Source organism: Aquila chrysaetos, chromosome 5 (assembly GCF_900496995.4).
Source record: "Aquila chrysaetos chrysaetos chromosome 5, bAquChr1.4, whole genome shotgun sequence".
Lineage (NCBI taxonomy): Eukaryota > Metazoa > Chordata > Aves > Accipitriformes > Accipitridae > Aquila > Aquila chrysaetos.
In genome coordinates, this window is record NC_044008.1 from 30,099,896 (window position 1) to 31,253,328 (window position 1,153,433).

Below are 1,153,433 nucleotides of genomic sequence, written 5' to 3' on the forward strand. Positions count from 1 at the left end.
CTGAGGTTTAGCACCTGCTGAAGCAGAACCGAACTGGAACTGTGGCGTTTCCCAGCAGCTCCGTTTCTGTTTTTATGCACTTTGGATACCTGCTGTTACCCTTAGTTTGAACCCAATAAATGTGATGTTTGGCAAGGGGACGGAAACAGATAACGCACAAGAAAGGGGCCAAGGGCTTGGCCGTCTAACTGCACGGCATTAGTCCGCGTTGGCCCTTGCGAAGTTATCCCTCGAAACAGAGACGCTTTGAACGCCGAAGCTGCCCCAGGGTTAGCTGGAAGCCCCTGAGGAAAGTCCCATCTCCTACGCGTGACCCCAGCAGGGCGGCAGTGCTCTGCCTCGAGCTAGCTGGTAATGCCCGAAGATGTAAAGTCATACCTGGCTGTTAATTGCAGAGGATGGGGAGAGCTGTCTTGCTCTTTGCTGGCTGCGGACGAGAGGGACTTCTCAAGAGACTTTCCGGGCGCGCTGAACTTTTGCAACGGAGGCGGCACGCAGGCAGGGCAGGGTCGCGTGCGGCGGGGAGGGACGCGAAGGGGAGGGCTGCGGAAGCAAAGGGCAGCACGCTTGAGAATGGCGCTGGTTGCCCTGGGTTGGGCCCGGCAGCGACGGCTGCCGTCGCTTTCTGCACCCGCCTGCCAGGCCAGCTGGTGCCTGCTGGGTGCGGGTGGCGGGAGGAGGGTCCTGGCGCGGCCCCCGGGGTATCGGCCGGGAGGAAGATTCCGTGTTTCTGTCACTGTCGTGGTTTAACCCCAGCCAGCAACTAAGCACCACGCAGCCGCTCACTCACTCCCCCCCCACCCAGTGGGATGGGGGAGAAAATCGGGAAAAAGAAGCAAAACCCACGGGTTGAGATAAGAACGGTTTAATAGAACAGAAAAGAAGAAACTAATAATGATAACACTAATAAAATGACAACAGCAATAATGAAAGGATTGGAATGTACAAATGATGCGCAGGGCAATTGCTCACCACCCGCCGACCGACACCCAGCTAGTCCCTGAGCGGCGATTCCCCCCCTGACACTTCCCAGTTCCTATACTGGATGGGACATCACATGGTATGGAATACCCTGCTGGCCAGTTTGGGTCAGGTGCCCTGGCTGTGTCCTGTGCCAACTTCTTGTGCCCCTCCAGCTTTCTCGCTGGCTGGGCATCAAAAGCTGAAAAATCCTTGACATAGTCTGAACACTACTAGCAACAACTGAAAACGTCAGTGTGTTATCAACATTCTTCTCATACTGAACTCAGAACACAGCACCGTACCAGCTACTAGGAAGACAGTTAACTCTATCCCAGCTGAAACCAGGACAGTCACTTTGCGAGACTAGCGGTCCAACGGACCGTGCCCTTGGGCAGAAGAAGAGGCGTAGGTTTGTATCAGGCTGGTGTGAGAGCTCAGCAGCCCGCGGGGCTGCCCGGAGGCGCTGGTGCGGCGCGGCCGCCCTGCTACCCGCTCTCCTCGCACGGTACCCAGCGGCTTTTGGCCAGCGCTGTTTCGGCAGGTGGGCCGTCGAGGAGCTTTATTTCTGGGGCCGCGGCTTGTCCTGTGCCTTCCCGCTTCCCCGGGTGGCCGCAGTGCCCTCCCGGCCCGGGAGCACGAGCTAACCTCGCCGTGGGTTGCTCTACCTTGCGCTGATTTTGCTTTCCCCGCCCCGCAGATCGAGACGGGTTGATGCCGAAGGCTGCGCCGACATCTGTGGCCTTATTGCTATGGTGGCTTTCTTTGTGTATCGCTTGCGGCGTTCCCGAGTGAGTCGCTGTCAGCGGGCGCGTGGAGCCAGGGCTGGGGTGGGTGCTTGGCTCTCGCCTCCTCGCCTCTCGTCTGAGGCGGTGGCAGCTCTCTGTTGCGCTGCGTGACAAATGGCTGCTGGGTTAAAGCCGTCTCCTGCCGGGGGGCTACACGCGAGCGCCGGAGAAAATGAGAGCAAGAAAATGCTGAGGTTTCTCGCAGCAGTTACTAATTAAACATAGAGTCTTTGAGGCATGGCTCCTGCCTGTATGCACGTGCTGAGCCCTGTCAGCCCTTGGAGAATGGCAGATCGCAGCCGCTGACGCGAAACGCTCTTCCCGGCTGGCTTAAACTCTGTAAAGCTGCTGAGTCTGAGGTTCTGCTTTGCAGTCAAAGGTGCGGAGAGAAGCAGCCGGGTCTGTTACAGGAGAAGAGTTGTACCAGTGGAGCCCTACCCGAAATGCAACAGCCAAGGAAAACCCGAGCCCCGACAGAGGCAGGGACAAGCGTGCCGTGGCGGAGGAGGGAAGGACAGGCCACAGCCAGAGGAGCAGTGTGATCGCGAGAGAAAGCCATGGAAGCTGTTGCTGTGTATATCTAAGTTAAAAAGGCGGTTGGAGCTGCAAGCAAAGCAAATCTCAGGAAAAGGACTGGGTTATTATTATGGAAACAAAAAAAGGCTCCCGACTCCATCAGTTAACAACCTCCATGACACCCAAATGTGTAAACGGTTTACAATGTTAGCTGTGGGAAAAGGTGCCATGTGATACCTGAAAATCCTGCTTAGGCAACGATGGCAACGCCTTTTGAGGGGTGGATATTCCTTTATCCCATCCTACCCCATCCCACCGCATCCCTCCTTTTTTTGTAGCAGTTCATCTTTGATTTAGTCTCATGCGTGAACTAAGTCGCAGCAGATCATTGCAAATCTGCACTTATGTGAGAAGCGGGCACTTGGATGCTCAGGCATGTACAGCTTGCACTGCATCCTAGTTTAAATTCCAAGTAAGTAATGAGACAAAGAGCCACTGAACCTTCTGTCTTAAGGAGAAAAAATAACAATCCTATCTGCAAGTCCTTTCTGATATTGTTACAATGGAGAGGATTTAAAATACCACTGTCAACAACTATTAAAAGACTGTGGTTTCACCAAACGAACATCCTAAAAGCCATTCCCTTAGGGTGCTAGTCCATAAGCAACCGTAGCCAGCTGCTTGTCTTTGGCATTTATTTCTATCCTATTTAGCCTTAGGGTAAGGCATTCAGGCCAAGACTGATTAAAGCAAAGGCCAGGCAAGGCCAGGAGCTCTGATAGTTCTCTGTAGGTGGGGAGGGTGGGCTGCAGCATGGGAGCAAGCAAGGACGTAACGACCCCTGGCTGATCTCTGCAATGACTGCGAGGTCCCCACCAAGCAGGTGGTGGCACAACATGGGTAACCGGTAGGTGGATTGGGAAAGAGCTGTTAGGACCAATGACGTACGTGAAGTTACGGTCTTGCGTGATCACTGAATCAGTGGCTCAACAGGATGAGTTTACTTTTACAGGTTGCTTGGGCAAAGACTACCCGATGAGTATGCGCCGTTTCCTGGCTCAGCTATAAAACGGTGTTAATGGCACAGAGCATATGACCAAATGATCAGCGAGGTGCGCTGGCAAGGCTCCTACCGAGGATGTGCCTCTGACCCTCTCTGCCTGGCTTGTTTTGTGAGAAGTGTGATCCCTCTGATCCTGCCATCCACTTCACGATGGCACTCTGGCCCTGTATACGCACGTTCTTCTACAGCCTGCCAGCCCCTCCGCGCTTGCGTCCTTCACCTTGGCCCCCTTCCAGGAAGCCTGCTCCTTCCCCTTTGCTGGAAGGCCACGCTGATGTCGTCTTTCTGAATTAAAATGAGTGCCGTACTCAGGCAATAAGACTGAATCAGACACCTTCTTCCTCACCCTTTCTGGAATTTGAGTTTTGGCACCAAGTTCCCAAAATGTTGTTCAGGTCCTCCTGAATTCGCTCTGTTGTAGACATCTGAACCATGTGAGTCATGCTTTTGAGTCACTCTTTTCTAATGATTTTAAACATTCCTCTTGCTTCTGTGCAAGTGTCATGAAAACCTTCTTCCCTTTTCCTTGCTTGCTCATTATTTTTTCTGTTGCTTCCACCCACTAACTAGTGAGTGAGAACCCTTCAATCTCAGCTGCTTTTCTAATCCAACTTTTTCTTCTCACCTTTGTAGGTCACACTCTCTCTGCAGGGACGTGAGTTTCTTTCTCTTCCCTTTCCACCTGTGTCCATGTTGCATTTATAGACAGGCTGGCTGAAAGAAAGGTTTAATATAAAAGAAATTGCCTTGCATTATACTGAGAATGCACTTGGGCTTCGATAACGCAGCAGACCAACAGGGTGCAGTACCACACTGCACGCTGCTCCTCACAGACACAGCACATACATTGTCTCTTTATATGATCAAAAAGCAATTTTCCAGTTCCAAAACATGAAATTCAGTTGGTTCTCCCCAGCTTAACATCTATTTCTCAAGCACATGCTAGCATTCTTACCTAAATGAATTTGGATTGCGCATAAATAAGAGAGGGCAGATGGAAAAATGGCTTTTTTTGTACAGCCACTTAAACCAAACAGTTTTTACCTGTTCAGTCAAAACCCTCACAGTAACAATTACCCACAGTGTGTTTTCATGGCTATGGAGCCTCAACAAATAGCCGTGAGTCTTCAGATGAGATGTACACATGCTGGCTGCATAGGGGATTTAAAGTAATCTCTTATAAATAGTTAATATCGTGTAAATGGAGTATAAAGAAAAAGAATTGCTAAGCAGGAGAGATAGAACGGTGTCTTCCTTATGCACGGCACTTGCAGTCAGTCTGAATGCTTTTCCTCTAACACAGTACACTAATTTCACTCATGGCTTGCCATTTCGATCTCCCAGCTCTGCTAATATGGCTGCCTGAAAATTAGAGGAGCTGCAAGCCCATGTTTGTCATTGGCATTACAGGGGGCTGTGGAGCAGGGTCTTTGGCTGCTGTGAAATGGCACGGGTCCACCGAAAAGCAAAGAAAACCTGTCCTGTAAACCAAGGCACTGCTCTCTGTTTACGGTCACGCTATAACCTGCTTGGCGTGGCTGGATTCTTTAGTCTTCAGTCCGAAGGTATTTCGGTTTCCCTTGACAATGAGAACAAACAGCCCAGCGAGCCTGCGTGTGAGCTATCTACAATCTAGTTCCCATGTAATATATTTTTTTTTATTAGTCACCTTCCAAACTCTGAAGGCTAAAACCGCCTATAAATCCCCCGAAAGGATACGCAGAAATACCAGGAATCTGGGGGTTGTATTCTTAAGAGGAGCACCCATTATTCCCGGGGCAAGCGGAGAGCCCTGCGGCAGCGAGGGCAGGGAGGCTTGCACACGCTGCTGCCTGCCGGACCGGAGCTCCCGGCCGCGGCAGCCCTTGCGGGTGCCGGTCCCCGAAGGCAGCGTCTGGGGGTGACGCTCCTGTGGGTTCCCCCGGTTCTCTGCAGGGAGGGGGCTGTAGAAAAAGTCTGATAAAGCACCATTTTCTTGCCAGGCAGATGCAACGCACAAGGAGCCGTAGATAACCGCGTACCCGGGGCTTGTCTCGCAGCTGTGAGATGGGGTTTTGCTGCCTTTGGAGGAGGAGATCTTCCTCCACCGTTCCGCTGGTGCGTTTGGGTTGCGCACAGATGCTGAAGATGAGCCCTCCCCTTGCACAGCCCGCTTCTGTCTCTGCTCGCGCCCGCAGGGGACCTTGGGGAGCCCCCGGTGGGGTGCAGCCATGCAGGTACCCCCCCAGTCAAAGCAAGCTGCAGGAACCCCGTCTGGAGCAAACAGTCCTGAGCTTGTGGCTTTAGGGCTGGTTTTGACAGAAGCTGAAGTGCATCTGCTTTGTGTGAAGTCACTCCTAGGTAAATGGCTGCGCCGAGAGGAATCTCTATTGCTACTTTTAAACAAGCACAGGGAACCCAACCTTCCTCAGATATGTCCTTCATTTTTAGGTCATGCTAAGAAGATTCCGTTAAAAACCTCTTAAGAGAGAAGGAGAATGGTCATTCCTACTAGCACGCTCAGATACTTGCAAATAACATTATCTCCCCCAAATTGTTTTGTTCTGTTTCCTTCCTGACTTCTGTATGACAACGTTGGTAACAACAAGCAGAAGACAAAGGACGAGGAAGTGAGAGTTCAGTTCTTCAGACACGAGATCATCCCCAAGGAGAAACTGCCTTTATTTTTGTAATCTGGCTTCCTTTTCTCCTCTGACTTATCTTCAGCCGCCCATTGCCCAGTCACTGCGCACTGCTTGAAGCAGAAAGAAGCCGTATAGAAGAGTTACTGTTGTCTCTCCTCGTATCTCCTGGGGTCACAGACCTTTCCTACCATTTTTTGCCCTACCGTGCAACATAGACTACAGTCAGCAAAACTTGCCGTGGGACTAAAAGAGGGAAACAAAAGCATTTTAGAAAAAAACCTGTTAGGCACTTCTGTGTTGGCAGTATTAGGAAGTTTGTTTATCAAATTGATTGTGGATAGTGCAGCTGGAAGTAGCAGTGATGGTGAGAAATGCCAGTGAGCATCGGCCAAACAGATACCAAAGGGGAGAAGGAGTGGGGAGGCCAAAATCTACAGGAAAAATCACTCATGGGGTGTTCTGATGCCTGAAGAAGCTAAAACAAACAAAAGCCAAGCCTGTTGCTCACACCTCTCTCCCCCCGCTGCGCAAATCCATGGGATTCGGCGGAGAAACCCACCCAAAGATGCGGGCAAGGCTACGGTGGTTCTGGGAAGGAGAATTGCTATGGAGAGCTCCTGTCAGCACCAAGGGCATCTTTGATGCTGAGGAAGTATTTAATTGAGGAAGATTGTGAGAACACAAAAGTAGGATTAAAAGGCTCTGAAAGCCTTTTAAAAGCCTTTGTACTGTTTCTAAAAAGTGTTGTGCCTTTTATCTTCAGCGCTGTCAAACCAACCCTTCAAAAGACGTAGTTGTGGAGTAGAAGTGGATTAAAATGCTACTTAAAATCCATTCTGTTTTCTGTTAATTTGCGCTTAATTTCTGTCTTATTCGGGTGCATCCAGGTTATGTTTTCATGCTTTTGTTCCCCAACACTGAGTGTAAAGTTACCCTTACCAAAAAAAGGAGGCCGGTGGTGGCTTTTTTCATCGCAAAGAGCTACAACATGCGGAAATGAGCAGAATATTATGAAGCTTGTGTTAAAGCCGTGGAAGTTCGCGTCACCTTGTCCTTTACCGTAATGCTGAAGCATTTGTGCCTGCGCTGGTGCCGAGCTCCCTTTTTGCCAGCGGGGAGGGGGAAGGCCGGCAGCTGGGAGCTGGCACCAGGGTTGGCAGGATCGGTGCGAGCGAGTGCTTCCTCTGTCCCCACAGCTTTCAACACGGCGCACACAACCGTCCCCTCCAGAAAGACCATCTACGCCTTGCAGCTTGCTCATTTCTCCCTAACGGCGCGTTGAATTTCGAGACGAAACGCAGATGCCGGCAAACGTCGGTTTTAAGGCGCGGTTACGTTTTCTTCATTACCCGTGTTGCTTTTCAGTGCCTTGCAACGAGATACCGGCTTTTTAAAGTAGGTTCCTGCCAAGGGCGGGCTCAGGGAGCAGCAAAGGAAACCTGCCCTCGGTGTCCTTCAGGAGTGGGACCCTGCGCCGTAAGCTCCTCGGCTGCACGACGCGACTTTTCCCCGCTCCGAGCAGGGTTACGTACCCTCGCCCTGCTCCGACCGCAGGGTGTCCGGGTGCTCCCCGGTCCTTCCCCGGACCAGGCAGCGGTGAACTGGGCTGCCGGCATCTGTGCTGGGGCTCGGTCTAATCAGACGGGGAAGTGTGGAGATCAGAATAGGTGACATGGGAAATACAGGTGTTGATGAGCTGAGAGAAACAGGTGACTGACCGATACCGTCACGCTGTGCTCGCCGCTGCGGTGATACCACCGAGAGGCCGGGAAGATGCCTGCGGCCTGAAAAGGATGGGCTCTGCTTCATGTTGTTTGGCTTTCCGTTACTGCGGGCTGCCCTGCAGCGTCTGATTGCTGACGACAAACCGCTCTGATCTCCCTCCCTGTTGCCAGGATTTCGCTCAAAAACTGTAAAAACCCAAAGGGGGCTTTCAGGCCAGTAACAGCAGAGGGTGACTGCAGGAGCAACACAAATGACCAGGGCAGGCCAAAACCCAGTGAGGTACCAAGCTGAAATATTCTACCTCTTTCTTTTCTTCTTCTTTTTTTTTTTTTTTTTTTAATATATTTTTCTCTGTGATTGCGTATAAGAGATTCTTCCTTTTGCTCTGCTTAACCTTTGACTCCAGCCCAGCAGTCCTTCAGGGAGACGCTTCCTCGGCTTAAACTTGACTCCTGTGTAAACAGTGTCTGCACCTCCAGCCTGGAGGTTTGTAATGCAGAATCCCTGAATTCAGGAGACACTGTGCTGTATTTGCTAATTCTTGCCTGTGTCAAGGCATGTCACTCACACTACATCCCAAGTAACCTGGATAAAACACGGAAGGGGTGTCTTCTCTTGAAAGCTATTTGGATTGGAAATAAAACGCGTGAAACTAAAATGAGCGTGCCACAGCAGAGGGATGAATTCTGCAGTATTCTGGATTTCCTGCATGAATCATTTCGTGTCTGTGTGTTCCTCTTTTGATGACTTGGCAGAGCAGAAGGAATGAGTCGCATGTATTTAAAGCCGGTCTTAATTCTGCTCTGGGTTTCCATCAGCATTATGGTTTGTGCAGCAAAGTCGTTCAAGTGACAGTGGTTTACATGGAGGATTATATTTTTCCTTTGATTTTAAGATTTCTCAAATGGCCTGTCCAGCACAGGGTAATATTCACGTCAGCAGAGAAATGGAGAGATTATGGTCTCTCGGTTTATTCTATTTGCACTGCCTGCGGTAATAAAATGATGCTGCAGACATGAAAACGATATCAGTTGTCTGTATGACCCTGTCTATGACAAGGCTTAAAATGTCTCATTTTACTAAGAAACTGGACCACCTGGAAGGGCAGAACAGACAGGAACCAGATCGTTAAAGATACTATAGTAGATTATTAGATAATTTTTGTATTTGTTCACCAGAAGGGAAAATTATTTGAAACCACACCTGCAGACACACAGCCATGTTTTAAACCAGCTATCACTCTCCTGCCTTCAGAAGTTGGTACCAACAAACCGAGATGAGAATCGGCCTCTCCCTCGCCGCAGCCTGAGAAAAAGACCATTGGTTTAATACACCTAAAGCAGAGCCACTGTCTCTGAGTCTCGGTAGTTATGATGTGTTTATTTTAGGATTTGAGCAGTTTGATTGTCTACGTACTTGGCCGCCAGATTTCCAAAGAGATTTCTGTTGTACAGAGAAGTTAGCAGCAACCTCAGCTGCGGTGCCTCGGCCAGGTTGCCACGTGCACTGCCTCGTGTGTGCAGCCTTCAGTCTCGAGATTCAACTTCTAATTGCCGAGGCTGCAGAGCAGTGGTCTCTGCTGTGGCCACGAAGGAGCGCATTCTCCTCCGCGTCTCCACAAAGCTCTGCTGTCCCCCAGAGGGATCTCAGACTGTGTGTAAATCAGCTGGTCAACCTTCCGCCCACCTTACAGTATTAATCAGAAAACCCATGATAGGCATGCGCTCTGTTAGACTCATCCCCTTTGCTATTTTGAAAGAGCTGTTCACAAACTTTCCAGCGCTATATTTCTCTGCTGAAAAAGCAGACTAGCTTAGACCCAAAGATCCTACAGGGAAAGGTCTTATTTTGACATCATCTCAATTTTCCAGAAAATATTTTGTCTTCCTTTTTTGATGTACCTTTCTTTTTTTAAAATAGTAGTGCATTTCAGTAATTAAACCAGTTACCAGTTCTCAGCTGGAATGCAAACTGGCCCGCTAATGGCCCGCTAGTATTTTTTAAATGGGCAGCAAGCAAAGTTTTCAATAACCAATTGTCAGTTCCTGTCTTTATTGTCATTTATTCAATTCCAACTTTAAGATAAAAAGATGAAAATAAAATGTATTTGACTGACCAAAACACATTTTTAAAAAATCTTTCCTTTTCTGCCATGCAAGCAAAATAGTTTTCATAATGTCATAGTTGCCACAAACTGAAATCACCAGCTTGCACCTAGTCCTTGTGTTGTGTTGGTGAGAAGATGCATGGAGGGAATGCCATGCAAATTTACTACAAACTATTAGATAAGATATAATATGATAAAATGAACATGCTTTTATTTGCCTGCTGAATCGTCTAAGAACCTGTTCTAAGTTCTTATTTTGCTACAGTGACTCAGCTGTCTCTGGGATTAAATGGCTCCTGAAAGGTGAGTTTGAGGAGTTAAGTGATGAGTTTCAATACCTAAAAGGCAGATGCATGCTCAGCCACCCCTTGTGATCCTTTCCCTGGGTTCTCTGTGCTTTGATGCCTCTCTGAAAGTGAAAAAAGTAGCAATTCCCCATTTCACAGGGAGTTTACGCTGTACCGGAGTATTCCAGAGAAGCAGCACCAATTTGCTGGAGTCTTTCTAGCAGCAGGTATTCGTGCCATCAGTACACAGCCACGGCACGCTGAGACTGCTGACTCTGTTGGGAGATCTTGGCTTTGCACCCACCACTCGTAGCAGTTGCAGAATCTTCCACTTCCCATGCAGTTTTCAACTTCTGAAAATGTGCTGCAAAATACGTACGCATCCCAAAGAAGTACACTTCTTGTTGTGTATAGTCTACTAAAGGTGTATAGTCTTATTTAAACATCAGGTGCCCGACAACACAAGCAACTTAGCGGACAGCCACTGCTCCAGAGGAACCGATAGCAGATGGTGCATCTTCCACTGCGCTAGCTGGGAAGCACCAGACTCCCCTTCCCCAAACAAAGGGAAGACTCAAAGTTAGGCTTGGCTTTGAGACAGCCCTGGGCGAGGGTGCTTGTGCTCTCCGTGGAGATGCCCCTGGCAGAGCCTGGGATGGTGCCCAGCCTTTGGTGCTGCAAGGGGGCAAGAGCTGGCTTGGAAAGTTGCTGGTGACAGGCGGCAGCGCCGGGCGGACCTGGCTGGGCTGGCCAGTGGCACGGTGGGGGGACAGACGGCATGACGGTCGGATGCACTCCGGGGGTGAGGGGGGTTGGTTTAGGAAAGGTTTTGTTTCCCTTTTCTTTTCCCAGGGTGGATGTGCAGCCTAAGATGTGACATAGCCCTCCAAATGGAGCACATGGGTTGCAGGAAAAAAAGATTAATTATGTTCAAGAAAAAAATGCGCCTCCCTCTAACACTAATGCAGGCACTTGACTGCTCTGGTCTGTTACCTGAAGCATGCATGCGCAAGGTTAGACTGTGAAACAGGGCTATACATCACCACATTATTCCAACAGCCATGCTTCTTACCTGATCAATATTCCAGATTCAAGTTTCTGTAACTGCCTGCAGAGAATCTAATTTAGGCTTATGTATTTCAACCAGCTCAGCAAGCGTTTCAGAGGTTTCTTATGCATTATCAAGCTGGGATTCTATTTTTTAAGGAAAAAAGAAAAAAATCCTCTCCATCTTTTTAAGGAAATTAGGTTCCAACTGCTACATAGATTTCCAAGTAACTTCCTTCTCTTGCAGAAGTAGGCGATACCCTAATAATACTTCTAATGCTCAAAGAAACCGGGAACAGGCAAACCCACTGCTGCCAGCAGTGACTGGGCTTGTAAGGGGTTTGAATATGTGCGAGGAGCCCGAAGCAAATGAAGTGAGAGGCCAGAACTCTGGATGCTGGAGCTACAAATGCTTTTTTTGCTGGTGCTCCCATGGCTCTGCTTCCCTGTGAAGCAAGAACACAATGTTCAAAGGAAAAAAAACTTCAAAAGAGGCAGAGGTAGACAGTGGACCCAAACCTGAAAGGAAAACATCACAGAAAAGGAAAGGCTGGCACAGAGCCTGTTTCCAACAGAAGGGTTTCACAAGCAGTCATCCAGGCTGCCCCTTGCCTCACTTGTTTTCCTGATTTGCTTCTGGCCTTGTAGAGCCTCATTTGCAAAACAGCAGTCTGCAAAAGGCTGTGTGGTGCACCTAACTTGCATGTCTGATCGCTGGAAATGCCGGATTTTCAGGGTATTCACAGTAATCGAGCATTTAACTGAGCCCCGCTGTTGTACATGAACTTTTGAGTGCAGCCCTGGGCGGATGTCAGGGATTTTTCTCATGTCTGTGTACCATTTCATGTCTCCAACCATAGCAGGCTGCTCAATGGGATTAGTATACGATTGATTCTTAAAAAGGACTTGACGAGTTAAGGTTTAACCTCTGCCTCCCTGTCTGTCGGCAGTGAGAGCAGAGGGGTTATTTCTGGAATGGCCCTAGCACTGTGAACGAAGATTTAAAGCAAGGACGTTTAGTTGGCACAAACTTCTAGCAGACCTTACCTTGTCCTCTCGCTAAGATGCAAATCTTTTTAATGGCCAACCCAGTTATGATATGCACAATCTTTGTAGCATGCAGGCACCATGCAAAAATTGGCACAGCTTGAGGAATATCTACAAGGCATAATACCATACCCTATAGCTCTTATTTGGAGGTAGCTTGGTGTTTTTCTACAGAATTGCCTCATGCCAGAGACATGGACCCTCATGAGTTTTGAGTTGGAAAGGTTTCCAACTTAAACTCAAAGCGGACCCGGGTCAAGTCAGAAAAAATGTTTGTCTAAAAAGCCTACAAACGCAGCCTACAAATTCCTTTGCTCCTGTTGAGCAATACCTCTATTTGGAAAAGGAAGATACTGTACAGCATCCAGTTAGCATCAACAGCAGAGTATGGTCCCATGGGAATGCAAATGAATGCGTGTTGGAAATAGGAAAAGGTTTTCAGTATAATATCCTAAAAACAGTTGCTGCAAACAGACACATAGTGAGCAAAAATGGCGTGCAGGTGCCGCCTGATCCTGAAGGTACGCCTGGGATTCTTGCATGATAGTGCACAGTATCTTTACCACTTGGCAATGCTGGTGAGCTATGGTATATATTGCTTTAATGGCACCATATTTGAGTATTTTAGCATATTTAATTCAAAGATCTCAAAAAATGCAGCATAATGCTTAAAAATGCCTTTCATCATCACAACCAGCACAGTTGGCTCACCACTCAGATTCAGCCAAGCATGAGTGCTGGAAATTGTGAGGAGAACAGTGCTAGCCTCCCTGTTTGATTAATGGGCTTAACAAGTGCCTTAATGACTTCCAGGTAATTCTGGAGAACAACTTTCCTTCCAAGGGCATGGGTTTGCACTAGAATATTTACCAATTTTAAGACTTCAGCATATAACGGTTAGACTTTCACATTGCAATTACACTATCCTTCGAGTCCCTGCTCTAGGTGAATCCAACAACTTCCGTAAACATAGAATTGTAGAACTGGGCTATCCTAGAAAACATGAGCGTAATACATTAATGAAATACTTCAGGGAGAGAAAGATGAGGTTTCTGAGAATATTAAGAAAGTATCATTTATATGCCAGCTGGAAAACTGTATAGAATCCTACACTGAAGTGGCTGAGCCTAATTATAAATTGATGGTAACTGCCCATGGAGGATGAGAGAATGCACTTAACCAATGCTTGAAAAAAGGACCTGGGAGCTAATATTATCATTCATTTTTTATATTATGCCAGAACCTAAGCCAAAGCAGAAAAGGTACTCGTGATATTTTGGCACTCTGCAAATACATATGGATGTATTCCTGATGCTCAGAGCCCAGGACCAAAATAGGATTAAGATGCGACAGGGGGAAAGGAGAGGGAAGCAGTAGCAAGAATGTGATAATGTTGTTTGTATTGGCTAATGTAGCATCAAAACTTCCAAATATTTTTTAATGAGAGCCTACTGAATCATTAAACAGTCGTCCTACTTAGTCCAAGAAAATAACCTAAACCCAAGGATTTAGGAATCAAACACAAACAGAGTTTCTATCTAGTTTTTAACACCTCCATCTGACTTACATCTTTCTGTACACAAAACAGGGAATCTGGGCAGTCACTGCTCATACACGCAGGGCACTTTTGGGCTCTGGTCTCCAGAGATCCTGTCTCTTCCTTAAGGACATGGCACCCACGGCAGAACTTTTCAGCGTATGGGGGTGCTTATCAGTGTGGGATGAAGAACATTGACATGGAGTCCCAGGACACTTGCAAAAGAAAAAAAAAGTATTGGGAAGTTAATATGCAGAAATGAATAGAAAAAATAGTTTTCTTTTTTTAACGTAGTCTGTCCCCCAATACTTCTCTCTTCTAAACAAACAGTCCTATAAATAAATTCAGCTTTTTTGCTTTCAAGTGTAGGAAAAAAAGGCTATCATTAATCATCTTTTCCAACACTTGAGGTACATTCAGTGAGCTCTCTAGAAGAGAGAACACTTACTATTTTCTCTTTATGTTTGTTGGTTACTTTATCCCTTAATATAAAATACTTGCCAAGTTGTACATATGGAAAACCTGATTAGGATAGGATAAGCCTCTTTGAATTAAAAGAGATGGCTGAACACCATGTATACAACAAGGCTCTTTAGAAAGGTATCAATAGATTAGACTGATAAATAGATTTAGTACTTCTGAAACTCTCAAAATTTGCTCTGCAAGAAGACATGTTTGCCAAATTGCCTCAATGCAGGAGAGAAAGTCACATTGATAAATGAAGACACTACGCTGGACCAGGAACTCCATTTCAGCATTTTTCTGTAAATTGGCCAGCACAGACAACAGTGTTACTTTATAACATTGTGTTAGACTGCTTTTGCCCTTCTCTCAGCAGTTTATCTAACGCAACTGCATTTATACCTTCTTTTTGTCCCCCTCTCCTTTCACTACAAAACCCGAAGTGCTAACACAGAAGTTGTGGGTGGCAAGCTTCTGAGGCTGGAATAAACCGCCTTTCTAATGAAAAGGCACAAATATCATAAGAAATTTTCGATTCCCTTATCTTAAGAGGCCTTGTCAGTGTCAGGCAGAACAGCAAATGCAGCTGCTCAGCCTTGTATGCTCTTCTTAGATTGCATGACCTGCATTAAATTGCATTATGTTCAAGTGAGCTGGAGAGAGACTGTCTGACGTGTCCTCACAAAAATGAGATGAGTGCTCCAGGAGGCTGTCGAAGGAAAAAGAACTACCAGCAGATAATAACGCATGTGCTTGACTTACTAATCTGAGTAAAAATACAAATACTTGTTAAAAGCACTTTTAAGCCCCCAAACCAAATTTCTTTTAAGAAAACATTTTGCATAGGGTCAGAGAGACAAGAATTTATTCCGTGAAAATTAATTACAAAATATAGAAATACTTGACACTAAAAGGAGCTTCACTGATGGCACAAGATCTAAATGCCTCCCCCCAATATGCCTGCACTTGTGATGAGCACGTACATGCTCTCTCTGCACTCGTTGCCTGAAGAAACCACTGAGGCAGGGGGTAGTTCAGATTCCACGTCTTACCTTTCAGATGTTGGCTGATCACTGAAAACCAGTGAATGTGCACAGTGATTAAGGTTCTGAAATTAATCGCCTGGAGGCCAGGAGATGCCTCCAGACCAACTGTCAGATGGTACAAACTTTCAGCTCCTGAATGCAATTGAACTCCCTTTGAGCAAACGAGCAAAAGGTACAATCAATAATGCACAGAAAATAACGAATAAAAGATCCTCAGGTGTATCAGTGATTCAGAATCACTTGAGCTCTTCTTTAATATTACTGGACTGAACTGCTTGAGGAATTATCTGAGTTCAGTGACCCAGATTGGTATTTCTATGAACGTTTACTTCATTAAAAAAAAAAAAAAAAAAAAAAGGCCATGCAGCAGGAATGATAAGATGAAGCACCGCACAGCTGAGCACAGGGGCTTTCAGCCCCACAGCCCTTTCTGTCCTTTCAGGTCAGCCATCTACCTATTGTAGTCCATACATAACTTCTACGTGACAGAACGTATCTTTTCATAAAGCCTGCTAACTCCCACTTACCAGCAAGTGGGACACACTTAGTCCCTTCCTTTCTTCTGAACTCCTAAATCTGCGGTTTCCAACCAGGCGCTCCAGGGGCTGCTTCCAAAGTGATCAAGAAAAGCAAATTCGTATCCTGCGTGTGTGACTCTGCATGCGCCACAAGCTTCTGAGGGGTCTGTGCCTCCTGAAAAAATAGGGTCGAATATTCCTGCTCTGTGCTATTCCAGTGTAATCCCGGGAAGTTGCCACACTTCAGTTTTTCTGCGTCAGTGATGGCAGTTTTGCCTATTTCAGGAGGAACTTTTTTTCCTCCCAAAGGACACAAACTCATTTTTATTCTCTCTAAAGGTTAATGAAAGTGAATTTGTGAACTTAAATTATTCAACGTTTTGAGAAAGCAGGCAGCTATTTGTAGTTTGTCCACTGACTCCAGCATATTAAGTGGCTAATTTCAGACGCCTTGCACGCCAAGCAATGTTCTCTGTCAAAATATCACATCTGATTTTTTCACAGGGAGTTTGTAGCATGCTCTGTGGAAGCAGCAGTTGTTTCTACGTTTCTTCCAATGTGTTAAATGACAGTAATGGATGCAGAGCCTAAAGCGGTCAACTTTCTAAAGGTAAGGTAGTTTGCAATCTGTCACCAGTGACAAAACCAATTTCAAATAGAAACAGAAACACTGTGTAGAAAAGGACAGGAGAGACTTCTGCAGTTTGTTAATCGAATAATGGCAAACTTGTGGCAGTTGTTATGGGACGTGTGCTTTTTACTTGTGTAGCAATTACCTGCAAGGCTTGAGGAAGTTAAACAGTATTGACACGGGAGAGCTGCCTCGAGCCCCAGATTGTTGCTTATTATCACACATAGTAGTGTAGTGCCGTAACCACGCTAGCACTAAAGCAAGTCAGCTCTGGTCGCTGCTTGGTGCCGCAATTTCTCCGTGCTGATGTACCCTTCTTCTACTCAGGACCCAGCTCTGCGCATGTGTAGGAACCGCTGGTGCCTTTACAAGTAGCTCAGACACTGTGTAGCAACTCTTACCTACCTGCCCTTGCCATGAAATACAGAGCCCTGAGATGGTACTTGTGTTCCCTTTCTAGTCCGCAGGGGCGAGCATCCTAAAATGAAGCCCAGACCAGTCAGCATAGGAATCGGGGAGTCAGCAGAAAAAGGATGAGGAAGTTTGCATTCAAAAGCCTTTTGCTCGCTAGCATGTAATTGCCTCAATGAAGGCTGCAGAAATTTCTTCTAGGTAAAATATGCAGCCCACAGTCTCCCCTGGAGGTTGTTTTCATCTAGTTTTAAATTACTGGAAGGTGTTCACTGCTTGCTTTCACGCTGTGGGCGGAATTGCCGTGTAAGAGCCTAGTTAGTACAGCTGCGCAGGAGTGGGGATCCGGTCCTGTCTCTTCCTCCGCTTGAAACGGTTTCAAGTATCTGCTGCACAGGCAGACCCATCTTAAACGTTTTTCAGTCTCCTGGATGTTTTGCCACAGGAGAGAAAGGCCAGTGCAAGAACATGGCTCCAAAACAAGCACAGGTCTACAGCCCCGTGCTGAGGGTGGTTAGCCTGGAGGAGCAATCCCTGCTTCGGAGAACAGCGTAAAATCCACAGACAAGCAGTCACCGGGGGGAAAAACCAGTCATGGGAACTGGCAGCGTTCTACTTGACCCGATTTTTAAAGCACCCAGGCCCTTACTTGGATTTAGCTGGGAAATCAGAGATTTCACTGAAAATTAATCTGTGCACATGTCTGAACTTCCATATCAGCAGGCTACGGGCAAAGGAAATCCAGCAAGTAGTGCTCTAGTTGTGTTTTTAGCTGGCATAGTAGCTATTGCCCTCAAGGGGATGAGGGATTAAGGAAATTGGAGCCTGACAGTGAACCATCTGCCTGCAACCCCCTAAGTGACCTGCTGAGACAGGGATAAAATTCTGTGCTCTGCTGCAAAGTGGAGAAGGGTGAATATAAACAATATACTCTTGGAAGGAGGGGTCAGGAGGGTTTCTCACTCTTTTGGCTTTCCTTAGATGATGGGGAGGCCGTAACCTTCCACCACCACTGGAAAAGGAGAATTTCGCCCAGGGCAAGTTGCCACAAGATTAAAGGGCAGTTGGCTGCAGGACAGCTGGAGGACAGGAGAAGTGGTGTCACCCAGACACTGGAGAAGGGAGGGGAGAAAATGAAGACATGTCTTTCCCTTCTTCCCTGTCTTTGCAAGCACTTACATGGCTCTTTGTCATAAAAACAAGTGCTGCTCACTAGAAAAATACATTATAGTGTGACTTACTGCAGTTACTGGTTGCAGCAGTCAGTAACAGGAATGAATTCATTTGGTGACTGAATCCATGAGCTGCCTACTCCTGGCAACACCCGTTGAAATCAGGGGGAACCAAGGACCCTTGAAACCTTACAGGAGGTTTGAGACATCAGGATTCATCGGAGGGTGGGAGGGCAAGGAAAATCTCTAGGAAGGATTCATTAGGGCAGTGTTGTTCCACCTCTGCTGTTCTGTCTATTCCTCGGTATTCAAGTGTAAACAAGTTACACCTACTTTGTAAATATGCCTTCTCATACTTTCGGTGTGCTAAGTATTCTCAATGTCTCCTATTCCTGAAAAATTAAGTTTAATTTCAGAAAATAAATAAATAAAAAAATTCATATTTTTGCAAGATTTCTGATTGTTCTTGGGAAAAAAAAGCATTTCCTGGCATGCCTTTGACGTTTTTGGAAATCTTGCATCTCAAGATGTACCACCATTACATGGTTTCTGCCTTTTTTCTAATTTCAGCTTACAGACTCTAAGCCTCCTATTTTCCACATAATGTGAGACAAAAAATAATGTAAATTAAGAATCATTAATAGAACAAATTAATAGAATGAAAGGAGCTAAAGCTAAAGGTTATTTTAAGTCAATGACTGAAAATGAGATATATTGGACCACTTCTTAAACAGATGGCTGCCTTATCACCATGTGTCTAAGCTAAGACCGTTTCAGTTGCTATCTAAATTCAGAGGGGCAAGGAGTTAAACATGTTATGAAACAGAAGAGCAAGCAGTGACCACTGTAAACACGTGGAGGAAAAGACAGAATCTTTTGGATGGATATAGCCTTCTCACAGGCAGACATAAAACCTCTGAAACTAAAACGATGAAATACTAATTGTTTCTTTGAAATTAGACAAAAATCCAGATGCCCTTTACTATTTTGTAGCCACCAGAACATTAATTCACAGCCTGGACAACAGATGACACCAGTCGTCTGTTTATATTATGCTCAAATATTGTTATGTCCAATAGATTAAGACATACTTTATCATTATTGATTTATAAAAGCTCTTTTGCAATATCCTATAACTACTGATTTTTACATGGATCATCCCATGTGCATGCAGAAAACATGTTCTTGCCTTTTACCTCATGACCAGAGACCACCAGCAATATTTAAGAGGACTTACTACCATCCCCTGCCTCTGCAAAGCCCTAAGTCTGCATGGGAGATATCCTGCACATGTACTAAGTTCTATTAAACCCTTAGCTACTTGAAATAATACTTAGTCTAGCTTCCAGATGATATATTGATACCTCACTCAGTTACATGGCTTCATCTGCAACTGCCATTTCAACTTGGATGACAGTTTGATGCTTTGGTTTTCTCAGCTTTATTTTTGGCCAGTGTTGCCCTGATATTTTGAGCTTAATATTTTTATTGTAATAGAAGAAGTTTGGTAGTAGTCTTGTCATCTTTTTTAATTTTGTTCCTTCCAGCCATTGCTGTCACTCTGGAAGTCAGTGTAAATTCCCACTCAATGTTCCGAGAGTCCCCTGACCCTCCTGTGATTTCTGCACAGCTTATTATCCAATTTTCTCTTTCATTTTAAGGCAGTACTTGGGGCATCATTTTTACAGATTCCCTTCTCTTAGTCCCAAAGCCCTTTATTTCTTTTCAGGTCAGCTTTCAGCTGCTGCTAGAGTCTTATTGGACTTTGTCATCTCCTGGGAGAAGAACCAGAGTCTGCACTTATGCTGTGGATGACTCCTGTGAGCCTGCAAGGTAGACCTGACCGAGGAGTGGGAGGTGGCTGGGTGTAACGAGAGGGAGCGTGGCAGAGGCAGAGATGAGGAATAAAACAGTGGCAACAAGAGAGGCCAGAGTCTTAGACTGTACTATTTTTAATCAGCACAAAGCCCAAAAGAAATTTAGTGGATAAACACCGTCAAGCACATTAAGGAATTCTTTTTTCAGAGGGAAACAAAGCTAAATAGCAGAAAATCCTTGCTTGGCAGGATGCTGACATTCATTTTAGATATTGATTGGAATCCTCTCTAACTGGTTTCAAACCAGTCATCAGGGGCAACTAGACAATTTTCCCAGTGGCACCAGAGCCTAGTAGGAAGCAGCAGGAACTCCATCTTGTTAATCTTTAAAGGTCACTGAGGACAGTCCAGCATCAATGGGTCCATGCTGTTCCATTGCAGCACGGACCCCAGCACCCTGCTGAGAGCTGGAGGTGCTCCTTTCACCCACCCCCCGCTACGCCTAGAGGGTGAGGGGTCTGAGCGCACTCTGGGACTGCCGCAGGCCTCAGCAGTCATCTGGTGAAAACCTCCAAAAGATTTTTTCCAGCCCCAACGCAACAGGGGTCATACAGAGGATATCAGGGGTTCTTTTATTAAAGATTCTTTAATGGATCCCCATTGTTTTCTATCCAAATAAAGAGAAAGAAATTAAGGATCTAGCATTAAGATTTTTTGTCATACTTTATGTCTACAGAAACAGTATCAGCATTACTAAGTGATCAGTCCTTTCACAGATTGCTTACCTGAAATGTAGCCTGTTTGGCTGAGTGGCTCAATGCAAGTTAGAAAACTCAGGCCTCTGGTTAAGATGAGGATATGAACGAAGGTACCACTGCAGTTAACTTTGAGAAAAGAATCTCATCCAAGTATCAGCTATAATAGAGAAAAAAAGTCCTGTCTTACTCAGAAACTTTCCTATGCTGAAGCAAAGGCAAGGTACAGACAATAACACAAGCTCAAGGGAATCCTGAGAAATCTTATGTACCTCATATGTACATACTTTAGGAGGAAAATATTAAACTGCACTTGAAATGTGCATAGAGAGCTAAGATTTTAAGTGGAGACGGTTTACAAAGCAAAGGAACAATTAAATGAATTAAAGGATCCACAATATTTTGCAGTTTTTTTTTTAAATCTCAGCAGAGTCGTGGGTTTATAGCTTTTAAGGCTAGAGGAGACTAACAGGAACATCTTCTCTAACCAGTGTGAACAATGGCTACCCTATGTAATGCAGCAATTTTTTTCTTACAGAAAATTGGTCTTCCCTAGTATGCAACTGAACACTTGGAAGATCTGTAATGTGACCGAAAGCACAGGATCTTTTACGTAATATTAATTCTCTACTTAAAAACCTCAGGTGATGGCAAATCAGACATATTCTGAAAATTTGATTCAGAAGGTAACCCTTCTTTTTAAAAGATGTCATTTTCAAAGTGTTTAACTTTTGTTTCCTTATGGGAATGTACCCCCAAATAAAGTTTCCTCTTCTTGAATGAGTAACTATTTTGACTGTGATCTGGTCACCTTCTAAACCTGTCTAGTGCAGATAAGCTGCATGCATACATTGGAATCCTATCTTACATGTGCCTTTTTTTTTCCTGGTAGTTATTATCATATAATCACAATCTTGCTGTTTAGGAAACTGAGACACAGGGAAGTAACAATATTTGTCAAAGGATGTATAGTAAGTCACTGTTTGTAAAAATACAGGAGGCCAGCATTGTCACACATTCATGATCCTTCTTCACAAGTGCTAACCTCCATCCTTGCTTATTTGCTCTTTATTTCATTTAGATTCAAACAAAAATATCAGGCAGTTTATTAAAAAAAGGTCAAATATTTGTGAAGACTCACAGCAATATTTCTGTAGATGGTGTGAAGACAGATGTGCATCAGATAGTAACAAACCGACCACAATACAACTGGAAGTTTAAAGCTAAAACCACTTAAAGGTTAAAGCAGAGCTCAGCTCTGCAAAGCTGTGGCAGGCAGTTTACAAAGACAGACTCTCTAATGAGCAATCAGCAATTCCTGCATTATTTATTTCTATATTGTTCTGATATTTCCCGAGGGCATAGAAATAAAAAAATAAGTCTTGTAATGCTCAATGGAGCTGTGGCTTGAGGTGACGCCAAAAGTCTGCCTGTAATTATTCTGAGGGATTTCACTACATCCTCATGTGATGCGATACAAAAATGCACTGCACGACCCTCTCAGAGTTGAAATTTTGAAGCATTTGTTTATACGTTATACCAAAGAATCACATTTGGAGCTTACTAGTGCTCAGGTGCTTAGCATAACACTAGAGAGCTGCCAATGGCACTTCCCGGGCTCCTCGTGGTGCTAAAGGGAAGAAGAGCAGGAGTTTCTGGAATGTCTCTTATCTAAGTAATGATACCAGCGGGGATACCTGCGAAAGAAACGCTGCAGGAGTGGTAAGAGTCTGACAGCGCGTGGGCACGCTGGAGCAGTAAGTGCAGACAAAGAGCAGTATGTTTTTCCTACCTGTGATGCAATAAGGCTCCTCATACTCCTTGTACTTTCTTTGCTATATAGTCAGATATACCATTTGTATAAACAACAAGCAGCCTGTAGATTTTAAAATAATAATTAGTAATGACTAATATCTGCCTTAGGTTTCTCACCTAGCAGCAGCCCCTCTAGTTTGAATTCACACCTAAGTCCTTGTGGTGTTCTGGTTTCCTGGTTTATGCCAGTACTGAAAGGTATGAGCTGCCAGAGGAAGGGACACATTTTGTTGGGGTCTTTTCAGTCCTAGTTTTGTGCAGAGCTACAAACTCTTTCCTTTGCAAAGGTACCCTGAGGGGATACGTGCCATTTTAAGTGCTATCTAATGCTTTCTCCTGTGATGAGTTGGTACAAAGACTCTTATAATTTATGTCAAGAGCCAGGTTAAATTAATCACCATAAACCATAGCTCTTTTTTTGGGGATGTCATTACAATGTCATTATTTTGCATTGTAACAGTGCCTGCTGGTCTCAACCTGCTTAAGCCATGCATGCTAAATGCTGGAAGTAAAATTTTGAAAAAGAAAAAAGAGAGTTCTTGACCCAAAATGCTTATAAGCCAAAAAAATGTTCAGATATGAATGAAAAACCTGGGATGTGGTTAGAAAGGCAGGAGTGGGATAGTTAAGTTTCAGCCATATTCCTCAGTGAGGTCTACAGACTTCTGTTACCAGCTTTTTCATTCGTATTCAGTCTCAGGACGGACTTTCAAGACAAAAAAACAGACACAATAATAGTTCACAGGCAGGAAGAACAAAGACATCACAACCTACCTGCAGAACTTGTCCAGTTTCTCGACTACTCCTGTTTAACACGCACCTACTCAATAGCAGGTTGTAACTGAGATTCCCTGAGTCACTGAAGCACATCTAAGAAAGTTTTGTGGGGTACCTTTGTTACGTTTTAGTGGCTTCTACACTTAGGTTATAATTTATATGATTATATATGATGATATGATCAATAAATAATTATAATTTAACCTGTGACCCTATGTGCCAAAACATAACCGTCGTCCTAGCCCCAAAGCTGTTGTGAGAACAGAACAGCAGAGACTAAATGACTAGTTTTAGATATTTCCAATGTAGCTACCGAAGCTAGTTCTCCTTTCCAGAAGGCAAATCATCCGATCCATGTAGATATCTACCTTCAGATTAAATGAATTCCATAATAGTAGGGTAGAATTCAGCTCTAAATTAATATAACTAGATTTAGGAGTCCAGATGTAGGGGAACAGACGTGACGTAGGTTCCTAGGTTTCTATTACAGTTAATGCAGCCTAAAAGAGGTATTTACCTAGCAGCCAAAAGGTGCTGGATTTAGCTGCTTTGACTTAGGTATGCCTCAATGCCATCTGAGATGCTCCATGGTATCTGAAATGCTCATATGCAATTGACAAAACTGACACAAGACCTCTGATAGATCAGCATCCTTCAGGGGAAGCAGCTGGAGACCACGATATTCTCAAGCATCTCAGACAACCCTAGATATCTATGGGCAAGAAACTGAATAAAGTTTTAGGTGTTTACTTTAGGGTGAGCTGAATGACTCTAGGATCCATAGACTACATTTATTGATTATAACGGAAGCTTAGACATTTGGCTCATATGTAAATCTACACATAGGCAGCTTCTCAGTCTCAGGATGGCAAACCAGATGGAGAGAACTGTGTTCCAAGGAACATTTGTGGAAGGAAAATACTTTTATTTCTATCTAAATTTATGCAAAGACAACTGATGTATTTTTAGTTGTAAATATCCTAAATTCCCCTGCTCTTCCTATGGAAAGAGTGAATTTATCAGGGATGTAAAATACCAAATGTGAGTTCAACTAAGGGGTTATGTGGTAATTTCTAAAATAGTTACCTTATCTGTATCTTCATGAGCAAGAGATGGGGAAAAGCTGTAAAATCAAATCAAGAAGCAGCTAAAAATTTCACTGGTGGAAGAAGTCAAATTAAGCATGGCTTAGTAGCAGAAAACTTCCAATAGAAAAAAAACCCAAACCACTGGGGAGAACAGCACATTCAGTGCTCATGGAGAAAAGGAATGAATTTTGCATGAACTAGGTTCTTCATGCAACCACTGTTGCCTGTAGTATTTCTACAGCAGCTGATTCTAATGACTATTACATGGAAGCAGTAATTAATTCCAGGGTTACAAATTACCTGTTCCATGTGACAGTTGCTGTCTAATGAAGTTTGATGTACCTGGCAGAGATAGATGAGGGCACAATTTGCCCATAGACACTTCAGTTGTTCCAATGTAACTAAGGCCCAGAAAGCATCATGACTTTACAAAAACTCTTGGGGAAAACAAAGTATTTTTCATGTTGCCTCTGTGAAATACAGCTTTTCTCCAGGGACCTTTGATTCTCTTTTGCCTCTGTATATGTATAAGTAAAATGCAAATAATGCAAGATCATGTAATACAGCACCAAGTCATAAGCAAAGCTGTGAAATTTGCTGCTCTTCAATGGCAGTGGATAGTAGGTGTTGCCAAGGCCTAGTCCAATGTCCACTATGGACTTGAATCTGAGCATGGAGACTGGTAACCCTGGAAGAAAGTGACTGTACTTCTGTTCACAGTTCAGTTTCTTGTGTCAGATTTAGGTCAACCACTCTGTAAAATGGGAGAGAGAGAGAGAGATATTGTACCAAACAGCTCTCTCACTAGTAGAGATCTAACTGGAATTCAGAAGCAGCAATGGCACTGAGAGATGACCATAGAAGAGAGAGTTTTCAGAGACTTACTTTGGTGTTTCACACATCGGTTGCCATTTAGCCAGCCGAGAGCATCCACTGACAGCTCTCTCACAGCATGCCAGACAAATCAGACAAATGTAATACAGAAACTGAAAACAGTAAGCGTCTTAAATGAAAGTCAACGACCATTAACTCATTAAGTCAGATTAAGTCTGCACAGAATTGTCAGAATAAATTGCATGTGGAGGAGTATCAAAGACATAATTAAGGTATTTATAAAAAGAGCAGGAAGAATTACGGGTCATCAGGACACAAGCCTTTTTCCTCCTTTTACCCAGGTCCTTCAAAACAAGGGGACAGCTTTAGGTAAAGCAAAGTGAGTATCTATAAGGAGTCAAGATCTAGGCTAAGAGGAAATATTATGGTAAGAAATGTGCATTGGACTTAAATTAGTGTAGCTTTTTCATACCAATTAGCACCACTCATTCTCCTGATCTGACTCTCTCAAGAGCATTTGCCAACCCCAACTCTGTCCATTCTATGACTTATGGCAAGACTATTTTTGTTGTAATGCTTCCAAAAATGCTCTTTTGTTAGAAGAACATATTTGCTCATTTAATAGCTGAGCCTATACACTGTATGCAGTCATAATTGTCCCCCTACTTGTGACAAAAAGATAACTTCCGTTTCAAAACAGACACTGGTGTTAGCTTTGCTTTAGATAGAGGACAAGAATAATTATGGAAAATTGTGGCCATTATAAGAACAAATACAGTATGCTCCAGCAAAATATCAATTAGAAGCATCATTGTGCTAAATGAAGATGCTCAATTTTTACTCTAGAAACTGTAAGCAACTCTCTCTGTGAACCTACGGAGACTTTAAACCTGCTTTGTTGCCTTGTGTTCATATTTGAAGTAACAAGGTCAACCCTAATCTGACTCCTCATGTTCCTTGTATTTTCAATGAACAGTTATACGCTGCTGATAAATTTTTCCTAAGTACCTTCTTCTCTTTACTTAAAAAAAACAAGCAATCCATGTTATGTATACAATTTCTCTTAAGATCTTAATTCTACACGGATAAATTGCTATTCCAAATTTCTGTTAGAACCAGGAACAGCAGTCATTCCATATTGCTGATATTAACATTCTTGTTTTCATTTTGTAGGGATTTGAGTGACTCAGCATCACATTCCTCATGATTAGGAAACATTTTGTAATTTTACTTTACGATATATCAATACAATTTTATCTTTCCCTTAATGTGCCCTTCTGAGATGGGCTTGTCATAAAACACATTTGTGTGCTGCTGATTTAGCCATAGTTCTCTTGCTGATTTTTTCCATTGCTCAACACACTTATCATTAATGTAAACGCCATCAACTCCTTACTCCCACCTCAGCTAAGAATCTGACTGAAAAGCAAAGACTGGAATCAATTTCTACTTTAGGAAGAAAATAACTGCTTAGGAATAAAATTACTTAAGAGAAAAAAAAACCACAACAGCAACAGCCGTTGCTGTATGAGATTAAGAAATTTACAAATCCAAGAAGTACAGACTATAGCTTATTTAAGATGGTCAGACATTCTAGTTCAAAAATATTGGGGTTGTTCCTCCTAGATTTTTGTACCAGTTTAATCAAAGCCAATGCAGAAATATGACTACACCTGCCCCCTTCTTTTGTCTGTATTCTCAGCACCTACTGAACCACTTCTATCCCATTTCCTCTTGACAGAGTCAGATATTGCTTCTGTCTCTGTTTCATTGCGCAGTTAAGTGGCTGATCTGTCTTCCCCAGTGCATTTTCAGCATCCTGTTGTTCTAACTTATCTCCAGAACACCTGGGCCCAAGAGAAAATAAGAAAGGAGAAGCAAAGAGAGGTGCTACTGGGTGATAGGTAATGCCAGGAGAAAGCAAGTTCAATGCAAATTAAAAGAAACTGATGCAAATGTATTGCAGGATGAATTAGGCTGGATATGGAAGCATAGCAGAACACGGGTAAAGATTTGAACTTTGGCCCCTGCTCCCAGGGACTGCTATATAATTCTCAATCACTGTATAATGACAAACAACAGCTCTTATTGACAGCAATCTATTTCAGGTAAAGAAGGCTGTGCAAAGGCAAAGCTATGGCTTTGAATCTTCCCAGGCAGGGAAGGGCACCGAGCCAAGACTCCCATACTTTGAACAAGTGCTCGAACACCGACCTAAAGAAGAAAAAAGAACGTGCTGCCAGTTTTGAAAGCAGTTTTATGTATTATGGAAAGCCAAACCTGAACTCTGGAGCGAATTAAGATTTCAGAGGAGAAAGAGAGGATCATCCTAGCAGGACCTATGCTCTGAGCTGCTTTGCCCTATCAAGACTGAGGTGCTTTCTGGATATGCTGAAAACCTTTCATTACTTGGGGGACTTTAAAGTTCAATATTAAAGGAAATATGGTAATTTTAATGCACAGTTGAGTTGAGATTTTGAGGATTTAATTTGGATTTATGTGTCTGCAATCCCCTAAGTAATTTCTTTTGCATCTCAGTTCATGACCACACAAGAAGTCTACTCTAAATTCTTTGGATCTTTGATGCAACCAAGATTGCAATTGTTCCTATGCTGTTTTAGGCTTTGGATTGGCAGCTTTCTATGCAGTCAGATATCCATGGGCTTTACCAGTGTTTCTGAGCCAGTTTTCAGAACAGACACCATATATCTTAATATATTGACGATGAATAATAGGGATATACAGATCTGTTTTCACTTTCAAGAAGGTCTAAGGTTAAAAATAGCAAAATTTGCTTTACATAACAGACCAAGAATTAAATTCAGGCTCTTTTCTGTATGCTAACAGCAGCAACACATAGAAGATTCACTCATTGCCTCATATATCAAGACACATAGTCTCAATTGTTCGTGCCTTTCACAAGATGGCCTTAAAATAGAACTCCGATTCTAATGTATTCAGAATAAAAATAAAAAAAAAAAGATGAAAAATCCTATTTGTAAATAATACTAGAAGTATTCGGAGAGCCAAGCAGAAAATCCAGCATTTAATTTTAAAATAAAGCTAGAATTTAAAGGAAGATAAACCAAAGAAGTTTACACTTAAATTTTATTTAGCATTCCCATTCATGTAATATTTGCCCAGTGAAAACATTTATGAGTTAAACTGTATTCCAATATTAGTGAAAGAATGTATTTTTTTTTGTCTTGCAGAAGGAACACTCAAAGGTTAGCAACTGTAATTCAAGGTCAGAATTTCTCCTGACTCTTGTTCTCTTCATACAGGAGGTCGTTTAAAACACTGCTCTGTTTGAGTGCTTTGAGATTGGATATATCTTCACTTACAACAGGGATATCTTCATTCTGATCTTCGGTTATCAGATCTTCACTGTCTGACAGCGTACACAGGAGTGTATCATTTTCATACGTAGGAAAATAATACCTGAAAGCAACAAGGCATAATTACTAGAGTGTCACATATTTTGTTTGAAAGAGGCAGAGCATATTTTATGACATTAGATTTTAAAAAAGGAAAAATGAGAAAGTCTGGAATGAGTAAACAGCACACCCAAAAAATCAACTAGCATGTAGATCTTAGAAGAGTCATACAGAAGAGCTGGCAACAGACAAGTACTTCCCCCTATTTCTTCACCTGTATGTTGTCATAACTGAGGCCACAGATCCAGAGTTGTCCCACAACAAATGCTGGCTGAGGTGTTTGAGTCAGAACACTCCCTGTGCTTTACCACCTATGGCATCATCCCCCAGACCTATTCAGCCTACTTACAATCTGAATCAGTGTTATGTTGTGCTCTCTCTCTATTTGCTATGGAGAAAACTAAGGGTAAACAACCAACTTGTTTTGATGCCTAAAGTTAGGTAGACATTATGCATATATCTATATTAGACATGCAAAAGAAGGGGTTTGGTTTGGTTCCAGAACTCTATGCCCAGAGTGTATCTTTACTAGCAATGAAATATGTGGCAGATGTCCATCCCAGGCATGGTCTGCATCTGTGTAGAGAGCTAACAGCTGGAAAAATCTCATGCCTACAAGTGGGGCATTTGAGATGTCACTTTGGTGCATAGATTCAGTCTTGGTTCCACCAGGAGGGAAAGTGCTTTGAGTGCACCATCTATGCTTTTCATCGTTCACTGCACAACTGCAAATACAGGCAAAAGACAATTTTGCAACAATAAACTTCTCTAGCATACTGAGTTGACAGTGCAGACACAATTTATGGGGATAGTGCATCCTGGATGCAACTAGAAGAGCAGTATCACATTTTCATTTTAGCTTCAGACAGTATAAGGATTTATAATTCTGAGTAGTTTTGAGACCACTTATTATTTTATCTGGGCCAGTAGAGCTGGGGAGCTCAGGGCACTGTTGCACTGGCAAAAACCAGAGGTTTCAACTTCTGTTTTACAGACATTATCAAGTAACAGTATAAATGCTGGAAGAAACGTGTGCCCTTACTGTGGTTGATCCCATGTAGACCTGGCTGGCAGGAATGTAATGTGTTTCATCTCTTCCATATGACTTATCAATCCTCCTTTAGACTGAAATTTTTCCTGGCAGTTGTAACAACGACAATGATGGACTTCTCTTCTGATGAAGTTCACTAGCTTTACTTGCTGATAAAAGTTCAAACCTGGGAGAGATGGCAGCGAACAAGCACTTGAGGAACACGAGACTTAATTTACAAATGCTTTCTTGGATTAAGCATAAAGATTGATAGGGGTTTACTGAAGACCAGCACTGCCTGAATGCTGTAACTTAGCAAATTAACTGAACAAATGCTTTTTCGCAGCTGCAGGGGAACTAGCCCTTCTTTTAATGTAAAAATTGCAAATACCTTGCTTCCTTTCAGTCTATAGCAGAAAGCAAATGTTGGCCAAACACAGCTTAGAGCACAGTCTTCTAACTTGCAAGCAAGTCTTAACAACAACAACAACAATAATAATATAAATTATTATTATTATTATTATTATTATTATTATTATTATTATTATTATTTATTATTATTATCATCATCATCATCATGGTCCAGCAGCCAGACCTGGGACTCATAGAGTGGGTATTTGTAGAAGCTACTCTGCAAAAGAATCCAATGGTTTTAAAGAAAATATCATACATCCTCAGCACTAACAACAGTTCCAGAAAAATAAAGTGTTCTTGGTGTTCTTCTGTAAGCTGGCAGAAACAGTTTCCGTAATGGAAAAGTTAAATATCCGAACAAAAATCAAATTGATACAGTTGTTTTCCACTATTCTTATGATGTGGTTTTCTCCACGCTAGTGGCAAATGCTGACAATTAGAGCGTCTCTTACTCACCATGCTCTGACTTTATTTTAGGAAAGTCAAATCCATGTGATTTCTGGAGGAAAAAAAAAGGAAAGAATAAAATCTCTCATTTCCACTACTTCTACTATTCCAAGTTAAAAACAGCTCAGCTTTTCATAGACTGACAAAGACATATGCAGGTAGACATGCAGACACTAATACATGGAACAAACTCTCAAAAGTTTTGTTTCATCAGAAACTTTCATATTCTGTTAAACTGCAACACTCCTGTTAAGTAGTCTATTAAAACTGAAACACAGATGTTTGTAACCATCAAATGTATTAAATTATCAAGTCACTATAATATTCAAGATGCTATATAAAGAGCTCTGTATCGTCTGTTCCAGTCTTCACATTCACAAGTAATAGCTAGTCATACTCTCAATGTAAAACTTGACTCCTCTGCGTATTTTAAAGAACAGATGCTGGAGATGCATGCAGTACTTCAGTTCTGCGCTAAAGAGGGCATTCTAATGCAGCAGCTGATTTGATCTTAACAAAGATGCTACAATCTTACTGTTCAATTCCAAAGTGATGAAAGAACTGATATTTAAAACGTCTTACCTGCATGTGAAGATACAATTTTTCTGTGGTGTCTGCTTGTTGTTCACAGAACAGGCAAACTGCACACGCAGGATGCTCTTCCCAGTCAGACCAGTCTCTTATGATTAAGAATCAAAAAGATTCAATTAATTGTGGAAAAAAAATGAGACATTCTGTGAAAGAGCACTTTAGATTCTGCATTCACAGCACTAGAACTAAATCCAGAGAAACTGAATACTTTAAAGGGGTGGAAGAGACAGTGTGGATTTATAGCTGGATACATGATTAGAATCTGGTTTACAGTCTAAAAAAATTACAAATTCAAGAATAACTGAGCAGGTACTGTTGTGTAATTCCTGTGCAGACAGGCAGTAAGTCCTACTCGAATTTGCCTGCACTAACAAACAGGATCTTCAGTTCCTATCCAGTTTGGCAAGTCATCAAATATTGCATTCAGTGTTTAGTTTTATAAGGTCTTTTAAAATTCTTTTATACCTTTCTAATCTTTTAATACACCAGCCAAAGACATAACCATCAGAGTTCACTCTAAGTATTATTTACTTATCAAATATTATTATTCTTGAAAGACACTCTAATTTATGCTACATCTAGACATGCAGACAGAGAATACTTTACCAACACATCTATTTAGAACTCCAATACTGCTGAGAGAGAGACATATTATTGCAGCCAAGTATAATCAAGTAAAATTAGCTCAAGTCACAGACAGAACCAGGAAAGTCAGGGGCCCTGATACCCACAAGTTACTTCCTGCTTATTCAATTCTCTACGGCCAAGGAAGCCACCTCTGCAGTGATCTGAGGGCCCGGACTGCAGAAGAATGCAGAGGAGAGGTGGATGTTGCCCACAATCAGCACTGTTGAGAATTTCGTTCGAGATCCTGTTACCAGACTTTTTCATACAATTTCTTTCTCATGCTGACATTTTTGATGCTTACTCTTGATTTTTAAATTTGAGCAAAACCCGTTCAACCATTTTTTAGTACAAAAGTAAAAAAACCCCACCATTTTGCCTGCATCATTACAAATCCAAAAGACTGCTGTTTGAGCTATATGCAAACGAAAAATAGGCTTGTGGTTCAAATATGAAATTTACAGCCCTTGCTGTGGAGAAATGTCTTTGATGAGAACAATTTGGAGTTGATTTGATTGGCTTAAATGAATTTTAACTGTGTACTAACTATGCACAGCATTTTCTCTGTAACTACTTTCAACAACAACAGTCTTGCAAGTCTTTATAATGGGCACATAAGTAACTCTTACTCTTCTAGGTTATCTAGTAATTCCCGGTCATCCTCTGACTGCACTTCCTCCCAGGACTTTCCAAATTCCTGGGGAGAAAAAAAGAAAAGAAAAAGAAAAAAAACATTTCCTCATTCACATCACATTTTATGTATCAACTGAATGAACATCTAGGAAGTCACAATCAACATCTTATTTTGGATCACTTTGGTATTTCTGTGAGTTAAAGGTAGTCACACAACACTGCTTTAGTAATAATTTTTAAAATAACAATTTGTTTTGTCTTTTAATGGGGTATTCCCCACCCTGCATCTGGGAAAAAGATGATTTGGCAGAGAGCTCTCAAGAAGAGGATCCAAGCTCTGTGTAAAACTAGAGCATTGCAACACTACCAAGATGTTCCTGAGGTGGGTACGTTACCACTGTCTCAAGTTTGCCATCACACTTGCTCAATCCAATCTGCCTACCTTGCCCTTCACGCAGCATATGCTGCTTAAACAATGCAGCTATCACACCTGTGACTTTAGCTGGCATGGCTACACCAGTCAGTGCTCGCACCTTGTACAAGGTTATGTCAGTAAAAACACATGGTGTACACCTAGCTAGAGAGTACTCCAGAAAGACAGTATGAGCCAGGGCATAGATCTCTGAGCTAGACTCAAGTTTCTCTTCATCCTCTTGTCAGATGTGAATGTAAGCACATCTATTCATGGTGTTCTATTCTTCCTTTTACTTTTTGTGTTGTTTATTTATATCTTAAAGACCTTCAGCATAAAGTATATCAGAATACATTTGTGCAGCATTCAGCACAATGGCAAGCACTCTCAGCATGACTGTGATATAAATAACAGGCAATAAAAAGCTGAAGCACTTTACTGAAATACCAGCAGTGATCTTTAGCTAGTGTTTTTCTTTCCTCCGATTCTTCCTGCCTTTAAAAATAAACAAGAGCAAACTAACCAGTAAGAAAAATAGTATTTTTGAACTCATACTTTTGATGGCTGTGAAGGATTCACACAGATCATAGTTGATGATCTTGTCTCCATTAAAAAAAGGGCAGGTAATAAAAAGATCAGTCCTTCATTTATTTCATTCACATATTCCCTCTGATAAATATAGTTAATAACATCCTTAGTAGCAAGTGTTATTATTGCCTTTATGGTTGTTTGAAAAAAAGAAGGAAAAGATATCCATCATATAACAATTTAATGAGAATTTTCAAAGCTGTTAGTGTCTATCGGGTAAACGATAAACAAATGTCTCTAGACAGCTCTAAACATAATGTCATCATATATTATAGAATGAAAATTCCGTAATTAATTCAGTGATGCTACATGGTAGTGTGTAAACTCTCTGAGTTACAGGGGAGACTCGTTAATGTCACCATTACTGTGAGATAACATGAAGCCATTAACACCTCTCACCACATGTTCTCCCAGCTGCACGCTAGTTTCCTATGGCTGTTAATGTTAACACCTTAATGAGAGGATAGTGGCTCACCACCACTGCAAAATGAAGACAAATGCTCACAATTTTTCCTCTTACCAGCTTGAACTATATGTGCACAAAAGACTACGTTCAAAACCGCAGCCAATAATAAGCTTCACCTTTTAATTGAAGGTGAAAGGGGAAAACCACGCACAAGCTTTGTTATTGCTGTTGCTTCTTTACGGTGTTTCAGTTAAGAAGGCAGAGAAGGATCTTGTAAGAGGTCTCTGTTTCCCTTATCTATTTATATTCAGAGGAGAAAAAAAAAAGGAAAAAGGAAAAAGCTAATCAGTTCTTGTGTCACTGGAAAATTGCACGGTGAATGGATAACTAGGGACACTGTGATGAAAGTGCCAAGAGACTGAAGCTGAGCAATTGGGTGGGAAAGAGTTCTTCAAAAAATTCTTAAAGCTTTTTCAGTTTTTTTAATTTTTCTTTATTTAAAAACACTTTTTCAGTTCTACAGCTTCATGGGCATCTGGGACCAAGGGTGCCTTTGTTAAGTATTCAACTTCCCTTGCTCTTTCATCCAAGATGCAAAAGCTCCCAGCAATCATCTCTAGAGATTCCCAAGAAATTCTTAACAAAACCAGAGGAAAAACTAGACTTGACATTGTTAATAGTTCAAACAGTAGAAAATGCATCATTAAAAAAACTGCAGGCCTTGCTATATATCCAAGGAAAACCAACTTTTATTTTAAATACTTGCTATGTACCTCACAGAGAGGATGATCCTATAGAAAAGAGAGGAGAGCATGCAAATATGTATAGTTTGATTATTTCCTCTTCCAAAATGGAGTCTAAATGCATAGAGGTGAATTGCCTCACCGACAATTTACCTTCTCAACTTGAGCGCAGTTTTAAGGGTTCTACAGGGAGAAGGTCTGTGTTCTTCACTGAGGCAATATACCCCAACTTGATAAGTGCTGAGACGGGAGAAACTAGAAACAGCAGCTGGTATCTCAAGCAGTTTTCCCAAAAGAGCAGTTACTGAACTACATGTGAATAGAGTTCCAGGCCTGTGGAGCTCAGAAGCTCCAAACAGATGCTGCTTTCCCCTGCAAATTTCCTCTTGCCCTTCTTCTCACCTGACTTACTGCGATCATCTGAATTGTTTTATATTGCTGCAGAACTCGAGATGCTTTATCACATAGAAGAGATGGTCTTACCCCAACATAAGTTAATAGACACTGGATGAATTTCAATATGAAGCGTTTCCCCATCTGGGGGATTTTATTAAGTCTTGAACTATCACCAACTGCTGAAGGGTTTCCCTTTACTATTTTAGAAAATATACACTGCGTAAGTCAAAACAAACTAAATAAAAATAGTAACCCCCATAACAAAACATTCTTCCCCCGTCCCCCAACAGATGATAACAATGATTTAGGGGTTGGCAATAAGGAGAAAACATCTTTTTATCTTTGAGGAAAAGTAAAGGCTTTATAAAACAAGTTTTCTAGTAAGTAATAAGTACCATTTTTCAGCTGTCTAGCTTAGTCATAAGCGCATTCACTATAGTAATGTTACATTACTACAGATACATGCCATTACTCAATTTGAAAATAAACATCTGTGCTTCCTACAAAGGATACTCTATACTTAAAGTGCTGCTGATAACAATCGGGTGAACACAGAAGGGAAGGCCCTGTCAGTCTGGGTCTGCCTCACTTCCTTGGGCTGCGAGTAAGAGAGTTTTAATACTGCCTTCTGTTCTTTTATGGCCTCCAGCAGGCACCACAGCCTACAAAGTTCTTTCCTCTCCATTTTCACTTGGCTCTTTGTGCAAGGTGAGTCATGGGGCCACAGGCTAACACAGGCACAGAAACAAGAAAATTAGGTTGGAAGTTTTTTTGGAGAACAGAAAAGTAAGGTAAGCTACATATATCTTGGATGCATTGTTGCTCAGTTCTTCACCCTTTACTATCAGGTGGTCTTTTTCAATTTATACTTCAAGCCTTTCCGAATAGGATTGGTATCATCTTCCATACTTACGCAATATTGACAAAAGACCTCCAAATCCACTGGGGAAGTGACCCCACTGCCTTTCAAGTCATTTGCATAATTGCAAAACTCCCCCCTAAGTCAATGTAACTATCTAATAATAAACTTTTGATACTTGCTTATGAAAGGTATCTATCACGCACATGACAAAAAAAGCTTCCAGTCCTACTAAAGATCACATGTAATTTATCTTAACACTAACTTGTGAGCAACAGAACATGTCAATGATACCGGGACAGACAAATCAAACCAGCTTGTAGGTCATGACAGAAGTCATAGGAAGTCTCAGAATACCAAAATATTTACAAAGGAATTTGCACTTACATTATTCACTGCTATGCCAAATTGGAAATTTAGGGGAAGGAATTACCAACACACAAACATAAAATGCAAGTTATGTTATAAAAACAGATCCTCATAACTGCACTAAAAACACAAGTGAAGCCAAAAGCAGAATGGAGGGAAAGGAAGAAGGCAGGCAAGCCTACTGCTCTAAATAAAATCAGTGGGAGCTCTGCCATCAGCTTAAAAACACAAGTAAGAACTGGCCAGAAGATCATGAGGCAATTCAGCAGACATTCTCAGGACATCTGAACAAAAAGCCCTTAAAACCTCTAAGTACAAAAGCCACAAAATAAAGGAAACTGCCAGTTCCAGTTTAACAGTACTATTTTACGCAGTGCTTGGTAAAGATATTACGTAATGGAAAATTATAAAAAAGGGACAATAATGTCTGTAAGATGGTTGTAATAAAGAACTATCCATTTTAAATAGCTTAAGACCCAGCTGCTGATAGAAAAGTTTTATGGTGCACATCCTAAAAGTAAAGTGGATAAGACTGTGATAATATTGATGTTTATCATTAGAGACCTACTTGGTCTTACAGTCTCTTTATGATGAAAACAAACTTGATCAAACTGGCATATAAAAAGATCTTTGTTACATTCTCAAAATTCAAACTTTTCTGTGAAAACATACAAAACAGATAAATTGTACACCTACATCTTTAGGTCAAGATGAATTCAGTAGTAAATTTTGAAACAGTACATCTGTCGTTTCAGATAAGATATGTAATCCATGTCTGTGTCTGTGAAATTGTATAATTCTCCTGGACATTTAGAGCAATGTGAAGCACAGATCTTTAAGACTCATTGAGAAGTCAGTAAAGCTTGATAGTACACATTAGAAAAAATATCCTCTAGTAAGTTGTGAGGTCCTGGGGGAGAGGAAGCAAAATCACTACATCAAGTCATTACAGAAAGCAGACGTTGCATAACATCTAGAATTCAGTGAATATAGACTCAGCTCAAAAAAAAGCATCCTATCACATTAATATAATCCACTGTAGACTACATATGTGCAGTAGAGAATAACATTTTTTCTCCATACATGTAAAGGCCAATCTACTGAACCCCCAGCAAACAAATTAAAGTTCTTCCTTTTAATCTTTTTCTCCTTTGTGCAAAAATAAAGGGTTTATGAAAGGCTATTTTGAAAGCAAACACATTCTACTATGTAGGAACTATCCTAAAAATTTCATGTTAATGAAAAATTTAATCTCATAAAACATTAGTGTGCAAATACACATTTTATAGCAAACTATTTTATAAGTGCTTAATACAGAGTTTTTAGTCTGTTTTTAATCCTTTATTCCAAAAAAATTCCTTTCTTTAAAAGAAGAAATGTCAGCAGTTCTGATGTGGCTACAGTTTGAAGGATCAGAAAGAACATAGCGAAAGACAACTGAAAATGTGTGGGAGAAAACATGGCTGTAGCAGAGCATATAGAGCCAGACAAAGAATTGTGATCATTCAAAGTATGCCCCAGAAGAAGCACTGACGGCACACTTGTAAAAATCTTAAACATGCAGACCTCCCCCTGCCCAATTTCAAACAATTTGGTGGTTTGACATATCTTATTTGAATTATATTTACCATCCTCTGACTGTAATAGCAAGGACCTGAACAATACATCTCTAAGTGATGCTAAGTGATCAACACCTGAATTGGTTCAAGCTGGCACAAGAAGTTATTCTGCAAAGTCCTGCCCAGAATACCAGCAATAACTAAAGAGGAACAAGGCCCTGACTTAAGCACTGTCCTGTAATTGCCCATACTGTTTAATAGTTTGCATGTTCTGTGGCCACGCCAGCAGCGCTACCCAGACAATGCTTGGATGTGGTTCAGGAAGCATACAGGCCACAGATCATTCTCAGTAGACAGCATGGACAAGGCCACCAGTTTTGGAGCAACTGGAGAGAGTGGGAAAAGAGGTTAGGCATACCAATATTAGTCCTGCTATTATATTTACTTTGGCATGTTCTCCTTATTAAAATGACACGGCCACTGTGTCTGCACTGATGTTATGACCTCCCTGCATGTCTCAAATTTCTGAAGGAGTATCACATGGCTCTGTGCTTCTGGGCAGTCATCTAGCTCAATTTCCCAATCAAAGCTGGGACAGATTAAAATCTGAACAATGAATGCAAATCAGAGACAGAAGGTAATTTAAAGAGGATGCTGCGTTCTGAAAACATAAGATTACCTGCAGGACTAGCAGAGAGGAACGAAAATATTAAAATCACTTAAAACAATTACAAAGTTAAATTCAAGTCTGTTAACTTGGAAGGAAGAAGTGAATGCTCAGTTCTGTTGAGGAGCTAAGAAAATCTACCCTGCAGAACTTTACAACTTTTTCCCCACTATGCAGCAAGTATAGGTCAGTTTTTAAAGCAGTGATATTTGAATATCTAGAAAAGAAAATATAGGCCAAAGATCTTTGATCTTTGGAAGGAAAGTACACAGTATCACAGAGGAAATTCACTCCATCTTGGGTAGAAGGGACTTGGCAGAGCATTAAACATACAACTTTTTGTTTTTAGTATTAGAGTAAAACCCGTGGAGAGAAATTAAAGTGAAAGAGTAGGTAAAACAGTCAAGGATGCCTATTTATAACCTGGATATTAACATAAGTAGCAGGCACAAAGACTAGTTCAGGTGAAATATAGTTATTTCTGGGACAGAATGGAGCAACTTTTGAAGTAGGTCCTATATTCCTGGGTTGAAGATAGCAAGTGAAAATCTGTTACACGTACATGCATACACACTCTCGAAGGTCTGAGATAAAAAATATTAATACCTAGCAACATACACCTACCTGGAGGCTAAAAAAGAACACTTACTTTTTCTTTCGTCTATGTATCTTTCATTTTCCTCCTCTTTGCATTTAATTTATACTCTGAAGAGCACTTCCAGCTTAAGGTTTGTAGAAAACAAGCTCAAAGCCAATAGCATTCAAGTTAGACCGCCATTTACTTCATTACTCTATCTCATTTTCCCTTCTGGTTATTAAGCAGAGATAGAGCACTAATGACATGATGATTAGCGTCTCTTCAAGCTGCATTCTTGCATCTCTCAAAATCAATTCTCAACAACAAATGTTTACTATTCCTTAGTTTAACAATTATCCAGAATATCATACCATAAATGAGCATCTTTCTTAAGAGTCCTTCACTTGATTTTTGACCTTTGTACTAATTGCTGGTTTGGAATTACTCACTTTTAACAAGATATTGTCTGTATCTCTTTAGTCAATTTACCAATTGTTCATAGAACCACTTACCAAATAATTAATGATATAAAATTTGTCATATTCTTTGTTTTTGGCATTGATTCTGCGATGCTGCTTCTTTCTCATGTGATCTTTAAGTGTGTTTTTGTCTCTGAAGACTTTTTCACAGTATAAACACTGCAAACTGAGATAAAAAGGTAAATAGGTCAACATGTTAAAATGAAAATAGTACAAGCTAATATCCTTAAATACGCTGGAGATATATACAGTAAGATTAATCCTAAGCATGTGAGAAAGCAAGCTAAATAAAAAAGAAAGTTTATTTGGAAAAAAAGGTACAATGTAATCTTAGAACACAGTAGAATCAATCAAGCACAGAGATGACAAAAATGACACAAAATGAAAATATAGATAATAAAAAAGTTTACTGTTTGCCCCACATGCAAAGTGGGAGAAAAGTCTGATTACCCAAAATTGTCCTACCAGGGCTGCTGATTGGTCAACATGTGAACTCTTAACTCAGCATGCACTTATACTGGCATCCAATCCACCAGTAACTGTTTCTTTGTAATTTAGAGTGAAAAAACTTGAACTCTGAATGTGCTACATATCTTTAAAAACAATTTTGATTAGCTAAACAGAAAGTTTGATACTTCTAACTCAACAGGGAGGCTAAATGAAAGTTTGCCAGGGTGATCAATGGGTTTTGAAATCTTGAGAAATAAAATTTAGTAAATAAATTCATATATACACACACGTGTATATATAAAATAATTCATGTATATGTATGTACATACATAAATTATTATATATATATACACATTACTTGAGAAGGTGAAAATATTCATTAACAAATGAGAATTTTACCACAGTATGTGTGCTGTCTTAAACTCTCTATTATGAGTACTATAAAATATTTGTTCTCTCCACTGTAGTATCAACTGACACCTGAAAGTTGAGCCTATAAAGCATTAAGTCAAGTCTCTTGACTCAGACAGTGGCCTATGAGGACAGTAATCTGCATTTCAGCCTAAATGGGAGATTCTCCCTGAAATAGATGATGGTAATTTTTTTCTGGCAGAGACGTAGCAGAGCCCTGAGCTTACAAGAATATCTTTGTTTAATGGATGCAGGTCTTGAGCCTCTAGTTAGTCAAGATGCTAAAACATTTTTCTTATAAGTGATGGCTTACATATCCTACCAAGATGGAGACAGTTTCTTGGGCAGTTTGAAAAATTATCTCCACAGGGGGATGGGGAAAACCCCTAGAAAACAATTTCTCATTAAATAAAACCTTTGTATCTGTGGCATTATGTCTTTGTATCGGAGATGCTGGCTAGCAGGAAAAACAATTTGATGGGAGGGATAAGCAACAGCACTTTAAGACAAAAAACCCATGGATATCAAAAAAATGCAGTGGCTCTGAATTAAAATGGTCACCTACTTTTTTTTTTCCTTTACTCACAGATGAAAGCATGCTTGACTGTACAGTCAGAACGAATTTTAACAGTGTCTGGGTCAGGCCTTTCTGTGATTTCCCCAGGGTTTAAGATACAGATGTTAAAGAAGAAAATTATTTTCTTACTCAAGCATTTGCCCCCCCCAAAGACCATTAATATTGTGCCTAGAGGGTCTGTACCTACACCCTGGAAACTCTCATACTCCTTCAGCAAAGGTGCATCCAGATTCCCCATAGCTCTCGTGTAGAGCAGCAATTCACGATTCTTAGTATCTTTTTGCCTTCCAAGAACTGCTGTAACATTGAGGCTTACTGTTAAGGAAACTTTGAGTTCTCCTTGTGCTTGCAGCCTCAAAATCTAAATATTGCCTTGTTGGTGAATCATAGGTCCAATGGTAGAATATGTCTATGAATTTTAATATCTGCTTTGCTCCACCTGCTGACAGCAAAGTGTTTGCTCTACTTGTGAAAGGCATTCCCAGGAAGAATACGTAATGCTTTTCCTCAGCATACACAATATAGTCATGCTATTTGCCTGAAACAAGATTTTTCTCCTTTTAGTAATATTTTCAGGTACTACTCTACTAGCATAGCTATTGAGTTTATTATTAGCAGTAAGGGGAGTGGCCTTTCACTGCTTTGGAAGCCATGTCAGCATGTGTATTACCTACAGAGGACTGGCTTTGAGAAACCTCCATCTAAACGAAAGCCTCAGGTCCTACTGATAAATAGTAAAGCTGCAATTTATCAGTGAGCCCGGTAACTCAGTGCATTGGGCAACATCAATGATAACAGTGCTAAAAGCATTCTTAATACATCTTCATTTCTGGAAAAACTTAACATGTATCTATTGTGACTGCACATTCTTTGTAAGGCCAAAGACTAAATTAGAGAGCACTGTTGCCTTTTCCGTCCTTTGAATCTCTTTTTTTTTTCTTTTTTTTCCAAATGTACAAACCAATTAATCCTAAATTTACTTGTAAGGATATTTAAACTGATTTCCATATCCAATTTTCACAAATCCCAGTGTTCTGTGGCTTTTCATAACTAAGCCTAAGATTTAGGCAGATTTCTCCTACAGTCTTTGATTACAGATTGTATTAAAATCTAATAAACTTGTTAAAGATACAGTTTCACTCTTAAGGACGTACATTTTCTGTTAGAGCTCAATTTATATTTGCAGCATACTTCATATTGTGCCATTTATGAAATCCATAAAGGGCACTTAAATTCTTGCAAAGGAAACTCAAAGTGAAGAGTTTCTTGCTCTTTGCTACCCAAGTTCTTCTCCCAAATTTCCTTTTTAACTTCTTCAGCCACCTCAGGTTTACATGTTTCTGAGGCAGCACATACATTGGCTTTCCCCTTCTCCTCTGGGATGTACTCTGTAAGCAGTAGAGAAGGGAGACACCAAACACCCTATGTTATCGATATATAGAGAGGCAAATGAAGATTGGCATAAGAATGCTTCATTCAGCAATTAAAGAGATGTTTAGCAAAAAGATTGTTATGATGAGAAAGAAGAACATTAACAGTTATGAGAAAAAGGGACGTGCTATTACTGATGCCAATGGAAATTGTGCAATGCATAACAACTGAAATACTGCGTGTGACACCATTTTTCCAGGAAACATATACTATGAATTATTATGAATTAGCTTTCAATAAGTCAACAAAAAGCCTTCTAAGAGAACTCACAATAAACTTACACTCTCTCTTTGTTTCTTCTTAAGTAACCAGAAATGTTGAATTAATTTTAACTCAACTTATTTCCAAGGTTAAAAGAAATATGACCTAAGTCCTTTAAAAAAAAACAAACAAAAACCTACTTACTTGTCGAGCTTCTCCTGTAATACAGTCAAAAACTCACAGCAATTCACAATGTTATCTGGTAGCCCAATGTTAAAACCATGCTCTCTTGCCATATGATTGAGAAGGACAGATCTACAAAAAACAATCAAAAATAACATTACATATTTTTGAATACATATGAGAGTTATTCAATTAGTGACTTGAAATAAACCAATTGCTATAAAAATGCATGAAAGTCAACATTAAATAAACCATAATAGTGTTGCTGCCACTGCTAGAAAAATAGCAATGCAACTTTATTGAAATAAGTTTTCAATTTCAGCTCTGCTGTACATTCAGTAGTATTTCAACTGCTTAATCCACATGCATGAAATATAATACTTTAAACAAAAATTACAATATAGTTTATTTTGACCCTCAGTTAGCAAAGCTCATTTATTAACTTGAATAAGCAAATCTCATGTTTCAAATAACCGTCTTGAGAAACATTCTAAAAAGCCATTTGTCAGTTTTCTCTATGCTGGTTAACAAAGCAGAAATTCTTGGGTGTGATATGCTTTTACATCAGTATTGCTTCACACACAGCACTAGCAACACAAATGGCACTCAAAAATACGCATGAACAAACATAAAGGATGTTTGAGTAAGTTATTTTTCTAATAGAGGTATACTGGTTAATTCCTTAGGTGCTTCAGCTTCTGCATTTGGGGACTAAAGAAACATCCAAGTGTTAAAACTGCTGAGCCTTTCTTTTACCACAGTCCAGGCATGATTTTCAAATCACGTATTCTGTGAGACCCAAGAGTAAGCAGAGGATGAATTTTTGGGGGCTGAATGACGTGAACTTCACTGCACCAGGCAGTAAAGAGAATAGGACACTCACACAACTTTGGGACGTGACCCCAGGTTCTGCTACCCTTCCAAAGTACCAGAACTACCCATGCAAACAGACATTCAGGGATAAGACTCAGCGTCTCCAGCTGAAACAGATGCACTGTGTAAAACCAAATTTTCATGGGAGTAAGCAGTTTAATGCAACTCCTGCTTGCACTTGACTGATGCAAAGCACTCCATTCTCACTCTAATTTTCGTGCCCTTTTTTTCATTCAATCTTCAAATTCAGACTGGTTTGGTGAGGTTTAAGCAGGAAAATGTATAACTGCATAGAAATATTTTTTAACAGCCATGCTGGCTTAAACAGCTCTCTTTGCCACTAAAATAACTGCTGAAAAACTGTCTCTTTAAAATGGTTCAGCTCCCACTTCCAGCTTACTGGAGTAAATGTAGTACAAAAAGTTGTACTGGAATAATTAAAGAATTGAGAAGCCGGAGGGAGTCTATTTAAAATGGCACTGCAGTTGAAAGAAATACTTAAACTATACCTTAAAATGAATTCTATCTTCTAAGTCCTACCATTACGCAGTAACTGGTTCAATGACATTAAAACCATCAACAAAGATGCTGAGCAGATATGAAAAAATAAAAGCAAACAAGTCAATAAACAAACCTGTTTCCTGTGAATTCTTGATCACAGAACATACACATACTATGAAAACTTATGTCGTATCTCTCTCGCTGTTGCTGTTCTAGAATTTCTCTCTGTGAAAAGAAACAGATACAGTTATTCAGATAAACAATAACAATCATTCCATCACATAAGCTTATTATACCTCTTTATCCTTAGTGGAAACAATGAACATACAAAATTAAAATGTGCTGCTGACACAAACCAGATGTTAGTATTTTTTGAGGGTGGGTTCTCACAAAAATTACAAGTTTTTTAAAGGCAGTATGTGCTCCAGTCAAGTTCCACTAAAATTCTCCCAGTATTATACAAGGTGCAAGAAACAAATACAATCTACAGTGAGATTTTATGCAGCTATTTAAATGATTCCATATATAACATATCGGTTTATTGTTTCTACTTAGGTTCAGATTTACTTCTGGTATCAGAGAGCAAGTTTATGGGTAACCACATAACGCCCAGTGGAATGATAAACTCAATTTTACACGGCTAATTGCAGGCAATCTAGAGGACTTTTTCATAATATGGAACAATGACAAGAGCCCTGGCAGTTTCTGCAAGGAGCTATGGCGTGTAATAAACTCAAGGAAAAGGAGAAGCTGATTGCCTTTACCACTGGTCCTGTTTAATGTAGAGGAACAGGCTAGGCTAGACACTTTACAACACTTGACCACAATTTTCGTAACAACAACAAAATCATGCAGCAGGTGATTTTCTCTGGTGCTATAACAGCAGCAGTGTAGTTATAGCGTGGAGTTACTATACACTGCAGATAGAAAGGCCATAATCATCTGGGACATGGCAGAATTGGTGTGTGGATTAAAACTTAGCATATTTTCAGCCTGGCAGTACACTATCCGGTACTTGTGTTTTAAGTACTGATAACTGGTAAAGGATTTATTTTCCGTGCAACATAGAGGTGCTACTGCCTGCTTTCTGACATTCGGGATCCTGACTGAATTTCCTAGGGGATTTTCTCAATCTCTTTATCTCCTTAGAGCCTGCAACAGTGGAGCTTTGTGTTTCTCGCCTACCTCTTTAGTACCTTTTTTGTGTGGATTAAGGCCCAAACTTGCCCACAGTCTACATCTAAATTCACATTCAGCTATGCCTGTTGGGTAAGCTCCATAGAAGGCAGAAAAGAAAGAAAAGTAAAGGAAAAAAAGAAAGAAAAAAACCCAACCCCAAAAAGAAGTAAGAGGAAGGCTTGAGTTATTGTCATTACAGGCCCAAACACGTCCTGCAGCATGGATGGGCTGGGGTAGGCCTACCACACCACACCCCGCTGCCCACTGAGAGATGGCAGGAGGCTGATATTGGGCAAATAAATGTCCTGTTTGTTTCTTTTGCACAGGAGCAGCACGCTGTATCCAGCGAGGGGCAGTGGGATGAAAAGGATGCCTGCTGGAGAGCGCAGGAACGTGCCACACCTGAGTTACACCCGGCCGAGGGGCCAGTGGCTGCAGGGCCACTGTGCCTCAGCCCGTTTTAGGGCCCGTATTCAACGACAGAACCTGGGAGCTGTAGCTGTTGCACATCAGCTAAGAGTCTGTTACCCTGAAAATGCAGATCCTGGGGGCTTTTTTGTTTGCTTTTGTACTACGAGGTGTACGTTTTCTGTTGCAGTCATGCTCAGCAGCGCCTACTCAAATTCCAGGCCATATCCACTCACGTCCTGCTGCGTTATGCAGAACGTCAGCTAACAGAAATATAAATTACTATTTTTCAGGGCTGACTCCCGAAAGAGATAAATGGAGCATAACACATCTTGTGATAGCCCTTCAGCAGAGACGCAGTTAAGTAAGGGTATCTGTCTGCTCCATGCCGGCAGCGAACATCCCACCGCACGTCAGTAAGAACCGCGGCGCTCTCTGGTACTCGTAGCTGTCACCTCTCTCCGCTCAGCAGCACGCCTGACGCGGTTTGGCTAACCTTGAATTTGAAGGCGTCTGCGTGTAGTTTATATACTTTGTAAAACACGCTAGAGACAATCTAAAAGAAAATCAAAAGATACCACCTACAATTCAAACATTAGGATAGCAAGGTTTTAAACACCCCCACCCTCCCGTTAACGTTATTCCAACATAGTTTCCTAATTGCACTCTACTAGGAGGGGAAAAAAAATGTTATGCAATATTTGGCTGCCTAACTCCAGATTCCCATTTCATACAAATTGCTCACTGGGGCCCTGGTGTGCTGCTACTCCCACACAGACGGTGCTCCTGCGACTCTGCTCTCTCACCTTTCCCGTTTGCCCCTACACCAGCACGCTCAGCAGCTGGGAAGCTTTGACTAACCCAGCATCGTTGCTTTACCAATTTACTCAACAGCATTTAAAAAAAATATTCTCCAAGGCAGACACTCCTTTTATCAAATGTTGTCATCAGGCATTGCTAGAGGGAACTTTCTGAGCCAGCAAGCAAATCTGGTACTCGCACAGGTGAGGAATTAAAAGCACTAGTTCAAGTCAAGTACAGCGAAAGCAAGGTCTGCTCTTCTTCCCTACAGACACTCCCAAACACCCTTCTACCTCTGCGCCATTGCTGGGACTCTGAAAGGAGAATAGCAATTACAGTAACTTGCATAAAATTTTTGAGATTTTTCTGAGTGGAGACTGTCAGCTGGTAATGAAAGTCAAGCTTAAGCTGAAGTTATGAGGCAGGAACTGAGTAATTTACTTTAATACCTGCAGCAGTTTCCAACACTTTGGAATTGTTGGGGCTGTTAGTATCAACCATGAATTATTGCCAAGACAAAAAAAAACCAAACCCATTTCAGCCATGAATACTTTCCAAAACTTTTTTAGGATACTGTGTCATATCAAAGTGTCAGACAATGAGAGGGCAAAGTAAAGGAAAAAGTAAACAGATCACAAAATACATATATTAGTTTTCTTTTTTCCATAATGAATAAAAGAATTGAGCACAGACAGAAAAGGCAATCCAAAACACTACAAAAGCAAATGAATCAAATGCCATAGCTTGATATGAGGAAAATAGTTTACAATATTGATACAGTTTGTTGAATGATTCCTGACCCGCATCTCTTTTTTATCTTTTGTGGGATGTTCTGGCAGCTATTTGTCCTCCACTCTTTCTGCCATATTCTATGATTTGCTAATCCCCTCCCTCCAAAATCCATTACTTTACTGAAGACTGTCAAACTAGTTGTGAAACAACCATTGACAGAACAGCTATCCCCACTGACACAAAGTAGAACTTAAATTACAGAGACTTTTAGTCTAAACTCTTTGTCCCCACAAGCCACATGAAGCTTATGAGATCAACCAGGCATTGTCAAAAATAAGTACTGCTAGATGACAAGTTCTTGGAAGCACATTTTTAGACAGAGCCTAGCTCAAATAAGCAGTAGATATGACTGCAGCGGTTAGCAGCCTCCCGTGGAATAGCTTTAGGAAAATTCTATAGGACGTAAGTGGTTGATCACCCTCAAACATGGCAAATGGAAGCTGGATATTACTGATCATACTTATGTGCAACAAAAACGTAGTTGCTTTGCAGGAATACTTAATGTATTCAATAAAATCAGATTCAGTTTTAATCCAATTCCCCGTTTTTCTGTCTGGAAAAAAACTGCTTCTACAGCTCTTAATTGTACACTTTCTACTATATGGGTGATCTACCATTAAAAAATCCAAGCAAATTACAAAATACTATCTATTCTGTGTTTTAACTAATAAAACAAAAAAACATGGTGAGGATGTGCAAGTGTTTATAGCAGGATGACCATCTTTAAATATACCAGCACACTAAACTGGTAATACAAAAGAAATTTGATCACTTGCATGACAATTTGTAATTTGGAGTCTAGAAAAATGCCCTGTACATTCACAATGCTCAGTTTGAGGTTGTGAGGAGTTCAGACTTTCTCCTAGGAGGTGGTAATTTAAAATGTGACTGAAAAAAAATGTGCCTGTTCCTCTTCTAGGAAGCAATATTTTGGAGGAAATTACCTGTTTTTTTCCATAAGCGCTTAAGCACTATGCATCAGCAAGAATTCATACTGATAATCAGTAAAAGATGAAAAATGCATACTTGCAGCTAGTAAGCACTTTTCCCTAAACAATTACTTCGTCTCTGGTCTATAGTTCAAGAGACATTCAAGACATACAAAATGCCTTCAAAAGGTAAGACTGAAAACTAACTCCATCAAATGCCAAAAGCTATGGACTCAGGACAGCTGTGGTTTTATGGCACATTAGACTTTTCTGATATTGTAATTCCTGCTACCTTTCCCTCCAACAGACACTGTATCCCAGGTGCTAAATTGTCTGTCTTTATTCCTGTCAGACCACTGCTTTTTTTAAAATCATAAACTCCTTTACTAACAAGGCCCTCATAAATAATTTATGTAGCTATTTAAATGCATGGCTTGGATCACAGACATAGAACAACCATTCACAACCAGTACTCAGCACAAGTTTTGCTGCTTTTGATTCCAACCTGAAGAAAGAATTGGTGGTCAAAATTTTGCCTGTTTTTTCCAACAACATCAGTTGGTCCGACAAAAAAATATTACTTCTTTCTCCAAGCCCTCTCTCTTATAATCACAGCACTTCTGAGAGATAAGAAATTAAGGCAGATTGCACTATGCAGTCTGGGACAAGATCACAAAGTGAATTTGTGACTGCAGTGAGACCTGAACTTATCATTCCTCAGTCCAGGAAACTGCTTGTGCAGTGGAGAATGGATTCTGCAGTTCAGTCTGTAAAACAGAGCTAACAGTAATATGTGTCGTCTTTTTTTTTTTCAGGTGTTCAGGACCAAAAAAAAAAAAAAAAAAAAAAAAAATTACTGCCATAAGACCTGACAAGGCAAAGTCCAAAGTCTCTATTCCAAAGACTTAAGCATACAAGTAGTCTCAACTAAGTATTGTGTTTCAGTACTGGCTGGATTGGGGCAAGGACATTTTATAGTTTGGGGTTCTTGTTGGCATCTGCCTTGCCAGTTCTGGTCCTTTGTTCTCATCCTCTCTAGGCAAGAGACTAGAAAGACAGTACATTATACAAATGATCACTTAAGGGAAGTTCCAGTGAAAGCTTTTTATAAGTGGTGCTATACCCTCTGGGGGGTTAGTTTGCCTAAAGATGTTCCTTTGAAGAGGAAACTTCACAAATGTTAGAACGTGAAGGACTTGGACATCTGAGTACCCAGTCACGATGTTGTGAAGAGTGCATAATCACAGGCCACATTCCTTCTGTTATGATAACGGACTCATTAATACTACTGAAATCAGAGTGTCTGCCTGGGAAATAAGGTACTACCAGAGCTGGCAATGTGGGTGTGAATTTGGATCCAAATAATATAAGATAAAGACTTCACAATAAGAATATGTATTTTATCAAGCTCCCCTAGGTAATCTCTCAAACACACAGTGTGTATCTTTAGTTGTAGTTTCTTCCAATTTAAATAAGAGTTACATTTCCCTGCTGAGTGCTCACAGAAACTAGCTATTGCTGTAGGCAAAGGAAGCAAGTGAAACAGATTTTGGTTTAAAAACAAAACAAAACAAAAAAATCATGCTGACAGATCACAAGAAGAAGCCGCTTATATACTTTACTGGCAATAAAACAAACCAGCACAGTACACTGAGATGAAGACTAGGATTGGTGATACCTGAGATGCGCTACTGTCTCTAAAATCTTGCCAAGCACATTATTTGACAATTATACACACCATTAGGATAAACTACTTCTGGAGTAAGACAATTACATTTGGTTTTGTGTCTACAGTTTCCTCAAAGATTGACTGATGAGCTTTAGATTGTGCTTGTAGCTGCTAAATAGGAAAAATATTTATAAAAAGTCATGGTATCAGAAACTTCATGTCTCTGTAAAGACCTGCAATCTTATCTGCATATCAATAACTTGTCTCCTAAGTTCTATATTCAGTTTCTCTCCTTACTGATCACTATACTCAGCTCTCCCACTTCAAACAGTACTCTCTTGCCTCTTGAGTACAGAAAAAAAACCAACTTCAACTTCTGTAATCGTTATCATGTCCTCTCCAATGTTATCTCAAGAAGAGTGCCTTTTCTTTAATATTATCAGAGATGCCTGGTGCAGAAGCCCTTCATGAAAGAAGCTTAACTGTAAGGTGTATGGAAATACAAGGAATTTGTCAGGATAGGACATCCGATCTGGAGAACACTCAACACTTTTGAAGCCAGCTGTCACACCATCCAACATACATGTGTTTGCCGACTACTTTGCGCACTTTTCCCTCTTATCCAGTGAATAGGAAAATTCATACATAGTTGAGGAACGTCGTAAACAGAGTCCCACTGGCTAGACAGACAGACTGGCATGTCAAAGACTAGTCACTAAGGAATGAAGGATGATGGCATGAAACCCACTTTTGGGACAGAGAAGAGAGGAAAGCAATGGGGCAGTAACCTACTATCATCCAAGAAAAGTTGCCTATCTGGTGATGAAACTGAGAGTAGTCCACTTCATCTGGTACATGCTGATCACCCAAGTGGCCATTCCTTACTTTTTACTAGATACTTAGATAAGATATTACCACAAAACTCTGTGAACAAGAATGAAGTAGGAAAAGTAGCGTCTTCCTAGATCTTTTTGGTTGAGTTCAAGGCACAGGCATATATCAACATGTTCTGGAGAGGAATATATAGCTATGGAAACCATGACAAAATAGGGAGCATTTAAGAATATAATCATATGGCTGGGGAAGCAAAGGCTACCAATAAGCCCCCTGACAAAGATGAGAAAGAGCATCTTAGGACATCAGCTTGTCAGCTAAGTGGGGAGACTTTAAAGTAGGTTTGAAAGGACAGCAACAAAAAACCCAGAAAGAAATAAGAGTGGTGACTGACTGGAAAAACAGGAAGTTGGAAAGAAAATGGTGGTGGTGGTGGTGCGGAAAGGATGTAAGAAGGAAACCAAGCTGTACAATCTGCTGAACCACATATCCTACACGACTGAATGAGTAGCAAAGGCCATACTGTAACTTAATTGGCAATATAATGAATTGACAAAAGTCTCAGAATTGTAATACAAGTGTTATAAATTTATTGTGAAACCTTTGAGGTGCATTCTCCTGACTCCCTGTTTGTATGGCAAGTTGCCTCTTAGGAATAGGGAAAATGTCTTTTTTTCTGTACCTTATCCTCGATTCCAGCCTAGTCTGCAGAGCTCAGGTTCAAACTGAACAGTAGGAATGACTAACTGGGATGGCTATAAGGGATTGTTCCCCTAGCTGTCTGTCCCACTTGCTCTTAGGTTCTTCCTCTCTTCCCTATTGCTCCTCTTCTTGAGTTGACTCAGCTACTGAAGTGATGCAGGCTAGAACCTACACTTGAAAAGGCTGTAATCAGTGAAAGGACAGACGACAGAGGCTTCAAAGGGTACTGTGACACTGATGTAGAAGACATTCTTACAGCTTGTTCAGGAAGCCGAGTCAATTAAAAAAGAGAGGAAGAGTTTCATGATATGATGAAAATTAAGTAACTGTGCAAAGATGTATGAAAAGAAAAAGAGGGTTGAAATTACAGTAGACATATACCACAGGTTGCCAAGCTGAAGCAGGAGAAAGGTGAAGTTTGTCTGAACTAAGACAACCAAAAGAAGATGGAGACAGGTTAACACAGTAAAACTGAATAGCAAAACCCAACCTCTCCTTGCCCCCAAATACGTTAGAAATAAATGGCAAAGAAATGCAGAGATTCATTATTTAATGTTGGAAGAGACCAAATACAGACAAAAGAGGAATGCTTGCAATATTCAGGGCTTCAGTCTTTGCAGAAAGGTTAATTATCTCACAACCGTTAATGAAATGCTTTAAAACAAAAGAAATAAAGAACTGAGACCAGAAAAAGGTAAGAAAGCGTTAAAAGCTGAATGTTATACGTATTCAAATCTGGCAGAATTTACCCAAGAGTCTTTACAGAATTAGATAAAATGACTTCTGACCACTAGTGTGACAAGTCTTCAAAAACCCATGGAGGATGGGCAATGTTGCAGAGTGCTTGAGAAAAGCAATTAAATACCGAACACAGGCAAAGAAGGACCTCTAGAATTTCAGATGTAGGTATTAACATGCTGACATTACTAGCTATTCAGTAAGTGCTTCCGACGTTGCATTATGCTACATCAGGCTAGCATCTCGATCCCTTCCAGTGCACAGTTTCAGCTTCTTGAACCTTGTCTTGGCTTAAGCTTGTGATACGCTGGGGATCATACAAACAGCTCATCTGGGAAGCCAGTATAGCTGAGTCCTTCTCCCAGTTTTGTGGAAGACTCCTCTTCAGGGTCTGTTTACTGGGAGGAAGAGTAGCCTCTTCACCTAAAACTACCAGTCACATGACAGGAGAATAGCTGTAAACATGACAGCAAGACAAGGTCAATGCTGTGGTAGGAAGTGTGTATTTTCAAAAAATAAGTTTGGGCGTTTTACCTTTTTTAGAAAAAACTTAAAGATAAGCCGAAGTGGCTTATACTGACACTGCTCCTCCTGGTATGTTGAGTTTTGCTGCCAGGACCTCCTTGCCTGGTACTGCTTCATAACTACAAATTCTTTGTCAAGACTGTGTTTTTCCAGAAGACGGTAGCTGTTTTGCATTACATAGCCTTGCCAGCTATTTCAGCAAGCTGTGCTCTCTAACCTAGTTCAGGCTCATTCCTTGGCCTCTCTCAATACATCACAGTCACCATAATGTCTCTGCATGACATCCACCTTGGCTAGCTCCCCTGCTGCAATACAGCCTGAAATATTCCTAAACTGGAGTTTCAAAACTGCAAAATGAAATGCTTCAGCTAGCACATTTTAAAGACAACATTTGTCCTTGTTTGGGCTTGCTGTTGGAGACAGCAGTTAGGATTCAAAGGCTGCAGGAAAATCACCAAAAGTTGCATAGTTCTAGTCTTTATTCTGCGCAACTCACATGAGCCCATTTGCCAGCTCACTCTTAATTGCTGGACTTGTCTGGAGGTAAAAGACTTTGGAAAGCAAAATAACTATTTAACTTGCAAGTCAACACTCAGATTGCAGCACAAGGAAATGAAAAAATAAACGGACTTTATTGCTGTAACTAAAGTGGTGACTCCATTAGCCCCAACTACAGCTGCAGCTCAATTTCACAAAATCCTTCTGTAAAAACTGAAGATACAATTCTGATACTTAAACCAGTGTTAATAGCAAAGGCTATTTCACACGATAATAAGAATGCATACCTCTTTCTTTTCTAACTTAATTACTCTGTACACAAAACCAGCACTTGCTTTGGGCTAAATCCTCCACTCTCTTCTGAATTTGAGGAAATGTCTATTTGCAAAGGAGATGAGATGGCTCACCTGCCAACAGACTCTGCACTCCCTTGACACTGGCAGCGGAGAGAAGGCCTAGTTGGCTGCATAGCACAAAACACTACAAAACCAGAAACAAATGCCCTTTAAAAAGAGAGAAAGTACAGGCCAATCTGTAGCAGCCAGGAGTTACTATTAACAATAGACAGTTCTATGAAAACATTAGCTGCATGCTCAGTCACGACCCTCTTTCCTTCCTCAAAGCCACAAACAACATGATATAGGCCTGGGAAACGAACATCATTATGACACCGCATGCCCACATGCAATATTCAAGATATCTTTCATAACCTCAAAGGGATTATAGGAAACTGGAAAAGGTACAGAGAAGTGCAACAATGATGCACAGTGAAGAACCACCAAATAGACAGCATCCTCAACCTCAAATCACTGAATCATTGAGGTTGCAAAGGACCTCTTGAGAGCAACTAGTCCAACCCCCACACCCAAGCAGGTTCACCTACAGCTGGTTACCCAGGACTGTGTCTAGCTGTGTTTTGAGTATCTCCACCTCTCTGGGCAACTTGTTCTAGTGTTTGACCACCCTCGCAGTAAAAAAGTGTTTTCTTGTTTTCAGAGGGAATTTCCTGAGTTTTAATTCATGCCCATTGCCTCTTGTCCTGTTGGTGGGCACTACTGAAAAGAATCTGACTCCCTCTTCTTCATTCCCATCAAGTATTTATACACATTGGTAAGATCCCCCCCTGAGCCTTGTCTTGCAGGCTTAACAGTCCAAGCTCTCTCAGCCTCTCCTTGGATGAAGGGTGTTGCAGTCCCTCAATCATCTTTGTGACCCTGCGCTGGACTTGCCCAAGTAAGTCCATATCTTTCTTGTACTGGGGAGCCCAGCACTGAAGCCAGTGCTCCAGATGTGGTCTCACTAGTGCTAAGTAGAGGGAAGGATCACTTCCCTTGACCTGCCGGCAACAACCTTCCTAATACAGCCCAGGATGCTGTTGGCCTTCTTTGCCATGAGGGTGCACTTCAGCACACAACTAATGAAAGACATAATGTAAGGTACATAAATCAGGGGACAAATCATGAATGGTTTGGATAAGATTAAGTATGAATTGTTCACTACCTCTTCTAATACAAAAACCAGCCAGGTGTGAGGTGACAGGTTCAAAAGGACCAAATAGGTAGTTCTCTCCCAGTGTGTAGTTAAGCTGTGCAACTCACTGCTGCAGGAAGCTGCGGATACTGGAAGTTTGTGTGGGTTCAGGGTTGGATGTTCAAGCAAGAAAAATATATTGTGTTAATAAACCCAGATAAATGTTGCTAATTAGGAAATTCTTGAGCTGTCAATTGCTGGAGACTAAGATAATATTTTGAGAAAGAACCGCCACCACATCAGAAGAGGTCAAATACCATAAACAATTCACTGATGCCAGGGATAAGATACTGATCTAGACAAAACTTTTCTACTGAACCAGGATGGCTTCTCTTACGATGAATTGGAAGAGAAGCATGCTAGGCATGAATGCATCAGCTGCTTTTTTCCGAGTCCATGGCAATCCACTGGACCTACACAGGAATGAAGATTTCAGCTGAGGCAACTCCAACTCCATGGGAAATCCTCAGTGGCAGAACTACCACAATTCTCCTAGGGAGAGCTGTATAAGACTTGTACATACTCTACAGGTTCTGGGGATTCGCTAGTCATGCGCAGTGAGCTGCAGAACGTTATTTTAGCTAGGAAACTGAAACAGCACTCACAGGGTAGTTGAACCAAATGGATTTAGCCTGCTAATCCCAATTTTCCTGGGGACTAGAATTTGGTTTTTGTGAGGATCTCCTTCATTCTGAATGCTTCTGATTTAAGGTGTCTTAACACAGTTGCATGCTCTGTATGTACAGACTTGTAATAGAAACATACCAGAAGAAACAGCATAACAAAGGGTTAAAATGCCTGTGTTGACAATTCCCAGGACATAGCTGCCAGCAGTAAACTGAGGAACATATTTATGTAAAGACCCTAAGGCTTGCACTCTAACACCTCACAGTACAGATGACTTGCCAGCAGAAGACCCCACATCCTAACACAAGGAGACTAGCAACAAGGCTGCTATGTATCACATAACGCTCATTTTTCAATTAGCCCAACAGCAAAAACAGACTACAGATGTGTATTTCAAACAAGAAAACAACAAAAACCCCCCAGTGGTCAGCAACCTGGACTAAGACTCATTGAAGCAGAAGTCAGCAAAAGTTTACCGTGAAGGACCACCCATTCAGAACTGACAACTCCTAAGAAGTATGAGAGGTCTGTCCAAAGTACTAGGTTGCCATCACCAAGCAAGAAGAACCAGAGCGGTTCATGAGGACTTAACAGCTTGCATTTCTTGTCCTCTGCATCTCACAGAAACAATACTGGTCATACTTCCTCCACTCACACACTGTTGTGCTTGTGAGTATGCAAGTATGAATTAATGAAATCTGGGTAAGAGAGTGTGAATGCACAGAAACAACTTGCTTGAAGATTTTGTAAATAAGTATCACCTTCCCTTTTCACAGTATCGCACACTGGGTTTTATTTCGTTAATTTCCCTGCATGTGTATTATTACACAAAAGATAGCATGTCAATGCATTGCAGATCTTGCAAGAAGAAAAATGTTCAGCACACTCAGCCTTTTTCAGTGCTCTGGGCATATTTTCCACTCGTGTGGAACACTGACATAAAACCTGTAAATTTATTCCAAGCAAAAATCTATAAACAAGGAGTTTGTGTATGTTTGTGAAGCAGCTAGGGAAATGAGCTTAAAAAAACATACAAAAAATTAGAATTTTGCAGTCTAGCAAAAAATGCTTTCACTTTAAAATGCTCACTAAGTTACCACATATTACACTACGGAACTGTTTACCTCAAAAAATGAAAGAACAGTAATTTCTTACCAGTCTCTTTTGCTGAAGCTGTTCTCTAAGTAATCTGTCTTCTGGTAAAACATCACATAGAAGAAAATAATTGTCCTGTTCTTCTGTTAAGAAATTAGGAAGTATGGGTAAGAGAAGGGGAAGTTGCAGCTGCTTTGAATATTTCTGGCATACAATTTGCTAAACCTTTGGAATGTGTTAAGAATGTGAGAATATGTTTTTTAATCTATAAAAGTCAGTTATTTTAATTTCATAATTTAATGAAACATGCTTAAGTATCCGTATATACATATTTATAAGACCTTTACATCATTTATATTGCAGTACAAAGACAAAAGTCTTACATAGGTTTTCCCCACTACCAGCTTTATTCCTTTGTATGATGGTTCTTCTGGAGACATAAAGCAATTTTAATAATTTATATTGGATACAGTATAAAGTCAGCATGAAAGAAACACGAAATCACCTTTAATTTTATCTTGCATGTGGGATATTCAGTTATTTCCCTAAGTAATTGTCAGTTTTCAGTAGTTATCATCATTTCGTATACCCTCCCCTTACCCTGACCAATCACATTACCTTTTACCATCAGATCTCGTTCCATCTGATGGTATGCACAACTGTTTAGTAACACACATTGAGATTTGCCTAATTTACATTTCTACTTATATGTTTTACCTATATTTTATGTTTACTAACCTTTTTACTATTTATGTTCGTATCCAATTTAATAATAAAACAAATCTTATTCAAATGAATTACCTTAAAATTACTCAGCATGTAAGAAAATATAAAAACACAAAAATGTTTTGCATTTCAAAGTTACTGATTTATTAATCAAAGGGTTATGTGGTTGGTGAACTGAAGTGACCATTATTAAGTCTTTTACAATTTTAAACTTGCTAGATTTCAGCCCTTCCCATCATTTCATACAGAAGCCTGTGTGAAATAAGACAACCCCCGATTTCTGAGCTATCAAATCTGAAGGAGATAGCCATTAAAATTAACAAATTTGTTAAACAAATTACAAAGTATTCTTATTGTCCTCTGGAAGGGCTATTGATGGTTTATAATTCTGGCAAGCTCTGGCATTCAGGTGCTTGATTTGCAATTTTCAAACTGAGTGGTAAGTGTTAAAATTTCAGAAGCAAAACCATACTTATGTAAGAGAAACACGATTACGGTCTTTGGAGTGATTTTCATGTTTTCTAGGATTATTTTTTGTAAAATGAGTTTGAAGAATTAAAACAGTTTATTTTCATCCATTTTGTACTCAATTTTCACCTTCTACCCATCTCTGATGCTGGCTGCATGCATTTCTTCCTCTCTTTTAAGCTCTCCATGGAGAATTAAAGATGCAGGAAAGCCTACCATTCTCTTATCTACTTTTAGGTAAATTATACTTTTCTGTTAGAAAAGGGGAAGCCAAAGAAATGCATCAGCTACTTCTGAGAAAACCACTTCCTTTGCACAGTCATCACTGTCCTTATGATGGAATGTCCCACTGTCCCAAAGCGGCAGACCCATCAACGATGGTCTTTGGTCTTGTGTTGAAGCCCAGAAAATGGCAGTCTTTGTACCCCTACTGTGAAGATACTGACTCCTAATACTCTTGGGGCAGTAAGCACTGTGGCAGGGGAAAGGAAGGGCGACTGGTCCTCATGTCCAGGAAGAGTTAGTGGCATCAGTGGGGGTGGTGACAGGGTGAAGTCGGAAGAGACAGCTCACTAGGAATGTTTCTCCACATTTCTGGAAGGACCGTCACCAATTATTTATGCAGTGGGTAATGAAGCTTCCCCAGCCACGATGTAAGCAGCACTGCTTCACGGCCTTGATTTGCAACTGGCCCCAATTTGGCAGCTCATTTAGGCATGTATTGAGCTCATCCTCACTCAGCAGCACAGTGCTGAAGCACGTGTGGCAATCCTTGGAAAAGGTAAGTTTAAATATGTGGTTAAGAGGTAAATAATGCTTCTGTGGTTTTCTGACCTAGTGTCAGATTACTTCACAGTTGGCTGATCAAAGCAGCAGTATATGCCAGAAATTATCACACGGTCTGGCCAACAGAGTGAGCAAGTAACATACCTACCTAATGGAGCTTCCGAATTTGTTCTTACCACACTACAAAAGTCTGTGATGGGCTGTTCTGCAAACCTCTTCTTCCAGTACAAGATGTATCTTTGAAAATAAGGGGAAGATGATTAGTGAAAAAGGAAACGTCAAAAAAAGTTTAATAAATAGTTCATCAGCTCTCATTTTTTCCATCCTCTAAATTCTTAAGAGTGTTTTGTGGTTTTTTTAATTCCCGTCTCTGTTTTTTCTTGCTTTAATCTAGTTTTCAAATTCATTAAATTCATTCAGCTTCATTAAAACTGGGTTTAACTATTCTGTAAAAGTGAAGAACTCAATGAGACAGATTTGCATTAAGCTTTACATAAACACTGTGACCTCTTCACATCTTCAGACAGAAGTGCCATTCAGATGCATCTTTACTGAAAAGATATACTACAGAGTACTCCCAAATTCCCAAAATATTGTGCTCTGTGTTCTGCAAGATGCAGGCAGGAATCTGAAACTTGGTAAAAACACCAACTTGTCAAAAGTGAGGTTTTGTCAGGTCTCCTGTGGAGTTACAGTGAAGGCTGTAGCTTGGCAGACAACTAGAAAGACAGAAAAATGAAGTCCCCAAACACCTGGGGATGGGAGAGCAGACAGAATAACGAAAGCCCTAAACACATCTTGAAGGTTTAACCCATCAACTACAGTTGTTTAAAAACATTCTTGTATTATCATTGTTTGTATAACAGCAGCATCAACAGACCCCAACTGAGATAAGGTTCCCACTGAACTAGAAGTTACTGTCTAACCAAGAAGAAATCATCACCTTCAATTATATGATGACAGGAACCAAGCAATCCTTGTGCTAATTATTCAGAATCTTACTATAAAAAAAAAAAAAATATCTGAAAATGCTTAAGTGCGCGCTTGTACTTATAACTCACGTGCATGATATAAATCATGGGAGAGTCGGTAAGGTAAAGCCTAACTATTCAATGACAGCTTCCTACTGACATGCCATCAAATTAGGAAAAGAATCATTAAAAAATCAGGTATCATTATTATAAGGACATTTCTAAATAGCTGTAGCTTTTAATACTTGTGCAATCTAAAAGTTTACTTGCCACAGCTATCACATCCCATGGTGGTTCACATTACCTCTATTTACCATCTAACTTAATATATGAGGGTTTTAACTGCAGCAGCCAAGGAATCAGCACATATTTGTTTCTGCTAACTCTGACATGGAGAGGATTAACCTCTGGTACAGCAGACAGCTAAGCACAGTGAAGCCAGCATGCACGGCTGAAGCTCATTCAGAGGTATCATTACATGTCAGTAAGTGAAAGGTGAGCGTTTTGTTGTCCCCCTGCCTACTCCACTGTTTATAATGCACAATGAAACAGTTTTGCTGCTACATAGAACAGCAAGTCTTCTGGAATAAGTCATTCTTGAGCTTTTTGCTCATAAATGTGCAAATGAAGGGATTTCAAGATGTCATTTAGTCTGTCCCCTGCACTTAAATAAATGAACACCTTTCAGACAAACTCACCTAACCGTAACAGTCTGTACCTTGAAGTTTACTGTTAAGGGATTTTATATCATAAGACTTAACCCAAATAATCAATGATCAAATAAAGCCAATGCCTTGTGATACTTCCAGGGAGAGATAATGAGTGCTCAGTGTCCATGAGTGATCATGTCCAGTCATGCAGTGGAATTTTATTCCCCTTATCTCTTCCCGTTGCCCTAATGCCAACTCATCTTTATTCTTCCAAGTTTAAAAAAAAAAAAAAAAAAAAAAAGTTTTTCATTAGCATTGCTCTTCTCTGGATTCTCCACTTCTTGTAGCTCTGTCAAGAAATGTATTCCTAAGACTGACTGTAACTCACTGCTAAGTATAAAAAAAAAATACTATGTTTTCATAGTTGTCTCCCTGTATTTTTGACACTTCAGTATAACACTTCAGATTATACTTCCTTTTTTTTGTGCATAGTATTAGACTATTTCACTGATATTCAGTACAGCAAATAAGAGAAGGCACACTTCAGAGTAACAACTCCACCGTTTCACACCCTGGGGCCCCTTTCTCTAACATTTGGCTACCTCCCAACTGCATTAGCAGCAAAAAGAATCTAAATGGGCATTTTCTTGAAAAGGTGATTTTAAAATACATTTCTATTAACACAGAATAACCCCCCAAGCACACTTAAACTGGCGGTCCATGACTGAGCAGCTCCAATCCCTTTATTTATCTGAAGAAACTAGCATTATCTCCAAAGAACATTGCATTCTTGTTCTGCTGGCTTTCAGCATAAAACCAAACAAAAATAAGTATCAGTTTTCCATTTTAAGCGATGTTAAGCTCATACATCTGAATAAAGATTTATATGGTTTACATTTCTCTTCCTAAATGTCATCTTAATATTTCTTTTTTTTTGCATCTTGATAGACACAAGTTGCTGGTTTTGGCCGAGTAACTAATCACAGAAGGCCTACCAGAAAAGTTTTAGTTGAGAAATTATCCAGCTAACATTTAAACACTGCAACAGAACTACCTATAAACTGGCAGGTACTGTCTAGCCTACCGCCTGGCCCATAGATTGCTGTGTGCGAAAGCAAAATGCCAAGCAAGTGCCTAGTATATGAAGTTACAAGCCAGCTGGGGCCATGCCAGCTACTGGAGGAAGTTAAGAGAGAGAAAGCCAAACGTGACCCTGCTGAGATGATCAATGACACAGCTGTAGAAGGAGTCACAGTTGTATGCAGATCACAGTACTGTAAAGTATAGTTAAGGATTAAATGTGATTTCTATGGGGAAATACTGGCATCCTTAAAATAGGGCAAGTGAATTTCATCCCAGAATGTGAGAGATCCTGTACTGAGCAGCTTCTGCATACAATACACAGCTTTAGGACATTGTACAGTGGTAGAAATAGTCTTGTCCTATACGAATAAAACCCCGAAACAGGAGAGTTGATTGTCTAGAATGTGCTTTAGGAAATAAACAGCTTTTTAGTTGTACGGAACTTGTTGATTAGTGACAGGACCTGAAATATGTCAAAGGATGTCTAACACAGGAATTGCCCTGTATTCTAATATCAAGTCCTCTGGTCCCAGCAACATCTAGAGGCCAGGGAGTGGGAGGGGAACAGGAAAACAACATTACAATCCAGCAACAAAAAGCTCATCAAAAAAGTAATAAAAATCCTCCCACAATACCCCACTGCTTTTTAAAGTGTTTTAAAAAGATGATCTCTACTTTTCTGAAGTTTTCTATAATATCTGCACACATACACAGTTATTTTAAACAATATAACCTTTACCTTCTAAAATCGGCAACTAGTTTCACATCTGCTATGACGAGCTTGTGTTCAATAATCATGTGCTTCAGGAGCTGGTTTTGTTCCGCTAAGAGATAGCATTCTTTGCAGAAAATACAAGGCACATAGGGAGAACTTTCTACAGCAGCAACACCACCTGGACTTTCTGGCAAAGACAGAGGCTCCAAAATACACTCTGTATCTAAAATAAATAAAAAGAACAATTAATTTTGACTAAGTGAATAAATCTACATCACTTGGAGTGCTTTTAGGCAGTACATGTAAAACCTATTTTGTTGGGTCCCAGTTTTGTTGCACGGATCACTCCAGCAGCAAGGTGCTTGGAAGCCAGTTGACTGCATTATTTCCAGGAAGGACGGTGGGAGGTTAGCACAGGACAGTTCTCAAGTATCTGCTCCAGCTGAAACTCCCAGCTGACACCAAGTCAAACAGACACAAGTGCTCTGCTTATTACTAAAGGAAGTTTTATGACAAGAAACCTACTTTTCTTCCTCTCACTACCTGCTGATATGAATGAAGCTACTCTCTTTGCCACATTCCTCATACTGTCAGGAAGGCTTTAGACTGTATAGCACAAACTGTTTTGTATGTTGGTATCTCCTAATTACACATTTATTTATTGCACAATACTTCTATCATTTTCTGATTGACTCTTGAAGGCCTGTATGCATTTGTCTTGCCTTTTTTTTCCCAGTGGCATCTCACTGACCGTTCTGTGACAAAGGAGAAGACTATTCTTGATAAAGATTACTGCCACATGGAAGCTTATGCCTACTGAAACACTTCCTAACTCTACAGATGTTGAGGAGGGGCCAGCCATGCCTCATGTGGAAAGGTCAATGGCCTCTGTTTGCACAATACTGCACCAGACACAGGTTGCTCAAATGACAGCACACAGAGGTCAGTCACCGGCTTATGTTCTCCAGGTTCGCTGCTGTTTGTAGTTCAACGAGTGGGTGGATTGCACAGTACTGCAGCAGTATTGCGAACAAGCAGACTGACCCAGGGAACATGTGTGTCCCCTGTCCCCCTTCCCCCATATAAACAATAGCAATGTGAAGTCATAAGCTTTTCCACTGGTATAAATTACTGTAATTCATTAAGAAACACTGTGTCACCAACAGATTTCAGCAGCTGGCCCCATTAGCCTAACCAAATTCTGGTTGTCCAGAAATAAACCATGGTGTTCATTTTCCAAACAAATCATATCTCAGTCTTTGGTAAGGGTTTATCTTGGAAGCAAATGCCAATTTCAATGTATATCTTTGATTTTAGCTACATCAATTTGGGATAGCAAAAGGAGAGTAAAAGCAAACAGAAAAAGCTCCCCAATAGTTCCCACACTCTGAAGGAACTATTGGGGAGTTCTTGGGGATGAAAACTGAAAAGCAAACATCATGAGTTTCCTTGACTCTTGTGATATGAAGTTAACTTGTGCAGCAGCAGAATAAACTCTATGTCTCTGGATTCCTGCAGCGACCTGAACACCTCTGTAAAAAAAAAAGAAATTTCACAGAATCACAGAAGGGCTGAGGTTGGAAGGGACCTCTGGAGGTCATCTGGTCCAACCCCCCTGCTCAAGCAGGGCCACCTAGAGCCGGTTGCCAGGGACCGTGTCCAGACGGCTCTTGGGTATCTCCAAGGATGGAGACTCCACAGCCTCCCTGGGCGACCTGCGCCAGTGCTCGGTCACCCTCACAGCGAAAAAGCAGTTCCTGATGTTCAGAGGGAACCTCCTGGGTTTCAGTTTCTGAAGACACTTAAAGAATTAAGAAAAAGGCCTTCTCCCAGGTCTATTATTTTGTTATGCAGGAATTTTAAAACGTGTACGGTTAAATAAGTTTTTTTAACAATATTTACCAGGTAGAAGAATCAATGCATGACAACTTTCACCCTACAAAATTCACATATATGTATTACATGTTGGCAAACACACTAAATCTGATAATCTAGTAACTTGTCCACATGGAAAATTTGAAAAATAATTTTAAAAATCATAGCCATTTAGCTTTTTTTCCTAGGAAAATAAGCTAATGGAGCAGTGCTCCCACCTGCCCCGAGACTTTGAAATAACCAAAGAAGGGCTGGAGTTTCAAAGACAGACCTGGGAAGCTCTTAAAAGTTCTGTGACAAATTCTGTTCAGGTAAAGGAAGAGGTGTGGAGAGGGGAACGAGACTCTGCCATCCATTGCACACGCTGTTCAGCATGTAGTGCTCCAGAGCATGTGCCGATGGCTGCCTGATGAGGGTGCTCCAGGGGACTGAGGGTAAACTGGAACTACTGGGAGCCACAGGTGGGAAAGGGTACAAAACCATAGGAAATATGGCTTCATCAGTTCCATGCTGCTCCTGAAACAACATATCTGCCCTGTACAACTGTTGAAGCTTCTACTTATGACATCTGAAAAATAAAACTTCCTGGAAAGGCAGTGACTTGGCTGAATACTGATGGTCAGGTTACACTGAAGTCAGTTTATCCCATAAAACTAAGCAGTGTGGAGAGATGGCAGCACACTGAGCATGGCATTACCTGGAGCAACACAACTGCTTTTGACAATCTAACATTTTTCCTCCCATAATTTTACCTGCACTTCAGCCCATTCCCTTCCCCCAGACATTTTTTTATTCAACTGGCATTGTATAAATTGTTCCATTTTTTCCTATTTTAAGAACAGCAGCTGCTACACTAAGTGCTAGAGCAATCCTCATGAAAGGGTCAGCTCTCCCAAGCAAAACTGATGTTATCTGCAAGAGTCTAGGTTTGAGCATTCTTACAGTCAGTATTAGTTTGTAGCCTGAAGAATCATTAAAACATGTTTACTGAGAAAAGTCGAGCAACTTAATTTCCTTTGCAATTGCTGACTCTCACTGATGCCAAGAGAACTAAGAAGATACTCTGTCAGCCAGTTCAGCTGTGCCCAGTAAGCAGCTACACTGCTTTTTGTTCATTTTTGGTTTAGGTCTCATGCAATGACCTATTTAAACATTTAGAAGTCCAAATAAACAAGTGCCTATCTGCCTCAACAAACCAACTTTCAAAAGGTAGGTGTGTACGGCAGGAACTGCTACTCAACACAGACAGGGAGCCGATACAGTTATTTAGCATGAGTACATGGGAACAGCAATTTTTTGGTCTGGAAGAACAGAGCTGTTAATCTTTAATTGTAGCAGTGCATTGCTGAAAGGAATAAACTGGGGTGAAGATTTTTTTGCTGCCCAAAGAGAGTAGCTAATACTAAAAGAGAATAACTTAAATAAAGACTACTGGACCAGTGTGGCAACTGCAGAAGCTTATGCAATTTATTTCAAAGGCACTGAAAGGAGGAGGTGAAGGAAAAAAGAATCCATGAAAATATCTTTGTACTCATCTGATGCAAAAAACACTGAATGAGAGAATAAATGCACAGAGCTGAACAAAGATGCACAGCCTTTAGCATAGCACTTAATGGACTAACACATAACACAAACACCAAAATAGTACAAATAAAGCTAAGCATATTATTGCAGTCTCTGCAAAAGCAGCTAATTTTGATTCTATATTTGGAGCAGAGTGGCCACAGGTACTGAAGAAAAGCTGTTAACTAAAGCACAGCTAAGGGCTAACAGGGAAATAAAAACACTCAGATTGAGTTCTCGGACTCCACCAGGCCTCCCACATGCAGAGACACTTGAAAATAAGGGAAAAGTAGTGAGCTTTTCTCTTAAAATCTACTGCCACAAGAACGACTTCACAGGGTCAGATCAAACATCCCTCTAGTGCAAGGGCCCTGGCTGACAATGGCAAGAAGCAATTACCTAGAGAAGTGTATAAAAACAGGGCAAAATCACACAAATAGCATAGTCTTCCAGAAATCTGAGGGTGGAGAGTTTAAGCAACGGGCTATGTAAGTACCTCAGTTTAACAGCATTTTCTAGGCTTTTTTTTTTTCTCCATGGATTTGTTTCTGCACTGTTTTAAATTGTTGGTCTTTCAACACCTACAAAAACCTGCAGCAACATTTCACGTTCTCCGAACCATCCTTCAATCCTTGTTCAGCTCTTGGCTAGTTCTACTCTGCCCTTCTTCATGTGCTGGGGTGAGGGGTGGCTTGAAAATGCCCCAAGAGTGGAAGAAAATGGATTTCTAAATCAGCACAGTTTTTCCTCAATCTCTTCTCTATTTCTTTTTTATTCCTAGCATTTTGCTTGCTTTTAGGATCATTGAATTAACCACTGAATCATCTTCAGTGATTTCAAAGTCTCAGAGAAGCTGTGAATCAGGTGTTAATGTACAAGACAGTGGACATATTCTTCATGTTCACTCCCATGTGTGTTACCCTGCATTTGTTAACACGGAATAGCACATTTTTGTCCAGTTCACTCAAATACCATGAGATTCTTCTGCAATGCTTCAGTTAGCTCTCCTGCTTACCACTTGGGAAAAAACATGTGTATTAACAGCAAAATTTATCACCTAACCCCCTTCCTATCTGTGTCTGTGGTGAACAGCACAGGATCTAGCTCCCTGTGAGAACAGAGCCCTATAAAACCCATCCATTAAGTTTCTACCAAATCATACTGTCACCACTGAGTTTTCCTCCTCTGCCTAATGGAAAAACAGCATGACTGTTATGCAAACAGATACACCAAAGGCTTCACAGAAAGCCCACCAAACTCAGGAACTAAGAAAATCCCTCTCTCATTCACAGAATTGACAGTTGACACCATGTTGTTCAACCTTTAACAGGACAGATAAAATTGTGGTCTTTTACAGCTAATTGAGAGCTAAAAAAATGTACATTAGTAGAAAGAAGAGACTAGAGAAAGAATATATTATTTGAAAAGAAAGACTAAGAAGTATACCTAGTTCATTCAGTAAAATGAGTACTTTGAAAACATTTGACAATGAAATGGTATAGAAAACAATTTGGATTACACAAATTACTTTCAAAACTAGAATAAGCAGTATTTATTGTTATAAGCACCCATAGGATACCTAGTGCAATGGAATCCTGATCCCTGCACAGGAACTCTACACACCATTACAACAGTGATAAAAAAAAAAGCAAAAAAAAAAAAAGCTGCCTGTTATAGAAATTATATGGCTTTATTTTATTTTAAGTGTTATTATAATACAGACTAGTTAATCTTTGCAGCTAATGAAGCAACAGGCTCAAAATGGATTAATTTTCCTTACTGGAACATTTTTAGTTTCAAATGCAATTGTTCTCAACTCTAAACTAATGTTAGTTTGCACATTAAGTAAATGTTACACCCACACAGTTATAATACAGACTATAGCAGTACAGGCAATGTACTCTACCTGCACAATCACACATGCAATTATCACAAAGCACTATGCCATGTAATTTTATGGCCAATACAATAGATGTGAGTATTGGAAAGAAAAGGAAGGAAAGATTCGGCGTTTGAAGGCGAGTTGTGAAAGGCAAAGTTCTCAGAGGCGGTTTAGCCAGCATAACAGCTTGCTGCCGCCACGAAGCGAAGGGATGTCTTGTTATCCTGTCTTTCTTCACCTTATCCTACCACTCCTAACCCTCTACTATTGCTCTTCTGCTTGCGCTGGCTCCTAGGCTTGCCAAGCCCTTTGATGAGTTGATTCAAGTCTTTAACCAGACAGAACTACTCACTTCTTTCTTTTTTGCTCAATGATGTTGAAAATGCTCACAGAACAGTCCGCCATGTGCAAGGGCAAACTAAGGAGTGCAGGGCAAGAAGTAGCAAGATGAAACAGGACCTTCCTCTTCTCATCTCAGCTTCCTCCTCTCTTCTCAGCTTAACAGCCTCAGCTGTTTCATGTAATTTTACCATAAGCATGCCTTACAAAGTGTGCAAGATTCCTTCAAAAGCATTACAGACAAAGGAAAAGAAAACACTAAGATTTTATCACTGTGCTTCCTAAGAAGGACATCCAGCACTGGCTTCAGTTCGCAAAACCTACTGTTGTCAGCGTAGGCATACGTAACGCACTAAATGCGGTAAGAGCTGCTGTGCTCAATTCTTCTTGGTTGCACATCTGAACTATGTGCTCTGACTCGACTGGGCACAAGTTGAACACTGTTGCGTAAAAACATTCTCTAACTGGAAAGTGGAGGTACTGGGGTTCAGATCAACGCAATAACTTCACTGTTACAACCCCTAACTCACACGGCTTGACCCTGGGGTGCAACCCCCAGCCGTGACTCGAGCCCAGAGCTCCGGGAGAGGCAGACCTCTGCAGCAGGCAACCAGCAAGCTGAGGGAAGAGCTCCCTAAATTCATCTGCAGGGAACGCTGAGGAGAGGGGCACTCATATCCTTCTTTTTGAAGCTTTGCCACCAGGTAAAAAGGAATGAGAGTCACAAGACCAGAAGGAAAGGAGATAATGTAAGTCCAAAGACAAAGGTTTGTAACTAGGGAAGAAGAAATCTAACCCATTTTAAAAAGATTAAGCATTTTACTATCAGACGAAGAATACTCTGAAAATTCAAGACTGTACGTAGTCTGAGAAATGAAATGATGGAAAGAGGAATTCATACAAATTGGTTTAAGACACATATTTACAGGTTTCATGTCATTTCTTGCAGTTTATGGCACAACAACAAGGCTTTAGGTTGAAGAGTGTATTATGTAAATATAGACATGCAGAGTATATATTTATAAGCCCGCTGTTGGTAACACAAGGATAATGAAACAAAATAAGAACATCTGCTGGAATGTTAAGTGTCTTTCTAATTAAATCCAGTAGTTGAATGAATCAATTCATTACCAACAAGTCTGGTTTATTATCTCATTAATACAGCTGGTTAATATTATGAGGAGATTAGCACAAGAACTTGAAATGATCCTAAAACAAAAATGAACACAACAGAGATGTACAGGCAAATAAAGGAGGCCAAACAATGAGTAAAAGGCTGAGGTTTTTAGACATGTAAAGAACAAAGGGGAGAAAGAATGACAGGAAAACAAAAGACACCTAGCAAACCTGGCACTCCACACTAACAGCATAACAGATGCTGACTAGAAAACAGAAAGGCTGAGCACCCTCCCCCAAGCTCACACTGATTGCATGGCAAAACCATTTAGTTATCAAAATGACCAAAGCCCCAGATATGGTACATTAGGGAACCAAGCCAGACTCCTATAGGTAATTCTGCACAAAACAGTGCTGCATTTAAAACTTGTCGAGAAATGAGTCGTTTTAAAGCTTTGTCTACTGTTCAAGTTTTTTTGAGCTATAATGAAGAAGAGTATAGAGAAGCACCAGCTTGACACTTGAAATACACACATGACCGCTTCCCTATTTTGCAGCCTTGGCACTGCAGCATTTATTTGTTGGCACAGCAGCATTCCCTAATTTGTGGTCATATTCTTGGAAGAGATTTTATACTGATTACAGGATTTTTCCTTTGTTTTCTAAAGTATAAAAGATGGATGACTAATGACTTGCCAAATAAACAGTATTCAAAACCAAAACTCAGAATAATGGAAATAAAACACCCTGTCATCATCCTCATCAATACTACATGCAAATATGTTCCTTAGTGAAAGGAGAATCGAAGTACATAACCGTTTCCTACCTCTATATATTAAAGCGCTCAAGTACTTCTATTAAGTTGAATTGGGTCTGAGTTCATGAGGAATTATTTAGCTATTACTTCTGCTTGTTAACACACTATGAATGACACTTAGTTAAAATGTCCATGTGCTCTAGGAGACAACACACCCTGTAGCTTCCGCCAAGATCAGTCAGTCCCAGCCCTGCCCGGTTTTTCATTGAATGCAAATGAGCACTTCAAAAGAGTACTTAATCCTGCAGCTAAACCTTGTCAGTTTTACAGAAACCATACATATTCTGTAGCATCCACTGTCTGGGAATATGAGAATTTTACTCCAGTCAAATGACAGCTTTAAGAAAAGCTGTGAGTTACCAAATCCTAGTATCTTAGGACAGAATTTCTATAGAGCAGGTGTCTGCTGGGAGCTGGAACTAACAGAAATACAACTGTGCTTAATAGCCATATTTAACAGGGCTGCTCTGTCGGGGAGCTTAGGATGTTGCAGTTTCATTAGCATTAACAAGTGTTGCTATGGGTACCGGAGCACAGGCTTCAGAATACAAGTGAATAGAAGGAGTGGGAAAGTGATTAATAAAAATGTGAAGTGTTGGAATTTTAATAAAACAAAACCAATGTGCTTGCCAATAAGATCATGTTCAAATAATAGACTACACTATTCCCAGTTCACCAGCAGATATATGCCACTGCTTGTCATCTTTCTGCTTGAGCCCAGACAAACCCCTACATCAATAAAAATAAAGACCAGAGCAAACCCACTGTTCTCACACCGAGAGGGACACACATGCACACACACACAAATGAAAGTGACCCTAATAAGTATTCATAACAGTATTTAAGTGCTGATGTTAATATGCAATTTATAAATATTTAACACACTACAGACAAGTTCTGTGCAAGCTCAGAGCCACATAATACCTCATTCCTGGGTAAATGGCATGGACTTATATTGGTGTAACTAAACGCAGGGTTTGATACGTTGGTCACAAAGACAAAGCGATATTTATCTACTTCAGAATTAAATTTTGAATAATATTATTACACTCTTACAGCTACTCTGATTTCTTACGACTGTTGATAAGCAAAATTAGAACCATTTCTGTTTACAGAACACCTAAAGGGTGAGATGGTAGTATTGCAGGAACATCTGCATCATACTCAAAATACAAAGCCAATTCCTAGTCTTAGCCAAACTAGGGAAACATGTCTTACACTAATTACTAAATGAATATATGTTTATCCATTTTTTCCCCACCTTCCCTGTCCAAAAGTTGGAATTAAAAATGCACAGCAACAGTAATTTCCACAAGTGACAGCCCATGTGATGATTAATAGCAGAACTTCTGCTTTGCTGTTTCATTAAACAGTGAAGGCGGTAGTTTGGACCCTACTTACAGCAGGTATTTCCTTGATTTTAGCAACATCTTCAAAACATCTCCCAAGTCCTAACACACCCACTCTCATCCACTTTTGCCAGTCAATAAATTCTTACTGATTCCTTTGGAGGTGCCTTAGGATTTACTTGTGTTGCTTCCCGCAGCTACAGGTGCTGCTCTGGGCCCGCAGGACAGATCATGCCTATTCCGTATGAGCTGCACTGCGACCGATACGCAGTTTTTCATTACTCCCATGGCCAAAACACGTTCTCTAGTTTCAGCACACCGGTCTGACTATAGTCACACGTGTGACTATAGCTTCCTTTCTAACCCCACTCTGCCTTCTCCTCTAGGATGCCCTTACCAGAGTCTTCCTCCTCTGAACACCTTCAGCACTCAAATCTCCTCATGGGTGTGACAGGAATCAGGAAACCAAGTTCAGTTTAATTACTGTATGCAATTTTCCATAAACCTTAATTCTCATTTCCATCTACCCCTTCCTCCGTTCCCTGACCACTACCCAAAACCCCCGCAGTACAGAGGTGGCACGCACGCGAGTTACACCACCAGCCATCAGTCTCCCTTCATGCCCCAGCTCTCTCTTTCCAAGAACACTTGTTTATCTTTACCTTTGTCATACGATCTCCCCAAAGCTGTTCCTCTCCTGAATTTTGGCTTTGGATGCAGTTTTCCTTACAACCTCCATGGTTAGTTGTACAAATATTTGTTTGTGCAAACTTTTTCCTTACATGAACAATCTTATTCAGTTCAGCGGGCTATTTGAGTTGCTATTCGAGTTGCTATTCACCTCAACGTATTTGCAAGATGAAAAATGTAGATCATAAACACATGGAGGCAGTCTTAAAGAACATCTGTAAAGAACTACATCTGTCTGCACTTTTTTTTTTTTAATAGAAAAGCAATAAAGCAAATCAAGAGGACTCTGAAGTGGTACTCAATACTCAGTGGTCTTCCCTGACATTTTCTCATTACTTAAATGTTAAATTTTACAAATTGATATTTATGAATCACTTAGGCTTGTATGAGCTATTATACTGATCTCCAGAATAATAGGACACTTCAACAAAAAAGATATTTGGATATTTTTGAAGTAAACAATATTGACCTTTTCTTGTTTAGTGTGATCACAAGACATGGCAGAGATGGAGAGCTGAGATCCACATTATGTACTAAAATCAGGGATTAAGAAGCAGTGATTAAACCCTACCCTATTATCTGGAAAGATTAACAAGGTAATTATGTAGCCTGAAACTCAGAATGTTTAGTTACAAAGAAGAGGAAGAAAATATCCAACACAAGAATTTGAAATGGAAGGACAAAAGTGATGATTTAGGCTCTTCTTCTGTACTTACTACCCAAATCTAATTAATAAAAATTAGTAGCTTTTTTCTGCTTAACCTGTTATTTAATACAAAGGCATATCAAAGGCATTCATAAGCCAAGCTGATCAAGACTGTAATTTTAATACTTTTAAAAGTAAGCGCTGGAAGGTGTCACAAGCAAGGATGTGTATGCGAATTTAGTACTTGTGTATGTTACCACTGCCACTGTTCTGCTGACTCCTCTGCAAACATTAGCAAGCTGCAAATAGGCATGTCTTAGTTTCCATTTACTGTGATTGTGACCTTAGCTCTTCCACAAAGAAGGGGTCTTAACGGTGTGTTTAATAAGGATAGTAATACTTCTTCATTACTACAATTTACCTTTGCGGTGCCTTTAACAACTGCTGTAGTAAGCCTAGTATCTTTTATGCCAGCCTTGCTATGTAAAATGTGTTAATTAGTTTACTCTCTACTTCTTGTTATCATTATTTAGTAGAGATCAATAATTCTTTATTACAAGGATTTTCCTTAACTTTTCTCGTCACCTGTCCTTTTCCTCTAACATGATTAAATTCCCAAGCACGTTTATCCTCTTGATGTTAAAAGGATTGCCTAGCGATCTTTTTAAATGATTGCTTTACATTCTGTAGCTAAAGGAAAGGCTGTGTGATTTTCCTTTAAAAACCCTAAAGCCTGCTCTAGCCATTCCTGTGAGACAACCCCATGTCATTATTACAGGAATTTTTACCATGCTCCTGACTAAAATGTTTGCATCACAGGGTTTATAACTCTTTTCCACTGGTAGGCATTCCTTGAAAAAGGCAACCATTTGAGAAAAACAACTAAAAATAGTGTGAAATATTAATTTTCAATGTCACTTTATTTTTTTTCAGACTCATATAAATTAGGACTAACCTCAAAGTGCATCCTGAGAAGTCCCATTTCTGGGATCCTGATGTCTGTGTGTTTCATACCTACAGAACAGGTTGAAATCTCTCTCAGGTATTCTGACTGAGCTTCCCAATACTCAGAAAGCCTTCAAGGCTGAATTGTTTAACTGAATTTTGTACTTAATGAAAAATCAGTACAGGGAAGGGGCCCTGTGGTGTTAGAAGCTCTGTGGTCTGTTGCTGCTTTCTCAGTGAAGTGGAGCTTTTCCAAATGGAGAGTAGCAAAATAAGTTGTTTCTACTTTTAGAATCAAGCCTCCATAAATTGGTATTCAAACTGGAAAAAACAATGGCTGAAAAGGAAAGTTCATTATAGTGTGCAGTGATGTGGATCAACATATTTCAGCCTAATTGATATCTTAGCTCAGGAAAACAAAGCTTTGACTGTATTTCAAATAATCCACTATTTATATTCTTTATAAATAATTTTTTGAAAATTAATTTCAGAGGAAAGCATTTTCAAGTCAGAGCTCAAATACTCATGTCTTACAGATCAAAGGGACATCTCACAGCAGGCTATGTCGAATTTCTATGAGCATATTCTGACTTTGTACCAGTTTGAAGTAAGTATTTTTGTGATACTAGACTTATTTCTCTTGTCCTTCACACATTCATTAAACATATGACACAGATCTCGACTTCTTAAGTATGATATACAGTTACTAACTGATACTGCTAATGTAGCTTATGGACATGGATGGTAAAATAATTGAAGCTAATTTCCTCAAGAAACAGAATTAGAATGTTAGAATTAGTGATACAAGTTGTTTATGTTTTTCAGGCAACATTTTGCGAACTGTATAAATACATGCAGACTCCTGAACATTAAATTAGTAGAGTAATAACAGAGGCTGCATGTTTTCATCCCATATAAGACAAAATGAAATTAAAACCTCAAGCAGGATGTTTTCTGTTACATACCAGCCTTCAGAGAAAAAGCTCTATCTCATTTATTCATGCATTACTGAGTCATAATAAAATTCAGTGCTGGCACGCTGGTCAAGACAAATGCTAGGAAAATGCTCCAGTGACAGCACTATCACTTATTACTGCATGCATTCATTTCATAACCATTCCTGTTTTCATATTGTGAGTTTTGTGCACTCCCACCGTGGGACTGCCAGAGCCCACCTGGGGCACACGCTACGACCTTTGGCAGTGGTCCTGCACGGCGGGATGCTGCGCCGTGCTTCCCTGCGCGACCCACCAGCCCTGCCCCTCTTCTTGCATCTGACCCACGCAGGAGTCCCGCCGTCCCTGGTCATCCTCCGGCTGCTTTGCACATCGGCTGGGTTCAGAGAGCGGTTTTGGTGCCTGTGAACTGGATTCATCTGGAGCCCGGATACGTACAAAACGCACCCCAACCGCTAGCAGAGACACCTGGGTCTAAACCAAGGGGCACGGCTTCAGAGAACTTTGAAACACCTACCTGCACATTGAGGCTGTTTGGTGTGGGAAGACTGACTACATGTAATCCAAAGCAAAAATGCCAAACCATGTAATATAGTTGCAGGGACTGCAGCACTAATTGTCTTTATCTACTGTGCCTTATTATTTGTTCACGTGGACAGAGCCACACCATACCATGCCAGCTTGTGAGGTTGAAGCAGATGGCATATCCCGTTATAAAGCTTCTATACCAGAGGGATAAAGAGAAGGCTTTTAACCCGCTACTACCACACAGGGCAAGAAGCAGAAGTAGCTACTCCTCGGGGACGGAGCCACCGATGACAAATGGGAGGATGACATCTCAATGAGCAAGAATCAAACAGAAGCAGCTGGGCCATTTCACACTGGTCACTGTCTGTCAGTCATAAATATCAGAGAAAAATACATGAAAGTGGAAAAAAGACCATTCGGAAGAGATGGTCCAGTGAAAACACGAGCCAAAAAAATCAAAAGGAAAGTTCAAGAAACCCAGTTGAAATATATTACTAAGAACAGACAGGTATCTGTCCGAGAGTTTTGGACCACTGAAGCCACTGACAAAACATCTACTACAATTTCTCATTTACAGGTCTGCTACAGCAAAATATGAGGATAGAGCGGCAAACAAGCAGTGAACATGGAATTACCTGCTGGGAAACCAGACCTTGATATCAATGATCAGACATCAGACTTGCAACTATACTGTTCCCTATAGTGCCAAAACATTAAAAGTTGACAGTTACTGCTGTACACTGATGATCTAAAATCCTTTATAATCAGAGAATAAACTCAAGCAAAACAGAATGCCCTTATCATTTACTTCATAATTACAATTTCAGTGCCATAACATGTAGCATGTTTTGAAAAATCAGTAAAGATGCCAGTTGAGCACTCCTGGCTCCATACCATAATCAAAGTATCAAATACAGGTACTATTTCTGTACAAAGTAGCTTGAGCACTCCACATGTGTACAGCAAAAAAGTGTCACTGCTTATACTACAGGGCATAAATCTACTGCCCTACCAAGTAGGGCAGAGAAGCTCCCTACCATGAAACTGTATTGCAAAAATAGCCACATGCATTACATTTGTACTCTTGTTAGTATCTGACATATTCTTACTGAGGAAAACTGCTTGCACACCCCCATATTACCTAACCCTACTGTTTAGCAGTTTGGCATCTTTCAAAAATTTGTGCATTATATCGCAGCACAGTTTCAGTCTGGTTATGTGGTTTTAATGGTACTGACCAATACATTATTTAATTCAAGATTATCAGGTCATTGGACACTAGTTTTTTTTCTGCTCAAGTGACTGTAATTAATTACTGATGACTCAAGACAGTAGCTCTGCAAAGAACCCACACTTTCACAAATGCATTCCCCTGACTTCAGTGAGACACCGGTCAGGATGATGCACCCAACTCTTCACAAGCACAGACCTGCTTCAAAGTTGCACAAAACTTACCCCATTTTTTACCACTCAGTTCTTCAATGCCATGGTCTTTCCCACATTGTGTAGGGCTTTTATTTATGCAATATTTAAAGCTGTTTTGAAAGGTCCACAGAAAGACATTCAAATGCTTTCAGGCTTTTCTCCCGGCTTCAGCCTGCTGGGAGTTCATGGATGAGAATGTGAAGCAGAAGCCTCAGAGAGAGTCTGGGAGCAATTGTAGTTTTAGGATGCAGATGTTCACACGAAGATGCAGAGTTCTAGCAGGGGTTGCAAGACAAGACACGGTGGAAGGAAGCACACAGGCTAGGAAAGGTTATGAAGGCTGTTTGGACAGACAAGAATTTCACCTATACTGAAGTTAAAATACTTAATGCTTGTAATTTCATAATATTTAAGTAATTTTCTTTCTTTCCTACTGTTCACTCTTATCATAACCACATCCTAGTTTAAACCCTGCATCCCTTCATCAAGAAAGCTGGCTGAAGTGTCAGAGGGAGAACTCTATCACCTGTTATATGACAGGCACACCTTGTGGCAGGCATCATTGGCGACAAGGATTTACAACTTTGGTGCACTTCCAGAAAACCAGTACTCCCCAGTAAAAACAAAACAAAACAAAACAAAACAGTGAACAAGGTGTTTCAATAGGCGTAACAACCTATCCTGGCATCTGTGTTACACTTAGAACATTCAAAAAACTTGTAAGTTTTTAGTAGTCCCTGTAGTCCACACCTCTACATGTAAATAAAGCATGTCCACATCTATTATTTGTTCAGGTAATGAGAAAGGCTTTTCAGGTAAGAATCAGGTATTTGCTAATACTGAGAGAGTTTAAAGGTCTTCAATCCGTGGACTGATGAACCACCACTCACTGTTGCTCCACCGCAGGTAACAGAAGGCCTGAGCAGAGATTTCAAACAACTTAAAGGCTTTAACATGTAAACAAGTTATCATGTTTAAGCTGTCTACATGCTCACCAGGTAGTCTGATGCAGCTTACCTCTCAATGAGCTCCAGTTAGTACATAAAGCAGCTGATACTTGGTAGTTTGTTCATGTATCAAAGGCTTTACCTGCTACTGAGCAGGCAAGAATTAGCTTAGATTACTGGAATTAAATACAGCTGTATGTCCACTAGTAGGCAGTTAAAGAAATCATATGTAACAAAGATAAAGGGCATCCATCGTCGCTTTTAAGCTATGAAAGTTTTCTGAATTCAGAGAAAAACAAATAGCAAGCCTTTATTGGGTATGTCTGAAGAATATAAGATATCCTATGCCTTGTGCTAACAGGAGTTACCCGTTCAGGCTGAGGTGTGGGGACGTCCCTTTGTCTTCAGATAAAATACAGTGCACATTTGTAACACAATTATTTGTAAAATTACAGCAGGATCACAGGCAGTTCAGATCTGCATTACCAAGCAATAAAATCCATTTCTGATATTATTAATCCATTACTATCCATTTAATGAAATACTTTGTTTCACTTGTTTATTCTCCTATCATCAGTTTTTTAAGAAACGTGCTGTGAAGGCTAAAAACTCTAAAATCTTACTGTAACAGTTACATGAAAGGATTTTCCCTTTTTACTTTTCAAACACAGAAGCACATAAAGTGATTTTACCAATTATAAATTTGTAATTTCCAGTCCTCCACAAGATCCATTTGCTTATCAGGTAACTGTTTAAAATGACTATGAGATCGCATTTTTAATTAAAAATCACAACAAGAGCTCTTAAAACGTTTTTAAATAACACTGTTTTAGGAGATTCGTTCTTGTAATCATATTAAAAGAAATTGTGTTGCACTTACAGAATTAATAAGTGAACCTGTCCTCCAGGTATAATTGCTAGTTGTTCAGTTCACAATGATTAACCAGTGTCAAACCAAAATCCTTTACAGAGCTTATAATGCGTACCGGTAGAAGGAATCCCTTCTCCCCCTCTCCAAAATCTATGGTACAGTGGAAGCCCCAGGTCTTGAAATCCTCCACTGAACATACAGATTTAACCCAAGAAACGGATCGTTGGTGGTACTCTAGACGCCTGGAAGCGCCCTGTGGGGGAACGACTGAGGATGCAACCACGTGTATGAACATTTGGAACTGGCCAGGGTTTTAAGTAAGGGTGCCGATCATACAGTAAGGGTACCAACCTCTAAGACCATCAAAGAGCAGCGGGCAGATACGGGTGGGCTGGGGGAGGCCATCAGGCTAAGGTCTGAGGAACTCTGATGAACGAACAGACAAGAAGTGGCAGCTGTATGCTCGGGGCAATGGCTGCTCTGTCACCTTGCTGGGGTTTTCACCCACGGCAGGGAGCAGCCAGCAGCTCCCTATTCACAACCCTGCGTGCTGTGGGTATTGGAAGAGGAAGAAGGTAACCCACTCACTCGGCGCTGATCTGAATAGGAGGGGTAGTATAAGGATGTGTGGGATGGGAGGGCACCTGGTTCATTACTTTATTTGGTTAAGGACTATTCAGTACAAAAGAAAGAAGAAATAACAAGGGAAGTGGTAGATTACACACAAAAAACCATTGATGAGCAGGTGATAAGAGAGACAGTAAGTTGTCTTTGTTCACTACAGGAACTAATGCCATTAAAGGAACTACTCAAACACAGCCTTGAAAAGGTTCAGCCTGAACTTTGTCACTGGTAAGAAAAGGAAAATGTGATTATCATATGTATTATGGTATATTTGAGGGTGTTTGTGGAACTGCATGAAACTTGCTATGGGATATCAGAAGGGGCTTGTGGGATTATGTATATCTTATGGAAAATTTAGAGGAGGGGCCAAAGGTAGAGCAAGGGAAGGATGGGGAGGGGACAAACACCAGAAAATGGAGGCAGGGAGTGTGGGGGAATAAAAAGTGCCAGTTGCATTTAAACGGACTTCTTGTCTAATCAAACCCTGCACCTGATCACCACAGTCTTTCCTTTCTTCTTACTAAATCCTTTTCTTCACCATTTTTTTGTGTAATTCACCCTCTGTCCTATGTGTGATACTGCTGCAAGGTCTCAGTGCCAGCAACTGCAGAAGACGCTGCAGGTCTCAAGGTCTGCAGGTCCAGGAACCAGCAACTAGAGGGACCGTGGTGTGTCTATGCTTTTCTAGTGAACTTAACCCTGTATGCACGTGTACGTGTAATTTGCTAGCAAGGTTCAAACTGGAGTAGCCAGTGAGTAGAAGGAGACCTGTATTTGGAAAGACTCAAGGTCTGAGTCCGTGCTGGGCAAGGGGCCCAGGGTCCAGCCACGGGCAGAGTCGATGCCTGGCAAGGCAGTCCAGACAATGGACTTGGGAGACTGCTAATATTTGAGGGATCCATGACTGTGGGGTACATGTGAGACAAGTGCGAGCATGTGTATCCATTTTGATAGCCAACACCAAGTCGGATTTGCTAGCAAACAGTAGGAAACCTGCATTCTGGGTAAGAGGGCTCAGGCACAGGTATCACGTGGGTTTAGAGGCCATGGTAATGTTCAAGGGATCCATGAATGTGCGTGTGCTTCTGAATCGGACAGTGAGAGTGTCTACTCAGTGTCTACAGTGTTTTCACTAGTGCACTTCAATCCGGATCAGTCTTTGCCACCCCAAATGGGACTCAAAAGTACCACCCTCCTTAACCCTCCACACCTTAAGAACTGGCTTCAGGGCAGGGCACAGCCACATACATTGCTGCTGTTGCCACTTCCCTCCCTGCCTGGCTCTCCCAGGGAAAGGGAATAAGAGAAGTTTCCCTTTCTGGAAGAGCCGTAAGTGGCCAGGGGCCACTGCTGCGAAATCCCTTTAATTGCTCCTTCAGCAGGGCTACCCTGGATGCATGCAAGAGCTTTGTCTAAGGTGCCCTGCAGCACTGTACCCTCCAACATAGCTTGGAGTAGCAAATGTGAAGGAAGCTGTCACTACAATGCTATCCTCAGGAGTTACCAATAACCTGGGGACGTAACTTAAGAGTGGAAAAAATGGAAACACTTGTCCACTCCCCTCCTCACTTCCCAGCTTCCAAAACAAAAGTGAAGCAGCAACACGCAGGCCAAATCCCATCTGTGTTTTAGCACATGGGACCCAAGAAGTGCCTCGCTTCCCCCACTCCTGAAAGTTTTTCGGTGGACTTTTAGCTACCAAGCTCAGTAGGCAGGAGAGCTACAGAGAAACTTCATCTTTCTGACTCCTAATTTGCTCATGCCTAAGAGCAGAGATTAGGATGCTGCTGAGAGCGAGGTACCTCATGTGGCAGTCATGCTTTGATGCTTTGCCTCACAACCTTTCATGCTGTTGTGACTCCATCAGGCCTAATGAAGTTTAACCCTAAGGAAGAAGGTGCAGGGACAACGATGAGAGATCACACACATGGAGAGCCAGGAGTGGTATGGTGAAAGGGGATGATACACAGCAATTAGAGATGGAAAAGCATAAAATATTAAAAAAAAAAAAAAGCAGTATGGAGAGCAGGGCTGAAAACAGGATCCAGAAGCAGCTTGTGGACGACAGCTGGTGAGATGCACGGCAGCAGGACAGGAGCAGTGGGACCAAAGGAAGGGCTGTGGGCAGCGGCGGCTGGCGGTTCGGAAGGAAAAGGGGCAGGACAAAAGGAGTACCCAAGCTGGGTATGGGAGAAAGCAGGGGCAGGAGGGACCGAATTAATGTTGGAGAGTAACTGGCTAAGGAACTGTCATTAGAGTGTCAGAGGGGCCTTCTAGAGGCAGATGACAGCTGAGGAACAGAGGCAACAAGTGAGAAATGAAAAGCAGGTTCAAAGCAGATGAGAGGACAGCGTGAAAGGCTGGAGAGCCACGAAGGACAGAAGTGGTTGGTGCAGAAGTGAAGAGACAAGCCAGATCAAGCCCTTTTTTTGCTGATACACAAGCAGACGGGGAAAATCACGAAGAATTTTATGAAGAAAATTAACTAGAAGCTAAAACACCCACCAAAACCTCAGGCTGGCAGAGGCCGGAGCAGCAGAGGGGATACCCAGAAGGCGCGGCGATGAGACAGCAAGCCCAACTTCTGGCAGCTGAAACCAAACGCAGGGCAGAAAGGGTGATAAGACACACAGGCCCTGGCCTGAGGTTTAGCTAACATGAGAAACTACTGGGCACGACGCGAGAAACGGCTGAACATAAATAACAGAGTGAGAAGCTGGAAAAAGTTGCCGAGGTGCGATGAGGAAGGGCTGGATTTCAGGTAGTTAAGAGAGGGGTTAAGTAAGAGGCAGCTGGGCTTTGAAAGGCTTGGGGGGGAGGGTGTCGGGACTTTCTGGGGAGTGAAATCTTGCAAGGCATACAAGGCCAAGGTAACTGTATCAGTGATACCGTGTGAGGCTGAGTTGGCTCAGGTAAGAGCATCAGAAATACCAGATTCAGTTATGCATCAGGTGGCGAACATCAAGCTGGATCAGTTGGTGAGGAGGAGGAGACCCTCACCTGGAAAGACTGGGTGTCTGAGCCAGTGGCTGGGTAAGGGGCCCAAGGTCCAGGAATGGGTGTTAAACAGACTCAGAGCCCATGCTGATATGCAAGCAGCCTGCAAACATGGGGGTGCTTGTGAATCTAAAGAGGAATGTATCCATCAACCCGGACAGAGAAACCTCTCAGGTCTGACAGTGCATGGGACTGGATTTCAGCAACCAGGAAAGAGGAATCCCTGGATCCCAGAGTCCACCGGGCTGAGCGGCTCTCATAGCATCCTTAACAGAGAGAACTTAAGAGTTGGGCTAAAGAAGCGATGCTTATAGTATCAGGAACAAAACAACTTTCACTAAAGTATCCTCTAGGTAGCAATGAAGAAAGGTAGACTCGTGCAAGACCAGTCAAACTTCAGTTTTCCACAGTAAACCGAATTCCCTTACAAATGGGACACAAGAGAGAGACGTGGAAGGAATAACATGCTGTGCTCTGGCATGGTACGCTCCAGCAACATGGTATTAAAAAGCATTTGAGCACATAAAGACCCCAAGGAGGAAACCGTAACTGTCAGACTGCCGATGAAACTATGAAAGACACACTTACAGAAGAAACCTCATTTTTAAATCCATTGACAGATGCTGTAAAGAAATGCCGATATGTAGCATAATTAATGTAGACTGAACAAATTGTACTGTGGACAGCGGTATGTTCATTAAAAGCCACTTGGTGAAGGCTGCTGGAGGGAACTAACTAGAAAGCAACACAGTCCTGGATTAGACTATAAAAGCACAGGCTTTCCTGTAAATATGAAACAGCAAGACAGGAGAAAATATGGTATTTAATTTTCCTATACACTGTGTCCAAAGAAGTGACACGCCTTCTCAGATGCACATGCAAGTACAAGTACAAGATGTTGCTAGAGCGAACAGCATTGTAGAAATGAAACCTCTGAAAGAATAAGGATTTTGCTCAGAGACAAGGAAATGACAAATATTAGGGCAAGGTATTTCTTTGCCCACAGACAATGTGATTTATCGTGTAAGATCTGTTTATCCTAAGCGACTGGGTTCTAAAAGAATAATTTTAAAAAGGCTATTTCAGCTATTGGGTAGTCTTGTCTTTGTTCAGGGGAAGAAGAAAGATGGGCTCTGATCTTAATACAAACATGCTGAAGTCAGTCATGGTTAACATGACGGACAGCAGTTAAAAGGCTGTGGCAGAATTTCATGACTCCCGGACAGCATGTTGGCAGCCCTCTCTCATGGGGACAGGGATAGCTTGGATGTACGTGGAAGTCTACAGGCTGAGGTGGAAGTTAATTTAGCCTGGCACCTATTATTTTGATTTTCAATAGTGACTTTTACACATTTCGTCACCTAGAGACTCCAAAGGATCTGCCAGGGGATGCAAAGCGAGTTTGGGAGCTAAGACACAGTTCACTAATCCTTTCAATGAGTGTTTGAGCTCACTAATAGGAAAACAGCACAGGCCTCTGAATTCCAATGGAACAAACTTTTTTTCGTACTGGTGCCAGTGTCTTTACAAGAGTTACCCGGAAAAACCTCGGGGTAACCTCATCACCTCTAGTACGCCACAGACCTATACATGGTTTCACACAGAAAACTTGCACAGACAAACGCACATGTCCTTTTCAACAGTTAAAACGGCACAGCTTTGCCTCTGGGTGCAGTTACACCAGGGTGGAAGTGCTCTAGGAGGGTCTGGCTTTTCATGTAGGAGACACTCACACCAACACACTGCAACGCATAAATAAAGTGAGTCCTGCTTTAACTACTAGCATAAATAAAGTGATATTACTTTTATGAACAGAAGCAGGTACATACTAGAGAAACAACACAAAGGCCACTTAGAAGATCATTCACTACCAAAGTTTGACAACTAGAAGGATAAACATGGAATAAGTGCGCTCTAACTCTTAGGTTTGAAACCGCCTGCTTGCACATGACTTCCTTCCGCTGTGTCCTTCGCACTGTCAGTGACTTAATAATTTAACATAACTTGACAGTAGAGGCTAAAAGCCAACCTGAAGTTAAAAAAGAATTATGCCGCTTTCCTCTCTTAAATGTGAAAACATTAAACTCTGTTTTTTTGTTCAGCTCAAACTGAATCATCCCATAAAATTTCTAGTTACCAGTTCAGAGTAATGATTTGATTGGAGAACACTTTTTTAACACCAGAAGTACTCGCCCTAGAGACAACCTGTACCTGGTGAGGCCCGCAGAGCAGCGTCGTATGGCCGGAGTTGTCCCCCTTTTTCCTGTCTGTGCCTTCCCGCAGGACCAGGAGACGCAACCCAAGCTCTTGCTCCTGCCTCACAACGCCCGAGTTTCTCTGACAAGGATCAGTTCAGCCTGAGGATTTCTTGCAGTTCAGCTACGGTGAGCTCTAGCTAAGCTGCTTCTGGAAGGGCACAGACATACAGGCCTCTCAACAAGGATGGAAACCTTGCTGCTCTCGCTGCTCACCCTGCCTGCCTTATCCCCCCCGCCAGCCCACCTGTGCCCCTGGCTGTACGCCGCCTGCTCTTCCCCACCTCTGTGCCTGTGTGAGCTGACCCACGGACTCAGGCGAGAAGTCAAAGAGCCACCCAGACCACCAGCTCCGGCACACCGCCGGCACCAATTCCCTCTCCAGCACAACTCCCTCGCCGCTGAAACCTCTCCCTGTCCCCACGGCTTCCTCTGCCAAACGCGGGCCTTCGCGAAGATAAGGAATGGCCCCAGCGGGACCACTTACGTCCCCCGTCACCACCGGCAGGCGGGGACGGGGCTGCCCGGGGGCTCCCCCCGGAATCCCGCTCCGACGGGCGACCGCCGGGACCCCGACCCTGAGGGGCGACCGCCGCGGCCCCCCCACCGCGCCGAGGCCCTGCCAGCTGCCGGCTGTCCCACACCTATCCGCCGCTCCCCTCCCCCAGAGCCCCGCGGCCCCGTCCCCGTCCCACCCCGGGCCGCCGGGAGGGAGGAGAGGAGAGGAGAGGAGGGGAACCGGGGGGGTGGCGGGGGGTCCCCCCAGGCCTCCCCGCAGCGCACTCACCTCCCCGCGCCGCCGGCCCGCCGGCCCCGCGGGACGCCGCCATTCCGCCGCCGCGCCGCTCCTCCCGCCCACGGCGTGAGGCGGCCGCCGGGAGCCGAGAGCTCCGCCCCGCTCCGCCCCGGCGGGGAGCGCGGGGCCAGCCGGGGCTCGTAGTCTCTCCCCCGGCCGCGGGCGCCGAGGGGCGCGGCCGCGCTGAGGCACTACGTTCCCCGGCGTGCAGCGGGACGGGGCATATAAGTGGCTGGCGGCGAGCGCGCTTCAGTCAGTCAGTCAGTCGGTCTGCGCGCCCGCCCGGCGGAACAATGCCTTCGCCGCCGGGGCCGGGCAGCCGCGGCTGAGGCGCGGCGGGAGCAGCCGGGCAGCGGACGGGCTCGCCGGCCACCACCACCGCCGCCGCTGCCGGCGGGGGGCCGGGCGCACGCACGCCGCGAGCATGTGGATACCCACGGAGCACGAGAAGTACGGCGTGGGTGAGTGACTGAGAGAGAGAGCGGGGCGGTCGTGGGGTGGGGGGCGAGGAGCGGCGCTGCCGGCGGGGAGCGCATCCCGCGGCGGGGCCGGCGTGGGCCGCTGCCGTCTCCCGCGGGAGCGGAGGCGGCGGCCCCGCCCGGGTGAGCGGCCGCGTCGCCCTCCCCTGCGCGGCGGGGGTCGGAGGTCCCGCCGCGGCGGGTAGCGGTTCCTTCCGCAGGGGCGCAACAGAAGGGCGGCCGGTGGCCCGAGCGGCGGCTCCGGCGCTGCCCGGGGACGGGGCCGGTCCCCCCGCCTCCGAGGCGGGCGCTCGGTTTCTCCCCGCCGGCGCTGGGTGGAAGGGCTGGTGTTCCGCGGGGAACAAAGCAGCCCTCGAAGACGTCGCTGGGAGCGGCGACCCGGCGGGGAGAGGGTCTCCGGCGGCGGGGGCCCGTGGAGGAGCGGGAGCGGGGCGGCGGGCATTGTTCGCGCCTCGGGGGTTTTGTGGCGGCTTCGGGGGAAAGCAGACAAAGTGTCGCTGGTGGGAGTCGCGCTTCCTTGCCGATTTATTCAACTCTGCCCGGTGCAGGGCTCTGAAGCCCGTTGGTTTGACTTGCGAAGTGATCGGGGAGACCCGCTCTGATTCTTTTTTTTTTTTTTTTTTTTTTTTTTTTTTTTTTTTTTTTTCCCTTTTTGACACCACCTCTTAAAACCGCCCGTACCGGGCGAGCTCGGGTGGCTCGTCCCGGACAATAGCCCCCTCTGACAGAGATGCAGCTGAACTGTTACACGGACCTGCTGGCGTAGTAAAGCAGCTTTCGGTGTGTTTACGTCGCAGTTGAACGCGGAGTTGTGCGTGTGAGGGGGGGAAAAGGCGGGCGGAGCGCGGAGCCCTCCTTTGTTGTTGTGCGCCTGGCAGCGGTCCGCCGAGCTGTTAGCGCGGGAGCCGGCGCCGAGCCGAGCCGAGCCGCTCCGTCCCGCTTGGAGTTGAGCCCAGATGTTGCCGTCCTCCGAACGCTGAATTATAGAGATCGTCGGCGGGATTTATTTCCCGGACTTCTTTATTTGCCGGGTCACAGCTGGGTTGCAAGATATTGATTAGTTCTGCCACCCGCCTTTCTTTACGGGGATGGGCAGAGGCTTAAAAACCACCCTGGGACTCCCTGGAATGGCATGCTGGATATTAGCAGTCAAGTATTTCAGGCTGTGCAGCCCTCCTCTCGGTCTATTTGTTAGCGTTTTTTATTTTTATTTTGGAGCATAGCATGCTGTTTCACAACTGAAGCATTTTTCTTCCCCGATTTGAGCTAAAAATCACTACGGAGCATCTTTTCTAATGCTGAAAACAAGCAGCCAAGTACTGTTCCCCTTATTTGAGTAACTACTCCCTGGTTGCTGAACAATTAAGTGATATCCCTTAAATAAGACTTTCTGTGTTTAGTAAACCTTTTTCAGGTACTTGCACATGGATCACTGTCCAGCTCTTCCTCACTTCCCAGGGCTGGTGTCACTGAAATCTTATGCCTGCCAAAGAGATACAGTTGCTGTTTCTCAATAGTGGGCTTCCTTTGGATCAACCAGAAAATGTAGTTCGCTACAAAGATCCTCTTTATTTGTGTAAATATAAATTAGTCACAAGAAGATGCTTATTCTTATTTAAATTCATTCCATGGTTTTCTGTGATTTGGCTTCCAAAGGCTATTCAAGATAGTAACAAAAAGCCACTGTTCAGTTTGGGTCCTCTATACCCCTAGGACGGGCATGATATTGTAGTTCATATGACCCTTGCAAAATGTTGAAATACTAACCTAAAGTAATTTAGTTTTTCTCTAGGTCTGCGTTTTATGCTATGTGCTCGCTCACCTGCATGATGAGTGCTGTCTGCAAAATCTTCACACCCCATTATTGTATAAGCTATTGTGCTCTGTAGCAGCGGTAGGGGAGGCAGGAGAAAGAGTTGTATCTCGCCGTATAATTCTTTAAACTTCATGTAAAGTGAATTTCATAGATCAAACTTGCCTTTTGGACCACAGACTTGCTTATGTATTTTCTTTTCTTAGTGATGGGATTATTATGTTTCCAAACAGTTTTTTAATAGCGATATATTTATCTGCCCTGGTAAAATGGGTGTGTTATAAAACCCCTTTGAGAATCCCGATTAGTTGTACCAAGCATATGTATCCTTTGTATAAAGAGCTCAGGGCTTGAATCAACATCAGACCTCATCTGCATTTTCAATCTGAATTTTGCAGCACATGCTGTGTGCTGCACATTTCCACTGTGACATGCCAAAATGGATGAATAACCAGGCAACAGCCACCTGGTTGCACTGAAGGGTTGCTGGTAACCAGGTGGCTGTTGCTCACTTGCACAGCCTGACTGATTCCCCCTTTGAGGGGTAGTTAATACAAGTAACAATCTTCTCTTCTTCAAATTTTTAAACTTCTGCCTGCTAGCCACTGATAATATCTAATTGCTTTTTACTGAGCAGGTTGCTTTACTCCGAGTTCATTACTAGCAGGCAGACATGCTGCCAGTTCATTTCCTAGTAGATAGACACACTGTCATAATGAAGAACATTGTTATATATGTGACACCCTGTGTACTACAGTTCTGTGTTTTTATTTCTAAGGCTATGGATTTTGTCCATTACATATTATCCCTCAGGGTGCTAAAGGTGAAATAAGCATTGGAATATTTCTGTTTCTGAGAAAGTTTGCTTTGTCTGGGTTTGATACCTTTATTTTCAAAATAGAAGGTTAAACTTCTGTGTTGCGCTTTGAAATTCCATATGTTTTGAATCACACCTTCAGCTGTTGTGTCAAACTAGAGATGGCATTGCACAGAGGATCCAGTGGTCAGTTATGTGGAGTGTTTAGCGCAAACTATGCTGATGTAAGGCTGGGAGAGGTAGGATTTTTTTGCTGTTAATAGTATCTAAATCTGGTAGATGTCAAATGGAGTTGGCTTATGTAAATGCTGTGTGCTGTTCTATATGAATTCAGAACCTAAGAGAACAATATTGTTATTGTTTAGAACAATAACCAAACCCTTTGTGAAAATGAGGCATTTAAGACTGCATAGCTGTGGATGCTCTGCAGGTAGCAAACTGGTAAGTGTAGCTCTCAGAGGTGACTCTTACTGGTTGGTGCAAACTGGAAACTTTTAGCTGTAATAAATCACAGGACTACATAATTACCTTGTAGCTGCTCTTTGGAGTAAAGATACAAGTTCTGTTAGATAGCCTGAATATAGAGGATCAGTTTTTCTTTTTGTCTTGCCAGATCTGCATACTGCCTTATCTGATCTGATTTACCTGAATCTGTAAGGATGCAGTTATGCATTGTGGAATGTACGTGATTCACCTTTTTCTGAGCACAAAGCTTCTCAGCATTTCTCAGGAAGCCTTTTTTGGGGGGGGGGGATTAGGATGGAAAGATTAATTAAGGAGAATAATTAAAAACAGTTGCTGAATGCATTATCTAATTCATAAGCAGAATGGTATTCCATATCCTGAAGTCATTCCGTACAGCAAAACATACCAATTTAACTCAGACAAGTTTAAATAGTGCTTGGTATTTTTAGTGTGGTTAAGCCATAAATCTGCCTTCCCAAGGGAGTATGAAGTGTGGCCATCTCCTATTTTATAGACAGAAAACCGGAAGGATCAAATGACATTGTGCTGTAAGCTGAGGTTTATAGGGGGGAAAAAGACAGTGGTGTATTAGTTGATCACAGGAGCAGTATTGACTTGCACATAGACAAAAGCCAAATCAATTGGCTTGTGCCCTGTTCCGAGTTCCAGCCAGATGAGTCTCGCTAGCAGTCCTGTTGAAAGATAGCTAAGACAGCTTCTTCATGCTGCAATCACTTTTTTGACTGCAAGCGAATTTTACTGTAAATGAGCTTGGTTTGTTTAGCTCAACAGTATCTGTCAATAGCATGCTAGGCATCTAATATAATGTGTTTTGTTTAGCACAAACACTTCATCAGCCTCTCATGCATCCATCTCCAAGTAGTACAAATGAAGCCTTTGATCTTATTTCCTCTGCTCTCCTATGTTAGTCTTGCCTCACATTTCTATGTGGAATTCAGTTTGTATTTTTTTTTCTTAGACTAATGTGGCCACTAATGGTTAGCTATATCCAAAACTTCTGTCAAGCTGCCTAAATAGCTGTTTAAGGGTGAGGCAAGGCAAAACATACTGCACTTTTGGGCTCATTTGGCTAAGGAACATTTGGAGGATGATCCTTGTTTTCTTGTTACAGCTTGTCACTGCTTGTGGGGCTGGTCATCTGCAAGCAGGTGAAGCTGAGGTACTATGGGGCACTGAGAATGAGGTTGGCAGAATACCAGTGCCCCTTTCACTTCATGGGGGCAATGGGGGCCCATTCTCATTTTATGAAATACTCCCTGGGTTCTAGCTAGCTGAGATGGTGAAGACCCATGCATTTTCTATAGGAAGATTTTTGACATGTGACACATTGTCATGGAGGCTTTTGCGTCAGTTTAGGATGTCAGTCAGATAAAGATGATGTTTTCCTGGTCTTCTATATAAGCAATAACTTTCAGTATCTTTCAAAAATGGAATGATCTCAACTCACAGCTTTTGGACCAAAAAAAAAAAAAAAAAAAAAATCACTGACTATATCATGTTGGAGAGCAGAATATGAAGGTTGAGATTTTTAAGTCATTTTGGTCATAAGACTAGTCTTCAGTTAAACAAGTGTTGATAAAGTGGTGAAATTGCCTTAAAATAAGACTAAACCAAGATTTTTTTAAATGTTTTTTTTAACAGCTGCCTCCAAAAATCTGGAGTCTTTAGTATGGATGTGATGTTTTCAATGTCTTTATCATCTCCTAAGGACAACCCAGAGCTAGCTGGTTCAGTAACACCTTCTTACTTGGTGCCCTTCAGAGATCTTATCTTTCCTATTCACAACTTACCTGGAGCTCCTGGGGAAGATTTTTGAAGGCTGATGTTATTTTACCATTAGGTGTATACTAATGACACTATTTTTCTTCCTCTTTCACTGTATTGAGGGTTTTTTGCCACAATTCTCAGTGTTGGACTTGTGTGGCTACTCGCTGGGTCAGATTTAGCCAAAAGATGATGGAACAGTGGTGAATTAAATAACATAAGGAGTTGAGACTGTGGTCTCCCTGCTGAAAGGGAGAATGCTTTTTTTTGTTATCTAGTATAGGCTAATATAATCTGTGATTGCTTCTGGGACCTCAGACAGCATGTGGTGGAGTCACTAACTTATCTGTCAAGGAAGCTATAATTGGTTATTTTACTCCTACCATGCAGATATCAGCAACTTATTGCACTGCTGCAAGACTGTCTCTTTGACACATCTCTTTGCTTCCCTAACCTGCAGCCCAGAAATGAAACTTCAGAATAAAATACGGTTTCACGCTTACAGCCTGGTTCAAGGTGAACATGTTATCCACTGCATTCCATAGTTTCTGGTTCATTTCTGAGTGTAATTCACTGTGTAGGTTTTGGTCTATAAAGTTCTCCATAATTTGAGTCTTGGGATCAGGGAAAATCCTGAGGAGAGCATTTTGACTGCTTGGATCATTTGTGACACTTGAATGTATTCAGCAACTGAGACAAGGCACTTTCAGCAGAGAATTCACACCCCTGGGAAGCGTGTTGCTTCGTTTCTTTAGTTTTGAGAGACGTTGAGTGTTGTGTGTGGGTGGTTTTTTGGTGGGTTGTTTTTGCTACTGGATTTGTAGTTGATTCTGTGATGGTACAGGGGAACAAACTAGATAAACCCTCAAAGTCCTTTCAAGACTGTCTCTGTCGTTCTGCACAGAAAAGTTGAAATACGAAGGTTTTGCTTCGCTTTCAGTCTGGAATTTCTTTTGCTACTGTGGGTTTTCTTGCATGTAACTGTGTACATCATTGAGTAGCCTTTTGTTTTGCTGTTCCTCACTTTCTTGCTATTTGTCCTTTTGTGAGGAGCTGGGCAGAATGCCTTTGAGGTGACCACTGTTCCCTTTCCAGTGATTTGGAAGCCAGGAGAGTAACCTGGAGAGATGTCCCTTTTTATTAGTCACGTGCATTTAATTTGTCATAAAAGTCTCTAACATTATGTAATACAAAGGATTGGTTTTGTTTTGGAGATGATCAATAGAAATATAGGAAAAATATGTCTAGAAAGAGTTTTGAGAGATTTAATCTGTACTACTTTCTCAAGGCCAAGTCAACTCTGTCACTTCTGAAGGATGTTTGCCAGAATGTTCTTTAAAATGCTGATAACAGAGCATCTGCAACTTCTGTAGTCAGTGCTTAGCAATCTTACTACTAGAAAGTGTTCAGCACTGGAGTAGTTTTCCTCTTGCACGTATCATTATGTGTATACGAAGACTTGCCAAGACTGTCTCTTTTTCCTTGTATGAAGTAGCTCCAGTTATTTCATCCTTTCCTTGTAGACGATGATGTTCTTACTTTTGACCATTTGATCTATGTTCAAAACTGGACAGGAAAGCTTTATCAGGTAAAGCAGGAGAATCTTTCAGCGTGTGCTTTAGGCGATGTGTCAGCTTGTCGTTCCTGGTGTGATGTTTGTTCCTTTTGCAATAGCATTGCATTGACTCATGTTCAGTCGGGAACCGCTAATCAAGCCTTCAGATCCTTTTCCGGAATACTGTTGTCTAGACAGTCATTCTTCCATCCTGTATTTGTCAGCTGATTAGTTCTGCTTATGTGTCCTTAGTGAACTGCACCTCTCTTCCATACTATTTCTCCTGTTTGTCAGCCATGCTGGCTCCCAAATTTCCTTTCTCACATAAGCGTGTTGGAAGCACCTTGTCTGACAGCTTTGTTGTGAGAGATGCCGTTTAGGAACTGTACTCGCTAACAGAAGTGGAGCTTGTTAAGAAAAGCAATGCATGATGAACAGCTAAAGTCACTTGAATGCCACTATGATTTGCCATTAGTTTGTCTTTGCATGTTTAAACGAATGTATCTTTCAGATCTTTACAATGACAAGAGACTGAAGTGATAGCTCTTTTCTGTTTCTCTTCATAATACGTGTTTCTAGCTATTCGGAATGCATGTTCCCAGTTATATAGTTTAAAGATTATATGATAACTTGTCAACTTCACGTTCTTGGGCACCTGAAATGTTTTGTTTGAAAATAGTGCTGATCTAACTTCCAGATGCTCAAGGGTGGATAGGAGAGCTGCAAACAATGCAGCTCTGAAAGTCACCTGTGCTAGAGGGACAAAGGAAAAAGCTTGGATTTTGCAATTTGTAATGGATTGTGCTTGCTGGTTTTTTTTCTTGTTCTGAGTAAGAAAATAGGATAAAATCAAATCAGTTTTGCAGGACTAAAAAAAAAAAACCAACACCATCTTATTACGGGATGTGGCAAAAAAGTGTGCTTGTGCTCTTGAAGGAGAGCTAATATAAGGGAAAAAACCCCTGCTGATACTGATTGTACCTTTCATCTTTCTCCAGTTAAGGAACCAAGTCAACTTATTTTTTCAGATTCATGTGCAGTTATTTATCTACTTTGTTAATAGTGACAGCTGAAATTATTACAACTGAAAGTGGGTAAAGTCTGTTTACTTAGCTCTCTGGTACAGAGTTTTGTTTTCTTGGTAGTTTGTGTTTAGAAAAACAGAAATAGATCAGGTAATAAACCCCCAAATGGGTTTTTTTAGTTAGCAGAACTTGCAATAAGGCTTTAGAGGAATAACTTAAATTTATCTTAGTTTTGCTTTCTGTGTTACTGGATTTCAAGTGTGTGTGTGTCCTTTCAGGGCTCTGGAAGCAGGTGGCGGCTGGTCTTACGTCATCAGTAGCTAAATGTTGAATTTGTTCAGATCTTTCTGCAGCAGAGAAGAATGGGGTGCCCCTTCAAATGCATTGCTTGGGACGTCTTGATTTGATTTTTAGTTTGCACTGAACTTATGACTTCTGAGTTTTATTTAGAAATGCAAAATGAGTTTTTAACTATAAAGGTGTGTCCTGACACGTTTTCATGAAAAATTTACGTTGAGTGTATGGGAATCTATATATGCTGCGGTTAAGAGGTGAGCACCAACTGCACAATAGGGGCTCTTCTGTAATAGAAGACATTGAATTCTGTTTAGTTATTTTGAAAACAAAGCATTTTCTCTTACTATCATAAATCATCGACCACATATAATAGGATAATGTTTCATTTTTTGAAACTCTTTGTAGTTACAGGTTGCAGTGCAGAAGGCAAATGATTACTCCATGAAGCCTTATTTTAACTTTTCTTCAGAGCAGTGTAGTGAGCTAAGCATGTATGAGATGTTGGAGGAGGGGAGAAACCAGTATTTCTCATGCTTTGTTTTGTTACATAAGTTAAATGCAAGTTAGCTGCAGAAATTGTATTATTTCATTATTGTATTATACAAACAGCAATGGCTAACAGCTAGATCTTTAATCAAGCTGTAGATATGTCACAGACTATGTAAGTATGAAATAGTTGTATGAAGTAGCATTCATGGTTTTGTAGATTATGTTACCTGTAAAATACAGAATACTATTTTTCTGAGGAAAAGCCCTGTATAAAGATGGCTATTTGATTTTAAGTGTAATGTCTTATATTTGGGGGAAAAAAGTAGCATTGGGAAACTTAAATGTCATCAGTGGTTCATAAAGTTACCTCTGATTCCTTAGGTATAACTGTGAGGTACGGTCCCTGAAACTAAGTGGTATAGAGATGGGTCAGAGGTTGTAAATGCTAATTTTTTTTTTGTAAATGATAATGGTAGTTTTTATAAGGAATAAAGTTGGCTGATGTTTTGTACCGTGAAGGAATATGCCTCTTTCCTAGGCTGTGTGGTTCCTTTCCTAACACCTGTACTAGGTCTGTTAGTACAGTGAGGATACAGAGCTTGACTTGCAGTTTCTGCCTTTGCATGGGATTCAGAATTGCTTCTTCTGGTGTTAACATTGTCTCACCTCTTACTATGACCAAGAAAGAAGAAATCTGAGCATGTGTTTTTGAAACAATTTCATGGACAACAGCTGGCAGAGCTGCTGTGTTATTCATGGTTAATAGTGGAAATTTCTTAAACATTCTTCACTTATCTCTCTTCCCTATTCCTCTACCTTCCCTCCCTGCCCCCAGCTTCCTTCCTTTTTTGGTCTGTAAAACTTTGGACAAAAAAAGAGGAAATCTTAAGGTGGAAAACAGAAGATCCCTGTTTTTCTATTTCAGTGTAAGAGAGCACACATTGGTTCTGTACAGAGTTCATTACTGTAGCTATACTTACTTCTCTTCCTCCACCCACCCGCATCAGAAAAAAAATGGAATAGCTAATTATAACTCAAGCCAAAATGTTATTCCTTCATGTTAGCTTTTCTTCCACTTGGAATAACAAGACCTGAAAGCTAAACTTTTCTCATTGGGCCAGAGGTAGTTGTGAGTGCTCAGCTGTGTTGAACAAATGGGCTTATTCCTATTGCTTGCCAGGTTAAATAGGTAAAGTAAGGGTGGAGATATCTGCCTCCACATACTTTGCCATTATATTTGTCTTGGGGAAAATGTCAGTGATAATGGTAAGCATCTCAAGTTACAGATTCTCCAGTTGCTTACATAACTGGAAAGCTAAATTCAGTAACTTAAAAATTGTTTTTTTTTTTTTTTTTTTTTTTTTTTGCAAATCAGATTGGAAGACAAGACTTGTCTGTTGTCTCTTCTGCATACAAGTTAGGCTTTTTCTAATGATTTAATTATCCAAAGACTTTGAACAATTTCTTTCCACCAATTAATTGAAAAAGCATAGTAAAAGATGCTGAAAATAGGTAAAATATCAGAATAATATGTATTTTTCCTGGAAAGTGTGTGTTCTTGCATGTGAGGCAACTGTTGGTTTTAGAGTTTAACCTTATTTAGAGATAGTGGTTGGAGATGTTACATGGTAAACAATATTCAGAGGAATCTGATGTAATAGGCTCTTCAAATTCAGAGACAGGGTGATATGGAAATCACTCCATAGTCACCTGCAGAGTTATTTTTTTTTAAGCTACTGTTAGTGGTTGCTTCTGGAAAACACTGGTTTTGGTTTTTTTAATTTAAAAAAAAAAATAGTAGTTTTATCTCAACCTGAGCAATTATAACGTGCTTTAAGAAGCAGTATTTAAAAGTTGCTCCCCTGATGAAAAGCCTTGGCTTGCTGGCAGCATGAAGGATGAGTGGTGTCAGTCTTGCTGCTGCTACCTGTCTGCTCGGTGTTAGACCACATCCACTGCTTTTGTTTCTTCAAGCTTAACTGCAGTCATGCTTGTTTACATTCAGAAAATTCACTGGGAAGCCTTTAAGACTGAAAATTGTTGGGTTTTGATGTATTTGCATGCAAAGGAGCATGTTTCTTTGTTTCGCTTCTGCAAAGACTCTGTTCTACTGAATAGGCTGGGGCTTGAACAGCAATGCCTCAAAATGTGTATTTAATAGGTATATTAAATAACACGAGTTTTAAAGATGGCTGAGATAAAGTACAGAGGTTAGTTGTCATTAAACAGACAGAAATTATGTGGTTCCTTCCCTCTTTTCCCAACGTATTCAGAAAAACTTAACCTCGTAAACAGAAAAAAGTGCAACCGTAATGTTAGAGGAATCACATAGGTTTTCATGATGATTCTTACAAGGATCTCTTTGAATTTATATTGATAAACATTGCCTCTAGCTCTCTTGGTTAACAGCATCATAATTGAAGCATAAATGTGGTTGTACAGCTTGATAGAGATCTGCGGTCTTTATCAGCATGCTTTGCCTCTCTTTGTGGGTTCCTCAGCAAAATAATGCCCAAGTAGAAAGGGACTGGACTGATAGGGAGGTGCTCATTTTTAGAGAAGCAGAGGTCCAGGATAAACTTACTTAGCTAATAAGTGTTGAATGGACTCTTTTAAACTAGCAAGTTAGAGTCCTTTGGTTAATCTATGAAGTGGATTTATTGTTTGCAGAACTGTCATAAGTTTGGCTTTTTAATGACCTCTGTAAAATGCAATTTATGTTTTTACATACCTTATGCAAAACCTCAAAAGCACTCTGCAGACTACAAATAGCAGGTTTTATGTAAAAATACGGGGTTTGTGTAGGATAGGAATATGCACAGCTACAGTACCATATGTTAAAGTAATTCAGGAAACTCAGAATAGCATATTGTCTTGAGTATGTGTGTGTGGAAACTTTGGCGAGCCGAATGTAATTGTCTGGGGACCAGCATGACCATGTCCAGGCCAGCTCTGGTGCTCGCCCAGCTCCGGCCATGCCCTCCCCCCCCCCGCCCCGCTCCCGTGTAACAGCTTCTGCGATGAACAGTTGAGAAGAGCTGATCTGGCTGAAAACTACTCACCTTTTTTGGCAGGGAGGGATTTCTACTGGATCAGCACCTCTAGCCGGGCTCGGATTGTCTGCCAAAGTACGTGTGCCAGCGTGGGGGAGGCGAGGGAGGGTGCAGCTGGGGGTACAGAAGATGGCAGGACCCCAGGGCTGCTCTTGTGTCTTGCTCGAAGCGCCTTGCAGCCGCAGTGTGCTGGTGCGTCCTGGTGCTACGTTGGCACTGCCAAGCAGCGGGGCTTTTCTGCTTTGAACGGGACCTGGCTGTTAGTGCTAAAACTCTTTTGCAAATCTTAGGTTACTCCTACTTGCTAGCGCTGTTCAGATACAGTCTTAATGTGAGCACTTTGACTAGCATGGCAGTAAGTGCTTTCCTATTCTAGAGGCTGCTTAGTAAGCAATTGCCTGTCCTCGCCATCTCAAACTTCATCTCCACATGCAGCAAGCGGAACTGTCCAAACACATATTTTGGATGTTAAGTTGGGATTGATTCTTGTCAACTCTGAACAGGTTGCTAAAATAGAGTGCTAAAAGAGTGTCACAAAATTAGGAACGATGGCGATAGCAGACTTTTCAATGTCTCTTAAATGTGAAACAGCATCCTTAGAACTTCTCTGGTATGGTAGCTCTAAAGCTAGGGGATCACATATGTAATATTCCTCATATTTGAGGCATTTTCTTGGGTGTCTTCCCCCCCCCTTTTTAATTAGAGCAGTTGTGAACTGACTTTTGCTGTATTCAAAGCATTTTTTTATCTAAAACACCCCCTGGGAGTGTTTGGTGGGTGTGCTTGATGTACAGAAATGTATGAGAATAGGAACTGGAATGTGATACATAACCCGTGTATGTATTTTTTTCCAGGTTTCTTCAAGTTGGCAGTCACCTTGCTTGTGACACAATTATAGTTGCTGAGTGTGTTTTCGATCAGTTTTCACACAAGGTTTTGAATTTGTGTGTCCCTGCTGTTCAGCCCTACCACAATGAACTGGTAGGCGAAGGGGAGAATAAAGAGTTATCCTATGTCTGCTAATCATTGGGATGGCTCAGATCCAGGATTCTGTTTATGAAGAGTTCTGTAGCATGATCTCAAAATATGTAACTTGTCTGAAAATGTCAATATTTACTTTTTTCCCTGAAGTCTTGAATCCTTGAAATACCTTCAAAATTTAAGGGGCAGATAGTTGTTATCAGGCATTGGTATTACTGTTGCTTTTTGCGAAGATAGCTTAGATAACCCTTAGCCTTCACATCTGTATACATGCTATGTGGTTTTTGGTGTTTGTTTTTTTACAAATCTACAATATCAAATTGCAAAAGGAAGTGCTTTATGAGTGATACCTTGTACGGAAGGGTAGATATGAAGACAATTTAATGATAAAATACATAAGTGATTTGGAAAAGAATAGCTTGGTCTCCTCAAATCTATATTTAATAGGAAAGCTGTTTGGGCAGGTCTGGCTTTGCTTCTTTTTAGTTCCAAAGGTTGGATACTGGGTAATTCCATCACATGGTCATTTTTCTTCCTCTGTAGAGGACTTTAGCTACAGAAATTCACCAATGTGTAGTTCAGGCATAAAATTCTTTGACTCTTTCCTAGTATTAGTTATTACGTACTAACTAAAAAGAAATTTGTGTTCTGTATGGATGTTGACTTAATGAATGTGTGAAGGCATTCCTGCAGCCTGTGGTATGTCGTGCAGGCCCCGGAGAGGCGAGAAGAATGCTGCGGCTTCGGATGTCGCACTGAAACACTGACACTGCTAGTGTAAAATGTTGCACCACATAAACAGTAGAACATACCTGATTTAAATACCTTAAATTCTCCAAGCTTAGAGATGGAGCAGGATTTCATATAATTTGCTTTGTAATCTCATATCAAGCTCTCTTCAAGTCAGCATTATACAGTCATGCCTGTGTGGGTGAATAGCACTTGGCAGGCTTTTCTGGCACTTGGCTCTTCTAACGTCTCCTAGAATAATGACTTAGAACCAGAACTTCTACCCTTCCCCCGACTTAAATTACCCATGTGCTTCTCCCAAATAATACTATCCTTTCTGTACAACACTAGTTTCGGGCTAAATTAGTTTATTTTTCTGATAATATGAAAAAGAAATTTATCTGTACAGTTGTGTGGAGATATATACAAAGATCTTATGCCACTTGTTTTGTGGTTACTTACAAACTGTTTTTACCTAGAAACTACTTGTTTTGTTAATCTTGCAAAGGTAAATTGCTATAAATCATGACAACACTTATTTTAAGTATGTATTTTTATTTGTAACTTTTTGGAGGGGCTTTTTTTAAAGGTTGTTGCAGCAGCTTCAGTCAGTAGTGAAGGGAGACTTGGACAGATGTGCCTAGAAAGTTAAACTTGGCAAACCCAATAGAAGCTTGTCAGTACTGGTCTTGGGGAAGAAACTGGATGAGGGATTATGGAGGCTAAGTTAAGCGACAGGCAGGGGCAGAGAGGTCAGAATTGCCATGTGGTTTTATCAGGTTGTGAATTGGGACTTGCAAAAGGGTTTACTAGTGAACTGACAGAGGGAAAAGCTGCTAGTGAGGCATGGAGAGCAAGGAGGAGTTGTGACTAGTGAAAGGCACAAAAATATATGGAAGTGTGGGAAGCTTTGTGAGAAGCTTGCTTTATGCTCCACCAGCCTCTTTGTGGCATCTGCTGCCTGCCTGTCCAGTAGGGAAGCTGTAATTAAGGTTTGCTGCAAAACTTGCAGAATAAAGACGATGGGGGGAACAGATCTGGGCGGTTGTTTCTGGACAATATGCTGTCAGGGATTATGGTTTGGAAAGGACATATAACATTACTTGTGGTGCTAAATGGATCTTACTAAAGCACACTTCAGAAACAAGACCATGTCAAGATTTTGAAGTGCTTGATTCAGCTTGAGTTTTCATAGTATCTTGTTTAGCTGTGTGGTTTTAGGTAAGGACCTCAGATCTGAGCTTTCTGTTATCAGCTGTATTTATCTTAGTTTGTAGGTCATGCAGGGTTTAGTTTGCTAGATAACGACTCCGAGATTCTTGAATGTTGCTAATGAGCTTTGGGCTAATCGGAAGTCGTTGTCCTGCGGTGCTTAGTAAGGGCTTGCTGCTCTCTGAATGAGCTCTTCCTGAACATACACAATTTCTCACTTCCAGAAGGCTGCTTAGAAACTTTTGGCCCAATATTTAATTGTGACCAAAGAAGAGTGCTTGAACTGAGAGCTCATGGGGTAATGCTGTTGCCTGTATTATGTGCTCTAGCCATTGAGGTGCTAGTGCATTAGCTAGAATAGGCAGTATTTAGTTGCAACTTGAGGATTCAGTCACTAATGTGTCCTACAGATGACAGTGGTTGATGTTGAAGGATGTAGACACTACAGATGTTATCTGTATCTATAAGATGTTATTGTTAATGCTGCTTCACCAAGGTAGTGGATTCTGTCAGTGTCCTGTTGCATATGGGAATCAAGTTTGATTTTCATTTGTAAGTGAACTTTCAAGTGGCAAACCAATCTTGATTAAATGACATGTTCACTTGGCTTTAAAAGAAATGCTTTGTTCGCTGTACAATACATTAGCATTCCCTGTATTGTCTGTGCCAACTCATTTCACCTTGGCGAAATGTAAAGTGTAGAGACTAGTGGAACTTGTGTACCAAAAAATACCATTATTAAATAAAAGAAAGAGTATGTATTTGTTCAGAAGTGTAGAAAGTGATGAATGAGTGTGATTTTTATTGCACTAAGGTTGATTGCACACTGCAGGACTTTCTTTTTTGAGGCTGCTGTGTAGAGCGAGCCTTTTGGGGCTGCTGGCAAGGCACTTTTAGTTAGAAAACAGGGTGAGTGTGTGTGAGTACATGTGTACCAGTACTGCTCAAAATACCATCACAAAGGGCTGTTGCAGAGAGTGATTGGAGTTGAACCTGCGTTAGGAACTGTCTGCAGCGGAAGTATGATGAATACATACAATGTTTGTGTGGTCGCCTTTTTATTGACAAATCACAATGGATAATATTAAAATGTTTTGAATGCCTATTCTGTTCTATAGTTCACTTCTGTAATCTTAAATATGGATTTGAAAGTGCTTTCTGTTTTTATCACAAATATGATTCAAGTTTTCAAGTAATGCAGCTGTGTGGGAGACACTGGTGACCTTACTAAAGACCGAATTCAGGCCATTCGGCTACTGTCCAAACGCTCTGCCAGCTTAGCTACTTGACCACCTGCTTCTGTTTTTCCATTCACTTTGCGAATGTAGGTTTTGTTCATTTTCTGGCATCTCGACATTGCCTTTTGTAAAAAAAGAAATTAAATCATGTGGGTAAGGCCTATGCTGTAGACTGCTTGGGGGTCTTTGATTCTTGTAGTCATTTGAATTTTCATTAGTCATTCAAGCATGGGCTTGTTGGAAGAGAACAGAGGATGATGGCTTCTGCACCTCCACGCTTGCTTTCCCCAACCGGACTGGTACACTTCAGACTGTAAGACGGAACAGCAGCCGTGTAGTTCTGCTCCTTCACACTGTAGCTCTGCGCAAGCTTGGTGGTTATCCCCAGTGGGAAATGTCCAGGTAGCACTGACATGCTATTGGGGTGTGATGGTATTCCTTAAACTGTCAAAACATGCAGCTTAAGGTTTTTTGTCTCTATTTGTATCTTTTCAACATGGGAAATTGAGGAAGAAGGAAACATGGATCATAAATTTGACTTGGAGACATAATGGTAAATGCCTTTGAGTATGAATCCCTTAATAGCCTGACATTGGAGTGCTGAATGGGGCGTCTCCAGTAATGAGTTATATTCCCACATCTACTACTGATCTGCTCACTGACTATGTCCAAATTACATGACCTCAGTGCCTGGTTTGTAAAGCAGCATGCTGAAAAGCAGGCTGTCGCTGCTGACTGAAAGCTTGTGTACTTGTGTCCTCTGACATAGCTGAGATAGTTCAGGAGTTACGTCTGTGGTTGGTTGATGAAAAATAAAGGAAAAAGGGTTGGCTGTTCTGTGACTTCTCACTGTGTTAAATGCTGCTATCAGTTTCTAATGTTTCTGTCCCGTTTTTGTCAACAGATACAACCATAATGCAGTGATTTGGGTGCACATGGGTATTAAGGCACTGAATTTTAAAATTGAAAAATCTTAAATTACTTCTGGTATCAGTACAAATGCCAATGGATTGTTTTTATCTTGTACTTTTAAAAATGCATTAATCATGTGGACAAAAAAGTTGTCTTTCCTGCTTTTTTTTCCATTGCATCTGAAGACTGCCCTGGAGAAGCCATACCTAGCTGAAACACTCTGAGTCCGTGAGGCCATGGCACGCTTCCAGCCCATCCTGACTGCACCCATGTTGCAGTGAGTGCTCATAGCGTCAGCTGGGTGAAGCCGCTTTGCGTCTCAGCAAATGCCCAGTGGTACCATGCTGCTCAGCATGCGTCTGTACCTGGCACTGCCATTCGCATACACAAGTGTTGCATAGTGTAACTCACCATCGCCTCATAGTAGAAGATGGTCTCTCAGCTTTTCAGCTTTCACCATCTGTCTGTCTCTGGACACCAGTGTATGCATTTGGTGTTCTCACAGGCTTGGTCTACCTGAGTGAATAGGATGGAATAGGGAGATACTGCAGAAGCTGTGCAGATGATTGAAGAACACTCACTTTTGTTTTAGTGTTCACTTCCATTGCATTCTGTAATACCTGCAAGAAATGGCATCTTTCAAAAGGTTGCTTGACTACCTGGAGTATCTTCTGCTGGTGGTTTGGGCAGGAGGGGAAAGTAGGCTGAGCAGGCACTGGCTGTGGATTTGACCTAAATATAGTCAGCTATGTGCATACTTGCCACATTGGCTGGACGAGTGTGATGTTTTTAGCTGGTTCTGTTGCTTGTTGGACAGATTACAGTGACTTGGCAATGCTGAAGTGGGAACTTTGGCCTCTGAGGCACACTCTATTAAGAGGGTTGAATGCCTACATGTTCCAGCATTTGAATAAGTATCTGTTGTGTTGGGATGATGGGATCTGGCATGAGTAGGTGGTTGTGCAGACTTCACTGAGATGTGTAGGGGGACATGCATGAGGTCCATGTAGGTGTGGGGTTTAGAAGTTTGCTGGATTGCCCTCGTAGTGTCTGGAGGTCACAAGGTTTCCCTCTGACGTTGTCCTGGTTTCGGCTGGGGTAGAGTTAATTTTCTTCCTAGTAGCTAGTATAGTGGTGTGTTTTGGATTTAGTATGAGAATAATGTTAATACACAGATGGCTTAGTTGTTGCTAAGTAGTGTTTATATTAAGTCAAGGACTTTTCAGCTTCTCATGCCCTGCCAGTGAGTAGGCTGGGGGTACACAAGAAGTTTGGAGGGCCTGCAGCTGGGACAGCTGACCCAAACTGGCCAAAGGGATATTCCATACCATATGATGTCATGCCCAGTATATAAAGCTTGGGGGCAAGCTGGCCAGGGACCACTGCTCAGGAACTGACTGGGCATCAGTCAGCGAGTAGGGAGCAATTGCATTGTGCATCCCTTGTTTTGTATATTCTAATTCATTTTTTATTATTATCATACTTATTACTATTATTATCATTATTAATATTTCCTTCCTTTTCTGTCCTATTAAGCTGTCTTTATCTCAACCCATAAGCTTTACTCTTTTCCAATTCTCTCCCTCATCCCACTGGGTGGGGAGAGTGAGCAAGCAGCTGCATGGTCCTTAGTTGCTGGCTGGAGTTAAACCACAACAGACATCTTAGAGCATTGTCATGAGGCTCCCAGTTAAAGGTGAGACACTAAATTGTCAAGAAACTTAACTTCCTCTATCCTGTCATGCTATAGAGGCTTAAACAGAAACATTAAGAATAGCTTACTGTTTTAATAATTTATTTAACAGAAGTGGAATACTTGAGCTCCTGCTCTTAAGCTTTCTCCAGTAAATATTTATGTTCTTTTGATTTTCATCTATTGGGTACCAAAGATGTACTTCAGAGCCAGTGTTCCTTTACACATTTCTTTCTTTTCCTTTCCTGCTTTGTAAAAGAATCTACCACAGAACAAGCCCACAACACAAGATGATAAATCTTTGTTTAAAAAAAACCCAAACCCAAACCACAAAAGATCCCCGAAACGAAATACAAAACAGTCCAACTTCTACCAATTATTACCTAGTATTTTGCTTTCAGGATATTAGAAAGAAAATGAAATTAAACAATGCACATGGAAACATTTTTCTTTTTGAAGCTAGTTATTTGTGAGCATTCAGAGTTGGGGTGGGGGGAAGGTCTGGCTTGGTGTCATCTGATACAGGGGAAGATTTCTGGTGTTGTCCTGTTTATAAAGTTTCTACTTCCCAAGTGGCAAAATACTGCATATTATAAAGATCAGTTAAGGAAAACATTACCTCTTTGAACCATTTGCTATTAGTGTCTTGTGCAAATCACATGCTGTCAGCTGTCTTTTAGTGTCAAATGGAGATTATTTTTTTGTTCACAATGGTGTACAGACTGTGTCACCAAGTAGTGGATTGCTATATGCCAGCAATGTGCCACTGCAAGTTTGCAGTAGTAGTATCTTGATTAAGATCACAAATAACAGCTTTTCTTGATATACCCTAAAGAGAGAGTTGTTAGAGCATCCAAGCTCTCCAGATACTTATTTATGTTTGTTTTTTTTTTTAACTGGTTGTGTGCTCAGCATATCTGGGCTTTAGCCTTTATAGGTTGACACGTGTCTGCTAGGAAGAGTTTAAAAAGGTGATGAGGAAAAATCAGTATTTTGTTTCCAATTTGCAATTGTAAATAATCAACTTAAAGCCCAGTTATGTTTTTTGTGGCTAAAATTTAGGGCCTTATTTTGCAAAATAAATGCAGAAAACTGGAAATTCTGTAATGCAATGCATAGTTTTGTCTTACTTTCTCTTAACCTTTTTAGTCTTAGGCATTTGGACAAGAGATGCTATCAGCGTCAAAAGCAGTTAGGAGTAGTAATAGGGTTGAGAACTGACCATTTGTTTGCGCTATCTTGTTAGGTTATTGAAAGAAGAAACAGGGTTACTGTTCTCTTTGCTGTCCTCCAGACATTGCTACTGGAGAAACTTAGACTTATTCTGGCTTAAAAGTTTGACAGTTGACTTTGTTATGCCATATTAACATGATGTGAATGTGCCATATATAAGCTACTGATAATTTTTGTGTAGTCTGGAGTGTGGTCTTGGTTCTCAAGCTGTTGTGCCCAGGAGAGTCTTAAGAGCATGAATAAATCATCATTGCATTAGTTTGCTGTGACAAATTGTATTCAATGTGAATGGCCAACAATTTATTGGGGGGGGTGGGATGGGGGCTGATGAGAAGTGTTTGAAAATACTTGCTGCAAAAAAAGGAAATGGTGCTGTCAAATCATTTTTTTGGGGGTCAGTATTTAAGCTTCTTTAAGGTTTGGAACTAGAAAGGCCTTTTTCAAAAGCAGACTTCATGAAAGACAGATCTGAAATACCTAAACAAAACCAAACTCTGATTACCCATTTCTGTCAATCAGACTAGAAGCTTGTCAGCTACTGGGAGAGGAGAGAGCAGAAGGGAAGGGGAAATGGACAAGGTAAAATTGGAGTTTCTTCAAAAATGTCCAGTTATCCTAAGGTATTTGTGAAATACTCTTATTTCTTATTGATATTTCTGCTTGATATGAAGATTTTGGTAGTATCTGTAATGCAGGGTTGGGATCAACATTTTCAGCAAGACTGGAATATTTTTTTTCTGACAACAATACTTCCATTTATTTCTAGATTTGGCACAGTAAGTCTAGAAAACTTACTTTTTGGACTCTAGTGTGTACATATCTTCTGTAGAGACAGCTGCTTTTATAAGATTAATAGTTTGCCTTAAATGTATTTTTAAGTTGCTCACTTCCCTTATGTTTATTAAGGTGTCAGCACTATCCTATGTTCCAGATAGCACTGGGATTCTCTGTGTCCTTCAGGGTTTATATGGACAAGCTGTTAGCTCTCCCAGTTGACTTAAAAATTAGAGGTGTTCCCTATAGTTATAGGAAAGCAAAAGGTCTGTTGGTTTTGAGCAGCACTCAAGTTATTTTTTTTTTTATACTTAATTATTTATGATGGTGATGTATGAAATAAAAGGAGACCTTGAAGTCTACCACTATTCAAGTTCAGGTGTTTCACCTCCATTGAAACTTCTTCATTAGCTACATCCATGACTTGCTAGTTGTACTCTGCACATAGTTTGGAGATACAAAGTGGGAATAGACTAGAAGGGAAAAGTGGTAGAAAAACCTGAATTTGGTAGGATGAAGCCAGAGAGCAGACATTTAAGAGTGAGAGCTTGAAACTGTCAAGGGAAGTGTTTGAGAGGGGAGACTTGGAGGCAATAGGAGGATTTGTGAAGAAGGGCTATAGGGGAGCTCTCTGCCTCTGGCAGTTGTCAAAGTCTGCTTAAGCCCATGAATGTGGCAAGACAAATGAATTGTGAACATCACCTGTTGTCTATGGTTTAGCAGCAGCCTCTTTATTAGCTGTCTTAAAGTACTGGACAGTGGAGATGAGATGTTACTTGCCTCTGAAAAGGGGGAAGTAACATCTAGTCTGTCCAGCTGGCACGGACCGACTGGGAACTGGTCCACTGGAACTGGTGCTCTGGTTTGTTCTCTCTCTGTAGGCACTTCATGTACTGCTGATGTCCTGGGCTGCCATTGCCCTTTGCAGCCTGAGCTGAGCAGGTGTGCTCAGCCTTTTTGTAACCTCTTCCTCGGTTAATCCCCAACTGATGTCCTTGTTTCCAGCTCTTCTCTTCAAGAAGTTCTTGCATGCCTTGCAACAGGTCACTGCGGAGAGGGTTAGGGATGAGAAGTCAATGGGACTGATTTGGGGAAGTCAAAGCTTGGAGTTGTGAAAGTGGAAGCATCTTGAGAAGGCAGGAGCTGCAGGAGGGGAAGTGAAAACAGACTGATGATTAACAGGCAGATGCCTGTCCAGGACTCCTTGTGCTAACTTGTCTGGTTTTTTTTGTCTTGTTCACATGCTTTCAGCACTTTGGTGCGTGTATGAGAGCTCAGGTCTGATGCAGACGTTCTCCTGTTGCTTCTGTTCAGTTTTGGCTGGCAAGCACTGAGGTGCACGTGTGCCTGTCTTCCCTCAGGCCCCTCTCAGTACCAGCTTGGAAGGTGATGGAAAGCAGCTGCAAAGGCGGTTCTTCCTAATACCTGCTTGTACTAAGAAAAGCATTTGAAATATCTTTTGATTGATAAAGTATGGGGAAGGCTTCAAACTATTAACTCAAATATGGCATATTATTTTCATGTAATAGTTTTTAGAGTTCCTGGAGGACATCAATAGCAGTGGCTTAAAAGTTATCATTAAATTTATTTTAGTAACTAGCATGCTTGAGTCCTGAGGACTTTCAGGTTCTATTGCAGTAGAAATAATGGTCTCTAATGTGGTCTAGAGATCTCCACCCTCATCCACACCCAATGTGTATGTCTTTCGCTTAAGTTGTGTTGTTAGTTTAAGTTCCTTGTACCTGCAGTCACAAAACATTAGCAGATTGGTGTAAAGCATACTTTGGACAGAACTGGCATAGCTCTCGTAGACAAATGTCAGTGCTGATAGTCTGGCCTAAGGCTGTACCAGGTAACTGCTGAGAAAAAGTTTAGGGAAAAAAAAAAAAATAAAAATCTGAGTCATGGTGTCAGAGAACTTGATTTGAACTTGAGAAAGCTTTGAATATGCTGTCAAAGCACTTGTATAAGCTACATGTAACTAATTTTAAATTAACCTCCACTGCCTACTTGACTATACAATCTAACAAATGTGTATATAGGCTGAGATTTGTGTGTTGTGCAATGTCAATGTTGGAAGATTGCTATACTGGTGTAGGTGGGAATTTAGTAGGTTAGCGCCCTGGTCAAGCCTTGTGGGAGTCTGGCACGTGAGGAATCAAGACTTATCATGGGCTATCTCACTCTGGTAAGAAGTGGTCACCTTTCCATGTTTCACATAGTGCAAAACACTGTTACAATTTTCAGCTAGTCTGAATGAATTTGGAAGTAGACATAATGGAGTGAATTTTGTTTTTATTAATGATTTGTGAGTCTGAAGTAATACTAGTTAAGATACTTGACCTTACCTAAACCAGAGAAAGAGGGGAGAACTTGCCTTTTTACTGTAAAAACAAACAGATGTAACTTTATTTTAATGAAAAAGTTTATATTTATTTTTAATAATTCATAGAAATAAATGCATGATAAAAGTGGATCTTTGGAAAAATCTTACTAGTGTTAGTTCACGTAGAAATATTACCAAGTTATTTTGATAAAGTATTATTTATGATTGGCAGCTTCTCATAATTAGTAAACAATTTTTTCTGCATAAATTGCTTTTTTGATGTAATATTAATCAAAACCACTAAGTCAAAGCAGGCTAGTGAAAAGAAATAATTACTGAGAGCTACAAAGACTCAGGAAAAATACTAGTATTCTCAGTTAATTTTAGTGACTGCTGCTAGCTAAAACTCCTGGAAATAAATCTCAAGATTTGTTTTTAAAACTAAGCTGTGCCTGCATTTCCCTCCATGTACAGAATAAACTGCTATGTCCTAGTTTTCAAAACCAGTTGTAGTGAATTTTTTTCCAATGGGTCTAGCATTTCTTGCTGTGTCAATGTACATAGAGTACTGTCATTTCTCTTGTACTAGACTTGTTTGTGCCTATGATGAGTCAAATGATTGACAAAATGAAGTAGGGTCTTTGTATTTTAGAAAGAGTGACTCTGATAGAGATGAGCCCTGTTAGAGATCTTCCCTGTCTGGGTTTATTAATCTGTGCCAATATTTCTGTAAGATATGAGAGTGCCTTTATCTTATGGAGGAATAAATGTCAGTCTCAGTTTTCTACAAATTCTTTGCAGAGAACAATTGTTCTGTTAGAGTAGACAGTGCTCAATGTAATGATCTATAATTCTTCTTCATGAGACATGGAAGCTGTCCTAAATTTTTGAGCTACTCTAGAAGGAAAGTGATGTGTGCTTTCTTCTTTTCCCAGAACCGTAGTAAAACTTTAAAGTAACCACTTACCCCAGCAAATATATAGGATATCCTTTAAGAAACATTACTACTTCTATTGTCTTAATTTTTTTCCCCTGCCACGTTCTGCAAAGAAGTGCAAGCATAGCTTAGACTTCAATGGACTTTTAATTTTCTTTCTTTTACTACATGTCATGAAGCTTTATGCATATTTCTGGCTCATGGTCAACTTGGTGTCCACCAGGACCCCCAAGTCTCTTTCTGCCAGGCTGCATTCCAGCTGGGTAACCCCCAGCATGTACTGGTGCATGGGATTGTTCCTCCTGTAGGACTTTGCGCATCCCCTGGTTGAACCTCAGGAGGTTTCTGTCAGCCCATTTGTCCAGCCTGTTGAGATCCCTCTGGATGGCAGCCCAACCCTCTGGCGTATCAGGCACTTCTCCCAGTTTTGTGTCATCAGCAAACCTGCTGAGAGTACACTCTGCCCCATCATCCAGGTTATTAACGAAGACGTTAAACAGGACTGGACCCAGTATTGACCCCTGGGGTACACTGCTAGTTACTGGTCTCCGGCTAGACTTTGTGCCACTGACCACCACCCTCTGGGCCTGGCCAGTCAGCCAGTTTTCCACCACCTCACTATCTGCTCATCCTGCTTGTACTTCATTAGCTTCTCTGGGACAGCCTTACTGGAGACAGTGTCAAAGGACATACTGAAGTCCAGGTAGACACTACCCACTGCTCTCCCCTTGTCTACTAGGCCAGTCATTTCATTGTAGAAGGGTATCAAGTAGGTACATGTTTGTACAGATGTGTGTTTGTTTGACTTGCAACTCTTGAAGTGTTGTTCTGACCAGGTTTGCTTCAGAATCGGTACTATTGAGACCATAAATCTCTTCCTAGGCTTCCATACCTGAAGCTATAAACTCTTCTGTTTAAGATAAATGAATAATGCTATGCTAATTGAAAATAAATATTTTTTATTAATTGTGGAATGCCTTAATGATATGTTTCAAGCTGAACTTTCAAGCTTTGGAACTACTTTAGAGACATTTCATTAAAAGTAACTAAGGAATGATCTGCTGTAGCTATCCCTGCTTAGTCTGATCTTATGTGATTAAGCTTATCTGATGGTAATAAGCTTTACACTGTTCAATTCAAAGCTAAAATTACAAAAAGTTCTACCATGATCTCTGCCTTAAGGCTGAATATAACCAACTCTGAAATAAAACTTAAGCTTGGGGACAGCAAAATGATATTTTTTCCCATCTGTTAAATACAAATAAACCCCTGCAAAGTGTCCCACAACTGTCAGGTTACCATGGAAACTAACTTTCCACTGTATTGTTTCAGAAAAGGATGTGTCTTATGTGAACTGGTTCAACTGCAGCAAAAGTAATGGTAAATAAACTATGTGAAAGTAATCTTAAACCTCTTGCTTAAGCACTCTTTGTGTAAATCTTTACAATGAGAGAGTTTGTGTAATGTTTTTACACTGACTTTCTGTTGTACTTGTCAAATAGAACAAGGGTTTCTGCTCTGGTGACTCTGGCTACCTCCTTTTCCTGAAGTTATAGAAAAGAATGACAGAAGAAAAGCTCTAGTCCTTTTGGATGAGATTGTACCATGTTCAGTAGAGCATCCAGTGAATTTTCTTGGGTCACTTTGTGTTATGGGCTTTGTTTATTTGAGGGGGTTTATGTGTCTCTTAACTGAATTTGTAGGAGTAAAACTAAGGAGAACTTGCTACACTAGGAACCTTTAGTTCAAAATGTTCCAGGTCAGGTATCTTAACTTTGCCACAGTAATGAGTTACTGAATTTATAACTAAGTGGAAGGACATGTGAAGCACAACTGAAAGATTTAGGTAATTGTGGAATATTCACATTATTATGTAGAAATGTATGCCTTTCACAATTGTAGGTGAGTTTGCCAAACTGTAAATACTGGTCTGTGGCACACGGTGACATCTTCCACAGCAGTGATACAGAACCTCTCTGAAGTCACGTTTGTCTCAGCTTCATCCTAAGTGGTGGTCATCAGGCACACAGGGGTACCAAGTTTACATCCCACCACACAGTCTTGTCCTCAGGCTTTGAGCGTGTCCTTGGAAGGTGGTACATGCATCACTGAACATCTAGTATCCTTGATTACATAGAAGGAAATAAAGACCAAATTTCTTACCTCACTCACTGACAAATTTCCATGTACTTTTTTCTGATGACATGCTCAGCAAATAATATGATGTTAGTACAGTAAAGAAGTTCTCCTTTGTAGCATCAGATGCAGAAGGGAACAAGCATTTTCCATAACTATAAACAATGATTTTTCTAATTTTTCATGTTGGCGGGGAGGAGTATCTCTCTTTATTGTTACCATAATGTTTTCAGTAGATGCTGCAGCCCAGGAATCACAGTGCAGAAGATGCAATGGGGCAGATGCTTTCTTCACTTTTGCTTTAGCTGTTGCTAGTTGGCTCTCAGGAGTGCCCTGACCAACTTTTTCCTTAGAGTCCTTACATCTGTGCTGAGTGTTGGGCTAAGAAGAGCATGACTTCTCTAAATATCCATTCCCAGAGCTCCTAAAGGACAGGTCTGAGGAAAAGACTTGGGCAGGATCCTGTCAGATATCATTGTAGCTGAAACAAAGGCCCAGGAAGGAAGGGGGTTGGTGTGGATGTATCCAAGTATACATACAATATTTAACACACAGGTTTTGGAATGGTTTGAAACCTTTCCCCTTTACAAACAGAAAATGTTTGTACAGGGCTGATTTGGGGAAGACACTTATAGTTGCTCTGGTGCTCCTGATAACTGTAGACCAAGTACAGGATCAGATAATGTATGATTAATATTTAAACCTTAAAGTCCTTATTACAGGCGTCTTGTTTCAATATTTAATGGAGGCAAAAACTCTAGTTGCCTTTTTAATTTTAACAAAACCCAAATAAATTTCTTTAGGGATTAAAAAAAGTATTTTAAGGATTTCAGCTGTGGGATTTGCATTGTTCATTTATGTCCTTTAATTACTTTCTGGCTGCTGACAGCCACAAATTTCTTGCAATATGGTTTCAGCCATAGTAATTATGCAATAATATACAGGGCCTGGGCTGGGAATAAGGAAACTGTGTTCTATTTCTTCTGTTCCTCAGTTTTGTTTTATGACATGCAGCAAATCACCAAACCTCTTTGTATGCTCATTTGTTAAGCGTAGGGAGGAAATTATATTCTTAAATTTGTGAAATATTTGAAGATACTTCAGGCAATTAATTGTCATGTAGTGTATGTATTTTTTTACTCCTTCAAAATATATAAATATATTTTATTTCTATTGAAGTTCAAAGGGAAGTAATAAATTAAACTCTCCTAATTTGTATTTTTTTGTATAAAAGGGAGTTTGAGTTACAGGATGTCATGGTTGAGAGAATGTGTAAATAATGTGTAGAATGAGATTTTGAAATGTAATTGTGTGTGAAAGTAGCTGTGCTTGCTAAACAATCAAAATAATGAGCAGTGTTTGGTACCTGTCAGTTCTGTTCTTCTGCATTTTTACAATATAGAAGTAAAAAAAGTTTATCCTGGTATTAAATTTGTTTAACCGTGTATGCACTCACATCCATGGTGTGCTCTGGTTTTTGTAATAGCTGGAAACAATATGACTCCAAGAAAACATGAAATGTGATAAGTTGTTAGCATCATAATTAAAAAGCAAATTTAGATTTGGTAAAAACATGTTGTAGTCCTAAGATCAGTTGTAATTCTTTGGAGATGAGCTGTTAAGTTGAACGCTTTCTCTCTTTACTGATTTTAGTGTAAGATAAGGTACTTGGGCGTAATGGTAAGAGTAAAAAGTGAGTAACTTTAAGCACAGACCTGCTTTAAGTATACTTCAATCGCTCCAGTGTCAGGCTTTAATTTCACTTTTGCTCAGAAGAAATTGAATTATTTTGATCACAACAACAGGAGGAGATTTCTTGTGATGCCATGGAGCCTGGCTCACAGGGAGGAGCTGTCATCTGTCAAAAGTACTTACAGAGAGTGCAGATCACTGCATAAAACACACCATATTAATGTTTACCCAGGGAGTCTATAATATTGAAATGATTGCCATGAGTAGACCCCAGCTGTATGTTGATAATGAAGTCATTGTATTTACATGGTAATTGTTTTTTTTTTTTAAAGACATATTTTGAAGTAGCAGAGTTAATTGGGGTCAGCTTCTTTGCTGCTATATACAGGCACAGTTCCATTAACTTGAGCTTCTCCTGTGGTAAACTTACCCTTTTATGATAAAAATACATGGCTCTGATGCTTTCCGCTTTTAAAAAGGATTAAGCGTGGACATTGGTGCTTCTTTGCATAGAACTGGGGATTTTCTTTTGTATTTGAAGCTGTTTGATCAATGTTTGATGAATGGGGGTGGGGAGGGAATTCTTAATGTGGCCACTTAAATCATAGGTGAAACCCATTTAAATTTATTAGCTGAATACATTCTGCCTGGCCTAGTCACAAAGTCTTCAGTCCCCTGCCAATCTCCATTTTAATGTGGCACCCTTAAGTTTGAGGAAGTAGACCATTTTCTCACTGCTCAATACCTTTTTCTTTTCTGTGTCTTTCCTGAGTCATTCACAAGAAGTGGTGTTGGGACGAACATACGCCTCTGAATTTGATCTAACTAATAGTGTCCATGATTTGGCTGAGCGACAGATCTGTACCTCCTCACATGGTGGACGAAGGTTGGGCAATACTTACTTTCCTTGGCTCCATTAAGGCAAACCAGCTATTTCAGCAAAAGGGTTGAGGGTTGTTGGCCAAGTCCAACTGAACAGTGACTGAATATTTGTTCATGTTAAAACAAACAGATTTTATGCAGACTATGAAATCAGGCACTTGTGCCTGAAGAAAGCAAGGAGGGAGAGGAGAATAGTTAATTGCTGTTGTATGATGTGCTATTAATTGTTTAAAAATTTCACTAGATATGATAGAAGTCAGTATGTAGAAGTTACAAATGTACAGTTCAAAGGTCTATCTCCACTCTCTAAGCCTGCTTGTGCCAGGAAAAGCAGAATGAAATAAAGGATGGAATGAGAGATTATTTATAGATTATATAATTTCAGGTGATGATACTGAAACTGTCTAACAAACTTCCCCTGTTTTTTATTGTGCCTAGCTTTATTCTTCGAACAAAGCAATTCTTGGATCATGATTTTATAACACTTTGGAAAAAAGTTAAAGGCTTTGACTAAATTTAAATAGGCTGATACTTGGACTATTCATGTCTGAAAGAGCTGCAATAATTGTCAAGTGATAAGAACAGTAAAGGAAATCTCACAATTAAATTTACCTTTAGTTAGCTGTGTTGGGAGCCATTTCCTTATTTCTGTAAGAAATTTATGATATTCAGCAGAATTTTAGTTTTTCAAGTGAGTTACATAGGTCAGGATGTCAGTAGGTTGATATCAGTAGAATACCTAATATAGCTTCCATACTTAAATTTTTAATGGGATTAGGAAAAAGCACATTGCACTATTTTCCTGTGCTTTGTACTTCAAAGAATCTTCATGTTCTACTTGCTTACAAATAAAGGGTACCATACCCAGCCATTTAGGTTTCGTTTTCTCTTTGGAAAATGAGAAATGTCTTTTTCCTAAGAAGGATTTGGTTTCAAATGCTGAGCTTACCTTTTAGATAAACACTTGAGTTTATAACATATACTGAATTGCTGTAGAATATTAAGACTTCTTTTTGAATTGTAGAAATTGTGTGTGTTTTTCTGTGGTATGGTCTTAGACCTATTGTCTTCGTAACATCAAACAATGTCTGGTGGCGATAATGAGTTGAGCATGTATATGAAGGGAAATATTACCCCTTGGTGATTTTTGAATTGCGGTGTCAGATGTTGTCTGATTCTTGGAAGGAAGATATTTTCAGATTTTATCACTGAACAGTTTCTAGGACATTAAGTGTTGAAGAAAACATTGAGTCTTTTGCCATGTCATAATCCAAAGAAAAACTATACCAAGAATGGAAGGAAATACTAAAAGGAAAGACTTAAATACCTGATTTCATTCCAAGTATATGAATTGGGATACACTTTTTCAAAAGCTGCCAAACTTAATTAAAAACTGAAAGTGACTTAGCAGACTAGAGCTCTTTGAAAGTAACACATAATCTCATCCACTGCCTTTTTTTTTTTTTTTACTTTGTTTCTATATGACTTTACTGGGTGAAACTTCACTATTTCCTTACCATTAAGCTTATGCTGAAGCTCAACATTCCTTTCAAATGTATCCATGATTAAGTAATCACTTAGCATAGAACTACTTTAATTTAGGTTTCCTTTTGCATTCACACACTCTGCACACAAGGAAAACCCCAAGATCAAAGACTATTGACAGTAGCAGAAAGTTGAGTTGGATTACTTAAAGCTTCTTGCCATCTTGAATACTGGTTCTCAAATACACAAGTATTTCACTTTTTTCCAGCTCAGGACAAAAACACAACAAAAAATTGCACTTGCAAGTTGGAAACATTATTCCAGCAAGGGAATTGCTAAATGGTTTTAATTGCTGGTAATTCACAGAGGTTGGGCAGTTGAATGTCTTAACTCTACACAATTACTATGGCTGCTGCTTTCAGTTCCCTGGAGGAATTGAGCTTATTTCTGTCTTGTCTGAGCTGTGACCAAGCTTGGTAGGAAGTGTGTGGCCACTCAGGTCTTAATTCAATATACAGCTAAAGGAAATAATCATCTAAAGGCTTTGATGCATGAACTAATTACCTTGAGAAACACATTACTAAGGACAAGTGCAGGTAGGACATGAGGATATTTACTTGGAGATGAAGCAGATGACTTTATAGAAGGGCCTGTTTGTTTTAATTGATTAGAAAGGAAATCTGACTTACAGATGATAAGATAGACTCCATTCTATGCATTTCAGAGAAAGTATAAAATGTCAAAATCTAGTCTACAACCATACAAGTGACATCCTGCTGTGCCTTTCTTTGCATGCAGTTCTAGCAGCAGCACATCCCTGCTGCTTCTGTGTTTTGCATAGGACAAGGTGGAATAGGCCAAATGGGGAGTTGGTGGGTAGTAGTGTGTGTTCTGAAGAACTGCTTTCAGTTGTGCTTTTCATGTGATTTAGGTTTAGGGGCCCTACTATCCTGTTGAGTGAGACTTAATTCCAGTATCTCTATGCAGAGTTGTCAAAATGCTCTCAAAAAAACCCGCCAAAACCCCCCCAAAAAACCCCAAAAAACCCCACAACAAAAAACCAAAAAAAAAAACCCAAAACAAAAAAAACCCTCCCTCCTGCAAACAAGCTAGAGAAATTTCAGGTCCCCCAAACGGTAATGGTTGGTTGTTTTAGAGGCCTTATTATTCTAATTCTTTACCAACTGCATGGAGTCCCCATGGCAAACTGAGCGAATTCAAATTCTGAATTCTGCAATAATGAAAGACATTCTCAATGACAATAACCAAGATAGTAAATTTTCTGAATGATTAAGTGACCTAGGAACTGTGGGGTTATTTATACTATTTATGGGTTATTTATACTATTTATGCTGTAGAAACTACGGAGCCAGTGTCCATGAGGATGAAACTTTTGAGTGAGAGCAGAATTTCCTTTTTACTTCCTCTATAGTTTTTCCTGAGTGTCTGTTTTTGAATGCAGCTCTTCTAGTGTGCATTATTTCTCATGACATTGGGCATGTTTAATGTTTTAAAAACAAACATGCAAAAACACTTTGCAAGGTGACGAAGACCAAGCCAGGCAATAAAAACATAAGGTACGAAGTCTGTGGAAGAGATAGCTGGTATTATTCATGGTGTGTGTGGAGATAGGAAATGAGAAACTTGCTTATGAATTCTGTTGGGACAGATAACCATGACAACAGTGGCTAATACAAACTGGTCCGCAGCATAATGTATGGTAAAATGTATTGAGGAGGTAGTTTTGAGGGTTTATTTCAAATTTTGCCAGTGAACGCTTTGAGTTGTGTCACTTGAAATATGTAATTCTGGGCTTTATGAAAATGATAACTGTTTAAAACTTAGTGTAATGTATAATAAATGAATCTCAGCACATAACTCTCCCAAAGTAATTTATCTTTTTTACAACATTTCCGCTGCTCAGTTGAATTTTTCAGCTGTTGTTCAGTTTATTCTGTTCAATACAAGGACCTTCACTTGACTGGTTGCAACAATTCCTTCCTATTAACTTTCTGCAGGTAAATAATGAGTTGTCTCTGATCAGTTTTAAACTGTTGGCCGTAAGTCCTTTGTGTGCTATTCCTGGGCGAAGGGTTTGGGTATTGGAACAGCAGTAAACTGCTTTAAATCAACCAAAATGGGGAAAGATCAAGCAGGATTTAGCAGGAGTTCAGGAAACTAATCATCCATCAGTGTTTTATGGACAGACTGCTTCACTTCTAAATGTAGACATATAGAAAACACTAAATGCTTGTGTTTGTGTCCAAAACATCAAGAGTATAAGGCTGAAAGGTTAGGAGGATTGACTTGTACAACCTTGTTTATTCTGTGTTTCTTAGATTCCCTGAAAGTTCAGAAGGCTATTAAACTACATTGCAAGTCAGATTGCCATACCTACACATTTGATTAATGTACATTTTCTATTAAATGAAGATAAATAGAATGGCCAGTTACTGGTTTTGGCTGTGACATCTAACACCCCACCCCACCACCCCAATTTAATAATCTATAATTAGATTATTATTATCATTTTTTCTTTCACAGTAGCCACAGAGAAAAATAAAAATTGAACTCTCTACCTATGTGTGCTGACAAGAAATGGAAATTGAGAAGTTGAGGTAGAATATGCATGTGACAAAGGTCTGCATTACTGATAATACTATTAATGACTGTAAATAAACTGGGCTGGAATGGAACTACCAGTATTTCAGCCATGCTTAAAAACAAATGAGTTTTTTTCTTTTTTGCACACAACAAAATTGTAAAATGGAAAACCATCTTGTACAGATGGATTCTGTAGCCTTTCTTGTAAGAATACAGAAAACACATTTTTAATTGGAGGAGTGATTAATTTCGAAGAAGCTAGGGTCTGTTTCAGTAGGAGGTGTGAAAAGAGCTTCTTGGGAGCTACAGAAGCTGCCAGTGGGAAAGGGTTCCTCTTGATTACAAGGTAATGGATATCACCTAGAGCCTGGGGGTTTGTGCCCTTTCAAAATAGTTCAATTTTAAATATTGCTTCTGATAGTGTTGAGTACCCTTGCAAATATCTGTTTTTTTTTCCGGCAGTTTTACTAAGTACTTGCCTTCTGTTTCTTGTAATTAGGCACAGTAATTGCTGTATAAACAAGAATTCTATATAAAAAGTTTTTTCTGTTACTAGTTTTAATTTAGTAGCCTTTCAGTTGCACTGTCTACTCGTAATTTCATGAGAAATGTTGAATAGATGTTCCTGACCTACTTTTTCTGTGCTGTTTATTATACTGTATATCTCTACCATGTTGCCCCTTTAGGGACTTTATTTTTCAGGGGGAACAACTCCTGCTATTATCCCTTCATTAGGATGCATTTCTACTGCTCTAATCTAGAATTTGCTTTGGCAAAATTAAGCAGCTATGGTCTCCATATTGTCAGTCCTCAAAGAACATTTTTTCCCCTTTTCTGATACTTGTAAAAAAACTTTTGCAAGGAGCTATTTTCTCCAGGGAAATCTTCTCTTCTGCCTTTTTCATAATTCACTGACAAAACATGCTGCTGTTATGAGATGGAGTACCTAGCTGTAGGTGCATTCTCTTACTTCCAGATACTTTACCACTGTTTCTCTCACCCTCTGGCAAGATAAAGATTTTTCCAGGACAGAGGAATGAGCTTTCCTGTATTTAGATACTAAATTACATGTGTGCAATTGTCCTTCTGCCCTCAAGGTAAGATCAGTCATACCTAAAAATCACAGCATGCTCTGACTTGATAACTGTTTTCCTTATTTCACGAGTTTACTGCAGTAGAAGGGTTAAGGAAGCATAAACTTTTTTCTGCTTCTGTCAAAGAGCTGTTCACAACTAGGGAAAGGGGCACTTGGATTGGTCCTAGGCTATGGCTAATGTTGAATTTGGTGGTTCATCCAGAGCAACTATTTACTATGCTATTTCAACTTCTGCTTCTGTTCTCTAGACAAACTATTTTTGACAGTGGCTGGCTGAGCTGTGTTACTATAGGTTGAAAAATTGCTTTTTCTTTCCTGCAAATGGGTTAGCATATATGAATCTTATTCAGTCACTGACTCACTCAAATTTAAGGCACTGTTTCAGTGGATGTTTGTTAGATACCTCAAATTCTCATGACTTGCCTTCTGTTACTTCTTTGTGGTAGACAGTAGTTAACCCTTTGCCACATGTAACTTAGTGGGGGCTGGTTGAGGGAATAATGATTTACTAGAGAAAAGCTTTGAGGAGTGTGGGATTTCTTTTGGCTTTTATGTAAATTCACTGCTCAGGACAAAATTTACTTATGTTTGTAGGATTAGGCATGGATAGAGTTAGGAAAAGGGACTTCCCTGCATGTTTCCCCATGTATTGGGAAACCTTAAGCTAATCACATGGGTAATCTTTGCCTGATCATGGATTGGACCTGCTATTCTCTTTTCTCAAATTTTTGAGAAGGTATGTATGAGAGAGTATAGATCTTAAATTGGGTTAAAAGTTCAAAAATGGAATTTATGTACAAAAGCAAGCTTCCTGCTTTCCAAAAGGCAATCTATAAACAGTGAAGAAATGGGTATTACTTCCATACTCAGAAAATATGTAGAGAAGAGAGGGATGGAGATACCAGAGCACCTTAGTTTAACTCCTTGATTATATCCTGGCTGGCTGCATATATAAAATGAAATCAAGAGAGATGCTCAAGAAAATAGACAAATATTTCAAAAATACTGTCTTTCTAGAGTGCCTTCCAGGAAACTGTGGGTAAGCTGTTTATGGGGAAATGACCTCTAGGCAGTCATCAGGTAGTTTTATTTTCCCAAAGCCAAAGTCTGGTATCACGAATATTAAGCTGTTCAGAATTGCTTCCTGGAAGAGGTATTCTGAGATGGCAACTTGTGTCTAAGTAAAGGAACTGCAGACACTGCACTACTTGGGAGTCAGCAGAGCATGGGACAGTGCAGTACAGCAAAGGCAAGGGCTCTGCAAGATGTGTCCACCACGCAGGCACAGTCGTGCCCACTGCATGCCTGCCTGTGTTCATGTTGGCTACCTAGCTCGGGCTCCTCTACCCTATAGTTACCGCCATGGCTGTGGAGGGAGGCAGACATACCACAGGTCCCTTGTGATCCCTCCTTTCTGCTGGTGCTGCAGTAGTGTGAATGTATGCAAAATCAATCTGGAAGCAGCTGTTTGAGGTCGCTTTAGCAACACAGTAGCTGCGATCCCTGGAAGAAGACTATCTTGCAAACAGGAATTGTTAGCGGCCCCTGAGTAGCAGGCGTGATCTTTGCACACATTCATACATGGGCCTGTATGTTAATATGTTTAGTAAGTATTTTTGCTATCCGGGGCCTATGCTGAATGATGAAGGTGAGCTGCTCATCTTGAGAGGAGAGAGATGGGTATAATGGAAACCTATCATGGTACGTGAGACTGCAAGGCAGTATAAGTTATTTGCCCTGTAATCATGATGCGATGCTAAGAAATGGGATGTCATAGTGCAGAGATCTAGTTTCAAATCAGGTAAAATGTGAATTTCATGCTGTAGAGAATGCAGCTATAGGGCTGTCATTTCAATGTAGTTCCACAAAAGAGAGCAGAGGAGAAGTCAGGGATACAGCTCAACTCCCCAGCTTTAATGAGCTTCTCTAATGATTGTGAAATTTCTTCTTCTGTCTTCCTACTCTCTCACAGGGAGTGATACTGACAGTGCTGGTTCCTCTTTTCCATCATGCCATATTTTGAAACGAGAGAAATATTTTTAGAAACCACTTTTCTCTTGTATTCTTTGTGAATGTAGCCTATCCCTTTTGGAACTTGTAACTGTTTATATGCACTGGAGTCCTTTGTTTTTTAAAGAGCTGTGAAAAATAACCTTAAAAGGGGGGGAGGTAGAAAGCAAGTGGGTCGTCTTAATTTTTTTAAATTTTATTACTTTTTTCATTTTGTTTCCTGTAGAAGACAGCCTTTGAAAACTGAAAAAGCTAAAGCTGTTGGGACAGAACTTATTCTACCCCTACCAGGGTTGCTTTTTACAGTAAGGCTTCCATGAACATAAAAATTCAGAATAATTGTGCATATGAAAAAAGAAACAAGGCAAGCTATAAAGAGCATGTACATAAGCACAAAGGCACTCAACTTGCTTAGAGCCAGTCTGCAGCTTGAGTCAGTGGTTAGTCTGAAGAAAATCTCTGAAAAATGCTGTTACTTACTCCTTCCATGCAGAGTCAACCTGGAAGCACAGGAAATAACGAGGTTGTTAATGTTCATTATGCCTATGATACTTCCTCTATACCCCTCTTATGTTCATTTTCTCACTTAATATGGAGTAACTGTTATCAGAATGGTCCTAGTACTCACCAAGTGAATGATAGTGACACTTAAAATACAGAATGTCTGTGCACTTGCTGTCTGTCTATGTAGAAGTACCCGTCTTATTCATGAAACAGTCTTTTTTTCTGTGTTGACTGAGATATGTTGGTGATAAGCTGTATATTTGAGTGTCACTGGCCTTGGGTGATGTGCCAATTGCTGAGCAGTTAAAAACATGTGCAGTTCAAAGCAGCTCTGAACATTGCACAAGGGGAAACATATTGACACAATCTGATGAATCTGGTTGGATGTTCTCTGACATACTTGGTTTCAGTCTCTGAAACTGAATTTTTCTCCTTGGGTAGTAATTGCATCTCAAGTATTCTAGAAGTTACAGTCCTTTTGGACCAAACAGTTTCTGCAAATTCAGCAATGGGGGAAAGGCCAAACTAATTATTAGCAAATGTGAATCAAGTTAAAATCTCTAATGTGGCTAACTGGAGACATGAGAGTTGGAGATGACCATATTAATAAAAATTGCTCTTGAAGAATTAAGAAATTTGATTCAAAGAATTGATGAGGTATAGACAGAACTTTGGCTTGAAGTCAAGTGTTTCTTACAACAGTTCAGCTAACTCAAAATGCAAAGGAAGGATGCTTCATCCAATGTGGCAAGAGAATAGAATAAATGTTTTGGAAAGAAAAAAATCAAACTGCTGGTGTTCTTAGTTATTTACAACCACTAAAGTGCTGACTGAGAACCATGAGGAACTTCTACTTTTTTTCCAAAGAAATGTCAATAGTTATCAGGTATGCTTGAGAAATTAAGACTTCTTAAGGCTAAAAAAAAAACCAGAAAGGCTTTCCTTGGCTTAGGGTTTCATTTGAAAAAGAAAATTAGGATACAGGTCCCACACTACGGCACACTTCATGATGTAACTATAATTAAGTGGAGGATATTCTAAACACAGAAACTGTTGTGGTTAAAAAGGAGGAACAAAAAAAAGCAACAATGCAACAATTCCTATGCTGAATGCTTTTTGCAATTGACTGTTTTTCAGAGGTTTTAGCTATGCTTCTAGAATCTCGATTTGAAACAGACTGCAGGATCTCATGCTGATCTTCCCTTTGTTCTTTGCCTGCTTGGGCGGAGCGTGTGTGTATCAGTAACATACATATGCACAGCTACTTCTAAAAGGCTATTAAGGAATTGCCTTAATACATTATTGTTTGGAATCCACTTCTTCAGTATGCAATGATTTTGATCCTCACTGGAAGCTCTTATGCTTAAAATAGTTGTTTTGGAAATGCAAACAGCCATTGGTTGAAAACTCCTACTCTGTTGTAAATCTGAACTAAATGTTGTTACAAGCTTGATACATGCTGTCCAAAAGCGCTTCGTCCATTTTCTGTCACATTATTGATTTTATGAAAAAATTACATACCTCCTAGAAAATTGTTTACAATTAAATGAGTCTGTTAAATTGAAGCTTGAAAAGATCTTCCTAATCCTGCTGTCCTGCTCGATTAAGGAATAAAATATTAGGAATACATTGGAAGGAAACCTGGCTTCAGAGCAGAAATTTAATAAATGAAGGAAACATTGTGGGCACATACTTTTTTTTCCTGCAAATTCCACACATAGTGTAGACATAAGTTCATTCCCCTTCTGCAGTTTGACTTTTCTAACTACAGCAACATTCTGCAGAAGCATTTTCTGTGGCTTGATGTATGTGTGCACACAGACATACCTGGAAGCCATCTAGGATGTCCTCTCTCTCTCTTGTGTCTTTAAGTGGCAATATGGTTGTCTTGTGCATCCACAAGCACCAAGAATGCTCAGAGGAAAATGCTGGCCAGATTATGGCAGGGTAAAAGCCAGAAAGCACTTGGTGTAAAGGATTACCAAGACATTAAAAATGGTAATTATAGAGATGAAATGGGTCTCTGACTAGACTAGTGTGTGTGTGTGTGAAGTAAAGGATTTGGTCCTTATCATAAAGTTCTGTACCAGTTTGAGCTAAGAGGAGTTAAATGAATATTTAGGCATGGTTAACTTGTCTAAACTGACTGTTCAACGTAATTTTCATAATGGAGAAGGAATTCAAAAAAAGATAGATTTAAAGTAAGTGGCTCTGCCAAGTATATTAGGCATACATATAAGTTCCATAAAAGTTAAATGATGGGTGCTTTGAGCCATTTACATGAAGTAAAAATGTAGCCTGTAACCCTGAATAATGCTTTCTATCGCATTATTTAAAAATTAGATGTGCTTTACAATTCAAAATTGCTATTCTTTGTTATTCTCTGCAGTGGGAAGATACTTTAAAAAAAATCTTAGTTGTTCTAGCTATATAGCAGATGGAAGGAGCTAATAACTGGTTCAGGTAGGTCATACAGAAGGATTATGATTTCAAGAAAACTGTTACTAAGGATAAGCATATATATTGGTGTGCTGGGTTGACTGTGGCTGGCTGCCAGATGCCCACTCAGCTGCTCACTCAGTCCCCTTCCCTCAGCAGGACGGAGTGGGTGGGAGGGAAGTAAGATGCAAAAGCCTGTGGACGGAGATAAAGACAGAGATCACTCAGCAATTACTGTCACAGGCAAAACAGGCTTGTCTTGGAGAAAACTAATTTATTGCCAATTCAAAATAGAGTAGGATGGTGAGAAACAAAGACAAAAGCTGAACCGCCTCCTGCCAGCCATGCCTCTTCTTCCCAGACTCAACTTCATTCCCAACTCCTCTACCTGCCCAAGCAGCACAGGGGAATGGGGAACTGGGGGGTTGTGGCCAGTCCATGTTGTGGTTTAAGACCAGCTGGCAACAAAGCACCAGGAGGCTGCTCACTTGTTCCTCCCCGCTGCTGTGGCACGTTGAGGAGAAAATATAAGGAAAAGCTTATGGGTTGACACAAGGACAGGGAGGGATCACTCACCAATTATGGACGCAGGTGAAAAACAGGCTCAACTTAGAGAAAAAACAAAATCAATTTAATTTACTACCCATCAAATCAAAACAGGATAATGAGAAGTAAAATCAAATCCTAAAACACCTTCCCCCCACCCCTCCATTCTTCCTGGGCTTAACTTTCTTCCTGAATTCTCTACCTCCTCCCCTCTGGCAGTGCAGGGGGACGGGGAATGGGGGTTGGGGTCAGTTCATCACCCGTTGTCTCTGCCGCTCCTTCCTCCTCAGGGGCAGGACTCATCACTGCTCCCCTGCTCCAGCGTGGGGTCCCTCCCACGGGACACAGTCCTCCATGAACTTCTCCAACGTGAGCCCTTCCCACGGGCTGCAGTTCTTCACGAACTGCTCCAGCGAGGGTCCCTTCCCTGGGCTGCAGTCCTTCAGGCACAGACTGCTCCAGCCTGGGTCCCCCGCGGGGTCACAAGTCCTGCCAGAAAACCTGCTCCAGCGCGGGCTTCCCACGGGGTCCCAGCCTCCTTTGGGCATCCCCCTGCTCCGGCGTGGGGTCCTCCCCGGGCTGCAGGTGGAGATCTGCTCCCCTGTGGACCTCCCTGGGCTGCAGGGGGACAGCCTGCCTCACCATGGTCTTCCCCACGGGCTGCAGGGGAATCTCTGCTCCGGCGCCTGGAGCACCTCCTGCCCTCCTTCTGCACTGACCTGGGGGGCTGCGGGGCTGTTTCTCACTCCTTGTTGTTCTCCCCTCCTCTCTCTGCCAGGCCCTTCTGCCCTGTCTTAAACCTGTTTTCCACCACCTTGGCCGAGGGGCTCGAGCCGAGCCCTGGGGCGGGTCGGCCGGAACCGGCCGTGTCCGGCTCGGGGCAGCCCCGGCCGCTCCTCACGGAGGCCACCCTGCAGCCCCCGCCAGCGCCTCGCCACGGGTAGTCTGTGCGATTGGGTGGGTCAGCTGTCTCAAAACCTACTGTCAAATTACTTGGGGAAATAGTCATTTAGTTTGGTTTATTTTTGGTATGTTAAAACACTGACAAATCAAATCTCCTGTTGGGGCTTTTCAGGACACCTCGCTGGGTGGACTGGGCAACTCTGAGTTAAGGGATAGTGAAATCTGAGTATTGAGCCTGTTGGTACGTATATGGATTTAAAACTCGGCGTGTTTAGTGTTTTTCACCTAGCTTTTTCAAGTTTTATGAAAAAAATTGCTTAATGTGATTTAATAAGTAATAATTTTAGAGAGACCTTGAACAAGTGTGAAATATTTATGACCACATACACAATCTCATATTGATGTAAACTCTTCCCCAGCCCTTCCCAAATAGACTGCAGTTATGCAAGTGTCTGTTTCTAGTGAAATGTATATAAGGCTTCAAACACATAGATAAGGAATTCATAGAATCAGAGAATCGTTTAGGTTGGAAAAGACCTTTAAGATCATCAAGTCCAACCGTTCATCTATCCTCCGTGCCCAATTTAAAAACCTGTTAAATTGTGTACTTTTATCTTCACCCAAAATAGGATTTGGACTTTATAGCCTGTCTGGAGAGTCATTAAAGTTGGCCTCTTGCTGATCAAAAATGACATTAATTCAGGGCTGGATAATCTGTGGAAAAAGGCCTGTGAGCCCCCACTTCTGAGCGAGTGCTCCAGCTCGAGCAGCTCTGCTGAGCATGTCTTTTGCAGAGGCAGCTAAGGAAAGTCCTAGATTTTGTTCTGAATGCCAAGATTTTATGCTTTTTGTGTTAGCGATATTTGGGAATAAAACTAGAATATTCTTTCTCAAGCAGAGCCAGAAAGTTGTACGTGCTTTATGTACATTTTCTGTCAGTCTCATTAGTGAAATTATAAATTGTTAGAGTGTGCTTGCTGGAGTAAGTCCTTGGGAGAGGAGGGGAAACCTTTGCTTCTCCCTAGTCCCTGAATGCCAGTCAGGTTTAGGTCTAGAAATCTGCAGAGGTTTCAGCAGTTTGGGCAACATGCAGCTATGAACTGCAGAAATATTTTTTTGCAAAAACTGTTCAGGGCTGCTGTAGATTTCACCTGATTAAATGCATGGTGTACAGTTACCATGACATCTGAGTGAGACACCTTAAAATATATACTATAATACTAAATGGCTGATCAAAAATAGAATGAAATTTTGAAACAGCCTGTATAGGATAAGCCTGATGATCTTCCATTAAAACCTGAGGGCTTTAGCAGAAGCTTTGGTGTAAGATAGTGAGCATGTGAGCTAGTTTACTTGATGAACTGGAAGGAGGAATTTGTTTTTATCCTAAGGTAGATGCCTGGATGCAGGTGGGGAATTGTTTGCCCCCTGTTTGTTGCATGCATCCAGTGCCTCAGTTCTTATGCAGAGGTCTTTCTTATTTGATGTTAAAGAAATTGAGCTAGCATACAAAAAGAAGGTGGGGTTTTTTTGAAGTAAAATATAGATTTGTGGTAGGTACTTTAAAATGTGGTGTCCTCCAAAGAAGATCTTGTAACTGCAACTATTTAAATTTGTCTGAATTAGCTGTCCAGCAATCTGGGTACATGGTGTCCCTTCCCCTTCTTTAAAATATTAATGTGGGACTTGGCAGGTGTAGTAGTTTTAAATATTCTAGAGTGCTTTGTATAATTTGGAAAATACCTCAAAAATGCTTACTATTTATTGTTCCTCATAAATATTTGGAATTACAGAAGAAGCAGAAACTTATGGTGGAAAACCCACCTTTTTTCTCAAAGCCGATTCTCTCTATGCTTTCAGGAATCCAGACTGTTGGTTCTTTGGTTAACTGTTGAGCTGCTTATGTATGTACTGTGTTATGATCAATACAACTAAAGTTTATGGCTGCTTTGTTACATGGTAGTACATTCCTGAAGTAGACTGTTTTAATGGAAGAGCAAAAGTTATTGGAGAAATATTTCCCTCCAGTTGCCTGAATGCATATGTATTACATTCTCATTATTTGCATAATCATCATCTTGCTTTGCTGATGTGTAAATCTGGAGCAGATGTTATGGTATGCTTATATAGATATAGACTAATGGAACCTAATTCTGCCTAGGCCCTTTGGACACTAATTCCTTTATAGTATTCATGTCCACAGCTGATAGGAAAAGCTTGAAAAATAAAGTTCTTACACTTTTAATATATTGGATATGAAAAATTAAGCCATATTAAGTTTCTCTTTCTAGCTGAAACTTCTAATATGAACCTCAGACATGTTTTAATGAAGACATACATTTTTCTCAATGTCAGATGAAGTTATTGACAGAAACTGTAAATAATAATAAAAAAACCCCAAACCCAATTCATTAATATGTTAAAGTCTGCTCTTTAAACTTCTTCCTTCACTTGATTTTTCAGGCAGGTACTGTGCTGTAGCCTGTGGCCATTTGAAGATTTGTGCTCTGCAGCTGGTAAGAACAAGGAGATTGCTGAACAGCAGTAATTGTTAGACACTGAGGGCAGGCTGTGCAATGGCTTGGGCTAATTGTGACTACAGCTGAATGATGACACCTTGGGCAGACTAATCCTGTATCTTGCATTGAAACAGTATTGTTCCCCCTTAAGTAAAGACTCCAGACTTAAAAATATTTCTTTCACTGTTCATTTTAAATGGCGTGAGTAAAATGTGTATACCCCAAAGAAGAAAACCTAGGGAATGCTAAGAACTAGTACAGGAACACTTCAGTAACTCTGCAATAGTTGCCTTGTTTTTAGCAGGAGTTACTGACTTCAGCCGTGCAGGACCTGAAATGACTCTAAAAACCAAACAAGCATTGTTGCAGTGCTCAGGTTCTGGCATGAGTGCAGCAAGTGTACAGGGCCAGTAGGGACCTGGCACAGTGCCCTGGTGAATAAACCTTCCCAGAATCCACAGAACTGGGGGATGCAGCACAAAGCTGTATTGAAACTTGTGTGCCTTGGAGTTTATGAGCCTTGGCTACGCTTGGATAGAACATGAGAACTGGGGGGTTCTGCAGCATGTAGTCCACAGTGGTCACAATTCAAGGATTATGGTCTTAATACACTTGAGCTGGTTCTTCATAAAACTAGCTCAGCTTTATAGCCAAAGTGGGTAGTAACTTTTTCAGATCCATGCTGGTAGTGGAAGTGATACAGCTGTTCAGCCAGGCCTGTGATTATTCTTGTCTCTGCATCCCTTGCCATTATTGCTTTGAAACGGGAAGACTTATCATGGATGCTTGAAAGCTGACTGTGTTTTTAAGTTCTCTAGCCTTTTCATCAGCTTTTTTCCAAAATTTAAGAAGAAAAAGTTGAAATCATAAATGTCTCTGCTTGCTATTTAGTTATGCGTGATGGATCCTAAATCATTCAGCCTTATTTTTTCGGACTTGCTTACTAATGTTTTTCCTTTAAAAGAACTGTTCATGCTTGTCTTAAAATTTGAGGTCATTGGAATTGCTTTCTGCAATTTCTGTAAATGGCTGTTCTGCCACAAGAACCTGTTAAAGCTTCCCACTATGTTCATGGAATTTGAGCTGGAATTTAAAACAGGAAACTTGTCCTGTGCTGAATTCAGAGCGAAGTAAAAATTAAAACTTTAACACTTGTGTTCTGCCATTCTCCATGATTTGTATTATGGTTGGTTTTACCTGCTACCAGTAGGTGTTTTGTGATAGTTATTCAGACTAGCTCTTATAAAACATTGTCACATGCACATCTAGTAGGACTATTTACATACTGAAATGCGTGTAAATATTCATTTTTAATTAAGATCCTCTCATTTCAAGCAAAATGTTAAAACAGCTCAGTATTACGATGATGAGGATACTAGCCATGTATATCTTTCTAGAACAGAAAAATTTTAAGCATCTGGTTTGCAGGAAGAATACTAGTGTTGATGATGGAGAGGAGCAGAGTTGTTTATACTTTAAATAAGACATGTGGCCAAGAATCAGAAGACCTGCATCCTTCTGGTTCAGCTGGTGCTGGTGTGAAACTTACTGAATGATGTCTTCTCTTTTCTTTACCCTTTGTTGACATTGTAAAGTATTGTGGGTAACAGCTTTCTCTCATTACTTGTACAATACTCAGCATGCTAAGACTATCCTCTGGTGCCTTAGAATATTAGAGTGACAGAAATATTAAGGGGGAAAATACATTGGAAACACTACTGAAGTATGCAACTGAAACCTCGATTAAATAGTGATCCTAATAAACAGTTAAGGCAATAAGTTTTAAATTGTCATCTTTTTGAGAGGGAAAAAAAAAAAACAACAAATGAAAAAAAACCTCAAAAACCCAAACTTTCCTTGATGGTTTGTGTTTCAAGTAAAAACCAAAGCAACTCAAGCAAAACCAAAAGAAGACTTGTAAGAAACTGTCACTGATTCTACCTATTTTTTCATCCCTGCTGCTTCCCAATTGCTGCCATTGTAAGAGAATTCTCTTCAAGATTTTTCTAACTACTCCAGCAATTCATTGTTCGCTGTTTTTGTGGTTTGCTTGGTTTTGTTTGTTTGGTTTTTTTTTTTAATTTTCCATGCCTCTTCTCTCCACATTGTCCCATCCTACTCCTTGTTTGTTTCACAAAGTATTTCATTTCGTAGACTATCAAAAGCATTCGTATTTTGAGGCTGAATTCTACTTCCCTACAGGCTTGATTTGTATTCCATCAGATCTCAACATCTAAGGATGTCTTTTATGGTTAATTATGCAAGTTGTGGATTGTACCCCTGTCCTTTCATACCTAATTGCAGCTTTTAGAGACATAATTCAGCACAATACTTAAATAGTACTTGTACACTTAAGGGTTTTGCTGAATTTTGACATGGAACACAAACCACAAATGCAAGTGAATGGGGGAGAAAAGCATCAATTTCAACCTTTGAAACACAGGTAGATGACATGGAAAACTACTGGTCTGGGGTTCTATTTTATGTTCCCTGCAAAAAGCCTTTTTTGTGAGAGATGGCAGTTGTATGGATTCAAGTACATATGAAAGAGCTGTACTAGATGTGGTCAGTTTTTTCAACTTACCAGCTACTTCTGCTTGTTTTGGAGGTACTTCTGACACTAAAAAAGTCTCCTTTTAGACATGCAAGAAGCTTCTTGAATGCAATCAGCTTCTGTAAAGCCGCTTCTTCCATTATAGTGATGTTTTTGAAAACTATCTAGTCTTCAGCCACTGTTCTAAGTAAACAGGCTTTTTTCAGTTTCTTCTACAACAAATTATAGTCTCATCAATATGTATTTACATGTTTTCCCTTTCCCAATTATGTGAGAGCTGGAGGACTAGCTTCTGCCATCGTCAATTCTTTGTTAGAAAGGAATAAGCAGTTGATGTAGTATTTTGGGTGTAATTCCAACATTTTTATGATAACACTTATGCTGCTGTCTTGTTGGCAGTAAAATATATGACACTATTGCCATTATTTATTTATTGGGGAAAGGAGTACAAAAATACCATGTAAAGTATGTTAATTCTTTTAAGAATTGGCCTTGTTTTCCATGATCGCAGCTCTAGCTGGGGTTTTTTCCCTGTGTGTGGTGATGCAGATAAAAACAAGTCTTGCAGCATATTATAAACCACTATGAAACATTCTGAGAAAGTCATCTGGATCTCATTTGCTTGTGGAATTGTTGTTCTAGTCTGTGGTCCCTACTGTTAACTTTACTACTGTGAAGATGAATAAGAAGCAAAATAGTAAAGTGTATGTCATCTAGAAGGAACACTAAAACCATCAGATTGTGTGTTTTAACTATATTTCATGTGCTACTGATGCAGAAATCTTGTTGAACTTGGTATGTTACAGTTAGGAGACTTGCCTTTCCTCATCACAGAAATACAAGTTGCAACAGCAATATTGTCTGCATTAGATTATGTACTTAGTGTGTGCTTCATGTTCATGAAATCATGTTAAATTATTTCAGTGTTTCTCTAGGTAAATAGGAACTTAAGATTTGATTCGTTCTCTTTTTATGGCAGTTTTTTATATCTGAATTTGTACTTGATGCAGCTTGGAAATTTTTGAGGATTGAAAGGTTTCAGTAAAAACACTAGATATTAAAATCTCTAAATACTCTAACTGTGCATTCAGCACATTCAGGTTATGTTTTTTAGTCTATGGGAAGCTCTATCGAGTCTGACAGCACAAACCGAATTGAAGGATCTAATTTAAATTGGTTGTAGAAGGAAGAAATGCATTTCTTCCATTTTGCATCCATGACTAGATGACTTAGATAATTAGTGTTACAATAGCACATCAGATGTCCATATTGATTATGGGTTTTGTTAAATAGTTTTACTGCTTTAATTCAGTCTTGGGGAGCTTTAATAACATTAACAAAAATATTTGGAATAAATGCAGTTTCAAAAGCTACTGCTGTAAAGCAGTGGGTTTTTTTTTCTGGTTATGTTTCTAATGTGCTGAAGACTTTTGAGCCACCATCGCAATCTCTTATTTTGAGATCTGGCCATGGTAGTTTTAAATATAACAAATCCGCTTTTAGCTGTCTCTTTGAAAGCATATGATAGCTTAATTTTACAAATCTGAACTCCTGCGAGAGTTCATAGGAAAAAGGATTGTTGGGGTGCTGGTGCCTTGTTCCTGTTAATGCTCATGTAAGTGTCTTGATGTCGCATGTTTTTATCAGGTAAGTGGTGATTAAACAGCATGATTGGGACTAGTGTTTTTATATAACAAATGTTGATGGTCATATGTTGATATAACTTCTTTGAAGTTAAAACGATTATTGTTTACAGGATGTTGAGCTAGCAGTTGAGGACAGGTTTCTGAGTTAATTCCTCTGAAATCTTTCTTTTAATAAGTCCCTTCTTTCAGCATTTTGAATTTTACCATAGAATGCTTTCAGTACCTGCCCACACCTTTGCCTGAAATTAGAATTGCATCAGCAATTTTCAACATTGCTCTCTAGCTCTTCGGCTGTTCAAAGCCTGCTGATGTTAATGATAATTGAGGCTATTGTTTCCTCTCTAGTAATTTCAACTTCACTTATATCAGTCTGAGGAAGAATGATCAGTTCTCCTTAAATAACATCAGAGTCCACATTTTGTGATAACATTTGGTTCAAAACACTTTTTAAAAATTAAGTTGTTTATGCCTACCACTTTCTACTAATTTCTGTGCTGTCTGTGTTCCTCTTCACAGTCTTGCTCTGCCCTGGGCTTTTACTATTTTTGTCTTCAGAGTTGTCCCTTTCTGTTATACCCCCAGAAATCCTTCAAGTTCAGTTCTCATGAAGTATACAGAGTTTACTTTTTCCTCTCCATCTCCTCACCCACCTTGCCCTTTTGAATTCCATTAGTGCTTGATATAACACTTCCAGATTTGTAAACTAAATAAGGTGCTTCCAATTTTAGTACCAAATGAAGTTGGTAAAATTACAATTGAGGTGGAACCTTGGTTTTAAACTTGCTAGTGGCTGCATTGCTGTTCTAGAGATTCTGTGTGGATGGCTAGCTTCAAGTCAGCTTTGTTGGATGCAATGAGCAGCCTAAGTAAGGGCTCATTTAAGTTAAGTTTTCTTGGTTGCTAGCAATAAGTAAACTTGTTTAGCTGGGATTATAAGGGCTGAACTGTCCTGAGGATCTATCAAAACATCTTTAAATACTAGACAAAACCTTTGTTTGAAACTGGATTTCATAACTTTGATTGGGCTGCCTTAAACACAAACATTCACACATGTAACTTAAACAGCTCATGGGAGAGAGCTGAATTTATTCATGTTTGAACATCATCAAAATTGTTAAGACTTGATGATATCTGCCTGTAACTTAGTTTCTGCCCTCGCTTTGAAGACCATTCTAACTGATTCAACATGCTAAGTCTTTTTTTTGGTGTGTAGCTATAAAGGAAGAAAAATGCACATATGGGGAAAATGGTTTTTCCTGCTAAGCAAAATACAGTAGTAAAAATAATTCTATTGCATTGTTTGAATTAGTCTTTAAAAAAACCACTTTTAATTAAACTATTACCCCCTGACTTCTTTAAAGGCTTTCATATGAATTTTCTTTGCTTTTGTAGGTTACCAGTCTAATTTGAAGCCCAGCATTACTTTTTTTTCCTTTATCTGCTGTTGCAGAGGGAGATGCAACCCTGAGCTATGCCAGTGCAGTAGGTTAGCTAGCACATGACTGCTGTGCTCTATTCTCGGCTCTTAGAGCAGCACAATATTTTTCAGTCTTTGCCAGTTCTCTCAGTAAGGCTTACCAAGAAAAGGTTTTGCATCTTGCTGACTTCTGTGCTTTCTTGTCTCGTTTCTAGAGAAGAAATGTTGCTTCATTCTATGTCTCTCAGAGCCAGGCTGTATGTAGCAAGACTGATGAGCTCGGCTCCCTGTGTCCGACCAACAAGACCTCCCTTGGTGATTAGTAGTCACTGATCTCAAAGACAGTGTAGCTAAGTATAATAGTACTCTGTTGTGGTCCTGATGCAGGCTGAAGCTGGGGTCACGGTATATAAAAGATGATGCTTGCTACCATAGAAGATCTTTTCTTAGCACAAGAGAGCGTTGAAGATTGCTACAGTTCAGATTTGTAGCAGAGCCTGTACCCTTCTCAAGACTATGGTACAGTTTTTGGAGGAGACTTCTTTGTGTAATGTTTCAGTGTACCAAAATGTGTCATGGATTTTCTTGTATACTATCCTAAATTTTATTTCAAATTCTTATGTTAGAACATGCTCAGATGACTGCAAGTCATCAAATGAATAGGTCTGAGAACATGCTGCCATCTCGCCCAAGCTAAACATGGCATGTGACAGTACTTCTGCCTCTGGCCTGCTGTAATGAGAAGCGAGTCAGTTCTGGTTTACTCTGCAGCACACGGCTGCAGTCCTATTTAGACACTTGGTGCTTGTATTTTGCTGGCTTATGGGGCAATAATGGGGCCTACTGTTCCCCATTTACTATGGGTGGATCCTTTTTCTGGACAAACTTAAGGGGTTTTGTTTGTTCAGCTTTATATATTTTTTTAAACATCAATAAATACATGTATAAATCTGGTTTCATATAATTTAACTTGTTGCAAATACTTGCAAAAAACACGGGTTTATTTTTACATTTATAAAATGGGGCCTGTGTTCTGTTTTCTTAAGTTAGTTTTCCTTTTCTGCAGAAGAGAACTCCACAATTACAACTTCCAATCTCCAGCTTTCATATTTACTGTGACACTGGAGCAGACATTGCTGCTGCTGTGTTTGAGAAGCTCTCTAGTGTTTTAAAGTTTAGAATTAGAAGTTACTCTTATGTTAAATTTCTTTTGTGCATCCCAGACTAATTAAGAATCCATTAATGTGAACTGCTTTGCCACTTTTTATTGGTCATGGGCCTAGAGGTGTAGAATAAAATCCTTGAAATTTATTTCACTTTCTAACTAGAGTGTTTAGGGAATAATCACTTCTGAAGTAATATTCCAATAAAGGTAGTTTGGCACTTAGAGATTGGGTACACGCACATTTCAATATATTGTAATGTATGTAAGCTGCAAACTCTGCATTAATGTGTTTACTTTTACTTTGATCCCACTTTGTTCTTTGTGTGTATGTATACTTATATAACATCCTTCTCATACTGGGTGTGACTGTTTCACTTGTTCTGCTTGCAGTTAAGTACCTGGAAGCAAAACTTTCTTGCTGTTTTATGTCCTCACTCAGTGTTTTAAAGGGGGTGGGGGGGGAATATCTGGTAGAGCTCTGCGAGTTCCATGTGGAAAATATCCATAAATATCACATAATTACTGTACCCTGCAAGATATTTTAAAATATGCCTGTAACATAACCAGAGAAAATGGAAATATGGTAGAAAGTGTGCTTGCTGCCCTTCCTACTGTATCATTAAAGTAATGCTCAGCATCGCTGTCCTTAGCATAGCTGGTAGAGGGCCCTGAGTCTTATGAGGCTTTTCAGTCAATATGGATTTGCAGAGCAGTGTAGATAGGGGATTCCTCTAGCATAAGGCTGAAAAAAACCCCAAAAATCCTGAAAGTCAATGCAGCTACTTCCATTAATTTTTCAGTCTTTGGACACTAAGCAATTGAGAGAGATCAGTTGTAGAGGACTGCTACTTGTGTGTTATACAATCAGTGAATCATTTCAACAAGTAATTTACTTCAGTTAAGCTGAAGTCAGCTGACTTCTTACAGTTCTTCATGCTCTCTAATCAGACTTGAGGACAGGCTTCTTTCTTCCTGTTGGGTACTTCCTGCTGTGGTAGAAGACATTATATTGTTGAGTGCTAGAGTACACTTCCAGTAACATATAGCAGCTGTAAAGACTGGATACTCTTCTGTAGCTAAACTAAACTTCCCCCCTGCAAACCCAAGCAAAAAAAACCCTCAAAAAAATCCCCCCCGCCAAACCTGAAGTCATTTATTGCTTTAAAGAAACTGAAGTAATATCTGCAATACAGTAATCATCCAAGTAATGCTTAGATACTCATCATAAACTTAGTTTGTGGAAATCATCCATTGATTGTAATTGAGCATAATAGACATACTTTCCAATGGCCTTCTTGTCTCCTATTTTTAGATTACTTTCCCTAAAGTGATCTACATCTTTTCTTTGCCTGAGGTGTAGATGTTTAATAATTTGGTATTTCTCACTTGAGTTATTAAATTTAATAGTATCATTTGTGGGTAAAAGATGGATTATGGATTGAAAGGTTCCTGGAGTTGTGGGGTAATGGCAAGAAGTAATCAGGATACCTTTGCTCCCCAACCAGTCTATCACAGTCAGTGGGAAAAGAGAGGATGCTCCATTGTCCCTGGGGTACCTCAGTTCATACCTGAGGCTACAAAATTGGGTACTGCAGGGACCTTGCCCTGCGATGTACACAACCTCCTCCTCAAACGAGCCCCCTCTCTCTCCCATGACTCAGTGGTACTTTTGCATTTGCCTAATATTTGACAGTATAAAACACGAGAGATTTTTTTTTTTGTCAGCTGAGCCAGACTTCTACAAATTGAGGAGGAAACTTGAAAAGGAGGCTTGCAGTAACCACCTGGCCTGTGACTGGTCTCTAATATTAATCAGGCCTCTGGGTAGGATGTACGTTGGAAGCGTGCAGTAGCTTGCAGCATTTCTTCAGAAACTGGTGGGTGCTGTCAGGAGTACTTAGTGTCCCTTGTTATATTTGTGGGTTCTTGTTTTTCTTCAATAAAAACAACACAACAGGCTGCACCCACCAAAAATTCTTTGACTCCTCTGCCCTTATTTTCCTTCCCCTTCCATTTGTTTGCTTGTGTTTTGCTACCTCTTCTATTTTGCACTTTCTTACTATCTGGCACTTTCTTACTATCTGGCTCTGTAGACTGTGTCCCATTTTGCCTTCCCAGTAGAGCTTTTAATTTTATAAGAATAGGGTCTGGACCCATTGTTGCTGTGGAATCCTCTGGGAGACAAAAAGCAGTAAGAGCAGGATCATCAAACTCCTGTATGAAATGGGAGTGAAGGGCTTTTACCTCCCATTACCTGCCTCCTTTCTGGAAGGAGAGGAGGAAAATAAGGAGATCGCTGCAATGACGATGGCTGCTACTACTGCTGTCATGATCATTTAATTGCTGCAGCCACTCTCACTGCCAGCACATGGGAGTAATTAACACTGATGAGAGAAGATCAAAGATGTGAAGTGCATACCCTGCTTTACATATCTCCATGCAGAACAGATAAATCAAAATGAGAACTCAGCAGAATTACACAAAAGCAACTTGCTGCTCTTGGCTTAGTTCTTGGAATGGCAAACTCGGGTGCTTTTTCTTTCAAATGTGACTTAAAAGCATCATGTACTGTGATACAGTAGAAGTAAATTATTAATGTAAACAAAGCCCTCTACTGCTTGTAAAGCATCTCATATAAAACTGTACTGCTGGCTGTCAAGACCAGCGAAGGCATGCTAATCCTACAACAAATTACTTCCTAGAACTGTTGAACTATATCAAAGGTGCAATTGGAAGCCATCATTGCTCTCTAGTCCAGTGTTAATATATCAGTTTTTCCATTAATTGCATAATGACTGTTAATTTAATCTACAACAGATCAATGGTAGTGAACTATGGAGTATGTTATTTCTATTGAGTAGTAAGTGAATGGGATGTTTGAACTAGTTTAGTGTTCTGTTGAAAAGGACAGTAATTGATTGATGTGGAAAAAAAATGAATGGGAGAATAGCACTGCAAAACACGTGCAAGTCTTTTTACCCTTTCTACTCTTTCTGATACTTCATTAAAGTTATGGTCATGATGTCTATAGCATTCATGCAGACTCCTGTGAAATCATCCCTGACAATCTAGGGGATCACAAAAATTAAATGCTGTTTGATGTTTTTAAAAGTAACCATCTCCTCTGCCCGTATCTTCTGACCAACTCCTCCCTTGTCCTATGTGGAAAAAAATCTAGCATAACTATCTTCCCATGACTCAGAATTGAGCTGAAAAATCCATTTAATTGAACTGTAGCTCAGTTGTTTGTGCATCCTGTTGACAGGTTAGTTTCAGGCCCCTAGAAATCTTAGAGTTTGTTTGTTTGTTTGTTTTTGAATGAACCAGTCCAAGATGTTTAAACATGGGATGTGATGACTCCTACCAAGAGAGTTGTAGCTGATATTTCCACTTCCTCCTTGTATCAAAAAGATTACTGTTGTTTCATATTTGAAAATTCAAATTAATTTCTAATGTATTATCAGCTAGGTTGTGTGGTATTTAATATAATGGAGTCTTGAGCATGTCTTCCAACTCTTGTGTACAAGAATTTTCCTTTGATAAAATACTATCTTTTCTTTCTGCTGTGAAACAGGAGGTTAGAGGAATTTACTGAGGTTTCTGATGTAGAGTTGATGATCGGGAATTGATTATTATGAGGGAGTAGGGAGCCTCTTTCATGAAGTCTCGGTGAGCTGTCGTGAAAGGTTACTGTAATAATAATCCTAGCTGAGGGGAGCGGTTCCTATGTACCTGTCTGGCCAGAGACAGCAGACCAGAGTGCCAGCTGCCTTTTGGTATGGATGAAGAAGCAGTAAGGTGTAGGCAGTTCAAGGGATGAAAAAAAATCTCTTAAGCTGTCTCATCTTCATATGTAAACCTTATCCTCTTCAACTGTCAACAGGAATTTGGATAAAGGAAGGTAGAAGAACACAACATTGTTTTAATCAGTGTTGCAACAGAAGTTTTTTTTTCTTAAATTTTGTGTTTCTTTTTGCAGATGACTTAAAGATTGAAGGAATTCAAATGGGTACCAGTTTGAGAAGGCAGAAGGAATGTATAGTATTTAGGCCATGACTGAAATGCTTTGCTCTTGTATTTTAGAAAAGCTTATAATGAATGCGTAGAAATGTTTGTAGGAGACGGGATGCTGGTTTAATATTTGTCAAATGTGTAAAGGGAGTACAGGAGTCTTACAGTATGCTCGTTTTCAGTATGGTGGTAGTCTTTAATACTATTTGAAAGCATATATGCTTTGTTCTCAGAATTCACTGATTGTCAAATCTTATTGCTTTAAATTAGACTCTTTTATCATTAAGAGGTTGATGTAAGACAAGCAGCCTTTTACTGTTAGGAAGATCTTCAAGAATTCTGGAAGCTACATAAATGTCATCAGCTGTATAGGAAGCATCTAATGTCTTAAGTAAGAATTGCTATTGCTCATATTACTAGGCAGTGGAGGCTGATGCTAAAAAGACTTTCAAAATGCAGGTGCATCACACTACAGTAATGGATGCATTTAACGAATGGGTTTGAAGTTAACTTGAATAAAAAATTATTAATCTCTCAGCAACATCTAGTTACTTACTCAGATTACATGCTTTTGGTCTCCTTTGCCTTTCTGCCTTAATGTGGTAAGAGAGAGAAAATACAGCTTTCTATGAAAAGCTTCTCAAAACAATAGGCTGGATGCTTAAAGTGTAGTAGGTTTGGGAAAGCCTCCATGATATCCTGTCCACAGTCAGCTGGAATATTTCCTTGATATTTCTGACTTGGCTTTCTGTTGTTCTGAAGCACTTAGCAGAGGAGCAAAGCTGCTGACCAAGTGTAACTGTACGCAAGGTGTAGGGAAAGGAGAGAATATAGGTATTGGTATCATCACCAGAACCAGGAGCACTGGTTAGTGTGGCCAGTAGTGGCCATCCCCTGAAAAGCACCCTTTAAACTTAGGCTTCAGATATCATGCCTCTTCAGTACAAAAGACGAGATTTTGCAAGACTGTCTTGCTTCCTTTGCCACAGTGTAGCTGAATGCATGCTTATTCTGTGGGTTAGTTAATAATGTGCATCATTTGGTCAAGAAATTTTTCTGATAAGCAAAATTGAGACTGGGCAGCTGTTTTGTTTGTCTCAAAAGTATCCTTTATTAAAAGTTGGGTTCATTCCCATCTTGTACTTGTGATAGCTCTATGTTCTAGTGTGGTTGGTACTTAAGGTTAATAGACCTTATGTCAACAGAGAGAGATCATCTTTCCCTAGCTAGGTCTCTGATGGGATCAAAAGAATGGTATCCTTAGGAGACACTATACTGGGAATGCTGTAGCTTTGACCTGGATTCTTATTATGCCATGATTAAAAAAAATTGTGACCTGCCATTTCCTTTCAATGTGTATTCATTCCTCTCATAGCAAAGTTGCTCATATTTATCTGGTTTTGTCTGGTTTTGAATGGGCATGCAATTTGGTAAAAACAGCCCGTCTGTACAGAAATGTTGAGCTTTCTAACTTCTAGTTGTGCTTTCTTCAAAGATCACAGAATCACAGGAAAGCAGAGGCTGGAAGACACCTCTGGAGATTATGTAGTCCAATCCCTCTGCTCAAAGGAGGGTCAGCTATAGCATGTTGCTCAGGACTGTGGCCCATCGGTTTTGAGGATTTCCAAGCATGGAGACTACATAATGTCTCTGAGCAGCCTGTTCCAGTGTTTAGCCAATCTGAGTGAAGTGTTTCCATATGTATTTCAGTTTGTGCCCATTGCCTGTCACTGGGAACCACTGAGAAGAGTCTGGCTCCGTCATCTTTATGCACTACTGCAAAGCTGAGTATTTGTACATATTGATAAGATCTCCCTCCAAGCATTCTCTTCTCCAGGCTAAACAGTCCCAGCTGTCTGCCTCTCCATGTATATCAGGTCCTCCAAGCCCTTCCTCTTTATGGACCTCTGCTGGATTGACTCCAGTAGGTCCATAACTCTCTGGAGAAGCCCAGTGGCAGTTGGACTAGATGATCATTGTAGGGTCCCTTCTGACTGAAATATTCTATTCTGTCCTGTTCTATTCTACTCTATTCCTGGCCCCGGTATTCCAGATGTGTCTCGCCTCCCTTGACCTGCTGGCTGTGCGCTTTGTAATGCAGCCCAGGATGCTATTGGTCATCTTTGCGGCAAGGGCACGTTGCTGACTCACAGTCAAGTTGGTGTTCACTAGGACCCTCAGGTTCTCTTCTGGAAAGCTACTTCCTAACTGGTTAGCCCCTAGCCTTTACTGGTGCCCGTGTACTGGTGGGCTCTGAGTTTATGGTCTGGTGGCTGAAAAGAGTGCATTGTTTACAGATTAAGCACTAGGAAATCACAAAAGGAGATTTTTGTAGGGATATGTCTGTAGGAAGGAAGACGATCATTGTACAGATGCGTACCTATGCTTTTGAAAGCATCAGTAATAATTCACTCAATACTTACTGTTAAAATAAACATGTAAAAACATTAATAAATTAACTGTTTTAGCAGTTTCCACTAACTTGTTTAGTTTGCTCTATACATATTTTCATCTGCTGTTTGACTATGTAGTAATTATAAATTGTAATGGGTACATTTCAAAAAATTCTGGAGATTTTCAAGACTTATCAGGGAATTTTGAGTGCTGCTTTGAAACTTTTAAAGGAAGCCCTAACTGTTAAAGTCTGATAGATCAGCACTTAGTGAAAATCAGAACTCCCTTTAGATGTCCCAATTCTTTGTTGAAAATCTTAGCGTATAATGCAAGGAAAGGTATGGAAATAAGTGCCTAAAGGAGGTGGAACAGCCTGTAGATTAACTGTTATCAAAAGTTTTTTGACTGATAACCCATCAGTCTTCAAAACTTTTCACTGACTAATGAAAATCTTTTTTGTGACAGTTTGATTTGGGAACACCACTGTTTATGGTCTTCTGTTCCACCACTGGTATGCAGACTACAGTTTGTGAATGACAGATAAGAAGCAGAGATGCTAGTTTGTGTGTGTGTGTGTGTGCTCCATAAGGCTTGCTTATAAACTGTTGTCAGATATTTCTGTTAACTTCTTACTTGAAAAGAAACTAGTGCCTTAGTTTTACTCTTGATGTATCAAATCCTTTAAATTATTAAATATGCCATGAGTTGTGATATTATGCCCAGGCAAGCTTTATTACTTATGTAATGTCTTTCACTCTGAAAGCACTTTATGAATGCTATATGCTGCTCATAGTCAAAACTTTAGTGGTGATGTGGAATAGATAATTGCAAATAGTAAGACTCATACTATGTGCATCTGATAGCAAAAAGTGGTGTAGCAGACATTTTTTGGCTTTCTGCTTGGATCAGATAGTTTGCTAGTCTTATCTTTCCTGTGCCATGCATTGTTCAAAAGTAGATATATGCAATTGTTTAGATTATTAGAGAAGTGACTGCCTAAAGCCTGTCAAACCTACTGTAGCACTAATTAGGTTTTTTTAAGATTACATGTTTCTATGTTGAAGGACAAGATTTGAACTGAATGCTTATGCTTAACCCAGGTGATTTTTTTTTCCAGCTATTCAGGGTCTGAAACAGCACTGTGTTGGCTAAAATCTTCCATAGGGCTTTACTAAGTAGTGGGCAGTAGCAGAGACAGGCTGTCTATACTGCAGCTGTTTTCCATTTTCCTAAGATTAGTAAACTGATTTATCTTACTAGAAACACTCAAATGTTATGCAACATGAAGTTCTTCATGTCTTATTCCTGCCTTTAGAGATTGATATAAACAGATGCAGATTGGTTTGTTTGTGAGCAGAATTGTAAAGTGTATTTCAGCTGTGGTGAGATTTGAAGACTGATTGAAGACAGCACAGTAATGCTGACACAACCTTCAGGTCATGTGCTGTACCTGCTTGGTATTGCCAGTACCTTGTGGTGTGTAACTCTTCATCAGCATTCCAAGAGTCTACAACTTTCTACTGTGGTAAAAGCTTTCTGCTAATACAACCAGCTTTCTAGATTTTAAAATAAATAATTTCTCTACTTTTGTCTGAAATCTATTTATTTAAATGATGTATTAAATAGTAAATGCATTTTGTGCAACTGTGTCTTTCCCATTGGCATTACGTGTTGGTTAGGAGGATGCTTAAAAATGCTTTTCAAGTATTCCCATAAAACGGTAGTGATATTCAGCCATAGTGTTAAAAGCATTATTTTTATATAATATATTCTTTAAATTATGGAATTCTGGCTTAGCTGTTATGTGCTGAAGACAGGTGAGGACCATTTCATGTGCTAGGCAGTCTCCCTGAAAGGGCCTGGTTGTTTGGCTGGCAGCTGAGCTAACCTATTTCAGTGGGAAAGTGGGACAGAGTTCAGTTGTGCAGATCATTTCTCTCACTGAGTTGTTGACTGCATTTGCAGCCTCTTCCCTGAGAAATTTCACGTTCTGCAAAATCAAATGTGGGGGCAGTGTCCAGGGGCCATTTATCAAATCAGAAAAGTACCCAAGGTCTCAAAGATTTGCTCAATGCTTTGAGAAATGAAGTGGTAGACTTATATTTCAGTACTAGATTTCCCTTTCTCATTTTGATTTACATTCTTCAATTGCATGATACGATCTAATGTTTACTAGAAAGAATGCTATTTGTTTTTCATTATTTTCAAAATTAGAAGCATAAGCATTCAGCAATATGGGTCACAGTTTTTAAATTGTGTCCTCTGATCTTTCAGTTGAATGCTTCTACTTAATTTTTTAATATGAACTAAAGATTTTCATATTTAGATCTTACTAATCAGTGCATTTTTTTTCTAAAATGCTATGGCAATTTATCTGTTTGTTGTTTTTCTGGGTATTGTGCAAGTCTTGGTCCATTTGTATTTGCTGGAGATTCAAATAACTGAAAAATTTAATTCATTATGCACAGGGCAAGTAAATGACTTTCTCTGTAATACAGGCCTTGATGCTAGGCTTGTCTGCTATGGGAAACCTCCCTGGGAATGCAAAGAGCTTACTTGATCTGCGTATGGTTAATGGCTGAAAACACAGAATTTCTTAGCGACGCACATGCTCCTCTAAACATTGAAGAAAGCTGTGTTACTAAAGTTTTAATGTTGTGGGGATAGAAAGGGACTCTCTGTTCAGAGAAACGCTGATTTATTTTTCTTTGACTTAACTGTGTTAGGGAATTTTTTTCATAGACTTTATATTCCTTCTCAGGGAAAACTTTTTTCATCAAGTGTGTCCACATGAGGAAGTAAAGTTAGAGGTAAGAACGCTTTTTCTTTTTAGTTTGGGCAAGGTAGACTCGGTAGTCCAAAAGTAAATGTCTCTAATAGTAGAAATGTATTTTGCTTGTGGTGGTTGTTCAGAGAGGACCTAGAGGAACAGAAGTGCTTTTATGACTTTCAGTATTGGTGTTATATCAGCAGTTAAAGATGCAGGTTCAACTCAGCGAAACGCTGTAACAGCACACAGAAATATGTAACTGCAGTAAGTAACCTCTTTCCTCTCCTACACTTGCTTGTCTTTCCTTTTTTATTTCTTTTCTATGAGATAATGTCTGGGAATGTAAGACTTGCAATATTGTGAAGCAATCATAATTGAGGCATGGGGTTTACTGCACTAGAAAAAAGAAATAAAAATGATTTGCTGCATAGATATTAATGTTAGCTATGGAAACTCTTTCCACAGAAGTGTCTCTAAGGTGGGTGGCTGTTAATAATGCTGAGCTTTGTGATGATTTGGAGAGGGCCTTCTCTCTGACTGCCAGGGGAGACAGCACGAGGATTAAAGCATAAGTGCCAAATGTTTCATAGCTTTTCTCCTTCAGATTTTATGCAAATTCCATAATGGCTCAATTTGCATATTCCCAGGTAGTTTGCATATCTTGTTTAAACTGCATGGTTTCATTCTGAAGGTTAATCTTAGTAAATTATGTTTATTGTTTCAGTGTAAGATAGGGATGGGACAAGTCTCTATGACTCTGCTTATGCCTCACCTTGATCCCAAAGGCATGGGTTCTTTTTGAGCAAGTCGACAATTTGGGTTTTCATTGTCTAGTTTATTTTTCACGGTTCTGCTAAGCACTAGACACTGCAGGGAATTTGTGCTGTGGCTGTCATCTCTGAAATACATTTGCTCAGGAGGTGCCACCAAGCACCCGACTGAAGTAAACATGTTGCTCGCAACACACTGATGTGTGTGGGCCCGTACTAAATAAATGTTCAGTTGAAAGAAGTGACTTTATAGCGCTAAAAATGCAAGTTAAAATTGAGGCTCACCTTCCCCATCAAATGGGTTGAAGGCAGAGTCTGCTGCAGGTCTGGAGCTTGTAGGTTGACAGATACCTTTGGTTTATGGTAAAGAACAGTCTGGTGAAAACCCAGCACAGCCACGTAAGTTTTGATGCGAAGATATTGAAAGCCTTCTAGTTGAATGTATGGAGAAAGGTTTAAGTAGGATTTAGCTGAGCCATATTTACTCTACACGAGCCTTTTCAGGATGTCGTGAACTCTGTCTGTAAACCATATTTTATTTTGTCACCTAGTCTCTTCCTTATTGTTTCTGAGGGCTCCTGAGCTATTTGTTATTTCAGTTTCTCATTTTATTTGACTCCCCGTGATTGCTTATAACTAGTGTTACCCACTTCTCCAAGACTCCCGAGTCTTGTGAAGTGATGGCCTCTAGAATCGTCTCTTGCTTTGGATGGTCTGTATTGAATCAATATCGGATAGAGCTGCTGTAGTGGAAAGCGCTGCATGAGCTGTGCAGCTTTCATCAGCCCTCTCTCAAGATACATTGTGTTAGAGGGAAAAACTGGGGAGAGAAAACTTCACCCGAGGGATTGCGGACGTTGCTGGAAGATGGCTGGCAACATGAAGCGAGAAGAAACATCTAAGGTGCTACAAAGAACGAAACTCTCTGGTGAGAGTTTTTCCCTGCCGCTGATGGCTGGAAATTAAATACAGAATGTTTGGACTAAACAGCATGGCTCTTTCCAGTGGGATATATGCGATCAATCATCCCTGGAAAGTGCTATTGACTGCTATCTTAACTAGACTGAATAAAACACTGTTGTGTACTGTAAGATGTAATTTTGCATTGGTAGAGGAATTCACTAATGACCCAATAGATACCTTTTATTTCTAACTATTGTTCACTTAAAATGCACACCTAGAATGTTAATTTTTCATGGAGGAGTAATTTGGGTAGAAGAGAAAAGCAAGACTTGATTTTTTTTTTTTTTTTTTTTTTTTTTCACTCGACTGCTGGGCTGTGTAACAGCTCAGTCTTTGTAGAACTGTATCAGTAGGGATTTCAAAATGTACAGTTCTTTGCTAACAAAAAGGTTCAGCTCCTCAGTGACCAGCTCTGTGGGAAACATCTTGTTACCACCCTGTGATTATTTTGTTGTTGTTTCGTTGGTTTTTTTGTTCCTACCTTTTCATAGATATAACTTGCTGATTGTGTGATGGTGGGTGGGATTGCTGGGATTTGGGGTGTTTTTTTTCTGTTGTGTGTGGGGTTTTTTGTGTTTGTGGAGGTTTTTTTTTGGAAAGGAAGTTAAACTTCAATGAAACTTACTACTTAATGGGCCTATTTTTTTGTCAGTCTTCTAGTGAACGTATTTGTTGCCTTAATCTCTCAATTTCCCAGGCTCAGCCCATTGCCAAAATGGTACAAATATTGACATGTATCTGATAAAAGCAAAAGTGAAGGACCTTCTGTCTTCCAGTCATTGTATAGGTTTGATATTTTGGTTCTATTGATGGTTTTTAAGGGGTAGGCGTTCTTTCCATGTGTTTTTCTCCCATCTTCCCCTTAAGGTAATAGGTGCAGTCTCTCCTTATGCTACTTTTAATTTTTGGTCTTGCAGGAGACAGAATGCACTTTTAACTGTAACACGATGAGGTGAAAGGTCCTTTTGTTTGTTTGTCGTGCGAAGCTGAAATCTGGAGTCCAGATGTCTGGTTTTAGCTCTGTTGCATGCTGCTTGTTGGAGTTTCTTGTTCAGTCTTCTACTTCTAATACAGCAGTCCACCTCCCTGATTTTTAGGGGCTATTTTTTCCACAGTAAGGTTGTGCTTATCCATGTTTTGCACAATGCAGAGGATACCCACACTTTCTCGAAACTTACTTCTACTTATCTTTATCTTCAAATGCAACTTAAAGATTTTCTGGAGACATTTATTATTTGCTTTTTACCTGCAGTCTATGCTACTGTGTTTCAGATGACAAACGTAGTTGTCATAATTTATTCTTTTGTTGTAATTACATAATTTTGAATTATGTCTTCCTACTTTGACATCTGTAATGTGTGTCTATATTTTGTTGCAGTATGTGCAGGAATGTGCAGATACAATAGCTTGTATTTTATCTTGAACTTTTTTCTCCACAGAATACCTTTCTACCATTTATATTCTGATTTTTATGTGGGGGTTGGGGGTGTTGTGGGCATACCTTTATGATTTCCTAGGTAGCTTTCAGTAGTATAGATTGTTGTTACATCCTTGTCATTTTGGATACCAGTACTGCCACCAACAGTAGGGTCTACAACCCAGGTAGAGGTACTTGAGCAAGATGTGGGAGTGCTGTTAATTCTAGTGGTTCATTAGAAATTCCCCTTTCTCTGAGAGCAGGGCTCAGGCAAAGGACTCTGTTCAGAAGAACACAAGAGCTTCAGGCTTTATTTAGACAAGTCTGTCTTCATTTAAATAGAAGTTGTATTCACTGCAGTCTCATCTGAACTGGGTACAAAATGTACAATTACATAGCTTTTAAAGGAAACAGAATTTTGTGGGATTACTGAATAATAATTTTTCTTCCTCCTTTTGATGATCAAACAGATTACCTTAAATGTTGCTTCTGAACATGACAACAGACAGGAAGACTGTAAACATAGTAAAAGGGCTCTTCAGAATTTACTTGATAGGTTTTTTTTTTTATCCTTTCTTTTCATGTGTGGTTCAGAACTGTAGACACAAACTGAGCTTGAGAATAAATCACAGGATAATCAGGGTGGAAGGGACTTCAAAGTCTCTAGTCCAACTTTCTGCTTGAATAAGGGTTAGTTGTGAGATAAGATCAGATTATTCAGTGCTTTGTCCAGTTGGTAGGCTTGAAAACTTAGAGTTAGGGAGACTGCACAGCCTTCCTGAGCCACCTTTTGCACTGCTGGACTGCCTCATGGTGACAAAGTTTTTCCTTATATCCACTCAGAAGCCAGATATAAAAAGTGTAGGACTTCAAAAGGAGGAGGAAGAAGGAATGTCTCACATTTCCTACCTCCATTCTTCCCATTTGTAATCTTTTCCCTCTTATTCTTCTCTTTAGCCTCTATTTTAACCTCAGCTCTACTACCTCTCCTAGTGTCACTGATGTGATGTATCCATCTCCTTTGAATGTCCCAGAAGCACTTCTCTTTAAAAGTTTGTAAAGATGATGACAAAAGTAACCACAAAAGGCAACTAAGGCAAAGAATGCTTTACTGATAGCATTGTATTAAAAAACTTATTGCATCCTTGATAGTCAAAGCCTGGTACAGATGGTAAGCAAAGGAATATGCTATGGTTGTTTTGCGGCTTTCCTTTTCTGTTTAAGGATAGCGTAATATGTGTTAAAAGTGTATTTGAAAGATTACGCTACCAGAAGCTATGATGTAATGAAAGTTTTATTCAGAAATGTTAAAATATGATATTCTACAAACTGCTTCAGTAGGAAAACTGTAACAACATCCATACAGTTATTTCTGATTTTTTTTCTTTTGGCAATTTTGGTAGGTTAAAGTTTTGGTTAAAACATAATTTCTTTCTTGTAATATCCTAGAGGCGAACCTCAGTTTTGCACCTAGAGGACATTTTATGAAATTAATAACAAAGATACTGGGGTTTTTTTTGGAATAATAGTTGTAAAATTAGGAATCAGTCTAACAAAAAATACCAAAGTATACAGAAGGAGGTTTCAAAAGATGATTACATGGAATTTAGTGGGTTATTTAAATATTAAAAGGTTAAGATCTGCCTTGAAAGACTTGAAAAAAGTGACCATGGATTTTGTCTAAAGTCTAATGAATCTAAAAACCGATTGTATGGTATAAAGACAGAGGTCCTCCGGATGTAAAGTCGATAAGTTGATATCTCAAGGGAACAATGCTGCAATCAGTGTTACTACATGCTTTCATCCATGATGTAGTGGAAGGCTGTACCAAGTATGGTGATATGGCACAACATGGTGGTGGCTCACTTCTGTTCACATTAATAAAAACACAGAAAAGTACTACTACCAGAGTCTCAGACCAGAAGAGCCAAGCAGAAAACATGTAAATTAACTTGCTCTAGTCAGTGCATTAAGAAAAACCCCAATTTACTCATATACTTTTCTGACTTACAGATTCCTCATTGGGAGCCTGGGGGAATGATATTAGCAGATTTTGGCAGTTTAGTGACAGCGTAACCTTTTCAAAAGAGGAATAGTGTTCTTCAGCTGTTTTGAAAAGAGATACAAAAAATGTATAAAATATATCCATTGAAATGGTGATTTGCCTTCAGATAGAGTAGTGTTCAATTCTAATGTCACAGCTAAAACTGAAGCAGGCTAGATTAGTGATTCTGATCTGTTCTGGGTCAGAAATAAAATTAAAATGATTGTTTACAGATTTATTAGTGGAACAATATGAAATTATAGAGAAGCCAAGAACTAATTAGGAATTGAAAGGCAGTTTCATTACCCAAATGTGTAGGTGGTGCTTTAGATAAGATGCTTGCTGATCCTGTTGTCATGTTGTCTAACTTGAAAATCTGGACATTATCTAGAAATCTCAAAAAAAAAAAAAAAAGAAACCAGTTCATGCAATCTTATTCACCCCTAGGAATAACTTGAATTTCTTCTAACAAGTGGTTCGATAAATTAAAAAGATTTTAAAAGTCTTTCATAACAAATCAGCTCTCAGGTGATTTAATACAGTTTAATACACTAGGGAAATAATTGTATCTGGTTTTGTAAAAGGCAAATGTAGTAAGTAACCTGCGGTCCTCCTCATAGTGTAGTAAATTATGAATAACCTTGCTATATGAATATAAATTTTTCTTTTCTACTTTTTTTTCCTACAAATCTGTCAGCATAAAGAATAGCTACTTTCAAGCTTTTTATCCCAAGCAAAGGTCATTTCTAGGAATGAATGTGCTTTTCTTGATAAGATGTGACCTACAGAAAGTGGTGAAGAGCTCCAGGCCTTTTTTGGGGTAATAATATTTAATACAGATGAAAATCTTTCTGAGGATGTATAACTTATTAAAATTGGAGTAACCATACATTTTTCTTGTTGTCTGGAATATGCAAATGAAATGCACTGTGGCAGTTAAAATTTAGTTATGTAAGTCATCAAAGTAGGAATTGAAACTTAAATTTTCTAGCTGAGGAAAAAGGAACAAGAAAGTTACGCATCTAGAATGCTGTGCATGTACCTTTTTCAAAAACACAAACCTACCAATAATGGGTTCCTGGAAACCAATGGATGGTTGAGGAAAACTTTCTTATGAAGAACAGAACGGAAAGTTAAATTTTGCTCATTTTCTGTGTGGAGAGAAGGATACTTAATCTCATTCAATGGAACATACCATGTGATTGCCCAAATGTTTGTAAAAATGCTTGTTATCCTCAACTGGAAACTGTATAAATGCTACCATTTCTTAATAATATCTAGTTTTGGTGCATTTGGATGTCTTGCTTACTCATTAGAAGTGAAAAAAATGAAAATAAAATTTTTCCTTCATAGGAAGACAATTTCGGAAGTAACTTGGAAAATTTCAGATTTCACCAGTCACCTGAGCTGAGCAGCTTTGCAGCGGAGTATGAGGCACATATCTTCAGCTTTATTGATTCTTAGCATATGAAATACATATATTGGTCCTTTTCTCACAATTTTCACACCAAAATTTATGCTCAAAACATCTCGGGGGTAACCGTAAGGGATTAGAAGTGCATACAGAAGGGAACAAAGTTCAACAGACTTCAGAAGTAAAAAGCACTGATCTCTAGACTAGGGAAGATTTGCCATCAAAAAGCCAGAGTGGTAAGTGGAAAACATGCATGCAACCCGGTCCTTAACGCAAGAGATAATTAATAAAATAATAGATCACAGAGGTGTTGTCAAGCTGTTTAAAAAAAATCTTTTGTTCTAGGCTGTTACTTACGTGTTTAAGCTGCAGATACATGTTTGTTGCTCTGTGTTTCTAGATTTGTAACAGATTGTTCTGTGTGTGCAGTGATTTCTGAGGCTCGAGTTAATATGCTTATCCTCATTGCTGTTTTGCAGAAGACTTTAATAAATTTTAAGAAGTGAAGAAAGTCCCTTTGTACTTCCTTGTACTTTGGGTTTTTGAATAGGCAATGTCTGCTTTTGTTCCTTTGTTAACTGTTAATATTAATTGTACAGACTTGTCTTCCACTTGTTGAACTCTGCTTTGTACCTACCAGTTTTTATCTCAACTGTTGTTGAAGGTGTGTTCAATAGGTATGTTTGATAGGTGTTTGTACTAGGTGTTTGTTTAGGTCTCGCTATAATGGAGATGTATAGCACGTATTACGAAGCTTGTGGTTTACAGGATACATCATAGTTGCCTATTTTTAAGCAACTATGATGCTTCTTAGTGGCTCTTGATGGTGCCAGACCTCAAATTTCTGTTTTCTTGGGGAAGTTGGGGGATTTTGAGACCTGAGAAGAATGATACAGTGGAATAGTTGAGGTTTCTACCCATGTTTGATTTCTCATTCCTTTGTTATGCTGTGGAGGAACTTTGTGTTTCATGAATAAGGTAAAGTGAGGAATTCCCCATTTCTTTGGTCCTGAGAGCATTAAATGGATTGTTACCTCAATAGCTACACCTAAATTTACTAGTAACTACAGGGTATGTAAGGTATTTGGAGTAGGAACTTCCCATGAACACCCTGGTCAGTTTAGCGAGGAAGAATGAAAAGAAGCTTTTTGAGGTGTGTTTTATGGGAGCTTTGCTTCTGCAACAGGTGGAGCCCCCGTGGCTGCAGTGCTGAGCGCGCAGAGAGCCAGTGGGTAATGCACTTGGGCCTTTTAGAGGGAGTGGCCCGTGTACTATATTCAGGCTCCCATCTTCAAGCACAAGGGTGAAGAGATGTACATCTGCATTCTTCTATTTAATGCCTATTGTTTATATGCTGTGAAATACAGAATATGGAATCCACTCGTGTTTCTGTCAAAAGATAGAAGCAAGTAACTTTCAGACTTCTCTTTATTTGTGTGTAGGCTCGTTTTCCATCTTTCACTTAGGTCTCCAGAGTTGGAAGATTGGTCCTGGGTGTGGTATCAAAATTAAATGGAGAGACCTGCAAATATGCCACAGCTGGAAATTAGGAAGCAAAATCACTTGGGTTGCCTATGATATCCTCATGTTTATGTCTCTTACTTTAAATAGTTGGCAAACTCATAGAATGTTTGAGGTTTGTTCAAAAGTGATGCAGCTGGGTGAAAAACTGTAGCCACAGATATGATGTATATGTAAGTGATAGTTGTTATAGCAAAAAATACTGGTAAACTAATTTAAAAACATTAAATGCTTTATTCATTTGCTACTTCTAGTACTTTGATCTCACATAGGCTGCTTTGACTGTGGACGTGAATTCACTGGTAGTGACCATGCCTTTTGTTTGTTCCAGGTATAGTAACTAAGAATGATGCTTTGTTGCAGCTCTGTCAGATGAATGAAAAAAATAGTGATTTTAGACACGCATGTTTTTGGCTGTTCAAACACTGGCTTTCTGGATAAGCAAACACTTTGAGCTCCACTTAAGTGAATGAACAGCCACTCCCAAGATCCATTCAGATTCCTCTTTTTCCTTCCTGAACTTTTAAAAGCTGTTCAGCTATATTTTTATAAACAAAACCAAACACTCTTTTGACTCCTGTGCTATGCATATTTGTGCTGTTGACTAGTGTTTTCTAGACGTTAGAACCATTTCTTTGGGCTTGTCTTAACTGAAGGCTTGTTGCAGTAATAAATACCTTTGTAGCTACTAGTTGATGTTTGTCCCTTAAAATGAAGTAGTTAATTATTTTGTAATTGCTAGTTTGGATGTTGCTGGAATGTTTATTCTGGGTTGCAGATATTTGTAATTTACTCTGGCATGTCTAGCCTGATCTCTAGGGTAAATTGCAATTTGGAAAAAATTGCAAAAATAGTTTGGGGAAAAAAACAGTTTGGGATTGCCTAGCTAACTTTGACAGTTATATTTATGGCAGCATAATTGGTTCAGTCATCTTGAGTTTAAAATATAGTGTAACGTGACAAACTTATTTAAAACATGCTTAGAAAAGGGTATGGGGGAGGCAATTGAAGAAACACATTGTCATCCTTTGGGACTGAGATACTAATGCAAATCGGGGGGGTGTGTTTGTTGCTGGGGTTTTTTTTGCCAGTTTTTTTTTTTTTTTTCTCCTCTCTGTGTATCCTAAAACTATGTAACAGCCAGTTACACTACAGTTACTTTGGCTGTCTTTCTGGAATACTTGATTTGCCTTGTTTTTGCAGTTGCCTGTTCTGAAGGGTGATGGCCAAGTCCCACCACTAGTGTTAGAGTGGGACAGAGGAGCCCGACAACTGCTGAGGATGAGAGCAGGAGGTTCATCGTGGTGGGCTCAAGTGATCAAAGTGGAGCTTTGTCCCATCTCCGGGCTGTTGGCACTGATGTGCTAAAAAACCAGTACTTCACAGAAGTTAACAAGCACTTTCCTGCTTATGGGGAAGAGAACCTCAGCTACAACTTTTCTTCAAGCTGAAGAATAGAAGTCTGCGTTTATCACAGTATCTCTGTGACTATGTAAATTTTCTTCCAAAATAACACTTGTATTACAGCCATGGTTGGGAAAATGAGTCTATGGGGGAGTCTAATGCCTCGTGCTCAGCTTGAGCGAATCCCAGAAGACGGGACGGGTTGTTCTGCCACTGAGGTCAGTGTGCTGAAAGAGCTGGTTTCCCATCTCACTTCCTCTGTGGGATTTGTGCCCGTAGCAACACCCATTGGCAGCTGTGAGATTGCAGTGCCACGGCTGCCCAGCCCTCTGCAGTACTGCTTCTCTCGGCATACTGACCTAGAATACTGCCCTAGATCTGTTTCAGAGGATTTCTTTAATTTTCCCCTTCTAGCTTGTCAGAAACCCCCTCAGGATGTTAAATTGGTTGGTAGTTGCAATGTGATAAATTGCCTGCTAATTAGGTTTTTTTCTAGAATCATTAGTTCTTACCTTTTAAACTTTTTTTTTCTACCCTGCACTTGCCCTGACACTTTACTTTCTCTGACACATCAGAATGTTAATTAATCTTCTTAATTCATCTGTTTGTGTAAATAGAGATCCTGTAGGCTACTGTGTTGTTTCCTATTAAATTTTGGCTTTGTACAACTGTAAACTAGCCAGTTCATTGACTATCAGCAGTTGCAAACGCTTGTGGTGTCCCTCCGTCACCAATTTTTTGTTTATTGCAGTGCTTTTGTTGTGATAAATCACATGACTGACGCTTTCATGCACAGTGATTAGTATCAAGTCACTTCATACTGAAGTCCTTAACTGTCAAATATGAAATGCTGACTGTCTTGTTTTGGCCTGTGCCTAAATAGGAGACATAAATAATGCTCTAAAATAGGAAAGGATGCTGACGGCTAGTCAGAAAGGGCATTCGCCTTCGAAATGGTCGATGTAATCCAGCAATCATAGCAAATTGCTACGTGTCTAATGGCTTACATGGATTGACTCTTCTAGTCTTAGTCCCGTTCTCTGAGGACAAATGACCACATCATGAAAAAAAAAAAAATAAAAATTAACATTTGCTGATGTCCTTTGAAGAAAGAAGTCTGAGAAGCCAACAACTGAATGCCTTTTTCAGCATCTCCAAATTCTGCACCTCTCCTTTCTTTTAAGATTTGAATTTTTTGTAGTTTCCTTTACGCCAGCAGTTAACCTTCTCTCTGGATAAATATCAAAATCCAGCTGTGTTGTGAGAGCTGCTAGGCTTGTGTTAGCATTATTGGGTGTCACTTCAGTATGACAGTTTGTCTTAGAGCTTCTTAGGTTATGATAGGCTCATCTTGTGTTTCAGCTAGTGAGGGTTATCTGTATGCTGTCCTTTTATGAAAGCGGGGTCCTGGAGCCATCTCTGATTTGGTGGGACCAGTTGCAATCTCGGAAGAACTCTGCCCTGAAAAGATGCTGTTCTGACCTTGTTGGCACTGAGTGTTTACAGTTACCTGTCCAAGTAAATGTTAGATTAAAAGGATATTAAAAATATTTAAGAATAAGTTTCCAAAAGATTTCTCCATCTAATTGCTCCATTCCTCATGGATAAAAAGTTTCTACATTTCTTCCCTGCCTCAGTTTCCTAACTTCTCTGGTGCTGGCTTTCTTTTGCTTAGATTGGAGTCTTTGAAAGGCTCATTCTTTTATTTCCCCCTACGTCACATCACATCAACTTTGAATTGTTGACACAATCCCTTTGTCCTCCTCCTAGGAGTTCCCTGGTATGGGAATAAGCTCCCATCTTTCCCCTGCAGAGCCTTTCCATGACTTCCTGAGATTCCGCAATGCTTCCACTTCCTTTTGTTGCGTTTTCCTAATCTCTCCACCTCCACCCACCTGAGACCACGATTTACAAGAATCTGCATTAATAATTGACAAAAATTATTCTGTCTTGGAGTTTTTGACCTTTACGACAAACTTGTTCTGTTTTTCACAGATAGCAGTCATTAAAGTTTAATGATCCTTGATTCCTATTCCCCACCCAAAGGCCAGTTGGCTAACATGTCACCAACCTCTTAGCAATGGAGAAGGCACTCGTGATACAACCTGAGCATGGATAGACAGATACTCTGAACTGTTGCACTTGATTTACTGAATATTTAAAGCCTCATTAAACAGCATTAGGAAGTTCTGGTCTGGCACCTTAAGGAAGATTTGGGTTTGGAAGATTCCCTTACATACAGCTACCTTGATTATAAAGCAGACATCTGAAAACATGACTGTATATTGACAGTAAAGGTGGGTCTAGTACTATGGCAATTAAAATGTAGAGAACAAACCACAAATTTTAAGATGCATGGTTTTACCTAGTCACTCTATTATATGCAGTATAATTTTCCCTACCATAACCATTTTTGTTTTTCCTTTTTGTATCAAAGCCCTGCAAGTGTACAGTACTTAAATCTGAAAATGTTTTTTAAAAAGGGTGTAAAGAAAAAAAAGGAAAAAAAAAAAAAAGCTGCTTGGCAGGAGTTAGCTAGATTATTTCCTGGGTATAATAATCTAGAATAAGATTAACATGCAGTGTTGGTGCAGTAGCTTCTCGCTTTTATCATGTTATCATGAGTGCAGTACTGTATTCTCAGGGTGAAATCTGAAACATTGAGCTGCAAACAAAATCTCTAGATACAATAACTGTCTTTCAGAATATACCTTTCAGATTTAAGAATGTGATTTGGGAGCAGTTTACAAGAGTTTTACTTATAATAAAGAATTTTATCCTCAAGTGTTTGCTTTCCCTTGGACAAAACAAAATTGTTTTGAAGTTCTAATATCCTAAATGTCCACGTTGTCTCTTCCCTATATTCAAGGAGTTAAATTTAACTTGATTATTTAACTTACTAAGTGTTAAGTGTAAAACATAATAAGTACTGAAAGTCATGCTTATAGTTAGTAATGTAAGGAAGCCAGACACTTTGCAGGGTTTTTTCATTCTTAGGTCATTTTTTCTTTGTTTTGCCAATAAACATAACTTTCACGATGTGCTGAACATTAAGATAAATGTGGTTACATAAATTTTACTTATAAATGTAGCTCACAAAGAAATAACTGTGGTATTTTCCTCTCTACCTTGCACAAGTACATAATTTAATCAAAATTTGTTCTAAAATACTTTTGTGCAAAAGTTAGATTAAATTCCCCATTAAGCCTGAGTTCTGAGAGTATAATTTTAAAAAAAGTTTATAAATATATGTATATTTTGAACTAGAATTTCTATATAATATATTAGGTCTCTTTAATACCTTCTAATCATAGCATTTAAGATAATACTGAGCAGCTGTAAATCACTACTTAAGAAATAATAAATACTGAAAGAATTCTAGATCAATTAGAAGTGGTCTAAAAGCACATGGTTTGTTGTTAATACTTTTTTTTTTAAAGGTGTGTACATAAATATTCCTCTGTTTGCAGAGACAATGGATCCTTTTGTAGCTGAGGCTTGGTCAAAATCAAGGGGGAACAAGTATCAACTTTGCAAGGAAAGTGATTTGCATACTATTACCCCTTAGTCTTTGCTTTCTGTCAAATTTTAAGCTTGCTGTGACCTACTTTAGAGTCTTACGACGAGATTAAGAATTCCAGTGAATTCTGTGTTGCAGGCTACAGTAGTTTTAGCACTTGTGTTTACATTACCACTTTTTACTGGGAATGATACACAGTTTCTCATCGTAAGCTTTTGATTAAGTCCTTGATTAATTTTCCTGTACTGATTCTTGGTTTTCTTTGTTGGGGTTTTTTATTTGTAGGTTGTTGTTAGTTGGGGTTTTTGGTTTGTTTGGTTTGTTTTTTTATTATGTAAGAGAACATTGTCTTGTTTTCATGGTTTTAAGTTGCTAAGTTATATCAGGGAAAATATTGCAACCCCAGGGTCACACTGGCTGTTCCAGCAGTCAGCTTTATGTTATGAATTCCAGGGCAAGCCCAACTGGAAACATTTGTCCTGTGCCAAAATTTTGTAAGTCATTGCCAGAGTATTCTTTTTGTCACCACAGCTATGACAAAGTCTGGTAGCGCCTTTGCTTTTCCCATCTTAGTTATGCTAGAGACATGAGAAAAGCAAAACGCGTATACATGAACCATAGCCACTCTGGCATTTGGGTGTTTGTGGCTGTATGGCAGAATGTTGTGTCTTGCAGAGATACAAAAGTGACTCTGAAAGACTTCTCCTGGATACCAAAATTAATTAAGAATAGATACTTTTGTGTGGTCAGTAGGCATGAGTTAATTAGATTACTGAGAAATGGGTATAGTATAGTATATATGGGTATAGTGTAGTAATTTTATGGTTGGACCTGATCTTAAGGGTCCTTTCCAACCTAAGTGATTCTATGATTAAAGCAGCGGCTATTTTGCCACTTGTATTGCTACTTCAACGTACAAGAAAATCAGCATATGTAATTCTACATAGGTCCTGTGTTGTAGTTTATGAATAATCCATAGTTTTGGAAAGCATAAATTATCAGTTCCTGTGCATTAATAATTTTATAGTTGGAAAAAAAATGGAATTAAGTATGAAGTTCTAAATTGCAAAAGATATACTTCCAAAGACAGAAGTTTTTTTGATAAGGGAGGGTCAAAACTGGAAAGTGTCTTTCTCACTCAGTACTACCCTAAATTCAGGAGGCATGAGATAAAATACATATATCTGAATTGCCTCAGTTTTTGCTCTACTATACTTCGGTTAGCTTTTGTGTTGCTAAAGCCAGAGACGTTTCATTTTTTCAATGATTTTGGAATAAATTAAATATACTTTAAGAATTATTAAAGGGAAGAAAACCTACCTTAAAACAGAAAAGCCACAACACCATTGTCCTGTCACCTAATTCCACTTCCCAGTCTTAGCCGTACAAGTTTTAAATAGGGCTAACATTGATGAAACCAGGTCAACCCTGAATATTTTATGTAAATCCCTAGTCCTGATGGAGTATGTTCATAGCTGAAAAGCCTACCTGGGCAAAGCAAGTTGCAAGGTTGAATCATTAAGATGATATTTTAGTGTTGATTTGGCATGTACTTGCCCTACATTACAATAATTCCATTAATCAGTTTAGTACTTGTAATGGAGACCAATCTTCACGCTTACCATCAGGCCCTTTCTGTGTCCTGGGTACTACTGTGCTGCTTTTGCAAAGGCTCAAATTAAAGATCTCTTCAATTTAACTTTTAATTCTAATTCATCCATCACTGTTTGTTTGATCACTCCTTTTTCTCGTTGTTGCTTGCAATGTGCCAATGTTAGTGGTTGTTTTAGTCCTTAAAAAGAAAAAAGGAGGGGAAGGAGTTGAAACAGTGAAATAGAAATGGTAGGGTAGGCGAAAATAAACACATCTAATTTCATAATCAGTATGCCAACTTTTTTTCAGAAAAGGTGAAGTGTTGGTAGGGGTATTTCCAAATAAAATTCCTAGTTTGTCTCTTCTCGTGTCTAATCCAGCTGAAACATAAAGGCTGCAAATTCCAGAAGATGTACTTGAGCACGAATATTCTGTTTCAGCTCGCTTGACAATTTCCAATTCTTTTGGAGACCAAAAGCATAAAATGGTCTAATTTACGTACATTTTAGAAAACAAGTATGAAAAGTTATAACACTTCACTGATTTTTGCTCATATATGATTTCCCTTCTGTGACACTTCAGTGGCTTACATGCAAGCCTTCAAGGATTAGGTAGGATTATGTTGGTCACATAATGGTATCTCTTTCTGGCACAACAAGTAACCAAACCACCAATGAGTGTAATTATCATATCCATTAAAATTGCTGCTGGTTGGAACTAATGAATTTCAGTGTGAGCCCAGCAGTGATTGTTGGCTGACCTTTCAGATAATCCTAGTGAAGTGGTAAAGGGATTCCTTTTAATTGGGATGGTAATTTTAGAGTTAATAAACTACATATTTTTTTTATAAGTGAGTTGAATATACTATATTTAAATTGTTCAAGAAAGTTAGAAGCAATCTTGCAAGCCTTGGTGTGCCTCTTGCTTTCCTCTTCCTCCACAAGTTCAACTGTGTATTGGATTGCAAATACTTTCCTACTCCATAAAATGTCATTTTTCTTTGATTTGGTGTCTTCAATTTGCTGTTAGGAAGAATAAACCCATTACAGGCTAGGTGTGCTACTGTTATTTACACACCTGTAATCGTTTTAATTAGTGAGTGGGATTATGGTATGGATCAAAACCTGCTGCTGAATAAAATCCAAAACAGTGTTTATTCATGTGTGGTGCTCCCAGTGATTCTATATTTTAGTTGGTATCCCAGCTACTTAAATTCAGAGGTCTCAGGCAAATGATTTTTTGAGAGGGAAGGGAATAATGCAGTACTAAATCATACAGTTGTTTTAAAACCAGATATGTCTAAGGAAGGTTACTGTTGTTTTTAAAGTATGTTTGTGCTTAACCATCTTCAGATTCAGCATTTGGCTTGGCTCTCAGCAGCTGATTTTTTTCAGTGGTTTTGAAAATCTTCTGTTTAAAAAGAAATCTCTGTATAGTAGACATGCCACATGATGTTCGTCTTATCAGTCCTAAGGGCTTGTTTCGCTCAGTTTTAAAAACACCCTTGCAGTCTACTGATAGTCTAATTTATTAATTTTCAACACCTGTATATTGCTACTTAAGCTGAAGTTGATATGAGAAACTGCTTGGTGGAGTACAGGAACTGAACAATGTCAAGCTGGATCCAGCGACAGATGTCTCTTACCTGTCCATTAATCCTCTGTTGGGAAAGAGTGTAAGAAATAAGGAAAGTATAGATTTAACCATAGTTTTTAGAGACTTCTAAAGGCAAAGGGTGCATTAGGACTGTTGTACTTAAGTCCTCCTACATCTGTAACCCCTTTTTTAAAACTTCTCTTTTTTGTCCTTCACAGAGTTCTGTGACAATGTTCTAAAACTTGATTGTGCCTTTATGAAAATATTATTTGGTTCACTTCAAACCTGCTGCCAGACTGTTCGTTCCTTGAAGTTGTTATATTTTGAAGAGAAGGGGATAATAATTCCATGTTCATTTTCCTGTATCGTTTGTGATTTGCATACCTCTAATATATTGTCAGTTAGATCTCTTTTCCAAGCTCAGTTCTTTACTGCAGTGGAAGATGATGCATGCCCCTGATGAGCCTTGCTGTGTTTCTCTAACTAGAACCTGTTCTGGTTGTTCTTGTTCTGTTTATTCCAAAAATCTGGAAGAGAATTTTGTGCAAGTGGGGCTTCACCATGGGTTTTGGTAGTGGCAGAACTTCTAAGTACTGCAGCAATTGGTTTTATATGTGGTTTGGGGCTTTGAACATACTATGCATTGGTTTTCGTGTGCTACTTGCCACAAGCTGACTCTAAGCGGAGTTTTGCTTATAACTTAACTAGTTTTTTTGTTTGCTTGTTTATTGTCATGGTGGCAGCTACAGCCATTATCTGAAGCACTGACCTTTGAGGTAGAGTGTATGATAGGGTAGAGGTGGTCCTCTTGATGCAGATAAAAACTCTGACTTATCTGCTTGGTGTGTCTTGCTCGTGCTTCTGTGGGCAGTGTTACTGCCAGACTGTGAATGAAACTTTTTTCTTAGGCTGGATTGGTGGGAACCGTGGTTTCTTCACTTTTTTTTTTTTTTTTGCCTAGTTCATTCCTGAGCAGCGTCATTGCTGCTGGGCAATGCTGCTTTCTTTCTGCAGTACTGAATGTGTATGACTTAGTCTTTGAAAGAAGAAAACTGGGTATTTAATTGTGGCAAATTATTTTTATCAACATTTATTTAAGGAATAAATTGCTTTCTGAGTTGCTAGTGTTCATAGCAGAGAGGAAAACCTCATATAAGGAATTCCCAGGGTAACTTGCAACAATCTCTCTTTACTTGCTCTGTGGACAGTGCAATTTCGTGCATTAACTGCAGGACACTGACAAGATACTTTATGGTACAGTCACACATGTAATTATTGTTTTGGTTTTTATAATTGACAATAGTAAGGTCTGGGTGATTTATTCCTGTAAATTAGTTTCTGAATTAATATGTCCTTTCTAAGGGTGTTCAAACAAAAAGTCCAATAAATTGGGAACCAATTTCTGAAGGCAGATATTAAAAATAAATTTTTTAATGGCTGTGCAATGGAAAAAATCCATTCACATTCCACTACCTGACCAAATAATTTGTTTAACCAAATACATAACACCAAAGGTGTGATCACCATAGTTTATCGCTTAGTAAATGTTCATTTGCGTAAAATTTACGTACTTGTAGAATCTCTTTTTGCAAAGGGTCTTCTGGTCGAGTTTCATATCCTTGTTTCAGCAGGGCTTTTCAAGCATGGGAGGAAAATACAACTTTGTCTTCTCCGTACCTCAGATGCTGGATAAATCCCATGAGGCCTTTGTTAGTCTATCTGGATCCCCAGGAGGCTATTTATTGTAGGGGAAAAAAAAAAAACCCAGTATTGAAGAAAATGAATGATTTTTAAATTAGCGTAACAATTATATCAGCTCTGTGTGGTGTGACACGATGGCCCTTTTGATGAATTGTGGCACTGTGGCCAAGTCTAGTCCTGGAGTTGCTGTTTGTTTGCGGTCCCTCCCTGGGAGTTGTCCCTTCCAGGGCAGCAGCTTCCTGGGAGGAGGCTCCGCTCTTCTTTGCTACTGGTTTTGCCTTGACTTTCATATCCCTTCATTCCCTGCCTCATCCATGCCCCTTTCAAGTGAAGTTTGGCAGCTTCTTTTCCTTTAAGTCTGTCAGTTTTGTACCTCGGTTCAGTGCAAAACAAGTACATAATGTGGCTTAATAGCGTGGACAGTGGCCAAGTGGATAGATTGCAAATCTGCTTGCTTTGAGTTAGCTTATTTCAGCTTTGTTCCTAACCTGCTGGCAGACACCGGGCTGACTGAAGTCTTTTTACCTGCCTCTGCTCATGTTTCCTATTTATGAAATAGAGTTTTTACTACTTGTGGGTGTTTTTCGGACTTTTGGGAAAGAGTCCTGTAGGTTCTTTCTTCTGGAGAAGGCTGGGAAAACTCCTTAATACTAGAAGAAAAGAAGTACCTGTGTCTGGTTTGCCTGGGACTGCCCAGCTGCTTGACAAGTTGACCTTGACTAGTTTCATTCAGAGAGCATTTCATGGTGCAGGACGAGAACGTGTCTCCCAGTACCAGTTCCTTAGAAATACATCACTGTTTTCCATGCTTTCCTTGACCTGTGGTATCCCAAACGTATTCCTAGGCTTCTGTGCCAAATCTAGAGGAAGGGGTAAGGAGAGAACTGTGACAATGGCAGTTATTTTTAGTGACTCTCCCAAGATGTTAAGAACCAAAAGAATCATCTTGTCTCTTGAAGTACTCGTATGTAAAAAGATAAACGTTCAGATGTGGCAATGAATTGTAATATAAACATTTAAAGAGGGCTGTTTGCTCATACACTTCCTTTCCCCATCACATCAAACAGAACAATTGCTCCCTTGTCAGCAATCTTCATAATCCTGATTGGTTGCATATACTTTTCAGATACATTTTTCTCATGCTGTTGTGTGCTTTTATAAACAGCTGCCAAATGAACCTAAGCTCTCTTCACCCTTGCTTTTGGAGTAACAGGCACTTTTCTTAAGCAAGCATGAGCAGAATGTGAAGGTTCTGATTTTTCGAGGATCATATAGTTGCACTTATGAAAGTACACTTTTAATGCCACAGGGATACTGTTAAAAGTATACATCCAGGTGGTTTGGTTTGGTGGGTTTGGGTGGGGTGTTTTGGGTTTTGTTTTTTTCAGAGCTTGGATTAGGAAAAAGGTGTATGTACTTGTTACGTTTCTGTTTGGTCATACATTTTAAGATATTTGTGGGATTATGTTAAATATCCCTGAAGCTTTAACTTTATGGAGATTATGGATTAATGATGAAACTCTGCAGGGGTAAATACACTGAATTCTGCTGGCTCAACTATTGAAATCAGGCTGAAAAGTGCAGTGGTTATTTCCAACCATTAAACCTAATAAACCAGTTTAGAGCCGGAGTGGGATGTTTAAACTTGCATTCAGTGGTCTCTGAGGATTTTCACTGGAGAAAGTAGTTTTGCTTTACTAGTCCTGATAGCTGTATTCCAGTGTATTTGAAACACCTCTCAATTACACTAGATCAAGAAAGTTCTGCCTCATTTAAGATAAAAAACGTGTGCTAGGGTACTTGTAAGTGATTTGTAATCATTGCCTTCCTTGCACTTAATTCCACACCATACCAAACTGTGCTGTCTTTCAAGAGGTTTTCTGATACTGAGTTCATATCTACAGAGAATTGGCTGACCTGTAAGACAGGCTACAGAAGCTCATAATTATTTATTTTTACTGTTAGCTAAATTGCACAATTTGCTTATTGCATAAATTGGTAGGGTTTTTTGTTTCATTACTGAAGAAATGACTACTTGTGATTAAAACCATATTCCAATAATTTTTGATGTGCAGCAAAAAACTGACATTTAATAAATATGCATTTTAAGTAGCAATGTGGTTAAGGCTTATAGCTTATAAAAGCAGAATCATTTCTTAAGTTATAAAATGCTAGAGAGAACATTGCAGGTACGCTAAAGTCAAAATAAACAGAACTCTTAGTGGTAAAATGAAAATACGTAAAATAAATTCATAAAGAAATGGTTGAATGTCAGAGAAATACAGCTTACCAGGAGACTAAAACTCATCTGAAATGTAATGATACCAGACAAGCTGAAAAGTAATGGCATTGAAAAATTTTTTTTTTGTATGTGTTTTTCTGTGTGTGTGAGTTCCACTGGTTTTCCAGGGATGTTTTTTTAATGTGTTCCACTGATGGCTGGTCAAGTGAAGAGTTAAACCCTGCTCTTCCAAAGGAAATAGAAGAAAACTGGGCAGTGTTTCATCTATAAGGTCATTTGGTGAACCTGTCTGTTAGAAAAATTTTATTGTGGAAGATGGGTGCTCTGTCTCTTTTGTATTAGTGAAGAAAACTTATGCTCTGCTTTTCTTGGCTTCCTTGAATGCTATTTGTTACTTGAATGGGAGTAAACAGTGATATAAGGGGAAACCAGTCTCATTTGCCAAACTCTTTGATACCAAACACATGGAGTTTCTCAGCTACTGTACTGTTGTTTAACTGTGTTCCCCTTAGGTGGCTCTGATGGTTGGTGAAGAGTAGTGCTGCAGCTTGCACTGTAGTCTTGTTTTCTTAGCAGTTCACAAGACTATAGCTCTTCTGAGCTTGGGTTTGCATGGTGCTACTTGCAGTTTGTTAAAGGCTGTGAAATTATGCCCCCTGAGTTTGGAGCAGCATATTGTGCTGTAATACTTTTGGGGAGGAAAGAGAATGGGGAAATGTGTGGCCATTAGACTTTGGACCATACCCAGTGTTCTCGCATTAAGTCAGCGTGAAATTGTAAGGATGTACTCATCTATTCAAGGCCTACTTTAAAATAATCATCTTCGTATTATTCTGAAAAAAGTTAAGTGTTTTCTGGGAGATATCTCCTGTGTCTATAATTATGTGCGACATTTAATTTTCCTATTCAATTTCTGCTGGCTTTGTAGGGATTTGACAGGTAGCCAGCAAACCGTCTGGCATATACAAAAGCATCACTGTGCATCCAGATTTGAAATCATGTAGAACTTTGTGTCTCTTGAAATTTCAACTTTTTGGGGGTTTTGGTGACCACCATCTCGTGCGTTAATGAGGCCCAGAATGCACTCGAGTTGTCATGAGATCTGGTATCTGCAATCACAGGGTTTTGTCGGCTTTGATGGACCTTAGATGATTCACTTGTGCTATGAATATGTTAACCTCCCTTGTTTATCATACCCGACACAGGAAGTTACAAAATACCCTGGTGGTTTATTTGATTTTAATCAGAAACTTTGGTTCCCCAAAGGCTGTGAACAAAACATGAAGACTTTTTTCAAGTTAAAATTAAATAGCAATAACTCTTTTCCTTGATCATGCTATTAAAAATTAAGGGAACTACTTAACAAAGTTTGAAAATGCTTAGACCTTTGGAAATACTTAGTCTTAATAAAAGTCATAGTGAATAACATAGTTATTTTTAACTAAAAAAGGTTGTTCTCATAGATAATGTCATCTGAACATAATCTACTTTTTTCCACTTACTCCTTTCTACAAGCTGGATTTTTAAGCTGTTGCTGTTTTCACTTAATGAAGGAAAACGACACTTAATCCACGCTTACTGTTCAAGATAGCAGTCTTAGTGCATCGATACTGCATCTGTAGCTCTACATTAGAGAATTGTGAGACCAACTCGTCAAACTGCATGTAGACTAGTTCCTTTATTATAATTGATTGAATGCATTAAATCTATACTTGATTGTACTGAGTTCACCTCGCCTTCTACTGTGATGTCTCTGAAAGGTTTTACACTGACTTTCCTTCTCTGTAGAGAAGGAGACTCCTGAGCAAATTCATAGGGAGGAGTGGTATCATCTATTCATAGGCTCTGAGGTATACTAGATTTTCTACTCTTGTAAAGACCTGTTTGTTTTATTTTCTTTTACTTTTAAATTCCTGGATCCCAAACTAATGCAAATTAAGAAGTTGCACTTAACGGGGACAAGATGTAGACATAACAAGATGCAGCAGGAGTTCAAGAAATATAAAGGGCTTAACTAGTTCTTTGGTAGAAGAAAAACTATTAATGAAATCTCATACCTGTGAGGACAGGGACCCTGGTGGTGTACATACTGGCTTATTCCGGTTTTGGTGTTCTAGATTGCCAGCTGTTCTTGACAGCAAATAGGTGCCATCACTTGTTACTTTTAGTGCTCATTTCGAAGATGTAGTGCCTAATAGCTAGGGGTACCCAAAGGAAAGAGTTAGCAAAAATGTTTGCAGGTATTGGGAGAACCTATCAAGCTATTATCAAAGAGATAATTAGGTTCCTGCCTGTAGCCGAGATGCAGGATGAAGAGAGCTTGACAAACGTTCAGACCGTCATGCTAAACTGATTATCGATGTTAGAATTGTCCTATGGTTTTTGGCAGCCTTGTAATTGGGGATCTGAAACGGATTACCTTGCTGAATTCAAGCGTTGAGACCAGCACAGGAGGGAATATGGTCTGCTGCAGCTCTGTGTCCTTTGTCTATTTCAGACTTTCATTTGTCTTATCTCTATAGGTAGCTGGTGCTATTAATAGGAATTCCAGATGGTTTTGTTTTGTTTTTCAGACAAGTGAAAAACAGTTGTATATAAGCATTCTACTTTATATAGTATTTTCAAAGCTTGGACATTGATACAAACTTTTTTGATGATTTTTGATGTGCCTTGAGGTAGTTCCATGAATAGCTGTTCAATAAATGTTCTTGTTAAGAAAATTCCACGCAAGCACTCATCTCTTAAGAACAATTGACTGCTGCACGTGAGCAGCACTTGAGATGTTCAAAAGCCACACGTGGCTCAGGAGTCCTGGACTGTCATCATCTGAGATATGCGTTTGATCCTTTTAATTGTGGTGTACATATACAGGCGAGAGAAGTCACTTGTTTTTTTATTTCAGTATAAATTTGAAAGTGTTTATCCTCAGTAATCTGCAGGAGATTTAAGGATCACTTCTGTTATTGAAACTAACATTCATATGTATTGTGTTTATTGAAAGGAGATTAGATTGATCCCCTCCCTGTCCCCCTGCTTTTCTGTCACTGTCTTCATTAGCTTGTTTTTGGTTTGCAGCAAGCCTCCTAGGGTATCCGTAGGCAGCACAATGCATTACTGAACAGATGCCTGAATTAACTCGTGTATTAGAAGCATGAGCATGTAGCTATGCTATCATGCCACTCCATCCAGATCAATTCATATGTTGGCAAAGCTCAGTGCACGTGATGGCCTTTTACAGTAAGCTTTGGCCATTCTGCATTAGCAAAGTTGTATGCCTCTGTGTGTTTATGCTTCTAAAAATGCTGCCTAGTTAGAAATCTAAAAAGGTTCTTCAGCTTCTTTTGAGGAGAAAAAGCTTCATCCTGGAAAAGGTACAGCTAAGGTGCAGAGAGGGTGACAAGAGATTGCTTGTTCAAACTTTCCCACAAGAACAAGGGGACATGAAATGAAATTTTAAGTGGCACTGTAAAATAAGAGGAAGACTTTTTTTCCATGAAGCGTATTTAAACTGGAAAGCTCCCTGAGTTTGTGGACACTGATATTATGATGCATGTGAAGTCTGGTTAGGCAAATTCACAGAAGAAAAATCCCTCAATGGTTGTTGAACACAGAAATACCGTGTCTGGCTCAGGAGATCCCTGTGTCACAAAATACTGAGAGCTGTACCACTGGATGCTTGCATTGCTTGCCAGTGTTCAGTAGCTTCACACATGAGTTTACAAACAGTATTCTGGGTAAAGTTGTTGGATTTTTTTTTTTCCTTTTTTTAATGGCTGTCCTGATGATGTGCTTTCTAATGTTGCATTTTCTGCAGCTGCTTACAGTGCCAGATGTCTGGTGTATTTACTACCCATAAGTACATATCAAAGGATAGTTTTTTACATTTCTGCAATAAAGACCACTGAATCAAAGCCTTCCTCAAAGGTAATATATACACATCATTACTCATCAGCTAAAATACTGCATAAAAACAAGCTCAATCTTCCATCATACAGGAAATATGCAACAGTAAATGATTGTTTTAACTAATATAAAAACTTTATGTTAGAAGCTCCCTGATTTCATTTATTACAGCTTTTTTCGTTACTTTTTCAACTGTTGAATAGAAAAGAAACCCCTTGAAATGGTTGTACCTGAAGGTCTCAATCTGGTGAAAGAATGGCACTTTAACTCCAGAATAAAAATTTTAAAAATTGCTTTTGCTACCGAGGGGACCTAATTTCAATTATAGCAGATAATATCTGGAATCAATAATAGCTTCTGGTCATCTGTTAGGAGGGAAGGAATAACAATGTCTGCCTCATTAGTTCTTATGTGTAGATCTCCAGTTATTTCAGGCATAAAAATTTTAAGAATATAAGGCCAAGCAAAACTTTGAAGTGGGCCACCCACCCTTCTTATCAGCTAATCAATTCCTTTTCTATCAGAGCACCTTGCTCCCCATCAAAACCAGTGCCGCTGACACAGTATTCCCACCCTCCAAACCTGTTATTTTTCCAGTATGTTTTTACCATGTTTCTGTGTGGTTCATATGCTGCCTCTGATAGTTGGGGCATCATGACTTAGGGCATTGAACTGGAGTTTCTTTTTTACTCCCGCATTTAGTATGCGCAGTGTGGCCAAGTAATTATTAAAGTAATTTACATTTTTCTACCCTACATCCTTTACCCCTTCCTCTTTCTTCAGTTGAAGGATTGTTTTCTATTATGTGAAACCTGAGTCTGCTATTGTGGTATAAATGCCCATTTTTGAGGTATTAGTATTTGTTGTACATGTTGCTTCTACTGCTGTTGATTCTTTTATATGGGGAAGTGTATGTCCTGCTACTCAGCCAGGAACTGCAGTATACTGCATGTCTCCTTTCGTAGTGTTGAGCTTAATTTTAAGTTGTGATGAGGGGCATCTTGAGCACCATGTCACATTGCACCCTTCGTGGGGAGACATTTTCATCTTACAAGCAAAATGTCAAGCCAGCCATGAAACCCTGCACGCTCTTGATGAGTCTCAAGTGCGTCTTTATAATGGTAACTCATATGTAAGATTTGAATGCACTAGTTGCAAGTAGAAAAAGAATCTTGTTTATTTTTTAGAACAGTAATGCTATCTGTGTTCTAGATGAGCAGGTGAGTTCCTGCACCAAAAAACCCTTAGTTTAGGCTTTAATTAAGACCTTGGACTTGGATTGATCTTCTTATATGCAAGGCGCTTGCATATGTAAAACTGTCCAACAGTAAGCACAGGCAGGCAGTGATTTGTATGACAGCAGAAAGATAGAAGTTTCTTTTGAGAAGCTGAACATGAGAGATCCATCAGATTGTTCCTTCTCTTTCCTCCTTTTGTGAATTTCTTGTAACTTTGTGAATGTCTTGTAAGGTCTTATGTCACATTCTTGATTGAACTGACTCTGTTCCATTGAAAGGTAGGAGAAGAATATTAAGAAAATATTAGCACATTTGATTAATTTTAGCAGTTAATCACAGAGAGGTAACTTAACTGGTTAGCTCATAAATGTTCTTGTCTTTCTGATTATCTCTCCATAGTTCTCATGGAAATGGGTTGTTTCATAACTTGGGATTCACTGCACCTGCAATACCCTAAAAATTTTAAGCTTGGCTTTAAACCCAAAGCTGCTTTAATATTGCATGTTACTGTAGTTCTTGATTTCACCTTCTGTATGGATTAGGTTTTTGTATCCTGTGTTGTTGTCTTGCTTTCTTATCCTCTGAGTACCCTTTGGCAGGAAGGAAATATTTAATAATGCCAGCCGGCTGCTGTATTTCAACTCAGTTTCTAAAACACTTCTGAGAATATATCCTCCTACAAACTTTTATTGTGGAGTTCCACATTTCTCCAGTGGCTGAGAGGTGATTGAAGAGGGCATCAATCGCTATGCCTGTGCTTGAAACACAAACAGAACACTTATATGACCTTCAGGTACTACAGTGACAAAAACATGTCTCTAGATGCAAGTGCTTTTGATACTTAGCTTCCTGAGGACATGTATGTGGACAGTGCATCTGCAAAGACTGCAGATATTGGTCAGTGAGCTATATTCAGAGTGGATTTCTCTTCTGTCCATCCTCCTTTTCTAAGGTCTCTGCTATCCAGTTGCAATGAAAGTGAGAGAAGGTGATAACCACACCAGCTACTGTTGTTACAAGAATGAAAACGGTGCCTGTGTGATGCACATGGCTTGGTGAATGCTGTATGTATAAAAATTCCGGTTCTATGAGTATGATAAATGTGTACTGCTCTCAAGTTAGGCTGAGAACACCTTAAGCCACGGTCACTGCAGAGTGATTAATTATATACTTACTACTACTAGGAGAAAGGATTGAGGAGCATCTGCAAAGTGTTGCAAAACAACGTGGTCATTGGAGGAAAGGGCAAAAGGTTCAGTACATCAAACTTATATCATGGCTTGGTTAAGAACCCTGTGTCCTAGCTGAACTGCTGAATCCTGGGATCTTCTCTGCTGGGATTGTAACTACCTCCTTCCATGACTTCATCGTTATCCTCCCTGTAGTCTACTTATGTATATACCCCACAGATAAACTAAAAAGACATGAATAGCCACTTTCTGTTTCCGTCCCAATTCTGTAACATGACTTGATTAGTAGAAAGTTAGCCAAGTTAACATTTGTGTGGTAAATTTATCTGTGGATTCCTGTGCTTTGCATTGAATTCTGTGCTGCTCTGCAGTGCACTTTGTTTTGAGTGGCATTGCTAATGACCATGGGCTGCCTGTTTTGAGCCTGACCTCGCTGCAAGACCTCTGTAAGTATCCAGCCAGAGTTTTGCGAGTGGGTCAGGTGAATGTGCTGGATCAGTGGTATAGGTGATGCCCTCGTTTCTTTCTTTCTTTTTGTGGTACGCTGCAGGCTGTCCTTCTAGAAGATATTTCAAGGCATAACTTTTTATCTTCCATACATGCTCTAAAATGAATTCTAGCTATTTTGTACACTGTGTCAGATTTCAATCTTTTTTGTCCTAAAAGTTTTTTCTGAAATTTCTCTTAACGGGAAAAAAAAAAAAGAAAAGATCTTTAACAGATCTAGTAACTAAGTAACAAAAACTGAATGTCACAGCAAAGTCATATCATAACAATGTGACAGGATATATTGGCTCTTAAGGAGAAAATTACTGTCATTCTTTTTATCTCACGGAGTTTAAAAGTAAGACATCTCACAAGTATAATAACACAAGGGTTTGGTTTGGTTTTGCATGCTGCTTCTGTTAATTCCTTAATTTTATTTCAGTGGCTGTAGGTGCTATTTTGGCAGGCTTCATAATTCAGTTTTGCTTCTGGCAATCTAGAAAGGTGACCAGAATGACTCCTGTCATTCCAGTGCCACAGAGGAATTTAGATATACATTGTATTGATATTCAGGGAGTTCTGTTTTTATTTTAATCTGTCCGTAGTTAATAAGCTGTTTTAATTTTTAGATCTTTGTGTAGGAATGAATTGAAAAATTCTCATTTCTCAACTCTTAGACAAACTTTTTCAATGTACAAATGCTGTCTTGCAACTAACCCTCTTAAAAAATGGTGTACTTGATTGCGGTGGGGGAAGAAAAGTAGCTCTCTTTATTTCATAATGCGTATCTCAGGGTATTTTAGTTCTGTGTAAATATCTTAATAGTAGGAGAAGCACCAAAATGAGTAGAGATTGATTCAATACACATGCCTTGGGGGGGGCAGGGGGGTGGCAGAAAGCTTAATGCTACAAATACTGGTCACGTGTTATATCAAACTCTTAGGGACTGACCAGGCACATAATCTCATAGGTTTTTTTCAAAGGGATAAATAAAGACCATGGGTTAAGCACAGTGATGATTTAGCGATGATCGAAGTGATGATTGAATTCAGTGAGTTTTGAAGCCTTCAGATTCTGAAGAAAGATTTGGCAAAAATGTATTTTCTGTATGTTTTTATCCATGCCATCCTATAGTGTAAACCATGTCCTCTTGGTTCACTCTTAAAATCTGGAACTTTCTGGCAAAGATCCACAAATGAATTTTCAGTTTTCGTGGTTGCTGACAGCTAATCTCTCTTGCTGCCTTTGACGAACAGTGTGACAAGCACAGGCGGTGGGTGACAGGTTATATTGTGTTCGAGCATAGTCTCTGCCTGTGGCGGGGGAGACCTCCGTCGGCAGGCAAGAGCTGCCAAACTGGATTGTTGTGACTGGAAATCTTGCAGGTCCGTTGATGGAAGAGGAGTTACTTTATATGCATATCTGCACCCATGGGGTTTCCTTTTGGCTTTTAGATGTGAAGATTTGTTCTCATGCCTCTGAGTGGGTGGTTTTTATACTTTGCTGTGAGATTTGGGGTTTCCTATCTAAATGGATAGATATTTGATAGGAGCAAGACTGCTGTTAGGCCACTAAGTAATTCTGTGCGTCATGCCTTGCTGATATTAGTAGAAGGCTGTTTTCCTCTTCAACTTCCAAATTAAGCTCCAAAGGAGTATTACAATATAGGGAATCACAATCACTATTGCTTGGTCTCATGGCCTGTATTAGGCAGTATTTTAATTCAGAATTTCAAATACAGTAAACACAGGGTTGAATAGCTGAGTTGCTGTCTAGCATGTTAATGGATTCTTAGCATTTGTAGGAATGAGCGTTTTGAGTGGCTTTTGAGTATTATATTGGTTCTGAGTGAAAAAAACAGCTGGCTATTTTTTTAGCACTAACAATATAAGACTTAAAATTTGACCACTGTAAGTATTTGGGAACATCACTGCTCTGGTGGATGTTTTGTTTGAGACATGTTTTATCTCCAGCAAGGGAAGCCCATTTCTGTAGCTCTTGTCCCAGCCTGAGCTCATGACCTGGGCTTCACTGGCTCCAGGGAGAGTGTGTGTGCGCTTAATGTATTTTAGTGAACAGCACACTTCAGTGGTCTGCACCCCCTAACCATTTCCTCACATTTAGGATTATATGGAGTGTTGGGTCTATAGCATCCATTAAGCAAATCTGAAATAAGGTTTTCCTTTTGTGGTGTATGGGTGGTATAGAAGGCAACAAAAATATTGGCGCTTTCAGCTTGCTAAATTCTGCGGTCTGATATGTGTTAGTGTGAGCATTTGGAATAAAACAGTTTCTGTTCTTCAGTGTAGTTACGGTCTAGCTAACAGTGTTCTCCAGTACAAGCTTTCCATTCATGTATAGTAGGTCTGTGTTTCGGGTTTTTCCCAAGTCCTGTATTTTAAATTTTCTGCTCATAGAAGTGGCTTAACCTTTGATTCTTCTTCCAGCTTATTGAATTTCAGTAAGCCTGTTTATTCTAACACTTAACTTCCCCTGTTAATATACTATTTTTGTTAACAAGAGGAGTAATAATTTATATTTAATGTTGTAAATAATTGAAACTTACTATCTTTTTCAGTAATAGCTGGTTTTCGAGGGACAGTCCCACACGGCCTATCACTGGAGATTGGAGACACTGTTCAAATATTAGAGAAATGTGATGGTGAGTTCACAGGTTGGAATTCCAGTGATTATGAAGTTTCATACTGTTGATTTGAAACCCATTACTATTCATTTATTTTCTTAAATTAACACATTTTTAAGTCAATAATATAACACATTCTGGCCTCTTCATTTTTTTTTTTTCTCAATTCCATTGAGCTCTAATTGCTATAATAATTAATTTGCAGTTCACTCTTTTTATTTAATCTCTCTGTTTAATAAACATTCATAGACGATAACAGTTAAAACAGCAAGGAGTTCTCATTGTGATTGCTCTGTTTTCTTGGTATTTCCAAGGGAAGCCTGGCTGCCTTGAAGACCCTTTCAAATGAATTGAAAGTTATAAGTTTAAATCTTAAAGCAGTGTAAACATTCTCTTCTGCCTCTGTTCTGAGGTAGAAAATACTAACATGATTTCAGCAAATGTCCGTTACTAGTGTAAGAGAAATAAAGCTGCATTTTTTCATAATCTGCCTCCTTAATACATTACCTAAGGCTTGTCTGTCAATATGACTTTCTGATCATTTATCATTATACAGATATTTTTTTGGTTTCATATCAGGAATATATACTGTTACCTTGTAAGAAATTTTCTTATAGAAGGCGTAGGATCTGTTCTTTTGAATATCAGGTATATTATGAATTTTGTATAGTAATGTGGCTGATAGATTTAGAACATGAAGTCCAAAAATGATTTGTAAATGTTTACAGTGAATATGAAATCATTTCCCTGTTGTCTGGTGTGGTGTCTAGTGCAAAATAGACCTGCCTTACCTTGTTAGAAACATTTGGGGATACAGGGTTAAAGAGTAATTCCTGAAATTGTGTCAATTAAGTCATCTGAATATGAGCTGGTTTAAACAAAATGCCTTTAATTGTACAGAAAGTCTTTTAAATGAGTGCAGTCTGACAGCACTGTCTAATTGTCATATCTGTCCAAAAGCAAAAAATGAAATCTGTTTTACATATGGAAATAATTTGCATACGTTAAAAAGCAAAATGTTCTTTCTTCACAGGATGGTACAGAGGATTTGCCTTAAAAAACCCCAATGTTAAGGTAAAGGTGAATTGCACTTTTGCATTCTTTGTCAAAAATCTGTATTTACTTTTTAAAAGTTTATAGTCTCCATGTAAGTATATGATATTTACTCTTAAAAGAAAACTAGAGCTTAGTGTTAAGTATATTACTGATATTGCTTTAATTAGATTTGGACATGGATTATACTTCTGAAATGCTCCTATGTATTAGGATGATACACTTTACAAATCCAAGGTTCTGGTGAATTTTATTTCTGATTTTTAGATTGTGAACTCAGAGGAAGCTAATTTGAAGGGAAAAGACTACTGAGAATACAAATTGTAAATACTGTTGAAAAAGGTGGTTAGACTGTGCCTATTTTTCTTTATGTTATGAGTTAATTTAGAGCAGCCAGTGGAGACAGGTAGTTTATAGGAGCAACATGCAGAGTATCAATTGAATAAAAGGTATGTATTGTCATGTAAAATATATGGCTCATTTTATTTTTCTTTGATGTGTAGTCTTTGATTTCCATAGTAGTATAGCTGATAGTACTGCAAACCAGACTTCACTGATGTATTTTTTCTGCGTTCAGATATGAAATATTATGAAACTCATATTTCAGCATTTGTTCATGTTGAATATGTTTAAGCTTTAGCTGTCTTACTTGTCTTTCTGTTTTCTTAATCTCTCCTGTTGACTTGCCTCTGTGACTGTAAGATTTTGTTTTTCATATGGGAAACCATTTCAAGATTTCTTTTTTTTTTTTTTCTCAGCATGGTACTAGAGCTTTTATTCTTATATAAAGCCATTGAAGAAAGATCTTAAATCATCTGTTGCTCCTTTAACCTGCATTGTAAGCTTCGCTCCTTTTTTTTCCTCTCTTCATTTCCGAGCCTCTTCAGCTGCAAAATAGGGCACATATACATTAATTTCAAAAGTTTCTAGGAGCTCATATAATAAGTCATTGGCCTTTTGTGCCTAGGCCTGCAGTCTCTGCTCACATAAATTTCCTTTGCTTTATATGGAAGGTCAATGTGAACAATAAATTTAGCCACAGAGTCTAATCTGATGTTTACTACTTTGACCTCATTGATATATATTGCAATTTGATTTATAAGACGTGAGCAGTTGGGATTTGTTATTGCATCTTCTGTGTCGTTTGTTGCAATTCTCACCACATGCTTGCTGTCAGTCTTGCTTTGTGGTCTGTCAAATGTGTTGATAGAAGTTATGAATAGGTTTTCTAAACATGGCTTGATGTGTGAAGAAATGAGATATATATTTTCTGCTTTCCTAGCGTGAATGCAAACAGTTTCCTGAATTGGATTTTTGAAAGGAGTCTCTCCAAAAGTAAAATAATAAGAGCACCTTTTAATTCCAGTTGTTATTGGTATTGCTCTGTCAAGATTCTTCCCTTGTTATTTATTCTGCCAGCTTTGACACTCAAAGAAATTATTTGTGACAGCTGGTCTGCAGTAAGTGTGCATATGCAGCCGTCCTGTTTTCTGGCACGTTGTTACAAGTGCAAGGCTGTACATCTTGCTGTCCTTGGGAGATGCTCTCCTGAGCTACTTTACAGAGGAGTAGGACTATTTACAAGGGCAGTTGCCTTTACGTAGTAGATGCGTTTTTTTTTTTTTTTTGTCGAAGGTCTAACATCTGTGTTAAAAGAAAATGGGACACCATCATCGCAAAGGAAAGCTGTATGCAGCTGTGCTTATTATAAACAGAACATATATGTATTTTCCCTCACTGCATTATGTAATGAGCTGGACCGTATTACATTCCCAGCCAGCTCCTTGAAGCTGAGTTGCTTCATTTTGCTTATTGTTCTGATTTATGAACGTTAGTGTGCTGTAAGAACGGTATGACTGTTGCAGCAATGCTGTCCATTCAGAAGAACAGTGGAGAGCCCTTAAATAACTAGAAAAGGACCACTCCTGTCAGGACCCTGAGGCTCTTCGGTAGGCATCTGCCACAGCTTTCCCGTGCACTGCAGGGCATAGTAGTCACCAAATAAAAATTTATTTTTACTTTCTTTATTAACAAGGTTCAATAAAAGTGAAGTTTATCTATTCTGCTTTATTTAGAAAATCCCTATCTGAAGATACTATTTTTAAGACACTGTTGGTAAGACATTACCCCACCCAGTGGGTTGGTTTCCTGTCAATGTGGGAGTAATTAATAAAACAACTAGGATAAGTGAGCTCTCAAGCAATCTTCTACATGTTCTACACGTGTTTATCTTTTAATTTTCTGAAGTGTTAAAGGATTTAAACTACTGAATATGGCATTTTTTTGTTTCTTAGATCTATACTGAGTATATATTGCATTCTTCTTTTTGTGCATGTTTTTTGGTAATTATTTGGAGGATTTATAATTCAGCATATATTTGCATATTAAATGGTACTAAATGGTACTCAAAACTCATATAAGGAGAGGTTTGTTTTTTTTTTTACCTAAACTATTTTATTTTTCAGGGCATATTTCCATCCAACTACATTCACTTGAAAAATGCATGTGTTAAGAACAAAGGGTAGGTGAAATGTTATGGATTCAAATATTTAAACATGGTCAGTTACTTGTACCAAAGATCTTTTGCTTATAAGGTAAAGTGGTGATTTCGTTATGTTTATAGTATCTTAACTTCAGCCTACTGCCACAGGACTTGAAATAGTTGTCCTTAGCTAACCTGATGCTCCTGCATGGTCATAAAATTGGACTGATGTGCTCTATGTCTTTTCAGAATACAACTGGGAATATCAGTCTGTATTGTCTAGAGGAAAGAGAAAACGATTGCATGTTTTCACTTCCTGTTGTTAAGTTTGGCTTAAAAGAGGTATTGCCTTAATTAGAAGTTACTCTGTACAAAAGCTGGCTATTAACCTGCTGTTTAAGATTAGTTGTTTTCTTTGAGGACAGCAGCTGTACCATGGCAGACAGCTGGCATTTTACAAAAAAATGGTAAAATAATATGTCAGTTCAATGGCAAAAGTTTTCACTAAAACTGTGAATGAATAGAGATGTTGTTTCCTTTACTACTTTTCTTCAGGTGACGAAAAGCCAATATTTATTTTTAACAACAACTGATCTCTTTTCATTTTTAGAAGAGTTAATAAAAACCAGAACAAGTGCTTAAAATTAGTTTTAAAATTTTGTTTTTGAACTCAAATGTTCTGACTAAAAGAAACACTAATCTTTATTTTTTTAGATGTAATACTTACCTTGACAGTCTCACTTCTAAAATTTTTTATTTGTTAGTGATCTTAGTTCAACACATTTTTTTCCAAAATTTTACTTAATTTGGGAGCATTCATATTGTATCATTTATTTAGGTTTATTAATAGAGAGCTGATACATAACAGTTTGAAACCTTTTTAGGTAAAGACATTTCTCAGCCTAATAGATGGATGCCTAAACACCAGGTGTAGGTGACCTTTATTTTGGGAGCATGAATGAATGAGTAGAAGGTCCATGATTCATGATGGGCGAAAATAATAATGAAAATGGTAATCACATTAAAAAAAAAAAAGTCCAATTCCCTCAGGTGACAATAGCTCCATAATTACTGTTAAACTCTCTGCTGTTTGCTATGGAGTTTGCACCACGCGTGGTTTGTTATGCCTTAGGATCCTTTCTCCTTTAAAAGTGGTTGTAAGTAAAACTGAAGGTTCAGTAAAATAAAATTGTTCTAAACCATCACAATAAAACAAAGCTTAAAGATGGAATAATTTTTGTTAGCAGATACCATGACAGTACTTGTGGGGAGTTCAAACTTTGTTGCCCCTATTTTCCTTGTTAGTCTGTGTTTCCCATTCAGGCCATGGGCCCTACGGCACATCACAGCCAGGAGCTGTCACATTGTTTTGTAAACTTGATAAGAGAGAAGTGATATCATGAGAAAAGTAATCCAAGCATGAATGCAAACCCTTGAAATGTACTGTATGTGAGAATGAAGTGGTAGTGATGATGGTGTGTAAAGTGGTGGGGTAGTGCAGAGTTTGGTCTTGACCAAGCTAACCCAGCTTTTTCTTGGCCAACATCAAATAGGCAAGAACTCACTGACACTGTACTAGTTTTCAAGTTTTTATATCTTCTTTCAGTCGAAGGAATGACATTTTCTATCTTATTTCTATAAACAGATGTAAAAAAGAGTGGCAACAGTCACTGGTTTGGAGTCTAAGCTGAAGTGGCAAGATCCCTTTGGAAACTAGGAATTACTCTGCTGTGAAAGTAGTTTTTTGACATGCTTATCTCATAGTAAAAAAACTCACCTTGACTTCTCTAGGACCAAGACTTACCATAGGGATTAAATTATTTTCACCCAAGACTTGGGCATTAAATGAAATGTACAAACAAAAAGTGTCATGGGCTGAAGGAGCACCCATGTATGTTGATAGACATAACTGTTGGCAGGAGGAAGTCTTTATATTAGTAACTGTAATGGGATTTGTAATGCTTGTGTAATATCATGTGTTCTTCTGCGTATTACAGACAATTTGAAATGGTTATTCCAACAGAAGATTCTGTTATTACAGAAATGACATCAACTTTAAGAGACTGGGGAACGATGTGGAAACAACTCTATGTGGCAAGTACCCTGAATGACGTTGCTTTGATTTAATGCCAACAAAAGACACACTTGTTTGGATGCTTTAGTTTAGTTTAAGCATGTATTTCGGAAAAAAACATTCAGTTTGGTTTAACTGTTCTAATTATGGACTAAATACATCTCTCTGTTCCAATCATTCACGGCTACCACTGCTAAGCTTTAGCAGCGTGTTGATTGAGTCTTGTCCAGTTTCATCGTGTAGCTGTTGGATCTAAGGATTCCTTTGTCTGCTAAACTGAAGTGTTGGAAACAAGTGTAACAAACAATATTGGTATTTTATTGAAATATAGAAATACAGTATATTATTGAAAATCTCTTAGCCAGTTGATCTGAATTATACTTATTTTCTCATATGTTATTCTTTTCTCTCGCATCCACATGCTAAGAAGCGCTGAGATGTGGCCGTGTTATTTGCCCAGGATCTCTTGTATATGACACAGAGATCAAGGGATGCCAGCTGTTGAGTCCCCATTGCTGAGGGAGGCTGGGGAGTGGTTCTTGATTAGCAATACTGAACTGATTTTGGATTTACCTACCACACATTACAGAAGTGGATTTGGGTTTTGAACTTTTTCTTTATCTCACACTTTATAAGTTTTAAGTAAAAGTCCCAGGTTTCACAGTTCTCTTGTTTTTCTTATCTGGATATTTTGTGGTTCTGGTGTTTTTCTCCCTCTCCTTGACATCTTCAGGTCAGTTTTTCTCTCCTTGTTTGAATGAAATTGCACTTAGGGTGTTCTATGGTTATTAATGCCTACCTTTCCTTGTTCTGTCATTTCTTCTTGTACTTATGTATACATTTTCATATTTCATTCATTATCAGTCTTAGTAATTCTATTACAACTCCATACAGAATGCCCCTCTATGAAATTGTTTCACTTCAATAGATACTTACAGTCTTAGCTTTCTGTTTAACTATCTTAGTACATTTATCTTCTCAAATTTCACTTTAAATCATGTTTTTTAGTCTTAACTATTCCTGTTTTCTGAACCCATGTTGTACTTTCTGTTGCATTTCTGGACTAAGAACTGGATATAGTTTTCCAGTAGCAGTTGTGTGAGCACCAAACACAAAGTAGCAATAAGCAACTACTTTTTCAAAAAACACCCGTGGTGTGTGTTATTTCTACAATTTCAATTTCTCACTCCATCGCTCTATTGTGCTCACTCTGTAAATGTTGCCACTCCAATTCTGTAATTACCTTTCTTAAAAACTTCAGTTGAAGCAAAGATTATATCAATAAAAATGTTTGTGGGTTGGTTTTTTTTTTTAATTAGGGTAGGCAAACTTTTTTTTGCATGGAGAAAACTCTTTCAAACTCAGCCACCTGATGGTTTCCTATTTATAGTCCTGTTTTGAGTCACCAGTCATTTAAGCAGCTTTTATGTAAATCATGCAGATGTGGGATTATTCCACCTTATTTCTCTAAATGTTGTGCAGTATCAATAGGATCTTGGACATAAGCTCCCTAGACTGTTTTTCACTGCCATGTCTTCTATTAATCTGCTGCAGTCTCCCATTCTTTTGAGAGGTTTCAGACCAGTGACTTTTTCACTGTAAGAAATCCTACCATTTCCTTCTCTGAATTGGCTACCACCATAGGTAGAAATTGTTTTGTTTCGGTATATTCACAACACAGAGAGAAACCTGTTCAATATCTCTCCTTATTCTGACTGAAATTCAGCCTTTCCTGACTGTTCTGCATCTCTTAAGTTTTGGGTTTTTTTTGCACATCATAATCTAAGACACGATTGCTATAATTTCATTTTTCCATGCCTACTTCCATTTCCTCTGTTAAATGAACTCTTTTTCTTACTTTCTTTTGACTGTGGAGTTGTGTCTTTAAAGGTTTAACTAAAATATTTTAGTTTTAAATTGTGACTTGTATCATGATTGTCTTCTCTTTTTAACATTTGATATTCTAATCTACATTACAACCAAACCATGGTTTGGACTTCGCAGCATGTGCACAAATAAATGTAATCAAAACCTGTTCACTTGCCATCTACATAGTCCCCAACCCCTCATCTGAACTCATTGCTGAGTTGATAATTATGATGTAAATTGTGAGATTAGCTACTTTCTGCTGATACAGGGGCTGCTTCTGCTACGTAAGAAACAGCAATGAGTTGTGCCTATAGACCTCCTACAAGTCAGGATGGTACAGAAGTAGCCAGTCTGCTACCTTTTTGTGATGATTGCATGGATTGTGTTCAGAGAGGCTGTTCAGAACCAGGTGACCTTTCTGAAACCTGCAGTTGGAGCAGTTGCTAATTTGCTTAGTGAAAGCTTTTATACAAGAGCCTACAAAATCAAGTATTTCCTTCTGTTGGATTCTGAGTAATAGAGTATCATTTTAAACTTAACAGTGAAATTGTAATTAATCAGTATGAACTGGTTCTTGAGAAACAAGAAACTGTTTCTTCAAAGCTTGCTTGAAATTTCTCTAGATTGTAATGGGAAGTAGTTTTCTCGAATGTCTGAAGCACGTACAAGTGTGATTGCTTTGTGTGTATTAGTAAGTATGTTAGTACATTGGCTGCTTCTGTAACAAAAGGAACAAGAATATGATCCCTTAGTATAGAGACCTAAATCTATAATGCACTCACAGTTGCTTGCAGATCCACTCAGCACTCTGAGATGCAAGCAACTCATAGACAAATTCTAAAGCTTTGGGAAAGAAAGGATGCCTGAAAACGTTATTTTGAGCTTAATAGTGTTGTTAAACGTTAGCATGACTCTTGCATTCACATGAATAATTTACTGCAGTAGAGCTTATCAGCAGATACCGAAAACAAAGATGCACCTGAATTACTGTTTATTCGATTTGATTTTTTTAACTGTAGAAATGAAATCCTTATCCACTAGTGTCTGATGGAAAACTGTGAAAACATACTGTCAGCCTAGTCCTCTATATAATGTTCCTATAAAGTCTTTTTTGTCTTTTGCTCCTAATTCAAGGTCTATTTGTATGACTTTTTTTTTTGTTTGTTTTCTTTTACTTATAAACTTCGTATATTCCTATTTTGTTTGAATTCCTATTGAAGTTGTTTCTTTTTTGGCAACTTTTTTCTTCACTGCTGCTGTTATTGCGTGTTCAAAATATGCTGGCTTTCTTTTTTTTTTTCCAGACAGGAAGCCAAGACAAACAATAAATTAATGCCCATTTTAGTGAGCTTCTGAAGTGAATGAATGTGAAACGAAGAGAGCAGATTTATCAAATGGCAGTTTGTCAGAGCCCTTGGAATATAAAAGTTATTGACAGAGTCATGGTGCTTTTAAGTGAATTTTAGGTTTTCATAGCAATTATGCAGCAGAAATACCTGAACTTTGTTTTTATGCCCTGTGTTCATATGAAGAAGGAAAAGGGAAATTGGCTTCGGGTTTTTTGGCAAGAATTAGCAGAACAAATCTGAATAGGAATGTTTTTTTCAACTTTGTGTGATCCATCACTTAAATGGAGGTCGCAGAAACTTCCTCAAGCTAAAGTTTCGCCGAAAAACTATATCGGGTAAAACTACTTAGAATTGGTGAAGGAAGAGTTAAAAGAACTTCTGTTTAGGAGGAAACTGTTATGGGAAATTGTTTATGTCCTTAACTGGTATATAATTAGAGTAGGAGGATGTGGTTTAAAAAGTAATCATATTCACATCATTTCTCTTACTTTACAGTTAGATGAGGAAGAACTGTCTGGACAGGATTCTGTCTGTGATACTATTTATTTATGGTTAAACAGTAGTGTGTACAGTTATATCTATGCAAGAAAAAATTGAAAGAACATTAACGCTCTGTGGTTCAGAGTTTGAATGCTAGGAGCTATTGCCTTTTCATCCCCTTATGTGTATGAGTTCAAATAGTCTTGAATTACATCACATTCAGTTTGGATGAGACAGAAGCACAGAATGAACATGCTCTTGGAATAAGAGTGCTATGGCATGAAACAATTTTTGTTATATCTGTCACATAAATCAGACTTTGTTAACATGAGGCATAAGGAGTTGGAGTGAAATTTTGGAGTGAGTGTGGTGCAAAGACAGGGTCTGTGGTAAGCTCTGAAACTCTGATTTTTGTCTGCACACACGCATGCATGCAGGTAAAATGGGACAATGAGAAAAAAGACTAAGTAGGGGAATAAGGAAGGAGTTTTCTTTATTTCCCCACCATATCTGTATTTATTAGGCTTGTCAGCTTATACAGGTGATATAGAGGCAATTATATTTTTACCTCACAGAGGAATGAGGGGGATCTCTTTCACCGACTGTGGCACATAATGAATGAAATCCTAGATCTGCGAAGGCAGGTCCTCGTTGGCCATCTCACCCATGATCGAATGAAGGATGTCAAGCGACACATCACTGCTCGTCTGGATTGGGGCAATGAGTGAGTAAATATAATAATAAATGAAAATAATGTAATCTAATTATAATGCCACAGCTTTAGGCTCATTGTAGAATGTTGAAATAAGGGAAAAAATTTAACAAGTGTTACCTTATTTTTAAATGGACTTTTGCCTTCATTGTTTTTCTGTCCACTATGTTTTAACAGTGAAAAGTGACTTGTCATTTTATTTTGCTTTTTTATCTCACTTTATTTTACATAGCAGTGGCACTGTCTACAAGAGAATTGCACTGGAATATCTGTAGCATCCTTTTACGTCTTTTTAAAACACACCTGGCCAGATTCCAATGTGACACAGTTAACATAGCTTTGTTGTCTTAACTGAAACTATATTGGCTGGCATTGTTTCCTTTTTGACTTGTGTAACACAATTCATTTCCTACTGGGGCATCTCTAACGTACATCTTGCTACTATGCTCTGCATCTTTCTTTTATCTGAAAGCGAGAAAAATGTTAAAATACCTTTTGGCATTTGGGTGCTATTTCCAAAGTCTTGTCTTCAGCCTATATTTATTCAGTTAAACTCTGACTAAATGCAGCAATATTCAATAGTAGAATTAACTGAATTTCAGGGGTTTCTCCAACTGCTGCTGTCGGAAAGCCTAAATACCTAACATAGTGGAAGAACTGTGATTAACTGTGTATCATTAACCGTCTGCTTAGAATTTTGTGCTAACTGAATGGAATTGTGATGATTTTTGAAGTGGTCAGTTCCTACTCTTTAAAAACATATTTTTAAAAATCTTTCTAATCTTTCAAATTTTTCTGAATTCAGCATGACTGCCCCATATGTGTTCCTGATGTTTATTGCTTGCTGCTGTGCTGAAAATAAGTTTTATTTCTGTTGATTCAAATTAATTTCATTATTTTGTTCACGGGATACAGACAAGCAGCTTTGATGCCATCCAGGCCATATTAAAAATAAGCTGATATTTTGGCATGTGATGGATTTTCTTTTTATACCTTTGTTTCCGTGTTTGTCATTCAAATTGACAATACTAGCGCAATTCACATTGTACGATGTCCACAGTAGTACAAAGGACAATATCCGTTGTACATTGTCCACAATGTAAAACAGATTTAAAAACTGTGGAAAAATGTATTCTATTAATGTTACAAAGTTAAGAAAGGGGAGGAATCATCTGTGAATGGTGAATACAGCCAAAATACAGTAAAACAACCAGAACCAACTGTAGAGTACCAATTAACATGACCATTGTTTGTTGGAATGTTTCTGTTAAATGTAAATAGAAGCAATGAGTTAATTCGTTTCATCTGTATGTAGAAACTATTCACTATTATTCCATTCCTCATACAGACAACTGGGGCTTGACTTAGTTCCAAGAAAAGAGTATGCTATGGTGGATCCTGAAGAGATCAGCATTACAGAGCTCTACAGGCTGGTATGTGAATATAATACTTGGTACTTTCGCTATCAAATGACATACTGATGTTTTGATGGCAGCTTTCTTCTACTTAACCAAGAGTACTTTTTTTGATCAAATAAACTGGCATTTCATAATGTAATGAGTTTTACTATGAGGAAAGAAGTTTTCTTTTGAAGAGTTATGTCATTGCTACATCTGTACGAGATGCTTTGATATCAAATTTGTGTGTGCACACATGTTCGTTTTACATGTTATTTGTTAAAAGTTTTGTTTTCTGATATTTCATTAAAACTGTGACTGTTAACATGAATTTAATCATCAAAAAAAGCTTATGAGGCTCTTTTGGATTAGAGCTTTACGTGGCCCATGAGTCCTGTTAGATAAGATTTGTGGAAATAAAATAATATACTTATGGTACAAGTATTATCACAATTAATCATACTGGGTTATTGGTCTTTTCTAATATATTAATGTAAATAGCAGTTAAACTGAAAAGAAAAGCTCTCCTTTGGGTATAAAAGCCCATCTTGATTTACTAAAACCAGCACTGGTTTCTTATTTCTTACTCTGATTTAATCTCCAGTGAGCTCTAAGAAAACTTGCCATTCATTTATGTGGACTTTGGCTCATTTTTAAGTACTACAGCTGTTAGAGATACACAGTTCTGAGCCTTACTTGCTTAAGACTAAGCTTTTATTTAAACTAAATTTTATTTATGTTAACTTTTGTATTTAAATACAGAATAAAGCAGAAATACAATTGCTACAATTTTCTGTGGAGCTGAAATTATAATAAATTTTTGATAATTTTTAAAGTTATCAACATAAGTATCTAATGTCAAGCCTTGTAGTAATTTCTTCATGCTAGAATCAGTATACCTTTGGCAGTTTCAAAGTCATATGTAATCTTATGGAATCCTGTTGAAGCACTAGATGAAATACAGTGAGGAACCATTAATCATAAGAAGAAACATACAGAGGAACAATAACCCAGGAAACTAATAATGGAACTCGTGGAGTGCACTTTCAAAAATAGAGAGGAAAAAAAAAAAACGCCCAAAATAACCTAAGTTTGAAGGCTAAGTAGCTTAGACTGCTGTTTAAAATGATTTTTGGTACAGTGTAAGAGAGAAATAGTACAACTTAATATTGTCCTACTCTTAATGGGTGATTAAAATGTTGAAGGTATAAACTGTGAAGTCAAATCAAGAGAATTTAGTAGCTTCTATATAGCAGACTGCCAAAGATCATAAAATAGGGATGTGATTTTTTTTTTCCATCTTAAAATACTGGTGTTTAGTCTTCTACAAAAGCATTTTTGTGTGTTTGAATACCAGACTATCAGATCATTAACCATTTAAACCAGCTATGAAATACTATATTGTTACAGCAAAAGCTTTATAGTGGCTTAGAATTTTCAGAGTAGAAAAAAGGTAAACTTCTAGAGGTTACTGTTTTTTCTCCTAGAGATAATTATGATGCAGTGCAACACTGGGAAAGTCCCTTCCTCATGTGTTCCTTCTCAGATACAAAAGAACCCAACCCAAACCAAAACAAAAGAAAAACCCCCAAAAGGCTTATTACAAGTTAATGCTGAATTTAAAATATAAAAATTGGGATTAAGAAAGTAGTTCAGCATTACATTTTTTACTCTTTTTGTTTTGAGATTTTTACAATTAATTCAAACTGGCTGCTCTATCGTTCGTGGTATTTTTAGATGGAGCATCGTCATCGAAAAAAAGATACACCAGTACCAGCTAGCAGCCACCATCTTTTTGTTCAGATGAAGAGTCTAATGTGCTCCAATCTGGGAGAGGAACTTGAAGTAATCTTCTCACTCTTTGACAGTAAAGAAAATCGGCCCATCAGGTACTGCATAATTTTTCACTGGAATACTGATTTTACATAAGTTTTGTCAATATACTCTGTATGTTTTGATCCAGGTAACAAATTTCATATTTAGAAGCAAGCAGAAGTTTGTTTGCTTCCTTTTGAAATTAGATTTCTATACTTTACAGTTTGTAGTTTTGTTTTAGGTTTAAGTAATGTGTATTTCTCCATCTTTTTTACCTATTTCAGTTTTCAGTTAGTTTTGTTTGTGTAGGAACATATATACATGTATGCATACAGAATGAATGTTAGTTCTGTGACCTAAAGGTCATTTTTCAGTATCTCTATTTTCCTCTCTCCTAATCAGTGCATATTCAAAACTTAGAACTGTTGCTTGCTCTGTAATGTTTGAGATGAATTCTTCTAGGTACATGAGACTGGAGGGCTGCCCTTGGTCAGTGAATTAAGTGTCTTTTTATAAAAGCAGCCTGTACTTCAATGAGGAGGTGCCTGTTCTTCAGTAAAACAGTCAAACCCATCTCGCATCCACTGAGGGTTTGTTTGACCTCTTTTTTCAGCTGGGAGCTGATCCTGGAACCATCTTTTTTTTTTTTTTTTTCCTGTTTGTCCTAGAGCTTAAATTCTGAGAGCCCTGATAACCTGTGAATTTTTAAATATTCAGTAATTATTTCTACTCCCAGCACATTTCTAGCCAAGAGAGAGAACATGGGAGTGAATGGTAATGGAACCACTATGAACTCAATAAATATGAGCATGGGAGGAGAGCAGTGTTAGTGCAAGAGCCTTGTAAGTTCTGTTTGAGGAATATGCCAGGAAGATTGAACCATTAAATGCTTGTGCAGTGGTGGTTTGACCCTGGCTGGATGCCAGGTGCCTAACAGGGCACTCTTATCACTCTTCTCCTCAACTGGACAGCGGAGAGAAAATATGACAAAAGGCTCGTATGCCAAGATAAGGACAGGGAAAGATCACTCGGCAATTAACATCATGGGCAAAACAGACTCGACTTGGGGAAAATTAATTTAATTTATTACTAGTCAAGTTGGAAAAGGGTAATGAGAAATTAAACCAAATCTTAAAACACCTCCCCCCCACCCAGCCCTTCTGCCCAGGCTCAACTTCACTCCTGATTTTTCTCTACCTCCTCCCTGCCAGCAGTGCAGGGGGACGGGGAATGGTGGTTGGGGTCAGTTCATCACCCGTTGTCTCTGCTGCTCCTTCCTCCTCAGCGGCAGGACTCCTTACTCGTCCCCTGCTCCAGCGTGGGGTCCCTCCCACGGGACACAGTCCTCCATGAACTTCTCCAATGTGGGTCCTTCCCACATGCTGCAGTTCTTCATGAACTGCTCCAGCATGGGTCCCTTCCACGGGCTGCAGTCCTTCAGGCACAGACTGCTCCAGCCTGGGTCCCCCGCAGGGTCACAAGTCCTGCCAGAAAACCTGCTCCAGCGTGGGCTCCTCTCTCCACAGGTCCTGCCAGGAGCCTGCTCCGGCATGGGGTCCCACGGGTTCCCAGCCTCCTTTGGGCATCCCCCTGCTCCGGCGTGGGGTCCTCCCCGGGCTGCAGGTGGAGATCTGCTCCCCCGTGGACCTCCCTGGGCTGCAGGGGGACAGCCTGCCTCACCATGGTCTTCCCCACGGGCTGCAGGGGAATCTCTGCTCCGGCGCCTGGAGCACCTCCTGCCCTCCTTCTGCACTGACCTGGGGGGCTGCGGGGCTGTTGCTCTCACATGTTCTCACTCCTCTCTCTGGCTGCAGTTGCCATTGCACAGCAGTTTTTCCCCTTCTTACATCTGTTCTCCCAGAGGCACTACCACCGTTGCTGATGGGCTCAGCCTTGGCCAGCGCTGGGTCCATCTTGGAGCCGGCTGGCATTGGCTCTGTCGGACATGGGGGAAGCTTCTAGCAGCTTCTCGCAGAAGCCACCCCTGTAGCCCCCCAGCTACCAAAACCTTGCCGTGCAAACCCAATACAGTGGGAGATCACTTTCTGGTCAGAAGGCTCCCATTCATACTTTTCTGCTGGTTGTTGGCCACTCTATTCTTAGCTGTCCTCATGATAGAAGGAACATGTTCTGGAGGCAACAAACATCTGCTTTAAGACTGGCCACAAGAGAAATGAAAGACTAGACTTCAAAGCAAAAAACACTTTAGATAAGACAGCTCGCAGATACACGAAAAGAAATATAAGCTACTGCTCTAAGCCTGTTAATAGGGTAAAAAGTGTTACTCAGAATGTGTACAAAGCCATGACTGTGTACTACTTGTCATCTTACATATGGCAATAGGAATCTGGGGAACCGTGTGGAATTTGGACTGAATTTAATAAAATTATGCCTGTGCTTTGTAGTTGGGCAAGATAACTAACCAGTGCTTTGAAGGAAGATTATACTGAGTAAATTGATTTTTGTTGTTAATGAAATCATATATAAGCAACTGTTTTTACAGTGTTAGGTGCTAAATACTGACACTTCATTCTGGCTGCATTTTGGACATTAGTCACCAAAACGCAGTTTACTGTCACTTCTGAGAATTAAATGTTCATCAGGGCACGTTTCCGTGTTCACGCCAGTGAATGCCACAGCAGGTGATAGATTTAGGAGAGCTTCAGACCTTGACAGAAAACAATTTGGGTGTTATGGATTGCTGAAAACAAGTTTATGGCAGTAGTGGTAGTATGAAAGCAAATGGATTGGATTTCATGTTCACATGAAAGCACAAATTCTAGAGCTGTTTGTCACATGCTTGCTGTGATCTGACCTTTAGTTATTGATTCCTGACTCCAGTGTCTGTTTGCAGCTGCTTTATTATGTGTGAACTTCCTCATCCCATTACTGGCAAACCTTGAAGAAGTGTGTTGCCGTGAATCCAAACTGCTTTCTAGCGCATGGGGGGAATGACAAGATGAACTTTGTGAAGGTAGTTTGCAGCCATCTACAAAACAAACAGATACCCCCACGACAACAAAACCACAACAAATAACCCTCCCAAGAAACAAACAAACCTCTCAATGTGTTGGAAAAGCTGAAACCAAGAGAGTTTTTGCAAGAACAGATTAAATGCAAGGTATATCTTTAGCACAGATATGAACTCTGGAATGCAGGGGTGTCCAAGCTGGATATTTATATGGTCTTTCTGGACTAGACCTGGAAGCAATACAACCAGGTTATCACAGAGTTAAACCAAAGCTAGTTGGTCTTGATGCACAATGGTGCGGTATGATGTACAATTTTTATTCAGTACAGAAGGGTGGGATAGTTCAGAGGTCTTTAGGCCCTGGCTGACGCATGCATAAAATGAACAGCCTCCATCAGAAAGATGATGTGTGAGAGGAGAAAGTGTCTGCGCTCCCCAGCTACTGCAGTTCGCACGCTGCAATGATGCCGAAGCTTACCGGCAATAGTAGATTTGTGGAGCCTGGATACGCACACTCTTCTGCTCATGTCTGATGAAAGTGCGAGTCAAAAGCTGTGCGTAGCAGCACCTTAAGGTCTGTCACAACCTAGCTGTGTCAATTTTTTATTGTTTTCCGAAGTTGTTGTCTTGTGGTCCAGTAGAAAAATGCAGTGAAAATAATAAATGAAACTTGTTAATAGCACAGATAAACTTAAGGAACTGTACATGATAGTTTATTTCCTGAAACAAAGGTCTTTGATTAAGAATAGAAGTATAGGGATATACATGACTTTAAATTTATTTCTTCAATTCATTGCTTATGGTATTAGAATTTTTGGGTTTTGTTTCTTTGGACTTTGTTGCTTTTTACCTCAAATTTCAGTTTTGCAAGCACTTTGTGTACCAAGCTTTCCTCAGGTGGGTAATCCTGCTTGTTTTAATGAGACCGTTTGAATGTGTAATGTTAAGTACAAGCTCACAGGTACAATTGCTCCAAAAATGTGGCTTTATGTGGATTCTAATACAGTGTTCATTGTCCATCTGATGTAAATTAATATAAAGCAAGCGATCTCTATAGCCTCTTAAACAAAGAGTTCATCTGAAGAGAGTAAAAATAGCAAAATTGAGATTTAATGATAGAATTTTTGTTCCAATGTTTTTCTTAGGACTAACAGCTTCTTATCAGGTGGACCTGCAAATGTAGTATCTCTCTATATATCTATTTCTTTTTTTGTAACCTCAGGTTCATGCAATTGAAATAGCAGCTTTGAAAGATTGTTGGAGGACTAGAAGCAACGTTATCTGAGCAATTTTTTTAATTGACTGGATATCTCTTTTTCCACAGCCTTTTTTTGTTTTATGTTACCCATTTCATACATTCAGCTGTTTGAACAGAAACATTTATTCAAGTATCACGGTTAAACCGAATTGCAATTGCAGATACTGAGGTGGGGCAAGTACCTACAAAAACTAGTAGTAAGGCTTTAGGAAGCTTGAGTATAGCAGCTCCCTTCCTAGTCCAGCTCCAGACTAGTGCAAGAAGCCGCCGCCTCTGGGTAGGATGCTCTGATCCGAAACAGTTAGCAACATTCAGAAAGAAATACAGCGTATTTGAGCTCACAGCTTGCCTAGCTTCTTCATTTTACTGGCCTGCAAGGAACCACAGCATATAAATGATATTTTGTGGCATTTTTCTTAGTGAGATTATTTTTAATGTATTAGTATAAATCTAACTGTATATTGCTGCAGAGTTTATACAGAAAGTTTTCATTAAATTTTGAGTATTTATACATTACTGATGAGAGGATGTCATTTTTACTAATGCATAAAACACTTTGATTTTGTGGTAGTGACTTGGCAAATTTTCAGTTACTGATTTTTCTGATCAACTGTAGTATCGAATACTTTGAAAGGGTTTGATTTTTCTATCGGAGTTGTTAATGTGGATAGCATGTTACGATGTGGAAAAGTCTGTGCTTCGGAAAAACAAGTTAAAAAGAAGGTAAAACAGGGAAGGTATGGTTTAATAGCTGAGCTTTACGTTAAACTGCAAGAATAAGGTTGCCATTAGGCCATTGTAAAGTTGTAGTTTTCTCAGGCAATATTAAGAACTGATGAGACTTAGAATATAGTCATTGAACATTGAAAGGTAATGAAAGTTTTTGTTGTTGTTGCTATAGTTATAGATTCTCTCTGAAAAAAGCACACCATAGCAACTGAGATGAACCAAGTTATAAGCAGAAAGCACAGTGTGTTAACAGTTCTTGCATTTGACTTAGTGGAACTAGAATTGAGTGTCTAATAAGAAAATATAACACCATTACATGCTAAGAACAGATTAAAAGAATATAGGTGTATAATGCAGAAAGAAACTTAGATATCACATTGGAAACTGTGATCCTGAATGTCAGCACACAACTTTTCTCTAATTCTTGTGACCCATGTGTTTTGCCACAGGAACGAAGTTCAGTGAAGTACTCTCAGCAGGGCTGGATCATTGCGTGATGCAATGTTAGCCACTGTTTGTCTTTGTAAAGACAACCAGAGAAGGAAAAAAATAATAGTAATAATTGTAATTCCCTTTGCATGTTATACAATATCTTAATGACAATTGCTGTAGTTCAAGAGACAGTCCAGACTCCCAGGAAGATAGGGAAATTTAAGTTTGAATATTCAAAGGCAGAGCAAGAAACTGAGTATTGGTCTTTGTTTTCTTAAAGAAAAACCCAACCTATTAATATAAACCTGTTCTTCACCTACACTACACTCTTGTTCCTCTTAACTTAAAAAAAAACAACCACAAACAAAAAAACCAAACAAAAAACCCCCCCCCCCCCCCCCCCCCCCCCAAAAAAAAAAAAAAAAACAAACCCAAAACAAAAACCAAACCAAAGTGGTCATTGCATGCTTTATATTTAAATTTAGCATTTGCTTCTCTTCATCACCTTTTGTTTCTCTGATTAGTTGTGCTTCATTAGAAAAGAATTGGTCCCGAAAGAACATGCAAGTATATCTTCAGGGTAGGGGAGATGTTGTCAGGCTCTGGAGTCTGAGTAGATGGAGGTATCTTTCTGTAGTCACAAGTAAGATGCCAAGATTAAGACATATGCCAATGCTTAGCATTTCCTTTTTGTTTAATTTCAGAAGGTTTCATAATGAATAAATGGACTTTAGGATTGGAATCCAGCTCTAAAGACATCTAAACTGAAGATCTTTGTGTGAATTGCATCTCTAGGCTCCCTGTTACAGGTCTACAGAGACCTAGTTATAGTCAGTGAAACCTAGAACACGATTCAGCTGATGAAATGTCTGCATCTTCTTTAGGGCGTGTTGGATAGCTCTTCAGAATCCATAGACTGTATTGATTAAAGAGCTGCTCAGCATACCCTGAAGTAATTTTGAGCTGAATGCATCCTATTTCTTTTTTGTTTTCTGTTTCAGTACTGTAGATCTCAATAAATTTGAGTCTTCAAGTTTAGAAAGACTTGATGTTGAATTCGTAAAGGATATAGATACTCAGTATTAGTTATCTGACTTCTTGACATTAGCCCCTCAGAGTGGAATCTATAAGGAGAAGCACTCTGAATTTGCTCTTAAAATATTTGCAAAGGATTTAGAGTAGATGGATCAAAAATAAGTGATATATGTATATACAAACTTACTACTGTTGCTCCAGTATATATTGAAATTCTTTTGTTAAAAAAGAAAGCATGGTCTGTGTGTCTCTTGTTACTATGTTGTGGTAGGCAATGTACATGTTTAAGGAATATTCTTCTAATTTAACGTATAAATTGGTGCTGTCATTGTGACCTAGCAGTGCATTTCTAGGATGGCACCTTTTAAAATGAGATGGAAAATAAAACCATTAAACCATTATTGTGATTTTGATAATGTGTCTTAGTATTCCTTTAGTGCTTTGTATAAAAGGAAAATTGGGTAAATTTATAACTAGATTTTTCTCAACTAAATAATTTTTCATCTTAAAACCATGGATAAAGGCTCATAATTTCCCTAACATGTGCTAAGAATTAGATAATGTTTTTCAGGTGATCTGTTGAGAATCTGTAATGTTGAAATGAATTAGTGACTTGCCCAGACTTGATGTTAGATGGTGACAAAAAAAAAATCAGTGTGATGCTTGGGGTTCTTTCTGACCTTCAGAATTCCTAACTAAAGATTGGTAGCAGCTGTGATGCCTCACTTGCACCTAACTTAGTGTGATCAGTGTCCACTTTGGGCAACAGGGATTTTTGCTGTCAGCTTTAGTAAGCTAGAGATAAATGTTCTTTTGTGATCACTTGCCATTTGTTTGGGACAATATGGAACTATACTTTTTTCCAGGCTTTTTTCGTTGCTGGAAATTGCTATTAAAAATAACTGTTTCTAATTGTGTTGGTGTCCCCAATAACATCAGTTCTGTTCTATTAAGGTAGATGTAATAATAAAATAGAGGTTTATTTATGACTTTTATTGCTGTTAACAAACAGTAATAATAAATATTACTTTGCAGACTGTTTCTATGTTGATAGAATTGTCTAATGTGTGTCTTCACAATTTAAAAGGTTTTGTTGGGACATGAATATTCTACTTCCTGTATGGAAGCAAGAAAACTGTCAGTATTTAAGTGAAGTATTTAAGTCTGAATGGTGACTTGCTTATGCACTTGATGCATTAAGACAACAGTTGCAAGTCATTAATTTTCTACTTAATTGGTGCATACTAATTTCACTTGAGTGTGTATGCATATGTATATATCCATATTTTCTAGCTAAACTAGCTGCTAGGAATAATTTTTGCTATGACTTAAATTAACAGTAAACAGCTGAAGTCAGCCCCTGATGATTCCTACAGTTTTCCCTGGTGGGTTCTTGTATCTTGTTCCATTTGCCTTCCCCTCTTTCTGCTTTGCAGTTTTCTTTCTTAGAACAGTAGCAGCCCCTGAGTGGGTTAGAGCAAGTGTGCGAATGGCAGTGCTGTAACATGGTACAGCCATACGGCTTGTCCCAGTAAAATTCTTTGGTTTATGCCCTATTGCGTCTTCTAACCTTGCATTCCTCTTCTTCTCTTATTTCTGTTAAGGGAACAAGCCCTGTTTGTGTATTCTTCATTTTTTTTGTTCTTTAAGAAAGTTTTAAAAAGCTATCTTGATGACACTTTAATTTGTAGAAGTAATTATACTATTTGAAAATTTTTAGCATACACAGTTGTAGAGTAGTGTTGTTAGTGTATTTGGAAAATTAAAGAGGTCTGTGATCACATCTTCTCTCGAGGCTTTTTGTCTTTCAGTTCAGTCCCGTTTTCCTGGCCACTGATGAGCTTTTACTGGCTACTTGAGTTCTACAATATCTTAGTCTGTTTCTAAAGTATATTATCTCAAACATACTCTGTCTAGATCTATTGAGAGTCCAGACGGTGTTAATTAGCGTTGTTAAGAAATGCTTTTATAAAATCTGTTCCTTGAATCTGGCATGCTCAACAAATGCTTGAGAACAGCAAAATCAGAAGGACTTATCAATTTAGTATTGAGCATTGATGGTTTGTTTTTATGTCATCTAATTTTGCTGTAACTAGATGAACAGTTTGAAAGTCTAAGGCTGCTGTCTACTTCAGCAAGTAGTGCCAGCCAGTAGGAGTGGAGTTGTAGAGCCGCAGTTCATGGTAAGCCCAATGTTAATGTGTAAATGTTTCAAGGATTTGACTTTGGACTAACTCTGTGGTTTGTGAACTGAGTGGCAAGAATGTATGTTCCAGTTTAGTTTTATGCAGAAGAAATCACTAGCTTAGGCTATTCTGGGTTGTGAATCAAAAGGTGGAGACGATCAGAAGATTTTGTTCAAAAGCGAATACCTGATTCAAACTAACCCAATCATGTAGATCATAAAACAGTGTAAGAAAGATAGGCATTACAGGATCGTAGTTTGAACAGGGGAAAATCCTGTAAAACATGGAGTCACTTGGCTTTACTTATGCAATTTTTTACTTTGGGAGTTAACTGATTTTTTTTTTTTGCCAGTACAATCACATTACAAAAACAATTTCAGCATTAAAAGAGATTATAGACACCTGAATGCAGTTGATTTAATGTGAGATGCACTTACAAGAAAAAAACTAAGTGTAAACTTTAGGTAAAAGGTAGGACATTGTTAGACCTCCAAAGGAAGACTGGAAATGTGTATTTTCAACATTTCAGCAGAGTGCAAGTACCCCATGTTCCGATGCTCTTTATTAGCTGCTTTATAAATCAATTGTAATGTGTGGTCATTTATGAGATTTGTGAAGTTTTTCTATTCCTAAGAAATTATCAGTAGCTTCTGTTCTGTAAAGTTGGAATAAGATGCTTAGCTTCCCAACATTTAGAAAACTGAAGAGTGTGGCGATGATTGTTTGCTTTGGGGGTATCTTCTTCTCTTACCAGCACAAAAGTTAATGAAATCAAACTGCAGGGAGAGAGGTTCATCACACTTACAAAGCCCATAGTATGTACTTCAACAGATTATGCAGTTACCAGTTTTGTAGTGGCAGATTTTTGGAGAAATAAAAGACATCTGATCATAGTATGTGCTTTTCCTCCACATGTACTCATATCATTTACCCAACACAGCAGTTTGTTGCAGCAGTGATGACCTTAGTGTACCCAGAGGGCCCATTTACACTGGAGCTCTAAGAACACCGATCCTTTAATCAAAATTATATTGATTTTTTTTTTTTATCAGATCCTGGGAAAATCTCACTTATCAGCTTTTAATAGAATCAGTTTAACAAGTTGCAAGGGACAAAGTAACAGGTTAGCTGTTTTCCAGACAATGTGCATTATTCATGGAGACTGTTAACTTTATTTCTTCCTTTATTTATTTCTTTGCTGTTACAAAAACCAAAGCAACAACAAAAAAAGCCAAAGAAAATATTTACCATATGACTGGGTTAAAAAAACCCAAATATCCCAATGTCCTCTGAAATACTTGGCTTTCCAGTGTAGATACTGTAAGTCTGTACTTATATTTGTAGCACATTGCTATCCAGAGATCTTGCCTGTTTTTTTCAAGAGAATTTTGAAAACACCAACAACAATGGGCACTGTATTACAAAAAAGGGAATGGAGGGTATTAAGCCTGCTGCCTACATTTGTTCAATTCAGACTGTGGACCCTGTTCTTGGCATTGATGAGTATGCATAAGAATGCTGCATCATCTTCTGCCCAAAGTCCCAGTTGCTTTGCTGACCTTTACATTTATGTAGTTCGTGCCTCTGTGTTATGCCAATGTACTGCTGTAGAAATTATTTTTCTTAAATCTGCAATGTGGCACACAGTTCTTGTGTAGCAGTGTCTTTTCTAAACCATTTTCTTAATGTTATAATTTTTTCCAAATAGCAATGCTATTAATAGGACAATTTCAAGGCAGCACTTCAGAAAGATGGAGTGCGGTAAGATTTTCTTTCATTGATACACGTTTTGTGTCTGTGTCAATATGATATGAACGTCTTATCACAAATGATTGATGCCTCTGGCCCCATCTGTGTGAGGAGCAGAGATAAGTTGGCATGCTAATCCTCCTTTTCCTGTCACCTTGAACAACCTTGTTTGTAACTATCATATTGCCCTCATGAGCACAGATTCTTAAGCAGCACAAAGAGGAATAGGCTGTTTATCCAAGGCCAATGAAAGCAAACTGCATTTTCTATTTCATGAGCTTTTGATTATATACTTAATGATTGTGTAAACTTCAGACCATATCAAAGAGTAAGATTACCCTTCCGTTGTTATACTTTCAACATCACCTTTTTAGTGACATTCATACGCATCATCAATCTTCTTATGCCTTTCTTCTTTCACTTCTGCTGTTAATTTAAATCTGTTAAATCACTTGCCGAAAGCTGAAATCCACATTTTCTTTGTCAAAATATTTACTACTTTGTGTTCTAAGGGTTTTATATTTTCCTTTTTTCAGGAAAAAGCCATAATGTCAGTTTTTTTCCCTCTAAGAAACAAATACTACCCTCCCCTCTTATTTTATGAAAATCTTAAAGGATTTTGGTGTAGTAAGAGAATGTTTAAAGGCATTTTTTTGCAACCTCTGTCAGCATCTTCAAAGCTGAGATCTGCTGTGTTCTAGCGCAGCTCAAAGAACTCGACTTGTAATCATCCCTCTAATAAAGTTTACACAACTGACTATTGCTGATTGTTAAGTCAGCAGTCAGAACAACAGCAAGGAAGGGCTTGCATACCTCAGAATCAAGCTGATGATACATTTCCATTACCCAGAAGGCTCACTACTGAGAACCCAAGATGTTTTCCTTTGAAGATATCCCTGTGGCCTCTCTTGAGCAAGACCTCAAAGTTTCAATATTACTTTAAGCATGTAAGTGGGTTACACTTGAGTTTCAGTACCTAGTTTATGTAGGATCAGTGCTTCAGATATCAGCACTCTAAACGCAGGAGACTTGAATAGTAAAATTCTTTGTTGCTTCTAAACAGTGTTGAACACTAGACCATAAAGGACATGGAGAATATATTTGTGAATCTGTAGTGTATGTACTCAGTGCAAGGCTAGGGAAGTTATTAAAAAAGTACAAGAAAAGAATCCTGTATGGATGGCCCTCTGGCTAATGAAGAATGTTGCTTCTTGGTGTGTGGAACAGTTTGTTAATTATAGTCACTTGGAACTTCAGGGCAAGTAGAGAGAAGTGATAGAGTGTTGTAGCATGGAAGTTATTAACTCGCAGTGGTGGAAGATGGAGAAAAATGTGTGAAGAAGAATATTTCTGTAAAGATTCAAATGACCCAGCTGTCTGTCTATGCCGCCTTTATGTGGTACTTTCCATGATTCTGTGATTATGTGTATGGTTGAGGTTGGAAAGGAACTTCAGAAGTCATCTGATCTAACTCCCCTAGAGCTGGTTGCCCAGGACTATGTCCAGATGGCTTTTAAATGTCTCCAAGGATGGAGACTCCACAACCTCCCTGGGCAACCTGTCCCAGTGCTCGGATGCCCTCACAGTAAAGAAATTGTTTCCTGATGCTCAGAGGGAACCTCCTGTGCTTCTGTTTGTGTCCATTGACTCTGGTTCTGTCACTGGGCACCACTGAAAAGAGCCTGGCTCTGTCGTCTTTACATCCTCCCTTCAGGTATTTATATCGATACTAATAAGATCTCCTCTGAGCCTTCTATTCTCCAGGCTAAACAGTCCCAGCTCTCCCAGCCTTTTCCTCCAGTCCTTTAATCATCTTCATGGCCCTTCTTGGACTCTCTTCGGTATGTTCATGTCTCCTTTGTACTGGGGAGCCCAGAACAGGACACAGTACTCCAGGTGTGGTGTAACCAGTGCTGACTAGAGGGGAGAAGGAGCATCTCCCTCAACCTGCTGGCAATACTTTGCCTAATGCAGCCCAGGATACCCTTGGCCTCCTTTGCCTCAAGGGCATACTGCTGGCTCATGGTCAACTTCGTGTCCACCAGGACCCCCAGGTCTTTTTCTGCCAAGCTGCATTCCAGCTGGATAGCCCCCACTACGTACTGGTGCATGGGATTGTTCCTCCTGTAGGACTTTGCGCATCCCCTGGTTGAACCTCAGGAGGTTTCTGTCAGCCCATTTGTCCAGCCTGTTGAGATCCCTCTGGATGGCAGCCCAACCCTCTGGCGTATCAGGCACTTCTCCCAGTTTTGTGTCATCAGCAAACCTGAGAGTACACTCTGCCCCATCATCCAGGTTATTAACGAAGACGTTAAACAGGACTGGACCCAGTATTGACCCCTGGGGTACACTGCTAGTTACTGGTCTCCGGCTAGACTTTGTGCCGCTGACCACCACCCTCTGGGCCCGGCCAGTCAGCCAGTTTTCAAGTCACATTGCTGTCTGCTCATCCAGCCCATACATCAACAGCTTGTCTATGAGGATCATAGGGGAGACAGTGTCAAAGGACATACTGAAGTCCAGGTAGACACTACCCACTGCTCGTCTCTCATCTACCAGGCCGATCATTTCATTGTAGAATTTTATCAAGTTGGTCAAGAAGTTTCAGTTCAGAGACAGCTGCTAATTAATTTCAATTTCTTTATGGTTCTTTTCATAGCATGCTTATCGTGCAGGTGTTTCACGCTAGAGATGTTATTTTGGACTTTTTTTGTATACAACGTGTGTGTCTATTGTTCCTTTCCATGTTCTTTCCAGACACTTGATTCTTTATTTTAGTGTAACATTAAAGAAAAGAACAAATTAGGCTTGTGAAATGGTTGGGAGGGTGCTTTAAAACCAGATTTGGAAATCATTTTAGATGGTGCAATGTATTTCAAATACAAAAGCTGGCAAGAAAGTGAGAAAAGAATTTTATATATGTGCATACATCCATGCACATTAGTTGACATTCAGATTTTCTGCTCCTGTATGTGCAATATCTGATTATTCAATATATAGCTTTTGTTTCTGAATGTCACGGAAATTCAGTCTTTTTTAATAAATAACCCTGCATAAAGAGAGGGGTTTGTTTCTACCATTGTCTATGAGAATTAATATCATTCTGGGAAAAAAAGTGTGTCTGTTTTTTTCCAGTTGTTTAAGGATATGTTTTAGCTGTATCTCAGACTAAGTTACCCGATCCCAATAGCACAGATTTTCTGTGAGGAGCGAACACTGACTAGAGAGGCAAAATTCAGACTGGACTCTGTTGTAGTTTTTCAGCAACATAGAATTTTTGTAAAGAAAAAATGTATGTACATGAAAGCATGCTTAGTACAATGCCATATCATATGCTACATGCAGTCTAGGTGTTCCTTGTAATTTTTACTTTATCACTACTCTGCCTTTTCCCTTAAAATACTATTTTTTTAACACATGTAACCTTCACTTCATTAATACTTTTCCTTGGAAATTATTACTCGGTTACCTCCACATTATCCATGGATGCTTTTTGTCTTGAAATAGTCTTGGATCCTGATTTTCTTCATGAAAATGTGCCTGTTACAGAGGGTGGGGATTTGAGCTAAAGGAGCTAGCAGGGTTTCTGGTAGAGGCAAAAACCCATGGGAACCAGAAGCAATGAAGTTGCTCAGGGCTACTTTTCCTTTATAGTATTTCCACAAAAGCATAATCTGCACTTTTACTGGATCACAGCATAGGGTAGCTCGGTGTTATTTTCAATTTCCTGTGCAGTGTGCGCAAAAATATCTCATCTTGCACAGTATTAAAACTGTGCTACAGCAAATTACACAAAATCAATGCATATGTATTTATACCTCGTAGATGTAGGAGAGATGAAGCATCTTGTTTTTTCTGGCTAGCAGACTCTTAAAGTTCTCCACATCTAGTTTCTCCTCAGAAACAAGATAAAACAAAACCAGCCTGGTTTTATTTACTTTCTGCTCATTCAGGAGTTGTGCCTGATTTAGCAGGAGGGTTGAAACACCTCGAAGGAAACGTAAAGGTCACTTTGGCAAGAAAGTACTGCTCTATTAACAATCCTTTATGCATTTGGAATAAAAGTACCTCTTTAGATGGGTAACTTGGTATGCACATTTGTGAGTGTAGTTGCTGATATTTTTGAAATTTTTATAGAAGAATATAGTCAGGACATATATAGCCTGTCAGCCTTTTCTTGGCAGGAGTAGTGAAGTAGTAGAAGTCATAGGGCTTCTCCTCTGCTTGGATCCTAGACAAGGAGAAATTCTGGAGTAGGAGTCGTCAGGAGATTAGCAAAAAAGTTGTTCCTTGTTCCCAGTCAGACTGGAAATGTGAGGGAAGTGCCACAAGCGAATAATACTTTTCGCTTGAGAATACTGTCTTGAACTGCCTGCTGCGGAGTTCCTCCACATCGGAGATAAGAACATTAAAGTGCTGGTCCAGTCAGTCAGTGTGCCCTATTAATTACGTTTTCATTTGTTGTTTTGAAAAGCAAAGCGGTTCTGAAAGAGTAAAAGACACACTCACTGTAGCTAATAGGCTGATCTATAAAGTACTCAATGTACAATAATCAAACATTGGAACTTGAGCCTCTTAGGTACTCCATGAGTATTCAGGCTACTTACCTTATGGTGTGAGGTGGTGGATTTTTTTTTTTTTTTTTTTTTCCCCCCCCTGAGTCTGCTTTTGACCTGAAAACTGTTCTGGATCTAGAAACTCTTTACAGGAACATACCATAACCAATGAGAAATTTCAAAATCAGTGGGTTGGTGTCTTACAAAGATTTCTGTCCTCTTTGTCCCTTGTACCTATATATATATTAATTTTTTTTTTAAGTTTTCATATATCGATAGAAAAAAAAATACATTTTATTTATTCCTCACAAGTGAGTAATTTTTTTGGTAGCTCAGTTTTACATACTCATCAACAACAATAGTATAAGCAGATACGATTTATGCAGTGAGAAGAATGTGTATGAAAGGAATGTTTGGCACAGCTGCATCCTCCTGCCAAATGTTTTGGCCTTGTGGTAGTTTCTGTACTAAATGTCTTTTCTGCAGATTTATATTGCCCTTCATTGCCAGGTGATCGGAAGGGTTCATCATGGCTTTAAGAGGTTCTAGGTGTTTTAATAACACTTCTATTTACAAATCATTCATTTAATCTGACTTTGTGCAATGCTGTGTAATTTGCTGTTATTAATGAGACATTTTTGATAAATTGCTCTGTAAATACTGAACATTCTTGAATTGCAAGAGAATAACTTTTTACTTCAGGCTAGTGTTCCAAGTATTTTTTGAGGAGTTGCCATTTCAGCAAGCCTATTTGCATTGGCATGACTGCCCAGACTGTCCTATTCAGCAGTTGTACGGGAGCTGCCGCATGTGACTTTGCAGCAAAATAACTACATTTGTGGATAAGTAAAATGAGGTAGATATGGTAAGAATGAGTTTCTAAAAAAAGGCACGAGTGTAGTCTAGCAAGAAAATGCTTTTGAAAGGGTTTGGGTTGGTATTTTATTGGGAGACAGAGCCTTGTTTTAGTCATATCTTTTATGCCCTCAAAATAACATGTACAGATGTGATATTCCCAGGTGTGAGGGTGTGTTAGAAATTAGTTGTATTTCATGATGTAGCTCAGTTCTTCTCATGAATACCCATATTTAGTGAAACAAATGTACTTGCCTATCTAATCTTTAAAGATTCTCTCAAACATCTGCTTGCTGTGGCTGGAGTAAGGGTGCTAGCTTATATAGACCTTTGGTCTGATCTTGTGTAGATAGATGCTTTTTTAAAGCAGATAAACCAACCCAAGCAAGAGGAACCTGTGGTATCAGTCAGGTCTCTCATATGCATTAACAAATAACCCTCTTACTGTTTGTATTGTAAAAATTGAAAAGTAACAGGAGAAACAATTGTTTTTAATTGCAATGATGAAAGCACTCCAAGAGGTGACCTGTCTCCACTCTTAGCTGGTGGAGCTTAAACAATTAGTTACATTCAGAAATGAATGCAGTGTTAGAATAGGGGTATGTGTGCCAGCCATGACGTATTTGTGACAGATTTAGGTAACAATGAGATGTATTCAATACCAGTGGTATTCTGGTGGGCTTACAGATCATCTTGCTGAGAACACGTTGCAGTTGCACTGGTTACCATCAAAAGGCGTGTTAGGGTCAGCACAAAAATACAGACTTGCTGTTTGTAAACTCCCAAATGGTGATGAATACATAGGAGCCCAGGTGTTGTTGGAGGGAGGGGAATTTCCTTAAATGCTCTTGTTTCCCTTAACTTTTACCCGTTCCTCTTGCTCTCTTCAATGGGGAAAGATACAGCAAATCTGTTTGTATCCATGCTGTTACCTCAGACAGTGGCTAGGATAATAATCAAGACTGTAATTCAGCTTAAAGGATCTGTAGGTCTGTGCACTGATGATGCTGTGCTGCAAAATGTTTATCCGCGGTGGCAGACTAAGCTATTAGTGAGAGCTCCAGCTTCTGGTGTATGTTGTTTCTTTAGTTGTAAATACCTGCTGATAGATTCCAGTATGCTGTCTGTCTTTTAAAACTGTACCGTCTTCCTGTCGCTCTCAGTACCTCACAAAAAATAGTTTAAAATTACTGCTTCCTAACTCTTTTCAAGAAGTGTGTTATGCCACCTTTCAGTTAAAATACAGCTGTAAATACCTAAAATAATGTAGGTCGTGTTGAAAAAAATGAATTTCTCAAGACTGTCTTCAGTTAATAAAGAGATAGAAGGTGAGAGCAGGAGCTTGATTTAGCTACATTTGTCTGGTTTTTCCCTCCCATGTCCCTTTTTGCTTTCCCTTTTCCTTTTTTCCATGTTAACTGTACAGCTAACCAAGGGAAATTGGGCTCCACAGCATAAAGCTAGCGTTTGAAAATGTTTTTCTTCTTCCCCCATGTTGTCAGCATGGCTAGGAGACATGAAGATAAGCTTTGATATAACATCATATTATTGTTTGGTTTGATTCATTTTTGTTAGTGGTAATGCTTTGGCCTTTATCTGAAATTGGCCAAAATCTTACTTTTGTAGTACTCATTCTTCCTTTTCTCTCCCCCTTTGCTCATTGCTACTTATTTTACAGTTAGAAATTTGTATATGGTTTTCGTAAAGTGCATGACAGAGATAAAATATAGGGGCTGACTTACTGTGGAACAGCTTGTACTGCTATGTCGTGTTGGCACATTTATCATTCAGTTATTCTCTGATTAAGAATATACTTTTAAGGCTTTATTTTCAGTAACTTATGACACGTTGTACCACATTTCTTTGCATTTCACCACTGAGTATGAGGGTAACATCTTGTGTCTGATCTTGGTTTTATGAAGTCAATGAGCCTTTAGCTGTAAATTAAATCAATTCATATTCAGTTTCTTAACAAGCGTCCATTAACGGTGTTCTGGAATGTGATAAACTTGAGCTGGTGAATTACGTGGTAGTATTCTCTTACTGTCTCATTATTTGCTTTAGAAATCACTGTAACCTATATTTAAGTAGAGAGCATTTATAAAGATCTCTGAAAGTGAAGCTATATCGAGAACTATGGCTGTTTGATGACATAGCTTTACCACAAGAATATGCCATGTGGTATAAATCTGGCTGGTTCTTTTTTTGATAGTGTGTTTATAAATCATAGAACAAGCAATCTGTCTAGACTGGTAACATGTGACTCGTAACATTTTCCTGCTAATACTAAGGAAATAGGGGTCACTTGTGAAAATAGAACAGTTTGTGGCCATGTTTCTTTTAAATGCATGCGTTAAGCCTGCAGATTTGGAACACATTGTTACTTTGCTAATACATGTGAAGTTACAGTACAAAAATCCCTGTTGACCTTCTTAAATTAATCTTTCCAGCATTAGTTATTTCCTTAATTTTAGTGGGGAGACAGCAGAGTTTAAATGTGTACGGCATGTTTAAGTGGCGACATTGGTGCTCATAAAAAATTCACTGCTGTCTAAACTAGAATCATATCATCTTAATACAAAGGAAAGGTATTTCTGCTTTGGGGTACTGCTGTGTGCATTTGCTGTATATATGTATGTGTAACTGACTGCTGAGAAAACTGCTGTGCAGTAAGATACTAGCCCTAGATTTAACCCTCTGGAGTTTTTGCTGCTCTTTGAAGGCAAGCTTTCAGATCTTGGGAATTCTGTCTTTTATTTTGTTTTAGGAAGGCTGTTTACTTTCCTCAACCATTTTCTAACTTGTTTGTCTCCACAGAAATCCTTTGAAATGGTATATAAATGCACATGCTCTCTGTACTTAGATGTACACATTGCCATTTTTTTTCTCAATCTTACAAGTCTTAACTGCTTGCATTTGCTCCCTGGTAATGTTCAAAGATAACTATTCTAATTTGAGCTGTAACTGGTGCTGTGATATGTTTCAAGAAAAAAAAAAAAAAAAAAAAATTATCAAAGCACCGAACAAGGATTAAGATTTTATTTTTATTTATTTGTTGTTTTTGGTTTACTTTTTCATCGCCACTGGGTCCTATACTTCAGTCAAAATTTCAAATTCAAATGAGGAAATTAGATCTGCATAACCATTATGTGTCTGTTGCAATCAGTGCATTTCTTTGTGGCATGACAAAAGTCCTTGGCTTTTAATTGTGTTGTGAATCATAATGTCATGGTCTGTGAGTATAAGCAGAGCTTGAAAATTTCATATCGTAGTGGATAGTGAGTAGGAAGCTTTCAAAAGATGTGCCTTTGTTTCTGCAGAATGTAAGCTTCCGTAAATATAGAATACACTCCCAGTTAAATTCAGTATTTGCCAGTTCATAGGTAAACTATGAAGATAGCTTATCCACAGCAAGACAGTTTCTTGTTGAGTGGTATTTTTCTCTAAACCAACACGTCTAGTGGTTGCTTTAAAGACAAAAAATGTAGTGAAATGTGGTGTGTATGTACGTATTACTTTTAAATAGTTCTACAGAAGATAAGGTGGTGAAATTCAGAATCACCTTGTATTGGCCGAATTTGTATTGATGCATACCAATGCACTGCAGGCTTCAGTGCACAGAAGCTGTATTGTTACTGCTGGAACAGAGACTTTTTTCTTTTTATTCAGTTTTGCATGGTGCCCAACATAATACGGTCCTAAAGCTTTAGCAATTTAAATAATAATTCTTGTTCAATGTACAATAACTTTGTGTGAGACCTATAAACAAAGCTCTGCACTGTTTTTACTGTATTTTCCAATATTGCAAATGAGCTAAATCTAAATAAAAGGGCAGAATTATTTTGAAAACCATTTTTAAATCAACAGCAAAATACCAGCTTGTTTCTCTGTAAAAATATACTCACATAAACAGTCTTTAAAACTGAATTTTAAAGTTTCCATGGAGACCCAAGCTGCGGAAGTTGGCTGTACCATAAAACATGAATGTTTCTGAGAAAATAGCGTTTTCATGCACTTTGAGGTATTTGAGTTCAACTCTACTGTTCTTAGGTTCTGCCTTTTATGCTGTCTGATAAAAAAGCTGCATAGCTGAGGATTGCACAAATGTTTTCAAATAATGACAATGAAAAAGTTTAAGTGTTTGTAGGTTTGGCCTGGATAGCTGGCACATAAAAAAAAATAAAGCATTCTCCAGACTCAGCTCTTAAGAAATGTGCCCTTGAGTGTAACAGCATCCTGGGCTGTGTCAACAAGAACATAGCCAGTTGCTTAAGGGAAGCGATCATCCCTGCTCAGCATTGGTTTAGACCATGCCGGTTTTGGGTCCTCCAGTACAAGACCGATATTAAAGAACTGAAGTGAGTTCAGCAGAAGGCCTCATGTTTGTTTCTGGGCAGGACCTCCTGCCCTGGGAGGTCAGGCTGAGGCAGTGGGGCTTGTTCAGGCTGGAGAAGAAGCGGTTTCGAGGGGAGCTAAGTCACTTGCCTGTACCTACAAGATCAATAACATCAGTGGTGCATGGTGGGATAATGAGAGGCAAGGGATATAAATTGAAACAAGAGAAGGTCCACCTGGATATAAAGAAAAAATTGAGGACTGACAGACACTGGAATGGGTTTTCCAGAATGTCAGTGTGGTCTCCATAACTGAAGGTTTTCAAGACCCGACTGGCTAAAGCCCTGAGCAAGCTAATCTGACCTTATAGCTGACCCTGCTTTGAGCAGGAGGTTGGACTTAGAGGCCTTTTGAGGTCCCTTTCGATGTGAATGACTGATTCTGTGGATGATCAATGTAGGTTTTCTACAAGGCAAACGCTGGTGCAATAAAGATTTAATTAGTCTCTATTGAGTTGGATCTTATCCAACATATTCCTAGTGATTTTCCAGTTGCATTTTGAAAAGCTGTGGATGGTACAGAACAGTGGTAAACTATGTTTAGCCTCTGGGATAAGCAGAAGAGGTGGATACAGCTGAGAAAAAACCTAGCTGCACTTTGGAAATTTTTGTCTCTGATTTGAGCATTACAGGGCATCCAGACTGAAATGTCTGGCCGGCTGGGGGTGAGAGGGTGAAGAGAAACGTATATAACACTTCTGACTTCCTTGCTTTTCCCATCTTCCACATCTCTCACTGCAGAAATATGATTGTTACATTTCCTATGAGTCTGTATCTTGGAGAAAATTATCCAAAGCATGGAAAGTTGGGTGGAGTGTTGGTTTTTGGTTGTTTTTTTTTTTTCCCCCCATAAACTTCCCATGCATGAATTGCCAAGTTTGCTCAGAGATTATCCGTAACGGACCTACTGTCAAATAGGAATGTTTCAAAAAGTAATTTCTATTTCAAAATAAGAATTCTCTGCATCTCCTCACTAGTGATAGTACTTATATCAGCTGCAGCATTTAACACCCCACAGTACACTGCAAAACAGAATTCCGAAATTGAAATTTGCCCTGCTGGAACTTCTAAAACTCTTACAAAACTGCTAAAATCAGTGTATTCTAGTGAGAGATTTTGATACAGTTAAGTAGGAAAAATGCCCCCTAGGATCATCTTCCTTTCTATGAAGAAGGATATTGGTTGAGTACAAGCATGGCAATGTTGACGTTTGTTTAGCAAGAATCAATACCAACATACTACACATCTAATTTCAGTTCTAGGATAAATGGATTTTATTGCTTGTGTTTCTCTGTTTACTAGGATATACAATATCATTCTTCCAAATGACAATCAGTCTTCTATTTTGTATTGATTTTTTTGTAATTTTTTTAGATGATTAAGTAAATCACCACCTTTCACTAGTCTCTCTGTTGTTTTTACTGATACAGCTGAGACTTTTAGAAATTATTTCATTCTTTTATATCTTGAAGGAAAGTTGCATCTGGAAATAAGATGAAAATGAGATCTACTTTGTTGTAGTGTTATTCAACGTATCTGTCATATTTGTTTTCTTACAGTGAAAGATTTTTTTTAAGACTGAATAGAAATGGTTTGCCAAAATGTCCAGAAAAGCCTGAAAGACACTGTTCTCTCTTTGTGGTGAGTTCTTCCTATTCTCAGTCTTTGTTGTGCTGGGTATTGAAAATAGAAGTTGGATTAAACTGTTATTCTGTGGTTGACTCAGAACTGCTGCCTAAGCTTTTACTTTGTTATGAACATCAACTCTAAAGGCTGGTTGAAGTGTATTGCTGAACTCCCAACTTCAATATTTTCTGGCAATACATGGACACTCATCTAAACTTCCACGTGGGCATACGTACTAGTCTTTCTCCCTGCAACAAAGACCAGTTAGTTTTCTTCCTTGTGCTTTTTACAACCAAAACATTGTTTGTGCAGCACACACTGTACTTTCAGAATATTGGATGCAAAAATGCATCGCTGCTGTTCAAGGCACACAACGAGTCTCCTGTGTCCTCCCACCGATTTTGCTGCATTACAGCATATTCTAGCCCATGATATTTCAGGACATTTTGCGTGCATGACCGCCAATTTAAAGTGTTAAAGGGATAATTTGTTAATGCTGTACAAATGAACTCACTGTTCATTTATCACTTTCACTGGCAGTGAAAGCAGTGCATAAAGATCTCTTTAAATGTCACATTTTAATCAGGAGTCAGAAATAATGAGGTTCTGATCTTGTGCAGGATTTGGGTAGCAGTGAACTCAGGAAGGACATCTATATCACTGTGCACATTATCCGAATAGGTAGGTATAATCATCTGTGAGTAGAAATCTTACATTTGTTAGACATATGACAGTAAATAAAAGAAAACTGCTTGGGGTCAGCTTTGGGATTTGTTAGATTAGCTAGGTCTTTGAATAAATTTTTGGAAAAGAAAATGCCTGGTTTTTGATGGAAGAATTGCTTCGGATTTCTCAGCATTGTTTTGTGTTATTTTTCAAGTGTACTGCTAACTGAGTTTAGACGCAGGGTATTTTCTTACTATCACAAAACAAAATGAAAGTGTCAAATATGAACTGTGTTAAGATGACAGAGCTGTCATTGGGGAGTCCATTCTTGTTCCAAAGAGAGTAATTTCAAGCATCCTTTGTTCACAGAAAGACTTGCCTTGAAATTCAATGTACTTAATTAGTATATAATATCTGATGTATATCTGAAATTGTTCAGATGAATTTTGTCTTCTCCCTGACCCCTTTAAAAAGGGGGAGAGGGAAGGAAGTGGAGAAAGTCTCATAATAATTTTAATCCCTGATGCTATAGACAGATATCAAGTCTATAACAAAGCAGAAGAGAAGTGTATGTTTGTGTTGGGTATTTATTTTAAGAAGTTATCCTCTGGGCTGTACTGATGTGAAACAATAATCTTCAGGTCTGCTTCTGACCTCTTAGATATATTGTTTTCTTTGTAAACTGTCTCTGTAGTTGCATCAGTGCAGTACCAAATATAACTTCTCATCCTATTTTTGAAAGATATTTTGGTTTGAAATATAGTCGCTCTAACTTGTGCTGAGTTCAGAAACAACTTCTTACAAAGTAAACACTATTTTACAGCTTTGAGGAATAATTTTGCCTTGCATTTTCATGCTGGTTTAGTGTTTCATCAGAATATCAAAATATTGTGGTTTGGTTTTATTGGCAAGGATTTGGAAAAGGTATGGTAAACTCTGATGTAAGTATATTTGGTAAGAATAGATGCTTTAAAGAAGTATAAGGAGTAGAATTTTTCCTATTGTATAGTTTTCAAATATATTCTCAGTCAAGTTTATAAATGAACCACTGAAATATTAAAAAGTTAAAATAAGATTTATATGCTGCATGGTGTGAAAAGGAACAATTACTCTTCTAGCTGCTGTGATGCATAGGAATATTTGGAGGAGGCATTGCCCTGCAGCGACTGCAACCATAGGCTTTTCTTGTCAGAAATTAAGACTTGGTGGGAAAGATACATAGCTGCCAGTGCACAATTCAATAAAATGGCTAGAAAGAGGGCAGTTTCAAATGCCAGGAACACCGTGAGAAGATTGATCAATTGTATTTAAAAAAAATAGAAAAGGCTAGGAAAAATATTTTGCTTCAAATCTCTTTTCCTTGGCTGCCGCCTTCCTTATCACAAATTGTTCTTCTGCCCTTTGTCATCTTTCCTCCCCATGTTTCATGTCTACTTGATTTTTCTGCAGCAGGTCGATTATCCCCTTGCTAGCCAGTTGCCTATTCAGAAGCAACATTTGATTACTAAATTGTAATGGCTCAATCGCAACACCTCATAAAAATCACAGGTAGCAACAACCACAGTAAAATAATTCTTACTGGACAGCAAATGTTGAACACTGTCATGTCTAAACTCTAAATTTTAATTGGGTGGTGTCACGAGTGTGCTGTCACTGGGTATCAGAAAACATTGTTTGTTGAGTGGAGGTCATGAGAGGATGAGCAGTACCTCTGGTCTGAGACCTTTCAAGATCACCACATATTTAGTGGACTTCCCGTACCATTTGTTATCCTAATGCAGTATGAAGATGGACCGGATTCGCAATGAGGACACTTGGCATCGTCTACTCAGATCTGTCACCATACGGAGCTGGATTGCTCTCTGCCTCCCTTCTGTGGTTTTAAGAGAGACAGTTCCATGGATAATGCATCAAATATGTATTTTGTTTGGCAGGACGAATGGGAGCTGGAGAAAAGAAAAATGCCTGCAACGTACAATATAGACGGCCCTTTGGCTGTGCAGTCCTCAGTATTGCAGATTTGCTGGCAGGAGATTCAAAGGATGACCTCGTCTTAAAAGTATACATGTAAGGAATGCTTTTTTTTTTTTAATTTTTAGAAGTATCTTTGAGTCAGTTTGCATCAGAAGCAGTGGTGGTAAATGCAGTGCAAGTAAATAGCTGTAGCTCCTTTCTGTTCCAAAAAAGTGTAGTAGCTAATTTTTTTTCTTTTTTTTTTTTTTGGTCACAATTTGGAAATTTTGGCTAGTTCTACAGATGTGTTCGTAAAGTGGGATAATATTAAAGATAAAGGTTACATCCTTTTAGATTGTTGTGTATGTTTCAGCATTTTTCACATCCTTGTAAGAGCTTCTGGAGCTCTCTTTTTATGGCAACGTGAAGTGCTTTTAGGACTTGTTTAAACGCCTTGTGCTGCCTAGGCAGCTAGTGGAAGTACTTCATAACTACAAAAAAAGCAGGCAGAGTATCTTTTTGTGAAATGAAGCAATTGTATGACGGGAATAACAAAAGTGTAAATGGCAGTTAGTGCTGGAGAATGAAAAATCAAAAATAGATTTTTAAAATGAGTGGTTGATTAAATAGTGGATTTTGGCTGATAGTAATTGGAAGAAAGGTCAATTTTCTTGTTGTAGCAACACAGTGCATGTAATTTCCTGCTGATCTTGGACATGACAGTAGGAACCGTTTTGTTGAGTGGTCTATTCTAAGTACATAAATGGTCTATTCTAAGTACATAAACCTGAGACACATACTATCCTGCACATGAGGAAATTAGCACTCAAATCTTGAAGGCATGGAAGTCTTTCAGGCAGCCTTTCTCCTCACCTCTGTATCCCTCTGTGCTGAATTAGAGATGCTGGAACCAGTGCTGCAGAAAAGCAATTTAGTGTGACAGTGGACATGTGGGCTGGCTCTTATTTAGACTCCCAGGATGTTAAATAAGTGTTTGCTGTTGGTTAACAAATTGTTAGATTTGTCTGCCTATTCTGTTTTGGTTTTTTTTTAATCTTGCCTGTTTGTTTTAAAATAACAAAAGTGATGGAAGAAGAAATGTTGGTCAAAATCAGATTTGATGCTAAGACTAACTCCAGTCTAAACCTTGGAAAGTGATCATTAGAACATGGTCAGTTTTTCCTTATGGAAAAGCAGCTGTTTTCTAAATGTATACTGAAATGTAATTTGTTCTTTCACTGACTGCCTCCTGAAGATCACATCCTGTTTTAAATAACTTTGAAGCATACAGCACAGATTTTTCTGTCTTCTAAGACTGGCTCTGAGTCATGTGTCTCTTCTTGAGTGTCACAAGATAGATTTCTGTGTGGTTTAGTGCTGAAGGATAGATCTATACTGATGATGAACTTGGTCACGGATGAGTTCCTGAGCATAATTGCTTATATCTTTCTCCCACCCTTTGCCACACGAAGCAGGTATTTCCATGGTGCCTTTCTCAAATGGTAAGAGCACTCTCACCCTTTCCATTGAGATGGGCAGTTTCATGGGACTTTATTAGCTCCTATTGTATTATTAGTTTCGTGAACAAACCAGGATTTGTTTAGAGATACGTGGTGAAGCCAGTCTGAAAAACATGTGTTCCTATTTCAGAGTTAAGAAAGTTATCATTTTTCTAGGTGCAACACAGAGAGTGACTGGTATCAGATCCATGAAAATATCATTAAAAAGCTGAATGCACGTTACAACTTGACAGGCTCCAATGCGGGTGAGTAAGTTGCCACATTTCTATTTGCATTCTTAGGGTTTTCTTAGTTTGCAAATGAAGTGGTTTTGTTTTAGAAGGACTAAGGTCTATGAAAGAATTCTTTCACATAGAGAAAAATGCTCATATTAGATGAAAATGTATGATATTGCCATTCATGTGCACATTTAAGAAAAAAAAAAAGTCTGAATTTTCTTCTAGGAACCAAGTAATATAAACTTTTATTCTGTGCTGAGGAGCTACAGTTTGCCATGGAGTTCTGTTCACATGTGGGGCTGCTCAAATTATTGATCCGTGTTGCTTGACATTTCTGCTTCACATTTTCATCAGGAATATGAAATTTGCCATTGCCATTGTGTATTAAAATTCAGAAAAAAATGAACTGGGAGCTACCAGTGCAATCTGCATTCCTACTGTTAGCTCCGCATTTCAGCTGAGCCAAGATGCAGAGTTGGTACTTAAGAACTTGCCAATAGTACTTCACAGTCAGCTATATGTTACTCTGTCATCAAAATAAATGTGGGTGTGAGACTTAAAAAATGGGAGACAACTGACCTTTGTTATTGTGAGATTGTGGTTTGACCCATAGGAGATGCTGAATTTGCTTTTTGTTTGTTTGTGTTTTTTAATACCAACTTGGTAACTTTTTCTGAATGCTGTCATCCAGGGACACACACAGTCAAACTTGAAATGAAACCTGAAATGTAAGCTTATGAGTCTATTGTCCTTGTATTCAAAATATTGTTTTGTCCCTGTGAAATGTTAAATATTTGAAATATGACTATAGAAGAATCTTATACAAACTCATTTTCCAGGTTATACTGTTATTGTAATCCCTTTCAAGTGGTAGATTTCATGCTGCTTTAACTTGATTTCAAGTGTAATGATAATCTTGAAAATGTATGTTCAACAATCTTTAGTGGATAACCAAGAAGCACATAAAAGCTCATGTTATTTATCAAGACTGAAGTTACATATTTAATCATTTCTAATCCTATTATTTTCTCATATAGATTCTAGCCACATATACACATATATTTAAGGTTTAGAATATCATGCGTCTTATTGGACAATAAATAAAAAAATCATGTAGTGAAAATACAAAAGCACATTACTTAGTAAGTATAATGTTGGGCTTCTTAAATATGTTAATCATGTTCATGAAAAACAAAACTTTCTCTTGGTCATTCTGACTGTCCACGCAATACCTGCTTACTCTGTGATACATCGTTTATCCTATTTCGTTCTCATGAAATAAGAGTTCACAGTTAAATATCCAGTTGTCCTTGGAGACATTGGATAAATTTGAATACTCTTAATTACATGAATATTCAACATAAAAGACACGTGGGACATGAATTTTTTTTCCAGGTTACAGGGGGCTGGAAACTAAAGCTAGCAAACTGAAGATCAGTAACATTTTGAAAAGAGCTGTCAAGGGGAGGGAGGCAAAGAGAAGATCAGCACAGAATTCCAGTCGTGCATGTGAAGGTTGGAGAGGGAAAGAGGAAGTGAGCAGTAATGCCACTTTGAGCACTGAGCAACTGAAAGATAAACTATGAAAGGTTATTTACATCACACATGTGAAATTTGTTCCTCTGTGATTGTTTAGCAGCCTGAAAAAGCACTTGCAAGGCTTTAGCAATATGTTCAGATACTTCTGCTGACACCTCATGGAAAATATTGTTGTTACACTACTTTTTATTTCTTTGCTGTCTTTTTCTGCAATAGTATTGAATGGCAGGTTCTGAAGCGTCATTAGCCTTGTCTGCCACCTCATAGTTGTCAAAAAAGGAGAAAATCTTGCATTACAGGAAACACAGGTCTTTTCTCTCCCTTAGGAACTGTTATAGGTATAAGCCAAACGTAGAGAAACTTGAATTTTTGGTTTATATTGCACTTGCTCTTTTCAAATCATGTTAAAAAGACTTAAGAAAGGAAACACAGTAAACAAACAACAGCAAAGATGCTTCAGGCTGTTGTCTATCCTCTAGGTTTGTTCCCTCTTCAGATTCTGTCCTTATAGTTTCTTTCAGCTCAGGAGATTCTCACACAAAGTCTTTAGTTTCCACAAATTGTTTTCTCCTAGTGCTGAAATAGTTTATTGGATAGTTCATAATATTCTTCAGGAGAAAAAAAATTCTTCCAGCTTTCTGGGGAAAACTAAAAAGGAACTTAAAACGTACTTTCAGTGTCTTGCATGTAAAAACCATATTGCCAGACCATAGCATTTGTATTTAGCATTCAAACCTCTACTCCCCAAAAAAGTACTTTTTCTACTTCAACTCATGACAGTTCTTAAGTACAGAATCCTCTTGCATTTGATTCTCAGCTTGTGTCTAAAAAAGATCAAATAAAGGCAAATGACCGTCACTTAATACATCCCAGAAAGGAGCAGGGGACAGATGTTCATCCCCTTTCCTCTTCTCAGTGGATGCAGGAATGGAAGGACTCAGTCTTATGGATAATTTAGCGTCATTTGCTGGAGTGGGAACTGGAATGTGTTTTCCGCATGAATTTCCAGCCTAACAGAAACTAGAGTAGCAGGTAGTGGATCAAATTACTGTTCACCACTAGTATTTGCAGCTGGTGTCAGGTATCAGCTTACTGGAAAACACCTCATTGCCTAGTGTAGGAGACCAAACCGTTAATGCAAAGGGCAAATTGTACAGCCCTTGCTGCATTTAGTAGCATTGTTGTTTCTTATGTTGAGTTTGTAGTATTTGTAGAATAAGTACTATTAGATCTAGATGATTTTGTAATTATTAAACAAACTAGGTTTCAGTAATATCTGGAGTGGAGCTGGCTATAAAAACGATTTTTCCTATAATATTTTTTCTTAGAATTAGAAGCTAGTGTCTTTGTTTTATAATGCAAAAACCTGTGGAAAAATGAATATTCCTGCATAGACATCGCACCTAATTACATCAGTCTTACAAGGAAAATAACACATTTCTATTTCTGTATCTGTAGGACCAGAGATCAGTGAAATGCATTCTACAGATACAGAAGACAGTTACTGGATTCTCTCAAACCATATAAAATCATTGCTTATTGCCTTATGATATATTTTAGATAGTGAAGCCTAGCCAAAGTCATTGTTTTCATATCAAAGCCTGGGCTTCTGTCAAATGTCAAAATCTCTTTGAACGGTTTGCAATGTGGGTCGTAGTTGCAGATCTTATTCTTTGGGTGTGACTGTGAAACTACGCTCTGGACCTTTCTTGGGACTGCAATAAACAAATAGTATTGGATGTGGGCTGCTTTTCTCTTTAATAAAGCAGGCCCTAATGCACAAAGTGCCTTGTAAACTGTTATTGATCATATAATAGCTGCTTCATTTGCCCACAGAATTACTGTGCCATGAGTGAACCTGTTGATTTTTAAAATGGTTTGAAGTGCGTTTTAGGACAAGGGGCAAGAGAACGAGGCCAAATCTGGTTGTCACTAAATATGGTTCTATACCAAAAATAAATAAATAAAAATCAGAGAATGGTACTCCAGTTGTACATACTTATGCAGCATCACGGTTTTCTTTTTTTCTTCTGATTTTTAGTAAGAATTTATCCTGTTGTGACGTTATATTCTTGCTTATACCACTACTTCTTTTCTTTTTTCCCTAGTTCTTTAGACTTTCAAAAGTTAAAACATATTTTTTTTAATACAGCACGTGACGATGGAAGGAATGTCTAGTAATTGGAGCAGTGCTTTATGTCTGGTGATTGGAGCAGTCCTTTGGGCTCTGAAGGTAGAGGGTTCTTGTCCACAAAAATTACCCACCTAGGACTGTGAGCAAGCTACACAGTTAAACAGTGATGATTCTTACTGTAAATGCCATCAGCATCTTCAAAGTACCTCCTTAGGCAGGAGATCTTCCTGTAGGTACCTAAAGCTGAGGTAACTTTCATTTCCACCACTGTTTGAAGTTGAGAACAGGTGGGTGGTTGGATGCACACAGGACACTTGCACTGTCAGTATACGGGTGAGCTAGATTTAGCTGCTTAGGCAGTAGGCTTTAAAAAAATGCTGGAGATGATTGCTGTGACTCTCGTGCCCGTGCTATGTCAGGGAATGTATAAACACTCACTGGTTTTACAGTAGAAATTATTTACTCCAGTGTTTGAGACATTCTTCAAAGACAGAAAATGTCTTGTTTCAGAGGCGGATTTGAAAAGGATTTTCAGTCTGTCTCGCATGACCCAGAGGAGCACGCTAATCACTTGGCTTCTCAGACTTCCCTGCAGCAACTATTCAACTTTGTATACAATCAGATAATATTCATTATACCATAGGGAAAGTGAAAGTGGCTCTAAAGCCTGCAGAGTAGTGCATGGTGTTCTTAAGTGTGATCTGTATTCATGTCCTCTTAGCAAATCCTATAGAGGAGAGATTTAAACCTTGGTCTCGTGTTACATGTCAATATTCTCTGCAATGAGTTATCTTAGAAAAAGCATATTCAAAAATTGATGAAAAATGCTCTACAACTTCCTCTTTCTTCACTTTCTCTCCTTTGAGAAGAAAGACTGGATAGCTTAGTCTTATGGGGATGCAAGACATTCCTTTTTGCTCCTCTTTTTAATTCAGGTTCCTAACATTCTCATGTGTAATCTCCTGTGTAAATGCCGATTTAGATTTCCTTATAACAAGTCTTGAAAAGCTGCATGTGCCTGATGCAGTAATTCTTGAAAGCTGAGACAAGGATACACATGCTTTTCAGTTGTTACAGCAAAGGAGGTGAAAATCCTTTCAAATCCTGTAGAGATTAAATTACTGGTGTAAGAACTTATAAACATATCTAGCTGCTTTGTAGCTTTGGACTCTCATGTGGATTCCCCGAAAATAACAAATGTAGTGGGAAGGTCTTTTCCTGTGCCATTATCTTGGAATGCTCTGATGAACTAGACAAAAGTGATGTAACCTAATTGCACGTTTACTGAATGCAGTGTGGTAGCAATGCCAAACTTACATTGCAATTCCACTGGAAACACTTAATTATACATTAACATTAATTGATGGGAGGGCCTTAAGCTTTAGAGGAAACACATTCAAAATGGTGACATTTCTTTTGCCACTCTTGGCTCGAACAGGATTTCTTCCTTTTTTTTTTTTTTCTTCCCCTTTTTTTTTAATATGGTGGCAGTGTTAATTTTTTAGTAGTTGCATAGGGAATAAAAATGCAGCTCTTGAAAAGCCTACATAAATCATATCCTCTTGCATACAGTTTAGGTCATAAAAAGAATAAAATCAGAAATTACTATAGTGTATCTAGTAGTTGGCAAGAACATGAATTTTTAAACATGGTGGAGGCAAGACCTGAATTGGGAGGCTGTTTTTAAGACAAATCCAGGTTGTGGTTTGATTTGTAAAAGATTGTCTTAAGTCTGTCAGCCACAAACTGTTAATTTCTTTCTTTAAAAGAGAAAGATGCACAAGTAGGTTTTTCAAATGAATAGTTTACTGTCTGTAATAAATTCAAACTTGTTTCCACATACCTGTCCAAAAATCTGCAGGCAGAGGGTCATCCAAGCTGATGCTGCCTAAAAAAAGGAGACTGGTCAATAAATGGGCAACTGCATAATGCCGTGACTGAAGCATGGAGGACTCTAAGCCCGTATTGTTGACAGATGTTTGCCAAGAATCCCATCATGAGGAAGGATGAACTGTCATCTTAGGGGGGGGAAGTTATTAATCAAATCATACAGTAAGTTGGGTTGGAAGGGTCCTTAGGAGTTTGTGGTCCAACATCAGTTCGAAAAGGAACCAACTTTGAAGTGGGATCTAACTTTTTTGAAGTTTATTGAGGTTGCTCGTTCACAGGCCAATTTCATTACACTGCTATCGTTTTAATTCAACCAGACCAAAGTAAGTTTCATAAAGCAAACATCCTTGGCTTTAGGGAACTATTGTTACCTCATATGTGTTGTTTTTTTCCCCAGCATACATGTCAGTTGGTACTAAATTGCAGTCTAGCTTAGTCGTCATATAAGACTCAGTCAGAGAAGGCATGAGGTAGACCAGCGCAGCGCATGAACTCATCTGACAAAACGCAAATTCTGAGACATGTATGGCAATGGAGGCAGTGGGGTAGAAACACTGGTATGTGCTTTGGGGCAGTATATGTCTTCCCATGCCTATTTACCTGCATTCAACAGCCTCTTGGCACTAATAATATCTTTTTTCCATGGTTACTGTCAAACACTGAGAAATTAAAAAAAGCAGGTGGAGAACCATATACTGTGTCTGTTTCATCTCCTATTTCACAAAAAGTAAGCTTTGGGTTACTAATTCCTTGATTCGGAGGGGGAAGTCTGTTAGAGTCACTGTTTACCTTGCAGTGGAGAAACTGCAGAGGCCCCGTGAAGTGAGATAACTGAGGAGCATCATTTTTCCACGCTTTTTATGATGAAAAGCTACAAGAGATCAAATACAGCAGGGAATTGGTAGTTTAGTATAAGTTTACAGAGCGCAGCATTTCTAGGAACAGAGCTGTGGTAACTTACAGTATTTTCTAGATACAAGAAGTAGTGTGACTATGTTTGCATGACACTACCCTGGCAGTTCACAGCGTTACCCCACTCAGAGTTGTTGCAAGGAGAGCTTCTTCCTGTGAATCAGCGTGAGAAATGTCAGCTGGGAAAAAAAATGTGCATTCCTTGCTGGGAGCAGCTATAGTTATTAGCCACAAAAAGGAGGCATAGGCTCACAGTGGAGAACAGAGTAGAGCAATGGCCAGTAGAAAATGAGGAGAGATGAGAGCAGGAGTGGTAACATGTACTGGACAGAGAAGATAGAACAGAATGAAGTACCTAACTTTTAGGTAACTCCTGGGCATGTGATTAATCACAGAGAAGTTCTCTGGTGTTTGTCTTTTCTCAGCAGGGTTCACAGATGTCAGCGGTGCTCTGAAATTATTTTGTATCTACACATCACTAACATTTAAACAGCAAGTGCATTTGTTTAATTACTCTAGTTCTATGACAATTTATTAATCTGTCAGTTTTAATCTTTGTTACTTTTTGTGACAAGGAGATTATGTGTATTCCATTTTGATGAGTTTAAGAATTAGTTGTCACCGAAGGCTGCTATTTGAAATACATTTAAAATAAGAACGGTGCTCATATCTGCTTCACTAAGTACACAATGAATTAAGGCATTCCTTTTTGTTCTCAACAAATGCTAAAGCTGAAAGATTAAATAAATAGAGAATTTTGCACATAAATTGTTCAAGATCATTTGGCACTGAATGACAACTTCGATGTATAAGAAAGCCAGTTTTAGAGCAGATTTTTAGACAAGGATTTGTGGAAGTTTACTTTTTCAAGTGCTTTTTACAGGGTGGATGATATTGTTCAGCAATCTAATGTAAAACCTTTTTCCCAAATTCAGGAGTAACCAAATCTTTGAAATTTGTAGCCTAATCTAGCATGTAATATTAATTATGGTAGTTTTAGGAAAAGATGTTAGTCCTTAAAGGTGGCAGATTTATAGACGAGTCAGTTGTAATTTTGTACATTTTTACAGCAGTTCAAGCTTGTGTTGTTGTCTGTGAAAGTTCTGGTTTTACCATAAGGACTTCAAAAATCAAGTTCAAGGTAGATTTTTGGCATAGTTATCTGTAAGTGTCCTTCTTATGGCATGACTTGTAGACTGTGCTGGAGATGAGGGCTCTAATAAAGTTAAATTCATACTGTGCTCTTGGGTGTTGCTAAAAGACTTGTTTTTAGAGAAGAATGAAAAATGGGCCGTTGTGATACTGTCAGGGCCATCTTCTATCCAGTAGAAGTTATGACTTGCTGTTCATCCCAGTACTGCGATTATAGAATCACACAATCATTTAGGTTGGAAAAGACCTTTAAGATCGAGTCCAACCATAAACCTACCACTGCCAAATCCACCACTAAACTGTGTCCCTAAGCACCACATCTACATGTCTTCTAAATATCCTTCCAGGGATGGTGACTCAACCACTTCCCTGGGCAGCCTGTTCCAGTGCTTGATAACCCTTTCAGTAAAGAAATTTTTCCTAATATCCAATCTAAACCTCCGCTGGCACAACTTGGGGCCATTTCCTCTCGTCCTATCACTAGTTACTTGACAGAAGAGACCAGCACCCACCTCGCTACAACCTTCTTTCAGGTAGTTGTAGAGAGCGATAAGGTCTCCCCTCAGCCTCCTTTTCTCCAGACTAAACAACCCCAGCTCCCTCAGCCGCTCCTCATAAGACTTGTGCTCTAGACCCTTCACCAGCTTCGTTGCTCTTTTTTGGACACACTCCAGCACCTCCAGGTCTGTCTTGTAGCGAGGGGCCCAAAACCGAACACAGGACTCGAGGTGCGGCCTCACCAGTGCCCAGTACAGGGGAACAACCACCTCCCTGCTCCTGCTGGCCACACTATTGCTGCATGTGATTGAAATGGCACCCAATTTAAGCCCGGTAATTTCTAGCTAAGGCTACATAATGCGAATAGCTGGCTCATATTTCTGTCCTGGAGTTGGGTTATGTCTTAGCAGTGAGGTTTTTATAAGCCTTTTGCAAAAATCCATTCTGCTTGTTACTATTCAATAGTGTTGTTGACTTCCTTTACTTTATCTACTGAAGGAATAAAATGTCTTAAGGCTACTTCAAATGATAAATTGTAGAACATATATGCATGATTTTAGCTTCTTCAAGGGTTATATTTACAAATTCATAGCAAATGCTACCTGGGCTTTTATATTGGTGGGGATCTGTTTTTTAACACTTTCTTTAGGTCCCAGTTAAATGTTGACTGTTTGTTTATTTGAAATAAGACACATAACTGGAACGCAAGTAGCTAAATTTCTAATACAATGGTGTGAAAGCTGTTTGCATGGCAGAACTGCACTTTATGAAGGAGAAAAAAACAGGTGTTTCCCTGGAACTATTTGTCTGTTATTTGCACTAGAAGCAATGTAAAACACTTATAATTGTAAAACTGTGTATTTTTTTAGTTAACGAAACAGTATGTAAAAAGAGATTTTAAAAATTTTTGGGCAAGATGATTCACCTTTGCCACATAACAATGTAGTGTGGAAATGGATATTGACATGCTGTGCATATTGTTAGTAGAAGAGGGCATCGATGGGCTTACCAAGGTAAGAATTGGAGAAATTACTGCCGAGATCTTTACTGTCTGTATAAGCAGGTTAGACTAGATGCTTATAATAGTCGTTTAGCCTTCTGGTCCTTTAACCTTCATCCTATGGTGATTCTGGCAAGAAATAACTGAGGCTTTACCATCTTTCCGTAAAGAAATTCCAAGCCAGTTTTCTTGTGATAATACAATGCCATTTCCATTTAACTGTTTATTTTCCATGTGAGGAAGAAAAAAAAAAAAACCCTGACTTTCCACACTTGAGGGCATTTCTGACAAAAGCCTTAGGTACAAGAGCTCATTTAATTCGTGAGCTCCAAGAAAGTTGTCAAAATTTTGCAAAGGCTGTTTTTCTTGCATTCTTTTTTACTGAGTTAAACCCCAGAATTTAAAACTGAGGAAAAGAGAGTTTGGAGTTTCCTTTGATAATACAAAGTAATCACAATCAAGTCTTTAACAAGGCCGGCGAGGATTGAATCTACCTCTCCTTTATTTTGTCTTTGTTCCCAGACTGTAATTTTGAGATTTACTGCTTAGATTTCGCTGTGGCCAAATTGCACGAGATTTATATGACTTTCTTTTCCCAGATCACATTAAAACAATAAATCATTTGATTTGCCAATAACAACTGGTTTTATTTTTGCAGTGCTAATTTGGACCCTTTAAACAATACCAGAAATGGGAACACCTGTATGCCTTCAGAATACTTTTGACACCCTTAGGCATCTTTATTTGGACAGGTGCCTTATTTTATTACCTTTCTTAAAATACAAACAGTGCTGAGTAGCATTTTGTCTGAGGTTTTTTTTTCTATCAGCTTCCTTAGCACCTGCTAGGCATTTTCTTCTTAATATGATCTGGGATTCTCTGCTGCCAGTAGATAGAAGCTGAATGTAAATGTTTTCCCCTCCCCGCAGAAGCTCAAATGCAAATAAGTGGTCTGTAAGCGTAATGAACGGTTGCCTTTTGTCATAACTAAATGCAGAAATCAATAATGCAGTATAAAAGCTGTTGTAAGGTAAAATGACAGATCTAACAAAAATCTGGAATGCTTATTCAGCAACTTGTCAATTTTCTGTATTCTTTCATCTGCATTATAAAAATAATCTGTGGTGAAATATGGCACAAGTTAATTGTGAGAAATTTCATGTGCTTGCAAAAGAAATAAAAGCAGATCTGTTTGCAGTACCACACAGAGCTTAGTAGTAATATTTTCAAAACTGGAGTAAATAAAGAATAATAGCTAACACAAGAGGTTTTAATTACCACTAGGGAGGTAATTGATATTTTTTCTGAGGGGACAAAGCTACACTGTGTACCTAATTAAAGAAAATGGGCCAGTCCTTCAGAGACTGGAGAATCATTTTCGTTGTTACATTTTAGTTCCTAATGTTCTAGAAATGGAAAATTTATAGTTATGAAGTTTTGGATAGATTCTAGGTCTGATAGGTGGTGTAATAATCATATCAACCACAGTCAGATGCAGTGTGTGGTGGCATGTTGCAGTTTTCTATTTGGCTTTGTCTGTGCACAGCTGTTCCATCAGGAATGCTCTATTTTTTTCTAAAGCTGATAATTTTATTGGCTAGTGCATGAAATGAGATGAGAAAGAACTGATGTTGACATATATCATCAGACTGGAATAAATTAAAACTAAAGGATATTACCTTTGTTATATGACAGAAAAGAGTATTCATGTTTCCATAGGAGAAATGTTAATGAACTAACTTTCTATCTCCGTATACAAAAATAATATCTGTGCATTCTTTTGATTGCATTCCTTTTCCTTGAGCATCTTCTCCATCTCTCCCGGACTGGCTGCTTACGAAATTCTTTGGAAGCCTGCTCCACCTTGATCCAGTCTCATTACTGTGTGGTGATTAAGCCTTCCTTTCGAGGAGCAGTAAACTTTCCCCTCCACCCCTTCATTTCTTCTCCATAGAGATAGCTTTAATCACTTGTAAATTGAGTTCAATGACTTTCTGGCCATTATGGTATGCAAAATTCTGGTTACGTTTTGGTGAGGAAGGTGGTGTCTTTTAACTAGGCAGTTTCTCTTCATTGCACTTTGTTTTGCAATATGTCTGAGGGAGTCCCTCTTCACTTCAGTCGAACGTGCGACCTTCTGAGCATCTGAATTGCTCTGTGACGTGCCAGTATGTTTTAAATGATGTTAGTTAACTTTAACTGATAGTCAGGTAACTTGATTTATAATAAGGATAGAAACTTCAGTCCCTTGTAAAACATAAATTATTCAATCTTTTTAAAGTACCTCTTCCCCATGACTTTTATTTCAGATGCATGGTTCCTCAGTCATGATGGGTGTCTAGTTTCGTTGGCAAGTGTACTGTGTTTTTATAGACCCATAAATACGGGATTGCTGTGGGTTGTAATTGGCCACAGGCTTCGTGTTTAGCTGACAACACAGTCCTCATTAACCTGTCTGGCACTGGCTGGCCAGACTTGTCTTAGCCTGCCTGGAGATTTGTTCTGACTTGTAAAAGCATTTATCTAATCACAAAATAATAAATTATATCTACTTTATTTTAGGTCTTGCTTAGCTTTGTATAATTGTGTGGTGTAACCCACTTTGGTATATATGTTTTGTATTTAATAGATAGTTATAACACGTAATTACTCTGTGCAGAGTTAGCTATCCATAACCCTAAACTAAAATGGAACATAAGAGTAAAGACATGACCATAACTGAGGTTTTGAAAGTACTGGCATGGAATGATACTAGAGGCCCCAGACCTATGAACAGCTCACCAGTAGCCAATTACTGGTCATCAAATAGTGTGACCTTGAGAGCAGAATAAAACCAGGTTTAGCGGAAACAAAGAGAATAAAGAACAGATATGTGGAATGTATAAAACACATCATATACGATGAATGAAGATGTAATGCAGACTTGCAGACCAGTGAAGAAATAACAAGGTGTAAAGCACATTAACAAACATAAAATTACTGCAAGAGAAGCCGAGAGAGAGAGCAGGAAGAAACAGGCAACATCCCACTCCTCATGGCAAAGGGCTTGGGGTGCTGATAACTCAGTCACCATATCCCACCTTCCCAGGTTGAAACCATTGACCTTAAGACCCCAGAGGGATAGTGGAAGGGTGAGCAAGGGGTAGATACTTGAAAGATTGTGCGTATATATGTCATTTTAACAGTATTTTGTTTGGAGTGTGTTAGTATCATTGTAAATGGACTAATAATAACTCTTTGATTAGACCGTTAAAACTTTCATTAGGACTAAAAATAAGCTTCTGGCTTTTCATATACGGTGTGTTCCTCTTGCCCATCACAAGATCCTGAATGTAGCAAATCAGTGGGAATTCAAGCAACCCATCCCATAGCTTGGGTATCACACCTCAGGAACAGTATGTATCTTCTGATTTTAGGCCCTTAATGCAGGGGGGCCTAGTTACCCTGGAAAATTAGTGGAGCTTTGAGAGAGCAATCAGGACACTTAACAGGGAATCACCTTCTTTTCATTCCCTTTTCATTTGGCAGCTGGATCCTTGGTGACAAGATTGTTAACTTGAAACCTTGGTTTTCAGAAGTTCTTCAGACTTCCTTCCTGTGCACCTGTGCTCTGTTTCCATTCTCATTTAGTTTCACTCTTTCTTATTGTACTGGACTGTTTACACCATATAACATTTTAAAGTTACTTTACTGTCTTTAATCCAATGTTCTTCATTATTCTGAAGAGTTGGAGGATCCACACCATTTATATTCCAAAGATGTATTTAAACTATAGGTAAAATGAGTAAACCATGTTTTAAGTGTGTTCACTGAGAGATTTTCTTGATGCTTTTGGATATAAAAAGATGACTCTTTGTTTTCTAACAATGAATGCTGTGAAATACAGAGCTCTAATACCTTTCTCACATTGCATGAGCAAGTACTTCAAATCCAGGCAGCTTATCTCTCAAGTTAAAACTATTTTGCCATTGATGAGGTTTTTTTTGACATTTATCTTATTTTTGAGCTAAATAAAATTCTTCAAGGAAATCTGTGAAATTTGTGCACGGAGAAAACTGTAGTACTAATTAGATTTGAGGTCTACAACTTTTGTTTAGAAAACACAATAACTTTACTCAACACCAGGCAGTGTACAATATCTGGTTAACACTGTTGTGGTTGATGTGACCTGGAGCAATGGCAAATGTTTGTTTAGGTTTCCAAGGAAACAGTGCAATAGGGGCATATTGGGGTATGAATACACATATGTATGTATAACAATTTCTTAAAATATAAAAGAAACAAGATTGGAGGTGGGCTAAATATCCATATTTGTAAGTGAGCCACACCCAGCCTAACTCTTCCCATCCAGCAATGAAAAACTTTTCACCTGCTCTAACAGTCTGAATTTTGCCTCTATGACATCTTACCAACCTCCTATACCATCAGCTGGCCACAGTGTGGTTTGTTTTGTTGTCTACACCAATAATAATTGTCACTACTTCCTGAAAGTTGTCGACTGGATAACCACAGAACAAATTCCTAGTATCAAAACAATTAATGGCCATGGCATTAAATACAGTCCTTAAAATAGAATAGACTTTGCTGCATGTTTTTCCTTGTAAGTTTTGTTTATGTACTGGGTTGGTTATGTGTAGGTGAGCTGTTTTTCATAAGAGAATAGAAGTCTGGTTCAGAGTATCATGTTCTCTGGAGTTGCCAAAAAAATAAAATATAAGTGTAGGTAAGAGGAAGAAGATAAAATTTGTCATGCTAATTAGATCTCTGATTGCTTTAGTGCAGTAGCCTGGACTGGCAGTACTTCGTACAGATTTTTCAAGCTCTGATTTAAGAACCATCAAACTTCAAGTAAATTTATTCAGTTAAATAGTAACATGGTTGTAGGGGAAATTTCTTCCAAAGCCCGAAGGACCAATGACCTTGTTGTTCAGTCTGTGTGTACATGTTATTTACTTAAGCTTAATCTAAACTTAGTTATGACTCTTCTGAGTTGTCTGTTTATCTCCAGTTGTTCAGTGTATATGAAGAGTTTGCTCTTATCTCGTCCTTGATCTGTATGTTGACAAGTGATGTGCTGTAGTAATGTTAGAGGTCAGGGAAGATTAATCTTTACAAGCTGTATCACCCTGACACTTGCCTCAGTGATTATATTTGAAATAACCAAAAGGCATGCCTGTTGTTGTTGTTAATCTCAGCTGTAATGAAGTATACTGTTTGCAGTTTATTTGTACACTGCAGATGTAGTAGATGAAGTTATTCTTCCTTGTTTCTAGAGGAATAAATACTGGAAAATGATTATATGGCCACTCTTGCATTTTGCATGTCTTGTAGCAAACATAAGAAACAGCATGATTGATTAAATCCAATGAATATTGAAAAAAGTTGTAATTTCAGTCATTATGAAATTACTGTGCCTAAGTAAAAAAATTGATTATGCTATGTTGGTTTATTAGAATTCATTTCTTCAGATTTTGGATTAATATATTGCATAACTTTGTATCAGGTTAAGTGATGTGTTGTAATGAGACTTCCACATTTCTCCTATAGATAGGGACCATTATGTTTGCACCTTTTCTTGCATACCAATGAAGGCAGCATTGTGTTGAAGGAAGTGAAAAATTGAAATGGTAGCAAATATTACTGATTGACATTTCCCTAAATTGAGATCTTTTAAAAATTCTTTTTCCAGTTAAGTTGTCAGTCCATCCCTATTTGAGATAGTTTTGATCCAATGCGTCATTGTAATTACAGATCAGTAATAATTTGCTAATGCTTTTTCATGGGTAGTTGTTTTCAAGTCTTTATTGATTTCTGGATGTTGGTAGCCTTCCCAAATACATAAAAATTTGAGGTGGGTTAGTTTGGTATTATTGATCTTCCTCTAAATTTTGTGAGTTCTCAGGAATACATATATCCTTGCAATTATATATAATTTTTAAGAAGTAGTGATCACCATAATATGTTTGAATGTCTTATTTTTCATTATTTTTCTCTTCATTTTCAGGTCTGGCAGTTTCTCTTCAGTTGCTTCATGGAGACATAGAACAAATTAGGAGAGAGTATACATCTATGTTTACCCATGGAGTATCCATAACAAGGAAACTAGGTTTTTCCAATATTATAATGCCTGGTAAGTTAAAAAGAAAAACAACTCTCAATAAGCAGCAAAAGAAAGAACTAGTGAGAAATTACTTGGCTTTCAGCTGCTTTCCGAATAATTACTGTATTCTAAAACTTAAACTTTTCCAGCAACTTTTATGTTAGTTTTTTTGAGATAGAAGAAAACTGTGTCCCAGTGGCCCCATTGCATTATACATTGTATAGTTACTATATCAATGTCAAAAGGACATACAGCCATAGCAGCCTTTTTTGAGGGATGTAACCCCACTTTATAGAAGTGAAGATCACTGAATGCAAGACTGCTGAGCTCTATGCAGACAAAGAGATAACCATCAGAACATTATGTTCGTAGGAACTGGTAGCTTTCTAAATAAGGATTCACAGAATTTCACTGACACTGTACAGCTGGTTTCACGAGGTTTGTGTCTCAAATACTGGAAATGAAGATACTGGAAATGGCTAATAATAGGCATGTAGAGACTTTATTTTGATTACATTGTATGACAAAATATGCAAATGCTTAAACAGATGCTAAGGAAGGTAGAACGATTGTGTGAATGTGAATGTGAAGAAGCAAAAACAGGAAGAAGATTGCAGTAATAGCTATAGTTCCATCCCTGACATGAAATTTTTAAAAAGTTTAATGGGTTGTTGGAAGTTCTAAGGCAAATGTCTCTTTAAAGGAAAAGCATACTTGCAAGCAGACTAGTTTGGCATGATTATGGTATTGTGCTGTTGCTGAGAAATTTTGCAGGGAGGAGCTCACATATTACTTTCAGCTGAGTCCACACATAATGTCTTGACTCTCTCAGATGTAAATCATCCTCATGACTTCCCAATTTTTAATAGAGACTACCGCCTTCTTATACAGATCTCTTTTCATTCCTGTGTACCCAAATCAGAAGTAAACTGAGGTTCTGAGGCAAGAATAAATAAGCTTCAATACTTCACTAATCAAGGAGGTCGTAAATAGGCATTTAAAACTCAGTAATGAGACTCAGCTTTAGCTATGGGCATGTATTTCTCTTGAACTTCTGCCTGAAACTTGACAACTGAGAATTCACTCTTGTGTTCTTACTGCCAATTAAACATCTGTCCTTCTGCATCCTTGATCAGTACTACTAATCACTTAAAACATGCACAGAACACAAGTTAATGAAACAGTTTTAGCATTATTATGAAAATACTCTGCTGGTGTGACTGCAATATTTAGAACAATGAAATGCATGAGTCAGGTGCCATTTAATTTGAAGGTAGATTATATATGCATGTTTAATGGAAGCATTCAATTGAAATCTTATGGCTTATTAGCTAGGGTTTATTTGTTGTATTACTGTTGGATTTGTAATTTGAATCAAATGAGTATTGTAGATAATATGGCTGATAACAGTGGAAGCAATTTTACTGAGCACACTATAACTCCCATTAAGAAACCTTTCTCCATTTATCTATGATTTAGTGACCTCCTGCTCTACGTTATCAAATATTCTAAGTTCTATAAATAGCTCTTGTATACCCTTACTTTCCAGTTGTGAAATAATTTGATGTACTAAACTACGAAAAACATGTTATAGCAGAGTACTGTGTAATCAGCTGCTGGAGGAGTTTCTCAACTCAGTTTCAAAGAATTGCGCGGGCTCATTTTGTCCCTTTTTTAGTTAATATATGGTTCTGGTGTGCTGCTTTCTCAGTCCAAATGTATGCATACCTCAGTTTAGAAAATGTACAACTTTTTATTCTGTGTTTACTGGCATGGAAGGGATTTCTCCTAAAGAGAAATAATCATCTCATTCTTGCAGTGACAAGTTGCAAGGGCTAACCAGAGCAGTATGCCCTAGGCACTGAAATGCCCACAGGAACCTAGCCTTTGAAATGCTTTTTTCTTTTAAAGCTCCCCTTTCATTTTGTTTCTCTTCTAGTGTCTTTTTTCAGAGATAAATTAGAGAACTTCATCTTTTGCCACTGGAAATGGTCATTAATTAGATCTTATTTTATATTTTTGTTGAAAGTAAGTATGTTGCTGTGGCTAATTAGCACTTAAGTTAGGGTTCTGAACCAGACTCTCTTGAATTATTCAGTAAGAAATACTTCATGGTGCTAAACTACACTATCTCTTTTATAAATGCCGTATTTTAAGTCTCTCTCCTATTCTGGTGTATTTAAACTCTCTCTGACCTTCATTTTTCATCATATCAATCCTTTTCTCTTTGGAGGTTTTGCTGTTGAAAGTAACTAGGATCAGCATACATGCCAAACCAGAATTTTGTTGACAATAATAATGCATGTTTTTATAGAGCAATGCTTTTTTTATGTCACTGGAGCCTGACAGGGTGAAGCCAAAGACTGCTTTTTCCAAGACCTGTGGAATTTTTTAATGAAGAACTCCAAGTGTTTTAGGAAATTAAGTAGGTGGCTAGAAAAAGCATATATGATTCAAAAAAGGCTGTGAAATAAGTAACTCATTTGATTCTAGCTGACAGAAGAAGGACAGACAGTGAAAGTGTTATCTTGTGAGTCAAATCATCATGCATTTTCTAGGTTTAACCGGGATTTAAGGGCAGGCTCTATGCAACAACTAGTAAACTCCTTTCCAGCATCCTAGTGCAGCAATCTGCAGACGCACAAGCAGTATTCTCTGAAAGCTTCGTACAGCATTGAAGGACAACTGTGCTTACACCCTGAATTTCTGTGTTCACCATTTCCTGAAAGGACGAACATAATTACTTAGTATATAAAATTTAGCATTTAATATTTATGAACATAGTATACTTTTTGAGCAGTACTTTAAGTTAGGTTAATGTACATAATAGGTGATGGAATGTGAAAGCCCTTTTGTATTTTTCTGTACATACTTTTACCAGCTCTTTTGCTGTTTTATGTAGTGCACTGTCATGGAATCTGTTTCCAAATTTGACTTACAGCATCTATAGCAGTGCATAACTTCAGTGCTGCATACGCTCATGTGTTCTAGCACATGTGCATGTACATATTTCGCATCTTTGTGGAAGATATCTAATTCCATAAAGAAGCCTGATCATCAGTGTGTGTTGTCTGGGGTTTTTAGAATGGGAATAAACCCTAGCACAGCTCTTTGTCTAAATGGGGACTTATTGGAGGAGGCATAGCTCCCTGCTAGGACTGCCAATTGTAAACAGACTCTAAACTGTCATGTGGTAAGCATTCATGTAGTTGCACATCTTCCTTTTTTGTGCTTATTAGACCACAACTGCATCTGCTTTACTTCATTTAAGCTATACTGTTCTATAGTGTTAGGTCTATTACTGGTAGTAGTTGTCTTGACTACTTGGTACATTCAAAGCCAAAATCCATTCAGCATGAGACACTAGCACATAAAGTAAAGTAATCTACTGTCTTTCTGTAGAATCCTTTTTTTGCTAAGCAATTTAGTTAGGTCCAACCCTTCCTGGAGCTTTACCTATAAATTTACTCTGTGCACCTTTGTCTATAGTATCAAAGGTAATTCTGAATTAAAACAGCTATAGATGCAATTTTGAAAGGCTCTGTGTCTTACAGAGGACAGCAGCTCGCCTCCAAATGTCTTAGTCCCTAAAATGTACTGCAGTGTATAAACAATCAGCCTGTTGGCTGACATCTCAACAGATTTTCATAGATGGATATCAATTAGCTATAGACACCCTTTTTCAGCTTATGATCTGAACTGGTGGCATTACCACTGCTGAGATCCGACCACCACTTGCTTTAAGTTAAGATCAGAGTTTATATTTCTTCCTGTCCATCCAAATTATTAAACTCTTATGATATTAGAAGATGTTAAAGTATTGATGACGCAGTACAATGGTATTACATTGACCATTGTTTTCCTTGTACATAAGCTTAGAGGATCTGTAATGCTGGTATCTGTACCTGAGTTAGTCCTGACTACAAAGTTCTTGGCTTGTACTCCTTCACTCTGAATTTTTGAGTCCTCTTCTAATCCTGTGGTATAATTTCACAAATTAACATAGCTAAGGACTCTACATGAGGCTGCAGTATTAATTTCTGTAATGGAATTTTCATACTTTCAGACTTATTTGTCAAACAATAAAAGTCGTGTTTTGTTTCTCAATGTTTTTGGGGGGGGGGGGGGTTTGGGTTTGGTTTTTTTTTTTTTACAATTTCTGCTCATTCGGCAGATAGAATGAGCTACCCAGGATGTTGCAGTGCTTTTAAGTTTCCGACGTTAAGCTTGCCTATCCTTGATTTAGGAAAAGCACCAGGTTTTTTACCATCACATCTGCATTGCTTTGCATTTGTCAACTTTTAACTTCATTAGATGTCCTTTAGCTGTCCAGTTAAATCTCATCAGAATCCTGTCTTTGAAAGCTACTGAATATAGTCATTACTCCATCTGGATTATTAAAAGGTCTTTTATTCTTTTCATGTGTGAGTACATGCTCACCAATCTTTTTTACTTTCTATTTTCAGAAGCTTTTAAAATGAAACTAGAACTAGAATCTTTGTCTTTTTATACAAATGATCTCACAAAATGCTATCCTTGTGATAACATGCATTTTTCAATGATGTGATTTTGACTAGAAGCATATTCCCTCTTTCAAAGCTTAGAATAAGTGTCTGGAGAGCAAAAATGTAAAGAAAGCTATGGAATCTGTTCTCTTCATCATGGTGTCTGTATCTGTCAGTGAGCTTGGACTTAGTAAAGAGCTGTTGATTCTAGGAAAAGAAATACATGTCTGACACACTTAAGCATTTTTCTCCCACGAGCAGTGGTATGAATTTTTCCAATCTTCTTTATCCTGTATGGAGTACAAACAGCCTAAATTTAACACCTGCCATTGTTTGCTGTTCTGATTTCCAAGAATCCAGAAATATGTATTTTTAATTACTGAAAGTAATATTGCCTGGATATATTAGTTACACAGAATATGTTTAAGCAATATTGTGGAGTAAAGACACCCTGAATTTGACCTTTCACAAAACTGTAGTACTCTATGGGGAATATCCTCTGCTTTCCAAATCCTATTTTAATACTTTTTTAAAGCTTTGATCCTATCCACCAAAGGAATTATCATTTCTACAAGTCACCGGAGAAAACAAAGATACTAATACATGACTACATACTTGGGTAGACAAGTGCAAGGAACTTCTACATTGTTTTCTTTCTTCTTGCCATTTCCTCTGTCTTATTTTCTTGGTTCATTAGGAACTGAAGTAAAAATAGAAGAGAACTATGGAAAGGGAAGAAAAGCCAGAATTTAATTGGACTTCCCTTGATTTGAAGTCTCTGGAAGTGGAGAACAGGGAAAAGGGTCTTCTGCAGTTTATAGTATTTGGAAGAGTAAGCTGGCTTTCTTTTGAGCATAGAATAAGTAGCAGTGATGCACGGGAAGTGTATACAAGGATAATTATGGCTTGGAAGTCTTTCTTCAATAAACCAGGTAAGGAACACTACCAAACTAACAAGAGAATGCTTTAGCTCTGTAAAAATAAACGGTCTTTCAAAACTCTGTTGAAAATATTTTCTTTATATTGTAGCTATACAAAATAAACAGGCTAAAGTTTTCAGTTAAAAAAGCTTGTAGGTCTTTTATTGACTTGTTGAGAGTTTCTGTAATAAAGCTGAAAATGCGATAATGTTCTGTTGAAAAAGGACAGTAGGGTAACTGTGAAAAGGAATCTGTTTATTCATCTTTGCCTTTGATTTAAATGCCAAAGCTTACTTAATCCAATAGTAAAAAGGCAGTAGTGTTACCAAAGTCACCAATGCTCCTGAAATTCTAACACATGCAGAGTTGGTTTAATGTTTGCCTTATATAAACAGGACTATCAGTGATAATATAAAAACCAGCTAGCAGTATATAAACAATAGAAATGGTCTTATTTCTTTCTGCCCATCCCTTGTCATATACTTAAATGCAGACATACACCCCTCCCCAAATAAGTTTTTGTCAAGTATCACCCAGAAGGTCCCAGTCTCATGCCTTTTCTTTGTATGTATATATTTAAGCACCAAGTACAACATTTTCTCATTCTTGAGTCGTGTGTGAATATTACTCATAAATGGTAATTATTGTAAGTCTATGCAAAAGCTTCTTGCAAATAGCAAAGTTGTTCTTTGCCACAATAATGGAGAAGTCAAGGTATTGCTATATGGGAAGAAAGCACTGAACAGACAGCTGACTGGTGGTTGTCACGGTCTTCAAATATGGCACACGTTTACTGGCAGCTTCAAGCACGTCAATGAGATTTGCCCTGTTTCTTAAAAGCGTTGGATACATTCCCTGATAAGCATCCAGCCATTCTTTCGGTACCTTCTACAATGCAAAACAAAAAAAGAAATTGTTTCAATAATTGGATTTCACTTCCTACAGTGATTAAATTCTTTGTGAAATGTAGTGTGCCTGTATCTTCCTGATCTCCTTAAGGATGCCCTTCTCTCAGATAACATCCTTCTGTACTGTGATTTTCAGAAATTATGCCAGATTGCTTAACTTGAATTTTTTTAGTTAAATACAACACTGGATCATGTGTAGGAAATCGGGAAGGGAGGGCAAGAGACTGGCATGGCTGAGTAAAGACGTGCTGGTCAAACTAAAGGAGAAGAAGGAAATGCACAAGCACTGGAAGCAGGGACAGGTTTCCTGGGAAGAGTGTAGGGACATTGCCTGGTTGTGTAGGGATGGAGTCAAGAAGGCCAAGGCACAGCTGAAGCTAAACTTGGCAAGGGATGCAAAGAATAATAAGAGCAGCTTCTATAGGTATGTCAGCCAGAAAAGGAAGGTCAAGGAAAGCATACCCCCCGGATGAAAACGACTGGCAAACTGGTAACAACAGACAAGGAGAAGGCTGAGGTACTCAACAATTTTTTGCCTCAGTCTTCACTGGCAATCTCTCCTCCCACACCTCTCGAGTGGATGGACCTCAAGGCAGGGATTGGGGGAGCAAAGTCCCTCCTACTGTAAGAGAAGATCAGGTTTGTGATGACCTGAGGAACCTGAACATATATAAGTCTATGGGACCTGATGAGATGCATCCTAGAGTCCTGAGGGAGTGGGCTGATGTAGTTGCCAGGCCATTCTCCATGATATTTGAAAAGTCACAGCAGTTGGGTGAAGTCCCCGGTAACTGGAAAAAGGCAAACATTGCACCCATTGTTAAAAAGAGTAGAAAGGATGACTCTGGGAACTACTGACCTGTCAGTCTCTCCTCTGTGCCTGGGAAGATCATGGAACAGATCCTCCTAGAAGCTATGCTAAGGCACATGGAGGACAGGGAGGTGATTTGACACAGCCAGCATGGCTTCACCAAGGGCAAGTCTTGCCTCATCAACCTAGTGGTCTTCTGTGGTGGAGTGACTACATCAACAGATAAGGGAAGAGCTACAGATGTCATCTATCTGGACTTCTGTAAGGCCTTTGACATGGTCCCCCACAACATCCTTTTCTCTAAATTGAAGAGATATGGTTTTGATGGGTGGACTGTTTGTTGGATGAGGAATTGGTTGGATGGTTGCATCCAGATGGAAGTGGTCAACAGCTCCATGTCAATGGCCAGCTAGAGATCAGTGACGAGTGGTGTCTCTCAGGTGTCTGTACTGGGACCAGTACTGTTTAGTATCTTCATCAATGACATAGATAGTGGGATTGAGTGCACCCTCAGCAGATTTGCAGATGACACCAAGCTGAGTGGTATGGTTGACAAGCCTGAGGGATGGGATGCCATTCAGAGGGACCTGGACGAGCTTGAGAAGTGGGCCCATATGAACCTCATGAGGTTCAACAAGGCCAGGTGCAAGGTCCTGCACCTGGGTGTGGGCAACCAGTATCAATACAGGCAGGGGGATGAAGGAATGGAGAGCAGCCCTGCTGAGAAGGACTTAGGGGTGTTGGTGGATGAAAAACTGGACGTGAGCCAGCAATGTGCCCTCACAGCCCAGAAAGCCAGTTGTATTCTGGGCTGCATCAAAAGAAGTGTGGCCAGCACGTAGAGGGAGGGAGTTCTGCCCCTCTGATCTGGTGAGACCCCACCTGCAGTACTATGTCCAGCTCTGGGGTCCTCAGCACAGGAAAGACAGGGACCTGTTGGAGCGGGTCTGGAGGAGGGCCACAGGAATGATCAGAGGGCTGGAGCACCTCTCCTGTGAGGACAGGCTGAGAGAGTTGGGGTTGTTCAGCCTGGAGAAGAGAAGGCTCCGGGGAGACCTTATTACAGCCTTTCAATACTTAAAGGGGGCTTATAAGAAAGGTGGGGACAGACTTTTTAATAGGGCCTGTAGCGATAGGACAAGGGGTAATGGTTTTAAACTAAAGGAGGGTAGATTTAGACTAGGTATAAGCAAGAAGTTTTTTACGATGAGGGCGGTGAAACACTGGCACAGGTTGCCCAGAGAGGCTGTAGATGCCCCATCCCTGGACACGCTCCAGGTCAGGCTGGACGGGGCTCTGAGCAACCTGGTTGAGTTGAAGATGTCCCTGCTCATTGCAGGGGGGTTGGACTAGATGACCTTTAAAGGTCCCTTCCAACCTAAACCATTCTGTGATTCTATGAAATCATCAAAGTTCAACTGCCAGAAAGGCACTAGCAAGAGTTTAGTATTGCTGTAGTGTTCCAGGACTTGATCTCTTCACCCCTTCCCACTCCAAGTGTATATATTAATAAACACATATATTTTGGTAGTTAAAGTATTTACAATCTCCAGGTTGTGACTACTGCAAATACAATCAGCTTGTAACTTGTTGAAATTTAGGGTACCTGCTGGTGGTCAGTGCTGAATCACTCAGACATAGGGCCTCCTACTTTTGAATTGAGTTCTTCTGTCTTGTTTCCTGTGTTTCTGTAAACTGCTTGTTCTTATCGTAACTTTAGCTGTGCCAGCTCCAAGTTTACTGTGCTAAAAAGGGAATTGAATATTTCTTGCCCTTGTCTTTTATATCCCAGTTTTGCTTGTTACTGTCAGTATGTCAGCATGGATAGTAACATCATAGAAGATCCTAGCTGCTGAAAGGCATAGCATGGATTGACTTGAAGGGTAGGAGGCAAGGTGGACTTAAGGGTCCCTAGCCCTCTCCTCAAGTTAAAATCACTGTCTATGTGTTTTTTTGAGATCCTCCCACTGACAGAAGCTACACAGCTCTTGTCCCATTCTACAAAGTATTCTAAGGAGCTTTTCTGTGAAATATTTTGCATCCACAAGATTTACATCCTGGATAATACCTTTTTTTCTGTGCCACATCCAGAAATTTTCAGCCCCTACAACTGAAATTGTTTTAAGAGCTGTTCAAGTCATGTTTAGGGTATAAAACAAAGCAACTCATTAGCTTGTATTTTACAGAGATGTAAATGAACAGGAACTTTCTTTAGTAGAAAACATTATTTTGTTTACTTTTCAATTCATGGTTCTAAAGGACCTATAATTCTGAGCAAAGCTTTCAAGAAAGCAGTTCCTAACAAAAGCTCCTAGTGAGTTTTGTGTAATTATTTTTAAATTAGCGGCTGCTGTCAGGAGAGTTTAGATTTGCACACTGATAGCTATCACTATCAGAAATACTATCTTGTTCAAATACCATCATGCTGTGTTTTGTTACAGTACTAAATCATCAAATTGGAATTTATTTCACTTGAAAGTTTTTTGAGGGTAGCTGGCAAGCTAAACTCTCTTTTCTTTCTAACAAAGACAGCTACCTTTGATCTTTGACAGCGATCTTCAGCTTGAAACCCTTGATCCATATTAATATGCTACAAGAAATTCTAAATGTGGTTAGAATATGAGGAAAGTCTTGTTATAATATCTGTGTTGCAATTGTAACTCACAGCTTCCTCGCTGTAAGCTTAAAAACAGTTTTGTGATGAAGGATCATTACTTTGACACTTAGGTTAGGTACAAAAGTTTGTAGAAAAATAAAAGAACGAACAATACGTTCATAGAAATGTGATTCCCTGTGCTGTTCCTGTCACCTGAGGTTCAGTGGGAGCATTCAAGCCTCTGAGCTGGGGGCAGCTTGCGCATGGGTCCCACGTAGCTGTGGGTACACCCTATGAGCAGCAGCAGACCAGTGCTTGTGTGCAGGTCCTGAATAGAGGTGGTTGTGCCTCCTACCTATGAAGGAAAGGGAGCCTGCAGAGCCATCCCATAATGAAACTGTGCGGTGGAGATAATAGGATGCATTGTCATTTCCAACCTGCAAATTAGTCCTGGCTCTTTTCTCTTTACTGGTTATTTAAAATTTGTGTTTTATAGTTGGCAGGCTCAGGAAGGCTGACCTGCATTAGCTAAGTGTGTCCTCCAGCAGTCTGTCTTGTGGTTGTTTTTTTGACTTTAATTGGCCTTTTCTCCTGCTCCTTATAATTGCCTCTTTCATATAATTGATGCTGATCAGGTCTCTGTCCTCTGCTCCCGTTCAGCCCTTGGACAATTCACTGCCAGTTGGATTGAAGTCACGAAGCTTCTTATGTTTCTTCTTTGCTCAGAAACCTTGAGCTGTAATGTGCCTCATTAGCACCTACATCTGGGGCAAGAAGGGTTTGCAGTTTTTCCTCTCGCAGCCTAAAAATAGTGCTTTCAAGATATTTTTGTCAGATTAAAGCTGAAATTTATTGGCAGGACCATATGAAGAGGCAGGTACTGCCAATGCTGTGCTGTATAAATTTTGATTTAGCAACCCAGACGTTTCAATTCAGCACCTTTCACATACAGTTAAATTCACATACCAGAGTAAACATCCCTGCAGAATGTACACTGAACGCTTGTGTTGCATGGGAAAGTTAAGGCTGTATAATCATCCACATCACTGCAGTCTCATCATGTGTGATTGAGATTCAATTCTATAGGCGTGTTTTCAAATGGTAATTAAAATCCGATGTACTGTACTGTTTAATATGTGTCTTTCTTGTTTCCTTGCGAATTCCTCACATTTGGTCAAGTATAAGACTGTAAAAATCTCAGTACAGATACACCTAGGTGAGATTTGAGTCATGCAGATACTTTAGCTGAAGATACCATTTGTACTAACCGAAGTCTACCTCAGATCTCAGATATTCAGCAGGACTTTGCCTTTCAGTGCTACTTATGGCTGTAATTGCCCGTCTTAGTGAAAAGGTGATGATTTAATAGGTCAGAATTATCTGTCTGGTATACTTGTTAAGGCAAAGATCCCATAGAAAAATCGTGCAAGTTCTTGTAATCAAATGTGTAATTATAGTTGCCATAAATTAAAAAGATCAGTTAAAAAATATAGATAAATTCAATAATTTGCTGATGTTTAAATACTTTATAGAGGAAGTTGGAATTGTTTTTACTGGAAGAGGGGCTACAAAAGAATGCCTGAACTTAATTTTAGATAGACAATCTCAATTTTTGGAGAGAGAATTTCTGTTAAGGAAGATTGAAGCAATGCCTTTTCTACACTAGGAAGTAAAAGTGATTAAGATATCTCCAGAGCAATATGTTAGGAGTGAAATAATTTTTAAAATTTGGATCCAAATATATTTGTCAAAGTTTTTATTATAGTTTTCTTTCCTTTTTCCTTTCCAGAGTGAAGTTTACTTTCCAAATCCATTTTCATTTTACTGTCAGCTATTTTCTGATAAGGCTTTGTGCTTAATTTTTACAACCCCATTGACTTTTTGATTTTATGAGCTTTTACTTGTAATATATGTTCATACAAATATGGTGCTAAAGATTTGTGAGGAGCATGGTTTTAAAGTTCTTAATGTTCCAGTACACTTACCTGAACTGCGCAAGTTCAATATAGTTGGTTTTCTGACACTTTGGTAGCAAGTAGTGATCTTTTTTAAACCAAAAGTGAAATATGTGTGCATACAAATCCAGACAGAAGGTCAAATTTAAACTAAAACGTACATTTTTGTAAAGATTATAAAATGTCAGATATGCTATATACTTTGAGAAAAGGAAGCTGCTGCTGTATCTGCTTGATGCAGACTGTACCCTTTATATATAGCCCATAGTTTACAATTTTGGATTAATTTTATAGTCTCTTTCAGTTATCTCCCTTCTGTTTTTCTATCCATTTCCATATAAAACATCGTTATTCCTTGTATAGCGTGAGAGGCTTTGTCTCCTCTTAGATTTAATTTGCCTTGCATGATAATGGAGAAAATCTGGCATTTTCTTTCAATAACATCTAGATTTGCTCTGAGACATTGAAAACAATAGAGCTTTGTGAATGGATGTAGATCAGGTGTCCTGGTTTCAGCTGGGATAGAGTTAATTGTCTTCATGGTAGCTGGTACGGTGCTGTGTTTTGAGCTCAGTATGAGAAGAATGTTGATAACACACTGATGTTTTCAGTTGTTGCTCAGTAGTGTTTAGACTAATGTCAAGGATTTTTCAGCTTTTGATGCCCAGCCAGCAAGAAAGCTGGAGGGGCACGAGAAGTTGGCACAGGACACAGCCAGGGCAGCTGACCCAAACTGGCCAACGGGATATTCCAGACCATGTGACATCATGTCCAGTATATAAACTGGGGGGAGTGGGGGCTGAGGAGTCACCGCTTGGTGACTAACTGGGCATTGATTGGCGGGTGGTGAGCAATTGCACTGCGCATCATTTGTATATTCCAATCCTTTTATCTTTACTGCTGTCACTTTATTAGTGTTGCCATTATCATTATTAGTTTCTTCTTTTTATATTCTATGAAACCATTTTTATCTCAACCCGTGAGTTTTACTTCTATTCCTGATTTTCTCCCCATTCCACTGGGTCGGGGGGGGGGCGGGGTATGAGTAAGCAGCTACGTGGTGCTTAGTTGCTGGCTGGGGTTAAACCACAACGTGAGGACAAAATTCATCTGAACTGTCCTCTCATGACACTGATTACAAGCTCTGCCAATGTTCTGTAAGAGGAGAATAGGACAATATTTGTGAAAGTACATCCTACTCCTGTGTCTTTTTTCCCTGTGATTTGATTTCTTCTAGCAGTTAAAAAGATGAAACTCAATGGGTTTGGATTTTTTTAAAAACCTTAAAATGCAGACACTATTTCTGAAAGCCTGCTTAACTTCTGTGAAGCTGTGGTTACTTCTTTTAGAAATGCTTTATTGGTTTTGCATAGAAACATAGAATGGTTTGGGTTGGAAGGGACCTTTAAAGATCATCTTGTTCTTTAAAAATCATCATCCCTGTCCCCTTCCCATGGGCAGGGACATCTTTCACTAGACAGGTTGCTCAAAGGCACATCCAGCCTGACCTTGAACAATTCCAATGATAGGGCATCCACAAATTCCCTGGGCAACCTGTTCCACTGTCATATTCGTTTGCATTTAAATCTTGTATGGTTTACTCTATTTAAAAAGGAAAAAAGATGGTTTTCACTGAGTTTCATCTGGGCTAGGTCATGAAATTTGTGGTGGAAATGGTTATTCGGTTATGTTTCTGTGAAGACCCCATGGAAAATTGAAATAATTCCTCGCTGATAAATGAAAATAATGATTGAATGTAGCACAAATGCATGTAGAATTCAAGTTAATATTTAAAGAGAAATTGCTGCAACTATAAGTTGTTTGCTAAAATCAGTTATATAACAAAGATTCTCTTTTTGATTACTGTGTGTTATCATTTTTTCTGAAAGTAAAACTCTTGAAAGTGACAAACTGCCAGCACTAACTAGAACCGATCCTAGTATAAGCATATGCTAAGCAAGGGCCCAACATAATGCATGCTCTTTGGTAACCATACTGTACTAGCTTCTAAAACTTTTATAATAAAATATTACTGCAATGTGGAAATAATCAGAATCTAGTGGTTTTAAGGATAATTTTGTGACTTGAGTAAACATTAGAACAGTTTTACTGATTCAGACCAAGGGCCCATCTAGCCCAGTGTTGTAAACAGACACCTAAAGAAGAGTAAGAACTGAACATGCATATATGCATGTATGGTAATTATCCCCTGATGCTCTCCCAGCCTCCAGCTATTTTCAACTCAAGAGATTTCCTGAGCTGATTGTGATCATCTGTTTCATATCCTTTAATGGATCTTCCTTCCATGACTTCTCCATTCTTACCTTGAACCCTTATACATTTCCCACATTCACAATATCCTTTGGAAAGGTTTCGGTTTGTGTTTGGTTTTTGTTTTGGGGTTGCTATTGTGTTAGGTGGTTTGGGTTTTTGGAGGGTTGTGGTGGTTTGTTTTGGGGTTTTTTTTGTTTCTTGGGGTTTTTTTTGGGGGGGGGGGGGGCGTTGTTTGGGTTTGGGGTTTTTTTGTTTGTTTTTTTTAACAAGTTTTGCTGTCCATTACCTGAATAACCACCACCTTTTTCTTATTTTGAACCTGGTTCCCACCAGGAACCAGAGATTGATTCAATGATTGCACATACTTACTAGTAATTCAGATTGCACATACTTACTAGTAATTCAGATTGCACATACTTACTAGTAATTCAGCTTTTTCATCCTTGACTTCACACAAAACTCTTAAGTGAATACCATCTGGTCCTAATATTTGTTTCTGTTCATTCTGTCTAGCTGTATTCTAGCCTCTGTCTATAGTTGTTTCAGAAGATAATTGATAATAAGGTAATACAATAGCAGATTCCCCCCCCCCTTTTTTATGGGCATGGTTCTTGAGGGCTTGATAATATAGCAGTTTCTTCTTTTACCTTTTTTTTTTTCCATTGGGCAACGGTTTAGATTGTGCTTTGGAGGAATCATTTAATTATTTTGCGTACGGTGATGGAGTAGTGTTATGAAAATCTTAGAAAATCGTAGCAAGACCATTGTTTCTGGTACTTACAAATCACTGGAGAGTTGCATGCAGTAAAATAAATGCAAGAAATGTGAAACATGAGAGTATCCTGGAAAGTTCAAGCAGGTCAAATTCTGCTTGCACATTAAAATGAAGGTGGAAACTGTAGATGTGCTAATTGTTTACCAGTTACATATATTTTAATTAATTTTACCCACAGTACAAGTATATCCATCTTATGTTTGACGTTTAAGTGGTACAACTATAAATACACAAAACTGTCATACTTGATTTCTTTTCACCAATGCTCAGTGAAAATCTACTTTAATAAAAGAGGATATTCCCATTATGCTAAACTTGCATTTCACTAGATGAAAGCATATATTTTCAATTTCTTTTTCTATCAAATCTAGAAATTAGAATTTTAGAAGATGCTCCTAATTATGATGCTGATTGTCCTTCATTTTTCTATGTTTCACAAGGAAAGTCCAGTTGTTTCCAAGTAGTTCTGGTAATGTTTGTCCAGGGCCAGATTAGTTTATACTTTTTAGAAATAGATTTAGCATCTTCAAACAGAGCAGGGCCTTCCCTACCATGCCACTCCAGTCACCACCAGTACTGCTGCTCCCCCCATCCCACCCCCGGGAACTGCCAACCAATCTTTATTTCTTTCATCAACTATAAACTTTGTGGTTTGTGTCAACTGAAACTAGAATAAAATTACCATTGATCTCATCCAGAAGATCTAGTTATGATCTGACAGAATACTTAGCATGTTACTGTATGAACGTGCAAAGAATTTCAATTTAAATATGCTAGCAGTATTTAATAACTTGTATGTACTGTGTAACACTTAGGTAGTGCCTGTATTGGATTTGTAGTTTGAGAGGGATGAAGCTTTGTTGGTTTTCTTGGATTATGAAAATAATTGTTTTTATTTAAAATCCAAAAATACTGATAAATTGTGGGTGTGATACTATCCCTTGTTTGGAAGAGAAGATGAAAGTCTGCTAAAGTACTAAAAGCAAAAAGTAAGCAAGTTGAACTGACTTTTGTACACTTTGTGTTTGGTTTGGTTTTTTGTAGGTGAAATGAGGAATGATTTATATATCACTGTAGAAAGAGGAGAATTTGAGAAAGGAGGGAAAAGTGTGGCCAGAAATGTGGAAGTGACAATGCATGTCGTGGACAGCAGTGGTCAGATTTTAAAGGTATCTTTGTTTTATGTTTTTCCTTGCTGTAGTTAATTTTGATACACTTTTCCAGATTTAAATAATCTTTTGTGGCATTGTTTGAAGAGTACAAAATTGCTTGGGAAAGGTCATGTTTATCTTTTGCTGTCTTTAGATATTCAAAGTATTTCCACTTTGCTTAAAACCTTTATAAAATGCATGTTTGTTTTATTTCTGTGATCAATTACGTGATTCAGATAAACACCTACAATTGCCAGCCAAATAACTAATGATTCCACTAAGATGCTGCAAAATGTTGAAGCAAGATCGAGTTTTGGAGAATTTTTTATTTCATAATACCTCTTCTTAGTAGGCATACATTTCCTCATGTTACACAGAACGTTTCGATCATTTTCAATTTTTTTGTCTGATTTTAATAAATCAGAGATCCTTGATGCAGAAGTCACCACCGTGTATCAATAAAAGAATAAATTAATGTTCCTTCTTTTCTTCAGATTTGATTGCATGCTACTGGTGATAGCTTACAAACAGGCACTGTTTCATATTTAGTTATTAATGGATGACTGTTTTTTATATTTTTTTTTTCTGTACCAAAAGATTTCTGTTCACCTTCAATGTTTTTGATACATATTTAGCATCATTTTTTTTCCTTTTACTTGAAAGTACTTTTTTCACATATTCAGCCTGATCTTGAGGGCTGTGGAGTGACAAAACGAAGAAAGGCTGACACAAATAGTCTGGTGCAAATTGTATATGTGAAGTGAGATTGTGCATATAAATGCATGGCATGCAGTGTATGTATGTTTATATATATACACACATAAACATACATACATAAGAGTGTGTGTGTATAAGTACCTTTTGTATATATGTGCACATTAAAAGAAAAGAATATTGAGATGCAAAGGTGATCCCTTATAATAACTGAGGAGAAAAGCTACAGTTTACCTTTCCCACAGAGAATTAATAGGTATCCCCAAGTCAGGACTTGGACAAATCCGTTTGCCTACTTTGCTATGGAGAGACCATCATGGGTTTTACAAAGGCAATGACACTTTGCTTCTTCCTAATCAGGGAATCTAGATTTCTTTATTTTTGCGTGCTGGGACATATGACTGATAGCAGCAGGGGCTACAGGCTTGTTTCAGAGGACTGAAAATCTTGAGCCTGGGCTGTTCTTGTCTCAGTTACATTCTTGTTTGTTGCTTGGGCATAACGCTGGGTAGACCATGCTGTGTCATGGGACTCCACATCACATTTGTTGCTTAAGCCTTCCTGATCACCCAGTTCCCCCCATATAAAACTTTGATTCTCATTGGTGTGGATGATTCTTGACATTTTTTCTAATCAGCAAATATTAACGAAGCGCTACTATTTTTGTGGGGTTTAAGATATTGAGCATTGTACCACATGTGGCATTTACGATATGAATATAAATATTAAATAGTCTTCCTTGGAAGAGCAGTCCTTGATGACATCTTACCAGTGAACTGATCTATCTTCTAATCTTTAATCAAATTTTTTCTTCATTAGGATTTTATCTCATTCGGCTCTGGAGAGCCACCAGCTAGCGAGTACCATTCCTTTGTGCTTTATCATAACAATGGTCCCAGATGGGCTGAGCTGCTGAAACTTCCTATTCCCGTGGACAAATTCAGAGGAGCACACATCCGCTGTGAATTCCGGCACTGTTCCAGTAAGCGCTGTTCATGACTTCTGCCAGTCCTTTCCATTACAGCTGCAGTCAGCACATGAGTTTCCATAATACCTCAGGAAAAAGCCAGCTGCACGAACTTTCTCTGTAATGCTTTTATGACGCAGTTGCTCGGGCTTGCAACTCTACTTGTTGGAACTCAGTGCTTTGGTAAAGCCTAAATACCAGGAGAAACCAGTCTAGTTTTATTAAATAGAAATAGACAACGTTGCAGCCACAAATATAAACAGAATTTTGGGTAAACTCAAAATGCATCCACGTAAGAGACAGTGACATCTTCAGTCATATCTATAGAGGCAGATGCCCTATTTGAAAATAGAAGTGTAGCATAGCCTGAGGCTGACCTAAAATGGAGACCAGTAGGTAGAAGCTACTATAGTGGGGAAATTGTCACCAAAAAAATCCTTTTCATGTTGGACTGGCTAGGTCACATTCATTTCGGTTTCCTGGCATTCTGTATATTGCTAAGACTAAATATTTGGTGGCTTCCATTATTTGTTGTTAATAAATACCACATAAGTCCGGAATACTGCGTTCTGATTTACAGTGATATAAAAGAAACCATTACAGGAGATAATGTGCAAATCTGAAAAGAAATTTAAGATAGTTTTAGTCTGACTAGCTTCAAATAGCTGCCAGTATACGTTCTTATGTTGTATTATATCCATTTATTTTGTCTAAAATGTACAGTACTAACTTTAAATGCTGCTATTTACATATGTATTTCAGCAAAAGAAAAGGGTGAGAAGAAGTTGTTTGGCTTTTCTTTCGTGCCCCTGATGCAGGAAAATGGGAGGACTCTGCCAGATGGCACCCATGAACTCATTGTACACAAGGTAATTTGAATTAGTAATCATTAGCTGTAATGATTCCTCTGGAACATACTTTAAATGCCCAGAAACATTAGGTTGAGCAAGTCTGTATTCATTACCAAATGAGTGATAATCTTGTCACTATTAAAATATCCAAAATACCTGATTGTTTAATATTAAGCTTCCTGTTACAAACTGCAATTGAATCTAGGTATTCATTTCAGTGCACAGGTTTTACGAAGTCTTACTATTATATTACGTTGTATTTATAATGGATTTCTCAAAGGTAAGTTCAATTAAAACACACAAAGCGAACCCCATGATACCCTCTTACTGAATTGCTGAAGTTGGAAAATCAGGCAAGCTCATTTATACAGATCTACTCAATGTTATCATTTTTAGAGATACTTCAGTTTTGTGGAATTTTTGTTTCCACATTTAACAGTTATTTCTTTGTTCAGAGGATTTGATATGCTCCCAGATAAATTTTAGATTTTAACACCAAAATTTGTAGCTATGCATTTGACATAACCTGTGCAAATTTGTTAGATTTTAATGTCAGATATGAAGCTATGATCCAAAAACAAAGTTGCAACCGGCATAGTGAAAACTCTTCCATTTCTGGAAGAGAAACAATAAGAAGTCATACAATTTAGGGATTTGGTCCTTTGTTTTTATGCAGTACAGTTATTTTAACTGGTTTGTTTTCACAGTGTGAAGAAAACACAAACCTTCAGGATTCTGGTCGCTACCTCAAACTCCCCTTTTCAAAGGGACTTTTCCTAGGAAACAACAGCCAAGCAGTAAAAACCACTAAAGAGTCCTTCTGGATTACGTCCTTTCTCTGCTCCACTAAGCTCACACAAAATGGTAGGATATGTTGATTATTTAAAACATGATGAATTCAAATGAATGTGATAGCTAGCCTTTTCCGTGCCAAGCAAGCATGGATGTACTCAAAAATAGCTTATGTTCTATCCATTTTACAAACTGGTTTTCTTCATAATTTTTTTATATCCAGATGGCAACCAATGCAGCATGATAAACCACTGATTTAAGTAGTTCAAGAATGCTTTTTAGATTAACATGATATTGGAATCAAATGCAGCACTCTTGGAATCAACTATCAAAACCCAGCTGCTTTACAAAACCTCTTAATCTGTTTGTTGTAGAGTTTTTATGAAATACTTATTGTAGGCTTTAGGCTGTGGCAGTTTGGTTTTAATTAGGCACATACTGCTTTTTTGTTGTATCACTTCTCTTCCTTTAAGCCAACAAACATTTACTACTACTTAAACAATCTTATACACTGGATATAAGGAGCAGCAGATAGAAATAGATGTGTTTGCACTCTTTACCGTTGCTCTGTATAAAATTCTGAAGATTCTTGTTTATTTGCCATATCAACTACAGTTTGTAACTGAAGCAGCTTTCCACAAATTTCTCCATATTGTGTATTTGCTTGGTAACATGTTTCTGCCATTCTTTGGTATACCCAGTTTTATATTATTTTTTCTAAGCTGTTTATCACAGTTTTAAGATCTTGCTTAGCTCTCTCTTGTGTGTGAATGACTGTCTTTACCCTTCTTATATGTATGATGATAAAATTGCTAATTGCTTGCAAATTGATTATAGGTGTTTAATAACAACTAGAGCAGCTTTTAAAATTGAAATAACCATCTTAATTTTCACTACTTAGTAGCAAGTGTCCAAAATAGAACTATGTGCAAATAATAAGTGGTCTGTTTCACTGTGCACATCCATTCGGTATTCTCATAGCAATTAGCCTCAAAGTAATAAAAGTTAGCCAATAGAAGATTTTCCCAAAGGTTGCTAATAGGCAATCAGAGACTAAATTTGCTTCAGTTAAAGACCTTGATTTAGGAAATCACATGAATCTACTGGTACTTACACATGCATGAAAGTGCTGCCCGGAACTTAAGTGTCTCACTGATAAATAGTTGCACTATTGTATGGGGTTATAATACTAACTTATGTTCACAGTACAGGAGTTATTTTTTACTTAATGTAAATAGATGTGTGACATAGGGCATAAAATTTCCTTTTTTTTTTTTTTAAACCATATTCTGAGTAAGAGGGTGTAGAATATCTGAATAATATTGATCCCCTTTTCAGCTCTGAAAGAGTTAACAATTATTTCAGCAGTACTTCAGAGGGTGGAAATATTTTCAATAGACAGGCTCATATTTTCTCCAAGGATCTTCTTTGGGAAGTTCATCTTGGTGAGTTTCCAAATCCCCGTTCTTTTAAACAAAAATTTGCCAAAACCTATTGCATGCTCAGAAAATGAACATAGAGCAAAGCATGTGGATATTTGGTCATGTGAGCATTACTTCAGTTATCCCTGAGAGAATGTAGCATATTTATTAAAAAATACAGGATTAAAAAGATCCATGTATTTACTTTTTTAGTAAACATTTATATTGTTTTTTTTGAAAATTGCTGATTATTTTTTAATCTGTTTTTAAGTTTGGAGATTTTTCTGAAGTTCTCAGAGATCTGTCTGTGTCCTACAAACAATGTCCAGCTTGGAAATGAATTGAAAATTATGCTATTGGTCTGGCCATGGGGTGGGTGAGGACCCCAAACCCAAACTTGTAAAGGGTGTGACTGAATTAGGCCACAGCTTTACTAGCTTGCTGGGAAATTTTACTCAGCTGTCATTCTCTCATTGATTGTTCCCACATGCCATCAGCTCTCATGCATATTAAAATTATGGGGACTGGGGGAAGGAGGCTGATTCCCACTTGTTGGGTTCCATAACTTCCTTACCCTGGGTACTTTGGAGGGGTTTTTAGGATTACTTCCAAATAATTTTCGGAGACCTTCTAACCAGGAGAGTCTGTGCGTTCATCAACATATCTCATAAGAACGCATCCTTATCTAATCTGTCTGCTAGTTAGCTTGTCCTTAGCTTGACTTTTAATCCTGCATAGTTAATCAGTTAATGTTAGCAAAAAAGTATACCAGCTTTTATATATTACATTCTTAGCTGGGTAGTTATATTTCATTATCCTAAAAAAACCCAAAAGAGTGAGAGAGAACATAGTATTTTTCTACTGAGTAGTTATCAATACGGTCTTACTTAGTTTTTGACATATAGAGGGATCTCTGCCTGCCAGAGACTCAGGATCCATCCAGCAAGTCGGAATATTTTAGCAAGTTGGCATCCACCCATTTCTCAGCACTGATCAGCACATCCCCAGTGAGCAGCTGTTCATCAGCAGAGCAACATGCCATGCAGCATGTCTATTGCAAGGCAGAGGTGTGATCCACCTATCTGCGTTTAAAAAAAAGCCAAACTGGTGATTAATAAAACAAAACTATCAGGGTGCAGCTTTCCAGAGTGACCCTAGTTTGGAGGGAGTGTTGGAAACCACAGAAGCAACCTGTTGGAAGAGGAATGCAGACTGCCAGTTCTGGAAGTCGGCTTTTTCCTTCTGAAGTGCGGTAGTGCTACACCAGGCCAAATCCTGATGTCTTAGGATTTATCTTAGGATTTATAGAAGAGAGATGGAAAGATCATCCCAAACCACTTCCTTATATACATGATTCTAAACCTTTTATTAAACCTAGCACTTTGGATTTAAATTACGGACTTTGAGAAGGGAAGTGTTTTTGGTAGGAATGGTAGGTCAGGTGTAGCCTATTTTAAATGTACAAATCAGATCACAATTAAGAGAAGGCATTGGAAATGTTTTTCTTCTTCAGCAAAATTTATCATCAGCATTGACTTTTTCCCTTTTCCAAAACTATGTTTTCCTTGGGGGCCTAATTTTGGGGACAATTTTATATTTTCATTTCTCTTAATACATGACACATTGCTATCCCTTTCCCTTGTGATTCATGTGTCAGATTTTCTATTCGTGTCATTTATGCTTGGGCTATTCGCTAATGTTATCTCAGCAATGTCTTTCCTCCTTAGCATTTCCCTTGAAATAAGTGCTTTGAAGTGAGTGTCTTACATTTGCTTTCTCTTTCTTTTTTAATCTGCCAACAAATCCCTAATATTGAGTGTCAACTATCTTCCACCAAGTTCCTCCAGCAAACCTGTAAAGAAATGTTTTTCTTGCTATGAACTGACAGCTTCAGCTAGTCTCACTATTCCTCAACTTAAGTTGAGGCTTAAACAGAATAAGGTGTAGAAGTCCATTTAATTATCCGAAAGATAAATGCAGTTCACTGGATTTGTGATGCTTGTTTCTTGAAAATTCCTAACAGAAGGAATAATAAGACCTATCATTTGTCCTTTATCTTTGGGATGTGTGTCTGATGCACATGTGGGACCCTTCAGCATTCTTAGTGCAACTCAAGGATCTCTTTTAAGCCAAACCATTCCATACTAGCACACTGTGAAGCTAAACAAAAAAGAAGCATATAAATGCATAAAAACAATTTGTGCCCACCAAAATCAATTAAGGCAACAAAATATTAGTGGAATAGAGTGTAGGGTGTTTGCCATTAACACCTCTGGCAAGATTTGAATATAGCTGAAGATTTATTTAATGTTATTAAAGACAGAAATATTACTTTATTTCTTGTTGTGGGGGAGAGGAGCTTTCCTGGAGCAAACTGGGAAAGAAATGGGAAAGACAGGTGTGGCTCAAATGTTACTGGAGTGTGAAAACAGTCTGTGGTAGAAAGCACCCAAATAGTTGCTGAACCAAGAGGAAAACTTGCTATTAGCTTCTTAGTTTCGTGAGTACTGAGAACAATTCAGAAGAACTGGATCTTTCTAAGACAATGCTGGACAGTGATCAACGAGACAGTAGTTCAGCTTAAACCGATGGAACAGCTGGATGGTGGTTAAAGTTTTCTGCTTCAAACGGCCAGGCTCTGAGAAATTCTGAAAAGTCGGTTGGTGAGACCTGGAAGTAGTAAATTTGAATGTAAAGGAGCTTTGGTATTTATTTAATTTAACGGTTCAAAAATGTGTGGAACTCTTACTGAACACAACTTGAGTAGAGTGCTGCAGACCTGGGCAAGTGAGTCACGGACAGAAAATGTGAGAAGTAAGCAATAGAAGGGAGAAAAATAAAAGCAACGTGTCAGAGTTCAGCAAGGGTCAGGATCAAGTGAAAACTGCTGAAAAGCCAAGCCAAGCTTGTAAAGCTCTATTTTAGGATATTGAATTGTATGGGACATGAAGTTCCCAATCTCATAGCAAGGTGGTTTTTTTTAGTACATTTCTGAAGCTGAAAGCAATAACATATGACAAAAGAGTAATAAATATAGTACTTGCATTTAAGACAGGTAGAAGAACAGATATGTTAACTGGGCCATCACCCTCTGATGAATTTTATGCAAGTATTTGCAAGAAATCGTGGATGAAAAAATGGACAATTAGCTAAATGGAATGTGCTGTAAGATGAGTTTATCGAAGGCATATCATGCCAGCATAAACTTCTTAATCTTTCTTTTCAAAGTTGTTTGGTTTTTTTTATTGTTGTTATTCAGAGGAAACACAGCAGATCTAAACCATCTGGACCTCAACAACACACCGCATGGGAAATTAGAAAAGATACAGATTAGAATAAGAATTTTAAAACTGGTAACTAAAGGCTAAAAGGGAACTAGCAGGTTGCACTGTAATGGAGGGAATTTCCTTCCCGAGTGGAAGGAAAATACTACTAGATCTGAAGAATTAGGCCTGGGATTGCTGTCTTTTGAAGGGGTGGAAGGGGGTGGGGATGGGAGTTACTTCACTAAAACCTGAGACACTAAAAAGCCTGTTAATGAAATTTGTTGCTAATATGTAGTTGAAAGGGCTCATCAGTTGAGAGGACAAAATCAAAATACGATACAGGCAAAGCAAGGTAACTTTGATTTAAATAGTTAATAAGAAAGAGTAGAAATTAGATCAAACCTAATGGTACAAAAGGCAGGATCATACCCTAATGGAGACTCTTGGGGATTCTGCTGTAGCCACGGAGGTGAAGGGTAGTAAACAGGAGAAAGACCTATTTGTGTCAGCAATATGACGTATCTAAAAAACCCGCCAAATTCTAGATCATATATGTCAGTTGACTACAGCAGACATATGAACTTGTTAATGATACAGAAAACAGTGATGTAATCTCATCTGTAATGTAGTTACCATTTTGGTTAAGAAAGCTGAGAGGATGAATTAAAACTGGAGGAAGTGTGAAGACGCTCAGGTATGTTTTAGCTCAGAAGAGTTCATCTTCCAGAAGACATTGTGTTGCTTTATTAATAAAGCAGGATCCTAGAGGCATTGCGTTTGTTCTCTAAAAAGATATAGGACGATGAGAATTTTAAATATATTCAAACTAGTAATTAGGAGACTATTTCTAGCTGTCAGAGCACAGCTCTGGAAGGCATACTTCAATGGGATGGGAGACAGCAAAATAATTACTTTTCTTAAGATGGTAGTTGACAAATATCTGAACAAGATTGCATGATACAGTTGCCACAGGAGACTGATTTTAGTGACCCAGTACCACGTTGTTATGTTTCTATTGATGGAGCAATTATGGGATGGAATGAAAATTCATTGTTGGGGAGATCATATTATAGCAAATCTCAAGATGTTTTCTTTTGTTTTAGTGATGCCAAGTTTTGCTGAGTGGACTGTAATAGCAGAATTTAAAATCTGACATGCTGCTTTGCTTCCAACTTTAATCTTGCATTTTGTTTTTGCAGGAGATATGCTTGACCTTCTGAAATGGAGAACCCACCCAGACAAAATTGCAGGCTGCCTCTCAAAATTAAAAGAAATTGATGGTTCAGAAATAGTGAAGGTATATAGCTTTCTATCCTTTTAGATAATATGAGGGAAATAATGTATTTGCATGTCACAAAAATACCTACTTAATAACAAACTGTCTCTTATTCTCTCCAATCAGTTTCTTCAAGATACACTAGACACTTTATTTGGGATTTTAGATGAAAACTCTCAAAAATATGGATCAAAAGTATTTGATTGTTTGGTAAGTTTAATTTTGTGATGACACTTAATGCTATTTAAGAACTAAGTAAAAAAAAAAAAACGAAACAACTTTTTTTTTTTTTTTCCCCCTCACATTTAGGTTCACATAATAAATTTGCTGCAGGACAGCAAGTTTCACCACTTTAAGCCAGTAATGGACACTTACATTGAAAGTCATTTTGCAGGAGCACTTGCATACAGGTGAAGTCTGTACTTTTTCTATCTGATTTGAATACTGACAGTTATTGATAAACTAAGCAGAATCAATCATTAGGTTAGACTAAATGGTATCATTAGAAATTAAATACAATGCTTGTATGAATGCCCAGATTTAGGCCATTAAGTTACCAGAAAGATTACTTGCTAATGCTCTAACGTTGGCTTCACTTTTAAATCTTTTTCTTCAGTGGATTTCTTTATTTGAATTACTTTGAAAAACATAGGAGCCTTAACATCATCCAGCTGCAACTGTGTTCACTGGCTGTGTAGAGCAGTGCACTAATAAGTATCGCTTATTCTGATGTACTCTCTGTATTTATTTGCTACCTAAACTTCCATTAGAACCAATGCAGCTTAATGAGACCACAAACCACTGCACGGAATAGCAGGGGTGGTGCGTGCTGGCAGGGACTCTTCTGGCTTAACTGATCTTGTGTATCCCTGTCAAAATCATTCTACTGCATATGTCATGCTGGTATTGTTTCCTGTTCATCAGAGACCTACTAGGTGCCTTTCAGCAGACTGAAAACTAAGTGTAATATTGGGCCTGTAGTGATTAGTGAAATCTAGTTGTATATATTTTAGTTTGTCAGTATTTGTCATATGACAGCTAATGGTTTGCATTTTATGTGCAAAGTTAACCCTTCTCCCACTTCTGTGTTGTAATACTTTCTGATGTGCAATTCTAGAGATCTTATAAAAGTACTGAAGTGGCATATTGATCGAGTCACCGAAGTGGAGCTGCACGAGCACATACAGGAAGTACTAAAGGTAATAAAAATCATCGAAGGCAATTATATATTTGAATGATGTATTCATACGGTACCAACAGGTTTAACTTGGGAAACAAAGCAGAGTATATATAAAAGATGGAATGGTAGTACCAATTCTAGGGAGCTGCAGACTTTTTCAGTGCAGTCAGTTTATTCATCGTTCTCTTTTGTCACTAAGTTGATCAATGGAGCTTACTACCACTAGACTCTGGAGCTGTATGTTCCTTACTGAATGAGGATATACATGAGTAGGAGTTAGATATAAGAAATCAAATACAGATTGCATTGATGGTATTAACATCTGTTACATAACTGAATCTAAATGGCAGACATACATGCTGACTTAATGGTTCAATCCTGACCCTGGGGAATTCTACTGAAAATGGTGGTTTTGGTTGCTCTTGCCCCGTTTTGTACCATCAACAGAGCACAGCGTGGAGTCAGGCTGAATTGTACAACACAATAATCCCATTTGGCAGTATTGTTTGGTGCTACAGTCTGGAAATAAAGTATCAACATGGTACCCTTCTGTGCTTTTCTATGCTGCTGTTTACTTAGGTGTCTTGCTAATAAGAAAGGGCTGTATTTTTAATTTACGTTCCAACACTTAATTTTTTTTTTTTATTATGTCATTAACAGTTGACAGGAAAAGAGCTTTTAACAGGCAGAGATATTTCATGAACAGCTCAAAAGTTTGAGCCTATTTCTTATATTGGCCTTGTATGTTTATGCAATACATGTTTCTGTAGCCAAAGACATGCAAGGGATGCGGGGGGCAGTGTTGAGATTTTGAAGTTTTCCATTTGTTAAATAAAACAAGTGTTCCCTGCTTTGTAGAGATTATGAAAGGCAAGGGAAGAGCATTTCTGAGTATATGCTTTTGAAAAGTTGTTAGTGTTTCAATAGAAAGATTTGCCAAAATTAAATAGCATGGTGTCCTGTTTCAGACCCTTGTCATTATTTGAATGATATAATCATTGTGTGTGTTCTATTTAGAGATAAGCTGGCTCGTTTTTATGAGTTATCTCTGATTTTGACATTTGTAGGCACAGGAATATATCTTTAAATATATAGTTCAGTCTCGAAGGTTATTCTCTATTGCCACTGGTGGACAAAATGAGGAGGAATTTCGCTGCTGTATTCAAGAGCTTCTTATGTCAGTACGTTTCTTCCTTTCCCAAGAAAGCAAAGGAGCTAGTGCTTTATCCCAACTACAAGTAAGTTTCCAAGCGTGCCTTGCTTATTGCCACTTTCCATGTCCAATTAGAAAATGTATGCATGTCCTTACCTATATTCCCAGGAAAGAAAACGTGTTTTTGCTAGAGCAAAATGGTATTTTCAGCTCATCCTCATACCTTTTGTCCTATAGTGGGAAATTTTTGTACCAGCAGCTTCTAAATATGCTTGGCATAGATAATCCTAAATCTAATATTTAATTTTGAATTATAATTATATTATAATTATAATACTTATATTGCTGGATGCAAATAGTCATTTTTCTGTTTGGGGTGTTTTACAGCTTAGTTTAACCCCATTGGAACTGAAGAATTTGAGCCATACAACAGACTATCTGAATTTGCATGCTTTACAGAAAACTTTTAAGTCTTAATGAACTGTATGTTTTAATACTCAGCTGGTATCTTCATTTCAGTTGAGACTACTAAAATTAACTAGTGCTAAAGCGCAGAGGCAAAACCCACAGGAGACAGCTCTCTACGTTAAGTGCCATAGATTTACCAACTTCTACAGCTCATAGATATATTGTCCTCCTCCCCTGTTTCTGTAACCAAAGGAGTTTAAGACCTGTTAAGAATTATTAATTTCTTAAGCTCTGTAGAAAATTGTTCTTCCAAGAAAACAGCAAATCAGAGAGAACAGAGTACAGAGGTGGTTCTTCCATCTCATATCATGTAAGCAGGTGGAGTGAAAAGTTAATAGCAAAATTATATAAACAACCACATTTGGAATTCTTCAGTATCTTTAACCTTGTACGTCATATGTTCTGACACCAGTGTGAAGAAGGTCTGAGGTATGAGTAGCTTTTCGTAATCAGCAAGATTCGGTGAGGAAGGAAGGAATGTCAGTTCTCACTTCCTTTCTTTGGCATTCCCCTTCTTTCTTTTCAGTGTTTTGCTTGCATACTCATTAAAATCACCAATGAATTTCTAACCCTATTTTAGGATTGTTGAAGTGAACCAAGACTGCCAGTGCTGTCTCACTCCAAAATAAAAATGTTCATCATTTGAAAATGGAAGATATGGAGGTCGTTATATTATTTACCTTAAAACAAAGCAAACCAAAACAACTCCACTAAGATCTTTTTGTTCTGGTATCAGCTAGCTTCTGTTATCCTTTTAAAAATTTCCTCTTACACAGAGATTGTGAAGAATCTGTAAAGAATAAATATTTTTGTTCTAAGTTGAACTTTTTACGTTCACTTTGTCCTGGGAGAAATGAACAGTCATTAGATAATGCGTAAAGGAAAACAGTCACAAGTATAAGCCCGTTAATGAATCTGCAGATATTTCGTCTGAAAATAAGACCATTTTTAAAGCTACTAACTACACTTGAAATGTAAAACCAGGCATTTTTCTACAGTTACTTCAATTTCTATAGTTATTTAAATTTTATAAATGTCAAAACTATACTGCAATATCTGACTGTCCGTTTTTGCCCTTTTCCTCTAGGCTGTGTTTCTCAGCTCATTCCCATCGGTGTACTCTGAACTTTTGAAGCTCTTTGATGTAAGAGAAGTGGCAAATTTGGTTCACGATGCTCTGGGCAGCTTGCCAACAGTCATGCATGGGGATGAGTCCCTTCAAGCTGTTAAACTGCAGAGTATTGGGAAAACTGTAGAGAGTCACCTGTACACGAACCCAGGTAAGGTTACCCTGGGCTGCCTGCAGATGCGGAACTCAAATTGTGTGCTTGGTACACAGGCTAGCAGGTGCTGAAGGGAATAGCGTTGCTCAGAGTAGTGCTTCCTAAGGAACAATTCTTGAAGCACTGCTTTGTAAGAGCTGCTCACTTCCAAGAATACAGTTGGTTAAATTTAGTGGTTTGTTTTTCAGAGACGGAGAATCTTAAAATATAGTTTTATTTTGACCTACTGCTGGCAATATGTCTGTGAAGGAAGTTTGCCGTATACTTCTTAAGTAATTACAAAGGAAAAAGTTTTACTGAATTGATTTATTTTTTTCATTTTTTTTTTTTCTCCTTTGGGGGCAGTTCAGCAAACAGATTGTCACTTATCCATTAAGTCTTATTTGTGTAACTCTTGCTAGTTCAGCACTTTTGATCCTCCATTTCTTAATGTAGCATGAAAAGGCTACACAAATGCAAGTGATACTTGGTGCATAAATTATATAACAGCATAGTTATTTGCTTTGCATGAGAAAAACTGCTGTACAGTGGTGAGCCTGACATTCCTTTTTTCTATTCTAAGTGAAACCCATAGAAGTGACCAAATACTAAATTTGAGATGAACTAATTTCAAAAGAAAAGAATTAAAATAAAGAGATTTCACAATTTCTAATAAGTGTTAATTTACTCACCAAAAGCCCTCTTGAGAGCTGTTTGGGTATTGGCTGATGGAGTTCAGTAGAAAAAGTAACTTTTACCATGTGAGGCAATCAAGATAAACACGTTACAATGATGAAGACTCTGCAAAACCCACCAGGATATGCTTAAATATTTTGAGATGCTGCAAAACAAAGGAAGAGATCTTAGAACATTTTTTTTTTTTTTAAATGCTTTCAGTGATAGTACTTTAAAAGTATGAGCTCAAAGACATGGGAAAGAAGTATTGGATCCTGGCTACTTGGCTTCATTGTGTTTGCAAAAACAGCTTACCCTTCCCCTTGTGAGCCTCCGCGGCGATCCCTTCCAGAACAGTTAGCTCGCCCTACAGCTGATTGGTCAGACCTTTGATACTCTGCGTAGATGATGACATATTCATGGAGCAATCTTAAGGATGTTCTAACTTTTTTTTTTCATTTTCCAAACTACTTAGGGACCAGGTAGCAGCATTTCCATTTTCCTCCCATTATCTCGGTTAGGTCAGCCTAACCACAAGATCCAAATGAATGAATATAATTAAAGAGAGTTATTTAATGCCACGTAAGGGACTCTTGGGGACTTTCTCGGAACTGTAAATCTACTTTCAGCTGTATGACAATTGTTTTTCGTTTGCTTCCTTCTGTAAAAGTGTTAGTTTTTTATTCAAATCCAGTTTCACTATTAAGAAGTCATATGAGTTGGTTTGGCTATAAAAGCAATGAAAACTACATGTAAAATTTTACATGGAGTGCGGGTACATCAGGCAGTAATATAAGCTCCCAGTGTCCATGATAGGAAGCTCAGGCAAACACTCGTACAGTATCATTTCAGTCATCATTAAGTTGAAGGGTCTTGTGGAGATCAGCATCTTGGTGTGTTTGCCCTTAATGTTTTCTCTCTTTAAAATATAAAGATATAAGTAGACTTTCCCTCAGTCAGTCCCTAGAAGGAAGTCCTTTTAAAATCCTCTTGAGAAAATAAATATTGTGCTAGACTATGTTAATGTACAGAGTAAACTGTACATCCTAATGTGAAGTTGAGGCTTGCTGTTGTGAAAATAACTGATTTCTGTCTCCCAGATGAAGATGATGAATGCGGCAGGCTGGGGGGCTAGCTATCACATTGGAACTATGAAATAACTATTTATGCAAACAACTAAAAATGAGGAGGGCACTTCTTAGGTAACATTTTCTGTTATCTGGAGCTTGCTTGGAAACAAGTGAGAGTAGTTTAGTGTGGGAGTTTTACACATTTTGTGCTGCAAGGGCCTGAACAACTAACACATTAGCTCCCACTGCTGCAGTAATCAACAGATACTAAAGCTATGCTTTCACTAAAATTGGGAGATATATTTGGTATCTTGTTGAAAAGAGAAACATCATACATACAGAGGCTGATTTAAGGTGCCCAAGCACAGATATTTAGTACAATATCAGATGTATTCGATGCATCTGGTCTCTGCCTGCCTCTCTAGAGGATGCAGGTTATAAATTGTGTTTACTGATCATGTGTGGATAGGATGTCTGAGATGGTTCTGTACTGAGGCTTTGGTATAGCTTGCTTAGAACCTTTTTCTATTTCAGTGATTTTAAACTTCAGCTCTTCCTATAGGTAACAACTACAGAGATGTTAAAAAGTGTCAACAGCAGTTATCTGCCTAGCTCTTGTGAAAATTTAGTGGGTGTTAAGGCCTTACTTTACTTCTATTTTTCCATATTTACTTCTGCATCTTTGTAGTACACTACACTGGCTGTCTAAAAAGAAACAGATGACAGTTTTCCTGCTGATAAAGACTAGCAGTATTTTTTTTCCTCTTGGCCTATCTTCCAGTCTCCTGGTATTTTGGGTGTAACTCTTTGGATGCATCCCTGTTGATACTTGTAGAATGGCCAAATTGATGACCTACATATGCCTATACCCAGAAAATTTTCTACCTTTGTAATTTCTGATACAGCCGTACTCTAGCACTCTTGTTTGTTGTCTTTTTTTGCATTAAATATTATTATAGCTTGCTTTGGGGAAGAGTTAAATCTGTTTTGCTGGGAAGAGTTAAGGCCAATAACAGAGAAACATATCTTCAACCATGTCCTTCTTGACATGGTTAAACGGGAATTAGCAGAACGCCAATAATTTTTTTTTCTCTAAGGGCACTACTTTGAGCTTGCAAATTCAATAGCTGTGAAAATGTGAGGTGTGTAAATGGAATGTCTAGGTGTCTTTCTCCAAAGAGGATGAGTTTTCTTGGAGTCACTGCTGATCAAACACATCAATTACCAGAAGAGAGATTACATTAGTAGGTGAAGTCCTAAAAAAAGAAAATCCCATATTGATAAAACCTGTATCAGCCCAGTTGCAATCTGTGGTGCAACTCTTTACCACATGAAGAATGTTCTTACAAGGCAAGAAACTTTGTATCTTCCCAAAATACGAGGATTTGGACCTCTGCACAATAGTAGCTGGGTAGGACTTTTAGTGAGGCAAACTGTTCAAAACAAATAGAGGAGGGGTTTAATTCTCTGACCATTTACACTATGGATGGTATATAGGTATGATATCTATATTATGAAGCTAGTTGATTATGAAGCATCTGAGTTGATGTTTTAAAGACATCTTCGTGTGTTCATTTTATTTAATTTATTTCATATGTAAAGTTTTATGTATTTATTCTGTATCTAACTTATTTCTTATCTGCTTTTTATTGTTTTCCTTATTTTACTCTGAAACCCACTAGATTAGAAAAGTGATAATTATCTGTTTGTTTTCTTTCTGAGATTGACTGCTTTCCTCAGTCTGTCTTTGTGAGTTCATCGAAGAATTGCACCCTGTATATCACAGAAGAATGTACATGTAGGAAATGATATGCTTCAATAGTCAGTCAGAGATGGAAATCTGACACAATCAGTAAAAGTAATTTAATATCTTTGAACTGCCTCACAGAAAGGACGTTGTTACATGTTAGACTTCTTATGGTAATGAAAAAGAAGTTGTTAGGAAGTTCAGGAAAGGATACCATTAACTGATAAGGAGGCCTAGTTCTAGAAGCTAGGTATTATGATTTCCCTCTTATTCCATAATTTTTTTCAAAAGACTTTTTAATGAGACTTGTAAGATTTCTCAGTAATCACTGCAAGCTAATCGATTACTACAAAAATGCAAAAAGCCTATCATTGTTGAAATTGTTGATACAAATCCAGAATTAAATTTAGTTAAAATGCATTAAACTTTACATATTAACACAGATTTGAAAAAAAAAAAAAAGTAGTCAATTTTTTCAAGACAAAGGTTTTTACACGTTGATCCATAGTACTGCTTTCAAGTACTCCAGGATCTTTTTCAGATTAATTAGTATTTCTTAATTTGTTTTCCACAGCAATATACTATTCTTTGAAGTGTGTATGTGTGCTTCTATACATACATGTGGGGGGATGGATGTATGTATATTGCATACAAAAATTCAGCCTTTATTAGTACCTCTGTAGTGGAGAGCAGAAAATATTTTGCAAAAGCTTTGCATCTGTGGCTCTTTTTTAGGCCAAGGGAGGACTTTCTCAGCCATACCTGTATTTTCCTTCTGCACTGCGGGCAATTTTTTTCTTTCAACTGAAAACAATTCCACATAAAAGTTTTAAAACTGACTGTTCTGAGAACAGTGACATGTCCATGCAGTTACAGAGCAGGCATATGTGTTTTGTTTTGGAATTGCAGTGATAACTGTGTGTTTGGCTTAAGCATTTTCTTCTCCTGCCACCCTCAAGTCCAGTGGTTCTTCCAAACAAGGAGGTGTAAATTGAATATGTCCACATAAAACTATCAAAACCAAGAGCAACTTTCTTGTTTCTCACTGTTCAAGGAGAATGCTGTTTGTTTGTTTAAAATGTTCAATTACACTACTTCTATTTCCAAGCAGGCTGAAGTTTTGACCATCTGTTCAGATATAGTAATTGAAATGAATATCATCTTTCTGAAATTAATCTTTAAAATACACTAGAGTAAAGGAATTTTGTATGTCTGTGCAGGTGCTTTACCACTAACTGAAAAGCAAGGGAGAAAGTTGTGCTTTGGGTTAAATATTAAATGATAATGTAGCTTGCATAGGAAAGTCACAAGGATTGCCCAAAGTAGTCTCTCTTTCTAATTATGCCGATCGTGTACTTGAAAAGCTCTATGTCATGATTTTTTTCTCTCTTTCTGTAAAATATTTGTAAAGGGCAAGTATTAGTATTTTAAACAGTCAGCTAATTTGGCTTCCTGCACTGAAGAAAAATTAGGACAGTGACTGATCGCTAAGCGTTCTGATTATTGCAGCATTCCTTGCGCTCATTAATTTTTCTGTATACAGTGGCTGACATTGCAGCTGACAATTTTTAAGAAAAAGAGTAACCTGAGACAAATGTTGTACACTATGTTCTCCAAACTTTCTCACTTAGTCCTTGGTTTGGCTCAAAGGTGAATATGCCAGCTCCCCTCTTCTGTAATACCACTACATCTCTCCACGTGAACAGATCAATACAGAGAGGTATTTAGATTATGGGCTTATGAGGAATTTATCTAAAGCCATGTTATATGTGATGTTTAATTCAGTAACTGGCACTGTTCCCTCCCATGCATAGTTGCAAGTCATTGTAAGATGCTTTTTGCTATCTGTTTGGTCTCGGTAAAGCAAAGTTCGTGATAATTTTATAGGGCTTGTGCAAAAATGGGATACTTGAAGCAGTTGAATGAGGATGCTCAGTTTTGCCTGAGATGCTTCAGACTATTTCGTATATAAAGAGCTGGCTGTTTGCAAGTCGAGTGTTGCTACAGGTACATTCTCAGGTCTTCAAAATGGCGTTCATAATGCTGTACTTAGACATAAGCACAGCATAGTGGGCACCTCAGAAAAGGTACCAAATCCTGTGTGTGGTCCTCAGGAAGCTGCCTAGAGTTAACCAAGAAGAAACGCCTTGGCACAGGGCTGCTCCTGTTTTCTCCTCACCTTCTGAGCTGAGGGTTTTGAGTTGTCACTGCAAGAGAGGACCTGCTGTTCTCAGAGGGCCTATGGCCCAAAGGATAAGGCTCGCAGCAGTAATGTGTGAAAGAGCTCCTGTAACTGCTCGGTGACAGTTGTGGAGTTGAGTAGTGGTTGGAGCGTTTGTTTGGGAATGGCAGGCCAGGTTGAGTGTTCCATCAGCCTGGATTCACCTTCTTCCTATCACCCGCCGGCCAGGAGAGGACCCCAACCGCAGAGCCACAGGCTGGTTTACACAGCGAACCCTTCGTCTCTTCTCTTGAAGAAGGGTTACCAGCTAGTCAAGAATTCAATATGTGTAAGGCCTAACGGAAGGCAGGGAAAACGAGCCATCCTCTGTAATCCAGAGTTTAGGTCTTTTTTATAGGAATGGAGAGTCCTGCTTTTTCGCTTCAGCTGAAGACATTAGCTCTGTTTTTTCATCTATCAGTAATCAATAAGCAGATTTAGCAGTGGAGGTCAGAAGCTGACACTTTCCTAAGACAAGTTGGCACATTAGCCATCTTCCCGCCTGCTTTCCTTTTGACCCTATAGATCTTGCAGTGGATGGGTCAGTGGCAGCTGTGCACACTTGACATCTCAGACTACCTGGGGCAACGCTTTTTCTGAGCTTCTGTTTTTTAGGTAGACGAGAAGAAAATGCCTTACTGGTTTGGTCTAGAGGTTTCTGCCCAGCTGCAGTGCTACAGGCAGATATGAACTCTCAGGCCAGTCCTGATGAAAACCTACTGAGGCACTTGCAGAAGCAAGTGGTCACTGGATAGAGGCTATTTGTTTCTCAGTTTGGGTTTTCAGTACCACTGGTTTTAGATTCATTGATGGCCTTCTGCCTATTGCCATACAGTCTTTGCTTATATTTTTCTTCAGTAGGAAGACATAGCAGAACACCTGAATAAATAATAAGTATGAAACACCCATTTAAAAAGAGCCGGCAAGCTTTTTTTTTTGAAAACAAGAATATACTTAAATAATGTGTACAAATCAACTTGTCCATATGATTTGTCTTGTGTTATACAGATAACTAGACAATGAAAACAAGGGAATAATAGTGAAAAACAAGATTAGTGCTGTATTTCTGTGAGTGAAAGAAGCATTCAACAAATAAAATCTCAGAATAAATCTATCTTTTTCTCCCTCATGGAAAAAACAGAGGAAATACGTGAGGGGAAAGATGTGTTTATAGAAAGACTAATCCACGAACAGTACCCAGTTTGCAAAATGATTTTAAAGGAGTAATTTTTCTAGCTAGATAAACTCAACTTTTAGGAAATAATTACATCAATGAACAAAGGAACTGAGTAGATGAGTATATTTAGATAATGTAGCATATAATCATCATTGAAATCTTAATAGAGGAAATGATTCAAGTACATTTCTATGAGAACATCATTTCTCAAGTATGGAAAAGATCTAAAAACAACAACAAAATGAAAACAGGTAGCACCCATTCCATTTATCAAATAGGTGTTTAATGTGCTATCACAAGTGTAACTATTACTATTAGGCCTCTTCCCATTTAACATTGTCTTTAATTATAAGAAAAAGAAGCAAGAAAAAGTAGCATGTTAATGAAGTTCTTGCATAAGTTTGAGAGAATTCAGGACTGAAAATAGCACCAAAGAGCTGGGTTTAGAAAATGAAATAGAGGACAGACAAGCCATTTTACGTAGACACCAGTAGTCTAAATTGCTCATACTCAGTAGGTGTGAGGAATCTGGAAAAGTGAAAATCCTGAAAGAAATCTGAAAGAACTGCTTGTCTGTAAAGTAGAACTGGTTGGTAGAATAACATAAGTTCAGGATGAAGCCTCTTGTGATGTTGGCTTGCAAAGGGATCCCGTTCCATGGCAGGGAACACTAAGGCATAATTTCACATTATTTTGAATACAAGTATTACTGTGGTGGTAAGGTTTTTTTGCATGACAGTTCAATACATACTTAGAATTTTCTGTTATATATAGTAATATTCCACACAGTGGTGTTTTTTTTCATCCATGATATGACATACTGACTTCCAGCATATTGTTTATTCTTCAAATATTTGTTTTAGGATATTATGATTATGAAGTAAAAGCTTGTGCTTATCAAAAATGTTGGTTAAAGCAAGTAAAAGCTTCTGCTTATCAGAAATACTGTTTTGGACTGAAGACTTGGGTTTTGTCTGTATTAAAATTAAATGATTCTATGAGAAGTTCCTACTCGTAAAATTTTTCATTTTTTCCAGATTCTCGATACATTCTTCTTCCGGTAGTTTTACATCATCTCCACATGCATTTACAAGAGCAGAAGGACCTTATAATGTGTGCACGTATCCTTAGCAACATATTTTGCCTCATCAAGAAGAACAGCTCAGTGAGTAAACACCATGTCACATCCACAAGGTGTTGAACTTCTTTATGTGGCTCAATGACATTTAATGACACAAACTGGACCTTGACCAAGGGCATTTTAAAGAGTTCTCTGTGTAATGATTCTGCATAAATGTCATTTTGATTTCTCATGAGCCTTTTCTTCCCATGCAAGAATATTTTAATTGTAGTGCATAGCGTTGTGTCAAGCTTTGACTGTCTGAGTGTTGCGATGGACAGAAATAAATGTCCACTTTCTTTTAGAGGCATTTTCTGTTGCGGGCTGTTTAGTCGTAGGGGGCATGGGGGTGATATAGGTAAATAGATTGATATGCGTATTGCAAGGGGGGTTGCATTTGGTTGTTGATAAACTTTGTGGCTAATTTCTGACGTTTGTGTCTGCAAATTCATCTATGAAAGCTGCATATGAGAGCTAGCTTAGATAGGTGTATTGCAAATATGAAGATGATGATAAGTTCTGACAGGCAAAGGGATATAAGGCAATTAAAAACAAATATTTCCTGTAGTTAGTGCAGTACATGCATATCAAGGCCAGCATACATTACGTTGTAATGCATTAGTGAGAACTGTTTTATGTGTTTCTTCGTTTCATACCACTGTCAGCAATTAAAGTTGCTCCATCAGTGATTTGAATTGGATGCAGCTTGCAACTTTGGTACTGTAACAACATTTTCATTGCCGTTGCTCCTGGATTAGTATAATACCTCATAACAAGAGGAAGTAATAGATGATAAAGCATAGCTCTGGTTTTAGCTTGGGAGAAAGGCTTACATGTCTGGTCTTAATTTCAGGAGATCTTTCATTTGGAGTCACCAAGCCAGAGATGCGCACAATAACAAGAGGATGTCTACATAAAACTCTCTCCAGTGTTCAGGATATGCAGTTACTATTTTTAGTAATCTTTGACTCATTGGGAGTATTAACAACTTGGTGACTTTGATACGATTTTTGTGGATCAGTTCAAAACTTTATTCCTTCTATGGTAATCAAGACAATTTAGAGGTTGAGGGAACAAGTGAATTTGCAGTCAGGGAGCTTTGAAAATTAAGGTTGTTGGCCATTCTAATAGTAGGTTCTGCATGAGTCCTCACTGTTGATACAGTTCCTAAGTACACTGTATACTGTCTGCCTTCATAAGAGCAAAATTAACAGTTGTTTGATACTAGACGAAGTGACAGAGAACACGGCCATGACACTAGACTCATCTTGAGCCCCAAACAGGAATTTTGAGTTTTGTTACAAGTCATATGCTTTGGGTGTGTAGGAAGAAAAAAAAAAAAAAAAGAAAAAAGAAATTCACTCCTACACCTTGATGTCAGCAAAGTTGAATGATCTGTTTGTCAGCTGAGTTTTAGTTTGGTTGTGTGCATTTGATTATGAAGTATTTCTGCAAAGAAATGCCATCTTAAATTGTGGATAAAATCACTCAGATTAAGGTGGTGTTGTCTGCTGCAGTGGAGACGGAAAACATTCTTGAAGCAGGGAAAGCATATTTCCATCTAAATTAAAAAGGAAAAGTAACTACAACTTGACTTCATCAAGTGTTTTCATGCGTGTAATTAAGGTATTCACGGTCTCTTTTGCTGGCGAACACTTTGGTTCCTTTGTACTGATGTTGCGTACAAGCAGTTGTAGGCTTACATAAATGACTAATTTGTTTATGCTACTCAGTTGATGGGAAGCAATGTAGCTGGTCCTTACTGCTGAAGCAGGTCTTGAAGGTTAAGCACCATCTGCTTGTTTCTGGTGATAGTTTCAAAGTGTGAAAACAGAATTCTTTCTGGAATTTAAGCCTCTCTTGGCAATTTCCCCAGAAAATATATGGGCATTACCTATAAAAATCTTGCCCGAAAAGTTCTCGTATATTATTTCCTGCTTTCTTCTAAACTTTATTTGAAAATAGAGCTATGCTTACATATTCAAAGTAATCCCCGTAACTGTCCTCTATGTTTCAGCACAATGTAATTAATTGAAAACTGTTAGGAAAAAAATCAATAGGATTAAACAATATCTTAATTAGAGAATAGTCTTTGTTTCTTAAATGTACCATTCATAGTAAAACTATAATTTGTTTCTAAAATGACATCAAAGGAAATATGCCTGTGCTCATCTTTCTATTTTAAAATCTTAAACATTTTATTTATTATTTCAGGAAAAATCTGTCCTGGAAGAAATTGATGTGATTGTAAACAGCCTGCTAGATATTCTGTTACGGACCATACTAGAGATCACCAGCCGACCACAACCATCAGGCTCTGCTATGCGCCTCCAGTTTCAAGATGTGACTGTAAGTTTCTTGTAATGAAATAGCTCACAATTGTCACTGGTTGGACTAGTAGATTTGTGACAATATTGTCTTTATATTGTAATTCACAGTGTTAAGATTTTGTGTATAAAACAGAGAATGAGGAGAACACAGAAAACTTTTCTTTCATTTTATTAATTTTCAGTGGAAATAGTAATTTTTTTTCATTAAATTTATTTATAAATTGTGATTAAAAAAACAAACCCAAAAGATAAAATTTCTTTTGAGATTGTTTCAGGTCAATACATATTTCATTGTTTCTTTTGTTGACAATTTTAATAGCTTTCTGAAACTCTCTTTAAAGTTTGAATTCCTGAAAATGGAAGAGTATCGATCTATAACATTTTACTTCCTAAAATGCATACATTTTTGCATGATGAAACAGCTCTAAAAATGCCTGCAGAATCTGTGATGTTAACTTGTACAAATCCAAATTTATTAATTGAAAGGCATTTTGTTGTTCTCTGGGCTGAGCATTTGAGCTCCATTTCTGTCACATGAAGTAGAACGCAGAGGATGGATCTAGATTAACATGATATTTTGGTCAACCTCCTATAACAACTCATGCAAATTAGAAGGTTGAAATGCAGGCGTTTACAGAAAAGCCTGTGATGAGCATTGACGAAACAAAATGAAGTGTTATTTTGCTTTGTTTTCAGCAAGGTTCCCAGTTTGCTTTTGAAGGGCAAATCAGTTCTAACATAGCAAGGTATATGGCCCCAATATGAGGTGAGGGGGTAACATTTTGTGCAGAGAACATGCTATGCTGTGTGATTTACCATCTCATTATAACTTAATTAATTGCACAATTTTTACACTGTAACAGTTTTCATTAATGAATAGATGGTTGTTTTTCAAACCAGAATTTCCTCTGAGATCAAACATTTCAAAAGCATTTAATAGCTGTGTAAGAAATGTGTTGTTGGCTTTTTTGTTTGTTTTACTTTATCCCACAGAGAACAAACATTATATGAAGTGTTTTATGGAGCTGACCAAGCTCTGTAATAAGATAACACCATGCTTTAATCACTGTGATTCAGCAGGAGTATACATCTAAGAGTTTGGGGTTATTTTCTTTAAATTACAAAATTACAAACGTATGCCGTGTGGCATATCAGGCCATCACAAGAAAATGTAAGCTGAACTAAGGGTTGTAGTATTAGACTGTTAGTGTAGGAAAGCTCTGAGCTTATTGGTTTCTTCTGAGATACCCACTTGCTTGCAGATTAAGTTTTCATAAAACACCATGACAGCCTAATTATTTCACACCATCAAAAAATTAGACTCTGAAAGTGCTTTCAAGTTGCAAAATTTTCTTTTTATGCATCAGAAAAGCCATGTCATTGTCACCACGGGCTCTCAAAGAATACGTAATGTGGAAGTGACTCACAGCACAGCATAAGGCAATTATATACATTTATGTAGAAACATCATGCAGTATGGGCTTATGGCAACACACGGAGCCAGATTCTTGGAACTATTTGGAGAGCAAGTATGATAAAGTACTCAATGTGAGTACAGCAGTAGAGTCTGTTCCAGTACGTTACCATTATTTCAAGCTGCATATATCATAAAATACTCTTTGTGAGGTGTTATCATGGCAGTACACTGGATAAAATTCTGTCATACTTTTGCATCAGGTTTAGTCTTCCTTGTGGAAGTAGTCCCAAACTCAACTCAATGTGATCTTCTAGGCCCACGTGTCACTGTTTTTATGCACAAAGAAGCAGCATAAAATCAGGCAGCATCAGGCTGTGTGCTGCCATGACTGCACCGTTTCTTTTATCTCAAGTAGTTTTGATAACTTGGTACCATTTCAATTTGCAGTGAAGAATCTTGTTAGATGGTAACCTGCAAGATGGACGTGATGCTTTAAACTGAGCGCAAAGACAACATGTCTTCGTGGTGTCACTGTTACAGATGTTGCACTAAGAAACGTTGAATTTAACGCAATGGTGAAAGTGAAAGTTCTGCTTTAGGATGTCGGTGATTTAGACCTTTAGATTTCCTTAAGAAAAACGTGTTTGCATATAAAGAGCAGAAAGCAATCCAATTAAAGCAAACCTTTATTGATTTCAGATCTTGGAAGTTCAGTCCCGCAGAACCTAAATGAATTGCAATTTAATTGTGAGCTCCATGTATATTAATAATTGTGCTCCTTAAATAAGATAAAAATCTACCTAAGTGAATTGGATATACTGCTTGGCTTGACTTACAACACTAAAATTGGATCCTAAATGTTTTTTATCAAGGTCGTTATGTGTGTGGAGTTTGCTTTCGTGCAAGATTCGCAAGTTAGTCTGTGGCTAGCACTGGCAGAAATCTTACAGCATGCGTTTTTATGTTGAGTTCAACAAACGCAGCTGAATGTTCATTGTTATTTTAAAAACCATCTGCCTCTGTAGCTACCTACATTTGAATTAAAAGCTCAGATTTAGAAGTCAGTTAACAATTAGCTAAAGCTGGTACCCTTTTAAACTAACCTGTCTGTCAACTATAATAGTACAGCTTTCTAAAATAGATTGTGATTTTTAATATACTACTATAAATCAAAGTAAATGTGGGAACATAGAAGGAAGGTGACTAGAAAGGACTGCTTAAAATGCCTAAGTAAGTAAGAAGGGAAGTATTCAAAAGGCTCATACTCAGATTTTGTCACTCAAGCCAGCAATCAGGTAAGCTTATGCCCTTATTTATTTACTCTGCTTATTTTGGCTAATTAGCCAAATCTGAGTGGTCTCAGATTTTATAACTGGAATAAAAGTCTTCAAAAATTATGCCTATTTAGATGAACCTACATTACACTACATGATGTGATAAAATCGTATTGAGGCTAGATATAATGAAACTGAAAATATTTTTAAAAAATGATAAAAGACCAAAGTCTTTTGGAAGAGAACCTGATAGGATTGGAAATAAATTTTCAGATATTTACGAGATAGCAGCTGTAACCTTGATGGTTATGCCCAGAGCATGAAGATTAAGAGACTTTGTAGCCTTAGGATATTGTTTTGAGAATGCTATGTTCACTGTAAAAAACAATGGGTTTATAGGGAGGTAATTAATTTGGGATCATTACTTCAGTGTAGAATCTTATTAAGGGCAAGACAATTACTATTTTATCACCCTGTTGCCAGTGAAAGCCATCACCTCACACACCACCAAACATACAAGGTATAATCACAAGTGAAGTAGGCCTTCCAGTGTAAAATCCGGAACAGCCACTCCTGTGAAAACATACTCCCTTTTTTAATCTTATTTTCTGTTTTTGATGAAAGGTGGGGAAAAAAATCATCCCCAAATTTGACTTGACAAACTAATGAAAGACACCATTTGAAAGTACTGTTATCATACCTGTCTGTTCTCCCAGTCTTATTCCCCATTCCTGGTAGATAGAGGCCAGAAGTGTATTTCCCATTTTTTAACAAGTTTGTAAGATTTCAGAATTGTTCTTTTTAAGCACTGGGATGCAATCCAGACCTTTCACTCTTTCCCGTCCTCATCCATTCTGCAGTTGGACCAGATTGATACCATTCAGTGTTTCTTCCCAGTTCAAAAGTGAACAAGCAAACGGGAAAGGGAGAGAGGAAGAACGTTTTCCTTCCCATGACGTCTTGTTCATTTGATCGCTCACTGGAGATACCCAGTGCTGTTCTCTGCTCTTTTGTTCCTGAACCCCATGCTGTTTGAAGGACAGCCTGGTGAATGTGCATCAGTAGAGTCAGTGGGGAATCTGCGTGGCAGTCCCGTAAGTCCCCCAGCTACCCCCTGGAGCGTACCTTTTCTGGAGTCTGGGCCGTGGTGAGGTGTGAATCCAGGAGTCGGCACTGTGGGAGGGAGTGGTCTTGCCCCACTTCTGATCAAAACATTTTCAAAGTTTGTTCAGTCCTATAAAGGAGTTTTCTTTTTGACAAATACTGGTTTTGTGATGAAAAAATGTTTTGAAAAATTCCCAGCTAACTCCGTTAATTTCTTCCCTAAAGGAAAACAATAGCATTCTTCCCAGAGCTGTTGCAAAATATTTTTGTTTATATTTGTTTCAAAACTGAGTTGACTAAGAGGGTTGTAATTTTAGCAATCTAAATAATCTGTTTAAAAACAGATACAAGGGAAACGCATCACAAATCAAAATTTTCCTGGTTTAGCCCTTCTGGAACTATTTCAAATAGATTTTACTAAGCAAGTAAAATGCATTTGGGGAAAAAAAATTCTTTAAACGGGAAGGAATTTCATAGCTGAATTAGTCTATTTTCACAAAATATGGAGTCTAAGCCTAATTGTAGATTAATTTCCCTTGCATTTGTTAATTATTTTTAACTGCTTATAATATGACAGTTTAAGCTCAGAAGACATTATAACCTATAATATTTCTATTCTTGGCTTATCTGAACAGGGGGAATTTGTCTCCTGTTTGTTGTCACTCTTGCGACAAATGACTGATAGACATTATCAACAGCTTCTTGATAGCTTCAACACAAAGGATGATCTGAGGGTAAGTAACAGAATTGTCTTTCCACTTGTTCAGGTCTCTTTATATTTCTCTTTTTGATCTATCTCCCTTTAAGATATTCTGGTGCTTTGATGAAACACTTCAGTATTTACATGCAATCTGTTTTTCAGATTAGCTAACTTTTGCACAAGCTTTCTTGTGTACTCAGGTCCACTCTTACAGTGGGACTAGGATTCTGTTGCTCCTAGAATGACAGCAAATAGAATAGGGATGAAGGGGGACTATATAAATGCTTTAAAGCCATAAACTTAGCCTCCAAGCCTGTTTTAAAGATGTGTCAATCTAAGGTTAAACAGTTTTCTGCTTGATTCTTCCTGTCAAGCAGTTGGGGTTTTTTTTGTTTATTATATTTGTTTATTTATTCATTCATTAAATTATGTATGGCAATGGCAAACATGCAGCTTGAGAAATGCATATCCAACTAACTCTCCATTTTTCTTTACTGTGCAGCAAGTTCATTGGCAGGAGGACCTGTCAGACTTGTAATGTCTGTCTGCCCAGTTTAATCGTGAGAGAGAGTAGCTGCAGAGCTCTTCCAGGGCAGCTTCTACCAATTTAATTGATGGAGTTACCAGGTTCATGGAGATGCAGCATTTTTTTTATTCCTTTTTGGAGGAGGCAGGTGGATTTTTTAAAAAAAAAAAAAAAAAAAAAGATTTCCTGCATAAAGATATACACTAAGACTTCCATTCTGCTAGACCCTGAAAAACTTATATAGTACCAAATCTGATACACACAAGAAATATTGAGTAATCACTTCTGTCCATTATTCAACCAGTCATCCTAGACAGGAGAGTAATCACGTCCTACTGTGATAGTATATTTTTAGACGTTAGTCTTAAATTACCGTTTCATAAACTTAAGTACTGCCTGGAAAAGGGGAGTCTATTCACGGTGCCAATTTCAGATTTCCTTAAATTACTAATAGCTGTTTAGAGCTGTTCTGAAGAGAGCATACCGTTCATGAGTGCCTTTTCTTTGTAGTGAGACAGTCATATTGCGCTTGAAAGATAGAAAATTCTACTAAGAAGTTTTCTCTGTCATGAATCACTGGAGTATTACCTAGGAGTTATATAGGGTGGACAATTTTTATATTAGTATTACAGCATCTGTTTTCACCCAGCATAGTTGCTATCCTTAGGCAATTTTTAGTGCATGTTATGGAACCTAGGCATTTTTTACTGAAAAAAATTTCCCTTTTGTTTGAGTTCTGAGCAGGTCTATATTCCTAGGTTTAGATTTTTATATTTCCTAGAAGTTTCAAGCTTCATTTCTGTTTGATGTATCTATGAAGTACAACGTTGAGTTTATTTAGGCTTTCTTGCTTCTAGAACATGAAAAATCTCTAGAATTAGTACTTGAATGGTGTTTTATTTGACACATTTAAATTCCCCCCACGCACATACCCTACTATTATACAGAGACATATGGAAAGCAGCTGTAGCCAGTGCCATCAGCTATCAAAATAGAGGTCTTAAGAACTCAAATCCAGAGTTTGTTATTTCCATTCAGATCTCATCAAATCAGCATCAGCTCCACCAGTGATTCAGTGGCAGTAGGTTGATCATAATTAATGCAGCATTCCTTCTCTTCTGAATCTTAAATAATATATTGGGTTTTTTCCCTCACTTGGAAGTCTAAAATATCACTGAAATGTGTACGACTGAGAGCAAGAGGGAAAGATGAGAGCTAGTGTCTGAGGCTGACACTGCCGTTAATCACGAGGTGATTGTGTATGACTTAAGCTATCTAAACTGTCTTGCCACTTACCTCTGTATTTTTCTGCTTTGTTTGCCAAGTGGAACTTCCTTGGTATTTTATACTGCTTTAAGATATGCTTCTTAGGAAATGACATCAGTCTGAGTAAATGAAGATTCAGAAGGTGTAAATATCTGTGATAAGATTTTTTTTTTTTTTTTTTTTTTTTCTGAGATGCTTTTAGAGGCTGAACTAGTAGCCATAGTTAATCTTGTGACTAGTATGTACTTTGGGATTTAAGCTTTGGTAACTACCATCAGCTTGCTGTATTTTTTTTAATCCTCTTTTTGCCCCCAGGTCAGTGATGTCAAAGTGGATTGGGTCTTCCCTAAGCCACATTACAAGTTACAAATTTGATATGGGGTTTGCAAGAGACTTATCCAAGTGTAACCCGGGCCTTTGAATTGCTCTCCGCTGTGGTTTTTTGCTTTGACTACCTCTGTCTATAATTAACAATCTATGCTGAACGGTTAGGCACTGATGTCATAAGGTGTTGTTTCTTTCTTCCAGACTAATTCTCAAGGTGACTATGTCAAGTGCTTTCTAATCACAGTATAGCAAAGTGGAGACTTTGAAGGAATGACATGTACACATTTTTATATGACAAGCATCTGAGTGATGCTTTAAATAAGTGGGTTTTTATGGAATTATTTCCTCTATTTTGTAAATATATTTAGTTTAAGTAATTGTCATGGTGACTATTTTTATTTTAGTCAGTTCTTTGAGAGAGTCAGGTGTTTTCCACACGAAGCAGAACATAGAAAAAGCATTTTATATTTGAAAACATGGAAATGAAATAAGAAAGAAATGATAGGGGATTCATGGCTGAGTGGTAGCACCACAGACTATACTTCACTCACTTTTTGAAACATTAAATTTAATGAGGCAGTAATTTTAAGTGCTTCCTTTTATCTTTCAATATTACTTTAAAGATATGCTTCTTTTCCTTACCACAAAATACCATCTTCTTCTAGTAAATATATTTTATAGCAATTTATAGAACAGAGGCGCGCTTGTAGGCGGATATTTGCTGCCACAAAAAAGCTCAGATATAATTCATGATAAAAGGTAACAGTGGAAGTTATAAGTAGGAGGAGAGAAGTGGGACAGTGAATGAGAAAAACAGTATGTGTTAGCACAATGCAGCTTTGACCACAGCAAGGTAGTTTGGGTTAATGTGTGGGGTTTTTTTAATTAATAGATTAAAAGAAGAAAAAACAAACAGATAAGTACCCACCAGAAGGACTAGTTTTTATCCATTGGCAGCATACCCTACCTAATGTGGTAGAATAGATATACAGGAGAGATATGGTGAAAGAAAAGGTAATATTTCATAGGGATGGGTGTAAACCTTACTAGTTCTCTGATCCCTCTCTTCCAGCTAAAGGAGCCTGAGCAGGGTAAGGTGGGTGCCAAACACTACCACCAAGTGCAATTTATTCCACTGTTCTCTAATGACCCCTTGGACACAGGCTGTGTGAGGTCTACGTGTGGGGAATGTCTCCAGTGGAGAAGCTCAGTTCTAGCCCCCATCCTTCCCCTGCTATGCAGGGACGTACGCTCATGTATGGGACTTCCGAAAGGATGAGTGCTGGGGCAGAGGGGTAGCTCTAAAACAAGCGTTTGGGTGGTTTCTGATGTAGATTGAGGAAGCAGTGAAGGAAAGAAGATCTGGGAAAGGAGTTGGCCACAGGATGGATGAGTTGTCCGGGCAGAGACAGCTCACTGTCAAACCATCCGCTTTCTTATGGGCACCTTGGCACTCTGCAAAAAAAGCCGTAGGATGCTCTACAAAGACTTGATACCAAGTAGCTTGCTAACTCTGCAGTGCGAACCAAAGCAATGGATGATCGAGCAACTAGCTTCAAAGTGGACTGTTGACCCAAACTAAAATGCTATATAGATGCACCCTGAGAGATTCAGTCAAGTGTCTGACCTGTTTTACAGATGATTTTACATGCATGCAGGGAAATGTGAAAGAAATTCCAAGGCAGTTTTTGATTAAATGAATAGATGGTTTTCAGTCTTTTAAAAGGCCATGCTTCTCACTTAATCACAGTTTGATAATTTCATCAAGCAAATATTGCTGCTACAGGAAACTGAACTGTGATATTGTGATATTATTTAAGTGGTATAAGATAGTGCTAGAGCTTATGTACACGAGGTAGGAATATTAAGAGATGGTATTTAGAGTACGTAAGAGGACAAAATTACTCCCTTGCTGTCTCTTAAGATAGAAGGCATATGAGACATTAATTACAGCTCTACTCAACCAACCAAATGTTAGTTCACTTACACTGCTGGCAAAAATGTTTTTTAAATGTTAAAATCTGTTACTAAATAATTATGACGTGTTCAGCAAAGCAGATACAACTATGAAAGATAGTACTTTAGTGGAAAGGAAACAGTGCAAAATAATAGTTACAAAATTCATCTTCCATGAGTGGTACTTCATACTAGTGTCTTGTGATGTTTGGATCATGAAACAATAGTGAGCAATTGCATCATGCAAAATGTCAGGCATCATAATGCTGATCAAACCAGTTTCTGGAATTGCTACATGGAGGTGGGTCCCTTGGGGAGTGAACACTGGCACTGAATATCGATGAGCAGTGCTGACACATGAAGGATACCAGTACATTAATGGTGAAGTATCAGACTAGTCAACTGGCATTTTACCCTTTGGTTATTTTCATGCTTATAATGGATTCCTAGGGAAATGTATTACCATATATACAAAAACTGAATCATGAAAAATAAAAGTTAGCTACAGATTAATTCTATTAATAGAAGCTTAATAGCTGTATCTTGAAAATCTTACAACTGACTAGTTTTTCTAAAGTTTTTTTATGAGTTAGCTGTTTCTTTCAGTTATGTTTCAGCTTTGAATTACACTGCATTTTGTTTATATGTTTTTAACGTGTACAGTAACAAAGAGATCTTCAGTCTTATTTGGGCTTTTCAAATCCACTTTTTGTATCTAATATCACTTATCACTAAAATGATGACACAATTTTCTATTTTTTTCTGTTAAAATTAGAAATAATTAGCCTGATGTTAATGATTCAAAATTTAATGCCAGTGTCTACATTTGCCTTTTTTTAAAGTTTGCTTGGAATAAAAGATGTATTCTGTTTTTAGCCTAGTTACCTAAAGAAATGAACTATATATGATCTCCCTCTCTGTCTGTCATTCTTTTCTTAACGACGTTTGAACAAGCCAATGAATTTCAGCAGGCTTTGGCAGTGGCCCGTGGGTCTCAAAGGCATTAAGTTCACACCTCACGCAGCCTTGGGTTTTAAGTCCTTAAACCATTGCTTGGTTTCCCAGCGGCAGCCATTTGGTCTCTTCAGTTCCGCAGCCAGTCAGTTAGCTCCCTGACAGCAGCAACACGTGTTGCGTCTGGACAACAGATGGGATAAAAATGGGATATGGGAGAATTTGGGGCATTATTGTGAGGTGGCATACAGCAGCATTCGAGGCATTGCCGTATTGTTGGGATTATGGCAAAGAGCTGCAGGGATTACAGCGCAGGGAAGGGAGGTAACCCCTAAAGGAAAAAAAGAAGCAGGCAGAAGTGTTGAAATGTAATTACAGGTTGCAAAGCTATAGGAAAGCAGTCTGGCATAAATGTGTTGTTTATAGAGCTACTTGTTTATCTGTAAAGCTGGTCACCTACATTCAAACGCTATGTTATCTGCAATGAGTATCGTTTATACTCTTTAATACAGAGAGGTTTTTGGCATCTTGCTTAGAAAACAGGTTGTCTCTTTTATGTAATCTTCTCTGGTGGGTGGGTGCAGGGATCTCAGCTGCCTTTCCCAGTGCTTGCATTCGTCCCCCTTTACAGTGATTCTCTAATGAAAGACATCTGTTGTGCAATGCCCGTCATCTACACTTTGGTAAACGCGCTTGAGAATATATTTTGGTGTTCAAAATCATTTGGTATCCTTTGGTTGTATCTTCATCTCATCTGTGGTTTGGGCGAACTCTCTACAAGTGATGTGGGCGGAATCAATCCAAAAAATTGCAAGGTCAGGCACCACGCTGATTCCGTTTGGTGTTGTTATATCACTTGCCTCATGCTCTTTGTGATGCCAAAAGCTCCGTTTAGCTTACTAAAAAAATACTGGCAATACTATACACAATCAAGATGGGCCATTAGAAATATTATCTTTGTTGGTAGTTTTATTTGTGAAAAGAAAATCTGAAAAACTGTGGGCTGAGAGAAATAGTTCGGTTTAGTTACTTATTAGTGAGTTAAATGACACAGGAGAAGCTAATGCTGAAAGCTCTTAAGCAGTGCTTTCTATGTTCAGAGTAGCTCACGTGTTCACTGTTTTTATAGATCTAGCGTATGAGACAGAATGGTTAAGTGACCTGCATACAGCCAGCCGGCTGCGATAACAGTTCAGGGGTCTGGGCATAATTATTGAATTTGCTGGTCTTTGCAAACCCAATGATAAAATTGTCCTTACGCGCTCTCTTTTTCCCACCAAACAATGCCACTTTTAGAATAAATCTTGAAAGTGATGAAAACCTGGCATGATTAAGGAGATATTCAGAACTCTAGTGTTTGTAAAGTGCTTTTTTGATTTGCAAATTGTTCTCAGGATCGCATTTGGGGAAGTGTATGGGTGGAAACCAAATGCATCTTTGACATTTCTCTTATACATTGCTGTCAATCAAATAGCACATTACATTATTTTCTTTCTTTTAAGAAAAAATAATTAAATCACTATTTGAAGCTTTCTTGGGGAATCAAAAAATGAAAAATATTGAGGTGTATCTACGTTGAAAATAAATGCAATTCTGCTATTTCTGTGTCTCTGATTAAAATATTTTTAAAGCTCACCGCTCTTTTTAAAGCAGCAAAGACATATGACCACTTCTTTTCCTTCCAAAGGATTTCCTGCTGCAGATTTTCACTGTATTTCGAATACTAATACGACCAGAAATGTTTCCGAAAGACTGGACAGTGATGCGTTTGGTTGCAAACAAGTAAGGCAATTTTTGATGTTAATAAAAAATATGGGTGGTATGCAAAGATCATAAATAAAGTTATATGATGGATGTAATAAAAATGCAAAATATCTGTTATAAAGGTGGCTGCACTTTTTCACTTTTTAATTGAAGATGTAAAATCTCTGGACTTAATTTTATACAACAAATTCATAATATAATCTGTACCTCTTTCTCTTCTGAATTACAGTAAGCACATATAACTGGAAACTCAGAAATACTTTTACAGAATGAAGATGCTAAGCATCAACAGCTTTGTTTTCCAAGTAGTAAATGACAAGTCTCAACAGAACTTCATTTCAGATCTGTTTGTTGAAATGCTGAGTTGGTAAAGTTCTGTTTGCTCTCAAGAAGAAATTATCTTCTGTAATATCATTAACGATGTTTTTGCATGTTTGTTAATTTGGTGCTTGTCAGAAAAATCACAAATTAGAAATCACAGATCAGGAAATGAGGTACAGCACAGGCAACAGTAACGTAGGGCTCTAAGCATTGCCTAGTGATACTTTTGAGATGTAACCTGCCTTTCAGCTATTCTTTCTCTGCTCAGGCCTTATTTTTATCGAAACAGGTTCCCAGCATTACTGAGAAGTCATTATGACAGGTCTAAAACTATTGAATTTTATTTCACCCATGTCACCAGCTATCCTTTTTTGTAGGCTTAGCTTTGGTCAGATAAGCCAGCTGAACAGTCAACACAATTATACAAACACCAATGTCAGCAGAGAAGGGGGGTTGTGCTGGGCAGACCTAAGAATCCAGAATTTAGGATTGACTTAAACTTTCATGGTATGTATTGCAATGCCTGATGGAAATTGGGTTTTAGTCTCCGTTGTGCCTGTCAGCTCCAAGGAGAGTTTAAATTCATGGTGCTGTACAGAATACTAGTAACAATATTATTGCTACAATTAAATTTGGCAAAACTTGTGTTCGTGATATATATTTGTTGTGTGTGTGTATATGCAAGCATCATAGCATTTGTTCAAACTTTGTCATGACTTGAACAAAATAACATTTTTTGCTCATTTTTATTTCCTCATTTAGTGTTACTAATCTTGCCAACTTTGAATTCCGGCAAAAAAAAAAATTGTTAATAATCAAAAGAGTGGATATGATCATTTGTTTCTGTGTATGATATTAAAGAAGATATGGCTGATACCAGCCTGCATCTGGTAATCACGCTTAAGAAATAAATTGAGAAACACAGCAAAATGGGGAAAAAACATAGGAACTTTTAGACTAAATATATAATCTAAGAAATTGTTATATATTCCAGAAACAGCTGGCTTGGCAGATGGCTTTGCAACAGCTGACATGTACAAAACTAAGATTTAGGAACGACCTTGGCACATGTTTCTCAGGCTGGTGGTGTTCAGATAAGCTAAAGATGATGATGCTAAGTTCTGCAAAAGGAATATTTACTTGCACCGGTATTTTAGTTAGCATCACACATCTCCTTTTATTAATCCATGTTGGTTTTGAGCATCTAGGAGGTGACTTTATGTCCAGTTCTGTTAGGTAAAGAAGTTGGGCAGAAGTTGACAATAGCTGCTGCTAGGAATTTGCCTTGAGAAGCTAATCAGATGGGCTAACTGAACCCAATAACGCACAATTGCATAAGCATTACGGCCAGCAAATGGGATGTAAACACATCTTTACCAATTCAGCATTCAATAATTGCTTTGCTAGGCGTTCGTTCCTTTGTGGAAGAAATGCTGGTTTGCTATGAAACAGGGGGTTGGCCAGGTGTACTTAAAAGTGTGGTGTGAACTGAGGACTCATCGTTCCTGTGTTAGATATCTGTGGCTTAGTTTCTGTTCCTTTTTGAGGCAGCAGAAAGGAAAATCCACTTCTGTTCTCTCCTCAGCTGTAGAGCGCTAGTTTTTCTGGAGCTGTTTCTGAACGGGAGCTCCTTCCCTTTAACTGGGGTCCCCCGCTGCCACTGCAGTGGCTGCCGCCTTTCAGCTGCCTCCAGGTGTTCAAAAGCGCAGAGCCACGGAGCAGTAGCTTTGCTAGAATTGTCCCAACCCAAAATCTTCTAAGCGCAAAGGGAAGAGCCTAGAAGCAGGATGAGAAATCAGGGCGCTGCCTGCCCCACGGATGGAAGCGGCTGTGAGCCAGTTTTCCTGCGCCTCGCTTGACGAGCCAGAGCACTTCCAGTGATCTGAGACTCTTCGGGATTGAAGGCAGAACTTCTCGAACTCCTTGCTCCATTCATGTCTAAAAGGAAAAACTAGAAGGTCTAGCCCATCTTTTTAAGAGCATAATCAAGTAATCCATTAACAGCATGGATCTTTTCGAACTCCTGCTTCCCAGGAATAAAATGACTGTCATTATTCCGGTGTCAGATGGCTGCTGCCTTGGCTGTCTGGGCTTCAGCCCGAGAAACGGTAGCTGATCTGAAGGCAGGGTGTATCTTGGGACCTTCACCCATCACTGCAGTCACATCACCAGCAGCACTGTCTTTTCTCCCCCCTGTCCCTGGAGTGATATAAAAATTCAAACTGTCTGGTATTTACAGGAAGAGAGATTTAGCCTGTCTGAGCCTAGGAAAGAAATGAGTCCTGGCAAAGATATAATCAGGTAATAAGCTTTTCCTGAAGGGAAAAAAAAATAAAAATCATTTTTTCTCTTATTTATATATTCAGGACTTCAATTACCTGAAAGATTTTTAAATCTTAAAATGACATAATTCTTTCAATATATAATATTTATATATAAAAATATTGCTGCCCTCTGGCTTCTAGATATTTTTGTCTTTCTTGTTGCAGTGTTTTCAGTAGTGATGTAGCATGTGATACTTGGATGTGTCTGGGCTTAAAAAAAAACAAACCAAACCAAACCAAACCAAAACAAAACCCCAAAAAACCCCCAAACAAACAAACCAGAAGATACTGTGAGCTCAAGAAGACAAATCTGTAACTATCCAGAAATTAAGATACTTCACGATGATGCATACACAATCTGTAGTTCTGAATATCGGGATGCCCAACATGAAAAAATATGAATGGCTAGCATTATAAAACTACCAAGTGACTTCCAAAATTTGAGAAATAAAGTAACATTTAAAAAGGCAGACTTAGCACTAGAGCAGAGAAATAGATCTTTTTTGAATTGTGCAAAAAAATCCTTAATGTTTATTAGCTTCTAGCAGTCGAGCAATGAGACAGAAATTAAGTCTGTTTAAAACTGCATAACCATGTACTATCTGTAGTGAGCTAATCAGCATACATTCAGCAAAGCAAAATAATTACTTATGGTTATCAAATATTTCTAACATGGATGTTACCACCGAGTGACAAAACATGTTTTTATATATACTATAGAAAATATAATCCTGATTTCTTTCATTATAGGGACAGACTTACTTTCTACATCAACTAGGTAGTAAGCTAGCTTGTTGGCCCCCTAAGCAAAGCTTCCATTTGTACCCGCAAATGAACACCATGTCATATAGGAAGATGTCTGAATCAGTTGCCTAGCGCCAGAGAGGAATCCAAAATTCTGTAATAAAATATGCCAAACTAAAATTGAAGCTTCTGGATAACATCTTCATAATGTCTCTTTCAACTGGAAATCACTGTGTAATGGCCACTTGCTTAAGGTACCCTAAGGTTAGGAAAAGAATCACCTAATGCTTTAATTGACTGGCATCGTTTGAGAGCATTTAACAGACTCAGCTGAACTCCAGGTATGTCATGTCTCATTAAGAATTGAGGAGGCTGTTGGAGAGCAAAGTGAGTTTCTATTACTTGCTGAGCAAAAGGTTGATATTTATAACATATTATGCCTATGTATTATTGAACAATGAACTAATTTTCCACTGTTCTCGGTATGCAAGAAGCTTTAATTTTAAAGATCTCTGTATGATTATATATATCCTTTCATCGTTTTGGTGAATGGTAGAGAAGATAGATCATCCAATTCTCATTTGAATTTTATAAGTATACAAAATGGATGTATGAATATTATTATTTATAGTAAAATAATTGATCTGTAAAGTAAGATTTACTATAATGTGTTGCTTATACTAAAGTTCCAAATGTATCTACTGACAGTTGGGCATAGGGACTTTAAAACAGAGAATCCTTTTGGTTATCTAATTAAGTATATTATTATTTTTTAAAAAAGTAACTCAAATGGAATACACAGTAAAGGAAGACATTGAATTAGCATTAGTTTCATCATTATAGCTGCTTTGAAGACTCCTGTTAGCTCCCATGGTGTGGGAGTCTGAGACTCCTACAATGAACAAAAATTCTTGCTTTTATGTAATACACAGTGTTGCTAACAATGTTCTTGCTTTTATGTAATACAAAATGTTACTAACAACTGAACCTGACAGTCTGTCACAAAAAGCATATATATACATAGGTATGCATGTATGAGTAAGTTTATATACATATAACAATAGATACATACACATATATGTGACTTTAAGTTTATTTCATTTATTTATGAAATATGAAAGAAACTTTTTTACCTCTTCAAACACCTCTTTGCTTGGGAAGATTTCACTCTGAAGTAGCAGAGGATGAAATGAGAAGCTAATATTATATATTTGTCCAATATCAGAATGGAAAAAGAAAGCTTTCATTTTCTACCATTGGCTGCCCAGGCAAAAGCCAGGTTGCCGGAGCACAGTCCAGGCAGCAAACCAGTTGTTGGACTTCTGCTGCTTTGGATTTTTCAGACAGGTTATTGCAGAAAAGTTTGCTGTGATAATTCGATGGAGAAGCCATTCTGTCAAGAATGGCCTGACCGGACCTTGGGTTAGCATTCTGTGTATGAGCCCAGAATAATTTAGTAGCTAAAAGCAGAGGGTTTTCTCCTGTGAAACAGTCAGTGGTTTTGAACAAATTTGTGGCAGGTGGTAAGAGGAAGAAAAGCAAGTCTTGTCACAAACTGAGTGTTTTCTAGTTTGATACTTAAATGGATTTCAAATAAATGTTGTTGTTTTGAAATCGTTGGCTGTGAAGCAACTTGGAATATGAGTATTGCACCGGATCAGGCAGCTGTCCATCTGTCCTCTGGCTGCTGTCACTGCTTTGTGCATTTTTTTAACTATTTTTTTATAGAACCTACATGATTTGTAGGAAAAGAAGAAAGAGAACCCCCAAGCTTAGCCAAGTTTTCTGTCCTACCTGTTCTTAGTTTGTTGTAGATTCAGAATAACAGTTTGTGGGTCAAAACAATGGCTCCATCTTCCGATGTTCAGTCTGATGTTTTGAGGTTTTTTTGTCTACAACATATACACTCTCATTCTACAGACCACATTTTATTGACTAATCCATATCATATCTTTGGCTTACCAAATAAATCAAACCTGAGCTATGTTGCCTATAGCAAGAAATACCTGCATTGCAATTATTCTGTTATCTCAGGAAAATTCTGGAAAAAATATTCTAAAAATTGCATGTAAGCTTTCTACTCTAATCACCTTCTCATGAGAATTGAAGCAGATGTTTGTCTTCAGTTTCACCTGCCATGGAAGGAAATGTGGCAAGAAAGGAATTGTCTCAGGCATAAATAGAACTATGTAATGTAAACTTGGCAACGTGGTTGCAGTTCCTGAGGTCTTGGGGAATTTTTCTCTTGCATACAATTTTTCAGGGATTTATTACTTTGGGCTTCAGTTGAAATTTTACGTAGCAATAGTTCTGATGAACTGACCTTTTCTATCAGAACATCTTCCTGAAATATGCAGACTATTTCCATTTTGTGAAACATATGGGCTGTAAATTAAATCACGCACTAGAACAAGAATGACAGGACTCTCTTCTTATCCATGCCTTGATTCTTAGCTTTGCTTGTGTTGCAGTTTGCTAATGTTTCACTTTGTCTTCCCTGCTGCTACAGGGAGAGCTGTGCACACACTGTAACTCCCTGCTGGTGGAAAAGTGGGGTAAACTATCCAGATGAGTGCTAAACATGGAATGCTACTTGGGTAGAAAAGCTACAATATAATTGTTGAAAAAATACTCTGTATGAAAATGACATTTGAGCAATGGAGCTAGGGATGAATGAAACTTGAGACTCAAGCAGTGTTCTAAAAACAGGCTCAGACTTGGCTGTTACAGGTGTTCAGACACATCAAACCAGAAGGTAAAGTTTGGCAGGGACAGTCAATTTAAAAGTAGAGAAATGGAACCAAACATTTGAACTAGTAATAAGCTAAATGATATGTAGCCATTTTGTATTTATAAACTTGAAATCTGTCAAATGTGCCAGAAGAAAAATATAATTTATCTCCTAGGTGGGTTGGTTAATGTATAATTCTTCAGCGTTGGGAAAATGAAAAATATTATACCCTTTATATATATATATGTGTGTTTATATATTGCTGCTGTTATATTTAATAAAATATATTTTTTCTTGAATGTATTGCAAAAATAGTAAAAAAAAATGAAGTCCAAAGTATGGAAAGGGAAACAAATTTTAGCATTGTAACAGCATACAGATCAAGAACCATGTTCATATAAGTACTAGATGTATTAATAGTATATAAATGGTAATTAAATGGAATGTATAGATATAACCTTTTTCTCAGAAGGTCTTTAAACGGTTGATCGTTGTAAAATACATGAATGTAACAGCGAAAAGATCATTCTTTGTTTATCTTTTTTTCCTCCCCCATAAGCATCCGCTACTGACTACTTCCAAAAAGAATTTAATGGTTTATATGGATTTTTTCATTTGACTAAATATGTTGATAGACACAAGTGCTACAGAGGTTAGCTTAAGGGTTGAATCTTGAAATGAATTATATTTAAATAATCTTTATGGATGTTCTGTTTCTGTAGATTACCAAACTTGGTTGCTACAGTGAATAACACTGTCATTGACCTCTGGTGACAACCACTGTGAAAGGATTTTGGTCGTATATATTTATCTAAGATAGATTAATAGAATTCAGGCAGGTGTCAATGGAGGGCAATGTATGACCATTTGCAACGTACGGAATAGAGATCTTTAGAAGCAGGTCTTTCTCTCTGAGCTCATGCAGTTTTGCCTTTATCTGTTGCCATTAAAAAGGCTCTTTGTCCATAGGGTTGTCAGAATTGTACATTGGCAATTACTAGATGTTTTATATTTATACCGTATACACACGTGTTTTCAGTACCAAGAAGGCTGAGAGCAAATTACCCAACTGTATATATTAGTGCTAGTAGAACAAAGTGTGTATTAAATCTGATATCAGCATTATTTGCAGAACAAAATTTATGGTTTGTCTTTTTGACCAATTACATTCTCCTGTACAGAACATCTGTTTTCAGCACACATTCTTATATGTCACCTATTTTTATTATTTTTTTTTCTTAATGTGCATGTTTTCTGTCAATAGGTGCTGTTAGTAGTCAGGTCTTTGTATATGTTTAAAATGTTGTATTTAATGCCACCATAGATGCTACATCTATTTCTTCTTTGGAAAATTGTCTGACTCTGAGTATTAAATATGAATTTCCACTTAATGAAAACAACTGTCTTTTTCATTTTTTTCTTCCCAGTGTGATCATTACTACAGTCTTGTATCTTTCGGATGCCCTTCGTAAAAACTTCTTAAATGAAAACTTTGATTACAAGGTAGAGTAAATGTGTCTAACCGAAGATAGATGCAATAGCTGCTACATCATCCTTTGGCCTGGTGGTTTGTTATTAAACTTAGCTCCAGCATCTAAACAGCTAGAACATATACTAAATCAGCAATTTCAAGTGCTTAGAGATAAGTCTTTTCTTAGATATGGGACTGTCTTAAAAATCAGGAGTGCTGTGGGTTTTTTTAATTTCTTCTTATTTTTCGTTTTGTTATTTCAGCCTCTATGTCAGACTAACTCAGGATTTTTGCATAGCAATTTTTTTGATTATAGATGCTAATTTTATTATTTGTCTGTTATTTTGGAGTTATCACAGAAAGGAGAATTACTCAATTTTTGAATCGATGCAAACTTATCAAAAGTGGATTTGCATTTCTGTAATTTCTCTCAAGACCAATTAACATGCTGCATAATTAAAATTAGAAAATTATGACACTGCATGGTGAATGTAGTTAAAGATGCAAGTACCTCATATACTGAGATATGGCACCTATGATAAACTGTGAATTACAGAATGATGCTTTTAGGATTCAGATGAGAAGACCTAGGAATGCGTCTGAAAAGACCCATTCCCATGGAAACCTGAATGAATATTCTGCCCAACCAAGAGACATTAGTCCAATTGCTTCATCATAAAAAGTGCAGAATTTCCTTCCTAAGGAAGGCAGCGAGCTCCTGTTGACTTCCAGCAGAGTTGTGGATGCTTCTCTGAAAATCCAGACTCCTGTTGGAGAGGTTGGCAGGGTTGCACATTTATCTACTTGACATAACTGGACATGAGGAAACCTATCCTTTATGAAGTTCCACAAGTTCAGAAGCTAAAACTGATAAAAGAATTGCCTGTAGACAAGGCATTTATGTTCCTTAAACTTGCTTAGCAATGTTATTACTATCCTGCAAAACTGCAGTGTCTGGAATAAGGCTCCCCTACACTTCATTCTTCCTCCTGCCATGAGCATCTATAATTGGATTAATAATTAATATTTTAATGTATTTTAAATTTATCTTCTAAGTAGAAGATTCAACATCTGATCCAAAAAGCATGTGCACAAAACACCTGTATATTTGAAATATAGTAACAAAACCTGACTTCGTTTTTGTTCAGTAAAGTCTGCAACAAGTGAGACTTGCAAATAATACTATGAAGTTGGACAGGCCACAGAATGACAATTCTGTTGCGTGATAGCTTTTGAGGTGTCAGAATTTTTTGGTTTATAGACTTAAAGGCATAACTTTTTGTAGTCTTCTATTTAAATATACCCCCCCAAAAAGTTTCTAAATTTAGAAGGTGAAGGTTTTCTGATTTGGAGGGATGAAAAAAAATTATCTGCAACTCTGAAACCTTTACATTTAAGAGATGTAGAATATGTAAAATAGATGTATTTCTGCTGAACATTTTGGGGTTGGTGAAAAGTATATTTGGATGCAAAGAAATTTAGTCAAAAACAGTTTGAGTAATTTATTAGTTGAGACTGAAACAAGTGATGCGATTTGAAAATTTGCATCCTGAGTGGTCATAAAATGGTGGTACTGAGAAAATGAAATAACCAAATGCCATATGCTTATTGTAGATATGGGATTCCTACTTTTTTCTTGCTGTCATTTTTATAAACCAGTTATGTCTGCAACTGGAGATGTTCACACCTTCCAAGAAGAAAAAGGTTTTAGAAAAGTAAGTACTGCTGTCAGCTTCTAGAAAACTGTAATAGATCAAACGCTTCTCAAAATGCAAGACATAGGAGGTTGCAAAAAGGCCTACCAAAAAGATAGTGGTAACAGCATTTCCACTGACTAGAATGAGAGTCGGTTCTGGCCCTTTGTATAGGTCTTCAGAGCTGATAGCAGCCTTCGTAGAAGTGCCCAAATTGGCTCAGAAATTGGGAACAAAATAGCCATGTTGTAGCAGTGCCAACACTAATTTCCAGTTCATGCATAAGTTGCTACCCGGTGGTTCAGGTGTTTCTGCTAGGCACTGCACTGTTGTCTGGATTAATTGTATTTCTTTAAGCTAGAGCAAAACTATTTGTTCTCAGAGAACTACAGCGAATTAATGCAAAAAATAGCTTTTGCTTCATATCTGTGTTAGTGATGTATAGCATTTAGAAAGAACTGATACGTTTGATTATATTGCAAATAAACCTGGCTTTAGGAATCCCATTTTAGCTGGTTACAATGGAAAGAACAAAAACTTGGAAGAAATCATCACTTTTAAAGTAGTTTTTTATGGACTGCAAATGAGACATTTCATTTAACAATGTCACAGAATGGCATATGAACTTGATTTTCTTAAATGATCTTTCACTGTTTTGCCTTATTTTTTAATATGTTGCAGATATGGTGACATGCGCGTGACAATGGGATGTGAAATCTTCAGCATGTGGCAAAATTTAGGTAAGTAATTAAACACAACATTAGTAACTCATGAAATGAAAAGCAATTATTATTTCTTCACCTATTAAATACATTTGCCAGTGATAGAGTTGTTGATAATTAAGTTCACATGAAGGCTTGATTTAAGTTTAGGACAACCCTAGTCATCTGTAGTTCCCTTCTTTATAGCTAAACTCTGCTTTCTAAGCCTTGATACTGTATCTGACCTATCCCTATTTCTTCAAAGAGAACTGTAAGAACACCATCAGAGAAAATTAGAAAAGAAAGTACTGCTCATTTTGGGCAGAATTATTATGCCTGGAAATATACTTATGTTCACAATTTCAGTTCTGTTGCCAAACAGTGTAAGGGACAGACATATATCTTAATTCTGAAGCTCTCTTGAGATGCTGGATTTGCATCAAATCTTCCACTAAGTCCTAGTTGCACTAAAATATAAAGGCATAAACAAATCAGTGACTGATGTATAAATGACACGTTGGACAACACAAGAAAAATATATGCTTGGATATAAACTCAGGAACATTTTTATATTTATAAGCAATAACTGTGCAAACTGAAAGTATGAACATCAGAGAAATGCAATTAAATGTTTGGGAAGAAAATCAAAACTGAATAGAAAATTTGGACACTACGTTTGTCATCTTTATATTTAAATTATTCAATAGTTTACTTCATTAAAGGGCTCATTAAAGATATGAAGACCATCGGTGGTTACTGAGATACCGTCATCTCAATTCTATAAACCTTTTCCCTAGCAAGATACGTAGTTGTAAAAAACTGGTCTTTCTGATCAGCCTGTACTAGAAAGAGAAATGTTCGAAATAAGAAATATTTGCTTATTAATATTTTGTTAACATTTTTTGTGTAGCATATTTTACTTATTTATAGTATTTAGTATTGCTTACTCACTCTAAGGCATGCCTCTGTATTATTTGGATACATGATGGGTATTTCTAAACTGGTATATCAAAGATCCACTCCTGGGTCCCATCTCCTTCCTGCATGCTAGGAAAAACCCTAGTGTGCATCATCTCCCCACTCGTGTTGTTTTCTGCTGAATGGAAACCCAGTACGTAGGCAAGGAGGGAATCATGATGTCTTTCAATAGGGGTGAGTTTTGTGGGGGACAATACGGAGTTCATCTGGTAACGTGTCCAATTAAATACTGTAATCAGGATATTTCGAATAATTGGTGTTATGCTAGTCAGCATTTTACAGTTCTTTTAGCAGTGAAAGTCATCATAAGCCTTGATCCTTGTACAGTAACCTGCTTTCATATGGATATGCATCCCAGGATGTTTCCAGCAAAGGAAATTCTGGTTTTCCTTTGCACAAACACAGAGCAGCAAGCAGGGGTGACTGCCCACTGGAGTATCCAGAGGTAGGCTGGACAGAAATTAATTCTCAGCTTGGAAAGTCAATGCATCATGATTCATAATCCCCCTTTCTGAAGGTATCAGAAGTCCTACTCATGGAAAACTGAAACTGAATGGTCAGTCTTTACTGTATGCCATTTCTATCTTTCCTGACAAGAACTTAGTTTTATGCGAAGTAGAATATGGTGAGTTAATGGAAGATGTTTTAGCATTGATTTTAAAGCGAGTTGTTTTGAGAACAGCTGAGTCACATCTTCCCTTTCTTGCAGTCAAAACATGTACTTCCATTTCTGTACTCGCAAAAGATAGGTAAAAATCAAAGTACTTACCTCTATTTGATGAGCACAGAATATCAGACAGTTAACAATTTTGTAAATACAAGAATGTAGAGCTTAGAAACGAAAATGTTCTTGTGAAAAATAAGTGAAATACCTAGAGAGTGCTTTGCCTTTCTTTGTTATCCTTCTGGAAGACTAACTTGGGATACAGATAACCCACTGAACTCAGTATTGCATAATAAAATCTGATAAATTATGTTGGTCTTATATTCTTATATTGTCTGCAACTTTTCACTTTTGGGGCTTAAGAAATAGCCCATGCTGTGATGGACATGAGAAGAAAAAATCTATAGAGATTTAGAGTGCTATTGTTTAATTCTGCAGATAGTATTTGGATTGCTTAATAGCTCACAGGACACCCAATTCACATTCAAGTTCATGTTCATTTTCATTTTAGGGGAACACAAGCTTCACTTTATTCCAGCATTGATTGGCCCCTTCTTGGAAGTGACCTTGATCCCTCAGCCAGACCTGAGGAATGTAATGATTCCCATTTTCCATGACATGATGGACTGGGAGCAAAGGCGAAGTGGCAACTTTAAACAGGTACTGTGTGCGAAGCTGTTTATAGAACAGGACCGAAATTCAAGCATTTCAGAGAGTGCTGGTCCCAGCCATTGGTGGTTCAGGCTGGAGAAGGTAGCCACAACGCTATACCTGTTGGAGAGGGATTACCAGGGTTTTCCCTTTTTATTTTCTGCAGGGGTAGTAAGATTCTCCAGTTAACGCTACCATGTTAGTAATGTAAGACAAGGGATAAAATTCATGGCCCACCGAAGTGCAGAACAAAACTTGAGTTGTCTTCAACAAGGCTGATTTGTTGTGGTGGTTTTTCATCTCTGCTTTACAGCAGTACAGACTACTGGTTAGATAGGATTCAACTAGCTTCCCTTCTGGTTAGTGTGAAGAAAGATCAGATGGTCCTTCTGAGGAATGTTCTTCTGTAAGGATCCACGTATTCTTGCTGCTCAAACACCTTAACGGGCTAGGAAGGAACAACCAAGTGTGCCATCTGCTCCCGCAGCTCCCACTCGGTTCTTTCAGACTGCCTCAAACCATTTCTCAGTGCCCTCCTTCATGCTGCTTCAAATGGAGGAAAGCAGAAATATTTGAATTACTCCCAGGCAATCATAATGCTTAGGGTGGGAGTTGTATCTGAAACACAAACCAAGCTATTGAGAACAGAGGAGCGCACGTGATGTAAGTAGGTAGCTTTTCACTATCAATATATAAGCTTATTGTTAAAAGTCACCATAGAGATGTTAACAAGGATTGAGAAGGAAAAAATCCACTTGTTCTGATTCTCTGTGTTTTCAGCTTGGGTTTAAATGTAAATTGCAATAGATTTATTCTCTAATAAAATACCTTGACGACAGCTTGGTTTCTCCCCTAGATTTGTGGTTGCTAATATATTACTGCTGAAAAGGAGGTTTGAAATATTAACACACAGTGTAGCCTTACCTCTGTATTTTTTATAATCAATACACTTCAAAATAGGCATTGGAGGAGTCATTAGCCACCAGATATGTTCTGTAAGTTTCTTTGATAGCTAATACATAAATCCAGCAAATCGGATTTCTAGCCAAATGCACTGGCAGTTAAGGAAGGTTGGGAAAGTAAGACTGAGCCCCCAGGTGTTCTGGACAGTACAGACATTTATAAAAATTAATTTATAAATGAGTGGGGTGCAGGTCAGAAGAGATTGTGTTTCTACTGAAGTCTAAGAAAATGGCTTGTGCTTACAGCCCTGCAGTGAGAATTCAGGCAATTTATTTGGGCTGTGTGCTTTTTGTCTGACTCCATAAATAGATAGCTGCCTTAGCAGCAGCAAATGCTACTCAGCCTGTAGTTTTAAAGTCACGTTGCTCAATTTAAATTAGCTCCCTCCCTCAAAAAAAAAAAAAAAAAAAAAAAAAAACCACCACCAAAAAAAGAAAACCCCACAAACCTTGGGAATGATAACAGCTTCAAAAAGATGAAGTGACTTACCATCAGATTTACATGATTGACCAATAATTCTAAGATGTGCATTTAGCAAAGTCCCTTACATAAAACAAATCTTCCCTCAATTTTTCTCTAATCTCATTAAAGGAAAAAGAAGCTGTTTACACCACACTTATATGTTGCAGGTGGAAGCAAAACTGATTGACAAACTGGACAGCCTAATGTCGGAAGGTAAAGGTGACGAAACATACCGAGAGCTCTTCAACAGTATGTGAGTAATATGTTTATCTTACGCTAATTCCTTGAGTTCTGTTGGTTGTATCAGATGCTAGTGTCGCAGAGAAGTAGTGCTTAAAACAGTTGTAAATCTCGGGGGTTTTCTTCCTTTTTTTTTTTTTTCTTTTTTCCCCCTGAAAATCTGAGGAATAAAACATTTTATGGTGTTGTATGGCATCTGTAAAGTCTGGCTGTACTTCTTGCATACAGCTAGAATTGGGAAAGGCTAAATCTGTTATAACACAGAACGTTCTCTTTACCTACTAATTTTAAAATCAGAATAGCAAGAAATGCTTTGTAATTGCATAGGGTGCAGGTAGAGCTCAAATGGAGCGTTTTGAAAACAAGGCATGAGAATTCAACAAAAAGCTGTTTAATAAGTAATTTTCTATTGCCAGAAACTTGTACTCGTCTGTGTAATGTCACTTGTTGATTTCTTGATTTATGTAAACAATTTTATTTATTCTGATAAGAATATTTCTTATTATTTTCTTTTATAAATTACTTGTTAAGCTTGTAGTATATTTTAATAAATGACATATCACTGCAATCTAATAGGAAAAGCTAATAATAATGCTGAAGTCCCTAAGATTGCCTATAAGTTATCCCACTGACCGAAATAAATGATTGTCACAGAGTACAGGTACAAAATAACTAACTGAACTCTGTCTCTGTTGCTCCTCAGAACTCAGTTACACCTAAGTGGAAGATTTCACTTATTTCTGGTGTGTTTAGTGGGAGATGTATTCTTCCTCTTTAGGATTGCAAGCTGTGTATTCTTCAGTACTATTAAACACATGATCTTTTTCTGTTTATATGGCTTCTTAACCATTCCTTCTTCTTTACGTATTAGTTTTAGCTCTGTTGTCTTTGCTGAAACAACAACATTCAGACCTCAGTGTCTGTGAATAGCAAACATATAATAATATGTAATGTATTGAGTTGAAAAAAATAGAGTTCCTAAATATTTATCGTTTACAAAAGCAAAAGTGGGTAGAGAGACTAGGCAGAATATTATGGAAATGGGTGAATAATGGCAAACAACAGTACAGTATGCTAAAGCAGAACTTCCTTGTAATTATTCATGAATTTTTTCATAATATGAATAAAGATAATAAAGGGAAGATGATTTCAATATTTTAGTAATACAGTATTCTTCAAAATTAAGTCATTAAGGGAAAAGCTCTAATTATAATATGAAGTCTAAATGCATTCTCATGTGCAAAATACATCAGGATGTCTGTCACTGAAATAACTTAAAATTCTACAAGAAAGCATATTGGTATGGAATATAGTTCCTAATTTTTTTACCATTTTAAGTTAGGTTTAGCTGGGGGGGTGTTAAACAAGATACAGTGAAAAATGGTGAGAGCCTTTTATAAATCTAAATGCTGAAGACATAGTCATAGTAATTTAAATTGCAAAATGTCTCACAGCATCAGTGTACTTGTTGTTTCTGTTCTGGTGTAACAGAAGTTTAAACGCTTTGGGAAATTTCAGAGTAACTGCTCAAGTTCACTTCCAGCTTATGAAAAAATAGTTTTTATCATTAGTTTTTTATCCGAGTTTGATTTGGCTCCATACATTAACACCTCTCAAGAGGAGAGCTTGCAGAAGATACTAATCTAAAATGGAGGATGATAGAGTGTTCTAGGGTATGTGAAGGAAAATTATTAAAATCAGATGGACAGTTTAGGTAGCTGAATGCAGGGGATGGGGTCAGTTAGCCTGAGATTTCTTTTTTTTATTTCGTCCATAGGTAATTTAAACTAAGCAATATTAAAGTGTCTTTAGACAGTGCAAGAAAACAGACTTGTTTAGGCTGAAGTGACAGAGATGTGGTATGTACCCAAGAACTGTGAAACGGTGATATAGTTTTGCAGCAAGCAGTAGTTTTGTAGTCTTTAATGAAAGTGAATGCTACAAAATTACCTGTTCTTTCTGAAGATTTGGCATGGTTAGTTTTGATAGGTACAGTTGGGAGCCAAGTGGATGCACACACCTACTTTGGATATAGTCTAGTAGCTGCAGTGGGTGTGACACTTTCAGGTTTTGTCATGCTTTTTATTTATTATGTCGGAATCAGAAAATTGAGTCTCTCAGCTCTGACGTTAACTGCTTTTTTTTCCAGAGACAATCACTGCATCCTTCCTCTGAACATCTATTTTCAAGGACAAAGTATAAGCATCTCTGGACATAACTAAAATATGTGCTTAGAATTTACTGCTTATAATGGAATTATCTTTATCAAATGAAAAGACATAGTGAAAGTAGGGAGAAGATGACTGCTGTTTGTTTTGAATCAATGTCTTTCTAGGGACTTAATGTGACCACTCAGTGATTAGTTCCTGAAGTCATTTGAAGAGCTGCAAAGCGTGGAGTAGTGAACATTTTGCTATCATGAGAAACTAGATGTTGTAATTGCTACCCAGTGTAATCATGGTATGAAAGGTGTCCTGATCTACATTTATACTGTAACACTGCAGTTGAATTCCTGAGTTAATTAGCACAGGGAAAAGAACAATTTCACTTTATTAAACAGTTGGTGGTTAGAACAAAATCCTTGGAAGCCAAGGGATATACTTAAGTAGCTCTTTCGTTCTGAATCCGATGGATGCTGCCAGTTTATTACTTCTGTAGCTGTGCTCCAGTTTGGCCTAACACAAGTCATTTCAGGTTTGGAGGTTAGGTGGCCACATTATCGAAGCACAAAACCTGGGCTAGTGAGCTCCACTGGGTGCCTGACGGCAAGGCTTCTCTTTGAAGAAACTGGAGCTGACATTCAAGCTGAGCAGGCATTTAATACCGAGCTCTGCCAGTTTGTGGGTGATTTCTCTAGCCATGAAGGTATTATATAAGAAGTGATGACTGCTACCTCTCCCATGCTGTCTTCAGTCTTCTTAATTTCTTCCCCCAGCTGCATGACTGAATTCAGCACTGCCCGGTCCATTAGATTCCGTCTGGACTGAGTCTTTCGGAGCGCTTCTGAATATTTTTGTGGTGGTTGGGTAGCTCCTCACTCATCTCTGAACTTTTGCAACAAAGTTTGACTTTGACCAGGCTGACTAGATGACTAGACTCTGGCTGTAGTGAGGTACCTGGAGGACTTTGTACTCCAAAGTAGACATCCAGATGTTTTACAGCACCTCTAGGATCAGATGCCTGTGAATTAGTGGTCTGAATAACTCTGTGGCTTAGGCATATAAAATCCACTTACTACATGATTGAGCTAGGCCTAACATGCTTCTAAGCCTGGTGTTTGTCCCTGGAGAGCTCTGATCCTCTGGGTCCCCACTCCACTCTCTTATTCTTGGGAACCCAAGATAAAAAAAAAACAAAACAAAACAAAAAACCCAAAAACAAAACAAACAAAAAAAACCCCAAAACTAAACCCAAAACCAGACCACAGTTGTTCAGGTGAGCCCAGATGTTAGGCTATAGTAGCATGGATAGGCAGAAGCATTTTCATTGTTTCTCTGTGTTGCTCGTTCCCCCTTAGTGGGCTTTGTAGAACATAGCATCTTGGCTATGTTTTGGGACCTGTACGTAACAGGAATTTAATTCTATCTTGATATAGCCATGAGGAAGCTGAGGGATATATTTGAGTAGATCTTTCATTCTGAGTGTGTGTTCTGAGTGTGTGTTCTGTGCATTGTGGTGAAAGATGTATGGTGGAGAGGGGGAGGCATACATCAGAAGGCAAGTCATAAAATTGTTCAACTGACGACATTGATGTCAGTTTGAATAAGTACTTTGAATATATCTACACAACCCATTTGTAGAAATTGTATATTTATAATGAATATGCCAATACGTTTATAAAGAACATGCATAAGTCAAATGCAGATGAAAACCATCTGTTTTAAAAGAGAAGTCAGACTTCTGCTGTTTTTCTACAGGAACTATAGGTAATTATTTTGATGAATTTAGGCTGAAATGTTCCTGTTTAGCACAGGGTTGAAAGGCAGTAGAAAGGAAAAATCAGTGCAGTAATCAGTGCTTAATAATGTAACAGGCTCTACTCCTATTTCTTGTTAGACACAAAAACTTGTATTGAAAGGAACATAAGGAGTTTAAAAGCACATTAAGTTAGCCTGTGTATTCTGTATGGAAAGCAGAGATGCCAGATTAGTGCTTCAGCCTCTTCTGGTTACGGATGGCCTTGGCATCTGTCTCTGCTAGCAATGACAGGTAGCCAGTCTCTGAATGTGAGGGAAAGACGTCTGATCGCCTCCTAAAGAGAAGTAGTGAGTCTAAGAGTGATATAAGGGTGCGAAATAAAGATCAATGTTTCCTCCTTGCTTCCAGCAGAGCACAGCTTCATTGAGGTCGAATTAGTTCGGAGAATTGCATCTGTGACATCCCCCTGTATGTAAGGAGCTGAACGGAGCTGGAGTGTATAGCTAGTGCAGTTGGCATGTAGGAGTTATTGGGCGCCGTTATATGTTTGGTGAAATTTGGACGTAGGAGTTTTATGGGACTGAACATGCTCAGTATAGATGAAGGTCAGTGGAGCTGACAGCTTGCCCACTGCAGACAGAAGGTTCGGAGATGCTATTAACAACTCTCTAAAAAGCTCTTAAGTATATGGATGTGGCATTTCTCAGAGACTTCTAAGTAAACCATACCTGAGTGCATTTTCTTGGAGACTGCTAAAATATCTCCATGAACACGTCATTCCTCTGAGGTCCTGCACCAAAGCCTAACAGTAACAGAGCTCTGTAGGTAAATATTTCCTTGTGCATTCTCAGAGAGGAAAGGTGGGAAATTCATGCCCAAATGATTAATATTTGATAAACTTAAGCAGTGAAAATCAGAGGCCTGTAACAGAAAGAAAATTAAGTATAATTTTACTGACAGCTCCACTTACAACACCATTTTGAAGTCTTTTCACTTCAATGTGTAATCTGCATTTACATTAGTGTAAGAACTCAACACAACAGTTTTTACTAAAGAATCTTATGACAATTTAAGCTAATGGAATTTTACATGTGCATGATAGTATGTTCTTAGAAGGAAATATTAAGTGAAGAGGGGGAATCATCTTATTAAAATCCTTTCCCCATTCTTAAATTTCATGTGTACTGAAATATTAGAGAGGAGGAAAAATCTGTTAAAAAAGTTGAGGTCCCATTGAGAAGGCGCTTTGAGTTGATAAATATTCTTTTCTAGGTATATCTTTAAACTCCCCATTTTCTGATGTATCAGCATGAAATTAATACATAAATTTTATGTAAGAGTTCTGTTAAGTCTTTGGGGTATTCATATATTCTGAAAATTAGGTATTTGATATATTTTAACCTGATGCAGCTAATATAAAAATCATTTGTTTTGTCAATGCTTCCTGGACTAGAATTCCACTTTTTGGTCCTTATCCTAGGTAAGACATTGTTTGCAAATTGTGCTTCTTGGGAGGGTGTTTGTAAAAGAAAATCTAACTATCAAAGATGTTGCTAAGGTATTAAGGTACTGGTAAAAGCAGAGTGGTTGTCATAGTGACAGTTAAAAATAAACGGTGAAATTGTTCTGGCTTTTTTTTTTTTCAGTCTGCTGAAGAAAATTGAGCGGGAAACATGGAGGGAAAGTGGCGTTTCATTAATTGCCACTGTGACGCGCCTCATGGAGAGGTTACTGGACTACAGGTGAGTGATTATCACAATTTGTAAGTAGGGTTGTCATCTTTGAAATATTAGGAGGCAAATATGGTGATCTTGCGCAAACGGCAGCTGCACACGGACACATCAACTGTACGTGCTCAGGATCTCTGACAGCAGCTGCTTAGTCAACAAGCTGAAAACCAACCAAGTAGCCTCCCCATAGTATGAAAATCCGGTGGCATGCAGGAGTTTCCTCTCAAGGCATGTGGGAACTTTTGGCAGTAGGTTAGTGACTCAAGTCTGTCTGAAGACACAGAGCTCAATACTAATCACCTGACGGTTGTTTTACAGAACATGTAAAATTCTTATCACTATGTCAATCATGCTTAGTTGTAGTGTCAGCCCAGCATAGTAAGTATGTGTACAAAGATACGATCTCTGGGTGAGGAGCTGGCATCTGAATGTACCACATGAACAAAGGAGAGAGAAATGAGAGACGTATACTCCCTTTCAGGAGTGGGAGACTAAAAGGGATTTTCTCAGTCAGTTTTGAAGCCCGTGTAGAAACTTCAGATTTCAGCTTAGTTCTCCTTATTGCCGTCAATTGTAGCACTTTCTAGAGCTTAAGTGTTAGGTTTTTTTCCCTGATTCCACAGGGACACATGGTGAGACCTGGTACTCTACTTGCTGTCATCACTGATAGTTTGAAAGGAAGGCAATTTTGTCAACACAGAGGCTGAACTCTTAATTTCTAGAAGCCTGGCAGTGCTATTCCTCTTCAGGGATCGGTTGGATTACAACCTCCAAGGCTCTCAATTTTTCAAAGCAATTGTGCATACTGGTAGTTACGAGAGTATTTGGGACAATTGTTTAGCTCATGTATGCAAGAATATTTTAATGTTACGTTAAATTTCTTTTAGCGACTGCATGGTGATGTCTGCCTGTCGGGGTTTTTTGTTGTTTTTTTTTTTTTTTTTTTACTCCAGCATGGTTATACTGACTGTTTTTTCCTGTGTGATAATCAAATCTGCATGGTTGCATTTTAACTTTTGACGGGGGGTCAGATCCGTTGTTTCCCCAAACAATAGATGATACTAATTACAAAAGTGCTACTGAGGAAAATTTGGTGCATCTTGGAGCATCTTACAGAGGAGATCAGTGTCATTCTGTTTTTCCAGAGGAGAAACTAATGCTGTAATTCCATGACCACTTTAGATGTACAGTCTCTGAAGGAAGCAAACTCATCCCTGCTCATTCCCTCATTCACATCACCCTCTTCCTTGTGCCAACACAAGCGTTCTTGCTGCACTGTGGTGATCTGACTGACATGGGCTAAAACTAACCCAGCAAAAGATGCTGCCTAACCTGTATCTCTTCCTGAGGTTTATGCAGGCAGCAGTGCAGGACTGGGAATGAGTGCCTGAGAGCAGGAGGGGAGCGGGACTGCCTCTTCTGGCAGCCATGCTGGCTTCTGCTGGCATGATTTGAGCACAAGGTATGAGGAAAGCAAATGATCTCCAGCAGACACCTAGCAAATCGACGACAGAGCCAGAAAAAAACATTGACTTTCTTGACGATTGAGGTATTCAGTGTCCTAGAAAAGGAGTCATGAAATACCTTACTCGCCCGGGTCAGCTGTTCACCCAAATGCCTTTGGGTTGTATCGTTTCAGTCCGCTCGCTGAGCCAAATATGTCTGTTTTCTGAGGTGTGCTTCACTATTAGAGGATAAATGTCATTCCTTTTGACTGTCATTACTTTCTGTTTTAGGGACTGCATGAAAATGGGAGAAGTGGATGGCAAAAAGATTGGCTGCACTGTTAGCCTTTTGGTTTGTATAATACTTTTTCTTTCCCTTTTTGGCTTCAGTTGAGTGTTTTCTAGTATACAGCCACACATTTGAATAGGAGGTACCCTGCTTCTTGATGCAGTTTGAGTGGAAGTTGACAGAAAAATACTCCACTTAGGATCACTGATTTTTTTATTTTATTTTTTTTTCAGGTTGAAATTGATACAGTGGGGAGTTAGTCTTCCTTGGCATTTCATAGTTGGGCTCTGAGAGGTCTCTAATACTGCTTTATTCATTTTCAGTCTCTTCCTACTGGATAAACTTGACCAAAGTATTTTCCAAGTTTAATTGGTCTCTGAGTTCATAGAAACAAACAAGACTTTCCTCCTTCCCCAAACACAACAAAACTTACATGATTTCTCCTGTTTCCTTTCTTCCCCAATAACTGATGCAAGTTGGTTCTTATGACATATAATATGGGATATCTTCTGAAGACTGCAGGCTGTCTATTCTCTTCCCAACAGAAGAGCCAGAAATGCTGCTCAAGACCTCCTCGTGTCACATTATCATCATTACAACAAACCAACAGTGCAAATTTATAGTATGAAAAAGCTTTCATTTTTGTTTACAAGAAGCATTTTAGTTCTAGGCCAGTTTCTACTGACAAGTTTGTTGACTTCCATTAACCTTGGAAAGTTTCCATTTTCATGGTGAATGTTTTGGAAAGCTGTATTTTTAGCCAGGGAAAAAAACAGAATAAGCTGACTTGTAATTCTGCATTTTTGACGTCAGTGAAACAATTTGGTATCACTTCTAAGTAGCAGTTACACATAAGAGAATAAAGGATTCTTCAGTAGGAAAATAGTGCTCTGTAAATAGGGATGGTGTTTACTACATAGCTGTAGAGCAGCTGGCTTTCTGTCAGAATATCTGGCATGATCTGAATTCTGTAAAGCACCTGGATTATTTTCATCCTATCACTAAGGAGTTTTTAAACTATTATTAGCAAATAATCCAAGATTTACACAAAAAGAAAATCCAAATATTTAAAAACCCCAAAACACCATACTACTTTTTAATGGGATTTTCAAGAACTTCTACAGGCTAAGGTGGATTTCATATCCTAATAATTTTCAGACAAATTTTAGTACTATTTGCACACCAGAGAAACACCAAATGCTAAATTTTGAAAGAGAAATTTCAATTACAGAAGTAGCACACAAATTTTAAGGCATTTGCTTGCCCGTATGATGGATGAACTGGCTGTCATCTCAAAAGATGTTTCATGCAGTGAGTAATCAGATGAATATTAAAATTACTTGAAGTCCAGAGGAGAAAGCCATATTTCATTTTTCACCACTACTTTGAAGGTATTCTGACTTCCAATGATAAGAGGACCGGTTGGCATGAAGAGAATTTTTATGTTGTTTTGCCACTGAGGTATGTGCTGTTCTTCCAGAAAGTAGAATTGTCCAAGTTAACCAAGTTATCAAATTAACTGGAATTATGCCACATCATGAAATATGCAGAAGGGGTATGCACCAGCAGCAATAACTTAGATGAAAGGAGAAGGTAGGAACTTTTTTCCTACTCTCCCCACCCTCTGGATCATCTGCAGTAGGTTTCACATTAATGCTTGTTTGGAAAAGCTGGTTTAAGAGGTGTCTAATGGAGTTAGTTCCTTATGCATAAGAATCACCTAACTCCAGTTTGAAAGTTGAATTTCTAATGAAAGAACTCTGTCATCACAGAGCTGTACAAAAGCTTTGAAAGAACATTGAATAACTTTTGGTAACTCACTGAGGAGTTTTTCTCAGGCATCTCTCTGGTCCTCATTGGGGTTTGATATTTAACTGATATTTCAGATTCTATTAATTTAAAATTATATCTTCTTTTTAGAAAGAGGACATTTTCCTATGATGCTCTATGCTGGCATATGACATCATGCCATTTAAGTAGCACGTGTCCACATTGCCTGTTTGAATGTTGTTTTCAAGCTGTTTTTTCTCGGGGGGAAAAAGGTCTTTATTAATTAAGGAAGTCTACTTTTTACATCACATCCCCTTTTGAAGACTACATCTGTTATATTTCATGTCTTGAGATAGTTTGTTGAAAAACCACATGACGCCTTTATTAGCACGATATATTTCCTGAGCTGTGACTGGGTTGTCTTGCTGTGGTCTCCCTTACAGACCAACTGGGCACTGTCAGAGCTGAGCTTCAGAGAAGAACCAGTTGATTTGTATAGTTTAGCCTTGTGACATGTACTGGAGTCTTTAGTGCTCAGGGGTAAGAGCCGAGAAGTCTAGTACTTCTGCAGTTCAGTGCCATATTTTGTCTTATCTTTATGCTTTATTACTCACAATTCTGTGTTGTAGCTTATGCTTTTTTTCAGACAGGTAAATATGAACATACAAACAGGTATTTTTTTCATTTTGTCTTCTAAAGAGAGGCATCTGTTTTTGATCTACACCTTGTGGGAGGAAAAGAGAAGTCTTTGGATTATAAAGGCAGATGGTGGCCTAAAGGGGCCTGTCATTACAGAGCTATCGATATGTAGTCATTTTCTCAAGTCAGTTAAAGAAATACTTTCTCTATAAAGTTTGTATTTTGGTATTTTCATAATGTTCCTCCCACCTTTCTGTCTGATAACAACTCAATTTAGGAAAGAGTGGCACAGAATAAGGATACTATAAAATAGGGTAAAAATTTGGGCCACGTGCTTAGAGTTTAAAATAGTGATTTGAATAATAGAACAGAAATTGTTGATAGCTAATGAGGACCAGTGCTAGATTCTTCTATCCTATAAATTTTTATTAACCAAAGCAGATTATCCTGAACGTTACCTATGGCTAGCAGGGGGCCTCTAGCTGCATGTCCATAGCAAGTATGGTAATAGTTGTGAACAGTGCTATAGGGTTGTGCTCCTCTCCCTGTAACTTTTTCATACTTTATTTTAGGGCTTGCAAATAAGTAACAAATGTTTTGAACAAAGAGTTTTGATGTTGTATTCCATATTTTATCCATGTAACAACAAATAGCAGTTAGACATGCAGAAATCTTTAGCCACTTCTAGAAATTTTGTCCTGGATATCACTTTAGAGTGCAACTTTGTGTATTTCAATCCTGCAATGCAAAATTTATGCATCAGTTAGGGCTGAAGAAATCACGTTTTTCATTCAGGATTATGCTGTTTACAATAATGAATAGTTCTTCGTAAAGCTACCGAAGTCTTTCTGGCATTTTGCTATGACAGAAGGAAGAGTAGACATACCAGGCAGTAAATATTTTGTTAAAATATGAATACAAAAGTCAGAGTGCTGTCAATATTTTTAAATCAACATAAAGCTTTCAGCAAGATGTTAAATGGCCTAAGTAAGGATATATGGGTGCCTTTTATGGATGGATTATATTTATAAAGAAAGAACCATCAGATTTCAGTTCTATCCAGTTCTTTCTGGTATGTTCTATGAGAATTTAAAAAAAAAAACATTCAGGAGAATGCTGACTTGTCTCCTGAAAATTTACTATTCTGTTTACTATTTCGTACTGTATTACTGCAGTTCCATGTAAAGACTTTGTACATGTGAAACTTTCAAATATATGCATGTATTTCTAGAGCACTATGTTTGAAGTCTTTTGTTTGTAACCACTATCATATGTTTATCAACTTCTACATTTCATTACAAAATTCAATTTTATTGCAGAATTTTTACAAGACTGAACTGAACAAGGAAGAGATGTATATTCGCTATATTCATAAGCTGTATGACCTACATCTGAAAGCACAAAACTTCACAGGTAATTGAGTACAAACTAGAAAAAGATGTTTAGGACTGGTCCATGATTTGCAGTCTTTTGCAAACCTGTAAGCTGTATCCTCAGTGCAGATCGTACCAACCCAGGCAACAGCTGAGTTTCCGTGCCCAGTTAATATCTTTCACAAAATATGGCTTTTTTTCAGCCCCACAACTCTACTACTTGCTGTGGCATGCTGATTGTAAATTACTACTATTGATATGCACTAGCAATAAATGTGTGATACAGTCATTCTTCACTCAAGAGGAGTAAGTTTAGAGGAAATTTTTGTGAGTCCATTTGGTAGTATCTGAGCCTATATACTTTTTTGGTTAGCTATTTAGTGTGGTGTTTCTACACAGCTGTATTTCAGAATCTAACTTTTAGGTTAAAAAAAAAGAAAAGAAAGGAAGACCCGTATCACTTACTAATGATAAAACAGAGTCCCTAAAACCTATGACAAGTATAGCACTTTGCTGATGTCTTTCTGAATCTTCACATACCACATTTGCAGTACTATTGTTCAGGGTTTCTCAATGCGAATTTAGTGCCACAGCTGGCCATTGTCTTTTAAATGAAGAAATAAGAACATAATGTGCATGGTTGTTGTTTATACAACATAAAGTGCACTTCATTTGGGTAACTACATGCCATTAATAATTGCTGGAGAAGATAAAATCAGTATCTCTGAATTAAACAATCTTCGGTTGCCAAAATATTTAAATGACCTTATAATATACCTCTATCTTTTACCCAGTGTTTGCAATTGCAACTGCATGTGTTCAGAATCTGTCCAGAATTTTTTCTTTCTTAAATGCAGATTAGTTGCCTGGGGGTCACTAGTGAACAGGCTACAGGTACCTGCTGCCACAGCAAATATCCTTATCCTTTTCTGCTATCCATAGGAAAGATCCTTTGCTTGGAGTTTCCACAGTCCCTTTGCAGTTCATGGGTTTAAAGTGTAGACCAGATAGCAGGATATATTAAGGAGAGATTTTAAATTCCTCATGTGACCTGGCAGTAGTGAGTCACAAGTGAGTTTCAATTATCGAGCAGTATATTTGCCACAGCTGGCTTTTATGCCAAACTATTAATTTCCTGATTTTACATAACAGGTCTTAGTAACTCTTTAAGGAATGTTGAGTTCCCTTTACACATTGGCTGCTAATATGTGTCCAGTTAACCTTCAGCAGTGATATGAACCTAACTTTTTAAATTGTTTTGCCATCCGTTCTTATTTTAAACAGTATTTTGCTCCAAATTTATTTCCAGGGCTTTGTTGTATTTCCTGTGTATTTATTATTAACATGTGTGATTTTTGCATTCTTTGCCATGGTAGTTTCCATGACTGATAATTCCCCCTGCCCGCCCCCCCCCCCCCCACCATGAGAGCCTTAAGGAAGGATTGTCTCACACCCATGGCATTGGGATAGACACAGTCTTTCCACTAGAAAACAGACTTATGTAGTCCATTGCCTTGCCTTATCAATCAGTGACAACACACAGACCTTCTGTAAATCAGCTGATCTAAAGTACATGGGAGTAGGAAAAGAAGTTTGCTACTTTGGCGGCATTCCTACATGTTGCACCGTTAGTTCGCTAACTGCATAGTTTCATTCTAGGGATGAAGCCAGCTTGCCCTTAAAATAATTTTTCTCTCCTTTCATAGTATGATTTACAGGACTGTCTCTAATAATCATCTGTAAAAAAAAAAAAAAAAAGTCCTTTTTAATATAAAACGTAGCTTCAAATCTTTCTTTACCCATCAGTCAGTTATAGCTATAAATATAACTCTCTTGAGGCTGAAGCACATAACTGCACTGATTCCTCTTGTGTCCCCTCAGTCACCTGAGAAGTGTAATGAGATTGTCTTTGTATCTATCCATCTTAGAAATGTTTAGTTTTTTGAATCTTTCCTGTATAAATTGAATTTTCCACATCATGAGTCAACCCTGTTTATCTCTCCTTACTGTTTTGGTGCACAGCCAATAGTTACAGACCTCTCCCAAAGGTACCGATATGTTATTTGTTATCCTGGCCACTGCCAGACATAGGATGCTGAGTAGAGGGACCCTTAAGACCTGTTGTCCAGTATGGCCATTCTTATTTGAGAAACATTCTATATACATTTATGATAACTTTAAAAAAAATATTGGTATGGGAGGCAAGAACCTGTTAAAATGAAGGACTGGGATGCCAAGTTAGAAAGGAAGGGTCGTAGTGAGCTATCCTGACATGTATTTATGCTCTGCTATCTTCTGCTTCCTTATGATTTTGAATGATTTGTTGTTATCAACTTCATAGATTTTTTAAAATCGGTATATAAATGTGCTGCACATTTTGAGTACCAAACTGTAGCTTGAAACTATGACAAAGGATGTTACCAGTCAAGCAGCCTGCAAGCTGTGTGATGCCAGAATTAAGATTGTGCAACTTCAGCCATCTCACTTGCACATATGTATTGCAGTGCAGCAGCATCATTTTGCACCATGCTTAGCATTTTACAGCACTGGGATTCAAAGCACACTCTCCCACAAACATCTGCTGCAGTGATGGTTTTTCATCCATGGGTTCTTGAGCTGGATGCGTAAGAGGAACACTACTGTTAGAAAAAACTCTGTATGGTTTGGTTTAAGTCACCTCTCTTATGGGAACTCATATGGCAGATGCAGAGGTAGGATATGGTTGTCTAAGGCAACCTTACCTTAGCAAAAAAGTACTTCAGTACTTTATAGTTATTTTTTGCCTTATGTACAACCTATAAAACCTGCAATAAAATAAGTCCAGTAGGCAGCTTCTTTCTCCAATGCAATATGTCTCCAGAACATGGCCCATCTTATTACTGACTCACTCATGCAAAGTGGTCCTGTGAGTGGAAAAATAGACTGGGAACACTAACTTGGAAAACAACAATAATGCATATGCACAGTTAGTGAAATTGAATTGTCATAACCAGTAGTAATTCTGGTGTTTCATAATTGGTCAAAGTCTGACTTTGCAATAGAGAGGTTTGTTTAATATTAGTTTTACTGTACCGTTTCTGAGGAATTCTTTAAATCAAAGTAAAAATGATAATAGTAATTTTGATACTCCCAGGTAATTTCTACCAACCATGATCTAAAGATTACTACACAGTTCTCTGACAAGAGAGCAACAATAGGTTTGATTCCTTCCAAACCTAAGAAAAAAATAAAATTAAAAAATAAAAAATATATTGTGTGTGCACTTCTAAGTTATTTGATATGGTAGAGTGTTACAGCTCAGCTATGAGGGATTTATTTCTATTACGGAAAGAATGGAGTCTATTAAGCACACATCTGCCTCTCCGTTTCCCTCCCAGCCCTGATCTCTTTTGGACTGTGTCCACAGTCCTATCTGTCTTCTTTCCTCTTTCTTTACTGATGTTCCTCATCCTCTGGTCCTTGTTCCCTTGTTCAGACAACAGAGCCATTGAGAGTTTCTCCTAAGCAGTAGGGAAGACTGGGGCTAAGCAGGAAATTGTTTCTTAATTTCTCTGTCCCCTTTGTATTGTCAGACTCCAGGAAAACTTTTCCAGTGACTCCACGTTAAATAGTGTGTGAAAATTGTAAGCTGAATTTATTATAGCTGTAGATAGTAACTCTGTCCAAAACGAGCACTACCATCTGTCTTATACTTGAAATAAATCAGTTACCCATTAAAAAGGTGCATCTCATCAGGAGCGTTCACACTTCTGTGTACTTTGTGGCTGGTTTTGTTTGGTGTTCGTAAGTACCATGCTATAATTTGTTTTGTAGAGGCTGCCTACACGCTCCTGCTGTACGATGAGCTGTTGGAGTGGTCTGATCGGCCACTGAGAGAATTTCTCAACTACCCCATGCAAACAGAGTGGCAACGTAAAGAGTGTCTCCATCTGACCATCATTCAAAACTTTGATAGGGGAAAGGTAAAACGGTCCTATTTTACTGAGTGGATCTGGAAAGGATAGTTTATTCATTTTAGGACGTGACTTCCAGGGTTGAGGTCTTTTCTCGTATAGGTGGGAAGTGTTTGTCATTGCCTGATTAAACAGTTACTTAGTGACACAGTCGGTTTCTTCTAATCCTGCATTTATATCCTAGAAATCCTGCATTTACCTGTAAGAATAATTTGCATTTGTGTAGCAATTCACTTTGTAACTGTCAAAGCACTTTATAAAAGATAGTATAAGTTCTCCCCATTTTAAAGGTGATGAAAATGAGCCATATAAAGCTGATGAAATTTTCTTAGTGACCAAGTGAGGAAAAAAATTCAGGGTTCTGGTCTATTAGGACTATGTTTACATCTTCTAAATCATGTTGTGTCTTAGAATAGCAATTGCAGAATCTCTGAAAAGGAATGGGTTTGGGGGATCACAGTTCATTGTCATCACTGAGAATGCTTATTCTGAATTAAGCGAGACTAATTATCCTGTAGTCTAAAATTTTATAGACACTTTGTGTGATGATTTGTCTTGCTGATAAACAAGCAATTCATTGCAATTTTGTGTAGCTAATGCAATACCCATGTAAGCCTAGCAAATGTAATCAAACTGATGTTAATCATCAGTTTTTTTCAAAAAATTTTGTAATCAGCTTATAGAGTTTAACTTGTATGGTGCAACAAAATATTTTTCAATTACAAAAATTAGGGAGGATATATTAAGAATACAATTTTAAAATGTAAAAATCATACTGTGTTGAACCAATCTCATATGTAGCATCAAAAGGGATGTCTATCGCTCTTGCAATGACTTATATCTTGTGCAGTGATAGTCCTGTAAGAATCCTTTATTAAATAAGTCTCTAAATATATTTTTCCATCCTTCAAAGAGTTCATCAGTATTACTCAGCATCTGTCAGTATGTCTAGTGGACAATATGTTCAAGTATTTTCAGCTACTGGAAGTATGACTTAGTATAGAAAGAACAGACCACTAATAAATCACAAATTGTCAAACAGTTGCTTTGAAATTACTGAACATCTTTTACTTGCTTACAGTGTTGGGAAAATGGCATTATCTTATGCAGGAAAATTGCAGAACAGTATGAGAGCTACTATGACTACAGAAACCTCAGCAAGATGAGGGTAATGTACCTGAGTACTTTTTATCAATCAGAGATCAAAAAGCTTTTTAGTTTGGGTTATAAAATATTACTTAGAAAATTAAATTTGCCACGGAATGGTCCTTAGGTTTGGTTTGCAAACTTTATTTTTTGCTTGTGGGTTTTTTCTACAATAGAGATTATAAAAAAGGAGTGTAAGCTTTTTGAAGAAAAATGGGAAAATAAATGATCTTGCAATGTTTGTGCCTGTACAGCACCCCTTTTGTGTGCATGCTTATGCAGAAAAATTATATCACAAATTCACTTTCATTGGTTTCCTATGGTTTATCCAGGGAATGTGCTCCATGCAGTCCTTCACTAGGAGCAGCAGCATATCTTTGCAGTTGCAATTGCGAGCAAACAGCTTGCAACAAGCAATGTACACCTTTGCAATTTTTTTTTATTTACTGCTTAAAAATATGGTCTGTTTAATATCATGTAGTCAAAATGAATCTTTCCTGGCACAGTCTTCCTGTTTTCTCTCTCATTTTTCTTAGAACTCTAAGCATTGTTTCTTTCTTCATTCTTTCTGATACTGTATTTTAAAGATTATTTAGTCTTCTCTTTTCTTGTCTGCCTCTGATGGATTCAATTTATATTACAGCTTCCTTTTTAAATTTTCTGTACGTGTAGGATGCTTGCTGCTAGGACTTACTGAAGTATACTTAATCCAGAGCTGCTTAACAGCATTATGCAAAATTCTCAACACACAGCTATGTGGCAGTACTCCCTGTGATCTGCTTATTCAATATATATTTAGATATCCCAATGGCAAAATCCTATAAGCAAAAACAAACTGACTATCATCATGTGAATAAAATAATTAGTTTATGCATGTTTAATTAATTGTACTTAATGTGTTTTGTGCTTGAATTGGGAAATATCCTTCTACTATATGTCTTACCTATGTTAATCCAAAAATGGAGGTGTGGGGATTTCTCATAGCAATATAACTAGGCAGCTGTTGATATAGACACATTAAATAGCTGTCTGCATTACCTAAAACAGGGCTAATACTGGGGTTCTTTTCACAGTATTAAAAACTTAAGAGCAGAGAATGCTTTGCTGAAATATCAGAAAAAGGGGACTTTGACAGTTAGATCACTTTGTGTCAGTGTTTTGAATGGAATAAAAGCAGGATGTATCGATCAAAAATGATGTTAATTGCTATTGTGAGATTTTTAAAGGAACTCACATTTGATGGTTAAATCGTTGGAATCTGGTATGATTTGGACACAACTCTTGAATATGGAAATAGGAATTTGCTGACTAAACTAACCACACTACTGCCATGTGTTTGGATGATTGGCAGATTACTGGGTCATATGTTTCAAACTGTGTTTCTATTACTTCCTTTTTTCATTAAAGATCTATGCATGTTGTCATTAATCTAATATTTTACCCCTTTAATATAGGTACTTCATATTTAAAAGCAATTTATTTTTAATTCTTGGAAACTTTCAGGTCATTAAGAAGTATAATTATTTAATCTGATGCATTCAGAGGCTTCTGGATGTCCTTATTGTTGCTCAGAGATACACTGCAATTCCAGTAGTCCAGAGCAGTGTGCTGAAAGACAATATGTTTTCAAAAAAGAATAATTGCATTTCTTATCAATCTCACCCAGATGATGGAAGCATCTTTGTATGATAAAATTATGGATCAACAGCGTTTGGAACCAGAATTTTTCAGAGTTGGATTCTATGGGAAAAAGTTCCCATTCTTCTTGAGAGTAAGTGAATTGAAAATAAACAGAATGGAGTAATTCTGGAATTCGTGCTGTCATTCATAATCACTTTCTCTATGTGAGAATTTGATCATACCATATATAAGTTCTTATCCTATGAGAAACAGGGAATTCTTTGTGATGATGAATAAAATATCCTCATGTTTTCAGGGTTAAGAAAAGGTCCTGTCTAATGGAAAGACAAACGCTAGGCTTCCAGAGTCCCACATAAACTTAATATACATGTTTATGTTGGAAACCATGCACCTATACTATTCCACAAACCAACATCATCTTTTCATGGTAGTTTGTTCCCTTTGTCCTGTTCTGTTTCTGCTGGTGGCTGCTCAGAAGGCGGCTGTCAGAAGAGGTATTGCTTGGCAGTGGGACAATCAGTAATTTAGCATTTAAGTAATTACATTCCCAAGTTCCTTTTTTTTTTAAATTACTTAGAAATTCAACGTGCTGAGTTTCATTGATTATCAATGTACGAAAGCTGACAAGATACATAAAGTTACTCTTGACCATTAATCTTGGATTCTGAAGTTACTGGAGTGCCCTTGAAAATGTTGCCCTCTTCCACAGTCTGCAGTGGTTTAGCTGCATTGGCTGTCACCTTGGGAAGAGAACAGAACCCGTCTTATTCATGGAGCTGCTGCAATGGTAATCCAAGCTCCTTTTCCTATGATAATTCAAATAAGTGACAAAGGGATGTCCCCTGTATGGTGGAGGCCTAAAAAGCCTGATTTTATTTTGCCTTTGTGGTGGGGAAACTGACAAATTCCAAATGGTAAATATAGCATGAAACTCTCCCCTTTAAAAGCGATGCACAAAAAGAGTCTGATGGGCACATAGTTTTTGATATGTGAATATGTCATCTGTATAAACCAATTTGAAAATGTTAATTAGAAAGAATTTAATGTTTAGATTACTAAATGGCAACTGATGAAGTAAAAGTACTGGAAAAAGTTGCACAATAGTGCAATACTTTCAGACCTGTAGGTCTCTCACTGCTTATGCATCTGCCCAGGAAGTATTTATACATTTATGTCGTGGTTTAACCCCAGCCCACAACTAAGCACCATGCAGCTGCTCACTCGCTTCCCCCCACACCCAGTGGGATGGGGGAGAGACTTGGGGGGGAAAAAAAAAGGTAAAACTCATGAGTTGAGATACGAAAAGTTTCATAGAACAGAGAGGAAGAAACTAATAATGATGATAGTAACAATAATAAAATGACAGTAATAAAAGGATTGGAATATACAAAACAAGTGATGCACAATGCAATTGCTCACCACTCACCACCTGATGCCTGGTTAGTTCCCGAGCAGTGATCCCCCCCGGCCAGCTCCCCCCAGTTTATATACTGGGCATGACGTCACATGGTATGGAATACTCCTCTGGCCAGTTGGGGTCAGCTGTCCTGGTTGTGTCCCCTCCCAACTTCTTGTGCCCCTCCAGCCTTCTTGCTGGCTGGGCGTCAGAAGCTGAAAAATCCTTGACTTGGTATAAACACTACTTAGCAACAGCTGAAAACATCAGTGTGTTATCAACATTCTTCTCATACTGAATCCAAAACACAGCACTATACCAGCTACTAGAAAGGAAATTAACTCTATCCCAGCTGAAACCAGGATAATTTTCCAAGTTAAATGTACATAGCACAGATCTATGCTTGCAGCACCAGCAAGGAACACCTCAAAACTTAGTACATTTGATTTAATTTTTTTACGGCAAAGCAGTTTGTAAGTCTGGCTGTGCTTGCTATAGAAGGAATAAAGAATAAAGCTTCAGATTAAAGCTTTCATATTTTAATTTGTAGTTGCACAGTAACACTATTGCAGTTGGTTTCTTGGAGCAATTCCCATGAAAGTCTGGGGTCTCAGAATTGAGTGCTCCCTGTCTCTGTTGTCAAGATACTATAAGGACAACAACTTTTTGTATCTAAACCTGCTTCAAGAGGAACACATTAGTAATGACTTTTTAGAATTTTCTAATACAGATTTTAAAAGGAAAATAATTTAACAGTGTTTTTAGAAAAATAGTTAAGGCATTTCCATATTTCAAATGTGTGTGCAAGCAGAATAAAACCAAAAAGTGCTGTCCAGAGCTACAGAAAGCCCTCAGCATCGCCACGGTCTGTGACTAGTTCCAATGGGTACTCCAGATCCAGGCTTCTCGTTTTTAATGCAGGATGTGTGTTGTATCTGTATTCATGTTGTGCAATCTTGGGAAAGTAATGGTGCAGGTAAAACAAATTATGTTGGGGCCAGGAGTATTATTTTACTTCATATTGCAAAAACTGGTTAATTTTAATTTACCAGGCTGATAATTGATAAGCATTTAGAGGATAAGGCAAATCGAATGCATTCTACCATTTTCTTACGCATTGTTTTTCTTCAGAATTGTATAACTTCAAAGCAAAGTTTCCTAGTTCCTCATGGAAAGGACTTGCAGCCCATTTCATTGTCTTAACTGTCTGTTACATTATGTTTTTGTTACATATTTTATATAGTCCAATATGTTATGTTAGTTACATTCTTTAATCCAATAAGAACCATTTCTCCCTTTGGATTTTTATTAAAGCTTTAAGTATAATTGTTTGATTTTTCCAGTCTTTTGAATGAAACATACTTTATATGGTAAAATTTCCTTCTTCTAAGTAACCTATTCTTTCTAGAGTTCTTATTTTCATTCTTGACTTTTGTTTCTTATTTTTTCCTTATTTAAATGATGTAAAAATTGCCTGGAAAGTCTATATTTAAAAGCGTGTGTTTGAATCTATCTAATGAAACCCAACTATTTTCACATAACTTGCTCTTGGTTTTTTTTTTCTTATTCTGCTCAGAATAAGGAATTTGTTTGCCGAGGACATGACTACGAAAGGCTGGAGGCCTTCCAGCAGCGAATGTTGAATGAGTTCCCTCATGCCATTGCTATGCAACATGCTAACCAACCAGATGAGACCATCTTTCAGGCAGAAGCACAGTGTATCCACATAATCACAAACCAGTATGCTGCAGTTACGCCTTTCATGCTTTTAAAAACTGTAGGTACACCTATAGTCAATTTCAATCACAATGTGCCTCCACTGAAATAAACAGTAGGTGAGAATTCCCCTGCAATTTGTCCCAGTCACTCTATTATGTTTGGAATTTTTTTGTGTAATTGTTGGTTTTATTTAAAAATTCCTTGACAGGTTATTAAGTTTCTTACTTTAGCAGAACTATCACTGCTGTGATAATGGTGTGTCAGTTCAAGTTACAGTAATTCAAGTTCTTACTATACAATATAATGCTACCATGGCATGACATATTCTGTGTAAGAATATATTTTTAATTACAACCCTATACTCCATATACTATTCCATGTAAGTAGCGCTATTTCAAAAATAAATACGAAATTTTCAACAAAACAGTATAAAGAAATCCAAACCATCAAAAAATCTCTCAGGTTCTTTTACTAAGCTATTAATAGTCTAGAAGCATTTCATGGTACACACTTTAAAGAGTTTTTCTTCTGTCATGCTTCAGGAGTCAATATGCTTTGCTAATTTGAATGAAATGGGATAGCCTTAACTCTTTACATACAGACTTGCAGATTTATGCAGTGACACCAATTCCAGAAAACCAGGAAGTCCTGCAGAGAGATGGCATTCCCGATAACATCAAGAGCTTTTACAAAGTAAATCATATCTGGCGATTCCGATATGACAGGCCATTTCACAAAGGGACCAAGGACAAGGAAAATGAGTTCAAGGTAAAGTACCATGCCCCTTCCCAAGCTACTGGACCTATGGATTTATTTGTAACATCAACGATACTTGTGTTATTGAAACATCATCTACAGTTGTGTTATTCAACCAAGTGTGGTATAACAAATTCGCCAGAGAAGATGGTAGCTCAGATTTGACTGTTTCACTTCTTGTTTCAATTAAAATAATATGAAAAATATATGGGAGATGGGAAGGTCTTGTTGTATATGGGAATAAGAGAGAAAAAAGTACCCATTTGTTTTTGCAAATAAAAAAATTTTGTGACATATTGAAGGCAGAACTGGAGGCAGCAGAGCAGCCTCCAGAGAAGTTTGTAAGGCAGTTGGGAAAACATTGTTAAGTAGGTAATCTGGGGTATGGATAGGATTGCCACAAGTTCTCTCTCCCTAGAGGAAGGGAGAGGCAGTTTTGACTAAACTGCAGCATAGTGTTCTGTTCCTGTGATATCAAGACTAAAAACTACCTCTGGACTTAGAGATTGTCTCAGAGAAGAGCAATAGTTCCTTCCCTAATATGTAAATGACTTCTGTCCCTACTAATAAAAATGTCACGCTGAAAACTCATCTTGCATTCTTCTGCTGTAATTTTAATTCTGACCCACTAGAAACACATCCTGATGCAGAATATATTCTGGTATTCAGACACACAAAGAGAATTATCCCATAATAACTTTGTTATAAAGTTAGAGGAAAGAACTGTAAGGGTAATAAATTAACTAAATTAAGTCACTATTTTCCTTTAATTAAAGCATAGGGCTTTATTTTAATTGTACAGTTTATATATGTTTTGTGTAAGCGCTATCCTATGTGTTGATTTGTCATTTTACAAACCTCTTGCACAAAGTGTTTAACAGTAGTATATTTGAGTATTCTATCAGCCATGCATTGTGGAATCTCAAACAGGACTTCACAGAGGAGAGCTGGTCACTCTGTGTGATCTGTAAGTTGTTCTGCTTCAGAACTCTCCCTTTTCTCAGATGTCATCTCAGAAAGTCAGTACTAAAATGCTAATTTAGTGTGAGTGACTTTGGGAGATTAGGGGACAACATAGAAGATAGAATAATACCATGTTTAAGAGCAAAAAATCAGCAGAAATTACTGCTTAGGAGTGGGTCCTAGAAAGTAAGGAGAAAAGTGAATGTCATAGGCTTCTGGGATAGACATTTCGGTAGAAATTTGGATGTTAATACTTTTTTTTTTTAATGTACACCACTACTTAAATGAAGGTATTCATAAAGAAAACTGGGAATAATTAAGAATAATACAGAGGCAATTTAGGGAAATAAATTGGTTTTGTGTATTGTAGAGTCTATGGGTGGAGAGGACTACGCTGATCTTGGTGCAGAGTTTACCTGGAATATCTCGTTGGTTTGAAGTGGAAAAACGTGAAGTAGTGAGTATGAGTCTGATGGCAATACATATTGTGGGTTGGTTTACTTCCTTAATCGTATGTTATTTGATGAACTACTTTAAGATTGAGTACCCATATCTAATTTCTTTGAGCAAGTTTTCAAGCTGGCTATGACAAAAGTATTTACGAAGTATTTTGAGTTCTGTGGTTTCTCTTATCTTGAAAAGTATTTTTAAGAACCACCCTTATTCATTGAAACAGTTGAGGAAGAAAAGTTGAGAACAATAATGGGCAGCCAAAGGCAATATTTAATGTCAGCAAATTACTTTCTTAAAACTCACCATGATGTAACATTTAATACTTAGAATATCTATAGCTTAACATATCTTTCAGTATGCTTGAAAAGTAAACATTCTCCAAGTTCCTGTATTATAATAAACGCCATGTGGGTATATTTCTGTGTCTGCCTAGAGCTCTGTTGAAGTTCCCAGTTCTCGGCATGGGCAAGGAAGCATGCCTGGGCAGGGAAGCATGCCTACGCAGAACCTTGTAGGAATAGTGTCTAACGTAGCAATCTGTTAGTGACACATTGTGATTTCTTCTCCTTCCTTGTTGTTATTTTTCTTAGAAAATCCTTAAATACATTTCAAATGTATTTGAAGGAGTGTTCCTCCTATAAAGATCTCTAAAAAATTGGTCAATTGTGAAGCCCAGGACTATATCACCTGTAACTGGTTTCCTTCCTGTCAAAGCCAGTCTTACAATAGTCCCATTAAATATAGGGATACCATTGTACAACTGATTTTTCCCTAAAAGTCTACTGTGTTTTTCTTTTATAATAGCAACAAAATGTCATTCGTTCACCATCTTGATATTCTCCTGTAGAAAACAAAAATGGAATTTTGTAAAAATGAAAAAATTGTGTGACATGAGAAATTTTGTGAGTTGACTCCTACTGACTCCTTACTAGGTTGATATGACCCCTAATATGAAGATCCTCAGTTTACTATCGTGTTACCATTATAGTCACCATTTCCAAAAGTTAACTGTAATAGTTTTTCCTGGGCATGTACTAGATCATGACTCAGATTTGTGCTTGTATGTTTTGGTAAATTATAGCAACTGCAGGCCTGTACTCTTCCCATCGTTTCGCTTTTTGCTTTTCCTGCAGTTCATTCTACCTGTGAGAAAAGCTTCCTCACCCTCTAGAGAGGACAGGCACGTCCCGCTCCAGGACTGCCCTTGACTACAACTTGGTTATCAGCTTACATTCAAACTCCTCATCCATAACGTCTAGTTGTTGACTTCACTTTGGGTGGGGGAACTAGCTCACCCATACTTAAGCTCTGCTCTGTGCCCTTAAGCACGGTGAAGCTCTCCCTGACCTCAAGCCCAATTTAGGTAAAGTTGCCAAGGACAATTTAGCCCTGAATTCCAAGAGTTCCACCACAGGCTGAAGTGTGTGAGTGTTTTGCAGCAAGGGCTGAGTATCTCTCAAGGTCAGATAGTGAATCTACAAGAGAGGGAGGGTTGTTTATTTTGGTCCTTGATTGTGTGATGAAATTAATTGTCTCCGTGCTCAGAATGTACACTCAGAGAGTGTAGCCCAGGTGAGAAGAAGTTTTTCTGCCCCCAATACTCTAGAACATAGAATAACATTGTTTTAACATCTTTTAAGAAATCAGAAATTACCTTTAATATATTTCATCTTTTGACTGAAGATTAAGTATGTTTGTAATGTTCCTCACTCCTCTTTCAGGTGGAAATGAGTCCCCTTGAGAATGCTATTGAAGTCTTAGAAAATAAGAACCAGCAGCTGAGAACACTGATTAGTCAGTGTCAAACTCGACAGATGCAAAATATTAACCCTCTCACGATGTGTCTAAATGGGGTCATTGATGCAGCAGTTAATGGTGGAGTTGCTAGATACCAAGAGGTAAATAATTTATTTTCTGCATATTAAAAATCTGTTATAAGACAGTTTCCTACTGTTTTCTTTCTCTGTACAGATGCAGCTTCTCTGTATGAATTGAGGTCAGAAAGTACTATATCAATAATAGTTTTAAGTATACCTGTATTGCAGTATTGGGTGAGGTGATGTTAAATATGTATCGCTTTATTGAAACAACTGTGTTGCTGCAGATAGTCCCATAGATTTACTCCAGTGATGAGTTGATTCACAATTACCTTGCGTTCTTTAGTGGTTTGCTTGGGGATTTTTAATGAAATAGTTAATTGTGACTATTATAATATATAACCTCGCCCCTCCCCTTCTAGGTCAGGAGCTACTTGTGGCTGACCACCAAATTGACTTTTGTGTGCTGACATTCTAATTTTAAGAGAGAAATATATACATATATATACATAAAATTCTTAACAAGAAATTTATTATCTTGAAGAATCATGTTTTTCTAGATCCTTCTGCTTTCTCTTCTCCAAGTTTTTAAGGAAAGCTATTTTCTGGAAAAATCTAGTAAGATATAATACATATAATTAAGAAATGCCTAACACTGGATTTGTTCCTAAAAGCTGTTCCTCATTATTATGATCTCTGAATCACCTTAGGAGAACCTTAAATGTTTCAGATGCTGTATTTCCATAAAATTCTGTGGAATTTTGAAACTGCAGTAAAAAGAAATGAAGGATTATTTTTTTCCAGCTCAGCTTGATCTTCCTCTGTCTCCTAATTGTCTTATGAAATACTGAGTCTGCTGGTTGTTCCTTTTCCATTGAAAATGTCAAGTTGAATAACATTCTGTCCACTTGTCTCAAAGGCTGCAAGATTTGGTGTTCACTCAACAGTGTTAAATTTGATAAAAACGTGTCTAAATTAAACTACAAGAAATAGAGTCCACTGTATTGTTAGAATCTGTCATCAAAACCGCAATGTTATGAAAATTGGGAGACTAAAGCCAAGCAGTACCATTTTTGATGTTTCCCAGCTGCCTTTAAACAGGAACAAAACTGTTTAGCATTGTAAAGCTCCACGAAGGGAGTCCCTTGAGAAATAGAGTCATGTCAGAGCTATGTCTGGTTTGAATTAGGAATGTCAGAGCCAGCTCGATGTCTCTGCACAGCTTTCCATTCTTCACGAGCATATTAAAGGTTCTAGCTTGCTCCTTTCTTATTGTTGTTCTTAGCTGCAATTCTTGATGTCCTAGACAGTCTTCATCTTTCAACTACCTTCTGTCCTCTCCCTCTCTCTCTTGCTATATAGTGAAATAGGACTTTTCACCAATTTGTGTTGTAAACACCACAACTGCTAGCAATAGTTGTGAGATTTGGTGGGGTTTTCTTCTATTTCACCCCATTCTCTTTGCATGTCCCTTTTTCAGTCTTTATGTCTTCCTGCTGTTTTGCTGCTTCTTATCTTCCACCTTCCTCCTTTTCCTCTCCTCTGTAAATGCTTTTCTCTGCCTGTTTCACTTGCTTTTGCCTTCTGCCTGTACAAAGCTCAAAACTCAGCCAGTCTTGGAGCATGTGGTCTTGAGGTAAGCATACCCACGTCTTTACAGATATCCTCCTTCCCTTCAGGCAACTTCCAAGCTTTAAGAAGTGTTAAAACCCAGCAAATAATGTCCTCTGGCCAGCTGCTGCCTTCTTGATTCTGCCCTCTTTCCTCCTTTTTCCTCCTCTGATGGGATAAAAAACAGTGTTCTAGTTATTCAGCCCTTTGGCCAGTATTGCAGGTGTTAAAGCTATGCTTTCCCTGGTTTCGGTACAGGAACAGATTCCAGGAAAATCCACAGAAGAAATAGTTATTATGCAGCACCTTCATGTCTGCTAAAAAATGGCTGTAGACTGAACCACTGATTTTTTTAAAAAATTTTTCTGAACTGCTGGAAAAAGCATGAAGTGTGTGTTTTGTGCCCACTAACACCTCTCAAACTGCAATTTGTACTACGACTTAGATTTCTTTTAGCTCATTTACATGATTAATTATTGGAAACCACTGGTTCCAATAATGTTACTGGATTTAGTCAAATCGTGATATATTTTTTTCCTGAAGTATTGGTGATTTTTTTTGAAGTTGGATTATTACATCTCTGACTTGTATTACAGATCTGTATAAATCTCAGCCCAAAACCATTGGGACACCACCTGCTTGATATTGAAAGAACATTAAGCTTGTAGCTGAGGTGACAAAAACATCAGCTGGCAGAAGTTTGGGATTTTAGCAAGGATCAGAGGGCTCCTTCTAACAATTTAAACATTAATTCTTATAATTCTACTTATCTGCAGTGAAAGGACCATGTGAATAAATGTTCTTCATTACAGGATCAGCATTTTCTAGATAGGTCTCAGCACTTCTTTGTTATGGGTTGTCACAGCATAAAATTTTGGAACTGAATCAGAGGAAGGGGTATATTTATCTCCAGCTCCACTGCTTCCCGTATTTACAAATGATTCTGCATAGCAAAGATTTTAACAGCTAAAGTTAGATGGAGAACCTTGTAAGAAGTATATGAGGGAAATGCTAAGACAGGTTCAAAAGGAAAACACAGCACAGAGCAGCCACTGTTATCCTCTCAACTCTATGGATAGAAAACCATGTGTACGTATAGGTATGCATACAGACACTTGTTGTGACAAAATGCATTTTTGAGAAGGTCTAGAAATCTCTCAAATGAGCAGCTGGGCATTTTCTTTACAGAATAGTGTCAAGAATTGTTGTAAACTCAATGTAATACCCTTGCAGCTTAGGATAGTTGCCATGTTAAGAGAAATGCAATTGTGAACAAACAGAGGAGTGCTATGTCCAGGCCATAGCTGGCCGGTAAAATGTCTTTGAGGTGCTATAGCTGGTACAATTTGAGCATTGGAGATGGGGTGGAAGGTCAGGTAAGCTCATGAACACACCTGGATGTTGGCCACATGCTCCCGAAGTGAAAAGTGTGGCTTTTTGACATCAATGTTACTGTGAGTTCTTTAAAACGTTATTTATATTAGGAGTGAATAAGAAGATAATGTCACAGCTCTAATACATATAACAGCATACAATTCCACACTGTTCTTAAGATACCTTTATATTTAAGGAGTAATGAAGCTCCTAGTATGAAAACTCCTATGTCACTGTTAATGGGGAAGAGATATTTAGTTCAGGTGACCTGTGTTTGGTTTCAACTCTGATTTGCAGTTTTCCAAATTTGATTCAGGATCTGTCCTGGATATTGAAACCTGGTAAATTCCACTCAACAGTGGCTACATTTTATTTGCCCATAGTCTCCACCAACGCATATGTGAATAGTCAATTATTTAACTTTTATTATCCTCTATTGCAGAAGAAAGGAGCTTTTGTTTCAAAAATATCATCTAGAAACTTTAAAAAAAAAAAAAAAAGTCACGTGTTTTTACTCACTTTATGTTACTTTGTGATTTTATTCTGCTTAGGCATTCTTTGTCAAAGAATACATCTTGAACCATCCAGAGGATGGAGAGAAGATCACACGCTTGAGAGAGCTGATGCTCGAGCAGGTAAAGTGGGGAAAAGACTGACTGGGTGGCTTGCTCAGCTGTTCTAGCTAAAAGTGTCCCAAAATAAAACATAAAATTTCAGAGGTTAATAACTGCCCGGTGGTCTTCAGTATTTTCTGAATTAGATTCAAGTAGACAGTAACTTCCTATACAGGCAGTTTTCTGGGTCATGTTAATATTTTTTCCCTAGTCCTTTTCGTCGTCATCTTAATCACTTCAAACTATTCTAAATCAAAGGTTGAATGAGAGGCAAGTTTTTGTCTTGTGATGCTCATATGCAAATATTTGCACAACATGTTTTACCACTACTGCAGAATAAACATTATCTCATGAAACATTTCATGGCTTCAGCAAATATTTGTATGATGTATTTTACCAATACTACAGAACAAACATTTTCACTACCAGGTTTAGCATAAGAGAAAAAAAACCCCGAAAAATCTTACTATAGTGGAAGATATCTAATAATAATTGCCAAAGTAGGTAGGCAGTAAAATAAACACCAAGTGACTAAACAGGTATGCTATGCATTATATGATTTTTGTATTATTTCTTCATTTATTTATAAGACAACAACCTACCAGCCTCAAATATGAAGTGTCTTCATTTAGAAATGCTGAAAAAAATTACTTTGATCAAATGATCCTACTAAATATTTCAGCTTTTTTAACTGACTTTTACCTATCTTTGTTCTATGCAGCATGTTGAAATTTCAAACTTTATTGCCAGCTTGGGATAAAGAAGTCAGAGTATTGGAATTTGGCAAGATGGAAATTCCATTTTTCATCAGTATTGTGGTACCTTTTGGTCAGACCAGCCGAAGGGCAGATCCTCAGACAGTATAAATCAGAATAGCTTCACCGAGCTCACTCTAATTTTGTTTAGATAATGTATAGTAATTTACATTGCAGTTTTGATTTTTCAAGCTATAGTTAATCTCACTAACCCTTACAATTGAAAACTGGAGTTAATAACTTCCTATGACAAAAACATGAATTCCAAGCGATAGCCGTTAAACGCTGTCTGGCACCTACAGCTGATTAACAGAAAACGCGGAGCGTTCGGAAGGGCTGGGATGTCTGTGTGTGCGGACGGCTGTGCTGCAGTCCTGACCCCGGGGCAGTGATGCTGCGCAGCTGTGTGCCCGCTCGCAGGCTGCCTGAAAACGTCAGCTAGTAGTTCTCATCCAAAGATATTACAGCATAGTGTAGCTATTTTGTTTTTAAATTTGAGTTTATCTGATTCCTCGTGTAACCAATTCAGTATTTTAAGTGCCTGTGACCAAATTTGAGCAAGATGACGGTTTTAGCAATGTTATTCTGAAGGCTGTCAGGCCTTGCTTCAAGAATATACATAAAGCCACCACTTACGGAGGTCTCTGGGGAGTTGGAATAGGATAGGGAACCGTGGACTTCATTGAAAATATATTACAGGGTCTCTGGTGGATGTGGTCATTGCTGTTGTTTCACACTTTTTATACCTGTTGTTGTAGCAAATGGCTTTTATTTAGGGTTTAGAACTGCTCCTTTGTAAAGTTGCCATTTAGCCAGATTTTTCACTACGTTATCCATAGTGGTTTTTATATTAAAGTTGAATTCGCATCGTCCGAATCTTTGGGAAAGTTGAGCAGTAAAATGGGAAGAGGCATAAATCCTCTTTGTGTATTACTGGTTTTGGTCTTAGGCCTTGTTTGATTACAGGTCTGTCAAGGATTTAGATAGATGCTTTTAATACAACATGCATTTTGGTGGATTTTTTTTTTATTAGTATCCTAAATGATGATGAAAGCTTAAGGAAAATGGATCAAAAATGTGTTTTTCCCTAACTTCCTCCTCTCTTCTGCAGGCCCAGATTCTAGAATTTGGCTTGGCAGTGCACGAGAAGGTGGTGCCACAGGACATGAGGCCGTTGCACAAAAAGCTGGTGGATCAGTTCTTTGTGATGAAGTCAAGCTTGGGAATACAGGTACGTGAGCAGGTGCATGGGTAAACCAGGACACTGTTTAGCTGCGATAAGGGTTGTTAAATTTTCCTAAGCAACAAATAGTGACATCTTTTGGTTGTTTGTCCACATTACATCTTGTAGCATTCTTATAGTACCACAAAGCGAAGAGAAAGTTAATAAACTTTCCGTACAGTGCAGAGAAAAATAGTCACGTTTTACTAAAAGGAAAGTATCATCAGTGAAAAGTTAAAATATTTGTCTTACTAATGATGAAGCTGATCCAAAATGCAGATATAACTATTCAAATGACTCTTTGTGTCTTACGAAATGCTTAATGATATTATGTTCCTTTTAATTAATCTTCTTTTAACAACTCGCTAGGAATTTTCTGCCTGTGTACAAGCTAGCCCTGTTCATTTCCCAAATGGAAGTCCTCGTGTATGCCGAAATTCCGTACCTGTTTCTATGAGCCCTGATGGTGCCAGGGTAATACCACGACGCAGGCAAGTTAAAATGCTAGAAATTGATAGATTTTGTTACTTGTGGAAGATGACCCATAAAATACTTCTATTGTGTGCATGCTTCCTCATATGGTCCGCCTGAAGTATCTTCAGTCATGAATAGCTGATATGTATATTCTCTTTCTCTCTCAACTAATAAATCCAAATTAAACTGTGGAGATTAATAAACATGGTGTTTTCACATGAAAAATTATGATTGGCAACTGAAGTTAACCACTTTGTATTTCATTATTCTCATAATAGTCCCTTGAGTTACCCAGCTGTCAATCGGTATTCATCCTCATCACTGTCATCCCAAGCTTCTGCTGAAGTCAGCAATATCACTGGGCAATCAGAAAGCTCCGATGAAGTTTTTAACATGCAGGTACAAATTATTGTCATTCTTCAAACTAAACAGAATCTTTCTTACAAGGCTATTTACTAAATTCATGCTTCTATTATTTCATTCAGAACTCTCAAAGTTATTGCTGATATTTCTTTTAATAAATGAATCTTTAAATGGGCTGTTAACCTCCCTAACTTAGAACAATTTTTTGTGTAACTGTTTCTTCTTCGTTAACTTAAGAGCATGAATTTTTACAAAAGTAATAAGCAGCAATGCACTATGATGCGAAGTCATCTGACCTTACATAGACTTTTCTGTCCAGTTGTCACAGTTGTGATGTAATTATTTTAATATATTAATTACATTTCTACTTATTTGAGATTTTACTACATCTTTGTGTAGTTACATTAATGCTCTTTATGCTGGTTTGCTATTTTGAAATACTGAGAAACTAGTCTAATAAATTACAAGTTCTTTGTTTTAGTGAAAAATGTTATCAATTTTTGTTTTCTAAACCAGTAAGTGTAATGTAACAACAGCATCTCTTCTATACGCAGCCTAGTCCGTCTACCTCAAGCCTGAGTTCTACTCATTCTGCTTCACCTAATGTGACCAGTTCTGCTCCATCCAGTGCCAGAGGTCAGTGCTCATCTCCTGTGGTAAACCATATTAAATTATTCTTGATACGTTATGCAGCTGAATTTCTGCATGATATCACTGGTCAGACATCAAATTTAGCCAGTTGTTTGAGGAATATGAATTATTGGGGACTGAGAATTTCTTTGTCATAAGCATAGAATTGAAATGTCTGAGTTCCATTGCATGAATTTAATCTCTTGACATATTTATATTCTAGCCTCTCCTCTGTTGTCTGACAAACATAAGCATTCCCGAGAAAACTCTTGCTTGTCCCCCAGAGAGAGGCCCTGCAGTGCCATCTACCCTACTCCTTCGGAAACCTCGCAGGTAGGAAGCTTGGTGGGAGTCCTCTGAACACAAGTAGCTAAGAAGATGATAAAGGCACTTGTTGAACTTTGAGCAGATTCACTGTCTGCTCACTGCTGTTAATTTTCAAGGGTTTTTTTTTGTTTTCATAAGCAAATACTCTAAAATATTTTACATGAAAGAGATCTGACTAGGGTACATGGTGCTTGATCACATTTCTGCTTGCTTGGTCTAGGTTTAGATATGTTTTTTGATACTTACTCAAATGCAAAGACTTATCAGATTACACAGCCTGCTTGCGTGAAATAGCAGCGTTTGTTCAATCTAGGGGAGAGGAAAGAAAGAAAAACGGTTATCACAGCAGTTGTCCATGTTGACCTCCCCTTTATTTCTTCTGAAATAGCTAATCCTAGCCACTGTGAGATAATAACCCACTCCATGTGGCGATTCCTATTTTTCAATGTAGTTTCAGAAAGAAAGACATTGTATTACTCCAGAGAAAAGAATGAGTTGTGTTCCTACCTTAAAATTACTGTTACATAGGTCTGTATGAAATTTGTATCTTTTGAGTTATCTGCAATGCAAAATGAGCTTGGTGAGCTGGCCAGTTTTGAATCCTTATTTCATCTTTTCTTCTTAATGGACCTACTTTCCTAAACTGCTTTCCTTTAACACAGTTGCTCTTTTAATCCATGCCATCACACAACGCACCTCTTGCTGAAGCTGAGAGAGATGAGAACATAAGTACAGTGTGAAAGGCCCTCCTCTCAACACTCTCATTTCCACCAGAAATTTTGCCTTTGATAAAAAACAACTTGGTAGTCCAGGATCCTTTATTTTAGAAATTATTTGTTGGTTTCTCATTAGTTGTATTCTTGTCCCTTGCTTCTTCAGTTATTGAATTGGGTCTTGACTTAATTTTTTCCTCTTTTCTGTTTAAGCCCTCATGCTGTTAACCCGAGGGCTTAAGAAGTAATACTGAAGCTTAGCCAGACTGAAGGGCAGTTCTCGGGAACTACTTACTGATATATCTACTGGGCACTTTCTCAGCGGTAGTGGACCAAACCAACATACAGGAAAGACCAGGAGATGTTCTTTAAATAAAGCGGTTTTACAGTTTGCCGCAAAGAAAAAATTATCCCATTTTTGCTCCCAGACTGCAAACTCTTGCTTTGCCAAGTGGAATGCGACTTCTATCCCCCACTCTACCCGAGATTCGATAAGGGAGGCTGAGGAGCTCGTAGGCCCAGTCCCCACTCTCTCTGAGACTCGCCCGGCAGGAAAATCTCCCAATCTGTCTCTACCCTCAGTGTCCCAAGAGAGGGTAAGTAGAAACTTAACTTGCTTGTACAGTGAAGTATGTTTCAAAGGTGAGAAGGTCTGACAGTTTCTTTCTGCCCTCATAACCATAAATGAGGATGTATCTTTCTAGGAAAAGGTGCAATTTCTTTCTCTGGTGCTCTATTCCCTGAGCAGTAAAAATGGACTGTGATCAGAAACAAAATTCTGATTCTCTGCCTTCTGATTAAGAAGGGGAAAAGAAATCCTCAGGACGATTGTAAGGAGATATCTTAGAGGTACCTGCAACTCCCGTTAGAATTTAGATGCTCAAACTGTTCCTTGTCCTTTCTATTTTTATTCTAACACCAGCTAACTTCAACAGTCTTGGTTGGAGCTTCACACTAAGTTAATGACGAAAGGACCACCCGTTTATGAACGTCTTTGTTATGGCTTAATGTATGCAATTTTCACACTAGTTTTTCAACCGGGAAAGATGAGATACACAGGCAAATTCCCACACTTCAAGTCCAAATCAAGTCTTTTGAGGCCATAGCTAACTCATTTAAGGAAGTTTGATGGACTTCATAGAACAAGACCATAGCAGTACTGCATCTGCTTTCCTCATTGAAATTGGTGCTTAAGCTTATCTATGTACAGCTGTTTTCAGTCAACATCCATTTGTGCTTGCTTTTTGATCTCTGGCTGAGCGATTGTACAGTGTCTCTCCAGCTCTTCCCATACTCTGAAGAGGAATGCCTGCTGTCATTGACTGGCCAACAAGCCTCCTTAGTTTTTGCACTATTATTCTTCCTAATGGAGCTTTTTGGGTTTCATATTTTGGCGGGGGGGTTGTGTCTCATTAAACATCCTGCGATCGCTCTTGTTCTTCCATATGGTTTTATATTTCATTATTTTAGTATGTCCTTGTTTCTCTGTATTTCATTCAGCTTTTGTCTCTCTATCTCCTCCAATTTCAGTTGCTTTTTCAGCCTTTGCTCTTTACCTTCACAACAGAAAACAGACTTCAGCGCTTGCCCATGCAGACTCGCTAGGCAGTGAACATTCAATCCAGACCAGGCAGGAACATATCATCACATTTGCTGTCACATTAGAGTACACGTGTAGTTACACCACCTCAGCTGAATGGTAACTCCAGGAAAACAGATATTACCTGATCCGCTATGACTCTAGTACAGCATAGATAGGCAAACCTGGTGTAGCTCCAAGTCTACCAAAGCATTCCCTCTAGGAGATGTTTTAAGTCAAGTTGAATTGACTGGGTATTTCCTGGTCACTTTGTTACATGGAGCTGCAACACGTTAGATCAATGATGATTACTTTTGCAGCTGGGTTTGCCATCTTGTGGAAGCCCAGCATAGTGCCTTGCTGACTCGGCATGGTCCTCTGTGAACACTGGAAGGAGATACAAGAATAGGATTTGATTTGATTTGATTTGGATTTCACTGATTGTCTGATCTTGCTTTAAAAAAATAAAAGGAAAAAGAAAAAGTAAAGTTTATCTGTTCTCATTTCCTTTGGAAAGTACATCTGCATTACTTGGTAGGATTTACTGTATGCTGTTTACATCTGTTATCAAGATAAACTAGTAACCCACGGATTATTTGAATGCTGCCAAAAGAAATAACGAGTGAAATTTTAAAATTGTTTCATAAATGTACTCTGACTTTTTTAAAAAATTGAATATTCAGAAAAGGAAAACAAACACACTTTATGGGTCAGCTCTTATCCACAAGAGAAGAACACTGCTGCCAAAAGAGTCAGGGTTGGAAATAATAAACAATGCTCTTCTAAGATAACAGCCATAACTTGAATATTGTCAAACATTGCACCTTGTTGAGATCCTGATTCTGCAATGAAATTATTGCAAATGCATCCCTGCGCTTGTTTAGTAATCTATTAAGATACCACTTGAGGAATGAGCCTTATTTTGTTTTTTAGGAAGCTGGAAACTGTCAGAACTCAGTACATAATAATCCTCCCTCTGATTTCGGTGTTGTACAGTTTTCAGAAAACTAGTCTACTCCCTATTTGTATACACATATTTTTATTAAGCTATTTATGTTCTTAGGTGATGTTTATCGCTCTACCTCCAAAGTAGGCCTGTGTGGTGGGGATAATAACAAAAAGATATTTGTTTTCTTAAAGGCTACTGAAATACAACAGCAGCTATTCATAAACCATGCTATTCTCAATTTACAGAGAATGCTGTTTAATCATATTGGAGACGGCGCTTTGCCACGAAGTGATTCCAATCTGCCTGGCCCTGACAAAGGTGAGCGGAAATGCTGCACCATACCAGTCTTGGAAGCAATGAAAATATAATTAACCTGTCGTATTCCTGTAGAATGCTAATTCTTTTGAGCGCATACTGTCAACTCCAAGTTTCAAAACATTCTAACTAACTAACTAAATTATGCTAACACTCTAAGTTTCAAAACATTTTGCCAAAAAGGGGGGAACATGGTGTTTGTTTGAACTGAGTGTTGCACTCGGCAGGGTCCAGAAGTTTGCAGGAAGGGGTGGTGGTGCAGCAGGTGGCAGCAGGCTGCCTGTGAGAGCTCTCCTTTCTGCTTCTCAAGGGAGACGTATGGGGTGGTGAGCCCTGGAGATGAACTTCTGGAGACTGGGGCACAGAGAAGCTAAAGAGATGGATAGAGTCCTGAAGTTTGGTACCTGCAAGTCCTCTTTACCAAATATAAGTCACTGTGCTTTTGGTTACACTTTGATGGAAGAGAAAAGATCGATTTGTGGTTTGTTGGTTTTAATTAGAGTAAATGAGAAACCTATGAATTTCCATAGACAAAATACTGCCTTGTATAATTTTGCGCATGGGGAAATTCAATACTGTTGGCACAGTTATTGTGCCACGATTTCATTATGTGCTCCACATCCATAATATGCTCCGTCATTTCATTATGCACTGCCTTTGTGGTACCCTGAATAAAGGATACAGTAAACCAGGTGTATTGAAAATAACTATTTTAAGAATATACTGTAACAAGAACTGACCAGGAATCAGATTTTCATCAATAGGAGCTGATTTTTTAAGTATTTTTGTGTCCAAGTTTTTATGAAAGCTTAAGTGTGGAATTTTTCTCAGGGCTGAAAAACATATAAAATAATTTAACATGGAAATGGCAAAACTTTTCCACTGGCCTATGCAGCCAAGTACATTACAGAATTGTTAAAATAAAGTATTCTCTCCTGGAGACTTTAGCAGTCCAAAGAACTGACTGCTTGGATGACTTAAAAGAAAAAATTGGCTTTTCAAGAGATCAGGCATGTAGAGTACCTAGGTCTGGTGCCAAGTCATTTTTAGGACGAGGGCAAAACCATACTGCTAGGTGACAGCCTACAATAAAAAGCAAACAATGTAATGCATATTTTGACAATAAAAAAAGCAAAATGGTCCTCCAGAAAATAGATTATTCTGTGCACTGTTCTCGGGGTCAACTAATGTGCAATTATACTGTAACAATATTGTTACAGTTATGAAACAAATATTATTTGTACTGCTCTTTTTGTATTAAGTCTGGTATATACTGGTATAGTGGGTATATATATTGCAGTCCTTCTGAGAGCCCTTGGTGTTGCTATAATAGCAATAATTGATACCATCCGTTAGCAACAATACTTTGCTTTTCGCTTCATCTTTGTAAAGGAGCACAGGGTCCTTGCGTGTGGTTCTCTACTCACACCTATGAAACAAGCAGACAAGAAGGAAACTGTAATGGCAAGGCAAGAGGTTTGAGGCTTTGAAGGTGGGGGGGTTTTCTGGTGGGATTTTTGGGGGGGGGGGGGGGGGGGGTTTAAAGCAGGTTTTTTCCACTTTTTTACAGGATGTGTACGAAAAATTGTGGGGTTTAAGTTAGCTTTTGTCCTGTCCATGTTAAATGCCCTGTCTTTCTGTCTATCTGACTTCTTTCCAATATTGGTGGCTCCTTGATAACATAAGATAATCCAGTTCTGTTAGGGAAGCTGTTCCAGGCCTTACGGGATCATTCAATTAAAGTTATGGAACTTGGTAAAGGTAACATAGACAAATACAACTGCCACTTTTATGCACGTCAAGGTGATAGTCAATTTACATGATCAAGCAGAGATCCTTGACCATGGATACGAACAGTGTATATAAATTTTCGCAGTCCACAATATTTTCTTCATTTGATTCCTCCCCCCTCCGCCCTGCCCCCAGACACTTCCATTTCTTCCAATTTTTACTCCCTTCATTTTGTGCTCTTCTTTCCACCTTCTTTCAATTCTGAATTTGTAGCCTATGCAGGCAAAAAAAACTGTGTTAGCATGGAAAGCTTTCTGAGGGAGGTTGATTGGAATTTGGCGAGTTCCTTTCTCTAGTCCCTTCTGTATATAAGATGAGTTAATGGAAACAATTTCTGAATAGTCTGTTCCCCTCTGCCTAGAAACCTCTAAATAGGAGTCTGGTGCAACGATAAACCGATTATAACAGGCTTCAAGCTTATCTCCCTTTGTGGCTGGATTTGCAGTGCACCAGAGTGCTATCTCAGCCGCTGCGGTTGTTGATGGTCCCAACTGCTATACAATCACAAACTGACCTGAGGGCCAGATGCATGCATCAGGCAACCGGGAGATTGACAGCCATTATTTAAGAGCTTTTCAAATGTTGATGTAATCATGAGAGCTTTTCAGGCAACTTGTTGTTTAACGTTTTCACTCTGTGTATGTTTACCCTTATGGATAAAGGCAAGTCAGAGAGCAAGAAGTGTTGATGCCTATGCCAGCTTTTTCATTCTCTTCCAGCTGTAAACACCACCCCCAGCAGCTGGAGCCTGGACAGCGGGAAGGAAGCCAGAAACACATCAGAAAGTGGAAAGCTTATGTCTCCTCCTGTACCACCAAGACCTGCACAGACTGGTGAGTTAATGGGCATTTCAGGCTAAGCTCCAGTAAAAAAATTATCTACTTGAGGGCTTAGATTCTTTCCACTCTGATTAATGTTTAACTTCCTGAGCAGGTTAATGTATTATTTGATTGCTTACAGGGAAGGCCATAGAACTGCCTCCGCAGGTTTTTTCATCTCGTTAGTGTTCTCTGTAGTATTCTGTTTCCAATACTCTGCCCTTTCACTTAATGACTGAGTAGTTTCAGACAGTTCATGCTGGTACTGGGGAGGATGATCAAATTTAATCTTTTGATCTTATGATAATTGGAGGTTAGCAATCAGAAATGATCATTAACCACAAAGAATCTTACTGGCCAGAAAACGCACAGCAATCGTGGAAGTACACGAATTCTGTTACTATAACCAATTTGCCTTTCAAAAGATTAACTTCCATTTAAAGGAAAGGCTGCTTAAGTGATACTATAAATATAATTGTTTTCAAGGGAGTGAAGACCCTTCTTGTGTTTTAGACTTAGGCCTCAAAGTATGTCCAGGCATGTTTACAGTATATTTACAGGTAATTGTTTGATCTAAGTACATTATGTATTGTCTGTTTTCTTATTTGACGTACAAATACATAATAAATTTCTTAATAGAAGAACAAAAAGAGGAAGGGAAAAGTTATTATACTGACTTTTTTTGAATTCTGATATCATTTGGTAGGATATAAACCAATTTATGGTGATATAAAATTTGTCAGAGAAGATGGATGCAGAAATTTCTTATACTTCATTGGTTGTACTGCAAGATAATCCTGAGAACAAAGTAAAATAAAATCTCTAAAACTATTTGCAGCCATCAGGCAAGTACCTAGAGGGAACCAGAGATAATGTTTGTGTATTGAATGATCTCCTATCCACTTAAAAAGATTTCTTACTGAAAATTGTAATGCCAAGAGTGCACTGAAATCTTTCTGACTTACAGCATCACCAGCAAGACACATAGCCTCCGTTTCCCCTTCTCCTGCTGGCAGATCACCAATGAAGGTACTGTCTTATTGCAGTGAACTGACTTTGTGGGACAGGTCGTACGTATTGTGGGGTAGATAGTATATACTTAATATACATTATTTGGGATAGTATTATGTTTTCCTTTTATTATCATATGCCTATACAAAAACCACTCACAATTGTTACGGCTGCTTACTCTTACAACAGCTCTGAAGATTTTCAAAACCGCAGGCAAGAAACCTAATCTTGAGAATCTTTAGCCTCTCAATACTAGACTTCTCACCTACCTGGATAATCAAGCTCACCTGAGTCAGTGGACAGAAGGGAGTGTAAGGATTAAATGTAAGAGGTGCCCAGTGGTCCACCTAGTCCAGAATTTTGTCTCCAACAGTGGCAAGAGGGGAGATGCCAGCTAAGGAGGGGGCGACCCATTACCCTTACTCCTCCAGCATCCAGAGCTGTTGGATTAGAGGGTGTGTTAGAGAGTAATCCCTACTTCAGTCATTTTAATATCCACTTCCTCTGCAGAATGATCCGGGGAGGTTGTGTAAGAAGTTGGAAGTAGTTTGAAGCCTGCCAATAGGAAACAGTAAGCACAGGCTGTGAATAAGCATTGGTTCTTCTCTGACAGTTAAACACCCATAGCAACTGGGGATCCAGGCTAAAGTGAGCAGGTTTCATTTTTATTTCAAGATATTTGAATGTGTCAGTACCCGCATGTTGCACAGCAGCTTATTTGTTGGAAAACTTGACCAGGAAATCTGTCTTCCACAGCACTGGAGGACACAAACAGGCAGCCTGCATATTCCAGGCAAACCCCGCTATTGACAGACTGCACATTAGTCTCGGGATAGCCGCTGCCACCCCATTGAAGCAGAGATAATTCTGCGGTTAGAAGTATGAGGTTCAACAACCTGGCAGGAGAGCAAATGGAAAGGAGCATGACTGGTGCTTCAGGCACTCAGGTTGCAAGGGCAGAGGGAGGCAGCCCTGCTGAAGTGGTCCCTCAGCTGCACAATGCCTAACTAAAGCTGCAGAGGTACACATCTCCTGAGGAGGAGGAAAGTGGCACCCCTAAATGCCTCCTTTCCCTTTGAGGTCCCTAATCACAAGTCTGCAGTCATTCTACCATTTGTCATCCCATGAGCCTGTAACATTCCCGCTTGTGGCTGCACAGTGGTCCGGGATCAACACGGAGCAATTGTGCTGGCCATTAGAGTGCCCCGCAGCTCTATTACCATAGTATAACTTCTGCTGACAGGAGCACTGATCCCAGGTTTCACACTAACTGCTTAGTAGGAGGCTCTTCAGAGCGTTAGGATCTTGTACGCAAGGTGAGCAACTCTTCCTTTTTCCCTGAATGGACTAGGTACTGATGATTCTTAGGGATGTTTGAAGCTTGTCCTAACGTTTCCTTCTAAAGGCCTGGACAGTATTTAAGCATTTCACAGCCAAAGTCTGGATTGCCGCATGGGAGAGGAATGCTGGCCCAGAATAATTCTGAGAGTTGCTGGATCTCACTTCAAGCATCCATGAATTTCCAGACTGTTGTGGTGTCTAGACTGTTACTACTGGTACAATCAGTCTGTACTGCTGTCAGGAAAAAAAGTGCTTACCCCTGCTCAGCTCCTAAATTAAAGCAGGCAGGATTTACACATATTTTTGCTCTTGTTCTGAATGACAAAAGCAAATGTCCTAAATCTTATCTACGGTCACTTAATCCGAGTGTTCTTGGAACTTGAACCAATTACATCATTTATTTGAAAATCTTAACCCTGGACTTTTGCAGGGGTAGGAGTGCAGCTGCAGCCTCCTCACATGCAGAGGAACAGAACCTGAAACAAGTAGTTAAACAGGCTCCTCACAATGCCTGAAATGCCTTCAACGTGTATTGAGCTTTAAATAAAACTTGCTCTGCTCTTCCCTAGCCATATAAAGGGCTCCATTTTTAGCCTTTGATTCCAACTGTTACGTGCTGCCAGAGAAGGCCATCTTAGTACAAAATCCACTGATGTAAATGAAGATTTTTCTTTTTCCATTGCTTTCAGTGCACTGTGGATCCAGTCCTAGACGGATAACTAAAATTATCTCAACAGGATAAAGTCAGTGCAGCCAGCTCTATACACCCCTGCCCCTCTCCTTTTCCTCCCCTCCCCGCCCTTTGTTGCATGGCTCACTCTCACCTCAAGCTGAGCAGCTGAGCGCCAACCGGCCTAACAAGAATCGGGGTGAGAAATTTGTCTTTGATGCGATTTCTCCATCCCTTTTTTAGCCTGTGCTTGAGGCCGTTAAGTCTGGATTGTCTCAGATGGCTCCGGTCAAAATCGGATACGTTGCAAAAAATTTTCAACTCGCGAAGTACGGTCTAACCTTTTACAGTTTCCAGTTGAAGTTGCTTCACCAGAATAGGACTGCTCGATGTTTTTAGGCAGGGCTTTACTGGCCCTGCCTCTTATTCTTTGTCATCGCTGTCGTTGCCACTTGGGCCCTCAGCTCCCCCATCCCTCACCTTCCCCCCCAGAGCTGCGAGGCTGCTGGCGCAGCCGTTTGCAACCTTCGCCCTCCGCCGGACCGTCGTCCCCGGGGCCCGCAGCGACGTTTTGCGCTTCGTGCAAGCGGCACGGCGTGCCCAAGGAACGCCTGGGCCGCAGAGGGGGGGGGAGGAAGGGTGGAGCAACCGCGGTTCCAAAACGCCGTCCGCGGCAGCGATGCCCCACCGCCTGCCTTCTTGCTGCTGCCCCCTGAACGGCAGCAGAGGCTGCGGGCCGAACGGGGCGGGCGCCCGGTGCGCTTCACCTCCGGCGCCGGCGTTGCGACGCGCTCGGGAACGATGCCGCCGCATAAAGGCGCGTCGCGTGACGGCGTGGTAGAACCGCGAGAAGCTTCGGAGGACGAGTTTGAAACGCGAGGGACTGAAGTAGCGGCGGCGACCGGGACGCGAGGCCTGCGCTTTGGCGTTAGAGGGCAGGGCGCCGCTCGGCATGCCCGGCGCGGGGCTGGGCCTTTCGCTTACAGCCGGGAAAATCCAGGGTTCGTTTTAAAGGCTTCCGGATTTTTCCAGGGTATTTTGATAGTAAGGTTAACACTTCAGTACGGTTTCACTTCCACTTGCACGAATCACTGGCACGAGCACTGTTCAAGGTGTACGTAGGCGCTCTCGAAATGAGCTTTTTGTTGGTTTCTCACGGGATCCTAATCAAACAGGGACGCAACTGTCCACGTGTGTTAAGCCCCAGAATCCACGCGCTCATCCCTGTGTGTTTTCAGCCTGGGCGCGGCAGCGCTCTGCCTCGTTTACTCCGGGTGAATTCTTCCTCTGCCCTTTCTTTTGCGCAGGGGTCTGTGCAATCGTTCACGCCGTCTCCGGTGGAGTATCATTCCTCGGGGCTCATATCCAACTCCCCGGCGCTGTCGGGCAGTTACAGCAGCGGCATCTCTTCGCTCAGCCGCTGCAGCACGTCGGAGACGTCGGGCTTCGAAAGCCAAGGCGGCGAACCGCCCGTGACTGTCCCGAGCTACAGCGTTTCCGAGGAGCCTGTGAGAAAAGAAAGCAAAACCCCGCCGCCTTACAGCGTGTACGAGCGGACTTTGAAACGCCCCGTTCCTCTACCTCACAGCCTCTCCATCCCGCCCGCCGCGGACCCGCCAGCCCTGCCGCCCAAGCCGCAGCTGGTCCGGCCAAACAATCTGGAAAACAGCAGCCGGAGGACTGAGCAGGTTCCCCGGCCCAGGCCTCTGCCCCGCAAAGTCTCTCAGCTATGAGAAGCCGCTTTTGTATTTAATCGCAACCAATTCTTTCCCGGTTAAGAAATAATATTTTCTAAAAACGGTGGAACGTGTTTAGTTAGGCACTTTAACGTTTTGCCCACCTTTTCTCTCGAGCAATTACGAAACGCTTATTAATATTACGTTGCACATTTGAAATGAAATTACTAATTTGGGTTGCCAGATATTATAGGAAGCATGACTGAGAGGATTTTTTTTTTTTTTTTTAATTTTCACGGTGGTGAATACTGATAAATGCTTTTATTTGTACTTTATTTTTATTTAAAAAAATTAAATCTAAAACCCTACAGCTCTCATCCGAGTTAGCCGAATGCTTCTTACAAAATGCAGAATATACTGACTGGATCTTTACTACTAGAGATAAATGCACGCTTTCTAACAAAGTAGTCTGTAGACTAGGATGTTTCTGCAAGTAGGCTGAAAGTTGTTTCTCTTATCTGATGAACAGGTTGGTCATTTCAAATGTCTGTGGAAAAACTGAGATATAATGCAAGTTATACTGCAGAGAACTGTTGTAAGAATGTGGTTTGGAATCTTTGAAACCCACGCTTGGTTTATGTTATTTTTAAGATGGAAAAATACCTGCATTTCATTCAGCGTACAGCACCGTTCTGGTGAATCTTGATAAGGTTTTGTGCCATTAGTGTATTGTTGTACCTGACGCATCCTTTTCTTTTTGAGGTGCGATTTACTTTTATTCTTCCAGTTAGTGGTTTTTTTGTTGTTCTGGTTTTGTTTTTTAAAATGCTAGCAGTTTGCTAGTGGAGGCTCTCTGCTATTTTTGAAAGTTCACCCTAAAATACAATCTGTGTATGAAATAGGTACAAATAAATTGTTCCTTTAACTTGTGTACAAGAATCAGTACTGACTAGTACCGAGGCAATACACTCAATGAACACATTTTTTAAAGTACAAATTACTGGTTATCGATCAATAAATTTCAAAAGCTTAATTGCAAAGGTCATTAGTAATTCTGTAAAAACCTAGCAAAAATTCCGAACAGCTCTTTGGATGTGTACGTACCAGTGGAGTCAGGTTTTGGATTTGCTTTTTAGCTTGAGTTCATCACCATCGTCTTTATTGCAGAGGAATGGTGTTTGGCCTTAGGTTGTATTTTAGTGACTGGCATCTGAAGAGCTCTGGAAAGCTAATGCCAAGCCGTAGGAATGTGGAGGGGAAAGAAAAAAAAAAGAAAAAAAAAAAAAAAGCACCTTCTGTATGTATTTTTTGTATCCTCTTTCTTTTACTGACTGTTTAACATGTGCTTGGGAAACAGATGTGTGAACTGCATTTTAAATCATGCTGTTAAAAATATTCTCCCTCTTTTGTTGGGAAGCTTATGTTCATTTTAGCTGTGTTTTATTTGTCGATAGTTTAACTGGAAGAAAGTGACCACTTTTTATATTCTCTCAATTAAACCTTCAGCAGTTACAAGCTGTTGATGGTAGTTATAGAGGTTTTCTATAATAAATGTTCAAGTATTTTTGTACATAATTGGTAAATTTTAATAAGGAGTGTACCATTATGTGAAAAAGAAGCAAACAGTTGTGTATGCAGTAAGATTGTTATAATTATGCCAAATACTTTATGTATGGAAAAAAGAATATTTGTAAATATGTGCTTTTAACAATAATTCTGCCATATTGACTTTACAATTTTGAATGTCAGAAAAAATTAATATATGTTAAAATATTTATGTTTTAGTGAAAGTATTCATAACTTGAAAAGGAACATGAATTTTAGCTTTGTATCTTGCTGCTTTCCAAGTCTGAAGTTCCTTGAACTAGCTCTTGCTTTCTACTATAACATTTTTGTGTCTGTAACCACATCATAAAAGGTGTAGAAGGCTACGTATTTATGCTGATATAAAGAAGTAATGCCTGAGATTTAAATAAGGTGTCACAAGTAAGATAACAAAGCTACTTTGATTTTTTTTTTTTTTGACCCCTGTGTAGTTTAATAGGTTTTGTTGACTAGTGCTTGAGCACAGTATGAATCAGTGTTACTAGCTCCTGAAGCCATTTTTTTTTTTTATTTCTGGCAGTGAGCAGAGTGGATGACTTTATCATTTGCGTGCATTACTGAAGTCAGCTTTGCAGCAAAACATTTCACAAAGTTTCTGTTTACCTAGACACTCATATTGGTTGCTGCATAATGTTAATATGGAGTAAAAGGACTTGATTAATCTTTACAGTACAACTTGTTTTCTACAGAATGAGAGATTATAATTCAGTTTGTCACGGAATTAAAGTTCTGACTCCTTGTCTTGCTAAATCCAGTTTTCTTTCTGTTAAAAGTCTCCTGATGGATCTAGTTTTCTCCCTATTTGGATCCGTAATTGCTTTGTGAGACAATGTGGAGAGTATTGACCTGCTCTTCTGAACAAGTGAAGAATGTAAAATTTACTAGGAGAGTTCACTGTAAATTAACCTGCATGAGCACTCTGTTTTTATAACCATGACATCAGGAATACTCTGAACGATAGCAGACGGTGTAAAATTGACAGAGTACTCTAAAACCGAGCTGACACATTTTCTGCTTAGCCAGTTTTGACAAATTGATTCTGTAGATCAGCTTTTCAACCTGATTTCCTATAAAAAATGTAGTATGAAATTTTGTTATGTATGTTGCAACACCCGACGCTTGAAAACCTAATGTAAATAAAGGTCTCGTTTGAATTTTATGTATTACTCATAAATGTAGTTTTATCGCTTTCTGGATGACAGTGAGTAATTCAGAAGCTCGTATAGGAGGACCTATGAGAAGAAGTTGTTGTTACTACTCGCTAGCTTGAACGTTAGCCAACGTATGTGTAACGGGTAAGATGATCTTGTATTTAAACACTGCATTTGAGATGCTGGTACCCCTGGGGTGCTGCAGAAGCAACTGCAAACTGGGCTGGCTGGCTTTGAAATGATGCAATTCAGACTGGTTCTTATGATGGGCTAATACCTCTGTGGTGTGAGTGAACTCGACTATGATGATGTCTCAAGTCAGATCATAGCCCATAGCCTGTGTCCTGGAAGAAGCACAAAGCTGAAGTTACCCCTTGATAGGAAAGGTTTCAGGGTAGTGCAGGTATGGCCCCGTTCAGATGGAACAGGGTGTAGCTACGTGTAAATCTTCTGTATGGAAGTGGCACCTCGCCCTCCCGCCTGACCGTTCTTGCTCACGGATTGTCCAACAGTGTCTGCAAAAAGCACAGTGACTGAGCAAAAAGGTACCAGTAGGCAGGAGCTGATGATGCCTGAGGTATAAATGATGAAAAGCATCTTGTTTTGAGCGTAACCATAGTCAGCGAGGCATGTAGCAGCATTGTATCAGTAACCCCAGGCGCTGACAGACGCAGCTCTTTGCTCCAGAGCTCTGTCGGTAGCCGGGTTCTCCCACAACACTCTGATGATCCAGGTAGAGCCTTGACGTACGCTCGCCAAAGGGCAAAGCCGCATCTGCTGGGACAGCGTGAAAGGATGGTCACCGCAGGAGCCCTTGAGATTCTGACCTTGAACCAGATTCTGCAGGAGAAAGCCCTTTCCATATTCATTGAATTTGTCTTTTATCTGCTCCTTGTCATTTTAATTCAGCTTTTGACATATATTTCATATAAGGAACTAGGATGATTAGTTACTCTGGATAACATTAACAAAAAAATCTTGCGATTAAATGGCTAAAACATGCAAGCCTTAGGAATATAAAAGGTTTAGAGCTGCATACCTCACGTGTGCACAAAGCGTCAGGATGGAGTGACTCTTCCTGGGTGGTAAAATAAGGCTGCTGAAGAAAGAACATTAAATATTTTAAAAAATTGGATTGTTCAGTAAGGAGCTCGGTGTGCTTGTAATGACAGGCTGGTGGCTTTGCAGACTGCAGTGGGGACAGAGCCTATGGCACGAGCCTCCCAGGCACGGCTGGGCAAACTTACCCAGGTTAGAACTTGTGTTAAGGATACAGTTCATAGCTCCTCTCTAGCTGACTGATGCTGGGGCTGTATTTATTTCAGGAAGACTGTGTTAGAACAAAGGAAAAGAAGGTGAACAGTTGAAAAAGGAGAAAAAAAAAAGGGGGGGGCAAATAAAACTTAGGCAAAACCCTTGACGGCTAGATAATTAATCCAAGTATGTTTTCACCCAGCCAGGAAAAATAATAGTGAGAGAAATTGAAATGTTAGCTGAAATTGAAGCATCAAATACATTTCTTCAAGCTATTGTAGCGTAATTGTATACTGGCTTAACTCCTGATTGAGCTGAAGGGGGCAGAAGGGAAGCTGGATAGCCCTGACAAAACACAGTTGGGGTTTTTGTTGTTTTGTTTTGTTGTTTTTTTTTCCAGAGGCTTTAGGTGAGGTTTTTTTTCTTTTGCTATGGCTTACCAGAGGACAGAGAAGGCTGACTGCCGTAAACTGCAAGGGCAAAGAGTTTCTAAATTGCAAAGCCCTGCAAGATCTTAAAATATTTCCCTGGCTTTGCTAAACAGTTCTTTTCTTACCCCATTGTACATAATTGGTAGTGTATTTTGCAATGAACATCTCGGTATTTTAGGGAGCGAATCCATGTCCAAATTTCATAGGAAATAGCTGCTCTGATAGCTCATAAGCTGCTGAAATTTTGGTTATACATTTCAATATGTTTTACATCATTGATTTGCTTCTGGTATTAGATCCACTAGTGTATTTCAATTTGTTCCATTTCCTTAGAAATTATTTTGCAGAGGCATTCTCTGCATTACATTCTTGCTTATTTGTGACAGACTGCTATCGCTGTTCTTTTTCCTTGACCTCACTGACTTCCCTTGAAGTGTTTCCTCTCGCTTTTCAAAAGAAAGGTCGTCAGCGAGGAGCTGCTTCAACCTTTCCCGTGGGGAATATTTCAGAAGCGCAGCCCAAAGGGACGCAGCACAGGCACGCGTCCGCTCCCAGGGGAGGATCACAAGGGCCTTCAGCACAAAAGCTGGGGGGGGGGGAGTTTACCTGTAGAGCACCTGCAGGAGTTTGTGTTCACGGACCTAGCGACAGCTCAAGGACAGGGACTAAACTAATTTACTAAAACCAGGAGGTGGGGTGTAGGTAATGTCCTGCAGGGACTAAGCTTTGATTAGGGTGAAACTCAGTCCCCTCGCACCCTGTAAATGGAAACCTTTTGCCTTGTTTCCTGATTTTCTTCTCACAGAAAAAATAATGCCAGGTAGATACACTTTTTTTTTTTTTTTTTTTTTTTTTTTTAAAGAGGGTTGCTGAGCATGGGATAAGGGGAGACAAACCACTGCTGTACAGGGAGCAAAGAAATGCTGGATCTACGCTTTAAGCCAAAGATGACTTGAGACCATTGCTCTGAGTCTTTGGGCCGGCTGCTATTCAAGGGACATACCTTGTGCAATGATTTGTCCTTATACGCTGAATAGGCTATGGTAGAGCCAAAGCAAAGAGCTCTGTAGAGCCAGCTGCCCGTGCTCTTTGAACTCCCGTGCCAGTCTCATTTTTGCCATCTGTTGGAAGAGGAGGGCTTGCTGCAGGTGTGCCGTCTGGAGCAGAGTCTGCTGCAGCCTAACCACTGTGCTTGGTTTTGAGACATTCAAGTTGACCTTTGTAAATACGGTGCCACGGTAAATCCAAGGATGTGATACAACACCCAGTAAAATGAATGCAAAGGTTCATGTCGACGTTTTTAGAAACTGGCATGTGTCCAAGAGGAGTTGGGTGAAAGCAGCTGGTACGCAATGAATTTAGTCCCACCTGAAGAAAATAAAACAGTCTAACACTGACCACAATACACTTTACAATGAACAAAATACATCAATAAACTTTTTTTCAGCTAGTGCATTAGGAGATGAAGCAACAAATATTACCGTGCTGCGCTCTTCTCAGGCCATTAAGTGCAGCAAAGGAAGATTGTGCACGCTGGACAGAGGCTTTTTATGTTGCCAAGGAGAGTTTTCCTGTATCTGCAGTCCCTCCTCCGAGTTCTGTCTCCGAACTGAAGTGCATCCTGTCAATACCCCTAAAGCTATAATTCAGTGGAGTTTTTATAGCTGTGAAACCTGAGCTGCATGATGATAAGCAAGCAAAATCAAAGCAAGTCGTAACCTGCTACTTTGAACATGCAGACAGGGCCTATAGGGGAGCAAGCGGCAAGGAAGAAAATTGTTTTTCAGGTCATAAAGATCTGTTTTGACTTCTGGAATATTTGCAACTTTTTGAGAAGTGCTGGATTTTTACCATGTACTTTACTGGGTTTTCCCCCCTGTGTGAGATAATGCTGGTGAGTGGTTTTCTCTAGTGTCCATGTAGGTTTGAATTATGTTGTTGTTCTACCTAGAGAGGATGGATTTTGTTGGGGTTTTTTCTCAATCCTGTGCAGAGAAAGGGTAGGACAGAAGAAAGAAGAAGAGAGAAAAGATTGTGGTCAGTGCTATGTGATCTATTAGTCATGTTCAGAGAAGTTCTCTAGCTAGCCCTTGATCCCAAGCCTTCAAAGGGTAAAGATCAGTTCTAAATTGTGAATTTACTGCTTGTTTGAATGTAGATTAAAAATAGCTTCCCAATCCTAGAAAAGAGCCAACAGCGCTCCAGGGAGCAGATTGTGTTTATGAATGACGCCAAGCCCATGAGCACCTCCAACGTTTGCTGTAATACCCCAGAAGTACCTGAATGGGAAAGGATAGCCACGGAGAGACAGAGGTTCACACCTTGTTCTTTAAGAGTTGTATTTAATTCCTGCTCCTCTTCCCCCCCCATGCCCAAATCTGCCTGGCTGAAGGCACAAAGAATCATTTCACAGAATCACAGAATGGTTGGGGCTGGCAGGAACCTCTGGAGGTCATCTGGTCCAACCCCCCTGCTCAAGCAGGGCCACCTAGAGCCGGTTGCCAGGGACCGTGTCCAGACGGCTCTTGGGTATCTCCAAGGATGGAGACTCCACAGCCTCCCTGGGCGGCCTGCGCCAGTGCTCGGTCACCCTCACAGCGAAAAAGCAGTTCCTGATGTTCAGAGGGAACCTCCTGGGTTTCAGTTTGCGCCCACTGCCTCCGGGCCTGTCACTGGGCACCGCTGAAAAGAGCCTGGCTCTGTCTTCTTTGCACCCTCCCTTCAGGTATTTACAAACTTTGATGAGACTCACCCCGAGCCTTCTCTTCTCCAGGCTGAACAGTCCCGGCTCTCTCAGCCTTTCCTCATAGGAGAGATGCTCCAGTCCCTTCATCATCTTCACGACCCTTCATTGAACTGTCTCCGGTATGTCCATGTCTCTCTCGTACTGATTTCTCCATGAAAAACATGTCTTGTAATCACAAAATGGATTGGACAGAAAAAGTACCACCTCGGCAACAGTTTTCTTTTTCAGAGCGAATCCCACCAGGCGTACCTGTGCCGGCCGGACCCGCTGATCTTACTGGAGGCTACGTGGCTGGCGTGGGTGAGGGGAGAGGAGTTTGCAGGGAGAAGGAGCTGACACGGGGGGAAAGCAGGGCTTCCAGAGCCACTCGAACGGACCTGGGTTCGGCAGGGTCCCTCACAGCTCCGGCGGAGCAGCAGGGGTGCCAGGAGGAGTTCCCCAGCCCGGCCGCTCGCTGCTGGCCCCTCACCACGCGCACGCAAGGACAAAAAAATGGGCGAGCTCCGTCTTGCTGTGGAAAGTGTGCTTCTTCTGCACGTGCCCCCGACACGGTGAAGCGGGGACACGGCTGTGCACCACGGCACGCTGCCCTCTCTCACGCGGTGTCCTTGCTGCTGCAGCAGTGATGTGCTTGCGGTATGTTGAGTATCACAGCTAGCTGTCACGGCGTTACACACAGTTGTTTTACCTGCAATGAGCTGCAGCACTGTAAAGAACACAGTTAAAATGTCAAATCGTAAAACAAAATTGCTATTTATCGTTCTCACCAACTCTACGCTTATTTAGCGTGAGAACGGGGAAACTTAGCGGATTTTGCAAATTCTCTTAGTGAGCCTTTCCTGGTTCGGTGCTATTTTTATTGAAGACGTCACCAGCCCATCTTGCAAGTGAAGCTTTCAGCAGTTGTGTTAGATGAAACCAGGCACAGCTTGAATGACAGGTCTTCGATACTGTGTTGGCTCATTAGAGAGATTTGTATTCCATGCTGAGCTGAAGGAAAGGGAGTGACCTGGGAGACTCCGAGCAGGCACTAAACTACGGAAGCAGCAGCAGAAACGACAGCAGATGGCAGGGTCAGCTCGTTAACTGCATTTATCTAATTGAAGGCTTCCCATATATTGTCAGGTAACAATAAAAAAAATCATTTGTCAGAAATTCTACCTGGTCATAACTGGTCATCATTAATAAATCTGTTCCAGAACAGGCTGCCAAAATCTCGGCTATGGTCGCGTAATTCAAACTAATTAGCAAACGATGATTGCCGAGACGAGTTGCTTTGGTTGGGTGACGAAAGGAACCAAAGCTGTGGCTGCTGTTGGCAGAACGGAAAGCTGTTTTGTGAAGGTTTGCTGGGCTGACAAAACATCTGGCTAGTTTGCTGATTTGGTCTCTCCCTGATAATTTGTGTGTTGTGGAACACAGGGCTGTAACACTTTTTTCTAGAAACACTTGTTATACATAAATTAATAAATACTGCAGCTAGATTAACCTGAATTTGCTCTGGAAACCACAGGTTTGTCCCTGATTTCTACGTTGGTCTCTAAAGAAAAAGGCAATAGACAGGAGTGTACTTCCCAAAATAAAAAAGATACTTCGTTTAAACCATATTGTGAATTTATTGTTGACAGAATATTGACAAATTTCAAACAAGTTAACCTTATACGGACTTAGCCGTGCCGCACTCCTGAAGGAACATGCGCTCCCCCAGCAGGCTAGCTTTGCCTGGCTCCCCGTCTTTATTTTGAGGGGCCAGTTTAAAACTGGTGCTCTGAAATGTGTGCGAGTGCTTGCAGTGAGGCAGAATCTCACGGGCAAGAAAGCATCGTGCCACGCTGTCCTTGTACAACATATTTAGCAGCGCTAAAAGTAAGTGAATTGATAACAACAGCGAATGACAGTTTTAATCTCACTGCTGAATCCTCAGTCTGGCTGTGGTGCAGTCAGCAGCACTTTGCAAAGGTACAGTTGGTTTTGTTTTTATCTGGAGCAAACTGCTGTGGCTCCTCCTCAGATCTTCTGTAGGGGTCTTATTCTGTGCATCCTACCTGGAAAGCAACATACTGACAAGGTCAGACAGCAGTCATGGGAAGAACGAGTGATCTGCCTTCCCTGCTTTGCCTGCATTTGAGTAAGTGCCTATTAAATGATGCTTCTGCACAGCACAGTCAGAATAGCCCAACGCAAGCAAGAGGGCAGGCTCCCCTCCTTTAGCATGCTTTCCAGTGGGCAGAGCCAGAAAATAGGTGAATAAACAACGGATCAGAACAACTGAAATCTTGACTCCACAGGGGAGGCTGGTCCTAGGTGATGAGGTTAGTAAGTTGCACAGGTTGCTGTATGAGTTCTCAGCGCCCAAAGAAAAATGTTGCAGGTAATATTCAGGTCAAAAAGATGTTGACTTCTTCAAAAGGGATATGTTTTTGCACAAACAGGTTGTGAAGCGACTCTAGTTTCTGATTTTTAATAAATGTGTTTGGAATAAATAGCAGAGACTGGTGGTGGATAATGAAGGTGTTAAGAGCATGTGTTGAAGAATGGTTTATTATTATTTTAGTGACCTTGTAAAATTATTTACGCAAAAACAGTTTTCCAGTGCTTCTATTCTCACTTTTTGCATTGGTTTGTCTCTTCAGACTAAAGATTGTTTTAAATTTAGTGGATTATTAATAACAGATTTTTTTGTAGGCTTATGCACTATGCGTTGGAAATAGCCACTCATTTCTGTGCATAATTGGAATTCTTCCTACAATTGTAACAAAAGTATTTAAACTTCAAGACTGGCTCACTAAAATATTTTTGCTTCAGGCAGATTGCAACCTACATCGTTTTTTTAAGTTCCTTCCTCTAAGATCATTGTATCTAATAGGAGTATGAAAAATGTATATATAATCTAGTACATACTCAGGGTGAAAGTGGAAGCTCTTTAAACCATTTACAATCAAATAGTTCAGAGGCAATCATCTTCAATAGACTAATCTTGAAATGTGCTGATGTGGTGGAGAATTGAAGCATAAAATTGCAATTACTACGTAGTTGTGTTTTATTTCTGTAATGTGTTTTGAAATCAAGTGATGCTACACATTAGAACTTCAAAAATTCTGATATACAGCATGCACTTAATAAAAATGCAAAATAAAAGAATTCATATTCTTTCTAAGCTGCCAGAAATAAATCATAGCAATGTGGTATGTTACATTCTGCATTTTTTTGTGTCTTTGGACAAAACCTGTCAAATGTAAAACCTGAAGTAAATTGAGACATCTAAAAGCACAGTTACTGTACTAAATTCTCCAGATTCAATAATTACCAATGAAGTATTACACACAACATTACTGGAAAAACATGTTTTATGCCACTAAATGATTATCAGAGTAACTTTTTGAAAACAAAATTTTGGATTACAGTGTCATCTGGATGCTGTTCCACATATTTCAGAGTACTTATTCCCAATTTGCAAGAGCTAAATAAATAACAGAAATAGTGTTCCCTTTACCTTGCCAGTCCTGTATTCAGAAAACTGTTCATCTTCCCATGCTGATTTCACACCAAATAACATATAAAGGGATGAAAAAGCCCATTCCAAACAAACACCCCCTGCAACCTTCAAACCCATATACCCTGATCCTTAACAAAGAGAAAAAATGTTTTAGAATTATTACCTTTATTTTATATTTTGTCCTCACACACACACAATTTGCCCTGGCAGAGCTGATGGCTTATGTCCTAATGAGTCCCCTAATCAAAGTTGTAGTGGGGCTCAGTGCATATGATTTACAGTGCTCCCCAGAAAGTACAGGAATTTTGACCTGGTGTTTGATCTTAGTTTGTGCTATAATCTCCGTGCATTGTATGAAAGTCTGCTTTGTAACGGATAGAAAACAACTGTGTTTTGCCTCACTTTTCACCCAAAAGACGTATAAAGAAGTTTTGCTATCATTATACTAACTGCACAAAATATTCATGATACTTTGACAAAACTGGACTAGTATTCATGAAAGATATGTTATTTGGTATTTTTCCAGGCTTTTGACTTGCTCAGTGTTTGCAAATTAGTTTAAGTCATAATAGATGCACTGTTCTTTATTAAGAATAAGTATTTTGCTGTATGTGAAAGGCTTGAAAGTTCACTTTTAATGTTTCAGAGGTTGGTTTTTTTTCCCCTTCATTCTAAAATCCTAGGTCTCAGGCACCTGAAAAAAAGTGAAATCATTAATTCTTAATGCAAACTACCTCTTTCCTTTTAGGAGAAATAGTTTGTGCTATGGCTTAGTTACAAAACTGGTCAGTCATCCAGATCTGATTGAAAACAAAGATTTAACAAGTAGATTCAGTGGAGTTACTTTGGATTTACAGCAATGTAACTTGGAACAGAACAGAGTCTAACCTGGAGGGAGCTATTGAATTTAACTGAATAGATACAATACATTGAATGCAATACATTCAAAGGGATGTACGTATCCAATGGACCCCTGTTGTAGGCAGTCATCCAAAATCTTCAAATACGAGATCCAAAAGGACAAGGCCTGACCTCACACACTCTTCTTTGCTGATACTTAAAAGTCTGTATGAACACATATCTTTGCGTTTAGCATTCTCTAGGTTTGCAAACTGCCATGACCAAGGCATGCCTATATCATACCTGTGCTGATGGCCTTCCTCCTAGGATGGAAGACACCAACAAAATATGACCAGAAGAGGCCGCACCTCCTCTTTCACCCCGTAGTCCCATGGTTAAAGCCCTCAGACGATATGTGGCTGATCCATATGTAGTTTCCAGGTAAATCTTTCACCCCTGTGAAGACTACCACAATGTGGTTGTGGTTGTGGATGTGGAGACCATGCCACAGCTTGGGGTAAACCTGCAGTAAACTGGTAGTTCCCTCCCAAATTTTATTTTAAATATTATGTAAAATTAATTATGTTAATGTTAGTGTGCATATATTAATGTTATATGTAATATACTTTAATTAAGGTAAATATGAGTTGTCGAGCCTGGGACCCAGGTTCCCAAATTAAACCCAGGCGAATGTCAAGCCCACCAGAACGAAGAGGTGTATTTGTTCTTTCTTGCTGCGTATCTTGTTCTGTCTCAATAGTTAGTTGTACGTGTGGTGTGTTAGTTGCTCTCCACTGGAAAATACTCTGCAGCGCTCTGTCATCTACAGCCTCCCCAGCACAGGAAAGCGCTCTCCTTAAAAGTCTACCAGCCCAGGGTAAAGCTCTCCCAGTTTGGGTGACATAATCAGTAATTTGCTGTATTGTCAAACACAGCGTGACTCCATTCATGCGCTTCTCCATTCAACTGCGATTACGTACCTGCCTCCAGCCTGCCTAGCTAATTTCATTTTTCATTTAATAGTCGCCTGCTGAAGCCGAGTCAGAGAGCAGCTCTCAGAACTTGTTTAGCTCCCTGGGTAAACATTCTGGTGAATAAGACATCGCATATATCACCAGCAGTGGTAATGTACCACAGCTCATAGCTCTTTAGAAGAGCTAATGCAGATGCCGGTCCTCAGCGCAGGGTTTGGGACAGCACTTGGGACTCTTTCACCGGAGTACGCCGAGGTACGCGAGCCTTGGCAATGGTGGAGCTCCGACCACAGCTGTCCTTGCAGTTTTATTACTGACTAAGGAAACCAGGTAGCTTTGGGTGGCCACCCTGAGGACCGGCTGTCCCTGGGTGCTTCCCTCAGGGCAGTGCATTCCCCGGGGTGGGAAGGACACGGGGAAGGGCAGAAACGTAAAGGCTAGGTACTCATAGTTGTCATTAGAGCTAGCCCTATGTGTATAAGCCCAGTGTATCTTACACCGTTTGTTTCCCTGCAAGGGATATATATTCTTTTATTGCTGAAGAATTCGCCTGGCCATAACTGAACGCATTTTTACACAATTTTCTAAGATGCTTATCAGCAGACATTTTATTCAGATGATAATCTTTTGATCTTGAAGTTCCAAATTATTTTTTGCTAAGCCTTAAAAGTTTCATTGTGTACAAACTTTCCTGGAGGTCTGAGAAGAGCTTTGAGGGAGAAAATGAGTCCTATAAGCTTATCTGTGAACGTACAAATACAAGCAAATTAAAAACGTGACTGTTTTTAAGTGAATGCTATCAGTGAGGATCATTTTAATGAGAGACCCAAAAACCTGAAGTGTAATGCCTTCATTTGTCCAGGCAAGAGGATATATGCATATGTGTAACTGAAGTGTGGGAAAAGCTTTAGAATCATTTCCATTGATTTCCCTAATTTCTACCACTAAATTTCATATTTTTAGCTCCTGACGAGGCTTCTTGTTGGGAGATTCAGCTTCGGTGGCTCATGTAGGAATGTAAGGATTAGAGCCTGAACAAATGAGTTTAGAAAACGCTTAAAAATAATCAAATATGCAATGAAACAGAGGCCCTTTCTCAGTATTGAAAGAAAAATCTTGCATCATGTCTTAAGTGGCTTCAAGGTCAAGTGATGGGAACTGATGTAGTAATAGATGGCTGCATTAGATTTGACTAATTTATGTGCCCTTGGAACCTACGCACAGTGTGTATTACTGGTGAGTTTATGAAAGAATGCAGTTCAGTATGGAGGTGTGAGCAGCAGCCAGAGAGCGCAAAGTGAGCCAAGGTCTTAACTCCATCGTGTCTCCTCTGCCCATTACTGCCTTCTAGCACAGGCAGGGTTGGCACAAAAGGGTTTGGAAGAGATCCAAACCCACTCAGTTAGCCATATAACCATTGGTATCTCAGGTACCCCCATCTAAACTCACTAACCTTCAGAATGAGTGTTTTACAAAAATGGTCCCTAAGGGCTCAAAGTTTCATTCCAAAGAACGTACGATCTGCCTCAGAGGTAAGAGTTTAGGCTGTAAAGTTGAGAATTGCCTCCTACAAAGTACCACAGCATGAATTTTACAGGAGCAGGTGGTTCAGTGCCTGAACTGTATGCCAGCCTGATCAGGTTTTGGAAACTACTCGTTTTCTCTGCAGCCCTTCAGGTCTAGCAGGGAATTTTAGAATATGCACTGAGCACTCTGAATGAAGTAGGAGCTGTAGAAATTGCAGGAGTAAGTCACCGTTTTCTTTTACATCTCAGCAACAGCAGTCAGTGTCTCTCTTGTACGTGGCGGCAGACAGCACATTCAATCTGGGATGTATGGATCAGCCCTAGCAACTCCCGAGCTCCAGAAACTGAAACCGAAAGGTGAGCAGGAAAATGGGTTCAAGCTCTTCTGCTTCCCAACAGACTTCGCTAACTACATGGTGCTTGTACACTAAATGCTGCTATTTTAAAAGAAGTAGCCATATTTAGATGTTTTGAGAATCCTGATCCTTTGGGATATGTGTAAATCATATGCTGATAATTCATATCAGGTTTAAAAGCCTGCTCTGTTCAGTGCCTTAATTTAGGTACGTGCAACCGTAGCTGTACGCTTGCAGCAAAGCAGGGTTTCACAGAGAACTTGCAGGTCAAATGAGGAATTATCCACAAGGTTATACAACAGCTGAGCAGTAGGGTTGGGACCATAAGTCTGGATTTAAGTGTCTCAATTCTGCATCTGATGCCTTAGTCCTTTATTGGCTCTAATTTCATGTGTTTGGAAGGGATTTTTCCCATGGGAGGGTTAGAAATGCAGCTCTAAAAGAATGCAGCTAGCTGTTCTTTGAAGACTTTGGATTCAGAAGGTGCTGAAGTAATTTGAAAAACATTTTAACTCAGCCCAGGCTATACAATTAGAAGCAAAAATTGATTCAGCAAACAAGATGTGTTCAGAACATGGTGACCTGACAACCTGTAATAAGGCCCCCAAAATACATACTAGAGGCAAACGGAGATGTCAATTGCTCGTAACAATGACACCCACTGTTCTCCTGTAACATTGTGTCCCATACTTGTTTCAAATATATTAGTAAACAATGTATTATGTTTTCTAAATTAACAATAAACAGAAAAAAAAATAAATGGAAGTTCCGCGTAGCATTAGGAAAGAAAACCTTTTAAGACTGATTTGATGCTGCCGCTGCCAGTGCCACGCTGCTGACTAGGAATTAATTATAACTGCCCCTCCAGCCTTGTGTTTGCTCGCAGGAAGGTTTTGATTAACCGGCGTTGTGCTGTTGTGACTGTCCGTGGCTGGCAATGCTGCCGCTGCTCGTGCAGAAGACAATGATATCGCATATGCCGCTGCTGACTGAGGTGGGGGGGGGTGAATCGGACACGGGAGAGAAACCGTTGCCGTCCTCTTCAAAGTGCTGCGCTCGGGGTACGTGTCCATTCAGTAATTGCATAGGAGTTCGGTCGCAGCAGGATTTTGTAATTACACAGCTTAATTGTTCCTGCCCTTTATAAATGGCTCTTTGTTTTTGCCATTTGTCTTTCATATTCACCCACACTCTCTATTAGATTTCTGCTTGCTTGTCCCCCGCTTGTCCCCTACCAATTCCTCCAGATTCCTATTTGTCATTTCAATACACTTCGCCATGCATGCCTCAGTTTAATTTCCTCATGCCTCTGCTATTCAGTGTTTCTGTCTCAGTAGCGCTCAGCCTGCTCCCCTACTTCCATTTCAGCTCCCACTCTCTCAGTGAAAACCGCTCATGCTGATTTTACTTAATGCAGTATAATTAAGGGGAGGGTTTTTCAGAGGGAAAAACGTCACTTTTCATAGACCAGAATGGAAAATTTGACAGGATGTTATCAAATCTTGTGAATAGACTTTAAGATCCTGGTGTTGAGTCAAACAATGTCCATTCACTTGGGGTTTTTGTGGAGTTTGGGGGTTGGTTTTTATTGATTGGTATGGACGATTTTTGTGATTGCTTGAGGACCATCCTGAAGGCCCGTATCACCTCTAAATTTGTCTTAAAAAAACCCACCAAACACCTGCAAAGACAGAAGACTAGCACTGAGGGAAAGATTTGGCTTTGGCTTGCTCGGTATGCTTACTTAAAAAACGTGTATTTTGTAACTATTTGTATACAAACAATGTCAATAATAAAACTATCGCCTCTTTCTGATAGCGGCTGCCCCACCACCACTTCTGGTGCATCCTTGAGGCCCGTTCCCTGTCCTCCTGACACTGATTAGCTCTTGGAGCACCTCCTGTGGCATCCCGACTGGCAGCTGCAAAGGAAAGGACGGACAGCTGGAAGTACGCAGCTCTGCAGGGCACCTCCTTACTCCGCAGTTGGCTGGATCAGCCTGCAGGGTCTCCCAGATCTGCTTGAACCTGCTAATACAGCTCCCGCATGTCTGTGCAACTTGACTTGGGCTGCCATGTTCTGTTATCCTTGGATTATCAAACATGGCATCAATCTTCATTAACTGTGGCACAAGCAATGTGCACGCTGTCTCACGTTTAACTGAACGGTAGTCCTATGCCCAGTCCACTATAACAGCTGAGCTGTAAGGCGGGTAACCTAGGGCTCCACCTGATCCTCTCAGGAAACTTACTCCTTCTCTACACAGATGTCTTCTAGAAGCATCCAACCTCACTAAGGCCTTCTTCTGGATCCGGTATCTTTATGAGGAGATCACTGCTTGGATGGCCCAGGATGTTCACAGATCAACTGGCAACTTGTTCTGCATTAAAAGAAAGGAAGTTAAGGATGCCTGTGCCATCCACTTGTGATGACGGCAGAGGCACTTCTGCTTTGCCAGTGAGGTTTTCCGAGAAGATTCTGATAATGAAGCAACCTAATATGAATTTGTCATGTTAATGTTTGCCGGTGGTAGTGGTTGTGGAGTGTGATAAAAACATCTTCATTTTACAAGAGAAGAAAACGGAGAGGGAAAGCAGGACATTCAGGCTTTGGGCCTTGAAGGATACCATCAATGAATTTGGCTCTGAAAGTTCTGGCACGGCTGCGTGTTTCTGGACTGCCTCTTAGCTCAAGCATATCATTACCACTGGCCAGGCTCTCCACAAAACACTAGGCTGCCTTTCCCACCAAGCAGCTGCATCCTCAAATTCCCTGGCTGGTGGAGGAGGGAGATTTGCACTTCCCAGATGATCTGCTCTAGGTGTTGACACTGGAGCTATAAGAGAGAGCAGGTACAGAGAGCTGGCACGTCTATTTTTGGATCTTCTCAGTTTGTGCGGTGGCTGGGAGGGTCTTTCTGATATATTTCCAGATGGGGTTTGGCGCATTTACACCATAATGGAACTCAAGCATACTCCATGTTTCCAATCTTACGTTAGTACCTTCACCAAACTTAATGGGCTAACTAGAACAGCAGCAGTATAATGTGGCCTTCAGCACTGCACTAGCAACCTTGGACCTTGCAAACACACCAGATGCACCCAGCAACTGCCTGTCGCGACCCTCCATCAAACCAGAGCACACAAGCTACCTCAGCTGTGTCCCATGCTTTCCTCCCAGGATCATCTACACCCAAGAACACCAGCAGCTTGCTCAAGCCTGTCCCCTCCCTCCGCATCCCAATACACAAGACTCGTAACTCCTCCTGCTGTTTGATCTGCTGTCCTTTGTGATTTACACGAGTCCTACTCCATAACAGCAAGGAGGTCAACACTTTCAAGCCACGGTTATTCGTGTTACTCATCAAACAGTTCAGGCTGACTAGTCACTGGACCTGACTCTCTCCCAGAATGGGTTTGACATGTATGGCACAGGTATCAGCTCTTGCAATATACAGATGCCCTTATACAGACTCCTTAATTTAGAAAGGAATCTTCTCAGGAGAATAACTTTGCTGGTCTAGTCTGCGGGAAGCATCTGCAATCAGTAGCTTATCAGTAGCTGTTTCCCCAGTCAAAGGCAGCTGCTCTGGCAGCAGTCGGTGAGGGTGGTGAGGTGAAAGACCTGTGTGTCAAGTGGCCAACAAGCAAGATTCTGCATAAGGAAGGTACGCAGGGTTCCCTTTTTGGTTTAATTTTCTTCTTTAGAGTTTTCATTTTACAAAGGGGGTCTTTTTCAATCTGTGATAACACATTTTATGGAGGGCAGAGGTCAACAGCTCAAGTCTGAACTCCAGGCCAAGATTTTTAAAACAATTAGACCCAGCAATTCTTCACCATGCGTATTTTTATGGTCATATGTCGCTGTTATGAATCTAGCCCAGATTATGGCCCTTGTTTTCCTCCAAGTATTCTGCAGCTGTCCATGCTCCATGGAGGAGTTTTAGACATGTGGTCTGAACAGGCTCTGCGGGACTGCAAATGTCCATGCTGAGCAAAAGAGTCTGTGTCAGGAACACGTGCTTGTTCTTAACCTCTGTTTGCACCAGTGAATAGCAGGCACCTATCTGTAAATATTTTCTAGCTGGTGGCTCTGAAGACTTTAGCTTGCAAGATATATATTGCAATATATATCTTTCCTCTAGAAAAAGGTCATCAGGAGGCTCTTGGTCCTATTATTCCCTTTCCTATTAACAAACCCTGAGAGGTTCAAGTACTGCCTGCTTGTGTCACATCCCTAGCTATGAAGACATGGGCCAGTGACGTCTGTTCAACTTGTAGCAAGCTGATAACCTCTCATAAGATAAAAAGCATCTTCAAGTCACATGTGTAGAAAAGATGCGAGAATTCAGGGCATGCAGTAAAATCTAGCTTTGAAGTCAGGAGAGATGCAGGGGAAGGAAAGCTGGGAAACACATGATTGGCAGCCATTGAGCAACTTTAGAGGCTTAGTACGTGGACAGCTGATCCCCTTTCCTTTATACTTGCTACGACACATAGTATCAGCTCTCTGTTCTGTCCTTTTTTCATCACTGTTGCTCTAGTTTGAGTACTGGAAAAAAGACCGAGCAGACGTGGCAGTGTACGTGTTAGTGTGGACCTACAAGGCAGCTCACCTCTGAGGACGGGCCTTCTAGAAGGCAGGACCATGTGGTATAGTTCAGACTGATGCATTTTGCCATCGGCATTTTAGGCTGATGGTAAAGAATATAGGTGCAAAGCGTGAGGGACTGTTTTTGGTGGGAGGAGAAAGGAAAGCAGAGCTGCTCCTGTTGTTACGGCAACAGAGGGAGATGTTTGGTGTAAGAGGAAAGGGTCGAGAAATTTGTCTGAACGACTGCAGACAAGTGGGAGAGAGAAAGAAAAGAAATTGGTTCCAGGAGAGATGGGGCAGCAGTCACTGACCTAGGAAGGAGGGAGGAGAAGGCAACTCTGTGCACACGCGCATCGTGTCACATCCATTTCTCCCCTTGAGAAGGCACGTTCCTGCAGCACAGAGCTAACGATGCGGCAGTCCTCACTCTGCACCCGCCCGTACTGCGTGGGGTAAAGAGACTGCCTGCTTACCCCACGGGGCAAATGTTAGCAGGCTGAAACAAAGCAAACGGGTACTCCGAAACCCTGGCTGGCACTCCCAGAGTTAGCGTGACCTCTCAGCAGCCGTAAACCACCCGCAGTGATCCGCACGACTCAGAGTGCTGATTACAACAGTCATCACTGCCCTCTCAGCGAACGCAGGGAAAGAACGGGTGCTCTGCCTACACTGCTAAGCTAGCTGGGCATGCTGCGTCATCTTGACCACAGTGGTCTTTTTTGGCATAAACTAGCTGGTTTGTGGTCTTACACGAATGTTACAGAAACTGCAGAAGCTGTTTTTTTATTTAAGCAGCTATGCTGCACATCTGTATGAACCTGGAATGGCCACCTTCCAGACAGCAGGTCTGCGCCTACGCCTTTCCATCACCAACGCACGTGCCAGCTTCTGCCATCAGCCATGAAGCCACTTCTTCATGCAGTGGGTATGGCTGATGGTTGGACTCGATAATCTTAAAGGTCTTTTCCAACCTAAATGATTCTATGATTCTATGAAGGGCTACAAGGGGGGTCTTGGGCCTGAATGTAGAGGCGGCAGCGGGGCACAACAGGAGATCTAGGGGAGACGTGTTGCGGAGTATCGGAGGGCATGGAGGCCACGTTTCACACCTGAGGACACTGCGTCCTTGACGTAGCGTGGACATGGGCAGCTGGGCCGTGCCCCAGAAGTGTACTGTGTGAACACAAACAGAGCACTCAACCCCGTGGTCCGCTCACCGGGGCTGCCGGTGGGACTGGGGTGGGTCAACCTCGGCTGGCCGCCAGACGCCCACCAAACAAACCGCTTTCTCGTTCCCCCCCCTCCAGCTATAGTGGCAGGGTTGATACAGCCAGTGTGATGAGACACTGACATTCTTCTGAGGAACAATACAGAAAAAATGTGACAGGAAGGGTTTTTTGGTTTGTTTTTTTTTGTTGCAAATTGGAAGTTAACATTTGATGAAATGATGACAGGAAAAATAATACAGGCTTGAGTGTAAAAAAAATGGTAATACTCTCTGATGGGAGGCACCAGCACTACAGGTTGAGAATGACTCGTGGCACTCTGATTTCCTATCAGGTCAGTTGTCCTGTGGGATCAGGGACTAGACTCAGAAGAAGTGTCACCAGAAACCATTTCATGGCAGACAAAAAGGGTGTGGGGCAACCTGGAGGCAATCTGGATGCCAACAGTCTTGCAAACCATGTTGCACTACTAATGCAGAGAGAACAATTCTCAGGAACTGAAAGGAAAATGAGGACCAGGAAAAGCAAGGAATGTACATGCATAAGAAGATGGACTTTTCAGGGTGCAAGCTATTTATTATGCTTGCTAGAAACAATGCTAAAATAAAGGTGGCTACAAACACTTAAGGGTAGGCGCTTTTGACAAGGGGAGACAGTCAATGGTGGCCTTCATAAGACCACAGTGATGAAGCCATCTTAAAATGTCTCCCTCCCTACGGCTCGGTTGAAGGGTGGGTTGCCCCACACACTTATGCTCTCTGGTTAAAAGTGAATAGGTGGGGGAGGGCTGAGCAATGAACAACAGAAAGTTCCTAAAGTGTCTTGGTCTTCGAAACCAGTGTATTGTTAAACAACAACCTGAGAGCAGTCAGATGGACTGCTATGCTTCAGATAAAAGCAGGCATTTCCTTAACTTGGTTATTTGAGTTAGTGACAGGAGTGCTGTTCGTGTTCAGTTTTAGCACTTACTCTGTTTTTGATTAAGGCTTCCCTGGATGCTAATTTTTAATGGAATTTGAGGAATTGCAAATGGCTTCACAAATCACTTCTTAATCTGATGAAACAAGCAAGGAATAATACAATGGGTTAAAAAGTCTCAATAACCTGCTCTCATCAGAGTATTATGGGAAACATGTAAATAAAGAAAACAAATCAGTGCCCCGTTCACACTTCATCAGCTGCCTAACAACTTGCAACCAGTTAATTACACACCTTTAAAATGCATGTACAGGAGAAATGATTCAGAAATAAGCTTCTATAATGAGAAAGGACAGCACAGAAATACTGACTCCACTCAGGTAAATTTAACCCTTTAAATTTGACAGTGCTGAAAGAATGTACTGTATGTAATAGCAAAGTAACTGTTGGCTGCTTTATGCTAAGCATTTAATAACCGCTAATCTACAATGATTGCTCTACACCTGTTTATTGCTACTAACCTTTGTAACCTTTACTCCTCACTTAAAAGGAAGGTAAGGGTTTACACATTACAGATAAGAATGGAATGCTACTGTCAATGTTGCTGTTGATTAAATATATTGAAGACTATCAAGGGATAAGTAATATTAGGCTGAGTTACTTGCACATTTCTGAATATTTAGGACTCATGTAGCCTGGTAGCTCAGTACATATAGTATTGCTATGGCTAGCAGCAGAACATGAGCGTCATACTGACTTCGCAAATCCTCAGGACTTGTCAGGCTTTGCCGAGCTTACTTTAGCAGGCCTCCAACTCTCTTTTACCTTGTTTACCTGTAACAGCAATTTTCTAATGATCAGGTGGTAATTGTCTAATATGCCAATTTCCTCTCTCTGGTGACCAGCAATAGGACACAAAGAAATGGGATGAAGCTGCATCAAGGGTAGTTCAGACTGGACATTAGGAAAAGGTTCTTCACTGAGAGGGCGGTCAGTCACTGGAACAGGTTCCCCAGGGAAGTGGTCGCGGCACCAAGCCTGTCAGAGTTCAAGGAGCATCTGGATAACGCTCTTAGTCATGTAGTTTAGTTTTAGGTAGTCCTGTGAGGAGCAGGGAGTTGGACTCCATGATCCTTACAGGCCCGTTTCAACTCGAGATATTCTATGATTCTATATTCTACTTTTGTGTAATTTTATATAATTGTGTGCTACAACCATAACACGTGGTAATAAGTGGTAATAAGCAGTTACTTGTTAGAATGAAATGTTTATGCCCTTACCATAATAATGCAATGCAGGGGATTACACTCATGGAATGACAGGAGTGTGGGGAGACGCAAGATGACACTGGAAACTTCAGGGCTGTAAACAAGTCACTGGTGCTCAGTTAAAAATACGTAGACCTGGGAGTTGGGGAAAGCCAGTTCTAGGGGTAACAAAGAGAACAAACAACTCCCACCACACTGAACCAAACCACCTTAGCACCTGTGGAGGGAACAGAAGAGTGAGCATAACACCAGAGACAGAGGTAGATGTTATGAAGTTTTCGTAAGATTTTTAACTGTATTATTATTGAGATTGTTTTTTTTTCCCTGTAATAGTACTGTTTTCTTTTTCTGTAATTACTAGATCTGGACTGATAATTCTTTCATTAGCCTGTCAAGATGTTACCTACACTAACAATAGACTCTTGACTTTGCAGATCATGGTTGCTTCCTTTTTTCCTATGACAAGAATCTGAGGGTAGCAACTGTTCCTTGAGGAAAGCCCACACAATTAAGTTGACTGTTGTAAGTTATTTATGTATTTTCTGCCCTTCAAAGATTATGCCAGTTTCACTGACCAATGGCAGGATTTCAGGAATAGTTTTCTTGTGTTTCAATTCTTCTCTTTTTCCCTGATGGAGAGGTTACTACAGTTTTATGCTCTGCTGCCTGCCCGACTGACTGGAAGCAAAATCTACTTTATTCTGACCAGGTTGTGTTTCACTATGTACAAGGCATAACATAAACAATATGTGATGGTCAAAAGAGTATCAACACCAAGGAACAGAAATGTTTGTCCAAAGACCTTTATGTGGTAACTTTCATACAGCGTCATAATCAACCCAACCAGGTTTTTTCTTTCTCTGTGTAAGCGAAGAGCACTGAACCACAGGTATGTGCACAGGTACTAACATCAGTCAGGGAGTTTTGGTCAGTACTCCCGCCAGCGTTTGGTACCAGCCTTCAGCTGGGTCCCTGGGAACTCTGGCACAGCCAGGGTGGGATGCTTCTCCTCCCACGGCGAGCGTCCCGTACGTGTCTACACCTGAGTGAGTCATCAGGATGCACACAGTAGCAACTGAGGAGAAACAGGCTCTTCTAAAATGTGATTTATCTGATTTCTTTGCAACATCCGGCTGTGAATGAGATTAATCCTGTCCTAGAAGGGCCCTACGTCACCTCCTTGACATAGGAAATTGAGACAAATAGTTCATGTATAGCTAGCTACATTATACATATGTGGGTAGATAACTCCCACTGAATATAAACTTCCATTTGGAAAAAAAACACAAAAATGAGTGTCTAATCCTTTATCACAAGCCATTATCGGAGCCCAGAAGCCAGCAGGGGTTAGGTGCCTAGTCATGTAATAAAATGGAGAAGTGTAATAATATAATAACACTGAAGATGCCACTATCTTTTTTTTTTCCCATTACAATAGCAGGTTTAAGATTTATTGCCCTCCTTTGTGCCACACCATTCATTGCTGCCCTTGGGCCACAGGTCCTTCAAGCCACAGCTGGATGGTATGAAGAGTTCGTCTGCAATATCCATTTAAGCAATCAGGCTTCTTGATCTTGTGCCTTCAGTGCTTGTGCCCTTTTTTCACGGCACCTTTTCTGTGCTCTCAGGCTGTCGGATCCAGACCAACATTCTCCTCCAAAACACGCCTCTTCAGAACAGTACACTCAACACCACTCAAACATTCATCCTTTACTATATGGAAGAAGATAAACAGGCCTTAAATACACTACGGATAGTTATATTCACAAATGTATGGTACTTGATTTTAACTCAAAGCAGGTCTTAGGTATCTCCTGTAGACTTTCCAAGCTCTTAAAATGCAAAATGAAATTAAGCTAGGGGAAACTGAATTAAATGTGTTTTCAGCATAAAGCTTGCCGCAGTCTGCTGAGAGTCTTTTTAATGGATACTGTGGTACAAAAGTTTTATGGATTGCCGAGAACGCTTTAATGGTACTCTCAACTGAAAAGCAGTTGAAGAGGGGGGTGAAAAGGACATGCTTTTTCTTTATTTCAGCCACTGATGCATCAAAGCATGGAAGCAGCAAAACATTTTCACTAGCTATTTGTTAGAGTTGAAAGCAAAATAAACTGTTCTCTACTCCTAGGTAGCAATGCAGCTGCAGTAGGTATACTTATAAAAAAAACCGCCAATAAAATGGTGCGAACATTGGTAATGCATCATCTGCAGCTGGTAACTTTAATATGAGCTTTGATAAATATCACTTTATCTACAAATAAATGAAGAATAAAAATGGGTATTTCCTGCTAGTTGCTTAGCACGTGCATTATTTCAAAATGAAGAAAACTGCTGATAAGCCATCATTTGATCTTGAGAGGTTTACAGCAAAAGTCTTTAATCGAAGAGTTTCAGCGGGAAATATTTCATATCGTCAGCTTCGAATGCATGGAAATATTGAGGCACATTCCCATAAGATGCTTTTCTAATGTTAACAATTGAAAGTATATCGTGTTTTGCAGCAGTGTTTTTGATCATTTTGTAAAGACTTCCCAAAGTTTTTATGTTATGAGTGATGGAAAAGAAGATGGTGGATACCAGCGGCTGAATACTGTATTTATTCCACGCAATGCACTGAAAATCTTATTGTAGAATCTTACAGTGAGCACACAACTCAAATGGGTTAAAGAAATAATGCATTAAATATAGGGTAATCGACACCAAAGTTAGCCAGAATTATTTGATTGTAAAGGTAATGCTTATTTAAAAATGTGTCAAGGGAAAACAAGAAATAGGGTAACAATCACTGGTTTACACTAGGTAACAAATATGTTGGCATCACATTGTTATTTCAACAAACAAAGTCACACTAAAGCTAATTCTATTTTTTGTGAAAATGTTGTTTTAAGCATTAAAAGCTCTAAGCATTGCTGAAAGGTTCAGATTTGACAAGAGGCTGGGCGTGTTGTGTTTGGAATAGTGTGTAACAAGAAATTCTATAGATTATGCATACATAATTCCAGAGCCTTGTACTAAAAAACGGTCTTAGAGCATGTCTTCTAATTCAGTTCGTTAATAAGTACTCTAAGGTATTGTCTTCTAAGATAGTTGAGTCCTATCTCAAAAACTGCGGAAAGAGTATTTTACCTCTGTAAAAAGACAGGGTCAGACTACAGACAACTACGCGTTCATAGTTTTATAACTGAGCTTCAAAGTCAAGATAATTTCAATTATAAACAATTTTATCTTTGACCTTAAAAATAACATTTTAATAATAAATTACGAATAACTGAGTGCAGAGAGTCAGGCAGAGGTGTCATCTTACATTGTGTCTGACAGTGGCCTGACTAGTAAAAGTTATCTCCCAGGACCTAGTTAGGGAGCCCCCCCAGAGCCCGAGGTAGTTTCTATGTGCATAATAACCCCTAATGGATTTCTCTGCTGTGAACTTGCCCATCCAGTCTTGAAGGTACATGAGCTATCTGGAAAAACCTCCTGCTTCAGACTATACCGGCACCAGCACTTGTTATGGCAGCTGATAAAAACAACCAAACACTCTTGACTGTGACATCACAAACCCTAGCGTATGCACTTGCACGGGACTGGAAAAAAAAATCAATCTCCGTTCGTGAACGCAGGACTGGAAGTACAATGCAGCCAGTTCTGATGTGCAGCAGAGGCGGCTGCCATCAGCCCAGATGAAATCTGGTACGGACTAGGAAACTCGGCGGCTAAGCAAAAATCCTGCCTTTTTCTGTGTGGACTGCAACGCGTGCATCTTACAGAACTGGTTTGTAGTGAAATACTGCGTAAGAACTCCCAGCGTTACACATTAACGCTGAAGGCAGTGTATTTTTGTCCCTTTGCCGAAACACATCCAGAACGGTAGGGACCTCGTGCGTTTCGATCTCCGTGTCCTCGCCGAAGGAAACCACGGCTGCTGCAATCCAACGGCCCTCCTCAGGTTCTCCCTCAGGTTCTCCCTCAGGTTTTCGGGGACTCCTGCGCCAGCTGTAAATGCAGGCGGTTAACAAAGGTCAGACCGAGCACGCTGTCGTTCGTCAGCCAGGGCCCGGCCTGCCGCAGGGCTGACAGAAGGTAAACTCAACCGCTCGGGCCGTACCCCCCCCGCCCCCGCACGCCGCAGCCCGAACGCCCGGTGCAGCCGCCTGCAGCCCCGCACCCCTCACACCGCGCCGCCGGGTCACAGCCCAAGCCGCCGCTCCCGGCCCGCCGTTCCCGGGGCGTGGGCGGGGGGGGGGAACCCGGCGGCCTCCTCACACCGCCCCCCCGCGCCAACGCAGCCGTTAGCCCACGTGACCGCGAGCGGCGGAACGCGCTTACCGGCCCTCCCCGCGCGGAAGGGAGGACAGGGTAAGCGGGCCGGGGCGGGAGGCGCCGGTCGTGGCGGAGACGGTGCCCGGTCGGGGGCGGGGCGGGGGCCTCCTCCTCCTCCTCCTCCTCCTCCTTCTCCTCACAGGGGCCGCCCGGTGGATGACGACGCTCGCGCGGCGGAAGCGTGGCGTCATGACGGGAGCGCGGCGGCGGCGGGCGGCGGCAGCAGCGTGTCCCCTCAGGCGCTGAGTGGGGCCCTGCCGTGCGGCCGGCGCGGTGCGGGATCCCTCCTCCCTCGTCCTGCCCTCCTTTAAGCCCGCCCTGTGTCGGCTGCCGGCGGGAGGGGGGGTCGGGTGAAGGAGCGGCGGGGGAGGCGGCGGCGGCGTGGAGCACCGCTCCTCTCGCAGCGTGTTGGCTTTTAGCGGTGATTGACGGGAGGGACTGCTGGGCGCGCCGCGACGGAAAGCGAAGCGGTAGGGACGGCCTCCGCTTGCGTAGGAGGGAGCGGAGGCTTGGAAACGGCTTCGTGGTCGTGCTCCCCGCTTCACTCGCACTTTGTCCGCCGCTGGGAGGTGCGCCGTGCACTGCTCGTGGGCCTGGAGTGGGTGCCATTCTCATTTAACACGGCTTTGTTCAGTTTCTATCGGATCTTGTATTTGTGCTATGAGGCGCTTCTCTGGTGTCCTGCCGGAGTGGCTCTCCTCTTGGACATCTGAGAAAGAAATTCCTGTGTTGGTTTATAATGACATAACTTACCTTAATGCGGCCGCTTTTCCATGTCTGGTACTTGCCCTTCAATCTGTTCCTAGCTTCATGCTTCTCAGTATAAAGGCCACAACGCTTGAAGCTGAAGAGATTCAGCCAGTTCCTAGACACATCTCGGTGGTGTTCTTACCTTTTTTAAGGAAAACTAATCTTTTTGGAAGTCAGTGAAGAGCTTAGATAGAAAATCTGCAGCTGAACACCAAGTAGACTTTAACCTCGTAGTATCTTTTAATTAGCCAGTATTCTGTTGCGATTGATTTTTTTGTATCATATCGTTGCTGTTGCATCAAACTGGAACTAATTGAGTACATTGAGGTGTCAAAGAAGGAGAGAGGCGATCTGGGAAAGCTGCTTTACATCTCTCTAGATAACTTTCTTGTACCAGCACATTTTTTTTTTTTGCTTTTTCTCTCCAAAAGCATACATCGCACATACTTGTTCATTGTTCAGTTAGGAAGAAAATACACATTTTTTGTCAACAGAATATGCTTGGAAGACAAAACCTCACAGGGATTTTCAGGTTAAATGAAATAATTTCTCTAGAAGACTTTAGAACTAGGTTTGGTTTTTCCAATATGCAGCTTTGTACCTGAATCCGCAAGGCTTTTGTAAAAAATGTAACGTTTTTAACTTCCGTGATTGGGAGGTTTCTGAGAGTCTTTCATTTCTTTTAAAATTACGGATTCTTCTGTTTAAGTTGTGTTTTGTTACCAAAATAGATTTGCTCCTGGAATTGATGGGAAATAGGTATACACATGGTATAATAGTGGGTGGTATCCAGATCCACGAGAATAATATTTCGGTCATGCTGAACAATAATTTTAAGATTCAAATGGTTTCACTGAATTGGAATTTTGTGTTGAGATCTTTGTGAGTTGACCAGTGTGCCACAGATTCCAGCTATTTATGGAATACCTGGATCTTTATGCTTATGGTTTAGTTGTTTTTTTTATTCTCCAAACCTGAGAAATTTATATGGCAGCTAAAGTTGTCACAAGTCCCAGACTCAAAATCAATATGGTGGTGAATGTTATTACAAAGTACACTAGGTATGCTCTTAGAAAGTCCTACAGTGACCTCTAATGTTCAAGGATAAAACCCGAGTTTCTGAAATAAAGGAAGTTATTTTTCAAAGGCACAATTTTGCATGTTGGTTTGTACATTTAGTTTATTAATATGCCACAGACAGTAGATAGTAAGTAGCTGGTTCATCAGGCCTTACTGCTAGGTTTCATGGGAGTGTTTTTTTGGGGAGTCAGTTCTAATTCCCCCGTTTTGAGCAAGTATGCACAAAGCCTTTGTGGTAGTTGTGGGAGAACTAGTTATTTTTGTAAAGTACACTGAAAATGGAACATACATTTCAGATATTAAATACATTCTCTCTTTCTTTTGGAATTATTTATTCATGCCATAAGAAGTATTATTGTCAGTTATTATTCTGTCCTTATATACTCAGTGCACACTTGCATACTTGAAAGATTTGTAGCCGAGAATCTTGTTTCTTGTACATACTCATTCGATTTTCCATTAGGCCAGAAGAAACTTCCCTGTTCTGTACTAAGCTTACTTGTTCTTAATTCAAATGCAAAAACTTCTAGAAGAGTTTGTTTCTGACAATGTTCATGTTTTGAGTTGAATGATGTTATTCCTAGACCGCTTATTGAGTGTTTTATGAATACTTAACATTATATATTTTGGTTAAAACCCAATATTCCCCCTTTTTTTTGTTGTTTTTGCATAAGTTTGATTCTGGATAACCACAACTAACATCACAGTTTTGTGGTACTTGAAAGACTCTGGAGAGTTGACTAGATAAATGTGCAAATGAATTAAAAATCAAGGGTTATGCTATTGTTTACTATAGATGTAATTTACAAATTTAGTGAGTTTGGAAGCAACACCTCAGTTATGCAGTCTACTTGAGACCAAAACATAACAGCAGCTGGTAGTTGTTTGTAAAGGGCACTTCAAATCAATTTATGAAAATAACCTACTTTGCATGCATTGAATCTTTAAGCTGAAAGGCAACACACAACTTTCAGTTGCAAGCAGCTAAGTATGTGTTATGTTGTTCACTTAAGTGTGTTCCAAAATTGATGTAATTTAGTACTTTCCTTTATGTACAATGTATGTCAGTGTTTATTAGTTTCTTTGAAAATACAGAAACATGAGTAAAAACAATTATTGTATCTTTTATGTTAGAACAACTGGTACTCTGACAGTCACCTGTGTGATAGTACTTGAAGACTTTGCGTTACATCTTAAGTTTAAATGCTCTGAAAATATCTAATTTATAACAATTACGCATCTCTTTTTGTATTGCAATACCCATAGAAAAGTGATCGTACTGCTGTTCCTTTTCTTGATTGCTTACGTGTGTAAAGTGGAGTCCTGAATAACTCGTCAGAACTGAGGGGTGGCTGATTACTCTCCATTCTGAACTAGTTGTTACTTTAATTGCTGAGAGTAACTTTCATCTACAGTTGCATTTTCTTCCACTTTTGCTTTACATTTGAAGAGTGAAATGTTTTGTTTGGAAATATAAGATTGTCCATGAGCGTAAAATTCATGTCCCTGAGACACGACACTAATTTGTAAGAATAAGCAGTATGAATTTCTTTCCAGTTGCAACCAACACGTGCACTGAGCCTTTGTACAAGAGATAGATCCCACCGATGGGATGTGGTAATATTAGATTAAAAGAAGAATCAGCTCCACGTTAAACTGATTTTTTTTTTCCCAGTAATAATTCTGTGACAGATTAGGTTGCTGATTGTTGTGGTTGAAGCTTTTTTTGTTTTGATGTGGTTTGTAAGCTGAAAGTTCATTGTGTTGATCTATTTTTGTCTGTTTCTGGGAACTTCTATGTATGTTACAGCTCTGAGAAGATTACAAAACTGGATTTTTAGTGTTGCTTTTCTGTATTGTATACTGGAAAAAATTCTGCATATTTCATAGTGATGGGAGCTATTACATGGAAATCATAATTGGTTTAATTCAAACTAAGGCATAAGAAAACAGTATGTAATGGAGTTGAGGCTAACAAAATCTACTGCTTTGTATTTGGAACAAGCAAAATATCTAGGTATCGGGACAAAATGACTAACCTAGGAGAAACAGAACAGCAGAGCATTACAGAGCATACGTGTGTAGTTACCGAAACTGCTGATTAGGTTAGGGTTTGCTGCTTCAGTAATACAACAGTCATTTCCATGATCTGTGACATTTCCAAACTCGCAATAGAGTGGTGTTCTTTAATGACTGTGTGCCAGGGCGATGCAGGGAGATTAATACGAAGGAGGAATACTGTGAGGAAAACCTGTGTGTAGAGTATAAATGCATTAATGGAATAGAAATGTCACCACTGTGGTGGAATAATGCCAGGATGGGGCTGTCTGTATTGAAGGCTAAATGAGAGCTCGTTCTGGAACTAGACAATATTTTAAAATGAAAACTTAAATGGACTGATCTATTTTGATTATTTTTAACTGAAAACTTACATGGACTAACCTATTTTGATTCTTCTGTGGCATTCATCACTATCATATCTGTGTGCATCAGCCTATACTTGGATAAATATATATGAATTAAATTAGCCTACCGAAAAGTCTGCATGCTTGTACCCTTACAGAAATCACTGTAATGTAAAAGTTTTTGAAATGTACAACTAAGTGGGAAATGAAGGTCAGGCTGCATGGCAGTAGTTCCCTCTGACCTGGTATCGTGAAAGATTGTAGAAAAGGCACGTGTTAAAAATCACAGAAATTCTGATACCGAGCAGCATGCTGTACGTCATGGTTGTTAGACCAGGTATAACCCTGTCTTCGAGTTGTACCAGTCTTCCTTAAAACAAAAGCTGTTGTGCTCAATTTTATATTTCATAGGACGCAAGAGAATTGGGCTCATTCATGTGTTTTGCTATTTTCTGTTATGAAAGTCTTCCTTGTTTTCAAACCATATATGCCTGAATTCTAGCATGATGCCAGCAATTTATAGAAAAATGCATATTGTGATTGGCAGAGAAGTTGGTTATTTCGATGGATTATGAAGCTGTATATAGTATAGTTACTAATTTCTGAACTAGATCAAATAGGTCATTTCAAACTAACATAGCAGTCTTGGCTGGGTAGTTGTTTTGCATATAGGTTGTAATTCCCTCCTTCCTGTTCCCTCACATGCCTTCTTGTAGAAGCACATCAGGGGCCATTTTATTTCCTTTGTGGATGACTGCTAATGCCTTGTTTTTACAGCTATTTTTCCTATCATACTTCTGTGGGTAATTTTTAAGTACCTAGATTTGCAAATATATTGTAACCTGCGGCTTTCTGAATGTTACTTGATGAGTTTCTGCAGGCTGTTTGATAAACAGTGTCTTCTAATGTGCAGGCAAGTGTAAGAAAAAAAATAAACATTTTATACACTGAGAGCTATCTAAATAGCATCTCTGCTCCATATGTTGTAGTACCCACAAGAGGCTCATTATAATCCCTGGACCTTTTGTGCACCAGATACTTCAGTCCAGATAATGCTGTGCTCCATCTGCCTTAATCTCCGAGCTGCACAATATGAAATTCTTAATGCTTTGACCTGCTATATGCTAGCATTTTTGATCTTGGATTTTTCTTGTCCATGTTGCCATTTCAAACAAGTTTTCAAGGTTGCTGCTTTAAAGTTTCTCAGTTCTACTGAATTGTTCTGTGGTTTTTTTCCTAAACCAAGTGTAATTTACAAATGCTGAAAAGTGTATGCATCTCTAAATTATTTTTTCCATGTTTTATATGTTTGGTTTTGTTGCACCATCTTTTAAGTGTTGTGATTTGTTGATCTTATTCAAGGTGTCACTGACTGGGCAGAGATCCAGAAATATGTGTTGCTGAAACTATTTTTTTCAGCAAAGAATCCTTCGCTTGCTTCACTGATGTGCATTTAAACCTGCTGTCAGCATAAACCAGACACCACACTGGATTTCAGAGTCTCACTCCGGAAACATGGTGCTCTTAAAATCTACAGTCATTTTAGAAATCTTTTGAATTTTACATACCAGAGAGCTCCATGCGGTATCATTAAATGTTGATAATTCACAGAGATCTTATTTTTAGAAAGCATTCAGACCAACTGTTACTTACTGATTTATTACTTGGATTAATTTACAATTTTAAAATGGTATATATGATTAACATCTTTTCTTGTTTATATATTAGGAAATCATGTTGTGTCTTTCAAACTTGTTAGTGTATCTTCATGTACCTATGAAATAATGAGCTTCTTGCCCTTAACATTTTTGTTGGGTGTTACTCTCCAACACTTCCTCAGATTCTATATGTTTAGATTTAAAGCTGTTAAGAGTTGACTAGCCATTCTGGAGGATATTCTTCTTTAAAGAATAATTAAAATGTTTATTCAAAGGAGCATTAGAAATAACTTTTTAACCTCACATCCTAAAAATAAAATAGATCAGAGACTTGGAAATCATAATGACAACCTTGCTAAAATTTGTAATTCACTTTGAACGTTGGACATCAGCATTCTTATATATATAAATGACAGGAACATGTGACATTTATGCATTTTTTTTTAACCTATACATCAATTTGATATAGAAAAATATATTTCTGTTATATATTTAATATTTCTATAGTATAAATTTTAAATGAATATAAACTATAATATTTCTATACTATAAATTCAAAATTTCTCTATAATAGAGGAAAAAATACATTAAGTTGAAATATTAGAAAGTTATGTCATTATTTCCTTCAGTACTTTTCACAGATTTTCTCAAATTGAATATGTTTTCCAAGAAAATAGTTAATTAGAGCACATTGATGTTATAAATTATAATCTCTGAGGAGCATATTATCTCCAGGAGTGATAGCTATCTAATGTTTTCTTTATTTTTAAACAAATACTCCAACCAGAAAGTTCTTTGGTTTTAAAAAAAAAATTGTAAGGGTCTTTGTTGCGTCCACCCTTTACTACCCTAAATTTTTTCTTGCGACTGCAGTAAACGCATGTCACTACTGTTTGCCCTTCTTTTCTCCTGAGACCACCTAAGTATAAGAAAAGAAAAGGCTGCACATTTTAATCGAACAGTATTTATCAGTTGAGGGTTATCCACACACGTGTGTGGTTACCGGTAGAAGATAATGCCGCAAACTGTCTTTCTGCTGCCTACGTTCAATCTCTTCCCCTGTGGCAATGCAAGACAACTTGAAGCCCCTCTTGCTGAAAGAGTGATGGGTAACCTTCCATTTACTGGCAGTTGGATGATGAACTATTGTGTCAGCAGTTGCATAGCAACTCTGCATGGGCATGTACTTACCCAATGGCAAATGCTTGTCTGTGCTTTTTGGAGGGGAAAGCTTATGAAACAGAGCTGGCAAAAATGTTCACACTGTTCAGTGAGATACTGACGTGTAGTAACTTCTTACCCCTGTGTTAAAAATGTTTCGTTATATGGAAGGACTTCAGGTCAAAGACGGGTTTGTTTTCAAGTAGTTCTTCTGAAACTGTTTAAAATGTGTGTGCATATGTTTACTATCTTTTGGGAAGAAGGGCTTCTACAGTAGACTGATCTACAGGCCTGCTCAGTTCGTGTCCTGGGGAAAAGCTGTGGGAGGTGGGCACCCAGGAAAATTTCAGAATGTAGCATCTGACTGGAAATGAAGGATTCATCTTGGTGTGGATGGAGGCTAAAACCAGTGGTTTGATCAGTTGTCTAGTGGAGGAATGGTAGGGAGGAAGGAAAGAAAAAAAATATTTCAGGGCAAGTGGAGAAGTCCTTCAGCGCAACAGCTGCTGTTGGCTTTGGTGGCTTTGCACATGTATTGCTTGTAGGGGTGCTGTTGGTGTTTTTCCCCTCATCTTTATTCATTCGGCGCCTTGTAATACTGTAATATTGCATGTGTCCAAAACCACAAAAGTAGGACCTGAACTCACAGCTTTGTCCACAGCTGCTTAATACTCCCAGTGTTGCCATGGCCAAATCATGTACTGAGAATGTAGCGTTTTGTCTTAACTGTTTTAACCTGCCTGCTAGATTCTGTGTCACTATTAATTAGCTTGTAGTTCCAGGAGCATATGGTTGGTCTCCTGTGGATTGTCTGACCAATTACTTTTCTTCAGATACTAGATTTTTCTGTAGATACCAGCATGGGGCTTTTGCAAGAAGTTTATAACAAGATCTGGCAGTGGATTTAGTAGAAGGGATGGGGTGAACATTCATGCTTCATATTAATTAAAAATAGGTTTGACTATGAGGAATTTAAAAAGCAAGTAAATTCGTCTGATTTCATAGAGGTTTTTAAAAAAATTTCCTAAATCAGTCATATTGTGATACATCTGTCAGGCAGTCTTTCAGCTTGCGCTGTGACTGTAGACAACATGGTGGATATGTTTGTGGGCAAGGTCTCAAAATTGTGTTTTGAGGCTGACATTGCTGTTAGAGTGGAGGGGGTCTGAGATAAGCCAGACCTCATAGCAGAGGTGCAGAATTCCAGCCAGAAAACTTGAGAGGTGAAGTTCAGAATCAATAGGTTGAGAGAAGGGTGTTAAGGTGTATGAAATGGTATAGTTTGTTAAATGGCAGATAAACCTGATTTTTAGAGGTTCTGTTTTTTATGTGGAATAATTTGAAAGGTAAATCTGTGCCAATTGAGGCAATAGCTTCTTTTGGTGGATTGATTCCAATAATGAGTTCTTAAATGATAAGCTGAAAGTAAAGCATTTTAACATTTGTCTTGAATTGATGAGGTTTTTGTTCTGTTTCACAACATATTTCAAATTCTTTGTGAAAGCTGTTGATGCAATTTGAAAATGTTTTCATGAAACGTGCAGAAAGAAAATACAGTTGAATTACAAGCATTAAGGACATGTAGACTTTTTACTAGTTAAACTTATGTTATGAGCAAGAGTTATAGATGATGGTGAAGTATTTCCACTTAAAAAAAAAAAAAAAAAGTAAAAGAGATTTAAAACCTTGTGAAGGTGAGTGTCAGAAGTAACAGTAAAGATGTTCCTGTCTTTTAGAAGACAGATCATGTCATTGCAAAGCTATTAATATCTATAAAGAATTTTAGTGAAGAATATGCTGATGGCTTACTTTGTAGAACTGGGTTTCCTCTCTTAAGTGTAATGCTTTATGGAATTAAGAGGCCGTATCTGTCACAGAAATACTGCTTTCAGTATTATTTCATCAGAGTGATTTGAATTTGTATTTTGCATACAAATAGTTCATCACTTCCATATTTCTGAAAATGCAATGAAGAAAAAATGATTGTATTGTGAAATTCTAAATATTCTGTTTTTTTAAGAGGATTGAATGAAACTGCATGCATTTATGTTTTCCATTATTTTGGTTGAAAAATAATTCTGTGTTCTTGAATATAAACACACTGAAAGACTCAAAAGTTTGGGGTACAGTCTGTTTTCTCCTTCTATTACTGTCTGTTGGAGTTAGGTCATGATAGAGGGAGCAGGGACTCCACAAACTGATCTTGTGTGCGGTCTACCGGGGATTTAAACAAAAGTTTAAATTGGATTTGCCAATAGGTGAAGGGCAGCATTTCTTATAATGAAGCTGCAGTTACGTAAAATAGTCTTGTACCTTTGCAGCAGTACCTGGATATTCAGCTTGCTTTTCAGCAGTATAACTAATATGATCAAACAACTTATGTTTCAGTGTACTTTGTAGGTATTTTTCAAGAATGTTCACTGGTTCAGGGCTAAATAAATAGATGGGAGATAGCATAATGAATGTTGGGTTGGAGTGGAATAGTCCCATGTGTCATTACTTAGCTGCCTAGTCTGCCAATATGTTTTTAACGTTCTGATGTAGTAGTGAACAAGGAGTCACTGTGTTACTGTGTGTCCCTATGATTTACGTGACAATTTGAATTGATTTTACATGTTTGCGGTTACCACAAGTGTGGAAATGATGTGTTTGTGCATTTTTATGTGTGAAAATGTTTAATAAAGAAATGGTAATGTGTTGCAAATAGTCATCTTTTCCTTACATAACACAGTCCATCTTTGGGGGGTCACAAATTAATGATTACCAGTGTATGGAAAGAAAATTATTTACAGAATTTTGGTTGTAAGCTCCAATGGAATGCTCTATAATTGGTTATTTCAATTTAGTTGATGGTTTTTTATTTTTCAGAAATACATAATTAGATTTTCTCTGGTTATGAAAGCTTGCTTCTTGCTTAGCTGAACTGTTATCATTGAGTCATTTTTATCAAGTACTTCTGCTAGCACAAGATCACAAGAAATGGTCAAATTAGCTAAAGGGTAAATGTCAAGTATTGAGCTCTGTTCTGTAGAGTAGACTTTAAAATTCTGATAAAGATTTCTGTTCTTTTTCATTCTCATGTGCACATTCTTTTTTTTTTTCCCACTGTGGATATTGGGAGACCCTAACAGATAATATCATTAATTTATTCTTAATTTCTCCTTGTTGGATTGCTATAATGTTTTTGTTACTTAAAATTTGTTTTATAACAACTTTTTTTTCCATTCATATTTTTCAGATTATGGCACAGGCTCAAGGTTTGGGGAAGAGATACGTTAAAGCCTTTTTTAAAGGTTTCTTTGTTGCTGTTCCAGTAACCGTGACTTTCCTGGATAGAGTTGCCTGTGTAGCAAGAGTGGAAGGAGCATCAATGCAGGTATTGCTGGAAATACCTTTTGTCTGTCAGGAAATTAAAAAGTGACTGTCCATTGACAATAGCAAGGTGGAAAAAAATCTTTTTTTCAATTGTTATTAAATGACCGCATTGTGGTATTTTTTGGCATCTTCCTAGTCATTTAAAGATTTGGTTTTTGAGCACTACCCTTTGTCTCTTGGGATTGAATTGATGACTCATAAAGAGGCTTTATTAATTTTTAGTAGCTGTATCATTGAAATTGTAAGGCAAACCAGTTCTTGCTATACTTGCTCTTACTAATGAACAAGTATGGCACCATTTCAGTGAAGAATACTGAAAATGGCATGAACCTAATATTAATACCTATGCTTATCAGGACATAAGCATCAGTTCACTGTTTTGACTTTGGTAATACTGAATGTTTATACAGTGTAAGCAGATAAATATAAACAGGCTGTGTAACATTTAGAAGATAAATGAATACTCATGATTGTCAACAGCTACTTTGTTTCCTCTGTTACTGGGACTTGAAAAATATATGTTGTAATGTAGTTAGCCAATTTTTGTATTGTTACTTTGCGTTTTAAATCATGTGCACTGTGTCTTGCTGTGCATCACCACGGATAACTGTAACTTATTTTGTTCCAATGTTGCAACATTCCAACTAGCAGAGACTAAGGATTCGATTCTCGGATGCTAAGCCCTCTTTTCTGGTTATCTGAGTAAACTCAGAACCTTGAAGAGAGGTTTCACAGCAATCGAGACCAGCTGCTGGAGTTTAAATTGTGCAGCATTCATGCAGACAAAACTTGGGCTAGGACCTGAGCTTGGCTGATGTGTTTAATGCTATAAAAAGCATGCGGTGGGGAGGAGGGAATGGCAAGGTGGCATTGTGTTTTTTGTGGCAGTCTGTAATCTGGTGTTTAATCTCTGTCAAGAAACCTCAGCTGGTCTAGAAGGCAGCTTTCACCTCAGGAACAGGGACCAAAGTAAAATCATCATACTCCGGTAATTCTACAGTCCAAGACCAGATGTTAGGTGTAACATCAGTTACCTTTGCCCTTTTCATTTATGTTATTCTGAATATAATTGATAACCGATCAAAGGTAGGAGAATCTCAGGGCTTTAATTTAGAGAGCCAGAAATTTGCTGTAGAAAGGAGGAGAGGAGTGGGAAACTGGGAAAAATAGTTTCATTCTGTTTTTACTATCTTCAGACAGGAGGAATTCAGATATATAACACAGCATCTAGACAAGTACAAATTAGCCAGACGAGTACAATGCCCCCATTTTCCATCTCCCCACTTTTTGCCTCTGTTGGGATCCAGAGCCACATATGCAACATTCAAGATGCAGGTGCATCTTGGATGTTATGGTTTTGGCATTTGTGTTGTTTGTTTGTTTGTTCTCCCCCCACCCCCCCAGCTAGTGAGCATGACCTGAGCATTTAATTTTTGAGGGGTTGTTTCTTTAGCATGCCACATTGCCGTTCGTTGTTTGGTCTTTTCTGTCTCCAACATAATGTTCTGTTTGATATCCATTCTTGTTTGGATAGTTTTAGCTCAGTAGCTGGAAAGAAATTTTCTAGATTTCCCTACTCCACAAGTCATTGAGCCCCTCTGGTCAAGACCTCAGTTCTATGTTTCCTTTGAAGTCAGTCTCAAGTGTTAGGGAGTATTGTAGTTAGGAGCTCTGGTATTGTTCTGGAGTGTTGTCTCTGTAGTGACTTGAAGGGCATATAGTTAACTGTGGTTTATCCATGGAAGATTTGAAAAACACTGCAGTTATTTGCTCAGATTTATTCAACCTGACAAAGAAGGATATGCATTCTTTGTAGTGGCTAGGGAAAGCAATATGTATTCACTGGGTGATTAAAATCAAAATTTTTCCCTTGATGTATGTGCCTGTTGACTAAATATTCCCTCTGTTGATGGAAGTATGGGTAGCTTGAAAGCTGACATTTCTAATTTTACTGACATCTCAGTGTCTCTAAAATTCTCTCTCTGGTTTTATTCTGGACTATAGCACTGAAATAGAAGTTTGTTTTAAACTTCTGTGCATATGGATGTTTTTCAGACTACAAAAATACTTCCTAGTGCTTTTAATAAGATACTAACTTCCTTGCCAAGATTTATTAGACACCTAACTAAGTCTGACAGGGACATAATTATAAGGAATATATCCCTCTCTTGCAGAGTAGCTTGAAGGAGTATTGGTCATCGCGTTGCAATTCTATTTACTGTGTTCTCTGAAGAGTGATCTATGCTGAATGTATCTGAAAGCTATGGGTATGAGGGAGAGTGAAGTTCATTCAGCATGTAGTTATATATCTATCAATCGCATGCTTCCAATGACACCTTACTATGTCAATTGGAAGATATCATGGTATGATTCCTAAGAATTTGTTTGTAATAGACCTCTAAAACATCTAGCTGGCTTTGTGTACTCATCATTATGGCTCCTGCTGAGCCTGAAATTAAAAGTTCTGACAAGAAGCAAGGAATAAATTTCTCTGTGTCACGCTTGCTCTCCTACTCTTGTTCTCTGTGGTGTGCTCTCTCTCCCCCCTCACTTTCTGTTATTGTTTTGGACCAGCCTTATTGCTGCTTCATAGTTACTGACGGTGGTTATACTTTTTGACACCCTGGCAAGCACGCTGAATAAAGGTTCTAATGAAAATACAGTTTTTCTGATTTATTCCCAATCAATTAAGACAGACTTCATGCATTTCATTGTCTCAAGCTGATTCTGTGTTTCTACGGTGCTTTCAGCCTGTCATAATTCTTTCACTTGTGCTGACTTCAGTGTATATGAGTATTAACTATAACCTATAGGGAATAACAATGAACTGTTGCAGTTTATAATTTTAACATTTTTTAAATTGTTTCATTACCTTCTTTTTTCTTTCCAGAATGACTGTTTTTTTTAATCCTCACGTGGGGTAATTTTGTTGCTTAGGATTTTACAGATTGATGTGCTCATCTAGCATTTTGTTAATAGTGAGTTTCAAGTGAGTTGTAATCTGTTTACAACATTGAATTTAAGTGACACAAATAACTGGTAATATGATTTCTTAATTGGCTGTTGTGGATTTTTTGGTGACTCCTCTTGTAATGCTGGTTGTATACTTTAAAATGTTTGTTATCATATGGACATTTTGATATCCATTTATGTTTTTTTCTATTGAGTTTCATTGCTTGTCTGGTATTACGAACTCTTATACATAATGACATGGAAAAGGGACACCCTGGATTTATAAATTTGTAAATTCATTAAATCAAATGGACTGTTTTCAAGTGAGATGGAAGATGACAGTGTATGTGCAACTTTATATGCAAGTTCTATTGCAAACAGTTCAATACCAAGGATTATAGCAAGTGGCCTGACCAGCGATCTCTGACAAAGCACACTTGTTTCAGCAGCAAACATTATTGAATGTTCTATTCCATTATGCATAACAGCAGTTGTAATTATTCTGTGGCAGTTTCTTCTAACTTTATTATTAGGATTACTGTACCTAAGCCTGTGAGCTCATGTGAATATTCTTTCTGTTCCCCAAGCTATAAGCAAATAAGTTGTGACCTTCTGGTATTCACTAGCAGCATAACAACTATCAAGTTAATCATTATTTATAGTAAAAGGGCATGCTTTTACCCTCCTACTTATGGAACCTCATGTCCTGTGAGGCTTCATCATATGGCTGGGGATCTCAATTTGCATGCTTTTAGCATTAGATTAGTTAGTAATTGGAAAGAGTGAATGTTTTGTGACTTCTGCACCACAGTTCTAAATTTAAGACCTGTGTGTCTCATTTGTAGCAGGCTATTCTGCCAAGAACTTGGGCAAACAAGTTATAATGCTTCAAGCTAGAGAAAGGAAGAAGCCCCTATATTATTTTGTTTCTTATAAAAATAAAGAGCCCTTGTGAGCCTATTTGTTGACTACTTTTCCAGAAGCTGTATTTTTGTTTTGCTAGACCTGAGACCTTACTACTAGTAAAAATATCATGGGGAATACATTGTCTCCAAACACACTGCATTAAATTCTTTCTATACTTTTTGTTGTGGAATCACAATTTATGTTATTTACATTAGAGAAAGACTTGCTGAAGGATTTAGATGATTTTTTTTTTAATGGAAAAATGTAGTTGTTGTAAAATGAAGTTGTCTCCTTCCAGTTTTCCTTACATTTCTTCTGCCAAAATAGTATTTTTGTCTGTGCATTTTGAATATGTCAGGTTGTTTTGTGGGAATGAAAAAAAATATTCTACATTGTCACATTTCTCTCAAACATAATTCTAATGTGTAATGAGTTGGATATCCACTGTGTATGTCAAAACCACATAAGCAATGTATTGTTAAAAATAGCAAGCAATATGGTATTGCATTTAGAGTTAAGTTTAAGTTAAAAAGATTATGCAATATCTAAATGTATTTAAACTCTAAAGCATTTCCTTTGTTTAAATACAGCAAACAGTAAGAGTCAACTGGGATAATGCAACTATGGCAATACTGTAACAACCTGGTGTATTTCTCTGTAAGATGAAGTTGCTGTGGATTTAGTTGAGAGGAAAAGTTTGTAAACACTCATGTAAATATTTTCTAAGTATCAGGTGTGAAATACATTATTTTTTGGAGCAGTGGGTTTAAAATTTCCATTTGTTTTGACCTTCTCTATTGGCCCTTTAAGGTAGATGCTTTTGAGTGCCAAGCAGTTTACTTTGTGAGAATATACCATATGTATGATTCCTGCTTTGTAAGATCAGCCTCCTTGCCTTATATTTAGTATTGTTGTTAGCTTCTGGCCCATATGTGCCTGCATTTGCTAAAATAAGTATGACTGTGAATTGTTTGTGAATTTGTATGTAAATAATTTGTATGTAAAGATACTATCCTTTGGTGGAAGATGCTATGAAGGTGGAAAATCATTCTGGAAAATCGTGATTAAAAAAATAATAATCAAGTATCTGCTAATCAGCTTCTGGTTTTCATTTATCTGGCTCTTGCAATGCATAGACTCTAGTAGATAAAATAGCGAAGAGTGTTAATATATTTATAGCTTAAACTTGGACCATATCTCTGTGGATGTTAAGGTGATGTGCTTTGACCCACAGACTTACTTGACTAGAAATTTGCCCTATAGTCCATGGCTCAAAATCTAACTAGCCTCGTTTGCTGTTTAACTGAATCTGTTGTGTCACTTCCCTCTCCCCACCCAGACATACTTATTCTTTTGACCTATTGTATTCCTTGCTGTTCATGTGAATTACACCTACTCAGGACCCCAGCACATTACTACTTCTTGCACGTTCAAAAGCTGGTTTTTCACAACTCCCATTTGAAGTAGGTGTTTATCAACTGATCTGGTTAGCAAAGAAGAGGTGAATGAGGAAATTGTAGTAAAGAGAAATCAGCACTTTTAAATCGCTTTTGAAGTTAAAAATAAACACTAAGTATCCATCCTGGTTTGGGAGCATAGTTTTACTGAATTAAAATAGAATGGAATTTAACACTGTGTAATTACTTGTGCTGAGAACAGATAATTTCAGTCCCATACCCTGATTGGTTTGCTCATCAAAGGTACAATCAGTCTGGGGAGGGCAATCTCAGCAGTGAAAGTCTCGTGGTACATGTGGAGGGCCAAGTTATATTGTAAAGTGAACACTGAAAACCTGTCCTTAAAAAAAAAAAATAATCAAATTTTAGCAAATATTGCAGCTATCATACTGGTAAATGAGGGGCTGCCTAGTTTAAACACTCTGCTTTATTACATATGTCACCTAACTCTAGAGTCTAAATTAGAGGTCATCTGCTGGCCAACTTGGAGATACCGTAATTGTATTTGAAGAGTCTGAAAAAGCTGATTGAGAAATGAGCTATCAAAAGACTTTAGCCTGGATTAGTCTTAAATACTTTCTGTCTAGTAAAAGGAGTATTTGTATTGAAATAACCCCTGCAAAAATCAATGAAGACAGTACTGTGATGGGCTACTTCCTTCCTCTGCTGTTTCTGATGGGTTAACTGAGAGCCAGCATTGACCAGGTACCCTGGTTTTGTATCACGTCACACAAAATAATAATGTATGTATCTATGTACTTCCTAATACTCTGTACTAATTAATTACTTGGTTATTTTAATGTTGAGTTTAGTGAACAGTTTCATTTCACTGTATGGTTCTGCGAGAGTTCATGCTCTTTGTATCCTGTTATGGAAGGCTCACGTTTACTGGCAGTGTCAGTATACGCTGTAGGTGCAGGGTTTGCTTCTTCCCTTTGCAACGGGTGCTGAGACTAGTTTGTTACAAGTATGCACTTCCTTTTTAGTGCGTTATGCTTGTATAAGAAGTAAGATGCCTGCAGAAAGTTTGCTTTTTCTGGGAATCAGCATTCTTGGTTCTCCTTTGTTTTTAATGTTAAATGATACGCAGTAAAGGCAACCACTTCTTTTCATCAGGCTTGTCATAAGTATGTATCCTGTGTAATTTAATTTGCATGGAGTAGTGCATTGAAAGATGTGAATGGCAGTTTGTCATAAATTAATGACACTTAACATGGCATTTAGTAAAGAAACGTATTTCCCAGAATATAAGATTCTTAGTCCTCTTACAGTAAGTGGGTCCGTTTTTACTGATTTTAATGGATTTCACCTGTTGATGAAATGCGAGTTAGGTAGAAGATTCATAGAGGAAATGTAGATCTAAAGCTGTTTGTTTTTTCCCCTTCTCTCAGCCTTCTTTGAATCCTGGGGGAAGACAAGCATCTGATGTAGTGCTCTTAAACCATTGGAGCATTCGAAATTATGATGTACAACGTGGGGACATTGTGTCATTGGTGTAAGTAATTTTGCATACATTTCAATACATGCTTATATAAACGTTGAGCCATCAGTATTTAATATTTAATCTAGAATACTGTAAGTATGTGTATGAACAAGGAACATAAAGTTTTTAATAATGCATTATTGTTATTCCTGTAATCAGTTTTCAAAACTCGGATGTTCAAAGAATGCATTACCAAGTTTTTACTTGAAAGGAATGCAGTGTAAGATATTATGTGATATGGTATATATGCGTACTGAAACTGCTAAGTAAAAAGAGCTGTGAGATGAGAGAAAATAGATAAAACATTATGTGGCTTAATGGAGTATACTTTTTAAGTTGTTTGGCTATGCACTCATATTTGGGAGAAAAATAGTGTTTCTTTACCGATTAATACTAACTTTTTTTTTCCCCTCTGGAGAAATCTGACTACAGAATAAAATTCTAAATAAGATCACAGGAATTCAACCATCTCCATAAAGGACAAATGTAGCAAAAAAAAAAAAAAAAAAAAAAAAAAAAAAAATTTACAGTTGTAATGGGGAGGTCTATGTATCAAGCCTAAAGGTGGCAGTGTTTCGCTGTTGAAAAAATTCAAGACTAACAGAGGACAGAAACTCCATTTCATCCTTAATGTAATATAGAAATGGAATGTCAAAGTGTGCATAACTGACACAATGATGCAATACATACTCATGCTCCATGCTTGGATAGTTTAAGCTTAAAGTTTTAGTTTTGTAAGTGAAATGCACAATATGTAGATTATAACAGAATTGTCTTTGGAAACTATATTATCTGGCTTCCTTTTTGTCATATATCTCTTCTGATTGTCCCATTTTTTTGCCTACCTCTTACTGTAGTGGTAATTTGTATGGCAGTTTTCACTACCAGCTCTTAAAGCAAACTCTCTCATGTAGTTGTCTTTGGTTAGAAACTTAAAATTTACTTTATGGTCTGTCTTATTGTCTGGCATGTAAGATCTTCTGTAAATGGTCTAGCTGCAATTATGCATTTATTCATGTTTGCAACACCTAATATTGCAAAAGGACTCCAATTTCAGGTCACTTAATGACTGCTTGTAAAATTTGATTCTGCCTGTGTGTGCATCCCTCTGCCCAAGTCATGCTCTGGTGATTGTTTAAAACAGTGAATGTAACTGATTAGTAATTAATAGACTGAACAGAAGATGAGCATGTTGTCTGATCAGAACACAGAATGAATAGTTTCATTCTTATTATACTTCTTGAAGGTTTGTGCTACCATCTGAGCCATTTGCATTGATTGCTTTCACTTTGCTGTGTGTTTGGGCATGATAACTAATATTTTAGATGCTGCGGGTTTTTTGTATATTTTGGAAATTTTGCCTATTATTGGTGGAGCTCATATACACCCACATGGAAGAAGTCACATTGTATTTATGCATTGTACTGAGGTTTTTCTTAATCTTTGGGAAAGTACACTGAATAATCAGACTGGAGAATTCAAAAAGCACGTTAAGAACAATACAAAGGAAGTTAAACAATGTAAAAATAATCTGTTGAGTAGTTTTGATATGAAAATATTGAAGGATATTTTATATATCAGTAACAACTTTTAAGTTAAGTACTTTATGATACAGGTTTGTGAGAAGCAGCTTTGGCCTACTAGCTTATTGTGATGTGAAGTTTTTAATTGTGTTGTAAAGACTTGCAGGATATAGTATCTGGATGTGATTTTGTACCCACGTGAGTTGTTTGAGACTTAACTTTTGGTTCATGAGGCTTTTATTGTGTAAACAGGTTAATATTTTTATCCTTTTCATTTTGGTTGTTTACCTATGATTTCTGTAACTCACTAGTGAATAGATATCCCATGTATATGCATGAATTTTACTCAGAGGTCCTCAGAGGATTTGGCTGATTTAGGCAAGGCATGAACAGGGAAGGCCAGTCTTCCATCAGCTGCTGCTTTCTCTGTTCCTGTCAGAAATTCAGATGAGAAAATGTTGGTGTGACTGAGATAGGCAGATGGATATGTAAACCTGCTTTCATATCCTGCTTGGCTGCTTAACATTTATCCACTGTCTCCTCTTTGCCAAGTCATAGCAGAAAATAGCTATGAGGTTGTGGGAGGGTGGTCTTTTGCAGAACAAGAGCTAAGGTCAAATATTTCTTGACCAGGGCCATCCAAGCTCTTTGCTTTCTTCATACCATCAGAAATACTGTGTCATTCTGCATGGGTGCTGTTTCTATCACACCTCTTAAAAGGGATTGTTGAGATCCCAGCTGGCAAAGTCCAGTGTAAGTAGATGGCCAACAGCCAAACCTTGGAGCACAGAGATGCGTTAGTCTTGGTGGCCCTGGACGCCCCAAGGGAGGATCGATCAGCCTGTGATTATGCTTGTGATACTGCTTGCAGATTCGAAAGTTTTTCCTCTCTTGTCCAATCTAGTTCTTGATGAACTTATGTATTTTTGTTATTTGCTGACTTTGGTTACAAATGAGCACCCTGTCCCCAAGCACTTGGTGGTGTTTATGACTACTTAAGGTATGATGACTGCTTGTGTATGGAAACATGTGTCATGTGTCTCTGTCATCCCTGTCTCTGCATCTGATGTAGAAGTAACTATGCATCACAACCTCAGCTGTGAAATTAGCCAGTGTGTGTGCATGCATGTGCATATACCTGGGTTTAGACATAATATCTAGAATGGCATTAGTCCTTAAAAGTATAAAATTAGAGTCAGATAAAACCAATGGAGAGAATAGTTGGTAGCAAAGAATGGTTTGTTTACTTGCAGTTCAGTGTTTTACAAACAGTTAAATCTTACCTCAGCTTTTTAGAAGATGTTTTAAGTTAACGTTTTTCCTTTCAGCTTGAACTCATCCTTCCTGAAACCAGAATTAAGAGAGCTCAATGTTACATGTTCTGACTTTTGAACTCTCAATTTTAAGTTGTCTCAGAACTAAGGGAAATTATTATCCTTAATTTGATCACTTGCTTGAGTGCTTAATTTAGATACTGCTATATTACAGTTAAAAATCAAAACAGGAATATTTTTCAATAAATTAAATAATTTCCATTATTATGTGTTCCAGAATACTACCTTTGCATGTCTTAAACAGACGCAAAAAAAAGTGTGTTATTTTCTTTGTTTTGGAAATGTGTTTATTTGTCTTCAAAGAGAGAAAGTAGTCATGTGGCACATGAGGTCATCTTTAAAAGATAAATAATGCATATTTTTGCCAGGCGGGCCTTGATCTTGCAATAACTTTTGTGGTGGAACAGGCATTTTGTTTTGTAAGAGCTCTGCTGAGGTAGATCCCAACAGTTATGTAGTACTTTATCAGATATTGCAGAATGAGTTATAAGATGAGTAGGCTTCTCCCAGCCGGTTTTACTCTGTAAAGTTTGAGTGCCAACAGCATTGTAGCTGTAGCAGTATGCATCACAGTGGGGGCTGTACAACTCGTGCAGGTCCTTGGGAATATATTCTGCAGCTGCACTTCCTGGTACTAATGGGGATAGTGCTTTTCTATTGTGTATTAATGGACATTTTTGCCAACTTACCTATATGTAATTTGGTTTCTACTGTGTACAAAAGCAGGCATTGTTATAAAAAGAAGTTGCCAAAGAGGGATTTATAGGTCTGGAATTAATTTTGCTCGTCTCTGCTGAAAACCTTATATCCTGATTGTAAAATCGTGCCCTCTTTTTATTCCAAAATTCCTGTCTTAATGTCGAAAAAAGTTGTTGCAGTATGTAGAAGATAGCAAAATTAGCGTGTGTATGTAGAATGGGTATTTTATCGATATGACAAAATTTAAGGAAGCTTATGAAATGAAGACGCAACAGTATTATTTGAGACATTTTAAATGTTTTTTTAGATAAATAAAGGTTTGGACATTGTCTTGTTCTTTACTTGGTTAATAGGTTTTTCGCAAAGGAGTTAACAATGACTGCGTTATAAATTGGGTTGTTAGATTTTTGAATGATGAAATTTCAAGGTTGTAAATATTCACAGATACTAATTTTAGCCTTTGGAGGTTGTGTTACTTCTGTAATAGAGAGAACACCTTCTCCAAGGTGTGACTGAGAGTGGAAACCTACTTGCTGGGTAGGTTGTCAGGTGTCCCTCCATTTCTAATTTAGAATGTGTGCTTATGTGTTAAATAAAAATAGCTATGCTAATTTAATCTGGAAAAAGATTGAGAACCAATGCTGTTTGTTCTGTACATTCTGAATGGTAACATGCTTCTAAAGTTTTGAACTATAATAGCTAAATGAAAATGGGCAGTATGTTTAAAAACATGCTTTTAAAGGTCAGTTATAATAAGGAAATAAATGTATATTTTATTAGCTTCTTGTGAGTTCTTATATAGAAGCATAACTGCTTTAAGTACAAAACCAACTTTTTACTTAGAAAGTTCCTTGACATTTAAAAAAAAAAGCATACTTCCTATCTCCTGTCCTGATGAAGGATACTAAGTGGCTTCTGTCACTGCTTCCTCTGACTGTAAGATTATGTTCAGACCTTTCGGCAAACTCCCTTACTTTTGGTAACTGCTAAGTATTTTTGTGTAAGGTTATGTGTGTTTGAGTTCTGAAGAATTCAGTGCAAATCAGCATTCTGGAGGAAGAATCAAAGTACTGCATGTCAGGTTGTCTCTGCAGCTGTGTCCCTCGCTGACACCTGTTCAGAAATGAGAATTGGAAAAGATAGTTGCTGTGATGATTTTATGTGATAGTTCAACAAGTTTCAGCCTATTCACACAAATCTGAATAATCGAAATTTTGGAGGAATGTGGTCCTGTTCAGTTGATGGAAACAAAAGAGTTCTCAAATGGTACAAAGTGAACACATACTATTCATAAAACATCACTAATTGGAATTTCATTAATAAGACTAGCCTAGTAAAATAAAAATCAGTAAGAAGGTACTTACTGAAGGAGCTGCCTTGAATTTGAATCAGTAGTTGTAATTATGAATAGACTTTCTACTAAATTCTGATAGATGTAACATGAATGGATATTTAATGGTTCTTGTATTATTTTTAAGAAAGCTTCTTTCTGACTAAAATACTGAACAACCTTTTACGGATACCTCTGGTTGACCTTCTTAAGTCTTCCAATTTCTATTCTATTTTTGTTTGTACTTAGGTCCCTGTACCAAGTCATCTGTCTTTTGGCAGGTAGGACACTGCAAAGGAGATTGTGCTGACATAGAAGCTAAATAATCACTTTACTTTCTGTGCCTCAGTGACCTCAGAAAATCTTTTCCTATTCTGTTTTTTTAGTTGGGACCCCCCCCCCCCCCCGCCATGTCTTTTCCTTATAAAAATCAAATATGTAGTTCTACTTTTATTGTCTGTGTTACAATCTATTCTTAGAGTAGATATCATACTATATATGAGTGTGTTAATACTGTTGGTGAAAGAAAGACTTGCATCTTCTGTATTTAAAGCAAGTAAAATCCATTTTCTAAAGAAAGTTTTCAGATACTGTACATGATGCCTGGTTTTATTATGAAGCGCTCAGGATAGGTTTAAGTAGGCAATTATTGTAATACTGTGGAAACTGAGGAGTTGTGAAGGAAAGAAGTTGTAGTTAAATTTATGGTTATTTAATTTAAAGTCTATGCATATGAGTAGGAAGTTTACAAGATTTGATTGCAAGAACTATTGCTGGAGACAGTCTGGCTAGAATCCTTAGGCCAAAAAGTAACATACATGGATGTTATGGCTTAGAGATTCTTTAGTGGTCAGATTGCAATTTGGAGAATTAAAAATAAATATATTTTCTTTTCTAAAAAGTTAATGATGGTTGATGATGTGGAAGTCAGTTAGATGGCCTGGGCCATTTGTAAAAGAGGTGTTAGTTGATTGGGAAGACAACTGTATTGTTGTAAGTGGTACCAGTGAGAACTTCGTATTCTGATTGATTTTGATTTTTATCAGTCTTGCTATTGCATTAAGTACCTTGCTATTGAATTAAGAAACAAATTGTTGCTTGTTGAATATTTATTAGAGTATCTATTAGAATCTACATTGCAAGTTTAATAAAAACCATTTCATTGATTACTGAGTTAAGCTGATCGGACAAAAGCAAACATTAAGCTTACATATGTTAAGTTAACATAAACCAGAATGTGGCCAATGGGTAATTAAAAAAGAAGAAATTGTCATTCTGTGACAGCAGTGTAAATCAGATAAAATTATTGAATCTACACCAAGTACTTGATAGGATATAAGTGGATCTAGAACCTTGCTATGAGATCAGTAATTTTGGCTCTAAAAGCAAATGTTGAGATTTAATAACAGGAGACCATTATCTGAATCAGTTTTTTTATTCTACTTAGCATCCCTTGAATAAATTTATGGACATCAGTATGGTTGTCAGAAATTCTGTTTAAAATGTGAATTCCTATTAGTTAGAAAATAGATTAATCTTAATACTATTAATAAGATAATTCCATCAGTTCTTCTCTGAGGTATTGCTCTTACAGTGGCTGAAGGGTGTGACTTGGAAAAACTATAAATTGCTATTATTGTGTCTTTTGCTGTTGGTTTTGGTTTTGGTTTTTTTTTGCTGCATATAGTCTTTGCTTTTCATTTAAAATGCAGCATTGAGAGACTTGACAAAAATAATTAAAATCAGATGCACAGTCTGTGATATTTGGTTGAATTTACTGCTGAGATAAGTAGCGTAAAATTTCTCTAAGACGTATTCTAGTGAAAGTGGAGGGAAGTTATGACCTTGCCAACCTCAGTACCAATTCAATAGCATCAAGATTAAAGCTGTTCCATACAGGATCATCTACAGATCTGTACTCCTTGTTTTAAGTGTTTTGTTTCTTGGCCCATCTGTATTTACACTGGAATAACTGTGAGTTATGGTTATGTTGCAACTCAGCCAGATTAGGATGTGAATAATAAAAACAAATTACATTTGAAGTTTCATCCAAATATATATATGTCTGATTCTTTGGAAAGCAAGATGGGAGGAAAAAGTGGTTCTGTTGTAAGATGATCAGATAAGGTGTTAGCAGCAAATTAATGCATGAGGCGGACCTATGTTCTGCTGAAGGAGGACTGTTAACAGTAATTTTCAATCTCAAACCAAAATTAATTTATTTGTACACTCAATTCAATTATTTTTAGTTCACTTTTTAGTGATCAGACATGTGAAGAAGAGAAGGGGGGGAAAAAACCTATTCTAACAAATGAAATAAGTTTTACCTGCCTCTGTTCAATAGAAAAGGGAATGGCATAGAATAGGTTTTTCTAGTATTCTTGATGATGGGCAGTCATAGTATGTTGGAGAACCTGGGTCTAAATGGACAGCTGCTTGAAATGTTGCAGAAATCACAGCCATGACTTGATTGGCTGGAAAGCTGTCTCTGCTCCTGCAGCGCTCTGCCTTGCAGTGTGATGGCTGACTGCCCTGCGAAGGTCACGTTGAACGAAAGGTGCTTGAAACCTGCCTTGGTTTAGAAAAATGTCACTTTCACCTTTCGAAATATTGATAATTTAAATGCTAGGAACTTGCTTTGCTTTAGGCAGAATCTGGTGATATAAATGCATGCTGTGATGTACGTACAGAAGGGTAACGGTATATTTTTCCTAAACTTTTCTTTGTTTAATGGTAAGAAAATCTGACAACTCTGATAGGTAAATATTTGATATATATTTTTTCCCAGTACATTTCCAACTGCTGAGAAGAAAATACTGGTTATTTATGACTCGCATTGCTTGTAGGTACCTAGAGCTAGGAAAGGTTTTACAAGTCAGTGAAACAGTCTACACAATCTCATTGCTGGAAGTGGCAGAAAATATGGTTGTTTCAGCAACTAATGGGGAATCCAATGGTCATTCTCTATAGGGTATTCAGATTAGACACCTCCTTCTTAAGTAAATTCAGACTGAACATTGGTGATGATATAGGATGAAAAAAGTCATGGGTATTCATATGGTTATCCTTCAATGAAAATATCAAGTGTATTTTTGATTATGATAAGTATAGATGGACCATAATTTTTGAATGTGTACTTAATCTGCTGAACAGATAGCTTGAAGCTTTAAAGGATTGTTAAACTGAAAGTAAACTGATAGTTGAAAGTAATTTCCTTCCCTTGAAGGTAAAGAACTTGAGGAAGCCGATGCACCACCTATGATTCCTGGAGAAGATAACATATCAAAGACTTAAACTTAGGTTCCACTGAACTGATGAAATGCTGAGTGCTGAATTGATGAAATACTAGATTCAGTTTAAGATAAACTTCTCACTAGATTAAGATCTTACTTTCATATTGCTTTACTTGAATCGTGAATGGTACACATTTTGGGTCTAAAGATGCTCTATCAACTTCTATTATGAAGAAGTTTTTCTATACTTAGAAAGAGTGGGAGTAATGAAAGTCTCTTTTGTAGAACAACTCTGGAGATCAGCTTACCCTTCTTTAACATCAAGGCTTGCGTATTCCAATGCTAAGTTCTGTTACCTGCAATAGTATGAAAGCTTTAACAGAGAAATGTACGTAAGGTATTGTAATGTGAGTCAGCAATGCTTGAAACCTAGTATGCAGTAATTTTTCTTAAGTGATGAAGCTTGATAATTTTTTTTTTTTTTTTTAAGTCCTGGACATAAGCTATAAAAGAAATGAAATTTTGTTCTGTAGTTTTTGAGTGCACAAAAAGATATCTAAAGACATTTTAGCCTTTTGTGCAGTTAGGCTGCTTTTATTTTGTGTACAATCTGGGAAATACTGAGGTGATATTTTATTATACGGGATATTTCATACAGTGTGTTCTTGGACAAATTATAGTTTAAATACTGCCACAGCTGACTTCATATCTTTTAGTAATAACTTCCCCTAAGCCAGTTTAGTCAGTTGTATTATGAGCAACCATAAATATTAACTGCAGAATGTTACTTCTAGGAATCTTTCAATGAACTATACATATGCTGACAAAGTGAATTCTGCTTACACATCAAAAATATTTATTTCCAATCTAATTGGTGAAGTTGGAAGAAAAACCATGGGTCTTGACCTATGCTGAGTATATTGTGGACGTGAATATTTTTGCATGTAATAAGCAGTCTTGGCCTTGTTTTCTGTTTTTTCAGCCTGTTAGCAAAGGCAAAAACAAGGGAATGGCAAATTATCAGGTTTAAAATGATAATTAACCTCATCATCACTGTATTTTCTAGGGAAATTATATTAGGCTGTATTCATGAATGTAACATTAGTTTTTTATGTGCAATCAGCTGCTCCTGGAAAGTGCAGTTGAACAAAATTTAGCTTTAAATACATGCATATATATTTGTTCAGCTGAGAGGGGACCTTACTGCTGTTGTCAACTGTTTATCTGTTGATTAGCTACAGAGAAATGAGGTCAAATTCTTCTCAGAGGTGCGCAGCAAAGGGGTGAGAGACAATGGTCACAATTGCAGCAAGGGGCATTCTGACCAGATACAAGGAAAAAAAAAAAAAGCAGAATTAGAATGCCAAGCCATTAGCCAGAGAGACTGTGAAACCTCCATCCTTGGAGCTATTTAAAACTTGACTGGCAAAAGCCCGAGCACCCTGATCTACCTTTGCAGTTGCATCTGTTTTGGCCAGCAATTGAAGAACGTGACTTCCAGAGGTCCCTTCCAACCTGAATTATACTGTTTGTCTACATCAGGTGGAATTTCAGCAATGGAACTTTTAAGATATGAGACATAATAGCTATACCCTTTCAAAGTTGGAAGTCAACATTACCAGTTAGTGTTTACAATATGCATTATGATGGTTTTAATTTGTTTTATAGCATGGAAGTGGAGTTTGTAAAACCCTCTTATTCTGTAGATGTGGTTGTGATATGTGTCTTATAGCAGCTTCTAAAAGACCCAGTCATGCATCGGGAGCCTGTTGTGTTAATAGCTGAACATACAGAGAATGGTAAGATTGAATTTGGATTTTATAACTAGATTGTAAATTCTCTAAAGGAGAAACAATGAGTAGATTCAGGCAGATGCATGTGGTGAAAAATCAGTGGGGTGGGTGGCAGTCTGCATGCAGATGGCTGAACATTGGGTCATGTTTAACATACTATAGTAAAGGGAACTGCTTTGCAAGTGTATGTGGAGAGCAGTTCCCAAGTGAAGAGAGGAGCCTGGAAAAGTACACAAGTAATTGTTTGCTCACTTGTTAAATTTTCAATTAAGTCTGACCGGATTCATTCATAAGGGACAGGGTCAACATTTTGACTGTAAATAGGAGAGAAATGTGTCAGGAATAAAGTATAAAAGATGCCTAAATTAAAGGCAAAAATTTTAATATGATAGAAAACTGAAAGCAAAGAGAGGGGTTACCTACAAATTTTAATGTCATGGCTGTAATTTAATGACTTGATGTAGGAAGAATCTACAAGAATCTTTTTTTTTCATTTATTTTGTAAATAGAACTTAAATTGATTTGAACTTGACCTGTGTTCTCTGCCAATGAGGAGCAGAACAATCTAGCCTGCTAGTCTCTAGCCACGCAGCTCAGATTTTCCCTGGTAGTATAGGTATTTTCTTTTATGGCTACCTTTGTGAAATGTAAAGAAGTAGTATATAAACAGAAATTTGGACTAGGGGAAAAGGTAGAAGTAAAAACTTAAAATTATAGTTCATGTAAAAGCATGATCCGTAGCATAATGCCATTTAGGGTTTCGGTAATTAATAGTATATATCTTAAGGCAAAAAAGAGATACATAGTGAGCATATTTCTTATGTTATGTGTTGGTTCATATGTTTGCTTTAAGGGACAAATTAGTGGCATTCTCAGAACAATAACTTTGATGTTTCAAGAACTAGGGCAACCGTAATGAGAGAAGTGTGGTCTTGCCATATAAAGGGAAGTATACTGTCAGCAAGCAGAAGATAATAGCATCCTGTACACCCAGAAGGCCTGCTGTGATGTTCGCGTCTGCATAAGATCCCCTTCGCCCTCAGAACAGTCTATTTTTAAACTGGTGCTGAGTTTGACCTTAGTAAAGAGGTACTGTTGGAAGGTTTTTAAATGCGTGATCATGCACAGTGTGTTCCTCAGTCCTGTAGGACACTGACAGTAGTATTTTTTCTACAGCAAATTTGTATTAGTTTGCACTTCCCTTGAGTTCAAAGGCTTATCTGTTTAACATTAAAGGGGGAAACTTGATTACAAATTATATTCCGTATCCTTAATTGATAATAGCTTAGCTGAATCTAGGAGACGGAATTGGAGACTTAGCTTCATTGTTCCAAACAGCTTCTGATGAGATGTTTTCAGATTTCTGATTAAAATAGGAATAGCTTCCATAGAATGTGCAATGCTGACGTTGTTGTTAACTACATTTCACTCACTGTGAGCTGTGATTTCTTTGTAAAACTTACAAAGAATATAGTTTGTTCTAGGTGAATATAACCACTACTTCATAGGAACAGCATGCACACCTTTGAGAGTTGAAGGGGGCTGTTGGTATAGTTAACGTATGTTTATCGTGACATATTTTTAATACCTTGCAAAGACAGGAAATTGTAAGAACAATAATCTTTCATGGGCCTCTTGTGACCTTCTAAGACAATGTTTGACCTTTACATTATCCCATGATATCCGGACTGTAATATTGAATGTTAGTTAGATTTTTTTTTTAAATAAGTTGACTTAACACTTGTCACCCTTACTGCATGAAACCTTATGCTTTCCTGTGGTCAGACAGTGCTTTTTGTGCATCAGCAGGACTGCAGTACTACCGCTTAATTGAGAGAGAGGGCACCTCATTCCATGTGTTCTAAAACCGACAGTGATGGGAAGGTGCAATCTTGGGATAAGTCTTTACTGGGAGAAATTTATGATGTTGTGAAAATGTGTTAGCTAACATTAAGTTAAACCCGATTTAGCAAAACAAAGGGCCTTTGAATGTCTGAACCCAAATTTAGCAGAAAAGAAGTGCATCTTAATATCTGAAACTTTGTCTAGATGCTTCTTAGTTTTGATAATTGAAACAGCTGAGCATGTTCGCATAGAATATTTCCTCCTCTTTATTTCTCTTTTGGTCTATCCTTTTTGAGGCATTATCTCGGTGGTTACCTTTGAGAGAGTTTTTGAGTAGCTGACCTTCCAATTTTATTCTTCTGGTCAGTTCTCATTTGTAAACCTGTGGCCATTTCTGATGTGGAAGACATTACAGAGTTTGTGAATGCATAAAGTGGGTTGACATTTATGGAAGTATTTAGGAGCTGTTGTCTCCCAGGTTTCTAAAATCTGCCACCATTTTTCCAGCTGTCTTATTCTAAATAGTTTTCCCCTTTTCTCCTTTATAACACTTAACAGGTTTTTTGTGTGTGTTTGTTTTTATGTATGTTTTAATCAGCCTTTACCTGTGGTTAGTGAACAGGTATAATACAATATATCTCTCTAGTCTGTATGTGAATGAATTGACACATTTGAAAATACTTAGAGCATGCAAAGATTCTAACACTTGAGGTTAGGATTTCAGTAGTATAACTATGTGCAAGGCAACTTAGCAGAGTTTTTCAGTTCACAAGATTTGCTAATGCAGCAGCAGTTAACTGCCAAGGGAAATTTAAATTTGAAGGGACTCTTCATGTCCTGATTTGTAAAAGGCCTCCTGGGCCATTCTAGAAATTTCTGCTAGCAGCTACATTTAGCTCTACTGTGTGGCTTGTTTCAATTCCTGTGTGCAGCTGTATACTGTTTGCTGAAGCTCATGAGGTATTGCATTGCAGCAACAAGTACATTGTCTAGGTGGTAGCGGCAGGGCTAGCAAACGTGTCAGCCCCTGGTATTCAGACAACATGTATGGAGCATTTAGTATTATTAGCACAAAGCATTACTTCAGGCGAGAAATAATCCATTTTGGTATCTCTAATCTACCAGTTACACTCCTGCTTTATGATATGTTAATAGTAATATCACTGTTACTGGAATGGGCTCAGTAAAGATTCTACTATTTTTCTCTTTGTCTCATACTCGCAGTTGACAAAGTAAACAAATAAAGCACGTCAGTACTACTTTTGTCATGAGCTTCATCTACGTGAAGATAAAAGTCAATTTTTCATGTTATATCTCATGAAGAACCCTTTATTTAAACAAACACTTTGAACACAACAGGTTTACGATTCCTGCATTCATATGTTCTTGATAAGTCTCCCATGTGTTTTCTAAGAATAAACTGATTTTGGGGATTGCTATGAAAGTTTGATCCAAGTACAAAAGGTGAACAAATACAGACTGGTATGAGTAGCTGATTTTCAAAATGATCTTTAACTTAGGAAGACAATTAGCCACACTAGGAATTCTTGAACTGTAATAGCAAAATTAACAGATGTGAATTGGTGAGATTATCATTACAAAAAACAGTATCCGTGATATACATTCTGGCAAATAAGAGGCTTGCATAATAATTTAATAGTTCTTATTACGCGTATCTAATATTTGTAGACTAATTTCAGATTACATAATATGGGAAATATTAATTATGGACACATAGAGGTCATATTTTGAAACAGTTGGCATGCAGTTGCAGAATGACTGCAGCATATCACTCACACCCGTTGCAAAAGTTCTTAAATGTGTATGCTCTTTATTAAAGTCAGTCATTTTCTCCTTTCCCTGGGTGACTTGGAACAAAAGCAATGGTTGGTGCTGCTGAGAATCCAGACTGTGAAAGGATTTGGAATCCCTGTAGTCATAATTCCTTAGAGCGTATGAGGTTCATATTGCCTGTGAGAAGAGAGACTGTAATCCCCGTCTTGCTCTTCCAACCTACAGCCCAAAAGATTACTCTCAACTTTTTCTCCTTAGGGTCCAAATCCAATATATATTTTAAACCAGTTCAGAAAATCAGAAGACTTAAAAAATAGCAAAAGGGAAAATGTTAAATGTATTTATTTTACAGTTTATTAAAACCCCAAAGATTAAAGACTGGTATTTACACTCTTTTAATGTGTTGATTTATAGATGTGTTTATGGTCTATATGGTATATAAATTTTTTAGATCCTAGAATGATGCAGTGTTGTATTTGAAAACAAAATCCTCGTTCATCAGATTGTGCGTGCAGCAGCTGAAGGTCCGCCGCATAGAATGGTAAGCTTCTAGTTGGTTATGGGGATTATTAAGTGTCTTAGTAATGAATAGGAAATATATGTGAGGGTTTTTTCAATTTAGATTTTAAAAAAAATAATCATTCTGACTTGTGTGTTTACAGGCAAATGAGATCTCTTTCTAAAGTTGTTTTCTGGCTGTCTTTGGATTGTTATATTCAGGAGGATGCTAATAAGCTGAAGGGAATTTGTAGCACTGCAACCAATGTGATTATGAGATTTATACAGAGGGATGCTAAAGAACCACATATTTAGGTTTGCCTCCGGTTAATGGTTTTTGGTGCTTAGATTGCATCTGTATCTGAGGTCCTACCCAAGCCACAGATGGTGTGCTACTGGACAATGAACTGCTTTTCAACCCCCACTCCATCTGAGTGTGTAAATCTTAGGATGTCAATCATGTGACTTTAAACCAATCCTAATAAACATGTACAGAAACATCAGAGAGAAAACAAGGAAGCCGAGAACAGGCCTGTCATGGAGAAGAAAGTTATATGATCGACACTTCATGAGATTGTTCTGTTTTTGTTGATCCTAACTGCATTTTGGTGGAGTCTCTTCAGCAAAGATTCTAGAGAAGGAGGTGTGATACCTTCATTTTACTTCTGATTTGGTTTTATTTTGTTTTATCATTGCAGACTTCCTTAAACAAATAGGTTACATTAATACTTTCCTTTTTCAGTGCTTGCAACAGACTAGTTCATCTGTTAAAGTTTGGCCAGCAAGCAAATCTGTTTCCTCTCTTCATAACATCTTTTGATTTGTTTTTTTTTTCATTTGAAGAGTCTCTAATGAAGCCTTAAGGATGAAGCCTCTAGGCTGTTATTTTATTCTTATTTGTATTTTGTCATGCCTAAGGATGCTGATTTTGGACAAGAGCGTCATTGTTCAAGAAACTCCACATAGATTTCTTTGTTGCCTCAAGGGGGATTTCTGCCTTAAACTTACTCCAATTATCTCTATTGTTTTAATAGTTAGATATCATAAATCAAGCCTACACACTAGAATTTTTCTCTAGTCAATGGAGAAAAATGAGCGCTTCCAGAAATGAGTTTTTATCAATTATCGTCAGACATTTTGTTTTAAATGATGGGCTAAATAAATGCCATGGATTTTAGTTTAGATTAAAAAGATATTTCTGTATGAATTGTCCACTGCTGTCCCTAAACTAGGTGACCAAATAGTAATGAAATTATTTGAATTTGTTTCACCATACAATTTTAAGGATTATTTACATGCAATTTACTTATGCTAAGAAAAAATACTTTCCACGTTACATCTTAAATTACAGAGTGACATCTCTTACTCTTCACTGTACGTATCTCGGAGACGCCTTTTGTGAGATGCTAATAGCTGACCAACAAGGGTCTTCAATGTTACAGTCAAATTTTCATCCTGTTGTGATAAAGCATCTGTTAATAAGTTATACTTGCAGGTAATTAAATAATATTGGGGGTCTTCCTTATTCTTCCTGTATTTACACCAATATTTTATTTTTTCTCTTCCTTCCTCGCTGTTAAACCACACAGAAGAAAAAAGGTCATCATTTAATGAATGACCCCTTGGATCACAGATGCTGACAAAATGAAGCCTGAAATTTTAAATTGGCTGGCTGCTGTTATCTTAACAGAGCCCATTAAAGTCACACAAGAGAGCATAACTTATTATGTAGTGAAACTGTGACTTTTTCATGGTTTCTTTGTAAACATGACAAAATTTATGGATGGCATTAGTGATACTAAGTTGACAGAATTAAAACCACTGTTTATGGATACAGTTCAGTAACTTGATTTAATTAGATTCTCACCACATTGATCTAAGAGGATTTTCAAGCAGTATTTTATGATGAGGGTTTAAAAAAGAATGCTGAAGTACTCACACAAGTGATGAATTGAAAGAAATATTTTCATTTAAATACATATATATATTTAACTAAATACTTATTGTTTAGGCTCTTGCTCTTTGAAACAGCATACAGTGTTTTGTACAGGGGCTTTGGCTACTGTACAATCCCAAACTTCATCTTTGACTGATAGTATACTGATGGTATACTGCATTAACGCTGGTGTATTAGCATAACAGAGACAGATTCAGCTCTACTCAAGCAGACACATTAGAAGTGGGACATCAAAATCCAGGCTCCATTGATAGTATTGACTCTAATGCGAACTTCCGACCTGTAGTTCCTTTATTGATACCTACATTTAACATGGTGTATGGAACAGTTTCAGAAGTGAGTGAGGTTATTAGGATAATCACTTAATCTTTGAATCTGTCAGAGCAGATAATGCCTTTTCATTTCTTCTTTCCTGGTTTCTTCCTGTTCCTTTCCTTTCTCAGGCTACCTGTCCCCATTAATAACCAATTTGGTTGTAAATCCACTAAGCACTGTATTATAACTCTTTCCTATTTGATAAGCTTTACTGGAAATAACAGTCAATAATAATCTCTGAGATTTTTAAGCAAAAGCTTTTGGACATTGAAGTAGGGTAGGCTATTGGAAAGTGCAGTGTAGCCCTGTGAAGTGAGCATAAGTAATGATAAATCGAATGCCAACTGATGCAAGAAAGTTGAAAAAACTTCATGAAATTACTGATACGAATTTATGGAGACATCAGTGTTACATAAGGGCTTGTGTTCCATTAAATATGGTAAATGGTTGTAAGGACACTGTGTTGTATGCATCTTAGAAGTACTTGACTCACCATATAGAAAAAAGTTTGTGTTTCATTTTATTCTGCACTAGAATGAGATTATAAAATTAAAGTCAAAATTCATAACACTTTTAAAACACAAAATAATTTTTATATTTGTTAAGTGTGGAAGGTTTAAAAGGAGCAGTACCTTCAACTAGGAACAAATAGGTGAAAGCTGGCCTAGTCCCAACATATTGCAAGCCACCATAAATCTTGAAATTAAGTCCTTCGGTGAGGGCTCTGGTAGAAAGAAGCTGGAACATCTTTTAAAACACAGATTTATAAATTAAGTTTTTGGCACAGCAATTGCCAAAATAAGATGTACAGTCAGAAACTGGGATGTGGACGTTTTAAGTCCAATGAAATCTGAAGCTACTTACTGGAAATCTCTGACAAAGAAAACATTTACGCCAGCATCTGTTTCCAAAACTGGCAAAAGAAGGTGGCAAGTGTTATGTGGTTTCCTTATCTGTGGTCCATTCCTCTTGTAGTTCCCCAGCATTGACAGCCCTTGGATAAGCTTCTTTCCATCAATATAGTCCCTGAATAAACTAGACAACTAAACAAATTCAGGGACAGCTGACTAACTGCTAAATATTACCTCTTTCTACAACTTCCTGTGGCAACAAACTGCAAATATTATCAGGTATTTTTTGTTCTTCATCCAGGGAATATCATAAATCCATGCATCTGAGTATTAGGTTTCAAATTTGGATTTCAGATTTAGCTGAAAATTGTGCCAGTGTTGCATATCTCCGTAGCTCGCTATGTAGAATCCAGGTTGGAATGTATCGGAGTCTGAGCATCGTCTTCAGAGTATCAGCTGGAAGTGAAGAATCTCTCCAGATTCACTGTTCTTAAACATAAGTTGCCAGTTTTGTGAAGAGTGTATATCTCTTGCTCAGACTTCACCTTCCTTTGCAGGGATATTGTAGCAAAATGAGAAATACTCAAAGATGATCTCCAGTTTCTGTACTTTATGTACTGTAAGAAGGTATCCATAGACCAGACATTGAGTTCCAACATTAACATTGTGTCTTCCATTATCATTAGCTCCAAGCTAGATGGTTTGTATCTAGTATTAAATTTATATCTTAGTGTTATCAAGATGTATTTGAAGAAGTAGTTCTGGAAGAAGAAAATGAATGCCATGATAATTTTCTTCATATCCATGATTAGTGCTGGTGCTCTTAGAATGAACTATATTTATTTGATTTTTAGTAACTTCTGCCATTTTTTTATACTCCTAACTTGCATCTGTGAAGACTGTCATTGTGAAATCCATACAAAATAAAAAAGCAGGAGAAAGATTCATGTACTTTCAAAATTAAACTTCACTGCTGTGTTATAGTAAGAAATGTGACTGTAGCCAGATGTATTGGTTTTATGTAGGTTTTTTTTATGATGGTTTCAAATTCTGCTATCAAACTTCAAAGTTTATTATGAATCCTACAAAAAATAATGTTTCCCAAATGACAGAAAAAACCTCAAAGACCTCCACACCTGTGCTGCTCTTTTTTTATTTCTCATGCTAATGATTCATAATGTATCTAATAGTTTTATTTGTTGTTTACAAAATCCTGCTGTGCTACCTTTCTGCTGTGTGTTAAAATTAGTGGAAACAGCAATGGTTCAGGGAGAAGAGCAAGGTGTATTGAAGAAAATGGTAGTCTTTAAACTTACGTAAATCTGGTTTTGTACTTTTCATTGCACAATGGATTCCTTTTTTACAGTTACTGGTTTGACTTTAGAAATTCGCAGCCACTCAAGTATTTTCCTCTTACTGATGAAAGAACGTCATGGCAATATTGAAGGCTGCTGTACAATAGGAACAAAGATTTTGTTTTACTAAATATACCAAACTGTGACCAACATTGACGTACTCACTTGGTTGCTTTCTAGTTCAGTTATAAAAATAACCCAGCAAAGCTTCCTTCTATAAAAGGATTATTCTAGGGGACATTTGCTTTACAAAGAATAAAATATATTCTGTGTTACTACATTTGACAGAACAGAAAACATGCGGTATTCTTATCCTGTATTTACAATGAAGTGATGCTCTTTCTCTATTACTAGAATTCAGAGATTATTTTCTTAGAATGATACAAAAAACCCCTTCCTTAAGGAATTTAATGGTATATTTTAAAAAACATTTTCTTTTTATAGTGTTCTTCATGCTAAGATAAATAATAGAATCTCTAAGGCATGATGGAAGATGTATGGGAAGAGCTTCTACTGTAATGAAAACTGGTGCAGTTTGAAGGGATTCTACAGTAAAACAGGACTAATCTAAGAAAACACAGCTATAATATTGCTGAATGTTTTCACTTTCAGGCATTTTGCAGAATGCTGATGTAGCCAATAAAAGGGCACATTCATCAAAATGCGTAATTTAATTTAAAAAAAAACCAAAAACCCACACCAGTTTAAGCATACAGTACTCAGATTTCACATGAAGGTGAAGAAACCCTTTAGGACATTTAAAATTTATGAGGAGTCTTGTGATTTCATTCATTACGTTGACAATATGCACAGCTTCTTTTGAAAATGGATTGGACCAAAAAAGGTGAACAGACGTGGTCGTAATAGCTCTTCCCATAGTGTGTGCTGAATTATGAGAGTTACTTCTGGTTATACGTTACCCAGGAGGACTGTTTAATGTGCTTGCTTATATAGACTGCAAATTTTTAGCTGTGGGCTGGTATCCGTATTGAACCATAAATTTACAGTTGATGTATTGCTTTCTAGGCAGACAACTCACACTCTGATAGAATTAAGGGTGAGAATTGATTTCCTGCTAAATAAGACACATTTTGGTTTAAAGTATAATAAATGGAAACTGAAGGCTCTATATGAAAGCAGATATATGTTGTAAATATTGCATATACAAAAAAAGGCTTTTATAATTATAGATTTGCATATAGATATGGAAAGATACCTTCTGAATGAAAACAATATCTATAACCTTTTTACCATTTGAATTTCAATTGACAGAAATATTTCTGCTAGCATGTTTCTGACAGCTGTGGCTACATCTCTATTCTTACAATATAGCATATTATCAAAATATACTTTCAGCTTGTTTTTAGCTTGTATTAAGTACTGAGGTGAATATTGCATGAGTTAGTGGTCTCATATGCTCGTAAGTACCATAACAAAAAAATGCTTTATGGCAAAAAAAATAATTAAGTGGTGATTGCTTATCAGCTATGTGCCAGCAAAGGTCTTCGTGAAGTTTGGACGGAGGCTGATTCACTAAGATGCAGAGCAAAATCTTTTATGAACTGAAGCAGGTTTTTTTCTAATCAGCAGTTAAGCTGCCAAGTGAGCCTGCTTAATTTCACTTCCACCCTGTGAAAAGCAGCTGCTGTTTTAGCACTTTCACAATACTGATACAAGAAGTAAGGGAAGAAAGAAACTACCTCTGCTGGCAGAATGAGGAAAACTTTGCTGTGTAATTTTGACTTAATTTATATTTGGAATTACATCCTGGTTCAGAATTAAAAAAACCTCAGTCTCCCCTTCCCCCCTGCCCCATGCACTCTCTTTTTTCTCTCTTTCTCTGTGTTGTTTTTGCAGTGAAGAATGCGCTGTGTGAAGTTTAATGAACTTGGATCATTCCTCATCAAAGAGAGATTTATCCTGGAGGATTTCAAGCCATGTTTTTTCTTTAGAACTATTTGCTATAAACTTTTTCAGTTGACATGAAATAATGTGTATCTTTCTTGAGTATAAAGGAAACATTTTTCTGTAAATAATATTTCCCAATTGTAGTCTCATTTTGTGTCAAAGCTGTGTTTCTGTCCAGAAGAAACACCCCATCCATCTAGTTTTTATTTTTCATGTGAATTTTTCATTTAATTGGTTTGTTACTGTATACATGTGTAGCTGAAATTGTATATGTACTCTGAAGTGAAGGAAGCAGTTGCCATCTTAGGGTGTTTTAGCTACTTGGTTAAAGCTACATGCCCGTTGTTTGTCTAGCAAGTGCTAGGAAAATATGTGCCATAATTTGGATTTTTTGTTCTTGGGGAAGAATCTCCTTCATGATAGCTTTTAAAATTATTCAGGATACCTGTAGCTGCAGAACTCTACTAAACAAATTTTTAGGCTGGTATCAGAAATACGTGTTTGTGTGTGTAAAGAATTTTCTGAAGGTATGTGGTAATTGCTGAAGAAAGAAACGTCTGTCTTCTGAAGAATGGCATAATTTCTTACAGTTTACTGTAGGGAATATAGTGTTTTATAGAAATTCTGAAGATAAGGTTTGTGCCCCAGAGAAGTCACCAAATTCACAAAAGAATTCTGCCTGGGTGATAGACAGGCTAAAACTCTGCATAGATTTGGGAGTATATGCCGAATACTTTAGATATTCAACTAACACAAAGCTGTCCAGTCTAACTGGGCACTGTGCATGTACTCATCTGGTCCTCTCCATACTTTCCTACTGCTGTGCTGACATTTTTAAGCTTTTTCAGAGCATTTTTCTTGCCATGCCATCTAATTTGATATGTTTGACAGATGAGTTGGCTCTGGTCCACCAACCAGTGGTTGATAGGAGGATTTATAAAGGAGGACAGACATCATTATGCAGTGGCTCAAATATGCTTCTAAACACAGAATTCAAAGGACCCCCACCTGTAAACATAACCCCATTATTTCTTTCATTATGTGACACCTTTATGTGATGGCACTGAAATAATGTAATCCTTTGATTCAGATGTCTGCTACCATGATGTGAACCAGGATTTACAATTTCTCCAAGAATTTGAGGTTTGAGAATGATGGAAGATTCAACTTCCATACTTCTACATTGGAAGGTTTGATAAACCTGGAAGAAAGGCGTTTCAGTCGGGAAACAGTGGCAAGTGTATGCAGTAACTTTACTTATCCACAGTCTTTCATTTCTATAGGGGGAAAAAAACCCCAAACAATTATGAAAATCACCAAATCAAATGAAAAATAAACTCTCTGTTGGAAGACAATATCCAAGTTGGTGAGATGTGAGGTGATGCTACTCTTTTCCTACTTTTATGCAAATTAGTCTTCAAAACTATCAAGGAGTTCTTAAATTTTGCATGTTACCTTGTATTTGGCAGTATCCTTATTTTTTGAAATAAAACCTGCAGTATAATACACTATCATATAATGCAGAGAGTAAATGAGTGAAAAGTGAAATTGCATTGCTGTTGGTGTAAGTTGGTAGAATCAATGAAGGTTAAAACCCAAAGTCGTTTGTTGAGAAATCGGTATGATACTAAATGGTTACTAGAGCTGACACGTTAACAGAGGAATCTAGAGCTGCTGATGGATTTGATTATTTCTGTTGTAGCACTTATGTCTAGAATATATCTTCCGAAGATCCATCTAATCCTGTTGCTATATAAATGTTCTTGGTATTTAATTTCTATCAGTAAAGCTTCCTTGGGAATGTCCACATTTGGTAGCATGGTGAAAGTTCCCTATCACCTGAAACTTGTGTGCTGAAAGGCTCATTGCACATAATTAAACCTACTCAAGTTCAATGAATTAGATACTCTCCCACTTTCCTATGGGGTCCACTCATTAGGCTTTTTTGGAACATCCATCAGAAGTTCAGAGAATTTGAACTAGCTCTCCTGTCTTGTTTATGGACGTTTTACTCTGAAACCAGTCAACTGTTTTTCCTCTTCAACACAATAACCTTTGTATCTCGTACTCCAGGAAATCCACCTCCCTGTGATCATGTCCGGCCAATCCACCCTTTTTTCCTTCTCCTAATCATGTATCTCTGTTTTCAGCATGAGCTTCCAGTTCTCCCCTTTTTCTTAGCCAGCGCTTTGTTTCTGTGGGCAGATAAATAGTTTTGTGTCTGGCACTTGAAGTGCAGAAGGAAGAACCTTCCTCTTGTTTCTACTGGTTCCTTTCCTAAAGTGTTTTCCTCCTCCTTTCCCGACAGCCTTGTTCCTTGTGTCCTGACTGCTCCTTCTGCTCGCCTGTGAGCCTGATCTGCAAGGAGAAGGAAGGACTGTCTGATGCAGCTGTTGTGATGCATTGCTCCGGCCTTTCTCAGCTCTCCATTTCCCACAGCAAGGGCATGCATCAGGACAACCCAGCCTAGGTTTAATGAGACGGACAGTGGAAAAAGAGGCTGCAGTCTCTAGTCTTACTTGCATTTTATACATTGGTTGAAATACTACATTACTCTTCTGGAAAGAAAAGACAGAATTTTTTCTGGAGCTTCTCATACCCTTCAACTCTTCTTGATACATTTCATCCCAATTTACTCTTTTTTCCCAGAGGTGGAATTAGTAGAGGGTATAATGCTAGTTTTGAGAAAACGTATTTTAAAAGTAACGGGTCACTAGAATCTTTGTATATCAACACAGTTTTTTACTTTTATATTTTTCTGCACTGGTATTTACTGAACAAGATTTAAATCTTTAGAATTTGTAAAAGATTGTATTATCTCTGTTCTTCATGACAGTAAAAAAAAAAAAAAAAAAAAAACCAAGCTTACCTAGTTCTGTTTTAGTCACCTTAGTTTAGAGTCATATAATCCTTAACATTAATTCTTTACTCTAAGCTCTCAATTTTAGTTGTCTTCTATATCAATGCTTTTAGTTATGTTTTTAAAACATTTTCCAGAAATAACTTTTACCTGAGATGCTCTAAATTCGTAAGAGCTTTCTTTTATTTCTAAGAAGTATCTGTTTCCAGGTTGGATCTTGCAGGCATCATCTCTAAGCAGGTTTGTAGTGCTGAGTATGCTGTTTTTTTGATGCACTGTGCATACGTATGCTTGCTAGATGTGACTTTTTTCTCCTTACTCTGGGTTGGCAGCTCTTGGCTGCATCACCTGCAGTTGTACGTTGTTTCGCAAATACTATGTGCGGCCCTACATCCGATATGCTTCTTGTCTTATGTTATTTCTAGCAGTATTTCCTTCGTGAGGGTTCTCCTAAGTTTTTACTCTGTATTCTTCCTTTTTTTATTTTCTTCCGTGACCGAAGTAAGTATGTTTGTGTGTGTTTGGTTTTTTTTTTTTTTTTTTGGTTTGTTTTTGGTTTTTTTTTTTTTCCTTTGGGCATTATCTTTTTGTCCTGAGTAGTTTCTGTAGCCTGCCATATCACGTATCACTCTTTTCCAAGTGTGAAGTCATATCATCTGTTAGGTCCTTGCCCCTCGCCCTCCACCCTGCAGCTCTGGATATCTGAACTGAATTAGTATCTGATCTGTTATAATGAAAACTGCCAAGTGCCTTAATTATAAGTCTGACTTATTAGTTTAAAATGAATAAAAGATTCTTCAAGAAATTCTTTCACTTTTTGCAGTTTCATTTGCAATCTTTCAAAAGTATCTCTTTTGGGGGGGTTCAGTATTATTGCAATTTCAGTTCAGAGCTTGTGCTTTCAAGCTGGCTCTGGAAACCGGTTAACTCATCAGGAGGTACAGGTTCAGCAAAAATGAAAAAGTGGTTATCAGTGAACTTTATTTTTTTCTTGCGGTGGATTCCAGCTTTTCCCATACAGATGTCAGATACTTATCTGATTTTCTACCTACCATTCATCACCGTAACACTAGTTTTGGCTTGTTAGTGGCCTTTTGTTCCTGCACTACTATTTTTCGTCTCTCTCATTCCTAGGGGTCTGGCTTCCTTACTCCTCTGATAATCATAAAGTACTGTAGTTCCTAACTATGGAGTTATGGACTTATAACTTCGGAGTTTTGTGATCCAAACACCTGCTTAAAGCCGAGCTAATATTAGATCGGGTTGTGCAGGGACTTAACCAGGCATTTTGAGTATCTCCAGTAATGAAGATCACATAGTCTTGTGTGAGTTCCAGTTTGGTGTTATGTAGCACTGTGATGTGTGTATGTTTGGTTGGTTGATTATTTTTTTTAAGAGGAAAACAGAAAAAGTATTAAAAAAAGCAAGTGTTATTGAAGTTCAAGCACCCTATTTGAGAGTCTGTGATGTAGGGAGATCCTAATTTTCCTGGCTAGTTGCTCAAGAAGGATTGGTACATATTTCTGAAGATGCTTACATTGATGTGACTAGAGAAAGTGACAGTAATTCTGCTGGAACTGTAGGTACGCTGATAGAATACAACTCTCCATGAGTAAAACAAACTGAACAGCCAGAACCTGACCATTATGTAAAGAACATATTTAAAACAAACAAACAAACAAACAAAAAACCCCGCTAATCTTTGGTAGGAAATCAATCCATTTGTATTCTTTTTATCTTACTATATTAGATTTTTAAGTTCTTTGTTCTGTGATAGTGGCCATTTTGCTGTATTTGAACTGATGTATTCAATTCAAATATTTTAATGTTACCGGGAATCTTAATTTTCAGAATATCACTCAGATGTTACATATTTGACCAACTGAATATTGGTGTTATGCAGAGATACGGTGTGGGATGGTAAAGGCTCCTTGATATAAAACTATATGTATAGTCTGGAAAAAAATAGAGAATATTATTTGAGTGGGGAAACTTTGTACTTACCTCCTTGAGGAAGAAAGTGTTATATTTGCCCAGTGATAAGTATGGAGAGTTAATGAATGCTGTGTAGGAATTGGAAAGCATTCCTATCCACCGTTTCAAATATTTTTAGTACTGTTTGGAAATGAAGACTATCCTTGAAGGACAGATGGCAATTGCATACGAAGCACTTTCTGAACTGTTTGCTGCCTCAGGCTCTGTGATAAAATAGGGGAGTTGACAATATGTACTGTATTATCCTTTCATGGAATAATAATCACTTCTTGCAGGTTGCTTCTGTAGGTATTTCATTTTACATAGTTCAGGTGTAAGCTATTATGATTTCACAACAAAAAACATTGGTTCTTGCCTGTGTCATGTTTGAGAGTAACTTTATAAGCAAGATTTTGAAGTTAAAAGTTGAAACTTTTTTTCCTTAAGGTTTCAGTAGTAACTACTCTGCTTCTGTCTTCATGTAACTATAATGTTTTCGTTTCATTGTAAGTATTGAGTATATTGAATATTTGAATATTTGAATGTATTATAATTGTGTGAGTATCTCATCCTTGCTTAGAACATGTTCAGTTTTCATATACATTTATACCTAAACCCTAATTTTGATAACTCCATCCCATTTTAACTCTCTATTACTGATAAACCAAACTCATGTGCACAGTATAACATGCTTTAGGAAACAGCGGGAATAACTTTAAAAAGCCGTTTCTAAAGATAACTTGTACTACAGCAGACCCTGGGAAATGATAGGCAACTCTTTGTGCTTGGTTCATTTATACAAGCCATTCAGTCAAGTGCTGCTCTGACATTTCAGTGAAATGTAAGACCAGAAGGAGGGAGTGCTGACATAATTAGATATTAAGCCTTTTTAGATGGGGACTTCCATCCCCAAAGACCTGCTTATGGTTGCAAATATTCTTCATAGTGACTAAAAATGAACTGTGCAAGCATATATGAGACCTACCATGCTATAGGTTCCAGAAGATTTGCAAAATTTCCACAAGCTCTGAATGTCTCACCAGGTCAATAATGTAGCTTGATGGGCATATACTGCCAGGAATTTTTATTCCTTTTTCCTTCCGGTTTTAAATATTAACCATACTGCGTGCAGATCCCTTTCACATATTTAGTTTTTCCTTGTTTTTATATTACAGACATTCACTATAAGACACTTACCAAGTTAGAGTAAGCAGTTCAAGAATATTTTTGCTTGCCTTTATAAAGCATGGGCTCTCTAAATGAATTCTGAACTTCCCATGTTGCCTACTGACAAATATTGTGCATGAGAGACTCCTATTATTGTAGGTCACTGAATTAATTTTAAAAATGCCAATTGACATGATTCCCTTAGGGAGTTGTAAGTTGCAGCCTTATATTACATTCCTGCACAAATGTGGAAATTCAGTGTTTTAGAAGGGAAAGCATTTTTAGTACAGAAACAGCTTAACATGAATCAGGTGATGCTTTTCTAGCATTTAAATTCTAATAGATGGAAATAAGCAGACTTCCTAGAGATTTTTCACTGGCATTGCATGTTTAACTCTCAGGAGAAAATTGGGATTGGTGTCCTTACTCCTGGCACCAAACTTCACAACTGTGGTTGATTGTTGTATTTTGCATAACTGAAAATAGGAGTTAAAGTACTAATAACAGATGCAGCTTAGTTTAGTCCAGACATAGAGAAACTAAATGCAGGAAGAGAAATAGCTGAAGATAAGCTGTCCACAGCTATTTGTGTGAGTGATTTTTGGTTGGAAGGATCTATGGGATGGTACTGGTATTTGTTATAACTTGCTGACATACGGCATGCGTTCTGTTTCCGTCAAATAGTCAAAAATAGAGCACTGTAGATAAGAGATGATAATTAACCAATAAAATAGGCTTTTCACTTAATTATAACGCTGCCCAGTAGCAGTGCTGCACTTAATGGCTTAAGAGCAAGTGCTCTATATTCCTTGTGCACTGAAGTTTATAAAAATGGTAATTTTTATTTTGTAGAATTGTGAAACGTGATACTTGGTTTATGAAAGCAGGGTTGCTGTCTTTGGCCCCTCGTCCATTATAGAAACCCTCTAACATCATCTTGTCTACTTGAAAATTAAAATTTGTTTGGTACTAATACAGAAGTTACCAGAATTAACAAATCACTTATTGTGAAAATGCTATGAGTTTCTACAAGCACAATTGCGTGCCAGCACATCATTCTCATCTTTTCAATATCAAGATTTTTTTTTCCTCTATGTATGCTTCTCTGCTTACAGTAGGACTATTTTCACTTAACATAGCACAGTGATTGTGACCCTCTGAAACTTCTCTGTGATGCTGTTGAGCCATGACTCTTGAACTGGGAATCCTCACCTTAGTGACAGGAAACATACTAAGAAAACAGTTAATCTACTTTTAACTAGCTAGGATAAAACACTGGGTAATATGTGGTATAGAATATTTTTTTTAGCGGCAGGAAGAAAGACTTTGTAGTATATTGGGTATTTTTCCAATTCACATCTCTAATTTGTATGATTGTGTTCTTGAATAAGATTCTTTCTGGCATTCTCCAGTGAGACGTTATATTAATAATGCATCTTTCATTTTAATTTTACATTTTTTGTCAAAGATAATTCAATTTTTTTTAGAGTTTGATTTCATAGCTTTTATCTGCATGTGAAGCTTTTAATGGCACCATAGCATGTCAAGATAAACTACTTTATGCTGAACTTTAAAAGCTGTTTTATGTCTTTTTGGGTGACATGGTTAATGATGGGTTAAAAGCTAACACCAGTTGAGGGAAGCAGAGGGTGGGAGGGAAATGCTTTCTTTGTATTATTCAGACTACACAGTGAATTTACATGAGAATTTTATCAGCATTCTTGGTGATATGCCTACTCTGAATGAATTCCCAGCAGATGCAAATTTTTTGGACTGGCTTCTTTATCTTTCTTCTTTTGAGATACTGGCTTAAAAGGATTGATCTGCCTTTTATGTCTAGAGAATGATGCCTTGAGACTTATTTGCCATATATTTCAGACAGCCTTTCCAGCTGTTGAAAGTAAAGAACAATTCTGCAGACACCTTTGACTTGTACTAGGGGTAAGGTCCAGGCAAAGAACTGGGGAGAGTAGCCACTTCTTTGACCATCCTTTTTAGTATAGTTAGTGGAAATTACTCAAAACACTCCATACTCTGAGCATAAGCCTGCCTATGTGTAAGAAACCTAAAAGAAGTTGGGCATTTTGTTAAGGCAAGTATCTATGTCTTTATATCTTCACTAAACTAGAAGACATAGATCATAGGATCACATCCTTGATCATACGGTAATTCAGGCTGGAAGGGACCTCAGGAGGTCCAAACTCTTACTCAAAGCAGAGCCAACTATGATGTCAGACCAGGTTCTGCTGCTCTGTATGACTTCTGGGTAGCCTCTTCCACTGCCTGCCTGTCCTCACTGGGAAAAAGTTTCTCCTTATATCCAGTCAGAATCTGTCTTGTTTCAACTTATGCTCATCGTCTCTTGTCCACTCATCATGTACCAGTGTGAAGAGCCTGGCTGTGTTTTCTTGATAAGCTTGTAAGTATTGGCATGCTGCTAAGTCCACTTGGAGCTGTCTCTTCTCCAGGCTGAGCAAGCTCGTGCCCTTGGCTTCTCCTTGCAGGGCTAGTGCCCCAGCCCCTGACCAGCTTGGTGGCCCTCTGCTGAACATCCTCCACCTTATCAATATCTTTGCTTTTCTTGGGGGCTCAAAACTAGAGACAGAATTTTTAAATTCCCCATCTGTGAGTATCAACTGATCCCCATGATTTGGTGTCATCTGCAAAGTAGATGAGAATGCGCTCTGTCACCTCCAGGTCACTGATAAAGAAGTTGAACAGGACAGGACAGATACCTGCAGTACTTCATTTGTTACTGGCCCCCAGGCTGAGTACCACCCATGAGCCACTACCCTTTTTTTTTTTTTTTTTTTTTTTTTTTAATCTGATTGTCTGCCTGTCCTGACATGGATACAAGAATATTGTGAGAGACAGTGCTCCTTGTGAGAATCAAGAAAAATTGCATGACCATTATTGACTTTCATGTTCTTTTCCAGAGTTAGAAAAATTTCAGTTGATACTATTCTAGTAAGACTTGCAGGTATAATACATTAGATTAATATATTTTGTAGTGCAGTCAAAATAGCTATCCCGTGTAGATGACTAAGTTACAAGTCATTAACCTAAACTCAGTGAAGTCAAATAGAGGATAACTATTGCTTTGACTTGGAGATACTTGTGATTGGTTGTTTTTTTTCTTCATTGATCTGCTTGAATTTCCAAATCTTAGCAGAAGGTTTTTAAAACCAATGCTTTCTGAATTGGATGCCTGCAGATGACCTGGCAAAAATCCAAACTGAAAAATATGTTTATTTAAAATGAAGTTTTGATCTATGAAGAAGACTTCAAAGACTGGTAACCAATATGTAGTGTAATAGTGTGGTTAGAGTAATTTGTTTTTTTAAATGGAGAACTTGGTCTATTCTACTTAAAAGCTAGTAATCAGTATCTGTAAGCATCTTTGCTGGTTTTAATATGAGTAGAACACTGGACTTTTTGTATAACTTCAAGTAAATTAGTTGCGTGGGGTTTTTTTATAGCACATGAGGAAGACAGAATCAAATGATTGCATTAGGATGCATGTGTGCATGATTGTTAGAAGTTTTTTTGTTGTATTTTTGGTTTGTGGTTTCCCTCGCTCCTCTCCCCTTGCTCCTCTCCCCTCGCTCCTCTTCCTCGCTCCTTTCCTCTTGCTCCTCTCCCTCGCTCCTTTCCTCTTGTTCCTCTCCCTCGCTTCTCTCCCTTTTCCTTTCCCCTTCACATGGAACTACTGCAGGAGGTAGCATGATTTCATGGCTTGATAGGTTCCCTTCTCTTTGGAGAAAATGCTGAAGACTACATTAGGAGAAGGTGTAGAATTCATTTTGTATAATGTTGTGAAATCTGAAGGCTGACATTTTAAGCTCTAAGCACGATCAGCAAAACCTAGAAAAAAATCATTCTGCTTGGTGTAGTCTGGGATTTTATGCATTACCTATTGCATCACAAAAATACCATCGTTTGCCAATGTAACTGAAAAAGGACTGTTACTTCAAGGCAGCATTGTGTCAGGTAGCTCTTGCACTATTGCATGGCACCTGGATTTCTCAGGATAGGGAGTGGTAGTGACAAGTATTGGAAAATTACATTTGTATTGTGAAAAAAATTGTGTTGTTTTCTTCATTTAGGTCCCACCACCTTGAGGATGACGTAGGGCTCCTCTCTGTTTTGGTAAATTACGGAAGTTGCAACCTGGTACATTTTGTCTCCTGTTTTGTTACAGGAGTAACACCAGAGGGGGAAAGTGACTGTCTGCTCTGGGCAAGAAAATCCAAATGGAAATATTAAATCATTTTAGAGTGTAGTTAGCATGTGTTATCATGGGCCTAGAAGAAAACCTGAGGATTTGGGTCTTGAAGTAACTTTTGATTGTATATATTGTATAGCTTTGAGAAGTGTTGTGCAACTTCCAAATACACCTTGTAAGTAATAGTTGTTCTTTTTCTTTTTAAAGGCTTTTGTGTCTGTGTGTACTGTTTGTCAGAAAAAAATCATACTTATTCAATCAACTACACTGTGTTCAGCTCTTTATCTTTTTGAGCCTGAGACAGCTTCAAGGAATTCAATATTTGTTGTACTCCCTCCTCACCTTTCATAGCTTTTTTTTCACCCAACAGCAAGAAAAAGTAGCATGCATGATGTCTGTATACATATGTATATATATGTGTGTATACACATATATGTAAAAACTATTAGTAGTGTCACATGATACTATGAAATGCTGTAAAACTATCAGTGCATTTCTAATATGAAGTTTGTTACCAACCACACAAAAGCTTTTTTTCTTTTTTTTTTTATTATTTGGGACAGCTTCTTAAGAAGTCGTACTTATCACTATACAGCTTTGCATACTAGAATATCCTGTAATTTCCTCCTTTTATTGTAAAGAAACAAAATGTGTGCATTTTGTAGTGATATGAAAAGAATGCTTGAAAGAAAGCCTTTTCAGTGTGATTGCTTTTGCAACTATCTTCCAACTACTTTTGCTATGAGTACAGTGTTGAATTTGTTAGCTAAATACTCTCTGGAAACCTCATTGTATGTAGAAACTTACTTTATTGTAGCAGTTTGCAGGCACATACATTTAATCTTTCTCTTAATATAAAATAAACTATGCGAAGTGCTATATGCGGGAAATTTTTACCTGTGGAGTTCACAGGGGGTTTTTTTGGGGGGGTGGATGGGTTATATTTTTGTATTATTTTTTATTTTGTACTCTTATTTTAATACGGAGGTGATGGACATTTTAAATCAAGTTAGCTGTGACTTGCTTTAAAATATGTATGTATGTTTCACTTGCTGGCATTCATTTTGAAAGCTGTTGACAGATAACATTAACTCTCACAGTATCTGGTCTAATTCCTGAGGTGTATTGTGACTAAGGGGTCTCATCGGTACAAAGTTTCAGCCTTTTTGACAAATGCCATACCTGGCAGATTGGGTTCAAGGTTATTGTCTGAGTTTTAACAGTTTGTCAATGGTTGGTTGCTTCCACAGTCTTAATAGCATTTTTCTGAAAGTCTGGTTTTCCGTATTTCAAAATATCACACCTCTTGCTGTTTCTTTATTACTAATGCATGAAATATATGGAAATCTGAGGTCTCTGTCCGTCTATAAAATAAAACCAGATCAAGGAGATGATACTTCCATTTCAAAATGATGAAAACCGGTTTAGGACTGATTTAGTAATCAATATTCCAGATCTAGTATGTGTGTTCTGTGAATCTGACTTGTTTGTGGTTTTCACTGAAATTTTAAAACCAAATACACAGCCAGATTCTGTTCAGTGGCTAGATTCCATGTGCGTGAAATTACTGAATGGATTATCTGATGATTTCTCTTCTTCAAGCTTTGCTTTTGCATATAGCCTTGGAACTGAAAGATTAGTAAATCTATTTTCTTGATGCTTTCCTTCCTTTTTTAAAGTTTGCCTCAAGACAAAGAAGTTATATGGAGCATTACAGTACAAAGGTAATCTTGAGACAGAAATCATAACAAACTGAAAATGATGAAGTTTATCGGAAGTTTGGAAATATTAAGTTAATTAAGAATGAAACTTTGTTTCTTCTGGCACTTCAGAAATACCTTTGTCAGTTTACAGCTTATTCTGTTAAATTGGGAAACGGGAAAAACAGATAAACATTACGAATATTAAAGAAAAATTTGAAGACTCGAATTCTGAATTTAAGTTTGCTTTCTGTCTTCCTGTACTTCCTTACTTCTTCTAGAAATTATTAAAAGAATGGTTTATCACAGACAAAAGGCAGATTTCTAGATTTGATTACTATCATTAAAACCATAACCTTTCTCTATTACGCTTATAAACACTGACATACATATTGTTAAAATATTCAGTAGCTATTGAAGATAAATTGTTCCAGGAGATCACCTAATTATCCAATTAATTAGGTATTTTCCTTTTTTGCTTTGTCACTGTAACAAATAAGAAATGCAGATTTTTGGACTGCTGTTGTGAAACACCTGCTTTTCTTCATGAAAATGAATATGAAAGGAATTTCTTTGCCTGACTTTGTATTTCTGCCTTTGTGCTTGGATTCTGTTCTCTGACTGAGGCACCTTAAAGGTAGTCATTTTGCTGCTGCATATCAACGGGCTTGGTTCCTCTTTATTGGCTTTCCATACTTTATGTTTAAAAAAGGCATATAAACATCTGTTTGCAATGGTAATGATGGCAAGTCTTCTGTTAATACTTACATATGTAGCTGAAGAGCAGTTAAAGAAATTACATTTCAGTAAATGCAAATTTTACAAAGGGGGGGAAAACTTATTTGAACAATGGTTCACTCTTAGCTATTTTTATTTACTGTAACAGGATTCTAACTTATTTTCTTTGGCATATAATCCTGTCATAGAATCATGGAATGGTTTGGATTGGAAGGGACCTTAAAGAACATCTAGTTCCAACCCCCCTGCCACGGCAGGGACACCTTCCACTAGACCAGGTTGCTCAAAGCCCCATCCAACCTGGCCTGAACACTTCCAGGGATGGGGCATCCACAACCTCTCTGGGCAACCCGTGCCAGTGCCTCACCACCCTCACAGTGAAGAACTTTCTCCTTACATCTAATCTAAAACTACCCTCTTTCAGTTTAAAGCCATTACCCCTTGTCCTATCACTACACTCCAGGTTAAAGTGTCCCTCTCCAGCTTTCTTATAAGCCCCCTTTAGGTACTGGAAGGCTGCTGTAAGGTCTCCCCGGAGCCTTCTCTCCTCCAGGCTGAACAGCCCCAACTCTCTCAGCCTGTCCTCACAGGAGAGGTGCTCCAGCCTTCTGGTCATCTTTGTGGCCCTCCTCTGGACTCGCTCCCACAGGTCCATGTCTGTCTTGTACTGAGGACCCCAGAGCTGAACGCAGTACTGCAGGTGGGGTCTCGTGAGAGTGGAGTGGAGGGGCAGAATCCCCTCCCTTGACCTGCTGGTCACGCTGCTTTTGACGCAGACCAGGATACGGTTGGCTTTCTGGGCTGCAAGCGCACATTGCCGGCTCTTACTCAGTTTTTTCATCTACCAATACCCCCAAGTCCTTCTCCGCAGAGCTGCTCTCAATCCACTCATCGCCCAGCCTGTATCCATGTTTGGGATTGCCCTGACCCATGTGCAGGACCTTGCACTTGTCCTTGTTGAACTTCATGAGGTTCGTACGTCATTCAGTAGGAGTGCACAAAAATACCTAGGTTGCAGACTGACACATGGTCATTCCTTAGCTGCAAACATACATCAGAAACCAAAGGACTAACTTTGCCTAATAGTTTACGTCATTCTTGTATAGTTACCCTCCTTGTGATATATTTATAAAGGATAGTATTTAACAAATAGCAGGCTATCACCCTGTTGGTAGAATTGTAAAATATCACCTCTCCTATCATTTTGCTGTATCAGCAAAATGACTATTTAAGGTCAGTCACTAACTCAGTTACGACAAAAGGTATTGATTATTTTTTTTTTTTTTTTTGGATTAAGTGAGTCAGTAACGTTTCATTTCCAACATGAATAGAAAACATTCTAGGTATTTCAATTTTCTTATCTCAAGTGAATGAGCACTTATTTTAAAAAAACTAAAAAACATAATACCCTGCAGACAAGGAACAAAACCATGTCATTTTTGTAGGATTCTAGTTGCCTTTGTCACTCCTTTCTGGAATTGTGTGTGTGTCCCTGTTAAATTCTACCAGCAACCACAAATTAATTTTAGCTCCCATAGGTTTTTGTCAAACAGATTTCTTTCATACCCCCCCAACTTAAAGGGAAGTATTAGCATCATGAGTACCTTTTCTTTTGAAATATAGTAGACTTTTGTGAGTTAGGTACGTAAATACTGTTTTTTCAAGTGTTGTCAAGTTAGAATACTTGTTGGGGAAAGAATAATAAAATGTGAGGCTAGGTAAGCATTAAAACAAATAATCACACTGTTGATAATAAGGTAACAATTAAATGCCACAAAAAAAAATTACCAAGACTTTATCTGAAACTAAGCATATATGTCAATCAGGCAGCTGATGATGATTCTTAGTGCTAATACAAGCAAATGTTATGACACTGTTTAATAGAAGAATGTGCTTTCTTTCTCTATGCTTGCCTTAAACGTACTTAAACATTTGTGAAGTAAATATACTTTAATGTTTGTCAAGTAATACATTTTAAAATATTTCATTACATGAACAATGAACCCTTTTATAGTTTAAAGTAATTTTAATTAGCATTCTACACAAAGGGGCAATTTAGCTGACTTTTCAGAAGTTTTTAATGTTTTCTCTGATTTGTCCAATTCTTCATTGCTTATACATTTTAGCCTGAAATTACTGTTTGGGATGTGTTATGATACCAGGATGTTTGGCTGTGGGCAGGGAATGTGTTCAAAGTCTGCATCTTTATCAATACGTGTCCTTAAATCACTTGGATCCCTTGAGTTCTGCTTGAAGGATGGACTCCTGGGCTTGCTGAGCTGTGTTGGTACCTGCCTTCATTCATACTTCTGAGCAGATCAGGTTTTGCAGTGTGGGTGTTTCAGGTTTTTTAGGTACAGCATTTCTTCTGGGTGTTAGACAGTTCGAGTGCACTCCTTGGCAGCAGGTCCGAAATTTACTCCCATCCTATTTATAGAAACAGAAGAGTGGATACAGAGGCAGGTTCTACATGAGGAAAAAGCAACTTGCCAAAACTCTCTCTTTCTCCCTTCTTCCCCTTTCCCTCTGTATTCAGCCATGACCAAGGTTCCAAGCCCCTTCCCTGGTATGGCACGTATAACCATGGCTTAGGTTCTTGAGGAGACTGCTAAGTTGAGAGAGCTGAGAAAATGTCTACAGAGTAGAATAATGCAAGGTACGGAAGATAAAATAAGAGATGTGGGTTATATTGTTGAGGTGGGAATTAGCAATAACTTGAGTTGGAAAACACCAGCATGAAAAGCTATACAAACTTAAAGGCAAAAAAGGAGTCAGTAAGAGATGTCAAGTCAGCACCATTAAGGATCATTTCCAGGTAGCAGTGAAGGATGGCCCTTTCCAAAATGAGTGATAGCAGTTAATGGGAAAGGGCTCTGTGTGTCTTGCCTGAGTGGTGATAATACTAATGCTTAGTTACCTTGTGAAATTGTAGGTATATTTTGTGTGCATTAGCCAATAAATAGTTTGAAATATCATATTTATTGTTAAGTAAGTGTAGTATTTTAATGGTATTTTAAATTTTATTCTGCTTGCAGTGACTTTTTGCCCACAGCTAATGGTGCTTGAACAAAGTGACCCAAAGAAGGAGGGATGCATACCTTGTTAAAGAGTTGAAATGCATTTTTCTTAAAAATCCAAAGGTCTTTTTTGTGGCCAGTATGGTATGTTACTTGAGCTAACCACGGAATTTGTGTTCGTACAAGCTTCCAATAAAAATATTCTGCTGGAGTTTTGAAAAATTAATAAATGAAAATTGTATCATTTACCGTACTTTCCCCCCCGGTGGTAATTTGCTATCCATTATTGTGTAATGTATATTGTACTAGTTCGGTTCCCATATTGAAAAGTGCTTCATTAGCCATTTCTTAAGCAATAGTGTAAATTAAAGTGAAATTGAGCCATAATATTACTGTACTATCACAGTAATGTGATCATATTCTTTCTACGGTGCGGGATGGACATAAATCTGTCAATAGCAAAACCCACAAAATACAAATACAAATCCACACCATTGTATTGATGTGTTTTCTAAGATCTCTGGTCTATCAACCAGCTAGCCTGAATATACTGAATTTACCTTTGCTGTAGCAGTGAAGAAATCAAGTCTGTAGTTTTGCACGTAAGTGTCATAAAATTCAGATTTAGGATGTCATTGTGCTGATTTAGAAAGAATTGATTTATTAGTTACATTGAAGTTGGAAAAAAAGTGTGAATGTAAAAAAATAGGTGAAGTAATGGAAAAGGTAATTCTGAATTACAGAAAGCCATCTGGACATGGTCCTGGGCAGCTGGCTGTAGGTGGCCCTGCTTGAGAGAGGGGTTGGCCCAGACAACCTCCAGAGGTCCCTTCCAACCATTCTGTCATTCTGATTCTGTGAAAACAAAATTTAGAAGAAACCAAGTGGCCTCCTATCACTAGATAAGTGTTTTCAAGTAATGGAGGATTGATTTACTTTTTTTGTTATCCTTGCACATGTTCCAGTGAGAATGCGGGAAACTCTAACTATGTAACATTGGTAGACTAGAGAGATTCTGGAGGAACAAAAAAAGGTTTGTATTTTTTTTAAAAAAACCTTGCAAAGGAAGACAGAAACCTGAGTTAATTAGTCTAGGAAAAAAAGAAGATGGGGAGGAAGCATAGAATTCTTGATGTAAAGAGCAAATTGGACAAAGTTCTGCCAGGAATAAATGAAGTATTTTTGGTTCCACCTCAGTGCAAGAAGGCCTGACTGGATCATCTCCCTCTTTTCCAGACCTAATTTTCTTTGGTCGTAACTCATTGCCTTGTTCTTCCATCCAAAAGAACTGCATCATTGTCTAAGATCAAAACTGATTTTTGACGATAGACTTAAGTCCTGCTCTTGCTAATGATGGTAGTTCCCCTTAGTTAACCTGGAGAGTTGAAATGGAGAGGTGCATGTTGATTGCTGGTTGATAGGTTTCTGTTACTACTCAATATATGGGGCAGGGTGAATCTTCATTGTCCGATTTTGTGGTTAAAATTATTTTCCAGTAGAAGACATGGCAGATGTCATCTTGAATTCTTTGCTTTTAGAAATAATTTTTAAACCATATAGTCTTTGTTGGTTAATGGCAATCTGCTTGCCTGGAGCAGTGTAATAAAATGAAGTGAAAACCAAAATGTTTAGGCTGTATGGAGATTGCAAATGTACAAAACTGTTCCTGTTCAGCCACATAACTGTAGAAAGCTACAGTATTTTAGATAAATACCATACAAATTTAAAAATCAACTACATATGTTAGCCGAGTCTCTGCTGCTTAATTGGCTTAAAGTATTTCATATTGGATGTGAAGAATACATTTATATATTAATACCAATCCTTGTTCAAATGTTTTACGTGTCTTGATGCATCTTAGTCTGAACTCAACCTACAGCTTTTGTCACTGTTATGGAGGAAACTTTTTAAATATTTTATCTCATCTTCATCTTACAGTATTTGTAAATCTAAGATCTATTAGTGTAGCTGACAGAAAAAGAAGGAAAGTTTTTCATCTTCATTATATACAGGCATGTATATAACTCCTGATGGTACCAAAGCAGGAATTGTATAAATTCTTTGGTTACAGAAAGAACAAGCTATTATCGTTTCTACCGAGAAAAATCTGAATTTTCAGTATACTTATTTTAATTAAGTTCTTAGTAGTATGGGCTTTTTTGGCCTGCTTTAAGAAAATTGGTTATCAAAACAAGGTTAATAAATGCATTCTAGAAGTTGTATACTTTAAAGCTGTGCTTGATTTATATATGAGATGTGAGAAACAGCTCTGTCTAAAATTATCTAAACCATTGTGTATGAACCAGTAGAATGAATCGGATGTTCATACTGTCTTTCTGGAAATTTCATATGTGTTGGAAATGTTTCTAATTCCCTTAACTCCTACTATTTATAATTGTTTGTAAACTGCAGAAAACAAGTTCAAAAACACAGCAGAAAAGGCATGTTTCTGTAAAAAAATGAATAAAACATTTACAAGAGGCACGGGAAGTTAAACACTCAGTAGTTTGTTATCTCGATGTGAGGTGAGCAAAGCAAGCTTTTTTTTTTTTTAATACTTAATACATTATGGCACTAACATAGGTTGAGTGTTGCATATAGTCGTTATAGCTTTATTTTCATTCTGAATTCCTTTTCAAAATATTTTACTTTCTTCTGGACCAGGTGCATTTATTCCTTAAAAAGAAAAGTTTTAATAAAAACTATGATACTGACTGCACAGCAACAATTTTCTTTTGTTCCAGGCTTCTTTTGTTTTTCTTCTTTAATCTTAAATGTATTATTGCCAAGAGTGTTCTGTCTTTTGATCGCAGAATTGAGAGGAGGCAAGAAAAAGCAGTATTTACAAGTCCAGTAGGCATTGCAGAGCATAAGTTTATTACTGTCTTTTCATGCCATGTTTGCCTGATAAGTATTAGGTTTAAATAAAGCTTTTGTTGTTCTTGCTGTTTTGGTTTGGACAGATTAGTTTCTTTTTAAAAGGCCTGAGTATACCTGTTGTGATTTTTATTCTAAGTACATTTGGTAAGGACGAAACTTCTAACATGTGAAAACACGAACAGGTAGTTAAGCCAACATTGGAATCTGCTTTCCTTGCTTTGACTTCAGAATCAAAGGTCTGGCTTTACAAAGTGAGTTGTTTAAATTCACAAGAAAATTTACTGTGCTGTTTTTTGCTACCATCCCACCACACTACCCAGACCTGGGGGATCGTATTGTATACAGGTCTAAACCCGAATTTGTTCCAGCACACACTGCTCTGTATTTCAGTATATTTCTTAGAATGCTTCTTAATGTTTGCTGTGAACTGTACTTCTTGTTCTCATTTAAAAAAGATTAAAACTATGTATGCACAGAATAAGCACTCATATCCAGCAGGATTCTTTTCATCTCAGCAATCATACTTAGCTGTGAACTTTTATAATATTCAACTAATATGTTTATTAATTTATTGACTCGGCTTTCTTATAGTTGCATTCCAGGCCAAGCTTGTTGTATGGAGTTTTGCCAGTGTAGCTGCACTGGGTCATGGTAGGAGAACAGCAAAGCAGCTACAGTGCTGTGCAGACAACTCTTAGTCTGAATTCATCTCTGCAGACAGCAAATACCTTTTGTCTGCTTAGTCTGTGTCATTCTGAGGAGGTGATGTAACTGTGCTATCAGAAATACTCCTTCTGTTGCCGTGTAATGGCTGGATTATATCTTACTTAAATGTATCTGTCTAAAAATGAGTATTTTAATAAAATGTAGTCACCTAGACTTCCTTTATAATTAACCGGGCAAGCAGGCACCCCGAGAGAGCAGTTTATCCCATTTTAAAAGACATCTGGTATAGATGGGATGAATTGTCTTCTTTTTGTGCTTGTCTGTCCCAATGAATTGGATGGAGGATCTGGGTGATCAGATTAGACAAACCTCTGTTTTAGATAGGTGAAGTTAAGCATGATGAATTTGACATGTAGAGTACCATACAAGCAGACATACTTACATCATACTTACTTCACAAGCAGTGAATAACTGCAAGTTATTCTGAGGGATAATAATTGCACCGTGTCTAAGTTTTTGTAAACAAAATAATGGATTCTACTATCAATCTGAAAATAGGAGTGAGCTCTATGTAGGCAGTTGTATGCAAATCCCACAAAGACAATCATATGTAAAATAGATGAGGCATTTCAGAAAATTTCACCAAGATGTAAGAATAATATACTAACTTGAAGGGACTTGTTGATTTCTGTGAATAATAAGGCAGACAGGGAAGGAACATTTGAATTGCTGATGTGTGGTAAAGGAAAATGAGCAGCTCTCCTGGATCATAGCTTCTAGTTATTTCTAGAACAGTAACTTTAAGTAGGCTTGATTGTTTGCAGGAATAATATTACTATGTAGAATATAAGTAATTAAAGGTAATGAGGGATTATTAGAGGGAGAATAGAATCAGAAATGTTTTAAGCCCTCATTTAATTTTTAAGAGCAGGGATGAGAATTTTAAAGAGAGCAGGTGACCTCATGCTGGTTTAGTGGTTTTAGTTAGTGTTGAAGACTAATTGCTGTGAATGAATCACAGAAATAGTTGAATATGGCGGTATTACTACTACAACAGAACTTTTTAATCTTGTGTGATCAATTTTATTATCTATTATATTGGCACAGACTTGAGCTAAATACCAGTTTACAAACAACTGTAATAGTATACAGATCATCTATTTCTGTGTTACTTTCTTCAATGATTAAGTTTTTAGCCTGTTTAAGTACTAGCTGATTGGGTTAACAGGTTGGCAAAAATTTCTTTGTTTCATAGTGTGCAATCTTTGATTGGTTTTACTGATATATTGGTTTGGGTTTTGTGCGATGGATCAGGTCTATTCAATCTGTAGAACCACAGGGCAGAGAAGTGAGGGAAAGGAGTGGGGTCAGATGATTTTTTTTCTTGCTTTATTTCAAGCGTATATTATGTTTTTATATATTGCCTCCTCCCCCATCTGTTTTCCTCTTCCAGATAGTTGATATTTTGCTTCCTTATATAACAGCTGGGAAGATCAAGGAATGAGAGAATGCATCTATTTCCATAAAAATTGATCCATTAATAATTTTGCAGCATTAATAGTCAGTCTGTTGGTATCTGCAGACTTCATATTCGCAATAAATCCAAATAATATAATAATAAAAATGGGCAAAATGAAAGAAGGCTGCAAGACGTTCATTGTTGTGCTGATTCCTGTTTTCTATCAATATTTCTGTGTTCAGTAATCTCTGTATTTTGTTCAGTATTCTGCTTCTACTGCAGTATTGATTGCTGTTGTGTGCTGGAATGGCTTAATATCTTCATAGTGGCCTATAAGAAGATATGTTTCTGCCCCACATGTTACTGCTAAGGAGTAAGATGGGGAGTTATGCAAGGGAAAGGAGAAGCAGATGGACAATAAAAAAAGAGGTGAGAAGGCAAAACAAAGAGAGGGGAAAAAAAAGAGGTAGTGGAGCTGTATGAGACTGGAATTTACATTGATGAGAGAAGGCAATGACTACAGTCCTCCCATTGCACAGATTTTCTTGGTGATATGTTGTGAGTAAGCCAAATGCAGAGTTTCTATTAAGGTTTTCCTTGCTTACTCTAATGATCTCTAAGGTGTACATAGAGAAGACTTGATAATGAGTACATAAGGCTATGCCTTGGCTTTATACAAAGAAGCATTAAAAAGGTGGGAGGAAAGAATACATGACTGCCTAGATTTGTTACATACATATACTTTTCAAAAACCTCACTTGAATGAGGAACGCTAAAGTGAGCTAATAAAAGTTTATGCCCTAGAAATTGTTAGCTTACCCTTTACTCATCAGGTATATGACATTTCAAATTATTTTATAGAATATTAAATAATTTTTGTCCGCAGAGTGTCCCACACTTAGAAAATATGACACTCATTTTTCAGTAACACATCTCCAGGGCCTGGAATTTGATCAGATGAGACCTGTCATCCCCTTCACTGTACTTTACTTAACATACTCTCTACTTAAGTGTTTTACTAATATCTTCTTCTGTTGGTCCCACTGTGTGTATTTTAGGGTCAGAAATCCTGCATGCTTTCACTGTTTCCTGCTTCATGCTTTCAGACAGTTTCAGAAGGACCATCAGAAAGAGCAGAATACTCTGCAGGTGGCATCCATTTTCTGTCTTTGACTATATTTTTAGTCTTAAAACTTAGATTTTATGTCTAGAAGTTTTTTTGCGTTTTGTTTTCATGGTTTGTAATCTTGTTTCTTGGGTTTGAATTTTTCTAGCCTTCTCACTGACCCCTCAATTCCATGTGCTTTGTTGTCTAAGATCATATGTATTTCTCCAACTTTGTGTGTGTGTGTGGGGGAAGTGTTTTGCATAAGTAGCTAGAGAGTTTCTGAAGTGTTGCGTTTAATCACTCCTGTGTCACCATCTGTGTGTAAGATCGGGGACACGAGCTGATTTTGTTTTTTCTTACCTCTGTGGTTATCCCCAATTTAAATTCCTAAGGCCCCCAAAGCACAGTGGCTCATTTTTCAGTGACATGAGAGCTATAGGAAGCAAAATAACTTCTAGTTTAAATCTTAGGTAATAAATATTTTAGATTACTTCAGCTGTCTTGCATCTAGACAGTTATGCATCAACAGCTGTTCTGCAGAGGAACATACATGTTCCATGCTTCTATCTATTCTGCATTTTTATAAATAATTTTTTCAATTTCATGCTTTATCTTAGCTTTAGGTCCATTAATAATGTTCCCTTTAATCCTGATACTAGCCTAGTTTGCTATTCTTCTTCTCCCCTGCCCTGAAAATCCCCCCACCTCATTGTTGAAGTAAGTGTCTTTCACTCTTTTGCCCATAGATTTCTGTTCATATTCTTTTTCTTTATTTTCCATTATTTTTTAATAAAGGAGTTAGGAACTTCAGGCAAATCTCTTATATTTGCAAAAGTATTGAAGTAGTTGAGTCTTCATTTGGACTTAAAAGTCACAGTTTAGAACATGATGTGTCAGTTCTGTATTGCCTGACTGTCTCCCTTCAATCTTGTGCATGTCCATCTGTTATTTTATATTAGGACTGGTTATTAAAGTTCATGAAATCCAGTAGTATCTGTAGTATAGTGTGAAATGAGTAACTTTATGGCAAAGGTAATTGTTAACCTTCAAAATGTACGTAATAAAATACTATTATGTAGGATTGCTGAAAAGTATGAACATAGAAATCTTTCTGGTAAATTAAATATTTTACTTATAAAGCATTGCTTATTATTTAGAAATGAATACACATTATTTCCTTGTACTTAAAGAGCTACTAATTTCATTCACTTATAAGTTTGTAACTTTAGCTTAATTCACTGAAAAAGTACTTTTCTGTTGGATTCTTTGTAAAGCTACCATAGTTTCAGTTGCCTTTTTTGGTTCCGTTTTTTTTTTTTTTTTTTTTTTTTTTTTGGTGGCTTAAAGTTTGAGAGATGTATCAGTGTTTCATGTGTGTGACATCAGAACTCCAATTACATTGAACCTCTTCAATCTCAAAATGGCATTGGGCTGTGTGCATATTCTATTTCACAAGGTCTTGCCAGTTAAACCAGACATATTGGTTCAGTTTGTTTCATCCAGAGTACTCCTTTCTGTGGATTTTCACACTGATAGCAATAAATCATTGTTATCAGAATCCCCTTACAGCAGTTGTTCTGCTTTTGCCCTCTTTTGAAAACCATTTATGATAGTGGTGGCTTCAGAGAGGAGTATCTCAGTTCTGCTGCTGTCAGGGAATGTAAGAGGTAGGAGGCTTTAGGAAGGGGACTGTGCTCTTCTACTGCACTCCTGGGTAGGATAAGAAAGAGAGTTTGACTACCAACTTGCCTGTTGTTCTAACCAGAAACCTGACCATTTTGGTGCAGTCGGACTGGTCTGCTGACATGACTGCCATGTTTGGATGCTTATTAATTCAAGCGGTGTTTGATTCTCAGATTGCAGCTTCCAAACTTTTTGATACTTTCAAAGTTGATGCTTGTCTTTTTCTTCTCCTCCCTTTTTAGCAAGACTGTGTAAATATCCAGATCTTATGCCTCATTGAAGAGTGGCCTAGGGAAGAGGGGTGTTCCTGCTCAGACTTACCAGTCTTTGAGCCTCCATTGGGAGATATAGATATAGATACACACACACATATGTACACACAGACAGAGAAAGGGAATCAGCAGTACCAATTTTATAAAAGATTAGCAGCTGATGGAAAAAGGCTTTAATTAATTTCTAACAACTTAGATTTCTGAGTAACATGGAAGATCTAAGTTTCTTTCTTCTGTCCTTCAGCTTCCCTCTTCACTCCCGTACTGGAATTTTCCATGTTGAGCTGTTACAAACTCCTAGGTCAGCTGCTGTGTCTTCTGTCTTTGCCATCTTTCTTTTCAGGAACCCTTTCACAGGAATCTGCTAAGGCAGACTTTTTTAGTTGTTTCTTCCTCTAAGGACTGCAGAGTCAGTTATTTCCTAAGGAAAAGGGCTTGGTGGGGACTATGTGCTTAGTTCAAAAAATGAACAGAAAACCCATTAGGCTTCTGCTGTCATTTGCAGGTTGAAAGCTGGACAGTTATGAAGCAATCTGCAACTGTACCTGTTAAGTGTGAGGGAGGGTGTTGACTATTTTTTTTATAATATTATGACCTTTGTTTCTCAGAAAATACCTTTTATTTCTGTGGGATTAAAATCACTATAATTAATGACTATCAGATCTTCTTTTCAGGCTGTCCATGATATCCCAGATATTTTCCAGAGGCCACCTACCTTCCTTTTATTGTTCAAGCCTTCATGCTGTATATTGTTGCTCCTATGTATTTACAAGAATCACGTAGGTTGAGAAGAACCAGTGTAGGAGAGACTAGTACTGGGATATATGCAGTCTACTCTGAAAGTTATATGACTGTACACTTTAAAATATTTTTTTTTTCTTCCTTACTACTTCGGTGGCTTGGCTGCTAGCTTGTCTGTGTAAGAATGCTATAAATATCTCATACGGATGTCTGCATTAATTTGACCTGATCTGTCAGCTGTTTAAACTTTTTATTGTCTTCTATTAACTTTAAGAGAAACTTCTTACAGCCTTCTTGGGAGTTGACCCAGCACTTTGGATAGTGTCAACATTAAAGTTTCATATTTGTGCAAGTAGGATTATTGGGTGAAAAAACTAAAAATAGTTAACACCATTTCCGTAGTCTGAAAGCAAGACAGAGCTCCTAGTTAGCAAAACAGTTTGCTTATTTTCTTGTAAGAAGTGGAAACGTGTATTAATTGAGCAAGATATCTTGGAGGATATTTTTAGGACATAAATTCTTCACGAGAAAGCAAGCATGGGCTTTAGAGAAGTGATGCATGAGCTTTCTGAGCTGGCTATATGGCAAAGTTACCACAACATACATTACAGTGTTTTTATACTTTCATTTGCAACATCCTTTTAAAGTGACACAAATTTAAGGTGACAATTGATTTAAGGATGAATAGGATGCAGTGATAGAGGGGAGAAATGCAGGTGTTTTTTCAGAAGACTAATTTTAAGTCTATTTAGGCAAAGTAGAGTACAAAAATAGGTGGAAGTGGCCTACCCGCATATAAAGCCTTCCTCAAATGTGTTTTTTTTTTTTTTTTTTAACATAGTCATCTGTGTCACTATGAGACATATGTCAGCTTCTATAATTGCATGGGTTTGTTTCTTTATGTTCCGGATACTTGTTCTTGCAATATTGTTAATTGTATCTGCTGCTAAAATAAAATTGTTATGCATGTTGCTTCAGGAACTGGTCTCTAGGCCTCTCTAATTTCCATGCTGTGTTGATTTAATCATTCAGATGAACTCACTGAAGTGGCTGTTGTGCTGTAACAGTGACAATGAGAGTCAAGAGAACTAATAAATATGGTTAGACAAATCAGACTTTTCTGGTGGTAGTCCATTTTGTACATCTTATGAAATTCCTAGAGTAACTTCAAAGAAATCCTCAAGTATCTTCCTTTTAAGGATTTTATCACTGAGTTACCACTGGTGCTAGAATACAGTAGAAAATATAGCTGCAAGGTTCTGTTACTGCATTTTTTTTACCTTTAAAAAAAGTCGTTTCTCTGCTGGCAGTCATTTATAGCTTAGGTAAAACCTGGTTTTGCTCAGTAGTTAAAAGTTAGAATTCTGTTGGCAGATTGATGGTTTAATGTAAGTACCTACTTGTAGGTATCTAGGAAGTTAGATGTTTGAAGTCCTGTGATGCACAGCGGAGATCTAGTCAAGACCATCAGTAGCGGTTAGAAAGCAGATGGATGCTTACATGTAAACACCTGAATTCGGCTTTCTGAACTCGGAACTCAAGTGTCTGAGTCTTTCTCTCAGAAAAGGTCTGTGCCAAACATCATTATTCTTTTGCTGAAAAGTCATGTAGGTGTGTAATTGAATTTAGGTTTGAGAGAGGGTGTTGAACCTTCTACTTTTATAGGGGTATTTTAAAAATAGCTAACTTAAATGTATTTTGACAGCTTTGTTTCAAGAGGGATTGTTTGAGTTTTCTGTAACGCTTTCTGTTTACACAGTTGTAATCCAGAATGGCCAGTCAACAAGTTGAAGAGAGAACATCTGTTGTTACTTAGTCACACAATTTTCATTTATATCTATAGAGCTCAACATCTTGAAAGGAATAGTGCTTCAGAATGTGAAGTGCAGAGGAATGGGAATTATATCAAATATAAGGACTCTTGAATGATGGTTGAATTATGTGGTTCTCTGGGATGTGCTTCTAAAATTTGGTAATCTGACAGAATCTTTGTGTTCAAAACAGTGTTCCAGGGTTGACCAGGATTTTAATTTGAGTGGGCTAACTCTTAGTAAAAACTTCACTATTTTTTCCTGCTCTGATATGTTGAGGTTGGAGAAAACTTCTACATAGCTTTCTGTTTTCTCACTTTTCCTGCAAGGGATCCAAACCATTTTTGAAAGTCATATAGTTACAATATCATTAAAACCAGCTTCCTTAATTTGCATTGTTGCTAGTATTTTCTTGTCTAAAAATGGATGTAATGTTTTTTCAAAACTATCTAAAACATTTTTTCAGTTAAAATCTCTTAAAAATCCGTACACCTACCTTCAAACATTTTTATTCAGAATCGATTTTTCTTTCTGTTTTAGTCTGGTTAGACTTCTGTATATATGGTTTTCCCATAACCATCTGCAACAGTTTGCAGACTGGACTTCTAAGAACTGTATGCGTTCACGTAGGACGTTGTGAGTGAAGCAGGGACTGCTAGAACATGATACACAGTCATGTCGTCCCTGTGCAGTAGATCAGTACTTTACACAAGTGTCAGCTCTGTTGCATGTGTGGGAGCTCTGTACGTACATATAACACTGCAGTTTCCCTAACAGTCACCATTGCAGCTGCAGGAGGCATCCTCCTTGCTTGGCTCACTGTACATGTAACTGCCCAGTAAATCATACTGATGAATGGGATAACTGGCAGCCATTTGGAATGTTTTGTTCTGCATTTAGGGTTTTTTTTTGGTTGGTTTTTGTTTGTTTGTTTGTTTTCTGAGAACATTGTAAACCAGATCAATTCCATAATTCAGGTCTTTGGGGAGCTCTACAAATGCTCTGACACAGTTGGAATGGGGTGTTGAAGGAGAAGGTGAAGGCAAGGAGCTATGGGGTGAGGAGAATACTTTCTTCATTTGATGCAGTGCTGGGTGACGTTAGTGTAGTCTGTCCTTGAAATCACAGTACAAGTCTGCTGCATTTCAGGTGGTCTAGATGTTTGGCACTTGACTTACGCATATATGCGTACGTGTGCGTAGGAGGTTCGGTACTTGCTGAGAACACGGAGCTTCCTGTGTGCGTGCTGTGCAGCGTAAGGACGTGCATTTCTGTATAGGCTTTTCCAACACAATGGGAACGGGGTTTTATTTTGTAGTGAAATCTTCAGCTTGATGTATTCTTTTGGGTTTGAATTTTGAGCCATAGCTCTGCTAGGCATTGGTTACACATAAGTCTACTGACAAAAGGGTTTGGTATGGTTGATACTGGATTTCTTGCTCAAGATTTGTGGATATTGGTTACAACAAATGCAACAGATTACCTTTCAGAAAATGTTGCTCATTCTTTTTTTCCCATCCAATTAACTTGGATTAGTATTTAGTCTTTCTTCTAGAGAATACATTCTACAGTTTTGGACGTGGCTCCTGTGAATCAGTATCTGAAAATTTCCACCTTGATTTATTTTTCCAATAAAGTTTTTGGAAGTTTTTTTCCTTTAAAAACATCATGTTACTGTATTTCTCAGTTAGAAACCCTTTCCTCTTTAAGTTTCTATCATCTCTAGCATATTCAAAAATGAGTGATAAAATGAGCTATAAAAATATTTATTTTTCCTTTATTATTAACATAGAAATGAAAAGTGCACTAACAAAATTCATAGGATAGACTATGTATCTTTATCAGCATACATATATTCAGGATCCCTGTGTAAAAACATTAGGACAAACAGTACTGAAATAAAACTAAGAATTTGTTTAGATTCAAAGTAGTACAAAGTGATGAAACCAGCTACAGTGATAAGCAAATAGAATTCATCTGAGATTAATTGATTGCAAACACTTGGTAGGACTTGATTATGCTAATTGATTTAAACTTTGTAGTGCAAGTATACAAATGAGCCTCCGGTACCAAACAGTTTAACTCTCACCGATAAAGTGAAGTTGAAAAACATGTTTTGAGAAAATGGGCTTAAACAGGCAAGTTGTTTTTTTCGTCTTCTGCAATCCAAACTGAATGCTTTTTACTGTTCTAACGTTGCAATTAAGCATGGTTAGAAGCTACATGAATTAGCAAGCTTTTAATGGAACTTATGGTCAGCACAATTTGATATGGATGACTGAATTTCACTGTCAGTTATGGATAGATAGGTCTGTATTGTTGCTTAGTAGGAAACAGTGTTTCATGCTGTGTCAGGTTTTGCTGAAATTAATGGAAGAATTCACTAAAAATACTGTAAACTGATATCAGAGCTTCAAAGTGCCCCAAGTAGTCTCTGTGCAGGACAGAGTTAAAAAAATATGTAGAACTTACTTGTTACAAGTCAGTTTTTCACAAATTTTAAACATTTTTAGTCATTTTCAGTTTTCTATCAAAGTAATATATGCTAAGCCTCAGAATTTAGTCATTTTCTAGGGTCTTTTTGCGTTATTTTAACAAACGCATAATGTGCTATACTTGGTAAATTTTCCATTTCTGTTATTTACTAGGTGCACATCTTGTTCCTTATTAAGATCTGTTGTTTTATCCCTTACTTCAATGCAACAAAATTGAAAATTGGTTTATTCAAGTGCATGTTGTGTTATTTTTAGGGTCTATACCAAAATTAAGTTACTTTAGCCCTCTTCTTCAAAAAGCATCTCTTCACACTAGTGTGCTTAACCATACACATCAGCTGAGTTTGCAGTAGCGGTTCAGAAGTGAAGACTTTACCAAAAGCGTTCTGCTTCCAGTCCTCTCTTGTCATAGTTCAATTATAGAAAGGCATCAAAACTTACAGAAGTACTATGTGAAGATGGATCTCTTAAAGTAGCTAAGAAAACTCTTTTTGCAGTAGTCACAATTACCATTGTGAGAATTTTCTGGAAGGGCAAATTGAGGTGGATTTTCTTTTGGGTTTTTTTGTTGTTGTTTTTGTTCTGTTCTTTCTCTTAATGCTGCTGAGTTATTAATTGTTTCTTTCTCAAAAAGCTATATGGGGTATCTGCAAAATAAATCAATTACAAATGCAAGGAGCTGGTAGGAGCCTTAGGTAAACCTCAGAGGGCAGAGACGCTGTGTTATGTTCTACCTCAGGGTAGGCTTAGTAGGAGGCTCTGCCAAGATAATCAACTGCTGCAAATTTGGGAGATTAATTTATACACATGACTGAGAGAGAACTCCAGGAACTGAGGATTTATTAAGGGTATCTGAGATTCATTAGAATTAAGACAAGTAGCTTTTCTTGAGAGAAGTGAAACGGGCTATGCTGACCTGAAAATACAGAAGCAAGAAATATTTTTCATCAGTAGGACAGCTGAGCATTGGAACAGGTTGCCCAGAGAGGTTGTGCAGTCTCCGTCCTTGGAAGTTCCCGACTGGATAAAGCCCTGAGCAACCTGACCTTTCTGGCTGAACCTGCTTTGAGCAGAGACCTCCTGAAGTCCCTTCCAAATAGTATCATTCTATGATTCTAAAATACCTTGAGTTTTACGGCTTGGAAGATTACAAGAAGACAATGCAAATATGAATGTATATGAAACTGCTGTTAACCTAATATTTCTACCATAAGACCTGTACCATGAAAATGTTTGTATACATAGTTTAAACTCAAGTATACTTACTCCTAATGATTGGCTTACCATTTTTCTATGAGAAATACATACTGGGTTTGTGTCCCGGAGGAAGTACCGGATCAGGGCAAACCATTTCTAGTTACTAAGGCTAGGCAAGGGTAGGCTGCACTAGGCTAGGCTAAGGGAGCCAGGAACAAAGTGGGAAGTGACTCAGTCAGGAAAAGGGTAATTAACACTTGTTAAAAAAACAATCAAACAAACAGAAAGCCTCTGAAGGAGTTGAATAGCAAATAAATCATCAATTTAACTTTTAATTGTGTGATTTTTTTTATAAACTAGAGGGCAATCTATATAAAAGATGTGCCCTTGGAAAGACAAAAAGGAGTAGTCTACCCAAAGAGAAGCACAGTGTTTAGACCTAGAAATTTTCTACTTAATCATTTTAGTAACACAAAAACCCCCTTTCTTCCAATCCAGAGAAGTCTGTTGTAATGTTACGTACCGTTATGGTACTTGCAATTTATTTATTTTTTATATTTTTTTCTCTTCTATCGTTTTGTTTAAATTAATATCTTGAACTGTAAGCAGTCTTTTGAATACTTTGGAAAGTTGGTAACAAGTCAGAAGCTGCCCATGACTGGGATTTCTGGTCAGATGGTGGTTAAAGGTCCCATTTGATAAGACAGTTGCAGCATATGGCTCTGGTTGGACCAATATCTCATAAAAGCCCTAGAGCGTTAGCAAAGAGCAGTTCAGAAGGACAAATTTAGCCATCAGTTTAAAGCCATAGTTCACCCTTAGTCAGAAGATCAGCTAACAGCATTTTAATGTGTGTTCTGTAGTCTGTAAGTTAGCTGTAAATTCTTCAGGGCTCTAAAATACAGACAGTGCAACCTTGAGGTGACAAAGAGGGTGGGTGGGTGAAATGGGCCATATCTAATTTTCAGTTGCCTTGTTCCATGGAAATAGTTAAAACAATTTTGTCCTGAATACTTACTTACCAGAGAGCCAGGAGGTAGCTTGGATACAGAAAGGCATCTACATTGGCAAGAGCATTAACAAGGAACAGGCATACAGCTCTCAGAACTGCCATTTTATCTAATTAAATTTGCCAGTGTATAAATATTCTTTTGCTCTTTTTCAGGACTAATCTCTTATCAAAAGCTCCATTTCAGGAGGCAATAGATAGGCTACTGAACTGCATCAGGAAATTACCCGAATCAGAAAATACAATAGAAACAAAAGGTTTTGTTATCTACAGACACTATAAATGTGTCTACAAAAAGAATGCTTCTCACCAGCCCCAACTGTTATAAGTGATCCCTCATCTGTTTGCTATAGTCATCCTGATATATTTTTAAATGTTTTCAGTCCACCACATTTAAATGAAATAACTGTGCTTTTTTTTTTTTTTTTTTTAAACTGTTTTTCCAATATGATTAACAATACTCTGTGACATCCTGTAGTGGTTTTGTTTGGCCACAGTCCACGCAGTCCTTTTCAGTGATCTGTACTGGCACCTTTCTCTTGCTTTCACGTGTTATAAAACTGTGGTTATGAGGTCAGAACAATAAGGTTTGAAATCAGGTAGCAATTAATATTAATTTGGCTATCCACCAGAAGTATTTCCCAACTAAATGAAGTGTGTTGTGTTCCTACCTAGATACTGAATCTTATTGACTGCAGTTTATAATGGCAAATCTGAAGGCAAAATAACTTTTTTCCCTATAGATGGTTATTGGGACTTCTCTGAATAGACTGAGTATCAGTATATTCTTTCCCCATCAGGGGGGCCTCGATGTGAATTTTGAATTGTAGTTAAACAGAAATAAATTGACATGTGCCCTCATTTTCAGTTTTAGTTCCCCACTGAAGTCCTGCACTCTAGTTTACAACTTAATTATATCCATGCAATGAAATTGTTTCCTCAACTCCCATTGTAGGATATTTATGTTACAGTAGTCCTCATTGTTTAGGACATCGTGAAGTTTCTGAGTATTATCTAGGTGAAGAAATGCTAAATAAGCTCAGATTTTAACAACAGATTTTCTGAACTCAAATCTAATCACAGCATCCTTGGAGATGTAGAATACAGAGCAATATAGCAGCAATGATACTGGTACACAAACGACTGTAGTCAGCCTTGCATGCTGCATTCACATTAATCACACTTGGAAAGGTTGGGATCCATGCAGAAAAGCAATACAGAGAGTGCTTTACAGATGTAGTAGGCAAGAGCATAAAACAGTAATATGTGCAGATATGAAAGACATTTTTTGACATGACGGAAGGAAAGCTGTCATGTCAACTTTCATTTTATTGAAATGAAACTAGTGCTAATGTACTTGAACATTATTTCACTGAGATGTGGTAGTCTAATCACATTCTGCTTAATATTAATAAATCAAATGGGATATACTGAGGAGCTGTGTAACAGCTTTCTCAAAAGACATAAACCTGCAAAGTATGAAATGGTGTATAATGGATGTATGATACAGTTCTGACAAATATGAGGTAGAGTTGTCATTCTTCACTCGCTTAGACTATATAGCAAAAAAAGTAATAAAATATTGAATGAATCAGACAGCTAAAATATTGTTGACATAACTATATATTAGACTTTAATATGCTTTCATTCTATATGTATAGAAATTACTTGTTTTAATATTTGAATTTCATAAACCCATTTAAGAAATAAGAATTTATAGGTTCTGTAAACGACATTTTTATCTGGAAGCCCAAAGCTGAAAAAGTGTTATTTTTGTCATATTGGATGCTAGTTATGTTTTCTGGATCTGTGGTGCAGCCTGTATATGTATGTTATTCTCAGTCACACTTATCTGTTGGTTGCAGTCTGGAACAATATGAAACACTTCTTAAGCCATGTATTTAGGGTGTGGCTTTGAAAAAAATTGTTTACAAATCTTAAACAATAACATTCTTGCACTAATTCTAATTTAGATAAACAAAAACTAAATCTGGCATTCACACTATTGTGGAAACCCCATAAAACTCTCCAAATACTATTTTAAGATGCATTCAAAAACACACAAGAAATCACTTCTGGTTATATCCCTGATTTTGCACACTGGAAAAAGGCTGAGGGACTGCTTGAGCAGGATGTCGGGGAAGGCCGGATTAAACACTGCTGTGTCTTGCCAGTGGCTCAGGTGGGCTGTGAACATTACTCCAAGCTCAGAGATTCACTTATTTTCTTACAGTGCACAGTCTTAACAGGACCTTGTTCTCATCTATTCCTGCTGAAAGGCTTACTTTTCTTATTCCTGATCCTCTTACCTGTTTTTAATTTAATAACCTTATGACCTTAAAGTGAATTTCATGCATAATTTAAAATGTTTTTTTTTCTGTGAAGAAAATAACAATTTTAGAGTAGCCAACATATTTTATGTTTTCCTTTATACATGACTAGTGCTCTACAATACGTAACAGCGAGACACACTTACTTTGTAATCCTTGCTTCTTGGTATAGTTTTAGCCCATAGTAAATGTTAAGTATAGTTAAAGATGCATGGATAATCATAGTCTTTCGCTTTATTTTCTATGTGTGTTATCTCACACATTCTGTATTTTGCCACAGTATTAAATTTTCTCATTAGGAACCAATGTCCTGTAAATCCCAGGAGGCAAATTTAATGTTATCTGTACCATAGGGTGTATTCAAACATCTGTTTATTGCAGAGCAGTGGACCACAGAATATGCTTCTGATGTCCAGATATAAAATGATCATATATAGGCTGAAACATGCTTCAGTCTGGACTTGACTTTAAATGAAGTGCAACCAAAATACTTTAATAGTGGATCTCATCAGTGCTTTCTTTATTATGCCTGTATAGACAAATTATTTATGTTATGGTTACAATTACTGTCAGCTGTGCAAAGGAGATGATTAAATCCTGAGTGATCCTTAATTTTTGTATTTATTTTGATCACCTATTGAAAACTATAACTGCTTCAGGTTTTATTTTCAGATGGAAACTGCTAATTTTCTGTCAAATTAATCCTAAATAAAGGTGTTAATTCTGATAACTAAAATCCTCTTGTTACATGTAAATTGGTATTGCGAATACACAAAAAAGCTACCACTAAATGGCTTTTCCTTTGTCTGGTTGTTTGGCTTAAGACAGTAAAGTATTCCATCTTCTGAGATCGAGGATGAAATCAGTATGACAAGACATCAGTGTGATGAAACGCAACGCTTGCTTTATGTTTTACAGATTGAATGGAGTTTTAGGAAAACAACATCTGGCTCTGAAATTCATTGAGATAAAAGTAGTTGGAGTCTGGGAGAATATGGGGTCAAGGTGGAGAGAAGCATGATATAGGCTTTCCCTTTCTAAAACACTTTCGAAGGCAGCTCTTTTTCTAACTGCTGTCAGAGGTGGGATGCCAAGATAGATGAGATCTTTGATCAGGTTCAGTATGGCTGTTCTTATGTTTTAAAGTATTTAAGAGAAAAATGGTGTAAAATGGTTGTTTGAAGAGTCATACCTTCCTCATTTTGTTTAATTGCAAAAAAGGTTTTATTTTCTTTTTGTGTATTTTAAATATGCTGGACAACTGATGAGCAGAAACACTGACTTTCTAGATACGAAAATTTCTTACCTGATTTTGTGTGTTTAGGCAGTGTATCCTTGCACAACTTGTCTGTGGAAGTGAGTTTCTACTTCTAATCAGGTATTGAAAAAAAAATCTGTGTTGTTGCCGCTGTTTGGTATTTTGTTTCTCTCTCCTTGGCTGGAGCATGGCAAGACAAGGGGTTCAACGGGGTGCCCTTCTTCTGGTGGGTAGTTCCTGTCAGAGGAAATGCAAGTGAAAAGGGTCAGAAAATGGCTTGTGTTCACTTCCTGATTTGAAATGTAAATGGATTGCGGAAAGTCTACCACCGGCATTCCTGGAGACAGGAATCAAACAGCTTTATGAAGTGCAGGCATAACAGCACAAAGTATCTTTTGAGAGACTGATTTGTAAACTGGAAATGCTGTATGAGAGTGACAGGCAAAGTGCAGTCCATCTTCTCTAGAACGGTGTGACATGGTAAGCCAGGAGAAAAGCGATCCACAAAAATTGTAAGGAAGTGCAAAAGTTAAGGTTAAATATCATCTGGTATCTTAATCCTTTTTCTCTTTGCTGTGTTAGAAAATACAGAAGTGGGGTTTCTTAATCCACAACCTGTTCTCTGTCATAGCCATTTGAAAGCACCGATGTGCCCTGGAATGGAAACCTCTAGCAGGATGTGAAATGCAGTTGGATTTTCTAAGAGTCCATTTAGTGAACAGGGCTGTTACTGCCTGGGAATTCAGAGTTTCTGCAAGGAGGGATGGAGCAAAATGGTTCCTCTGGAAAGACTGAATGGAGGATTGGGGGTGTGGGTTGCTTTGGAACTGTGACAACTGCGAACTCAGAAGCAAACCCCAGGACTGACTGGGCACTATATTACTTTCCCTTCCTCTACCCACTCATCTGCCAAGTTTCAGACTCCAGTTTTAAATTAACTACAATATAAAAACTGGTATCTCTTGCTGTAAGCATACCTTAACATTATAGGTTTAAAAATTAATGAGAGTTGGCCAGAGATACGCTAATAGGTATTTAAAAAGTAATTTTTATTAGTACATAGCAGTAACATAGAAGGAGTTCAGGACTTTGAAATTCAACCAGAAGGCTTTGTTTCAAGTTCAATGATTTATACGCAGTCTGTACACCAGCATACAATATCTGTATACCTCTTTGAAAGGAGTATACACTACATGCTGTTTTAAAAGGTCAGATATAAAAAGACAGGAAGAAAATAAAGATGAATATCATGAATGTGAATTCATGAGCCATCAGTCACTGATTGAAAAAGTGAGAAAATATTTTAAACTATAAGTATTTTTTGATTTTTCTTTAATGCTTTTCAGTTTAGTTTTGGTACACCTGTACTGTAGTCATATTTATACTAACACTGATTGTTAACTACTGAGTTCTCATCATGCCTGCTGCTTCTTCTTAGGTTAGTGACCGTGTACTGGTTTGCAATTGGCGTTTTGTATTCTGTAGGAGCTGAAAGTGGTTGTGATCTTTTGTCTCTCCATCCTATCCCACTTCTGAGTCCTTAGGATGTACTCGCTATCTCTTGTCTCCTTACCTGGGTGACTCCAATGCCGTTCTTTACCTTCCACCATGACCTTTTAATGGTTTTAATCTGCAGTAGACAGTCCTTCGTTTTAGCCTGTTCTTTGTTTTTTCTAATTGGTGTGTGCTATGAAGTTGTGTGTGGGCGGTCTTTAAGGCCTATTAATGTAATTTTCACCAATACATGCATTCATACAGGCCTTCTTTTGTCATTTGTTTTTGTTATTTCCTTCCACTCCCCTGCGTTCCCATTAATTCTCCATTCATATCAGTTTTAACATTTCTGTTACAAATCTCTATGGCTGCATGTTTCTCTTAGTGTGTGATTACTTTAACTTTTTTATAACTCTGTACCTGTAAAACAATCAGGATACTAAAACTTAGAGAATGCCATTGCAGCCAGTGGTAAATGTCTCAGCTGTTAATATAAGTGAAATGCTGCCATACTCGGTCAATCAATGCGATATTTTATCGAAGGCCAATATTTTGGATCATTGGTACCTGTAGAATCAATGGAATGATGAGGAACAAAAGATAACAGAAAAATATTCCCCTGTCCCCCAAAAAAGGTGTGTAATACAATGGCACATCAATTTAAGAATGTTACTAAAACTGTCCTATTTTTTAAGTGTAATGAACTTATTTTTAATCCATTATGAGACTTTGGGTCTCCATTGGGATGAAAAGATACACTGAATGTTTTTTTCTTTTTTTTTTCTTTCCTGCTTCTGACAATGTATGGAACTAGTCCTCCAGGATCAGTAAGGCTGTTGGAAAGACAAAATTAGTTTGGTTTTTAATGGCCCGAGGAGGCGGCAGGCACATCCAGGGATTCCTGAAGCATGGATAAATCTCAAACCCATCTCCTTCTCTCCCTGGGCATTGAATGGGACCTGGCAGGAATAGCTGTGCTTTGAAGCATTGTTTCCTGGTAATCTTACACAGCTGGCTGTGTTGCCTGCATACAGAAACAACAGGCCAGGATAGAGGGCAAGGTGGCAGTTCTGTACCTCAAGGTACAGTCCCAGGTTTTTCTATTTGAGTGTGCTAACTCAGGCATATGCTTAGTCTGTGCAGAACTCTTCTAGCCTGACAGATATGATGGATGTGGAAGGCGGGGGATGCCTTTTCAGTTAGATTTTCATCTTTTAGACAAAACTAAAGTGGTTTCAAGTCAGAACAGCAATTGCTGCTAATTTTTTTTTTTTTAATAAGTGAATCAGTCTATTTATTCTCTTTTAAAAAAGATACCTTAAACTATTAATTGTGAAACGTATCAAACTTCTGTGCTTTAGTGTATCTGTTTTAATATTAACGGTATCACATATGTTTCTTTGTGTTTCTTGATTTTAAATAGAGACAAGGAGTTGAAAAAAATTACATTTGTGTTTTTAACTAGATTGAACACACTGCCTGATGAAATATCTGTATTTTTGTGCAGGCTTCTGTGACTTGACTTCAGCAGGGAGATGACATTTCCCCCCCCTCCCCTTTCCAATCCACTAGTTAAATTGTGTCCATGAAGAGCAACTTTCTTGTTTGTGTTTTAAATCTCAGTTTGTAGTTTAGCTGCTAATCCGTGGTTGTGCATCATCAAGTCTTGGATTCTGTTTGCTAAACTACCTGTAAGCGCTTAACCCACTGTAAACTGATTGCCTTGAAGATGGTTGCACAGGTGCAGGGGACATAAGCAATTTTATTATTGTTAAACTGGAGCAAAGTAGGATTGTTCGAAGACACAGTAAACTCTTGAATTTGTGATTCTGGGTGCAGGAAGTTTTGAATTAGAGGACTGATTACTGCATGAACTGTTACCACTTCTTGACTTCAAAGAATCTCCAAGAAAATTAATTAGTTACTCAATATCATCCCAGTACACTACAGAAATGAGATGCAGTGATAGACCCTCTGTATCAGTTTTTTGAAGCAAGAGTCTTGTTTCCTTTCATATTTGATTCATGTGTAGCACATGAGTAGCATTATGTGAAGCTCAATATGCAATAAGAAGTAGTAGGCAATGTTGCAAATGTATAGCACACAGTAATTCATTTTTCAGGAAAGAAGCATTTTGATGACAGATTGGTAAGGTTATCTTGTTTTGTTGTCATCATCATCACCTGCTAAGAATGGACGAGGGTGGCAAATCTTCCTAGCTATCTGGTTAGATTGTACTTAACCAATCTCACAAGACGTCTTTCAGCTTGGAAACTACACGATACCTTATATTAATTTTACAAATCTATACCATAGTGGTTTTGTATTTTAGTGCTAGTCCAACTCAAAAATGCACTGTTAGTTTTTATCAAATGTTGAACTGATTAATGTACAGCAGTTGTATATATTTCTTGCAATTGAAATTTTCCATAAAAATAATGCTAAATAACTTTGAGAATTACTTCAGAATAATAACAAATATTACTGTTGCATTACAAAATGAATGGAATTATTTGTCTAATTGCAATATTCTCCTTTCAGTTTGCTTGGGTTTGGGAAAATAGCAGCATTTCTATAATATATTTTTGCATAAATTATCAATATGTCCTTTCAGATTTAATCCAATTAAGTATGTGAATTTCACGGATTTTAAATCTATGCTTCCATATGTCAACAATAAACACAGAATTGAAAGAGACCGTAATTATTCGAGGTTTTAATAACATGCTGACACTTGATACCTTCATTCTCTTAAGAAAAAAAAAAAGTACAATACATGGCCTTCTGCGCTGGTATTCTATTGGGGCTAAGAGCCAAATTCAGGAAAGGGTTTGGTGGCCAAAAATCCTGAAGCAGTATTAAGCACTAAATTCAGGAAATCATGTGCAATGATCTTAAGTAAGCAATGATCTGCTTAAGAAGTTAAGGGCAAAACATATTTAACAAACAGGGCTTTACATGTAATATGTAATATCAGACATGTCTAGTAATGCCATAATTCTTCACTTGCAGTGTGCTTGTCTTCCATCTGATGGTATTTAGGATTCAGAAAACGAGCATCTTTGTTCTGAAGTCTAGTGAAAAGTTGTTGTTGGATCCAAAACATAAGCAGAGATGGTCTTTTGTATAGTAGCTTGGAAGTTGATGATCTGCTCAGTTTGGGGGTCATAGGCACTCCTCAGCTTGAGGGTGTTTGAGGCAACATCCTCGGAGTATTTCTTTCAGAAATTGTCCATGTCCCTTTATTTGAGACCATAGCCAAGAACAGGAGGGTACTCCTGACTCTGATTTACTTCGTGGGCAGAGCTTCTGTACCCTGCTGGAAAAAGGAAAAGCTTAATTCTAATCATTGGTCACTTCCCTAGGTCTATCTTCTCCAAAGAAGGATTATTTTTTTTCACAGTTAAAGCATTTTATGTGTTTCTTGTAATACCTAGAAGAATGTCTTACTAAAACTCCAACTCTAATTCTTATCTGAACAACTGTTAGTAGCATTGTGTGTTATTTGGAGTGAATTACATGTGCAAGTGGTTGAGTAATGGAATTCCCCAAATAAACAGTCTCAAGATAAAGTATACTATGAATATGGCTACCTAGATGTTTCTGGAGTTAGGTATTTGCTTCATATAATCAGTTGGTTCACAATTAAGGATATGCATCAGTGAAGACAAGCACATAATGAAGATAAAGAATGGCTGTGAAGGCTTCCTGATCTTAATATGAAAGAATTAATGTAATTAACTCAAATATAGGAAGCTCTGGCATTTATTAAAAGGCTTGGAAATCTAAACAGACTTTTGTATACTGATGGCCTGAGGTGGCCTGCAATTTTGTATGACATTTTACAGATGCTTTCACATTTTGTACAGAAGGTTTGGATATAAAATTCAGTAGATCAGCTGACATCAATCAAATACATTGATGCATGTTTGAGGAAAATCTGTTTCTTTTAACTTCCAGCCACAAGGAGGCTTTGGAAAGAAAGGTCACCCCATCGGTGGAATTGCATTCATAGATTTGTAGCAAAATATGTCTGGAGAGACTGAGAGAGAACATATAATTAAGGGTTACTGAAACTGAGGTGTGCCTCACCAAGTCCAAAGGACTCCTTATATATTGAGCTGTGTACAGTGTACACTGCTGAGGCATAATGAACACCAATTCTCTTTGTATGAGAGACAGGAGAAGAAAAAAGCCAAGAAACTGGGGACAGAGGGGGCTCTAGAAGCGATGGTGCCTGACACAATATGTGGAGAAAGGATTTGGAATGAAATTGGTGAAATAGAAGCAGGAATTTCTCACTGGGTGGTGGAGGAAGCAGCAAGTGATAAAAGGTGGTGAATTGAGGTGATGGGATGGTGTAAAGTGATCTGACCTGGCCAGTGCTTATGCTGGTTTGTAAACTACTGTTTTAAATTACTTTGAAAAATATGCTGTTTTGATGACCCCTTAGCTTCCTAGGCATGCTGCTTCAAACCTTACTTATTGTTACAAATATAATTGTTTTTTTCTCAGTTTCTTGTCTTAATGTCCACTGGTACCATTTCAGCCCATTACTTTTTATCCCATCTGCAATGGAAATGAAGAACTGTTTATTACCCTGTTCTTTACAGTACCTTTGTGTTTTTTTGAAGACTTCAAGACTTTAAGTCTTCAATCATGTTATATTAAACAAACTCAACTAATTCTATATTTTCCTGTAGATCATATTTTTAGACCTCTGATTGTTCTCAATGCTCTTCTCTGGACTTCTGGATTCTTTGCAGTTTGTCCAAATTTTTCCAGAATAGTAGTGTCGAAAATAGGACACAGTATTTCACCTAAGAACTGACTAGTACTGAATACAGTGGAAAAATTGCTCCATGCATTATAGAATCATAGAATGATTTGGGTTGGAAGGGACCTTAAAGATCACCTGGTTCCAACCCCCCTGCCATGGGCAGGGACACCTTCCACTAGACCAGGTTGCTCAAAGCCCCATCCAACCTGGCCTTGAACAGATTATATATAATCTAAAAAAAGAGATTGTCCATTGCTATTGGTAAGACTAATAACTGATGGTCATACCCAGCTTTACTATTGATAGGAATAATTTTTGCTAGTAAGGTACTATTCTCCTGAGTTTAAACAAGGACGGCACCTTCATTCTAACGAGCACGACACCATGTCTAACAAGTATGTTATAACGTAGTACATTCTGGAGAGTTTTCTTCACTTCCTTTCTTTGGTTATCACTATGTTCCTTGACATTTCACATGGTTTACCCTTTTATTTGTGATGTCTGTCAACTGTGTGAGCAGCTAGATCCCAAGATCTTGTTGTTTTTCACCAGCATGTCCCAAAATATCCCTGTTAAATGATCAAATATATTTCTTTTTTAAAACAACATTACAGTGCTGACTCATGTTCAGTTTACAAAACTCTTTGCCCAAAATGCTTTGTTTTTCCCATTGCAGAGAGAAATAGTATTTCTACTCAAATGGAAGGTGGCATTTCTAATCTCTGATGGCAGGCACCCACTCCTTTGTAAAAGAGAATTTATACTTTAGCTTTTGCACAATACCACACTGAAGAAGAGACTGTAGATATCAAAGATCTTGAAAGTATGGTCTGAAAGAAACAGACATAAACATATTTCTTACAATATAAATTTTGTGTTTCCAGGCATTATTGGAGCACAAGATAAATCATTCTATGTTATCTTATTTGCTGAGCCTTTTCAGAGCGAGTTTTGCCAGTGGCCAGCAGTATTCAAATAATTAGACGTCTTTCTTAGCTGATGTATTAGAGGCAGTGACATTCAGATCATTAAAAATGGGATCCATCTTAAGTATCTCTAGACATCTAGAAGTAGTCATCTAGGCTCCTGTAATACTCAACAGAGAGGAAATACCACCTTCAGGGGTTAATTCATCAGCCTGTAAGATTGCTAAGTAAAGCTGCATGAATCATTTTGAAGGTATTTCTCTCTTTCTTCACTGACTGAAGAGGGGATTTGGATCTCCAGCATAAACAATGTGTCGACTTCTGTGATGTTTAAGGTCACTTGAGGTAAATCCCTGTGTGGTTTAAAAATTGTTGTTTACAAACCATCCATGAAGCCAGAATAGCTATAGTATAAACATCTCTATTGTGATGAAGTTTATATTCATTTATTTTTTTAAAGAGGGATTATGGATTTATGTGTATATAGTAATGTCCCATGCAAACAGATTCTCTAAATATTTTTGTTTACTGATAACATTAAAATGTAAACTTCTAAAGAATACGCTATTTTGTGTGTGCCAGTTTCAGGACATTTTCGGTGTCTTCTCTATATAGTTTGGGAATATTATGATTGTGAGAGCTTTGGGTATTTGGTCAGAAAGTTCACACGATTAAAGAACATTATTATCTCCAGTTTTAAATTCACATTAGCTGGTACTATTTTTCAGAAATTCATTGTGGTGAACAAGAAAGGATGATGGATCCTAAATAAACTGTTCTTCAAGTATGCTTCTAACAATTAAAACAGCAAGTAGATTCATAAAAGAAAATTTCACATATTCAGTCAGGCTAATTTTGCAGCCAGTGCTTGCTCATTACTGAGAACTTCTTACACATAATGAAGAAGGAAAGAAATAAGAACTTGGACTCAAGAGAACTTCTGAGGATGTGATACTTGTTTACTATTGCTCCTGGCATGATGATATCTTTTATCTTCTTCTGCTGCTTTGCTTGCCAGTAAGGAGTGATAATGAAGGCTGATTTTTTTTTTTTTTTTTTTTTTTTTTTTTTTTAAGGGCTTACTGCATACTCTGAAAGGTGTGAGGATAAAAGATTTCAGATAGAGCCAGTACATTAGTCCTCTTATAAAAGCCCCGTCTTCATTATCTTATGAGTATAATGAAATGGAAATCACAGAAAATGAAATAAGTCATAGCTAAACATTTACTGGAGACTGGATGTGAATCAGTATGTTTTGGAGTTCTATTTCTGACCAACATGCTGAATCCTTCCTGTGATTCTATTTAAAGTGACACCTGAGTTATAGTTTTGACTGGATTTGTGCTGCCTCATAAGCAGGACATAAAACAAATTATGCACATCAAATTATTAGAAAAAAATTTAGGTTTCTGTTGATTAAAACAGGCACTAAAAATGTGATGCGTCTTATTGCCACAGGAAATGAAGGAAATTTGTAACCGCTGGCTCCCTTTGATAATGATCTCTGATTTCTATCTGTTTGCAAAATATATAATTCTGGGTAATTTCTAAACTTCATTCTGCTGTCTAGTTGAGGTATAACATACACCGCCACTTGGGATACCTCTGAGTCCGTCAGGCAGAATCAGTGGGTATGTGCTTGCACACTATTTTTTTTATTTGTTGTGGAGAGTTCATCTTTGATAAATATATAAGTAAAGCAAGTTGAAGGGCATGTTAAAGTTGCAAATGAAACAGTTATGTGGGAATTTGGTGCAGTAGTTTCTCCACTGTTTAATGATAAACAGTTACACAGATCACTTCCCAAGCTATATATCTTGTTCTGGCCTTTCAGTATTATATAGATGTGCCCCCCCCCCCGCCAGACACACATGAATTCTGTCCAAAATCCAACTCTTATCTAATCCAAGAAGCAATACACTTCTAATTTATCTGTATTGATTCAAGACACAGGTCATAGATACATGCAATACTGCTTGTAGTTTTCTCCAGGCTTTTTGTTTGCTTGGGGTTTTCAGGGATGGGCTGGGGTGTTGGGAAGGCTTTGCCTTGTCCTTGAGTCTTTGAGTTTTGAGTTCCTTTTGAGACCTGTAAATGCTTCAGCAATTTTCCAATTCCTGCTTGAGATAGGAGGCTCAATCTGGGACTCTGACATGTCAGAACTATGAGGTATTGCTTTCTGATTAATATTTTAGGTTAATAATCTGGTCAGCAGTGTAAGGCATATAAATGTGCATTGTGATTAAATTCCATTTCAATAGAAAATTTCAGATACAATTTTTTAGAAAGGCCAGGGGAGCATCTCAATGAAAAAACAGAATGTATTCCAGAATGTTCAAGTCTATATTCAGATCTTTGCAAGACTTACCTTAGATTCAGACAATGATTGAAGCATTATAATGTGCATTTAAATTATAATCTTTACATACCCTTTGCCAAGTGAAATTAAGTAACCAATTTTTATATACAGCGTATGTGAAGAAGGACCAGGATTGAGATAAGAAATTCTGGCACAAGTAAGTAGGCAAGGATTTAAATTGGTCAGTAACGGCATAAGCCTTTAACTCCTGGGAATTTGGGCATCTAGTCTAAACAGCAAGGTAACCTCTGTGTCTTCTCAAGATCCTAAAATTTGGCCTTAAACTTTTCATTTTTTTTAAAGAAGAGTCCACCTTTCAAAAATGGAAGAAGGGTGGGTAAAAAAAGGAGTGAAGTAGTACCGCTTTCCTCTATCACTAATGAACCCCTGCCTTGGGGGGCTGTGGCTCACGCATTCTCTGACAGAGGAGATTTAACACCCGGGAGTATGCCATGACTATGGTGCCATAGGGTATTCTGGAATAAAGGTTTCTTTTCTTCTGCAAGCTTTAGCAACATAATCTTAGGCACTGAGTGAACTGAGGTGCCTGCAGGGCTTTGTGAACCTCAGAAATGTTTAAATGTTGGACTTAAAATCAATGAGGTGCCTTGTCTCCCATGTTCTTACTTTAACTTTCTCCCGCTGTGAGTACACAAGGAAATACGAAGTTACGCATGTACAAATTGCTGTTAGTTTAAAAAAAAAAGAAATTCAAATTTTTTTACACTATTCCATTTTGGTGTTTTTATAAGTAGTTAGTGTATTATCTTTAAGCCGTAGATTTTGGAACCCTAGCACTTGAACTAATTTTTCAGATCTGTATACTTTTAATGGATTTCTACCATTACAAATGCTATGTTTGAGTCAACTCACATGTCATCTCTTCTGAGAGCTAGTTATATGTCAAAAACTAAAGCTTGAAAAACTCTTAACAGATTTGGGTCAGATTCTCAGGTCATACAAATTGGCCTGTTATCACTGAAATTAATGGAGCTGTACTGCTTAATACAAACTCTAGATTTGGTTTATTGCTTCCAGGTATATTGAAGATGATGTTAACTGTGTCCTAAAATGCTCGCTTTCTCTTGTCCAGATTGCTGATGCAGTGGGTAGTGCTCTTTGAACTACATTCCTGAATATGAATTTCCTTTTCAATTTGCTGAATGTTCACTTTAAATTACATTTAGAGTCAGAAAGTCACAGGTAAAATATCAGAAGTTATACACACTGTTGAGATCCACACTAGCTAGAAAGGGCCGGTGCTGCCTCTGATTACAGCAAAAGAGATCCTTTTGTCCTCTCTATTCAGGAAAACTAAGTTCTGTCTGAAAAGCCTTTCAAATAATAGTTCCTTCATTTTCTTTCTCTTGCTTTAACCAGGAGTTACCTGAAAGAGGTGATCATATTAAATATTATGCAGAAAAAATTACCTGAATATTCTTAATCTTCTTAATTAAGAAGTTGTCCTGTAGTTTCCTCTAAACTTTTTCTTTTACTTTATCTTTCTCTATTAGAAATAAGAATCTTTTCACAATGAATGTAACACATTGAGGAAAAAAATTAAAATATTTTATAATATTTTAAAATAACATAAGAGGTTTCATTTTAGGTGTAGCTTGTTTTAGATACATTTGTGTTGAAGTAGCTAAAGGAAGTGACTGAGAAGTGAGAAATTCCAACAGTTTTTGTCTTTGGGGTATTGATCAGTACTTGAAAATGTCTACTCCATTCAGTTGGTATATTTTCAGATGATGGAGAAAATACACTGAAGAATGATATACTATCTTACTTTTATTCCTGTTGAAACTGCATAAGTTTTGTATTTAAATATTGTATCTACTGGGTAAAATTGCTTTTTTATCCACATACTTAGGAAAGCATTGTAGATCTTTGAAAATGCATGATATGTTGTAATACAGTAATGCCATACATAATTAATAAAATTCATTTAAGTTGTTTTTTAATTTGTAGACCACCTAAAAAAAAAGCCACATAATAATTGTATGGTCCCTGATAGAAGTTTTTTTTAATCTGTATTCTAACTAAAATGTGTATGGTTACATGGGGTTAAATAGTCTTGAGTTATGTATAAAATATGGTTAGAGATTCTTAGAGAAAACAGCTTTTTTTCCGGGCAATTTTAAAATAATGCTGCTAGAAAATTATTTATCTTGGAAGAGCAAATTGGTTTTTTACTCGGTAAATATATTGTGACTAAGAACTAAATGTTGCTGGATTTAATTATTCGGCATACATCTAATGGTTACAAGCTGAATTTCAGATAAACATTTTTATATCCTGTGAAATCATTTGGAGTTTCAGGATCCTTGTTACCACAGCCTTGGATGGATCCTGGTATTGTAATCTCTGCCAAGAAACAATTTTGACATATGCAAAGCAGCTGGTACTTATTTACAGAGAAGAAAAGGGCGGTGTGAAGGCTGTGTGAGGTGGGATGCTGGGCAGACAGCGTGTGTAATATGAAGAGAACAAGCAGAGAATTGTTGGAGAATGGTGGAGCCTTAACTGCCCTTTGCAGCTGTGAGTCTCTGTTGCAGTACGGGTCCGGTCTTTAGCTGTTATTCTTAGAAATTACCTCACATCTACTCTGTAAATTTATAATAGTAAAACCAAACAACTTCAAACTCGCGTGTCTTCCAAAAAAATCCATATACTAAGTTGTTTCAGTGAAACACCTCTAATTTTCCAGGAATAAGATAAGTTGTGGTTTAATAATTTGTAGTACAAGTTACCAACCCTGGCCTCTCTGATGTGGGTGCGTGGTGTGTAGGATGTTTGCAGTTCCATAGCTGGTGACGTTTGAGACTGGCTCCTGCTTTGGGTAGAATATACCTTGAGATTGAGCAGAACATAAGCATGTGTGGAAACAATCAGGTTTTGCAAAGGTGTACAAAACCATTTCAATCCCCTCCCCCCAACAGTTTTTTCCAACTATTTTAACAAATCAATGTGTTTACTTTTGCTTTGGAAAGCCTCCTTTAATAGAGGATCTCCATTTCTAGATAATCTCTTTGTACCATTCCTTTGAAAGTCTCTGTATCAACATTATCTTTCTTTTTAGGGCATTTATACTACATTTCTCTGTGTGTGTGTATTTTCCCCCTGTTGAATTTGACAGATCATAATGAGTTGTATTCCATTGAATCAGTATGTTTCATTTCATGGATTATTATTGAAGTACTGGAGTGTGATGGCTGTCTCTGGGTTGTTAGGTTTATCAGGTTAATCTAGCTAGTTAAGAAATATTAAAATGACATACCAAAATCTTGTGAAATCTTCACTGAAGAAAATTACTCAGGGTTCTACCTTGGTAAATAAAATAACAGTTTTTTAATAGGTTGTTTTTAATACCCAAAGGCAATAGTCCACATTATGGACTTAATGGCCTGTGAAGAATTCTGGAAGGCATAACAAGGACTTTGAAAACAGTAACTTCAGGATTTTTTTGTTCTTAAAGTAAATGAGCATAAAAATCAATCTGATTCCTCCCCTTTAATTTGCTATAGGTCTCCAAGATTCAGGTTTTGAACAATATACCAAACGTCAGCCTGAAGATAATTCTTATGTCCAAAACATGGAAAGTAAAATGGGGGAATAATACTGACTATTAACTGATGACTAAGATATCTGAAATAACTAAAGCTTCTTTTTTTTTTTTTTTTTTTTTTTTTTTTTTAATATTCTGGATTAAGCAATAAACAGTTTATCTGAGGAGGTAGTCTAGTATTAGATCTCTCAATTTCTCCAATTTAAATATTTTTCTTTAGTATTATATGGATAAAGCTACATTTTTTTAACTTTGTGTAGGTTTTATATATTCAAATGAAATCTTTGTAGCACTTCATAGTGCTACACTGTGTGTAGCACACAAACACTTCATATGGGCAGAGTTGTTGTACTGTAACTGAATTAATGTTGCTTGTTTTATTTTTAGGGGAAAAAGCAGTATTTCAAAGGATGTAGTGGGTGCGTAGGTCAGATGTCTCATAGTATTCGACTCAACTAGTATTGCCTGTATGTTTTGGAATTTCTCATGTGGTTGAGATCTCTTACATGAAAACCAGACAGTTTAGTAAGCTTGTTTTTTAATTGGTTCTGGCCTTGTAAACAATCAAATGAAAATTATTAAAGTATAAGAAACATTGTTTGCCTGCATAATAAAATAGATATAATGTGAGTTTAATAGTCTTATGCAAAACTACAAACGCTATTAGCAAGCTAATCTTAATAGTTTGTTACCATACTTGCATTATCTTTAGCTTAATGAAAGCAGGTATAGAAACCACTAACAGATCATATTTCAAAAAAGCAGTTCTCCCTCTAACTGAATCACTACATACATTGCTTTTATACCTCTATACCATGTAATTTACACGCATATGTAAATTATACCTGGTAATTGCATAGATCGTAATATAACTCTTAGTATACTTACTGTACCTGTTAAATGCTGATTAACATCATTTCTATACTGTGGTACCTGTAAAGTTTTAGCACGTTAAAAATTAAATTTGCAGATGCGTAAAAGGACACTGCTTGAATTTTTTTATAGCGTAAACTGCTGCTACAACATTATTATGCTTAGTTTGAAAACATTCCAAATCTAATATTTAACTTACCACAAAAGTAATTGCTCTTGTTACTGCAGTAAGAGGCCTGTATGCTCTTCCTTAAATTAAATTGCTAGATAATTGTCTTAATTTTATGTTCAGTGTAGAAACACTTTTTCTGCTTTAGACAAAAGAACATTGTAATCAGGCTTCTTGAAGCCCTGCGTAGTTTTGTTTTATTTATCTCCCTAGACATTAGCACTTAAAAGTCTTTATGCTAACAACAAATACTTTAATGCACTCATAGCATTGTAACTATGATTTTCTAAGAATAAAAGCTTTACAGGTTTTGTAGGGAGGTGGTAATGTCCTAGACTAATTGCAATAACTGGAAAATAGACCTCCTTTTGAGCATGTGAGCCTCGTTAAGTCTGAAATAGCAGGAGAGGTCTTGAAGTGCAACTGTACAAGTTTAACCTGTTTACTGAGCTGCATCATCTGAAAGAAAAAATAGTGGTATCTGTGGAGCAGGGGTGGAGTAAGGAGAAAGGATATTACCCAGAGAAGAGACAGTAGAGTCATTAAGTCCTTTCAGGCAGGGAGAGAGAGATGAATACGAAGCATTGTGTTAGGGATGAGTGAGAATTATAAAGCATCAGAATCTTAATGTTCTCTGTTGTGTTTTTTAGCACCCTTTGGAGTTTATGTTTTAGCTCTCAGAATCATCTGCGTTCTCTGAGTCTCCCTCAGAGTCAGAACTGAGAGGTTTAGAACACTCTGAAAGATTTGATGGATTTCTCTAGAGTGGTGTGTTTATTTAGTTAAGGGTCTGAGATTGCTGAGCTGGGCATTGTGAGAGTGTGATACACAGTGAATGTTAGTGGTGTCTGAGGGCTTACTGTCTTTTACAGCTTTCTTGGGGTGTTTCAAGAAGCACCTGGTTTTATAATGATGGATATGATAGTTTGCACATTTTTTATGTATAGTAGTTTGTAGGTTTTCTTTTTTATGTTGAGTACAGTGGCTAAGAAATTGATACTGCTGTAGGTTGTATTTGAGATTCAGTTTGATGGAGAAGTAGTGGTTGTTGAATCTTGTCATAGAAATTTGAGGGAGTCCAGAAAATAAGAATGTTATCTGTGTATTTTGTGTGAATAATGAAATGGTGCTACATTTAATGTCTCATTTGTAACCTGACATGCTGTGGATCAGTCAGTATTGGCAGCTGTGGATGAGAATGGAATCAGTTTATATTTAGGCAAGAAGTCTGAGTATTGGCTTTGTTCTTACTGAAGACAGACCACCATTTGCTGTTGTGGGATGGGCCAAGATGGTGGTGATTTTACTTTTTTTTTTTTTTTTTTTTTTTTTTTTGCGTGTGTGGAAGAAATCTGTTGTGTTTCCCAGAAAACTAAATTATTGAGCAGTTGGAAGCTTGATGAAGGTTTCTGTGAATTCCACTGATTCTTCAGTGAGAGTATTCTCTTGCATGCAATAGAAATGTGATAGGTTTTCCTTCCTTGTGGTTTTTCAATATGCTGGGTCTGTGAGTGACAGTACAGATTGTACTGTTTTTCTAGGAGTTGGTAAGGACGGGATTTCATGTCAATAATGTGAAGCGGGATGCAGAGTCTCTGTTAAGACCTGGTAGCAGGTGGGGTCAGTCAGTTGTTGCTGCAGTTTATAATTACAATATCATATTTCTGTTGACTTCAACAGAAGAATGAGTGATGAAGTCACGAGCAAAACCAGCCATCACCACAACTTTTCTCCCTCTGAAGAGAATCTGTGAAGTCCTTGGCTGTGGTTATTAAATCAGCAGGTAAAAGATGAGCTTATGAGGAGAGAGATCAGATATGAAGATGGACTTGTGTATCTGAAAGATTAGCTGTTCAGCTCTTCACATTATAAGATTCCAACTGAGAGGGAAAGAAACTGTGAGACATGGGCAAAATAAATAATTCCTGGGATTGATTTTATTTTCTTTCCTCATCCCATTACTTTCTGGGAACAAGAATAACTTTTGAAGTACATTTCAGACAATTATAGTGGAAACTTTAACAAGCTGCGATACCTTAAATGAAAAGTATATAGATTGCCAAGAGCAAAATTGGGTGGTGACTACAGAATGAGGTTATAAGGGTACTTAAGAACTGACATTAAACTTCCATCTACGTGATCACTTTTTACTGAAATAACTCCACTCTGCAGACCCTGTACCTAGGTATCTCTGTTAGGTCAGTGCTGGAGACCTAAGGCAGCCAGCCATGGCAGCAAGACTTCAGATGCCATTTTCCAGAGGTCTACCTGGAAAGCATCTTAGAGTCACAGCAGCCAATACCCCCCATGACTGGTCCTCTGTAATGACTTTCAATATCTGCACTCTCAATAATTCTGATTGGTACTGACTCTCAGTAGTTAAATAGCCTAGAGCTAATAAACTGCTAGCCAATGCTATGAAAACAGTCAAAAGTACCGACAATGCATGGGGAAGGTTTAGCAGATTTTCATGTTTGAGGTATCTTTTTAGCTGTGTTTTGATTGAGACTAGGTTGCATGTGTTTATTTCTTTTCCAGTAGAAAGCCTTGTCATTTTGCAGTAGACACATACTTGTCTTTGCATATGCAGAACCAGGCATCCTTACAGAAATTCAGAGAAGACAGTTTCACGAGATCTGTGATGAGTGGGTCTTTAAAACTTCTTCGCTGATTTCTGCAGTGACAAATGGAATTTTTCCGTGAGGGACAGCACTGGCATCGATATTCCTCTGGTCATTTGAAGAGCTGAATCATTCCCTTTTGTGACCTATGAAATCTGTTATTCCATTTTTTGGGATAGGAGAAAAGAACAGTTTAACATGAGATAGCAGAAAGGAAATGTTTCTCTAGAAGATTTGAGTGTAGGAGGAGGTGGCTGGTAGAGTAGGTTGAGTGCTGCTGAGGAATGTGTGTCTCCTGACAATTGCTTGCTATGTTTTGCAAAACTTAGGATAGAAAATGATAGTTACAGCCATGACGAGAAGGTTTCAATCTCAGAACAACCGGAGGATAGGATTCTAATAAAAGTTACGGTTACTCAGGGGAACAGAACGAAGTTATGTATTACACTCATTCTAATGCCAAGGTCAAGTCAAAACAAAGACTTTTGTTGTAGTTCTTACCTGCTCTTATAATTTACACCTGAATGGAGGTCTGTGGGCATACGATGGCTGTTTGATTTGTATGTGTATTCAATATTAGGAAAGACAGCATTTTTTTTTTTTTTTTAAGACTCTGCAGTATTTACCATGAAATAGGTAGCTTCCTAAATAGCAAATAGGTAGAAATGTTTTAGGAGGCAAAAACAGATGATGTTTTATCTATAAAATATACCTCTACCTCATTTTGGAAAAAAAAGGAAAAAAGGAAAAAGATTCCTTTAATAGGAAATCAGTGGAATGAAACGTATGAAAATGCTATCTCCATATAATTGATATAAATAAATGAACTGTAGGCATTGCATCTAACAGGCACTTGTGTCTGTACATGCTTCTTTGTGTCACATCTGTGCATGCTTCTTTGCCATCCAGACAAACTAATTCAAGGTTCTGATTTATAAGATCCTATCACTTCACAAAGTATAATTACCTAGTAATCAATTATAGGTACAATGACAGAGATATCAGAATTCCCTGCAAGATGATACTGAAATCCGAATTGTGTGTGAGTATGTTCAGTGCAAGGTGACATTGAATCGAGTGACCCTGGAGCAGACGGGTGTTCCTGGTAGTCAGCAGAGCTGGAGGGGATGCTGACAGGAGGATTCGACAAGCGCGAAACAGTCACTGCTGGCTGGGAATATACTCCTCGTTGTCTCATGGTTAAACAAATCTAACACCAAACCCTCCCTGTCCTCACCCCCCAAAACCCCGTTTCAAAGTGGTTTTCTACATTCAAAGGCTAGGTGATACATAACCCCCCATTTTGTTTATGGATACAGGTCTCGATGTGAAAAAGGCTGAAGTGTCTAGGGGTAAAACTGCACCATAGACGCTCCTAGATAAATACTTTGATGAGGCATAGTAATGAAACAATCTTGTTGCTTAACAAAATTGTGTATTTGCAAATTAATCAACCCAGTAGCGTGTCCCATCAGCAAATCGGTCATGTCAAAGCATTTAGAATCACAATGGGAAAAAAACCACTTTTCAATGGTCTCAATCAGTAAAAAAACCACTTTTTGATCATAGAAATATTTTTTAACCCTGACATTTTCACGTTTCTAAAATTAGATCTTCATAATTGAGTAAATATTTTGTTGTTTTTTCAGTAAGTTTTATATCTTTTCTGTAGTATTTGGTGTGGTTTCTTCAGAAAGTGAACATTTTATTAGCTGTATTTGCTTCAGAAACATTTTGATAGTATTGTGTTATTTGCATACTCCATTTTACATCTAGGAAAATAGAGGAAATTAAAGCCAAGATTATGCAAAGCGGTTACTATCTTTGTGTCCGGATGTTAGTTCAGGAGAAGTGTTAAATGGTAAAGAATTTTATCATTTCTTTTCTTGCTGGCTTTTTCCAAAACTTGATATTGAAGCTTTAACCTTCAAGCTGGCCTATGTATTGATAAAGCTTCTTGTTCAAATTTAGGTGCTTTTTAGACTGTGCTTTTTTCTTAAACTGTCATGGGTGACACGAGAAGTTCTGTGCATGATAAAGCTCTTACATTAACAAGAAGAAGATTTGCATTTGTTTCAACAAAATAATTATGAGCAATATTTAATTTACTGAGAATGTCAAAACCTGCTTTTTTCCCCTCTTCTAATAATTTGTTTTTATTGCTGTCTAAAAATGTTTCAAAAGGAAATATCTACATGCATTTTTTTTGCACTGGAGGTTATATGTCTTCTCACAGGCAAAAAGCCTGGTATATATTATATATATTAAATTCCAAGCCATTCATGTACGTTACTGCCATGCAAATATTATTTAATGCATAGAATACTTCAATAAATGCAAAATTCTCCGTGGAGTGGCAGTTGAAAAACTCATAAATTTAGATTACACAGTCATGTCAGTGAATTCAAATTAATGAAATGGCATCCCACACAAGCACTACAGTAATTTACATATTAATTTCCGCTAATGTTTTTTTATGGCTGTAACAGACTTGTACTAGTCATATTCGATAAAATACAACAGATTGTGAAACAACAAACAGTGAGCAGTTGGGTATGATTTATCTGTTGTTCCATTGGATCCTCATTTTCCCAGGAAAATGCTCTGTCTACATTATTAATGTCTGACAATTTTCTTGTATTCATGCCCTGAAGCAGAATATGTCTGTTAATTTTGTGTAACGGCTGCTTTCCTAACAAATGGTATTTATTTTTCATATTATGACAATACCAATAAATAGAAAGTAAAGCTAGCTTTGTGGAGTTGGACACTAATGCGAAACACACATTTCTGTGTGTACAAGATGTACTTATTTTAGGTTACAGAGACGTAAATATAATTTTCACTGGATTTTGTATGCTTTCATTCTATACCATAGTCCCTACATTGATACTCAAAAAAATCTCAAAAACTTCTAATAGGTTAAAAAATGAATACATGCTGTTAATTTAAATGGTACGTAAATATCAGATAACTTTGAAATCAATATTTCTTTCCTTAATGGGAGTATTAGCATTACATGACTACTCAAATACATGTAATCCTAGATCCTAGGAAAGAAATGTCCTGCTTGGATAGAGTTGTGAGCCTTTGTGAGAGAAATATGCCATAAAATGTTTACTGTTGACACGGTTAGTCTGGATAGTGAGATTGTGTTTAGCATTGATGTTTTCAAGGAAGAACCTGCAATGTCTGTATCTGTATACTTGTATAGAAATATCATGCTTGGTTTTTTTCTTTTCTTTCTTGTAATTCTGGCAATAAACTTCTCCCCCTGGAATCTCAGACGACTTAATTTCTCATCTCTTTTTACTACATGTAATTTGCATTATTCTGTGTTATATTTTATTATTGACTTTGACTTTAGAAGTTCAAAAAAGAAGTATTGGATAATTTTCATGTCTAGGTCAAAATAAAAATAAATGAAAAGCAAAATGTTTTTGGAAGTTTTTAGGCAAGGGAGTATATTAGACAAAGTTCAGTGTGACTGTTTAATAATGCTGAAATACTGATACAAACCAAAGTGCTTTAATGAAGTTGCTAAATGTAATGGTTCAGGATATGTTTTGGAAACAAGGAGTATCTACTGTCTACTCCAGCCCATACCTTTGCTAATTATTTACAGGTATTACCCATTCCTGGCTACCCAGAAGGGATGGTCTCAGCTTCACATAGTTGTTTACAGTGCCAACCTATATATATTCCAGTGGGATGGTTATTAGCTGATTGTTGTGTCTTTCACTAGCTGTAATTGCTTACACTTCTAAACATTTTTAGCAATTTCCAAGCTAAACACAATCTTGGTTCAGTGCTACATGTGCATTGAGATGTAGATTAGACAAATTTTAGGTAAGAAAGCGTTTCCAAGTTAGATTTCTTTTTCTTTCTGCATGGATAGAATGAAACAGTGAGGTGGCTTTTTCCACATTTTTCTGACCTCTTCGATTTCATGGTAATAAATTTCTGTTCTGGTTTTATAGCTTAGCCTGTGCCCAGCCTTGTGCTTTGTGGGTCCTCGGACCTGTCCTGTGGCAGGTAAAATACGTCTCTAATTACTGCTTTCAGCGCAGTGTGCGGTCGTACAACTCTGATCCTCGTGTCTTAGTAATGGCTGCATTTTCTTGGTTTTGGAAATGAAGAATCAGAGGCTCGCCAAATCTAAAGACGCTTTATGTATTTCAGTTTATTTTTACCAGAGTGGAGTGCTTTTAGAAGTTTATTCTGAATGCTCAGAATGATTCGCTCCTAAGAACAGTGGCAATGGGAGCAGAAAGTGAAATCTTGTGACAATACACCTACAAATGCTTTTCCCTGAGTGTGCCCTTTTTCAAGGGATGCTAGATTCGCAATGTGGTGAGGGGTGTTGTGTCCTAATGCAGCCGTAATCTGATAATAGTATTTGAATTATTGTAGCCTTTGTCAAAATTTGTGGTTTATTTAAGAAATATTATGTACAGAATTATTTGAAATTATCTTGGAAATGGCTACAATGACTAGTGAAAGGAAGGTAAAATTCAAGCTTCATACTTCTATTTTTCCTTTGTACTGCACGTATCTTCCCTTTTTAAATCTTTTTTTTTTTCTTTCCAAGCATGCTTTATTATTTTATCATTACTGTATTTTTTCATGTATGTATGGAACTGACCTTTTTCCAAAGCGACATTAACTAAGAGTACAGGAATGACTATGCTGGCTCAGAGCAAGGTCTGCTTAGCTCAGCATCCCATTCCCAGAAGTATTATCTAGTCTTTTTGTTGTGCTCTTTCCATTATTATACACAGAGAATATCTTTCTTCTTGTATAAAAATTACATTACATACTTAAATGGTGAGACACAAACTGTACCCAAATCTGTATTTAGAGCTGTAAAATGATCGACTTAGCCGTACTAGTTGATTCTATATCAGCCATTTGGAAACTTCCCCTCCTTTTCCCAGATGACATCAGTATACACGAGTCTGTGCGAACAGATCAAATAAAATGAGGAAGATTACTTTACTTGTCCTCAGAAGGCTGTCTGAATTAATCAAACTTGATAAAAGTTTGTGCCTATAGAAATTTCAAGTGTTTGGGGGGAAAAGTTAAGGGCAAATTTAAGAAGAACAGACTAGAAGAAAATAAATAGCAGTCACAATTATTTTTGCTCATAAACAGAGCAAGTTTTCAAGGACATAATTTTTCCTACTGCATTGAAAGTAGATTCTGAGGAAAAGATTTCAGTAATGACATGGTACATTTATAAGGCTGTTCTCAGCTTTAGTCACACAATTATTTTGTATTTCTCCATGTAAATATGTATTATGCAGCTCTTATGATATCTAACATTATTCTTGCAGGAAAGAGAGAATGCCTTGGGTGGTACAGATTATACGTGTTAGCAATATCATGCATATTAAATTAATTAATATTAATTGATAACATTTTACAGTATTATTATGGGGCTTCTCGTTAAGTGGTGGAGAGAATTGCTAAGTGACCTATTGTTTCTAAAACTATTCTTAGGAATATCATTTGAATTACTATGAAATGGTAAAACGTATTTGGTTATCTTGTAAATAGTTAAATAACAAATCTGTATTCAGTGATAGATTTTCTTAAAAATCAGGGTTTCAATTTGTACATGGAATAAAATGAGAACCTTACCATGAACTTTGTGAGAGACAGTAGAATGTTAAAGGAAAGCATTTCTTTAAAGTTTCCTCATTTTTGAGATAATCTTAAAAATAATTGTTTTAGTTGCCTCAAGTGACAATTTTCGTAACCTGTCCGCTCTCATGTTCATTCAACCCATGTTGTTGAATAGTGAAAGTGGGCAAGAAATAGGGCCTCAGGGGGTCTAATGTTGGTCTTCCTTTGCATTCTGTTGCCCAGAAATAGGTTGTTTTATGGGATGTTTAGAAGTCTATGAAGCCTAATACCAGTTAAGTGTGTGGCTAGTTTTGATTATCAAAGTTTTACTGGTAATCTTAATATGAGATGTGAAAATCTTATTTTCTTTAAATAGTCTCAGAAAAAATTGAAGTTTTAACCATTATAGGTGTTCCTGCAGCTATGCAAACAGTTCACCATATATATTTATAAAAAGATTATATTAGTTTTACAGAATTATCGGTAAACAGAGCACATTATTTTATACAAATGTATTGTTTTTAAATCTTTAATACATCTTTGAAATGAGTGGTTTCTAGAGTAAATTATTTGCTAACTATTCTGATATGAATATTTGCTATTTGTTTCTTGAAAGTTTTAACTAATGGCTTCTTCCTTGGATGAATAAACTAAGCTTTTCAAAGTGGAGATGCACCTGAAAAATTTAAATAGTGCTTATATCCTTCTGACAACTTAATGAAGCACTTTCCTTGTCTGTTTTTTTCCTAGAAAAATAGACAGAGGGAGGCAGGGAGTAGAGGAAGAGGGGAAGGTGTGGAAGGAAGAGAGAGAAAGAGAGCAGGGAGAGAGACCTGAAATCAAGCAGACTTAGAACTGTTTCAAACTCCTAAAACTTGCATATTTGTTTTGGGGGTTTTTTTTGGCTTTTTTTTTTTATCTGTACTGTGTTTCACTGTGCAGTGTACATAGTAGTCCTTAATGAGAGTGTGTGTGTTTATTATAATTTTCTGAGGTTTACTCATTTCATTTACTGCATTTCATTCAGCTGAGATGTTTTTGTCCTCTCCAGTCTCCTATGTTGTGAGTTGTTTGTTTTTTTCTTTTCCTGCAGAAGAACTGGAACTACAGTAAAATCTTCCTTTTCTTTCAGTCCAGCTCAGATCGCCTGCATTTATACCCCCTAGCTCGCAGAACATTTTCTCACAGGATCCTTCTGTGGCATCATGCTTGTTATTTACCATGTCATAGACAAAATCTTTCCCTTCACTTTATTGCATTTATAAATCTTTTCCTTTTGTATGTTGAAAAGTTAGAAGAGAGAAAGTAGAGTAATGTTTGTCCTCTCCCCTTATTCTTTGGATAGAACCTGCAGGTAAGAGAGGCAGAAATCTCTGAGGAAGTAAAAGCTAAATAAAAAATATTATTTCTTCAATTTCTTTCTTGATCTATAATGTGCATTCTGGAGTGGGTTTGGTATTGGATGAGCGATGGAAATAGAGAGCAGTAAAATTTTTTATAGTCCAGAAATGTGGACCAGGAGAAATGGGCCCTGACATGATACACTTAAGACCTTCCAGTAATGCCCATGTTCACACAAAATTCAAAGTGTGGGTAAGGAGATCAGATATGAGGCAGCACGTTACTTAATGTTGCTTCGTATGGATCAAGGAAGATGGAGGATTATTGGTATGGAAGCCAGCTCCTGCAAAGGCTATTCTGCAGCCCGGGGCAAAATTCTGTTTGAAGCTTTCACGTTGTATGTATTTTGTAAAGTGGGTTTTCCTTTTTAATCTTTTTTATTCCTCTACATTGCTGTGTTCTTTCTTTTTCATTTCTTTGTACTTCAGCGATTTATTACTAAACACGTGAAAACTCTCAGAAGTGAAGGGAACTTATGAGAATGTACTTAAAACACTTTATTGGAATAACAGTGACCATCACATAGCAAGGGGAACTGCAAAGTGCAAAAAAGGGTTTTTTTGAGAAAAGAGCCTTTTAGTAGGTTCAAATGATATTCATTTAAGTAATTCTTTTTCCTTGCGAGAGGAACCATATTTGACACACCATAACACTTATAATCTGTTTATAAAAGGGTAGATAAATGTGTTTAAGATACTGATTACTTTGTCTCAGAGGCTATTGAAGATTCGAACCTCACTTTTTATTTATTAGAAGCTAATTATTCCCATTTCACCAAAAATGCAACGTGGGAAAAGTACCTATTCTTGTTTCGGAAGAGTTGGTACAATTTTGGGCAGTTTCAAATCTATCAGTATTCATTTTATAAATTGTTCTTCTGATGCTAAAAATTCTTCATCCTCTTCTTAACTAATTTCTTCAAATATGTAACACAAGCACTGATGTGCAATTATGATAGCAAAAAATAAACAACTTCTAGATTCGGAATGCGACTTGGCGTGTACCAGTGATGTGTCTGGTGGTCTATAGTGAGGCAGATGGGAAAAAACGCTCTCTAGTGTTTATTATGAGCTTTGTTGCTTTGAAGATAAAATAGTTCAATTGAAGCATTAAGTACAGGTTCCAGTGTACCGTGTGAAATTGATAGTAGGTTTCTTTTATTTTGTGTACAGTTGGCTAGGGCAACACATGACAAAACTTTAACTTCAGCACAAAAGCATGTCTGTGATCATAAGTTTAATTCTCATTTGGTAGCAATCTGCTGTCCCAGAGAGCAACAAAGCATTTCTGAAACACTGTAAAATGTACTGCTTTGAAACTGCAATGTTAACTGTAAAAACCTTTTACAATTAAAATAGTAGCACCCTCTAGTGTGGATTCAGTTATACTGGTTAAAATCCTTTACATGAGTGTAGGTGTTTAAAGGGATGATAAATTTGTGTAGCACAAAGAATTTTTTACTAGCATAAATATGTTGAAAGTAGAGGTTGTCCTGTAGAAATGTGGCTCAGCTGAGACGGATGTATAAACACCTAGTGGGTAGTCACATCTTAAACATACATAGCTATTTGGAAAGTTGGTCTGTGTCTCTGCCCTTCTGTAGATACTAAACATGTAGGTCAGGGGAAAAAAAATAATGATTGATTTAAATAATTTTAAAGTTAAGCAATTGCATCAAGATTTAATGCAAAACAACACCATATTATGATAGAATTGAAATGCTTTTTACTTTATTTACAGTGATTGTTCGTCATAAAAACCAATTTATTTTTCAAAAGGTTAAGGGAGGATGATAAATTGGTTCGCACTTTCCTGTGTCATGAAGCTGCACTTTTTAACCAAAGAACATATGGACATTTATGAGAACTGATGGAGATCTGAAAGTAGTTGTGACAATTAGTGCTTCAATAAATGCTCATCCAACTGAATCCAGCAGGAAGGGTCATTCATTAAAAAGCATTTTGTGGTATTTAAAGCTTATTCAAAAGCTTTTGAGAAAAAACTTTTACTCCTATAAAGTTTTAGATGATTTGAATATATTGTTCTCCTACAGATGTGAGATGATACTCAAAGCCTTTTTGGCTTCTTTCCAGAAGGCAGAGGAACTGATCAAATTAGTTATGCATGTCTTGTGTGCCACCATGTTTATTAGCAAATTCTTTAATCCGAGTCTTCATTCTTTGAATATAATAACAAAAAACAGCAAATGTACTCCTCCTGACATCTAAACCTCTTTTTCCATCGAGCTTCTTCAGCAGGATCTCTGCTTTGCTTTACTCCCTCTTCGCATCAAAGAAACTTAAGTCTGAATGGGACTTCATCTTTTCAACCTGTTCCTTGCCCTCGTAAGGGCTTGTATTATATTCTTTCTTTTGAGCTCCTGTGACCTTCACAAGCTCTGAATTCAATGCTGTGCTGGTGCCCAAAATGGCCACGATGTTTCTAGGAATAATTACATCATATGAATCACTTCCTTGTACCCAATATAAGTTTCTCTGTGGTAACTGTGTTAAATTACATTCATTGTAATTTTAAAAAGTTTTTTTTCTATGTTCTTGAGCCACAGAATATGTAATTTGGACACTCAGAGCAAGTAAGTTATGATTTTTTTTTTTTCTCCCTTTCAAGAGGTTGACTATTTTTTTCTGTTAAATATACTTTCTTTAGAAGTTTAATATTTATGCTTTTTTTTAAGGAGGCGTTAGTTCTGTAATTTTGGTATGTACTGGATTATTAGAGGTACATATACTAGATGTGTATATATACACAGTGAATATTTTAAATAGGAAATAATTTCTGATATTTTCCTTCAAAATTTCAGTGCTAAATTGAAGAAAATCTCACAAAGAAGTTTGGAGTTACCATTTAGGATAATTTGCAGCTAGAACTCCTAGAATCATCTGTAAAGTTAACAATGCACCCATTTATATAATCAGTTAACTCAAGCATAATGATCCCAGTTGTGGAATGCTGACTTGCTTTTCAAACTGTAAATTTAGATAGGAGTGAGGGATTTTTAGGTTGGATATTAGGGAGAAAACACACGAGATGTCCCTTTTTGACAGTAAAGTTAAAGCACCGGTCTACATTGTCTAAGGAAGTTGTAGGTCCTCTTACTTTGGTAGTGCATAAGAAGAGACCAGCAAGTATCTGTCAGGAATGCTGTAGGTAAAGATGCACCTGCTTTGGAGCATAAAGATGAATTTGGAGACCTCTTGAAGTCCTTTATTCTCTCTGATTCTGTTTAAGCATTAGGCTTTCTCTGCAATGATGTTCCATAGTCTCTGCAAAACAAGTTGCAGAAATGAGGAATATATGTCTTAAGAATACTTTGTATTATCATTGAAGAACTTATATTGGCTTTGTAAAGCTCCTTTATAAAGTTATATTATAATATGAGGTACAGTGTTTCTGATGTTCTTTTCTCATGAATACTAAGTAATTTTCTCTTTTTGTGGGATGATTAGTTGGGAAGAAGATTAGTTGGGAGAAATCAGTAGTAGTTCATTTGTTCACTCATTCTCCATGCTGGTGATTCGTAATACCATTTTCTTTTGTACACTGGAAGTGATATCAAGAGAGAGAATATTTCAAATTCTTTTCATATGTTCTTTAACAAATCCTTTGCATTTCTTTGCAGTGTAAAATAAACTTTTCTATTTCCTGCCTCTAGTGTTTAATTTTCTATAACGCTTGTTAGATTTCCATGTGTTAGAGTTGAGTTTGGGGAAAAAGAGGTTATAACTAAAGTTTCGTTCTCATAGAATTTATATACATGAGTAATGAAATACTAAAACTTTTTAATGATTTTTTTTTTAATTTATTTTTTCTCTCAAAGGATCCTTCTTATTGTATGAAAAAAATAATTGAAACAATTGACTGCTGAAACTTCAGATTGCTTCCAATGAAAAGTGTACCCACCCAAAATTGTACCTTTGAGCCCTGTTATAGCCTTTCACTTTTGGCCAAATGGGACAAAGTAAGCTCAAAGAACATTGGTTATGAAAGAGATGAGGAGAGATTTTTCATTTTTACTGCTTTTTCTTTCTTGCCTTTTCTACTAGAATTTTATCTGCTATATAGGGATTCTGCCAGGAGTTCTGGTGTTAAGAATCTGCAGAACTCCAGAATGCTCTGGGCAATGTTCCTGCCAAAAACATAATTAGATTCTGGAAAAATATATCTTCAAATGGAAGGAGAGTGTAAATATAGAAAAGCTGATAATTGGATACTAAAAGGAATTAAATATGGATTTACAGACATTTTGACCTATAATCCATTGGCTTTCCTTTTTTTGTCTAAATTTGGAAAAGTATTCTGTTGAATGTAAAACAGCAGTCAAGAATTTAGAACCTAAATGTAAGTCATTTTTCTGGCTCCAGAGGGGACATTGACTGTCCTATAAGGTATGTTTCAGAAAATTTTTTATATGAAATTTTGGAATTTCAGTACACATTGTACCACATTGGTTTCATTATAAAACATCATACTAAGTGATTCATGTGTATGTAAATTGTTCTTGCCGTGAGAAGCAAATTTTTTTATGTGATCCTATTTAGACTGTGAACTTAGAAAACAGATGTCAAGTCTGCATGCTACCCTGCATTCTTGTACTCAGTAGCCAGAATAGGTGTTCTCTGGGTACGGGACCTTGAAATTGATTTTTGCTATTACTTAATGTTTTTAATTAAACTTTGTTAAAAATTGAAATTGAAATATTTTATTCTGCAAATACAATAGAAACCTTTCAGACTGACGTGTTTCCTCGATGTTTCAAGCTGGAGGAATTTATGCTATTTAGCTTAGTTCTAAAATTTTAAAACATTTTTGCATTTTGAGTCTCATAAGTTTGGTGTCAATCTAAGGATGGGTATGCACTTCTTCAATGAAATAAATATAGCTTATTTCTACATGCACTTCTTCTGTAAAGTGTATTTTTTTCTGTTGACTCCCTGTTTCCTCCAGGAAAGAAATTCTCCCTCCAGTGAAGCTGGGTCTCTGAATTCACTTGGAATTTTCTTTGATGTTCCTTTAATTTAGAGAGTTGTCAATTTATAGTCAACATTTCCAATGCATTTTTTGAACATTTTTTTTTTTACTTGAAAGTTGGCTTTATTGAAAAGTACTATTAATCTTTTTATTTTATAATAATTCAAAATATGAGATCTTTTTCTTGACTTATCCTTGTGAGATTTAGAACTCAAGGAGTTTTCTCTTAGTTTTATGCTGTAGAATATATAGTTATTAAGAGAGGAAAGAATAAATTAATAATTCCTGCCAATTAATCACTTCAGCCAGTACTTTCCCATTACAAACAATCACACCGCATAGTATTTTTTATCACTTTGTGTACCCAGTGCTTTAATTGGAAGATTGTTCCAGAATCTCTTCTTGCAGGATCAGATACTATCATTTTAGCCTAAAATTATTGATGATCAATTGATTATTATACATACATACGTAGAGTGTGTTTATATTAAGTTTATATTTGTTCTGCTGTTACTACTGTCTTTCAGCTGAAATAGTTTTTCTTTCCTAGTATCTTCCTTCCTAATACATTTTAATGTGCAGTGATATCCTTCCCAGTCTTCATTTCATGTGAACCAAACAAAGCTCTTTGTTAGTCTTACATGTCAATTCTATGTGAAGCATTTTTACACTTTCATTTTCCTGCGTATCACAGAAGTCTTAAATCAGTGAACATTTGTTAACAGTATAGAAGGATCAGTCCAGTTTCTTGGGGTTAATGCCAATCTTGAATTTAGCTGAAGTCTGTAAAAACTAAAAATAAAAGATTTTTTTTTTCTGCTCACAAAGAAGAGGCTGACTTTGTTCACATTCTTTTTAAAAATAGTGGGGAGAAAATTAACAGTATGCATCTGTATAATCACCAGAAATTGCTGCTTTTTCACTTCTTAAAAGGAATCCATTGTGATGGAAAACTTTGCTGAAGAGTTACTTTCCACTGCTTATTTTGATCTCAGTCATATCTAGATTTCTATCTGACAGCTAAATCTGGTTTATCCAGCTGCTTTGTCACGTGAATTGGGGGGTGTTTTATTGTTTGGAAGACTGAAGAAGGTAAGGGCAGTTTCTGTGTTAATCTGGTCCCACCGCATTCAATAATTTGTTAGGCTTTTCTGCAAAACATTTAGTTTTAGTCTACATTTCGAAAATAATACTGATATCAAAATATAGTACCTGTTACCTGAAGCATGTTCATAAAATAATTCAGACTGAAATATCAGAGATTGTTACCTTCAAATATTCCAGATGACTTTTTATATGCAGCATGTGTTTTGCAGAGATACTGAAATACAGAAATGGTCATGCTAATCACGTAGATACCAAAGTAAGAAATGCCCTTGTAAAAGGGGAAACACCTTAACCTGCCTTTGTGGTGGTTTGCATAAGAAGGATATAATTTACAGTAACTGCTCCCCAAATTCATTGATGTTGGTAGAAAAGAGCAACGCAGGTATGAAAATGCCTCCAGGGTGGTGGGCAGCCTTTTCCTTTGCTCCCTTTTGCTATCTGAAATGCAACTTTGTCATTGCAAGAATTATAATGAGCAGCAAACTGGAGTAGCCTCCATATGTTTGCATCCTTCATCTCCATGTATAGAGATAACAACACGGCACTTTATCTTGTCTGTTTCAAAACATCAAACCCTTTATGCAGATTTAACTTCACCCTTTTCTATTAGGTCAATATTTGGAGATTATTCAAAACCAAGACTGGATGATTCCATGTTTATTACTTTTATTGATGCTTTTGTAATTGGTACACTGTAATGCTAGTAACTCTTGAAATAGGGAAGTAATTTGAGATAGAAAAAAGAACCTGTACTTTCATTCAGATCTTCCTTTTTAATTTAAAACATGATTCAAGGAAATAGCTGTGATCATCCCTAGTGGATTTCTGTGTTCTACACCCTAAAAAGATAAAGGCTATATTTGTTCTGCAGTTGTTTTCTCTTCATTTGTGAAACAAAATACTGTCTCAAAGTCAGGAGCCAATAGGGAATTTTCTAGGATGACCTGCAGCAGCTAGTTGTGCAACCTTTTTTCTTCTTTCTGGAAGAATTGATTGCAATAATGGAATTGTGCTTGAAAGACAGTAATTTTTGAGCAATTTAACATCATAAACAATTACACAGCATATTAGATAAACAGCTAAGAACTGAGTTCCTTTACTTGTAATTAAAAATGGAAAAGTCCACTTATTTGCTCCCTGGTGAGTAGAACTCCTTGTTCAACAAGTGCTACTTAAGAAATAACTTCTTCTGCTTATATAATAATTTCTTTATTCTGTCAAAGGATATCTACTAAATGGGTGCTGATATAACAGCTGATGTCCCCATTTTCTCTCTGCAAAGGTCTTTGGTAACTAGTGAAATTAAATTAGAATTAAAAATATTAGAAATATAACTACGACAATAGTAATTAGAATTAAAAATATGAGAAACATAGCTATGACAATGGTAATCTACACTGTACCTGTTCACTGGGAAGGAGTATTAAAAATGGGGGCAAAGGATTATCAGTGTCTTGCCCATAACTCTTGTTGCAAAAGCCACAGTATTCTGCTGTGGAAAATGTAGGGGAGAGAAGGAAGAAAACATTCTGCTTTTCCCAACTTCAGAACAGACAGGTGGTTCGTATTTGTCCAATGCAAAGTTGAGGTATTAGGGAAAAGGCTGCTGAACCGGGTCCAAGAGTAACTCTTTGGAATCGGAGATCTTCATGTTCTCATTAGAGCTGTGAGGGAGACAGACCACCACACAGTTACTGTTTGCTTTTTTTGATGGAAGGATGTTTCAGAAGTTATTTCCTGGCCCTGGAAATTACTCCAGCTGTGTATATGAGGGCTCAAGAACAGATCTTTGAGGACAGAAACAGGCACAAACTACTAGAATGCTTACATCTTATAAAACGGGGAAAGATGAGAGAAGTGCCTGTTATGGGTGTTGTTTTTCAAGAATTTTTAAGTAACTAGCCACCACAGCTTCGTGGCAGTTTAGCGTGCAGGAGTACACTGTTGGTAGCTCATCCACCAAAACCACGGGTAGGATGGAAACAAATTGCTCAAAGGAGAAATAAGAGAATGGAGAACACGACATCTATTTCCACTAACTCCATCAGTCAAGCCCGAACTATGTGAGTGGTTTTTCACTTCTAAAAGGTAACAGTAAATATGTTCCATCTTCATCAGATTACTTTCATCAACTGAACTTTTCTCATGCACAGTCTTAAGTGATGTCAGTCATTTCTCTATGATCTGAATCAACAAGTTATTTTCAGAAAGGCCTGATCATCACGCGTCCCTCCATTCACTAGTGAATAGATTCTGCTTTTGCTTCTTGAGGTGTTTCCACTGCACGTTCATCTTGCTGTGCATACTTTCGCTTTTATTTGAAATGTCGCACCGTGTTACATAACCAAGACATTACTTGCTATGTGAGTGCTGTACTTGCTCTATATTCATAGACTGGGGATGAGAATGTGTCCCAGAAAACTTGGCAGAAGAGGTAGGAAAGATTATAAGACAAGATGCCAAAAAGAATATTTCTGAGTTCTCAGGGATTTTCTTTATTTTGATTCTCAATTAAAAAGGAATAAATCCATTAACACTTAGCATCTTGTCATTTTAGGGCACATAAATAAAAGTTTAAATTTCCTGATTAATTGAACTCTTAAATGCAACATTGAATATGGTTTGCTACTACTTCATTTTAATCATTTATGAAAACAGGAGAAGAAACAAAGAAGTTAAAAACCACATATGTGTGGCCAAAACAAATGTGTAACTACAAAAAGAAGTTGCACAAAAAAGTGTTGCAGTCAAACACAGTATTTTCAAGAACAAGTTTATTTTCAGCACTATTAATGTACAATACTTTAGGATCACATTATTTTTAAAAGATACAAGAATTATAGTTACGAAAAAGTTATTTAGCTTTTGACAACAATGTGATGTAAGCTGTGTCTGCAGTAAGATAGAGACAGTAATGAAATAGGGAAAGTTGGCAGATAGTAATTACCTTGTTGTTACATTTTTACAACACGAAAAACTGCAACATTGTGACTTGCTCAATTTGGGACTGAATTTTCAAACACGTAGGATGCTTGTTTCCATATATGGCAGAAGGTCTCAGATTAAAAAGGGAAATTACTTTTTAATCTTATTTCATTCACTCTTATCCATAAACATAGATCATGCTAAGTGCTTGGCAGTCCTTCTAATTTGTTAATTTAATTATTACATTTCTGCAATGCTTCTCAGTAGTAAAAGATACTCAAATATTTCACCAGGCTAGAATGATTCTATTGATCTCAGAGGAGCTATTGTATTGTATAATTAATACCAGCGTAATCAAAGTAAGAGTTTCTTTTGTATGTCACTAGAGCCCATTCCTACTCTACATGCTATAAAGGGACATGACTGCTTACAATACTGTAGAAACCAGATCTGTAAAACAGTTTTGTCAGGTTTTACTGATCTATTTGCTTGACACTAGAGCTAAGCACCCATAATAATGTTTTTTATAGTTAAGTACAGTCTTTCCTGTAATAAATAAGAAACCCCACAGGGATTCAAAATATATGAAATTACAAAATAATTACTTTAAAAATGTAATTTTTGCAACAGTAAATTATACCGAGTGGTAAAGTGCCGTGGGTATATTGTATCTGAAAAACCAATTGCCTCAGACAATTTTTAACTTATTTTGTTCTTGTTTTCTTCTATGTCTGCAAAAATATTTCATACCAGTTTCTTTAATTCAGTTACATGTTCTCCATTTTGTTTTGTAGCTTATTTTTTAGCAAAGGCAAGCAGCCCTCAGTACTTGCTCTTCTGAGCACCGTCATTTTCCAGGCTTTTGTTCTCAAGGTTAGCATTCATTAGTCCTAATGTTCCGTATCTTCCCTCCTACTCCCTTGTACATACCTTTTTCAGTCTATCTGCAAAGCATTTTTGTTCTGTGCTTTAAGATCCCTACTGTAAATTTTCTGATGCACGTAAATAATTTACTAAATTGTCACCTGTGGGTATAAATTTTAAGTCCTTTTGCATGTCTGAGTTAACATACCTTTGTATTCTTCTTTCTTTCACTCTGAACACTGTTATTAGACTGGCAGTTTCTTGAGGTCTTTTTCAGCCTGTAAAACACCTAGTATACCAATATTTTAAAAAGGTAATTATTTTGTAAGTTTATGTGGTGAAGTGTTGAAAGATTTTTCTACTTCCACCATGATTTGTGAAAAAGGCAACCAAGGGACCACTTTTTCCTTATTTTCTATGTTCATTTAACAAGGAAGTACTATTTTATTCCCTCTGAGCAGCAGCCAGGAAACTCATTCAGATGTGTGCTACTAGTTTGCTGAGATTTCCAAAGCTAAGCTCTTCTTCAGAACTGTGCTCCAAGTCTTGTTTTGATCTTTTTTTCCCTATCAGGAAGGCAAGACTTACAGAGACGGGTAGTGATTTTTGTCAGTCAGGAAAAAAAGGTAGGCTTTTGGGCATACAAGCCCAGATCTGAAATGCAAGCAGTCTAGCTATATGATTTTATTTAATAAAAGATAGTATTTCTCCCTCCAAATCCTGACTTACTTATATCCTTAAATCCTCACAGCTATAACCACACTATGACTCTTGATTTTACTGGCATTAATCTGGCATATAGAGTAAACCCCATAAAGGCAGCGGTGCATATTATTACATTTATCAGATTCTGTTTTCAGCTGTGAAAATTTAAAACTTTACCTAAGAGTACTAAATAATAAAGAATATATTAACAATGAATAATATTACTTGTGTAATATCCCTGATAAGACTACAGTCTTTGTCCTGGGGAGTGTTAAATTTACATTTCTACAGTTTATGAAGCATTGTTAAAAAAATTCACTCTTTCCTTAAATTCTGGAACTTCAGGAAGATTCTGAAACTTCAGGTCTTCTCTTGAAGTATTTTCCAGTTCTATACTTGTGTACTGTATCTTAGCATTGTAGGAACAGTCTAAGCAGGAGAACTTTTTGCTATAAGCAGGCTTGAATGGTGAGAAAGGCTGTAATAAGGAGAAAGGCTTATCTTAACAGCTATTCCAAGAAAAATCAAGCTGTTCTGTAATAATTAAGCTGTCAATAGTATTTCTCATATTTACTGCTATAGTAGGTGGAAAAAATATCAGAAAGAAAACATTTGATCTGTTCCAAAATGAACTGCAAAGGAGACGAGGAAATTTACACAAAGGATGTCTGTTACTTTCCTTCAGTATTTTTCCAGTTTTTTTCTGTAGAAAAGCCTAGGCAGAACCAAAGATGTTAGGGGAGAAGCAAGGTTTCTCAAATGGACAGTCTCTGACAGAAGGAAAGTAGGCAGTAAGAATGTAACTTCAAGTTTTATATTAGTAGTGCAATGTACTTCAGCTCTTTGCTAAGACTCATGTTACTTAATGTGCTATTATTAGCCAGAAAATAGAGGATGAACGGAGAGGTAGAAAATTTTGCAGAAGACACAACACCATTTCAGCAACTTAAATTGGGAAGGTTGTGGAAGTACTTTAGCAAGGCTGACTTAGTGAGTTGAGTGGCATGATTGCAACAGAAATTCATCGAGATAGCTGCAAAGCAAGACATCCTAAATAATTATTAGGAATGTCTCTTAAGTCCTAAAATTACAACCACTCAAACAAAATATGGTTGAATCAGACCAGCATCAGGAATGGGTACTAATACATAAAACTAGCTAGCTGTAGAATTACACTATGTTGTATAGCTGAATTCATCTTGTTGCAGTTTTTTCTCGTATGCTTCTGTGAGCTAATCTCCAGTTGTAAAAAAAAAAAAAAAGATATAACACTCACTGATAGTGAACAATGAGGAATACTAAAAAAAATCAAAAATGGGGCCACAGCACTGATGGTAAATTAAGAAATTAACTTATAAGAAAGGCAGAGACTTCAGAGACTTTAGAGAGTGGCATAAAATTATAGAAGGCTTATAAATTATTTGAAACATTGAGCATGTTTTCTTCATGGGGAGATCACTATAACTGGATGATATAACTTTACTTTGCAAAGATCATGAAATCTGTGATAGAATGTAGCTGGAGGATTAGGTAATACCTGCTTCAGCATAGTAGCTTATTAGTTAGTATAGTTGCCCAGGAGGCAAACTCTGCTTTATTTTAGCCAAAACGGCTTTGTGTAGTTCACCCCAGTGCTCTAACCACCATTTTGGGGAGAGGAATCCTTCATCTAACCTATGAAACCGGCTGTTGGGGACTCAGTGCAAGATTCCTGCCTGCAGAAGGAAGGATGAGCAGTCTGCAGCTTTGTGTCCAGTGGGATAAGCAGGGAAATAAAAACTCCTTGTTCTCTGGATGTTTCTGGACTTCAGTCAGTCATCTGGATTGAGCCCATGCACACATGCGCACACATTAATGGTGTTATAGAATCAGCTACTTCTAGGTGCGGGATTTTGACTTGCTGTCTACAGTGATACCTTCTCACCCTCATGTGCCTCAGATGTTTGTCCAAGTAGAAGTAACGCACTGCCAGGAATGGTTTAACCTGTCCTCAAAAAAACTTCCAGTGACGAAGACCCTGTAAGCTCAAGAAGCAATGTGTTCTGTTTTTCTTTTTGATAATTGCGGTATGATACGGTATCAGTAAAAGTAGGTGTATTTCAATAATTTCTTGGGAACAGTGAAAACACTGAAATGCTCTGATTTGATCATTCCATTGCAGTATTAGCCAACATAAATTAATTTTCATCTCAAATTTCTGGAACGCTGCCAAACGAAGTGCCTCTGATACGAGCAGTGGTTGTTCCTAGTCTGAGATCTGATTACTGTTTTCCTTGTAAAAGGAGACAACCTCCCATCAATCAAACCTGCAAGCAAGAAAGTGTGATCTTTTCAAAAGATAACAAAATCCTTTACAGATGGTGTGTGTACTTACTATTACAGCTCTGGATTAATCTTGACATGCCATCATCCTGTACAGATACATCCTGCAAATGTAGGTCTGAAAAATAGCCTAGGAATGAATGTTAAGGGAAATGATTAGAGATGTGGGAAAACTCCCTCAAAACAGAATGAAACCACTGGGGCAGTGCATTTTCCAATAAGCAGGAACCTCTCAAGTGATGGAAGGGTACAAGATATTTTGAAAAGACACAAGCTTCAGATTGGTCTGGGGAAGAAAGAAAGATGAAGTCTGATCCGGAAACTGACATTTCAGCAAAATCAGATGGTATTCAAGATTAAAATAAACTGAACATGGTTAAGAAGGACGCTCAGAATAACAATGCTTTCATTATTTAAGACAGACATGAAAAATACATTTTTTTAAAAGAATTATTTTAATACCATAGTTGTCTAAACAAATGGGCTAATTGGTTAAACAAATCAACATTAGTGTTTGAAATAATAGAGAGATACAGTGATGTCTCTCTTTGGTTTTTATTGTTTATTTTACAGACCACAGTTAAATATTGAGGAGAGCAAAATAACCGTTGAAATGAAACTAGTTGACTTTTCTCATAAAAAAAAAAGTTATTGTGTATGAAAGGATTATGGAAAAATAGGAAGTACATGCAAATACAAGCCTGTGTTTTAGTTACTGTCTTTTATTGTGTTGAAAGAATATTGAGCTATTTAGTAACAGCAAGCTACTGTTAGGCTTTATATAAGCAACAGCACGGAGGGATTAGACATCGACTTTCCTAGTTGCTTTTGCTGGTAGTTGGTGACATAAGACTAGTTTTTATACTCGGCAAGCACAAATTCTGTTCTGAAAAGGAATATGTAGAGTTGCAAAGACAATTTTCTGTGTGTCTATCTCATCCTGTTTTTCTGTTGTCTCCCATCCTTTACTCTAGGTTATTATCTTAGTCTGCTGCTGTTTTCAACTCCCAGCAAGACCAGCTAGTGTTATTTTCTGTGACTTCCCTAGCTGCCTTTGGTAGAGCTATTGAAAGTACAGGAGAGACATTCTGCTCGGTTTTGGTTCTCATGCTGAATCTCTGTCTGCATCATCTAATACCAGGCATAGGGAGCAATTGCAGAAAGAAGCTTGCATGCTTGATAGCCCTGAAGCAGATCATGATACTAATTGCCTAGCATGACACGCACGTAGTCTTCAGTGTAGGATTCACAGAAAATGTTGAATCAAGGAGTAGAAGTTCAGTTTCTGGCATGATTAGTTTAATTAGGAGAATGAGTCAAGCTGGTAGACATGCTCGGTTTTCCTTTGGGGGTAGATGAACCGTGCTGGCTCTATGGGAGGAATGAATATACTCAGTATAAACAAGACTGTTGTAGGGTAAAGTAGGTGACCTCAACAGAGTAGAAGCAAAAAGCGGTCTTCAAAGGTTTGTCACTGTGCAGGATTTAAATAGGTTTTTGTGGGCTCAGAATAAACTGTAACTTCATAGAAATTTAATCCGTGGACAGATTTGAAGATTCTGGTTCCAAAGAAAGGGTCATTAAAATCTCTCAATGAAATCATTGTAAGAATTTCATAGTATTGGCAGAATAATGTATTCTACCTCTACCTGGTTTCCCATAATAGTTGAGCAATTTTAATTGGAAACTTAACACACACACACACAAAAAAATTCAGCTTTTAATAGACGCCCAGCATGGAAAATTCTAGTCTCTATAGCGGAGACTATAAAAGCTGGATCTTCTGATTAGGCAATAGGTGTCACTGTACATGCTGTCTGTAATGATCCTAAGGAGAAAGTAATTTAGGTATCAAAGCAGGGAAGAAATATTTCAGATGACCTGCTTTTTGTTGAGGCTAATCAAACAAATTAAAACAATTTACCAGCTAATTATAGTGCCTTTGCAGCAGCAAATGGTACTGCAGTAGCGCTTCAAATAACTTGTCTCATTGGTTTGGACCAGGATATTTAAAAGAGACAGTGGCAAATCTAGATTGATAATTTCAGTTAATCACTCGTATGCTGCTTGCTGGGCTTGGAGAGTAAGAGGCTATCAGCCACATGCACGTGGACATGGTTTGGACACAGTTCACACAAATATTTGAATCATTGTAGTCTGTTTTATAGACTCACTTAGGAGTGAAATACCTTCACTGACAGGTGCTACATCAGATCAATTTGAGCTTAGCATTTCTGGAAACTACCACAGGATACTTAAAGCATCTTTAGCTGAGAGTGCTTCTTAGCAATCTAAATCTTGGGGGGTTTTGTTTTCTTTTTCCCCTTCTTCTCTATGTTTTATTCGCAAAGAATGATAGTATTTGCATTGTAAGCTCTCTGGGCAAAGGCAGACCTGCCATTGTAGAGGGCTTTGCACAGTGATCCTTTGGGGGCCTGGTCCTGCTCATTATAATTATCCTTCTATTCATGCAATTTGACATATTGACAAAAGCTATCACAAATAAATCAAGTCCATTTTAGTCCCTTCTCTTAAAATATAACATTCTAAATTGCATGTAATACTAATTGGCACTTGACCTTTATTTTGTTATATAGATTACTTTCTAAAATGGTTTGGAGTGAGTACTGTTTCTAAATGAAATATTTTGATTCATCATCCTTCTGAATTGCATTTGAGGTTGCTGGCCAAGTGGATAAAGATAGATGATGTGGAAGTAGTTTTGAAGCGGCCTTGTCTGTTGACCTATTTGAGGTCCCTGAAATAGGTATAGGCCCAGTTTAGAAATATGTTGTGCAGCATTCATTTCATGAACATGGCTTAGAGAGCTCTGTTCTGGATAGTATGGTGCCTTAAAAACCTGCTGCAAATATGTCATCCTTTTTGACATGGCTGTATAGCTGTGCTATGAAATCCAGAACTTTCGTTTTCTACAAATAAAATTTTTAAACCTGTTGATTGTAGTATAGGCTAGGACTGTTAACTGAGAAAGAGAAATGGATGAACATAAGATGTTAGCACTTTTTACGCTTTCCCAACTGATAACCGTTAGGGTGATTTTTGTCTTAACATTCTCTCTGTTCATGATGGCAAATGTGCAGTTTGCTGTCAAAATGTGTTGAGGTGTTGGATAAGAAATTCTTCCCTGTTTACTAGATTTAAGTCCCTTTTTTCTTTTGCAAGAACAGGATGAAATGTGAAGGTGACAGGCACTTCTTGTTTCTTCCCAAGTAACAATCAGAGTTCAAATCTTGTCTCTTTACACAAGATCTCAAGAAAAGCAATAACACATACCAAGTACAACGTTCTTTTTACTACACAGAATTTGCTTAATTTACTGTGGCTTTATCTTCTTCATTTGTGACTTGCTCATGTAACGTATCTTATCAGAGTCTAAAAGTAAAGTATTGAAGCAGAGGCTTCTTTTTTTCTGCTGTAGTGTGTCTTGATTAGTAGTGTTATAAATAATATTATCTTTTCCAAAACTAAATTATTTTCCTTACTATGCAAAATTAAAATTAACCTAGATGCTGGCAGTCCAAAGTGTCTGCTTGCCAGTCATCATCATCATCATCTCCAGATTTTCTTGGTGAGCTGCATAGTGTACTATTAACTGAATGATCTGGTGCACATTTGTGTGGGTATGTAAAATAATCTCAAACTTCCCTTTAACATTAAAAGCAATATGAGAGATCATACTGTACCCTGCCTTAAAACTAACTGAAGTGGTCTGACTCTAGTAGGGCTTCTGCCAAATAGAGGAATCCTATGGTGCAAGTTACGCATAGATCCGTACAGTATGTGGTGCCTTGATAAGGATTTTGAATTGACCAAATCAACCATTACTAGTTGGTTAATATTGTGCATAGAATTAATTTGTAGCTTGTTGGTTCCCGCAGGACAAATATTTAAGTTACAAAAAGAATCAACGTAATTGGCATTAATTACACACCTATATGAGTGGATTGAGGAAATTAGTCAATGATTAAGCATCCATCTTACCATTTGGTAGCTCACTGATTAACAGAGGTTTGAAACAAAATGGCATGAGTGTAATAGGAAGAATAATGTTCAGTTGATAGTTCTAATGGATATCTTTTCTGCACATTTTTTACTGACAAGTTTTCATCACTTAATAAGGCCAAAAACCAAAACTGAATTTTGAAAGATAGTTGTCGAAAGTACCTGCAATATATAGGCAGAAAATATTGTCACAGCAACAACAGAATTGAAAAAAAAAAATCAGTACTGAATATAGGCCACCATAGGTGGAGAAGTTTAATGTCTGGGTTGGAAAAAAAAGCTGTGATGTTTTTTAGGGTTATTTCTGTTCTTAAAAATTGTTCCTGCCCTTTTTGTCTCCATCAGATAAATTTTAGTATGAAACACTAATATGTGATCCCATGACTGAAATAGTAGATTTCCATTTAAGGAAAACTCCTAATTCTGTTAACATTATCTTCATCCTCTCATTACTTTAATTTAAGATAATAATCCAAACAGTTTCTGATGCTTAAATCCATTTTAGTAGCTGTATTTCCTAAATGCTAATTATTGGTTTTGAATTATTTGTTTTAATATGGCAACTAATAGAATGAGTGTGTCCTTATCATTTACATCTTATTATGCTTTTTATTGCATGTGTTTGCTGTGTTGTGTGAAACTAACTATAAGGTTGTGGAGGAGCCATTTATTTGCTTTCTACTTCTTAAGATGCTTTTTCATAAGTCTGAGTTTCAAGAGCTGGTTTTTTTTTTCTCCAATGGATACCTAGAAAATGAGGACATCTCTCCAGAAAGTCTTTGCAAAATCCCACAGAACACCAAATAAAGGTGCTAAGATTGGGGGGGTTTTGTTTGTTTTAGTTTTGGGTTTGGTTTTGGTTTTGGCTTGGGTTTTGTTGTTGTTGTTGTTTTTTTGGGTTTTCTTTGGTGGGGACACACACACACCATTTACATAAGTTTTTAAAGAGAACAGGTGGATTCTCTGGGTATCTGCATTTGATTACCATTACATATTTTCAAAAATTACAAGCTGGAAATACTGTTTGCAACACGTGTCAGATAAATTACTATTCTAAAGAGTAAGATAACCTGTGCATGTGTTACAATTTAATTATTATTTCTAATCGTGATTTTGTACGTAGATTTAGCCCCTTTGTATACACATATTCTATTTTAGAAGGTAATTTTCCTGTTAGATGTGCTTACTATTTTGTTGTTTTGTAATTAGAAAATTAAGGTGGTACAAAGTTTGAGAATCCATCAGAAGCAATACCAAATATCAGAAATTTTAGTAAACACTGAGACCTGTTTTTTCATCTAAAGACAGAGAATTTCCCTCATTGCTATTTGTATCTGTATGATCTCTAAATGTGACTTTGGTATTATATTGTCCTGCTTTCTAATCTGCACCTGCTCGTGTTCATCCATCTGGCTAAGTGTGAGGTGCTGAAATGTATGCTTCTGCCAAATATAACCAATGTTTAACACATGCTTATGCCCATATATAGGTCTCTGCTTAGTCATATTTTTCTGCCATATGTCTTGCTCTTCAATTAAAAATTACTTTACTGGGTGTTTTTTTTTTTTTAACAGGTAATAGACTAATAACTTTGATAACTATTACATGTGAGCCATCATTCACTGAGCTTTTTGGTTCCTGCTTATCTTTCAACTTCTGTATATTCAACAAATTTATCTATTTCTCCCCATTTTTTCACCTCTAACCACAATATGTATAACCTCAGAATACATATAGTTAGAAGTGAGTTGAGACTTTTGAGACAGATAAAATTCAGTTTCATAATGATACAGAGTGCGTTCTGGACAGGAGGGAGAGAGCTAGGAAGGGTAACTTAAGGGTGTTCAGGGGGCAAGAGAAGCTGTGGCTTCTAAAGGGCTGGGAGGACAGGAGCCCTCGTTTTTTCCTCATTTCCTCTCTTCCCTGCTGCTTGAATCCCTTTGTCGTTCTCCATCGTTTTGGTGTTGAGAATCCACGGGACTCCTTATGTTAATTTCAACTGTATCCATTAAGTAATAGCATTTTAATATTCCTTCCAAAGATGTAGCTTGTTCTGCTAGCCTGCTGCAGTGGGTGATGGGAAGGAGAAGCAAGCGGCGAGGCCAAGACTGGCTCTGCCTCTGTAGGGGACTTGGTCAGAATAGCCACGGAGCTAATGGAGCAGTGTGATTATCTCGTCCACTTCGTTAAGTGGGTGTTTTCAAAAGAAGAAAGACTCTCAATTATGGTAATACAAGCTGAAAGGTGACTGACTCTAGATGTGTATAGAACTGCACCATTTCTAGCAACCAAGTGCTTCTTTCTGCCCCTAATTACGAATATTTTTTTACTGTAAACCTGACTGTATTTGGCATGCTTTTGAGCAGATTTGTTCGTGAGATTAATGTGAACAGATGGTAAGGTGAGCATCACAGCAGCGCTTAAAATATAGACCATGGCTTGAAGGTCTGTTTTGTTCCAGTAAAGGACAATACTGGTGCTGTGTAACTGTGATACAAAATGCAATGGTATGCAGATTTCTTTAGAAAAGAAAAAATCCTGGTTTGTGCAGCTGTTTGAACTTGAATGGCTGCCGTGGAAATTAGTTTAATTTACATAATGATTTCATAGGCTAAAATATTAGCAGTCCTATAAATGACTGAAATGTCTGTTTGTTAATGCAGAGCATTTATGCAGTTGTTACAAATGTCTGATATAATCTTTATGCAGAAATACAGACTGAGGAAATTGAGTGTGAAAATAAAACACTTTTTGGCTATATCTGTCCTGTTCCTGTTATTCTAAGGAAAACATTCAATCGCCTCCATCATTTGGTATAATTGATGATTGCAAAACAAAAACTCTTCCTATTACTGTATGAATGCATTTGAAGTTGGGATTAGAATGCACTGAACTCATTTTTCTGATGGCCTTCAGTGAGTATTATTCTTGCTTAAAACTACTTTCGAATTTGAGGTCTGGAAGTAGCTAATGTGATTGCAATTTAAAAAAAAAAAAAAAAGGGTTTCAGAGGTGACCAGGAGAAGTACAGACATGGCCAAATTAGTGAAAACTGAATGGATAATAGAATTAATGAATGAATGGATAAATACAATATGCTTTCGGAAGAGCAAGCATGGCTGTTGTGAAATGATATGCCTTTTGGATATACGGTGCTGCTTTGAGAGAATCAGTTGTTATGTGGATCCTGTTAATTAATAGATTTGGCTGGGATTTCTAAAAGGTGTTCACTCTGGTCCTTTAGCAGAGGCTATAAAGGAAACTAAATAGTTATTGTGTAAGTGGAAAGGTTTGCAAGGATAAATACTTGATTAAAATGCATGATGCTTTGATCAGTGAAGGGTGGTTTCCAGTGAAGTTTGCAAGACCTTTATTGAACATAGGCTTTTCGATATATTCATAATAATATGCAAAAAAAAAAAAGTAAACAGCGATATGAGTCTACTTGCTGTTGACTTACTAACTTACTAACTATTCAGGATAATTAAGGTAGCACCAACAATGAAAATTTGCCAGGGGACTTTATTGAATTGAGTGTCTGGCAAATAAAATGGCAAATGAAAATCAGTATGGGTAAATGTAAGGTGGTGTACAAGGAGGGGAAAAAAAGAGTCTTAGCTCCATATATAAAATTATGGGGTCGGAGTTGACCATTATCACATGGTTATGAAAACCTGGGATTATGACATGTAATTCTTCGAAAGCTAGATGCCCAACAGCAGACAAAAAAGCGGAGCAAATGCTATGAATTCTCAGCAAAAGAACAGGAACAAAACAGAGAATATAATTATAAGATTGTATAAATCCATGGTTTTCCTACATCTTGATGACTGCCTGCAGTTTTAGGTACTATATTTCAAAAGGATATAGTAAAACATGTAAAAATGCTCATGTTGGGTTAGACCGGTGGCCAAAAGCATATCAGCATGAATTATGTTTCCCCTGTTCTTACAATTTTCCATAAGCATCTAGGGAAACTAAATGCTGGAGATATCTTTTTATGCTAGTCAAGCTGTGTGAAGGAAGTGAGATCTGCCAGGAAATCTTCAGGCTTAGGCTGTTAGCAAACTGTACCAATTAGGTGGTCTAAAGGGAGTGAAAGCTTGTTGTAAATGCCCGCCACAGGTTTTTAGAAGTCTGTTGGAAGTTAAGGGAAGTTTTAGGAGTAGGACAGTCTTTGTTGTCCACTACAAGGACTACACATTTTGCAAAGATTGTTACCTCTCTTGTGCCCGATACAGTTGTATGAAAGATCCAAAGGTACATGGAACACTGAAATTACATGAGATTTGACAGTACTGGGAACACTGTTGGAAGTCTGGTAGTACGATTTACATCTCATGGCAGGAAGCTTCTTGGCCACCTTTTACGGTAAACTTGGTTTCTGTCACATACCTAAATTATTCAGAACTTCACAGTCTTAGGCTGTAAATCGTATTGCTTCAAAACAAAGTTTACTAATGGACAAATAGCTGATTCATTAGAATTGCATCTTTTAAGAAAATGATATTATGTGTGAATTTTTATTTGTGTAACAGTTTATACCAAAACAGTAAGAGGTTCTGAAAAAGCTAAACATTTTGAAAATGAAACATTCAGATTTTTGTGTCAAAACAATTTAGCTAAATTTACTTTAAATTAGTGTAAAAACAAGTCCAAATTAAACCCATCAGCCAGTCTCCACTTTCCTGCACTCCCCAAATTACTCAGCCCTGCTAGATGCCAGACATAAGCATTCATGCTAATTTCTTCATTATGCTATTTACTATCCAAAGAAAAGAAATAATGGGTAGAAATCCTATTTCTAATTGTGAATAGTCTGAGCTCGACATTGCTGTAGATTTTCATCTGTTAATCTGGATGTGAGACAATAAAAAGATTCATTCTAAAGTTTTCCATCTTGCCAGACAATTTCAAATTAGACCAGAATCTCTTGGTCTCTGAAGGCTGTGTTCCTGGAATATTCAGTATGTCAAAAATACATAGTTAGCAACACAAGCCTAAAATATTTTGCTGTGTCATATTTGATTCTGGGAGATAGGGGATGCATTCTGTCAATGTGACTAATGACTAATTAGGCAGTCCTATAAGTGAGCAGAGTACAATTATAGTTACACACTGACAAGGACTTTTAGTACTACATATGTTAGTTTTTGAGAAACTGGAATTTAAGTTTCTCATTAGACACATTGCACTGTAGCCTAGAAATACTGATGATGGGTTTTCCATCCTGTTGAATTTTCCACAGCATATGAAGCAACTAAATTATGAAGGGGTGTAAAGAAATTGATCTAGGGAATGGAACATCATGTATTAACTCACAGAATCTAAATTAAGTAAAGAAAATGAACCTAAAATGCATGACCAAATCATAATCAGCTATCACAACAGGTCATGAGCTATTGTTAAGATCAAAAAGCATCAGTTAATGTAACGTAAGACACTGCATAGTCTTTAGATTCACTTGAAGGCCTTTTCAGTGTTAAAGTAGTAGAGAGATTGTTCTCCAGCAACAACCTTTTGCATATTTTGCTCACTGGACAGTTGCATTACTTACATAAAAGTGAGCTTTTGCTGCTTTCTCAAAATACTGCCTTCTCAGCAGTGCTGGGACCGTAAGTTTCCCTTTGAGAAGATACTTAGCAGGATTGTAGGGCCATGGGCAAGTTTCTGTTCCCTGGAAAATAAAGAAACAGTATGATGCTCCTTGAATACTTTTGCATGAACTACGAGTTTCTGAAAGATCTCTGGCAGTTCTGGAAACAAAATCACAAGTAACCTCCATTAGCTTCTCAAGAAGGGATGACAGCATGGGGAGTACTGGATACACACTTTTTTCCATGACTGACAGTGGATAAGTGGGAAGTTACAGCTTCCACTGCCAGCTTTATTTTGATGCCTGTAATTTATCAAGGGTTTGGCTAATGGATGTGGTATGGCCCACACCCTCTTTTTCTGTCTCATCATTTCCATAGTCATCTATCTGTAAGCATGGTCCATTTTGGATGTACCTGCTTCACCTTGCTTTCCATCTAAACGCACATAGAGCCAACATCATTACGTTAAATGAGTTTAAATTCACTAAAATTTGTGAATGTTTTCCAAACAACTTTTTCAGACAATGAAGCACTGTCTGTTTCTGCACAAGTGGTGCTGAGTCACAGAAAAAAAAAAAAAAAAAACCAAAACCAACTTACAAGGGAGACAAGTTTGAGACAGCTCTCAGACTTCGCCTGGAACCCCAGCATACCTGGCACCCTCACTCATGGGCTTTAATTCTCCTGTTTCAAAATTGTGTATGACAGAGGAACTATCACTGTATAAATAGCCAAGTTCTATATAACTTCTCGTTGGAAGAAACCCCAAAAGTTTTATGTATAAATCAAAGGATTAGAGATGGGTAATAATGGAAGTTAAAGCTGCAGAAACTATAGTGCCATGAATAGGTCATCATTGTCATTCTATTAGGCTCACTTCTGCATGCAAGGTTTATGTATATTCTGGGTCTATAGTGTTGAGTGTCTCTGCAGTGAAGCTGAGCTTTCTTTCCAGGGAATCTAAGGGTTCTCTCCAGGAAACTTCATGATAAGAACTTACTGAGGAAGAAAATAATATAGTCCCTTCCTTGTCACTTATTGTCACTTTATACTCCAGAAAGGTGTAACACTGGAATTAATGTAGATAAATTAGGCTTGAAATACAATGGCATAAGTGTAGAAAGAAATTATCAGATCATTTGCTTGATAAAACTTGGCTGAAATCAATGCAGTTTATTTACTATATATGTCTTAGTGTGCAGAAAATATAATTTTAAGTACTAAGTGTCTGATCTTCCAAAAGGGATTTCTCAAAGCAGGTCAGTGAAAAATATCAAGGTTAGTGTCTTTGTTTGTGAGCTTCCTTACAAGTTTTCATATGCGGTCCACAATGTTTTTTGACCTTGCATAGTGAGTTTTGTTGCTAACAATTCATTTGGAGAGATATCTTTGATTCTTTTGAGAATTATTAGGATGCTAAAAACCAAGCACATTTTCCCTAGTGTGATCAGATTGAAATAAACTGGAAGAATGCCAGGTTCATTTCTGATGCACCTCAAATTTAGAGTATCAGTGCAAATGAAGAACGATTTTGTCCCTTGGTTTTGTGGTTTTGGTGTATGAAACTACATGTCAAGCAGACAAAACTGCAAATGATAGAGTGCAACTGCTTTACATATTGATGGGGAGAAGTTGGTGTCTTTAATGTCTGTGAAGCATTAATCCTTTAAACAATAATAGCTGTTCTGTTTCTGTTGGGAATCAAGCAAGAAAAGCTATTCTATTTTTGTTCCTAGCCCTTGGAAGAAATATTTGTTTGCTTTAAAACTCTTTTTTGAGTCCATTGTTGTCAATGAGTTGTTAAGAAAACAAGAGCTGTGGTGTACTTGAACATCCTCACCTCTGGTTCCTGGGATTTAGCTGTATCAGTGATTTATTTCTGTTTGTTAATTGCAAAATAACAGTAATTTTAATTTGAAATGCTTGTTAGTAACAGTCTGACTGTCCTTTGAGGGATAGTAGATAACCTTCTATGTCCTGCAAAGGGATTAGCAAATGCTACTCTGGGAATTAAATAATTATTTTAGTAGAAATGAGTCCAAAAGCAGCCTGTCCAAAAACCAGAATAAGTTAGAAATTTGGAAAGAAATATAAAGCTATTGCCTTTGGCTATTAGCTCTGCTCATCAACCCGATGTTTAAACTCATAAGCTCATATATAAAAGTTTTTAACATTTTGTGGAGGAAACATTATGTGAAGGACTGTTCCAAATAAAGGGCTTCTATGTAAGAGAGAGTCACCTCATCTAAACTGTAGGGAAACCAAGTTGTTGACACTTAACATCAAGAAGATTGCAAGAAATTTTTTAAATTGAGGAGCTGTAAGCAAGCTGCGATGTACAGACGAGAATGTGGTTCAGGATGACATTCCTACAGTTGAAGATACTAAAATTATCCTGAGTGCAGTATAGCTCAGAGGTTGGAACTAATGAAAAATGAAATAAAACCAAACGGGTTGCCCTTTAAATAGGGTGTCAAAAAAATGCACCAAATCAATAGTACACCAACTTCCGTAAAAATTCTGGAAACCGGAAAAAAAAAAAAAGAGGGGAAAGTGCTAGCCCTAGGTCTGTCTGAATTTTGGTGAAAGTTAAGCTGTACAATGCTGTATAGCTTCTACTGCTTTCAGAAATGAAAACATACAGACAAGACAAAGCAAACCGTGCCGCTGTTGGAATAATACCGTATTTTACAGACTTTAGAAGCAAATTACCACAGTGACCAGCTCAGCAAGTAGCACAGTGGAACTCTGTCAGGAAATTGGGTTCTGTTACAGAGGATTTTTTTAAAAAAATAGCCTGTTGGGCATGTGATTTAGAGATTGTGTCTGGAAGAACTGGAGGCCGGGGATTCATCTGGCCAAATGGAGGTGTCTAAATCTAAGCGTATTGTTTAGACTTCTCTTACAGTCAGTGGAGAGAAATGGGCACTCCCAGGTGAGTAAACCATCTCATTTTGAAACAGACATCTAAAATAAGTTACACAAATTGGGTCCTAAAAGTGACCATTTTCTCTCTGTTCACTATAGAGCATAAGGGGACTAGCTGAGATACAGGCGTCTCCAGAGTACATGACATGAATCCTGCCTGAAATGGCAGTGAAAGTAGGCCATGCAGATTTCCAAGTTTTAAAGTAGGCAGAAAAAACAAGAGGGAAAACAAGCCATGCAAATTGACAGGAAACACAATTGAATTTGTTTTGTTTTGCTTTGCATGTCTTGGTTTGGTTTGGGGGGGTTGTTTTTTGTTTGTGTGGTTTGTTTGTTTAGTTTTTTTTTAAAGTGTACAAAGAGCCTATTTTTAGGAAACTGAAGTTTTAGAGAACTAGTGTTCTTTTTTTATTTTTTTTTTTTTTTAACAGTAAAAATCTATGTGATCCTGCCTACAAAGTGGAGGAGAAAACAGCTGAGTAGTAGTTTCTGTTCCAGATTTCTAAAGGATGCTCTCTGTTCAGTTTGTTTGGATTTGATGCATTTTACAGCTGAAGCTTTCATTACCAGGAAGATGATCTTAAAAAAATGAGTACACTTGCATTTTTTTTTCTCACTGTACTCATTCAGTGTTTTATGGAAAAATGTAAACTGGTACAAAAAAAAGACACAATGAGGTTTTAATTTAGGAAGAAGTAAATCAGTGATGTGAAGGAGAGGTACAAAACTTAAAGGATTTGCCTTATAGAATAACTTCAGAATTGCTTCACTAAAATCCCAAAAGAACAAGCTGTTGTTGGGCAAAAGATTGTGATTGTATTAAAATTGAATATTTCTGTGCAATTTGAAATCTGTGCTGCCTGAACTACTGTGTAATAAATCAGGTTGCTATAAACAATAACAAAATGGGTGACTGTTCTAATAAAGGCACTGGGTTATTTAAATTTGCATTATCATATGTAGTAAGATGTTGTGGAGGTGGCAATGTGGAATTTATACATGACTTAAATAGGTCTGTTTTGCAGAATGACATGCCTTTTTAATTATTTTTTACTTAAAAGTAATTTAATTATTATTATAACAAAAAAATTCCTTTTACTTTGTTTGTGTTCAGTGAAAAGACTGCACGTCTCAGCAGGTAATAGTATGATTTGTTAGATCGTGCTCATGTAATCATGAACAGAGTTTTTAAACCTGTATTTAGTCTCTGGGAACTTTTCTAATAACTTCAGAATTAATAGGTTTAAGTTTCCACGAAGTTAACTTCTGCATCTATTACCTGAAAAAAAGTATAACCACTAAGAGCAGAGAAGTTAGCACTAATGAAAGAATGCTGAAAACAGATAGATATGTGGGTAGACATGTGGAGTTAGTTAATAAATTACTCAGTTCAAATGGGTTAAGGAATGTTATTCTATGGACTTACCAACCAGATAGAATTGCTTTAGAGTTAAAAACAAAGAGTGTAACCAATAATCACCTTGTCCAAAAGACTTTCATGATCGCTATACTGTCTCTACTGTAAATGTGAAGTTCTTTTTTTGATGTGGTCCAACCTTTGCTTTTGATTCTCATCGGTGCAGATTCAGTGATATGTGTGATACTTTCAGCCATATTCTTGATGCATGGTACACTTTTCTAGTGTACTCTGTCACTTTTTCCTCTTTGTTTAGTTCCTATTTCATTGAACACATAAATTTTGTGGCTGGCAGTTTACATTTTCTTAGGCCTTTCTGACCGTAGATCTCCATTAGATTTGGTCATTGATTTCTGTACTTTACATTCTCCATCTTGTGTTCTCAGCCTTGGTACTCTTCAATGATCTGTGACCTCTGTATGCTGTTTATGGTGCGGGCCTTTCATTATTTTGATAACATGCTGAGTAGGAGAAAGTATTTTCAATCAAGGCATTTCTCCTTGTATTTGGACTCAGAATTTTAAAATAAATGATGGGAATTCTTCAAGAAAGACAACTTTTTTTGTTTACGTGCAGCCTTATTCTTGAATGAACAAGAAATGAAATGTAGCCTAGATTTTGCCAAATGAACACAGAGATTTACTGTAAGTTCAAAATGTAAGGTTTTATCATTTAAAGATTATTTTTCCTCTTTGAAGATTTGAACTTTGAAATTCCTGGAGGAATAATTGCCAATCTTACAATAATTTTTTCCACTTAAAGGACTCTTGATCAATGTGTTAGGCAATTTCTCATTCTAAATGGTTTAAGTCTTTGATTTTTATTTTGTGAGTTTGTAGGCTAATTGCAGACAAATTCCAAGAAAATGCAAAGTACTATATATATCAATAACTCATGTTTTTTAATATTTAAAATCAACTTTGTCTTACTGTTGCCTCTGTATTCTGCTCTGTAATTTTCAGCAGTACATACTTATTTTACCCTTTGGAATAAGCTTTGTACATTTGACTACTAATAGGCTATCTTAATGCCTTGTGAGGAAATAGAAAGGAAAAATATCTCTCACAGCTTTGCTGGAAGCATGAAGCTTAGTGTTACTGTTAGCATTTGTTTCATTAATTACTATTTAAGTACCAAATGCTGATGATTCAGAGGATATAGAGGAAAGTTAAATCAAGAAGATTATGCGGTTTTTTTTCTGCAAGGCTGCAAAAGCAGTGACTAACTTATGCTTTTAGGTGGTAGCACAACATCATCTCAGAGACTCGCTGAGACACGCTTGCCAGAGATACTTCCTACAGTTGGCCAACAGCTGTCAAATATACTCCTAATCAGAAGCTTGCTTAATGCAGGATGGGCTGTGTCTGTTCCGTCTCCTTTTTATTCTAGAGAACTTTTATCTCCTCCTGGGTTAAGCGGACTGGGTTAACAGTATTCTGGCTGTCAGAGCAGAAGCAGTATTACGTGTTGTCCTCAGCCGGGAGTGCAGGAAGGAATATATTTGAGGTAATTCCTGAGTTTGCCAGAAGAGCCATAGTCATAGCCATGGAGATGTTTTAGTACTCGGATCACTCAGCGCTCTCCTCATTCATTGATGCCCACTTTACAATGTGGGGCTACAGTTTTGGCCATAATGAAGCCATTTTCTTACACTATAACTACTTTTGTCAGTTCTTGTACACAAGAGGACCTGTCTAGGGAAGAACTGTTTAGGGAAGAGGTAGTCTTAGGAAAGGCAGATGTATTGAATAATTTTAAACTTTCATATGTTTGTAGATAATTGGAGCATATTTCTTTTACAAAACTGTTGAAAAAATGCCTCTTAGATTATTTTTACTTTTCATTGAATGGAAGATGTATCTTCTTCTTTGAAGAATCCACAACCAATTTAGAAAACACCAGATGAGATGAGAACTCTTCATTGATAAAGAACTAGCCAATTTCTAGATGAGCACAGTAAGTGAATTGCGTGGTTGCTACAAAATGTCAATATGTTAGACTCATCAGTTATCTAATCAGTAAGTTATTGTGTATTCTGACAGTCCTCCATGAAGACAGATTTGTTTTACTTTGCATACAATAAGTTGTTTCTGTAACTGTTGCTTCAAAGAATTTTGTCATCTGTGAAATAGCTTTTTCATGTAGTTTTTGCTCTATATTTCCTTACTCAAACTGCATAAAAAGATGATTAGTAAGAGTAGTTAAAACTGAATATATATCAAGAAGAAAATCAAATGATTAAAAGTCTTTTAAGTTGTGGTTTCCAAAAAGAATATTTTGTATCCTGTAGTTGAATGTTATGAGCCCTTTAAATGCTGTAACCTGAAAAGACGTTAAAAGCAGTCTGTCACAAAGTTCACTGAAATACTGATTCAACAGTATCCTGCTTAATGCTGTCCTGCAGTACATTTCATCTGTACGTGAATTTGGTTCTGCAGTAATGAATACAAATATGAACTAAAGAATTAACCTTTAAAAAATCCCACTCTTGTTAAATATTATTTCAGGTTAAAATTATTTGTTATTGATCTGAAATAACAATCCTACAAGAAAAGATAGCTTTATAGTTAAAGATAGTTAGAGAGAGGCAGGAGATACAAATCTGGCAAGCAAGTATATTTGGTCTTATCTGTGTAAATTATTCTAGATCTGTTAATTACCGCTGTGCTTTGAATAAGAAGAAATACTAAGAAAAGCTCTTTGTGGGGGCTGATTGTGGGTTTTTTTGTTCAAGCCATGGTCTTCCATGTTTTTTTAAGTTAGGGTCTGTGAAAGATGCTGTGTACTGTAAATTTTTATTTAACAGAAATTTTATCTGTGATATCCGTCACATTCTTCTGTCATATTATACCAGCTGTATGAGTGCTACCAAAACTAAAACGAATCTTGGGATTAGTAGTCCAGAGACTGACTACAGTCTGCACAGCTTATGGCTTGAAATGAAGTCCCTTGGGAAATACCTCAGAACTGACGTGTGAAGCACCAAGAAAAACACAAGTGCAAAGATCAGTGAATTAGGTGTGTCATAAATGCAGCCAAAACACAAAGAATCCTGGTGAAGAGTAAGTGCCAAGTGGAGTGAAAGGCTGTTCTGAGTTAGATAAACATGGATCAAAAGCAGAATAGAGTGACTGTAGAGACAGGAAATAATTGGAGGAAGCGTAGTCTCCTGGGGACGATATGTTCAGAGTTCTGCCAAAAGGGCATTTGGGAAGCCCTTCTACTCCTCTCATGTAGACCTCAGGCAAAAGGACAAGTTACTAGCAGAGGTCAAAAGCCTCTTTCTTTGGAATTTTTGTTACTGGAAAGGTAAATTTGATGGGGGGGAGGAGCAAATAATATATAACTTCTTAACAACTGAAGGAAAACATACGCTAAATCAGTCATATTCTATAAGAACTTTTCAAGACCAAGCACGAGGGAGCTGAGATCCTGCAAACTTTAAGAACCTACATACATGTAAGACTGAATCATTGAGAGGATCTTGGTGATAGTATGTGTTAAAATCAATGTGTGTAATAGGAAATTTCAAAACAATACGCATTTAAGTTCCTACATGTTACAAAACAGAGCTTTTTTCAGACAGTGTCCTGATGTGGATAAATCTGTAAATAGAGTTAAGTAACAGCAAAACAGTATGTAATTTTGTTATTTTTTGTTTCAAAAAATGTTTATATGTTCATGAATTCTGTACGTGTGCCTGTAAGCATGTGTTGATAATGCAATACTATGCAAAACTGTATTTTAAAACATCCAGGATGTTAATTTTAAATTCACGTTCTATTATTGATATAGGCATGATCCTATTTAGTTTTCCTTCCTTAACAGATTTTGGATTTTTAAGGGAATTGTAAAGCCAAAATTGTTCCTGAGAAGGCATAACTACACTAGGAATATGTAGGGACACCACCACCACTTCCTCAGACATCATTTTCCTGGTATAATCCAACACTATAATGATACAAACCCAATAAGCTCTGTATGGACTAGCATGGAAATTAAATTACTGTAGAAACCTCAGGTCATAACTGTATTTAAAACTGGGTTTCAGTGAGCAGGTTTTGGAATTACTTCTAATTGCAATGGAGAATTAATAGATTCCTTGTGGAGTTACCCCATTTTGAAGATACTTGCTGCGGCAAACTTGAATTATGATGTCACTGAAATTTAACGATGTGATATTAACAGCATTAGGGCCAGAAAAATACAAAGCAACACTGCATATATTTACCAGGCTAGTCAGCTGAATTTCCTTAGGCGTATGTGATGTACTTCTCCAAAGACACCAAGTGCACAGCTTCACAAAGAAGTTATCAGCTAATTTTATTTTAAGTAGCCATTAGAGTTTGATCTGTTTTGGCAAACATACCCCACACTACATCCAATTTTTTTTATTTTTTATTTTTCCACTCAGGAAAGATGAGACATGAATAAGAAATTGCTATAGTTTAGCCAATAAAATTAAACCTGAAATAACTCTCACCAGAACCACTATATTGCTAAGAGTTGCTTATGTCAGTTGAACCTTACACTCAAACCCAAAAGTGGATAAGCCCTTTTTTGGTATAAATGTAGAGTGGATAAACCCTGTACCACCCAGTAAAGTGAATAAATTTATTGGCTGTTTTGCTTCCTGACCAGTTTAGGCATATTCTTTTCTAGTTTGTTCCTCAAATGGCTGTCAAGATACCTGCACTGCTCCCATACATTCCAAAGCATTATTACTGGGCAAACTTATGCTGTCTGATAAAAAATATGGGTGAGTTAGTGATGGAAGCATATTTATGTGTCTTGTATTTTCCAAAGCAAGTTGGTCTCATAAACCACTTAACTGTGATGCTTAGTATAAAAAAAAAATAAATAAATTCCATCCTTAATTTAGAGGCAATGTAAGATGAAAAGAAGCCTTGGAAGGGAAAGGAAGAAGAAAAGGAGAATATAAGAGGACATGTAGAAAGTCTGTTTGAGCAGATCTTCAAAGAACTGGCATTTCTGGTAAGAGTCTCTTAAGCATCTACATTTTCAGCATTCACCAGGAGAGACAGAAGTTCGGATCCCTTTGAAATACATGCACTAATAATACATAATATGTTAAAAAAAATTCAAGTGTGTAATATTTTCTTGATGAAGTTAATAAATAATGTATTTGGTTAGAGTATAGGTGGGGAGATAGCAGGACAAAAACATGAAGTCAGGTAAAGTGATTACCTTGCATTATTGGAAATAAAATATTAAATCATAGGTTTTATCAAAGGCCTTACTATTTTCCTCACGTTATTAAGGCAATATTTCTGTTTTTCTGATAGTACAAATTATTTTCTTGGCTAAGAGTCTTACATGCTTCTGAATGAATATATTGCTACTTAGTGGAGATCATGCCATTTGCATGTGACTTTTTTGAGTGAGACAGTTACAGATGTTGTAGGATGACAACTAATGCCACTCAGAAGGGCTCTTCATTTTCTGCCATTGAGCTAGGTGTCATGTATACAGTGAACACAAATTCTCAAAATGCTTCTATTTACCTTTTCTGAAGCCAAAGAAGATACTCTTCAAGAGGTCCTGTTTCTCAACAAGTATGAATTCCTTTCTAGAGTAATTTTTTTTTAAGTAAGATTACAGTAATATTCAGAAATAAACATTAAGAGATTCTCTTTATGTGCTGAGGTCTCTATAGTAGTCTTTGATAGCATCAAATCCTGAAAGTCTCTACCCCATCAATGAGACTTTCAAACCCATATTCAAAATCAGAAGTTACTCAGAAAAACACTGTCAGCTTCAAAAGAAACAAATAGTTTCCCAACTTGAGCTCACAGTGAGCTTCACAGAGCTTTATACAGAAACATGTAACAAATATATAAAGAATCATCAAGCCTCCTGCTCAGGACAGTATGCAGCATTCAAGTTTACACCTTTCCTTAGTATTTATGACATATCCAAAATATTCCAAATTTATCACTTGTTGTTAATGCTTCTCACTTAATGGCTTGGTAACTGCATTATATTGGAGCTATGTTCATCATTAATTGCTGATGTTTTTCTTTTATTGCTCGTTTTTATTTAGTAACGTTTCATTTCTTCTGTGTTCATGTAATTTATATACTGTAATTTGATTATATGACACGTCCATGTTTGATTCTTTGACTAAAATCCTCCAGTGAGTCTCACATTATTAAGTAGACATACATATTTAAACCAAAGGCAATTGTACACATCTTTGGCAAATATATTCCTCAGTTTAAAGTGTCCTGTCACATCTATTGATATTTTCCCTACAGCTAACATATATTGCTTATCAGTCTATGGTGTGTCTAGGAAATCCCATTTCACACATCACTTCTCACAATATTTCATAATCACACAGTCAAAAGATTTTGCATAATTGGCGAAACAAGGAAGTATTAAGTTAAACCATCTTTCATAGTGTTACTTAAATTGATGGTCAGGTTCTTCGCTCCTTTACCTTTTCTGGCATCAGCTGCTCTGTTTTTACTTTTGCACTGTTTTAAATTTAGTGGTGTTAGTAATATTCATTTTATTTGCATTGTGTAGAAAGCAGATATTTTGATAAGCATCACAATATTAAAAATAAGATATTGGGGAGCTAGTTGCAAACATAGATGCACATTTCCCATATTCAGATCAGTCTTGGGAGTCCTGTCTCTCTATTTTGACTTCATTTAACTCTGCATTCTTTCCAAACAGCTTTCCACTTTCATTGTTGCATTATTAGCACAGAAGATTCCCTTCTTTTTTTGCCAAAGTTCAGTTATCATTGTATGTCTTTTGAAGTTTGGAGGTTCTCAATTAAAAATACCATATACCTCTTCTAATTCTGTTGTATAACACATTTAAGAAGCTGAGACCAGCCTCTCTCTCCTTTATATATTTACTTTCATTCAGCAGGAGAGTAAACCCATTTTTTATGCTTGATAGAGGTTCTTCTTTTCATGTTCAGCTTTTGGACAAGCAGAGTCTGATTACTGGGGTTTTTTGTATATTTTTTTTTACAAAACATTCTGCACTACTCTTCAGCAGGTGCTAGTTTATCCTGTTTCAAATACAGATTCTCTAAATTGTCTAGTTCTCTGTGTTTGACCTTTTGCCTTTTTTCTATCTAAATGTTTCCCATAATTGTTGCCTCTTCTGCTTGGAAATAGATATTGAATTGTATTTTCAGTACTTTTTTTTATTTAAGAAGTATTTTTTTCAACTTCAACTTCTGTTGAAAAGCCAATCTTATGTGCACTGGTGCTTTGCCATTTTTGGTAGTTTTTAAGACCTGTAATTTGAGAATTCACTTTAGGTGCATGTAAAATCATAGCTTTGCTTTTAATTGGTGAGCACTATTTTCTCTACCTCTCTTCCTTGGACCTGTGGGTTTTTTCTGGACCCACTCATTACCATTTCTGAACAATTTCAGGTTTTTCCTACTCTAATTTCAAGACTGCAGCAGTGCCTTTCTTGTAATGTTGCCCAGTCTGTCCCTGAATATTTTTGTTTGCTATTTGATGTGTGGTCGTTTTTGGTGACTGGGGTAATGCTCATATGAGCTTTGGCGTGGAGAAATGAGAAGTCTTGCTGTGGATTATAAGGATGAGAAAAGGAGCAGAAATTGACCCATAATTGTAATTGGCGACCAAAATTCCTTTTCAGTTTTTAATTTTCAGTGAATGTACTTAAAGTTAATTTTGAATAAAATCAAGCCAAGTAATAAAGTATCGATTCATATGTTAGCAGATGTTATGCGATTTCAATGTTTTCACAGCAGCTCCACTGTAAAATGTGAGCTGTTTCAAATAGAGTGCTTTCAAATCGCATATATAATAAAATTTAAGTATGATTAATTAGAAAAGCACCTTCCTGTGGAGGTGCCTGATGCCTGGGGCTGCCCCCAGCTGCCCCCCCCCCAGCTGCCCTGCTCCCTTACTGGGGGCACTGGGAAGAGCCCTGGCTACACGGCTATGCCCTGGGGAGCCCCCAGCGCTCCCGGTGTCTCTGCCCACAGGGAGCTGCCAGCCCACACCGTGGCCTGCCCTTTTTTTCCTTTTTGAAATATGATCTTAGACTGTGTTTTACTTTTATATAAGACAAGAATTATGTTAGTTTTCTTAGTTTGACAAAACTTGCAATTTAACCATGTAAAGGAAATGGGGAAACGGTAAAATAATGAGACGAAGTCTGACTTTTAAGCCAATTAGTATACATTAATAAGTCTGAAATGTGGTGCTCACTCTACAGAGGAAAAATTTTAGATGTGATTCAGAGGCCTTCTTTTTCAGATAGTTCTCTGCTTCCAAAAATCTGCTTTATCAATCATTTCTGTAAGTGAGCCTGTAAATTGGTGTGTAAATGAAGTGTTGTATCTGTTCTCTCCCTTGTTTTCTTTTATACCCTGAACCAATCCTCTGCAAGGCAGATTCATTTGTTGTTTAGTTGAAATGGAATGACTGCAATTCCACAAACAAATTGGGCCTCAGTTAGGTGCACTTTGTCATAAATAATCTCTGAGGAGATTGGATTTCTCTCCTTGCTGATGTACTTCAGCTGTACGTTAGAGTCATAGCTTCTTAAAGGCACTGAGTTATTGCTCAGCTGAATGATCACGGAGCAGCATGCACCTGTCCTTGTTCTCCTGTGTTGTAGTCATCTCTATTTCCCTAAAGCGTATTCAGCAAAGTTTATGGTCAAAGAAACTACTAGTCCATTTTCTAGGATTTTTTTTCATTGTTTGTCCCAATTTTTTCTTATTCAACTCTATGATACACAGCTGTTTTGGCACATATATCTTCATGATCTGGAGAGGAAAGCCATTTCATAGATTGGTTAAGGGCGTTTTCCATGGTCAGGTCATCTAATACTCATATTTCACATTCAGCAGTAGGCCACTTTGAAATTTAACAGCACGTCTTTATCAGCTGCAGGAAATGTCCTTTACATTTTCATGTATAAATTTTACAGCTATTTCTTTTGCTTTGTTATAGAAGTTTGCTCTCCGTTTCAGTGTACCCTTTTCCCTTTCTTTCTCAAAAGCAAACTGAAGCTCCTTAGCTCTGTGGCTGGGATGGCTGTGGTGCTGGCAGTGCGATAATGTAATCTCTGCCTTTTCCCAAGGTGCCTTCTGCAGGTTGTGTAATGGGTTGAGCAACATCTGCAAAAGTATGATAGTTCTGATCTAGCCATTTCTGCACGTGGCCAATCATCCTGAGCGGTCTGAATTATCCTTCTTTTAGATGGAATTATATAACTATCTCAATGATAAAAATTGAACTGAATGATTCCCACAATGTAGCAAGCTTTAAATCTTTACATATAAATAGGGGATTGTGCATGTTTGATAGATGGCATGTTCATATTTTGAGTGTCTTGCATATGATCTATTTCTCATCTGAAAAGAAACCCCAATATATAGAAGGAGAGTGAAGAATAATATACTGCCTAATTCTTATGTAAAATGCTTAAATAACAGAATAGCGGAACCATTTATTGATGATTGAGCTAATGTTTGATGCATAAAATGTATATGGGGCTCATTTAGAAAACTAATAAGACAGTTTGTCTCAAATCTGATCAGGTGTGTGATGTGTTGTTGAAGAGATGCAAATGTGGACTTTTAATTGACAATATCAAGTGTCTTCACTGCAGAATAGCATTTAGCAAAAAATAACCAAGAAAGCCATTAATATAAATCCAAGATAGGCTGAGGATGAGTACCAGATGTAGCAGAGTAGCAGCTAATCAGATGAAATGGTACTTTTCCCACATCACCCAGTGATCACAGAGATTACCTATCAGCTGCACCTAGTTTATAACATAGTATTTCAGTAGTTTAGAAGTAGTGAAATTCTGTCATGCATCATGTATGAACACGTCAACATGGGTGCAAGAGTGGACAACTACTCTCATCACTACAAGCAGTATGAATGTACTGTAAATGAGCTAAAAAAAGCAGTATATATAATAATTTTTCTTTCTTCTGCCATGTTGCACTTTGTATAGCTCAGGTTGCTTTTCTGATATAAACAGTCTCACCAGCTGTGTCAGGTTACACATGGGTGCGAGTAAGTGGAGTTGGATGTAAGTGCATACACTTGTCAGAATGAATCAGCTGGCTGTTTTGCATGTAGGCTGAAGGTAGGTATTAACAAAAGAGCAACCTGAAGGCAAAGAAGAAGAGACCCTTGATGGAGGAGCTTAACAAAAAGGATTTGAAGGATATGTGGCCAATCTGTGGTGGATTGGATGGGGAGCAAAGTAGGCTAAATGTGGTGTTTTCAAAAATTTTAGGACAGTGTTATAAATTTAAATTTTGCAATGGCAGCAGAGATGGACTCACCAGACAGAGTCAAAGCCATGTGGTTTGACAACAGTGTTGTTGCACAAAAATTGTCACTGAGACAGAAAGGATCGGTGAGAGAATAGCTCAGGGCCAGAACAAGATCCTATTAATAGAAGAGAAGTGATGAGTTGCTGAATGGCAGTGCTTGCTGAAATGTGTATGGAAATAAAATGATAGGTACTAGAGATATATTTTGGATAACTGATGAGGGGAGAGAGAAGAAGGAACAAGGGAAAAAATATAGCCCGTAGCCTTGAAAGATTAAGAGAATAATAGTCGTTGTAGTGATGGAGAAAGGGGCAGAAAGAGTTTGAAAGTGAAGGTGGGAGAATCATCTGTTTAAAGTGACAGTGGCATGCCTAAGAAGAGGTATTAACGAGGCATAGGAGATAAGTTGGTGTGACAGGTGGGTTTCCGAGTCATCAGTAGATAGCTTTATAAGCTGTGTGAGTTGAGGAAAGCGTTCACAGTCACTGCAAAGTGAGAAGAACAGGGGTTGAGGGCCAAGCTCTGCTTTATCATCATCATCATCAGCCTATCAGAAGAAAAAATATTTTTTGTAGCAGAGTACCAATAACTTTTCGGTATTTATGGCTCTCTTACTAAAGCTTGTGTCTTCTAGTTTGAAGCATGAGAGGAAACAGGTAGGAATTCCTTTTTTATCTAACTGAAGTTCACACACGGTTCTATTTCTTCAGTGGTAGTGTAAGACATGTTCTAAATAAAGTTTTTCTTCCTAATTGAAGGAAGAACGCCTTTTAAAAATGTTCTTATTACAAGTTTGAATTGATCCAGAGCTCTACAAAATATAAAATGATTGAATTATTCCTCCCCGAAAAGTGGACTTAAAGTAATGATGGGTTCCAGTCAGGGTGCTTTAGTGTAACTGGCAAGCAGCCATCATTTTACTCACAGTGTGATGTTAAATTTAAATAGAAAATATAGAATCCAAGACAGAGGATTTCAGAGGAGTTGTGTAGTGGATTTTTCATAGGCTAACAAAATGCTGCACAGTACATATTATTAATTAGGTAAATACGTTACATAGAGAAAAATCTTTCTGGTATTGTGAAAAAAGAAGCAGGATGGCTTTAAAAAATCCACTGTGACCTTTTTAAAAGGGATTGCTGTGTTATTCATGTGGTACAAAAAGGGTTTTTTTCCTATTTCAATTATACGTTGCAGACATTATTTTAATTTTATTCGTATTACTACCTTGCAAAATTGTTATATGTGGTTATGACTAATCATTCTGTATATTAACAAGAAACAAAAAATTTGTTCTGAACATTACATAGTGCTATTTTCTTCACGCAGCTTATGATTCTTATGGTGCTCACTGAAGGTAACAACAATTAATTACTTTGTACTGAATATTGTGGATACTAAATACCCATGATATTTAGTATCAGACTTCTTTTCTTACGTGCATAATTTTAAAATGTATTTTAATATGCAGTAAAGGTCTTTGACTCTTCTGTGTGGTAAGATGAGATGGCCAGAATGCTCTGGAGGAGTAGGGTTTGAGGTCAACAAGTTCTGAGTGTTGGTTTTCCTTTCGTCCTTAATGTCGTTATGAAGCTCCATAGGCAATATTTTGCTTCGCTTTCTTCACCTGTACAATATGGGTAGTGACAGCTGACTAAGAGTGACTTAATTTTAATAGGCTTTTGAGTCAATTGATGTGAAAAGCTTGCTGTCTTTTCTCAGATAGGTTCATGTTATTATATTTTATTCAGGTTTTATGAGGTTAAAAAAAGGACAGTGGTGTACTCATTTCTCCTACTCTGATATGGGGCTCTGGTGTGGTTATTGCTCTCTGTTATCATATGTCTCTCTTTTGGAAAGTACCTGGAAACAGATAAATACCTTATTTTCAGAAAAAAATTATGAACTGGAATCACTTCTTTCAGTTTCACCTATTTAATGAGTGAGAAGATCGCCTTATGAGTCAAACCATAAGATAGGTTACTTAATTTATTCACAGCAAAAGCCTGAAAATTCTTTTGTTGGTGCTCATCATGCCATCGCTGTGAGAATGTGATATTTTTGCCCTCAAATTGTCTGGATGTCTTGCAAAAATTTGCTGAATTTTCTCAATCCTCTTGAGCAGAACAAGTATCTTCAGCAATTATGCTTTAATTGTTCTAACAACGTTTCTTCCTCCATAGTAGACCAAGATTACCCTGCCTGCATTTCTTTACCTCTGTCACATGAAACTGATATAATGTAAATATTGCCCTGTTAAGGACCAGGCTTTTCTGATCTAATGTCATTATTTTTGTGTCTTTGTGTGATATCTGTTCATCTTTTCCTGCCACTATTCTAGAATGCAATTCATACCTACATCTCCTCCTGTGCTTTAGAGAATGTCTGTGGAAACTGTATATTTGGTAATATTTTAATCCTCTTCTCTATAAAAAGTTGTATCGATTTCACTTTTTGCTGTAAGCTCCTTGAACACAGAGATTTTTAAAACATTAATGACCAACCACCCCAAAAGGAGCGACACATTACAAGGAGATTTATTTCTGGTTGAGTTTTTCTTCTGACGTTTTCTAGCCATTGTAATGTTGTGTTGATGGAACTTTAGGTTTATTCGAACATTCTACAAATGTAAACTTGTAACTGTACAGGTAACGTGGAGTTCAAATATCAAGCAAAATGAATAAATGCAAAATTTAATTATGAAGATTTTTAGAATGATTTCTTTAGAATTATATTTTCTTTGTACTGTGGTTTATAACTTGCATGTTGTCTGGCCACCCTAACTTTCTGCTATATAGTTCTCTGGCCATTTTATTTTAGGTAAGTTTAAACATCTTTTCAAAATCCTCTGTGCTTTCCCCATCATTTTAGTTTTTCTATTTTTTCCTAGGCTCCTAGAGGGTGTTGAAATAAATAGTAACGTGATAGATGAAAGCTTCGTATTGTGTATATTTTTTTTTAATGGAGATTCAGTACTCTAATAATTTTATAAGAATATGAAGGGGAGAGACCTGTGATCCTTTAAGCAATAATGTTATTTTAATGGTAGGATTTTTCTTCTCAATGCAGCTGAGTTAAGAAATATGGAAATAGTAGCAATAATTTTGTTGATATCTCACACTGAATATGTGTTAGTGAATAGGCTTATGCTGACATTAATAGCATTCCCATATTTATTTATTGGCATAAATACATTCTTGAACTGTAATGTAGTGTATTACATTACATTCTAGGCATGTTTATGTTGTATAAACAATGTTCTTTACATAGTGATCTGCATTCTTTGCTTTAGTACAAATTCAAACTTAGATTTTTGAAATTGTTCAATATCCACAGTGGGGCCACAATTACAGAAGCCTCATCATCCATCTGATTTCTTAAGCCCAGTTACAAAACCAGTCAGTCCTGGACACTTTCTCCTGAGAAATCACCATTATGAAGGCTTCTCGCTGCCCTAGGAACCAAACCTCTCAATACTCTGACCGTTGCTCATCAGCTAAACTCAACGTCAGCACTGAAGGTGCTTCGGCTGTTGGGCCTTTCGGAGGCTACCATGGTATATAGCACAGACCTGGCACAGCAGCTGTGCCATATTTTACTGGGCGTGGCAAGCAAGAGTTTCTGCAAATATGTATTTGTAGAGGGTTTTAACTTTGGGTATGTCTTTGAATTAAAGCTTATGCTCTCACTTGGCCATTTAAAGCCTTTTATGCCTATTTCTGAATTAGGCATCTCACCTGGTTACATTATTCAAATGTGCTGAATGTTATTAAGAGCCTTTTGCTCAATTCCCTTAGTTACTATGAAACTTTATGCAGGGTCATAAATATTAGACTTCTACAAGCACAGTAGAAATTGATCTATGAGGCCTCTTAATAGCATGTTGACCATTTCTTATCTCCCTCCGTCAAATCCCATGATACTGGATATTTATCTAAAGCAATCTCCTGATTTTAAAGATTACACCAATAGTACATTTATGTTAGGAACCTCTCTATTCAGTTTTCTGGCTGAGCCTCTGCATATGGCTCCTCATCTTGTGTAACTTCTGTTACTGTTTATTTCTGCCCTCCATGGGGGACTAGTTTGGCTTACTTTTTTTTTTTTTTTCATCTAGAGCTCTTACAGTTGAGCACGTGTGGTTTCTGTTTCTAACAAAGTATTATATCATGTGAATGTCATGCATGCACAATTAGTTGAATTCATGTCTTTTAATGACATTATTAAAGTCATTATTAAACAGAAAGCAACAGAAGAAAATATATTTTATATTTGTGCTTGTACTCACATGGATTTCTGAATTTATTATTTTATTTTTTTAAACGTTAGGATTTAAACTGAAATAAGAGAAAGATATCGCTTATTGGAACAGTTATTGCAGGAGTAATATGTACTCAGATACAAAGATAACAAAATGTCTACATCTTGAAGAATTTTTTCTCTTTATGAATTATTATTTTGGAAGAATATAACTTTTATATGGAAATATCTTTTAAGAGTTCCAATTCCAGATTTTTATTATGAGTTTTCACAGACATTTTTTCCTTTTTAATACCTTAGTTTCCTTTTTGCATGTTGGGAAACATAACATGAATTTAGAGTATACATTTAAAGATAGAAAAAACACAAGAAACTTCTTGACTGTGTTATCACTTTTAGTTTTAAAGGACAGGAATGAACTCCTTTCTAGGATTTACAATTAGGTTGAGTCTTCTCTGCTGAGTGGGTGTTATTAGTATTTTTAACAGCCTCAACAGTTACTAGAGAAGAGGTTTTAATGCCATAGAACAGTGATTGCTTGTTAGACTCCTACAGTTACTATGAAACAAGCTGTAAAACGGTCTGGAGTACTTAAAAAAATTACAAGTGCATAGGTAGGCATTAACATTTCTTTGCCTGCAGTCTTTCTGGTTTTGATAGAATTAACATTCTGATTTTTAATGTCTAAATTATGCCAATGAAGCATGTGATGGTAATGTAGTACAAGGCAACATCTTATTGGGAACATTCTCTAGCATTTCAGTTTCTAAAAATTAATTTTTGCTGAGTACTCCTTTATGAAGTGTATGTCTTCTGTCTCGCCATGCTACTTGTCACTGCGTGAGGAGATGCTGCTGCAGGTTTGCCATCTTCTGCTGTAACTTTACTGTCTTCAAGACAATACCAGTTGGCCATTGGGTTAACTTTGAAAGTTCTTCCTGTTCTCCCTCAACACCCATGTAAGGGTCAAGTACATTTGGCTTGGTAATAAATGTGATTGTACTGCTTAAAGACAGAAGCAACTGTGCTTCAGTGGCTATATAGGAAGCCTGGGATACAAACGCAAGTGAAGCATATAAAGTAGTTGGTGTGAATAATCCCCAAGTAACTTGAAATACTCGGTTTTCAAAGGTCAAACCTTTAATATGTTACCACCTTCAATTAACGTAGTTCGGGTACATACTACGTGGTGGGATGAAACAGCTGGTAACACAGCATGCTATTGTTTCCAAAGATAAAATATAGCAGTTCATGGTTCTTTAAGCATTGAGTGAATCCAATGGTCCTTCATGGGTATTTTCTTTTGCAGTGCACACTAGGAGAAACACTAGTCTGTGTATCTGCAGAGACAAGTAAGATGTATGTCTCAGATTTTCAGGATTCTGCTGGAAATCAATTGCTGCTGATTTTTATCTGTCAGCTTGCCCTTGGCTCTCTCAAGGAGGTCCCAAATGATCCATCAGGACAATCCATCAGGAGAGTGTTGGTGGTGGTTGTCGTTGTTAACCTGTGGTGTGCTGGTGACACAAATAGCCCACAGCTTGTAGATATTCTCAGTGAGGGAGATAAGGACAACCTCCACTTCATGACATGTAAAGCTTCCAGAAACACATGCAGCCTGGAAAAAAGCTGTCAGTTAGTTGGGACTACTTTGACTAATAGTAGGTAGTGGGGTAGTTGGATGATTCATATGGATTTAATGAAAATGGAACAAATCACTGAAGTACAATGGCACGTTCATGTGAAAATCTTAGCCCTGAAAATTATTAAAGGAGGAAAATTGGTAAAAATATTAAAAGAACCCCAAGTCAACCATTTGTTTTGCAGTTTAATGAGTTGTAGGTTATGCTGCGACCACAAACCTTGCTTGAACTTGGTCAGAGAGTTCATCTCCAGTGTAATTCTTAACAAATGCTAAATGTAAGCATGTGAGGAATCCCATTAAAAGCGAACACTACTGCATTGATTAAAGATGAAAGGAGGCCGCTTCAGCGCTCCGAAGAGCCCCATGGGGCTGGGTGAGTTGCTAGCCACGAGGCACAAGGCCGAGCTGCAGCCAGCCCCTGGCAAGGGCAGACAAGGGGGGACCCCCCAAGGCTTCCCGCAGGTGGGGGACCCACGGTGACACAGCTGCACTCCGTCCGAGCTGGCCATGTCCATGGACGTGCTTCTGGGCAGCCAAACCCATACGAGGGGGAAAGCGTCAGCAGAGCCTGTGGGTCGGCTCGAGGCCCCGATGCTTGTTTTTGCCTTTTAACAACAACAGTGTTTTTAATGAGTAGCCAAATAATTCTGACGTATCTGTTCCTTACCCAGTTGAATGTGTATTTGTGACCAAAGTAGTCTAAGAAAACCATCCAGGTTTGCTTTGTAAAGTGGAAGGGCTCGCCCAAAGGGCAATTGGTCCCATCCTCGAACAGGTATCTGAGGCAGGTGGCTTTAAACCCCCTCCAATGTACTGTCTTTCCGAGTTCAATTAATCAAGAAGAAAGCCACGCTTAGCTGTAAAAAGAGCTAGCTTTCAGTCACAGGAAGCTCTTCAGTCCAGGCAAACTCATGATAAACTACAACATTTGTGTTCTCTCCAGCTGTTTCAGTTACCTGTATTTGACCTTTAGCAACAAAATAATCTCTTAAGTATGCATCACATGGACATTGTACAATTAGTTTTAAAACAAGAATTCAGGACATTATTTTTCTGTATTCATGTATATCTTAAATACATGTAATGAAAGTAAGAATTTTATAAGATATTTTTTAATCTTCAGTATACATTCTGTCTTTATATATACCACAGCTACCTGGAAAATTAAATGAAAATAGGCACATCTAATATTGCACCCACATCTCATAGAGCCAAAAAAGGACTTTTATTTTATTTCCTGTTCCAGGCACCTTGGCCATCCAAGCTCGACAGTTTTCAGGCATTTGTCTGTAGCAGATTTTAACTCCCAAATGAAGTTATTTAATTAGATATTTTTCCTCATTCGTGGGTTGAGATGTGTATTGGAAGTCTAGCTGAGTAGATCTACAGTGTTTTGTAAAATTGTTGTAAGATGTTGAAGACAAACATTTCTATTTTGTTTTCAAAAGGGAGTTAGTTTTCAAGTTCTGATATCTATACACATGTTGATGGAAGAATCACCCCTCTATTGTTTCTCAGAATTTAGGAAATACAGTAAAGCCTGTAAGCCTTCCAGACACAGCCTCAACAAGTCTGTGTTTCTCTCATGAGGAATAAGTTTATTTTCATGAAGTACTTCGACAGGTATATGGATTGCATGTAAATGGATGTACATATAAGCTTTTCTGTCTCTGCTGGGTAATTAAAGCATAAGACAAAATATTGGATTTTAAAAAATTCTTTGTTAAAATAGCAAAGTGACAGAACATTGACAAATGTTTGCTTTTGGACATTTATTTCATTAAAGAGATGAAACTATGGAGACCAAAACTTTAAGAATACTTGGTTTGATTACATATCTGAAGTAAATATCACCTGAATATAGTTAAAAGTAAAAAAAAAAAAAAAAAAAAAAAAAAAAAAAAAGCTGCAGATGCTGGTATATGATTTTGATCATTGTTTTGCTTTTACAAATCTTTTAGAATGAAATTGAATTGGATATGAATTATTTCTCTCCTCTTTTTTTCCTAGCAATATTGTCTACACCCTGAGCTCTTGAACACAATGCAGTTTATTATTGATTTTATTTTGTTATTCTGTTTGAAAATCCAGAGATAGAACATGTCAACAACATGTTCCTGCTACATCCAAACTACTTCTTTTAAGATACTGTCAAATTGAATCAAGAGAAGACTTGTACATTCATGGAATAGATCCAGATCAGTTTTTCTGGTGCTATGGTAAATTGGTGAGGAAATGTTTTCATCGATCTAATACTTTGAAATGCTGTGCACGTTTGTCCATCTTGCTGCTCTAACTCAATACAGAAATTACATAATTATCATGCAAAATCACATTTAATAAGTAACTTCCGTAGTTTTGACTTTCTTTACTTGCTTCTCAAATGCAATTTCTGTACACCTGTTTATCAATATTATAAAGACTTGATATAAATAATAACAGCAGAAGATTGGTCTCTATTAAGTAAAAAATATATTTTTCTCTGCAAAAATAACAAACCAGAAAACTGCATTACTTGATGGACTCCATATGTACTTTCAAATTTCTTACTTAAGTGGTTGGGTATCAGAAGTTTAAATTAAGCATTCTGAAGTTGAATGATCTCTTCTGAGTAACTTTTTTCTGATAGGCCTTTTTTTTTAATTTGACATGTTCTTTGGTTACAGTGAAGTGTTCACCTTCCTTTATATAGAATATATGTAATGAATAAAATTGTATTAGGCAGAAAAGGCATTTATAGTAAAGACATTTTAATGGATTTTTTTATATCACCTGTATTATCAACTGTCTGTCCACAAATCACAATTCTGTCTCTTTTATTTCTAGAGCTGTTATATGTCAGCTAATAAAACTAGGATTATTTTTCTGTCCTCAGAGTTAAATTGCAGGAGGATAGCAGATAAGACATTAATGGGCATTAATTTTTGCTTATGGTCTTCCAAACCTGATAGTGCTGAGATTTTCAGAATGTATCTTTTGGACAAGACTTTTTCTGGGGAGGGCCTTCTAATAGATAGAACAGCCAGTAAGAAAAAGTAGTTACCTAGTTTTGATTACCAGCATATTAGAGATCTGAGGTGTATCTGGTACCCTGTAGTGTTCTTAAAACATGCTGTTAGCGTTAAGACACAAGAGTGGTAGTTAGCGAAAATGCAGATGAGGCAGTTTGGTTGCAAACGAATGCAATTTCAGAAATCTGAATGAATTCTGTCAAAATTCTAGGAGTGGGGAAGAGATACTCATTAGCAGGATCTTGGTAAAAAGTAAAGAAATAAGAAAAAAAATGCAAATATTTTGTGAGCAAAGTCCGATATAATGAGGGTGATCTGAGAACAAGAAAACATACATCCTAATATATTTGTTATTCAGGAAGATTTTCCTTGTTTTATCGACCAGTTAGGAAGAAAGTATTTTTTAAACCAAAGCCAATTCTCATATTTAGATGATGTTTTAATCAAAAATAGTGATAGTGGATCTAATGATTAATCTTAAAACAGAATATTTAAATGATTCTAACATCTACCGGTATCTCAATTCCAGGAGTTTTTAAAATGTATGAAAGAAGTACAAAGATAGAGAGTATTACATTTAATATAGAAAAATGATCATGCTGTGTGAAATTATAGTTTCATAAAGATGTTATTGGGTGTAGTCTATAAAAACACAAACTGAGTACTAAAGTACTTATTTGGGTTAATTTGTTTGTGTTACTAATTTGAAACAGGTACCAGGTGTGTGTTAATCCTTGGTAATCCACGTTACATACCTAAAACGTTAAGTGAAATGAGACTTCGTAAAACTTGCGGTCTTAGGGCATGTACGTAGCAACATGAAGGTCTGATTGCCACACTGATGAATAGATTCCTGTCAGCTTTTCCTGAACCTGCTGAAAGTAGCAGTATTAATAAAAACATGCTGGCACACGCTTTGTCACTGGCCAGCATCCATCCCCGACGCGTACCAAGTCCGCAGCAGGCTGGCTGCTAATGTCTGCTGCTGCATTTTCACTGTTGATACCCCCTCTAGCTAGGTTGTGCTTTCCCATGCCGCAGTCCAACATTCTTTTTGCTGGGGAGATACACCAACTATTCTTAAAAACAGCTAAGAGGCTTTTTCTGTAGTTTTGCTGAAAGCCTGGTTTATTAAATGTAAGACAGATGTATATGAAAATCTTAAAGGCTACTCATTAACAGTTGTGTTACTTAGTCATTTGAGAAGTGGCATTATTCCAGGTTTATGGGGAAGGAGCAGGTGTAGACAGCGTAAATGATATAAATCAAAAAGAAAAACAGAGTTGTTTTGTTTTTTTTTTAAATATTTAATTTAAATGGACAAGTTGGTTTATTTCTTTAAGCCTTAGAAAGTCTTGAAAGAAAAACAGACTTAAAATTGCAGCATTCGGCATTCTGACGTTTCTGTTCATGCATGTTCTTCAGTGCATAACACTAATTTTATTTTGTTGTAGAGCATATAAACTGAGGCATAGCCCCCAGTAGTAAGGCAATGAACGTTTAAAGCATTTATGCATAAAGCTGCCTCAAAGGATAATTAGATGATTATAATGGTACTTGCTTTGAGATAGCTAATTAAAAAAAATCTATTGCTCCCAAGCTTAATTATTTGAGTAATGATAACATATTAGCAACCTCCAAATTTCAGTTACAGCCAGCTACAAAAAAAAAAAAAAAAAAAAAAAAGGCAAGTATGAAATTCGGGATTTCCTCATGACGTCCAACAGGGTGAAGCTTTACTAAATTTTTATTTTAATGGTTTTCTTTGTTGTGTACTTTTTCACTCTATAATCTCAGAAATTCCATAACCAGCTAATGAGTGCTTTATAAATGACCCTCTGCTCTCAGGTCATACATGAATGCCAGAGTATTCTGATGTGTTGTATGGAAGTTGCACATGCAGCTGCTCACCGTCATTTCGGAGGTGGCAGGCATCGATGCATCACCTTCCATTGCTAACTCCTGTTACAACTTGTGTAGTTGTCAATGCTGCTCTAATTTATGTCTTTAACTAGCCGGTCTATTGCCACCTCCGTGTTGCAAAAATAGCAGGATGTGTGCAGTTGTTGAAAATTGCTGTTTCTTTGTGTCATGTCCCCTTTAGTTATATACAAAATGAAAAAAAAAAAAAAAAAAAAATTTTTGTTTAGTTTTTTAAAGCTAAAGCTTAAGCTTTTTGTAAACATTTCTTCAGCTTAGTATAAACACTTTACTGACATCATGTCAATCAGATATACAGGAAAGAGCAAGGGAAAAAATAAGTTTTCATGGTTTTTATACCAGAAGACTATACCTGACAGCTTTGACAGCTTTGCTGTCTATAAATTAATTAGTAGAATTTCAGGTTGCCAATGTACTTCAGTCCATTGGTTACTAGGACATGTCTGGTGATGCCAGAATTTCACTACTTTTTTAAAGATTTCTCACAGTTTTAAAAACAGACTATACAAATACATTGTTCTGTTCCCATTTCCTCTGTAACAAATAAAATCAGAGAGGAACAAAACACATTTTTATGATATCAGAGCACGTCTTCCCTGTCTAGTCCAAAACTCCAGAAAAAAATTAGACAGCACTTCAGGAACAGTATTTTAAAATTTCTGATGCTTAACTATTTAAGCCACGGTAAAAGAAAAAAAGAACAGAACAGAAATTCCTTTTTTTCTTCCCCTTGAAATCAGTATCAGTCTCCCAGTTCACTTTATAGAAGAATGTTGGTGTCCTATCTTTCCATTTTGTGATCTAAGAAATTGATGGTAAAAATCTCACTGATGTCAGTAAGGGTCATGATATTCTTATGTGGGGAATATATTAGAATGCTTTTTCCAGGAAAATTTGAAGAGCAAGAGAAGCACCGAAATTGATGTATAACAGCATATATTACCTAACGCAGTATGATCACTGATAACCACTTTGTAAAGCTTATATTCTTATATTCTCAAAAATGGTGTTAGCTGTATGAGCCTAGAAAAGTGATTAAATCTTTTTTCCTTTTCCTATGATTTTCAAAATCATATATTGTATGTATTGGTGAAAAGAACTTCATACCTTTATTAAAACCTCAGTATCTGCATTTATATTTATAATATTAGAAACATAACATTGAAACCTGCAAGTTGTGAAGGATAAAAAGTCATGTTTAAATAGAGAAGCTAAATTACTCTTTCCAAGAGCCAATAAAACTGAAAAGCATTCATTATAAAAGTAATAAAAACTTATGAGTCCCATTTTATTAAAACTACTATCCAGTTTCCTGATGGAGCTGGATTACTTAGAGGGTAAACCAGTGACATTTTATGTCTTGCAATGGGGTTTATGTCTAAGGTGAGGCCTCCTGAAATTAGATCGATGGTTTTAATGTGAATCTTAATAGATGGGGTTTTATGTCGTAAGAGCATGACTCCCAGTTTAACATGAGCATCTTCTTTTCATAACATCATTCTGCCTCTGTTTGTATTGGCACAGAATTATTTTTGTCTCTTGATTAATGAATGAGAAAGCCCTAGCTTTTTGGAAGTAATGTATTAGCACTTTGTTTACTAAGTCTCCGGGTCACATGTAAGGCAGTTTATATTTAATATCCATGTTGCTTCGTAATCCATGCTAGATATTTTCTTGTTTATAATGTGTCAGTCTTTCAAAAATTGCCACCAAGGCTAGTTCAAGTTTAACGTAAGGGATTTTAATATTAACAAAAGTTGTCGTTTCCAAATATATTTCTAGTGAACCCATTTTTATATCTATATAACAGATAAATGTCAGGTCAAATTAAAAAAGGTGAAACTGATTGCAAATGTGAAAATATTTTGTGTATAACAAATCCACGCCAGTATTTTTTTATACAGTCTGTGTTTAATGAAGTGCATTATATCATCACAATAATTGGTAAGTACAGCAGCGGTGTCTGTAGTCATTAATATGACTAGCTGAACTAATCCATTGAATAGTTTTAACCCTTTGAGTATCCACATACCTTCACTGAGCTATAATGAAGTTATAATGACAGACAAGGAAAGAAAGAAAACAGAGCATAGCGATGGGGAGGAGGAGACTGATTTAGGTGGAACAGACAATGAAAATGAGTCAACCGCTGTGTACAAACAGCCCTATAGTGGTATGAAAGGAAGAAGAATGAGGTCTAGAGGACATTTTTCTTGGTTGGAAAGACAGAAAAGCACAGAAAGTTAAGAACAAAAGTAGGTATCAGCCAACAGTACTAAAAGTTCTTTTCTGTGTCAGTGATTGGACATATACTGCTTAAGTAGTCAGAAGTCTTCCCTTAAAGGCATTCAAACAATATCACTGAAAGCTGCATTTTAAAATATTTTGCTGTATATAAAATGACCAAAGAAAAAACGCAGAATGCTTTTTGACCTGCTTGTTTACCACATAACGTGAAAAGCAGAAAGGGTCCATTTTTCCAATGAGTAGAACCGCATCACCAGTTGTGATGCATCAGGACCTTACTCTCTGGTTTTGGTACTTAGGCCTGTAAAGCTTACAACAAGCACATTCTTTTAAAGACCCTTATTATCTATAAAGAGCGATATAGGAACAAAAATCCAAAGAAAACTGTGTGTCACCAATGGGCAGCAATTACACAGAAACTGGAAACTTGGACTACTAATTAGCCTATATTGAATTGCTTTGCTGTTCATTATGAAATTCAGCAAATAACTGGATATGTTCTACACGCTGTTTTTGAATAAAATTGCTTTTCTGTCAATTCAACATGATGTAAACAAGCAAACATAAAACACAGAACTATCATTTAAAACCAATTAAATAATGGATTAAATAATGTAAAGGTGCATTTTCATGTGACCAAAGGTGAAGAAAATTTGATCAGAAATTTGGTAAATTGTTGAGTCTATTATCATTAATTACTATAGTACTCAGTTTCTGTCATCAGAAGATCTTAGAAACTATCTGCTGTGTCTTGAAACATTTATAGAAACTTGATGTTGTCACAAAATTAGTCTTCAGAATCAGTTGGTTTTCTGTCAGCCCGGTTTGTACAAGATGAGCAGTAGCAGCCGTCAGATGAAATACAGACAGGGTTCCAAAATGCATCAGATATTCCATAGGTAATAATGGGATTTCACTTCCTCCTGTCTGTATCACTTAAAATCACAATAAATAAGCTCAGACAGACAGTTGTAATGAAAGCACCTTTGATATGTACATCATAGTAAGTGTAAAGAATAAAACTCTGAATTATTTGCACAGTTAAGTTTAAAAATCTTCTAGCGTACAGCGAATAATAAATACTGATTTGTTTTAACAAGTACTGGCTAGGAAAATAGCCTCTTTCAGATAAAAGAAAATTTATGTTTAGATCATTTCAGTACACAAATACTCATGGTTCTTTAAAGAGAAAAAGAAGTTATTTAAAATTTATCAGCTGTACCTATTGAACCTCAAAAAATTTGTGACTAAAGTGTTGTTTTAGATTTCATTTCCTAATGTGGATCATTAGCTGCTTCAACATTAAATCAGTGATTATTTTTAGTGTTGTTATGTGGAAATTCTCTACTATTTTCATTAGATGATATTTCAAATTTGAGTCACTTCTTATTGGAACACACAGCTTTGTGACTACAGCTAACTTCCTTTAGTAAATTGAGTATGACATTGTAAATTTGTTAAAATATAGTTTATTAGAAGATAGAAGCAAAATAAGTATCACTTTTAGTTTATCTGTTACTATTTTTATAATATTTCATATATAGATTATTATTGTCATATAAAACTGACAGAAACTCAAGAAAATGAGAAAGATAGCCTCATCACGTTGTTTTAAAGTTCTCATATATGTGAGAAAAAACTTGGAAATCATTTTAAGAGTGTTATCTGTGAAGTGAGAAATTTGTGACAATGTTCTCAAGAGATGGATGATTATTGAGGTGATTCAGTATAGAAGTAGACCTTTCTGAAAATTAAGCATCTTTAAGGTAAGTCAGATTGTACTCTCAAAATTCTGTCCTTCTTGGCTTTTGGATATGTGCTGCTAAAGGCAGAACACCAGCATAATTTAAAGAGATGCACACAATTATGTGTTAAAAAGAACGGTGCAGTGACTTGTGGCTTAGTACTTGATTTGTTCTCTTGAGGATCTAAAGGTTAAAACAGATTGGCATGAAGTGAAAGAGGAGGCTGAAAGCAATGGATCACATTTAAACATTGTATTGAGCAGTTTGGGCTATGAGGTCTGGAATCAATTGTTGGCTAAGGAACTACAATAAAGATAATGACAGGGCTATGTATAGTATCTACAGCTGTGGAAAATAGTATAAGGAGGAGTAATATAGGTAGTAGTGGAGTTTAAAAAGCTAGTACATATTGCATGATGTCAGGAATTCTGCCCACATCTAAGGGACAAGACCTCCTATGATAATGATAGCAAAGTGTGATTCTCAATGTCTTGCGAGGCAGGATGCGTGTCCTTTCCTCCAAGCTGCTCTTTCTAGCAATTGATTGTCCATTTCTTAGCCTGTTTTTCTGAATGCTCTAGAAGAAGCACTGCGAGATGCATAGCTTTTTGTGAGGGAAGGCAGAGGGTCTGTGCTCTCTCTTACTCAGCTGCAAACCCTTCGTGCCTTTGGCAGGCAATGCCCATCAGGGAGTATGTATCCAAATTCTACCTTTTACAGTGTACAACATTTCTTGCCTCTACTTCAACCTTGTGCTTTTCAGGTTCCCTGTAGTACTGAAAGCTGGCAATAAATACGTTCTAGCATGGTCTGGCACAACGTCAGAGCCACACAGTGTTTTCAGGAGCAGTCAGGGGAGCCAGTTAGGCAACAAGATCAAGTTATCTCTTGTCTTGGCAGCCCAAGACTCTTCCTCTGCCCAAACACTTTGTTTACGGGCGATAAGCAGTGGTTCAGGAGACGACTGGCATATTTGCAAACATCTGCAGTATGGAAGCTTGACAAGTGCAGCATAAGTGTGAAAGAAAGCACAAATTTCGGTACATATTTGTACAAATGTAAATTTTTGTACTGTGCCCTTTAATGAAGAGAGTTAACGCCTCTGTGCAGTGAAAGAACTGTTCAATCATCAAAAAACTGTTGGCATAGAGTATCTGGAGGCTCTTGGAACTCCCCGTGTAGCCCTTATAGCATACAGATCTGGGGTTATTTTCTAAAACCTAGGAGAAGGTTTAAAAAAATGAAAAATGTAATTTATATCAAAACATAGCAATTTCAGATTAGAATAAATTTGCTGAGCCTATCTCATTCTGGGCTAATTTTTTTTTTTATTAGAAAAATTCAAAATGGTTACATTTTTATATTTATAACTGAAATGTTTTTGGAATTTCTTTTCTGTGAGAATTTTTATTCTTTCCTGTTTGAATGAAAACAAATTATGAAATGTTAGAAATGTCTTTTCAATAGAAATTCTTTTTTTCTAAAAAATTCTGATAGCAATTTGGAAGTTGATCCTGAGAGATATTTTAGCTTTTATCATCATCTGTGCTATAGTTATCTTTTGTGCTGGGGAAGCCATTTATACAGGCAGCTGTTGCACAATAAAATACGAGGAAGGATTGTTATTTTAGCTGATATTTTAGGGTTTTTTGTTGTTATTCTAAAAATTGTCACAAAGTAGCGCTAAAGCCTTGCAATAGACAGAGAATCCTAACATGAAGAATTTGGCTATTAAATACTTTTCTCTTCCATCCACTTAGATTTGCAGGCTTTTTGTTCAAATAGTAGAGAAACGTATCTCTGGAACTCTCTTAACTGTACAGACTGCTTGCCTTCTCCATTATGCTGCTGCTACATTTTATTTTGCTTTCCTTCCCTTCTCCTTTCACCACTGATGTCTTCTACTTTTTCCACTGTAGACTGAATGCAAGACCTTTGTCTTTTTGCACTCAGGTGTCACACAGAGCTAGAAGGCAGGTTTCCTGCAAAGTTGTGATATATCCCCTCCGGACATCTCGGCTTCCTCCCCATTTCCCCACGTTACCCCTCCCGCTGCGCTACGCTCACTTCTTTCCTCCGCCGTCTCCCACAGCGATAACGCCGTGTCTTCCCCAGGTTGCCACTGCTTTGTCACCCCATAGTACTTCTAGTTTCCATCTAGCGCATTGCGTAATACCCACCACTGTGTTGTGAATTCCCACCTGGGCTTGTGGAAGGGGAGGAACTATGCCACGGCTCTTCCAGCCACAGCACAAGCCATGTGGAACAGAGAATGATTATGGTCAGTCTGTAGTCTTTTCCCGTGAGGGACATTAATTTAAGTGTCTCCTTTCCCCTGCTGCTGATTTCCCTTACGTTTGCAAAAACTTAACACCGTGAAGCTTAATACATTGACGCTTCATACTCCTGTGCTAAATTAGGTGAAAATTGTTCAACAAATTAAAAGAAAATTTTCAAAGAGGTGAATCTGTGGAGGTAGGCAATGCAATCATATTAGAGTCGATTCCTTTTTTACTTCATGAATAAAATCCAAGATATAGTTATATCATTTTTGGCTCGGGATTCTCCTGACTGAAAATTACTCAAAGCTAGAAAAATTTTCTAGGATAGTTCGAATACACAGCTACTCCGTTATTATGCTTTTCCCTAAACATACTTTTTTGGCCATTGTCAGACAGGATACTCGTTTAGGTGGACTATCCTTGCTTTCTTAAACTAAACTACAAGAAGATTGATAAATCAGAGAATTTTTTTTGTTACAAATTGTAGAGGAGGCTGGTGGACAGATAGGAAACATGATGTAATTGTGTGGTAAGTTACTCTGTTAGAGCTGGGCCCCAGATCAGCAGAATTAAAGAATGAGGGAAATACAATGAAAAGAGGGATGGAAACAGAACAGGATGAGTAGATTGTACATAAACTAGTAGTAAAACCTACAAATACATACATGACTGGACTCTGAGACTGTCCCCAATACTAGGAGGTCTGGCCATCTGACTTGAAAGCCTTCAAAACCGCTTTGTTATTTCACTCTGTTAGAAGCATTTTAATAACAGTATGAGTGTCTGAGCAGCTGTTTTTGACTTTGGAGCACTTTGTGAACAATAAGCACACTTCACGAAACTCCAGTGTGATAGGTAAATTACTCCCTTTTTCAGCACTTTCTATCATTAATGCAAATTATGGAAAAAAACTATTAGATTATTTGTCCTTCTAGCTTGTGGGGTAGTTTTTTCTGTCACAGGATATTTTTTTTAGAGCTTTTTTGATCATTGTAGCTCTCAGTCTTTTCACATACTGGCAAAAACATTTATTCTATCTGCGTGTTCAGTCTATTTTATTTTTTTGACATTACTCTCTCTCTGTTGGGATTCACATGTACGCATATTCTTAGATATCCTTTGTGCCTAAAAATAGTAATACTGCCTGTTCTTAACCTATTTTCCCACATTATGCCCTTGTAGATTCAGATTCACTTTGAAGATTCCTTGAGTATCTAAACTCTTCCTCCAGAGCTAGAAAGTTGACCTGCACTCATACTTTGTTCTCCTTCTTCAGTGAACACCAGATATAGCTCACTCTATAAGTTTGTCATTTTTAGAGGCTGTATGTTTGCTATATATTTTTGAGTGGTATGTGTAGACTGTTGTTGTCCCTCTGTTTAGCTTTCAGGTGGCATTCATGTTAGTTCTTCTCCATCTGAGTGATATCTTGTCTAGAAACAGTAATCGTAATCTTAATCATAACTTTTAAAATAATATTTCATTTGAATATAATGGAAATTTGGATGACTATATATTTTCTTTTCTTGTCATTCAGCATTGATCCATTAAACCAGATATAGACATAATCCCTACTGGGCAAATTCTGCACAAAGAGAAAATTTAATATAAACGGAAATTCATGCTTCCTGGTAAGTGTAGCTGGCATTAGTGTTAGGTATCAGATAAATAAAAAGAGTCTTTTCACATTTACCTCAAGAAGATTTTATAGATGTATAAAATTATCTTTATAAATTTTCTAAATCTCTGTATAAAGCACGCCTCCATAAATTGTGTAAATCTATAAATTATAAATCTACAAAATGTATAAAAATATAATACTGAAATGTTAATGTGTCCTGATTTTGGCTGGGATAGAGTTAATTTCTTTCTAGTGGCTGGTATAGTGTTATGGTTTGGGTTCAGTATGAGAAGAATGTTGATAACACACTGATGTTTTCAGTTATTGCTAAGTAGTGTTTATACCAAGTCAAGGATTTTTCAGCTTCTGATGCCCAGCCAGTGAGAAGGCTGGAGGGGCACAAGAAGTTGGGAGGGGACACAGCCTGGACAGCTGACCCAAACTGGCCGGAGGGATATTCCATACCATGTGATGTCATGCCCAGTATATAAACTGGGCGGAGCTGGCTGGGGGGTGCAGATCGCTGCTCAGGAACTAACTGGGCATCGGTCGGCGAGTGGTGAGCAATTGCATTGTGCATCACTTGTTTTGTATATTCCAATCCTTTTATTATTATTGTCATTTTATTATTGTTATTATTATCATTATTAGTTTCTTCCTTTCTGTTCTATGAAACTGTTCTTATATCAACCCACGAGTTTTACCTTTTTTTTTTTTTCCCCTGATTCTATCCCCCATCCCAGTGGTGTGGAGGGGAGTGAGTGAGCGGTTGCGTGGTGCTTAGCTGCTGGCTGGGGTTGAAGCACGACTTAATGAAATGAAATTTGATAGCAGAATTCTAGCAAACTTTCGTGGCTCCCTGGGAAGGCCAGAGCTTTGAAGAGAATCTGCCTTGACCTTCTCTTTATAGGGAGCTCCTGAAAAAGATGAAAAGGCTTTTAAACTCATAAAACCAGTTTATACTGGATAATTATTTTTAAATAGAGAAAAAAAAAAAAAACCACCAAAACCCAAAAAACACATGGCTAGCTTAGGCAAAACAGAATAAACAGGGTTTCAATATTACCCTTTCCATGTACAGTGAGTCCTTGCAAGTAGGTCCTTCATTCATCCCATGCTTGGTTTTGACTAATACGTGGCTTTCAGGGATGAAGAAAATTCTGAATCATCCCCTCTGATCTGTACTAATTTTCTTTCTTCTCTGATGCCTGGTTGCATGTGCCCTCCCCTTGGCACTCCCTGCTCTGCCATCCCTCGCTGCCTTTGGGACCTTCTGTCCCTTGGTGCTCAGTTGGTCCCTATGAAGGCACAATCTTCTCCTGGCTCCAGATGGTTTTATCTGACTCAGTCTACTTGAAGCGACAAAATAGGCAATTAAGAACACACAATAAAGTAGGTCATGCCCATCACAGAAGCCGTAATTTAAATGAAAAGTAATTTCTGATCTATAAACTTTATATTATATACCTGTGAATTGAGGGAGATTAAACATATATTGCTATCGATAGTCCTTTTAAGACTGAAGTCCTGAGAAACTGATCCCAGTATGGTTTCTTGGAACACAAGAAATACAGTTCCGTGGTCAGCATTTGTAGGTGTTAAATGAATGTACAATTTCGCATAAAGTTGCTGATTCTAGTGTCATTCTTTATTTTGACAAATTAGCAATAAATGAGTTCAAATAAATTCAGTGGGTAATTACAGGGAAAAAATTATCAGCACAGACCTCACTGAAAGCTGAGATTTAGAAATGTCCACTAAATAAAACCTAACGATTCATGTATATAATTTGACATGTTGAGGTTAATCTACCATAGCAGTTTATATCTGTGCAAAATTTGGGTCGAGAAAAACAACCTTTGATGTTTGAGTATAATCCTTTGAAACAATGTTAGAACAGATGAATAGCACCAGCGCTTTTGGTGTCACAATATGTGGAACATTATTTACTGAATCTGTTACAAGGGAAAAAAAATCTACTACTAGCAGAACGCCCCATTTATTTGTGCCATATCACTAACAATCAATGAAAACCCAATGTAACTAAAAAAGAAAGCATCACAAATGTTGCATTTTATGGGGTTCACATTTATTTTTGTCAGCCTCAATTACTTTTATTTTTTCCCCTGCAGTAAGTGGGTTTTAAGAAATAAGGAATTTTCTTGACAGAATGAAGACATAAACAGTATTTAAAAACAAACCAAACTCCCATCAATCTGCCCAAACCATAATATATGGAAGAAGAATCATGTGTTTCCTCCCCTGGTGAATCTTGCTTCCAACAGATAGGATTTCAGGGACTGTCTGAGCCACATGTTGCATTTGTATTGTTTTGTTTAATACCTCTGATCTAATTTAATATCTACCCTCCATTAATTCTGGTGACCCCTTTTGTACCTCTTCAGACTTTTGGTCTGTAAAACATCTTGTGGCAATGAGCTTCCCATGGTAATAGCAGTTGTACCACTGATGTTGACAGTAATTCAAAGTTGCTTTGAAATGGGAGTTTGTGGCAGACGTGTCTAAATTTAAATATGTTGAGACATTTTCCCTTGACTTTGCTGTGCTCTGGATCAGGCCGTTTTGAACTTTGCTTATTTATTGGTTTAGTCAAATGTCTATGCAACAGAGTAGAAAAGCAATAAGAAAAATCAGAAAATAGCTGTGCTCTTTTTAGTGAGTGTTAGTGCAATTTTACTTGTCCTTAATGTTGAGCTAATTTCCTGTCTGGCAGGCACCAGCAGTATTTCTTTTTCATTAAAAATAGAGAGAGAGGGAGAGAGAGGGGAAAAAAAGTGAGGGAGATGTAGTAGATGATGTAGATTACAATAGTAATTGACACGGTGGTTTAACATGCCACTGGGATAGTGTATAAAGCCTTCTGCCTTTGAAAACTGCAGTTCAGCTACTGCTGTTTGGGAACATGAACAGTGATGGAATTTACTTTTTTCTAAGTTATTTGATGGAATCCAGATGAGAGGAAATGACATTTCAGTTATATGAACCACTCACTGAAGCTACCAAATATCAGTATGTGACTCCTTGCTGGTGATATTCCAGTCTAAAACTGGAAGCAAAAGAAATTTTAGTCTTAGATGAAAATGGCTGCTGTCGTGGTGCCTCCGATTCTAGCAAGTCACATTTACAGATTATTTATCGCAAATAAATTACCATTCTCAAGTTTGTCCATCATCATGTTTTGGCTCTATGAAGAGCTATTTATGAGGTGTATTTCTTATTTTCAGTTATGTGTTTGCATAATGAGTATTTCTGAAGTCATATCTTATTTAAGTTTGAGAATCTCGTGTACAGCCGCAGTGATTTTTCATTTGTATGAAAGTGAAATGCACTCAGGAAGTGCATTTCGTTGTGTAAATAAGTGTGGCAGCAGCCAAGCCCCTCTAACTGTTGGCTGCCGTCTTTCTTCTTCACCTTATTCACTTACTACTCTCTTTCAAATGCTTCAGTTCACATCAGATGCCGCCTGAGTTCTTGCAGCACACTAAGGCATCGGGAAGCTGACCTGGCCACCAAAATAAAAGTGCCGTTTGATAACTTAGCGTGCTGAAATTACTCAGTGATGGGCCTGATGGGCATCAAAGCCAGAAAAAGGGTAGGGAAGGGCCAGAACTAACCTCTAGCAAAGCTGGCTTTGAGGGATATCTTTGTTATGTATTTGGTATGTTCAGCTTAGAACGGCAGCCCAAATTACATGCTTGGGCTCATCCAGCAGGTAGTACTATTCAAAAAAGTATTTTTACTTGGCGATGGATAGCACTGTACCAAAAAGGACGTCATTGATACAGGACGTCCTGCCCGAATCAGTTATTGGTAATGAGAACTGTGGGAAACCCAAGGGTTAACTTACGGCATCAGAAACAGAAATGCAGCTGAGAAAGGGTGACCTAAATAAAGCTTTTACCACAAGTCAGTGTTCATTTTGTGGAAGAGGTGAGTCCTGTTTGAAAAAAAATGCATCTCATTTCTGGGTATCTGTTCAAATTATGTAGAAACTTGGCAGTAACTGGAACAGAGAAATCACTTTGAACCCAGACCAGAGTGCAAGATAGCTATCAGGCATGTTATTGTTTCATGTTTCTGTCACTAAATATAGCAAATAATATCCTAAGCTGTGCATTTTTGGCAGAATGCATGAATATTCTTTCACTTGAAAGTTTGTCAGGTATTAGGTACTGACAGACCTCACACATGTCTTTGCCATGGGGTGGGCAGTTCAGAAATGGAATAGAGATGAGGGACTTCTGACCGAAAGCTTGAGGTCCTTCACAGGTCGATGGGGCTCTCTTTGGCTGAAGTCCCACACTTGGTTTGGAAACTTGCTTGTGTGAGATACTTATTAGTGACAATTGCCTCATGTTGGCAATTGTTAGCCAGAACTTTCGTGGCATCCACGTGGAAAATTTGCATTTTGTCCCCCTTTTCATTTAAATAAATGTTATAGAAGATAAACCACAACTTGGAAATAAACTGTATAAAATTTGTATGAGTTTTCTTCATGCCAGATTACTGTCATTATAAAGTTTGGTCAGATACCCATTCTGTTCCAAGTACCTAAGTATCTTGAATCCAGCCAGTTTTAGCTAATTAGTAATTCCTATGTTTTCTTCTGTCAGGAAAACCATATGTTTAGGGACAGTTTTGTAGTCTTCAAAACTGTACATGTTCTCCAAGTGTTTCTGGACTCTGTGCTTGATTATTGAAGCATTTCCGTATTGTGGTAACTTTTCTGTTGTCAACCCCTTTTTGGCTAATGGTTGCATATCAGTAAATGAGGATAGTATTTGCATGATGCTTCCTATTTTGCTTCCAGTTACTAAATTCAAGAAGTACAGATTTGAAAAGGTGAGTTATAGGTGATTGCTTTTATGTATTAATGGTGCCTATGGAGGGTCTCATTAACACTCACAGCATGGAAAATTCCTGCAGCTACCCTACAGAGCACTGGAAAACATGACTGCTGAGCAGGCTTTATTGTTTATGCTTCATTTTTCTAATCTATTCTCTAAAAGGGTATTTTTGCAGCCTCCATATGACAAATAAGATACCATATGGGAAAAAAGAATTGGACAAAGGCAGCAGGAATACTTCTTTTCATTTATTTATCACAGATTTTTTTTTATTTTGGGAGTGGGAGTTTCATTTAATTGTATTCTTGTGAATGTTTAATTTCCAAGCTGGCATTTGGTACATTATTAGAGCAGCAATCAGTGATAAAACATCTTGTTGCAATATTTACACTTGGAAAACTGAATTATATATGTACAATGAAGATATATATTTTATAGCAGAGTTATTTTTCCAGCTATAGCATGAATTATATATGTTCTTATGAAGGTATTCATCCAAATCTAATGCTACTACTTCTAGTTGATATTTGAGGGTAATTTTGTAAATTTAAAGTATCTTAATTTAATTAAAAATTATTCATTTTTAGAACAAGAAGGAAGAATATTTTTATACTCAAAAAAAAGCAGTTCCTTCCTTCTCCTACTGGTAAGAAGAGGAGATATCCTGCAATTCTGTGGTTCAATATGTATATAGTAAAGGGCAAGGAGACCATATTCTTCATTATATACCATAGTGCTTTGGATTGCTATCTACTCTATAGTGTCTGCCCCTTTCTGTCTTGCAACTGCATTGCTTGATGTTTAGCTGGAAGAGCAAATGGCCTTCTTGTGCTAGAATTGATACCGTTGTTGCTCTATAAAATAGTCAACAGCAGTACAGCGATATTTGGGCACACATTACCCTGAAGGCATCAGTCTTCTGTGATCGACACCCAACGTACCTGTTCATGACCTAGGAAGTTGTAGCTGGCAGCTGAGCCGGTAGCTGTCATGCCACTACAGCAGCCAAAACTTTTTACATAGGTTGCTGAAAACCTCTGCAGCATTACATACACTGATTTCAGACATAATCTTATCTTTTAAGAAGATTTACTACCAGAATATATTTGGACTTTTGGGGTAGAATTTTTTGTGTGCGTGAGAGAAGAGAAGGGAGAGAAGGAAGGGAGCAGACTACTGTGTGCTTGGAGAATGGTCGTATTTCTTCTCAAGAAAGCTGGAAAGTCTTGCGTTGACTCCCTTTAGCTTAAATGTAAGGTCTTAAACAAGATGGATGTTTGATTCCCTGCACTTTTGGGGCTCATTCATGCTTTTTTTGTTTTCATGTTGGTATTTTCTGTTTTAAATTCTAATGATGTTTATATGAATAGTTCAGGAATACTTGCATCTCCCTCAAATGTGGCCTCTTTTCCTGCTCATGAAACATACCAATTGTTTAATTGATTATTTTTCCTACATGTATTTAATAAAACAACTTAATCAAATTATTTGTGAATATTTCCTTGTGAAGGTTAAGTATTCACTGTTCAATATTTGTGCTGGGCTACTAAATCATGATTTTGCAGATATATTGTTACTGGATAAGGTTACAGGTCCTTTATTGATTGAATGTGTATTTCTGTAATTATGTTTATACATTTACACATAATATTCTCACATATAATTTTTGCTCTGTTTTTTAAATATCATGTTATTTGGCTTTAAAAAAAAAAGAAAAATGATTCCTCAATTTTAATGTAAATGAGAGTTTGGAAGCTAGAAGTTGTCATCTGTCATTGATACCATGAAGATATACGTGAGGAGCCTTTTCATTCCAGGTATTCCCTGTGCACAAACTCTTAATGTTCCATCTTGTATGTCTTGAATATTTTAATGGAGAGAGCATATCAGAGAAAGATCTGCCAGAATTTTGAAATTTTGTACCTTGTGACTGTGATACAATGAAGATGGGTCCATGGACTTGACATCCTCTGGGAAATTAGAATGTCTGTCTGCATCTGTTCAAGAAAAGTACAGAACCAAAGGTTTTCTGTGCCCCAATTACAAAAAGGCTCAGGCAGGTTTCCTCAGTCCTCCACTTCTCTTTGTTCTTACTAATTCACAGCTAGCGGCAGTTTGGGTGGATCATTATGCCTGTCATAAAGCCTTTTCTTGGCATACGGCGATTCAAAGATCAGGTTCCAAGGTCTCTAAAGCAGAAGAGACTGAGAAAGATGTGACACTCACAAATGATCCCTGTCATTTATCAGGACTTTCCAGGAACATTTTAAATATTCATTGCTTTAGGAAGCAGCCATTTTATTGCTTCTCATTTAGAGAAGACTTTTTTAAAATCAAAATTTTTGTGGGTACAGAAAAAGTGGAAAATAGTTCTGAGGAAAAATTCTTATCACTTCCAAAAAGTATATGCTATATTTTATGGGTTTTTTTTTGCCGGTGTTACCTTCTAGCCTATATTGGAATCCATAAGGCAATGACTGTAGTTTATCTCTTCATATCCCACAGTTTCTGATGTAAAACTAGCAAGCTCATAAAACCCAAGGAAATACGCACTAAAATGAAGGTGGGGTGCTGCCACCTAAAATACATTTGTTTAATATATTTTTAATTGATTCTGCCATCATTTTTCCTTTATTGGTCTGACGCAGTTAAGCACCCTGTTACTTTGATTCTTATGGAATTACGACTTTTTTGTAATCTAGTCTGCTGAATATATTTCTAATATCTATGATAAATGCTGAGAATAGCATACATCAAAATGCTTTATTTCACTCAGTTCAAAGAAATGTTTACTGGTGTGAATTTAATGGAGATTTTATAGGTTTGTAATTATACGGTGATACAAAGTATCACCGAGTAGGATATTAGCCAAGTGTAGATAATGTGTGTGTTAAAAATGCAACAGTTTTTTTGACTTCATTAGTTTAGGTGTGCCACATCTTAGCACTACTCGGCAGTGTTGGAAAAATTGAATTTTGCCCCCTTGAGAGCAAAGATAAAACGCTTTATTTTGCCTTCATCTAACAAATAGTAAAATTTTGCTGAAGCAGAACAGCTGCTCTTCTCTGTCCTCCCTCCCCTACCCGTTGGCACGATGGCCTCTTTTAAGTGAATTCACTGCCCCAGCAAGAAGCCAGGTGTGCTCGCCTGCATCCCAGCCTCTGCAAACGTCAGATGTTTGTACCCCATGCCTTTGAACGATGTAGGGACATTGGTTAGAAGAGGACATAAGAGGTCCTTCACCCTGTCCCTGCGACCACTCAGACACTCACTGCCTGCTCCGCATCTCTCTCCACGGGCTATGGAAGGACTAAAGGAAAGCAACTACGCAAGCATGTGCCCCGTAAACTGCCAGCTAGTTTCATTACCGTCAGCACTGTGCCCTCCTTAGGGAGGGCGATGCTTCGGATCTGCTTTCCTCCTGCCGTATTTTGTTGTCTTTACTAGCCTGACAGCCCGAGTAATGGCCTTCTTTGATGATGGCTAAATATAACACTGGTCAGAATATGTGAAAATGCAGCAGTTTAAGCATCCAGTTCAAGTATTAAGTGGATGGTTTAGAAATAAATTTCACTAAGTGGGAAAAAACCACCGTACAGCTAGATTGCTGATATGCATTGTAAATAGGTATGAGCATGTTTGTTGCTGCATGATTGTCTATTGTTTTGTACTAGTAGTATAGGGAGCCAAAACTATAAATGATGAGCAAATTGCAGTATGATGTCAACTAATACTGAGTCATCCAGATACTTAAGTTGGCATGAAATCTTTATATCAGTTTGCATTTTTTCCTTTGTTGTTTTTTTCCTTCTGTTTTCATAACCTTATCAAGCTTTTTTTACTTACTCATATGTTTCTTTTTCCTGAATTTCCATATTAAGAGGTTGCAGACATATTTAAGTTCTAATGGATGGAAGAGAGCATTACTTTGGTGGTAAAGACAGGCAAATAATAACCTTTTTTCAGCTCTGCTTTTCAGAAGGTGGTTCATCCTTATTATCATGGCTTTTTTTTTTTTTTTTTTAAGCTATTCTCTGAAATTATTTGCTTAGCTGTATATAAGGAAAAACAAAAAATATTTCATTACCTCATTACGTTGGCAGTGTTCTTAGCTTTGCAAATGTCCACTCTGTATTTCTTGAAACAGCTGTATTTGCAGGGCAGACATGCTGGTGTGCAGAGGTAGGGAGAAGTTGCTCCATACTATTTCTGCTCTAGCTTGCATTTACATCACAAGGCAGGAAGAGACTTTGTAGCCTTCTCCTCTCCCTTTCGGACAATATCTAGATCTTTAAAGTGTTGTACTTTCTTCATCAAGGTAGCAAATTTGGATGGTAATTCAAATAGCAGATACAAAACATCTGGAAATTCTATGGATGCTGATTTAATTTAAAAAAAAAGGAAAAACAACAATAATTTGATGATAAGAAACCATCAACTGTACTTTTTAAAAAGGATTTTAGGGAGTTTTAATGCTTTGGTTTATTGGACTCTGTTTTGTCTTTAGCAGCCCTCTAACATACAGAGATTAAACATCTATACAGTGTAAGTGTTTATGCGGGTGATTATTTCATTTTTGATTTGTTAGAGTCCATAGAGTCAGTAATAATAAGCCATAAATCAGAATCTGTTGTGCCTTTCTGCTAATTGAGAGAATACTGTATGCCCTGACCATTCAAAAATCACAAGAATGCTCCTGGAGAACCTTGAAATTAGCTTCCTGAAGGATAGAGGATGCCTTTTTTTTTTTTCCCCACGAAAGTTGTTGGGTTTTGGTGGGTTATTTTTAATGAGAAGAAATGGATTTTTTTTTTTTTTTTTTTTTGTAATTAAAACTGATATTCTTGTTTCTTTATTTAGTTTAAATAATTTATCTTCTGAAAATGGACAATTATCTAGTTTTTATACTGGCTAATCTGCAAAGCACCTGTGTATCCTATATTTTCTTTCTCCAACCCACCAAAATCTGGACATATTGGAAGGCTGATGGATCAGCCTGTAGTATTTCTATTGATATTAATATTGTGGTGATGCCTGTTATCCCAGTCTTGAAGCAAAATTCCTTTTTGCTGAGTTCTAAACAAAAGCAGTTTCTTTCTAAGGAAGGCTATACTCTTCAGTGTAAAGAAATAGATACGTATGGTAGCCCAAAGGAACCGACACGTTAAAATACTTATTTATTTAGATTTATTTATTTAAATTCTGTAGTCTACAAATGTGAAACATATTGAAAAATTGCCTGCTCTTGGCTGAACAAACCTTTGTCCAATAACTCCACTTTAACTGTGTTAATATTTTTCTTTAATATTTTTTCCAGGAAGATCTTTGAAAACCAAGATGTTCTTTATGAGGATGACTTAACTGTATTTAGCATGTTTGCTTCACAGTGTTTTGATATTTGGGATCTCCTTCTCCCAAAGAATGGCAGTGGCTAGAAAAAAAATTCAGAGATACAATGATCATCATTGAATATTTAATATTATCCTTTTTCCCTTGCTAACAAATCAATTCCTGCTATTGTTGAAGTAGTATGTTTTAAGGTATCATCTTTCTCTAGATTAAATAATATTAGTGATATTTATATAGATGTCTTGTCATCTGACCTTCAGTTAGTCTAGTCAGGGTAGAAAAGAAGTTGCAAGTGTGATTCCCAAGATATATTTGAAACACTATAAAGAAGTCTTAGGTTCCTCATCTTTTGCTATCCGACTTCTCTGATTTTACTTGGTATTAATTGTAGAGCTAACAATCTTGATCTGTGGCAGGAAGGACTGTCGAGCTTTTTCTTCCTATCCGCCATGAAAGAACTACTCAAGTTCATCTGAAATTTATTCTTAACATGCGGAGCTACTTCACAACTGGTTTCTACTCTTGGGAACCTGATAGTATACAGTTTCCAAAAACTATCCTGGTGTATTATGAAAGGTTGCTTCAACGATTCTCTCATTGGAAGTTGACATACATTTTAATATTAATAGCATGATAACTGAGTCAGGAGAGAAATCATGAAAGGATTTGAAACAATTTGGAGAAAGTAGTTTATTCTAGGCATTTTCACTTATGTCTTTTGTTCTTGAGGTTACTTCAGACTAGAAGGCCTCATTTAAAAGAAAGAGAAGTCTTTAAGAAGAGAAGAGCTCTTTACTGATGCAGAGGTGGAATAGGTAGCTTTACCAAGTACGCTGCATCTCAAATGCTATTTTTTTTTTTTTTTTCAGGTGGTGGTTTCAGTTTTTTTCAAGTATTTGTCTTTAATCAAATAGAGTAATGAGAATCATATTGGAGCACTGCATAGAAAAGAGTTAAGATAGTTTTTATCATTTGTGTTAATCATTTATAAGGGCTAGTGTTAAAAAACCCTTGAATCTGCAAATTCTCTCAATCACAGGGAGGGAATATTGAATGACAGTAGTAGAGAGATATCATGAGAAAATTTCATTCGGGGACTCTTTCTGTTTTCTATTTTATTTTAATATTATAGTGCACTATAAAAGAAAACAAGAAGAGGTAGCCTAATAAAAATTTGCTTAATCTGCTACCCTTAACTGTTACTCTGATTGTGGTCTTTCCTACTTCTACTGAAGTGACTTAATACAGTAGCTTTAACATCTTCTCGTAAAATTACCTGCACTGGTCAAAAATCCTTAGAAAGTTAAAAAATATAGGCTTAGACTGTTTTGCTTGAGTGCAAAATGTTAAGAAGTTATTTCTGACTGTATAAAATATTCTCTTTGATTACACCTTTATAGATAGCACATACTGCAAATTTTCTCTTTACTGGTGACCTCTGGAGTCTCATTTCTGTCAGCAGGTGTGTTGCAGTACTTGATACAGTACACAGTGTCTAACAAGATAACATTAAAATATTTTTGTTGTTCTTCACTTTTAAGAAGAAAATTAAAACATCAAAGATAAAATAGTTTTAAAAGCCAAAGATGTATTATGTTTTGTTCTTTGTTAATTATTTATTGGGTTTTCATATTCATATTTATTTCAGATTGGAAAATGAAAACAGAATACTAGAGTTCCTTTTTCCTGACTATGAAGCTTTAATTTTATAGTCCTTTTTGCTTGTCATGCAAGGACTGGATTGCAAAAACTAGGAGAATATTTGGTTTGAAACTCTGATTCCCTGGGATTTTATTGAAAACATATCCTTACTGGCAGACTATCTGGAATGGATTACAAAACCCACCCAGTTTTAAGTTTGCCAGGACAATGATGTTCATGGATACATGGGTAATTTTCTGGTACCTGAAGTCAGACAAATTTCACTCTGACTAGACATATTCCTCTTTTACTTTTTCTATACCTAGATTTAGATCAGAATCAATTTTGTAGTCTGTAATGCAGAAATACGCAGTATGTTTAGTATTTTTTTTTGAAAAAAATTTGAACTTTGTAATCTGAACTGAACTCATATCTGTCTTCATATGAAGTTTCTCAATACCCAGATTCCTACACAGTGTAACCACAGAAAAAAATCTTAGGGAGTGAACTGATAGCAATTTTCCCTGTTGCACACCTATGTAGCAACAGTTTTTTGAAGTCTTGCTTGAAAATTGATTTCTGGTAAAGTCACGGTACACGTATGTCAAACAGAATAAACTTTCTTACTGTGCTGCCAATACCTACTACGAAAAGGTTAAACAGTTCATTTTTCATATGATCTAAGGTTTGGGTGAAATCAGCTTTTTAAATACAAATGCAAATCTGTTTGGTGTGGATTGGCTGGATTTGGAGGCTGAGGCCTGTTTGGGCTGGAAAGAGTGAGGCTGGAGAGTGTGAAAAATTGGACAGGTTGGGGAAGAGAGATCCAGTTTTGAATTATTTTGGCAGAGTAAGTGAAATGTTTCTGACATTTTTACTGATGGCTCGGCTAGGAGGCATGACTAACAGGGAATGGTAGCCAAGGGGAAATTGATCTGTGTATGGAACGTGGGCTACCTAACCAGAGCACTGTATATTCCTCTAATATTAATTTTTCAGGATGAAATGCTGTCCCACTGAAGTCAATGAAAATGTTGACCTGGTAGAGATATTTTTTTTCTTACCTATTGTGTAGAATGTAAAGATCTATAGAAGACTGTGATCTAATCTGAGTGTACCTTTGATGTTTTACTGTTTCTGTCTTGCTGCTTAGTTTCCATCTGTGTGTCTCTGACTTTCTCAACCATGCAAGAATTAAATATACTGCTTGAATAGTGTAAGTGCATAGAGAGGAGCCTGAATAAAATTACGTGCTATCCTCCTTCTCATCAATGGCGAGAAAAATTTCATCTTTTGTGGAATTCATGCCTCAGTGATACGTAACTAACCCTGAATTTAGCGTAGTGAAACACACACTCATCCATGTAGTGTGTTTCTACCTGGGTGCATTATTGCTTAGTGATCAGTTTCCCAACATTAGGTTTGACTAGGTGGAACAAATGAGTAGGAGAAAGGTTGGTATCCAGAAATGAAGGTGTATATTTCAAACAATTAATTAATTTAAAAACATACTTAGATATTTTTAGCAGTGTACTTTGGAATACTTCTCTGTGTGTTTTCATTCTTTATCCAAATGATAGTTTTTACTACTCATTAAGTTTTCAGTCAGTGATTAGGGTTTGAATTTTTTGACATCTGCTAAATAACAAAGAACTATGGGTGAAATAATTCTAGCAGTTGCATTTAACAGGACTTATGGAATGAGTTCATTCTTGGAAAATTACTGATTTGCAACCGCATCTACTAATTCCTCGTGGCTGTCCCATTATCAATGAACCAAAATAATATGACACCATAAATATCAGACTCCTGTTTTATTCAACCAACTATATAGATGCTAAAATATAAATTAATTAACGAAGAATTCTCAAGTTCAGATAAGAGGTAGTAAATGCCTAAGAAAACTTTAGAGTATCTCCTTGCTGGAGCTCAAGAAAAAATCCCAAGCCCCTCAGATAGTCCAAATCTGTGAAGCCTAATGCGTTTATACACTAAAAATGTCTGTGCCACTCTGTCAGGTTAAAAGGGCTCTTAATGGTATAAAAGCTATACTTACATCTTTATGGACTGAAGTCTTTCAGTGATGCAGGCTTGGAAATGCAGTATCATACGATGTTCAGGTCTTGAGCACAGAAAAGAAGGAAAGCCTGTCAGTATCTAATGGCCGGGTATTCTCTCTGCTACACCTCTGCCTCCATCTCTTTGCCAAAAAGATTCGCCACTTTTGGATATTTTCAATTAAGTTAAAAGTTTCGTAGGCTTTTATCTACACTGTCTCCTCACTGATGGTGGCACTCAGTCTAATTTTATGTAAGCTAAAATCTACATGGTAACAGTTCAGTTTCAGAAATGCTCAGTCCAAGCCAGCAATGCTCACAGTGATGGTGGCAACTCTTGTAAAATGTCTTAATGTTTTCAGGCAAAAAACATTCTTTAGGCAATGCGATACAGTTTTTCCGTCGTGTGTGTCGTGTCCCCGTTCCCCACTTTTTCTGCATTTTCACATAATATGAATTATCCAACATAACATCAGTTGTGAGAGGAAATGGTGACATTTTTTAATTTAAAAAAAATGTGAGCAGGAAAATGGCATCCTGTTGTTAGATCGCACATCTGTGCCCATCTCATATTATAATATGGTTCATTATGATATTCAGTGGACTTCTGATCAACGAATTGAGTTACAAATATTCTGAAAAGAGAGCTTGAAATCCCACCATTACCTTTTGAGTCCATGGCAGGCATTTTTTACCTGCGGGCTGCTTGCTCATGTGAAAGCAAGCACATTTTACATTTAAAAGCACTTCAGTTTTTGCTTGGATTAAGTTTCTCTTGCAGCTGGCAAAGTCAGGATGACCTCAAGGCTTTACAAATAAATATGTTTGTTATGTTTTCATTTTACTAAATATGGAAATTGGTAAACATAAAAATTGTCTTTTAAAAAATAAAACAACACACCGAATATGCCCCCAAATGAAAACAACCACAGATTAAAAATAACTTCTGTCTGATATGCCAACTTTATCATGTCATGTAGCAAACATAATTTTTTTAAAATCTCATTTATGGTGAGATTTGAAACTTATAAAATGTGGTTACAAGGCTCCAACTTTTAACTCAGCTTAATCCCTGTGATTTTCAGAGCTGCATCTGTAAGTAGAAGCACTTGGTGATGGGCTTATCTCCTCTTATTACCACATGGCCAACATTTGTGAGATGAAGATTTTAATTTGGCCTGTCACGAAGAGGAGCAAGATAAAATTTAACTGTTTAATCAGCAGTGAGTAGTGTGTATGTAGTGAAGTTTGCTTTTTTGATGGGCAGACACAGTAAACAAATTTGTGTGTTTTCTTGATTTGATTGTGATTGATGGAGGAAATATCTAAAAATGCAGTTAAGGAAGAGAGACTGTTATATTCCTTAGAACATGAAGCACGATGTTACTGTAGTTCTTAACTTCCAACAAAAGTGTGTGTGGTACAGGATTGTTTTTCTTTAAATTTCCATTAAATTTCTTTGTAGCATCTTTAAGGAATTTTGTAAAATGATAGGGCCATTGATGTAATGGTGTAGTATAAACTGTGGTGTTTGGTTTGAGTATTTTGAGTGCATTGTTTTTGTTTTACAGCCTCTTCAGTCTTCCCACCTATTACCTACATTTTGTTGGAAAATACTAGGTTGTGGTTTGATTTAAAGTGTATAAGAATTCTAAACTTTCATAAAGACCGTTGTAGAAATATGAGGTGCATGGTAAATTCATTACTTCTGATATTGATTAGGTAAGTGTGTTTTACTTTTCTTGTTAGAAAGCTGTTTTTCCTCTAAATTCTATTGATTTAGGCAGCAAACGCTAGACAGTAGCAGTGTACTCCATTTACTGTTGCAGCATGCAAAGGTTCACATCTATTATGCTTTATTAAAGTATGTTTTCCTTATTATGCTTTTTGTCTAAAGAAGATATAGTTATTTCTTTACACAAGTCCAAATCGTATTCTTTCCTGTCCTGTTGTGTTCTAAAATGGGATTGCCTTTTTGAGGCAACCGAGATTCTTTAGGTTCATATAGCTTATCAAAAATAATTTCTAAATATACCACTATCTTCAAAAATGTATTACAACTAATGGTCTGAGTACATTATGCAGTCTCCGTGCTAACATGACTCTGCTATCTCAGCAACCGAGCTAGCCCATTTAGAAGTACTTCAGGCATCTCTCTGATGCACTGACAGCAGAAAATCACTTGCAAAAAATTCATGATATGGGTTTGTCTATGCGTATTAAGTGTTGTACCAAAGAAAGTAGACCGCATATCTGCAGAAATGAGTTGTTTAATTCCTTAGTTATTGGTATGATTTTCAATGAGGACATACTTCACAGATTTCTCTGGCTATTCAAATTCTGACAAAATGGACTGCCTCATTACAACTTCTAACTTCTGTTCATGAATTCGTGTTTATGAAATTTTTTTGTTTGTTTTTTTTCTTGATGCAGCAACAGTGGAGACAAGAATATTGATGAAACAAGAAAATATCTCTGTGAAATTATTAGGAAAACTCAGCCAAATAGAGTGTTTAATATTATTTAGTCAGTTAAAAAACATGAATTAGCAAATAATTGATGGCCAGGTTTAAGAAGATATTTTGGTGCCTAAATGCTTGAATAAGAAAACAGCATCTGGTTCAGTTCAAGGCGGGCACCTGTTTGCCGTTTGCATATGAACTTTGTAAGCTTCCACTGCGGTAGGGAAGATCTACCCCACGTCCAGGCTTGAGAGCAAAGCCTTCATCATTCCTGCAAAATCATGAAGTAACGCAAGCATCTTCCCGTAGCTGCTGTCAGGGAGCAGCAAGAGCGGGGCAGGTCTGCGAGGGGTCAAGCCAACGGGACCCTGCTTGCGGGGCGCAAACGTGGGAGCAGAGCCGGGATCTGGTATTGGGGTCTGTCGGCAGCCCCCCGCCCCAGCAAGCGATGAGCCAGCGCCCGGGGCCGTCCCGGGAGTCCCGTCAGCACCAAAAGTTGACGGGAGCAGAGAGAGGGCGGGAGACGGGCTACGGTGGGGGTCCAAAGTCCGTCCACATGAGAGGGCCGGGGACGTCTGCGCCCAGCATCGCTGCGGCGGGCACCGATGGGCCCGGGCTGAGGTGAAGCGGGGCTCCTGGGCCGTGGGCAGGGTGGGGGGGGAAGCCCTAGGGGAGGCAAGGAGGGACGTTAAGGCCCCTTGAGGCCCAGACATTTGTCTACCAAAAAAAAAAAAAAAAAAGCAATGCGCCGCTAGCAGTGTGGTGGCTGCGTTTGTTAAGAGACAAATGCCACGTTGCTTTTTCTTCACAACATGTAAATCAAGTTTCTTAACAGAATTCCCATAAAACTAGCAAATGTCAGGTACCAGGCTTTGTCCTTCACTTTAACAATTCGCTAGTAGTTCTGAGGCTTACATCAACGTAGGGTTTACTAGTAACTGGTACCTAATCTTTGTCTTTTGAATGCAAATTGTAATGCCATATTTTTAAGAGCAGTTGAAAAACATGATGTTAGTACCAGCAGGGTTTTTTAAGCACTCAGGGTTTTGTAAAAAGGAGTTCTTTTAATGAGCCCTTCCGGCTTCTTTGTTTATGTACATAGATTGGATGGATATAAGAATTTGCTTGAGTAGAATCAGTGAGAGGTCATGAGTTACTTCTGCTAATCTTGCTTCAAAAAAAGCCCAAATAACACAAGGAAGTCGTTGTTTGTAAAGCTAGAAGCGTAAGTTACCATCTTGCCTGTTCAAGTCCAAACATATATGCATCAGAGATTTTAAATAACGCTGATAGCTTTCTCTGATGATATTTTTCCCCAGAATTGACAGGATAAGTAGACAAATCTGAACCTTCTTTCAAGATTATAGTAATGTTATAAAAATCAATTTCTTTGCTTGAAAATTTCTTGCACTTCTGGAGAAGTAAATATATACAGAGTATCTTGTTAAGACCGAAAAAATCATACAAGGACCAACAAATTAGGGGCTACAGAAGATTATCTAGGGCTTAATTGGGAAAAAAATGTTGCCACTATTTTCCCTGCACTTGATAGTGATGAGAAATCCCTGGCATATTACTGTCATTGTTTAGATCTCTGTACCTTTGACAGTGGTGATCTTTCAGCTTATGCATTTCCATTTCTTATATCCAAAAGCATTTTTCTTTTTCTTGTACCTGAAAACATAATGGTTGGAGGTTATTGGTGCACTTCTACTACCATATAAATTAAAATGTTACTGATAATGAACAAACAAGGACAGAGAAACTTGGAGAACTAGTTGATATCATGACTGCTTTGCTTTCTGAATGACTTTTCTTTTGTGATGATACGGTTCCAATAATACGTATTTTAACACATATTTTTTCCACTACATGTATAAACTTCACAGAGGAAATGTTTTTATTTTGCTCTGCTTCACATTGTTCCTTCAGCTCAGAAGTGCTCTAGTGTCAAACTAGTAACTAAAGAAACCTTAACATATACATGTCCAAGCCATACATTTTTATTGCAGCTCTGCCTTGATTTTTCAATTTTGCGTGCTGCTTTCTTTCACTGCTCCATTTCCAGTCTGTAAGAACAATGGTACTGAAATCTTCTAGTTTCTGGGACCATATTTATTTATTTCTGAGCTTACTAATTGGAGCAGCAATTCTTCCACATGGTAATGCAGTGTGGTCACATCGGCAGGACTCTGCAGTTTGCTATTCTCCGATACTGCTCTGTGTTTGAATTAATGTGAGGCTCACTCTGCAAAGTTTATGTGCTCAATTTGAAGATAATGATACATGACAGCAAAGAAACAATACCTCAGTCTAAGAGATGGCACGATCCTGAATCAGATAATGTGGTAGCTGGCTAATTTTGTGTGAATAGGTCTGCTTTGATTTATTGTCATTAAAATAAAGAAAAGAAAGAAAACACAATACATACTGCTTACTTAGGGTTAAGTCCTCTGTTATGTTTTATGTGCTCTTCAAGTTAGTAAGCTAGAAGTCCGTAATTGCATGGTAATTGTACATGTTTAACATGGCTGTGATTGTATTTTTTCTAAACACTTGATAGGTAGTATTAAAACATTCAATAAACAGAGGATTATACTTTTCTAGTATATGGAAAAATACTATACTTAACGCCTTTGATTAAGAAATACCCATTAATGAAAACTTAGTGTAGTACGAATAACTCTCAGTCTTTTCAGAGAAATGAAAGAATACCAATCCTAATAGTTGCAGTTAGCAAGACTAGTTTCTTTAATGATGTGAAGGTTTACAGTGTAGTGACCTATAAAACTGGCTCCCATCCAAACCTCCTGTTTTACAGTTGCTACTGGACTGTTTGCCTAGCAACATACTTAATGGACCCGTAGGGAATTTAGACAGCTAAATGAGTGTAGAATGCTGAAGAGGAAGACCAACAGTTCAGGTAGAGGAAAAATGAAGAGAAGAAAGCATCTTCTCTGACAGAATCCTGAAACAGCATGGGTTTTGCACAGAAACAGCTCCTTCCTACTTTTCCTTTCACTTGCTTTCTAGATATATATAAAAAAAATTCTTACTAGAAGGGTAAGGAGGTAAACTTCTGTTGATTTTATTATCTTAAAGTCTAAATGGTTTTGTTTAATGAAGTTGTCTTGGATGAAAAGAGCGTTTGAAAGTAAAATGAGTGAGACAAAAAACAAAATGCCTGGCAGAAATAAGCAAGGGAATTTCTGCTGATAATGGATGTCCTTGATTCTGTTTGTCAGTCTTTCAAGAAAGCTGCTATCTAATAAAGGTTTTCTATGAGCTTGCCCACTAAATTAAAAAAATGGAAAAATGGCTTTCAACATTTTATGTGGTGTCTTAGATGGTCTCTCAGATATAAATCAAAACACAAATCAATTCTGTATATATGGCAAGGTAATACTTTAAGACAGTTGAATTCTGAATTAAGTTTTGGTTAGTCTTTTTTCTAAATCTCCCTCCTAGATACAAATCTCAATTTGTTTTCTTCAAAAGGTATGTTGTCTTATTTTTTTAAATTTATTCAGTGAGAGGTTTTGCTGAGTTACAAATCACAGATAGTGGCAGACATTGTTTGGAGGTCATTTGCATTAGTTTTTTCTTCATAACATATGCATCAATCAGTTAAACTAAAAATGCAACCCCCCTTTTTTATTGTAGCCTTTCGACTCTGCATTATAACATTGAAACAGAAGGTTCTCCATGTTTTAATTTTTTAATTAAAAAAATTAAACTGTTTGAACTATATGCTCTAGTTCAACAGTAAATTGAGCTCAGGGACTGAAGTTGTGTGATTTGTAGGAGGTTAGACTAGATTATGTCAGTAACTTAATGTCACTTTGAAAATCTATTAGTACTGTTGTAAGATAATCACCAAGCTCATTCCATGCACAAACAACTCGGGACTATAGGGCAATATTATCTTATATGCAGTGCTGCCAAAACACGCCCGTACGACTTCAAAGTTCTGCTTGGGTCTGAAAATGCGCTGCTTTCATTTGGCATGGAGTCAAAAGGCAAAATGTCTGTCCCTCGTGTATCCTACCGCGTCCTCGCTTCAGGTTGTTTTCACTGCCCTCTTCAATGCCTGGTGAGGAAATAAGAACAAATAATTGGGGAACCTCAGCAGATTTATCCAGATTAGGTTATAGGTTATTTGTTTTTTCCCCATGGACGACTGAGAACTGACTATGCTGGAGAAGGGCTTGTCTCTTAAGAGTTATTCCCAACACTTTTGGATACCGGGCATTATAAATGTGGAAGTTATGCCTTAGATGTAGCTCATGTTATTCCCCCGCCTCGAACATTTCCTTCTTTGTTACTACTGGCTTGTCTTCATTCATGAAGCAGAAGTGGAGCGCATAAACATTATGCTGGCTTTAGTGTTTTAATTAGTACTATCTGAGAAGGGTTACCTAATTCAGTAACAAAAATACCCCTACTGGAGCTGAATCTACTTAGCTAAAACGGCTTTTTGGAGAGAAACTTTCCCTGAGATATTGTGAAATTTGTTATAAAAATAACCACATTGCTATTTAGTTTTCACCACTTGATGACCTAAATAAATAAATCCACAGCTTTTTTTTTTTAAGCTAGGCAATGCTCTGTAATATTTTTGTATTCTCAGCATCACGGAGAAGAATTCTTTTTTGCTTTCTATAAAAATTGGCAACTAGCAATACACTTTGGAAAAACGTAAGCTGAATTCTGAATTTTCTGGTACTTTCAAACAGAAGGTGGCTCTTTTTCCCATGCACAGAAAAATAAATTAGTGTGACTAACAGTTTAGTTTATCTATAATTCTTTCCTTCAGGGCAATATACATATATATATATGTATTTATATAAAGCAAGTTGTGTACTGGTATGATACAGGAAAGTCCTGTGACTGATGGTCCAAAGTAGCCTGAAGCATTTAAAAATGAGAATAAAGGATTCAAAGAAGACATATGATACAATAAATTCATAAATTTTTCAGAGTTTGTCTAGGGAAGGCCATGAGCAGCCTGATCAATTTATGAAGTTAGCAATGATTTGAGCAGGATGATTTCCACAGGTCCCTACCAATCAAAATTATTCCAAGGTTCATTTCCAGTAAACTTAGATCAAAAGAACAAGTTCATATTTTTTTCCACTAAGGCAACATCCATTTTAGTGATTGACTTAAAATATTTATATTGGGGTTAACTTAACCATACATAAGCCTGTAATAAAAATGGGTGATTCGAGAAAAGTTTGCAGGAAATTAAGCTAGAAATATCTACTACAGTTGAGATTTAATAGCACCTAGAAAGGATTTTTCTCATATTTTGGCTTAATCAAAAAGTGACAGCTGTAAACTGGGGTCACCTTTTGCTTCTGTAATTGGTTAGGCTGCTTAGTAATAACAAACATTAGAGAAGCAAGTAGATTGTTTTCTCACAAGAGTTTCACACATGATTTGTTTCCTTCATCAGATGCTTTTCCTCATTTAGCTGTTCTATACAATAAAAGAGATGTATACATCATTTGCTGTTCTAAAATTTATTGCTCTAATCATGACACTGGTATATGACATACTGCATCTCATTTTGTATTATAAATTGCTGTGCAGAGTAGTGACAGAATAGAACAATAGTGATGGCTTTAGTTTATGATCAGAGTACTAATTTCATGTTACTTACTGTTGCAGAATAGTTTCTGTCATAATTCCTTGTTTCTTCATCAAAAACATTTCCTCTTTTGATACTCTAAATCCCTTTTCTTCCTTGTTAAAAAAAATAGGTTCTTTGAATAACTATAGTTGTCACTGGAGCAGAAAAACAAGATTTGGCCTTTTGCTAGATGCAGCTAGCAGGCCAGCACAAATTGTATGCATACACACATTGCAAATAATAAAACGTTATGAAATTTTGAAGATTATGAGATTACTAAAAATTAAGAAAAATGGAATAATGCAGATTTTAATCACCCAGAAGAGTAGATCTAAATTTTGACATTATTTGAGAAAAATAACAGACTCATCCCTATAGTAAGACTTTCTCAGAACTAAGTGACACCTTAAGTATTCCCAAGTAAATGTGACAGACTCCTTTAAAGTTGCCTTATTGCTACTGATTTTGTACAGATGGTACTCAGATACTGTGGTAGTAATTCTAAGATGAGGCTGGAGAGATCAGATAAATGAAGGAGTAAGGTTGAGGGGCTCTTTTTAATATGGAAATTTGGTAAATTAATATCTTGTTCTAATGTTTGGGCTGTTTAGGAATGATACTATTGGAGAAGAGACAAATTTCATACGTAATATCAAATTATTTGAATGAGGTAGTACCATGGAAGACTGAGGAACTCCAGAAAAGCAGCCAAGGTGAATAGGCAGTCTAATGGCATGTAAAATTCATTAGTAACAGATGAACAGAAGAAGTAGTAAGCTGAGTTACCCTAAGAGTTCCTAAGTGAATTAAGTAAATCTGCTGTTACCATATAGTCAGGTAGAATGATGAATACAGGGAGAGATTTTCTTGAGAAGAGAGGAAAAACTGCAACTATTTCATTTGGTCAGTATAGGAATAAAAATGTTCTCTGGAGAAGTGTAAGAAATAATGATTGGTACAAGGAAGGTAATTGAATTGTGCTGATTGCTGCTTCTGGAAACACAAGAGCAAAGATACCTTTCAGAAATTCAAAAGCCACAAAATTATAAACGCCATAGGGATTAAATTTGTCGTTCTTTTCACAGTATGTGTACTTAACTTCTGGAACACAGGGCATCGCATACTGAAGACAATTACTGAGATATAAAATACCATATTTGCTTATTCTTCCTGCCTTCTTTTCCAGGACAAATTGCATCAAGTGCAGATATACTGGCAACTGTAAAGTACGGGGCCTTTAGCAGACATGTTATGCCTGTGGAGCTCCCTTGTGGAATTGAAGCTGCATCTGAGTCTATGTGTACTTAAATACACATAGAGAGAATTAATAAAAACACATTTGATATGGCATAAATGCCAGTTGTCAGAGGAAAGCAAGAATAAATTAAATGCATACTAGGTGGTAAATATGGGGGTGTTTTCTCAGTGCATCTGCTGTGTAATTCATGTGCTATTTATTAATATAAAGTCCTTAGCAAGTGTTTGAATGACTTGGTTTAACAAAATGGTTTAAAATAAAAGATAAACTCTGATTAGCAAGAAATTCCCATTAATTTTCCCTGTTATACAAAAGGTAGCAATCTGATTTCATGATGAGTAGTGTCTGTATAGTGATTCTGCAAAAAAGTAGTCATTTTGTGAATATAAATAAATGAAACAAATGCTGAAGGTGCAGAGGGATAATTGAGACCCATCCCCAAGAACAAACAAATATTATTATCTTTCTGTGTCACCTTGATAATAATAGACACTGGGGGTTTTGCAATACTGTTCTCCTAAACCTCTGTTGTATTATGCAGCCATTGCATGTTACTATATCAGAACAACAGAGGAAAAATTTAGGGAGATTTATAAAACTCTGCTGGGTTTGAACCTCACTCTCTCCAAAATAAGATCTGCCTCTGGGTTAAGTTAATTTTAATTCTATGGCTGAAAAAGTTTCATGAAATTGCTTCTTTTGTAGATTTCATTTTTTTTAATGTGTCTGTGTGGTTTAGCTTGCATATTGATAGCTAAACTCATACCGCTAAATTCATACCTTTCTGGAGTTAAATTTCAGTGAAATAGTTTCCAAAGGCTAGTTCAATTTTTGTAGCATCCTTTTAGGTTCTACAGAAGGTAAGGCTTTTTTTGAGCATTCCATTTTAGACTAGTAATTAAGGCAGTTAATTTTATAATTATTGTTGTTAGCCATGTTACTAACCTTCTCAAACTCTCTAATCTAAAAAAAATTCTCCATTTTCTAATGTAATTACAGTTAAATCATTTCTAATATGGACATTTTTTCTTTCCTGCTTTTTGTCCTTTACTTATACAGAAATTTTATGTCATGCTATGATATTGATACCTAGGAAAAAAATAGATGTTTCATGGTAGCTTAACTGACTGTAAATATAAGAGCTATTATTTCTTCAATGTTAATGTTGAATCTAGCAATACATGTGGAATAAGTATTTGCATATTACTCATTATTTCGTAAGAAGTTTTTATCTAAAGTAAATCAGGGTTTCTTGGTGTGTGTGGAATAGAGCATTTCCTGATTTTTAGGAATGAGAAATTTATTTAGTAAGGTTTTCTGTTGATAACACTGCATATGCATTTATGAACTCAGAACCTTTTGAATGCTTGAATATCTCATACTGAATATAGTGGTGCTTGATTCCTACTCTGAACAGAAGCTGATAGAGCAAATGATGCAACCACCACAGCACTCTGGGCCTGACTTTATAGGCACTTATATGCCTAAGTATGTGCTAAATTTTATTCTAGTATCTAGTCTTAAACTCAGGGATTGCAAGATTAGAAAATTGCAAACATGTCCTTATATGAATTAACAATATAAGGGTAATCTAAATGCTGATTATTGTTGTTTTTAAGGTGGAAATCAACCTTGTAATTTCTGCCATTTGTAGTAGTTGCTGGTTATTATAAGTAAAAGTAATATATGCTACCGGATATATGGATCTATAATTTTTTTATATGTAATAAGTAGGCTAGAGATTATGAATGACTCATTCTACTATGAAACTACTGGGAATCCTTTGTTTTTAAATAAAAGGAAGAAAGCAGGGCTGTATGAGCTAACTAGTAGCTCATAAAAATTGTTTGGGAGAATTGTTCAGTATAACATCGTAAGACAATTAGAAAAATGAGATTTCTAGTACAGAAAATTTGAATAAGCAGTAGAAAATATGAATCTTTCACTCCTTTTCTAACTAGATACAGTATATTGTGTTGCACACAAGGGAAAAATATCCATGTACTTTATAAAGCAGTAATTCATCCTGAGTGGATATGAGCAGTCATTCAGAGAACAATTGATTTTACAGTATTGTAGACTGGGTTGGAAACTTGTGCATTCATTGCACTGTGCACTATTAAAATTTATATATGAAGTTCACATTAAAGTGGCTGTTTTAATAGGAAAATATTTTAAAAGTGAAACTTGACCATCTTAACTGCAGAAGAGGATTTTTTTTACCAGTATCTCCAAATCAGTTGAAATCTCTGTAAAGGTGAAGTAAATAGAATATTAGAAATTACTAAATATTTTGCCTTACTGTGTTTAAATAAATTGTTAAGAGCTATGAAAAATCTTTAAGAGCTTTGATACTTCCTAGAGTAACGTGAAATACTTAGTCTGTACTTTTAAGAGATATTATTTTTGCTATAATATCAGTGTCTCAAGCTTTCACAGTATTAAAAAAAAAAAAAAGAATCATAGAACTGTTTGGGTTGGGAGGGACCTTTAAAGGTCATCTAGTCCAACCCCCCTGCAGTGCGCAGGGACATCTTCAACTCGACCAGGTTGCTCAGAGCCCCGTCCAGCCTGACCTGGAGCGTGTCCAGGGATGGGGCATCTACAGCCTCTCTGGGCAACCTGTGCCAGTGTTTCACCGCCCTCATCGTAAAAAACTTCTTGCTTATACCTAGTCTAAATCTACCCTCCTTTAGTTTAAAACCATTACCCCTTGTCCTATCGCTACAGGCCCTATTAAAAAGTCTGTCCCCACCTTTCTTATAAGCCCCCTTTAGGTACTGGAAGGCTGCTGTAAGGTCTCCCCAGAGCCTTCTCTTCTCCAGGCTGAACAACCCCAACTCTCTCAGCCTGTCCTCACAGGAGAGGTGCTCCAGCCCTCTGATCGTTCCTGTGGCCCTCCTCCAGACCCGCTCCAACAGGCCCCTGTCTTTCCTGTGCTGAGGACCCCAGAACTGAACGCAGTACTGCAGGTGGGGTCTCACCAGGGCAGAGCAGAGGGGCAGAACCCCCTCCCTCGACCTGCTGGCCACACTTCTGATGCAGCCCAGGATCCAACTGGCTTTCTGGGCTGCGAGCGCACAGTGCCGGCTCACATCCAGTTTTTCATCCACCAGCATCCCCAAGTCCTTCTCGGCAGGGCTGCTCTCAAAAGAAGAAATGATGGCATGTTTGCAGTTGAGATGAATGTGAAATTTGAATCAAGGAAAGACATCAAGGTAATGATGCGGTTAAATGCATGACTAGTATGAAATTACATTAAAGAAGTTGTATTTGCTGGTCTGACTAGTATGGATCAGGAAGAACCTGAAGCTGCAAAGACAATAGAGATTTCCCTATCTGATACTTCACCATGGAATTGAAAAGTAGATTCTACGGAGGAGACTACACAAGTAGAAAATTTTGAATAAACATGAACTTAAATGTTACAAGTTCTTTCATCATTAGCAACTTGACAAAAGAAAGGAATTATTGCTGCTATAGCATGATTGACTTGTTGGTTTGAGGAACAGGGATTAATGGGGACCTATATGACTTGAGACTTAAAGAAACAGGTGCTCTAAATACAACTTAAGTCCCTGCATCTAGTATTTTCCATAGAGTTTCTGAGGGAAGCTAAGAAAATATCAGGCACATGGATAAAGGTAGAACTTAGACTGTCTGTAACTGGGTTAAATTTTGGCAAGTGCTTAGGAGAGAATGTCAAGATCGCGGGCATCAGCCATAACACAGCAGAGAGATAGTAGTCAGAGAAACTATTACTGAAGTGGCTTTTTGTGAGAGAAGGATACCAAGCTCTAATGGATGTAATTAATTATCGTTTTAAATGAAAGACCACAATAACATCAGAAGGTAAAATGAAAGCAGTTGCTTTTTTTTGAATGTTCTCTCACCAAAGATAGCATGACTAATTAAGGTGTGGCTCTCCTTAATGTGTTCCTCAGGACATAAGATTTTGGCCCAGATGGTTACTTATTAGGACCTCAAAGGTAAAAGCAAAGGTTGTTCGCTTTAGTAACAGGCAGTTCTTTTGCCTGTGGACAAAAACCAAATTATTTCAGTGGTGTAGTGTGTTTGAAGTCTTAGAGAAAACTAGTCAAAGTGTTTGTCAGCATACATCAGAACCAATAAGCCTACCCCTGATCAATTCTTATTGCCTGTGGTGGTGATGTTGCAGTGAGAGTTTATTTTGTGCTCTAAAGGGGAAAGAAAATGTGAAAATAGTTTGGGAAAGTTTTGTAATGAAATCTTTTTAAACTAGAAGCTATTTTTTAAACTAGAAAAGCACACGTTTACATATAGAGTGATTGTGAGATTAAACCAGTCATCACCTCAGATATTTTTATTCATGATAAATACTTTTATTGATAGGGTAACCTTAGAAATTGTGTTAGAGATACTGGATCCTATGAACTTCAGGATGCAGGGAAGTTTGTTTTTGTGGACTGCTAGAGCCAGCTTTGGTGGATTGTAAGACCTGGGGGGGGGGCTCCTGTCCTGGTGCGATAAATGTGAGGTTGCTGTGGTTCTGTGTCCCAGGGGTCCAGCCAGTGGCATGGCTAAGCACACATCCCGCATAAGAGATGCGCACACCGTGCAGTACGCACACTTGGCTGGCCACACAGATCAACGCAGACAGAAAACAGTTTCTTTTCCAGCACCAGCATAAGTGCACAAACATGAACAGCATGGATAGCCTGATCTTGTTCCCCTCGTCCAACTGATCAGGATTCGAGTTTGGCATTGCTCACATCCAAACCCATCCACAACACATGGGTTTTAGACATTCAATCATTCCACCCAGAACTGTGCCCCAGGCCCCAGTTTCCTACAGTTATTGGCACCCAGAGCTATGGGGCCCCGCAGACCTGCGGTCTCTCTTGAGTGACTGGCACTGAGAAATCTCATCCAACAGAGGTTCCAGTTCAGCCTGATGTTCTCTAGCAGATCATGTACATACACGTGCAGACTGGAAAGGGTACTTACACAGAAAATAGTTAGGACTAGAGTTTAATGAGATAGGACAGACTGTGGTGATCAGGTACCACACTTGACCAGACAAATGCACTGACCAGCCACAGGCTTACATGTGAATGGCCTCTTTTTTCCTTATGTTTTCCGTACTTAGAATCATAGAATGGTTTGGGTCAGAAGGAGCCTTTAAAGATCACCTAGTCCAACCACCCTGATTTGGGCAGGGACATCTTTCTCTGGATTTGGTTGCCCAAAGTCCTGTCCAACCCGACCTTGAACACTTCCAATGATGGGGAATTCAGAACTTACCTGGGCAACCTGTTCCAGTGTCTCATCACCCTCATCATAAGAAATTCCTTCCTTATAGCTAATCTAAATCTACCTTCTTTTAGTTTAAAACCATTGCCCCTTGTCCTATCGCTACAGGCCCTATTAAAAAGTCTGTCCCCACCTGTCTTATAAGCCCCCTTTAAGTATTGAAAGGCTGCGATAAGGTCTCCCTGGAGCCTTCTCTTCTCCAGGCTGAACAACCCCAACTCTCTCAGCCTGTCCTCACAGGAGAGGTGCTCCGGCCCTCTGATCGTTCCTGTGGCCCTCCTCCAGACCTGCTCCAACAGGTCCCTGTCTTTCCTGTGCTGAGGACCCCAGAACTGAACGCAGTACTGTGGGTGGGTTTCTCATCAGAGCAGATCAGAGGGGCAGAACCCCCTCCCTTGACCTGCTGGCCACGCTTCTTTTGATGCAGCCCAGGATCCAACTGGCTTTCTGGGCTGCAAGCGCATGTTGCCAGGTCTTGTCCAATTTTTCAGCCACCAAATCCTACCAAATCCACCTTGATTCTTTCCTCCTGCCTTTCCTCCTTCTGCTTAAAACATCCCATAATAAACTTTACACAGTCCCCAAATTCTTTTTTCTCTTTGTCCCAGAATAAATCTTAACACCTTTTCAGGTGATAATCACCTTTAGATTGCAAAGTGTTTGGGGAGATGTTTTCTTTCCTTGAGTCACCTTGGTGGGTTTCAGAACAGGGACAACAGTCTAATCTCTCTGTAATGGTCTCAAGGGTGTTGATTTAGTGCGCTTTGTTTTCAGAGATTAGTTTATTAGGGCTCCTCCACCTATCCCTATTAGGATGTTGGCTATATTAGAATTCTAACATAAGTTTTACCAAATATTTGAGAAAGTTGACTCTTTAGTTAAAAGGAAAAATGTTTTGACCTCTCTGTGTTTACTAAAAACTAAAAGCCTCAGTAGTTGCATTTGGCTGCAAAAAAAATCACGCATCTCCTTAGCATGTTGTTAAAACATCATTAGAACTCATTGGCATAGCTGGAAGGTGCTTTGAATGCTAAACACTTACATAGATTAAAAAAGTGCTCAGATGAATTCATGAGAGAAGAGCCCATGAAAGGCTGTTAAACATGAAGGTACATGAAGGTTCCCCTGGGTGCGGATGTCCCTCAGGTCTGAAAATTCGAGGAGATGGTAGGGTGTGTTATGGGAAAGTGTCATGGAAAGTCACCTTGGTCCTATGCTGTTCACTAGGCATCTTCTGTTGAATGTTGTCAGAGACAAGATACCAAGCTAGGCAAGCTTGTGAATAGAATATGACTATCATTGTATTCCTGTGTATATACTTGATTGTTAATTGCTTAATAATCAGAACTTAATATATCTGTAGCTTATCTTACCAGAAAATTTATTTTCCAATCTGTTCCATATTCCCACTAGCCAATGGTATTATCTCGTATCCATTTATAAGCTCTACTTATTATCAGCTTTCTCCTTTGTGACTGAATGTCTTAATTTCTGCTGCATTTTCCATGTATATTTCCAGTAATTGTCCTGAAGGAATAGGTGGATTCTGTCTCCATTTTTTGTTCTTATTTGTATCTTTTTTTTTTTTTCTTTTGCCACTTGTCTGTTTTACTGTTATTAATCACAGCATTTCCAGTGGATTGTCTAAAGCTCTGAGCAAGGTATTTGGGGGGCTGAATTCTTCCTCCAAACCACTTTAGAAATATTTTGGTATTGTAAAGTAGTCTGTGCTTTTCCAAGTTCTTAAATTTTGTGGCACTGTCATCATGGTGGTGAAACTGCATGTTTAGGCATACAGTCTGGGACATTACCTTACTTATAAGAGAATTATCCTTGATCAAACTGACATTTCAAGCTTGAAGACAAAGTGAAATGTTAAGAAGGAAGGACTGAAGGTATAGAACAAAACCATGCCCCAAAGAAATGAATTTTTTAAATAATTAGCAGTACAAGAGGAAAGATTTTCTGAATCATCAGTTTCATAGTTTTTTTGGAAGGAGGAAGGTAATTTGAATCTTTTTTTCATGTTGATGGATTTATTCTAAATTTTTTACATTTCAGAAAAATAGGTGCTAATTATAGCTAGTTACTGATGTCTGCATTAGTTACTGATGTCTGCATTGGAAAAAAAGAAGAAAACATTCTTATATTCAGTTTCACAGTCTGTTGCTCTACATTTATGTAAAATCATGCCATTCAGATATGTAGAAGGAACATCATAATGAAAATGGTAGAATACGAGGAAAGGCATGTAAGAAATTCCTAAGAATGTAGTCCAAATAAGTAGACTAAGTATATTTGCAATGAAGTACGGTCACATATTGAAAAAGTATGGAAATAGCTGTCTGCATTATGAATACAGTTTTAAAATTTAGAAACTTGAGAGCCCTAACAACTTACTCAAACAATAGCATCTCTGCAAGAATAACTCTTTGAATCGCTTAAAAATGAGTGAGAGGATAATCCTGATCAAAACTTTGGAGTCATTTCAGCTAAAATATTTCTGCTTCTCTGAGCAGGTTACATCACATGTATAATTTCTGGGGATATAGTTCCTCTGCAGAATTATTCTGGTTGGAAGATAAGTCATCTAGTTGAACCTCCTGCTCAAAACACGGTCAACTATGAATCAGATCATGTTGCTTATGATTTTGTCTAGTTGGGTCTTGAAAACCTCCAAGAACAGAAATTTCATAATATCTCTGTGCAACTTTTTCCCAAGATTATTTTCCTCATAATTAATTATTTTTCCTATATCTAGTTAAAGCCCCTCCCCACTAATTTCAATGTATGGCTGTTGTCGCTCATTTTTCTGCTGTGCACCTCAGTAACACGCCTGGCTCTGTCTTCTTAGTAGCCACCTCTTAGATACTGGAAGGCTGCTACTTACTCCTCCCAATCCTTCTTTTTTCCAGACTGAACAAGCCCAGCTGCCTCAGACTTTCTTCTCAGGGCAAGTGCTCCAGCCCCTAACAGGTTGGGAGCCTCCTGCTAAGCTCGCTCCAGTTAATCAATGTCTCGTATGAGGGGGTGGGGATCCAAAATTAGACACAGTATTACAGACACGGTCTAACAAGTGCTGATTAAAGGGGAATAATTGTTTTCCTCAATCTACTGGCTAGTCTCATGTTAATACAGCCCAGTATTCTGTTAACCAACTGTGCTTAGGACCCCCAGGTCTTTTACACCAGAGCTGCTCCCCAGTGAGGCACTCCCAGGTTTGTATCAGTCATTTGTAGCATCCCCGAGGAACACCGCTTGTGACTGGTCTCTAAACAGCACGAATCATTAACCACCACCCTTTGAACGTGGAGTGGTGGTGTCCAAACTACCATGGCTAGTACTGTGTATTTTAGCACCTTTGTGTATAAAATCTAGGTATATGAATGTGAGGTCTTTCCAAGATAATCAGGGCTGGTGGGAGTGATATTAAGCTAATGTGCCTTTCTGTCAGACTAATAAAGCTCAAATGTACTTGGACCCAAGCTAGTAAAAGCCTTGAAGTGCTATGCAGCACTTCATGGACTTGCTCATTCAGATCTCTCCAAACTGCATCTGAGAGGCACCTTTAAGTGTAGGTATATCCACAGAGACTCAACAGATCAGCTCTGTTTTTACATACAGACACCTAGTTGGCTTATTCAGTCTCTCCTACTTTCAAGTTTTCACCGAGTTTTCAGTTTACTAACAGTTTTAAAACGGGTTTAAAAAAATCCTTTATTTTAAAAAGTTTGTGTTACTGTATTCTGTCTGCCTTTTTTTGCATCAGTAAATATTTTCATATATAACTTAAATATATTTAACTTAACTTGTATAACTTAATACTAAATGGAATCATTCTTGTCTTCCAGCTTTCCTCTTCTTAATTTTATTGGTTGTTTTCTTTTTTCTCCCCTCTACTCCTACTCTTCCCTGTTCTTTTTCTTCAAGCTTTTATTCTGTGTGACAATGACTGGCTTCTTTTTTAGTGGAATACACTTGCTTTGAATATGATTTAGAACAAACTTGAATACATTCCAGTGTCTTTTGTTATTGCCTTTAAATGGATTTTTTGAGTTAATTCTTCAGAATTAATTATTTTTAAAGAATTTTGAGGCTTCTTAAAAGCAACAATAAAAATTGCTGTGGTTCTGGTAACGTTTAGAAAAATCAAAAACCTTAATTGGTTATTAGTGGCATTATAATTGATACTGTTAAGCAGCTCCCAGACCTTGAGCTCTGTCTTTAATTAGAGGCAGTAGTGTCTCCTTCCCTCTGAGATTTCTGTATGAAAGTATTTTTCTTAATAACACAGGGTTATCAGCTTTCATTGTCTTGTGGATGAAACCTCCCAAATGACACTACCTGTTGTATCTGCCTTCCTCGTTTTAGCCAGAATTTCCAAGCATGCTCTTCTTCATTGCTTAAGCATTTACTTCTTCTCACTTTCCAATAAATATTTTTGTACTCCTTGTTTTACAGTTAGTATTCTAACTTTTTCCTTGACACTTGGTGAATTATGACTCCTAAAGTACGGAAATTTATAATTTGTCTCCTAAGCATGATTGTTTCCTGTAGATTTCAGAATATGCATGAGGTCAGGCTTACAGCTTTTGTCTGTACTAAATATTTTGGCCAAATCAAAGCACATACTCCTGTTCTCTTGTCCTTCTCCCCCATTCTTGTTTAGTCTTGTCTTCATTTGAAACTTCTGGATGTGTATATTTCATGGTATCTTAAAGCTCACTTGTTTTCCGTGGCTGTTCCTTCATCTCTTTATCATTAATTTTTCTCAGTTTTTGATAATACTGTCACTTCATCTTGTTCAAAATTTGCTTCCAACTACTGACTCGTCTCTTGCTACCTTTAATTCTTTTGTTACCAGGGTGGGCTGTTAGCCCCAGTGTCTTAACTAATTTCTTTTCAACAATCTTTCCTGTACTTTTCCTCTACCCTACTTTTCTCCTTCACCATCATTAAAACTACTTGTAGCACCTCTTTGTTCATTCAGCTTATTTTTTCTCAATTGAGAAATTGATTTGATGCTGTTGCAAACTTGATCTTTTAGCAATTTTGTCCTTTTGGGCCACATTTTTCTAGTTTTCTTCTTTTGTTTGGTTTGTTCTAAAATATTTCTATCATCCTATGTTACAATTTGTTTTTTACCACTGACTTATCTACCACTGAATATCTACAGTTTCTGTTTTTTCCTCACTTTTATTTGTAATACTTACATAGTCGGCACTTGATTTGTTAGCAACATATGATAAGGTTTGTAATCTACCATTTTTTGTTTTAAATATTTTTTTTCCTTCCTTAGACTTTCTATTTTCTGAATATTTATGAGAGAGTTTCCACACTCTTGATTAAAGTAAGCCCCTTCTCACTGGAAAGTCATCTTATTATACATACAGTTTGGCATATTTAATGTAAGAGTTCTAGCAAGAAGAATTTAGATTACTTTATACACATCCAGTGTGATGGAATATTAATTTTGGGAAGGGAAAAGTAGAGTTCTGTGCCAGAATGATAAACAAAAGAAGAGATGCTGATAGTGGGAGAATGATGTTGCATGACATACAAAGACAGGGAACTTTCACGTGTAAGATAATTGAAGCAAAAAGGAATTTTCAAATGAAGGAGACAAAAGGAGGAGGAAGGCAAGCTGAAGCCTAAGAAATCCTGTAGGAAGATAATTGATAGTTAGAAATGAATAGCAGGAGCAGGCTCCTGCAAACTTTTTAGGTCAGGAGGAGTAAGAATCTGTGGGAAACCTACCTTATTTGTGGTATCTTAAAATAAAGTCATTTAGAATATATTGTATGGCATATTACTTTTGTTTGTAATTAGATAATATCTGAACATACAGAACATTCCTGTGCTGGTACTTAAAATTCTAGACTATCCAATATTTCTTTGATGGATATTGAATTATTTAATCCTGAAACAGGTGCTCTCCACAAAGTATTCTATTCTAAGCATTTAAAATAAATAGTAATGTTCTTTTCCTGTTTTGTCTTTATTAAAAATATATGTAATGTTTTCAATTAAATGAATGATGTACATTGCTTTTATACTGTCTTTAGTAGAGCCGTGCATATGTAAATTTTTGAGGGCCGCCAGTCGGACAGATAGGTTCATGGGGCCAGGCTTTTGATCATCCAGGGGCATGCTTTGTAATGTCCAAAACACCTGAACAGGTCAGTCTAGTATCTGTTAAATCCAGTGGAAGTTACGCACCTAAATGCTTTTGCTGTATGAGGACATACTGGTGGGCACTAATCTACTTCGTGATGTGGTAGAGAAAAAACCCACAACTCTTTGACAATATATTTTTGTTTCTTTTATTCTAAACTTTTAGTTAACGGGTGTTCAGGGCAGCAGGGGGCTTTTCTCTTTGGTGTTTGTGCTTTGGTGTAGTGTGTTTATTGGTATATGCTTATAAATTGCAATAGGTTGTCAAAAGTATGGACGAGTAATAAGATTATTCTCTTTCTGTTTTCGCTTTCTAATAATCCAGACATTACACAAGCTAGAAGTAACTTAAAATTAGTCTAGCTGTAGTGGACGTCCTCCATTTTAATCAGCATTTCTAAGACCAAGGGAGAGAAAGTGAGCTTTAGTTAACATAACATCATTTAAGAAGAGTTGACTGCTGAAGTACGTAGGGGAACAGACTGCAGAGTTTTCAGGGTTGCAGTTTTCCTCTGGCTACACTTGAAATTTGCATTCAAATCCACAGAACAATTCAGCTTTTTTCTGTTCTTTTTTCATGTAATTGAAAACTGTAGAATGATAACAAATAGCATAGGGAAGGATACCCTGGAAATACATTTCATAGGAGACTGGGAAAAAGATGAAGCATTAATGAAGTAGAAAGTAGTTAAAAAGGAGGGCTGCATGCTCACGCTGGTGTGATTTTGTGTAAGAGCAAACAGTAGATTAATTCTAAATGAATGGAAGAAATGTGATGGGTGAGGGAGAGGTTGAAGTTCCTAGAAGGAAGAAAAGGAAGTTCTTTTGAATGGGACTCTAACAGCCTGAAAGGCAACAGGGTGATTTGGACATGATAATGTAAATATACATTTGTAAAGTGTTGTGACATTGGGCAGTGCTCCTCTAGACTTGTCAAACCGAGAGCCTGGAAGTCATGGGGGTTATACTTCATTCTAGCTTGAGTACTGAAATCCTCTTTTGTGGCTGTGGAAGAAATGGAATTGAGATAGTGGTGTGCATGTGTTATATAATTTAGGTATAGGTAGGCGAACTTGTGCAAGCAGGTATTTTAAGAGAAAGCATTGTTTCATATTTTGGAATACATTGTGTGGCTCATAAATATTCAATATAGCACTTAATTTGCTAAAATGGCATGTACCTCTCATGAATACCTGCAGAGCATTTATGAAATAACTTATATAAGACTTTAACACTTAAGATTGGTAAACACTTTAATTTTTGTAAAGCACAAAACCAGTAGTGAATTGGTAAAATGCATATGACCGCATTTTAGTGTGTCGAGTCAGAGTAATATAAGATGGATTTATAAAACTTAATTTTTCTCAGAAGCTATCATTGTATTGCCGTTTACACAATAGTCTGGCTAACTGGACAAAAAAGCATTTTTAAAATAGCTATCTAAGTGATATATATTCACCTATTCCATTTTTTAGTAACTGTTAAGGTAAGATTAAATTAATCTAAGAGAGTAGAATTGATAGTAACAGTTTGATTTAATTTAATCCTTTTATTACCTGATATGTAAAGAAAGACATAGATGATTACCTGTCGTTTAATGATGGTAGTTGGTTTACTATAGTGAGACTAAGTTTAAATGGTTGGGTTTTATCTTGTGTCGTTATTGGACACTTTGCACTTAATTTAAAAAGTGATAATTCTAACTCTATTTGTAGCCCTTTTATCTTCCATTTAAATGTTAGGATATATAGGAATAGATGATTTTCATCGTATGGTTCTGTGTCCTATAAAATCATTCCACCATTATGTAAAGAATTGTCTTTTAGCTGTCTTCAGTAGTCTTCAGACAGTAACCCAGTTTCTTTGGTGCCATGAAGTATTCAGCTGTATGTTTTTAAGTTTAGCTGAAATTCATGCTAGAGACAGAAACAAAAAGACATTATAAATGTTAACAGCACAGAGTACAATTTTATACAAGAAAAATAAGAATTTATGACAACGTTCTGCCCTCAAATGTTATTCCCAACAGCCATCTCAAGGAATCTGACTTGTGCTCACATGCTAAATGACAAAACTGTAAACTCTTTGACCTGTAAACTGTAGTATATGAATGCTAAAATGCTTTCTATATAGAATCTAGGTCTGGACTGGAAGAAATGATGTATAGATGAAGGCTATCATCACTGCTTTTTCAAAATTAGTATTAGATATTTCTCTTTGAGGTTTGTCTGTCTTTGACTACTGCAAACCCCATGTTTATTCTACTTTTAAAAGGAGCATGATCCTTCTTCTCTGTTGAGGTTCTGAAGCACAGCCAATTAATTATCAGGAAAGCTTTGAGATTTGTTTTTGTGTTTCCTAATTATTCAGTTAGCTTGAAAAGCAGCATTCAATTTCTACTCGGTTTTGTGTTGTCCATGCTGTTGCACACCTCAGTTTGGGCATGCCTTACTCATTTTTTGTCTTGCAGAGAGAATCTTGCCATTTATTTGTCTATCCTTCAAGGTCTAGTGATCCAGATGGTGTAATTGTTAGGCTTAAAAAGGTGAACAAGGTAATTCTTTCACTGTTGTGATGTCACTAGAAGCCATATTTAGTGAGTGTAGTCCTTAGAAAAGAACATAAAGAGGTTCAGTTTTGCATCTTGATTTCTTTCTTGCCTTCTGTCTTCTATTGCTAGAAGAGACTCTTATTGCCCTACTGGCCCTTGTTCTGGCACCTAGCTCTCAGGTCACCTTAAGTGCTGGAGAGTGAAATAAGTGCATGCCTCTGTAGGACTCTAATTCTTATTTTCTTTTTCATCTGTAGCAGTAGTCTGAACTGAAGGGATCACCTGTGAATACCTTGTTATTAACATGGGACTCTTCATGTTTGCTTCCTTATCTGTGTGAACCTGAGAGCTGTCTATCTGGCTAGCAACAATGTTGTCTGATCAAATCCACACTGTGCAAGTACTGACAGGCAGTCTCAGGGTGATATATTATGCCAAATGTCATGGAGGGATCCTATCCTTGCATTGGTCCTGGGAAAGACTGTAGATCTGCACGACATATGGAGATAAGGAGTAAAGTTGGGTTGGACTGTCAAAAGGAATCAACCAGATTATTTCATGATGATGGCTTGGAAAGTAGTTTTGTCTCATGTGTGGACATTTTGAAGCAGAAAGCAGTATCTAGGACAGGAGCTATAGCCTTCCTTGACCCTTAATTTAGCACTGAGCTATGGAAGACTAACTCCTGTATGTACAGCTGTCCTCAGCACTTGTGTTTTCACTTGAGCTCTAGCGAGGACACACAATGAGAACAGTCCTGTATTCAGAGTAGTGCTTAGAACTCAATAATCTTTAGGCTTTGGTAGTCTTTTTAATGGATAATTCTTGGAAGGAAAAATCTGATTATTTACCATGGCTGTTACATTCTTCTAAGAAGTTATTTCAGTATGTAAGTATTTTTCCATATACTTCCCTTGCTTTTTGTTCTCTATTTTAGTAGAAAATTCCTACTAAAGGAAATACTGGTTTGTGTTTGAGGTGTTATGTGACTGTATACTTTGAATGGGTAGGAGAGAATCAGTGTATTCAACTTGTGAGGGAAATCACAAACTTCCATGTCAGGGGGGTATATTTTGTAGAACTATGAATGTAAGTGGTCTTGGATCAAGAAGCTACAATTATTATGATATTTAATATCTTGTTCTTTTGGCCATTTATTCTAAATTGCTCTCCACACCTGAATACATACAGCATGTAGCTTTGTGATTCCCAAAAGCATTATGACTATTTGGAGCACAGCGTGAAATTGTCATCAACACGAATAACGAACAATAGCTACGTAAGGGTAAGGCAGATGGAGTTGTTTTCCACTCTTCCAAACTGTAATGTTAAAAAGAACATCAGCTATTTTAGGATCCGAATAGGCCATCTGCCCAAATTGCCTGCCCTTTCAGCTTTATCTTACTCCCATGTTATTATTATTATTTTCATCTGAATGTCATTACATTTTCATGCTTTGTTTCCTTGAAAGATACTTCTTCTCATTAGCTGATTAGTTTTACACCAGGGTTTTCTTTAAGAATTCCAGGTCTTTCTTTAATATTTATATTTTGCTGTTCAAATATTTTGCCTCCAAATGTGATGTTTGCCTGATAATTTTTTTATTAAGTCAGACCACATCTGTCCTTACTGGCAGTGTTGGAAATGATGTGACAGTCTGGCAACAACAGTAGCAAGAAATAAGCAAAGGACCCACAGGGATCATGGAAGGGAGAGGAACAGAGTATTTGCATCAAGGCAAAGAGAAGGTCTTTGGGAAAAAATGTCTAAAAATAATTGAAGCTGAGGGACGAGAAAAAAATAAGCAAGTGAGAGAGATTTGTAAAAAGCATTTTTTAGCTGCCAGAAGAACTTAATTTCTAGTTTTCAGCTTTGTCTGAAGGGAGGAATGACTTAATAAAAGATTCAGTTTCTTTCAAGACTGTTGATTTATAGCCTTGAATGTCTTTGTGGTGTGAGCATTATACTTGAATGTCTTTGTGGGATGAGCTTTAGAAAGAATTAAACATTTTCCAATGGAACTTTTTAAAATCTGAAATTATTGGTTCAGTGAATATCAAATGTTCTACAAGAATGTCAACATTTCATATCAGCATTTCATTTCAGGTTTTTTATTAATTCATGTTGTGTAAATACTTGTATTTGTTCTGTCACAGTAATTTGGGAAATGAAAATGGAAGGTTTTCTTCCTAAATGTCTAAAGAAATCATATAAAACCATTTTAATGTTCCCAGAACACTGGAACTTTCTCCCTCTCCCCCTCCCTCTTTTTTTCTAAATAGGAATGAGCTTCATTAACTGTAAAATAACATTTTAGATAAAAATCAGTTCCTATCAAATAGCTAATTTTCTCTGGAATATAATGGAATTTCTTTCTGTATGTGATTTGTTCTTTTATAGTTATGTTCCTAAATATACACATCTAGAGTTCTTTTTTGATGCCCTGGGATACCAGAGATATACATACAGGGTTGACAAGACCTACGTGAGCTAGGAGGATGTGTCCTTTGGAGCAACAACTGAAAGTCAGGAGGGATGCACCCAAGAGCTTTCAAAATTAAACTGGATATTTGTGTCTCGTTACAGCTTTGTTTGTCATTAATCATCACAGTTTACAGGTTATTTAAATGGTTAGCCAAATAATAAATAGTATAACTATCTGTAAAGTGTATAGACTTTTCATAGGTTTTTATGAAAAAAGATATTGGTATTATTTTCTTGGCATTAATTAAATGAAAAAATCAATTTTTTTAGTTGTAATTCCTAGAAATAAAAATTACACTGTCATAGTTTTTGTTTCATACATGTTTGGTAGCTTTGACAATTGTTCATAATTTCTTAAGCAGCTAAAGACAAAAGTGATTTGTCCATTATTTGAAGAAAATAGTCCAAATTTACGATCATTTGCAGTCTTTCTTTTACAGTTGGCTTCTTTGAAGGTCAGTCTACTTAATTTTTAAAATTGAAAATGGGAAGGCACTTCAATATAACTGCAGCTTTATGTCTCTCTGAGAATATTGTAGTCAAGTAGGTAGATGTACACTACTTTTATTTAAAGTTTTTTCTTGAGTGTTCAAAATAACAAGTCTTTGAAACATGTTGTCCAATTGGCTTAACCTTATATCTCTTTTTGAAAACCCTGGCTATAGAAATGAAACACTACTTAATGCAACCAGAACAATAACATAACCATAGTCAGTCACATATCATAGGGTTAGTTTTCATTATTCATTACTAGTTCTACTGTATGCTTATGCTATTTACAAATGATGCTTGTACATTTTGTCTCAGAATACTGAAGTGCAGCTAATCATGGACAGAATTTAATCTGATACATTATATTCCTTTCACACTGCCCTATAATACAAACATTAAAAAGGACTCAACTCCTGCACAATTTTTATTGAACCTGAAGTGAATAGCTCAGTTCTCAGTTTCAAAGCACAGTTCTCACTAGATGGGTTATGTTTGTGTATTTTAATATTCGAACCATGCAAATCTTGCCAAGTTTCAGTAATAACTCAAATTGAATTTACCCATATAAACCAGTAATTGCAATTATCTTGTTTAATATCCAACTTCTAGAGTTGTCATATGGGTAAATGATGTTTGATTGTTGGTTTTTTTTTTTTTTATCTTCACAGACTTGGGCATCTAGGTTGATTTTTGTTCTCAGTGTCTTGATTTTATGTTTACTGAATGTTTAGGTAATCTTTCTCTTGTTTTGATAATCCTTCACTTTTTCTGTTGTAGCTTAGCTTTTTCCCTGAGTATCTATTTAACCTTTTCCTGAGAAGATTGGTTCCCATTACTTCCAATGGTATTAAACTGGAAGCTATTCAAATTACACATTTGGTATGTCAACAAACTGAACTACCAAAACAATTGGTTTGGAAGGTCAACCAGTATTCCAGAAAGATGCATTTTTTTTTTCCCTACCTAGCAGTTTATTCCGGCATCTTTCTACTGTTGCTCGTGGGACCCAAAGGTGCTCTAAAAAGGTCACTTGTATCTGTCACTTCCCCAGCAATTTTATTCAAGATGTCTTTCTGTAAGTTATGTTGTGATGAAGTCTCATGATCTTTAGTAGGGAACACCAGTAATTTTTTACTCTGGATATGTTTCTAGTCATCTTGTTTCTTACCTCTAAAAATCTGCATGCAATTGTTAATCTGTTTCCAAGCACATTTTCTCATCTTTAGCATGAGGTGAGTTGTTAGTTTTGGTTTGTCTCTAGTGGTTTGTGTTCAATGGCTATCTTCTCTATTCCATTTAATTATATCCTTCAAAATGTCTTCTGTAGTTTTCATACTGAACTTTTCATATTTACTGTATGCTTTCTGCTATGTAAAGTTTCTTGTCTTGTCAGTGCCACACCTCCACTCTGGTTTTACTCCATTCAGTTAATTAATAAGAATTGTTTTTTTCCTTAAGTCTGACAGTGATACTTCTCATTTTTTTTCTCTCTAAACCTCAATTCTTCTGGTACTGTCTGGTATGTGAACTTATTTTCTAGATTACATAGGCACCTTTTTCTGAAATGTCTCTTCTGTTTTCAGATAACAAAGAGTATTTTATAAGATTATTGTTGATCATTGTGTCTCTTCTATTACTGGCCAGCATAAGACTGAGGGAAAAATCTCCATTTCTTTTTTAAGTTATCTTGAGGTCACTGCTTAAGGTTACACAAGCAGAATGGATTTTATTAATGAATTTTGGAAATGAAAATTTCCTTTGAGGAGGTAAATCAACGTTTATTCTGTGATCTTTCATCTCAGTTTTTTAGCTACTATTTGGAGTTATGATTTCACATCATTGTAGCTAAACCAGAAACTTAAATGTACATATGTAAGTTAACATTTGGCTGTGTTTGCTGATGCAATATTGGAAGTGATTTTTGTAAATGTTTCACCAAGAAATAAATGCTTAATCTTTTTATGAATAGAACACTACTTTTCAGTCTAGTAGCTCATAGAAAGAAGTAAGGTGACTGAATTAAAAAATTGAATTAAAAAGTCTTTTCAGTCTTTCATTTTGAGTATTGCCTAGCCAGACATTTCAAACACTCATGTTTGCCTTCTCTCTTTCATTAGTAGCATGTTTTAGAACGAGGTTTGCTGTCAAATGCCAAGATAAAGTTAATCTATTTCTGAGCTACTATTTTCTGGCTTGAATAATCAGTGAGTACTGCTTTTAATGCGTTGGATTCCTGAGAGAAAACTATTAAATAAATGGAAGCACAGGTGTGTAGCAATGCTTTTCTCTGTTTCTGAGGAAATTAAATATAGTTCATTGTCAGTTCCTATCTCCATTAAAGACAGTAAACATCCCAATTAATAAAAGACAGAAAAATTTCAGCCCTGTGCCTTGTGTGGGAAAACCAACCTTCCTGTAAATGAAGAGATTATTAACAAGTTTACTATACCACTATTACGAAGTTCTTCCTATACTTTTTTAACAGATTCTACTTTGCTGAAATAATTGTTGTTAGATTTTTTTGGCATATGCCTGTGAAGTGATGTAAGTTAAATATACACTAAGCTATTAAAGCTAAAAGGTGATTTTGTTACTTCCTAAGGACCCTCAGGTTTATAGAGTAGTATATCTGTGAAAGGAACAGCTATCCATTTTTACACACAGCTACACAAGAATCCCACTGCTCACCTGTAGCATCTGTGGGGATTTTAACATGAAGAACATCTTTGGTCATGGAGAAATAATGAATCTTTTTAGAGATTTGTTAGGCTAATATCATGGAGATGTTTCTGTGTAGATGTTAAAGATATTATGTTTATATGGATAGTAGGTGGTTCACAGTACTGCCATTGAAAGCATTGCTATGTGTTCTACAAGGTACTACTTTTGTATAGTAGATAAAATAATGCAATACAGATGTAATGAAATAAAGGTCTGCAGACAGGCTAACATGTTGCTAATAGAACAGAAGTACTTCACACACACACACAAGTGTATATAACAAAAGGATCAACCATTCATTAATCAATAAACATGTTGAAATCTAATATAAGTGGGTTTAAACAGCCTCACCTGCAACATGCTTTTTGCCTTTAACATGTTCTTACAGTAAATAGAATTTGATCAAAAAATATCACTAAACTTATGTTTCTGTTAGAAACATGTAAAATTTCAATTTAAAGGTATTTAAAATCTTACTAGAATACTGAAGAATTGTAATGCTGTTGACATATAAGTTCATGACTGAATAGATGATGTTAACTTGAATGTGCTAGTAAGTTTGTCTTTTTGAAGTTCTAATCTAAATCTGCAAGCATTTCTTTCTGCAGATCCTTTGGTAAGAGTGAGAACTCTTTGAAGGGATATTCCTGTTCTCATTATTGCAGTTGTATTCCTTCTTTGTACCCCATCAATTAAGCAACCCTACCAAATCACAAATGTTTTATTCTATGAGTCATTAAAAATTCTGTGATCTTGTAACCTATTGTAGAGACACTGTTGACCCTGTTCTTATGGACATTTTCCTGGTACTTCTTAAAGTTTCACTTTTGAGTGATAGCAGTGAAGGCATATTTGCACAAATAAAGAATATTACTCAATGATGGTTAGTTACAAAAGATGCATCTTGTTGGTATGCTGAAAACAAAAGCTCAGCATATTCTTTCAGAGATACTTTCAGAGAATGGAAGATGTAAAGTTGTAAAATGGCTTAATCAAGGGCATGTGAGAGGAGGATGGCAAAGCTACTTTAAGAAAATGCAATTGTATTTCTCTTTTGGGGGATATAGAGGAAATCATTTACATCTTAACAATTAGCAACAGGATAATCCATTACTTCTTAAAATGTAAGGTATGTTTTCATTTGATAATCAGTGTAAAGTGTAGAATGGTTCAACTATTTGTGAGATATATCTAGTTACATTTCAGCTCTCAAAAGTTTAGTATGAGAATTATTCTATATAAAAATACATTTTATCTGTCAACAAAAACTTTTAATGAGATACTTAAAGTAAGTAAAGCCTGTACTTATTCTGTGAGGGGAAAAAGTCTTCTTATGAGTGCTCCCCATTAGATTTGTATTCGTGTGCCGTTTTATAACATTGTGCAGAGACGTTTTTGCCTGAAAAAAATTAGATTCTCATTTCTAAGCTCTAAGACTTGTCAGTTCTAAATGTAGTTTGATTCCAAAGGCAGACATCCAAGATAAACCCGCAGGTTCTTGCTGAGGAGCCCTGTATCTGCTTGGCGAAGGATCCCGGCGGCGGGACCATTTCTGGAGCTCCGGGAGCTGTCCGCGGTGCTGACACAGCTCTCACGCTTATCGCAGCATTTCTCTGCCCAATTTCAATGGGCCTTTATGGGCGATAGCGATTCATCAGGTTTGTAAACTTCCTTCTCCCGTGAAACTTATCGGCTCTATGAATATCCTAAGTTTTGGTAGTTTAAAATTAGGATCAGGTTCTTTCTGCCTTTAGCAACTTTGAAAATTACCTTTACCTAATTTAAAAAATCCTGGGATTTAACTAGAAAAAAGGACATCTTTAACATGAAAGCAAGTTATTCATTAGTACTAGGTAAAATGAAGTTATTTTTCCATGTTATAAGTGGCCAATAATATTTCAAAAGTATGCAGCAAACTATAAATAAGTGGAAAGGTTCAATGTCTAAATACAAGAAGTAAGTCTTCTGTTAATGCCTAAATGCAAGAAGTAACTCTTCTTTTTTTACCTACAAAAATTCTGTCAGCGATTCCACAGAAATGTTTACTTCAACCAAGTCTAGAAAGATAACACATATATTATTATAGAGTTAAAAAAAATGTTAAAGTCTACTAAAGACTTACAAGAAATGTTTGTTGCTCCTGTTTTTACTTTGTAATTCAAGCTACTTATGCATTCTGTAAATATTTACTTATTAAGCACAATATTCAGTGATGATAATTTTTTTCTTCATTCTTCCTTTTTGTTTTCATATATGTGAACCAAAATAACATACAAATTTTACTGTTGCTTTCTTTGTCAGGAGGTACCACATCTTTATATCAGGTGTCTTAATAGTCAGATGTCTTTTCTCTGCTGGGCTTAGGAGTAGTCATTTTTTCCATCCCAACAGAATTTGGTTTAGTTTGTAATCAACATTCTGATCAGCAGCTTCTTGTCCACATTTGCTGCTTATGGGCCCAGTCCTACTCCTGTGAGAAATTGAGCTTCAATATGAGTAGTCAGGTATTCATTGTTCTCTTTTTGTTTTGTTTCATTTCATTTCTACTAATAATGTTTCTGTCAGTCATTTATTGCTTGTTACATTGTGAAAGCTGAGGAGGTTTATAAACTAGCCAGTTATTATTGCTGAACAGAAGTGTGCAGGTCCAGAAAGAAAACCTTGATATAATTTAAACTGTTCAAGCTATCTGAGTTCCCTGTATGGCCAGCCTAAAGTTTAGACACTAATAATAACTGAATTACCCTTTTGACTGAAGACAAAATATTGGATTTATATTATCTGAGTCTAAACATTGCATTTAGTTTTTAGGCTTCTGGGAAAATACCAAAGCAGCTCAAAACTTGCAGATATTAGTAGCTAACAGTCTATTCCTCTATCAGTCTTATGTCTCCTTCCCGCCCTCCTTCTCTCTTCTTCCTCCCACAATAAGCAATGTGTAAAATATGGTTGTTATTAGTATGAGTAGGTACTTTATAAAAGTATTCATTGTGTGGTTTATTGCAGTTATACAGCCTAAAACCAGCAAAAATATCCTATGTGCTCAAATTGGCATTTTAACAGGAGAATGTGTAAGGAGATATTTTATCAGACTTTAGTATGAGTTTGTTTATTGTCAGACAAGAGCTCCCAGAATGTTTGGGTTTGGTTTTTTTTTAGAAACAAACAAGCCAAAAACTCTTTTGATTTTAATCAAAAATGTATTTTCCTCATAAAAAAAATTCACATACTCACTGTGTCTACTCTACAGAATTTGTCCATTTCATTACACCATGTGTCAATCCTAGTATATCTGTTCACTGCAAAAACTCGTGGCTAGTGTGTGTAATACAGCACAGGAGGAGGTATTGCTCAGTTCCACTACTTTTATATAATAATTAAAAAAAAAATACAGAAAATGTTCTTGGCTACTTGCACTGTATTCCAGACTTAAAAGTCCCATGAAAGTTCTAGAAAATGAAGTTAATTGTATTTGGTTGGTAGAATACCTTTAGAAGCCAGTTAGTTAAAATTCTTCTCTTATGCTGAGTCAGTATATATTCCCATTTGTCGGCAGCAGCAAAGTCCAGGCATCTAGTTCCTAAAAGAAATACTTTTTCTTGTTGCCTTTTTATTTAGCACAAATGCAGTCATGTGCTTTTTATTTCAGAAATTAAGTGATATAATGACATATTTATGACATATTGGTTGGCACACCTATAACAGTTGCTTTTACTTCCATTGCTGTGCTTTTTTCTTTGCCCATGTCCCAAAGACTGATTAGAGGAGGATAAAGCTCATTGAGTGAAAAGGATTGTTTCTTCAGGTAATTCTTTAGATAGCTGTGTCCAACGTCATAGTTCATCTCTCGTGAGAGGCAGCTGTAGAGATATATCACAGAGATGATTCCCAAAAGAGAACCAAGGCAGGCAAGGAATCCTATTATGTTGGTTTTTTCATAGCCTTTCACTGCCAAGTCCAGTCCTTTTGTGGTTACGTTGACACATTGTTTCTTATTCTGTGAATAGATAGTGGGAATATCTATACAAATTTTGTATTCGGTTGATGGATTTAGATGTGTAAGATTATATACCTTTATATCAGATGGTATTCGAGCGCTCTGTGCAGCCTGAGAGTTTTCAGCTTTCAGAAAGGCTGTCCATCTAACACTGGACTTCAGAATTTTAGAACTTGCTTTCCATGAAACCAAAACAGAATTAGATTTTATATCTTTTATTTTAATATTCAAAGATCCATTGCTGTCCTGAGGAAAAGAGCCGTCCACTTTAATCATGACTGACTTTAGGTCTGCCCCAACTAAATTCGTTGCTATACAGGTGTATAAGCCACTTTCTTTTTGTGTTACATCGCTTATGTCTAATGTTCCTTCGGAATGAATGTAGTATTTATTAGAAATAGTATTAGGCAAAAGTTTGTGCCCTGATGGTGTTATCCAGTAGATTTCAGGTTCTGGTTCTGCCGTTGCTCTGCAGTGTAAGGAAATATGGCTGCCAGTTTTTAAGTCCAGAGTGGATGGAAAACTTTCCGGAGCTATCAGGGGGAGACAGATTTCCATCATTTCCCGGAAGTGTATCTGTCGCACGTTCTGGCCTTGGAACTCAGGAGGGTCTACACAAAACAGGGACTCCGGCTCCATGAAGCGAATGTTTGTTTTATTCATGTTAATCCAGCGGATGACACAATCACATCTAATGGGATTGCTGTGTATACTAACTTCTTTGAGGTTAGGCAAGGATTCTATGGTACTTCGGTACAGGGCACTCAGCGCGTTGCTGTTGAGCATGAGCGATTCCAGCTTGGGAAGTCTGTAGAATGCGTTTGGATGAATGTATGATAATCTGGGGTTATTGGTAGCTTCTATTTTTCTTAAATCTGGTAAATTATCAACAGCAAGACTATCTATAGAAATCAGTTCAGGCATGTTATTAATTCCTAACTCTTTTAGATGCAGCATATTGCTAAAATCTCCTCGTCGTATTCTGTTAATGGGATTCTTATTTAGATCCAGAAATTTAAGATTTGCAGCCTTTTGAAGAGCGATGTGGGGCACTCTTACAAATCTGTTGTCATAAAAGGAGATGCTTTCTAAATTGTCAAGCCCAACCAAAGCATTATCTGGTATTTCAGTGAGATTTATGCCTGCTAAAACTAGGCTGCGCAGATTGATAAGAGGCTTAAAGTTCATATCTTCAATTCTGATTATTGGGTTTTCTCCAATCATGAGAATTTCAAGATTAGGAGTAGCTTCAAACCACTTCCTGTTGATCATTTGCAGACCATTTGAATTAAGATGAAGTCTGAGAAGATTACTGAGGCCTATGAAAGCTCCTGGTGCAATCACAGAAAGCAGATTATGATTAATATAAAGCTCCTGTAAATTGTAGAGTCCAGAGAGACATTCTTCAGGGAGTTCAGTAAGTTTGTTTTCTTCAAGGTATACTGAAAGCAACTGTGGTATCTTTCTAAGATTAATACTGGTCACTGAGGATAAATTGTTCTGAGATAAATCTAGACCAGTTAAATTTACTGGGAAGTCTACTGAATGTTCAATTTTTGCAATATTATTAGTCTGTAGAAGTAGAACTTGTGTGTCGGCAGGCAGTCTGGCTGGAAAATTAAAAAGGCCTAAATCATTACAGTCCACTGTTGGAGCCTCCATATACACAGACCTGGGTGTGAACCATGGTCTGATCTCACATATACATGACTCTGGGCAGTCTGCTTTTTTTTCTACAGCTTGTACTAGTGCAGTGATAACTAGGCCAAGTAGAAAATTAATTTTGAGTTGCATGTCCTTCATCTTAGCTCAAATGTTCAGAAAAGTAACAGACCCTTTAGTATTCCACAATTATGGTTTTGGAATTCAGTATGACCTGGTCAATTGATAAAACACACACTTGCATTTGTCAAATGATGATCGCGAAGGACTTTCTTCCTGAGGATAAGTGATAAATTTGTAACCAACTTGTCCAGTAGTAAGAGGCATTTTGTGGAAATGAAGGTCACTCTGTCCTTGATGACATAAAATTGATAAGCTTTGTGAAGATGAAGTATGTATAGATGGTCATAGGAGATTAAGCAATTCATTTATTTAGTAGTATTAACTTCAAATCCCATGATTGATTAGTGTTTGCAGGAATGACAGGATGACCTAAAATATAAGAAGAGGAAATAATTAGTATAAGAAACTATAAAGTTATAAATTAATTTAGCCATCTTTTGCTCTCTAATGTTAATTATTGCAAGTAAGAAAAGAAAATGACTGTGGTGCCTAGAGTATTGTAGTGGTATCCAGATAGCATAAATGAAGTTAATATAGTAATATATCTTCAGACTTGTAGCTTGTCATACATCCAGTGGAGCATTGCTCTACAGAAAGATGAAGATCCACAAAGTATAAAGCAAAATATATCAGTGAGATTTTTCTACATATTTTATGCTCCTTTAAAATATTTTTTTTCTTTCAGTTATCACTAGAAGCAGACTGAGTTCTCTTGGCTTTGAAAATGTAAACACTGAGCAAAATCCTACAGAGCATGAATATTTAACTTTTGAACATGAAGTTTATAAATAAAAAGAACATAATTTATGTGTAATCAAAGGAAAACGGAACGGTTGGATTAATACACACTCCTAATGATGAGAGTCTTAGGCAAGCCTGTGAGATATTTATACAGAAATATACAAAATTGATAATTTGCAGGTTTTATCATTTTCTAGTTCTTTTTGTAGCTGCTGTTTAGGAAGAAAACTTGTTTTTTTCTTTAAAGAGATAATTAGAAAGAAATATGTACCTCATAATAAATAGCTTGTCATCTTGGCAAATTCAGCCTAATTACTGGCTTGCTTATTTTGGCTTCAATAACTTCAATTGCAAGGAATAATAATAACAGAAAAGTGTCCTTAGAGTGATAAGAAGGGAAAAAAATCTATACTAGCAATTAGTTCTTTGGTCTGTAGCTCTGCAAGAGTCTGAATTTTGCTATGAAGCAGCAGGTTGTCTTCGTGTCCCAAATTATAGTAAAGGCTGAAACCTTAGCATCTTGAAGCATCAACTGTGTCCTCTCCAGATTTTTGGTGTGTACTTGCTTTTTGTGGAGGGAAAAAAAAAAAAAAAAATCCTACTTTGACTGTACATTGTGTTCCAAGCCATATAATTCAAAAGCTTCTGTGTTTTCATGTATAAAGTAGTACACATTAACTGCTGCATTTACTTCAGAATGGAGACTTCACACTAACTTTAACCAGACTTTGTCTCAGAAGACTGTCATATGGTACACATTTATGCCCTTTCTCCCCTTGCCTCTAGTGTTAAAATTCACGGTGACGTTGTTTACAAACTGTAAGATAAGATCAATGCTTCATTGACATTGATAAATAACTTTTGAGGTGTTGCTGGTATAGATAGACAGAATTGCAAAAGTCAAGTGTCAGGCATTTGAATTTTAGGTTTCCTTTCCAGGCCCAGGAGGATTGGACATATTGACCACATAGACATTCTGTATCAGCTCAGAGGAAAGGTGTTGGACCATGTTGAGTGACGTGAGCTTTGGGCCTATATGAAATCCATTTGACAAGTCTTTGAGGCTACTGTTTGTGTTATGTACGTTTAAGGGCATTTAATATTTTATTTTAACATGTAAGTGTATTAATAAAGTGAACAGACAATGTGTGAGATAAACATACAGAAAACATTCTGCTGTTTTGAGGATTAATAATATGGTTTTATGCAAATGGCCCCAGTTTATACTGAAATGCAAAGACATGCTGACTGAAATCATAAAAATGTAATCTGTTCCTTTGTCTGAGAATTGAGATGAACTTGAGGCTTGCAGAAAAATAAAGGTTTGCATTGGACAGTTAATGCCTATCGCTCTTGATTTTGCCACCAGGAGGCAGGGTGGTACACCTATATGGAGTGCTGTCCCATTTATCAAAGATCTCGGTAGAAATCATTCTATGCCAAATGCACAGATGTAATTTACTATGTAGGGAGAAAAGAGGATGGCTATGGGGGGGAATTTTTTGAGTTATGTTCTTGATGCACTTTCAAAAGCACGTCCCATTGACTTTTGGAATTTTATTTGCATTGTATATTAAAAATGAATCTGTTAGCGTGGCAAATACAAAATGTAAGCTTCTAATAATTGAAAGGCCATTGGAAATCTTACCTGAATAGTAAACTAATTGAGATTCAACAGACTGCTACTGCAGATACCTAATCTCAGCATTTTGATCCCACTAAGATGCTCAGGGACTTCTGCTCAGTAGAGGTACTGGGAGCGTATTCTGGGGAAGCATAACTACATAGCTGACCTGCTTTTCTGCTCCTCCCTGGACATTTGCTGTTGGCCACTGTGAAAGATAGGATGTGGACCAAGATGGACTTTTCATATGTGTCCCAGGTACCTGAAAGGCTCTACCAGTTAAAGCATGTAAAGTACTACATTTTCGTGTACATAAAGCCAACATCCTCCTGGATTTGAGTTTATACTCCTCTTGAGTTTATGCTTCAGCTTCTGTGGGATTCTCAAGCCAAAAACAAGGGCACCAGTGGACATTTTCATGTCATATATATTAGAGTGGGCTTTCCACAAAAGGCAGCAAAAAAAAAGAGGTGAGAGATCCAGGTTGAAATTCTTCTTTATGATTTAATCTGTTGTCTTTTTCTGGTGAATGCTCCAGCTAATAAGCCACCAGCTCAAGCTCATATGGTGTTCTAGCATAAATCTTTCTTATTTTTCCAGTTAAAATGCTTCTGCCTTGTGCAAAATATTCACTGGGGTTGAGTGCCTTTAACAACAGATTGTAGAATAACTTTCACACTCTCTCCCAGCCTGCAGAGTCATCATTCTAGAATACATTGTTTCACTGCATAAAGATTTTTGGTTTAAATAATGGCATATCTCTGTACTGTTTTATATGAAAATTATTTGGTATTAACTGTCATTCAAGGTGTGGAATAAAAGAATCTTTCTGGAGTAGTATGGACATCCATGGTGGCTTATGAGATCATACAATATCTCAAGTTGGAAGGAACCCATAAGGATCATCAAGTCCACCTCCCTGCTCCTCGTAGGACAACCTAAAACTAAATCATATGACTATAGTACAGACAATATGACATAGTACACAAAAAAGTTGAAGTAATGAAATGCACAGCAAAAATTGTATAGAATCATTTGAGTGACAAAACATTTTTATTGGTCTTTTTGTCTATAATAGTATTATTGTGTGCCTCTGAGATACAGTGTTGACAAGGGAGGTAAGAAAACGTGGATTGCTGATGTTAAATTTTCTGGTCCCACTTGAAGAGATCAAAACTCAGATTCAAGTTATGCAGTATGACTTTGCTTATGCCAACTGGTTGTATTGATTATGTGTGTGTGTCTGTGTTTATGTAATTAATTTCTAACCTTGAGATGCGTACAAACCATTTTGAACTGAGAAGTGAGCTGCAGTTTGCTGTGACAAAATAAACCTCAAGTAAATTGATAACTTGCACTCAACACTATAAACTGTAATTGAAGTTCAATTTCCTTGAAGAATGTAGTAGCATCACAGAGATAAATATTTGTATTGGAAAATAAGCATTGAACTTCGTGATACTTTGAACTTTGGGAATGCATTGATTTCCTTTCTTCATTAATGTACTGATAATAGAAAATATATACACTAAATAAAGATTAAATTTAAATACTCTTACTAACAGTGGTTTTCAGAATTTTTATTAATGGGTTCCAGTGCTTTAAAGCTAAGTGCTTTGTACCATCTGGAGTTTTATGTGAAAGTTTTGCATTTCATATGTCCGGTTTTAAAGGTACAAATAAGAAGGACAAAGAGAACCTGAAGGTTATTTGTCCTGTTCCTTTGAGTGCTATTTAAAGTATCTGAGATTTACTTAGGTTTCTGTGCAAAAGTAGGTATTTTCTTTAAAAAAAAAGTTATTTCAAATAATGCAATTATGTCATCATTATCTGTTAAGCAAAAATACTATTTTTACTATAGCTCTTTTGTTAGAGGGTTTTGGTGATCTCTCAAGATTTTTGGTGTGATGCAAGCGATTCTTAAAACTTGGACCTACTATGGTGCCCAATAGAAAAGCTTGTAGAGATGAGGCTCAGCAGCAACTTAGCACCAGTAAGCTGAGCTGTGGGATAAGTGTTTTCGCACAAGCAGCAGCAGGAGCTGTGCATCGTAGTTTTAGAGTCTTTGATGTAATTCTTTCCCCAGCTGCATTTATAAATCTTTGTGTGCACTCTGATTGTACGTGTATTTCCTCATACAGATAAAATGGTATGGTTTGCTTCCTAATGTCTGCAATTAAAAAATCTAAATAGAGTCTGCCTCCAAAAAGTTAGTATTGCTTATTAGTAATGATATTCAGTATTTTTATTATTTTTTTCCTGTACTAGAACTTCTGTCCTAAAACTGTTTAAATCTTTGTGGACAGGTTGCTTAATTTCTTCTGGAAGTCCATCTCTGTTGCAATCCATACTTACTGTCTTACTAAATATGGTGTGCCTCTTGCTTTTAAGGTATTGCCTCTTGCTCTTAGAAAAATGCACCCTGATGTGTGTGACTTTTTGCAGCCTAATAATCTCTTGTGTAGACAATGATTGGTACGTCTTAATTAGGTTTCTTTCATTTACTGCTATTGACAGCTGGAGCCTTGGTTTACAAGAGGGTATCACCATTATCTGAGCTGGAAAAGACATTCAGTGAATGAATAAACTGAGCAACGTTTCTCATCACTGAAGCAACAGACAGCTAAGAACCAAGTCAGAGTGGGCAGAAAGGAAAAGAAACACGTCAGGTTTTGGCAATCTTTCTTTTCCACTTCAGCAGTTAGAGAGACAGTGATAAAAACTAAAAATGCAGCAGCTACACTGCAATGTGCCCTGCTGGCAATAAGGCAAACAGTTCACTTCACAAGGACCAATTTAGAGGTGGCAAGCATTTTGAAAACACAGCTGTTCATACAAAGCTACCTTTCAAACACATCAACTGAAAGAGCCACTTCTCAATTCTTGTCATTATAACCACTTTGAGCAGTTCTATGGACAGAAATCTGGAAATGTCACTAACCAAAAACTGGGCATGAGACATTTCATACCTCACTTGATTGTAGTTACACCACTTGGGGGTTGGGGGGGAGGGGGTGTTAAGTGTTAGTTATGAAAATATGCATACTTAAGTTTGAACATTTAGTATCTTTCTGATAATTTTGTACGGCAATTTCTCCTTGTTCTATGATCAAAATTAAAAAAAAAATTGTTTCCTTGGGGAATTTTTTATTACAGTACGATTGATAAAAAGATGCAAAAACTTATTTATTTGACATATTTCAAGAATCGGCACAAAAATCTGTTGGTTTTTTTTTCCCTCTATAAAGATGTAAGTGAGCTGTTTTTGTTGAAATATGTACCAAAAGTTTGTGACTGAGGCAAGAGTACAAGTTTAGGTTAAAGCACAAAAAGATAATATAATAGATTTTCATAACAGAATCAGTCCTGAAATAAAATATTTCTAGAAGTAAGCTCTACTAGCTGGTCCGATATGGTTGCTGGAAATTATATAGGCTTTGTAAAAATGGAAAGAATTTCTGCTAGTGTATGTAGTCTTGCTTTCATTCCACTCTCTGGAGCAACGAGTTTCATGCAGAATCCTGTTTCTCTTTCCAAATACAAATTAACAGTTCACTGTAATATGCTTTTAATGTTTAATATTCTTACATATAGCTAACATGTAGTCTCACATTAAAACATGAATGAGGATTTTTGGAAATTAGTGTGTTTCTGACAATCTCAGTTCTGAGGTGTTCAACTTGGGCAGATGACAGTATCAGATGACAGTTGGATTTTTAGAGTTTTAGGTTGAAAACCTCAAAAGTGACCATCTGAAATATCTGGACATGTTTGAAAAATTTGACTAGAGCTTCCTGTTGGAATACTGACTAATTTTGGAAATCTTCTTTACTTTTTTCCTAATGATTGATTCTTAGAACTTCAGGCTGGCCCTGAATAGCATTAAGTGCAAGATGTAAAGGAAATGGCAAAGCTACTTGTATTTAACCCTAGAAACAATTTGCAGTGTCTGAATAATTATTTCAGCATATGTGTTTATATTTATTTGGTGAACTTGTTACGCCTCCTTTTCAGTTTTTTTCCTTAATTGGAATAAATTTGCCAGAGGGAAAGCCACAAGCTTCAAATGTTTAATATGACTGTAAAACCGGACAAATTCTCACAACTTAGACCATTACAAGATAAGAATGACAAGATTTTATACATCATTAAAAATTCTTTATATCCATGGACATCAGGTGCTTTGAGGTTACTTTAATCTACAAATAAAGATAGACAGAAAAACATTAGGATCAGCTAGATTGACATGAGATTTACCCTTCCTCTTTCACTAATTGAGTCTGGTCTACTGTCCTTGTGCTCTTGTTTACTGTATCTTAATGCAATTTGACAGATATCGGATGAATTATCACCATGTACAATTCATTAAGAACTTCCTGTAGTTCTAGTTCTTGTATCAATCAAAAGTTGCCTTACGGTGTTTTGGAAAACATTGCAATATAATAAATTGTAAAGCTTTGAAAATACAGTATTTAAAACAGATGTGATGAGAACAAAAAAGTAAAATGGAAGCCAAAAGAATATTTACATATGGTAGGTCATAATTTATTGCATACGCTATTTTAGAATAGCTTTTCAATGGACTTAAACGAGCATTTAGTAAAACCTTCTTTTTAAAATGGGAGGATGGAAAAGATATAGCACTTGTTTCCTAACCTATTTTAAACTGGATTACCATGACTGACCATGGAATGGCAGATAATTATGGGACCACCTGCATGTGAAGGTGTTTGTCAATCATAATCACAGCGCTCAATAGAAATAGTATATAATTATGTTACTATGAATTTGGTGGCAGCAGCAGCATTGTGCATTGGAGCCGTAGCGGTGGATAAGGACCACGCCATCTTGTGTGCTAACTTGCTGCAAAACAAAACCATCAGCTTTACTCCATGGAGCTTAACATTTAAATAGAAGAAGAGGGACAACTGATGATTCAGACAGGGCAAGAAAAAAAAAGAAGGCACTATGACAATCTCTGAATATCCTCGGGTTTATTCTTTTCCTCTAACTGTAGTCTAGTAGTTTACTATTATGATCCTGGATTGCTTTTCCAAGCTTTGATTTTAGATTTTCTGTCTGTAGGTCTCTCTCTTACGTGCTTTTAACTTTTAATCGCACACTGCCTAGCCATTGAATGCATCTGACCTTTTCACAAATGTCATAGCAAAAGAAGACAAAAAGGTTTTTTGATGATACTTGGTAAAGGAATTAATCATTTTGGTAATTAGTGACCTCATTTTTTAAATTTCTTCTCCTAATATGAAGTGCACAAAATAATTTTTAGGTGTTCTTTTTGAGTGAGCGGAGATGTTAGAAAATTATTTTTACGTTACAAGAGGATGAATTTCAATGGAAGTTGCACATTTCTTTACCATTTATGTTCTAATCTGTCATTTATGTTCTAATTTCTAATATGGCATTCCAAATACTCTTGCAATACTTTTAATGTGTGGCAGTTAGACTACATCTAATAATTTTATATACTTGAATTAATTGTAAAAGAAACTTTGAAAAGAATCTGAACTGATTTCTTTCTTTATTTCTTTTTCTTAGATCAGAGATTGAATGTATAATGCTGATGTTTTTATCTAAAAGTTTAACTTATTGCTAGTATTATTTCTTTTGATTTTTTCTTAAATAATAACTGCACATATATATTTTCTAGTTGTGAGAGAAAATAACAAGGATTAAATGTTAAAAATAACTTTTCAAAGTACTTAGATCTTTGGTATCCTTGTTATAGTTCTTAGCCATAGAAAGGTTTCACTGTGTGAGTGACTTATTTATCATTGCCATTATCCAGCAATTATGTCAAAAAAATTATTGCTGGAACTTGGGAAAGTAATGTGTTAGCTTAATTTAGATTTATTCGTACATGTTCAACTTCTTTTTGACAGTTGTCATGTTAGCAGTGGAGAAGCCCATATTGGCAGTTACCTAGGCACATAGTTGGCAAGAGAGCAGTCACGTTCTGGATGTGGGTGCATGTACCCAGTTACCAGATGCTTCAAGCAGATGGCCAGAACTAAAGATGAGTGAGACCAGTTTTGGCTTGATTTTCTAGAAAGCTACCATACCAGTTCTGGGGGTCTATAGTAGATTTGACTAGTTAAAAAGCCTAGCCAAAATCCAGCAGAGCTACTGGCAAAATCTCCATTTTGTGATTTTTTTTTGTTTGTTTGTTTCTTTGTGGCTCTTAAAATGTAAATATTAAACATGCCTAAAACATAGAACTAGGTGTGTTCAGGTAGTTGTAATACAGAGAAAGACAGTGGCCGTACTTAGCACAAGCTTGGGAATTTATTAATTTATCTTTTTTTGATTTATCATGGGAAAAAGGTCAGTGTAATAAAATTAGCATAATAATAAACATGATAATTTTAAGAGTTACAATTTCTGTTCTGTAATTTTTCAATAACCAAGATTTAGGCTTGAAAGACCTAAATTAATTTAAATTGTCAGTCTTTAATGGCAGACTCCTAATGTTTAGTGAATTCACCTTTTAGTTTTTGGTATATTTATGATTTGTTTTGGGAAATGGTCACATCAAGGTAGATGCCCTTATAATAATTAAAAAAAATATATCATTTCCAGCATGCACTGTTTTGATTATCGACTATAATAATCTAAAGATATAAAAGGCCTTAATGAATGCAGTTATATCAGGAACATCCTGCTACAGTCCCAGCCAGTACTTGATGTATACTTATAACATATTACATGGAATGTGGTTTGAGATTCATGAAGGGAAAAAACTTGTTGCTTGTCATTATAGTAAGAAGAAAATCCTTACCAAAAAAAAAAAAAATAAATTATTTTTGAGGTGCCCGTAGTGGATGAGATAATATTTTCTATGTCATGATTTTTCCTACCAAAATGGGCTGAATTGCTTTAACTTTATAACAGTGAATATATTGAGTGATTACTTTCATTCTGAGCCACCTGTGGAGCCAGGTTCACAGTGTATTGTTCAAAAGAAATGGATAATTTTTTTTTTAATCTTGCTCAAGGCAGTGTAGAGAAATGGATTGATGAAAAAAGAATTTCAGGATGCGAAAACTGACAATGTATAAAACAGATTATTGTAAAGATTAGGAAATAAAAGTTCTGTTTTCTGCTGTGTTTTATATCAGGTGGAGTGATTTATGCATACCCATAAATTACCAGCTCATAGAGATACTGTGATTTCTGATTGCAGAAAGTATTTTGGTTTGTATTTAGTTTTAATTACAGTTTTTGCTCAGCTGAGCATCTCATTAATAACATTACTTGTTAAGGTTTTTTTTTAATGTGATTTTTCAAAACTACTGTTATTTTTAGACCTGAAATTATTGCTTCTTGTGCTTTTATGACCCATTCGTCAGCTCTAATCCACACTATGGGATTATCATGGTTCATTTCTTATTTCCCCAGAAGTGAATACATTAAAATGCTGATCTTATTTTCTCTTTATGATTTGCTTTTTAAAAGAAGACCAGAAGAAGGAGCATAAATACAAGATAAAGAAATAGCAACACTTAAGTACAGTATCCCTTCTACTGTGTGTGGCACTACAGCTAAATAATCTTATGGTTCCTGGAACAGTAACTGAATCCTCTTTCAAGTGGTTTTCTTTTCCTTTCAAAATTGCAAATTTATTTAGGCTATTGTAGCTCTCCAGCATGTATAGCTTCATAGCCATCTTCCCCACTCCATTTTTTCCCAATGTACAATCCTTCTGGTGTTTCCTGTTATTTTAAAAGAATTTTTTTGTATTTTGTCTGAAGTGAAAAATTTACTCAATCCCTTAATGTTAGATGATTTGGCTCATTAGCATGTTCCTGAACAGGATTATTTTGATTATGAAATTTACATGATATAGCCACATCTTGATTTTGTATTTCTGTCTTAGCTCTCCAGCATCTATCATCCTTTTACCTTTCTGCATTTCGGATGCCAAATCTGACAGCACTGTTAAATTAATGTTCTGATCTCCCAGAGAATTTTGACCAGTATTTACCATTCAAGTATTCAAGTCAATCAACCAGATTGTGATCACTGTACTCAAAGCTAGCGCTAGATTTTCCTTGACAAGCATAATTTCTCTTGCATTTTGTTGTAATTCCTACTTATGATTCAAAGACTATGGATAGACATATCTGCTGTGAGTGCATATGTAAAGACACGTAGGAACGCTATCTCACGTATTATTATAAGAATGTTACAGATGCACAAATATATTTGTGCAACGAAATGCATCTTGCTATGGGAAAATGGCTCTTCAAACTGAACAAAAGATAAGTTTGAATTAAGATACTGAAAAGATCCTGTTAGTGGTTGTCGTGGTTTAACCCCAGGCAGCAACTAAGCACCACACAGCCGCTCACTCACTGCCCCCGCACCAGGTGGGATGGGGGAGAAAATCGGGAAAATTGTCCTTCCAGTTTGTCCTTCCAAAGACGGATGAGGCATAATTTTGTAATAATGATAATGTTAAGTCAAAGCAACCTGCTTTTTTATTATAAGGCATTTATTTTTAAGTGTGACTTCAGCCTTTCTGGTTTCAAACAATGGCATGGTTTACTTTTCTGGCAGTAAAACAACTGGAATAAGTAAAGAAAGATAGATATTTCAATAGTGTGACATTTCAATAGTGTGAAACGACAAATTATGCTTTCAGGGTCTAGTAGTAATTTCTGCTTCAAATTTGGAAGACGTCAGAGGGAATATCAGAAGTGAGGAGAAAGACATGGTATGCTTGCCTATTCATAGGAGGACCACTGGCACTCGAATGCCTGTGAAACAGCAAATACGAACCTAGCATATGCCAAAACCCGTGAGTTTCATTAATCAGCTACAGGTAAGAACTCTCATGAAACGCTGTTTATGGTTCTGGTCACTCAGGTTCAGTAAAATAAATTGGAATTAGGGCTAAGTCAGTTAGTATGAGGAAAATGATGATAAATTTTTGAAAGGAAACTAGGAGAAAGAATGTTGCTTCTTCTGTAAAACAATTTTAGATTTGTTGACAACAGAGGAGAAATAGTTGTTAGTTATTTGTACAAATATTAAGTACAGTGATATATCGTTTACAGGTAGATGAGGAGTAGTTATGTATATTGAAAAATGTGAAGTTGCGTCTCTCCATGTATGCCCATGATAATTCCAAGGAAATATGTCAACTAAGAAGGGCCATATGAAGATTTAATTGCAAAAATGTTATTCCAGTTCTTAAAAGTGTTCTCAGAAATTGTCCCATCATATTGCTGCTGGTCTTCATTGAACTAATAAACTGTTCTCCTGAGTTAACTAGGAGTATGTATGGAAACTAACTAGAACTAATGGAAAATACATACTAGCATGTATGGAAAGGAACTAGGAGTATGTATGGAAAAACATAATAGGCAAACATAATGGAAGAACACTTTGTGTCCTATGTAAATGCTTGTGAAGCATTTGGAGAAAATAAGATTTCTGGATACATACCATAAGTTCTAGAGTACATCCCATAATGTAATAAAAGGAAGTAGAAACAGAAGGGTAGAATGATGTCTTTTTTTTTTTTGAGGGATATGGATATTTCAATAACCTCCTCAGAAATTGCTCTTAGGGTTTTAGAATTTTCTACTGTTCTCCACAAGAAACAAGAGCAGTTGGGATACCAAAGTTGCCTGAGTTTCTTTGAAGTCATCCATGTAATTTGCACTATTTAAAGCTATACATGCTGCTATAGTTCAGAGAAGAAAAGTACACATATACCATGGAAGAGTTTAAAGCAGAGGACAGATATCAACTCTCTGACATTTGGAAGGGTTGATTTACCTCTTAACTGGTCCTTCCTCAGCTAGTATGTTAAAACCAGGCAGACGGCTTCTCAGGAGCATTCCATCTACCATCTCAAAAAAGAGATTCAGGTGACAAGGTGTTTCTCTAAAAATATAAGTAGGTCTACTTTCTTGCAATAATGAGTGTAATAGGTAGTGCAGATACTTTTGAAGGAAAATACCCAATTCCCTTGATGGGGTTAGCTGATGCAGTACACAAACCAATACCAATAAAAGTGCATTGAGGATTAATTTGGTCAACCAGAATTTAAACAGGTAAACAAGGACAATTTAGCTTTGGTGTGTGGCTTTTTCTGCCAGTTCTTCTAAATGTGAACTGAATATATAGTTTAAGTTCTCTTATAGTATAATTATCCTTCCTTCAGGCAATAGTTGTCACCTTGTTCAATATTATAATGATGGAAATTATGAACCACCTGTCTGTCTCCTTGCAAATGACTCTCTGTCCTCTGTTAATGAGCATGGAAATGTCACCTGAAATTGCTTTAATATTCTTAATACAAAGAAAACAAAGCATGGAAAGCATTTGAAGTTCAAAATCCATACCAGTTGTTAAGTTTGTGTTGGTATGCTTTAAACTGTCCTTATCATGGTATCCTAATGTATGTGGGAATTGCAACTTTTGAAAGTAAATCCAGGTTGAACTTTCATCATTTGGAACAGTGAGTGCAGAACAGTGTGAGTGTTCTAACTCCTATATTTTCAAACCCTTACCAATCAGGTTCAGTTTCCACTACTGGTTGTGGTGAACGATCATGATGTATTCCTGAAAGTCCAATTTTGAATCCATCTGGTAACTTTCAGTTGGTTAGAGGTTGAGATTATTCTGGAATTAAATGAATAGGCAAAGCAACACATCTGAGTGGCTGAGAACTTGAAAAATCCTGAAAACATTTCCCTGAAGGTGATTGATAGAATTCTCTTTTCTGTCTCCTGTCATTCATGAGAGATAATGTGAGCCATAATGCGAGCCACATCCGGGGAAGACAAAGTAGCATTTGAAAGTTATAGAAGTAATGACCAGAAACTTACAGCAGTTATGAGGTGAAATAGCTTTGTTTGGCAGTCCTTCAGGAGCAGGCTTTTAGAATTGATCACGACTTGCATTACAAGCAGTAAGGAAAATACCCTAAAGGCCATAAAAATGTTTTGCTTGAAAATTGGGTTTCAGTTTTATTATATTTCCCATGTTGCTGCTAAACATTAGAATTGAATGATAATTGATAAGTTACAACTAAACTTGCTGTTTAGTTGCTCTTTTTCTACAAATAATTATTCTTCAAGAGTCAACTTTTAAAACATTTAAAATGTTTTCAGTTAGTTAATAAAAGCCTACCTTGGAACAAAATACTGAAGAATTATTGAGATGAGTTCTCTTTACAGTCAGGATGTCTAAATTGCTTTTCATGTCCTTGTGGTTTATAGAGTCATATGGACACAGAAAAGGGATACTCACTAGTCTAACGTTTTAATGAAAGATGGAAAATCTTACTTGTGCTGGTTTTGGCTTGGATAGAGTTAATTTTCTTCATAGTAGCTGGTATGGGGCTATGCTTTGGATTTGTGCTGGAAACAGTGTCAATAACGCAGGGATGTCTCCATCACCGCTGAGCAGTGCTCACCCAGAGCCAAGGGCTCTTCTGCTTCTCCCCCCACCCCACCAGCGAGGGGGCTGGGGGGCACAAGGGGTTGGGGGGGACACAGCCGGGACAGCCGACCCCGACTGACCCGAGGGAGATCCCAGCCCGTAGGACGTCGTGCTCAGCAGATAGAGCTGGGGGAAGGAGAAGGAAGGGGGGACGTTGGGAGCGATGGCGTTTGTCTCCCCCAGTCCCCGTTGGGCGTGCTGGAGCCCTGCTGTCCTGGGGATGGCTGAACTCCTGCCTGCCCGTGGGGAGCGGGGAATGGATTCCTTGTGCTGCTTTGCTTGCGTGCACGGCTTTTGCTTTACCTATTAAACTGTCTTTACCTCAACCCACGAGTTTTCTCACTTTTACCCTTCGGATTCTCTTCCCCATCCCAGCGGAGGGGAGTGAGCGAGCGGCTGCGTGGGGCCGAGCTGCCGGCTGGGGTTAAACCACAACAGTACTGCAGGTGGAGACTCAGGTGTTTAGTTACAAAAACCTAGCATCACCTTGAAAGAAATAAAAGTGGAAGACTGCAGTTACATATTGATGAAGATAAAGCAAAGCTTGGTATTCCTTTGAAAATTGTCATGTAGTGATCTGCGCCAGTTCAAAAAGGTTTCACAACAGATTGAGCAGGTGGTGGTATTAGTAACTTGGTCTGTTACCAAACTCTTTTCTGTCAAGGGAATTCCTGCTTTGAAATGGATTGTTGTTTTGTTGAGAGTTAACTTATCTTTTGAATGTATCTCCAGCAGGATTGTGCATTCGTTTCCTTATCGTGGTTATCCAGGATGATGATCTAACAAGTAAGATGGTATCAAGGATGTTTCGGGTATAGGCAATGCTCACTTAATGTTTGCAGATCAAAATGTTAACTATTAACTATGCTGAGCTGATAAGCACTCCTAGTTGTTTTTTCTTAGACCGAATGATCTCATTTTAATACTGTGTACCTGCCAGACTGATAACCTAGGAGATGTTAAGGTGAAGGAGTCTTGATGAGTTTCATTTGTTCGTCTTTCTGGTCTTCCAAGCCATTTTCAGGGGTTTAATTCTTTCAGGAATTGCTGTAGGACCTCCCCTTTGTGGCTGTGTCAGAGAAGTAAGAATTCCATTCTGTTAAAGCAGAAAGGCTGCTATTCATGCCCCCAAATACTCCTTCCCTATATATGGACTCAATTTCTAGAACTGTTAAGGAGAGAGAGGCAACATTTCTCTCCTCTGAACTTGTTGCAGAATGTAAAAGAATCTTATAACCCGCTAACTATTTTTGGTGAATGGGAGGTTTCTTTTGATGTATTCTGCTTTACTGTATAGATAAAATAGTAGATTATATACAAATGTGGTCCTTGAAATCTAATGGTAAGATAAATCTGCACATTCTAGTGAAAAAAAAATCTTTCTGCTTCATTTGCTTAATTGTGAAATAGCATATTTTTCAAGCTGTTATTAAGGTTTGAAATGATTAGCCTTCATTAGTTTGGTAATTAGTTTAGGCAGATTGTTTTGGAACAGGCTCATTCCTATCTTACTGCTACTGAGTCTAGCATATTTTTGTTACAAAAGTCACTCTCAAAGAATTTTTCAGCGTGGTTGTAATTGCTTTCTCTTTTAGAAATAACACTAGGTAAGAAGCATGAAACAGAATTTGTTTCATTGGAAAAAATCCTTAATTCCAGAGGCTACATATACTAGTTTGATACTTTAATGTTTAGAAGTGTTAGGCCTCCATTCTGCACGTTATAGAAAGAATGTTGCAGGGTTAGATGGATTTTACAAATAGGTACCAGACAAATGCAGGTAATTATTTGGCTCTATCGGACAACATACTTTTAAAGCAACAGTTGTTGTCATGCAGTCTTTATTAAATGTCCTTTTTTTATGTTCAAAATCATTATCGTCAGATTTCAGTGACTTCTGTCTGATGTGACAATATTAATGGGGGCACTGACACTTGCTGCAATACAACATCTATTTCTTCATAAAAGAGACATTGTCAGTAGAGTTAAAAATAAAGTTGCAGAGATTGGCGGTAGGAAAAGAGGATACAGATAGAGTATTCTGCAGTTCGGACATGTGTTAGAATCCAGCTGAGGTTAATTGTGGTGTCATTTAATTTTGTGACTGGAGAATATTCAGAGTACTTATTGATTGGAAATCAGCTTAAGGTAGCTTCATCCATATCTCCCAGCCTTTCATGTCCTGATTTGGGGGATGCTGATATGTAGCATTCATAGACTTCCTGCCAGTCAGCTTCAGAGTTTAAAAGAAAACTATTTGGTAAGAAAAGTTATCAAACTCTTTAGCATGACTATGATTTTTCTTTCCTTTTTTTTTTTTTTTTTTTTTTTTTTTAATTTGGTCATCTCAGTTGCGGCTTAGCTTTGTAAAATAGCTGTGGAGTTAGAAGGAATTTGTGAACCTTCTCCTTGATGGCTAGAATTCTGAGCACAATTTAGAGTTATAACATTATAATAAATTAAACTGTTGATTTAATCTGAAAGCTATAGGTACAAAGAGTTATAACAGGTTTTGTCTGCTAGAGGCAGACAGGAGAGACTAAGATGAGGGCAAAGAGAAAGGAACTTTTTTTTCCTTTTTTTTGTCCTATTTTGTCATTCTCTTGCTCACCATCTTCGGAAGTTAACTGAGTTGGAAGTAAAACTGAATTGATGCTAACTTAATTCTACTTCTGCTGTACTCGGTGAATTCCAGCACTTCTCAGGAAAAAAAAAAAAAAAAGACATTTCATTGCTTTGTCCTTTGAGGGCTTTTTTTTTTTTTTTTTTTTTTTTTTTTTCCCCTCAGGCTAAGGCTATCTGTCTAATGGCTGTTTGGGGACCCATGTGGTAAGAATTAGACTTCTCACTCCTTTCTAGGCCCAAAAGAGACAAGTGAAACCAGCAATTACTATGCTATCAGCCTGCTACAAGAGCTCAGCTTTTATCACACATAAACTGAAAGATCTCAAATTCTAGCCTAAGCTCCATGTCTCTTTGGTTATCAATGTTTCCTACTTCCTGCAATGTGCTGTCGTATGTAGTAGATTTCATTTGCCAGTTCCGGATTACAGAATTTAACTGCATGTTCTCTTTAATACTTTTTTTTTCTTTTTTTTTTGCATTTAAGCAATTTGGATAAATAATTCGTATTTGTTGTTTGATATTCTGAGTTTACTGTTTACTCTGTGTAATACTTTCTGTTGGAGTTACTTTCTGAGTGACTCACTTTTCAAAAACTATTGCTTATGAACTTTGTTGAATCCAAAGCAGAATTTGCTTTGCAGCTAAACAATATCAAGTAATAGACCCAAATTCATTTTGCACAGCTTTTTGTGCAAACACAGATTTATTCAGACAAATTTGAAAAGCAAAAAAAAAAAAAAAATGCAGATATTGTCCTGAAATATCATTCAGAATGTCTCAGTAACCTTTGCAAATATTTTTTTGCATTTTTTTCCCAGGCTTATCTTATCTCATTCCAGAAGTACTTCTAGAAATACTTGTAAACTGTTTCCTGAATTCTTATATGCAAGGAACGTGAGCAGAATGGTCCAGTGCACAGTGGTTTTTTTTCTGCTGAGAGATGCTTTTTATGCCACTTAGAAAAGTCTGTTAACTCCTAAGGGCTCAATTGTGTCTGGTTAGGCATAGATTATGGAATAGTGTGGTGATGAGCTTCATTTTCTAAGATAACCACATGGGCCTAGGGTGCCTCTGGAGCTTAGACTTGTACAGAGTCACGAAAAACTTATCTTTCTAAGATAACCACATTGACCTAGAATGCCTCTGGCTGTGGAAATGGTGGATATGAGGACAGGAACTTGAATATGGGGTTCTCAAATCTCGTTTATGATATGAAAAGGAAAAATCATCTCAAGCCACTCTTTTCCATATAAGCAATAAGATTTCTGACTGCTCCTTCCTCTCTGCCTACTGACAGAGATCTAGTCACAGTCAGGTTAGGTTTGCATCAGTTTGCTTCTATTGTTAAAAATAAAAATGAAATTTTATTAAACCAAAACATAGCATAATAAAGAAGCTACAGTTTAAGACACCAGATCGTGAAGTTTCATTGATAAGAATAGAAAAGTATTGCACAGATAAATCATCTGGAAGGTTCATTATACACACCAAATTATTGCTCACTCACTTTGAAACAACATGTCTATGGCCTTGACATTTAATCAGAGCAAGAATGGCATTTACTGAATCTCATATTCAGTAAGTCACCAATTAAAATTAGTTTTCTTAAGGCCAGTAAAATGCAAAATGCTTTTTATTTTTATACAGATTTTTCTTTTATTAGTTTATGTGCTTGTGTTTTCCCTTGAAGACATGTGTTTCAGGACTGTAACCATAGAGTGGCTTTTAAAAAAATTTCTTTCTCTCTCTCTCTCTCTCATATATTTCACATATTTATTTTATATATTTATATATCTATACCAATACAAGACAAACCACAAGCAGTATTTTGTTTAAAAAATAAAGAGAACAATTTCTAGACATATAAATATCTATCATTAAAACCCAGTATTGGTTTCTATTGAAAGTGTGCTTAGAGCAGGTATTAAATTTATATAAGAACTGAAGTAAGTAACATATGGAGAGCTAGCACTGACTTGAATACTTACATACAGATAGGTTGTACAACATGCAACCTCTGTGCTGTCGAGTGGCTTTGCATATCTGTACCGAGTGTGCCTAAATGTAATAAAATGGTTACAAATTCTCATTAATTGATGAAGGATTTGATACACTCAAATAACTACTCAGAATATTCCTTGGTAGAAATTAAAGATTATCGAGTATTTTGACTTGTTTTACTTGTTTAATAGAGATGTAGATTACAGTTTATTGGTATTTACATCCTTGGTAATTGTTTTGCATCTCACTGTAAAGAACCAGGCTGAATACATGCATAACATATTAGAAATGCCATTAAGCAAATGATTCTGAATTAATGTTTTGCCTCTCTATGGTATGCAAAACAAATTTTCTCCAATTAATTCACAATTGATTACTCTATATTGTGCCCCAAGGGAATGCAAAAAAAGTAGGCTTATATGTTCCCTGCTATTCTGTTTCTGTAGTTTGATTAAACTAAGCATCAAAAGAATAATTTATTTTACGTATTACTAAAGGTAAATTATTTTAAGTTGTAAGAATCTAATCACTTATTTGGGTGTGTGTGTTCTGGACTAGCATAGCATTGCCCCTGAATTTATTGTGTTTATTTTTATATATCTGTAATAATTTTTTGAAGTGTATGTGCTTCCAAAGGAAAGCATGTGCTTTTAGCATTTGGACTGCCCAACATACGTAGGTATATGTGGTGTATATAAAATTAATGTGTTACTCTTAGTCCAATTCAGAGGCATACCATAAGCCTTCATTAATGTCTGAGGTACTTTTAGCTTGAATTCTTCCCAAAGCCTAAATACAGAATTAACCTTTATTAGTTTACCCTTCCAGTCCAAGAGGTTCCTATGCTACTAGACCTGTTCAAAACTTATAACTTGTTCAGGACTTCTATAAGTGCTGTTGTTTTTCTTGTCAATCTGATACTATAATTTGCAGTTTTAGCCAAATGCCATTCTTCCTAAGTTTTACAAAATCCCCATCCCTGATAACTGCAGAAAAAATGTGTCTGGGCTTGTTTTCTTCTGTTGAGCTGTTCCTCAGCTTTTTTGTTTCTTTCCTAAGGTACGTGATGATATAAAAGAAATTGGCAGAGACAAGTAAAATAGGCAGAGAGGCATTTACTGGTTAGAGCTTGTGAAAATAGCTAGCAGGAAGAATATTCAAACATACAAGTGCTTATTTAAATCCAAAGACTTTTTAATTTTTGATTATTCTGTTTCAAGTACAAATTTAGAAATATTTGTATTATCTGAATGGGCACAATCATGTATTTGGAATGAGGAGTCAGGATTTAACCAAGTCTTTTCCTCTATTCTATCCAAAAACATTTCCGTGTAGAAACCAGAAGAAAATGCACTGGGAGACGGGGAAAAAAAAGCTTAAGATTCTTAGCTTTACATATAAACTATGAATTATGAGTCCTGGCTTGATTCCTGTGCTGACTGCTCAGAAAAAGGTCTGTTTACAGGACCTGGGCTGTGGATCTCAGGTGGACAGACAGTCCTCTTTCCAGTCTTCAAAAGCAAAAGAATGACAGAGTTTTCCTTAAGGTGTGTTCATTAATGGCTAACTTCAGTCGGCTCCCTTTTTAGCATGCTGGTTGTTTTGTACTACTGTTGCAAGACATCTCCTCATAAATCATATAAGGCCTAGGCAGGTAACAAAGAGTTCACTTCATTTTGGGGAGGGAGGGGAGATAATTAATGATTAACCGTGAAATGCTTTTATTCTTGTCTTGAACTAAACCTTAACCTTTGACAGATGATGGGAATTGGAGAGCTACCTTATGATTATGCTTTGGAAGACAGTATCTCCTACATCGTTAAAGAAGTTTTGAAAGTTTTACTGGCTTGGTATAGAAGTCTACTAGAACTGTAATAAAAAGGGAATGCAGAAAACAACTGTCAGGTTGGGCAGAGTATACATTTTTCTCCATACAACTCTTACTCTTCGTTTTTAATTTACACATAAAGCAATAAAGAAAATGAGATTGCAAAAAGATACATGCCATATATATAGAACTACGCTTTCTTTAATATGCCTTCTTAAAACTTTGAGAAAATACATGTACATGTTGTGACACTTAGTTCCCAATTCTCTGTGGTGCTGAGAGATCCTGATAAAAGTGCACAATATTATTCTTTTATAGGCTGCTCTGTATCTCAGAAATAAACTGAGTAACATGTGGCAGTTGCTAGGGTAACCATTTTTTGCATTTTGCAGAAAAAGTCCAAGAATAAAACACATGTAAATTGGCAGTGTGGAAAGCAGTATCATATACTGTCTCATATTCTCAATTTGTTCTTTATGGTTTTCCTCTGTAGTATTTACATAACAATGAATTAGATCTGCTTCAGCTTTTACCTTGAATCTCCCATACACTTGTATTTTGCATGGCTCAGGAAGTCATTTAACCATTCAGCTACTAAGCTTAAACTGGGTTTTGCTCTGTCAAACTGTCTACATTTACCGTCGATAAGATATAGCTGTGGTTGCTGTAAGTGCCGATCTTGTTTGCTGGGTGTGATTATCAGGTCATGGAAGCAGAAATGAAATCAAATCTTAAAAGTTGTCCTTTGCACTTAAATATGACTTCCTGTAATTGGTCAAATGCCATTAAGCATCTATCTTGAATATGAGTGTCTAAGTGAAAAGCCAGCAGGCATTTAGAAAGACAAGATTTCGTTGTTCACACAAGACTCCAATTTAGGGCCTGAACATTAAGGCAAACTTTTTTGTGCTTGTTTTGGAAAATGTTTCGTAATGAATTCTGCAAGTTGTTGCATAATGAGAAGTGCATCCTTGTTATAAGGGGAAATAATTTTATGAGGTGTCATTAACATTTTGATTTTAATTACATTCAAATACTTAACCCCAGTGAATGGCAACAAGCAGATTTTGTCAGGCAAATGTAAAGATCATAGCTAAGAAATAGTCTATAATTCTATGTTGGTATGATTTTGGTGGAATGCTTGGAACTTCTAAAACTTCTTTGTACTTCAGACTTTTGAGTTTGGAGTATGCTTGTGTTGGAATATTGATTTAGATAGTTGATATAATACCAGTGATTAATATCAGCAATATAATTTATCTTTTTCAGAAACATTTTTCTTTAAAAACATTATCAAATTATAGCTTTTACATATGCTTAAGAACAGAAGTACAAACTGTCTGCACAAGATGGTTTCTAATATGAGAAAAATACTTTAAGGGCTTCCCGATCCTCCCTCTAAACTTAGTACTAAGTAAATCTCATGACAATGATTTTATGCGTGCACGTTCAGAACTTAGAACTGAAAAGGCTGTCTTATGTTATCCGCTGATAACATTAGAGCAAATGCTGGAATTTAGTGCTGCAGCTTATTTCTGCCCTGACTTACACTCCATGGCTTCAGTGAAGTTACATATAGTATTATAGCATGGTTCTAGTTTGTCATCCTTTTCACATTGCTGTCTTTTTTCAAAGATTAGGACTAGAAATGGTGTTCATTTAATCATCTGTATAAGGGTACTCTAAATTCTAGGCGACTCTAATTGACCAGTTCATGTTTCTTAAATTACTCTGGTAGAAGTAATTACTGGATGAATCTTGATATTGGAGATAACTATGAGAAACTCAGCACAAGTAATAGCTCCAAACTGGCAAGATTTCTCAGCAGAATCGCTCCTCGTGAAACTCGTTGCAGGTTTATATCGTGAAAAAGGTGAAAGAGTTTAAGTATGTTCACTACATGAAGTGAAATACCACTCTAGGAAGTGAAAGCCAAAGTTTAGAGCTTAATATGAAGTGGTTGTTATGCTAATTCTAATTCACGATTTTTAATGCTGTATTTTCAAGACTGTATATAAAACTGTAGTATATTCAGCCCCAGACCTCTGGAATACGCTGAACACCTGGCTGAGCAGAAATACACAGATTACAAATTAAGATGGTAATGTTTCAGGGAATTGTTCTCCTCTCCTACTAGAAAATAGTTGTTTTCTGTTATCTGAATAAATATAGCATGTTATTTTTTTAAATTTTAAAGCAGATAGGAGGGCATTTAAACAATTTTTGTTGTCCTGCTGGGTCATGGTCAAATTACCCTTCTCTTGGTAGGTAACAGCAAAGCAAATATTGCCTCGTGACTACATGGAGTTTTATTTCCTTTATAGCTGCTAGCAGTCTATCAGACTGTCTGCCTTCTCAAAATTTTCAACTCCATACCACTGGCTCAGTGACTAAACTCAAAACATGTAGCAAGACAGATTGGACAGTGCCGTTCACCTCTGGTAATATCTTAATTGCTCTCCTCCGATGCAATCCTACTAAGACATCGAAGCAGGCCCTGATGAGGGCAGTGGTGTTGTAGATCATGACCTAAGACAATGTTGGCAAAGGAGCGAGCCGCGGTACTGGGAGGATCATGGTATCATGGGATGGTCAAGTTGGAAGGGACCTCAGGAAGTTTCTAGTCCAACCTCCTGCTCAAGGCAAAGTCAGCTGTTATGTCAGACCAGCTTATGGAAGATAAAATCAAACTTTGGAGTTTCTTACTTGTTGCTATGCAGGATTTAATTAATCTTGTCCTTTGACCATCCCATTTCACATAGGTCGTGGTTGATTTTGGTCCATATGGATTCAATGCTGTACTTTGACATGCCAAGCAACATCTATTTTTAAGCAATGCCAATGCAAATTTATTTTTTATGGAATTGAACATTTTCCTCAGCCCTAAGTAGTGATTACTCTTTATTGCTTCTATTAAAATATCTACATTTCAATTAAAGATGGAGTAGATGACTTCTACAAAATTTACTCGGACTTTTTGAAAGTTTGGCTAACCTCTACATGAGAGATTAAATAGCAGTATAGCGGATTTATACCACAACTTTTATACGCTTACCATTGAGTAGCTGTAGTTAGACAGTCTCCAATCTCAACATAACTACTATCGTTTCCCTGCCATATTTGTGTCAGGCATGTGTAGTGTGTGTTTATATAAACCTTTTATCAATTTGTCTCCATTTTTTTTGTAATGTTTTCTATGTCTTTGTGCTATTGCTAGGGCTGATATAATGAGATACCAACGCAAGACGTTGTTTGAAGAGCTGATACATAAAACAAATTTAAAACAAAGTAAAGACTACAAAGACTTAATCCACATTCACTTGAGTTAAATGGAAAGATTTTTTGTTGCTTTCTGTGAACTTTTGGTAAACCTCAGAGACTGTCAGAGCAGTGATGAAGAATAACACTTGAAACCCAGAAATTTTATGGGTTTTCCAACCCTTAAAAGAGCAAAAGGTATTTCAGTTTGGAACAGAAGGCCAGGACCTGTGTTGGCATAACTCCAAGTATGCCAAGTCCAAGTACATGGCTCTATATACTTTACTTCAACTGAGATGACCAAGGACCCTGAATGTACTTGAGAATTTGGACAATGTATGGGTAATTTAACATTTCAGCAATTAAATCTTTGAAATTGCTTGTAATTTTACTTCTCTATCCTAGTTACAGTATATTGTTCAATGATACCGACTGAGGGCAATATTTAAATGCCTAAAAAAGGCACCTGGATCTGCATTGCATTGAGAAGCCTCTGAAGGCAGTGGGAGCACTGGCAATCATCAACTTTAAAATGTAAGCTTTATTAGAGGAAGTTCTTTTATGTAGGTACTGTTGAATATAAGTTGAAAAACCTCTCTCTGATTTCCACTTTCAAAATCCTTAAGACAAATACATAGTTACAAAAGAATGCGTTCTATTCTATTTGAATCAATACTTTTCCAATGAAATCACATATTTTTAACTGGTGAACCATTTAAATAATACAATCCTTTCTAGAGCAGCTTCTAAATGTAATTGTGAACAGCATTAGGATTGGGTATAAAAGTTAGAAATTATACCAAACAATAGGAAGACAGGAATAAGTACTATAACTTCTGTCATTAAAATGGATCAACAAAGAATCTAGCACTACTGTAATTAACACTGAAAATGTCCTTAATGTCCTTTAATGTAGATGATAAAGTTTGCCTGTTTCTTTCAAATATCTTTTAAAAAAAATTAATAGAAAATAATATATTCTCTCCACAACATCAGTGACATCTGGGCTTGTAGCTTGAGAGCACAGGTCAAAATATGTAAATGTAATAATTCTAGGTTTTGGGGGGTTTGTTTTGGGTTTTTTTTCCCCATTTCCTTTTTATTCCCTAGTGTGACAGTAATGATCATGAACAGAAGAGATTATTGAGACATGCTAACTATAGGTGAATGGAGCATTCTTTAAGCAAACTCCAGTGTTAGACATCTTTTTGATAGTCTAGAGAGGATGGATTTATGCAGCAAACGTGAAGACCTGAGTATCAGAGGATCACAGTATATTCTTTTTTTTTCCAAGAGATATAACTCATTAATGGACAAGAGAAAGGTACATGGGTCTAGACTAGAACTGGAGCAAATAAGACACAAATCATGAACAGTTTTGCAATAAATTGTAAGTTGCAAGTTAACTGTTACGACTGAAGAGTAAAAAGCCAGAGTTTTATGGTTAAGTCCCTCCTCTGAATGTTTGGGAGAATTGAGTTAAACTCTTACTGCTACTAATGACAGGAATAGGAATATATCTTTGATGTCCATGCTGTTTGGACAAAACTTTTTACTTTCCTCATTAATTTGTCAAGTAGCCATAGAAATACAAAATAGATTTAGTTTGGGGTTTTGGGGTTTTTTTTTTGTTGTTTTTTTTACTAAGTAAATTAATTATGGCAACTCTTAAAATACGCATAATCCTATTCCATTTACTCACAGGTGATAAAATGGCAATGTAAACACTGATGTTCTTCACAAATATGTTTACTACAGACAAGTGAAATATAAATAGGAGGAAAAAATTACAGTGAGGACCATGTTGTTTCCATTTTGAAGCATCATTTTAATGTCTATGAGTTATATTTCAAAGTAAGGTGCATATTAAATATTGAAGAGGTTTGCTTCTACTCATCAAGACTGATGATATGCTATTCAATGTTTCTGAATGTTACTGTTTCCTCACACGGGCAAACCAGAATGCACAATAGTTGCCAAATGTTCGGTATGATTCTGCTTAATTAAACTCCATTTGACCAGGAGTTGAAAACTAGGTTTGTTTCCACTTTCTCTCAGAGTGTAGTACTTGAAAAACTACCTAACCAACTTGTCTAGGCAATACGGACTGTGATTTCAAGTTTTTTTTGTAACTGGCTAGGTAGATTTGCTTTTATTGGAAATCTTGTTTTTCAGAAAGTTTTGGGTCTCCATCTAGATATTTTAAAGATGCTGTACCATAACATGTATAATAATTAGGCTTATTCTAAACAAGAAGAAAAGTTCTCAAGGAGTTATTTTTGTCTTTTACATTGTGGCATGAGTGGAAATGAAGCAACAAGATGAATTTTGTATTTCTAGATGGAAAAGTGCTGAAAACACCAAAAAACAAAGAGAAAAAGTATTTACAAATCCCTTCTGCATCTGTTGACATCAATGGGAATTTGGCCATTTACCACAAATGGAAGTAAAACTGCGCTCAAAGATGGCAATTCTAAGGACCATCTGTGAAAGGTTTCTGGATTGTTCTATCTAGTATGGAAATTTTAATGGTAATAGTTTCATTTGTTTGTTTTTAGCTGATAGTTGTCTTATAATTGCTTTTACACAGAACTCTCTTAAAACAATGTTAACGGGAAAGTGGAAACATAATTAGAAAAAAAATCAAGAAGGGATAAAAGATAACAATTTCAGTTGAGGCTCCCACAATGGTTTTGTTCCAGTCTGGTTTTACTGAGGTATTTGAACACATCAGAAATCACCAACAATACACAGTATCACCAGCTTTAGAGGTACAAGAGAGGGCAATTTATGCTTAGTATCTGTGGCTAATGAGCCAAAATTATAGATATTGTGTGCATTGTAGTTAGATTTTCTTTGATTTATATCTTAAAGTTGTTTTGATATACCTTTTGCACCTTTTTTTTTTTTTTTTTTTTTGTGGTTAGCAGTAACAGAATGTGTGTTATAAAATGAAAGTGTTCCTGTTACAGAATGAAAACTGATAATTGATTTTTATTACACTTTAAAGGCATGGAAGCATCTGTACCAGTGTGAACGCAAATGCATTGGCTCTCCTGACTGCTGCTGAAATAGAGCAGTGGTGAGGATATGGTCCAACTATACTAGGACTTATTCTGAGCCATGGGTTCTTGATAGCAAGTTCAGGTGTGAAAATGTACTATTTTACAGATAACACTACTGAAATGTAGAGGCAGGTTCATCGTATTAAAATTACTCTATGCACTAATACCTAAGGGAATTGCTTCCTATCGGAGTGAGGATAGGGTTTGTATGATGTGTGTGCAAATATGGATCTATGGAAGTGAAAAAAGCAGGACTATTGCTGTGCAGTTCCACAGTTTGACTGGCTGTTCTTTCTGCTCAGGAAAGAGAGAATTCAGCAGCTCAGCTGCTGCTCTTGGAGAGCAGAGTACTTTTCCTTATGTGTTTTTGGAGTTTGGAGTTTAGAGTCTAACCCTAGAGTAACATGCCGAATATCCCTTTTGTCTCCTACTGCACAATAAAAATGAAATGACCGAAAATGTGTTTGTCTGACACAATATTGATGACTGGATAATCTATATCAAAGCAACATTGAGAAGAATATGTTACCTGAATTATACGTGCTGGGTGAAATTGCTATTCAGACAAACATTTCCAGCTTTACAGATCATTATATTTGCAATTACCTCATTTTGTCTTCTCTCACCTCATAAAGATACCTCTATAAACTGGTATAATGGTCATTAATCATTCCGTTTCTCTGAAGTGCTGTAGAGTTTTAGACTTGTATTCGGGCTTACCAGCAAGTAACTGACCAAACAAATTTAGATGAAGTAAGGAGTGAAATTATTGTATTCTGGCAGTGTCATGAAATAGCTGCTGCACAGTCTCAGCTGTCTTTTTTTGAAAGTTAACATGGTGCATCTTGTGTAAAAAAAAAATATATACTCAAAAAGGTGTAATACACTGAATACATCTAGGATAAACTTGTAGTGTTATGCTTAGACAATAACCTAAGTAACTGTTTTGTTATAAACTGGTATTAAATGGGAGTTGTGCAGATAATGTCCCTGAAGCTAGAGTGGTAATGAAGCACCGCTTGACTGTAATTTTATTTTTTATACCAAAAGGCTTTTTTTATTTGTTTAGAATTCGGCAAGAGAAAATACAGTACTTCATAAATTCATTGTGTTGTGTCTGAAACGTACTTTTGCAGTGGAGAGGGAGGAAGAATGTTGAAAGCACTGCCCGATTTCTGTACAGGACACATGAAAAAGAGCAGTTTCATATTGTGCGGTGGGTTTGGAGCTGTTGTTACAGAGGGAAGAGGTTTTTCTGGAAGGCTCAGCCGTGGCCGGAGCGGGCTCTCCTGCCTCTCTGCTCCTTCAACAAGGAGCCAGCTGGTATGGGGAACTCAGCAGGTAATTCTGCACTTTGGTGGAAACGCTGTGAATTCACTCACTGTTAAGTGTCATCTGCAAAAATTGCTGATGCTTGACGTGACCTCTAGAGAAAGCAGCTTTCCAGAGGGGAGAGGAAGTTCAGGGACTTGAGAGAACTTGGCAACAGGAAAGAGCTTGGGGTGAAGAAACGAATGTCTCTAGTCCTTCGATTTACGGCTACTGTGACACTTGCTAAAATCTTTGAGAAAAGTCTCTGGTTCCGCATAAAAATTATTCCTGTCAAGATGAACAATTTTATTAGGACTTTAGGTCCAGAATAAATCACATAAATATGATATAAATAGCGACACGTATATATCTCCATTTTCAGCAGAGATGTGCCCCTATTGTAAAGCAGACGTAGGAGACATTTGTGTTTAACTTGTTCCCTGAATAAGGAGAAACATTTGCACTTATTTAAGTGCCTCCCAAGTCAGGGATATATTTCTTGGCTGTCTCGAATAAGGATGACTTTTTGGTTTAGCACCATGATGACAAAGCTAACCAACCTGATTGTCAGCCGTGGTTTCCTCTAACCTCCCAAGACCACGCCAGAAGAGCCCTAGTAATATCTGACCATCACATTGCCTCTGTAAAGACTACTGGGAGAGTCATCTTCTCTCATCCAGGATGAGGGCTATTCTATGGTGATATTAAAAATGTCTCAGTGCACAACTTTGCTCTTCATTGTGTGTTCTAATACCTGAAGTTTTTTCTGGTTTATTATTCTGTAATTTATTTAACAGGTAATTTCTGAAATTATCTGATCCCTAGACAGAGAATTGTATACAAAAATCTTTTTTTTTTTTTTTTCCATACTCATAGCTGGATGTCCAGGGAATTTTTGGTACAGCTAAACTTAAGACTTTTACCTTTCTTAAACCATGTTTTAGAGATTGACTGTGGCAGAGTGGTTGTTATTTGCATGACAAGAAGCCTCTAGTAAAAGATTCTTGGGGTAATACTAATAATCAGTAGATATTTGAAAAAATATTCCCTGTAGCATCTATTCAGCTTTGCAGTGTTTACCTCTAAATACAGATGCTTATGCAGGAAAGGAAACTGCTAAATTCTTTCTTTTGTGCCACTGTTGTCAAAAATAATTTCCCAGTTTGACTGAGATTGTGGGAGTTGAGAGTAGAAAAGAAGCAAAAATTCTTTTCTGCTCTAATTCAGAGGTCAGTAGAGTTAAGATACCATTAAATGTGGGGCATGTATTTTAATGAATTCCAAAAATACAGCAGCTGAATAGAAATAATGGGAATATAGAGATCTTATTTCTTATTTCCTTTGAATTAGAGCGTTACTGCTTGTGGGGCCAAGCGGTTACAGCGAATAGGCAACCTGCAAGAGAGTGAGTTTTATTGAGAGAAATCTTTTGTGAAGAAGAAATATTTCTAAATGAAGGATAATTGTTTCAAGGATACGCTGTATAAACTTGTGTTTATGAAATTAAACTTTCCCTTCATTTTAACATCTTTGCATTTATTTGTGCTTCACAGAAAACCAGTAAGCAGGTTTGGGAGTGCTAGGGGTGAAAGCATATCTGTAGCTTGTTCTTCCAAGCAGTTTGTAAATTAATGCTGAAAAAATCATAAAATAGAAGTAGATGAGCATGATAAATAGAATCCTATTTATCAAATTCTATTTCCTTTGGCTCATATGATTAGAACATATCTTTAAATATTGAGAGAAGAAAACATGCACATGTTGACTATCTTTTTTTATTTCTTTGCTATTCTTTTTATTATGGTTGATTTCTTATACAGAACCATCTTCCATGTATAAAGAATAAGAAATCCTGTTGGGAGAGAGTAATTGGATCAGGCAAAATTGTGAAAGTAGTTTGTATTTTGCCCTCATGGAAATGCTCTTTCTGACCAGGTGGCACACTCAGCTACTCCACAAAGAACCCAAAGTGGAATAATCTTATTGACATCCATATTGGCTATTTCTTTGGTGCAGATGAGTATAGTTCCATGCGCTGTTTTAATAAAGCTTTATCGGTTCAGGTCAGCCAAGGATATGAATTTGTTATGGAAATATTGATGACATCATTTATAGATTTTGTGTGTAACACTGAAGGTCGTACTGTTTGTTTAAATGAAGTTTTTGGCATCAAGGATATTAAGGAAAGTTCTTTATGAACAACGGCATTTCACAATAACGGCATTTAGCAGTTTGTGGACTGGTCAGTTGAATAAGTAAAAGGCACAGTAATTTGTTTTTACAGTTACATTAGGGTTGTAATGAGAAGTATTGATTTTTCTCTTAATACTAATGTGTTTAATGACCTTTCTAATGACATCCGTCACTACTGTTTCTTCTCAAATTCTACTGGCATTTTCCCTTCAGTAAAGTAAAGGATTTTAATTGCTTGTTGTATTGTTAGAATGAGAAGTAATATTCTTTTTGAAGTAGTGTGGGGGCTTGAAGACTTATTCTGGTAAAAAAAAATTAAAAAAAAAAAAAATTAGAGGCTGTCTGAGTTTTGGTCTTCAGAAAAATTTTAGAAGCTGCCTGCTTTTTGGTCTTCAGAAAGTAGTTCCTTGAGCTCTATGTGTGAAATTAGTTTTTCATTGTCAGGTTTTGCCATTTGATGTCAAGTAGAGTTTGTGGAATTTGAAGTGGAAGTGTTTACTAAGATAGTTTCTGACAATGTCTGTCTCGAGTTTTGTTTTCCTTCAGCTTGTAATGAAGGAAGGATATATGAATTAACTAAAACATTGATGTACCATAATGCACTAAAAACATACACCTGTAGTTCAAAAAAGGTTTAATTGTTTCTCTGTGGTGACTTTTCTTTCAGAAGTAAGGTAGAGCTTGTCTTGAAAAACTCTTTGTTTTCTACCTCTTACCTTCTGCTATTGCTTTAGATGCTCTAAAATTTGGCTGTTAAACACCAGCCATTTAAAGTTAGAGTGGTCGTCACCAAGCAGCAAAGCTTTTGGTTTGCTTGTAGAATCGTTATTAATATAATAAAGATTAGGAGTATGAGTCAAAGAAAGTGGCTCCAACACTGCTAAATGGTTTGCTCTCACTTGCAAACACTTAATTTTGTCCTCTGGTGTCAAGGGACGAGTGATCACAAGTGATTTGCAGGATGTGAGTGTTTTCATAAGCTGCCCATTCTTGATCAGTTAACAAAGATTATACACGGTATTTTTGATCTGCATTACAGGTAGCAACTTTGCCTAGTTGATCTGGTCTAATTCTGGTGCAAAAGAGAAATACTCACCTACTTCTGGGTACTCCAAGCAGGCACGCTGTGATGTCATGCTCAGATCTACCACCCTGAAAGGCGGTACTTCAGGGTTGCCATAACAACATCACCCAGTCATTGTCTGACACTACAACATTATTGCAGGAGCTTTGAGGGAGTATAAACCAAAATACAGTCACCATACATTTTGACTGCTTTGCTGCTTAAGAATGTCTATGCTGTGTACTGAGACAGTGCAGCTACAGCGTATTTTCCCTGTACATGTATGATTGGAACGACCACATTTTTCTGCAACTCTTTGACGTATCTATGTAATATTTTAAAGTAGCGCATTAGAGTATATGTGGCAAACCCCAATATGCATTAGTGTAAAGTTACTCATATTTGCTTAATTTTTACATTAAAAATGAGTAAGGATAAAGATTCAGAAAAGCTGAGCAGGTACCGTGGTATATAGAAAAAGTTTCATCTGAGTACTCCTTTGCATATAGCATGAAGAGATCAGAATCAGGTTTTCTCTCCTTACTGTATAGCACATTCTGTAAAAATCCAAACCAGTAGCCTGAAATTCTTGTTTTAACAACTAAAATACACGTGCAATGTGAGTGAAAACAGGATATTTAATTAACTGGACCAGAGATCGTGGTTCACATAATAAAATAAGCCAGCTTGCTTTAAACAGATTTCATAGACCATCTGAAATAGAGGAAGCAAGCTTGCCAATAGCAGGAGCTAATGCTTCAATACCTTTCATTTTGTACTCTGAAAAGGAAACCTCTTCTTAAGCTCATTCATTTTCCAGAGGGAATATCGAATGCTGTGGCATATTGTCAGAGCTGCTTTATTGTCACCATTTACAAAGGTCACCTGAATTAATTGACTTCTTACCATACATATTGTTAAGCTACCCGTTTCCTGACATTTATGGAAAGGCGGCAGGCTTACAGCCATTGGCTATCTGTTGATGGTTGTTCCACAACGTTTGTTTCTCAAAACACAGTAACTCTAAAATTGCAAGCAAATAATTGCATTGCTGCAAAGGAACAGATTCCTTATGATGTTCTCCAAGGTGTACTGGAGTGAGGGGGTGGGGGGAGAAAAGGGGGTGATCTAAATACTGAGCTGTTTTTAATACAGAAATAGTACTCTAAAAAGCAAACAAAAACATGCAGGAAGATGCAGGTTGGATTTTTTCACTTTGAGGTGTGCATTAGATAGCTAACCTGTCTTTTCATGGTGTAAAGTAAAATCTCTCTCTGGCTTTCACTGATGCATGAATCAGAGATCCATGCTGATGGACTTTACTGAATGTGTTTTCATCTGAAGGGATACTGAGGTACTCTTATACTGCGTGAAAGAAATGACATACACATGCATAACCACATTAGGCAACGGTAGTGCTAGCGTGGAATTGTATGTTGATTAAATTGGTTAAATAGAAAATTACTGTCTTTTTTCTAGCCCCCTGCATTGACTGTCCCCTCCATCCCCCTGTGTTGGGTTCTTCCCTTTCTGAACAGCAGTGCTGGGCAAAAACTCCAGCTAGACATGTGAAAACAAAGACATGGAAAGCAAAGACAAACAGTTCTGAGCCTTCCTGTACTAAAACAGGCAAAGCTTTTACAGTGATGGATTGGAACAGTCTCCTTACATGAAAATATACTTTAGAGGCACCCTGCTGTGATCCTGTTAATTACCAAAGAAGATTAGAACTCTTCTGCTTAACGCGATCCTTTTTACCTAACGCGTCCGTTCCAGCTGCATCAGTAATCAGACATTCACACTGTCCCTTCTGACTGGAAAGGGGATGTTTTTAAGCGAAGTCATTTGCCACAATCCTTAAGATGTAGCCTGGCAGAAATTCAATAACTGTTTGCGATATGCTCATTCAGCCTCGCTGCTCAGTGGTTTTTAGGTCCTGACATAAACAGCATTTCCCTTAATCCTAGCACTGGAGAGAAGAAAGGAGACTGTCCTGTATCTTGTTTTATTGGTTTCAAAACACAGAGCAACTGTGTAATTTGATTTTGCATCTGAAACGTCGGGGGAAACGTTCTCCCTTTCTAATTTTTTACCCTTTGATGTTCTTCCAAGCTAGCAAATGCACGAATCTGATACTCTTGCAAGCATATTTAGATTATCTCTGGCACAAAAAGCAAATTGCATTTGCATTTCCGTTCAGAAAGTAAAATGTGAAAATATGCTAATAAAATAACTTTACGAAGAGAGGGAAGGGGGAAGAGTTTACATGTTAAGATAGAAGTCAGGATAAAATTGAAATAGAGAGGAACTTACCCTATAATAAGAGTAGTTTCAGAGCTGGAGGAGTTCTTGCATCTCGGTAATTTTGATTCCTTAGTTCAGGTAGCCACATACTTGTATTAAAGCCAGAGTCTGAAGAGCCGTGCATAGATGTGTGCGTGCGTGCGAGTCGGTGCGCGCGCGCGTGTCTAACGGTATATAATGCAAAGATGTATCTATTGATATCCTACAACACGAGAGACTCTCTGTGCTGCCAGCTGAGATCTCTTACGTTTGCCAGAGCGCTGTTGCTGCCTGGCTGGCTGAGGCTCGCAATCCGGTGGGAAGAGAGGAGAAGGGGGGGGGGGGGGGGGGGGGGGGGGGGGGGGTTGGGTTTGTTGTGTGGTTGGATTCGGGGGGGGTGGAGAGAGAGAGATGCTCGCTAGCTCTTCTCCTTTCTCCTGGTTTCCATGGTGGTTAGCGGTGCATCGTTCACCCGCTCGGTTGTCACACTGACATGGTGCTGCCTGCTCAGCGGTCATTAATAACTGAGCCCCTCGCGCTCCCCAGAGAGGAGCCGGCGGTTCGGCGTGCCCAGATGCCGCGGAGCCTGGTTGGCCGTGGGAAGCTGTCTGTTACGTGACACTGCTGCTTCGGGTACGGACACACGAAACGAGCCTTTGCGCGCTTCCAGAGAGCTCTTCCGATTTGTGGGAGTTACAGGGCATGCTTTGTGTTTGTGCGGAACGGCTCGGGAGGTTTAAAGCCCCTTTTTTTTAAATTTTTTTTTTTTTTTTTAAGGGTATATAAGGATCTTTTCTGTGCTCAGAACAACTGATTAGAGATCACTGAAGTTCTGCAAAGGCTGCTGTAGTTCAGAGGATACTGCATGTTGAAACCATTCAGGAAAAATGTGTCATCCCCCCCCCCCCCCCAGTTTTGGTGCTCTTTTTTTTTTTTTTTTTTAAGCTTAAGTAAAGGATTTTTCATACTCCTCCTTTTCCAAATTTTATCAAATATTAAATTTTATTGCGTACGTTTATCAGTAGAAAATAAGAGCAATAATACATCTTCCTGAGAAATAAAAATTCGGAATAAACTGAGCAAGGGGGTGGTTAAATAAAGTCGGTTTCTTTCAATCTCTGTCTACTTGACTCTCTCTTTTATGGTCATCTAATTGTATAAACAATAGGCTGCACAGGTTTTTCCTTCCCTTCCTTCCTTCCTTCTTTTCCTTCTCCCTTCTTCCTTTGTGTCATACTCTTTGGTGAAGAATTTATTTTTCCTATTTATTCTGTACCTATGAACAAAAGACATACAAACTATGAAGGTTTTAAAAACTGTAAAATAAGTTATGATTTTTTTTTTTTGTCAATTTAAGGGAAGTATACTCTGAAATACATCATCCCTTCTCCCATATATATAAAACAATAAATGAGATGGATGTTGTCAGGAGAAGGTTTTTTATCATACATACTGTTTTTTATAAAGGAAATTACGTTGTAATAGAAGATGAACAATAGTGAAATACAGAGTTGGTTATCAACAGGTCAGACGGAAGGAAACGTTGGCTATCTTGCATGAATTCAGTAGTACAGCCCTGAGTGAGGCAGGCCACCCTCTAGTGGATTGAAGGGAGATGTGGTTCTCATTTCACACTCTTCTGCCTTGAAGAAAGGCTCACCGTCCTGTCTAATAATAGTATGAAAAATTTCTGAAGATTAGCAAACAATGCAAATTAATGTACTTTTTGCAACAGCAATAGCACTAGAATTCCATTATAAAATGGTTACTATTTTATGAATACTATATATCATTTTGATTCACTTTGAGTCTGAGATCGTGGACTGCATTATTTTTGTTTTTATTCTGTAAGAAAACGATTTTACACTTCATAAAATCACTTATTATGAAAAGTGAATTAAAGTAATGCCAACTTCTTGAATAAATTTCAGTTTGTTATAATTGGTTAAGACAAATTTTGCAAAACCAGTCCTGTTTAACTCACTGGTACTTACATTGCTGTGGCTGTAATAAAGCAGGTTTTTTTCTTTCTGCCTCAAGTTTTTGAATACTGCATTTAAACTAAGTAAGGGATCAACTTTTTAAATTTTTTAAAGACGTCTGCTGTTCAGTTTTCATACAGCTGAGTAGGACTGTCTCATATATGAAATAAAGGCATTTAAGTGACAGGCTGCAAATTCGTGAGATACTCTAGGGTGGGAGGAAGGCCACGTGGCCCTTCCATTTTCTCCCATTCTCTTATTACGGGCATTACATTTTTTTCTAGTGTGAGTTAAAGAGGTGTAACAAAAGCAGTTGCGGCCGACACATCTTTAGTTACCTTTCAGGTCTTCTTGCCTGGGGTTGGGACAGGGAACACCTCAAGCCAGAAAGATGTCACATCACCCTTCTGTAGCCTCAGGGCTCATTGGTGAAACCTTGTCTCTCCTTTGCCCCCACGAGGTGGCTCAGGGAGCCTCTGATAGTACTTAATGTTCGCCACCATGACCTGCAGATACAAACCATTGTAAACTTCCCAAAGGGAACCTATGAGCCTTCCCTGCCGCACAGCATCACGGCCCGTGTCTGATGGGACAACGCTCAGGACGTGTTGAGGAAGCACAACCCAAAGTCAGAAAAGTAAGACTTCTTGCCATGCTAGCCCCCACGGGAAAAATGGAGATCCTTCCTGATCTCTGCTGTGTGGTTACTCACACCTATCACAAAGAGAAGAGATAAACCTGTGCTACAGGGGTGGGACGGTGGGTGGAGTAACAGAGAAGAAAACTTCAAAAAGTTTGGGCAAAATTAAATATAGGAAAACGTTCTGTTAAAACCAACTAAATACTGCTTTTTTGCTTATCTTAACCAATGGAGAAACAGAAGATCTGGAGAAAATGGAATAGGTAGGGACTACCATGGCCCTCCATGAAAGCTTTCTTGGGTTTTAACCTCAACCTCACGTGCTCACTGTCATTCATTCAAAATCTGGCTTTCTAGTTAACATGAGAATCATGCAAAAACATATTCAACGATTTGACATGTGAAATTAAGACTATAGAAGTGCTTCATTTTGGTTGATTGGTATGGACTGTGTAATTAGAGGGCTAAATAATTAAATCAGCTAAAGTATACTTGCATAAAGAAAGTGAGTTCTTGTGATAGACTATATATGCAATTAAAGTACATCCTTGATAGGCATACATTTACATATTAGTTAAAATGTTATTATATCATAATAAAGTTCTGTTTCATAAAAAAGTGAAATAATTGAATTTTTTAATTTAGCTAATGCTAAAGAATAAGTTTTTTTTCAAACTCTCTGCAGGAGAAAAATATCTTTTACAACCAATACAATTATGATGACTAAGGTTCATTAAGTTATTTTCTTGCTGATTTCACTATGATGCTTGGTGGTTTTAAAATAGCAATGTAATCTATTTCACCAGAATTATATATATATAGCTTATTAGGTTACAGGATAGAAAAAAAAATAATCTTAGACTGATAAGAGAGATGATGAAAGTAATGTAGGCTAACTCCAGGTATTTATTTAGCATGCATTTTATCTGATTACTGAGCGCATATGAAAATAAACTAAGTAATTATTTGTTTGTAATGGACAATTAATATGAAGCATAAAAACCTTAGCTATTAAAATACAGTGGTTCTGTGTCTGCAGTTTTCTCAAAAGTGGAAGAGGATTTAAAAACTTTTTCCTTTTTTCATTACATAGAAAGAGGAGCATCCTTGGGCTTTAATATCCTGTAGGCTTGTTGTGGTTCAGGGAATTAACAGTGACCACTTCTAGTATTTTTAGGCTCTGAGGACAAAGATGTGTTTACAATGCAGCAAGTATAGTTAAAAACTGAAATAAATACTATGCAGTTAAAGTAAAAAAACCACAAGTATTTGATTTAAATTCTAAGGTGACACACTTTATATCAGAAATTAGCAATTAAAAAAATTCTTTTTAAGTGTGTATCCATACAGGTTATGTCCAAGTGTAAAAGAGCTGACGCTTTTTGAATATCTTTATTGCTTACAACTACATGTGCCCCTGTCTTGGTTTCTGAGGCACCATAACTACAAGGAAGAGGGCTGAGTGGCGGCTCTTCACACTCTCTTCTTGTAGCCCTTAGAGTAAAAAAGAGAGGAGCTGGTGTTTGACAGATTAATTCTCACCAGTTCTGCAAAGCATACCCTTAGTGTATCTTCCATGTGAGGTGTGGGGAGGTATTCCTTTCTGAGTGAAGGTCTAGAATTGCTCAGCTTCAAAGAAATGTGTCTTGTGGCATCATCAGTTAACTTATTAACTGACTTATTAATTATAGGAAGTTGCGTGATTTGCCTGGGAGGGAGAAAAAAGTGCCACCACTTCATGTAACCCCCTTCTGCCAGCATTTTCAGTGCAGTGTCGTCAACCTGACACAGCCATGTGCATTTTTAGATATTACGGCCGCTAACTATTGACATTTTCCTAAGGGCTATGCTTCCATACAGACAAGGAGTAACTTTTATTAATGTGTATCCCTCTGAAACGGAATTATTTTTTCAATGATAAGCAAAAGCAACATTTCTAGCTCTAGTTCTTTGTCTGTTTTGAAGCTGAAAGGCTTGTTGCCAACAATGAGTTCAGGTTTCTAAATACAGTTGTACTTCATAGTGGAAAGGGTTATGCTCAAATTACTTAATCTGCTACCAACTTTCTTTTATCAGACCTCAGAGTTAGTGTTGATAGGATAGAGGTAAAGCAGATGGAAACAAATCTAGGCCATGAACCTGTAAAGAATTTCACATAAGGAAAAGTTCACATCTACACAAAGCACCAGTTACTTCATTAAAAGCTATGTAGGTAGTAGGTGCTATATGACTTCGCAAAATCTGGAGCCGGGTAGTTAGAAGAGCCATATAGTACAGGCAAATTCAGTCACGTGTGATGGGGATGAATGAAAGCAGTGGTGATGAGCTGATGCTTATCTTGGTGATCAAGGGGATTTTGCATATTCCAGCAAATTCGTCTATTCATGTAGCAACTGTGTTCTAGGAAACAGAAAGGACAAGGTCCCAGGCAAGAGCTATAGTCGCTTTCCTCATTATAGGTCCCAGAGCTAGAGTCAGCATTCCTCAGGAACGGCCTGAGGTCTGAAAAATCTTAACAAGTTTTATACCTATTGGGTCCAACTCAGAGTGGTATCTTCTAATTTTCAGCCCTGGCTCTATTTTAATAGGCAAGAATCTCTGGCATACCAGCATCTGCTGAAGGCTGGAAGTGAGTCACGCATAGCAACCACAACCTCGCTATGCCACGTGGGAATCTTGATGAAGACGGAGTAGTGAAATGCAGCTAGAGAATCCTTATGTGCAGCTGGATTAGGTAGATGAAATGCGGGAACTGTAAAGAGGTTTTCAAGCTCAGTGTATGTATTCCATTTTAAACCTGAGTTCATCTCAGTATGTCTATGTCTTACTTGTGGTGACATCTCAGGTTTTGTAACCTATAGTAATTGGTTATCGTTTATCGGGATCTTCTCAATGGTAGATCTTTAAGACCGAGATGCCTTTGTTGATTTCATAAGGATCTGCCTGTTGCTCATGGGGCCCGGTATGTGCATGGGATATACCTTTTAGTGTCACGGCTCTTTGAGCTAATCCGTGTCTGAAGTTGATGAAGAAAATAGTGGCAGTAATGATTTGAATATAAGGCCTAGAATTTTCATCCTGATTGTGACTTGTAAGTCTTACGGGTGGCAGGAAATCTTGAACTTTCTATCCTTACAGAGAGGACTTTCTCCATTTCTTTGCTCACATCTATTTTCCTTTCTGTGGAGAATTAACTGAAACAGGTTTACCCTTTTTCTATTAACACTGTGCGGTGTGGCAAATAATACATGATCAGTGAGAGGGAACCTCCTTCTCCCACGAATCAATTTTTTTAATTTAGCCACTTTCCCTGATAATGTCACTTTTTTTTTTTTAAGTATATATGGCAAGCCTCCATGTGTTTCTCAAGGGCAGAACCTCAGACTTGAATTTCTTACCTTTTTTGATGAAACTAAACAATTGCTATTTTTGTTACATTTTATTGTGGTTTAATATTAAAAATGGATGGACAACAATAGCAATTCTAGATTATTTGCCTTTCATAACTATTTGCACAAGAGCTATATTGCCAATTTAGAAATCTGTACAGAGTCACTAAGCTAAATATTAAAACTAGAACATCATGTTGCTTTTAGTTACTTTTACTCTGAGACTAAGAGAAGTATTGTAGTAATTTTCCCATGCCATCAATAGCATGAAGTTATCTTGGTGGTGACAAGGAACAGCATGGATATGTGCAGTGTGCGTTCAGAATATGGTTACCTAATGATAGTTTAAATCAAATACACTAAACTGTTGGAGTGTAATGGGTACTGAAGTGCAATTCTTAGTAGTGAGTTGCACAATTTAATTTTTTTCAACTTGCAGATCTAGAAAATTAATTAAAAGATCACTGGAACATACAACATCCTTCCTGATTAAAAAACAAACTATTTAATTAGGAATGCAGTAAATGTTTCCCCTCTCCTCTGTAATTTGATTGCCAAAAACTGTGGTTGCACATTAGGTATTTTTCTTTAAATGTAAAGTTATCTTTACATTAATAAGTTGGGGGTAGAAAGGATCATGTACATAATGACTTACTGGTGGAGGAGCTGTTTCAGAGGCTTTCACATAGTTCCCATTACTAAGGAAACCACTTATTTTGTCTGTGCATGTTTTGAATAGATCTCTCATTTGAAGTCTGGTGCTCAAACGCTGAGGATTGCATTATAGCACTGAGAAAGAGGCAAAGGAAACAAAAGAGGCTTAAAACCACCGCATCTTTAAGGAATACAGCCTAAGAGTATTGTATGACAAGCTTATGAAAACGTACACATCTCTTTCTATTTGAGGGATGTATATATATATATGCATTTTGATTGTTTTGTTCCTACTAAAACCAAAAGGAAAGTATTAATAAGTAAAACAGGGAAAGCAGATGTTGTTTTGTCCTGCACTTTGCATGCCTCTATTGTAAGGACGCTTGAGAAATCCGGGTTACCGTTTAGGTAGTATCAAGTAGGAGTTCTGATATTCATTCGCTGAAATGAAACGTGGTATTAGATTGAAGTAGAAAGAAGTAACTATCCAATGATAATGGCTAAAACAAGGCTGCGAGGATGGCTATGCATTCAACAGTTGACCAAACCTTTGCTTGGAAAGTGAGTCTGGTTTGACAAGATTCCTAGCTTAAGACATGACTGCAAACGCACACCCAAACGTCCTTAGATTATATTGGGGGCAGCACATTTTCCCCGCATGAATAGTACATGTATTCTGTGCTGACCAAACACTGGTGTTAACAGTTGAATTAAACCCCCCTCTATTAGCAATTGTGTATGCTCAACTGATATGCTCAGAAACAAAAGGTTGCCTTAGTAGAGCCAGACGAATCTGGTTTGAGGGGATATGTTTTTAAAGTATAAATATATAAATAACTTGGAGCTGATTCCAAACTATTCCTTAAAGATCAGAATTGTTCACGAATAAGCTGGAAGTGTCAGAGAGATGTAGAAATCTAACAGATTGCCAGAGAGCTGGAGGAAAATTAAGTATGTGGCCAAAAAGTGTTCTTATTCAGCATGTCCAATATATAAATTAGTATATCAGTTAGTTTTTCTGTCAAACAGGATAGAAAACCAAAGACAAAGATGGAAATTCCCATTTTTAAGGCCGGCAAACCCCACGACTCAGTAGGGTCATGTGACAACAAAACCAGTACTACAGAAAGTTAATTTCCTTTGAAAATAGAAATACATTCTATATTTTGTGTGTGTGTTACTGCCAATTTATTTTGAAATGAACACCCTTAAATCATCAGCAGCTGATATCTGATATGTCTGATGAATAATTATTCTTAATATACGTTGCATAGTTCATGTGCCGTTTTGGGTGACGAGATTACTTTTAAAGCTAATATGCTTTGAAGGGATTTATGTATGTGTTTGTGTGCACAATTAATGAGCAGCCAGTCCCATATAGATTTTCTTTAACTCCTTGACTGTTAAATGAGAGGGAGAATGACAGCTGTGGTAAAGCTGACATGTCCTTGGCTTGACTTAGTTGAATACTTTGGGGGGAAATAAAATAAATGTCTTCAGATTACACAGAGATATAAGAACTCATTTGTCTCAGCTAAGAAATATCAATTTTTAATATTCCAGAGTATTTGTGTTGTTTCAATCCTGTACTGGTTATGTTTGCTTTCTACTGTCTTACTGCAAGGATTCACAGCATGTCTCAAGGTACGCTAAAAGCATTGCTATTCATTATCCTTAAATTTATGCTTGAAGCAAGAAATAAGATCCTCAGTGTTTGGTAATACTGACAATTTCCTTTACGGTGTAACTGGTATGTTTCCAAAAGAGTGTATTCAGCCTCCAACTCCCGTCAGTATTATCACAAAAGAGATGAAATCAGTATTTTTTGTGTAAAACAGCTGGGATAGGTCTGTCAGAAAAAGCTAACATCTGTTATGATACAAGAGTGTCAATTTACCTGGTGAGGACCAGGGTCTTTTGATACTGAGAGACAGTGAAGAGTTAATAATTGAATTTGTAGTTCTAGTTACTAGAGAAGAGGAAACAACATTTTAAAATAACTTTTAATTTAAATATTTGGGTAAAAAATATAATAAAAAATGCAGTAGATAATAAAAAGAATAGTTTAGTGCCAAGTAAATTTTATGATGACATCACTGTGAGGAAGAAGTAAAGGACAGCGAGAACAGGAGAAGGAGGGAAGTTTTCCCATGATAAGCAGCTCAGAGGAACATAGGAATATCATTCAGAAAGGCTGTTTGAACTTTAATAATAGAAATGGGATTATACTCTAAGTAGTCTACAATGAAAGGTCATTTGGAGCCAATAGCATGCAATTCTGCTGTAAGTTGTGGGCTTATTACTTAGAAATAACTGAGGAGGAGAACATATCTCTCTATTACTGGTCGATCAAGAAGTATGAGCTGACAGCATGGCACAGCTGTGGGAAAAAAGCAAATACGGTCCTAGGATGCACCAGTAAAGTTATTCCAGTAGCGGTAAGGAATTAGTAGCACTTTGGACACCTCATTTAGAATAATTCATTCAGTTGTGGTTTTGTGCTTGAAAAAACATGTGAACTCCAACTGGAACACATGCAATTAAATACTATTCAGATGACAGCGGAGCCCACATTACAGAGGGCTTTATACAACCTTGCCTTGTATAGTGTAGGAGAGTCAGGGAGAAAATAAGATTCCTGCTGATAAATACATCCTGCTGGTACACAATGAGGTAAAGCTAGCAGAAGAACAAAATGTGTAAGTGACTGTGATTAAATTTAAGTCTGGAAATTAGAAAAGGTTTTTTTTTTTTTTTTTTCTTCATGTTTGAGTCATCACATCCTGGGACAAGTTTCCAGCGGAAATACTTTGGGCAGAAAAACGAAACCAAGAGCAAACCAAAACAACTACAACCCAGACAAAACCAACCACTAACAAAAAAACATCTTTAAAGATACTGATTGGTATATTTATAAAAGAGGTATGTTTACAAACAGCTGGCTTCATGCCTATAAAAGAAGGAGCTAGACATAACATTTTAGGAAGATCTTTCCAGTCCTTTTTAGCTTATCAAAGATAAACCCCACTTAGCGGATTTCTGTATAAATCCAGTCCCCATCTCTATGTTCTAAATTCTATTAAAGTGGTTTTGAGACTCTTGAATATTTGTAAGCGTGGGAATTTCTGACTCCCCAGCTGGTGGGAATACTGATTTTTCAGCGGTAAAACAGCTTTTCTCAATATTTACCCCAGCAAGTATGAATAAAGCAAATATAAGTTTAGTAATTTACATTTACTTACCATTATAAAATAGTGGTTTAGTTATCTCTACATGCTAATAGTTGAGAGGCACTGCAAAAAGTTCAGAAGAAAACAGGCAACTAATATCCACATTATAGTCTTTGATTTCCACTTCTCTAGATAGCTCTGGAAATAGTAATTCCCTTGATAATATTCTCTATAACAAATTGTCATCCAAAGGCCTTAGATTTCACCCAAAGTTTTGTTCCCATCTGCGACTTTGATCGCTAAATAGAAACTCACTCTGTTGTTCAGGTAACGTTTTCAGTATCTTCCCCTGGGGTTTTTTTTTGGTTACTGTGACAGATAATCTAAGTTCAGCTACAAGGAAGTCACAAAGAGCCTTGTATGCACAAAAAATGCATATAAGCCTCCCTATCATCTTATATGCAAAATCCAAATGCCCCAAAATTGCCTAACTTTTTTTAGTGTGATCTTTTAGCACTCTTAATTTTGCTGACATCTACTTTTTCTATGAGTAGCTGTAAGAAATAGCTGTAATGAATCCACTTTTCAGATACATCTATATTTCTTCCTTGGGCCTTAGGTTGAATTTCTCTTTAGCTAATAGGCCACCTATATGTTCAGCCATCTCCTGAACTGCTTTAATAGGCAGGTACTTTAACTCATTTCATATTTTCCTACAGAGAGATGTTCATCAAGGTAACAAACTTGATGATGGAAGAGCGTGTTTTTCTCATTACTGCTAATTTGAAAGTTATGCCAAATAGGCTTTCAGTAACCGGAACACATATAGTTATGACCTTAATTAAATAGTAATAACATTCAAACTGGAAACCCAACAAGTTAAAATGCGTGGGTCGAAGAGGGAGAAATCAAATCTGCTGATTCATTCTCATATTTTCCTAACTGTCCTCTCAGGCCACATATTTTTATCATGGCTGCTGTTATGTCAAATGGAGAATATTGAACTGAACATAAAGGAGACTCAATATTGCCATTTACAAATGTGCCTCAAGAGTAACCTAAATGGTGAATAATTTGGTATGTCAGGCAGGAGCACTAACTTTTGACCAGGAGAGGAGATTCTAGTAATTCCATTAATTCCACTAACCCCTCCTGAGACTGTCCCAGTCCTGGGTGTGAGTGCAGCTACTTTTGGAGAGAGGCCAAACTCTTCATGGCTGCCTACACTGCATTTCAAAGCCTTTAATTGAATATTCCAAACCGAGCTAACTGTAAATTACCTTAGGCTTTGAATCTCACTTTCCACTGATTCATCTTCCCTGTGCCCAGTCTTTCCCTCCTCTTTGTGGCTGTGCAAAAAACACGCAATTGCTTTCTCCCACCTCGCTCCTAATTTTGAGAAAAAGCAGATCACCTTTCTTTTCTCTGAAGTCTTCCCCGCTGACTGCTGAGATCTTTGTCCTTGTTAGCTTCTGTCCAGAGGGATGGAGATTTCAGTCCTCTGCTCCCTCTTCAAGGTGTCTTATGCGTCAGACACTTTCAAGGACGTCAGAGGGAGGGCTGGCCCTCGCTGCTTGCGTGGGATCTATTCCCCCCCTTGGCTGTTGCGGAAAAACTCCTGTATTCTTGGTTTAAAGACCCCTCTGAAGTGCTCTGCTTTAGTAGGGCTCAACACATGCCCCATCTGACCCCAGGACACAGCTCTCAGCCCAAGAGCTGCTTCATAGACCCTGCTTACGTGGATTTCCCTTCTTTCCAATCCGGACCGTGCATGGGGCAGGCAGGAGGAACACTTTCGGATAGGGTAAGTGCTGCCCCACCAACATCTGCCCCCTCACCGCAACGCTCCCCGAGTCAGCGGCTGCAACCCCATGTCTCAGTTTAAACTGTGGGAAGATGAAATCATGGGTGCAGTACGTTTTTCTTCTTCTTGGTAGAAGGGAGGGGAAGAAAGAGATGCAGCAAGGCATCTATTTCATGGGTAGATGCTTTGAAAGCTTGTAAGGCAAATAAAGTGAAAGGTCGGTATTCTGGCTTGGACGAGCTGGTTGAGAGCGGCTTTTTCTTGGCGTATGCCAGTATGACCTTTTCCTTGCCCATGATCGGCATGACCGTACTCCAAGTGTTCTAGGGTGTTGATGGCACCAAATATCCAGTGTCTCTCTATGCAAATTTTCATACTGCTCTGCCTTGAATAAATTTTGGCTCTATAAAGCTTGAAGATCTACGTCCAAAATTTACTAAAACCCATTTAAATATTTATTTATAAATTAGCCTGACACCGTCAGTATATTTATGGTCAACACCTATTTCTGTGTTTTAAATAAATGCTCTGCAGATTGCTTTTTTTTTTTAAGTGAGTCTAAAATTTTATGATCTTGGCTAACGAGAAGTACAATATGAATTATTATCCTTATTCTTTACAGTTTTTATAGTTCTTCTGAGTCAACCTAAATGACATAGGCTTTTCAGAGCAAATCCAAATAACAACAAATTAGGCCTTTTTTGGTTTGGTTTTTTTTTTTTTTTTCCCCTTAACACACAAATCACTAAAGAGTTAAGATGTGCGAATTAACTGGCTTCAACACAAAGCAACAGGCAGGGTCCAAAAAGGTCCAGAATTTAAAACGAAGTGTCCCAACATGTGGGCTGTCTCTTGCACAGGTTTGTAACTGTGAATTACTAGCTTTGCCTGTATTAGTTTGAGCATAAATGTGTCACAACCTTTAAATAGTATGATTAATCAACCCTTTCAGAAGAGCTCCAGTATAAAGAGCTCTATAATACATGGCAAATCTTTTTGTTCTGAGAACCATACTTCTATTATTTTACCTGTGTGTAAATCCTGTGAATATGAAAATCTTCATAGGCTTTTTAAAGGGTTTAAAGAAAGAGAGAAACTGCTTTTAAACAAATGAAAGGCTATAGGTCTTTATTTTTTAAAGCATTCAATAGGCTCTATAAACTCATACCTCACCTTTAATACCACATAATTCCGTATTTCAGTAGTTCAGTGGGATAATGCACTGGCTCTCTAAAGAGCTTGTGGAAATGAAACATTTAGTAACAGCAACATGGGGCTTATTTGGTAGCTAATTTGCAGTAATTTCTTGATAACATCTCAAGGAAGCATGGAATCATTCTCACTTTCATTGACAAATCTTTCCCAAACATACTTGTAGGGAATGAGATAAATGTTGTAATAAAATGTTTTACATTATGGGGTTCAGAATTAAAATTACATGAAGAGAAATTTACTACTGGTTTTCTTGAAGCCATGAAAAATGTGAAATGGTGGCTTTCATTGTAGTGATTACTGCATATGCCATGGTCACTTTTCCAAGGCCTTTTGTAAACTCTGCTTTTATACACTTGGAAAGCAAATTACCCATAAGCTAAAATAAGTAACAGTGAGCAACATAGATAAGTGAAAACCTGGGTAAAGTGTTGGTTTTATGAATTGCTGATTTCAATGTGATCAGAATTTCATGTCTTGGCTTTAGCAATACTAATACCAAGCTATTTTAGAAAGAGGAAAAGAGGAAAGAAGTTATTTTTGAGATATACAGCTCATTAACAGTTAATTTACTGTATATGTTCCTGAATGGAATTTTCTGTAATGCTGTTTTTGCGTCCACTTTTGTCCTGCTTTTTTGTGTGTGCGCGTGCACGTCTGTGTGTGCATATGGATTTCTAGTGAATTTGGTTTTAGATAACACAAGTGTATTGGCTGATGGGATGATCCTACCTTCTGTCTGCTTTTAGCCCATGTTGGACAAAAGACATTAGATGAACCTTTGGCTCTAGATGAACCGACTCTAGTTTCAAATCCTTTTGCTATCTGCATTTATTCCACCTTAAGAATTTAGTTCCTTATGGCTAAGATGTTCTGCTGTTTACTGCTCTCTGCTCCCACGGCGTACGTTGTTATCACACGAGCTTATTTCCAGTGGCTTGGGAACTTGAGTCAGATACTAGACTTTGTTAGTCATCCTCACATTTTATATATAGGTATGTAAAAAAATTTCATATAGTATAATACATATATATATATTAATGAATACAAGTAAATTGTAGATGTGTGTATATTAGAGCATATCTTCATTCCCCAAAAGGCAGGTCTCCAAGCTGGTTCCAAGCAGTGGTAAATGCATACAACACAGTGCAACATCCAAAAGAGGGTTTTGAAAACACTTAATTAGCCTAATTCTAATTAGCTTGAAAGGAAGACCATACTGATCCAGCAGTAAGGCTCTGAGTTTGAATCGTGGCTCTCTACATTGTACAAGGTGCTTTCAAATTAAGCTCCAACGTGATATGGACTTCTTTTTCCTAGGCATATAAACTCACAAATTTTCCAGCTGTTTCATGTTGCTGTTCACTTATCAGATTATGAAAAGAGCCATTGGCCTCATGGGCAAAAGAAAGAAAATTATATTGTTTTGCATGATGGATGATTATTTCTCTTGAGTTTGAATCTTTTTATTTTAAAAAATGGCTGATTAAATACTTGCTTTAGTTTTAGGCTTTCAGTCCATCTACAGTGCTGCTTACATTGTTGTATAATAATAATGTGCTAAAGATTTGTTTTTAAATATATTATAGAACAAAAGACACTATGCCACGATTAGAGCACAAATATGCCACCTTTGCACAAAATCAAGTAGCTTAAGTGTCAGGCTTATGACCATTAGCATCAACCTTCTTATGTATTTAAAATCTGTGTTCAGTTCATTTCATGTAATTTTTTTTTTTTTTTACAGCCTTCACCCTGTTTATGATATATTTCTTCAAGCAATTACAGTTTTTTCTTTTGTTTGGTGAATTTTATTTCAAAATACAAAATTCCTTTTGAAAGAATTTGGGGGGGGGCGGGCAGATGTGTTCTAGCTATCTTTCCATTTCTAACCTTACTTTTATGTCAGAACACTGAGGTGCTATATTCAGTGTGGTGAAAAGGCTCTTCTTCAGACTTGGAAGATTTATTGAGGAAGGGTGATTTGGGGTAACATTCTTTGCCAATCTGGTCAGTGAAACCTTTCTGTAATTTTTAGTGCAGCAAAGAAAAATCTACCTTCACCTAATGTAGACAGTTTTGAAACTGTTCTCATTTCACTTATGTTTCTTATTGCAGTTCATTTCCTTATGTAAAATTTGATTCTATATTATCCTATACCTGACTCTCAAGTTTTCTGGAGATGGGTTACGAGAGTAGTCTTTTTGTGTCTTTTCTGTTTTGTTCATCTATTTGAAACAGCAAGATTTTTTAATATGCATTACAAAATATTGTCCCAACAATTACTGTGGCTAAACATATGTAGAAAATGTTATTTACAGTACTATTCTGAAGATTTCTTACAGCACACATTGCTTCGCTTTAAAAAGATTTATATAATCTATCTCCCTAGCTTGCTTTGTTGCTCTGTACCTTGTGCACAAAAAGTAAATGCTACATGCAGAGCCAAGAATTTAGTGAAGGTCTAAGGAATGTCTTGTTAAACTAATACAGTTAAAAGTGAGAGACACAAACTACGAATACAGGGCAATTTATTCAGGTAGGTTCTATACTGTTATGTATTGTATACTGATGGATGTTACTCAAAATCTTTAAGCAGATAAAGTCATTTTTTATGTAAAATTGCAATATTTTATAATGATATAATAGTCACTGCATATCAGATATTGAATTCCTGATATGTTTTATTTCTAATTCTAGAAGTGTCTTTTGGTTAACATGTCAACATGTGACCTACAGCACTGGGTTTAGTACTATATTTTTGATGCCTTAAAAATGGACTTTGTAGAAAGATTTAATTTACATTGAAATAATAGGTTGTGATAAAGTGTTCCAAAGGGTAAGTTGCATATTAATGTCTGAATTATTTACAAAAATGTGAAAGAACTAGTAAAAAATGGCAAGATAGAGAAAGGCAACAAAATTATGCAATATATATTCTAGCTGATGCTAGAATTTATTCCAGAATTATTGTGCAACTTATCAAATTTCTTTTAAAAGAAATTAAAGATGGAGCTACAGTATGAGCTGAGAATGCTAATTGAGTCAGATATATATAAAAAAAGAGAATCTGATTTCTAAACCAGGAACACATTCAGTGTAGACAAATAACTTGGAATTTACAGAATCAAATGCTCAAAGTGTGCTTGGCTTATTTTCCTAGAACAATGGACAAATAAATAGGATAGCAAAGCTTTTCTTCTTTCTGACCCTACTTGGGGTTCACAGCTAAGACAAATGGATAGCGCTGCTGAGAATACATAAAGCAGGTGAATAGTTAGGGAATGTAAAAGATGAAAAGTATGCTGAGGCACATAAAGTTACTCTAGCTGAGAATTTTAGGATGTTTTAATTGAGTTCTGTCTTCGGTTGTTAGTATTTATACGTTGTCAGCAGTTAAACTTCAGGTCTGAACCTTTGCTTGCTTGATCTCCTCCCCATAATGAGTTGTTTTTTAACGTGAATAAAATGTTTTTGTTTATTTTCATAAAACAATTAAGTAACCATGAGCAGAAAGCACCTCAGAATAGAACAGAAAAGTTTCAGTACTTAACTGGAATTTTAAATTAGCAAAAGTGCTGAAAATATTTTAAATTGCAATGGAACAACAACAACATTTTCCTTGGCAAAACTTCCCTTGGTTGCTATTTGCACAATTACCTGCAGCAGCAATAGTAGTGCGTATGTTCCACAAAGGTAGAATGCTGCCATTAAAATAGAAATACAAATATACCTTTTCATAACGATGCTAGGTGGCTCAGGAGGACATAAATTTGTTAAGTCTTAATCCTGGAATCGATTTCACAGATTCACAACAAACAATACTTTGCATGTAACTGAAGATTCAGTTACGAGCACAAAAAATGCATCTGCCAGGTTGACTAAAGTAACTTTGTTACTTCTAGAAGTTCCATCCCTTACCTTTCCCCTTGTTACTGTTTTATCTGTCATCTGCTCCTGTATTAGTATTTGGCACATATTGTCTGTTCTTGTCTTATTCTTCCAAATAATGAATATTTATGTGCAGGCTAAGAATATGTTTTGGTATTGCTAATACTTATTTTGAGAAGAAAAGCTAATTGTAACTGCTCTTCTTTGTGTGTTTATCAGTGTTCGGGTAGTGCTGATGGGAGTGGAGTTTGCCAGGTGTACAAATTCTGGCCTTCAAGAAAACACCACGTACTTTTTTTAATAACTTTTCTATATGGCCAAAAGGTTAATTGTGTCAGAACCTGTTCTCCATTCTCAAGTCATGTAATAAATGTGGGACATTTTCTCAGTTGCTACCCTGGAGATAAACACAGGGTTTGTTTCACAAGTCTTCTCACTCTGCTGCCTTCTGTTCTCATTAAAGTTTCATGACTTTTTAAAGCAGAAGTTTGTCTTTATACAAATAAGTAATTAAGTCATAAATATTTGGACAAGACACCTTATTTAATGATATATTTCTATATCAGCAAGTATGCCTGCGCTCTAATGCGACAAGATGGTGAATGTCTATTTCAATGCTGCAGGGTGGTGTCCCAGCGTATTTCTTCTTCTCTTTCAGGCTTCTTCCGAAGAAAAGGCGTAATTTCGCCCAAACTTTTCTAATTGACTCCCCAGGCAATCAAAATTACCATGAGCTCACGTTGTGGAATCTGGCTGAGTTAACAATTTAAATCTTCCCAACTTCTAAATACCTTTCAAGCATTTAAATTGGCATATTGTTTTAACACTCAGTCGCATTCCACTTGGTTTATAGCCAGCAACTCAAATACGTTGCTTAGTTATTCGTTATTAATACTACTAATTATTAGTTTGTATTAAAAGTCTATAGATGAAGCAGCTGAAAAGGAGAAGAGATGCAAAAGAAAAGAGCCGCGTGGTTCTGCCTGCACGCCCCTCTCGTCCTTGCTGAGCGCTCCCGTCGCCCCGCGTACGCGCGTACCGTCGCTCCGTGCGTTCCAGGCAGCTCTTTGCTCTGAGGTGGGTGCGAGCCGTTCACAAAGCGGCTGAACAACGCCCAGAGGAGGAACGCGTGGCTGGGAGCGGGGAAGAGGAACAGCGATAACAAGGAAAGGGACAAGGAGAAAAAGATCTGGTCCTCTGAGAGCAGCAAGCTCTTGCCAGTCTGGTACTGGGCCGTGAAACGACCTTTGCAGATGAACTTGCTGGCGGCAGGTTTTCCAGCCTTCTGCCGTCAGCAGCTGCGTTCCCCGTGCCCTCCATGGGCTCTCCTCCCTCTGTGACCCTTTGCTCAGCCCTGTCGGCATGCAAACGGCAGTCCCTTAGCATCCTGAACCAGTGCAACGAGTGATGGATCCAACAAGTGCTGGAGCTAGGAAAAGATAAAGGCTAATAGCGAAGAGAAGATCGTGGCAATCAGCTGTTAGACAGGCTGAGGCTAGTGAAGAACCACCGGGTAATGCTGCCGGAGCAGGCTGACGCTTCTGCAGATTACATCGCTGTCGAAGGAGGCACGTCCTCCTTTCCTGGGCTTGTTTTCACCCCGATGTTGACTGTTGGCAGAAGAACTGGTATGATAAACTGGGTAGGGGAGCCGATATGCCTGCAAAAAAAAGCATTTTTCCCCCCCTCTTGGATTAGTTTAATTGAGATTAGTGCTACTGCTGAAAGAAATTTGTATTGACCTGTGGCTTAACTTGGAGGCAATAGGAAATATTTCTCTGAGTATAGAAAGAAAGGCTGGGAAACTGGCTGATAGAAGAAGATGGGAAAGTCAGATCGGGAAAGTCAGGGAAGCAAGGGTGAGTGAAACAAAATTGTGTAGTACAAAGTCTAATTAGGAACTAATAAGATTTTTCTGTTATAAGCTGGGAGTTATAATTGAAAGTGTCAGAGGAAGAGAGAGATCTGGCTTTATTAGTCTCAGGGTGACTAAAGCCATAAATGTGACATGGCAATGAAAAAAGACAAGTGTAAAGATATATCAGGATGTATTGCAGCTTTTTTAGGAGTGAAAAGAAAATATTAAAGGCAATGTACATGTTACTAGCGGGATCTCATCTGGAATTCTATTTGTAGTTCTGGTCACTTACGATCGAAACATGAATTCTAAAAGAAGGGGTGCAAGATGGGTAGCTAAAGTTGGGGAAACAGAGGCTTTGTCTTACACAGGTATTATAGAAAATTCTCATTATTTATCCTTGCAGAATAAAGAAATTGTACTATCTTTTTGTTCTCCTCAAAGAGAAAAGCACTGGCAGAGTGAGAATGTCTGTTTAAGCTGTAGAACAATGTCAGCAGAAGACCAAATGTGTATATGCTGGCAGTGATGACTTATTTTGTAGAAATGAGAGACAATACCCATCTGGGAGCGAGATTCTAGATTAGTCTGTAGCTGTGCTGGGTTGGTTCTTTGTCCTAGTACTAGGAAACAACTTGACCATTTTGTCACATGGAATATATGACATACATAATTGTAAAAGCTGGAAACTAGACTTAGAAATCAAAAGGCTCTTTCTTTCCAAATTAAAAAAATTTAATCTTTTTTCCTCCCAGTACCAGAAACATTGGAGGGTAGAGGTAAAGTGGAAGGAACTAGGAACATGCCTCTTTCATTAGAGGAAAGCAATTGGTTATACTACTTCTAATTATTATATTTAGTGAGGCTGATGTTCATTTCCAAAGACAGGAAAGACAGATTTTTCTGAGTGAAAGTTGTATATTGCAGTAATTCCTCTCTTAAGCCTTCGAAGCACAGAAAGTCAGGGTATGTGAGGATACTATAATGAGAAATGTAGTCTTCCTAAAGGGCTGTAAACAAATAAAAAGTTTCAATTTGTTCAGGAGCTCATAGCATCTATGCAACTGATAATATAAACAATATATCTGTTTTCAATTAATAATTAACAGTTACACTAAAAAAATAGATGGAAATGCATGTTCCCTTTGATATCTTCTGTTTTTTTGAATTGATTACACCTCTACACACAAAAATAAGTCTTTTCTGTGGTTTGTTACAGAATATTTTTGCATTGGTGATAGAGGTGTTGGCATTTTTCTAAAGAAGAAAGATGAGAGAGTAGTGAGCACTGAACGACTTTCTCCTTAAGATAAGTATGTGGACTGTTGCTTTCAGAGAAGGGATCAGCATAAAGAACATTTATATGAAATACATAAATTCCTCTAAAAACTTCCTGAAAAAAGCAAAGATGCCTTTGCATGGTTTTCTGCATTTCAAAGTTTCCACCAAACCATACATACTCTAAGGTTTTATTTATAATAAAAATATGCTTCTCACATTCATTTTTATAAATATACAATCGTTCCAACATGCATCATTGCATCTTCACCACTCCAGCCTTGCAGAGAACAGTCTGTACCAAGTAAGTTCATAGTCAGCTTCAGGTGTGACTATCAATGCATATGAAAATCATGAATTCCTATAGTTGCTACGTTCATCCTGTTCTTTTTTCTCTTAAATGGTAGAAAAGTTGAATGCATCTGCTCCCTAAGCCCTCTGTATTTGGGAATTTTTGTGCACAAAAAGGAGTAATGCATGTTTTTATCTGGCCCTAACTCCACAGAGCACTTAGGCTCAATTCGAGAAAGTATTCCGAGCCAAGAGCGCCCTTTAGCACATGCTTAAATGCTTTGCTGAAGCATGGCCAGTTGGAGCAGATTGCCAACATCGTGTGTCATGAGCAATAGTCTACTCTTACTTACATTCATCTACCTTCACTGCAGTTGATAGGTTTGCTTAATGCAGTTACTGCTACAAATCTAGCATGCAGTTAGGAGTCTTTTACAAAGCAGCTCCTTTAACCCATAAGCTGTTCAGAGCACTGCATGATTTCTCTGTTTAGTTCAGGGGCCCCACGCCTCATTTTGGACCTCTATGGTTACCTAGTAATAGTCATCTAGCTAGTAATTTGAAGTATCTTTAAAGTGTGGAGGTATAAAGGTGGCTGGGTGACCAAGGCTGTTTAATATTTTTTTTTTTCCCTTGCTACAGTGCATTTAAATTTGTAAAATTAATATTTTATTAGAGCTGTCTTTCTGTATTTAAAATGTATTTTGGCAGCACAGTGAAGTTAGTTTATAATGAGCATTAGTTCATGATAAGCGTTCAAAACCTCTGAGCTAATTGTTTAATTAAACATCAATGCTGGACAATATTGTGCCTCTGGAGGTTAGACAGAGAGGTGGGTCTGTTCCAGAGCAAGGTCAGACTCACAATTCCGTAGTGGCAATGAAAGCTAATATTGACTATAACGTTTGTGTATAGTATAATAAACACTTTGTATGCATTTTAAGGGTTGGTTTGTGAGCGCAGAAGTGCAAATGTAACTCTCTGTGGACAGAGACTTAAGGCCTGGTCTTGGGAAAATTTGATGTGAATAATATTTATGTGGTGTTCATCCTTTGTTTTGTAAGTGTTGTCAGTACTGGGCCTGTCACTATTGATTGGTAAAGAGATTTTGGTTCATTAGATTAAAGACCTAAAGCTATGTTATGCCAAAAATGCAGATTAATTAGTAGTTTGGTAATAATAATTTGTTTTAATTCTCTTTCTCACTTGTGAACATTCTCTTGCTTGTTTCTCTTGAAAAATACTATTATTATACTGGAATAGGTGAAAAAGTGTGTTCACAATAGTATGGCTTTCTTACCTTTTAAATTTTCTAACTGTGGTCAAGAGTGCTGTAGGATGTGTAAGTGGCATTTAATTCTAACTGCAACGTTCTCATTAACATTAGGTAAAGAATAAAGAGAATTATATTCATTTCAAGACAATCTAATAGATATGGACTTGACTGGGACATGTGGGTTCAGTCTCTTGATGATGGACTTTCTACATTGTCTCTGTCCTTTTCCTTTAGTCCTTATCTGTTGAAACACTGTAGATACAAGCTTATTGACTGTGATGTGCCAGAAATCATAACAGTAACAATAAAATAATAGATTTTTTTTTTGTCCTTATTTGTCAGAAACAGTCCTCATAACCAACCTACATGTTTGAGAGTCAAAAAGTGGGATTCATGCAGGAGCCACAATCTGTGTATATTACACGGCAGTCTTCAGAGCTGCTTACTACTGTAAATATCTGTTCCTCATTCCTCCTTCTGCTCCCAGACACTCACAGTTTTCCATGATCTTGCTGCTGCAGTCCTTGGCCTTCCTTGTATCCATATTTCGTAGCATAGGGTCTTCTAATTTTACTCATTTTTACTCTTCTAATGTTACTATTACTCTTCAGATTGAGGACTTTTCATTCTCAGTCTCCTGTAAAACAGTAGAAAGGCCCTTTTGACCATTACATCAACCCATTTACTTTATTCCATAAACTCATATGGTACTTTGCATATGGTAAATTGCCATAAAGTGTTCTGCTAGTACTGATCACCCCTATCAGAAAAAGTAAAACCCCAATGACTTGGCTTATCCTTAAGCGTTACACTCTCTCAAGTAATTTTGTTATGTGTATGTGAGAAAGCAATAGTCTAATAGAAATAAAAGCTGAAGCTCTCAGCTTGTGTCATAATAGCTGCCTATTTTATTGGAAGTGAAGTTCGATTTAGCTTCAGGAATGCTGGCCTATATATCTTTGCCCAGCAGTGTGAGACAGGGGTCTCAAATGAATACTAAATTTTTTGTAGAATGTCTGCACAACTTACACATGTAAAATTTTATAGTGATGTTTTCATTAGTTGTCTTTCTTTTGAAAGTAAAACTACTGGAAATTGCTTGTGACTGGGGTGACATCATGAATTAGAAAGGACATGAATTTAATCTCTTGTAGAGGCAGCTGTGTCTGGTATTTTAATATGGTTTTGGAGAGAAACAAAGGAAGGCTAATTAATGTGTTTATGTAAATTCTACAGATTACAGTGTTTAGCCACAGTCAGTTCTTCTTTACCATGGAAGGAAATGATGGTTGTCCTATCCACGTCTGCTGCCGTGATTTAGGGCCTACCCAAACAAATAATTAAAAAACTGTGAATGCTCTGGTTGCTGAAGACAAAAGCAATTAAACAACAGGCTGATGAGAAGAAGCTTCTGACAAAATGATTTTATACTAAACGAAGAAAGAAGGATTTCAGTTCAGATGGTGCTAAGTAATTGAATTGCAAAACGCAGTGCCACATTGCCATGACCATAAAACAATAAAGTTTGTTCTGTGGTAACTCAAAAAAAAATTCTTAAGGTTGATAACACTGGCAAATACGGATGTACCACTGAGAGGCATACTTCGCTTTATGGAAGCAGTGAAAAGCCTTGTCTGCTTGTTTAGGGTCTTGTCCTACTATTTTGATTTTGTGTTTCCAGCAGTGGTAGTAACAGAGGCTGAGCCATTGGAAATAAGACTTCAGTGACCACCTGCATTAATGCTACCGTGTTCAGCAGACTTAGAGCATTGGTCAAACGTCCATATGCGCACCGTGTGATGTGTCAGCTATTGTTCATGTCTTAATCAATTTGGACCTTTAAAATTTCAATCTCTAACATAGAAATAATCTTTTCTTCCAGTTTTATTTCTCTGCAAGTTGGTTGCCAAGATGTGTATGATTTTAAGCATGCCTAATTATATTATTATTGGTCTAGCTTTTGTTAAAGTCAATGCTAAATGAATTGTCATAAACAATTATAATTATATAGAGGAAGGAAAATATGAAGTGTAAACAATTCAGTTCTAAGGTTCACCTTTCACTAAGATTCAAATGGAAAAAACAGGCCACAGAAACTGCAGAAGCCAAGCAAACTCAAAAAACCAAAGTTTTGCAAAGATGGTAATGGAAATTATATTATGGATTTCTTAAGACAAATATTTATACCATAAAAATAATTATATAAAACATTAAGAGAGACAGAGGAAATAATTTGTAATTCTTCCTTTGCATTAGAGTTGGCACATTTTTTGGCCAACTATGATAAAATTCAAACCAGGTATATACTTTTTTTTTACATTTGTATTTAGTGCCTGAGTTTCATTATAAAGCAGCAGTTAGTTTAGCTTGTATTTGAAGATACCAAACTGGGGTTGATAATCCTCCATGTCTCTTACAATAGAGGCAGAGATCACCATGTTTTATTTTGTTCCTAGATGTACCCGCCATTGAAGGAATCTTTCTAAGAATGATCTCACTACTTATGTTTAGTGGTGGGATGTATTCCATCTCAAGGCAGCACTTCTGAATTTATTGTACTTATTTGATCCCTTTGCTGATACTCCAGGCTTCATATCCTATTTTTACTGTCTTACCCTGTTTTACGTTCCAAAATTCTCCAGAATGCATACAATAATTCAGTATTGTCCAAAAGGCAGAAAAGTGACAAGAACCAGCTTTTCTGTGTGGGTAAGTTATGATGTATTCCTTTTCAATAGGTAATATTTCATTGTCGTTAAACTGGAGTGGGGAATCCCACAGGCTTAAAGCTGTTTTACTGTACCCCACTGAAACTATCCTTTGTACTTTGTTAAACGTGCATTTGGACTGACTTCGCTAAAAGGAGGAGTTTTGGTGTTGGGTTTTGCATATGCCGACATCGCGGCAGTTGCAATGTGTTACTTTATCATGAGAGAGGCATCAGTGTCATTGGGACAGCCTTGGGAACGGGGCATTTTGGCTGCCAGTTGAAATTAGGCCAAAGAAAGAAACAAATGCAAAAACTTGCAATGAGATGAAATTTTCTTTTGCAGAGTGTTACATTTTTATGAAGTGAAAAATCAATATGTAGAGGAACGTTAATTTTATTGCATGTTAAAACTTTAACGGAGTGAGAGAGCTTGACAGAGACAGTTGGGCTGAGTATGCTTTAGTCCTTGGAGCTGCTCCTTTCCCAGGTGTGCCATATTTAGGTTTTGCCTATTACTGCAAATTGCCACTTCATTGATTCTTGCTGATACTAAAGATCCATAGATGACATCTCATTTCACTCTAAAATTGAAATGCCTTTAGATCACTTTACATCAAAAGCTGTGAAGACTTTAAGTTTTGGATACCAAATGTTATATTATTAAGTAGAATTGAAGTGTTTTAAGCCTCCACGGATTTTGATAATGTAATTATTCACTTTCCTTACTGTCTGAAATCTAGAAATATTTAACTAGACATAAGATCAGTCATATAGTGGATCAATATATGGTAATTTTCATAGTTGAATAAACCATGTGTTTTCTGTCTGCTAAAGATTGTGGTGTTTGGGCTTGGCTTTGTAGCAGGTAATTTGCAATTTATCTACTATTAGGCTAATACTGTACAGGGTCTGTTCCACAGGTAGTTGCTGTTGTGCATTTTTTTACTCCTACGTGATATGAGAGATCTCCAGAATTCCGTACAGGATTAGAAATGTATCTGACACTAACTTCTAGCAGGCTTGAGCTGTTAAGCAGACTGTGAAATGGCAATTTTAACAGTTTGACTGGCAAACAATGTTGAGGAGGAATATTTTTTTAAGGAAAGAAAAGAATACCCTAATGTGGTCTAATATATCAATAGTAAATGTTTCTTGAAGAGGAAAAAAATAGTTAAATTATTAGATGTTTCTAAGAACTCTTACCTACTTATTTTATATGAATTCAGGTAGTCTGGTTTTGGCTAAGATAAGTAGTAAGAATACATAGAAACTGCATAAAATGTTTGTCTTTGTGTTATTTCCAAAACAAATATTCCCATGTTAACACCAGGCATCACTTTGTATGTGTATGTATGTGGGAAATGTAGATCTTGATTTCTGTGTTTGTATATCTAGTAATTCTGTACTTATTCTTTAGATTAGCATATATATATATACTTGCTGATACTTAATGAGACTAAGTCATCAACTTTTTAATGATTTAGAATTAATTGCTACAGTTGTTATAATTTCATTAAATGAACCATAGAAAACAGGACTACCTGACCTCCTGAGGTTGCTTCTAATACAGCTACCTCTCATCAATGTAGAATCAGCTTTATCTAAATTATACCTGACAGTTTCCTACCTAAACCACTCTTAATAGCTTTCAGTGACTGAGTGGTTTAAGCTAGACTGTATTTCCTGAATTTACTTATGTGATAGCACAGGAGTCAGTACCAAAAGTCTAAATTCATTAAGTTGTGGAATAATCTTTTTTTTTGGTAACGGTTGCTATTAACATTTAAGAGTGAGATTAGAGTTGTTCCATAATGAGAATAAAAGAAAAAAGAAAAAGTTGTCTTTTCTGGCAAAATCTGTTATGATTCTAGACTACTATATAATGGAGATGATAGTTTATAATTTAGTATTTTGTAGATGCTGCATTGCTATGTAGGTCTATTAGACAAAAATTTTTACTCTTGCATGGTAGAAATCAAGACATTTCATATCAGACTGTAGATGCAATGGCATTCAAATATACATAAATCAATATCCCAAAAGGTTGTTGAGGGTGATTCTATGATGAACAAAAGTGAGGATGATGGAAGTTTTGTATTAAGAGGGAAACGTTAAATCCGTGTTTATATTATACATACATGTATTTATGTGTGTGTGTTCCAATTATACATATGTTCAAATTACTTTTATATATGATTTCTCTATTTTTTTTTTTTCAGTAAAGTAAATGTTTATATATCAGCTAAGAGGTTAGGAGAGGATTGAGGAAGGTGACCTGTGAAATGTTTTGTGTATATAAAGACCAAAGACAAAGGAATACGTAGGGCATCCAATAGGACATTGTATGGTAAAAGACAGAAAATGTAGGTAGAATCTTGGAAAAAGCTTCTTCAGAAATATGTATTAAGTGGAAATAATCTCCCAAGAGGAATGGTAAAAGTCTTGTTGTTTAGCCCATTAAAAACTTTACTGGTAAAATGCTAGCAAATGTACCACGGAGAACAATCTTGCTCTAGTGCAGAGACAGAATAGTTGGCCTACTAGGCGTTTTTATCTGTAATACATATGATTCTATTTTTTCTATTCAGATTTTAAGCAACACTTTTTAAAAAGGCCTGTTCTATAGACACTATTCTAAAAGGGTGTACTGGGAAAAGGAAGTAATGTAGAAAAAAGACAGCATTCATTTCATGTGCATTAATCAAATATGCACCCAGTATGCTAGTACTTTCCCAACTGTGAAAAACACTGTTGCCTCCCAACACAGAGGCAAAGATTATAAGATGGGGAATAGGAAAAAACGATTTATGTACACAATGCATTGCTTTGCTTTGAATGGAGTTAGATCCTTAGGAATAATTTTCATGTGGCTTTTATACAGATATTTTAATATGAGCTAATGGAAGTCACTGAGACTGCACATGAAAAAAGACGCTACAGGGATTGCACAAAGAATATCTTAATTAAAGTTACGATTCGGTAAGAGATTAAACCAATTTATGTACCCTTAAGCACATGAGAATTTTAATTGACTTCAGTAGGTCAATAAGTTGTTGATGTAAGGCAAGTATTTGGGTACATTGGGGCCCACTAGCTATTGCTGAGATCCAGTAAGGTGTTTGCCTAACAGCATCATACAGTACTGGTACCTTCTGTATATTTGGGAAAGATGCACAAATGTGTTTGCAGGCATCTCTTCTTCCTTTTCAGAAGACTGCCTTCATAGTTATTTGGAGTAGGAGCAATATTCCTCTTTGTTGCATTTACCCTGACAAATCAGTTCAGCCTTTACCTTTTAGTTTTCTTTTTAGATCTTAAGTATCCAGCTGTGCTATCTGGTACGTTATAGGTGAGAGGGAAAAATAAAGTTTCAAGTCAGAGTACAGGCAGTTTCAACACAAGTATAGTCCAATTATGTTTGCCACATAATTTGGTTTAGCCATTTGATTAAATAATTCAATCTCTGTAGAGTATGGCTTCATGATGTGTTTTAGAATGGCTGGTCAGTGAGTAACTGCCTTAGAAAATGGAAGAAGAATCACATTAGGAAATTTTAGATGTCTTTTGCTCCTAATAGAATTCCATATGAGTAACTGAGTTAGGTTCAGCTTCTGAACCTCAGAGGGTATTTCTCTAAGCTGGTCAACAGAGTTGATTCTGTGTCTACTGCAGACTTTCATCTAGAACTAACATTTACTAAAAATTGGGGTTTATTTGGCAGGTGGTCCTCCTTAATTCAGCAATAATATCTAATCAAATCTTCCTTGAGAAATCACAAAGGCACTGTTAAATCTGGATCTCTAAGTTTAAGAATTTATCTGATTTTTAAAAATTTTCTTTTGCTTGCTTACTACTGCTTAATTAACAGAAGTAGTAATTAACAGGAAACTAGGAACTACAAATAAAAAGGTTTCCACTGAGTTTCGTCCTTTCTTCTTCTGCATAAATAGAATAGCAGAGGAGATTATCATATTCTCTTCTGATTAGTGACTGTTCCGTCATTGATGAGTTGCTATTTTTTAAGTTTGGGCTTAATTATGTTACTCTTAAGCATAAGTGGTTTAACAAGTGGATAACACATCTGAGCCCTTGAATGTTAAGAATTGTAAATGCAGCTATCCTGATTCAAAAATTTATTTGACTAGCAGTAATTCCACATTAGCACACGTGGCTATTCTTGCCAGTGCTGCCCTGCAGGCTTAAAGGGGCAGTAGGGAAAAATCTACTGGGAATTGCCATGTGTTCTCCTATAGCCAAATGAAATGACCTGGAGAATTCCAGAGCATAAATCAAGATTAATTTCTGGGCATACATAGCTAGGTAATCCTGAGATCAAAACATGAAAAAAGAAGAATGTAATGCTTCTGATAAGAGCGAGTTTTTTAAGATAATGGATGCATTCTATTAAAAATATAATTGAAAAATATAAATGGTTCTTTCTGATATTTGGGTGTTTTTGAAGGAGTAATGATTTCTACATGCAAATTAAAACTGGACTAGAGTAGAATTTAAAAAAAAAAAATTAAAATCTACAGCGAAAACGTTGGAGAAGTATTATAACCCAGTGAAATAGTTAATCATCACATAGAGAACTGAAAAGATTAAAGAGCCTTTAGGGTAACATTAAAGTAAATTGGACTATTTCAAATGAAGACATATGAGCATCACTACAAACACATGGAGAAAACAAGTTGGGTTAAAGCAGGAAACAGGAATTCTTATTTCAAAGTTCAGTAATATGTCTGAAGATAATAAAGACTTCAGAATTAGAGTATACTAATAATTTGATCCAGACTAGCCACAATAATCTTGAAGTGTAGATTGTAATTATATATGGAATATAATCAAAGTTGTTTATAATACAGATAGTTCTTTCCTTCGGGGAAAAGCACTGATTATGCATAGTTCTTTATGGCTTAAAGGAAGAGTGGTGAAGATGTATAAATATTATGGGATTTAAGAAATTTAAATACTGTTAGTGATATATGCTCAAGTCTATGGAAAGTTTAATTAAAATCTAAACATATTTACCATTATTGCTATTCTTGTGGTTGAAACACAATAGCTGATCTACATACTGCAGTGTTTTGCCCGCACCGAGAGTTTTCAAATGCCTCTTTCGTCTTCCTTGCAAAATTAAAAATAACGTATCTACTAACTCTGGCATTCACGGTATTTTACTTTTACTTCTCTCACCTGGATAGTAACTGCCTGCTGCAGTCCAGAAATACTCCTTCTCAACTGCAAAATAAATGTATTCCTTGCTCTGTTAGTTGTAAGTACTTACGGTAACAGCAAAATGTATTTAACCTCATTCCTACAATCTGCTATTCTTCTGGTAGACAAATCTGTCCCTTAGTCAGTGCTGGTTTGGCACTGAGGGTGAGGTGTGAATGAGTCTATGACTAAAGATGAGGTTACTTGGATTCAGAATATTCAGTTCAGCCAACTTGTGTGACTCAAAGTTGCAGTGGGTAAGTTTGAACTGACAGATGCCAAATTTGCATTTCATTTAATGTTTATGTATTTTCCTGAAGGTATTTTTGGTAGCATGTAAATAAAAGTGTCAAGATGTGTCTTGCTAAGCACATTCAGAACTGTTAAGCTGCTGGCATACAGCGTAGTGTCTCAGCACATATTCATGCATTAATAGATAATCTTTCGTGAGAGGTGTTCCACGTACTTGGCTAAGACCTTAAAATAAAAACAATAGAGTATGTTTTATGCATGTAGGTTTTCAGCAAAGTTTCCAAGAAGTGTAATACCTGCCAAAAATATCCGGGATCAGTATCCTAGTGCAGACTAGTGTGGTTGTAGCTGGAGAGGGATGGAGCCTCACTGATGCTAAGCCATTACAGCACACGCTGATTTCTATCATTATCATCATCAGACAAACTTGGGAGTTTTTCCATTCCAAAAAGCCATGTATTGTCTTCAGGTGAATTATAAATTTACAGACAGACACTCAAGAGTCTTGGGATAAAAGTGATTCAGTTTCATTTTCCTTGACTGTGAATAAATATCACTTCATCTTCCTAAAAATTTCATATAAATGCCTGGATGTAATACACAATTTAGCCAGAATGAGAGTATCATAAACACACACTTCAGATTTTCTCTGAATGAATGCTAGTTTAGTTGAACTGAAGCTGTGTGTGAGTTTACAGTTTAATTAATTTACAAGCTGTGTGTTAATTTACAATTTATTCAACCTTGTTAACACTTTATATAACTGCATAAAATTACAATGGTTTAGAAAATGATAAAGTATATATAAAATTAAACTATTTTAGTAAAATTATACTATTTAAGCTAGATCTCCACTGATGTGGATTAATACAGACCTTGCAATCAGCTACATCACAGAGATGCTCAGATTTACACTAGATAAAACTTGGTTTGTCATTTTATTTTTAAGTTATCTATTTAAAGAGAATATGAAAAAAAAAACAACAAACTTAGGCCTTGGTTAATCAGACAGATAGCTAATACCCAATGGGTTTATAACTGAGGGGAATAGGATTTCAACCAGTCTGTAAGGAGGAGAAAGCACAGATGATGCTGATTGTCATTTAATGCCTGAATGTTTCCTGGTGGTATTGTCTGTCTTCACCAGTTTAAGCAGGCTCTTGCATTTGTTATTTTAAAAAATTCTTTTTTGTGTATTTGTAATAGAAATAGTACAAGTACCTGTTACCCTTGAAAGATTTCCCATCTATTAGTTTAATTTGATGTCCTTGGCAAAAAAGGAACTCTGAAAATTGAACCGAAGCAGTACCATATTCTGTTAAAGGAATATGCCTTCAAAAACCAGATCAGGTTAGTATCTTTGAGTTTTTCAGAATCTTTGCACATTATAAACCCTGAAACATCTGTGCTTATTGAAACCGCCTTTGTAGATGCATTAGTACAAGTTGCATGTTAAGTCGAAGCTACTTGCCAGGTTTTTGGAAATACTTCTGCAGGTATCAAGCTCTCTTTCTGTTGACAGCTGATCCTCGGAAGGCTGTAAGAAGTATAGTTTCCTATTTTGAGTAATTTTTACTGTAATAGAAATGCCCATCATTTTCCACTTTCTTGCTTTGAGTTACAATATTTTGTTCTAGAAAAAGGCTTCCAGAGGTAAGAAAAAAGTAATGGGTTTATTGCAAACCAGTTCATTCTTGGTCAAGAGCTTTAAGCCCCTGAAACTATTAAATTATCACAGCCCTTAAAAAGTTAATTTGATAATTAGTGCAAAATTTAGCAGTGGCAGAAGATTTAGCAATAATACAGCCTTCATATACATATTTTGAAGTTATGCAAAAGTAATTGAAGAATCATCATAATTCCTGCAAACACAAACCCCAAAATACTTCTGTAGTTTCTAAATGCATTAAAGAGAGGACATCAGAATTTATTTATGCTGTAAATGTTATTTCACAGTTCAATCAGTTATCTTGCTGTGTAATAAAAGACCCTGAAATTAAAATGACCCCTCTTTGCAGAGTGTAACTGTAGGATTCCTTTTACTATGAGGCTGCGTTGATTTGATCTTACTCTTACTGAAACGGAAAATGATATCCAACTAATGCAACTGAAGTGGGTTTTTATACCATCCAAAGCTCTCTTGTGAAATTAACGGCTTCTGCTTCTGGCCTCAATTACATCTTATGATTCTCCAATTTCATATGGTTTTCCTTTTCTTTCTTCTGTGATTTTTCAGTATCCTTCTGGTGGTATTCTAAACCGATCTGAAGCACATGCATCTGATACAGCACATATTTACAAAACAAAACAGACCCACCCAGATTTGAAAATGTCAGGAATATGATTAATGTTCTGTTCTGTGTGTAGTAGTTAAGGGTATCTTAGTCTTTTAAAGCAACTAACAGCTTGATCAAGAAAATCAAGTTACAGCAGAACAGCGTAATGACTGCAAAATGTTAATTAAGTTTTCCAATGTTAAAAAAAAACCCACCATTTTTCAGTCTGACTCAACCTAGACCCAGTGTTATTAGCTGAAAGCTAAATATGTGCTTCCTACCTGTAAGTACTCATTAATGGTCCTTTCTACTTAGTCTACATGCATACTTTTTCTACCGCAAACCACTGAAAATACACAAGTAAAATTTAGAAATAGGTGTTTCTTTGTAACTGCAAAACCCACATTGTGTATTTTTTATTTGAGGGTGATACAAATAATGTATAATGCAGACTGTTCATTTATATAGATTGTAAATTAATCACGAGAGTCTTTTTGATCTGTATTCTTTATAAAATTTATGAAAAAATGTTCTGTTTCACTGATCTAAAATGTATTGTTTTTAATAATTTAAAAAAATGGGGTGTGATATTTATAATGTAATTTCATTGACTAAACAAAAACTTTGCAGCTGCCAGCATGATAGATCTCTGATTATGACATTGTAACGTAAAGGCATTTTACATTTAAGAATTCCCTGCAAACCTCTTGTGCGCAGTGTTCATGTTTGCAGCTCTTTCCTGAGGAGACTGAGCTCTTGTTGTCTTGGAGTTAGAGTCCTTAAGCTTTATTGTTCTGTCAGATTTCAGAATCAGGTTTGAACTCTTGTGTTTAGTTGGGTGTATTTACTCTAAGGTCTTTTGTCTCATGTTTTCTCCCAGCAATATTTTTTTTTCACTTTTTACCCTGAAGAGTAAAAAGAAGTGGAGATTTAGACCTCTACTTGGAGTACTATTTATTCAGTGGATCTCATGACCCCGGGTATCTTAAGATTGATTTCATTTTGTCTTGACTATGTCAGTTGTGTTATCAACACTAATTTGTATAGGGACAATATGCAATAAAGAACCAGGAAGGAACAAAGAGAAATGATGGTAAAAATTGAATAGTGAATCTGAGTGATTGCTCCATAAAGAATTTTTCTGCTTACCCTACGGATTTGAGGGAGATAAATAATATTTTTTTCTTTCATTATAGAATCTACTGGGTTCTGATGAGAAGAAACGTAACCATTTTAAAAATGTTTTTTAAAATTATGGCTTAGATTGATCTGATTCAGCTCAGTTGACAGCTTCTGTAATAGCAAAGAAGTTTCTTATGAACAGATGCTCCTCACAGTTTTAGAATGGCTCAACTGTTCTTCATTGCCTTATTCGTGATTTGGACACTGGTCTGTTATTAATAAAGATTGTTTGTACCCTAGTACATAAAGCAAAAAAAAAGAAGTCTCCCCAAATATTCACACTTGAGTCCCAACTGCACTTCCCACTCAATTCTCACTTTCAAATTTACCAATGGCCTTTATATCCCTAACCTTCCTTTCTTAGGAGGTTGAACGATTGCAAAGATTGTCAAGGCAGTCATGATTCTAGCCCACATCTTCAGATCAACTTGACCAGTGTTAAGAATTGAGCTCTCTTTTGTCTTTGGTAGAAACTGAGTTGGCCATTTGCTTGTGATTGACTATTTTAGTGACAACTGCTGGAAAAGGTTATTAAATACTTTGGCCCTTTCTCACCACTCTCTCTGTCAATAGCCTTTCCTCTCTATTGAATAGCAGGTCAATATTTTCTTTGTCTTTCTCTCACTGCTAGTGTATTTACAGGTTTTTTTCATGCTAATCTTGTTTCTTTTTCTTATTTGTATTCCATAATGTATGTTGGCTTTTCTTATTTTGTCACTGTATGTTCTTTTCTACTTGTCCTACTTCATTCTTGTTTAAGATCAATGAAAGCTCTGATTTAGTGGAATTCTAGCCTTTCTCTCCATTGGAAAAAATTACTCTTTGACCCTCTCTTCTTAACTTCTTTTTTCTGTCTTTCCCCTGATTCATCCAAATTTGTTTGCTTTTTTGAAGTTCATTGTTCTGTTTTGCTGTTTGTTTATCTCTCCACTTTTAAAGGAATGTGAATTCTGTAAATTAATCATCAGCCTCACCCAAGTTGCCTTTCACCTTCCATCACGTTCTCAACCAGCTTGTTCCTTGGGGTTAATACCCAGTCTAGAGGAGCTCTTCTTCCAGTTCCATTTTCTAGCTCTTTTTCAACCGTAGATATAAAATATATGTGAAACTATATAATCTTTACAAAATATATAATATTTTTTAAAAGCCAGCAAAGATTTTGAAGAATTTGCTGGCCATTATGCCTCTTCCTGTATTCCTTTCCCAACATCTTTCCTGTTAGTTAGAGTGTGGTCTTTCCACCAAAGTTTGTGCTTTGCTTGGTTTGGCTAGCTGCTGGCTGGCAAAAATCTTCATCCGCTTCATCACACCAGTGCTTATGTTAATTTCTTTTTAAAATTTTTATTATTGTGACTTGTTCAAAGTGTATTGCTCTATCCTGAGAGCACACCCATACAGTTTCCTATCAAGGACGCTCCTAATTAGGGATTTACTGCCATTGACAATGACAGCAGTTAACAGCCTTAGCAGCAATGGTAGTAACAACAGCTGTCAGGTGTGTGCTAGAACATGAATCCTATTTTATGAAACTCTGGCCAGTATAACTGTGTTTAGAAACTGCCAGAAATGCTCTTTCAAGAATTTTGATAGTTGTGGAAAAGTTATTTTCTTTGGTGTATATAGCATATTTTACAGAGGTCTTGCTAGCAGATGAAACACTTCGTTCTAGTGCCTCTCGGGAGCATACTTTAGTGTTGAAATCAGTAGACACTTTTGTGAAAATTCTCCATACTGTGCTGTACTCTAGCAGCGGTGAAAATGAGCTGCTTCTCCCCTCTAATTTGAATGTGAAGGTAGTGTGCCTGTAATCGCATCCACTGACTGACACTGAAGTTGGGTATCACAATAGCGTTGTCTTTGGTGATAGTGCGTGTTTCTATTCTGTATTCCAGTAACATGTCTCAACTCTTAGGTACTATGAGAAAGACAGATTTTTTCGTTCTTTTTGGCTTTACTGCCAAGGTTACTGATTTCCATGAGTATTATTTCTTATCTGTCCACCGGGAACCAGGAAAAAGTGTGTCAAGCGCTCATTTCACATGGGCCAGTAGACAGCCATCAGGTGTCCTGGGTGACTCTACATTCCTCTTTCCAGCAGCAGTCTCATACCTGCTCAAACATTTATAGTTTGTGCCTGTCCCATTAGCTAGTGGTTGGTTTTCAAACATGATAGAAACCATTTGGCTTGCACTGTGAGTTACTGACAAAGCTATGAGAAATGAAAGTGGTGAGTTTTATTACTGGTGTTCCTCCTGTGCCTTTAACCAACAACTCTGACGTCTGTGTATGCAAGCAGAGGATCATTGCATGAAAGAGGAATGATCTGAGCCTGGTGCCAGGCTGTGACCTAGAAGCTGAAGAGCATACTATGCCATTATCTTTCCCTGGAGCTCTATAGTCCTGCTCAGGAATTTACTTTGACATTTGTCCTGTCTCTATAGATTAAGCCATTTGCTGCAGACTCACCGTCAGAGAGTAATGTGCTTTGGTTTTTTTTCTTCCTTGCCTTCAACCTTTATTGCTATCTAGTAATGTAATAATAATTTATTTACAATATATTTCCTCATGTGCTTTGTAATATAAACACAATTGAAAATACACTTTAAATGATTGATGTTGCAGTACAAATAGAAAAATAAAGTGGTTTTGGTCTCTAAAAGTAATGAAGTAGCTGATTTAATACAGTGCAAGTCTTTAGTGGGATCATATTGTAAGTGGTAAGCCTCATGGTATAAAAAAATATAAATAGTTACATTTTTTATATGTTTATATATATCATAGGTGTTCAAATGTGAAAATAAAGACACTGAAATCTGGTTTATTTCCATGACAAATAATGTTCATGTGGGTGCAAAATTATAACTTCAAAAGAGTAGTCTTAACCTGTGAATTCAGGTGTTTTCACAATATGATTAACACTTCTGTTGTAGAAGTGTGTTGCCTGAGTAGCTGGAGGCATTATTATTTGAATATCGACATTTACTGTGTCAGTGTTTTTTTCAAGCCATGTATTCGTTGCATGTGGACTCTCTCACATATGTTACTGAATTTAAAAAAAAAAAAAAAAAAAAAGGTTGGGCTAGACCCTGAAACTCTCAGGTAAGATAATTTAAACTTTCCTACATAATTCCTTTTGAAATGCTGAAATTTGCCAAAATATCATGGGCATGTCAATGACTTTCAGTTCATAACCTCAGTCATTTCCTGATTTATAGTTGTGATATGGTATCTGTGTAACATCATACCCTACTTTTTGGTTTTAGTTTCTTCATTATCACTTGCTGAATATATTTTACATATCAATCTTTCCTGGTTAAACAGGTACAGAAGAAACAGTCTTTAGATCCCCAGATTGTGTATAGAGAGGGGAAAAAAGGGGGACAAATGCTTTTTTTTCAAGCAGATTGCTATTTCAGTTGAACCTGAGAGTCTTCATGAAGGTCTTCGTTAGCTATAATAAGACTCTTTAAGCATCCCACCTGTTCTTTCTCAGGTCAAGAGAAAAATACATGAAAAGCTTTGATTTTCCTCCATCCTCCCCCGCCTCAACCCAAAGTTATTTTTTACTGAGTCAGACTATTGTCATTGACTTCCCATTTTAGACCATTCTTTGTCTTTCATGTTGGGCATGCCTTTTACACCCTTTCTCTGCACAGCTTTTGCCACAGCAGCACGTCAAATAACAGGTGCAGTTCAAAAGTAAAGAAAAAAAAATTTTCTAAATTGAAAAAAAGAAATAATTATGTTACTGATAGACATGTTCTTACTATCTTTAAAAAGAAAAAAAACCCAGAAATGAGGAAGGTTTCCTAAGAGAAGGAGATGCATGTGGGAAATTTGAGATAAGTATTTAATGCTTTTTTCCTTTTGGAAGAGCCTCTATTCAGTCAGTAGTTACAGCAATGCTTGCAGAATACTGGAGATGTATTTTGAAATGCTCTCTTTGCATGGGGATTTTATGGTTAATTACTGGTGTTGGTTTATTTGTGTGTTCTTTAAAGAATAATTATTAAGCAGATTCAAAGGTGGTGACAGCTGCAATGCCTCTATGCTGATTGCAACAGCTAGTTTGTGAAATTTGCAGACCAAATATGCCCTAGAAATATCGTGACAGTTTACTTGCTGTAATATTACTTGCTGCTAGTGTTTGTTATTTCAGAACTGTATGCAAAGTGAGGAGTGACTAGAAAGCAACTGTTATACTAGTAGAAATAACACATTTACTATAGCTGGCAAAGTATTTTTTTGTGTTTACAAGATGTACTTCAAGAGTCACATTCAGTAATTTATTATCAAACAATATTAAACATTAATTTTTTTCCCTTGGGAGTGTTTGTACGATTGTGCAGGAAAGAAGATTATAAGAGATTAGAGAGTGGTTGTACAGAACACTTTCATTAGCATTCTAGCTACTTGTCACACATTTTGTCAAAGTTTTTAAATTCCTGACCTCTCAAATTTTTTCACTTTACATTTCATTAGCTATTGAAGCAGATGTCTTTAACCATTCTATTGACTGCAGATCTCTCTGTGCTTTTCCTGTCTGTTGTAGGTCTGTTATTTGAACTGACACTCATAATCTTAATGTAATCTAAATAAGCATTCTCAATGCTTTCAGAAAAGCTGATTCCTTTAATTCATTTCATATTGGGACAAAAAAAATAAGGCTGATAAAATCAGAAGTTGTATTTGAAAATCTTTGCAATTCTAGTCTCTGAAATGACAATCTTGTATTTGGGGTTTTGTCATTTGGTAGTAGTGCAGGTACTTACCATTCCTTTTATCTGCCTAGGTATTTAAAGTTCGGGGAAGGAAAAAAGGGCATAAATATTCTGTTCTTCGCTGTTTCTTTTGAATTGGCTTCTTGTTCTTGGTCAGTGGAAGAAGAATGCCTATGACCTTAGGCCTGCAGTAGTAATACACCTCTCTAAAAGAAGTGCAAAATTGTCCTCTTTGACTGGGAATCCCTGTCGGCTGCCTTTCTTCCACTACCTTTTAGTGATTGAAAGTTTTGTCTCTCTGGGACAACCTGTATGAAATTTTCCTTATAAAAGTCCTGAGACTCAAGTGGTCTAATTAAAAACAGGGTTTATTAACAGCACAGAAGCTGCTCAAGATTAGAAGAAAAGAAATGTTTTGCATAGCATATCTAGCCTGACACTCTGTGAAGCTCATCTAGATAAATCTCCCTGGAGTTTAGTTACAGTGAATAAAAATACCTCACATTTATAGAAAATCTTTTTCTTCTCTGACTTTCTTTTTAGGCAGTTTACTTCCAGAAATCTTTCCTTTCAAGGGACTCAGGCTTTCTGTTTCTTCCTTATATTCCGCTCCTTTACATTTGTGACCTTTTCTGTTGCTATTCATTTTCAAATTATTGTATCAAGTCACTGTTAGTGTATTTATGCCTTCCAAAGACAGGTCACCCCGTTCCTGATGGCAGAATTCAGCATCAGTCTCTAAAGACTCTTGTTTCAAAGTAATTAAACAACAGATATGAGTTGGCATCTGGTCATGTCTGCAGTCTGGGTTGTCTGCAAAGCCCATGTATGTCTCTGACAACTGAGTGGTCTTGATCAGTGAGTGAGGGAATGATTCAGCAGAGACAACTGTTGATCAAACCCTTGCTGCTAAATGATAGCATTTTTGATGACATTATTCACTATTGCCAATAGGGCTCATTTCCTTTGCCAGCAAGACGTCATTGAAAATAACAAGTCCATAAGAGTTGTTGCTATTTTATGCATTCCAGACATCCCGATACAGTGGGATGTTACAGGACCTTTCAATATATTTTTTTCTATTTTCCTGTTTCTACCACAATGGTTTCAGAAAGAATATGGAATGATGTTACTCCACTAAAAGCCATGGTAGAATTACGAACTGTATGAAACTGGAGAACAAGATATGAAATGTTTTCTCCAAATTCACTCACCTTAAAAATATCTTTCTTCCTGGCTTTGAGGGGAAACATTCAGTCTGGGTGTTCACAGACCATATGCCCTAAATGCTTTTTCCTTGTCTCAGGGCTATTTCTTAAAGGAAGGAAGTCTTGTTTCTTAAACCACAAATCTCAGGACTTACTAAACAAAACAAAAAGCATAATACAATTTCTATCTTGAAAAATTAGTCCAGTTTTAATGAAATTAGAAGAAAATAGGCAAACAGAAATACCATAATGCCAGCATTAGTATTTTACTTCTGATTGAGATGAGTAGCTTTGAGTCATCTGTCATATGTAGAGCAAGATATCGTCTCTTTGCCCTCCCTCACGTAACATTGTTAAATATGTTTAGCATTTACATACAGTACATACAGGTTAGCTCAGTTGTCCATAATTGGTGAGGTCATCTCAATGGTATGGAAAAAATCCATAAAACAGCGTGGAATCCACATGTATAAATACTGCTGGATCTACCCTGGTTCGGTGCATTCTACTCCTTGCGCTGGGTTGGACAGGAACCGAGGCGGGAGGAGCAACAGTCTCAAGACAGGGCAAAGAAGCTGAACTTGGAGAGATTCAGATTATTGCCATCTTTGCCATCTTTCTCAAGCGAATCTACAAGAAGTTAGGGACCACTGACTTAACTCATAGGTGTCCAGGTGACTGAGGCCTGGGCTATAATTAAGGTATTCCTAGGCAGAAGTAGAGATACGGTGTGTTCAAACTATATTCTCAATGTTGTTCTCTATATAAGAGTGATATTAGAACTGAACCTTTCCAAAAATAGTTGAATGGAGAGTCAGGCATTCATGGTATTGGAGTTCTGATTGTTGTGGGAGTACTTTTTTAAAAAAATCCATGGTTCTTTCTCTTCCAGTAAAGACTTTATAATGGCTTTCTATCTGTCTTTTGTTTGTTAGATGTATGGATGTTGTAATCGCCTCACCAAGCACTGAGATACACCTAAGCCTTGTTTTACTGAACTTCTTATTTTATGTCTTAAGGTACATTTTCTGTTGAAATTTCTTAGCTATTTATATGTAAATAAGTAAGTTTTCTGTAATTGCCACTAGAATAGCCTGCTTTCAGCCCAGTAATCTAATCTAAGTTGCACATTTTTTTCTTCATTATCCACTCATAATGGCATTTGAGGGCAAACAGTTTGATCCATCTGTCAACATTACTTTCCTATGTAATAATAGAGAAGAAAAGAAACTTTGTTTTGAGGATTAAATACAGCTATTTTTAAATAGCGTATAGTGTTAGGTATGGCACAACAACTGAGTAAGGAGCAGAAAATAAGCTTTTAAATGCAAACAAAAAAAAGGATTTAAATTGTTTTCTTTAAACAGGCATAGGAAGAGGAAAGAAAGATAACTGGGATTTATTTGAGATGAGAGACCAAGAACAGTATATTGTGCATCAGACAGATAAATAACTTTGGAATGTAATATTTTTGTATTTAGCTCATAAAGGCATATCTGCCACCACAGAACTAATTCAAAGCTATTCAGAGTCGGCGGAGAGCTTTCACCCACTTTGGTGGAGTAAAATCAAACCTACGTAAAGGATATCTCTGCTGCTACAAACAGTAAAAAGTCGTATGTTACATCCAGAGAGTGCCTATGGTGAATGGGAAGAAATGCCTATTTAAGGCCCGCCCTCAAAAAGAAGTGGCACTGATCTAAATTAAATTACATTGATATTGAAATCAATTTAGTTAGTTTAGTGCAAGTTTCTCTATGTACACATTTGAATCTACTGCAACTGATCTATAGCAAATGAGTTTACAATGTGATCAGTTGCCTAATTTGTGTGATTTATCTACAGATACCGCAATGTGATTTTATATTTACTGTTAGGAAGTTATGGACAAGTCAACTACATTTCTCTAGGAAGAACTGGGTGTAGATGGCCTGAAAAATAATTTTGAGAGGGTAGGTGGAGGAAAGATCAGTGTAACAACAAAACAATTTCAGGTCTCAGAGTACACATAAAAGTAGACCAGTTAAGGAGACCTGTATTTCCAGATGGTACCATGCAAAGAGACATTTTATTGAGTCACTTCAAGTTGTTTTATTGGTCATGTCTACGAACTTTCTTTTAGAACTGTTAGTGGATTTGGTGCCTTTCAGTGTCCTAAGAGGAGGGAGCACTCACTGGGTTGAGAGGAGCTCCAAGAGCAGTCTGCCAAGTCAGCAACAAGGAAGAGGCTGAGTTATTCATAAATACTTCATGTATATGCTATAACAGGGTGGAAATGCTGTGTTATTGCTAATAGTGGAGCTTTACTTACATTTTGAGAAGTGGAAGAGTTGAGTTTTGCCCAGAATATGTTGAGAGTATTCTTTGATGAAAAAGCATGGGAAAGAATGGGAAATTTTTGGAGAAACGATTGCCTGAATGTTGATTGCAAGGATGATGCCTTGTGCTGGTGTGTGCAGATTCGTGTGTGTTTATGTTAACCTATTGCAAGCTTGTAACTTCAGTGTTGCGTGTTGTCTATACAGCCTGTTAAGGCACAATGCAGATTCCTGCAGAGAGTAGTTCAGAGCTTCTAAGCTAGATATTGAAGAGTCTGACAGTGAGATAGTATCCCTGAAGGTCTAGATGTCACATATCAAAAAGTGATACAAAATGTCTCATTTGATGTTCATTGTCATTCATGCAGTTTTCATGAAGTCTTACATATTTTAGTGAATGTTCATGTAGTGTGGTCAGTGGAGAAGTGTGAAGTATTCATGAATATACATGCATATTTAATAACTGCTCCCAAGGGTATCTTCCTGTTCTGGTAATTGGTGTTTCACATTCCAGCTCCTGTACTTGTGAAACAAATTGTGTCAGATTTGGCAGTCAGTGAGACTGCACAAAAGATAGTTCTGGAGGCTGGATAGATGCTTGGCATTTCAAACACAGAAACATGCACGCTCCTCTCTGAATAGTGCATAGCCAAAATTTTGTTAGATTTTTATCCATGGGAGACATTTTTCTATTCTGTCATCAATCTGGTAACTACCTTCTGTTCTTTCTCCCACAGAAGCCTTCTTAGCTAGATCCTGTGGAGTAGCTGTTTTGTGCCAAACACCTGTACAATCTGGCCTTAAAGCTAGTTTAATCAGTCCAAGCAGACTTCTTTTAGGTCAAGAAGTGAGTTTCCCATGGTATAAAGCCAACCTGTTGCCCTGACATTGTCACTATTTTTGATTTAATGAGAAAGCAGTCCCATGAAGAAGGCTAGAAAGTGCTCTTTGACACCAATTTTGACGTTGGGTACTCTTCTAATATAAGTTAAATTAAAGCTGCCTTCAAAGCATGCGCAGATGAAGAGAATGCAAAGATAATTTTGTGCATTTCAGTTTCCTCACATTGGAGCCTACCCTTTCCACAAGAAACTAAGGAAATAACTGAGTTTACATACAGATTATTGCTGTGGGATTGTTACGAGAATCTATCAAAATCACTTGTCTCAAAGATGCTTCACTATAGCAGCAGTTCACATGCAACTATTTGCCAATACAAACTTGAAAACATTATTCTGACTAGGAAAATTTTGTTCATTATAGCAGCAGTTGGAGCCATTTTCTGTAATTACTTATCCTCCAACAATGCTTAGGTTCCAAAGGGAGACTTGCAATGCTTGATAAACCTTAAAGAGAAATGACACTGTGGCTTCAAATGGTGCCTTGGAGAAAAAGCTGCAAGAACATGGCTTTGGAATATGGATCAGAAGTATTTTGCTTTTCCTTCACTATGTTGCCTAAGATGGCTAGAAAATGGACAAAAAACATTACAAAATCCTATTGTTTGTATTAAATGCTTGGAAAGTTTAAGCATGAATATGTATTAAAAAAAAAATAAAAATCAGAAGCAGGATTCCACATTAAACACTTGATATTTCATGATTTTTTTCTCTGTCAAGTCTGTGCATGAGAGAGAGAGAGAGAGAAACGAGACTAATATTTTTCCTTTTGTATGATGTGCTCATTTACTAGGACAAATCCTCTTTTCTCTACAGAAGCACATATGGCAGAAGGAAGCAAAATAAATCTGGTTCCTCTTTGTAGAACGGAACAGGATGTGGAAAGCTTATGTTGGAGTATAAGAGGACTGCAGCCTTTCACATTAGGGACATATGCTTGAAGGGGATCCATCTGTACTGCCGTGCAGACGTGTTATCGGGGCTCTGTGACTGCACTGGGCAGGAGCCAAGGCTGCTGCTGCTGTTAGGGACTCCAGCCACCTCCCGGTGAGTGCTTGGAGTGAGTGAAGGTTCTGCACCGCACTGAGGACTCCTTTGTCGGACTGACCTTCTTCAAATCGAGGCTTAATTCACTCTGTGTTTTCAGAGGTGATTTTTTAACTTTGTCCTCAGATCCTTCCATTGAAAAGATCAAAATATCCATTCTTGAGATGAGACCCAATGCCTCCCAGGAATATATTTTCATGAATGAATTTTGAACCTCTTCGTAGTAGGGAATTTTGGTGGAAACAGAATAGAACTCTTAGCTTAGTGTGCAGTCTCAATATGTTATCTGAGCTGAATAGCATGCACAATGCAGAGCTTTAACCTAAGTGCCAGGTAAATAGGAAGCAGGAACATTTCTTACTCTTGAACTCCTCTGGCCTTAAGCCAGTGTACTTAGCATGATATTACTACCACTTTATTGTAATACAGAATTATTGGACTCTGGGTGAATAGAAAAGAGTGATTCAGCTTCAAAAATACTAAACTGCATAAAGTAACTCCCGTTCATTGACTGTAGTTGTGTTTGGTCAAGGGCCTTTCGAGGTAGTTTGACTCAAACTCAAAGCACACAGTTGTTGATTAAATATCATCTTTTAGTCACAGGGAGAAGGAGCTTTATGTTTCTTCTTACCAGGTCATCCTGCTTTTATTCAATTTTCTTTTCATTTTTCTTGCCCATGTTGTCATTATGAGACCCAAGCAATTGCTGTAGCAGAGCAGTTATAATAACATAGGAAAAGAAATTCCATCGTATTTGTACGTAAACTGCAGAACTGACATGCTTTATTTTGACTAGCTGCTTCCCTGCTGTTTTCCGGGCATTGATAATATACTTCTGTGTATTATCAGAACTACCACAGCTGAGGATGGTATGGATTAAACTTTACTACAGTATAGTAATAGTATGAGATTGCTCTTTCAGTGCGCTGAAATAAATGTTTTCATTACTGCCTTAAAATAAACGCATTTGGTGCTGTGAAGGTTACAATGCAAGCAAACCCATAAAACTATCTTTAGAAGCCTTCACTGCATGGAAATATTTTCTTCTTCTTCCTAGTGAAATATTTTTACCCTTCCGTTTGCCACAGTTTCTGTCCTATGCCACTCTTAATGCCAATAAGCACAATTTTTCTCAGGGCCAAAATCATCCTTCAACATTGATTTCTTGCTGAAGACTCAACAGCTTACTATTTGCATAGTCACAATCTGTTCTACTTGCAATGCGCTGTGCCGCTTAGTCCAATCTTGTTCTTAAAGGAGAGTCATGGGGACTATCTCCAACTGTGAAACACAGGCGCACACCCCAGCCACATCCCCGTTCTATTTTAGACGTGTCCTAATTTCCCTGGAAAGGAAACCTGGGTGCCTGTGCCAGAGGGGACATCTGCATGTCACCAGCTGTAGACGATCGGGAGACCAGAGCTTCAGGACCATTGCAGAGGGCACCTCTCCTGCTCTAGACCTGGCGGTCAGGACCTGTCAGTCTTGCTCAGAATACCAGAAGGCGTAATGAGCATGCCAAATATGCCTGTCTCTGTGTCTGATAATAAACCAGATAATAATAAACTCATCAAATACTGAGGAAAGATACATATGGATCTGCATCTGTAGTGTAGGCTGAGAAGATTGTTTCCCTGCCTGATTTTAGGAAAAAAGAAAGCGGATTCATATGCTCAAAGTTGCCCTCAGTTCCTTCTTCCAGCATTGTCTGGAATCCTGTATTGGAGTAGGCGTAGCTACTCCACCTGAGGCAGAAAGCATTTTCCCAGTGATATCTTTAAATAAAAGACAGTCTGTCATTTTTCTGCTTCAGTGGCACTAAAGAATTTGGTTTTGCAATGTGTGTGTGTGTGTCTGTGTCTGTGTCCGTGTTGGGGGGTGGTATTAATCGTTGTTCAGTTTTCCTTTCGTGGCCTTCACAGTCAAAGTCAGCCCAGGTTCTTCTGAGACTACAAGCCCTTCAAGCAAGGAAAAGCCTTTGTTTTGTGTGTCAAATGGTTTATAGTGTATTGGCAAAAGTTACAAATAAGGACTAACTGTACATTATACAAAACAAATGGATTGTGGGGGTAATTTCATTTTACATAGGCAATACAGGAGTGGCTAACTCGATGTATGTCGTTCAAGTAGAGAAAATATAGAAAGGATGTGTCAGAGTAAAGAGTCTCCAATGATTTTCTCTTTAGAAAAATACTAAAGAAGGAAAAATATATAGGTAGTTTAAAGATAAAAAAATTACAAACCACAGAAGTGATAGAAACTAAATCTTAATAATTTATTTTCAAGCTCTCTGATGAATAAGATTTCTTCTATTTTAGTCCTATGAAGTCTTTGATATGTCTTGGGAACACTGCAATTAAAGTCAAGCAAAACATTCAGTCACCAACTATGATGCTCTTATTATAAATTATTATTAGGATTTTAAAACTTAACTCTTATTCATAACTAAGATGAGAGGAAAAAAGCCCACCAATTTTGGCCTTGTGAGATTTGAAGTTAGTTGTCGTCTCTTGTTTGGCTCAACGCTTGCATGAGCTGGTCTTCATGAATCATCAGCTTTCAAGCTGGTAGTCTGTTTACATGTCTGCAGCAAATTCCTAATTTTCTTTCCTTTTTCCTTTTTTCTTTCTTCTTTTTCCTTTTTTCATTTTTTCCTTTTTTCTTTTCTTTTTTCTCACCCTTGCCCTTGCCTGTGCCCTTTCCTTGCCATGTAAGACTCTCAAAGCATCTTTAAGCTTAGAGTATTATGTATTTTTTTTACATGCAAGCTATTCACTTTAGACTTCAGGATTTAGTGGGAGCTTTACATAAGCCTGAGCAGCTTCTGCTTTCATATACAAGTTTGCCATCTCACAAGGAAATCACACAGAAACTCTGAAATGCAGTAGTCGTTATATTTGTATCTATATATTTCTTAAAATTAATGTAATGTATACACATATATGTAACGTAATACAGAATGCACAGGTTTACTGAACGTTTTTAGTAATAGTGGGGTGTATCTCGCAGCTCACTCTGTGGTCTTGCACAGCGCACATTAAAGCTGCCCGAAGAGGGCAGCTCAGAATTTACCTAGGCTAGAGATATCTTCCAGAGAGATGAGACCAGTATCGTTTCTCCCTTTCTCATAGCAAAGGAAGGCTGTTAAAGCTGACCAGAGAGCACCAGCATGCTGCTTTTTTTTTTTTGCTAATTGGCATCTAAAGGCCCATTTAGAAATCTCTGTGGGTTATAAAAGCAGATAGGCTGACCTCTTATATCAGAGCGCTAGTTGGATCCATGACTTCCTGAATGTTTAGGGAAAAGAAGAATGTGACAGAAAACCATTGATTTAAGTATAGTTAGGTATTGAGTCTACCATGTCAAATAAAAAGGCCTGCAAGTCCTCTACAAGATCTGCTTATAAATAGAGGAATCATTCTGGAAACAACTCAAATGCTGTCACCACTGGAATATGTTATTTTTACCTTATACTTCAAGCTACTGAAATTATTGTAGTGCTATAATGATGCTGAGGGGTAATATCATGCTTTATTCGTGTTTCCTAAAGCTTTGGGAAGAGTAGTTCACATGTGGATGTGTCAAGATTTTTACTGCCCTTTCTTTAAAATTTAGGAAAATTTAAATAAGTTTAAACGAGTTGAGTTTATTTTTATCTTGCATAGGCATTCACTTAGAAATACAGAAGGAGTTATCCCAAGAAAAGAGCTCAGTGTTCCTCATTAGTATTGTGAATATAATTAATAGAACTAAGCAAGTGAAATAAATTGACATTTCAATAACTTTCCAATGGACCGTGGATTTACTAGTCTTTTCTTTGCAGCAATTTTGATCAAAGTTGGATCTGACAAGCATAAAAATAAATCTGTAAGTGGGAAAGGTTGTCTGCTATTTTATATTCTGATGCAAAGTAGTCTTGTAATAATTGTAGTCACTTTTATATGTTGAGGTTGGTTAGCCTTTCAATTTGTTGTATTTGTCTAGTTGAAAGGAGCAAGTCAGATGGTGCACTTTAACTATCTATACATACATTTTTTTCATAATTTCGGTGTATATGTAAATGTAATATTTGTAAAAGAATATTGACATCACTGGATGCTGTCTTTCTCTATTCACTGCATCACTAATGCTGGATTGTGTGTACGGTGGCCTTGATCAGTTGGGTTCATCCTCGAGGGCTGTTTAGTTTTTGCAAGTACTTTATTGGTAGCCTCTCTGCTAGAGCAAAGAGCACCAAATACTGCTTTGTTACATGAAGTTGTCATAGAGGAACCGTATGCGTAAATACCAACTTTACTCCCTTGTGCTATCAGTAGACGTCTTTTGCTTAGTAATAACTTACCAAAGTGACCGTAATAGCAGACATTGTGTGTCACCCCACTGTCGTCGTGGGATTTAAGCTTTTGTAACCCTTGTGCAACTGTGGCCGGGGAATAAAATTGCTGGCAGTCTTGCATGTTACAGTCATTTGTGATAGCCTGAATTAAAATAGCTGACCCATTGTAGCACCAGTTATTTTTTATAAGTGACCCCATACAACATATGCTAGATGTTCCTAATCCTGGAAATACAATGGTGTTAATCAGGGTATATACTGTAGGAAAAGAGCAAGGATATAATCAAGAGATGTCTGGAGTAGGGTTGAAGCTGGTAAAAAAGAGCCACTCTGACAAGTGTGGGCATATCACTAGGTGACATTGATTAAAATAAACAATCTGTGTTGCAAGATTGATGTCTGCATATATTGCATTTGTATAATTCATGTCCATTTCCTTCAGATTGAAAACTGAAATGGCAGATGATGAAATATGGACGTTTCAGCATAAATATTGAAAAGTAACAACTTCAATATCCAGTCAAATCACACTGAAGATAGTATGAGTAAAAACAAACTGTTAGCATCAAGGTCATTTTTGTGTAGAAATTACCTGTGTTAGGCTAAAAAGCATTATTTCAGACAATGTTATTGGTTTCCTTTAGGAGGGCCATATTAATTGTAAATGCTTACTTGCCAAGAAACAAGTAGGAATCATGACTTCCCTTGGTAAACTCCATGGGATGCTCTCACATATTTAAAAGTGACTGTTTGGGAGAGGGTATGTTCAATAATGGAAGTAGAGGGTTAACAATCTGTTTTCACAATATATATTGCTATATTCTATTTTTTTTCCCCAAAGTCGTAAGTTCAAATTCAGGACCAGAAAAGCACCACTGTTGTCACACACAATATGTTTTTAATGTTTTCTTTAGGTGATGTTAATTTAAAAAAAAAAAAAAAAAAAAAAAAAGGAAAAAACATGAAATTTTGATGAAAGTGATTATAGAGTTATGTTAGATTTCCGTTTGCTCAAAAACGCGACAGATTAGTACTGCAGTTGCAGGACTATGTTCAGCTGTGCAGTGCTTATGCTACTGTGTTCATTCTCAGGGGAGATTGATTTCACTGGGCAGACAAGTATAATTGCTCATCAACATTGATAAAGGTTTTGCAGTTTGCCAATGTGATTAGATTACAGGAAGATACTACAGCTACCTCTGTGACTTGCAGTATGTTAGTCTATCGTATCGTAAATCAGCAGTGTCTAAAAATATGTGGGAAGTGTACAGTGGTGACTCAGGAGTGACAGTTGTATCTAGTTCATTATTTGTGTGTTTGCTACGTGAGATGCCAGCTGTATAAAACTTGCTTCCACTTCTTAAAATGGAGAATATTTCAGCTGATTTTCACTTATCTGAGAATCCAGCAGATGAACGACTATTTGATGAAATAACTGAATATTCTTCCTTAAGTTCCTGTCTGAATAGAGCATTTAGGGAAGCTGAAATTGTGCTCATCAAATAACATAGTATCTGCATTTCCAAGGCATCGATGAGAATGAATGCAATTTGGTACCATCACAAAGTGTGTTAATCAGTAATGTACTGGCATTTCTAGGGCAATAGTACGAAGTTCTCTCCCCACACATGTGGGAAAAGGAGGCTAAAATATACCCTTCGCTTCAGGAAAATCTGTCTCCGGCTATCTCCTGCATCAACAACATATACTTAAAAAAAGCCTCAAGTTTTATCCTCTAAATGGTTAGTCTTTTTTTGCCTTTTTCATATTTGGGGGCTCTTCTTTGGGAATGATAATAGCATTTGTCTAATCCCAAGCTAAGTTTATTCATGGTAACTTTATGGTCATCGCCCTTGTGTCAACATTTTCTATCCTCACAGTATTTAAAAAGAGCAATAAACACTTCTTTCAAATTTTTGCTTCAATTTCTGCCCCATAGTATATATAGAGAGAAATATCGTATAGTCTTCTGTCTTAGCTTTGTCAGACAAACCAAAGTCTTTAAGTTGTTTTTGTGAAATAGAGTGTGACTTTTGGTCTCACTATTACCTCTCCTTGTCGTGTGTTCTGAATTGCCTCAGAATGGATGGCTGGATCTGTATGCGGTATCAAAATGATACTTTCTGTTCTTTACTGCAGATAGGTTACACGGGTCTCGTTCACAGCTGCATCATGGTGATGCCTTCTAGTCACCTTGACAGACAATTACACCGCATTTCATTCTTCTGCTATTTTGTACTTTTGGGATGTATGTTCTTCCTGCATAGGTGTGAAAGTAAGAATTTCGTTTCTTTCCTGTGTTTTGTAGGATAAGACTGTAAACATGTATAATTTATAAACTGTAATAAAAAAGCCTGTGCATCCTTAAGTGCAAACACACTGATGGTTACTGACCAGATTTAAAACCAACAATTTTTATAACTTGTATAATATTATTAAGGACATCTTTTTTAACAGCGTGGACTTTTAAGAGTAGTAATTTTTCTATTGAAAAATTTTTAAGAGCACACCTGTAAGATTTTTTTTTTTTTTTTCTGTTGAAAGAGACTGTTATTAAACTAAGGAACAGTAATTGTATGATTTTGTGGTAGGCTTTTGTTTTTATATGAATTGAGATATTTTATGCTGTGCTGGATCTAGCCTTCATCAAAAATACATATAGTTCCTCTCTCTTTTTGCAACTTACATCTGTGGAAAATGTCTTGAACACCCATCTACAGAAGCTAGAGACATGATGATATGGTTAAATCTGTAACTGTCCAATCAGAGGTAAATTACCAGTCAGCCTATGGCTGGTTTAGTAAGGGGCGTGATGATACTGAGATTTTATTTCTTAATTTCCTATGCGAGTGAAAGAATATTTTTAGAAAATAAGTGTTGCCTTAAAGCAGGGACACAGTGCATGAATGAAGTTCAGGACCTTTTTTAGTTTCTCTTCAGTGCCTGTTGCATTGCTCACAAACCACGTAATTTTCAATTTGCACTGAGAGTCCTAAATGTATGTAAAATAGATTTTCCTCAAGTTACTTTTGCTGTTTGCCTGACTTTCACTGAACAACGCTATTTACCTTGCAGCGTTCACTTGAACCCTGTTAGACTCTTAAGTAACTGCAACCAGGTCACTGAGATGTGTCCTGGAACCCATAACGCTCATCTTGCAATTGGTTAGCTCGGTGATTTCCTGCTGTTTAAAAATTTAAAAGCCTTTTACAATTTGCTGATGAAGTGTAGGCCCGGGAATAGTGCTTCTGCTCTATTGAAAATAAGCCTGCATTTCACCGTCACCTCCCAGGGACTCCCTAAAATAGTCTGCAGCGCACACTCCTCTCCCTCTCCCCATCTGTTCCCCCACGCCCGTCGCTGCCCCAGTTAAGCCCCAAGGTTTCACAAATGACTTGCGTGTACCGTCTGTATCTTTAAAAGGTTTCATCTGTTATTTTTCATATCTGGTGTCTGTGTGTAAGAGAGACCTGCCGCAGGAAGGACCCCATCCAGCACTCCAGAAGTGTCTCTCTCCTGGCAATCCCATTTGTTTTTAGGGAGGAAAAATCTCCTTTCAGGGAGTTCAAACTGAGTCAGCGTGCAGTGACCACCACCACAAAACCCAGCAGCTTTTTGCCCTGCTGTCCGGCCATACCCCTTTCATAGTACAGACGTGCTAAACTGAAAACATACAGTTCTTGTATCTGTTTTGGAGACCTATAAAATCTAGAGCGATAGCTCGCTTGATGCGATACAGCAGGAGCAGTATTGACATGATCTAAGTGACAAATTACGAGAATCATTTTTGTAGCAGCATTCTGAGTGGGTATGAGTGGAACAAGAATGCGTTTGCTAAGGGGCAGAGAAACTGGTGTTGCAGCAAATGAGACATGCGATGCTGAGTGTGCAGTTGGAAGTTTTAAATGTATGAATTTCCAGAGGTAACAGAAATAAAGAAGAGAAAAAAAAAAAAATCTCTTAAATGAAGGAGAAGATTTTTGAAGAAGAAGGAGTCACAAACTTTATCCTATGTGGGGGTGAAGGAGGTAATGTAAGGGCCGTACGACCTTGTGTTGATGCAAGCAAACAGGGCACAGCAACAGAATAACTGGAGAAGGAAGAGTGTTTTGAGAAGATCAAGTCTGTTGAACTTTTTCTGAATTTGGAGAACAGCTGAAGTGGGTCAGCAAGGAAATGACAAATACATAAGGAGGTTAGGGAGAAGATAATTCATTAACATAGAAATTAAAGCAAAGACATGAGAAGAAGAATATATAGAAGGAAGAACTGAAAACAAGGGGGAGCTGATAGTGAACAGTTGAACGTAAGTGCATGGCAGAGACAAAGAAAAGAAGGGAAGTCACTGCTGCATAGTTCCAGAAGAAGAGATAATGGAGGCAAGAGCTGATTTGAAGAAGGAGAAGCTCAACAGATCTTCCTCGTGGTCTGTTTCAGGAGGGAGGCCTCTGTAAGTTAAGGCAAGTAAAGAGGTTATATTGGACTGAAAGGTCCAGGTCTCTGGAATGGGCAACAATTTGGAAAGAATGAGGTATGTAGAGGCTTTGGATAGCTGTCAGCTGGCACAACCACAGCAGAGCTATTAATCAAGAGTAGACTTACGGTATCAGGAAAATGTTTGGAGCAGAAGGGCATGTTTGGAGGAGATATTACTGGAATTTGAAGGAGAATATTATATCTAGCTGTGTTTTGAAAGAAGATTAAGAGAATGGATCAGGATGAAGAGGATTAGAAAAAGTAGTGGAAACTGTGGACGTGTGAAGGTATTCTAGGGAGAAATGCGGTGAGTGGGGAGAAAGGAGAGTATAAAGGAGAAAATTAGAGCAAAGTGAGCCTCAGCAAAGGAATGTGATGAGTGCTATCACTGAGTGGTTATATTTTCTGTTGTTTACCAAAGAACCTGTAGATATTTAGAAGTTTCCAGAAAGAAGTGATATTTCATCACATTTTCATACATGATTGAACATCATAATGTAAGGCATGAAAAACATATAAGTTGGGAGCTACGCATTGCTTGGTTTTAATGATGTCAGCCTTTTCCAATGCCCTACAAAAACTCTTGAAATGTAATAAACACTGCCTTTATTTGGAGTAATCAGGGTATGGTGGAGAATAAGATGGAAGATTCTCCTCCATCATAATTTTGTTAGCAGTGCAAGCAGAGTAATTTAATTCTGATCAACAGAAAGATAGGCATTTAAGTAGAATGTGGGATTTCCATTGAACTATGTAAACAAATGTTATTTTTTTGTGTTATAAATCAGTATAATCTAACTTCTGGCCTACCTCTGATAGAGATTCAAATGGGCACTCAGGGTAGCTCCTATCCCTTCAGGTGGCATGGAAAAAGACAGTTGGCTGTATCCACATGAGATACCTCTTCATTCACATAAGAAGTTAGAATGGAAGAGTTAGACGAGAAGATTTTAGGTACTGGAATAAAATGCAATTTCTGTGTAAGTAAATAGACTGAAGACTCAGTAACACGTGAAGCCAAACTGATTGAACCCAAAAGAGATGTGACCAACTCCATTTCTTTAATTAACCATCAGAGAAATTAACAAAAATATATTTAAACCTGTAATCATCTCTAAACGACAGTCAGAGTTATACTTAGCAAATGTTAAAAACAAAATATAGATATATTTTAGTACATTTGGACTCTCCTTATCAAGGCTACAGCCTAAATAGTACTGCTAGAATCACTTTGCAAACTGTGTGATTTCCACTTCTGAGTGCCTTGTGATTTGGCAGTTCTAACGTATAAAATGTGTAGTATTAAATCATAAGCCTGTATCAGAATTAGAGTAGGTAAATGCTGCCATTGTGAAATGATGTATTTACTTATTGTGGTGAGCAGTTCAGATAATACATGACATTGTAATAGCTAATATGGAGGGATGGTATTAATGATGAAATCACTAAAGAATCACAAATGGAAGAAAAAATAATAAATGAGGAAAGCAAGATGAAAAGAGTCACAATAATTCTTCCTTTACAAAACTATAATAATGATAAATGCTGAGTCTCAAGCCAAGCAGATTTTTATTGTTAGAAATGCTTATGACAGAGCGCGTTGGGACAACATCTTTGTTCCCTTGAACATCACAATATTACAAGTATGGGCTGTCTGATTTTCTAATTAAAATGTTAGTGTTTTGAAATGACAAATCTAATGCTTTTTGGAAATTTTTCAGTATATATCAAGTTTCTGCTTGCCAGTGCTTACTGATGTAGCACTTAGTAATGTCCCATCCACAATGTCTGTATCCAGTATTGGCTTGCAAGAAGGGCAGAAAAGTTCAAAACTGTGAGATTTAATCTATGTATTAACCAGATTCTGCAAGAGCCGTAGAATTTTAGCTTTGTTAATTTCAACAAGTTTGTTTTATCCTTACCACCTTTGTAACCCATATAATACCTTCCTTTGGCAAAGATCTGAATTCACTGTCATGCTAATTGTTTTCTACGTGTTTTGCTAACCTTTTCAGATAGCTCATAACACTTATGGAGCTGGTATTTAGGACTTCAGCTTTTCTTCTTCTTTTGCAAGGAAAAGAGATGAAGATGCTGAGAAAGGGAAGGGGAAGAATAGTACCTAGATGTAATTACTTGATGAAATTAATTCAAATTGTGTGGGAGTTAATCCTTGAGTCATCACTGGCTTGTTAGGATGAAGATGTTGGTGCTGTGCATAGGTACCGCCATTTCGGTTTTTCGCTTCTTTTCACTATATAAATACAAGCCTTTAAAAACTTATCCAGAAATATTACCCACCCTGTGGTGGAAGATTTAGAAATTTTTTTTTCTTTATTTGTTACCTTTAAGTCTTTAATCCACAGTCACCAGTATCATCAGTACAGAGACCTACATTAAATTCATTATCAGAAATGAGATGTGTAAACTGAAGGAGTCATATATTTTCCTCAATCCTTCAGAAATATACACTGTTATTAAAATAATAAAAAGTAAAAAACCACGACACAACCAACAACCCACAAATAATAACTATAACCAATAAACGAATATCTGTAGAGTTTTTGTGTGCTAAAGATGATCTCTTAAAGTTGGTGAAATGTATACCAGCACTGTTTCTTAGTTATAGCTATTATTCATAGCAGTCCTGAAATGTCTTTCACCAGAATAGTGCTGCATATAAAAGTAACCAGATTTCTTTCAGGATAAAAATTTTTTCTGAACAATTTGTTTAAGAAGTTTAAATATAGCTAAAATGGTAAAGAAATTGATTAACAGTCTCCTTCATTGGGATGTATTTTCTAGGAGGTGGGCTTAGGCCTGGATCTGAAGAAGCCTCACATTAATATGCTACAGGAATCAAATGTCTTACCGGTAGTGGTGGTGGAATTCCATCTCACCCATTCATGGAATTTTATCTGAAATAGACAGTATTTGGCATTCTTGTATTCAGACTTCTAGGACATTGCCTCTGCAATATACCCGCTCTCAGGGGCATCCAACGGACAAATATGAAGCTAAATTTCTTGTACTCCCCTGCCTGATTGTCACTAATATTTGTGCTTTTTGAGCAAAATAGAAGATAAGATTTAGTAAATTCGGAAATGAAGACACTTAAAAAATTTGAATTAAGGACAGAGTAGGCTAACAGAGCTTACTGTTGTTTCTTTGGTTGCTATTACATAGATTACACATTTAATTGACAAATTATTTGCTAAAAACTTTTTTTGTTTTCCTTGAGACTTTTACAAGAGACTGTTACTTCCTTCTCCCTTTCTTTTTGCTAGTCACAGTGTTTTCGGCTATTTTTTCGATCATTTCTAAAATTCATTCAGTGAATTTTCACTGAATTAATTTTGAAAATTCACTCACAGCTGTTAGTGGGTGTGGCTTGCAAAGTATCATTCAGTAGTCATTTAGTTTACACAGAATGTTTATTTATATATTAATTACTAATAGTGCAGAGATTATTGCCCCTGAATGGAAAATAACCAGTCATTTGTGGATAACAAGGTTAGGTTAAAGCTCAAGTAGCGACAAGTTGCTTATAATCATCTTTCATTTTATATTTCCTTTCTGATCCAATGAATATTCACCAAGGGAATGATAATTTTAACTAAGTGATTTGTAGCTGGATGTTAGCCAAATTAGTTTAACTCCAGGGACTGAATGCAAGTGACATACAAGGACAACACTAATATATTCACTGTGAAGCTGGCAATCTGAATAAATATAAAAAGTAGTAGTATGCCTGAATGTATGCCTTAAGCATAAATATCTTGATATTGGCTTATAATTTTGATGCTTTTGGATGAACTTTTCATATGAACAAATGCTTGAACGATCTTATTAAAGCTGCCTAATGAATCTGCTGTATACTATGAAATTCTTGCCAAGACATTTAGAAATGCAATTAACTATAAGAAAGGTGTAATGACAGAAGTTATTTTCACAGAAAAAGAATATATTTGTTTTATTCAAATGTCATTCTTAAAGGCATTGGTGGTGGCTGGTTGCCTTAAAGATGCTTTGCTGTGATATGTTGTTGGATGACAATAAAACATCTTTGTCATACTTCAAGTAATAGTGAAGGAATAACTCCCCTGCTTATTACTAACTAGCAAGTCTGTGGTTTCAAATGCCGTAACATATTTGTATTCCCATTCTGTTGGCAAAATTAATCAAGTGCCATTTGCTTGTGTGTGTGTGTGCTCAGGTAGATCCCCAGGAGGTTTAAAAATATCTTCTTTGGAAAAGGCAGCAATTAAAAGTATCTTTATTTCCTTTCAAAGCAGTCTGATCCGGGACTCATATGATTTATTTTTGTCAAAGTTTGTCTTGAAAATCGCCTTTCAGTTTCTGAATGCAAAGGTAAACATCCTAGGGAAAAAAAAAAAACCCAAACTATACCAGACTCTTTAAAATTCATGAGTTGGTTGGTTAAACTTTAAATCTCGAGCTGCATTTGAAAACAAGGTTATAGGTTATAGTTCAATAGTTATTTACAGGTTTCCTTGTTCTAGTTGTAAGGATTTCAGTTGAGAATTAGAGGCTCGGTCTTGGCTTAGCTTCATCAGGGCAAGTTTTTCTACCATTTATTTCTGTGGGAGCCAAAGCGAGTACTGTAACTTAGTTTGTATTAGCTTGATATATCCTAAAAAAGAACACTATATTGGTTTGATTTTTTTTGTAGAAGCAAGCAAATTGACCTTGACTTTTAGCATTAACAGTAGAAACCTGCTTATTTGGAGTCTAGGAGCCAAAGTTCACATGGGTAATGGGCCTGTATAATTTCATGTTGTTTGATTTTTATTTCTTAAAGAGCAGCTAATTTCTCAGGAATAGAGGCAGAATTCCCATTGTTAGTCTTCCCGATCCCTTTATAATTAACAAAAGAAAAGACTTGTTCATTTTTCTTTGTAACATTGCTAATTAGGTTTTTCTGTGCATTCTGGTGTTCTCATATGCTGTTGAAAATCTTTTCAAGTTGCAAATTCAATTTCAAATATTTTCAGTATTACAAAATCATTATTTTGGTGTCTGTCAGTTTCTAGCATGTCCTTTTGTTTCACATTCTACCTAGCAGTATCCCACTGTACCTCAGAATTAGAAACAAGCTGATTTGAATGCAAGTTCTCAGTAAGCAGCATCTTTGGAAGAGGGAAAAGTACAGGCAGTTGCTGGTATGTGGAAAAAAAAAAGATATTTACTGCAGTGAAACTAAGGAAACAAACATTACATTGCTAAAGAAAGTATTTTCATCAGTAGCCTTGTAATAAACCCCAGTGAGAAAGGACAGTCTTAAATGATTCAAGCAAGGTTAGGTGGTATGACTTCTTTTGAGCCGCCATTTCACCCTTCCACTTTAAAGACTTACTTGGTTAGAATTCAGTATTTTCACATGCTCAGTCCCTTCACTAAATGCAGTCAAGCTGTTACTCAACAAGAATTTTATTTAGAAATCACTCGCCCGTTTTCAGTTGCAATTAATTTCTGTGGAGCTCTTGCTAAAATGCTTGATATCAAATGTTACCAGATAGTTTGGAGTCCTGAAGATGATGCAGGAAGTAGCAGACAGAGGCTTCTGAAAGGAATCACAATTGAGGTTTTTTGGGAGATAGTAGTCAGCAGATATTAGTGTCAGAAAACTCTGTGGGTAAATAAGTAGATAGGTTTTGAATAATATCTTTTGTCAGGAATAAAATAAGAACAAGAGAGAATAGAAAGCTTCTTCCACTGTTTCAGTTTTAGAATATATAAATTGCTTAGTCATATTCCACGTACATGAGCTTCTACTTGACGAGGAGCAGATATAGCTCCTGCTAACGGCCTCCCTGCTTTTTGCCCGTCTTTGGAGATGGTTTCTGTGTACTAACGGATAAGAGGCCTATAGGGATTGCCTTCCAGCTGAGGAGAAGCAGAGCATATTGCATTTGAGCTCTTTTCATCGCTCCAGAGGAGGAGTGGGTTGGTGTGCTGGTACTGTAGCTTTATGCTTGCTTGGGGGTCACACGGGAACTTCCCAGAAAGACAGCTGGCAGGACAGAATCATTTCTGTTGCCTTTTGTGCAAGGGGAATGGGGCTGGGCAGATAATTTATTCTTAAATATGGAGGTCATTCATCAGCCCTAGATGTCAGTGGGCCTATTTATGTGATTGTACCTTTACTGGAAGAGAGACAGAGTTATTAGCACTTGCACAGTTGAATACATTGTGAAAAGTGTACTTGGTCTATAATACCTAGCGAGTCACTTTGACAAGTGAGCTTATGTATAAATAGTGGTTAATTGCAGAGATCTCTGAAATTTCCATTTCAATGAAACCTACTATTACACCGACCCTCACTTTTACTAGATAATTTATTTAAAAATTTTAATGATGTGATTACTTTGTTTCTTTAAGTATTTAAACATAGCTTGATATTCTCTATTTTACAAAAACTTGAAAACAGTAGATATCTTTATGTGATTTTTCAACTGTCAAAAATCCAATATGCAGTTATGTGTGTAAACAATAGGTTTGTGCAGTAGGATAATGTATATCCGTTATCTGTCAAATCTGTTTATTCCTACAGGATTTGACTTCAGCAAGTATTATTCAAAGTGAGAAAATCTATTTAGAACTGTCTCATTGCCTTGTGTAATCTGCTAAATCACCTGTGGCCGCACTGGCCATTTATTGCTACAGTAAACAGTGTAAAATATCCCCACTCCCATATTTAAGGGCAGAGAGAACTCTCAGACCAAATCTCTACCCAAGTTAGAGAAAGCAAGAATTGCCCTTCCTCGCACAAAAAAAATAAACTGAAATGAAACTACTTTGGAAGTGTGAGAGCATGACTCTAAAGACTTCCTTGTATTAATTACAGAGAGGAAAAAAGTGCATAACCACTTCCCAACTGTGGCCTGCAATCAGAGTCCTTTTAAGGTTTAATGAAGCAGAGTACTTGAAAATAGCAGGAATGTAGCTGGGTGAGTGAGTGGGTTGGTGATCTGAGACAGAGTGTTGTTAAGCTCTACACAAATGATGATGAACACAGAGGCATTGATGCAGGAGGCTGTCAGGACCCATTCCTCCCCCTGCTGTTACCATAGCCATCGCGCCTCGTGATGGCCACGTAGGAAACTACACTTGGTAGATGACAGGCTCTGTTTTTTAGTAAAGTTGTTCACTTTTAACTTTGTACACCAACTAGAGTAAACCAAACCTAAAATTTGCTTAAACTGATTTAACCAAGGACTGTGTTTGTCTGAGGGCAATCAAGAAGTTACAAGGAACTGAGTTATAGCAATTAAAAAAGTTACTATCACTCTACAGAAGTTGCTGCTCTCAGTGGTAATAAAAAAAAAAAGCTCAAAAAAACCCCACCAACATTTTTGTGACTAGGTTTGTGAATGCCATTAATTACTGACTTCCAACCAAAGCTGGTAGATTCTCCCTGAAGTTTGGAGACATCTTAAACCACCCCATTTGTAATCGCCCAGCCGTGCCAGCTTTGCCAGTTTCTGCAAGATAAAATGATTTCTGTCCTTCAGTCCTTCTGTTCACCCACGCGTTCCATTCCACGGTTTAGTGAAGCTTAGTGTCCTGTCCACAGACAGGCTAGATTGTACACCTTTTAGCATGTGGTTGCTCATAGTCTGGCACAGGTGTCAAAACCTCTGAAGCTTCTTTCCTGCTTAAAGTAGCAATTTCCTTTCTTGCCCTGAGCTGCTCATCTAGTTTTTTGGAATGATCTTACCAGCTGGCAGACACAACTGTTTTACTCAACACCCAGAAGCTTTCATTTATTTGCCATCCTCAAGGGATACCTGTTTCTGTGATAAAGAGAAGAATCAAGAACATGCGTGGAAATGAACTAGAGCTTTTAAACTGGTTTAAACTCATCTACATTTGGGAATTTGCATTTGTTTAATTAAAGTAATTAAAAATTTATTTTAGTTATGTTGAAGCCACTTTGTCAATGCTAATCAGGTCCTTGTAGAGCTTTAGTGCTATATGAATTAAGACAAAGACATTCTAGCTTAGTGGGTGGCCTGGCTGCTTAGAGAGTCGCAACTGAAAACCCTCAGGGAGGAAGAGGAGCAGGCAAGAAGAGAAGGGGCACAGGGAGCTGGGGACAGGGGGTGGCTGAGCAGTCCCTCACCCCTTGGGGAACAGGCCTGCAGCCCCTGGAAAAAAATATTTTCCATCATAAATAGAGCTTTTAAAAGAATACGTGAGGCCCTGCTCTGTCCCCTCAAACGTATGCGTTACTTGTATGGGAATATGTTGTGCTGCAACGTGGAGGAGCTGTGGACTCCCTCGAGGGTAGAGAGGCCTTACAGAGAGATCGGGATAGACTAGAGAGCCGGGCAATCACCAACCGTATGAAATTTAACAAGAGCAAGTGCCAGATTTTCCACCTGGGATGGGGTAATCCTGGTTATACGTACAAACTGGGGGGACGAGAGGCTGGAGAGCCGCCCTGCAGAAAGAGATCTGGGGGTTTGGGTTGATGGCAAGTTGAACACGAGGCAAGAGCGTGCCCTGGCAGCCAGAAGGGCCGACCGTGTCCCGCGGTGCCTCCAGCACAGCACCGCTGGCCGATGGAGGGAGGCGACTGTCCCACTCCACGCCGCACTGGTGCGGCCCCACCTCGAGTTCTGTGCGCGGTTTGGGGCACCTCAATATAAGAAGGACATCAGACTGCTCGAGCGTGTCCACAGGAGGGTCACCAAGATGGTCAGAGGCCTTGAGGGCAAGACTTACGAGGAGGGGCTGAGGTCACTCGGCTTGTTCACCTTGGAGAAGGGAAGGCTGAGGGGTGACCTCATCGCTGAGGGGTGACCTCATCGCAGTCTACACCTTCCTCCCGGCGGGCAGCGGAGGGGCAGGTGCTGATCTCCTCTCTCTGGTGACCAGCGACAGGACACGAGGAAATGGAATGAAGCTGCGTCAGGGATAGTTCAGCTTGGATGTTAGGAAAAGGTTCTTTGCTGAGAGGGTGGTCGGTCGCTGGAACAGGCTCCCCCAGGGAAGTGGTCATGGCACCAAGCCTGTCAGGGTTCAAGGAGAGTCTGGATGACACCTTTAGTCATATGGTTTAATTTTAGGCAGTCCTGTGAGGAGCAGGGATTTGGACTCAGTGATCCTTATGGGTCCCTTCTAACTTGAGATATTGTATGATCCTATGAAAAGCAGTGTGGGACCAGGCCAGGGATGTGGTTGGGGCAGCTGAGAGTCCAGCTTGCCAGACAAGTCTCCAGGGGTGAGGCAGGTACAAGGTCAAGCCAGGAAGTCAAATTTGTGGGTCGGGACTTGCAGAATCCTATAAGAAAGAAAAGAATGTATTTGCCTGTAAAGCATTCCAAAAAAGTCCTACAGCATTTCCTGAGGGCAAAGGAGATGATATCTCTGGCTAATCAGAGATCTAATAATTATCTCATCCTTGTCTTCCCTGTTGAATGCACATTCACAGATCATGCCAATTCACAAATGCAAGATTGAGCGATATAAGCTCCTACAGCTTATATATAGCTCACTGTTAAGGGTCCTTCGGATAGATATCAATTGACAAGCTCAAATTTTTTCTATATACCTAATGACTTTTGTACCCACTTTGGACTAAGCAGAAAAGGAGCTCTTAACCAAGGAAATAATGAGGTCCTCAGGTGTCTTAAGCTGGGCATCCAGTACCCCTGCTCATTTTATAAAAATTCATTTGGACTATGTTAGTACTTTCTAAATTATGTATGATTATAAACTGATCAATTGAATACAGGGCTGCATTTCCACACATAATAAAAAACATTAAATACACAGTACGCACTAGTATTTATATAGCTAATTTTCTTTCCAAAATTTATTATGCTTTTTAGAGGTTGTTGTATTGAAATGGAGAAGGTCTTTCTAACTTCATTCTTACATTTTCTGCTCCACTACATGAATGATGAAATTGTGATCAGCAATTGTGGAGAAGACTGCATCTGTCTCATTAAGATACTTACAGCCTAAATTTTTTCTGGAAGGTACGTGGTGTCTCATTGAACTGCTGCCAGCAATCTAAAACTCATTTATTCATGAATGAACTTGGCAGTAAAAATTCTAGCTTATACAAGTTTTTATTCTCACTTTCCACCTTATCTCCAAAACCAATCTCTATGATATCATTAATATTTTAAGAAAAGAAAAAATACATTTGTGTTCATAGTATGATTATGAGCTGTTACTGTAACTTGCAAAATTGTTCTTGAGTGAACACTGTTGCAACTACTGTTAAATGTAATCCATATACTTTCTACTTATTTATATTTAGTATTTCATGGAGGTAGGTTGGGATTTTCCATAAGCTGTGAAATATTTTTTACTTTTATGAGCATAGTTGCAACTCTAGTGACTTTCGCAAAGACCGGATTACAGATCATCTTGTCAAAGTTGAGAATATATTTAAAAGAACAAATGTGATCTGAGATCTGCCAACCAAGTTTGTTGTAGAAATTTATTTATTCAACCAATTGTCAGCTGGATGGGCCAGCACTGAGCTATTAGGTGTCTGAAAACTTCTTTTATGCATTTCCTTTCTTGTGACCGTTTAAATGAATTCATAGTTCTTGATTTATGCTTTTTTTACTTTATAAGCTTTATTGTTCATTTGGGTCATATGCTGTTAAAAAGGCTTCCTACTAGTCTATCTGACCTTTTTAAAATTTTCTACTTAGACTCCTAAGTTATAAATTCAAACAAGTTAACCATTTCAATGTACCAAAACAAGAAAGTCAGTAAGAGAGAAATGTGTTACTAATTTCCTAATTTCACACTCTCACTAACACAAACAATAGTTACACCACTTCTTTAGGTTACACTGTGATTTTTTTTTTTGTACATTTTTTTCTTTTTTTGAAGTCAGGTATTCCTCTGGCTAAAACAACCACTTCTTCCAGTTCACCCAAGGTTCAGGCCAGCAAATGTAAGCTAGAGGAGCAGAAGAGGGGAGAAAGTTTAAAGAAATAGAGAATGACTACTGGAGGTGATGTGAGGAGAGTGCAAGGTTTTTGTCTCCTGGTTAATTTTTTTCTAACAGACAGCATTAAATTATTCAGAAAGTAGTCATGGTGGTGGCAGTATCTAAGTGTATAAAAGCAAAAAGATCTTGCATCTGTCTTTGAATTGGCTAACGACTCTCAGGATGTAAAATGAATTTAAGTGTTTGTCATCCACATCTTGAGAGAGAGAAGCTCTTCCACAGTTATACCCACAATTTGTTATGCGTAAACATGGGCAGTGGAAGTTTTTCCATTTGGCCCTATTCTGTACATCAACCTTGGTCTTGAGGAAAAATTTAAAGGGTGTTGGACAACTTCAAATGTGAAAATAATAGTCACACTTTAAGGGTAATTGTGATTAACCAGTGGAAAAAAAATGCAACATCAGAATCTTCAAATGAAGGTAGGATGCCAAGATGTGTTTTAATCAAACACAAGTTATTAGGCTCAATATCAAGTTAAAGGAGTGAAATGTTATGACCTGAACTCTCAGGCCTACAGGTGCATTACCAAACGTAGTCGTTTCATGGCAGCTGCCATTCGGATTCAGGACAGGTATGCAGGCTATATTTTTTTCATGGTAGAGACCACATGAAGAAAATCCTTCCTGAAATGATGCAGAGTTATCTTTATAAAACATAGGAACTGAAAAAGAGCACAAATTAGCTACAGCATTCTCCAGCCAGCAGTAATTTTGTTGCAGTCACAGTTAATGTATAAATTATCAATGTATAATTATCAATGGGTTAAAGAGGTCTGTATAAAATGTTCTGTAATGTACATTCTTCTCTCAGTTGAAGACAACATATAATGATATTGGGGAGGTGTTGCAACTATTCCTTTTCTGTATAATTCCCCATACTTTCTTTATGAACTAGAAGTATAAAAAAGAAAGTTCAAAAAAATATTTATTATTTTAGATAGTGGATGTGTTGGCTGGACTAACCCAGCTGTGGAGGTAGCAGGTGTTGCCTTTTGTGGAGAGACATCTGGGAGTGTCCCAGCAGCGCGGACTTGCCTCGCCCCGTGAATGAATTGGGATGTCTCTCGCGGCGGGATTGGGGTCGGGGTACTTGCTATTCACTGCATTCAAAGAGTTAATACTGCCTAATCCTAGCAAAGACAACGCTTGTGAAAATCTAAAGGAAGAAGAGCTTTCGGGTTTTTTTCCTCTTAGGAGCTGATAAACAGGCAGGAATTTGAGGGATTCCCAGTTTGTTCCTATATGACAGATTTATATCACAAACATCCGTGCCTGCTGAGCACTACTCGCCTGTCGCTAGTTGTTTTGCTGCTGGTGACTCATCTTGCCAACTCAAACTGATCACAACTTAAAGCAGGGAAATATCTTCTGTTCCAAATGTGACAACTGTTTTTTGTTGTTGTTTTGTTTTTTGTTTTTTTTTTAAATAACATTTTGATTATGTTCCAGTTATCCATTTGTAAAGACTAGCCGCGTTGCATACTGTCTGCACAGCGGACTTGAATAGCAGAGGCGAGTGCACTGGTAGCTTTTTATCAATCACAAATGTTAGTAGTATTGTCACTTAGTGCTTTTTACAGAGTTATGTAAGTGCTAAGTCTTAGTATTGCTAATTCTCAGTTAAAAAGAAACATAGCCTAATCCTGAGGTTTCTGAATTATACAATCCTTTAATGAAAACTTGTAGACACCTTTTTATGCTCTTGTACGGTTTCTTTCAGAGAAGTAAGGTTATACTTGCACCGTCACGGCTCCTACAGCCCTACTACTATACCACTTGCTAAACATATTGCCAGCTTGAGTTTTAAAGAACTGTTTTAGTAACTGTTTCTGTAGTGATGCATCATTTGGAGCATATATGCAAAAGCTATCTTTAGATTTTGAGCCAGAAGTATACAGTTAGTATCTCAAAACACTACACCATACAGTTTAAATATATTCCAGTATGTATTTTATGATCTTTGTCTGCAACAAATACCTATCAGGAATGGATAGTAGAATATTGCTAAGAGGATCAAAATGAGAAGGTTAGATTGTTCTAAATGATTGAATTTGTGATGCAGTAGGCACGAGTGTTGCAAATCTGTATGATTTCCCACAATTTTTGCTCTTGATATTCAGCTCTTTATAACCCCAGTCACTTGCGGTGTTGTTCTTGCTGTAAGGTAAGGGTGTGAAAGGGCTTCTCGCAAAACCAGCTGCATTAAAGTTTGCGTTTCAAACCTGTTTTGGATATGCACTTCTCAGGAAAATATAGAGGCTTAAGTTTAGAATGGCAAAGACAATAATGCCAAGTTTGAATTAGCAGAGTTAATCTTTTTGTGCTTCTAATTGATAGTCTGTGTCAACAAGATCCAGTACATACATGGAGTGTCAACACATTTCAGAATTTGTCAGTACTGTCCAAAACATACAGAATAATATGTGAACCACATATTTAAAAGATTCGATAGTAGAGCCGGTAGAATTTCTGAAAAGTTTTCTTAATCCCCCACCATATCTTGCGTTTCTTCCTTCCAGCTTTTCATGCCGCTAATAAAACGTTTCCAGCCACTAAAAACTAAAGAATTACTTTTGTCCATATTAGTTTCTGACCCAAGTCTGTATCATCAGTCCTTCTAGCTTGCATTTTCTTTTTGCTATCCTTCTGACTGTTTTCTGTGAGAGGACTTCCTTCTTTTTTCTAGAAAATTTTCAGAAAAAAAGAAAGCTTTTAAAAAATAAAGCAAAGGATCGATGGGTTAAAAGAAACATGAGACTGGCACAAACATTTTGAGCTTTAGTAGAACTGGAATTCACCTTGTTCTAACATGGATCCACTCTGAAAAAATAATAAAGATACAAAAATGATAAATAACTTGTTTGAACTTTTGGCTCATGGATAGAGGGAGGAGAGTGAGGAATGCATCCTCAGAGTGTGTAAGAAGTGTCTGTGAAGTTTAATTCATCCTTATCCCCTCCCTTCTCGCCTCTTCTGCCAGTCTCTCCCTTTTCGAGCAATATTCTGAGCAGCATATCATTTACTTGGAGAAAAAGGTGACAGGGACCTTCTGTGGGAAACTGTCACACAGGATGGGGTTTGACAGGCTGGATGAGGCTAAGGCTGGTTGTGCTGCTGCCTGAGACTGAAGAATTCATTTTGGGTGGAATAACCAGAGCGGACTGTAACGTGGGAAGAGCTGGGAAGCAAGTGTGCAGACCAAAGCTTGAGGCTGGGTGTACAGTTGGGGAAGAGAGGGAGAGCAGATTGGCCTTCACAGAGAAGGGGAACACTATCTAAAAAGCTTGTAAACTGCTTTGTGTGAAGGGAAAAATCATCTGTAAGTATAGCTGTTTTACTCATTCGTGCTGTTCACTGTTGGTGACGCTTCTGATTTATCTCATCTCCCCTTTTTAATTTTTAAAATAAATACATTTGTCATCATACAAGAGAGGAAGTGTCTTGCAGCTCAGAATCCTAAAAATCTCATGGCAAAAACCAACACGGGACACTGTTTTATTCTTGACAAACTCCTCAAAGTTCTTTCATGCCTGCTCAAGTGATCAAAGTCTCTTAGAGCAATATCCTCAGTTATTGTGCAGGGTCCCTTCTGCTATCTGTGAAAGAACACAAGTAGAGGATAATGCAATTAGTGCCAAATGGAGCACAATGCTTGATGACCTGCTGACATAGAAGATCAGGTTTTGAGAAAGAGTATCATGTGGAAAAATATTCCCTATTAAATTTCCCACTGCTGCTCTTTGCCAAATCCTCATGAGCAGGTCATAACTCCTATTATTAAGAGGATTTCTGTCACAGTAGCCAATCTATGGTTAATTCAGCCTGACTTCATCTGCAGCATGGACCCCTGCAGTTTATTGTGGGCATTTTTCCCCAAATGCTATCTAAGCTAAAAGCAGAAGTTGTAAAGAAAAAAACCAGACCTTAGATTGGTTTCTTTTCATTGTGAAATTTTTTAGCCGTGTCCAATTGTCTTTATTACTGTTCTTTTTTTTAAGCATATGTTGTTACTTTAGCAAATGCCATTTCATAACTGTTGGCTTAAAATATGTAGGTAACTTTCCCATTTTTTGTTTTGCTAATGTTAGTTCTCAATTTTTTTTGTACTCTATTATAACAAATACTAAGTTTTCAACTACTTAAATAAGTTATCCTTGGCATCACTGTCTATTTCCCAAATGTTATTTAACCTATAACTGTATACAAGTCCCAGTGAATTTAGTGTTATATAGTCTGGGAATGATTTATTTCTTTGTGTGCTTACTGAGCTCCTAGAGATCTTTAGGATTATGCCCTACAGACAGTTTTTTTAATAGCCATGAATAGACATGCAAAATTGTTTCTTAGTGAAACCTCTGTCTTTACCTTTTATTGGTTGGAAGATAATTTATTTTCATTGTCTGTGCCATAAATATGGAACAAATATTTATATTGCTTGTGGCACTATATTAAAAAAATAATTACAAATACTTCCAAAGTCCCGACTTCTCCTGGCCTCTGTAGAGATCTTTTAAATTGTTGATTGGTTTGGTCGGTTTGGTTTTTTTTTTTCCTGCAAATTTACATTGACGTAATGTCTCAATTCTTAAACTAAATGATTGTTTACATTCATACACATTAAAAGTGTATTACAACTGGTTTAAAAGTATATATTATGTTGTTATTGCTCTTCCCTTTACCTCACCATTACTACTTTATTTGCTTTCCTGTGTTATTTAAAAAAAACCCTGCTACATGTATTTATAGGGTAGATGAAACAATATTTTTAAGCAGTTTGTCTTTAATCATTTAATATTAAGATGGCTAGACTAAGCTGATGTCTGGCTTCCTTTGTAGTCAAAGGGGAGAGAGATTCTCCTCCAACAGGTGATTCACCCCCCTTTAACTGTTTGTTACCTTCTGTGCACTGACTATAGCAGACTTAACTGGTCCAGAAGGCTTAGTTTCTTGACCGTAGTAGCGGTTAAATTTGAGAAAGTATCAAGCTGCTCAAAAATATCAAGAAAGATTTTCTCAACTGATGCTTGAAGTAGCATTTAGAAAAAATTAAAAAACAATGTGCTTCTGGAGTTTAGGTGATTTCAAGGATAGACAAAAACTTTGGGTTCTTCAGAATCACAATTTTGTTTCCTAAATATTGTGTTAATCCTATCTGAGATGCTAAACTTGGCCTCCAGTAGAGACAATGTGAGACCCAGACTTCTTAACGACTACATTTCTTTTGAGATAATATTTTGGTTCCTAAGTCACTGGTATTTTTAACATCTACATATGCATTCAGTACCTTTTTCAATAATTGTGGTGATGTTATTTAACTGGAGAAGTTTTCTGGAACCCCATCAGAAAGGAATAATGACTCAAAATTGCTGCACGGTGTGTTGTATGTAGTGACAATTAGATTCTTATGACAGCAGCTGATTATTTAATTTTGTATGCTTAGAAGAGTTACCACTGAACACAGGTCTACTCTCAGAATCAACGAAGGTACAGAAGTACATCTTGCAGCATGTAAGATTCTTTAAAAATAAGCATAATTTTAAGAATCATACTAATAGATTATGTATAGATTAAGTAGATTATTTCTATCTAGTATCCCATATGGCAACCTGAGACTGATTTTCCAGCATTTGATTACATTTTGCAGTTTTCTGTGCCTTTCCCTCTGTTGTCTGTTGCAACAGAAGTCAGTCATATTTTATTTCCATTACAGAGTAGAATATTTGGGCAGCTATAGTAAAGATGAAATATGGTTCCTGTGCTACAGCATACTGGTTAATGAAACAGTGAATATATTACTGTTGTTGACTTAAGCATAGAAGCCCAGATACTCTCGTTCCTAGATCGTGCTAATTTCCTATTTGGTAGATAAATATTTCTATGTATGCTTTCAAAGTCAAAGGTTAAGATACAGAGTTTTTCAACCCTTTTGGAAAAGGTGAAGATAAGGTGAAATGGCCAGTTAAAACAGCAAGTAATTAATTGAGTCTCTCTGTTAACAGGAAGAAGGTCAAGTGCACATAACTATTGTGATTACACAGTCTGCATTACAAGCGGCTGAGTCGTTTAACCTCAAAGTGGTTAGATTGGAAGGCTGAGAACCAATAAATGAGATTTTACTTCAAAATATTAGCTGTGCTCCTGAGTTACTATAGTATTTTGAGTTTTTTTCAGAGTGACTTGTCATACAGTTTTGCAGTACCAATTAGTTTTACTGCAGTGAAACATTTTAATTAGAGTTTTCAATTTTCCTCTTTTTTTTTTTTTTTCTAATTTATTTTTTCCTTGCCTCACTTTAGCTAATTGGCTGAAATTTTTAAATGGTAAGTCCAATGGAAATGTATTTTATCTTTTTCTTGACTTTGTCTTGTATATAATTCTGAAAGTTTTTCAGATGCACAATTTTGATTGCTGGATCCAAAGTGTAGAAAGGCTTGCTTAATTTTGTCATGTAGCACTTATACATCTAGTTTCCACTGGGGAGAGTCCATAGTTATCCACTGACAAAGATCCAAATTACTTGTGATAACCTTTCAACATCTATCAAAAATGCTGAAAATCTGTTACTATTGATGTCTCGTCTAACAATGAGGCTACAACTATATAGCGTGCTGTAGATATACCGGGCAAAGCTCAGTTGCTTTGAAAGTATGCAGGTCTTTATTCTTTTTCCTCCAACAACTTCTTCATCCTAGTGTAGGAGAACTCTGCTAAATAGCATCCGGTACCAGGAGATACATTACAGATGGGTATTTGCCATGGAAGCTAGTTTTTTTCTGAATGTATTACCCTCGGAGAGGTACGTTCCTGCTCTGTTTGAAAACTCAAGACTAAATCAGAACGTAGAGAGGAGCTAAGGAATGGGGGCCCGTGAGAAAGGAGAGAAGGAACAAGAGTGGATATTCAAGAGCTGCAGAGCTTGAGAGAATTGTTTATGTGTTCTAATTATTCCATGTGTATGGCAAAGTGTATGACTCCTTTACTGAGGCTTTATGCAGGTGATATATTCATGTTGTTATTTTTGTATAGAGATTGCTCAGAATTCCCCATGAAGTTTCAGGGAAGCATTGTTTTAGGTTATGTGCAAAGTGTTTAAAATTTAATAAAAATAAAATACTACCTTTCCAACAGTGCATGCTTGCAATCTGTAATTATTATAAAACACTACTTTCAGTAAAAATAAATAGTTTTTTGGCAGTGAGTGATTTTGCTTTCTAACAGAGGTTTGACTAAGAAATGCTAATGCAATGTGGAGTTAAATTAAGAATTACAGGATGTTATTAGAAGTACAGTTTTCCTCATATTTTTAATGATATCTTTGTACATATTTTCCACTGGAGCTGCTGAGCAAATCAAGCATCACTGGAACTTATGCCTAACCAGTTGGTGCAACTGCTGTCTTGAAGTACTTATTTTGTAAATTATGGATGAAAAATGGTGAATGTTCAAAATGGTTCACTAAACCAGTATTTATTAGAACTGGGGCCTGCTTCCTCAAACTTAGCCCAGAGGGAATCTAGCAGCAATTGAAGAATGTTTTCCGTTGCTCTCGTTATCTGCTAACATTGTCAAAATTACATACAATTTCTGTATAACGTTTCTGTTTGAAAAAATTGCTAATCTATGTCACTTCCTTTAAAGTTATAACACTCTTTAAGTCAAAACTGGGTCAAACATTGCTAATTACAAGCAAGCATGGACTCAAACAGTTTTTGTAGTATGGAATACCATTTAGAAAATGCCTCTTTAGCAGTTGAAGGGGAAGAAAAACAAAGGAAAAAATGCAAATGACTTCAAGACTTGCAATAACTTTTCACTGTTTAAAACAAAAAAAGAGAAGGTCCTTAGGAACAGTTTATTTCTCATTCTATTAGCAGAATCTAAAATTTGGTTAAGGTCAATCAATTCAGAAATAGGTTTTGTCAAGCAATCCTAGTATCTTTTATCAATAAAATTACAAAACAATTAGAATAAATCTCATCTTGATAAAGGCAATAATATAGTATATTTGGTTTCTTCAACAATTCTTTTTACTACCACATAATATCCTGATCTAGAAACCTGCCTTTTATGGAATTAATGTGGGCCCCATTAGACAGATTACAAACAGGCTCAGTTCAACTGTGAAGATGTAGATATGGTTGGAGAGACAGTTGTGCGTGGTAATATTTCTAGCAGATTGCTTTGTGATCCAAAGCTAGGTACTGGGTTTGTCAATTGTCTTCAGAATTGTTGGTTAAGCTTGCAAACACTACAGAGATAGACAGGGCAGTAAATATTAAGGAATAAGGCGGCCATGCCGTTATAGCATGACCTGAATCACATGGTTACTATCCAAAAACTTGCTTCACAGAATGTGAAGTGCAAGTAGTAATCAAAACCTTATTGCTTAACTGTTTTAGCAAGCAGTTTACTCAGAGGAGGGTTTAGATGTCACTTTTTGTATACTTTCAACATCAGCTCCTAGGATGAAAAGAATGAGCTTTTTGCCTGAATATGCAAAAAAAATGGAATATTAAGAAATAGGAAGGAGATTTTGCACTGAGCCAGCATAACAATACCAGACTACTCTACTTAATTTATTATTAAGTATAGTAATAATCCAAGCTGAATAACACTAGGTTCTCATGTCTGTTTGCCAAGAAGAAAACGGAAATGTTGGAGGAAGTTTGAAGTATGGTCACAAAAGTGGTCTTGGATTTGGAAAACGAACTGTATGCTAAGAAGTTTAAGGAGTTCTAGCTAATGAATCCAAGAGAAATTTAAGAAGAACTGTTGTGCCTAAGTCTTTCTGCATGAAGAAGAAATAAGATGTTGAGGGCTTTTCTGCCTTGGAGGAGAAGGCATGAAATTGAAATTCAAGTTGGATATATTCAATTTTGAATGCAGATGCAATTTCCTAATAGCAAGGATAATTAAACTTTGGAGTAATTTCTCTGGATGTTAGACTCATTGTCACTAGAATGTTTGAGACAAGATATCATAACTTTCTCTAAAAATACTTTACAATAGAATTAGGTGCTATCCAAAAAGACAGAAAAGAAAAAAGAAAAAAAAAAAAAAAATCTGTGGGCTCCAGCAGTTAATTAAGGTAATCAGTATGGTCTCTTCTGGCATCAGAGGCTGCATCCCAGACAAAATATAGGTTTTTTTAAGGTATCAACATCATGATTCTTCATATATTTGAATAAGACTGAAGGCTGTACATAGTTAGAAGTGAAAAATAACTTATGTTGTAAGGCACCTCTGGTGATTATCTAGTCCTACCAACCAATCAAGGCAGTCCCAACTCTGAAGCTGGGTCAGACTGCTCAGAGCCTTGTCCGGTCAAGCTCTGAGTATCTCCGTGATTCCCAGCCTCTCTGGGGTCCAGCTGAGCTCTGAGTATCTCTGTGATTCCTGGCCTCTCTTGGCAACCTGCACCACTGCTTAACCTCACGCAGTTTGACAATTTTTCTGGTATCCAACTGGAATTTCCCTTGCTGCAACTCATGCTGTTTCCTTCCCTCCTCCTGCTGTGCACCTCTCCAAAAAGTCTGAATCCCTAATCACCAGTTAGGTAGATGACAACAGTAATCAAACTCTTTGTCTCATCTCTGATCTGCACAAACCCAATTTCCTTAGCCACTGCTGTTACATTACTCTTCTGTTACTATTATTTTGGTGGCCCGTCACTTTTTCCATTTGTCAATATCTTTCTTGTACTGGTGGGTCCAAACTGAACACAGATATTGGACCTGGTTACTGGATACATATAATGCAGCAATTCTAGATAATAGAAATTGACAACAGGAATGAGAACAAAAAAGAATAAATTAAGGGTGGTCATTTTTTTTTCCTCCACTATTATAGTGTGTGTTATTTTCCACAATATAGAAATTGTCTCAGAACCTGTGATGTAATTAATTAAATATTTTGTTTATTATCAGGTTCATTATCTGCATAAAGAAGTATGGAATTTAGATAAACATTATGGACTGGGAAAAAAGTGAAACAAACGGACTAAAAATATTTTGGTTTAGAAAATATGTGCATATATTAAGCAAATTTGCATTCTCATACAACATTTAGATTTGGCTATGTTGGATCTGTTTTATCATAGCTATAGTACTGGGAGGGATGAAAGAACGGATATAGCTACATAGTTCCTACTGTACAGAGTTTGAGCATCAGCTGCTATGCTGGCAACAGGAAGCTCCTTCATCATAGGCTAAGGGCACAAAACTTTTTTTGAGGGTCAACATCGTTATCTAGTGTATGATGCAGCCATGTAAAACTCCCTGTTTATCTTATTAAGCAAGGTCAGAAAATAACGATGAGAGCGCTCCACTGCCTCTCTATTTCCTCTTCCTTCAAGCATGTTTTAAAAATAAAGCCACCAAAACTGTACTTTGAGGTTCCCAATTCTGTAGGTATATTAATGCCATTTATTCTGGGCTCCATCTACATTTTACTTACTGCTCTGGCTATTTTCTGGCTCCCCAAAAGGCTCAAGAAGGAGATGAACAACTAACTTTTCATCCTGCAGCAATTCTGGAAGTTGCCAGAAATGTAAACCAGAACTACATTGGTATTTTTGATCAGACAGGAATTAGTTTTGGGAAATGAAGAGGTCACTGAGTGGCTTTGGATCACAGTGTTAGATCTCAAAAACTCCCCCTTATCCTGTTTTATGGAGTTAAATGCTTCTCAGTATCTGGCATTAGCAACATAAATAAATGCAGAAATAATGTCTGTGAAGATGGCCTTCATTATTTCAGTCTGTTCATGCTATAACAACTCAGTGTTCGTTGTTTCAGTTGCCTCCATGTAAATGATGATCAAATCACATAAATCTCAATCTGAAGTAAACTGAGAATAATCTCAAGGCAAATGTCCAGCTGCTGCCTAAACATCTTGCTTCTATTTCATAAAAAGTAAAGCCATATGCTAACAGTAATATACATGCATATACATAGATACATACATATAAACAGTGCAAACTTCAGGCACTTTTCACTGCAACTTTTTAATAAATCCCTGTTATTTGTCCTGTTCTAGAAAATGCTCAGTTAGTATCAAAATTCCAATAATTTTCAAAAGTGATCACAAAACCCATGCAGGTTGACTAGGATAAGGGATGGATAACATTAAACATACATAGATCATCAAAGTATCTAATTCAAGCTATCTGTTTGAAATACATTAGCTGCTTTTTCATTATGAGTTCACGGTATAAGGTCTTATCTTCTTTTTCTAATGCATGCACCCAGAAAAATCTGAGTGCTCATTCAAGGAAAAAAAAATATTGTATGTTGTAGCATTTATTTAGTTGGACTTTACTGTTACTCAGGTCTAATTTCTTCCTTCTTTTTGTGATAGCTATTGTGCTAATACCTGTTGAAAAATATAATTGCTTTTGGTGTGTCTGCTGTGTGTCTGAGCATCAAACATTGTGTTTGATCATTATCCAGGATCAGTAGGTTACTTTTTTTATTTATTACAGAGACTGCATGCTCAGCAGGGAATGGTATCTCATAGCATTTGGTGATACATGTTAATATATCCCTTTGGAGAGTAGAAATGAATCAACCGCCTTCCTTCACTTATCTTGCTGGCATCTTAGGATATAGCCTAAAAAGCACTCTCTCTCTCTCAAAGCCTGGAGAAACTTCCGTTTCAAGCTCTTAAGCATGATTTGCTGTGGGCACTCTTGAGCAGAATATAGTTAGACAACTCGAAGAATGAAAGAAGGGTCAAATAACACATACAAAAATTGGAAGTAATATGGAAATTTCATGATTCATCAAATGTTAATTAGCTCATGGAGCAGATATTTAAAATTGTGCTGAACAGTATCCATTGGAGTAAATAAATAATCCAAATGATGGAAAGGGAAAAGTTTGGGAGCAATATAGTGACTGAAGTATTCAGTTGCTCAATCAGGAAAGGAGAAAGCCTTCAGAGAATTGTCAGCTTTTTTGTCTGACAATCGCTTGCTAAACAGTGGATTTTCCTGCAGGCTGTATTGTTCCTCCCGTCTTTCCTGGTAAACATGTTTTCTAGTACTGCAATCCCACACTGCTCAATACAGTGTCGAAAATAGAAGAATGGATGCTTGTATAAATTTATGTGTGGGTATATAAATATGTGTGTGTGTATATGTATGTTGTTTGTAAGAGTATATAATTAAAAATAAAAACATAAATAAATGTTTCATTTTTATGGGAGAAGCGATATTGAGGTAATAATTAGGAAAAGTTGTCAGTGCTTTCCTAAAATACAACAAAGTGTCACTTTCTAATAGAGATTCAACTATTATTCTGTCCCTCCTCAAGAAACAACCTCTTCCTATGAACTTGTCAGTTATTACTTTATTTCAGATTGTGGTTTGGGGGATGCATCACTGATAAAAACCAGCTGAAGCTTTGTGTCCAGTCTTCATTCTCACAATATTTTCTCTCCATGACAACATGCAGTGTGTCTTTGGCTCTGAAAAGCTTTTTTTTCTTTCTTTTTTTTTTTTTTTCTAAAAAGGAAATTGAACTCCTTAGTGCTCTTCTGCTAAAGCATATCTTTTAACTTTAGAACTGAATGTGTGTGGAGGGGGGGAGGGGGGGTCCTATGGATTCTGCATTTTTTTTTTTTTCTGGCTGTATCAATCAGATAGATAAAGGGAGACCTGCCCCAGAATAGTGGGTAGGCTGGAGGTTAGAATATTGTATCTTGAAGTACTTGCTGTGGGTGAATAAGGAATCTGAATCTGCCCTAATCACTGGGGTGATCTACCTTCCCCTCTACTTAACCTTTCCCTCTCAATTCCTTTTCAAACAAATGACCAAATGTGAGAGGCTTTAATCCAAAGGTAACGATGTCTTGATGACATGGGCATTTGTTTCTCTTTTTTTATGGTGGTGGAATTGCTCATTAGTTTTTAATGAAAGCTGGGTGCAGATGAGGACTATATAGCTGAAAGTCAATACAGAATAAGACAAACATACAGGTTTAGGAGAAGGAGCTAGGATTATTACCAGAAGCTAATTGTGACAGGTTAATTATGCTGAGTTGCTAAGATTGCATCTGGAAAACCACAAACAAATACATACCAAATGTCTAATTTTCCCTTGGTAAATTGTTTGTCAGAAAACTCTGAATCTGGATTTTTACATCATGATTCATGTCCTTGTGCGTGAGGCTGGCAATTCTGTACTGCACTGTGCGTAACCTTAAAGTTTGGAACAAATTAGAAGTTGTTGCTAAGGCAGAGTGAATTGTCCCATTGTCAGAAGGTATTTCAGACGGAGAGGATGTTGCTTTTTTGTTCTATTATTTGCAGCCAGCCATCAGGTGATCTGTAGGTGAAGTTTAAATAATTGCTTTGACAGATGAAATAAAAAGTATTTATCAGTCTTGGACGCTACACGGGCCATTGCTTTCTTTTTATATTATACAGTGGTCATTCTCCTGAGGTGCTTGAATAAAGAATACTGCTGTTTAAAGAGAAATTGGTAACAATGGGTTATCCTCATACCTAATGCCTTGAGGGACACACTGCTAAACTTGCCTGTTTTCCACTTTTCTTCATGGAAAAGCAAAAAGTGAGTATGAGTGGAGTAGAATTCAATCTGCATTTAAGAAGTGAATTTAGTTTCCAGAGATGTGTTTCCTAGTCCATTCCTGATGCGCTGCTAAATGCTACTTGTGCATTAATATTTGTAATGTGCTTGAGATTTTCATAGTCATTCTGACTGTTTCTGCTTGCACTGCTGTCCCTAATTCATGCCTTGTTAAAAATGGTTATATGTAGATGAGGAAATATTTTTACTGAGGAGAATGTAAGCTTAGCTTTTTGAGAGGCTGATTTAGAAAATGGTGAAGGAATGGTGACTCCCCTGTGAAACATCAGATATGGATCTGGCTGGTAAATGTACGGATGGTTGTTATTAATTCATATTAATGATATTCATATCTTCTGAATGCCGTCTTTGGGAGACAAAATATATTCACTGTGTGTAAGAAATCTCATTTCTTCCCACACAATATCAGTTGAAAGGGACATGCCTGAATATGACCTTTTATATAAGGAGAATGAAAAAATACAGTGTAATTAGGAGACGTGCAAACAGGTAAATCAACAGTTTCTATTTCCTTCTGTTTTGAACGACTCCCATTTCCAAACATTATTGCTTGTTACCTCACCCGGATATCAGTGACAGAGAAATACTAAACAGTAACTGGTTACAATATTTGTGGCTTTTTTTTCTCTATTGTTTAATTTGTTCTATACCTGCTGTAAAATTTCAGAGACAGAAATTTCCTGTATCTGCACGTTTTTGTGATTTCCATAATCAATGAAATCCCAGCGTTACACTAAACACCTTTCAGGAAGGCATCAATATCCATCCCTTCAGAACTAGTCTCTCTTACTTCAATCATTGTGACTCTTGAACAAAACAATCTGCTTGCCTCTTGAAAATCCTTGGTCTAAAAGTGCCCATGTTGCTGGCCACTTTGAGCCTCCTTCTCCCTCTCTTACCAGTCCTTTGCCATTTTCATGAATTATAATCAGAACATTAGTATAAAGTTTATTTTTAAACTATTCGGGCTTCAAATATTAAAAATATTCCTGAGTTATAATAACTATCTACAAGGAAGTCCTTGAAGTCTTTCTGATAAATTATGTGTTTTGGTTAAATATGTCATTACTGGCAGAAAAGTAGCTACTCTTCGAACAAATACTCATATCTCAGATTCAGAGTGATGTTTATTCAAGGTCATTACAATTTTTTTCACAAGGAAGTTAAATTAAGGGAGAGGTCAGTAATTACATTACAATACATACATACTAATCAAGTGAAAATGCTTACATGGGGTATTTCAAAGAACCTTTGAAAGTAAGGTGTTAAACCAGAACAGAATTTTGAAAGAGCAAACTTAAAATTTGTTTTCATTCAGTCTTTAAGAAACGCACAGTTCATCAGACACATTATGTACTGTTATTTCCGTTGCTTAAATTTTACATGAAAACATTGCAATCTGAGCCTAAATGAATTAAAAATTAAATCAAGTAACAGTAAAGTAATTTTTGCAAATATTTTTAATTTATAGTAGCTTGTAATAATAAAGGTGTGTTGTTTTTTCTTAGACTGTGCACTCATTGAGAATAAGAGGTGGTCAGTGCTTGAATGAGTATGCATTGAAGCCTGCTAGGGAGCAGCATCCATATATTTAAATCATATGAGCATCTAAAACTTGATTAATTCCTCCCAAGACTGACATGTAAAATATTATAAAAATGTGTATTCTTAGCCTGATAAAGAACATGAAAGACAAGACTGAACTGGAATATACAACTCTTCGGGTAAAATTAATGCTAAATAAAATATTATTGTAAATGATATGATGATTTGAAAATTCCAGTCATGACTAGGGAATCAAAGTATGGTCCTTATTCATGTTCACTGCTCTTCACTGCTTTGTGAAAATAAGGTTTTCAGGCTTAGCAAACTGTAAAGTGAAACTGTTTGATATTTTGAAATTCAAAATTATACTTCTTGAATTTTGTTTCATTGCATTGAAATATAAATATATTTCAAATTTATTGACACACACACAAAAAAACCCCACACCACTTTTAAAATGTTTGGAATACTTTTTTGGCTTCATATTAAAAAAATTAACTAAGTCTGAAACTATTTTTCTGTTTAACTTTTGGAACTGAAAGTCAACTGCAAATGCCTTTAGTCATGCAGCACTGCGGGCAAGTTTTTCATCCAGACTCATCTCAGCTTTGCTTTTTAAGAAAATGTAATCTTAGCGTGCTACCAGTTGACCAGAGATGAGCTCAAAGGTACTGGTCTGTTGTGAGGATGGCATGGCCAGTGTTTTTAGGCATGAAAACTGTAATATAAAGCTCTTGCAATTGCATGTGTAGCAGGTTGTACTTGGAGTCTAATAAAGCCCAAGCATCATCAGAAAATGAAAACCATTTTTTCCTTCCCTGACTTTCCTATATACAAGCAGCGAATAAAAAGAATTTCTTAAATAACATGAAAACGCTCTACTAAGTTTGAATAGTTAAGTAATTAAAAGTGAAGAATAGAAAAAAAAGAGGTAAAGTATATAGAAAAGGAAGAAATTTTATGGTGCACATATGTCTACATTAACCTGTCATAACTGTGGTAGAATAACACTTCTAATAGTCCTATCTATTAATATCCATCGAGGAAGTTGGAGTATTCAGGCGGGGCATACAAGTTCAGCTTTGCTTACTTATAATACTATGTAAGGCATGATCAGAATCCATTCAATAAAACATGCTTATAGGAAAATAACTTCAAGTGAAAGCATGGTATTGCATTAAGAAGCTTTGGATAAAGCTGAAACTTTCAGAAAATTTTACAACTTTTTTTAAGCTTCCACCATTTCTGAGGCAAGGTTTACCTAAGTTAGTGATAGATTTTAACATAACACAGGGAGATTTTTTTTCCCAAAGTGAGTGAACGACAGGAATGTTTGAACACAATATAATGGAGAATTCAGGTTTTAATACATTAATCTATTTGCAAAGGTACCCTCTTCATTGGTAGTGGGACATTCTACTTTTAATGTTGTGGAGTGTGGTTTTCATGATAAAAGGTATGTTGATTATTGTGGTCTTTGTAAGCAGGCCATTTTTCAGCATCTGCTTTTCAATGATGGTTTGCAATGAGAATGATTACAGTAGCTTCACTTCAGCGTGGAACATCATGATTGGTGCTATATCAAGGAGAACATGGAATCTCCTAATGACTTTAATAATGTCTATTTCTTTGTGGAATTTCTTTTCATTTTCTTAAAACAATGGGAACATCACTGATTGTATAACCTTATCCCCTGTCTCAGGTCTCCTAGAAACCCTGAACAGAAGATCATTAAACGAGTGATTGCTCTTGAAGGAGACATTATCAAGTAAGTATTTTAAGCCTTAATCTCTGAGTCTTTATAGGAATAGTGCAGCTTTTCAGTGGATTTTAAATCAGTATCCTAGACAACGAGAACTTTCTAGTATTTTCTTTCTATCTACTCTTAACAGGGATGTCAGCATTGTACCTGTCTCCTTTTTAATGAGAGGAGAAGTGCTACACAAAACTGCTCACTCTCTCATGAAAGGTACATGGGTGCAAATAATGCTTGTTTCTTAGAATATCTCTGCCACATATCAAGGCAGGCAATTGTACAGCATTTTTTCAATAAGATTATAGGGCTGTGATTTTTCATTTAGAGAGTCCAGCTGCTGTTTCATACTGTGCTTGGCAAATAAAAGTAGGGTGGATTTTCAGGTTTTTGTTTGTTTGTTTCAGGTTTGTTTTGGGTTTTTTTATTTATTTTATTTTATTTTTGAGACAAAGAACCCTCATAGATGACCGTCTTCACTGCAGTGTGTAGGAATCTGTGGGGAATATGGTGGAACTGAATTGGAGTCAATTATTCTATCAGAAAAAAAATTGTAGCAAGAGTAGACTCTAGAGTACTTCAAGACTTGGTTTACTCTGACAGATAGACCTTCCTACTGGGGCTGGGTGGAAATAAATTACTAGTAGATGTAAATCAAAAGTTTTTGTGAGAACAGTATTATTTTGATGAAAATGCTTGTTTGAAAAGGTTTCGTTTTCCCAGGTACAGAATAGAATTGACATAGAGCTGGGAGAGTAAATCCCTAGTTTCCCACACTAAGGTATGAATGACCCTGGGAGCTCTCAGACAATATGGCAGACTGAGACTCAATTCATTTAGATGATGATTCTTGCTCTGGTGTAGTGAATACTTAAGAAGTATTTGGCAGCTGCAATTCAAATCAAGGATGTGAGTGTGGTCTCAATGAGCCGTAGTTAATAGCAGCACCGGTGGGCTTTTGGGCACTATGGAATATGTCTGTGTCCTTTTTCTTTTTTTCCCTCTTGCAGTCGATGTAATTTCTGTTTTATTGAAAAATTCTGAATCATCTCAGTTTGAGAAGTGGAAATAAATTCTGACATCTCTATAGAAGCAAAATATCCAAAATAACAGACACTAAGGAGATAATTTGATGTCAAAAAACTATGGACATCTACAGCTAAAACTAGCTATCACTTTAAAGATCTAAAAACATAGGAGTAGTGTGTGCTACTGAGTGATGCCTCTTACATACCTATGTCCTTAGAGAAGGTACTTATTCCTTGATGTAGTTGATAGTAGTGCTGTAATTCGTATAAGTGATAAGACTGGTAGTCATGATTCAGTATGCCTATTCATTTCTGTAGCAACGTCAGAAAGAGATAGCAATACAAGGCAACTTCAAGTGTTACTTTTCACTGTTCTATATTATTAACATATTTGTCTGAATTTTTGAAACTGAATGTAGTTTTTGATAACACAAAAGACATTTAATAACTTAAATTCCAGCTGTAGGAAATCAATAATGCTGTACATTCAAATGCCTTAAGACTCTGTACTTCTCATTAACTTCTGTGGGTGTTCTTGGCCGAATGGACAAGGGTGTGGGGCATAACAGCTGTGGGAGTGTGTGCAGAATACTGATGAGCCTGTAGGTTAGTGAATGACTCATGGGCACAGAAGACTGTATGATGATCCTCATTGGTCTTTGGTAAAACAGGTTAGATTAATTTATTGATAAAAATATTAATCTCAGTAATTCAGATGTGCATTCTTGCTATTTGAACGCATGAAAATTGTCCCAGAGCTTTTTGCTTTAACTGTAGAAACTAGTTTTTAGCTAAAGAATAAATTACTCAACTATTATAACTTATTAAGTTTTTATTACATATTATCGTCCCTTAATTGTGTATGTGTAGGAAATGTAAGTAATACTTGTCACTTTCCATAGCACTAGGGTAAAGCAAAAGCTTAGATAATAAGATAAAACAGCAAAGCTGGCAAGATTTTTCTAAAATATGTATTATTTTTGTAACGATCCTGCAAGCAGATATGTGACTAGGATATTTGTGACTGAAACAGACAACTGGTAACTGAAAGCATGCATAGAAAACATAAATAGAAGATTTCAACTCCTATTTGATATCTGAAGACAGTCTTTATTACAAACCAAAAAAAAATGGGTTTGATATCATAAGATTTTATGTCTATATATTTTTGTATATTGAATTATTCCTGATCAGCATAAAATGATGCTCTGAATGAAATTGAAAGTAACATGGATCATGTACAAAAATGTATCTGAAAGTATGGGACTTTTCCCTAACGTTCTGACTCTTTTTTTGGTGTGGGTGAAACATGATGCACAACTAATATATACTGACCTTAGAGGAATATTTGAACATCCTGGTTCCTAATATCAAGTCTTTGAAATGGACTATATATGCCTGCATGCTAAAAACCCCCACTTCTTCAAGCCTTTTGCTGCTCCATTGATCAATCAGAATTCCTTCTTGCTGAGAAAACATCCAGTCTCACTACAGAGCAGTCGTTTCAGTTCCAGGGTGCAGAAAAATAGGAATCATCAGTTAGATATGGTGGGGTTCTAGCACTTACGGGGCTGTTTGTGGGTGCAATGGTTTCGCAGAGAGTGGTGGTTATACAGGGAGTTGCGTTAGATATTTTATCTGGAAGGTCAGTGCAATGTACAAAGTCTGTCTGTCTGCAAATTTGCTCTGCAAATTTTGCTTGGTGTCATGTGACAGAATTAATTAATACCCGCTTTCAGTGGTGAGTCTTCCAGTCTTCTGTTGCAAAGAAAGATTTGCAAATAATTGTGAGTTGGAAGGTATTTTCATTTAGTGCTCCATGAGATAGGTGGTAGACAATATGGTCTGTGAGTCTGTAGTTACGCTTTCACAGATGAATGAATTATCTTTATCCAATCTATTTGGTGCACGATTAGGGATAATTTGTCACATGAATGCTGTGTTTTCTCATCTTACCAATTAAAATAAGTTAGTTAGCATTTTACTCTTTGTTAATTACTGAAAGTAATGAAAAATCAAATAAGCAGAGCCATTAGTACCGTAGGGAAGATTCCTTATATTTTGACTTGAGTTCAAGTGTTGTGACTCCACAGCAGAAAAATCCTGGTTTTCAGTTCTTCATTTCTAAAAGCATTAAATAAGAAAAAAATGTGACATTGAAAAGCAGTGTAGTTGAGATATCTATAATAGGTCCATTTTGACCTTTCATTTTGTATTTTTCAGGTAGTCTGACATTATGGATTACATAGTACTTCACTTTTTGAAATATGCTTTGAGGGATTGAAAAATGCTACAAACTCACCGAATAAATATTCTGGCATCTCAATTTTCTATTCTTGTTTCCAGTCTAGTTGGTAATCCAGGTGAAGTGAGTTTGGTAGTGTCTTGTAAATCCCCAGAAGCATGTGGTACATGCCACAAACCTGTAACAGATAATTTAATTTGGATAAGCTAGTAGAAATTCCTCCTCAAAAGAATTTAAAGACTAGACAGAAAATCACCATTTAGCCCTTGAGAATGAATCTATAGGTCAGCTTGTATATAGACAATATTGCAAAGTGTAGCTCCCATAGATCAGGTTTTGTTTTGTCTTCCATGTATTCATGGGAGAATTAACTTTAAGTAGGAAATCATTACAATGGTTCCTGAGGACTCTTTAAATGATAATTCTTCCAAAGGAGGCCTTATTTTAGAAGTCAATATAATCTAATTTGTTAAAAATTAATGTTGGTATTATAAAACACTTTGAATAACTTGAAATTAAGCTTATTAAAACTCATTTATCTTAAATGCACTAGTGGAAATTCAAAAATCTATAGTAATCTATCACAGGTGAGTTATGGTATGTTTTCAGTAACACAAATAAATGAAGGTTCATGTGAAGTAAGCCAAAATGGGGATTAAACTAGTAACATTTAAAATTAAGTCTGTTCAGTAACCTGCTGAACTAATTTGTATTCCTTCTGTCTGTCACAGTTGCACAGGTCTGCAGGAGCTTGGTGTGTCAGTCCTGCTTCTTTCATATAATTGTTTGCTTCTTAATACAATACCTGATTTAGGAATGATTTGCAAGCCCCTAGGAAGAGTAATTTTTTAAAGTTTTGTCCCGGGATATTGTTAGCCTATTTAGGAGTCAGTGTTCTGAGGACCGAATGGTTCAGCAAAATGATGTTGCATTTAAGTGTTGCATCTTGCAAAACTGCTCTGAAAATGTGAATAAGGAAATACTCCTTGCTTCTCAAAGCATTACAGAGATAGATCGTTATATTATTAGGCTGTAGGCCTAAACCAAGCTTCAGTAATTTTTCAACTTTTACTGCAAGGTCCATCATTAAATTGCAGAAACTATTGCCACAGAATGTTAGGAAGGACAGAGATATAAAGGGGTTCGAGAAAGAAGTAGAGAATTAATAGAAATAAAGCCCATCAGCAGCTATTAAATGCAGCAATCGTGGTATGACTTCATGCTGCCTTACATTATAAGCCATGCTGCCTTAAAATATAACCAAAATCTGGTCATTCTGTCCACTTGTTGGAGAACCCTTTCAGCTTCAAACAAAACTGTTCACTACTCCATGCAGGTGTTTGGTTGCTTTTTTTTTCTCAGTGAGTAGGTGGTGTCCAGTATCCCTTCAGTTTGAAAAAGACAATCAACAAATTTTCTTACTTTTTTTTTTTACTGAACCAGCTCAATTTCATCAGACAGTTGTGGCTGCTATTTGTTTTCACTGAGGATCAAGGATGGTTGTCCAACAAAACGGCTGTCTTCATGCAGAGACTCTACTACTTGATAGCGACTTGTGTTAGATTATACCATAAAATTACTGCCGGCCTCTAGGAAGCAGAACAACCTTCAGAAAAACTCAGACTTTGCCAGTGTTGTGGCATAAGAATGTCTCTATATGTAACATCTTCAGGGCAACCACCTGGCAGGAATTGCACCCAGACCTTTGCCATTTAATCACACAGAAATCATTTTATGTTCGCTAGTGCTGTAGTAAGAGTCGTCTTGTTCCCCCTCCATCCCCCCCACCCCTGACACACACAAAAACCTCTGGCAGCTATGCCAAGGTACTGGTGTTGTGCTAAGTACTGCTTGCAATGGCTCAAAGTTAGAAAAGAAAAATGGAATATCAGTAAAAGGCATCAAAAGACTAGGAATCACAGTAGATCATGATACAGGCCATGTTTATGGCTGTATCCTGTCGCCTTCTTCCTCAAAGTCCATTGTCTTTGACTTTGGGTTGTGAGTATAGATCTGTGAGTGTGGGGATCCATACTGACAAGAGTGCTAGTGAGATCGACAGCAAGGAGAACTGCTTGTACTCTACAAAGACACAGCACTGTCCTCAGAGATTACAAACTTTGGAACATCTTTCCTTTTGTCTAACTAATTGCAGTCTTCATACTGTTCTGTCCTTGTAGTTTATGTATCTAAAGGATGTAGTAGCAGTCAAACTACCCCTTAGATGAAAAACTCTTCGTCTTCCAAAAGATTCTTGTCACCATATGCACAGAATGCATATGTCATAGGATTTATGCAGTTTATTTTGCAGTATTTATTGTTAGGTACTGATGGGTTTTTTTTAAGCCAATGAAAGCTTTTATTAGGTTCCAGCTATACTGCTCTGTCATGACTCTTCAGCATTGATCGTATCCTTGCAGGTCTCCTAAATAGTTTCCATTGATTTTGATTCTATTTCCATATGCAGAGTCCTTGCATGACTGGACTCCATTTCTGTAAATGCAAATGATAGGAATGTATATTGGTACAGTGTCTTTAAGCTATAAAAACAATCTGACAAACCTGGAATGAAGATTTTCTGTATCCATAATGAATTTCTAAGGTTCTATAGATCTTTAGGCCCAGTAATGAAGGTCTGCAAAGCTGGATTTCTAAAATTTGGCATTCTTCATACTCATTATAAAATAAGGAGAAATTATTTGCTTTGCATTAGATTTTGGTTGCCTCATATTTGAGGAAGGTGCATGGAGAGACAGAAAGAATAAGAATAGAATGTTGAACTTCAGGAAAAAAATGTACAAATGTGCTATCTTTTATTTTCAGAAAATACAGGGAAAAATAATTTTTCACAAAGGCAAAAAATATGAAAATGCAAAAAATGAGAAGACATAGTTTTCCAGACTAATTTTTTATGGCTTTTTCCACATTGGAATGTGTGAGTGTTAATATTATAGCAGTATTTACTCATTGCTCCATGCAGTAAGGTCTTCATTCCTTTAATACCCATAATATTTTAAAGCCATATTTTCTTCTTAAAAGTACAAATAGCAGCAACAAGATTGCTAAAAGATGGTGTGTATCATCAATACCATTTCTCTGATATTTCAGTTGGTTTCATTTGTCAAAATTCACTGAAAGCAATGGAATTACAATGTAGACCCAGTATGACCTCTGGAACTCTTAATATTAAAGGAAAAAAGACAATGTAATATGATTCTCTGAGGTTGTACGGAAATTGCAGCGTTAGCTTATAGAAAAAAGAAACAACATATCCTATTACCTCTGAAGTGAGGAGGTTTGATTTGGACAACACTAAGAGGCAATAAAAGAGATACCATCAAGAACACTAGTTTTCACAGAGTTACTATTCAGACTAAACCCAAGAGTACTGAAAATTGAGTATGCAATTGCAATATGTACTCAGCTACTCTCTATTAGTGTGCATCTGAACCAAGACACAAATGACAGCTGCATCTACAGGAGGGAGAAAGGGGTTTTTTATTATTTCTTCTTTTTTTTTTCTTTTATTTTCTTTTCATTTTGTTGTTGTTGTTGTTTAATTAGAGAAGCAGCACTCTAAAATGCAAAAAAGCAGCATCTCTTTTAAGATGGCATATCCGTGAACACTGTGCATAACGAGTCTTGGTAGTGTTCAAAGACTATTTTAATCTTCCAGAGTAATAAACAGTGGGGAAGTTTTTTAAATGCTCTGTAGGCACCTTGGAGTAACATTTCCCATGACTTTCAATAAATCCCTGTAATTATGCAGCCCATGGTTATTGTGAAGTATACTCTAGTATATGCAGGAATTGTGTCTGCAGACTCTTACTGCCAGCATTAGCTGTAGCTGTGTGAAGTACCATTCTGTTTTGTGCTAATATGGATTATAGAATTAAGAGAAAAGAGGCAGACAAGCACTTTATGTCTTTATCATTGAAAACTACAAGGATGGAGAATAGAAATCTGGGAGAGGAGTTGGGAAAAGTACTGTTGAAGTATCATGGCCTGTCTGGACGGTGCTTACACCAGCACCTGAGAGCATGTAACTTCTGCTGGTTTATCCCATCATTGGTCAATTGTGGAGTTCTCTACGGTGGAAATATCCAGCAGAGTTACGGTAACCAGTTTACTTCTCCTGACTGGCTTCCATGTGCTGGACACTGAGTAGAGCCCAATGTAAGAATGGATAATACTACTAATAGGCAGGTCTTTATTTCCTACAAAATTATTGTCTAGGATGTTGAGGCCTTTTGGTAGGTTTTAAACACAAACATTATGAACAGGGCTGTGGTACACACAAAAGCTGTTTTAGGAAAAGAAAAATACCATCGTTTCATAGACCACACACAGACTTCTGCGTCCAGTTTGGGGCAGGAAAGACATTGATAATCTGGAACAAGTTCAGCAGAGGGCCCCAAGCCCTCAAGCTGGTCAGGGGCTGCAGCACTTGCCCTGTCAGGACGGGCTGGGGAAACGGGACTTGTTCAGCCTGGAGAAGAGGAAGCTTTGGGGTCACCTAACAGCAAGCCCCCAGCACCTATGGGGAGGTTAGCAAGAAGGTGGAGCCAGGCATAGTGGGGCAATGGACATAACTTGAAATGAGAGAGGTTCAGACCGGATGGAAGAAGAATTTTCTCCATGAGGATGGTCAGGCAGCGGGGCAGTTGCCGGAGAAGCTGTGGTCTCCATCCTTGGAGGCGTTCAAGACCCGACTGGATAAAGCCCTCAACAACCTCCCCTGATCCTGTAGCTAACCCTGGTGTAAGCAGGAGGTTGGACTAGAGAGCTCCTGAAGGCCCTCCCAACCTGAACTATCCTGCAATATCTGATACTAATTTTCAAATACGTTATGACACATTTAGAGGAACGTTATCTTTGTTGGAAGCTTAAACAGATGCAGTGTATTCATCTCATTTAAGAGAGCATGTCTTTTGTAGGCATTTTTCTTTAAAGAAACACATTTGATTTCTGTTTCACTGAAAGTTGATTTGCTGCCAAGACATCAGATGGTTAGAGAAGACATGCATACAAGTATAATCATCTCAATGGGAAGCTCAATAGGTTGTCTTTATGAAGATTTTTTAAAAAGTGAGCAGCAAGTGAATAAAATGCACTAACATTTAAAAAATCCAATAGTTAATAAAATGTTTTCATGTATTTTAATTTTCACAAATTATTTCCTTTTTGCTTTCTAAGCTACGGACACAAATGTCCTTGGTGGTCTGAAATCTGGCACTGAAATCCATACTTAGGCATCAGAATAAAGGGTGTGTTTAGTAAAAATGCTCTTTGTCCTGAGCAATTTAGGACTTCATTTGCTCAATGTTCAGATGTCTGCTTAAGTAGTTTCTGGATAGTTGAGCTCCATTTCAACTGTGATGCTCATTTATGTGTATCACATTAAAAGCTCAGTATGACAAAACAAAGATGGGGGTAGGAAGAAGGAAATAGTATTAAACCCATTTTACAGAAGAGGAAGTTAGGATAAAAGATGTTGTAGGCCTATGCTCACATAAAAAACATGTGGGACAGCCATTAACTGAACTCCCTGGGATCCTCATCCCAGAAAATAAACAATAAGTTCATGTGTTTGTCGGCAGCACATTTTTCTTTGTGTACTGGAAGGCAAACAAGGTTCAGAACCTGGTAATTCTGTGCACTTCCCTCCTGTAAATCGAAAGGACAATTTTTATTAGCTTGAGCAGTATTAGGATACAGGATATTGTTATGTTTGCAAATTGAAGCAAAACATGCTGAAACAGAAGAGTCTACTCTGAATAATGTAAATAAATCTTACTGGTTATTTCATTTTACAGCCTCAAAAAAGTCCTCTCTCTATCTTGAATATATTTAGGGTACTGAACTCAGCCAGGGACACAGTGAAAGAGTTTTATCCACCTACAAATAAGTAGAAAACTATCTTGCGAACTAGACTCAGTATGGGGTTGTTTCATTATCTGTATCGTTATCCTGGCTTCAGAGTCCCAAATGATGATTTTTTTTTGTTTGTTTGTTTGTTTTTGTCTGAATTCCATTGTCTCCTTTGAAGGAAGAATTAAGCAGACTTTCTGTTCCTTTCAAATCAAGTAATGGTCAGGTAACTGCAAGTGAGTGAGTTGGTGGTTTTTAAAAGGTATTGCTTTTCTCTGCTCCCCTTCCATTTCTACACGCATACACACACACGCACACACTCTTCCCTCCTTCCTTCCATCCCACACAGCTGAAGGTACTACTCCCTCAACGCGACTCCTGTAAGCTGACCACGTGCATGATACCACTCCAGTCTAAAGAAGAAGATTAATTTCCATCTCTACTCACGTGTAAGGAAACAACAGCAGTCGCATCACTTTGGATGCTGTAGATAAAAAAAAAAAAGCATAGCTCGCCTCCAAAGTGTTCTTCCTAAATGCTCATCTTTCCAATGCTTTCACCTGGGCTCCCTTTTGGAACCATGAAGGCAGCTTAAGTGAACGCCATGTACTTGGCATTGCAATGAGCTGACGGGGACCACATGTCTGCTTATCAACTCCAGCTGAAGCACAGTAACTTCTTAAAATGCACCGACACTGCCATTTGTGATCATCTGAACATACTCTCATCGGATCAGAGTCTCAGCTGGTATGAACCGTCTTAGCTCTGGTAATGTTAATGGAAACAGGCTAATTTAGTCTAACTAAAAATCTGGTTAAAACATTTTTGGGGATAAGAGCATATGTAAAGAAAATGTTTTGGGGGATAAGAACATATGTAAATAATACAAAAAATGTCACCGCTTCAAAGATTTAGAATTGATTTTATACATTTCATATTTTTCCATTGAGTGGAGTAATGAATACAGAATTAACTGATGATGCTTTATCTCTTTTTTTTTTTTTTTTAATTTAGAATAGCATAAAGTTTCCCATTTGTTTGCTTCTTTTCTTCATTAGATTTACAGCCTGACAGTTTTTTAGTGCCAGTGTGTATTTTATAGCACTGTTTGTCAGCCATACGGAATAATTGCCCATGTTTTAATTTGAAAATTTTGAAATTATTGTGTTTGCTATTATGTAAAGCTTGCAAATATATGTTGGCAGAAATATTAATTGTAAATTGTTCATTTAAAAAGATTGCCTCCATAGTTTTGCACTGCAAACTGATCTTGAAATGAGGGCCTGAATAGTTCACAGTAGCAGAACTAATAAGGTTTTGAAATTGATCACCCCAGTGGTTATGAGATTCAAATGAGAATAGGAGGGAAAATGACTATTATCTTTTTTCATTATTGTAGAACTGACTATTGTTGACATTCTGCTTCTGTGGAGTAAATTGTGTGATGAAACTGTAGTGTATTTTGGGTATAATGGGTAACAAGTCATTAAGTGGGGTCTCCAGCAGCTGTGCATAGGGGAGCCAAAAACATTTTCTGCTTTACTGTAGTCTGTTGGCAGTGATTGCACAAATAATTTCTGCTTGCTGACCATTATGCCACAAGCTTTTTAATATGCAGCCAAAAATATATTATGATAAACTGTATGTCATGTATTTCTAGAACTTCAGGTATATCCCAGATAGCACTTCTAATGACTAGGTTTCAATTTTGTATATATAGCAAAAATAAATTAGTATTTAATCATTTATTATAGCATGAAGGGGAGCAAGTGATAAATGCTGAAAAAGATTGTGATAGGATTTGCTATAATTGAAAACCAAAGCATAGTGCCCTATTGGTAGAGGTGGGAGTCTAATAAGTGATGGACCTCTAAAAGAGATAGAATAGAATAATGGATGAGGAAATCAACGAACAGATTAGAAATGGGTACGTACCTAAAAAAGTAAGGTGACCTTTAATGGATTTCAGGGGACTGACTTGGTGATTGGCTAAATTAATCACAGTTCCACTGCTAGTGCAACTTTCTGTGCAAAAAACCCAAAATTGCCTACATGCAACATAGTGGAAATGGATGACATGTATAATTAAAAGTAGCAGTGTCATGTGTCTATTCAGGAGTATTATGGAGCATGTCTTGCCATATTTCCGATACATTATATGTAGGTATGATAATATTTAAAAGAAGGATTTAGATTTCTAGTAATAAAAGTCATTCTACTGTTTCTAAAGCTTATGCAGTAGTTAAAACTTTAATTAAACAGGTTTTCAAGAATAGGGAATAGAGACTAAGTTCATAAACCAGACAGATATGCTTTGTAAATGAAGAAGAAAGCTAATTAAGCCAAGCATAGCAGCATAATATTAATTTTTAAAAACACTTCAAGCATATTTGTAGTAAATCTTGCCACAGCTATTGCATATTTCCTAATGAGTTATTCTACAGTTTAGGTTCAGCATCTATGCTGCCAACACTCCGTAGCCAGGTAAAAAATTGTATCCTTAGGCATTATGCTAATGTTTATTTCAGCCCAATTAACTCTTTGAGCCCAACTTATGAAAAGATAAAGGCCAAAATGACATAAGGAATTTTTTAGGTACCAGATTATGTTTCATTCCTGTAAGTTTGATTTAGCTGATATTAATTCTAATTTCTTTGCAAGGAGCAAGAGGTAAATGTGGAGTACTTGCTGGTCTCTATCAAGAGCTGTCTCACATGGGATAGAAGAGGGCTAAATTGTGTCATATGTATGGAAGGCAGTTAGTGAACTGCTACATTTCTTTCTATATGAAGACAAAATTCAACTATGTTTTTTTACATTGTCAGATTTAGATAGTGAAATTGAAAACACTTTCTGATGTTTGGCTGCAGTGTTTGCACTTCTATTTCCTCAAACTATTTATCTAAAAAGTCTTGAACGTTTTTAATTATTTGAGAGATGTGATAAACCTGTTAGGATGTTGCTTCTTCGGTTGAGTTTCTGTATTTCTCTAAAGAAAGCTTTAGTTTCCTGACAGGTTACCTAGAGATCCCTAATTCTTGTCGTCTTCTGCTGGGAAATATTGATGATGTTTGAACAGGTTCACTTAGATCAGCTTTAGATATATTCTTTTGGGATCTCTGCTACATAGAATCTGAAAATTTGAGTCAATTTTTGAAGTAATAACTAATGCCTGAGGACTTTTTAACCAAACTGTTTCCCTCTGTCAATTCAAACACTCTCTTTTTTCAGAGAATATGTAAGTATAGTTAATGTCAATTTTTTTATAATTACTTTCCTTCTGGCTGGGCCACATAGAATTCAACTGTTTCACTGTTATCATTAGTAGCATCCTTAATCTTCTTTCTGTCATTCATGCTTGATATTACCCAAACATGGGCAAAAATAGCAGATATATCAGGAATGCTACATACATGTCTACTGATTTTTGTAGAAGGCTTCTTTAAATCTGGAGTATTCTCTGTGTTACTCAAAGGCCGAACAGACAGGCTTACCTGTGAGGTCCATAGCTGATGGTATACATACTATTAATGAAAAAAATAACTTCCTTTGAAAATTTAAAAAAAGAAAAAAAAAGAGAGACAAAGAAAGAGAATTGAAACCAGTGGCCAGTTGCAAAGGAAGAGACTGGGACATCTCCAGGCAAGTCTCCTCTTCCCAGCCTTTTCTCCAGTGCCACAGATATTCCCCTGAACACTTCCCACAGTGACTATACAGTTGTAGGACCACCTTGGTATCCCAGGTGGTTTGTTTTACACGTTGGTGCTGATGGTGCAGACTGCAGCACACTGACCAGGTACAGATGTTGCACTCATTTAACCGGTTGTGAAGTTCTGTGCATGTGTATTTCTGGATATTGCTTCTGGGCTATTTAAATAATAATTATCTACTAATGTTATCTACCAAGCTCTACATATTCCTGACCATAAAGTTAAAAACCAAAAGCTACGAAATGAGAGGTGAAAGAGGGGTGGGAGGAGAAAGGGTGACTTAAACATCAGTCTTAACCCATTCCCACGAGAAACCCAACATCAGACACATATCAAAGTCTTGCAATTCAATGACACAAGGCCATGAGGACAAAAGCATTTGGGAGTACAAGCTACAAGTATTGGCACAGCAACCTTGGGGTATGTCACTGAAAGACTACAAAGTCAAAAGCGGACTTCAGTGCTACAAGTGAAAGGTTACAAGGCTGTAAAGGGAAAGCCCCCAATCTGACAAACCTTAAAGCACAGGGCAACAGCTCTACCTTTCATTTCTCTGTGGATAATGTGAATTTTTATGATGATGATGAAATAGAAAAGCCAAACCATTTTGTAGGTAATTTGAGACTTCATTAATGTGAAGACTTAAATATTCTACATGGACAGAACTAACTATTCACAGGAGAAATACCTGCATCAACAGTTAATCAGCTAGTGTAGTGCAGTGTAGCATAACTCATCCTATAACCCTCCTTCTTTTTTTTTTAATTTTTAGGGAACATTTTAGGAAATTATGTTTCTGTTCTCCGCCCCCTGCCCTCACTCCTGGTGCTCATGTATCCTCTATACATCTTTGTACCAGTGCTAAAGTCAGTCTGTAAGAGCTTCTGCATAGGCAATTGTGTTTTTTTCCCTGTGTATCCTTTGATGTACATAACAGATTTTGAGGAGTCTTTTAGAAATATTTAGAGATCTGTATACACTATTGCTTCATACAAAGGCATGTGAAGATAATTTAGAACATGCCAAGATATGTTGGACGTCTACTCTTTGACCCACGGTTGTCTTTTACCAGAGTTTAGGAAGTTTCTGGCAAATTTGATCTTTTAGCTGGTCAATTCTGTTCTGCTGTACTTATCTGTTAGATGCTAACTTGTTGCCTGGACAAGGGCAAGGTATTAGCTTATGTTGCTGAAGGATGTTTTTTCCTTCTTCGCTTAGTGGCTACTTCTTTAGGTGTTGAAATTTAGGTGTTTCAATTAATTAATTGAAATTAATTTTCTGCTATGACCACTTTCCATGTTGTATATTCAGTGCTGAAAGAAAATAATGGAATTTGTATTTGAAGTTTTTGAATCCGAAGTCTTCTATAATAAACCATTGAAAGCTGAGTGATGAATTAAAGAAGTCTTTCTGTACAACCTTTAATTTCCAAAGGAAAACTGTAAGTTTTACAGGCTTTATAGGTGGGATTCAGTTGCTTAAACATACCTGTCTAGTGGCATTTTAGATGTCCTAGTTATCCTGTCTGGTCTTTACAAGCTACAGCTTCAGAAAGGCATAATTCTCTTGAATGTTGTGTTATAGCTGCCCTTGTCATGAGGACGTCTCAGTAGACTACCTAAAATAGCACCAGTCACTTATGTGTAGGCACACAAGTCACTCTTCATAACAAATTAAACAGTTCATGAGAAGCAATTAAAAATATCATGCTGAAGTTTTGGCAAACATCCAGCAACCTTTTGGGGGCTTGAATCTTTGAACCATTTATTGTATAGAAATTGTTCTTTGAATTTTCTTGTATGTATGTGAAGTTAGTGTAAGGATGGTGTACATCTTTGGAGTGTAAGGAGTACAACTTTAACAGCAATGAGTGAAAACTATTTGTATTTGAATCATTCCTTTTCTCCCAAGTATCCTCACTAGTTGATATTTGAAGAATGGTCAATAATAGAATAGTATCCCTGATGTTAAAGTGTGTGACCAGCTTCCAGTGTAATTGTCCTGTAGACATTATTTAACATATGATTGCTGGGACAGCTGCTTTGCTCTGGAGAAGAAATTTGTATAGAGCACTGGCTGTGACAACCTACAGTAAGGACAGAAAGTGATAAGGCACTCTTTTTGCTAAATTTATAAGCCCTTCTAAATATTTTATATAGTGTACATGGATTTTCAATTTGGATATAGAATACATATATTTAAATCTACTCATATAAATGTATTTTTATAAATACGTATATGTGATGTATACATGAATGAGGAAAAAAAATCTCCCAAATTTGTCAAGAATCAAGAGGTGTAAGATAGGTCTGCTGGAAACAGAACTGAAAAATAGATTGAAATGAATCATGATTCAGCTATTCAAACCTAGATTCTGTGTTGTCACTTTACAGGCAACTGAAGCTTTCAGTCTAAATATAAATTAAGTGTATAATATATGCTTAAACACACTGACTTTAATTACAAGAAATTCAAAACATCCGTTACTCACTGGAGACAAATTCTGCTTAGATTAAACAGAACCAGATTGGAGGAATAAACTTCATGTCACTTAAAACAAGGAAAGATTGCTAAGCTGGTGTTCTCAAGTACCTGAATCTCTCCGTCTGACAGTCACAGCGGCTGGCAGTAAATGCAAATTTGAAAACAAATTAAGTTGAACAACTTAAATTGTTTTGCTTTCCCTCTTGTTGGGCTTTGTTTGGTAAAGTTATACAACAAAGATATTGTCATGAACAGGACATCTCTGAAAACATGATTTGCAACCCTGTAGATCTGCAGAGAGAACGAAATGTTTCACTTATTCTGAAAATGAGAAATTTGCCAGAAATTGCCCCTTAAATTCAGATTAAATTGAACGTAGTTATTTTATTTTCAGTCTTTACCTCAATTTTGAAGTATTGCACAGATACAAGTGTGATTTGCTACAATAGTTACTTCTAATGTCAGACATGTAAACATCATCAATTGTGATCACCCTGCAAGGTTCTGTGCAGAGAGATTGTTGGATAGGTCAGCAGTTGAGAGATAATCAGAATCATTAGTCATGTTTATTCCCCGTCAGCTTTTCAGATACTGTAATTAAGTTAGGTATAAAGATCTTATTACCGAGTGGAGTCTGTAGTCCCCAGTGGAAGATGCAATACAGCGTGAATCTCGAATTCCGAAATAAAACCTGTGCTTCAAATGGGAGCTTCACAAAAGAAATCATGTTTGCAAAACAGAATGGAGTTCCAGTTTCACACAGATTTATCTCCATCTCAGCCGTGTTCTGATTATACTCATCTTTGGATATTTAAAATAAAACAAGTCTCAATTGCTGACCAAATCACCATCAGTTACTTTTAATGTTGTTTTAAAAGTTTCTTTAAGTCTTGACTACATGAGTCACCAAACCATACTCACATCAGCATAATATCAGAATCCCATTAGTATCACATTATTGGCTGCAGCAGATCAAGGCCCTGGGTAGGTTTAAAACCAGCTCACTTCAGACACACAAAATCCAGTTAAGAACTGCATTATCATGAAACTCTGTCTGCCTGTGCTGCAACCCAGACATTCAGACTGTCAAAAAGAAGAAGGGGACCCATCACCAAAAATTAAAGAAGGCCAAATGTATATAGACATAAATACCAGGAAATTATTGTTAAGTTGAAATATTTAATGTGCATTCAAGCTAATGAGAATTCCTGAGAATATTGGCTGATAAAAAATTAATAACCTTGTGTTTTGTAATTTTCTCCAAGCTTTTTTAATAGTAACAATCACACTGATTTTCAGTGAACACATGATGTAGTTTGTTTTTTGGTTTTTAATTTTAAAAACTTCAGTGGATTTCTGATCACCTGACCAGGATTTTTTATAACAAGTACTCTGACCCACAAAGTTATGAAAGCAAATAAGCTGTCTAGTTTTGCAGAAGACAGTTTCTCCCCATTTCAGCAAAGAATAATTAACGCTTCCTTTTATTTGTTCTTTCTGGAAAACAAAACGCCTAACAAAACTCTTTTGAGCTCTTCAGTGCCACTGTAATCAATATCTTCTCTGAAAAGAATCTCTGTAAAACTAGAAATGTGTTCATGCACAGGAGATCAGAGGAAGCCAAGGAGTTTAACATCTCTAAGGATATCTCTCAGTGCTGTTAATATAAATATTAACAAAAAACCTGATCTGAAATCACTTACAACAATGGAAATCTTTCCATTGTGTTGAGTGATTTGTGGATCACATTTCTGTGTTACAGTAAGCGCTGGAATTTCTGAGTGACACTTACTGAGTAGGTATCTGAATGAGAGGTGTCATTGGCCAAGCTTTCATAGGTTATTTGATCAAGACATGTCAGTACGGGTTTGAAAAAAATCTCACTTTTGGCTTTGAAAAATTATGGCCCAGTTATCGTAGAAATGATGACACACTTTATACTGACATAAGGCTATTCCGAGACACAAAAATTTAAGAAAGTACTAGATCCAGTCAGTAAAATCTAAGTGAAAATGTGCTGCTGTTGTCTCAGTCCTGTTGCAAACACAGTTTCTTCTCTGCTCCCAGGAACAGTACTTGTAATTTTGTCCTTGTGAAAATGGAAAAGCTCAACAACAATGACAGCATGAGGGATTGAAAACCCGACACATTTCCACAACTCACTACAAATAATAGGTGCAGATGTCATTTTTCTGCTCTTCTTTGGAAGAGGCTCTGGAGATCTGTCACAGTATGGAGCATTTCCACAGCCACTGTATTACATCTGGGCAATGCCTGTAGCAGAAGCAATAGCAAATCATCATTCTCAAGACTCAGTTCTTTCTTTGTTTTCAGTCCTTTATTATTTTCTGCATTGACTTGTAGTACAAAGAACTTGGCTTCTGCCTCTTCTAGGCCTGAAGAAGAACTTCCTCTGAGCACTAATGTAATAATTCAAGTAAATACTGTCTAGTTGCTTTGATGTTTTGCACAAAAAAAAAAAAAAAAAAAAAGAGAGAAAGAAAGCTAAACCTCTGTGAATCCATTTGCTTAGCTGCTTGTGACACTCTTTATAATATTTGCCAGTTTACAGAAGATGCTTTTGTATTGCTCTTTGTGTTGATCTCCTTGTTTCTTTGTATGCCTGTATACTGATTTGCATCCAGTGCAGCTTCTATACTTTGATTGTAAACCTCTTAGGACATAATGGTAGAAAAGCTGTCATAGTAACTCCGGATCTGTTGCTAGAGATTCTAGATGCTAGTATGACACAAATAATAAATACCAATAAATAAGGGCTTCGTTTGGTCACAATTACGTGCCTGCATGAAGTTTACAATGTGAATCTGACCTATATAATTGATGCTGTTTGTGTAGAAAGCTTAAGGAGTCTTTTAAAACTTAACTGTTATAATTTAGATATATTGCAGCTTGAAATAGTTAAAAGTAGTTTCAGGGAAAAAAAAAAGGTGTGTTTCTGAAATTCTAGATAGCACTAATGGTATATTACCCTATAGTGCTTTCTTTTATTTAATGCCTTTCTTCATTTTATGTATTTGTCTCTGTTGTTTTTGAAAATCAAATCTATCCTTTGTTAATGTGATTTGCAGGAAATGAAGAATAAAGCACTACAAATGAAGTGCTTTTAAACAAACTGTAATTAATTACATGTGCAAATGCATTGACTAAGTTTGGGTTTGCAATTAGATAACTAATTATGTTGAAAATGGCATAGCATATTTAAATAGATGCCGGTGCCTCTGGCTCATCCAGTTGTCTCTAGGCTGTTATTTAAGTATGCTGCTATTCTCTTGCTGTTAGGTATCACCTGTTACAGTTTAAAAGCATGGTTGCATGCCTAATTAGACATATAATCATGATGTTTACATATGCAAAATATAAAATCTTTGTTCTAATTTAAGGTGCATTCTTCTACTTCACAGAAAAGCTGTCCATCAAATGCTTTACAGAAGATCGTTTATTATTGCAGCATTTCTTAACAAAAAAAAAAGTTTTCCTCACTATCAACTACAGAACTCAAGCTGTGTTTCCTTGTATAATGTCTAGCAGCTATCTAGTTAGTCCCTTTATAATTACTCTTTCAGCTGTTTAAACCTGGTTCCAACCTCATACAATCTTTCAAGGTAATTGTTTATAGAAAGAAGTTTAACCTTCCCATAATAGGAATACTTAGAGGTTTTTAAGAAAGGGGGTAGACAATTATCTGTCAGAAATAATGTAGATCCAGCCTAACTGCAAAAGGTAGAATGAGATGAATCATGTCATATGTATATGAATTGTCACCAGTTTCTTAGACCTTTTTCAAATGACTAGATACATTTTGCATGAGATGATAACAATACCATTCATTTTGTATTTAATTGTTGGCTTATAAGACATGAGGACCATATTTCTGGTAAAGAATATCAGAGTTGTCAGGACAATCAGAATTTAAGGTAGCTTCATGGAATTTTTAAGCAGAATGTTTGTATATTAATGGCCAGATAAATTGGGTTCTAAATAACAAATATCCCTTTTGATAGCCATTTCTTTGATCACTCTTCCAAAAGAGAACACTCCTTGCTTATGTTCACATTAACAGAAGATATTTTTGGTGTTCAAGTCAACGTATACAATTTTAAGATAGTGCATATGCACATGTGAATTATTTCTGTTAAGATACACAGTATTGATTCCTTGTATAGTAGGTGGTATTTTCATTGTTTTACAATGAAGACAAGTACTCATTTAACATTGTGTTTATTTTAGCATTACATTTAGGAGGGAAGCTGAGGACAATATTTTGATTTTAAAGTTGGTCCATGGATGACATAAGAACACTTTCTATATAAAAAAGCACAAAAATATTTAAAGAGCTAGCATTACCTTTATTAATTCACAGGCAGCGCTGGAATAGTAGATCTCATGCAGATTCCTGCATGTAAAAGGCAGACTTTTTTATGAAACCACTTGCTTAGTTAACAAGCTTTCTGAAAATTCTTTGCTTTCAAATTTATCAGTCTGGCGAAACATCAAAACCTAGTGAAGATAATGTCGGGCAGGACGTACACACTTCAGTAAGTATGAATAATTACATCATACTATTTCAGTTCAGATCCAATGAAAATTAACTAATATTTTTACATAGTTTTGTTGTAAAATGCAGCCTGAGAGTTTTAAAACTGAACTCATTCTGCATACATTTCCCCCCCCCCCCCCCAGGGAATGGTTCCAAAGCAGTTCTTTTGTTTGCTGGTGTACAGCACAAAGCAAACAAAATTCATAAATCATACTGACTGAAAACATCAGTCCCAGTTGCTACTTAATGAGGCTTTAATCCATTTTGAACAGTGGATTTTTTGTTGTTTTTGTTTTGTTTAATATAATTTCCTTTTCCAAAAATTCCTAGGGGAGGAGAAGAGGGAATATGGTTAGAACAATAGCATGTCTTCTGTCTGGTCTTTAAGGGAAGCAGAGATTGGGACATTTTTTCAAATCTCAATATTTTGAGTAAATCTCTTCTGAGCCCATTCATGAGGTCATAGAACTGGATTATCACAGAACCACAATGATGGGTGAGGTTGGGAGGGATCTCTGGAGACCATCTAGTCCAGCTTCCCTGCCCAAGCAGAGTCAACTACAGCAGGTTGCCCATCCCCATAAGCAGAGAAATATTTGTGGAGCAGCCACAGTATCGTGTGAGAATGAACAATTCTGTGAAATCTCTGCAAAAATTATCAGGTGCGAGGACTGGACACGGGCCATTGGGGTATGAAATACGAAGTGGAATCCTAGAGAGGGATGGGGGGGGTGTTGATGGGGCTTAGAGACAAAATGTCTCTAAGGCTCAGGTATCTGGGTTTAAGTACTTACTGTTTGAAGCAATGTTAACTTTTTTATCAGGTATTATATTTGTTGAATATTTATTGTATTATACAAGGTCCCAGCATAGAGAAGACTAGTCATCTTCTTTCTGTGTCCTTTTCCAAAAAATTTCGTAACATGGTTAATGACTGAACTGTGTAAACCACAGATTATCAAGCCAGTTCATCTCCCACAACAACTTCAGTGCTGCTTAGTGCTACGTTTTACTTTTTTTTTTTTAAATGGAGTACTGTATACATATATATATATATATTCTAGAAAATAAACATATTGTCTTCACAGGATAAAGAAAACATGATTGAAATATATTGAATTTAGAAAATGGTTAACAAAGATCTTTTTTGGACCTGTTTTCTGTGGGAAATTTTGCTCGGTAGTACTTTCAGAAGATAATTCTCTTTAACTCTCAATTTACTAGAAGTCTTCTTCCAATTACATTTTAGAGGCAAAAGCAATTACCTTCCTTCCTTTCCTTCCTCTTTTCTCCATCTTTTGGTAAAAACCTGTGCTGGGAAAAATACCTAACTTAGCCCTTCTTGATAGATTATTTTAGTATTTACAAATATTGCTGCTAGAGATCCACTGTTAATTATCTGTGACGAGTTTGCTAGAAACGGTAAAACACATTTGTACAGGGAAAAATCACTTAAACATCAGTACGTTGTAATGAATTTTCTTCTAAAAAAAACTAAATTCGTTTGGCTTCATGAATGCATCTCTCATGGTTGACTAGCTTAATATTCATTGTGTCAGCTGCAATGTGAAGGTTATTAAGCCTGACCTAGATTTCATTGGTGTACATGTTAATCTACTGAGTAATCTTTTTGTGCGTGTATGTGTTTTAGCTCGCACCGATTTCTACTTTTAAGTTAGTGATTTGGAAACTCTAAGACCAATGCAGTGATGATAAGAAAGATAATTACTCTTTGTAAAAGTTAATTGTGTACATTTTTTTTTCTCTGCACTGCATCCGTTTTGAAAACATCCCATAATAAACAGGATAAAAGTAGCGATATAACATACCCTGGCATCATGCTTCACTAGGCTGCTACAGCAGCAGTCACCAGAGGAAGTCAGATCTTTATCCCTCATCCCACTCTATACAGAGAAGACAAAGTGAGATTAAGAGGGAAAATAAAGAGGGAATCAGTTAAGGGACAAACCTTCTGATAACAGTCGGGTGACAGGAGGAAGTTGTCGGAAGTGCATCTATTCCCACGCCGGAAAGAGAACAATGCTTCCTCTGGAGGGGCCTCACATTGCCTCCCGTTTTGAAGCTTTATTCTAAACAAAATGGAAGATTTTGAACTTAGCATCTTGATGAACAAAACTGGTATTTCTTTGTTTTCGCTTATTAAAAATTTAGATTTGATTTGTGCTGGAAAATGCTTTCTCGTTTAAGTTTTTGTTGGTGTTTGGAGTTCTTTTCAACTGAAAAGCACTGCCTGGGTTGTCCTGGAGTCTAAAGTATGCTATATTTAGTCACAAAACTGACTTTGTACAAGATAACAGGAATTTATATATGGGTTTATTCTCTCTTTATTCGAGAGGTGACCTTCTGCTAATACTCATCCACTGAGGTACAGTTCTATGCTCATATTTAATTTTCCATCACTCAGGCTTCCTTTCTCTTCCTAATAGATTTAAAATGACAAAAAAGTGCCAGAACATTCTTCTTATAAAACCTTCAGTTCTATTCATCACATACTTTGCAAGAATGAAGCACCTTGTCTTAAACCTTTACTTAATTAATTTAATTAACTTTGAAGTGGTTTTTTTAGTTAAGGGGGCACCTTTTATTGAAATACATCTTTAATTTTTTCATCTACTCTGGTGGAAATTGTAGTCATAAAATAGAAATGAAGCTGCAAGAATGGTCTAATCAGTTTTCCTGCAAAGAAGAAAGATCAACTATATTCTAACAAATGTTTGTCTGTCTTACTCTTCTAAACCTTGCTGAAAGCCATCCTACAGCCTCCCTAGAAAGCCTATTCCAGTGCATTGCTACTATGTAGCCAGAATATTTTTCATAATAATCCATAATAGTAAATTATGTTAGTGAAAATTAAGCAATTATTTCCTTTTGCTTCTAAAGTTATTGAAAAAATCGATCATTGTTTCTTCTGAAGAACTTCATACAGCGCTGAAGTTTTTATGTGTTGCTTCTCGCACTTAGTCTAGCCTCTCCAGACTAAAAAAGCTAACGGCCTTCTATTTTTCCTGACAGATCTTATTTATCACAGGATTACCCTACCACATCAGAGAGGAATCTGAAGAGAAGGCAGGTACATAGGGACACTTCTCCAGAATATTCTCCTAGCTTTGAGCAATGTCTTGAGGCTGATGATGTCTTTGAATAAACTTTTCACTAGACTTTTCTTCCATAAGTTTGATCACTTTTCAAACCCTTTGAAACTTGTAGCATCCACAACATGCTGAGCAAGCAGTTCTGAAGCTTCCCTGTGCACTGTTTAAGTTCCTTACACTTGTCTATTGGAAAACTAGTTCCCTATTTACCTTCCCTGTGCTGTTCACAATTTTTTTAGTTCTTCATCACTCTCTTCTGCCCAATTATCTCTTTTGCAGGCTGAATAATCCAAGTCTGCTTAACAAATGTATTGGTCTTCTCTAAACCTTTGTCAGTTTTACTGCACCATTTTCAATCTCTATCAAGATCTGTTGTATTAGGCATCTATATTAAAACTGCACACAGTATTCAAGAGGAGATACACCACAGCTTTATGTAATAACAGAATGACTATTTCTGGTTTTTCTCCTCTATTCCTTACAATGTGTGACATTGGATTTGACTGCTAATAGACATTGAGCTGACCTTTGTTCAAACTACCAATAATTTTCCCAATTATACCTTTACTGTGTGGAAAGTTAGATCAGAGCCCATCCCTGTGTGCATAAAATTAGGACAGGTTTTTTTTTCCTCTCCCAGAAGCGTTGCTTTACCTGCACTGAGATCTACATCTATTTTTGAAACCTAGTATCACTTGTTTGCTCTTTCCTGGATTCTCTCTGGTAGTTTTTTCTTTTTCTTAAGTTTGATGTGGTACTCCATCTGGGACCTCAGCAACTGATAGAAGAACAAATTAATTGCCCATTTCCCCCATGTTTTATATGCAACTCATCTCTTAATACATCTCTGCATTACATCTCTCAAATACACTTTTTTTCCATCAACATTATCTCTCATTTTGTTTGCGATCAGCTGTCATGACCAAAATCTTTACTGCAAAATGGTTGCAGAAATGTTACTCAGTTACTCCTTCCTAAAAATGGTATTTTGTACATCTTCAGTCAATCTCATGGTGGTGTTTTTTAGACCATCTTGAAAATGTAATAGAATAATTTAAAATGCTGATAGTTGTCTTCAAAGTGTTTACGATCCATCACAATTTTATTTCCTTAGTCATTAGAGTACTCTATTCCATCTCCTGTTTCCATAGTAAAAATGCTAAGAAGAACTAAGCTTGCACTTAAGAGTCTTCTATCCAGTTTTTCTGTGGGATGAGCATAATTCTAAGGAGTACCTTTTGTTAGCTGAAATATTAAAGACACTGGAAACACAGATAACCCAGATGCTATGGAATGCATTAGGGAGCTTTATTCAACTGCACAGTAACTCTGGGTCTGCCTACAACTTAGTGATCGTCCAGTTGGCACTAAGCTTCTCCAGGGGAGGCTAATTTCTGTAGAACCATCCCAGAGAATATAAACTGTGCTCTTTGGTGCTCCGGAAAGGTTAGCAATCTCAGTGCAGCTGCATTTTTCTTGCCCCTCACAGAATCTAGAAAAGGGTATGGCATGATATAGCAAGCTGTAATAAACTGTGACCTATTCCTACCCTTCTTAACTTGCTGCTTTACAGTCAGCACTGCTGCATTCCTGATACACATGTGGCAGATTTACTCCCATGTCTGCAAAAAACCCACCCCAAAACCCAGAAGTCACATGTTCCTTAGAAACTGCTGATGAATGGATACAGTGCTTTGGGAGAATGCATCTGAGTCATGGGTTGCCAGTCGGACCACATTGATGTAGACTGTATTTCCTAGCTGAGCATTATGAGACTGTTCTTGGGAGTGCATCAAAAGCCTCAGTAAAATGAAGATATAATGCTTCTATTGCTTTTCCCATGTCTGGTAGGTCAGGTGTTTTGTCAAAAAAAAAAAAAAAAGAAGGATCAATTTAACACAATTTACTCTTTAAAATCCTGGCTGGATGTTTATCATTTCATCATTGTGTAGATGGTTTCAAATTTAATCATAATTTCCTCTGGCATAGTTTTGGATGCAGAAGTTAGACCCACTGCTGAATAATCGCTGGATCCTCCTTTTAATCTGATATAAACATAGGTGGTGTGTTTACTTTTCCTAGGCTTCTGAAATATGTCCTGCCCTGTGTGAGTTCATGAAGATAATCACTGTTGTTTCATGGACTGTCTTAGTTTAAGGGAACTTCATTCTACTTTACCTTCTTACATACATCCAGAGTCTGTATTTTATATAACATGTTCTCTCTGTATTCTGGTTTACCATCCTAGCCCATCATTAAAATTCCTTTAATTAAGTGTTTGGTCATGAATTATTTTTTGTGAAGGCTGGTGCAAATAAGGTATTGAGCCCTTCAGCCTTCTCTCCACCCCGAAATGAAAAATCATAGTTTTTTGTCCTATGTAAATATAATGACTGTTAAGTAACTGAAGTACACTTTCCTATGCTTTCTTTTCCTTTTTTTTCTTTTTTTTTAATTGAACTGTTTGGTTTTACCTTTTAAGCTCCTTTATTCTTTCAGCTCATTTCAATCTTTACCCTTACTGATTTTAAGCCTACAAATTTGTGCTATTCCTTTGTAATTATTCTTTTTTCTACACCTTTGCTTCCACTTTCTGTAAAACAGTGATGCTTTCCCCCCATCTTTAAAGCATGCTCTGTTGTTTTTTGATCACTTTCATAAAGACACATTTCATTTTCAGTTTTAACATGAGTTGCTCCTTAGAAGGCAGAATTAAATGAAGAGTGTTGTCCACCCTTCCTAATTTCTTGTATGAAACAAAAACCATATTCTGAGACTTTGGTAGAATGTGTGTGAGAGAGATACCCTGTTCCTGTCACAACCGTTCATTGAGGAGTTAAAATTTCCTGTTCCAATTACCCTTCCTATTGAGAGTTGCTTCTAAAAATCACAAGTCTACCTCCTACTTTTGATATGTAAAATTATATTGCATAAAATAGGTTGCTAAGGTAGAGGCAATGAATGGTAATTCATCTGAATGTGTCTCCTTTGATAGTAGTGAGTTTAGAATAGGTTTGTAACCTTTAAACTTAGCTAAGTGGAATCCCAGTTAATGGGTTTATACAGTATCTAACAATGGGACTCCAATCTCGATTGCTGCTTTTAACATCTTAGAGAACAAGAACTGTAAAATGCATAAATTTTATTTTTACATACAGTGGATAGAAAATCTTGGGTTTAAGGGTCATCGACTGTGGGTCTGAGCAGATAATTAGTAAAAGATATCACCATTTATAATCCTAGAAGTAAAATTCCTCTTTCATACAGCTATTTAAAATATAGCCTTATTTAATTTCATAGTACAATAAGTTTAAACTAATCACAGTGGAATCTAATCATTGTGAGGGTGATGACCCTTCCTGTAAGATGTTACCTAATAATAATCTTTGCAATAATAAAGGTTTTTGGGGGGAGAATATTTACATAAGCCTTTTATAAAAAATTTAAACGTTTAAAAATGTATTTTAAGGCTATAATCTTTACCAGATACACAGCAATGGGAAAAGATTCTGTCAGTATTTGATCTGCTGGCTAGCAATTGATGCTACTACTGATACTATGAACATAATGAGGGAAATAACCCCGACAAAATACTGAACAAATTTTAAAAGATAATAATTATGGATTTTGATTACATAAAATGCATGTCAAGCACCACGGTGTAATGAAAAGTAAATGTGTTAGGATATTTTTTGTATATGCCAAATATATACTATTCACCTTTCAGTCAGTTGTTACAAAATTTGCTGGCATATGAAATGCGATAATGTCTGAGAAAGAGCCAGGCATGTGCTGCAAAAATCAGAGATATTGGTGCAATGTGACAAGATGAGTTGGACTGTAATAGAATAAATTGTATCAGCGGAGACGTACATCTGCAGCCAGCCTAGACCACTTATCTCCCAGTTTTCCAAGACAAAATATAAATTCAGAGGCAGTCATTATTTTGAAAAACCTTGAATGGAGATGGATATCACCAGTGCACTTTCTTACAGCAAACTTTAGTGGTATGCAGAAAACAGTAGTCTGGATACCTGCAGAATTTCCATGGGTTGTTTACAAATCCCTAAACCGTGTTACATGATTAAACGTTGACTTTCTAATCGTGAAAACTTTCTAATTCAGACACAGATTATGCACAACTATATTTCTACCGAAAGCTGTACTATGGGCCTCAACCCAGTGGCTCATAAACTGGGTTTAAGAACCCAGTTGTCCCTGCTGTAGAACCCAGCCTCCCTCGCAGCAAAGGGAGGAGAAGACCGGGTTATCCCGGACAGGGATTTGAAGTCCACAGAGTGTGATCTGGGTGGCTGAAGTGACTCAGGATGTACCATTAAAAATCTTTTGTCTGTTCCCTTTTGTCTTATTATCTGGCAGGAGGACTTTGAGCCCAGAGGATGAGGAACAGAATAGGTGCAGGGTCAAAGCTCAGCGCAGAGGTTGAGGACAGGCTCTGTGGTGCTGGCTGGTATGAGGCAGCTCAGCGTTTGCTTTGCTGATGGATAAAATGCAAGGACTTTGGTGTACGGATGGGTAAGCGGAGATTGTGTAACAGGGTGGTGTTTGGGACTGAGGAAGTTGTATATCTGTGTGTCTGTAACGGTGATGGGATGAAGCCGGGGGCCCAAATTCATGCACAAAAAAGGGAAAGAAAAATGTAACATTTAATGGTTATGAAGAGTAATAGTGAGAATGAATTTAATGTGTCAGGACATACCATCAGGACAGTGAGATGTTGGTATGCTGTAATTTGCTTACATGTAAGTATATCTCACTTTTCTATACTATATCTTAATTAGTTCTTAGAATGTTGACCTAGAGACATCATATGCATATCATCAAAACAAAACCATATAATACGGACCATATAATTTAATTTCAGGCAGCGGGCACAAAAGTCAGTTTGTGTGAGAGATCAGGCAAACAAAGAAAGAATCCGTTACCATACATCAGGACTAAATGTTTAAGTGAATAACAAAAAAAAGGCAGTTAATATACTTAAGTTTTAAAAGTAAGTTTTAAAGAATTTTAATAAAGAATCATCTGGGTTTATCCAGAAAGGAAACGCAGCGTGGTCTAACAGAAGTCAGCTGGAACTGTGCTAAGAGCTGTGTTTGACTAGTTTATTGAGTGTACAGTAGAAAACTACAGACACTCAGATTTTAAAATACTGGTAACTATGACATACATTAGATAATGTAGTCTTGTCAGCTTTTTAGTCTTTTGATGTGTTTATCTGTTCTTTTGAAGCAGTTTAAATCTTAGTGAGTTACATGTAAAAGGAGTGGATATTTGAAGGTTGAAAGATTTGTATTACTGTCAGGAGGCACAAAGTTAAAAAAAATTTGACTTTCATTATAGATTTTATAACAGGGTTAATTTTTAGCTTTTCAGTATTTCTAATCTAACACTTGTTTTTTAAAGGCTTTACGCATTGTAAACATTATGGAAGAATAAAATCAGTTTCATGTATAAGCTTATTTACTTGAAACCATTCCAGTTTTATTTTTATTTCTTTACTGTATGCATTTCACTGATTGTTCCAGGAATATAAAAAATACCTCTTTTGCCAAATACTGCTCAATTATATGTTGAAGAGCTCACCAAAGAGTTTACCACCTGAGGTCCACTGCTCTACTGTGTTTTGCAGGCACACCAGTCTTCCAGGAGGTTGTTTACTGAAAGGCCATTTCTTATGTATGTCAGATAAGGCTGAGAGAGTACGAGTTCTATCATTCTCATTTATCCATTACTTTAACCCCAAAACTCATCTTTCTCCTCTTAAAAGATCTATAAAACCCAAATACATGAAAAAGAAGCCTGACATTTGGAGATTGACGTAGTCTTCAGTTTTCGAAGGTGATGAATATCTAGAGCTCTTGCTGAGTGTGAAGTGTGCATAGTCAAGTCTTCTGAGAGTCACTTACAGGAGTTTACAAATCAAATATTCATTCATGTTACAAAACTCACTGTTTTTAAAAAATCATACCAAATTCTCAGACCTCTGTCTTCCTATTTATTGTGTAGGGAACTATCTGTTGGTTGGGCTTATTTGGGACTGGGATAACCAAGAAATACGTAATTCTTGTGCATCACACAGGAGTGCATATATTGGAATATATGTGAACACACACACACACACACATTTATAGGGCTAGATAGAGAATTGCTATCAGAGCTGAGCATGCCTTCATGAAGCTTGAGTGCATCTCCATTTGTACAGCACTCGCAGATAATTGGAAGGTGACTAAGCCCCTTAAAATGCTCAATTGAAGTAGAGAAATTCCATGTCAGAGTCTAAATGGCAAAGTAAAGCAGACAGGCCCATAAATTTTGATGTCAAAATGCTTGCCCTTAATGCTCTCTGTTTGGACACTATTTCCTCTACATATGCCCAGCTATCGCATCACATCTGAACTTATATTTAGAGCTTTAATAAATGTCTGACTTCGTTTTTAAAAAGAAGAGACAAGGGGTCATTGACAGAAACCAGGCCAGTTAGTTCTTGAGACATAAGAACTAGCCTGATTATATTACATTTGGATTTATATTGTTAAGCTGAATGATGGGAAAATCGCCAAAAAAATCATATAAGGCGTATAAATCTGAAATGGAACAGAAGACTTGCTTGGTTTCTTGATTTCTTGCTTCATGGCTTTCTCCTGCTTTCTTGCTTTGTCTTGCTTTCCTACATTCATGCTTCTTCTGTTTCTCTCTCTCCCCTTTTCTGTTCAGCATAAGTGAGATCGGAATCAGATCTTCAGGGCATATTCCTAAGCAACTGTATTTGGTGCAGAGGTCTGGCATGGAATGATGGCCCCCACTGAAGCTGACAGTAGAACTCCCATTGACTTAAAAAAGGGCAAAAGTTCACCCAGGGAGAGCAATCTACATCTTGCGAGGAAGTAGTCCATAGAAGACTGGTGGGGAAAGAGAAAATTTATTACAAAATATTACATGAAAGCAGCATTATATCTGAGAATGTGTGTACATAAATCAGAAAGTTTAATATTATAGTTCCCATAGCAACAATAACTGTGCCACACTGCACGTTTCTAATAAGGTGTCAGTTCTTTAAAAGCATGTAATGCAATAAAAAAGTATTCAATATGTAATGTATGAGAAGAAGGAGCTCTGTGGTCTATAACTTTGAATTTCTTTATTTTGGTGTATTTAAATCCTTAAGTATTTTTAAAACATTTTTCTTCAGGTTGAGTAATCACTATCTTGTTTACTTTTTATATCCCATATCCCATGACCATTAGTACACTGAAGATAAGACAATAATCTGAAGAATGTTTTAGACTTTATGCTTCTTCAGGTTTAGGTAGCTGATAAGACTTTTGATAAGAGTGCATCTCATGGTAGTGACTTTTCTGAGGAGGAAAGAATATCCAAAAGTATTTTCTGACCAGTAGTAGGCCAGATTTAAATTTGTAAAGTCAGGAGAAATTTGAATCAGTGATTTAGAAATGAGAGGATTCTCTATTCCTGAGCCATCCAGCTTTGCAAGGAAGTTATGTTATTGTACAAGATTTAAGCCCATTGCAGTAAAGATATTGTCTTTGTATTTATATAGTGGTGAGCATGTACAGACAATACTGAAAATGAAGATAATATCTAGTTGAATAAGTGAGTGTCCTGTTTATATTCTTGGTATTTCTTCAGTTTATCTTTTTCCCTCTTTCTGTCATTTCTCTCTTATAACACTTTGATTAATAATATGCATCAAACAGGCATAAAAATGTGGAGCTGATATGAGAGGTGATGAAATATGAAAATCAGACTTTTCTTGAGGTTTTCTAACTGAGGATGTATTAGCTATTAATCATCAGGCTAGCCAAGTATTTGTCTGATGGTTTTTTAGTGAAGTATTATCTGTGCAGAAAACACACAAGGACTAATGAGGAATTCTTCTTTAGCTCTGCCACTCCTGCTTCTAGCAGGTTAGTAGGTCCAACCAAGTCCTAAAGAACCCTTTTCTGGACTTCCAAAAATGTACAGGAAACACTGTCATTTGCTAGACATTTGATAAGAGAGGAAAACTTCTCACTGAATTCAGTATTCTTGAACTCCAAATTTGTTCATAAAGGGATAGCTGTAATAACACCATGGTTCATAGGAATGCACCTATTGGGACTCCTACCTGTAGCAGCGGTATAGAGCAGAGCACAGTTTGCTTACTGGCTTGTAAGGAATAGAGGGAAATAGTTCCCAAATGCTTCCTGGTTATTATGGAGGAAATTATTTTCTTGTTCTTTTAATTCCATATTTTTTTGCAAAGCTAAAGCAATGTATAGTCTTCATTCCATATGTTGTATTTTCTGAGTAGGGACTGAAGACTTTTATGTGATCCATCTTCAGAACCTACAGCACTGAGACTGACAGACTGAGTACTGAGTTTCATAACTGCCATGTATGCTTTAAATTGAAATATGAGACGGAAGTGATTCATTATATTAAGAAAACTTGATGTCATGGAAATCTACAGAAAACTAAGAATTGTAGTTGTACCTTGTGTATCATCTAAGTATCAACTGAATACAAATGTTCTGTAGATCAGAACATTATGTATTTGTCCATTCCTATTACTGACCAGTCTGTAAAATATCATGTCTCTTACAATTAATCTAGAGCTAGAAAGTTCACTCTGAAGTATTTGGGTTTTTTTGCTGCTGTCTGTCTTCCTTATGTTTTGTACTTACTTTTTTACTGTGATATAGTAGTGGCAATAAATGCTAATGCGATGGACCCAGGAAATGTTCCCTTACTGGTAGCTTATGCTGTGAATTACCCATTCCAGACTTTTAATAGTGTTTTCATGATTTTTTTTCACTGTGTTCAAAAGCGGCCATCTATTCCTTTGCACTTTAGGTCTGTTTATGGTATGTGTATCATGCACGTGTATGTATTGTTCCCTAATAGTATCCAACCACAGAAATACCAAGCAAGTCTGGAGTTGTACCTTCCTGACCGAAAAAAAAAATATTTCATTTTCCTAATATCTTCAGCCTGAAAAATCCAATGGTCTTGCCAATTTAATGGCTTATCACCTACCTTTTAGCTGTTGGTGCCTCTACTAATGTCCTCTCAGAGCCACCATATTTATTATCTGCAAGGTTGTCATTCTAGAGAAGCAGGTATGCACAGCAGCAGAGAGCTGTGTTGGCAGAGGAATTTGCAGATAAAGAACCTGTTTTAATGTGTTTTTCACAAAGCAAATCTTTGCAACCCAATGCCTGGAATGGCTGTATCTCTGAGGTATGGAGGAATCTTTTGCTGGCTGTTGTGAGTAAATGATATTGTATGAAAAGAGAAGAGATGACATGGAGCTTAAGAGTATGGCTCTACAGATGGGCTATATCCCAGTGAAGAAGTGCGCAAGGTTTTGTGGTGTGTTCGATCTGAATGGGCACTAAGAATTTATTGGACTGGCTCCACTCAACCCTTATTAGGTGCATGCTGTCTCTAAAAGTATTTCTTAGGGTTGTCAAGAAACCTAAAAGCCGCTGTGAAACAGGTCTAGCGTTTATTAGCCTTTACCTTAAGAAAATATAAATGAAGGGGAGAAGCATATGGAAGGAAGTATAAAGGCCTGGAGGAAAATAAGAAAAAAAGAAAAAAAGAAAGAACTAAAGCATTCCTGAAAAGCAACAGAAGTCTGAAATAGAAATGACTGGTTTGACTGCTGTGAATTTAATCTGGTTTATTTTCAGGTTTCTCAATAGCTGTTTTTTAAGCTGTTGTTGGTATAACTGGGAAGTTCCTTTGCACTAGCAGGGCAAAAGGCTGGGGTAGAAATCCTGCTTCATTCTTCCTCCTCAGTAACTCCACCGTTAGATACTTCTGATGTTGCTAATACTTTGTTTTTTCTCCATAAAGCAAGTGTTGTAGTATTTCCACAGTGATATAGCAGGTAGCTTTTTAGATGTGAGGATTATTTCGGACATACCAGCTAGCTGTATTGCTGGTTATTGCTTTCTGCTGACTTGCCGTAGTGAGGCACTGGTTGCAACTCATCAGGTGAGAAGCTGAAGAATGAACTGGGTATGCACTGCAGGAGAAAAGCACATAATGTGCTTTTATGCCTTAGGAATTTTCCCAGTAGGAGATAAGAAAGTATGATTGTCCCTCTCCTAAAACAGATATTAACTAATTCATTGACTAGGAGGAAGAGCTGGCAATTACCCGGCAGCGGCTCTGTTTCACTTTCCTATGCAACACTTCCCTATTTGCTCTCTCTCAAAGGCCAGTGCCATAGAAGAGAGCTCTAGAGTTGTCCTCTAAAGAAATTCACATGTACACTTTTCTGCTTTGAAGCAAATGTTTACAGGGGTTTTTGAGCTGTCACGTGTCTGTCAGATTATTTCTTTCTCTTGTAAAGATTCTCTGCTATGACAGGGAGAATGACTCACTGGGGATTATACAGTCCCACTTCCTTGCATAGCTAGGCATGAGGAATTAATTACAGTCTTAATGCTCAGGGGAAGTGTCAGATTATGACTGATGGGGAGTTGTGCTGGAGCAGCTCATCTGAAAGCAAGGCAGGGAAGGTTGGCTCCCCTTGCACTGTTGGGGAGTAGAGGTATGTGCCTTTTAAATGGCAACTGGGATAGGAGCCTCCCCCATCCCAGCCTCACCCTTCAGCAACATATGCAGACCCTTGATTGCTCCTCTGGTATATGCCAGTACTTCGTCCTTCACGCAGATGCATTCCCAGTGGCCATAATGCATCTCTCTCCGGGCAATGAAGAGGAGAGCGAGGGCCAACATCTGAGGTAGGAGCTCTTGCTGCTAATACTTGTGACTGGCTCGGTGTATGTGGCACCAAAACCACGTTATTATTCTCCTACCTCCTGTTCTGTTGTGATGTGCCTTTGTTCCTGTGGGAGAAATCCCTGAAAATCCCACTCATCTATGGCCTTGAAGAAAGAAGCCTGTGGAAATACACTGATATTAATAATAATAATATCAGTATTTCTGTTTTTCTGTTCGTGGTCCATTGCCCTTGGTTCTGACAAAACTGATTTTTTCCAGCGTTGAAAAACAAACATGAACAGATGGGACTGGGTATTGTACAGTAAAGTTATTAGAAAAGTGTATACAAATTATTTTCTCTTACTGTAACAGTAGTAACAGCTACTGATGGAAAAACTCAAGAGAAAAATTACAGTTAAAAACTATCTTTGTAAATAAAGCCATACGAGTGGTCAAGTAAGGAAGATATGGCCTTGTCTGGCACTCAGGAAATCTAAGTTTTGCTGAACAGCCATGTACAAATCAATCATTCTTCATTTTAGATCGGTATATTAAACACGGACAGTAGTGCTCGTTCTTCTCTACCTTTTGCCAGTTTCTATGGATAGTAAAGTCTACACAGAAGTTATATTATAGTCAATTATATTGTTTCCAGAACAAAATGACAAGCATACGAGGACCCTCATTTTGGTTAGGACCACTTTACTCTGTAAAGGGAACAAGTGTTACCATTCTTGCCGCATGTGGAACAAAATGAAGGAGTAACCCAGACTTCCAAGTGATTTTCCCATTTCCCATCAAGGCCCTTTCAAATGCTTTCCAAGAAAAGTGCCAGGGGAAATACATACCATAGTGTAACGGGCAGCTGCAACTTACTCAACTCACTGCTTTATCAGTACTAGTTTTAGCCATCTCCCTCTCTAGCTGATACGTTTATTCTTGTCTGTCACCTTTACCTGGTAGGTGTTTATGGCTGATGGACATTTTCTCTGAACCCAGGAACTGGTACAGGTCATCTGAGTCCTTTTTGTAATGTCAGTTTTTTCTACTTGATTGTAGTTGCTAGCCCAAAATAAGGGATTCAAAGTCTCTCCCTGAATGATCCTAGAAACCTGTCAGGGGGAAATATTTTTTCTTGTCCCAGACAATTTTTATATTTATCAAAAGATCCATTTGAAGTGCAGACTATTCAGACTGAATGAGTCTCCATTCCCCCCGCCCCCTCTGAAATCACTGGGGATACTCAGGCTATTTTCAGATTTTTTTTTTTTTTTAAATCAGGAAATGCACAGTTTCTGCACGATTTGCTGTATAAAATATATATTGGTTTTGGTGAAATTTTAACAATGGATGTTATTCACGGCTAACGTTCTCCACTCTCAGAGTGGTGAAAGACATCTGCTTCATCCTTATGCAAATGGGAAGGCAATTGAAATAGCAGACTTTCTGTGGGGACATGAAAACATTTTCTGCTGGGTTGATTCACCAACCTATGGAATCTGATATTAATAATCTAAAATTGAAATTTGTAATCTTTAAATAGATTAATTCTACAAATCATTAGACTAGAAGTCTTATTCTTGATCCTTTTGCTTTGCATGATGCCTATAAAATTTCAATTTTAAAATATATATTGACCAAAGGTAATGTCAATGTTCAAAGTAGTGTTCAAGGAGTGATACATTCCATGTTCATCCTTTTTTCTTCTTTCATGTACCTCTGATTCAGCTTTTGGTGATGACCAACTGTTTATGCTTTGCTAAAGCAGGCAGAGCCTGATACCCATCATTTCAAAATAAGTTTAGGAACATATACTTTGTTATGTTTTGATCCTAAATTATACATTTCTTCTGGCCATCGTAAGTAGAAACAGTTTTGATTTTGATTGATTTTTTTTTTCTTCTTTTCTGTGGTTTGTAAATAAGAATTTGGAGTTTTGTATCTATCTCAGGCTATTATGATTAGAAGTCTTTTCTGTGGCTTCCTGTCACTGTACTCTCACTTCTTGTGCTGGTTTTGGCTGGGGTACAGTTAATTTTCTTCATAGCAGCTGTTATGGGGCTCTGGTTTGGATTTGTGCTGGAAACGGTGTCGATAACGCAGGGCTGTTTCCGTCACCGCTGAGCAGTGCTCACCCAGAGCCAAGGGCTCTTCTGCTTCTCCCCCCACCCCACCAGCGAGGGGGCTGGGGGGCACAAGGGGTTGGGGGGGGACACAGCCGGGACAGCCGACCCCGACTGACCCAAGGGAGATCCCAGCCCGTAGGACGTCGTGCTCAGCAGATAGAGCTGGGGGAAGGAGAAGGAAGGGGGGACGTTGGGAGCGATGGCGTTTGTCTCCCCCAGTCCCCGTTGGGCGTGATGGAGCCCTGCTGTCCTGGGGATGGCTGAACTCCTGCCTGCCCATGGGGAGCGGGGAATGGATTCCTTGGTTTGCTTTGCTTGCGTGCACGGCTTTTGCTTTACCTATTAAACTGTCTTTGTCTCAGACCACGAGCTTTCTCACTTTTACCTTTTGGATTCTCTCCCCCAACCCAGCGGAGGGGAGTGAGCGAGCGGCTGTGTGGGGCTCAGCTGCCGGCTGGGGTTAAACCAGGACACTTCTTTTGAACCATCTGATCATGCTGATAGCACTTTTCTGTCCAGAAGTACAGCATGCTGGGATTCTCTGTTGTTATACAAAAATATATCTATTTTTTCCTACTCTCATATTGCAAGACATGTAAAGCGAAATCAGAAGTACTTCCTATGTAGCAGTTTGTGACTCAAAAAAGAAATACAAAATTTCCCCTACTTGCCAAGTATTTCTTAACGATACAAGCATCAATGAAGTGGTCAGCATACTTGTGTTCCTGCTGACATACAAGGCACTGACAAGGAAGTGCTGCTGTGACCAGACACAGGACTAGGTTCTCTGCTGGTGTTTAAAATGGTCAAACAATAATTCTGAAGGCTTTTTTAAGAATTAATATTGAATGAACATTTTCTTGGTTTAGTAACATTAAATGGAAAAACATACTTGGGGATAAGGAGAATGGGAGAAATACACCAGTTTAATGAGACATCAATTGACTCAATGCTGTGAGGTTATTGAATGCTGTGGAAGTATTAATGAGGACAACGGCCTTTCCTTTTGTAGGTGATTCAGATTATTTCTTTGAGGATCTTTGGTTTGAAATTTTTACTGCTTTGCAGGGTTTTCCTGTTAACACAGCAATATAAATTCCTGTGTTGTGAGAAAAAAAGAAGCTATTATTAACGTCTACTCCTAAGAGCAAAGATCAGCTTTCTAAATCATTTTAGGCTTCATGAAGCACTTCTTTACTATTGTCCAATACTGGACTGTGTGTAATTGAGCTCTTTCAGAAAAAAATGTTTAAAAACGGGTGCTTGTGGCAAATAGTAGGCTGCTCTGAAAAGTATTAGACTATTCCGAAATTAAGCGTTTCTGTTTATTAGGTTTCCACTGTTGATCTAAATTGTAATACCAGAGCTGAAAAACTAACAAAATATTCAGCAAATATAGGGCTGCCTTAACAGGCTAGGAATATAAACCCCCTAAAGGATACTGTCAGTTCTTGCTTCTTGAGACATGATTTTAAAGATGGACACGGAGAGAGGTTAAAGAGAAAAAACAACAAAAACAATGTTGATGGAGCAGTTGCCTGACATTGGCAGCTGAAAACATGAGAAATCTTCAGTTTGCAGAGGCTGAGGGGAGAAATACCTAAGGTTTACAAAACCGTGAAAGCAGTGCATGAGCTGAATTGTTCACCAAATCCCACAATAGAGAAGCTGGGGGCACTTGACAAGACTGGTGGGAGATTGGTCTATAACAGACAAAAGAAAATACTTCTTTATACAGCAGATAGTGAACTTCTGGAATTTGTTGCCCCAGGAGACTGTGAAGGCAGACAGTATTAGAAGGTTCAAAAATGGGTTAGAGAAATTCATGGATAACAGATCAATACATGGATGCTAAAAGAAGTAGACAACAATGTACGATCAAACACCTCTGGTACCATAAATCTCGATGCTCATGGAGAGTTCCCAGGCTAACATGCTTTTCCTCGGCACAGTCTGCTTTTGCAATTGTTTGGAGACGGACTATAGGGCTATGTGGACTGCTGCTCAGACCCAGAAATAAAGCATTTCTTATACTCTTCATAAAAGATTAATGATGAGTATGCTTTTTGGATATACCGTAATGTTATCTGAAACTTAAACAACAAGAAATATGAGTATCTATTTTAGATATGAATCTAATATCAAGAAAATAGTTTGCGTGATGCTTACTTCAAATTATAATTGTTTATTTCAGTAATAATAATTCTTAGTAGAAACCTCCTACAAAATGTCTCATTTTAAGAATAAAAATACTTGAATATTTGTTTCATTCATGCTTATCACTTACTTTTTTCACTTAAAGTAATCATCCAGTTACAATAAGGGACAGAAATCACTGTTCACTCTGGCTGATTACTCACTTGCTTTACAGGATTGTAGTGCAAGACAAAAATTTTCGTCAGTGGAAGGAAATAGAAAAATTCAGCACATAGATTGCTCAAGGTGGCTATGCTAGCCCTCTGAATAAACATGTATATGTTCAGATGGTCATGCGCACACCTGTATTTATAATATCTTGAAATGTGAAAAAGAGTTTTTTCTCTCATTTTTCTTTCAGCTAAGATTAAAAATAGGAGGAAGAACCTGAATCTTGCATTAATGTTTAGACAGTTGGCTAGAAATTAAAACCAGCTGTTGTGTGCTATGATCTCTACATTCTTTATTCATACTAACTGTCAGGCATGAAGGCACTAACATCATTTATTTAATGAGTTTAATTAGAATTGTGAAGAAATCATGGAATTAGGCACCTGTGACTTTAGTTACAAAAAAGTGCTTAGAGACACCCTTTTTAAAATTTGAAAACTGAAGTCACTGGTATTATTTCAGTCTTTTTATTCAGTAATTTATGTCTACTACTTGAAATTGTTTCAGGGGTCTCTTTGGAGCCATGTGTATCAGCCACAAGTAAATTGACAGACTTTCATTTCAAGCAAAACTCCTCTTTTATCCACCTTGCCTTGCTTGAACTTTTGAACAAAATGTTTTGAATAGACACACTTTGACTTCAACTTGGATAATCCTGGAATACATGAATCCCTCAACGCTTCAATTTGTGGAAGGTCATAGGTTTTTGTTCTAGACCAAAATTACCTGGGGTGCGACACTGCAATGAGGTCTGTGGACGATAAGGAAAGAAAATACGACGCCTCACTACTCCCCAGGTGGACCCAGGTATTGTGAGCAAGGTGGGCATACAAGGAGCCAGGTAGTTGTTACTATCCAGCTTTGGCTTATTGACATGTGGTAGTAGGAGCCTTCCTGGGAGATTTGGAGGCTCCATACTCAAGGAAAGGTAAGATGTCCAGGCAATCAAGGTTAGTCAGCCATGTGCTTTGTGGGCATTTTCAGTGAGAGCCTGAGGCACCATCAGGTGTCCGTAGGGACACAGAGAGTCATGTCAGATAGCATGGTGAGCTGAAGACAGGTTGGATGTAGCCAGTGAATGAGAATTGAGCACGTTGTCATATAGTATTTTGTCCAGCAACAATTACATATTATCAGTGCAGGTTTATTATGGACAGGCAGTAACCCATTGCTGGTTGCTTAAATTTTCTCGTAACATGCAGTTCGGGATTTTTTTATTAAATTTGGTTAATGTAGCTGTGATGGGGAAGATGCTAAACACTCTTCATTTTTTATAAAATTGACCTGTAACTTTCACTGAATGTTTCCCAATAAAAATAAAAATGAAACCTCTGTTCAATCACATGATTTTGTAGGGCTGGTCAGGAAAAAGTAGCTGAAATATTTTACAAACTAAAATACAATTTTTGTAAAGACTTCCCTGATAAAGGCTCCTGAAAGTGACATATTTTTTCACTTGAAAGTTTGTTTTGGAATTATTTAAATGCTGCTTCAGAGAAGTCGGTATTACAACTGTCTTATTATATTTTGGGTTTTATTTGCATATTGATTGGCACTACTTTCACCATGTTTCAAGGCATTTCAGTAGTAGTAATTTATACTATGTTACACACTGGTAATGCTGAAAAAAAGTCACGCTTGGAAATTTCTTTAAAAAAAATATTTGTTGGCAATTGCAGATTGTATTATAGGTCACTTCAACTTTCCATGAATACAAATATCCTTTAAAATAAGGTTGATATATAAACGGAGGTTGAATTTCATTGTATCTATACAAAAGATGGGAAACCTCAAAGGATGAAGAGTCTTGCAATACTGTAATTTGAAAGTTCAGTCTGAAAGAGCATCACCAGTTCCAAAGTAGGTGTCTTCTGCAGTCTGATCTACATAGATGTGCTCATATCTTTTAATAGAAGCCGTATGAAACCTGTTGTTTTTTAGATCTTTTGAAGCAAGTTTTTCAGGTTAAAATTGGGCAAGTCTAAATCCAAACCAAGCTTTTATGACAACAACTATTGTTGCAGGAGGCAAAGATTGAAAATAAATGAATAAATAAATAAATAAACCCCCTTCTTTCTTGCATTTAGTCTATTTTTGAAATTTCAGGAAAGCTTGTGATTAATGTTATGTGAAATTTCATATTGTTCTTAGTTTCCATTATATTTCCCAAATTAGGACCAGTGTCACATTACATTTATAAAGTCTATTCTGACTGTGTAACTCTTTTTCCTTGATTTTCCATCAGTTATTTCGGATTTTTTCTCAGCAGAAAGTATCATTCTGATTTCTAACACATCTTCATTACTCTTCAATAAGTTTTCTTACATATTTGAGGTTTAAAAATTGACATATTTGGGAGTTTTAAAACTAACAATCTTAATTTGTATCAAAAATATACATTTATTTAATAATACAGGGTTAATATTTTTTATGGCTTACTTGCAAGATTCTCAATTATCTTTGATAGTAGTGTCCTTTAAAAAAGAAAATGCACTTTTAAAGGAAAAGCAATAAAAGGCATCTTTTCATATTTTTTCCTAACAAACTTTAATAGAAGGAAACATGTGAAGTTTCAGGCTTCCATTGTACAGAGAATAACAACTCTCCCCTTTCCATAAATTAAAAAAAAAAATACATCCTGAAAGCACTTACTAAGTTAAGGTTCCACATTTTGTATATGCTGCCTAAAGCAGATTAGGAAATTTTAATACCTTTAGTTAGTGCTAAGCAATAAAGAAGGTATAACAATTAGCTTCTGTGTGAGAGGTGTGTGGGTGGGGAATTATTTCTTACAGTTGGAGCTAGGCAGAGATATTGCCAGACTCTTTTAGCAGTCACAAGTCTACAAGAATCTGATTTTAACTGAGACAGCTATTCACAATGCTGATCTTCTTACAAGGTTCCAAAAAACCCCCAGATGGGGTATTGTTCTTTGTGATGTGTTAAAACTTCTTTTAGCAGTTGCAAATGCCATTCTGACACGAGAAACTGCAAAATCTCTCTTCACTATTTATTAAATAAGCTCTACAGAGTAATGGATCTTAGTTTTTTCTCGGTCCTGAGTAAGTTGTTCTAGAGTCTTTGTAGAGCAGATAACTTACAAAAAGTATTTTGAAAGGCCCTTTTACATCAGCAAGCAAGTATGTTGTCAGTCTTAGGAGGACTGGTTAGGTTGTGCTGAATGTTAACAGATCTATCTGGTGCTTCAATAGTACTTTCATTTGTATAGCATGGTGCCCTGTTTCAGGCTCCGTGGGCTCAGTAAAATCCAGACCATCTGAATCTCAGCTAAATGCAGACTTGTTGCTATCAGTCCCACTTCTGTCCCAGCCAGACGTACTCCAACAGTTGGTACTCCAACAGTTCTTTGCTACTTTATTATAAGCAGCTACATGTGGACAGAAGTGCCAGGTAGTTTAGCAGACAATGCCTAGACACCAAAATAGATGCAGTCAAGAACACCACTAACTTGTAAAGTCTGAGGGGGGGGGTTGACCCCACTCTTCCTTATTGCTGGAGAATGCCATAATCACCAAGCTGTAAGTGCTCATGGTGACGTTGTGTCCCCGTGCTCACCTCCAGGAGGTGAGGCAAGGATTGAAAGAGCTGGTTGAAATTTAATTGGAAGAGATTCAGAAGGAGAGCAGGCAACAAAGAGAGAGTGGTTCTAGTCTAGTTGTTAGCGCACCCTTGCTGGAGGGGGAAAAAGGCCTGATTTGTGATCAACCCAGAAGGGTTTGTCTCTGTTTTGATGCAGTAATATCGTATTATAAAATGGATACCTACATCAGAAGTCTAGAATGACACCTCTATGCAAGCAAGTCTTTTTGTCCTTGATTGCATAGTTTTCCCTGGGTGTGCAATTATCTAGCCTCAACAGTTGGGCTTGACTTTTCTCTTCATCCTCTGCCTATGTCTAGTGGCTGGGATTCAAACAACCTTAAGTTGAGGAGGATCCAGGAATCAGAATACAGGAGTTTTACCCTCTAGCCCAGTAACCTCTAGCAGTGATGAAGAGGCACTGCTGCTGTGACCGCCTCTATCACCACTTTTCGAAAAAAGAGAGCTACTCCCCATTCAGCATTTCCTCAGAAGAGGAACAGGCCAATGGTGTTCTCCAAGGCAGTAGATGCCGTGATTTTCCCCTTTGGGATACAAAGAATTTTAAAAACTTTTTTCTCTCCTCCCCTCCTCCTCCTCTCACCTTTACACGCACAGAACACATTTTTTGGAAGGCTGGCATGGCCAGCAACCTCCACCCTGAGGCTGACAAAACACACAGGACAGGTAACCAAAGGTCAGGCTACAGCCTCTCCCTTGACAGTTTCTGTGGCAGAAGAACTGCTAAGGGAGAGGAGTTGAGTGAGGAGAAAAAGTGAGTTCAAGCAAGAAGAGCTTCATAGAGAGCTTTATTTAATACTTGCAGATTCTGCAGGCTGGAGATTAACTGCTGAGTCAACTTCTAAGTTCCACAACTTTTAATCTAGAAAAAAGTTGGACCATCTCTTTTCTTAGGTTAGCGTAAGTGTTACTGAGAGGAAAATTTCTACATCGGTTACTGAAAGAGGGAAAAAGGAAAGTATTGCTGCAGTATGTCATTAAGACCAAACCATCAAGTATGTATATCAGGTGAAATCTTGGTCTTGTTTACAGTACTATAAGTCTCAACTGTTCACTTCAAAACAATTGTCTTCCATTCCTTCAAACACATCTAAAGCTAAAATTTTATCCAGAGGTTTTCCCAGCTGATTCAATATTAATAAAAAGGGGATGTGGGGTGCAAGAATTAATCTTTCTGGTAGCAGTAGTTTTTGGTCTTTATTTATCCTCCCATTCTTACAGGTACAAAAATTCCAATTTGACAATGATGGTAGGGTTTGGTAATTTTACTTAGATGACCTAGAATAACTAGTAAGTTTTTACCCTGGTAAAATTACAAGGCTAATGATAATGAATCTAACAAATGATTCCCATCTAATATATGATGTAATATTGTTAATAGCTCTTAATGATATTAGCAAAAACCTGTCATGTTAATTATCAATATAATTTAGTAGAGAAATGTGAGAAGGTAATGAAATGATACACTCATTTGGTTAATGGGACTTTTATCAAAAGAAGCAAACTGAATAATTTTCATAATCTTAACTTGAAAGGGCACAGTGTTGGCAGTTGGAATTAGACAGATTCGCAAGTGAAAGACTGTAGTAGAGAAAAATAAGATATCGTATGTTTTCTTTTTGCTGAATCAGTAAGCTAGTTAGCCATTTAAATGAAGTGAATGCAACAGATGAGATGTTGCTCTTTTTTTCAACACAAAATTACTGTTTTGTTTTTGTTTTAATTTATCCTGAAAATAATAATGGTTCTTCTGATTAAGAGAATGTGTGGAGCAAAAGAATGCAGTAGTTTCAGTATCTCAAATGGGAGTGACAGATTTGTGTAAAAGCATGTAAGAATATTTATATTCACGTACATATTGTATATGCAGTTGTCTTTAGATAATATCCAATGTTGAACAAATTGCAAAATATATATTGATATCAAATTTAGAATTTTCTAATACTTGTTTTAAATAAAAATACTCTCAATACAGTTAGAGGCAGTAATACAAGTTTTATATGGAGACAAACTTTTTAGTAGGGCCTCTTGCAATAGGAGAAGGGGCAATGGTTTTAAACTAAAAGAGGGTAGATTTAGACTAGATATAAGGAAGAAATTTTTTATGACAAGGGTGGTCAAACACCAGAACAGGTTGCTGGGAGAGGTGGTAGATGCCCCATCCCTGGACACACTCAAGGTTAGGTCAGACGGGGCTCTGAGCGACCTGATCTAGTTGAAGATGTCCCTGCTCATTGCAGAAGGGGTTGGACTAGATGACCTTTAAAGGTCCCTTCCGACCCAAACAGTTCTATGATGCGGACCTTGAAAGGAATATGGTCCTTGAACAGGTATTCCACAGTATCACCTCTGCAGTATTTTGCTATAGGTTTGATCAATTTGGAAAAAAAAAGGAAGACCAGATCCTGAATTTATCTGTGTGATTTCAAATACAGGTTAGCAGAAATCATCCATAGTTTAATTAAAAATTCACCAAAATGACATTTTCCTAAAAGGGTTAAGGAGAGCTGCCGTGGAAAGGATCATAAAATGAGAATGCTGTTAGTACTAGAACAGATGAAACACATGCAGGGAAAATAAAGTGGCACACAATATGAAGAGAATAGTGTAGAAGACCCAAGAACAAAAGCACACACAAATGTTACAGGAAAAAGGGATAATGTCATCTGTGGGAGCGAAGCTACTGCTAGTTGATCATTCTTAGCAGTAGGAGGAAAATGAGTTCTGCTTTGCAGGAACAAGCAATATTAAATGCTTGAGGTAGCCCCATGGCTCCTGACTATGTAAGCAAAACTCTCAGGAATAGAGGGAAATTCCTGCGCTAAGTGTTATTTGCATGGTGATCTGCAGTGGTCTTTTCCGTAGTTTCTGAAGGGACATGGGACAAGTTGAAAAAAATACGGAAAGGCAACGTGAGGCTGGAAATGGGAATCATAAAAATTGACTGCAAATGAATACAAAGAAATTCTACCTTAAGAGAAATTATTTCCTCAAAATTCAGATCGCCTGGCATTGCTGGTCGATACTGCTGCTGCAGCTCTGCTATTCACAAGACCTAGAAAATAACTTCTGGTAGCTGTAGCTTTTTCAGCTCAACTCACAGAATGCTTGCCTGTGTAACAGACCTTTGTGGTCATGGAATCATTTAGGTTGGAAAAGACCTTTAAGATCATCGAGTCCAGATGTGTATATTCACACCCAGTGATGTGAATATATATGTATAGGTGAAAGTATCAAATGAGGAGCAAAACCCAGGCCCTCGATATGCAACATATCTTTAAAGCACAGAGTAGAATATGTAAAGAAGATAAAATACGATCTAGAAATGTTACCACCTCATATAGTTATTGTCATGATTAAATGAAATTATAGCTCTGGGAAAAATTCTTAGTGAATTGTGGAAATAATGAAAAACTTCTCCAGAAAGAGATATATGGAGAAGCAGCACATTGAGATAAAGAGCATATTGTATCATATACATTGATCGTATAAAGCAATAGCAGCTCCATAGCTGCTTACTCATTAAAAAACTTGAGTGTTTTCAGGATATACTGAAAATGCAGGAAAGGAAGGAAGAAACAGAACATAAAAATGAATTGTGTTTAAATTAGCCTTGAACAGAAATTTGAGCAATTATTTGCGAAATTATGTGATATTAAGACAGTTAGAAGCAATGATTCCACCTTCCTTTTGCAGTCTAAGTCTTTGGTGTGTTTTCATCAACTATATCTGGATTCAAAGGTATGATTAACATCTTTTGCTGGGAAACTGATCTGTCAAGGATACCTTTGCTCATAGCAATGATCCCATAAATTCTGTGATTCTCATAAGCAATGATCTCTCATCTTTTCTCTCTTATAATTATTTCTAGTCTCTTCTCTGTTACAGTGCTCTGTCTGGTACAAAATGGGGTGTAATCAAGAGAACTCCAGGCTTGAAATGAGGCTAATATCTCTAGTGGATGAGCTGCCTTGTTCTTTGTCCTTTCAATCATTTTATCATTTTAGACAAATATGCACAATACTGGCATGTACATTTATTTCATTAGACGGCTAGAATAAGTGGAAGAAGTTTTGCAGAAAGGCCTTTAACATTGTGTTTTGGTTTGTGTGGCGGGGTTTTGGTAGCGGGGAAAGGGGCTGCAGGGCCGGCTCCTGTGAGAAGCTGCCAGAAGCTTCCCCGGCTCCGAGTTGGACCCGCCTCTGGCCTAAGGCTGAGTCCATCAGCTATGGTGGTAGCGCCTCTGGCAGAACAGATTTAAGAAGGGGAACCGTTAGTGAGTAGTGGGATTGGAATGTGAGAGGAACCCCTCTGCAGATACCGAGGTCAGTGAAGAAGGAGGGGGAGGAAGTGTGCAGGAGGAGAGGATGCCCCCGCAGCCCGTGGTGAGGCAGGCTGTCCCCCCCAGCCCACGGAGGGGAGCGGGGGGAGCAGAGGCCCACCTGCAGCCCGGGGAGAGAGGAGCCCATGCTGGAGCAGGGGGATGCCCCCCAAGATGGCCACCACTCCATGGGAAAGCCCGCGCTGGAGCAGTCTGTGCCTGAAGGACTGCAGCCCGTGGAAGAGACCCACGCTGGAGCAGTTCATGAAGAACTGCAGCCTGTGGGAAGGACCCACGCTGGAGCAGTTCATGGAGGACTGTCTCCCGTGGGAGGGACCCCACGCTGGAGCAGGGGAGCAGTGATGAGTCCTGCCCCTGAGGAGGAAGGAGCAGCAGAGACAACGGGTGATGAACTGACCCCAACCCCATTCCCCGTCCCCCTGCGCCCCTTGGGGGAGGAGGGAGAGAATTCAGAAATAAAGTTAAGCCCAGGAAGAATGGAATGGTGGGGGAATGTGTTTTAAGATTTGGTTTTACTTCCCATTATCCTGTTTTGATTTGATTGGTAGTAAATTAAATTGATTTTGTTTTTTCCCCCAAGTTGAGTCTGTCTCTTGCCTGTGACCATAAGTGGTGCGTGATCCCTCCCCGTCCTTGTCTCAATCCATGAGTTTTCCTTGTATTTTCTCCTCCCCATCCCACCGGGCCCAGCAGCGGAGGAGCAAGCGAACGGCTTCGTGGTGCTTTGTTGCCGGCTGGGCTTAAACCATGACACATTGTTGGCATTTTCATTTACAGATTTAGCAATAACAAAAGACCAGTTATTTTACAAAAGAAAAAAATTCAGTTACTGAAAGTCTTGAAGGCAAAATCAGATGAATCTCATTAATAAAATGGAAAGTTTGGTAGGCAATCTTGTATATTAATCTGTATTATTTGCAGTACTTTCATCCAAATACGGTAATAATGCTGCCATATACTGTGAAATGAAACAAGTATAAATAATATGTTGTCTGGACTTGATTAACTGTAAATAGTGTTAACTTAAAAATCTTGTTATACGAACTATCAACTATATTTTATAAAGTGTTTAAAAGTTTTTCTAATTCAATTTTTGTTTCTATAGCTAGCTGGTACTCAGACAAACATGTTTAATCTAATTGATGTAGTTTAATTAGGTGGTAGTTTGGTGTGCCTTAAGAAAAAGTGAGATGACATAAATAATGAGACCCATTTTAAAGGTGGCAGAGGACTGCATTGAGGAAGAATATATGGGGTCAGAAGTTAGTCATATAGTTTAAGAAACCTGATTTTATTTTAATGTTTATGTGATGTAGGTCATTTGTATTTTCATATATCTATTTCACTTTATATATAAAATAGATAAAAAAATAGATAGGTCAGAATGAAGCTTGCAGAGAATTAAGTGGTTCGTGAAGTCATATGTAAAAAAAAAAAAGCTATTAATATACAAGTGGATGTACAGAATAGATTTCCATACTTTCCTAACTTTCCCTTTTGGTGGGGGGAGATAAGTCTTTGACAAGATAAATTTATCATGCTAAACTTTGAAGAGTAGCTTCTCTACCTGTTTGTAATGTGGCACTATAAATAATTTCTCCCTATCACTGACATGTGTGCATCAAAGTTATCTTCATTCCCATTTTTATAAAAGCAGAGTGCTTTTTGGATGGCAGCATTTTAGAACACTTGACTTAGGCTTATATGTTTACTCACATGAAGTTCTTTTTGCCTAGTCATATGTCTGTGAAACTAGCAGTATGTAGTAATTATAATACATAACAAAAATATCAAATATTTTGTAATGCAAGTATAATTTATAAAGCACATCTTGACATAAAATAATGGAAGCTCTAAATTAACAGTGCATGCTCAAGATGTCAATTAATAGTGAATTATTCAATAATCACTGCATTAATTACTGCTTGAAAGCCTAAAGGTTGTACTTCCCCATATTTCAAACTGGGTCATCACATTGGTATCTTCTGGCCTTAGAATTAATATTCTCAGTTCTCATTGCTCTGCCAATGTAGTATAAATAAAGCCCTACTGAAAATGAGATCTAGGTTCTAGCAACTCATATAAAGGACAGCTGCATTAGTAATACAAAATTTTGCACGACTACATTTCTTCTGGTTTCAAAATGTTATGGCGTAATTGGCCGCATTGCGCTGTCCTACAAAATAGTGATAAAATCACATTTGTATACCTCACTCAGTGTGATATAGCCATCTGGTAGAAATATAGTTTAAAAGCTACCTGATGCAATACATGATGCATGCTTTTTAAAATTTAACTAACTTTCACACAGCAGGTAATTGGCAAAAAGTATAAATATCGTTATCTGATTAGACTGCTTTTTAATTTAAGTTGAAAGCCAGTAACTTTCCTGAATACTGTATGTTTTAAAAGTGATTAACTGCTATTTTGAAGAAGCTGGTGAAGCAAGTAATGGCTAAATAATTATTTTGTTTAGAATGACATGCTTTATGAGAAATTATCTAATTAATAAAACAGTGTTACAAACATCTCCCGTACTTTCCATATCAGACTTCTACTTATTCTTAGGACTGCTGAGTCATAGGAACCTGCACTGGTGCATCAGTTTGGTAGGAATGCTTTAGCTGGGAAAAAAGAGATCCCATTTGCAGTTTGGCATCTTGCTTGCTTTAAACTGCTTAGTTTATTTATTACAAAAGGTTGTGTTTTTTTCATATTTCTGTTCAAATGAGGACACCAGTAAATTAGTCCTCATTTTTCCTGAAACTTCAAAATCTTTCCTTGCAAAAGGTGAAACCTACAACGTTAAGATGCTCAAAAATTCGCCCAAGTACAGGCAAAGGAAATCTCTGCCTCCTTAACGGCTGCTCCTAATCTCGCTGAGTCAGTCTCTTGTTTCAGATTCTGTCATTTCTGTCGTTCCGGTGTGTCTTCTTTTGGGCATTCCCTTCTCAATATTTCAGATCTGGCAATGCGCCAGAAGCAGCATCCCAAGGACGAGGTCTGCTCCAGCACTTTCCCAGTACTCAGCTCGGATGCATATTTTAAAGTTGGGCCTCTCAATAATTGACTGATCTGCAACTTTTAAGGAAAACGTGTTTCAGCTCTGAGGCAAAAGTTAATAGCTGCACACAACTGGAGAACATTCCCTAACCTATTGACATACTCTTATGCATAGTCTGTTAACCTGCCCTTCAGAAAAAAAAATTTTAGTTGCTTCACATACATAACCCTGTCTTCTAAAAGCAGCTGATTTGAATGACAGCTTGTGGTCAAAGGAATACAGTGTATGTAAGGGAAGGATTAAAGTAAAAAGACACAGGTGGCTGTATGTGTGTGTTGGAAGAGGAAAAGGAGATTTCTTAGGGGCTGGAAGGTGTTTGGTGTCACGTGGAAGATTCCCTGTGGTGATACTAATACAATTTACATGGTATATTACAATAGGGTTCATGTCTTGGGATCTGGGTGTCACCTGAAATTGAATATCTTACTATTTTTTCATTCTGTGAATTTGATGAAGATGTATGTACGTGGAAAACGTACATGTACAGCAATTTATGTTGTGTGGAAAAAGTTGCTCTTGAAGTATGATGGAGACTACCTATTTTACAAGAGAGTTTGTATTTGTTTATTCTCTCCTGTGCAAACAGAGGAAATTATCTACAGTGTCTGTTTCCTGATGACACCAAAAGGTATGCAGATTGCTGAGACCTTCCGATTTCTCAAGGTCAAATCAAACTGAAGGCAATCATTGCTCATCCAACTTAGCTGAGCCAAGTTGCTTGCTTTGGCACTGGTACCACATCCTACAAAAGCAGATTTTTCTTGCTTGTGGGCAGGTGGTTGGAGTACCATATAGAGCTCATTTTTGACTGTCAAGATTGAAATTATTTCTTAGCCAAGGATAGATATAAGTACATCTGTTAATTATTAAATCATGGAGAAAAAAAAAAACCTTTGCAAAGGTTCAAAATGTACCTCAGATGTAAGAAAAAAAATATCAGAATTTCAGACCAATTTCTGTAAAAATTACTAAAAAGATAAATATAATTCCATTACATTCTGATCAAGAAAATTATTGCAACTCTCATAGACTCTGTTCTTGAGCTAGTGAGAGTTTAACTACGGTTTGAGCAACAGTAGCATGGGTGATTATTACTAACCTGTCAAAGACTTCAGTAAAGCCTGAAATATTTTTTTGCACACACCAATATGGTTTTTATCAGAATACTATGTATCGAAACCCGGGTATTTTAATGTCTTTGCCTGTGCTATTCCTAAAGTGAACCTTTAAAATGGGAAGGGTATGAGATTTTAAACAGTATTTATTTATTTTTACTTCAAAGATAGTAGGTTTCAGAAAGTGAAAGACTACTCTTTAATAGTAGAGGTTTTGTGAAATTTAGAAGATTGTTCAGTAATTATAACTCATGCTAATGAACTAGATATGAAATTAACAAATACTAAGTTAATTATTACTTGCACCAATTGTTCTCCTAAGAATTCATTCAGACGTCTTCTAATTTTAATTAAATACTTCATGTGTGAGAGCTAACAAAGAGGTCAAGATTACAGGCAAAGTCAGAGAAGTGAGACTAAGAAAGAAAAATATGTTTTTCCATTACTTTCAAAATATCCAGTACATTATTAACTGCATTTCTTTTGTAGCAAAAGCCTCTCAGAAGGAGTTGATGTAAAATTCCTGATGAGCTAATTGTGCTTTTAATTGATATCTGGCTTGAGGATTTTAAGTTTTGTTGTTGTCATTGTTGAAGAGTGCTACTAGCATTCCAAGGTAATTTTTCACTTTATATTGTATTAATTTTTCACAGAAGTATCAATCATTATACTTAAAACTGTTAAATATTTACATGGTCCTAAATCTAAAAAGTGGATGGCAGTTGCTTGCAAAGCTATCCTTAAGAAAAAGGATTGAGTCAACACTTCTCTTTCTTATCAGAAATGATGTTGTATAATTTGTGTTAGTAATTTGGCGTTGTAGGATTGCACAAAAAGATGGGTAATAGTTTTCTTTCAGCATGTCTAGCTAAAATGGTTAGCCAGTGAAATGAATGAATGGTACTTTGTACATTTAGAGCAAGAGCCATATTGCCAATGTAGCGCACACACGTGGTCTCCTCCTTGCAATTTAAGTCAGAGATTAAAGTGTTTAATTTCTGCAAGATTCATGTGAGAGAGGGGCAGTGTTATTGACTAATTTTGATTATGAGACAATTTGCGCCCTCTTTATAGGAGAGGAAACTACAAGTCTGGCTTTTTTTGTTCCTAAAAAAAGTCAACATAGTCTTTGCAACAGTAATTAAAAATAACCTACTGTCATTAACTGCATATGGCTTTCTGAAGCCTCTAGCCTGGTTTGCTTGCATGAATGGTTTATTGATCTGTTGTGAAGTAATTCAACAATGAAATTATCTTGAAAATTAAAAACAATATTAAGTAATGGATGATCCAATTTACTGTAACATGAGCTTATTGCTGCAGTTCGTTACTAATTCATGCAGGTAAAACCTCAAGTAAAACTCTGTTTTTAAATTTCACTTGCGTTCCACAGGACAGTTTTTTGCAGGAGTATTGCTAAAGTGAATGCAAAGTCCCTAGATAACTGTCCTATGCAAATACTACACTAATATTTTGAAGGAATTGTCTTAGAAAAATAGATTTTCTTGCCTCTCTTTTGTTCATGGGTATACAGGTACTGATTGTTTATGATATATCTTGACTTTTTTTCTATTGGACCTACATGTGGGAGAAATCTGATGATTTATATACCCTATACATGAAATGGCAGAAGGTTTACATTTATCTGCTGAGCTTACAGAGGGATTTATCCATGCAGTATCAGTCCTATCTATTAAAGTAGGTAATTAGAACTGCTGCTTCTGTTTCTTTTCCATTTCTTTTTTTCTCCCCTATTCCCTTAATACATTTATTAACATCATCAATTTTAATTCTATTTCCTCTAAGTCAAACCTTCTTGTGTACAATCATCTGCTTTTTCAATATGAGAATTTGTACATAATTCCTCTTTAATCACTGTAAGAGACTTTATTTTTGCATAATTGTAGAAATTTTTCTGGTTTATGACGGTTATTTCAAGAGTAGTAAAGAAATATGTATTTTCCTACGTTGTAGAAATAATAAAAAGAACCACTGATAATTACTGCATTCTGTAATCTGTTTCTTTTTGCCTTAGGCCTTAAAGAACACACTATACACCTGTGTTAAGCCTTTCTATTTTCACAGGGTCTCTGCAAACCTCTGCAAGACCTATCCACGCAGACCAAATTTTTTCCATTTTTGTTTCCAAATACTTATTGCAAAAGCTTTTTCTTTTCTTTTTTTTTTTTTTTTCCCTTCCTGTTAGTGATTTCCTAATCATGATAAAGGAGGAGATTATTTGGGGGTAGGAGATTGTGTCTGGTCTGAGATGGAGTCGCTGACTGGCATTTACCATATTATTTTCCTGACATTTATGAAGTAAACATGTCAGCAGAATTAACTTTCAAATCTTTTCACCCTTCTAGGTGAAATTCAGTCTTGTGCATGAAGTCTGTAAAGGTAGAAAACTTTATCACAATCTACTTTTCTATATTCAGGAAGATGAATGGAAGAGAAAACTAAAGATTTTTGGAGCTATTGTTTGCCTTTATCACTGATGGAAGATACTAATTTAATAATTTTCAGAGTGTCAAATCAGAACAGAATTAATGGCCAACTTCTCTCAACCTATATCTTAAAAAATGTTTCTAGTAAAATATAGTCTCATATGGTGTGTTATAAAAGAAATTATCAGTAGGCCAAAGCATTATGGAATCTCAAAACATAAATAATTTCACTCTCCAAACTGTATGTCATATTTCTTGGGGGAAAAAAAAGAGGAAGGAATTGCATAATTAAATTATTACAGAACTACTCTATGTGTTTAAGAAATCACATATTTACCAACTCAGGAAAGTTTTGTGGTTTTTTGTTGTTTTTTTTTTTTTTTTTTTTTTAACAGTTTAGGAACTCAGTCTTGAATACTGTGTAGTATGAAACCGTTCTAAAGAAAGATGAAAACTTTTCAGCTTCCAATGAAAGTACAGGTAGAACTTCCATTAGAATATAGTTCTGGCATGCTCATACTTTTAGCTGCCAGAAAAAGCTGTTTGAAAAAGCACTGGTTGGATTTTGTGTCTTGCAAAGTAAATAATTATTTTTATTTGACTAATAAAGTTAATAAATTGCACTTTTGAGGATTCCTTATTCATCTACTATTTCATGGTCTCCAGGTTATTAATTAGCTTGTCCTTATAACATCCTCCCCCGCCCCCCCCAGCCAAAAAAACCTCACCAAAACCAGTTTTCCCGTTTTGACTTGTGAACATCCCTGTTCAGTGCTGTTGCACAGTTCAGCTGAATCTCCTGGTGAAGGCGATTTTCTCTCTTCAGTTGATTTTCGTTAGTTCTGGAGTGTGCTCCTTCTGCTTGCTGCTTTAGGGGCATATCTTCCAAACAGTGAAAAGTGATGAGCAGCTGGAGGCAACAAGCTAGATCAAAAGTCTGTTTCTGTCTATGGACAGACTTGGTTATCCAAAACGAAATAAGAGGTATCACTATCCATAGTCCTGTCTGTAAATGCTTCATCATGGTAATAATTCAGTGTGTATGATCAAATCACTTCTCTGCATGAATAATTGCACAATAACAGATGCCATCTGAAAGAAAGCAAAAGTGTATGGTAGAAGGCAGACTGGAATTGTGAAAATGACAGCTACGCGGGAGCTAAATACAGGAATTTTGCATACTCTGCACCTCAGCTTTAGGACTTACCTGTAGTTTGTCATTTTTTGTAATATCAGGACATGCTGAGGCACTGCTTCACTGTGAATTTCTGTGCAGAATGGCTTGAATCATCAATGTCATTTTTTTTGCAGCACTTGGCCTTCTCTTAGAGGTTTCCTTTAAGTCTATCCTGTTTAGCTTGTTACGGCTGAAGAAATCCTACCCCCAGGTCATAAGCATTACAGGAATCCAAGCTCCGAATCTAAGACCAGTTCAGATATGCCAGGCTATTTCTGATGAGTACCTAATGCTACCCCAGAAGAAAAGCATTCTCAATACAATATCTTTATGTGACTGCAACATGTGTCCACTGGCATTTGCCTGAGATAAAATCTGATGGTTCAAAGAATTGTTACTACAGAGATGGAAATAAGAATCCCTTAATTATATTTAACTGAAAAGCCTCTCATTCCCTGTTGTGATGTGATTTCTGCCAAAACAACGTAGTAAACAGGCCCTGATAGTGCAACTAGCTCATACAAAATTGTCATATATTTTGACTTCGAGTAGCTCTGTTGAAGTCTAAAAGACTTCAGCACAGATTTTTTTAAGCAAGTGTTGGATGGTATGCAAGGTCAAATTCCAAAACCATAAATATGTGAATTTTCCTAACAAAACACTGTAAATTTTTCTTTTTAACTGATGAGCCATTTTTGCCATTTTTTTCAGAACCATTGGTTACAAAAAGAAGTATGTGAAAGTTCCACATGGGCATATTTGGGTGGAAGGTGATCACCATGGACACAGCTTTGACAGCAATGCTTTTGGCCCGGTAAGTCAATTCTCTGTACATCTTTTACACTTTGCAACTGAAAAGCAGTGCGTGTCTCCTGGGTCATTTGTGCAACACAGCAAGTATGAATTGATTGTGATTATATTTTTATTATTTTTGTGAGCATTGTTGGACTTTATGAAGTGTTTTGGTCAGCACAGGCTGAGTTTGCTCTTAACTATTATAAAAAGAATAAAGACTCCTTTTCATTCCCCCACATGGAGGAGAAGTGGTAGAGATTTTAAATTTGGAGGGATGTACTAGAGGAGCAGCCAGAGGGTGAGCCAGGTCCCCGTAGCTGACAGATGCTCCCTGAGGACATGTTGCCAGCTGATGTAATTTGGAATGGTTCCCTCCTGGGAGCTCGGTCTTGCTTTAGTGCCAGTGCTGGGATAAAGAATTAGGAAAGTGTAACTGTGCTTATTAAGTGCTAACTGTTAAATTGGTCTGTGGATGATGGTAGAGATATTTCAAAACTTTCCCAAAAATAAATATTTAAGTTTTCTTTGTATGGGGCCATTTTCATATTGAATAAAGACAAAATGTGACCTGAAAAATCTGTTTCTTGACTAGTAAAAATGTGCATCTGTTGATCAGGAAGACAGTAAATGCTTTCTCTGCACTCCAGTTTTGGTTTGATTTTGGTTTTGTTACACTTTGTGTAGATTCCTGTTTTTGTTTTAACTTAATATAGCATATAGGAAATAGTTGCATAAACTGTTCATCCTGCTGTGGAAATACAGGTCCTTTCTGCCCTATTCCATATGCAGGTTTTTGACATGTGTCTTTAAGAGAGAATGCTCTTCTAATATTATAAAAAAACCCCTCTGGTTGTCACAGGGGAGTTGTCAAGGCTGGATTTTTTCCACTCTTATGCATTTCATACGCATTTCACACAGAATTCACCCCACTGACTCTGAGAAGTTTAGCCCAATTATTAACGTGAAGTAATTTGTTCTCAGGAAAAAATGCAAAAAAGGCCTACTGTCTGGTTTGGAGTATGGGATGCCATCACCCGTCTTTTGGTTTGTCTCACTTTTTTTGTGCTTGTATTTCTTGCTGGTTTTCATTACTATTTTCCTGCCAGTATCTTCTAAGATTTCTAACATCTAGTTTTAGAGGTTCTTTCCTGCAGGATTTAATTCAGTCTGTCCTGTGCAGGTCTCTCTCTCTTCCCCTAGTAGGCTTTTCCTTTTCTGTCTCACTCTCTGTTCCCAAGATAAATCTTAGTTGTAAAGCCACTGATCTTCTTTTCACTTACAAATACATTGCCAGCGTAGACTCAGAGCATAAGGAAACTTTAGCAGTTGGGCATTGGTTTCAGATTTACAGCAACTCACACAGAAATTAATACAAGGTAAAATCCTCAAGGTAGGCACCATGCAGCTTTCATGCAAGACGGCATGTTGGGGTAAATCTAAATTCCCTCAGGTTTTTACTCAATTCACTGATGTTTATAAATATTAGAAAGTCGCCTTCACTAGGCTTTGACCTCACATTAGTCATCAGCTGCGAGCTAACGTTGGATAGTAGGTCACTTTTTTTATAGCAGCGGCACGTTTCCAGGGCTAGTAAGGTAGTTTTTGACAGTGATTTCTTTAGCTTTCTGCAGGAAGAATGAACTTTGTATTGTGTTGATGAATACATTATGGGCAAGTCAGCTGTAAATAGGTATTTTCCTCTGAAATTAAATTAGAGCAGCAATCGTTGAATGCAGGCAAGAGGGGGCAGAAGAGATCACAGGGCTGGAAACTAGCTTGAGAATAAGAAACTATAGAAAATTTTCATCTGAAGAAAAAAATGGAAGTGTATTTAGAAGGACACACTGGACTCCAGGTTCTTTTCCATTCTACACACAAGTTAGATTTTAGGTTACTGGGACATTTTCTACCCCTCTGTCTGCTGTACTCTGCAGATCATTTGCACAAGTGAATTAAAATATTAAAATCATTCTCTTCAAGCCATTCAGAAGGTATGTTCTTCTTAAACACTTTTTCTCTCATAAGACTGCAGCAGTCATAAGGAACAAGCTGCACGATGGTAAGACATGAACCCATTTTGCTCAGTTTGTTGTGATATGTCACTAAGAGATTAGGTTAAATGTTACGTGTGTCACAATTCTGACTTGCAATACCACATATGTTTTCTTGGATCAAAAGATTCAGTAAAAATAGTGGATTATGTTGTAGGCTACCATTTTTTTCAATTTTCCTGCAGTCTTATAGTAGAAGGGTGTATATAGTGTAGACAGACACAGTAATGTTTAGTAGATGAGCTTAATGAGTTACATGGGGCATAAAAGGAAATTATGGAAAAACAGATTGAGAACAGATGTTAGAATCATTTTTTCTCTTGGAGAATACCAATATGTGTAATGGCCTAATGGGTTAGGTTGATAAAGCAAAAACCCTGATACCAATCAAGTTCTAAATTAGATGCACCTTTGGAGAGATATGAATTTCTAAAATGTAAAACCTTGGCAGATTAAATTATCTTTACTTAGTTCATTAAAGTATTATAAAATAAATTATATTATCTCTTGTTATTGCATGGTTTTTATAGGACTGAACTTGGAATGTTAAGGCATAGAGAGACATTTTCCTGAAGTGTGTAGATAAAAGGAAAGTGTTTTAACTAAGATTTGTAAAGGTTTAATATTTTCTTTCTGTTTAGTTGTGTCTTTGAATAAAATTAATACCTTAACTGATATTACAAAAGTAACAGGACCTCTGTGTGTAGGGCTGAACTAGAAATGCTGTTAACTCCCTATATGATCAAAACTTAAATATTAATTATCTTTCCAGAATAAAGGACTAAATTAAGTAGTGCATGCTTATTTTACGTTGTCTTTAAAAAAAAATATGCTTTGTGTAATACAGAATGGCAGGTGTTATATAATACTATTGCTTTGATACTGTAGTGTTTCAGGTTTGGAAATATGTCATGTCAGCCATTCATAATGATGAAAATAGCTGTTCTGAATAGCAGCCAATAAATAGTCAGAGAACTTGCATCTTTCTACTGTTATTTAAGGGGATAAAAAAATTACATATCGCTGGAAATTTATTTCAACTACCTGGAAGAGAATAGAGATTTCTACTCGAGTGGCTGTTACTGTTTTCAAATTATTCTAGAATGAAGTCAAGCTTTTATGATATTAGCTTAGCATTCCTTGATTGGCATACTATGGGAATGTAATAATTATGATACCACTTATTAAAGTTCCTCTAAAGTTTTTGGGTTTAGTTCTGGTAATTTTCCTGTTTTGGGGGGCCTTTTTACTATGAGGTGGTAGTTCGACAGCATAGGAAATATAACAGTACTGTTCCTGGCAATGCTTCTGCTTTCTTAGATCAGAAATGTAGGAGACACATTATAAAGAATTGATCAAGTATTAAACTCCTCTGCTGCTTCAAATTTCTTAAAGATTTTAAAAGGTTAACTTTATGCTAGATCAGTTATAGTCTTTGCTTGCACAGCCAGGGTAATACCAGCATAAAAACAAAGTGACAATTTATATTCTGGATCTGACACTCTGGCTAAATCACGGGAAAAGTCATTATAAACTGTATTTTGTCCAGAATGAATGTGTAGAGTTGGCATCCAGCAGTGCAGAAATGGTAATGCAACCAACATGTAAGGGTATCTGAGAAACAGTTATTAATAAATGCGTACAATAACTGATGTGTGTATATATTTACTCCTGGATGTACACGCATGCAGTAGTGAATAGTGTTCTTCTCAGAATAAAAAAAAAAAAAAAAAAAAGTTCAATTTTATCTTATGGGTATTTCTTTGGTAAATATAATACTCTCATTACTACATTTCAATGTTTCCAAATGCCTCCAAGCTGAGGATATGAAAGAGCTTTATAAAATTAGGGCTTGAAGGCAATGGCAGTCTCTCAGCTGTCTTGTAAAGGACCTGAACAAAAGCTCATTAAAGTCAATGAGAGATTTCTATTGGCTTTAATGGCTTTGGATAAGGCTCTTTATGAGTTAAGCTTCACAATCCTGTGTAAGGGCAAAAAGGCTATTATCCTCCTTATCTTCCTGGGAAACCTGAGACACAGGTAGGTTGAGTACCTTGTCATAAAACATCTTTCGGGCTCAGCCAGGTCCCTATCCTAGTCCTTTTACTAAAAATACATCTGTGTTTTAATGTGTTTACTCTCAAAACTGAATCCCTTTGAACCTGAGCCTGGCTTTTTGTTTAACAGAAGTTTTACATTCATAAGCTTGAAATGAGTAAATTGCTTTTAGTCAGCATTACTGTAGAGGCCATTTTTATGATTGTCCATATAAGCAATTCTGTCCTGTTAAGTTCATGCAATAAACTACCTGAAAAACACTCCTTTCTGTTTAACTATTTTTTCTTTCAGCAGCACAAACCTGTAGACTGTGACTAGAAAACTCTATAGACTAGAATGACATTCAAAATAAGTGAATATGCTGAGTTCATTAGTTATTTTAATTCACTTTTCAAAGGCTATCATCATCTCTTTCAGACATGAGACAGAAATGGTTTAACTGTTAACCCTCAATGGGCAAGTTCAATTAATAACAGTAACGGAGTGTGGCCTATTATAATTATTTTCTTAAACTGATCCAGTATTTCTCTCTGTAACTACTGTTAGTGAATACAAGTAGTCAAAACCAGAAAATATGTAAAGTTCATTAGAGAGTAAGGCACTTTTAGTGAAGTGCAGGGCGTGACTGCTGGTAAAGGACATACTTGAACCGAGAGGTCTGCAGCCTGTAAGAATAGCTCTGCTTCATATGCTCTGTCTTCTTCTAAGAGAGGTTCAGAGGACAGCTGAAGGAAGAAGCAGATATCTTTCCGCAGTTCTGGATTACTTACGTAATAGCAAACAAAGAATGCCACGTGTCCTAAAAGTGCACATCATCTTGGTGATGATCTTGCCATCTGCTGAAGCTTTTCATTTCTGAGCTATAAACTAGTGCAAGAATCACATATCCCCCTGAAATCGAGCAGCCTCTAAAGCAAAAGGTGGGAAGGGTTTAACAGTTCACAGTAGTGCGCTAAACAGCACCATGTTAAAATTGCACAGTAGGGTATGTAGGCAGGGCACACTCTTCCCACAGAGAATTCTGCCAGGTCTTGAAATACCTGGTGACCCCATTTGTGTCCCCATACTCCAACCAGCCATTCGGAGAGGCTTAAGACAAATAGTTTCACTAGCAGGATCCCAAACCCTATGTTTCTTAGTTTAGACCGAAGTCAAGAGGAGATAGTAAAGCATTGCGAAACAAAGTGTGATTTTAGCAAGAAAACACCTGTGTTTACACTCATAAAGTTAATGTGGGTGAGGATAACAGTGATGGCAAAGGAGTTGGTGAAGGCTGGGAATGACGTGCTGGGGACTTGTCTGCATCAGTTTGCTAGCTGATGTTGCAGCTGCTTCTGCTTTCTTTTTGCTACCACTGTGACCAGTTGTCCTGGTTTCATCTGGGACAGAGTTAATTGTCTTCCTAATAGCTGGCATAGTGCTGTGGTTTTGAGTTAGGTATGAGCAGAATGTCGATACACACTGATGTTTTCAGTTGTTGCTCAGCAAGTCAAGGATTTTTCAGCTTCTCGTGCCCAGCCAGCAAGAAGGCTGGAGGGGCACAAGAAGTTGGGAGGGGACACAGCCAGGACAGCTGACCCCAACTGGCCAGAGGGGTATTCCAGACCATGTGATGTCATGCCCAGTATATAAACTGGGGGGTGAGTGGGGGTGGGGGGATCGCCGCTCCGTGACAAACTGGGCATCGGTTGGTGGGTGGTGAGCAATTGCATTGTGCATCACTTGCATATTCCAATCCTTTTATTATTACTATTGTCATTTTATTAGTGTTACCATTATCATTATTAGTTTCTTCTTTTCTGTTCTATTAAACCGTTCTTATCTCAACCCACGAGTTTTACTTCTTTTTCCCAATTCTCTCCCCCATCCCACTGGGTGGGGGGGAAGTGAGTGAGCGGCTGCGTGGGGCTTAGTTGCTGGCTGGGGTTAAACTACAACACCAGTACTTGCACCTTCACCTTGCTGTATAAATGTAGCCTCGGAGAGTAGCATGACTCTTATGGGATTGGTGACATTTCTACTTTTTCTCTTGGGTATTAAAGAAGAAATGAAGCTGTGTTTGTACAGGATGTGTAATGCAAATATGCAATCAATGACATTCCATAATATTTATCCGTGGCCACTGGCAAAAATGAGATAGGTAAAAGAGTTTACAATCTGAACAAAGACTTTGCATATGGAGCATGAAGTTACCAGTAGTAAATAACATGCATGCACAGCTTGAACTTGTAAAAGTCTATGATGAATAAAATGGATGGGACATTATGTGTTATGACTGATGATAAATAAACCTCGAAGGGTAAATATGCTTGTCCCTTTTGAGAGAATATTATATGTGAGATGCAAATTGGGATGGTGGCTTGTCTATTGAGAATGACAATTCACTCCAGGAGTTGCTGAAGGGGAGTCTTGATAATAAGATTGTGTGGCCTCACTGTCCATTAAATTATCATGACTAACTAAATTTGCAGTGTAGGGAATAAAAAAAGTCCTCTATGGCTGTCCTAATTCTCTTGGAAAGTAAAATATTTAGCCTGATTGTAGTCTAAACCAATGCATAAAAATTAATCTTTCAAGCAGCCCAGGTATCAGCAATCCAGACAGGACTTTCTCTCTGTACCATATCTACCTACCTGAAGCATTCCTGACAATATGCTCAGAAAGCTTTTCCTTCTTTTTGTTACTCAATTAATGTAAATAGGATGCTAAATACAATATATTCTCTAAGCACATCCAGAATAGAAAGTTTTTTGAATGTTTGTGACTAAAATCTCTCAATTAAGTCTAGTCTATTTCTTAGCAATGGAATGCTCACGAGGACTTGTAAAGTAGCAGAAAGTTTGGGTTTTTGTCTTAGTCATGTCAGATCTTAAACATTTTACGCATTCCAGCTAATTTTCTTTATTACTGTACTTGGAAGTGTTACTGTTATTTAGCATTGTACTATTCAAAAAGCTTTTATGGAACAAGATTTATGTAATAACCCCAAGCACAATGAATTATTAATCCAAATATTTGGAGAATATTTCTGAATGCAAGTACCTTTAAAGGATTTTCCAACCGCATTGGAAACAATGGTAGGCTGAAGAGCCTACACCTCTTTTTGACATTGCTTACCTTGTAATAAGCAAGGAAAAAAATGCTGAAACAATTTTAGATTGATTTAATGAAATATTAGAAGAGATCAGAGAGCTGTCAGATTCATACTATCATTCGTAATTAACTAATTTGAACAGCTCTGCATTCAAATATAACCATTTGCTGAAGCCTGTATACCTCTTCATCGGTTTCCTTACAATTCTATTTCTCTCAAGTTACAGCCTGAAATATCCTTGTATTTGATAAGCACTCTGCAGAATTTATAGCATTATATTCTCTATATAGGTTCTTATAAATTACGTGTTTTAGTGGAATTGAGGCACAAAGGAATCTTTGCTGACTTTACTATGGTTTAACTGTATAGGGAATTTTGATTCATGCTGGCATTCATATTAACATTTGCCAGGACGTCATTTAAAAATCCATTGAATGTTTTTGTTTCTATTTTTACTTCCTTGGACATGAACATTGTCAAAGCTCAGTCACTGATTACTAAAATAAAGTTATAAATTTTAGTTTGCAGAATTATATGAAATTATTATCTACGTGATTCCATTTTTGGATAAGATATAAATGCTTTGGTGTAACAAGTACTCATCTCATTAAATCTCCCAATCCTAAAATAAGACTATTTGACTGTAGCACCCTGTTTACATGTTGGGAGGTTAGAAATGTCTATTTATATGGCAGTGAATGTGCAAACCAATGCATATTTATTTATTTACAAGTGCATGCTTATTTATTTTAGGAGCAAAACATTATTGAAATATGATGAGTAATATTAATAGAACTACCAATACTTCTATAAATTATTTGAGGGAAGTGATTTTTTTTCCACCTACTTGATGCCTGTGTGGTCGGGGGTACTGTGCTTTGGGGATTCCCCGCACAAGAGTTGCAGTGACGTAGGGAGACGAGAGCAGTGAAGGGCCCGCGCCATGGAGCCGTAGCACATCGATGTGGAGGAAAGGCTCCGAGAGCGGGGCTGCTTCGGCCTTGAGCAGAGGAGGCTGCGAGGAGAGCTCACGGCGAGGAGAGCTCACGGCTGTCCTCAGCTACAGCACAGCGTACAGGGAAGGCTGGGCCAGACTCTTCTTAGAGTTGCAGAGTAGTAGGACAAGAGACAATAGGCACAAGTCACAACATGGGAAATTCTGAAGAGATATTAGTATATTTTTAATTTTTATTTTTTTTTTCATTATGGGAGAAGTCATGCATTGGTTACCCAGAATGTTTGTAAGATCTCCATTCTTGGAGATAGTAAAAAAAATCTGACTGGACAAGGCCTTGAGCAACCTGTGTTGGCCCGGCTCTGAGTAGGAGGTTGGACTGGATGACCTCCAGATGTCCCTTCCTACCTATACGATTCTGCACGTCTATGAAAGCATTTTTTGTTTTGCTAGTAAACTGTCCTATTTAGGACATAGGACAGCAAATTTTTGTCAGTTTACCATCCTACGTGTTAACACTGATGGAGCCACATTTATCAAGAGTGGAAAAATGGTAAATGTATCTGCTGTAGTACTACTTTTCCATTGTTGCATTCTCTCAGAGGATTACAAAGCGTATCAAATTTCATTTCAGATTGTGCAAATGTTTTTTGCAAACCTTTACCTGTATTCTCTCTGTTCTAAAAGGAAGAGTTTGGAAAGTATACTAGGCAGCATGAATCTCCCTAACTTTGCCGTGTTTAAAGTTCAGCCTGGGCAGAGAAGAAAAATTTTCCTCAAACACTATATTAATATATTACCAGCACACACTTTTTTTTTGAAGCAGCACTTCAAATTCTATAGGTGTGTTATTGAACAAATAGATATATTTAATTAGAGCTAAACCACTAGGATCCTGATCTTGCAATCGTGTACATATATATAGTTTTATGTCTACAGGTACTTCTTAATATAGTCAAGGGACTGCATGATTCAGACTGTCCCTTTTTGTTTCCTTTGTTTCTTTTCTCTTTCTCTTATTTTGAAAGACTTAATGAATAAAGCACCCCACGTTAAAATGAATCGTTTTACTGATTTTAGTGGTTCATTAGGATGACAGCTATTTCAGTAATATCTTAAATTTTTAAATAGTCATAACTTTTTTAAAAATAATTGTATTCCTGATTGTTATCAAAGCATTTTCCAAACTGTATGGTTTTTTATAAAAATAGCATAGAATGGACAGATTTATGTATGATTTTTTAAAGAATTCGAACTATAAAAGTATAGTTTTCTGACGAACATAATCATGGTGTTGCCAGAGGAACTTTCAGATTGATAGCAGAATTTTAAAGTTATTTGTTCTCCCTTTCACCGCAGGAGACAAGTAAGAATAATTCTTGAGAGGTAAATTCCATAGAACGTTACATTTGCAGAGAGTAATAATGCCAACTAACAGAGGAGTAAATATGTTTACAAAACAATTTCCCTTGATTGTTATTTGAGACAATGTCACTTAATTAAAGTTGGGTATAGTTGTTTTAATTTACTTGCTCTGAGGATTTGGGCACTGCAGATTATCTTTTATTAGGGTTTGAAATTTTATGTAGGTTTCAGTTAAGAGCTACTGCAACTCAATGTCAGATCCAGGAACCAGTACAATTGTTTTAATTCTTCTCTTGTAAACCTTGAAATTTAGAAAATAATGGTATATAATATGAAAACTGGTATTAGTAGCAATGAAATAACAATAACTCCATGGTACTTCCTGTGTACTTAGTTAATATATACTGCTTCCTCTTCCACTTATACTTATGTACCATTTATGTAACTATAATATTTGTTCTCATGTAATTATTGAAAATATGTTTAACTGCATTTGATGCAGAACAGAAATCTCCCATCAGCTGACTAACAGCTCTCTGTGGTCACGAGGACAAGTCCTGTATAAACCTTTGAACACCACTGATACATAACAATGCCTGCGAGCTTTAAGATCTGTAACTCAATATTGCATTTTCTAATTGCAAATTTTTTCCCCTGGTGCATCTGTCCCAATATGATTTTGATGAATGCTGTTCTGAAATATGTATGTATTAGAGCTTATACCAATGGTGTCTCTTCTTCCTTGCAATATATCTTCTTGAAGCTGGGAGACCAGATTACAAGTTTTAGGAAATGTTAACTTGTAAGCCCAAAATTTGTGAGGTATCAGTTGCTGATATGAGGTTGGAAGAGAACCCAACCAAGGTAGTAGTTAATATGATGTGATAGTAAGGTCTGATATTTCTTTCCTGCCAAAGCTAGAAATCTGAAGATGATGAATAATTTGCACTTTACAAGCATGGATCTTGGATCAATAATGGATCACTAATCAGAAAGAAAGAGGAAGAAAGAAAAAAATCTACTGTAGATGTTATTTTGCAGAACACAATAACACTTCCACTTCTGGCGGAAGTCCTGCAATTTTAATAATGAAAATCTGTGCAGCATCAGTCAAAAAATAAGGAAAAAAAAGCCTTTCAGTATTTTGTGATGGGAAAATGAGTTATCAGGTATTTTCTTAATGAGTCACTGCATTGTGTTTCTTAAGAGCATAGTAAATGGTCCCTGCAATCACTGCTTTACAGACGTTGGATTAATGTGTGTAAAATGGTACTTATGCAATATAGCACATTGTTAGAGCTTATTAAAACCTTTGGTCAATGTTGCCAGAGTTATTGTTTGTAGAATATAGCTTTGGCTTGGTACACAGCCGAGAGAGGAAACTGAAGAGCTACAAGCCTGCCCAATTTTACTTTTGGATCACCTTAGTGGGACTCAGGTCTCTTTGTGGTTAAGCCAGTCAGAAGTTTTAAAGCCAAAACCTCAGTTTCCTCCCACTAAAAATGCACAAAAGAAATAACAAAGTCTAAAAATCCTGACTTGCTAGCAGTTTAATATTTTTAATTCTCTATTATGCCTGATCATATTCACATATTTTCCCATTATACAAATTAAAATTCAGGTTTAATTTTCAACTTATTAAAAACCAGGATTTGTATAATTTAGATGCCAAAATAACAGACTCTTGGACTATTCCGCAACAGATGTGAAACTGGTATCCAGCATTGGATTTTGGCCATATACACGCTATATCTAATGAAAGCCAGGGGAAGCCTATGACCAAAACAAGGTGTAATACACTGAAAAAGGAGCAGGATCAGAAGAAGTAACTGCCTACAAAATTCTCCATGACTGCTCCTTGGCAGGTTATGGCCCCACCTATTGTAATAGCTACCTTCACATTTGAGAGACCTGGGCAGGAAGAAAGAACACACCGGAGGGTGATTTCTACAATTTTAGTGATTAGATAGAAGTGTTCCAAGTGTTGGTTTTTTGGTTTTTTTTTTAGACTCTTATAACAGTGTCGCAACCATGGGCCACTAATTCAATCCATTCTTCAAAATGTTGCTAATGTAGCTTTCCACATAATAAACCAGAAATTCCTGCATTACTCTTCCAGTCTGAATCGTAACAAAATGGGCATGTGCTTTGGAGCAGAAGTATACGTGGTCCCCAAAAGGTTCCTAATATTGCTGCAGCTGCCGCGTTCTCTGTATCCTCAGGCTGCAAACAGGTAAAACACTCCCCTTTGCCAAGCTCAATATATTGTTTTCACTTGGGTGTGTATTGTTTTCTGATAAGCCCTCTATACAGGACTTAAGAAACTGCTTCATATACATGAGATCTGTACTGAAATAAGAAACTGCTTCATATACATGAGATCCGTACTGAAATGTGCTGTATATGCTTTTACACATTTTCAGCTGTAACTTATTGTCAGAGTAATTTTGGAGGCCCTCACAATTTTACTTGTTTCAATGAAGGCATAAGTTCACAACTCAAAACACTCCCTAATTAACTTAAGGACTGGTTATACTTAGTGAATGAAGTAATGTAGAGAGTATCTCTACTCTTCCTAGCTACTGATAGCTATTAAAATCTTTGTAGTATCGGAGTGAATTTTTGAAGTTTGTACCATAAAGCTTACATCTGTTTCCTTATGTAATATTCAGTCTTCCCTTGAAAATTTGTTCAAAAGTGAGCTTTGTCTACTTTCCACTGTGCATAGACCAAAGCAGACCGTGCTGTATCAGTATGCTTTTAGGCCATTCTCTTTGACAGATGCTGCTGCCAGTGGCGTAGCAGTGATTTCTGTATGTCCTCCTCTAGGGAGTGTCTTTAACTCTGTGCGGGGCCTTATGACCTCTAAGGCTGTTCTGGGGGGAGAAAACTAGCACCTGGGAAATATTCTGTTGGTGTCCCAAACATCTTTACTAAGCATTTGAGGTTATGTTCACTCTCCTGGATTGTTCTCATTATCACAGTGGTGTTCTCTGTTTTCTGCTGTTTGAGTCGGGACAAAGAAGTTATCCAGGCTGGTACTGAACTGATAAACTGAAGTTCTCACATACCCATAAATACAGAATTAATTATAATTCCTTTCCTGGCTGTACCAAAGAAAGGTTTTATTCGTGTTGATAGGAAAGGATTGCTGTGGCTAAGAAAACCAGGCGCTAATTTCAAGGAAGTTTCTAACATTATTCTTTATGCCAAATCAAAACCTATTTTTAAGATAAATTCATTGAGTAGCGTAAGGTACGGTTCACATAATAGCAGAAGCAAGTCTTGCATTTCTGTTGTAGCATTCATCTCATGTTTGAACTATATCCTTAGAAATGAAAATAGTAAAGATATTGTCTTGATCATTTATATTTGCATTTACATACAGTGTGGGTTGTATGGAAGGCCTTATTTCACATCTGTGTTTTAGTTTGAAGTTTTAGGAAATGCAGCAGCCTGAAGTAAGTCATGCACTAAAAAAGAAGAAAAATATAATAGGATATCTATATTCTCTGGTTTGCTTTCAGAGTTCTCTCCTGGCACATTTTACACAAATTAATTTGACAGTAACAAAAACTAAAAAGGTATTTGGATTATTTCAGCAGTAAACTAGCAACAGAACCATGTCATTTCAATTTATCACTTGTTGTCTTTAAGTGTGTGAAATCTTAGTTCTTCATCACATTGCAGTAGATTGCTTATATATAGAAAAAAGCTGCAGACTTCACAGAGAGAAAAAAGAAAAAGATTGCCAGCTGAGCCTTCACATTCTTCTTGACTTGCAGATTTTTTAGTGAATCTCACATTACCTGAACTAGAACAACACAATAACCTTAGCTTTACCCTTGTTGCTATGTCTCAAGTTATTAGGGTTTTATCCATCAAAAAGAGCTCTGGCCCAAACAGCATATTGGGCCTTTGAAATCATAACCTGAGAGACAAATCCGGTGAAACTGAACTTAACCTCTCAGCTAGCTTTTATCCTACTAACATAAATCTGTGTTTCTTAAGAGGATGTCTTCTTGATACTCTGAAGAAATCTAACATATTAGCAGGGTTTTTTTACACAGGAAAAAAGCACATTCACTTACCTTATTCAATGACTCTTTGCACAAAGATTTTGGGAAAAAAAAAAAAAAGAATTAAAACATTAACAAAAAACCCCAAGAAAATAATTGGCATTTTGAATCTTTTCCTGTGATAAGTTCTACAGAGACAGAAAAGTTGAGATAAGCTAGACAGATGATATGTTATAAAGTAATTGCTAAACAAACGGCAAATTTTCCTTGAGTACTGTTACCTCCAGGTAAGTCCAGTTATAAAGTATCTCTTGTTTATAAACTCAGAAAGAAAGAAGTACAATCTCTTCTAGTTTTGCAAACCTGAATTTTTGCCTTTCTTGTCAAATTATGTGAGGTCGTAGCAGACATAGTATTTTAACAGAATCCAAGATTTAAAGGGGATGGTTGATCTGTTGAAAATCTGACTCGACTTTATTATACATAATTAAAGAACTAGTACACTTACCATCTAGAAAAAAACAGTGAACAAATTCTTCCAACTCAATGACAAATATATGAGTAGAATAAGCTTAGTAAACTTCAACATTATAAATCTGTATGTTATTCAAATGATACTCCTTTTTCGACAGGACTTAATAATATGCTGCCTTCTGTAGCACATGATGGTTTCATTACTGATTATGATGATCTTGTGCTCTCGATAGTGTCTTGCTGCAGAAACAAACACTAATGGTACAAAACTAACAATAGTATAACACCTTTAGGTGAAACAAAGAATTGATACATTTGATAAAAATGGGTTTTGCTTATTATTCAGAGACTATTTTTGTCAGAACAGCTTGGTGCTTTTTCTGAAAAGAAAACTATATAATCTGAGGAGAAATAGTTCTGTCTACCAGTAGAGACAGTAGCAGACACCAGTGATATCTGGAAAGATTCAGTTATCTTGGGAATAAAAAAAAATTAAGTTTATTCTTCTGTCAGAGTTCCACTTTAAAGCCTTTCTTCCTAGCTCTTTAGAGAAAGTCCCAGTCGGCATTTAAATGCATGTATTTTCAAATGAGATTCATAAGGGACTAAAACTATCAAAGTTTCATATGAAAAAAGAATACGGAGATGCTCCTTATAGGTTTTGAAATAAAAAATTAAATTATGTCTTTAAAATCAAATGGTGCCAGCTTTCTGAAGACTAATTTAAACTTTTCACAGAATAAGTGTTACATAGCATTAATGACTGGTAGCTTTAGATTTCATGCCTTATCTGAAACCAAAGGAAAACTCAGGATTTGTTTTCCGTTTCATTTGGAACTGGACAAAAGGTACCACTTTTTCACAGTATTCTCATCATCTTGAAATTCCAGTAAAAGTGCAAATTAATCTCCAGCATAAGTGGAGTTTCAGTGGCGGTGTACTAACGACATTGAGCAAGCTCTTAGAGAATTTTGCATTGCATTTTTCTATCCTATATAGATATAAAGATATATTCCCCTTTAAAAAATAATTTATTACCTCTGTTGAGGTCTGGGACATTTACAATAGCTTTATTACCTAAGTCAGGAAAAAAAAAAAAAAAAAATCCTTTTGTAAGCTAGAATGGGTTGATCTTGTGTCTGGTTTGTACCGTATGTTAAAATAGTAAAAACCTGGGAAAAATCTCGTCCCTGTGGGCCTCACTGGGAGTTTGGCCAGAGAGTTCGGTGAGGCCAGGACTTCACCCCCCAGCAGGTGTTTCCCGCTGATGCCGTGCTGCGGGCTTGGAGCAGCGCAGACCCTCCCCAGCTCGCCCCGCCGCGCCGATCGCCGGCCCTGCCGCGCTCCATCTGCCCGGGGCTGGCAGAGTCTTCGAGAAAGAGAGCCTGCCTTTGTCACACAGCCACGCACCAAAAGGATCTTCTTCTTGCTTGGGATTTAAAGGTTTCCTCTGGTATTCTGATGTCGATTTGCGGCACATAAATGCTAAATACCTAGAGGAAGGACTAATCTTCCTGTTTGTATAGTAAGCACCTGTCCTTCAAACTACCGTAGTCAGAGGTAGCGTCTTGCCGGTGAGGAACATCTCCCAGTACTTAGGGCTAATTCTAAAACTCACAGTTGATTGCACATGTTTTTACAGTAAGGAAAAGGATTACGTACCACAAGTGGAATACATTCCCTAGCGTCCTTTCGGTTGTGTACGTCACAAATGCTTGTAGTTTCTGAACTGTTATAATTCACAGCCTTTTGTGCATCGCAAGCTAAAAATGAAAACAGCTGGCAAGTTACAAATGCATTTGCAGTTGTTTTAATTGATTATAACTACAATATCAAGCATGAAACAGTAAACCGAAAGTCCCGTAGGGTTCTGGGTAATTAACCAGAAATACAATTAGTGTGGCATTGCTAATCCAGTTACATAAAGGGAAGAAAATATTTGCTAATAGTAACAACTTATATTAGGCTACCTGAATAAAACTCACAGAGAGCCTCTTAGCATAAATGCTTCTTCTTATTTATTTTTGAAAATTTATTCGTAATTATTAAATTTTTTTTTTCAGTTTTGTTATGGCTTTTTGTTACATTTTCACTCTTAATTCAGTCCTATCAGTATACACTCTTTCACGCTTAGTCACAGACTGAGGTAAGGATTACTGAGTTGTTTGATATTAAGTACAAAAGTGTCTTTCAGGCCATGTGCAATCTCATCTAGTTTGATGTCTTACTCATCCTAACTTTCTTCTTTTTTTGAAATGAGCTGGATGAATACTCATGACCACTTTTTTCCTGAGCATCTGAGCAACACTAGATACATTTGAAACGGTTCATTCTCATGATAGGTCTCCTGAAAGGCATTTCATCTATCACACCCAGCAGCCTTTGTTAGTTCACAGCAGAAGACACTATAGATTTCTGTTTACATGGATGAAATAGAAAAGAGTTTGCTTTCTATAATACCTTCTCTGTTTCAAGGTATTTCAAAGCACTTGAAAAAACATCCCGACTGAGTTCAATGCTACCGCAGTGTGTGAGTAGGCAGTTGCAGCAGCCCTTCAGGACTGCATATTTAGTAACAGCACAAAGCCATTTCAGCTAGTATAAAGATAGAAGGTATGTTGAAAGGATTGTGAAAATGTGTGCAAGGGATTTCACTGTGGGAAAACAAGAAAACAGACAAAACCATCAAAAACTATGTGAGAGGCATAGCATGTTTTAAAACATTTTCCTCATGTATAAAAGATGTAAAAGATTATATGATTGCAAGATGTTTCATGCTGAAGATATTTTCATGTTTAAATAACCCCTGCTCTCTCAACTTAGTTCATATAAAACTTTCAAGATCACCGAAAATACAAAACTAGCATCGTGTTGCACTGTTAGCCATCTCAGCAGAGAAGACAAAGAAGTAAAGCACTGCAGATACTGAATTAATTTTCATTACTGAATGTGGCAATTTCTGTATGCTCTAAAGAGTATAAAGTCCATATAGGCTTGGCATTGCTAATGCATATTCTCTACCTTTCTGTGGAGCTGACACTTGACAACTGTCAAATTAGCACCTTTCCTCCGCATTAGTCTGGCATTAAATATACGGATATCTATATATGTAACGATTTCACTCTTGTTTTTTGTGACACATTTGTCAAATTCCTAGTGTTCACTTCCAAATGCAAGCTAATAGACTGTCCCAAGGCAAGCACTGTGGTCAGCCGTGCATCTGAAATTTATATGTACTATTTTTGTAGTAGGAATGGAAATCTTGCTAAAGTAAAAATGCTTGAGAATGCTTACCCAAAAGCTCAAAAATGCCATTTCAAAAAAATGTTGTACAAAAAGATTTTATAAATAATGGAGAGGTAAGGTAAAGTGTGCATTTAAATTAGTATTTGTAAGAAGGCACTTAATAAGAGGTCTAACTTTCAGTAATGCTGCATACCCGATTCTTTCCATCGATGAGTCTTCCAAAGAAAATCAGGGCATTTAATGAAGTCTGAACCTAAGACCCACTCACTCTTAAATCCTGCATTTATAAAAAAGCCTAACCCACATTTTACCTTTTTCCCTGTGTTTCTGTCTCCTTCCCTTCACTTTTTTCTCCCTTCCTTTTTTTCCAGCATGAAAAGAAAATACATTTTTTTTACAATGAACTTCAAGTATTTCTTGTCTTCTTAACAGAGATCAATGTCAGGTTTTTTGTTAAATCGTATGAATTGCATTAGTTGACACTTTTATTAGTAAGCAGCTTTCTGAATCCACCAGCCATTTTTTCCTTTTTTTTTGTTTTTTCTTTTCCATGCTTTGAATTGCTGAAATGGAAGCACAGCCAGTTTTCAGTCACATGTTTTGAACCACAGGAAGAAAGGGAACTCGGTTGTCTAACCGTCCCTTGAGGAAGGGGGAAGTTCTTTCTTCCTAATGGAAGTAGCAGTTCTCAGACCTCGAGATTAGGAATTCAGTTTGGGCTGTTAGAGGTTCAGGGGGCGTGTGGACTAACTTTCAAATATTGCCTATGGTTCTCAGTTTGTTCCACTAAATTCTCTCTGAAGAGTCACTCACTTTTTTGGCTTTATATCGTGACTTTACATTACAGATATTTATACTACTTTTTAATTCCACCTTTTCTGTATCACTTACATTTGACTCCCCGAGTGTTATATTCTCCAATGTGAGTCAGTCTGTGAGATATTCAGAACAAGGAGTGTATGTTCACACATCTGCTAAAGCTTCATACACCTTGGGCACTCTGTAGGAATTAAGAAAATACATTTTCTAAAATGATGAAACATGACATTAATAGAGAAAATGTCAGTCACTAGTTATATTTTGTCAGATAAATATTATTTGCCATGGCAGAGTTCAATGCTTAATAATACATTGTTCTTGTCAGTACTGTTTAAAGTGCACATGATTCATACTAAACCTTTATCTTAGCTGATAGTGAAAGTAGGCACTTAGCATTTTCCTAAACCAAATCTCAGTTCAGAAGTTTAATACACTCCCATATTTACAGCAATAGAAAAGAATATTCTGCCTTCTCCAGAGATTTATTTATCTCAGTTGTATGGAAGAGGATTATGCTGCCATTGCTGCAGTTTTACAAGATCTACTGAAACATTATTTAACAATGCACACTGTGATAATGCTGGATTTGCAAATATTGGAAAATGTTTCCTATTTAAATTCAGTTTAGAATTAAAAAGTATGTTCCTAGCAGAATGAAAACATAAGAGAGGCAATGTTGCTTGATATAAATATTAAGAAGCTTTGCAGAAATTCTGTTACTTGGAGATACGTAGTAGTAACATTTTAGTAAAATATAGAATATTAAATTTCCAACTTTTTGCTTTTTGTTTGTCTTCTGAAAGTTTTAAAAGGAAGATCTTATAAAACAGTGTTTTAAATTCTATTATGATATTGTTAATTTACATATATTTTGGCTATAAGAGTAAGTAAATTCTGATAGAAAAGGCATTTTCTCTAGGACTGTCTGAATCCCTTCTGAGATTTTTTTTGAGATTTGTCCAAACTCAGTTAAGTTTGCAGATGTTTGCAGATAGCCAATTTTGCCCAGATTTGCTTACGCCTTTGAGTAAGATGAGGTTTCAAAGGAGAAGTATAACTTACAATCATTTTCTCCATTCTGTTTAGCAAGCTTCCAAACATTCCTCCTCTTACACAAATAAAAAGACTCAATAGCATGCTTTGGAAAAAGTGGCTATGGGAGATACAGTCTTGTAAAAATTATCTACCTTTAGGAATAATTTTTGGTCATGTTTTTCAAACCTTAACATTTTCTTATATTTGCAAATTCACGTCAATGTTAATTTACGCAGCATTGGTAGAGCATCACCTCGAGTACTGTGTGCAGTTTGGGGCTCCACAATATAAGAAGCATACAAAAATATTAGAATGTGTCCAAAGGAGGGCAACAAAGATGGTTAAAGGACTAGAGGACATGACTTAGGAGGAGCAGTTGAGGATACTTGGTTTGTTCAGCTTCAAGAAGAGGAGACTGAAGGGTGACCTCATTGCTGTCTACAACTTCTTCATGATGAGGAGTGGAGGGAGGTGCTGATCTCCTCTCTGGTGTTCAGTGATAGGATGTGAGGGAATGGTTTAAAGCTGCATCAGGTGCAGTTCAGATTGGGTCTTAGGAAAAGGTTCTTCACTAGGAGGGTGGTCAAGCACTGGAACACTCTCCCAAAGAAAGTGGTCATGGCCCCAAGCATGTCACTGGTCAAGAAGCGTTTGGACAATGCTCTTAGATACAAGGTTTAACTTTGAGGTTGCCCCGTGTGGAGTCAGGAGTTGGACTTAGTGATCCTTATGGGTCCCTTCCAACTGAGAATGTTCTATGATTCTACGGTTACTTTTGGCATAGAGTGAAATTTTATACACTGATCTAATCGGACTTCTACCACTCCTACTGTATAAAAATGATGAAGGTAAGGAAGTGTGATATCTTAGACTGTGAGTTTGAAAGTGTTTTGATTACTTACACTGATATATTGATATTTAAAAAAATTATCAAGTCCTTCAGTAAGGTAAGCTTGTATGCAACTTTTGCTGTTAAGAACTTGAGCATTTAGTTTAGTTAGTCATCTAGCATAATGCACATTACTGCTGCAACTGAATACATGTCCAGATTCAAATATATATGTCCATATTTTTCAGGGAATTAGGGATTGCTGTGATGTGAGTATTTTTAAGACTGACACATCAGGCCAGTTTTGAACATTAAAACAAAACTTTACTTAACTCATTCATTAACAGCACACTTCATGCTAATGGTTCATTTTTACACATTATTGATCATCAGTGCTAAGTATACAAAACTATTAGTATTCATACTTACACTTAGTCAGCTTGTCTTCCTTCTTCTCCATCTTTCCTCCTTGTGCTTGATGGTTTTGTGCTATTTTGGGTCTACATCTGGCTGGTGGCTGGTGACCAGCGGTGTTCCTCAGGCTTCAATTCTGGGGCCAGTTCTGTTCAATATATTTATCAACGATCTGGGTGCAGGAGTTGAATGCACCATTAGCAAGTTTGCTGATGATATCAAACTGGGAGGTGCTGTTGACTCTCTTGAGGGACAAGATGCCTTGCGGAGGGATCTAGATAGATTGGAGCATTGGGCTATGATTAATGGGATGAATTTTAACAAGTCGAAATGCCGATTCTGCACCTAGGACGGAGTAATGCCGGGCAAAAGTATAAACTGGGAGAGGAGTGGCTGGCGAGCAGCCGTGCAGAAAGGGATCTGGGGGTGCTGGTCGGCAGCAGGCTCAACATGAGCCAGCAGTGTGTGCCCTGGGGAGCCAAGAGGGCAAACCCCATCCTGGGGGACGTCAAACACAGGGTAACCAGCCGGTCAAAAGACTTTGGGTTTGTGTAGTTTGGAGAAAAGGAGGCTGAGGGGCAACCTCATGGCTCTCTACAGCTTCCTGAGGAGGGGAAATGGAAAGGGAGATGCTGATCCCTGGGATCCAGTGATAGGATGTGTGGGAATGGTTCAAAGCTATGCCAGGGGAGGTTTAGACTGGACATTAGGAAGCATTTCTTTACCAAGAGGGTGGTCGGACACTGGAACAGGTTTTCTAGAGAGGTGGTCGACACCCCAAGCCTGTCAGTGTTTAAGAGGCATTTGGACAATGCCCTTAATGTGCTTTAGCTTTTGGTCAGCCCTGAAGTGGTCAGGCAGTTGGACTAGATGATCATTGTAGGTCCCTTCCAACTGAAATAGTCCTATTCTATTCTATTCTATTCTATTCTATTTACAATCTTGATTTTAATTCAGGTGATGTTGCACAACATTCTATTAGTCCAAGTAAATATTAACACTAGTTTTAATCATTTATTTTGTCTTCCTCTCTGCACGAAACATTTGTCCTGCTTCCAAAAGGGAGATTCCATCATGCTTGTCTTATTTTTTATTTTGCCATTCATCTTTCTTGTGTATTCAGCAGGTTGCCTGTTTGCAGTCCTTTGCTCTTACTTTGTCCTGTCTAGCATCACTTGGGTATCTCCTACGTCCACTGTTTGCCCCTTTGGTAGTCACATTGCTCACATACTTATGTGAAATGCATGCACGTTGCATCTGGCTATGCATTCACAGAGTCACAAAAGACTTATATACTGTTGCTGGTTACACTATTTTAGTTGGACTACTTTTGGGTTCAGGGCAAAGGATATTAATTATATCCTGATTTATTTTTTATAATTTATAATTTATAGGTGTCACAGGCTCCTGCTTTGGCTACATTACATTATTTTGGCTGTTTAGAGATTGAACACTAAGTTCAACTAGTCATCTAGAATCCCCTTTTCACCTATGACACTTCGAGAAAGTGATTCATCCCATCAAAATACGGATTTTAGGTGAATGGGTGAATCATCCTCCAGAAGTGCCATGAATACAGGACACGCAGTGACTAATATAGGTTAGACAGCTCCCGTCAGGTGAGAGGAATCCTGTCTCTATGGCACTGTCAGCCTTTCCACTGGCAAGCTGCTTACACCTGCAGCCAGTTTTCTAGCAGTTCTTATACTAAAGCTAAGTAGGGAAGATGCCTCCCCGTTAAGTGCTGCAGAGGTGGATATTTATGCACGCACAAAATTGAAAACTTGTATTGGCATTGTTGCGTTTTAGGTGAACTCAATATAATTTGCTAACAGAAACAAATTCTAGATTCCTTTCTATATTATCACTTTCCTGGTTATTCTCTGGAAGTATTTATTTCTATTTTTCAGAGGAAATGTAATGCACTTTTAAGGCTGGATCCACATTTTCTTGTATTTGGCCAATTTTCCTAGATTATGCAGGGCTCTGAACTAGCCGTTTGCCCTTGCAAAACTTAACTGAACTCATTCAGTTAATACTGTTTGCAGTCTCAGTCACGGTTAACCTTTTCTATAATTGCAAACATCAAAGGTCAGGAACAAATATCTTATCCTGAGTCTGGTTAAACCACTGCTGCGGTTTAACAAATATTACAAAATAATAACTGAAGCCTACATCATATGGAATTAATACTCTTGATCTCCACTTGTCTGTGTTTTCTCCCTTTGTCAAGTCAGAGCTTCTCATCTTTTGGTGCAAAATACTCTGTACCATTTCTGCTCTTGCTGCATGCTGCATGCTGCTGAGCTTTAGCTACCTCTGTTTTTCACAGTTGTGCAGCTCCAGTGTTTGATTTCATTCCTTCCTCTGTACTGCTATGCCTTCTTTTCTGCCTTGGGATCTCTTTTCACTCAGGCAAAATCTTTGCCTTGTCTGTTCAGACTCCTAATCAAATTATGTTGTTTTATGCTCAGCCTTACAAAAACACCATCTGTTTTTTTAACTAGGAAAGAATGAAACAGAAAACAAAAAATTAAGATGATGGCATCGTTTATGAAGTCTACACATCTTCTATGCTTTATAAAACTTAAAACTACTGATATTAGACATAAATTCTAATACCAATGTGTAGTTTGGAACACAAAACTTTGGTTCAAGGCCTCTGCCATCTTTTATAAGCAGCGACCACACCTGGGAATTCTTTATAATCAATAAAGCACAAAGTAGTTTGAGAACTGATTTTAAACATGACTCTTCATGCTTTCAGATGTGCTGTGACCTGAGGTTGGAGCTGGTATTTGGGACATCTCAGTACTCCTGGTCTCCCAATCATCCAGTGTGGGAAGTGTTGCTGTTTCCTTGAGGTCTATATACCCATGGCCGTAAGAATGAGCTTTTGCGTATCTTAGACGTGCCTTGAAATAGTAGGTTGGAAAGTGCCCAGATATCCCAGCTGAGACATAAGACTCAAAATTATCTTTCAGTCCTTTGAGTTGACCCCTGTCATTTTGGCATGGGATTGATAGTAGTGTGGGGGCACAGAAGCAGCTTTTTCTTAACTAACTAGGATTTATTAGTAACAATTTGTCAGTTTTTACTCTTAGCGCCACGGCAGCCAAAATGCAGAGACATGCATGAATCCTGCTCTTACTGTGCTTAGGATTTCCCAGTAATTTTTAAGTGCTCTCCATTTCTCCACTGTATGCAGACGCTTTTTTCAGCCTGTGCCTGCCAGTTGCAGCTGACAACTTCCCCTTTCTCTTTGAAGGGCAGACCTTTTAAAAGATCAGATGTCCTTTGATCTCAGGTTTGATAATCTTCCATATTCTCAGCAGTCAGCTGAGGAGCTCCTTCTTGGTTAGAATCTTAGCTGATATTTTGGAGGAATATTCTGAACTGGGACATGATTTATTTTTGCTGAACAATTATTGTTATTATTTATTAAGGAATAATTATAAAAATACATAAATGATATACAAACAAGCAATTAGAGAAGACGTTATTACAAAGGAAGGATTGTAAATGTAAATAGAATGGCAGTCAGTGGTTGTACAAGGCAGAGGTCCTCAGTTCTCCACAAGAATTTCACCGAGGTTCCCAGCAGCAGAAGCTGGAGGACCATTGTGCAGAAGCCTCTCCTGGCTCCATTAGCACCCTCCCCTACTGGGATGTGCTGCCATCCAATAATACAGTTCGTCTGTGATTTTTCAGACAGCTTTCAAGTCATGTTTTCAAGACAATTTCAAAAAGTTTTAGTGTGATGCTGTTCTCATGCTTTACAAACATCTTAGAGCTAGCTCTTTCACTTTATCCGTGCACTTTTAATTCTGTCAGATTACGTTTATATCATTGCTGGACTATGTGCTGTAAAAATATAAAGAAAATCATTGTCCTCTTCAAGAAACTTTCTGTTTAATTGATTATAAAAGAAATACACTTCTGTATCATATATTGGGATAAATTTATCCAAATCTCCATAAATAGCTATCCAGAATCCCAGAAAACTTAACGTCATTGATGCATTCCTCTGAAGAATGTTCAAATACTCTACATGCTGTGGTCACCGAAAACGATCCTTATTCTTCAGAAATAAGTACATTCATACCCTTTACACATTAAAAATATACTAACTTGCGGCCATCTATTCTTTAGCTTCTATTCCCCACAGCGGAGTTTTTTCAAATATTTCTGTGCCAGTCTGTTTCCTGCTGGGAAACCTTTTATTCTGATTACAATTCCTTGAAAATTGCTTGAAGAAGCTGACCTCTCTGTTTGGAAGGAGAAATGCTGTCATAGTCCCATTAGTCCTCATAAGAAATATGAACAATGTATTAGCAACGATTATTTAACAGGAAATGGGACTTTCATATTTTCTAAATAATACATTTTGCAAAGTTTATGTTTGGGGGAGGAGGATGGATAGACAGTCAGCAGATTAATTGTGTAAGTAGCTTTGTTAGAAATAGGCAATCTCCAAAGAACAGAAAAATATCAGCTGCAAGATAATCATGAAAAAGCAGTGAGTATGTACTGAGTAGAATGGTTTTAAAAATAATTTGAAGGGGATTTGTATTCATTTAGGAGCAGAATTTTACAACCCTTGCTGGTGTAGCACTGTCTTGGTATTGGCTGAGATAGAGTTAATTTTCTTTCTAGTAGCTGGTATAGTGCTGTGTTTTGGATTCAGTATGAGAAGAATGTTGATAACACACTGATGTTTTCAGCTGTTGCTAAGCAGTGTTTAGACTAAGTCAAGGATTTTTCAGCTTCTGATGCCCAGCCAGCAAGAAGGCTGGAGGGGCACAAGGAGTTGGGAGGGGACACAGCTGGGAGAGCTGACCCCAACTGGCCAAAGAGGCCAGTATTCCATACCATGTGATGTCATGTCCAGTATATAAATTGGGGGGAGCTGGCTGGAGGGGGCAGATCGCTGCTCGGGAGCTAACTGGGCATCGGTCGGCGAGTGGTGAGCAATTGCATTGTGCATCACCTGTTCTGTATATTCCAATCCTTTTACTATTATTGTTATTATTAGTTTCCTCCTTTCTGTTCTATAAACTGTTCTTATCTCAACCCACTAGTTTTACCTATTTCCTTCTGATTCTCTCCGCCGTCCCACTGGGTGCGGGGGGATTGAGTGAGCGGCTGCGTGGTGCTTAGTTGCTGGCTGGGGTTAAACCCCGACAAGGACTGTCAGTAATTTTTTACACTTCCCCTTACTGATTTCTGAAGTGTAGCTGGGGATAAAGTTGTATGGGTTGGAAGACTGCATGTTTGTTGAGTAGCCATCTGTTACAGTATCCCTTGGGGATAGTACGTCAAAAGGAGATTTCAATATGGAAATGCTATTTGACCATTGAAGTGATGTCTTAGTTCACAGAAAGACTGAAATCATGACATGAGAAAACGTGAATTGTTCCTCCTCTTCTCTGAGCTGTTAGTTTTGTAGCCCAATGCTCACAGATTAAATGTCAACAGTGTAAACTATGATCCTGCCTATCCAGGTAGCCAAAATTTCCAAATTGTGTGTATCCCAAAATGCCAAGCAGTCTTCTTTGCCAGATCCCAAAACGCACTCTGCTCAGCTCTAAATTCATCAACTTCTCTTCCATTTTTCTTACAGTGCCCCACTGTGTCTTTGATATGAAAACCTTAGCACCCTGGAAACTAAGCTAGAGTCAAATTAATTTAATAAAATAAATAATGTACATAGTACAGAACTGATTGCATTAGCTAGTTTCATATTTAATTCATAAAACTTGCCATGTTTTAATTTACTTGCTGCTGCTACTGCTGCTGCAGAATTTACATTCTTCTTCACCACAGGTTTGCTGGAGAAAAAACATTTTCAGTGATAGAATACAAAATAGTAGGAAAAGATAAAGGATTAAATGTGGAAGTGAGTTAAATGGTGTCACTGTGTGGAAAACAGATGAAGTACTGCTGTCTACTAGCAAAATGTAGTGCTCTAGCAAGGGTTTTGGGAGTTTTATGATAGATAAAATTAAGATTGGTCTTGTCCAAAACCGTATTATTATTATTATTATTATTATTATTGTTATTGTCCTTACGATTATAGCACCACAGGTGTAAGAAGCCCTTCACAGACAGACATAGTGAGGCCGTGATCTGCTCCAGGTTTATGACAGGTGCCCCTTCATTATAGCGGTGGGCAGTGGACCCATGGGCAAGGATGCAAATGTGCATCTGTGTGCACTGCGGTGCAGACCTGGACTTCATCAACTCATAGGGGACACCAGAATTAGGCCGGGGCCAGGAGCCACGCTGACTCTCTGCTCAGAATTTTGGCAGCTCTTTGCACCGCATGTTTTTCTGAATTTATTTTTTTAGATTAAGTTGATAAAATGAACCCCTTTGAGATCTCTTTTCCTAGTTGTCTTAGAGGACTTGCAATGACTTGGAACAATATGTTTGCTGGTTTCCATCTGTGATTAAAGTTATGTTTAAATGAGGCAGCATATGTAGGTCTTATGCCGGCTTTTGTATTTTTGGGTTTGCCAGTTCCCTGAGTGCACTTGCTGGCCCAGAGCACCCTCACCAGGACCCCCCACCCACGGTGCTGCCTTCCTCGGCTTCCAGCTCGGCTCGCCTGCCCTTTGGAAGCAGCCAGCCTCTCCGTTCCCTCACGGAGCTGTCTCACCTTTCTTAAAGAAGCAGTTTTATTCCTACCTGCCTTAAAAAATAACATGCAACTTACAGAAACAGAAAATACTGGTAGAAGGATTTTCAGAGAAAGTTTCAATCTGACTCAGCCCTCCTGATTTAGATTTTCTAATTTCTGGCTGCAGAATCCAATTAAGACATCTTAAGCTCAGTGTCCTGCTTTGGCCAGGAGTTTTAGTTTGCAGGACAATCATAATGATTTTCAGTTGTAGTTTTGTTCCCCCACCTGTCTCGGTTAAAGCTGCCTTCCCTTAAGCACTGCACAGAACCTCAGCTGCGGGGCTGCATGACAATGAAATGGCTCACAGAAAGTTTTTCCTTTGTTTAAAAAACATAGTTAAAAATTGTAAATGAATGAATATGCAATGCAATATATTCTCTTCTGTTGATCTCTGCCAGTTTAGCAGAAATTTCGTGTGTCTTTCTATTTTTTTTTTTTTTTGTTTCTGTACATCTAGGCGAACAGTTCTTCATGTAGCGGTTTTACTCTTGGTTGTCCATAGTAGCACCAGAGAGGTAGGCTGGGCAGACGATGGGGATGGAACAAAGGGAGGGAAGCAAGAGTGGGAAAAAGGAAAAAGACAAGAGTAAGCGACCTGTGATAGTCACCTCTGTGAGCTGAGTACAGTTTAACCTGACCCTCTTCTTTTGCTGGATGCCTTTGCTTGAGTCTCCTATCCGACTGCATTCCTCATGTTGTTATAACTCTTTACCGTGAGAGAGGAAAGAACTGTGTGTCTCGTTTAGCGAAAGCCATCTAACTGGCAGTCTTCACTCCCTACCCTTGGGGCCTTCCTGTATCCTTTCCGTCATATACAGCCATTGCTGTCCCGTGGCCTGTGAACCTGAACTCAGATTTCCCAGTTGGTGAGATCATGCTGTTCCTCACCATCTGGCAAGCCAGTATTTTCATCCAAAAAGGTTTGGATTAGTAGTGTAAAGGAGCTAATTATGTTCAGTGAGTGTTTCATGACATGCTATTATACCCAAACAAACAAGAAATTAATTGTGGAAATGTTTTCTCCAGCAAGTCCCTATTCAACTGATTCAAAGATGTAGGAGAATGTGCATAAAGAGTGGTTTGAAAAGCATTGAAAAGACTATTTAGCACATACAGCATAACTGATTTCTCCGTATGTCCTGAAATACAATCCTTTTGGGTTTATAGATGGGCAAGTACTCATAATATCTTGGGTACGGTTCATTTACAGAGGTTTTTACAGCAAGTGCTTTAACATAGTCCTGTAGCAGTAGAGTTTCAGTTTTGGCTGTGAGGTTTCATAGTGAGTTTCCCAGGCAAAACAGTTCATTTGCTATTTTTGTAAATACTCTACGCAAATGCTTGTTTGCTCTATAAATTTTTATTTTTCTTTCTTTTCAAACACAACTACACAAAGGTAATGTGTTCTTTTAGAAAATACCACGGATAAAATTGCATACTGCAAAACAGAATTTATATTTGTGAGTCAAAGTTTATTACTTCTTTGAGCTGAAGTTACTGTTTGTGTTACTATTTATAGTATTTTGTTTCTGATAAGTTCCTTTTTTTTCTTCCCAACCAATATGCAGTTCTCTTTTAAAAGTTGAGATATAGGTACATATTTCTCCTTCGAATTTGTGATATCAAAGAAGCACAGAAATGCAGGACTATTTGAAAGCTCAGTGACAACCTAGGCCGCTGCCTGCACAGAAACAGGACCGAGTATACGCAGACCTCCTTGAACACCTGTCTAACCTGCTTTGTGAAGGAGATCTAACAATTTCCTTGTCTTTTCAAGTCCTTCACTATTTTTAGAGTTACCTTTTCTGCACAAACCAAGATCATCTTCGTTGCAGTCATCTGATTTCTTCTAGTCCTTCCTCTAGTGGAGATGGAGAAGAGTTAGTCATTGCCTTTTTGTGTGAATTTACTTACTAAAAGACAGTTACTATATTTCCCTCAGATTTCTTTTTTCTAAATTTAAAAACCACAATTCCTTCAAGACTTTCTCATAAGTCCTGAAGAAATTATCATTTGTGGTCATCTACTCTATACTTCCTTCCCAACTAAAGTGCTTCTTTCTTAGCGTCACACGTAACAGTGCACATTTCTCCAGGGGAAGCCTCATGAGTGCTGCGTAGAGAAAAATTACTGGCTTCTGTGTGTCACACACAATTCCATTTTTAAAACAGACAAGAATTGAGGTGTGCTGTTTTGCAAGTGTTACAGTGTTAACTTGTCATTGACTGCCACCCTCAGACCCTTTCTCGGGGATTTTGATGATTTTTCTCTTGCATAGTCAACTTTAATGTGCATGTCCTGTGTACATTAAAGACTTCTCTATCATTTAATTTCAGACTATGCAGGAAAGGTTTCTGATGAATATGGAGGAAATACTTGTATTGCAGATGAAAATGCAGGGTTTTCCCACTTTGGGAAATTTTCATGGGCTACATCTGAAACATGAATGAGTGGGCTGCACTCCAATTATATTAGAACTTTATTGTATTCATTTATTCTAAATTAGCAAAGCACAAGAAAAATTGAAATGTTCTGTACCTTTTGTATTTAATTTTAAACACAGTTTAACTGTTTATTTAAGATAAACCTGATAACCTAGTGTTAAACCTTGTGCTTCTCAAACTTGTTTCAACTGTCAGAGCACTTTCATGTGCCGTTATTGCTCACCTGTTTTCAAATGACTGTGGGAGAAGCTAATGCACCCTGTGTTTCTTTAAATGTGGTGAGAAAGATTAGTATACAAACAGTAAACAATGTTAATTATTTAATTAAGATTGTTGAAATAAACAGATGACAGCTGTGACCAACTGATATTTAAGCCAAGCCTTCTACCCGCCTTCTTTTGGCATCTAAGCAATACTCACGCAGTGATTCCACATCGAAGGGTGTGGAAGGGTTCTTTGCTTTGGGCTCTTGATGGAGGAGGTAACAGGGCTGGCAGGAGTCTGGCCGTGACTGCCTGAGACCATGCCCAGTTCTGCATAAGCTGAAGTGGCTGAAGAGCTACTTCAAAGTAGAGTCCTAATTCTAAATGACCTTTCAGTGTTCAGTAGCAAAGTAAATATCTGATTAGTGCAGGAAGAACTATAACAGAATGGGGAGCCATGAGAACATAACTATTTTTTTGTAGTCTGACCTTCAGACAATAGTTTATAGCTGTAATAGAAGAGGTAGTCAGCACTCTACTCTCTGCAGTCTGGCAAGGTGTTCCACACAAATAGCAGATGCTAATGGTTATATTGCAACTTTGTATTTAGAAAGATGACACTGGAATTTACAATCAGCTTGAATAACGTCTAATGGGAGAAAGTACTGCTTCTACTTCTAAATAACAGCAAAACAAAATGAGGATCTTAAGGTCTTCCTGACTTACGAAGCCAACTGGGGTATGAGATGCATACTTTTTCTCCCACTGTAGGACCTACCTGTAGTTTTCACCAGAAGACTACACCAGAGTAGAAAGAAAGCAGCAACAATGCACTGAAGCTGGGGCATATGTCTTGTGATAGCATGTTCCCTGACAGCCTCAAATGCCATAAGCCCTCTTCTGTCATACAGTTTGGCATAACTGGGGCATATTGCCACACATTCCAATGTGCAGATGTGTCTGTCATGGGCCCCTATTTGCAAAGCATCTAATTCTGTGAGTCTAATGACTTGTGAGGCCTGAGCAAAACAAAAACAAGACAGAAGAAACCGTAACCAAATTGCGACCCACCTTACTGCACTAATTAGTACCACGTAGCAAGTTCTAACACTCAGTTTCTCAGACTGCCAAACCACAGTGGTATCTTAAACAGAATAACAGAACAGTGACAGCTAGCAAACCCAGAATATCTGTGAGTTTCTGTTGCTATGCAAAGAAGTATAAAAAGACAAAGAATTCATGAATCAATTACATTTTAGGTTCCTAAGTGTGTTACAGGCATATATGACTGTTTGGAAATCTAGCACTGTAAGATAAAATAGGTTATCTTTTTTTTTTCTCTTCTTATCCTAAAAGTACCTTTTACTGCAAGAATATCTGTTATTCACTGTTGTGAACAAGAAGTCAGTGCTATATGTTCTTTAAAACAGGAGGTTTTATGTATCAAATTAGCTTGGAAATATATTTTAAAATCCACAGAAGTAGTATCTCTAGGACAGACTTCACAGTTTAAAAAGGTTGAGGAGGAGATGAAATACTATATAGTGATAGTATAATACTTGGTCTCAAAAGTACCATCAGAAACTTCTTTGCTGACAAATCTCCACAGCCCTACTGAGGTCTGTGCTTCACATTTATCTTGTCATTACCGCTACCTGAAGTAAAAATTTGGGTTGAATGACAGAAAAATATCCAGTTTTTATAGAATATTGCAACTTAACAAAAGGAGGAAAGTATATAACACAGGAGAGAAGAAACCAAGTCTTGGAATTTACTAGATTTGTTGGTGTGCTTCCAAAGGGAGCAAGAGGTTGCCCAGGGAAGTTGTGGAGTCTTCATCCCTGGAGATACCCAAAAACCATCTTGACAGAGTCCTGGGCAACCGGCTCTAGGTGGCCCTGCTTGAGCAGGGGGGTTGGCCCAGATGACCTCCAGAGGTCCCTTCCAACCTCAGCCCTTCTGTGATTCTGTGATCACCTCCCTTGACATGCTGGCAATACTTCGTTTAATGCAGCCCAGGTTACCAATGAGCGAATGGAATGAACTGAGCCCGATATGATGTAATGAAGTGAACCCAATAAAAACTGAAAGAGCTACTAAGTGAAAAAAGTACTGAGAAATTCTCTGAAGGTTATTATCAGAAATATTAACTTTCTGTGATAGAAATGCAAAATTCATGCCCCTACAGTTCAATTTTGCCTTTGTTAAGCTTAGGAGATTTTAGCTGGGTGTCCAAATTGATTTGGAGTGCAAAGTCTTTGTTGGCCAGTAGCTTTTTCAATTTGCTTTGGTTTTATATGATAACCTACCTGCACTTTATTATCAGTGAATTCCTTGAAATAAATGTGATCATGTCACAGGAAGTGAGTGAATCGCTCAGTCCTGTTGAATTCTAGTCTTGTCAACACTCCCAGTAGCATTCACTGGCCGGACTGCTGTTGCCTGCAGCCAGTCTCAAAATATAGTTCTTTATATTTTTTCTGGTAAATACCGTACAGTGCTCTTTTTATGGATCTGTCAATTGAAGTAAAGAAAGTTATGGCACAAATGTTTACAGTAGGCAATGGAAAACAGATTTCTTCTTTGTTTTAGATTGGAAATTTATCAGAGGACTAGGCTGGATACAATCTTAGTTTTGTTCTCTGCTTTTGGCATGCCATTGGCTATATCCATAAACATTCCAGTGTTTAGAAAGAACTTAAAATAAATAATTAAAAAGGATGCAAAATATAGAATATGAAAGCCTTTGGTTCTTTAAACAGAATTTATTATGTTCAAAGTTACATCTCAATAAAAGACAAGCATAACTTGAATTAAAATATTAATCCATCCATGCCATTTAGTTTTTTGAAATATTCATAGCCTTTTTTTAGTGGTCATGGTTTGTGGTGGGGGGGCAGTAAAGTGGTGGATGCTTTGATGAAAAAAGCTTTCATCGAGACCAACACAGTCAATCTGACAGGAATGTTCTTCATGAATTTAGAAAATTGGCCCAGCTGGGAGTTATATTATTGTAGAAAATCCTCTTTAAACTTCATAGTCCAGACTCATAAAACACTTAGAACATCGTCAATCTCTTCCTGCAAAATCCACTTCCTTCTCTCTCTTTCCAGTGCAGACTTCCAGCTCGGTCTTATTTACTCCCCCATTTGTTCTCGTTTCAAAGTACTATCAGTACTATTCAGCTGCCACTGAAATGTTTCTTATATTTTCCCTGTCTGTTTAGTGCTTGTTTTGCCTTCTCTTCCCCCTCATCTTGCCTTCATTTCTGTTCTTTTCTATTCCTCACTGTACAATCTTCAAGGCAGAAGTCCTATCTTTTTAATTATTTGCATTTATACAGCACTAGATGCAGTCATTGGGCACTTCTTAGACAAAACAGGGACAGCTGACAGTCTGATTTTACTTGTGACAGTGTAAGCTCATGCAGGGTGGGTAGGAGAATGAAATGTGCAACAATAGTGCCTTGCAATTATACGGTTTGACTATCTCAAATTTTATAATAATTCTATTTTTTTAAAGTCTGCCTGTAAAAATATAGCTTGTATCCTGTTTTCAGGTCCTTTGTTTGTACTATGTGGGTACATTTTTGAAGTGGAAATTCAAAGATAGAAAAAAGAAATGTGAGCAGAAGATGTCAAAAGGAGAAAAATAGATAACAGAAGAGTGTACTACTGGGCACCTGAAAAGCAAGGCAGAGGCAAGAAGACTAAATAGGTGAATACAGGAGGGAAAGATAAGTAATGGAGGATGACATAAAGTTAATTGATAATATCTGAACAAATGAATTAATCTAGTGGCCAAAGAGAAGCAATCAGTTGTTGCAGTGACCGGAAGAATGATAATGTTGGGCTGCGTCAGAAGCTTGTTGTATTCTTGCAGTAGCACAAGTGGAGTGTACCCGGGTTCTGCTTGCCCTTTTATACCATACCCTAATTATTATATATGCAAACATGACAGGCTTTAAAAGTGCCTGGATATAGAGTTCAAGACAAGCTATTTCAAAACAACTAGGACTTCCATTTACTAGTTCTTTTTATGAGAAGCAATGGCAATTGCAAATACGTTCAACGCTAATATTCTAAAAGACTTCAGAGTTTGAGGTTTTATACAAGGTGATGATGTCATTGCTGTAGCCTTTGTTTGAAAGTAGGTGACATAAAGTCCTGAAAATTTCTTTCAGTCACAGTAAATGGTGAAGCCCTGGACTACTTTCCAGTTCTCAGGTCAAGGAGTATACCTTGGCTGTACCGTGGCAATATATTAAGGTGAGGTTCAGATTCCTTCCCCCCATGTCTTCTATAGAAAAAAAACCCTAAAGCATACCCACAAAATAGGATTTGCGCTGCTCTCCAAGAGTTAATTACAAATCTGAATGATTGGAGTATCCAATCAGGCCATAGCTTATCTGTGCAGGTAGACATGTGAATTGCTAACGCAATGCAAACAGTCCTGATCACGTTGCCAAGGACTCATTTTTCAGAAGCTGCTTCAGCTTCTTTGTAAGTCTGTCTCTACCCCAACTGGTCTTTCATTATATATTTCTCTTGTAGTGCAGTTGCCTCGAAATCATGGACAGATGTGAAATATCAGGAGAAATTTGAAATAATTTACTTCATGGAAAACTCCTCAATTTTTTTTTATTCTGTTAGAGCTGGTAAGAAATTTGTTAAGCTGAATAGAGAGAGGAAAAACATTGAATAGTAGTTTAAAGTGACGCAATTTTATGTGCATGTATGGAATTTGAAAACCTCAGGGGCAACTTGCAGGTTTCACTTGTGTTTTGGGCATAGAGAGAAAATGATTTCTCAGTGTGGGTGCCTTCAGTCCAGGTCTAGTGTAATGCAACTCGTAATAGCTAGCAAGAATATAACATACTTACTGTGCTGCTTTATATTTTCTTGGATCTTTATGGAGGAGAAAGGGCCTTTTGAGGATCTTAACTGAATTATTGTATGGGCTTTGCTTAAAGTCTCCTTAATTATTCTAAAAAGTGAAATAGTGAAAGAAATTAAATATATAGATTAGTTTTTAATTCTATAACTTTTAGATCTTCTTTCTGTCTTTAAATAACAACTTCTAGGAGATGATGAATGAAAGTCTTCTGTGTTTGAAGATTTCTTTTTGTAAATAAAGGGTAATGTAAAGAAATTCTTCAACTGTTTTGAGTCTGAGTATGTGAAGGACCATTTACAGCATTCAGCCACTTTGCAGGGCTGCAAAGTAATGCCAATGCTAAGACTACTCTCAAATCATGTTAGAATGCTCAAATGGCTTATATGTAAATTGTATTCTTGTAAATTTTTAAAAGTAGTAAGAGCAAGTAAAAATACCACAGCAAATAGAAAGCTACATATATTGCAGTTACACACAAGTGAGCAAACAAGGTCAAGTGTTGTAGTAAACAGTGAAAAACTCTGCTTAAAACTTTCTATTCATGCCAGGACTGTTGAAATTGCAAAAAGCTGTTTCTTATAATTTGTTACCTCTTGGTTTAATTTATGACTCTATTACCCTTTACCACATTTCTCGCAAAAATAATACCTTGCAATAAACCACTGTAGATTCAAGTTCCATGTTTTTCTGTGACGCTTTCTTTATTAGCCATTAAAGCCATGCCAATATTTGCAAAATGACAACTGGTGTTTATAGAGCCTTACTGCACTTGTAGAAAGTCCAGGAAGAATTTCTAGTATTTTCCTCTGTATTTTAGAAAGACTGTGCAATTCACATATCTGAAGTGAGTAATTTTAGTTATTATGTCATGCTGTGAAGCTCATTTTTTCCCTGCTCCTAGTTGTTAACATTATATAAGGATGCTCCATGTTCAAGAAAAGTATTGTTTGAACAGAAATGTGAAAGGGAGATATGTAGACAGAATGTAAAGGTCTGGATAATTTAAAATAATTTAGGGATTGGAAAAAGAACAACTGCAGATATTGTTTCTCTTTTTATTACATTATTATTTCCTAGGTCATATTTCCTCGTTGTTTATACAGTATGAATAGAAGTAATAGGAGTAAAAGGGCTACATGTATTATTATCAGATGGAATATACATCATGAGCACATCTGAGGTCTGCCAGAGCACCGCTTTTCGAAAGATGTTTCAGACAGAAAGGCCTCTGCAACATCACCCATGACCTTGGGCACATTTGAAGGCCATTTTCTGCCTGTACGGGAAAGGCAGTGTTGATTAGGGCCTCTTAACTTTGCTGTACAGGATGCTTCATTCATAGTCTGTGGTAGTTCAGGAGTCCCTCTGGTATCGGGTAATCTTCTTGCGCAGAGGTGTAGAGCGTGTGTGAACCTGGTTTAGCCTTGTTCAGGGCAGCTGTGAGTATAACTGCGGTAGAACAGAGAGGGAAATAAATTCTGTTTACTATAGGGTTGAGGTAGGTTAAATCTGCCTTGATGCTGGGGGTAAGAGGCGTTAAAGGGTTTCCCTTTGTCAATGTTTGATTCCTAATCTGCTCTGGGACAGAGTGCCTGCACGCTCCCTCTTACTCGAGGCTTTTCATTTCTACTTAGGCTGGCTCCCTGTCCTTAGATTCTTCTGTATTTTATCAATATGGCTCAAAATAAACATTTTTCAGAACAGAAAACGTTTATCTGACAAATTTTACATTTTTCTTTTCCTTGTAAATTTATATGCATGGAAAAATCTTCTGCCCTGCTCTGCGAGCTCAAAAACTTTGAAGAAGACAGCAAAGGCACTGTGAGTTTTCTAGCAGTCATTTACATAATATGGAACAGGGATGTGATAATAATCTTTAGACATCCCTGTGCCCCAAACACTGGCTGCAAGTGAAAGGCTGTTAGTTGCGCAAAGCCTTTAAGAACAAGGAGCGGCAAAAAGCAATCTGTCTTCTTTCAAAGCACCAGCAAAATGCCAGCACTGTTTAAGAATGAGACGGTCATTATTTCCCCTGACAAGAAATTATCCCTTTTCAACTTGCTCTGAAGTTGTAACTCCTTGTGAGAGTTAGAATCCCCAAAGAAATTAAAGCTTCCTTACGTCAGTGGCTAAAAGTCTCTATATGCTTTAAGATAAGAGGGTAGATTTAGATTAGATGTAAGGAAGAAATTCTTCACTGTGAGGCTGGTGAGGCACTGGAACAGGTTGCCCAGAGAGGCTGTGGATGCCCCATCCCTGGAAGTGTTCAGGCCAGGTTGGATGGGGCTTTGAGCAGCCTGGTCTAGTGGAAGGTGTCCCTGCCGTGGCAGGGGGGTTGGAACTAGATGTTCTTTAAGGTCCTTTCCAACCCAAACCGCTCTATGATTCTATGATAATCCATGTGCATAAGATGCATAATTTCTCTGGCAAAAGAAGGAAGAATACACCAGACGATTGTTCAAAAATATAGTAATTACAAGTATTACTTGAAGAAATTATACCAAGGGAGCATTAACGAAGAACAAAACTATTTACAGCAATAACTAACGATCCACTAATTTACTGAGAGAATATTTTTTCCTTCAAGAGAAATCATTTACATGTGTATAGTAAAATACTATATGACTTGATTGATTCTGAACATTGAAAAGTAAAGTTCAAGAAAGAGTTAAATTTGAAATGTTGAAAAGCATTGCAAGATAACTAATGGTCATGCCTGAGCTACCACGTGTAATGTTGTGGATGCTCGTATGGCAGAAACGTAGAACCACATTTGTTTGTACACACTTTGTTGCTGAGTTTCTGTCATGTCGAATGAGAAATTTTGAGTAACTTGTAGTTCCATAGTCCATTCTTTCTGACAGCCACAGTGGGCTGAGCGGACATTGGATCAGGTTTTTGTTATAAGTGAATGCTTATAACTTGATATCATTTACTTAAAAAGCTTTAAAAGGTCATGAGAAGTCAAAAGAACATGTGGCATCCCATTGCACCTTCGGATGCCTCCATGTGCTGCCTTTGTGTGACAGTATCGTACCACGCTAAAACTCTGTAACTAAGTCTGATGCAACGCCTAACTGTTGTCCAATGATAGGCCACTTAAATTGCAAACTTTCCATTTCTATTTTGGAAGCATTCACGCTAACTGGAAGAAGGAGATACCACAGTCCTAGCTCAACATGACTATTCACAAAAGTTAAATCTGTTCATTCTGGTGTGAATTTCAATGTAAGTTCTTTTCTTTCTGACCTATTAGTAAATACAAGTCTTGCACATTTTTAAAGGTAGGATCCCAGTTTCATTTTCTTTTGCAGTCTAGGAAATGCTTTTACTAGGACACACAAGATTGTGTTCATTCTATTTTTCTCCCCCAGTGGTTTCCATCAATCTCTTGCTTTTATTAATAATAGGAAGAATGTAAATATGTAATTATGTGTAATGTCAAAATCATTATTTTCAGTGTTTTCCTGAATATAGCTTTATTGTTTTTTCATCTTTTAAAATCTGGTAGGTATCCAGATATTCTGAATGTGTCTATTTGATAAATGCAGAGGGCTTTTAGACTTAGTTGTGTGCTTACCATGCTTTCAAACATTTTGAGTATCTGTTTAGTATTCAGTGAAATAGTGTAAGAAAAAACATCTGTACTGCAGCTGCAATGACACAACCTTTACATTTGCTCTTCAGCAGAAAATCCAATGTATCTGTGTGTTTATCTTTTTTCTTGTTTTGTAATGGTTTAGGGTTTGAAGAGTGCTAAGAAAAGCAGAAATTATAAAATTTGCACTTTTTTTAAGTGAAACAGCTCAAGAACGTAAGTGCTGTGCTGGCTTTAATCCTCGCTTAATCTTCTGCCTTCCTGAGTGCATCTCTGCTAGTAATTGAAAGATCAGTTACACATTACAAAAGTACTGAAGAGTGTTTATCCGACCCAAATATTATAAATGTACTTCATTTTATGCTATGTTAATGCTAATGGAGTATTATAAGCAAGATTTATCAGAACAGTCTGAGTTGTGAGAAAGCACGTTTTGGGGGGGAGGGTTGGTTTTTTTGTTTGTTTTTTTTTTCCCACAAGTAGTAATCTACAGGACAAATACTGAAATTATCTCAGGTGTTTCCACTGTCTTTAGTGAGGGTTCTCAAAGTAGAAAATATCTTCAGGAATGAGCTGTTGATTAAGAATTGCCAATTCAGAGAGGCTCTTCATCACATTAAGTGCACAAAATAGACAGAACATTGCATGATCTTCTCGATCCTGTTTTAAGAAAGTATTTATTTATATGCACTATATAAATTATTATGAGCTTTTTCCCACAAGGCTTCAACCTCTCGTTTATGTTCAGATAGGAGAAGCATCCTAGTTCATCAAAATATTTTCTAAGGAGTATCTAGAGAAATGCAAAAGCAAAAATTACTCATGTAAAAATTTCTTCTGTTAAAAGTTTCATCATAATCACTGGAGTTAGGCCAGGAACACATGTATTCTCTTGAGCTTAAAGTTCTAAAAGTGAATTTGCCCACAATGCTTCAGAAGAAAATGAAATTACTTTTTTAATTGATATAAGAAAACTAAAACACATTGGAGCTGCCGTTTTAATATTTTGAAATTTATGTTTGCAAACTTTTTTTTTTCTTGAATGAGGTTTCGTATAAAACCTTTTTTGTCTGCCCTTGTTCTTTGAAGACATTGATTAGCAGACATGGACTGAAGAATAATTATTACATGGAAAGTTTTGTGGTTTTTTTTTTTCCCTTAGCACAAAGTACATGTTTTTTATGTAGTTCAAGTCTGAGGACAAAACCTGAATGTTAATATTTGCATGCACAAACTCTGATTGATATTGAATTTGATGAGGCTGTTTTTAGCACTAGCGGCTGCTGGATTCACAGTGTTCTGCAACTGCCTGTGAAAAAATCCTGAGACATCTACCATATAAGAGCTATCTAGGGCAAGCCTTGAAGTGCAAAAGCAGAGGAGGTTTTCCAGTAAAACAATGTATTTTAAAAGGTTGCTTTTTTCTTAATTCTGGTCTTGATAAAGGGCTCTAAATATTCCACCCAAAAGCAACCATACCCATTTTAGTTCAGAAGGTCCCCAGTGAAACTCAGGAACATCAAAAGGAACCTTAGAGGAAGTTTCTTACTTCTCTCCATTTAGAATGGCTTAGAATGACAGGAGGACAAAAGAGAATGAAAATGCTAGTTGTTGCAGATGTAGCTATATCAATTCTACCTTGTTTTGTTGGAAAGGAGACATTTTCAAAGAGGAGGTCTGATGATGAGACCAGCGTATAAGCTATTCTTGATAGGCAGACTATCTGAAGAAAGCTGAGGCTGCTGATACCTCAGTATATTATAAGCATACACAGAAGTGGAATTGAGTACATCACATATTGCATTTCATTGGGTGCTTTCATGTATAATTCCCATCACATCTGTATTTTCAATTTCCTATTCTCTGTGCAACTCACTGAGTGAACAGTAAATAAAATCTCAGTTGGCATTTCTGCACTGATCTCTTTCTTGGGACTGTATTTTGATATGAGTACCTCATCCATCTGCTTGCTCTCAAATTCCCTCTTGGGCTTAGAACACAGGTGCTATTGTAAGAGAATTTGTTGAATATTTGATAGAGTTTGCCTTATGTTTACAAGTAACGAAAGGTCACCACCCTTGTTTATTGAGATTTCAGCTATCCTGTGCTGACTGTGTGAAACTATTTATATAAAAGATATCAAGCAAACAGGTGAGCATAACCTTTAAGGTAAAAGCCAATAGTTTAGAAAGACATCATTTACTGCAATATAACTTTACTAATATAGAAACACATGCATTTATTGCTTTTGAAAGGAACAAGAACTGTACTGGAGTGACTGGTTTCTTGATGAGTGAGAGCATTCCCAGTGTGAACCTGATCTTCTAAGGTGTCTGAACAGGCTCTGTGTCACAAAACATTTCAGAATATCAATACACCTCATTTGCTTTCTCTCCCAAGGAAAAGATTCCTGTGTATTTTCAATATTGCAACTAGTTAACACGTTTAAGACAGACCAGCTGAGTAATATAGAGCAGGATTCCCTTTCCATCAGCCCCTTTATGTGTCTTGCTCAGTTTCGCTGAATTTATGAAGACCTTTTGAATCCGCGTCAAAGCAGTGCAGCATATTGAAGATCCAGACAAATAGAAAGCTCTGCTGAATATCATACTAATTGAATGAGGGTAGTATTACTTGATATTTAACTGAAATAGAACATTTTAGACTGCCTTTGGTTTAACCTCCAAAAGGCTTTAAATTGTTGAAGTAAAAATGTACAGCTACATCTTACCAAATGACAAATTGAAAATTAGACTTTTAGACAGCTATGGGTAACAGGGAGGGTCGCTTGCATTTTAGAAAACAAATCTTACAGACGGAATAGGTGTCTCTGTTAAAACAATCAGTGGGAATAGAGTTAAATGTCTAGTAACTGCACTTCTTTTGAATTTTTTAAAATCTGTCATGTGTTTCTTCCAGGATTTATTGCACTGTAATTTTACGGTCAGATCCTGCAACTTTTATTGAAAAGTAAAAGCTTCAAAAAAAGTCTCATTAAAATTATTTTGATTTCAAGAAAACTAAAGTTTTAACATGGTCTGACAGCTGGTGTTAAGATCTTCTAAAACTGGATCCATTTATCAGTACAGTAATGGAAACATTGGTTTCTTATTTGTGTATGTGGCAGTGTAATGTTAATTGCCCTGCACATGTGGAGAACGGTCATTCAAGCTTAGCCTTACTGCATCAAAGAAAAAAAAATCACAACTTCTTTTTTGTATGTCAGTCACAATCAAATGTGCCAGCTCTTTGAAATGAATGCTTTTAGTTAAAAGTCCTCTTTCACTATGGATCTTACTGCTGTGTTCTGCATGTTTTAAGCTCTGTCCATCTAGCAATGGGCCAGTCCTCCAGACCTTCATCATATCGAAGCTTGTAACACCTTTTCTTGAGCAAGTAGAGCTTAAGAGGCTTTACTGAGGAAATGAAATAGGGGTCAAAGGAGGGGTCAATCAGTTCGTAGATGGAATAGCCGAAGTTATGTATGGTAGCAACCCAACTACACTTTTTATCTCACAACATCTAACATCATCTTTGTTTTCATGAAAGCCTTTTAAAGATGTGAACGTTGTTTTTACTTTAGGTTTGATAGAAGAGATTTTATTAAACTTCAGGGGAAGAGTTTCTTTATTCTCAGCGATTTCTTTATTCTTAAGACAAAGGGGACCCCTGAAAGAGTCTTTCTTAAGATCTGTTTCAGATACAAAATGATGGCGATTTTCTTCAATGTTGCATCTGTCAACAACCTTCTCAAGAGTTTTACAGCTCCGGAGTTGTAGGACTTGCATTCTACCCTAAAGTTATTCAGCCAACTTGCAGAAGAAGCCAGCTGATAGGTATCTATGGGTGGTGGCATGGCACTTTTGTCACCACTTTTGATGAATGAAGGAATCTATGCCTACCTGAATCAGACGTAGGTCTTGAAAGAAGACTGAGATAGCTTCACATTGCATTCTTTCTATTACCTCAGTGACGATTACAAGGACATATATGAAGTACATAAAATACTTCCCCCAGCAGGGCAGATGCTTAACTGGAGGTATGATCAATACCCTGCTGGCAGGAGCCTGCCTGCTAAAAAACAGCTTCTCTCCAGTTTTTGGCAAGTGACCTAAGATCAGATGCCAGCAGAGTGAGGTAAATGCACCTGGGACTACTGGCTTTATCTGAGATGTAAACAAATGTGCTTGAAATCTGTGTGCTTCTTACAGCATGTGTTCTCTCTGAGGAACTGATCCCGATGTATCCATCCCAGTAAGAGCACTGAAAGAGATTATCTTCTCAACCACCACGTCAGTAAGGATACTTTTTATAGATATTTCTGAAACAAGCCAAGTGTGCCTGAATTAGCCGCAGATGCCAGGAGGACAGTCTAATTCAAGATGATATGCAGCCATATACACACATCTTGCAAGTGTCAGGTGTCTAGCCTGTGTTGTAATCCTGGTGCTTTTGCTGAACCCCACATTGTAGGTCCTGCAAATACTTCCCATAAACTTGCAGGGGCGCAATCAATCATCTGCTCCCTGTAGGTAGGGACTTATTAAGACAACTAATATGGCGTATCAAAGAAATTTTATACTTTTCACTCTGTATTACTGAAGAGTACATAGCAACCCAGAACATTTCTATTTAAATGTTAGCAACAACCTGTCATGTATTATTGGCAAAGTAATTTCATATAGAGCCAACAGAGTCTATGTTGGTAAGTGATAAAACTCATTTACCACAAAAGAAAATACTGAAGGCCTGAATTCTGTATTCCAAAGAGAGTCGGGTGTCATTGCCTAGGTATGTTCCATCTTGTCTTTTAATGATTTTTTTTCTTAGTGCCGTTGGCCAGGAAGGATATTCTTTAATCTAGGATATTCTTAGTCATCCACTGGGGTTTGACATCGGCACATTTCTTAAAGATAGCATGCTATATTAATCTAGGCTAACTGTAATTCTTTCTCATGGTGTAGCCTGGACCAGTGTCCCCTCTTTGTTACTGCTTTTCATTCTCTCAGCACTGCGGGGTTCAAAGTATGTAGCCACCTCCCCTCTTATGTCCTTCTAGAGGATGATGATGGTAGCATAAAGCCCATATTTACCCTTCTCATTCTTAAGCTTTTGTTTTCCCCATTGTTCTGCTTTCATTTTGTCATTGGTATTAGTCTACCAAAAATTAAAAGAATTTTAAAAGAAAAAATATCTACTTATTCTGAGGATAGATTAGGAAATTAAAAATTCAAGTTTTCTTAAACATTTCAGTTCAGTGAAGCTCTTCTACATCCCACCCGACCTGGTGATAGATGTTTTAGCCTGACAATGATAGTTCTGTTTATGCCCAGAAAAGTGCATACATTTTAAAAGAAAAGTCTGTCCAAGGGAAGCAATATAAGTTTCCAAAGATGCAAATTGTCCAAGATATTCTCAGTGAAAAAAGTGGTTATTTTTAAACAAAATTTATATCACTTTGCTTTGAGGGCTAATTAATGTATACTTTGTTAATTGCAGTCTTGACACAAAAATTTACTAATGGTCATGAGTTAATATTTGTAATCCACCAGTGTTATTTATGGTATAGTCAGAGCTGATTTTTGTAAACATGTGATTCATGAAGTTGCCGTCTTCTCCAAGCCTAGCACAGGCCAAAGAATTGACTATTATTTTTCCCTGTGCATTCGAAAAACAGGTTGGTTCAGACATCCTTTAATGAGTCATTTCCTGCATATCTATTTTCCACCCTCTGGGATGCTATCTGCTTCTGCACTTTTACTGTTTCTTTTGTCTGTCTGCAAGCCAAGCTATTCAAGGTACTTGTATGTTAAACTGTATGAGTAACATTAGCAGGCTAAGATAGAGGGATAGTGGTGTGCCGTACAATCATCCAAACATCAGGCTTTGATCTGCTGGGCACATTACTTCTATTTCATTCCTTATAACTCAATTTTTATAATAATGGAAACATTTCTTCAGATTTGGGAGCAAAATCTACAACTTTCCTACTAGCCATACCTATGAGACAAGCTTTAGTATCTGGCTAGTCGTGATCCTGGGTTTCATTGTTCATCTGAATCAGCATATGGACCATTCGCGTATTTCTAACTTTGTGCAGGTTAATTCCTAAGGAAATATCTAGGGAGAGGGGAGTTCAGAGATGTAGAACAGCTATTAAGAATACTGTGTTCCCGTTCTTTTACAAGCTTCATTCCTGAGTCATTGAATCCCACTGTGACACAACTTCTCATGTTCCGGATATTTTATTCCCATCAATTTTTGATAGTTACCTCAAAGTATTAGCTGACAGAAAATAGTGAATTATATCAACAAATGGAAAAAAAAAGTCAGTGCCATAAAGGGAAATTCCGTAAAGAAATATGATTCACAGATAATAACTTTCAAAAAGCGTGAGCAATGTAACAATTCTGATTTTTAACAGTAGGCTTACACATTAAAATTAATACATGTTAATTAATTTTAACATTTTCGTTTAATTTGTTTCCACGGGAATAAGAACTGACCTTTGAAGTGCTTGCTAAAGAGACCTGTACTTGAATATAATAACAGGCACATCCTGAGAATGCATTGCAATTTAAAACTGGAAATAGTTCATAGTTACAGGGCATTTAGAAAGATTCATTGAAGTGGTCTGCGTCACTGATACCACTGTACTATATAGAATCCACATAAAACTATTAAATAAATGGTAAAGTATTAAACAGAAATTGAAAGGGAAAAATAAGCTTCCATGAATTTGGTTTCATTTGCAAATAATTCAAATGTGCTTATATAGCGATAATGAAAATGTAGGGTCTCAATCATGAGTGTGTTACTTCTGTTATCTGCCCATAAATGCAACTCTGTTAATGTTCACTGTGGAGAAATGTTTTGGTAAATCTTGGTTATGACTGAGGTTGATTCACATTCAGATTCACTTAAGAAGGAAGGAAATAGTATGTATTATATATATATACATCAAGAGGACAAGTTTAAAAACTGTTTTTGATGCTATCATATATTTCTTTATTGCATTTCTAAAAGGTAACAAGACTTTCAAGAAAATAAGACTTGGGGAAAAAAAGCCCCACAAACTATTTGTTTTCTTCATTAATTGTGTGAGAGAGAAATTATAGAGCGTATCAGTTACGCTGCAGATGATACTTGATTCCCCAAAGTTGCATCACCAAAGACAAAATGCAAAAGTAGATGAAGAACAGTCAGAAAATAAAAAAAATTAAACTCAGCTTTAAAATGGAAGCAGAAGAGGATGTATAACCATTGAGTAAATATACATTGTTAGAGAGAAATATGTCAAATAGAAGTTATAGGAAAAGAATTAGAAGTGAAGCTGATAAAATACGTCTGCATTTTTGGTTGAATATAGTATCCAATTTATGACCACAGAATAATTTTCATTTTGAGGCTACATATACTATATGCAACGTCATAGAACCTAATCTATATTACTTTAGTATTATTTTCTTTACTTCAGGCTATATATTACTAGAGAGATATTGACAAATAAGAGGGGATTCACAGAACTGCAATAAAATTTGTCAAGAGGAAAGCTATAGCACTCATAATTACAGTGAAGGAGTTGGAAATACAGTTCAAAAGCCAGAAGGCAAATACAAAGGACTATCTTATATAAGAACTAATAATTGATTTTCAGGATCTTAATCATGAGTTTGGGGCATAACGTTGGCAATACTGTCATACGCAGGCTGAACTTGCTGTAATCTTTCAATTTCACAAGAGCATTACATATTCCCATCAATATAGAATTCTTTTTGCATTAAGTGAGAGTTAGAAATCACCAAGATAGAAAGAGATTTGGTTTTTAGACTAACTGTGGAATAAATGAAAAGTATTTATTAACCACTACTACTAATATACAATAGATCTACAAACTCAGGTTTGTTTGTCAGATTTTATTCCAAAACTGAAATTTAGTTCTGTAAGTAAAAAACAACATGGTGAGAACAGGAACTACATGAAACTTGCCCCAGATGCAAAATAAAATTGCAAGGAATCTTCTGTGTAGTCCAAAAAAGTTCAGATGCATTCATGTTATTTTTTTACTTTTTCTGATTCACAGTCTCAGTTCTAACTAGTAGCAAAAGTTCTAAAAAGTCCTGCTTGAGAGGCTGTTCTTAGCTTTTATGGCTGGCTGTACTGCAAGAAGCCAACCTGTACAGCTTTGAAAAGCTACATATCCTTGTGAGATTTCCACTCCAGAATTAGATTCCATAGACTCATTTATTTAGTTAAGTTTCAGGGAAGCACTGAACTTGCATACACATCCGAGACAATCCAAATGTCTAAAACTGGAAATTTGCTTATCTCAAATTCTTTCTTATAATACAACCTGCTGAACGCAGTGGAATATATTTTTCTGCCATAGTTACATTGTCCAGACACAACTGAGGATTCTTTGTTTATATTTATATGGCTGCAGGAAAAGACTGCACACAGATGCTCCTGCAATATTAAATGATAAGTTGTGCTTAAGTTAATAAACCTTTGTTGTTATTGTTGTTGTTGTCATTATTTTCTATTAGAGTGCACTCTACTTGATAGGTAACTAAAAACCAACTCTATGTTTTAATAGCAATTACAGTGACATGGCATCTTATATTCCTATAGTAGCTCATGGGAACTATGTAGAGGAAATATTTTTGCCTGGATGAGTACTAGTTAGCTATACGGAAGAGTATGAAATAATCAAATATTGTCCCAATTAAAGAGATTAAAAGGAAAATAAGGTCTGAAAAAATGCATCAACAGAGTAACAAGGCTAGAAGTGTGATTAAGCTTGAAAACAATTATGAAATTTATAGGTAGTCTATGGTAGTAGTGCACAGAAACTCTGCACGTCTTCAAATTTTATGACTGCACATTTGGTGCGCTTGCATTTGTTAGATGAAAGATATGACTTGCACTACAATGCACAGAAGCTGTATAATTTCACTGGGGATTTGGGAGTGTAGTAGGTTGGATTTGGGAAGAGCACTGTGGACTTTATCAATATTTTTTGCTCCATTAGAAAGCAAAACAAATTATAGCAAATTGAAAACACTATATGAGAGAAAGGTCCTTTAACATTTCTTTATTTCAGACCTAGCCCAGAGGCAGAAAAGGTGCTTAGATAAGATTTGATAAAAAGTATGTCCAAAACATGTAATGTGTATTCGGCATGTTTTGCTTAGGACATGCAGACTTTTTTTTTAAAACATAGTCAGAAGTAGCTGTGAGACAAAAGAAATAGATTTTGAAGGCATTATGAAAATGATACGCTACTGGTTTCCTGTCTTCTTGTGTTGGTTTTTTTTTCTTCTTTACAATTGACAGGTGATTTTGTTAATCCTATGAGCAATTTTTCATTCTCAGCAGGTATGTCATTATGGATCTGTCTTCATTTTAACTTGAATTACCGAATAAAACCACAGATCTCCCAGTAGATTATCACTATGCTATTTTTTGCAAATCAATAGGCCCTTTCCAAGTCTTTCATAGCATCATTGTGCTTAAATGGAAGTAGTGGCTACTTGGTAAGGAGACCAGACAGGAGATGACACCATTCTAAATAAGGCAGGATTCACCCTTTCATAATGCAATTATTTTTATACCCTACACCAGTAACATTTCAACATTGATTAGCTAATACTTGAACTAAGGACAGATTTTGTTGTGGTGTAGATATAGACCTGTAAAAGTGTGTCTTTTTGTACTTGTTAATGTATAGTGATTTTAAAATCAAATACATTCACCTAGTACATTAAAAACATAGTTTATTTCTTAGTAGAGTGACTTAAACTATTCTCTGAGGACATATAGGCTTGTTTGCTTCTATGTCCTTGTCAGTACTAGGAGTTCAGCAGGCCAATTTTTTTATTTTTTTATTACATTACAATTGTATTGTCTTTTCTGTGAGTAATTACGGTTGCTAGAACTAGGGGCTCTATATAAGTAGTTTACATTGTTCCTTCTAATGGGCTATATTGTGCCTGTATCAAAATAGTATTTTACCTGTTGTCATGCTTCTTACTCACCTACCTTTATTAGGTTCCCCTGATTTTTTTTTTTTTTCCTAGTCATTATCAGTTTCATATTGTCTGTAGTTCTGAAGCAGCTCACTAGAATTAGCACCAGCATACCCTCACTCCTGATGCCACTGGCATTTTAAGCACCATGTGAGACAGATATAATCTGGACAGGTTTAGACAACAGAAGGGCTGAATGCTGGCAGTCACTTAATGAATGTGGGATGCCAGCTATTTCCAGATCATAGGGTTGGGTGTGTGCCCAGCCACATCCCAACAGGATGTTTGGATGAGACCTGCATGTACATCATCCTCAGCCCTCCTACCCTGTCTTCTGTTGACAAAAAGTGTGGCGAATAGGCTAGAAAGAAGTAATGGTCTTCTCCAAGTCCAGTCCCCTGATCTGCTCTGCCGCTGTAAAACCTGGGGCTTCCGAGTGTCCACGATGCCCACATTCATGAAGTGTCTTTAGTGTTTTCTAAGGACCGGTGGTTGCACTGTGCCTACTAGGAAAGCAACGGCAAAGTAGTTAACAAGGACCAACAATATCTTGGGGAAAAACCACTCACTGTGAATGCAGTCTGGATATGCATATCTTCCCAGCATACTTTAAAAAGAGTTTTAGTTCATAATCAGACACTTTGGTAAAGTTGCCTCTGTGAAATACATGCATATGGATTGTGCATCTCTCGAGAAAAAACTTCTTTCTGCATATACAGTATAATTGCCTGCATGAAACAGGTGGGTAGAAATTTGTACTGCAGAACTAGAAGGCACAACACAAAATACAAGGGTTTAGGAAATGGCAAGTTCTAAGACATTTCATATTTCCTAGTGCCAAGTTATTTTGAGGTCCTTGATGTAATTACAGTGGTGGGAGACCTGTCCCAGTTGTGGTGTCACTCCTGCCTGCCTGTCTTATCACAGCTCTAGTCAAAATCTCCTTTCGGTGCTGTCAAACCAGTACGTCCTCTCACACTCCACTCCATGACCTCTGCTTCAGGGCTATTTTGCCACCTTCTCTTCGCTGGATAGGATGTTTTCAATAGTCCTTTAGGACAGGCAGTGTAGTACTTTTAAGTTGGTGTAAATTACTTGGATGAAGGTAAGGTTTGACTCCTTATTTGCCTGAATATTGTATCCCTAAATTAAGCCTTTAGTTCCTAAAAAATCAGTAACTTTTCTGTAAATTCTAAATGCCCAAATTTCAAGCACAGCTTTCTACTAGAGTTTACTAACTGGGAATTAGCTTATGAACTCATATATATGAGTTAGCATATACTCATAGCAATGCAGTTACCTGAGATGCTGATGTTTCATTTAGGCTCATGAATCGATAGATATTTTTAAAAGCTGGCCACTTCTGTTCATGTGTCTGTATATGTCTTTCAGGAAAAGGAGTTAATACAACGAACTGTTCTCCTACTAGAAAAAAATGACTCTTAACAGGACATCTGAACATGTGCTTTAGCTATACTTATCTGTGTAGTTTTTACTTGTCCAAATGTTATTTAGGCCTATTCTTACCTAACACACATAAGACAGAAGATATGTAAACAGCGGTGATCAGAGATATTGGTTAACACAGCCTGTAGTTTATCTGACATTATATGGATTTTTCTGTCAAGTCTGAAAATATCCTACCCTACTTACTTGCGGTTTCTAGATGTTGTTCCTAATGGAAACTGAACCTGTAAACCAGAGGTATCAGAAAGGTAGGAAATCTGACTATATATGCCATCAGAAAATCCCCTCCCAGGTTTTCCAGTGCTTTATCAACGCGTTTGAAACTGCAACAAACTGTGAAACTGATAATCGGGAATGATTGGTTTATATTAATGTATTAGTTTTAAAACCTTTACTGGAACACAAAGGATCAGAATAGAGCTCATCATAATCTAGAGAGCTGTATAAGTTCTCCATTTCCTGCCCTGAAGTGTGAAATTCAGAATGTACTTTGGCTTCAGTACAGCTGATAAAATTGCATATGACAGTGACTGCAGAACATTTCATACAGGGGATGATTAATTGCTTTTCTTTTCTTAATATCAACATGAAATTCTTTCCATGAAGTGTTATTTTGCACAAAGCATGCCATATGATGTTGATGAAGATTCAAATTAGGTAAGACATTGAATTTTGGCTGCTTTCTGACTGTTCTTTTAAAAAAAGAGCTTAGAGCGTTAAAACACTTCAGCTCTTTTAAACAGAGTTTTAGTCTTAAGTGTTGGAGGTATCTTTTCATATGTGAAATTCACTGAGAGAACAACTTCATTATTTGAATTTCTAAGTTGTGAATCTTGTTGCAATCACTTCATATGATTGTATCTTTTTATAATTGCTTGCAGAGAAAGGTAAAGTCTAAGCTGAAAGGTAAGAAGTGGGAAAGTGAGATAAGTAACAAAGAGTAAAGGTAGATGAAAGAAAGCTCCAAAATAGGAGTTGGAAAAGCTGCACTCAGTGTCCTGGTCTGTTACGTATTTTCTGTTTGACCTTTGGAAGGTCAGTTAATGGGTCTATATGTCCATTTTTCATATGTCTTCAGCATAATTATATTTAAAATATTGAAATGCTTTAAAGTATGGTGAGTCATCCTTTTAAATGCCTTCTATTGTTAGAAATAGCAATTACTAAAGAGGCCTTAATATATTATTGACAAGTGCAGGACAACAGAGAGTAGACTGCAACTTTTTGTAATTCAAAATACCACTAATATATCTTTTATTTGTCGTTGTCATCATTCATCCTCTATGTGGCATGTATCATGTTTTCTTTTGAAGTAAGCACTATGAAATTGCTGCAAAGCAATAATTCTAGACTGCTAGGTAATATATTATGTGCTGTGAGTATTAACTGTGGCAAAGTGATGAGAACAGTAAACAATTTTTAGGTACCCCCTGAAGGAACTATTCATCTTTTCCATGACATAAAGTAGAATTTCAGCCCGTAGGTTAAAAATAAGAAGTGCCTGACCCTGAATTATGAGCTATCAGTTTTCAACTCCCCCACCTCTTCAACCTAATACCATTTTCTGTGATTTCAGTATTTGACTTCCCTGAGCTTTTTTGCCTCTTGCTACTGTAGATGAGCTCTATGTAATGTACCAGTGCTCTAATACTTTGCCAGTGATTGTTAAGGGAGAGATATAATCAGTGCATATGCACCACCTCAAGAGACCATGCAACTTCTGCTTAATGATAAAATGTCTTTACTGGTACAAATTCCTCAATTATTCCTAATCCCAAATGTTCTGCAAGTTTGGTGGCACTTCAGTGCTTATTTGTTTATGGCAGCATCTGTCCCCTTGACAAGGTGAATGCTAAAATCATTTACAGTTTGTGTGACAATGGTGAACATTAGCCTTTTCCTGAGGGTATTTTCTGGCCAGCACCAGATATTCAATGTGTTTAGGTGCTGTAAGAGTGGAGGAGGAAGATTTAAAAGACTCCTCTTTAAACTGCTTGGATGCCTAAGACACTACTGGTGCCTGTTTTTTAATGCAAAAACGTCCTTGGATACCTAGAGCTGTGCTCCCTTTGTCTAGGGCTTCAAGAATTTCCGATTTTCCTGATTCTTTAAATGCGCAGAGCATTTCTAACTTAGGATAAACACTTATCAATGGTTTCAAGGCTCTCTTCAGCCTGAGTGGATTCGAATACTTTGCTTCCACATCTTGTGAGTGTCTTAATTGCTGAGCTATGAGCTACTCTGGGCAAAGGCACCCACTGTCTGGGCCTCTGCCCAGCCAGAAAAGTAAAAGCTGGCATTAAAGTATGGGAAGCGGGTTAAAAATGAGCTTTAAAACAGGAATTCAGGTGTGGAGTCTTAGAAGTGTGACATGGAATGGCTGTCCCATTTCATGCAGGAGGCAGAACTCCCACCATACCTTCTTTTCCTTTTCCTGCTTGTGATTTAGACTTTCTGTGCTCAGCACGTTGACCCTTGGGAATCACAGTCTAGGAACCCAGCTTTCTTCTGTGCCTTTAGGAGGAACTTTAGGTGAGTGAGCTAGTACTGTGAATTCTGCTGGGAGAGCCCTATGCATTTAAGTCATGTTTATGAATGCCTGCGTATACATTTAAAAAAAAAAAAAAATCCTATGGTTTTGGAATGGAGTTGCTAAGTGAAATTATTTGTCCCACTTTTTGCTATTACTTTATTATGAATAAGATTTTCTGACGAAGCACTGAGATATCCAGAATTTGGTCTTTTATTAGTTTTTGGTTACACAGCAGCAAAAGAATCATTGTGATATACCCAACTGAGCAGTATGTCTAACTGTGGAAATATTCACATAGGACAATATCGCACAGCATCGGAATGGTCAGGTTTAAGACTCTTTGACTCTGTCTAGTGCTAATTCTCTTGGGGAAAATAGCCGTTGACTTTAGCAAATATTTTATCAGGAGACTGTGCTGAGGTAGCAGATAACACTTTTAATGGCAGGAATTTGAAAACACAGCATGTGTAGGGAGCGAACCCAACCTTCGCAGAGGAGACTGTGTTTGTTTCAGGAAAAGAGGAAGGTTGTATTCCCGTTCTTCTAATTCCTCAGCGGGTGATACTTTTTCTCCTTCTTCCCTTTCACTTCAGTGCAGAACAGCGTGACGTTTATGACACAAAGGGCTATGAGTTTATCAGAAACACATACTGTGTACATGAACAAATACTGGGCATAAAACCCGGGACGCGTGCTGTTTAAACATGCAGCACACCTGCTAAACTTGTTGTGGTTGTTTGGATGAGGAACTTTAGCAGTGCAAATGACTTTGTTGTAGCTGTTAAAGTATTCGTAGCCACTTCAGCAAGGAGAGCCAGATATAAACAGGCTTTGAAGGCTTGTTGAAAAACATCACTGTAGCTTTTCTTGCCAGTAATCATAGAATCATAGGGGTTTTTTAATCATAAGGTGAAAGAGTTGTTATCTTGCTGTTTTCTATCATGCAAAATGCTTGTGTGGTGACGACTTCTTTTGCTAAGGCGGTTCTATATGTGATGATAAAACCGTCTGACTAATTATCCAAATGTGACATTAAGGACACAGAACAAAACGTACAACCGTGTACTGGATTTTACTTTTTTATTAGCAGTTTGTTAGGGGAAGAGGGAACATCCAAGCACAAGGATAACAAAAGTGTCCCCCAAAACCAGCCTTACACATTGTTGCCCAAAGCTACATTTGCTATGCAAAGCAGAATTCATTTGTATGAGCAAGTTCCTACGTGTTTTTTGAACTGTATGGTTTTTTAACTCTTAAAATGCCTTTCCTCTTTCATTGGTGTCCTTGCAGTCTCATATTTCTGAAAGTGAAAGTTTGAGTATAGGCCTTGAAATGAAAACCAGCTAAAGTCGGAGGAGCCTTCATTAATAAATGTTTGTTTAACTGTACTGTCCTTGTCAGAATGGGGTGTTGGCATTTATCTAGTATGTCTTTGCTTCAGGTAGTTGGCAACCCACCTGGCAGCTAAAGAAAAATAGTAAAGAAAAAATGTGTTAAGTCAGACATCACAATGAAGGTTCAAAATTGAATTGCAGACATATACTACGGTGGTATTTTTCATTCCATGAGATTGCTGGCTTCCAATGTTATGGAGGAATGCCTGATTAAATGGAAGGCTGCAAGTTAATTCCCAACATGCTCCTTGGCAGCTCTTTCATTTCACTTATAGGTAGGAGCAGGTGGTGTCATTTAGAATTAAATACTTCATGTCTAGGTTGGCAGGGAAACAGCATTTAGTGATGAAATGTCCCTGAAACGAATCTTATTAATTGTTCACCAATTTGTGGTAATTTTATTTATATTTGCATACTGTAATGCAAGTACAATGGAACATCATATATTTAAATTGCGCTTAACACCGAGTTTAACTAAAAGCAATAAAGGACCAGAATACTTTCAGAACAAAAGGTCTTACAGCAATACTGTGTCTTTTTTCACTGAAGTAAGAAAGGAGTATCTTCTGTTTCTTTAAGCTGAGATTTAAAGGAGACATCTTCACAGCTTGCTGATTTGTAGTATTATTTTACAACCAATTTGCTTTTGTTGTACTGTTAACCTATGTGAAATGTGAAGAAGTATATACCTTACTCACATACTGTGTAGCTATTTTTCATAATGTTGCATGAATGGTAATTATGCTACATTTATATGCTAAAAGTTGAATTCAGTATTGCATTGTGGGTATCTAATGGTTACCGAATGGTATTGTGGCAACCACGACCCCCCCCCCCCCCCTTTTTTTAAAAAACTATCTTTCAAACAATGAATCACACTTTTACTCTAAATATACTCAAAAGAGGCTCACCTGCGCCTTAGTGGTGGAGGTCCACATTGCAGTTGTATTTGAGGACCCCCAGGAGGGACACAGTATGCTCTCTGCTTTGTACCCCATCAGCTCCATCGGTTAATATTGAGGGGAAAAAGACCCATACCAATGTTATATCTCTATCATCTATGGGTCTAATAAACTTGTGGAATGTGTGGATTCCATTGCCTACAAAATGAAGGGTGCAGGATTGGAAAAAAATCTGATACTGACTCCGAGATGGCACTCAGCATCCAAAAAAGGAAGAAATTTTAGTTCCAGGTTGGACTCCTAATTGTTTTTGTGCTCTCTATAGATTTGCTTGAAATAAACTTGAGACCTATTTAAGAAAACAAATAGTATCAACAGCAGGTAGAAGGTAGTTTGGCTCAAAAGCCATAGTGAGAGTCAAGTTATATGCTCTCCTCCGCTTACCTTGTTCTAGACGTTCAGGTAGTGCTGCAACGTTTCCATTTGGAGTAGTTTAGATCATGCTTACTACTTCAACCACTTCCCTTTGACATTTCTTCTAACTAGATTTTTTTTCCTCTGTTGCTGTCTCAGTCTGATTGACCTCATAAAGCTTCATTTTGTTACTCAGAGAAAATTTCTGTGTTCTGTAAATGCAGTTAGTTTAAAGAGCACCTTGGTACTCTTATTTCCTAAACAGGTATGTTGCGTAATGAGACTCAGATTAGTCTGAGCAACTCAGAGACTCTGGACAGGACAACTGCAGCTTGGAAGAGTTTCTCCCTTACATTTTCTTTTGTCGAGTAATTAACTAAGTATTAAAATGCTCAGGAAATATGTATCAGTCACTTTTTCATCTCCAGCTACCTGTTAGTTAGAAGACATTCTATGTGCATGAGACATGCTCTTTCACTGTTACTTTCTTTCCACTGCTTTAAATTTCATGTCACAAAGACTTCTACAAGAGAATAAAGCTGACCTTAATATAGTAGCACTTTAAAACCATTGCATGATTTTAATACTGACAGACACAATGATTGTAATAATTAATCTTATCATAATGACTTTCCTGTTATTATTATTGTCATCCATTTTTTCATTATCAGTCAATATTAAGATCTAATTTAACTTACAAGATACATACCAGGCAATTAATGTTGAACTGAAAACAACCCGACAGTTTCATTAGAACTCATCAGCTTTATAGTTAAATACACTAAACAACCTAACAAAGTTTAAGAAAAAATTGATTACATGCTTTATTTATTTAATAGTTTCTTTCAGAAGATTTATATTGATACATAATAGTAATGATGTAATAAATTTTGACAAGTAAAGTTAATATATGCATATAGGACATTAGGTCTTATATTTGTACATAAACTTTAGGCTGCATTCCGGGAAGTAACTGAGTTTTGGTATTTCTGGTTTTGAAAACCCAACTGAAGAATATAAAGGAATTGTAGCTCAATGGCTGGATGTTTAGTTGTTTACTTGAATAAAGTTCCCTTTAGGGTATATTGTTGAGCAGTTTGGAACTGAAGCACCTAAAATCATTGTCGTGTTTATGAATGTAGGCTGACTCCTACTGTCTTTTCATTGATACTCAAGCTATATACTTTGAAAATGATTTGACACATTTCTTTTCAAGTAAAAAACCTGTGAAATAATTTGATTCAAAGTCATCTATGATCTCTTTTTGAAACCTTTTCAAATCCAACCCTTTCACTGTCATAAAGAATTTTCCATTATCATGCCCCAATTTTTTCCCTTATACATGCCATCCTTTTTGCACTACATCCAAAAAAGACAGTGATGCCAAAGCTTTCCAGAATGTTGCTCAGAGCTACCTCCTCCATTCTCTTAACTCTGAGTGAGAAAAAGCCAGCCTTAGGTGGAAGGGATGGCAGAGAGATTCCTTCTCTCGACACATAGTACACTGAAAGAAAGATGGAATAGTGGCTCACACAGTCTGGCCTGAATGGAAGCATGAAGTAAGCACAATTAAGAACCGGAACAGTCTGTGAGTGGAAGGGGAGGAACAGCTAGACTAGAATAAAGAGCATGATAAAGAATTTAAAAGAAAAATAATAGAAAAGCTAAATAACCATATTCAGTAGCTATGAAAAGTAGCTAAGAAAAAATGGTGGTCAAAGGTGTATAAAATAAAAGGTACTTGGTGAACTATTTTGTGTCACAATTTAAATTAGTAAATTTATGAAAAATTGCTATAGAGTTGTGCAATTTACTTTTGTTCTATTCAAATTGTGGGATTCCGAGATATTACTCTGTTCTACAGGATACAAGAACGCGTATGCACGTGCTTGCTTCTAACTCACCAGTCTGAATCTAACATGCTTCCCACGCAACAGGCTTTGAATGTCCAGATCCCCTTTATTCTGTTCTCCAAAAAGATTGTCTTCCTAAGCTCTGTGCTAGCCGTAGTCATACTTCACATATCCATTCGCTTGCTGGGTCTTACTCCTTAATTCCTTACTGTTTCCTGTTTAAAAATTCATATGCTATTAACTCTTATCTCCTCATCCTGCTAGCTGTGTGCTATTTAAACTGAATCCCTCTCTTATAAATTAATTTTTCCAGCTTCACTAAGAATTTTGTTGATCTCTCTGATCTTCTTCTGTTTTGTTTATTTGAGACACAAAGAAGCAGAGGTCAGATGAAAGGAAGGTGGAATATAGAAACAGAACAATTTTAGGAAAAATATGCCAGGAGGAGAAAAAGAAGCAAAGAAGGAAAAAGGTGGAACAACTGAAAGCAGCATTTGAATTAAATATAAAAGAATTATTCTTATGGAAACTGGATTATAAGTGCGTAGTGACCAGTTTTTACCTACCCCACAGAGAGGTGTGTTTCCTGGCAGCTTTGCCTCCACCATTCATTGTTGTGAGATTGCAATTAGACAGCTACGAACTCCCTGTTATTACTTGTCATTAATGTGAAAATGAGCCTCCAAGGATACTGGTGACACACACCTCTCTGCCCATATACCAAGTTTAATGAACTTCTGAGTGGCGTAAGGAGTGTTTTTACTCCCCCTTGCTCCCATGATTTGATTGTGTAACACATACCACAGTATAGCTCTTGAAGTAAAACCCACTGTCCTAAGTCTTCTCCTTTTTACTTTATTTTAAGCATACGTTCTTAAGAAAAAAAAAAAAGGTCTTATATACAGGCAAATCCATTTTGAACCTTAATTGCCAATATAGCAAATCAATCTCTGCTCTAACAACCACATTTTTCACTTTTCCTTTAAAAGGGCCAGAGTTTTCATTAAGTAAATATGTATAAGCAGGATGTTTGCAGAAAGTTCCCTTTGAAAGAGCAGTATTACATATAAACTACCTTTAATGCACATACCCTTACTGAATTTTTTGCACTTCTTTTCATTATTTTCAAACATGTCTCAAAGGTAAAAATCAATATGAATTTGTTCAGAATTTGTAGTCTGATCTAGTGAGTAAGCTTTTATATTTTTTGAAAGACCTAGTAAGGAATGTATTTTACATTTACAATTTAATAATACTTAAACATTGTAGAAATATATATGAGAGTAAGCAAAGAATTTTCACCCACGTTGATAATCCAAAAGAATATAGAAGTTCTATGCTCTTAGAAAAAGGAATGGGTGATTTTTTTTCTTCAACTGTCAAGTTAGTAAATATATTCCTTGAATGGCTTAGGAATATAAAATGAAATACATTTCTGTGGAAAAAAAAAAGAGCCTTTCTGTTTTATTCTTACTAATGTTACAGATGATACATTTACATAAAATTGTCTGCAGTTGTCCATAAAGAGATGCAAAGCTGCAAACAATAACTAAAAGATTGTATTTAGAATCTGTGTTTTCAAAAACATTGTTGCACAAATAGTATTATATGTAAACTGATAAAATTTTGGACACCATCATCATGTGTGGCTACTGTAGGCATGCTGGCCTGAATGTACTTCTTTTTCTTTAGACCTGAATAATTAAAAATATAAACTAGTTTAGGAAAAAAAAAAAAGAAAATTTAAGCTCCTAGGTTAGGTTTCATCTTATCTAAAAATTAGACATGTATGTCTGAGTCAGTGACTCAAGGCTGTACAATCAGAGAGGAAGAGGCATCCCACATGAAAATTCATATTGGAAGTAAGATGACATATTTCAGGATAAAATAACTTTTGGTTGGGCTGAGTAACTAAAAAGGAAGCCAGGAATACGTGTCTCAGTCCTTTAAGTCCAACTTTTAAACACTAAAAGGTAGGTTGGTTGAATAGAATCATTAACCATAATTCTAAGCTTCCTACTCAGTCTGATAAAGTCCTCAGATTTGCTAACAGTTTTACCAAATTCCCAATGGTAGGCTACCAGATCTTGCATAGAAATGTTGTGCTTTTTATTCCCAATACTTCTGAATTACCTACAATTTTATCCTCGGTTTCACTGAAACATGCTATATTAATCTATTTTTATTTATTTTAGCATCAAATGAAGTAAAAAATAAACTTGATTAAAAAAACAAGTCAGTGTACCTTGCTACTTCCATTAACCCTAGTCCCATCAGCCTAACTTTGATCCCAGTCAAAATAATGGAATAGCTGTTCAAAGCTTGATAAATAAAGACTTAAACTAGTCTGCCTGGAATAATGCCAATCAGCTGGGGATTATAGAAAACATAATGGATTTTATGGAATCCAATATTTTTAATGAATTTGCAGATAGGACTGTATGAATAACTGACTTTTAGTTCAGCTGATGAACTGAAAAATTATGTAGGAAAAGGGAATCTAATTTTTTTTTTTAATTCTTTTTATTATACTAAAAATACTGAAACGTACTTTAAGACAATATGAATGATTTAATTTGATAGGAAACTAAACTTTTGATTTGGAACATACAAAGCCCCCAAGCATGTATTTTAATGAAGTGTTGCACTGCTGCAGGTTAGCTCCCTGTGTTCAGAATGCCTTCTCTCATCCTGTGCTCCCAAACAACTTTTTCTAGGCTGAGGTCAGTGAGGTTTTCTGTTGCCCTCCAGCAGCGTGGGTCTTGGTTCTTATCCATTCTGATTGATCAACGAAAAAATCTCAGCCCACTGTGCTGAAAGTGATTCTTCAGGAAAAAAGAAGAACAAACCCCCCAAACTACTGAAACATTTTAGTTACAGAAGATGTTAAAATTGGAGCTGAGTATACTCTAAAATGATACAAATGCACAATCAGAAACTTTCCGAACCAGTTCCTGCTGCACCAAGATTACCATGGCAAGTTCTCCCAGGGCTGGGGGAAGATTGGTGGTTGGTTAGGTCTTACCTTACAAAGAAGTCAGGAGACGACTAGGTGTACTTCCAGACCTGAAATGAAACTGGGATGCATCTTGGGGTCCAGTAACAGACATAGCCTAAATCATCTTACTTAAAAATTAATTGGTTGTTTCAAGACAGCGTTGATTTCACTTGATGGAAATCAAGCTCATTCTACATAGGCAGATGTATATAGAGATGTATACCTATTTATCTGAAGTTGAGAGAATTTGGTTTTACTGAATATTTTATTAGTTTTTTATTGATGTGAAAGGTTGATCGAGTTGGATACAGCTGGATTTTTCAAATGATTATGCAAACTGGAAAACTTTGGCCAGCTATCTAGCATAAAATAGTAAGAACTGCCAATTTTTAGACAAGACTGGGTAGTAAGCTTTCTCTCCCTTTTTTAATCCTTCACTTGGAATTTTGAGTATCACTGTTGCATAAGCAGCGGAGTATTATGATAGCACAAGATTGTTTTGGAAAACATTATTAACTTAATTCACCTGTTAAATATTTTATCACTGTTGTTTTCAATTACAAAAAACCCCCTAATTATCCTCAATGACATTAACATTCATTGGAGTATTTGCATATGCAGTAACAAGTGGCACTACTTTGAGGGACATATTGCACTTGAAGGGATGTATTCACTCAGTAATGAATTTACATAAATGCAGGTGCCCTCCCATGAAGTATTAGGGAAATCAGAAAAGATAACACTGGTTCTCATCCATGTGTATGTATATATGTATGTCTATGATAACAAGGTCTTTAGATTTGTATGATATAGGAGCACACATGCCTTTGAAAGTCAAGGCAATATGCACCCGTTAATATATTATTACTAGAATTATGAAAAATAAACAAGACTTTTGGAGGCTTAGGAGGCAAATGTTTTGATCTGCCATCTTGGTGTCATGGTTGAAGACCAAATGAAAATTTGGAGGCTAAATGGATTTGGATACCACAGCACTTTAATCACAGATAAACGGCACAACTTCCCTGTGCCGTGAGGGAGGCAGTGCGGTGAGGCGGAGAAGTTGGCCAGGTTCGCGTAGCGGTTTTGTACGCGACTTCCCCGTTCCACAGGAGAGATGCTGCAGTCCTGCAGAGCAGCCGGGGGGGTGAGTAGTGCCAGTCAGGCCGTGCACAGTCCTGGCACAGGGTCCCCTGGGCTCTTCTTTGTTCCCTGGCGGTCCCAGATGCTGGTGCAAGGTCATGAGATTTCCCTCCCCGGAGTCTTTTGAGAAACTCTTGTCTAACCTCAACGTACGTTCCCCAACTAAGCGTTCTTCGTTACAGGATTGAGTAGAGAATAACTTGTTGTTGATTTTTCTGTTCAAATTGTGCTGTTGTTTTCTGATTTGCTGTCACTGCTGGTGGTGTTCACAGCCTGGGCATTTCTTTAGTGCTTTGGTGCTTCTTGGTGGTCGACAGATTGTTGGCATAGGTTGGCTATCTACTTACTTGAGCACACAAAAACCGGTCATGGTGCAGGCTGTTGTTTGGGACAGGTGATTGGTCATATTTTGTCTGCTTCTACTTACACAAAATGTTTCCTAAATCTTTCTGCTTTTATTGAAACTAAAAGCTGGCTAAAGTTTACGGGACTATGCTAACAGCTACGCTAACCAGGCCTAACTCGTGTTAACTGCTGCACTCAGACGTGCTGGAAAAGTATGCGTCCAATGCTTCTGCTAGGAAGTGAGGCCACGTCATAAAGAGTTTGATCCCCTATATTGCAGCTACCTACACAAACATATTCATTACAGTTTCTTCTTCATCCATAGCTGGTCTCAGAGGTCCACAGTCAGTACAGCTACCGATCAGTACACATCCTCCAAAGGATTCTCCTCCTTTGAAGTATCTAAGAGACCCTCACAGACAGTTGAACCTAAACAGACATCAAGAATGACTTAGCATGGCAATTTCTATGTTCCTGTGTTTACAGATGCAGATTACATTTTGTTTCTTCTCTTTGCTAATTAGCTGTGGCCAGACGCTTTCTCTGCACTTACACATATCACCTTTGAAAATGAATACAGCTAATAAGGATTCCCACTTTCCTGATAGTAAAAAGCTCTTATTTTCTCAACACTGCTTTTCTCTTCATTATTGGTCTCTTTTTCTTCTTTGTCTCTTTTTGTCAATCTGGATGCATTACCTATTTCTTGTGTGGCTGAAGATGGTGACAGTACAGTGAGACTTGTTAGTGATGTGATCCTCTGCACTTAGGAGTCTGCATAGCTTTTGCTTCAAAAGGAAAGCATAAAGTTTTACTTAAAAAGTGTATCACCGAGCTTTGAAAACTTCAATTCTATCAAGCTTTTTATTGAAAAACACAGCAAAAAAAGTAAGGAAGCGATGCCAGAGTCTTTTTACAGTTCATTGTTCAGTCCAGATGGATGTTTGAATTTGAAGACAGACAGTGAGTTTCCTTAAGCGTGGGCAGCTTTGATAATAATGTAAAGATAGGAAGTAGTTGTTATAAAGAGAATGAGAAATGAAGAGGAAAACTAAAATGAAGCTTCCTTACAAGTAAACCTGAATTTAAACTGCTGTCAATTCAGACCTCAAAAGCCAATCAGAGAAACAACAGGTTTGATTTCTTCCTGATCAGTGATGTGGTGACCTTTCCATATTTGTACTGCTCATTCCCAAATTTGAGAAGCCAAAGGGTCTTCACGTAGATTTCGAAAGGTTTATGAACAGTGTCGATTATGGTAGAATTAGTGACTATGTCTGCTTTAGAAAGTAGTGTGGACCAACAGGTGCTGATCTAAACAGTGATGCAGAAAGCCCTAAATGGCCTTTTACTCACATGATACACACTGCAGTGTTTTTTACCTTGGAATTATCTCTAGTCTGATCCCACAGACCATTTGCACCTGGAGAACTCTAGATACATCTTGCAGTTTAGTTTCATCTGAAAGTAATTGTATGGCCCCTTCTTGGGTTTATTTATTTGCACATCTTTAAATGGGTGCAAAGCACCCTGCAAGCACAATGTATACAAATATATGTATGTATGCATGCACATACATATATGTGTCTGCATGCATGGTCACAGTGTATAAAACAAAGTAAAAGAAAAGCCACCTATGCAAATGGATAAACCACTGCAAATAGAAACACTAGAGAACTAGCTGGTGAAGAGTGAGTTGAATTTGTAACTTTGTTTTTAAGAAGAATGATGTTAACTTGGAATTTTTCAGAAAAATACTAGGCGTGATTTGGGTTTCCTTTGTAGTGGGAGATGGAGGAATTACTGTCTAATCACAAAATATTAGCGTGTGACCTCATTAAACAGTATGAATGTGGTAGATTTTCATATACAATAAATTTTTATTTACAGATTTTTGATAGAAGGGAGGGTTTAACAAACATGGCTTATTGAGATCAAGTGATTGGAAGCTGAATTTGGGCAAATTAAAAGAAAAAAATAAAGAAAATTAATAATGATGAAGGGCAGTAACCTCCAGGACTGCTTGCCTGATAGTACTGGATTCTTATCACTTGCAGTCTTAAAATCAGTATGTCTCTTAGTAAGGAATTTTTCTATACCTCATTAAGTTAAGCTTTGGTAAGTGGTTACTGTAGAAGGTCATAGCAGATGATCATAATGATCTTTAAAATCTGTGAATCTATTGAAGAGTATTAAATACGTACACTTTCAGTCATTAAGTTCATGTAGTTTCTGTAAGTTCCATGGAAGCTAGAAGGGGCCATTGGTTCATTTAGTCTGATCTCTGAATAGTAAGTCCATAGAATTGTGCCCAAGGATCTTTTTGCTTTCAGACAGGTTATTTCCTAGATCAGAAATGCTTTTTAGAGAGAAGAAAGGTTATTTCATTATATGGAAAATGAGACATGTACACAACACAGGCTGTGGTATCATTTCTACTGTTTGTTAAGCCCAAAGCATTCCTCATTCTAAGATTACAACTGATAATATACCTATAATTGTACCAGAAATTGAATTAAAAGACTATATATTTTTTGGTAACAAGAGATTTTAAATCAGTGCAATGATGCCCTTCAACCTTTGACACATGGAGTTTAGGATGATATGAAAATGCCTAAAAGGATCATTCACTGAGGGAGCTCAGAATAAGCCAAGATGGAAATCTAGTTATGCACAGTACAGGAAGCTCTCGCTGTCTGTTACTTTCACTATTTGTCTCAATAAGCTTAAAAGCTCCACAGACACACTTGCATGGACATAATCAGCGTGCTGTGTGGAAATTTAGCTGGAGGACTTTCACAAGTAATGCAAATAAACTACCGTTTGAAACCGTGCATCTTTCAAACTGCTTATAATTCAAGCAGGCTACAGCAAGAAAAATGTAATGTAGGTAGGCTGTCTGCTCTTTGGTCAATGATCATATACTTCTGGGTCTGTAGGGAAACAGAGAGAACAGGAACAAAATAGCAGATATTTAGACACAAACTCGTTCAGTCAGAAAGTGCCAAGGGAGGAATGCATCTTCTGCAAGCAAGTCCCTTTTATTTGTAAATAAAGAAAAGACGGGAGTGCAACTGGGGTTGGAATTTATGTCATGTAACTCAAAGCTTTGTAAAATGAGCCGGTTGTGTTGGCTCCCTCTACTGCCAGTGGAGAGAAGGAGTTGCTCCTGAAGTTTGTAAATCGTCCTCCTGACCTTGGACACGTCCTATAACAGTATGAAGTGACTTCTGATGACAGAGTCTTTCATCTGGCCATATGCATCTGAAAGTTAGTATTTAGTCTAAACTTCTCACTCAGACTATTTCGTTCAATGTAAATAATATATCTAAATACATTTTTCCTAAAAGTCGGCTGAACTGGCGTAACGCATAGGTTCCTCCTGCGAACTCATCTAAATAATTCCTTCTGTAATTCTTGTAATCTGTGCTCTGCAGGATCAAGGGGACTAGATATCACTGATCAAAACATCAGCAGTTTTTTAGTGCAGAGTTAGGAAAAGATGATAGGTCCTTTTCTCACAGGAGAAGATGAGAGGCAATGAATTGAAGAGAAAGCTTTGACACCTTTCTTTCTCCCTGCTGAAAGATGCTCCAAAGACCTAAGCAATGTACATAAAGACAATTTTCCTAAAAGTCCGCTGAAGTCATATTGTGTTTGGTCTCCTCCTATTAATAGCCCGTAACTGTAACTAAGGGAATGTCTGATCAGACCCTTTTCCTTGCTCATGCGTTCTCAAAAAGCTAGGTGGATTCAGGTACCTCTGCTGCTTTCTTTTGTGTGACTATACTTTAGATCAAAAATACAATATGCAGCACACTTTAAAGGCATACATCCTGTGAAATAGGTGCTTCCCCTTAAGAGCATAAATGGTCCCACAGACAAGTTCACTTCAGTGGGAATATGAAATTATTGGCATGATTTTGCTCACAGTGAACCGTAAGTAAGGTTGTTCTTACCTTAAAGACAGAATAGGGACTATGATAAAACAAGATATTAATTTATTTTCTGGTTTATTTCTATAACATAAATTTATATAAATTGCCTAATTGGTATTTCTTTAATTGAAACTTGGGGATTGACAGTGAATTCCAGTCCTTAAATGTTGTTGCTGAAATCCCAAGGAAATAAAATTACTTGGGAGTGTAATTTCCTCATGTTCAACCACCTTTTTTTCTAAATAGTGATCACAATCCTGTGCTTATGTTTTATAATCTGTTTCCATGGAGATATTACCATACACAAAGGATGGTTGCTCCATTGAATACAATCAAGTAGGATAAGTGTTGATTGAAATGGTTGCAAAAAATCTTCATATCCAATAATTGAAAGGGAAAAATAGAAGAATATAAAATATGATTTAGCTAATAATAGAAATAATCTTTGATCACGTAATCGTTCAATTTTTCTGCTTTAGGTTCCTTCTCTTGCATTGTTCTTTACTGTAGGAAAGACATACTTTTTACCTGGATTTACAATGAAAAAATCTTAATTAAGGAGCTAAATAAATAATGATCCAACACAGATTGATAGCAGTCTGACAACTTGACTGTATTTAAGGGTATGTTTCTACTACCATTGTATAACACCATGGCAAATGGGCCTGGAAAGTATGAGACTCAAAGTGATTTCATTTCATATTTGAGATAGGAGAAAAAAAAATCCTTTTCAGATTTATTTTACTTGGAAAATCTGACATGTATTTTGTGTATTTTTAAATACACCTTTCAGAAGGCTTCAATCAGTTTAATTGGTAATTAATTTTGACAGTATGTAATTTTGAATTATTTTTTTACTACTACATAGTGGTCTTAAGTGTATAATTGCAAGGACACTGTGTTATAAATCTATGTCCGGTTCTATAGGACTGACTTATCATTTTGAATCATTATTACTATTGCAGAAAACTCCAATGTCTTTCCCAGCACTGTAGAAGACACTTAAGTATACTGTGATCCAGAAAAATATTAAACCATGGGAACCCCCCGCCTCATGCAAGTGTGACAATTTATATTCTGTTGTGGTTTAACCCCAGCCAGCAGCTAAGCACCACGTAGCTGCTCACTCACATCTCCCTACCCAGTGGGATGGGGGATAGAATCGGGAAAAAAAGTAAAACTTGTGGGTTGAGATAAGAACAGTTTAATAGGACAGAAAGAAAGAAAATAATAACAACAATAATAAAATGACAATCATGATAATTAAAGAATTGGAATATACAAAACAAGTGATGCACAATGCAATTGCTCACCACTCGCCAACTGATGCCCAGTCAGTTCCTGAGCAGTGATCCCGCCCAGGCCAACTCCCCCCAGTTTGTATACTGGGCATGATGTCACATGGTATGGAATACCCCTCTGGCCAGTTTGGGTCAGGTGCCCTGGCTGTGTCCTGTGCCAACTTCTTGTGCCCCTCCAGCCTTCTTGCTGGCTGGGCATCAAAAGCTGAAAAATCCTTGACTTTAGACTAAACACTACTGAGCAACAACTGAAAACGTCAGTGTGTTATCAACATTCTTCTCATAGTAAATCCAAAATGTAGCACTATAATAGCTACTAGAAGGAAAATTAACTCTATTCCAGCCAAAACCAGGACATATTCTTAAATATCTTGTTGAATTGGGCCATAAAATATTCCTTGCTTTGACTGTCTCTCGGTATAAAAGACAGGCAAGATAAACAAAGGGTCTCGAAAGGGCTGAATTGAACTTGCTACATAAGTGAAGATTAAATGCTTTTGAATATTTCCAGTAGTTTCTTAGAATTCTTTTCACCTTTCATGTAATGTTGGTGTGTCCTAGACTTCTCAGGACTGTGGGTCAGCTGTCATGAGCCCTCCAAAAGAATGCAAAGTCAAGAAACGCTCCAAGCCCATACTGCAGGAGGTCAGAAAGTGCAGAATTGTCACACATGGCTGTCCTTGATAGAAACCAAAAGAAAGACATGATATAAGGTTGGTAGAATGATGATGGATGTATGAAGAGGGTCCTTATAATTGAATCTGTTATTGATTGAATACTTACTACTTGGATCCTTCATGCGTCCTGAAAAAAAAAAGAATCCCTTTTACCAGGAATTCTCCATCTTTTGCTGTAGGTGTTTGCAGTGATAATGTTTGAGTAACTGTTATGAGTACTAGAACTACAGGAAAAGTAATCAAATAATGACAATAGCGTATACTGGATGCCCTTCATTTATTCCTTAGAGGAAACCCAGTTTGTGAAGGCATATGTTCTGCAAACTGAGCCCACAACCACTGGGAGCAATATATACAGTCCAAATCTGTCAGCATATCACAACAAAACTGTATATATCTAACTAACATGCTGACAAGAATACCAATAAACACAAAAGGGAGGCCAGAATTCTCACTTGCCGCTAAGCTCCATTAATTATGGTATGGGCAGCTTTTCAGCCTTTTGTGTGGATAGAGTAAAAACCTACAACTGCCATGTGTTCAGTTGTGTTCTATCGGTAAATCAGATTTCCTTCCTTGATAGCAGTTTGTTTTCTAATACTACTGAAAAAGAGAGGTTTTAATTTTCAGTCATTTCTTAAATTTTCATTCTTACTCCTGAATATGCAGCTGTCTGCACTGAAAATGGAAGTGTACCCATTGGAGTCTGCAAAAGTGTTTGGATGCTATGAGTTAACGGATTTTTTGTTTGTTTGTTTCTATGAAGAGTTTTAGAGAAAAAGGCCCATATAGCCTATTTTACTCTAATATTTAAAGTACAGGTGTAGTTCTAAACAGTAAACATCTCTATTCTTTACTGAATACCATAATGAATGCTTATGATCAAATTACACGAACAAAGGTAGTTTATTATTTGTATTGACTAGGTTAAGATATCTGATTAAAATTTATTGAGTAAAATATAGTAATATTTCACCCAGATATTTCTGTTCACTGACCGTCTGTGCCTGCAAAAAAATTGAGGATTGCATCTCAGCATTTTCAGAAGAAAATATTTCCGTTATCTAATTGACCTCTAAAGGAGCATTTCTGAAGACTGGCATGAGAAACGTTCTTTTGCAGTCACTGATGACAGTACGGGTAGAAGTGGCTGTTGCCATGACAGATTCAGAAAGCAGATGATAACCTTGGTGTTTGGGCCAGCATTACTTGTTACAGAAAAATTGATTTGGATGTAAAAAGCTGAGCAATTTTTGAGATGATATTGAGTACATGATAGTTTAGAATTTTTCATTTGCCTACCCTGGTCTACTGATAGTAAAGGGATTACTCTACTTTGAAGAGTGACATATTCTGGTGAAGGTAATATAGAAGACCCAACTATCTTTAACATAGATTATGAATCAATGCTGTGCATGCTGAAAAAAGCACTTGGGAGCTAAGTAGGTAAATAAAGTACTAGTTTTAAGCTACTAGTTTGTGTGTCTCTATCTTTTTCTTTGCACACTACCTCAAATTCTGATAGCCTTAAAATAAATGTTAGAACAGCCCTCAGATGACCTTCTTGATCATATTCACAGCGTGCTTCCTTGATATAAAATTCAAGTTGACAGCATTGTGAATAGAGAAGTATAGCTGTAGATTCTGTGTGATTCACATGTTACCTTGCAAATGTGCTCGCATTAGATTCTATAAATAGACATTTGTATATAATGAGATAGACCCTAGTGGGCAGCAAATCAGATGAGTTTCCCAAGTGTTTGAAAAGAAGGATTTACACTTTAAAATTCAACAAACTTTGTGACATACAAGGGAAAATCTCCAGATTGTCTCAACATTGAGCATTTTGTTGCCACTTGGCTGAGTGGGAGTTGAATAAGGTGTTGGAGAGCTGCAAACACGATAGGGTGCAAAAAGCAGAAATCTCTAGCTAAAAGCCAGGGTGGTCTGTCTGGCCTGAAGGATATTAGAAGAGTTTAGGTAGACCATTTGCCCCAAAAGCTGTTGCAATGGTTGTGGGCTATTAAGCCCCCTTCGCATACCAGCTTGGAAGCAAATTTTCATTAAAAAAAGAAAAGAGAAAAAAAAAAAAAAAGAAGCTGTTGTAGCTTTTGTTAGTTAAGATAGATATGAGCGTATGAGGGACTTTATTTAAGCAGACATTATGAGAGAGTTATTGCTAGGTTTGGTAGAGCAGGAGGACAGAAGGTTCGAGAGAACCCTCCTGAAGGGAGGGTTGCTTTTGCCTGAGGTTGTTCCATTAGTTATAATGCCATTTCTGTACGCTGAAATATCTTTTACAAAACTTGTCCTTATCCTTGAAAGTGCTTTGCATCCACTTTAATTCAAACATGTTTTCATTGTTTTATGGTTTCTTTGGGTTTTTCCATCAGTTGCCCCTTTTAAGTTTCAATCGCACATCCTGCTGCTAAACTTAGGGCCAAAGAGGACGAGATGGGTGGAATCTGTTTGTAACTGCACTCTCAGTACATAACTTGTTTCCAGATAAAAGCTAGAAATATATTTAAAATCCAGTCTGCGTTTATTTCTATAACACTGCTGGAAAGAATTTCCACACCAGGGAGACCTCTTCTGAGGGAAGCAGGGTGCAGCCGCAACAGAGGCTCCCTGCAGCTGTGTACTCACTAAGAGTTTTGCTTCTAGGGGATGTGCAATTTCTAATTATGAGAGAATCCTTACTTGGCATAGGAATGACAGCCTCATCTGCTTGTTAATAAAAGCATTTATTGTCCATGTTATAATACAATGTGTATTGGAAAAGAGCTGCCTAAAATTATTGTGGAAACTTCATTAATAGCTCACTATAGTCTGCAAAATGAAATTTCTCCCTGCAAATGCTAGTCTTAGACTGTGCTTAAGATTAGTAGGAAAAAAAATAGGTAGCATGTTTTCTCCCACTTTTTTGTTTGTGCTTATGCTTGCAATATGTGCATAATGAGTGAAGCTGTTTAGACTGTTGGATCTCGGCCCTGTGATTTACTCTGAGCAGGAAGATAACTGCCACTATGGGAAGCCGTACTGAAGTTGGTGGGGATCTGCACAAATCACACTGTTGTGTCCTGGTTTTTGTTAAAAAAAATCATAAATTATATCTTCTTTTTTTTTTTTTTACCCAACTGATAATTTTATTGGGAAAATGAAATTACTGTGTGTTTCTCAGATTCATAACAAGCACAAAATATATTTACCCATTGTGGTACAGGTCCTAAAATGGATCCCTAAGGTGGAAAATAAATGACCTTCAGGCATCTAAAACTCCAGTTTTAATATAAAACCAGCTGGCTAGTGCTTACCTAACTCTCACAGTCCCTAAGCTCAAGGAGTCTCCCCTTCTGACACCAGAAGTCCCTAGTTTCCTGCAGTGCCATATATAAGTGATAGTACTCTGCTTTAGGAAGTTCAGTGCCACCACCCAGCTCAAGTCTTCTTGGAATCCCGAAAATAGATGAAGAATATGACCTGATAGGCTTGTTCTACAGGGTCAGACGCCACATAAGAGATAGCTGTAGCAGATTTCTTCCAAAAACTTCTGGTGGTGGGACATGCGGATGTTCCCACCTGCATGCCTGGACATAACCTGGTGATGCAGAGCTCCCACAAGTGTGCTGCATAATCCTGGCTGCTGTTCCCCGCTTTCTGCGGCATTGCTGCTTCGTGTAGCCAATCTTCAGTTTAACGTCTCTTCTTCAGAGGCAGGTTCGCAGGGCCTTCTTCCTGTGGCTGTGGGAATATTTGTACCTTTCTACAGTGATGCTCACTTTCAGTGGGTTAGCCCTTTGGAGAAGGAATGCCTCGAGAAGTGCTCGATGCAGCTTGAATCTCCTCTGACTGCGCGAAGACAGCTTGCTTCCCGGGCTCGTGCTCTCATCGCGTACAGGGGTTATGTACAAGGCATGTCTATTCCTCTCTCCATCTCTTTCTAGGTATCTTTATATCTGACATCAACTGTCTGAGTTTCTCTGAGACATAGGTTTCTAATAACTACAGGGGTACCGGAGCTCCTGGGCTTAGCATTTTCTGTTGGCTATCTTTATTTGCTGCCTACTCTGAGAAGGGAATCTGGCCCTTTGAAATATTCATGAGATTATTTTCTTAATAACATGCATGATACAATCCTCCAATTCGACTGGGAATTATGTATGTGTGCGATAGGGTGGTTGAATGCATTCCTTATGTATGTGAAAACCCTTCAGGTATTCATGGCAGTTTTGGAATTTTAAAGCTCAAAGGAGTGGGAGGTCATTATGAATGCACTGAGCAATCGATTTTGCTGGTATCTCGTGTCAGAAGAGACTAATTTGGAGCCAATCTTTTCTACATGGCAGTACAACAGTTGGAGTAATTTGTGCTAAGTAAAGGCCAACCAGAGCCACAGCTGAGGGCCTTCAAATACTTAAGAAAGTGCAGAAGCTTTTGCTGAGATACTTTTTGATCACAAGAACTTGGCAGTCATGGAAAAAGGTGAACTCATACGGGTCCTTGTCCTCACATTTTTTATTCCTTAAATGGGTAATGTCAATTGCTTTACCCCTTGTAAAATTGGCTGGTGTCATACAAGTTAGCAAGACACTTTACTTGGTCACAGTCCAGTCAAAACGATTGCCTCCTTTGAACCTTGGCAAAAGTCTGGCCTTACTGAAATTGCTCAGTTTTTCCACACACACCACTGGAAAGAGGATTCATACTTTTGTGCTTTTAATCAAGCATTCTGAGAAGCTTTCTGTCATTGGTTTGCTCTATGATAAAGATATATATATATAACTTATATATATTTTAATATAAAAATGCAAATATAAGGCATTGTATACAAATATATTTATAATGCATTGTAAAGTGTTAGGAATATTCTAGTGTACAAAAATGAATTTTATAATCATGTAATTGCTAAGAGTATTAGATTCTCTACTTCCAATAATCTATTTTTATTTTTCTGGATGCCTCATCTTATTTCCTCAAGGTCCCTTAATCTTGCTTGACTACTGAATTTGAGAAAAGGAGTTGGTCTGCTAGACAGAGCTTAGTCAGGAAGGGGTGGACAAGACTAATATAAAACATTTCGTAGATATGTCACTTGTTCTGTTCTTGTGCAGACCATGGGAATGCTGCAAGTTCTTTTAACAATGCATAGTAAAAAGTGAAATTACCAGTCTATTTGTTTTGCCTGTGCTTATATGACATTTCAAAGCAATTCAGGGAAAGCTGTCTTTTCCTTAGGCAAGCACAGCCCTTAGTGCGCTGGATTTTAGGTTCAGGCATCAGAGGTCTAAAAGGTTAACCAACAGAGAGATCATTGTTATAATGAATTTGTTCTCCAGCTGCCCTCAAGCTGAAAGTCATATATGAGGAGACAATTTTGTCTGGAGCCAAGCTAGTGTGACAAATGAACAGACCTGGTCTCTACACGACAATCAGTGTTTTCTGATTATTAGATGTACTTGCTTAAAGCTCAGGTGAGCCCTGTTGTGCCCATTTCCACACCTACAGTGTGAGCATAATAATACCATCTTATGAAGTTCACTGTGACTCACTGAGGAATAACATTATGAAAACATAGGAATTATTAGTAATTTATTGTATTTATTCTGCACTGAAATGCCCATTTGTAGTTTGAGATATGGCCTGTACTTTGGAAACAGGCCAGTATCAAAGCTTATAATTTTCTTCCTGCTGTTGTATTCTGACTAGCTCTAGATTTTATTTGCATATTGAATCTCAAGCCTGAAACGATTTTAGGTTTCACAGTGTTGAGGTTTCCAAGTCGCTTAACAGTCTGTGAGAATTTTTTGGTTTTGTTTGCATAGTCTCAGTTAAAATAACCCTTCTACGCTATTATAGAAGAGTTAGTGAAGTAATCCAACTGAGACGTCGGTTCCCTAATGCTCTGAGATAGTTTTGCTTGACAAACATGCTCTTGCAAACAGTTCCGATAAGCTGAATATGTTGATGTGCTGCTCCATGCACACAGATCAGTAGGCAGCAGCTGTAACTGTGCCTTCATTTTTTTAAAAGTGTGAAGAATGTATGTGTTATAGAGGGAAATATGCCTGAAAATCATAACTGTCATTTCAGATTTGATATCACCCTCAGAGTCTTAAATGAAGTGGTCCCTGCGAAGTTTGAATACTGAAAACTTTTATTTTAGAGACATATCTGTGCTTCTGTAATTAAAAGCCTGCCAAACTTACTCAGAATGCCTGTTTGTGAAAAGATGGAATTTAGATATCAAGAAATGTTTCTGAGCTGAAATGTGGCAGATAATCTTATTCCAGAAACAATTTATTCTAAAATTGAACTGAATGTATTTTTGTCAAGTTGTGATGTAGGAGTTTAGATTGCATTTCTGTGCTGCTAGAACAACATCACTGAAAATGCTATATTTTTCATACAGTGTTATCCCTCTTTTTTTGGCACACTGTATCACAACTGCCCATCATGTGGTAATATGATGTATAAAAATTATGTATGCTTTAATGCCCAGTGTTACACTGAAATTTTGCATGGAAAAGAGCTGTTAAGAGAAATGACACTTCAAGGGTCTTGCAGGTTAGCATGTTCCTTTGATTTCTTTTCTGATTATACTTACCTGACTTAAAGCATGACGATCATATTTTAGATAATAGAGAAGAATTAAATATATCAGAGTAACACAGACCACACAATACAGTAAAATGTGCTAATATCATCAAATTCAAATACGCCTATTCCTTAATATTTATAACTAACTGAATAAAAGGAATTAGGGGTAAAATTTGGGGATGAAGGACATTATAGCAGAAAAAGAAATGGTATGTTACATCATCAACAAAGAAAAGAAAGAGGAAGAAAGAAGAAACCAACTTTATCTCAAATATCCAAAAGCAAAGAAATTCAGTATATAGATCGACTGTCAGATATTACATTGACCAAATCTTGTCTACAACATATAGTAATAAGAAGGTAATGATAAGGATTCATTTAACTTAACAGACCTACAGGACTGCATTAACAAGACAAATCCCTACATAGATGGGACAGCAGCAAAGGGGTTTGCATACACAGAATCTTTTTTTGTTTCAGCCAAAGATTAATCAGCAGTGAGATGGATAGCAACTGATGATTTAATTCCCAGTTTTTCTTTGAAATGTTTCGAAGGGATGTACCAACCAGTAAGGCAGTTCCTTTGGAAAGAACCTTAACATAATCGAGGAGGCATTCTGTAGTAATTTGCACTGCCACGACAAAGCCTAGTTTAAGGCATTCTGGTGCCAAGCCTGTTCTAGTCTCACGATTGTTAACACAGGTAGAACTGCAAAGGCGGTGGGAAGTTTTAAGCTTGTGTTTACGGTGCTAGAGATGCCTTTGCGTGTAATAATGGAGTTGCCTGTCTGGCTTTTATATATTTAAACCAAGTATTTTAGCTTTTGAGACAGATGGTAAAATCATCAATGAATTGCAACAATTGTGAGAAGTGTAGGGAGAGGCGGCAGCTAAAATTGCTGCATCCCAAGATTGTTTCTAGGTTTATGAATGCTAACCCACACTTCTAACTGCACTAATAGATAAACAGGATCCCAAGGATAACACAGAATGAAAATAGCACGTATTTACTTCAGATTAATCCACTGCTATGTGTAAGGATCATGTATGGTTTCTGCACATTTTAGCTTCTGAATGATCATCAAGAACTGGCCTACACATGGTAAATTATAATAGCCTGATATAGAAGAGTAGGTGAACAATACTTGGAAAATAATCAGCTTTAGGGAAAACTGGCACAGAAGAACTGCTGAATGTCACAGAACCTGCACAGAGGGTTTGCGGGGATGTGTACTAACCATAAGTACATGAAGATCAACAATTTCATTCCTGAACACCTGCATTCATCAAGCAGTACCATTATTTCTTCCAAACCCAGCAGGTCCAATTTACTTACTACTGGACATCTAGTCCCTTATGACCACAGCCAATGTTTAGGAATAGTATATTTTTTAGGCAGTTATCTAACTTCTCTTTTAACAATATATATTTTTGTCTTTTCTACATTTGCATAGCAATGTATAGGAACTCCTGAACCTCTGGCTGTAATCACCTGCTTGGAAAATTGGCTAAAAAAAGGCATTGCTGGGTATTCCCAAAGGCTAGCTTTAGGATAATCCCTTTAGGGTGCATCTATGGTCGGTGGAAAAAGAGAAAGATAAAGGGATTCTGTAGACAGTGATTCAGCAGGGCCCTAACCTCTGCTGCCATTAACAGTAAAGGGAGTCAAGACTAGGTAGGTAGCGCCTAGAGTTAGCTACAACACACACATCCTTTCTTGGGTTTTTTTGGTCAAATTATGAAATGATATTCCTGAATGCTTTAAATGGATTTAGACTGTTGTGCCAGGTTGCACTGCTTATGCTTTGTTGTGATGATGCTAAAATAAAATACCAAATATTCAACCTTGTTAATTAATATGCAGTGAGTCACTGTGGAAATAGCTCTACATTTGGATTCTGATGATTAAACTTACATAATTTGAATTATATACAAGTTGCTAATTGTTTACTTTTTAAATAGCTTTCAAGATTTTTTTTTTTTTAATGTTTTGAACTGATCCTGCTTTCCAGGATATACAGGACTTGTTTCCAAATCAAGAAGGAGAAGAAAGTATTTCCCCAAATAGGAGAAATAATTATTGTTTTGCTGTCCAAATGCCCCAGCTTTAATGATTTAAAGAATCTTAAAAATCTAAATCTGTGCCACAATAAGCCTGTTAATACTACTTTTCTTCAGAACACCTGTGACATCACAAAAAATTGTTGAATTTATTACGAAGAGTGAGAAAAGGGAGGAATGTATGACAGTAAGTGGGTTTGCTCATAAGCTGAAGGATTTTCTGATTCTTTTCCTCAAGGCGTAAATGATAGCAATGGAAAATGGCTTTTTAGAAGTAATTTTATTTATTTGCTGTATCCTACGGGGAATAAAACAAATAAATGAATGAAGGAAAGTGCTTGCCCTTTCATGGCCATAAATTACTCATTGTTCAAAATGATTTGAGTTGTCAAAGGCACAAGATTGCATACTGTTACTTGAGAAATTATCTTCTTTCATGTATTGCTGTATTTGCTTTATTTCATGCTCTTTTTTTGCTTGCTCCACTTTGTCATTTTCAGTGTCTCAGGCAAAGAAAAAGATGTTCTCTTTATTCTATTAGAGAACAGAAACTTCAAGACACATATTAGAGGCCACCAAATGGGGACAATATCAGTTTCTCATTGTCTTGCTGACTTTGATTATCTGCTTTTTATTTATATTGGCTTGCTTCTGACTGTAAAAAGTCCTGAGATATTTAATTACATCCCACACTGGCAATTAGCAGCCACTCGAGAGTCATATGATTCCATCATGGCCACATGGTTGCAAAATCCACTCCCCAGCCAGCAAGTTCGATTGGATCTCTCTCTGCTCTAAATGAGAAATGAGAGGGTGCTGGGTGTGCTGGACATACATGGTTTGTTTTTTTAAACTTATTGTTAGAGTTTACAGATATTCTGGAAATTTATCTTTAATACTTCTTTTTTTTTCAGTTTCTATACAAATAATTCAGGAAACTGTAGTAAACTTTGATCAGTCCTTATTAGGCATATTGCAACTGGCTTCATATCAGCAGTCAGATGGCCACCAGTTGCATATAAACTAGCAACACTGGCATTAGGATTTCAATATTACAATACTATTTAAAGGAGCTTTGCTTTGTCAAGGTAAAGGATTCTCTTTTGCAGTTTCGGAAAAAAAAGAGTTTTTAACTTTGCATGATAGTTTAAAATAAAAAAGAAAATATTAATGTTTGCTATAGTTCTTAATATAGTGCATTTCATAATACTTTACGACTTACCCAGTGTAATAGCTACTGTTTCTTGCCTCTAGGTATAGACATGCGAGGTAATATTCTAAATGTTTGTAAGAAAACATTTCTAATGGAACCTCTTTTTACACACAGACCTTCTTCATCACTTTACCATAAAAGTGTTGAATCTGAACCTAGCAAATCTACTGAAACAGTGCTTTATTTTTAAAACTTAAAATTGGTTTGGAAGGGTGCATAGTTCAGTGACTCAGATAAAACTAATAGATTAGATAAAAGGAGAATCCAGTCATTTTCTTTTTTAATCCTAGCTTTAGTTTATGTCTTAAGGAATGATATTACTTAAGCCTTGCCTTTGCTTAATAGAAATGATGATTTTATTAGGGTGTCCACGGACATTCAGAATTTCTGTGAAACTGAAGGTTTGTTTAGTCCAGAGAGACACAAAAGTTTCCAAGATTGTTCTTGGAGAAATGGTAGTTAAAGGTATTTAATCATATTTTTCCCTGGACAGCAGATTACATCCAGTTCTGTTTTACTATGCATGCAATGATCCATGCATTCATGTGCTCCTGAGTTTACTGTTACCTTTTCCTCTGTATAAGAGCAAAGCTGTGTTCCCAATGAAGGTACAAGCTGGGACAACATGAAAGTGGGTGACATGGAGGTACATAGGAAATTATAGAGTTTGCAGTCATGCAGTTTGTTAGGCTTAGGTTAGTTAAGTCTAGAAATGCCCGTCATCTTTACTCTAAGAAACTGGTCTTTATAGACCGATTATTAGAGTGTATTAAAATGGATGAAAAATAAAAATGGTCAGGCACAAGAAAGCTGTGGATTACATGCCTCTTGCAGCAAAAGTAACGTTAAATAGAAAAAGAAAAAGTGAAGGTGACTTCTACTTAGTTCTTGGTATTTGTGAAATAGGAAGTGCAATTTAATTTGCAGATGGAACAACATTTCCAAATTATCCTAAAATTGTGCCTCCGTGAAGAGATGAGTAACAATGTTAAACAGAGAACTCCCTGATGCATGAGACGTGATAGCTGCCTTGCTGTGCAGTCTACTCTTTGCAAAAAGTTGAGGCTTCCCCAGCTGAGGAACTCTGAAGACCTGCACTGGATCCTCTGCACAGTGCCAGCCTTTCTACAGTCTTTAATGTCTTAGCTCTTATTACTCTTTTAAAAATGATATGACTTCTGTAGATATCAAGGTTAGTGACCTATTAGATGGAATTATTTTTTTAAGATTTTGGGGGGGGGGGGGGGGGGGGTGTGAATTTTTGCGTATATTGGTGAGTGACTTAGTAAAAAAACAGTAAAACACCTGAAAATCTGAACCTATGTTTAATACATGCTGGTACAAGCCTTTCTTTGATCTTCAGTTGGAAGGGCTACGGTATTCTAGGAACTTTATCTTCGTCATTTGTTCCAATTAGCTGTAAAAGTCTCAGTTGTTGGTCTGCTTGACCATTGTTGTTGTTTTTGTAGAAATAATGTCCTGATCCTTTTTAACCTGGCTTACATCTCTTTCTGAAGGCTTATTTCTCAAGATAATTTTAAAGTTGAACTTTCGTTTTTCCCTTGGGCAAGTCTATGATGGTACCAAATGACTACTGATTGGATGATTCAGTTTTCCTTACTTCAGTCTGCTTCTAAGGAGAGTAGTGACTCTTCCAAAATAACATACATAGCCAGTGTGGATTCTTCTATAATTCATAGAACAGTATAAAGTGCAAGAAGAGTATATCAAGGACACTTCATTTCAGAGAAAATATTCATGCACTACCTGCAGAAACAGAGTTCCAGCATAAATCTTTAAGTATAACCACTTCTTTTTTTCCTCAGTTTTACTTGATTTTTCTATTTCAAACTGAAAATAGAAACCTCTAGTTTACTTAAACCTAACAAATATTGTGAAAAATGAAACTTATAGTCCCTGTTAGCTTAATAGAAGCATATACAACAATTATAACTATGAATGACTACAAGAATTACATGGTAATTAACCTGGAGTAAAACTAGGCTCCATTGTCAACTAGGATGTTGACAGTGACTTTATCACATATCTAAAAATGAAATAAAAACATATCTTTATTAGCCATGCTTTTTTTCATTAAAAATTAGCCATTTCTTATGTTAAAACAGTCCTTGATGAATTTTGTGTATGATACTTTTTTTCCTATCTATGTACCCTGGCATATAAAATTAGTACGTAGGCTGGACAGAATCCTCTAAAAGCAGATGAAACCCAAACTTTCCCTGGCACACCAGCTTCTGATATTTTCCAGCAATATTTCTGCATCTCACGATTGCATCTCTGGCAGTGAATCCTCAATATATTTTTATTCTTCACTGGCTACAGATTGCTTAGGCTTCACACAAAAGATCCAATCTTAAAGTACTTTTAGATGAAGTTCTTTTGACTGTGAGTAGTATAGAGTGACTGACTCATTTCAGATGTGGTCCCATAGAGAAAACATGACGTATCTACTGCACTGGAAGTGGAATCTAAAAAAGAAAACTTGGGAACTGAGGTTAAATTAACAGTTTTTTAAAAAAAGAGAAAACTGGGTGATTTCATGATAGCCAAGAATTCTTTGGTTTTAATGTGTTATCTTTTAATTCTGAAATGAATATTTTTAATCTAGCTTTGCACCACTGATTTTTTTTTTTTTTTTAAATTTAGTTTTTGGTGGCAGTAGGTTGCTATGGCTAGAACAGAGGCAGTATACAACAATGCCTTTGTGATGGCTGAGATGAAGTGATTTCTTCCACTGAGCTTAGCAGCTTCCCGAGCAAAGCATTTTAAAGCAACAAAACTAGATATAACAAATGTCTTATTTAGACAGGTTCTGCTACATTTTATCTGACTACCCCAAGGGACTTTGGTTTTACTATTCTCATATTCCCTCACTCCCAGAGCTGTCATGTAATATAATAGTATTTAACGAATTGCATTTGGAACCTGATTCTACTCAAGGTCACTAAGATTTCAAACCCCGTAACCTACACTCAGTAATCCACCTGCAGTTATTACTGTTCTCCTTTAGCTTGCAGTTTAAAAAGCAGAACTTCTGAGATTTTTCTGACAAAAAAACCCCCACAAATTATTCATGAAACTGGGAAAAGCAATATCAGTTACTATATACTGGTCCTGGGCCAGTGAAGTCCAAAGGGAGCTTTGCTGTTGTCCTCTCTAAATTTAGTATCAAGTCATTTAGGAAGCTAATTTAATGTCAGATGATGTCTTGCATTTATTTCGAGCATGTCTTTTGAACAGATGGATTTTAATGGAGAACATTACATGATTTTGAAGTCAATATAAAAGCCCAGATTCTTTTAATCTAATTGTAAGCCTTGAACAGAGACACGCAAATTAATAGCACAGTTGCCTAGCCTCCATCTACGGTCAATGGAGACAAATGGGGAAGACTGATACAGCTTACTACAGGTCTACATCACTATGTCAAGGTCCTGTCTTTGCACTGGTTGTCTGCAGAGCTTAGCATGATTTTCAGTTTAGGCTATTGAGTTAGGTGGGAGAATCCAAGCTTGCTGAAGTTCTCACAGGATTTCAAGAGTATGTTGAGAGAGGGTCTAGTAAACAAACAATTCAATCAGTCTTCATTTAACCTCAAGTCTTATACCTAGATCTTTTCTTAAACTCAATTTTCTAACTTTAATTTCCAAAATTTAATATGTATTTTAAACTTCTCCAAATAATGTTAATACCGTGATCAGTAATCACTGCTCTCTCACATTTGTGTTTTGGGTGTCAGAGCACTTCAGCACAAAGTATTAATTGTCAAGTTAAACCAGTCTTTTTCTTATGTCTCGCTTCAGGACATGTATTATGTTAATTAGGGGTGATCAAAAACCCTAAGGTATTTGATTTATTATCCCTCCAGCATACAAGCACCTCTTATTTGGGTCAGAGAGATGTTCATGTAGGCAATCTCTCTAAAGAAGGTGAGATTGCAGCATGTATTCCAAATGCAGATAAATTACTTGAAATTGTTCCCTGGTGATTGCCAGGGAACTTTCCCTATGTAAAACCAAGTATCCTTGAATTAGGAAAAAATGCAGCAGTATAAGCCAAGGATAATAGTGGTAAAAATCTTTGAATCTCTCTCTTCATCCACCCAAGGAGCTCTGAATAGGGCCTGCGTATGATTCCTTTTGTAGGTATTTTTCCATATGCTTCAGTAGACATTGGATCATACCAATAGGGTTAAAACCAGTGTCCATTGAAACAAATGCAATTATATCCCTTAAATCTAATAAGCTCTGTGTCAGGCTTGTAAATTTTACAGTAGTCTGCACTATATTGTAATAGCTGTCTGAGTCTAATGCCTGTGAGGCAATTGGCTGCTCACTACTCATATCTTGTCTTATATAAATGGACAGCAGATTCAGGAATTTCAGGGGGAACAAGTGTTCTTCCTTGTTTGCATAAGGCTTTGTTCTGGTAGATAAACAACTTCTCTAAACAAGTCCCTCAGGTCATCAACACTTTTTAATGCTGAAAAGAATTTTTAGTAGCATTCACATTTCTGTAATAGAAATCAAAATATTTGAGGGGGGATTTTTTTTTCTTGGAAAACCTAAAATTCCACTAAGTATTTTCCTCCTATTTTTTTTTTTTCCTATGAATAGGACTATGTTTACCTAGCACTTCACTAAGTACCATGAAAAACAGTGCCTGTGTACTAGTGACATTCATAAATCTCATGTATTTGCTGCAAGCTCTCATGGTTCTCAGATAAGTCATGACAAGCTGTGGTATTGTTACATATTATGCCTATTGGAAATAATAGTCCTCATCAAAAGCAAAATGCAGCGCAATATTAGGCTGTCATATACTTATGTCAGAGTAATAATACTGTTAAGCCTTGCTGCTCACACTGCTCTGTAAATTAATAGTTGAAACCAGTAAGATTCAAGAGGTGAAGTTTGACATATACATATTTTACAATCTTCCATAATTTTTTTTTTTTAATCTCTCATTTTACAGAGGAAATGAAATAAATCTTAGGGTCAGATTCAGGTGTCCTTATACATGACGAATAGCACTGGTTTACAGGAACAGTCTGCTCAAATTTACGGCAACTAGCTTTCAAGTAAGTTACTAATCAGTTTGAGGAAAGGTTCCGCACTCCAGTCAATGTTCAAATTACATCTGAAACTAAGACATTACGAAATTCACAGCTCAGGGTGGCTTTTTATATGCAACATGTATCATTATTTAAAAAGAACAGAGATATATATTATTGGCCCTGGGTAGCAGAGAGAGACACCAATGGCAAGAATTAGTCTCTTAAAAAAACTTAGACATTATAATAATAATCAAGCAATTTTGAAAAAAATTACCAGGTTTTAATTTTTATTTTTCTATCACTGTCCCTGTTTGTTTAATAAAGATACTTTTATTTTTATTTCTACATTTAATATTAATTTGTTTTATCGTCATCTAATTGACTTTCTGTAGAATAAAAAAAAAATAGTATTAACAAAAATAATTTTGACGTTTTTGTTAGCAAGCACATTTTTAAACACTCTGAGCTTCAAGTGGCTTATTTATGAAAAATAAAGGGCACTTCATATTTCTGAATATCTATTTTAAAGACAGTTTTTATACTATACTTTGAAGGCTGAGGAGTTTTCAGAACCTTTACTGTAATCCTCGCCATACTCTTAAAATAGCAAAACAAAACAAGAACTCACACCCAAGCTTTCCCTATGGGTGAGATGTCATGATAAACTTGTTGACTCCTGACTGATACAATGTGACACAGTCCAAATCCAAAAAGGATTTTACACAGAAATGCCATAGCTCATCATGTTAGTGTCTCTGTCAAACAGAGAAAAATTAAGGCTTCATGAACATGTTGGTTACTTTTTCTGTTCAATGTATGGCTCTCTTACATTGTAACAGTGGCATTTGATAATGGAGAAGTTGGAGGACACGAACAGAGTAATTAATGACTTTCTAGTGTTCAGGTGGATGATGTCAATGTGTCGTGAACTAGGAGGGAAAAGGAAGGGAAAAAGTACTTGTGACGGCAGCAATTTTAACTTTCTTTTTTCAAGAGAATAGTAAAAACGTCACTCTTTAGTGATCAGCAGGGCCCGTGTATTAAGCATAAAATTATCTGACAGGTTGTCATCTGAGCACTATTTCTGACATGGCTTTAGGATCCAATCACAACTTATTTATAAACTATCATTTTTAATTACTTACAAATAGTTCTAATGAGCATGTTTCAGAATTTTGATATTTGAAACCCTTTTCAAAAAAATTCATTAAATAGGGATTAATTTTGACATGGTTCTAAATAAGAAATCTCAAATGATAATCGTCAAATAGGCTCAACCTTGTTTGTGTAGCAGCAATAAATTTAGTTAAAGTAAGATGCAATTTGACATACTAGACATTCTGATATCTCTTCCTTAGTAGCTTCATGTCTATGACGCTCAACAAAAGGAACATTTTACGTATGTTTTGTATTTACGTAAATGAGTGTGTATAATGTAATAAAGAATGGTAAGTGGAGACTGAACTTTTTTTTGATTGTCATAGCTTTGAGAAGATGTTAACTTTTAAAAGAATGTCTCGATTTCTGTGTACATATATTTCGATGTACATCCTGTCTAGCATTTTCATCAGCTTGAGGGCTTGGTTTAGCATTTTCAGAAATGAATATTAGTGATTAAGAAGTGTTGATAGTAATGCCATAGCACAGGGTAGTAAGAACTTTAAATAAACATAAAGTCATAGGGGCTGGGCAAGATTAAGTTTTACTTAACAGAAATTGAATGTATTATAACCTCAACATTTGAAAACCAAAGAAGCATTAAAGCTTCTTTAAGCACTAAAGCTAATAACTGAGGCCAGCTGAAATATTATCCCTGAGAAAAAACCACTTTTATTATTTTCTATTTTCTGATATATTTTCAGGATATTTGCTATAGCACATGCAATATAGGTTCTACAAATTTCATGTTTATTTCATCTCTCTGTTGAGGAGAATCTCAAGGTGTCTTTAAAAAGCCTTACTCTTTATGATTGAAAAGCTGACCATAGCAATTTGCTTTCATTGCAATCAGACAGGTGAGATGGCTTTCCTGAATCTAGATGAGGTTTAAAAAAGTAACAAGGGAGATAGGACATGCCCCATTAATCTCAATCAAGGTCTAATCTAGGGTGGTGTTCTGTGGCCAGAGAATTAAATATCTGTTCAGATGCCACAGAATTTAGCCGTTTTTTGTTGGAGAATTCACCTTTTGGCTGAACTTGGAAATTAATCTGTCTTGGAAATTATTTCTGTATTCCTTGTCATCCAGACTCTGCTTGTGATTATGCCTTGTTCTCCACCCTTTGCCATAGAAGTATTTGGGGATTTATAAGGGATCCCCTTCCCGTTGTATAATGGAGCTTGGCAGCAGAGAGTCTGGGAACCAGAGATGGGTGCTGCTCTGCCCAGCAGTGGAGGAAGGTTGGTGGGATCTTCTGACCAGGGAATGCTACCAGCCAGCAACTAGGAAGCCTTGAAGATGAATAATTGAGGCCAGCTGGAGGTCCCCCCCTTTCTTGGCACAAACATGGGAAGGGTAACAGGACTGCCAGAATGGCATCAGAGGAGAGTTCACTAAGGAGTTGTAGCCAGACTTACCAGGGAAGAAAGCACCAGGTTCCTATCCAGATACGATCTGTACATAAAAAGTTCCTTACACAAACGCGTACCAGAGAGCTTTGCAATAGCAGTGAATTAATTTTTGCCGAGACCTGGCAGAGACTATGAAGAAAGGGGATGTAAAGTATTCTGAGGTTGCAGAGAGAGTTGCCTTCCTGTAGAACACAGCAGTTGCTACATTGGAGTGTGCTGTTGCAATGGATCCTAAAGGTTATTCTTGCTCAGTATAAGTTTGAAGCTCTTACCCTCTTACTTAATGTATTAGTACTAATTGGGAATGTTTTCCAGTTACAGCTAATGCTCACTGAATTTATACCATTACTGAAGTTTGGGGAGAAAGTCTTTCTTCTAATTTCAGGGTGCAAGTTGTTCAAGCAACTCTAAACTCCCATCCAAAGTTTTGGTGCTATCTACCTCTTCCTTTTTTTTTTCCCAGCTCTCTTGAGAATCTGACCCTGCGTTTGTTCACTTTTCATAAGAATCACACTTTGCCTTATCATTAGATACCAACTTCCACCTTCTTACTTGCTGCATTTAGAGTAACATGATTTTGACTCATTATATGTATTTGATTCGTGGTTAAAATCACATCTTCATGTCTACAAACATACAGTGTGGCAGCCTCCAGTTTGAGATTGATTCACTCTTCAAATGGGTTAATGGTGCATACCACCAGATGGTGAGACTTTGGAGGACAAGGCAGCTTCAGATTCACCTCTGGCTGTATGCGACTCCAGACAGCACGAAAACTTAGGTCACTGCAGGAAATTTGGAATAAAGCATGGAAGCCTTTCTTTGCAGGTTTGGGGGTGGGTTTTGCCTGTTCAACAACAATAAGCATTAGACTCATCGAACAAGAAAATACACAAAATATTTTGGAAACAAGAATGTAGAGTTTTTTCTTACCAAGCTCAGAATGGGTTACTTAAGCTGTGCAGTAGTGGGAGAGCAAAGATGCTACAAGGATGTTGCCAGACCTCCATTGCAAAGCAATTGCAACGGCCATCTTTCCATCGCTTTACCTATAGCTGATGGAAATTTAGTACTCTAAAGCAAGGTAGAAGATGAACTATTCATAATGGTCTCATTAAAATACAGATCACTATTTTCATCTGCTTTGAGTGCTAAGATCCTGAAGCAGAAAAAGCAACTCAGTAAACATACAGAACTATATTTTCTCCAGAGCAGACTGCTGAAAATATATCAGACTGTGCTGTCTGCACATTTCGCTGCTGCCGTCTCCTCAGCTGATTTCAGAGACAGTACTTGGATCTCCAGGCATTGTAGCAATGGTGATGGATATACTGTCTGCTGCTGACCAAAAATGTGATTTCTGTCCCCCAAAACACTGAGGTACAAAATACCTGTTGGATTTGCAACGTATTTTGAATGAGATTGTGTTACAAAGGTAAGCACTTAAAAGGAATTTTAATTACATTGATTTTCTTACTGGAAGTGAAAGAGCTCCATGTAATGAATTAGTTTTAGTGGTGTTAAGTTTTAACATTTAGATCTTTCAGATCCTAAATGTGTTAATCCTTTTCCTGTACTGATGACCTGGCAGTCCTGTGTGGTTATATCTTGCTAAAATAGCTTAATAGCTATATTTAATCTGAAAAATTGAGTAATTTAAAGAGTTAATAAATCTGGATCATCAGCTGGAAATTGTATTCATTTTATTTTATTTTACTTAAATTTAATAATGTGCTCAAGTGTTTTACTTGAATATTTAAAGTTCAGCACATGCTTTGCTGAACTATGGCTTGATTACGACTATGAGAGAATATTTTATTAAATATGCAGGCAACTGAATTCATTAATCTTCCACTACTTTCTTGCTCATGCTGTATAACTTAAGAGCAAGTCTTAATATTTCCTTGAGATAAATATAGCTCTTGATGGTAAAGTAGTGGATTAAATCCGGGGTATTGGGTTTGCGTGGCAAGGGTTTGGTAGCGGGGGGACTACAGGGGTGGCTTCTGTGAGAAGCTGCTAGAAGCTTCCCCCATGTCCGACAGAGCCAATGCCAGCCGGCTCCAAGTCGGACCCGCTGCTGGCCAAGGCTGAGCCCATCAGCAACGGTGGTAGTGCCTCTGGGAGAACAGATGTAAGAAGGGGAAAAACTGCTGTGCAACGGCAACTGCAGCCAGAGAGAGGAGTGAGAACATGTGAGAGCAACAGCCCCACAGACCCCCAGGTCAGTGCAGAAGGAGGGCAGGAGGTGCTCCAGGCGCCGGAGCAGAGATTCCCCTGCAGCCCGTGGGGAAGACCACGGTGAGGCAGGCTGTCCCCCTGCAGCCCGGGGAGGTCCACGGGGGAGCAGATCTCCACCTGCAGCCCGGGGAGGACCCCACGCCGGAGCAGGGGGATGCCCGAAGGAGGCTGGGACCCCATGGGGACCCTGTGCCGGAGCAAGCTCCTGGCAGGACCTGTGGCCCTGTGGAGAGAGGAGCCGACGCTGGAGCAGGTTTTCTGGCAGGACTTGTGACCCCGCGGGGGACCCAGGCTGGAGCAGTCTGTGCCTGAAGGACTGCAGCCCAGGGAAGGGACCCACGCTGGAGCAGTTCATGAAGAACTGCAGCCCGTGGGAAGGACCCATGTTGGAGCAGTTCATGGAGGACTGTCTCCCGTGGGAGGGACCCCACGGTGGAGCAGGGGACGAGCGAGGAGTCCTCCCCCTGAGGAGGAAGGAGCGGCAGAGACAACGGGTGATGAACTGACCCCAACCACCATTCCCCGTCCCCCTGTGCCACTGGCAGGGAGGAGGTAGAGAAAACTGGGAGCGAAGTTGAGCTGGGAAGGAGGGAGGGGTGGGGGGAATGTGTTTTAGAATTCGGATTTATTTTCTCATTTTCCTACTCTGATTTGATTGGCAGTGAGTTAAACTAATTTTCCTCAAGTTGAGTCTGTTTTGCCCGTGATGGTAATTGGTGAGTGATCTCTCCCTGTCCTTATCTTGACCCACGAGCCTTTCGTTATATTTTCTCTCCACCCTGTCCAGCTGAGGGAGGGAGTGATCGAGTGGCTTTGGTAGGCACGTGGCATCCAGCCAGGGTCAACCCACCACATCTGGTTACTGTATTTGGCTTATGAGGAAGGTAACTTTTTATTTTGAAAGGATACAGTCTGTGGCTCAGTTATTTGGTTAATAGTATCCTGTCTCGTTATGTAAAGATATATTAAAGAAGGCAAGAGAGAAGGGGGAAAACTGAAAAAAATTGGTGAGTATATGCCAAGGAGAATACCAAAGGTCTCAAAGAGAGCAGTGGGAGAACTCCAGCTGTCTACAAAACAGTTTTTCCTGCGTCTTAGTGAATCTGAGACATTTTTGTGCCTTTGGAAGATATAGCACAGGACTTTGAAGAAGCTTCTCCCCTTCTGAATGAGGAGGCACCGTGGCCTGTAGAGGTTTCCTGGGACACCTCAAATGGCAGAAGGTACCTCTGTTTAGACCAATTAACTGGACCTCTAATGGAATGGTCAGGAAGCTTATGTATGGGCTCCTCCTGTCCTTCCTAGTTTTTCTGATGTCCCCAGAACGAAGGGGAGCTGCGTCACCCTGACGGCTGGTCCCCTGCCCCTCCTCTGGATCGGTCTGCCTGGGCTGCCAGGTGTGTGGGCCAGGCCTGGTGACGTGACCCATCATGTCACTTCTCTATAAAATTGCCTTCTCCATAAGCATGCATGCTTCCTCACTGAGGGAGTTTTCTGTGGAGAATTAAACAATCATCTCACATGCGAGATGTGCAATCCTCGTAGACTCAGGATTGCATAGAAGAACTGCAACAGTATTTGATTAAGGATATGAATCTTATTATACTTCTGATTTATTTTTGTGAAGCTTTTTTCCTCAGCAAAACCTGTTATGCCATTATCTTAAGCTAATCAGGAGTGAACTAAAGAAAAAAAATGTGAGTATGAAGAGGATTAGTTATGTAGGATGTGGAAATTATATTCATAAGTATATAGTGTCAATTATTTAATCATAATTTCTGTTATGAAGTGAAAGGGTAGCTATATGATTTGAATTATACCAAGCAGCCTTGTATTTTGACAAATGTCACAGTATCATAAAAACACAGAATGCTAAATAATTGTAAGATTTACTAGGGAAAACAGAATGTTTGGAGATAGTTTATTCAAGTAAAGTAAAAGCTGGGTTTGGTACATTTAATCTCTTCTCCATAGTTTTAACAAAAATTCAGAATAAATCAGATAAAGACAAGAGAGGAAGTATTTAAGCATTCTTAAATTCATAGCTATTATTATAGCTATAAGGGGGAGAAAAATCTTTGTATGTATTTAAAGTATTTATGTAGATTTTCTCCGGTAAATCAACTCGGGGAGATTACGTATACACAATTATCTTGATGAAATTTACCATTTTAGATGAGCTCTAGCCATCCTCGCACAAAGACCTCTATTAAAAAGTCTTTTATAATTTTAATAACATATCATGCAGCTATTTAATGACATTTTGATATCCTAGCTGCTCATTGAATATTTACTCCCCATTGCTTTTCATAGCTCATATTGCCAACAGCATATTTTGTGTAAGTCAAACTGTTTCTGTATGCCATTTTAAAAGAAAATATAGGCAAAGCTCACAGTAGGATTTTTTGAAATATTTAGTTAAGTGGAATAGTCTATTGAACAGGCGTCTTTTTAAGGTACGAGAAAATAAAAAATATTTTATTAACAGTATTGCAACAACCTCACTTGTATCAGACTAAAACTGTTGAAATGTCTGATAAAAAAATGGAGAAGCTGTGAATAGGCCGACAGATCTATTTGCTGAACATACACAAGCTATAGTCACTGAAAATTTCTGAACAGTTCTAGCTTTAGAAAAGGCTTGCTTTGCCCAGTAACAGTTGTAAAATCATAAGGTGTTGTACCATTTTGTTTTAATTAAGAGGTATTTTCTCACCTATTCCCTTGAATTAACTTTTCTGGCTGCTGCTGGCCGCCTTTGTCTTCTTTTTTTTTCTCTTACCTCAGCATTTGATAATTACTGTGACATGATCTTGACTGACTGCCAGGTATCAGCCAAGTAAAATTTAAGGTAAGGAACTTTCCCAAACTCCCGGGGTCTGCTGCTCCCAATGCTGTCCCAGCACTGTGCTCACTGACGGCGCCGCTCAGGCTGGAGCTGCTCCTAACAGAGCGGACGAGGCAGCAGCGGGTTGGGATGTTCTCCATGACATCACTTAGCGTCGATACTTCTGTATGTTCTTAAATAGCCCTGATTTTTGACCTATGAAGTCAGGTGTTTTCCTGAGCTTTTGGAAAGAGTATGAAGAATATAAATTAGAAGCAGGAGGTAACTAATACGTGGGGTTTTTCACATCACTTTTGGTTTTGAGTGTATCTAGAAATGGAAGCCTACTCTTTCCTTCTGACAGTAGGACTCCTTCCTTTCCTTTTATTTACCCTGAATGAGTCTGAAATATCATCTCTCCCAGCTTGCGTGCATATGATCCCCGGCACAGTCATACTTCTGGAAATTTGGTGGCATTTGATTTGTCATCTTGGCTTGTTTGCTCAGCTTTGCAATACTTGCCACTCATCATCAGGGCCCGCTTTATCCGTGAGCGTGCGGTGGAAGCAGAGCAGGAATCCGCCGGGGCTCTCCCCCGGATTGCACGGAGCGTCACAGTAAATCCCGGTGGCCGGAGCAGTGCCGGGACGCCTCTGCTCGGCAATCCTGGAAGCACAGAGCATGGCAGGGAAGGGGTGACGGAGCGGAGGGCACGGTTCTGTCTGCTCGGGCCCCAGGCTGGGCGGATGAACTGGGTCTGTGGGGATGAACTGGGTCTGTGGGGATGAACTGGGTGTGCGGAGGAGCGGTGTAGTGAGAGGACGAGTGCGGTCCCTGCCCGGGTAGCGTGAGCTCTCGGAGCCGCTCTGTGACCCCTTCCCTTGTACCCATTGCACCGTTCGCCAAAATGGCACTGCGCCCACTGCTGCGTTTGCCAAAGCTTTAGAATGAAACTCTAAATTAATGACAGGCGCAACAGAACAAAACTGGAAGTATAACATTTCTGCATAGTGTGCTAAGTATTCAGTCAAGAAAGACAATGCACGTAGTCAATATCAGTGTGGTAAGCTGAAAAATGTCTGTTGGCACTGACACAATACATTGCTGAACAGGAATTCACATTGAAGGCTTTTATCTATTCCTGAATAATTAATATGCATAGATTTGGGATATAGCTAATACTTTCTATGTGAAGATAATAAATGTGTTTTAATAATTGTTTCCTGCCACTTGGTTTATCAATTCTTAAAATATTGAATTGCAAATATATTACTGCTTTTTAATGTGGGGCTCTTTCATGAAAGCTATTAGTGCATTTTGTTCTTCTGTTGAGTTACATGACTTAGTGACAATCCTATTTAGTCTAGGAATTTTGTGCATCACCCAGTGAAATATTAAAAAGCTTTTAACTATTAAATGGTATTTATGTATATGCAGCATGCAAAGCACGTCATACTGTGCACTAAGCAAATTCTTTCACCATTTTTATTACTAGAAATCTAAAATAAATAATAGATTGGTTTGTAAATCTCTTTGTAGACCTATTTAGCATAATGGTTCTGTTAATCATAAGCAAGAAAGAATAATTTCTAAGTATGCTATACTTACTGAAGATAAAAGAGTAGTAGTGCTGTGTTATATGCTAACCTCTATTTTAAAAGGTGTCTTTAGAAAACACAGAAGAAACTGGGAAGGAGGGAAGAAGTTAATTAGCTGTAGTGTCCCTTTCAATAACATATCCTTGACAATTCCAAGAAAATGCATCGAGATAGAATTCAGCTCAAAGAATACTTGTACCAAGCCTGTTACTGTGTTTAATTGTCAATGGCATTGACAGCTGATTTCTTCATGAATTGAATGAAAAATACACTATACTGAATTCCTTTAAATCTGCACTACTTATATGAATGTAAATTATGGTTCAGCATTAACTAGTCTCTGTCTGCACACCTAACTGTAGAAATATCTCATATGTGAAACACATTCTATTTTCAGTGATCATTTCCTTCCTTTACCTCTTTGTAACTTTAGGTTTAACATAGGCATGTAGACATGATAGAACAAACGAGAATGCAACCCAGTTATTTTGATATTTAATACATTACATTTTTTCAATTCAAGCAATAACCTGAGCTTTTATTGCAATGCAGTGACTGTGCTCACATCTTCTGATATGAATAGCTTAAATTGCAAAACCATGTTGGATTGGAGCAGTCACAATTGTTATACTAATTTCAGATAGCTACTCTGTGCTAACATGCAAATTTTATTCGTTCTGGGAATCATCCATTGCATTTGAAATATATTTCCCTCTTTTACATCTTATTTTGTGATTATGTCTGTGCATATATGTGTAGTATCTGTCTTTTTTGAGTGTCTATTTTCACTGTTTAAAACTCTTAAAATAATTGTAATTTATATATTTTCAGATTTTTTTATAATATATTTTCTATCTAAATGAACACTTCTGAATTTGATAACTTTAATAAGGACCTTTACTGATTATACAGTAGCTCTGTGAAAGAAAACACATATGGGAGGTTTTATCTGTAGCTGGAGCTGCTGCTTCAGCTATCAAACTAATGGAACCGTAATGGAACACTTACTAACAAAATTAATGGGCTGCTTTCTTTTCTTTGTCACTAGATCTGTATGGCTCCATTAGGTCTGATTTGTTCAGTTACGAGAGGAAAGAATGATGAAGACGCTAGCTTTTTGCTATGTAGTTGAAAGGAATCTATCACTTTTTTTGTATGCATGAGCTAGTTAGCATCTTGTTATGCTAACCTTCGGTGAGCTGCTATAAGTTAAAGAACATCTGTTGTGGTATGGGTTTATTTACAAAATAATCTATTGATTCTCATCTTTGTGTTATTCTTACATTCATACAAGAAGGAGGTCAAGGATATTTGTTTCTTCTGCCATTGTTCATTATCCCAGATACTTCTACTAGAGGAAGTGGTTTCTCTGGGATTTTGCTGTAATCCACAGGATTTTATTTTTATTGAGCCTTTTTCCTGCTACTGCACTTGATAGTAGTTGTTTCAAAGTTCAACCATGTACAGAAAATGAAATGTAATAGCAATCATGTTTACTTTCTATTAAAGTATAGATTTTTTGAAGAGACTAATTTACTGGGAGAATTCTCTGTGAGACCATTTTACACCTACAATCTAATATCAAAACCCAATGCAACAACCTTTCTTAAAGACAAGCAATCTAATTTGACACAGATAGCTATCCCACACTATATATTTTTGTTAGTATTATAGCTGAAACACTGCATAGTTGCCTAAGTGTTTCTATCCTGAGGTTTTCTTTGAGATTTTGGGGGCTGAAATATTTTAGAACTTTCTTCTCTCCTTTCTCATTAGCCTGGTCCCTTTACACACAGTTTTCAACCTCCATGCAAATTTGGCATTCCCAATCTTCCAGAATTTCAGTATGGTCAAACTACAGCTAATTAGCTAATAGGATATAGGTAGCAGGGCTATGAACTACTAGATCTGGAAAAATTCATTAAAGCTATATGTCTGCTCCTATGGTGCCATCTATAAATCACCTAGGATTTCTCCCTATTAGAGGCTTTTTCACCTAATGTATATTGGCACCTTTCAGAACCTCTGTGGGGAGTAGCAGGTATCCAGCCAGCAAAATATAGTCTGAACAGACCTCTACTGCTACAGAATTACTCCCTCCCGTCCCCAATGACTTTGCGTTATGAAACAGTAAATTTGAGAAGAAAATTTTTAATACAACTGATGTTCCGTAGTGTTGAGCATGTGAAAGGCTGTATATAAAGCTTCTTTACTAACCTGCATATGAACAAAAAAAATGTAATGAGAATATATTAATTTAGAGAATAGAAAGCATAATTTGAAACACTGTGATTGTTCATATTTTTTTCTCTCTTTTTGGTTTGAGACAACTTTAATTTTTTGTACTTGCATGTTTATCATTGGCCATGGCATTTGGAAGGCCTGTGCAATATTGCCAGAATATAACTCAGCTTAAAAGACTAAAGCAAAAGTGACTCTTCAAAACCAGAGGCTGATATATGCCTTTAAAATTGTGATTCTTCTGGCTGTCGATGATATTTCTCAAGTACCCAGGTCATAATCTGTGGCACTTGTAATTTAGTTCTGTTTGTCATTTCTTGGGTAGCTATTATTGTTCTCTTCCAGTGGTATTTTAGAGGATTTGCACAATTTCAACATTTATTAATGAGACCAGGAGGAACAATACAAATGAATATTGAAATTTTTCTAGGCTTAAACACGATGAAACAAGATCATTTTTCAGATAGTATTTTTTAGTGTTTCTTCTTCAGAAGAAGTATATTTGTATTCAAGTACTTATTCAAGTACACCTTCAGAGAGGATCGTTGTGTTGATCCAATGTTAAGGACTACTGCTGTGCTTTATTATTGTCTTCCTATTACATTTGCTTATTATTATCTTCTGTGACTGATCTAGATATTCCCAGATTTCTTATGTTATTTTATATTCTGTAATATGATTATCACAGGACCTTCTATCACAAAGATGTAAATGTTTCATGTATATTTCATGTTTTTATTGAAGTAACTAAGTTAAATTTCAGGCACAATCCCCTCAGACCAAAATACATTGTAAGGAGATAATAAAATAGCCTATTTAATTTTCTTTTTTCTGATTTTGAAGGGTTTTTTTTCGGAAGCAGAAGAAACAGTGAAACCAAAATATGCTTATTAAGGTTTCATCAAAATCACCATTTTTGTTTAGGAAAAATATGAAAAGAAATATCAAGCGAGGAAAAGAAAGATAACCTTTCTCTATTTTGCACCACTTAACAAGAGTTTATGTAGTCTCAATTAGAAAACCAGCAGTAACATAATGTTACAGTCAAAACTTTGGTGTACGCAAAAAAGCGTACTTACCTGATGCGGGAAGCCACCGATTCACAGCTGCTTTAAAATCGTAAATTTGCAGTATTTTACTTAGACTGTTAATATGGTTAGTCTAGGTACAATGATATTACCATTCGCACTCCAAATTATCAAATTAATGCACAATAAGTCTCATTAAAACACAGTTTAAAAATGTCACACAAACACTTTCAAGTATCTACCCTTTTCTCAGTGTTTATGCTGCCCCTTTAGGTCCTAAGGTCAGCAGCACCCGTCCTCCGCAAAAAGAAGGGAAAAGGGTGGTTTAGTGCGTTGTTGGCATCCAGAATTCTTCACTAGGAGGACTTTGATGCTGATGGTTCTTCTTCCTCACTATCAGTTCCACTTGGGGCTAATTTAGCATATTTTCCAACGTGTTCCTTTTTTGCCTTGTTCTTGCTTTATTGATTGGCAGCATCACTCTTTATCTGTATTTATTATATATTTTATTACATATGTTAGTACATTCCTTGTTCTTCTCCACTTTTTTTTTTTCCTCATCGGTAGCCTTAAAACCTTTTTGTCCAGCTCCCAGTCAGTTGTTTTTTTAATGACCATTGCTAGGTTTTTTATAAGCCTGTCTTTATTATCCCATGCCTATAGTCCTGTAAGCCACATTATTATGTTAAAGTCATAAATATTTCATGCCACACAGAATAACTACTTTTTACTGTATATGTAAAAACTTTGATTATACCGCAAGATTATGCAAATATAAACAAATATAAGCGATATAAGCAAAACTGTAACACATTAGGCAATAGTCACCTGATCATTAGAAAAATTGTTGCAGCTAAACAAGCTAAATCAAAACTCCAGGCAGGCAAGGAAAGTTCAGACTAAGCCTGAGGAATTAATCTTGAGGTCTTGCAGGGCTGGTACAAGGTCTGCAGTGTGTTACTGGCAATGGCAATACTGGTTTACAGGGCTACAATAACAGCTGAACTAACATTCTTGCATTGTTTTTTTTTTTTTGTCTCTTTGTCTTATTATTACTTCTAATTAGCAAACTGACTAGTTAGGATGTTTAACTTTAGAAAAAGTTGTAAAGGCTTGGGTGTTTTCGGTTCTGCATTGCCGTTTCTCAGGTTATATTCAGTGGTGCTGTACTTTCTTGTTTCAATGTTGTTACGGATTTGAAATCTTGGCTGTTTAAGCTAGAGCAAAGTCACCAAAGGTTCAAGGAAAAAAGCAGCAAAGATAAATCTGTGGGGAATGCTCCTAATGTAAAGTGAACTCACAACTAGAAGCAGCAGTACCTGAATTTAGCAGGTTGGGTAGGCTTTACATATCCTGAGAAAGTTGAGAATACTCTTGTTAGGGTCACATCCTTATCTGGACTTTTCCCGTTCTTGAAATCCGAGCTGAAGACCTGGATTTCCGTAGAAATTCTGGTGTGCGCCACTGCATGCTACATCTATACAGGACTCTTGCATGGTCTGAATGCTGGTTTTCCCATTGTGATTTGGGATTAGAAAAGGCATCATGCTAAGAGACAGTGAAGGTGTCAAATGGCAGACAAGAAGAGGTGGCGAGTGCGGTCTGTAAATCAATGAGTATTTTAAAATGACATATTTTGGAACTGGGGGAAGTGATAGTAATATAAGTCTCTATACTAATAAAGGTGCATTTATCCCAACCTGTTAGGACAGAATGAGCAAGATAGTTGTAAATACCACTGCAGATAGCACTATCAAGCTTAGGCTTATCTTTCCCTAATGCAGTGCCAAAACTAATCAGTCTCCATACAACTAACATACTAACAACAAGCAGACTCCGAGGAAATATGCTTTTATCACAGTAACAGTGTCAAAACAGTATTATTCATTCAAAACTTATTTTGCAGATAAAATTGCTGTGTTTACAGAATGACTTCTCAGTTGTTCAATTAAGTATTCAGAGATTAAAAAAAAAAAATAGAATTAACGCCTAAACAGCTCAGGTTAGGCAGAATAATATGGATTGAATTCAACATAGCGTCTGTTGTTGCTACAGCAAGAATAATAAATAGATCATAATGTAGAAATAAAAATCAACTATTTAGATTGCTGGCATCTCTTACTCATGTCTGTAAATGAAATATGTTCCTCAAAGAATCTGTGCCTGTAAAGTACTGATTTTTCTTATAGTTAAGACAGTGTTTCAGGCTGGTAAATTTATTTTCTTAAGTAAAGAGAGTAAATAATGACTGTAAGGGAACTGATTAATCTTTTTTAAGAGATTATTTCAGTATTTCAGTATTGCAACAGAAAGTGTAGCCTCTCAGTTCACCCTTTGTCCGTACCTAACCTTGACAAGGGTAAGCCCATTAACAAGGGCAGGTTATTCTCTGCGAACAATTCTGTTCTTAGCCCGTGAAATTCATGGCTGCTGTGGTAACTATATAATAATAATAGGTAATGGACAAAAGTTATTAAGGTTGTTTGCAGAAGTCAAACATCAAGGTGTTTTTAAAGTGAGCCTTTAAGTTATTATAAAAGAAGCCCTATAGGATCAATGTCATTTGTTATTTAGTAAAGACTTCCATCACCCAACAATACCCATTTTTCCTTTTTAACACTAGTCATGTTGTCCTGTAAATCAGCTTTATAGGAAGGATATTTCTTTATTAGTTTCAAGTCAGATGATGGTCAGTAGAAGTAATCCTCTGGGCAAAATTATTCCCAGCCTCCGCTTCAAACAAGTTTTGATTCATTTATTATATTCTCAATCTGTGTGCAGACCTCCTACTGACATCAGTAACGAGCAATGCACTGAGAAAAACACAGAGCTTTGAAAATGGGATGTTATTTGTGTTTGAGAAGAGTATTTTAACATTTTTCTCTGCACTAATGCTGTCACATTTTATATGCAGTGGTGGGATTTGCTGTGGTTTTATATTTTGGCACCAGCCTGTAATGTGTGTGCCATCATGCTGTATACTCAGGGAACAAATCCCCATGGTAATATTACATTTGCAGACCACTTTATGGGATAATTAAGATAAAGGACATTGTGAATTCCATAAATATCCAACAAACTACACAGAAGTATGTCAAGACTTAAAAAAATGTAGCTAAATCCCATCAAAAAAGAGTTGTCACTTAGCAGCCTGTCCTTTGCTTAAATGTAGGAAAAAAGCTGCAACGGATCTGGGAAACAAATGATCCCTGCAAAGGATCAAGCAAGTGAAATATGTTGCTAGACTCCAATTTTGGTGATCTACTTCAGATTCTTTTAGATATCGTGGGTTATTAAGTAACCAAATTATATTCAAGTAATTCAGCACCTGCTTCATCAAGCTACAGAATATGGAATTAGATATAGACCACTTCAGCTTCACTGATTTGATTATCTAGTAGAGAGAGACTGGTGAATATACATTAATCCTATGAAATTAAATCAAGAAAATTAGCTGAAGATATTCCTAGGGGCCTATTTGGTGTCTATTTGCATAAAATGCTGAATTACCTGCTTACTGAAATCACTTTTTTTGTGATGAGAAATGGGATAGAACTTAAGAACTCAGTTTACATAAAAATCTAAGCAGGAATGTACAGGTTCAAACCAGAAATGCATTTAGCTCCTGGCTCTGACAACAGCCAATACCAGATAATTACAGCATAAGAACAAAACAAGTATAGAATTTCCCTCAGTGTTTCCTAATGTGGAGTATAGAGACTACACCGGTACTTTGTTTATGTTCAGTTATGTGTGATGGACTTTGCTTCTACTATTATTTTCTGAACCAGTTTGTTATTCTTTTCTGGTGTCTTCAGTATCCTGTATAATGTATGCAAGTATGATGTAATCGTGCACACTGAAGAAGTATTTCCTTTTTGTTGGCTTTAAAAATACTTTAAGATAATGTCATCTGATGTTTCCTCATTCTTATGAGAAATAATGACATAATAGGCAAATAAAGCCTAAGCATTTTTAACCATGCCATTCATAATTTTATAGACTTCTGACCCTGTTGTCTCTTCAGGAGTCTGAATTACTTAATCTTTTCACATATAGAAACATTCCACTATTTCTAGCCATGTTTTTGTCCTGTTTGTAACTTTTCTATTGGCACTGGATACTTTATAGTCGGTGGGAAGCTTATTACTCACTATTGTCTCCAGCAGAAGTCCAAACAAGTAATTTCAGATGCAGAAGTCTATCCTGCAGGCTTTTCAAATTAAGTGAGATTAAATTCATACCATATTTCTTAATTTTAATGTTAAGTATGGACATTGAAGGCCTGTTTTATTATCTCAATCTGAAAATGTGACTGTTCTACTCTGTTATTCTTAGTCTAGCCATTTCATACCATATTTGGAAAAAGCCTTGTTTGTAATTTTCTTAAGATTTTCTAAGCAATTCAGTTTTCTAAACTATGCCACCTGTAAGTGATTCATTTGTAAGCAACATCAGTATTGACTTTTATTTTGATTTATTGAAGTAAAACATTAGTGAAGTAAAATTATTGAAGTAAAACAATAATAAATAATAAGACGGTAAAACATGTTTTCAAAACATATGAATGAAGTGTCAGTAGTCCTAGAACTTCAAAAATATTTGATTTGTAGATATGTTTCAAATAATTCTATCAGAAAAACATTTTCATCCTTGGGGAAATATTTACGATTCACAGCAATTTCCATTTTTGTTTGGAGACAAAATGGAATTTTGAAGGACAGTGATAAACAAAAAGCACGGCATGTTTAGAAAAGCCACTGTCCTGGTGTGGTTAGTGTACATAGCCAAATCTGAGACACAGGCTCTGTTTAACTTACTCTGAATAAATACTTGAACCTTGTTCTGTTGTACCCAGAATAACTAATAACCAAAAGCTTTAGGTGGATTATGGAACGCCTCACCTGTTTTGACTAACTGTTCTTCTTGAACCTGAAAAAACATTCCTAGTTCATGTTTGTTACAGCCAGTGCATTTCAGCAAGCTATTCTGAGTTCCACGAAATTTTTATTAAAAAAAAAGAAGTTGTCACTGAAGCAGTTTTTCTTTTCCTCTCATTACATGCACGAGACACTCCTCGTGCGTGCAAAGTTCTCTCCTTTGTATTCTCTCATTGCTCTGACAAATCATCATGTGCTTTGTACTTCCCACATTTTATTTTATTTGCAGTATTTAATAATCTCTCTGGTTTATGTTTTGGTTGCAGGTTTCTCTTGGACTTCTACATGCTCGAGCTACTCATATCCTCTGGCCTCCACAACGCTGGCAGAAGTTACAGCCAATGCTACCTCCAGAGCGCAAACCACTCCAGAGAGAGCAGGAGTGATCTAAATGCTCAGACAGAAAAACACTGAAGTGAATTTTAACTGGGAAGAGTTGCAGTGGTTATACCATCACCTGTAAGAACTTTGCCAAGTGTGCTTTAGTATCAGGTACCGTGTCAGCAAATACACAAAACATCTTCATGTTAAAATGCCACCTTAATTGTAAAGTTTTTCTGTTTTTTTTTTTTTTGTTGTTTGGTGGGTTTTTTTAAATCTTAAACAGTAGTGCATTGTGCATTATTTTGATTTGAAATAATTGTTTGTAGAAGGTTTGAATGTTCAACGTTTCTGGGAGCAGTAAAATACTTGACTTACTGTGTCTGTACCTGTCCTTCTCTGGTTAAGAAATTATTAAAACCTTCAATAAAATATTTTAATCTTTTACATTCAGCTTGTTTTAGTGACTGAATGGAACCTTTATTATTATCATTGATTGGATATGAAAAAAAACCCAAACAAGTTAGTTGTCAGGCACTGGAGCAGGCTGCCCAGGGAAGTGGTGGAGTCACAATCCCTGGAGGTGTTCAAAAAACGCATAGACGTGGCACTTCAGGACATGGTTTAGCGGGCATGGTGGTGTTGGGTTGATGGTTGGACTCGATGATCTTAAAGGTCTTTTCCAATGTAAACGATTCTAAGCTTCTATGTAATATGCTTTGGATTGTCCTATAATTTCTAGTACTGACGAATCAGTACTTTGGTAGCTGAAAAGTTAATTGTATATGTCATAATTTTTTTTCAAAAAAAGCTAATGAGATTTTTTTCTTTTAATGCAGCTTGTGTTTATTATTAAACTGAGTACATATTACTTATTTTTAATTTCTCTTTCAGGAGTGTTTTATATAAACATTCCTTGTATATCTTGCTGAAGTAGATATTCAGTCAAAATATACAAATTATATTGCAGTATCTGAAGACAATGTTTCATTTATTTCTCAAGTATAGTAAATCGTTGTTAGTATTGATTGCCACATTTCTTTGAAACTATGTAATTAGACAATAAATACTATACAATTAATACTATAAATATATAATTAATATTATAAATACACTCCGTGAATATGCAGTAAAGCTTCTGCACACATTATAAGTGAAAACAACTTGCAAAATGACTCATTTTCAGCTGCAGATTAATATGAGCCAGCTTATTTTCATATTTATTGAATTTTACTTCAGATAGGATAGTACTTTAAAAATTCAACAAATCACACAAAAGACCTTTAAACATTTCAGCTAAAACCATGCAATTATCGGAACTGCAGACAAGGTGAAAATAAGTCCATAGCTCTTTGAAGACACACATCTGTGTATTGGTTAGGTGATAGGTTCAATCACCATGAAAACTCTCTATTACTGTCTAACCACCTTCTTAAATTCTCAAGCTCTGTAGACTCTCTGAACACTTTGCTGTCTACATGTGCCACGATCTTTCTTTGTTCCAAAAAGCTGTTCCATAGGTCTCTGAACTCATCTTAGTTAAAACTAACGCAGTTTGTTTGGGTGTTAATTGCAGTAAATTCACAATTATTTTGATTGACATAGGGTGATTGAAAACAGTAGTTTGCAATTTTTTTTTCCAAATTAATTAAGAAAACTGAAATGAGTTCAAGAAATTTGCTGCAGTCATAATTAATTTTGGTGACAAAGATACAAACACACATACATGAAAGGACAAAGAAAGAGACAAACATAAAAAGAAGCAGAACAAAACCAGATTAGATCAGCTTTATTTCTCTCGGTTGTTCAGGTCTTAATTTCTCTTTTTTCCACTAGTTCAGTCCCTCCCTCCCCCTCCTCTTGAGTATCAACTGGGCAGAAGTTCTTACATATACTGACAAGCTGGAAAATTTGGTTGGTTGTTCTGATTCACTGGTATGTGTTCTGCAAAACCAGTGCCAGAGAGTTATCAACAAAAACAAAGGCATTTGTTCCTCAGTTATTATCTTAATTATATTTTTCTATTCCTGCTGTCTAAAGATACAGCCAAATGTGTCTGCATCAGCTACATTTCTAAAAAGATTCTTTGAAGTTCCTTAGGACTGCAGACCTTATTTTCCAATGGAGAAGAAGGATCCAGAGATACGTGAGAATAGAATTCCAGATGAGGTAGAACCGAGGTGCAAGCTCGGAGGCGGTGCCGGATCTTGCAGCCCGACAGAGGTGAGACCGCTGCAGCTCCATGTCCCCCGTCCATCCAGCAGCAAGGCCAAGCACGCATTCCCCCGGGCACGCACACGCACACGCACACGCACGGTATGTTACGTCCATATACACACGACTGGCCATGCACATCAACATAGACAAACCCACTGGGTACCCGCATAATGGCACCAGTGACCTCATCCTGTTGCTCTTGCTGGCTGATCAGGATGAAAATACGTAAGTGGGAAGTATGTACAGCGTGGATGCCCCCCGATTCAGACACCCGTTTTGCCCAGAATACAGGATCCTAGTCTCCCCGTGTGCTGGCACCCGGACAAAGCAGCCCCCGGACACCTCCAGTGAGTGCCTCCCGTCCCCCGGCACTGGCACTCGGACCCTCCCCGCGCATGCAGACAGCCCAGGGAGCTCTGCACCCAGGAAAATTGCTAGAAATGGAGTTTAATGAGAAGACGAGACAGACTGTTCTGATCAGGCTCAGGCGGCGACAGACCAGCGCCTGTTCATGTGCAATTGGCTCCTTTCGTAGCCTTCTCTCTCTGTATTTCCACACTTGATCCTCCCCAAAGCACCCTCGTTTCTCTGACTTCGGTCCCCTAAACAGCCCAGAACAAGTCTTACGCGGTACTGAAATGCTCTTCCCTGCACCCCACAGCAAACCCCATACCCCTGGGCAGTGTCACCGGTCTGTGGGGCAACCCCGAGAGCCTCCCCACTTGCTCCTGGTGTTGGCTGTCCCCCGTGGGGCTGGTGCAGGGGCTTGTGTGCTCCTTCATGCCTGTGAGGTTGGGACTTTCACAGTCTGCTGGCTCCTGTAGTAGCCACGGTGGAGCTAAGTCGTGGTATTATTTGGTTCCCCCCAGCTGCCATTGCTCCCCTGGGCTCCTTTGTCTGTGCGGAGCCCAGCTCTTTATAACATAACCTTATACAAGCTATGAAAGTTTAAGTGTCCCAAGTATGCAACTGTGACATGCCTCAAGGAATATTTGTTCATCTATATTTGCATACATGTATTTATAAATATTTATGAATTTATGCAGATATATAGGATATTCATGATGGAATGATGGAATAGAGAACATGCCTATTAAGTTTGAAGATGTTACATTGGTTGTAAAGACTGCCATCATTTTGGAGAATGGTATTAGGCTGCAGTGATCTGAATTCAATAATGATGAGCAGAGACTGGTGGAATAATTACCCATACACATGCTGGATTAAGTTAAAAGAAAATTTGGAGATCATAGCGGATTGTAGTTGAGCATGAATGAACAATATGCTGTTGTGAATAAGGAAAATAGCACACTTTGTAACCAGCAGTGCAGACTGTAAACACAGGAAACAATATTCCTGCTTCATTCACTTACAGTATGATTTTAGGCACCAGATTCAGAAAGAAAGGAGGGACAAATGGAGTTTTTAGAGAGAAACAACAAAAATTAAGAGAAACCAGAAAAATATGACCTATGAGAAATGTTGGAAGAACTTGGGTTTATCACTTAGCCTGGAGAGTCTGAGGCACAGTCTTCAAAATCATGAAAGGTTGCTGTGAAGTGGAAGAGAATCATTGGTTCTCCAAGTCCATCATGTGCAGGAGGAGAACTAACAGACTTACAATGCCACAGTAAGAGTTTTAGGTTAGACATGGAGAAAGAAACATTTGAATTTTAGAAATAATAAAATATTGGAATAGATTATTCTTCATTGCAGGGTTTTTAAAATTTTTTATCAGGCCTGTTTGTACTTTGAGACAGGAGGATGAATTAACTAGACCTTGAGATCCACATCAGCTGCTTTATACATTCTCTGATTAGGTATTCTGTGATTGATTAGTAAAATTGGTGGTGCCTTTGATGCTGGGCAGGCAGGCAGTTACATCAGTAGCTACTTCCTTTAGACTTATGATTCTTTATATGCAAGCCTAACAATATTACAGTAGCCTCATTTACATGTTACTTTCCTGTAATAAGCATCTAAGGAACCTGATTCCTGTAAAAGAAGCTATTTTGCTACTTATTGGCATCAGATTAATGTGCATGATATTTTACATCATCACATAGCTTAGTGAAAGGAAATAGGTCAATGAAATCGTAAGCATTTGAGTAAGATAACGTAACAGATCATTCAGTATCCAGAGCATGAAGAGCAAACCCGTATTCCCAAAGCAGAAAGGACCAAGCAGCGGCAATAACACACAACCACATATTTAAGGGTGTTATTATTTTATTGATATAATAATATATTTGATTTTTCAACCTTCAGATGTGAAACATGCAATGAGAAGCCTCTTCTGGCAGTAATGAAATCAGTGGCAAAATTCTTGTGGACTCAAGTCATCACGATTAGCTTTCTAAGTCAGCATCTTCCTTTTCAGCCACACGCCTTCTGGTGTTTTGGTGCTGGCTCACATCTGCAATGCAATAGGGAATTGGTTTCATGGGAGTTAAATAAGGATGAACACAAGTGAGAAGTAGGACATTAAGAAATTAAAGGATGACAGGATATTTTAAAATTTGATTTTTTTATGTATGAGGAGTCACATAAATGCCTTTCCTATGGCCCAAGACGTATAATTGTCTTGAGTGGATTGCAGACTGCACTTGTAGAGCAAGGAAAGATGTTGTAAGCTGATCAGGAGTTGGTACTCTTAGCAGACATGAGAAGCTGCATCTGAGAGAGTGACAGAGCAAAGCTGTGATGTACCTCAGCAATGTCTAAGCATCACAGCCTCATACAGAAAACAAAAAAGCCAACTGAGAAAGTGGAAAGCTGGTGCAAGGAATGAATGGTCATCTAATGCATATGAGGATCCTCAATTAGGTGTTCAGATTTCCCATGATAAAGAAACACCGTAGCAGAAGATCTGTTGAGTTTCGTTTCTTCCATCTATTCATCCTTTAAGATAACATACCTGGATGGTGCTACATGAAGACAAGCAATCTGTCATGGCATGCACAAAGCGCTAGCTGTTCAGGTCTGAAGCCATTACAAAATGGATAATTTAGTGCAGAACTATCCAAGGAAAAGAAGGTAAAGCCAAGACAATAGATTGCATGTTAGTAAACAGTTTACGCTGCCTGGCTCCTCAAGTATTAACACTAATGAAACACCAGAAATCAAAGATCGCATCTAAGTCATAGGAACTCAAAGTAACATAGTAAAGTCAAGTGATGACAGATACCAGTTCTTGCTATGCAGAATTTTGGTTTTCACAGATCTTTTTCATTCCTTTAGATTTGTTTGCCACACTAAAATCAGAAAGAGCTCTGAACACTTCCAGGATATTACAAGTAAAATAGCTGTCAGAGGCATCATTCTGTAGGTGTTTTGCTCAGGAGTCAAGCAGCTGATGAACCTTCACGCTCCTGTGCAACTTGGTTGATCCTTTGGTATTTTGCTGTAAAATGGAATAATCCTCTCTCTTTGGAATATTTTACTATCATTACGTTTATGATCAAGAAAATTATTACTTTCTTCCTCCCCACATCAACATGGTCTGTTCTTCTTATCATGGTCTATTAAGCATCTTGTCCAAGGTCATATAAGATAATCATGATAGGTTTGGGAAAAAACCAGGATTTCTTAGATCACAGTCTACCTTCTTGGTGGCAAGATTGTCTGTCATTCACTATCATTCATTGTCTTGCATAATTAACGCACAAATGTACCATTTGTGATATAAAATACAAATCTAAATGAAAGAAAAACATCAGTGAAAATGAAAATTCCAAGTAGACAGCTTAGCCCTCCACCATTGTATGGTGGGAGGGAAAGATGAGTCTTTTTAGAGCTAAAGGTTTCCTGTGGCAATATAGGCTTGTAAAAAATGTAATGAGGCCATACTAATGGCAAATACTGTAGAAAACATTCTTCTTCCATAAATAGCCAATTTCAGCCACAGAGACTGGATTTGTGTAAGTAATATGTAGCAGCACTTTCTAGCCATCCTATTGAAGCTGTGATTTTGTGCAGAAATAAATTAAAGTTCTTGAAGAAAACTAGAGGACAAAGGCTGCAAGAAAACCACATGGTGGTGGCTTAGGGAATAGACCAGGAACCCCAGAGACAGCAGAGCTGAAATCCTCATCCCTGCATCTGTATCCTTTTCAGTAATTCCTTTGTGTGAAGTAAATGTGTAGATTATTAAATTCGGTGCCACAACTACGAACTTAATTTCACCTAGCGTTTTCCAGTGGTTTTGAATTAAAAAAAAAAAAAATTGTATAGCCTATTGTGGAAGTTCTAACATTATCTGTTATGCCTCTGAATGCTGTGGGTTTGTTTGTTTGTTTTTTAATTTGTGAAATAAAAGATAAGCCAGAAGCTGCTTTATGTAACTGCACCTCAAGAGACTTTTAAGCAGAACATTACACAGAAAATATTGCCAATACTCAAACTATGTCACCATCCAAATATCTTCTTGATTGGAATTTATTAAGAGTATTATTGGATGAGCGGCTTACCTTTGGATGATTTAGTAACTAAAAACCTGAAGGTGTAGAATATTTAAAAAATGCAGCAGCTGTATCTGAATATGAGATTATCCTGATCATACAGTGACAAAAACTTTAATTTAAAAAAATGTTTCATTTGTGGTAACTTGTTGGAACTGTATTAACCCACCGCACCATGTGCTATCTTCCTCATCCCACTCACAAATGTCTCAGCATTTTATTTAACATCTAACCTTTTCTCATATCCTTCTATTAAATGTCAGAATTGAATTTTACATCCTTTGAGAGCTAGAATGTACCACCCTCATATTTTTTCTCTTATACACATTTCAATTAATAAATGAAACATATAACAGCACTTTTTTGGCACTCCCTGTAGTTTTATCCATTTGATTACAAGGGTTAATCATACAAATGGTCCTGAGTTTTCTGTAGGACTGTGATGCCTCAGGATCTAAGATCAGGCTATAGTACTTAACTTTTTAACCTGCTTTTGATGAGCCTGTAGTTAAAGAAATGCATTTCCTTTGTTCTCCTGCATTCTTCCCTCACTATGAATGGATGGCTTCTGAATCTGACATGAAATATCTTAAGGGGTCAGATAAGTAGTCCGTTTGTCCAGTAACCTGTTCCTGAGAGGGCTCAGTAAGTTATACTTCCTATAATGAAGAGTTTGGAATAACCTGCCATAAGGGAAATTACTTTCCAACCCCAGGCAGTTAATGTTAGTGTTGTGCCCTGAGGCATGAAAGTTTAAATTCCGTACTTATCTTACACCCTTTCTAATGTAACTGAATGTTCTCATTATCTATACAAATGTTTAATGCTCACTTCAACAGCAACATCTTAAAAGACTCAGTTTGTAAATAGCAAACAGCTGAGTAAAGTCTGAAATGTTTAGCCTTAACTTCTGTTCACTTGTGCTATACCCTATGTTGTTGGGAGCAATTATTTCTTTGTTGGCTGCTTCTGTCTGTGGGATGCTTGGCCCACAGTATCTGTCTCAAAAATCCGGTAAATGGAAATGGTTTTCTTTCAGTTCTCTTACTCTAAGGAGGAAAAAACATTACCCTCATAAAACATTGCGAGAAGTAACTATTAAGACTGATACCAACATTAATGATTATTATTATGATATTTTACACTTTATGAGCGTCACTGTTAAAGATTACAAAGATTCAGGTGGCAGATTGCTATATGTGTGCAAAGTTAGTGACTGTGGTCAACACACATGAAGCCCTAATGTTGAGGATGCTCGGGCCCTGAAATGGGCTCCGTCACCTCTGCCACGCAGACTCCCTGCAAGGTGCACAGGAATTATTGTGCTTAAGTTGATGGAGGCAAAAAAGGTGCTGAGATTGACTGTCTTCTACCTGATAGCTGAATGGCTAGTATTTTCACCTACAAAATAGCACGGGGCAGGCTTAAGGCTTTCCTCAGCCTGAAGAGCTGACACCAACTAGATAACCTTCTACAAAGAAATGACTGATTCGGTAGATGAGGGGAGAGCAGCGGATATTGTATGTAGAAATAGTATTCATGGAAATACATAAAAACTTGAGGAACAAAGTGCTAGAGGAAAGCTGAAATATCTTTTGCCACAGAGCTCTCAACTACAGAATCTTTCAACTTGTGGCCAAGATAAGATAAAAACCTTTTTAAAGAATATCCACAATGGGAAATAAATTTCTGTAAATGCCTGGCAGAATCTATAATAGCATTACCTAACGCCTAGTAGTGAGGTCAGCTGATTGTTAAGGCTTTATTTTCAGTGAAAAGAAGGTTGTTAAGTCTCCAAAGGGAAAGAACAATTATGTCTAAAAATAGAAGCAAGGTGAAGCTTGAAACAGAGAAGCTCACAAATGCTGACAAAAATTATGACTAAGGAAACCTCCACTTCAGGCTTTAAACAAAATGCCTTGGACTTTATTTGAGCAATTATCAAGGTGTTTCTTCCTCCTGCCAGAGGTCTAGAGTGACAGAGGGTAAATGGAAAAGGCGTACTATGATCTTTCAAGTTTTCTTCATGAAAACCATGTATGTTAAGGGTATTGTCTTCTCACATGGTAATAATAATAATAATAATAATAATAATAATAATAATAATAATAATAATAAAGATATCTTCTGTGCCTGATGTTTGGAGAACAGTTGGGATAAAATTAATTTCTCCTCTTTCATTTTTTTCTTTTTTTTTAATCATCCATTTCATGTGTTAGCTGACATAAAGTGTTGAGTAAACAGAGACTAACACTCTCTGACAATAAAAATGTGTGTTTTCTCTCCTGAAAGATAACAATAATTGTCCCTTGGAGACAGTTCTGCTCTATAAGCAGAAAAGACCTCAGTGCTTACAGTGACTCTAAAAGAGCCTTTGGTTGCCTCAGTTAAGTTCCATGAATCTAAGCCTTGATTTTTTTCACATGATTTAGTACTTTGCACAGCTGATTGCTATCAAAAAACTTAGATAAGTCAAGATCAAGGCCAAATTGTCTGCTAGTTCTGCTTGAATTTTATTACACAGACTGATCTTGAACTTCCATTTGATCCCACAAAATTATGTAGCTGCAGGTTTCCCGAAGTGCTGATTTCTTTCTTGATAGATTGTTCACAGTTGGAGACAGTGCCTTTAAGATTTAAAAAAAATAATTTCCACCAAACCTAATGTCTATTTTTTCACAGAAATGTTGAAAAGAAGATTTAAATATTTTGCTTTAACTCATATATATCAGCCGGATTATACAGAATTCTGTTGATTACATCACATTTTATACAAGGAGAACTTCTGAATAACATAAGTCTACAGGTGAGTTATAAAGTTCACAGTCCAGGCAGCTTGTGTTTTGTGTTAGCTCTTTTGTGGATTACTGTTAGCTTTTCATTAAGAGATCCCATTCGTGCTGACTATTCTTGAAATTAGTAGTTTTATGTGAGCAAATGGAACAATATGTACTTTTCTCATTTCTTAAATGTTCACAGAAAATATTTCAAAATGTTTGTTCTAGATCTTAGCAACTAAATCCAGAATTAATTATATAAGTAAGTGAAGTCTTTTTTAATCCGTGCTAAACACAGTAGTACCTAGCAAGTTCAACAAAAATAAGGGGTTTTGTTCTTTCTCTACAGTTGGTTAAACTTACTTGGATTGGCTTATGGCACAATTCCAAGTCTGGTGTTGAGTGCTCAATAACTGTGTGCCAAGTGTGAAATGGCCTGTTCTTCAGGGCTTGACTTTTTAATGCTTTTTGAAAACCAGGTCTTTCTTCTTTTAAGGCATCTGAAATGAAATGCTTGACTTGTGAAATCACTAGCCACTACTGAAAATCACTGCAAGGGTGTGACACTAAGTTTGAACATATTTGCTCTTTTGCTAACTGAACAAAGAAAGAAAATTATTTCCTCTACCTTTTCTCTATTAATAAGCTGCATTTGAAACAGACCCTTCTCAGAGGCAGGCAGATGAAAGTTTTTAAAAAACACTGAACACTTCTGGTGGGATTTTATGAAAATACTTAAAATGCTTAAATGTACAAGTAAATGCGTTACCTTGATTGAAAGTTAATGGAACTTTTTACCCTAAATCAGTTTCGGATAAATCCAAAGAGTGATTTAGGCATCTAGCAGTCAGCACAAGATCTTTAGCCTATCATTTAGGCACAGTGAGTCTAATTCCTGTTGCATATTTGTTTCTCTCTCTTTCTTTTGCCCACACACATTCACAAAAGTTTTCAGGTGCTACACTACTTCTTTAGTGAATTAACATCTTCAATCCAAATACCCAGGCTCCCTATTCAACAAATAAGAAGAATGAGATTTCCTAAGTGCACTGAACAAGGAAATGCCCAAATTGTCCAAAGGTAGGAAAGTTGGTCTCTAAGATTGCATCAATCCTAGTGTATTAAAAGTGCCTGGGAAGAGTCTCAGGCATAGTTTTGTCTCAGGAAAATGAATACTTTTTCAAGCAACACCCAGAGTTCAGGAATTTACATGGGCCTGTGACCATTCTTCTAGATGGTTTGAATGCAGTGACCCTACTTTGGGGAATAATAACCTATTTATTAGTGTGAATGTGGGTCATTGGTATCAACGCCAGGGAATGAATGGTCCTAGACTCACTTCATTTACCTATATGGATAAAACATAAGGCAGTTGGTAGCCATTTCTCTTCTGGGGTATGGACACCTCTCTCTTCTTTGCACCATCTGCTGGAATCAGTTGCTAAACACAGCTATTCTCCATGCTTCCTACTCATGCTTCAGTTTTCCTTTGTTAGACTATTTGTCTGTTTTGCAGAAAAGCCAGTATCAACTCCACAGGAAGGATGTGAATCTGTATTGTCCAAAAAACCAATGTCATCTTTTTAAATTTTAGCAGAAACTTTGTTCGTGGCTTTCACAAGGCTCTTGGGTCTTGGTCTAGATGATCTGTGCATTTGATCCTGTGTTCATACCACCTTTTTTTGTCCTTACTTTAGTAAAAGTATCTCTTTCTGTTTTTCTCACAATTTCCTTAATCTCTGCACTTTTAAAAATCAATATGGAATATTTTCCCATGAGTATTTCCTCAGTCACTCAATGACATTGTCCTTATTTTTCCTTCACAACTGCCCTTCAAAGATCTTCCCGAGGTTTACAAGGACAAAGCCATTCCTACTCTCTGATCTATGCATTTGCAGGTTTTGCTAACCTGCTCCGAGTGCCTTACCCTCCCTTCTTTGGGGTTATTTTTCTCTTTTCTCTTCCTTGGGGAAAAAACCAAAACAAAGCAAACCAAAACAACAAACCACCAAACGAACCCCTCCCCCCCAAAAAACCCAAACCCCACAGTTCTAGCCTGGATGTGTCTGCACAGAGGAGGAATGCAAGTGTTTTTAATAAAAGGCAGCCTCTGCCCGCTGCTGCCTCAGGTCCTCTGACCTCCACTGCACGTTCCCATGAACAGTGTGTGTCTCTGCAGTTTCCCTCATCAGCAGTGCCAGCAACACCCTTGAAGTAAAAGCTGTAATGGCTTGGAAGCCTTTGCAATATTGCTTTAAAAAATCAGAAAGTATATTGGAGAAAGAAACACTATTTATCACATCAAGCACTCATACAAGGTAGAGATGGAAGAGAGCCTTGGTCAAAGGAGCAATTCTGCAATTTCCCAGCAGATCCTGGTGAAACAAAACACCTGTTTGTCCCACAGATTTGTGAATTGCGTGTATCTGAGTAACAGATCAGAGTCCTTCTTTCCCCCTCAGTGCTATGTGGTGGAAGGCTTGCCATGGTCGTTGGGGGCATCTCCCTGAAGTAAATGCAATATGAAATATGTCAGCGTCTTGGAATTTCCAATTTTTTATATTATGCTTTTTAAAACTTACTGTGTGCTGCCTAGTTGATGTCTGAAACATAAACACATCCTTTCAGAATGGAAATATAAAAATATATGTAATTTAAATTAGCATATAGATTCAAACTCTTTAATTATAGACTGCAAAGTTTAAAATTATAATTAATTAAGAAAGCACACGCTCAGCACTGATGCTGTTCCAGCTCTTTAAACATCAGCCTATTAAGAAAATCGAAGAAACTGAACTGATGAGCAGTGTTTATTTACAATAATCTGCCCTTAAGCCTATGAATGGGTTCAAATACATGTTTTACTCATTTCTATCTGCATGGATGAAAGGTGTCTATATGAATAAAGCTAATTAGTTACCAAGGGAAAATCTACACTGTTACGTTGCAATCAAAACTGATGGGCCTCATCCAAGGTTTAGCATATTACAAGGTCTGCCAATGCTTGAGTAGGAATAGGACAATTCCCTTAATTAATGCAGATAGTTAGTATTCTATTTAGAGAGAAAAAGCTGCAATGATAGAAAAGAGAAGCTTTCTTTTCCTGATGTAAGGAAAATATAGATATTTATGACAAGTCACAGACATGTCTTTTGACCTACTTTCAGTATTTAGTTTTAGAATACTGCAGTGTTACAGAATTGTTAGTAATTCTGTTAAGCACATTCAAGAAATCATTATTTCATAGCCACAAAATATAAACCAGGTAAGAATTCATGCTTTTTCTGAGTTTCATTTTGAAACTCCTAAGTCTGTGTTTCCCAGGGAGATGCACAATAGAAATTTCATATATTTAGCTCATGTTTAACATTATCAGAAAGCAATGGTACTATAAATGCAGGAATATTTACGTAAATCACCTAAATACTTGCTACTTATTTACTGAACATGACGACTGCGTTGTCCTGTTATGTTGAGATGTTTCAGGGCAGGATAACTACAATATTGGAAGCATGAGCTGGTGAATAGTGCACCTTGTCAGATGGAAGTATCTTGAAAATGTAAAAAAACTTTTAAACTTCCTGGAATCTTAAGTGGAGCTATGGCTGCTTGCAAAAACCCATAAATAAGAAAAACCCTCAATGCTTCTGCTTGAAGCTTGTTCATGGCCTGCGGAAGGTGAGGGACTGCCTGGCTGCCCGTGGCCCCGTGCCCCTGTCCTCACCAACAGCACCCCTTGGCCAGCCCCGGCAACGTAAGGGCAACATATGATGGGCTTGGAGGGTTGATAGACACAGAAAGTTTATTTTGCTTCTTGGCAAAAATATTAACACGTCAGAAGGAGAACGGCCTACCTCCTGGAGTAGTTGAAGGCCGTGTGTAGGAGGGGAGCTGTTTCACTGCCTCATCCCGTGCCTTGGCTTACCGCTGTCTCTTCATTACCCACGTACAGCTTCTCATTTTGTCTTTTCCATTTACCACATCTCTTCTGTAATTTCACCAGTCTGTAACCTCTGGCAATAATTAGCTACATCTAGCATGTAAATTAGAGGCAAAGTGTTAAAATCTTATGCTTTTTGCATGTGCTTCCTCCAACTATTCCTTTTTTTGTGTTTAACAGTGATTTTGGAAATTATGTGTTGGCTATTGTCTTCACTACCAAATCTGTGTGCTCACGGGGGTTCACTGGGCACAAAAAGCCTAACATCAGTGCTAAATCTTGATTTAAACTTTGCCATGGTAGTTTGTGAATGACAGGACAAATCCCATAGTTATCTTAATCCCACCTTGGTTGAATACACACTTACCTTTGCAAAAACAACCTAACAATCTGCATTAGGTATGATTTTAGATTTAGATTATTGCACACTTGGTGGCAAGAGAATCCCAATTTCAACGCAATAGCAGCTGAAAGAGTTGAGTGATCAGGTGGACGATAATATTTCCCGCTGCCCTGATCTCATCATTCCAGCCAAAGAAACAACCAGCGCAAACCAGTTAAACAAATAATGTTCATGTGAGATAACTCTGATAAACAGTCTGAATTGTAGCTTTGTGATTGTAACGAAATCTTTTAAAGTATATTTTGAAAAATATGAGCCACTTTCTAAACTCAAATCTAAACATTTTAACTCTATTGACATATTATTTCATTGTTTCTGTGTAAGTGATCAGTGAAACGAAAATTATGTAGTACAATTTTAATGTAAGAAAAGATAGTCTTCTATATGCTCATCTCTAACTTCAAGAAATATTTATCCTGATACTTCTCAAATCTTTCACCCTAAAGCAACTGTGTTGTCTGCTCTCGTTTTTAACTCTCCATATCACAGTGCTGAAGGAAAAGACTCAGCAGATAGTCACTGGGAACCCAAGCACAGCTCACGTGATCAATTATGTAAACGTGCTGATGGTCACGTAGCTCATAAGTCTAACATAACAAGATTTATATATAAGAAGTTCCCTTGCTCAGGATGGCATTGGGATATTACCTGACAAATTGCATTTTAAATATGATTTTTTTCTGAAAACTATAGACACGTATTTCTTACAAAAAAGTTTGCCCTCTGTTTAGTTTGTTCTGGTTTATTACTTAATTTGAGTCAAATTTTCATATCCTTAATGTCTTTGAGCAATTAAATTTTCCCCAAGGATTTGTGCTGGAATATATAGAACTGTGTATTTAGTAAAATTCTGTTTAAAATGAGCTGAGAGAGTCAGAATAGATGAAATGTTACAAACCCCCTGATTTGTATGTGTATCATTTAGCTGAGAAAATGGTGGGGGTCATTTAACAAATAGTGTTTCTTTTTGTCCAATGAAAACTACCTTACTTCTTAATCACATAATTAATACAGTAGACACACAATTCTAACAAATAAATGTAATCATATACAAATACTTGAAGTTTATTCTGCAAAAGATTGCGGTATTTTATTCAAATTAAAATTATGGAGAGGAAAGATTACAAATTAGAAATGAAGAGATCGTCTTCAATCAGATCTTCATGGTGCCTAGTGGGAAAGAAAAGCTCAGAAGACTTTGAGACACTAATATGTGAGTCTGTAACATTCAGTCAACTTTTGATAGCTGTTGTTTGTGATTTCTTCATACCAAGTTTTTCAACTGAGCTCTTTTCTGCATTTTTGGACTGGGTATGGACTGTCAGTTTTCACCACTGGCACGCATGCTGCATGCTATTGAGTATCATAGAAGGCAGCAGGTTTTCAAGTTCAGGCAAGTCCCTGGCTAACCAATGTATCTATACACACATTATTTTCTTCTATTCTGTTCCACATATTACATCTAATATAATCCCATTGAAATATATTTGAGAAATTATATGTATTAGTTTTAATTACTTGTAAAACTGTCTTTTTATAAGGTATATTAATATTTCATTGGCCAGAGCCCAGGTCTTGCCGAAACCCGTGGAAAAAAAAAAGATAGTTCACTCTGCAAGAATTAATGCTCTCACAGAGAACTGCATTTAAAATTTATTTGCTTAAAACCTTGGGAGAAAAGTTTGATTCAGACTAGTGCTTTTGTTTGAGATGCCAATACAAGATGCACTTGCTAGCTCATTAACTTTCTACTATGCTGTCTCTGAGTTTGCTGTGTAGTGGACTGTGGTATATCAACGTATCAAATACATTGTTTGCTATTAGGTTCTTTGTCCTTCACTTCATTTGTCATATTTTTTCATATTCCTACTGTGGCCATCGCTCTTCAAGACAGACGCATATCTCAGGTATAAAAGGAAAGCAATTTTAAATTCCACCACTGTGAAAAAGAAGTATGTGAGAAATCAGCAGGGAAAAAAAGAGAAAGTAATGAAGAGATATCCAGATTTCTTACCTTCTTTTCATTTGGGCATGTTGTACAACAGTTCAGGAGTGACTGTATCTCCTGTTCCAGTGGATCTCAGAAGACTTTATGATCCTGACAAAGGTAAATGCCTGGACAGATTAACCTGAAAGAGACGAAATATTCCATGTATACTGAAGGCTAGTTTTAGGAAGTGGATGAGCCAGGAGAAAATTACTGAGGAATGTTGGAGAGGAAAATTTATTTCACATAAAATTCTATCTTGATAGCTATGTTGTAATAGAAAGAAATAGCAGTGGGTATAGTAACTCATGATAGTAACAGAGAGACCTGTATGGCAGACGAAGGTATTGTAAATGTAAATCAAGTATGAAGAGAAAGTGACATGAAGCATCTGGAACAAGAAATGGACTTTCTGGAATTTCGCCATGTTAATAGCTTAAAAAAAAAAAAAAAAAGGGAAGAATAGAGAATGGATTACATAAAGCTGAAGGATTGTCTGTCGGTAATAGCATGCACAGTATTACAGTATTGATCTTGACTAAGTGTGTTATACAATGTTGCTGTTGTTTTTAAGATTATTTTCTTTATATTCAGTTTATCTTGTTTGAATTTAAGCTGAGTTTTTGCATTATGATATGTAACTTCAAGAGGATTTTCTTGTAAAGGAAAAACAAATTCTGGATACTGAAATACAATCTAAGCAAAGAATATTTAGATAAATATCATGAACAAGCTTTATTACCAGCATGCATGACTGTAATGCTAAATGTAGGGTACCTCACAGTGCAGAGCAGCTACTAAATTAATAAGTAAGATTTTTGTAGTTGGCCTTCAATTCTGAAGTACTTTTTCTTGTGAATAGAAATAATAAGAACAGGTTAATGCCCAAGCTTAGAGAACAGTACGTAAGTCTTTCCTTTGCTCAGGTCAAACAAACCCAGACACTAAAGCAGTTGATAGAAAAACCATTCTGGTGTTGGTTTTTTTCATTAAGGACTTCAGACAAAAATATTTTTAGGGGAAAACACAGGTTTTAAAATTTTGCAATTTGGATCGTTCAAAAAGAAGAAAAAAGAAAATAGCATAAATGGATATTTATAATTTTATTTAAATAAGTTAATTAGTTTTGATGGATTTTTTTTTTTTTTTTTGTCTGTTCTCTGATTTTCCAAAGGTTATCATGCTGACAATTCGCAGTGAAGCAGCTTTTGCTAACTTCAGGTAAAATTCCAGTTAACAATGATTAGAAGGGTTAAATTAATTATGGCATCAGAGAAATTGTATTTAACAGACCATATGTCTCATCTGCATTTAACAAAATTTGATTTAAACTAGACTGGTAAAAAACATAGGATCCAATTCAGGGTCCAGTAGAGAGTGGTTGGACATTAAAAAAAAAAAAAAAAAAATTAAGACTTAGAGAACCTGGATTTGACAATGCAGACAAAGGATGCTTCAGTTGCCCATATGAAGGCTGATCACAGGGTTATCTTGGAGGGAAAGCAGCTAAATATTTTATTTTGATTACACCAATTTTAGATGATAGCCTCCCACAAAAGAAAACTAGAGGAAGAGGACAGAAATTTAATATGGACAGAAGCAGACAGATCTGGGCTACAGAGGCAGGCCTGTAAATTGTCTTTTTAGAGACTGTAGTGATTACTCTTTGTGTATGAGATTATCCAGGCAAAGGAAAAGGGAAGGCTGCACTATGCAACCCCCTTATAAATCAGGAATGGGGGAATTTCTGAAGAACACAGTTAATGAATACTGAGACAAGTAATAAGTAGGAAGACCCAAAAACCCCACCAAAGTGATGGAAGAAGAGGGAGAATTATTTATATTTTTCTGGATAGCCTAGTCCCACTTCTGTTTTTATCTATACTTTCTTTTTGCCTTTGGGCTTGGTCAGAAGTTAACTCTTCAGCCGAGCTGCACTTCAGCTACTGGTGCTCAGCTGGCTGCACCCTTGACTGAGGACAGCTTATTAGAGAGCTGTGGTTCCCTGCAGAATGGAAACCAAAAACGCAAATGAGCAAGGCTGACACTGCACACAAAAAAATTTAATCTGGGAATAGTACCTGGCACCTTCCCTAAGCTCGGGGAACCAGACCTGAGGCAGCAGTCAGGGTTGGAAGCGGTTCTCAATTCAGGTGGCAACACTTCATTTTTCTTCAGACGGAACAAGTTCGTATTGTGAAAATCGGTAAGTAAGTGAAGGGGGTTTGAAACTGTGCCCAGAAGCATGAGTGTCATGAGAGTGACTTTTGTTATGACTGGTTCATCTATGATTATTTGGAATACATAGTTTAAATAATTCAGTCACCTATTTGGAAACAAAGCAATATGGCAAGTCAGTCAGCAAATGCTTTTCAACCACTTAAAGCTTTTGAACTCCTTACACCCATATTTAGCTTCTACTTGTTTTATTTTAGTAATCTTTCTGCTAGTTTGTCTTTGTTGGTCACAGTCCCTAATTCTTATTTTCACGCTACTGATCAGTTTGATCATGATAAACTTCCCTTCTCACTGGCACTGGTGAAAAAGCCTCGCTCCCTTTTTTTAAATTTTATTCTCACTGTTCCTAGCTTTCACTCTGTTGCTTAGCTACTCACCCAGATTATTTCCTTATCCATGAGTTTTCATTTTTTTCATAGTCTTCAGAATATTTTTTCAGCTTTTCCAAGAATGTTATTATGCAATTCAACTTTTTGAAAATAATAATAATCATTCTTAACAAAATACAAATATAAACCATTGTTTCCTTTTTTTTTCCCCTCACAATGTTGGTACCTGTGGATATTACTGCATTTTTAAATTTAATTCTTGTGTATCCATGTAGAGAAAACACAATTATCTAGTTACGTGATGAACTTAACCTGACATTGTTCATCTCAGTATTAGTGTATCATAAAGTCAAATGCTGCAAAGTTATAAGCCATGTGGTACTTGCAGCAAAGCAAGATGAGATTCAGAGCACGGTTGGAACATGATGGGGGGAAAAAAGTCCATTGATGAATACCTTACATAAACAAGGTGAACTGTGTCTTCAAGTGTATCTACTCTTTCTACTTAAGATTCTTTGTTTTTGTGTTTTTGGTGGTTTTTTTTTTTTAAATATCACCATTTTTTTGCCCTCACCTTGTCAAAATGATTCAAGAAAAGTGCAAAAACTGCAACAGGTTTGGGGTATTTTTTTGAGGGTAAATTATCTTGTTTGACAGATTTTGCCTTTAATGATTGGAATTAAACAGTGGCTAATTGGAATGGCATAAAGTGGTTTAAATTCTGAGACTAAGAGAACAGGCTTGTCAGAAAAGCAGAGTTTGACTCAGTGACTAGGTCAGAACCAAAAGGTCATACAATGTGGTTAAATAGGACACTGATCTCTAAGTCAGTCTATAAACACATTGTTGAAATATGGAACATGTCAAAGATTTGAACGCTAACAAGAAGTTCAAATTAACTGAAGAGTCAGCTGGATAAACTGTTGAAGAAGGAATTAATTGGAGGGCAGAATGAGACTTTGGGGTTAAGAGGGGTCTTGTATGGATTGGTTTGATTTTTATCTAGATGAGAACAAATTAAGTGAAAGAAAACAATCTGAAGGATAAAAGGGTTAAGACTCAGTACATTACATGGTTTCATGCCTTGTGTATTCCTATGCTGTGGTCTTAATCAATCTCAGTTTTACTGACAGAGCTGTAAGTGCCTCTAAAGCAAATCAGATACTGTAGGTAGAATGGAAATTATTCAACATGACCAAGTAGTTTCTTTGAAAAATATGTATCCCTGGGCTACAAGCGCTCAAAATCAATGCTCGGTGCTCTATTATGGATGGTGGACAATATTGCGAGGCATACAAAAAATATTCATGATGTTAACTTCCTTTGTCACTGAAATGTCACTAGATTGTCAAAATGAATAACTGAAAACCTATGTATTTAGTTTAAAAATCTCTCTATGGAGAGATCATATCTGGTATATTGAACAATGACATTCCTGTATGTAGTAGTGTATTTAAAGAAAGCAATAGTAAAGAAACTCTTCACATACGGACTAACTATTTTATGGGTTAAGAATTCTAATGAAAAATAATTAATGAAATTTTTAAAAAAATTATCTCATTGCTCATGATCATGTCCATGAAAGAAGCATTCAGAAAAAAAAAAAAAAAAAAAGCCTAGCTAAGTTAGAGATACGCAAATATTTGCAGGTAAAGAACACATAAGCAGAGATATGCCCAAGAGGCCACTCTGTATGGGAACTTCTCACAAACACAATGTGGAGAATGATTTCTGTATGGAGACTCTGCAGGCTAAAGTTCAAAGAAGTGGAGCTGGAGGTTAATGAACAGGCAATATATCTGCATAAACAAATGGATGTACCTCTTCATTAACTGCATGTGGAAATAAATTTTTATCAAAACATATTTTCTCTTTAACAGTCAGACTCTACTAACCAGTATTTGCTTAAATGATTCTTTTATTAGTGTGAGTAAAGGGACTGCTCATATTTAGGTTTATCTGGAAGGATACTAGTACAGAAAACATGCACGGCTTTTTCTTTTCCTTTGCAATGCTTCTGGAATATTTTTTTTCCGTTTAGACTGTATGAAGTCTAATAGCTCAGATACGGAGCAATTAGGCAAAATAACCAAACTATTTGCAAACATCTGTGAATCCTTTTATTCCAGAGCTCATTTTGCTGCTACCAGCTAAATGTCCATATTCAAATTTTGTCAGGGTACTTGTATTACAACTCAAAAGGGATTAACAGATGTATTCAGAATGTGTATCCATATTTATTTTCCCAAGAAACTGCACTTCACCCAATTCATTCTTAGGAAACATTGTGAAAATACGTGTTCTGGGAGACATTACAAGATGGTATCTGAGTTGGTATTTGTAGGTGTGTAACCACTGTTCACTCTTTAGAGACAAGCTGTGTTCTTGTTAGTAGTATTATACAAATTTCTGAATAGAAGAAAGTGTATGATCAGTATTAGAGTTTGCACCGTACTTTGATTGCTAGCTAAAGTCTGTTCCCAAGTCATAATTTATCCACTGAGGCCAAGTCAGCTAGAAGTGTTTTGCTTTGATTTGTGAAAGAGGATTACTTGAGCGCTGTTTCTTTGCACCTCTGTTCCAGGACTTCTATAAAGGGGTTACACATGAAAAAATACTGAAACCCTGTCAATATTTCTTCCTGTATAGGGAATTTGACCTGCAAGATGTTGAACATCTGCTACTAGTGCTTATTTGGGATTTACAGAGTTGGATGGTGAGTTAATATAAGAATAGACAAGCAAAATTAAAACTGAAATGTAGGGAAGATTAAGAAAAATAAGCAAAGCATGTCTGTATTATTGTTTTTAGTTTACTGCACCTCTCTTGCCCTAGAGCACTTTGCCTATCATTGGTCAGATAAAAGTGAAATGATAAATATAAATATAAATTTTGCTTATCAAGTAAGTGTGCTAGAGCTCCTGTTTCCTCCTACAGTGTGTCACTATAGCTGTCTCCTTAAATTGAAATGTTGCTGCCCTACAGCACTGCTTCTAGAATCAGAACTGTGAGCTTGTAACTTTCCATATTTTTACATTCGTTGTGTTAAAATGTCTGTCTCACTGTGAGATTAAAAGGCAAAAAAAGTTATTAATGACATTTATTTTAAAGTTAAATGTATTCTTTTAATTAAGTAACTTTCTAAAAGCACTCCATTATACAATGGAGTTTTATTTAGAACACAAGAAACTGTAAGCCATTGATATCCATGCACAGGGAGAAAAAAACATGTTCAGAATGTGATTAAGGCACGGTGATCTCCCTCTGAACATTATTTTATCCTATTTCAGCAGAACAGGAAATCATTCCTTCAGTTCTAGTGCTTGAATGCCATAAGATAAAGCCGCGTCACAGAATGGTTTGGGTTGGAAGGGACCTTTAAAGATCATGTAGTCCAACCTCCCTGCCATGGGCAGGGACATCTTCCACTAGATCAGACTGCTCAAAGCATCATCCAACCTGGCCTTGAACAGTTCTGAGGATGGGTCATCTACAACTTCTCTGAGTGACCTGTTCCAGTGTCTCACCACCGTCATAGTAAAGAATGTCTTCCTTATATGTAATCTAAATCTAGCCTCTTTTAGTTTAAAACTATTACCCTTTGTCCTAATGCTACAGTCTCTCCATCTTTCTTACAAGCCCCCTTTGAGTATTGAAAAGCTGCAATAAGGTCTCCCCAGAGCCTTCTCTTCTGTAGGCTAAACACGTCTGCAATTCTCAGGTTTATTTTTCATACTGAGCTTAAGAAGTTAATATGATTGAATTTACAAGCTTTTCAAATGAGGCAGCAGAGACTTTTTAGATAAGTTTTGTTTTTCCGGTGAGCAGATCATTCAACTTTTAATTTTAAGATACTTATATCTTCATTTCTAGATAAATACAATCATCATAAGCTTAACTATATTTTAAAGATGTTTACAGATATCTTTCATAAACATGATAATAGGGAGCTCAGGAGACTTATTCAAGAAAATGCCAAGGATCTTGGAGTTGACATTTAGATGGAAATTGGGAAACTGAGTTCAAGAGAGCAATGCAGGAAAACCATGCCTAAAATGCCTAGGTGTTTGAGACACCTTCACTGCTCAATAGTTCAAGCAATGATTTTCCTAGGTACCTAAACCTGTGCTACTTGTTATAACAACAAAAAATATATATAATAAATAAATATAACAAAAAGCACAAAATTCATGGGGTCAGAATTTTGGACAGGACCAAGAGGAAGACAAGCTTTGCAGTCTGTCTGCAGAAGACTCGGTTCCAAAACAGGAATCCTAGTGTTTTGCTCTGTAAATTATTTCAGATTTATATCTAGTGAACATCTGATGTAAAATTCTGTAAAATTAATCGGTCTTCTCCCATGCTTTCTTCCTTGCCTTAGCCATGAAGAGAGTATCGGACGCTGTACCCCAGTTTTATACAATTCAGAAGTAAAAACCTAAGAGCCAAAGTTCTGCACAAAAGAATGGGGTTTCTATTTACTGCCTTGTGTGTTGCCCACTTAACATTCCAGCAGTTATAAACCCCAACCTGGGATCATGTCATCTCCCCATTCTTTGTAGGAATAGTAGTTCTGAGCATCAATACTGAGTATGTGTAGTTGGCTTCCCACAGGAGTCTTGTTAATCAGTGCCCTGCAAGTGGTCATAAAGGCATGGCTTGCTTACAATTCAATAGAAGATAGCTGAACATGAACAGATTTCTACCAGGTCAGATGACTCTCTAGGTTCAGTGTCTACTTCATTTTCTAACCCCAAATCTATTAATTAGATAGAAGGTTTGCAAACAATAACTTTTGCAAATATCCCTTTACTTTAGAGGGGAACTGAACATATTAATCTTGTAGTTTTTAACCTATATCTGTATCCATTTGTTATGCCATATGCAAATATGATAGATTAATGGCATCTCACACTACAGGCTAGATGACTCAAGGCTAAGGGCAATGTGACTCTAAACAAAGGATCTAGGCCCTGTATGCATACCAGCTCATGACACATTTTAGAACACTGGTAACAAAATAAAGTCTCTGTTTTGACAGAAATTAAACTGGACTAGTTTAGAATGAATAAGCAGATGCCTACTCTGTCCTTTCCTTGACCTTTTCCCCAAAAAGGGTCTATCCAGCTGGTTGGCTTATGAAAGACGGAGGTTATCAGTCTCAGATGAGTGGTAGAATCCAGCAGCTGCTGGAATGATGCATGCCAATTCTGTTAAATTGTTTGACTAGTGAATTTGCAGAGTAGTTGAAAGACGTGTAGAAGTCAGCATGGATTCCATTCTGATTGTGCCATGACAGACTTTCTTTGCTAGCTGGATATTTCAAATGAAGCACCTTGAGGAAAACCAAAACTTTTAAGGGATTTTTCATAATCCTTCTAAAGTCTTTGATGTTATGAATTGCTCTGATTTGTGGACAGTCCATTTGGCTGCCCTGATCAGTAGATCAGCAGCATCTGGTTCCATTATATGAGAAAGAAGGTTTCATCTTACTAAGCAAAGTTGTTTTCTGAAAACTTTTTTGCTTTTTCAAATAAGTTAAATTGACTTCATATTGGCCCAAGCACGGTGCTTGATGCAGCGTTGATGGACAAATTTAAGGATGGCTGTCAGCGTGTGTTACTCCATATTCTTGAAACTTGTAAAAGCAAAAAAAAAGGCTCATATCCTGCAGATATCCTATTGACCACTGATTGCTTTGCTACAAAGCATTGTGATCTCACAGTCCATCAAAAAGCCCCAAGGCCCAGACTTTGTGCTTCCCACAGGACAGGGCAGCTTTGTAACAGCCCCTGTAGTGTCCACTGATAACGTGTGACTCAGGCTGCCGACAAGTTTTGTTATCTTGGTAATGAAATGAGGTGATTGCTGATGATATCGCAAAGTATATCAACAGGGCTAGCAATACTTTGGTAAATTATAGTGCCAGCCACTGACTGAATTCAAAATTAGTTTTTGAATGGGAATATTATGCTGCTGTTGTCATAGTTTTATGGCTTCAAGATTTGGACAGATTGCTATGTAAATGCCTCATTCATTTCCACCTATGCTGTTTTTAGCAAATACCTAGTGTCAAGTGGCAAAATATGATAACTAGTACTGAAGCTGTGCAGGTCTGTAAAAGCTCTGACATTGACACTCTAATTATCATATCTCAGATGAGACAGCAAAGTCATATAGTTCATGTGCCGGAGGGGAGCATCCCATTTTTTTGATAGAAAGATAAAGGTGCAGAGCTGGGTGGCTGAAACATTAGGAAGATGATCTCAAGGCTAATCTTAAAGCATGTAAAGTAAACTTGTATCTCGAGACAAACTTTGATGGCAACAACTTCTGTAATTCTAATGACCTTGAGGGACATACATATTGCTGCTCATACACTGAGCTGAAAAATCTTCAGTGTCGAGCAAGAGAAGAAAATAAGAACACAATAAAAACATAAGATCAGAAAGCACACAATTCACAGATGCCTTGAGGCTGTCCCAGGTTTTGCCTGTAACACATCCACAGGGTACTGTGCCTTCCAACTGGACTCAGGCTTATCCTAGAATTCATGAGTAAACTTTGGAAGTCTGGTGCAGATTTTCATATGTTGATGACAAGGGAAAGTTTGTTTCCCCTGTAATAGTACGAAATGGGATGTTCTCCACAAGTCCCTCTTGGATCACTCTTGACTGCTTTAGAGGGTTTATTGTCTGTTGTTTATTTATTGCCTTCTTGCTTTGAATATGAATGTGAGAAAGGCCAAGTTTAGTCCTGAAGCAGAATTCGTATTAGTGAATTTTAGCAAGTGGGTGCTACTATCTAAAAAGAATACTAGAGTATTGTGTTATTTGGGACTTTTTACATTTGGATGCAGAACAAAAATGGAAATTTAAACTCTATGAACCATAATAAGACTAATTATAAAATGCATAACTACAGCAGACTTTAATTAATGCAAACTGCAGCATTGCTTTCTATAGTTAGGAAAGATGAGTTGCTGTCTTTTCAAGCAATAGAAATGTTTGAGTGCCCTACAAAATAATTGCAATCTGAAGTGTTCCCCTAGGCTTGAACCAATGGGGAAAAAAATAAAAATCAAAAGATGTAAAGATTTCACCTTTCCTTGGATTTTTATCTCAGTTTTTATTAAAGAAATGATAATTGTAGTTCAAATTATAAAAGCTACACTCTAGTTTCAGTGCAGTGCCACTGAAATTATTAAAGTTATTCATGTTAAAACAGAGAATAATTTGTTCAGCATAATCTGGTCTGAAGAAAATTACCTTACGACTTAAAAGGGTCATAACAGTTTCCCGTGTCTACAAGAAAACTATAGTAGGACCTCAGAGATAGTTGAAAAAGTTGGATATATTAAATCTACACATCTGAAGGTTAAAGTAGGAGAATGAAACATGTTCAGGTTAAGTGATGCTATTAATGCAATGACTTCACATACAGTCTTTCTAAAGCATTAATGTATAATTGCAGTTACTTATGCTTACATATCCCATTAACTCCTATTTCTCTTATACCCAGAAGAACTTGCAGAAAATGGAACATATATCTTTACAATAAAGCATAGATATAAGAAGTGCATTTCTTTTCCATTCTTCAGTGTCTGATCCTGGAGGCTAAAGGTGCTGCATTCTTAAAAAACAATCAAAGCTCCATCTCGGTCTGAACTTCCTTAAGTTTTAGTCAGTATTCAGATGCTAAATCTAGTTCTGAAATCTAGGCTATAACACCCAGATAATGCACTGGACACTGGACAGGTGATCAGGATGCTTATATTCACTTCACTCGGACCTTTTTTTGAACAAGCTGCTCAGTTTGCTGTCTCAGTATCGCTCTTTGTGAAATACTTCCTTACTGCTCCAGGGTAAAAGATGGATGTCAAAGCCCATTAATAATTGAGAGGTCCTCAGAAACAGCAGAGGGAAATGCTGGTCCTTCCTCTGAATCCACAGTAGTATCTTTTTTTATATCAGAATTTCTATGATGGAACAGACTTTGATACCAAGAAAAAACCAGTTTCTTTCTGTGTCTTGACATGGATGCACTTAAAAAGGAACCTCTTACAAGTGAAAAACCAAAGCCAGGGAAAGGCTAGGATGGGTTAGTAATACCCAGTTTTAAGTTTTGGAAGACCTTGCTAGGCTTCTCTTGCACACACAGTATGGATCCGTTCCACACCTTTGCAGTCAATAGGAACTCTTCTATTGATTTAGTATGTATTGGTCTGTTCAGCTTGTCTGGTCATTCACCTGTTTCCATATGCATGCAGCCTTCATCACCAATGACTAAAGGCAATATTCTCAGGAGTATGTTTTTGTTTTTTTTTTTTTAATTTTTAGTGCCCTGATTTGTTAGTGTGCATGTTGTGTTTGTATATGCGTGAGTGTGTGTGTCAGTAATTCTGGGCACATATACTTTAATTCTAAATGATGACAATAATATTTATATGACAGAGTTTATATCTCTAAATATTAATAGTTACAAGTACTTGTGACCAAGAAGGATAAAGGTCTTTAAAGTTTTAGAACAGAGCTGAAACTCCAGCTAGTTTGTAATTTTTTATTTTATATATTGTGTATAATTCTCATTTTCACCAATTGTGCATTTTTTATTTCATTTCTGTCAAACTAGTGTCAGCAAAGAAGATACGTATGTGCATAAAACACATTAGTGTGTTATGTATATAAATATCAGTTACTGCAAATTCATCATACAAGCTCATTTCAGCCGCTTACTTCATTAGACAGAGAAATCTGATCACATTACTTTCCATTCCATAATCACTGGGGAAACAAATATAACAAAGACAATGAACATTTTTCCCTATCTTGGATACTTAAAATTTCTTACATTCCTTGCTGGGGATGCTTCCTTACTCTTCCCAGGCTCCCAAGTAACACTTTTCTCTCTTCCTTGTCTCTCCTGATATCCCACTGTCCCTTCTGAAATACCTTCTTTTCTTCAGTGCCTTTTGAAAGAGCAAGCAAAACTGTGCTTATTTATACTAGTTTCAGGCTGACCCAACCTCACTGTTATCAGACAGTGTTGTGGATTTTCACAGTTGTTAGTTAGAGTGAACTGGACTTTCAAATTCACAGTATCATTCCCTGGTGGGTTGACCCAGGCTGGATGCCAGGTGCCCACCAAAGCCGCTTGATCACTCCCCTCCTCCTCAGCTGGACAGGGGAGAGAAAATATAATGAAAGGCTTGTGGGTCGAGATAAGGACAGGGAGAGATCACTCACCAATTACTGTCACGGGCAAAACAGACTTGAGTTGGGGAATTAATTTAATTTATTGCCAATCAAATCAGAGTAGGGTAATGAGAAATAAAACCAAATCTTAAAACACCTTCCTGCACCCCTCCCTTCTTCCAATGCTCAACTCCACTCCTGATTTTCTCTGATTTTCTCTACCTCCTCCCCTCAGCAGCGCAGGGGGATGGGGAATGGGGGTTGGGGTCAGTTCATCACCCGTTGTCTCTGCCGCTCCTTCCTTCTCTGGGGGAGGACTCCTCACTTGTTCTCTGCTCCAGCATGGGAGACAGTTCTCCGTGAACTTCTGCAATGTGAGTCCTTCCCACGGGCTGCAGTTCTTCACGAACTGCTCCAGCGTGGGTCCCTTCCCTGGGCTGCAGTCCTTCAGGCACAGACTGCTCCATCGTGGGTCCCCTGCGGGGTGACGAGTCCTGCCAGAAAACCTGTTCCAGTGTGGGCTTCCCACAGGGTCCCAGCCTCCTTCGGGCATCCGCCTGCTCCGGCGTGGGGTCCTCCCCGGGCTGCAGGTGGAGATCTGCTCCCCCGTGGACCTCCCCGGGCTGCAGGGGGACAGCCTGCCTCACCGTGGTCTTCCCCACGGGCTGCAGGGGAATCTCTGCTCCGGCGCCTGGAGCATCTCCTGCCCTCCTTCTGCGCTGACCTGGGGGTCTGCGGGGTTGTTGCTCTCACATTTTCTCATTCCTCTCTCCCAGCTGCTGTTGTGCAGCAGTTTTTCCCCCTTCTTAAACACATTCTTCCAGAGGCGCTACCATCATCACTGATGGGCTTGGCCTTGGCCAGCAGTGGGTCCGACTTGGAGCCGGCTGGCATTGGCTCTGTCAGACATGGGGGAAACTTCTAGCAGCTTCTCACAGAAGCCACCCTTGTAGCCCCCCCAGCTACCAAAACCTAGCCACGCAAACCCAATACACATTCTTATTTTCAGAACAGAGGGGGATAAGGAGGCTAACAGGCTGCAGCTCTGAGCAGGGTGCGTAAAGCCCTTCATTTGCTTCGAGTGAAATTTTGCTGGTTTTATAGGCAGTGATGCCACACACTTGGGTTTTTTCCATTCCGTTCTTTGTAGACAGAAGTGGTCTTTAAAGCTTTAGAAGTTGGCGCTGACACAGAAAATAGCATGTCTTGTTGCTTTTTGCTTATTTCTGAAAATAGACCTTCCTTAATCCACCAACACACTAATCTTTTTTTTGCTTTTTTTTTCTCTGTTTTAATTTGGGGGCGGGGTGGGCACGACAGCTGTTTAATCTTTGGCAGCGTAACATTCAGCAGATGGATTAGAAGTCTTATCTTGCTAAAACCAGCAACATCAGGAATCAATATATGAGTGACTTCCTCAAGTAATATCTCAAGGCAGAACACACAGTTTTCATAAGTTTACAGAAATGATCCTAACTCTTGCAGATGTATCTGTGAAGTGAGATGGAAAAATGTGATTGTGTCAGTACAGTTCAGGCTCATATAACGTCACAAGGGATGAACATTTGAGCCCAGGCACATCTGCAAATAGCCTTTTGCTGCTTTTTCAAACTGAGCAGCTGATGTAGTTCACAAACTTTGACAGCCGTAACAAAATTTCACTTTGACAAACTGGCTATTACCTTTCTTTTCTTTGATTCTACATCAGGCACAATGAACTAAATGCAAATAATATCTCCTTCAGTCATCAGGGTGTTCTACATGGAGCAGGTACATTTACATTTGCACGAGTAATTAACAACATCTATTCTGCACCAAGCTTCCATAAAGATCCTAAAATGCTTTTTGCAGACTATGTTAGCCCCTTTTCATGTAGGGAGCCCAGTTCCTCAAAGCGCTTTATGCAGTGAGAGTGCCTATGCAGGGAAGCTGAACCACAAAAGCTTAGTAAGCACCCTGTAAATGTTCTTTGGTATAGTTGAGCCTGACCTTTGTCTGTTGTAATCCAGTGCAGTTCCACTGATATCAAGGGAACTGTAACAATATATACAGGGTGAGAATAGAATCCATAATATTTATTAAGCCTTTCTTCTACTGTAGAAATAACTAGGTACCCAACAGAGGTAAACCAATGTCTTTTCACTGAAATCTATGGAGACGTGCTGATTTAAAGAAGCGAGAGACCTGGCCCTCAAGCCTTTCACAAATGAATGCGCTCTTTTTGCTGATATTGTCTTCATCTACTTATGGAGTCCTTACGTTACAAATTAGTTACTCTCTCTCCGCTATAGGTCTTTCTGCAGTAGCACTTCCAAAGTGCGACCCTCCCCACCCTCTCTGACTGTCGCCACTACAACACCGCTAAGGTCACCCACTCCCAGGCTGGAGGTTTCTTCCGTTGCGTCCTGTGGACACTTTCCGCCGCTGTCAGAGGGCTGCCGTCAGCACTGCCTGGCTCCCCAGTCCCTGGGCATGCCTGGGCTGTAAACACAAACCCAGGTCTGGCATGAACTGCCAGGTGAGGCCTTTTGCCTTTGTCAGGCGAAGAACAGGACTCACAGTCGATGGAGTACGTGGCAAAAAAAAAGTCTTTGAAGCCATATTAAAATTTGCAGACTGCTACAGTGCCCTACACTGAAGCAGTAAGGACATGTTTTAATCGCTGCAGACTGCCTAAGGCGGTGTTAGTCAGTCTGTAAGGTTATATTCAAGAAAAGACTCGGTATTTTTGGGTTGGTTTGTAAAGTGCCTCAACTTTACGGGGCTGCTTGCAGCCCATTTCTAAACAGGCTGTGCATCTCCATCTTTGGGACATGGTGTGGAGAGTATGCCAAAAGGCTAAAGAGATTCTGCCTTTTGATTCTGCGATCAAAAGATTGTTTTTAATTCCTCTTGCAGGTGCTCTTCACTCCAGTGTCTAGCCTCCAGAGCAAAGGGATGGACAAGGGATGGCTCTTCCCAGAGCTCCTGCTGAGCGGCTCACTCATGAACCCACTCCTGTGTGGAGGCACAGGCGTGGGTCTGCTCTGGATCCTGACTGGGACTGTGCTGGTGGGGCAGAAGTAGGTAACTCGGGGGGTCAATCGCTGCTGCCTCGAGCAGAGGTTCCCAGTGGGCTATGTGGTGAGAGAAAGCAGCACACTTGAAAAGCTGAACCCAATCTACTGAGCCCTTGCAGGCCAGTGTGGTAGAGACACAGGTGAAGAGCTAACCATCTTGGAGCTGGAAGGAGAGGAAACAGGGATGAGGCAATTGGATCCAGAGACATTTGAGTCTCAGTCTTCTTTTTTTTTGGACCTGGTTGATGAAGATGACTCCATCCCAAGCAAGCCTCACTTCTGATTTTTCCTCTGATGATGCTCCTGCTCTGCGTCAGTGTCAGAAGAAAATTCACATTCTCCTTTCTAACACAGTTCCTACCCTCTGAAGTTGCTAAAGGGGATGCTTCACTGAAACTAGTATTTATTCTGCTTCTAAGTCTCAAAACACATTGCACTGAGGAGTCTGCAGCTGCATAGAGAACTGAACTGAAAAGGTGTGTGCTATGGCTTGTACAGTACTCTGCACTGGTTAGAGAACAACAAACAATTGTTACGTTTGCCTCTGTCTCATTAATTTGCATATGGTTGAAGGTGAACAAGCTCAAGGGTAATTAATTTTTAAAGGTGCAGAAGGAGCAAAGAAAAATATTGATCGGTAAGAATGCTAACTTAATATTTTTTTCACCTTCTGTTTATATGGACAAGCTATTCTCTATGAACAGAAAATGAAAAATATGTATTGCCATAACAAACACCTTTAACGTATGCAACTGTCACAGAAGCATATAACTCAAGGTCTTCCTGACCTTGGTAGCTTTACAAGGTGTTGGGAATTGAGTTGATTTTTCTCATGTTGGCATATGAAGCTTGAGAGTGTGCTTCTGGCTCCATCTCCTAAGAGTGCTTGTAGCACAAACACAATGTATACACAGCAACTTTACATGTATCAGAAATAGAAATATCAGGAATGTCAACAAAAGCAGACCATTCTGGAACACTTTCTCCCTACCAGCTGCTCAACATTTCATACAGAACGAGCCTGACTCTGCTTTTATTAAATCCTATGCAAAGCTCTCAGCAGACGTTATGCAGTAACTTGTCCTCCTTAAAGGTGAAGAGTGGGGAAATTCTTGAAGCCTTGCTTACTGTAAGAAACCCCAACACTGAAACGTTTGTTTACAGTGAGACCAGGTATTTGGAAGTGTCTTCTATCTTAGGTATTTATTTATTTCACACATCTGCAGGTAGTAGCTGTATCTCATAAACTTTAATCCTCATATATCTAACTAAAGCCTTAGCTACTGGAAAATTCAGAAGCAGTATCGTTTGTCATAATTGCTGCATGAAGTGTGGTAGGTATGCCCCCCTCAGTACAAGGCAGGTTAAAGCAGTGAACTGTTTACACCCATAGCTCTTCAGTGACGGTAATCTCTTGGAATATGGATGAAATCTTTTTTCTACAGGTATTTCACCAGTATTTCACATGGAAATGCCATAACCTCAGTTTTATGTCACAAATTTAAGGATCAGGGATGCCTATGAGTCAGACAGAAGTGGCATAGGAATTTGAAAATCCTAAATAGCAAGTTGACTCAGGTGGTAAAATCTAAAATAATGATTGCTCTACATGTGCAATTTAGATGCCTCAATTTAACAAAGCAATATAAGGATGGCATGGAAACCGGGCTGGAATGGCTAAGCTGGAAGCAATGTACTGGATTAGAAGAATAAACTATTAAGTGGCTTGAAAATTGTACGCAGGCTCAAAAGGGCTTGGAGGATCCAATCATCCATCTGATAGCTGTGAATAAGCCTTGTACCTTGAGGTCAGTACTGGGCCTCATGCTGTTCAACATCTTCACTGATGACCAGGTTGATGTCAGAGAGTGCAACATCAGCAAATCTGTAGGTGGTTCTAAACTAGAGTGAGTCATTGACATAGAGAATAGCTCCAGTTTGGAGGTGCCTCTATAAACCTGAGGACAGCCAACAGTAGCGCCAGGAAAGTCAGTGGGGACAAATGCTTACTGCCAGTTGTTTCCCATGATGTATATTTTTAAAAACTCATATTAGCGATAAATAGCTCCAGGTGAACACAGTAATATTCTCATTCCTACCTACTCTTGTTTTATCCTATCATCATTCCTGGAATATTAATTCTTAATGTTTTCATGTTATGCTAATGAATCTGTCTGAAATGCTCATTATATTCACATGCTTCTTGCAAAATTTTGACTTTTTAGTTCTTAAAATGTTTCTAAAATGTGAAATTTAAATATATTTGGGTATTGCTATACATATACACTTATATTTATTACAAAGTATGTTGTTAGTCAAAACACACATTAGAAGTACAATAAAAAACCAGCTGGAATCTTACACACTTTAAAGTGCAACAAGAGTTTTCTAGTCTCTTTTTGATAACTGCAGCTATAATGTAATACAGTGGCAGAAAAGTAAATTACACACAAAAAATCCATTTCCATGCTAATGGAGTGTGTTGTATAAGACTGTTAGCATGCTTTCAGAGAGCAAATAGATGTTATTTAAGAAACTCATGTCTTAGAATAAAGGTGTACATTAAAATTACAGTCTGAAAGATTCTAGTCAGCTAAAAAAATCTATTCCCTCTTAATGAAAGCATTTATTTCTAAGTAGAAAATGCCGATGAGACCAATGACTAGATAAAAAGGAGTGAAGAACTGTAAAGACTGGGATTTTCCATTTCCTTTAACTGGTTTCACAATAATGGCTTAAAAATGAGCAAGACCAGGAAATTCTGTGGATGTCAACTGACAACAGTTTCTGCCAGTTTTCAGCCTGTACAAATGAAATTCCTCCTGAAAAGCCTTTAACTGGGAAAATACTGTGGAGAATTTCAGCTAAGAACTGTCATAATCAAAGTTGAACAAAGAAAGGAATGCTCTGTGTGTGTGTGCACGTGCACGTGTGCGTGCGCGCGTGTATGTGATTGAGGCTGAGAAAGAGAAGGAAATTGTGTATATGCACTAGCAGTACTTTGCTAACATTTTTTCCCATTACATGAAAAGATTAACAGACTTCAAAAGCGGACAGGTAAGTGGCACAGTCACTGCTGCCTATTGATAAGTTCTGCTCTCCAGCAGTTCTACTCAATCAGTCCTCCTGCACTATGGTGTACACTCTATAATAATTTCTTGTTACTAGAAAAGTGAGAACAGTGATGTCTTTACAAGCAGAAGTGGCAAAGGGCTGGGAAATGCAAGAGCAGAGTGATTCTTCCACATGCAAGCTGGTAATTTGTTTTGCTGGAGGTGGTGTTCACCACCACTTTTATTTGCAGTCATTTAGGGAGGTAAATGTGTGCTCCAACAAATGTTCGCAGAGAGCAAAGCAGTAAAAAATTCCAGTGAGAGTGTTTGCATTAGAAGTGCTTACAACGCTATTTTTAAAACTATATTTTATCTTTCACACACAGTACTAGCAGCTGCATATATTTGTAGAGCAAATTTTCTTCTTTGTAGTTAGAGTGCTATGAAATGCAGAAGACCCCATGGAACTCCCAGCTCTCTTTGATTTGTAGCAATGGTTAGACTCCAGCTTTTCCATCTAACTAGTGAGTATTGTGCAGATGACGTATATTCCTATGGATCTTGTCTGTTGAAGTTCTGCTTCACACATGAGTATTAAATATCTGTTGGAGCAGGTTGGAAGCCTTTCTCTTTCAGCTGAATCCCTTCAGTGCTGTTTGCGTTGTATATGAATTAGTTTCCCTCCCCCCATAATGTATTTTGTGGAGTTATCAGATCAGACCCTACAGACGTAAAAGAGGAAGGGAGAAAAAAATCCAAGCCCATGGATGGACATTTCAAGTAAGCTAGATGTCTAGGTGGTTAATGGTACATAGGAGAATGGGCAGCAGCAGAAATGATGTAGAGGCAATACAAGAGAGGAATGTGGGCAGCCATCAAGTTATTATATGCAAAGGATGTTTTGCCGAGGTCTTGAAAGTTGGTCTTAGGCACAACAAGAAGTGCTTAGGCTTGTGAGTTTTCTGTGTAAATCTAACTTGCTGTGAGTTAAGGAGCGGCTGACCATGTTGGTTTCCCTGAGTTCCCATTCCCTTCCCATGGGTGAAACTGTGGTTTTCTTTCCCATTCACTGTGAGGCAGGCTATGTTCTAGTCTGGAGTCCTCTTTCTGGACGCTCCTGATAGTCAGCTGGAAGTCTATATATCCTATGGAAGAGAAAGAAACATACACACAGGTGTCTCCCTGGGAGGTGTTCGGTCCCCCAACACTTCTCACCTAGATAGTATTGGGTAGTTGTTCCTCATCTTGGCTGCAACAGCTACATTAGACCATTGTGGGTATGTCTATACTTGGCAGAAGGATGGATTTATGCCAGATTACAGTGACTGTAACTATGCCTAGACATTGAGCTTAATGAAGGCACTGGCTATCCCTAAAAGCAATAGACTATTTTTTCCTTGGTCAGACACTCACACGGTAGCGTGGCAGGAAGCAGCAGGAGAGCAGAGACATCAGGAAAGAGAATTTAACATGGATTTTTAGGATGGGACCGCTCTCAGCATCCAGATTTCAAGCTGGTTGAAGTGATCTGATGTGCTATTAGAAGATGCTCAAAACCAGACTTGAGCTACTTCTTTTTCTTCTGACATAGCAATACCTGAAAAACTTAGGAAAAAACCTAACCCTGTTGTCTATTTTAATCTGGTATTTAGGGCATACTAAAAGGATGTGGGATCAAATTCTCATTCCAAATCACTTAAGTCAGAAGTCTTGAGCTTGATTTTTTCCCAAATGAGTTCTCTAAGCATTGGGTAAAAGGATGTGTATGTATGAAAATTTGTCTTTTTTCTGCTTTTGTTTTGTGCAAGGAAAAAAAAAAAAAGTAATTGCCTTGTACTATATTTATACCAAAACATAGCAAACGTGCAAAGCTAGTGCCAATGGAGCTAACTCCCAAAGTTGAAACAATATATGCATATGAAGGCAACATGGCACCTAAGCTACTTAATTTGATTTAGAAGCAGGGTTTTCAAGCTTTCATTTGCTGCTGCTTTAATTTTTTATGATGCTCTTGGGACTCAAGCTGTTATCTCTGCATGGCATTGCACTCCACCATATATTCATGCCAGCCTAACTAGAACTAGCTCAAGGTCCTTTACACCATATTTTATTTCATGGAATAAGCATCCCATTTGATTCCTGACTCAGGGTTGTGAAACCTTACTTGAGGGAATATTTTAATCTTTGCCTTGGAGTTGGACATCCTAGGCCCAGCTTTTTCCTTGACATCTCCTACTATCAAGTAGCAGCATACGAGAAGTGGAAGCAGGGTCAGGTAACCCAGATATATAGAGATACCTTCCAAGAGAGAAGGGATGGTTAGGAAAGCCAAAGCTCATCTAGAGTTGAATATGGTGAGAGATATGAAGGGAAATAAGAAGGGCTTCTCCAGGTGTATAAGCAGAAAATGAAAACTGGGGGAAATGGGAGCACAGTGCTGAATAGGATCTGGCAGCAAAGAAAAGGCTGAGGTAGTCGGTGCGTTCTTCTACTCAGTCTTTACTAGTGTGATTTGTTTTCAGGAATCCCAGGCCCCTGAGACTAGAGGGAAAGTCTGGAGAAAGGAAACCTTACCCTGGTAGAGGAAGGCTCAGGCTCTGCAACACTGAAAGAGACTGGAGATGCACAAGTCCATGGGACCCAATTCTTAAGGAAATACAGTTTTTGCAGTCCTTTCTGAGTTCTGAGGTGTTACTGAATATGATATCATAAGATGCACCTTGTCCCTTTCTTGCAATAGCTACGTTATTTGAAGAAGAGAACTTCTAGCCTTGTTCTTATCATTCTGTACACATTTATGCAGTCTGACCTGGTAGTCAATTGACATCTGATAAGCGAAGAACAAAGAGAACCCCTTTCGCTATGATTTATGATCTCTAAAATTTGGTGTGCATTAGATTGCTTCCCTCCTTTTATCTTTACTTCTTTCTGGCTAACCTGTGAATTTGGTGACATTTCCTGAGTACTAAGTCTGTTAAAACACGTTGTCTGAATCTGTTGTTACTGTTTACGTTAGTGAAAAAATGCTGATAAATGATTGTTCAAGATGTCCCGTTTATATAGTTTCAACAGTGTTCATTACGCTACTCTTACAAATTTTACATATGAATTATGTTAGCAATAGAGTTAACTTTTTGTTTTCACTTGATATCTTGTTTGCTGATGTGAAACCAGTTGTGTCATCTAAATTAGACCTGAAACATTTTCATGATCCAGTGGGATGCTATTTTATAGAAATGACATACACACAGTCTAGTCTCTCCCTAGAATCAGATTGTCTTATATTTTGGTTGCGTTTTCCTCCTTGCTAAAGTATGTAGTATTATAGAAGGTTTAGAAACACAAGGATATAAAGAAAATACCTTGTGAGTATATTAATCTATCCCAAAGTTGTTTATGTTATGTTTCTTTTGAAAGTCAATGTGGCGTTAATATTCAGTGTTAACAGTCATCTAATCCATGCTGATTTCTTTCAGCTTTCATTGAGATCTATCCACTCAAATTAGATTTTATTCTTTTCTTGCTCTTTGTTAAGCTTAGTTTGTGGATTTTCATGCAGCTTCCAGTGAAAAAACCCAAGCTTTTGAAAGATTGCTTAATAACTTCCATATTGCTGAATGATGCTGTCAGTTCCAATGTTAATATCCCCAGGAACTTCTTTTATTCTGTCCCAAAGGCAATAACTCCCAAAGTTCTTGTCAAAATGTCCTTTTATAGTTCATTTTCTCCAATTTCTAATGAGTACTTTTTTTTTAAATTATATGTGAACTCCATCAACTGTAGCATGAGTCATACAAACACATTGAAATAACTCATCAGAATTATAAAAAATGCAACGTAAATTGCAAAAGTCAGAAGATGTTTTTATCTTTTATAAGGTGCTTTTGCAGCTGGTTTGGGGAAAAAGTGTTATATTTCATCATTGTCTGTCACTTATAAATCCTATAGTAGTGCACCTGTTTTGGGTGAAGTTGGTCTCCTCTACGGTTTATCATATAGTATAGACTTACAGACAGTTATAACAGGTGTCTGACAAAATCTATTTTCTTGTTCTTGTTGAGATTATTCCTCTTTAAATATAATATAATTATGTACTAAATTATTGGCTGAATAATGTATATCTATTCAGATATATATGAAAAACCTTCCCATCAGTGACAGATGGAAACTTTTGGAAGGCCATCACATGTATTTTACAAGTTACAAAATGTAAGAAAATTACATTCATTTTCTTGAGGAGCAGGCAGAAAATCTTGGGTGAACTGTGAAGTTGCTTTTTCTAAATTGGTAATAGAACATCTATGCATATGTTTAAAACTAGTTGGTAAAAATGATAGTATTAATTGCCACTTATTGTCATCTAAAAAGATGATGGATTAAATTCTGATCCTTATAGAACTGCTTGAAAAAAATCTGCTACCTCCATTACATTTAGGAATTACCATACTTGTGAGTTTTTTTTCTGAAGTGATCCAGTGCTACATAATGGCACCCTTAATACTATTATTTAGTGGTGAAACACTAAAGAAAAGGAAAGGGACCTCCCATACCACAATCAAAATTCGTTGCAGCTTTTTTAGCCTAAGAAGGCTAAAGCAATAATCTTTGCTTGTGATATTAGTATAACGTGCCTGTTACCGTGTTTTCAAAAACTCATTCCATTTTAAACCTGTATTGAAGATCATAGAATCACAGGATCATAGAAAAGCCCAGGTTGGAAGAGACCTCGAAAGATCATCTGGTCCAACCTTTCGTGGGAAAGGGAGCCTAGATGAGATTATCTAGTACCCTGCCCAATCGCGTCCTGAAATCCTCCAGTGATGAGGACTCAACCATGTCCCTGGGGAGGCTGTTCCAGGGAATGATTGTTCTCACTGCAAAAAAAAAGTCTTTCTTGTATCGAGATGAAACCTCTTCTGGTACAACTTGTACTTGTCACCCCTTGTCTTCTCCATGTAGGTCTTGTGAAGAGAGAGCCTCTGTCCTCTTTCTAGCTGCCCTTTAAATACTGGAATACTGTGATGAGGTCCTCCGGAGCCTTCTCCTCTCCAGGGAGAAGAGACCTAACTCCTTCAGTCTTTCTTCACAGGGCAGGTTCTCCAGCCCTTTGATCTTCTACTATTAGAAATTGCAAAATATACCTATGGATTAAAAATGGTTAATAAATGGGAAATTTGGATTAAAACCCAACCGAGTGGGGGCTGGTGAACATGAGTACAGCCTTGAATTAGGTCTCAGTTGAAACTGAAGGGCTATTAGAGTTTGTTTGAGTAGTAGAAATAATAAAATTAAACATATAACATCAACAAGATCACTTTGCAGTGTCCCCCTTTTCACAGGATAGTCATGGATACTTTGGGTAAAGTAAATGTATGAAAGGGAAAGTGTTAACATCAACAGAGGACACTTCATCATATAGATGTAAATAAGAGAATAATTTAAATAAAGAATTATTCCTGATAGGACTTAGACTGCAATAATTATGATATAATTGAAATACATCATAGATCCCTTGCATATTGCCTCTTTCCATTGTACCCAGCATAACGTTTGCAGTGGTCCTAAGTGTGCTGGGAACTCATTCTGCATGGAACTAAAAGGATTAGAGCTGGTCAGGAAATGTTATCTGTGAGGACTCACAGGATGTTTTCCTGACGTGTACTGATGCATCTTTCTGATGGAAATGTTATGTGCAGCATGAAAAGATACACAGGTAGCTGATTAAGTAAAGCTGTCTTTTAGAAATGTTTTTCCTAGCCATAAATGTTAATAATGTGAGGTTCTCAGGGCTTGTTTCCCCAGCCGTCGTATTTCTCTTTCTTCACTGTCCCCTTTGAATACAAGGAGAGATTGCCTCCAGAAAAAAATTTACTCTTACACATTTTATTTACCTATTTATTATAAGTCTTTAGTAAGGCCCCTAAAATAGATTTATTTTCTCTGCTACCTGGAAACTGTTGTGGAAGATGTGTGTTATGACTGTGTTCATTTTGCCAAGCTCTATTATGTTGTTTCATTGGCACTAACACATCTGTAATCTAATACCTTTTAGTCTACCATAAATGATGTTTTCATGCCATGTTTAATGCTATCATGGTTCTCCTAAATAGAAACGAAGTTTTAGAGCTTGTACAATAATTCTGTATCTATCTAAAATGTTGAGAAAAGGGAATTTCTTCTTGTGGAATAAAGAAAGCTTGAATATCATAAATCTGACTAAATCTTAACATGACTGATGCATTAACTTTAAAGCATCATTTCAGGCTGATCAAAGTGTTGAGCTGGAAGACAGTCAGCAGTTTTGCCTAAGGTTTTATATTACTATGTCCTGGTATTAATATTTTCCCATATCAGTTCACATCCTTTAGGTGCTCTTACTTAAACGGAAGGAAAATTTTGAAGATCACCTCAGTCAGGTACTATCCAGCTTCATAACAGAATGGTATTAAACTACAAATGTCAAATGCTGTCAATGGAGGAAAATGAATTGTTCTAAGTTCACTCAAAATTATAAACAATAAGCAAGTTTTCTACAGGTCATGCCCTTCCTTAAGGAACCCAAAAGGTTTGGTGACTTCATTTCTATTGCAAGCATTTCATGCTAGTGTGAGTAGCAGTTAAGCACACAGATATTTCTTTGAGACCTGCCACTTTCATCTCCGTAACATAGCCTAATATATGATCCATGATTGCCAAGCCTGCCTGAGGGCATCAGACAGCTGACTGTTCCTCAACTCGGAAGCTCAATAGGCAGAAATCATCACAGTATATGCATGTGAGATTCAAACTAGTTAATCCCTTTCATACTTATTTCATTGAATTCTGTATGTTTTGCATCACAGGACACGATAATCTGAGTTCAATGGTAATATAAAAAACTACGAAAACTCAACAGAGATCTGGTTTTGCCTGTTTTTGAATACTTGCTTCCTCTGGTAAGATCAAAAAAACAGACTTTGCGCACAGCCTTTCTCATAGTGTTTTTCTATCCTGTTCTCCACTCCCAGAAATGAAAAGGCTATGTGGATATTCTTGTGTTTGAGATGAAGTTCTTCTGTAGATCTGAATGACTCACAGCAGAATGGCTTGATTCAATCCAAGGACTAGGCAGAAATGTTTGTTATTTCCTTCATTAAGCAAAGTGGTTAGAACATTGTAATTGGAAATGGCTTTGAACAGGCTTAACAGGGACAATCAACTGATCTCCATTCCAATAAGGTCACATCTTTCTGCTGGTATATCTGGCTTCTTCAGTGTCGCAGCTTCCCCTAAGCACAAGCTGGTAGAGCCAGATCTGCTTGCCTCAGGTTGCTCTTCTGCCTAATGTAGTTCGAAAGGCTCAAGTTGTCCCCATTCATAATGATACTCACAGACTTAGACAAGGAGAGGTTTGATTATTCATCTTCTCATTATTCTTGCCAAGGCAAAGGAGGAGCAGATGACAATTTTCCAAAAACCTCCCATTTTCATGCATGTAGGATTTTTTTTAGGAAGGGAACAGCCCCAAGGTAGGTTAGGCTGCCTGTGTTTTTCCACTTTATACATTTCATTTTAAACTGTGCTGTAGCTTATTCTGAAAATGAAGGGCATGATCTGATACTCCCTCATACAATTCTTCTTTAGGAATGAATTCTTCTTGTAAAGAGGCAAAGCCAGAGAGAATAACTTCTTTCCCAGCCCTCAGCCAGCCTCTGTGTCTTCAAATCACATTTTATCCCATGGGGAGCATTGTGTAGGGTCAGGCAAAACAGGATATCAGACTTTAGGCTTGGGATGTTTCCTCTGGGTTGTCATTTCTGGACTCCTGCTATTATAAACTATCAGGTAACATATCATTGTCATAAGCTACAGGTACACCATTTCAGAAGCATTCTTTCCAATAGAAACTTTCTTTGTAGTTTACAACTTTGTAAACATTTTTACTTGTCAAAACCCCCCAGATTAGAGCTGATAAGCAGTCCGTTTAGGCTGGTAGCATAGCAAAAATAGCACCTTCTTCAAAAAGAACTGGTTTTTACTGTGCAGTTATGGAAATCCATAGGAGACTCATCAGGACCTTACATAAGGTTTTAACCAAGGCTTGCTAAATCCTTGTGAAACTTTCGTGTCTTTTTGGTGGTCCTCCTCTCCACATCCTGAGGCATGGCTTCTAGAAATGATCACCCAGAACAGGATTTTTCTTCACTTCCATTTCCTAGATCCAGGGACTGCTGCCAGCTTTAAGCATGTTTTATTGACAGAAGCCCTTTTATAGAGCTCAATTATCTGATGAACAAGTAGCAAACAGTGACTATTTGAACTTTCCAGTGGGGAGGCTGCAATCCAGGGACCAACCAAATTTGTGAAAGCCTTTGACCATTTCTTCTACTTAATTGACCAAATCCATCTGGAGGGAGCACATTAAAAGCTGTAGAGCATTTGCTCCGTGTTGGAGAGCATTGTACCTTTCATGCCTGCAGTGTGAGGTTTAGTTGACAGGTTTAATTGTTCCCAGATTCAGCATTCCTCATTAGTTTGCATTCAGTGCTGTGTCTTTTATGGATGGTAGATTATTTGACATGACTTGGTATTGCAGAAATTGTTATTTCCAAGCTGCTGCCGAGAGACTGCAAATGATTTTTATTGTCTAACACCCACAAGTTTTTACTTTCACATTCTTCTACCCAATCCTAATGAACCTTGCTTAAAAAGGAAAATTTAAGCATGACTATCTCCTCACTGTAATTTCACACACATTATTGTAAACAAATGGGAGTGTCTTGAGACTTGCACAGTGCAGATGCCAGGGAATATCCAAATGCTCATTGATTATAGTAACAGTTTTGGTCACAGATGATGTAATTCTCCCCTGTGACTGTTCCTAATATAGAAATATAAAAGGAGGGATTAGTTGCTGGCTTTACCTAAAATGCATGTTAAAATACTTTGCTGTTAGTGTAAATTTCAACATTCTGGGAATGATGCTGTTCCTTTCTCTGATCTCCACAGGAACCAGTAAGTATCTTTGTGGTATAATAATAAATAGCAACAATTATTATGCTGCAATAATAGCTTACCTACAAACTGAGCTAAGCTTACTTCACGTTGTGTTTATGTTCATATCATTCATAGTAATACATTCAGTATTTCTTTAAGGTTTGGGGTTTGTTGTTTGTTTACTTTTTAGCAGACAGCCAGTACTAGCCTGTGTCCTGCCTCATGTTTCTACACTATTTTTAGAATTGGATATGCTCTTTATGAAAGAACCTTTTACAGAGAGGTGAAAACTGCAGCTAGCACTCAGGCTATGTGCATACAAGGCTGATTTCTTGTTGCTGCCTTTCATCCTGGATTCCTTCTTCCAAGTTACATTCACTAGGTACTCCTTCTTATTTTAGCAATGTCTGTAGTTACCTTGTATCTTCTGTGAGTGTTGCCTGACTTGATGGGGCAAGAAGTGATTAGTAAATATGGTATCATATGGACACGGCCTTTATCAGCAGCCTATTTTGGCATGACCACCAGTTCTTTGTATTTACTGAACAACTTACTGTTATTTCCTCAAACTTACTGTTTGAGTTTATAACCACTGACTTCACTCTGGCGTTTGACCCGCCTTTGCTCTGCAGGCATACTTGATTTCATTTCCTCTGCCCTGAGTTCTAGTTATATTATATGCACAGAATTAATCTTTCATCATTGCTTTGTGTAAGCGCTTGTGTAGCTATCTTGAAGCACACATCGCGGCTACAAATTTCTGTTTTCTTCTGTTGTTGATGTCTATGCCAAACACTTGAAAAACGTACCTGAAGTTTCTCAGTTGGTTCCCAACTCTGAGTCCATGAGAACCTTTCAGGAATAAGAGCATTTACTAAACATAGAGTGGAACTCCTGCCTGTAAAAATGATGTCTGCCGTAGTCGTTTCAGCACCAAGTTGTGATTTAATGAGGTTGGAAAGTTTTATGATGTCTGAACAGTTGTGCATTTCGTGCTGTTCAATATACATCTTCAACAAATTCATGGCCTGTAGTCATGACTTTTGGCTTGCTCCGTGCATATTGTTTTATGTTAAGTATGAAATGTTTGCTTGTCTCAGTGTCAGCTCCTACATTACTGCTTAGGGCTGTCTTGCATTCACAGCTCATCCACAAATAAGCTGGCAGTAGGTGATAACTGCCTTTAATGTTGGATGCTAAATTCTAGAGTATGCACTGTTTTAATGGATGGAGCAGCTTCATAACAAAGTCTTTTTGGGTTGTATGGTGCCATCTGGAGAGACGCACAGCAACTGTACCACACGGATAAAGCTTGTCTCCCGTGCTACAGTACTGCTGTCTGGAAAGCATCTCTGTGTTGGTCTGCAGTGTGCCATCTGCTCACGGCACTTTTCTTTGACTTACCTTTTCATTGTATCACTGTAGGCTGAGTTAGAGAATTCAGCAGTGGCTTTTTCCTGATGCTTTTGAATATGACGAATGGGTAGACTATGGAAAAATAGTGTACCATTCCCATAAGTTATTGAATTTTATTTATTTCTTACAATGTGTCTCAGCTTTCAGTCTTTCAGTTTCTCTAGGTACCAATATAACCAAAACAGAAGAGTTCAGGTGTCCTCAGTTTCAGCTTGTCAGCATGCAAGCTATTACTGGAACATGCTTAGTAATCATTTCAGTTTGTTATTGTGGTTCTGGATTGCTTCTTCCTTGACCTCTATTTCTATTACAACAAAAATGCCATCCGCAATTTTAATTCCTGGGAGATCCTTACTGTCTGGTTACAACAGCTCCGTTTTTGGCCACAAATTTATCTAACTTTACCATTTGACACGTTCTTGGCATTTGAAGTCATTAATGCATTTGCTCTGAATAAATTTGGTCTGATTTCCTTGGTTGTTGTTAGTAGTAGTTGAAAATACATCGCAGCTAGACTCCAATTCACCTTTGATCTCATATTACAGTTATAGTTGGATAGCTTGCAGTCTTCTGCAGTGTATCTCATGGGAAATCTTGGATTTTCTTAACTCACACCTGACATTCACTTCTCTGAAAACCTCTGCATCTTCAGTGATGACAGATACTGCTGCTTTTTCATCTTTTAGCTACAACATAGCACAAGAATTGCTTTCAGACCATGTTCAGTGATAAATTAATCCAGCTGCACACCATGTTGGCAAACCTTCAGCGTTGGTCTGGAGATGAATTCACTGGTAATGCCAGAGGAGAGGAGAGACAATTTCTGGCATGACACGTAATCTGCACTTGAAAATTGCATCGATCACTTTGAGGCTGGCTTAGCTCCTTCCGTGAAGCTCGTTTAACCAAACGGCAAAGTCAAAATCAGGCAGAAAAGCCAGTTGTAACTCTTTCAGAGGATTCCCAACTTTAGTAGCCCCTTCCTAAAAAATGCCCTGACATTAGCTTCTATGCGGGACTTTCAGGCAGCCTGAACTCTGTCTGAGTTCAGGTTACTGACAAGATCATTGTGATTGTAGAGATCCATGTTTATTACGAAGAGATAGCTGAAGTTGTTTTCTGGTGTACCTACACACAGATGTCATTCTGTATCGTGTGTCATTTATTCTGCTCCCTGGTTTGATCTAGGATGAGCTTAAGTACACTGTACACTATTGGTAGCCTTGCTCTTGCCACTGGATGCTTTAGCGATCCTTCTTAGTTGGAAATATTTTTCTATGGCTAAATCTATTTTTTTTTCAATAATTTATCACAAAAACCTGGCTAGTCTGTAACATGGAAACTTTCACGTCTCTGGAGTTTAGTAAGAAACCTCTTACTTGCAGCCTGCGCTCCTCCCAAGGAGTTGCTAGCCAGCTAGCTGTCAGCTCTAGCCCAAAGCTTGGTGACCTTGGCAGTGGTATGGCAGGATATATGGCAACACAGCCTTCCCGGAGCTCCGAGTGGGACGGTCACGTTTATTGACTGGTAGGCATACAATAAATATTGTAGTATCTCTTTAAATTTCTCTTAATATCTCCCAGAACTGTCGTTGATATTTGCCAAAGGAATATATGAATGCTTGTAATGAGCAATGAAACCTCTATCGCATTAGTGATATTGAACATTAAATGTAGAAGTTAAAACATTTTTAAAAGTCTAAACATATCAGAAATATTTATCTTTGTACTATAAATAGAACACTTCAGTATTTCATTTAGAAACTTTGCTAGGTAAAACTCATTTCGTTTAGTGTGGTGTATTTACCCAATATAAAAATTTATGAATGAAAATATTTTTAGTGCATTTAACCATTTTTATCCCATACAAGTATTATTTTGAAAATTGTCTATCAAAACATTACATTTGAATATTGTAATGTTCTAAGTGCCAAATCAAAGAAGTGATTTCTTACAAAGCAATCTTTTTGAAATTGTTTTTATAAAATTTTTTTTTATTCATTTTGGAAGGGAAAATTGCCTCAAAATAAAAGACTGTCTTGAAAAAAAAAAAAATGGTTGTTGCACAATTTAAAATTAAGAGGTTAAGGCTTTAATCCCTGGTTTTCTTCAATTCCTGGAGTTTCAGGGAGGCTGTTGGTGAAAATTTTTAAAAGTTCATTACATTTTGCTATGAAATTTGAAGAATTGTATACAATATTTTCCAGTTTTCAATGTATTCTAAACAGAGATACTGAAAAATCATATTACAAACTTTTTAATGTTTCTAGGTTTATGGAACATTTTGCCTTGAACAGTTCCATGCGGCCCAATAAAACTTGCAAAGGAAGAATAGGAGAGGAGCATTGCTCCTGACGTGGAAGTTTGTCCATGATGACTGTCGGACTTCAAAAGGCTCATAAGTCAGATTCCAGGATCACCCCAGTTTCCCTGTAAAATTGCCATGGAGAAGAAAAAGCATTAGAAATATGAAGTAGGTGTTTTCTCAGATGGAATGGGTACTCAGGGTAGGAGAAGAACAACAGCTACAACTGGCATTCAGCTTAACAGTGAGATACGTTTGATGATTTTATTTACTACAGTTTGGGCTCTTTTGTCCTTTAAAGCCTCCAACATTTCCTTCCCTGAAGTCTGTGCAGCTTTGCACCACTGCTGTCATCTCCAGGGTCATTATCAAAGATGTAAAGACAGCACCCTCTGGGTCTGCTATGATGCATCTTGGCCCTGATTTTTGTCTCACTAATCTCTTCAGGAGTGATTCACTAAATGGAGATTAGGTCGGCGATGTTGATATTCATAATGCTAAACGTGGTTGCTAGGACTCCTTCCAAACTATCAGTGTTAAGAATTTGGGTTTCCTTTACAGTGAGTGTAGAAAATTTAGGTCTTTAGGTCTACAGTAAGTGTAGAAAATTCTCAACAGTTCTTATGCTGAGAGGAATTAACTGGTTGGAAGTGGCAAGGAAAATGATGTGACTCATGCCAAGATACTTTTAGTGCATAGGGAAATGCAGCCAGGGGGCCGTTTGGAATTAAATACACCGTATTCACCAACGCGGTGACTTTGACTTAGGTCTGCTCTTCCCAGCAGAGCTATTACCACCAGGCTATGAAATCATTCTTTCGTGATCTCTCCTTGCATTTTGATGTCTCCTCCTTGTAAAGTGGATCGCTCACAACAGGAGGGACAGACAGAGTCGTGCTTATGCAGGTCACGCAGGTACTGATGAGGCCATTCCCTGGAGCGGGGCTTCAAATTCCTTTTGACAGGGGTGATTTGGACACATTCCTCATGAATGCTATAAGCTTTAAACTCATGGACTAAGTGGGGCTAGAGCATCATAAGCACCACTGCCAACTCCACCTTTTCCAGCTGTGTTTTCTAGTGATTTCTGCCGGGACGTAATATAAGTAAATGAAGGACTTAGTTGTACTGTACACGGTTAGGCAGAAGGCAAGTGCTGAGCAGGTGACTGCTGTTGGGATGACGCTATAGAGTTCATTTGTGAGACCTATAAATTCTGGGGGAATTTTCAAATGGAGGATTAGGTATCTACAAAATTTGGCAGTGAGTTTGAGAATACCACTGATGCCAAAAGTCACTGATGTGATTATAACTTTCCATAACATGATTTCATCAATAACAACACGAATAACAAATGCAAGGTTATTATTTGAGGTACCTTTGTTTCTTTGCAGTATTTTATGCAAATAAACATATGCATTATGGGAGTATAGGTTGAAAATGAAGACTTTGGTAGATGTCTTGAAGTTAATTAATGAAGAACTCCCACTGAGTTGTTAAATAATTAATCTCATTTTTAGCATTCTGCTAGTCATTGCATCTGAAAGAATTTTAGGAAATATTAAATCTAGCTTCAACATATTAGTTGATATTCTAGAAGAAATATCTTATTATTATTTGTATTTACTGTCCAATTAGATGCCTGGCATTTTACCAGTTTTTGCTATAAAGAAAAGAAAAAAGGGAAAAAAAGAGAGAAAAAGAAAGCCATAAGGGAAAAAAAAAGGCTGTACAGAACAAATTGTGTCTCTGAATGCAAAATAAATGCAGTCAGCTTTGAATGCTGTTTCACAGTGGTAATTTTTTACTAACATTGTTGAAGCTTTAGAACTTTTTCTTATGGAGTGAGATCATCATGCTTCTAGACTGCCAATCAGTCAATGTATTGATGGTTTGTGTTCTAATTTAGATTGCTTCTGCAACACTGTATGACATCTTATACAGATTAAGCTTAAAAACCTCATATACTGAAGGTGGATCACTAACAAGCTTCAGCCTAAATGCTGCATCTGTAGCTTTGGAAAAAAAAAAACAAACAACCCAACACAGAATAATGAAACTTCCTTAATTTCAGCTGTTATTTTTATTTGGAGAAGAGCATTTTTGGTATCTGTCAACTGTGTGTGTTTGAATATGTGTTTGTGTATATGTGTAGTGTTAAAGTAACCCCTTTACTTTTCCCTGGTAAACAAGTGCTTAATTATATTACACACTAGCCATTTCTGGTCGTCTTATTAATCCGATTGCCTTTAGTCAATTTAGAGAGTTGTTGCTTTGTTGTGGGTTTTTTTGGTTTTGTTTGTTTGTTTGCTTTTTTAAATTGTGTATAACTGAACACATCATACTGTGAAACTTAACGCTATAAATTTAATGTACTGGAGCTGGATATTAAATAAATAATCAACTAGTCAAATAGCTGAACAAGTTTATTTTCCCCCAAATCTCCCAAGGCACCCACTTCTCTTCTTCACAACTGCTGTAGGGGTTTTTGTGCATGTGTGTCTTATTTTCTATTTGTGTCTTACTATAGGGGTGGCAAAAGCTGATTTAACTTCAGCTATGATTTGCCAAAATTGGAACAATATTTTCAGCTAAAAATTATTAATATTAGAGACAAAGGTGATAGCATAATAAGAAACAGAGTGGTGTGAAAATACATCTTTATTTTGGTAGGTACAATAAGAGTATGTTCCTGAAACAGAGTCTTAGGTGAGCCAAATTCTGACACCTGCTTCCTTGAAATGCATCTAGACTTCAGGGATATAAAAGAATAATTCAGAATTAAAGCTTTTTAGTAATTAAAATAATGAATTTAAAAAATGTATCATCAAGCTACCACCCACCCACTAGCCACACCCTCCTCCCCCCGACCCCCCCCCCCCCAAAAAAGGAAATTTTTTTCTTTTGTATGAACTGGATAGAAAGGACTTCTAACTGACTGTGAAATTCCAGATTATTGACTGAGACTAATAGTAATTTTAAAAAGATATAAAGTAGGCCTCATGAGGATGCTACTCCGTATTTGGAAGTTTAGTGTGATTTTTCCCTATTACCAGGAAATTAATATCACAGGTGCTTTAAAACAACAAAGAAAAAAAAAAGGCCATAAAACTATGCTAGATTTACATATTATAGGATAAAAATACAGGTTTAGGTAAATCAATGCTTGCAGTTAAATTTTAGTGACTGAGAAGAAAAAAGTGTCCAAACAATTAAATTATCCCATGAAATAATCACTGAATTTGTTTTCAGACACATCCCAGTAACATGTGGAATGATTAGCTGCATGACTTCATGTGAGTATGTCTCTGCTAAACTGCAGTCGAATGTTGTTCTTCATGCTTTTCTCTTTTTGCTAGCTTTCTGGTAATGCAATAATATACTGGATTAAGAGATTTGGTTATCAAAGGGAACCATCTTCCATTCTGCAGTAGAGCATGTCACACAAACACACACTGGAACCACGAAATTTGATAGCATTTTAAAGAAAGCCTCCTTCACTAGCTGTTATTGCGTACAAGATACCACAAATTAAACTACTGTGGTTGTAAACCAGAAAGAGATTTTTAAATTGTCCTGCTGGAGAAAGTCTGAACTTTGGAAATGACTATATTTTTCAACAAAGATTATTGGGTTCAGATTTAATTCTTTTTAGTTATAATTAAAGGGTAGTGTTTATTAATCTGTTACTGAGTTTGTAAGAGAACAAGATTTCTATGTGTGTGAAAGTCTTAATCCTTAAGTGGACATAAGAATATGTTTTCACTTACAGCTGATGCAGAAAAAATTCCTGAAAGAGAACATGGTGTGGGAAGGACTATGTCAAAAGGAATCTTTTTTTACAATAATGACCTGAAATTTAATGGACAGGCAAAAATTCAAAATTGTTCCATAGTGATAATGCAAAATTACAAGGAAAGGAGAAATTGTTCAATATTTCTTTGGAGGTGTTAATTTGCATTCTGGCAGCTGGCCAGTATTAGATGTCTTGAATATGACAGGTTTACAGAAAACAAAGCACTGGTGTTAAAATCTAGCAAAGTATTAAAAGAAATTAGCAATACTAAAAGTTGAAAAGGGACGATTTTCCCCACCGTGAAGATCAAATTCTGTGCCCTACCATGTAACATGTATCAGTTTATATTAATGAACATTCCATGTGACATCAACCTTTAAGTTCATATTTGTCTTGTTACTATTAAAGGGAATTTTCCAATATTTCTTTGTAGGTGTTAATTTGCATTTTGGCAGCTGGCCTTCAGTAAAAAGTTTAGTGTTCTTCCTTTAGGTATGACTTTGACATTTATTCTTAGCAAGGTAAATAATGTTCTAATGTCTTTCATTTTTTAGAGTATCCTTACAAAAAGAAAGACGAAGCAGACACAGAAGTGATCTGACCTTTCAAAAAATATTTTCAACTACTTGTTGCTCTATTAAACTGCTTTTCATGATTCAAAACATGAATTCCAAGAGCTAATTATCACATCTATTTTCAAAGCAGAGTTCACTGAAAACTTTCAAAAGCTTGTCACAAACATTTTTGAACAATTTCAAGATGAGGAAGGGTGCATGTGGCTATGAAAAAAGAGTGCTGATATACAGATAAATACAAATTTACATAAGTCAGCAATTCTACACGTTTACTTATGGATAATTTTTATCACAGGTCGTTGTAGAAAGGAGACTGTTTTACAGATAATGTCATTAATAACATGTCCTTTTACTTTACATAAAAATATAGGCATTCTGTCTATTTAGAACTTAAATTTGGCTTTATTTCCCTGAAGTAGGTTCAGTCTTCAAACACTGTGTAAATTACATATTATTTCATATCTACTCTATATGTTACTGCTCTCTTAAATCCACCAAAATATAATATGAAAAAAAAATAAACCAAAGTGACAGAAATAACAAGATGAGACTTGCACGTGCCTGTTTGGAACCCTTTCAGATACACTCTGGATGGCCTTACATTGGACATCATTCTACACTGGTTCATATTTCATTAGCAGAGGTTGAAGAGCACATATTTTATTATTCAGTAGAATAAGGTTCCTGCTTTTGTCAATACAGAAAAATTTCCTGAGGTAGTTCATCGTGTTTAACTCAAACATCAAGAGTTGGATTCATTTCATCTATAGACACCTGCAGTATAGATGTTTCTATCTGAAATTAGTCAGTATAAAGTCACCTTTTTATGTCAATGGAGGGTAACATACATGGTTTCCATAAAGAGGAACAGGTGGTGATTTGGTTTTTTCAGCACTTACCCAGCAATTTACATGTGCAAACCCATTCTTAACCCTGTGGTGTCCTAAATTCCCCAGGTATGTATATGCGTGGCAGTCAAGTTTTCCTAACACCTCAATTCTGGTATTGGTGAATGTGTCACTGGCGTTGCTGACTTGTGCTCCTTTTCTGGTGGGATTCCCAGGGGAGGAATCAATGTCTTCACATGTGGCTTTGGAACTTACTGTGTAGATGGCTATGTCTGAACTAACCGTTGTAGGTTTCATTTTAGCCAATAGACATAAACAGGTGTATGAATAATTTGTCTGCTCTGTTTCGTAACGAGATTTTAAGCTAAGATAAAGCATGCCCTTAAACTGCCTATTTCTCTCCACTGAGTGTAAAGGGAGTCTGGACAGCTAGCTCAGACTACTGGCTCCATGACCTGGTAAGAACAATACCACAGTTACAGTTCAGTGGCTTTAATTTATCTAACTATTTCAATATTTTCATAAAATTATAGAATATCTTGAGTTGGAAGGGACCGATGAGGATCACTGAGTCCAAATCCCTGCTCCTCACAGGACTGCCTAAAATTAAACCGTATGACTAAGAGTGTCATCTAGACTCTGCTTGAACCCTGACAGGCTTGGTACTGCAACCGCTTCCCTGGGGAGCCTGTTCCAGCGACCGACCACCCTCTCAGCAAAGAACCTTTTCCTAACATCCAAGCTGAACTATCCCTGACGCAGCTTCATTCCATTTCCTCGTGTCCTGTCGCTGGTCACCAGAGAGAGGAGATCAGCACCTGCCCCTCCGCTGCCCGCCGGGAGGAAGGTGTAGACTGCGATGAGGTCACCCCTCAGCGATGAGGTCACCCCTCAGCCTTCCCTTCTCCAAGGTGAACAAGCCGAGTGACCTCAGCCCCTCCTCGTAAGTCTTGCCCTCAAGGCCTCTGACCATCTTGGTGACCCTCCTGTGGACACGCTCGAGCAGTCTGATGTCCTTCTTATACTGAGGTGCCCCAAACCGCGCACAGAACTCGAGGTGGGGCCGCACCAGTGCGGCGTGGAGTGGGACAGTCGCCTCCCTCCATCGGCCAGCGGTGCTGTGCTGGAGGCACCGCGGGACACGGTCGGCCCTTCTGGCTGCCAGGGCACGCTCTTGCCTCATGTTCAACTTGCCATCAACCCTTTGGGCTGGACACCCAGATCTCTTTCTGCAGGGCGGCTCTCCAGCCTCTCATCCACTGATTTGTATGTATAACCAGGATATTTTATTCAGATTACAGTCCCTTCATCCTAGTGAACCAGCCTGTGGATATGTTGGCTGGGGGTTTTTTTTGCTTTTTTGGTTTGTTTGTTTCATTTTGTTTTGTTGCATGGTTAATCCTAAAGAAGGAGTGACCCACAGCAGTCAATCTCTGCCCAACATTTACTGAACCGCCAAACAACGAAAACAGCCCACGCATTTCCTCATGACAACACATAACAGTCATCTTGCAGTCACTAGACCAAGTGCGTCTGAGTCTTCACTGTAACGAGGTACACAGTAATACTTAGAGATTTTTAAAAAATTCAAACAAACTTTTAGCATTCTTTCTTCTACGAAGAGAGAACCCCCCCCCCCCCCCCTCCCATATTAAAACAGTCTTTAACTGTTTGATTAGTGCCTGGCACTTGAAGAATGGGAGAGGCCTGAGAAAATTAGGGTTTATATGTGTCTCATTTTCTTTTAATGAAAATAAAATGGTTTTGTTCATGCCTATAACTTGAGAAGCAATGGGCACTTACTTCTACTTTCTAGAAATTCACAGTTTAAGGAAAAAACCCTTAGAAAATCAGTCCTATTCCTACACAAGGAATTCAAAGAGGAAGAGTTTTCTCCTTTGGAAATAACAGAATAGACCTCTTGCATACAAGAAACTAAAAACCTTACAAGAAGTATGTAAAATGAAATAGCTCATCTTTACCCTGCACAGGTCAAATTAATGTTGTAAAATCCATCTCTGTGGGTTTTATTAACCCTTCTTATTAGCTTCCATCGTAGCTGTTATATATATTTAAAAGAATGACACCATTAAGATACATTCCACATAGCTAAGAGTTAAGAATAACCTTTTTTAAAGATATAGTTGACGTATAATGTGTTCTGCACTTTGTGGGTGTTATTCAGAAACACAAAAGGTGTTATTCATAATGCCTCTTTTACTGGAAAATGTATGCTCACTAACTTAGTTTCAAATGCTGTTAAAAGAAAATCTGCAGAGAGAGCAAAAGGGCAAAAGGGTGACATCTGGCATAGCAGACTTTCTAAGACGGTTTTGGCACACAGCCTGCATTAAACGGCAGACGCTGAGAAAAAAAAAAATTGGAATCAAAAGAAAAGAGAATACAATGAAAAATTGATTTCTAATCTTTAGCTATTGCAAACCAGTCAAAACTAGTCAAAGTGCTTTAGTTTATTATCTGTCATGTCTTGCACTGGGACATTCTTTGATCTCTAAATGAGCCAAAAATGGGTCTGATGTGTGACATTTTGTCAGCCTGATTACATCTACTTGCTGCATCATTTCCTAATTGCTATACACTCGATTTCACCTTTTCAGTTTTCACCTGAATGAGTGATATACAAAAACATCCTCATCGTTACCAGACCTCATGCACTTCATTTTTCAGAATGGCTGAAAGATGAAATACATGACATGCTGTTTGAAGTGTGGCCAAATGCATTTTATACTTTAAGCAAACAGTGCCATGGAAACTATGATATGCATGTCCTTGGAGGAAAACAGTCCATGCATTTCATCTACACAGGGAAAGAACAGAGGAAGAAACATGTAGATGTTAGAATTATTAAACCTACCTGGAGGCAGGGACATTTTTTAGAGAGCATGTCTGATTGAGCCAAAAACTAGAATTAGTGATTTAATTGGCTCTTTTCTTTCACTGAGTTACTTACTGCACTTCTTTATTTCAGGTGTAACTAAGGAGGAGTGGAAAGGAGGATATTAATTTTGAGTGATCAATAACTCACTGCTTTACAGATTTGAGGAGCTAATTCTGCCAAATCTCTGAGTTACCAATTCTTTCTGTCTAGACTCTCCTATGCATCTGGGAGGCTTTGTTGCCTTTCAAAGCACATACACATTGGGGACGTACTCCTGTGATTTCTGTGATGCTGATGAGAAGTCACACTGCTAATTAGGTTTGAGAGATGTGTGCTTGTGTTTATGTATGTATGTTCTAATCTGAAACCAGAATGCCTCCCTCTTTCTTGAGCTGTCTGTTCCCATCAGCTTAAAAGGATGTGGAAATGTAAAATGTCACAAAGTGTAGTATAATAATAGCTACATAATAGCTAATATAGCTATATAATAGGTAATATAATAATAATAGCTCAAGTACACAAACCTGTACTACACAAAGTGTAGATAAGTCTTTTACATGGCCTTGGGTTTCTTTGTTTTTCCTTGTTTGTCTTACTCGAATGCTTGCCTCACCATGTGGGTTCCTCTACTTTGATAGATGAAAAAAAATTGTTCAGATTTTTTGACCTCTACTTTTGGAATCAGCTTGGGCTGATTGGGCACTTGGGGAGTGAACATTTCTTTTATGGTGCCTGCTAGTCTGAGAATTTAGATAGATGTTATGGAAGTAGCATTCATAGGTCAGGGGATTTTATACTGTTCCTCACTGGGTAACAGAAAAGAAAGTTTGATTCTGAGCTCCTTCAGTAGATTTAAAATAGATTCCACTTAGGCAGTGCAAGGCATGCAGTATCACAAAATAAATCTGTGGAAGCAGTGTATTTGGAGAACACCAACTCACCAACTAACCAACCAACCAACCAACCAACATGGTACATTCCCTTTTCTCAGAGGCTGTAAAGAAACTTGGAAAAGCAAGTTCACTTCTACAGCTCTGTGATAAGCTATGCTGTCAGAAAAACATGCATATATACTTGATATGTATCTTAATTCAAATTTTTTTACTCAGTTTTTGATGGTGCGAGTCATCACTAAGGTATATTTTACACTTCTATATTAAAATATCACCATCAAGAGATATATTTTATAAAAGAGGAAGGGAAACATTATAGATTGAACTCTTGCAGTGGACCATTACTCTGGGGAAGCAATGAAAATGAAATTTATTCTCCATCGAAATAAATCTGGAAGTCTCAACTTAGTTTCCCATGAACATCTGCCTTCCATCCAATATCAACATAAAATTTGGCAGAGTTTACTCATCTTTGCTCAGGTGAAGCCAAGAATGAAAATAAAAATGAAGAACAATTCAGTGTTGAATGTTGATGGCAGAGATTCGGGCATAAATTTTACAGTGACTTTAGCTAGTGTTATTAATTCTTCATTGTCATGTTTAACAGAATAACCTGAGCTGAGGAAAAACAAATAAAAATAACATGCAAAATAAATTGGTTTTAGGATCCACCCTTGTAGGTCAGAAAGTATCTAGAAATCCTTTCCTTCCCTTCACTAGAAAACATGTATCTATATCAATTTTTCATCCCCCCCGCCCCAATCTTCTCTTTACCTATATTTACATTGTGGGAGTACGGAGTGGCTAAATCAGTTCCTAGCCATTCTTGTAAGGAGTCTAGATGCATAGAAAAGTAAAAATTGGCTGAAAGTTAATAAAGTTTCTTCCTTCAATGAATTATAAGTGCATAAAAGTAATTCCAACAAGCTAGTTCTAAGAAAGTTTCAAAGAACGGGCTTCTTGAAATTGCTTGAAATTGCTTGAAATCAGGCTAGGGACTGATTTTTATCCTCCTCCTCCCATTCTCTAAGCAATGCCTACAAGTAAAGCATACACTAATTTGGAAGAAACTCCTGAAGATAACTGTATTTAATTTGAGTTATTAAAGAAATTGGTACTTAGTATTGGGCTATAAATTACTATAAATTGGTAGTGAGCTATAAATGTTTAACATGAAAGGCAGGCAAAACTTCTCTACACACATGAATGAAGGAAATATTTGACGAATACAGAATGCATTTTTCATAGGCTTTCTCCCCACTTATCAGTGTTCATAAAGGCATCCATATATTTTCAATCTTGCATCTACTTTTTTTATCAAGATTTATGTTTGATGGAGGGAAATTACATGCTTGCAGCATGCTAGTTGGGCCGGTAGTAGTATGAAGCTAATTGTTTTAATCTCAACTGTAACAAATTAATCTTTTGAAAATTCTGCAGCTTTATTATCCTACCAGCTGTGCTATAAAATCTGCCTAGTACTGGCTAATGGGACATGCTGTAAGGACATGATCCTGGGTGAAAAGATGTGGGGGAAACACTGTTTGTCTGTTTGACTTCAGACAGCTTCAGTGCCGTCAAAGAAAATTGCTTATGTTCTCCAGGAAAGAAAGGAGACAAAGGCCACACATGAGAAATGGATAGTCTAAAAGAAGATGGATATGCACGAACGTCAGTGTGTCTCATCATAATCACAGCAATATGTGTTACAGCTTTAGTGTATTAGTTTGGATTACAACTCATGTTACTTCCCATTCTTTATTCAGTTTATTGTGGGAAAGAGACAATCTCATATCCAATTCATCAGCCCAAATACTCCAAAACGGGCTATGTCTCCATTAGCTAGTGATCCAGTGCAGTTCACTGGATCCCTGTATTGAATTTGTCAGTGCAGAGGCCCACCTCTTACATCTGCTTCATACATGATTTGGGGGTTGTGCTCCAGCCTAGGCTTAGATTAGTCCCATGAACTGAACATCCCCACTGCATGTATGTAATATTTTTTGTCATCTTGTGTTGCGGTTTAACCTCGGCAGGCAGCTGAGCCCCAGCTGCTTGCTCACTCTCCTCCGGTGGGATGGGGGAGAGAATCAGAAGGGTAAAAGTAAGAAAACTCGTGGGTTGAGGTGAAGACAGTTTAATAGGTAAAGCAAAAGCTGTGCACGCAAGCAAAGCAGCACAAGGAATCTATTCCCCGCTCCCCACGGGCAGGCAGGAGTTCAGCCATCCCCAGGACAGCAGGGCTCCATCACGCCCAACGGGGACTGGGGGAGACAAACGCCATCGCTCCCAACGTCCCCCCTTCCTTCTCCTTCCCCCAGCTCTATCTGCTGAGCACGACGTCCTACGGGCTGGGATCTCCCTTGGGTCAGTCGGGGTCGGCTGTCCCGGCTGTGTCCCCCCCAACCCCTTGTGCCCCCCCAGCCCCCTCGCTGGTGGGGTGGGGGGAGAAGCAGAAGAGCCCTTGGCTCTGGGTGAGCACTGCTCAGCGGTGACGGAAACAGCCCTGCATTATCGACACTGTTTCCAGCACAAATCCAAACCAGAGCCCCATACCAGCTGCTATGAAGAAAATTAACTCCATCCCAGCCAAAACCAGCACACTTTGCCTCTCAGTCAAAGCTGTCTGAAGGCAATCGTTTGTTATTTTGGATTTTTGTGTTTCCACATTGGGAGGTAGGAAGTATTTAATGTATTTCAGGAGCAGAACTTCCAGTTTAGTATCCACTGAAAAGGGATCTAATCTGTGCACTTCAGAACTGCCCTTCAAAATGGATCAACTCACAGTCAGTGAATGCAGAGTTTATTCACAAGAAACAGCAGTGCTCCAAGACAGGAGTGAAGACTCAGGCTTTATTAACTCCTGTTGCATTAAAAATATACCATAGAAATCGGTGGCCATTTAAGAAAATATGAACTGTGCTTTCTTTTCCTGTAAATTGACATATAAGTAGCAAACAGCAAACAACATACATGATGTTGGGTGCAGAACCTGTAACAAACTGGCTTTAGGACTGAGTATAAATGACATTATTTTAATTCTACAGAAATTACTCCTAAAAATATATGTTCATGTAAAAATTATGTCCAATTCCTCATCTAGTTATCTAAATTTATTAAATAAAGAACTATCAGGTTTTCCAAAATTACTGAGTGCCTATTATTTTCCATTGTTTCAGTGAGTTTACAGTAATGTGAAACCTATAAAGGGAAAAAAGAGTCCAATTATATATTTAAAATAAAGATTAAAATCATACAATACCAATTTATAGCAACACATGGAAATCTCAAATTTTACACAAAGCCATCGACTTGTGCTTACTTAATCTTCTTTCTTTAACATGTTAGCTTAAGTGTTAGAGATATTTGACTTGTTCAGAGAATCCAGATTTCTCATTTAAAATATACTGCCTATCTTTTAAAGAACAGTGAATATTTTCCTTTCTATTAGCTACACTTGTCTGTCTCTGATATCTTCCTTACATTTTCTTTCTTCAGAATCATCTCCATCAGCATCAAAGAACTTTTCAATTTTCATATAAATTTACACCCATCTTACTGCTATCTCAAACCGCAGAGAAGTGTCTTCTTAGTGGTAAAAGTTCACATACAGACTCGACACCTCGGAGCTTCTACATAGATCTACTAAAAGAGGGGCTGGAAAGTCTGCATTTTTTTTATCTGGTATGTACTGTCTATGTGACCATAGTATATTTTGTAATTATCATCGGTAATTACCATTGGTTAGCATGGGTCTTTTTTCCTTTATTCCATCCCCCCACCCCCTTTTTTTTTTCCAGGGAAAGGCTGTTTTATTAAAATTTCATTTGCTTTTTTTTTTTTTTCCCCCTCAAATTGCCTTGTTCTCATTTTGATCTGATGTGAAGAAGGAAACCTTACCATGGGAAGAAAAATACAGTTTTGGATAATGGGTTAATTTTGGAAATGTTCAACAGTTTTTGAATTGGTCCCCAAGGAAAAGTCTGTCTTCTACTGTGGCAAATCTTCTCTGAGTTAAAATTTCTTATTGTGACAAAACACAGGAGTCATCAATAGCATTCCTGGAAAAGGTTTAGGAAGCAATTTTTGCTCCAGAGAACTTGATCCGGGCAAGTCAGTAGAAGACAGATTATATATTCCATAGGAAGCTGCTGTCAAGAGAAGCCAAACCAGTGCTTTAGGTGTTTGAAAAGCAGAAAGAAAAGACAGCTGAGAATATTGCAGTAGTTTATATGAAAGAATACTGGGATATGAATGAGAGAGTCATGCATGCTGTAGAAAGAAAATAAAAAGTAGGAAGGAAGTGCTGGATTCACAGAGCAGGTTTGACGGAAGAGTTGCGTGATGTAAGCTATGGTCTTGGAGTAAATTGCCAAGATTTTGGGGGGCGGTGTTGAGTATGACTGACTTCTCGACTTTCATTTAAAATAAGTTTTATTCTCATAGTTGCAAAGGATTTAAATAACTTTAACCTGAGCCTAAAATGAAATGAGGCATCCTCCTGGATATGCCACTCATCTTTGCCAATGGGATAAATAGCAGGTTCCAGAGCCTAGGCTGTAGCTCTGGGGTTAGGTAATTGCCACTGGCTGGGTAGGGAAAGTTACCTGCTTTACATCTACGTGTCAGGGAACACTGTTTCATCTCTAAGTTTAAAAAACCCCACATGACTTCCATCTCCAAACTGAGCTGACCGTATATTGCTACTGTTCTTTAAAAGCTCTTTGAGGTCGGTTTATGCTGAAGTTGGAAACTGGACTGGAACATGCAGAGGCCTGATTGCAGTCTGTAAATAAGAATACACTAACTTGATTAACTTTGGAAGTTGTTTTCCTTTTTTTCTTGTTGTTATTCTCATCTAATTAAGGTAATGGTAGTTAATTGAAAAGGCATGATTGGTTTAATTGGATCTGAAGATGCAACAAGAAAATCACTAACGATGAAGGTGGAATTGATTTGATGGAAACTACTCCAAACAAAAGTGCAGTCTGAGCATTATGGATCTCTTTAGAGAAAAGCATTCAAGAAAACATAGTCATTTTTTCATCACACAAGCAATGAACAGATGCAGGACTGTTGTACTGAAACTAAGTAGAAATAGTGTCAATTTGATAAATTTGTCCAGCCTTGTTATCTTATATAACGGGCTTCATCTTTCTAATTGTATTGCAAGCTGCTTTAGTTTGCAAGAGATGGTGGGGATGTAAAGTTTATATTGTTTAGGGAAGTAGGCTGTACCCATCATTGAGCTCTAGGAGGATCAGGGCATATTGGGGGAAAGCTCAGACCACATTAAAGTTCATTGGATTTTTAGATAAGTGTGGTGTCCCTTGATTTGTTCAGTTCCCTTGTAATAAATTTTTATCTAAATTGCTGAGAAATTAAAATGTTCTGGTTCTGATCCACAAGGAATTAGGCAACAGGGCCTTGTTCTTTGGTACCCACCAGAAAAAGGTCCAGACCGCCCCTCATGGCAGGAGGCTCTGAAGCCTTGTGGAGGAGGATCAGCAATGTAGTTAGCAAAATTTTTACTCAGAGGAGTTGGACAAAAGTCATATTGTCCGATAAAAGAGTTTAGAGTCTTGACTTTGAAAGCACATGGCTTTTCTGAAGAGTCGGTTTTATGATTAAAGATCTACAATTTGTTTCTGAGGGATTAAAGATATTTCTCAGCGGAAATGAGGTAAAAAATGCAGATGTTAACCACTATTGACTCCAAATAATGTTACTAATTATACAGGGTCTGGTTTGTACAAACTCTTGCAGGACACAACAAAAAATGAGAATAATTCCCACAGGATTATATTTAAAACTTCATTTTTATTAAATAATTCAACACAAGGGATGGCAACAAAAATATTTTGTCATTGACTGGAAACTACGTTTGTTGTCTCTAGATCAGACTGAACCAAAAAGTTATAAAAACCATCACGGTATAAAAATCATAAATTTAACTTTAAGAACTATTATGATCAGACTGAAAGGCATAGGTTAAAAATAAAAAGAGGAATACAGCCAAGTTGTAGTTAAAAGAAAGGCTTCGGGACCAGTGAAATTTACAGTTTGAACTATGTGGAGAAATAATGACGACACATTGATTAGTTGCAATTAGAAGCATGCAAATAAAGCAGAAATGAAATGGAGAGAAGTGGCTGACCATAGCAGGTAGACCATTACTGTTATAAACTGATGCAGTTTCTTTGAATCAGTGAAGTAATACCATTTACATCAGCTGAGCAATAATTCCTTGGGAAGGAATGTTTTCTCTTCTTGCCAACTTGGAAATTACATCAGTAATAACATTACTGTAAAATGGAATTTCAAAAGTAAAAATATTACTCCAAAAATGAATTTGAACACACATGGTTATTGGAAGGATTGAGAAAGATCTGTTCTTCTTGAGAAGGCCCTTAAGTGAATGAGGAAAACACTGTTCTGAGGAGAGCTTATTGGCTGTAGCATACCTCATGTAGCTGCACTACCGTGAGCCTGACCCGGCTCACGTCAAGCAAACGTGGACCTTTCCATGCAGCAGTTTCATGGACAGTTTACTGGGTTATCTTGAATCAGGCTGCACCCCTCCGTCCAAATAGGTCCACAGTGCAGTCCTAAATGGAGGTGAAAAAACTTGGGCTACTATTTTGTTTGGAAATGTCCCATATTTTTGTTTGCTTGAATTGGGGGATCAAGCAGCCTGGAACACAATCTTGTCAAAAGATCTTTGGTCTCTCTCCAGTGTTCCTTGGAAGGGCTGTGGTGCAAAGGATTCTTGGTTGGTTTGTTCCCCAGACTTGTATTAGTTTTGTTTTACAGTAACAGGGAAGTGAGGGATGATGGAAGGATGTGATTCAAAATGGGCATCTTCTTTAGAAGAAAAATTATTTAGAGAAAGATGGGAATTTTGAATCAACACATTTCTTTACTGAAAAATGACTATCACAGCTAATAGAAAATAGCAAGAAGCATGAAATGTTAGTTTTATGTTAGGTTCCTACATTCATATCTGCAATGTTTAGTATCTGCCTTTTTAAAAATGTGCAAACCTTAATGTCCCAACTTTCAAATACATGTATTAAAGATTTGGCAGAAGATGACTCAAATTCAATTATTTGCACAGGAAGCCTGCAAAAAAGTCAGAAATGTAACCCATAAAAGCTGAATTTCCATATTTAGGAACCTCACCAAAGTGCAAGTGTATAATCAAAAATAAAAGTTGTTTTTAGGTCAGTGAGTTATAGAACCTGCTTTTTGTCTCACAGCTTCATCTTTGCCACTCCCCCCCACTCCCTCCCCTCCACCCCAGTAAAGTTCCTACATCAAAATTTGAAATATTCATTGAGGGAGGGAGAAATTTGAGAAAGGGAAAGGGATTAAGTTGAATGAAATGGCTTGAATTTCAGCATGACATTTTATGGTACTGAGTACAATATGTTCTACTTATAGGTCAAATTTGATGTTCTAGATCCCCACGATTCCCAGCTGGTGCTACGATTGCTAAATACCCTGAATGATGTGGTATTTATAGCTAAATCTGGGGCCAGTGTCCAACATGAGAAATACACAAACAAGGGTATATTGGGTTTGCATGGCAAGGATTTTGTAGTGGGGGGGCTACAGGGGTGGCTTCTGTGAGAAGCTGCTAGAAGCCTCCCCGGCTCCAAGTGGGACCCGCTGCTGGCCAAGGCTGAGCCCATCAGTGACAGTGGTAACACCTGTGGAGAACAGATTTAAGAAGGAAAAAAAGTTGCTGTGCAACAGAAACTGCAGCTGGAGAGAGGAGTGGGAACATGTGAGAGCAACAGCCCCACAGACCCCCAGGTCAGTGCAGAAGGAGAGGGAGGAGGTGCTCCAGGCGCCGGAGCAGAGATTCCCCTGCAGCCCGTGGGGAAGACCATGGTGAGGCAGGCTGTCCCCCTGCAGCCCAGGGAGGTCCACGGGGGAGCAGATCTCCACCTGCAGCCCGGGGAGGACCCCACACCGGAGCAGGGGGACATGCCCGAAGGAGGCTGGGACCCCGTGGGGACCCCACACCGGAGCAAGCTCCTGGCAGGACCCGTGGCCCCATGGAGAGAGGAGCCGACGCTGGAGCAGGTTTTCTGGCAGGAGGAAGGAGCGGCAGAGACAACAGGTGATGAACTGACCCCAACCCCCATTCCCCGTCCCCCTGTGCTGCTGGGGGGAGGAGGGAGAGAAAATCGGGAGTTGAGTTGAGCCGGGAAGGAGGGAGGGGTGGAGGGAAGGTGTTTTAAGCTTTAGTTTTTATTACTCATTATCCTATTCTGATTTAATTGGCAATAAATTAATTTTTTTTTCCCCAAGTCAAGTCTGTTTTGCCCATGATTGTAATTGCTGTGTGATCTCCCTGTCCTTACCTTGACCCATGAGCTTTTTGTTATATTTTCTTTCCCCCTCCAGCTGAGGAAGGGGAGTTATAGAGTGGTTTTGGTGGGCACCTGGCGTCCAGCCAGAGTCAACGCACCACAAAGGGTTACTGCCCACACGCAGATGAATCATATACGTGCTGTCAATCTGTGCATGCAGAAATAAATTTGACATTTTATACACAGCTGCTTTGAATGGAGTTACTGAAAACTCTGAGTAGCATCCCTGTGTAATACAGTGTTTTGGGCAAACACAGACCTCAAGGTGAAGTCCACATATCTCTAAAACCTTGATTAATTATTATGTCCATTAATGTATGAAGAACGTAGTACTGTAATGCAAAATTTTACCTGCACTATTTTGATAACATCTGAAGATTTTTTTTGTTTGAGTTACAATGACAAAATTGTAGGCTTTGGCCTTTTCTCAAAAAAAAAAAAAAATGTGTAAAATAGGTGAAAAGCAGTTTTATGTCAAATGTAAAGCCATTCTATTACAAAGCTTGATTTAAAAATGGCAGCTTTTACTTGAAAAATGATCGCAAGGAAAGAGTAAGTGAAGGAAAACACTGTGTTCTATTTCTACAGAGAAAAAATATATTCATTTGTTTCATGTTTAACTATTGATGATAAAATATAACTATAATTTTTGAGAGTCATTTTTATACTGAATGGGACTGTATAATAGATACAGTATTTTTTTCCTTAAAATCCTACTATAAAAATGTATAGCAGCACACCGCTTCTAGAAGAAGTAATTACTTTTTTATTATGATCATATAGCAGCTTGCCTGGCTGTGAAGTTCATGGACTGTGCACTCATTTTTGAGTTACAAAGTCATACTGATGTTAGTTTCTTGTAATACCAATATATTTTGTATGACTACACCTGAACATGTCTCCAAACTGACATCTCCAGTTCATCTGGATAGCTGAATCCTAATAACTTGACGTTGAACAATGCAAGGCCATCACTTCTTTTGAGGTACAGAAGATTCCTACTGAACCACTACTTCAGCTTGGAAGTTGGTGGCAACAATGTACTTCAGAAATGAAAACAGAGTGTGACATGATACACTGACTGGTTTTTTTCTACAAAATAAAATTACTTTTTCACAGATGGCAATTAATACCTGATAACGATATGCAAGCCATTGAAATGCCACAACACTATATATTAGCACCACGATAAAAAGTCAGTTATGTTTTTGTCACGTAGCAACAAGAGATTTAATTAATATCACACCTTTTGCCTTTATTGAGAGTGTAAACATTTCTTAAAAGGTTTTAAAATTGCATGACTGTGTGTGGACCCACCCAAATGTAATTATGTATTTCAAAACAAAGAGAAAGAAAATAAAGCTGATGTGATAAACATTTTACTAGCATCCATTCACAGCCATGTTATACACAGTGGCAACATTTCCTCTGCTTTCTATGGAACACACAGGTCACTAGCTGCCAGACCAGGAAGGCCCCTCAAACGTAAGGGCCAAGCTATACCAAGCTCTTTGGTCATTATTGGTGATGTTTTAACTGTGCTATCTATGCTATTTCTCTTCCATGGCAAACTGCCCAGGAAAATTTCACTGACATTTTCACAAATGCTAAAACACACAAAAAGTTTAGAAGTTTGTAAATTTCTGCACCATGAAACTAAAAGCATGTTGATTTGCTTTAACAGTTGTATTGCTACTTCCTGGGACTACTCTGCATAACAGGTAATAATAGGTACAGAAGGATTATTGCCAGTGATCCATCCTAATACCTGACATTTTGCTCTGTGAAGGAGGAAGAGACAACATAATCTCTGCATTTGTCTTAGTACCATGAATATAGAATCAAACAAAGCCTGATCTTCATAAACGAATGAAAGCATAATGTTTATAGAAGTGGCTGTATTTTAGCCACTGCTTGTCTTAGTAAGGATCAAACACAAGCTACTTATTAAAGAAGTACCTATGACAAAGTAAAATAAACAAACAAATGAAAAGCAACCCAAATTTCTGTATACAGTGGCCTAAACCATCAGTTTGTCTTCTTCCCAAATCCCCTGGAAAAATAAACCTCTTCCCTTAAAATAACCAAGAACTGATAGACTAAGGCATTCTTCAGGGAGCAGGTTCCCTAGTAGTGTCCCTTGAATGGTCCTTAGAGGGAAGCCTAATTGAATTTCTCCCCTGTCTCGAGTGGTGGCAGTATCATCTAGATATGAAAGTAGGTGTATAGATATATACCTACATACATACATTTATGCTTGGTAAGGAGAAAATCTTCCATATAAGTTTCAAACTTTCAAAACAAAGTCAGTTTTTTGGAGCCAATATTTAGTACTGTTCTGTATGTAAAGCAGAAATTTAGCACATCCTACTGCACAGGTCTCAAAGACAGCTGTTAGAAATCTCTGAAATATATAGCTATAACCCTTGGATGGCCCAGTGGAAGTCACAAATAAATCTAATAGCAAGGGCTAACCCTTAGAATCAGTAACAGTATGTGCATATACCACTAACTTGTTTCTAATAGGAAACACTGAACACTCTATAAGTAGCATGTCAGGAACACATTTAATCAAATGGTGAATAAAATCACAACGTTTCTTTAAGGAATTTCGTGCTTCTGGTTTTGACCTTAACTGAAACAAGGAAGCAAAGAATCAAACATTTAAATTAACTGATCTTTTTAATGCTTTTTAAATGACCCATTTATTTTAAATTGTAATCAAAGGCTTGAGAGAGCTTTTCATAATCCAACCTGATTTATGAAAGGCTTTGTGGTTAAGGCACTGGGCTGAGACCTAAGAGTCTTTACAGAGAAGTAGCAAAAGGTTTGTTGATTAATGTTTGAGAAATGCTCTGATACACCAGAGACGCAGCTATATAAATAAGTGTAAATGTGGCTTACAACGCTGAAGTTGGTTGGAACAAATTCCTGCAATGCTCTGCCTCAATCAAGACCTCATTAGAGGGTTTACAACTTATTCATGGAGGGATTCCATATTTGCATATGTAAGCAAATCTTAAATATGTATGTAATGACAACCTAAACAAAGTGGTAAACTAGAGATCACTGATAGTCATAAATAGACATACTTCATATCATTTTGCTTCTTATGACAATTTGAATTTTACTTTTATGTGAAAGAACCACATTCTGTGTGAGATCCTCAAATTGTTTCCAATTTCATTTCTCTAGGTGTTTTCTTAGACATGTCTTCTGTAGCCACACAGAATTTCCCTTTCCACTCTTGTTTCCTTTCTTTATTTCTTATATGTGACAAAGTCATTGAGAACTCGATGTATGGACATGGAACTGTGGTGAATTTTGTACCCTCCTTTGTTCTCTGTGTCCAGTCTCTTCCTGTGTCTTCCATTGTGAGGGTGAGACCCAAGGACTTGGTTGTGTTTTGTAAGGGTAGGGTGGCTGTAGTTCACAGCTTGCAGAGACTGTTAGGTTTCCCATGCTGTGAGTAGCACAGAAGCAGTTAAGCGGGTGAGGGAGTGCGGGAAGCAGTTAATTGCTACCCTCCAATGAGGCAGCAGAGCTGATTTAGGTAACAGGCTTAAAATCTGAGAAACCAGCAGTGGAAAGAAACAGTGTAAAAATCTAATAGAAGTTTTACTGTGATAAAGCTATGACTGCTAAAAGCACTTACAATGAGATTTGGATTTGAGTGCAAATCAAATGAAAGACTTAGAGGAGCATGCTGGTAACTAAGATTCAATATTAAACAGAGATGATGAGATAAGTACACTGAGGGAAACTGGTTATTGAAGTGAACTGGATTAGGGATGTGAGAACCTGTTTCTTTAAGGAATAGGAGTAACAACTTTCTAAAGAAGGGACGCAGACCCAATGGAGGAAATAAACATTTTCTTAAGAAAGAAGAGAGGAAATAGAGAGTCCTGCAATGGAAAGGAAGAATTCACAGTGAAAGCAATGCTTGGACTCTAGCAAACAATGAAATCTCAACACTAAAAAGTCAGGAAAACCAGATCAGTATGGTATTGTGCTAAGAGAATTTGCATAAGATGATTCTTTTATTTAGTTCTGAGTTCCTACTGCCCTTTGATGATGACGCTTTTGGATGAGGTAGCAGAATCATCCATGTTCTTGCAGTTGTGTGCAGTATGTAGAGGAAGAAGTCAGCCAGATCTTAGGGCTTTTGGGGGACTATAGCATCACTAGTGTCTGACAGTATTCCTGTAGGCTGATTTTGTCCACTTGCTGAAGCATCCCAATGTATGGAGTAAACAGAATTTCTGCTAGGAGATATACTTCCTCTGGGAAATGACTGGTTGTACTAGTTAGTGATAGGATTACAGAATGGCTATCTCCTATCATAGAGAAATGACCATGAACCAGTGGTGATTCTATAGTGTATCTGAAGATGTGCTCCCAGGAGCTGAACTGACAGGGTGAAACCTCTCCATCATTTTAAAGGCCCTGGTGAGATCTCAACTCTAATATCATGTTCCATTTTTGTCAACATATTAAGGAAAGATGAACTGAAATCACAACAGCTGCAGAAAAGGGATGTAGGGTTTTTCAGGAGAACCAAGAGCGTATCTCTCAGGAAAAGAGATTAATCCAGCAAAATGAAACATGAGGGAAGATATTGTTACTGTATATGAGTATGTCATGGGGGCAAGCATGTGAGAGAGAACTATTTTTTAAGATAAAAGATCAGGCTGGCATGGGAACAGGTGGCTATCAACTGGCTATGAGTAAGCTGAAGCTGGAATGAGAAGACGGGTTCTAACTCCCAGAGCACAGTTCTGGGTCAGTCTTCCAGGCACAAGTACTGAGGGCAATTCACCCCCAAATGCTTTAAAGACAGAACTTGGAGACTTTATGAAAGTGATTTCATGTTTGATTTGTCTGCAGGGAGCTGACCTAAAAGGTCTCTGGCAGCCCTGTGAAAAGACCATATACCTTTATCTCCTCCTTCAAATCCTTTCGGAGAACTCGTTTTTCTAGGCAATCTTCCTATTTTACTCATCACTATTCTCTCTCTACAGTTCCCCACGCATCCCATGCTTTGTCTTTGTTTCTTTTGTATGGCTTGTTATTATGATCTCCAGAGCACAGAGAATTTATCTTTCATACAATGGCACTTATGTTCATAGTACTATATAGATGATTAATAATAATTAATAGTACCATCTGGACTATCAAGCAGTAACAACTATATAATCATCAGCCTTTTCATCTGAGTCTCCCAGATAGCTATTTCATTAACTCTAAGTTTTCAAAATGTAATTAAATGTAAAAATTTCCTCAAAGAAAATATATATACCAAATAGAAGAAAAATCTTAAACTATTGCTTTGGTTGAGGCTCGAATTCACCTAGTATATATATATATATATTGTATATAGATTCACATATGCATAATACAAATGGCTATATATAATGCATAATAAGTTGATATATAAAATAAATCTTCAGTGAAAAAACCACAAAATAATATGAAATCATGTAACATGATGAATCTAACATACTGTGTTACTCCATATCATTCAAGAAACAAAACTTGATGAAAATTTGGTTTAGAATGGAAATGCTCATCATTAATTTAATGGGGAGCTGTTATGATTATGCCAAACCTAATGACCTTTAGAGGAAATCAAGCATGTTATAACCTGGAAGTGGTCACTTAACTAATTCCTTCAGTACTGGCAAAAAAGGCCACCAATTTATTTTACTGTTTGTAGTCCCAAGTGGGATTAATCTGATTTTTCATTTTTATTGTCCTCATATTATTTCTCCAGGCTTTTAGGGTAGTCTATAGTCTAAAGAGAGGGCAAAGACAGTACTAATGTCTCTGCAGACAGGTTTATTGTCTCTTGCATCGAAGGATTTCCCCTGTACTCCTGTTTCAGTTCCTTCCCTGATGCTGAGTAATTTAAGCAGTATTGACAAGGCAGCAGTGCTATAAAGTGTTATTCATGCCCAAGTGCCCCAAAAGCAATTGGCCACAGAACCTTTGAAAAGCAGCAACAGTTGAATGAAAAACCTACAGATCAGAATTCTTGGCACATTAATAGTAGTCATTCATTGAAGCAAATTGAATTACTGCATGCAAATTAGTTTTAAAAGAGGGTAAGGTTGACTAGCTGCTACCTCTGTTGCCACAGTAGTCACACTGATGAGTTACATGTGCTGTTAGCCTGACCTATCTATAGTTTACGTAATCATAACAATGAGGGAGAAGCTAAATTACGACCTAATTTCCTCAAATATAGTTTATGCAAAAAATTTCAATGAATGTTAATGACAGAAAGCCTAAACATCTGTTTTATTCCATTTCTATGATCATTTGGGACAAAATAAAGACTGACACAGATGCCAAAATTCTTAAAAGGCCCCAAGGTTTTAACTGATTTTAAATCATAAACTAATTAATGTGTATGCTTTTAAATTAAAAAAATGTAGTAGGGATATGTAGTAGCATATCTGATATGGTTTCTCTCTAACAAAAGGCATATTTTTGCTCTATATAGCAGACACATATTAGTTCAACCTGACAGCATTTGGGGTTGAAAAAACTTGTTCCTAGAGCAGTGGTGTGGCAGTGCATCTGGTCTCAGCTGGTGCAGGCATGGTGCCATGCTATCCTGGGTAGACCACTTATTTTCCAGCTTTGAGTGTGTGCAAATGTTAGTTGTGCACACCCACAATATACATCATAAACCTATATGCAAAGGCTGGATCTTTGCAAAAGATGGCATTTCCTCTTGCAAAGGAAGTTTTCCTGACTGAAAGCTGTTTAAAAGTCATCACTTCAACCACATTGTTAAAGGTTGCCACTAAATAATTTATTGAGTATTTCAGAGTAATTTTCTCTGCAACATGTTATAACAGAGACAATTTATTCAGAAGCTTACTTCTAGGAATCATTATTAATGTAATGCTTATAAATGTTATCTTAGTTTAAGGAATCATAATGAAAAAGGTACTTTAAAAATTGCTATTGAGCAGCACCCTCTCCATTTATTGATGAAGTAGCGTTGATTCATAGAAATATTTTCTAAAGTTCTCAATAAGTTTTCCTGTCAAAGACATTGAGATAAGAGTCGGCTCCATTGCCAGTTTCATGTGGCATGTTTTTGTACCACTTAGCTTACATTCTTCTGAAGAAACAGAAACTCGTCAGGTAGCTGTGCTGATGATAAAACTGGAGAAGTGAGGAGGAAAACCTGTGTATATTTCATAATAACTGGAGAGAATATTTCTTTATGCTTTGCATAACACTTGATTAAATGATTTATTTTTTTTCCCCAGATGCTCTTATTTCTGACATTTACTACAATCTCTTAGGTTGTGGTATAGTTGAATATATACTCTTCAGCCTTTGTTATACAATTCCTGGGGCTGACACAATGACTAGAAACGCAGGGTCAGGTTTATCCCTGTCCTTCAGCAGTACAAAAGCAACTGCAAGCATGCCATGACTTGCCTCTTAAACTAAGTTTATGGCTCTTTGTCAATGCAGAGGGTTTCAAAGTTGCTTTGTGTCCCTGCAGAAGCCTGAAAGAACTAAAACATATCAGTGAATTTATCTTCTAATTACAAATTAAATTCACCCAAAAAAATTAGTGGAGAAGGCCTTCAACCTTTACCCCTATAGGCCATGCACCAAAGCCTGAGCTTTTTCCATTGATTTTAGTCTCCGAGAGACGGCTGATGACAGGCTGTTTCTAAAGTGAGCAGAAGTTTCAGAGCTAATAGAATTCCATTCTATTAAAGATTATCCCCATGGACCATGATTTTGGAAATGAGCCTTTTATTCTCTAAAAATGGCTATATGAATTGTATTTCATTCAAACCAAGTCAAGCCATGTGTTCAACTTGTTTCCCAAGATCTCAGTTTCTTATGGTATTAGGGAGCTCACCTCCCACTGAAACAAGAAACACAGAATATGTTAAAATCAAAATAATGTTTGGGTCAGAGCACACCTTTTTGAACTTCCCTCTTCTGCAGCTCTGAACGTAGTGAAACTCGACATTTTACTTTATCACTTGGTCTTATAATGTTAAATCCTGAAGTGATTTGCAAGTGTGAATTTACTGCTTACACATCCTTGCAGTAGATATCATTTATGCCTATCTACTGAGTAGCATTCCCTAAAATGCTGTCAATATGATACTGGATTAAATTCAAGCTGATCTTCACCTTCCAGTGCCCCTTCTAAGCAAATCTGAAGAACACCTTTACCCATTTATCTTGATATTTTTGGAAATACGTTTGTGAAAGAAGGAGTCACATCCTTTATTCCTTGGCATCATATCTCAAATATAATATAGACATAGAAAGGTCTTTGGTGGTGAAGCTGTGAACTGGAGAATTTTGTGTGACAGCATTTTCCAGCAGTGCAGGAAACGGCACCTGTCTGTCAATAGTTTCTACAGAAAAGACTCATATTCTGATCTTTGTGGCCCTTCTGATCAGCAAACCTGATCTCATGTCTATTAAACACTAGGGACTTTTATCCTTTGATTTCATTTAGAATAGGGTCAGACCCAGTCTATCACTTGCACAAAGATCCATAGTAAAATGGAGGGCCCAACTTGCCTGTCCATATTTAAAATCTACCCTTGAATATATGGTCTGCCAGGTCCTTTGGATGAATATTATGGATTGCCTGTGTTGTTACTGTTGAACAGCATGCAGCCAATGCACTCATTCTGCCATATCAAGTATCATAGAAAGATGAAAGTAGCTGAAGTATTTATGACTAGGCAGAGCCCTTGGGATATTTTCCCAGTCAAAAGCAGTATTATTCACTGATATTGCTTTGTAACATTTTGTTTATTCTTTTAATGAATTTGGTGTTTTCTTTTTTAATATATTATTCCTTATAATAAGTTTATATTTACATATATTAACATTGGCCCTCTAAAATTCTTCCATTTGTCAAATCTTTGTTCTTTGGGGGGAAAATTCTGAGTTTCTCTATGCTTTACATTAGGTAAAGAAACTTTAAGGTGATGTTATTTAGTCTGTTATTGCCAATTCTGGACGAGGAAGAATTTGGTTTTCCTGACATTACCATCTGGATCATTTTTTATTGAGGTTGGTTTTTTTTTTTTTTTTTTTTTAATGTTCTGCATGAAATCTTCCTTTTAATGCTACTGCATTATTTTCAAGACACATGAAGCTTTTTTTAATAGATCCTTAGATATAAGCAATATATCTTTACAGGTATGAACTTATAGAGAGGCAAAGGGAACTGTCATGCTATACCTGTACTGCCAAGATGGCAGGTGTTGTACATCACTTGGTGAGGAAAGAGCTGCTTTTTTTCTCCAGCCACATTGTTTCCACATGAGCACCTAGGTCTAATGCAGGTAATGGAACTACATTGACATACTAAAGGTCTAGTTTAACACATTCAGTCTACAGTAGAAATTTACTCCTCATTTTAGAAATGTATTTAAGAATGTATTTAAGAATGTATTAAGAAATGTATTTCTTTTCTATTTAAATATGTCTTTTTATTAATTACCTCCGTGTTCTCCCTACCCCTTATCCCAAAGTTAATACATATAAGAAGTTCTTATTTATGTGTGGGAAGAACAGTATTTAGTTCTGTTCTCCCTATCCTTGCGAACTTACAGCTGCCAACTATTCGCACTATACACCTTTTTGCTTGACTTGCTCTGCTTGCTTTAAAAATCTGCACATTCTTCCATTTATGCTATAGTATCTGCATTTGAAATCCCTGACATCTACCTTTTGACTTTTGCTTAATCTCATTGATTTCTATGCTGCTTTCTGACACTTAGATTTTATGAGTATTAATAAAGATTTTACTCTTTCTATCTCTTCCTGAAATATGTCCTGATTTTTTCATTACACATGTTCTGTACAATAGTTGACTGCAATCATCTTTCTTGAACTCATTACATATTCTCTGCAAATGTGCCTTTTAAATTTTAATATCTTCAGCTCCTGTCTTTCCCAGATAAAGTCTGATGATGGACTATGCAACTGTATGAGTGCTACATAGGATAATTCAGAATATATTTTCAAGACTGTTTCCTCATGTGGATCACACAGCATTCTCTTTTCATTAGAACATCAATGTGTTTGTTTTTCTCCAATGAATTTTATTGCTGCGTGGCATGAGAAGGAGGGACTATTTTCCCAAACAGTCCTTCAGACACATTCAGCAACTCAAAGAACTTGAAAAACACTTACTCTTTTCAAATGTTAAGACATTATTTGGTAACAATATAATATATTACACATAAACACCCTACAAATTATACTGAAGCATGTACTGCATGTATTGTTTTTGGGGAAAGTGTATTATAGAGACAAAAAAGCACACAATTTGTCTTTAATCTCAGACCCTCTGGGAAGAATATTCTAAATGAAGAAACAAATTTCTTCATTAGCTTTGCTACTTTCTAACATGACTTTGATAGTAAAAGAAGTGTTTATATCATAATCAAAGGTCTGGGTTCAAAGAAGTCTTTGACACAGTTGAATATCTCAGCGTATACTTTGAATGACCTTGAGTAGAAGTTAAGTAATGTTCCTTTAATATTATTTCTGCATACTTACTATATTCTGTAGATGCATTTTTAGTCTCTGTCTCAGGAGCACCACAAACCTCACACAAATGTCCCTGCTAGTGCATTGTATTAGTAGTGTATTCAAAATGATACTTTTCTTTTTGTCCATCAATTTATGTTTAGATTGCATTGCCAAATGTGACTGCTAGACTTCTAAGTCTCTTCAACAGCCAGCACGAGGGAATTTGTAGTACTTCTAGAAGCACATCCTACACTTAATGGTACTACAATTAGTGACTCAATCAATCCCATAGATGATAACTTAAGTCCCCGATCAGTGTTCTAACTCTGCTGATGCTCAATTTCAATGGCATTGCATTTCTTCATGTATCTTCCTACCTTTCCAAAGTGCTATCGCTGAATATAAAGCAGACTGAAAAGGATCCCTATGAAAATATGCTTATGAAATTAATCAATATTTTTATGGCCTCTTTTTTTTCCCAAATAACTCTTAGCTTATCTTAAAGCTGTGTTGTTAGTATAATTTCACTTTTCTTTGCAGTGTTATCTTTCATGTACAAAACTCCAGTGCATGTATACGTATGACAACTTCAAAGCATTTATCCTTCCTATGTAATACTTATTTTGCCTTCTAGTTTTTCTGACTTTGGCCAAGTCTCAGTCGTCTTCTTATACCTTTTTATTGATTATTGTGGTTTATAGCTCTAGATGGCTCTGTGAGGATGACTTCTAAACTAAACATAGAGGGAGATAAAGAAACAAGGGGTCTACATACAAGCGGGGAGACAAAATTAATTTGGCTAAGCAGAGACATTTTTGAGATCCCATGTTAACTGAAGAAATTGCATTGGGTTGGCAGATACAATTATGAATTTATGGGTGACACAACTTCTAGAGACACAACCGTAAGCCAGGTAGGATATGCTAGGGAAACCGACATAGCTGTGTGTTTAGAGAATTGAATCCTACCTCAGCTCTCTCATCTCCAATGTTAATGAGCAGAGATCTGAAATTGTTGTTGCTTAGGCATGAGAGCTTAGTATTACTTGAGATGCTAGACAGTCTGGTTTTTGCATTTTTACTGTCTTTCATGAAAAAACATCAAATTACTTTATGGAAGCTCGTGGCATAAACTGTATGCATTTGGCATTGTTTCCTCAGTGGGGAAGTACAGACCTGTGGCTTGCCCATTATTGCACGGTATTGGGGCCAGTACTGTTTAATATCTTTATCAATGATCTGGATGAGGGGATGAAGTGCACCCTCAGTAAGTTTGTGAACAACACCAAGTTGGGCAGGAGTGTTGATCTGCTCGAGGGTAGGAAGGCTCTACAGAGGGATCTGGGCAGGCTGGATTGAAGGGCTGAGGCCAATTGCATGAGGTTCAACAAGGCCAAGTGCCGGGTCCTGCACTTGGGTCACAACAAACCCATGCAATGCTACAGGCTTGGGGAAGAGTGGCTGGAAAGCTGCCCAGCGGAAAAGGACCTGGGTGTGTTGGTCAACAGTCGGCTGAAGATGAGCCAGCAGTGTGCCCAGGTGGCCAAGAAGGCCGATAGCATTCTGGCTTGTATCAGAAATGGTGTGGCCAGCAGGAGCAGGGAGGTGATCGTCCCCCTGAACTTGGCACTGGTGAGGCCGCACCTTGAATACTGTGTTCAGTTTTGGGCCCCTCACTACAAGAAAGACATTGAGGTGCTGGAGCGTGTCCAGAGAAGGGCAACCAAGCTAGTGAAGGGTCTGTAGCACAAGTCTTATGAGGAGCGGCTGAGGGAACTGGGGTTGTTTAGCCTGGAGAAAAGGAGGCTGAGGGGAGATCTCATCGCTCTCTACAACTACCTGAAAAGAGGTTGTAGTGAGGTGGGGGTCAGTCTCTTCTCCCAAGTAACAAGAGATAGGACAAGAAGAAATGGCTTCAAGTTGTGCCAGGGGAGGTTTAGACTGGATATTAGGAAAAAATTTCTTCAGTGAAAGGGTTGTCAAGCATTGGAACAGGCTGCCCAGGAAAGTGGTGGAGTCACCATCCCTGGAGTTATTTAAAAGATGTGTAGATGTAGATGTACTGCTTAGGGACATGGTTTAGTGGTGGACTTGGTAGTGTTAGGTTAACAGTTGGACCTGATGATTCTAAAGGTCTTTTCCAACCTAAATGATTCTATGCTTCTATGCCCTATGGTATCCAGGATATCTGGATGGGTTGGCAGAAATGGATTATAGGAAACCTTATGGAGAAATCTTTCAGGTCTGTTCTGGGGAATCAGCATGTTTGGGTGCCTCTCTGAAATGTCTCTGCACTGGCCACATCTGGAGTGCTGTGTCCAGTTCTGGGCTCCCCAGTAAAAGAAACATATGGACTTGCTGAAGCAAGTGCAGCACAAGGCCAAGAAGATGATTAAGGGACTGGAGCACCTTTCGTACAAGGAGATGCTGAGATCTGGGGCTGTTCAGCCTGGGAACAGAAGGCTCAGGGCGGGGGAAGAGATCTTGTCAATGGCTATAAATGTGTGATGGGAGGCAATGAAGAAGAGGGTGCTAGACTTCCCTCAGTAGTGCCCACCAACAGGACAAGAGGTAATGGCACAAACTGAAATACATGAAATTACATCTGAAAAAAAGAAAACACTTATTTTCCTTTGGAAGTGGTTAAACACTGGAAAAGATTTCCTGAAGAGGTTGTGGAGTCTCCATCTGTGGAGATATTCAAAACCCAGCTGGATGTGGTCCTGGGCAACCTGCTTTAGCTGACCCTGCTTGAACAGGGAGTTGGACTAGATGATCTCAAGAGGTTCCTTCCAACATCAGGTGTTCTGTGATTCTGTGAAACCTGCTCTGCTATATAGCAGCATCTGTAGATAGCCAGCAGTGACTCAAATGACACTACAGCCTATGTTTAGGCCACTGAACAGAGGCCCTAGAAAATGGATAGATTCTATCAACTGGTGAGATTGGGTTTAACTGACTACATGCAGGTCTCTGGCTTCCTTTGTAATGGCTCAGGGCACCCTGCCTGCCCGCCAGCTGCTGTGCCAGAAGGCTGTAGGCATCTTGTAGAGCCTTTGCCGTAACTGGCAGAATCATGTGGTTCCCTCAGTTATGTTAAGACACCTCAGACAGCACTACATGCCTTTATTTTTTCATACCTGTAGACACCTTAGCGGGAACTGAATCTACCTATAGGCTCTACTAAATGTATTGACTAGATCATCACTGATTATAATGCTATCTTATACCTCTGTTGTCTCTATAAGTCATCCAACAGGCATATCTAAATTTAGATCGCCTGTTCTGAATCCACCCTCTTCCTGTTCCCCACAGTGGCAAATCAGATGCCATTAAGTTACCCTATTTCCTAGAAGTCTGTGAAAATTAAGTACAGTTAAAGCCATAGTATATGGAAATCTGCTACTGGAAAGACAGAAGAAACTGGAGAGTCCATCTGGGAAATGAAGTACATGATAAGCATTTACCAGTAGACTTTTGAATATTTGCTCGGGGAGAATAATTTTTTTCTTATCTAGTCATTTTTTTGTAAGTAGTACAGGTGACTCCAAATAGTTGTATTTTGTTGGGAACCATCTATTACAAACACTTGTTTTGGTGGAAATGGAAAGATACAATAATAATAATTAAAGAAATATAATTAAGAAAGAAAGATTATTGATGTGTATTGACATGTATTTCTGGAAAACACTTCTTTAAGAGGTTTACACGTCTCAGATAGTGTCCTGTCCAAAACTGATTTAAAAATCTCAGTCATTGACATGCAATATTCATTAATAGTTGTACTTTGTAGGTTGGGGGTTTTTTGCCTTCTTTAAAAAAAAAAAAAAAAAAAAAAATCTTTTTCCTGAAATAAAATCATCAGGAAGGAGGAATAAAGGATAAAGTTTATAGTTCCCCATAGCAGATAATCTTGCCACCTGGGAATAAAGTGGAACTGTTTTGGAGCTAAAGTTACAAGTTCTTGGAGCATAACCAGTTAGAAATCTAGGAGAATAATTAATTTGGTATCTCAGAGGGTGCTGTTATCATTCCTTCTGATGCTACAAAATCATATGTATTTGATTCCTTTTCTTTAACTATATGGATACTTTGAAGCCACAGACAATTGGATCTGCGGGATGATGGACAATAAATAGTGGTCAGAATATTCTGTAAACATTTTTAGATTTTTTTCCTTGCAATAAACAAAGAAAGACCAAGGAAGGCTACCCTACTTTTCCAAACTGGATTTCTGATTTGGATGGTCATGTAGTATATAGTAAAGTCCTAATGTTTAACCAGCTTGGGGAATATTTTCATGGAATAAACAAAGGACACAACATCCCTAATAACAAAACTATCCTGTCACCTTCAAGTTGTTGCTTTAAACTGTGTAGAAAATAATGTTTAGAGTAAAAATTACTTCTTTTTTTTTGGTATAAAAATGCATATTTTCCCTAGATTCTTTGAAAAGTCCAGTTGCATGACCAAAAGTAAAATAAGCAAAATCCCTAACACTTTGTAGAAATTCAGCTTGAGGGTTAAATTTTGGCTCTGCTAAAAGCTGTACCTTGGTTTCAGATCATATTGCAGAAAGCTGAGCAATTCTGATAATAGGTGGTTTTACTAACTCCACTTACCATTCAATATAATTTTTGTCTGTCTCTCCCTGATTATCTCTCTGCACACACACACGTGTGTGTGTGTGTATTTATATGTATTCTATCTGTGAGTGAGCGTGTGTATCTGTGAGTGTCAGAGTGAATGTGCCTATTTTCTCCTTTAACTATGTATACAAAGTTTGGAAGCAGAAATATTAAGAAAAATATTCTGAAAGAGGAGGAAATTTTTAAAAGAGCTTACAAGTATTGACCTTGTCAACAGTTATTCCACACAAATCTATAGCATTATTTTGAACAAATATGTAAGAACAAAAATTTACTCTGTTTACAAGTTCTCCCTTTTTTGCCCTTGTTCTCCTATCCCTCTGGTGTTCACTGAGTACCACTGCAGAGGTAAAAGAAAACTGCAGTTAATATATTTCAGGCCTTTGTAGTTCAATTCCTTTAGGAATTCTCAAGCTCATAAAGCTCAAGTGTACACAAAAATTCTCAAAATGTGGTTCCATCTTTAGTGTAAATGTGTTTACAAGCACATCTGGTTCCTCAATGAAACATGATGTATTTTAACCGCTTCAACCTTTGCCCAGCAAACAATAGCTTTTTCCTATTCCTTTCAAGCAATCTGAACAGCTAAACCATGTACATGTATTTATGTATTTATGGCATTAGGAAGTCCTCTCCCTTTTATGAATTCACAGAGCTGGTAGCTGAAATATAATTTCACCTGAAAATGTATAACGTGGGCTGGAAACACATTTTTAAAGAGCTCTGTGAAGTGCAGCATATTAAATAAGAAGTAGCTCTGAGATGAAAATGAACTTCTAAATCAAAGAACGGATGTCCTGTATACAAAGGTATAGAATTCTATATGGCTGCAAAGGAATATAACTTTCATTCTGTGAAGGAGGGAAAGAACAGTAACAGCAAATTTATTTACTGTGAAAGAAATTCTATAACTCTATAGTAAGTGTGCTAAGCATGTGCACACACAGTGAGCTGTTACCAAATTCTAATTTTCAGAAAGTGACAAAATTTTAAATCAAAAAAATATTATAGGTTTTTAGAGATGTCATATGAAACAGAAATTTTGTACATTGGACGTGATTTTTGAACCAGAAAAACTGGACAAATACCTATGCCAACACAAGTTAATGGAAAATAAAAGCAGTAGTTGTGGGATGTACCTTCAGAGTTTCAAATAACTGATATTTAGATTTTTTAATGTATGGTATATAGAATATATGCAAGGAAAACTGTTACAGTGGCCTGTGACATTACTGAAGTTATCAGTCAACACTGCTGAAGATATTCAAACAAATTATAGGAAATTAACAAAGGTGGCCATTGGCCATTTGTTAAATTTTTCTAACATTTAGAAGTTGACTGGATAACAGAAAAGGTGCTCTTTATTGGAAAGCAAACCAAGCAATTACATATTTAAAGACAAGGTAATTATCAAGGATATGTCAGCATCCATCTGTTTCAGTTTGTATCAAAATAGTATCTAGGTATGTGGAAATTTCCACATGAAATGTTTAGTAGCAAAATGTCCATACAAAACAGTAGTTTTAATAAAGAGATCTATCATTTCATATCTTTCATTGTAACAGTAGTTACTATTTTTCATTATAACCAAAAGCACCAATATGTCCTCCTCATTCAGATTTTCTTAATCTTCACCTTTGGCAGCATGTTGGTTAAGCTGAAGAACATGGCTTATCATTTTTTAGAAAGAGCCTTCTTTATCCTAGCCCAAACAGTTTTTTTCCAGTTACTCTTATCCAGCAAATGGCTTCTGTTTCCACTTGAAACTTAGACCTTTAGGGTTATAGCTGCTTTGAATAATTATCAAAAGCCAGACTTTAAAGATCTATGAATTAAGCTCAGCCATCATTTTTCACTGACTATGTTGGCTGGCTGGTTGGCTATCTTTCCAAGACATACCTACACATTTTTTCTTACACTAGGCAATGCAAATTATAAGACATTGGGCTGTCCAAGATAACACAAAATTTTAGCAAGGTGACTATTTACAAAAACCTTTTTCTCTTAATGGAGATAGAGTGGAAGCTTTTGAATTTTAATCATATTGGGCGAATAATAGTCCAGACTTCCAAAACCAGTCTTATACTATTGATTAAAAACTTAATAAAATGATGAGAAAATGCTATTACACACACAGAGACAGAAAAACTAAAGTTGTTTTATTCATTAAAATGTGATAACACAATAATGGTTGGTGTGAACGATATCCAAGACAGTAGCAAGTATTTAACTAAATTTGCTGAATATAGTAATGTCACATCTGTTTCAATACTGCAAGATATTGAAAGTCATTAATCTTTCTTGGCATATTACTAATCAGTTGTACAGGACTAATTGCATGTTTTTTAATTAGTAGAAATAATGGTAATATTTTTCAATTAGGAGGTTTAAATAAATAGTTCACATATTATAATTTACTTACATCTTTTTAATGACATAATAGCCAATATCATAGTAGGAGCCTATGCATAAAAAGGCAGTTAACTAAAACAAAGTGATTGGGAAGTGAAGGAAATCAGTGTTTTTTCATCAAATTTTGCCTATTAGTTTGGAGAACACTGAAAGATGTGTTCAAAGATGTAAGCGGAAGACTTCTTTGTGGATTTGTGGCTTTTCAAGGGGCAGAACAAGCCTGATGAAGTGGACAGCTTTCTGCGATGAGATAGGTGACTTTGTAGACATGGGAAGAGCAGTGGATGCTGTTTACCTTGCTTTTAGCAAGGCATTCGGCATGTTCTCCCATAGTATCTTTAGAGCCATATTGATGAAATATCGACTGGATAACTGGCTGGAAAACTGGTTGGACTTCTGGGATCAAAATATTGGGATAGGGGATCCAAAGTCCGCCTGTTGTCTAGTCATGAGGAGTGGCATCCCTCAGGGACTGATACTGTGTTTGATGACATTTAACATGATTGTTTGTGGCCTGGACAATGGGATAGGATGTTAACAAGTTTGTAGATGATAACGCTGGAGGGCGGGTTTACTATGTGTTGAGTGAGCTGTATAGGCTGGAGAAATGGGCTGGCAGGTATCTCAGAAAGTTCAACAAAGGCAAATGCCAAGTCCTGCACCTGGAGAGCTATAACCATGTTAGCTGTTGGGAGTTGATGGGATAGAAAGCAGCTGTGTAGGAGATCGCTGTGGAGTGTTGGCAGACAGCAAACAACATTAGTCGGCAGTGTGCCCCTGAGGTGAAGGCGGCCAGCTGCATACTGGGCTGTATTGACAAGAGAGTAACCAGCAGAGGAAGGGCAGTGATTATTCCTATCACTCTGAGACTTGTGTAATTGCATCTAGAGTACTTTGTCCAGTTTGGAGTTTTTCAGTACGAGAAAGACTTTGACATATTGGAATGAGTCCCATGGAGGGCGACCAAGAAGGTTTGAGATTTTGTTCCATTTTAATAAGAAAAACTTAAGTGGATGATCTAATTGCTGCATTTGACTACATAGTAGGAGATACAGAGAAGACGAGCCAGATGCTTCTCAGAAGGACAAAGTGATAATGAAAAGAGGCAATGGTCAAATGTTGCAGCAAAGGAAATGCTGATTAGACATCAGTAAAAAAATATTCATAATGAGGGAAGTCAAGCATTGTTTTGCCAAAAAGATTGTAGGCTTTCCATCCTTAGAGGCAGTCAAAACAAAATTGAACAAGGCCTTGAAGATCCTGCTCTAGCTGGATCTGCTCTGAATAGGAGGTTGGACTGGACAGTCTTCAGAGGTCCTTTCTAACCTGTATGAGGCTATGCTTCTGTGAAAGCCATTTTTATCTTGTATACAATTTGGATTACACAAGTGTGATGAGCAGTGGGATTTAAGTTATAAGTATGAAAATCAAGTTTGTTCCCTAGTTGTAATTGTGATATAGCTGGGTATCAAGACTGTGCCTGTACACACATCCAATGCTTTTAAGTTGTTAATTCCATGAGTGGTTCAGAAACTCCCCAACAAGTCATCCTCATAGACAAGATAATAGGCTGTCTAGAGACACTGGACCAACTTCTAACTAGGTGATTCTTTGCCTTCATGGTTAAGTATTAAGAATCTGTAGTCCCTCTGTAGTCCCATCGAGGACTACAAGAACTTTGCTAGGCCATGCAGAGATGCAGTCAGGGAGGCTAAGGCTCAGCTAGAACTGAAAATGCCCAAAGATGTCAAGAACAATAAGAAAGGGTTCTTGAGATACATGAGCAGTAAGCAGAAGCAGAGGAAAAACATAGGCCCATTGCTAAACAGTGCAAGGAAACTAGTTACTACTAATACTGACAAGGCAGAGGTTCTCAATACCTTCTTTGCCTCTGCCTTTGCTGGCATAGCTGGACCCCAGCTCACGTGATCAAGTAGCTACAACTCATGTGTCGACCCAGCAGTAGTGGAGGAATAGCTGGTCTGCAGCCTCTTGCAAGGGCTGAACCCACATAAATCTATGGGCCCAGGTGAAATCCACCCCAGGGTATTAAGAGAAGTGGCTGACATTTTTGCAAGGCCACTGTCCACTGTCTTTAATCTTTTAAAAGTTGTGGAGATCAGGGGATATCCTTGATGACGGGAAGAGGGCGAATGTCATACCGACCTACAAGAAGGGCCCAAAAGAAGATGCAGGAAACTACCGGCCCATTAGTCTTACTTTGATCCCTTGGAAAGTAATGGAATGAGTCCTCCTAGAAACTATTAGAAGTGAAATGAAGCAGGTGATTGGGAAAAGCCAGCACAGATTTACCAAATGCAAATCATGCCTAACTAACCTGATCACCTTCTACAACAGAATAACATCTTCTGTCAACATGGGGAGAGCAGTGGATATTGTTTACCTGGACTTCAGCAAAACATTCAACACTGTTTCCCAGCCACACTCAGAGGGTGGCGATCAATGGTTTTTACTCAGGCTGGCAGCTTGTCACAGGTGAGGTCCCCCAAGGATCAACACTGGGTCCTACGCTGTTCAACATCCTCATAAATGATCTGCACAATGGGATTGAAAGCACCCTCGTCAAGTTTGTTGATGACACTAAATTGGGTGGTGAGGTGGACGAGTCAGAAGGGAGAGCCATCTTACAGAGAGACCTGGGCAGGCTGAAAGAGTGAGCAAGCAAGAACTGTGTGAAGTTCAGCTGTATCAAGTGCAAGGTCCTGCACGTGGGACAAGATAACCAAACAGCCAAGTACAGGCTGGCTTCTGGCTGGGGCTGGGGAGCAGCCTTGCTGAAAGGGACCTGGGGGTCCTGGTGGGCAACAAGCTGAACATGAGTCAGTGGTGCACTGCTGCAGCAACGAAGGCAAATTGGATCCTGGGCTGCATCTGTTACCGAAAAGCTCGGAGTGAAGAACTTATCAACACCAATTTAGTGTAGATAAGCAGACACTTCTTTATTGACGGCCGGGTGCGCGGGCGAGTCCTCTCACAAACCACACACACCTGTCACCAAAACAATATACCTTATATTAAGACTTATTGATACATATTCATTAGATTTCCAAGAAAAGTTATACATATTCATTAGACTTCCGGGAAATCATTAGCATATGTAAATGTCCTTTACGCAGGCACAGTGAAGGTTTCTCCAAGGCGTGGTAAGTCTTGGAGGCGGGTAGCTTTTGACTAGGAGGTGTGTTTTGGTATTATAATGAAGCAAAGTTTGTCTAGAGTTTATGATTTCTTCATCGATGTTATGGCAACAGGTGCAATCCATCCTTTTTGACAGTAGCTATGCGGTTATCTCTAACAGCTCTAGCCAGGGACCTTCCAGGAGCCTTGTACCGCACATTCTGTCCTTGGGGATTGGCCGCTGCGCTCCAAACAGGCCGTTGTCAGGTAACGTACTGACAACTCTTACACCACCCTGTTGTCAAGTATTTCTTTATCTTGTTATCTAAGTTCTAAATGTTCCTACTAGATGATTTTAGCCAATTTCTCCGGCCTTGATACGGGGCTATACAGGGGATTTTACAGCAGACACTGGTTGGTGGTTAAATATATAAAATACAACATACATATGATTTTGCTAAAATATTAAAACGAAATGTGATTAATTCTAACTAATAACAAATTAACGACAAATCAGTAACACATCCACAGGGGCATTACGAGCAGAGAGAGAGAGAGATGTGATCATCCCACTCTACTCAGCGCTCGCCAGGCGACACCTGGAGTACTGCGTCCAGTTCTGGTCCCCACAATTCAAGAAAGACACAGGCAGACTGTGGTGTTTAGTTGCTTACTGGAGATAACCCACAACAATTAGTTTTTTAGCTTTTAACAAACTCTTTGCGTGCCTGTGCAACACAATTATTTCCTGTCCTATATGTGAACGCAGATGGAAACACACTGATCAAAAGGGGAAAAACAGTCAGATTATGCACTGTAGTAGGATTCTTCTATCACTGAATTGTCCCAAAGGATTATAACATGATGTATCAGATTACATTCCAAATTGTGCAAGTGTTTGCAAATGTTTGTCTGCATTCATTTGATTCTAAAAAGAAAGGGCTAAAAAGTGTATTAGGTGGCATGGGTAAGGTGAACTGACTTTCTAAACATAAGTAACATCTGTGAGCATTTAGGAATTGTAGTAATTGGAGTATGTTTCAAAATTTTTTCTCACTTTCCCTATTTCCCTTTAGGTTGTGAACTTATTCAAGTGAGTTTACAAGCACTTTATTGTTCTCCAGAGTTCAGATAGTTGCTAAACTGCTCGCTGCAGCTTTACATTTAAAATGCATGTTATAACTCCCTACAGAGTAGTAAAACATTATGCCTTACCCCCATTTGAGCATACAGAAGAATACTTTTAACACCTTTGTTATTGCTGCTACTCGAACTAATACGTTTCACCACGTCAAAACCAATTGCCATCACTTCGTAATTAGAAAAGAGTGTGGGGAAAAAAACCCTGCATAACAAATGGCTATGATGATTTGTTTGTTTGTGCGGATATGCACAAACAAGGGCAATTCTGCCACAAAGAGCTTACAAATTAACTGAGAAATATTCAAATAATCACATGCTTGTAGCCCAGCAAAAAGCACTAATTCTACCTTACAGCGGTGGAAGAACTTTGGATTCCAATATTACTTCAAAAGTTAGTTTCAAACAAGTCTAGTCAATCAGAAAGCCATTAGCACTTCACACCGTCTGATTTCTACAGAAATCTTCTTGTGAGGACAAGCCAGGCACACAGACACAATGTGTGACTGTGGAGATTACAAGGATAAAAATACACCAGCTGGGGAAATAAACAATGTTAGCTGAAAAACATTGCCACTATTAGTCTGTTGTCACAAATTCTTTTATATATATGAACCTCCACCATATGTTTTTATTTAAGTCCATTAAAACAGTATTATGTTTCACTGCCTTAGGAAACTCTGGAATCAATGTGTCAAGGTCAAATCTTCTTCATAAATACACTTTGCTTTATATAGTTTAATCTATGTTGATTTACTAGCTGAGAAATTTTCAAACACGTAGTGGTAGGGTATGATAAATAGTTGCATCTGCATATTTGCCATTCCTTCTACCTTCAGACACTAATATTAAAGATCATTTGAAAAAGAAAGACTGATAATCTTGTTGATAAGAATGCCTATTCTGGCTGCAGAAAGTATTCAGATAAAAAGTCCCTGAAACACCTGAGTACTGCAAAGTAAAGATTATTTCTGTCTCTGCACCTAACATATACAATAAAGGTACAAAGAAAATTTTGCAGTGTTTACAGTCTAGCTAGTGGTGCTTACATCAAAAACATAATGACAATTTCACTGTGACTTGAGCCAAAGTCAACACATTTTCTGACTAAAGCAGAATGTCTGAATTTAAGATTCCAACCACAAGAAATCATTTGGAGATATGACTTGCAATAAGAATTAAGGGATGTAAATGCATTTTAGAAAAGAGGAAGGAGTGACAAAAGTCAGATCAATTAAAGTGCAAGGTTGGCACTTTCAGTACCTCTTTGGTCAGAGTGGTGATCAATGAAGTTGTCTTTGCATTGCCAGTGATAATAAGGGATGAAATGAAGAGCAGAAGGTGGGCCATTCTTGCAAAAAGTGCATTCCACATTACGGAAGTTCCAAAGCTCCTGTGTCATAAGAAAGTCCATTGACAAATCTGTCAGATACTATTAAATAGTATACACAGTTGCTTCTTCTGTATGGCTGTCAAAGTTGGAGGCTTCAAAACCCTCATAATGTAAGACTCAATTCACATGTTAGGTGCTTAATTTAATGGGCTGTATTGGGTTTGTGTGGCAAGGTTTTGGTAGTGGGGAGGATACAGGGGTGGCTTCTGTGAGAAGCTGCTGGAAGCTTCCCCTGTGTCCAACAGAGCCAATACCAGCTGGCTCTAAGACAGACCCGCCGCTGGCCAAGGCCGAGCCCATCAGTGATAGTGGTAGTGGCTCTGGGATGACATATTTAAGAAGGAAAAAAAGTTGTGGGGCACACGGAACTGGCAGCTGGGAGAGAGGAGTGAGAACATGTGAGAGCAACAGCCCCGCAGACCCCCAGGTCAGTGCAGAAGGAGGGCAGGAGATGCTCCAGGCGCCGGAGCAGAGATTCCCCTGCAGCCCGTGGGGAAGACCATGGTGAGGCAGGCTGTCCCCCTGCAGCCCGGGGAGGTCCACGGGGGAGCAGATCTCCACCTGCAGCCCGGGGAGGACCCCACGCCGGAGCAGGGGGATGCCCGAAGGCGGCTGGGACCCCGTGGGGACCCCACACCGGAGCAAGCTCCTGGCAGGACCTGTGGCCCCGTGGAGAGAGGAGCCCACGCTGGAGCAGGTTTTCTGGCAGGACTTGTGACCCCGCGGGGGGACCCAGGCTGGAGCAGTCTGTGCCTGAAGGACTGCAGCCCAGGGAAGGGACCCACGCTGGAGCAGTTTGTGAAGAACTGCAGCATGTGGGAAGGACCCACGTTGGAGAAGTTCATGGAGGACTGTCTCCCGTGGGAGGGACCCCACGGTGGAGCAGGGGACGAGTGAGGAGTCCTGCCCCTGAGGAGGAAGGAGCGGCAGAGACAACGGGTGATGAACTGACCCCAACCCCCATTCCCCATCCCCCTGCACTGCTGGGGGGGATAGGTAGAGAATCTGGGAGTGAAGTTGTGCCCGGGAAGAAGGGAGGGCTGGAGGGGAGGTGTTTTGAGATTTGGTTTTATTTCTCATTACCCTACTCTGGTTGATTGGCAATAAATTAAGTCTATTTTCCCCAAGTCAAGTCTGTTTCGCCTGTGACAGTAATTGGGTGAGTGATCTCTCCTGTCCTTATCTCAACCCACAAGCCTTTCATTATATTTTCTCTCCTTTGTCCAGCTGAGGAGGGGGAGTGATAGAACGGCTTTGGTGGGCACCTGATGTCCAGCCAGGGTCAACCCATCACAGGGGTCATCTAAGTTTATTCTTCAGGTAGTAAGAGTGACAGAAGGCAATTTTTTTCTTTCTTAATTTCTGGGTGCATAATGTTCTGATAACATAAATTAAATGTGGTGGATCTTCTTATAACAAACTAGTTAGGCAAATAAAATATTTCAGCATTAATATTATGGCTACTTAATGGATAAAATTTAGCATTAGCTTATGATATTAAAAACATCAAAGATATTTGACAAAAGTTTATATTAAAAACAACACAGAACCGTAATACACTAAAAAGAAAGAGTGGACATTTAACAGACACCATTTGGCATAGTTGGGAACTTGCACTATCATTCTGAAAAAATCGAGAGGTCCAACTACACTGGATCTGAATCTAGCCCTTTTGAAACCTTCATCCCTCCATGAGTAATGGAGAAGCTCTGGCTGGCTAGGGTTTTTTCCCTCAGTGATCTCCTGTACATGGCTAAATTTAGATAGAAATAATCTGGTCCACGATCTCCATGATTTAACCTCAGAGTACACCAGTGCCTCTGTATAAAAAAGCCAAATAGGGTACTGGTAGGTTTTGAGGCATAATTCTTAAATATTTTCCTATATTACATTTAGCATCTTGACTGGATGGACAGACAAAAACATTTGGTCAGGTCTGAGCTTTAGTGAGTAGCACCTTACTTGCTAAGTTGTCTCCTTGAAATCAGCATGACTACTACTCAATGAGTAAGGAATGACTACTCAGCATGTGCAGTGAAATGGAATCTGACCCATGATATATCACTTCTGATGAAAAACCAGGATATTAAACAAGGTACATTAAATAACAGTAATACCCAGAATGTCCTTTTAAAATTAGCTTTGTTGATTGACAGATTATTCTCTGTTGCAGACTCTAGGACAAAAGGGTCATTTCAAACATATTATAATTGAAGTCCTGCTTATGTTTCCTGTTAGCTTCAAATTCTCATATTCATCCTGTTATAATCCCCTGCTTTACAATACAGAATCTAAAAAGTAATCTTATTTATTCATGTTTTCCTGCAAGTTGCTGTTTTATTTTCTTTCTTTTTCTCTCCTCCCTGTTCTTGCACTCCTATCCTCTCCTAGTTGCTAGTCTCAATTAAAATATAAAAATGTCACTCACTTCTTTACAACATCAAACCAATTTAATCTACCTCGTTCTCCTACTGGCTGCAGGCAAATTCTTTGTCTAAATACCAGCTGTACTGAACATTTAGTATAATTGTGTGTTCCTATCCCCTCTCCAGCTGCAGTCCCCATCTCTTTGTAGCTGTAATGGTAAGAGATTGAGGGAACCTGGGAAGGCAGAGGAGGCAAGGTTCGGGAGATAAGTGACCAAAGACAAAGCGCAAGGATCAAAAGAAAAGGGCAGCTTTACAGCTGGAAGAATGAGGTTTGCATGGTGTTGGATAAAATGAAGATCCATGGCTAAACCAGTAGAATCTATTTATACAAAATTTCTTCTTTAGAGAGGGGGAGTATGCAATTACATGAGAAGAGTCAGGAAGGTTATTTTATAAATTATTGCTTTGTAATATTCCCCATGTTACAGAATTTTGTTCTGAGGATGCAATGATAAATAGCTTTCTCCCCTGAGAAGCAAAGCAGTGAAAATGTTTTGCCTTAGGCAAGCACTGTTACTTCCCTGCTTGTGACCTGGAAGCAGAGCCGGTGAGCCCATGCTAACAACGCATGCCCACTACAATACACACTGTACATAATCTCTGCATGAAGAGGGTTACTGTTCACCTGCTGATGGGGAAAAGGGAAGGGCAACGCCTTTGTAGTAGTGCAACACCAGTAAAACCAAAGCAGACCAGGCATCACGTCGGCGCAAAATGTGTAGAGGGTAAGTAACACGGTCCCATAACTGGAGTGTAGTCTTTGTGGCTTTTTTTTTTTGTTTGATTTTATTTGTAAAATGACCTTAGAAAGAATTAGACACTCTTGTTATCTTCTCTGTCCCCACTGACCCACTTTCATCTGTTCGCTTCATTTAACTACAATGTCTTTGTGTAACAGTCAATAAAGGCATGCTTCATCTCACCTAAATTCGGATATCTAAAAGCTAGAGGCAGGTAATTTCCTTAGGCTACCAGTATAATTGTTGGAGAGAAATGGATCCCACAAAGTGAGATTGAGCTGCCCTTTGTTAGATACCCACCTCAGCCAAGAGAATTACTCTCTGATAATTCCTCTTTCTCTCCTTGACCACATTACTAGCTTGGATCCAGTTGTATCTTTACATATTGACATTAGAGCAATGAAACCTAGCTCATATCTATATTGGTTCTTATTTGTTCTATTATAGCTATTTTGCAAAGAAACAAAAATATCACTTGTATAGTAATTGGACTTTGAATTTTGAGATGAGAGGAAGATCAGCTAGTAATAATTTATTTAGATAATTTTGGATTTCCAGAAAATTGTATGAGAACTTACAGTAAAAATTCATGCAGGTCTGAGAATTACAATGGCTCTGGATGGATTGTATTGTAAAATAACACATGAACGTGCTTAAAAATCCTTCTGCTTAGAAGGATGATATGTTGCTTCCTGTGCACCACATCAATCAGTTTTGTATGCCATTATATAACCTTCTTAAAAGTGGAAACTAGGTACTTTTTTCTTCAGTACATCAGTAGTTATAATGCCTCTGTTTATATCTGTCTTGGCTGGCTGCTAAAACGCTTTTAATCTGAGGGGTTGCTTTGTATATTTAATCATTATATTTGTATTTGATTCAGATGCTTAGAAATTCATTAACATTTTTCATAAAAAAAAAAGAGAAAATAACTTCTCTTCTAAGGACTGTTCTACAAAGCTTTAATTTTCACACTTAATCTGGCTGTTTCTCTGCCAATTTGCCGTGCCATTTTACTTCTCCCCATTTACCTGACAAGAAGCTGCTATACAAATGTTCTTTTTATACTAATTCTAAAATCTTTTTCAGTTTATGCCACTATCTATGGTTAGCAATCAGTGAAAGGATTATTGTTTGAATTAATTTGGTCAAAATATCATCAAATCTTCATGAATATGTTAAGCTTTTTTTTTCTATGAGTCAATAGAGACACATCTATGCAATCTACAGTTCATCTCATCCACCTTTAAATGATTTTTTGATGTTAAGAGAAGATATATGGCCAGAAGAGAATGCTCTTGCTGCATACTTTAGACAAGTTAAAGTGGTCATTTTATCCATCAGCACTGTGTGAGTAGAACTCCATTCATCTCACTTGAGTCGGAAGTTCAGTGACTAGACAAAGCCAGTTGAAGACTTCTTCAAGAGAATGAAGCTCTCACTGGAGAGATAGAGACCTCCCAAATGTGATGCATCAGAGATGCGTTTTAGGAAAGGTGACTCACCCTTATATAGTCATCTCCAAACCATATTATTTTTTTGGTAACTGTGTCATTTTGACTAAAGTAAAAAATTTACAAAGTCTTCTCTGCTGAGAAAGACCAAGACATGGTGAAACAAAAATATTCTTGAGTGTTCAGGCTTGGAGAAAAATTAACCCCTTCCCTGAATTTCCTAAACAACCCTACTGTCTCACCTCAGGATGGCAGTAAAAAGTTGGAGAAATTAGAGGGCTATGTCCTCTCACAGGAACAGTCCTACTACAACAAGAAACAGAATAAATCGCCATACAGAAACATCTATAGCTTTCTGTAGTGAAAGGTTGAACTTCCTAGGCTTTCATAATGAAGGCTGATATTTTTGTGAATTCAGATTTTTGACTGAACATCTCTTGGTGATGCTTTAGAACATGAAAGAGAACGGCATTCTAAGCTTATTGCTGAGGTGGCCAGTGGTTGATTTAACAACTTTGAATGATGCATATGTAGAAACAGTTAGTGAAGTATTTAATTCATCTCTGCTCATTGATCATGATATTTTAGCTTTACTTTTTACTCTCCACTTAGCTTGAAAAGGAGGTTCCTTTAATTTATATTAAGATAGCATTTTAATTCACTTGAAAAGATTTTTGTTTTATTCAAAGTGGTGTATAATATAAAATATTACAGTTCAGCACAGAAATATTCTGGACACTGAATGTATCTAGTCAGGAACTAGCCTGAAAGATGTGGTCAAAAAGAAAGGTCATTAGATCTCTACTCTGACCAGAATCGTGACTGTTATCTCAAATATTTAAGACTCTGTGAAGCTGCTGAAAACAAAAATAGAGAAAGATGGAATTAACGACATTTACTCAAAAGTTCATGAGACACTCAAAAATGAAACTGAAATTTCTAACTGGGGTATAATCTACTGCTTATAGCAAACCTGATTCAAAGAATGGAGGGAGAAAAACAGGATTTAAAACTTAAAAAGTGTGTGGAGAATTAATTTAGGATTATAGACCAGATTTCCATATCAAGCAGCTTGTTAAAAACTATAATAAAGAACAGGATGAATAAACACATGGAAAAATGTTCCACACTGTGGAACAGGTGACCTGGAAGTAAAATACACTACACAGGTGTATCAGAAAGGATCAGTGAGTGTGTGGGCAATTGATGCACGTGAAATACTCAACCTGGGTTTAAACAAACCTCAAAAAGCATAAGAGGGAAGGAAGGCCCTCTTGTAAGGATTAGAAAATGACTGAAAAATAAGAAACATAAGGTGGGGATAGGTGAACAGTTTTCTCAGTGGTACAAAATTTATACCCAAGACTTTGTGCTTAGATCTCTGCTGTTCAGTACCTCATCTGCTCTAAGTAGATGAAAATGGGCACACGCTTTGGTGCTTTGGATACTTGGAATAATATCCTGGGAGTCTGAGTTCTGTCATGGACATCTTAGGAAGCTCGTTTAATAGATTTATTTGTGTGAGGAATGACTTATTATTACTCACTCACCAGTTGCATTTCACTCTGCCATACATCTAACTCAAACGATGGTAAGTAAAATGCAGAAAAAGTGGTTTTATTTACAATATGGAAAAGAAGCAAAACAGCTACAAAAGTTTACAAAAGAAGGTGGGAGGTGGGGGGAGGGGAGAGAGAAAGAAAAACTGTGCTTAACCTGCTTGCTTTAACAGCTGAGAAACAGCTATCTTTTTCTTCCTTTTTCTCATATATAGGTGATTTGTGATAAGTTTCCAGACAAGGTGATTGTCAGGGATTTTCTATTTTTGCTTATCATGCTCCTCATGTTGCATTATTAGAGAGCACCCTGTCCTGGTGATGCATGTTAGCTTTTATAGCCAATCTCTCCTTTGAAATCCTCCAAGGTTCCAGACATATAATCTCTTTCCCCAAAACTTTTTTTATGTCTTCCTTCTGCAAGAGACAGACAGCTTGTCATGTCTCTTAACCCAAAGAAGTGGATTAATCCACATCCTTGGAAATGCTAATTTGTCTTTGTTAAATCAGATGTCATTTTATCTACTTTGCAAGCTAACAAACAACTTTTGCCTAAGCAAGAAGTAAATCCTCCCTCCTCACCCTGGCTTTGTTAACTCATTGTGTACATTTCATTCTGAAGTGTAATTTGAAAAAAATTGTATGTTTTATATCAATCTGTATTTTATATCAGTCTGGCCATAAGGATACATATCTCGAGTGGATAAATGTATGTACCTTATCATTGGTTCTTGAATACAGGTCAGAAAAGACAATAACTAGCATCTCTCACAAGACAACAGGTTTGCGTGATTGACCCCCGTTATCTGCCTCTGAAACAATATTCTTATAGTAGAAGCTACAACTGGTTGCCTAGAGAGACAGGACAGTCTCCAAATACTGAATGATTAGGTGGAAAAAAGGCGAATGAAATTCAGTGTGGGTAAGTGAGAAGCAACGCACGTGGGGAAAAATATACGCATATTGATAGACTTTAAATTGCTTAAAATCACTCAGAAAAAAAGATCTTGCTGTGTGGTTCTCTGAAAAGCTCATCACATGCTCCACAATGGTCAGAAAAACAAATAGACTGTTTAGGATTTTTTGAAAAGCAATGAAAAGCAAATAGAGCAATCATTATGCCACTAAGAATCTGTGGCATGCCTTTAACTTAAAAACTTCTGCAAGTTCTAGTCTTTCTTTATCAAAAAGAAACAAAGAACTAAGAGAGGCACAGAGAAGTGTAGCAAAGATTATTAAAGGTTTAAAGCAAACTCCTATTAAAAAGTGAAGTTTACCTATAAAATGGACCAGAACTCTTCAGATTAGAAAAGACAATTTAAAGAAACATAACGTAAGGGTGTGTACCATTGTAAATAGTGTGGAGAAGAAAGTTGGGAATTATTTTATTTTGTTTTCTCATTTATTTAACTGTGGAACTCATTGCCACAGGGTGCTGTAAAAGCAGAAGTGTAAAGACAAACAAAGCATCTATGAGTCTTCAGACTGGAAAGAGACAGCTGAAGGGAAAGACAATGGAAGTTCACAAAAGCATATATTGTGTGGAGAAGGTAAACCGGGAACAGTTTGTCACTATTTCTCCATTATTAAACTGTGGGTCTCATTGCCACAGGTCTCATGGAGGTCAAAGTATAAATGGGTTCAGAAAGAAATTCATAAAGTTGAGCTCCATTGGAGAACATTTAACATTATGGTTCAACCACAACCCCTGGTTTGAGGTACTAAATTACTCTTTTCTAGAAATGATGACTTTGTACAGGTCATGCTTCCTGTACTCTTCCCCAGGAAACCTCCCTGCTGAGTTGCACGGATCGTGTTACACTTAATAAGAGGAACAGCTTGGCTTACTCCAAAAACTTTATGATTTTTCTTACGTGGAAACACTTATATTTAGTCTGACAGATTTTCCAGAAGCTTAGTTAATGAATCATTTTTACTTATCTACAGCTTTTGTTAATAAAGTCTTTGTCATGTGAAGGACTTTTTTTTTTTTTTTTTTTTTTTTCATAATTTTGGAAATAGGAAAAAGCAGAAAATGTCCTTAGGAAAAAAAGGAGATTTTACTTCAAGGCATCTACCTGCTACTGCATATAGTTTTGGAGTTTAGTCATCCTCACTTTGCCTCAGAAAGCTTTGTTTAAGGAAACATCACTAGGGAAGGATACAACCAGGTAAAGTTTCAAACCAAGTGAAGTGAATGAAATGCCTCACATCTATGATGTTAAAAAAAACTTTAAAAAGCCTTGTAACGTTCAAGTTGAATTATTATTATTATATGGCAATTATTAATATCGGGCACCTGATTTCAGGGCCTTATAGACCATACAGTCAGTAAGTTTACATTTTGAGGCACATGATATGTCACCTCTCAACAAAGGTCTGTGCTTCTGCAGTGTAATGAATTTTAAGAATGATGCAGAAATCTCTACAATGTGAAAATGGAGAGGCAAGTTCTGGCAATAACATCATAAAATGCAATGATGTTGTAGGTCACAGTGAAATAACAAAATATTTCTGCTATGTCCTTTGTTGTTAGGCTAATATTACTTTAACTGCTGATATTCACAGTATTTATAATTTAGATGTAATTTGAATAGATAAAGTGCCAGAAAAAATCCAAGATGTGTTGCAGATCATGATTGATATGATGCTCATTTCATTTAAATACATTTGTGTGTGAACAGCCATCCAAATATATCTATTATAACACCAGCAGTATGACAGAATCATCATTCCTTAAAATCTCTATTACTAGACTGTAAGTGGACTGTTAAACTTTGGCTCAAGGGCACAATAACCCTCACATCAGCATAATTTAATCATCAACATAAGCTAATGGAAAGTTAAATTTGATGTTCAGGACAGTGTAATTCTTTCCTGTTTCATATATTCCACGCCTATAGATTTTCCAAAATGGGTAAATTTTTTATATTGAAATGTCTTTCCAGACATAAATACTTTAATGCTTTTCTATACTCTTATTATTTGATGGAAAGGAAATTATCTTATTTCTTTTCTATCTGCCTTGAGAATGATATTTTTATTCTTCTGGAAAATATTTTCTGATATATAACTTTCAAGAAATTGAAGTATATATTTATCTGTACTGTGACAATAGATTCCTTTAACTGACAAAAGCTTTTTCTGCGATGCTGTTGACAACCATATAAAATACGCTATTTGGCCTACAAAACATTGTGGACATTTACTTATAAAGGGAAATGACCTAACAGAAGTTCATAAATATCCTTTTGCTTGATGTATGAATCTGCCTCAAATGACATGGTGTAGCCAGGGGGCACAGAGTGAAACCAGGACATGCCACATGGGAAGACGCAGCAAAGACAGCACATCATCCTGCTCATGTAGAGTGAGGAAGATCATGGTTGCTCTGCACTTTACAGGGCATCTCTGACTGATACTGAAAAATTGCTCCATTTTCTGGGGACAACTGAAGCGTACAGCAGCTTTCCTGGCACATCTTCCTTCCTGTTTATATTCTTTATGTCAGTAATACTAAAGTAACTGTGCACAGGCAATAAACAGCCTCCACGTGTGGCTGAATAGACTGTGCCGCGCAGGTTAGCACTAGAATTCTTTGCTTTACTGACCTGATGTAAACCAAGTTAAATAAAGAGGCTGACTGGGGCCGATATCACTTGTGACACTCTGTGGGGTTCATATGATGAAAGCAATGATGGTTTTGTTGCAATGACCCCATTAGAGGTTTTTCTATACTAGTTGCAAAGTGACTTCATTTCTTTGAATTGTAGCATAGAGTAAACTCAGCCTATTCTTTCAAAACACTCTTTAAAATTGCCTCTTCTGTGTCTACCATTGATATTACCATAGCTTTCATCATAGACACAAAGTTCATGTTTAATATGTCCAATCACTAAAAAGATAAAACGCAGATCCTCATCTTTAGCTTTTGTCCAGGCTCTTCTACATTTTTCCTTCCACTGAGTGATTGCTTGACTTCTTGTGATTTCATTTTATCCTTAAAACCTGCTGGGCCATTCAGCACTGATGGAGTGGCCTTGCATGAGTCTGATTTTGATTCTCGTGTGAGTGTAGAAACCAAATATAACCTAATGGAGTTAGACCACTGACAATATCTGGTTTCTGTTAGATAAGAAGTCAGGCCATCCAAGTTCTTTGTAATTATTTACGTCACTTTTTAAAAATACAGTTTACTAATTTAAAATATACCTGTTAACCTGAATGCATCTCCAAAGTTTAAAAGATTTAGTGAATCTTAGAGTCTTTGGATGGAATGATGTCACAGTGTTGCCTGCTCATATAGGGCATTTATGAGGGAATCTTTTTGTTGATACCTAATATTATCTCATTACATGTTGTTCAGATTTATTACTACAGGTGATATAAAAAAGAAACAGTCAATTTTTTTTAGTGCACTGTAAATGGCTCTCTAGCCCAAACGTAGTCAATTTTATTGGATCTTTTCTTGTTACATATTCAGATCTTGTAAGTCTTGGAGTTATCTTTCTAATCACAAGACAGAAGGGTCCTGCATGACTGAGAAAGGAAAAGTCATATTGACTAAACTGTTTGGAGTTTAGTTAACATCTATTTAGTTCTAGTACTCTACAAACCCTTGTCTGACATAAAATCTTTGTCAAAATGTCAACAATGGAGTCTCTTCAGGTAAAGAATGATACTAAACATTTTTGAGACATTTAATAAGATATTCCTGCAAAGCCAAGGAAGACCAAACTCTACTTTCTTATCATTTATAAATAGGAAAAAAGGCAGGAATTATGTCTTCAGGAAAAAAACCCCCAACCTAATGTCACCAGATATATCCATAAAGAGCATGGCTTCATTAGTTTGATGTCATGGTGTGCCAGGCTACAGAACAGGTATTGAAGGAGGAATTTACTAAAACCACTGTGTAATGAAAAATGGGTTAAGAGCAATTAGATTCCCAGGGTAGGATTGCCAAAATAGTCTATTTTTCTTTGATAAAGCACCTGGTCTTGTAGGATTAAAAAATAAAAATAAAAAAATTGTATAGTGTTGTGGAAAAACAGTTAAATTAGAGGTGATGGTGGTTGACAGAAAAATTGCTGAACGAGTATGAAATTAGTTAAAGACAAGAAGGTAGCTGGCTGTGATGAAAAGAGGATGTAAAGTGGGGAGATGTGAGTAGTGCATTCCTCAGCTCATGATGCTGGCATGAAAACTGGTTTGTATTACTGGCATCTGAGTACAACACAAGTTCAAGGACATTGGCAATATAGGAGGACTGGAGTATTGTATGAGAAAAGTTAGATGTTTGTGAGCTAATAGAAATGAGCAGAAATTCAACAAGAAAAATTAAAACCCATGACTTTTCACATTTAGATGTGAGATAGTAAGCAGAAGCAACACAGGGAGACAATCACCTAAGTATATTAGATAGTCACAGGATACTTACGAACATCTAATACACTGTGATACTGAAAAAGCTAATTTATCTGAAGTTGCTTTACGAAGGATATTCTAACATGCATGAAGATCGTAATAATTCCTTTTTAAAAGACCCTATAGAAACTTCACTGGTAATAATGTATACATTGTACACATGTTCAAGGCAGATGAATTTGGAATGCAGGTGTGAAGAAAGCCTACCAGCTGTATCAGAGAAGGGAATCTAACACACGGCGTGAGATGAATGAGTTTCATCTTGTCTAGCAAAACAGAAGGTGTAAAGGGACAAGACTGCTACCTGTAAGTGCATTGGGGAATAAATGTTACATAAAATGAAAGGAAATGTTAGCCCAAAACCAAACAAGGATAACTCATCATGAATATACTTAAGTGGAAGTTCAAAAACTAATGTCTAACCATGAGAGGGATGGTTTCTGAAAAGACTTCCCTATAAAGGAACACACATCATTATTTTAAGGTAGGTGTCAGATCATTGTGTTTAATAAAACTGAAAAGGACCTGAATCTAAAATGCAGAAGGTCAGGTTAGTAAAAGTATTTTTAAAAAGTTCAGAATAAGCTACTTTGAATTGTCCCAAGTTAATGAGGTATAAAAGCATGGATACTTTCACTGTGATAAGAAACTTCTTTCCAGCGGTAAATGTAAGTTATCTTGTTCTACTTCTACGGAATGTAACTGGGCTTTTATCACCCCAATATACAAGGGGTCAGTCAGGCACTCACTCACTCACGGTGTCTGCCCACATGTAGGCTCACTCTCTCGGCAGAATCAAGACAAAGTGAGGCAGCTTTTCATTTAGTGGAAGAGGGGTTAGCTGCCTCTCATTTACTGCAGGGCATCAGTGGATCAGCTTCGAGTGGCCTCCGAGCACAGGACAGCAGAGCTGCAATTTACCATTCCAGGATAACTTCCTAATGGGCAAATCTAAAATAACCCCTGGATTTTGCATCCCTAATGGATGCAGAAATGTCATGTTGCATTTAGATAACTATAGTATATGGCATGACATAATTGCCTGCAGTAGTACATTACTGGACTGAATGATCCAAGAGGCTCATATTCATATATACTCCAGGTACATATAACATGCAAAATTTATTATAGGATTCAGGATGTTAAGCATTTGAAAGTGTGCATCACCCAGCTCTTCCTAGTCTGAACTAAATTCAGTCTTTTTACTAGAATAAAGTTTTTTAAATGTTTCCTGCCTGTTGTTGCTGCTGAGCTTTTTTGAAAATGACTGTTGAAGGACAGGATGAATCTATGGCTGAATCTTTGCATATAGTGAACAGATGCATAGAAAATAGAAATTTTTAAACATTAAAGGTCAAGATTTTGTAGTGAAAACCAGGACTGTAACCTAGCTAATCAGTTCAGAGTATAACTTGCAGTATATGTTTCCTGTGGGCATAAGCACAATGTCATTCTTAAGGCAAGCTTCCCATTCAGAGGTTATACCCTCTGAGGTCTACCGGAATAGAAAATGATCTCAGTAGGAGCTTAAAGAAATTACATGCCTTAGACAACAAATTATGCTTGAATGCATGACTGTTCACTAGCGAATTCAAATAGGACCTTGTGAGTAAAATGCAAAGGCTATGAGCTGCTGAAATTAGATTATAGCTGTCAGGGAGCCTGTTACAAAATTCATTGCTCTAGTTCATTTGTTTCTTTCAGTTGAAAACCAACGACAGGGACCACCCAGCCCACCTCCATGTCAGAGACCATATATAGGCAAGTGCCAAGTGATTTAAACAAAATGTGAAAAAAAATCCAATGAGAAAATAGCTGTTCTGGCTGTGAGAACAAATAGCAAGGATCAGAGACATGAGCATCAATGTCTTCTCTGGCTAAACCAGAAAAGACCAAATTCCTTAATGCAGACCATTCTGAGGTGATAAAATTAATAAACATTAAGATCTGTTGAATATCTCACTGAAATGAAAGAAGGTACAAATCCAGTTAACTCCCCCTCACCCCTCCCCACATACTTTTTGTAGACAACTTTTTAGTGCGATTCCCAGATAAATCATGATTGTGCCTTGACAGTCTTTCAATCTGAAGTTTTCAGTACTTTCACCTAAATGAATGATTTAGAAAATCACCTTTCTGAAGAGTATTTCCCTAGTGATTAATGAGATTCTTCCTTCATTAGCCAGTTCACTGTGCCACTAAGAAGTTGGTCTGGTTTAGTCTGATAATCCTGTGTGGAGGGGAAACTCAATAAGCATATGCTATTACAAGATGGTTTTCTCAGGAATTTTGTAGTAGATGGAGGACACTTGCAAATTTGCTGTAGTGGGGAATATCTAGCAATTTTTTAATTTTCTCTTCCTCTCAAATCATCACACCTCCACAGTCAATCTTCTGTTCAATTTTATATTTCTCCTTGTCTGATTCTTTTTTTTTTTTCCCCCTGTTTTACTTTCATAGCATGATCCATATCGTCCACAGCATGGAATATCATCCTTAGAAATTTTGGACTGTGGACGACTATCAAATGTAAACATTTCCTGAGGAACTTCATGAGTATACTTGCACCTCATGGACCACTTTGTGTCTGCAAAGCATGATGAAAGAAGCAGTGTCTTGGATGATTTGGTCAGCCCTTGTCCCTAGTCTCCATTCTTTACTTTTGATTCCAAAGTCTTTTTTTTCAGGGTTCTTTTCCCCTGTAGCGTAACAGAAAGCTGATATTTTGGATGAGTAATGAAGAGGCTTAATCTGTGATGCCCTTTTCCCACCAGGATTTTTATTTCAACTGCACAGGAGAAAGTATCACTCTTAGAGTAGTTGTTTCCCAGGGAAATAACGTTATCTTTGAGATTCCCCTCTGTAAAGTAACATTAATTCTCTAGGGGAATGATCAGATCCTAAAACAACAGATGAGACATAGTGTATTATTTTTGTTAACAACATAGGTTATACATCTCCAAATATTTGACCCATTTTTTTGAAAAGTGAGCATGAACAGGTTATTTCCCATTCCTCTAAATACAAAAATAAATTCAAGCAAGTAAGTGATAATGATGGAGTATTTTCTTAGGCAGATTGATCTGTTGATACTGCTTTGTGCTGATTAAATGTGATGATAAAGGGAAATGCATCTTTCTACCACATGGTCATTTCATAGTAAACCAGATAGTGGTCCAAGCAAGTGGCACAATATTAGCAGTATTACCATACTACCATTGTTGGGCACAGGAAGAAGTGGTACATACTTCTTTCTCATGCTACCCCCATCTCTAGTTTTAGTTTAGATCCTTGGAGCTGGTACAGCTAGAATAATTGAGAGCCTCCCTCAGGCAAAAGCTGCCTCAGAAAGTGTGAACGTAAATACTACATATATTTGCACTCCTAGAGATAAGATACATACTATTTGCTTTATGTTTGTAGTGTCTGTCCTGTTCTCTCTTGATTGTTGATACGAAAAAAATAATTTCAAATACATTAAAATTCTTGTAATTTTCACAGGAGACAATTTCAGTTTTAAGAAGGAAATGTATCCCTTCATGTTTGGCTTTGCAACCACTTTCTGATGTCCCAGAAATATATTTTTGCTATTAGAGCATCTGTAGTTTCAAAACATTATGCCAGACAAGTTCTACAACTATGGGACTCCTTAGAGAGAAGGTGGGCCTACCAGAACAGGAACCATTCTGTCAGATAAACGCTTTCAAAATAAAGATAACTCTACACAGATGTAACATATATTTATAGGCATATGGGCACATGGCACCACAGATTTTTCTTTTTCTAATAGGTCCAAAAAGTGTACTGCCTTATGTTAGTTTCACATGAGGGTCTTTCTCCTCTCTCGAAGAATTTCATCTGTTCTGTAATCCTGAACATGAGTGGGTTTGTTTGTAGTAGGTGAACCCTGTTTGGTTTCCCTTCGCCAAACATTAAGCACTGAGACTTAAGCAGTAAATTTCACAACAGGTATTGCGTATTACCAGTCCTTCATGCCAGGCTCTGGGTATGGAAGTCACAAGTCAGGATGAAATAAGTGATTATCCAGAACAAAGGCAGTGGTCCAGAGGGCGTTTACATCCATGCTCATGCTGAGGAAGCAATCCACTGATCCAGCAGGAAATTCTTTTCTTACATTTGACAAAACTTCAGAGTCTAAAGCAGTTTTCTCATGTACCTCATTCATGCCTTGGAATTGGCATGATTCAATACAGATTTCTATCCTCAGCAATCTGCTCTTTGTTGTCACTCTAGCATAGATGGTTTCAGACTGTGCCTACTAGCTTCCTCACCTCGGGAGATCTAGGTCTAGTGCTGAATTAGAAACAGCCTTATCTACAAGTGAGGCACTCAAAAGCTGCTGAACCATTCCAGGAAGGTGAATCTGGGCACATGCAATAGGCACCAAATTAAGTTTCCTAATAAAAATGTAGACCCGCTGGAGTCTGAGTCATCTGAGCAAATATGTATGCATACAAAATAGACTGTACTTATGGTCAGTGAAGTGGGTACTTCTATGGCATAATCGATCTCATCCTAATGTTAATGCCTATAATAGAACTGAATTGTACCCTGCGTATTTTTGGTCATTCATTATAAAGAGGTTTGAATGACCAGCTCAGACTTAAATGTTGACACTGTAGATCCAAATTATGTGAGAGGAAACCATTATGGACACTGTAGACATCCAGGTATCTAGATCATGAATCCCATATGGGCTCCTGGACTTTTAAGCAGTTCTTAGGTTAATCAGTGTTCTTACAGATCTTTCTTTTGGATTTATGTTTCTAAATCCTACTTAAAACATATTGTAGATACTGGAATGCTTTTTTTTTAGCTTGCCTTTAAGGACTATAGGGGAATTGCTCCTGAGAAACCTTATACTAAGCAATGGAGATCTATGACACTGTAAGAAAATGGGTTTTGGAAGTCCTCCCATAGCTTGATTTAAGTTTCATTTTCCTCATTAGACTGAAAGAAGGAATTGAAGTATATTCTATTGGACATGGACAAAAATATATGTTGCAAATCTCACTGAAAGTAAAACCTAGTCTTTAAATGACCTGTTTATCACACTGCTTGCATTCTTCAACAAAGGTTAAACATGAAATAAGAGTAGTTTCTCGAAGGTGGTCTTCCTAGTTAAAATTTGCATTTTAAAAATTTGAATTTTGCCTATATTCCAAGAGGGCTTTAGGTGGTAAAATGCCCTTTATATTTCTAGAAGTTAGGTGACACCTCTATATCTAAATCTTTGCCTGCCTCAAGCACATTGGTGCTTAAGTTACCACATTTTCCTCAAGTTTGTATGGTTTTAGTCTTCCTTGTGAATCTAGTGCCTTCTTCCTGTCCTGGGTTTAACAATCCCAGAAAGCAACCGAAGGCTACAGATTTTCTTCATTCTTATTACTTCGTTCACAGTCAGATGCACCAATGCCAAAGTAATAAGTAAAAGTAGTAACACATTGTAAAGAAGCACTTCACTGTAATGCTTGCACCCTGTTATGTGACAATTGACACATTTCACATTACTTTAGAGTCATCTGAAATAATTCCAGGCATACACTAAAAGAGTTCATTGCCTGCTCCTTGTGGCACACTGATCCGCTGGAGCTGTGTATTCTTTTCTCTAGTTTGCTTTGCAGTGTAAAGGCTCTCTAGCTCATCATTCAGTCACAGCACAGGCGAGGGGTTGCAGTGTCTTGTTACTGTACACAAAATCGGTGTGACTCAGAAGAGACTTCACGTTAACTCACCCTGGTTTTATTGCATTAATGTAAATGGCGGAAAGTTAAATGATAGTTTTTTCATAAAATGACTGCAGGCAACATGTAATACCTTGCACTGGACCAGAATCTTAACTAATTTTATAGTGCACTTGTTGCAAACTGGGGACAGGTTGGACTTCACTGTAAAGGAAAAGAGAGCCAAAAGTTCATTTTTGCAGTTCTCCAGTCATAAGAGCATTCTGTGCATGATCATTTCCCAGAGTAAGTCACTGATGTTGTTATTGTCATTATCTATATTAGCATCAGTCCTGCTCACAGGCTAGCATGCTACTATATTAGAAACTAATAACAAAAATAACAAAAGGTCTCTCCTGCAAAGAATCAGTATTCTAAATGCAAGGGATGGAACATCAGATAGGTACAAGCACCAGGAAAAGACCATGCACATCAATATGACAGGCAGTCCTGCTACCGTATTTGTTGCCTGACTTTTGCCATTTTTTTTTCCCCCAGACAATTCGATAAAAAAGAGGTTTACTAAAAGAGGATAAAGACAAATACAATTGTGTGTGTACAAGTAGCTCCTCCCAAGTGGCAAAGGGGAGTGTCAAGCACAGAGATGTTTGCTTGAAAATTTTCCCAGATGGATGAGAGGGAATATAATTGTGGTCCAGTCCAGGAAAAATTACTGGGAAGACTGGATACAGACTGGATACAGAGAAGGGAAATGTATTTAACACAGTACAGAAGGGGAAAACAGAGGAAAAGATGGATAATGGTTAAAACTTGATGGAGTAGAAACAAAATCTTTGTAGCAGCATCTCTCTGCTTATTAGTGGGGAGGACTGTCTTTTCTAATCTGGAATAATAAAAAAAAATCCTTTCAGATGTCGGGATGCAAGGTAGTGAGAGTTTTATCTTTGTGAATGGACAGGACAGGCTGTCTCTTAGATCTGTCACTCAGGCTCCAGGTCTTAAGAAAATCCTTTATATAGAATGAGAGAATGGTTTTAGCCGAAGATGATATACAGGGTAGGATCCTGACCTGCAGTTCTCAATAAAAGAGGTAGCAAGACATGTTTTTCAATAGAAATGAAAGAAGTCAATTTAGCTATAATGATTAGACATTTCTAAAATAATAGAGAAATCTAAAGTTGGAGAAGTCTCTAATATTTTGGTTTGGACAAAAATGAGAAGGTGGAGAAATGAATAATATCCCTCTGCCCGCCCCAAAAGTCTACCTTATGGAGCCACTATCCAGACACATTGCAGACGATGGTGTCAGGATAGATGAATGTTTAAAGATTTTTATGCTGACTTTCTGCAATTAAACCACCCCTATGCTTTGTATAGAATTTTTGGTTTTGTTTTTGTTTCTTGTCATACTGGGGTTAGACTGGAATCTTCAAGTGATCACTTTACAATAGAGGACCTAAACTCTGTAAAAAGAATTCTGAAAAATAAATTCCAAATAAAGGAACAAGATTTTATGCACTTATCCCTGAAGTCCATGGCAGCCATTTCCATAAATTTTAAAAAAAATTAGATTATGTCTGAAGAAAAATTAAACTGAGAAACAATACCAGTGTTCATTGCATTTGTTTGTTGAAGTGCTCCCTCATAATAGATGTTTTTCTGGAAAACAAAGATTTGCTAGTAGGAATGCATTTTGATCTTTACTTAGGAAACACACAATTTTCACAAGACAACCAATTAAGCCCCACTAAGATCAGTTGCTAAATATCAGCTGCCTGTATGCAGTGACCTAGAACTTGCCATTATATGAATAATAGGGGCTAAACAAAGAACACAGGCATTAATTTCTGAAGTGGAAGAAAAGAGTAAATTACATTTTAATTTATCTGTACTTTGAATATCTTTGCCTGAGGAATTTTCATGCTTAGGATGAAAAGGAAATTCATTCACTTATCTACTTTTTTCTACTTTTCTGCATGGTAGCAAATCAGATCTATTGAGACTGGTTAAAGCTAGCAAATAAAAAATGTATTTGACAAAGACAAGTCCTCTGTGCTATGTAATAACCTGCAAATAATTATGTTCTCTGAGAAAACAATACTTTAAAAATTCAGGTATAATGACTTAGGATGCTGATATCTAGTATTATGATAGTCAAATTAATATTTGGGCTTATTAAATGTCACAGTTCTGAATTGTGCAGTAGCATAAACTGATTTGATTATCCAGGCTGCACTGAGTAGGATTTAAGGAAAATGGAGACACTGACCCAAAAGATTAATTTGGTACTATGATGTTGTTGATTTATCATAAACCAGCCAGAACTTGTAGTAGGAACAGCCAGGACAGGATTTCCACACACATGTAAGCCTTGATTGAGAAAATATGTAAAAATGTGTCAGATGATAACTGACTAAAACAAATCAATGGAAATATGTTTTCAAGAGAACTGCGGAGGAAATTTACTGCATGAAACGGCATAGGACAGTATCACGGCACGGATATGTTTGTGCAAGACGGGGAACCAGAGGGAGCGTTATTATCTGCTTGTCTCTAACAAGGGATACCTGAAGCTGCGTGAAGGACAAGAGCCTGGATGTAAACATTTGTGCTCTGCTCTTGAAGGAAGCACGTGTTAGAGCCCTGGAACCGAGGGAAACACAGCGGTTATACCGAGCTGCTGTGAAACATGCATGTAAATAAGACTGCCAGTGCTGAAGTACGCGGAGGTGGCCAAGAGGTCAGAGCTGAGGTGGGAGAGAGAAAAGGCCAAAAGTAGATGCGGGCACGGCCTGAGTGCTTCTCCCCGTGGTTTGGCATGGAGAGGAGGAGGGGGATTCAGTGACAGATTTACAGCAGAGTCCCTCTTCAGAGATCCGGAGAGGTACTACAAGCAAAAAGCAGGTGAGGCAGGGACAAAGGAAGCAGAGCTCCTTCAAGGTGTACTTACAACAGACACTTGCCTGCGTCTTGGATGCTCATAACAAGACTGGTGTTTAGAAGTCTTTTTTAAAATTGAATTATGCATATGGCCTTTATGGTTCAGAAAAAAATTCTGAAATTGCCACTGGAACATAACTTGGGAAGTGCTGTGTGTGTGTGCATGTGTGCAAGTGCACACGTGCACGCACGTGCGTATCTCTAGACAGGCTGGTAAAAATGGCTCTGACAAGGTGAGCAGCCCGAGACATCTCATTTGGTGGCTTATTCACGAAACTAAATGGGTGAGGTCATAAGTGTGACCTAACAGGTGTCATTCAGTTCTATACCAGAGTTAAAAATGAGAGGAATAGAATAAAATAAATGGTATTTATTAGCAAAACAAATGCTGCGGAGGCTGTTGTGTTGACAACTTTATTAATTTCCATGTCTAATTTAACTGAGACCTTGAGTATCATTTTATCTTTTTTAAACAAACCCTAGACTGCCCACGTGAGGCCCTAATATCCAAGGACCGTGTCGGAGACCTTACATCCAGGTCTCACAGACTGCATGAAGGGTTCCCCGTGGGATGCCGGCCATGCACAGACCCAGCGAGGGCACTGCCCGGCACGCAGCAACGGAGTAAATGACATCCCCGACTTGCTCACGCGCGCACATCCCCCCACACCGCTCTAAGTCCATTCCTCTGGGAGTGTGACGGATCCTCACCACTTTATCAGATCAGGGATAAGCCCTAGTGAGGGCACCGGGGGATCTTAACAAACTGTACTGCTTAAGCTTTTAGGAAAGTGAGATTTTTGTCTCTTGTATCTTGTGATTTTCCTTCAACAAAACACTAAATTTAATAAATGCTTTTTAAAACCCACTGAAGCAGTGAAATCCACAGTAAAAGACACTTTCAACATCTAAGCATGCTACAGGGCACAAGAAGTATTGTCTATGAAGTGTTTCTTTTATAAATTAATTCCCAGCAGCCAAAAAAACCTGGATACATAGCTGACAAAAAAATAGTATACTTAGGCCATAAACCTCAAGGTTGTTATTTACTGAAGACTACAAAATAATACACCAAGGAATAAATTTTCCGTGCGGTTATGGGAGTTGTATAGCTAAATTCCCATAAGCACCACTGTGAAAATATAAATGCAAGAACATATAAAAACAAGAATTTAATCACTTTTGTAATAAAATTGTAATTAATTTAACAATAATTCCATTTAAGTTCTAAGTTTATTGTACTGGAATCAAAACTTATTTTCATTGCTAAGAGGGCACCTGCCAGTAGACAAATTGCTGGCTTTTTTAATGTAAAACATATCTAGGTGCCTTATGAAACACTGACTACGAAACTAACTGAATGCCTTAGATTTAACAACAAATAAACAAACAACATCAGGCAATCACTGTGCTTGTGGCCTTGTTTGTACAAAATGGACTTACAAATTTTAACCATCATACTGATTCGACAATATCATTAAACATAATACTACTCCTACATTATTATGGAAACTAGTTGAAGTACTGTCACAGGAAGACTTCTCATTTCAGTATAAGACTCTTTCATTATGATTTCATCATCTTTCATTTATACTATGAATCATAGTTTTATTTTGACTGTTCTGAATAATATTTTACTATTTCATGTATCATAAGTAATAGCAGCTATATCCACATACATACAATCTCTTGTAGTTTCATGATGCAACATTGTTAACAAGAAACTTGTACTGAAATTCTGACATTTCCAAAGAAATATTTCCCTGGAACTGTATCTATTGACATTTTGATTTTTCATTTTGATCAGAATAAGAACAGATTCCAAAATGTCAGAATTTCCTACAGAATGGGAATTCTCTTTTTGACCACTTCTAATGTGCCTACAAAAAATCTGGTAATGGTTCAGCGGCTAATGTTCTGTAATTTCTACTTCACTTGCTGAGCAGCAGTGCCATGTTGTTATCTTATGATCATTCTGCTGTACTATTTTAAACTCTCTCTTTCTCCTTTTATTGCATTCTTATGGAAGGTTCACAGGGATTTTTGTTTGTTTTTTTTGGTATATAGCATTCCACACTGGAGCCTTCATCTGCAGTTACTGTGTCTGAGTCAAGTAATGGTGGCCACAGCTGTATCTTCTTGGGACACCAAATTCCTTTTCTGACATGAGATGTCACTGCTGGTCAGTGACATCTGTTTGGAGCCAGGAGCATCATCTTCCCAAGGCAGGTGCATCCAGTCAAAGTCTATCGTTAACTGTATTTATTCTACAGGCTTCTACTGGCATAAGCACTGTGCTCCAGGCGGTAACTATTGACTGGTTTAGCTCCAGAAGGAATTGAGAGGGGGGAACAAAATGGCCAACAAATGATGTAAAGGGCAGTATAGGTAGATGTAAATCTACAGTATATGTTCCTGTGAGCCTGTTCACTGGGCCCGAAAGTCTGAAAACTAAAAGTCCCTTACGAGAACTAAGAAATAAAGAATAGGTGCCAATCTGCTATCCAAAGACATGCCCTAGTAGACCCTTCGATACGGCCTAGTGTCTTCTGCAACACGTGCAGAAGATTCCACATGCACAGGAATCTCTGCGTTCAGTCACCCCGCTGTTTTCCTCTCACTCTAATGCAGAGCTGATGAACATCTTCAGTGACTCAGATCTTACCCTGATCTTGTACTACATGAGTTAATAGCACCTGGAGAGAGCAAGAGCAGAAACTTGAAAAGAGGTCACAAAAGAAAAGACCTTTGCATTACCCACAGCAGTTTTAGATCTCTATTACAAAAAGATAACCCATTCTTAATATGCAGAGCACTTCTCTACGGTATTATCTTGATAAAATCTGAATAGCTGGGTACTTGCAGAAATGTTAGTCTTCAATCACTGCTTAATTTGACCTACTTCTGTGAAATATGTAATTTGGAAGGTTATTGAATATCTGTAGAAAATGTTCTCTGTGATCATAGAGCTATAATGACTCATCATATATGATGACTTTCTGTGCAAGTGATGGTAGGATGAATGTACATGGGACCAGAATATATCCTGGGGCCTTTCTGAAGTACGTAGTACAATACTTCATTATTTCAAGCAACAGTACCATTTGATCCGATTTTCACATTCAGTAACTTGTATCTTTTTTTCAAAGCAAAATACTAAATTAACTTCAAGCAGATTTAAAACAGATATCAAAGAATAAATATCCCAGATTATTAACAAAGGGAGTCACAGGGTGTTCGCCATGAATACACGTGATTGTAAGCAAAATCCTATTGGTAACTGGCAAGATATCCCTTAGTGCCACTGGTTATGTGTTTTACATTGGTTGGTTGAAGTGATACTGAAGTGCAAGAATAACATATCTCCCGGTAATGATGACCCATAACTTTTAACATTTGGCACAACAGCTGATGAAAATATTATTATAGCTATAGAAATCATAAATATAGATACTATACTGAAAATAGTTACTGGTAAGAGAAGTGCTGGCTGCCTATTGTATAGGAGAATCTGTCACAAACCAGATAATTTTCTCTAAGCAAACGTGACTGAGGCTTAGGAACAAATATATGTAAATCTGAGGAAGACTTCGAAAACCTTGGCAACAACCAGTTAGTCACAGGTAAACTATGGTACCCAGGAGCAGCATCTGCAAAAGCCAGTAGTCAAAATAAGGAACTGCGTAAGCTACAGAGGAGGAGGCTAAGGATGATGTATGGGTCCTACTTTGAACTACCAGGAAAAAAAAAAAATCACTTTGATCAAGATTCACTGGCTTTACCCATTTTTTGGACCTCTGATGCTGAGCTAATCATCCTTTGACTATTAACTGGGCTGAGCTGGGATTAGAGTGAGGCACAGCAGCCAGCCACCAGCACAGCCTTCCACCAGAGGATGGTGCAAAGTTTTTTCTCTCAGGAAACATTGATTGAAAGAAATGGTAGTGTAACACATAAACTATTTTGGAGGTTAGCACACTCACTAAACGTATGGAGAAAGCAAGATTTAATTCTTTTATCCTTCTATAAATAGAGCATGAAGCTTCACTTCTTAGTTTCACGAAAGTGCTTAGCTGTATGCCTGACAGATCTTTGCTGTGTTACATCATACTGGAAGCCCACCTTCTCTATTTTCTTATGCTTTTTGTATCTCATACACATCCTTTTTGTACTTCTTATTGTTTGGGTAATATACTCATTCTGATAGAGGAGTCACAATGCAGGAGACTGATTCCTCTCCCTCTAGTGTATATTGAATCCATGTCTACAAACCACGCCCTGGCTTTCTTTTCTAGCTCACTGTATGACTTTCAGAATACTGCATTGAAGACTGTATCAACTGATATTTTTTCTGAGTACCTGTCTGTCATGACCCGAGCTGGACAGACCAGGAAGTTGTGTTGAATTTGGAATTCCCTCGGGCTAAATTAAGGTGAAATGACACCAAAGGATCAGTTAAACATTTTATTCATGACAGAAGCAAACTGAACTTGGGAGGTATAACAGTAGGTGGCATGGAATTAGCATGAGACTACCTCAGTAAACCGTGTAACCCGTGGTAAGCATATACATCAATTCGGGGAAGGAGGAGATCCCTCCTGTTGGGTCAGGAGGTTCAGAGCGGACCCCCTTGCTTTCCAGACTCCCTCTCAGAGAAGAGCCCAGGGGCGGCTGGATCCACTCCTAGTCCCAGACTGGGTCAACGGGTTTGTGTCTAAAGGGATGAGGTGTAGGGGTTGTGGAAAAGGAAAAAGAAAGAGAGAACAAGACAGAGAGAGAAAAAGGAAGAGAAAGATTTCACCGGTCCTGGGTCCAGCGTTGGTTCAGTCAGCTGAGGGGTCCAGTTCCAGTGGGCTTGCACACCTGGGGCTTCAGTCTGTGTCCTTTTATCATCCTTGCCCCTCCTTCGGGTGGGCACTTGAACTCATTAGGCTAATTAGGTGTCATGGCCGATTTGTGAGCCTTTGGGAAATGGGTCTGTGGGCTTGAGGGTCGTTTGGGGAGTAACTTCTCCTTCCCTGCAGATGTGACCATTGTTTGATCTTTGTATCAGAACAGTTTATCACAAGAGGGAGCTGCCCACCCTCCGGCACGCCCTCCCCGCCCCATTGCTGATGGCTGTGCTGATGGGTGCTCACCTCAGCAGCGGCTGCTTTTCACCTGTGGTTCCTTGCAGTGCAGGGTTTCTTGTTATGCAGAGTTCATCTTTAAGCAGAACTTGCCCCACCACAATGATTGAGACATTAACTCTTTCAGTCTCTCACACTGTCCTAGCCCTGAGATTCAGAAATTGGAGATACCCCTTAATTCATTCAGAATCAGTAGGAATGCCAACTGCTCACTACCTTCCAGTATCAGGCTGTTTTAATTTAAAAAGCTGTTTATAGGCATAGCAGCTAACTTTTAGTAAGCTAGTTTAGAAAGTGCCAGCCTCTCCTGTTCTGCTGTCCTGTTCTCCTTTGCTGGTATCACTGTCTCACAGGTGTGTATACCTTTGTCCCCTTCAAAAGTAACCCACTGCCAAATCCTGCTGTCTCTGCCTCAAAACAGTCTCGTGTTTTCCCTATAACCTTAAATTTTTAATGAAGTCCTCATATCCTGCCTTTCTGCCATCTCTTTATTAGTAGACTACATGTCCTTCAGGGTGACTATCTTTTTTATCTGTCATTACAACTTATGTCATCCCCATTGTATGGTTTATTCAAGGGCACATATAATTCTGTCCTCATGTGCTTAGACACACTTTTTTTAATGTTTCCATCGTTCTCTGTTCAGCCAACACAACCTACCCTAACATGCTTTTCATGTATATTGTAAATAAAGATTTCTGTTTTCTCTTCCATATTGTTTTTTAAACTCTTTTTTAACTTAATTTACTTCTAGTGTGGTAGACGACAATCTTCCATGCTTTAAAATTCTTCTTGATAACGTATTCTTAGCCAGGTAGCTACACACATAATGACAGGATTATGACAGAATCTGAGGCTGTCTCTATAAACTTATAAAAAACAGGAAGCAGCATATATAAAGAACTTCATCATGGTTGCCATGGTGATGCCTTTAAAAGTTAGAGGACGCTGCGACTAAGGTTGCCTGCAAATATTCACTTGCCTTGTTTTGTTCCCATGCCATGGGAAAGTTAATAATCTTGATTAATATGTTGGGTTTTGTTTGTTGTTGTGGTTTTTTTTTTTTTTTTTTCTATAGGACCCCTGCCTCATTCAGGATACAGGAGAGTACTAATTAAAAAAGCAACATTTTGTTTTCACCTATATGTTTGGACATCTTATTTACAGCAAAACATACAAAGTATGGTCTGAAGACAGAACCATTAATTTCCTCTTGAGTTTTTCATGGCACCCATCTGTACAATCTTACTAAATGCATCAGAAAAAACGAACTGAGTAACTGTCAGCTCTCAGCTCTCCACAGAGGGATTATCTGAGTTGCAGATTAAGCATGGCATGGATGTCCAGACGTGTAAGCCGACCCTGTGCAGAGCCAGCATGGATCCAGCTGGACTTTGGGGCAGACGGAGCACCCTGCAGCCGGTGCTGACTCCAAGGCTAGCTCAGGCTCAGCAGCACAGCTGCTCTTCCAGACAGCAAAAAAAATAAAAAGCCAACCCCGTAGCACGCATGCTAGCGATTGGGGCTGTCAGTGCAGGTGCCTCTGCACACTTTCCCTGGAAGTGGGAGCACTGGTGGGTGTAATGCAGAAGCAGCTGACCCAGCTCCACATCCAACTGCTCGGAGCTCAGCAGGGCTAATTGGCTTCGGTGTCGCTACCAGCCCTGCCAGAGCCAGGCTGTGAGAAGTCGCCACGCTGCGCGGTTTCTCTAGTGGCTAAACTATGACACCGGTTTACCTCCCTTCCCGCTGCAATCAGTCGTTCCTAGCCCCCGACTGAATTTGTCACAGCCTCAGCTGCTTGTGAAGGCTGTGCTGTAAGCCAGCTGATGGGAATTAGGAGGCTGAGGAACAAACAGAAAGTGCTGAATACCCGCCAAAAAGGTATTATTATTTTTTAATACTGACGATTTCAGTGGTCTGGCTTACAGCATGAATCCACAGTTGAATCAGCTTAACTAAGTGGGTAGTAAAATGTGTTACGGGGGAGGTTTCAAACAGTCAGAGAGAGGGTGGGTCAGGGACCTCAATTAATTAACCAGCTTTGCTATTGCGCACAGGGCAACAGCAAGCTCTTCTCTAAGCAAGTCATCTCAAGACCCAAATTGGACCCGGCTTGTCAGAGCTCTTCACACAAAGCAGGGTTACCTTTGCCTTTGTCATTGTTGTGAGAGCTGAGCACTTTGGATCCGATTTTCAAGTCAAACCTCCTGAAAAGAGGACTTGGTAATGACTATCTACCTGTTACAAGTTTAGCAAGAACTATTCAGCTGCGCTAATCGTGGAGAGATCCTTCCTATCGCTACAGTACAGGCCCCTGCCTCTCTAACTGCACAGTTATCGTTTTGTGATAAACAGGTAAGGATCCTACAAATACACATTTATCTCCCTGTTTAGCTCTGACCCATCTCCAAAGATCTTTTTTTCTATTATTTCAGAAAAAAAAAAAGATGTGCAAGTAAAGTAAAACTCACCACAGTCTTCTAAATATCTTCATATCTGGGTGTTTGCCTTTGTAATCTTAATAACATTATTTCAGCATCTCTCTCTCTGTAACTTTGTGGGGTGGGGAGCGGGGGGGGGAGCGGGGATGGGTTTATATAATGACTTTTGACCCATAAGTGGTGGCATTGTATCTCTGTCATCAAGATGGGGCCCAATATCTCCTGTTCACCTATTTTCTGTTCCTCTTTTCTGTGTTATCCAAGGATCTGTTTTCTTCTTCTGTGTTATTTATGTGCATGTTTATTGTAGAATCTAAAATCTCAGGGACAAGAATTTTTCATTTTGTGATTATGCTCAATACATTCTTGGGTTGTGGGGGGAAATTACTGCTATCACTGTAATAATTTTAAAAATAACTTCAAATGAATCAATTTTTTTCCTCTTGTCACAATATGTTGTATTAATAAAGACAATGAAAAGAGTTATGTTATATTGTGTAAGTAGCATAAGATGATAGATTACATTGTGTGTAACCAGTTATACAACTAAAAATGCAGCAAACAATGGTTTGGGAATAAAAAAAAGCCAATTAAAAAAAAAAATCCCCTCTCCTGGTGGTATTGCTCTAAGGCCTTTTTTTTAAAAATTACTTACTATATGCAGAAGATTCTTACCATTTTTCCTCTGATTCATTTACTAAGTACAATCATTTCAGGATCATTTTACTCTCTGCAGTAGTTTGGAAACATGACGTTATCATATTATGCATAGGCTAGAATGGTGATTAATAGTATTTGATTCCACCTCTTAAAGACCTAGTTCATGGGGGAAAAAAAAAATCCATCAATGCCTGTTGATAAAAACATACACAGCAACAAAAATACAAGCTTGGACCTAGGAAGTCTGTAAGCTTTAAACTGCTGAAAATGAGGACAGTGCACTGGAACGGTCATTTGTTTGTGCTGTTTTCATACTTACTTTGCAAAAGCAGCTATCATTTGTCCACTATTTAAAAAACTGGGCTGAACAGATTTTTAGTCTGGCCCAGCATGGCTGTTCTGTTATTTTGGTAAGTGCATTACATTGTCGTATACTGTCATTTTCTTCTGCAAGGCAAGGCAGTAGAAATGGAATTATTTCACTCTTACAAGATTTACAGTGGAGCCTGTTTCTCAGAAACATGTTTCCTTAAAAGTGATTGCTTTGTTAGAACATTAGCTTGTTTTCTTTATTTACTTTATATGAATGCAATTAACTCACGTACCATAGTAATAGTACCATCAGTGGACAAAGATATACTTCAGTACAATTGAATAAACTCTCAGTAGCCCCTATATTCTAATTTAGCCTGTATTTTCTTTTAGCTGATGTAAAGCCCAACCTAGAAGTTTAATGGCAATAAAACATAAAATAGGAATGCAAACTGGAGTTCACTGCTCCACACAAGCAGAGGAGTTTGAGATCCTCTGCAGACAGAAAGGCATTATGCAGTGTATATATACAACACAATACAGACTATATATTGTTCACAGGTAATTCTGTACCTACTGCTTGAAGACATTAGGGCTACAAATAAAGGATTAGGCCACTGATTGGGCCTAATGGCTGAGATAACTGAATGGGATATAGAAAATCACTGGACCCAATATGAGAAACCACTGGATGTGGCAGTTGCACAGTGAAGAGCTGAAAAAATTACAGGTAGTGCCATGAGGCTGTCTGCGCCCACAGATATTTAAGGGGTGAGTTATGGCAGAGATGGCCAAACTTCACAGATAATGGGGGTCCAGTGAACTTTTGGGGATTAAAATCCTCAAAGGCCAGCAATTCCTAGTGTAAAGAAAGGTATTAGTGATAACACATACGGCAGAGAGTGCCCAGGTAACAGGCATACCAAAACTGGGACCAATGGGGATAAAGTAATCATCAGCAGGTTGTTTCTTTGGGACTGGGGGTGGAAAAAGGGAAGTACAAAGGTGGTGAAGAGGAGGATCAAAAAACAGGAAAAAACAAAATAAGGTTTGCACATCACACAATTGGTACTGCTTGAGGGTACTTGACCACTGCAGCCTAAGTCAGGAAAATAAGTCAACCTGCCGTTATGGCCACGCCATGGGTGTCAAACCTGTTTCTGCAGTCAGGAGGACGGGAAGGGTGTCCCCGGCTTGCAGGGGAAAACCTGGACTTGATGGATCGTGTCACCTGATACCGCTGCATCAGTGCCTGTTTGATGTCTGGTGGCATCAGTATCTTCCCAATAATTGCCTAGTAGAAGTAATGGGTAAAGTGTTCAGGAAAAAACCTCTTTGGGGCCAGTGGGAAACAGAAAGTGGAGGCAACAGTGTCTACTTCCAGTTGCTAAAGAAATGATCTTGCTAAATTGCCTTTTTATTTACCACTTGCTTAATGGGGCCTTCAGTTCGTTTTTCTAGCATTGCTCTCTGCAGAAATTCATTACAGTAAATAATATTTTTTTTTGTGTTCTAAGTTATTACCCATGTCACTTTCTAAAATTCACATGTCATATAGGTTGAAGTCAGATAAAGTAGTATGCTCATATACCTACAATTTTCATATGTGCCCATCTTCAGTAAGCACACAGAAAACACAGGTGAGTACCAATTGTGGTAGCTTTCAAAAAAAGTTCTCAAAATTGAGACCTTCTAGTATGATGTGCTTGCATATAATGACGTGACTAAGTATAGATTTACCTATGTATTCCAGGTTTTATTACCTTAAAATAATCTACAAGCCAACCCCTTCCCTGTTCTCAAAGTAATAAAGTGACAAGCACCTGTATTTTCCCATCTTTGCCTGGACTCTCACTATTTTATTGGTTCATCATTCCTATAACAAAATTATTACCTCAAACTTCCAGAGTTCAGAAGTTACATGGCAATCACCACTTGCATGATTACTAAAATATAACCATATCTCTACTAGATATTTGCTGGTTTATGTCAATTAACAAATAAAGATTAAAGATATTTGCATAAGTAAGTAGAGTAGGCTCACAGCCCTGTGCTACTGAATAGAGAAATAAATTCTAAAAAGCATCAGTACACATGAATGCCTTTTTCCACAGGCAGTTGGCTTTTCTTCTCTGGTTTAATTGAAAAGGCTCAGAGAAATTTTGTTGTGTGTGTAAATTGTGGTGGTAGTGATAGAATATCAGTGACATTTTTACGCTGAGCATCTCGGTGATTTTTCCACTGACCAGCTGCAAGGCATTTTTTTTTCTCTGGGCGCTGCGGAGTGCCTGCAAAGCACAGCTGATAACCTTTTCAGCTCCATCTGGGATCTGCTCTTACACCACTTTCCTTGTCACACTTTAGGGGCTTCACACAGCAAAACTATGGCCCAAAATGGTCTTCTTGTCATTCAGTACCTCTTCTTAATGTTCTGTTTCTCTTCTCCTGCCTTCCCTCTTTACCGTGGGAATACTTGACATCCTTTCTGGAGGAGTTGCTCTTTTCATGCCAACAGAGCAAATAGACTTGGCAGGTAGTTTGGCAATAATTGATCATATCCAAACAGTAATTGAATTTTGTTTGCTGTCGACATGGAAGAAGCCAACACCATGCTGTCTCTTCTGTGACAGTAAGCACCAAATTACATTACTCATTTCATTGCTCATTCTCCAATCCACTTCTCTGGATATGAAACTCTACAAGTTACATGGATGGGAAGCGGAGAGAGAAGGAAGACTGAGGACCACGCTCGGCTGTGACTACCATGTGGCTAGGTGCGGTCAGATTAACGAACGGAGCTCACGTCCTCTTCCAAGAAAATCCACTGTGCTTTGGTTTCAGCCAAGCATTTTCTTCTCTTTTCACATTATCAAAGACACAATTTTCAGGGCAATAATTTCAGATTACTGTATGGGGACCTATCAGCAATATTTATTTTTCGATGGGCCAGATACTCCACTTTGGCAACTGTGTCAAACACCAGCTGAGGCTTGGTCTCAGTTTTTCTAATCACAAACAGTGCAATTGGCTTGTATGTACCACGAGAGACATTTTTGTGTCTGTTGCAATGCAACACTTGCCACCACCGTTTTGGGGTTTATTTACTGACACTTCTTTCAGATGTGAATAAGGATAAAGTAAGGAGTCTGGCAGTTCTGTCCCCGCACTCCCAGCCCCCAAAAGTGTACTTAATCCCTGTTTGGTGTCCTATCTGTTTCAATATATTAACAGGGACCACCAGAGACACAGCTTCTTTTATGGGATTGTTCTGCTAGAGGGAGGAGAGTAGACTGAAGTCAGGACTCAAACACACATTCATGTATCGTAAAGACCCCTTCTGCGCGACCGGGTGCGAATGGGTCCTACGTACACCCATGGGCAAGAACAGCGAAAGCTGAAGAGAGGAAAAGTACATGCTGAGAGGAGATGTGTGAAAATCTCCCAAATGCTGACGAGCTATGGAGATTTGTCGTCCTGTTGCGTTTTCAAGCAATGAAAGACGACGCAGAGTCTGCTGAGCATGCGTAAGGCCACCAGGCCACGGCAGCACCAACGAAGGACTGCGCAACTCAGACCACCGAGGAGGAGGCAGTGGCAAACGTGCGCTGCTCAGAGGCACCGGGACTGCGTGTGCCGCCGAGGAAACACGGGACCCGCTGCGGGACTCGCCGCACACCCGCCCAGAAGCCGGCGTCAGGCCGGCGCAGCTCTCCCCGGCCAGCAAACAGCAGCGCCTGTGGGATAGCGTGTCCCTGCGCGTGGGAGGGAATACGCAGATGCACCATGCCAACAGCTACTGCTTTTAATAATACTGGCTCGATTCCTTTAATAGTGACAGCCAAAAAAAAAAAATTCCAATAAATATTACTGTGATCTGTATCTCCCCCCAACTCATTTCTCTATCAAGAAAAGGGGAATTTGCAACACACACACTATGTATGTGTACAAGGGTCAAGAGTAATTTGCTGCGGTAGGTATGACTGCCAGAAAAGATCTTAGGAGTTTTTGGAGAGCTTTCCAATGCTTTGCAGAATCGATTGCACTATAGAAAGCAAAAGTCTCGGGTTAGCTTTGTAACTGACTTAATGTTGTGAGTTACAATTTAACTGACTTCACTGAGATTGAAAGGAAGTAATTTAGGACAGGAATTGCTGGTAAATGTAATGGATACATTACAAGCTGGTTTCAATTTCCTTTATTGAAGAAGTTGTAAAAGAAATGCCACTTCAAAGCAGACCTTTTGCATTTGGACCAAATGAAGAGGCCACCCTGTGTTTTCTCCTAACACATCAGTGCTCGGTCGCTTTTGAAATCATTTGGCCTTTCGACTGCCAATAATAAAACAAAAAGGGCAGTTACTAGTGAATAAAGCAGTGGACTTATTTTGGAAACTACGGTATGCCAAACCTATCTTTCTTTCGGAAGAAAAATGACCTAGTTATGTCTGAACATGAAACTGTGATTTCTGTGTGATACCACGGGATTAAAGAGTGCTGTTTTTCTTTTTCTTATTATCTTCAGTCTTCAGGGTTCCTAAACTGTGGGTGAGAATGAAGTTGACCTGTGAGGCCAATCTATTATCCCTGTCAAGACAAGGAAACCTCTGAGAAAAACTTGAAAAATATTGGTACTCCTGATTCTTTTTGAGACACAGAAGAGGGAAAGGCCTCAAAAGCACAGAAAGCCCTCTTTGTTTTTTAAATCTGTAAGGCAGTAAATTTACCAGAATCCCAGAGAAAATTGGTGCAAAATTAAAAACCATAAATTTAAGGGAACTTACCAAAATGCTTCAGATGAATCAGAGCTCCTTGTGACTGTAGAAACTTCTGAATGATTTGTGAAGTTTTGTAAAATATGCAAATCACTTTATGAATTTATTTTGCCTTGCTTTTTTACTCCCTTGAAGTTTTCTCTTTCCTTTTTTCTTAGACAAGCTGTGTTTGATCTTATTCTGGAGACAGTCAGAGGCACTCACCTTTTCCCTTGAAGGCTGAGAGGAAATATTCCAGAAGTCTTCTGAAAAGGAAACATAAATGCCAGATGATGAAATCACCCCTAGAACTTGAAATTAACAGACAAGGCAATGGAGAGTAGGTAGAAATACAACATCTCCAAAACCTGTAGATCTAAGATGCTCTTGTTGAAAGGGTGCTGGAAATTTAAGGGGGGGAAGAACAATGTATCCTTTTATTCTTTCCATTAAGGTTAGACTCATACACAGGTGGAGGTCTTATCCTGCTGTGGCCTGAGATGGGATCTTTGGTGGGAGAACCTCTCTCCCTGGCAGCAGCTACTGGCCTGATTTCTGTGGCCCGGGAGTCTTCTCCCTTCCTGCGTCCACAGTGCCACGCAGCTACTCAGTTCCTGGGTAGCATTTCACCTTCGTTTCCTTTAGCCAGTTTTTTTAATTAGGCAAAATTAATTCATTTGATCACGATTTCTCCCACATTGCTACCAAATTGGGAAAATAATGTCCGTTGCAAGAAAACTGCACCACTCTGCCTTTTGAAAAAATCTGGTTGTATAAGAACTCAAAGTAGAACGTCTGTGCTGTGACCTTGGGCAAATCACTCGGTGTCTCCATTACAGGCGTTGGAGAAGGTATTAGGAGCATTACATAACTGATGTTGCAGCAACCCTTGAAAGCATGGCTATGCTTGGACTTGGTAAATATGAATACTTTGCAACATTTGCTGCAAACATATCAGTGAATCTAATCAAATAATGCACAGGAAAACGGTAAACTGCAAAATGGCTAACATTTTCTTGTTTTCAATGCATTTCAGTTAGATAAGTAAGGCATTACTAATTATTAAGTTGTTTTTCTGCTGAGCGTGTCTAAAAAATACCTTAGACCTGGATCTACAAAGGAATCGCTGGCTGATTTCAGGATGAATTATCCATCTCAATACCTCTGAGGTGCTGTGCTTGAATGCTTTTTCAGATTGAACCCTTATTGTAATGAAAATATAGCAAAAAAGAAAATTATTTGTTTTGTCATCCTCTTAAAGACCATTCTAATTACTGAAGATTGAAAGGCCTTTTAATTTCAATTTAGGAAAAGCCGACAGACATCAATAGAGAATGGCTTGTTACTATCTCTCTGTCTCTACTTAGCAGAGGAGTTTTTCTTGCTTTTTTGATCTCTTGACATTATTTATACTCACAGGTTTCCTGAAAGGTAGAGAAGCGCATTGTCACTATTTTACAGACCAGGAACTGAGGAGTATAGAGACAAAGAGGTAGATCTAAGCATTTGAGCAGCAATGTTCTAACACCTGCCTTTATGATACAGAGCTAATTTGTCATCCTCAGCCCTACATTCAGCATCTTTGCTGCCTGTGTTTGCAGTTAGCTTGGCACTAAAGAATAATGCCTTCAACAGATGCATGTTGAACAGAAAGCCACTTAAAGTGGCCAGTAAAAACATTAAGGTATTTTAGTGCTTGTAACTTAGCAGTTTACCAGGCTTTATTGAGCCTAGTTAGTTAGACATCCTATGGTAGTCACTGGAGGGAAATAGAGACTTCCAAAACATGTGTCACTGGACCAAAAGAAGATGTCTACTTTACTCTGTTTATCTCCAGTGATTGTAAAGGGGCCTGAGAATGACTAGCTCCGATGTGGACAACTACTGTGTAAGTAAGTACCTAGGTGTAGTCTGACAAAGTCCACACCAGTTAAGCTGGGCTGTTAAGGATATCAAGGTTTGAACTGATGGGCCTACAGGGGAAGATAGGCAGGCTTTGGGCACCTGCCTTGTTTTGTGCATTTCCCTCAACTGAAATGCCTAAAGCTTTGCAGAGCATGTAGTTGAGCAAGGTTTTAAGACTGGATTTCCTGAGCCCTGCTAAATGGCAAGTTTGAGGCTACATATTTTCTACAATAATTAAGGGAAACACTGTCAGTCAAGCAACATGTAATCCATTATAGTGTTGGATTAGGCTCCCGTAACTCCTTAGTCTCTGTTTCAGTCTCCTATGAGTAATACACTGGGATTTTCTTGCAGTGTCTGGGCTCCAGGTCTCTGTTGACTCAGGGGCAAAAAAAGCTCTTCTAAGTCTTTTGTGGATTGAGTCACTGACTCCAGAAGTTTCAGATCTCACCTGTATTTTACTTGCTTTTCAACCGTGAAATACTTTTCTGGATATCACTGAGTGTTGGACATGGTGGCTTCTCAAGCAGAATCACAGTAGTTACTGACACAGAACCTGAAGTTGATTTGCTTGGCAGGACAAATACAGCCGGTGGACAGCGATGCTTGCCCTGCAAACACAGACCTCACAAATATCACAGCTCAGCCCCGTTCATGCAGGTTACACCAGCCAAGCCAGCTGAGCCCTGGGAACGGGAGCTCACCTTGACTATGGCTGTGGCTGACAGCTCAGCTCCTACATGTGGCAATTCCTCTCCTCAGACTTCAGCTTCTACATGGTGTTGGAGGTCTGAGCAGCCTCTTCCTCCTGAGGGGGGCTTGTTATTGCTTTCTGAATTAGGTGTTACCTTATTATCTAGCTCCTAATGGATTCAGGTAGTCGGTTCCAGCTGGGGACATGCAATGAGGTCTCTATTGTCCAGGTGGGTAGGTTTTTGGGTACCCTCATGGGGGGTCATTCAGAACCTGTGTGATGGCTGCAGTTCCTCAGCCAAAAAAAAAAAAAAAAAAAGTCTGTGGGTGGATGGATCATTAGTGACTTTCCTGGATGTTATGCTTTTGCAATTCAGCATTGTCTATTCACTACATTTATAAAAGTTGAATGGTGTAGAGTGATTGGCATAACAATAAAAGATTGAGATTTCCTCTATGAGTGTTCAGAATTACAAACTCTGATTTTATAATAGAATCCTGAAAGTCTTCCTGTGAATATTTCACCCAGTACAATTTATTTATTCAGACCTTGGAATAGGAAGCATACATAGATCTACAAAGAGTTCTAACCTGCAGCAAACTTCATTGCTAGAATATTAATAGGAAGCATACTTGAAAAGGATATGAAACTATTTGGATTAATTTTAAAAATCGATTAATATTCAGAGATAACATTTTGCAATACTTAATGAGCCCTACTCCTGACTTTGTGATAGTTCCTGTATTCCTTTTTGCCATGCAAATTGACATAATATGGTATAACATTTATGTTTACAATAATTCTCCTGACTTTGGTTTACTTTTTTTTTTTTTGCCAGCTACAGTTGTGTTGAAATATAGAAAGGCAAAGTGACGAATATCAAGAAGCAGTAGGATGTCACAGCTTGCTACTGTCAAATTCATTGGCATTTGGACAATCTTTTCTTGAATCCTCAGTAAACTCCCCAACACCACCAAAGATTAAAAAAAAGAATCCTATCAGATCTATACAAGGTGATATTCAGAAATAAAACTTACAGAAGAGTGTAAGTAACACTACGTTACCCAAACACATCTTTACCTCTCTTAAGTTCACAAGATAGCCTTAAGTATAGGAAGAATTCTCAGAAATCAGCAGTTGTGAACACAATTCCCTGCAAGGCCTGGCTTCTTATAAACCTTTAGAAACAATTAGAGTGTTGTTGGAAGGGCTGTACTGTAACTGTCACTCCTAGGGGAGCTTCTATGTATTAATAGAAAAAAGCATTTTAAGCGTAGACAGATAATAATGACATCATCTTTGTCTATGTGACAAGCATAGATGCTGTTATCACTCAGTGTGTGTATATTCTTGTGCATGAGTGCCCATGCTGATATATTTACATAAAAGCAATCGTTAAATCAGTGGTTTGCTGGTTTTGTTCCTCTCTTTTTCTTCTTACACAGAAGAGGTGAAATCCTGCTTAGATGTTGACAGTATAAAGGATGCATACAAGCATCCTTTAGGAGGGCTAATTTTAATTCTTGACAGTTTGATTTAACCTTAGTTTTGTTTGCCTATCATAAATGAAGCAATATAACATTTATTTCTTGCACCTCCCTGCACACACTATATATTAATGGATTTACTTTTGTCCAGCTTCATTTCAGATAGCCTTTTTTTTTTTTCGGGAATGTAATTTATTACTATAGAATGGTTTAGGGTATTTTTTTAATGGAAAATTGGCTTAGTGAGAAAATTATGGTTTCTCCTACATGTTGTAAGAGATCTAGGTTTAGAACAGAGATTCCTGTCATACAGTGTGAGAAAGCCTAATTGCTCATGTCATGCTGAATAATCCTTGTTTTATGGTTTCTTGACAGGAAACCAGGATATCTATGGATAATAAGGATCTTTCATAAGCATCAAAAATAAGAATGGAACAGCCCTAGTCAGCAGTTCTCACAGCAGCCATTCTCAGCAGTTTCTGGTGGGAGTAGAGCTACTATCTAGTGTCTCCTTCCAAACCAGCTCCTGTAGAAAAACAGCCATGGGAGAAAGGAAAGAGCAGCTGTGCCGAACAGAAAGGATGAGAACAGTTGTCATCCATGCATCGAGACAAAGTTAGGCTCTACCTAACTCCTGCATTAGGTATCTAGTTTGAAAAGGTGATTCTCAAAAATTCTGCACAGCTGTCATATTCCCTGAAGCATTTAAATTCCATAGAAACCCATTTTTTGCTGTTTACCTGAAGATATGTGTTTGGTTTGCTCAAAACCACGCAAACAGAGAAATGTCACCTTTATCCCACAACACAGAAGAATTTCGACGCAGATTCTCCTCTGCCTCTAACATCCATGATGCTTAATCTTACATTTTATCTAATTCACATGAAATGCGGACATCGCTGTTTAATCATTGAATTGAGACTAGACTACAGGTTTATCTAACCCAAGGTAAGTGTTCTAACCACCAGGCAATAGTCTTGCTCCAATGGGTATTTTGCCTCGGCAGCAGGGCTGCAGAAAAGCTGTTCTGCACCTGAAACAACATCCTTTCTCCCCTAGATATATGTATACGTCCGTATTCTATTCTCCTCTCCCTCACGTTTCCCCTGCTTCCACCAGCAGGAGTAACCACCTTCAGCAGTGGTGACTGAGAAAACCCCAAGCACACTTACAATATTTACCTGGAAATGCTGAAGACTGACATACCTTCAGTCCTAGAAGAAAGCAGAAATGAGATTTTTTCCTGAAGGACTGATCAAAACTCAGACCAATTACTTAATATAATGCATCAGGTGCCAGGGACATTTTCTTCTGTCCTTTTGAGAGTCAGAAGCAAGATCTGCTCACGTTTTGAAAAAAGCAGGGTCATGTGGGGCAGAGCTTTCTTTTCTAGAGGCTTTGGGATGGAATATATTGAGGAGAAGGGAAATGACTTTCACTAGCTAAGCTTTAGAGATGGGTAGGATTTAAGCCACGTCAATGTTCTCAGCATTGTGATGTGTTAATTTATGCCCCTCTATATCCAAGATACAGGTCTTTTTTAACGCTGTTCTAAGATACACAACTCATATATGGACTCTCTATGCTCCACCTCAGCATTGAGTGCCTAAACCTTAAGGGCTGGATTCTGAGCATTACAGCACTGACATCTCTTTGGACACCTGGGAATGTCAGGACATAAAATGAAAGAACAGAAACGAAGAATGGAACAGACTGCAAAGATACAGTTGCAGGTTAACAAAGACAACAGAGGTAAGGAAAAAAAAAAAAAAGCCATTTTTGTTGAAAGAACAAGAAACTATCTGTTGTTTTCCTAGAGCTGCGTTGTAATTCTAAATGGAGAAATGTGTAGGCTTGGAGGACTTGGTGTGTAATGTCTCTAGTTTGCCATTAGAGACATTGTTTCTTTGTTTTTCTTTTTTTTTTTTTCCTGGGGTGGTGGTGGGGGCACACACAACGTGCTTAGGTAATTTGTTTTTCCCCTTGTTTCTAGCTGTTCCCTCAAATTTTAGCTGCTGAGTAGCTCCAGTGCCTCTTAGCAGCTAATATGGACTGAAACACCTGGCTGCTTTCTCCCTTTCCAAGTGAGCATAGGCTGCATCAACATTTCTGCTCCCCCACCAGTTACGCTCAGACTGCAAGGAGAATGAAAACTGAAGGTGAGAACACCTCCAGTTCCCGTTATTAATGCCCAACGTGCCTGGGGAGGTGGCAGCAGGAAGAGAGAGGGGAACATAGAAAAAGTAAAAAAGTCTGTAAGAATAAGAGAAGATGTGGTCCCGTGCCTAAAAGGAAGGAATGGCTTTCTCATAGCAGCAAAAAACTTTAGGCCTCCAGTCTTGGGAGTCTGGGGAATCCAGGGAAGGGATATGTACAGCTGCCAGCGTCGGCAGGAATGTGTGTCCTGGCCATTTGCCTGCATTTCCTAGACGTCTGGAAATCCGCTGGATTTCTGCTAACAGCGACGATCTGCCAGCAGAAGTGGTGGTGTTAGCAGAAATAGGAAGGGGTTGATGATTGCTGGAGCAAGGCACAGTGCCCAAAGGACTGGCACAGTTTGGGACCCAAGAGAAGGTGGAAATGCTGTACACAATATGAGAAAGGCTAAGGTGACATTTTCTTGATATTACCAAGTATGTACTTTGTCTGTAGAGATTCTCTCCTGTGCAAGGTTATGGTCTAACATCCTCCTTGAGCAGGTGCAAATGCATGCACTGGCAGTGCAGGACAACAGATCAAACATGCAGAGGCTATTGCACATGTAGAAGAAATTACTGACTGTCATTTTTCAGCAGCAAAATGTTTCTTTTTCATGTGTACTTTCAGATGTCCTTTCTGTAAACTTCAGATAGATTTTTCCAGGTTTAGAAGAACAAAGCTTCACTCTAACACTTTTTTTAAAAATCTGAGACAGAGGCAAGAAATCTATTTTTTCAAAAAACAGTATGGTTGGTAATGCATTTTTATAATTGCATTTTTGGTCTGTTTTGTGTTTTTTAACAAAGAAAATCAGCATTGTTCCCAATGTTTTCTTTGTGGTCTGATTTATGAATATCAGATTTCAGCTACTGCAGCATCTCTCAGACAAAAACTGGATTTTACATTATTTTCAGTGAAGGACCGTGGAAGCATGTAAGTCCGTAACAGCAAGGTCCAAAATTAAAGACATCACTGAAATTTGTTACGTGCAACCCATTACATTTTTTAATAAACTAAAAAAAGTTTTGCTGGTGGGAATATGCCTAGGTGCCCTCATGTTACACTTTAATGAGATACTTATTGAAAAAGGTTTCTTGAAGTACTTCTGTTGAAATAATTCAGCAAATGGCAGATGGCAACACCCACTGGACTACAGCCTGGAAAGTCTTGCAGGACTTAATTATGTGGGATTGTGAGGAAAATTGAAACTTGAAAAAGTTTTGTGTTTCATTTTTTGTACAGTGTGTCATGGGCCACCCTGCAGTCCCAGTTCCCACTCTTATTCTAAATGGTTTGCTTTGATTATGGCATGTCTGAATATGTTTTTAGAAACATTTACTTCATCTCTTTTTCTATTCAGAAAAAATAATTTTGCAAAAGGTTACATTATTTTTCAAACCAAATGTTTGTTTTTATATTTCAGTAAAAGCACGTAGTAGGGTAAGTGGCCCCATTAGGATGAGGATGAAAAATCTTAATTGAAAATTATTCCACATGAACCAGTCAGAGTCATCAGACTTAGTCAAAAGATGGCTTATATCTCCCAGCTGTAGAGCAAAGTCTAAAGCTGTACAGTCCTTCCTAGCCCCTAATACAAGATTGAGTTTAGGTTTCTGTTATCTTTCTGAGAACGACAAATATTTCCTTCTGTTTTAATTCATGCATGTTTGCATTCACTGGATATTTTTTTGTTTTCAGTTTCAATCTTCACAAAAAAATTCAGTATCCCACTGAATCTATTAGACTTTGGCACTGATTTGAATGGTTGTAAAGAGAGGCCTCCAAGTGGGAACATTTTATGCCTATTTAGGAGGCAGATTCACATTGTTAGAGCAGTGGTCATTAAGGGACCTAAGCAAGGCAGCACACAATGCTCCTAAGCTTGGCATGAAATAACAGGACAGTCAACATTTAAATCCTAGCATGTCCCTTACAGGCATTTACCCTTACAATCTTTGATTCCAGTTGTATGATAAATATGATAAGTACTCCCTGCAGTGTAGGCACATTAAATGCAGACAAAGATAAGTTTCAAAACAGAATTATCAGTATAAAACAGAGAACAATAAGGGGACAATGAGTAAAGACGGGGAAATCTAGGCAAATGCTGATCTAGAAGCTGGAATTGCCTCCACCCGGGACTGAAAATCTGTAACATCTGTATTCAGAACACAACAGAAACAAAAGCATAGAAAAATACACTTTTGAATGCCCAGGATGCTTCAGGAAATGCATTTTGAAAAATTGTCCACAATTATTAAAATGTATTCATTATATACCTGTTTATTTAATAATTCATGTAATTGATCCATATAGGGTGAGACTGCTTCCACCTTGCCTAATTACCTAATGCTGAGAGTGACTAGTAATGAAAGATTATGATACATGATTTCTACAAAAGGAACCTTCCCCTTGTACCCTTCTGCTTTGCAATAACTAGAAATTTCTATCACCTACTTTACTGGGAATCTTGACTTCATATAAGCCTGATTATCCCTTAAGACTCATCCCTCCTAGCCAGTACAATGTACATTTGCTGGGAGATTTTTAGAGCGGAACAAAAGACCTCCAGTTTGCACATGTTTACGCTTAAAAGTTATTGTCTGATTTGCTATATTTTCCTCTGTCTTTATTGATTGCTGTATGAAGTCTTCTTATGAAAGGTCTGTTTCAAGGACTTTTGCTTTTCCTTGCTACCAGAAAATGATCAGTCTGTGATTGGCTGTGCTAACAAGTTGCTACCGCTGATGTATGGACAATTATACACAGCCAGCACTTTAAAAGTATATCTCTTAAAAAAATGTCTCTCTTCATTTGATGAAATGTTAAGTAACTGGAATGGCTTGTTGCTTCTTAAAAATGCCATGAAGCGTGTAATCTGCCAGGCAGAGATTTACTGGCTGAAAGAGGGGGAGAGGCACTTTAGCCGTGTCCGTTATTACTGATTGTCTGAGCATGCGTGCTCACCTCTCCTGACCTGGTGGCTGGGCAGTCCCCCAGTGCCACCAGTACTTTTCTTCTCCATAGCAGTGATGGTGCCAGGTAGACTTTCTGATTACAGTGAGAGCAGCTGTTCCACGTCGTGGCCTCTTCCACTCTCTGCGAAACACCTTTTCCTTTGGGTCAATGGAACATGAGGCAGAGGATTAGATCAGGATTGGCAAAAGCAGTCTTCTACTATCAAAAGCATTTTAGTCATAAACTCCACCTTAAAATCCAACAGGGTTGGTTTTTTGGGTTTTTTGGGTTTTTTTTTTTTGTTCCTGTTGCTACTACTGTCAGGTTGTTTCAGAAGAAAACCTCTTTCCTCTGAGGTTTAGAACCTGTCTTTTAAATTGCATATGGTCATTCTGTTCCCAGCTTTCTACAAGGTTGTTTAATTTACATGGTGATTACACTCTGATGTGCATAACATACTTTATCTCTCCATATTTGGCTAAGCTAAACAAACCCATTATTTTGCCTTCCCTCAGAGGACTTTTTGGTCCCTTGATCATCCTAATAACTCTACTTTATGTCTGTTCCAGTTTGAATTTCTCTTTCTGGTTGACCAGAATTTTACATAGCTTTCACTGAGGCAGCTGATATCCCTTAGCTGACACACAGGGGTAGCCCTGGGATTGCAGCACAGACATCAGAAAGGAATGCAAAAAGGAATAAACTCCAGACTCCTTCCAAACACTACCTCTTCAAATCCTCTGGTAGTGCTAGAGGGAAAAAATGAGCAACCATCTGCAAGATTTGGTCTCCGTCAGCCTAATTAGTTGGTCCAGTCCCTCTTCTCACCGTCTTTCAAGCCATTTGGATGTGCAAGAAGCAAAATGGCAATACGGGCTCTGTGCAATGTCTTTCATGCAGGTCAAGGAACTGATGTGGAAAAATTCTTCTGGAACACCCCTCCCTGTCATGGTGTTTGCAGTAGCAGGACCTGGTTCAAGTTCAACCTTGTAGAAAAATAGTACTACAAGCAAAAGCCTTGCTTTTGCACTTTGTCATGGAGTTGTGACACTGACTGTTCATAGGCTTTGAAACAAAACCAAATTAAGACTCCAGCATTTCCATAGCTTTGGGCAGGACCCTGAGAAAGAATAGCAATATTTTTCTTTACTTTCTGTTCTCTGATTATAGATTTTAGATACTCTTCAGTCCTTTCCTCCTGAAGAAGACTGTATCTGCTTCTTTTATTTAATGTCACTATACTATTCACGGGGGTTTGTATACCAATAACCTTAAGAGAAGGGGTTCCAGCTTTTTTTTCTCTAAAAGATCGACTTCTTCACCACATACATATGTTCAGCAAAGAGCAATAGGAGACTTCCTCAGTCTAAAATGCTCCTGTCATTTACATGTAAAGTTTAAGTCACAAAGAGCTTCAGACATCATCCAGAAATTACTACAAGAGTGTCTGAATGAACCCTGCTGGGAAGCAGCCAACACAAGGGCTGAGAGGTTTGAGCATCTTTTCCATTAAAATTATTGCAATATCTCAGCCATCACACAAAAATACTCCCTGAAAGAGGAAGTTACTTAGCAATTCTAAGGAAGGAGCACCACGATCCAGTCCTTTGCTAAGTTCCTGTGTAAAGGCCTGTCAAATTGCCTCCTCTTTTTTTTTAATCCTTTGACACAAGCACATTAACTTAAAACCAAAGTGGGAATGCTGCCAGCAAATCTTTTAAGGTGAAATGAGCTTGGGACTTAAAGCTAAAACTATTAGAAGTGTGGGGTTTAATGCAAATTATACACATTAGTTTGAATGTCTGATTAACCACTAAAAGTTTTACATAATCATTTTGTTTCCCTGTACTGTTTAATTACCAGTTTCTTATCAATAGCCTGCTCAGGGTCTACATTTAGCTGCTTGCCAGGCAAGGTCCTTTGATCCAGAAATACTTTAAGACAAGGATTTCCAGATGTACCTAAGGGAACCAGACATCTGGCTTCGAATGGTCGTGAATCTTAAAGAACTTAAAAGGTTTCTGTACAGGATTGCAGAATATTCCTTTCACTTTCATTTTTATTTGGTAGTGCTTAGAAAACTCACCTATTTTGCTGGCTATCAAGCACATAAACATAACACTAAAAAGTACAAATTTAGCATGTAAAGAAAGAAGCCAAAAGATGGAAGACAAGATAACGTGATGAATAAATAGTGACCAGACCTTAACTTATGTCTGTGGGTACAAGGAGTTTCACTGACAAGAGCAGAAATTGCAAGGACACATAGTAGTTAGTCTGCTCAGGGAAGTGCAGATCTACCCTTGGAACAGGTACTGTGCAGAGGTATAACCGGTACCATTTTGCCAGATGTACCACAGCTGGAAAGAGTAGACTTCCCCAAAGAGCGGAGATGTCATGCAGTGAGCAGCTCAGCACCATTCCAGATCTGTGCGTTAAAGTCCCAAATGGGTCCAAGGGCTACAAACACAATCAGTCTTAACTACAGCTGCAATTAAATGCTATTTTTTTTCTTTACAAAGAGATACATGACAAGACTGTAGCTCTACTTCAGAAGTGGTTTTATCTCTTGGGTAAGAGTGGAGTATCCTACGACTGCTTCGTGAATCCCAACTGATTGCGTGTGCAGTGGGGAGCAACACAAAGGCCATCCCAAGGAAGGGAGAGACTAATCGAGGAGGTGAAGGACGAAGTGGTACATGGTGAGAAAGAAGTGGAAGGAAACTAATTTGCAGATTCAGTTGCCAACAGCAAACTACTACTTTCATTTGTGGGTTGGCAGCTGTGGAGGGCGCGTAGGACCCCAGATGAGCCTGGATCGTTCCTGCTGCCTCTGCTGGTTTCAGCTACCGTTGGAGACCGTCTCCAACTCCTAAGTGCTGGCTTCACTTGTGCTGGCTTCTGCCTCTCCTACCCCGTATGGCTGGGGGAAAATTTGAAGGGGGAATTTTTATTATTTTGCACCTTTCTGCCTTTTGAAGAGGAATCTTGTTTTCCTCCTGGGAGTCAATTTACACTGGAAGAGATTACCATTTTATGCAGGTCATGTTAATTGTTTTAATATAGATTTTGAATAATTAAATAAAGATCTCGCAATTGAGAAGGCAGGAACCACAGACAGAAAGGATTAACACGTGTTGTGAGTTCTACATTCTGGAGGAAATACTGTCTTCTATAAGTTCAATATATATTTTCAATTAAAAACAAATTTTAAAATGTTTCTTTTAAAAGTCTTTGTAGTCTTGAGTATATTATGTAAAGGTAATTTTGTAATTGTTAGAAAAGTGCCCATAAAAGATTAGTACTTTCAAACCAACATGGATAAAATTGTGAGATGTAGAAGCAATTTACACTTTTTAATAAGTACATTGTTCTTGTTGAGAGAGATTATTGTATTCACTGACAGCCAATTTTCTAGTGATGAATTGTCTAAAATCCCTTCTTTCTGATATTTTTAGTAAGTAGATGAATAAGTGGTAAGCTAATTTTTATGTTTTTCTTTACAGATCAAAGCATTCTTTTAATTACATTTCACACCAGTATTACAGATAAACATACGACTGCAAGAAACAGTAGCTACATTACATTGTTAAAACTGTAAGTCTGTGTCTTGTCATTTAGATTAATTCTTCTCTATTTTTTTTAATTCTATTATTTGTTCATCCAGGGCCTGAACCAATGACCAGGGAAATCAGTGAGAAAATCCCTGCCAATTTCATAGATTTTAGGATAAAACTTAATGCCAAAACTTTTCTCCTATGTATAATTAAGTCTTTTTTTTTTTTTTTACTTAATTTTCAAATACTTTCTGTTGCCCCTCTCCCCCTAGTATAAAGCAACCATAAAAGCCTTGTTGACAGGAAAGTGGTTTCTTTCAGAAAAAAAAATCTTAATCTAGTCTGTGGACCTCATCTCACACTCTGCTGATATATTCTGTGCACGTTAACTCCTCTTTCAGTAAAATCCTGTAAGTAAAGTAACTAATTGCAACGATGATACAGAGAAGTAACAAGTATGTGTGACATTGGCTTGTGTCCTGAAAGGGATAAATTTGAAGTGTAATGGGAAAACTTGAGTTTTCTTTTTTTTTTCTCTCTCTTTCTCCTAGAGGTACAATAATTATGAATGCGGAAAACCCAACGCAATCCTTCTCTGTTGAAAGGATCAAGTGTTCTTTTCTCAGCCTCCGCACACTTGCTGTAATGTAAAGGAGTGAAGCACACACCCTCTCCGTAACTATCCCTGAGATGCTCAGATTAGTTGTGCACCCACTGGTGTGGCAGTTGCCTGCTGAGGAGCGCTCGGGTACTGACCTGACCCCTTCCAACACCCGCACTTGTGCGCATCTGGACATCAGTTCTCCTGTGTCTTTTCTTCCAGGCTTTTCTAGGCAAGGCGGGGAGCCCCCTTTGTCCTTCCTGCTCTAACTGGTGCGCTGAAAGTAGTCTGTATCCCACCGGGCAAAGAAGAGAGAATTGTGTGCGGGTAGCAAACCTGACTCCATTACTTGCTACTTCAGAAAAATGTTATTACTCTCTGGTAGTCTTGGACATTTTCAAACAATGTGGCACTAGAAGGATGGAAAGGATAGCCTACGGTCTGGCAGGTGGAGCCGTAACTGTGAAGAGAAGATGAGGACTGTGTCCCCTCGGGATTTAATACAACAGAATGGGGAGGCACACGGCAGCTAGGAGGTTCTCAAACTCATAGCATGAATGGAGTCGTTTGGGTTTTGTAGGAGTCCCATCTTTCTCCCCAAACTTTGTCTTTTGGCTCTGGCCAATGTGGCTTCAGTCTGGCCTGTGCGAAGCTGTGATTACATAGGAAAGGCATAATAGAGATTCTGGCCCCTTTTTTATTTCTCCTCTCTAAGTGAAATATGAGATGAATTAATAAAAGGACACCTGTGTTGAAAAATTAGGTGATCTACCCAATTAGAGTATGAAGTGCTACATTTAGCATAACATCACAATGTAGAAAATTATAAGCAAACAACTATTGAATGGTAATATTAGGATTGCATTAATAGGCATTATACCACAATATTAAGCACATTTTTTAAAGTAGCAGACTGTCTACATGCCTAAAATTTCAATAAGGGACACTGTGAAAATTCAGCTTCACCTCACCATATGTAGATATGTAGATACTGTAATATCTATATATGTCTTACAAGATCATATATCCTGATATACATCCAAAATATAAGACCTCAAATATTGTTTTCGTCCAGAAGCCTGTCAACACCACATATTGCTACCTCATGGAGCCACCTAAACTCCCTCATTAAAGACAGTTTAAGTATCAGTATCATTCTGTGGGTAATAAGGAGCTATTTGTAGGGTTTTAGTTTCAAAGTCTTTTCCACAAATAAATCTGTCTGGAGCTAATTCTATACCAGAGTCAAAGCACCTGGTAACCGCTAAGGTATTACAGCACTTCCCTGCACTATGCAGTTTAGATACATTTCAAATATACTATTTTTTCAAGATACTTATTTAGAGTGTTCTTGTTTATTTGGAGTGTTAAACATTAATTGGCCAAAAGATCAGTATGTGGCTTTGAAAAAGGTCTGTGTCAACACCCCTCTTTCACAAAACATCAAATAGGCAGAATTTGCTGTATAAAAAGCTACACTAGTAAACTACTGCTGTTCCAAGCAAAGAGAAATCAGGTGTACTTCCAAAGTTTTGACCTCTTCTGATACCTGCATTTTTTTATTTGATCTTAATATTTGTGACTGTAGTTCAGGGGAAAAGTTGAACCTTCCCATAATCAGTCTCTGCTCTCCTGCATGCTAAACACCACAGTGCTGACTTTGCCTATTATACCATGCCTTTGACTGCTATGTGTCAGCCTAAGCCAATGACTGTTGGAGCCATCCACTCTAAAAATAATAAAGATCTCAATCATAATGACTGGATCTACACGTGAAGGGAAAATGCATAATTATTTTGCCAAGTGGAGATAGAAAAAGATCTTTATGATCACTGCTGCCACCTAATTGCTCAGGAGAGACATTGATTTGAAGAGCTCTCCATGGCTCTGCATCCTGCCATCAGTCAATGGAATCCCTCAGTGGAATAATAATATATCACATTAACAGTATATTGTACACTTTCAAGGAATGTCACACACCACACACATGCCAATTAGTTAATTCCCCAAACTATGCTCTGAAGCACTATGCCCTGGGAACTATTATTATCCTGCCTTAGGGTTAAATAAGCTGAACCAAAGCAAACAACATCTCCTACAAGGTCAGTGAGCTAGCCAGAAACTGAAGCTTGGAATCTAGATTTTTTAATCATACCTTCCTTACTAACCACTACATAATAATGCCAGGTATTGGCCTTGTTTACCAGTGTGTTTAATTAGTTATTTACCTTTTCAGAAATATGGAAAGAGAGTCAATAAACCATGTGTAGATGACTTTCAACTACCTCTTAGAGCATAAACCACTTTTTCTTAAATGTTTCAGTTATATTTGTTTCTACTGCTGCATAATGTTAATTGTCCTAAAGTGCACACTAGAGCTTTGCTTCAATCTGTAATCACTGGGAACTTCCAGGTTTTCACTGTATTTGCCAGAATCTTGTATTCTTTAAATATGTCCTATAGCCCATGATTCAGCTAAACACTTTGACAATGTCATTCAAACTATTTTTTGAACATTTGTGTTTAGTATGAATTGATATGCAGTAGTGTTTGAGGTTTATGAAACATACCCTTTAATATGAACAGTCACTTTGCCATCTAGTTCTTAAACTGAAAGAAAGGATACACACACAATGAAGACACTTGACGCCAAGAGATTTATTTTTATATAGTCTCTGAAACAAAACAAAACCAAGGAAAGGGAAATAATTTAAATAAAATAATAGTTATTGAAGTTATTGGCACATGTATAAACCTTTAGTAAAGGTCTTTTTTAAGTAAGAGGTTTTTATCTTTCATTATTAGAGACTCTTTCATGTTTACTCCAATCACATCTTATTTTCTGGGCCTGATCCAAGTCTATAGTGGTTGGAGAGTGAGTGAAAGTTTGGAGAACTAGAGTAAGACGTGAAAATTTGAGGAAATGTCAGTTTTCTGCTTATGGATTCCAGCTGATGTTATGAAAATGCTGAAGGTATTGAAGTCAACTGAGTGTCACACAGAGAATCTGAGATAGACAGGAAGAAGTTGGGGAAGCCATATATAATAACCTCAGTTTTGTAAAAACTAGGCATCTTACCTGAGCATGCCATGTGGAATTCTCCTGTGTTGATTGGGAAGTGCTGAGCTTTTTCACAGAGCTTTTTTTCCCAAAGACAGGGAGAACAAATCATAGTCTGAAGACACTTCTTCCCATTTAATACAGAGGGACAGTAAATGACCTAGCTGTCATGACACATCCGATGTCTAGACTCCCAAATGGAAGAGATGAGTTTTGTTTAGTCTTATCATTGACTTCAATGACTTGTAGGTTCTAGAAGACAACTAATTATGTGGTAAAAGAAGAATTTTTCTTTTTTTGGTCCCAAGAGCCAGAACTGAGGATTGCCAAAGTGTTTGTATTGGCATAAAGTAACGTATACCTAGATGCCTGTATGTTTCTATGAAAGACCATGTTTTTATTCTATCATACTTAGAAAGCTGGAACAAGCATACTTTTACGATGGTTCAATGTCTGATTGAATACATGCCTGTTACAGAGGTATTTAGAAATTTCCTCATTCACAGGAAGGGTATTGTGGTAGGTCACAGAAATAGGTCATAGAAATCAAAAGCTGTATTTTCATGAGCAGCCAAAACAACCTAATGACTGCCACCAAGAAGGAGGATTTTGCATCTTTTCCCTTCACAAGCCTTACCCTCCTGCACCCCAACAAGTCCCATTCATGCTGTCCTGTCAGCTCCCTGAAATCAACTTTGAAAATTATTAGAAGCCTCCATGACCTTATTAATCTCTGGCCCTTTCCCTTCCCTTCTTCTCTTTTTCAATAGATTAGCTCTTAGGGCAGTCTGCCAAGCACCAGCCTCATAGAAGAAGGGCAGAGGTGTGGAACAGAGAGGAGAAAAGGGAGGAGAAGGAGGAAAATCTCCTGGTTTAGGTAGTGGCAAGCTGTTAAATCAGCTTGCTGTCCAAGTGCTGCTGCTCGGAATCACGGACTTCTACTTGCAGATGAAACGGCTGGGAAAGTGGGAGGATGAGAGGAATATGCTTACAGAGTATTAGGGAGAATTCCAACTGAAAAATCAATTCTTTAGATGACGAGTTCCGGGTAGATCTTTATTTTAAACACTATGCAAAAAATCTGTCGTACTGAGTTGCAGAAAGCCCACACAACTAGTAAAAATGAATAAAGTTAACAGAAGTGTTATTACTTCCAGGCTAATACTTTAAAGACAATAGACATTTCTCTGCTCAGCATTATGGTACTATTTGACCAGGGGCAATAACGCTCAAACTGTTTTCAATCTCTGGTTGTACTTTAATAGGACTCTTGCAATCAGTAGAACACAGCCATGGCGAACACTTACCTTCAAAGAGCTTTACAGACATTAAAAGCCTAATCCTGCCACTTCTAATTGTGTTCCGTGATCACTTCCTTACGCTGGGGGTCAGGATAGGAAAATCATAGCCTGGGTCCAATGCCATTAGCCATGTTGGACAGCCCCATTCTCCACCTTTTGACTTAGTGCGCTACCCCTGGGAACTGCGAACAAAGTGCTGTAGAAGTGCTCTGATGTATTTGCTTACACTGTTCTTCTGTTGTGATGTTGAGGAGGGTTTAATGGCATTTATCTCAAAAGAAACTATAAGAACTCAAAATGTTTGGGATCTTTCTGGACTGCAAATAACAAATAAAGGCAGGAGGGTTTAGCTGCTCACCTTTTTGTAAGGTGAAAGCATATAAATCCAGTATGAAATGAGGATGAGAGAGGTACAACTAAAGAAATTAATTTAATACTCCCTACAATTCAGGACAGTGTGTATAAAAAAAAAGCAATACAACCTCCATAACCATTCTCACTAAAGCTTATGACAGATTGCTGGATTTGAACTTCAGTACTGTTCTAACAGCCCATTTATAATGTTCAAAGGAAATGCAATTAGACATATTGCACTCATCACCTTATATTCAAAATTAGTTGATTTAATTCCCAGCAAAACCCATGAGTCTCCTGTTTGAAGCCAAGCTTGTATCATCTAGTTGAAGGTTTTACTCAAAAAGCAGGAGTTTGGGGAGTTTGGGGAGATAAGTGCATTATCTTCATGGAGCGTACATTACCTTCTAATAACTGCAGAAAAGCATTTTTGGAGTTCAGAGAGCTTATTTCTATTCTTATTTGTTACAGTCGTTATTTATTTATTTATTTATTTAATGAGTATTTGTATAGCATGCTGCTGCGGATAGGATAAAGATTGGTTTCTTATCTATGATTGCATTTTTCTATGCTGTTAGCAAGTGGTAGGGTAGTATCTGCTGCCTTATCATTAATACATTTATTTATGTTATTGAAATTAAGGTCGTTATCAAATCTGTTAAAAATTTCATACACGTGTGTATAGTTGGCATGGAGAAAAGGATTTCTCTGAAGGAGATATGTAACTGAAAATGAGCATAAAAGGAAGAGAATTCATAGTCTAATGCTATTCCATACTTTCTGAATTTTAGAATGAGACAACAAATTCAGTGCACCAGTTTTCTTCCATTTATTGTCTGCTTTTCAGGAGGAAAAAAAAAAAAGGTACCTGTGAAAAGAGAGCAAGAAAAAGAGGACTTCACTGTGGTAGTTTCACATATTTATCATAAAAACTAACATGGAAAAATCTAAGAAAAATACAGATATGCACAGCTGACCAAAAGGTGCTATGAAAGCAGAACCATTAACTTGGAAAGGCAGAGGCACAAAAAAGATGTAATTTTTTTCTCTTGAGTGGTAGCTGGTACTATAATTTTTTTTTTTTTCAGTAATGAAGACGTTCTAGAAAGGCTCCAAAGCTTATCATATGTGGTTATCTCAGCTTCTAATCAGTATTGATATTGAAAAAACCTGAGGCTCTCTTACTAACTTAACCAAAATATGAGCAGTATCACAACAATTACCAATTGCTGTGAGTAGAAAGAGGACTAGATACCCGAGTACAACTGAAAATGCACTAGGGAGAAATAGAAGACTGAGTTTTCTAGCTCTCATCCTCATCTTCTCCTCAAACCCTCGGGTATTTGGGTTTCACAGGAAGAAAAATCAGATCTCATTACATCTAGTTTTTGATATTTGGGCATCCAGTTAGGGGAATAAACATGTACCCTGGATTAGGCAAGGGCCATCAACGTAGTGTGTAGGTGGAAGTGCTAATTCCCCTGTGGGTTCCCTTTCAGCAGTACTAAAGAGTGTCATATCGCTTCGCTCAGCAGCCTTAGCAGATTTCTGTACTTAGCAAAGCCAAGACATATTATGCTGAACTGCTGAAGAAGTACCTTTACTCAGTAAGTATAAGCATCCTTTTGCTTTGTAACTACAGCAGGAACCTACCTTTCTTTGTAGGAGCTGATATTTAATTTGTTAATGCCCACTCGTAGCAGCTTTAACACATGGTAGTTACACATCTATCTCTTTAAGCCTATGAACACTTGTGTGCGCAGTGGAAAAGTTACCTGGAACAGTTTTACAGTAGAGCTGTCTTGCTGGCGTAAATATTGAAGATGTTTTGGCACTACATCTTCCCTACAAAAGCTAAAAGCCCTAATTTTTGATTAAAGCCTGAACACCTGCAGCACTCTAGAACTATAGCAAAAAGAAAATATTTTCTCCAGAATGTTAAAAATATGATTCCTTTTTTCCGTTGATGGTTCCCTGTACATTTCACTGGGTTTCACACTGCTTTGAAAATAATAGTGGTTCCTTTCTCCACACATTATTCTCTCTATTGATTTCTAGTGAGATGGGTGCAACTCCTGCTTAATCAGTTGAATGGCATACAGCTGATGCTCTGATTGAGTTCACTGCACCTAACATTAAATTGCTAGCTTGGCACATGTGCAATATTCAAAGAGTCAAATCCTCACTTTCTCAGCATTTGCTAACAGAAAAATGGGTCATATATAGGTGTCTGGTGAAAAGGTAGACAGTTCCGAAATACATCTAAACATATTTACACAAATGCACACACAGAATTAAATGCATTATAATACACACAGAATGAGTACAAAGCAAAAATTATTATTCCTTTTAATGGAAAAATCCTCAATTAAATGGACTTATTTGGCTTGACAGTTTTAGCTCAAGGTAGGTCTGTGGTTCAGACAAGCTGATACATCAATATTCATGATAGAAAGGGAAAGGGGTAAAATTGGAAAGTTTCCTAGAATATTTGAGAAAAATTTACTGCATCATTTAGTATGTACCAGATACATTACCTAGATGTATTAGTAGAAAATGGAGGGTATTTATTTGTAACCACAGAGACAGACAGAAATAATCTTCTGCCCGATATAAAAGCTTTCTTCAACCCCTTCTGAGGAGATATCTCACTTCCATACATCCGATTTATTAAACATACATAGGATCATGGCACATCATAGGGAATGTGAGAATGAAATGAATGAATGGGTTGACAGGTTTCTAACAGGAAGATGTGATAGAGAGGAAACCATGGAAGCAAAGATTAAAGCATTAGAGAAACCGCATAAATTTTTATTAAAGAAATATCTATGCCTAGCTTATACCAGTAGCCATAGTGCATGAGGAAAAAATAATGACATATCCTGAGAAATGACTGCATATTATGACCAAGATTTAGATTAGCAAGTATGGCATACCATAGTGCTAGAACCTGATATAATTTTTATTAACTCTCTTTATACACAGCTTTGCATGTTAATACCATGTTCTCCTTTGATCTGGTTAGTCATCCAGCAGGAAGCTAGCAGAAGACAGTTACTTTATAATGAGAAGTACAGTAAAGAAATTACTGGTTTCTTTGTAGGACACAAAAAAAGATTTAACATGCTACCTAGCATAATTGTGCAAGGCTTGAGTCATTATCCCTGCCAGAAAGACATTGTACAAGTTGAAGTCATCCTTCTAACGGGCCAAGAGAGCTCTTCCACATCTCTGAGTGTCTTAGATGGAACTAGAGTTTGTTTGCCTAGTGTTTGGATTGGTGGGGGGGGGTTGGGTTGTTTTGGGTGGGGGGTTATACTGATGGAAGCCTTCACTGAGACAGATCAGGAGTTTGATGGATTTTGAATCAGACACAGACTGTCTGGGGACAAACAAAAAATACTAATGTTGTCTGGCTGACTGTCCTGGGAAGCATACTAAGAGAAGAGCAGATGAAGCCTGTACTCACAGCATTTCATCATAGCATTTAATCTTAATAAATTGTGCCAGGGACAGTACCTCCCAATAAACTATAGTACAGTGAGGATATGCTAATTAAGTGGAAGTGGATTTCTTGTTTGATCAGACTGTATCTGGTTGATCTATGATGGAGATGACAGCAATGATAATCTAATCTCATCCACCCACCCATCTGGTACTTCTAATATGCTTATTGTACTGTTGTATCTACATCTTCAGTCATGGATGTAAAACATGTAAAGACTGCAAACGTAAATAAGGAATGACATATTAACTGAGCAACATACACATTGCTGCATTTACGGGGCTGGGAAGTGGGTCCTCTAGGGAACTTCTCATTATAGATCAGCTGCTGATATGCTGCTATTAACACCCAGCTGCTTGCTTCTGCCACATAGAGGTTTGTGGTGATACCTACTGCCACTTTAGTACCGCACAAGGAATGGCTTAGTAATGCACAATGAATGCAATTACAAAATCTTTGCTGGGCACTTGGATGTGATTCTGTAAAACAGTCATAAGGAGGGAGAGAAAAACGTGCACAGCAGTATTTCATGCGCATTAAATTTATTTACTGTCTTGAAACTTGCTTACGCAGAGAACCTCCTCTACAAAGCTGGCCAGTGCGTCACTACCTTCTCTCGCTTTCTTCCTTGTTACTGCCAGCTTTGGGGTGTCTGCATACACACTCAGTCTTTCTTTTCAAATAATTAATCTTCCAAATAAGCATTGTCCTGTCCCTCAGGCATTAACTATTAAGTTCTAGTTTCTGCTTTTCACTCACTACCATGTCTTGTTCAGCTTTATGCACTTATCTCCCTGCTCCAGCCTTATCAGGCAATCCTTTTGTGACAAGAATTCAGGGGAGGGTCTGTAGCATTGTCACTATTTTCAGCCTCTACATAATGTCATCAACAGTTTGAACTCAGTTGTTGGCTGCACTGCAGATTTCAATTCCTTTTTCAGGTGTTTAGCTATTTTAGATACACTTCCCTTTCTTCAGCTTCCTAATTGAAAGTGGTTGTTTTGCATCTTGCGTCAACTTACTTCTTTAGTTTAAGTGTATTGCATTCCCTGTCAAACACTCTGACCTGATCAGAAGTTGTATTTTGTACTTCCTTTAAATTTTAAAGCTTAAACCAGCAGATTAGAGCTGATGCATGAAACTGACAATTACTTTCATTTCTGTGGTTTTTTTTTAAATGATTCAAGTGTCTTAATAGCATGTAAGAACATTTGTTAGTTTAAAAGATAGAATGCCCTTTAAAGAAAGGTTATGTTCAAGTGAGAAAAAAGGTAACTTTGATTTGTATAAGAAAATTACCTACACAATCAAACACACTTACATATACAGAAATACAAACATGCAAATACATCCATTAACTTCATCTGTGTCCTTACTTTTCCCAGGATTTCTTGTATTTGGTGGGAAATACAGTGAAAATACAGCTGTAAATTTCTGTGCATCCATACTCCGTTACTTGTGTGGGAGCTTGAATTCACTAGTATTTAAAAGACAGAGAAGCATACTAGCATATCTTATCTGAATTGTTAGAGCACAGATTTATTTAAATCTCGAACGTATTTTCCTCTCTGGTGGAGAGAAACTTCCATGAAGAAAATACTGATGAAGAAAATAGTTGGCATACAGCATTCAATTGCTTCAAACAAAAGAGCCAAGGATGTCAAACAGCTGGTGCCGGAAGGTTCTTGTTCTTGGTGTCCTAAAACTGCGTTCCCTATGTCAATTCATGGTTTCCTTTGGCAGCACTAACTGTACTACAGGCACGTGTTGTGATCAAAGCATTTGGTATCTATGTCAGCTCCAAGAACCAGTGCTGTCCTTACAAATACTGCACAACCCCAATCGATTTCACTGAAAACAAGATATGAAAAACGTAACTAGGTAGCAACAATTTGTATCTGAGTTTCTGAACTTACCTTCCACTACACCTTTCTAGCATATGAGCCTTTGGGAACACAACATCCACATGAAAAACATTTCTGAACATAAGCTGGATACTGGTATCTTCCTGTGACATATGTAAACCTCAACAATTTTGTCTCTGTTAGTGTAAATGTGAATATATTACTTGTAGCAATGAATTGTGCTGCCATTAACTGTTTCCAGAACTGATTAAGGAACAAAACTGAAATATGGCATTTAACTATTCACAAGAACAGTCTGGAACAGAGCAGTGGGTGTTACAGTATATCAAGAAGATGATGCTGTTTTACCAAAGATGTTCTATAGTACCCCTATTTAGCAGAAGAAGAGCTAAGCAATAGCTTCAGTGAACATACAAACATGTATACAGGTACATATTTGAGCAACCTGGTCTAGTGGAAGGTGTCCCTGCCCATGGCAGGGGGGTTGGAACTAGATAATCTCTAAGGTCCCTTCCAACACAAACCACTCTTATCATTCTATATTTGAGCACGAAGGTCCTAAAATAAAACTCAAAAATATACTTTTGCTCAAACGAGCAATGTTGAACACACAGTCTGCTAGCTGTTGCAATAAGAACTGGAGCAAAAGAGATGGACGATCATATTTTCTGCAAAATAAGGTAAGGAATTCATCTCAGCACTCTTTACCAATTTAATGTACATAATGTCCAAACTGTACTAAACTCACTGCTTCCTTAAAAAAATAAACTGATTACCATAACAACTGTGGGGAACTTAATGGATTGAATATCTGAACAATTCCAATAAGTGTAAAGTTTTAAAAGAGAATTCTTACAGAAAAACATATGTTTTAGCAGAAAAGATACTCAATATCATGAGCAAAACATGTTTAATTAGATTATTTAAAAGCATTTTATATGAAATAATAATTAAGAGAAGTATTGAAAGAGGCATTAGTTAAATTTTTTTAAAATATGTCAATAGCATATTTTACTTGCTCTGCACATCTGTAAAAATGGAGCATTCGCTTTGGAGATTTGATAGCTATCAGGGAAAATTATTGTACCACAGGGAATTTGTATGAAATATTCATTCAATTAAGTATTCAAAACCCCCTGAGCCATTCAACTACTCAGTCAAAATGAGCATATTCCAGGAGCAGAGGCATCGTTTTTATGATAATGCATACAAACTGATTTCTTAAGCAAATGCACTTTTTGACTTGGAGATCGATCTAACAACAGTGATGATAAAGGCTGGTTCCTCACTCAGGAATTCCAGAAAATGTTTTGCTGGCTCTGCTGTGCTATAAACTCAATTTGTTGTGCTCTCAGTAAAGTTATTAAGATGTTACAAGGCCAGAGCTACTGCTCTGAGTTAGGGTGCTTTGGTTTGCTGGGTGCTCAAACTGGTGCTGGAATGCACAGCCTTCCAATTTGGCTGTTTCTCACTCTGATTAGCATACCTTCTTCTTTTTTTTTTTTTTTTTTTTTTTTTTTTATCTGAGCTTATTAACATTGAGATACTTTATTCTGAGGTTTCTGTCTGCTTGTTTTGTTTTTCTTGATTCAAATGAGAAATGGAGATGCAGCTTTTCTTCTGATGCAGATATTTCAGGCTGCGTTAAGAACTTTGCCCCATGTTGACATAATTCAGCTCTAAGATTCAAAAAATACCACAACGGGCCTGGCTAAAGGTCTGTTTAGTCTGATTTTTCTGTATAAAAGAATGGCCATTTACAAATACCTCAGACAAGGAAAGAAGAAATAGAGGACATACAGATGACTTTTCCTTAGGATCTCCTTTTACCCCTTAATAATTTTATTTTAAAAGTGTATTTTATTTTAAAAGTGTACTGGGTAGCCTTTTGCTTTTAGTTGCTTCTCAAAGAATTTTTGACATGCTTTGTTTGCCCTAGTTTGCACAGCAATTTCTATTTTTCTCTTTTGAATGGGAAAAGGCTTTTTAAGGGTTTTTTTTTAACCAGTATTTGCATATTTTACTCTATTTTTTTAACTGTGCTGGATTTTTCGCTGAACCTTTGCAAATCTTTGTGTAATTGTACATCTTTGTCCTTGTCCTCCAACTTGAAATGGGTCCTCCATATTGAAATGTTTAAACAGTCTCTCTGTTGACATTTGCACTGTGATTACTCTATTATAAAGTGACTTTTCTGCAAGAATGAAATGTGAACTACTGAGGACTAAATAAAAAACCTCCTTTTTCTTTTTGGAGATCTCCACTCGCTCCAAGAGCAAAAGAAAAACAAAATGTTAAAAGACAGAGAAACCAATGTTAAATATAAAGACAAAGACCTTAACGTTAAATTATCCATATATCTCTATTTGAAAAATTAACAATAATTCATAGACCGTTAATATTTATACTTCACCACGGTGCAGCAAGAAGAAAGTCTTGAGGTTGACTCAGTGCGTACATCTGTGCTAGTGACCAGTCTGGTTGTAAAGAAGAAAGAACTGGGGTTTAATTTCTGTGCTCCTGCATGGTCCCAGGACCATGGGTGCACGTTGCATATTTACTAGCAAGCAAGCGCACTTCTGTTGCTCACGCTAAGCATGCTCCGCACATGCATCGGGGGTAACTGCTGACAGCCTGACACAGGGGCTGTGCCTGGGGCTGTCTTGGTGGCTTCTCGGTGTATAACTTCCACCACGGACTGTCAGGAGTGAACACGTTTTGAGAGCACCGGTGCTGGCCCTGTGTGCGCACTGCGATTCCATTCTGGATTGATCAGGACAAACCATAAACGACCTGTAAAAGTTCAAACTGATTTAAAACATGATTGCAGTCTTCTAGCTGGCCTTCCTTTTAGTGAAAATTCATCCAGCTTGCTTTCCATCTATCTTTTGCAACATCAAGCCAACCTGAACATAATCTTTCTTCTTTATGTTTTGCAAAATATTATATGAACATCCTGGAGTATTTTGTCTTGTGTCAAAATGTTTAGTGAGCTAGACTTTCCATAGCAAATTTTTAGCATTTTTTCTACCTGTGCTTCTCTAAAGAGGTATGAAAATAAATCTAAAGAAAACCCAGTATCTGAAAACATTGTGTTAACGATTCCAAACAGACTAGAAGTAGTAATGCAATAAATTTAATACTTACAGACAGGTAGGGCTTGTGCAACAGTATGTACTTCCTTCAGCAACTTTCCTCGGGTATCAAAATTCTTCATTGTTCATTCTGCCATTGCATCACAACTGCTACATTTTTTTATAATTTTTTATGCCTGACTAGTTCAATATTGTTTAATGTAAAAACTTTTTTTTCTGAGCAAAGTGTTCCACAAGTCCATTCAAGTTGTATACAGGGTTGATTCAGAAGATGTTATTCTTGCCATATTTTGAACCTTACTAGAATTGTGTCACGTTATATCTTAAATAAATACAACAAAGGATAGTGATGTTAAATATAACTAGATATATTTCATATGTATCATCTAAACACTGACCATCTGACTGTAAATGTACTATCATCAATGGTACAGAAATCTAGTTTACATATAATTCTTGCTTATTTGTATGTTGGGTAGGTTAAATGTTCAAACTAATATTTTAAAATGGCTAAAATGAATAAAATACTTTTGGCAGCTGGACTCACTATCTGTATTTGCTTTTTTATCTATCGAAAATCTGTGGTCTTAGGCCTGGATTCATGCCACATGAGCTTACATACTTAACCATAGTGACTCAGTTAAGAACATGCTCTCTCTAGTGTCCTTACACAGTCAACAAAAAAGGCTTACCACCTTCAGAAGAGTATTCAGCCCGCTTAAGATGTTAATTTCCTTAGAAGTTGGCACTTGGTCTCTACTGATCACAGAGGAAACTGTGGCTTGCAAAGGAGACCATACTCTACCCTAGGCACCACAGTAAAATGCCTGTGTTTAAACAGGAAGAATGGAACAATAAAGACTAAAATAATATGAAAAGGCTTGTTGCTAAAACCCTGTATTTTGAAAGGCTTTGAATCACTTACATACATTTCTTCAATATAGTATATTTTCACACTGAACATTTCAGAGAACCAAAAGAGAACCAACTATGGTGTTAGCCCTAGTGCAGATGTATTGAATCTCAAAATCATAGGAGGGAACAATCCTTGTTGTATCTTTGAACTGTAGAAGATGGGAACTACACAAAAATGAGGATGCTAGTCAAAAGGAAATGTAAAGGGTAAGTTGAATTGGCAACATACATGCACTGGAGACTGTTTAAAATAACAGTAATATCAGCAAACAGAAGTCATCAAATGAAAAAGGCTCCAAAAGGGACAAATAAACTGTCAGAATGATTAAATGTCTCAGTAAAAGAGGTTAATAGAGGCAAAAAGACATCCTTCAACAGATGGAAGTTGTGCTCAATGAAGAAAACACAATACAGCAGGTATTCTGGCAAGGTCATCATAAAACTAGTATAAAACCAGAAGGAAAAAAAAAAAAAGATTTGGAGAAAAGCATGCTAAAGGCTGAAAATACAAAAATATTTTAAATACATCTGACTGCAGTAAATGCAGAGAGAAAGGTGCCTCTGAAGAGCAATCCAGAAAAGACATCTCTTCGGAGATGTGCTTTGAGAATGAGAGAGAGAGAACAGTAGCATCCTTCTCTGGGTCTGACATGCCTGATTCAGGACTAGACATTAGAAATCCTGTCTATGAAGAACAGCAAGGAGTCAATCACCTTAGAGATGATAGCCGGTATAGAGTGTCTAGAAGAAGAAAAAGAAGTGGTTTTGCTATTTCTCCTTTCTGAGTAAAAAGTCATGACTATTGGACCTGTCTAGAAGATGAGATTTGAACTCAAATGCTTCTCCAGGCTGGGACTGAAATCCATGGAGGATTTTCTCCTCTGGCTTGTGGACGGGGCATTTGGGGATCAGGGGAAAGACAGTGGTTTCTGTTTCTTGGGTGCCTCCTCCCTCTCATCTTCTCCATGTCAGCAACCCCATTTGCCATCCTGGGACCCAAAGTCACCCACAGGGACTAAATCTTCCTCCTAATGGGGCAGTGAGAAGGGAAGGAGAAGAGAAACAGCATGAGGTGGGGGAAGAACCGGCAGATCCTTTCAGAGACAAAGGCTTTCTGGTGATGCAGTTGTGAGGGCAAGATTGTAGGGATAGATCCCATTTACTGTTCCTGAGAGACGTGTCTACTGCACAGCTTGAGCATCCGCTCTGCCTCCTGGTTATAGCAGCTGGAAACAGTCACTGGGTAAGCACAATAAGTGAGCTGGTACTATGATACTTTGCTGCTGTATATTTCTGTGCACTTTCTAGAGTAAGTGCTCAACGGAGCTCAATTACTGCCTTTTTTTGGCTACCAACCAAGATTTCAGATATTCGCATGCGTATAATTATTTTTTCATCACATATATGGTAAAATTGTGTGGTTTAGCTCTTGCTAGAATTAGCAATTTGAAGTTTTTCAATTACTAGACTACTTGCGTGAGAATATTTGTTCGGATTGGTAGAAGATACTACAACCAGTCTTATATTAGAGAGCCTTAAATCAAGGTAGAAGTGGCTGCCACAGCAATGTTTTCAGAGCTCAGCTAGTAGATTGTTGTTGCAATAGCTTTACAACTCTTGGAAAGCAAATCTCCCAATTAATGCTTTATTAAAAATACAATTTTGCGCCTATCTGAAAGCACTTGTATATCAAACATGGAGGTGGGTACATACACAGTAACTATTTGATTTTTAATTTTTTTTTTTTCCTCGCACTCAGATGTCTATTTTTAATTCTTTTTTTTTTTTTTTTTTTCCTCACAGTTGAAAGCATGAAAGGTTCTTCTTTGATGTTCAAGTTTCTATATTTAGGAATGTTAATTTCTCAGAAGTTATTGGAAGTTACAGAAATTAATCTCTCTCATGGTATCACTGTCTCCTTGGGCCTCTCTCTATATCCATTCATAGAAATTAGAAACATCCTTTTTGATCTAATGTGTCATTAGTTTTTTATTATCTCCTTTCCGCTGAGCCTAAACTTTGCAATATTTTTCTTGTCCTGAAATTGGCCTGAAAAAGGGCACTTAGCTACTATAGAAATTAAAGTCACTATGTGTGCATGTACATCCTGACTAAGATTTACTCTGGATGATGGGTGTGTTCATGATAAGAATGGGAGCTATTTAGAAAAGCGGGCTTGCCACATCCGTTTGGTCCAAGAACTTGCAGTTTAGAGCTTCTGGATCACATGGGCTCCTTTTCTCATTTAAGGCAGTCCTAGGAAAGGTAGGGCCTTATCTGAAGAATAAATGTCTCTTCAGCTCTGGGTGTGACTTATGATATATAATATCAGACTCTATCTGAGTACTATTCATACTACTTCTCTTCCATGTCCAGGCTTGATGACTGTTATCCACCCACTGTTAGTTTCTTCCAGGACAACGCTTTGTATGGAAGAAACATCATAACTTGTTGAAGTTAACTGCAGCATCATAGCTAAATTTAAACATCCTCAAGGTGTATTGAAAGGTATTTTCTGTTCTTCTAGTAACTTTCAGGGCTGCAAGAAAATGTCCAGGCCAATGGCTAGGACCTGGCCTGAGGTTAAGCTAACTGAAAAGGATGTGAAAAACTACTGGGGTGATTAAGAGGAAGTTATATGACAAATGGCTGAACTTTATGGATGATTGGGGGAGAACTCTGGGTGCTTTTTGAAGAGTACAATCTTGCAAGATCAACTCAACCTAGATAACAGTATCAGTGATATCATCTCACATTACAGAAACGGGAACAGAAATAGCAAATTTTGGAACAGATGTAAAAATGGGAACCAATGGGGAGAAGAAAGGAAGGGTGAAAAGCAGGGTCATGAAACTGTAAAAGAGATAATAAGGTATCTAAATCATGTGACTAATGCTCTTTGGTGACCTGCTGGATAGCCCTGCCCATGATCACTGAAGCCTAAACCAGGGCAAAAAACCAGCCTGTTGTTCTGACCATACCACCAGATGAACTCACTTCTGTAGTCAAGAAGACAGAGGTGGTGGGATGGTGGGATCCTGGACTGATGGATTGATATTTTAAATATTTTGCATTTTTAGAGATTTCAAGAGCATTGTGATACTGAGAATCATGTATAAATAAAGAACACTGCATTTTTTTTCTAAGGAGAAGGGAAATGGCAAATAAATAAGTTTTATGAAAACTTGTATTTTAAAATTTGCAGCTTTACAGCAGTTGACAACGACCCATGTAAGTCTATACTGAGACAACTACCTCTTTTAAGAAAATGTTTCTAATAGTTTGTGAAAATATAAAAAGAAGTATACACACAAAAGTTAAATAGAAAATATATTTTTCATTCTAATTTTCCTTGCCTCATGACAAAGAATTGTGTTAGAATCTGAAACTTTAAAATATCCAGCAACCTAAGACACAATAATTTCACATTTTAAATGAAATATATTATAACTGAAATATTCCTGAGATTTTTTATAGCCAAAAGACTATCGGCATTCAATATTGCATGTTCTCAGAGAAAAGTCTGAAGAGGTCAATAGCTGGCCAGGTTTCAAAATGTCTCAATCACTGTAGCTCTCTTTAATTTTATAGAGTTATACTGATTTAGCCTGGCTGAAGATCCGACGTAGTGTTTTTTATCAGAAAAGTATCAAATGGTTTAACTGTGCAAGTACAGAGTGCTGAGTTGGAATTTTTACATGTTTTCCTAACAGGGAAAAATGTGAACCCAATATACAATTATACTGAGAGGAAATACAAATGTAATAGTAGCAAATGAGGAGATATTGAGGAGAAACCGCAGTGGCAAATAGTATACGTGAATGGTATACATTAAATACTGTAAAGGATTTATCTGTCCAATTCCCATTAGATTACAGTAGGATTTTGGTATCGCAGAAGTCTGTAGCTAGAATATAACTTCTCTGTTGCATTGGCAACAGCTGTACAAGTACACTGAAGGAAAAAAACCAGATCTTTTAAGGTAAGGTTAGAAAAAATTGCTAGCCTCATCACTATGTCAGACATCCCAGATGGGAGATCTGCAAAGAGATGGAATATCGTTTAGCTATTTTGTAAAGACTGAATATATTGTGCATATGACTGCCTAATATGGGAATGGCAGTGCAGCTCTTGGTCAGACAAAGCTGTCTGGGTACGACTCACTGGCTAAAGCCCAGGCCCCTCTCTTTCTCTTCCCATTCTCCCATTTAATCTCTTGAACTGGAAGGTCTCTTGCAGAGCTGCCTCAGGAGGACAGAGCAACTTCCTTAGGATTTCTGTAAAGCTTTCTTTATCCTGTTTTTTTTTATTTTCCAAGTAAGAACTTAAAGTCTGTTATGAGACTTGAACCAACCTCATAAGAAAGTAAAAATTAATGACGGGTGGTATTTATGGGTGGGTTTGTGGGCCTATAGTGGTATTCCATTACTTTACATCTTCAGTATTTACATAGTTGTCTCTTTGGCCTAGTCTGTAAAAAGCCAATATAGGATTATTCATTACCATTTCTATCCTCAGGGTACTCAGTTAATGATAACACTGCTCCACAGAAAAGTTTTGTGTATGACTGATGGTGCTATAGCTGTAGTTAGGATGTGTTGGTTAGGTCATTGTTGATAAAACATGACCTCAAAGCAGCTTTCTGTTTGCTATCAGTGTTTACCAGTTATATTAACCTGATACGAGTATTTTTGTCTGGGGATTTATAGAGAGAAAGAAAAGACTACTGAGTTGTCAGGGTTATGATGAGGTCTGCAACTGATCCATGGAACCAAATAAAATAATAAAAACCACTGTGCTTTTTATAAAAAGTTGGATAATTGTCCATGAAAACTATTTAATTTTGGAAATAATCTTCTGGGCCAAAGAGCTAGGTGGTTACTGTGGCTGAAAACTCTTCCTGAAACATAGGTGCTTACTGTCACCCAGAAGGATCATTGGACAGTTCAAATCAGCATAATTCTGTTGACAGACAGTTGTTCCTCAGTGAGGAACTGGCTTCTTCAGATAGGAAAGAAAACTAAAACATCTCAGTAACAAAGGCAAAGTTCTTAGCTAAGAAAGATCTCTTCTGTGTTAAAAACTTCTTTTTCTCTTATATTGCAAGAGCTGCCTTAAAACAGCTCCTCAGTATGCCATTGCTAGATTGGTTTAAAAATAATGAGACTCCAGGTTCAGAGTGGCTACTTACATTTATTACCATCTGTCATGTTTGCTTCTGCGATGTTGCTTGCAAACTAGAAATTTATCATTTAAAGAAAGAACAGTTCTGTATATCCATCATATGTTATACTTCACAGTGAGACAATCAATTGTGCCTCTACACTGGCACCAGGTTGGGGCAGAGCAAATGATGACTTGTATCAGAAGTATGAATTTCTGCTCCTTTAAGGCAGGACTCCTAGAAAACAAATGTTGCATGTGAATAAGCAGAAAACTAATGTTGGGCTTCATCTTGTTCATCTAGTACAAGTTAGACGTACATTTCTCTGTAGTCAATGAGACAATGGCCAGTGGGACAGTCCCCGTGAGGAGGCAAACTGTCTTCTCTGTAGAAACGGAGTTAACGGGAGCGTGTTCCAGAGGGAGTTAATGTGAAGGTGTTCCAGAGGACACGCTGTCTCTTCCTGTCCGTATTGCTGCATATCCAGACATACATACGCAACTATATATACACATTACGTACAATGTAAGATATGGAATATATAAAACTTAGCATGTTGTGTATTCTTATTTGTTATATATCTTATGCGTTATACAAACTGACAAATTAATTTACAATTGATTTTCTTCCTATCTCTTGCTCCTCAGTTACTGCAGATTGAGCCTTTTTAACTGCTTAGACTAGATGCCTAATTACATGACTGAGGTTATGTAAGATAACTCCAGCAAAACCTAAGCCTATTATCTTGAAGAGGACAAGAGTCAGTTAAACACAGGGGAAAAAACTCTTACATATGCTATGTATTAATAACAAGCATACTTATTTAGATTCAATTTTTTGCATAACCATTATTATTAATAAATAATTCAAAATCATGTATTATCTCATCATTTTTCCAGATCATTAGATAAGAGCATAACATATTCAGATGCTGAACACTGCTGCATAATATCAGAGCAAACAGTGTGCAGGAAAGGTGGTCATATGAAAGTTTATCCACAGTGTGCGTTTTACCTACACATATTTAAAAAGGATATATTTTACCATAAGTTATATTTTAACTCTGAGTAACATAAAATAAAATAGTGAGTTTTGTAGATAAATAAAATATATTATTACCTTATGCAGCAGAAAGCTTGGTCCTGTAAGCTGCCTATGACTTAAGGAAGGAAGACTGTGTTTTAGGCATGCAAGCAGTGTATTTGTCATTGAGGTGAGGAAGCAGGAACACAGAGCATAATGCTGCCAGGGGCTCTCAGATTCATTAGGTCCAGTTCCTCTGTAATCAGAAGCGATAGATTATATAGTCCCACTGATACACATATTAAGCTTCTCTTCATCTCCTGTATTGTGCTAACCCCCCCTGCATTATCAGTAAAAAGAAAATGTATAATATGTCACTGCAGATAGAAAAAGTTAATTTAAATACTCAGAGGACCTTACACAAAAAGTGAAAGGTAAGACAAATGGTCTGCTTGGGTACATGAAGGAAAATAACAAGCTCTGATGCACAGTTTCATTCCTGGCAAGACTAGGAAGCTAATGGCCATGTGTATTGAAGTGGTGAAACTACAAGAAAACTTCTGCCTTTCACTCTGTTTCAGGAAAACAGCAAGTTCTCCGCTCTAACTATACTCCTGGCATAGGGAATCTCACAGCTGTTTCCCAAAGGAACATTTTCTTGGTAATAATTCCCTTGCACAATTGCAGGAGAGGAAAGGAGGACTCAAGCCCCCTCTAGTTGACCCTTATGAATATACAGGAGTGAAAAATAATATAAGTCATTATACCTCTGTTAAGATGTCGTAGAACCTGGTGACATTCAGTTCCGTGAGGTGAATCTACCTGTGATTTCTTGAAATGATGACCCCAAAACCATCAAAAGGGTGTTCAGTATCTAATGAAAAATTTTACTGGAACACAAACTAGGAAAAAAAAATTAAAGAGAAAACTCAGGTTTGGTAAATAAGAGAGGTCAAAAAAAGAGGTATCTCCATTCCATTCCACTGAGCTCTTGCTGATCCAGTTTTGCTTTTCTACACAGCAACTTTCAACGGCTCCTAGAGTTGTGATGGTCTCTGCAGAATAAAAAGTTCTCTGGATAATTTAGGCTGGAAGGGGCTTCAGGAGGTCTTAAGTCCAACTTTCTGCTCAGAACAGGGTTAGTTACCAGGTTGCTCAGAGTTTTTTCTGGTCAGGTCTTGGCTAGCTCCAAGGACAGAGACTGCATAACCTCTCTAGGCAGGATGTTCCACTGCCTGACTGTCCTCATGGAGAAACTGTTTTTCCTTACATCCAGTCCGAACCTCTCTTGTTTCAAAGTAGGTCCCTTACCTTCCATCATCCTTCCATGCACCAAACCTCTGGCTTCTTGCTAACCTCCCCAGAGGTACTGGGGAGGCAGCTGCCCAGTCACCCCTCAAAGCCACCTCTTTTCCAGGCTGCACAAGCCCAGCTCCCTCAGCATCACCTCAAAGGGCAGGTGCTCCAGCCCCGACCAAGCTTGGAGGCCCTCTGCTGAACTCACTCCAGCTTATCAATGTCTGTCTTGTACTGGGGGACACAAAACTGGGCACAGTACTCTAGATGCAGTTTAACAAGGGCTGAGTAAAAGGGGATAACCAGTTTCACCAGTCTACTGGCAGTACTCCCCTTCGTCCAGCCCAGGAGGCTGTTGGCCTCTGCTGCCAGGACACACCGCTGGGCAACGTTCCGTTTGCTGCCCACCAGGATCCCCAGGTCCTTTTCAGCATTGCTGCTCCTGAGTCAGTCGCTCCCCACCCTGTAATGTTGTGGGGGATTAGTCCATACTGAATGTAGGACTTGAAATTTGTCTTTGTTGATTTTCAAAATGTCGGATAATTCCTCCAGCTGGTCCAGATCCCTCTGAATATCAGCCCTGCCCTCAAGCATATTAACTGCACTCTACAATTTGTTATCATATGCAGATCTCAGGAGCGTGCACTCTGCTACCTCCTCCAGATCGTTGACAAAGACATTAAACGGGACAGGTCCCAGGAGAGACTCTTGTGGTACACTGCTTGTCTCTGGGTAGATTTCATTAATCACTAACTTCTGGGCTCAAGCACCTAACCAGTTTTTCACCCATCTACTTGTCCTCCCATCTAGACTGTAACACTCCAACTTGAATGCAAGAATATAAGTAGAACATGTCAAAAGCCTTGCTAAAATCAAGACAGTCAAACATCCTCTGCCTTTCCCAATCCTTTAATCCAATCAAGGCAATCAATTTGGTCAGGCATGATTTGCCTCTTGTTAATTTGTGCTAACTTTTCCAAAGTTGCCATTGCTCAGAGGCTGGGTGGGCATCAGTCTGCTGGTGGGAGGTGTTGAGCGATTGTCTTTGTATCTCTTGCTTTCTTTTTTTCCCCCCTTTTCTTATTAAACTGTCTTTATCTCAATGCATGAGTTTTTCCTGCTTTTGTCCTTCCAATTCTCGCCCCATCCCACTAGGGGAGAGTGAGTGAGTGAGTGGGGGCTTAGCTACTGGCCAGGGTCAACCCACCACACTCCATCCCTCACACCTCTGGAGGCACAGAAGGCATTAAGTTGCTTGGCTTACCTGTAATAGCCTGTACTGTCATCCTCTTTCAGAGTGGCAAAGCTTATATTTTATATGTGATCTAAATTTTGCTGTTTCCTGCCTAATGTGTGCTTAGCTGCTCTGCTTTAGGGATATTTATAAAAAGTGTGTATCTGAGTACACACTGACTTTAAAATCATTTTTGAAAGCAAGCTCTCTCTGTGGTGTTGTGTTTATTACATTTACTGCTGGATATGTAATAATGATTAAAATCTTGCAAGAACTTAATGATTAGAAAGATTATTTCAGAGTTTATACTATTGACTTCGAGAACACTTGCAAAGCAGTTGTGTATTGCTTTCTGCATCTCTGCTGTGCTGATCTGGGCGTGGTATCTGGTTTTAAAGTGGAGCAGGAGAAGAGGGGATCTTAATATATGGCAAACTGTTGCCAGGCGCTGCTGTTAATGAGTGTACGGAGTTCAGCACAATTGATACCTTATAATAAGTACAAGACTCCTATTGCTAAAGCAATATAACTGTTAAATAACGTTTCTGTGTACAGACATGCAGACAAAGAAAAACAGTTTGATTAAGGCATCCTGTTAAGGAGCACAAAGCTCTTTCTGTGGTCTCATGCCTGTCAGTCTTTGGAACTTTTGTCCCATTTATTATCTTATTAACATACGAAACAGCCAAATATTCCCTGAATGCAACCCATGTTTATAAATACTATCAGCGTTATTGACATTTCATCACTTTCAAAGTTTCATGAAATGATGAATAGGTACACCAAATTCTATCACAGGAAACAAAATTAGCTGATTCCAGGTGACTCCAGAGCTATACAGAGAAACAGATTAATCTGGAGAGTCAAGTGCACTAGGTGAGTTATACAGACCTGTTGGTCAGGTTCTGCAGATCTATTTAATAGCAGCTGGCGGCATGGGGATATTCTTAGATCACAGAGTTGTTTCCTCTAGCTAAGCCAATGTAGCAGAAGTTGGAACCCCTCCTTCTTTCTGACCACATCTCTGATTAAAAAAAAAAAAAAAAAAAAAAAAAGGAATAGTATGCCAATACTTTCAGATAGAAGATAATTCAAAGCAAATTTTATTCAGTAGGGCAATGAATTGGAGCAAGCCTGAAGCAACCAAACTGCAGGTATTGCATATGGCAGACTCATCAGCAATTTCTGAGCCACCAGCACAGCTGCCTGAGGAACCTGCCAAGAGTCCAGATGTCACTTTTGGAAAGCTACATAACACAGCTTGAAGTATGAATCCTTTGATGGCAAACCATTTTCACTGGGTCACATTCTGATCTCATTTACATTGTTTCAAAGCTGAGGTTTTGCACAAAATAAATGAGAACAGAATTTCTTACAGGAAAATATAAATGGCAAACCGGCTGAATTTCCTAAAAGAGAAATAGTGAGAGAGAAAACGTGTGTTTAAAATTGAATTCTCAGTTTTCAGGAATATAGTTTTCCAATAAAAACAAACATTTATATGTGTAATTTAAATAATGAAAGCAATGAAAGGAATTAGAATTATTGCACACACTTTCCTAACAGGGTTTTAAAAATAATTCTTATTGCAGATTCATGTAAATTAACTTTTATTGTAAATTGATATGCTAGCAAATAGGTGTGTTACTAAAAATCTAATGAGTATGAGGTGCTTAGCCATGAATACTTTCAAAGTATTATTTTAAATAGTCTGTTTATTAGAAGACTATCAAGGTGTTACTAAAGGAAAAGTATAAAAGGATCGGCCTAGTAAAAACAAATCAGATTATCAGCAACAAAGTTTAATCCCTGTGTCTAAGTCTTATGATGTCTTTCATATACACACAATAAGACATGCAGTAAATTTAACAAATAAATGATACATCAGCGTTCTTAGAGCAACGCTCTAGACCTGCTGAAGAGTTAATGAGAGAAGTTGTGATGTTTTACCTCTAGGGATGTAAAGGACTTGTAAAATTCTTAAAGACTATTTAAAGATTATTTGTTTTTACAGAAATTAAGCTTTGTTTTTTAAGAAGATAGTGACTATTTTAAAATCTGTTTATTGAGGAACGCTTCTTTCATTGTTTCTGGTTTTGTGTGGAAGAATGAACAGCCTGATGTGCAATGTTGCCTTAACCTCCCCAATGTCCTCTATGATAATCAAAACACTTCACCTTTAGCATTCCCTTTAAGTACAGCTTTGCCCATAGATACTCATAAGGCTTCAAAGCTCCTGTGAAAAACACTACAGCCCAGTTTTGATTACACAGCACCAACAGGCTTTGCTTCTGTACTTCTCTCTATGTCTGTCAACCAAAGGCCTCTAACAAGATGACATTATGTTTTCTGGAATGACAAGATTCACAGAGCATGGGAAAGACTCTGGGGCTGATCCATGATTGACATTATTTTCTTCAAGAGAAAAACATGTTATGTATTGGGATTTTTTTTAAGACCAATGGGACACTCTAAATGTTATTTTCAAACCTACATTATGCCAGCTAAGACCAATTCTTTCCTGGATAAATTATTAATAGAGGGGTTTTTTTGGTAAGCCACATACTTTAACATTTTAGCTTTTTCTGCACTTCCTAAGCCAATAAAAGTAGTACTATCATTCTACTATTGCCAATAGTCTGTTCAAAATCCATTACTATAATTGAATAATGGTTATTATAATGACATATGTCAGAATTCATTACATGTATTGTGCATAAAACCTGCAGTTTAGCACTAAAAGAACATGGGAAAAGGAGAAAAAGAGTTCTAGTGTCATATATCTTGTTAAGCAATTAAGAGTATGCAACTTCAGATGCATAAAAATTACTATTGCAAACCCACATGAAGGAAATACAGGCTGAATAAGTTATTTTTATATGTGAAACTGATCCTTTGCTTCCGTTCAGCTTGTAGGTGGCAATTTAAAGGACTTCTTGAAATTTTGTACTAATTCTTTTTTCTTGATGAAATAGAAGCTTTATTTGGCATTCACTGGGTTTTATGATAAAGAAATTTTTTTTAAAAATATTGATGGAAAAATTAGAAGGGAATGTTTAATACCTGTCAAAAAAAATCAAAATTCTTGTTGAAATTATATGTGATTTTTTGCCATTTTATTATAAAATCATCTCAAACTGAGGTTATTTTCTGCAGAATGGAAAACTGGATGACTGTCTAAAAACCCCTAATTTTCAGTTGTATTTTGTGCTTTTGATTAAAATATAGGCATTTATGTGCCATTTATACCATTGTGCTGCTCTGTAATACTAGTTTTCTTCATCACACCCCAGTAAACAGATTATTTACATCCCAGTTAAGAGATTGTTTGGATTGCAGTAAGGAGAACATGGTTGAAATTTCAACAATAGGAAGACTCATATAGGTCATCACTCTGTTTCATGATGTTTAAAAGGGCTTCAAGCAGCACATCCATCTATTCTAACCCTCTGCCCCATGAGAGGTTTCACTGTAACTTAGGCTATCCCTAACAAACATTTATCCAACATGATTGGCCTTTTCAGGCTAAAGAGATAACCAAGAGAAGATGTTAGAGAGGACTGAGAGTGGCACTGGGATGGTGAATAGGGAACCATAGTTCATTGCCTTTTTCAGCAGAACCTATAGGCATTAAATGGAGGTGCCACGTGGAAGGTTTAAAACAATCACATAAAGCTGTGAAAAGTGTTTGCACTGGATGTTGTGCAAGCTGAACTTTTTAAATGAGTTCATGAGAAAAATCCAGAGAAGAAAAATCCATCCAAGACTGTTAAATACAAGCAAAATGGCCCTGGTTTATGATTCCCTGAGTCAAAAATTACTGGAGGCTCGTTGTGTATTCTAGGGGAGACACTTATATCCACTGCCACACACTCACTTCCCCCCACCCCTCCAGGGCGGTATGAAAACATTACCACACTCACCCCAGAAAAACCATCTAACTGGTCATGCTGTCTTCCCTGAAGTCGTGGATAGTCGTGGAAGTCCCTGTAGCTGTGGAGTAATCTGTTTCAGCCATTCTTATGCTCTTACATCCCTTAAACATCTGCTAAAAATCTCCAAGGAAATAAATTTCCAAAATTTCCCCTAGTTTGACATTTCAGTGCTTGTCACAGTATTAGAAAGTATTTTGTGCCATCCAGCAATATCTTTTTACTGTTAATCAGAGATTATCCTTTTGTCCTTGCCCAAGTAGACATGGAAAACCCTTGATTGTAATCTTGTTTATAACATATGACAAAACAAAAGGCAATTATCAAGTTTTCTACACAGTCTCCTATTTCAGAATTTAAAAATCTGTACAGAACAAATCTTAGATCATATCTTCTAAATATCTTTTTCTTCTTTATATTGTCTTTGTTCTGTCTGCATCAGTGTCATTTCCCAAATTGGATATATTACTGCAGATGAAGCTTTCCTAGTAGTGAGGGGAATAATTTCTTGAGTTTTATACAAAATACTTCTCAGAGAATCATTCTGAAACCGTATGATAGCCTTGACTCCAATTAGCTTTGTCCTACAGAACCTTTGCCTGCCATAGAACTGCCTATAGCCAGCTTGTCTCTATGCTGCATTGATGACTTTGATTTTTTTTCTTCCTGCGAATGGTACTTTGCACTTTTCTTGACTGAATTGCCTCCTGAAGATTTTTGCTATAGCTCCAATTTGTAAAGATCATCCTGAAGTCTGATCCTCACCTCAAGGGTATTTTCGATTTCTCCTATTTTGGGGTGGCTCACAATTTTCATGCATGTATTCTTTATTCCCTTATCTAAGTTAGTGTAAGTATGGAATAAAACCACACTGACACAGCCCCATAGAAGATTCCTTTTGGATTAACCTGCTCTTAGTAAAGAATTGAGGACAAGCCCTGCTTTTTTTCAGAAATAGTTTCTTTTCATTTGAACTGTATTTTCCTCATTTTCTTATGAGAATATCCTATACAACCTATATGTAAAAATGCAATAAATCATGTAGTATTTCCCATAGTCCACCAGAGCAGCCATTCTGATAAAGAAGAAATTTATATAGTTATTGACATAACTATGCTTGTTGTTTGTTTCAGGTCTTATTATGTTCTAGGAGCTCAGAAAATGTTTTGTTTAAAAAAAAATTCAGACTTTTCCTACGTACTGAAATTAGACTACTATCTATAACTTCCAGGTTCTTCTTTCACCCCCCTTTTAAGAATAAATACTATGTTTGGCCTTCATCAATACTCTGGGACTTTCCCCATGCTCAGAAGTTTGTCAAAGAGAATGACTAATGATTACAAGATTGTATTAGCTAGTTCCTTAAGTACTTTGGGGAGAATTTTATCTCAGCCTGTGGATTTGAATGCATCTGATCTATGTACACTTTTAAAGCTACTTTTTTACACATTCTGCCTATGCCTGTCTCCATGTTAAAATTAATTTTCCTTGGACTCTGGTCACAATTAATCTTTTTTTTCTTTTTTTTTTCTTTTTGGGAAGAGTGAAGTGAGACAACATTGACTACTTCAGCTTTCCCTGCATCATCCATTCAAACAAAACATTTCCCTCAAACAAATAGTAGCACTAAGCTGTCTTAGTCTTCCTCTTAGTTCTAATGTGGATGTGGAACTATCTTTATTGCTTTGTTTGGTCTCGTGGTACTTTTAACTTGTTTTCATTCCTGGCCTCTTTTGATTTTGTCTTTTCAGACTGTACACTTTTCTGATGCATTCACTACTTCTCTCTGCTTTTATAGGACTCCTTACTGATTTAAAAGCCTTTTGAGACTCTGGAGGTCATCCAAAGGGCACAGTTCTAGGTGGGTGCCATGACAAATATTGCGTGTGTTTATCTATAGTGTACATATAAACAGTGGCATATATACACACATTTATATTTTTGTACCAAATACTTAATCAAAATATATGTATCGTCACTGAAGTAGTGCACATTTCAAGTACTTCATCCTTGATGTTCTCTCTCATTGAAAAGCTGTGCAGGAGTTGGACACCATTATGTAGGATAGGGATCAGCTTCTGAAGCGATATAAATGAATCTCACCCATTATGTGGGTGAGAATGCCAGAAAACAGAGGAAACAACCCAACATATACAAATATGCCCTTGTGATAGGATTTGATGTAATCCATTAAACTATGATTTTCTTTGAATTCCTAGGCACAATAAAACATTCTTTAATGTTTCTTGGAATGACTCGCAGCCTTGCACAAAAGGACCCACCCACCCAACCTACCAAAAAACCCTCTTCAAAGTAACTTTAGAAAGTAAAGAGGTTAGTATTGAAGTGGCTAACATTTTGACTGTAGCAATGACAACATGCATCTGCTCTGAAGGAAAAAACCTCTGAAATAGGCAGCTATATAATGATCTTACAGAAAGCCAGCTAGAAAAATGTTCTGATTATACCAAAATACCACTAGCTAAAGAAGCGGGGGAAGGTGACAGTCAAATGCAATTGAATGTGTATTTGGACCAATGATAGGATCCAAAATTTTCTTGCCCACATTCTTGCTGAAAAAGACAATCTTAAATACTTGAATTCAGCACAAGCAGATAGTGGTTTCTGTCGTGAAAACTTTTTCCTTCTTTTTGTCTCTTTCTTCTCTCATGAATCATTAGCTGAAGGAAGGAGGTCTCACGCAATACAAATAGATGTGGTTTTGAATATTCTATTATTCACTGTATATTTAATCAATACATGCTAGTTTATTAAGTTCACAATTATCACATAGAATTACCTACTTAGGTGTGAATTAACAAATCTCTGTACGTTGCATTAACTGAAGACATTGTAATTCTGAGAAAACATCCAAAAAATAACTAGAACTGCTATAAAACATTTTTTTCTAACTTTTTCTTTCCATTATTTTTCCTATTGACATGCATTCTATTTTATTTTTTTGATAGTCATGCACATAATCAAGTTGCAAACCACTGACGGGAACCTGCCCATTACAGGCTTTCATGTATAATAAACCAATTGCATACTATATTGTAATAGATTGCTTAAAGGAGTGACAACTTAATTATCTAGACTGAGCAATGGGCTAGAATTGAAATACCTCATACCTGTGGATAAGGACATAGTTAATCTGATCCGAATAGTATCTGGAAGACAGCAGTTTGGTTTTTGACACCCAAATTAATCACCCAAAAATAACTGCCTGAAAATGCAAACAAATGTTGATACACCATTAAGAATGCAGGAACATGGCCACAGCCTGGAATAGTAATATAGTCGTAGCATAGCAGATATAATATAAAATGAAGAACAAGGGAAGTGATAAATGAAATCTTAATATACATTTTGTATACTCAGCTCCCTCCAGCTTTTTATACTATGGTCTTCTACATCATGTCTGAGTTTCTTGGAGATACATTTTTTTATACTGAATCTGCTAAAATTTCCATAAAATGAACCATCAGGAGTCACAAATCACTGCATACATAATATGTAGGAGATAAAATTGTTTACCTGTGTCTACATCAACAGACGTTGTTCCAAGGAAGGGACAGAAGGAATAATATTAATCTTCCTATAACTAGTGATAAAGGAATCTCTGAATTTTCAGTCAAGAAGCCTCAGCTTCATACTTCTATCTGCTAACATTTGAAATTGAGTATGAGATTTGACATAGATCTATAAACCTGCGTTCTAGAACTGTAAGGAAACAGTAATATCTTCGGGCCAGACTATGGCTGAAAAAATGTTGTTTATGTATGTATTTTGCTTAAATGACTAGGACATGTATTGCACTTTCTCTCTTTCTTACTCTGCAGTAGCAGATATATACATACAAAGAGATGTATTGCTCGCATCAAGCTCAGACGCTTGATCACTGTGGATGCAGTACTGTACGCCAATTGGTGTGAGACAGTTTAAGGCAAAGGCATAACTGATACTATGGAAAATGAGGCAAAGGCATGGCAGATGCAAAATTTCTTGGGTAATAATTTAAAAAGTAAACAGGTACTAAGTTTATTCAGGTTATTGTGTGACAGGACATTTAAACACAGTCAGTTTCATGTAAATGGTAGCATAGTACGGATACATAAAACAGAGATGGAGGGCAGGTAAAGTGGTAACTAGACTCTCTTGTAAGCTACAGAACGCCCTTGGCCTTGCAGCAGGAAACCTGGCCAGTGAAATGATGGACAAGAACCTACTCATTCCATCTCTAATGGATATAGTTTTGTTACTGTGGATTTTTTGGTTTGGCAATAAATCAATATATTCTGTATGAGTGGAATGGTTTGGGGTATTTTGTACTGTACTGCTATTACTGTTCATTTTGTAACTTCTCGTGTAAAGATGTGCCTGACGAAAGACTCCTGACTTGTCTGTGAACTCAGACAACCCACACTAAAATCTGACAGGACGCTGACAACCTATGTTTGATAGCTGTAGTGCAATGTAAATGATTATCTGGGGCTACTGAAGACACATCCATTCTGGCAGAGTCTAAGGAGTGATAGTGATTACCAGGTAAAATGGTATTTGCATAATATGATGATGGTGTCCCTCTGCCTTCAGTTTGGCTTTTCACACAGCAGGGGCAAGGCCCTATAAAAGCACCAAAATGTACAAGAAATGGATGGGACATACAGAGGTAAAAGTGAGGGGAAGCCTGGGAGTGAGTAACGTGTGATTTTGGCATCCCAGCTGCCAAATTAATCTTTGGAAAATCAAACGAATATTTGAAAAACTAATAGGACAACACTTCGATCCTAAAAGCTATAGCCTACAGACAAAAGCACTAGGACTGGTAAGTATACAATAACTTATTCTTTTTTCATGAAGCTGCAAAACTAGATTATCAGTTGTGCAAGAAAGAACTGGATTCGTCATTATTTTGACACTTTGGCTTCAACTGTCAGGAGTTCAAGACATTATGAACTGAATCAAGGTAGTCAAAATATATTAAATACTTCACTGAAGGTCTGGAATATTGAAGCATTGTTGTTCTGAGAACCTAGTGATTTTAAAGGTCTGTATTATTTTTAATGTGTTACCATTTTGGAGAATATTTGATACTCACTTCTTTCTGTCACAAATTTAAATAAAATGAATATAAGCATGTTCTTCTTCCCTTCCCTTCCCTTCCCTTCCCTTCCCTTCCCTTCCCTTCCCTTCCCTTCCCTTCCCTTCCCTTCCCTTCCCTTCCCTTCCCTTCCCTTCCCTTCCCTTCCCTTCCCTTTCTCCTTTCCCCTTTCCCCTTTCCCCTTTCCCCTTTCCTAAAACATTTTTATCAGACCAGAACTTCTCATATTCATGTCAATTTGTGATTAGTTAACAGTTTCATTAGTGAACATAAGGCTCAATCTGTACCTGAGATACCTGATCACTGCAGAAGGAATCATTTTTCAATGACACTTCTTAACACAGCTTATACAGTGTAATGTGAAAATGTTAAGAACTTCTATTCTTTTAAAAGAGTTAAGAATCATTTTCTGAAATGCTTAATGTGCTTGTGTACTTCAACATAATGAAAATTTTACATTGTTCACAGCTATTAATCATTAACCATACTGAATTAGTTGGAAGTAAAATAGATTTTGTACACTTTTCCACATAAAACTGCACAATGTGTGTCCTCTGTAGAGGGAGTGCTTATTCAAAGCAATAAAAATTTTGCTCAATAAGTTTAGAAATTAGTCCTTTAATTGTGAATATTACTAAAATATATATCAGGGAAATTCTCATAGTTTTCAGCTACAATTCTTAAAAAAAATGCTTTGAGGCAGAAGCCTACCTTCCAATAAACAGTAAGGTTGTCTAGTAAATGCTCAAATATGTTTCAGAGAGACTGAGGACTGATCCTGCTGCTGGTTAAATTGGAGAGAAATAATTCCTTTGTGAATTCTGGGGTGAGCACAGTAGAGTACCTGATGTGTTAGTAACAATTTATGTTATGACTCTTCTTCCTTAGCTGTGAGTGAACCTCTGTCACAGGTTCTGTATTTAAGGCATGAGCTGGCCAGTGGGCCATTTAATTACGGGGGGATAGAGAACAAAAAGACTGTAATATAGAATTAGAACTTTAAAGCCCAGCTCCAAAGTGTGGAATCACACCAAGAAATTGCAAATTTCACAGCATTCATAGTTAGAAATTGTCTGGGTTATTTTCCCCCACCTCATGAGCAACATCACATACAGCTTCTTATACCTAATTTATTTTGGTTAACAGCATGTCACGGCATTTCCAATTTCCAGGGAAACTTCATTTCCATAGTAGGCAGCTTTGCATCAGCCAGAGCATTAAGGTAGTGAGCACACAGTAGCTTACATCTTTCTAGCACTCACCTTGGTTAAGATAATTCAACTCTCTCTTTCTGATAATACACTTAACAGAAACTGTATTTCTCAAATACCTGTAGAAGCCTTTATGTATGACATCCAGTGATGTCATTACATAAATATTGGAAATAATAGTCAATTAACCAATGTCATCTGGATGGCAAGATTCCTCTGTAGACAAGATTTCAAAATAAAAATAGTAATAAAGAACTGATAAACTCTTACCAGTCTGAACTACTTGAGCATTTAAAATTGATTTCTTTCCTTCTTTTTGTGTCCATGCCAGTAAAACAGAATTCTGTACAAAAGGAAAAGTCAGAGTTAGATCACTCTCTTCTTCCCACTATCTGACCTTCACTTCCCTCTTCCTCACTGTTAGACTTTTGACTAGAAATACATAACACAACTGGGGACAACCATGAACGTTGCCTTTCCTTTTTATTTCCCAGAGAGATATGTGATCAAGATATTGCCAATGAGCATATTACAGAACCAGTTCTTACGACAGACTTTATTGCAAAATTACTTATGAGACATTGTACCCATGGACTACATCTGATACAAAAGGCACAGGACTGCATTTAAATAGGAAGGAGAAAATGTGTAGACAGAGCCCTTGGTAGCTGTGTCAAGTATTTTTTGTAAACAATGCATTTTGTTATAACTGTGAAACACTGTTGGTGGACTGAAAATGGAATACATCAGCATCTTGAAAGAATTTCAGATTAACATATTTCAAGTTCAGAATGAAATATTTTACTTATCTAGTCTATGACTACATATAACTGTTTTGGTCCTCTAGCCTGTGGTTTCTTGAATAACACAGGCCATATGCCCTAATGCCAGAATTGTTTCCTTTGGAGTGTCATTAGTTTAAAGGCTATCTTCTAGAAGATACCAAGTCCTGATTTAAAACCTCAGACATCATGGGAAACACTGAAGGTCATAGCAGAAGTGTCTAGGTACTGGGCGATTCAGTTCAGTGGGTAAGTCTTTACCTGTTTGAGTTGGAGATAATTTAGTGACGTCTGTTACACTAAGCCAGCAGGAACTGAGAGAAAGTCTTCCGCAATTTAGTATCAACTTAAACAAGTCCTGTTACTCCAATTAATTTTTTTGTTGTTGTTGTTTTAAGCATGAGCTACCAGTAATACTGGCTGATAAGTAGAGACACATTCTGTATAAACGGTAAAATAATGTTGACATGATTACAGAATGACATTTTGAAAGACAGGAACATGAGACAAAAGAAAACCTTACATTTCTTAATTTAATGTGCTGGATGTAATAACATTATTCTAAAGTCTCATTCTAAAACATGGAAGCATTGCATATTAATTTTCCATTAAAGTAATTTGAGCCAACCTATTCAAAACCTTTTTCTCAGTTATGTTTTTTGTTCACACTCCAACTAATTGCATTAAAAAATAGTCTAATGCTGTTGCAGAATACATGTTGATATCGAATAATTACAAGTCTTATTATTGAAATCCATCTGAACAAGTTAAAACAACCTTAGACTAGTCATGCAATTTGGGAGGAATGTTATAAGAGGATCATACAACATTAGAATGTTAAACTCTAAATCCACAGCATGAAAGATCACAAGAAACATCCTAGATCTTTGGGGGGAAAAAAGCAATCAAACAGGAAAATCTTTATGACACTTTGGAATCCCAAAAATAACATCTGACTTATGCTGACTATGAATAAGATGAAGTTTGCTGTTAAACCTAACTTCTTATTAGTGAGTTATTGCCATTATGTATCACCTCACAAATTTAAAAAATTATGACTGAAGTATAAATTTATGACTGCAGCATTTGGTTTCAAAACTCTCGAGCATATTAATAAGAGCTCAATTCTCATAGAAACACAATACCTGGTAGTGATGTCAACATTAGTAGCTACTTGAGATTATACACTACTACACTGAAAAATTCAATGTTCATGTATCTCAGAGCAGAATCAGATCCAGACACTGAATTTTTCTTTCAGTTTAGCAATGGAGCCACATGTCACATGGAACTATGACTGAAGAAATATCAAAAGCTCATTTAAAATATCCCAAGCTCCCTGATTCCCTTTTGCACAGAAAAGCTTTTGGGTCTTGGCTAAAACTATGTAGTTCAGATATCCAGTAATTACTTCTAGATACCACAGTTATTTCTGCCAGCTGGGCAAATAATTTCCTGTGAATATTCACTCTCAAATGAATCCTTTCACTTGTACTCACTGCTTTATGTTCGTCTTTTTGTGAATATTCTAGCAAATGAGTTGTTGGAAGGAAGATGTGCCAGTAAGAATAATTTCCTATAGCAATCACAGAATATTCAAATAAAATGAATAATGAATTCAGCAACTTAAATATTTATATTTTCAATTCTGGGCTCCTCTGGCCCTGGAAATTCTTTGTGTTTCAGAGAATTCCTAGTGTGTCCCAATTGCTTTTGTTGCTTCGGTCTTCTACTCACTGATGTAAGAAGATTTATTTCTGTGGATTTGTACCAATGGAAATTAGAACAGAATTGTGATTTTATCTTTAAAATACACTCACAATAAATATTTTGTGAACATGCTATTCACAAGTGTCTGCAGAAAATAGTCTTTGATTAATCACTATATTTGAGAAATGATTGTAAATAATTTATACAGAAGAAGGAAGGTAAATTAGCCCATACATCTATTACAAATAACTAATCCCAGACTCAGAGTTTTCTGCCTGATTAGAAAAAATATCTAAGGCAGCATGATAGTAATCGTTGGTCAATAAGAACCATTTAAGGATATTCACAGTAGGTGTGAACTGTGTGGTTGTGTTCGCATATGTATGTTTTCCTGTGTTTATTATTATCCCAACCCGTCTAAATGAAATAATGCACCTTTTACCATTACCTCTGCTTTTTGAACATCTCTTTTTAGAATAGTTTTTGTTTGTTTACAGTAACACTAATAATAATAAACTAACAATTGTTAGGTTGAGTTTAAGAAAAATGTTAATCACTTATTAAGGTCACCTTTTTGAGAAATTACTTGAGGTGATTACAAGATTAAAGAAAAAAAAGAAATGAAGCAGGGAATATGCAAATTAAATTTACATTAATTACATTTCTCTGCATGACAAGGACTAATGATATTATTTTAAAATGAGAGAGTTAGTCCTGAACTGGTGTTTCACAGCTGACTTTAATTGTCATGGTAATTTCATAATGAATCTTAATAATATTATATTCACAATAGCAGCATGTCTTTCAAGTATGAGTGCAAAAACAATTCGCTATTAGTTTCAAGACTGTTATTTTTTTGCATCCAAATACAACAGAAAACAAAACAGAAAACAAAAAGCCCTCATTTTTCTCAGAAACCAGAACACAAGTCAATAGCTAAATCAAATCATGTAGTGACACTATTTTATTTAGGTAAGGAACATTTCATAAAACAGAGGCACTTTTTCGATAAGAGTTTTTCAAATGTTGTGTGCTGTCTCTGTTAGAATCTTGCACATTTTTCTCTCACACTCACAATAAGGATGCTTTCACAAAACCCTCCCTCGAGATAATGTAAAATTGTTATCCGATTTTTCCTTTATTTCCTCTGATTTGAATAATAGCATAGCCAAAATTAGAAAAATAGCCCATGGCACCAGACTTATGTATAAAACCTACTTTAAAAATACTAAAACACTAGTAAAAGAAGTCCTGCAACAGAAATTTACCAATCAGAAATAAACTCTTAATTTCAGTGCAACCTTCATAGTTTGGGACTATTGTACAACTGCCCCAACTGCAGAACAGCAAGCCCAGTTTCAAAGCCCATGGACATAAGGGTTTTGTGTATCCCCTAAAAAAATGAAACAGTATTGTTTGAGTAGAAGAACAGACCAAAGTGTGTGCATAGGAAGCCAAAGAAGACTTGTGGAAAGTAAAAATTTCTGCCTGTCTTCCTCTTTTAAACTGAGATGCTCACACATGGCAAGCTATCAGTGACTGTACAAGTTAGTTTTTGCCTTACATTTTAACACAAACTCTGGTATTTGCAGACTTTTGCAAGAGAGAGGTTGTTAGTTTTTCTTTTGATGATATTTACATATGAAAGCACTAGTCAGTATTGGAAATCCAGTCTTATAATTCAGGCAGGTAAGTATGATTGTTCTTTAGAAAGTTAACCTTTAAAATATTTAGATAACACAAAAGGATCTATCACAAAAGTTTAAAAAAATAGCATTCAAATAGTTTCCCCCTTAATCAATACATAAACATATATAAATATATATATTAATTGTTCACGTGAGCCAAAGCTTCCTGTACACTTTAATTGTCAAGTTGTTCTTTATACTACTTTTTTCCCCCCCTTGAACATTGTATTCTAAATTTTGCAGAATAAATCTGATGGACAGACATGCTAAATGCTGTCAAATTGATGGATTAGGCTTGAAGACATCCACAAACTCTCTTGGTTTTGATTAACTTGATCTCTAGAAATGTTCTATCTTTAGAAATGTCTATTTCTGACTGTCACTGTCAGTGACACAGTGCCAAAGGAAGAAAACCTCATATGGTCAAGGTTTCCTTATGATGTAAGTATAGGAGGGCTTCTCTTTTTTTGCTTCTTTAAATTACATCTAACAGTTTTACTTCCAGTCTTTGGGCTGAAGGAACATCTCTTTGAAGAGATCATGAAGTTATCTTATTCATGTTCCTTTTTCATACGTGTGTCTTGTTAAAACAAGATGAGTATTTGCCATAATAAAAGAAAGTTGTTCACCGTAACGGATGAATGTAGACTGAACACTTGAGACTACCTCCCCTGCAAGCATCAGTATTACCTATGGAACTTTGAATGTAGGGTGGTCCTTACGTTTGAGACACTGCTGGCAGCAATGCTCTTCTGACTTAAAGCAGTGCATCCTCCTGTGATCATAAGAAATACATGGAAATGCAAAACTAGACAAATTTTAACTTTGGAACCAATTTTAGCAGAAAAGATAAGAAAGCTGCAAGGATATAAAAGTTCCTCAGTCATTTATGTTCACTCTAAAGCAGCCCAGTTATCTATGAAAGAATTTACTTGAAGCAAATGGAAAACAGCTTTATATTCCCATAACCTGACCAGTTTACATACTCATCAAATCACTGATACACTTTGAGTCTTCGAATCTTGTTGTGTGGGCAAAAAGGACATAAAAATTATCACTGTAGGCACACATGAGAATTACTATCTAGAGAGAAGTAATAAATCCTCGATTCCTCTTCTGAGAAGGCTTGTTCCTTAAAAGCATTAGTTCGTCACTTCAGGATCATTCCCAGTTCATCTATTTAATCCATTTTCACAGTAGTCAGGTTGATACAGACACCAAATGCCAGGCAGCAGCAAGAACAGGGTTGCTCCACCCACGGGGACAAGCCACAAATCAAGGGTGACTCCAGCAGAGGTGGTGCCCTCACCGAAAGTCCCAGTCCCACCAGATAAGAATGCTGTGGCAGTAATGGAGTCCATGAACAGCCAAAGCCACCACAAGAGATGAACCACGTCCAGGGACTCCACAGAGGAGCAGAAAGGAGGTGATACCTGAGACAGGACCAGAGACAAGGCTACAATATCTGAGGTCCAAGGAAGATACGATGCCAAAGAGAGGCTTCCTGGTGACTTGTAAAAAAGCTTCCTGGCATGGTTGACTGGGGACATGCTCCATCCAGAAAATTCCCAGTTGTGGCTCGGGAGTGACTATGACTGGGTTCATTTCAATGGGCAACCTGGATGTAGGCCACCCTTTTTCATTATCAGAGGATATGATAATTCAGCTGTATGCCTGTGGCCAGAGAGTCCCCAGATCTTCCAGTCCATATAAAAGGGCTGCAGCAAGGCTAAGTTTTGGTATAGCTAGAGGCTAGCAGAAAAATGCTTTTGTGTTCCTGTGTGGAACCAGAAACAGACTAGTCATTAGCAGTGAGTCAGGAAAGTGTCGTGTGTTTGGACATGAACATTGAAAGTGTGCAACTGAACCAGAAATGCAAGACAAATCAGATCTAGAATTTGGCCTATCAGAAAGAAGAGTCTTTTGAAAGAATTCATTTACTTGTCTATTTTTAGGCAACTAAAAATCCCCAGATTCCCTTTTCCTATTAAATAGGGAGAAAGAAACACGTACAAGTGTGATCCATTTAACTTCTAGGATATTTGTCTAATTTTGATGAATCGCTCTCTAGAGGTGTCTACTTTTGTTGATTTGTTAGAGTAGGAGGTGGAAGTAATTAGCTTAGGCTTCCATACCTATCTTTTGGACATCTGAATTTAAGCATAAATCCTACTCCTTGCATACCAGTCCTTTCATGAAATAATATCCTGGGGTCAAACAGCATGAAAGCATGAACTGTGTTTTTGAAAGCACCACTGACAGCTGCAGAACTTGTGTTGCCATCATTCCACCTTTTTGGCTATGAAACCTTCAAGTTCTGTTTCTTACGTCAAGTATGTTAAGGAATGTCTACATACAGAAAAGTAAATTTATAAATTAAAACTCTTTATTCATAGAAAAAAATAGAAACTTATAGATCAAAATAAAAGAGAAAAAGAAAAAAAAATTCCCAATATACCTCTGGAGCATAATTATTGATCTGAGAACTATTCAGAATTTTATTGGATCTTTTAGGGCCTTTAAAGCCTTTTCTCCTCTGCTTACCTATTTCGCTGTGTCTCCTTAGAACTGCAACCAGCTCAATTTAGATTACTCAAACCTGGAACTGAAGAGGTTCTCTTGAGCGCAGACAGCACACCTTTAACAACATTTTCTACCATGTTTTTCTTTCCCCCTTTTTCTTTTGGGGAATTTGTGTTGTCCTTGAGGTTTGACAGTGTTAAATTTCTTATTGTTTTTTATCATATCCACCAAGGAAATGTTTTCCAGCGTTAATTAATTTTGATTGTCTAGTATAGCCAAAGGTGTGTAATGCCTGCCATGGTCCCTATTAATGGATTGCTGATCCATTACATGCTAATGGTAACATCAACAAAATCAACCAGAAATCACGTTTAACCTGAACAGGCTCCACTAAGTACTGCATTTATAACCAATGTATTCAAGATGACATGGTGGACAAAAGTTGCATGTCACTGTGCACTTTTTTGTTTGAAGGGCAGTACAGTATTTTATCATCATTGTTTATATGAATGTGCTTCTGATCCTTTTAGCAGTGTTTAGCTATTTTAATAACTCCTTTGTCCTCTTCCTATCACATTTTTCATGTATTCAAAAGATAACATTGTGTAAATTGACACATTAGTAAACGCCTAGTAAGACAATCTGGTGTTTCTGATGTGCCAAACTATACTGGGTAATAAAAAGACCTTCATCATTTATGTTTTCATAGAAGGATATGCTTCCAGTAAAATTTTCTTGGTTTTTGTTTTTTTTAATCTTTTGTATAACTGAAATAATGCCTCACAGACTTCTTAGAAATATATCTTTACTTTTATATTTCTTCAGGAACTTATTTCAAAATTGTTTCCTAAACTCTTACAATACTTTCTTTTTTCTCAATGCATTTTACTGTTACATATTGTACTAGGCTTATTCTGATTCCATGCATCTCTTGGGCCTGTTTCAAATTTCTTTTTGAGAGGTCTTTAAATGTTTCAACAGTGTAATCATGTCCAAGGAGGACATAAGACCTTTGCATTGCTTTTACAGCCTGAGGAGTCAGCTTGAATTTGCTTTTGGCCATAGTACACAAAATAAGCCCAGGCATCTCTCTACCCGCTATGTAAATATGTCCCTAGGACTACAATTGGCAGCAATCAGCATAATATTTAAGAGCCTTAGAACTGATAATGGGTTTACTATTAAATCCAAGTAGAAACAAAAATTAAATGTGAGTTTTATAGGGAACTGCATTAGCTGCTCAGGGACTATGGCCAATTACGTATGAAGGTTCTAGAAACTGGAAGAAAAATCTGAGAAAATTATTTTATAATATGCTAAAATCAAAATTGGTATAATTAGGAGATTACTAATTGAACTAAATGTGATAACTGTCATGGTTTAACCCCAGCTGGCAATTAAGCACCACACAGCCGCTCGCTCACTCCCCATCCCCACAGTGGGATGGGGGAGAGAATCAGCGAAAAAAAAAAGTAAAAGTTGTGGGTTGAGATAAAGGCAGTTTAATAGGACAGAGAAGGAAGGGATAATAATAATAATAATAATAATAATAATAATAATAATAATAATAATAATAATAATAGAAGACACAAAACAAGTGATGCACAATACTACTGCTCGCCACCTGCTGACCGACACCCAGCCAATCACCAAGCTGTGATGCCCCCCAGCCAACTCCCTCCAGTTTCTATACTGGGCATGACGTCATATAGTATGGAATATCCCTTTGGCTCATTTGGGTCAGCTGTCCTGGCTGTGTCCCCTCCCAACTTCTTGTGCACTCACAGCATCCGCTGGCAGGGCAGTATGAAAAGCTGAAAAGTCCTTGACTTAGTATAAAGACTGCTTAGTAACAACTAAAACATCAGTGTGTTATCAGCATTAGTCTCATCCTACAATCCAAAGCACAGCACTATACCAGCTACTAAGAAGAAAATTAACTTTATTCCAGCCGAAATGAGGACAATAACATATTCCCATAAGATATCCCAGCTCCAAAGAAAAAGGAACTTTGAAATCAATAATAACCTCACAAAGCTCTAGAACCATTTGTAGCCCCATAACTCACTAATTATGGCCTTGCAACTGGTAGTAGCAGACCACAGTCTTTATATGAACAGCGAAAGCCTCAGGACTTATCGGGCTTTCTCTGTACTTCCTTGATCCACTTGGAGAATGACCAGATGGTCATTAGATATTTACTTTAGGTTTAGATCACCTTTGCCCAATGGTGTGGGGTGATTCCTACTGTTACCACAGTGTTGATTTATTTATGTAAATAATGGCTTATTGTGATTTAACCCCAGCTGGCAGCTAAGCCCCATGCAGCCACTCGCTCACTCCCCATCCTGGTGGGATCGGGAGAGAATCAGAAGGGTAAAAGTGAAAAAACCTGAGGGGTTGAGATAAATACAGTTTAATAGGTAAAGCAAAAGCTGTGAACGCAAGCAAACCAAACCAAGGAATCCATTCCCCGCTCCCCACGGGCAGGCAGGAGTTCAGCCATCCCCAGGACAGCAGGGCTCCAGCACGCCCAACGGGGACTGGGGGAGACAAACGCCATCGCTCCCAACGTCCCCCCTTCCTTCTCCTTCCCCCAGCTCTGTCTGCTGAGCACGACGTCCTACGGGCTGGGATCTCCCTTGGGTCAGTCGGGGTCGGCTGTCCCGGCTGTGTCCCCCCCAACCCCTTGTGCCCCCCCAGCCCCCTCGCTGGTGGGGTGGGGGGAGAAGCAGAAGAGCCCTTGGCTCTGGGTGAGCACTGCTCAGCAGTGACGGAAACAGCCCTGCGTTATCGACACCGTTTTCAGCACAAATCCAAACCAGAGCCCCATACTAGCTACTATGAAGAAAATTAACTCTATGCCAGCCAAAACCAGTACATAGCTAGAAACAGGTAGTAGCTATGGTGTGCAGTAGGAAGAGCTATCTATGACACTAGAAAAGAATTGTAGCCTGGAGTGGAGCCACGGGGTAACCACAGGGGCCTTCAAAGTGCAGGCCGAGGCCATCGACTATAGACGCTAATGACAAACAGTCAACCACCTGTCACTTAGCAGCTGGTAAAACCAGCTTTAGGGGATCAAAGAGAGCAAAGAAGAAATAGCCAACATATAATAAATAATAATTGCATAATATAATTGAGGACAAGTGAAGAAAAAGCAAGTGAGCTGATGGTTTTGGCAAGTATATAAAAATAGTCTCATGTAGACCCAAAAGCAAGGAGGAATCCAAATCTACCATTACCACCACACTCTTTTTGGACTTGGGACGCTGACGTCTGGCTTTATGAACACACTAGAAGGGTGAGAATAAGATAAATTATAGTAATTAACTGTATTATTAATGTGAATTAGCTGTAATCGATGTATAATTTGGACTATCGGTATTAGCATCAGTTTAATTGGACTAATAATAATTTTGATTAGATTATCAATAATTTCTTGACTCTTCTTATGCACTTTTGGTGTCTGTTAACTGCAGGAGTTATAGTGCAACATGCCAAAGAAGTATTTTTCAAGAAACAAAAACCCTAACCCTGTGGAAAAAAAAAGAAAGGAACATAAATTATGCACTATACAAAAAAAGGAAAAAGAAAACACAGAAGTATAGGAATAAATCTGCTTTCAATGGCATAATTGTGATATTCCTGCTCAGGACTGTAGGAGGTGGGTCAACTGGACTTAATAAAATTTAATAAATTTGACCATTGTCAAATGACAACAACTATTACATATATAGACACAGACACACACAAACACACACAGACACACACATATGTGTAAGATTCAGATATGAAAAAAACCCAATAACTAAGTAGAACAAAAAACAAAAAGGAAACTATATTACTTCTTTGACTGAATATTTAATTGGAACTTCTAATATGATGATCCTTTGCATTTTTCAAATCATGAATATAGGAATATGAATTTTAAAGAAAATGCATTAGACAAGTCCTATTTTGGTAGGGAATATAAATACATAGATAGTACTATTTTAATAAGCATTTACTTAATTCCCATGAACCTCAGTGATACTGTTTGTGCTTAAAGTTTGGCTGAATGAATTGGCATTTTCTGATTGTATGTGGTTTCATCAGAAAAATTCTGACCACATATAAACAGAATAAATGCCGAAATAAATGCATTGTAACCTCTGAGGAGAAAGAAATGAGTGTCATTTAGTTAGCACAATGAAAATGTCTGCTTAATGCATATCGTCAGTCAAAAAGAAGAAAGACAATACCAGGATTTATAGGGAAATGAATAGAAAGCAATGCTGACAATATTATACTGACATTGTGGAAATTAAAAGGCATATTTTCCTTTTGCAGCTTCTCAGACAGCATGTGCAATAGCAACATAACGTATCTTTTCCAGCCCTAACGAATATAGGATGAGTACATAGTAATAACACCACAGCAAAAGAAGTATATATTATGTCTTATGTGTATGTGAGAGTAGGCACTCCCTTGTTACATCACCAGCTCTGGAATAGCTGTTCTGAAAACTAAGCTAAAACGATTTTTATTTTGTCATTTTTATTTCTGTAATTTCTCAAGTCCATAACACAGCAAACCAAATCTCTAGTTCTCATTAGCATAAAAATGAAGGTATGCAACAGTTTTTATATTTAAAAACTTTAAAAAATTGGTAAATGATGGAATACTCTTGGTCACAGACTTCCTTCTATGGTGTCTCTGCATGCTATTATGGTTCAGCAGCCAAATCTGAGTACGACAGGCCTGAGAACCTGTGGCGTGATGTACCCTGGTGTAATCTTCCCTGCCCCACTGGGCTGCCATCTGCCAAAGCAACTCACCTCGAAGAAAAGCAGTGACAGAGTCACTCTGCCTGGTAAAAATCAACAGTAGAGGTATATACTCTCATTTGCCTTAGTGAATTTCTCATTTTCACTGATGTCAAAGATAACTTTTTCTCAAAAGATTAATATCATATGAATTTTCCATTTGTCCAGGCTTAACACAATTGAACTTGAATTTACATAATTTATTAAAGAAAAATCTTTCCATAGTTCTCAGTCTTCAACTCCAAGCAAGTTATTTTAAGGGACTTATTTCTTGGTCCATACTCTAAGTTGTTCCTGCCCTGCATTTTTATTGGACTCAGATTCTACAGAGCTTTTTTGTGTGTTTGTTTTCTTAAGCACCAAGGAATAATTTTATTTTGCTGTCAAGGACAGAGTTCTAAATACAAGAGTAATAACAGGAAAAGAACCTTCACAACCTTCTATCCAGAAAACACAGGAGTTTTCATTTAAAATGTTTTCCAATGTCTTAATATAAAAATATCATCCATTTTCTTAATCAGATACTATGACATTAGACACTATCAAAAATAGCAACAATCCCTCCCCCTGATAAATTTTATGAAAATATTTCAGTTACCCAATTTAGCTTCTTTTGCTTGCAAATGTTGATTGAAAGAAATCCATGAGATTTCTAGGTCTTTGGAAGGGATACAATAAAAGAAACTTTTAAGGTAAGACAAGCTGAAAGTTGTCATACCTGATAAGAAAAGCAGCAGTGAAATGAGGGTTGCTTTCTTGTCATTCAGAATACCCAGTGCTTTTTACTGATAGTTCTGTCTTTATCTGTGGCAAAGCCAGTATCTTTAGAAGAAAACTAACAGCTGTCAGAGCATGAAATACTGGAATAGCCTTTCAACCAAAAAGTTTAAGTGAGGAAACTAGCTGATTTTTAAGTGGATTGTGACAAAGTGATGCAGGAGATTAAAATGGTATAACTTCATGTAAGAGCAAGAGACTGGCTGGCCCAGGAGATCCTGTCCAATTCTGTGTTCCTTCTAGCATTTTGGACAAGTGTAGTATCATCTGTAATTTTAAAAATGCTGAAAACTTAATCTCTTCTAAGCAGTTTGCACTGTGTGTGAAAAACCTCAGAGCCAGCCTGAGAATTCTGGTGCCCAAACAGATGAGTGTTGAAGAAAATTATCATCACTTACTGAAAATCAGGGCTTTTGAAAATGTTTTAGGTTGTACATTTGAGTATGTACCTTCCTCAAAATAATTTACAAATCCTTGAGTTCTTATTTGGAACTCACCTTTAATATGTGAATACAATCTTGCAGTCTGAAGACGCTATACAAACATGGTTGCATTAAGGCTTGGGGTATGAATCCCAACAATTTTCAATGGGTTCCACATTCATCTGTCAGTCAGGCATTTAGTAAAAAGTTCTATAAGACTTGCAAGGCACTAATACCTTGTATAGAAATTAACACTGATGGGCAGGTTGTAAATGCCTCTCTCTTTCTTCTGCTTTGAAATGAACTGGCACGGAGAACTGATTTTTTTCCTGCTGGCTTCCTCGAATGCAAACCAAAGCTGTTTCCCTTGCAGTGGGAACAACTGAACTGAAAAAAGCTCTTAGAAAAATTCAGGGTCAAGACCCTCTATTTTCTATCAGTTAGGGCAGAAATAGAATTGAATTGTCTTTTGTCACAAAAGTATACAAGCCAAAGACTAATGTTCTGGGTTGAGAATTACCAGTCAGAGCTGTTGAAATACTTTATTACTTGCTTACTAAATAAATACTAGTGGGGGAAAATCCTAGCTAAATAAACACTAAATAAATAGAACTAAATAATTCAGAATACCTTCATCTTCACCAGACTGGAAGGAAGACAAGGTAATTCTTCTATAACCATGTGGGTATGGCAATCTGCTGATAAGTGGCACATTTTGAAAATATTTAGTTATTTTAAACAGAAGCAAACAACTGTGATAGGAAAGAAAACCACCTCTACATACCTGGAGGAATAGGAAATTTTCTTGGGGAATGAGGTCATTAATTATTCCCTAACAACATAAGGGTTTTGACCTTTAATCTCACACATGCTGCCTAAGTGTGGCTTATGCTGTAACCTGTGTGGTGCGAAGCAATATGTCTTCTCATTTTCTCAGTTTCCCTTGATTCCAGAGGCGGGGAGGGGGAAGAAAAAAAAAAAAGAAAAAGAAAAAAAAAGGGAAAACGGGGGAAAAGGGAAGGGAAAAAATAAGCTACTTAATTACCTTTTTTTTAGCTAAAATATTTTCTGAATTTCATTCACATTTGCAAATTATTTTGAATTGACTGAAGCTGCAATTTCAGTGAATGCGCTACTAACCATAAGCTAGACTATTCAACAAGAATTGCTGCTTCCCATGATTAGAACTGTAATGCTCATGCATTTAAACCTGAGAGAAGCTGAGCTCCACTGACAGGAACAACAAAAATACAAATTAAATATTATAAGTCAGCGTGAATTTTGCCTAAGTAGATTGGAATTGGTTAGTATAAAGTTACAAATGTATAATAGCCATAATACTCTTCAAATATGTACTCCTAAAACAGTAAAAAGAGTATTAACTTGCTATATAATATTTTTTTTAACATATTTTGAGAATATAAAAAAATCAGTAATAGTTTTCATTACCAGTTAAGGTAATTACCATTACCTTCATTGTCAGCAGCATCACAACAATGGACTGCATTCTGCTCTTGAGTTGCAAACCTGAAGAGAGTCAGTAATTTCTGGTTGTCAGAATCAAATAACAGATATTGTATTTTAATTAGGAGGTAACATAAGTTAAATGTATCAATTAACCAATACAGTAGGGAGTACACTTGGGAAAGAAATTATATCAATATATTAGGAATAGCATGATTTTCTGTGAATATAATTTTTCCTCAATGTTAATCAATATTAAGAACATCACTGAAGACTGTCTTTTCCTCTTTTTTTAACAGTATCAGTTCTATATCTTCCAGATCAGTTATACTTTTCACATATTATGGGTATATGGGATTGAGATCTTCCAGGGAGTATGTCTGGCATATGGCTTGGCATATGGCTATTGTTTGTATTCCCTCATCTCCTCTCTATAAATTCTTGAAGATTTTTTTGGAACAAAATCTTTGATTTTTCTGTGAGCCAATGACTTCCACCCTTGGGATAAAGGCTAGCTCTTCATTGACAGAATAACCAAGAATGTTTGGCATAGTTTTTATACAACATATGCGTCTTATTTTATTTTAAAAGTCTCCTTTGCTTTAAAGGCATTTACGAACAGTTCATCTACCTCTAATGTATTCTGCAAAAGCTTCAAATTATCCTGCTTGAATTCCGAAGAGAATTAACTTTAGTCTTCTAATATATTGTTTCTCGACCAACTGTTAGCTCTGCATCTGTGTCAATTTCTCGTTTGACTTTATAATTTCCAGGGGTATGAGTAACCAAGCAATCAATTTGTACTGTAACTTGAAGGTAACTCCCTGAGAAGCTGCAGTTCTTTTTCCTGTGAAGAAGTTTTTGTTATCACTGAAATCTATTGCTTGTGGGAATTTTACCAGCTGAGCTCTTATGGAGTAAAGTAAGCAAGCTTTGCAACTACCTACATACTAGCTTACTTGCAAAATACACACACCTAAGATGCTATGGTGTTTTCTGCTTCACTTCAGAATTCTGAATCATAAATCAGTACAAACACAAAGTTCAGCCCTTTTTTCGTGAGAGGTTTGTGTTGAGTGAAGTTGTAGGTGCAAATACTCAAAGATGTAGCATGCTTCTTAGTACTCCCTCAGACTCTGTTATGGCCTTGACTTTCAGAAAACTTGATTCACTGTTTTTTGACGGAGGAAAATATTATAGCATATCAGATATTCTGGGTTAGTGTGCTTTGCTGTAAACAGGTGATGGGGTGGAATAACATAAGCAGATATTTACTACAAAGCTGGCTGGGCTTGTGTCTTTGCTGTTTCAGCTGGTACCCATGGTATCAGAATGGAGTAGGTGATAGTGTCAGATTAGTGTAGGTCGTCTTCTTTTCTATCTATCTTTCCTTCTTCTTCCATGTCTCCATCCTAAGATGCCTTAGTTTGCCCAGTTATACACCTCATTAACCATTTTTTCATATCCAATCATCATGGCAATCCTATCGCTCTTGACATGATATCTCATTTTCTAGTACATGGTATTACATTTGCTTGTGGACATACAGGACTCTCAGGCTGGAATGACGGCTGACAGCTGTTAAGCTAAAGATATAATAAAATGATGGAGAAGCTCTCATCCTATACTGCAGATCCTATACATTTAGTTGGTCATATTTGTGCTTGGTGAACCTCCAAAATTTGAAGCTGTGTTTTCAATTGTAGTTTATCCTTGGTCACAACTATTTGGGCAGCATGTTCCCTCCTTCCCCTTACTATATTATCCAGACTTGTGTGATTTGTAACTGAAACTATGCTGGTTTAGTTTTTACCATCTTATGTCATCTCAGTTTCTCTACAGATAAAATGAGATACATATACAGTGAGATACAAATTTAAGACATCTAAACCTGAGAACGTGATTAAGTTGCCTAGTGCCACTTGAGAATTTTCAGAGCATCGTATCTGGCCTCTATCAAGCACTGCAGAAGAATACAGGTCTTTTGGAGGTCTTTTTTCATATCTGCCAGCCATAGTTAGATGTCTCAGATATCTGAAGATAATGCTAATTACTTATATTTAGGCAACTTAATTGTGTTGTGGGTGTCAATATAGAAGGTAGTGTCTAAATTCCCATTGTGGTCAGTGGAGATCGAGAACTTTTCTTGATTTCATGAATATAGGCCTCCAGAGATATCTTCATGGAGCTGGCAGATAGGAAACAGGACTAAAAGGAGTCTTGTGATTTTCTGATATGGTAGCTGAAGGCTGGGAAGAGTACATCACGTCATCTTAAATATCGCTAGACATCTATCTTAAGCAAGCAAATTGCTTCCTTAGTGAATGCAATCAATTCAGCTAAGAAGATTTGCCTCATCCTAAAGAAAACATCTGGTGACCAGTCAACTCAGCATCTCTCCACGCTTCACTGACAGTACTGAGTGTATCTCCACTGACTGTTACGGGAGCCCCTAGACCGTGATGTCATCTAACTTACCCCTAGACACTCACATGTAGATGTGAAAGTTTAGGTGTCAGAATCTTAAACTGAATCCCACCACACATCACTTTCTTAGATTCTGGAAACCAGATTTTTAAACTGTATACATAATATTTTTAGATCTCAGAATCTGTTGTGGATTTGAACACCTGTGAGTTTAACGTTACATGACAGAAAATGCACTTTATCTGATGTGTTTTAAGACAGAATTAATACTGAACTAAGAATGGGTGACCTGTACGGAGAGGCACAAAAAGATACTGAACCTTTTGTCATAACAGTATCTAACTCATGTTCCTTGTGATGCAGTGCATAAAACCAGAACAAAACAAAACATCTAGCACATCTTTGGTTTTTTGTGACTAGAAATTTGGCTAGGAATAAACTTACATTGTTTACCCTGATACAACAAACTTAGTACTTTCCCTCTTTATACAAGAATCTTATGCTACGTAGTACACTACTTGGCCACTAACTCCTTCAACACTTCCCTAATTTTAAGCACATGAGTGATCTTAGTAAGTCCATCTGACTGCACTTATATGGAAAATCAAGAATGTGGGGTGAGTTTTGGGTTCATTTCACCTAATTTTTCCATGTCAATACCAGTAGCTGCCCCAGAAGGGCCCCAAATCAGTAAAGCAGCGTGACTGCAATTCCTCTCACCAACAGCTGACCTGCAGTAGTTATCTACATTTGAGCTACTCATCCTTTATAGTCTCTGAAGAAGTATAAAAATGTATTGCCAATTCATCTTTTGAGTTTCAAATTGCAGTTTTATAATGAGATATATTGTACCTGGTAAACGTTCATACCTCTCTGCTACTTCCAAAGGAAACCTTCAGTGACTAGTTCAGACTAAGATACTGGTATTGCTCATGTATATCCACATGTACACATGTGTTCCAGTGGATTCCACCTATGCAATCCTACTCAATAAAGGCTATTTAATGACTCTAAAGTGGCAACTTCAGTTTCTGTTATTGAACAGTTACTTGTTAAATAATGGAACCATACCACTCCTGTTCAATAGTATCTTAAAGTAAAAGTCAACATCTCTGATAGCTAAAATATGTCATGCCAGTATCTACACATCTAACTGTTGGTTTCACATAAATAAACTTTAAATTTATTTTGACATAATTTACCTTGACACTGTGTACTCTTTCATACCAGTGTGACTTTACAGATCACAGCTTGGAAGAGTCAAATACAGAAAGTGTTTATAAATGGTGAGAGATCCAGAATAAGAATGTCACTACAGATTGTAAATTTCAAAACAGTAAAACAGAACTCAAATAAATAGTTGCTGATTTTATCAAGCTCTCAATATAAAAATAAGACACAGTGTAACTTTTTTTCATGCTTCATGTTACCATTAAGACATGCACTGAAAGCAAGGGTTTGCTAATTTCTTGAACTTCAGTACAGTAAAGGGTGTTGTCACAGATAAGCCTGAAAGATGGGGGGGGGGGGGTGTATATATATGTGTATATATATATATATATATATATAGTGTCCTTAGGAGTACAATTACCATTCATGGAATGGTATAGAATGAAAAATAAGGAGACTCAAAAATTATAGATAATGTGTTATCTTTGAATGTGCACACATTAGTTCCTTTCCACTATTCATGTAACATATTTATGGGAAGAAAGTAATAAATGTTACATATCAAAAAACCCCTTCATGTTCTGATTATCTACAGGGCATTACAGTAGATCATGTAGAGATGCCATATTGCTAATCAAATTATTTCTGTAAATGAAAACAGCCAGCCAGTTGGTACCTGGGACCCTTCCTCTTGGAAAAGAAATTCAGCAGCATCTGAATATAGCATGACAGAAAAATCATTGAATAAGACCTGTGGGGCATAAGTCTACTTGAGTTCCAACGGGATTACCACTTCCTACATTGCTGGAGCAAATAAGGATACAGAATATCCTAAGGTATCTCATGATTTAGTCTTAGAGACACCAATTTATCTACACTGCAGGGCAATGAACCAGAAAATATCTTAGAGCATCATTCTGATGTAAATTCCAGGGTATTTTGTGCTTGGAATTGACAACATTTCAACATAAAGAGTATTCTTAGAGCAACATAATACGGCATTTTAAAATGATTGATTATATTCTTTATCTACCTCTGCTTTTCCCCAACAGACATAACAAAGTTTATGCTGGTATATCATTTCAAAGCATGTGACCAATTGTAACAGACAAAGAAGCTGAAAAAAAATATTTTTCCTGAGTCATTCTATACATCTTTTTGTTCCCACTGGAGTAAATCATGTTTTACCTACTGACATCCATGAGAGACTTTCCAGAGATTTTGCTGAGTTTAGATAAGACTGTACATGATTAATGTCACTCTTCAGATGGATATTCAGCGTAGGGGTATACTGCCTGTATCAGATTCCAAGCCCACACATAGAATTTTTCTCCAGTCTTCTCTGCTGTCATCCAGAAAGATGACGAACTACTTCTGTTAACTCTCTCCCTGATGGCAACTAAGATCTTTTGCTTGCAATCACAGCCTAAGGAATTAGAAAATGCATCTCAAGGAGTGGAAACAGAAAACAGGACCTAAATATGGAAATGTTTGCACTGGATCTGATCTGAGCTCTGTCTAGCTGTGTGTCCTGGTTTCACCCGGGATAACATTAATTTCCTTTCTTATAGCTGGTATAGTGTTATGTTTTGGATTCAGTATGAGAAGAATGTTGATAACACGCTGATGTTTTCAGCTGTCGCTCAGTAGTGTTTAGACTAAGTCAAGGACTTCTCAGCTTCTCATGCCCAGCCAGCAAGAAGGTTGGAGGGGGCCAAGAAGTTGGCACAGGACACAGCCAGGACAGCTGACCCCAACTGGCCAGAGGGGTATTCCATACCATGTGACGTCATGCCCAGTATATAAACTGGGGGGAGTTGGCCAGGGTAGGGATGGATCACTGCTCGGGAACTAACTGGGCATCAGTCAGGGAGTGGTGAGCAATTGCATTGTGCATCACTTGTTTTGTATATTCCAATACTTTCTATTATTATTATTATTAATTATTATTATATTATCATTATTATTATCACTATAATTTTCTTCCTTTCTGTCTTATTAAACTGTCTTTATCCTAACCTACGAGTTTTACTTTTTTTTTTCCTGATCCTCTCCCCTGTCCCACTGGGAGGAGGGAGTGAGTGAGCAGCCACGTGGAGCAGCCGTGGGGTGCTTAGCCGCTGGCTGGGGTTAAACCACAACAGTGTGTGTTCTAACACATGAGCAGACAAACACTGAACACCTCAAGGGAAGGTATAAAAAAAAGCAGCATTTTTATAAGTAAAAATTGACTACAATTCTGAGTGATAACCTTATTTAAAAATAAGAAATTGGATTGAATACTAAACAGGAAGTTTAGCTGGCTTTCTTTCATTGTTTTCACTTCTTCCAATACTTTTTTTTAGACTTTCCCCTGGTTACCACTTTCTGTGACCTGTGACACATGGGTCTCAGGTGTTTAATGCCATTTCTAACACCCTAGTATACTGAAGACAAACATTTGGGACTGGGATCCACAAAAGGGGTGCACTCTTCTGGAGAATGAGCTAGAGGTCAGCCAGGATGCTCTCAGCCATTTCAAATGGCTTAACATCTCCATGAGGCAAATGAATGTTATCTACTATGTGAAGAAGTGCTTTATTAATACACACTTCTAATTTTCCTATCCATGTCTCTGTTTGAAGCAGCTGGGATGAACAGCAAGATTTTTTCTTCTCTGTATAATTATTTTGCATATTTTTAACATGACTCTTCCTAAATTTTTTTAAAGTTTGGTTTCTCACCCCAGCACTTTCCCCAGTATTCATGGAGTATTTCATGTTAGGTATATCATAAAATATTTTATATATTTCATACGTATAAAAATGTCATACTGATTCATATTAAAATATTGTCCATGTTATTTTCTATCCCATTTGTTACTTACTCTAAATTCTTGCTCATCTTTTGGCCGCAGGCTGGGTGGAGGATGTTTACACTGCACCTGAGAATAACTGTGTAAAACTTCAATGAATGTATTGTAGCTGTTGACATTAAGACCCCAGCTTAAGACTAGCCCTGGTACATGTCTGTTTCACGAAGTTTCCAGGAATTCCAGTCACTATGTTGATGGCATTAATCCTTGATAAGATTATTACTGGGTGTTTTTAAACCACAAGAATCAGATGGGTTTGTTTTATAATTTTGCTGTTGCTTTTAAATGTTACACAAAGCCACAGAGAACAAGTAAACATGCGCAGTTCTAAGAAAAATAAGCACATAATTCCTTTAGTATGAGGTAAAACTACTGCAGTGCAGTGTGACTTTCTTTCCATAAAATTGGTTATGCAAACGTCAATACATTAATAAATTATTCAGTTTATATTTCAAATGTAATCTATTAGGTCAGAACAAGTAATAGGTATGCAATGAAATCTTTCTTGATCTTTCAGTAACTTTTCCAGTATAATACAGAACCTGATGATACGCAAGGTTCCAAAGTAAGCTCTATCACCCCCAGACCAAACATGTTTAGAGAAACCAGTGAAAATAAGCGGCCATGTGATGATTCACGGTACTGAAAATATTCAACATACGTGAATTTCTACTTCTGCTAAGTACATTTACAGGAGGTGGAGATTTTGCAAAAGATGGACTTGGAACGACAAAGAAGCCATAGATAAACAAACGATGCAGCTCTGTGGTCTTGGATCACAGTCTTGTGAGAAAGAGCTGTAGGAGACACAGGCTCCCTACTTTCGCTCGGGAGCTGCCTTGAATCCTAGTCCTCGCGTCAGCTATGCTATAGCTATGCGTGCGCCTAGCCATGTACCTGGACTTGACCTGTGGACTTGACTTCCCAGTGTGACCCCAGACTTGCCAGGAGGTCCCTGGGATTGCTGAGCTCTGCTGCTCCGTGTGCCGTCCCACGGCAGCCTGGTCGGTGCCGGCACTGCCCATGCCAGCCTTGCTCTCAGAGGAGGGCTCCGAGGAGCAGCTTTCCCTTGCTGCTCCCTGACGCAATATCACTGAAATAGGATTTTTCTCTTTTTTTTGGTTATTATTTTTATTTGATAGGTAGAGAAAATGAACTGTTGAGGACATGCTTTCAAGGTGAAAGAAACCGCCAAAGCTGGTATAAGCCTTTAAAGCTTATGACTTTTAAAAGAATAAACTGAAGTCTTTAGACCATGCCTTTATTACTACTACTGTTTCCTGAAGACTTCAGGTAAATTTTGTCACAAGAAGAATAAGGTTGGCTGAGAAATCTCAGTGGTGAGATTCAGAAGGGACAACTGGCAACATGAATTGGAAAGAAAAGGTTTTGCTAAATCTTTTGGTTTTGTCCTACTTGGCTATGAGGCAAGGAGAAAGGCAATACAGAACATGAGACAAAAGCACTTAAATGGCATTAGGGTTTTGTTGTTGTTTTATCTTTTTTGTTGGGTTCTGTTTTTTGGAACCTACCCAGGAGAAAGGTAATTGTGCAATTAATTTTCATTTGTGTTATAAAGCTCTTTTGGTTTTATAGACTGCAAATAAAAGGCCGTAAAGATATTTATGCTCTTGGTATTTTCATGAGATGGGGTTGGCAATGACTATAGTCCTGGCCAATACTTTAGCTCATAAAGTTTGCAGGAAGCTGGGCTGACCAGCCACCGTATATAATAATCAGCTGGGACTGACCATGGCATTTGGATCTGGATTTTGAACAGCCGTGCAAGTGTTCAGGTTCTTCTTTGATTAATCCTTAATTGAACCTGGAGACTGCTTCCCAGTTCTGAATGTAGTTCAGAGTTTCAGTTTTGAATTGTTTGCTTCCTTTTAAGGTTTGGGCTTATACATTTTCATATTTATCCTTATGTCCCCTTTCACTTAGGAATATGGTGTGAAAACTGAGTGCTATATTTCTGGTCTTCACCTATTTCAAACACATCTTTTTTGGGGTTGGCTTATACAGCTCTTCCTAGCATGTAATGAGGTGAACACAAAAACCAGCCATTGGGTGTGCAGCAGCAGCTTGGCCTTTGTCAACTTTTCATTTGTTTTCTTCTTACCAAGGGTTATGGGGAGGTATGTAGAGACCATAAACTTGCAGGCTGGAAAGTGTGTGTTACATATTCAAGAAGGAGACACTTTTGTCACTAATGCACAGGTTCATCTACAGTGAGGAAAACTACTTAAAGTGCTAGTTGTGATTTTTTTTTTTTTTTTTTTTCTTCTTTCACCTGTAAATCAGACTTAAGATTTGGAGAAAGAAGCATTCTTGCCTACCTGTCTCATTTACCTAATGGGGAAATTTCTGAATACCCTGGATACAGATGTTAAGCTTCATGTACATACATGCTCATCTCAAATCTCACATTAATCCTGATGCATATTTCTTGATGGTCATTCCTGGTGCATGCTTCTAAGAACACCTTTGCAACGAAGAGAGATTAAGAGAAAGAATACAAATAATTTCTGGACTTGTATCTAGCTTGGTGCAAGACTAAAGGAGGGTGACAGTGTCTTTATCCTGCTTTTCTTCCTTTCTGTATTTAATTTGATAGAATGGTACCTCCAACACCCTGCCACAGATTAAACGACCTCAGAACAAACCACAAAAAATAGTCTGGATGCAGTGGCAGTAAGCAGCATATAGAAACCCCCTGGCTATTCTGCTTGCCATAAGGAACACATTGTTTGTTTTACCACATAACATTATGCATTTTCTCTTTCTACCCTCAGGAAATTTTATGCTGGAAATCTTACAAGACCCTCTTGCCTAGATAGCCTTGGGCACTGCCAAATCTAGCCCTTATGACAAAAGTATTGCACAATTAGAAGGTCAAATCTTTTAACAAGAGGGTTCCACATTCCCTTTTTCATCTCATTGCTGATTCACGATATAACTCCTACAACTGTGCTTCTGTCAGAAGTCCCCAGTTTAATTGTATTGATATGCCAGGCAGAAATACACGTGCTGGTATGTGGAAGTTAAATCTTTAATGAGATTTGAATGTCTTCAGTATTTAAAGATACTCCTGAAATAATCAGTGTATTCTCAGGTCGGGGGCTGCCCATGGGGTGGGCAAGGCAGGTCCTCCTTGGCCAGGTCCAGGGGGTGCTGGGATGGGGAGGACCTGCCCTTTCCACCCCAACCAGGGACTAATGGCCCCAGACTGGGCTGAAATGGGGTTCTAGGCCATGGGCCAGGGTAGGGGGACGTCCCAGGGGAGGCTGTAAGTAAATATCTCCAAAATGCAGTAAATTCTAAAATAAGGTTAGACTTACTCCTAATTGTGACTTGTTTGTGCAGTGCTCCAGGCCCTGTTGAAGAAGTGTGTTCAAGTATTTTTAACTTCTTCCGTATGTGATTGAATAAACACAATAAGTGTTTTGCTCCTTTGTTCTAATGGGTGATTTCTTTGTTCGGGTTGATTTTTTTTTTTAATTCTTTTTTTTTAAACATGAGCTGTACTGCAGTGAGATCAAAACTAGCATCATATATGTCGCTATAGAAATGAAGTATGGATTACATTTCTAGGATACATTAGGCAATTAGTTTATCCAGATTCTTTCCTGTAAGAGACGGACAATATTTATGTTTTCAGATCTTACATGGATAAAAAGAAATTACATTGTAGCTGAAATGAACACTGAACTTGGGCCTGTTCATAATTTTGGGGGAAGATTAAAATTAAGGGGTTTTTTTGTTCTTGGCTAAATTACTATTAGAAAGCCAAACTGGCCAGATTTAAGATTTTATAATCTTTCTTTATCTGCAGAAAGACACAACAAGCAGAATGATTTATTAAGCTAAGGTTTGTGATGACTGTACAAAGTTCAAACCATAAACAGATTTTGCTGACAAAAAGCAACCTTAATTTTCTTTCCCCACTTTGTTTCTAAGAAAAGCAAAAATATGAACCTTTACGTTGCGCTCTAGACTGATGCTTGTCATTGCACAACAATCTGTGATAAAAAAATAGCAGTAGTAAATCATGAAATCTGTTAACCATCGGTAGGGAAAAAAAGCTAATGGATACAGGACTGATTTAGGAAATCTAAAAGAATATTGGACTAAGCTTGGAAAGAAATCTTCTAAGGAATATGTAAGCTGCAGTGATTTAATTGATTTATTAAGGTATTGTTTGACATCAGAATCATTCAATTTGTAAATAACTGTTTTCCTTCTGTCCAGTAAATTGATAAAACTGATGTATAGTATTTATGCTGGTTCTAATCTTCCTCTGATCTAAGCTCAAGGTCACATTAAGTCAGAAATCTCTCCTAAAGTGTTGTTGCCCTGATATTGAGTAGCATAAAGTGAGTATTAAACCTAGAATACGTGCCATATAGTGTACAGTAAAATATCATGACAGTTTACTCTAATTCTAAGAGTAAATACAATTTACATGTACCATTTACTGATATGTACATATACAATTTACAATATTTTACAATCACATAGGAACTGTTAATGATGGTTGCTATGCATGCTTACTGCTGTCTGCAAAATTTAATTCACAGTGTGTTCAAATGAAAACATATGGACCGAGGTTTCTACTGGATGACATTAGAACAAACTCTTCTACTCAATTTGACATGCAGCATAGCTCGTTCCTGTTGTTCAATAACATTTCTGAGGCAAATGTTTTACTTTAGAATAGAAAAAGTTTGAGAGACATTGCAGGGTGCTTTATTAATCTTGCTATTCTGTCAAACCCCACTGTATATTAAAATTGCTGCAAAAAATGAAGCATCCACAACTGAAAACCTATTTCCTGCATTAAAAAGAGATGGGTTTTTTTCATGAAAATTTGGATTTTTCTTGGAAATGTAACCCACTGCTTTGAATCTTCTGTCAGATGGACCATTAATTCCACAAAAATTAACACTACTGAGTACTATTTTATATTTTTTATCCTATTTTTATTGACAGATTGAAAATTCAAATTGGAGGAGTTTGGAAACCTATTTAAATGTGTGATAAAACTTAGGGGAAGAGAAAAGAGATCATATTTTTCCTCTTACAGTTAAAACAAATAGTTTAGCATCAGCCACTTTTGAAAAAAAATGAAAGAATATAATTTCTCTGATCAAACTAGTAAAACAAATTTAACCTACCAGCCATAATACACTTGCCATCAAATTAAAGGGTCCCTAACTGAGGGTCTCACAAGCTGTAGGATTCTACCTCTGTGTGAGTGCCAGCTACTACTGCCTTACCCACCACCACTGCAACGAGTAGTAAGAGCAGAGGTGGTGGGGCACAGGGAAGATACATGAGAACTGCAGCTTACAGGATGAGGAGGTTGGTGATCACTTAGGATACAAGAATATACATACCAATGCATGTAGCTCACAATGAACTGGATCAGAGACACAGAGGAATACCAGAAACCTTGCTCCATAACACAACTAAAGAAATTATGCATTGGATAAACTGGATGTTTTAAGTTACTGGAAGATATTGTGTTATTATTTAAAATCAAGTGCTATTAGTTCTTTGTTATTTATTATTAAATGTTGTTAGCAATATTCCTTAATTTTCCTGAAGGAGAAATTAAAGCCAGAAAAGATGAGGAATTAATTTCTCATCTAGAGATGAAAAGGAGGTCCTGGAAAAAGGAAAATAGTTCTGAAAGTAAAAAGAACTATTAAAAAAATGCACAAAGTCATTACTAAAAATGAGTGCTTTAAAGACACAGCAAAACAGACCAAGGACAAAAAAGTAGTTAGGTGTTCCAGTTGCCAGGTGTTCAATACCAAGGCTGGCTGGATGTAGCAGAATGAAAGAGCTGAGCCATCCCACTGTCTGACAGAGCTACAAACGGGATGAAGTGTGTGCTGCCCGGTGCCACATCTTTTCTCTTACTCTGTCAATGGCAGAGAGTGCGAAGGAGTTGGCTAGCAGCCGCACGCTATACGGAGAATCTGTGAGTTGACAGTGCTGCAGCAGGGAAGCAGCAGATGGTGGAGCATGGGAAAGGGTAAAGCCCTCTTAGCCCTTTCCTCAGCCACTAAATCCAGGTCTGATTCAGACAAAGCACTCAGTGCAGCTGTCCAGTTACTTAGGAGATCCAGATTTGATAAACGTGCCTGGTTTGATAAATGTTAGTAGAGCTGGAAATTGCATTTAACTTAATAAATTCACTCAAAGCTGAACATCCTGTCTGGTGGGAAGAGATGTACTCTGTCATTCAGTTGTATAGAAACACTGTTAAATAGCTTTTTTAGGCTTCTATTGCTACATAATATCTCTAAAAGAGAGAGAGGCAGAGAGGGAGAGAGACTTGGCTTGTAAGCTTCTGAAAATTTTTAAGATAATAAATAGTGAGAAAATAGATGACAAGTTGTATAATATGAAAGCAGAAGTTAAACAGGGAAATAAAGTTGCTTTCCCCTTGCTTTCTTCACAGATATCTATGCTAGGAAAACCCTAGGAAGCCTAGAGTTACACCTGAAGGAGGCTTTAGTGTAGTGTGGATGCACCTAGCTACTCACACAGCCATGTGTTCAATGAAGAGACTACTGAACAACATGCAACTGAAGCAACTTTTATATTCATTATGAGAACAAAAAGAATAATGCATTGAATGGTTCTTCTAATATTTTAAAAGTCTAGTGAAAAACATAAGTTGAAATCAGTGTTCTATATTCCACTACGGTACGAAACCCAAAAAGCAGATTTCTTATGTATGTGTGTACCGGGACTGCCTGATGGTAATCTGATCGCTTCTAAATTTGAAAACTCATCGTTGATGGGACATAAGAAGAAAGTGTTGCTTGTTCTATCACCTTAATTTTCACAGTGCTGCAAGTTCTAACGCTACTATGAATATTTCAGAACAGTTTATGTTCTTTCCATTACAGGTTGCAAACTGCTTAATGAAGGATACCAATCAGCATTAATTAGCAGTAGAGCAAAATACAGCATACAACATTGTATTATTGCCTTTTTTCCTACAGCACTGTTTGATTACTTAAATGCTGAAGAGAGATCCCTTCTGCAAAGAATAAAAGATGGTGTAGCATATGACAACAAATTCAAGGGCTATTTCTCAGGATCTTGTGATTGGCCCCTTATAAGGTTATTTGTTTATTCTTTTATATTAGAAGATTATTTGAAAATGCATCTTGTTATTTCCATTAGCCATTCAGATACTGCTATGTTTATTTGAAATTACCGTGCCATTCTATAGTTGTCCTGGACATTCGTTAAACTTCACTGTGTTTTCTCAAAAAACCAACCATATTCCACTATATAGCTTTACATAGACCAGCAGAAGCATCCTGCTATGGAATAGCCACTTTTACTTAAATTCTTCTCAGGCATGGAGGTAATGAATTACAGACCACTGATATAAAAATCCTGATTTTATTTAAATATTTATGTTGAAAATATAACTTTATGTCATGATTTACATTCAAATCAAATTTTCAGAAATGGACAAACAGTGGATAAAAAGCTACTTTTCTGGATTAGAGTTTTTTTTCTAATACACAACTGTATCATCTATAAGCAAAAGCTATTTAAATAAGGAAGCCAGGAGTGACAGAGGGAGAAGTTTGTAATCATGTGATAGCAAGATTGCTTTAGCATTTAGTAAAGAATTTAGCCTGTTTCCCTCTCTCTGCAAAAATTACTTTGGAGCGTAAGGATCGCTCTGTGCTTACCTGCATGTTACATTTATTTCAAAGCTCAGCTCACACTCATGGAAAAAAGACATTTTACTCTCTCTAAGTGAAAATGTTCTACAAACCCTTACCATTTTAACTCTAGCCAGATACAGCTTTTGAGGATTCTTAACCAGCATTACTATATCTGTATGGTCTAACTATAATAATATTTGTGTAGGCATATTTCTTTGGTTTCCAGTTTTATGTTTCTACTTCCCTTTTCCTCTCCTTTGCAATAGAATATTCTGTGAGTTTAGGTACCTGATGATAGCACAGATAACATCAGAGAATTTAACGCCTACTTCAAGCTTTGAGCCAAATTCAAATGAGAGATTACAAGGAAACCTGTCTTCCAATTGACCAGCTGTTCAATTGAAAAAAGTGTTACCGAGATAAATGTGTGTGTGTCTGTCTGTATATATCAGAACATATATGCATATTTTATTATTTAAAACACAGTAACAAACAATTAACAGGGTTGCTTTACAGTTTCTTAATACTTACTGGAACTCAAAGCCAAAAAAATATTTTAGGAGTGTCTAAGCCTTGTAAAGAAGCCAAATATTTTTCTAGTACTTTGGCTGCCTTAATGAACTGGAAGTTACTAAGGCTTATTTTAATCGTTTGTGACCTGCAGCTGCTGTTATTAACCAGAATAAAATGTGCATAATGCAAGTTTCAAGAGACTGATGCTGTCTGAAATGGAAAGGAAATTTTGTTACTTAAGATTTTGGCTCAGTGATGCTTAAAATATATTTATCTCTGCACACAGACATTAAATGACCCATGAATGGAGTTTGATTTTCATCATACTGGAGTAGGGAGGAGGATCTTGCTGTGCCAGTCATGAACTCCACACTATCTTGTGTTGCCTGAGGAGATTGGTCTCAGTTGCATACACATTCCTGCACATCCAGATATAAGTAGCTTAGATGATCAGAAGGATAAACCTCATAATTTAAATGCCTCATGACTCAAGACTTCTCTAAAGCCAATAAATATTTAAAATACTTTCACAAAGGGATTTTCTCACATTTTTTGACATAAGTGTTTAAAAGAACCCCCGAATGGTAGATCGTGTAAATTGGAGAGCAGTTTCTACTTGTCAGGATGGCATCAGACCTCAGTTTTCTCAAGGAACTGACAGGAGTGGTCATGTGGTGGCAGCTCTGAGGGACAAAGGAGCTCAACGCAACAGGCAGATCTTAAAGAGCAACCTCCTCCAAGCACAGATACCATCCAGCCCGATGCTCAGGAAAACAAGTGACCAAAGTCTGATGCACAGAGACAGTAGGGAGGAGGTGGAAGCAGGATGCGCTTGACACTAATTACTTGACACTAATTACTTGACACTTTACTTGACATTTGCATCTGGAGTGCTGTGTCCAGTTTTGGGCCCCACGATTCAAGAAAGATACCAACAAACTAGAGCAATTTCAGTGGAGGACCCCAAGCCGTTTGGGAGCTGGAGCACTTGCCCTCAGAGGAGAGGCTGAGATTCCAGTCCTGTTCAGCATGGAAAGGGGCAGCTTCAGGGACACATACCAGCAGTCTCCCAGTACGTATGGGGAGGTTATTAAGAAGACAGGGCCAGACACCACAGATCTACTGAAGCAGGGAAACAAGACACTGTCATAAATTACAACAGCAAAGGTGTAACTGGCTATTAAAAAAAAAAAAAAAAAAAAAAAAAAAGGAAGGAAAATCACTATAAGGATAATTAAGCATTGTGACAGAGTGCCCTGGGAAATTGGGGGTATCTGTCCTTGGACGTTTTCAAAACCTGACTAAAGAAAGTCCTAAGTAATCTGATCTGAATTCAGTGTTGATCCTGCTTTGATCAGGAGGTTCTACTAGAGACCTCCTATGTTGCCATCCAACCAGAACAACTCTGTGATTTTATAATTGAAAAGCAGTTTTGTACATAAGCTAAAAGTAACCCAAGAAATGGGTGACAGATTCCAAATGACATTTAGAAAATCAGCAGATTAGGTTCCACGTAAGTCATCACCTATTCTTCTATGATCATGCTTCTTTTTAATGACATTCTGTACTACTTCTGTCCTTGTTATCTTGGTTAATGCTTTGGAAAAACGAATCAAGGTTTCCTAATGCTACAGGCATGAATTCCAAATAAACGTGTTCATTAAGCAGAGAGTTCTTGGCCACTAATGGCATCAGGTTAGCAGCAGGCAACATAATTTTAATACTGTTCATTTTTTATGTACCACAGTCCATATGCTGTCCTACCTCAGTTATCCCCAATTAAGAAGGCAAAAGAGTTGGGTTTGTCTTTGCTGGGTTTCTGAAATTTTTTTTCTTGAGGAAAAAGAAAAGGAAAAGGGGGAATGAGAAGAACCAGCTATTTTTCGTCCGCCCCTACAAAATGGCAGGTTCTCATTCCTTTATTTGTACAGAGTTTAGACCTTATCTAGACTGGGGTAGTGATTTTGAGGACAGTGTGAATTAGCCAATATTTTGAACAGAAGTTGCCTTTCAATGTATATTTAAATCAAGCTTTCAGCTAGGACAAAGCCCAAAAGGTTTGGGTTTGTTGTCGTTGTTGTTGGTTGATTGTTGTTTTTTTTTAAAGCCCCTGGATCTATTTGGGGTTTTATTTCAAGTTCAAACAATATTAACATGCTGGGTATATAGTTTTGCATCTATACACTGTTTAAATTGGGCTAGAATTTAACTTTTTGAATGTAAAGACAAAAGTAAATTCATCTAAGAACTGATGGAATTCTAAACTTGTTCACACAACAATGGCAATGAAGAGCACCTCAGCACAAGCAGAAAATGGACGTTGAGTGCATAATTACTGACAACCTAATAACACTGTTTGTTGCAGGAATGCTTGATCAGGGGCTAAGCTATTCTGCATTCCAGTGTCAACTGTCAATGACCCAGACTACCTATGCAATGAAGTTGAGTGTAGATAACATAAAATCATTAACAAAAAGTCATTAACAGATGCTAAACAGTTCAGACTGAATCCTACTGGATAGATGCAAGCTTGAAACTAAGCAGTGTTCTGGATTCCCGTTTTTAACTGTCTTAATTATTTCTGAGATAACAATTTAAATTTTATGGACACAACTTCCCAAAATACACAATAACATAGTCTAATAAAAAGAGAATTCCTTGGATGAAGCAAATTATTATAAACCAAGTATAGTCTTGAAGATTTTAGCCAAAATATCTCTCAACATCATTAATGCTTAGTTTTTGAAAAGAAGAAGACAAATTAATGCAATCCCAAATTTTACTAACTATTAGCTGACAATTTAGCAAACACAGAAGGGGACTGTGCGTTATGGGAAATATTATTATGGGAGTTAAGTCATATTTCAAAGATAGTTAGTTATGACTGTGTGGTCAGAAGCTGCTGAAGTATTAACCAAAACTGTTAACTCCTCAAGTGAAAGAACTTTGCTAAAAGCATCGTGAGAAGTCAAACAAAACGTGCTGAATATGAAGGTGCCTATTCCACCACTGGCACAACATCAGCCAGAGTTGTAAAGACCAATGCTGTTATCCTGAAACTTTTAATCTTTCTTATCAGAAGCTGGTGAACACATCATTTGCCTGACTTCAGCAGCATCCTTAAAAATGACAAAAGATTTTCTAACCTTTAAAGTTCTATACATCTTTTATATGTGACAGTCTGAGAAGCTGTAACCACACTCCTCATTTCATTCAGACACCAGATGTGGATCTCATATTTCTTTATATTTAAAATTTTTACCTAATCTTACCTAGGTTCTTAGGTGACTACACCCTGTGGGGTTTGAGTTTCTAATCTGTTGTTGCTCATGTTATTTCTAATGACTGAATTTCATAACATCTGTAATAAGAGCATATTCTCCACTCTCCCTGTGTTTAACTCGAGCCTTTATTTGAATGTGCTGTTATGAAATGATGTGTCCCTTGTTCATTTTTCATGAAGTAAGCAAGCAAGCACTTATGATCTCTTTTTTAAAATACTTTTCTGCTTTCACAACATTGCACACTATATTTTTTTATATTTTGAAGAGCATAAATTTTACATTTGTATTTACTTTCACATTCTTTTTTTTTTTTTTTTTTTGTACATTTTGCCATTGGGAGAGTAAAAATATAATTTCTCCAGGAGGTCTCATTCTTTTCAAATTAATCACTGAGTGTTCTTTTCTGTCACAGTGCAATTCAAACCAAGATAAACAGCAAGAGCACATAACATTTTTTTTTATGCTTCTGTGCTGTTAACAGTTGTTCTTTGAAGGTTTTTCTCCCTGTTTGTAAAATTTATGACACTAATATAGCATTACACTACATATGACTGTACTGTTAGCTATGGATCCCACTGAAATACAGAGATAAAAGCCACAGGTATATATTCAAACAGGGACGTATCTGAATAATTCTAAAAATTGTTGCCCAGAATTGTGGAAGCCAGAACTGACGTTTTCTTTTTTGCTCTTCTTACAAGCAGGAAGATGGAGAGAGAAAAAAATAGCAAGGTTAGGTCTTCAATGTTAATCTCAGTATTGATATAATGGGAGGGGGAGGTTTTAGAAGGGATAAAGGTGATGTGTGTTGGTGGGATAGCAATCATATCCCAAGTGCCATGAGGAGACACTAGGCAATCATGTATGAGTGATCTGGAATTTGTTTTAGAGACTGACTCCAAGGTAATTTTGCTCTTTCTCTGTTATATTACATGGTGCCGGAGAAAAGTCTAGCTATATACCAGCATGTACTGGAAAATTAATGCAGGGTTTTCTTTCCAGATAGTTCAAAGATATTCTTTTCTTAATAGCATGAATTTGTAACCATGTTTTGAGTTTCCTACATATAACTTAAAGACCACTTTTGCTAGCCAGGAAGTGGCTGTTTTGCCCCCATGTCAAATCTTGCCTCTAACCAAAAATAGTTTTGTTTTTTTTTTAACAAAGTTCCCACATACTCAAGTTTAAATTCAGCCTCTTATGAAGGGTATTTTTAGTGACCTGTTATTATACTAGTCTTATAATATCCATATATTTATACTGGAATATCTACTTATTTTCTAATTGAATGCACTATTAATTCTATGCAGTAATAAAGATGGAACAATAATAAAGGCAAGGTATTAAAATTATTTAGCTTATAAATAGTATTTGGTTTAAAGTGTTGCTCAGTCATGGCTGAGAGGATTGCATTTCCATAATGTCTCAGAGGAAACATCATGTGAAAACTGTACACATAGCCCAAACAGGCAAAATAATCTCATAATGCCAACACCTGCTCTGATGTCCCATTGTTGCTATTGTCCCAGTTTAACCAGGAAACATATATCCAAGATCAAACCAAAGAAATAAAAGTCTACCCATGAACAGCAAAAGAAATACAGTGTGTTAGTATCCAATTGATAAACTGAGATGTTTGTGGCCATGTTTCTGTAATGGTGTGTCCACATCATCAGCTTCTGCTGGAGGGGTTGGTTCTTTGTAGCTCCAAGTTCATTTTCCCTCCAGGAGTCACTATCAGATGCAGCACTGAGGAACTGAGCATATGAGGAAATTTAAAAAAAAAAAAGAAAAATTTTCTTACAGAAAGTTTATACAATGTCCAGATTTTACTACATTTTGAATAAAAATTTATACTTTTTTCAAGCTGAAAATATTATTCCAACTGAAAATGTTTCCATAGTAATGAAAATTTTAAATTCTTCAAGAACTGTATTTTTCATTACCATGCAAATCCTTGTAAAATTAAGAACATCTTTTCATGAATTTTTATAAATTTTGCTGTTGGTATTTAAATAGTAGTTTAGCAGTTTTTCCAGCTGCTGCTCTGAAGTGAAGAATAATTCTAGTAAGAGACAGAAGTGCTTTAGCAGTAGCTGTGAGACTCAACATTTCTAGACACTGATTTGCGTTTCTTTAGCCAAGGGATGATTCCAGCATGCACAATGTCTGCTTCACCAATGTGTGTTACCTGCATGCAGGAAATCAGTTTTCAAGAGAACCAATTTCAACTTTTCACTATTCAAACCACACACATAGTGAAACATCAGTCCACCACCAAGACGATGCCATGTTTTTTCAGGAACTATTATCTCACTCTAAATAGGCATATTGATTTCAGAGGTATTTAAGACGCAGAGAGCATTTATCCTTGATCAAACCAGTTACTTAAATTTAATTATTGTCTTCCTCCTAAAAACATGTAACCTAGCAGGATGTAAAGTTAAATACCCAGTCCTCCTTTTTTTTTTTTGTTAAATGTGTTCAATACTGTCGAGCCTTTCTTCCCCATGTTTGATCTATAAACAAATGAATATAAAATGAACTTAATAAATCACTCGTGACAAGTTCAAGAGAACCCTGCTGTTCTTTTTAAGTGAATGCTAAATGAATATTGTTAAACATATAAAAGGAATTTGGTAATGAGGGTATATTATTGCTCTGAACTGTTTGTAACCTTTGCCGTTCTTTTGTAAATTTTAATGAAAATCTAGTGCTGGCTTTGTCACATTGAAATCGGAATAATCAATTAAACTGCACTCAGTTCACCTTTCTCTTGCTGGTGTTTACCTGTTTTGTATGCGCTTCATTTTTTCTTAACTCAAGAGAAGACAAATTTGAATACTTAAGTATCTCTTCTGAGATGGAGCAATGCCTGCTGCTGCAAACAGGCAGAGTGGGATTCAGCCCCAGATTAAATTACCTAAATTTGGCTCACCCTGCAGGGCAATCTGTCAAAGTTCCCATTTCAGTAAATGGAGACGTAGGCTGAAATCAGTTGCCTCCACATAGGTCTGGCCTGTAACTGTCTTTCCATAAAGGTGTGGGCCTGCCGTAGGTCCTGTCCTTCTTCCACCAGTCCTGTGTGAATATCTCAGATATCCTAGGGTATTTCATATATCTTTAGATGACATTGTTTAGGCAAATTAAGTTCCTAGGTCTCTACCTAACGTAAAGAGAGTTTGAACATTGAGCACGTGTGCAAACATCCTCACATAAACACCTCAGTTTCATGTCACCCATAGGAATTGATTCCCCCTTCTTGAGGCCAAAGTTATTTTGCCTTGGATTTCAGTTAGTTCAGGATTGTTTTTCTTAACGTCCAGCTTATGTTTTATCGTCAGATTTATCGAGAACAAATATTTAAAATCACACAAAATATTTTGGGGCCAAAATTGCTGTTCAAATGAATAGACAGTAGCAGATAAAGATTGCCCTTGCTCAAAGGTCAACTCCTTTTCCAGATTTGTAGAGTTAGCTTCAGGTTTACCTGAAAAGGGATTATAAATCAGGTTGCTTTCATAAAATAATATTCAGAATGCAATTGTCTGATGTTCTAACAGCTGGTTCGGCACATCAGATCTCTTAATATCTACAGATAAGAACCTTTTTTAAATAAAGATAATTGCTTTTTTTTAATCTGTAAGTCATTTTTTCTTCCAACTTAGAAGCCGCATACCCAGCATGGCTATCTTATGTGATTAAATCTAGGCCCTCTTTCATCAAGCCTGAATGATATTTTCTCCTTTCAGTGGTCATGTATATCTCTCACGCTATTCATTATATTACTAAATAGAATATGGCGTCTCAAGTTCCTGAACCTTCAGGCTAAACCATGGTCAGTAGAATGACTACAGAAGGCCATGAGTTGCTTTTGAAAAAGATATTTCTCTTAAATACAATAACTGAACTCTACTTTCATACAGAAAGAAGTCACTACGCTCAGTGTTGTCTTGCCTTTTTCATATTCCAAATGCTGAAAAAAAGAATCTGCATTTTTTTCAGACAACACTGAAATCCTAATTAATTGTATTGCTCTTCTGCTTTTTTGAGCATGGGCAAGCAGGATAGGAGAGAGCAAGTAATCTCCTGATTAGAAAAATGACTCTACAAACAACACATTAATCAAACAGCGAGCTGCACTTCCACCTCTACAGAATGTTCTTCTGATGATAGGACACTAAGTGGAAAAGTAAAATTTATGGTGATAAATCGCCATGAAATCTTCCTTAAGGCAGAACTCTTCTCATTGAACTTTCTTATCAATGTATTATCTTTCCTCTCAAACCTGATTCCTTCCAATTATTAACTCACTGTGCTACTGGGTAGTTCCAGGGAGGTCTCTTTGGCTGTTATTGAAAAGTATTTCAGCCTTGGACAGAATCCATGCAAGTTGCATTCACATTCTTCTGTATTAGCTGCCTCATACTTTCCTATCTTTCTGTATGGCTAAAACTCCACTTTAAACAAGTCTCATATAAACATTTCTTTACAAATATTAAGTCACAACTAGCTGTTAAACAGGTTATTGTGGTTTTAGAGAATAAGCAATGTTATACAGATCCAGAAAGATACCTTCTCATATGTAACTTTCCTGTATTCCAGGGGGAAAAAAAGCCTTGTAAACTGCAGAAGGAACTTTTTCAACAGAAGCAATAATGAAGCATGGCTTCATCTGGCTGTGCATTTCATATCTGAACTGCGATGTTACATTGTCCTGTGTCAAGTTTCCTATATTCTCCCATTACAGCATTTTAAGCTTTCTTCTGCACTCCTTTCTGGCATTCTGCCAGTTTTGCACATACTAATTTGGCCAGTTAATAAGAAGTGCTGATTGCCTGTCTGACCTCTGCTCTTGGCCTCTGTGTAAACTCTACAAAACACTTCACCTCTCAGCTGCTGGTATGTCAGACCAATGACTGTGCCCCTGCACAGGCTTTCTGTGGAAATCTAATATTTTTCATATGTACTCCTCTGACAAATCTGGTTAACGTTCAATAGTATTCCAAAATCTGAAGGGGAGAAAAAGAAGGGAGCAAATGGATAGGAATGCATCTTTATGTTCCAATGCATAATAATTACGGCTGCATAATCCTTATTTTCTTTGGATTCTAAAACTAATAATTACAAAGTCACATTTAAAAAAATATATGGGAAATGTAACAGTAGATAAGCTTTTTAAATCTTATTCTATATTGGACCAGCTCATCTCTCTAAGGAAATTTCTTTTCCTTCCTCCACTTCTCTAGAGGTTACATTTAGCTGCTCAGTATCCAGGTTTGTTTATGAATATACTTAATTCTTTCACATTACCTACATAAAAAAATGTAAATGTAGCAAGTAAATTTGGCATTGGGTCCAAAATTCTTTGACTATGACATAATTTTTTGGACCTATATAAAACTAATGTAAAATGCTAGCAAATCAGAATCTTAGTACTGGATGCTAATTTTGCTCTTATTTTTCACAATTATATAGCTGCACCAATAGAGATGAACTTTTATCTTGACTCGTATTTGTTGAAAAAAGATATCCATATATATAAATATTTATCTTGCAACAACAGTTTGCATCAACTTCTTGAATATTTGAGAACTGCAGTAGAACATGTTAACATGTTTTGAAACACCTTTACAATTATTTTTGAAAGGCTCAGTGGTCTATTGGGCCGATTTCAATTCCCAAGGATTTGTTTGAAGGTACATTGGAGTAAAATGAATGTTTTTAAGGGGGGAACTATAGAAGTATGCACATATTTCATTACACACTATTATAATTTTTAGCATACACAATGTCAAGGTAAAAAAAATGCATGAAGCTGAAAGTATATTATATTCTTTCTCATTCCTTTGTGTGTGATTGGCTTTGAATTTTCAGGAAAAATGCTGTTGTTCTTCACTGAGCCTAAGCTCTTTTAAAATGCTTCCTTTATGAATAATTATTTCAATATACAGTTGGCACTAGCACAATGTTTATTTTCACTGGAAGCAGAAATTATTTTTTTTTTAATCAGGATATTACATATTGTCACTCTGATCTTTCTAAGGAACTTAGACCCACTGACAGTGATTATTGTAGATCTGCACAGTTTTAATACTTGGAACTCATAATTGCTTTTCATGGTTAAGAGAAAATAAATGAACGGCAAGTGCAGTACAAACTGAAGAATGTCATTCAGTCTTTAACACCTTCCTGCCCCTGCAATGAAAAACAAGAGGATCTCAGCTAGGCGTTTCCCAAATCTTGTTTCTAGGCAAAGCATAAAGGATTTTGCCTAGCACTGTGTGAATTTCAAAAGCTTTTCAGGTTAATCTTTTACTGACAAATAAGTTGTTGAATTTACTAAGCTTAAGATCTATGAATAAGTTACTTATAGTATGCATATGTATCTGTGGTGAATTAAAACTTAACATGTATTATATTCCTGGAATTCTTAGGCGTGTTCTCTAATTCCTTGGATACATAGCCAGGTGATTCTGAAAATATTCATTAATTTGGAAAATATGGCAGCTTTTCTTATGAAACTCCTGTAGTAAAAATCCATCATTCACTGTTCTGAAAAATTCACTGAGTTACCAAGCAGAAACAATATCATGTGACTAGCCACACCATATAAAAAATGAACAGTAAATGGCTGAAGCAAACAGTTGGCAAGGACTCCTATGCTAAAAGGCAGAAGCTGAATACGTTCAGTTAGAGTAGACTTTTGCAGTTAGAGCAGAGCACTGTAAGCAAGCAATATGACAGAAAGCAACATTATGCAAATGAAAGCAATGTTAATTAACTATCTTTTGGAAGAATTCCAAAATTGCAATTATAATACTTTAAGCACACAATAGGTAACATGTCTGCTGTTGCATAGAGAAGCCACCTTTAATTTCTATCCAACTGTTAGGGTTGGGTTCAATTTGAATCAATAAATATTAACAGCAAGATTATTTAGATAATCCTCAGTTGCTGGAAAAGACCTCTAATTTTCACATGAGCAATAGTTAGTCTCAGTAATGGTCTATCTGTAAATTTACTTGTCTTGCTAGTATCTTCTCTGTTGCAGACATTGAACAAAGACCTGATATTTATCATAACCAAATAAAGTAAGTAGTTTTTAAATAATTATTCAAAACTACTGGAGTTGACATAGCTGAAATACACAGTCAGCACAGCAATAACACTTGGGACAATTTTATTGTAAGCTCCAAATCTGTCATTTTGCTACATGAGTAAAGCACCCATAAACTGAAGATATAATAAAGACTTTGGGAAATGTGGTTGGGGGGAAAGGGAAAATGATTCCCTGTAAAGGAATTTTGTTTGCTCAGACAATATGTCAACTTTCAAAAAAACCAAAAAGGTGGCAATTATCTATCTTAGCCTTTTATAAAAGTTCCTGTCACTCTCATCTTTCATAAATTATATCAACAGCAAAGTTGCTAGTATACTTCACAGAATTTCTAATACTATTGGTTTGGGGAAGGAGCGGGGGAAAGCAAAAAACGTTTTCTAGTTTGCTGTCAACATTGTCTCTAAAAAAAAAATGAAAATATTATTGTGTTCCAATTCTTTCTCTTACCATCCCTTTTAATGTGTCCTAACCTTCAAAAATAACCATTGAAAACTTTTGCAAATTTCAACCAAACCGAATGGAGGGATAGGGAACAGCAGCCCTGACTGATAGAAAGGTCACAGGAAGATTTCACACCCTCTTCAGCATGACAGAATCCATACAGAGGATACGTTCTTCAGCAATGGGAAAAGTTCCCATCTTCTTAGATACCAACCTGTGCCAGTCAATCATAAGCCACAGCAGTGTTGGAAATCAAGCTTCTTGGAGATCAGGAGATAATTTATTTTACTGTATTTTTTAGTTTTATCATATGCTGTTGTGTTTAAACTTTTCAGTCTTTCTTTGAGTTCGTGGGGCATTTTCATCATCTGTAACAGTCATCTTTGACTGTTGTCACCTTGCCTCTGCTGTTTTATACTCTAAGCTGAAAAAAAAAACCCAACCCAACAATTGCTTAGTTGTTTTCGACAGAAAAAACGTACATGAAAAAAGATTTTGGCTTAGCTTCTGTCCAGGAAGAATAAGCAAAGTTTCCGAATATACTTCACCAAAACAGGTCTTTCTGGAGATTGATGACAGTCTTCATAGCTAGGTAGGTTGTCTTGAAGCTTCTTTTACCAGTCTGACAGCTAAATGTCTATGTGGCTTTACTGTGGTAGTAATAGTGATTCATCAGATGAGAATTAGATACATAGCAGGGTTCAGCTAAGTACACTGTATTTCACACATGGTGTTTCACATGACTGAGAAACTCTCCAAGAAAGTACATCTATTTAAATGCTTTCAGGAATATGCAGAGATGGGATGTCAGAGAAGTGGAACAATCACTTTTTTCAAGCTGAGTTCTGCCTGAGAAACTGGAGAGACTAGAGTTGGACTTCTGTTCATCTTCTACAATGACATATAGCAATATAGGAACTACCTCCTACTAAAGGTTGCAGAGAAGTCCAATAGTCTCAGGAGATACTTTTTCTCCCTATGGTTCTTTTTTTTCACCAAGAACAATCTTCTTTTTCCAGACTTTACTTTTCCCCTTTCTTCTGTGTTTCTATTATTCATTTCTGGATATTACTTCTTTATATTGAGAGAATTTGTAGATATCTAAGGAAAGTCTAATGACCTGTGCTCATATTTGGTTTGTACAACAAAACTATTTGTCCCATATCATAAAAACTGCTGTGTAATGCAAATAAAGTAAAACAGATAAACTCATCTGTTTTGTATATATGGGATACGGATCAATGCTCAAATTCCATAAATTCTACTAACCTATATTTTTCTCAGTTGCATCACTGCTTTCTTGTAAGAATTCATGCAAATCTGGAGTGAACTAAGTCTACTGATAAAGTAGGCACAGTCACATGAGTCCATTTGAGCCAAACAGCAAATAAATCAAAACAGCACTAAAAATTCCAGTAAAGTTGAAGTTTAAGGATAGTTACAGATCCCTGTGCCAGACTGAAGACTATCTGTCTGCTTCTTCCATGTAAAACTCTGCATGGAAAATACTTTGTTGGTAACAATGATATATAAACCATCCTCTGAAGCAAAGCGGTGACATTTAAGTTGTCTTCCAGTGAAAACTTTTCGAGAGTTAACACCCCAGCATGATCTTTCATCTCTTACTGCTGCCTGGTTGCTTTCAACAGACTGAATGCAACATCAGTTCATACTTAGTTCATGTTTAGGAGGTTGCCTTCCCAATTCCCAGGGCTGGAATGTGGAATTGAAAAGAAATAGTGAACTAGATTCTTAAACGTAAGCTTGACATTTCTAGATGTTGATAAAATGCATTGAAGAAGGTGGATAGCCACTTCCTCTTCACCCCTGAGATCTGCAACTGAAGCACAAGAAGAATATTCTTCAAACAACCTATATTTTCCCCGACTCAGCAGCAATATTAGAAAGAAAATTTTTTCTTTTTTTTTTTTAAGTATATTTTATAGAAATCATTTTCCAAAGTGCTGCATTTTTTGACCTATGTCTCTTACAAAATACAGACTTGTTTCCCTTTCTTTAAGTTGTAATGAAGTATCTTAGATTTTAAATCCAGAAAGGAAGAACACTGTCATGAGTCATTTCTCTTGCTCAGTTTTCCTAGAAGCTGGATGGATTTAAGCACAACCTTTAGACTGTACCTCAAAGTCCATGTGCTAGTGTGTCTCTCACTCACTCACATCTATTTTTATCCTAATTACTCCTACTGCTTTAAAATTCATTTCTTTTCCAAGCTTGAATTCATCCAAGTTCAGCTTCCAGGTGTTGGAGCTTTTTATGTCTTTGTCTGCAAGACTGAGCAACCCCACTATCACATCTCTTTTACTTGAATGAGCACCTGTATTCTGATTAAATCACCTTTTAACCTTCTCTGCAGATATGCTGAGTTGATTGAGCTCTTTAAGCCTCAAATAATAAGACTGGTTTTCTGACTTCCAGACCATTTTTATGTCACTTCTTTGAACTATCTTCAGTATTTCCATATTTGTCTGGATGTGGACACTGGAAGTAGACACATCCTTGCAGATGTCTTTCTGTTTCTCGCATACTAAGTCAAAAACATTTCCCTGTTTTAACTTGGTAGTCTTCTTTCATGCATTCATGGACAGTATTAGTACTTTTGGTCCAGTATGAGACTGAAAGGTCACGTTAAGGAGGTTCTGTGATGATTTCAAGTAGTTTTCTGAATCACTGCTTTCTGATGTAGTCTCCTCCTCTGTAGGCATAGATCTAGTTCTTTGTTCCCTTTGGTGCTACCCTTACTGAAGTATGTCAAAATACATTCTGGTAAGTTGTGACCATTTGTTTCAGAGTGACTCAGATAACCAGTCACTTCCCTCCTCATTAGTTACAATTTCATTCCTAAATATATCTAGCATAGGGTTCATAACACTGTCTAGTATAGACACTTAATAAAAATGGTCTGTGTGTGGAAGCCCAGTAGAAACAGCCCCACTTACTGACCTCTATGCACTTAGAAATACCCTGTATGGTCAGTCTCTATGGTTTTAAGCCATTTAATATGTGCTATGTTAATTTTCTGCAAGTTTTTAATCAAGACGTGGTATGATACTAAACCAAAGATCACTTTATCAAGGCAGAAATTTTTACCAGACTGAGCTGCGTTATTGATAATAAATAAAAAAATAATACAGGAATGTTATGAAACTGAATCCAATATAATTTGTTGTATGTCTGCTCTACTTTTAGTTACTGATAGGACTGCGACCTTTGCCTCATATTCCTCCGATCTCTTTGTTGATAAAAAAAATAACTTACCCCAGCAGAACTTAACAGGGAAAAGAGGTCACTGGTTTTATTGGAACAAGACTCCCTGCTACCCTGTAAATTCATTTATCTATGTAGTCAAACTTGAAATGAAGTTATAGTGGATTCAGTCCAGTGCCATCATCAAGCAGGGTTGGGAAGAAAAGGTCAATAGCAGCATTTCTTTAACAGGAAAAAACATCCCAGAGAGATAGGTAAGCCAGCTTGACAGTTCAGAAAGTGTATGAAGTGACCCCATGGAAATTCTGCAGGACTATAGCCAAAAACGTCTCATGGATTTTTAGGTGCCAAACTATTGGTGACTAGATGCTAAAAAAAAGCTTACACCAAGGCAAAACAAGATCAGCCTACTGTTAATAAAGTAATCTTACACATGCAAACACGCACACGCACACAAACACCCACCACGACCTGCTGGAGAGTTTCTGAACACAGCCATGCAGATAAGCACATTTCGATACTGTTGTCATCCCAGGTTTTCTCATGAACATGGCCCTTGGAAAGCACTTACTGCCTGAGAATTGTTTACTGCCTCAGCTAGAGGCATAGGGATCAAACATGTAAGTTCCAGTTACTTGTTGTCTGTCTATTCAGGACATGAGTTTCGAGTATTATATAGCGTATAATGAAAAGGCAGAAGGATTTAACTCACTTGAGTAATCCTATTTCCTAACATTCATTATCAGTAACTTCACAGCTGCTGTACAGCTTACTTATTAAAATAAAAATTAGGAGGAGAAATCTGTTGATGTCAGATTTATTCAGAGTGGCAAGACTTACCACCTGACATATCTAGGTAATTAGAGGGGGGCTTTAGCAGAAGGTTAGAGCTCAAATATTATATAGGGTTTATTGCTTGTCATGCTGAATTGAGTCTTGGCCAGTGAAAGGAATTTTCCCAGTAATGTTCTGCACTGACACTGTACAGAGATGTTTGAGTAGTTTCTCTCTTCAGAGTCCTCGTTTTTTCTCCAGATAATCATCTTCCTTTATACTGTTGTCTCTGAAATGCCAGTTCAGTGATTCATCCTTAACTAGGAAAAACCACAGATGGATGATTAAACAGAACCACACTTCTTTCAGGGGAAGCATGTAGGTGAAGGCAAATTTCTGAACAGAGATGGTATCAAGCACATGCTTATATATTTTACTAACTTGGAAGTGGCATCACCAGCGATATATTTTTTTTTTTCTTCCATTATCCTGTTGTTCTTTTTTTCTGAGAAAGACTGTTTTTTAAGAATGGTGCACTCCAGATTACACTGACCTCGTTGTCCTTCTGGAACGAAGAAGAAAGAAGTCTGGGTTGGTTTGGAATAGGCTTCCTTGCTGCGTACTTCTCCTCATTCTGAGGCCGATGTCCCAAAGAAGAGAGGTCTTCTAGGTGTGCAATCTTAAACAGCTATGTTAACAAAACGGGGGAGTCACGGACAGAATATTTGCGGGAAGAACAGTCTCCAGTCATACTGGAGATGGTATCTTCTCTAGACACAGTCCCAGGCATGGCTTTGTGGAAAGGCTGTTTAGCCTCAGGCATTTGTCACTGATCTTTGCATTAACACACAGGCGGTTGAACTGGGTGTAACAAAGCACCCCTCATGGCCTGGGGTAGCCAAGCTTACCTTTCATCCTTCTCTGACAGGCAGGTGCCATTCGATCTGTTTGTATTCAACCAGCTCGCTTACTGGTGCTTTCAAAATAAAGCCTCTAGATGACAAGAGCATTATCTCTGATATTCAGGTAATCAGAAAAGTGGATGATAATGCTTTTGCACTGATTTCCTCCCTCCAGAATAGCAGAGCATTTGTCATCAGCAGGATTTAGACATGTTTTTTAAGAAATATAGAACGTACACTATAATCTTCTTTCTCCAGATAAGCATCTAATTCTTACTGTAGAAGAGATGAAAATTATAAAACAGGAAAATAGTTTGTTGTTTTCCTACAGGGAACAGTATAATAGAGGTGGACTGGGTATGGTAATAGAATGTTCCCCAATATACAATTCCTATATCTCCCCTGTGGTTCCATACAAGCATTATAAAGAATGTTTCAGTAGACAAAAATAAAGAGACTGATTATGAAAAGTGAATTAGCAACAAATGGGACAGCCAGCTGTTTTGGTTTAACGTGCATGCCAGTTTTTACAACATTCTTTCTGGTTTATTTGAACATAGTTTGCCATCCTGTCAGATGTTTGCAGTGTGGCATACAACAGAAAGCAGCAGAGTGGTGAGAGTGGTTTTGGACTGCTGTTCAGCAGGCTCACAGCTGACCCACAGCATGTAGTATCTGATAAAGACTGATTTGTCTTAAAAGTGTTCCTTAAAAGGAAGGAATTTACTCTATCTGTTATTAGGCTCTTTGTTAACACTGCTGTTTAGCAAAAAAAACTTAAGGGTTTTGAATTAGCAAGGTTTGGGGTAGGGGAGTGGGAAAGTCTGTAGAGTGTTTTTTGAACACTTATTCTTCACAAATAATCATTCCAATTTATTCTTTTCTTCCCAGCCCTGCACATCAGTAAATGTTGGGAGTAATGCTTTTTCAGTATAAATCTTCTGATGAGGTCAACTGGGGCTTGTTTCCAAATAGCATAAATAAAAGTTACACGGAACTGCTTCTTAACACGATATTTTTCTGGTCCAAACAGAAATGTGTACCATCTGTCATAACAGAAAAAAAAAAAAAAAGGTAGATATTGAAGAGGTGGTTTGTGGGGTTTTTTTAAACTGTTCAAGACTTTTAAGAGTCCATTTAGTACTCTCCATTTAGGAAAGTCCTTTTAACTCAAAGATAGAAACAGTGCCGTAGTTCCTAACATGAAATTGTAAATGGTACAGAAATACAAATTTGAGGGGGAGGTCAAAGAGGACAATGTTTTACTGATAGTTTCCCTTTCCGCTCCCACAGAGTAGCTCAGAAACTTATTATTGCATCCTTATACTCCTACTAGCACGCACAATCTCACAAACTGGACATACAAAAATAAACATGTTAATACATATATATCTGTCATACATTTAAAGTAGACTCCCTCTGAGCACACATGAAGATTAAGGAGCACGTTGGTTGCGAAACGGTAAAGTTGGATATCTTCAGGTTCAGATATATCCTTTTTTTTTTTATTAGTAGAAGAGTTCAATTTTCAAGTATAATGCAAGTCTACTGCAGAGCTGGGTCTATGTAAAAGCCAGTGAAGAAACATGAACTTAGAAGATCTACGTGGCAATTTGGGCTCTGTAATGTCCTGGTTAAGATGTCCAACTCTTAGAGTTGCTAAACATTGTATGTATATTCCTGTTCTGTCTCCAAAGACAGAAATTAGTTTCTTCTTGGCAGACTTCAGTGACATTCATTAAAGCAAAAGAGCTCCTTCCCACTTCATGATGAGCTGTGGTTTAAGAGATAAGACTTGCTCCTGCAAATGAAGCAGAACATTTTTCTGTACCAACAGAGAGAATATTACAAAAGATGGTCTGCTACGTACTAATGCAGGAGGACATGGTATAGGCTGCAATATAGGGAATATCTCTGCACCTTAATTAACATTCATGCATGCACTGGAATCAAAGGAGGTGCCAGATGGAAAGTATGGTCCATTCCATGCCTCCATATCTTTCCAGCATAATTTCACTTTTTTTTTTTTTTTCCTGATTTAGGTAAGGAGTATACACCCTACAGCACATAAGCTTAAACAACGTTAAAGTGGGAGAACTAACAATGACAGATGAGTGTAAAAAGTGAGCAAAAAGATACTGAAAACGTGATCATAAATCAGACAGGATTGACTGACTTCAGGAAAAGCAAAGGCTGACACAAGAAAAAAAAAACTAATTAGAAAGATATTTTCAGTGAGAAAGGGAAACCTGGAAATCATTCCTGTCAGCAGCATTTAAATTTACATTGAATTAAACTTTCATTTTTACTGTAAAATGTCAAGAACAACAATAAAACCCACAATGTGATATTAAGTTCCGTAAGTGGTTGTATTATTTTGCAGAAAAAAAGGGCAATAATTCCTTCTAAATGGTCTAGTATAATTGTGACTGGAAAAATGAATTTATTTGTAGGCTTTTCATTAATAGAGCAATAAAGTGCATAGAATTTAGTCCCCTGAATTATCAGAATACTCATCAACAACTGGGAAGATTCATATGTAGATTGCTATAAAGCCAAAAATAAAAAAAACTGAAAAAGCTTCTTGTACTACATTTGCTTCATAATGTTAGGAAAAAAGTCTGGATTACACATCTTTGATGTTTCAAGGTATTTCCAGAATATTTCTTTATCACAGTGAGCATGGTGATACCTGTGTTGTTTTAGTTCATTTTACCCCTTGGAGCTAGAGTCTATAAGAATGCTTTATCAACAAAACTGAGAGTCACAGACAATACTTCCTTCAATAGAGCTCAAAGGTAGGCAAGCAGAAAGGGTATAACTGGATATAATTTCGGACAATCCTTGGGTTTAGCTACGCACAAAAATACTGTAACAATGAAATGAATTTTTGACAGAGATGGACGTGGGGGAAGAAGTTTGTATCACCTTTTAGAAAGTTCAGAATTTGAGAATGTGATTAAGGAAAGTGAAGTATAGACTTAAGACCAAATCATAATTGCCTGCATAAATAACTTAACTGAGTGAGAATTTTGTCCTCTATCTCCCTAAACGTTCCTTAAGCCATCAATCCAAATCATGCTGATACCATAAAAAGATAAATAAATTATATCTATATTTATTTTAATTTTATTATGCATCTCCTAACTACACTGAACCAAGGAAAGTAATTTGGGAGAATTTTTAAAAGGAAAATAGGTATTTAACTTGGAGGAAATATAGAACACCCTTTAAAAGGGGGTATACTTAAATCAAGACACTCCTAACATTTTTCTAATTTCAGTGTTATTTAGAATTTACATACATATAGGACTATAAATACTAAATGACTGCCTTATGTAGCTATATTTTGATCTGCAGATTGGAATTTCTACCAGTTAAACAGTTCTGATAACTACCAAAGATGATGCAAAAATGATTGCTATAAGCACATGTGGAGACAAAATACTTACTGTATGTTAGTTTTTTAAACATTTTTAATTTCAAACAAGCACAAGATCCTTTTGGACCTGCTCCAGTACAGAACTTGAGCTCGTTAAAATTTAGCATTTTAACACCTAACTTTAGGTGACCATCACCCGGGTGGGAATGCATACCCTACATTAGATGTCTAAGTTCCCAATACAGGGAACAGCAGGAAAAGCTAAGAAGCAGAACAGCGTGATAAGCAGGAATCCGCTTGGATGAGGAACTAGTGTCTCCAAGAGAACTCCCCAGTGCTTTCCTTCACGTTTTTCCACTCAGAAGCACATAACTCCTGACCGTGTTTAGCTTGCAAAGTTGATGGGAACAGAAGCCAAAGAAAAGCAGCTGTGAACATGTTCAAGTGACGGCTTCTTTCTCGCTTTGTCCTAACGCGAGTACAATGGGACAGACGATCTGATCCACTATCCTCACACGCATACACAAGCACCTGCTTGTGTACACGCACACAAAAAGCAACTGTCCTTGAGCATAAAATCAGAAAACACTTCTAAAATGAACAATCACATATTTCTTAGTGTTTCTCTTTCTGTGCAGCTTCTTGAATTCCCAGTTTTCCCTCTCATGCTCCACCTGACCTCTGTGCTTACTTTTGTGCTGAGCAAAACCGTGACAGTGAATGCAAAATTCTGATGTTGAACAGATGACTTGTTAGTATGGTTTACTTTTTCTTCACTTGATTTCATCAGTTTTTACTGCCTGGGAAACTGTGCTTTTACTGATATTTCCACAAGAAACCACATGTACTGTTCAGTCAGCAGTTTTGAGGAAGCAGGGGACTCAAAATATTCTTACTGGTACATATGTATCACATACTGCAACCTAATAGTCTTACATAAATAAAACTGATATGAATAAAACAGCACAAGACTGAAACGGAATTGAAAGGTTACATGGCAGACTCCATTACATACACTTTACTAATAAATAGTTCCTATTTACCTTTTAATCTTTTTGTTAATTTTTATTTTCCTGTTTTGAATTCTTGACTGAATAAGAGATTATGAGGAACTAGATCATTAGAGTAATCCAGTTAAAAAATAAGTATACAAACCTAGAAACAAAGTTAGTAATCAGTGATTAGATGTCAAAATTCCACCACTAAAAATTATTTTCATGGGAGGAACACAGTATCTATGCTTTGACATGCTTTTGTACCCTATATGTTGATTCTCAAGAGTTTTGTAAGCACATTTGCTAGTACTTACTATCAATAGCTAGAGATTCAGTGGATTCACGATATAAGTCAAGGAAGTACCAGAAACTTCTTATAGTCTCTCGCACATGCTGCTGTACATGTTAATGTAAAAAGGATTGTTAACTGTCAGTTGTTGACTTGTACATAACTGTGAGCTCAGCTTAACTCCACACAATTACTTACTAAAATGTGAGTGTAAGATAACTTGCCAGAGTGTTTTGTGCTCCTGACCACTATGCCTGTCTGTCGTGAAGAGCATGAGCTGTGTCCTGTGTTTGTGCAAAACAGCACACCAGGAATTTATTTTTTGTTACTATTTCTAGGAGGCATCATCATACAAGTTAAAACATTACCATCAAGTAGACCTTTTGTTGTAAGGTTAAATGATGTGTAGATAACACTGACACATGAAAAAAATAGATTTAAAAAGTTTATCTTCTCCAGTTGTTAACTTTAAACCAAACTTGATCAACCAAACTGATACATTTTTTTAAATTTCCCTGTGAATTACTGAATGTTACCGATGGCTGCAGAAAGGCTGGCTATCCCTCCCATAGAGTCGCAACTTCCAGGATCCCCAAGTCCTGCAAGAGCAGCCGGTCTGGTCTCTCCTGGGGCTGGATATTTCTTGGCTTTCATGTTATCAACTCGATTTACTCCTGGCCCAAGGCTTCCCTGCAGATTTTATGTTCCTCAGGTCCAGGACAGAGTCTAGACTGGTTCCTTCAGGCCTCTGCCAAGCTCACTCTTGTGAGCTTTATATATTTTAGGGTTAATGAGTTTTGGGGTTTTTTTTCAATTTGTGTTTTGGCAGAAAGTTTCAGCACTTTATGATTTCTTAGAATTTCTTACCAAAACTCCGTGCACATTTATTTATTCACTGAAGGTGTTCAGAAGCTCCAAAGAGTACAGCTGAGCATAGGCATAGTTTTGAGGTACCTCTTTTATACAAAGAAAATGCCTTTCCATTTTGTGCTGACCAAAACATATAAACATATCCAGGAAAACCAGCAGCAAATAGAAGACAATTTGCTATTTCACAAAAAACGTACTGCCTATTGATGGAATAACTTGCTTTGTCTATAATGGAATTTACATCATTACACAAAAATAAATTAAAAAGTCTCTCTCAGTGAAACAAGATCTCCGGATCAGGAATTATGTCTGCATCTGTGCTTGCACAGCACCTTGCACAGTGTGGAATAGGGAAGAATTTTGAACATAACCTGTGTTCTGTTGTTTAGTAATGTCAAATTAATTTCTGCTGAGAGCACAGAATAGAAAATGTGATTGATATTTATACCACAGCACTGCAATTGTCTGGTTCACAAGCACAATCCAAATAACTTTCCTATTTCTCAGGCTGCGCGTTCCTCTGAGTATTACACAGGGAGCTGGTGCAGGACAAGCTAGTCACTCATGAAAAACACAAGAAGCATCTTTAAATATAGTCAGTGTTTTCAGAATAGCATAAAGGTGACTCAACCCAGCCTTAGCTCTATGCTCAAGGTTTCTTTGATTAGAGTTGATCTCAAAGAAAGAATATGGATAAGATTTAAGAAGGTTATAGATATAGGTAGGTAGGTAGATAGATAGATCAATCAATCAATCAATCTTACCAAAGAGATAAGGTTGCCCTCCTTGTTGTGTTAAAAGAAAACTGAGAGATTCAGCAGTCATATCCCACAAGATAAACCAATTTTATGCTTGTATGAGACTTAGGCCTGAAGCATAAGCCCCAGGATTTATTGGAAACCTTGTAACTAAGTTCAGCAGGGTGGGGGACTAAACCTTATGTTAACATCTTATTAAGTCTAAATTCAACCTATGAAACACTAGTGCAAGAGGACTATTGCTTCAATCACAGCAAAAAATGACATTTGTTGAAACCAAACCAAATTCCATATAGAGATTTCTTTTGTTTTCAAGTAAACTGAACTTGTATTTGTGTAGTAACTAGTATATAATCAGTTCAGAAGTAATGTTTACAATAAATTAGAAGCAGTTGAACAGTCTTGCTAGAAGTCAGGTATACAATCTGTAAATTTAGGGAATGACAGATTGTTGGTTGGTTTTTTGTTTTTTTTTTTTCCCTCTTCTAAGGGTGTAAATAGTGTATTTTTATTTCTTGTTTAAAATTCCAGTACTCTTCAGTACCTGAAAACTATATATAGTAAAGTGATTAATGTCTTTATTGGAAATAATGTAATAAGTGAAGACCCATGTACATGAAGATTGGATTCTAGTAAATAGCTCATATTACACATTCTTAAAGAGAATGCAGCTAATCTCTATTTCTTTTGAAGTAATTGCTACTTCCCAGCATAAATTCTTGGATTTTTAACTTCCTTCATAAAATCAAAAAACCATTATCCCTTCTCAGTTGCTGGGTAGAAGTAACCCACATACTGAGTTTGTAAAGGACAGTATACAGTAGAAAAGCAGTTTTAATTACTCGCTGTATTATTTACCTTCACTGGAGAGAAATGTAAAAAGTGTTCCACTTAGAGCGGTCACTTTAATGCTGCTAATTGAAAAAAAAAAAATTTAAAATGTCAAAAAATTCAAGGAACATATTTAAATATCAGTAAGACTATTCCTGAATAACTTAAATGGGAATTCAAAAACTTACTTCTACATGGAAGAAATAAGAAAGAAAGCATTTTAAACATATCTTTATAAACAGTTTTGAAAATATTTATTCTGCCCTTCATGAAAAATGGGATTTTAATGGTCAGTGCACAAAACCGAGGGGAACTTAATTCCCAATTTGCTTCAAAACTTAGAAAACCCATGGAAACTTGCCTTTTTGCCATTTAACTGGCCCCATCAATAGGTATAATCACACCTCCTGAACTCACAGTAGTGGTGTGGATGTTACTTCTTGATATTTGCCAGCTGTCACAAGAGTCTCAGTTACACTGGCAGTACTTGTGCCAGCAAACAGGCTTCACCCATGCACTGGTGCAATGGTCCACCTTAAGAAATGAGCATATACTCATGGGGCATTGGACAGGAACCACTGCAGAACTGCCTTTCCAGGCCATGGCCAATGAATAAGGATGTGTCGATACGTGCCATTTCAGAGGGTCAAGTTTTCCCCTCTTCTTTTTAATCCATACCTACCCACTAGTGCACTCTCTACAGCAAATGAAAGATGTAGCCGACAGAGCCACTTTAGCGTCTTGTTCCTGACTAGGAGCACTACTTATTGGCTGCTTTGATTTTCTTAGGATGATCCCTAGAATAGCTTTGATTCAGGCCAACTTGCATGTTTCTGAACAGTTCCTCAGCACTGTTCAGGAATTACCATTGATCAGGCTATTTTGCACATGACTGTTCTGTGCTGTAAGTTATGAGATTTCAATGATACAGACACAGGCCACGTGTTGCTCCTTGTTCTAGTGTCAAAGAATCATCATATTTTATTCACTAACATAGATGTAGCCTTCAGGACTGTTTGTGATAGCTAACGTATCTCAAACCAAGGTACAAATGGCCTGACACCAGCTAAAGCCTTTACTCATTTCTGCTTACGCAATGTCTGATGCTGCTTCGCTATGTACTGTTTTTATGTGGCTTCAGCGAAGTCAGTAGGGACTGTCAAGCAAGCAGAGATCTGTGTATCCTGAGACAGGAGTGCCTTTAGGCAAGGAAATGCAATACAGAAGGGAATTATTCCATAACCCCATTTACTGGGCTTCATGGAGGTCCAAAACTGGTGAATGATCTTGGCAAGTGAACTCCCAGACTATCAGACAGCCACTGGTATTTCAGCTCCCAGTGGGTAGCCTCATTACTCTCTGTTCATTTCTGTAGAGGATTATTTCATTAAGGAGCGTTCCCTGGAGCACACACTCACATGCCCTTGCAGAACAAAAATGGTAGCCAGATGCAAGGTGAAGCTCCTGAGGCCCTTGCCACCTGCCACACTATCCCAAATTTAGCCTATTTTTTTCAACTGTAATCATTATTAACCAGCCAGGGACATTTTAGTGACTTTTCATCACAAAGGCATTTATATCTACCTTACATTACTGAGTAGTTCTATATTAAGAAGCAGATAAATAAAACATTTCTGTGAAATGTTATGCTACTGTCCAAGGGATTCAGGTGCAGAACAGAGTTCAGAGTGACGCTCATGGGGGTTTTAAATCTCACAGCATCTTGGTGACTAGAGGAATGCTGCATTTTACTGTAGACTAAGGAAATAAGCATCATATAAATAAACACAGTCTGGCCACAGAACTTATCCATTTAAAGTGGTTTACCCAAATATTTCAGAGAAACAAGCAACAGAAATCAGTATTTTCGGATCCTGGGGTAGGGCACAGGGTCTGGGCAGCTGAGCTGGGAACCAGCAGCCAGTGCCAGGAGGGGGTGTGGGTGGGGGTCTCCGGGGGAGGCTAATAGACTTTTAGTGGTTTTGACGTCTAAGGAAACATTGGAATTAATGAAAATATGTCTCATGGAGTAATTAATTCACCTCCAGAAGCTAGGAGCAAATTTCTGCTTTCTGTGGGAACCTATGTAACAGAAGATAGCAGTTGTGATACATGCTGAGAAATCACTTTACCACTGATAGATGTGTTATATTTGCCTCTCCTACCTCCACCACAAACCACCTTGTATATGATGATGGGATTAATTTTGTCTATCTACAACTGTTTGAAAGTAGCTATCTAGTCTTAGAGAGCCTACTAGGCTTTCCGTATATTTGTTATATATAGGGATATATCATAGAATCAGAATAGTTTGGGTTGGACGGGACCTTTAAAGGTCATCTAGTCCAACCCCCCCTGCAATGAGCAGGGACATCTTCAACTAGACCAGGTTGCTCAGAGCCCCGTCCAGCCTGACCTTGAATGTTTCCAGGGATTGGACATCAATGTTCTTTTATAAAGAGGGAGACTTTCCATATTAGCCTATTCTAAGGGAGATGTTTAAAAGAAAGAAAAAATGCAGCATAACTCTGCTGTACCTAACTTTTGTATCCACTCAAGGAACATACCGTTTAGCTTAGACTAAATGTCCCATTTTTAGGTGGCTAACGTTAGCTGAAAAAAGTCCTATCCCAGTAAGGAGAATGCTCTCTGATTGCTCAATAAATGTCACCTCCTGTCAACAGTTTATTACATGAAGGAGAACCTTTCCCCACAGCTTCAGTATTCTACAACACTCTCTCCATGGATGTTTTAAGTGAGGTATATTTTTCTTTTTTTGTCTACAAGTCACTTTTTTCCATGTTTTCACCACCATAAACTTGTACTGGAAATAAGAAAAAAGGTTTCTTACCATTTTAGTAGTGAGGTTCTACAAGTGACAGAGTCAAAATAGTAATTACTTATAAAATGGAGCTGATCGTTGTATCAAAAGCATTGCATGGTATGGTTGCATCTGATGGGAAAGAACTGGACTTGACAGTCCAGGAGGGCCTATGCCAGTTCTGATTTTATGAATGCATAGTGTTAGGAGAGGCATTTATACTGCCTACCACTAGGTACAGCATGTCTTAGTCTAGGCTTATCGTCTTATAGATGTACTAGAATAAAAGAATATCTCCCAGAGGAACCTAATTTATGACCTCAAAATACTCCTTTGCAGCAGGATTCCCTTTTTTAATAGGAATTTAGGGAAATTAGTCCACAGTTACTCTACAGCATAAAAGCCTACAATCAGGCTTGGTGTGGAATCTTCACTAAGAAAATAATAATTCATTATTTTTCACAGACACTGATATGAAAACAGGATGCTGACAGAAGGATCATGGTTCCTGAGAGATGATACAGCAAACAAATTTTTAAATTGACTGAAATGTCCTGTGAGAGTCAGGTTCATGGTACTCTGGTCTATGGGAAACCAACTTAACTACTACTTCGATGTTAAATAAGTTTAAACTTTTTTCTTTTTTCCTAGTTTTTTCTCCTGGGCTTCTCCCAGTAAACAATTTAAATATGCTATTAGACTGAAGATTGAGTCAGATTTATGGATATGCTTCTTAATCATACTTAATCCCATGGAATTGTTTTCTTATAGCACAGAAAAGGCAGCATTTTTCCAGGCATATCATAGTTTTAGACGTAGATGTGATTTGCCTTGTAATGAACTCTATGATAAAGAAGTGACATATTCTGCAGTTGTATTTAAAGACCTATTATGTAGTTTGAGATTTTAATATTCAGTTTTCATTGTTTGGAATAATCTTTTGTCAATTTGTGTACAAATCTTGCTTTGCTTCTATAGGGAGGCTAGTAGGGCTACAGTGCCGTTTCTTTAATTACAACAGTGGAATTTTTTCATTTAATAGTTTATAAAGTTAATATCATACCAATAAACTCATTGTCCAAATCAAACAGGATTAAAGTTCTGTTGTACCTCAACAATAAGACCTCCTCCAAAACCCATAGTTTTGCCTAGGTTCACTGGGATTTTGCAAATGAAATTTTGATTCTGACCTTGCATAAGACCAAGGTTTCCTCCATGAAAGTTTTAACAAATCCATCTCAACATTTCAGCTCTGACCTTCTCTCTCAGTGGAAGAAAGAACATTTGAAAAAATGTTAAGCAAATACCATGTGAAAATATGGGTGGTTTTTTAGCTCCAAATCAGGCAGAAAGTTGGAGCTTTGACTTTTTGGGATGACTTTGTCTAGGACAGTTAATGAAACTCAGATGAGGCTCTCCAGCTGAATTAGATACAAAGGCAAGAATTTTAAAAGTCTTTTTTTGCTTGATGACATGCTGCTAAAATAGTAATAAAGTTCTTTGCTCTATTTCCATGCTCAAAAGCTCTGTTGTCAGGCTCTTATTACAGGTACTAAAGCACCTGGCTGTAGTCAAGACATCTGAATTGGTGTTATGGTATGTTCTTTGTCCTCAACTTTGTTCTGTGCTGGTATGAATGTGCTCTTCGAACAGAACAGACCAATAGACATGAAAGTGTTGGAAAAAATATGCTGCCAGAGGAGTTGCACAGACATTCTGTTTGTGAAAAGTGGCATGATGAATCTCAGTACAAAGTGCTGTTATTTCTCATAATTTTAAATAATTTGGGGATTTTAAATTTTTCTAGATTTAAATATTTAACAACTTTAACAACTCGGATGAGTACTAGCACTTGAATATCACTGACCTTTGGCACACGGTCAGAGACTACTATATCTCTCTACAGCATCAGAATCTATCTTTCCTGTGATGTCAGTCCTCTTCCACTTCAGCATGAGCTAAGAGACTCTGGCTACGGAACAAACAGGCCAAGGTCACTGTAACTGCAAAGGAGATAAGAGTGCGTCTTTGGGAGGAGAGGTAAAACTATTGCAGCTTTTCATGCCAAAAGAAATCTCCCTTCGTGTGAATTCAGTGTCACTGGCAAAAAAAAACCTGTCTGAAATGGGATTTGTTACTCACTTAACATATTCTTTTGGTGTGAAGGAATCATTTCCAACTAAACATCTTACAGAAAGCTGCTTACTGATTCTGCTAAGCATGTTTATTGAGAATAAGTTCTTCTAATTGCCAAAAAGACTTCAGTTCCAAACATTTCTACCTTGTTTCTAACCAGCAGGCAAGATATACCCTGATGGGTGGAGAAGGTATGAATCAAATCCTAAGGTGAGTTACAGCCTTGTACAATGCTTCTGAAATTAACAGGTCTTCACAGGTATTAAATAAAATATAAAATATAGTTCTGTGTATACAATCTGTTAATCAGATTTCTGTTTGTTTACTTTCCATCAGAATAAAAAGGAATGAAAAGGTAAAAACAAATTAATTACAAGATATGAAGTAGTTTTACTCCACTGGCTGTACCTGAATTTATTGCGTTAGTAATGTACAGGACATTCACTTCAAAATAAGCTTTTCAAAAGCAGAACTTACCAGAACTAAGTCATGCTTGAGTTCCAATGCTTCTGAAAGTTATTGCAAAGTATAATACCTCATAACTATATTCCCACTGAAAGTAGTTTTCACTCAGAACTATTTTCTTTTCATAAATGCATGACATTTTTCTCAGATTTTATTAATATCTTTAGAACTATAGTAAGGGAAAAAAGAGAGGAGTAGCTGAGATTAGAGTGCCTCTGACAACTTAAGTACTATCTTCTCCTCTCCAGAAAAGCTTTATACCTGTAAATGTCACATGTTGCTCTTAAGTAACAGAAAAAAAGAAAGCTTTCTCTGTTTTTATTCTGCTATCTTACTTCCTGTACTGTGGATACCTGGTAACACTTCAGCAAGCGGAAAATCAATGGAAAGATATACTTTGATTTTGGCAGGTTTGGGATCTGGCCCTTTGCACATAGCTGGTTTTATCACCCAATTAGTCTACTCCTCCTCTTTGAAAAGGATGACATCCCAGACATAGATTTTTTTGAAAGAGAGGAAAAATATGATAAAAATCTCAAAACCCAATGTATAAATATTCTCAGTAAGTGTAGTATTTCCAGTGATTTCACTTTCCCCCTCTTTTGCGCTTTACATTAAGGAGATTAGTTTTTTAATGGATCCCAAGTGTTATTTAAACTCTATGAAATTTAACAGACCAAAACCCACCACAGAGAAACAAATGCCTCTTGCATATATATAAATATATCTAGGCATGAATACATACATATAATTATATATGTACAATGATTTCATGTGCATTGAACTTAATTTTGTGATGCTTTGTGTACCATTGTTAAAAGCTTGCTCTTTAATCAGCACTGCCAATACTAACAGAACTATTTTAAATAACAGTGGAAAATGCCACCTTTTCCACCACCAGACAATGTATAAATTAGCACTGTGGATAAAGACTGACGGTTGCTGGACTCTTCTACTATTTTGAGAGATATCTGCCATGTTTGAAGGAAAATCAAATGAAAAAAATGATGGCCAAAGCTCTGAAGTTAAATTAAGCTTTGCTAAGATGTTTAAACTAAGACATAGACATACATAGAGAAATAAGAATGCAGTCCTGAAATGTTGGCCTGTGAAACCTCTTCCAGTGACTGCACCCCATTGACCTCAAATTATATGTCAAAATTACTGGATTAGAAGTCTTTAGGTGAGGAATAGTGAAATCCTCAGGATTTTATTTTTTTTAAAGTTATTTGAATTTGCATAAATATTTCAATCCAAAAAGTTTGGGTAAACAGCTGAGTGCCTTTAATTTCCAAATTCACTCTAAACATGTTTGTTGATTCCTTGACCAGCTCCATTAAGAAAGTTTGAATGTATGCCTGGCTACTGTTACCTTGATGAGTAATATGAATACAAGCAATTAAAACTGTTCACATAAAAAGAATTTGGGTCAGAATTTGGACCATCAAATGACTACCAGCCAAGTTAATAAGAAAATTTCTCCTTTAGTACAACAGTGCAGTTATACAGGTATGTGAAGTGGTGAAAAATGTACTTAAAACAGGGTGTTAGAGGATAGTTTTTCAAATTGCTCTCTTTCAAAAGATATCTGTTAGAAAGGGAAGGTGATAGTGTCCACAGACAATGCTGGCAGTGACCTAAGGAGGGAGAAAAAGTAACAGAAATAAACTGATGTAAAAAAATCAGCATGATATGAGAGTTTCTATTCAGAGATAACATACAAGCTTCCTGTATTTTTAGCATCATTTGGCAGAGCTTAGTGAAGTAAAGATTCAGAAAGTAAAGATGAAGCTAAAAATGATTGTGGAACTCATTGACATTTAAAGATATACAGGATATGAGGCTGCAGAAAAATATCTAGAGCACAGAATTTTGGACTTAGATATTGACCATGAATGCATAGCAGAGGAAGAGATAGTTACAAGACTAACAGTTCAAGAGCAAATTTGCTGGATTGAAGTGACAGGACTAGAAGAAAAAAAAAAAAAAAGAAAAGGAATAAAAAAATAAAACCAACAAAAGCCTAGTGGAGAAAAGAGATATGGAGACAATAAGGAATCAGAGCATAGGGAGAAAAGATCAAAAGACAGAATCATTTGCAGACAGAATGAGAAAGAGATGAGAGATAATTGAGCCCCACACAGATGGGAAGCAGCAGATATGTGTGACCACGAAGGAAGAAAATCAAGAGGCATATTGCCAAAGCAAATTCAGGGACCAGGAGGGGTTTGCTGTCTGTTAGATGGTATCTGAGAAGAGAACAGTTCAGCCAGAACAAAATGGCTCTCAGACAGTATTCCCTCTTACAAAACTTTGGTTCAAATGCAAGAAGACAATGCTAATGACATACTTCACATCAGAACTAACGTCTCTGGCAGATTCTTTTGAAATGGGTGAAAAGAGTGAAGTTCATGTAATCAAATACAGTTCTTTAATAGAGAAGTTTAGTAGAGTGGAGTATGCGTAGAGGCCTACACCATAGATTTTTAGTGGTTGAGTGCAATGAATTCCACTGAAACCAATTATACAAACATACAGAAAATATGCAGAAGTTCAGATGGTCATGCATTGATTTTTTGGGGTCTCTGCAAAAGCCTGCTGAAGTCAGAGTGGATTAATAGCAATTCATGCACACAAGAACTAGTCTCACAAGGGCTTTATGATAGGAATACTGTGTGGCATTCACAGAAACAGAACTTCTCAGAAGACAAGAAGAGAGACAAATGTCATAGCACCTGGCTTTGGGACTGTGGGTTGTTCATAGATGAGAAGTGTTCTAAACTAAGAAATGATGTTAAATTGAATGAAGTCATGTAGAATCTGTTGCTGATTCCCCAGGTGCTTTTGCTTTCTTCATACTTCTCGTAACCTTTAAGTATTGTCTACTGTTGGAGGTAAACACGATAAGAGTAATGAGCTACTAGTCCAATCCAGCATGGCAAATAGCCATGCTTCCAGTAGAGACCTTTTTACTAAAGAAAGTAACAGATTTATTCAAGTTGCCACATAAAACAAAAGAGGAGATAATGTATTTTCTTCTTTGAAAAGTTTACTACAAAAAGGGTCATAACAAATGTTTCTAAGCTGAAACACACCTCATCTTTCATTTTCAGACTTAACAGCCTTATACAATTGAATCCATCCAGATGATTGAACCAAAAAAGAAACAAGGCATTTAACAAAATATATTTCTTTTAAAATGTAAGTGTTTTGATGTTTTCTATTATCACTGGGACACTGAAATAAAACCAACAGTTTTTGTGCTACTCACCCCCTCTAAAAAACACCCACAACACAGTTCTTTTGTGGATTATATGGAATATTAAAATAGACTGTAGATACCCCTTTACATATTCATAATCCTACACTGGATGCTGTTGATTTGTCTAAATTATATTTTTCTTTAGACAAAATTGAAGATTTTCTATGAATTTGAACACAAAGATACAGACAGCAGTTTGGAAGTGTTAAGCTTAGCACACACAATTTTTCTTCAATGACCCTTTTAATACTGACATAATATTTAGCATCACATTTGTTAGAGCAGCTTACACAGAGAAAGGTGTCCAAAAGGACATACTTCTACTGAAGGTGACAAGTAATCTAATGACCTCCTTTAGATGGAAAAGTCTTTCAGGGGTGGCTACACCAGCCTACCTTTGCTATTATAAGCCCTGCCTGGAAGAAGCTTTGTTTCTCTGTTGACTGTAAAGAAAACTCAGCGAGAGTAGCAAACCAAGAAAAGCAGCCTCTGTGACTAATCTCCTGTGAGTTAAAACATACTGATTCAAAACTTTGTGGTGCAGTGTTTGCTCACTGGTCAAAGCCCGATATAAGTACCAGAACAATTCAGCTACAGAATTCACAACAGCTTTCATTAGCCACCAAGCTAAAAAATAGAGCAATCCCATCCACTCTAGAGAACGGAAGAAGAAAACCATTTCTAGAATCTTTCAAATCAGGTAGCTAGTCTCTTCAGTCCTCTAGCTAATAAGCTACTCTCTGCATGAATCCTCTTTCTGAGCTGGAAGCCTTTTAAATCTGCCAGCTGGAAAAAAGGCTCCCATGTGGTTTCCCATCTCCAGCACCTATTTGTCTTGGCAAACAGAGCCAGCTGCCCTTCTGGGTCTTTAAAGGACTACCTGGCCTCTTACAGTCTTCCCTGTATAAATCATTCCAGTGGAGTACAGGTATTTTAACACCCCAGCAGAGCATTCACCTAAGTGCAGAAACTACGCTGCACTTGCACAGTTCTTCCTATAACAGTCCTTCATGTAGAGTATAGCAAGGAGATTTACCATAAACTTTCAAACCTGTAGACATTCAGCTTATTAGAAAAAACAGTTAAAACATGTCATCTGTTCTCAGTCAAAGCAAAATTTGAGCTGCATAAAAATAAAATCATCTTTCTGCTCCTTCTGACACCTCTCAAGAGGTTGAGCACAGAATTAGACCTCCACGTTATTTATAAAGCACTCTGAAGCATGCTGGATGCTTTGTAGATCAAATGCAATGACACTGACTTTAGAAGATAGTCTAATTTTAAACTCACTGCAAGTTATGAGAACTGAATAAGGGGAGAAGGAGTGAGGGAGGAAAAATGTTACACTAATATTGAAAAATAAGACCCATGGTTTGTAATTTTCCTCTAAGAAATCTGCTCACATTTTTTGTTGTAGTTTATTTTCCACATACTTTCCTCTAGGCTGAAGGTTAAAAAAGTACCCTCTATATTATCTTCATCTGTGTTTTTGTGGCATCCCAAATTGGCATTTCTCTCCCTTTTGGGCAGTTATCCAAAACAACAACCTATCAGTCCCTAGTTATATATCTTCACAAAAACAGTCCACTTGAAAAACTGTCTCAGGTGTGTATATAGAGACATAATAAGAAAGGAACATGCCATACAGGAAAAAATACTTGCTGTTTATCTTGGTTTAAATTCCTTAAGAAATGGCAAAACCAGCATAATAAGAAAAGGCAAAACCAGCTTAACAAGAAACCTATACCGGAAACATACACAAAAACATAAAGATTCAGATTGTCCTTTTTCTAATTAATAATTTTCCATAATTTACTGCATTGATAAGAACTGTTACAATGGGCATCATCATACCACCAAAGCAAAAGCTGGCCACAAATACTAGGACAAGGACTTTTCACTAAATCTATTACAAAGATGTAAAAAACATAGCAAGATTTTGTGAGTATAATCCCTTATACTCAGCATTCAGTGCACTCAGTTGCTGGATTGATGTAGTCAGTTCCAGTCACTGGACAGCTCGTGTTTTTTGAAGCGGAGGAGGTGTGACCCTGATGGTCAGCTCACTCGCTCTCATTCTCTCATCAGCAGAGATTTGTCTACTTTACTGTGTCTTGGTCTACATATCTGGTTATTTGCTTTCTTCAGAGATCTGCGGTTTTCATTTCTTCATACCAATCAAGTATAACTCTTATGTTTCATGGGGTAGAGGTATGCTTTAATTATTGGTATAAGCATTATTCCTAATGCACAATGGAATCACAGAGTTTATAGTATATTTACATAAAGTTATGAATAATAATATGGAGCAATGGGGTGCCATGTTGAAGTAATTGAAACAATGGAAACACCTACTTTCTACTGAGTATTTTTTCTACTGTTAAAATGTTATATCACTGTACAACAATTGGTACTCACTTCAACTTGTAATCTCCACTCAACACATGCGTAGTCAGCATGGACCTACTCACTATTGATTGTGCTCACATTAGAGCTCACCGGCTTTAACATCACACCTGTTTTGATCTTTATACCTTGTCAGCTGCTCTAAGGCCTCTTTTGACTTTTGGCTGGTAATAAAAAGTGTCTGTTGGACTGAATTCTTAATGTAAGTGGTCCCTGCAGTGTGCAACAACTGAGCAAAATGTAAGATTGCTTATGCAGGGTCCTCCTCTGCTAACCAAACCAAAGGATCTGGAAGAGATACTTCTGTAGAGCTCCACAGAGATCAGTTCTAGCTCTAATCAAAGATATCTCAAATTTCTATTTAGTTCCTACTTCAGATGGCACTATGTCACATGAGCAGGGACAGGAAGGTGCAAAGCTGATGTTGGGATGTCTGCCCATAAGAAGGGCCCTACCAGCTTGGGGCCCCGGTAGATGCTCTGTGCTGGTGGATGTACACCCTTGTGCCTGCTGTTCTCTCTGACAAGCCAGGCGACCATCACTGTCAGCTCAATCAAATTCCCATCAGGAAAGGTGGAGTGCTGCACAACTGCATTAATGTGTAAGGTATATCCTTTGTTGTGAAAGGCAGCGTGAGTCACGAGCCTTTGAGTCTTACATCTAGTATGTGAAACTTGGCATGCCTGTAGGTTTACTGCCTGTATCTGTCTGGAAAGACTGGATAGCCAAAAGACCAACCATATATATATGATATGTGAATCTGCTCTCTCACCTTTATATCCAACAACCCAGATTCTGCATAGACAATGAACAGTTGAGTGTAGATGAAAATAAGAAAGCTGTGATACTTGTAATACTGGAACTTCTTTGAAAACTTTCTTTGCAAAAGTAGTTTTACAGACTGTGATACGAAATCACCTTTTCAGCATTGTTTCCTCACTGAATACATAGCTCAGTTCAAAATCTGTCTTAATTTAGTGTTCTTGATCTGGCCAGAAGCTTCTTCAAGAATCAAGCACATCAGAGAAAATTATATAAATTCTGTAATAAATATAACAGCAATTCTATAGTATGGACTCCTCTTTTACTGAATATCTTGATATGTGCCCCCAAAGAAAAAAAACAAGTCTTGTTGATGTATTTGTATACAGTCTTAAAGTGTAAGCCAGTTAGAAAATGTCACTTCCCACTTTTTAATATCTTAAATACTATTTTATTTTCTTCCCCTCAAGGAAGGCTTTCCAAGTCTTTTATAAAGAACTTGTCATGGTTTAAGCCCAGCTGGCAACAAAGCACCACGAATCCACTCACTCACTCCTCCCCAGTGGGATGAGAAGGAGAAAATACAAAGAAACGCTCATGGGTCAAGACAAGGACGGGGAGGGATCACTCACCACATATGGTCATGGGCAAGAGACAGACTCAACTTGAGGAAGAAACAAAATCAACTTAATTTACTACCAATCAAATCAAAACAGGATAATGAGAAGTAAAACCAAATCCTAAAACACCTTCCCCCCACCCCTCCATTCTTCCTGGGCTTAGCTGTATTCCCAAATTCTCTCCCTCCTCCCCTCCAGCGGCACAGGGGGACAGGGAATGGGGGTTGGGGTCAGCCCGTCATACCTTGTCTCTGCCGCTCCTTCCTCCTCAGGGGGACACTCCTCACTCCTTCCCTGCTCCAGCGCGGGGTCTCTCCCATGGGATACAGTCCTCCACAAACTTCTCCAAGGTGAGTCCTTCCCATGGGCTGCAGGTGGACATCTGCTCCCCTCCATGGGCTGTTGGGGACAGCCCGCCGTCTCACCACGGGCTGCGGGGGCATGCCCTCCTTCCTCACTGACCTCAGTGCCTGCACAAGGGTTTCACATTCCAACCTCCTCCCCTGCTGCAGGTTTCCCCTCTTAAATCTGTTCTCCACAGGTGTTACCACTGTCGCTGACGGGCTCGGCCGGGGCCAGCGGCGGGTCCCACTCGGAGCCGGGGAAGCTTCTGGCAGCTCCTCACAGGAGCCGGCCCCGCGGCCTCCTCCCTGCTGCCAAAACCCCGCCACACAAACCCAAAACGAGGAACGGAAAATGAAAATACTTTGATCTAGAAATTCCACAGCTGTGTCTCCTTGGACTTTTACTTTGATGTGCCTCATGTTTTAATTTCCATTTCATTCTGCTAGTCAGACTATAATGCTGTTCTGTGTCTTCTCTTCATTGAGTGTAACAGGTGCCAAGACCTTATCTATATCACAGGAAGGGAAACCTGGTGGAGAAGTAGAATGTACATACCAATACCAATATCTAAAAATTTCTTCCTCCCCCAACATTGCTCTAATTATATTTCACAGGTCAGTTTTGGAAAAAGGAGGAAAATGGAGTGGAACGCTTTCCTCTAGTATAGACTTTACCTTTTAAAAAATTAACACTAAAATAAGGAAAAGAAAATTCTGCCTTTAACTATAAGATTAAGCTATGAGAACAGCACGTACTCATTTTGTTCTTTTAGCTTTCAACACATTTCAGCTAACAGAAAAGTTTAATCTTTCCAGTCTTCTTTCTAACATAGACATAAATTTAATGAGTCTTGAATTGTAAGATTACAATGACCTTTGACCATAGAACAATTGTAAAGTAAGTGACTAATCAGTATTCATTCAACTTAGTTGTACGTACCCATTGTTATCATACTACTTGCTGTTTGAAAAGAAGTGATATTCATGCAATGTAATTTAACTGTTATTTATTTCATACACAGAGATTGTAGCATTACCCAGAACACAGTGACTTTAATTGAACTGCTTGCAAATGTCACCATTTACTAAGGACATGCCATCAGATAAAGGTGAATGCATGATAGATGAGCAGTTATAAAGGTGCTTAATTTCCTGTCAGACCACTAAAAAGTCCATATAAGTCTCTTCTACCCACTCACCACTTTTGTCTGAACTTACAGCACTGATAGTTTAAAGATCTACCTCCTTATTCAAAAATGAAACTGTCCCTTTCACCTCTTTCCTTCTGTTTCTCATTTTGATATTCACTTTGTTACAAAAAGACAGATATCAGCCTTTTGAAGAAAGATCTTGACACATGAGTCAAAGATATTAAAAAATGAAACACATTCATCGGCTAAAAAGACATTAATTTATACTAGCTTTATTGCAGACAGTGAGAAAAGACAAATGTCTATTTCATATGAACTTAAAAACCTGACATGTAACTCCAAGCATTTTTCTCAGAATAAAGACCACGCTTACTCGAAGTGTAGGCAACGTCAAGTTAACGGTTGATAGCAATAGAATTTTCTAGGTATTGTAGTACTAAAAAAGTCAGCTTGCTCTTAAATTGAATAAAATACCCCTAGGAGAAGGAAATATGTCCTTAGTTTTCTGTAGGATACTAGTTGGGGTCTTTTTGTTCTGGATGAAAAGGTTTTACTAATTACAGCTAAATATAGCAACCTAACTGACAATATGTTGCTTTCTGTAATCTCCTCACAGATCATAATCCTGTTTGAATGCATTTGACATTACTCACCATAAGAAATCCCAATTCATATCTTCATTGTTGTAACTTGTATTTCAATAGTCCCATAAGGGAGCAAAAAGATTTGCATGGAACATTTGTTAAAAAAAAAAAAAAGAAAAGAAAAAAAAAAGTGAATTTTCCACTGGAAAAACCCCCACTTTGGTTGAAATGAAACTTTCATTAGAACCCAGGACCTCCTGTATGAGGATCAGGAGTCATTTGCCCCACATGTTATCACAGTGCTGATCTGTGACATTTTGGTTCAGTCCTGCAAGAGTGAGTCAAGTTTTCCAACTTCCCAAGAAACAAAAAGACATATGTAGGTTTTCATCTTATCATACAATAAGCATAAGAAATTAAATAAGAAAATGTATTGGTTTTTCTATTTTCTGCATGCTATCAAATTTAGGGCACCAGAGGAGCTATATGAGCAAGTAGTGAAAATATGTTCAAGTCTTAAAGAGCAATCAGTCAAACATGACCCTTCCACAACAGCAAAAAAAGATTCTGTCTGAAGTCTTTTAAACCTCAGCTTTATTTAAATGAGAAAGTAAGCTTTAGTCTGTTTTCTGATGTGGTAAAGTCAGACAAGAAGGAGAAATCAAGTGACTTGATGAGACTGAGGAAAGATGATGAAATCAGATTAAATGAGAGCCTATAGTGAATTGGTCATTAAGCCTACAGCTTTTAACAAACAATTCAGTGACCTAAACATAATTCTGTACATCCATTATACATGACTAAGTTACTGAAAGTATTTTCTAGCTGAAGTTCAAACTGCTTTAGTTGAAAAAAAAGCTTGTGTTTGATACGTTTCTCTTTCAGACTTAATGGACACAAAGTACCATACATGTATTTGCTATTATTAGTTTTGAAATCACTTTCTATGTGTTTTCTTTAACATTTGCAGAAAATACTTTTTTTTTTCTTCAGCAAACACTTCTAGTAGTGTACTCAGCTGACAGAATATCCATAGAAAATGAACGGAGGTGAGAACACAGCTTAAACAAATTCATTTAAACCTTGAAACATTCCCTCTCTGAATACTTGATTTGACTGAAACTTGATTGAAACATTTCAGATTGAAAGAAAAGGCATTTACTCTTAGAAAATATTAGTGGTACAAAAGGATATCAATTTTTATGGGTTACAGCTTCACATATATGAGCATTGCTGCAAACGTGCTTGATCTATTCACATCAGTTTAGGCAAACAATGAAGTAACTGTGATCTCCAAATGCTAAACACAGAAACTCCAAATAAATGTATGCTAAAACGCAGCCAAGCCTGCATGAGAATAATGTACACAAGTTGCTAGTTAAAATCTGTCTTTTGCCCATGGTGTAATTTGTATTCTGAATACAGGTCATGTGCGTCCTGTAAATTTGCCCATATTCTCATGGGTGCATATTTTAACAAGCATGGCAATTGAGTAGTTAAATATAAGTCAAATGTAAGTTTTTAATTAGATACAAACTGGAAAAAAAAAATCACTCACTATGTCTGGCTCTTTAGTGTAACTAGGAAAAAGATTCAGTGGTAAGCGAATCAGCAAGAGGAAGAGAAGACTTTCAGGCTTCACAGATTGAAGTAAGTTCCTGTGTACACTCATTTTTCTTCACAGGTGAGAAAGATTAGAATTCACAAGCAAACAGAATCCAGTGTTTAGATTGAAAGAAACCAGCCATTAATAGTAGCTATTTGGAATAAGGCTTAGTGACATCTTGTATAGATATGGTATTATGAAGTGAGGGAAGGGATGATAATGTTCATTCTTATTAAGTTAGATATTTTAAAGTTGTGGTCTGATGCTTTCCAGTCATCCCTTCATTTATGTCTCATGGTTCTGTATGGCCTAATAGGCCCTGAGAATTTCATTACTTTGCTTCATGAATTTGTAAAACCTAACACAGAATTCAAAGAGGGGTTGTATTTATAATAGTATATACCTGCCAAGGATTTTAAGCAATAGTCTTGTTTAAACAGGAAAATTATATGGGAAATTATTTAGCCTAATATACTTCTATAGCTCTTCATAATGGATTAATGGGAAATGCTATTCAGGAGAGAGTGCTTATGAGATTTGCCAAATGTGAATTTTTAATTTAAAGTGTGTGGGTGTTACTTTTCTCTGATTGCTTAAATCCCCCATCACGTGCCACTGCTTACCATTGTCATTGCTCCTTGCTTTCCAGCAGCAACTTGATGCCATCTAACTTGTGATGACACAAACTCCAGGAGAATTTTAAGTATTCAGAATACTATCCAAGCCTGAACTCATCTTGAACACCAAGAACTACAATTAAACTAATTAAACTCCTGCAATGTGGCATTTAAATAATTGCAAATGGGTAGGAACCTTTAGCTGAATGACGAGGTGTATAACACAATGCCTTCTCTTTCACTAACTGCAGTTTATATTGGCAAGATTTTAATGAGCTGATAAACTTGTTCTCCAGCACTATCCAACAAATGGTGCTGTATTTATAAGTCCATAAACTAGTATATCCAGTAAGAAAAAAGTCATTAAATCCATTACATACTTTTCTTCTACATATATTGCATGCAAATAAGACCAACTAGAGAAGATGCTGTTAAACAGTGATATCTACTGGGACAAATCTATAATTATTTTTTTCACTTCCATATCTTCTTAAAGTTATATATGTAAGAAAAATATTGAGACATTAGTTGTGCTATTAGGGACTTGAATAAACTGGAGACCATTTTCTAATGGTTAGGAAGTAAAATAATGCAAAAAAAGTACAAGTGAAAATCAAAGACAATGCTGGGGATACGTAGCGCTTTTACAGGACAAGGGGATCAGACCCTTTCTCTTTCAGCCTTATACTCTGTGGTAAAGTTTTCCAAATGCTGTCACTGTATTAGTTATTTTTTTCCTCTTTAAAACACTCATCAAGCCTATCCCACTTGCACCCAACATGTTCACATCTCCATTGCAGCTCATAGCTGAACAGGCTTATTGGTATACAATTTCTAAGACTTTGAAAGTGTGAACTGACTGTTTAGCAAGACATAAGTGGTCTGCCAAGAGCCTGAAGCATCAGCTCTGAGAGTACAGGCTGCTTCAGTGATTGCATGCAGAGTCCCAGATGCTGTGTCTCTGTTACTATGTAGAGCAGCCCTCAGGGTAGCCTCAAGGCCAGCAGAGCTGCCCATCTACCTTGTTTGCTTGTTGAATCACCCCAAAGGCTAGCTCTGGGGAAAACCTGCTGATATTCCTGGATAGTAATGGGAATTTGCGATGTACCCGATCCATAGACACCAACATTTGCATGCAGCCTTCAGCTATTCTATTTGCCATTTCAGTGACATCAAGTAGGGAAAAAAAGAATATAGCGTGGAGATTATTCCTTGAAGGTGCCCTCAGGTCCTTCCTAAGAGGACTCAAAATGTTTACTGTCTTAAGGGCAAAAGGGATTTCTGGCAGCCTTAGCTTAGGTTGCAGACAAAAGATATAATGGATGCCAAATCTGTACACCATCCTCTCATTCACAGCAAATCTGAAGTCTTCACATTAGGTACAATATAGAGGTATCCACAGAATAGATGCTACTGAAGTAGCAAAATGCTCCACTACTGTTTAAAAATGTTATTTTTTCTAAAAGCCTAGTCATGTGATCCAAAGACTGAATTATTCTCAATCCATTGATTATGCATGCATTCCTGGCCTGATAAACTATAGTGCATAAGTTAACTTCAACCTTTAACAACTTCTGAAACACGATGAAGGTAGCCTAAGCTAATATGATTTACTTCACGAGTAGGATAAGATAGGAGCATGCATGAATGACTACTGCAGCTGATGCAATTCATTAAAGTGTAGTAACTTGTTTGACTTGCTTGCTCACACATAAAGATACCAGAGCCAGCATCATACTTGCAGCAGCTGGGCGTTCTGCTTTTGGTTTTGCCCCTCTCTACCCTGAAGTGATATGCCTGTACTCACTTTTCTCCCTGTCTCCTCCTGCGTCTTCTCTCACAAGAGAAAAGCAACTGGATTACAGCACATTGTTTCCTCTGGGAAGCAGGCAGGGGTCAGAAATACATGAGAGCTTGAAACAAGAAAACAGGGAGCTGGAAGTGCAGTCTGTGTAGTTATGCTTCTTAAGGCAACAGTTAATTTGAAAAGACAAATCCATGAAGTTGATCACGACACTGGTTCCCTTCTTCCCTCCCCTGTCCTACTTTTCCCTGTGATAAGCACCATGACAGAAGAGGGCTCTGAATTCAAACAAGACATATTTTCAAGAGATAGTCTTCAGGTTGAGCCTTTTGGATAACAACAGTAAAAAATCCAGAGCTCAAACCCAATCATTCATAACCCTTCAGAATAAGAAGAAAACTTGTTCCTTAATGAAAGGTGATTTTGGAGCACGGGTCTCTACCAAAGAGAACATTCTGTGGGGGGTTTGCAATGTGAGACAATAACAGGCTGGTTTGTTTGTTTTTTCTCTGAGCTCATCACATCTGGAATCCATACTGCTCCACATCAGTTCATGTTTGATTATCAACCCCACTGGATTTTTCAAGGTTTTTTCCAGGTGTAAATCACAAAGGCTCAAATAATCAAGACATAGTATTTTAGAAAACATTGAACTTTTTCTTCCTGGCCCATAGAAGCCTGCAGCAAAGTATTGTACCTTGAAAAAAAGACTGCAAGGGAACAACCACATTACAATAATTTTAAAATGTAGTGATCCCAGCAAATGTACTCCCAAAAGTCCTAAAAGCTTTAACTTGGAAATTATTCAAATGATTTATATTACTTTTAATGAGTCTTGAAAAATGGAGAATTACAAAGGATTAAGGTACTAGTAAATTCTTCCAGTTCTGAAAAAATACTGGAAACAATATTAATTAAAGAATGGGGAAAGCCTAATGTCAAGCCCAAGGAATTTCCTGGTATGATCAGTTTGGGACTCTGCCAAAAAATATTTAGAGACTAAAATTACCATCTACTGTGCCAGTTCTCAAAGGTTTAAATATCATCCAAGATATTTGCTGTCCATTTTCTAAGCAATATAGGTCTGGTTAATAAAGGCTCCTATTGTGGTATAGACTATTGCAGCATCTCTAGGTATCTGATCTAGCACAAAATGGAACTTGATTTAAACTTAGAGTATTTGAAATTAGGAGGGTATAAATAACGTATCTTTAAAATGACTTACTGAAGGCTCTAAAGCTGTAGGTGTTACAAGGGAGCTATTCATAAGTACTTTCAGTAAAGTGCCCTCTACTATATTCAATAAAACTTTTTTTATAAATAATCTAGACAATGATACTGAAATCATTATGGTCAAATGTATACATAACAGATTGCAGGTTCAATAAATAATGAGGTACAACACAGCTACAAAACTGCTTAAAGCTCTTGAAGAAATGGTTACTTCCCTTTCTATTAAAAAGTGCCTTGTTAGGTTGTATCTGGGAGCAAATAAAAGAGCCTGTATTTACAAAACTGGACGTTTAGCCTTGAAAAGGAGTGAGTTGAAGAATTTAGTGATTATGCTAGATGATTGTCTCATTATATAACCTTAGTGCAATGCTCAGTAAAATTTGCCACAGAAAACCCTACAAAAGTGAAATTATCTTGTTCCGCAGTGTCACTAAGTCTTTTGTTGGAATACCGGTACTCTTACGGTATCCACTCCTCAACAAATCATTAGCAAAAATTCAAAGTAGTTCTAAAATGATCCAGAGAGCTGTGAGAAAGCTTAATAAGTTAATACAGTAATTTATGAGAAAAAAGTTTGAAGAAGTTGACTGGATCAGAGACTGTGGGTGCTTAAATATGGAGCACAAGTTGAGATGGAAAGAGGAAGGCTTTCGGCATTACTGAGAAAGGAAGAAAAAGTCAGTAGTTGGAAAGGGATTTTAGAAAATTCAAATTTAAATAAGGCAAAACTTCCTAGTAGTGATGATAATTAATGCTGATACAATTTATCAGTGAAGTTTGTAGCTTCAATATCGCTTGGAATGTCTAAAGCAAAACTTGTGTATATTGTTAAAGAGATTCTCTGACCCCAGTTTGAGAGGCATTCTTCAGGCCACAAGAGATGACAAAAGCAGTAGCTGTGCTCTTTTTAGCTCTAAAGGGCTATAAATATGAGCATTAATTCTTCCTCTTCCTCCTCTGCCTCAGTTAATTTCCATTCTGAGTGAACTCTCCAAGTACGTTTAATACTTCCATCACCATACATAAGGCAAATGGCTTTAATCAAATCTCTTGCTTTATGTCTTCTCTGGTTGCATAATTTGGCCTCTGATTTTATGAGGGTTTTTATTTGGGTGGGTTTTAATATCGTTGAAGGTGTCCTGATTGTAAATGACCAGTCAAGTCTCTATTTGGCTCATTTAATTGCCTCTTTGATGGCCTCACTTATCACACCTGACTACTTTCACAAGCAGTGGTTATGTCCAAGAAGCGACCAATTCTATTTAATTTACTTCTGTGTAATTTCTTTGTCATCATCGTATCACTGACAACGTAACTGCATAGCTGGTGTTAGCTGGATCTGTTCTGGTCACCTTTCTGCCTTGTTTATCTCTGAGCCCAAATGCTGGTAAATGGCCTGAGGATTTCCTGTCCCTTTCTGGGGCAAAAGGTGTTCTATCCCCAATGTTTTATACTGCTGGTTCCTCTACTCCCATACTCAGATTTAAAATGCCATTTACTTTGAACTCAAGGACAGAAATTTATTTCTTCAACTGACCTCATGCAAGTAAAATTCAAAAATATTCTATTAAGCTGTATAGCTAGAAGACATGTATCACACAAGCAAAACCACATTAGAACTCCAGACATTTTAACTAGACATATTTGCAGCTGCACTTGCATTTGCAATTGTCCTGACACTTTGCTTATAGTTACCACTCAAACATGGTTTCCCTCAAGGTTTGGTGACTACCAGGGCTGAATTTCAAACCAAAGTATACGTGCTGCCCTGATACACACACAGTATTAATAAGGTGACTATTTTGCTCTGAAAGAAATATATACAGTAGGCAAAGTCCTTAAGCTGTTCCTTAGCTTACTATTTCATTAATATATAATGTGACGAGACCAGTATTCAAATATAAACAAATTAATTATGTATGTAAATGAACTTCTAATTTAGTTATCCTGAAATACAGCAAGGTTAACAGAATTACAGTGAAGCTATTACAACTGAAATGAAAATAAGATGCATTTTCCTGCTGCTGGTTTAGAGACTTAGTATGAACAGTATTCAAATGGCTTTCCAACTTGATTCATTTGCAGACAATATGTTCAAAGTAATACCATAAAATGTGCTTGCTCTCTCTCTAGGCTTCATACATCTGCTTTATGGTTTGCTTTAATAGCAAACATTTTTATTGTTGAGGTGTGTAATAAATATGACAGACCACATCCTGCAGCCTGCAAGGTATGAGGAAGAACAGGCTCTGTATGAACACAGATAGCCTGTATAAGACTAGAATGCTGGGGCTCATTTGTCTTCAAATATGGCTTGTTTCCCTGTGACAATCAATACATAATTTGTCCTAGGGGCAAGTACTCATTTATGAACAATGTCCAAGCTTGTATCGTAGGACTCATCACACTTGATTGAACGCTTCTTTGCCAGTGCTAACAAAATTCCATTACTTTGGTAAGATCACATACATTGTGGCCTACATTATGTCAAAAGCTGAATTTCTGTTCCTGTAAGGGCTTTAGAGGAAGGTGTAGGTTAGGCTAAATATAGGACCCATACTATGAAAATTATTATTATTTTCTTAACTGGAGTGTTTTAAGATCTTTAATATACAAGCAGGCACCCAATTCTACATAGGGACTTGAATAAACAGAGTGTATTGGGTTCACGTGACAAGGTTATGGTAGCAGGGAAGGTTGCAGGGGTGGCTTCTGTGAGAAGACACCAGAAGCTGCCTCCATGTCCGACAGAGCCAATACCAGCCAGCTCCAAGTTGGATCCACCGCTGGCCAAGGCCTAGCCCATCAGCAACATTGGGAGCACCTCTGTGATAACATATTTAAGAAACGGTAAGAAATGCTGCGCAGCACCTGGGAGACAGGAGTGAGAAGATGTGAGAGCAACAGCCCCGCAGACCCCCAGGTCAGTGCAGAAGGAGGGCAGGAGATGCTCCAGGCGCTGGAGCAGAGATTCCCCTGCAGCCCGTGGGGAAGACCATGGTGAGGCAGGCTGTCCCCCTGCAGCCCGGGGAGGTCCACGGGGGAGCAGATCTCCACCTGCAGCCCGGGGAGGACCCCACACCGGAGCAGGGGGACATGCCCCGGAGGAATTGGTGACCCCATGGATAGCCTATGCCGGAGCAGGCTCCTGGCAGGACCTGTGGACCCGTGGAGAGGAGGTTACACAGGGGCAAGTTTTCTGTGGAAGAACTTGTGACCCTGCGGGGAATCCACACTGGAGCAGTCTGTTCTGGAAGAAGGATCAACATTGGAGCAGTTCATGAAGGACCGTATCCCATGGGAGATACCCCATGCTGGAGCAGAGGAAAAGCATGCAGAGGAAGGAACAGCAGAGTCGAAACATTATGAACTGACCGCGACTCCCGTTCCCCACCCCGCTGCACTGCTCAGGAGCAGAAGGTAGAAGAGTTAGGAACAAAGTTGAGCCTGGGAAGAAAGGTGGGGTGGGGGGAAGGTGTTTTTAGTTTTGCTCTTATTTCTCACTATCCTACTCTGTTTATAAGTAACTGGCAATAAATTAAATCCGTTTTCCCAAGTCAAGCCCATTTGGCCCATCTGTTTTGCTCATGACAGTAATTGGTAATTAATCTCCATGTCCTTATCTCAACACAGGAGCTTTCCATTATATTTTCTCCCTCTGTCATGTTGATGGAGGGGAAGTGTCTTGGTGGACATCTGATAGCCAGCCAAGGTCAACCCACCACACAGAGAAAAGCTCTACTACTCTCCTTCAGAAAGCCCTAGTGCTTGCATTTCTAGTTAGATGTACTCAATACCTGCCTATTTCATCAGTTTCCTCTTACAATGTGGTCCCAGAACAGAATTTGGGATTCACTAAGAGGCAAAACACAAACAGGAACATACCTCTACAACTCAATAACTGAAAAACTCAACTAGTTTCTGTCTACACCATCTTACCTTACAAAGACATTTGGAGATTAGAACTCAGAGCCCTTTTTCCAAGCTGAAAGTTATATTCTTTGAAGTGTTTGATAAAACACCATTTTGAGATTCCTAAATAGATTTTATCTTTTCTACAGGGAACTTAGGGGCTTAGGTTCCATTCCAAAATACAAGACAGGCACTCATCAAATCATTTAAGCAGAGTTTAGGAGCCTAGTTCAAGACTGGTTTAAGAAAATACCGGCTAACCTATCATGGAGTCTGAGATACTTTGAATGCCTGAAATGGGACTTAATTGCCTGTATATTTCTATTTACTGCCAATTTGGATATGCTAGAGTGTCCCAATTGGTTTCTGTTTGCCCTTCTAGAAGTGTGCTGATCTCTTGTAGCTGATATTGTGTATCATATCTGCCAGCCCTATAAGAACATATTGGACAACAGGACATCTAAAAATGGGAGATGAGTATTTGTCTGGGAAACTGAATCCTACTTTAGGACTTGAGAGAGAAACTCCTCCGTGAAGGACCAAAAAGATGATTAAGGGACTGGAGAACCTTTCATACAAGGAGAGTCTCAAAGTCCTGGGGCAGTTCAGCCTGGAGAAGAGAAGGTTCAAGGGCCTGCCAGTGGGGGTGCAGAACTTAGCAATATTTATAAATACCCAATGGGAAGGAATGAAGAAGAGGGAGCCAGAGTCTTCTCAGTGAACCCCACTGACAGGACAAGAGGCAATGGTCTAGTTAACCCTGCTCTGAGCAAGGGAGCTGGACTCCATGGTGTCCAGAGGCCCCTTCCAATCTGAACTATTCTGTGATTCTGTGATCCTGTGATTTAGGTACTTAACAGTGGACTTTTTGAACTGAGCCAAACAAAGTCTCAACGGAGAATGAACATTTTCTTATTGCCACTTGAACTTCACTCAATTCAGAAATGCTATTTACCTTGTTGTTTGATCAGGCATCTATGTTTTGGAACTGTTTCTATGGGAATTAAGGATATCTTTCAAGAACTTAAGTCATTTAAATTGGACAGGAAAAAACCCACAATTTCCTGTAGAGAGCAATCTTTTATTGGCAGAGATTGGACTTTGTGACCTATGAAATACTTTCTAGGCTTAATTTATTAATACATCAGCAATAAAATAACATTTGTTCTAGTAATATGTTATATCATGGAGTGAGTCTCTGATTTTCTTTTTTTAATACTGAAACATTGTATAAGTAATGAATTTAGCATCTTGCATTAGTACTAGATTTGCATTTATAGTACAATTGCTGTTACTGCTGTTATATTATAGTTGTCTATGAAAGTTGGGAGGTGTTAATCAACTGAAGAATGCTAGTTGAGCAGACATGAGATAATAAAAGGACAGAGTGATAACAATCATTAGTTTAGAACTAATAAAATCTGTTGTGTGTAATTCACCTATAACAGTTAAGGCTCACTGTAATTGGTCTGTCATTTTTTATCACTGCAAAATATGCTCCTATTCTCATTATAAGAGCTGTTGTTACAAGGCAGTTTGTAGGTGCCTTAGCTTGATTCATTGAATTCTAGTAAAATTATAGGTGTCATCTCCAAGAGAAGAAAATCAGAATGGGCCAAATATGCTCTTTATGCAATGTCTTCAGAAGGCACAAGTTATTGGTAGAGAGGATATCGGCTCAAAGTTTCCTAGCTGTGAAACAGTTTCAGGCAATTTCATTGTATATCATTAAAGATTGAGTTGAATTGTTAATCTGAGATTTAAAGCTAATTCTTGGGGAACATGTGACAGATGGATATGGTGCGATGAGGGTAATGATATGAAATATGTCCTTTGACAAGTCTTGCATTGTCTTTCACATCGCTGACAGATATTACAATTTAGTCTATTTAGTTTCCATTTTTCTCACTTCTGCCTGTGATTTTTGGAAGCCAGACTATGCCTTTTTTTCAGAGCCATACTGGATAAAAGAAGTCAGAAGCTGTTTCCAGGAGGATGAAGTGAAGGCGGGAAGAGTGCCACCATCAATTGGACAAAATAATGCAAGGTCTACTGCTAATAAAATATTTCTGAGATCAAGACTCACTGTTCGGCTGGATTACAGATTCACCATGCTCTGATCAGTTAAAGATGTAGTAGTGAAGAAAGAAAGTCATTGTTGCAGTAGGATGAATACACAAGGAAGGAGGTAAAAGAAATTGTCCTTGGGTTCAGAAAAGTGAATGAAGTAAATAGGAAAACAAAATACAACTTGTATAAGTGTTGCAAATGATTTTTTTTTCTATCTTGAGGTTACTAACCTCCAGAACTGACTGTTTATGACACTTCAGTAACCATCTCAAGGGTGACAGAAATTATAAAAGAGATTAAAGTATTCCTACGTACCTATATGTGGCAGTGTGTTCCACCCCTGCCCCCAAATTGACCTGTATTTCCCATAATCCTGCCAAGGTGATAACCACCAGTGACGGTTGTGATGGATATATCTGGTTGTGATGGCTGCATCTGGCTCAAAGTGGTTTCGGGGAAGACAGATAATAATACAATAGCCAAGGGCTAATTTGAACAATGTGCCCACCTAACAACAGTGCTGGTCAATGTCCGACTCAAGCCAAATTTGGAAGAAACTAACATCTGTAGTCGGTATGCAAATATGACTATGAGTCAATTATCTTACTCTGTAAACAGTGGACAGCCCAGGGTCTGTTGAGCTCTCTTGCACGGCAGCGGGCTGCACACCAGGATCTCCCCTTGAGTACGGACGCCTCTCAAAATTACTCCTTGAGGTTGAGAGATTTTTGCCACAGCAGATTCTCAGTCAGTGATTAATAGCATGTTAAACTTTGAAATCTTAGCTAAGTGATATAAAGGATTCATTGCACATATATAATCCTTTAGACATAAACCATTGACCAAGTCTGGCACTAACTCTGGATCCAGCCACACCTAAACTCCCCTCTGAGAAGGAGTTTAGAACGCAAGCGAGTCCTTTCTGAACCTTGTGACTCAACGGGAGGGTCTCCCTGACAGTTTTGTCTGACCCCGTCCTCTATGCAGTAAATATCAAGTGAACCTTGCCATTGGATCTTGTTAAACCACTGTTGCATTTACTATCAAACTTTGTTAAATCGCTGTTTTATATCAATAAATATATTGCTACTTCTCTCTTATGAGTGAAGTGTGTCACTCCATCTGAAACACTATACAAAAATGGCTGAAAGATCAAGAAAGTAAGGGAATGTGACTGGCTGCACGGGTTGGATGCTAGATCTCTTATTTTAAAAAGCAGGACAATAAACATTTATCTAGTGCTTGTGCTTTTAATTCAGTCAATACAAGATATGATGGTAACTCTTGAAAAGAAACTAGGCATATTTTGTATGATTGTTACTATTGTCACAGAAAACTGATTATGAAAACTTATTAATTTTGCCTGATTTCTCTTTTGCTCTCATGGGGTAAAAGAATACTCAGGGCATCACTAAATTAATTTCATTCTGAATTATCCTGACATATGTATAGAATACTTTGTGGTAGCTTGTAAAATACAGCCACCAAAACTGCAGAGCAGTGCAAAGATGTTTTCACTGTGAATAGCATGTCGAATCAATGTTTAGTTCACAAGTTGTTTATTTGAAGATTGTTGGGGTTTCAATACATTTATTACAAATTAATCATAGAATACTGAGAGAATAGTTCTTATTCAATGATTTTGACCAGGGTCACTGAAAAGATTCAGTGTCTGTTCTTTTTAGATGGTATAGAGATCTGATGACACATTTCAGTCCCTGGAACCAATGCTGAGAACTCATAACCACTTTTCATACAAACTTATAATTAACTAACATGCTGTTTCTCTGTATGTGCATGGAGAGATCAAACTATTACCTTACCATCTGCTCATAGAAATGCAAAATTATTTTAAAAGGTCCTGAAAGGAACCTCTTAAGATGCTTTCATGACAGAATCCTATCATAGCATGTTATATTATCTTGGTTAAACTAGAACTATGGTACCAAATGCTACTAATCCTCATCTGTTGTACCCAAAAATATCTCACTGACGCCCTGGTTTTGGTCAACAGAAATGGAAGAGTAGGTTTAAGGTTTGCTTTGCTCTCCTAATATAATTTACTGCAGTCTGTAGGAGAAGTTAATCCTCTGAGAAAAAATTAATAATCACACATAAAAGAGCACTCAACATTTCTGGATGAGAAATGTGTTTCTCCAAAGAAACCTCAAGTCAATGATGCACATAACAAGGTTATTAGACCAATGGGCCTTTATCATTAACTTTACTTACAAAGATCATCAAGAAGAAAATTATATTTCTGTTTCCAATCTGATGTCTTCAATAAACATTAAAGAAGTAGTGTCACTTCAGCTTCAAGCACAGATGGTCACATGCTTGCTATTAAAACCTCTGAATAATGGAAACTGAAAAAGAGTATTATGCATCAATACTTGAAGTACAGCTGAATTATTCAATATGAAATGGAACTACTGTTGAGGAAGAGCAGTGATGCACAAAATAGTAGAGGACAACTTCACATTTGTTATTAAATCTTGTGATTACATGCAGTAGTAAAGATCTGTTAATAAACAAGATTTCCTATTAAATAATGAGTAAATATTTTAAGATTTTGGAAATAAAAATCAAAGTCAAAATGCATCTAATATCTCATCTAAAAACTATAGTAGAACATAGTAGAAAATAGTTCATATTGTGAAGTCAAGCATGAAAACATTAAGATTTCCTACAATTAAAAAGACTGTAAAATTCATTCCATCCCTCATGTGCATGTAATTTGACAGTGATTTTCAACATATGATTAAATATTCTAGTTTCACGTCTGTTATTTCCTAACTTCTCCACACCTGACTTGGCAACTATACAAGTGTTACTATAATAAAATACTTGCATAAAATTCCTAGACTTTTTTTCCTTGGGAGCCAGACTGTTATACAATTAGTAAAGACCTTGCTGGCCCAGAAAAAAGCTCTGTCACCTCTGGTGTTTTTCTTCCAAACATAGTTGTGTGCCAGGGTAAGGGCATGCGGAAAAGGTCATGTGAAAGGCAATTTTACTTACTAGTTTTTGGTAGCTACCACATTAGGGAATGCTTTGAGGTTGCACCTGGACAAAACCCCTTCTAATACACATTGATGATCCTAATTTATCTCAACTCTTTTTAATATTACAAATTTGTTCTAGGTATCTTTCTGTGTGAAGAAATTCTACAGTTTAATTATGAGTTGTGAGAAAGCATTTCCTTTTCAGCAAATTAAACCTTTTGCTTGATATTTATATTATTAGGTTCTTGTGTTCTAAGAAATTGTAATTCCCTTCTGCAGTCCATTCATTTTATTATGTCTCTGTTGTTCCCCTTTGCCAGTTTTCTCCTCTTCAGGCTAAAAACAACAATCTGTCTTGTCCTTTTCTAATTATGCTTTATCCTTTTTGAGGTAGTCAGATGAGAACTGCATCTTTTTCTCAGGATTCAGGAAAAAACATAAGATTTAAACAGTTTTATACACTTATAACTGTTCTTCTATATTTTGTCTGGGTTAAAAAACTGGCTGGATGGCTAGGGCCAAAGAGTGGTGGTGAATGGAGTTAAATCCAGTTGGCGGCCGGTCACAAGTGGTGTTGCCCCGGGCTCAGTACTGGGGCCAGTTCTCTTTAATATCTTTATCAATGATCTGGACGAGGGGATGGAGCGCACACTCAGTAAGTTTGTGGACAACACCAAGCTGGGCAGGAGTGTTGATCTGCTCGAGGGTAGGAAGGCTCTACAGAGGGATCTGGGCAGGCTGGACGGATGGGCCAAGGCCAATTGTACGAGGTTTAACAAGGCCAAGTGTTGGGTCCTGCACCTGGGTCACAACAACCCCACGCAGCGCTACGGGCTTGGGGAAGAGCGGCTGGAAAGCTGCCCGGCGGAAAAGGACCTGGGGGTGTTGGTCAACAGCCGGCTGAATATGAGCCACCGGTGTGCCCAGGTGGCCAAGGCGGCCAACGTCATCCTGGCCTGCATCAGAAATGGTGTGGCCAGCAGGAGCAGGGAGGTGATTGTTCCCCTGTACTCAGCACTGGTGAGGCCGCACCTCGAGTCCTGTGTTCAGTTTTGGGCCCCTCGCTACAGGAAAGACATTGAAGAAGTTTTTGAAAGAACGGGCTGATGACTACATCTAAATTTGACACTTAAAGTAAGTGTACTTTGTACAGTAAATAGTAAATTGAAAGGCATATTTTTTTTTATTTGTTTATTAGTACATCCTCTAAAATAACCCTGAAGTTTAAGCAAGAAAAGGTAAGAGTAACCATTTTACGTTGCCACCTTCTTGAGAAGACTAACAAGTACAATCAAATTCCCTTAAACAGAAATGTTTTGCCTTTAGAAAAAAATTAATTACTACTTACAAACACTGATTTCACAGACATCTAGAGGGTTATGACAAATATAGAGATCATTAAATTATTGTACTAGCATAAGGTACAATGAGAAACTGAACAAGATAATGTTAACCAGAAGACAGTCCTGTAATGAACCTGTGTAAAGAACCAGGCTCCTGCAGAGGGAATGGGCATGAGAGTAAGAACTGAGACAGCAGTTCAGCTGGGTAGGCCAGAAAGGAGTGTGCTGGGAGGAGGGAGGAGGATAGAAACAAAGAGGAACGGGTTCATCACTATATCTTCTTTTCTAAATCTTTGTTCTTTTACTGTCAACAAACTGTTTGTTTCAAAGCACCTCCTTTTGTCATGCTGGTGCTTCAACAGGAGATGCTAACTAGCTACTGCTCTCACCTGTTTCTGTAGTTCAGACAGCAGAAATCCCCGCAATAGGTCAGAAGCAGGGAGAATTTTTAGGTATAAAAAGAGTGCCTCATAGGGGCCTAACCCTTGCAGCATCTAAATGTATAAATAGAACAAGAAGCAGAAACCCTGACTCCCAGTGGGGTGTCTTCACTACAGGCACACATACTTTCTCTTGCTTGTCTAGCCCCAGTAGTTTTGTAAATGTTTCTCTCTGAGACATAGGGTAGAACATACTATGATAACTTCATGATGAGAATATTCTGATGGCTTGGGAGACATACAAGTTTAAAATCCCACAAAATAAAGAAGGCCAAGAGCCAAAGTCTGCCTGAATACCAACTTCCTTTATAAATAATAGGCAGCACCATTGTCTTTATCATCATTTTCACCACAAAATATTTGGTGCTGCTCAGGTCCATCCATGAATATTAATCCTTCCCTGCCTTCAGCACATAACTGAGAGGAACGTCGATTGATAGATCTCTCTCACATTCCTGCTGCAGGCAGGAAGAAAACTGGAAGTCTGATCACTTTTTTTTTTTAAATTACCTTTTATGATCATGGGAGTTTTAGCATTCGTTTTCTGAGATGCTTAGTTTTCTATCCATCGTGGAGGAAGTCCAGATTCTGAACCCTGAGTCTAGATTCCTGTCTAAAGTACCTGCTGGGTTCCTTAGACTAAGGTGTTGCAGTGCCTTACTTAGTGCTAAATGCCCAGCAAAGCACCTGAAAAATATTAGAATTAAACAACTTTGCATGCTAAAAAGAGCTACAGAAATCTACCACAATAATATTTAACTGCAGAAAGAAAAACTACATATATATTAATAAAATAGTTACAATGAAAGTTAGAAAAGAACTGAAGAGAGTTAATATGTCTAAATTCTCGCAGGCAGGCAGTATAGAAAATTTAAACCCATATGTGAGGCAAAGTCTCTATAGAATACCTATCTAAAAGGCTAAAAAAAAAGCTAGTAAATAGCTGAGTATAAGGGATTATTATAAATCAACAACAACAACAAAAAAGTTGTTCAAAAGAGAAAAGTTGGGTCCAAATGAAGAAAATAGGAGAAAAGAGGATATATGCTGTTAAACACTGAGTTATACGAGATATACGAGTTCAACACTGCTGGTTTGAAAATGTGTTTAGGAGTGACTTACTAACAACATTAAAACTTCTAATAGAGCTTTTTTTAAGCCCAGTGAAGTCAGGAAGACTGCCAAAGAATTGACGAGGGTCCAAAGATGATGCACGTGCTAAACAAACACTTAAGGAAGAAATGACCATAGTAGAACAGCTAAAAAATACTGCATTTTTGTTCTCCTAATGCGTCTGCATAATGGTGGCCATTTTTTTTTTTATGAGGGAACAGTCTGAGGAACCGTCTCAAACTGAAGTGTCAGTAAATGGCTATTAAGATAAACCAATAAAGAGATTAATAAGAAATTGACATGAAGAGATGATATTCAGCCAGGAAAGCTAAAGGTAATCAAATATGAAATTGCTAACTACCAGCTAAAATCAGAAGGATGGAAAGGATGGAATAGGACATCAATTTTAACAATAGTCCAGGAAAGAACTAGAAAATGAACTGCTAAATCTGATTTAACTTCAGGCAAACTGCAAAGATTGAAACTGGCGGGGGCAGGGGAGGGGGGGAGCACAGAGAGAGAGAGAGAGAGAGGGAAAGAGATGGGAAAGGAGGAAGAATAAATGCAGATTCTATAGAGAGCAGTCTTTCCATCCAAAATCAATACAGTACTATAAAAAAGTCAATGGCTACTTTGGGAACGTTCCCAGCCAGTGGAATTTGATTCTATTTACCAATGAACTGTTAGAATACTCTATGGCAGGCTTTTGACTCATGCCAACTATCACTGTCCTGCTTACAATTTACCAGCTAATGCAATCTGGAGACCATTCTCAATGTGCAGCCATGTTTTGGAGAATATGAAACATAGACTGGTCCCTGCTAGTGAGCTCCAGTGCCAGAGAACATTTGCAGGCACATTAAATGTGTTGGTATTAATGCATCCTTAGAGTTTGAGGATAATGAAGATCCAATCACTGGATCATACATGCATTTCCAGGCTTTTAATAAGATCTGCCATCAAAGGTCCCTAAGGAAATGAAGCCAACCTAGGGGAAATCCAAAAATGAAAATCTGTACATGGAGATAGTAGAAAGGATGAGAGAAGGAAACTGTTCCTAGCTGTACATATATGATGACAGAATTTAATTTCACTGTAACTGATGTAGGAAATATTTTGATGTTGTTGGGGATTGTTTAATGGGAGAAAAAAAATTCCTAGTCCCTGAGAGCAGCCAAGGCAGGAAAACTGTTTGGTGTTACTGTAAATCATAGAATCATAGAACCATTTAGGTTGGAAAAGACCCCTGAGATCATTGAGTTCAACTGTAAATGTAACACTACCAAGTTCACGACTAAACCGTGTCCCTAAGCGCCACACTTACACGTCTTTTAAATACCTCCAGGGATGGTGACCCCACCACTTCCCTGGGCAGCCTGTTCCAATGCCCGACAACCCATTTGGTGAATAATTTTTCCTAATATCTAATCCAAACCTCCCCTGCTGCAACTTGAGACCATTTCCTCTTATTCTGTCACTTGCTACTTGGGAAAAGAGGCTGACACCCACCTCACTACACCCTCCTTTCAGGTAGTTGCAGGGAGCGATCAGGTCTCCCCTCAGCCTCCTCTTCTCCAGACTAAACAACCCCAGTTCCCTCAGCTGCTCCTCATAAGACTTGTGCTCTAAACCCTTCACCAGCTTCATTGCTCTTCTTTGGACATACTCCAGCACCTCAATGTCTTTCTAAAACCCCAAATTTAGACTGAACAAAGAAATCTCTGTTTTGTTTCAAAGCTTTTGTTCCACCAAACAGTTTATAAAAACTGAACTTACCATGCCACCATGAAAGATGAAACAGAACAATTTATTAGATGAGGGGAGAGAAGACCAAAACTATGAGGTCTGCTTGGAGCCTTGCTATATCAATTAGCCTACATAATGCAATACATTTTTTATATATGAACAATTTTTATGAGTCTTGAGAAACAACAAAGGTTGGTCTGCAAGTACACTAGGCATCTCTTAAAGAGCATACCTACAGTACATAGTGTGTTCAGTGTGTTCTTTAAGTGATCGTGATGATAGCATCCTGAAGTACAGATTGGCTTATTTTTTGTTGCCTCCAAATGCTATTAGGACAAATACTTTTTATTGATGTTTATGAATAGAAACTGACATTTCAAAATAAAACTTAAGTCTGTAGATTGTTCTTTGTTAGATTTCTACATGACTGAAGGCACAACAAAATGTCCTGTAATGAAAGTATTTTTATAGTGGTTGAATGTCAATGTGCAGTATGTTAAAGTTCATTATAATGCTGAGCGTACTAGGAAATGCGTCAATTTGTAATGCTTATGGCTGATAATGCCATCAGAATAAGTTCTGGTTTATTGCCACATGCACAGCAAGAGGAAGATGACACTTCTAAATAAAATTAAAGTGTTTTCACATTTCTCTTTACTGGTTTTCTGCATGGCAAAAACAAACACTTAAAATTATGAAGGCTGAACATTAAAATTTAGTGCAATACTCATGTAAGTATTGTAATTCACAGCATATCTGTAATCTAATACAGCCTGTGCAGTATGAGTATCTGGAGAATATCACCTTATCTTCTTTTGTTCACTCACATATATTTCAGATTACACTCTGTTCCAATGGCTTTATTTAGGACAATATCATGGCTACCAACTCCAGCTATATTTTGAGAGTGACTCAGAGAACTTTAGGATCTAAGATGTTCAAAACAGGTATCCCTCCTGGGCAGCTACTCAGAAAAACATTAAGCAATTTGACAACATGTTGGAGTGTAGGAAGTTATTATAATTCATATGTGGGAAAGTAGACAAGAAACAACTCTAGCAACAGAAAAAGAGACCCAGTTGGTGACAGAAGCAGCCAAAAATCACAGGTCAATGCTGTGTTACTTCTGTGGCAGATAGACATAGTTTGTTTTCTTCCCAGAGGAGAAAGGAATGCCTTTGTTACCCTTTACTCAAAGCAAACTCAAAGCATATACAGGGTACCTCTATGCATTTCTTGTCACAGAAAAAACCAACTTTGATAGTTTAAGAGTTTTCCAGTTGCTATCATAACCAAGCTGCATTTTTAAAAGTAGTTTCAGCAGGTTTGAAGGGTTTTCTTTCTATACCCACAACAAAGTTGAAAACCATGGTCCATACTTTGGGACCATGTATAGATGATCATATTCACCATTCTAAAGCTGTGATTCCTATAGAAGTCCTTTCCTTCCTGTTCTCAGGTAACAAAAGACAAGAATGATTTGTTGAAACTAAAGTTACTGGGATGTGTTTTCTGCATCACAAAAAGCTTTACAGATGAGAGTAGCAAGGCTTGAAATCATGAAAACAGCATTATTTTTAAAGAATTCTGTAAAGAGGACATCCTCAGGTAAGATCGTACCCAAACTACCAGCTTAGGTTTGAGTTCTGTGTCAAGATTCCTGACTGTCATTACCCATTTCAGTTCAGTCAATTCTTTTTCTTTCAGGGCAGTTTATAAAGCTTCTGCCTATGTACAGAGGTGACCTAGCTAGAACAAGTAAGAGCTTAATTCACAGCTCCTACTGTCACAATTTAAAGTCAGGTTCAGATATACTTAACAGAAGGGTCTCCTCTGAAATGCTCAGCGTGCAGAAGTTATACAGAGTGTCCACCAGTCATGTACTCCCAAGGTCACTTGTCTGCTGAGAAAGCTGAAGATAACTGTTCTACCTATAATCTGCTTTACCTTCACAGCTCACCTTACTAAAGAACATAAAGGGAGATGTAGTCATAGCCATAAACTTACCAGTGTCATGAAGAGGTGTTTTGGATGGTTCTGTATCTCATAATGACATGTCAGAATACAGCTGCATAAAGGAATGCTCCCAGGATGCCCTGTGATGCGCTGGATAGCTTTGAATCATGGCATACCTTGATCAAAGGGCCTCATGCAGAAGTACAAGGAGTAAAACCCAATACATTGATTAATATAAATTCTTAAAAAGAAGAAAAATCTAAGAAAACACTTCTCTGCAAAACAAGACTCTATCAACACATCATGGGATATAGGCTTTTCCATTATTAGGGCCAGAAATGTAATTTGAGAGAATTGGTGAGTTATTCCTGCCTAAGGAGATGGTTTCTGCAAATTTGAAGACCTGGCCTGGGATATACTTTGTGAGATACTGCACATCCTTAAAGCCCTGTGAGAGCTAGGACGGGGTCCAAATACTCTGTATCTTTGTGCTGCAAAGAGATGTAGGTAACCTGTCCTGAATGATGGGTGTGATGTATACCACTTAAAGGAATAAAGTTGGGAGGAAAATTAAGGAAGTGCATTTGTCGCTCTGAAGACTAAAAGATAGAGGAGCTTCCTCTGCAGGTGAAGTTCTCAGATATTGAAAAGCCAACTGCTTGGTGGACAGTCTGTACTACACCTGTTTTATTTACACACCTTAGCAATTTTTAAGAACCAAGAACTAATGAGAGCTAAAGGGGACAGCTGGCTGCTCCCAAGTCCTCTGTGGGCAGAGAGCAGGCAGGTGTTTGCTTTTGAGGCTGCAGCAGTGGCACAGGATTGTCTGATGTGGGTAACAGCTGTCCAAGGGTAGAGGAAGGAGCCTGCGTGAGAACCCCTGCTCTGCCAGCTGAGGTTGCTTGCCAACACATCTGTGTCAGTCCTGGATTACTGGCTGGCATCCAGTGCTTTGGGGAGAGCTGAGCAGGAAAATCTCATGAAATCTGAAATAACCTTGTTCAAAATAAGTATTTTTTGAAAAATTGTAGGAAAAGAGGTCAGAGTATGCGTATAATCTTCTTCCTGCTCTGCCATTTAATCTACCTCCAGTGTCCTATATCACCAATCCTTCTCAGATCTCACCAGAAGAGACTCATTGCTGTGTGTGCCTGGGGCAGGGCGGATGCATATATTTTGCTCTGGGCACAGCGCGCTCCTACGCATGCAGCAAATATCCCTCAGTGTGTGTTTTGGCTAGGATTGGCACTACAAAGCTATCAGTGTTGTCCAGGATTTTGTTTTCCTAGTTGAGAAATGTGGAAGCAAGGCAATATGATTTAACCCATCTGCTCAGAGCAAAGGCAATCATTTCCTTCTCTCCCACTCAGTCCTTCATGGCTGTGAAAATCTATTAAAGTAAACTCTAGCCTTGCCCATTTCCACCTGCCCTTCTCCCAAAGGAACACTGTCTTCCTCTACTTCTCTCTTCAGTATCGTGGAATTCCAATATGTTTAGCCACTTGCAGCTGCTTCAAGAACACAGGAAACAAATCCCACAAAGACTAGGTGAGGAAGAGGAGGGATTGGATCAGAAAAATCAGGAGATCTGCCCAGAAGACCCACTGTTCCCACTCTGTGGTATTTTTGTCAGGACACATCAGCAGCCATGCAGTTTTGCAACGTCATTTCAGCAACAGTCACAGTTTAAAGCATTAACAACCATGTCTGGTGAATACATGTGCTCTGCCAAAATTCACCCATCACAACAGCTTCAGCTGTGCACCTTTCCTAAAAAAGTGTCCTGTAAACCAAAGTTGTTCCTGTGAACAGAAAAAATATTTGTTGACTTGAAGGCATCTGCTCAGAGGAGAACTGTGATGGCTATTCTGAGGGCTGTGTCTAACAGTTGTTAGACTCAAAACTTTGGCTTTTTTAGACATTCACAGTATATGGTATAATCTCTTCAGGGTAAAACTATCTAGTTGTATAAAGCTAAAATAAAGCTAGTTAAAGCAAGTTAAACTCTAGTCACCTAACTATTGCACAATTTTCTCCTTCAGCTAAGAATAGCTAAAATAAGACCAGACAAGTCTAGACAAGGCCAGACAAGTCTTTAGGCCTTATATAGCTAAGCTAATACAAGGTTGTGGGCCATTAATAGCAATGGGAACAACACAATTACTACAGAGCTACACAGCATTGAACCTTCTACTGTGGGAATAAATGTCTCTGACAAAGTGTTGGATTTTACAGCAAATACTAGTAGCTGTTGATTCCAGTATCTTAACGTAATTTATTTAAAACTATGCAAAGCGTCACATAAGTCATGGCAGTTGCTTTTAAGAGAAATAATTTTAATTGTTCTAGATTACTGACTGTATTAATTTCCATTTTTCCCAACAAAGTCAAATAACAGGGTTGTGAGGCTTAGTTGGTTAAAATTTTTGCAAAGCAGAAGTTTTGTTTCATGCCACTAATAGGCTCAGATCAAGACTGTACCCTGTTTATAATCTCGTAACCACCAAGCTTGTCTTTTCTTTTGATGAAGTGTACTAGTTTAAAATAGATCCCCTGCTGAGCTAATTAGAAAGGTGTATTAATCCCAAATAATTCCATGTTGAGCTCACTTCTTAGCTAAAGGGCCTGCATTCCCATTGTTCTGAATCTTTTGAGCTGGTTTAAAAGATAATGGTGAAAATACTAGTCAAAAGATTACACCAAGTGTTGCTGTGATTACTAACACAGGTCAAGCTATAGAGCTAGACACTTCCTCAAAATCCTCAGTATATGGACCCCAATAAGTAGTAGGTATTAGATACTGCATACACAACCCTGATTTCCCACCTCAAAATGGGGTGGCAGGAGCAGTGAAGCTCCTGAACTATTCCCTGTGAAAAGTGAAGTCACAAATTACTTAGTTTGGATCAGCAATATGTAGTTTATGAGACCTTGAGTAAACAATTGCCTCTACATTCACAGGGAACAATGTAGAAATTGTCTCTAGTATAAAAGAAAACTAGAGCACTTCAGTAATATAACCCTTATTACTATAAGAAATTTCTGTTATACTAGAATACCTCTGTAGTGCCAGCAAAAAAAACCAATTTGATGCCATTGTCAACTGTGTGTTCTACTTAGCATGGTTATTTTATTAACAGACGCTGATATCTTCTCCCAGGGCAGACTGAGAAATAAGGAAGGGAGAAACTTCCTTCAACTGCATAATGCCTGAATGTTCTGTCAGGTAATGTTTGTTTAAATGTGAAATGCTGAAGTATTTTCTCATACATCAATTTTCCAGAGAGCCTAACAAGATACAAAACAGCAGCAGGAGCTAAATGCTAAGTTGCAGTCGGAAAAAAATCATTATTTCTCCCTCTCCTCAAAGAGGAACCCTGATTTTCATATCAAATTATAAATGGTTTTCCAACCTTATAAGGCTAAATAAAACATAATTCTAACCAAACCAATCTTTAAAAAGTCATTTTCCAATGTTGTTGAAGTGATTGCAATTAATTACTTCCCTCAAAAAAGCAATTTACCATGTAGAAAGATGACTCTTCTGAAAGCTCCCTACCAGGCTCAGGGCCCTTCTGATTGACCTGGGAGTAGTCTATCACACATGGTTCTGAAAGCAGCAGAGACTCCTGCGTTCAGTATTCCACCTAATCAACTCAGATTGCTCACAGGGAGAGCCAGTGGCATATCCATTTACTGTAGCTCATTCACATGAATTTGTCATCAGCTCAAATCCCAACAGCTGTGCCCTCATGGCACACAGTCCCTTCTTTCATAGGCAGGCTCACGTCAGACATCCCCACTGCCTGATCTTCCAAGAATTCTAGGTACCCGGAATACAACTCCTAATTTAGGACTAAAGAACTGTCTTGACCGATCCAACTCCGACTGAATATTACGAGACTAACATCGCCCTCAAAAAACCAGCATGAACGCAATATATACCAAAAAGTCTAATTAAGCAGAAGCCATAACAAAATTTTGTGATGAGTGTATCTGCAATTGTATTTGTTTGCAATAATTTAAGAAAAAATAACTTTTTAAATCTTGAGATTAAAATCTTCTAGTATTTTTTGAAGTATGCAAATATTACTTTAGAGGTGGGTTTTGGTTTTTTTTTTTTTTTTTACTGTTTATAGCCAACACAACATTGTAATATATAATTGCAAGTGTACAAAGGCACAGTGCTGCACTCAGGCTATATAGTACTGCATTAGTGGAGTTCCAAAGCAATGTATATATCATTTGACTTAAACAGTCACTGAGTGTTAAGTATCTACAGAATCCCAGGGAAAGAGTTTCTAAATACCACTTAAAGTTCCACTTCTACAGTCAACTTTGTATAGGCAGTTCTTGTAATCAAGTCCTGTTGGGTATACAGATGTGTAATATACTGACCTGAAGACCTTAAATAATACTAGCTCTCCAGCAGTCAGGGCTAAGTTATTAGTCACTACCAGATCATATTTTAAGTGGAGTCTTCAAAACTGCAGAAGCTACGATAGCAGAACCAGCATGGTAAACTAGTTAAACTCTTGTTTTAACATTGTCTTATGCATCCCATTTCTCAATCCATGCATTTTTCAGGTATCTTTCTGGATTTCTACTGAAACTTACCTTAGGAATGGTACCAGTGGGGAGAGGTCTGTACAGCAGGCTTCAGACAACTGTTCCAAGACCAACAATGTTAAAAACACTGCGTTCCAGGGACACTATTTTAAATTTTGCTTATAGCAACTGAACAATTTTAGGGCAAGAAAACAGCATTTATAATCTATTCATCAAAAGATTATTAAGTCATGCACCATCTTTATTGGAGAGGGGAGGAAACCACCAGTAAAAATCAGTTGAAGCTTAATCACTGTAATGAGTTGTTGGGGCATTTTCCAAAACACCTGTTACCAATACTGCAGCATCCTTTCTAATGAAGTGGATTACTACTGATTCAGCTGTGATGTTGTTTGGATAATATTAGGTTGTTGACAGGCTTGAACTCCTTAGAATGCAATAGCTTTTCAATACTGTGTCTGGACTACTTTTAGTATTTTTGCTAACGTGGGATAGCTTCTGAAGCAATATCAGCATATAGTAAGCAAATGTTAAGGGTCCTGATCTACAAGTGATCCATGGGACTGTCATGGTCATGTCAGATACAGCAGTCTTTTTGTTTCTGCATTCAAATGCTGCAGCAACTGGTCATTTCTACAACAATACGAAACATAGTTACAACCCATAATCTAGAAGTTCAAGTATGATCTGATGTCTTCAGAACCAGTAGTTCCTGTTCTTCCAGGAAACCTAAAAATTCCAGATTTATACATCTAACTGTCTTCCAGCCAAAGATGCCTTTGTTAGGCAACAAAGACCTCATTCTCTTCTCTTCTATAACTTTTCAGTAATTTTATACTTTGTCAACCTTTCTTGAAGTGACCCTAGAGAAAGCAAATTGAGTAAAACAAAAATGTAAATTGTATGTCAGGAATTATTAGGAGAGAGATGAAGTGCAAAACATAGAAAATGACTGTGCCATTGAATAAATTTATGGTTCACCTGCTATTTAAATACTGGTTCCCTGTCTCAAGGATATAATGGCATGTTGAAAGGTAAGGTTCAAGAAGGTCTCTACAGCTATCAAAAGGATGGACCTTCTTGCATCCAAGAAAAAACTAAATAAAAAAAAGCAATCAAGGGAGATATGATACAGGTCTACAAAGTCAAGGGGGTTGTAGAAGAGTGAAAAAAGTAAGGGCAACAAATGACATTATCAGAAACAACTAAAAATAAAAAATAAAAGGTAGTGATTCCTCCTGCAACATGCAGTCATGATTCAGAGTGCTTTGCCACTCTGGAAAGTCAAGAGTTTAAACTAGTTCAAGAATGTATTAGATGTGTTTAAGGAAGAGAACTCCAATGATACACAGAAGTGGTGTATGGCTCAGAAAGCCTCCAAGACTCAAATGGTGTGGATTGACTATGTGTGAAAACTACCGTATGTTCGGAACTTACTCTCCTATTTTTGTCATTTTTTTTAGCTGCTAATATAGACAAGCTTCTTGTATCTTTGACCTAAATCAATATAGCTGGTTTTACGTGCTCTGTGGCTCTCTCTGCTGTTTCTTTCAGTGCCCCTGAAGCCTTTCAAAGAAGCCTACAACCTCTTCATCTGCTGTCACCATTCTGTTTGTGCTGCAGCTTTTCAGAACAGATGTTTGCAATGGGTAGCTTTTACAACTAGAAGTGAAGATTGTACTCTGGGCTGGTGCAGTGGAGGATGAATTACTCCATTACAGTAAGGTTATCCTTAAGCTAAACCTGCTTTGATTCTACTTTTATGAAGTTCGCGCCCTACAAATACAGACATTGACCATTATTTCATCAGTTCATTGGCAGTTATGTGGTTCAAGTACAAGAATTTGTCTAGGATTAAAATAAAATAAGCCAGTTAAACAACATGCTGGTTTATACTGATCAGAACATGAACAATATTTTCACTTCAGCAGAATGGGATTTTGGATTCACGGTCCTATATAGCCCATTCCCTTCTAGAGGGCTATTTTACTAAGCTCTTTTTATTATTATGTAAAATTGATCATTCCATCCAACGCTAGTTAATTTCTCTAATCAGATATTTTAGTGGAAAAAAAAAATATGCTAACCAATGAATACACAGCTTATTAATGTTATGATTTTTTTTAATAAAATAGGCTCTTTGTAAAATGAGGAATGATTGTGTATCTTTTCAGTGTCAGTTGCCCTAAGATGGTATTATTCCTTCCTGCCAAAATAATGCATCTAAAAAGAATAGAAATGTAACTAATGTAAAACCTATTTGACCCTGGTTGTCTTTCAATGAATGTAGTAGTAGAAGGAAAAGGAGCTGGAGGTAGCAGTGCATGAAAATATCAGAGATCGCTGGTCAAAAGTCACTAAAAAAATCAGTTTATGAGAAAAACTGATCTTACAGTGTCTTCTGAGTACACGTGGGCAGTAAGTACAGCACATAGTAAAAGGCTGGGGGAGCAGTATGGCTCTGCAAAGTCCTGTTCTCAGAGCAGAGCCATGACCTGTTACAGCTGTCTCCCTTGGGAAGAGAAATCAGCACAGCTTGTTACACGTGTGACTGTGGAGCAGAGTTTGTCACAAGCAGAAATCTGAGCCAGTTGTACAGCTTCCCGGAAGCAGTTCTGCTTCAATATTCAAAGACCTGTTGTTTCCTGCAATTTGCCTTCCATGCTCTTATCAGTAAACTAAACTCTTGAACTAAAAATCTCCTCATGTCTAAAAAAAAAGTGGTCAGACAACGCCTAAATGCATCAACTAGTAATCCTGCCATGATTCCTACCTTTGAAGAGAGGTGAAAAATATCTGCATGTGTTTTTATAATGACATGAAAGTTGAGGTTTTGAAAAAGAACACTTAACATTTAGAATAGTTGCCACTTTCACAACTGAGAAACAGTCAATAGACCTGAAAAATGGTACCATTTCAATCTCCAGAACAGTTTTGTTTGTTTTATCTAGCTGCTGGATCAATATCAGTAAGCCCACATTACTCCAAGGGCAAGATGAAATCTGAATTACGGCTACTATGTTTAAAATAGTATAAAATTATAAGACTATATCTTTTAAAACTTACAAAACATTAGAAAATAAGAAATAAAACATAGAAATGTATTTTTTTTTTAAGAAGAGAACAGGTTCTTCACTTGTAAGTCATATAAATTTTTTCCAAATATATATTTCAACAGGTGGTGAGACCTGATCATGGTCATGATTGGTATTTTATATGACTCCAGGATTTTAACTGAACAGACATCTTTCTTTGCAACATCATGGTCCTCATTATCCACAAAAAGGAATAGTGCTAAAATGAGCTGCTTTGTATATTTTTTTCTTCAGCAGTTTCTAGAACTGCTTATTGTTTAGCTTTGTAGTGTGTATTCATTTTAAAAATCATAACAAAAGTCAGGTAAGATATATGCATATAGTTACAATATAAAAAAATGTTAAAATAGTCATTATCTTCATATTCAAACACTTCCTTATTTTATTGTCTTTGCATGTAAGATTTATAGAACCTGTCTTCCTAAATCCCCTCTGTCAATATTAACGGGTACATTTTTTAAATAACTGAAGATTCCAAATGAGGTCCTTGATCAGACTAAAGCAGAACTGAAACACTGTAATTTCATGAGCTGTCTTTTTAAGCAAGATTCCAGCCTCTTGCTAATGAATGCAGTTCATTCATATTAAAATCAAATGTAATTTTATAACTGCTGATATCACTTGAAAAATACTCATCAAAATAATGTAAAATATTTTTGAAAGGCATTCTAGCTTCAAAAGAGGTTACTTCCAAGATTCTGTGTTATCCCTGTCTTCACTTTTCCTTTTTCCCAGATTGTAATTTTCCACTGTTCAAACTGACACTTCTTTTTTGTTTTTCCTCCATTTTCCAAATGGATGCTGTCGAGGAAATGACTACATCAGAGCTGAGAGAAGCATGTATGGGAGCTGGAGGACAGAGAGAAGAAAGGTTTGTGGAGAACTTGAACAGAAACTAAGGACATTTTTTGTTTCAGGTTGGGTTGAACTGACTGATTTGGGGTTTTTTGCTTTATTTTTGTTTTTACTCAGGTTATTATAGATGATTTGTGAATAATATTTTCTTTTACCTGAAATAATTATTTTACTATTTCAGAAAATAATTTTTCTGTGTAAATAGACCATGCATGTAAATATTTGGGGTTTTGAGCCATGAACAAAATTTGAGAATGCATGGTGCTATTAAACATTGCCAGTTCCATTTCTGGTTGCAATGTTTTGTATTATTTGTGCATTTATATTAATCCATTTGATGAACATAAATGCAAGTCTAATTTTTATTCATTTTAAATTTGGAGTTACTAAAGTCAAAATAGGAAAATGTCTTTCCTTAATGTTTTCAATAGTGTTTGTGCCTGCAAGAGTGAAAGCAGCTTTCCTTTCCAAAATGCATACTATGATCATTTGTATTTAACTCAGAAGTTCTAGGCCTCATTTGAAATATCTATGTTTTCTAGAAATCTTATGTAGATAACAATAACCAGTGAAGTAAATGGCTTTTTATCCAATCTCATTAACTGATCTTGTAACAGATAGAACAATTACATCCAAGAAAACAAATTATTTTATTTAACAGACTGCCTACAGGAGTTAACCCATTATTTTCAGGACACTGTCCCCTTTTCCTTTCAGCCCTCACAAATTAGTAATTTGTTCCAGTTTTAATGCTCTTTGCAAATAGTCCTGGCTCTGTTTTGAAGACTCACTCTTTGCCTTTGTTTTAATATATTTGTCTTCTCACTATACTAATCATCACAGATGTGAGTGCTGAAAAGCAGTTAAGATTACTTATCCAAATTGCTTCTTGATATGGTTAAATCTATGAATACACATTCCTGTCATGGAAGGGCATTTTCTCACAGTGCTGCCTATCTCGAGACTTCTAGGAACAAAAAACCGTTCTCAAGTGAACCTTCAAAGCTCAAATTGCCAAAATTTTGAGCAGGTAGGCATGACCACAAGGTAGGGGTTGTTCAGGTTAAGGTATCCTTAAGAGGTTATAGCTCTTTTACTAGAAGCCTCAGCCCTTAGCTGAGCCACCTTGTATTTGCACCTTCATATATGAAGGGAAACAACTGGGTTTTAAACAACTCCATTTTGCTTTGCATTTGCAGCAAGCTAAGATGTGCACAGGAGGGGTTACTGAGGCTCAGATGAGGGTCAGCAATTTTCAAGTGTGGAGCAGTAATTTCCTGAAGTCATATGAATGTTCTTCTGATCTTCTAACATTCTTTTTTACTTTCATTCTCTCTGACATAGCTATAAGCTCCAGTTACACCAAATCAATCTTGTTCTATGAGCATTTTTCTAACTAAGAAGTATGGGACTATTTTCTAGTCCAGTAATTTCACACCAGGGATACAATTCCCATGTGTGACTATTCATTTCTGTGTTAAAAAATATGACACCTACTCCAGTGACCCAAAGAAAAATTTCCTAGAACTAGTTTATGAGGCCATATTTTGGGTGCAGAATACTGGCTCATCACTAAGCTGCTACTAGTACCTGCCAAGTAGTTCGTCACCAGACTGTAGATTAAGAGCCACTTCATGTACCTTTTATTATTGCATATAAATACTGTTAAGGACTTGAGTTTGAAGCTTGGATTTCCACTTCAAAGCTCACATTCTTTAATCTGGTTCTTTGAGATAAACAATCTTCCTCATTTGTTAGACCAGCTCATCCCCAAGCTGCCACGTCTTTGGTCTGATTGGTAACACAGCTTAATATCATCCTGTCTACTAGCAGTAAAACAGCTCTAAGATTTCTTTTTCCTATAATTATATTTTTAGCTTTGTCCTTTCCAGATGACTCTTGGCAAGACCCTAGAAGTAGCCATTTGAAGATAAAAGGTTTCAGCTTCCTGAGAAATTATTGTTGATTTGTCCTTTAATCAGAGGTTTCCTACAGAGACTGCAATCTTACAAGCATTTTGGCATAGCAATCAATGAATGGAAAAAGTTTGCAAACAACCAGCACCTTTTGTTTTCCTTTTCCAGTGTCGGTATTTCAATAGTCCATGAAAATCCTCATGGAATTTAAGAAGTGTTATTAACCAAAAGCCAAACCTGACTTGTGTGAATGAAGAAGTGCCATAGATGCGATGAAACTGGTGTCATCCGACAGCAGTAGAGATTAACTGGACCTGCACAGCCAGTTTGGTCCCCAATGACAATAGAGCACAATGACATGGGACTTCTTAGGGTGAGCAAAAAAATGGATACAAATATTCAGGGAAAAGGTGGCAGAGAAATAAATGTCACTGTGAAAACCATTATCTGTTTTGTACAGAGGGAAAATAACTGCTACTGAAGGGGTACTGAAGCTCTACTTACACTTCATGGCCTGCATGAAAATTTTTCTTTTTTTTTTTTTATTGTTTCTGTTTCAACCTGTAATTCTACCTGCTTATACTGAACATCCCAGCATGCCGCTCAGTTGCCTGGAAACAATGTTTTTATGCTTTTCAGAAGTTGTGGAAATAAAGAGTAACATTTTAACTAAAACATCTCGATTTTGCCACATTGCCTGCTGAACATTACTGTATTGAGATGAGTGAAATAGCTTCTCTCTGTTGAATTTGAAAAGGCTTGTAAAATTTAGAAAAGCAAGAAATTATCAATTCCCACCAAAGCTTTCTAAATTGAACATGATAACCTTTGTGAAAGACTTACTGAGGGCAAGAATGTCCAAGTTTAGATTATTTCATTTCATAATGCCACAGATCTTATAATACAAGTCTTTAGATAAAAACTAATCATAAAGTTCAGAAAAAAACCACTCTTCAAGTTGTCCCAAAACTGTTCTGCATAGCATATCTGAAATAAAAAACACCGGTGTAGCTTTGTGGTTGAGAGTTTGTCTGTTAAAATCTGATATTGTACCAGACCTCTCGTTTGTACTGTAAAGCTAGATAAGAAAGTAGAATATAGTAATTATTCCAGCTGGAAAGGTACATTAATGTGAGTAATACCTGGCCTTTTCGAACACTAACATGTTTTATTGGAAAGACTTGTTAAATGCATCTGTAGGGTTGGGCTTTAAATAAAGGTATCTCATCAGCTTCTTCAGACGGTGTGGAAAGGACTTACCACAGCTCTCCAGAACTATTCACCCAGACTCAGCAACACATGCATGGATGAGAGCTGCACTTCTCACCGACTTCCATTATACTGTGCAACACGTGCAATTTTGTATTCCTAAGAGGTTATGGAAGGTGGACTTTGTAGTGCTGAGTTTAGTACCGCAACTTGATGAGAATTTCAAAAGAGATCTGAAATTAATACAACCTTAAATTCCTCTAAAACATATCAAATCATACACTGAGACTTCTGCATGAAAACTTGTCAGTCAAACAAAGAACTAGGAATGACTGAGACAGAAACTGTAAAACCTCTCATCTGTATATCTGTTATCTCTTTGCTGAAGGCTCTTACTTCCCACTTACCAGTTTCTTGATCAAGTCCTGTACACTCAATTTCAAGAAAAATCTTTTAAAAATAAAAATATATAACTGATACATAACAAATATCTAAAATTTCACATACAAAAAAATTTAACGATCAATGAAATAAACATAAAACTTTGAAATATATTTCCAGAACAGCTCCAATTTGCCTTAAAGAGTTTGAGCTAAGTTCACTTTTATGATCACTCTCTCAATATTCAGAGATTATTTTTACAGTATGCTAATGAGAGTCTAAAGAAGATACAGTGACTATAGCCTTTCAATACAATAAACTCATGATGGGAAGCAGGAAAAAGATCCCAATCAAGGGTTGCATATAACATCATTCATATGCTTTTAGTTGGTTGATCGCATCCTACATAGACTGTGGTCCTGACAGTGATTGTGATGACAGTGTTGCTGAAGCAGGAGGAACTTCCTAAAGTAGAGAAATGATCTTACACGGCTCAGTAACAATAGAAATAAGTATCATGAGTTGTAGTTTATGAAGTAGAAGTTTTTCAGCTACTTATAATGGACTGTCAGATGTAAGACAGCATGTGAATGGATAGGACTATTAAAATAATTCTAGCATAGCTTCTGAGAACAAAATCACTAAAACATTTTATATTTCTAAAAAATCACCAAAATACAAAAAAAAAGCAAACGGGTGCCAGAAAAAGGAGGAACAGCGTGCTGCAATGTCACCCATAGACATTCACATGGATCACTTAACGGTGATCTCATGTTCCAAGATTTGCCTCTTGCTGAAATGATAGATCTTGACAGGACTAGAGTATCCTGTATTGCCAATGGTGTATAAGCTCTTAGTTGAAATGGTCATCTTTTTAGACTGAGACTTAGATGAAAAGGACATAATTTTCTCTGTAGTCACTGGTGCCTTAAATACATGCAAATATCAAAATGTTTCCAAGTTTCTTAATCACCACCCACTTGGAAGTGTAATAGTCCATTCTTTGCTTGATGATTTTCACGGCAGTAATGAAGCAGCACCAGGACTCTGAAAATATAGAGAGTATACTACAGTCAGATGATTTAAACATTGACAAAGTGTTATTATTTGTGGATGATAACTCTACTGCTAAACTTAGGAGACATAATTCTATCCACAAATTAATGGGAAATGAGAATAAATACATTTCCAGTTAATTATCCAGTTCATATACTGCATAATACTGAAAAGTAAGCTTTAGGTGAGCCATAATTTAATCTTGCAGACACAAGTCACTGATCATTACTATTCATTTGCCAAAAAAGTTTCAGAATTAAAGGAGATATTTCATTTGTCAGATGTGAATACAGGAAAATGGTCAGGCATGCTCCCATAAGATAGCTACCTCAATATTCTCCAGTTGCAAGGATCTTAAAATATTATTTAGCTATAAAAACTACTTTTAGTTACATTAATAAAAGCTGCTTAATTGCTGGTTTTGTGATAAGTATGACGAAGTCAGGAATGTTGGAGTTATCTTCATAATGATTAAATACTAATACTTTTTCACAAAGTGCAAATAGTTTTTCATGATATAGTCTTTAGTTTACAGCTATCTGATTTTGCATGTGCTGATGTTTGTGACATGATGCATTAGTGTATGTTAATATACAAAGAAAGAATTTGCTACAGTTGTTGGTCATAAAATTGCACCATGGCAAACAGAAGCAGCAAAAAAGGAATTTCATTCTGTGAATGCAATAGATTTCAAATGCCTGATTTTATATTTTAATGTCAGCTAACTGAAGCAGCTTAGCTTATTGAGTTAGGTTGTCCAAAAAAGGGAAATGGCAACCATTTCTAAAAATGAAAACAGATGAAGTATAAGTTCTTAACTGAAACATTGTGTACTCAAAGATTTAACAGAATGTATGCACATACACTTCAGGAGTCTTGTATTAGGTCTAAAAATATATCTTGAAATCCTAGTTGTTTAAATTTCCTAAAAGTTGTAGAATTTATAATGCTTGTTCCTATCTCAGAAACAGCACAGAAAATAATATATTTTTGTGTGTAAACAGATTTGGAAAGATTAGAGAAACCTGCTACTTATTGATATCAAGTATCATCTTTGAATTAAAGTTAATTCCAGTCTTATACTTTAAAAATCTTAATAATTGAAATTAAAACCAAAATAAATTACTGAAATTCATTAGAAATTATTATCCTTTTAAACAATACATTAAATTTTATGACTTCAGAATTTTATATTTAAAGGAAGCGAAATCGTAGACCTAAGAGATATCTATGTGCTCTATTAAGAAAGGTAGTATTATCCTAAAGATTTCCATAATATAAAGGATTCCTCTTTATTTTTTATGAGGTCATTCTTGAGCAGGCAAAGCTCACATTGTTGCTGTGTAAGGATATATTCATCTTTATGATCAGTGAGGAATGAGACAGAACAAAGGTACAGATTCACTCTGTATGGAGAATTCTGCTGAGCAGTTGCCAATTTATTCAGGAATAAGGTCTAAAGCCTTAATTCTGCTGGTTATTCTGTAGAGGTAGACTTGTGTCCTAAGAAGTAGCCTTTGGCTTCACTGGACCATGATAGTCTCCCTTTGTTGAGTAACCTGCAGTATCAGCAGAATAATATGCTGATAACAAAATAGCTCTTAACCAACCTTGCAAAATGTGTTAAGCTCTGTTCTGCAAAATAAGCTCACTGTGCCCACAAATGACTGTATCCCGTGTCAGAATCCTCTGTACTAGGGGTTATTTAGAAATGCCCTTTGGGATAGAAATTGTTTACACTTGAGTTTTATATTAACTATAGATGAGTTCACATCTTCCACACTTCCGAAGATATAATTTAGGAAAGAATTTCCATCATCTGAGTAACACTACACAACCAGAACAGGAAGCACTTGTCTACCCCTTACTGTATTCACAGCACTTTGAGAGAAGGTTAGGTGAGAGAAGCCTATTGTACTTTACAGAAGCAAGATTAGCACATTAGAGGTGGTAAAACAGACATAAACACAAAACCCCACAGTTTATCTCACTGGTATTCCCAGTGGGACGCTGGCTTTTCTGAATAAGTTTGGTTAGTGCTGTAAATATTAGATTTTTTTAAAATATGTTAGATATCAATATCTGTTCAAATCTAAAAGCTGATTAATTAGCTGCTCGTCATTGAACAGCCAGAGTATTTACTGCAGTTTATTTTGTACACTTGTTTTTGTACACTTGTACACTTGTTTAAAAGACCTAAAACATTCAGTAACAAGCTTCCATTGGCTTCACGTATCATTTCATCATATTTTCTTACCCTGCACAAACCTACTAAGAATCATGATTAGTATTAGCATCACCACAAACTTCCCTCTTCTTCTCAGTGCAATGTAATATCCAAGTCTTAAACTGACTGCAGCCCTTCTAGAGAGAGACGGGTATTGTTCAGTTAGTTATGTTGAATGAGCTGGACAGCATTTTGCAAACAGTGATAGTCTATTCATACAACTAAAGCAAGGTTCTGCAAGTATTTATGTCATCAATTCAGCTTTATTTAGTGTACACCAAAAGTATTGACTTATGGTAATGATTTAAAGAAGCAATGATATATATTCTGCTTAATAGCGTGGCACTTCACTAACAGAAAATAGTCAGAAAGACTGAGTGTACACTTGCTCATTTTAGCACCCCTGATGGCACATGCTGCACTTTTCTGGGTCCAGAGAAATTCTTCGTTGCTTTGCTGTTATGGAAGACACTACTGAAGCTGAAGTCAGTGTTACTTCTTCGCTGAGATCCAACAGGATGACAAAACAACATTGCCAAAGCAGACACAACTCACTTCCATTTTTGGTTTCATATATGTAATTATAGAATAGAATAGAATAGAATAGAATATTTTCAGTTGGAAGGGACCTACAATGATCATCTAGTCCAACTGCCTGTCCGCTTCAGGGCCAACCAAAAGCTAAAGCATGTTGTTAAGGGCATTTTCCAAATGCCTCTTAAACACTGACAGGCTTGGGGCATCGACCATCTCTCTAGGAAGCTTGTTCCACTGTTTGACCAGCTTATCAGTAAAGAAATGCTACCTCATGTCCAGTTTAAACCTCTGCTGGTGCAGCTTTGAACCATTCCCAGTGTCCTGTCACTGGATCCCTGGGAGAAGAGCTCAGCACCTCCCGCTCCACATCCCCTCCTCAGGAAGCTGTAGAGAGCAATGGGTCGCCCCTCAGCCTCCTTTTCTCCAAACTACAGAAGCCCAAAGTTCTCAGCCGTTCCTCACAGGACATGACTTCCAGCCCTTTCACCAGCTTTGTTGCCCTCCTCTGGATGCATTCAAGGACTTTCACATCCTTCTTAAATTGTGGGACCCAGAACTACACACAGTACTCTAGGTGAGGCTGCACCAACGCTGAATACAGCGGGATAATCCCCTCTTTTGACCAGCTGGTTACCCTGTGTTTGATGTCCCCCAGGATGGGGTTTGCCCTCTTGGCTCCCCAGGGCACACACTGCTGGTTCATACTGAGCCTGCTGCCCACCAGCACCCCCAGATCCCTTTCTGCAGGGCTGCTCGCCAGCCACTCCTCTCCCAATTTATAGCTGTGCCCAGCATTACTCCGTCCTAGGTGCAGAATCAGCATTTCAACTTGATAAATTTCATCACAATAAACATTGCCCAAATTATGTGTTGCTCTCAACAGAGGCATGATAACAAAGCACTGAATCTGGGCTTAGTGTGCCTTGCCAGTAAGTGCAACAGTTATGCAATCAACCCTATGTATATTCTTCCTTGTCAGCTACCTGGTCTATCAGACTCAAGCGAGTCATGAAAGGGAGAGAGCATCATGTCTTACTAGAAAACTAGAAATTTGGTCGAAAGCACCTGATTTCACTTACACTGGCTTGGTCATCCTTCAGAGAGTACAGGTAGGCAGGCTGTGATCATGCGTCCTCCAGTCATGTCCACTTGGGAATCCCATACTTCTGCAGTGTTTTCACATTATGGTCCAGCTATAAAGCAGTTATTTTCTGCGTAAAGCTAAGTTTAGCAAACCATTCATCTTTGCAGATTTGATTTCTCAAAGACAAAAAACTGTGCAGGCTATGTCTTCCTTCTAACTGATTCATACCTCATTGAGAAAAAGCTTAGAATTTGTAACATGCAGAGGACTTTTCAAGAGTTTAACTAAGAACTGTGACTATTCTCTTGGGACTCACTTATGTTTGCTTTCTGTTCCCAGAAAATGAAATAATGCATTGTACAAAAGTTGTACTCTTTTTCAGTGACAGAATTATGTCTTTGATGAATATATATCCCCCACAAAAAAAGTAAGCTTGTGTTTGCCAGCTCATGGAAAATGTCAAGTACAAAATTCAGAACATGGAGCTTGTGGCTTCTGTTCATTGTGCTTGGTCATACTTCTTTTGTTTATCAACCTAGTGTGCAGCTGATTTATTTCATATTAAGATACATGTCAAGTGCAATCATTGGCAATGAAGCCAAGTGAATTTTTTCCATTGACATCAAGAGAGCCAGGATTCGTCTTTCTCATGTTAGCTTATTAATTTACAAGGCAAGTTAAAAAATATAGCCACTTGAATATGAAGAATATGAATAGAAAAGTTTTTTTTTTTACCTATGTCAATGGAAATCTATTGAAAGCTTTCATATGTGGATGACAGAATACATCATATTGCACATTGGTTCTCAATCTTGCTTTCCATTGTTCTGGTATCTTTTAACGGCAGCCTGGAACAATTTGGGGTTGGTTTTTTTTCAGACAAATGCAATGCAGTACAGCATGCAGTACAGTAGAATTACCACAGCATGAAACTGCCACTGTAAGATACAATAAAAATCTCATCACTTATTTTTTTTCACACTGTGATACATACAATTTTTATTCTAGCACAAGTACCCCTCCATTTCACCAGTTGCCCAGCATGTCAGTCAATGAGACAATTATGATCACATTTTTTGTCACTAGCATTGTAGGTGAAATTATCAACATGAGAACCAATTACACAGGTCTACTGCATGCCTTGGTTCTGCAGCTCATTATAGTGCACACATTTTTGGACAGAACTGAGTCATTATATCAGTGGTCAATGTTTTAGAAAGAATAGTTTCTACAGTCTTCAAACATATGCACATAAAACCAGACATCTGTTTAGGGTAATAGTGGTACAATTAATGATGACAGACTGCAAAGATAGCTTATACAAGTGAACAAATGCCTTTATTTTCTAAGTAGCTGACCTTTGAGTTTTCCATGTGTATTGTACAGGGTTAAAAGAGGTCAGTTGTGGAAAACTTTATCTAACATCTGTGGTGATAATAGGAAATCTATATTTCAGCAACTAGGCTGGCAAATTCTACGGCTTCTTTGCATCCTTTTCAGTGTAAAACTGAATCTCATCTTCCCTGTTTTAGAAGACTGAAAGGAAGGGAAGGGAAGATTGGATAATATCCAGGACAGCCAATATCATCGCAGTGTCACTCTATCACCTTTGAAAAGTGATTGTAATTGAGGAAGGTCCCTGATGAGGAGGTTCCAGGTGACTGGGAAAAAGCATATATCATTTCCATCTTCAAAGGGCAAGAAGGAAGGCTGGGGAAACTGCAGGTACGTCAGCCTCACCCTACTACCAGGGAAGTCTATGAACTGAATCCTCTTGGAAGGCATGTCCAGACACATAAAGAGCAAGAAGGTCACAGGGAGCAGCCGGCACAGAGGGGCCAAGGGTAAAATTGTGCCTAATCAGCATGAGTGCCTTTCATGATGACTGGATCTTTGGGTGAGGGTAGAATACTTGAACTCCCATGGCATCATTGTAGCTGAATTAGGAAGACAGGGACTGAATGGACAGTCTTAAAGGTGATTGAAAATCTAGCTTGACCTGTGAATAGAAGTCACAGTTGTAAGTCTAACTGGCAGCCTGTTAAAAGTTGTGTCCCTCAAAAGCTAACATACAAGGAAAAGACAAAGAAGCTGGGTTTGTTCACCTGGAGAAGAGAAGGAAAATAGAGGGGTTTATTGCTGTCTTCAGTGGCCTAAGAGGGTCAGTAAAGAATATGGAGCCAGGCTGTTATCACACCTGCATGTTGAAAGGATGAGAGGAACTGTCACAAACTGCTGCAATGGAATTTTTGGCAAGATATTGGGGGCGGGGAGGAGGTGTTAATCATTAATTATAAGCACTGGAAGCACTGAAAAAATACGCTTGTGAAGATTATAGAATCTGCATCACTGGAGATTTTAAATACTCAGCAAGACATGCCCTGAGCAGCCTGACCTAACTTCAGAGTTAGGCCTGTTTTCAGTAGGTGTTTGAATAGAAGGACCTTAGAAATCCCTTCCACGCCAAATCATACAACAAACCTAATCCCCTATTCCCTAGCTATTCTGGCTTGCCAAGGTCATTCTTGAAGACTGAGATCCCAAGGTCCAACTACAATTAGCAAACTCAGTCTACCACCTGGTACCTGTGATTTTTGGCCATGCCTCCATGTGTGAACCTGGTGAGCAAATAGCTTATTCTTAAAGCCTCTGGGTGTATCAGGGTATATCAAGAAATGGTGAGAAAAGTAGATCTGAATAAACGTGTTGTATGCAACTTCTGGCCTTTATTGTGCCTAGCACTGTTAGGAAAATATAAATGAGTCTGTTGTCTGATGTGCAACAAGGAATAATGTCTTTTTTTTTTTTTAATAGCTTTTGAGTTTATTATCACTTGATAATGGAGAACTGTAGCAATAAAGCATGATCATCATGGTATGAACAATCATTAGTTATACAGAGAAGTTTATTTGAAGCTCAACTTTGATAGCAATTGCTTCTTTTGGATACTGCTTCTTTTAATCAGAGCTAATGCTATTTAATCTGAAAACCTAGCCCTGCTGGCTATCACCTGATGTGCAGCTACACAGAGTAGTACAGAGCTGAATATTTTACATGGAGAACAAAGCTTGAATGTAAGTACTAAGCAGTAATTCTTTAAATCTCTGTGGGAGAAAGTTTAGGGTATATGCATCTGAGAATCCCCTAGGGACTAGTGTGACATTGGTGTCTGCTATGATGTAGAGTCAGAGAAGCTCAGGAAAACCTTTTTGATGGGCTAAAGCTCTTTAACACAGCAAAATTCTCAAAACTATTAACTAAAGAGAGCATAATTAAAGATGCATGCTGTTAATCTAAAATATCCCCAGCTTTTTTTAGATGCTACAATATGTCAGAGTGTGAACAAGCATATTTTAAAAAGACAGGTTAAAAAAATAACTTTCAACTATTGGCCTTACACATTCCAAGCTAAACTGTTGGATTCAACTACTTAAATTCCCTTTGCTACATCATTACCACATTTAAAAACGCAGTTTGCTTTATTTTACCCCCAGAATTTTCTCTTCAGCTCCTCTGTTTGAGCCATAGGGTTTTTTCTGCAAGAGCAAAAAGAGTGGGCTTGATCCTCTCCTATTGCTGAGAGTAAAGAATATCTTTATTAAAAACAAATTAAAACATAGTCTACATTAGAGGACAAGACAGTACAACGTATTTCAAATATCTCTATCATGATTCAGAAATTATCAAGGAGGGCTTTAAATGGAGTACACAGCTCATTGATCACTGCCATTTTTATCATAGAATACATAGAAACCTTTGGAAGAGAAACCCTGTAACCTAGCAGTCAGTTTTCTCCATATTAAAAGGTTTGAATTACTGCTTTTGCATTGAGGATGAATACCCTCCCCAGAGTAAAGGCAGCATGAGGATGGTGGAGGGAGGGGGATTCTTCAGCTCTACAATTTAAGCCATTGAGTCATTAAAAAAAAAAAGAAAAAAAAAGCATTGTATTGGGACACTCAGTTAAGAGTGCTAAGGAGAGGAAAAGGCCTTGGTAAGTGGTACCCTGAAGGCATCCCCGTGGTGATGTTATGAAGAGATCTCCTGATATTCCCTCACTGATGATAGGGAAAATCACCTCGTGTCCCTCCTGGTCATGGAGGTAAGTCAGACGTGAGTAGAGTGGAAAGAGCAGTTCCAGTGTCCTGCTCCAAACCGAGGTAATCAAGCTCTGGGCTGGGTGACATGTATTCCTGATCAGCCCCAATCACATGATTTACTACCCCTTCTACAGCTCTTTTCACAGTCCAGTTTCTTCATCTTTACCACTGTCAATCCCTCCAAAATAAGCCAGCTAGTCCTATTTACTCTTTCCCCCAGGGGTCTCAGTTTTGCTGACTTTTTACACTTATTTGTTATTCATGATGTGGTTGCCCTGGAAAATTCCACCTTGGTCAGCAGTTCTGTAAGGTAATGCCTCTCTTTATACATAGTTTTTCATTTCTGCAATTTCTTATGTTGCTGTCATCTTAGTTTAGCCACTAGCCAGGGTTGGCCAGCTGCATTTACATTACTACTCCTTTGCTACCTGTAACACCTGTATTTTCTCTTGCTGGTCCCTTCTTAGTGTAGTCCAGGGTGGACCTTCTGTCTGAATACTCCAAAACAAGGAGCAGCCCATAAACACTGCTTGCTTATCTGGCCTTTAATCTGCCCAAGATAAAATACTGGTCCCTAGGAGGGGGGACCAGAACAACAACAAAATTTTGATCAAATTTTACAAGAAGAAAACTAATTGAAGCCAGGAATCTGCAGATGAGGATTTTTGCACTAGCCTCTGTTCAGCTCAGTATCTTTCCCTGAGGGTACAAACTTCTTCTGTTCCTACACCTAGCCTAAGAAGTCTCAGCGTGTACTGCTCCTAGAGCCACCTCTGAACCCTGGGTTTGAATTGCCTTAGAAATCACAGGTTCTCCTTCAGACCTCATGTACAGGTCTTTTCCCTTAGGGTGCCACTGTGCTAAAGCATTGGCATTCTTTACGTGGACTACTACATACTGCAAGGAAATGCAAGGAAAAACCCTGCCCTAACTTCAGTTTGTAACTTGATCACAGTTCTCCAGAACAAATTGCCATTCAGTCAGGATCTGGAAACATGCTGTTTTCCCTATTTTCACCATAGTGATGTAGAAAGAAGAAAAACAACCCTTTCTAACCTTTATGGTGGGAGAGGTGTTTGTGTTGCAAAGTAACAGAAAGGATGTAAAACCGCAATTACCCATGAGAGACAATGTCTTTTATTGATGGGTACAGCTCTGAACTGCCATCCTGTAACAATAATGTCTTGTTTTCCTCTTTTATTTTTAGTCCTTCCAGCTTTGAAGAAAGGGGATGACATTATGAATTGGCAGGTAAATATTGAATGGAGGCTGCTGACAGAGCAGAATTGGCATAGTCCGTGAGCAAATGCTATTAAGCAATTAATTTATATTTCTAATTTAAGTGACTATGCTAGAGTTTACAAATAAGGTATTATTAAGTGACTGGGAGAAAAAAGACAGGCCTCATTTACATCCACTGATGGTCATCAATGAAAAGGAATAAAAATAAACACAGGCATTTTTTTTCAGGCAGTACTTTCGTTAATGTCCAAGGCCTTCAATAAAACAGACAGGACCAAATTCATCTCTGTCCGCTAGCTCTTGACACTCTACTTCTAGATGTTGGACAGAGCTTCAGATAGCCTAAACATGGATTGTTCCATTGGTTTCAGTAGAGACATAATGATTTATCACCATTGAAATCCAGCATCCTGTGTTTGCAAAAGGTATAAATCAGAGCAGAGACTGATCCATTGATTTTCCTCCCACTTCCATGTCCATGCCTTGTGCTTTGCAGTACTTTCCTTTTGTTCATCAGTTCTTACAGATATTGTCTGCAGCGATTTTAGTCACTCCTGGCCAGAGGTATTACAACTTCCAAACAAGTACATCGTTAAACAATTCATTTAACATTTTCTTTCTAATCAGAAAAATAATGAATAATAAATTTGAATAACAAAGAGTCAAAATGCTGATATGATCTCATTGTATAAGAAGTTACTTCTATTTTGACTATCACATTTTAGACAGTAATGCTGTAATTTAAATGTGTAGATGAAATACTATAATCTATAATGACTTTGATGCTTTAAATAATTATTACAGATTTTATGAGCCCTTGACTGGACTCAGTTTTTATTTTTAATCTGTATGAATGACCTGCCATCTCTATATATCAGATCATTAGTGGAGATTTATACAGATAATATGGTGATTTATTATGGTTCTCTAAGATCTCTAGATGTAGTTTATGCCCTGATTTCAAGCATGAATGGTGTCAATGATTTGCTTGAACTAAATAATTTATCAGTAGAAACAAAAACAAAGATTGACAAACTGGGTGTTGTACTGTGAATAAATTAATCTGCTAGTGGTAGATCAGAAAAAGTCTCTATTAAAAATTCTTTCTGCAATAAAACAATATGTAAAATAAGTTCAATAAATAACATAGAAGATGTTACTCAATATACATGAAAATGAATCATGGCTATCAGCAAACTACTGTTAAACTTGGTTTGTGTATTGTAAATTTAATATTACTAGTAAATCCATAAAATGGTTGATCTGCACTTAAGATTAGATGGATTAATTTCTTCAGTCACTACAGAATCACATCTTGCATCTCTTTAACTTCTCTTTGCACGAAACAGTCAAGGAAATGCAGTCCAATCCTATGTTACTTAATCAAACAAAATTTCTATGAACATAAAATATTTACACTGTCAGGAAAAAGGCTGGAAGTTTGATTCACTGATTTATAAAGGGATTTTCTAAGTGCCTTTGTAATGTTGTAAAACTGCTCACTTGCCTCAAGAGGAGAAATTTTGCATATTTATACCTTTGTAGAAAAAGCCTTAGTACTGAAAGTTTTACACTAATGTGTTCTTTTAATAACCTCTGAAGAATTTAATTGCTTAAAGGTATATACTGTTAATTTAACTTGCCATTTCAGAATAAAATTGCAATGCTCTACAATTCTTGGTCATCCTGTAAATAAGGGAGACATTTCACAAATTTGATTTCTTTTTGTACAAATATTTTTGTACTTGTTTGGTGCCTCCTGTAGTTTGGCACATCTTTAACATAGTGTCACAAATAGTAAATGCAATAAAGGTACAGCACCACAGGCTTCACTTTGTGCTAATAATCAGAGAAAGTATTCACGATCCTGAGTTGCTTTAATCTGCTGAATTCTTTGATGCCATGTCCTGAGCTACTGTAGTTGCTAGTTAAAGCAACTTGGAGCATGCACTTCCAGGTGCCACACCAATACCTTCCCTTTAATATACAGGAAGACTGACAGAGCCAAAGCATCCTCAGATGAATATATCACATTTTGGATAAATAATGGCCCTGTTCCTGTTCAGGCTTAAATTCCGTTCTTAAGATTATGAAAAAGGTTGGTATGATTCTAATTCTGAGAGATGAGTTTTGTCAACACGTATTTTCATAGCTCTAGGAAAAAACATTATTTCATTTGACAGGTTTGACAATGCTATGTAAATTTCGTCCGTACACAGAGGGCCTGCCCGATGACTTAGTATTACTTACATCCAAAATCTGCATCATTTTGACTAGGGCAAGTGGCACCATTCAATAAAATATTAGATTTTGAAACACTAGTACTGGATAATCTATCATTCTTTTTTAAACTCCCAGAGCAGTCTTTTCCTTGGCCTAATTTTCAACTTATCCTTACATTTATAGATTTTTCTACTATTTAAAGCACTGCTACTTTGCACTCAACCATTTCATGACTGCTAAATGGAATGGTATTAAAGCATAGGTCATCCTGCATAGCTGTCAGTAAGGAACATTTTAAGATAGCATTGGATACATTTCCTTTCTATTTCCAGTCATTTATTTAATCAAGATAACTACTATAGAAAAAATAATGTATAAGGTACAATGGGACATATTATAATTTCTCACTGTCCTTAAAACAGCTATATGTTATTTCATAGCAATAAAAGTACATGCTTTGTAATCACTACATTCTTCACACCCACTGTATACTGGCTAATACGATGAATAAAGAGTCCATCTCAGAGTTTCCTAATAATATCTAAATTTATTTGCAATCCATGTTTGAATAACTATAATGCATACATTGCCTTGTCTGCTTTTTATACTAACATTTGCACGTGGAAAACATTAGTAATGCAAAAAGAAATGTTTAATTTTAATATTTCATTTTCTGTTGTACTGCTTGTTGTAGCATTGTTAATGACATTCAGGCTACTTCAGACACTTATTTTATTATTTTACCAGTAAAGTAAAAATCATACATGTGTATGTAATCACTAACAGAAAAGTTCCCTTTGCCAACATTTAGTTGCTGAAAGTGCAGAAATGTGTACTTGACAAGTCCAGCTCCTGCCTCAGCATCCATGTAATATTTCATTTTAATTAAATCTCTTTGAAAAGATGCAGAGCAAAAGCTCATAACTCTCCCTTGAGTGTTTTAGATGAATCAGGCCTGTTATGATACAGTATGCACCCACACGCTCACATGCTTATTAGCTATCTTCACAGGATAGCAAGAATTAAATGAAAAACTCACTTGGGCATCTTACACAATGGGAATACTGGAAAGTTTGTCATTCTCACACTTATTTCCAGAGTGATATTTCACTTTTACACCTTCTCAGTTCTCCAAGTATTTTACTAGAGGTTTGTTGCGAAAACTCAGTATGATCCTATGAAAAGTGAAATTAAAATCACGCTATATTTGCTCCAACATCTGTGTAAATTTTCTTTAGAAGTAATCTGCCGCAAATCCTTTCTTCCTGAGGAATAAAGGCTAAGGTTTCCAATTTATGGTTACACTTTTGCGGTGGGTTGGCCTTGGTTGGCTGCCAGACCCTCATCCAGCCACTTTCACCCCAACTCCTTGACAGGACTGGGGAGAAAAGAAGATGGAAAAGTACATGGGTCAAGATGGGAGACTACTTACCAATTACTGTCACGGGCAGACCAGACTTGACTTGGGGAAAATTAATTTATTTCTAATTAAAAATAGAGTAGGATGATGAGCAACCTAAACCCAAAAGAAAACAAAACAAAAGCCTTTCCCCCACCACCCCCTTCTTCCCAGGCTCAACTTCACTCCTTTGTTCCCGACTCCTTCACTTTCTCCCGCCCCGAGCGGCACAGGGGGATGGAGAATCAGGGTTGTGGTCAGTCCATAACCCTTTGTCTCTGCCGCTCCTTCCTCCTCACGCTGTTCCCCTGTTCCAGCCCGGGATCCCTCCCACGCCATACAGTCCTTCAGGAACAGGTTGCTCCACTGTGGATCCCCCACAGGCCACAGCTGGTGCCAGGAGCCTGCTCCACCGTGGACCTCCCTGGGCTGCAGGGGGACAGCCTGCCTCACCATGGTCTTCCCCACGGGCTGCAGGGGAATCTCTGCTCCGGCGCCTGGAGCACCTCCTGCCCTCCTTCTGCACTGACCTGGGGGGCTGCGGGGCTGTTTCTCACTCCTTGTTGTTCTCCCCTCCTCTCTCTGCCAGGCCCTTCTGCCCTGTCTTAAACCTGTTTTCCACCACCTTGGCCGAGGGGCTCGAGCCGAGCCCTGGGGCGGGTCGGCCGGAACCGGCCGTGTCCTCTCCTCACGGAGGCTGCCCTGCAGCCCCCCGCTGCCTCACCTTATCGTATAAACCCAATAAACCTTTATAAAAACATGTATCTCCCTGTGAAATGAAATAATGGTATAAAGATGTACCAGACACTTTTACTCTTTAACTTCCCCGGTTTTATCTGAAATGTGGTCAAAAAAAAGAAAATCTTTGCACGTTTTCAGTAATGTTTTTTGTTGTTAGTTTGTAAATCTTAGGGAAATAGTTGTTTAGGATGAATATCCACATTTATTCCACCTTTTAAAACAAATAAGCAAATATTGCAGTCAGGCAAATTATCTATTTGACTCCAAAGCAAGTACTATTAAAATAAAACTGAACATTTTAGTTTTTACAAAGTCAATTTTACAGAAGATTGACCATTAAGTAGAAACCCTTGGGCAACGATGGCTAATATTCAATAGACTAAATATATTTAGTCTAAAATCTACGTGAAATCTAAACACCAGTCTTTTTAGGTAGCTAGGTGTTATGAGAAGTCATCACAGAATTGTAAACTTGTTACTCATACAATACCCTGGCCAAAATCTGGACTGAATTAGTAATTGAAGTTGCCTGCATTTCCTAGTTGAAGATATTTTTCTCCTCTTTTTCTCTTATACATGGTTTCAGTATTGCTGATGTAGAAATACTCATTTTTTAAATTCATAATTAGCCACATATGCACTGCATATTTATGAGCTTAATGAAAAATATAATATGAAAGTATCTTCTGAAGATCTTTTGAGGTGGAATTTGGTTCAGTAGTTTGTTATTTATTGCTACAACTAACTTGGGGTCATACCTGTCAAGTGAGCACTGAAACATTTATGAAAGTTTAAATGAGTTTTGACTGGATTTGTAGGTGTTTACACCATCTTTATTAACATTTTGGAGGAGATTTATGATTTTGTATTTGATGATCATTTGTAAATCTGAAACATGTACATTACTATCAAAATAGTCTATCCAGATTTGGAGGAAAAAAATCCTAAACTGTATTTTGAGAGATGAGCATTAGTTGATTAATATGTTCTAGCAATTTTTTACTAGGCAGGAACTACAAGGCTTTTTTGTGAAGAATTTGATGAACTACAGTGCAGCACTATAAAATGGACATTACCCAACAGCTATATTGGTCTGAGAAAGTATTTGTTCTTTACCTTCCTAATGTTTAGTTCATTTTATCACGATGTATTCAATTCTTTCTATACTGCTGACCATTAAACTATCCATGAGATAAAGGATTTTGAAGGGCTGCTAACATGTAGACTCTTTTTTTTAATATATCAGTCTATTCAAGTTTTAATCACTGTAGAAATTCAGGAAGAGTATGTGTAAAAAACTTTTCCATTCGAATTAGACCTCAGCTTTCCAGAGCACAAGAAACTTATGCTTAAGGACCAGATATGTTTGTAAACTCAAATAGGACAAAGTGCTTTAATTTCTTCTGATGTGTTTCAGTTTGTCACCACAACACAGCCTGAGCTGTCCTTACTGACCAACTCCTTACTGTTTCTCTATGATTGTGGAAAGACCTTGATCTCCAGTTGATAAAAGTAATAGCTTGAACATAAGAATATTATAAGGACCATAGCAGCTCAAATCAAAGGTAAACCTATTCCAACGTTTGCAAGTAACAAATACTTAGAAAAGCAAACACGAACAATGCAATACCACAGTCCTAGGTCCCCAAAACACTCACCTCACTTCCAGTGATACAATGTTCAGCAGCTCGTTGGGCTACAGAGGGCTTGCTGGTATTTAGTAACTGTCAGTAGGGGTTTTCTTACACAAATTTACACAGTTCATTTTGAACTCATGTAATCATTTGGCCTCTGCAGCATCCTGTGGCAAAGAAATTCCAACAGACAGAAGTTTGTGTTTTGCCTGTAACCTGCTAGTTTTACTGGAGCTTCTTATTCTGTATTGCACAAGACAACAAACAGCTGAAGCTGATTGCCTCAACCCACTTCTGTTTCTAAATAATGCTACCAACAATCTTCTCCATTTTCTCTTATGCAGACTGAAGACTGTTAATCCCTAATTACAGTTGTCCTTTCTGCTCTTCTTTGTATCTTTTCTATTTCTCTATGTCCTTTTTGTTTTAGACAGAGGGTTCAAGGTACAATCCCTCAATGAACTTATACAGTGACAATAGTGATTATTTTGTCCGGTTTCCTTATCCTTTTCTAATCATTCCTAGCATTTGGCTTGCCCATCATTGTGTACATAATAACAGTAAAGTTAGGGGTTTTTTTTTTTTCCACATATATCACATCTATTTATATCGAGTTGTAACTTTTTTTATTGTAGCTCATTTTATTGCTTGTGTGACCTTTCCATCAATCTTTACAGTGACCCCTCATTTATACTACACTGAATATCTTAGCGTCATCAGCAGATATTGTCAGCTCACATTTTAATTATTTTGCAGGTCAGCTATAAGTATCTTGGTGAAAAAATAAGAAGGGGGAATTATGATTTATTTGGGCAGTTTCTTCATGGCACAGGCTGTGTTGTAACACAGTAGTTAACATGTTTCAGTAGTTACATTTTTCCCCTCTTCTTGTGAATTGTTCTGTGGCATCAGAAGCACAAACTCAATCCTCCATCTTAACTTCAAAATCAAAGTTCTTATGACTGAGCAAGGTGCAAATAAGAACCTAGTCATTCAGCTGTCCTGGACATCGGCTGCACTAAGCATCATGTCCGGACACAATAAAGAATTTTGCCCACAGAAGGTAGAGTGTCTTAGCAGAGTATACCCTGCGCATCCTGTAGGCCTTGAGAGATGATTTCCCAGAAGGCTTCCTACACACCATTGCACCTGGCTGGCACAGGTCCACATTGCTTATTAGTTAAAAGGTGAGCAACTGTTCACCATTTTCGCCTTTGGCAGGAAAGCATACCTGGTTGCAAGGGAAATGCAGTATTTTTCTTTACCCAAACCATTGAGGAAATTCCCATAATCAACTGCAGAAGATTGAACTGTGGTGTAATTTCAACCCTGTAAACACAGTCTGGAGAGTACTTCATTGTCATTTGGGACTAAATATACTCAGCTAAAGGCAGTAACACTATCATTCTTTTAATGGATGCCTTGAATTAAACTAAACAAACCCTGAAAAGAATGATAACAGGCTGAGACTATGGAAAAAAATTAAGACGACTATCAAAAAAAATTTTTTTTTATGTCATTTAAAGACATCAGATGAACCATATGATGCTATAGATCAGCTGTGGGTTGGGGAAAAATACTATCACCTGGAATCCAAATGTGAAACTTAGACCCTTATTGACTTATTGACATATAAGCAATCAGTAAATGTGAAATACAGAGCAGTCATACATCTTATCTCCTCTCTTTATCATACTTCTTGGTTTATTTCTCAAAACTTTCCACATTTTATACAATGTGTCAGTTTCCTTTTTTTTTTTTTGATGACACCTTTTATTTTCTCCTCTTGAAAATGCCTTGCTTCAAAATGCTATTGTCATTACAAGTCCTACAAACATTTTTATGCCGCAAATAAATGACTGTGCATGTTTAAGTAATAAAAAATCCATTCTATTTCTATGTATTTACGATATTTCCTCTCACTGATAATCTGTCTTGTCAATTAAATTTAAGTATTTGAACAACTCATAGCAATTTTATCTACTTATTTGAGTAGTTGGTAGCACAGTGGCAAAAAGATATTTCTAAAACTCAGAGGAAAAGTGTTGACAGATTAATAATATCTAGCAGTTTTCTTTTTAGTTAACATATACAAAACTCTAATGTGCTTTATTACATGAGGCTACAACACACCTACAACACTTCCGTACATGAAAAATTGCTGGGCTGAGAAGGAACATAAAGGGGATTGAAACCTTTCCGTCCTACCTAGCCTAGAGTATGCAGTGACAGAAAGTCTGTAGCTGTATTGGTAATTACCCAATGACAGTTATATCTTTCCCCATTTTCATAGCTTCAAGATAGAGCAGTCCCTCACTCCAAAATAATCACTCAGTCTAGAGGTTTGAGATTGCATCTCTGCCTGAGAGATAGTTTGAGAAGAAAATTTGCAAATACTTGAGTGGAATACCATTGGCTGGAATTCTGGCTTAACCTAATCAGTTTTTTTGACTGAGATCAGAAATTCACCTGCAGTTACCAGCTCTAATCATCTTAGCAAGACGGTTCATTTTTGCAGATACCATTGTTCTCCCATTCCATCAAAGGTGGTTTTGCTTACCCCACATCTATAGCAACCAATCTTTGGTACACCATGGAAGACACTGTATCTCTTCAGTCTTCACAAAAGCATGTCTTTTTCCCCTCAAACTCCCTTTTTATTACGTTTTGCAAATAAAGTCAATTCCTCAACTTCTATTTAATATTTCCCCTCTTTATCTGCATTGTAAAAATGGGAGTCAAACACTTTCCTGTGTAAAAGCATTAGGTACCAGCCTGTGGAAGTAAAGAGGGGAGAGAATGACTTGACCTTTCCTAGACAGTGTTGACAATGCTTCCTTCTGTACACTAACACTTCATTCTGTGTGCAGTTTGTCACCGATGTTTCTTTTATTTCCAGTTACAGATTGAAACAATTGTTTTAAATTGAGAAATAGCTGAAGAATAAAAACAAAGTATCAGTTTAGTCAACTGTAGTTGACTCTACATCACTGAAGTCAATATGAATATGGTTATTACTTTTCCTCTAATAGAATTTGCCCTTAGAACTAATGTCTCACCTCTGCTTGCTTTGTATTTTATGAAATCATGTATTCAAAATCAAATCAGTACCCTGAATTTCTTTTTCAAACAAGATCATTTTAAATTAGGTTTTTTGGAATAACAAAGATCAAGCCACAGGATTATGCTACAAAATAAGAGACAAATATAAAAAAAAAAAAACCAAAACAACAACAAATTTTTAATTTTAATTTTAGGCCTCAACTTCTTATAGCATATTTTCATCAAGTTTTTGTGCTAGAGAAAGTCAGCTTAGTTGCTTCTTCACAGATACTTCAAGAAGTGCATCATCTGGTATTTCTAATCTCTGTAGTATTACAAACTCTCCTTTGGGCAGCAAGCAATACTTCATTTCTGCTTTACAAATGAGAAATTAATTATTCAGAAGAGAACTGCCACCCCTTCCCACTTTTACAGGCATCTTTTTTTGTACCCTATTCACCAAGTTACCTACTCAATAAGGGATATTTCAAGGTCCTTCAAAAAAACATAAAACATTTTTAACAATAAATATGAATAATAAGAACACTAAGATCGGACATCTTTTTTTAAACGTCAATGTGCATGTTCTTCCTTTAGCTAGCAGAAACGAATAACCTAAACTCCTAGAAACAGGTATCTCCACTGCATAAAGTTTGCAATCCAAATGTCATAAATTCATGCATTTATCCCTATGAAAGTTATTGCCTTCACTGCGTTGGCTTCTCTCTAATGCTTGTCATGGGAAAGTCTCTCTTCTATGCCAATACCTAGTTACCAGTTCACAAATTCACCCGTGCAACGCATTGGAGGAAGGTCCCAATACTTCTTGGCATGTAGAACCATGAATTGTTTTCACATTCTGGTTTTCAGAATCATGATGCCAGTCTTCCAGCTTCCATTCAACCACCATCAAGGTTTAAATGAAGGAAGAGAGAACTTTGTTACTACAGACCCAATACTAACAGCACAGTTAGTAGGCCTAGTGGCAGACATTAACTATTTTTAAGTTAGTTCTCTCTACAAGGTTTCTCCTTCTACATACAGAGATAATAAGCAATTGAGGTCCTTGCATAACCTGATGGTTGAAATCCAGTCCTTATAACAAAACCTTCCACTATGCATAGCTTTCACTGATGAAAAACTCGTTGCGAAAATAAGTGTTATTTTACACAATCATACACTCAGTTCTCTTAGTACATGACTGCAGTCTTGCCACATGTCTCAGCATCAAGTATGTTGTGTAGAATGTAGAAATGGGGAAGGCTCCATCATGCTTGGCTCACCTAGTGAATCTACACTTAGATTTTGTATTCTGCTATTGTGCTCTAGTTCTTTAAGCTCAGTGATTCTATTTTCCAAATAAAAGTCATCCTGTAATACAAAGATAGGCCTTGAAACAAACTATATGCAAACTGTTTTGGAAGGTTTCCTTGTAAAAATAGCAATTTTGGCAAACTGAGATAAAAATTAAAGGGAGAGGTATTACAGAACTGTGTGAAATGAAGCAGCAGACATTTTCTTGGTATTTTCTTGGCAAAAGGAAAACTAGAAGCCCTATTCTGACCTTAGCCATATCACACTAATTACTTAGTTTACCTCTCTTAAATACTGTATTTCATCATAACACAGTGCCAGGATGTTTCTCAGCTAATGGTCCCTTTGTCTGTAATCCCAGAGGTATTTCAGAAATAGCTTCTCTTGTACTCCCGCATACCAGGTCGCTACCATAACTATTTTTCTCACATCTAAAAGCATACTATTTTATCTACTCCTGTTCATTCCCCCAGTCTTCCTGCTTAATCTTCCCAGCCAGCATTCATAATATATTTGCTGCCTTGCTATCATGTTCTGACTCTTTATCTGCTTCAAATTCTAACATCTATTTCCAATTTTCAATACTATATCAGACTATTATCACACTGACATGGCACATGGCACTTGAAGACATTTAACAAGTGTGTATTTTTATTTAAATATGTTCAAAATTCTGTAGATGTTGCATCTACGTGTTTGAATGCAGAACAGGACTTCTATGAAATTCAAGTACAAAATAAAAAGGCAAAAAAAGGTGATGGAAACTAGGACAGGATCCAGGAAATCTAAATCTCACTTAACCTGGAACTTTGGCAGCCCCATCAAACAATATGCTGGCTCTCCAGGATTGCCTGCATCTGCAGGTGCCTAACTTTGCTAGCTAGAGAGTTCTGGGTCTGCCACAACTTAAACTGCCCACATATTTTCAGAATGGGGGAGACTGTTTTCCTTCCGATGCCAACCTCTTCCCAAGAGTCTTGCAATTCAGGTGTAGACAGAGAAAATCCTGGCTTTTCCCAAGTCCCCAGAGAACTCCCTCCAAATTATCTATGGTCAGGACTGTATTTATAACATGCATTGTTTGTTTCTATTAACAACACATAGAAACTTCAGTGGTTATTTTGCACAAACTGGACTGTCCCAATCCCCAGCCTTAGTATTTAACCTTTAAAAAGGCATAAAGCTTCATCTTTATAAAATGTCAATTTTTAATTCAGAAGTAAAATCCATTTTGCCTAAATGAACATTACTGTTTATATGGATGCTTCAGTGTAAATTGTTTATCCTGTCCTCTAGTAGCAACATTCTTTTTCTTTTTCTAAACCAGAACAGTATAATAAATATAACTAAAATATTGGTGTTCTCATGCTGGTCAATGAAATGGTTCACCCTTGTTCATTGCTTCTGTACTGGAAATGTGCTTTACAGTATACATATCACCAGGTATACGTGGCTAGAATCTGATCTTCAGACATTCATCTCATTTTAATAACCTTTTAATTAAGCGTACATGTAGAAAATCCTGGTTGAGGAAAAGAAACCAGAAGATAGTAAGTGTAATTAATTCTTGCAAAGAGTACACAAGAGAGTAGAAACAGGTAATGGACAGCAGAGAAATAACTGCCAGGGATTTCCAGCTGTCCCTCAACTTCACACTTATCCTGTCCAGGTATCTTTTCACACAAAGACAGTATCTTCTTGTTAAGTGGTATTTTTAGAGAAAATTTCCCTGTTATTCTTTTTCCTCCTTCCCTGAAACAACAACTACAAAGAACTTAGTATGTTTTGCTAGGATCAATGTATTAAAAAATAAATTGCCACGTCCAAGAAAACATTAAAATAACAATGACTCAAGAGAAACCCCTTAAAAATCAAGACCTCTATGAATCCTTGAATGTATGTAACATATGTATATTTTTAAAGCACAACTAAGAGTCCGACAATTTTATAGCACTACTGGTTTAACCACCTTGACATTCAACAATCCCATTCAATCAGAAGGTGCATCTGCCAAAAATCACAGGAGTGGAAACATGGACAATAATGAATCTTTGGCTAATATTTTGTAGTTTATGACAGTATAATATATATTCACAGACCTGTTCAGTATAATGTAAATATGCATGTACAACTTACAGGACCTTGCATATCATCTGAGCTTTCAGGCTCTATTTTTATATGATATTAAAATGACACTAAAATAGGGAATTCAAACATGCAAAACAAGTCCACAAATTCAGAAAGTTCTGCAGCTCATCGCTAACAAAAAAGCATTAGCAATGGGTGGATAACAAAGCACCACGCAGCCCCTCACTCATTCCCTGCCCCCGGCCACAGTGGGATGAGGAAAAAATATAAAGGCAGGCTTGTGGGTCGTAAGGACAGGGAGGGATTACTCCCCACTTACGGTCACTGGCAAAAGACAGGCTCAGCTTGGGGAAGAAACAAAATCAATTTAATTTACTACAAATCAAATCAAAACAAGGATAACGAGAACTAAAACCAAACCTTGGAACATCTTCCACCTACCCCTCCCTCTTTCCCAGCTCAACTCCATCCCCGAATTCTCTACCTCCTCCCCTCAAGGGGCGCAGGGGGACGGGGAATGGGGGTCGGGGTCCGTTCATCACCCGTTGTCTCTGCCGCTCCTTCCTCCTCAGGGGCAGGACTCCTCACTGCTCCCCTGCTCCAGCGTCAGGTGCCTCCCACGGGAGACAGTTCTCCACAAACTTCTCCAATGTGAGTCCTTCCCACGGGCTGCAGTTCTTCACAAACTTCCCTGGTGTGGGTCCTTTCCACGGGTTGATCTTCAGTCACAGCCTGCTCCAGCGCGGGCTTTCCTATGGAGTCACCGCCATCTTGGGGGGCATCCACTCCCCTCCATGGGCTGGGGGGGAGGACACACAGCCCGCCATCTCACCACGGGCTGCGGGGGCATGCCCTCCTTCCTCACCGACCTCAGTGCCTGCACAAGGGTTTCACATTCCAACCTCCTCCCCTGCTGCAGGTTTCCCCTCTTAAATCTGTTCTCCACAGGTGTTACCACTGTCGCTGACGGGCTCGGCCTGGGCCAGCGGCGGGTCCCACTCGGAGCCGGGGAAGCTTCTGGCAGCTTCTCACAGGAGCCGGCCCTGCGGCCTCCTCCCTGCTGCCAAAACCCCGCCACACAAACCCATAAAAGAGAGATTTTTTGTTGCCAAACAAATACACAAGGATTGAATCTTTCTCCTGTACAGTCCCTATTAAGGGATGGGCAGCCACTTGCAGCAGCTCTGGGGTCGGGGGCTACTCCTGCCCAGACACTGGAGCCCAGCCTGGGGCACCCAGGGACCCAATGTCTCTGCCCAGGCTGAGGGACGTGGCTGCTGCTTTTCCGTCTGCGGGTTGAACCAGTAGCGAGGCTGAGCACATATCGCAGACGCAGGACAATAACGGTGCCAGCTACGCAGATGGCCACAGACACGGTGCTGCCTTCAACAGCACCCACATACAGGACTCACATAAACATAAACACAGAGCTGCTTTCAACAACACCTATGTACAGGACTCAGATAAAACGTGAACACAGACAGCCAAGTTCCCTCCTCCTCTTCAGCTGATCAGGACTGAAGGTCACTAGTGAAGGCACGCACACAACGCTCTCTAGGTTCATATGCACAGGCACATCTGTGGCTCCCCCAAGTACCGGCACGTCCCTTCTGTCGGTCTGACGCTCCTGCCCAGATCCCGAGCTCTCTTACCTGCACCACAGTTCACCTACTTGACAGCTAGCCCAGCTCGAAGTCTGTTGGTGAATGACACACACGCTCCAGTAGCTGACACCATAGACCAGGGGTGCCCACACCCCCCATCTGACTCCCGTTGCTGGTACACAGATCACTCACATCCATCCCCCCGGTAGCTGGCACCTAGTCCTTGCAGCACTCACACACATGGGGTAGAGAATGAGATTGCACAGAGAGTTACAAGATTTAGTAAAACAGGACCGTCAGCAGCAATCAGGCGCAGGACTCAGTCAGACCGGCATACTGACTGGTCCCGTTTTACATGCAATGGGTCTTTCTGTCTATTCCTCCTTTGTTCATCCCCAATTACCTTCCCCTGTACATTCCTTCTTCAGTTTGATATCCCAGACCCCCAAGTTTGCAACCTTATTGGTCACAAAACCTCAGTTTGCCTGCAGTTTTTTGATAGCCCATTGTTGCAACCCAGGCTGGGCAGACCAGGGAGGGGTAGTGGTGAGTTCGGAATTCCCTCGGGCTAAATTAAGGTAAAGCGACACCAAACTATCAGTTGAACTTTTCATTTATGGTAGAAGCAGCCTGAACTTGGAAGGTGTAACAGTAGGTTGTGGGGTTTCTCTCAACAGGAATTGGCATGAAACTGCATCAGTAAACCGTGCAACATGTAGTAACCTATATATATAAATTCTGGGAATAAGGAGATCCCTCCTATTGGGTCAGGAGGTTCAGAGCAGACCCCCTTGCTTTCCAGACTCCTCCTCAGAGAAGAGCCCAGGGGCGGCTGGATCCACTCCTAGTCCCAGACTGGGTCAACGGGTTTGTGTCTAAAGGGATGAGGTGTAGGGGTTGTGGAAAAAAGAGAAAGAGAGAGAGACAGAGGAAAAGATTTCACCGGTCCTGGGTCCAGCGTTGGTTCAGTCAGCTGAGGGGTCCAGTTCCAGTGGGCTTGCACACCTGGGGCTTCAGTTTGTGTCCTTTTATCATCCTTGCCCCTCCTTCGGGTGGGCACTTGAACTCATTAGGCTAATTAGGTGTCATGGCCGATTTGTGAGCCTTTGGGAAATGGGTCGGTGGGCTTGGGGGTCGTTTGGGGAGTAACTTCCCCCTCCCTGCAGACACGACCATGGTTTGATCTTTGCCCATGCATGGTGAGCTGCCCCGCTCAGCGTCTCAGAACATGGAACTGTGCATCCTCTGGCACGATGCCCTCCCAGTCCTGTTGCTGATGTCCTGCGCCGATCTCTGCTGATCGGCTTCTCGCCTGTGGTTCGTTGTTATGCAGAACTTGCCCAGCCACAATGTTTGAGACATTAACTCTTTCAGTCTCTCACAGACAGCAATTAGTGTGACTGATGAGGTTTTGATCTTGTCCTTGTCTCAGTTATGTTTGTCTGTCAGGTCTATGTGTCTGTGTGTTTTGTTTGTTGCTTCCTCCCTTTATTTATTATCTGCTTTTGCATTGAAAAGGTCCTTGATCAGATAACCTTAGCGAAGCAGACACTCTCACCTTCTACATCTGCTTACAGATCCTGCATACCCTTACAGATCCTGCTGGGGGAACCATCAGAGCTGAAGGAGTATGACTCTGTAGTGCAAAACCTGAAATAACTTTGATTTAGACAGAACAGACTGAAGTACTTGATCTGGTATTGTTTGACTATAGATATGATCTTTAATTAGTAATGCAGTAACAGTAAGAGAAAACATACTGCAACTATCCAAGGTAATGCAGAGATTTGCTTTGGTTTTTTTCTTAATACAACTCAGCATAAGTCAGTGAACCAACCTATCTTTACAGCAATTTAGAAACAGCTACTACTACCACCAAGGGTTCTGTAACCTACAAAGGCACCAAATTCAAGGCATGGGGATTGTAACACCCTCCTTTTCCCCTAAGGCAAACTCTGTCAAAGTTGTTGATCTAAGATATGGGGCAGTTAACAAGCTTGTATCTGAAGACTGCAGAGTAAAATGGGGTTCGGAAGGAATCAATATTTCTTCTAGATAACAGGAGCCAAGGCCAAGTCATACATTAAACCAAACAATTCAAGTATAAATATCAATGTGCTGCCTGACAGGATGCCAATATACGTGCTTTAAAAGCAAAGGTATACAGCTTGGTCATATAATTAGGAATAAAGAACCAATAAACTAAAGGTACTTCTTAAAAGCACTGAAAATGTCTGAAAGCAGCAATTGACAAAAACACTTGGGAGAAACAGCAGTACAGGCAGAACTCACTCAACTTCAGCTGAAGATCAAACTTTGCAGGATGCCTTCAGAATCTCACAGGATTGGATGCAAAAGCCTTATTATCTCCAGGACAGAAATAGATCAATACTAGCAACATTTGCAAGATTGAAACAGGTCACACTTACGAAAGGAGATGGTATCATTTTAATGAGGAAAGAAAAGATCACAACCAGGATCCTTAAGATGGAGACAGTGAAAAGTCATTCTCAGCACAACGGATTTAATGGTTTCCTCCTAATGAATGCTGTCAGGGTAAGACAGAGGCTTGGTTTTCCCTGGAACTAAAAGAATATGGGTTTTTTAGACATTCAGGTTTTCTCTGAGAAGAGGGGAATGAGAAAGATCCAGTGAATTCTAGCAGGCTTTTTTGCTACTATATCTATATTAAATGAAAACCATATAGATACAGCTACCAGGGCAGAAGCAGCACAAAACCCCACTACAACTGATTGTCCATCCACACAAAGACATGACTTCGTAGGTCTGATTCACTTTTATCATGCACCTTTTCTTACTGAGGAATCAAGAGAAAGGTAAGCCCTAGTACAGAGTATGTCAAGGCAGACCAGCCTTCTGCCAGTGTAAGACAGACAGATGACTCACCTGAGACAAATATATCCACCACTGCTCATTCACAATGTATCCTGCAGTGGTGCTGGAAGAGCTTCTAAGATATAAGGAAAATTCTATGAATCAATGAGTAAACCAAACTATTTTCAAAGCAAAAGGGTTTTTTTAAAGCTCAAAGGCATTTAAAAAAAAAGGAAAGCCTGTTTCATTCCATTGGCTTGGGTTAATGTTTAATTAGTTTGACAATGTAAATGCAACTGTTTCTGGTTTACCTTAGCTGTGAGAGAGTCAGGCCCAGTATTGGTAATGAGAAGGATCAGATTAATATGGTAATGCTAACAGATTTAGTTGCACAGGGATTTATGCAATTAGTACTCAAATCCACTACAGCAGTCACATGACAGGTTTTGATAAAGACTTAGTTTTCAATAAATTTCACTGAACTGCCAGATTACAGGTAGGCTCATTCATCATAAAGTTGAAGTCTAAGCAGGGGCAAAAGGGTTAAACTGACCTTTCAGGCAGATGTTGTATTTTAGAATTCTGTTGTTTACCTCTAAGACAAATATAGTTAAAAAATGAATCTACAAATGCTAAGTGAGTATTATAGACACATGCTGAATATCTGAGGATCAATAACAGTTCCAAGAACTCCTAGCACCTCCTCACCTCCTCCTTGGAGTTTGCAAAGTATGGTGACAAATTCATGACAATCTCTTCTGATTGGAACTGAAGAAGCTGAAAGCACATTTGTCTCTTAAAAAATTTCAGCTACTGCAGGATGAGAATAAGCTGTGTTGCTGGTAAAACCAATCAGTTCTGGCACATCTAAGTCAGTTGGACACTCATCTGCCTCTGCATAGAACCACCCTCTCCAGGGGAGTCTTGAACCCGTGCCTCACTGTCCTTCACATAACGCCTCCAGTGCCCCTGCATTCTGCATCTGGCCCCTTTTTCTATCTTCCAAGTATGTCAAGAGGAAGAATTAATATTACTGCTTATAATTGTTTCCTTCTTAGGGATAGTCTAGTGATTAAAACCAGGACATAGCACCATAATATTTTAGTACTTTTCCTCACTGTGCAAAAATTGCTGGGCATCTTCGGACTTATCTCCTCAACTCTAAGATAGAAAAAAAGACATTTAACTGTCTTCAGGAAAGATTTGTCAATTGTTAATTGCTATACGGCAGGAAAGACTGCAATAGTTATAGCTGAAACAGCATAACTCTTTGTGCTTTAAATTAATTTAGCAGTTATATCACATCCCGAGTTTCATGATTAAAGATCTTGTCTCTGACAAAAATGATCTATTTGCTTTTGACGATTAATTTAATATAAGCCTAAAAATGGACCATTCTGAAAAAATAATGTTTGATTTTAAGCACATAGTATATGCAAGAAATTTCTTGCAGAAAGGTAATGAAAAACATTTTTCCATATTTTAGGTAGAAGTAGAGAGAAAAAGAAGTAATTGATATGTAGAAAAATAAATATTTAAAACAGTCAGCAAAACAAACAAAGCTTTCTTTCTTTTCTTTTTTGCATAGAAAGATAACGTACCTCAGAAATGTACAGAATGCTCTGTTGAATTATCTAGAATACCCGTGCTTGTTCAAGTTAGTAAATTTGTGGTGAAGATTTATCTCCACTGGAGATTTGTACAAATCCTCGGAGTCAATGTACTACACTGCAAAAGAAAGGGACTTGCATGTGCATGACTTATCTCAAGTATATTCCCATGAAGGAAATTGGCCCAAGATACCTTTTTTTAAACTTTTTTTTTTTTTTTCCCACAGGTATAGCAATTGCATAATGAACAGTATGGTTACATGAGACTAAAAATATATAAGGCAATTACAGGGAAGGCTATAGTATACAGTGTGTGGTCTCTCTCAGCTTTGTAGTGCAAAATATAACATGAATTCTCTACTCTACAAAGGCTTTGGGAGAGTTACCATCACACTTTGTTAGGAACTTCAAAGAATGGATCCCTCCTGAGGATCCTTCCTCTTAAGGAGCTGCAGAAGCTAGAAAAGTTTCAAATCCTGGGGAGTACAGCTCCATCTTTTTATGTTTGGTCTTCTTTTTTTTCTGTCTTTTAAAAAAAACACAAAATCCTATGCAACATTTATGGTAAGATAGATGTTAACTTCAGGTTAAGCTCTCAAACTTCAGATAGTGCCAGAGAGAATCGTTTCTTACGTATTCTTACCTACACTGTTAGGAAGAAAAATGGTCTTATGTTTAGGAAACATTTTTATGCCTGTGGGACAGAGCTTAATTTCAGACTCCCTTTATGGCCAAGAGTAAATCACCTATGGGTTTGTGTCATGTCACTTAACTTTAGCTCATCTAAAAGTTAGGCATCCTATCCAAACTAGAGGGAGCATCTTGGCTCTGCCCACTGTTCAAGAGATGGATAGCTAAATGTAGAGCATGATTCATACCTCCTTAAAACAGTCACTTTTCACTGACTTGATGAATGTGAAAGTCAGTTCTAAAACTACAGATTAAATTTAAAATAGGTATAGTTCAGCAAGCTTGTTTTAGGCTGTAATCTCCCCCTCTCTCATTTACTTTACAAAATCAAGTATGAAGCATTGCCTATCCCTTGGGGAAAGGATATTGGGCCCAAGAATACCTTAAGGATTAAAAGATGTTCAGATACTTGTTTCTAAGATATATGTGTGATTATAGTTGTGTCCTTCTCAGATGCAATTATTTCTCAGAGAGCATACATTAACAGGTTTTCTATGTGTGGATATGTGCGGATGTTTCTGAACATTGTGATTTCTTTAGGTGTAAAGTATTACAGGAGTTCAAAACTATGCAAATGCGTTAGTTCTTTTATAACTCCATTGAACCATCTCAGTTCCTCAGGTTCCTTCATGCTTTATGCTGCAGATCTGTAATGCCATGGATCCTGCATTGCACCTTCTTCTGGAGGGCAAATTTTCTTTCTCTGATCCTCTTTCTTTTCTCCAGGATACCTAATCACTGAGGCGCATCTCAGCAGAATCCATGGGAAATGGAAGGATAGACACTCCACCGCTGCTAATAAACCCCAGAGGTTCTAAAAGACTCAAAGTGTTGCAGCAGCCTGAGACTCAAGTTTGTAGAATAGTGATGTGGTAGTTCCAGTAGCTGTGCTCCTACAGCTTGAAATTTGCCCATCATATTCCATTTTTTTATGAGGATTCAGGAGAGTTTCAAGAATACTGAGCTCTAAAGATGCAGAATATGACTGCTTCAAGTGTCCTGGGGGTGTGTTTGTGGATTTTGTTTGAAAGGTATTTTTAGATCCAACCATGTTCATTCAAGGATAACCAAATTTCCAATTTGAAGCTTTTAGTTCTTTGATAGTTAAGAAGCCTTAGGAAAAAAAAAAAAAAAAACAAACAACTATAGAAAGGAAAATAATGCTGGTAACAATTCCACACTGAGTGAACTCAGTTTATTCTCATTCTTACATTGAATTACAGCTTTTGGAGTTCATGAGTTTCTAACATTCAGTTTATTTCTAACCATTGCATTCACTGTTGAAAAAGTTTGGACACTTTTGATGGGAACATTTGCAAGGTATTACCTGAACATTTCTTTCAGAGCATTACTAGTCACTTGTTCAAATACAAGAGGCAACAAGCTGTGTGATTAATATTATAGGAAAGCTGTCAATCACAAGGTGCAAAATCCAGTCAGTACCTAGGCTCACTCCTACTTTATTTTTCTCAGTATCAAGCATTCGGCTGCACGGCTTGAATGTTCTTTGTTACACTATGTCAACAATTCAAAGAAAGCATGGAATATTTTCTTTCCTATTTTCCCTTTGTTTTTAGAGTACCCAAAGAAAATGCTATTGATGTTTTTACAGTCAATTTCTGAATGGTTATGAAGTTTAATAGCTGATGTATTGAAGAGATTTTTCTCATCAGGCATAAGAGAGACAGCCAGAGAGAGACTGAGTGCAGGACTGTGAAGGTCCATGCTGTACAAACACACTATTAATTTCTTGTCTGTATCACCCACAATATGCCTTGTGATAGTGCTGCAGCTGTAATGAGAAAAATACATGTTCTCAAATTTTGTTCCTTTTAGCTTCTGCCCTTTGAAAGGTCACAGTATGTAGAGAGTGAAAGACTTGCTCAGCACAAAATATAGTTTATTCTGGAGCAGCTTTAAATTTCTGGAAATTCAATCACTTTCTAGCCTGTTTCTAGCACAAAGGCTGCAAAAATTCTTTACTTTGCTCTTTTGTCTTCTTCCTACTGAGTAGAATGTGCCTTTGAGTTGTAAGCCTATCTATCCAGATTCTCAAAGCTGTGAAGATTTGCAGCTTCTTCAGTTACCTCCATAGAGCAGAGTTACTAATCAGCACCTCAACATGCCCCATCAACATGGGTCCCCTTCACTCAGGACACTTCACAGGAATAAGCTTTCAAAGAACAATCATGTGAAAGTCCTAAATTCTCTACACAGCACACTTTCTGTTAGCTGAGAGTCAGTCTCTCAGAAGATAAAAATTATTGATGACACCATTCTGCATTAACTGAGCCCATATGCTTAGATACCATTTTCCATTAGTTATGAACATTGGGCTTTTAACTCTATTCAGCAAAATGGCAATGACACAGAGATGGTGCTACAGCTACTGTAATTCATAAAGCTACATTCATTTCAATGTCCACTTTGCACCAGCTAAGTGGTCCTTTGGGGTTTAGCATATAGCGATGACAAGAAGAATAATCTAAAGAATAGTACGGGATGTGAGATTAGATGTGTTTGAAGCCATCTGCTTTCAGCAGTGCTAAGGCACCCCTGGAATACTGTATAGAGTGACAGCCTGTCACAGTGAAAAGGTAACAATAAAATAGACAAGCAGAAAGAGAAGGAACAAACACAGTTAGAGATGAAAGCTGTGAAAAGATTAGAGTTATCTAACAAGTTCATATACAAAGAGGAAATATTCAGAAGCTGAAATTTATCCTTTTTGGAAAACGGTTTTAAAGCAATGGAGGTATATTTAAGAACAACCAAACATGTGGGCAAGAAGTGTAGGGCTGAACTAGAGAAAGGCAAAACTGAATTGGAGAGGAGGCTGCTGATAAAACAACAAGAAAGTTGCCATTGAGGTTGCATCAGTAGAACAGTTCATGAAAAATTCAGGCAAGTATTTTGAATCTAAAATATCTTGCTATGCAACTATAGATTTTATTACAAGAGCAAATGAAGACTATAAAGTAACTTTTTATATTCTTTCAAAGTCTCCATGTCTTGAAGTATGGAGTACTATTAAAATTTCTAGTTTTACTGGTTAGATCTTGGACTTCAAAAATGCAAATAAAAACCTATCTAATGCAATAGTCTTCACATTTTACCCCTAGCAAAGCCTTCTTTACTCCTGCATTGTGTCTTGTGGGAAAACTCTTTTTTATCTTCCCCATACTAGATGAAGCTGGAAATTTCAGTTGATTGAAATAGGAACATTTCTTGAAAAACTGTTGGTGGTGTTGATAGATTCTTTCATCAGGGTCCTGAAGTCAAAGATGAGAGTTCTGGTCAATAATAAAATCTACTGAAAATAGCCATTTGATGAGTGCTTTACAGAAAATGCAGGTTTAGATCTCTGTTCAGTATCAGAGAAAGCTGCAAGTCAGCAAGACAAGTGATTCCCTAGCTATTAAGTTATTAGCTACTCTGAGAAAGACTTGATCCCCGTTTCCATGAAAAATTTTAAAAGGTCCGGAAGTTTTTTGCTGCAGTGTATAATGAAAACAAATGCTGAAACCTCATTGTTTTCCATGAACTGCACCTGTTTTGCTTGGCCCTGCTACAAACATACAGTCAGTAAAATGTGAAAAACAGCTAAGACACCATGACCAGTGGCAGATATGGAGAGAAAAGCAGACAAAGGAATTGGTTCAGGCCTGACCTCCAGATGGATTCCACAATATCCTTGTTTAGGCATAGCTTTTTTAACTGAATTTAGCATTTGTGAACAGCTGCACATCAATAGCCCAGGACAACAAAATTCATTCCTTGGACCCAATGCAAAACCAATTAAAACCAATGGAAAACTTCCATGTGTTCTGATGAGCTCTTTTATCCTTGAACTAGAGGAAGTTTTGTCCCAAATGATATGGTACTGAGACTTAATTCAGAGACTTCAATTTTTCTGAGGAGATAATCTAAGTCCACTGAGGGGCTTGGGTTTGTTCTTTGGTGTGTGTGTGGCTTTTTTCATCTTTGGTTGTATAACTTAGTAATAATAGCATTTATAATACTTACAAAGTGACTGTGTTCAAGCTCACACATGATTTGCTTTAAGACTTACTTATTAGCAAGATGCTTAGATTGAACTAAGGAAACCCAGATGGTTCCTTATCTGAAACAGTCTATGTACATGGGTCATTCACCCATACATACAGGTAGAGAATGTCACTATATGCATGTTCACAGGGAAACCAGTACTACAAAGCCTGAGCTTGCTGTTCCTTAGAGGCTTTTGTTCTGAATGTTTTTCAGATCCTATTATTCTGTGGGAGAAAGCAGGTTCCTCTCATCTCTGTTTGCTAGAGGTACGGATGCATACACCAAAAGTGTAGAAAAGGCAGTCTCCCTGCCTCACTCCCCATATTGCTATTGTCACAGGTAGTAACAGACTTGACTAATATCCCACAGAACTGCCTCCCTGGGTGCAGAAGCCGCTGCTGCCTCAGCAGCCTCAAATTCTGAATAAGCAAACAATTTGCTAAAGTAGTTTTATGCTCATAAATGGAAAATTGTGGTACTATTTCCTAAGAGACAGTATTAAGATTTTCAGTGTAATAGCAGGTGGAATTTGAATAGCTATACAAGTCTAATTTTTTCTTCTGTCTTTATATTTATGTAATATTGTGTGTTTAGCTTAATGGTGCAAAATATTTTTATTCAGGATTTCAGTAGGTTAATGTGGGTGGCTCTGATTCTTCTACATGCTGAACATGTGCTATTTGGATCTGACTTTACACTGTGTTTCACCTGAGCTGCTGTGCAAAAGGAGTTTTAAATAAAGTGAGGATAAAGCATAATGTTTTACCTTTAAGCACGTTATTTGGTGCTTAATTTTCTGACTTTAGATCCTACAGAGTGATCAAGATAATATAAGATGATATTTAGTCTCACAGTGTGCTGATTTGTAAATATTAGGCCAGAGCTATGCTAATTCTCTCTTAAAACAATATCATAGAGGCTATGATATATAGGCTTTTTTTATATAGATACACCCAGACATACCCAGACATTGGCACTAATCAAGCAAGCCCTGGGAAAGAATACCACTACCAACTCCAAGGATTGTTTTCTTATTTACTGGGGGTTCGATCTGTATTGTTTCCATGCAAGTGTAGACTGTTTCATAGGAAAGAAAACTGTGAGAATGCATAGTACAGTTTAATGCCTATCCCTGTCTGCTCTGTGTAAATTAAAGAACAGCATGAAAGCTGCATTTTTTTTAAATGTCAATGTACATTGTTAATACAATGGAGCAGAAAGCAACAGAGGTAGGGAAAGTGGAAGAGTGAGGGCTGCAAATACTTACTTCAAAACACAGATGGGAGTTCAAATGTGTGGTGTTCTAAGATGTCCTTTTAAAGCACATCATTTTTCTCTTACAGAAAAACAAGTAGATAGAGGCTTAATGTCTCCTATTCTTTTATAAATGCAAACTGACACTAAGAAAAAATCTGTCCATCACTGGCAGAAAGAGTCTTACCATACTTACTGATGTCTATATTGGCTTTTCTAAGGCAAAAAAGGCCGTCCAACCATGAAATGTCCTCTGAGAGTAAGCATATTGGTAGTAGTGATAGTGGAATGGGATTTGTTTGTCTCCTGAGCTGTGTGGATCCAGACAGTGGTAACTGAGTGAGCAGCAGAGCACTCCCTGCATGTGTTCCTGTTCTCCAACTTAACTTGTCATCTTTTTCCCATCCATGGCAGGTTGAGACAGTGCAAGCTTGTGTGGTAAAGTGCTACAGCTATATTTTCACAACACTTTTCACATACTTCCTTTGGTTTTCTGTCCCATATCACCTGTCACTCACCACAACCCTTTTCTGCATTGTATCCTTATACTTACTTCCTTCTTACTGCCTAACTTGACTGTTTCCCCTTCCATGTTGGACTGTTTCCAGCTTTGCTTTCTTCCTTTCCCAGGTCTATCCCTTTTCTCCCCACCCCATGCGCACACATTTCCACTTCCATAAACAAGTCTGACATCCTTTTCATACTTCTGGTGACATCTGTCACAACTGTGATGCTCCCTTCTTTCCCTATTCTGTGTATCATCCACACACATCTTACCACCTCCTCTCTCCTACCACCACTCAGAACATCATACCTGTGTCTTTTGTCCTTCCTCTCCTTCTTTCTTAATGTCTCTAAAAATGGCCATCACATGCCCACCACCACCACATTCTGTCTTGCTCCCTCCCATCTTGTGGCCTCCTAATATTTTAGTACTTTTTCTTGACTCTTCAGCCACTGTTGTTTACTGAGACTGCTCTTGCTCTAATCATAATTTTGGATGTAGGTTTTAGGATACTTGTCTCTTGTTTCTGCTGGTTTTTTCACTTTTAATTTTTCCCCACACATTCCTTCTCTGCTGAACAGCACTGTTTCCTCTCCCATTTTCTATTACAAACCTCTATCCCCCTTACAGCTCCTCCCTCTTCCTCTACTGTCTTTCACATCATCTCCAATGAACTTGACTGCCCTGCAAGCTTAGCCAGAAACCACATCCTTTCTTTCCCCTTGTCTGTAGCCCTGATTCAATTTTCTTACTCCTCCAAATTGTTTTTTTCACTAGCTTAGCACATTTTCATCTTCAAGGCTTTTGCTAGAAAGTTCAGCATCTTTTATTTGCAGTCAGAACACCAACGAAGGAAGACAGAAGTGATACTATTTAGGCAGGATCAACTGCTCGATTCAGGAAAAAAAAAGAGTAACTCAAAGGTTATTTTCATGACATTGAATGCTTAATTCTGTAAAGCTTTGGTTCTCAGCAAAAGAACATGATAAAGCATCTGGCTCTCCCTTATATATTCCACATATAAAGAATTGGAAAGCTGGCTGTGTATTGTATAATACCTCTTGTTCAAAGAGATAAAAAGGTATTTGGACACAGTTATATTAATCCTTTGTGCCATTTAGGTTTCTTTATTATGTTATATTTTTGTATGATCATCGATGTTTTCACCTCAAATCTCATGAATTTATGGTACTTGATGTTAAGTCTCAACATTATTAATTTAGTCAGGGTTTTATTTGCAAAAGTCATCTTAAAACTTCCATCTGTTCCTGTGAATGATGGCTACTGATATTAGCTCTACTGAAGGAAACAACATGCCAAGAAAGCCCATCGATCCAGTTATCAGTATCTAACACTTTTCTTTATCAGAAAAAACAAGTCCCTGTATCACTGATTAAAAGCTTCCCTGCTCTCGGTACACAGACAACTTTCTTTGAGAGGACCCTGAATGAGCCGAAGCTTTGAGGTGGATATACCTGCAGCTTTTCATTAAAGTGAACACACTAAAACTAACAAAATCGTGTTCTCAATATCTAAACTTATGTTTTACTAGAACACAAACACAAAAGAATAAAGTAAGTTTTTAGACAGAACAATCAATTCTGCTGAGAAGACAGATTAAAATAAAAGAAAACAAATCTCTCTTGCTAATGACTCTACCTGTGCTGGGCACACTTTTTCCTCTGGCGCTGCTTTCCAGTGCCCGTTCAGCTTGTACCAAAGTGATCACACCCTAGGGAGGTGCAATTTTTCCTTCCTCCCAAAGACTCCAGATTGCAGCAGGCACAACAGAAAAATAGGCAGCCTTCCTGTCTGGTGCTCAGCCACAAACTATTTAATACTGCATGATATACAATAACATAGTCAGTACCTGGAAAACAAACATATTCAACAGTTCTTCCATCCACTATGCAGAGCAGTGCTGGTTCAGTGCATCTATGGGTCCATGAATTACTGGGACTTGTTATCTGCAGATAGTTCTATAATGTATATTCGTGCAACAGCTGTGAGGTGTTCTTGCAGCTATGCTCTTCCTTCCAAAAGAGATTCAAAGGGAGTCTGTGGTTGTCACAGATCTGTCTGTGCAGGGCTGAGATCCATTTCTCCTGCTGGTTTATTCCACCACCAACCAAAACTCCAGATGGAGGGGAGGCTTCACACCTCAAAAGCACAGTTTTGTTTTCTTGATCAAGTATGCCAGGTATCACGTTCATTTGAAATTGAAGGACATATTTCAAAAACTAAGTAACTGTGAAAGTATCTTTCCTCTACTTTCTACACATAACCCCCAAAAAGCAAGGACAGGGAAGGGCATGCCTCTGGAAGGGTGTTCTGGAAGAAAAATACCCCTCCTTAGCATGCATTAGCTTGTTTATGAGTCTGTCATTATGAGTCATTAGCTGTCTGCCACATGCTCTATCTGCCATTCTGTTGTGTGTGAGGCTTGCTTCTGAGGGATAAACAAAAACAGAGCTGAAAATCAAGCAGAGAATAATTTTCTCATGGACAGAGTGTTCATGGACACTGTGGGGAGAATCAATAGAACCTTGCAAATTATTTTACTGAAATATGGAGGCAGATGAATTAAAAAAACAGAGTAGTTGGTAATCAAAATCCCAGCTGTAGTAGCACATATGTTAAGAAAAGTCTCTGGTCGTTGGATTTAAAAATTTAGTATTGTTTTTATGGTGACTATTTCTTTTCATTCTTTGTGTTTCACAGAAAAATTCTGACCCCAAAAACCCCAATCCCACCCAAAACCCAAAACCCAACCCCCCAAAAAACCCCATGCAACTTCCCTGAGGTAATAAAAGAATGAGAGTGTCCAGTGTCAGGATTAGGGGAATGAAAATATAAGAAAGAATAAAAGTTTATTTCCAATTTATGTTTGAAAAGGAAAGGGAAAATTAAGCTAAAAGGAGCAGAAGGTTTTTCCAGTCCACCAGAGATGCAGAGAAGGTGGCCCACCTACCAGCAGTGAAGTGTTCAGTTGCAAAAAGAAAATGAGTAACAGATGAGGATTCTGGAGGGATAAACTGTTGCTTGTATAGCATTCATACACAGATATTACTGTATTACCAGTTTATCCACAGAAACTGTACAGGATTAAATGAAATTGCAGAAACAGTTTGCTTTTCTCTAATGAAAGAGGTGTTTGTAAAAAACAATGTCTCATAACCTCTGTTAGTCTAGTATAAGGTGCTAACAAACAAATTCAAATAAAACCTCTGAAATAAAATAAAATCAAGTACTGCAAAAAAAACTTAACCAAAGGCATATATCCAAGAATCACACTGTGTACAGATTGTATGGGGAATAATACAGTGACATTAATATAACAACCTTGTCTAAGATGAGAAAAATTAATCAATGAATAAAATAAATATTCCCTTCATATTTGCTATTTACGGTTAACACTCATACTTTATTTTATTATAACCTGAGCATCTTTTTTTTCTGCAACTACTTCAAGTGCAGGCATAACCACACTGTTACTACAATGTCTCCCTTTCCACGTTACTATGGTTTCTTCTCCAGATTCCCACATCTGTCATGATGCGCTGTGGAACACAAGAGACCTTACAGTGTCCTGCTGGGAACTCATCACTTCTCAGTGTTGTGATGATGCAGCTGTGGTCAGGAGCCCCACACTATGGGGGAAAAGAACCCCTGGGAAATCTATGACTGAACAGGTGGGGAAGAAATTATAAATTTTCCATGTAAGTCTGCTTTACCTAGTTTAAAAAAAAATAAATGGTTTGCTTATAACTTTGCCAAACACATGCAATTTTGTCTTCAGTTTTCCTCTGAAAATTATCTCCATCTGAAACTTTCAGCTGAAACAACTATTCCAAAGAATAGGGCTTAGCAAAGTATGTTGATTTATTCTTACTGCAATATGGTGGTGATTTTTAATGTGGTCTTCCAGTGTTGTTATTATTTGGAGCAAAGTGACACTGATTTACTTTGCTCAAATAACAAAAAATAAACTCTGTTATTAAGTGGAAATCAGAACAGAGGGGACAAGACCATACCTGAAGGGCAGAGAGTCAATGTAAAAATAGCAGTAGGAAAAGACACGTGAGAAGACAGAAGTATGCTGTAAAAGTACTTGGAGATGGAGCAAATGGGTATGTAGAAAAGAGGCTGGGCAAGGAAGTGGAAACTAGGGCTTTGTGACTCCAAGGACCTTATACACAATAAGGTAAATGGGGAATCTGAGCATCAGTTGGAGCAGTGACTGACAATAATCAGGTGGGAGTGATGAGAACTGAACAAGATTTGAGAATGGAACAGAATGCAGTAAAGAAGGGAAAATATGGACATGCAAAGACAAGTCTGAAGACAAATCAGATTGTAGGGGTAGAATGAGCATGACAGCAAGTAAACTAGAATAAACAGCCAGGAGAAAAGGAAATGGCAAAATGAAGGCACAAATAGAACCAAAATTTAAAGGACTGGGGAGAAAAATGGAAATAAATGTGAGATGGGTATGTAATAACTGGAAAAGAAGCCAGGGAAACACCCAAGGAGTCATGATATAGGAAAGACCTGACGGTATCCAGACAAGTAAAAGGCATGAACAACAAAAGGATCAAGCTTGAAGAGAATAAGCAGAAGGCTCTTTGTGCACAAAATCACATTCATTCAAGAGTCTGGAACAAAACCAATTATTTCTGTCTTTCTTTACTTCCTCCACTCATAAAAACCACCTGTAGAGCCCATGGAAAGCTTGACTGGTGTAGCAGGTGATATCCTCCTGCTGCTGCTACTACTTATTTAATTGAAGTGGCAGGGAGCTGGCAAGGGATCTTCTGCTAACCCTATGTGGATATTTTGCTGCCACTCAAATATTACAGGGTGTTGTTTCATGGTGTATTTTTTTCATTTATTAACTGCATCCAGCCAAACTAAGTTAAAAATACTAGTGAGGATACAGCATGTACAAAATAGCAGAATTAATGTTATACATAGAATCTTAATCTCTCTTTCATCTCTTCCTTCTCGTACTCCGTAGGAATGTGCTATGTATGGAGTTCATTACTTAGTTGTTCCACTATGTCCAGTAATCTCCCAATTTATCCTGTGGCTGAATCAGGACTGCAAAGGAAAGGAATCTGTCAGACTCATGCTTCGTTTGGAGCAGCAGCAGAGGCATAAGAGTAAATGAAAGAGATAGCAAATTACAGGAGCAACAGGGATAGTTTCTTGCTTAATGCACTCATATGCCATCCTGAGAAAACAGACTGCATTCATCTTGGCAAAGACTCTATTAAATCACTTAAATATTTTCCTTTTTTTTCTTCTTTCTCCCCACCCTCTTCTCACCCCCAGGTGACTGCTGGCTATGTGTCATACAATGTTCCTTTTTGCCATAACGCAACTGGTCAAGATAGTACATGGTAGCATTAGATGTCTTGTTCATATGTCAACATATACATGATAAATATGGGTATCTTAATCTGAAACTGAATCTCACTCTTCATGTCTTAGCTGCACTTAACTGTTCTTTATTTCCTCTTTGCATAATGCATTTAAAATAAGTAAAATTCTTTTTCTCTGTAACTGTGAAAGTCTTGTTAAGTTCTTTGAACTTCTTGTTTCTGAGTTCATATCTGCAGTCAGTGGGAGATACTTTAGCACAGGGATGTTGTCTTCCCTGACTGCCTGGGAATGGTGCCCACCAAGTATATCCACACACCTTGAAGTAAAGGTGTCAAGCATCTTCTAGCCAAGTAAGGAAATCAAAGATGTTTAAGAAAGCAGAAACAGTAGGATCTTGTATGACAAATCACAATCAAGATAGATAGCAACAATTTTCAAGAGCACACACCCAAAAATATTTCCCCAGATACCTGTAAACTATCCTTACATGGAGTAAAAAGCCATGTACAATTTTGTTTGGAAATTTAAAAAGTCAAATAGCTTTCCTTTTACATCCAGTTTTGCCAAATGCTAGGCTTGGTGAACCAAAAGAATATATGAAAAAATTACTAGCTTCTGAAAATACCTTAAAATAACATGGTAAATAAGGAAATGCAGATTCTTAAGAAATAAAAATGTCAGATATTTATTTCAAGTCAATGTATTCCTATGAATACTGTGTCCAAAACTAATCATAAGGTAAAAGATAACTTTTTGGATACAAGCTAAAATGCAGGAGATGATAGATAAACTAATTTGAAGTACTGTTGAAAGTATATGCTAAGGTAACAAGATGCACAAAAACAGCAGTGCAAGGCAGAGGCTGAAAAAGCCATGCTAATCAATATAGTGTGTGGAAGGATCAAGGAGGATAAAGTCAGAGCAAAACCTGTTCTGGAAAAGGTCTTATTCAAATACATATAGCTGCAAAAATAGAACGGACTACAGAGAATTATTGGCACCCCCAAATCAATTTTTTGAAATGTTCCCATTTATTTTAAGACTGACTCAGTATGGAAACGATTTTAATCCCAGTTCTCCATTCATGGCCATGAAGTGTCACACAAGCAAGATCTATAATATTGCTTTATTTTAACCAACAGTTTTCTTGAAACTGCTTAAATTCCAAAAAAGTCATCATAGAATCATAGACTGTTTTGGCTTGGAAGGGACCATAAAGATCACCTAGTTCCTACCCCCCTGCCATGGGCAGGGACACCTTCCACTAGACCAGGTTGCTCAAAGCCCCATCCAACCTGGCCTTGAACACTGCCAGGGATGGGGCATCCACAACCTCTCTGGGCAACCTCTTCCAGTGCCTCACCACCCTCACAGTGAGGAACCTCTTCCTTACATCTAATCTAAATCTACCCTCTTTCAGTTTAAAGCCATTATTAGCCCTTGTCCTATCACTACACACTGTTGTAAAAGTCCTTCTCCAGATTTCTTGTAGGCCCCCTTTAGGTACTGGAAGGCTGCTATAAGGTCTCCCTGGAGCCTTCTCTTCTCCAGGCTGAACAACCCCAACGCTGTCAGCCTGTCTTCACAGGAGAGGTGCTCCAGCCCTCTGATCATCTTCATGGCCCTCCTCTGGACTCACTCCAACAGGTCCATGTCCTTATGTTGGGAGCCCCAGAGCTGAACCCCATACTGTAACTGGGGTCTTACAAGAGCAGAGTAGAGGGGGAGAATCACCTCCCTCAGCCTTCTAGTAACGCTTCTTTTGATGCAGCCCAGCATACGGTTGGCTTTCTGGGCTGCGAGGGCACGTTGCTATGCAGGACCTTGCACTTGGCCTTGTTGAACTTCATGAAGTTCGCATGGCCCCACCTCTCAAGCCTGTCAAGGTCCCTCTGGATGGCATCCCTTCCCTCCAGTGTGTCAACCACACCACACAGATTGGTGTCATCAGCAAACTTTCTGATCCCACTGTCCATGTTGCCGATAAAGGTGTTAAACAGCACCAGTCCCAATACCAACCCATGAGGAGTGCCATTCGTCACTGCTCTCCACTTGGGCATCAAGCCATTGATCGTAACTCTTTGAGTGTGACCATCCAGCCAATTCCTTATCCGCTGAGTCATCTATCCATCAAATCCGTGTTTCTCCAATTTAGAGACAAGGATGTCGTGTGAGACAGTGTCAAATGCTTTGCACAAGTCCGGGTAGATGACGTCAGTTGCTCTTCCCTTATCCACCAATGATGTAACCCCATCGTAGAAGGCCACCGAATTTGTCAGGCATGATTTGCCCTTAGTGAAGCCGTGTTGGCTCTCACCAATCACCTCCTTTTTTTCCACGTGCCTTAACATAGTTTCCAGGAGGATCTGCTCCATGATCTTGCCGGGCACAGAGGTGAGACTGACTGGCCTGTATTTCCCCAAGTCTTCCTTTCTTCCCTTTTTAAAAATGAGGGTTATGTTTCCCCTTCTCCAGTCAGTGGGATCTTCCCTGGACTGCCACATCTTCTCAAATATAATGGATAGTGGCTTAGCAACTTCATCCGCCAGTTCCTTCAGGACCTGCAGATGCATCTCATCAGATCCCCTGGACTTGAGCTCCTTCAGCTTCCTTAGATGGTCTCAAACCTGATCTTCTCCTACAGTGGGTGGTTCTTCATTCTCGCAGTCCCTGCCTTTGCCTTCTGCGACTTGGGTAGTATGGCTTGAGCACTTGCCAGTGAAGACTGAGGCAAAAAAGTTGTTGAGTACCTCAGCCTTCTCCATATACCATGTAACCAGGTCTCCCATTTCCTTCTGGAGGGGGTTCACATTTTCCCTAGTCTTCCTTTTATCACTGACATACCTGTAGAAGCTTTTCTTGTTGCCCTTGATGTCCTTGGGCAGATTTAATTCTATCAGGGATTTGGCTTTCCTAACTTGATCCTCAGACAATTTCTCTGCATTCATCCCAGGCTACCTGTCCTTGCTTCCACCCTCTGTAGGCTTTCTTTTTGCATTTGAGTTTGTCCAGGAGCTCCTTGTTCATCCACAAAGGCCTCCTGGTATTTTTGCCTGACTTTCTCTTTGTTGAGATGCATTGCTCCTGAGCTTGGAGGAGGTGACCTTGGAATATTAACCAGCTTTCTTGGGCGCCTCTTCCCTCCAGGGCTGTACCCCATGGTACTCTACCAAGCAGATCCCTGAAGAGGCCAAAGTCAGCTCTCCTGAAGTCCAGGGTAGCGAGCTTGCTGTGTGCCCTCCTCACTGCCCTAAGGGTCTTGAACTCCACCATTTCATGGTCACTGCAGCCAAGGCTCCCCTTGGGCTTCACATTCCTCGCCAACCCCTCCTTGTTGGTGAGAACAAGGTCCAGCATAGCACCTCTCTTCGTTGGCTCCTCTATCACTTGGAGAAGGAAGTTGCCATCAACACATGCCAGGAAGCTATTGGATTGCTTATGCCCTGCTGTGTTGTCCCTCCAACAGATATTGGGGTGGTTGAAGTCCCCCATGAGGACCAGGGCTTGTGAACATGAGGCTGCTCCTATCTGTCCATAGAGGGCCTCATCCGCTCGGTCTTCCTGGTCGGGTGGCCTGTAGCAGACCCCCACTGTAATGTCACCTGTCCCTGCCCTCCCTTTCATCGTGACCCACAGGCTCTCGGTCAGCTCCTCATCCATCCCCAGGCAGAGCTCCGTGCACTCCAGCTGGTCACTGACACAGAGGGTGACACCCCCTCCTCGCCTGCCCTGTCCGTCCTTCCTGAACAGCCTGTATCCTTCCATTCCAACACTCCAGTCATAGGAGCCACACCACCATGTCTCTGCGATGCCAATGAGATCTGAGCCCTGCAGGCATGCGCACATCTCTGACTCCTCTTGTTTATTCCCCATGCAAGGTTCCAGTGACCTAATGTAAATTACCAATCCTTGCTCTTTACCAAATTGTTTATATTGATATATGAGAATGGGATAGGCATTTTTTACAGTTCCTAGTCATTCTTGCCCCTTGCAACTGAACTGGTAGAAGTATGATTTACCTAAGCCAGGACAAGTAAAAGTAGGAGTTAGATAAACAGACTAGTCTCTTGAAATTTCAAGTTTCATGACTTCCTCAAGGTCAGAGTACCTCAAACGCTAGGGGTAAAGATTTCTCCTTTTTCTTGGTCAAGGAATCATCTGCATTGGCACAAAAAACAACTGCTAGCTTGTACTGACTATCTTCTGTTCAGCCGGTTATTATAAAAACATTGAAAATGCTCTCCCTGGTTTAAGGCTATACTTTTCCCTTTTGTCTCCACTGGTCTGTGGGCTTATTTTAGCTGGCTTCAAAACTGGAAGCTGAAAAGCTACGTTAAATCTGACGAGTTGGTGGGGGCTTCCGCAGTCATCCAGCCACACAGCGTTCATGGCCTGAGTCAGTACCTCCTCACAGTACCGTACAAGGTCATTTCTCTGGACCAAACTGTTAAGCTCTTGTTCATGAATCTAATCTTCATATTCCATTTTACTATGTCAATTTATAACATTATCTGTTATGTTAAATGAGGCCAAAAGATAGACAAAGGCAATACACAAATTATATTATCCTCAGTAAATGAAAGTGTTTCCTTAACAAAACCCTATTCTTACGTTGCTTGGGAAATTACCTGCAGAAGCCCATTTATATGAATTCAGCCCTGGTGTGTGTGCTGAAGTGCATACAGAAAGCAAGATAAACTAAGGTAAAGCATGGATATTGCCATTCCTAAGAAGTAGCAACCTGCACCACTCTCAGCCTGCTGATCTGATCATCCTGAATGTAAACTTCAGTGCTATGCATAGAAAATTCAACCTAAGCATTTTATTGAGACAGACTGTAAATAGCCTTTGGATTACTGTACAATAATGACTGGGTGAAGACTTCTTAAGCATAGAGCTCGAGGAGGCAGATTTTCTTGATTAAAAAAGACAAAATATGTTGTTCCTTTGCTTTAAATCAGAACTTTCAACTCTTGCAGTTTTCATTAGCCTGGTGACACCTGGCATTTTATTTATGACCTACAGAATTGGGATCATAATGAGGTTTTAGTTTTGCTTTCATTTACAAATATCTTTCCAGATTTCAGAGGTTTAAAGGCTGAAAAAAGAGAAGGCAAATAAGAAAAGCAAAATTATTCTTGCACTATATGATTTCAAGGTAGCTTCATACTTCTGGGGGTCTGATATGCTTATGAGCACAAGGCACGTATTTCAGAACTATACTGAAACTAAATCTGTTTCTGAAACAAAGATTACAAGCTATTGGCCATGTAGTACCCATTACCTCCTGTGAGTACAAAGCAAGACAAACTGACATAAACCAAAATACTTCTATTCTTTTTCTTCTGGGGGAGAAAGACTTAGGGATAACTCTACTACTGCAAATGAAAAGGATGAAGAGATGAAAAAAAAATCCCATTAAAATATGTTCCATAGTACTTTCTTTGCTATATGTTTGATTTTTAGCCTTCCAGTTGCCTGCATTTTTGATGATTATTCATAAAAAAATTTCCTCTTAGCTTGCTTGAATGTTATGACTTCCTCTACTTTGAATTTTTCTTACATTTACTTTATTGTATGTGTGCTCTGTCAATCAGTGAGCTGATTTTATGTTACTTAAAAATATTATCCTCCTGTCAGCAGCTAATACAATTAAAGTCTCTCAATACTGTAGAAGTTAACTCTTCCAGTTTTACTTACTTTATATGGAACAAAACATCTTTGCAGGGATTGAAAAATGTCTCACAAGCAAGAATTAAAAAGTTGGTATAGTTTAGTCTGCATTTTCCTTTTTGCTGCTTAAAAGAGCAAAACTGGCAAAAAGACCCTAATAAGCTGCTTATCCATGCTTTTCAGTAAAGAATTATGGTGAACTTACTGGAAGTTTTTTGCATAGAAAGATTTCTTGTCAAAACTGGTGTTTTCATGGGAATCTGCTAGTAGGAATAAAAATGTTTGCAAAACTAATCTGAAAGAGAAAGTTTTAAATCAACTGAATATGTTATGTCTATTAACATATAAACAAAAATAGTATTATATGCCAACATATAATATACATTATTATTTCTATTTGGTCTACTGCCTTCAGAAAGAAAACAGAAGAAAAGTCATCTTCAAAAAATTGCAAAAAAAATGCAAAAAAAGTTGGTGAATATTTTAATCTTATTTAATTAAAAATCTTTGAGTACAGAAATTCTCATGAACATTGATTTTATTTCATATCTGTGTGGGTTGTATTGTGTGGGTGCAGACTGAGCTAGAAGATTCCTTAGGAATCAGTATAAATCAAACTTTGCACTGCAAAGCTGGAGATCCCACTTTTAAGGAAAGAATATATGAATGCATTTTAGGTTTGTTAAGTAAATGAAAATTCAATATGTTTTTACTTCACAGAGCTAAAATACAATGTGTTTCTCATGATTCTCTGAAACACTTCAAAAAGTCTGTGCTAGAGCAGGTTCTCTCTCCTTTTGCAGGACTTTGCCACTTTAGAGCCTGAAGAACTGTTTATTTTCTCTATAGCTGTAGCTGACAGTAATGTGCAAAAAATAAATGGTACAAAACAACCGTCATAGGATTTTTGCAGGAGTGTCATTCAGCCCTAATACTGAAGGTCTTAACCTATATTTTAAAAAGATATAAGTTATAAGATATAAGTTACTCTCCTAAAGGAGAGTAAGGTACTCAGAAAGCACTAATATGAAATAAAGGTAAAGTTGCTTTATAATTTAAATCTTGTTTTAATGACAAAAAGCTTTTAAATACTGATTTTCAGATAGACTTGAATTTTTTTAACTGAATGTTTACTTGGTGTCCTGGTTTCGGCTGGGATAGAGTTAATTTTCTTTCTAGTAGCTGGTATAGTGCTGTGTTTTGGATTCAGTATGAGAAGAACGTTGATAACACACTGATGTTTTCAGTTGCTGCTAAGCAGTGTTTATACCAAGTCAAGGACTTCTCAGCTTCTCATGCCCAGCCAGCGAAGCTGGGAGGGGACACAGCCGGGGCAGCTGACCCCAACTGGCCAGAGGGGTATTCCAGACCATGGGACGTCATGCCCAGTATATAAACTGGGGGGAGCTGGCCTGGGGGGCCGATCGCTGCTCGGGAACCAACTGGGCATCAGTTGGCGAGTGGTGAGCAATTGCATTGTGCATCACTTGTTTTGTATATTCCAGGTTTTTATTATTATTATTATTATCATTATTATTTTCTTCCTTTCTGTTCCATTAAACTGTTCTGATCTCAACCCACGAGTTTTACTTTTTTCTTTTTTCCTTTTCCCAGTACTTTCCCCCATCCCACTGGGTCGGGGGGGAAGCGAGTGAGTGGCTGTGTGGTGCTTAGATCTTGGATGGGGTTAAACCACCGCACTTGGTTTTTACAAAAAAGCATCGTAAAATACTCTTATGCAAAGTGTGAGATTTTGACCATTGCATATTTTCTTATTCCTTTCTGTTATAAATAAAAAATCCTTTACATCAGAAAAAAAAAGTGGTCTGCTTAAACTTCTTAAACATAATTACCACTGTTTCTGGAACAGAGCTAACCCCAATGCATTATAATGGAGTATTCAGGTCAGTTTGCAGTTTAGCTCATGGAGCAAACAGGTAACCTGGAGTAGGCTCTGAACTTGGGGATAGATCTGTCGGATGAGGTTTGGCAGATGACCTGAAATCAGCAGAATATAACTGAAAGAATCCTATTGAATTTATTTGGACCTTGGGCTAACAATTCTATTCTGCAGCAAAAATAGATATTAAAATAATACTTACTTGTTAAATATTTTTAATAAGATTTCCTTTATCATTTAACACTTCACAAGTTAAATAGAATATTTTAATTACAAAATTCCTAAAGCAATTAATTTCCATTCTCTTTACCAAAAATCCAGAATGCAAAATGATCAGTGAAACACTGGAAGATATAATTATATAAGCTCTTGGGTGATATTCTTAACTAGTGTAAATAGGAGTAGCAAAGGGAGTGTTAAAACTCCACTGGATAATCTTGCTAACCCCAGTTAAGAATAAGGTTAATTACCAGAACAGTTAAGGTTCTGGTGAGGAAATTAAATTATTCAAGTTGTTCATGATACATAAACAGAAATACATGCAATTATTGTTAAAGAGCTATAGCTTTAGGAGCATGTTGCATCATTATGTACTTCACTGCCTATTCTCTCCCTTTTCAGAGTCAATTTGCAAAATGTACAAGGGGCCAATCTTTCGCCGTACTAAGCCTAATCCGCATCGACCCTTCAGTTCCTCTAGAGCTATCCTGGCTGGCCAACAATTAAAAAGAGCTTTGATGGCTTTGAGTATGTAGCCAGGGAAGAAAGTAGACAGCTGTGATGTTGGTATGGCTGGCTTCCACCAGCACCTCCTTTCAAGTGAAATGAAACTTTCACTTTGTACTTCCTTGAAATGAGGGTCAGTACATCTAACGGGAAGTAACAAAAAACTTATTTTTCTCCTCAGCACACATAGGACCGTAATACTTCTTCAACTGATTTTCCTAACTAACTGATAGGAAAACTATGGAAAAGGAGGAAATCAGTGGACTGCACTCAGACATTACGTTGAAGGGAAAGTCTGTCCTAATTTTCTGCCTTCCCTTTTATTCTGTAAAAATACACATAAGTAAGATGATCTCATTTAGAAAAGGAGAAAGCCAGCGCACTTGTTACTTTCCACTCCAGTTTTCAAGCCAACAGATTGTGTATCCAATCCAAGGAACAAATGAAGAGTGCGTGTCAGGAGTCTCAACGCGGCAGGCGATGGCAGGGGCACTGCGGCAAAGCCTCCGCGCTGGCGGGGAGGCAGCCCTGAGTGAAGACCGAGCAAAAGGAGAGGTCCTGGTGGAGGCACGGTTCCACAGTAACGGCAACGTGTATTCCCCCAGAAGTTAGTCCTGCGCTGCCCGGGTTATGGATGTCATGCACCGGCCCCGCTCTGCTCTCCCCTGAGCAGAATGCACGATGTCCCTGGGAGGCACATCTCAAAGGCAGTCTGGTTTGGGGGTAAGTTTTCTCATCTTTAGACTTTTTTTCGGAAGAAGAAATACAGACCGCAGGAATGATATTTGCTGAACTCTATTACCAGATAGGTCTCTTGCTTTCACAGAAACACTCACTCCACAAGCAGTCAGTCGACTCTTGCAAGCAGGTTACTTAAAAAGATCATGAGATAATTAAGAATTGCACTGGTGAACTACATAAAAAAACAGTTTATGTAAAATGACTTTTTAGCTCCTGCTCTACACTCTAGTCATTACAAATGTGCAATTTTAGCAGAATTTTCCTCACCAAGGACATTGACAGTACAAAACATAAATATTGTTGTAGTGTTTTCTGCAATGAAACATGTGTCTCAGCTCTAAGTGCCACAAAAACACAAAAGGTGCTCGTGGGGAAGGATTACTGTTCCTTTAATATGTGCAACATAAGCTAAATAATTTATCAAAAGGAAAATGGATATGGTTATGTATTCCTGAAATGCATTTTATCTTCATCTAAATAGTAAACAGAATTAAAGACAAGGCTAACAGCACACATAGCAGCATATATGAATACATTGGTTAAGACAGAGGATGAAGCTATAGAGTACATTCATGTATACAAAGTTCCAAGCTAACTGATGTGACTGTCAATAACTGTATTTTATAAAATAAAAAGATTACAATGTGGCAGTCAGCATTTATTCTGGCTTAAAATCTTGCTAAACAGAGCCTTAGTCAGAGAAAATTTGCAATTACTGCAACATAGTAGAAAAGGCATTTTGAGATATAAATGTTAAAAAAAATAGATCATCATATTTATAATACATCTGTGCACCATGCACATATATTTCTCATTTAGAATAAGCAATTTTAGAGTATATAAAAGTGAAGGAAATTCTTATCCTTGACAAGATTTCTTCAACAACCCAGAAAGAGTAGGAAGACTTCAATATGTATTTTAGCCTTTTCACTTTAAATTACTTATTTTTGTTTGTTCTTTACATTAAATTACCACTGAGCTTTCTATTAGACACCCAGCCCCAAGCTAACATTTTTCATAAACAATTTGGTCAACAATCTAGTTAATACGCTACTACATAAAAGAAAAATCTAGCAACTATAAATCTAAACAAAAACAAAGCAGGTTTTCTAGTAAAAACTCTGAAGAGTGAATGTAAATTATTCAAAGAACACCTTCTTCAGAAAATTTTGAAGCATAAGTGACAATTATTATTTTCTTAATATAACAGAATGCTAAGGGCACTGTTAAATTTGTTGGATCATATTATCATGTTTTTTTCGGGACATAAGAATTATATATACAACAAGTAGACATTTGACCACTAAACCCACAGCCATGATTATCTTCCCAGATACAACCAGGACTGTCCCTAATGTTGCTGTCATTGCAGTGTTTCAAAGGTAAAGATAAAGGTATGTCTGTATATAAAATATATATGTATGTACGCACTTTTATATACAGCTACAAATACATACATATATATACACATCTACATATACATACTTATATACACGTATGTGTATATAAGAAAGGTGAGTTTTAAGTGTATGTTTTACTTATGTATGACTGTAGAATCATTAGGTCTTTTAACTTCAAATCAGTCTCCAAAACTTCTGTAGATAAAGTTGCAGCTTTTTAATGAAACAGCTGACCCAAAGTTCAACCTAAGATACATCCCAGGCTTTGTTTGAAGACCTTAGGCAGCCCTTTAATGTGAAATATAAGGAAGCCCCAGGGACAGTTTGCCTACATGACCTACCCTCACTCCATTGACTATTGACACTGTGGCTCATGTTGTTTGTGTATGCGCAAACCCCGGTGTGATTCTTTGTTCAGTGTTGGCCAACGGTGTGAGATGACAGCTTGCAGTGTCAGCACTGCTCTTGTAGGCAGTTGGTCTGCAATGGCTGAGACGGAATTCAGAACAGATTTAGTATTTTGGAAGGAGCATAACCAATGTCAGAAGGTCAACAGCAGTCTTGAACAATTATTTACCACAGGTAAAAGTGAAAAGAGTAAGTGCTTGGTACAACAATGAAACACCAGCTATACAAAGACACTCTGCTTACGATGTACAGCCGAGATACACTTTGAAGCAATGAACAAAGATGATATTAGTTCTTCTTTACAGTGAAATGTTATAGGGTCTATCCTGGAAAAAGAAGTAGCTTAAAATATTGTAAAAAGAAACCAACTTTTGTCTTAAGCTATGCAAAATAACTAAACATTTTGTGGCAGGAGAGCATGTTACTGGGTTTTGGGGCAGCTTTTTCTGATTTTTATTCCTCTGCTTTTCAGTACATGATGCAGTGGGGGGTGAGTGGAGATTTTTTTCCTGATGGAGTTCAGCAGTTTCTTTGTGGTTTGTTAATGCATTTACTTATTTAGGCGAAGTTTTCTTGTGGGGTGGGTTTTCTGCTTGTTTGTTTTTCCACAGCTTTTGTCCTCCCCTTCCCAGCACTGCACCCTGAAGTTTCTGTGGAACTCGTTCACTTATTTGTCTGATTTTCTTTTTTTTTTTTTTGGTTTTTGCTTTTATTAAAAAACGAGCTTTCAGTTACTTTTTACAGCTTCTAGGGGCTGCCACAACTAACAGTTTTTGTTAGCTCTTTTTTCATGGGCAGGTTCTTGTTTGAAAAAGCTCTGTACTCTTGGTCTTTCACTGACTGCTGGCTAGGGAGTATCAGTGTCCTGTCTGTCTGCAGTATCTGTCCGGACATTTCTTGAGCTGGTAAGTAGGAGCATGGACAGCAAAGACAATTTAATAGACAGAGGTTCCGTTTGCTCAGCTGAGGACATGAAAGGGACCCAGAAACTGTGCTCCAGGAGGTTAAGGGAATAATTCAGGGAAAACTGGGGGTCTGCCCGCAATCTTCTGCATGTCAAATGATTGCTTTACAGCCTTGCTTAATTGCTGTGAAATAACAGTATAACTAGAGAGTACAACTTGCTTGTGAAAACCAAGGAAAAAAAGGAGTCAAGTATTTAAGCCTTTTCCATATTGTCTTTCAATAGGTTGTCTCCTTTTCCTGGACTATTTTTTGCAACTAGCATACCTTTACAATATCTTCTTTTTACTCTTCTTGTCCTTCAATCATCTTAGCTTCAGCTGAATTTTGTACTGATTTTGTCCCTAAATACCCAAGCAATACTCACTCTTACATTCTTCCTTCTTCTTTATCTGTTCCTGAATTTACCTTTTTTATGCTCCATTTTTCTGATTCAGTTCATCAGGAAACTCCTTGTTTGGCCAACCAGGTTATCTGCTGAAATTCCCAGTCTTTTTGTACAAAGAAGTGGTTCATTCCTGATACCTCAATATAACTTATTTGAAAACAAACTATGTAAACTTTATGTAACATACGAAGGTGTAAAATCCTAAAGGAAAAAAAGAAACAGGGAGGATATTCAGCCTAGTTGGCAATCATTGTGCCAAGCCATCACTGTCAAGAGTTGGTGGAAAATGGTAACTCAGCAACACTGCGGACCTGTCCCAGGGAGGAGTGGAGGCTCTTCTGCCTGAAGGCTGCCTGGCCAACAAAGACCCTTCAGGTGCCTCAGCAGAAGTGATGAACACACTAATGCTTAGGCTAATAGCTTCTTAAATTTTAGATCTATGATGTTGTCTGTGAAAGCCGGTAAATAATTGTTTTATATTCTCTATGGCACTTCGTAGATGTTTCAAGTCTCTGGGGAATCTCAAATAGCACTGGATGCCCCTAGTTAGGAAACTGAACAAGCCTTTAGAGGATATTTTCGTGGGGATTACAGTGCTCATTTTAAGGATCAGGTCAAGCAATTCCAGCTCGAAAGCATTACTTTGCTCAGAGGTCTTTCACACATGGCTAGGCTGACTAAATAGATCCAAGAGGGTAAAATGGTAGTGCTGTAGTAGGTTAAGAACTTGAACTTCTATTTTTCTTGGTGCCGTAATCATTTGGTTATAAGGTCTCTCTATGGCCTGAAAGTAATTCAAGATTTTTGTAAATGAAAGTTCCAGTTAGTGAGACTGAAAGAGACACATTCACAGCAGCCACTTACTGAAGAAAACCACATCTTATAGTATGGCAGGGAAAATTGGCTTACCTCTCTTGTGTTTCCACTATCCATTTTGCTTCAACAAAAGTGGATCTTGGGTCCAAAAGTGGATTTCTTCAGTGAAGTTTTGACAAAATGACCTTCTTTCCCCTTCAAAATACAAAAAGATTCTTAAGAACAGAACTTTCCCATTGTAAAAATGTTATATAAAACCTAAAATATAAATAACTATCTAAATATGTTACCAACTCTATCAGGGACCTGTATACTAAACAATGTGCTAAGCAGAAAAAGAGGAATAAAGACCCTAGATCCTTTCCCCTTTGCATATTTGTGCTGTTAATTCAGTGAAATTTAAACAAATTACAGTAAAAGTTTTGTTTTAAGTGGGGGATCACCTAAATCATACACAATAGACTACATGCATCCCTAGAGTAATTCCAGTGATTTAAAAATGGTTATTTTAAGGTTTAATTTGCCCCAATATATGCAACAGCTCATAACCCTTTATGAAGATGATACTCACAAGTTTAAACAGTAGAGTTCCCTAAATTTCTTGGGAGGCTACAAATGGCCCCTCAGTGCTCATTAGCAGACTATGGTTCCCTCTAACATGGGTTTCTGAAGGAAAAGCATTATAGTTTATTTTGCATATAAGCTGCTGAGCTATTCAGGATAAACTAATATTCAGCATTAATTTATGTGTTCAGTAGGATGCGAGGAAGAAATGTTACAAGCAAGGAAAATAAAAAGGAAATAAAACAGGTTTTGTGTAAACAAAGAAAAAAATGCCATCACAATACAGAGGTGCTTCCCAAATTGGCAGAAATAGCTGCAGCCCTCACTGCCTGAGAAAGTACAAGGCTGAGAGAATGGCAATATTGATGTTGCCAGTTCTGTGATACGGATTAGTCCTAAGTTTGTTGTAAGAAATTGCTAAGATGTGCCACTGTCCTGGCTGTTAATGGGTTAGAATACGAGCTGCTCATCTAAGACCTAATTTACAACAAGAATTAAAAGCTTGAGCATGCAGTCAGCGGGCAAGAGATGAGAGTTTAAAGAAAACTGAGCAGAAACTTTGTGAATTATATAAGAAATTGATAAAATTGGTTGGACATGACAATAGAGGGATTTCCAGAACAGGACCACAAAACATGCAGAGCCATGCTGTGCTGAGCATACTTGATCTGACCCATGTGAACGTCCAACCAGAGATGAGCTCAGGTGAGAGCTCTGCTCAGTGGCTCCATCAGGTCACGCAACAGATATCTCATGCCAGTTACACAACGAGAGCACAGTTTTTCCTAATGCTTTCCTGTTCATACTTATTTCTTACCAAATTACTATCTTCAGCTATTGTATTTATTTTAGTATTATCAGAGCCAGCACTATAAAATCTAAAATTTCTTGAGAACAAAGTGTCTGTAATACAGAAGTATGTCACAAGACAATTCCTTTAAAGGCAGCTAAACCGAATTCTAGTCGAGAAGCCTAGGACTCAGTTATTGTACTCCTCTTTCAGGGCCAGGCTGTAAGCACTTAAGTGCATGGAGACTGCTGATGAAAATAACTGCTTCTTGATATGAATATGGAGGTCACAATATGGCCCTTAAAGAAAGGGGCGGAGGGGTGTCTCTACAGGATGCTATTATTGAATTCTTTAAATAGAATCTGAGATCTGAGAAAATATTTGTGATGATAATAAAAATTATAACTTTTATGATAGTAAAAATTCTGTATGTTCCAGTACAATGTTTCACCTACCTTGGACCTGATGTAGAATGCAGAGCAGAAAGTTAGGTCCCTAGTCTTTCTGTTAGGCAAACAGAGTTTAGCAGTTCAGGAAAGTCACTTAAAAATGTAAGGTGGAAATGCTGCATATAAAGGTGTTCCTGAAATTCTTCCCTTAATCTTAGCCACCTGATTATTTCAACTCCACTTTGAAACAGAAGCTCAGAGGTCCGGACTATCTATCAGAGACCTGAGAACGGCTTGGTGCTTTAGATGGTAAATCTGGAGTTACCAGAGAATGACAGCTCTTAACTCTCATAAAAAGTTACTAAACCAGATGGCAAATATGCTAGTGTTTACTTTTTTAAGTGAATGCTGCAGCTGTTATGAAATAATTCCAAATTTGTTATTAGAGGGAGACACAGAAGTTAAATATAGCCATATAATTTTTCTTGTTAGAAAATGGCCAGATTCATATTTAGCCACTGAAACAACATCAATAATTTGGTTCTCATAATTGGTGGCACTGTATTTTTTATAATATAGATGTAATGTATAAAGATATTATTTCCTTGTAGCTCTGTGTATGTAATGATGAATAAAAAAGAAACGTATTTGAAGGTTAAGAACAAAAATTTCATTTGCAAAGATACTTCCCACTTTATTACAGCCCTACTTTATTAAAGCTATTTCTGAAATGTAAATATTATTTTACTTTTAAATTTAAGAAAAATTCTTACAAGTAAAAATAAAACATTTATTTTCTCAATATGTTTACGTAAATGACCCTAATCTGTGCATTTTCACCAGTTCTAACTTTCTTTTTTACATAATCTTATAGTTGTGTGTGTTGTGCTATTTTTCTTGAGGTCATTAGGGATTAAATCCTTAGAATTATCATGATTTAAAAAAAATTCCTTTCATATTGCATCATTTTAATAAAATATTTACTGACCACCATAGGCAATGATCAGATTTTCTTCTTTCCATTTTCTTCTGTCCAACAGAAGACATATTCCTCAAGCACAGTGTTTAGTAGA

General features: G+C 37.7%; 4 protein-coding genes and 2 long non-coding RNA genes across 14 annotated transcripts; 3 read left to right on the top strand and 3 right to left on the bottom strand.

The window, feature by feature from the left end:
- The first annotated feature begins 16,261 nt into the window (after window positions 1–16,261).
- Window positions 16,262–21,261, top strand: LOC115341651. Its single transcript, XR_003923474.1, has 3 exons — window positions 16,262–16,337; window positions 19,671–19,774; window positions 21,052–21,261. It is a non-coding gene; the product is annotated as an uncharacterized LOC115341651 (long non-coding RNA).
- A 6,856-nt stretch (window positions 21,262–28,117) lies between these two features.
- On the bottom strand, window positions 28,118–84,327 carry ZNF277 (zinc finger protein 277). The gene is made up of 12 exons (XM_030013864.1): window positions 84,224–84,327; window positions 61,636–61,834; window positions 58,341–58,429; window positions 56,273–56,355; window positions 44,019–44,110; window positions 42,533–42,643; window positions 39,292–39,424; window positions 32,200–32,267; window positions 30,938–31,034; window positions 30,365–30,407; window positions 29,507–29,681; window positions 28,118–28,468 (listed from the first exon to the last, which is right to left on the bottom strand). Exons 1-12 carry the CDS (start codon window positions 84,264–84,266, stop codon window positions 28,276–28,278), a joined length of 1,326 nt encoding a protein of 441 aa, XP_029869724.1. The 5' UTR covers window positions 84,267–84,327; the 3' UTR covers window positions 28,118–28,275.
- A 55-nt stretch (window positions 84,328–84,382) lies between these two features.
- DOCK4 (dedicator of cytokinesis 4) lies at window positions 84,383–337,890 on the top strand. 4 transcript variants are annotated; one of them, XM_030013859.2, is made up of 54 exons: window positions 84,383–84,693; window positions 172,399–172,482; window positions 173,498–173,538; window positions 175,983–176,038; window positions 177,997–178,093; window positions 182,347–182,495; window positions 183,832–183,916; window positions 185,618–185,769; window positions 207,420–207,501; window positions 208,107–208,167; window positions 210,087–210,219; window positions 211,782–211,870; window positions 226,973–227,098; window positions 242,857–242,981; window positions 244,497–244,659; window positions 245,407–245,513; window positions 246,203–246,359; window positions 252,174–252,271; window positions 252,377–252,460; window positions 252,560–252,660; window positions 253,368–253,449; window positions 254,498–254,668; window positions 256,139–256,331; window positions 264,241–264,368; window positions 266,538–266,672; window positions 271,084–271,182; window positions 277,865–277,959; window positions 285,489–285,564; window positions 287,147–287,247; window positions 287,908–287,966; window positions 290,081–290,229; window positions 291,813–291,898; window positions 297,257–297,283; window positions 297,450–297,545; window positions 299,270–299,330; window positions 302,996–303,089; window positions 306,863–307,011; window positions 308,084–308,170; window positions 309,815–309,919; window positions 312,762–312,903; window positions 313,506–313,672; window positions 314,994–315,080; window positions 316,798–316,974; window positions 320,430–320,513; window positions 322,359–322,478; window positions 322,839–322,960; window positions 323,222–323,342; window positions 323,861–323,942; window positions 324,160–324,269; window positions 325,405–325,572; window positions 327,750–327,822; window positions 330,330–330,443; window positions 331,396–331,457; window positions 334,758–337,890. In XM_030013859.2, the coding sequence occupies exons 1-54, from the start codon at window positions 84,657–84,659 to the stop codon at window positions 335,181–335,183; spliced, it is 6,075 nt and encodes a 2,024-aa protein (XP_029869719.1). In that variant the 5' UTR covers window positions 84,383–84,656; the 3' UTR covers window positions 335,184–337,890. The 4 variants fall into 4 exon arrangements, with proteins under 4 accessions (XP_029869719.1, XP_029869722.1, XP_029869720.1 ...); XM_030013862.2 differs by lacking the exon at window positions 325,405–325,572; XM_030013860.2 differs by lacking the exon at window positions 297,257–297,283.
- A 16,424-nt stretch (window positions 337,891–354,314) lies between these two features.
- Window positions 354,315–831,256, top strand: IMMP2L (inner mitochondrial membrane peptidase subunit 2). 6 transcript variants are annotated; one of them, XM_030015024.2, is made up of 6 exons: window positions 354,315–354,319; window positions 372,120–372,257; window positions 378,963–379,066; window positions 676,042–676,107; window positions 730,833–730,935; window positions 830,755–831,256. In XM_030015024.2, exons 2-6 carry the CDS (start codon window positions 372,123–372,125, stop codon window positions 830,872–830,874), a joined length of 528 nt encoding a protein of 175 aa, XP_029870884.1. In that variant the 5' UTR covers window positions 354,315–354,319; window positions 372,120–372,122; the 3' UTR covers window positions 830,875–831,256. The 6 variants fall into 6 exon arrangements, with proteins under 6 accessions (XP_029870884.1, XP_029870882.1, XP_029870879.1 ...); XM_030015022.2 differs by lacking the exon at window positions 354,315–354,319 and adding an exon at window positions 361,457–361,587; XM_030015019.2 differs by lacking the exon at window positions 354,315–354,319 and adding an exon at window positions 361,802–361,863 and having other exon boundaries at window positions 372,119–372,257.
- Window positions 524,045–531,894, bottom strand: LOC115341674. Its single transcript, XR_003923482.2, has 3 exons — window positions 531,832–531,894; window positions 527,769–527,834; window positions 524,045–524,153 (listed from the first exon to the last, which is right to left on the bottom strand). It is a non-coding gene; the product is annotated as an uncharacterized LOC115341674 (long non-coding RNA).
- On the bottom strand, window positions 560,019–596,436 carry LRRN3 (leucine rich repeat neuronal 3). The gene is made up of 2 exons (XM_030015018.2): window positions 596,118–596,436; window positions 560,019–562,989 (listed from the first exon to the last, which is right to left on the bottom strand). The coding sequence occupies exon 2, from the start codon at window positions 562,636–562,638 to the stop codon at window positions 560,512–560,514; it is 2,127 nt and encodes a 708-aa protein (XP_029870878.1). The 5' UTR covers window positions 562,639–562,989; window positions 596,118–596,436; the 3' UTR covers window positions 560,019–560,511.
- Window positions 831,257–1,153,433: the final 322,177 nt, after the last annotated feature.

Excerpts from the sequence above, each read along its gene's own strand:
- DOCK4 (XM_030013859.2), top strand. The coding sequence starts at position 84,657 with ATGTGGATACCCACGGAGCACGAGAAGTACGGCGTGG. Across the intron at positions 84,694-172,398 it reads GCACGAGAAGTACGGCGTGG|TAATAGCTGGTTTTCGAGGG; the intron begins GTGAGTGACTGA and ends TATCTTTTTCAG. Across the intron at positions 322,479-322,838 it reads AGTCAAGCTTGGGAATACAG|GAATTTTCTGCCTGTGTACA; the intron begins GTACGTGAGCAG and ends ACAACTCGCTAG.
- ZNF277 (XM_030013864.1), bottom strand. The coding sequence starts at position 84,266 with ATGGCGGCGTCCCGCGGGGCCGGCGGGCCGGCGGCGCGGGGAG. Across the intron at positions 44,111-56,272 it reads AGCTTCAGCAAAAGAGACTG|AGAGAAATTCTAGAACAGCA; the intron begins GTAAGAAATTAC and ends TTCTTTTCACAG. Across the intron at positions 30,408-30,937 it reads AATTGTATCTTCACATGCAG|AAATCACATGGATTTGACTT; the intron begins GTAAGACGTTTT and ends TTTTTCCTCCAG.
- LRRN3 (XM_030015018.2), bottom strand. The coding sequence starts at position 562,638 with ATGAAGGACATGCAACTCAAAATTAATTTTCTACTTGGCCTAGTTATC.
- IMMP2L (XM_030015024.2), top strand. The coding sequence starts at position 372,123 with ATGGCACAGGCTCAAGGTTTGGGGAAGAGATACGTTAAAGCCTTTTTT. Across the intron at positions 372,258-378,962 it reads TGGAAGGAGCATCAATGCAG|CCTTCTTTGAATCCTGGGGG; the intron begins GTATTGCTGGAA and ends CCCTTCTCTCAG. Across the intron at positions 730,936-830,754 it reads ACAGCAATGCTTTTGGCCCG|GTTTCTCTTGGACTTCTACA; the intron begins GTAAGTCAATTC and ends TTTTGGTTGCAG.